General features: G+C 43.8%; 4 protein-coding genes and 2 non-coding genes across 18 annotated transcripts; all 6 read right to left on the bottom strand.

Moving 5' to 3' along the window:
* Nucleotides 1–40,858: 40,858 nt before the first annotated feature.
* On the bottom strand, nt 40,859–160,250 carry LOC145353365 (uncharacterized). Of its 6 annotated transcripts, none has more exons than XM_080204044.1 (11): nt 160,177–160,250; nt 134,898–135,139; nt 113,341–113,427; nt 111,788–111,862; nt 107,328–107,429; nt 103,892–104,438; nt 95,388–95,591; nt 88,626–88,735; nt 83,301–83,451; nt 46,602–46,805; nt 40,859–41,164 (listed from the first exon to the last, which is right to left on the bottom strand). In XM_080204044.1, the coding sequence occupies exons 1-11, from the start codon at nt 160,211–160,213 to the stop codon at nt 40,980–40,982; spliced, it is 1,944 nt and encodes a 647-aa protein (XP_080060170.1). In that variant the 5' UTR covers nt 160,214–160,250; the 3' UTR covers nt 40,859–40,979. The 6 variants fall into 6 exon arrangements, 5 of the variants coding, with proteins under 5 accessions (XP_080060170.1, XP_080060171.1, XP_080060174.1 ...); XR_013888689.1 differs by lacking the exon at nt 40,859–41,164 and adding an exon at nt 76,084–76,171 and having other exon boundaries at nt 46,718–46,805; XM_080204045.1 differs by lacking the exon at nt 95,388–95,591.
* A 13,421-nt stretch (nt 160,251–173,671) lies between these two features.
* LOC145353363 (uncharacterized) lies at nt 173,672–227,285 on the bottom strand. 3 transcript variants are annotated; one of them, XM_080204042.1, is made up of 12 exons: nt 226,945–227,285; nt 217,533–217,688; nt 214,366–214,565; nt 210,741–210,830; nt 207,798–207,872; nt 204,768–204,872; nt 201,569–202,076; nt 199,401–199,604; nt 198,372–198,493; nt 193,736–193,943; nt 186,365–186,568; nt 173,672–176,063 (listed from the first exon to the last, which is right to left on the bottom strand). In XM_080204042.1, exons 1-12 carry the CDS (start codon nt 226,958–226,960, stop codon nt 175,801–175,803), a joined length of 2,151 nt encoding a protein of 716 aa, XP_080060168.1. In that variant the 5' UTR covers nt 226,961–227,285; the 3' UTR covers nt 173,672–175,800. The 3 variants fall into 3 exon arrangements, with proteins under 3 accessions (XP_080060168.1, XP_080060167.1, XP_080060169.1); XM_080204041.1 differs by having other exon boundaries at nt 201,569–202,112; nt 226,945–227,284; XM_080204043.1 differs by lacking the exon at nt 226,945–227,285 and having other exon boundaries at nt 201,569–202,112; nt 214,366–214,560; nt 217,533–217,612.
* A 9,496-nt stretch (nt 227,286–236,781) lies between these two features.
* Nucleotides 236,782–718,967, bottom strand: nhsa (Nance-Horan syndrome a (congenital cataracts and dental anomalies)). Of its 4 annotated transcripts, none has more exons than XM_080204037.1 (9): nt 718,612–718,967; nt 359,678–359,830; nt 319,479–319,600; nt 306,116–306,178; nt 261,992–262,187; nt 256,910–257,041; nt 250,469–253,537; nt 249,019–249,139; nt 236,782–241,562 (listed from the first exon to the last, which is right to left on the bottom strand). In XM_080204037.1, the coding sequence occupies exons 1-9, from the start codon at nt 718,886–718,888 to the stop codon at nt 240,983–240,985; spliced, it is 4,713 nt and encodes a 1,570-aa protein (XP_080060163.1). In that variant the 5' UTR covers nt 718,889–718,967; the 3' UTR covers nt 236,782–240,982. The 4 variants fall into 4 exon arrangements, with proteins under 4 accessions (XP_080060163.1, XP_080060164.1, XP_080060166.1 ...); XM_080204038.1 differs by having other exon boundaries at nt 250,469–253,534; XM_080204040.1 differs by lacking the exon at nt 718,612–718,967 and adding an exon at nt 452,590–452,680.
* LOC145353532 (U1 spliceosomal RNA) lies at nt 536,945–537,105 on the bottom strand. Its single transcript, XR_013888711.1, has one exon. It is a non-coding gene; the product is annotated as a U1 spliceosomal RNA (small nuclear RNA).
* Nucleotides 537,496–537,688, bottom strand: LOC145353541 (U2 spliceosomal RNA). Its single transcript, XR_013888716.1, has one exon. It is a non-coding gene; the product is annotated as a U2 spliceosomal RNA (small nuclear RNA).
* Nucleotides 718,968–758,166: 39,199 nt separating the features above from the next.
* Nucleotides 758,167–931,036, bottom strand: reps2 (RALBP1 associated Eps domain containing 2). Of its 3 annotated transcripts, none has more exons than XM_080204033.1 (19): nt 930,731–931,036; nt 893,183–893,306; nt 856,676–856,827; nt 851,004–851,127; nt 841,472–841,578; nt 834,853–835,003; nt 830,322–830,385; nt 823,418–823,566; nt 819,412–819,518; nt 809,115–809,199; nt 805,858–805,944; nt 804,107–804,152; nt 799,589–799,725; nt 794,949–795,010; nt 793,078–793,182; nt 775,212–775,289; nt 769,371–769,498; nt 767,250–767,355; nt 758,170–760,041 (listed from the first exon to the last, which is right to left on the bottom strand). In XM_080204033.1, the coding sequence occupies exons 1-19, from the start codon at nt 930,908–930,910 to the stop codon at nt 759,973–759,975; spliced, it is 2,061 nt and encodes a 686-aa protein (XP_080060159.1). In that variant the 5' UTR covers nt 930,911–931,036; the 3' UTR covers nt 758,170–759,972. The 3 variants fall into 3 exon arrangements, with proteins under 3 accessions (XP_080060161.1, XP_080060159.1, XP_080060160.1); XM_080204034.1 differs by having other exon boundaries at nt 851,004–851,124; XM_080204035.1 differs by lacking the exon at nt 769,371–769,498 and having other exon boundaries at nt 758,167–760,041.
* Nucleotides 931,037–935,250: the final 4,214 nt, after the last annotated feature.

Genomic DNA, 935,250 nt, shown 5'->3' with positions numbered 1-935,250 from the left:
TTTGCACGTTCTCCCCGTGCTTGCGTGGGTTTTCCCCGGGTGCTCCGGTTTCCTCCCACACCCCAAAAACGAGCTTTTAGGCTGATTGGTGTTAACAAATTGTCCCTAAATTAGACCTCCCCAAACCTGGCGTAGAGAAAAGTCATAGGTAGAAGAGGGCAGATGAGGCATTCACTGAATGTTAAAATGGTGGCGTGGGCTCGTTGAGTTGAAGAGCCTGTTTCCTGTGCTGTGTTGTTCTTTGTTCTTTTTTGTTGGAACATTGTGAATGAAACTTTGAGATATGTCAAAATTGATTTTGTACCTGTTCTGCTTGTGCATGTTGATGCCCAAGGTAGGAAAGGGTTCCACTTTCCAATGCCAACATCATCTACCTGGGTGGGTATTATATTTATTTCCAATATTAGAGCGTGCTACAAGAATTCTTTTGTTAGCCATGGAAAGAAGATACTACAGATTTTTCTTCTTGCTGCTGCTATCTCTGCAAACCCCTTTGGTGGTAACCTTCAGTTATCTTTAGTAACCAAATATACCCCCAGTCAAAGTGTCAGTGTTGATGAGATAGTAGCACACTTGCTTTTGAGTCATAAAATCCAAAGAATCTCTGCAGTGCAGAAGGAAGACATTTGGCCTCTTGACTCTGCACTGACCACAACCCCCCTTCCCAGGCCCTATTCCCATAATCCCACATATTTACTCAGCTAATCCCCCTGATACTAGGGTCAATTTATCATGGACAATCAACCTAACTAGCACATCTTTGGAGTGTGAGAGGAAACCAGAGCACCTAGAGGAAACCCACGCAGACACAGGTAGACTTCACACAGTCAGTGACCCCGAGGCTGGAATTGAACCCAGGTCCCTGGCGCTGTAAGGCAGCAGTGCTCGCCATGGTGCCACTGAGGCTCCCACAGTTACCTGAATTGCTTGTAAATTGCTTTGGGATGTCCTATGGTTATGAAAGGCACAATATAAATTGAGGTGCTTTCGGTCTTATCTGGTTGAAACACCAGCACCCAATATTCTACATCTGGTTACTGAGGTGCATTTACTTGTGTGTAGATAAGAATCTTAAGAATATATGCCACAGATATTCCCTCACTCACACCTGATGAAGGGGCAGCACTCCAAAAGCTTGTGGTAGCAAATAAACCTGTTGGATTTTAACCTGGTGTTGTGAAACTTCTTACAGATATTCTGTGGTTGAGGCCATTTTCTCTGGTTTGCAGTCACCCAGAAGCTCTGGCTGCATTCTCCTCGGCTCAGTAAAAGCATTTTCGTTTTCAATATGTATCATTCCCCAGTTTCTCTTCTCATACTCACTCCAACCTGATATAATAAAAGCAAATTTGGATGCTGGAAATCTGAAATAAAAACAGAAAGTTCTGGGAAAGCTCAACAGGTCTGGCAGCATCTGTGGAAAGAGAAACAGAGTTGACGTTTCGAGTCTATATGACTCTTTCTCAATGCCCTGAAGAAGTCATTTGGATGTCAAACATTAACTTGGCTTCTGTCTCCACAGCTACCAGACCAGTTGAGTTTTTCCAGCATTTTCCTTCTCCCTCCAAACTCATCCTGTCCATGAGAGCTGCTTCTTCATTCCTTGACCATATTGTTGCCAAACTGTTGATCTCCTGACTTCAATTCTTCGTCCTAATGCTATCTGATATTATTAATCATTCCTTCTCTTCTGGTCCTGCCCCCTTCCTTTCCAAATTGCCCATAATCATCTCCCCCAAACCTTAAAAAACACCCTGATCTCTCTGTCCTTGCACGATCACTCCATCTCCAAACTACCCTTGCCTTTCCAGAATCCTTGAATGTACTGTCCTTAAATTTGTACCCACCTTACCTACAACTTATGCTTGAATCTGTCTGATCACACTGAAACCACTCTTGTAAAGGATACAAAGAACATCTTATGTGAGTGTGACCATGGTAAATTTTCCTTCCTCATCTTTCTCTACCTGCATGCAACCTTTGTGAGGTAATTGACCACACAATCTCCCACCAACACCTCTCCTCCATTGCTGATTGGAATGGTACTGTTCTGATCTGGTTCCATTGCTATCTGTTCAGACTTGGTCAAAGAACTGTCTGCAGTGGTTCCTCTTTTCAATACCACACCTTTACATTTGGAGCGATAAGAATATACAAAGTAAGAGCTGTTGGCCCTTTGAGCTTACTCCAACATTCAACAAGGTCATGGCTAATCTTCTACCTTGTAATCTTCCTGTTTTTTTTAATCCATACATGGGATGTGGGCATTGTTGGCCAGCATTCATTGACCATTCCTAAGTTCCCTTGAGAAGGTGGTGGGTGAGCTGCCTTCTTGAATCACTGGAGTCCTTATTTTTGTTTGGAAGGGAGTTCCAGGATTTTGATCCTTAATCCCCTTAATGCCCTCAAATCTATTAATCAAACATATTCAGTTTCATTGGGCTCTATCCTTGGCCCCTTTCTGTTTGATTTGATTTGATTTATTATTCTCACATATATTAGTATACAGTGAAAAGTATTGTGTCCTGTGCACTATACAGACAAAGCATACCACACAGAGAAGGAAAGTCCAGACTATAGTGTTACAGTCATAGCTTGGGTGTAGAGAAAGATCAACTTAATATGAGATAGGTCCATTCAAAAGTCTGATGGCAGCAGTTTTTGAGTTGGTTGGTATGCGACCTCAGACTTTTGTATCTTTTTCCCAATGGAAGAATGTGGAAAGGAGTGCATGTGGTCCTTGATTATGCTGATTGTTTTTGCAAGGCAGCAAGAGATGTAGACAGAGTCAATTGATAGGAGGCTGATCTGCATGATGGACTGGGCTTCGTTCATGACTTTTGAAGTTTTTGTGGCCTTGGACAGAGCAGGAGCCATACCAAGCTGTGATACAACCAGAAAGAATGCTTTCTATGGTATATCTGTGAAAGATAGAATCATAGAATTCCTACAGCACACAAAGAGGCCATTTGGCCCATCAAGTCTGCATCGACCACAATCCTACCCAGGCCCCATCCCCATACCCTTACATATTTACCCACTAATCCCTCTAACGTACGCATCACTACCAAAGTTGGTGAGAGTCGGAGCTGACATGCCAAATTTCCTTAGTTTTCCGAGTAGGTAGAGGCATTGGTGGGTTTTCTTAACTATAGCATTGGCATGGAGGGTCTAGAAGTGGTTGTTGGTAATCTGGGCACCTAGAAACTTGAAGCTCCCAACCATTTCCACTTCATCGCCATTGATGTAGACAGGAGCATGGTACTACTACCAATAATACCACTACGCTTCCTGAAGTCAATGGCTATCTCCTTCATTTTGTTGACATTGAGGGAGAGATTATTGTCGTTGTACCAGTTCACTAGATTCTCTATCTCTTTCAGATTTAAGAAACTCATCCTTGCATACAAAGCTCTTCATAGATGCTCCCCCCAGCATCTCTGTTACTTCTACAACTCTGCAAACCTCTGAGAGCTCCAGGTACCTTCATTTCAGGCCTCCCGCACATTCACAGTTTCCTTTGTATTACCATTAGTGGCTGTACCTTTAGCTGTATAGGCCTAAAGCTGTGGAATTTGCTCCCTGGCCTTCTTTGCCTCTTGAATTCTTTCTCTTTCCCTTTAAGATGTTCCTTGAAATCTATTTCCCTGACCCTGTCCTATTATTGTATTTCTGGGGTAAAGTTCCAAATATTGTTTGATAATGCTACTGTGAAACACCTAAGGATGTTTCCCTATGGTAAATGCACAATATAAATGCAAGTTGTCATTACTGAAAGATTTTGACAGAGCATTTTGGGGATAATTCGCTAAAGTAATTTTAGTGCTGGGCAGTAAAATTTCCATTCACCAGTCTTAATCAATACTGTGTGATTTGTTTCAAAAATTGACTGGGAAAAAATGTCACAAGGCTTGTCATATGATGTATTGTACCAGACGCATTAGTTAAATGTTAATGGTTTATACATATACACATAAAAAAAATTAATGACAACTTTTCACGCAATCTGGTGTTTTTCATTATTTTGCCATTGCTGCAATTTCTATTATAATTGAAAACATTGGTGGAAACTTTTCCCATAGTGTTTTACCAAAGTGCCCCATCTCCGACCAATTGCAATCTGATCATACGCCAGTGCAGAAACGCTCATGAAAAGTATGAAGTTGTGTTCTATGATAGCCAAGTCCCCTTAGCAAGAGCCAATGTGTGTGCAATAAACAAAATGTAGGATGCAGCTGGGTAATTTAGGGGAAAGTAAACCAAGTAAGCTAAAGGCGTGTAAAAAAAACATGCTCTTTGATCTCACGACTAACATCTGACGTTTTTTTGGGAAATGACCAAATGTAATTGTACATCCTCTTCTTCAGATCAAGTATCAACAGCTGTTCAATTCTTCCCCCTACATTATGTGTACATAGCATTTATCTTTTCAATGTCTTCAGTTACTATTTCCTGGGGTGGCAGCCAATGCAACTCCATTGCCACTGAGAAGTTGGTGCCTGGCAACTTTGTCAATTATTATTATGCCTTGTAAGAAATGCTGGGGATTGAGACATCGACTTATTTATTTGATTGATATGATGTTCATAACTTGCTCAGTTTTCATTCCTATAGATGACTTCATCAGGTAAACCCAACATTGGTTGTTATTGCCTTGCTGCTCTGTGTTCTACACACACACAGATAGAATTTCCCTCTAATTGCCTACTATAATTTTAGTAGCTTCAAGTCGTATGACCTCACATTGCTTAAAACTGAATGCTGCCCACACCCATAGAAATGAAATAGTGTGCATTATTAAACTCGATAGATATCAGGGACCACGATCAAGCTTGCAATCTGATCCTCGAGCTTGAGCTGATCGTTGCAGTCTGCTTAAATTTCACTCTTGTGCTTCACAATATCATATAAATCCTCAGATTAAATTACAGGTTTATCCAACTCAGTTTTTGTTTTTTTTAAATCTATTAAAGGAGGTGTTTTGTTAGCACATAATTAATTTAAAACAATTTATAACAAGTACATTCGAGACTGGTTTTACACAATGGAGTTGATGTCTCATCTTTCACTTACTGTTGAGATTAATAAGGTTACTATGTACAATTTAATCATGGTGAAGGACCCATTGTATAATTTCAAGGTACACTTTGTTCTGGATTGGCAATAAAAGGGATTCTGGTACTTTAACCCTTGAGTAGCAGTGCAGTTTGCAAACTGACTTCTTTCCAAATCCTCAAAACAAATTTTTAAAAATGAACTGATCAAGTCTCTTTGTCAATTTATACAGCAGAATTTTATGCTCCTTAGCAGATGGATTTACAGGTGGAGGGGTGGAGGGGGGGGGTGGTCTACAAAAGGACACTGGGTCTATCTTGATGTCTACCCATCCACCCTGATGCCACTGCAAGTTTACAAGCAGGAGGGGAGGCATCAACTGGTCTATCCATCCTTGTGCCAATTGAATCACCGAAGTAGCTAAGTAAAGGACTCCGCTGCTATCACGCAGGCAGCAACTGAAGGCTGGCAATGGGTGGGAAGCCCCTGCTTCGGCATGTGACAGGAAAAGATGCCTCCCTTGGGGCACCCTGTTTTCATATCAGAGTATCCACCTCCTGTGTTTCCCCTGCACCTCCCCTTCCATGTCCAACCTATTCCCAGCGACACCCTTCTCCCAACATACCATTTCATGTGGCTCCAACGATGACCTGAGTTTTGGATGGCTGCAACCCCAACAATGGCCACCATTTCTGGTCCACTACCTCCTGCCAATGCAATAAGACCACAAAGATGGCTGTGGATGCACATCTGTGCAAGCTCAGAAAATGTTGCTATGCCCAGTGTATGGCCTTTAATTGTTTACAGACAATTCAAAGAGGAAGGCATTCATACCAGTTTTGTACATTGCTCCTAGTTTACCCAGCCAATTGCTGGATGCTTGTAACTCAGACACACCAATAGAAGGATCATTTTGGTAATCTTTTGCTAAAGACCATCTCCCCCTCCCCCACCCAGTCCTCGAATCCAGCTAAAAGAGAGTGAGTTAGCACTTAAACACTTGACCACAATCTTATGACCTCGTCCTGCCCAACTTCCAGCGAGACAAGGTGGTAAGATTGGCCGGTAAGCGAAAAATCAGGTTTGCGTCCAGCTTTTTACCTTCTCTGGCATTTTTTTTCCACTAAGTGCCGTAAGATTGCATTTTCAAAACACTGAGATTGTGTCTTTTCTTAAAAAATAGGGAATCCATCTGCAATCAAATCTGAAGCAAATCACTAAAGGTCCAATTAAGATCCCGACTGCTGTGAATGAACTTTAAAGGCACTATCCTCTTGTGTTGGTTAAATGCCTCTTTGTATTTTAAAAAGCAGAAAGATGAAGTAATATGAAGCTTACATCAAGATCATTTCCAGCCAATTATTTGACGGAGCACCCAGTTAAATGTATTGGGTTAACCTGATAATATTGATTACATCCATTGCAATTATGTGCAGAATAAAACAGTACAACTGCAACATACAAGGCATTGGCAGCCTTCCTGATGGGTTTTGTGGGACCAGAGAGCTCTTTATCATTTGACGCAGGGTCATCCAGGCTTGAAATGTTGACCCTATTCTCTCCACAGATGCTGTCAGACCTGCTGAGATTTTCCAGCATTTTCTGTTTTTATTGCTTATCATTTGATTGGCTAGCAGCTCAGAGGCAGGGCTCCCCAGTTTGAGGTGGGAATCTCGCCACAAGGCAAAACATGGATGTTAAATAGCTGTGTGACAGGACTGGGTGGGAATGGATGATAGGGCCATTTCCCCTTCTGCCCAAGACATCCACTCATTCCTGTAATACTCCACCCGTGGTGTCAGGCTACCAAAGACTGGTAAGTGGGAGGCTTTCAAAAGTGTGTTAAGCAGGGTTCAGGGTAAGCACATCCCTCTTCGAGTGAAGAGCAAGGCTGGTAGAAGTAGAAAACCCTGGATGACTCAGGATATTGAGGCCCTTGGCAAGAAGAAGAAGGAAGCACATGACATGCATGGGCAGCTGGGATCAAGTAAAAGTAAAATATATTTATTAGCCACAAGTAAGGCTTACAGGAGCACTGCAATGAAGTTATTGTGAAATTCCCCTAGTTGCCATATTCTGGCACCTGTTCAGGTCAATGCGCCTAACCAGCACACCTTTCAGACTGTGGATCTTTCAGACTGTGGAAGGAAACCAGCGCACCTGGAGGAAACCCACACAGACATGGGGAGAATGTGCAAACTTCGCACAGGGAGTGACCGAAGCTGAGAATCGAACATGTGTCTCTGGCATAGTGAGGCAGCAGTGCTAACTACTGTGCCGCTGTGGATCCCTTGAAAAGTGTAGAGGGTGTAGGAGTAGGTATAAGAAAGAAATCAGGAGTGCAAAAAGGGGACACAAGGTTGCTTTGGCAGACAAGGCAAAGGAGAATCCAAAGAGCTTCTACAAATCATAAAGGGCAAAATAGTAAGTAAGAAGCAGGTAGGGCCTGTTAAGAATCAACAAGGTCATCTATGAATTGAGAGATCCTAAAGAGATGGGAGAGATCCGAAATGAATATTTCTCATCAGTATTTAATGTTGAGAAAGCATGGATGTTAGGGAACTTGGGGAAATAAACAGTGATGTGTTGAGTATACATATAACAGAGAAGGAGATGCTGGAAGTCTTAAAGCGCATCAAGGCAGATAAATCTCCAGGACCCGATAAAGTGTATCCCACAATGTTGTGGAAGGCTAGGAAGGAAATTTTGGGTCGGCTAGTGGAGATATTTGAATCATCAAAAGCCACAGTGAGGTGTCTGAAGATTGGAAGGTGGCAAATGTTGTGGCTTTGTTTAAAAAGATTTGCAAGGAAAAGCCTGGGAACTACAGGCCAGTGAGCCTCATATCTGTAGTGGGTAAGTTGTTAGAAGATATTTTGAGAGACAGGACCTACAGGCATTTAAGGAGGCAAGGACTGATTAGGGACAGTCAGCATGGCTTTGTGAGTGGAAAATCATGTCTCATAAATTTGATTGAGTTTTTTTGAAGGGGTAACCAAGATGGTAGATGAGGGCAGTGCAGTTGATGTTGTCTACATGGACTTTAGCAAGGCCTTTGACAAGGTGCAGATTGGTAGTTGTTGCATAAATTTAAATCTCACGGGATCCAGGGTAAGGTAATCAAATAGATACAAAACAGGCTTAATGACAGAAGACAGGGGATGGTTGTAAAGGGTTGTTTTTCAAATTGGAGGCGTGTGATCAGCGGTGTGCCTCAGGGATCGGTGCTGGGTCCACTGTTATTTGCCATTTATATTAATGATATGGATGAGAATTTAGGAGGCATGGTTTGTAAGTTTGCAGATGACACCAAGATTGGTGGACTGTGAAAAAGGTTATCTAGGATTGCAAAGGGATCTTGATCAGTTGGGCCAGTGGGCTGCCAAATGACAGATGGAGTTTAATTTAGATAAATGCGAGGTGATGTATTTTGGTACGTTGAACCAGGGCAGGACTTACTCAGTTAATAGTAGGGCGCTGGGGAGAGGTATAGAACAAAGAGATCTTAGGTTGCAGGTTCATAGGTCCTTGAAAGTGGAGTTACGGGTGGACAGAGTGGTGAAAAAAGCATTTGGTATGCTTGCTTTCATTGGTCAGAACATTGAATACAGGAGTTGGGATGTCTTGTTGAAGTTGTACATGACATTGGTAAGGCCACACTTGGAATACTGTATACAGTTTCAGTCACCCTATTATAGAAAGGATATTATTAAACTAGAAAGAGCGCAGAAAAGATTTACTAAGATGCTACCAGCACTTGATGGTTTGCGTTATAAGGAGAGGCTGGATAGATTGGGACTTTTTTTCTCTGGAGCGAAGGAGGCTTTGGGGTGATCTTATAAAATAATGAGAGGCATAGATCAGCTAAATAGTCAATATATTTTCCCAAAGATAGGGGAGCCTAAAACTAGAGGGCAGAGGTATAAGGTGAGAGGGGACAGATACAAACGAGTACAGAGGGGCAATTCTTTTCACAGAGAAGGTGGTGAATGCCTTGAACAAGCTGCCAGAGGTAGTAGTAAGATGGATACAATTTTGTCTTCTAAAAAGTGTTTAGACAGTTACATGGGTAAGCTGGTTATAGAGGTATATGTGACAAACGCAGACAACTGGGACTAGCTTAGTGGTTAAAAAAAAGGGTGGCATGGACAAGTTGGGCCAAAGGGCTTGTTTCCATGCTGTAAACCTCTATGACTATAAACCATTCTGGAAGCCTGGAAAGGAATATTTAACTTATCAACTGGATGGCTTCCTCAATAGGCTTTATACTTGGGTTGTAAATATTTTAAATAAATTGAATATTTGTCGATTATGAAAGCTATTATTAAAGTAGTAAATATGCAGCAACATTACTTGGTAGCATTTTGAATTTATTCTTTCGAGGCCAAAAGGGAATTAGAAAATTAAATAAGAAAACTACTCCCAAATTTCAAAGAAAGCTGGAAACAATAGTTGAGATTAATGGAAAATTCTAAGTATTGAAATATATGAAACACAGTAAATTGGTGGTATTTCTTTTTATAGAAGGCACCATATTTCGGACTAGAAACCAATATTATTTCCATATGCACTCTTCTGTGAACAATTCACATTTCTGCAAGGTGGAAGCATTAAAGGACAACTTTTTAAAAACTATAAATTTCTCTATAGTTGAGCTTGTGCATTTTGCAATCCTTTTAGCTCCCATAAAACACTGCCACAGGGACAGCAGATGGCGAGGGACCAGCTGAGTGAATTTGGGTGGGCTTAATGGTAATAAGAAGTTGTTAATGGGATTTAATTAGGCTAATTCAAGAAGAATTGGTTTGAACTAGCAGGCATGGATTGTATTCAGATTTTGCACAGAATAAAAAACCTGTCATTTTTTAAAGTAATTTGAAATGACAAATGCAGAATGATTGACTATTACAAGTTGAGGCATTATACCTCTAAAGGTTTCTAATGAAATCTATTCCAAATGTAAGTACTAACTATTAAATAAAAAGAGATTAAAAAGTCAAGATTTTCTATGTTAAGCTTGGAACGAGCTGCCAGACGCAGTAGTAGAGGCAAGTACAATTTTGTCTTTTAAAAAGCATTTAAAGGTTACATGGGTAAGATGGGTATGGAGGGATATGGACCAAATGTGGGCAATTGGGTCTAGCTTGTGGTAAAAACTGGGCAGCATGGACAAGTTGGGGTGAGGGGCCTATTTCCATGCTGTAAACCTCTATGACTCTATGACGCTCAGTCTAAGTCAAATGTTTTTTTATTGGCTCTGGCTGCAACGCTTGAAGTTACTCCCAGTTTACTGAATTATTAGGAAAAACAAATCAGTTGTCAGAAATATAATTCACAAAAGGACAAAAGTTGTGAAGCCTTAGCAATTAGTTTCAGCTAGTTTATGGTAAAGGAACCACCGCATTTCCCCATCACAAATTTATCAAATCAAATTGTTGTCAAAATCTGCTTCATTGTACATTTTGGGAGTGATTTTATCAGGAAATTATTTAACTTCACAATCTGTATTTTTGGAAACGCAGTCATAATAAAAAAAATCTTGTATGAGAAATAATGCAAAAAAAACATACAATTTAAAAAATCTCTGTGGGGTTGTGGAATGAAACTCAGAATGTACTCTTTCATTTCAACTTATTATATCTTTTCTTTAAAATGTATGTTTAAATGACCAGGCTTGTAGAAGTATTTACGATGTTTGCATTGAAACGCGATGGTTCTTAATTTGCCGACAGTTTGACATTATCTGCAGATATTAAGCATATTGGCTTCCAGAGGACCCATTTCGGCTACTGCTCTTTGGGGGATACCCTGTGCGGGAAGGAGGTGCATTTATTGAGGCCAACAAAGCCGCCCCCACCGACACCTGGAGCTCTACCGTCAGGATTCCTTGTGCAGGGATATGATGTTATCTGTCACTGTCAGCCCAGAGCAAGCAGCGTTTCTGCACGTACACAGCCAGCTTGCACAATGCTAACGCGTGTGTACGTTTGCTATCACTGTCTCACATCCCTATAATAGTGATCAAACGGGTTGATTCATATAAATGAGCCGCTTCCTGGGGGTCTAATTGTGGATCATCTCACTCCCCTCCCACCCCTAGCACATTTTGTCCTCTTTGCCCTCCCCGCCCACCGCAGGGCGGGTGCTGGAATGAATGGAAGTTGTGGCTCTGACCGCCCTTCGCATGTCCCCAAACAGAGACGCAGACAGTAACAGGCAGGATAGGGCCACTTAAAGATAGGTGGAGAATTCCAGCCATGTAACTCTCAGTTATTTTCAATAACAAGGTCCTGTTTATCTAAGACAGAATGTAACTTGTGTGTGAGACTTACTGTTAAGAATCAGCTCTACAATTTTTCCCATACTTTCCATGCCACTTATAAAAACTGTTAAAATCATAGAACTTTCTGGACCCTACTCTATTATTCATTACATAAATTTAGTCACTTGCTTTTGCACAATAATCAAATCGGCTACTTTTGACCTTGGCATTACTGGAATCTTTTTCAGTGTGAGGCAGGGCAGTCTGTTTGTATACCCACCATTAAGAGCACAGTTTCTATGCATTCAAATTTCTCCCTCCCCTGATTAAAAGTAATCTTAAAAGCAGCAAGTGATATACAGTAATGTCAGTGGGACCTGCGACTATAACGCATTTAGTCCTCAAGGGCAATTAGGGATGGACAACCAATGCTGGCCTAGCCTGTGGCACCCATATCACGAAGAGGAATAAAACATCAACAGGGCCAGTACGGAAAAGATACCAACAAAAACAAAGAGTTATCAGATTACAGAGAAAAGAGGTTGCACAGGAAAGCCTGGCCTTGGCTCTATCAGAGGTGAATTGGGAGACATATTTGCAACAAGCTGGAGGTTGGAAAATTTATATTTGTAATGATTAACGCTGTGTTTTCTGGACTGTTTTCCATTTTGATCTCATTTTAATGCTTGAAAATTAATGTGACACTTCCTAGATGCCAGGAAAAATAAAACAGCAATTAAGCAGCATAGTAATGTTTAGTATATCATTATTAAAGTTTGTGGATTACAAATCAATTTATAATGCATCATATAAATCTAATAATCTTTTAGGTAGTACAGAACTTGAGTATTGAAGAATAAAGCAACATTGAGTCATAGAGACTTATAGCATGAGACAGGTCTTTTGGTCCAACTTGTCCATGCCACCCCTTTTTTTAACCACTGTGCTGGTCCCAATTGCCCACTTTTGGCCCATATCCCTCTATAGCCATCTTACCCATGTAATTGTCTAAATGCATTTTAAATGACAAAATGGTACCCATCTCTACTACGACCTCTGACAGCTTGCTCCAGACACTTGTAAATTGAATTTGTGTCTGTATATGCCCCATTTGTGAACACAACTCCTCACTCACCTGTAGAAAGAGCCTGAGACTCCTAAAGCGTGTTCTGCCAAATAAACCTGTTATACGTTAACCTGGTGTTGTGAGACTTCTTACTGAGATTAGCAGATTGCCACAGGGTTTGGTGTTGGGACAATTTTTGTTTTCCCTTTTATAAAAGCAAAACATAACAGTTGATTTGGGAAGGATATACTTGCAGTTGAAGTTCACTGAAGCATCACTAGGCTGCCTCCTGGGATGGAGGGATTGTCTATGAAGAACAGTTAAGTAGGTTGGGCCCATATTCATTGGAGTTTAGAAGAATGAGAGTGATCTTATTGAAATATATAAGATTTTGACAGAGATTGACAGGGTAGATGTTCAGAGAATATTTCCTCTCATAGGGGCCTCTAGAAATAGGGGGCACAGTTTATAGGTAAGGGATCTTTTATTTAAAACAGAGACGAGAAGGAATTTCTTCTTTCATATTCAAGATGCCATCTCAGTAAATCCCTGTACAATCACAGAAACAGTTCTTTATTCTTGTATGCCAATCCTCTCGTAATGAAGACCATTGTGACATTTGCCTTCTGAATTGCTTGCTGCAGGGGACTGATGTTGATATACAAGAATAAAGTGTTTTTGTGTTCCTTGTACAAACACATCCAAGTTTCTTTGGACATCAATGCTCCCAAGTTTCACACCTTTTCAAAAACATCCTGCTTTATTATTCTTATGACCAAAGTGAATAACTTCACACTTCCTTACATTATGCTCCATCTACCATCTTGTTACCACTCACTTAACTTTCCAGATCTCTTTGTGTCCTCCTTATAGTTTACCTCCCCACCTACCTTGATATCATCAGCTCTGATACATTATGTGCTGTGTCTTCATTTAAACCATTAACATAGGCTATAAATAGCTGAGGCCCAGCACTGATCCTTGCAGCACTGCCTGTCAGCTTGAAAAGGTCCCATTTATGCCCACTCTCTGCTTCCTATTTGTTAACTAATCCTCTATCTATTCTAAGATATTACGTCCGACTCCATAGGTACGTATCTTGCCTTTTGCATGGCACCTTATTGAATGTCTTTTGAAAATCTGGGTTTACTACACCTACTGGATTCCCTTTATCTATCCTACTAATAATATCCTCAAAAACTAATAAATTTGTCAGTTTCCTTTTTGTAAAATCATGTTGACTAATCATGCTAAGTTTTCCTAACCACATTGTATGTTAGGTTAACTGGCCTGTAGTTCCTTGTCTTCCCTCGCCTTCCTTTCCTGAAAAGTGATGTAACATTTCTCACCTTTCATTCTGATGGGACCATTCCCAAATCTAAGGAATTTTGTAAAATCAAAGCCAGCACATCACCATCTCTGCAGTGACCTCTTGCATAGCCAAGGATGCGTGTCATCATTTTAGCCCCTTAAATTGGATTGTAGTCCCTTAAATTATGCCAATACATAATCTAGCTGCTACTTCCAGGTCAATAGCAAGAATTCTAAAAGCAGAGTTTTGTTCGGGACAAAGCTAGAATTTGACAGATTTAAGTTCTTACACCTTCCATCCTGTGAGTCTCGCTCAGCGCTGATCAATCCATGCTTTAATGACATGTATCAATGAAAACGTGGCAAGAAAGTGATGGGTCCAATTTCTTTCTCCCTCATAGATTTGTACAACTTCCCCTTAAGAGTATCTATACAATTTACTTTAACTACTCCCTACAGCAGTGAACTCCACATTCTCACAACTCTTGTGGTAAACTTTAGGACTTTTAGGTCTGAAACTTTTAGGACTTTATTCCCTGGAGCGTAGAAGAATGAGGGGAGATTTGATAGAGGTGTATAAGATTTTGATGGGTATAGATAGAGTGAATGCAAGCAGGCTTTTTCCACTGAGGCTAGGGGAGAAAAAAACCAGAGGGCATGGGTTAAGGGTGAAAGGAGAAAAGTTTAAAGGGAATATTAGGGAAGGCTTCTTCACACAGAGAGGTGGGAGTGTGGAATGAGCTGACGGATAAAGTGGTAAATGCGGGGTCACTTTTAACATTTAAGAAAAACTTGGACGGGTTCATGGATGAGAGGGGTGTGGAGGGATATAGTCCAAGTGCAGGTCAGTGAGATTAGGCAAAAAATGGTTCGGCACAGACAAGAAGGGCCAAAAGGCCTGTTTCTGAGCTGTAATTTTCTATGGTTCTTTGGTTCTAAAGAAGTTGCTCCTTCATTTTGTATTGGGTTATTCATGACTATCTTGTATTTATGACCCCTGGTTTTGGATTCTGCCACAAGTGGAAACATTTATTTATGGCAACAAGTCACAGTAAAAGAAATGCTTTCCAGCATCTACTGATAACTGGAGTATCTTCAAACAGGTATTCACATTCTGGTCCTCTTCTGAATCTTTTCAAGGATCTCAACATTCCCTACTCCGTGAGGAGATCAAACTATATATTATATTGTAGATAATGCCAGATCAAAACCGTGAACAACTATACTTCTAGTTTTATACTATCTTAGCAATACATAGCCAAATCCTATTCATTAATTAGCCTCGTGCCACTGGTATTTGATATGTCATGCACTGTAAGCCCTAGCTTCTTCAGCTGGTCTGTTGCCTTCAGTATGCATTAGTAAGAAGTCAAATAGGTGGGGAGATGGATTTAAGACCAGGGAGAGATCAGCCATGATCAGACTGAATGGTGGAGCAGGCTCAAAGGGCCAAATTTGCCTACCTCTGCTCTTAATTCCTATGTTCCTAATAAGAGTGCCTGCACCAGGGGTATGAAATAAACAAAATAAAATGAATGACATAAAGAAATTGGAAATGTTGATGTGGTATTGAAGAAAAGAACTGAGTGTGAATGCAAAATCTAATGAATGAATTAGAGGAATGAGGACAGGATATGCTTCAAAGAGGTAAATAAATAATTGTACAGGAACACCTGCAGCTGAAATAAATGAATGACAGCATTGGAGCAATAAAATAAATGTAATAATCACTGCTGCCTGTTAAAATAATGAAATAATAGAGAAGGAACAGATCCAGGCTACAGATTAAAGACAAGGGAACAGCTGTAACTGCATCAAACAAATGAAAGATCACGAGATTTTCTGGTTAGAAATTTGATTACCAGTTATTTTTCCCTTGTGTATTCCAGCCAATGCATTTGGCTTAGCTGGCACAGAGGCACAGTGGTTAGCACTGCAAAATTTTGAGCAAGTCTGTTGCTTGTTGCAGAAGTTTGTGGGTGGGACTTAACGCACCCAAAACCCTGCAGAGGGAGGTAGTGCGCATGTGCAGATCTCTGACACTGCATCATGGACTTGGGTTCGATTCCTGGCTTGGGTCACTGTGCAGAATCTGCATGTTTTCCCTATGTCAATGTGGGTTTCCTCCGGGTGCTCTGATTTCCTCCCACAGTCCAAAAGATGTGCTGATTAGGTGCATTTGCCATGCCAAAATTCTTCCTCAGTGTACTCAAATGGGAGCGTAGCAACTAGGGGATTTTCACAGTAACTTCATTGCAGTGTTAATGTAAGCTGACTTATGACACTAATAAATAAACTTTAGAATACTGAAGACTAATGGCTGCAAGGGTGGTGGGCATGATATCAGGAGGAAAGACCTTGAGTGAGAAAGCAAAACCCAAGTGTCTCAGAGAAATCTCATGGCAAAAATTGTCGAGCAAGTTTTCAAAGGATGTGGGCAATTTTTCTAAATATTTTTATGAATCTGCTACATTTTTCAATGTTTTTTATGTTTTGAATTTTATTTTAATTGAATGTGTAAAGCAGTTCATTGGTCTTGGAAACAACATGACTGTTACATTGAGTGCTCAGTTCAGTTTGATTTCCTTTAGTTGTTGATTTGTTATTGGTAGGAGAGAGAAAAATGGGACAATTATTGGTGTTGTACAAATTGCTAATTTCTGATCGGTCCTGGTAGCTTTCCTTACCTACTAAAAGGTCAAATATTTGAGCAAATTACCGTGTGTAATTGAATAGACGATGATTCTTTACACCGGTCAGAATGATCATGGCATAAAATATGATGAGGTTCTTTGAATGCATATTGTGCAAAATTGAATGGATATAATGGGCCAGAGATTGTGTTAGAAGTAATGGTCAGGCTGACAGCAGTCGGTACAATTAAAGTGTAAATCAGCCAGCAATCTCTGATGACCACATGTGCAGTTAAATGTTTAAATGACAAAGTTGCTGCTTGAGTTCCCTTGCGATATATAAAACCACTTAGCTCACCAGAAAATGAGTCTGCCCATTTCAGCGTTAGTCCCTTTTCTAACAGCATGATAAGCCTTAGTTATTGCCAAAGAACTACGCTGTACCCTGAAATTAAGTTTTACAAGCACGTGGCCTTATTCCTTCAGATTTCAATTACCATTGGAGCTCTAAAGAAATGCAAAAAAATCTCTTTTAGTCATTTCCTATCTCTTAAGAACATAAGAACATAAGAAATAGGAGCAGGAGTAGGCCATCTGGCCCTTCGAGCCTGCCCCGCCATTCAATAAGATCATGGCTGATCTGTCGTGGCTCAGTTCCACTTTCCCGCCCTCTCCCCATAACCCTTAATCCCCTCTCTTATCAAAAACCCATCAACCCGCTTCTTAAAAATATTTAGCGAGGCAGCCTCCACCACTTCAACGGGCAGAGAATTCCAGAGATTCACCACCCTTTGAGTGAAGAAGTTCCTCCTCAACTCCGTTCTGAACTGCCCCCCCTTTATCTTGAGGCTGTGCCCCCTAGTCCTACTGTCTTTTTTGAGCGGGAAGAGTCTTTCCACCTCTATCCTATCCATCCCATTCATCATCTTATACGTCTCAATGAGATCTCCCCTCATTCTTCTAAACTCTAACGAGTACAAGCCTAGTTTATTCAGCCTCTCCTCATAGCTCAACCCCCTCAACTCCGGTATCAGCCTAGTAAACCTCCTCTGCACTCCCTCCAAGGCCAAAATATCCTTGCGCAGGTGCGGCGCCCAAAACTGCACACAGTACTCCAGCTGCGGCCTCACCAATGCCCTCTTCCCTCCATCTTTCTTTCCCTCTCTTTATTTCATGTTCTGATTTGACATTGCGTTAACAATTCTTGCTGATGCTTCCTGATTCTGACTGTGCTGTTGTCAACAATTCTTTGACCCCATTATTTAAGGAAATCTGTAGTTGTCTACCCAGTTCACACAAGTTGCTGATCTCCTGTAGAAGGTGATGTAGCGTATTGGCTCCCTAATGTATGGTAGGTTTCAGAACAAAATCCAGTTGAAAGTCTTTGGGTAAGTGTTGATCTATCACTGCAGAGAGCGACAGCTCACACAAGGGGGGCAATTTTACCTTTTTTCTAAGTGTTGGGCGGACTTGAAACTGGGAGAGTTTCAGATCTGTCTTTTGGGTATGTTTTCAGCCCCCCTTTGCAACCCACCCCTACACACACACACGCACTCTGCAAAATTTTGAGCAAGTCTGTTGCTTGTTGCAGAAGCTTGTGGATGGGGCACCCAGAATCCTGCAGAGGGAGGTAACGCACATGCACAGGCCTCTGATGCTGCACATGTGCATTAGCTGTAGCAGGGGTCTGACAGAAAAGAGAGAGCTGTCAGAACCCTACTAGTGCAGGCTGCCTGATGCAGCTCCCCCTGCAATTGCGGGGGCCCGCAGCCCGAGATATAGCCCCCCGCCAACCTCCCTGCTGCCCAGACCAATCGCAGGCCCTCCTCCCCCGCTGATTGCGGACCTGCCACCCTCCCCCCTCCGATCATAGACCCGCTGCCTTCCCCCCACTGACCGTGTGTCTCTCACTTCATACAACAGTTGTTCCATGCTTTCTTGTTCTCTGACTTTTTTCCACCTTTTGTTTACCTTGTATTCTTTCAATTTCTCAGTATTTTCTTTCCTTCACTATTGCTCTTTCAGATTTGCTCTCATTTAGGTTATATTTGTAACAAAGAACAAAGAACAAAAACAGCGCGGGAAACAGGCCCTTCGGCCCAACGAGCCCACACCGCCATCTTAACACCACCAGTCCTCCCCTCCACCCATGACCCTTATCTAATGTTTTATGGCCATCCACATTGAGGGAAACTAATTTAGGGACAATTTATTACCTCCAATCAGCCTAACAGCACATCTTTGGGGTGTGGGAGGAAACCGGAGCACCCGGAGAAAACCCACGCAAGCACGGGGAGAATGCGCAAACTCCCACAGGCACCGGCCCAAATCCATGTGTCTGCACAGAAATCAGCGATAGTCACTGAGCTGTCGCCTTGCCCAGTATCTGGTCCAGTTTAAGCACACACTAACGACATGAAGCACTAGGCCAATCTCGAACAATCAAGAGCAGCCCAAGTACGACCCATCGCGTGTATGCCCCTCGTTGGACACAAGGCGGACTGACTTACACTTTTCTTTTACGACTGTTCATCTTACTGGTCCTCTTCCGCTTTGTGAAAATATTTATTTTATTTTGCCTCCTCCATTTCACCAAAAACTAAATGTTGTCATGCCAAGGTCCTTTTCCTGATGAAGTAAGTTTTGTCTCTTACATTGTTTTGGAAGGGCAGGGTTAAAACCATTGGGTCATTGATAGGCAGAGAGAAGCTGTACTGTGTCCTGTTGTGGGAGAGGTTCCACATTGCCAGAGCAACAGGAAAATCTGCATTTGTGGAATAATCAAAGAATCGAATTACCCAACCATTGGACTGTTGCGGGCTTTGATGCTCAGCCTTTCAATTGATCACAACTTTAGCCTTCAGGTAACCAGACCAAGTAGCAGAGTTCTGTTAAACAGCTATTTTAATGCAAGCTATGGCGAGGGCCCTAGAAAGTTACAGCCCTGTACTGGTAATGAGCCAGAGTCCAGAATTCAGAAATACACAGCAGTTATGGTTTCAAATTTGTTTACAAGTAATTAGCACCTACCAATCAAGATATAAGAGTTATCTGTATCCACTCACAATTATTGCATCATTCGTAAGGTACAGATATTAAAATCAACCACCATCACCTCATGCTTGCCCAGTTATAATATCCAGCCAGTGTGAAGATTTAATCATGTTAGCTAACCAAATTCATCATCGTTGTTAAAAGTTATCATTGATGTCCCAGTTTGTGTCTGTGGATATCACTCCCTTCTTCCAGTTCCTGATGTTTGATTTAATGAATTCTCTCACACTAAAGGCTTTGGTACTTGTCTACTTTTTTCTTACAGCAGTCTATTTTTAAACTTGTGTGATTTTTCCCTTTCTTAATGAGCCAGGAGGATCGATGCAACTCAGTGGGTAAGAGACTGTATCACTGGCCTGCAGAGTCAGACAAACTACTTGGATGGTGCTGCAACACAGAAAGCTTGAAGGAGGAAACTGGGCTGAAGTGGTGAGAGAGGCAACATGGGCGAGACTGGGAGGAAGCTGCTGCAATGGGGAGAGCAGGAAAGACTTGAGCACAATATGGGCTTTGCTGAGAAGTACATCTGAGGCATTGGGATGTGGAAGCATGAGGCAGGTGATCTGACTTTGGGAATGTTGAAAAGCATGTAACCTTGGCCATGAGGAGGTTGGAAATGCTGCGTTAGACTGGCATGTCGAGAAATTCAGAGGATTGATGTTGGGCACACTTAAGTGGAACAGGAGTTGGAAGGATGGTTTTTGGAGGGACATATTGGGACTGGAAGCATGGTGGGGTGAATGGCGACGGAAGCAAGGCTTGGCATAATGTCAGTGGAGTTAGGTGTGAATGTGTTAAAACAGCAGAAGAGCTCCAAATCTAATAGAAGGGGTGGTGTCGAGGGGTGGATGTTGGGAGGAGGGGTTGGGGGGGGGCAGTGGTTGGTTCCCATGTCTCTTCAAAGCTGCTACTAGGAAGTAAAGCAAGGAGTAAGACATTGTCATAAACAGTATGAGCAAAGTTCAAGCAGCTTATCACTGTCATCTCAACCAACAATGTGTCATTGCCTTCAAGCACAGTCCTAAGTGTTATACTCTGTAATATATAAGTAAGGACCGGTTATCTACCTTAAGGGAAAGATTGGACGGCATGGCACCATAGTGGTTAGCACTGCTGCTTCACAGCTCCAGGGACCTGGGTTCGAATTCTGGCTCGGGTCACTGTCTGTGTGGAGTTTGCATGTTCTCCCTGTGCCTGCGTGGATTTGCTTTGGTTTCCTCCCACAGTCTAAAGATGTGTGGGCTAGGTTGATTGGCCATTAGTGCCCCCCGGGATGCATAGGTTAGTGGGTAAATATGTAGGGATATGGGGATAGGGCCTGGGTGGGATTGTGGTTGGCGCAGACTTGATGGGCCAAATGGCCTCTTTCTGCACTGTAGAGTTCTATGATTGTGGCCACTAAGTTGTGAGTAGAAGACATCATTGGAACAAATAAAAAGCCTTTTTGTGAATTGAATCACTACTTCATCTGCAGCAAGAGAAAGGCATATATGTTTATTATTAATCATGAAGTAGAATTTCCATTGGGGAACTACATATACAACCTTATTTATATTGTGCCTTTTGCAACCCCCAACACTTCCAATCATACTTCAAAACCAAACAAATATGGTCCTCATGCAGTCACAGTTATTTTGTAAATAATGACAGCATACCGTAAACGGAAGCAACAAAGTTCCCCAAACAATAATAAAAAGAAAGCCAGCTAACTATTGGTGATACTGGTTGACGCCAGGACACCAAGAGAAGCTTGATTTTTTCTTTACTGTAGAAGTGTCATGGGATCCTCCCCATCTAACTGAACAGGCAGACAGGATCTCAGTTAATCCAAAACAAAATGCTCCACCAGTGCGGCACTCCCTCAGCACAACACTTAACTATTGGCCACAGGAGGATTTAAACTAGTTTGGCAGGGAGGATGGGACCCAAAGCAAAAGTGAATTAGCTGAAGGGGAACAAGAGAGTAGGGTCAGTAAGACTCAGAGAAACAGCAGGCAAGGTGGGATTGCAAATCAGAGAGGGTCTGGTGGACTGAAATGCATTTGTTTCAATGTGAGAGGTGTAACAGGTGACACAGGTGAACTTAGAGCTTGGATTAGTACTAGAAATTATGATGTAGTTGCCATTACAGAGACCTGGTTAAGAGAAGGACAGGAATGGCAGCTTAACGTTCCAGGATATAGATGTTTCAGGTGTGATAGAGGGGGATGTAAAAGGGGTGGGGGAGTTGCAGTACTGGTTAAGGAGAATATCACAGCTGTACTCTGGGAGGACACCTCGGAGGGCTCATACAGCAAGGCAAATGGGTAGAGCTCAGGAATAGGAAAGGGATAGTCAATGTTGGAGGTTTACCATAGGCTACCCAACTGCCAGCAGGAGATTGAGGAACAGATATCTAGGCAGATCTTGGCAAGGTGTAAAAGTAACAGGGTTGTTGTGGTGGGAGATTTTAACTTCCCCTATATTGATTGGGACTCACTTAGTGCTAGGGACATGGATGGGGCTGAGTTTGTAAGAAGCATCCAGGAGGGCTTCTTGAAACAGTATGTAGATAGTCCAATTAGGGAAGGGCCCATACTGGACCTGGTGTTGGGGAATGAGCCCAACCAGGTGGTTGATGTTTCAGTAGGGGAGCAGTTCAGGAACAGTGACCACAATTCAGTAAGCTTTAAGGTATTGATGGATAAAGATTAGTGTAGTCCTCAAGTTAAGGTGCTAAACTAGGGGAAGACTAATTACAACAATATCAAACAGGAACTGAAGAATGTAGATTGGGGGCAGATGTTTGAGGGCAAATCAACATCTGGCATGTGGGAGGCTTTCAAGTGTAAGTTGATAGGGATTCAGGACCGGCACATTCCTGTTCGGATGAAGGCTAAGTATGGCGAGTTTTGGGAACCTTGGATAATGAGAAATATTGTGAGCCTAGTCAAAGAGAAAAAGGAAGCATTTGTCAAAGGTAGGAGGCTGGGAACACATGAAGCAAGTGTGGAATACAAGGAAAGTAGAAAGAAACTTAAGCAAGGAATAAGAAAAGCTAAAAGAGGTCATGAAAAAGCATTCGCCTGCAAGATTAAGGAAAATCCCAAGGCTTTTTATACATATATAAAGAGTAAGAGAGTAGCCAGGAAGAGGGTTGGCCCACTCAAGGATAAGGGAGGAAATCTATGTGTGGAGCCAGAGGAAATGGGCGAGGTATTAAATGAATACTTTGTGTCAGTATTCACCAAAGTGAAGGACTTGGTGGATGATGAGTTTGGGAAAGGATGTGTAGATAGTTTGAGTTATGTTGAGATCAAAAAGGAGGAGGCATTGGAGTTCTTGAGAAACATCAAGGTAGACAAGTCTCCAGGGTCTGATGGGATATACTCCAGAATACTGAGAGCGGCAAAAGAGGAAATTGTTGGGGGCTTGAGAGAAATCTTTGTATCCTCACTGGCTACAGGGGAGGTCCCAGAGGATTGGAGAATAGCCAATGTTGTTCCTTTGTTTAAGAAGGGTACCCAGAATAATCCAGGTAATTACAGGCCGGTGAGCCTTACGCGGTGGTAGGGAAATTATTGGAGAGGATTCTTCGAGACAGGATTTATTCCCACTTGGAAATAAGTGGACGCATTAGTGAGAGGCAACATGGTTTTGTGAAGGGGAGGTCATGTCTCACGAACTTGATTGAGTTTTTCGAGGAAGTGATGAAGATGATTGATGAGGGTAGGGCAGTGGATGTTGTCTACATGGACTTCAATAAGGCCTTCAACAAGGTCCCTCATGGCAGACTGATGCAGAAGGTGAAGTTGCATGGGATCAGAGGTGAGCTGGCAAGGTGCACACAAAACTGGCTCGGTCAAAGAAGACAGAGGGTAGCAGTGGAAGGCTGCTTTCTGAATGGAGGGCTGTGACAAGTGGTGTTCCTCAGGGATCAGTGCTGGGACCTTTGCTGTTTGTAATATATATAAATGATTTTGGAGGAAAATGTAACTGGATTGATTAGTAAGTTTGCGGACAACACATAGGTCAGTGGACTTGTAGATAGTGATAAGGACCATCAGAGGATACAGCAGGATATAGATCTGTTGGAGATTGAGTGGAGAGATGGCAAATGGAGTTTAATCCTGACAAATGTGAGGTAATGCATTTTGGAAGGTCTATATAATACAGATAGGTAAACGGTAGAACCCTTAAGAGTATTGATAGGCAAAGGGATCTGGGTGTACACTTTCAGGTCACTGAAAGTGGCAATGCAGGTGGAGAAAGTAGTCAAGAAGGCATATGGCATGCTTGCCTTCATCGGCCAAGGTATCGAGGTTATTTCCCGATGAAGGCAAGCATGCCATAATAAAAAGAAAGCCAGCTGACTGTTGGTGATATTGGTTGAGGCCAGGATACCAAGAGAAGTTTGTTTCTTTTTTTGCAGTAGAAGTGTCATGGGATCCTCCCCATGTAACTGAATGGGCAGACAGGATCTCAGTTCATCCAAAACAAAATGCAAGTCATGTTGCTACTTTGTAGAACCTTAGTTAGGCTGCACTTGGAATATGGTGTTCAATTCTGGCTGCCACACTACCAGAAGGATGTGGAGGTTTTGGAGAGGGTACAGAAAAGATTTACCAGGATGTTGCCTGGTATGGAGGGCATCAGCTATGAGGAGAGGTTGGAGAAACTTGGTTTGTTCTCACTGGAGTGACAGAGGTTGCGGGGAGACCTGATAGAAGTCTACAAGATTATGAGAGGCGTGGACAGAGTGGATAGTCAGAAGCTTTTTCCCAGGGTGGAAGAGTCAATTACTAGGGAGCATAGGTTTAAGGTGCGAGGGGCAAATTTTAAAAAAGATGTACGAGGCAGATTTTTTACACAAAGAGTGGTGGGTGCCTGGGGGAAGTAGTGGAAGTGGATACGATAGTGACTTTTAAGGGGCACCTTGGCAAGTACATGAATGAGATGGGAATAGAGGGATATGGTCCCCAGAAGCATAGGGGGTTTTAGTTAAGTTGGGCAGCATGGCCAGTGCAACCTTGGAGGGCTGAAGGGCCTGTCCCTGTGCTGTAATTTTCTTTGTTCTTTGTTCTTTGTTCTAGATTACGTACTCAAACTTTGGAGTGGGACTAAGCTCCATAGCTGGGCTCTGTGGGGTAGATTGCAAGCTAATATGCATTGAACTAGCACAGAGGTTTAAAGTATCCAGAGCTCAGCAAAGTTACATGTGTGCAGGAAACTGAGGGACAATCAGGTCACCGAGAGGTAACTTTGCCTGCACATAATGAGGCCCAATCATAACTTTGAGAGCAACAGTTCAGTTGAAGAATGGAAGTTTGGCCAAAGAAACAGAAGGAAAACCAAAAGTTCTCAACTGAAAAAATGTTCCCCAGAGCAAAAGTTGTTTTAGTTGCTAGATGATGGATAATTATTAGTTAGTTCATGATATTTTTAATTGTTAACATATTTTAGTGTTTATTATGTCATAGAAAGTCATTTTCCGGGCCAAATGTTAATGTGAATGTTGTCAAAACAATGCGACCAATCAAAGGATTTCAAATGATTTATTTCAGGGATGTGATTGGTTCTACTTGTGGTGAAGTGTTACATTGGTTATTGTCTCTGCTCAAAGCTCTTAGAAGACAGCAACACAAAGGATTAAGATCATATCATAATTCATAAGAGCAAAACTAACACAGTTCCTCAATGTCAACCCTGTCCCAATTTGTGCTGATGTTTTCGCAATCCAGCCTGTTTTACTTAGCTCAATATTGGGAAATGTTAGAATGAATTCCCTCCTTGTTGGCTTTCCATTTATTGTGGTGGTTTTCCCAGCAGAATGTTGTGAAGATACCAGACAATAAGTACAAACGGCAGTAACATTTGATTGAAAATATCAGATACTGAGAGAGTTTGACAAGGTAGATGCTGGCTGGGATTCTCCAGCCTCATCCGCAACTAGGATTTCCCAGTCCCGTTGGCATGAATGGAAATTTGGCTGAGCGTCAAGTCCTCCGTTCTTTCTGGTAGCAGTGGCGTGGCCAGAGAATTCGAGCAATTGTGAGTCATTTTGGTAGGACAAACTTGAATGCAGATTACAGGGTCAACGGCAGGGTTCTGAGGAATGTGGAGGAACGGAGAGATCTTGGGGATCATATCCACAGATCTCTGAAGGTTGCCACTCAAGTGGATAGAGCCATGAAGAAGACTTATAGTGTGTTAGCGTTTACTAACAGGGGGTTTGAGTTTAAGAGCTGTGGGGTTATGCTGCAACTATACCGGACCTTGGTGAGACCACATTTGGAATATTGTGTGAAGTTCTGGTCACCTCATTATAAGAAGGATGGGGAAGCATGGGGGAGAGTGCAGAGGAGATTTACCAGGATGCTGCCTGGTTTGGAGGGTAGGTCTTATGAGGAAAGGTTGGGGGAGCTGGTGCTTTTCTCTTTAGAGCGGAGGAGGATGAGAGGCAACTTAATAGAGGTTTATAAGATGATGAGGGGGATAGATAGAGCAGATGTGCAGAGACTATTTCCTCAGGTGTTTGGTAGCTGTTACTAGGGGGCGTAACTATAACGTCCATGGTGGGAGATATAGGAGGGATGTCCAAGGTAGATTCTTTACTCAGAGAGTGGTTGGGGTGTAGAATGCACTACCTGCTGTGATAGTAGAGTCGGACACTTTAGGAACTTTCAAGCAGTTATTGGAAAGGCACATGGGGCACAGCGGAATAATGAGTGGGATAGCTTGGTCTTGGGTTTGGATAAAGCTCGGCACAACATCAAGGGCTGAAAGGCCTGTACTGTGCTGTACTGTTCTATGTTCTAAGTTCAATGTTTACCCTATCTGGCAAGTCTAAAGTGAGAGCACGTATAATTGGTTAAGGGGATGGGTATTTCGGACTCAAGTGAGGAGGAGTTTCTTCACTTCGGGAATTGTGGTTGTTCAACATTGAGTATATTTGAGGCTGATTGTTGGAAATTAAGAGATATAATTGGACAAGAAAGTGGATTGAGGTTGAGGATCAGACATGACCTTGAACAAAATCAAGCCTTACTTCCCCACTTCCATTTCTTACACTCTGGTGATCTGGCCAGAAGTAATATTGAAATTTACTTTACTGGCTGATGTGGGGAATTTCATGACTTCCTTCAAGTAAATTCCCTGAATAATTGAAGAAATTGCTTAAAATAAAACTCTCAATTAATGCAGTAGCTTTCAATTTGATAGAAATACCACTTTGGACAGCCCATGTAATGAACATGAAATAAACGTGAAACATGAAGTCAGGAGCTATCTTCCAAATCCAAACATTGTTTAAAATAATGGCAATTTCAGTTACTAAGAGTAATATTGGAGGTCAAAGTGACTTATACTTCTAAGTGTAATCCAAAGGCATGTTTAATCTCTGGTTGAAACAAATTGAAAAAACATTCTGTGCTGTTAAATGCTCAGCTTTCATTTTATGTGTCACTGATTGACCTTCTGTGGTAACCTTTCATTCTCAACTAAAGCAGCCCCTAATATAAAAAAAAACACATTGTTAATGACAACCTGAAAATGAAAGCAATTTACAAAACAGCCCTTTTATAACATGCACCATATGGTTTTTTGGATGACTCCCAGAGGGAGCCTCACAGAAAGGAATATTGTATCTGAAAATAAAAAAAATCCACTTCACCTCTCATGCAAAAAAACAGATCTGAAGTTGTAAAGATTGAATGCATGACCAGCATAGATATTTTCAAAGCAACATTTTGCAAATTATCAGAAATGGACACGGAGAGAAAATGCATGTGAATGTCATAATCATTGTATAGCGGGAGTCACAATTTGGCATACGAAGCACTTTGTAATGCAAGTATACCAAATATTTAACAGGGATAGCATTTTGGAAGTAGTATTCTGTCATTTTTAGACATTTTTTGATGATTATATTGATAATATAGTCAAGAGACCACACATGAAATGTTGTACATAGTTTTTTGTTTCCATATTTAGGGAAAGGCATGCTTACATTAGAAGCAGTACAGCAAAAGTTCACTAGATTGATCCCTGAAATGTCCTGTGGTGAGAGGGTGAGTAAACTGGGTCTATATTCTCTGGAGTTTCGAACAATGGGGGGTGATCTCATTGAAGCATACAGGATTCTGAAGGGGCTTGACTGGGTAGACACTGATACTCCAGATTATTTCCCTTTGCTGGGGAATTGAAGACACGAGTACACAGTTTCAAGATTAAGGGCCAGTCAGGACAGAGAAGAGGAGTGATTTCTTCATTCATTGGGTTGTATATCTTTGGAATTCTCTAACCCAGAGGATTGCGAATGCTCCATCACTGCAGATATTTAAAGCTGAGTTAGATTTTTGTCTCTTGGGGCATCAAGGGATATGAAGAGTGAGTTGGAAAGTGCAGTTGAGAGTGAATATCAACCACGATCATCCTGAAAGATGGACCCTGCTCGACTGGCTGTAAGATCTACTCCTGCTCCTATTTCTGATGTTCTAAAGGTAATTTGCAAAGAAGAGACAGGATAAGAAGTTTTTTTTAACGCAGGAAGTTACTGTGATCTAGAACATGCTGCGGAAAGCATGGTGGAATCAGACTCAAAAGCAGCTTTCAAAACGAAATTGGATATATATCTGAAAAGGAAAGCAAATGGAGCAAAGAGAAGGGTAATGGAATGAATTGAATAACTTTTTCAAAAAGGCATGTTGTGTTACGTACCGTCCTTCTATGCTAGATTAACCTATTCCATTCTATGATTCTTTGATCCTATACTTGTGAACTTGATGGTGCATATATCCCTGTGAGTTAATATATTCCACCATCTCTACAATTTATTAGAACTGTCAAACTGTACAAATCTTTGTACAGAATGAGCCACTTCTAAATTCCTGTGTAATTTTTCTCTATCTCTTCTCCTGCCCTAAAACTCACCCATATATTTACTTACAAATGAATCTTCCTAGCTCTGACTTCACAGTCTATGGTAGATGTGGAAGGATATTTGGTGGGAGCACTTTGGGTGGTGTGTGTGGAAACTTGTGTAGAAAGTTACCCATCGTGTGAGCAGGAGAAGAGGTTCTTGGTTAATGGGAACAGCTTTGGCTGGTGGAGGGCCAGTCATAGAATCATAGAAACCCTACAGTGCAGAAGGAGGCCATTGGGCCCATTGAGTCTGCACCGACAACAATCCTACCCAGGCCCTAACCCCATAACACCATGTATTCACCCTGCTAGTCCCTCTGACACTAAGAGGCAATTCAGCATTGCCAATCAGTTTAACCCGCAATCAGCTTGGACTGTGGGAGGAAACCAGAGCATGCAGAGGAAACCCATGCAGACACGGGGAGAATGTGCAAACTCCACACAGACAGTGACCCAAGCCAGGAATCGAACCTGCGCTAACCACCGTGCTGACCATAGGTAGAGTCTTTCAAGGCTCATTCTTCACCAACCTTAGGGAGGGTTGCCTAACAGACCTTCCCAGCACTGGGAACCTCTGACTTTACTTTGATTTTTACTGCATCAGCCCACAGCCTCAATTGCCCAAGTCTTCCCTTCACTACTTCCTCATGCTCCCTGCCATTCCCATTTAACCCCTCCTCTTCACCTACCGGTAATTCCCCCTCCTATTCCTCTGCCTTTTCCATCTCCCTTCCCACTCTTTTCCTTATTTGTTCTTGTGATATGAGGAAGGCCAGCATTTGTTGCCCTTCTTAAGTGCTACAGTCCATCTTCCCAGTCCTGTTAGGAATGTTTTTTCAGGATGTAGCAACAGTGAAGGAATTATTGATGGTGTGTAGCTTGAAGGGCTTGCTGTAGGTATTGCTGTTCCCATGCATCTGCTGCCTAATCCAGCTCCAGAAAAAAACCCCTTGGCCTCCACATCCTAAATTGTGACTCAGGAACTGGCTTTAAATACTTTTGAAGCTTCTTTTGTTTCTTTATTTGCATAGCAAAAGTGCAATTAGTGTTTTGAAGATCATGTCAGTGACTGCCAAGATGTTGCACTTTTCTTGATGGGTGGGGTACTGTATAGTTGGAAAAACAGGTTATAATGCCGGGCAGTTTTAATATTTCTGTATTAGGAGAATGCGTGTCACAGCCTAACACATGGTTTACATTAGGTTGTCAGCGTTCCACGGGGAAATGTTAAGGAAGCAGGAGGTATCAGGTTAATGCAATTTAAGAATTTGTGTGATGGTTTGTGTAAGAATTAAAGCTAGTCTGAAGCCAACATATTCTGTTAAGGTGTGATGTTTATAACCATGCAAAATTATGTTATTTTCAACAGAATGTACACCCACGTTGGAATGAGAAAGCAGAATATATGGTGTGACATTTCTATTTATTGGTCTGTAGCACCTGACAAAGGTCATATGATAATCTGAGGTTTAAAACAAGTCCTCTGACATTATCCATCTGGGTGTATAAGTAGGCTTATATTTAGTAATTCTGTGCTGAGAACTCACTTGTTTGGCTTTTGTTAAAGGGATTGGAATATAAGTGTAAGGAAATCTTGCTGCAGTTATAGAAGGCTTTGGTCAGATCACGTCTGGAGTACTGTGCAGAGTTTTGATCTCCTTACCTAAGGATGCATATGCACTTGACTTAAAGGGCTGGCAACAAAGATTGAGTGGGATGGGCGGGTTGCCCAATGAGGTGAAATTGAATAGAATGAATCTATATTCTTTGGAGTTTAGAACGATGAAAGGTCATCTCATTAAAATATAAAATTATTATTGGGCTTGACAGGGTAAATGCTGAAAGGTTCCTTCCATTGCTCAAAGAGCCAGGCATCATACACTCAGTGTAAGGATAATGATGAGGTGAAATTTCTTCACTCTTACGGTTGTGAATCATTAGAATTCTCCAGCCCACTGGACTGTGGATGCTCAGTATTGAGTATATCCAAGAGTATTTGGACACTGAGGGATGAACGACTATGGGTGTATGCCAGGAAAGTCAAGATAAGGCTTTTGAGAAAGTTCGAGATGATCTTATTGAAAGTTATAACAGGCTCAAGGGACAATATAGCCAACCCTTGCTTCGGTTTTTATGTCCTTATAGTTTGCTGACCCTGGTGATGATCTCACTAGAAATTACAGACATTAGGTTTGCCAACTGTGAGCAAATTATTACTGGAGGTTTCATCACAATGACTTGCCCCTAAGCTCCGGCTATGAGAGTCAGCCAACACATCCATCTTTGTGACACACTGCTCTCCTACATCAATTGGAAAGCAAAAAGATTCATTCGCCAATTGGATGATTCTTGACCTTTTATTTCTATTTAAATATTTTTTATACTGAAAAAAAAAATCCCCGTGATATTTCTCAAGGATTGCACACAGTCATATCTTAGAGATTGACTTTCAATTCCTGGAGATTCTTGTCCAATCCTGGAATGTTGGCAACCTTAATAGACAAATGAATTTTCCTGTCCCACCTGCAAGGGAATCGTAGTGGGCAACAGGTGAAAATGGGGGTGGACCATGCAAAGATCCGTTGACCTCAGCCGGAGTGGGGGGTGGGGGGGGGGTGGAATTTTCCAGTTCTGGGGCCATCGTGGTCGGAAAATCCCAACCATAGTTTGTGCTTTATATCTATATTAACAAATAGTGATTATAGAATAAGTTGCTTTACCTCTCGATGCTCAAACCCATCTAATTTAGATGAGTCTAGTCGGTTGATACGACAAGTTATACTCCACAGTGCCTCCATATCTCACTGTTCCTAATATTCGGAAGCCCGCCCTCCCTCCCTCCCAGGTAGTGACACATTTGTGGTCCTCATGTTGGATCCTGTGATAATGAGTTCGAAACGTTTGTCTTCTATGGAGCTCAAACATGCTCATCTGCGGTCTCCATCTGTTGCTGATCCTCCACTTCACATGCACTTAGCTTTGATAGACTTGAGGGAACAGCCGCATTGCAGAGTTCACTAGCAGAGTGATGCTTCAATAGAAGCCGGAATGATGGCACACTAATAAATAAACTTAAAACTTTAAACCTCCACAAGCTGCTTTTATTGTTGAAGTGCCAGACATTTATACAATGTCGGCATTGAGTACATTCTGAATAAAACTGTGCATTTCATGTTAATTACTCCTGAACAAAAAAAAGGTTTGCAATTGATTTATCTGTTTGAAACAGAAATACTGATTCCTGAAAGCAAATTTAGATCATAGAATAATCAATTATTTGGGTCACATGGTGTCACAGTGGTTAGAACTGCTGTCTCACAGCACCAGGGACCTGGTCTTGGGTGACTGTGTGGAGTTTGCACATTCTCCCCTCTGTGCGTTGTCTGTGTGTATGGGTTTCCTTCGGTTGCTCCAGTGTCAATAAATTGTCCCTGAATCGGATCTCCCTTAATCTGGCGCACATATAATTCCCTAAATTTGCACCCCTTTATTGTGGAGTCCACTAGAGGTAGACGAAAGTCGTAGGTAGAAGAAAGACTTGAATAAGGCACTCACTGAGTGTTAAAATGGGCGGCATGGGCTTCTGGGGCCGAAGGGCCTGTTTCCTATGCTGTGCTGTTCTTTGTTCCTCTCATAGTCCAAAGATGTGTAGGTTAAGTGGATTGACCGTGTTGAATTGTCTATTAGTGTTCCAAGATGTGTGGATTAGGGGGATTAGCAGGGCAAATAGGTGGGGTTACTGGGATAAGGCTGGGTAAGATGCTCTGTCAAAGAGTTGGTGTCGACTTGATTGGCCAAATGGACTCCTTCTGCACTGTTTCTATGATTTAAATTTAGGCAATGATTCTGATAAAGGGCCATTGACCTGAAACATTGGGCACAACCTAATTCCAACTGGGTAGCAAGTTTGAAGATTGGGTGGGGGCATTAATCGAGTGGGAGGGTGCAGGATGGGTACCCCACCACCTCTCCTACCTATGCTTGATTAAGGTTCATGGATGGACTTCCTACCCTGGATGCTATGTGAGCGCCTTACCCCGATCAGGCTTACTTGTGGGTTCCTGGGGAGGAGTAGGTTGGGGAAACCCCTTGTTCAAAGACACTCAGAGCCTGATCGAGGAACCTGGCAATAGGAATGGGGTGATGGCACAGAGTGACCCCCTTCCCTTTCTTCTGACCCCTCCCCAGCCAATGAACCTCCTCTGGCTGCTTGTAAACTCCATCCTATCCTCACTCACTTCTGGTCTTGAACCCTCAGCATTGGGTGTACTCCTGGAGGGAATGCCAGCAATGTACAGCTGCTGGCCTTTGACTGACCCACAATTCTTGGGATTTGGGAATCTTTGCCCCAGGGATCCCAAATCCTGATCAGTTATTGGCCTGATTTTCACCTAATAACACCATGGGCGGCATGGTAGCACAGTGGTTAGCATTGTTGCTTCACAGGTCCAGGTACCTGGGTTCAATTCCTGGCTTGGGTCACTGTCTGTGTGGAGTTTGCACATGCTCCTCATGTCTGCGTGGGTTTCCTCAGGGTGGTCTGGTTTCCTCCCACAGTCCAAAGATGTGTGGGTTAGGTTGATTGGCCATGCTAAAATTGCCCCTTAGTGTTCTGAGACACGTAGGTTAGAGGGATTAGAGCCGACGAGGGAGCGAGCTATCTTGGATCTGGTGCTATGTAATGAGGCGGGTAGAATTAGGGACCTTGTGGTGAAGGATCCTCTTGGGGAGAGTGATCATTGTATGGTGGAGTTTCTGGTGCAGATGGAGGAGGAGAAAGTGGGTTCCCGGACACGCGTCCTTTGTTTGAATAGAGGGGAGTACGGTAGGATGAGAGAAGAATTGGCGAATGTGGACTGGGGGAGCGTGTTAGAGGGAGGGTCTGTTGAGGAGCAGTGGAGGATCTTTAAGGAGATCTTTCTTGGTGCTCAGCAGAAATTTATTCCGATGGTCAAAAAGGATAGTAGGAGGAGAGGTAATAAGCCGTGGATAACGAAGGAGGTGAAGGGAAGTGTTAAACTAAAAGCGGAGGAATTTAGAGTAGCTAAGAGTAGTGGGCGAGAAGAGGATTGGGAGAGGTTTAAATGTCAACAAAGATTGACAAAGAAGTTGATAAAGAAGGGTAGGAGAAACTATGAAGCTGGGCTAGCGCTTAATATAAAAAAGGATAGCAAGAGTTTTTATAAATATATAAAAAGGAAGAGGCTGGCTAGGGTGAATGTTTGTCCTTTAGAGGATGAGAACATAAGAACATAAGAAATAGGAGCAGGAGTAGGCCATCTGGCCCTTCGAGCCTGCCCCGCCATTCAATAAGATCATGGCTGATCTGTCGTGGCTCAGTTCCACTTTCCGGCCCCCTCCCCATAACCCTTAATCCCCTCTCTTATCAAAAACCCATCAACCCGCTTCTTGAAAATATTTAGCGAGGCAGCCTCCACCACTTCAACGGGTAGAGAATTCCAGAGATTCACCACCCTTTGAGTGAAGAAGTTCCTCCTCAACTCCGTTCTAAAACGCCCCCCCTTTATCTTGAGGCTGTGCCCCCTAGTCCTACTGTCTTTTTTGAGCGGGAAGAGTCTCTCCACCTCTATCCTATCCATCCCATTCATCATCTTATACGTCTCAATGAGATCTCCCCTCATTCTTCTAAACTCCAACGAGTACAAGCCTAGTTTATTCAGCCTCTCCTCATAGCTCAACCCCCTCAACTCCGGAATCAGCCTACCTAGTGGTAGGGGATGGGGATATGGCTAAGGTGTTGAATAACTTTTTTGTTTCTGTCTTCACGGAGGAGGACGTGAATAATTTGCCGGATGTTAGCGATGGAAAGGTGGTAGGACTGGAGGGTCTCAATGACATTACTGTTACTAGAGAGGCGGTGCTCGACAGACTGGAGGGGCTGATTGTGGACAAGTCCCCAGGACCGGATGGAATGCATCCGAGGGTTCTGAAAGAAATGGCGGAGGTGATAGTGGATGCCTTGGTGGTTATTTTCCAGATGTCGCTGGATTCCGGGGAAGTGCTGGATGATTGGAAAACGGCTAATGTTACGCCGTTGTTTAAGAAGGGTGCCAGGCAAAAGGCGGGGAATTATAGGCTGGTTAGTTTAACGTCTGTGGTAGGTAAAATGTTAGAATCTGTCATTAAGGAGGAAATTGCGAGGCATCTTGAAGGGAATTGCTTGATAGAGCAGACGCAGCACGGTTTCATTAAAGGGAAGTTGTGTCTGACAAATTTACTGGAGTTCTATGAGGATGTGTCTAGGGCGGTGGATAGAGGAGAGCCGGTGGATGTGGTCTTTCTAGATTTTCAGAAGGCGTTTGACAAAGTACTTCACAAGAGGTTATTGCAGAAGGTCGAGGGACATGGAGTTGGGGGTAGGGTGTTAGCGTGGATAGAGGATTGGTTGTCAAATAGGAGGCAGAGAGTGGGGGTCAATGGGTGCTATTCGGATTGGCGGATGGTGACTAGTGGAGTGCCCCAGGGGTCGGTGCTGGGGCCTCAGCTTTTTACCATTTATATAGATGATCTGGAGGAGGGAACCGAGTGTAGGGTGTCGAAATTTGCTGATGACACCAAGATTGGGGGAACGGCAAATTGTGCGGAGGGTGTGGAGAGTCTGCAGAAGGATCTAGATAGGCTGGGTGAATGGGCCAGGAAATGGCAAATGGAATTTAATGTTGGCAAGTGTGAGGTGGTCCACTTTGGTAGGAAGAATGGTAGGAAGGACTGTTGCTTACGGGGCGAAAAACTGCAGCAGGCGACGGTGCAGAGGGACCTCGGGGTCCTTGTGCATGAGTCGCAAAAACCCAGCTTGCAGGTGCAGCAGGTGGTCAGGAAGGCGAATGGGATGCTGGCCTTCATAGCGAGGGGGATTGAATATAAAAGTAGGGAGGTCTTGCTGCAGCTGTATAGGGCATTGGTGAGGCTGCAGCTGGAGTGCTGTGTGCAGTTTTGGGCGCCGCACCTGCGCAAAGATATTTTGGCCTTGGAGGGAGTGCAGAGGAGGTTTACTAGGCTGATACCGGAGTTGAGGGGGTTGAGCTATGAGGAGAGGCTGAATAAACTGGGCTTGTACTCGTTAGAGTTTAGAAGAATGAGGGGAGATCTCATTGAGACGTATAAGATGATGAATGGGATGGATAGGATAGAGGTGGAGAGACTCTTCCCGCTCAAAAAAGACAGTAGGACTAGGGGGCACAGCCTCAAGATAAAAGGGGGGCGGTTTAGAACGGAGTTGAGGAGGAACTTCTTCACTCAAAGGGTGGTGAATCTCTGGAATTCTCTGCCCGTTGAAGTGGTGGAGGCTGCCTCGCTAAATATTTTTAAGATGCGGGTTGATGGGTTTTTGATAAGAGAGGGGATTAAGGGTTATGGGGAGAGGGCGGGAAAGTGGAACTGAGCAGCGACAGATCAGCCATGATCTTATTGAATGGCGGGGCAGGCTCGAAGGGCTAGATGGCCTACTCCTGCTCCTATTTCTTATGTTCTTAAAATGTGGGGGTAAGGTCTGAGTGGGATTGTGGTCGGTGTAGACGCGATGAGCCGAAGGATCTCTTTCTGCACTGTAGTGTTCTATGATAACTTTCACAAACAGGGTTCTCCGGTCATCGGGTAAGATCCCCTCGCTTGGATTAAATTTGGCCTGTTAAATATTTCTCCAACTGACAGCCAGTGTCGAGGGGCAGTGGCACTTGGTACAGGTGGACCTGTTGGACTTTATCCTGGTGTTGTGAGACTTCTTTACCCCAGTCCAACGCCGGCATCTCCACATCAAGTATTTCTCCACCAGACCTGGTGAATATTTCCAGCATTTTCAGTTTTCGCCGACAGTCTTTGAGGCAAATTTAGGAACATGGGCTAAAGTCAACACCTCAAGTCTCAACATTACAAAGATTTTTTAGTAATTGTCACGTTGTTGTTTGGGGGACCTTGCTGTGAGGTACTTAATTAGTTGTAACGTGCTTTGAGACAGCAGGTGGTTGTGAATAACATTAGGCAAACGCGAATCCTGTTTTTCACATCAGTGCAGAATCGGTTGGTGTTTTAACTCAAAGTTAAATCAAACCATTTACTATGTCACTAAATAGAATGAAAACTCGCAAAATAATGAAACTCCTAGGCTGGAATTTTACTACCATTCACACCGGCGGGATTTTCCCATCCCTTTGCAGTGAACGGAGATTTGGCTGGCCGCCAAATTCTCCGACTTCTATACAGCAGAAGCCTGGCATGAATGGCCGGTAAAATCATGCCCCGAGTGTTCACCATCAACACAGGAAAAGTCAGAAAAGTCAGAACGGGTAGCACAGTGGTTAGCACTGCTGCTTCATAGCTCCAGGGTCCTGGTTTCGATTCCTGGCTCGGGTCACTGTCTGTGTGGACTCTGCACATTCTCCTCGTGTCTGCGTGGGTTTCCTCCGGATACTCTGGTTTCCTCCCACAGTCCAAAGATAACATAAGAACATAAGAAATAGGAGCAGGAGTAGGCCAACTAGCCCTTCGAGCCTGCCCCGCCATTCAATAAGATCATGGCTGATCTGTCGTGGCTCAGTTCCACATTCCCGCCCTCTCCCCATAACCCTTAATCCCCTCTCTTATCAAAAACCCATCAACCCGCGTCTTAAAAATATTGAGCGAGGTAGCCTCCACCACTTCAACGGGCAGAGAATTCCAGAGATTCACCACCCTTTGAGTGAAGAAGTTCCTCCTCAACTCCGTTCTAAACCGCCCCCCCCCTTTATCTTGAGGCTGTGCCCCCTAGTCCTACTATCCTTTCTGAGCGGGAAGAGTCTCTCCACCTCTATACTATCCATCCCATTCATCATCTTATACGTCTCAATGAGATCTCCCCTCATTCTTCTAAACTCTAACGAGTACAAGCCTAGTTTATTCAGCCTCTCCTCATAGCTCAACCCCCTCAACTCCGGCATCAGCCTAGTAAACCTCCTCTGCACTCCCTCCAAGGCCAAAATATCCTTGCGTAAGTACAGCGCCCAAAACTGTACACAGAAGATGTGCGGGTTAGGTTGATTGGCCATGCTAAGAAATTGCCCCTTAGTGTCCAGGGATGCGTAGGTTAGAGGGATTAGTGGGTAAAATATGGGGGTAGGGCCTGGGTGGGATTGTGTTCGGTGCAGACTCGATGGGTGGAAGGGCCTCTCTCTGCACAGTAGGGTTCTATGTTCTATCAATATCGCTGTCTGATCAGGTTCAGGGGTGGGATTTACAGTTAGGAGTTGCTGTTTCTTTCTCTTCCTGAAGTTATTCTTCAACCATTTTTCCACCGGTGTTTGCTTTGTCACTGCATCATGTTTCTAAGACAACTAATTTGTTAAACTTGCTGCGACACATATTTCTTCCAATATGCCTTTCCTTTCAGCTTGCTCGAGTTAAAAGTTACCTTACTCTGTAAATGTTTACCCAGCACAGCCTTTTTTGTCTGCTTGTGATTCAATGTCTGGATGACACTTCAAGTGAAAGTTAATCAGTCAGCTCCCAGTAAACTGAAACCCCCGATATTGTTTTATTTTAACACAGTAAATAAGATTTAATTATTAAAAAAGAAAGCCTGGCTGCAATGTTTGATTTCTTGGCTGTAATTACAGTGTACAGGCCCAGAAACCGCAAGTGACCTTATGCCTTACCAATCCAGCATTTGACTGGCTGAAGTTTCTGTAAAATATATACAAGGTTTTTATTTTCAACCTCACACATTTAAAAAGATAACTGAAAATTAGGTCAGATGCGAGCATGTGGGATACACAGATGAGCAGTTAAGTATATAATTTTTTAAAACAGGAAGTGCAACAAAGGCACGACTTGTATTTATGTAGTGCCTAATGGAACAGCTAAAGGTGCTTCACAGGAGCATTGTATGACACTGAGTCACAAAAGGAGTTATGAGGGAATAAATTCCAGAGCTTGGCCATAGAAAACTGAAGGCAGCCACCAAAGTGACTACAATAGGGGATGCACAAGAGGCTAGAATTAAAGGAGCACGGATAACTTGGAGAGGAGCTTACAGATGTAGTGAGGGGTAAACTCTTGAAGGAGTCTGAAAAGGAGGATGCAAATTTTTAAAATCAAATCACTCTTTGACCCTGAGTTAATGCAGCTCAGCAAGCACAGATCTGATGGGATTTGCTGTGAGTTAAGACATGAGCAGCGGAGATTTGGCTGACCTCATGTTTATGGGAGTGCCTTGGAATAGTCAGGTCTAGAGATAATAAAGGGTTAAAGAATAGAATTCCTACAGTGCAGAAGTCCATCGAGTCTGCATTGTTAACAGTCTCACCCAGGCCTTTATCCCCTCAACCCTACATATTTACACTGCTAGTCCCCATGACACTAAGGGGCAATTTATCATGACCAACCAACCTAACCAGCACATCTTTTGGACTGTGGAAGGAATTCAGAGGACCTGGAGAAAACCCAGGCAGGCACAGGGAAAATGTGTCCATGCTGCACAGTGACCCAAGCCAGGAATTGAAGCCTGGTCCCTGGCACACTGAGGCAGCAGTGCTCACCACTGAATCACTGTGCTGCCTGTTTTAGCAACCGATGACGGGGTGAAGTCACATGGTCTAGACTGCTATAGGTGGTCTTAGAGATGGCACAAATATGAGGTTGGAAACTCATCTGTGCCTCAAATGTGACACTGAGATTTCAAACAAACTGGCTTATTCTTGACTGTTGCCAGGGAGATGGATGGATTTGGTTGCTAGGGAATGGAGCTTGTGGAATAGGGACCAAAAATGTTGGTTTCAAACTTTCCAATATTTTATTGGATTGGATGAAATTTCTGCTTACCCAAGAATAGATGTTGGATTAAACAGTCTCATCATTTTGCAGCAGTGAGAGAGAGAGATGGTGGCGAGATAGATCTGGGTAGCATCAGCTTGGAAGTGAAAAGCACCATGCCTTCAAATAATTTCAGCACATAGATGAAAAATAGAAAAGAGCTAAGAACAGATCCTTGGTGGGGGTCACCAGAGACAACAGCGTGGGAATAGGAAGAAAAACCATTGCAAGTAAAAGTGCAAACAAACCAAGGGTGGGATATTCCGGCCCTTCCTGCTGGCGGGATCATTGGCCCCATTGAAGGTGACCAACTATCACCACCCCCATGGGGAGATTCCTAGTGGTGAGTAACGCAGACGACCATTGACTTTGACAGGACTGGAAAATCCTGCTGGACAGCCAATGGCAAGCTGGTTGCATCGCAAGAAAGCTTGTGCGGGGAGGAGGCAGAAAATTGTGGCCTAGCGTTTTGCCAATAAAAGTTGAAAAAGAAGTGTATTTTCTAAACAAGTAATATGTTTGTAAGGAAATGTAGGCAAAATTAATTTTAATTAAAGCAACGTTGAAAAAATATTTTAAAAAGTAGGTTTTGTGGAGCAAATCTTTTGGGCAATTGGCAATTCGCTCTTTGAAAGCAACTGATAACTGGCTGCAAGGCCAATTAATGAATTAAAGTCAAAACAAAGGCCAAAGTACTTTAAAGAAAGTATTGGATACATACTCGAGACAGAAAAGTTTGCAGAGCAATGGAGAAAGAGCAGGGGAGTGGGATTAATTGGATAAATACAACACATCTCATTATCATACTCTCCCATCTGCCTGGCTACAGAGCATTGAGCATGAATTCTCAAATATCTTCTTCAATTGTTGTTAATTGTTTCCTGTTCTGAATTGTAGTTGGCAATGACAGCTTCTCAATATTAACTGCAGGAGAGTATTGGGCAGTCAAGTTGGAAACCCGTCTGGTGCTGCAGTATTGAGGCTCAGTCCATTTAATCACTGCCCACATTGTAGGTGATGGGATCAGGGTCTGGGCACTTTGGAGGAGTCCCGTGCTTGGGAAGTGTGGGGTGCCTGCAAAAGAGGAAATCTTTCTTTTGCTTGAGAGAAATAAATCCTACTTCCACCACCCTCTTTTGGGGCTGATCCTTTTCTGATTTGCCTCAGCTTGCTAGGCAAACCAGAGCGACTCCTCTGCTCAAGCCTGAGTTAAAATAACAGCAGGGTAATAGTTAGTGTTATTGGGAGCCAACACGTAAAGATGGAGCTGTCAGCAATTTGTTATCTGTTCGGTAGAGCAGATTAATGTAATGGATATCAAGAGTCACGTAGCTTTCCACTGTGTAAGTAACCTGTATCATTCTAACAGGTCAGCTGTGTGGTTGGGCAGGTGAGGTTAAAATTGTTCCACAGAAATTCTGGAGCCCAAACTCCAAGAAATATAACAGCTACGTTAACATCAATGGGTGATGTGGCTACTGTGCCTATAGCCTCATGATGTTATTGAGATGGAAGCATATTTGGTAATCAAATCACAAACAGCAACTCCACTTTCATGTACAAGGAGGCAAGTAATTGTGCAACACTCTGCTCTTAAATATCCAATTCAAACAATGTCTGCTGTTGTGTACAAAGATATTTCCATAGTTGAAGTAACCATGGTATGAAAATGTCAACGTTGCACCATTCATCAGTGTTGTTGGCTGAAACTGGAATGGAAATATTGTTACTTCCTGTATATGACGTAAGTGGTAAACAGTAAATGAAAGCACCTTTTTGATAATAATGGAATGCCCACTTTTAATACTCCTTACATTAAACTCTTCCATATTTCACTTCCATCACAACATGACATACAATTAGTACTGGAGCCAGCATATATCGGTCTTACAGATCATTCCAATCCTGCTTGGGTCTTGAGTGGTGATGAATAATGTTTAAGGAATGACCTCCCTTGCGGTGTCTTCTTAAGTTCATATCTGAGACAACGGATGACACCATTTATTGCATCAACGCACACTTTCCAGTCTTTACCGTCCTCAGTCAGGTCAAAACCTGGGAAACAATCTGCTAGAAATTCTGTGGAAAAATGGAAACCAGTCAGAATTACATCTTATTGCGACAAACAACTGCTTTAAACATTTCGGAGAAGTGCTGAATTTTGCAGACATCTTAAAAATGATTAAAGAAACACTTCAATTATTTTGTGGAAGGTGTTTCCTTTAATTTGTTATTGGGATGTGAATGTTGCTGACAAGACCGGTATTTTTTGCTCATCCCTAATTGCACTTGAGAAGCTGGTAGTGAGCTGTTATATCTGTGTACGGAATAACGCGCCTTATTTGAAGTGGAGATTGTTATAGTCAAAGCACATTATTAAGTAGTCACTTATCTCCTTGCACATGAAAGTGGAAATTGATTTATTGGTTTGATGAAGTTTATGTGGTGTAGGCACACCCACAGTGCTGCTGGGGACGGAGTTCCAGGATTATGATGATGAAGGCAAAGTGATATGGGTCAATTAGGATGGCATGTGACTTTGAGGGGAATTTGTAGACGGTGACATTCCCATGAGCCTGCTGTCCTTACATAAAAACCCTACAGTGCAGAAGGAGGCCATTTGGCCCATTGAGCCTGCACCGACAACAATCCCACCCAGGCCCTATCCCCGCATATTTACCCCGCTAATCCCTTTAACCTACACATCCTGGGACACTATAAGGGGCAATGCACCTCACCCACACATCTTTGGATTGTGGAGGAAACTGAAGCTGGGAATCGAACCTGGGTCTCTGGCACTGTGAGTTGGCAGTGCCACCAAACCACCTTACCTACTAGGCAGTAGAGGTTGTAGGTTTAGAAGGCACTGATGAAGAAACATCGGCAAGTTACTGCGGTGCATCCTGTGGATGGCACACACCACAGCATGATATGGGAGTAAATATTTAAAGATATGATAGAGTCATAGAGGTGTACAGCGCAGAAAAGTCCTTTCAGTTCTTTTGTGTTACTGGTCAAAGACAAAGCACTTAACTATGCTAATCCCACTTTCCTGCACATGGTCCATAGCCTTGTGTGCCTTGCCATTGTAAATGTACATCTAAGTACTTCCTCAATGTTATGAGGGTCTCTGCGTCCACCACCCTTTCAGACAGTGAGTTCCAGACTCCCACCACCCTTTGGGTGGAAAAGGTTTTCCTCAAATTCCCTCTAAATCTCCTGCCCTTTATTTCAAATTTATGCCTCCAGGTCACTGATCCTTCCACCGAGGGGAAAGGTTTCTTCCTTTCGACTCTATCTGTGCCCCTTGTAACTTGATACATCTCAATCGTGTCTCCCCCTCAGCTTTCTCTGCTCCAAGGAAAACCATGCCAGTCTATCCAATTTCTCTTCATAACTAAAACTCTCCTGCCCAGGCAGTGTCCTGGTAAATCTCCTCTGTACCCTTTCCAGTCCTATCACATCCCTCCTATAAGGTGGATTCCAGAACTGCACAGGTTGCTCTAAATACGATGTCAATCTGCTGGGCTGCTTTGTCTTCCCACTTTCATGTGCAAGGAGATAAGTGACTTCTTAACAATGTGCTTTGACTGTATCAATCTCCACTTCAAATAAGGCACGTTATTCCATACAAGGATATAACAGCTCACTCCCAGCTTCTCAAGTGCAATTAAGGATGAGCAATAAATACCGGTCTTGTCAGCAACATTCACATCCCAACAACAAATTAAAGGAAACACCTTCCACAAAATAATTGAAGTGTTTCTTTAATCATTTTTAAAATGTCTGCAAAATTCAGGACTTCTCCGAAATGTTTAACCTTCTTGAGTATTGCTGGAGCCGCACTCATCCGGACAAGTGGACAGCATTCCATCACAGTCTGACTTACACTTTGTCGGTGGTGGTCAGGCAGGAGGTGAGTCACTTGCCACAAAACGGGGAATTTTAAAGACCAAAATAAGGGGGTTTAGGGAATTCAATCCCCCTTAAGAGACATCGGTTTGGGGTCCTGACATCAGCCTGTCTGCTTCCCAGTTTTACCTAGGTGGGTTTGCAGATGAGCGTCAAATTTCCTTGGCGACACAATGGTAAGCACCGCTGCCTCACAATGCCGGGGACCAGGGTTCGATTCCCAGCTTGGGTCAATGTGTGTGTGGAGTTTGCACGTTCTCCCCTTGTCTACTTGGATTTTCTCCGGGTGCCCTGGTTTCCTCCCACAGTCCAAAGATGTGCGGATTAGGTGGATTGGCCATGCTAAATTGCCCTTGAGTGTTGGGGGACTAGCTAGAGTAAATGGGGATCAGTGGTCGGTGCAAACATGATGGGCCAAATGGCCTCTTTTCTGCACAGTAGGGATTCTATGATTCTATGAACTACTGGGTAATGGATGAAAATAAATAATCAACTGCTGTTTTAGCTAAGCAGACCTATTTCCCATCTGTCAGCAACCTACCTGTGTCACTGCTGCAAGTACATAGTGGGGGAATATTTCTTCGGTGAAACTAACAGCCTTTTATCAATAAAAGTGAAGAGCTGCAGTCATTCACAGCACTCCCTCTCAGAAAGTGCTTTCAGTACTTAATAACCAATTCCAACTTCTTGGAAATCTTCCTGTCTTGCACTTCACTCACTTTCAGTGCACTTCCCTGCTGCCAGCCTTCGCCACAGCACAGGAACTTTGTTTTCTGACAAACAAGAAGAGGAATAGTAACACCAACAGTGCCAACTACAACACCAGTTGCTTTCTTCTCAGTCACTTGCTGCTCCACTGGGCAGAGTGATTGGCCACAGAGATCCACCTCCATCGGGGTGAGACCCACAACACAGGCTCCACAGGCAGAAACAGGATCAGTCTTCTCAACATGTTTAAGCCTCAGGAGGTTCAGGCTCTCATAGCAGATCCCAGCCACCTTGAACAAAACCTCCTTCCCATTCGAGCAGGTGCTCTTCAAGGTGGCTGTTGCTAGAGGGTGCCCACCCTGCACTCCAACCTGACCCCACCTGAGAATCGCTGCTCATCCCAAAAGTTCTGTGTGTTTTCTCTGGCAAGGAGAGTGTTTGAGCTGCATGTGGGGAAAGGAGGGAAGGATATGTTTGCAGAGAAAGTCTGTCAGTTATGAGAGGGCAAGAGGATGAGGGTGAATGCAAGTGCTTGCTGTTCAGACACAACAAAGGCACATCCTTCCCAGCTGACTCTGTAAAGTCATTCTCAATAATAGTGGGGGACTGGTGACAAGTCTGTAATGGCACTCAGATAAAGGTTTGATGCTGTATGACTACCTGAAGACATTGCAGACTCTTCCAATACCATTCCTGGCTATGTTTTGACTCACTAGATGGACTGACTCACTAGAAGTTGTGCACAGTGTTGTTCTGTTTAGGAAGGGAGTAGCCCTAGGAGTTCTTAGTATTGACTCTGGACCACATAGTATGTCATGGTTTCACATCAAACATGGGCACAGGTCCTACTGATTACCAACCATGATTCTCCTTCTGATGGTGGCATGGTGGCACAGTGATTAGCACTGCTGCCTCACAGTACCGGGGACCTGGCTTTGATTCTCGGCTTGGGTCACTGTCTTTACGAAGTTTGCACATTCTCCTCGCGTCTGCATGGATTTCCTCCGCGTGCTCCAGTTTCCTCCCACATTCTGAAAGACATGCTGGTTAGGTGCGCTGGCCATGCTAAATTCTCCCTTAGTGTACCTGAGCAGGCATCGGAGTGTGGCGACTAGGGATTTTCACAGTAAACTTCATTGCAGTGTTACTGTAAGCCTACTTGTGACACTAATAAATAAACTTAAACTTAATAATTCAAATAGCACTTGGAGGAAGCACTGAGGATAGCAAAGGTGTAGAATGTACTCTGGCTCAGGGACTTCAATGTCCATCACCAAAAATGACTTGATAGTAGCAGCACTCAGTGACCTGGTCAACGTCTTGAAGAATACAACTCTTAAACTGGACTTGCAGTGGGTGGTAAGAGGACAAACAAGACAACATTTTCCACTTGATCTTGTCCTCATCAAGTCACATCTGGGACATAGGAATATGGCTGTGGCTAATGGAAGCCAATCATCTCAGCCCCAGGATATCACTGCAGCGTTTCCCCAGGGCACCATTCTAGGCCCAACTTGCCTTCAGCTGCTTCATCAATGACCTTCTTTCAATCAAAAATTTCAAATTGAACTGTTTGCTGATGAGTGCACATCACAATCCCCCAGATTACGAAACAGTCCATGCTCACTTGAGTAAGGCCAGTCTAACAAGATTATGAAAGGTAAGTTATGAGCAAGGTATATTGGGAGAATGTGAGGAAAAATGTTTAAGCATTGAGTCGTAATGGCCTGGAACTCGCTGCTGTAAGAGTGGTCGAGAGTGGAGAAAATTAACGATTTGAAAGAAATTGGGAAGGCCCTTGAACAGGACTGACTGGAATTTTCTGCAAAGATCCAACAGACTTGACGGGTGAAATGGTCTCCTTGAGTGCTGTTCTGACTCTATGACATCCAAGTTTTGGTTGATAAGTAGTAAGTTACTTTCCCACTGCACAAGTGTCAAGCAATGACAATTTCCAACAAAGGAGAGCTCCCTCCCCATGACATTTAATGACAGTAGCATCGCTGGATCTGCCACCATTGCAGTGTCAACATTAACCAGAAAATAAACTGGACTAGCTATATAAACATTATGGCTATTAGAGCCAGTCAAAGGCTGGATATTCCCTGGTGAATGTCTCATCCCCTGACTCCCCAAAGGCACAAGTCAGGAGTGTGATGGGACACTCTCCACTTGTTTGAATGCGTGGAGCTGCAACCACACTCCCCACTGTCCAGAAGAAAACTGTTCGCTTGGTTGGCAGCTCACCTGCCACTTTAACCATCTACTAAATAAGATATTCAAATCTAAGGACAAGATTTAGGACAGCAATTAGCCACCTGACATTGTGGGAAATATTAGTGTTTTCTAGGCATGGTGGTACAGTGGTTAGCACTGCTGCCTCACAGCACTAGGGACCCGGATTCAATTCCAGCCTCAGGGTCACTGTCTGTGTGGAGCTTCACTTTCTCCCTGTGTCTGTGTGGGTTTTCTCTGGGTGCTTTGGTTTTCTCCCACAGTACAAAGATGTGCGAGTTAGATTGATTGGCCGTGCTAAATTGTCCCTTAGTGTCAGGGGGATTAGCAGGGTAAATATGTGGAGTTACGGCGATTGGGTGGGTTTGTTGTCAGTGCTACCTCGATGGGCCAAATGGCCTCCTTCTGTACTGCTGGGTTTCTATGACTCCATGATCTCACATGATTTACAAGAAAGTGCATACCACAATGAATAAATTACACATTGTGAGCTGAAGGTTAATTAGCGATGAGCAATAAATGCTAGCTTTGCCAGCGATGCCCACACCCAGCAAAAAAGTACATGGCAAATATTCATTTTATATAATAAAATCCAATTTAAGCTCCCAATTTGAAAAGTGGATTGAGTACTGGACGGCAAGCTGAGTTGATTATAGCTCACCTCTCACAGCATTTATCTTATTACAGTCAAGGGGAGCTTTCCCTTTCCGAATTGCTCCATACACATTACTCCTGAGAAGAACGCTGTCAGGGAAGAGGTGTCTGATGAGGAAGCGGGCTGCCAGTTCGGGTCGTGCCCTCTGCTTGGCGAGGTGGATCACAGACGCTGGCAACTCCACTTTGCGGTCAGATCTCCCGAGGCACTCTGAAAAGGTAGATCATAGAGAGTCAACATGTGATTGTGAAAGGCACATTTCCAACCCGTGCAAAGCGTGAGATTCTCCTCACACAATAATGGAGAAAGATCTGAGTCAGCATGCATTGTTTTATGTAGGTTATTTAAAGCTTTCCATTGCCAGAGTTCCAAAATATAACGAACAAATATTGCTTTATATTCCAGTCAACTAAGCGAGATGCTTCAAGGAAAAACTTAAGTGTTTGCAGTAGCTCACACTACTGCTGATGAGGACCTACAATAAAAATTTGATGATAAAAATGTGCAAGGCTGGAAAGCAAATTTTACATCTGCCCATAAATGACACGTTCCCAGCAGTTTCATCATTACATGTTCAAAACTGTCCCACAATATATCAAGTGCAGGCTGTTGTCAAGTTTAAAAAAATAATGATAGACCATGTAACGATGGTCCATGACCATGGATGTTGCCAGGATTGGGAGGCATGCCTTATGAAGATAGGTTGAGGGAGCGAGGTGTCTTCTCCCTGGAGAGACGAAGGTTGAGAGGTGACCTGATAGAGGTTTATAAAATGTTGAGAGAAAAAGATAGGGTGGATTCTCGGAGGCTATTTCCCAGGGCTGAAATGGTTGCTATGAGAGGACACAGGTTTAAGGTGCTGGGAAGCAAGTACAGAGGAGATGTTAGGGGAAAGTTTTTCACTCAGAGGGTGGTGAGTGAGTGGAATCGGCTGCCGTCGGTGGTGGTAGAGGCGAACTCGCTGGGGTCTTTTAAAAGACTTCTGGATGAGTATATGGGATCTAATGGCATTGGGAGTTACAGATAGTTCTATGGCTTGGTAGGTATAGATGTGATCGGCGCAACTTGTGGGCCGAAGGGCCTGTTTGTGCTGTAGTGTTCTATGTTCTATGTAATTACTATAGTAATCGCCCAGAAAAAGTAAGTGTGTGCATGTAATGTGAGGTGAAGTAAAATTTAGTATTTAAATTAACTTGATGACTGGTAATATTCGTGTAATTGAAACCTTCCTCTCTTGAAATTTCTGTTCTATCATTTGTCTCCTTGTTCTAGCTTCTCAGTTTCTCACTCTCTATTTCTCTTTGAAATTAAAGGCTTTCTCTTGTCCTGCGCTTTGGAACTCAAGTTTATACATTTCTCTTTCTTTGGAGTTTCCAATTCACGTTTTTGCATTTCCAATTCTTTCTCTTCTGCTCTTAATTGCTGCAATTTTCAAGCTCCTGCCTTTCTGACTCCAATTCTAGTTATTTCATTTGAAATTGTATTCTAGCCAACTCAGCCTGAGTGCTATTGGAATTATCTTTTTCCTTCTCAAGGCACAGACTTGGAGCCAATACTTTAACAATATCTACTTTCTCAGCTCCGACACTGAAATCTACTGTTAGTTCCCCTGCCGCTGCCTGCAAATGAACCTTAGTTAACTGTTACAAAGCATTCATAGACAGGGCCCTTCTGCCATGTTTGTTAATCAAATACAGCAAAAGTAACTGTGAAACCTCTGACTCAGCTCTGATGAAGGGTCATCCAGACTTGAAACATTGGCTCTATTCTCTCTTCACAGATGCTGTCAGACCTGATTTGATTTGTTGTCACATGTATTAGCACACAGTAAAAAGTATTGTTTCTTGCGTGCTATACAGACAAAGCATACCGTTCATAGAGAAGGAGACGAGAGAGTGCAGACTGTAATGTTACAGTTATAGCTCAGGTGTAGAGAAAGTTAAGTCCATTCAAAAGTCTGATGGCAGCAGGGAAAAGCTCTTCTTGAGTCGGTTGGTATGTGACGTCAGACTTTTATATGTTTTTAACCGACAGAAGAAGATGGAAGACAGAATGTCCGAGGTGCGTGGGGTCCTTAATTATGCTGGCTGCTTTGCCGAGGCAGCGTGAAGTACGGATGCAGCTAATGGATGGGAGGTTGGTTTGCGTGATGGATTGGGCTACATTCACAATCTTTTGTAGTTTCTCGCAATCTTGGGCAGAACAGGTACCAAGCTGTGATACAACCAAAAAGAATGCTTTCTATGGTGCATCTGTAAAAGTTGGTGAGAGTTGTAGTGACATGCCAAATTTCCTTAGTCTTCTAAGAAAGTAGAGCTTTGGTGGCTTTCGTAACTTTAGTGTCGACATGGGGGGACCAGGGCAGGTTGTCGGTGATCTGAACACCTAAAAACTTGAAGTCTCGACCCTTCTACTTCGTCCCCATTGAGGTGGACAGAGGCATGCTTTCCTCTATGCTTCCTGAAGTCGATAACAGCTTTGTTTTGTTGACATTGAGGGAGAGATTATTGTCACCACACCAATTCACCAGATTCTTTATCTCATTCCTGTACTCTGTCTTGTTTGAGATCCAACCCATTACAGTGGTGTCATCAGCCAACTTAAAAATCAAGTTGGAGAGGAATTTGGTCACACAGTCATGGATGTATAAGGAATATAGTAGGGAGCTGAAAATACAGCCTTGTGGGGCACCGGTTTTGAGGATGATCATGGAGTACTGCAGTTATAATCATAGAATCCTACAGTGCGGAAGGATGCCATTCAGCTCACTCCATGCAGTTACCCTTGCTAGTCCCCTTGACAGTAAGGGGCAATTTACCATGGCCAATCAACCTAACCCATGCATCTTTGGACTGTGGGAGCAAACTGGTGCACACAGAGGAAACCCACACAGACATGGGGAGAATGTGCAAACTCCACAAAGTCACCAAGTTGGGAATTGAACCCGGAACCCTGGCACTGTGAGGCAGCAGCGCTAACCACTGTTCAGCAAGTGGACCATGAGGCGTTCCAGGAAGTGTTATTTATATTGCTCGTTTCATATTATTTGATAGATCAATGAAAGATCTTGCAACGGTGGTGAATGTATTTCAAGGTATCAAGGGGAATCTGTTCAATCTGCATAGTAGCTGGGTATGTTGACTTCACCAGCAACTGCGGACCCTGCTGAAAATTTCACTGAAATTAAAGAGAAGCCGTGACTTTTCTTCCCCCAGCGCTACCAAGGCAACTGTGCTGGAAGGTAGCAACAGAATTATTTTGAAAAATGTGGAAATTAGAAAGATGTCATGTACAACTGCATCAAATGTGATCATGCGTTTAAAACCTGTCAGTGCTTGACATGACATTCCTGAACAAAATGTATCAAAGAACAGACCTTCTTTGCCAAATGTACAACTGGTTTGAGTTAAACTACATTACAAGCAGCAGGTAATATTTGCATAGTGAGTGGGGCAGATAGTGAAAAATCTGATGAATAAAACAGATGATTTCCATATAGCTCTTGCAGCATACAAAGCTACATATCACCAATGGGTAGAGGTGATGGCCTGTGGTATTGCTGGACTATTAATCCAGAAACTCAGTTAATGTTCTGGAGATCGAGGTTCAAATCTCGCCAAGGCAGAACTCCATATTTTGAATTTGAACTCCATTAAAAAAAAGTCTGGAATTAAGAATTTCCTGATGAAGATGAAATCATTGTCGAATGTCAGAAAAGCCCATCTGGTTCACTCATGTCCTTTAGGGAAGGAAATCTGGTGTCCTTATCTGGTCTGGTCTACAGTTCCACAGCAATGTGGGCGACTTCCAACTGTCCCATGAACATGGGCAATTAGGATGGGCAATAAATGCTGGCCAGCCCAAGATTGAAAACAAAAACCAGCACCAATTAAGACCAGTAGGAAATTGAGAATAACATTGGTGATGTAGCTATAAGCGGCCTCAACTAAAAATGGTTAAAGAAAAGCACAATTTATTAAAACTCTCAACATAGGCTTGTGAGTGGGCCCTCCTTTATCTCAGTGGGCCACAAGATTGAAAATTGGGCTTGTTCAGTAACCTTGACTCCATGAATAAGATTAAATACATTTATTACAAGCTGAATATTTTGTCCCCAGTTACAGAAAATGCTTAATCGTTTATTTATTAATACAGCTGTCATCAACTTCAAATGGTAAAAACAAAAGAAATACTTTTTATTGACTGGATACAGAGGGAGTGCACATCTTTCACAGTGAATGCATCATTTCACTTGTCCTTGCTTTACTTGTGTATCACTTCAGTCATTCAGATAGAATAAAAGCTATGTTTACCTGGGCAACGCTCAACAAGATGTCTTAAGTGCCACAGTGAGAACCCAGTTGGGCTGCATATGGCCCCCAGGCTGCAGATTGCTCACCACTGCTCAATACTGTGCACAAAATTCTCAAAACACTTAAATCAGGCGAATGTTACCAAATCTAGGATGGGATTCCTTCACATAATTCGAAGTGCTGAATTCAAGTAAGAACTGGAATAAATCCCTGTCTTTTTCAGCAGGACTTTCAAAATCAATCTCCCACTCTGTGCACTGCAGAATGCCTCTGCATGATTCACACTAAACATCAGTGGGCAGGACCCATTCCTGCTGGGGAGGCTGGCAGCGTAGTGGTGAGCGGGCCACTGTGTATGCACTGATCTGTCAGCGCTGAGATCGATGAATGCACAGTAGCCCCCCCCGTGCCAGCCTATCCGCTGGCCAGCACTGTGACCCCCTGGTCGTGTGAACTCCTTCCAGCCCCTGATCGCTGGCCTCCCGGATGTGTCCGGGACAGCTCCACCCACCCACCCCTCTCCAGCTCACCTCAATCTCAGCCCTGCACCCTTCACCCTCCCCCCGCCCCCCAACTCCAAAGCTCGACCCCACCACCCCCCCCTCCCCGATGGCCAACCCCGATCGCTGGCCTCCCTCCCTCTGTCATGAATCCCAGTGCAGAGTGGCAGCGGGAGCCCCCACCCTCACCAACCTCCTGCCCCAGAAGTCTGCCTCCACCGACCCCACCCCTTTGTCACTGCCTGATGCCAGGTGGGCAGTGTCAAGGTGGCCCCTGGGCAATGCCACTTTTCCCCTTGGTGTCAGTGTGACTCCTGGCACTGCCAAGCTGGCAATGCCTAGGGGGCACCCCCCTAACCCCCAGCCTTCTGGGGGGGGCCTTCATGGCCCCTCTTCACTCCAGCAGGTTGGGCCTTGCTGGTGGGGAGCAGTTGCACACCCCACTGGAGTGAAGCACTCCTGTCTGGGTGTGGGGAGAGGCGAGTTGGCCCGGAGCCTTCAGTTCTGTGCCGATTTCTGACGTGGAGCTGTCGATGCTGGAAATCCAGCGAATGGAACTGCATGGAGGCTGTGGTGCCCAGCAGGAAGCCCACTACATGACTTCTCCTTACGCTAGAGCAGCGCAATGAGCTGGGAGAATTTCTCCTCAATTCTCAGATCTGCAAAGTCTCAACTTGTCCTGTTTACTAAAACACAAACCCTACTCCAACATAAGGGGATGAATATAAATAACATAGGGTTGAAGGGTTAGCTAGCTGATTAGTCGGCATGGTAGCACAGTGGTTAGCACTGCTGCCTCACAGTGCCAGGGACCTGGGTTCGATTCCCGGTTTGGGTCACTGTTTGTGCGAAGTCTGCACGTTCTCCTCATGTCTGTATGGGTTTCGTCCAGGCGCTGCAGTTTCCTCCTACACTCCAAAAGACGTGCTGCTTAGGTCATTGGCCATACTAAATTCTTGCTCAGTGTACCCAAACAGGTGACGGACTGTGGCGAGTAGGGGATTTTCACAGTAACTTCATTGCAATATTAATGTAAGCCTACTTGTGCCACTAATAAATAAGCTTAAGCTTAGCCACCAAGAAACACTTGTAGTTCAATCAAAAATAACTAACCTTGAGATTCCTTGTCCCAGATATACAAACAGAAGTTGGCATCAGAACCAAGAGGCTAAGTTCCTACCTCGTCACTGACGGACTGGATGAACTCAATAGGGATCATACCGTGGATTTCCTCCAAAGCACTTGCTGGTTAGCCTGCTTATCTATTTCACTCTTCAAATAATGCAACTAATGCAGATCTATGCTGAGAAATGTGGAAAGTATAAAGACATCATACAAGACAGCATAATGTTCTCTTTATGGGAAGAAGGCAGGTTTACTAACTTTGGATTTATTGCTACTTGCATTGCCAACCCAGGATCGAATGAGTTGCCCGAACCTTTGAAGTCTTTGCTCTTTCGATCTTTAGCTGCATTGGGGCTGAGGAATTTATGCAGTTCTTAGGCAAGGAACTGGTGAAAAACTCAAAATGAAACTTGCTGACAGTGCAAGCTTTTTATCACTTGGCAGGAGCAGTACAAACTGAACTAGAACAACACAGATAGAGGCAGCCTTTTTTACTAAGATCAAGTGTAGTATTGACCTGGTTGAAGTCATTAGGTTACATTTTAGCTTCATTTGAAGCAATTTTTAAAAGCGGCATCTCGGCCTTTTGACTAAGATGCAAATGAGATCAAGCCTTGGAGGAGGAGCTATGCCTACTCCAATCAGCTTGATTCATGTAGATCAAACCCTAGACAGGAGGTGAGGGCCCTGTCTTGTCAGCTTGGATCGGGAATGTCTCAACTTGTTGGGACTCTGAATTGGACTTGATTGGATTGAATTGGATTAAAAAATAACACTGATAGAGACAGAGCTGATGGCCTCTCTGCATAATGCTCCACAGAAGATACAAGTCTTCCTAGCTGTAGAGGCAGCCTAATGACATCCTCACAAGAGAGGATTTGACTTCAGAATCACACTTAAACTAATTTATAATAAATTTACAAAAGTACTCGCTGATAGGCAAAGGCACTGCAATGTTGTAATGACTCAGGAAACCGAACTGAAAAGGAACATTGTTTTATTACAGAATATAAAGTAAAACCACTACCATGTTGTACAGACACTAGTCCTTGCCTGAGACTGCAATTCAGCAAGCCCAATCCTGGGCCCACCTTATAAAAGGCTTGGTTAATGAGTTCAAGCTGGGAAGGCCACTGCCTGTCATCGGGAACTCGTACTCAACAGACCCCACTGAGAGATCAATCAGTGATTTCCCCATGGAACTCCTCGGGATTATTACAAACATCAAAGAGGAATTACATTGTTCTGAGGGAGGCTGAATTTAGTGGTTATGAATCCAGCCTTGCTTTAAATCCTCCCGACATGGAACCTCCTCCAGTCCAGTTACCAACCCAACCCCACTTTCAAACTCACTAGGAAGAATTTTACAGTCCCTGCCAGCAGCTTTGCAGGTGGGGGCGGACATTTAAAACTCCCCGTTCCTGCCAGCCTTCTCCCCAACCCCAAACCGTCTGAGATTTATGTTGGCCACATGAGGCCTAGGGTCGCCTGTCCGCCAGACCATCCATGCCCACTTCGAGGTCCTACATGGCCAATTATTGACTAATTAGAGGCTGCTCAGTTTTGAGGCTGGCAGGAAGTGTTCAGGGGTGTGGGAGGGGGAGGAGAAGGAAAGCCCAGCAGGTCACCTTGCTCGGTGGGATTCTCTGCTCATTTCTGAAGTTGTGGGGTCCGGAACTCTGCAATTTGAAAAATCCTGCTGCTTGTTCCTCTGATTACAGCCTCTTATACCCTTCAATGTCTTATACCCTCCCATTTTATCCCAACATTGATGGCTTTGCCATAATTATAGAGTCTCTGGGTCTCTCTTCAGAAACCCCTCTCTCTTCACTTCCCTCACCTCCCATCAGACTCTCTTTAAAATCTACTTTTGTTGTCAGCTTTGATTACCCCTCTTTTCACTTTCCGTCTGTTTTCTTCTTACCCTTGTGAAACAACCTGTTTTTCCATATCAAAGTTTATTTATTATTGTCTCAAGTGGGCTTACATTAACACTGCAATGAAGTTACGAAAATCCTGTAGCCGCCACACTCCGGTGCCTGTTTGGGTACATTGAGGGAGAATTTAGCATGGTCAGTGCACCTAACCAGCATGTCTTTTGGACTGTGGGAGCAAACCGGAGCACCCAGAGGAAACCCACAGAGAGAACGTGCAAACTCCGCACAGACAGTGAGCCAAGCCGGGAACTGAACCAGGCCCTCATGCGCTAATGAGACAGCAACGCTAACCACTGTGCCACGTGCTATGAAATGTGAGAGTAAACTGTTTTTTATTATTGAGACATAGCAGCAATTTCAGCAGATAAGCCGAGTCTCATTCTAAAGCCTTTGTTTGAGACCTTCTAACTGGCTGTACAAGGATTGAAGGTTTCATGGCAAAACCAGTGAAATTAAATCTCAGAATCCCAAACAGCAAATAGGGAATTTTCATTATCCATTCTAAAACAAAGGTGCTCATCATCAGAGATAGAAAGTCTGGCCAAAGGATGAATTCGAGTGAGTTGCTCCTGATTTTAAAATGATAATCAGCTGTACTCACTGGAATTTACAGCGAGCTTTAACTTCATCTCATAGAATCACAGAATCCTGAAGTGCAGAAGGAGGCCATTCAGCCCATCGAGTCTGCCTCAACCACAATCCTACCCAGGCACTATCCCCATAACCCCTCGCATTTACTCTAGCTAGTCCCCTGGCACAAAAGGGCAATTTAGCCTGGCCAACCCATCTAACCTGCATGTCTTTGGACTGTGGGAGGAAACCAGAGCACCCGAGGGAAACCCACGCAGACGATGTGAAAACTTCACACAGACAATGACCCAAGTCAGGAATTGAACCTGGGACCCTAGCTCTGTGAGGCAGCCGTGCTAACCACTGTGCCACCCCAGAGAATGCTTAAGTGTACTTTTCTGAAAGAAGTATCGACATAATAATACAACTAACACATGGACATGTTTACAAACTTAATTCTAAAAACGAGTCATAGAGGGTTACAGCATGGAAACAGGCCCTTCGGCCCAACTTAGCCATGTTGCCCTTTTTTTTAAATCCCTAAGCTAATCCCAATTGCCCGCATTTGGCTCATACCCATGTAACTATCTAAATGTTTTTTAAAAGATATAATTGTACCTCCCTCTACTACTACCTCTGGCAGCTTGTTTCAGACACTCGCCACCCTCTGTGTGAAAAAAATTGCCCCTCTGGACACGTCTGTATCTCTCCCCTCTCACCTTAAACCTATGCTCTTAGTTTTAGACTCCCCTACCTTTGGGAAAAGATATTGACTATCTACCTTGTCTATGCCCTTCATTATTTTATAGACCTTTAGAAGATCACCCCTCAGCCTCCTACGCTCCAGAGAAAAAAGTCCCAGTCAATCCAGCCTCTCTTTATAACTCGATCCATCAAGTCCCGGTAGCATCCTAGTAAATCTTTTCTGCACTCTTTCTAGTTTAATAATATCCTTTCTCCAATAGGGTGACCAGAATTGCATACAGTATTCCAAGTATGGCCTTACCAATGCCTTGTACAACTTCAATAAGACATTGCAACTCCTGTATTCAATGTTCTGACCGATGAAACCAAGCATGCCAAATGCCTTCTTCACCACTCTGTCCACCTATGACTCCACTTTCAAGGAGCTATGCACATGTACCCCTAGATCTCTTTGTTCTGTAACTCTCCCTAACACCCTACCATTAACTGAGTAAGTTGTGCCTTGGTTCAATTTACCAAAATGCATCACCTCACATCTGTCTAAATTAAACTCCATCTGCCATTCGTCAACCCACTGGCCCAATTGATCAAAAACCCATTGCAATTGGAGATAACTTTCTCCACTGTCCACTGTGCCACCAATCTAGTGTCATCTACAAACTTACTAACCATCTCCCCCACATACTCATCCAAATCATTAATATAAAGGATAAATAACAGTGGACCCAGCACCGATCCCTGCGGTACACCGCTGGTCACAGGCCGCCAGTTTGAAAATGAATTCTCTACAACTACCCTCTGGCTTCTGTCAAGAAGCTATTTAGATACCTCACCATGGATGCCATGAGATTTAACCTTTTGCAACAACCTATCATGCGGTACCTTGTCAAAGACCTTGCTAAAGTCCATGTAGACAACATCAGCTGCACTGCCCTCATCTACCTTCTTGGTTACTCCTTCAAAAACCTCAATCAGAAGGATGTTGCCAGGACTTGAGAAGCTGAGTTACAGAGAGAGATTGAATAGGTTAGGACTTTATTCCCTGGAGTGTAGAAGAGTGAGGGGAGATTTGACAGAGGTGTATAAGATATTGATGGGTTTAGATAGAGTGAATGCAAGCAGGCTTTTTCCACTGAGGCTAGAGGAGAAAAAAATCAGAGGGCTTAGATTAAGGATGAAAGGAGAAAAGTTTAAAGGGAATATTAGGGTGAATTCTTCACGCAGAGTGATGGGAGTGTGGAGTGAGCTGCCAGATAAAGTGGTAAATGCGGGGTTACTTTTAACATTTAAGAAAAACTTGGACTGGTTCATGGATGAGATGGGGGTGGAGGGATATGGTCCAAGTGCAGGTCAGTGGGACTAGGCAAAAAATGGTTCAGCACAGACAAGAAGGGCCAAAAGGCCTGTTTCTGAGCTGTAATCTTCTATGGTTCTATGCAAATTTGTGAGATATGAATTTCCACTCACAAAGCCATGCTGACTGTCCCTAATCAGTCCTTGCATCTCTAAATGTCTGTAGATCCTGTCTCTCAAAATACCTTCCAACAATAGGGCAGCACAGTAGCACAGTGGTCAGCACTACTGCTTCACAGCTCCAGGGTCCTGGGTTTGATTCCCAGCTCGGGTCACTGACTGTGTGGAGTTTGCACATTCTCCTTGTATCTGTGTGGGTTTCCTCCCACAGTTCAAAGATGTGCGGGTTAGGTTGGTTGGCCATGTTAAAATTGCCCCTCAGTGTCCTAAAATGCTTAGGTTAGAAGGATTAGCAGGTAAAATATGTGGGGATACGGGGGTAGGGCCTGGGTGGGATTGTGGTTGGTGCAGACTCGATGGGCCGAAGGGCCTCTTTCTGCACTGTAGGGTTCTATGATTCACCCATCACAGATGTGAGGCTCACTGGCCTGTAGTTCCCAACCTTTTCCCTGCAGCCCTTTTTAAACAAAGGCACAACATTCATAGCGAGGGGGATTGAATATAAAAGTAGGGAGGTCTTGCTGCAGCTGTATAGGGCATTGGTGAGGCCGCAGCTGGAGTACTGTGTGCAGTTTTGGGCGCCGCACCTGCGCAAGGATATTTTGGCCCTGGAGGGAGTGCAGAGGAGGTTTACTAGGCTGATACCGGAGTTGAGGGGATTGAGCTATGAGGAGAGGCTGAATAAACTAGGCTTGTACTCGTTAGAGTTTAGAAGAATGAGGGGAGATCTCATTGAGACGTATAAGATGATGAATGGGATGGATAGGATAGAGGTGGAGAGACTCTTCCCGCTCAAAAAAGACAGTAGGACTAGGGGGCACAGCCTCAAGATAAAGGGGAGGCGGTTTAGAACGGAGTTGAGGAGGAACTTCTTCACTCAAAGGGTGGTGAATCTCTGGAATTCTCTGCCCGTTGAAGTGGTGGAGGCTGCCTCGCTAAATATTTTTAAGAAGCGGGTTGATGGGTTCTTGATAAGAGAGGGGATTAAGGGTTATGGGGAGAGGGCGGGAAAGTGGAACTGAGCCACAACAGATCAGCCATGATCTTATTGAATGGCGGGGCAGGCTCGAAGGGCTAGATGGCCTACTCCTGCTCCTATTTCTTATGTTCTTATGTTCTTATTTGCCACTCTCCAATCTTCAGGCACCTCACCCGTGACTATTGATGATTCAAATATCTCGGCTAGGGGGCCTGCAATTTCCTCCTTAGCCTCCCACAATGTCCTGGGATACACTTCATCAGGACCCAGGGATTCATCTACCTTGATGCACTTTAAGACTTCCATCACCTCCTTCTCTGTGATGTGTACACTCCTCAAGACATCACTCTTTATTTTCCCAAATTCCCTAACATTCATGGTTGCATTGTTCTCAAAATGGTTCGACTAGCCTTAGTCTAGAACAGAATGCAACCAGAAAATAAAAGGTGTTCACCAGCCCCGGAGCCGCAGACATCACCAGAAATCTAAACTTATTATTTCATTTAAAAACTATATTTTCTCTGATCTATTTGACTCATCAGATTAGAAATACACTACCCCCTACTCCTTCTGCAAGTTTACATCTCTTCCAGTTTTGTCTCCACAACCACATTCCTCAAGTGGTTGATCTATTCTGAGATCTCAAGCAGGCCAACTCCAATGCAAACATTGGAAAACATACAAGAGCAGCTCACTGAATAGCACGTCCCTTGATTCCCTCCCTCCCTCTGGGGCCTCTCTATCTTCCCATGTATATAAACAACCCAGTGCACAGTCTGTGGAACGAGAGAGGTTTATATAAATGGTATTTGTAATGAGGATACATGCTACTCTGGGACAAAGATGGAGATGAATGGCACTTGACTGGACCTTTTTCACTTCCTCTGAATGCGTGCACGACTCAGAACACCCACTGAGATAATGCAAGGGTTCAGAAAGTTCTTTTTAAATGAAAACAGATAGGATGCTACATTGTACTGTGTATAGGCATGGCAAAGGTTGAAGGCTTTTGTTAGGGAACAGATTAGAAGCTCCAGGGTATGTTATGAAATTAGCCTAGACCCCCAACTATTTTTGATTTTGGCATAGGGTGGTTCGCACCAGGAATAGAATCATAGGGCCTGATTTTACCATTTTCATTCTAAGTGCTGAATCTGGGCGTAATGCAGATCCGACTCAGAAATCTGCTTTTGGGCGCCCCCATACACACTCGGCCTGAAAGAAAAAATCGCCGGTCCCATTCGCACTGTTGGCAGGGCTTAGCGTGCCCGAAACAATCGGAGCTCTGAACTGTGCATGCACAGTTAGAAAAACATTGAAAAAGCGTGCCTGTCGCATTGCTTCCGGGCCAGATAAGGTCTCCCCCTGACCTCCACAGACATTGCTCCACCTCCACAGCATTACAGACCTACCTACCCCCACCACCCTCCACCACCCAGAACAATCGCAGCCCCCTCCTCCCCGCCCCCCCCCCCCAAACCGATCTCAGGCAGAGTGACAGCGGACCCCCCCCCACCCCCCCCCCACTTCCCCCCATCGATCTCAGGCAGAGACATCCACCCTCTCTCCTCCACCCCACAGATCTCAGGCAGAGTGATCCCCCCTCATCCCCCACCCTCCCGCACAAGGCCCCATCTCACTTACACTCTGATGGCTGTGTGACACCTCCCTCTCTCTCCCCTGTCGCTAATCACTGAGGCACTCGTCCCCCTACCATCAACCCCACCGCGCCCCCCCCCCCCCCTCCACCTCCCCCTCCACCTCCACCCCCTCAGCAGCACACGTGCAAGTGCTCACTCGCCTTCTCCTCAACGCTAACAAGCAAACTGCATGGAACTTGCTGGAATGCTCTGTCAAACTGCCTGCAGCTGATCTACCCTAATGAGGGGCAGCTCCATAAAAAACTCAAGGATGGATAGGCAGGCAGTACGGGACAATGTGTGCATGACCAACCTCCGATTTTCTGAGGGCAACTTGGGGAGACTGCTGGATGCAGCAGAGGTGAGGTAGGACACCCTCTTCCTCCCAGGAGGACGCAGGCCCACAGGGTCTAATGCCATGTGGCCTGGAAGGCAGTCGCTGTCTCGGTCAGTGCCAGGACACTGCCCACCCCTCTTGCCCCCCCCCGAAACCGCAAGGCAATGCTGGAAAAAAAATCAATGACCTCATCCGTGCAGCAAAGATGAATGCTAAACGCCATTTAGCATGTTCCCCCATATCTCCCCCAGATCCTCCTATTCCCAGCACCTTGCATGCTTTCAGCTCCTGACCCCCAAGCACCTCCTTCCTTTCCCCGCAGTGAGCCCCACCGCGTTTGCCTTCTAAGGTTTCACCACCTGATTCTCTGCATGAGTCACGACACCATTTATTTCATGGTTCCTTGGGTCTCAAGAAGACCGAGCACAATGCCAGTGAGAGGGTGAAGACAGGGGCTGTGAGCCAGACCTCCAGGTCCTCACCCCGTCCGCGGAGTGGGTGCTGGAGCTCACCAGGGAAGGGGAGATGTTGGCTGTCAGCGACAGCATGGTCGGTCTGCTGTCCAGGCGTGAGCACCTGTCATTCCTACACTCACTTTGAGGCAACTTCTTGGGTGCATAAGTTTTGGGTGCAAGGGGCAAGGTGTAAAGGAGATGTACGAGACATGTTTATCTGCATAGAGAGGGTAGTGGCTGCCTGGAACTCACTGCCTGGGAAGGTTGTGGAAGCAGAACCAATAGGGACATTGAAGGGGCATCTCTACAGCTATCTCAATGGGATGGGAATAGAGGCAATATGGCCCCCAGAAGAATAGGGACAAACAAATCAGATGGGCAGCCTGGTTGCTACAAGGTTGGAGGGTCGAAGGGCCTGTTCCTGTGATGTAATTTTCTGGGTTCAATGTTCTATATTCAAGGGAGACATGTGATTCATATATTTGGCACCCGGATTCCTCTCCCTCCCTTGCACTTAACCTTATGTCCTGTGTTTCAGGGACAGATCCTGTCACCTGGGGCATTCTGGACTGCAGACCCCGGCTACAGCTCCCATCCATCCTGGGAACGGTAGCTCGGGTGAGTCTTCAGAAGATATGGGTGAAGGGGCCTCCGAGGGTGGCACCGTTTATCCATCAGCTTGTATCGGTGGGTCCAGTTAGCTGAAGGTTCTGGATCACAATCTGGTGACATGACAAATCTACTGATGTATATCGGGTAGAGGAGGAGGGAACGTCCAAGGCCTCTGGCATGTGGAGGCCTGCTGGAGGCAAGGACTCAGCTGGCCCCAGGCTACATGCTGAGCCTCTGAGATCACTTCTCCCTCAGCTGCTGGAGATGCAGCAACAGAACCAGGGAATGCAGGAGGGGCTGACAGCCACACTGGACCAACTGTGAGGTTGCTGGGAGGAGTCCCAAAGCATTCAGGTGGACCAGCGATTGCCTGTCATGTGTGCTTCCAATGCCAACACTGCAAGGGTGGCATCTGCTGTGGAAAGCCTGGGGCAGGGGATTGTCACCATGGGTGGCAGGCTCTAAGCAATGACTGAGTTGCTGCAGGCCACAGCGGAGGGACTAAGCAGGCTTCTCGAAATTCTGCGGCCCATAGCTGAGAGGCTCGAGAGCTTGCAGGAGACCCAGCTGGACAGCACTGAGACACAGTGAGCAATGGCAGCAACCCTTGAGAAGGTGGCCCAGTCTTGGAGGGCCACGGCTGAGGACGTGCAGATGTGGGCCAGTCCCCGAGGGCACTTGCTGTGGTCGTTGAGAGATGGCCCACGACTCATGTGGCCATTGCGGAGGGGTCGGCTACCAGGAGTAGGACTCAGGTGATCCTCTAGGACTGGCAATGTCAGGTGACACCGGAGCTTCTGGAGTTCACTCCAGAAGCACCAGTGTCCCATGGAGTGACCCAGGGGCCAAAAGGGACTCCAAGGAGGAGGAACGGCATGAGCCCAAGCCTTCCAGTCAGGAGACTGTGGCTATGGCAACACCTTCTGTCTCCCCTCTTCCTGACACTAGGGCATCTCAGGGGCAGCGGGATGAAGAGGGTGTCATGGAAACATACCAAACACCTGGAAGCAGGCGAGTCCCTCAAGATCCAGGACCTCCAGAGGCTGCCCACCACGTGCATCACAGGCCATGGGGTGAGGTCGGCAGCTGGCCCCCTCCACCTCCGATGTACATTCTGGGGAGTCACTGAGGCATAGTGCTAGGCCGCATAAGAGTGGGAGTAAATGGGTATTTTTCTGGTTGGCGATCAGTGACTAGCATTGTGCCTCAGGGATCAGTGTTGGGACCGCAATTGTTTACGATTTACATAGATGATTGAGTTGGAGGTCAAGTGTAGTGTGTCAAAATTCACAGATGACGCTAAGATGGGTGGAACAGCAAAGTGTGCAGAGGATGCTGAAAGTCTGCAAAGGGGTATAGATAATCTAAGTGAATGGGCAAGGGTCTGGGAGATGGAGTATAATGTTGGTAAATGTGAGGTCATCCATTTTGGTAGGAATACCAGCAAAATGGACCATTATTTAAATGGTAAAAAATTGCAGCATGCTGCTGTGCAGAAGGACCTGAGTATCCTTGTGCAGGAATCTTAAGGAGTTGGTTTGCAGGTACAGCAGGTAATTAAGAAGGCAAATGGAATTTTGTCCTTCATTGCTAGCGGGATGGAGTTTAAAAACAGGGAGGTTATGTCGCAGCTGTATAAGGTGCTGGTGAGGCCACACCTGGAATACTGTGTATAGTTTTGGTCCCCTTACTTGAAAAAGGAAATACTTGCACTGGAGAGGGTGCAGAGGAGATTCACTATGTTGATTCTGGAGTTGAGAGGGTTGGCTTATAAGGAGAGACTGAGTAGGCTGGGGCTATACTCAATGGAATTCAGAAAAATGAGGGAAGATCTTTTGAAACATACAAGATTATGAAAGGAATAGACAGAAGCAGGGAAACTGTTTCCACTGGCAGGTGAACTAGGGGCATGGCCTCAAAATAAGGGGGAGCAAATTTAGGACTGAGTTGAGAAGGAACTTCTTCATACAAAGGGTTGTGAATCTGCGGAATTCCCTGCCCAGTGAAGCAGTTGTGGTTACCTTATTGAATGTTTTTAAGGCGAGGATAAATTTTTGAACAGTAAAGGAATTAAGGGTTATGGTGAGCGGGTGGGTAAGTGGAGCTGGGTCCACAAAAAGACCAGCCATGATCTTATTGAATGGCAGAGCAGGCTCGATGGCCCACTCCTGCTCCTAGTTCTTACATAAGGTTAGGAAGTTGCAGTTGCACTAAGATGGCACGGGTGAAGGGCTGCACTAGTTAGAAAGAAATATAAGCGCCTTAATGTTTTCTTTTCACAAGTTTTTACGTTTCACCAGCTTATCTGAATGCCTTTATTGTAAATAAAAGATTTTTCTCAACAACCACCTGCGAATAGGTTGTCTCGAATAGGATCCCTGCCCCATTGATGATCACACGATGGATGCTTCATGGTGGTATCAGTTGGGGTGGCCCCTCAATACAGTGTCACTGAGAAAAGGAAATCATTGGTCTCTCATACTCCACAAGCGATGACTTCGCAGCCCCAACCCACTCTCCCCAGGGCCCGGTATGGTGGTTTTGGATCCCTTACCCACTAGACGGACATGGGCCGGGTGCCAGCGTGCATGTGGATCTCAGGCAGGAGTCAGACTGGTTTGCACCAGGGCATCATCAGAATGGTGTTCAGCGAGTCCTCATCACCCTCCTGCCTAGAAAAAAAATCACAAACAAAGAGTACCCAGGCTCCCCACTCTGGTGTGACAATGTGCAGGCATTTGGCGGGGGGGAATGGAACCCACAATCACCATCCCCTAGTGACTGAATCGCCTGGTTCTCAGAGCCTCCCTAGCCATCCTCGCATGCCTCAGCTGAGATGCCAGCCCTCCACCGTCTGGCTGGTGTTCCGAGGTGTTCTCATCCTCCTCCTCCTCTTCCTGCTGGTCATCCTCTCCAGTGACGGCCGGCAGGTCATCCTCCATGTCCTCTTCCTTCTCCCAAGAGGTTACCTCGCTGCAGAACCAGATTGTGCAAGGCACAGCACACCACCGGAGGAGATCAGACGGCTGTACTGGAGGGTCCTTTCAGATCGATCCAGATCCTGAGGAGCCCAATGCACTTCTCTACTGTTGCGCGGGTGGCTACATGGGCCTCATTATAGCAGGTCTCTGCCTCAGTCTCAGGCTTCTGCACAGGCGTCATCAGCCATATCCGAAGCAGACAACCCATATCACCCAGGAGCCATCCCCCGCAGCCTGGACTTCTCCTCAAATGCTTGTGGGATGTCCGAGCTCTTTACAATGAAGCTGTCATGCAAGCCGCCTGTATGTCTGGCACAGTCGTGCATGATGGTCATATTGTGGTTGCGCATGATTTGTACATTCAGGGAGTGGAACCCCTTCCTGTTAACAAATCGTTGTGGATTCTGGAGGGGGGCCCTGAGGGCGACGTGGGTACAGTCGACCACCCCCTGCACATTTGGCATCCCAGCAATCGCAGCGAACCCTGCAGCCCGGGCTTCCTGATGGACCTGATGGTCCAGGTTAAATTTGATGTACTGCCCAGCCTGGGCTTCAGTGACCTGCTTGACACAGCTGTGGACTGAAGACTGGCAGATACCACAGACATCTCCGCTAGGGCTCTGGGAGGTGCCAGTCGCATGGAAGTTCAGTGTGGCCATCAATCTGACAGCCACTGAGAGTGGGGACCCCCCGCCCCCCCCTCCTGCCTCGAGGCGCCAGATCCTGCAACAGGTTGCACAGGTGTCACATGGTAATCTTTTGGAGTCGGAGATGTCGGAGGCATACGGTGTCTGACCTCTCCTCGAAGGACATTTGTGCACATAACTGCTGGGGTCTCTGCTCCCGCCTTCTCCTGTGCCCCCGCTCTGGATGAATGGCAGTCACCTCCTGCCTCTGATAGTCGGCTCCCTGCAGTCCTGCAAGTGGTACGGCCCGGACCTCCTGGGCCTGCAATTTATCCTCCAGTTCCTCCTCCTTAGCTCCAGCAGCAATCAAAAGAACAGCAAGGATCAATTGGTTGCAAAAGCCATCTCGTCACTCTGGAGGGTGGGGGTTTGCTGCTTGCACATCGACAATCACTGCTCCCCCCCCCCTCCAATCCCCCCAGCCACACGCTCCACACAATCACAGCTCCTGGTAAAGTTGAGAGGCTGCAGCAGTGCTATCTGCAAGGGCTTTGTGCCCATCCTTCAGCCTGAAGGAAGCTGAGGTGCAGGGACCCAGCAGCATCCACAAGACCCGAGGTCAGTGCTGATACCCTGGTCCATGCTGCAAGACAAACAAACATCGGAGACCGTGCACAGCAACAGCACCCCCCACCCCCACAGAGCCGCCACCGCCCTGAGACAGAAAATGGCCACAACATTCCGTGATTAGCGGAAAGCCATCGGACACCATGCACTTACCTTCTCGCCAAACCTCACTGATGAAGCGCTCGATTCAGACATTTATTTAGCAGGTCCATTTCGGCGCAGATTGGCGAACACAGTCGTAAAGGCGGATATGCTGATAAAGTTGAGCACGTAGTTCATTAATTCAAATGAAACGCATGTAAATACATTTCTATCGCCGTTGTGCCCATTTCGGGTGCGAAGCAGATCGCTGCCATTCTGGAGTTTTGGTAAAGTGGCAATCTGCACAGACGCGGGTGCAGATCACATTAATGGCCTCACACCCAACTTTACCACATTTTTGCGCCCATCGGGCCCAGAGTCACAGAAGTTTACAGCATGAAAACAGGCCCTTCAACCTGACTTGTCCATGCAACCCTTTATTTTTAAACCCCTAAGCTAGTCCCAATAGACAGCATTTAGCCCATATCCCTCTATATCCATCTTACCCATGTAATTGTCTAAATGCTTTTTAAAAGACAAAATTGTACTCGCCTCTACTACTACCTCTGGCAGCTTGTTCCAGACACTCACCACCCTCTATGTGAAAAATTGCCCCTCTGGATACTTTCGTATCTCTCCCCCTCAACTTAAAACTATGCCCTCTAGTTTTAGACTGTCCTATCTTTGGGAAAAGATATTGACTATCTAGCTGAGCTGTGCCCCTCATTATTTTATAGACCTTTAGAAGACCACCCCTCAGCCTTCTACAGTCCAGAGAAAAAAGTCCCAGTCTATCCAGCCTCTGCTTATAACTCAAACCATCAAGTCCCGGTAGCATCCGAGTAAATCTTTCTAGTTTAAAAATATCCTTTCTATCATAGGGTGACCAGAACTGTACACAGTATTCCAAGTGTTGCCTTATCAATGGCTTGTACAACTTCAACAAGACATCCCAACTCCTGTATTCAACGTTCTGACCAATGAAACCAAGCATGCTGAATGCCTTCTTCACCACTCTGTCCACCTGTGACTCCACTTTCAAGGAACTATGAATCTGTGTCCCTAGATCACTTTGCTCTGAAGCTCTCCCCAATGCCCTATCATTAACTGAGTAAGTCCTGCCCTGGTTCAATCTACCAAAATGCAAATTAAACTCCACCTGCCATTCATTAGCCCATTGGTCCAATTGATCAAGATTCCATTGCAATCCAAGATAACCTTCTTCACTGTCCACTATGCCATTCTATTGATCCACTGAAAAACTTTTATTAAAACAAATTTTTTGTAATCATATAATTAAACCGTAACTAAAAGTATTAGCAGAACTTTTACCAATTGAAATTCTTAAACATGACAAGGCTATCTCTATTAGTTCCAATTCAACCAGTATTCCCCATAAACGGAAACTGCTCTTCAGAATCAGTGAGCAAAACACACACGCATATGTGAGTTGCCATTCCTCCAGCATTTTAACCCTTCTGGACAGAGACACGCCTGTCTTCTGATTCTCAGACAGTTGCCTCCAGAGAAAGATATGTCTTCAAAACACAGAACTACAGGGAGAGAGAGAGAGAGAGAGAGAGAGAGGAAGGATCCTGCCTTTTGCACAGCTCTGGAGGGAGATACCTATTTTTTAGCAGGACCCAGACTTAAATTTCAGAGAGAGAAATAGCTGCTCCTTTTAAATTCAAACAGCAATTGCCTGCTTTTTCTCTCTGTAAGCCTAGCTTCATCCATTCATGTGTCTTTTTTCTTTTCGGTCAACCTAGTTCAATGCTATTCTAAAATCCTAACCTGAAAAACTTAACAAAACTGCATTAACTTAGATTAAAACAAACACCCCAATAATTAGGAGGAATTATTCTTCTGTAAACTCAGCATGTGGGCTGTCAGTTGTAGAGAATTGGCACTGTAATAAGAGCTGAATATAAAACAGTCCCTTTAGATGAAGCATGACATAAATACATTTCTTAAAGGCACAGTATCATCACGCTTTTCACAGGCCCAAGAGGAAAACATGCGACAGGAGTCTACCAGAGGCATACCACTCTTTGTTGCAACTGGTACACTGACATTGCCCTCACAACATTTTGCAGCCCAACCTCAGACAGGCACTTTCTCCACCCACCGCCCCCCCCAACACCCCCTACAGAAGCCCCTGACTTGAATGTACATTCTGGTTAACGTTGATGACATACACAGATAAAACCTGAAACTCTGTTTGCGAGTTATCATGTTTCCCAAAACGTATTGCTGAAAAATCAGCAGCAGTTAGAAAAATAAGGCAGGAAATGAAATGGGTTTCCATCATTAAAGTGCCTGAATCAAACATGTTTTGTGATTCCGTGTAAGTTCTTTGGTTCTATGAAACCAACTGGTTTCTCATGGTGTTGCTCACGGGAACAACATAAGAACCAGCCATTTGTTCTTCTCCATGTTATTCCTCTATTCTCCGCATTGTTACAATCCCGGTTGATGTTATAACTGGATGGGAAGATCTCAGAATGGGACTCTGGCTAAAAAGATAGTCAGAGTCATAGAGGTTTACAGCATGGAAATAGGCCCTTTGGCCCAACTTGTCCATGCCACTCTTTCTTTTTTTTAAAACCCCTAAACTAATCCCAATTGCCAGCTTTTGGCCCGTATCCCGCAATACTCATCATACCTATGTAACTATCTAAATGCTTTTTAAAAGACAAAATTGTACCCGCCTCTACTACTACCTCTGGCAGCTTGTTCCAGACACTCACCACCCTCTGTGCAAAAAAATTGCTCCTTTGGACACTTTTGTATCTCTCCCCTCTCATCTTAAACCTATGCCCTCTAGTTTTAGACTCCCCTACCTTTGGGGGAAGATATTGACTATCTGTGCCCCTCATTATTTTATAGACATCTATAAGATCAGCCTCCTACGCTCCACAGAAAAAAGTCCCAGTCTATCCAGCCTCCACATTTTTGCAGAAAATGTGGAAGAACAGTCACAGGACTGCTAATTAGTTTTAGCTGCAAGAGATCAAAGAAATCAAACTTATTAAACATGAAAAGTTGAATTATGCTACAAAATTCTCTCCTTAGGAGAGGTGATGGCCGAGTGGTATTATCACCAGGTTATTAATCCAGAAACTCAGTTAATGTTCTGGGGACCTGGGTTCGAATCCTGCCATGGCAAGTGGCAGAATTTGAATTCAATAAAAAATATCTGATATTAAAAATCTAGCGATGACCATAAAACCATTGCTGATTGTCAATAAAGCCCATCTGGCTCACCAATATTCTTTAAGGAAGGAAATCTGCTCTCTTTGCCTGGTCTGGCCTACATGTGACTCCAGAGCCACAGCAATGTGATTGATTCTCAATTGACCTCAGGTAACTACGGATGGGCAATAAATGCTGGCCAGCCAGTAATGCCCATGTCCCGAGATGGGAAATTCCCACTTGAGGTCAATGGAGCTTTCAATGGACCATCAAATGTTCCATTTCACTCGTGATGATTCCTGTGGTGGACGGAACTGCAAAATTTAGCCCATTCTGTTTGTTGTTTGCAGATTGTTCAGCATGATCTAGTTTTTCTGGTTACTGCCCATTTGTATACTAAGCAAGTGCAAGCAAAGTATTGGCATAAACCATGGCATTGTTCCAAATGCCTATCTGCTGCCAACAGTGACCCCCTATACTTTGGGAATCATGCAATATACTAAAGCTGCAGTGTCCTGCCATGCTGTGATTGCTTTTCAGTAGGAAAAGTAATTGAAGTGTTTGCCTACTGAGCAATTCATTAGTCACCTGCTCAAGGCATCTGTTTACTACAAATTGGCTTACATTGCTGTTGTCCCCTGTGATGGCCTGGAGTGGACCAAAAGGGGTTTTTGCATGCTTCTGATAATGCCATCTATGTGGTGGTGGTGCATCTGCAGTAGACAGCACGGCTTGGTTCCAGACTGTTTGCTGAAGCATAGTCACGCCTGGGCTTCCTGTTCCATTCCCTGTGGTTACTGCAGATAGGAGCAGTCTATCTGGCGTAATCAGATGTTCCTGGAATCCTACATTTGTAAGTCAAGTCAAGTTTGAATGCTGATTCCGGTGTTTTGAGTGCTTTACAGTTATAATTAACAATAAATGAATAAATTTTTATTTTGAACAATACATAGATGTAGTATATTCCAGCATAAATGATCAAAATCACAAAATACTACATATTTTAGCAATAAGATGCATTTATATTAATTAATTCCAGGCAGTGCACTGGAAGAGTATATTTTTACAATAATGCGTCGTCCCCTATAATTGTGTAGTACAAATAGTCTCAATTGCAATATGTCATGAGCAATATTCTGCAATAATTCTGTACAGCACATTCATTTTGTTAACATCATTGGAAAGGTTCTTCTGATAAACTTCATTTTGTATTCTTGCACATTGATTGATGGGACAGTTCATTCTTCTTAGATGTCAGCCATGACTCTTGCCTCTGAGTCAGAAGGTTCTGAGTTGAAGTCCTACTTTGGACACTTCAGGCCAGAAATCTAGGCTGACATTCCAGTGCAGTACCAAGGAGGTTCTGCAGTGTTGGAAATGCTGCCTCTCAGAGTGCACATTAAATTGAAGCCCCTTCAGCTCACTTAGTGAACCTAAAATATTCTATGGGATGAAGTTGAAGAGTTACTCCTGGCATCCTGGTCAACATTCATCCCTCAATCAACACTGCTGAAACCCACTGCCTGGGTTTTCCCGCTCCTGTTGGTTGAGTGGGTTCAACGACAGGAGTAGAAAATATCCTGGGAAGTTCAATGTCATGTTTTATCTTGGCTTAAACACATGACCTGATTCTCCTTCCCACCCGTCAGTGATTGGGCATGTTTCCTGACAGCCAACGCCAGGAACATCACTATAATAACATATATCAGGGCCGTACGCCAGAATTATTCTTCCCTCCAACTCATATGTGGTCGCGGGATGGCAAAGCAGTGTAAATCATGGCTGGTCTCCGAAGGTATCCACCTGTCAGACATACCCCTTGGAGAGCTCAGGTCAGTGTAACTCTCGGGTGGGTGGGGGTCATGGCCAGGTACTGCTCTGGCACTATCCCCGGCACTTTCCGGAAATACCCTGGTACTGCCAGAGCACAGTCCTAGCACCACCATGGCTGTGCCTGAGCAGTGCCGGGAGGGAGGTGGGAGGTATGCTGGTGTGTGAAGAGTGTGAGGTGGGTGGCCTGCCAAGGGTGGAGGTTCCAGGGTTAACTGTGCCCCAACCCTCGCATTTCTAAATACACATGGTGGCGAACCCAGTCCTTGATGCTTTCTTTTCAAAGTGCTACACCGTATGGCGGAGAAAACTACCATTGCTGTTGGTGGTTTTCTCAACCCAGTAAGAAGTCTGACAACACCAGGTTTAAGTCCAACCGATTTATTTGATAGTAAACTCACAAGCTTTCGGGGTTTGCCCCTTCGTCAGGCGAATGGAGAGTTCTGGCCTCAGACAGAGCGTTTAACAGCACAGTTTACCCCAGTCCAACACCAGCATCTCCACATCATGACTACTATCTTTTCCCAACCACCAGTGGCCTTTGATAACCTCCAGAAAAATTCCTCCACTCCCACATCACAATCACACTGCTGTTTGTGGGAGCCCGCCATGTACTAATTGGCTATCATGCTTCCTACATTGCAACAGTGGCTACATATCATTAGCTATAAAACTCTCTGGGATGTCCTGAGGCATTAAAAGGTGTTATATAAATGTATATCTTTCTTATAAATATGCTTACATCTTTTGTTCATTTGTTATGCAGCGAGTGGTAATGACCTGGAATATCAAAAAAAAGTGAACCCACGAACGTGATGCATTTCACCAGAGAAAGTATAGTTTGGAGTCACAGGTATTCATTGAAATCGTACAGGCATTTATGATTTATGGTGAGATCTTATGGTTCTGCTGATGGTGCACCCTGCCATGGGTTTCCCAGTGTGGGGCGGGGGGGTTGGCATTCAACAGGAAACCTCATTGACAACAGCAGGAGCTTAAGATCCCGCCACCAGTGGGTGCTGCGCCCTCTCCCACCAGGAAATTTGGCACGACTGTTACAACTCTCACCAACTTTTACAGATGCACCGTAGAAAGTATTCTTTCCGGTTGTATCACAGCATAGTATGGCTCCTGCTTTGACCAAGACGTCAAGAAACTACAAAGAGTCGTGAACGTAGCCCAGTCCATCACTCAAACCAGCCAACCATCCATTGACACTATCTACACTTCCCACTGCCTCAGAAAAGCAGTCGGCATAATTAAGGACTCCATGCACCCCGGACATTCTCTTTTCCAACCTCTTCCATCAGGAAGAAAGATACAAAAGTCTGAGGTCATGTACCAACCAACTCAAGAACAACTTCTTCCCTACTGCCATCAGACTTTTGAATGGACCTATCTCGCACTAAGATGAGCTTCCTCTATACCCTAGCTATGACTGTAACTCTACATTCTGCACCCTCTCCTTTCCTTCTCTCTAAGCCTTGTCTGTATAGTGTGCAAGAAATAACATTTTTCACTGTATACTAATACATGTGATAATAATAAATCAAATCAAAAATCAGCGCGAAACACACTGGGGAGGTGGAGGAAAACCCTGCCCAGCAATTCTCAAGGAAAATGAGAAGCATGAGCCAGAAAAATAATCAGTTACATTAGCAAATGCAAGGTTCAATGTCTTACTCCTTTCCCCACCTCCTCTGAAATTCTATCCATCAGGAATCATATGATCCTGTTTTACTGACACAGTAGGGATGATAAAAGGATGCTGAAGCTCGATCAACTATAAAAAGTGCAGCAGTTTGTAGCTTACTCACTTCACATTCTAATTACAAAAGTGTACGTTCACATAAAAAGATAAACTTGTGTCACTGACAGCTTGATATTACTGCCGACAGTGTTACTTCATCATTTTGGACCGCATTACTGACCTGTGAAAAGGCAATAAAACCCTCAGGAATAATTATAGCATCCAAAGAAACGCCAATCCATTAGCAGTTTATTAATTGTGGCTCTCTGGTAGTAATTTTCTGTTCTTTGTGCTTTCTATCAGACAGAGTTCACTGAAAATGTCTGTGCTGTGATTGGACTCCTATTGCCATGTGCTTTTATGGAAAATTGATCTTAAGCTGCTGGCTAAATTTATAATAGTGCACCACCTCATATCAATCATGTTGTGTAGGTGGAACAATGAAACAAAACAATTTGCTTCTATTTGCTTTCCCTGCTCTCCAAATTTCCCTTTGGGAGGGCTTCTCCAGGCCTACTAGCTCCACATGTGAATCACAATGGTCTGAATAATTGGTCATTTTGCAATGGGCATCAAATCTGTCGCAATGTTCCTGGCGTGCCCCACCCCACCAGCCCAGATTGCATTCCTGCTCATAGTGGGCAGGAACCTGATACATAGACAACACAGTGGTTAACACTGCTGCCTCACAGCCCAACGGTCCAAGGTTCAATTTCGGCCTCGGGTCCCTGTCTGTGTAGTGTTTGTACGTTCTCCCATGTTTGTGTGGGTTTCCTCTGGGTGCTCCGGTTGTGGATCGGCCATGCTAAATTGCCCTTGGTGACAGAGGGATTAGAGGGTATTAGAGGGGTTATGGGGGTAGGGCCTGGGTGGGATTGTGGTTAGTGCAGACTCAATGGGCCAAATGGCCGCCTTCTGCACTGTAGGGATTCTATGGATTCTATGAATTCAAATTGACTACTTTAAATATAATTAGCAGGTTTGAAACCAATTCAAATACCTTCTGCTATTCACCCACCTCCCCAGTGGGATCTGCAGTGGGTAACCTTTCATACAGATCCTCACAAGCGAGAACTGGCTTGTTGGTCTCTGAGGGTTGAGGAAGCACAGCCAACCCCTCGTCAATGAAAGGCATCCTGCTCCCACGCCACACAGGCATGAGATTCATCTAACCCAGGCCTCCACTCAGGCTCCTTTCCCCCTCAGATTCCCCACTCAAAACCACTTCTGCTTCGACCCCCATTCAGTCTACTTTCAGGCCACACACTTTGGTGGTGCCCCTCCCGGCCTCCACCCCTGAGGGGGATCAAGGAGATAGATCCAGTGACCGTTTGCCCCTCTACTGCTGCCAGGTTGAAAAGGACGGGTCCCTCAAAACATCTGGGTGTTGGGTAGACTCAGGCCTCCTGAATCCACCCAGGGTTTGACCTTGGCACTCTCTGTCAGGATGAGGGTGTCAATGGCTCTGCTGCTTCTGGCCCTGGCAAACCTGAAGGCCACCTTTGACATGGTGATTTCAGGCAGGTCCTGTGAAGAGGGATTCCTGCCTGTCAGCTGTGAAAATTCTGAAGTGGCCGGGTCACTGTAGCCTCTGGTCACTTGGCAGGTTTTTAAAATCATTGCAGCACTCCATTTGGCAACAGAGATTTTCTGCTGTGTGAGCAGACCCCTTTGAAGTCATAACATCACACTGTCATAGAGGTTTACAGCATTGAAAAGGCCCTTCGACCCAACTTGTCCAGGTCACCCAGTTTTTAGAACAAAGAACAAAAACAGCCCGGGAAACAGGCCCTTCGGCCCAACGAGCCCGCGCCGCCATCTCAACACCACCAGTCCCCCTCTCCACCCACGACCCTTGTCTAATGTTTTATGGCCGTCCATCTAATGTTTTATGGCCATCCAATGTTTTACCATTAAGCTAGTCCCAAATGCTCACATTTGGCCTATATTCCTCTATATTAATCTTGCCCATGTAACCGTCTAATAAATGCTCTTTAAAAGACAAAATTGTACCCGCCTCTACTACCTCTGGCAGTTCGTTCCAGAAACTCAGCATCCTTTGTGTGAAAAAATTGCCCCTCTGGACATTTTTGTATCATCCCCCTCTCACCTTAAAACCATGCTCTCTAGTTTTTAGGCTCCCCTACTTCGAGAAAAGAAGTTGACTATTTACCTTATCTATGCCCCTCATTATTTTATAGACCTCTATAAGATCACCGCTAAGTCTCCTAGCCTGGGAAAAAAGTCCCAGCCTATCCAGCCGCTTCTTATAACTCAAACAATCAAATCCTGGTAGCATCTGAGTAAATCTTTTCTCCATTCTTTCTAGTTTAATAATATTCTTCCTATAATAGGGTGACCAAAGCTGCATACAGTATTCCAATTGGTACGTGGCCTTACCAATGTTTCGTACAACCTCAACAAGACATCCCGACTCCTGTATTCAATGTTCTGACCAATGAAACCACGCATGCCAAAAGCCTTTTTCACCACTCTGCCCACTTTCAAGGAGTTATGAACCTATACCCACAGATCTCTTTGTTCTGTAACTCTCCCCAATGCCCTACCATTAACTGAGTAAATCCTGCCCTGGTTCGATCTTCTTCTGAAACAAAAGGCACAACATTTGCCACTCTCCAATCTTTAGGCACCTCACCTGTGGCTGTCAATGATTCCAATATCTCTGCTAGAGGTCCTGCAACTTTTTCGCTAGCTTCCCGCAACGTCCTGAGGTACACTTCATCAGGTCCCAGGGATTTATCTACCTTGATGCACTTCAAGGCTTCCAGCACCTCCTCCTCTGTAATATGTAAACTCAAGACATCACTACTTATTTCCCCAAGTTCCCTGGCACCCGGGCCTTTCTCAACAGGAAATACTGATGAGAAATATTAACTTATGATCCCACCCTCTGATTTAGCCCCAGTGTATGCGCACAGCTTTGATTCAAAGTTGCTGAGGCTTCCCAGTAACCTGAAATCATTAGAACCCTATCCATTGCACTCAAAGCTTGTAACAAATTCAATGTGCCTCACAAAAGACTCAGCTGCCAGCTCGATGGATTTCCATCATCCTCCAGCCACCTGTGTTTATTTTCGTTTCCCTTCACGGTTGAATGCGTCTCAAGCACTCCTTTGATCCCGACCGCAATGCTGACAGCGTCTAAGCCTGACTGACAGCCTGTGGTCTAACTTCCTCTATGAGGCAATCAGGCTGGTTGTCCATGATGCATAAATTAGCATCCATCAGGTGGGAGAATCCAGGTTTCCCACTGGGGTGGGCAATTTGGAAGAATTGTGGCATTCATCTCTTGGGGGTTCCACACAAACCAGCCGCCCTCCATATTTTCCCCATATGGATATTCCTCATCTCTGAAACTGGATAGTAAATACTAGCTGACCCCGGCCTGAATTCCAGCTTAAGTCTACCCCCACCCTTGGGAAGTGAGGGTGGCTGGGAAAGTGCAGAATCTCAAAATCAGGTGTGTTTGGATGGGGGGTGGGAGGGTTGGTGGGGGGGAGGTGGGAATGGAATTGGCGGGGGAGGTGGGAGTGGAATTGGTGGACTCAGGATTGGGGGCACTCAAAGATCTGGGAAGGGAATCAAAAGCCTATGGAAGGGGGAATTTGGAGACCTGGGGTGGGGGAAAGGAGGTCAGAGGACTGGGTGGGGTAGGGTCATTAGACAGAAGGCACAATTGACAGGGTTTTCCAGGGACAGTGGATCCGGCGGTTAGGTGTAAAGACACTTACCTCCTGGATCACATTTCCCACACCATCTGTGCCAAACCATCTCCTTGGAGCTCTGGTCACTCTCCCATCTTCCCACCTCCATCAAAGCCTTAATTGGATGTGTTGGAGAAAGATTTGGGTCAGTATTCCAATTTTCAAGACCTGAGTTCTCCCTAGCTCTTATCCCTCACTTGCACGTATTATGGGGTTAAAATTCTCCTCCAATTTGACTGTGGAGCACATTGCAGTCAAATGAAATCCTATTTTTAGGTAGCAATGACAAATGTGAGCTTTCGCATTGGATTACAATCAGGGTTTCCTTCCTTCTGTAGCTGAGGGACTTGCTGAGGTTAATTTTAATCGACCCTTTCACTATTGTCAGTGGGATCAGCAAACTGTTGCGGCACAGTGGTTAGCACTGCTGCCTCACCGTGTCAGGGACCTGGGTTCAAGTCTGGCCTCGGGTCGCTGTCTGTTTGGAGTCTGCACATTCTCCCCATGTCTGCATGAGTTTCCTCCACGTGCTCCGGCTTCCTCCCACAGTCCAAAGGTGTGCAGGTTAGGTTGATTGGCCAAGCTAAATTAACCCTGGTGTCAGGGGGATTAGCAGAATAAATATGTGGGATTATGGAAATAGGGCCTGCGTGGAATTGTGGTTGGTGCAGACTTGATGGCTGAATGGCCTCCTTCTGCACTGTAGGGATTCTATGATATTCAGGATTCAAAACAGCAAATATTTGGTGTCTGTGTTGCTCAGTTCTGAACAGGACAGTGCACCAATCAATTCAGCCAAAGGTAGGACCCAATTCAACCATTATTAGTTAGCGGGATTGAATAAGCTTTTGGTCGGTGACCAACAAGAGACAAGTTTACTGACCAATTGCCTACTTTTGCTTAAAGCTGTCTAAAATGATGCTGCCAGTACCAGCAGTGTAATATGTTATCTCTGTTCCTGTTTTGTTTGGTTTCTGTGATAAGGCCTTTGCTGAGAGTAGTGAAGAATGGCATAGCAACAGAGGTAATAGCTAATGGTAACCATGTAATTTTTCACTGACACTCTTACTGTCGTTTCATGGTCAGATCTGGCTTGAGGACAAAAACATTCTGAATGGTTGTTTGTTCATTGCTAGCCGACTTATCCCCTTGTAAAATGGCCTTGATGCGTCATCTCATCTTCATTTTGTACGCAGACTCATAATAATACTGATTTCCTTACAGGGGTTTAACAACACAAAATGTCTAAGAATCTAGTGGCGAGAATTGACTGTTGTTCCTTATCAGAGACGCCTCCTGGGAAAACTGGGGGAGGGTAAACTGTATCAGAAATCTGTGACTTTGCTTGCTCAGTATATGGAACAAGTTCTTCGAACAGACTAAAGATCTTGTTGAACAAGAATGAACAAAACCTAACCAAGGAAAATAAAGATAAGGGTGGTTATTATCACTGTTACATTGACCTACTTTTTTTTAAACCAGAGGCAGCTGTATTTGAAAGCTTCAAACACGTGTCCTTCTGATGGCATTGGCTGCTTATTCTGGATGAGTTTTTTCTAGAGAATTGACTAGCCCTGTTTTAGTAGATAACTGCGCTTCGTGGTATAGCAGTGAGACTTACTGATCAAACCCTAGATCCTGGTTAGGCTCAAGTTAACTGATTTATATTCACGGGGTATGAGGCAGAAGACGTCCATCTGGATTTCTGTTTCAGGCTGCTGAAAGTGGGTAAATGTATAACTTTGGAAGAGAGTTTAATTTCCCCTAGTAGTGTGATGGTCAAATATTTGCATATAATTCCTGTGGGTATTATTTTAATGCAGTTCTCCCCAATATCTTTAATGGTTTAAGGGCTGTTAAAAGAGCACAGATATGAATTAATCAGTGCTGAAAAGAAATTAAACCTCAGAGTGAATGACCTCGATTACGCTGCATCCATAATATACAATTGATCAATGTTTTATATATGTTGTGGCTTTAACATAATGAAACGTCCCAGAGCTCTTCACCACAGCATTATCAAACAAAGTGTGACACTTAGCCACAATAAGGATGTTATAAGGTCAGACGACCGAAAACATGGTCAAACAGATAGGTTTTAAGAAATGACTTAGAAGAGCAAGGTAGAGAGGTAGAGAAGTGTAGGGAGGGAATTCCAGAGATTAGGTGTAGGAAATTTCACAAATGATGGAATGATTATAATTGGGAATGCACAAAAGGCCAAAATTGGAGGCTCAAAGCAAGACAAAATGTTATCGGTTTGGCTTACAACTGTGCCTTGGAAATGCTGAAACCTAGTTGATCCCAAATTACTGCACAAAACTGATCTGCAACTTGGAGGGTGGTTCATCCCTGGTTCACAAGCAGTTGATGATGGTTGGTTGAAAAGTGGCAAATCCCTGGTTAGCGAGCAGTTGGCGAAGCAGTGAGATTTTGGAGGGTTGTGGAGTTGGAGGAGGTTAGAGATAGGGAGGGACAAGGCCACGGAGGGAATTGAAGACAAAGATAAGAATTTTAAAATCAAGACATTGCTTAGCTGGGGGGCCAATGAAGGTCAGCAAGTATGGGGGTGTTAGGGAATGGGGCTTGTTATGAGATAAGATTTGGGCAACAGAGTTTTGGATGACATCCAGTTTAGATGGGGTAAAGTAAGACAGAGCAGCCAGGAGTGTGTTGGAATAGTCAGGCCTGGAATATGTTTCAGCAACAGGTGAACTGAGAGAGGAGTGAAGTAAAGCACCTCTGGAAGAGAAGGTGAGGACATTGGAGAAGAAAACGTCATTAAGTGAGAGTAGTCTGACTCACTCACTCACTCAGTCTCGAGTGAGTCAACTCGAGGCTCTTCCAGATCAGCATCCGATTCTGCCTTTCACTGCTAACTCAAGAATGTAGCACTGGATGAACAGAAAGATTTCTCCTCACAAGTAAGTCAATTTGTACCTGCACTTTGCTGTACTATACGGTGAGGAAGTGTCCTTTTTATTCTACAGCATTGATCCATTATAAAATAATTGACATTGTTGTGCAAAAAGTGCAAATAATTTATGACCAACAACCTGACAAATGAAAATGTAAAATATAAAAGTAATATTTCCTTTGTGTACTGGGCAGACATTTCATTGCAGAATTCAGATGAATAATTGCTTTCCTGTGATTAATGCTGTTGTCTGAAATATTCAGTGACTTTGCTCCTGGGTAGACTCAGCAATATACAGTCCTGGAGTACTCTTACTTTTGAATATGGCATTTTCTATGTGGTTTATCTTTCAGGTTTACCTTTTAGGTGGGCGGCACGTTGGCACAGTGGTTAGCACTGCTACTTCACGGCGCCAGGGACCTGGGTTCGATTCCCAGCTTGAGTCACTGTCTGTGTGAATTCTGCACGTTCACTGTCTGCATGGGTTTCCTCTGGGTGCTCCAGTTTCCTCCCACAGTGCGAAAGACATGTTGCTTAGGTGCATTGGCCATACTAAATTCTCCCTCAGTGTACACAAATAGTCACTGGAGTGTAACAACGAGGGGATTTTCACAGTAACTTCATTGCAGTGTTACTGTAAGCCTACTTATGACACTAATACATAAACTTTATATTTTCTCTCTTTGTTCTTAGTGTGATAAGCCTGTTCCTAGCTCCATGTCGAGGTGGTGAGGAACAGTCTGGAAACCGTGGATAGGTTTATGGACAAAAAGGGATTGGTTTAGGTTAGTGGGTCATTGTTTTTTAACTGGTCGGCGCAACATCGTGGGCCGAAGGGCCTGTTCTGCGCTGTAATGTTCTATGTTCTATAACTGACCCTTTATCCAACTTTCCATCAATTGCCACATAAATTCGCCTGACTGCAATCAGCAACTCAGCAGTGAAACTTCTCTCACTCCTTGGTGCTACATCTTAACCAATTCTTTCATCTAGTTCTGTAAAGGCAGGAAAAGTAGAATCGTGGTGACCCTGTTAGAGATACCTTGGAAGAAAAGCAGAAGCAACAGACTCACTATTTCTGCCACAGTAACCCATTACCAGGGTGCTAGGATCTGCCAGACTTTATAATTAAAAGTAGTTTTTAAAAATGCTGTGCAGAGAATCTGTCAGCACTCCTGGGGAGAGCTAACAAGCGTCAGTTTCAGTCGAAAGCTTCTTCTCAAAGCTCAACATTAAAAGGCAACCAAGCCAGGCAACTCCCGGCCCCTCCCAGCTCTGAACGTGCCTCCCAGCCCACCAGCAGCCCTGACCCCCCCAAGCAGGCTGTCCCCAACCCAATGCCCAGCTGCTACTGCTGGCCTCCCTCACTCAGCCTCTCATCCCAAGGTGCAGAGTGACAGCGGGACTCCCAATGCCCACAGATCGCCCCAACCCCCAGAGGCCCCACACCATCAGGCCTCTCCCCCTTGGCACTGCCCGATAACCATGGGGCAATGCTGTGCCCTCTGGGCAATGGCACTTTGTCTCTTGGGCACTGCCAGACAGCCCAAGCTGGCACTACCAGATGGCAGTTTCCCAGGCACCTGATCCCGAGGGCGGGGGTCTCATTTCTCCCCCCTTTACTCTAGCAGGGTTGGGCTGCCTGCTTCCCACAAGTTGGGAGCTATACTAAACCCACTGGAATGAACAAGTCCTGGAGGGGGTTGGGGAGGGTCGGGGGGGGTGGTGGTGGGGTCGAGGGAGCCTAGCAGAGTCGGAGACTTCAGTCCTGGGCCAGCTAATGACATTGAAATTAATATTTAAATTAGCTTCTGAATAATTTAGGCAGCTCCGCGCCAATTTAAGGCACAGAACTGACAGCATAGGCACTCGGAGGCCATGGTACCCAGCAGGGAACCCACAAAATGGCTTCCACTGGAGTCTCCCGGAATGCTGCGCTAGTAAAGCAGCACAGTGGGATGGGAGAAACGTTCCCTCTGTCTCCTGGGAAAAACTGTTATATGAATAGCAATGTCCACTTGTACTATCAGTTATCTTTATAGTTGATGCTATAAATGCCCAATTTTCATCCATTGCTATATTAATTGGAACAATAGGATCTGAAATTAGTTGTACTCTCAGGGACAGGTTTTCGTAGAGGATGACTCCACAGCTATTTTACAATGGTGGGTGTGACCCAATTCTGAGATTCCTGACCAGTTCTCAGTGGCAATGATTTTCACCTGGAAAATTCCTGTCTCCTTTCTTGCAACCTGATTTGAAGATTCAAACCAGGAAGAGGTCTGATGAACAAGGACACTCATTGGCAGCTCCTGAAGCTGAGATATCCGATCTGCGTTGCTGGAAGGGTTAAACCATAGGGTACAATGTTAACAGCACTCGCCATTTTGAGAGTCAGCGCCTAACACGCTATCTGGGAAGCCCACTGGTGCAAGTAGTGAGTCTGCAGTCTGAATTCCTGACCTGACTGGCTCCATTGCCCGCAGCCACATAGTGGCCACCACCGCACTCCCCCAAAACACAGACACACGCGCGCGCACACACACACACACACACACACAACCCCGCATCTTTCTACGATCTCTCTTGTCAATGTTTCAGTGCCTATTTGGGCGAGGTTAAGATAAGAGTATTTGAAGCTTCTGTTATTGTTACTTTAATAATCTGTCTGATAGATATTTTCAGAGGGTTGGAGAGCTGTCAGTCAATCAGATTGGCTAAGTGTCCTCCATCCTCAACATTGTACCCTATGATTTAATCCTTCCAGCAAAGCAGATCATAAAATCATAGAGTTCCTACAGTGCAGAACAAGGCCACTAAGACTGTCAAGTCTGCACCATCAGCAATCCCACCCGAGCCATTTTGCTATAACCCAACTAACCCTACTAATCTCCTTGACGCTAAGGGGCAATTTAGCATGGCCAATCCACTTAACCTGAACATTTTTGGAGTGTGGGAGGAAACTGGAGCACCTAGAGGAAACCCACGCAGGCATGGGGAGAATGTGCAAATGCCACACAGTTACCCGAGGCCGGAATTGAACTCAGGTCCCTGGCACCATGAGGCAGCAGTGCTAATCACTGATTGGCTAACTCAGCTTCAGGAGCTGTCAATGAGTGTCCTTGTTCATCACACCTCTTCTCGACTTAAATCTCCAAATCTGGTCACACAAAGGAGGCAGAAATTTTCCTGTATTCACTGACGTTCTAAATCACTTGTTTACCTCATAGTCCACTTTCTGTATCCCAGTGGAGGACATTTTTGAAGGCATTGCTTTAAGTTTTCATGTATCCTAAGCTGCCAGTAGATTTTTACAATCAGATTTTAGACTTATTTTAGACCCCAATGAGGGAGCAGTGCTGAACAGCCCTTTTCAAGCCACCAGCCCTCAAAATTCTACCAAGTGAAGCCAGAAAGAAAAAAACATCAAACCAAATAGAAACAGAGTTGTCAGGATCTGATGGCCCAGGTTGTTGGAGCTTATGGGAAGCATTTCCACAGACTGCCCTTTGGGCAATGAAGCCTTCAGCATCAATATAAGTTTCATTTGAAAAGGGCAGAAATTATTCTTGGCAAAGCTATCATTTAAAAGCTTAATTCTCTTGGTTAAAACGTCTCGCTTGCTTAACATAAAATAATCAAAGCGAGGAACTTGAGAAAATCATTTGGAGAAAGCAAGTTTAATCTTTGGACAATAATGTTGTCTTTCCTATCCTCTCAGTAACATGCAGTCTTTCAATTCTGTTTTTAAGTTTTGTTTGAATGCTCCCTTGCGCTTGGCTACTTCCACAACTCTGACCCAGTGTCTGAAGCTCGTCACAGTCACCAGAAAGTAAACCAGATTTAACCATGAATTGAACGTACGGCAAGCATTAGCCAAAGACATTGCAGGCTAACTTGTGAATTTATCAGGAATTATTATATAATTATACCACATTGATCCTCCTTTGCTTTGGTGCTTTTTTTCCCCCCTCATGTTGACACTCATGACAATACATCCCTTGTCAATTGGGCTGGAAGTTTTACATAGATGTTTGAGTCAATCAGACCATTGCCAATGCAATTCTGTCAAGAGCGAAGTTGGAGGAGGGGTGCAAGTTAATTCAAGCACTGAGACAGCATTTAGAGGAAGAATACCTCACTATGTCTAGCAGCAGCACAACTGAGAATAAATAAAGCATTTTCATAAAAGGAAAATAATTCTGATTGACAGCAAGATCTGAGTTTTATCTTGTGTCCTTGTGTTTATGAGACAAAGGCTTATATTTGTGTGTAGCAGACTAAATATGCCCCTGTTTTTTGTTGAAATGTTGAAGGTCATTCCTACCTAATTTCTCATAAGGTTTTTGCTGCTGTGTAGAAGGCAGTGGTGCTGAGTTCTGATAAAGCCACCAGAGCTGACTATTTATAGCAGAATCCAAGGTGGACGGAGGGACAGTTGCTGCTGATACCTTTTCATCAGATAAATATTCTCTTCCCTGAAATGAAAGACAACATAATTACTTTCATTTCTGACACTCATTTAGCTTAAAAGTCAAAGCAATGACTACAAAATCATGAAGGTATGAGATGCTGTATTGTATTTTATAATATAGCCCAAGGACTGCTGGCAATCTCTCTCCACTTCAAATTGGCCCTCAGACGATTGACTGCTCTATGTGTCTCTGGGGCTTTACAGCCTGCATGGAACTAACAGGTTGATCTAGTTAAAATTCACATTTTTTAATGCCCTTTCAGCAAACCGAGTGTTGTTAAGAGGCAGAGTCATCCCCTGCTTCCATTCAGTCAGTGATAGGACACGACTAAAATAGAATTACAACAGTTTTTATTTCTTTAAGTAGTGTTCCAATTCCCACAGTCACGATTAAAATAAGAAGCGCAAAGTGCAGGTACAAGCCTCTATCCTATCAGCCTGCAGGGGTCATTCCCAACAATGATCCTTGAGTATGAGTTAGGCAGTGGCCCTCAACAATAAAGTTAGCAAGTAACATTGCTGCAATGCATAATCGACCAATATTAATTTCATAGTTCACCACCCCTAACACATACCATTCATGGCCGACTATTAGATATGTCTTAAATAGGCAGCATTTATTTGACTGAGGTTTTGTGATGCACTAAGTTAGCATCCCTGCCTCTGAGCTGGAAGCTCTGGCTTCCAGTCCCACCCCAGGACTTGACGGCTAAGGAAAATGAGTTCATAATGTAGCCAATGGGTTGACTTTCAACCTGCAAAATCCTTCCAATACACGCCTCTCAAGTTATTGTTGGTTATCCTTCAGTATTGAAGAACAATCTTCATTTGTCATCCAAGTATGGGCTGTGTGGGTGCAATGATGACTCATGAGTCCTAGCCTGGCATGAAAGGTTCCAGTGGAGTGAGGACAGGACAATGAGGCTGGTAGGTAGTTGGCAGCACTATCCTGCTGGTTTTTAACATGCTTTGCGCTTGTTTTGGGTTGACACTAACCGTTGCCCCTCGTTTGCTCATGAGCTTTTGGCAATTACACTCCTCCAGGCTCAGTGATCCTGGCCAAGAGTCTCCGATGATGCAATGTCAATTTTAAGGTCCCTGAGGGAGACTTCCAGGTATCCTTGAAACGTTTTTTCTGGCCACCATGGGAGCATGCTCCGATCTGCAGTTCACCATAGAAAATGTGGGAGTTCGTTATCAGGCATTCTGGAGACATGTCCAGCCCATCAGAGTATTATGGGACATGGGCGTCGCTGGCTGACTGGCATTTATCACCCATCCCTAGTTCCCCTTGGAGGGCAGTTGAGAGTCAAACACATTGCTGTGGATCTGGGGTCACGTGTAGGCCAGATTGGGTAAGGATAGCAGAGCTTGTTCCCTAAAGGGCATTAGTGAACCAGATGGGTTTTCCCAACATTTGACAATGGTTTCATGATCAAAAGTAGATTCTTAATTCCAGACATTTTTTATTGAATTCAAATTCCACCACCTGATGTGGTGGGATTCAAACCCAGGTCCCAAAACATTAGCTGAGTTTCTGGATTAATACTTTGGTGATAATACCACTAGGTAACATTGCAAAGAGGCTGACCATGCCGGTTCTCCCAAAAACCTCCGTGCTTGGGACTTTGTGTTGACACTTGACATCAAGGAGCTTGCCGAGGCAGCCAAGGTGGAAGTGATTGATTTTCTTTGCATGTCACTGGTACCCAGTTCAGGTCTCACTCATGTAGAGGAGCGGAGAGGATGACTGCTTGGTCGACCTTGATCCTGGCGTTTAGGTTCACTCCTCTACATTCCCATACTGAACAGCAAAGTCTTCGGGAGGACATAGAAACATAGAAGATAGGAGCAGGAGGAGGCCATTCGGCCCTTCCAGCCTGCTCCACCATTCATTAGAATCATGGCTGATCATCCAATCCAATAGCCTAATCCTGCTTTTTCTCCATAATCTTTGATCCCATTCGCCCCAAGTGCTATATCCAGCCGCCTCTCGAATAAATTCAATGACTTGCCATCAAATACTTCCTGTGGTAATGAATTCCACAGGCCAACCATTCTTTGGGTGAAGAAATGTCTCCTCACCTCCGTCCTAAACGGTCCACTCTGAATCCTCAGACTGTGACCCCTGGTTCTGGACTCCCCCACTATTGGGAATATCCTTCCTGCATCTACCCTGTCTAATCCTGTTAGAATTTTATAAGTATCTGTGAGATCCTTTCTCATCTGTCTGAATTCCAGTGAAAACAATCCTAACCTAGTCAATTTCTCCTCATACATCAGTCCCGCCATCCTCAGAACCAGCCTGGTAAACCTTCACTGCTCTCCCTTGAGAGCAAGAACATCCTTCCACAGAAAAGGAAAACCAAGACTGCACACAATGGTGTGGCCTCACCATGCCCCTGTATAATTGCAACAACACATCCCTGCTACTGTACTTGAAACCTCTTGCAATGAAGGCCAACATGCCATTTGCCATCTTTACCGCCTGCTGCACCTGCATGCTTACCTTTAGCATAGCATAACATAATACCACCGGGAGGAGCATAGGAGGGCTTGGGGCACCATGGTACTGTCCTTGCCTCTGGACTTGAAGCTCCACTTTCGAGTCCAACAGCAGGACTTGTTGGTCATGGAAGGAGTGTTCCTTACATGATTCAATGATAATCAGCTCGGGAATCTTTCCACCACTTCCCCAATGTTTCCCAAGGGGAAAAAAGTGCAAAGATATGCTTTAAAAAACTGGTAGCAGTTGCTTCCTCACTAAAAATTAATTTTTCACATTTAGGCTTAGATGGTGAATGCTGGATAATTATTTATTTATAGAGACACCACTGTCAGATCCTGATCTCACCAACACATGAAATCTGAACAACTGCACTTTCTAACTGAGGTTACTATAGAAACCAGAGGATGAGATTTTCCACACATTCTGCAGCATTGTTTGTGGTGGCAGAGATGGCCCGCTACTTGCCTATGGTGGAGGAGAAATCATAAAAACCCTACAGTGCAGAAGCAGGCCATACAGCCTGCACCAATAGCAGCCCCACTTAGGCCTTATCCCCCGTAACCCCACATACTTACCCCACTAATCTCTCTAACCTAGCATCCTGTGACACTAAGGGGCAATTTAGCACAGCCAGAGCACTTGCCCTGCACATCTTTGGGCTGTTGGAGGAAACCTATGCAGATAAAGGGAGAACGTGACCCAAACCAGGAATTGAACCCAGGTCCCTCAAGCTGCGAGGCAGCAGTGCTAACCACTAGGCCACCATGCCGCCCGAGTCTTGCAGTCCCGCTGCTGCCAATGGGTTTTCGCGTTGTTCACAACTCCTCCTGCTGGGGAATTCATAGTCGCCGTTGTTAGGACCAGAAGATCCCACCGGTGGAAATGGCTGGAAAATTTTGGTCCATGAGTAGAAACCTTCTTCATGCCCATGCCAAGTGATCAATTGTAATTCTCTGTTCATCGCCCTGTCTGAGATTGGCTAACTGATCACAAGGATAAAACTGAGGACCTCCTTGATCTGCAGTATGGTCCCATTCCATATCGAGCAGTGCACTTACTAAACAGGACACTGAGGGAACCCTTAGACCTCAGTATTCCAGATCCATCACCAAGGTGCTCCATTGTCTTTTTAACCATAACACCTCCTCATAAACCAAAGCTACAACTTTTCCAAGTTTGGTATTTTTAACTTATTCATATCAAAATTAAGCAAGAACTTGATGAGCCAGTCAGAAAAGCAACCTAATATGTGAAATTTCTCATCAGATGGAGACGATGTGGAAATGCCGGCGTTGGACTGGAGTGAGCACAGTAAAAGGTCTCATAACACCAGGTTTAAGTCCAATAGACTTGGAGAAGAGCAGCTTGTTTCATTTACATGACACAACTTAGATCAATGGATAGTGGAGTTTATTTAAGTTTACTTATTAGCGTAGGCTTACATTAACACTGCAATGATGTTACGGTGAAAATCCCCCGGACACCATACTCTGCTGCCTGTTCGTATACACTGAGGGAGAATTCAGCATGGCCAATGCACCTAACCAGCACGTCTAATCAGCAGTGAGACATACAACTGCTGTGTTATTTCCAACCCAAAGAAGATTGAGTGTTTAGGATAATGAAAGACATTGATAGAGTAGATGGAAGTAAACTATTTCCTCTGGTGGGGAAAACCAGTAAAAAGTCCGACAACACCAGGTTTTAGTCCAACCGATTTATTTGATAGTAAACGCACAAGCTTTCGGGACTAACCCGAAAGCTTGTGCGTTTACTATCAAATAAATCGGTTGGACTAAAACCTGGTGTTGTCAGACTTTTTACTGGGTTTACCCCAGTCCAACGCCGGCACATCCACATCATGACTACTATCGACGGCGAAAACCAGAACAGGAGAGGTATAACCTTAAAATTAGACAAAGGCAATTTGGGAGTGACAACAGAAAGTATTTTTTCACAGTAAGGATAAATCCAGACCTCTCTCCCCAGAAAGGTACCTGAGGCTAAGTCAACTGAAAATTTCAAGACTGAAATCGATAGCTATTTTTAGGCAGGGGCATTCAGGTTTATGGAACCGAGGTGAGTAGCTAGAGGTAAGATACAGATCAGCCATGATTGAATTGAACGGAGGAACAGGTTTGAAGGGCTGAAGGGACTACCTGTGTTCCTGGAGTGCAGACAATAACAAGCATGCAGTGGGCTAGAGGAAAGCATTTTCTGGATTGAAGCTTGGTATCGCTTCGGAAGCAGCCATGCCCAATCATTTAAGTCCTTTTAAATTTTGTCATTGTTCTATTAATAGCCTCTGTGCTGTTTCTGGGCCTGAAGCCATTCTCGGTGGTAAACAGGGGCCAAGGGGATAGCAATCCAATTTGTGCTGGGCGCTAATCAGACTTTTGGCCTCTCACGCTATCTATGCGGCTTGCTATGCTGATCGATTGGCACAGCGAACCGGCAATTTCGCACAGACAGATCTTTTGGAGCAGATTCTCACCAAAATCTCCCAGCGGGATTTTTTTCTGGAGTGGGGACCTACAAATGCCAGCAAGACCGTCTCTGGACAATCTTACTCGCTGGCTAAGACCAACCTCCTAGCCCTCCCCCACTTGTTGGCATTTATTCTCTTACAGAATTCTGTCAGCATCAACTCTGTGGAAATAATAACTTACAGCTCTTGTCCTGGTCACACTGATCATGCTGTTAATAGCTGAGATGCAGGCCTTCCAGTCTTTACCCATCTCAGTAAGGTCATGTTGAGGGAACTGTTTGCTCAAGAACTCTGTAAGAACAATTTTGTGGATAACAAATAGGTTCATGAGCAGAATTGAACTGTGGAAACAAAGGACAAAACACGGCACATATCACGGAACTAACTCAAACCGACAATGTGCTTCAGTCTTGTGTTAGGTTGGCTCACATTCCGTTAAAAGCTCAGTAAAAATTGAAAGAATGTATTCCTGTAGGTCATTTGCGTCATTATTTTTCTATGTTGCTCACAGAATTACAGAGAGTTTCATTGCAGACAGCAGGCCAGTTGGTCCATTAGGACTGTACCATTATGCTCTATATGCGCCTCCTTCTTGATTTGATTTGAATGATTATTGTCACATGTATTGGAGATACAGTGAAAAGTATTTTTTCTTGCATGCTATACAGACAAAACATACCATTCATAGAGTACATAGGAGAGAAGGAAAGGACAGGGTTGAGAACGTAGTGTTAGTTATAGCTAGGGTGCAGAGAAAGATCAACTAATGAAAGGTAGGTCCATCCCGCCTTATCAACAAGCACTTCTATTCCTCTCTCCCTTTAAGTACGTGCCTAGTTTTCCCTTAAGTGTGCCTATGCTAGTTGCCTCAGCCATTCCACATGTAAGCGATAATTTAGTAGATTTTTTAAATTCATTCTAGTTTGCTAATTCATTGCTTCGTTGGGATGCTTGTCTCATATGTGCTGCAAGTCTGTGGCTACTAATGCTGTAAGTGCGTAATGCCAGAAACAGCCAACACATCAGCTGACAACAAGGCCACTGCTTTTTGGAACAGACGATTACTGTTAAGTGTAAGCTGTTTTTTTGTTTGTTACTCTGTGACTGGGCTCCAGGAAATGGCATCGCACAGTAGAGATGCATTCCATCTTGTAAGGAACGGGAATGGACTTCCATGTACTAACTTGCCCTACTTGTATCTTTGACATGGCGTAACAATAATTGTGCTTGTGGCAGTGTTCACAGCCCAGACATTAGCAACTGCAACAGTGCACAGCAGTTAGCACTGCTGCCTCACAGCATTAGGGTCCAAGGTTCAATTCCTGGCTTGGGTCACTGTCTGTGTGGAGTCTTCACATTCTTCCTGGGAACGTATGGGTTTCCTCCCACTCTGAAAGACATGCTGGTTAGGTGCACTGGCCATGCTGAATTCTCCCTCAGTGTACCCGAACAAGCGCCGGAGTGCGGCAACTAGAGGACTTTCACAGTCACTTGATTGCAGTTTTAATGTTAGCCTATGTGTGACACGAATAAATAAATGAAATAAAAACAGGTCTTATTCATACTGCACATTTCATGTAGGTCTTTGGTTGAAGGTCAGTGTCTGTGGGAGTTTGCGCATTCTCCCTGTGCTTGCGTGGGTTTTCTCCGGGTGTTCCGCTTTCCTCCCACACCCCAAAGATGTGCTATTAGGCTGATTGGTGTAACAAATTATCCCTAAATTAGTCTTCCCTCAATGTGGACTGCCGTAAGCATAGACAAGGGTCATGGGTGGAGGGGGGACTCAATGTTAAAATGGCGGCGTGGGCTCGTTGGGCCAAAGGGCCTATTTCCCGTGCTGTTTTGTCCTTTGTTCTTAAGGTGCTGCCACTAATGGATGAGTGATTAAAATCAGCATTGTGTAAGAGGCCAGAATTTGAGGAGCGCAGGCACCCTGGAGGGATTGAGGGGTGTAGGCCTGGAAGAGACTACAATGACTTGAAGGAGCGAGGGATTTAAAACATCAACATTTTCAGCAAGATTTAGCCATGGTTATTAATTGTATTTAATTGTAGGAGTAAGTGGGGTTTCAACTGAGGCTGAGGAGCTTGTACTGTACTATTTGTATCTAAATAAATACTGATAAAAGTACGTAAAGATTGGCTCTAGTTCTATCCTTCAGTACCTGACCTTCTGGAGTGTAAGAATGATAAGAAACTGGCTGGCAAAGTTACTGAAGGCAAAAGTGAACCCACCCTGTACTGAAAGCAAAAGAAATGTGGGGGTAGATTTTTCAATTGATATTGGAATTTTCCATGCCTATTTTTAGGGAGGTCTGGGTTAATTTAAATTAAAGCTGCATTAAAATTGCACACAGAAGAATGTATTTCAAGTGCCTGAAGTACTTGTAGCTGAACATCAGTGACTGATAAATACGCCCTTGTCTTCAATCCAGCACAGATGACTTTTGTTCTTTGTTTCTTTACCTTCTCTTGAACACAGTTATTGTTACAATGAAGGCAGCTGTTGTCAAATATTTTCCTATCTTTCAGAGCTTAGACAGTGAGGGCAGAATTTCATGCCTTTCCCGTGACGAGTTTGCAAGCAGGGGACATTTAATTTTGGCAGGAGGGTGATAATTAAATCAATCAATTTAGGCAGCACATTGGTGCAGCGGTTAGCACTGCTGTCTCACAGATCCAGGGACCTGGCTTCAATTCTGGCCTTGGGTCACTGCACGTTCTCCCTGTATCTGCGTTGATTCCTTCGGGGTGCTCCGGTTTCCTCCCACAATCCAAAGGTGTGTAGGTTAGAGGCACTGGCCATGCTAAATTCATCCTTAATGTAGGGTGATTAGAAGGATAAATAATTGTGGTTATGGAGATAAGGCTTGGGTGGAATTGTTTGGCTTGTTGAGTCAAATGGCCTCCTTCTGACTATAGGGATTCTATGATTCTATCTGGACGGCCTTCCTGTACCGCCTCCAGTTCAGGCTCCAATCAATGCCCACTTAAGGGCCTCATCCTGTCTCTGCTGGTATTCAGCCCGGAGTGGGTGACTTGCCATGTGGGAAACTTGAAAAGCAAATCCAGTCGTGGTTGCTTGTGGCTCTCAGGGGGCATCCCTCATTCAAAGGCACTCAATGCATGATTGACGGAAAGGGAGGGCTTGCTCAGAGCCAATCACCACCACCCACACCCTTCTCCCTTCCTGTGAAATCTCTCTTGCCACCAGTCGCCTATGCCTGGGTCTCTTGTCATATTGAGTCTCAGGTGGGTGTAGAATGAAGAGCTGCTGGCCTCTGATTGGTCAATAGCTTTCAGCCGGCAGGATTTCCACCCCTGATCTAATTCCTTCATCGTGGAGAAGGCCCACTGCTGCCCAGTTTAGTGCCTGATTGCCACTTAATTCAGTGAGCTTTCCTGGTCAGGTCAGGGGTTAGGAATCCTGCAGCAAGTAACTCACCTCCTGATTCCCCAGAGCCTGTCCACCATCGACACGGCACAAGTCAGGAATGTCACAAATCACTCTCCACTTCCTGGATGAATGTAGCTCCAACAACACTCAAGAAGCTCAACACCATCCAGCACAAAGCAGCCCTCTCCATTGCTACCCCTTCCACAAACATTCACTACTGCCAAATAGTGGCAGCATTTTTTCCCATTACAAGATGCACAGCAGGATCTCATCAAGGCTCCTTGTATAGCACCTTCAAAACCCATGATGGCTTCCATCAAGGACAAAGGTACACTGTTGCTTGGAAATTCCCCTTCAAGTCACTCAGTTTCCTGACTTGGAAATATATTGCTGTTCCTTCATTGTCGCTGGGTCAAAATCCTGGAATTCCCTCCCTCACAGCACTGCGGCTGTATCTTACACCTCAGAGACTGCAGTGGTTCAAGAAGGCAGCTCACCACCACCTTCTCAACGACAATTAGGGATGGGCAAATGCTGGCATGGCCAGTGGCACCCACATCTGTAAATGAATTTTTAAAGAAATGGTCAGAGGGCACATCCTCTAATCTTATGATGATTAAGAGCTTCTTTGCTTTTTTTCCAATGAAGACTGAAACCTCAGGTCTATATTTCAAGCAAGTCTAGCACTTGTTTAAATTTATTAACCAATGCCGCTTTCTATTATAGGATCATAGAAACTCCACAGTGTAGAAGGAGGCCATTGAGCCTATACAGCCTGCACCAACAACAATCCCACCCTATCCCCATAGCACCACATATTTACCCTGTTAATCCTCTGTCATTATGGGGCAATTTATCATGGCCAATCCACCTAACCAGCACACCTTTGGAGTATGGAAGGAAACCCGGAGAAAACCCACACAGATATGGGGAGAACTCCACACAGACAGTGATCCAAGGCCTGAGTTGAACCTGGCTCCCTGGCGCTATGAGGAAGCAGTGCTAACCACTGTGCCACCCCAGTTCAGTTACAAACTAAAGAGCATCGGATTTTACATTCTATGTTGCCAGACAGAACAGAAATGGAGATTAATTATTGCAGATGCATTTGCTTTAGTCAGTTGCCTACTTCCTATCACTGAGAATTCAGTTGGATGATCTTTCCTGAAGCATTTTAGAGCCTCCCTCCAGACTTGGTAACTATGCAAATTCCCAACTGCTGAGTATTTTATGAAGGTCGGAATTCTCCGACATCACCTGCAGCTGGGAGTCTCCAGTCCCATGAATGGTCATTTGGCCAAATTCTCCAGTCTCTCTGGCAGTGGCAAGGGGCCATCCGACATCGGAAAATACCAGCCAAGGTCATTTTTGCTTATGGAAAATTATATATTTTTTAAGATTGGCAAACAACTCACTCCCAGTAAATGAAAGGGTGAATTTTACATTTTTGAAAAATGTGGTGGGGAATGCACATGTGAGGAAACTGCGCAGACCAACTCGTGATTTTTCATCTATTCAATTTAAGAGGCAGAAAATTCATATTTAACTGTGTGAAGACAGAAGTGTAAAACCAGAGTCAGCTGACAATGAAGGAAGTGGTAGTGAGTGCCTGAAGTCACGAAAGAAGCTGTAGCAATTTGTCTCTTACGCACCTGACTCATAAGAACATAAGAACTAGGAGCAGGAGTAGGCCATCTGGCCCCTCGAGCCTGCTCCACCATTCAATAAGATCACTGCTGATCTTTTCATGGACTCAGCTCCATGTACCCACCCCCACTCACCATAACCCTTAATTCCTTTACTGTTCAAAAATTTATCTACTCTTGCCTTAAAAACATTAAACTGTTCACTGGACAGGGAATTCCATAGATTCACAACGTTTTGTGTGAAGAGGTTCCTCCTCAACTCATTATTGCTCCCCCTTATTTCGAGGCAATGCCCCCTGGTTTCAACTTCACCTGCCAGTGGAAACTACCTCTCTGCTTCTAACTTATCTGTTCCCTTCATAATCTTGCATGTCTCTATAAGATCTCCCCTCATTCTTCTGAATTCCAATAAATATAGCCCCAATCTACTCAGTCTCTCCTCATAAGTCAACCCCCTCAACTCCGGAATCAACCTAGTGAATCTCCTCTGCACCCCCTCCGGTGCCAGTATATCTTTTCCCACTTCCCATTCCCACACAAGGTACATTGTTCCATTTTGCTACTGTTACTACCAGGTCTCCCTCTGGAATATCTCAATCTGATTTTCATCTTAACAATTGCCTGCTCTCTCCCATGGATAATGGGATAATGGTAATCTCTTGGATAATGGGATCCCTGTCTAATATTCGTACTATTTTCATCACATTGATGATCTTTTGAAACATCTTGAATATTCTTGGTGGTATGAACAAATTCCACATTCCAAACCACAGCTGTAAAACCCAAATGGCCCCCAAACTCTCAGACACTGAAAACTCCCTTCTGGATTTTCTCAGATCCCAAAACCTACCCCAATCTTCAGCATTTTCAGAATCCTGAGGTTTCCCTTCCAGTATTCCCAGACTCCCTCCCCAAATATTGCTAGACCCTGAAACCGTTCCCTTTGCTTCTGGCCCACATCCCAGTGCCCTGAGATCCCAGGGTCGCCCCAATGCTCACATGTAAAAATATCAATATGATTTGGTGCAACATCCTTGTGCTTAGAAATGAGCAACTCCACGGGACATCTGCTTATACACAGAGTGAAGGAGCACCTTGCATAGATGGCCAAGGGTGAAGGAGCAAAAATCTATTCGCACATCATCTCGAATAGGGTAAGTGGATTCTAAAATTTCTGAAAGCACCCTAGTGTAATATATCTTGTAAATTCCAATTTTAAGGTTTAGAGGGCCAAGTGATGGGTATTAATTGTCTTTGAGAAGTGGTATGATGGGAAATGTCACTGAACTGGTAATTGAGAGGCCCAGGCTAATACCCTGGGCACAAGGGTTCAAATCCCACCCCAAATAAGAGCATATGGATAGGGGACACTGCGGGTGTGGGAGGAGTGCTATGAGACTAGACAAGTGAGTAAATTTGCTCGAAAAAAAAGTGAAAAAAAGCTCTGTGCCTTGGTTTTGGCCTTCCTATTCTGTACTAATCCTGTTAACACCTGGCAATTGATAATGCACACATTGGGTAGATAAACACACCCAAATGAAAAAGACCCAACTGCAGGTGACAACCTTTACCATCCAGAACACCCACATTAAAACTGCAAGCACACTCGTTTAAATTGTGGTGTTCATTTCTGCCATCAAGACAGAATCAGTGATATCTAAAAAAACCACTGATGGAAGTATCAGTCAGCCTTCTCGTTAGCATACCCCAAAGACTGCGCGAGAGACTGCCCAACAATTAATTAATATATAACACAGGTTATCTGTAACAGGAAAGTTGGGCCGAAGGCCTGTTTCCATGAGGTAAACCTAAACTGGAAGCTCACTCCTCTTCACACAAAGCTCATCTGAGATTGTGATCTCGCCACTCCAATCGCAACACCCAAGTTGTGGTAAACTCACCTCTCACAGCTGCCAGTTTATTTGGATCCAGAGATTTCAGTCCTTGCTCTTTGCTTCCGACAACGCTGCTCGTCACAAGAACTTCATCAGTAAACAGATTCCTGGCCAGGTATCGTGCTGCCAGCTTCGGCTGGGTCTTCTGACTGGCTTTGAGTATAAATGCACCGGGTATTTTAACATTGCGTCTGGGATTTCCCAAAAACCCTTCAGAATAAAATAGAAAACAACAGAAAAGTCTGAAAGGATGAATGCCACTGAGGATCATCTTCTCTCCTACAAACAAGACTATTCCTAGGTACTGTGACATCTATAATACATCAGCTATATATTATTGAATACAAGTTAAATTCAAACTGATGGAACAAGTTGATTTGATCAAAGTGTTTTGCTAGAAAGCTTAGATTGTTATCTTACTGAACCAGCATCATCACATGTCCTCTACTCAAAGGCAGGTGTTTGGCTCATAGTCTTCCCCATATCTCTCTGTATCCTTTTCATTTTCCAATAACTTCCATCAATTTTCAAGCCATCGAGCATTGATATTCTCTTTCTTGCTCTTTGTCTTTTTCTCTTTCATCCATTCTGTCTCTTACAAATCTGTTTCTTCTCGAGATGTGCTCTGCTCAGTTTCTCTGCTTTGATGATCAGCTGCTCTGTTGGTTCACTTTCCTTAGCACTTCATTATTTATTAATTCTCCTGTAAAGCAGATCTTTTCCATTTTCCTTCAAACCTACACTTCAAAACTGGTTAACAAGTTGGCCTCCGCTTTCTCTAACTGTCACAATAACATTTCAAATCAAGTCCTTTACAGGTCCTCCATGGATTGTTTATTCAGCTATGCAATTGACAAAGATCTCTTTCTGGGTGTCCTACTTATACCACCACCAATCTGTCTTGACTGGATCTGGAAAGGAACTAATGCCACTCTGGATCACTGCTCCCTCCTCTACACCAAGAGGCTATGAAATATGGCCCGTTATTCAACGACAGAAATATCACAGCCTCCATTGGTATTCCCATTTCACACTGGGCAGCATGATTGCCCATCATGGCTTCACATATGCCAGGGACTTGAAGTGGCACAGTGGTTAGCATGCTGCCTCACATTGCCAGGGACCCGGGTTCGATTCTGGCCTTGGGTGACTGTCTGTGTGGAGTTTGCACATTCTTCCCGTGTCTGCGTGGGTTTATTCTGAGTGCTCCAGTTTCTCCCACACTCCAAAGATGCACAGGTTAGGTGGACCGTCCATGATATGTTGTCCCAAGATATACAGGTTAGATGGATTAACCATGTAAATGTGCAGGGTTATGGGGATAAGGGTGGGAAGAGGGCCTGGGTAAGGTACTCTACCAGAGCAGTCTTGATGGGCCGAATGGCCTTTTCTGCACTCTAGGGATTCTATGATTCTGATTCTAAATGTAGCATTTTTTCCTGCTGAGATTCTGGCCTGCGATTGAACCCAGGACTCTCCTCACCTATCTGACTTTGTACCACCATAGTTAGTTTATTTCCCAACTAGTCAGTGGGGAAAGTTGACAAAACCACTCCGTACTGTTAGAGCCAGCACATCTCCTGTATGTATATTCTGTAAGAACACTACTAACCTCTCAAGGTCATTTAGGGATGGACAACAAATGCTGACGTAAGCAGCCAAACCAACGTTTGTGAAAGATTATGTCAAAACAAAACCTGTCCAATCAAATTACATGATCCTTTTTCTTTCTACAATTAATGTGATGGGGGTGAGGATGTGATTTAGGTGATTTCACTGAAAACCGTCACAGCAGCAGGGATCCGGGTTCAATTCCCGCTTTGGGTGTCTGCACATTCTCCCCTCATCTGCAAGGGTTTTCTCCAGGTGCTCTGGAGTCCTCCCACAGTCCAAAGACATGCAAGTTAGGGGGACTGGCCATGATAAATTGTCCATTAATGTCCCAAGATGTATAAGTTGGATGGATTAGCCATTGGAAATGTGAGAGGTTCCAGGGATAGGGAGAAAAGGGCCTGAGTAGGATGCTCTGTCAGTCAGCTAGTAATCGATGGACCCAATGATCTCCTGAGCTTGGATTGTTCATTACTATCATCTGAATCCAGATATACTCTACATACTAAAAGCTCCAGCCTGTTGCTCTAATGAATGACAGTGAAGTTTATACAAGTTGTTCTATTTCTGACAAGAGGGTTTTGTTTACCTAGATGGTGACAAATCCTCCAAATCCATCATATTATCCGAACTCAAGTATTAAGGTTTCAGCACAACAGTTCTTCGAAGATTTGAAATAATGATAGCAGGTTTGGCTTCTTATATTAATTATTTCCAACAGTGGAAAGGTGGCTTAAGTGGACTTCACTTCAAATTGAAGTTATCTTGCTTAATTCAGACAAATAGACTTAAAACGTTTTGTTTGCTTCTTCCCCCACCCCACCAACGTTCCCAAAATATTTACCTGAGTTCATTCAGTAGCATTTAACTTCCAAGTAAGATGGCTGAGGGATGTAGCCAGATTCTGGAATTTGAATCCATAACCCAGACTAACACTCCAGTCCAGTGCTTGAGGGAGTGTTGCACTGCAAACAGTTACCAGCTTTCTCTCAGTGGCAAATTGGCCACCAGTTAAACATCCAACATGGTTGTTCTTTCTTGTGAAGTCAGTGAAAAGGGATATCATGCAGAGTTTATCCCAGGCAGCTGCTTCTTATCACTTGTACTGTTCCCTCCTGAAGTTGAATTTCAGCCCATAGACTATCCATTTGGTAGTCAAAGCTATCCATTTGATAGTCAAAGCTAAAGTCACCACAGTCACAGATAACCATCCGACTTGGGTTATTTAACCTGAGGATCACCGCAACTCAGGTGAGGGGCAAGGTTGAACCTTCACGAATTACATCAGCCAGTATGGGAATTGAACCCCCACTGTTGGCTTCACTCTGCATCACAAACCAGATGTCCAGCCAAGTGAGCTAAACCAACCCAGAACTTGAGCTTTGCTCAAAAAAATATATTTTGTCAAAGCTTTTCATTTTGCACTCATCAGGACAACCGCAAGAGTACCAGTGTAAGGGGAAACAACAACTTTATGAGAAGGGACTGCTGATTGTGCAATGAAATCTAACCGCCTACCGCTTGCAAATTGCCAATATGTGGACGATATGTTTGTTTCATTTCAGTCGACAGCTGCATGTAATAATTTCCATGCATGTTTTAATGGGCTCAATCCTGTGCTCAAATTCACCTTTAAAATGGAGCAGTCAAATTAATTCCCCTTCCTTTATGCACTGGTTTAGAAAACTGTCAGGGTTTTCTCTACCATGGCCTTCCGCAAGACTACTTTCACTAGTCAATATATGTCTTAGGATTCTTAACAGTTCCACACGCTATAAGATTGAATTTATCAGCAACCTCATAAATAAGGCCCAAGCCATTGCTCACCATGCAAACCTGATTTTGTAATAGGGTGTATTAAAGACATCCTGTAGGATAATAATTACCCAGATCACTTCATTTCACTACTGCGCAAACTCATGAATGACCCCTACGGTTGACATTTTCGGCCCTAGAAGTGTCCAGTCTACTTTAGGTTACTCTTAAATATTTGAGCAACAGGTGAAGCTAGCTGTTTCACGCTGCTACTATGCAGCAGTAACATGAGTAGTACTCGCCGCTAAAGTGATGCTGCGTCAAGCCAAAAATACATCTGCCTACTGCACACTGAATAATGTGATTTATGAATTTCACTGCCAGTGATGCCCGGTGTTTAGGCCGTACATCCCAGCATATCCCTTCTGCTGTTCGAAATGGGTAAGGTACATACTGTATCCAACCACCTCATGCTTGCAAAACTCAAAACACAGTGCCCAACATTAGATGTGATTCCACCATTTGCTAAATAATCCTTGGTGTTCTAAAAATTACACTGATAACCAAGTTAAGATTGTCAGTCAGGTTTACAGTATGGCGCTTTGCATGTACTAACAGCTACATATATTAATACACAGCACCCTACTCTTTGCAGACAGAAAGAACAAACACACCTATTACCTCTGTTTCAGCTAAACTAAATAAGCGATAGCCATTCACAGGTTCATTCCTCATAGCAATTCCCTGACCAGAGTCAAGCATCCTGGTTTAAATTTTAAACAATTCTTGGCAATTAACTGTCAGTAACCATCAACTCATGCATTCTCTATTACAATGCCTCTATCAATCAGAGTCCACTTGCCAACAAATCAAGACTCTTTTCTCATACAGTATGAAGTGGTTGTTTCTCCTGACATTGCTATTCTTAGGTGGGTGCAAGACAAAATGTTTTCTGTTCTGTTTTCTTTATTCATTTAATCATGTCACTTTTGGTTTTATTTTTCTGCCCTTGAGGCTGATAATGTAATCCCAGGAATTTGTCAATTGCTCAAGGTCAACTCATGTGAATATTTGTAGGTTGCTCCTTATGTATAATGCACTGGGAGTGTAACAGGGGACACAGCCCAGAATGTTAGGCAGCAAAAACCAATAAAGTGGCATAAGAAACACTAATATATTTTGGTAATTTAGGGCTAGATTTGTGCAGATATGGCAAGATTCTGCAGCCCTTTAAAAATATGGGGTGGGACCTGGATGCAGAGGTTCCTCCCCCATTTCTGATAGATACAAGTTTTGTTAGAGGAGGGGTTGGGGTGTGATTCACACAGAGGCGAAACCCAAAGCCAGCTTTGAACACAGTACTAAGTACAAATAGATCCTGTTTTAGTTGTGGCAGGGGCACTTAAACCACAGCGTGGAGTCCTGATTTAATGAAGTAGATGTAAACAACTTTGAAGGGCAGATAAGGTCTGCGTAACTGTCATGATCTTAAACATGCCGTTCTAAACTTTAAAAAAACCTGCAGCCTCAGTTAAAAAACAGACCTCTGCTGGACTGTTTTGATTGACCAGTGTACATTGGAAAAATAGTAGCACCTGGTTATGCAGTTTGGAGGGTTCTTTGTTAATATTTCTCCAAGGACTATTATCATGTTGGCTTGAATAATCTCAGCAGGCATTCTGTGATCTCTGTTTGACTGACAGTTTAAAATTTAAAGGATTAGCTGTTTTTGGTTCCAAATACAAGTATGCACATTTTTTTATGAGGAAATTTAAAAGCTTTGAATGGGTTCTATAAATGGGATTGTTTTTTCACTGTTGAGTATGTAGGCATGAGAGCTATATGATATTGTTAGAATTTTTTTTCATCTCCACATATCTCTTGAAGACTGCCCATGGTGAATACTAGGTGATTGTCTGTGGAGGTCAAATGGAAGGTATGATGGGATATTGCAGATGGGTGAGGGGCATAAGTTGGCATACAGTTGGTATGGCCGATGGGTGAGGGCATTAGTTGGTATGGAAAGTATGAGGGTATTAGGTGAGACGGATGAGGGGTCAGAGGCCCTAACAACTTTTAAAACAACTGGGACAAAAGTCCTAGAGAACCATGGTAGGATGAAGGGGGATCTGATAGAAATTTACAAGATTATGACAGGCTTGGATAGAGTGGATAGTCAGAGACTTTTCCCTAGGGTAGAACGATCAATTACTTGGGGCATAGGTTGAAACTGAGAGGGGGGAAGTTTAAAAGAGATGTAAGGGGCAAGTTTTTCACACAGAGGGGATGAATACCTGGAACACGCTGCCAGAGGAGGTGATGGAAGCAGATTCTATAACAATGTTCAACAGGCATCTGGATAGATACATGAACAGGCAGGGAATAGAGGGATATGGACCATGTAGAGGCAAGGAAATATTAGAGAGGCTTCTGTGTGGCACATGCTGGTGGGCTGAAGGGCCTGTACCTTTGTTCTTTGTACCCCTATGGATGCTTATACTCTGTTTCCATGGTTGGTGAGTCTGACCGTATTCCACGCCCGCATTGTCCCCCAAACTGTGATAATAAAAAGTTGTGGAAGCAGAGTTTGCACATTCTGCCCGTGTCTGCATGGATTTCTTCCATTCACTCCAGTTTCCTCCCACAGTCCAAAGATGTGCAGATTAGGTTGATTGGTCATGCTAAATTGATCTTAGAATGGGAATAGTGCACAGGAACAGGCCGACTGTTTTATATTTTAAAGGGCAGAGGATTAAAAAAAATTCGACAATTTGACAGATCCAAAGACTTTTATGAGCATTTATATTTACTTTAACATTGTGGAACTCACATGCTGCGGGATAAGGCTCTTGCTCCAGCGAGTACATGGTCTCATTGAACTCAGCACAGAGCTCAAATTCCCCTGCTGAATTTGGGTTTTTCCCATGTGTGAATCACATACCGCCCCTGTTCCCCTACCAGTAAAAATAGGCTCTGTCAGAAATCGGGGTACAACTTCCGGATCCAGGTTATAGAATCCCACAGTGCAGAAAGAGGTCATTTGGCCCATCGAGGCCCTGTCCCCAAAACCCCATACATTTACCCTAGTTAGCCCCCTGACACTAAGGGGCAATTTAGCATGGCCAATCAACCATCCACACAGCTTTTGGACTGAGGGAGGAAACCGGAGCACTCGGAGGGAACATGGGCAGACATGGGGAGAATGGGCAGGCTCCACGCAGACAGTGATCCAAGCTTGGAGTTGAGCCCAGGTCTCTGGCACCGTGAGGCAGTAGTGCTAATCACTGTGCCACTGTGCCATTCCATTCGGTTACCAGCGCCATTTTGGATAAGCCCTAAAGTCTCCACCACTCTACAAAAATTTCAGCTAGTGTGTTTGTTAATGAAAAGTCTTAAAACAGGAAATATTGTTGTACATGCTTTCTATTGGTCCCTGGAAAATTCATATCTTTTAAAGTTATCAATCATTCTGGAGATCATAACACATTCTATTCATTTCTTTCTATTTTATCCTTTCCCCATTTCACTATTGTTATCCTCTCCTTCTTTACCTTTCCGTAACCATGTCATAAGAACATAACATAAGAACATAAGAAATAGGAGCAGGAGTAGGCCATCTAGCCCTTCGAGCCTGCCCCGCCATTCAATAAGATCATGGCTGATCTGTCGTGGCTCAGTTCCACTTTCCCGCCCTCTCCCCATAACCCTTAATCCCTTCTCTTATCAAAAACCCATCAACCCGCTTCTTAAAAATATTTAGCGAGGCAGCCTCCACCACTTCAACGGGCAGAGAATTCCAGAGATTCACCACCCTTTGAGTGAAGAAGTTCCTCCTCAACTCCGTTCTAAACCGCCTCCCCTTTATCTTGAGGCTGTGCCCCCTAGTCCTACTGTCTTTTTTGAGCGGGAAGAGTCTCTCCACCTCTATCCTATCCATCCCATTCATCATCTTATACGTCTCAATGAGATCTCCCCTCATTCTTCTAAACTCTAACGAGTACAAGCCTAGTTTATTCAGCCTCTCCTCATAGCTCAATCCCCTCAACTCCGGTATCAGCCTAGTAAACCTCTAACAGTATTTAACTGCTGTTGCAATAGTGCATTGCAGTTTAGAAATATCTACTGTTGATGAAGTTACGCCGTCTTGCTCCCATCAAGGAGTATATGCCTCAAAGAGATACACTATCGATTCAAGATGTTTAAGTGGAAGAGGAGGTGCTCCAGCTTCGCTATATCATTCAACAGGAAAGTAATACATGAAGAAAACTGACAGAACAAGCGTCTTCTGTATGTTAAAGAAAGTAGTTCAGTCAGGGCTAAAAGAAAAAGTGCAAACTAAGTTACAAAAACAGAAATGCTGGAAAATCTCAGCAAGTATGGAAGAGGATAGAATCTCTAAAGTACGGAAGGAGGTCATTCGGCCCATTGAGTCTATACCGACCACAATCTCACCCAGGTCCCATTTCTGTAACCCCACACATTTACCTAGCTAATCCTCCTGACATTAAGGTCAATTTAACATGGTTAATCAACCTAACCCACACCTCTTTGGATTGTGAGGGGAAACCGAAGTACCCAGGACAAACCCATGCAGATACAGGATGAACATGCAGACTCCGCACAGTGACCCAAGGCCGGAATTGAACCTGGTACCCTGACGTTGTGAGGCAGCATTGCTAAACACTGTGCCAGCATGCTCCCATAGAGAGAGAGAAGATAACCAACGTTTTGATTCAGGTTCGCCCTTTGCTCTGATCAGCCCTGACGAAGCATTATCCAGACTCAGATGTCCGCTCTACACTCTCTCCACAGATGCTGTCAGACCTACTGAGATTTTCCAGCATTTTCTGTTTTTGTTTCAGATTCCAGCATTCACAGTGTTTTGCCTTTATCTTAGTAAACTAAGTTAGTCTGACCAAACACAATTTGCACAAAAAAACTGTTCTTTGTGTTACATTTTGCACTAGGGCCTAAGTAACTGAATGGTGCAGTATCTCTCAGCAATAAATCCTCAGGTAAATCAATAGAAATTACAAATTTTCCCTGATTAGCATGAACAATCTCGTCATGATCAAGTCTTTTCATTCTTGGTAAAAACCCAAAAACTCAAAGTCACTTGCCAGGTGACAACAGTGCCTACTTACCAAAGCTATTCTTTGAAAGGTCAAACGTTGAATGTTGAGCCGCTGGATCCAGTTTCAAAGTCTCCATGTGGTTGATACAGTCCGGTGCTAACCCAATGTTCTGACAAGTGTTTTCTTCCATTTGAGAGGTTTTTTTGATTTCTAGCTGCTGGAGCACTGAACGTTGACCGTGGCTGGTTTGTGGTTTGCTCATTTTATAAGCAGCTGGCATGGTCGGTGGCTTCTGACAAGGATGCTCTGGGTTTCGGACTGAGTGCTGTGGCGCTGGGCCAGCCATAGCTGAGCTAGCTTTTGGCATCAGGTTTTCAAGGATATGTTCCATGGAATGAAAAGATGTCGAAACATTTGGTTTCTCATCAACTATTGCATCAGTCACATCATCTTCAACCTGAATTATTATTGGTTCGTTACAGTCACTTGATTCACTCTGGCCTGTTGGACTGGAACGTTCGATTCCCTTCTTTCTCACCTTCACAGTGGATTTCAGTCCCGTTTTTCTTTTCGATTTCTGGTTATAGACATTGGAAAGAGATGCCAAGACCTGCCTCTGCAGCAAAAATAAACACATTAAATCAATTGTTTAAAGTTTATTTATTAGTGTTGCAAGTAGGCTTACATGAACACTGCAATAAAGTTACTGTGAAAATTCCCTAGTCACCACATTCTGACACCTGTTCGAGTACACTGAAGGGGAATTTAGTTTAGCCAATGCACCCAACCAGCACGTCTTTTGGACTGTGGTAGGACATTGAAGCACCCGGAGGAAACCCACGCAGACACGGGGAGAACATGCAGACTCTGCAGAGACAGAGACCCAAGCCGGGAACATAAATCCAGATCCCTGGTGCTGTGAGGCAGCAGTGCTAACCATTGTGCCACCGTGCAGCACTAGTTGGCAAATGTCATTGATGTTATCGTTCTCTGGAAAGATTGAACAGTCTGGGGTTCCTTTCTATAGAAAAAGGCTGATGGGTGACTTAATCAAGAGCTTTAAAATTTTGAAGCGATTGCATAGGGTAGGTAGATGTAAAGAAGATACTCCCACTTTAGCAATCTAAAATTATGGGTCAGAAATATGATGCTCACAAGTAAATCCAATCAGGAATTGAGGATAACCTCAAGGAGTGTTTAGAATGTAGAACTTCTATTGCCATAGATGCATTAATGGGGAAGCCAGTTAAATGTGGAAGAGAGAAAGGAATAGAAGGTTATGCTGATAGAGTTGGATGGAGTTGGTGGGAGAAAGCTCATGTGGTTCATCAACAGCATAGGTGGGATGGGCTGAGTGGTCTCTTATAATGCAGTACATTCTGTATAATCCTAGTGTACAAACAGTTTATTTCAAGGAATCGTCTATCCAAACTGCATAAAATGTGCATATTATTTCAGTATAGTCATTAATTTTTAAAATTTTTTTAAAAAATCCAATTCAATCAAATCAAGTCCAATTCAGAGTCTCAACAAGTTGGGACATTCCCAATTCAAGCTAACAAGACAGGGCTCTCACCTCCTGTCTTGGGCTTGATCTACATGATCCAAACTGATTGCAGTAGGTATAGCCTTCCCTCCAAAGCTTGATCTCATCTGCATCCTAGCCAAAAGGCTGAGATGCCACTTTTAAAAATCTGACTAGTGAAAAACAATTTCAATTTAAAACATGTCAAAGGTGGAAAGATTTCCCACTTCAGTGTAAAATATATTGATCCTTCACACAAGTTCTCAGTTTCAGTTATTCTTTAAGGGTCATGCAAAAGATTTAGGTAGCTTCTGGCATAAAGGGCAGAAGGCTTTTTTTAAAAGGGATGGTACAGCTCTGTCACTGTCTCCTTGTTAAATCTCTTTTTTTTCCAAAAATACACTTTATTCATAAAAATCTCAAATAAACTATTGCAAATCTGCATGGCTTTGAATTGCAAACAGTGCAGAATCAAAACATTTTTACAGTTTTATACAAATTACAGTCAATACATTTCAATACTTAAAGCTATATACATGCCTCAATAAATTACTGTGTGCTGTTATTGCTCAGATTGGCACACAGTTACGCAGGTCGAGGGTATTCTGCAGTTCCCGGGCCCTCCCTTGCACATTGCCTGCCTGTGAATCCCAGATATCCATTCCTGATGCAGTTGGCTGGCTCTGCTGCATAGCATTGGGATCTGACACTGCACCCTGTACAGAATCTGTTGCCAGAAACAATCTTTTCCTCTCCTTCAGTATGTGTGTGATGAACTGGGATTACGAGAGGTGAACTGGAATTGTATACGATGCACTGAGACTGTGTGCGATGCACTGGGGTTCTGCATGAGGCACTGGGATTTTGCATGACGCACTGTGATTGTGCGTGATGCTATAGGATTGTAACATTGCACTGGAATTGTGCGCGACACCGGGACAGTGTGCGACGCATCGCGACCGTGCGTGCGCACCGGGACCATGCATGACGTATTTAAATTATGCGTGTTGCACTGGGATTGCAACATTGTGCTGGGATATTGTGTGTGACGCTCTGGGACTGTGCGTGATGCATTTGAATGGTGTGTGGATGCACTGGGATGGTGCCTGATGTACTGTGATTAAGTATAATGCACTGAGGTGGGCGTGGTGCACTAGGGCACTGGGGTAGGGCGTGGCACACTGGTTCTCTGTGTGACGCACCGGGACTGTGCAAGATGTACAGGCATTGTGCATGATGTGCTGTGATTGTGCATGATGCACTGAGATTGTGCGCAATGCACTAGGATTGTGCATGATGCTCTAGGATTGTACAAGATGCACTGGGATTATACATAATGCGCTGGGATTGTGCGCGATGCACCGGGATTGTGTGGCGGGATTGTGTGCGATGCGCTGGGATTGTGCGCGATGCGCTGGGATTGTGCGCGATGCGCTGGGATTGCACAGGAAGTATCAGCAAGCACTGTGAGGATCCAAGAATCTGCAAGAATCCAAACAAGTGGAGCCAGTCTGATTAACAAAACACCGTAAAACATCTTGCAAACATAATTATCTTTTAAGGTTAGTGGCCATAATTCAGATTCTAAGAAGCAACAGCATTAACAACACTCAACAACTTGTGTCTGATTCTTCCACCAGCCTAAGACCAGCAGTTTTGATAAACCCAAAAATGTCTGCTCCCGATTCCTGCCTTGCACAAGTTTCGTGCGACTACTTAGGGTCGTTCCAAGGGCAGAATATTTATTCCCCCATACGGAGTTGAGAATGGAAGGGTCGGGTGTGCAGGTTCGTTGATGGATAAATATTAAATTAGTGGGTAATTAGGGCCAATTGTCAGCATGTGTCTGAGGAGGACAGCAATACATGGAGGCTCAAACTGGCTGCAATTAATTAGCCCAAAGTAAACACAGCATCAGTTTCACAACATCTAAGCATTTAAAACAGGATGCCAGTACTAGTAATTTCAAAAGAAGCTTACTTGCTTAGCAAAGAATTTTGTCCTCCCTTGCCGTAGATCCGACACTTGCCTCTGAATCACTTCAATTTTTTTGTCCAGTCTTCGGATGGTAGAATATATAACCTACATCAATAATAAAACTGGTTTAAAACCAGCAGGCGTGTCACAAAACAGAAATTATTACAGTTATAGGTATGGTAAAGGGCATTTCTGATCGGGAAAAAAAACTAACATTTTGAGTTATAGTTGCTTTTGAGTTTTAGAATCATAGAATCCCTACAGTGCAGAAGGAGGCCATTCAGCCCATCAAGCCTTCAACGACAACCCCACCCAGGGCCTATCCCTGTAAAACATATTTACCCTGCTAATCCCCTGACACTCAGGGGCAATTAGCACGGCTAATGCACCTAATATCTTTGGGCTGTGGGAGGAAATCAGAGCACCCAGAGGAAACTCATGCAGACGTATTTACCCTGCTAATCTCCCTGACAATAAGGGGCAATTTATCATGGCCAATCTACCTAACCCATATCTTTGGAGTGTGGGAAGAAACAGAGCACGCAGAGGAAACCCACGCAGACACAGGGAGAATGTGCAGACTCCATACAGACAGTGACCCAAGGGCAGAATTGAACCCAGGTCCGTGGCGCTGTGAGGCAGCAGTGCTAACCACTGTGCCACCGTGCTGCCCTTCTGCTGTTTGTAAAATGGATGCAGCCGTCAAGAACTGTCCCTCCGGAATTTAATTTTCTTTGTACAGGTTGCATTTTTTGCCATAAGTAATCCATGTGGCAAAGTTGACACGACAGAACAAAGATTATAACATTACTGGCCTCGACTACTGATTAAAATCAGATTCCCCCGAGTTTTCTAGTAAATCAGAACTGGCAGTGTGAAGACATGAAAAACAAAATTATGAATGAGAAATTTTCAAGCAGAAAATGCACAGAAGACCAGTCAGCATCTGGAACAGAAAGCTTGGTTCATATTTAAATGCAAAACTTCATCAGATATCTGTTGACAGGTTCCAGGTGAAATGTTAATCCGTCTTTCTTTATCAGATGTTGACCCACCTGCATTTCTTGTTTTCATTTCTCAGACTCCCCAGTAGCTCCAGAGATACATTATTTGGCACTCAAACAGAGGCTCAGAACACTGAATGCTATACTCTTGACTGCTATTTTTAAAAAATTCATTCATGGGATATGGGCTTCGCTGGCTAGACCAGAATTTATTACTCATCCCTAGATGCCCGTAAGAAGATGGTGGTGATCTGCCTTCTTGAACTTCTGCAAACCTGAGGTGTGGATACTCCCACCATGATGGTAAGGACAGAATTCCAGGATTTCGATCCTGTTACAGTGAAGCAACAGCAATATATTTCTAAGTCAGAAGAGTGAGGGACTTGGAGGGTAAATTCCAGATAGTGGTGTTCCCAAGTATCTGTTGCTCTTTTCCTTCTAGGTGGTAGTGGTTGTAGGTTTGCCAAAGTGCTGCCAAAGGAGCTTTGGTGAGTTCCTGCAATGCATCTTGTAGATGATACTCACAGCATCTTGTAGATGGTACACATAGCATCTTGTAGATGGCTGCTACTGTTCATTGGTAGCGAAGGGAGTGAATGTTTGTGGAAGGGGTGGCAATCAAGTTGGCTGCTTCACCCTGGTTGGTGTCAAGTTTCTTGAGCATTAGTGGAACTGCACCCATCCAGGTAAGCAGAAAGTATTCCATTACACTACTGATTTGTGCCTCGTGGACAGGCTTTGGGGAGTCAGAAGCTGAGTTCCTGGCTGCAAGACTCCTAGCCTCTGACCCGTCCTTGTGACCATAGTATATTTATAGCTAGTCCTCTTCATTTTCTGGTCAATGGTAATGCCCAGGATGTTGATAGTGCATGATTCAGTGATGGTAATGTCATTGAATTTTAACTATTCAGGCAGCAATAACAACTTGCATTTATAATGCACTTTAACGTAGAAATTTTAATCCAGCTTTTTCGAAAATGTACATAGAAAAACGTACATTCAGTTAATGTCTTAAGCAGGAAAGAAAGATGAAGATTGGAAGGCTTTCGAGAAAGCTCTAGAGTGAGTGTACAAAGAGTCTTCGGTCAGAGGACTGGATAGAAACGAGGCAATGGGACCGGAGGAAATTACTGGAAAAGGAAAGGACATGACCATGAAAGGATTTAAACTCAAGGTTAAGACACTGATGGACTGAGAACCAATGTAGGTCTGTAGGACAGGGGTGAATGGATGGCAGGGAATGTCAGTTGCAGATAACACACCAGCAGCAAGGTTTTGGATGAGTTAAAATTTATGACAGGCAAAGACAGCATTGGAGTAATCCAGGCTGAAGTTGACAATGGAGTTTCAGGAAAAGGTGAGGGCAGCAAAATGCAGAGGTGGAAGTTTGCCTTTGTGATTTTTAAATTTTTATTTCTTTCATTCAAGATGTGGGCTTCGCTGGCTGAACCTGCATTTATGGCCCATCCCAAATTTCCCTTCAGAGAGTGGTGGTCAGCTGTCTTATTGAACTGCTGCAGTTCCATGTGGTGTAGCTACACCCTCAGTGCTGTTAGGGAGGGAGTTCCAGGATTTTGAGGGGATTAGAAGTCAGAAGCTCAGCTGGGATCAAATTAAATGTCAAGGCTGTGGACAATCTGATCGGATTATCAGCAAGATTTTTTTCACTGCTCTGAAACACAGTAAGGAATAAGACAATGGCCCAAAGAAATGGAAGAAACTTTACTTAGACAGAGTGTGATTAGAATATGGAATTCCCTGCAATTAAAAGTAGATTGGTGAAACCTTTGATTTCACACACATGAAGCTTCCAAATCATACATGACTGGAGACAGCAAGCACCAATGAATTGATTCCCCATTATACATCTCACCAGATCATCAAATCAGGCAGAAGCTCTAGGATCCTTAATCCTTATTTAGTCAACTGGACCACAACTTTTGTTGACAAGTTCTAGACATTTCAATAAATAGTTGCTACAAGTTGCTACTTAAAAAATACTGCATATAGTTCTGGAGTGCAACACCAGGTTACACAAATCATTCACCAACCTAATAGATTTACTTACTGGGAGGCATTGATGATTAGGTTTGGCTTCATCTACACAACTCTTACATACTTCTCTGACATTGCTCTGCTATTTCAGCAGAGATTTTAACTTATTTATTGCAAACATTATTAACCCCTCAAGTTATAATTTCAAAACAATTCTTTGGAGAGATTTATCTGCATCTGATTTTCTTCATACTGCATTGGGGAGTAACAGACCAGCCAGGTATGGACATAGTGGAACAAAGCAGGGAGGAGGGGTGGGGTCCACATGCTTGTGGTGAGCCCACGTGAGAAAACTGTGGTATCTGCAAATGTTCCTGCCCAATGTTCCTCGACTGTATCATCATTCAATCCCATCGACAAAGGAAGGAGGATACATATCTGGAAAGTGTTGCCTAAAGGGTAGGGGAAGCAGATGATTGAGTCAAGAGAAAACCGGGCATTTTCTATAATGAGTATCTGATCCACTTCTCCACTCTAGTGACCAGGCAGTGGAGTTGGAAAATCAGGCTACAAAAACAGGAAAGCTGGGAGACAAACTAAAACAGTGAAAGAAAAGCAGAAATAATTGGCAAGCGATTGGTAGAAACACATTTATAGAAGAGGGAAAGAATTCATTTTCATTTTTGTTCATAAACAACATCACAAGACCTTCACTGGTAAACATAAATGGCTGAGCAGAAACTCCATTCTGTGTAAATATTCTCAACAATTGAGTTTTTTTTAAAATCAGGATTACAATAATTATTCATTAGCAGAAACACTCGTGTACTACTTAAAGTATAGTGGATTAATGGAGAAGTTTGTTCTCAGTATTCACCCTTTGGGATATGCAAGTCTGTGGTTTTCTACTTTAACTAGTATTTGACTCAAAAAAACAAAAACTACCTTCTAACGTTGCTATCCATGGTGTGCAGCCTGCTCTGTGAAAGAAGTCAGAACATTTCCAGTGCAAAAAGCTGCAACACAAAAGGAAATGGTGGAAAAGCTGTAAATTTGTTAATCCAGAGCCAAGAAGGACTGTCTATTTAGGAGGAGGCTGAAGAAAGAAACCAAATTTTCCTCAGTGTGAGAATATTTTTACATGCAACGATGGTGTGAGTGGAAGTGCAAGGAAACCCAAGTTTCTCAGTATTGACAAATGGGATTTTTGGTTGCACATCAGCTGTTATAGTGAAGGCCAGCAATCAATAAATGGGAGGCTCTTGCATCCCACCCGAACTCTCATCCAATTTTCACCAGGTGTTAGGTAGTGGTCACCTGAAAAGGCTTTTAGATGTGCAATTGGACTTGCACAGTATTTGCTGACACTCAGTGAAGCTGAGTGCCAATTTTGAAAGAAGTCACTGTTTAAGGTTGGTAGGGACACTGCAATGGCAGGAGATGGTTTAAAGGGTCACCTCTTACCTGACAGTAATTGAGAATTTCCATCACCGAGGACTGTTGACCTCCATTTCCAGAGCTGTCCGTTATGTCACTGTCCTGAATAAATAAAGAAAATGTATCTTAGCTATCTTTTAACATCACGTGCCTTACGTTTGAATTGAAATGTTAGTCTATCATTAAGCAAAACGGTTTCAAAAGAAGGTACTTTGGCCTCATTATCACTAGATGGTAAATTGATCAATTTTGTGGCGAAAAGTGTAGAAAGGGATTATGTGTAGAAGATCGAGACAACGGTTTAGTGCAAGTTCCTGAACCAGTGCATTGCTTTTGCAGTGCAGATTCCCATTAAACATGCGGGATTTGTGAATTTACTCGTATACGTTAACATTATCCCTCCATTACATCTTCATTTTGGAAGGCAAAATTGGACAAATGGCTGAAGCAGATGCTGCTGAGCTGCATGCGGACACATAATGGCGATGTCCTCTGGTGGTTTCCCTGAGATGAGGCCTCGAAGATTAGTCGAGTTACTATGTCACAACCTGCAGTTAAATTCTTAAAGGGGATCAGAAGGGGTGAGTGACCAGGAAGATAGGGGATGGGGGGGTGGGTGCAGATTCAGGGATAGAAACAGGGTGGGAAATTGAGTAAGGGTATAGGATCCAGGAAAGGGTGGTGGAGAGGGTGATGGTTCGTGGTGGTGGTTGACAACAGTTCACATGGGTAATGTAGGGTCAGGAAAAGCTTTCTTATCCCTGGGTCTGTATTCCAGTCAATATGTTTTAAAATGTAGCATTTTAAAGGTGGTCCCTTTAAGGGCCACCTGGTAGACTGGAGAACACCTGGTTTTCCTGAGTGCAGTTGGTACCGGTTCTTGCAAAGCAAACCAATATTTTAGAAAGAGACTTAGGCAGAATTAAAACCCATGGAGGCCCAATACCAGGCTCGGGCCCTGTTTCTCAGAATCACTGTAGTGCAGAAAGAGACCACTTGGCCCACCGAGCTACACAAACAACAATCCCACCCAGGCTCTATCCTGTAACCCCATATATTTACTCTGCCAGTCACCCTGACACTAAGGGGCAATTTAGCATGACCAATCCACTTAACCTGCAGATCTTTGGACTGCGGGAGGAAACCCATGCAGACATCGGGAGAACGTGCAGATTCGGCACAGAGTGACCCAAGTTGGGAATTGAAACTTAGTCCCTGGCGCTGTGAGGCGGCAGTGCGAATCACTGCACCACCGTGCCATTCAATGTCCTTCTTATTAATTAAAAAAAAGATTTATTCCTTTGTAAGATGGGGGCTTCAGTGGCTTTTACTGCCCATTTCTAGCTGACCATGCAAAGATGGTGTGAATCATTCAACAGCAAAAACAAGAGTTTACATTTAAGTACAATAGCAACTTTAATGTAGAAAACATCCCACGACCCTTTTCAGAGGGACTAGAAAATAGTGACTAAGATTATTTAAGTAGTACCGTTTGAGCCTTGGAAGGAGAGCTAGGCAGTGACTTAAAACATACCCAGGAGAAATGCTGTTATTTGTTTCATGCAAGATTACATGCTTACATAGTCTGACATAGCATCAGATTCCTCATCATCATACTCTTCATAATCTTCATCATCCGATAGTCTCTTTACTGGAGCAGGTCTTACCTTAAAGTAACAGAGACATGAGTAATGCGTTGAAGTAATGCAAGGATATAAATAGGTGCCATGGATTTGTGTTACTTTGTGCTAAATATTCTGAACCTTGTTTTGCAATGCTTCTGCAAACGTAAACACCTTGAACCTTTTTGCCAATTAATATACTGTTACCCCCTTGGTGATGTCCACTGACTCTTTTTGGAAGGTTCCTCAGTTTCATTGCTTTACATAAAATATTGTGCATTACTAAAACAGATCACTCATTTCATCAGAGTATCAACTGCAATGGGATAATGGCAAGCAGATCTGTTTTCAGTGATGTTGTTTGTCGGCTAAGTGTTGTGGATCAGGACTCAGTCAAAGCTCCCCTTCTAGTAATACAATATCTTTTTCTCCCACCGGAGCTCAGTTTAATGTCTCAGCTGAAGGACACCATGCCCAGCAGTGAAGTCCCTCAGAACAGCACTTAAGTTTTAGCTGAAAATGGTCCCAAAACCAGCTGGCTTCATTGCATCTCTAACTTTGCACCCAATGGGGTAGGGTTTGAAAATTGCCCTCTTGAACTGCAGGCCATTTTAGAAATTGCAATAACCATGGATTAAGTTTGCAAGAAGAAATCTATAAGTGACTTAGAATCAGCGAATAAAATAGAATCCCTACAGTGCAGAAGACCTCATTGAGGCTGCACCAAAAATGAACCCTATCCCTGTAACACTATATGTATTTATGCTGCTAATCCCCCTGTCACTAATGGACAATTTATCATGGGCCATTCCACCTAACATGCACATCTTTGAACTGTGGGAGGAAACTGGAGCAATCAGAGGAAACCCACTCAGACACAGGGAGAATATGCAAACTCCACACAGACCCAAGGCGAGACCCAAGGCGGGACCCGGGTTGCAGATTACAGAACTGTGAAAGACTTTCTAAGCAAGGTACTAGTACGGTAATCCCCTTAACTTGGTTCACCCTTTACTGGATTCTTCCTATTTTTCTTTTAGTACCCCGTGCATTTCTATTTCAGTGCAATTTCTAAATAAATAAATTCATTAGTTCTAACCTGGACATGATAATCTGACAGTGTGCCAGTTACTGCCTACTGAAGGAGGCAGGAAAATATGACAGACATCCCACAAGATCTCTCATGCAAATTACTCTGGCTAATGGATAATTATTGGTCCAGTTTCATACTCATTCCACACATAAAGATTGCAGGTTTCAATTCATCGGAAAACCAATCTGCTTATGGAAACTGCTTTTATTGTCATGACAATAAGGTAAGATGTTGAGAGACAGTCCAAGTCAAAACTCCAAAAAGCCAAATTTCTTTCCTGTCTCTGTTGTGTCCTTGTCGTATTTTGACAAAACACAACTGAAATTACATTTCTGACTGGAATAAATTAAAGGCAAAAGGAAAATCCTGCACATTAAAAGCATGGACTGACACATTGACATCAAATGGGATGTTCCAGACCATTAGTGAAACATCGATACAAAACTCGGATTAATAGTAAACATTCCCAGTAATAACCCTGCGATTTGCCTTCCCCTTTACATGAATTGCACTTTAATTCAATATTAATTAAACCTTTTTGACTACGTTTATCAAGAGGAAGCTTCGTCTTATTTTTACAACAGCAGAGATCATTTTTTCTCTTGTAGCTTTAACAAACCTGATGTCTGAAAGTTTACTACACTAGAATATCGGCATTATCTTACACTTACTCTTGGATAGTCAATGGTCATTTTACAAATATCAGGTAAAGATCTGGGATGGGATTCTCCAGTCCCGCTGCAGTGAATGGAGATTTGGCTGAATGCCAAATTCTGCGTCCTCACGAGCAGTGGGGTGTGAACAGCCGAGTAATTATGGTCTTGACCAATAAAATAATTTGATAATGTATGTCCAAAAAAAAATTGAAGGCTCAAAGAATCTGGGGATCAGGTGGCAAATTTTCACCAGGATTGCCATTGAGGGTCTGGGAAGCATACACACCAGGTCCTGGCCTTGGAGCCTAGCTGGTGCTGCAGTCACATTCACCCCAAACAATATTCTTAATTCCCAGCGTCCCCCAAGAAACACATCTGAGATTTCTATTAAAAAAAAATCTGGCCTGTTCGATGCAATGCAAATCCTGTGATGGCTGCTAACTTTCGCGAGAGGGCTAAAACGGAACTTAAAAGTTAAAAGTTTATTTGTTTCACAAGTAGGCTTACATTAACCTGGCAATGAAGCTACGGTGAAAATCCCCTAGTCACCACACTCTGGCGCCTATTCGGGAACACTGAGGGAGAATTTAGCATAGCCAATGCTGCTAACCAGCACGTCTTTCACACTGTGGGAGGAAACCCATGCAGACAGGGGGAGAATGTGCAGACTCTGCACAGACAGTGATCCAACACTGTCCCTGACGCTGTGAGGCAGTGCTGCTAACCACCGTGCCACATTTGCACCAGGGATATCTCAGAATGAGGTATCCCCTACCCGTTCCCATCGGCAACAGAATCAAGTACATGGACTTGATAACCATCAATCTGCGTGGATTTAAATATTTCTGGGCATAACACTATAGCTTCCTGAGGTGTCAAGATGATCTGTAAGTTATTTTAGATCACATGGTACAAAACACGTTTTGTGTGTGTGTGTGTGTGTGTGTGTGTTGGGGAGGGGAGGTGAATTCTGCAGAGAATTCTCTTGTCTCAATCCCCAAGGTACCAATAGCATCTTTTTCTTGGCAATGTCCGAGAATAAGTAAGTCTGTTCATATCCTTGGTGTCAGGTTTAATTCCAAGATGAGCTTCCCACCTCATGGCCAGGATTTTACAATTTCCCCATTCCAGGCAGCTGAGGTGGTAAAATTCTGGCCTATATATTTGTGCCATTCCTAAGGCTGCCTATTTTCATCTCCTTAACATTGCCTGCCTCCAAGAATTGTCCATCTCAGCTCATCTGCTGCTGAAACCCTCCTTCATTTATTCCTTATCTCCAGACTGATCTACTCCAACATGGTCCTGGTGCTCTCCATAAACGTGAGGTCATCCAAAACTCTGCTGCCTGTGTCCGACCTTGCAGCAAGTCCCATTCTCCATTCACCTCTATGCTTGCTGACCTACATGGAAGTGATCAGGATCAAACAACATCTTGATTCTAAGATGATCATTCTTGTTTTCAAATCCTTCCTTGCCACTCATTTCCCTCCAACCCCAAAAATCTCTTAAGATATCTGTGCTTCCCAGTCTGGGCATCCCCAATTTTAATTGCTCCACCATTGGTGGCCATACCTTCAATTTGATTAGGCCTCAAGTTTTGAAAACTCCTTCCTATACCTCTCCCCTCTTTTTCCTTCCTCACAAGAGGTTATTGCAGAGGGTCAGGGGACATGGAGTTGGGGGTAGGGTGTTAGCGTGGATAGAGGATTGGTTGTCAAATAGGAGGCAGAGAGTGGGGGTCAATGGGTGCTATTCGGATTGGCGGTTGGTGACTAGTGGGGTGCCCCAGGGGTCGGTGCTGGGGCCTCAGCTATTTACCATTTATATAGATGATCCGGAGGAGGGAACCGAGTGCAGGGTGTCGAAATTTGCTGATGACACCAAGATGGGGGAAAGGCAAATTGTGCGGAGGGTGTGAAGAGTCTGCAGAAGGATCTAGATAGGCTGGGCGAATGGGCCAGGAAATGGCAAATGGAATTTAATGTTGGCAAGTGTGAGGTGGTCCACTTTGGTAGGAATAATGGTAGGAAGGACTATTACTTACGGGGCAAAAAACTGCAGCAGGCGACGGTGCAGAGGGACCTCGGGGTCCTTGTGCATGAGTCGCAAAAACCCAGCTTGCAGGTGCAGCAGGTGGTCAGGAAGGCGAATGGGATGCTGGCCTTCATAGCGAGGGGGATTGAATATAAAAGTAGGGAGGTCTTGCTGCAGCTGTATAGGGCATTGGTGAGGCCGCAGCTGGAGTACTGTGTGCAGTTTTGGGCGCCGCACCTGCGCAAGGATATTTTGGCCCTGGAGGGAGTGCAGAGGAGGTTTACTAGGCTGATACCGGAGTTGAGGGGATTGAGCTATGAGGAGAGGCTGAATAAACTAGGCTTGTACTCATTAGAGTTTAGAAGAATGAGGGGAGATCTCATTGAGACGTATAAGATGATGAATGGGATGGATAGGATAGAGGTGGAGAGACTCTTCCCGCTCAAAAAAGACAGTAGGACTAGGGGGCACAGCCTCAAGATAAAGGGGAGGCGGTTTAGAACGGAGTTGAGGAGGAACTTCTTCACTCAAAGGGTGGTGAATCTCTGGAATTCTCTGTCCGTTGAAGTGGTGGAGGCTGCCTCGCTAAATATTTTTAAGAAGCGGGTTGATGGGTTCTTGATAAGAGAGGGGATTAAGGGTTATGGGGAGAGGGCGGGAAAGTGGAACTGAGCCACAACAGATCAGCCATGATCTTACTGAATGGCGGGGCAGGCTCGAAGGGCTAGATGGCCTACTCCTGCTCCTATTTCTTATGTTCTTATGTTCTTATTCTTCTTCAAACCTGCCCTTTTGACAAAGATCTTGGTCATCAGAATCGGTACCTCTTAATTATAAAATCATAGAATTCTACAGTGTAGGAGGCTATTCGGCCCATTGAGTCTGCACCAACCACAATCCCACCCAAGTCCTAACCCCGCAGCCCCATGCATTTGCCCTAATGAGTCCCCTGGCTCTAAGGGGCAATTTAGCATTGCCGATCCACCGAACCCACACATCTTTGGACTTACCGGAGCACCCAGAGGAAGCCTACGCAGACATGGGAGAACGTGCAAACTCCACACAGACAGTGACCCCAAATTGGGAATCGAACCCAGCTCCCTTGAGCTATGAGGCAGCAGTGCTTTCCACTGTGCCATCATGCTGCCCTTACGTGGCTTCGTATCCTACGTTTCTCTCTACCTCTACCCTATCCATCCCCTTCATAAGATAATGAAGGGGATGGATTGGATAGAGGTAGAGAGATTCTTCCCGCATAGAAAGGATAGCAGGACTAGAGCGCACAGCCTCAAGATAAGGAGGGGGCAGTTTAGATCAGAGTTGAGGAGGAACTTCTTCACTCGAAGGGTGGTGAATCTCGGGAATTCTCTGCCCGTTGAAGTGGTGGAGGCTACCTCGCTAAATATATTTAAGTCACGGGTAGATAGGTTTCTGATAGACAGGGGAATTAAGGGTTATGGGGAGAAAACGGGAAAGTGGAACTGATCCACTTCAGATCAGCCATGATGTTATTGAATGACAGGGCAGGCTCGCAGGGCTAGATGGCCTACTCCTGCTCCTATTTCTTACGTTCTCAAAATGCCCCTGTGAGGAACCTTCTGACTCTTCATTCCACAGTCGATAACTGTAAACTGTTGCTATTTTTACTTGTCTGCAATCCTAATAGTAAGAGCAACATAAACCACAATCCCCACACCAAAGAGATTAGTAGTGAAGCTTTATCTGAAATACCACAGGTTATAATTGCTTTCAATGCTCAGGTTTATTTAGACAGATGGACCTAGGATTGTTTCCCTTCCCTTAATTTGCACCAGAGGCCCTGGTTTTAAACTAATTTCAGACAACATGTCTGAATCACAGGTTTTTAATGAGGGCAATTGAGAATTCAAAACTATGCCTCCTTCTGCAGAAGATAAGCTGATCCATAATGATTTGTGACAGGAAAAAGTAAGTGAGAATATTCTTGATACATGAGAAACCAGAGTAACGATTTTTGTAACCTAAATACTTACAGCAAGCAAGTAAACAAAAAGCAAATGAATTGCCTTTAGGTTCAATTTCCATCTCTTGTTCTGCTAGCTAATTTTTACCAAGTAGCTGTGGAGATTTAGCCATTTGGGTATGGTGAACGGCAAAGCACTGGCTACTGCTAACATGATGTGGATGTGCCAGCGTTGGGCTGGGGTAACATCTCAGTAAGAGCTGAGTACAGAGGCTTTGGGTGGTCACCAACACTGATGTTCAACACTGCATACAGGGTCAAGGGCTTTGAGACAGGAGATGGAACAAAGATAGAAAGGCATGCCAGGTTGACTTTAGTTTAAAAACTGATGACACAGATGGGAATGTGGACTTCCATCAGATTGTTGAAGGTCAGATGTGCAGCAGATAAAAGATTTATCCCACAAAGGGGAGGAAAACTCAAGGGAAAGGTTACCTACTGTTGTCCAACCCATTCACGTGCACATCCTGGTGGCCAATTCAAATGAGTTTTAAATTTATTTATTAGTGTCACAAGTAGGTTTACAATAACACTGCAATGAAGTTACTGTGAAAATCCCCCAGACGCCATACTGTTTGTACACTAAGGGGCAATTTAGCATGGCCAATGCACCTAACCTGCACATCTTTGGACTGTGGAAGGAAACCACAACACCTGGAGGAAACCCACGCAGACACAGGGAGGTCATGCAGATTCCGCAAAGACAGTGATCCGAGCCGGGAATCGAACCCTGGTCTCTGGTGCTGCGAAGTAGCAGTGCTAACCACTGTGCCACCGTGCTGCCCTTGATTGAAATCCGATTCTCTGGCCCAAAGCATAGGAACTTGACGTATGATAGGATGACAGTGCACAGAACGAAGAGACTGAAAAAATGAATGTTAATGTCTTACATAATAACAGGATGTTCCTGAGTGCTTTACAGCCTATGAAGTTTTGCAGTAAAGTCATTGTTGTAATGTAAGAAACATGACAGGCGATTTGTGAACTGAATGTTCCCAAAACAGCAATCTTATAATGACCAGGTAATCTCTTCTTGTTTGTAAAGCCTGATGTTCTGCAAAACAGAAAGGAGCACTCCTTTGGAGAATTCGCAAATTGACTATCAGCAGGAAAGCAATTTCTCGTCCCAGCCTTGCCAGGGCAAATTCACCAGAGGTTTTAGGAGTGCAATGGGATGCATCTCTTTGACCAGAACCATCCTCCCTCCTGCATTCTGCCTGGTAGCTCACAAAAAGTACACTCTCTTCACCGTTCTGTCTCTGAGACATAAACTCAGTTACCCCAGCAATTTTTGAACTTGTTTTCAGGTATGAACAGTTTGCACATAGCTCTCATTAAGTCTCAAACTGAGCACCTCTGTCCCCATGGTAACCAAGCCACCCAGGCTTCTTGGACAAAATTCGTAACAGAACACATGCGCCTCTTCACTACTCCATTTCATCTTGAATAATCTTATAAACCTTCACCTTCATAAAAGGAATGATATTGAAGCATTTCATGTGATGTGTAACACACTGTAAGAAGGAGACAAGTATTAACATAATTTTGCCTCATGGATAGGATACAATGTTTTAAATGCGTCACAAAGTACGATAAGCATGGACCTTACTGCAGTTTGTTTTGTCCATTTCTTGTAATCAGGCTTTTACTTTGGGTAGGGAGTGAGTAATGTTCACATGGGTTTGGTAATCTGTGAGTTGACCCAATGTTCATGTAGGGAACAGGCTTTGTGACACACCCCTATAATTACACTGTATATGAACAAAATAAATCACATTGAGTTTTATTCTTACTTAAGTCTGCAATAAAAATACTACTGTTTATGTTGCAAGTAAGGCTAAATTATAGAATACAATAACTTTGTGACTGGACCAGAGAATGTCAAACATGCTCAGCATGTGTGAACAAGGATATATTAACAAAGCATCTTAAGATTTTGCACTTTCAAAACCTGATCCTTTTCATTTCATTTCTGATTTCCATAATTCAGGTTTCAAGCCTTTGCAAACCATGTGAATTAAACAATACAAAAAGGCGTTGGTGCTCTCTCTTATAGCTAATATCAATAGATATTGTTAAGACAGAAATCTTAAGAACATATTTTCAAGAAATTGCATAGGTTGAATATTTCCATCACTATGATAATTATAAGCACTCTTAACTCCACATTTCCTCCACATACCTTGCTGCTGAAGAACTTTTGAATGGACTTAAGAACATAAGAAATAGGAGCAGGAGTAGGCCATCCAGCCCTTCGAGCCTGCCCCGCCATACAATAAGATCATGGCTGATCTGTCGCTGCTCAGTTCCACTTTCCCGCCCTCTCCCCATAACCCTTAATCCCCTCTCTTATCAAAAACCCATCAACCCGCGTCTTAACAATATTTAGCGAGGCAGCCTCCACCACCTCAACGGGCAGAGAATTCCAGAGATTCACCACCCTTTGAGTGAAGAAGTTCCTCCTCAACTCCGTTCTAAACCACCCCCCCTTTATCTTGAGGCTGTGCCCCCTAGTCCTACTGTCCTTTCTGAGCGGGAAGAGCCTCCCCACCTCTATCCTACCCATCCCATTCATCATCTTATACGTCTCAATGAGATCTCCCCTCATTCTTCTAAACTCTAACGAGTACAAGCCTAGTTTATTCAGCCTCTCCTCAAAGCTCAACCCCCTCAACTCCGGTATCAGCCTAGTAAACCTCCTCTGCACTCCCTCCAAGGCCAAAACATCCTTGCGTAAGTGTGGCGACCAAAACTGCACACAGTACTCCAGCTGTGGCCTCACCAATGCCCTATACAGCTGCAGCAAGACCTCCCTACTTTTATAGAACATAGAACATTACAGCGCGGAACAGGCCCTTCGGCCCACAATGTTGCGCCGACCAGTCTTATTTTAAAAAAAAAACATTGACCCACTAATCTAAACCAATCCCTTTTCGTCCATAAACCTATCCACCAATCTCTTAAACGCCCCCAAACTAGGCGCATTTACAACTGCAGCAGGCAGGGCATTCCAGTCCCTCACCACCCTCTGGGTAAAGAACCTGCCCCTGACATCCGTCCTATAACTACCCCCCCTTAATTTAAAGCCATGCCCCCTCGTGCTAGATTTCTCCATCCGAGGAAACAGGCTATCACCATCCACCCTATCTAAACCTCTAATCATCTTATATGTTTCTATAAGATCCCCTCTTAGCCGCCTTCTTTCCAGTGAAAACAACCCCAAATCCCTCAGTCTCTCCTCATAGGACCTCCCCTGCATACCAGGCAACATCCTGGTAAACCTCCTCTGCACCCTCTCCAAAGCCTCCACATCCTTCCTGTAATGTGGGGACCAGAACTGCACACAGTACTCCAAGTGCGGCCGCACCAGAGTTGTGTACAGTTGCAACATGACGCTGCGACTCCTAAATTCAATCCCCCTACCAATAAACGCCAAGACACCGTACGCCTTCTTAACAACCTTATCTACTTGATTCCCAACTTTCAGGGATCTATGTACACATACACCTAGATCCCTCTGCTCCTCCACTCTATTCAAAGTCCTCCCGTTAGCCCTATACTCAACACATCTGTTATTCCTACCGAAATGGATTACCTCACACTTCTCCGCATTAAACTCCATCCGCCACCTCGCGGCCCAGCTCTGCAACCTGTCCAAGTCACCCTGCAAACTTCGACACCCTTCCTCACAATCTACCACACCTCCGACTTTGGTGTCATCAGCAAACTTACTAATCCACCCAACTATACCCTCATCCAGATCATTAATAAAGATTACGAACAGCAGTGGCCCCAAAACAGATCCCTGAGGCACACCACTCGTAACCGAACTCCATGATGAATAATTACCATCAACCACCACCCTCTGTCTCCTATCTGCTAACCAATTCCTGATCCAAGTACCTAAATTACCACCAATCCCATACATCTGCATTTTCTGCAGAAGCATACCATGGTGAACCTTATCAAACGCCTTACTAAAATCCATATATACCACATCTACTGCCTTACCCCTATCCACCTCTTTGGTCACCTTCTCAAAGAACTCAATAAGGTTAGTAAGGCACGACCTTCCCGCTACAAAACCATGCTGACTATCTCTAATCAATTCATTACTCTCCAAATAACTATAAATCCTATCCCTAATAATTCTTTCTAAAACCTTGCCCACTACAGAAGTAAGACTCACTGGTCTGTAATTCCCAGGGAAGTCTCTGCTCCCCTTCTTAAACAATGGGACAACATTCGCTGTCCTCCAATCTTCCGGTACTATACCAGAGACCAACGACGACCTGAAGATCAGAGCCAGTGGCTCTGCAATCACCTCTCTTGCCTCCCATAGAATCCTAGGGTAAATCCCGTCTGGACCAGGGGACTTATCTATTTTCAACCCATCTAGAATATCCAACACATCCTCTGTATCAACTACAATACTTTCTATTTTACACCCCTTCACCCCAGTGACCTCCTCAGCTACATTCATATCGTCCTGCGTGAACACCGAAGAGAAATAATGGTTCAATGCCTCTCCAATCTCTTCCGGTTCCACACACAACTTCCCCCTACTGTCTGTAACTGGCCCTAATCTTGCCCTAACCAACCTTCTGTTCTTGACATACCTATAGAACGCCTTAGGATTCTCCTTAATCCTATCAGCCAAAGTCATCTCATGCCCTCTTCTAGCCCTTCTTAACTCCCTCTTCAACTCCCTCCTAGCCAATCTAAAGCTTTCTACTGCACTACCCGAGCCCTCAAGCCTCATCCGAACATAAGCCTCCTTCTTCTTCCTAACCAACAAATCAACTTTTTTTGTGCACCACGGTTCCCTAGCCCTACCAATTCCTCCTTGCCTGACAGGGACACACCTATCACAGACCCACAGTAGCTGCTCCTTGAAAAAACTCCACATTTCAGACGTTCCTAGTCCCTGTAATCTCCTAGTCCAACCAATGCTTCCTAATTCTCTCCTAATGGCCTCATAATTACCCTTCCCCCAGCTAAAATATTCAATCCCCCTTGCTATGAAGGCCAGCATCCCATTTGCCTTCCTGACCACCTGCTGCACCTGCAGGCTGGGTTTTTGCGACTCATGCACAAGGACCCCGAGGTCCCTCTGCACCGTCGCCTGCTGCAGTTTTTCGCCACGTAAGTAATAGTCCTTCCTACCATTATTCCTACCAAAGTGGACCACCTCGCACTTGCCAACATTAAATTCCATTTGCCATTTCCTGGCCCATTCGCCCAGCCTATCTAGATCCTTCTGCAGACTCTCCACACCCTCCGCGCAATTTGCCGTTCCACCAATCTTGGTGTCATCAGCAATTTTCGACACCATACACTCAGTTCCCTCCTCCAGATCATCTATATAAATGGTAAATAGCTGAGGCCCCAGCACCGACCCCTGGGGCACTCCACTAGTCACCAACCGCCAATCCAAATAACACCCATTAACCCCCACTCTCTGCCTCCTATTTGACAACCAATCCTCTATCCACGCTAACACCCTACCCCCAACTCCATGCCCCCTTACCTTCTGCAATAACCTCTTGTGAGGTACCTTGTCAAACGCCTTCTGAAAATCAAGGAAGACCACATCCACCGGCTCTCCTCTATCCACCGCCCTAGACACATCCTCATAGACTTACCTTGCATTAAGTTGATCTTTCTCTAGCTATGACTGTAACACTACATTTTGCACTCTCTCGTTTCCTTCTCTGTGAATGGTATGCTTTGTCTCTATAGCATGCAAAAAAAAATACTTTTCACTGTCTGTTAATACACTTGACAATAATAAATCAAATTATAGTGGGTATTGTTTCTACATTAAAAGTGCTCTACAATTGCAATTTGTAAATGTGTTAATTTGTGCAAGAAATAATCATTATGTATGCCTGTCACTATATCTCCAATTTCCTTCTCCACTGCGTATTCTCTTATTCAGTTTCTATCACTAATTCTCTAGAGATGCTGTGCCTGTCAGTAAACCCAGAACTCTCTCCCCAGACATTCACAGCTCCTTAACTTATCCCTAATCCAATATATTCATGCACAGCATTAAAAAAAACACACAGCCCTGATTTAGTTCAACTGGGATTTATTTTGAAAAAAAAATCAACTCATCTGTTGCTGGATTTTTTTTTAATCTCACATTGTTCATTGGCGAGAACAGAAACTCCTGAGGAGTTCTGGTTACAAAAGGTTACAGTCATGACTTGACACAGCCAAAATGTAAAAATTACAACACAAGAAATGTACAAAGAACAACGAACAACACAGCATGGGAAACAGGCCCTTCCGCCCAACGAGCCCACGCCGCCATTTTAACATTGTGAGTTCCCTCTTCCACCCATGACCCTTGTCTATACTTATGGCACTCCACATTGGAAACCAGATTAAGGGGAGACTAATTTAGGGACAATTTGTTACAGCAATCAGCCTAAGAGCACATCTTTGGGGTGTAGGAGGAAACCGGAGCACCCGGAGAAAACGCACACAAGCACAGGGAGAATGCGCAAACTCCCACAGATACTGGCCCAAATCCATGTATCTGCACAGCAAACAGTGATAGTCACTGAGCTGTCGTGTTGCCCATCAGCTGGTCCAGATTAAGCGTACACTAACGACATGAAGCACTACTCAGACTAACTGATTTATATGATAATAACTGAACAATCATCATTGCCATTTAAGGTAATAACCGCATGGGTCTCAGTCTTCCTTGGGTTACAATGTTAGATCCTTGGAGGCCAGTTAGTGCTGAAATGGAAGGTCCAGTAAGAAGTGCATCCTCCCTGATACAGGGGGCCAAGGATCAGCGCTTTGACACAAGTCAGAAATCTGTCTCACGACTCACTGCAGGGAATGACCTAATTCAACCATCATCTGCTCTCGATGGCGCCTGTTTTTAAATTGGCAATATCATTAAGCAATGCTCATTGTTCAGAATATCTGAACATTATTGACTGCAATTGTTGCAACTCCTTGAATTGGGGCAGATACCCAGGCAATTCTTGTCAAGAGAAATTATGCCTTGGATTCTGGAAAGAAAAAGAAATGACTGATTATTTTCTGATTTTGGTGAATTGCTGGTGTCAAGATTTTGTACTTTAATGACTATTTTACAAATTAGCCAACAAGAATCAAAAATTGTGCTACAACAAGGCAGATCCAAATGGCGAAGGCAATTATGTTAGTTAATTAACTGTTGTTTTGCGTCTACCTGTGTGCATATTACCTGTAGGGATTTTGACTGTCTTGCTCAGATATAGAAGCCTCTGCTTGGGACTCTTATCTCCTTGAGCTCTTCCTACAGGCCAGTATTGTCAGGTACATTGTTCATCGCTGGGTTTATGTGCGGATGTGTCTTATTTTCAGTCAGTGTCAGGAAGCTTGCACGTGTGGTGATCTGGGCTGGATAGCCCTGGCTTTAGAGCAACTTTGAGAAACAGGAATATAGAATTCAAGCAACTATTCCACAAACGTCAATTACTCTAAATTTATGATTTACAACATTGCAGAATTTAGTCTGGCTATTTTAATGACTGTACTCCCGGAAGGTAAGTGACACCATGATTTGAACCTTTGGCAGAACTTACTTCCAAGTAACCAATTTATAGAAGTCTAAAGTCTAAGTCTAGTAATTTTTAGCATTTTCTTCAAACTGAATAAACCACTTACAATATTTATGTACCTCTAATAGTTCAATCTGATCTTGAAGATAATAGTCTAGATTTTCTTAGTCCGATGACATGACATAATGCAAATAAATACAGAAACATCAGCATGACCTTAAACACTAATGCACCAGTGTGTCGCAGACTGGCAGCTATGTGTTTTGATTGACGCCAACCCTGAAATTAGCAAAAAAAAAGCAACTGCTTTAGAAAAGTTGATACCGCCAGTGAAAAGCTGATAACTGAAAAGTGACCTTAAACATAAACTCAGGACGTAAGAAAACAAATAATTACACTGTAAATGCTGTTGTGCTGATGTTGCCTTCACATCAAGAAGTTAAGAATGAAGCAATTTCATTGCAGTGTTAATGTAAACCTACTTGTGACACTAATAAATAAACAGAGGGCCTAACACAGTTGCAGGGAATTATGATTGGTGATAAAAGGCTTCCTTCCAGTACTGTGGATTCTGCAGTGAACATATTGTACTTGCTTATTTCAAAATAAATATTTTCATTCCCCAACATTTCCCACCCCCGCAACTGTGTTGAAGCCCTAAGAAATACAATAACCACTCCAGACTCAACAACTCAAATACAGTAAGCGAGTGTAAGTTTCAGCCTCTGACCTTCGGGTAAGCGTTCTCCAAGGCGGCCTTCACGACACACGACAGCGCAGAGTCGCTGAGCAGAGACTGATAGCCAAGTTCCGCACACATGAGGACGGTCTCAACAGGGATCTTGGGTTCATGTTGCACTATCTGTAACCCCCATGACTTGCCTGGGTTTGCTAAACCTCACTTACTATGCTGTCTGGAGACAATACACATCTCTTTAACATGCGCTTAATGCTCCTTCCACTCACATTGTTGGCCTCTTTAAGACTTGAATAGCAGGTTAGGTGTAAAGACTCGCATTCTAATCAGTAATCTGTAAACTGTCTGTGCTGTTAATATGTTCTGAGGCCAGAACTCTCCATTCGCCTGACGAAGGGGCAAACCCTGAAAGCTTGCGAGTTTACTATCAAATAAATCAGTTGGACTTAAACCTGGTGTTGTCAGACTTCTTATTGTGTTTACCCCAGTCCAATGCCAGCATCTCCACATCATGACTCTGTAAACTCTAACAGTGCCACCTGCATACTGTCCCACTTCAGGCTCTGCTTATCCATCACCCTGACCTGCCTTGATTCAGTGCCCCTCAAAGCATTTAACAACTGCATCTCTAGCTGCCTCAATTTCATCTCACTCTATCTCAATCTTCCCCTGTCCTGGGGGTGGCACCATGGTGCAATGGTTGGTATAGTTTTCTCATCATGGCCAAGGATCCGGATTCAAATCTGGCCTCAGGTAACTCTCTGTGTGGAGTTTGCACATTCTCCCCATGACTGCATGGGTATGCTCCAGGTATCCCAGTTTCCTCCCACAGTCCGAAGATGTGCAGGTTAGATTCGTTGGACATAGTAAATTAACCCTAGTTTCAGGGGATTAAGGGTAAATATGTGGGGTTGTGGAGGTGAGGCCTGGGTGGGATTGTGGTCAGTGCAGACTTGGTGGGCCGAGTGGCCTCCTTCACATTGTGAGGATTTTATGATTCTACCCACGCAAATACCTTCACTGGAAATCTCTGATCTCCTCTGTCTGGCTGGGATTCTCCGCCCCTGCTGCAGTGAATGGAGTTTTGGCTGAGCCGTAAATTCTCCATTCTCCCTGGCAGTGGGGAGGAAACGAACAAGATTGGAGCATCTTACCCTTTAGTCCAATCCTTTGCTGAGCACATACTTATTTGCAGAACCTTCAGTTGCCTGGAGTCCTACTCATTGGAATTCCTTCCACAAACCTCACCACTTCTCTCATTTTCTTTAAACAGCCTTGTCAAACCCCATTTCTATGAACGAGTATTCAGTCACATCTCCTAATCCCCCTGTTCTTGGCTGACCCCTGAAGGGCCTTGTGATTTCTTTTTTGGCACTGCAAGCTGTTGTAAAAGGGAGGACCTTTCTTTCACTTTATTGAAAACCACTCTCCACTTGTCAACAGGGAATTATATACTTCTCACTACTATTTAAAGCTTTTTTCTGGCAGCAGACAATTGACTACTGGGAGAAAAAAGTTCAACTTAATTGTCTTTTCACAAAGATTTGGTCTAAGTAAAGGAAAGGTATATCAGCACTGTTGGTGACACAGTTGGAATTGTATGCACTCCGACAACAGCTCCCACTCCATACAACTGCTGGGAGGCAGGGGGTTGCATTTACAACACATCATTTCCCCAAAAAGCTACCTGCACAGGCAGAAGAGTCACTCTGATCACTCTTCAGTGGAACCATTTAAGGTAATAATAGTAGAGGGTTGGGCAGATCCATGACCCTTGTCTTAACTTGGATTACAATTTTAGATTCATGGGGTTCAAGTGTCTCAGCGCTCCTCAATTCCTGAAAAAAAAAAGGGAGGCTTTGGGAGTGTTGCTGATTCTTGTTTGTACATTTGAACAATACCCCAGAATACCCGGTGAGTGCTGGCATGAATACACATGACAACTTCCCAACCTGGACGAGAACGCAGGAGTGGCATTGAATGGAGGTGAGTCACAGGTGCAGGGGGAAGATCTGAGAGGCCACTAATTCCAGTCAAATTTATGCACTTTCTAAAGAGACAGGTACAGTTCTGCAGGCAAATTCTGGCAATATGTGGGAAAAATCTAACACACGAGGAGAAAGTAACTTAAAAATGGGAGGCACAACAAATACACATGAACAAATACCTGTTGGCTCCTGCGCCATGGTGATCCATGCAGAAGGCAGTTGTCTTCATTGTGCATCAAAGAGGCTGAGGGAAGACTTCCCAGCATGCCATCAGTACCTACAAATGCAGGAAGGAAGATGGACCTTTGTCCATTGGTTGACTGAGCTCTTCCATTGTAAATGAGTTTGAGATTGGATCCAATGGATGGCCTGTGCCTAACAGTCCTTGACATCAAGGCAGAATTTGACCAACTGTGGTATGAAGCAGCCCTCGCAAAACTGGAATCAATGGGAATCAGGGGAAATCCCTCCGCTGATTGGTGTCACACCTGGCACAAAGGAAGATGGTTGTGGAGGTCAGTCAGCTCCAGGATTTCACTGCACAAGTTCCTCAGGATAGTTTCCTAGGTCCAACCATCTTCAGTTACTTTATCAATGGCCTTCCATCCATCATAAGGTCATGGCAGCCTTCTTTAAATTCAACCCATGGAAAGCCACTGGACCAGATGGGGTACCTGGCTGAGCACTCAGGTCCTGCATGGACCAGCTGGCTGGGGTATTTGCAGACATCTTTAACCTCTCTGTACACCGATCTGTGGTCCCTATCAGCTTATCAAGAAGATGACCATTATCCTGATATAAATATAAGCCAGGCAGCAAGCCTTAATGACTATTGTCCAGTGGCTCTGACATCTATCATTATGAAGTGCTTTGAAAGGTTAATCATGGCACAAATCAATTCCAGCCTCCTGGACTGCCTGGATCCATTACAGTTCATCTATCACTGCAACAGGTCCACAGCAGATGCCATCTTCCTGACCCTACACTCATCCCTGGAACACCAAGACAACAAAGACATCTATCTCAGATTCCTACTTAATGACTACAGCTCAGCCTTCAATACCATTATTCCAAAACTCATCTCCAAATTCTGCAGCCTGGGACTCAGCTCCTCCCTCTGTGACTGAATCCTAGACTTCCTAATCCACAGACTGCAATCAGTAAGGATAGGCAACAACACCTCCTCCACGATCATCTTCAACACCAGTGACCCACAAGGCTGTGTCCTCAGTCCCCTACTATACTCCTTATACACCTATGACTGAGTGGCCAAATTCCCTTCCAACTCAATTTTCAAATTTGCTGATGACACCACCTTAGTAGGTCAGATCTCAAACAATGATGAGACAGAGTACAGGAAAAAGATAGCGCATCTGGTGCAATGACAATAATCTCTCCCTCAATGTCAACAAAACGAAGGAGATAGTTACTGACTTCAGGAAGTGTAGTGGAGGACATGCCCCTGTCTACATCAATGGGGATGAAATGGAAATGGTTGAGAGCTTCAGGCTTTATAGGTCACCAACAACTCTTCTGGTCCCTCCATGCCAATGCTGTAGTTAAGAAAGTCCATCAACACCTTTACATTGTCAGGAGGCTAAGGAAATCTGGCATGTCTGCTACGACTCTCACCAACATTTGCAGATGCACCATAGAAAGCATTCTTTCTGGTTGCATCACAGCTTGGTATGGCTCCTGCTCTGCCCAAGACCACAAAAAGCTAAAAAGGATCATGAATGAAGCCCAGTCCATCGCGCAAACCAGCCTGCCACCCATTGACTCTGGGCCCAATTTTACCATTTTCATTCTAAGTGCTGAATCTTGGCGCAAAGCAGGTCCAACTTAGAAATCTGCTTTCAGGCGCCCCCATACGCACTCAGCCTGAAAAATAAATTGCGAGTTCCATTCGTGCTGTGGGCGGGGTTTACTGCAGCCGAAACGATCGGAGCTCTGAACTGCGCATGCACAGTTAGAAAAAAATTTGAAAAAGCGCGCCCGCGTCAGATCACACCCAGGCCGGAGAAAGCGGCCTGAGAGCAAAAGGCGGGAGCGATGGCCCCCACACACATCACTGCCCCCCCTTATCCACCCCCTCACTACCCACACCAATCGCCACCCCTGCTCCCCCCCTAGGAGTGGAAGCGAACCCCCCTGTCCCCCCGCACCCCCACCAGGGATCCATCTGCCCCACCCCCCTCCATAAGAAGTCTGACAACACCAGGTTTGAGTCCAACCGATTTATTTGACTTAAACTTGTATCGAGTTTACTATCAAATAAATTGGTTGATTAAACCTGGTGTTGTCAGACTTCTTACTGTGTTTACCCCAGTCCAACGCCGGCATCTCCACATCACCACTCGCCACCACCAGAGATTGATCTGGCCTCACTCCCCTCCCCCTCCCAACCAGAGAATGATCTGACACACCTCCCTCCTCCTCCCCCCCCCGCCCACCCCGAGTCAGAGAGCCGTTGGAAGCTCTGAACTCGCTCTTCAGCGGTTGGAGTGCTTGATTCAGCCCTTTATTTAGCAGGTCCACTTCAGCGCGGTTCTGAATTGGCATTCACGGCGGTAAAGGGGGAAGTGCTGACGGGCAGGCAATTGGTTAATTCAATTTAAATGCAAGCAAATGCATCTAAATCGCCGTTGCGCCCATTTTGGCTGCGAAGCGGGTCGTTGCCATTCCCAGGTTGGTAAACTTGGTGCTTTGGTAAAGTGGCCATCAGCGCGGACGCAGGCGCAGGTCGTGTTAATGGCCTCACACAAGACTTGAACCATGTTTTCGCGCCCAAATCGGGCCCTCTGTCAACACTTCCCACTGCCTCAGAAAAGCAGCCAGCATAATCAAGGACCCCATGCACCTCGGAAGTACTCTCTTCCACCTTCTTTGTTGGAAAAAGATACAAAAGTCTGAGGATAAGTATCAACCAACTCAAGAATAGCCTCTATCCTGCTGCCAGCAGACTTCTGAATGGACTCACCTTGTATCAAGTTGATCTTTCTCTACACCCTAGCTATGACTGTAACACTACATTTTGCACTCTCTCCTTTCCTCCTCTATGTATATAATGCTTTATCTGCATAGCACACAATAAATAATACTTATCACTGTATACTAATACATCTGACAATAATAAATCAAATCAAACCAAAAGGACGACATTCCTTGATGACTGAACAATGTTCAGCACCATTTGTGACTCCTCAGATACTGAAACAGTCCATGTCCAAATGCAGCAAGACCTGAACAATATCCATGTTTTGCTGACAAGTGGCAAGTAACAATCGTGCCACAAACGCCCCAGACAATGACCATCTCCAAACAGAGAGAATCTAACCATTGCTCTTTGATCTCGGGGTCCTTGTGCATGAGTCGCAAAAACCCAGCCTGCAGGTGCAGCAGGTGGTCAGGAAGGCGAATGGGATGCTGGCCTTCATAGCGAGGGGGATTGAATATAAAAGTAGGGAGGTCTTGCTGCAGCTGTATAGGGCATTGGTGAGGCCGCAGCTGGAGTACTGTGTGCAGTTTTGGGCGCCACACCTGCGCAAGGATATTTTGGCCTTGGAGGGAGTGCAGAGGAGGTTTACTAGGCTGATACCGGAGTTGAGGGGGTTGAGCTATGAGGAGAGGCTGAATAAACTAGGCTTGTACTCGTTAGAGTTTAGAAGAATGAGGGGAGATCTCATTGAGACGTATAAGATGATGAATGGGATGGATAGGATAGAGGTGGAGAGACTCTTCCCGCTCAAAAAAGACAGTAGGACTAGGGGGCACAGCCTCAAGATAAAGGGGGGGCGGTTTAGAACGGAGTTGAGGAGGAACTTCTTCACTCAAAGGGTGGTGAATCTCTGGAATTCTCTGCCCGTTGAAGTGGTGGAGGCTGCCTCGCTAAATATTTTTAAGAAGCGGGTTGATGGGTTTTTGATAAGAGAGGGGATTAAGGGTTATGGGGAGAGGGCGGGAAAGTGGAACTGAGCCACGACAGATCAGCCATGATCTTATTGAATGGCGGGGCAGGCTCGAAGGGCCAGATGGCCTACTCCTGCTCCTATTTCTTATGTTCTTATGTTCTTATATTCAACGATATTATCTTCACTGAATTCCCCATGATCAACATCCTGCAGGTTACCATTAACCAGAAATTGAACTGAACTAGGCACTGTGGCTACAAGAGCAGGTCAGAGGCCAGGAATCTGCAGCAAGTAACTCACCTCCTGATTCTCCAATACCTGTCCACCATCTACAAAGCTCAAGTCAAGATGGAATATTCTCCACTTGCGTGGATCAGCGCATCTCCAACACTCAAAAGTTTGACACCATCCAGAACGAAGTCACCCGCTTGATTAGCAGCCCACATGGAAACATTCATTCCCTCCACCACTGACGAATACTGGCAGCAGTGTGTACCATCTACAAGATTCACTGCAGGAACTAAATAAGATTTCTTAGGCAGCACCATCCAAACCCATGACCATTGCCAACTAGAAGAAGGAGGATACCTGGGCACACCAGCACCTGCAAGTTCTCCTCCAAGCCACTCACCATCCTGAGTTAGAAATATATCGCCTTCCTTCACTGTCACTGGGAAAAATCCTGGAACGTCTCCCTAACAGCACTATGGGTGTACCTACACCATAGGGACTGAAGCAGAAGCAGCTCACCACCATCTTTTCAAGGGCAATAAGGGATGGGCAATAAATGATCCCCCAACCTGTGACACACATATCCTGTAAAATAAATGAACAAAAAGTAACACCTTATGCACTTGTTGCAAAATATATCAATTGCACTACTGGCAATAGTTGAGCTCCCTCTTCCCCTCATCCCCATCTCTTCAATCTGGGCCAGAAGAGCCAAAGACCCTCCCTCCACTACGACTCTCACCAACTTTTACAGATGCACCATAGAAAGCATTCTTTCTCGTTGTATCACAGCCTGGTATTGCTCCTGCTCTGCCCAAGACTGCAAAAAACTACAAAGGGTCATGAACGAAACCCAATCCATCACACAACCATTCATTGACTATCCACACTTCCCACTGCACAGTCACTGCACCTTCTCCACATTCTGTCAACAAAAATGATGAACAGAAGTGCTGGTGGCGTTGCAGTTTCTGACTGCTATTCATATTTGCATTGTATGTTTCACCTTGGCATAATCTGACAGGTCTAGTTACAAAATTACCTGCCTCTGTGAACACCACTATCATGTATGGTCAAAGGTCACAATCTGCCACGCTCATTTTTTTAATGGACTCTGTTGGAGGGAGGGATCAAACCATGCAGGAAGCTATCCACAGTCCAAAATCAAACGCACCTCAGCAAGTCAATCAGCATCTGTAATGTTTAACATATTAAAAAACTTGAAGAGTGACCTTCAAACCAGTCTTACAAACAGGCGATGCGAAAACATGTACAAAGGTTAGGAAAAACCTATGCATATTTTGGTTTGTGCGGTACTGCGTGATGACTTACTGTAGCGTGCAGTCTCCTCTTTTTTAATCTTACTTCCTTGTATTTGACTGGTCTGCCCAGCTGGCTGTTTGATGGAGCAAATGTTTTCCTTTTGCCTGATTGGAGTTGTTGAGTAATAGTCCCAGCATGCCTATTGTCAGAGAGAAGTTGCTCTTGGTAACCAGTGCTCTCAGGTTCCACATCAGATAGATTGATTTCTGCAGTGCTGCACTCCCCAGGGTCGTTGCTTCTGGTATTTTTCACTGCAATAATAACGGCCTTTGTTAACGTTTCATTATACAAATCTACAACACTCTACATTGCTCATGTTCAGCTCTCAGCATCATTGATATGCACAACATCATTGGTGAAAATTAGTAAAGTATTAAAATATATGATTGCAGACTGACACTGAGTAGCTTGGTGTTTATCTCAAAGGTAATTATGGCAAAGCCAACTAGAGATTTTTTTTTCTGGGTATAAATTGATAGGTACAGAAATTCCTGTCAAAAATATTGCAGTTCTCGATCATAATATTTATTGTAGCATGTACACTGTTTACTGAAGAAACTAACCATGGAAGTAATCATTCTATTTGCTACAAATTTGAATTGAAAGATGCAGAATACATGGTGGCATAGCAGTTAGCACTGCTGCCTCACAGCGCCTGGGACCTGGGTTCGATTCCGGCCTTGGGTCACTGTCTTTATGGAATTTGCATGTTGTCTGTGTGGGTTTCCCATGGGTGCTCCAGTTTCCTCCCACATTCCAAAGATGTGCAGTTTAGGTTGATTGTACTTGCTAAATTGCCCCTTAGTGTCAGGGGGCAATCAGGGTAAATTTGTGGATAGGGTAGGTGCAGACCCGATACACCAAATGGTCTCTCTCTGCACTGTGGAAATTCTATGATGACTTAAATGTTTTCCTGCTGCTGTGAGAAATCTTTATTCAAAAGGTCATGGAACCTAAGTACACACAAAGTATTCTTGACACCTGCTAGCTTATCTGAGCTCAGTATTGTCTATAGAGTGGCCAGATGTGCGGTTTTATACCAGACTGTATGGATTATAGTTAGTTTGGCCACTATCTGTAATGGATGGTTTCACATTGACCCTTTGTCCATTTACCTAAGTAAAGCACGGGGTCTGTGCCTGTTCCTGTTCTTGTCTGCAAGCAGCCTCCACATGATGGGGAAGCATAAAGCAAGTTTGTTTCAATACTCTGTCAACCACCCCCACCCTCCTCGTTATCTCTCCAAAGGCACGGAATCTCCAAACACGATCACACCACTGCATGCATGATGATGTCACCATATCACCATCATACCAGGTGATGCCATCCCGTGATTTCACCCTGCCCTCCCCATCGTGTCGCAACAGTGTTCGGCTTTGGTAGCCTCTGCCACTGGGCCACTCAGTGTTAATCTGCATATGCTGTGTCCTTATGTCGGTGCTTATTCTACTGCAATCCTCGGGTTAGTGTAATGACCTCAACGAAGCCCATGAGGTTGGCCTCTATAAGCCCCCTGTTGGAGATAATGATCGTCTGTCCAATCAAGGATCTCACCTCTGTATACGCTGAGGAGTGTCAGGGCCAGTTACACTCCTGATTTTGACTTTGTATCTTAAGCACTCTTCAGAATGAAATTGAGTTTGTAAATAAAGGGAATCTGGTGAAGGGACACTGGCCTTTGAGGAGTTAGTTCAGTTAGCATCCCCCTATCCTCCTGCCCAACTTCCCCTTTAAGACCATGGCACTGCTTCCCCATGCAGTGCCCAGTGCAACGTCTACTCTGTGCTAAATAAGGCCCTTCTCCCATCCACCATTTCACCTTGGAATGATAGTATATCTATCCTTAACCTCATCAAAACCTTACTCAACAAAGATGATTCTAGTCCCCACCACACCCTCCCCCTGCTCCTCACACTGAGGTTACTTTGCCAAATACACATTCCTGCACAAAGCCTAATCACCAAGATGGCAATAGAATTTTCATCTTCAGCTGACATGAACACCTCATCCTCTATCATCCTTTCTACCACTCCTCGAGATCCTTATTTCTCATGCTCTCTGTATTAAGCCACACAAAGATTTCCCTGATGAAACCGCTTTTCTTCCCTGGTTAGTCTTTGTGCTAAGTCCTCAGCCACTACAACCTGTACTTCAGCTCTCTTCCAAACTGGCGGCCTTCCTTGCTGACTCCACCTCAGGCTCCATTTAAAGTGGGCTATCTCTTTTTCTATACATGGACACCCCTCAATCTCTCAGTCCTCCACCCACTCTTTACACCAATGTCTTTCACCTACTCCCATCACCAGCATTGGCACCTAGAATCATAGAATCCCACAGTGTAGAAGAGGCAATTCGGCCCATCGAGTCTGCATCAATCACAATCCCAGCCAGGCCCTATCTCCATAACCCCATGCATTTACCCTGGCTAGTCCCCTGACTCTAAGAGGCAATTTAGCATGACCAATCTACCTACCTTGCACATTTCCGGACTGTGGGAAGAAACCGGAGCACCCAGATGAAACCCATACAGAGACAGGGAGAACATGCAAACTCCACACAGACAGTGACCAAGTTGAGAAACCACTGTGCACTTCCAGTATCCAGCTCATTGGTGTCTTGCCCCCATTTTCAAAGTCCTTGCCTCCATGAGATGTGACATAATTGTCCATCTCATTACTCTCCCAGGTACAACAACCATTTTTGTTTCATTGCATCTTGAGACTGCCAGGATGGTAGAGGCACCTTCTAACAGTTCCTGTGCAAAACTCACTATGCAGGACATAGACCTCCTGACGGCCTGGCTGTTTACTGCCTGATAGCGCAATCAATTTAAACTAATTTTCTGGCCAGTCATAACGTAAGGGAAAGAACGATCTCAATTCCCTTTGTGTCTTACTGATTTCTACCTCCAATCTCTCCCTACCAAATCAGGCTGTGCGCCCTCAGATTCTGGATCAGAGAAGCTCCTTAATTTCTTTGTCAATCCAGTTACTGCCTCTACCTATTTTACAATCTGCTTTCTCCTCTCTCTCTCGGCTGAGTGCTAGAAGCCAGAGAGCAGGGAGAATGGGCAATGATTCTAATGGGCACAGCCTCAAGATAAAGGGGGGGCGGTTTAGAACGGAGTTGAGGAAGAACTTCTTCACTCAAAGGGTGGTGAATCTCTGGAATTCTCTGCCCATTGAGGTGGTGGAGGCTGCCTCGCTAAATATTTTTAAGACGCGGGTTGATGGGTTTTTGATAAGTGAGGGGATTAAGGGTTATGGGGAGAGGGCGGGAATGTGGAACTGAGCCATGACAGATCAGCCATGATCTTATTGAATGGCGGGGCAGGCTCAAAGGGCTGGATGGCCTACTCCTGCTCCTATTTCTTATGTTCTTATGATGTAGTTAACTGTGCTCTGCAAGAATCTGTACTGGGGCCTCAACTATTCATCTTATTAATGAATAACTCACATGATGGGATATAAAGCCTCTATGAAAGTTTGCCGATAACATCAATGTAAGTGGCACGGAAAGCTATGTAGATGGAAATATAAAATTACAAGGACACAAGTGAATGGGCAACAATTGGATTTCAATAGCAGCAGATGTGAAGCCATCACTTTGGACCTAAAAATTATATATTGGGGCACTTTCCAAACAGTAAAACAATAGAAACAGTGGAGATTCAAAGAGACTTGGGTGTCCATGTCCACAGATCCTAAAATGCCATGAACAGACATAGAAAATCAAAGAACAAAGAACAAAAACAGCCCGGGAAACAGGCCCTTCGGCCCAACGAGCCCACGCCGCCATTTTAACATTACCAGTCCCCCTTCCACCCATGACCCTTATCTATGCTTATGGCATTCCACATCGAGGGAAACTAATTTAGGGACAATTTATTACCTCCAATCAGCCTAAGAGCACATCTTTGGGGTGTGGGAGGAAACCAGAGCACCCAGAGAAAACCCACGCAAGCACAGGGAGAATGCGCAAACTCCCACAGACACTGGCCCAAATCCATGTGTCTGCACAGCAATCAGTGATAGTCACTGAGCTGTCGTGTTGCCCAGCATCTGGTCCGGTTTAAGCACACACTAATGACATGAAGCACTAGGCTATTCTCGAACATCCAAGAGCTGCCCTAGTACGACCCATCGCGTGTATGCCCCTCGTTGGACAACAAGGTGGACCGACTTAAAACCAGCCACCAGTACACTGCTCCGGAGAACAACGAGGAGATGGATGGAATGCTGGCTTTTACGTCTCCAGGATTAGAATATAAGGGGTTGGAAGCTTTACAAAGTCCTGGTTAAACTACACCATGGAGTACTGTGGTCACTCCTGGGTCCAACACCTGAGGGAAGATCAGCTGGCTTTGGGAGAGGAACTACAGAATGATATCTGAACTCCAAGGGATGAATTACAAGGTAAGATTATTCAAAGTAGTATCATATTCCATGGAAATCGGAAGGTTAAGGAATGATTTGATCAAAGGTTTCCAAGACGTTAAGAGGAACTGAAAGGATAGGTTGGGAAACAACTTCCATTGGTTGGAGACCCCAAGATAAGGGAACATAACCATTTTTGTAAGTGACATTAAAGTTCATTTATTAGTGTCACAAGTAGGCTTACATTAACACTGCAATGAAGTTACTGCGAAAATCCCCTCGTTGCCACACGCCGGCGCCTATTTGGATACACTGAGGAGAATTTATCATGGCCAATGCACCTAACCAGCATGTCTTTCAGACAGTGGGAGGAAACCAGAGCACCTGGAGGAAACCCACGCAGGCACAGGGAGAACATGCAGCAAGTGGTTGGGATCTGGAAAACACTACCTGGGAGTACAGTGTGGCAGGTTGAATCAGGACATTATAGAATCATAGAATCCTACAGTACAGAAGGAGGCCATTTGTTCCATCATGTCTGCGCCGACCACAATTCCATTCGGGTTCTAGTCCCATAACCCCATGCATTTACCCTAGCAGTCTCTCTGACACTAAGGGGCCAATCCAACTATCCCAAACATCTTTGGAGTGTGGGAGAAAACTGGAGCACCTGGAGGAAACCCAGGCAGACACAGCGAGAATGGGCAAATTCCACACAGACAGTGACCCAGGCCAGGAATTGAACTGAGTTCCTGGCACTATGAGGCAGCAGTGCTAACCACTATGCCACCCAAAAATAAACTGGTTTACCTGAAAATGAAAAATATTCAGGGATATGGGGAAAAGGCTAGGAAGTGGCATGAGGTAAACTGCTCCTTTGAGGAGCTAGCACCAACATGATGGGTCAAATGGCCTTCTCTGCTGCAACCATTCTAAGGGTGTATGTTTTTTTTATCTCTGATTTATAAATTTTTGATTTTTTTTACAAAATGTACATTCCTATTTAATTGAACATGGAAGTGTGCACTGTACAACTGTACAGTTCTGCAAATCATAGTAAGCCTAAAATGGCTGCCCTGGGATTCCTCCAATAATGCTAGAACTGTAGCTGACAGTCTACATTTCTCAAGACCAGAGTCTAGGCTCCATAGTGCTATATAAGTGATGAGTGTGTATCTCCTCTTAACTGCAATGGTTATACAAACAATCCATCTGCAATAAAATGCAGTATATTTTCAAGTAATGCAAACAATTGGGGAGCTTCTGGATAACCCTGGCTTTAGGCCAACTGTAACTTCTCAAAAGGATAGTAACCACTATTGGTAAGGAAGTGAAGGAGTTGTTATGACAGACTCAAGGGATTAATGTCACAGAAAAAAAAGTGTGCACTCCCGTTTGATGCACTGAAGGGCAAAGGGAGCAGTAATGCCACACACAAAACCTGGAATCAGTACCCATGGATCACTTCACAGTGCAGGTCACTGCACAACCTAAGGAATTATATTACGCTATAGCAACCATTAAGATGGAATAAAATATAGATCAGCGGTGATCTTCATTTTCTGCCAGATTTTCAGTGTGTCACACCACCCAAGGTCTCTGATGCTGCTATATTCACTTGGAATTAAGTGAGAAAGTAGCGTACATTTCCTTTAAGACTTGAAATAAGACTGGCCTTGCTGAACTGTTAATGAAAAGTCAGTGTGTGATAAATCAAACAGCTAAACCAACTAAACTGAGGAATGTTTTAAATAACATACAAAATAATTAAATAAAGCTAAGAAATCTGGGTGGAAATACACCAGAATGAGAAAGGTCCAGAGATTGCTCTCATAAATGCAAAATATAAACTGGTACCAGTTTAATCACAGCCCTTTATAAACCTGCACTGCATCCCCTCCAAGGTTCATTTGCTGAATACAATTGAAGTATCACTTCCAACCCTTCCTATTCCAGCCCCCTTTAAGATAAAGGTCTTTTCGATTACATTTTTGATGCATACACTAATTCATTGTTACTTATGAATATTGACACCTAAATCTCTTTACAATTGCACAGCTCCTAATCTCTCTCAATTCTGATTTCTTTCCTGTCTTTCTCTCTCGAGTCCAACCTGACTGATGTCATTTGTACATCATCATCTCTGTCATATGTTAGCAAGTTCTGCCTTTAACCCTTTATACTACACCTCCTCCAAAATATATTATACTATTTTTTAAAAACACAAAACTATTTCTTTAACTATTTGCATTACATCTCTGCACCTCCTTTTTTTATAACTACAAATTCAATCTCTCTCTGTATTCTCAGCCCTTAGGGAAGAAGTCTCGGAGACATGACAGCTTTCTTCTGCGTATGTTACAGTTCCTCATGTTGAATTCTGTCCATAGTTTTACCCATTCATGTCACTTGCCAGTGTTTCTTTGTAACTTTCTGCTCCCATCTCTACATTAACTGTGCCTCTTGATATATATGACGTGCATATATATCTCTAATCCTTCATTCAAATCAGTGATATATTTGGCGAAAGGTCTGAGGGCATATCTCTGAAAAACACCACTTTTCGTCCTGATGATCCAAAAATGTTCTCTTCATACCAATCTGTTTATTAGTTCCAAACTAATTATTGATCTATGTTACAAGGGCACCTCAAATTCCTTACGTTTTCATATTTGCTAATAATCTCATGTGGGATTTTATCAAATGGTTTCTAGAAGTCTGTTTAGATAACATTCATAAACACTTCTGTTAATGACCTCCTCAAACAAAAATCGACTAGATTACTCAGGTATGACCCTTCATGTATCCATGTAGACTCTCTTTAATTAACTGATACTGGTACGTAGCTCAGTGACAGATAATAAATTTCAGCAGCTTGCCCACAATTCATGTTAAACTGAGAGGTCTGTAGTTTGCTTGTTTCTACCTTCCTCTCTTTTGAAGTAATAGGATGACATTCATAACTTTCCAATCGACAAGTCATACTTTCCAATCTCAAAGGTGTTCTGAGATTGACCTTGTCTCTTGGGCTTGAGGTGTGAGACTTTGTCCTAGACTGTAAAGAATCTCTGGTATCTGCTTAACACTTGTTTATTAGTTAGAGAGTAAACACATTGCACCTAGGCATAATTCCAACTTTTCAGTAATGAGATTAATTTCTTGTAACAATTAAAATAAGATTGTGCAAAATTCTGCAGCTCCAGAAGTGCTAAAGATTCCGCTGCTGTGCTGATCTCCAGCTCTGGAGGGAAGAAGACTTTGTGCTGGGACTGAAGTATGATTGTCCACTGACTTTCACCCTTGGAAGTTACCAACTCTTAAAGCAATGTGATCCTTTACAGACTCTAATCTGGAATCAGGCAAGGCATTCTTTGTGGAAGACTCTTCATGGGGAGCAGGAGATAAAGTCAGAAATATATTAGTAGATCCACTGGAACTAAGATCTGAATGCTACTCAGTCACTAAAGGCTCAGCTAATTCTTCTCAAAGGACAACAGAGACTTCATAAGGTGTACCCATCAATGGGAAAGATGAATCATTCTCCAGGACCTCAACTGCCAAGACATCACTCAGTGCAGTGAGGATTCTTCCTCATCACTCTCTGGAAGACCCAATTCAGGTCTTCATGGAGATGGTCACTGTTCCCTGCCAACTCTGGCCTTACTTTGGAAAGAACTGAGATATTCATAATTTATGTGTCTGCCCTGGAGACTCTGCCATATGTTAGCACGTTCTGCCTTTAACCCAACATCTGTGAAAGAAAGGAACTTACTGCTGAGTGTATAAATTTGTTCAACTTCTGATGGCTGAATTTCGACTGCTTCTAAATAAAAAGTTGAAGATTGTTGCAAAGAAGACAGTGAATAGTTCAAATGATGAGATTCTTATGGTTTTTCAAAGATGCCTGGAAGCATGCCAACATCACCACTCAACAAGTATGCATGTTGATTGCAAAGAATGCAAAGAGAATCAAGGCTCTGTTGCCCCTTGTAACTAAAAGAAACAATAATCCTGCTTTCAAATGGAAGATTGATGCAGCCTGGACCCTTTAACTTGGGACTGATGGATGAAGGGCCATCATCTGAAGCCATCTGCTAATGTGTTAATAGCAACTCCAGTGTCAATTTTAAAAGTAATGTCAACATCTTGAATTTGGATTGCAATTGACCAGTAGTCTGGAAAAGACTACCTACTTCCGCTAGAGTATTCTAATTTAATCTTTTTCTAGCCTGTCCGAGAGAATGTTTCATAAATATTTGCTGTTCTGCGGCTTTTGATTTAAATTGCTAGATTTTCAGAAATGTGTGAAATGTCTAGTTTTGTTACACTGGAAGCATTCCATGACCTCTGCTGGGCCGTCCTGACATCTCTGTTGGGTTTTTGCACTACAGTTCAAGCATCTCAAAATGGCTGCCAGCATGGAGTTTCCCATTCTTTCTTGTGGTTTGGCAGCTTTCAACTGCATGGGATTGCTGCCCATGGGTCAACTTGATGTGAAACCTCAGCGTCACCATGAATTCTAGCTCAATTAAACACTCCTAAGCTTAGCCTGCCTCACATACTGGATCACTTGATCCAAAGTAAGATCATTTTTGGTCTGCAGAAAGTCAGAGAGTTCTTCATTCTGGACACCCTTGGCCATGCGATCATTGATTAGCTTTTCCTTCAGCACCCTGCATCCATTACAACTAGCTAGATGATCTGGCTTGATTAGGGACAATTCAATTGATTCCCAGATCATTGTGAATGCTAACTAAAACATTCTCATTCAATGACTAAATATTGTTTCTGTCTAAAATAGGTGTCAAAGGCTTTAATAATGGAGTAAACATTTGCAGTGCACTCCCGCACTTCCTGCCTCAGGAGAATGTCATCTGCTACTGGACCTACATAAAGAAAGGAACTAATGTGGCACCTGGGCTCTTTACCATGAAGACCTGATGCTGCTTGGTACTGGAGAAAATTATGTTTCTGTATCTCCCATCGCTGGCCTTTCTGCATGCCCTCAAGTCAGTCAAACAAGTGAGGAAAGGGCAGAGACTAATTACCAGATACAGTCATGGTTACCTCTCTCCAGTGTGTCATCTTCTACTGCCATAATTTGCCAAAGTGTTCTGTAGTATAAAGATGGGATATACTAATACATGACGTAATGATTATGCTCTGTTGACATCAGTAAATCATATGTTAAATTCTAAAAAAGGAGGTTGGAATGGTGCCTAGGTGTGACCTGTCTATTCTGTAACCTGTTTTGATATAGTACCAATAGTGTTAAGTAGATACCAGAGTATGTCTGCAGTGTGTCTAAGAACCAAATCCCACGCCTAAAGTTTGAAACAGAATGACCCAATCTCAGAACATGGCAGCAGCCAAGGAGACATTAATGAAAAAGAGACAAGAAACCACAGTGTGAAAAAACCTTTGAAAGCTCAAAGAAATTTTGGCAGTAGATGACACACTGGAGAGAGGTAACCATGACTGTATCTGGTAATTAGTCTCTGCCCTTTCCTCACTTGTTTGACTGACTTGAGGGCCAGCAGAAGGGCCAGCAATGGGAGATATAGAAACATAATTTTCTCCTGTGCCAAGCAGCATCAGGTCTTCATGGTAAACAGCCAAGGTGCCACATTAGTTCCTTTCTTTATGTAGGTCCAGTAGCAGATGACATTCTCCTGAGGCAGGAAGTGCGGGAGTGCACTGCAAATGCTTACTCCATTATTAATGGAAAGATAGATGGGAAAGATAGATGGGATAAACAGATAAAAGGGAAAGGCATTTTTAGTTTAATTTTTAAAAATTTCCAGCAGTAAAGGAATGAGACTCTATAGTTGTAAAAGTTAATTTTCAATGTCAAGAAGTTAAAAACAAAATAAAAGCAAATTACTGCAGAAAAGAGCTGACATTTTGAGTCCAGAGTATCCTTTGACAAAGGGTCGCCTGGACTTGAAACATCAGCTCTTTTCTGTCCTTACAGATGCTGCCAAACCAGCTGAGATTTTCCAGCATTTTTTCTCTTTTGGTTTCAAATGCCAGGGGGTTGCTTGGTTGTAATTAAGGCTTATCACACGATTAAAAATTCCCTCATGCTTGAATGGAAAAGCCATATATTTTTCCTCTGACATGTTTAATGAACTTTATGCTCTTCATGTATTTGACTGCCACACATCTCAGTGTGGCACTGATGTAGTGAAGCTCGTGAAGGAGCAGGACAAACGTTTTGCACATTTGATTGCTCATGTATAGACACCAGAAGTGATGTCTAAGTTACTCAATATGTGAGCGCTGAAAGACTTACCATTATTCATATTCAAACCTAAATTGACATATATTCCTACATTTTCCTTCTCTTCTTTTCTTTCATTTCCCATCTTTTACTTCTGTCCTTTTTTTTGCATTTTCTGTCTTCTTACCAGCTATCAATTGAGACGTTTAAATAAATTCCTATATGGCCCCTTACATGGGCTTAAAAGCTCCCTGGGTCCTAATCAAAGTGGAATTGACCCAAACTTCTGATGATAGTTTTTCCCTCAAGAAACACTTTCAAAAACATTATTTGTGGGACCTTACTGTACGTAAACCCCCCAATATATCAGCTAATAAAACAACAGTGACCGCACTTTAAAAGTCACTGGCTCTTATGCAATTACGAACATCATAAGGACATGAAACATTCTGTTAACACAAGTTCATTTCTCTTTACACAGAAAGCAAAAGTGTATACTGCATGACAGTTCATTAACAGATGATTGTCTTGAAGTTGTAATATTGCTGAATCTTCAATTTTCTCAAATTTGGTACTAAATGAACAATTGTTTGTTAAACAAAAATCATAATGATTTATTCGCAAGTGAATTCAGCCAACATAAATGTTTTGTTAATTCTACTTATTGCAGACTACTGCAGAATGTGACCATAAATGTATCTTTTTGGAAGTAAAATATTTGTTTTCTTTCATTAACGTATTAATCAATGTTGTAATTTTCAATCAGACATTGAGATACTACAAAAAGACAACCTTTAAATCTGTAACTGCCATCTAAATGGAACAGTCATGATCAAATCGATAGGGGTAGATTTTCACATGGGATTGCAGCTAATGTCTTTAAGGCAAGTGGGATTGCAGCTAATGTCTTTAATGCACATGGGATTGCAGGTAATGTCTTTTATGCACATGGGATTGCAGGTAATGTCTTTTATGCACATGGGATTGCAGGTAATGTCTTTTATGCACATGGGATTGCAGGTAATGTCTTTTATGCCCATGGGATTGCAGGTAATGTCTTTTATGCACATGGGATTGCAGGTAATGTCTTTTATGCACATGGGATTGCAGGTAATGTCTTTTATGCACATGGGATTGCAGGTAATGTCTTTTATGCCCATGGGATTGCAGGTAATGTCTTTTATGCACATGGGATTGCAGGTAATGTCTTTTATGCCCATGGGATTGCAGGTAATGTCTTTTATGCCCATGGGATTGCAGGTAATGTCTTTTATGCCCATGGGATTGCAGGTAATGTCTTTTATGCCCATGGGATTGCAGGTAATGTCTTTTATGCCCATGGGATTGCAGGTAATGTCTTTTATGCCCATGGGATTGCAGGTAATGTCTTTTATGCCCATGGGATTGCAGGTAATGTCTTTTATGCCCATGGGATTGCAGGTAATGTCTTTTATGCCCATGGGATTGCAGGTAATGTCTTTTATGCCCATGGGATTGCAGGTAATGTCTTTTATGCCCATGGGATTGCAGGTAATGTCTTTTATGCCCATGGGATTGCAGGTAATGTCTTTTATGCCCATGGGATTGCAGGTAATGTCTTTTATGCCCATGGGATTGCAGGTAATGTCTTTAACGCACATGGGACTGCAGGTACTTTCTTTGAAGTTCATGGGAATGCAAGTAATGTCTTGAGATGGATCGAAATCTGGTTAATGATTTGGAAGAGGAAACTGAATGTAATATCTCCAAATCTCAGATGATACAAAGTTGGGTGAGAGGGTGAGCTGTGAGGACGATGCAGAGATGCTTCAGCATGATTTGGATAGGCTGAGTATGTGGGCATCTGCATGGCAGACGCAGTATAATGTGGATAAATGTGAGGTTATCCACTTTGGTAGCAAAAGTAAGACAGATTATTACTTGAATGAGTGTAAATTGAGAGAGGTAGATACTTAACGAGACCTTGGAGTCCTCATGCATTCGTCACTGAAAGTAAGCGCACAGATACAGCAGGCAGTAAAGGCGGCAAATGGTATGTTAGCCTTTGTAGCAAGAGGATTTGAGTATAGGGATAGGGGTGTTTTGCTGCAATTATATGGGGCGTTGGTGAGGCCACACTTGGAGTATTGTGTGCAATTTTGGTGTCCTTGTCTGAGGAAGAATGTCCTTGCTATACAGTGAGTACGAGAAAGGTTTACCAAGCTAATTCCTGAGATGATAAGTCTGTCATATGAGGATGGACTAAATCGATTAGGATTATATTCACTGGAGTTTAGAAGAGTGAGAGAAGATTTCATAAAAACTTACAAAATTCCGTAAGGGTTAAACAGGCTAGATTTAGAAAGAATGTTCCCAATGGTGGAGGACTCCAGAATTAGGTGCCATTGTTTGAGGATAAGGGGTAACCCTTTTAGGGCTGAGGTGGGGAAAAATTTCTTCGCTCAGAGGGTGGTGAATTCACTACCACAGAATATCGCTGAGGCCAAGAAGAAATTAGATACAGCTCTTGGGACTAAAGAGATCAAGGGATATGGGGGTATGGGGTGGGGCAGGGAGGGGAATCAGAATATTGAATTTGATGATTAGCTAAGATCAAAATGAATGGCTGAGCAGGCTTGAAGGGCTGAAAAACCCTTCTTGTTTCTATGTTTCACTATACATTTCACTGAATGTTAAAGGATCGTAAACCAGTGGAAATTCAGCAGAAACCGTCAAGAGCCAATAAAATCATCAAACTCACAATATATTTTTTCTGTTCAGCTTGAAAATGAACGCATTGACTCACTTAATCAGCATTCACGCACATCAGATACAACAACCCTGATTTTACAGGCATGGCCGTCCCAAAATCGAGGTGGGCGAGGCTCGTAGAACAGGATTCCCCGCCAGCCTCGGAAGCAACCTCACGAGCCTCGGACAGCCGTGCAGTATAATCAGGGCCAAAGTGATTTTACAGCCTTGCCCAATCCGAAACCGGAAAATCCCACCAGAGGGCAACAGATCTCCCCATTGTCTGCCCCTCACCTGCTCCAATTATTTTGGCGGGTAGGGTGGTTGAATTCTGGCAGGCAAGTTCCTGGTCATGTATTGGAAGCATCTCTTTGATTTGATTTATTATTGTCGCATTGGGATATAGTGAAAAGTAGTGCTTCTTGCATGCTATAAGTCAAAGCATACCATTCATAAAGAAGAAAAGGAGAGAGTGCAGAATGTAGTGTTACAGCCATTGCTAGGGTAGAGAAAGATCAGCTTAATGTAAGGTATGTCCATTCAGAAGTCTGATGGTAGCAGGGAAGATGTTGAGTCAGTTGGTATGTGACCTCAGACTTTTAATTTTAATGTGATTCATTTGGATGCCACGCATTCAAAAAATTAGAATGTCTATTGCAGGTCTTGATGAGGACAATTTTTTTAAAAAGTTCAAAAATTTGGAATTTAATTTTGTACTTATTTTGAAACATGCATAATTGCAGAATATGTCAGACCTGTCCCACTGGATATTTGCTTTATGACAGGATTAAACCTGTTTCTAGACTGGAAATTCAATCTGAGTGATTATCACTTAACCTTTGCGTATGTAATTACCACTTAGAATAAGTGTCCACAGCTTTATGGATATTAGAAAATGGATTGTTCTACTTTAGCAATAGCTTGTTCCTATAAAAAAGGCAGAAGTTCCACTTCTGGGGAGCTCCAACATACTTTGCTCGCCTTTTGATTGATGATTGCAGTTAAGCAGAATGTTCACAAAAGTAAAAGTAACCTCCTTTACATTTTAGAACCTTTGTTTTACTCATTGATTCTTGCCATAAGCCAAAACTTCATGTTCAAATGAAGCGTAACTGATGGTTTTGTTATCCTGTCTCAAAGACAGCAGGCACAATGAGTTTCAAACACCATTTTGATCTCTCTGGGTATGAATTTTTTTTGAATTACCATGATACTTCTCCTTATGTGCCAAGTTTTAATGCATCATAGATGTATTCCTTGTAAATGTGTTTGCAGAATTCTTGAAATCCAAAATAAAACTGGGGATATTTTTATCCATTCATTAGCTTGCATTTTGCTTTAGTCAAGAACTTCTTAACTCAAAAGCAGGAAGAATGTTCCTCCAGTCATTGCCTCTGGCCCCCACCAGGGAAAATGATTTCACTGGCAGATGGTCACTACCTATTTATCTGCTCGTGCAAAAGGAAATGCTTCAGTTTGAGATAGTGATTAATTTATCCTCTTGGGTAAGAACTTGCTAAGCTTGCTCAACTGAAATAAACGTAAACAGCCCCAAATTAAGGTAAGTTAGCAGCCTTGAGACCCAGCTGCTGGCTTGTTCAGATAGAAACAGGCTTGTTCACGCTGCAAGGTTGTCCCTTTGCTGCAGCTCCACTGCAGTGCCACCAGGAGCACTGTTCCTCAGGTACAGGAACACCTGACCTGGGAAAGGTCTCGAGAAAATGTGCCTCAAGCAGGTTGGCAAAGTAACCAGAGCTCCCACCTTGCTTCCTTTGAAAATGCTACCTTACAACACAGAGAAACATAGAATCAGAGAATCCTTCATGGACCTGATAGAGGTTTATAAAATGTTGAGAGGAATAGATAGGGTGGATTCTCGGAGGCTATTTCCCAGGGCTGAAATGGTCGCTACAAGAGGACACAGGTTTAAGGTGCTGGGAAGCAAGTACAGAGGAGATGTTAGGGGAAAGTTTTTCACTCAGAGGGTGGTGAGTGAGTGGAATCAGCTGCCATCAGTGGTGGTAGAGGCAAACTCACTGGGGTCTTTTAAAAGACTTCTGGATGAGTATATGGGATCTAATGGCATTGGAAGTTACAGATAGTTCTATGGTTTGGTAGGTATAGATGTGATCGGTGCAACTTGTGGGCCGAAGGGCCTGTTTGTGCTGTAGTGTTCTATGTTCTATGACCACAGAGCAAATATCTCGTCCTACTAACAATGTCTGTACTTTTGGGTAGTGCATCGAAGTTGAGTATCCTTTTGCAGCACTGCAACCTACAATGAAGATCCAATGAAAGAACAGTGGTTAGGACTGCTGCCTCACAGCGCCAAGGACGTGGGTTCGATTCTGGGGAAGAGGCCATTCGCCCACTGAGTCTGCACCAACCCTCTGACAAAGTATCTTATCCAGGCCTTCCACCACCGCCCACCCCCCCTCCCCACCCCATAACCCCACACATTTCCCATGGCTAATCCATCTAATTTACATATCTTGGGACACAAAGGGGCAATTTAGCATGGCTAGTCTACTTCATCCATACATCTTTGGGATGTGGGAGGAAACCGGAGCACCCAGAGGAAATGCAGACAAGGGGACGATGTGCAAGCTCCCCAAAGATAGTCACCCAAGACCGGAATTGAACCTGCATCCCTGGCACTATGAGGCAGCAGTGCTAACCACTGTGCCTCCACTGGCTCTTCATTGTAGGTTTTCAGTACTGCAGAGGGATATTCAACTTCCCAAAGGTAGAGACATTTCTAGTAGGTCAAGATATTTGCCCTGTGGTTTTTAAATGAAGTAAAAAGTCTGACAACACCAGGTTTTAGTCCAACCTATTTATTTGATAATATACTCAAGCTTTCGCGGGGACTGCCTCTTCGTCAGGTGAATGGAGAGTTCTGGCCTCAGACAGAGCATATAAAGCACAGACAGTTTAGAGATTACTGATTAAAATGCGAATCCTTACACCTAACCTGCTGTTCAAGACCAGAAGTGGCTGATAATGTGAGTGGAACTCTCCATTCACCTGACGAAGAGGCAGTCCCCTCGAAAGCTTGTGAGTATATTATCAAATAAATAGGTTGGACTAAAACCTGGTGTTGTCAGACTTTTTACTGTGTTTACGCCAGTCCAACGCCGGCATACCCACATCATTTTTAAATGAACTCAGTAACAAACAGTAAGCATGCTGTCCACGCCAGAGGATTACCCTATATGATTCACATAATCATATAGGGTGGATACTGTTCTGTAAACAGCCTCAAGATAAAGGGGAGGCGGTTTAGAACGGAGTTGAGGAGGAACTTCTTCACTCAAAGGGTGGTGAATCTCTGGAATTCTCTGCCCGTTGAAGTGGTGGAGGCTGCCTCGCTAAATATTTTTAAGAAGCGGGTTGATGGGTTTTTGATAAGAGAGGGGATTAAGGGTTATGGGGAGAGGGTGGGAAAGTGGAACTGAGCCACGACAGATCAGCCATGATCTTATTGAATGGTGGGGCAGGCTCGAAGGGCTCGATGGCCTACTCCTATTTCTTATGTTCTTAAACATGCAAGAGAATGGTGCATACAGTTGTTTGCAGAAAGTTGCAGAGCCAAAGCTAACTCCTGATGAGGAGAGGAAGATTCAGTGCACACTGACAATAGAGAGTGTGCAGGAAGGAGAAACAGGGTATAGCAAAGCGCTCAAGCAAGTTTACCTCTCATTTAGATTCAGTGGGAGCTGTGGAACCATAGTAAAATTTCACATCAGAAATTGGCGTCTCTCATCATGTCACCCATTATTTATCAAGTTTATTGAATAGCTTGATTTAATCATATCGTTGCTGCAATGATCATAGTTTTGTATCTATACACAAAGATAATGAGACACAAGAGCTGGAAAAAACAAAGCAAAACCTGAGTGGAATCCTTAGAGCCATACTTGAAAAGGCAATCACCCAGAAAGGCATATACGGTACAAGTGATAAATAACTGTGCAGGAGATAGCAGAGAGCACAGAGTGCAAATTGTGAAGCAGTGTCCCTCAGGCTGTATGTAACCAATTGTCTTAATTGCTTACATGAAAACACATCTGGGAGATTGCCAGCCAAGTCAATGTAATGGCCAATTTTTAAATAGTTTTTTTTGTCATTTATACAGATAATGGTCTAATACTTCAGAAAATGTCCAGGTAATCGGTGTTGCAAAAAGATGCCTACTGATTTCTGGCTCCAATACACAAAAAGCAGACACCAAATGTGGCTAGGTTTTATTGCCAAAATGAACATGGCATTAATTACGCAGAGGAATGCTTAAGTCCTTGTGCGACTTAAATAAGAGCACTAAAAACCCATATACTATAAAACTGCAAAATATATGGATGTGAGATATAGTTGTGAAAATATATTTTAAAAAAGCCAGTCTCTGAAAGTACCTGAAACTTACAAGCAACTATAGGTGCTATCTTTTTGACCCAGAATTTAAAGGTAGCTACAATTACCTGGAAATTCCCCATTAAATTATATGCTGCCATGGAAGTACTTGAATAATTGCCATAAAAGGTGAAGTGTACCTCCAAGTTAATACTGGACATTGTAATTTTTCTACATAACCCTTTATATCCAACAGCAGAATTTATATAGCACCTTTAACTTAATGTCCCGAGGGAAGTGCAATAAAGCAGAAGTGAAAATAAAATTGTTATGCAGAAATAGATCATGCACCAGCAATGTTTCTCTGGCACCATTCCTGGGTTCATTGTGCCTTTCCCGAATGGCTTTCAACCTTCCATAAACTCCACACCCTAACCTGCACCCATCACCTCTTGCTTGCTGATCTATATTGGCTCCCAGCTTGCTCACATTTCAATTTTAAAATTTTCATCCCCTTGTTCAAATCCTTCCATGGTCTCACTCTTCCACATCTTTTTAATCTCCTTGACATTCCTCAAATCCCAGCATCCTGTGCACGCTTCATTCTTTTTCTCTTCCAACCACAAGTAGCCATGTCTTCAGTTGTCTAACTCCCAGGTCTTGGAATTTCCTCCTTAAACCTCTCTTTCCATTTCTATGTTTTAAAACATTGCTTAAAATTTGCCATTTTGACAAAGATTTTAATCACCTGCTCTAATAGTTCCTTCTTTGTCAAGGCATCAATCATATCACACCTTATGAAGCACCTAGGGACATTAAATTAAAGGTACTATATAAATTCTGCTGTTGGATATAAAGGGTTATGTAGAAAAATTACAATGTCCAGATATTAACTTGGAAGTATGCTTCACCTTTTATGGCAATTATTCAAGGACTTCCATGACAGCACATAATTGAATGGGGAATTTCCAGGTAATTGTAGCTACCTTTAAATTCTGGGTCAAAAAGATAGCACCTATAGTTGCTTGTAAGTTTCAGGTACCTTCAGAGACTGGCTTCTTTTTAACCTCTCCTTTTTCAAAAGTTAGACTTTACCTGAAATGAAGTCTGACATTTTGGAAATATATTTTAGAGCACAATGCTTAGAATGTCATATTCCAGAATCTATATGCTAAATGATAAAACTGGAGCCAATCTTTTGGCACTTCTGCATTTACAGAATCATAGAGTCATAGAGATTTATTGCGTGGAAACACGCCCTTCGGCCCAACTTGTCCATGCCACCATTTTTTCTTAAACCCCTAAGCTGGTCCCAATTGCCCGCATTTGGCTCATATCCCTCTATACCCATCGTAGCCATGTAACTGTCTAAATGCTTTTTAAAAGACAAAGTTGTATCTACCGCTACTACTATCTCTGGCAGTTTGTTCCAGATATTCACCACCCTCTGTGTTAAACAACTGCTCCTCTGGACACTTTCGTACCTCTCCTTCTCACCCCAAACCCATGCCCTCCAGTTTTAGACTCCCCTACCTTTGGGAAAAGACATCGACTATCTAGTTGGTCTATATTACTCATCATATTATAGACCTCCATAAGATCACCCTTCAGCCTCTTATGCTCCAGAGAAAAAGGTCCCAGTCTATCCAGCCGCTCCTTATACTTCAATTCATCAAATCCCAGTATCATCCTAGTAAATTTTTTCTGCATACTTTCTAGTTTAATAATATCCTTTCTATAATAGGGTGACCAGAATTGCACACTGTCCACTATGCCACTAATCTTAGCGTCATCTGCAAACTTACCAACCGTGCCTCCTATATTCTCATCCAAATCATTAATATAAATGATAAATAACAGTAGACCCAGCGCTGATCCCTGAGTTGCACGTTACAAGCATACCCCTCCTAAACGAACAACCACAGTTTTAATCTGTCTCCATTTGTAGAGGCTCAATTGAATCTTCAGTTAATGCCATTACCTGTAAATAATTAATTGTTAAAAATTAATATGCAATGAATATTGAGCATTCTGGATGAAAGGCTTACACACGTAAAGGTAGAGAAAAAGTAATGCATGGCTAATTTCCCGTTGGCTAAATCATCCTGCCTCATTTCCCATAGCTCTGAATTTCACACCAAATAGGAAGGCACAGTTTGAAATGTGTGTTGATTGCTATGACATGAATCAACTCCATAGGCAACAACTACTGAAGAGTTTGGAAAATACTATGACTGAAGAAATTGGAATAGATGTCAAGTGACTGCAATGTGATATACCTATCATTGAATCTGTGATTAACGTATCATATAGCAATGTATCCATACATAAGGGCAAAATAGTAACAGTATTATAGGATTCATATGGGCTATGGCATCTTTTGTCAATGTTCCTACAGTATTTCTGTAGACTTTAGGATTTTTTGACTTCAAACTGCAAGATACAATCTTGGCCAGCTTCAATCACTCAGTGAATGGTTCCAGGCAACCATGAGAGAAGGATTTTTGAAGCTTTTGATGCGCACTATTCTACAGTCACACAGGAAAACCCAGCAGAGGACTCCTGGTACTGAGCCAGATCCATTGGGATTCGTCACAGACACAGTGAATGCATCTATTGTACTGCATTCAGCTCATCAATTACCTATACAACTATCACCACATTACTCCCTCACCTCGGGTAACCAAAATGAAGTTGACAATATGCAAGGAACAAAGCAAAAAATGTCAATATCTACACCGCAAACTGAGAAGCATATTTTGCATTATTGTTCCTTGATTCTTTTGAAAGCAAAGAACTAGATGCCCAAAAGCCAAAAAGACTATGGGTGGGATATTATGGCCTCGGTCAAGATTCAAGGCCAGAATATCCCACCCGAGGTCAACGGACATCTCCAGTGTCCACCCCTTGCCCACTCCAATTCCAGTAGAATTCCTCAGCATAGTTTTATTTGTTCATTACTTCTAGTGAAATAGTAAACAGGAATATTAAATGGAAAATGTTGCTCTAGTCCCACAGAGTACTAAGTTGGAAAGTATTTACCGCACAGAAACAGGCAATTCAGCCCTGGTCCATGCCAGTGTTTATACTTCGCACAAACAACCTCCTTCTTCATCTAACTCCCTCAACATATCTTTCTATTCTTTTAAGTGTCTAGCTTTTTCCAAAAACACTTACATTATTTGACTCAACTACTCCTTGCAATTACAAGTTCTACATTCTAACCTCTCTCGAAAAATGTTTGCCTTGGATTTTCTATTTGATTTCTTAGTAACTACCTTATATTTATAGCCACTAGTGCTGGTCTCACTTGCAACTGGAAACATCTCTTTGTCTACCCGATCAAATGCTTTCTTAACTTTACAAAACATCTATCAGTTCAGCCTTCTCTTTTCAAGAAAAAAGAGCCCCAGCCTGTTCAATCTTTACAAAGAACAAAGGAAATGCAGCACAGGAACAGGCCCTTAGGCCCTCCAGGCCTGCACTGACCATGCTGCCCGACTGAACTAAAGCCCCCTACACTTATCCCTCAACTCCCATCCTATTCATGTATTTAAGACACCCCTTAAAAGTCACCATTGTATCTGTTTCCATGATAGATTTATCTTCTCAGTTCCGGCATCATTTCAAAATTTCCAGTGACTACGTCCTTTTTATAGTATAAAGACCACTGTTCTGTGTCCATTGCCTACATTTTCACTAAAATTAGCAAAAAGGAAAATACACCTCAGCATAGTCAAAGCCTGTGATCTAGCACAGAAGATCTTCTAACATAGGAATCGCAAGAGATGGTGCGCTGTACTTGTAGGACCAATCATCTGTGGCCCAATAAGCACAAGCTCATAGCTTCCCCGGTTAGCCAAGCCTTCCCAAACACTGATTCACCACTTTATCCCAAGAGCCAACTGTTTATCAGCCATGGCCAAGGTGATATTGGCTGAACATCAAGATTTCTATGCTATCATTGCTCTTGGGATATCCCCTCTTTCTCCTCCTGTTCCACTGCAACATATCTATTGGTCACTACACCCCACGCTCTCAGACAGAAAATCCTGTGCACTATTCCCTTTGTTCTCTATTGTGAATAGTACTTCAATAACTTTCTTTTGATAAACTCACTAACTCAAAACAAAATACTCGCTGTTGGGTCTGATTTTGCGGTATGGAGCAACAAGTCAAAGTTTGGGAACATGAATTAATCCATTTTTGTAGGAGTAGAAATCCTCAGTGTATTGCTAAAAATCAATAGTCAAAGCGCCATTGAAGGGGAGGTACTTTCTCCCAGCGTTGTGCACTGCTATCTCATCCTGTAGCTGTTTCTTGTACGTACACCCAGGTACTACCGTCACCTCTTAATCTTCTGCATCATTCCTTTCACTCTACCTGAATAACAACAACTGGACTTTACAATGGCACAGTAAAAAGATAATGATTCACAGGAACATTATCAAACACAATTTGTCACCAAGCCACAGAAAGGGATAGAATCGTAGAATCCCTACAGTGAAGAAGGAGGCCATTTAGCCCATCAAGTCTGCACTGACCACAATCGCACCCAGGTCCTATTCCCATAACCCCACATATTTACCCTGTTAATCCCCAGACATGAGGGTCAATTTAATATGGCTAATTAACCTAAACCACACATCTTTGGACTGTGGGAGGAAACCGGAGCACCCAGAGGAGACCCACGCAGACACAGGGAGAATGTGCAAACTCCACACAGACAGTGACTCTAGGCTAGAATTGAACTCGGGTCCTTGGTGCTGTGAGGCAGCAGTGCTAACCAACGTCACCATGCTTGGACAGGTGACCAAAGTCTTGATCAGAGGCAGGTTTCAAGAAACATCTTAAAAGAAGAACGAATTAAAGCGGCAGAGAGGTTAGTGGCTGGGGAAGGTGGTGAACTCCAGACTAGGCAACTGAAGTGGTTAAAATTGGAAGGGCACTGAGATGTCACAGAGTTGTGGGGTTAGAGGACATTACAGGGAAAGGGAGGTCTGAAAGCATGGAGGGATTTGAAAACAAGGATGAAACTATTAAAATTGAGTCATTCTGGAGCAGGAGCAAATACTGTTCAGTAGTCACAGGGGTGATGAATGGTTGTAACTTCGGACACTGTGTTTTGGATTAACTCATGTTTGCGGGAGATTGAAAAGAAAGAAAAGACAGGCTTTCATTTATATAGCTTCTCCTGATTTCCCAAAGCATTTTACAGTTAGTGAACTACTTCTTAAAGTATGATCACTGTTACAATGTAGGAAATGCAACAGCCAATTTGCACACAGCCAGTTCCCGCAAACAGCAATGTGGTAATGACCAGAAGATTGCGTTGTTGAAGTGATGCTGATTATGAATAAATATCGGACATGATGTGGATATGCCGGCGTTGGACTGGGGTAAACACGGTAAAAAGTCTGACAACACCAGGTTTCAGTCCAACCGATTTATTTGATAGTAAATTCATTAGCTTTCGGGTTAGCCCCTTCGTCTGTAAACTGTCTGAAATCAGAACTGTAAACAGAGCTCTCCATTCACCTGACGAAGGGGCTAACCCGAAAGCGAGTGAATTTACTATCAAATAAATCGGTTGGACTGAAACCTGGTGTTGTCAGGCTTTTTACTGTAAATATCGGACACCAGGGGTAATTGCTCTGATTTTTAAATAATGCAACAGGATGTTTTGTATTCTCCTGAGCAGCAAATAGGGTCTTGTCTAACAGGAGAGATAGCACTCCCAACATTCAGTAATGCACTGGAGTGTCAACCTAGATCTCTGTGCTCCCTCTGTTTCTAACTGCAATGTTTAATCATTCAGCCTTTGATTGACAGGTTGGATCTTTTAGGAGATTTCACTTCCTCTTTCCTAACAGCAATGTTTACAAGGCACTCCAGATGCATTCAACCATGAAGGGAAAGAAAAACAAACAAGGCTTTTTGCTTTTAGGTAAAGGATCCATACCCGTCAATCAAACCACTTCAAAGGATACAGGCCAGGTGCTAAGCTTTCAATGTTAAAAGGGTACTCCCCAGTGAAACTGACTGCCGTGGGTCATGAGAAAATGCAAGGGGTTCTTCCCAATAATTACCTCCCTACCTCCTCACTCCCCTGAGTACAAGGCATGCCAGGTCAGGGTGTCACTGTCAGTCACTGTCTCTCAGTAAAACAGAAGAATTGTGTCCATACAATGTTTTGGCTTCAACTGCTTTCTGTGATTGAGAATTCCATTGGCTCACCACTCTCTGGGTGAAAGTATTTTTCCACATCTCTTTGTTGTTTGTAGATGGAAGTAGACTGCCAACAAATAAACACAGTCGATGCCAGTATTAACTTCAGGAACCAGGAATGCTCTACGTAGCTATTCTAGCCTGACCTAACCACTGTAAAATAGTCTTTTGGTGCTTTCTACTGATAATGCACCATCTTATATTCACGTCTACTTTTTCCCCGGAAAGTGCAACACTGCATTCTCCACGTATTCCAAACATTTCTTAACTTTAAAATGTTACACCAAGTTTGTGTCTGGGGTGGTTACCTTCTGGAATAACCCAACATTTCAGGATGATACTCAAGATGACTGCTGCCTCACAGCCCAGGGACCTGGGATCGATTCCCAGCTTGGGTAATTGTCTACGCGGAGTCTGCACGTTCTATCCTTGTCTGTGTGGGTTTCCTCCGGGTGCTCCGATTTTCTCCCACAGTCTGAAAGACGTGCTTGTCAGGTGCTAAGTTCTCCCTCCGTGAACCTGAAAAGGCTCCGAAGTGTGGCGACTAGGGGATTTTCACACCACATTCAACACCCTCTCCTTTCCTTCTCTATGAATGGTATGCTTTTGTCTGTATAACGTGCAAGAAACAATACTTTTCACTGTACACTAATGCATGTGACAATAATAAATCAAATCAGTAACTTAACTGCAATGTTAATGTAAGCCTGCTTATGACACAAACAAAATTCATCAATTTTCACTGCAAAACAAAACACATCAGCAATGAAACTTATTGGCTATAATTTTAATGTTTGAGAGACGGGTTAGAGTTGGGAACAGATCTTGTACAAAATATCACCAGCAGGCTGATTAGAAAGTTCAGCTGGGAAAGATTTTAAGAATTGGTTCGGAGGAAGGCTGCAGTGGGAGAGGCAAGGTGCCTCAGGTAAGAATTTGCTGCAGAGGGAGTGGAGCTGACAGGTCCCAGAGGAAGAATCAAGAACTAGGCCCGCTAAATGTGTGCCAAGTCCCTCACAATCATCAGAAATAAATAATAAATTGCAATTAACTTTCTTCCCGACGGTTGAGGAGTCAGCCAGCTTTCCTCCAATAGGGGGTGGGAGAGAGGTAGGCATTTTTGACGATCCGTGCAAATTTTCTTTTTTTGTTTGATCCTCTCGTTTGCATTCTGATGTTTTGTTTCGCAAGAATGCTGCACTGGCATCAGTTCTAGGTTGCAGAGAGAGAGAGAGGAAGGAGCTCCAGCCTGGAGTGCTTGGGCTCCAATTCAATTCGACAAATAAGTCAAAAGCATCAGCATTTCCGACGAACTGATTTCAGCGAGAAGACAAACCATTTACAAACTGTGTGCAAAAACCCCCCTCACTCACTCACTCACCCACGGTCTGTGGGAGGCTCACTCGCTCAGACTCCATCTGGCAGCTCCGGACAAGCGGCACCTCCAGCGCGCGCGCGCACACACCAAGGCACCAAGCGACGGCTGCTTCTCTCTGGAGCTGACGGCGCTGCCGCCGGCTTCCTCAGCCCCCAATCTCTCGCGAGGAGACATTGCCGTCTGCGGACACCAGAGGCGGAAGGGAACATCCAAAGAGCAGCCAAACAGCGAACACCCAGACACAGGCAACTTAACCCCCCTCCCCAAATTCAAATACCCTAAATACACAACAATCCCCAAACATCACTATCCACAAATTAACCCCCTCCACAAACGCAACTACCTTAAATACATAACTATCCACAAACATCACTATCCACAAATTAACCCCCTCCACAAACGGGACTATCCTAAATACACAACTATCCACAAACGCCCCCTCCCCAAATTCAAATACCCTCAATACACAATTATACCTAAATACACAACTATCCCCAAATATACAATTTAACTCCCTTCACAAACACTACCCTAAATATACAACTATCCCAATTACACAACTATCCACAAACACCCCCTCCCCAAATTCAAATACCCTAAAAACACAATTATACCTAAATACACAACTATTCCCAAATATACAATTTAACTCCCTTCACAAACACAACTACCCTAAATGTACAACTATCCCAATTACACAACTATCCGCAAACACCCCCTCCCCAAACTCAACTCCCTAAATACACAATTGTACCTAAATACACAGCTATCCCCAAATACACAATTTAACTCCCTTCACAAACACAACTACCCTAAATACACAACTATCCCCAATACACAACTATCCCCAAATGCAGAACCATCCCCGAACACGTAACCATCCACAAATACATAACAATCCCAATTGTACAACTATCCCCACGCAGATCTATCTCCAAACACACAACTATCCCAATACACAGCTATCCCGAAATACACAACAATCCCAAATACACAATCATCCCTAAATACACAGCTATCCCCAAATACACAATTTAACTCCCTTCACAAACACAACTACCCTAAATATACAACTATCCCCAATACACAACTATCCCCAAATGCAGAACTATCCCCAAACACATAACTATCCACAAAAACATAACAATCCCAATTGTACAACTATCCCCACGCAGATCTATCTCCAAACTATCCATAAATACAAAACTATCCTCAAACACACATTTATCCCCAAACATATAACTATCCACAAGTATATAACTATTCCGAATACACCAAAAGAGAAAATGATGGAAAATCTCAGCAGGTCTGGCAGCATCCATAAGGAGAGAAAAGAGCTGACATTTCAGCTCCAAATGACTCTTTGTAAAAGGGACTCGAAATGTCAGCTCTTTTCTCTCCTTACAGATGCTGCCAGACCTGCTGAGATTTTCCAGCATTAGCTCTTTTGATTTCAGATTCCAGCATCCACGGTAACTTGCTTTTATCCCAAATACACAACTATCCCCAAATGCAAAACTATCCCCAAACATACAACTATTCCCAAATACACAACTATTCCAGACACTACACCCCAAAATCACAACTATCCCTAAACACACAACTATCCCCAACACACAACTACTCCGAACATACACCTATCCCCAAATACACAACAATCCCAAAACATAACTATTCACAAATACACAAATTAACCCCCTTCCCAAATGCAACTACCCAAAGCACACCACTATCCTCAAACATACAACTATCCCCAAATACACAACTATTCATAAATAGGCAACTATTTCAAATACACAACTATCCCCAAAAATACATCTAATCCCAAATGCTCAGCATACCCTAAATATAACTATCCGCATATACACAAATTAACCCCCTTCCAAAATGCAACTGCACTAAGCATACAACTATCCTGAAACATACAATATACCCAAATATACAATGATCCCAAATGTACAACTATCACCAAATACCCAACTATCCCCAAAATACACAAATTATTCCCAAATGCACAACCACCACCAAATACACAACTGTCCACAAACACAACTAACCCCAAACACACAAAATCTCCAAACTCACAACTCTCCTCAAATACACAACTTTCCCCAAATACACACCCATCCCCAAATCCACAGTAATCCCTAAACATAACTATCCACAAATACACAAATTAACCCACTTCTGAAATGCAACTACCCTAAGAACACAACTATCCTTAAACACACAACTATCCCCAAATACACAATGACTCCAAGTACACAACTATCCTCTAACACACAACTGCCCCCAAATACACAACTATTCCCAAATTCACAAATATCAACAAACACAACCACCCCAAAATATACAACTTTCCACAAACACACAATCTCCAAATGCGCAACTATCCCTAATACACAATGACCCCAAGTACACAACTATCCCCAAAGACACAACTATCCCCAAAATATACAACTGATCCCCAAATACCATTCCCAAATTCACAACTATCAACAAACACAACTACCTCCAATGTACAACTTACCACAAACACACTATCTCCAAACACAAAGCTCTCCCAAATCCACAACTCTCCTCAAATACATAACAATCTCCGAATACACAACTATCCCCGAATACACAGCTATCCCCAAATACACAACTATCCCCAAATACGCAACTATCCTGAAATGCACAACTATCCTGAAATATACAACTATCCCCAAATACACAACTATGCCCAAATGTACAACTGTCCACAAATACACAATAATCCCTAAACATAACTATCCACAAATGCACAAATTAACTCCTTCCCAAATGCAACTATCCGAAGCACACAACTATCATCAAATACACAATTATCCCCAAAATACACGACCATTCACAAATACACAACTGTCCATAACCACAACTAACCACAAACACACAACAATCTCCAAACACCCAACCCTCCTCAAATACGTAACTCTCCCCAAATACACAACTCTCTTCAAATATACAACCATCCACAAACACACATCTATTCCAAATACACACCTACCCCCAAATCCACAGCAATCTCTAAACGTAACTATCCACAAATACAAAAATTAACCCCCTTCCGAAATGGAACTGCCCTAAGAAGACAACTATTCTTAAACACACAACTATCCCCAAATACACAATGACTCCAACTTTACAACTATCCTCTAATACACACTATTCCCAGATACACAACTATTCCCAAATTCACAACTATCAACAAACACAACTACCCCCAAATGTACAACTTACCACAAACACACAATCTCCAAATATATCTCAAAAACACAACTCTCCTCAAATGCACAAATCTCCTCAAATACATAACAATCTCCGAATACACAACTACCCTGAAATACACAACTATCCCCAAATACACAACCATCCCCAAACACACACCTATCCTAAATACACAACTATCCCCAAACGGACAACAATACCTAAACATAAATATCCACAAATGCACAAATTAACCCCTTTCCAAAATGCAACTACCCTAAGCACAGAACTATCACCAAATACACAATGACCCCAAGTACACATCTATCCTCTAATACACAATTATCCCCAAATACACAACTATCCTCAAAATACACAATTGCCCCCAAACACACAACTATTCCCAAATCCACAACTATCCCAAACACAATTATCCCCAAATATACAACTTACCACAAACACACAACCTCCAAACACACAACTCTCCTCAAATACACAACTCTCTTCAAATATGCAACTATCCCCGAATACACAACTATCACCAAATTCCCAACTATCCCCAAATACATAACTATCACCAAATACTCAACCATCCCCGACTACACAACTATCCCCAAATACACAACGATCCCCAAATACACAACGATCCCCAAATACACAACTATCTCTAAATACACAACCATCCCCAAACACATAATTATTCCAAATACACACCTATCCCCAAATGCACAACAATACTTAAACATAACTATCCACAAATTAACCCCCTTCTGAAATGCAACAACCCTAAACACACAACTATCCTCAAACACACAACTATCACCAAGTACACACTAACCCCAAATACACAATTTTCCCCAAATATACAACAATCCCCAAATACTCAACTATCCCCAAAATACACAACTATTCCCAAATACACAACTATCTACAACCACAACTAACCAATGATACAGGCCGATAGGATGGAGGAGGTAGATGTTCTGAGGGAAGATGTATTAGCAATTTTGAAAAACCCTGAGGGTTGATAAGTCCCCTGGGCCAGATGGGATATATCCTAGGATACTTTGGGAAGCAAGGGATGGGACTGCGGAGGCTTTAGCTTTGATCTTTGGGTCCTCACTGTCCACGGGGCTAGTAAAAAGTCTGACAACACCAGGTTTTAGTCCAACCTATTTATTTGATAATATACTCACTAGCTTTCGGGGTTACCCCCTTCGTCAGGTGAATGGAGAGTTCTGGCCTCAGACAGAGCATATAAAGCACAGACAGTTTAGAGATTGTTTAGACAGTTTAGAGAACTGTCTGTGCTTTATATGCTCTGTCTGAGGCCAGAACTCTCCATTCACCTGACGAAGGGGGTAACCCCGAAAGCTAGTGAGTATATTATCAAATAAATAGGTTGGACTAAAACCTGGTGTTGTCAGACTTTTTACTGTGTTTACGCCAGTCCAACGCCGGCATACCCACATCACGGGGCTAGTGCCAGAGGACTGGAGAGTGGCAAATGTTGTTCCTCTCTTCAAGAAAGGAAGTAGGAATGACCCTAGTAATTATAGGCCAGTTAGTCTTACATCAGTGGTCGGTAAGTTAATGGAAAGGGTCCTGAGAGATAGGATTTATGACCATTTGGAAAGATGCAGTTTAATCCAGGATAGTCAGCACGGTTTTGTGAGGGGTGAGTCCTGCCTCACAAATTTGATTGAATTCTTTGAGGAGGTAACTAAGTGTGTGGACGAAGATAGAGCAGTTGATGTCGTATACATGGATTTTAGTAAGGCGTTTGATAAGGTTCCCCATGGTAGGCTCATGAAGAAGATAAGGATGTGTAGGATAGAAGGAAATTTGGCTGATTGGATAAGTAACCAGCTGTATCATAGAAGACAGAGGGTGATGGTGGAAGGAAAATTTTCAGAGTGGAGGCCAGTTACCAACGGTGTACCATAGGGACCAGTGCTGGGTCCACTGCTATTTGTGATTTTTATCAATGACTTGAAGAGGGGGCTGAAAGGTAGGTTAGTAAATTTGCTGATGACACCAAGATTGTTGGAATAGTGGATGAGATGGAGGGCTCTTGTAGGCTGCAAAGAGACATTGATGGGATGCAGAGCTGGGCTGTAAAGTGGCAGATGGAGTTTAACCCTGATAAATGTGAGGTGATTCATTTTGGTAGGACAAACTTGAACGCAGATGACAGGGTCAACGGCGGGGTTCTAAGGAATGTGGAGGAACAGAGAGATCTTGGGGTTCATTTCCACAGATCTCTGAAGATTGCCACTTAAATGGATAGAGCCATGAAGAAGGCTTATGGTATGTTAGCATTTATTAACAGGGGGTTTGAGTTTAAGAGCCATGGGGTTATGCTGCAACTATACGGAATATTGGTGAGACCACATTTGGAATATTGTGTTCAGTTCTGGTCACCTCACTATGAGAAGGATGTGGAAGCATTGGAGAGAGTGCAGAGGAGATTTACCAGGATGCTGCCTGGTTTGGAGGGTTGGTCTTATGAGGAAAGGTTGAGGGAGCTGGGGCTTTTCTCTTTGGAGCGGAGGAGGATGAGAGGCGACTTAATAGAGGTTTATAAGATGATGAGAGAGATTGATAGAGTAGACATGCAGAGACTATTTCCTCGGGTGGATGTAGCAGTTACTAGAGGGCATAACTATAAGGTTCATGTTGGGAGATATAGGAGGGATGTCCGATGTAGATTCTTTACTCAGAGAGTGGTTGGGGTGTGGAATAGACTGCCTGCTGTGATAGTGGAGTCGGACACTCTAGGAACTTTCAAGCAGCTATTGGATAGGCACATGGAGCACTCCAGAATTATAGGGAGGGGATAGCTTGATCTTGGGATTGGACATAGCTCGGCACAACATTGAGGGCCAAAGGGCCCATACTGTGCTGTAATGTTCTATGTTCTACCACAAGCACACAACAATCTCCAAACATAAAATTCTCCTCAAATACAAGACTATCCCCAAATACATAACTCTCCAAATACACAACCATCCCCAAACACACATCTATTCCAAATACACACCTATCCCCAAATGCACAACAATCCCTAAACATAACTATCCACAAATACACAAATTAATCCCCTCTGAAATGCAACTACCCTAAGCACACAACTATCCTTAAATACACAATTATCTCCAAAGACACAATGACCCCAAACACACAACTATCCCCAAATACACAACTATCCCCAAAACACAACTATTCACAAACACAACTAACCACAAACACAACTAACCACAAACACACAACAAACCACAAACACACAACAATCTCCAAATACACAACGTTCCTCAAATACACAAGAATCCCCGAATACACAACTATCCCCGAAAACCCAACTCTCCCCAAGTACACAACTATCCCCAAATGCACGACAGTCCCTAAACCTAACTATATATACAAATTAACACCCTTCCAAAACACACAACTATCCCCAAATAACAATGGCCTCAAATATACAACTTTTGCCAAATAAACAACTATTGCCAAATACACAGCTATCCCAAATGTTTTGGGCTTGGTAACCAATTATGGAAAGCTTTTGTCAGACATGTCCACAGTGTTAGCTCCACTGTATCTACTTCTGCACAAAGAAACCAAACGGAAGTGGGAGTCCACGCAGAAAAAGGCTTTCAAGGATGTGGAGGTGCTGCGGCAAACAATTAATCTGCTAGTCCATTTTGATCCATACAGGGAACTTATCTGTTGTGTGATGCCTCACCCTATGAGGTAGGGGTAGTACTTTCTCATTTAAGGGAGGATGGGTCAATAAAACCCATTGATTTTGCACCGAGAATGTTGACAAAGGGTGAAAAGGGACATTCACAGTTGGACAAAGAGTCTAGCTAATGTAACAGAGGTAAAAAAGTTCCATCAGTATCTCTATGGTCATTCATTCACCATCAGTACTAACCACAAGTCTTTTCAGTGAGTCAAATTGTATTCCTCTCACGGAATCATCAAGAATACAGTGCTGGGCATTAACACTGTCAACTTATCAGTACAATATCATGTATAGAGCAGAGAAAAATAACATAAACACGGACCGTTTAAGTTGTCTCCCTTTACCAGGAGACAACTCAAACCGGTAAAGGGAGGTATTGTGTCCTTCTCTTTCTCACTCGAGCACGTTCTCCAATAAATGCAAAGCAGATTAAGCAGTGGACAGACAGAGATCCTAATTTAAAAGATTTCTGATGCAAGGATAGCCAGCCATCATTGTAGGATGGTGAGTTGAAATCTTATGTTAAGAGTAGGGATGAGTTAAGTGTGCAGGATAGATGCATACTGTGGGGATCAAGAGTGGTTGTCGCACCCCCGGGTCATTTACAAATCATAGATGAAACTCATGAGACTCATCCAGGTGCCTCTCGAATGAAAAATCCAGCCACATGGTATATTTGGTGGCCGAATTTAGATCTGGATTTGGAGAACAAAGTGAAATCCTGTTCGGCATGTCAGATAAACCAGAAGATGGCGCCACCAGCACCACTTAATTCTTGGGGGTAGCCTGATAGGCCATGATCTAGACTGCATGTGGACTCTACGGGACCTTTCATAAACCACATGTTTTTGGTTGTCATGGAAATGCATTCAAAATGGTTGAAAGTGCATATCATGAGTAATATTGCAGCTCCTATGAATTGGGAAGCTGCATCAAATTTTTGCAACTCCTGGTCTATCAGATTTGCTTGTTGTGGATAATGGCACTTCATTTAGAGGTAAGTTATTTCAAGAATTTTTGGCAAAAAAAATGGCACACACCACGAATGTACTGTGCCATATCGTCTGGCTTTGAATGGCTTGGCAGAATGAGCTATTCAAATTCTAAAGGAAGGATTGATGAGAATGGCAGGTGATGTTTTGAGTACAAAGCTCTTCAGATTTTTATTTCGGTATCGTATCACGCCACAATCCACAACTGGGCTCTCTCCAGCAGAATTGTTGCTAAGTAGAAGGCCGAATTCTCACCTGTATCTGCTTCATCCAAATCTAAGAGCAAAAGTGAGCAGGAGACAAGAAAAGGAGAAGGAGATTCATGACTACCACACCAAAGAGAGGCAGTTCAAATTGGATGATCAGGTTTACATTAGGAACTTTGAAATCATAGAAACCCTACAGTACAGAGAGACCATTTGGCCCATCAAGTCTGCACCGACCACAATCCCACCCAGGCCCAATCCCCACATCCCTACATATTTACCCACTAATCCCTCTAACCTACGCATCTCAGGATACTAAGGGCAATTTTAGCACGGCTAATCGACCTAACCTGCGCATCTTTGGACGGTGGAAGGAAACCAGAGCACCTGGAGGAAACTCACGCAGACACGAGGAGGATGTGCAAACTCCACACAGACAGTGACCCAAGCCGAAAATCGAACCCAGGTCTCTGGAGCTGTGCAGCAGCAGTGCTAACCACTGTGCTACGGTACCATTTGCTAGTACATCTCCTTTAAATCTTGCCCCTCGCACCTTAAACCTGTGCCCCCTAGTAATTGAATCTTCGACCCTGGAAAAAACTTCAGACTATCCACTCTATCTATGCCTGTCATAATCTTGTAGACTTCTATCAGATCATCCCTCAACTGCTGTCATTCCAGTGAGAACAAACCAAGTTTCTCCAACCTCTCCTCATAGCTAATGCCCTCCATACCAGACAACATCCTGGTAATTTTTTCTGTACCCTCTCCAAAGCCTCCACATTCTTCTGACAGTGTGGCAACGAGAATTGAACACTTGGCTCCATGTACAGCCAAACTAAGATTCTATAAAGCTGCAGCATCGACTTGCCAATTTTTAAACTAAATGCACCAGGCCAATGAAGGCAAGCATGCCATATGCCTTCTTGATTACCTTCACCACTGGCATTGCCACTTTCAGTGACCTACCTGTACACCCAGATCCCTCTGCCTATCTGTATCTTTAGGGTTCTGCCGTTCACTATACATATCTGCAGGAAATGTCACGGGCTGAGAAGCATGAGATCTGGGTTTTGGAACTTGCGCAATGGCTGGAGTCACTGTGATGCATCCGTGGGGCAGAGAACGATGTCGATAGCACATTAGAGAGATGGGTGCCCCTAGGCGAAGAGTATTTAGGTAGAGCGAGGAATGAGTGAACACTAGGCAGTCTATGGGATCCAGGCATATAGTGCACTACCCTGAGACTATTTTGCTTGTTAATTGGTTTTCTATTTTGGATACTGGTGAGGGTGATGATTCCTCTGGGGAGTGCAGCCAGAGTTAAACCTGTGGCATCACGGGCAGCTGAGCTGCACAGGAGGGGAGGAAGAAGAGTGGCGATCAATATTGAAAGGGGATTCCATAGTCAGGTAATCAGGCCGGTGTTTCTGTGGCAGGAAAGATAACTCCAGGATGCTGTGTTGCCTCCCTGATGCCAGGGTTAAGGACATCAGGGTACGACTAGAGGACATCCTTCTGGGAGAGGGTGACCAACCAGAGGTCATGGCCCACATTGGTACCAGTGACATTGATAGAAAAAGGGATGAGATCCTGAATGATTCAAGGAAGCTAGGAAAGAAAATAAAATGCACAACCTATAGAGCAGTAATCTCAGGATTACTCCCAGTGCTATGTGCTCATGAGCATAGGAATAGGATTGAACACATGGCTGGAGAATTGATGTAGGAGGGAGGGTATCAGAGGCATTGGGACTGGTTCTGGGGCAGGGTACACCATAACAGGACTGGAACTAATATCCTTGCAGGGAGATTTGCTACTGGGGAGGACTTAAACTGGTTGATCAGGGGTACGGGAACTTGAACGGTAGCTCAAATTGTAAGGAAGGAAAGCTGGTAACGAAAAGTAGAAAAGTTGCGAGTGAAATTAGAAGGCAGGCAAACCAAAGGTGAGAATCAACTAAACCTAGATTACTGATTAATCTCAAAAAGGCTATGTTAAGGACAGTCTACCAGAATGCACATGGCATTCACAAAAAGGTAGATGATCTAAAGGCACAACGAAAGGTAGAATGGTATGAGTTAGTTGCCATTACTGTAGGATGACTAAGACTGGAAACTGAATATTCAAAGTTATTCAACATTTAGGAAGAACAGACAAAAATGAAAAGGAGGTGGTGTTATGCTGATAATAAGGGATGCGATCAGTACATTAATAAATGAGCATCTCAGGTTAGAAGAACAAAATATGGAATCTGTTTGAATGGAACTAAGAAGGGACAACAAACATTGATAGGAATTGTTTATAGGCCACCAAACTGTGGTGGTAGTTGGTTTGGGGCAAGGTATTAATCAGGAGATTAGAGAAGTGTTTAGCATAAGTAATACAGTGATCATGGGTGACTCCAATCTGTATCTATACTGGGTAAACCCTACCCTCAATTCTCTTCTCACTCGAGAAGCAGCTACGTATCTTAAGATTCTTTCTTCATTTCGCACTCCCCACACACGCTTTCCATTCAAGTATCTTCCCAATTCTTTTTCTCACTTTCAGCACCTGCAGAGGCCAGTCATATCTGCATTTTACTTTGGTAGAAGAAACTCACTGGCAAACACCCACTTTCTGTGTAGGATTAAACAGCACACAACACAATGCAGAAGAGTAACTGTGTGGAAACACTACACATGGAGTCTTTCTGTGCAGTGGTGAGTGCTGCAAGTCAATATTCCATGCAGAGATGTCTGAATAGGAGATGTCATTATCTCGGGCTGCTCAGAATGAGGTCTTTAATTGTACATGCATTCATGGGATTTTAGAAAAATGCACCAGACTACATTTCTCTGCCGTCTGCTAACGTGCGGACTCTCAGTGCAATCCTAACTCTTGCTCTTTTACCCTTTCCTCTAGGTCCTTCTTGGCAGTCACAGCCTACGGAGGGAGACAATTCAGAGACGAAGCCTTTCGAAGAAACAAGTACCAGCACAGACAGATTGCTGTAAAATATGTAGGGATATGGGGGTAGGGCCTGGGTGGGATTGTGGCCAGCGCAGACACGATGGGCTGAATGGCCTTTTTCTGTACTGTAGGGTTGCTATGATTACAGAATCAGTTAGAGGGCTAACACTGAAGCACCCAGCATGAGTGAATAGCTGGAGATATTGGTGGCTGTGACGGCTGAAGTGGCAGGTCGGTGGTTTACAGATTCCTTCCTCTGTGCAGAACTGATTTTCAAAAACATTAAAGCAATCGCTCAGGGCTCTTCCTTTATAGGTCAATTTATCCAAGTTAAGGTAAGAGGGCTTCAAAGCCAAAATTTATCATTTGGCAATTATACTGTCACACTGGAGAGCACAGCTCGTATTTCTTAATTAGTGTCACAGCCAGGCTTACATTAACACTGCAATGAAATTACTGTGAAAAATCCCCAAGTCGCCACATTCCAGCTCTTGTTCAGGTACACTGAGGAACCTGCACATCTGTGCGAGGAAACCCATGCATACACAAGGAGAACGTGCAGACTCCACACAGACAGTGACCCAAGCCGGGAATTGACCCAGGTTCCTGGTGCTGTGAGGCAGGAGTGCTATCCACTGTTTCACTGTAGGGCACTCAGTTACTGGATGGCCACAAATACATTAAGCTACAAATCAACTTGCATTTATATAGCACCATTAAAGTGGTGCTTCACATAATCAAACAAATAGATGCTGAGACAACGAAAGAGCTATGATGAGAGGGTGACCAAAGGATTTAGCAAAAGGTACGTTCTAAAAAGGTGATAAAGGAGGTTTAGAGTGTATTAGAGACAACACACCCTTAATTTTCCTTTGGAGTGCATGAGCAATTTATGCGCTCCATCCCTTTATTTTTTTTTTGGATTTTTGTGGCCATGGTCACATGTAAAGGATTCAACTTATGGGTGGACTGTGAGGGAACTCAAGTTGTTGAGTGGATGTGGAGTTTAGAGGGAACATTGGTCAGGGAAGGAATTCAGTGCACACAACCTGGACTAAAGGCATCACCTCCCTGATGGGGCAAAGGAGCAGGTTGCAATACTGTAAAAGAATGTACAGTGGCAGGATAGTACTCCTGTGCTATCAGCGTAATCCATTAGAAAAAAGATCACACAAGTCTCCATGAAATAGTCAGTCACTCACTCACTCTCAGTTCACCAATTTCCGTGTCTAGTGTGTGCGTTACTGCCAGGTCATGGATTAAAATTTTCCTTCCCATAGATGCTTACTGACAAAGTTAAATAAAAGAAACACCATGAGTATCGATATAAAAGACAAATAATTACTTAATTTTTGCATAAGTGTCAGTTTTCTCTTGTGGAAGGAAAGCTAAATTTTCACAAGAATTTGAAAGTTATTCATATAGTAATGCACAGCCAGCCTATTGCACCAAAAGTATAATAGGGCACAGACATTACACATTGCTTCTTGAAAATATTTGTTACTTATTGGAAAGATTATTGGTGGCTCCATAATGAACAAATGTCATCAGAAGCTTCTGTTAAAATGCTTCAGAAAGCAACTGCCCCTCCCAATCGCTCCAAAAAAACCTTATGAGACAAACTGTCTTTACCATATCCCCAAGAGGCAGGATTTGGATCATGGCTTTACTGAAAACTTGGCACATCTTCAGATCGGGCACGGAAAGGTGGGAATATAGGAACAGGAGTAGACCATTCAGCCCCTTGAACCTGTTTTGCGCCAATGAGATCATGACTGATCTGTGGCCTAAGTCCATATAACTCCCCGTGGCCCACATCCCTTACTACCTTTGCTTAACAAAAATTGATCCATCTCAAATTTAAAATTAGCAAATGATCTAGCATCAAATGCCATTTGTGGAAGAGAGCTCCAAACATCTATCATCCTGTGTGTAGAAGTGCTGCCTAATATCTCTCCAGAATGACCTACCCCTAAAATTTAGACTATGCCCCCAGTTCTAGAATCTCCAACCAGTGGAAATAGTTTATCTTTATCTACCCATCTTTTCCTGTTAATATCTTGAGGCAGAAGACTGGTTTCATTCTATTTTCAATTCTTCACTTTTCAGGGGATGTTTGTGTTACGTCCATGCCACCCTCTTCCTCTTCTCCTCCCCCACACCACCCCCCCATTAAGCAGAACATGATGCTTCACCACCAACGCATCTCAACAAATCAAGATCAGAGTGAGCAAAACGGTTGATCAACTTCGTACGAGAGCACAACTGATTGGCATGTTCTGAAACGTGAGTGTGCTAAAGAAAACTAAGAATGTCCAATGGAGTCCATTCAGAGAGCCCTGAGAATTTTACATTCATTTATTGAGTGACTTGTTTTAGGCTGTAGACTGAAAATACAACTCCCAAATTAGATACAGAAAATGTTATTACAGCTCTACAAGAATACAATTTGTAGTTTTTATGTTAATCAGATATAAAGCATGTAAGCCAGCAGTATATATCTGTTTAACAGAATGATACTTCGATACTCTTTACAAGTTAAGCTTCTGAAATCCAAAAAAAAATTCAAAGCAGCAGTGGCTCAAATCCCCAACATTTCATTCCTAAACGTTAATAAATTGAGATGCTTAAAATTGACAGATTTCACAGGTGGTTAATGAACACTTTCCTAATTTTGACACCCACTGACAGCATCAAATACTCCCAATTGGCAACTGAGCGTGTCAGGTGGCAAGTGACATGAAAGTGCAATAGATGCGACCTCAAGGCAGTGTTGTCTGTTGAACAGATGTGTAATGCTGTGTTTCCTCACTCCTTATTGGCTTTAGGCAGGACTGGCTATTCAGTTGTTTGGTGGAACAGACCATGCTGAAAAAACAAATTGTCCTGATGAGTGCAAGACAAAAAGCTTTGACAAAAAGTGTCTTTTTTTGTAAAGCAATGCTGGCAATTTAGAGTGGAGTTTTTTCCATTTGGGATTAAGTCCCGTGATGGGGGTGAAGAGTGTTTCCCATTGTGAAGACTGATGGGAAATCACACTGTATCTTCCGGCCCTGACCTATTAGTTACACACCAGTCATATTCCATAGCGGAGGGATAGGCATGATGTCATGCTTCTCACCATCATATTTGGGTGCCATATTTTAAAGGCGTTCCACACGTCTGATCCACTGCTGAAGAAAGAAGATGGCCCTCTGAATGTTCTGAATCTGGAAGATGGACCTCACACAGACTCCGGCAGACCCACCTAAAAGATATTTCCCCACTCATTCTGGGGTCTAGAGTGAACTCTGGACAGTTACTTCATTGCAGTGTTAATGTAAGCCTACTTGTGACACTAAAACTATTTGTTCGGGTGAGTCCCAACTTCTGCCCATAATTGTTCCAGAGATGTTCTGGACTGGCACGTTTTCCTGCTGGCGTTATAGAGAATTGAGTGTTTGGAGAAGATTCCCATTGAGCCTTCCACTGCATCCAATTCGTGGGATGCAAGTCAGTTTCATGCCAGCTTCCAGCGGGTTTTTCCAATTCACCGTGTCAAGGACCAACAGAAGATCTCACAAGAAATTCACGCCAGCGTGAAACTAATTTTTAGATTCCCACTGAATTCTGTCCCCTCCCCGCCAACCCACCATTGAACCAATTGGCTCGGGCATGGGAAAATCCTATCTTTAGTATGAATAGTGTTGAATTGTGGCAAATATTGTGCTTATAACAAACTAGGTTCAGATTCATTCAAACTCATTTTACAATGGACAGAAAATTCCAGAGGTGCCAAACTCCTGCATCAACTATCCTCCAACAGGCCCACTCGGTACATTACATTTGACGACTTCCACTCTGCCATCAATAGGTTCGAAGCTCTTTTAGCTCCCGGGCAATCTTGGTAGTCAAACAAAAGCCGTAACGATTTTAATCTGTTCACAAATGGGTGGAAGGATCCTCACATGAATGAAATATTCCACCTCGAGGGGAGAAAACATCTTTGTTCTTCCATTTGTCACCAGAGATTGTTTTGGGGGTGGGAGCCCAAGAGAAAGGCCTCTGTTGAGGGTCATACTCAAAAGAAATATATTAAACAAAAAGTAAAATATCCTCATGCATACTGCATCAGCAATATGGGTTTCACAAAATTATCCTAAAAATACAGGATACATCTCTCCCCATGAGTAATATCCAGAAAGAAATTTTAATAGCCAAGTCTCAGCAGTTTGCAAAATCATCTCAAAAGTTGCATTCCGCTTGTGCGAATGTTTTGATACCCGTTCCGCGATAAAAATCATGTTTCCAGTTTTAGCTATTCTGTGACTCATATGTCTGAGTATTGCACATATTGAACACACACAAAAATAGAGCTATGGCATTAAAGTATCACTTTACTGATCCTCAGGGTTAATAATAAGAGAAAATCAGGACTAAGCTCTCTTGAGATCATGTTGTTTCGGATAAGAACCAAGCACAGGCCCTTTTTTCCATTTTCAGCATCTTTAGAAAGTGGTCAAAGGGTATTTGTCTGTCTGCTGAAATTCTCTTGGGGATCGCTGCTTTGAGGAGTGCCGCTTTTGTTGCTCTGATTCTCAGACCCTTTCTTGTAATACATTGCAAAATACTGAGGGTGCTGCTTCTTGTAATAGCTTGGCAGGGACTTTCTGAGGTCATGTCTTATGCTGCGAATGGAGCTATTAATAGCAGCCACACAAGCTTTCCAGTCACGCCCATTTTCACCCAAATCAAATACCGGGTAGACTTCTTCAAGAAATTCTGTTAACGGAATAGAAAGAAAATTACAACCACTAATGTAATTTATGTTTTCTTGTATTAATCGCAAGCTATATTCAGACCTGATCCATAAAAACTAGGACGAGAAAAAATTCTTAACCTTACTGTTCTTCAATATATGTTTTAGGTATCAAAATAAATATTATTCCCTTAAGAAAGGTGTTTCATCCATCAGGGGTATTAGCCGTAAACTGAACACCAAAAAACAGAAATTCAATCTAAATATTTAAAACATGTATTTTCTTTTTCTTCCTCCTGCCTGTTGTAATAATTTTCATATCATCCCTTCTCTGTAGCACTTTATTTCAATTGTCCCTCTTTCGCTTCTATGAGGACTTTGTGTGTTTTATTTCCTAGGGCCTTCCTGCTTCTTTTGTCCACTTTGGAAATGCAGTATTTTCAAAAAAAATTGTCAATTAGTCAGAGAACAATACAGCACAGAAACAGGCCCTTCAGCCCAACTGGTCCATGACAACCATGGTGCTATCTCAGCTACTCCCAATTGCTCAGGTTTGGGCCCTACCCCTCTAATCCCTTCCCATCCATGTACTTATCCAGATGCTTTTGAAATGTTGCTATTGTACCTGCCTCAATCACTTTCTCTGGCAGCTCATCCCATATGTGCACTTTGTGTGTGAAGAAATTGCCCCTCAGGTCCCTTTCAAGTCTTTCCCTCTCACCTTAAACCAATACCTTCTAAGTTTTCTATTACCCTTTCCTGGGAAAAAGTTTATGGGCAGGGTCTTCCAGCCACGCTCACCCCAAAACCAAAAAAAATCCTGCCCGAGATCAACAGGTCTTTATTTGCCACATTTGCTGTAAGAAGAAACATGGAATCCTAGGTCTTAGAAAAGGATTATAGATTATAAAAGCAAGAGAGAGGTAATACTCAAGATATGTAGATATTAGAGTAGGGGTTTGACTTTAACACCCATACCATCCCCCTAAACTGCTACTTTAGAGAGAGTGGACTGGAACAGATGGGTTCCTCCTTAAATAAGCAGATTACAGGGGCTTAATCTATCATTTTAACCTGAGGCCTAAGCAGAGGACTGTTACCCAACAAGAGTTAGAACTGGAAGAGGCCCAGCAAGGACTTTGTTCAGTCTTGTTTCCTTATGGAAGAAGAGGAATAGAATTTCCGCACATGCCCACCTTGGGCCTTGCCAGCTTTTCTTTCACCATTACTTGCTCCCACAGGGTTCTCTTCCTGAGCAAAGAATAATAATTGGAAGGATGTGATTGCACTTGAAGGGCAGAGAGGACATTCACCAGAATGTTGCCTGGAATGGAGCATTTGAGCTATAAGAGGAGATTGGATAGACTTGGAGGGACCAATAAATTTTAAAACAATATGAATTTCCCACTGAAAGACAGTAACTGAAGGTCAAGATTTCACATTTTAAGTCTTCTACTGTAACAAATAAACTAAAATCAACATAAACCAAACATTGCTCAACAGGCAACTAATACATCAATTGAAGAAAAGGTACTTCCACACTACCTAACTAATTGCAATGGAGATACAACTCTTTTCACCATGCAGCACACTGCTGGCAGATATAAAATATTACAAGATCCAGCACCAAGATATTTCCAGCTTACCAGTAGGCTCCCTGCAACGCTAGGTTAAACCTCCCAGTATCCTTTGAAAAACATCCCACAATGCCTGGGTCAAGCGACTTCCACTGCCAAGTCCCACCTCAGTGATTTCTTGTTCCTCAAAGCTCCAAAAGTCCTGTTGGTTTCTTTTTTTTCCCCAGAGAACAACAGTCATCAGCATCGTGCTTGGCTGCTAACAAATCTTTTCTACTTTTCATCAGAGGTGCGGTATCTCTCGCTCTGTGTCTCTGTATCCAAAAAGCAGCTGCCCATCTTGTGTAAAGATGTACAAACCGTCACTTTATTTTCAATAGGTCATCATTTCGTTTTTCATGATCAGATAGCAACCATGACCACCAGCATCCCAGTTCCCCCACATTATATCTAGAATATCCTGTTTCACCACAAGTTAAGGGGATATTTTAAAATATAACCATCTCGTAAAGTCTCACATACGTGACAACACAATTAAATGATCCAATTCATGGCAGAATGAAATTTACCTCAATAATCTTGTTAAAAGCTTCATGTATGTTGAGATGTGACAAAGCCCAACCTGAAGAAAACATGCTAGATCTAGCCAGAGTCTCAAGATAACTTGATCCATAAATCACATTTTACATCAAGAACAGAGGCTTCAAAGAGAACATAGATATATTCACAAAGGCTACAATTCAAAGATGGGCCAAGGGTTGGATCAGACTGAAAGCCGATATACCAAGCTTCTTTCAGGAACTGATATAAACATGCTCATGTGTTGTTTCTCCAAAAGGAACATGGAAGGTGCAACAGCCACTCAAATGAACTCATCTGGAGCTAGACTTAATAAAGCAAAGTTAGTAGAAAACCAGACTTGATGGCTGTGAAGAAATTGTCCAAACATCATAAAACTAATCTCCCCTTGGCATCTTATGCCCTTGGAATGTGACATTTTTGAAATGCCTCGACTGAATCCAGTCAAGGTGCAAAGCCTCCACTTAACAATCCATTCCTTTCAGCAACCAAATGATCTGTGAAAGCTCCGAAAACCAACTATTCCAGTTTTAACACTTAATATTCCTGACAGACCCAAAGAAATGGCTTCCTCTCCTTGGAAAGCTCATGTACTGTGACCAGTACTGCAGCATCACATTTAAACAAGCACTGCCACTAAAACAAACACTTTAAATACAACTTTAATTAAAATTTAAATACTTAATTCTTTTCACCGGGTGCCATATTTCCCCATTTGTATTTCCCACTCAAATATCCTCAATGAATTTTCATTTTACCCATACTTTTCAAAAACTAATCTAGCTTTGAACGTCCTGTAGTAGCACCCCTACCTCTGAGCCAGAAGCTCTGCGGTTAAATCCCCCTTCAGAACTTGATGGCCACGGAAGGTATATTCATAACATGGCCAAACAGGTTGCTAATCAGCTTGTAAATCCTTCCAATACACTTGATGGCAGGTAATTAGAGAGTGAGAAAGCTTCATTTTCCTTTATTGTTTCATGAGATGTGAGTGTTACTGGTAAGGCCAGCATTTGATGCCCATCCCTAACATTCCTTGAACTTCATGGCTTGCTAAGCAGTTTCAGAGGGCAGTTAAGAGTCAACCACATTGTTGCAGATCTGGCATCACGTCTAGACACAGTAAGAAGTCTGACAACACCAGGTTTAACTCCAACTGATTTATTTGATAGTAAACTCACAAGCTTTCAAGGTTCCCCTCTTCGTCAGGTGAAGGAAGAGTTCTGGCCTCAGACAGAGCATATAAAGCACAGACAGATTACAGATTACTGATTAAAATGTGAATCTTTACACCTAACCTGCTATTCAAATCTTAAAGTGGCTGACAATGTGAGTGAAAGGAGCACTGACATCTCCACATCACGTGTAGGCCAGACTAGGTAAGGACGGCAGATTTCCTTCCATAAAGAGCACTTATGAGCCAAATGTTGTTTTTAATGACAATTGTCATTTACCAAGAATGTTGATCCAAAGGAATTATTTCTTAATTTAAACAAATCGACGTTACAGAGGAAAAAAATTCCTGTCTGCAACCTTACCCTTTTAAGGTGTGTTGAATGCTCCTTTATTGGTAGGAGTGGCCACAGGAGCAATAGTCACGACAGGGGTTCCAAAACAACTGCTTGAGCACCTTTTCTTCTGTAGCTTTCTGCCCAGAGTTGTTTAAACCTGGCCTATAATAATCTCCAGAGGAAAAGTAGCTTTGTCTTAAAATGCACTTTACAGAATAGACTACTCTTTTTAAAACATTACAGCATTCCTTCCCCCTGCCCAGGAAAAAGGTTCCCATTTAAATTGGGTTGAACAGATTTGCTGAAATTCCTCAGCAGAACTTCAGCTTGGCAATCTAGGGCTGTCCAGAGAACAGACGTCTGGACAGTAGAGGAAATACAACCTCCCAAGATATCAGCTCCTTGTTTAGGAAAAGTCCTTTATGGAAGAAAATCTGCCAGTCTGAGCTGGTCTGGCCTATGTGTGACTGCAGACAAACAGCAATGTGGTTGAATTTCAAATGCAGGGCAGTTAGGGATGGGCAATAAATGCTGGCCCAGTCAGCGACACCCATATCCTGTAAAAATGAATGAATATAAAAAATGACTTTACAATCTCCACAATATAATTCGACAATGGAAATAGTTTTTGTAAGTGATTAGGTAGTTCTGAGAGTAGTTTCAAAGAAACTTGCTGGGCTAATAGTATGTGTCACTGAAGTCCTCTTTCTTAACAGCTCTTGAAAGAAAACTAAAAAAGACAGAAAATATTTAATAATTTGAAGTGAAGAAGAATAGAAAATGCCAGATATCCATCAGCATCGGGAATGAAAAAAAATCAACACTTTGGATTCAACAATTCATCAGAATTCTGATGGGTGGGCTGGAAATAATAAAGGACAATCTGGCTACAACTCAATTTTTACAGACGCACCACAGAAAGCATTCTTTCTGGTTGTATCACAGCTTGGTATGGCTCTGCTTTGCCCAAGACCGCAAGGAACTACAAAAGGTCATGAATGTAGCTCAGTCCATCACGCAAACCAGCCTCCCATCCATTGACTCTGTCTACACTTCCCACTGCCTTGGCAAAGCAGCCAGCATGATCAAGGGCCCCATGCACCCCGGACATTCTCTCTTCCACCTTCTTCCGTCGGAACAAAGATACAAAAGTCTGAGGTCATGTATCAACCGATTCAAGAATATCTTCTTCCCTGCTGTTGTCAGACTTTTGAATGAAAGTTGATCTTTCTCTACACCCTAGCTAGCATTGTGACACTACGTTCTGCACTCTCGTTTCCTTCTCTATAAATTGTCTGTATAGCACGCATGAAGCAATACTTTTCACTGTATACTAATACGTGACAATAATAAATCAAATCAAAGTTTGAGGTGCAAAATTCAAATCTACTTACGGAAAGGTACAACAATTGGGTTTAATTTCTGTTTAATAAGCAGAGTCTAAAACAATTTTAGCTGTAATGCACTGCATGCAATCCAACAGTCATTTCAAATGGGAATTTGATTAGTAATATAGATACAGTAAAGATACAAGGCCAGGCAGCTATGAATCCAAATGGAGAAAGAAATAGCATAATGCAAATTAAGTTTACAGAGAGAATCCATCAAGAAAATTAAAAGAACAACCAAGGTTTGAAATTGCTAAAGTCTCTGATCAAACAAGGATAAAGATGATACTCTGCTCCTTAAGACTGTACAGCCATGTTGAACACCAAAAAGCAAAAAGGTTGGCCATGAATGGCATCTACCACAGTCACTCAATTCTTTGCTTTCCTTTCTAGGGGCCACACGTTTACTCTGTCTGTTATATATCAAATATCACTCAGGAACCTTGACCATAAGAAGGCAGGGATTCCTGATGGTCTTTGGAACCCTCGAAAATTTGATCATAAATCATGAAGTGAGCGGGAAGGTCAGTTTACAAGAACTCATGGAAATGAGTAAATTTTCACAGGGCTTGAAGTTCACCTTCTTCCAATGTGATTCTGTTGCAGTTATCTTTGTTCATCCCCAATTTATATAATGTATAGATTTCTAGAGGTCTAGAATACAAGAGCAGAGATGTACTGCTGAGGCTGTATAATGCTCTGGTCACACCCTATTGGATAGGTGTGCTGGTCTTGGAAGGGATCCAGGGGAGGTTCACAAGAATGATCCCAGCAATGAAGGATTTGTCACATCAGGAGCGGTTGAGGAGTCTGGGTCTATACTCAGTGGAGTTTAGAAGGACGAGGGGGGAGTCTAATTAATACCGAGAGGGCTAGATAGAGTGGACGTGGAAAGGATGTTTCCACTAGTGGGAGAGACTAGAACTCAAGGGCACAAACTCGAAGTGAAGGGATGCTCCTTCAAAACTGAGATGAGGGGAAATTTATTCAGCCAGAGGGTGGTGAATCTGTGGAACTCATTGCCACAGAGGGCTGTGGAGACCAGGGCATTGAGTGTCTTTCAGACAGAGATCAATAAGGGGATCAATGGTTAGAGGAAGAAAGCAGGAGAATGGGGGTAAGAATCATATCAGCCATGACAAAACGGCAGAACAGAGTTGATGGCCTGAATGGCCTAATTCTGCTCCTATATCTAATGGGAAAATAGAATGAGCAAACCTGACAAAAATACATTTCAAGTTGGCTCATTGGCAGAATTGCAGCCTTATGGAACGATCAGCTGATCTACAATGGCATTTCTCACAGGTAGTCTGGGCTCAGTAACGCTTGGCTGCTCTGAGCCACTGAGTGAGAGCAACGTTCTGGAACAACATGTGGGAACACAATTCAGGGACTTACTGAGATCAGTTAGAGGCTATTTATTTTCATTATTGGGTCATCTGTCTAGATTGGCAGCTATTTGCATCATTACCCTGTTTTCCCCAAAAAAATTGTTCAGGTTACTCCAAACATTAGATACTATAACCAGGCCAAAAACCTTCCATAAAAGGCAAATAGCAAATCACAGCCAAACCGGGTGTGGCGTGTGTTATGGAACACAGGCTGAATTTTCAGGCCATTCTTGCTGGCAGGAACTTCTGATCCTGCCAATGGCAACACCCCCACCATAGGTTCCCCAGCAGTAGAATGTAAACAACAGGAAAATCCATTGGCAGCAACAGGACTGGAAGATCCCAAATGCAGGGCGCGTCAAAAGACACTGTGGACAGGGGAATTCCACCCCTTAGAAAACTTTATATCAATAGATTGCTGGAAATTTCAGTACAGCAGGATACCATTCAGCCAGTGACACCTTAAATATTCAGTTATTCCATACTGTAATGCTATCTATCTTGGCCTTCAACACATCCCTGAATTTCACCCTGACCCTAATAAGACTAGGAAGTTAGCACAGTTTGTACCTGAACAGAATGTTCTCAATACCATATCTTATCTAAAAGCATCCATCTAAAAGCTTCAGAACAAAAATTCATTTCAATGTACTTTGGCTCTACACAGCAATTATTTACAGAGTTTCTTTGCAGCCGCCAGCTCTTCAACAAATGTCACCAAATGCACTCAGACCCTGCTGTTTAATTTCTAGCTAGAGAACAAAATACTAAAGTTTCTACCACTGTTTGTCTGGAAACGGTTCTCTGTCCTCATTCTCAATGCAATTCAGGTCATGTGCGGTTAGTTTAAACTATGCAGGGAAACATGTTTCCATAATCGACAGTTCTCCACGTAGCCTCAACATAAGTACTATTTGCCATATTAAGAGGAGAAATCAACATTCTTTCATGGAACAAAATGTATTTCCTAACATCCTGCTGTCAGAGCACAGAAGGGAGGGGGCAGCTTTTAAATTTACTGCTTGGGTGGTCATCTTGGTTTAGCTCAATTGGCTACTTTGTGATGCAAAGCAAATGTCAACAGCCTGAGTTCAATTCCTGTGCCAGCTGAGGTTTTTCCTGAAGGCTCTGCCTTCTCAACCTTGCACCTCACCTGAGGTGGTGATGATCCTCAGGTTAAATCTCCACGTGGGGCAAAAGCTACTGCTCCCTTCCAGGTCTTTCAAACATCGTGATTATCTTTAACATCACGTACGCTTCAGATGTTATGAATCCTTTACTGTATAAAACCTGCCCTCTCAGGTGGACATAAAAAATCCATAGCTCTATTTCATTCTCCCTGTTGTCCTGGTCATTATTTATCCTGCAACCACCATCACCCAAAAATTAATTATTATTTTCTGTCTCATAGAATCCCTACAGTGCAGACACAGACCATTCAGCCCATCTAGTCTGCACCAACTTTCCAATAGAGTATCCAGACCCTATCCCCATAACCCCACATATTTACTCTGCTAATCTGCCCTAACCTATACATCTTGAGACACTACGGGACAATTTAGCATGGTTAATCTGCCTAACCTACCCATCTTTGGATTGTGAAAGGAAACCAGAGCACCAGGAGGAACCTCACGCAGACATGGGGAGAACGTACAAACTCCCACACAGCCAGTCACCCAAGACTGGAGTTGAACCCAGGTCCCTGGCATTGTGAGGCAGCAGTGCTGCCACTGTTTTGTTTGCTGCTGTTTCCCTTCCATTACAGTAAGAAGCCTCACAACACCAGGTCCAACAGGTTTGTTTGGTAGTAAACGCCACTGGCTTTCAGAGCGTGAGGACCAAACAAACCTGTTGGACTTCAACCTGGTGTTGTGAGACTTTTTAGTGTGTTTACCTTAGCCCAATGCCAGCATCTCCGCATCATCCCTTCCATTACCACAGTGACTGCGCTTCAAAAGTAATTCATTGGCTGCAAAGCACTTTGGGATGCCCTCAGGTTTTGGCACAGTGGCATACAGTGGTTAGCATTGCTGCCTCAGTGCCAGGGACCCAGGTTCGATTTCTGGCTTTGGTCACTGTCTATGTTGAGTCTGCACGTTCTCCTTGTATCTGCGTGGGTTTCCTCCGGGTGCTCCAGCTTCCTCCCACAGTCTGAAAGATGTGCCGGTTAGGCATATTGGCCATGCTAAATTCTCCCTCAGTGTACCCAAACAGGTGACAACTAGAAAATTTTCACAGTAATTTCATTGAAGCATTAATGTAAGCCTGCATGCAATACTAATAAATAAACTTTAAATGGCACAACATCAATTCAATTTTCCTCTCCGTGTCAAATATTCATTGACAATGTACACGCAAATTCAGATTTTGTTTCATGATTATTTTCCTTTATCAACTATGGCAGATTTTGGGGAAAAATGTGAAATGAAGCAGATTTTATTTTTATACTTTATAATGATTGGATTGCAGTACTCTGAGAATTTGAGGAAGAGACTGGGTTTTATCTAGCTGAAAAGCAGAGATGATATTTCTTTTGCATCCAATATTATTATTAGCCTGTCTCAATTAAAATCTTCCCAATGGTGACAAATGTCACAGCACAAAACCATCCTAAAATTCTGAACATGCAAATGATTAATGCAGAATAAAAAGCCAACCTCTGCATGGTAGGGAAGTCTTTTTGAGGCAAAGAGATCTCATAAGCACTACACTGAGGTGCTTATATGCAGATGTGTTGCCCATCCCTAATTGCCCTTGAACTGAGCAGCTTTCTAGGCCATTTCAGAAGGCAGTTATGAATCAACTACATTGCTGTGGTTCTAATGTCACATGTAGGCCAGACAAGGTAAGGATGGCAGATTTCCTTCTCTAATGGGCATTAGAGAAGGGAATCACAAGCAGTGATGGTCGTTGTCAGAGTAACCACTACTGGGAGTATCTGACAAGCGTTTCAAGATTTTATTAATTGAATTTAAAATTGCGCCAGCTGTTGTGAGATTTGAAGCTAATGTCCCCAGGAAATTAGCCTGGATTACTAATCCAGTGACATGAGCTCTGTGCCACCTCTTCCCTTTAAACAGTCGAAGCAAAATAGCTCAGATATTCAGGGGGCGATGGTGACAGGGAGGAGGAAAATAAATATTTTGTTTGCTGACAGAGGTTTCGGTTTCATTTGCTTCATCATTTTGGATGATAAGAGCAAGTAATACATGTGCAACAGAGCGGTGGGGTTCTCCCTCATGTTCTGGTCAATAATTATCCTTCAACCAATATCATCTAAAATGCTTGTTATTGAAGCCATCTGACTTTAATTCCTATCATATGATTGACGGAGGCATTCAAACATTTGAACTCCAATTCCTAAATGTTGTACAGATCGTTGAGAAACTTTAACATCTTCAATCATTGAGCTTTTTCCACTGGAACAGATGGTGCTCTAGGCATTGTATAGAAAGTAAGGTGTTAAGATATTTGCAGTCAACTCAGCAATGCTCATACTGTGAGAATCTAAAAAATGCAACTGCACTACAAAAACAAGCTGACCTTCCAGTGCCATCTTTGTTTTCCAAGCATGTGTTTAAACCAAGTCCCATGTAAGGTTGTTTGTACCACACTATAAAACAGGGGCTTCAACCCGGATATGTTGGACTTCACCTCAAAGTGGGATCGCGAGCAGTGCCAGGACCTCTCTGGACCAGCTGTCATTACTGGGGTCCCCAACAGGCAGAAGGCAATGAGACTCGATGTTTTAATTTCTCTTGTATTGTTTACTCTTTTATAATAAATTAAGAGATTATAATTCTACTCTGTTGCTTAATTAACATTCTCCCAGATTAAGGGAATGAAAGCAGAACATTGATACAATTATCTTTCAATACCTCGGACAGCACTGATTTTGTTGCAGTCTAAAGGAGCTATGCCTCGATCTAGATTTCCATAAACGTTGCTCCTGACCAGCACCTCCTCAGGAAACAGATGTCGAACGAGGTATCGGGCTGCGAGCTCTGGTCTTGTCTTTTGTTTAGCAACATAGGCAGCAGAATATGGGAGTCGAACTTGTCGAGCAGGGTTACCTAGAGTTTCTGGTGAGGAAAAAAGAAACAAGTCAAGGAAAAGCTCCTGCTGCACAAGTACGAAAATGAAACAGGTTCATTTACTCAACACTTCATCATCATGGATTGAATCTCTACACCTTGTTCAGCCATCACCCAAACTGGGGTCAATCTGCATCAAAATAATTTCCCAGCGGTTTGGAATTGGCACAAATGCACCCAAGAGATCAAGGGTGAGAAATTGGGATCATTTGTGCCTGTTTTGGGGTGTTAATTAATCTTTGGGTAAAGTACAATGCACAAGTGAGGACATTAGTTCATTTATTTATTTCATGAGGTGTGGGCATTGCTGGTGAGGCCAACATTTACTACCCATTCCTAATTGCCTGCAGGATGATGGTAATAAGCTGCCTTTGTGAACCATTGCAGGCCACGTAGTGTAGGTACATCCGGAGTGCTGTTAGGAAGGAGATTCCAGGGTGATCACTCAGGCAATAATGGAGGAATTATCACACACCTCTTAATGACTGCTGGAAGTAAATAGATGGATCAAGATATCAATGTGCAACCCCCAACCCACCCTCCACCAGGTAGTTAAAAGGGATCATCCACTCATTACAGGTTAGTTGCTGGTTGACTTTTGTTAGTTTCGATACTACAATAAAGGAGGAAAGGATAACGCAACCTAGACAGCCCCATTCTGCCTGGATGGTTTGTGAAGAATTCATTCGAATGAGATCAAAGTACCACAATCCCAATTACCCATTCACTAACAGTCCCATATGTCTACACCATACCAGAATGTTCACTTGGCCCCAATGCAAAAATAAAACCACGACAAAACGAATAACATTCTCAACCAGATTTATAAATGAAAGCATGATATATTGAATACAAATGTCAACTCATAACCCTTGTATATTCCTCCAGTACCTGTATTGTCCTAGTGTGCTTATATAGTACAATCCCTGGAGTTACAGAATGGCTGGTGGAAGGCAGTTGATTTTCAATAGAAATGGCCTTGGGAGGCCAACCTCAAGCAGCTCTGAGCCTTGAAGGTCCAGCTTCAGACTGACGATAGCACTGCCTCAGCATTGGATGTAGCAGCAGTGTGTGTGTGCTGTCTTGCTAAGTCAAAGGTAGAGTGGCAGAGGGAGGTGGTCAACTGCTGTGTTCCCAAGAGAAGACTGCAGGTTTGGATGTCACAGTGACACTGCTAGTCTCTTGGGCCAGCACCTCAGCAAATCGATCTGTCAGGAAGACAGATGCTGGCCTATGAAATGCTGCAGGCATTCTGGGCTTACATAGCAGCAAACTAATCCTTGCACCACTTCCGAGCTCCCAGTTTAGCATTCAGGGGTTGGGTGGCTACAGCTTTTATAATAAAAGCTGGGATACCAGCTATCCTTATACACTGTTGGGTCCATAAATGTATTGATAGAATGGACCACCACTTGCATATCATAAAGGAAGGGCTCCAAAACTGCACAAAGACCTGTGCCAAGTTAGTGCTGGACTCCTTCACGTTCCTCGGACATTGACTGAAAGCCTCCCAGTGCACCAAGCGTTTTGTTATCTGTACCCATCAGGGTTTTTCAATCGAATATCAAAGTTCTCATCACAATACTTGGCAGCAGAACTTGTGTTTGCAACCTCATTTTCCAAAGAGCTGAAACTGGCTCTGTTGTGGGTGCTTGTCCTGGCTTCAGACCTCTGGTATCAATCATCTGACCTCATTTCTTGTGTTCTTGAAATGATGTGCAATGTCAGTTTCTAGACTGGTGACTGCAAGTGTGAAATGGAGCGTGGGTGAGTTTTCATCATGACGATTCTACTTTGGCCTGGCCAGCTTGCACATCTCAGGTATCTAAAGGAGAAAGACATGAGGGTAGGGTTATGGTGCAGGGAGGGAAGGAAGGAGGAATAAGAGTTGAGTCTTGTAAATCAGAGTGTGGGATGAGGAGGAGGTGGGTTGGATGCAGGATGAGAGATGAGGATATCATTTTCAATGCTTTCAGCCCTGGGCTGACTCCTGCTTCCTGAATGATCATCCTAATAATAGTCAGTATCTTCTCTACCATGGGAATACAATATTGCAGCAACAACTGCCCTACACTGGCCAGCTCCTGCTTCCTCTTGATCCTGGAAGGAGAGGAGTGTGTCAGCGAGTGTTGTGCAATCCACTAGGGTGAAGTGGCTGTCAAGGTGGAATAGTTAGCAGCGAGTAAAAATTGGGAGATGTGGATGAGAGACTGGTAGCATTGCTAAGTGTATGCAGGTGTGGTGGAACATACGTGCCAGACAGATACCCAAAATGATTAGAGTTGTGATGACTTGAGTAGTTTAGAGGAGTGGTTGATGGAATATGGCATCTGATGATGTACTTACTGATCTTGGCTATTCAGTGTCCTGTTGCACTGGATCCACATGCTCTGGGCTTGCCTCTTGGCATAGATCTCGACAGCTATCTGCTCACATGCTCTAAGCAACCTGGCTCCTGTGAATTCAGGATGCCCTTCCACGTCCTCCCTAAGGGTTTCCAGTGCTGCTTCCTCCTGGACACTATTCTTTAATGTTTCCCACTTCACTTCCCACACGACTCCTCACTCCAGCTACAATGGAACCACAACCCCCCGCCTCGCCCAGAGCTGCTGTCTAAGGTGGAGGTGGAACTATCCATTCATGTTGATGGGCTCCAGCCAATTAATAGTGCAGTTAAATGAAAGACTGCGTTTATATAACACTTTTCATGACATCTGGACATTTCAAAGTGCTTCACAGACAGTTAAATATTGTTGAATTACAGCCATGATTTCAATGTAGGAAATGCAGCAGATAAGTTATCCAAAGCATCCCAAAAAAGCAATGCAATAAAACCAGATGATTTTTCTTAGTAATGGTGATATATATTAGTCAGAACACCAGGAATAACTTTCCTGCTCTTCAAAATAGTACCATGTAATTTTTTTTTACGTTAACCTTGTCTTATGTGAAAGACAGTATTTGGTGCAGCACTCCTTCAGTACTCTGCTGGAGTGTTGGACTCTGCTTTTTTCCTGTATCGGGACTTGAACTCAAAACTTTGTGACTCTGAAACAAGGACATGGCCATTTGAACCCACAGCTGACTCAAGTAGACGCCTGTGATATTTGAACTCACGTTCCCGGTTTACAAGGACAATGCTCTCACCTCTGAGCTATTAAACCACCATTTGGATTCTGAGATCATTGCACTGAGCAGGTTGGTATGCTGCCTGTGTTATGGGTATGGGTTAATCATACATAACATCAATCTCCTCCCCCCCCTCTTGAAATCAACCCCACACCCATTTTTTGGGGCTGTCAATTCCAAGCCCTTCCAAATGTTTGCCATACTCAGTTGTTTGGTTGTAAAGCTCATATGTATCCATCATTCACAGCACTGGGTACAGAGGAGGCAGCAGCGCTGGGAACTGAAAATTGGGTGTAATTCAAATTTAAAGTAAGGAACCAATCTTCTTCCCACCTTTAGAAATGCATGAGGAAAACTAAGAACATACATATGCTGTTTCCATAGCTAGGTTTACCTGGAACAGGTCACTAGCTTGTCACCAGAGTTATAGGAAGGACTATTACTTACATGGCGAAAAACTGCTGCAGGCGACGGTGCAGAGGGACCTCGGGGTCCTTGTGTATGAGTCGCAAAAACCCAGCCTGCAGGTGCCGCAGTTGGTCAGGAAGGCAAATGGGATGCTGGCCTTCATAGCGAGGGGGATTGAATATAAAAGTAGGGAGGTCTTGCTGCAACTGTACAGGGCACTGGTGAGGCCGCAGCTGGACTACTGTGTGCAGTTTTGGTTGCCGCACTTATGCAAGGATATTTTGGCCTTGGAGGGAGTGCAGAGGAGGTTTACTAGGCTGATACCGGAGTTGAGAGGGTTGAGCTATGAGGAGAGGCTGAATAAACTAGGCTTGTACTCGTTAGAGTTTAGAAGAATGAGGGGAGATCTCATTGAGACATATAAGATGATGAATGGGATGGATAGGATAGAGGTGGAGAGACTCTTCCCACTCAGAAAGGACAGTAGGACTAGGGGGCACAGCCTCAAGATAAAGCGGGGGGGGGGGGGGCGGTTTAGAACGGAGTTGAGGAGGAACTTCTTCACTCAAAGGGTGGTGAATCTCTGGAATTCTCTGCCCGTTGAAGTGGTGGAGGCTGCCTCGCTAAATATTTTTAAGAAACGGGTTGATGGGTTTTTGATAAGCGAGGGGATTAAGGGTTATGGGGAGAGGGCGGGAATGTGGAACTGAGCAGCGACAGATCAGCCATGATCTTATTGAATGGCGGGGCAGGCTCGAAGGGCTAGATGGCCTACTCCTGCTCCTATTTCTGATGTTCTTATGTTCTATTATAGTTCGAGTGGCGCTACTCCTATTCAAGCATGGCTGACCAGAGAGCTCTCTTGTTCTTTCTGCCTACCATAGACACAGTGGAAAGATTAACAGATTGATACTCAACCTGTTTGGCCATATTGTGAACATCTGCCTCAGACATCAAATCCTGGAGAGGGATTCGAACCTGGGATCTTTGGCTCAAAGGCAGGGATGCCACACACAGCAAACACCCCGAAAAAAACAATGCAATAAAACCATCACATCACTAGACTATCAAAAAGGAGCCAACCGGAGTACACAAATTTTGAAAGACTTTAGAGAGCATAAAAGAGCATCTTAATCCGTAAGTAGCCTTTTCCAAAGCTGAAGATGATTAATGATGGGAGGGAATCCAAAGTAAAAACATGAACCTGCAGACATCGATTGAATCCGTCTACATTTCCCGCTGTCTCGGAAAGCAGCCAGCACAACCAACGACCCCACCTATCCCAGACATACCTTCTTTCATTGGGAAAAAGATACAACAGTTTGAGATTGTGTACCAACTGCCTCAAGAACAGCTTCTTCTCTGCTACCATCAGACTTTTGAATAGACCTACCATATATCTCTACACCTAGCTATGACTATAACACTGCACCCTCTCCTTTTCTTCTCCCCTACATACTCTATGAATGGTATGTTTTGTCTGTATAGTGCTCTTTAAACAATACGGTATTCCAATACATGTGACAATAATAAATCAAATTAAGTTGGAACAGTCTAATACGCAACTTCATGTTTGAAGATGACTAAAATTATTGGAACCAGCCACGTAGGTCACTACTGTGGTCAGCTTTGACTTGAGTATATAGTCAAACATCAGACATGCCATTGTTGTCTCCATGTGTCTAACATGGTGTTGCATGGAGGCCACAAGTATCCTTGCGCCACCTAAGACTGATCCTGGCCATCATTGCTATGGAGTTGGGAAATAATTGGCGATATCCTGATCAGTGCGGACAATCAAGTAATTTCCTCTCCCGGTTACACTGTGAGAGCTTCTGCATAGCTTGCTGTGACTGGGCTGCTGCTGATGAACTATCCAGCCAAAATGATTAATAAGGTGCTCATGTATTATGGCATCTGGGGTTTCCTGGCACAGGTTTATTTAGGAAGAAAAGCTTAATTAGCACTTTTTTTTCCCAAATACAAGGTAACTCCCTTTCTTTGCTGGAACAGTGGGGTGGGGGTGGTGTAGGAGCATACCCTGGAAGATTCCTGGAAATAACAGGAATTGTAACGAGCAAAAAAAATAAAAACGGAACTAAAGGCACAAATGCTCATGAAAGTCCAAATAGCAGTAGGGGATTAGAAACAAAAGCTGGTTCAGAAACTGGCTAAGACACACATCTTTAAATCAGCTTTGCCCTGTGTTTCTGGATGCCAGGTATTCTGAGCATGGGTTGGATTTGATGTCCAGGAAACCCATCCATCAATAAGATCCCTTAAGGACTTCCACACGCCCTTTACACACAAATAAAATTCCTGCCCGCTTCAGATAGCGTCTGCCTTAGGCCCCACTGGAAATGTCAGCAGTGCTGAAAATGAGTGGGGTGCTCACATTAGCTGTGTGACAAAGGCTAAAAACAGTCCCGTTGTTTTCTTGGACAGTGGGGTTCCATACTTCCACACCAATCAGTCTTGCAAACCTTGTTCAGCAGCAGGAAGTAAAGAATTTGGTGACAAATTGTCAGTCGTAAATGGATGGCTCACAAATTGAGGTGGAGCAAGGCTGAGAAAAGAGATCATACTGACGGTTACTTCTTCCCATTTACTTCTTGATCAGAAAAAAATAGAAAAGCAATGGGCGGGATGTTCTTAAAACAGAAACCAAACCATATGATGGGCATCTACTTCCCTCTTTTGAACGGTCAATGGTAACAATACTATCATTAGCAAACCCGTTGCTGTGCAACAAATTATTGCTATTTATTTATTTTTTTTGGTTAATTACAGTACAGAAGGAGGTCATTTGGCCCATCAAGCCCTGCACCAACAACAATGCTACCCAGGCCCTATCCCTGTAACCCCATTTATTTGCCCTAATAATCCCTTAACACTAACGGACAATTTAGCATGGCCAATCCACCCAACACGCACACCTTTAGACTGTGGGAGGAAACCAGAGCACGCAAAAGAAACCCATGCAGACACTGGGAGACTGTGCAAACACCATCATGGTTCATGAAGTTAACACAACAACCTGTAAGAAATTGATATCGATGTAGTTAAGTTGGACAATTAAAATCAATAATTACCAATGTTAATTTAAGGTGGTTCTTTAAAATATCAAAATAATTTTTTATAAAAATAAGCATGACATAGCAAATTTTTAAAATATCAAGATTAATTGCGAATCTTTGTCACCATTTTTGTGTTTTAAAATAGATCTTGATGGGGAATATCCTTTTAATAAGAAAACCCACAAAGCTGAAAAGTTTTAATCCTTATTGAATGAACATTTTCCACCACTGCTGTTTCCAAACATGTGGAGATGTCGGCATTGGACTGGGGTCGGCAGAGTAAGAAGTCTCACAACACCAGGTTAAGGTCCAACAGGTTTATCTGGAATCACGAGCTTTTGGAGCTCTACTCCACTCACCCGATGAATGGACTCCAGTCACCTGATGAGGAAGTAGCGCTCTGAAAGCTCAATCCCAAATAAACCTGTTGGACATTAACCTGGTGCTGTGAGACTTCTTACTGTTTTTAACATGCTTGAATACCTTATGAAACTACTATTTAAAATTTAAAGAAGCGATTAAAATAGGGTATTTTCTCCACCTTTTGGTTCAAAGGCTCTCTGTTCATCGTTTTCTGGGACAGTGGAAGGGTCTTGTTGTTGCCATTCTTGTTGCTGTGTCTCAGTAGTTGCTTTGGCTTCCTCAGGCCTTTGCGAAGGGATTGGCTCATCCTTGCCATCAGAATCCACATTGACATACACCACTGCTTCTTCCTGTTCTGTCGCTTTCCCATTGTCACCTGTGACGTCCTAATGGCCAGAAATAACGGCTAATAAATAAGATTAACACAGAGCCTCAGCTTTGAAAATGATGATGCAGAATAAAATACAGGTCAAGCGCTGAACAAATGCTGAAACAAACTGTTGCTCAAAATTAGTTGAAGAGCTGAAAAATCACGTCATCCTTTGGTCTGGTCCAATATAACAAGACCAGTAAGTAATCCCATGCTAAAGTAACCCTGCACCGAGGAGAATCAAACGTGCATGGCTACAGGTGTCATAATATTGTCTTGGTGATGTACTGATCCTTTTGAAATCAGTATACCCACTGGAATGTACACGATTGTACAACTGTACAATGCCTTAAAGAAAATTTAAAAATATGTATGACCTACATCTTCCTGTTTATTTACCATGACCAGGAGGAAAATAAATTCAATAATTACTATTAATGATTTGCATTTACACAGCACCTTGAACGTGCTAAAACACCCCAAGGTGCCACACAAGTACATCATCAACCAAAATTTGACATTGAGGACAGAGGAGAAGTAAATTTTCTCTGGAGTGTCTTCAAAGAAGGAATGAGTGAGAGAGAGGAGAAGGAAGGGAATTCCAGAGCTTAGGGTCTAAACAGCTGTAGCGCTGGCTGCCAGTGGTGGAGTGATGAAAATCAGGGATGCTCAAGATGACCATTTTTCAGTGGTAATGTACTCACTGGGAGCAGTAGTATCCACTGGGTGCCACAGATTATCCACTCGCATATCTTTAAATATTACAATCATATATCCTCATTCATTACTGGAAATGCTGGCATTAATTACCCATTCCTAGTTTCTCTAAGGAGGTGATGATAGACCTTTTTAAATCATTGTTAAATCTTTGCTATAGTCGTGATACAACTAAGTTGCTTGCTCCGGAGGCAATTAAGGAGGAATCATGCAGGTATGGTATTGGAGTCAAGTATTAGTCCAGAACAGATAAGGCTGGCATACTGACTGGCTGAGGACAGCAGTGAACTGTTGGTGGTTCACTAAAACAATCTGACAGCTCCATCGTCACCGTTGCTGATTTTTATCTCCAGCTTTCAAACAAAACTGAATTTGAAGCACCAGATTTTTACTGCTGGTTCAGGGAATTTCCTGCCTCAGTAGACCCAAAGGGCCTAGAATCACACCATTTTTACAAGGAAGGAGTAGGATTGGGACACAGCTAATGGGTGTGATTTTCTAGCCATGCTCATCCCAAAACTGCAAAATCCCACCCGAGATCAGTGGGCTTTTCCATGCTCCACCTCCTGTCTGCTACGATTCTCGTGGCAGAGGGGACAGGAAAATTCCCCCCCATTATTTTCTCAGGCAACACTGGGACAATGAGCATTCTGAGTACCTGCACTAAGATTTTATTGCAGTGCATTTGACTTGCTGTCATTTTAAAAAAAACTACTGTGTTCCAGTAACTTGAATTTTGTATTTTAGATGTTGGAATGTGCAATATTAAACATCAACCAACATCAGGAAACAGTTATCCTACTTGGAACAATAGCAAATAAGGAAGAACTGTCTTCTTTCTTTCCATCCTTCAACCTAGACCATTGCTGTTCCCATGGCTACCTGGAAATTTTCCACACACGCAATCCTAGATCCAAGTACATAATCTGATTGCATCAGATACAACACTGACATATCAGCACATTCTGTCACTGGCCTGTGATGGGGATATCTGATGCTCCCAATGTTGCATAAATGCAGATCCAACTCAGATACAGCCATTCTCTCGGAGACGAGGAAACAGATCGAGTAAAATCCCTACAGTGCAGAAGGTGGTCATTGGGCCCATCAAGTCTGCATCAACTTTCTGAAATTTAGCACGGCCAATCCACTTAACCTGCACATCCTTGGAGTGTGGGAGGAAACCACAGCACCCAGAGAAAACCCACGCAGACTAGAGAACGTGCAAACCCCACACAGATACAGTCACCCATGGCCAGAATTGAACCTGAGTCCCTGGCGCTGAGATTGCTGCTGTAACTGCTACTTAAGCCATTTTAAAAGATGATACTGGAGGTTTCAGTAAGCTTTAAGTAATCAGAGCAATTATCGTTTCCTGTTTGAAAAAAGAAATGTGTTGAGCTCGTGAGTTACTCTTTTGGAAACAACTCAGTGGCGCAGTTCTGACCATCTTTTGGGTTGCTAATATGAATAGAAAAGCCACATGGCATTGCCAGTACTGTCCTTAAACTACCATCCAAATGTGGCATTTTTAATTGCTGTTAATCCTGCACTTGCAAAGGTGCTTATTTACATGTTATTAAAATCCAACTGATTCATCAGAAATTACATTGCATTAAATGACCGCTTAAGCAGCTGAAAATTAAATGCTGGTGTCCAGGTTGTTGGTAAGATTGCAAGGAGAAAGGGGGTGGAGGGGCACCGTTTCACCTAATGAACTAAGAAAAACAATCCTAAAATTGATTTAGCTCTTCAGAATTTGTATTCAATGCTCCCCACTTGTGGGACCTTCACACACACTTTAATAGAGTCAGGACTGAGGAGCATCGCATGACAGTGAAGTTTCCACTTTGACCCTTGACCACTGCGCTTGCTGTGGCGGATTCTAACTGCTCTTCTGGTTAATTCTGGTGAAAATGGAATCACTGGAGGACTGGGAAGCACGTGGGCCTAGCTTATAGTATTTGACACCAACATAGGCCTTGCCTACAATTTACACATAGAAGTAAATGACTTAAAAGAGTGAATATATTGAAAGCAACTTTAATATATGTGGACAGTGAACATACAGCATTTAAACAACTGCAAATACAAGCTTAAAAAGTTGTAAAAACAACTGCTCGAGATTGCAACTACTGAATGGACAGATGAAAACCGTATTAATCATTCACAGTACAGATTAGTGCAGAATACTTGTAGCTCTTATTAAAATTTTCATTTTTACAGAATCGAATTCAGATATTTGCATGGGTTACATATTCCAGTCAGAAATACTGTAAAAAACACTAATTAGGAAAGAAAAGGAGGTTTGGATTGTACATGGCCATTAACAGAGACATTTACTATTAGTAGTATTTAAGATCGGACTGGACTAACACAACAGAAGGTCAAGCTTTTACATGAAACAAAGCCAAAATGCTAAAAGATACATTGGAATGAAAGAGAAAAAATGTTACAGCTCAGGTGCTAAATGTAACACGTGGTGTATAAACCTAGATTTATAGTTCGATTTGTTATCTGTTGTTCAACTTTGCTTGGGGATGTGATGGTGCATTGCAATTAGTCTGAGAGTTGGGTGAGGGAAGAAATTGTCACTTCCTTTGAGGAATGGTACATGCATGGGCAATAGGTGGCGGCAAGATTTGCGTTGACTCTGATGACATTCACCATCCAGGCCCACATACAAGGAAGGACAACTGTTTGCAAAAAGTGCCATGTATCTTCACACATTGGTGTAAGGCGCACCATCATTAAGTGGGGAGGAGCAGAGACTCAATTTGGCGTGGGTGAAGGAACAAAAGCTTAAAGGCAGTTTTTTCACAAAAAGCTTCCGAGGTACTGTGTTCAGGAACGGAAAACAAGCAGAAAAGGAAAACACCCACCAACTGCAGTGCTCTAATACCAGATGTAAAACTGAAACCTGTGCTCATCCATATGGGAGAAAACTGTCCAAACTGTGCCATATCAGATTAGAGTAACGACTATTTATGCCCAAAGTAATGAATATACTGTTGCTTCACCGAATAAGTAACTTTGAAATGCCTTGCTACCAACTAATATGTGAAGGTTGCTCATGTTTAAATCATTCTGCCAAAGACCCAAAGGCTGAATATGGGTTGTTAAACAAAGAAACCATACAAGGGACACGGGAAGGGTGGGAGTGATCAAAGCAGCAGATTTATTAAGAATTATCCAAATTCATGTTTGTGGCGTGAAAGACTATTTTTAGGTTTTATTACCCGAGTAACAAGCACCCTCCCCGCCACCAATACTCTCAAATGTTCATTCATCATTTGCCATCAGATGGCTTATCTACCTTGGAGAGCATCACACCCCAACACTGTTCTTGTCTGCACTGACTTTCACAAACTGTTCCTGAAGATGGTCTTGTATAGTATAATTTTTACCCACCCTAGCTAGCTATTGGCTGCCGAGACTGATTCAAGTCCTCAGTCGGAGATCAACTAAATCCAAGTCAGATGGAGAATTGGTCTGTACTGCTCAATATCACATTGAAACTGTGCCTACATGCACACTCCATATGCAGGGTAACAACATGTTTGTAAACAGTAAATTTTTCTTGCTCTATTGCAATGTTTCTCCAAGGAGGAAAATAAATACCAAATTGATATTGCATTGCAGAACCATTTAAACTACTTCATTTTGACCTGAACATGCCAATATGGTCAAAATAAAAATGCCCTTATACTCTGTCGACTCTACTTACTGATCCTTTCTGGATTTCACAACGCAGGCTGCGTATCATGGAATTTACATTGGAGACGCAAGTTTTCCAGTCTTTGCCTTCCTCACTCAAATCACATGTAGGGAAAAGTGTGCAAAGGAACTCTAGGGGAAAAGGTGGAAAGGGGTAATACAGTTTAAAAAAAATACACAAACAGCAAACAAATAAAGCTAGTTATAAACTTTCACTTATATTTCTAATAATGTCACAAGTAGGCTGACATTATCACTACAATGAAGTTATTGTGAAAATCCAAGATGTGCCACACTCCAGTGCCTGTTCGGGTACACCGAGGGAGAATTTAGCACAGCCGATGCATCTAACCAGCATATCTTTCGGACTGTGGGAGGCAACTGGAGCACTGGAGGAAATCCACACAGACATGGGGAGAATGTGCAGTCTCCACATGGACACTGACCCAAGCCAAGAATTGAACCTGATTCCCTGGCGCTGTGAGACAGCAATGCTAACCACTGTGCCACCCCACAACAGGTACATTCTTTTATCTTACAGTTGGTGACAACAATTTAACTTGTTTTGAATTTATTAATTTAAAAAGCTTTAAAAAAAAAGGTCTTCCAATAAACCTAGAACATGAACCATGTCTACATGGACATTACACTGATATAATAGGTAAAGATACTAAACAATCACCTTTTTGTGGCTTCAAAAATGCAGTTTTCTAAATGAACTCTTGATAAATCCATATTCTGACAGTAATTGAACAGAAATGAGACAAGTACTGGCATTAGTGTATTCATTAAATATGAGAACTTCACGGTTTAAAGAGAAATTAAAAAGCAAGTGAAAATAGATCAATTTGTTGGAACTTCAAGACTCAGTTTTAGTCATTACGCACTATTGCAGTCTTAATCATCAAACTAAGTGCTGCATCTGAGAAGCAATGGCTCAACACAAGTAACACCCGTGGCAGGACAAGGTAGAGAGAAAATAAATTGAAGTATCTTTGTACCTAATTAAATATTATCCATCATCTGGAACAAAACTCACCTCGTAAAGCTGTGACCCTATTAGGATCCAACGGTTTGATTCCTCTAGTTTTGTCACCTTGCATGTTACTATAAATTAGTGTGTCCTTTGGGAACATCATCCGAATGAGGTAACGTGCTACATACTTTGGCTTGGTTTTCTGTCGTGCCTTCATTAAAAATGCTGCTGGCACCTTGACGTTCCGTCTTGGGTCACCCAGATATTCTGGAAATTCAACAATGATGAAAATCATTAAGTATTAAATAGGTGGATATTGACCTAAAAAGCTGAAAATCCAATTCTCCATTTATTAGACCAATGAGGGACATGGGATGGGGGTAGTGGGGATGAAGTCAGGTTTTCTTGCAAACTAAAGAGCACAGTATTGTCTGCCTATTTTGCAACAACTGAAAAATCCTACCATGCTTGTGTCGATAGTGTCAGGCTTTTCTCCCTTGTTATTATGCCATCATGCTAACAGTGAGAAACCATTGTGCATCTTAAAATTGTTCTACGATAAACAACTTGAACACTTAAGATTACCAAGGCAGGAGTAGGCTATGAAGCAAGTGCTGGTAAATGGGATTAGAAAAGATTGGTATCTAATGGTTGGCATAGACACGGTGGGCTGAAGGGCCTGTTTCTGTGCTACATGACTTGATGGGTGGGATTTTAAAGCCTCGCTTGAGCGAGGCCAGTAATTCCTACCTGAGGTCAATGGACATTTCCGGTTCCTGCCCCTCGCCTGCTCCAATTCTGTGGCAGGTGGAATGGTAGAGTTCTGGACGTGACTTTCGACAAGTCTGCAAGCCCAATTAGAGCTGGCCAACCCCAGAAATCACACTGCTCAGCCAAATACATGGGCTAAGGCAAGTGAAGGAGTGTTTTGGTGTCTCCATTGATGGTGAAACAAGATAATCTCCCATACATTCTAGTGAGATTTGTTTGGGTTCAAGTCCAATGCTAGGACTTGGTGGCCACAGAAGGAGTGTTCTTAATGTGGTTCAGTGTGCTGATAATCAGCTGGGCAACCCATCCATCCCTTCCTCCGCTATTCCCCAGGGGAAAAAAAGTGTGAAGCTACACTTAAAAATTCCTGCAGCAAAATTAGTACACGAGTAAGATTATCAATTTTGAGATAATATGTGCCATGGATCTACGAGGAATTCTCAACCTCATTCCCTATAAGATCCTACAGCCAACAATCAGGACTTTAATCTAACAGTTGAGGCTGAATGAAATATAAAGCCCAAAACAAAAAAGGGCCAGTGAATTGCTCATCTGTCACAATATTTTAGTTACTGAGATAATTTAAAAGAATATTAAAAGCAAAAATTTAAATTTATGCCACGTTTAGTTGTGATAGTGCGAATGCAACTTAGGGCATTAAATCAGAATCACATTACTATTCTAGTGGCTCACACTCAATACATCTACAATAAATGGGGTTGCATCGAGTACATTATTAAGTAGATTCCACTTCCTACAATAGCTGTATAACTCCACTGAGACCACTGTCACAATGTTATAATCACTGTTTGGAAGTTACACAGTCACAATAAGAGACTTTTTTCTTAAAAACATTTTTAAATGGAAAATACCAACCATCTACAGAATCAACTTTCGATATCTCAAACTTGAAGAAATCTTTGGGTATGGGATTTAAGCAGCAAGTAGTCATTATTTATTTCCATGAATCTTGATTAAATTTTAAGATCATGCATTTTATGTAGACATTTTCAGAACAGGTTGGTCCAAATACAGCACAGTCTAAAACTGCACGTGGGAATTGAAAGGATGTTCAAATCCAAATTTAAAACCCAATGTGAAACTCTTACACACACTGTGGAACATTAACTGGATCGATCTTTACAGAATGTAGTTTACAAGATGGTTGAAAATATATCATATAAAATGAATACAATCAAATTTTGCAATTTTCAATTTCATCTGTTACAGTTGGTTTTAAAATTATGTGCATTTTTAAAGACAAAAGAAATCAACCTTGCTTCCTGAGAATGTTCAAAATCCTGAAATATCTAGCTCAGGGTAAGAAATCCAATTTAGCATGAGGTTATACAATGAGACTGACAACGTAAAGAGCATAACATTTCATATAACGTACAAAACATTCCACCTGAATTCACTTGAATGAAAACCATCTTGTCGAAACATTACATGTTACTCACCAAAACTCATTCTATCTGCACTGGATGATGAAGGAACTTCAGGTTTTGAAAAGCTGGTTTGTTGCTCAACACCATTGCCAGCTTCTGTGTTAAATGTTTCTTTGTCTTTAGAAGAGCATCCATCCTGAAATGGTCTTCTGATGGACCTCACTGTATCACTGGCACCTGAAGACACAGGTACCTGATTGTCTTGCTCAGTAGTGATCTTCCATTCAGCAAAGTCCGAAATGCCGATGGCAGTGGCAGAACACTGCATGCTGGGTTCTTGTAAAGACTGGACAGATTGAATGGTGGGCAGAGGAGGGCTTGCTCCTCTTACACTGCTGTATATTATCTGTGGTTGAGGCGAGGATGGGACAGCAGGTTTGCTTGGAATAGGAATGTTCACGGGCTCTTTCTCTACTCGGATCCGGAGTGGGGAAGAGCGAGACCCTTGATCAGGTGGCGGCATCCGGATTCGGACTTCCCTTTCCACTGGCTTCTGGATTTTCATTTTGGTGAGCGGCATCTGGTGGGCATTTCCATAGGACACAGTCATAAGCCTCTGCAAATCACAATTAGAATTAACAAGCAGGAGTAGAGTCAAGGGAAGGGAGAGACACTAGACCTTCAGAATGGAGGCACGTCACCTTCCCCTGATCCTGCCTCCATCCAAATCAAACATCCTACCAGCCAACGGTGCAGAAATCTACTTGTACAGCTTTACAATCGATACCGTAACACAAATTCAGAATTTTGCTTCAATATAGTGTGGCTGTGAGAACAGCAATGAAAATTCATCCATTCTCATCAACTGCTGGAGGTCACTTGACAAGTGCAAATGCTCCAACTGGACCTTGATCTCAGGAGCAAGGCACTGACGTTTAGACAGGGCCATATTCAACTGTTGCTAAATCGATCATTTTGCCATCTTAAAGCGCAAACCAGTGCCATACTGATTCACAAAAACAAAAGCTACACAAAACTAGCAAGCTAAGATCCTGGAAAAATAATAGACTCTCTTTTGTAAAAATTGTTTTAATTCAATGACAAACCAAATCCAAATACACTAATTTATTGTCCTGGCCACTCAGGATACATTCATGACCATGTGCAATCAGGGCCCTACTATTAACATTGGTGATCGTGAATCCAAGAGCTTTTCTGTGTCTCCTCACTGATGTTACAAGAATGACTGACTGCTTTTTCAAACCCATAACAAGTCACGAAAGATTCTTATACCGATCCTGAACCTTTATCCCAGTTCCATTTAGAAAGGATAGTGAGGAAAGGCGGTTGGCAGGGGAACAGCAGGCCACTTCATTTCATTTGGGAATTCCAGGTTTTTGTCCCAGAGACAGCGAAGGAAAAATGTGATACTTCCAAATCAGGATGGTGAGTGGCTTGGGAGGAGAAACAACAGGTTGCGGTGTCCCCATGCATCTGCTGCCTTTGTCATTTGGATGGTAGAGATTGGGGATTTGGAAATTGCTGAAGGAGCATCGACACGTTGCTACAATGCATTGTGTATAGATGGCATGCCAATCGTACGGAGAGCTTTGTCTTGGGTGGTGTGGAGCTTTGATTTATAGTCCTGAGATGTGTCGGTTTGAGGGATTAGCAGGTTGGGATTGTAGTTGGTGCAGGCTCGATGGGCTGAATGGCCTCCTTCTGCACTGTAGGAGCTCTATGATTCTATGGTTTGAGTGCACTCATCCAGGTAAATGTAGAGCATTCCAGTACACTCTCAACCTGCCTTGTAGACAGTGGACAGACTTTGAGGAGTCAGGGGGCATGTTACCAGCTTCTGATCTACTCTTGTCACCACAGTATTTAAATGCTTGGCCCAATTAAATTTCTGGGCATGGTAACCTTAGGGTGTTTGTCCATCAAAATGTTTTAATTTAAAAATAGAGATTGAATAATATATATTAAATAATGTCACTCTGCTAGTAAGCCAGAGATTGAAGCTAATGTCAAGGGACCCACTAGTTCAACCACTGCAGTTGGCAAAACTCAAATTCAGTTAATAAAATCTGGAATTTAAAGCTAGTTTCAGCAATGAACATAAGAACATAAGAAATAGGAGCAGGAGTAGGCCATCCAGCCCTTCGAGCCTGCCCCGCCATTTAATAAGATCATGGCTGATCTGTCGCTGCTCAGTTCCACATTCCCGCCCTCTCCCCATAACCCTTAATCCCCTCGCTTATCAAAAACCCATCAACCCGCTTCTTAAAAATATTTAGCGAGGCAGCCTCCACCACTTCAACGGGCAGAGAATTCCAGAGATTCACCACCCTTTGAGTGAAGAAGTTCCTCCTCAACTCCGTTCTAAACCGCCTCCCCTTTATCTTGAGGCTGTGCCCCCTAGTCCTACTGTCTTTTCTGAGCAGGAAGAGTCTTTCCACCTCTATCCTATCCATCCCATTCATCATCTTATACGTCTCAATGAGATCTCCCCTCATTCTTCTAAACTCTAACGAGTACAAGCCTAGTTTATTCAGCCTCTCCTCATAGCTCAACCCCCTCAACTCCGGTATCAGCCTAGTAAACCTCTTTTGCACTCCCTCCAAGGCCAAAATATCTTTGCGCAGGTGCGGCGCCCAAAACTGCACACAGTACTCCAGCTGCGGCCTCACCAATGCCCTATACAGCTGCAGCAAGACCTCCCGCCATCCTTCCCTGGTCTGCTTTACTCCAGATATAAAGCAATGTGGTTGACCCTTAAACGCACTCGTGGCCAAACAAGCCACTCAGTTTAAGGACCACCGCCACCACCTGGAAGTTTCCCTCCATCCTGACTTGGAAATTTATTGCCGTTCCTTCACATATTCCTGGAACTTCCTCCCTAACAGCATTGTGGAAGTACCTGCACCACATGGACTGCAACAATTCAAGGCAGCTCACCCCCACCTTCTCAAGGGTAACAAATGCTGATCTAGCCAGCGACACTCATGTTCCGTAAATTAGTTTTAAAACGTTCGGGATGGGTAACAAATGCTGGCTTTGTCACATCCCAAGGACTATAAAAAAAATAGTCGATTATCATTACAAAAACATGTAATTTTATTTAGTCTTAAATAAAAGGATTTGAAGCAAATTTCACAAAGATTCAATTCTCTCTCCAACACAAACTCACCCACAACATTTTTCTTTTATTCAGTAATAGCCTTACTGAAGCGCCCTTTCATCTTGTAACCCAGATTGCAGCATTACTCACCGGTTTAAAAAACAAAGGCTTCATTCTCCCTTGATGCATCTCAGTGACCCTACGATGCAGGACATCAAATTTCTTATCCAGTCTCTGGATTGCAGCATACATTACCTGATAGAGAAAGGGAAACATGGAGATCAGAGTGAGTAGCTCCAAGTGTTGATGTTTCATTTAGTTGCAAGATGCAGAAAGCAAAGAACGAATCAGCAGCTGCTCAGAAATCACTTGTATCGCGTGTACAAGCTACAAGTCTACACAAGCCAAATCAAAGACCAGAAAAAGTGCACTTAGGGACAATCTACCCTGGTAACAGTGGCAAGCACTGCTGCCTCATAGTGCCAAAGACACGGATTCAATTCCGGCCTCGGGTCACTGTCTGTGGAGTTTGCACATTCTCCCCAGGTCTGTGTGGGCTTCCTCCTGGTGCCCCGGTTTCTTCCCACACTCCAAAGATGTGCAGGTTAGGTGGATTGGCCATGCTAAATTGCCTTCCAGGGTCAGAGGAATTTGCAGGGTTAGTACATGGGGTTATGGGGAAAGGACCTGGGTGGAATTGTTGTAGGTGCTTGTTCAATGGGCAGAATGGCCTCCTTCTGCATTGTAGTGATTATATAAAAAAGTCATTTGTTGCTGGTGGGAACTGAAGCTGTTACAAGATGTGGCAATTATATATATACACACACACACACACACACACATATATAAATATATATGTAAAAAAAAAAATCAGCAAATGCTTTATCTGTTTTGTTTACTGGATCCTGATATCAGTTTTAAAAGGTAATGGAAATGTGCAGTGACGACCCAGAAGTCGTCACCAGGGATGTGGGGCAACAAGTATGAATAGAGACTGAAAAGTTCCTTACATAGAGGGTGGCTAAAATGTGGAATTTTCTGCTCAGGGTACTTGGGACAATGTAATAAGTTATGAATAGATTAGATAGCTTGTGGAGAAGTTGTCCAGTGCGAACATGACAATGTAGAAATCTGTTCTGTGCTGTAACATTATATGATTCCATGATTGCAATGACAGGGAGCCCATTGTTCAGGTGCACGGATAGAGGAAGGTGAATTTTGTCCTTCCTTCACATGAAACTGCAGTTGGATCTTATTTCCATCATGAAAAATCATTACATTCCTGAAACACAACAGGTGAACTTCCTGAAACACAAATCTTTGATCCAGTTGGAAGTTGAGTGATGCTAAAAGGACAAAAAACTGTATCACAGGAACCCTCCAGCTCTCCAAACCCAACTAAACAAAAAAAGTCTCTGCTTTACTCAGTCCGTATCCATGTGCCAATCCAGATGCCTCTTAAACGCTGCTAAAGTGCCTGCTTCTGCCACCTCCTCTGGCAGCATGTTCCAGGCACCCACCACTCTGAAAAACTTCCCCTTTTTAACCTTGAACCTGTGCTCCCTTATCATTGACACTGCCATTCTTGGAAAAAGCCTCCAACTACCCACACGGTTTATGCCTCTCATTTTGTAGACTGCTTTCACGTCTCCCCTCAGCCTCCGTCTTTCTAGTGAAAACAATCCTGGTTTATTCAACCTCTCCTCAGTCAACATCCCGTTGAACCTTCTTTGCGCTCTCTCCAAGGCTGTTTCTGGTAGTGTGGCGACCAGAACTGCACGCAATACTTCAAATGTGGCCTAACCAAGGTTTCATATGACTGCAACATGATTTAGATGGAAATAGGGAATGTCTACAGAGAGTTAGCTACTGGCCTTTCATCATTAGTATCTGGGTTCACATCCAGTCCAGGCCGATGGACTAAAAGTCAGCTCTGACTAATGGCTGAAAACATGCAATGAGATATGAGTTTGGACAGGCGCAGCCCACTTCTTAGGAGAGTCTGAAACTGGCATTTATGGGTAGGTAAGCACAAAAGGCGAGGCCATAGGATGGCTGGTGAGGTAAACAGGGGCTACATAAGAACACCAGAAATAGGAGCAGGAGTAGGCCATCTAGCCCTTCGAGCCTGCCCCGCCATTCAATAAGATCGTGGCTGATCTGTCATGGCTCAGTTCCACTTTCCCGCCCTCTCCCCATAACCCTTAATCCCCTCTCTTATCAAAAACCCATCAACCCGCTTCTTAAAAATATTTAGCGAGGCAGCCTCCACCACTTCAACGGGCAGAGAATTCCAGAGATTCACCACCCTTTGAGTGAAGAAGTTCCTCCTCAACTCCGTTCTAAACCACTCCCCCCTTTATCTTGAGGCTGTGCCCTCTAGTCCTACTGTCCTTTCTGAGCGGGAAGAGTCTCTCCACCTCTATCCTATCCATCCCATTCATCATCTTATACGTCTCAATGAGATCTCCCCTCATTCTTCTAAACTCTAACGAGTACAAGCCTAGTTTATTCAGCCTCTCCTCATAGCTCAACCCCCTCAACTCCGGCATCAGCCTCGTAAACCTCCTCTGCACTCCCTCCAAGGCCAAGATATCCTTGCGCAAGTGTGACATATTGAAACAGAAGGGTGGGACACAATCCAAAATAGACATTGGAGTAAAAGTTAAAATTAACAGAGGCACAAAATGGGCACTTTCAGATTGGCTGCTTGTTATGTTGTGCTTGATATTTAATTGCATAGTGGAACAGAATATCAGACTGTTATATATTTAAAAGGGTTGCAGGTTGCTTTAAGAGCTGATCTCAATGACAATGTCATTAGGGTATTTGCAGAGGCTACTGGTTTAGTTTCAGTTTCCATTCTGTGCAGAGAACATCTGGAGTAGACTGAATATCTGCTCATTTCAGGTTTGGAGCTACACATTTGTAATGTGTATCTCATAAATAAAAGCTTAGCAGTGTGCAAATGTTAGGTTCTACATTTCACCGTCTGACTGTCTGGAGTGTCACAATTCTCTGAACCTTTGTAAACATTTAGGAGAAAACCCACAGAAATCTAAGCCCATACCCTTTCTTTTATAATCTTTTTTTTGCATTGGATTTGGGAGGAGGGTTCAATTTGCTAGAATATTTGAAGAACTGTACAACCAATTTAGATCGTCACCAAGCTAGTGTTACCTGGCAGTAATTGAGAACCTCCACCAGAGTCCTCTGCTGATCTGTGACATAGGAACTTTCTGACATGTCACTGGCCTGCGTAGAAAGAAGATGGATGATTCATTGTAGACAGACAAAGTACAAGTGTTCTGAGCGGTGCTGTCCTGAGTATATTACATTCTCAGAGAAACTGATGACATGAAGCACAAATATAAATTCTTCATTCCTTTCCATCAGTTTTCCAGATTTACTTAGAAGCCAAACAGTAGAATTGGGCATTGCACCCATCAATTAACACACAGGAGAGACAGATCTTGATAAGAGAAGTGACAAACAGAGGCTAGGGGCTGGATTTTCATGTCCGAGGTGGGAACTGGGAGACGAGATGATCCCATCTCTATCAACAGGTACCAGCATGTTTCTGGTAGGAGGCCCCACTTTGTGCTGAATGGAGGGGATATTGCTGCCATCTCAAATCACAAAAGGTGGATGGTCATGGAAACAGACCTACTGATGGCCCCACCTTGGCCACCACTTTGTTTCCTCGAGATCTGATGATCCTTTATGAGGGCTGGCAATAGGTCAGAGCCTCAGCTTTCAACCCTTTAAAAGTGCAGCTATGATCCTCCTGGATCCTGTGACCTGCCTTCATTGTGATCTTGTCTATTCTGATATGGTAAGGTTGTAGAGGGCTTTCATCCCTGGTGAAAATCCTGAAAGGTCTGATCCTGGGCGTTTTGACAGGGGCTTCCTGCAGCACACCTTGGCTGCAAGCCCAGTAGTAAGGTTAACATGGCCCTTGAACAAGGTGACCTTTTTGCCCTGCTGAATAGATGGCTTGGCATAACAAAAATACGACAAGAAACATTTTTTGGCAGCTTATGCTAAAACACTAAAATTGCAGGTGACGTGACATACAGTCATGGTCTGAATTACTATGTTTTCTGCATAGGATACAATGCTAAGTAGATTAAATGTTCTCAGTCAACTCATTACAATTTTCAGGTTCCTGAACAGGGTGGCACAGTGGTTAGCCCTGCTGGCTCACAGTGCCAGGGTTCAATTCCAGCCTCGGTTCACTGTCTGTGGACCTCCCACAGTCCAAAGATGAGAGGGTTAGGTTGACTGGCCATGCTAAATTGCCCCTAGTTTTGGGGAGGATTAGTAGGGCAAGTGTGTGGCTTACGGGGAACGAGTACCTTTAACAAGGTACTGCATGGTAGGTTGCTGCATAAGGTTAAATCTCATGGGATCCTGGGTGAGATATCTAAGTGGACATAAAACTGGCTTCTTGACAGAAGCCAGTGATGGTTGTAGAGGGTTGTTTTTCAAACTGGAGGCCTGCAACCAGCGGTGTGCTTCGGGGATCAAGGTTGGGTCCACTGTTATTTGTCATTTATATTAATGATTTGGATGGGAATATAGAGGCATGGTTAGTAAGTTTGCAGATGACACCAAGATTAGTGGCATAGGGGAAAGTGAAGAAAGTTATCTCCGTTTGCAACGGATTGGGCCAGTGGTGAATGGCAGATGGAGTTTAATTTAGACAAATGCAAGGTAATGCATTTTGGTAGACTGAACCAGAGCAGGACTGACTTAATTAATGGTAGGACACTGGGGGGACTTACAGAACAAAGAGATCTAGGGGTACATGTTCATAGCTCCTTGAAAGTGGAGTCACAGGAGGACAAAGTGGTGAAGAAAGCATTCGGCATGCTTGGTTTCATTGGTCAGAACATTGAATACAGGAGTTGGGATATTTTGTTGAAGTTGTACAAGACATTGGTAAGGCCACATTTGGAATACTGTGTTCAGTTCTGGTCACCCTATGATAGAAAGGATATTATTAAACTAGAAAGAGCGCAGAAAAGATTTACTAGGATGCCACTGGGACTTGATGGTTTGAATTATAAGGAGAGGCTGGATAGACTGGGATTTTTTTCTTTGGAGCGTAGAAGTCTGAGGGGTGATTATATAGAGGTCGGTAAAATAACGAGGGGCATAGATCAGCTAGATAGTCGATATCTTTTCCCAAAGGCAGGGGAGTCTAAAACTAGAGGTTTAAAGTGAGAGGGGAGAGCTACAAAAGTGTCCAGAGGAGCAATTTTTTCACAGAGGATGGTGAGTGTCTGGAACAAGATGATAGAGATAGTAGCAGAGCCGGGTACTATTTTGCCTTTTAAAAACATTTAGATAGTTACATGGATAAGATGGGTATAGAGGGGTATGGACTAACTGCAGGCAATTAGGATTAGCTTAGGGATTTAAAAAAAAGGCGACAAGGACAAGTTGGGCCGAAGGACCTGTTTTCATGCTATAGACTTTTATGACATTCTTTAAATGCTATAGTCACTCCTTACTGCAATTTAAACAAAAAAAAATTTTTAGCTTGTTACACCTCAAGGGTAATCGGACACCTGTCAGGACTAACAGAGTGGGTAGGATTCAGCACTTTCACCCGGTGAGGAAATCAACATTTAGCAGGCGCTGGAGTGTGGCGATTAGGGGATTTTTCACAGTAAGTTCATTGCCGTGTTATTGTAAGTTTACTTGTGAGATTATTAAATAAACTATAAAAAAAAATTTCAATCTGATCCATGCAGAGGAAGAAAGGCACAGAGGGAGGGGATTAAATCAGAGCATCCTGCTACTGTGCGTCCCCGAGATGGTTCGTTACAAACCACTAAATACCTGGTTCGCAGCTCTCAGATGCGAGAAGAATGTGAAATAGGGACAATTTTCAAAAGGGTAGTCAAATTTTTCTGGAAAAAATAGCCGAAATCTATCAAATACATTTCTAAAATTCTACATTTAAGTGAATCTGTGCCTGACATTATTATTGTTTACTTTTTAACCAGGTTTTTTTTTTAAATTTGAGAGTATTATGAGCATGTGCTAAACGAGATAGAGAATACATCCAACAAGGCTTGACAGTACAGTGCCTGTAAAACTAGGATTACTTACACATTCATAGTCAGCACTGTAATCATAAACAAAGTCGCCATTTTCTTCATAGTCTACATAATCTCCAGTGTCTCTGGTTCTCAACTGAGGCTGTAGATAATTTACACACACACACAAAACCGATTATCAATGGCATAGGGGATCCAGTTAAAATTCTATCTTTTTTTAACCATCATCATTAAATGAGCTAAAGGCTATTTTTTTCCAGAATGAAAGTGAAAGTAGCATACACATTAACATAAAATTACAGCAATGTAAAGCTGACACTAATTTCTGACCACAATTAATTTATAAGTGATTATGATTACCGTGTACTTGTGCAGTGTATGGAGCTGTGTGCTTTGATATTTGTTTAAAATCAGGATTAATTAGCAAAACTATAGAGCTCTGAATCTTCAAGTTGATGCCACCATTGATGAGTTCTTCCTTCCATTTACAGTGTTACAATTTTAGGCTTTCAATCATTATTACCGGCACGGCAACACAGTGGTTAGCACTGCTGCTTCACAGCTCCAGGGACCTGGGTTCGATTCCCAGCTCGGGTCACTGTGTGTGGAGTTTGTACATTCTCCTCGTGTCTGTGTGGGTTTCCTTCGGGTACTCCGGTTTCCTCCCACAGTCCAAAAATGTGCGGGTTAGGTTGATTGACCATGCTAAAATTGCCCCTAATGTCCTGAGATGCATAGGTTAGAGGGATCAGTGGGTAAATATGTAAGGATATAGGGGTAGGGCCTGGGTGGGATTGTGGTTGGTGCAGACTCGATGGGCTGAAGGGCCTCTTTCTGTACTGTAGGGATTCTAAGTCATTATTAAAAGGAGTTGAAAATTATTCAATTTCCACACCCTTCATTTGGGAAGAAAGACCATCATTGATGGTGGAATGATTATCGGGAGTAAGTGTTTTGTTGCTCTAGGGAGGGGTGCCTTAGCTAGGGGTCCCTCAGAGAAGTATGCAGATGTTTTGTGGGAGCTCATGTTCTCAAATCACAACTTATTGTCAGTAGTGGCCAGGTCATTAAAGTTTTACATTATAAGAACATAACATAAGAACATAAGAAATAGGAGCAGGAGTAGGCCATCTAGCCCTTCGAGCCTGCCCCGCCATTCAATAAGATCATGGCTGATCTGTCGTGTCTCAGTTCCACATTCCCGCCCTCTCCCCATAACCCTTAATCCCCTCGCTTATCAAAAACCCATCAACCCGCGTCTTAAAGGTAGGAAGGACTATTTCTTACGTGGCGAGAAACTGCAGCAGGCGACGGTGCAGAGGGACCTCGGGGTCCTTGTGCAGGAGTTGCAAAAACCCAGCCTGCAGGTGCAGCAGGTGGTCAGGAAGGCGAATGGGATGCTGGCCTTCATAGCGAGGGGGGTTGAATATAAAAGTAGGGAGGTCTTGCTGCGGCTGTATAGGGCATTGGTGAGGCCGGCCTGCTTTGATGGCCTGGTCACTATTGACGGTAAGTTGTGATTTGAGAACTCCGACAGCTGCAAAACATCTGTATTGGCTAGCAGGTGATTAACTGCATTTCTGGATCTTACAAAAATACTAAATAAATGGATCGTCCAAAAAAAAAAATCTCCTCCATCTCCTGAGGTTATGTTTAAAATTGTACCCAGAGCACTGTGTGATTGGGTGGGGTTCACTGACTCTAGAGGCCACTCCTATAACTTTATTGCAGGGCTATCCTCAGCATTAGAGCTGTGAAACAAAGAGGCACAAGTGCATCAGGCACGTTTGACAGCCTAGAGTGCTCACCACTTCAAGATTCAACCTCATTACAAACACTAAAAGATAGAAGAATCTGTAAGATGCTCCTGTGCCAACCCATTTGTTTTACGTGAGTTCATGGGTGGCACAGTGATTAGCACAGTGCCAGTGATCCGGGTGACTGGAGTCGCCTTCTCTCTATCTGCGTGGGTTTTCTCTGGTTGCCTCCCACAGTCGAAGGTTGTGCACATTAGGTGGATTGGCCATGTTAAATTGCCCCTTAGTGTCCAAAGACGTGCAGGTTATTAGTGGGATCAGTATGTGGGGTTACAGGGATAGGGCAGAGGGATGGGGCATGGATGCTGTGTTGGAGAGTGGGTGCAGACTTGATGGGCTGAGTGGCCTCCTTCTGCACTGTAGGAATTCTATGATTCTAATGCTGCCCTTTAAAAAAGGGAGGAACACCGTTCAAACACATGAAGCATTTATCCAGTTTCAAGCATTCATCTGGCATTATCTGCAACAGAAATTCTCAGCTTGAAAGCTGCTGTATGAACATTATAGGAATTGTTAGATGAAAATTGTCAGATGAAAGGGTGGTGAGTGAGTGGAATTGGTTGCCGTCAGTGGCAGTAGAGGCGAATTCACTGGGGTCTTTTAAAAGACTTCTGGATGAGTATATGGGATTTAATGGGATTGGGAGTTACAGATAGTTCTATGGCTTGGTAGGTATGGACGTGATCGGCGCAACTTGTGGGCCGAAGGGCCTGTTTGTACTGTAGTGTTCTATGTTCTAAAATAGCCCCAGGACCATCTAATTTGCCTTCCACCATCCTGGTGCTTGCATTACACAGTAATGGAACCAAGAGAAAGAACATCTCATCAGGAGCGAGTTGCATGCTAGAGGAGCCCTAGATGTATTTAAGGGAGGTGAAGGATCAGTGGTAATGTCACTGGACTAGTAATCCAGGTCAACACACTGAGACATGGGTCCAAATCCCATTGGGGCCACCGGTGGCATTTAATTAATAATCTGGAATTGAAAAGTTTGTCTCAGAAATGACGACCATGAAACTATTGTTGATTGTCACAACAACTATCTGGTCCTTTATATCTGCCACCCCTTCCCTGGTCTGGCCTACATGTGACTCCAGATCTACAGCAATGTGGTTGACTCTTAATTGCCCTCTGAAATGACCTCATAAGCTAGTCAGTTCAAAGGGCAATTCAGGATGGGTCAAAGAAACTGCTAGCCCAGTCAGCAGCACCCACATCCCATGAAAGAATATACCTTACAGAGCACGAGTACTAGATTTCTCTCATGTCAACAGCTGATCTACATGCAATGCAGTATTCTTTCACAATTCATTTATTTGTCACAAGTAGGCTTACATTAACACTGCAATGAAGTTACTGTGAAAATCCCCTGAACACCACACTCCAGCTCCTATTCAGGGACACTGAGGGAGGATTTAGCCTGGCCAATGCACCGAACCAGCACATCTTTCAGACTGTGGGAGGAAACCAGAGCACCCGGAAGAAACCCAGACAGAGAGAACATGCAATCTCCACACAGAGAGTGACTCAAGCCAGGAAATGAAGCTGGGTTCCTGGTGCTGTCAGGCAGCAGTGCTAACCACTGTACCACCATGCTGCCCATGTATCAGCGTGGAGCAACACACATTAGATAATAGCACAGGCACCCCCGGTGTAACGGAGGCCCTCAAGTAATCACCTTGACCAAGTCCCATTCCGAAAGGCCAGACTTGAGCAAGAAAGAAACTAAACACTCAGACACCTACAAACAACAAATTGTGTGATTTCTCATTTTGAGCTGTCTAATGATTTCAATTAAGAGCCCTTTACTTTTGTTAATCCCCAAACATTTTTATTCTTAAATTTGGTAGTGATACCTACTGCGTTATGGATTGTGATCTTCCTTCTTTTTGGTCTGTAAGTGTAAGTGTACTCTCCACCCCTGTGTCTAGCCTCGTGCGATGCAGTATTAGATGAACTGTCATTTCTGTTCGGTAGGCACTCTTGTGGCAGGTTTGCTGCTGACTTATTGGTATTCATACCTGAAGCGCTGTGAGGGCCTTCTGCTCCGGGTTTCTGCACTGAAAAGCACAGAATGAGAAAAGCAAAAGCAGACAACTTTTTGAGAACATAAAGAAAACTTTTTTTTTTAAAATGCAAGATGCTAAAAGTTAAGAGCCTCCGTGCCTGTTCTAAATGAAAAGGCTGGCACGAACATGGAGGTGCACAGCCGGAACACTGCAGCACACAGCACCAAGGGATTAGCTGAGGCTTTGCAATATACTGGTTAGAGCAAAGCTGAAATACTGTGCTGATGTTGGTTCATCGAAAAGGAACTGCACCTATTGGCAAGAGTGCAGCAAAATAATTCGATAGAAAAAGTGGTTCAAAAACCTCACAAACTAAAGGGTTTTTTTTTTACAGTTTCTTGCTGGCCATTTGCAGCTGTTGGGGGACAGGGGCAGGGAGAGAGAGAGAGAGAGGCCTGACCTCAATTTTATGGGGCTGGGGAAGGTTGAGGGCAATCATGCATCCTTGCCCTTATGGAGGCCTTAAATGGCCAATTATTAACTACTTACGGCTGCTTCCTTCCTATCTGCCTGCAATGTTTTGACTAGTGAGAGGAGTTCTTGCGTGGTGGGGTAAGAATTAATAGGAAATTAGTGAAAACGGTAGTTAATACATACTAAATAAATTAGAAAAAAAAAGTGTTTATTTAAATGATAAATGATTCAAATAATCTGACAGTTAATCTACTAGAGGCAACAATCATATAGAAACAGTAGGCCATTCAGTCCATCAAGCCTGTTCTACTATTTAATACAATCATGGCTGATGGGGCATTTCAATGCCTTTCACACCCACTATCACCATACCCCTTTAGATATTGTTAGTCACTGTGCATGCTACTTTAAGCACGCACAGTAGCAAAGCTTCCACAATCCTCTGAGTTAGAGAATTCCAAAGATAAATCTCAGCCAGTTACAGGAATAGAAAGATGGGCCAACTATGAAGAACACAGATGCATGCATGTCAAAACAAAAAAGTATGGTGAAGAACATTGAGCTACTAGCACAAATAGCAGCAATAATGTGGCTTAAAATTGGTGAGGACTGGGTGCTTAACATCTGGGATTTAATGTATTCATAGAAGGGAAGGAACAAAAGGGGAGAGGCAACAGTAGTGATCAGGGAAGACATTGTACGATTGGAAAGAGGATATTCTTGATGTGGCAAGGACAGAATCCATTTGTTTAGAGTCAAGAAGCAAAAACAAAAGGAAAATCACACTACTGGGACTTTTCTTATAGGATCCCAAATAGTAAGAGAGAGAGTAGTAGAGCAAATCTGTTGGCTCTGCTACCCTCTCTCTTACTATTTGGGGTCAAATCCGTTGGGAAAATCACAGATATGCACAAAAGCCTTAGAGTGGTGATATTTATGTACCCAAACATTGATCCGGATTGGGTTAAAGTAAAGTGGGGGGGGGCGGTGCAGTTTATGAGTTGTGTTTGGGAGAACATCCTTGACCAATATATTCTTTGTTCATTGGCCCGTCTTATTCCCCAGCACCAGATTTTGAGGAACACTTGGGTAGGAGCAACCATTGTATCAAAAATGTTTAAACTAGTAATGCAGAACAAAGAACAATCTAAAGTAGAATGTCTAAATTGGTAGAAGTTTGGATAAGGTAAACAGGAAAAGACTGTTTACATGAGCTGGTAGCAGAGGGACAAGGGGACACAGATTTAAGGTTCTGGGCAGCAGTTGTGGTAGTGGGCTGAAAATGTGCAAAAAAAACTTTAAAAAAAAACCGAGACTGATAATAACTGGAACTCACATCCAGGAGGCTGGTGGAAACACAGACATTAAATGATTTCAAAAGGAAATGGATAGGCACTTGAAATTTGCAGGGCTATGGGGTTAGAACAATGAATGGGGCTGGTTAGTTCTCTCTGATGTGGAGCCGCCAGCATTGGATTGCAGTAAACACAGTAAGAAGTCTCAACACCAGGTTAAAGTCCAACAGGTTTATTTGGTAGCAAAAGCCACTAGTTTTCAGAGTGCTGCCACTTCATCAGGTGAGTGGGAGTTCTGTTCACAAACAGGGCATATAGAGACACAAACTCAATTTACAAAATAATGGTTGGAATGTGAGTCTTTACAGGTAATCAAGTCTTAAAGGAACAATGTGAGTGGAGAAAGCATTAAGCACAGGTTAAAGAGCTGTGTATTTCTCCAGACAGGACAGTTAGTGAGATTTTGCAAGCTTAAACATGTTGTGGGGGTTTCAGATAGTGAGACATGAACCCAAGATCCCGGTTGAGGCTGTCCTCATGTGTATGCAACTTGGCTATTAGTCTGCTCAGAGAATACTTCCTGAGCACAATCGTCAGGCAAGACTGTTCTCTTCTTATTGGGGAACACTTCAGCGGTCACAGACATTTGGCCTCTGATCTTTGGGTAAGCGTTCTCCAAGACAGCCTTCATGACACACGACAACGCAGACTCGCTGAGCAGAGACGGATAGCCAAGTTCCACACACATGAGGATGGCCTCAACCGGAATCTTGGGTTCATGTCACACTATATGTGACCCCCACGGCTTGCCTGAGCTTGCAAAATCTCACTAACTGTCTTGTCTGGAGACAATACACATCTCTTCAATCTGTGCTTAATTCTTTCTCTACTCATATTGTCTGTACCTTGAAGACTTGATTATCTGTAAAGACTCTCATTCCAACCATTATTTTGTAAATTGAGTTTGTGTCTTTATACGCCCTCTGCGAGCAGAACTCCCATTCACCTGACGAAGGAGCAGCGCTCCGAAAACTCGTGGCTTTTGCTACCAAATAAACCTGTTGGACTTTAACCTGGTGTTATGAGACTTCTTACTCAGTTTTCTCTGCAGAGAGCTGGCATGAACATGATGGGCCAAATGGCCTCTTTCTGTGCCTAAGGTTCCAAGTGGCTTTTTCTTGGATTCTTGTAAATATAGCACTTTCAAAGACAGAAGGGTAGCTGATTGTAAATCAACATTCTTATTTACCATAAACTACAGCAGCAAGGTATCTTTTTTGGTTTTTCGCTTGTGACTGATCTTCAGTAGTGAGGGACGATGGTCCATTCTGAATGTCCACCATTTCAGCTCCATTAAATATCACAGCTTCTGTGTCATCTTCTACCTTAACGCTAAGGTATGAATCTACAGTGAAGTAATAAAAACACTATAGTACAAACTAAAGCAAGTGCTACGACAACTATTTTCGATTGTTACAGTTGTGTTTCTCTACATACAGTACGCTTACAAAACCCTGGAATGTAATTCAAAACAAAATGGACAAGATTTTTACCACTGTCTATAATAAGCAGGTAGATCAAGCTGTGTGTCAATTTTCTCCTGTTCAATTGAGAATGGCTTGAAACACTAAATTCCTTTAATAGAAAATTAGGTCAAAAATTGCACTTTAAATAAAGATGCAAGGTACGGAACTAAATGTCAGCAACATTTCTTTAGGTTTTCATAGCAGTTGTAGGAAACTGGATTGTACAGAATCTGCTGTCCACGTGCTGTCAGATTTTCTGATTCATTAGTTGGGGAAGAAAATGTGTGCCTTACAAGTAGCAAGTTCTGTCATGTAAAAATCCTTAAAATCCTGAAACATTATGTGCCTTCCTCTTTCAGAAAGCGGAGTTTTAATCTTGGGTCTCTGATAAGAGGAGATGGGTCCTCAGAGAGGCAAGCCTCCTGTTTTAAATAAAGCATTGCTGAATGTCACCATAGTCCCCGAGGACCGTGGACTGCTCTCCCTTTTGAGTAAGAGCTGACTGGTGGTTATTTAACCTGAGGGTCACCACACCTCAGCTGAGGCCTTCATGGAATTGAACCCGTGCTGTTGGCATCACTCCATATCACAAAGCAGCCATCCAGCCAACTGAGCTAAACTGAGAGTATGACTTGAAGGCAAAAATAATCCGTCTCCATCCGCCTTTTTCTTGTTTCTGCACTCACTGTCATCACACGTTATTTTACCTGGTGGTTTCTCATAAGAACTAAGAGCAGGAGTCGGTAATTCAGCTCCTCAAGCCTGCTCCACCATTTAATACAATCATGGCTGATCTCATCTTGGCTTCATCTCCACTTTCCCACCCATTCACCATAGCACTTCAAACCCTTACTAATTAAAAATCTGTCCTCCTCTTCCTCAAGTTTACTCAGTGCCGGCCACGCTCTGGGATAGTGAATTCTAGACAAGTAATTTCTCATCACCTCTGTTCTAAATCTACTATCCCTTATCCTGAAATTAGGGATCTCTTGTTCTAGACTGCCCTATAGAGGAAATATCCTCTCCATGTCTACTTTGTCAATTCTCCTTATCATCTTGTACACCTCAATTAGACTGCCCCACATTCTTCTAAACTCCAGGGAGTATAGGCCTAAATCTGTCCAATTTTTCTTCGGAAGGCAAAGCCCAGGAATCAATCTAGTGAACCTCCTCCGAACTGTCTCCACTGCAATCGTCCTCAAGCAAGGGAACCAAAACTGTACACAATATTCTAAGTGCAGTGTCACAAATGAAGCAGCAACACTTCATTACTTTTATATTGTATTCATTTAGCAGTAAATGCCAAGATTCTGTTTTGCTTTTATAGTCAGAGGTTTACAGCTTGGAAACAGGCCCTTCAGCCCAACTTGTCTATGCCACCCTTTTTTAAAGGCACTAAGCTAGTTCCAATTGCCTGCATTTGGTCTATATCCCACTATAACTTATATAAATGCTTATATCTGGGAATCAGGTACGAAGTAAAATGGATTCGCTAACTATCAGTTCTCTGCCACTATAGTTCTCCAGGAGAAAGACTGAATACACAAGTCCAGAATAAACTAGTCACATGCCTGTATTTGCACCCACATAAGTTCAACCATTTTAAAAAGTTTTGAAACATCTTTTACTTTTTTTTCATCTTTGTGCACTGATTTTAAGTGAAGAATGAATGGTTGCTAAAAAAAACATGAGGAACTTAACATAATACGCTTATTGATTTTGTTTACAATTTAATTAAAAGCATATTGACCTAATCACTTGGTTTTTCACTAATTACTCACTGTTCAATTCTACTTTTGATTAGATCACTTTTAACCATTGTTGAGATGCATTAGTTAGTTTTCGAATGGGGGAAAAGTGAAAAAGTGTTATTCGGCATTCAAAACAGTGCTCAGGAATTGTACCAACAAAAACAGGTGACCAGACATCCGTTTCTCCAGGTGGACTGATTATGAATGCTTGGCTGAGCTCCAAAGATAGTTTCTTTCAGCAAGGAGTCTGTTTCAATGAGCAATTTGCTGACATATTTGCCTTGTTTGATTTACATCTTTATAAGGTTATTTTGCATTTTCTTTGTACTCTTTCATTCAACGTCTATATTTATTTGTTCAAGAGGTGTTAAGTGTTATAAAGCTTGTTTTTTTTTACTATAAGGGCTATCTGTTTGACACTTTAAGCAGCTTGTAAGAGTAACAGTTTTTTCCAAAGCACAATTTTGAATGGTGTTTCCCCCCCCCTTGTGCATTTTAAGACTTGCTATTTCTTGTATAGTGAATGGGTATTGAGAATCAAGGTGGGCTTTCTAATCAATCCCCCATGGCACTCACCCATTTCTCTGGCTACTTCAGAATTGCTTCTGGGCCTCATTTCATCCCACCCCCGGAGTGAAAATACTGCATACTCCATTTTTTTGGAGCGCAGTTTGACAAATTCAGCAAATTTCATGACTTGAGTTTTTTGCATTCATGGTTTGAATTCGACTCATGATTTCCGGTGAGGTGGAAATACAAAACTACGATTACACGCATAAGATGGTTGAAACAGAAGATCTTTATCTGGCTATCATTGTTTGTAAATACCTGTTGATTATAGAACCATAGAACCCTACACTGCAGAAAGAGGCCCTTCGGCCCATCGAGTATGCACCGAACACAATCCCACCCAGGCCCTACCCCCATATCCCTGCACATTATACCCACGAATCCCTCTAACCTACGCATTCCTGGACACTAAGGGGCAATTTCTTATTCAGCGTTATATTTTGGGTGTCAGACGTGTTCTCGGTGCAGAATTTGTAATTTCACATGTAGCCAACTAGCCTATTAAAATAGCACAAGGGCAGAATTTTATGGGTCCTTACACTACGTTTTCAGCTGGGAGAACTTATAAAATTCCCTGGGTGGTCCTCCTTTCCACCACACCCCTCCCACACACTATGACCTCTTTACAATGTTACTGAGGCAGGCGAGCCCTAGGGCAGCCCGCCCTCACTACAACTGAGGTCCTTAAGTGGCCAGTAATAGCCACTTCTTGCCAGGCCTCCATATTAGGCAGAGGTCAGGGAAGGAATGGAGACGGTCAGCAAGTCACCTAGTTCAGGGAAAGAAAGGGATGGAGGCGGCCTCGGTCACTGGCCCCTTTCCACATCAGACAAGTCAGCCCCAGATGCAGCATCCCCCTACCCAGGGGCTCCCAGCCAGTCAACTGAATTCCATCCATTACCCCAGCCCTGTGCTTTCATCCCTGCAGCAAGACCCCTGCAATTACCTGCACCCTGGCTCTGGACTTAGGCAATTGTTATAGCCCCAGCAGTGGCCACAAGATTGGTCCAACAGCTCTCAGAGACTGAGTGAGGGATAAAAATCCTGCCTACCTCCAATTAATGTTCACTGGAGCATGGTTGTGGCGATGCATTCCTCGCTGCCACCCACACAAGACATAAGAGCCTTATGTCTCTTCCCACCGTACTATTAATTCCTTCTCCTGAGGAACACGTTTAATTGGCTCTTGAACTCAGTCCTTCATTCTGTTTTTATGACCTGTTATTCCACATCTATGAATGAAGACTTTTGGCCTAGATTGCTTTGTCACTTCTGACTAATTTATTAAAAACTTATGTTTCCTGGTGTTTAAATCCTTTAAAGAAACTGAACAGTTCAAATGTTCCCAGTTCCCTTCAGGTTCATTGTTATGATCCCCATAAAGATGTAAACATTGAAAAAGAAATTCTAAACACCCATTATTTATTTAAATAATTAAGCCACAAGATTCCACGGTTTAAAACAAAAGAATTTTACTGTTCAAGAATCAAGTAGGACAAACACTACTAACATCAAGGATAGTGTCGACATGTACTTGGCTGAAGTCATTAAGTTACATTTTAGCTTCATTTGAAGCAATTTTTAAAAGCGGCATCTCAGCCTTTTGACTAAGATGCAAATGAGATCAAGCCTCAGAGGAGGCGCTAATGCCTACTCCAATCAGCTGGGATCATGTAGATCAAGCCCAGGACAGGAGGTGAGAGCTCTGTCTTGTCAGCTTGGATTGGGAATGTCTCTTGAGACTCTGAATTGGACTTGATTTGATTGGATTGGATTAAAAAACACAATCACATAAAATTCTCAACTGAACCTTCTCTTTTCCACTATGACTTACCACAAAGTCTCTGGCTATTTATCAGGTACTTGAAGATTCTCCATTTTCTTGGGAGTAAACTCCAAACTTTTCCAGTTGCCATCCAAGGTCTGGGACCAATCAGCTCAAGTCTGAACTTCACTTTTAATTTCTGCACAGTGTCTTAAACTAAAATTTCAAAACACCTTTGCTTACTAATGATACTACTCATCTAATCCGATTATTACATCATTCTTGGTAAATTATTTTCCTTCTGATCTTGGGGCTTACACACCAACTTGATTGTTTCCAGCTCCAAGTCTAACCTACTCGTTTCTGTAGAAAAACATCCAGATAGGATCCACAAACATGTTTTTAGCATCTCCAATTTACGTCAATAATTTAAATCTTTATTGAAATAACTATACACCTCCTGTCCCGACCAAGCTCAGAGATAGATCATCCATTGTTTCAAATTGTCACTTCCAACTCTGATGTCATGAACTAAACATTAACTAAACTTTGAACTACCATTACTGGTCTGACAATCTCTAAAGTCCATTTAATCACCTTACCCTTTACAAATTTACTCTCGCCAAAACAAAACTTACCTCTTAATGCAAACCATGAAATGATGACAGTTTTCTTCCAAAGAAACAAGCTTATCTTATTTTTAATCTAAAATTCTTGACAACCAGACTCATCGTTGCTGCTCGCCTCTGTACTAGCAGTCACAAGCTGTTTCGGAGTAATTCCAACAGACGTTTGTCAGTTCAATACTTGAACATGAGGCAACAGCACAATGTCAATAAATTTAAACGTTTGGCAGGAGTTGTAACACCACGTTTTTCCAAGTTCCATTATTGAAGCATTGTCAGTGAGTTAATTTTTTTTTAAAAAAGGGAAGTAGATAGTGGTTTCTCAAATGAAAACTATTAAAAGAATTGTGAAGTGACTAGGAGGATGCGACTGCTCCGAATGGTGTGGAAAGGCACTGGAACAGGACTGACATGACAAACGACCTGTGTGTTGCATTTAACCTCTAGTTTGACATTGCCAATAGTTTTCGTGGAAGAGACTTCAGATACAAATTTGATTGAGTGCTAAAAATAAAAGGCCAATATTGGCTTAACATACTGTCATAATGTACTGCTTTCTATGCAAATAAGTAGTATTTTTAAAATTGGCTCATTATTTTGAAAATGCCGGTTCTGTTGGAGGTTAGGGTGCATGTTTGGACAACCTTTAATGAAATCCTTGACTAATTAATCACCAACACACAAATGGATAACTGTTCATTATGTTCAATAACAGCACAAGTAAAGCAGTTCACTTGCAACAATTAAACTAAATTTACTTCTCGCAAGAATACATTTGGGGCACTTTCCGTGTTACCAATATATCTTTGACACAAGGCAATCAATTTGTTATCCTGTTCTCTGGCTTACACTTTTCCTTCACCATGTATCAGAGAAGGGGAGGACAAGAATAGGAAGACCAACTTAATGCAGTATCCACCTAACTTGTTCTGAAAGTGTGTGAAACCACTGCACTGCACAAATTTGTGAAAACCTGACTTTACAGAAAAATTAGAAGTAATTTCATTCACAATTTAAAAACCCCAGGTTTTCTCTCCCCTCAAAGGGTGAAAGCACAAGTAAGAAAAACTAAACCTGAATCAATCCAGATAAAGTTGCAAAACAAAAATCATTACTTATACAGAAGATTGCCAAGGCAGTAATGTAGGGATTTTTAAAAATGTTTTTAATTATTAACATTGAATTATTGAGAGAACTCGGTGGGCCTCTGGATTACGAAGAAGTTGAATTTTAGAGACTCAACCAACACAGAAATTGAAGTGACCTAAGCATTATTGAGCTGGACTATGCGAAATAGGGTTCGTGTTGGAAAAAGAAAATACACTGTTTGAGGCAGTGCTCATTCAGCTGCTTCTAAACTTCAAATCAGAGGCAATTGTTTAAATCAAAGTACGTGATTCTGAAAAGGCTTCAGCTCAGTCTTCTGCAGCTCACTGGAGTATTTTTATTACTGAAGGAAATCATGTTGCTAATTTAGACAGCCAGTTAGTATGTGCTACAACACACATTGGTTTCTCTTCACTTCATTTAAAGATCTCTGAAGGTAACAAGCCCTCTAATTAAGGTTGTTCATTGCATAGGGTTCTGCCTGGGAATAGAGAAAAAGTGTCGAGCAATCAGAATACTTATGGAGGCCTGGTGTAGCTTTATTGGAAAATGGCCAGATGATTAGACAACAAGCACTGACGCAAATTGTAATAAATAAAACATGAGGCGCATCTGTACAAATATAGATTTTGGTACAAAATAAATTCACTTCAAAGCCAATGCCGCAGTTCCTGAACCCAATGCCTTCTCTTTACCACTGTATACTTTTGAACCCTCCCCAGGCTCTTCAGCCATTGAAAGCATGTTTATGCTACAGGAATTTAAGATCGGCAAGGGCTTATTTATTATAGCAAGGTAGAATTTTAAACCCCATTTTTATTGCTAAGTAGGCGTACATCAATTTAGTCTCAGCCAGAAGGCAATTTTGCTAGCTAGCTTGAATCCTTAAGAAGCTATCCTGATTAAAGTGATCTCAGGAATTGGTCACATAATTCTGACTTTTCCTTCTCTATTGGATGTTACCAGACTTCCTGAGTATTTTCATCATTTTCTGTTACAATTTCACAATTACTGTTAAAGCCTATCTTGTATTTCAGAAATTGCACAGATTTTCTGCAGAGGATCATCTGTGGAAGTTCTCTCCACTCAGACTGAACCATGCTGAGAACTGGAGGCATTGAGAGTGCTGTATCTTATGCTCGTCTCATCAACTTGTAACTTTAGATTTGGGAAGATCAACTTTAATTCTGAGAAGAACATTAATTCTCAGAAAGGTACACGCCATGGTTGGAACACATTACGAACTTGCATCCTTTTTTGTTGCAAATATTATTTGTTTAAATTTTCAGTAGCAAGTTTCTCAGCTAAGAAAGCCTGTTTAAAAAGATTTTCAAAACTGGTTTGTGATTTCACATTAAAAATTACTTCCTGGAAATTGTTGACTGCTGTCTGTTAATTTGCACATTGCAATTCACTCCTAGTGACACTGTGCCAGTTTCAGGAAAACAAGTAATCAAGTGCATGTTGGCGTATTCGTTCAATGACATTGGTGAAGAGTTTGACAGCTTTGACAAAGGGTCATCTGGACTCAAAACATTCTCTCCTTACTGATGCTGCCAGATCTGCTGAGATTTTCCAGCATTTTCTCTTTTGGTTTCAGATTCCAGCATCTGCAATAATTTGCTTTTATATTTATTGGTGAAGAGTGTATGGTCACTCGCATGCCACCCAGGAATTCTAGATCTCAGGGAATCTGGGCTATCTGTATCATTGATTTTACTTTTGTATGAAAATTCACATACAGGAACGGCCTATCCTCGGTAAGAACAGTATTGTCACGCAATATCTTGGAAAGGGCAGCAAGAAGGATTGTCAGGAACCACTACCCGACTGATAACATGGCTCTCAATAATCGGAGCCCCTAAGAGTCTGCCTCCACACACACACACACACACAGTTATCACTGCTTGTGTCGGAGAACGAGATAGCATTCAGGAGAATCACAGCCGGTATTTCCAACGCTATTTGGTCCTCAGGGTCTGAACTGAAGAGACACTGAGTAAGCCTACAGCTATTTGCAATTGCATAGGGCATCTTTAATACAGCAATAATATCACAAAAGGTGCTATTAAAAGATCTGTTGAAAGTTGCAGTGCGCTGTAAACAGATTAAGGTGGGTGAATGAATGAAGAGGGGGAAAAAACCCTGCATTTATATAGCACGCTTGGAGACCCCAGGTCGTCCCAAAGTGCTTGTTGTCAACAGGCAGGTTTCTCAATACAGCGAGCAACATTGCAGAATTTTGAATTTATGTTATACAGTTTCGCTCAGATTTCAATTCTATGCGTAAGTGCAAATAAGAAATGCGACGATGATCCTATATCATGAACTAAATACCTCCTGAATATTTATACTGCATGCATCTTCACATTTGAAAAATAAATTCTAATTATGCCCATTTTGAAAATAAAAGATTCGTATCTAAAGGAGCAGGGTGAAATTCGAAAGAGGAGAAAAAAAACACAATTTCTGCTTCTAGCTGCCGAACTTCGCAGGAACGTTAAGTTCCTATTCAGTTGCTGAAACGTGGACTGTCGCATCTATCTTCCGTTGAGGCAAACTGCATCACGCATTGCCTTTCTGTTAGACCACTGAAAGATCATGTGGTCACGCTACAAATTCCAATGGGGCGGGCAATGGACTGGAACGCCCATAGAGTGCTGGTGACAACAAAAAAAGTGCAAGGCGTATACAGCATCCTGCCGTTCCGAATAATTCTTGTTTTTAAAAAAAAGCGTCTCTTTATTAACCACAGCACATGTTGTGTCGGGGAGAAGGGGGGGCGGCGTTGGCGGGAGTGGGCCAAATTGAGAAGGCTGGGATTTGTAAACAAAGCGAACAGACAGAGAGGTGTCCAAACGCTGTCACTCCGAATGAATGTGTCTGAATGAATGAATGGGGAAGGGAACAGCCGCGACCGCCACATTGTTACATTTCCCATTGTTTCCATTCCGAATGAAATCCACCAGCGCCCGCAACGTCACAATGATCGACTTGGAACCCGACCAGTCCCGAGCGTTCGAACGGTGCCAACGTTCTGAAATGGAACGCAGCGGCGTTCGGAGCTCCAATGGGAGGCGGCGAGGGCGGAAAGCCGAGGACTCTCCTCCCCACTCCTCCAGCGGCAGCGCTGAGCGTTTGCGTCCGAGCTGCTGAGAAAACGCCCTTTAACCGTTTCCGGGCTCCTCTCATGTTGTACTGGATTGCACAGTAAATATACACAGCGCGCTGAGCAGAACCAGCATTTTTGGCAATGTTGGGGGGGGAACATAAACACACAATTAATAAGGCAAGCGCTTTTGTAAGCTGGCCTTACCGTTTGTGGCCGACATTGTTGAGTTTGCTTTGACGGGCAGTTTTTATTTTCCCCGGGCTGCTGTTTACCGTCCTTTTTCCAGACGCCGCTCGAATGGCGCTTTAACGGAAGAGAGACACTCCAAAAAAAAACCCTTTTGTACACTCCGTCCAATGACAGCGACGCGACGTGAAGGCAACAGTGCGCAGCCGTTCCGTCCCCACCACCGACAGCATTTGACAAACGCCGAGCCCCCAGGAGGGAGAAAGGCAGCCAAGTGAAAAAGCCCTGCTCATTCCCCAAATGCTCTTTATTGATCACCCACTGATCCACTGCCAAAGAAACGCTTGAAGCAACGGTCGCTCGCTTGGTAATTATTTCCAATACAGCCGTTGCCCAGTAATGTCACTGCGTTACTACGCTCGCAGATCCTTTGACATCAGTTTTTTTTTAGCACTGATAAGACGTTGCCAACGCTTGCAGCGTTTGTGGTGCCAGGAAATACAGCTCAGAAAAAAATGAGACTTGGTCATTGAACATGGCTTGAATTTGCATCCAATAAGATAATCTCAATCCTTTTCAGTTGCAGCCTCTCAAATTGCTGCAAATAGGTCGCTTAAAGTTGTAAAATTTATTGGCGAAGTTAGGTCTGGACCATTGGCCAGCCGGATTGTCACAAATTTCCGCGTGGATTTTTTTAAAATCAATTACTTGAATCTGTCCTCTGGTTCAATCCGAACCTTTCTCCCAACCTACTCTGCCTTATAATTTTGAACACCGCTGTCAAATGTCCTCCCATCCTCCACTTATCTACAAAGAATAAGCCCAACTTCACCCAATTAATTCAGGTACCTGAATTGACTCATTCCTGGTACTATTCCCACACATTTTTATGCACCCTCTCCAATGCTTCTCTAAAATATGGCGCCTAAAGCTTTTGATTTGGTTTGATTAATTATTGTTCCATGTATACAGTGGAAAAGTATTGTTTCTTGCATGCTACAGAGAAAAGCATACCATTCATAGAGAACTTAAAGGAGAAGGAAAGGAGAGGGTGCAAAATATAGTGTTAACAGTCATTTGATTTGATTTGATTTATTATTTAATTTGATTTATTATTGTCATGTATATTAACATACAGTGAAAAGTATTGTTTCTTGCATGCTATGCAGACAAAACATACCATTCATAGAGAAGGAAATCAGTATGTAGTGTTACAGTCATAGCTAGAGTGGAGAGACAGATGAATTTAATATAAGGTAGGTGCATTCAAAAGTCTGATGACAGCAGTGAAGAAGCTGTTCTTGAGTCCGTTGTACGTGTTTTGAGACTTTATTTTTCTGATGGAAGAAGGTGGAAGGGAGTGTGGGGTGTGCGAGGTACTTGATTATGCTGGCTGCTTTTCTGAGGCAGAGGGAAATGTAGACGGAGTCAATGGATGGGAGGTTGAGTTGTGTTGTGGACTGGGCTTCGTTTACAACCCTTTGTAGTTTCTTTGGGTCTTGGTCAGAGTAGGTGTCAGAGTATGTATATCACATACCAACCTGTGATTGGCGAAAGCCTTAGCGGACTGCCGAAAGAAAGCTTTCGGTTGAAAATAAAGTTGAAAACAAACCAGTGTTTATAAAGGTTCACTATAATGTTTATGAGGGCAGTACGGTGGAACAGTGGTTAACACTGCTGCCTCACAGCACCAGTGATCCATGCTCGATTCCCTGTCTGTGTGGAGTTTGCACATTCTCCCTGTGTCTGCGTGGGTTTCCTCTGGGTGCTCGGGTTTCCTTCCACAATCTGAAAGGTGCATTGGCCATACTAAATTCTCCCTCAGTGTACCCGAACAGGTGCCGGAATGTGGCCACTAGGGGATTTTCACAGTAACATCATTGCACTGTTAATGTAAGTCTGTTTGTGAAATTAATAAATAAACTTTAAAAAATTTTTATGCTCATTGCCTCAATTCGTCTAACTCAGGATCCAATAGGCTTTATTAACTGCTTTCTCAAACCTGCCCTGGTGCCTTCAACCTTGTGGTCCCTCTGCTCCTGTGACCCTTTTGTAAGCTTTATTTTCCATTACCTTTCCTTGTTTTTGTGACTAAAGTGTTTCACTTGATGTTTCTGTGCATTTAACTTCACCTGTCACCTGTCTGCCCGTGTCTTTAACCCGACAATGTTCTCTTGAAGTCTATCACTACTGTCACTATTCACAATACTTCCAAATTTTGTATCATCTGCAAATTTTGAAATTCTGCCCTACATTTAGGTCATTCATATGGATCAAGAAAAGCAGAGGACTTAATGCCAATCAAAATCAATAATTATGCATGTTATAATTCATAATAGACAAACATGCTGCTTTCTCTCTGGAAAAGTACAGGATCACAGAATAACTACAGGTGAAGAATATCCACAAAATACCTGACAATCCTCCTATTTCAGTTTCCATACTCCATCCATGTGTGTGAATGCTTCCTGGTGTATCAATCTTGCATTTACTGTTTTGAATTTTGACTTTAGAAATTTAACACAAAATATTCTTGATCTGCTTGTCTTGTATTTAAAAATGCTTCCTCTCCAGGCTGAAAAATCCAGATTTTCCCTGCCTTTCAGAGCAATTCAGAGCTTTAATTTTCTAATAACAGAACTCCACACACTGCAGTTTAAATCATGACTTTGTCTGACTTACAATCTTCCCGGTTTAACTATGGGGTTCAAAAATTGCAATGCTCTAAATTGGACTATTAAGATCACTCGGTCTCTTTCAACTCCATCTTTAACTATTTAACACCATTCCTGGATGAATTTGACACCTTGTCCTGTGAAATTGACTGTGACAGATTTGAGGGTTGAAATTGATAGGCTGTCAGATATCACATCATTGGCCTCTCTCGTAGGCAGATTCTGGATCTCATAACATCAGGGGTATACCTTTACAGCGCTATTTGTAATCATAGTGTTGCCAGGGGGTTGCACTGAGTAAAACTCAGTGATAAATGAACTGGATACTCTCATTTGCAAGTGCTCCAATATATCCTTCTCTGGCTTTCAAAAAAGTTGATCAGTTATCATTTAGTGAGACAATGAGAAATCAAGGAATGGAGTAATTTTACTGATTGCAAGTGCCTGAATCAGGTAATGCATCTGAACTATAACTGACTTTATAATGTTCCCTGCAACATCAGAAAAAAAGCAAGCCTGAGAATCCTTCTTAAAATTTTCTCTGGCCAGTATGTCCAATTTTTCTGGAGTGAGCCTTTGACCCTCTGACGATTTCTATCTTGCCAACTCAAGCAGAGAGTGGCCCCGAATCTGTTCAATAGTTCATACTAACAGTCTGACTTCTGCCTTTCTCTCTGTCTCAGTGTCAGTTAAACTAACCATGCACTTGTTGGGAATGGGGGGGAGGGACCGCAGGGGTGGGGGGAGGCAGCAGAGGTGGGGTGGGAGTTGCTCGAATCTATACCCTGCTGTTTGCCAATGAATAGTGCATTGCAATTCCTAAGTCCCAATTATATCTGAGACATCCTCTATTGTCTCAGGTCATCTCACTGCTGTGCAGGATTTTAATTCTTGTGAGCTACATTTAACTTGGTAGTAATAGGTTAAAAAGAATCATATCAAGATATTTGCTTTCCAAAAAAAAATGACAATTTGGCAAGGACTTCTCCAGTAAAAGAGAAAAGTTGCTCATAAAGAAAAATTTACAATTTTATAGCATGATCATATCTGAATATATCCCAATGCACACTGTAGTCAACGCAGTACTTTTAGAAATGTCACTTGTAACACAGGGAAACTAGCAGCCAATTTGAACCCGGGTCCCTGGCACTGTGAGGCAGCAATGCTAATCAATGTGTCACTATGCTGCCCCGTCATGAGTCATATTGTCAAACTGCCATTCAAATCTCCACAACATTGTAGTTGGCAATCAAGCCTAAGCACTGTGTAAAAATAACAGTTTTCAGTTATCAAAAGCTACAGTTAAAAAGAGGAGAGTTAATGCAATCATTCTGAATATATTTTGGAAATCTTCAGACTGAAAAACAAGATTTAGCACACAGGCATCAAACATTGCATAAAGTGTTTTCTATGCTTGAAATATCTGTAAAAACATTTTCAATTAGAGTCATATGCCCTTCTGGAAAAACTAGGACATAAGTTCACGAATAACAAAACATCATTGTCAACTGAAACAGTTTAACAAATGAGAAGGCTGTACCTTCCACTCAGCTTGTGTCCGCAGAAACCAGATTTCTTTCTTCTATGTTTGACAGCAAGATTGATTATTTGCAGATTGTACCAGGACTGGCTTTTTGTAAATCCACCCTCCCTCTAATTCCTTTGCATCAAGAAGAATGACAACAGTTCCTAACTATGGTTGAAGTTATGGCTCTAAAGTGTTTTCACTCCATCTGCTGATTGTGGAAACACAGGTGAGAGCTCATGTGAAAAACACAATTACACAAACCACGTTGGGATACTACTGTTACATTCTGAAGAATTAGACTCCACGCACCTTTCTGACAATAAGAAATGGAGACTGCTAATGAGAGTGATTGGCATTGTTGAATCTGCAACTGCCTTTTGCTGATTGATACATTCCTGATCTTACTTGTTATGAATTGTTGCTATTATATGGCAAGAGAATTTGAGACAAGTGATACATAATCTGTATGTTAATCAAGGGAGAAAGAATCTATCTTCAGCAGCTACTGGGTTAGAACAGTGTCCATTAGACATACTGTCCAATATTCCTTTGCATTCATCTTAATGCAATGGAAAATCAGATGGGACATATTAAGGCTGCTAAATTGTGACTGCCAGTATTTGCATCCTTGCTGAAGGTTAATCTCATCCTCATTCATCTGACAGACACAGGTACAGGATACATATAATTGGGATACCCATGCTTACTTCTTGCCTGTTAATCCCCGTCACTGAATTTAAAATAATGAATCAATACTGAAGAAGCAGCAGACATGAGTTGAAAGCAATGGATTTGGTTAGAAAACTAGCACTGAGAAATGACTATGGACTGATAAAAACAACCAACCCTCAATGACAGAAGAGTAAGAAGTATAATGATGAGTAGTGTAGATTGTAACGTAGAATTACAAAGAGGTATGCATCGATCAAGAACTCTTGCCCTTAACTTTCTACATCTCAGGGAATACAAATGTAGTTTATGTAATCGCTCATAATCTAAATGTTGGAACCCTGGCAACAGCATGGTGAATGGTGGGTCGCATTCCTATCTCAAAACTAGAAGCTCTGGTTTCAAATAAAACCCCAGGACTTTATGGTCATTAAAGTGGGTTCATGATGTGGCCTACAGCTTGAGTGTCAACTTGCAAGATCCTTCCTGCACACACCAAAGGCATAAAAGTAGGAAAGAGTGCTGGTCAGCCATACTTGATGTGAATTGGCACACCTCAAGTTATAAATCTCTGGTGTCAGGCTAGTGACCTGTTCCAGCTAAACCTCCCAATGCAAAGCAGATGAAAGTCTGCGTTGTGAACCATTGGGTGTGACAAGAGAAACAACAACCATCAGTGACTGTGAAAAACTGGCAGATGGATTTCAATATAATCGTGAGGTCAGCTGCTTTGAGCTGAAAATGTGTAGCTCAGAACATTTTCAAATGTTGAGAAGCTGGGAAGAGTGAGGATTTAACAATTTCTTGGATTGTGTACAAGGATCACTCTTAATCAGGTATAAAGTAATTAGAAAAGCTCCTTGATGAGAGGACTAGAATATAACAACAAGAACTTTTTCTAAAGCTGTACAAAGCTTTGCATTGTTTACAATTCCAGGCACCACAGCTTAGAAAGAATATTTTGACCTTGGAATGAATGCAGCACAGATTCACCATATTGTTACCAGGGTTCCAAGATTTAGATTATGACCAATTACATAAGCTACATTTGTATTCCCTGAGATGTAGAATGTTAAGGGCAATTTGCTTTAGGGTTTTGAAAAGTTTGACAGGGTATCGAGAAATGTTTTATGCTGATAGGGTGCCTAGAACAAGAGGACGTAACTTGAAAACCAAAAGCAAGGTATGGTGGAACTGCTGACCAGCAAAAGCAACAGTTGCAAGCTTCATTAATGATTTCAAATTTGAGATCAATGCATTGCTGTGAGCCAAGATTATTGAGGGATATGGAGCCAAAAATGGAGTTAAGATATAGATCAGCAATGATATCACCAACAGGCTGAACGTTTGTATGGTTCCATATGGATGACACAGCGGTTAGTACTGCTGCCTCACAGCAATAGGGACTGGGTTTGATTCATAGCTTCGGTTTGTGAAGAGTCTGCACATTCTCCCTGTGTGCGTGGATTTCCTCCGGGTGCTCTGGTTTTGTCCAACGTTCTGAAATACGCGCTGGTTAGGTGCATTGGCCATGCTAAATTCTCCCTCAGTGTACCTGAACAGGTGCTGGAATGTGGCGACTGGGGGATTTTCATAGTAACTTCATTGCAGTGTTAATGTAACACTAATAAATAAAAATAAAATGAAAACAATAAAACAGCCAAAATCGCTTAAAGCACTTATTGAAAATCCTTTGCATATTTTTCCAATCAACCTGCTGGTAAATCATTTTGTATTTTTGAGCATTTTATTTGAAGCCTCTACCTCATTTAAAAACTTGGAGCTAGACTTGATATTTTCCCCATGGCTGTAACTATTACTGTAAGAAGTCTGACAACACCAGGTTTAAGTCCAACCGATTTATTTGATAGTAAACCCAGTGAGTTTACTATCAAATAAATCGGTTGGACTTAAACCTGGTGTTGTCAGACGTCTTACTGTGTTTACCCCAGTCCAACGCCGGCATCTCCACATCATGTAACTATGACTGCCAGCCTAGGAGGGAATGCTGCAGTTTTTGCTGTGTGCATTCGCCAGACTTTCAGTACATAAATAAGAGAGAGTTGTCTTTACATTGCATTCTCCATAATTACAGATGTCTAAAAGGCAATGAAATATTGTGGTGAAATGCGGTAGCCAATTTGCATAGCTCCACTCTACCATGAGTGGCAATGAGAGAAAAGAGAATATAAGTTGGATGTGGGGTGAGCAAGCCATTTCTCCAGTAGCCAGCTTGTGGGTAAGGCAGTGGCAGCCTGACAGTAGCCCCTTACCTTCACTTCTGCACACCAGTGCAGCTGTCCTCCTGGGCTCTGAGCAGCCAATACATTGGCTGGGAGAAGCAAGTCATTCTTCAAATTAGTGACACATGAAAAATGTCACAAGAAGTGGAAAATCATTGCCTTCTGTGGTGTGTAATTATGTTTTCTGTCAGAGGCGTTTGGGAAACCTGAGGCTTGAGTTTGAGGGCTTCTCAGAGATATCATTTTGCCAGTGGAATGTGCATATTCAATTGATTGGCAGACAATCCCTACAGAATCCAGCAGGATCACCCTGTAGACTAAAACTCAGAGGCTTTTGGAACTGGAGCAGGTGCTCCACACATCAGATGTTTTTGTTTAAATGGATCGTTGGGAGATTTTCTATTTTGTAATTCTGTCCCTCTCTCCAGTAATAACATCAGGACTGGTCTCCTGCGAATTGTAATGTGAGTTGGCTTCAGTCTGGGTCTCGTGAGAATGCTGCAACACAAAAATAAAAATCTGATACCATGCTATAATTTCGACTAGCACTGTCTAGTGACAAAAGTAATTACTTGTCAAGTGACTGGTGCAGATGCTGAATGACACAGTCTCTCTTATACAGAGCAGTGACAGCTAACCTATAGCATGTGATGTACTGGTGACTGGTGTCATTATGCTTCTGAGTATCATTTAGACACATCGGAATTTAGCCAAGCTGAGCTAGTTCTGGAGCTGCCAATGTGTATGACTTGTGTACCATATCCAGAAACTACACAGTGAAAGCCAAAGGCCATACAAGTACAAAGCAAAATGTATGACCAGTGGAGCATGAGTCTCACATTCACACACACGTCTCTCTCACATTCACACACAAACACTCACATTCACATATACATCTCACTCTCACAGTCACATGCATGCTCATGGAGAGGGGATCTTATAGAGACATATAAGATAATGAAGGGGATAGCTAGGGTAGAGGTAGAGAGATTCTTCCCACTTAGAAAGGATAGCAGAACTAGAGGGCACAGCCTCAAAATAAGGGGGGACAGTTTAGATCAGAGTTGAGGAGGAACTTCTTCACTCAAAGGGTGGTGAATCTCTGGAATTCTCTGCCCGTTGAAGTGGTGGAGGCTACCTCGCTAAATATATTTAAGTCACGGGTGGATAGGTTTTTGACAGACAGGGGAATTAAGGGTTATGGGGAGAAAGTGGGAAAGTGGAACTGAGCCACGACAGATCAGCCATGATCTTATTGAATGGTGGGGCAGGCTCGAGGGGCTAGATGGCCTACTCCTGCTCCTATTTCTTATGTTCTTCAGATGGCACATGAAATATAATGTTGGGAAGTGTGAGGTTATTTACTTTCTGACTTGAAAGAATAGAAAAACAGATTTTTTAAAAAGGCATAAAATGTGTAAATATTGCCATACCGAGAGACTTTGATTTAATCGTACAGGGAGCACAGAAAGTTTGCAAACAGATACAGTAAGCAAGTTAAGAAGGTAAATGGCACATTGGCCTTTATTGAAATGGGATTGGAGTGCAAGAAAAAGGGCATCTTGCTTTTGAGCTTTGGTGAGACCACACCTGGAGTATTGTGTGCAGTTTTGATCTCCATATTTAAGGAAGGATATACTTGTTTTGGAGTCAGTACTGCAAAGGTTCACTCACTTGATCCCTGCAATGAAAGGATTGTCTTCTGACGAGAGGCTGAATGAATTGGGCCGATATTCTCTGAACTTTAGAAGAATGACGGGTGATACCACTGGAATGAACAACATTCTGGAGGCGCTTGGCACGATAAGACACTGAGACTTTGCTTCCGCTGGCTGGGGAATCTAAAACCTGAGGCAGGTTGTAAATGTTGATCATTCAGGCCTGACATTAGGAGAAAATTCTTCACTCAGAGGGTTGTGAATCTTTGGAATTCTCTACCCCAGAGGATTGCAGATGCTCCATCATTGAATATATTTAAGGCTGAGATAGATACATTTTTGGTGACTTGAGGAACCGAGGGATATGGGGAGCTGGTGGGGAAATGGAGTTGAAGCCCAAACTTACCCATCTTATTGAATGATGGAGCAAACTCAACAGAATGACACACTCCTGCTCTAATCCCTTGTGTGCTTGCTTGTCCCAACTCAAACTAGTTCATAGAAATCCCACAGCCGAAGGAGGCCATTTGGTCCATCGAGTCTGCACTAAATCTCTTGACAGAATAACTTACACAGGCATTTCCCTCGCTCTACCCCTGTAAGCCCACATTTCCCGTGGCTAATCCATCTAACCTGCACATCTTTGGACTGTGGGAGGAAACCGGAACAACCGGAGGAAACCCAGGTGGAGAACGTGCAAACTCCACACAGTCACCCAAGACTGGAATCGAACCCTGGAGCTTTGAGACAGCAGTGCTAACCACTGCGCCACCCTGTTAATCTTACTCAGACCAGGGATCCAAACTGGATCCAAACTGAAATCTTCCTGCCAAATAAAACTGCTTGCTCCAGTCTGGTCATTGCAGTTACAGTGCCTGAAATATAATAAGAACATTCTGTGAATCCTTGCTCAAATATAAATAAGTTTTCAAATCTGAGAGGTAACAAGTTAACCTCCTGGCCTGTGTGTAGAGCCGATGTAAAGTGTACATTAAGCTTCCCATGTAGATCCTGCTGAATCTACAGGGGTAAGTGTGAAATAATTCAACCATTGGAAAGAAATAGCACATTTTCTGCCGATCCAATGCAGTCACATTTATTGTCAGACTCTATGCACACTGTCAAAGCAGCCAGACTTGGCTTGACTGGCCAAAATGTATTGTACTTGGGGAGAATTCACAGGGAAAGTTTCACAATCTTTACTAAAAATAAATACAAGACTTAAAAGTGTTGCACAGCTCTAAAATATACAAAGGCTTAGAAATTAATTGTAAACTTTGAAAACATTTTACAAAAAAGCATCTCGGCATTTTAAAAAGTCCATATTTACAAATATTACAAAAAAATTATAAAATGGCTGCAAATCCATAAACCATTCTTGTCTTCCAGATGAACTGGTTCTAGGTACCAATACAGTTACACTGTAACCTTCTTTTATATTTATTTTTATACAATAAACCAAAACCTATATTTTGTTAACTCTGCCATCTATGCAGTTAAAATGCATTCATTCAACCTTTGGCAAAAACCCTAGGCATATTTCTTTTAAGGGACCGTATACATTATTGATTTTAAACTGTGCAGAAACCTTGTAGTTGTCTTATATATGCCAGATAAACAGAAAGAAAGCCTATATATAAATTAGAAATCATCAGATGCTATAAGGAAGCAGCTGCAGAACTTCAAACACTCACTTATCTTACACTTCAGTGCAAACTACAGAACACACATATTGGAATGATGGTTCACGGAAGTAATTTATACAGTATAATTAGTTCACCTTTGTTCAGAGATGGCAGTGGTGTCAGGGCATTCAGTAACTGTAAAGAGTGCTTTAAAAAAAGCTAAGCAGCTTCTCTTGTAACTATGCATCATATATTTTAACAGCTGAATTGTCCAGAAGAATCTTCTTGATTCCTAAATATATATTCATGTAGCCACTTGTTCTAGGGGGGAAAAAAAGAGATGGCGCTAGGCTGCTGATGTTGTAACTGCTTGTCAGCCGATATATAAACTACTGCTGAAAAACACTATTGCTGGAATTCTACCACCCCGCCTGCCACTGAATTGGAATGGGCGGGGGGTGGACAACGGAAATGTCTATTGAATTCAGTAGGAATTTCTGGTCTCGCTCGAACGAGGCAGTAAGATCCCGCCGTAGTTCTCTTACACGCTCAATGATTAAAAACCTGTCCGTGTCGTTTAATTCACATCAATAAAAAGCACTCTCATTACCCAAGAAAATGTGCTTGTTTGGGTTATTCAAAATAATAAAAGTAAAAGTACTGAGGATGCTGGAAATCTAACATAAAACACTGGAAAACCTCAGCGGCTGGAATTGTCTGGTCGCTCCCCACCAGTGGGATCTTCCGGTCCCACCGACGGCGCCTGCTCCCCCACCCCTTGCTGGGGGCATCCCCAGCAGTGGTGGATGCGAACAGCAGGAAAACCCATTTACAGCAGCGGAGCTGGAAGATCCTGCTGCCAGGCAATGGCAGACCAGCACTGTCACCACAAAACACCCTGCCACGGGGCTGGGGAGGAGGTGGAATATCCCACCCAGCACATCTGGCAGCATCTGTGAAGAGAGAAACAAAGTTAACATTTCTTCCTTGACATTAGCTCTGTTCCTCTCCTCCCCAGATGCCTGTTGAATTTTTCCAGCAACTTCCAATGTTACCCCAAAGAATGTTGGGTTTAACAGACAGGAATTAAATATTTGACATTGCAGAAGCAATCTCATCAGTAGGCAGGAATTCCCAAACTGTTAAGATATTTTATGATCCCTTCCCCATCATCCCACCACCCCCTTAGTTTTTATGTACCCAGCATCTGAAGAAACGTGATTGATCTTTGTTGGGGAGGACCATTTTTTTACTGGAGCGTTTCCCTTGAAATTTTAACATTTTATCAAGTGCTGATCAGTCTCGCTGGGCACTTTCTGTTCTTGTTTCCCGTTTCATCATTTGCATGTTTTCCTGTTATCTTTTCCTTGTGTGTTCATTGCTTTTGCTGAAGTGCTGATGTGGTCAGATATGATTAGCTGTAACAGGCATTTCCTTCTAACTGAAGTTGACCACAGCTAATGAGTAAAGACTCATGTAAAAGAGATCAACAGTGCTTTGTTCTATGCTGTGTACCTCACTGAGCTGAAGAGGATTGTTCTCAAGACTTGTGCGTGGATATCTTAACATACACATTGCCCTCCTGCATCTTGTCAGCTTGATGAAATGGAATTACTGTCTTCTTGGCAAAATTTTCTTTACTGAACATCTCTGGATCAATCTGCACTTTAATAATATCCCATTTTCTTACCCATTCGCATATCATTCATCTCTCACGGTTACTCATTCTCGTCTCACATTTTGAATATTGCATTTTCAATACATATGAAATAGCTCCTCCATCTTATCCTTTTTTTTGAGTTTACTCCATCACCAATTCCTTCGCAAACCTATGGCGGGGGTATAATTTTAAGCTAACTTGCTGGGAGGTGAACCCCTGGATCAGTGCTTTGATTTCTCCTCCACTGTTGCTCTGCATTGACAAGTTGCTTCGATTAAAATTGGCCCCCACGCACATACTGCCCTTCTCTCCCATTTTACTGAAGAACTTAAAACTACAAAACTTTCTTTTTCAGTTAATTCCATGTTAATCTCATGATATTGATATCTGTACATTACAACTTGTAGCTTCAACAAAATTCACTTTAAAGTCTTTTGTCACCCAGCTTTCTTCAAAAGGTTCAATTTTTTTTTTCACTCCCCCACTGCCACCATTGTGGTTCCAAACATTCTTATATATCATTTTAAACTATGGCATTTTTGCAAACATGCAATTCTTGGTGTCTACACATAAGTAATCCAACTTTAATCACAAAAATAATCATTTCCTTAAGTTCCTTTTTTATATTTGTACAATATAATGACCTTTAGTAAGTTTGAAAACATAATATTTCTCATGATTAGGTAGTACAGTATTAATCCTCTCGATGTAATTCTATTTCCACTGTACGCAGCAGAAGTTGATTGATATTTAAACTATAATGGAAGACTGCTTGAGCAATGCATAATTTTTAAACTCTTAGAACTGGACAATGGTATTAATTTGATTTAAATATCCATGTATCTATAAAGATGCTGTCAGTCTTTTAAAGATGTAAAAGTTATTTTTCTTTCAAACTAATTATACAGACAGGGGTTGGAATTCTCCGATCTCTCCTGGTCCCGCTGATGAGAATGGAGATTTGGATGAGCGCCCAATTCCTCATTCTCACTGGCAGCAGACCGGAGAATTCCAGCCAGGGTACCTCAGTTGTGGTTTGCGAATGACGAGATGCCACGAACACAATGTGGCCATTCTTAGGAATAATATTTTGGCTATATTAAGAGCTCGAGTTAAGACAGTAAATAGAATTTTCCCATCCTGCCCGCCACAGGAATTGTAGCTGGTGGTTCACGGACCATGCAAGGGTCTGTTGATCTTGGGTGGGACTTTGGGGTGAGCACAGCCAGAAAATCCCACCCAGTTTTTGCAAGATATGTTTTTGAAAAAGAAGAATTTGCTCATGTTTATCCACATAATGGTTGTATTAGCCTTCAGGATACAGGCCTATTTCATTCCCAGGACAGACTGATGGTACAAATTATGAAGAATGTGCATTGCCCAAAGGATTAATATTTATTTGAAATTGACTAAAAATGATGGTATTTACATTAGTTTCAAAGTCTGTGCTACGCATTTCACAAGTATTTCATTTCTTGTTTAAAAATTCATCACTCAGTTGGAAATACCAAGAACTGCACTGTACAAGTCTCACAATCGTCCTATTGCTTAAGCAGCCGTTTAATCAATCTAGGAAAACAACACCCCCTAATAGCACACAAAAGGGAACAACCATGCATACATCCTTGCAAAGTTCATCAGAGACCCTTAAACAGAGTATTTGCCCAAATTCATTAAGGACAACTTTTGCTTTCTTTTCATTAAGAAGTCAGAACTTTCTCTTTTCATAGTTTACTCTGGTTACATTTCAAAATGTAGCTTATTTAATCAAAATATGTGTACACTAAAATGATTGAATCATTAATAGTTTTGGAGGAGCAGTGAAGGGATCTCGTATCTCAATATCTTTTTTTTAAATACTTTGGGCAGTAGTCTGTTTTGTTTTCTTATTTATTTATGACCTGCCATGCTTTTGAAAAACCTTTCAGTATAAACATTGCTAAACTAAACCACATGCACATTTCTGTTTGCTCTATAGCTTGTTGTCGCTCCAGATTGTTAGTGTGTGCCCGGCGAGTTCCGATCATCATGAGGACTTCCGTCCGAGTTCTCTGCTTCCCCCTCGGAGATGACTTGCATTGGTGCGCTGTGAAGGCGGCTGCGCACGCTGTAACGGCTGCTACCCGCCGCAGGCGGGGCTCGAGATCGACTTGGCCGGGAGGAGAGCGAGGCGGAGAAGCTGCGGGAGGAGATTCCTTCCGTGCTGAACCTTGGGGAGCATGGTGCGACGACGGGCGACTGCGTTTCACATCCAGAAGGGAAAGGGGGAAAGTCCTCGGAATCTTTCGCCTGCTCTGAGGAACTGTCGCCCGGGGATTTGGGAGATACCGGACTTGCAGATTTCAGTATTTCGGTCGCAGATAGTCGATAGTTGGAGTCCGATCGGCTGCCTTTCTTAAGCAGCAGGAGTTTGAACTCCTCGTGGGAGGTGTTGGATTTGCGGACACTCCTGTAAATAGGGCTCGGCTGTTTCTGAACAGCAGGAGGAGTTCCAGGGGAGCTGCCAGGGGATGGTTTTGGTTTGTTTACATTCGGCCCTTCGTCGGAATCTTTCCTTCCCAGAAGTTTCCTCTTTGATCTAGAGGGCAAAAGCAAAACAAAAAAGAGGTAAAAATTCTAGCGTTAGTTGCACAATATGCTGTTGGCTAAAATGGGGGTGTTGTTACCCAATTCAGTAATGACTGGGAAACAGGGGCCACGATTCTCCCTTCCCGATCCGCAGCTTTTCCGGCAGGTCGGGATGGGAAATGCACGTGGCCGGCCTTGTTCCGGGATTTGCGCGTGTGCTGGGAATGCATTCGCACCTCTTGACAGCCGGTGAACTGAAACAGGCCAGAATATTCTGGAAACCAGCGAGAAGGCAGGTAAGTAATTTAATCTTTTTTTAATATGTTTTAAGTGTCTTTTAAATCTAACTATCGGGAACCTAACAGTTCCTGATTAAATCTCCCACCCCCCATCATTCCGGCAGGATTTAGAGTAGCTCCCCACGTTCAGGGAACTAGTAGGAGACCTCGCTGGAATGAAGGGGTGGGCAATCAGGGCCCCCCAGTGGGTCGAGCGGTGGGCGGGGGGGGGTGGTACCCCCTGGGCATGGGCACCCTGGCAGTGCCAGCCTGTGCCCCTGGCACTGCCCAAGGGGCAAAATGCCTGTGTCCAGGGCATTGCCCAGCGGGCAGTACCAAGGGGGTGGGGCCTAGAGGTGATAGGTGGGGATGGGGGGGGGGCGTCCTGCTGCCAGTTTGCATTGGGATCGATCTGGGATAGAGGGAGGGCAATGATTGGGGGGGACGGGAGGGGAATGGGTTCGACATCGGGATGGTCCAGTACGAGGGGGTGGGGGCAGGGCTGGCCTGGGGTTTGTTGTGGGGTTCATGGTTGGCCCTGGGTTTGGTGGGGAGGGGGGTGTTGGGTGGGGGGGAGATGTGAGGGGGGGAACTGGAGGGTCAGCGAGGGTCCCAGGCTGGTCAGCGATTGAGCAAACGGGGAATCTGACAGATCGGGGCCACTGCGCATGCGCAGAGTTCTCCAGAACTGTCAGATTCTGGCACAAATAGGCCCCCATATCCCGGGTTTTTATGATTCATGATTGGGACCTCTGCATTGCATAGAGTGCGGACGGAGATTCGAGTGAGACGTTGAACTGACAAAACAGTCGGGTTCTAGAATGGATTTCCCGCCAATTCAGTGCTTTTGGGAGTTAACAACTCGGGTTGGATGCATTCCTGGAAGTTTGATCGCCAATCTTCTACCTTGCCACCCAGTCAAACAGTCGTTACATCCTCATCTGCAATATTTATATAGCTTATAAAGAAAAGAAGACACAGCATTTTTAATGCCCCTATGATATCTCGCCTGGGTTTCTCTCAGAACGCTCCTCAGGGGACTAATTCAGAAGGACAATCCTATAGGGTTGATAACCCCACATGGGAAAAGACAGTGGGGTAGACGACTGGTTTCCAAATGAAATTTACGTTGGTGATTAAACGAAGTTAAACAAACTGAGGGACAAGTCAAAAGAGCAGCCCCTGACAAGGTTACTGCTTCAAACAAAAAATGAAAGGCAAAGGAAACTTAAAACATGAAATCAAAGTGTGATTAAAGTGGGTCTATAAAACACCCCAGTCCCTGCGGTGCCCACTGGGTAGGGAAGGTCTCCAGATCCAGGGTAATCCACTAGGCACTTGGTTTGAATCCCACCATGACAGATGGTGAAATCTGAATTTAATTTTTTAAAATTTGGAATTAAAAGTCTAATGATGATCATGAAACCGTTGTTGATTGTCATAAAAATCCGGCATATCTTGTTCAGCATCTTGTTTGCTTTCTTGCATTTTTGTAGGAACTTGACGTCTGTGTCGATATGCGTGATCTTCTTGGAGATCTGCCAGCACTCGGAGCTGGCAGTTTGCAATGTCAGCGGTAGCCATGACATGAAGATGCTGGCGTTGGACAAGACGTGCCAGATCTCGACACGGATGCTATCGTCTCATGTGGGAACACCATCCATCAGATACACAGTACATACTCTTGCAACTTGCCCAATGTTGTCTACCTGATATGCTGCAGGAAAGGATGTCCCAAGGCATGGTACATTGGGGAGACCATGTAGACACTACAACAATAGATGAATGAACACTGCTCGACAATCACCAGGCAGGAGTGTTCTCTTCCTGTTGGGGAACACTTCAGCGGTCACGGGCATTTAGCCTCTGATCTTCGGGTAAGCGTTCTCCAAGGCGGCCTTCATAACACACGAGAACGCATTCATTGAGCAGAAACTAACAGCCAAGTTCCACATGTGAGGGCAGCCTCAACCAGGATCTTGGGTTCATGTCACACTATCTGTAACCCCCACGGCTTGCCTGGGCTTGCCAAATTTCACTAACCGCCCTGTCTGGAGACAATACACATCTCTTCAACCTGTGTTTAACACCCTCTGCACTCATATTCTCTGTACCTTTAAGACTTGATTACCTGTAAAGACTTGCATTCCAACCATTATCTTGTGAACTGAGTTGGTGTCTATATATGCCCTGTTTATGAACACAGCTCCCACTCACCTGATGAAGGGGTAGCGCTCCAAAAGCTTGTGACTTGTGCTACCAAATAAACCTGTTGGACTTTAACCTGGTGTTGTGAAAGAACTTTTGGCATGCATGTAGTTACATGCTCTGGCCACTGGGTGACAGTATGTGCAGCCTTTCAAAGAGACTGGAGGTCATCTTCCTTTACGATTGAGGAAAGGATATTTTTTATCCTTCTTGTTGCGCAATTATTTTATTTACAGCTGTAACTTAATGGGGGGGGGGGGGGCGGGGTGGATCTTACCACCCCCCCCATCACTTTCCCCTCATCCTCTCGGTTGGCATGTTTCCAGGTGGGGGAGGTGGTGGGCGGAAGGAGGTGGGTTTGCACGTAAAATAAAGGAGGCCACCGCGTCCTGCCCACCCCTGAGCTGTCTCCCATGTTACAGCAGGTGGGTGGGTAAGCCCATTCGCCAACCTTAGCCCTGACAGGCCAACTAATGTCCAGGTAGGGGCCTCATTCCACCTTCGCCACAGGGATATGGTTGGGGACGGTGGGATGAAGGAGTTCTAAAAACACAAAGGAAAATGAGAGTCTACTTTGGCGGAGGGTGGGGGAGGAGGAGTGGAGTGGGTGTGCTCCCCTGACCTCCAAAACTCCAACCCCCCAACCCCCACCGGGCTAATGGGGGAAGAGGCCGACTGCCACTCTGCAGCAATAAATGGGGAGGGAGTGGGGGCCCACTGCCACTCTGCAGGTATCAGTGGGTGGAGAATGGAGGGAGAGGGGGCTCTCTGCCACTCTGCAAGGATCAGTGGGTGGAGAATGGAGGGAGAGGGGGCTCTCTGCCACTCTGCAGGGATCAGTGGGTGGAGAATGGAGGGAGAGGGGGCTCTCTGCCACTCTGCAAGGATCAGTGGGTGGAGAATGGAGGGAGAGGGGGCTCTCTGCCACTCTGCAGGGATCAGTGGGTGGAGAATGGAGGGAGAGGGGGCTCTCTGCCACTCTGCAGGGATCAGTGGGTGGAGAATGGAGGGAGAGGGGGCTCTCTGCCACTCTGCAGGGATCAGTGGTGGAGAATGGAGGGAGAGGGGGCTCTCTGCCACTCTGCAGGGATCAGTGGGTGGAGAATGGAGGGAGAGGGGGCTCTCTGCCACTCTGCAGGGATCAGTGGGTGGAGAATGGAGGGAGAGGGGGCTCTCTGCCACTCTGCAGGGATCAGTGGGTGGAGAATGGAGGGAGAGGGGGCTCTCTGCCACTCTGCAGGGATCAGTGGGTGGAGAATGGAGGGAGAGGGGGCTCTCTGCCACTCTGCAGGGATCAGTGGGTGGAGAATGGAGGGAGAGGGGGCTCTCTGCCACTCTGCAGGGATCAGTGGGTGGAGAATGGAGGGAGAGGGGGCTCTCTGCCACTCTGCAGGGATCAGTGGGTGGAGAATGGAGGGAGAGGGGGCTCTCTGCCACTCTGCAGGGATCAGTGGGTGGAGAATGGAGGGAGAGGGGGCTCTCTGCCACTCTGCACGGATCAGTGGGTGGAGAATGGAGGGAGAGGGGGCTCTCTGCCACTCTGCAGGGATCAGTGGTGGAGAATGGAGGGAGAGGGGGCTCTCTGCCACTCTGCAGGGATCAGTGGTGGAGAATGAAGGGAGAGGGGGCTCTCTGCCACTCTGCAGGGATCAGTGGGTGGAGAATGGAGGGAGAGGGGGCTCTCTGCCACTCTGCAGGGATCAGTGGGTGGAGAATGGAGGGAGAGGGGGCTCTCTGCCACTCTGCAGGGATCAGTGGGTGGAGAATGGAGGGAGAGGGGGCCCACTGCCACTCTGCAAGGATCAGTGGGTGGAGAATGGAGGGAGAGGGGGCTCTCTGCCACTCTGCAAGGATCAGTGGGTGGAGAATGGAGGGAGAGGGGGCTCTCTGCCACTCTGCAGGGATCAGTGGGTGGAGAATGGAGGGAGAGGGGGCTCACTGCCACTCTGCAGGGATCAGTGGTGGAGAATGGAGGGAGAGGGGGCCCACTGCCACTCTGCAGGGATCAGTGGGTGGAGAATGGAGGGAGAGGGGGCTCTCTGCCACTCTGCAGGGATCAGTGGGTGGAGAATCGAGGGAGTGGGGGCCCACTGCCACTCTGCAGGGATCAGTGGGTGGAGAATGGAGGGAGTGGGGGCTCTCTGCCACTCTGCAGGGATCAGTGGGTGGAGAATGGAGGGAGAGGGGGCTCACTGCCACTCTGCAGGCATCAGTGGGTGGAGAATGGAGGGAGGGGGGGCTCTCTGCCACTCTGCAAGGATCAGTGGGTGGAGAATGGAGGGAGAGGGGGCTCTCTGCCACTCTGCAGGGATCAGTGGGTGGGAGCCCGTTGCCACTCTGTAGCTATTGGTGGGGCGGGGGGAGGAGGAGGAGGGAGAAGGGACCTGCAGCTACTCTGCAGGGATTGTGAGGAGGAAGGAGCCCGCTGCATCGATTGCAGTGGAGGGAGGGCGGCGGCTCCAGAATCGGTGGGGGGGGGGTGGGCAGCAGGTCCACGATCAGTGGTGGAGCGGGGTCCGTGATCAAACTGGGCAGCAGATGGGGGAGTTATATTTAGGCCACGGGCCCCCCGCGATTGCATGGTCGGTGGGGGGAGGTGCTTCAGGCAGTTTGCACCAGCAGAGACCTAACAGATCTTTCTTTGCTGTCAAACCCCTGCTAATGCGCATGTGCAGCACATGGGCACGACCTCCCTCTGCAGGGTTTTGGGTGCCCCCACCCACTGACAGCTTCTGCAGCAAGCAACAGGTTCGCTGATATTTGTGCAGGCAGAGTGCTTATTGGGAGGGGTGGGTGAGGGGTGGGGGCGGTGCTGGAAACGCACCCAAAAGTCGGATCTGAAACTCACCTAATTTCAAGACCACCCAGTACTTAGATAGAAATGGTAAAATCACCCCCTTTAAGTCTGGTCTCCATGGATCTTTTTCTGGAAACTCCCTTGTCGTTCCAATAATGCCCTCTTTGTTGTGGTGCTGCGGAGACTACATAGCAACTGATTAAACAGGCTGAGGCCTCCACCGATTCTCCCAGTGGCAGGATTGGAAAGGCCACCATCTGAAAAGTCGAATCCCTTCTGTCTATGTGAACTTCCTCTGTTGCTGTGCCCGTATTTATACCGGAAGCTGCCTCCGTGGTTCGTCATACTGTAATTCCAGCCCAATGCCAACAGGGGTGCCACACACACAACCTCAACCCTGCATCTCCCAGATCTTCAGCCTGTCCTGCAAGTAGAGGAATTCTGTGTCGCAATGGTGACACAGTGGCTAACACTGCTGCCTCACAGTATCAGACACCCGGTTCGATTCCCGGTTTGGGTCACTGTGCAGAGTCTGCTCATTCTCCCCTTGTCTGCAGGGGTTTCCTCCTGGTGCTCCCGCAGTCCGAAAGATGTGCTGGTTAGCTGCACTGGCCGTGCTAAATTCTCCCTCAGTGCACCCAAACAAGCGGTGAAATGTGGTGACATAGTAACTTCAATGCACTGTTAATGTAAGCCTATTTGTGACACGAACAGCTAAACATTAAACTTCAACTTTTTTTTGCATTGCAAATGGGCGCATGTGGGGCAGAATGTTTTAAAATAGAGACTGGATTAGGCCTGCATGTTCTGATCCAATTTCCTGCTATCATCTTACTCCCTTGGAGTTGAAGACTGTGCTGCCCGTGTGAAACATCACAAGAGATTGAGCTGTTGTGATGTTTCATTGAGATATTATTAAAAACAGAGTAACTATATGCTTTCTTTAATGTTTTCTCATTACACTTGCAAGAATTATACTCTTAATGTTGCTTCTCTTTTACAATATTAACATATTTCTCCTTACTTGTTCAGGTTGCATTCATAAACAGTAAATTGCAACTTGAAGCAGTGACAAAAATCTTACTAGTAAAACAACGCAATACAGAATCAACTAACTTGTCCATTTTTTTCCCCCAAAATGTTTGTGTCCACATAGTTTTTCCTTCAGCCAGTTACTGTACACAGGAATAAAGGTGTTTCAAATAAGGTTTGTAAGTTAGAGGGAGAATGTGCAATTAACCATGTGTGACAAGGCAAGAATGTGGATGCAGTTAAAGATAAGGGCAAAAACTTAACAATGATAGGGAGCAATGGACTCAGGTTAAGAACTAAGGTAACGGAAGTTCACAGCTTTGAGCAGATAAGGATGCATGAAGCAGCATTCTGACTGAGAGATGATATCAAAATCATTCTCTTTCCTAATCTGTGCTCCATCTCACATCGTGTATTCCTTCAGGCAGAGGTTTCCTTCGAGTTTCCACCCACAGTCCAAAGATTTGCAGGTTAGGTGGATTGGCCATGCAGTGTCAGGGGGACTAGCTGGGGTAAATGCATGGAGTTATGGGGATAGGGCATGGTTGAGATTGTAGTCGGTGCAGACTCGATGGGCTGAGTGCCCTCCTTCTGCACTATAGGATTCTATGATTCTGTGATAAAACTAATTGTCAGTTTGTTTCTCCAAAAGAGTTCAAAACAAGGTGAAGTAATAACTTCACATAACTTGTTGCCCCCGACTCTTGGTCCCTTTAAATTTTCTTTGATAATGCTCCTGTGAAGGGCTTTAGGATGTTTATTAAGCTGAGGATTCTACATAAATGAAAGCTGCTGTGGTTGAATTGATCCTCTTTCCATTAGCTGTTCTTTGTCATCCATTTACAAAGTTATTTATTTATGTAGCTCTGGTACACAAAGGGAAAAGTTGTTATTTCTTCATCTCTTCGCAGTGGGTAAAAAAAAATTTGCTTTCAAAAATCAATGAGAACAATTCCTTTGGCATTGGAACAAATCTCCCACAACCTTGTTTCCGAATCCTTTCAGCAGACTTATATTCCCTATCACGACTTTTAGCTGTCCTGAAATAAAAAGAACCTGCAATTCACATGAGAAATGCCATGGGACTTCAGTCCTTTCTATCAGATAATTTTGTGGACAAGTACAAGGAAATATTTGTAAAAGATTCTGACCTGTGAATTACAGCGAAAAGGTCCTCTGTGGTGCGGAGTTTGTTGGGTAATATGAATACATTATCTTCATTAGTCTCAAGATCCACTGGAGAAGTCAAATAACTCTCACCCTGTCCCACATCTGTGTATAAGAAATACAGGTGGCATTTCCTTAGTCATTGTACTAAAACTTATTTTCACAGGCTTCACAAATCTTTCAAGGAGATTTTAGTGTGGTTACATAGGAAGCTTTAAAAAGAATGTATAAATGATCTGGCCTGTGTAGCATTTCAAGTTAATCACCTGACTGACACGAGGTGCTTTGATATTCAATTAAAATCAAAACGTCACAACGGTCTGGCTGCCATATAATCTCAGCTGCAGTGGGTATCAGTCACATCTGTGGAGAGCTTGAGTGTTTTTACGGGAGCTGACTCACATTGCCTCGTATCTACGACTGGGATTACAACAACAGTACACTTCTTTATGATCTCCGTTCGAGGGGGCAATTAGGGATAGGCAATGAATGCTGGCTCAGCCAGTGACACCCACATCTCATAAATGAATAATTAAAAAAAATACAATAAGTTAATGTAAAAATTCACACTTTTTCTACAATTTGGGACTATATTCCAAAACTTAGGGTGAGATTCTGTGTGAGTGGATTAATCGCACAGTGCAGGGGGGGAGAGGGTGGGGGGGCGGGGTGTGGTTTTATTGCAGCAGATTGCCCGGACATAGTGAATATTGTAAAATTGGACCAGTCATGAGTGTGCACCCTCAAGTAAACCTGCTTGGATTCCTCCCACTCAATTTGCCAATATTTGCTTTGACTATCCAATGCAGCCCCAGGAATATCTCCCTCTCCTCATTACATGCACTGCCTCTACAAATAGACTTCTCATCCTTTCTTCTCATACATCTTTGAATTTATTTGCAACTGTAGTGAATTTTCATGTTCACTTATTGCAAGGTAGCCATAATTCTAGTTCTGGCGAGAAAGATTTGATGGCCACTTGTTAATGAATGAAAGAACAATCTCGAAGAATACTGGCATTATATTTATGAAGTTCATCTTACACCCAGAACATATAAAAACGAATATATCTATGCGTATCCCATGCTTGTTTATTGCCTGTGTATAATGAGATCAAAGAAAGATCAAATGGGATCAAGAGATGAGAAATGGGAATCCCTTTAGTGAAAGGTCTGAAACAGTCAATTTATATTGGGGATTTGAATGTGAATATATCATGCTTATTTAATGCAAATTATTAGGATTGATTTGGTTGTTTTTATTATGGAGAAGTTACACTGGCCAAAAATAGTCTGAAAATAGTCAAGCTAGGTGCCATGAAAGATAACTTTCCTGAGGACACTGACACATTGCTTTTTCTCACTGTGACAAGCAATGAGAGGTTAACAATCTCATCTGAAAATCTGATCGCAAGTAAAATAAAATAATAGTTACCCAAATGCTCTTTGTACTGCCCACTGCTCAAACTCTCACATAGAGCTTCCACACTTCTTTTGCAATCAGTAGCACTCTCTGGACAACCATCTTGCATCTTTTTGGTTTTCTCTTCCGCGCTGCCTTTATCGAGCCTTTGTGCACTTATTAATTCTGACTGAATTCCGTCATCATCCCTGACTGAATCAAAATCAAGTTTTCTTTCCAATTTCTCCGCAGTTGCAGGTACCAATACTGTTGCCGACAGGCTTTCTATAACTCTGTTACATGGCGAACGCACCCTTTCTGGGTTCTCTTCATTCCCTGTCTCCTGTTCAAATACCTCAATCTGTAACTCTTTACTGGAATTCCGCAAGTCTTGTTCCATTTCTTGTGGAATACTCTCCTTCACTGAATTCTTTTCGAGGACATATTTGGAGCCTGTATGACAGACTTCTGTTGCAATCATTTGGTCATCTTCAAGTTCTGTGTTCCGTGGGCACTCACCCGATACTGTGAACTGTGTTAGACTCTGTGCCACTGTCGAGACTAAGGGGAGAGGTGTCACACTCTCTTTACTCAGCGTATTTTCTAAACAAAGTGCAATATTGCTTTCTAAATGCGAAACGCTTGGGTTTGTGTCAGTGGACGATGATTTTTGTAACGGTTGAGGGGCGCTGAAACTTTCGCTGCACTTGTGTGTCAGTGGTGTGTCATAACTGTTTGGTTCAATTCTACCCGGTGCTGTGATACTCTCCGTGTAATTTGGTGCTCCTGTTATGTCAGGTTCTTCTTGGCGTTCTTGTTTGGATTGCTTGGCTTTGCTAATGGAGCGAAGTTGGACAGACTGGAGCACGGATGGGGTTATGCCAAGGGAAACCGGTGCAGGGTTGTTGGTTTGCTCAGCTGCCTCTATCAATTTGTTCTGGTTTGAGATCTGCAGCTGGTTCCTTTGAGAGAAGGGCTTGCTTTTAAATAGATTCTGAAGAGCACTTAGGTCGAGATGTGTTGGAGGTATTGTTGGTAGTTCGAGGTCTTTCTTTATGACATTCACATCCCTGGTGGAAGACTGCTGCAGCGAAGACCTTCTCTCTGGAACCTTTGGCTTTCTCTTACCGCTGTTTGGAGACAGGGGGCCGGGGAACAGGGGTGTCGGCAAAGTGGAGGTCGGTGTGCCCGACTGGCTCGAGTAGCCGCTGGATGGCGACGCCAAACTGGCCAGTTTATCGGGAGAGGACAGCTTGAAGTCATTCTCAACCGAGGGGAGAGATGGAGTGGTGGCTCGTGATTCGGACTGGGAAGTTTGTGATTCTGAGCCTTCTGGAGACTTTGTGCACTCGATCACAGTTGTACCTGTCGCAGTGCTAGAGTTCGATAAAGACCTGTAGGGATCATTTGACTTTAAGTCATTCAAAAGCCAGAGTCCGGCATAATCTGACTGCATGGTGCTTTCATCTTTAAATGAGGGCATGTCTGAAGGGGTGAACTGAGGGTCTGACAATTCATTATCCATTGTATATCCGCTGTGACTGTCCCAAGGATTAATCTTTTTACTAGATGGCACGCAGCCTTTGAAGCTGTCAGAGGCAGTGCTTAGGTCAAGTTGCAAGGCTTTCTGTGTATCTCTCGGTGATACAGTCCTGTCCTGCCCATTGTGTGTCTTTGGTTCACTCGGGTCATTCTCGTTGGTACAACTTGGGTTTTTTCTCAAGGATGAGCTGCGTTTTGGTGGGGTTGGTTTCGCCTTTGGTTTCTTGAGTGCAATGCTCTGACCCCGACATTTCTGCTTTCTCAGCTCCGGGGGATCCCGTCGAGGGAGTTCGCCAAGTTCTGAAGCATTCTCCGCGCTCTGGATGCCGTCGGAGCTTGTGGATGCATAGTTAAATATATAGTTCCTGCTAGTTCTTAAGCCACAGTCAAAGTGCATGGAGGTATAGTACCCTTCTGTATCCACAGAGAAATGAGAGCCTGAGTCAGTTCTGGAGGAGGATGGTCTCTCGACAAAGCTGTCACACGTACCCATGCTTGCAAAACTAGGACACCCCAAGCTGTTTGTCCTTGAATGCCTTGGACTGAAGTCTCGATGGCACGATGCATCGTGGCAATGGTGTAAATAGTTCCATTCAGCGTCGCTTGTGTTACTGGTGTTGAGGTCTTCGACAACGTCCGTCCCTGTGGAAGTGAACGAGTTTGCCCTGTGACCTCTGACTTTATCCCCTTGGTACGTGTACTGTTCCAGTAAGAAAGCGGGCAGGTCGTAGCTTGTGTGCGCAGGCGTATTGAGCGATAGCTCGGAGTCACAGTGTGAGGATCCTGTCAGTGGAGGTGAAGATGCCGTGTGAACCGTCTCTGATGTCTGTGAGGGGCAGGTGGAGTTGCTCCCGCTCCAATTGCCACTGGAGGACTGATGGTCCTCCTTCTGATCGATCTGACTGCTGAGGAGAACCCCCGCGCTGGAGATGCTGTTGACGGGACTCCCGAACGTGTCAGAGTTTGAAGAGATCTCACTATTCCCCGCGTCCCCCTCCGGCACAAAGTTGGAGATTTTGGCAGCCTGACCTTTGTGTTCTGGGTTCTGTTGCGGTTGAACGGTAACCCCCTTGGAATGATGCTTCTGCGGGTTCTGGATGAACAAGTGCGCCTCGTCCTCCTCCTCCTCCTCCTCCTCCTCCTCCTCCGCCATTTCTGGGTTTGGCAAGTACTTCTCAGGAGTCCCCCTCATGCTCTCCACGCTGCCTTCCTGACTCAACTGGCCAGAGAAGAGCGACTCCCGAATGGCCTCTCGAGACAGGCTGCGCGAACGGACGTGGCTGTCCATGGGTGTGAGAAACACGGAGCCTGAGCCGTCCGTCAAGGTGGGGATATTCCCGGTGGAATGGGACAGCGAGGACGCGATGCTGTTGCCGCGCTGGGCTCGGATCCGCCTCACCGAGGGCGCGGCGATGAGGAAGTCGTCCGTCTGGCACTCGGAGTCCCTGGTGCCGGATCGCTCGCTGGTCGAATTCGCCTCCACCCGGTGGAAGTCCAGCTCGGGGTTCACGTGAACAATCACGTTCCTTTCTCGGACCATGGAAGATTCATCGGAATCTGCTACCCAAGTAAATACAACACACGGTTCAGAATTAGACCCTGGCACGACGAAGGAATTTAAGCAATGACTTGAAATTGCCTGGGAGCCGTTGGCTTTCTGATGAGCAGTGAGTGGGGGTGGGGTGGTGAGAACGGAATGAAATGGGATCTCATAACACCAGGTCCAAAACCCATTTCCTGAGTTCCATTGACCCCTTGGAATACTATTATTAAAATGGGAGCCGGCACTGGCAGGATCATATCTGCTGGAGTTCCTTCCACTCCGCTGTCCCCTGTCCCAATTGAGCCAGGATGTGGATGTGCTGGCGTTGGACTGGGGTAAACACAGTAAAAAGTCTGACGACACCAGGTTTTAGTCCGACCGATTTATTTGATAGTAAACGCACAAGCTTTCGGGTTAGTCCCGTCGTCAGCCTTCGTCACCCGACGAAGGGACTAACCCCGAAAGCTTGTGCGTTTACTATCAAATAAATCGGACTAAAACCTGGTGTTGTCAGACTTTTTACCCAATTGAGCCAGACATAGGCAAGGTAACAGCAGTTCATTGCAGCCCCGTTAGTGGTTTGAACAGTCCACAAGGTGAAACACTGCCAAAGTCGTAGTGGTTCTCTAATAAAGGGGACGAATTTCACATCTGGCCACACTCTGCAGTTGTTCCTAATAGTTTTACCCTCAAAGCCTTTGCGAGAATTAGATTTTGCTCCCCACACAGTGGGGAAGCACCAGCACTCTGGGGCAGCTAACAGGCTGACTCGTGTCAACAGACTGGTCTCTGCAATGTCAGTGGGTTCCAGCTTACGATTCTCCCCCTTGCCATCATCTGAGTGACAGATTGGAGTATTTGAGGCCAACTTCTTCATCTACAAATTTAGATCAGGGAAATTAGAGGCTCCCACAATTTGTGGCCACCTCAGAACAGAAAGAAATCAAATAATAATAGACTGATTATGGCTCCCAAAGATGCCTTGACCAGTGGTGGGTAGGACTTTGACTCTTAGTCAGAAGGTTGAGAGCTCATTCCCACTCCACAGACTTGAGTACAAAATTCTGGCTGATGCTTCACTCGATGCTGAACTGAGGAGTGCTGCTTGATAATGTTGAACCTTCCACACACCTGACAAAGGAAGAGTGTTTCCAAAAGCTTGTGGGTTTACTATCAAATAAACTGGTTGGACTTTAACCTGGTGTTGTGAGATTTCTTACTGTGTTTACCCCAGTCCAATGTCAGCATCTCCACATCATGATAATACTGCCTTTCAGGGGTGGCCTGGTGGCACAGTGGTTAGCACTACTGCCTCATAGCGCCAGGGACCCAGGTTCAATTCCGGCCTTGGGTGACTGAGTAAAGTGTGCACATTCTCCCCACGTCTGCATGGGTTTCCCCAGGGTGCTCTGGTTTCCTCCCACAGGCCAAAGATGTTAGGCGCATTGGCCATGCTAAATTGCCGCTGAGTGTCAGGGGATAAGCAGGGTAAATATGTTTTACAGGGATAGGCCCTGGGTGGGGTCGTCAGTGAAGGCTTGATGGGCCGAATGGCCTCCTTCTGCACTGTAAGGACTCTATGATTCAGGTGAGACAGTAAAGAAGGGCTCTGTCTGTTCTCTCAGATTGCATAATTTTGAGGAAGAACGGGGCAATATTTAGCCCTCAACTAAAATCATTAAAATATACAGTGACTGTTACAATTCTGTCTGTGTGATTGTCCTGTGCCATTATGGGTGGGATTTTCTAGCTGCGCCCATCCCAAAACCAGAAAATCCTGCCCGAGCTCAATGGAGTCTGCACAGTCTGCCAGCCCCCTGCCCACTATGATTCTGTGGTGGGAATGACATCAATGACTACACTTTAAACATACCCCAAGCCCTTTGAGATATCTAGAGGTTGTGAAGGCTGCTTTTTAAACTTTCCACTTTTCTATGAAATGTGAGACAATCTACCCTGATTTAACTCTTATACAGTAAGAAGTCTCACAACATCAGGTTAAAGTCCAATAGGTTTATTGTGCTTACCCCAGTCCAACGCTGGCATCTCCACATCATTAACTCTTATAGTCATAAATATGCATGGAAACAGGCCCTTCAGCCCAACTTGTCCAGTTTTTACCATTAAGTTTGTCCCAATTGCCCATGTTTGGCCTATATCCCGCCATGCAATCTTACCCATGTAATTGTCTAAATGCTTTTTAAAAAACAAAGTTGTACCCGCCTCTACTACTGACTCGAGCAGCTCATTCCAGACAGTCACCACCCTCTGCGTGAAAAAAAATTGCCCCTCTGGATCTTTTTGAATCTCCTCTCTCACCTTAAACCTATCCTCTCTAGTTTTAGACTCCCCTAAAGTTGTTTACTATCTATCTTATCTGTGCCCCTCATTATTTTATAGACCTCTATAAGATCACCCTTAAGCCTCCGATGCTCCAAGGAAAAATGTCCCAGTCTATCCAGACTCTCCTTATAACTCAAACCATCAAGTCCTTGTAGTATCCTAGTAAATCTTTACTGCACTCTTTCTAGTTTAATAATATCATTTCTATAACAGGGTGACCAGAACTGTACACAGTATTCCAAGTGCGGCCTTACCAATGTCTTGTAGACCCTCAACAAACATCCCAACTCCTGTAGTCAATGTCCTGACCAATGAAACTAAGCATACTGAATGCCCTTTTCACCACCCTGTCCACCTCTGACTCCACTTTCAAGGAGCTATTAATTTGTACCCCGAGATCTCTTTGTTCTATAACTCTCACCAGTGTTCTACCATTAACTGAGTTAATCCTGCCTTGGTTCACCTGCATCATCTTGCATTTATCTAAATTAAACTCCATCTGCCATTCATCAGCCCATTGCAATTCTAGATAATCTTCTTCACTGTCCATAGTGGACAATGCAAACTTACTAACCATATTCCTAAATTCTCACCTAAATCATTGATATAAACAGTAAGAAGTCTCACAATACCCCCAGGTTTAAGTCCAACAGGTTTGTTTGAAATCACGAGCTTTTGTAACGTTGCTCCTTCATCAAGTGAGTGAGGCAACACTCCGAAAGCTCGTGACCCCAAGTAAAGCAGTTAGACTTTAACCTGGTATTGCAAGACTTTTTACTGTGCCCATCCCATATAACTAACATAAATGACAAATAACAGTGGACCACCCAGAACAGATCCCTGAGATACACTGCTAGTCACATGCCTCCATTTTGTCTTCGGTCATCAAGCCAATTTTGAATCTAATTGGTTACCTCACCCTGGATCCCGTGAGATTTAACGTTATGCAATCTACTCTGTTTAAGTTCGGCTTTAGGGTGTTTTTTAAATGACGAAAAACTTAGCAGAAAATATTTCTAGCCAGGTTTGTGGTTTTAAATCTTTACCTATTTCCTGCTGCACACGTCTGGGAATCCCGCTGATAGTTTTCCGCCTTTTTAGCTTCCGTCTTCGCTGCAGCACAGATTGAGGATGGACAAAGGAATATCGGCCAATGACCTGTCTCTCAAAACCCACTCCTGTAATCGAGAAAGGATCCAGATAACTGTGCAATCCATAGCATAATTTCATAAGCAATTAACAGTAAGCTGCTAGGCTTGTTTAGCATATTGGCACTAAGATGGAGAAACCTAAACCAATATGCCTCAATTCATATTGTATATATAACTTCCATAGGCATAAAAGGACTGAAGCCTTTCCTCAACATTTTGCCAAAGGCTCACAATCCACATCATTAAACTTTATTTCATCTGCACAAATACAAACACTTAATATGCAATTCTAACACCTTCTGCTATTATTAACTCCGGCCAAAACAAATATTTTATTGGAAATATTTTATTAATATGGAAATTCAGACTTTGTTCAGCATTAATTGTTCATCAAAAAAAAAAGCTTGGACCTCAGAGAGCTAATTCTTAAAAATCTTGGAAAGGCATCAGTTTGCTCTGGGATAAACATGAATTTTCTTGCCTCTGCTGAATGGGTTGGGCGGTAGTCGGGCCTACTCAACTGACAACCCGACTACCAGACTATATAGAAAGGGAAAGTCAGCTGGATGCCCACTGGGGCTACATGGGTGAGCACATGTAGTGGGATGCCAGGTCAGAGTAATGCCGGGCTCAGCTGACAACAATGCTCCTTACACTTGAACAGCCCACTAATAGGCTCAGACGCTATGGTTATGTTCAAGAATGGTACGTGAGGCTACCAAGACCTGTACTCCATCTTTGGTCACCCATCCAGAGTACAACACTGGGGAGGGATGCTAAAAATATCAAAATTAAATAAGAAATAGTTAAATGTGTGGGGAAGAAAGGTACACTGGTTGACTTGTCGTATAGCCACATTCTACACATTAAGTATTTTCTAGGTTATTTGTTCTCATTGAGCAAAATCCACCATTCAATTATATTGAAAATCAGGGATAATCCATGTCCCCCAGCATAATCCTTACCGATACAGATGGGGCATTGAGAGATATATTAGCATAGATATATTGTTCCAGTTTGAACTTGAAGCATTGGAAAGGGACAATCCAATAATCCAAAATACCATTTTAAACAGCAGCTAAGGGACCAAGCAGCTTCATTCATTTGTGCGACTTGATGGGCAGTAAATTAATAAGTTATGAAGTTCACAAATCACTTGTTTGTAATGCTTGGAAATGGCTCCTCGGTTCTTCCGATATGTAAAGAAGCTTAATATCTTTACAAAGAAATAAGGCCCAAAAAAGGCATCACCCAGTGTGGCACTCCCAGGAACTTCCTGTGGAAGTGGAGCACCAGAAACTGCTTGCACAAACCCTGTAGCACAGTGGGATAAAATGAGGGATCTTTGAATGGGACTCCGATCATGAAAGCTCATGACAATGATTGGACTTAGTTGTGACATTACTCCTGCCAGTAGTGATTTGAGTAAAAAAGTAATTAGATAGTCATAATAAAGTGGTCTGCCACTTTCTGACCAAGGCCATATACACATAAAGAACCAGAATGAAATGCCGGAGGAGGTAGGTTGCGTGTGAAACTGCACCTCAGACTGAGTCTGTGCCTTCAGACAAGGAGGTGAATTTTAAAGGTTGGAATTTTTCAATGTTTGGTTAAAACAAGAATCTCACATGGTACACTACATTTATTGAGGTGACTGGCAATAGAAGGGGAGATTTCCTCTGCGTGCAATGTTTGCAAAATTATAAATTAAGTACAGGGTTTACCATTTCAGTACGCCTGACTGGAGATTACTGCAGCAAGCTAAGACTTCTGTTTTAACCACTCCGCATACAAACGCTGGAACGGTTCCCAGAACACGCAATTTGGAAAAGACCCCAACTATCTGACAAAGAGGAAGCCACCCGGAAATTTTGATAAGAACCTGGATACTGCAGATGAATTTAAGTTTTTTAAAGTTTATTTATTAGTGTCACGAGCAAGATTATATTAACACTGCAATGACATCCCCTAGTCGCCATACTCTGGCGCCTGTTCAGGAACACTGAGGGAGAATTTAGCATGGCCAATGCACCAAACCAGCACATCTTCTGGACTGTGGGAGGGAACCAGAGCACCTGGAGGAAACCCACACAGACATGGGGAGAATGTGCAGACTCCACACAGATAATAATCAAGCTGGGGATTGAACCTGGGTCCCTGGCGCTGAGGCAGCAGTGCTAACCACTGTGCTGCCCGTTTCCCATTGAACCTAGGGTAGATGTAACAAATTTGTACACACCTCTGCTTTTAGTCAGTAGTGAATTTTACCAAAAAAAAAACTAACTTAATGGAACAGGTTATTCTTCTGAGTACTCTGGGTAGTTCTGAGAATGAGAGTGTCACTGTGACCTGACACAATTTATATTCTATCACCACAGCCATCCATTGCTTACATTAAATAGAACCTGCCATCCTGCTTGCTATATAAGGCATTGCATCAACTGTCAAACCGTTCAAGGTGTTTCCATGGCATCTGTGCTTGTGACATCACTTCAAGCATCGATGAGACCAGCATTGTGCAAACGGCACAAAGGTGGTCAACTATCTCCAGATGAAGTAAGTGCATTTATGGTGACCTAATCAGACTGGACAATAGATGTCCTTTAATGACAAGCCATGAAACTTGGGGACATCTTTAAATGTACAGTGCTTCTTCCTTTATTACCAAACTCGGGTAACTGTCTGAGTGGAGTCTACTCGTCCTCTCCGTGTCTGCGTGGGTTTGCTCCGGGTGCTTCAGTTTCCTCCCACAGTCCAAAGAAGTACAGGTGAGGTAGATTGGCCGTGCTAAATGACCCCTTAGTGTCAGGGAGATTAGCAGGGTAAATGTGTGGGGTTACGGGGATAGGGCCTGAGTGGGATCGTTGTTGATGCAGGCTTGATGGGCTGAATGGCCTCTTTCTGTACTGTTGGGATTCTGTGATTAAGCTATGAATTACTATGAAGCATACATTGGGAATTCAGAAACAGAGGTTTCCATGTCTACATTTCTGCATCCAGAATGGCCGGAAAATTAAGCAGGGCGCACCAACCTTGGAGCATGTATTTCCACAGAACACAGCCCGTGTGTGCAAACGGCCCCATGATCACAGGTTGGAGTATTGTTATTTTGCAAAGTGTCATTCTCTTTTTCTGTTTTTGTAGCCAATTCCCACCTTCCCTCTTCACGCGGTATAGAGTCTTTTCTGGGATTTTTTGAGTTTTGGTACCTTCGTCAAAGGCCTTTATTTATAGCATTGTATTCACCTCAGCACTGAGTGCTGACAAGCTATTTAACCAAAGGGGACATCACTATCCAAGCCCTGTCTTGTCCTCAACTGACAACCACTAGCAACAGTATAGTATATAGTGGACACAATATATCACAGGCTGCTTTTGTCCACTTCCCAAACAGGAACACCGAGGCCAGTTGTAGAAATCCAGAATTAAGAAAACTTAATAGACACTTAAGACAGGATTTTCCAGCCACACTTGCCCCAAGACTGGAAAATCTCGCCCAAGGTCAACGGACTTTTGCACTGTCTGTGTCCCACTACCGATTCCCATAATGGGTGGGACAGGAAAATTCCACATGTAATGTTTAATAGAGATGAGAAAATTGAACTATATGACTCAGCTATTCCTGAAGTAAATTTGCAGATCCACAAGTAGGATCCTCCCATGAAAATATATTTGGCAAATTTTTCCTGCTTTCTCGCTATGCTGTCTTCACACTTGAAAAATAATCATTGTGAGATCCTCCCTTCATTTTTATATCAATGCACTTCTAAAAAATATTTTGTTAGAAGTTTCGTAAAATGCAATTCAACCAAATGACTTAAAATTGGCTTATACTTTAGCGAGGGGAAGATTATATATTCGGCTTGTATCTGCGTGGGTTTCCTCCAGGTGTTCCGGTTTCCTCCCACAGTCTAAAGATGTGTGGGTTAGGTTGATTGGCCATGCTAAAAAAATTGCCCCTTAGTGTTCTGAGATGCGTATTTTAGGGGGATTAGTGGGTAAATATATGGGGATGTGAGGTAGTGCCTGGGTGGGATTGTGGTCGGTGCAGACTCGATGGGCCAAATGGCCTCTTTCTGTACTGTAGGGTTTCTATGAATAGTAAATCATAAATTGTGGGATCCCTATAATAAAAATCCAACTTTCAACACCAAAAGTTTAGAAGGTTCATGCATTCACTGACAGTTTTTCAAATTCGTACAATCACACACATATAGACCAAATTTTGTTTACCATATAATAATGAATACAAATTCTAATCTTCATTATTTTAAATAAAGATATTGACATATTTATTCCAAACAGCCAAACAATGCTGATAAAACAGTGGATGAAGGCAGTGGATAAGTCACTGGATGAGTAATCCAGAGACCCGGAGGAGGCCCTGGTTCAAATCCCATCATGGTAGGTGGTAAAATCTGAATTCAATAAAAATCTGGAAATAAAATTTGTTGTAAAAAAAATCTTGACCAAATCTGCTATCCTTAACTGGTCTGCTATCCTTAGCTGGTTGACTCTTAACTGCCTCTTTGAAGTAACAAGCCGATTTGTTCAAGGAGGCAATAACTGCTGGCCCAGCTAGTGATGCTCACATTTAATAGATAAATTGGGTCTGACCATGTTAAATATTATAAGCAGAGCATCGGTGTGACACAATAATGTTGTAATTAGATGTTAAGCGATTAGAGAAATAGCATGCCTTTTAATTCACTGTCTGCATTCTTCTCTAGCTAATTGTTCCCCAGAGAACCCTGCTGCAGAGTAAAGGAGAGAGTGTGAGGACATTGGATACAGATCTGACCACCTCCACTGAGCTGAATTAACCTGCAGTTACATCAAAAATGACATTCTTAATAAGGTATTGGATAGTTTCATTCCCCCACGAAACTCCTCCCCAGAACTGAAGACACATCACATTTACCCAACCTATGATCCAGCATAACGTTTTGTTAAAAATAAGAAGGGGTGGAACTGTACCAGTCACATTGATGGGAATAATACAGGAGGAAATAGCCTGAGCTTGCTGACGCATCTTCTGTTCTGGAGTAGGAAGAGGTAGATCTTTGCTCCAATTTGTTTGCCTATCTAGTGTTGTAGGGATGTTCGGTATAGGGTTTTTCGGCCGCTGACCTAAGGCGATCATATCGCTGTCACCATCTGTTGATGGAATGGACTGTAAAAGAGTATAACAATTTGGTAATGACGGTGTATCTGAATAACAGCAAGAACATTACATGAAAGAACAAAGCAAAGTAGAACCCTCCCATGAAAATATGTTTGGCAAACCTTTCCTACTTTCTTTGCAAGCACATTATGCAATGGTGCAAATCAGGCTACGTTGGACAAAATTCCCTTCTAGCTCATTTTCTCCCTCATCTCCTGAAAGAGCTGACATATATTTGGATCTGCTTCCACAGATGCTTACAACCCTCTGGTACATCGGATTGCACATATTTCAAGGATGGAGAAATAGACAGAGTCAACAGCCTCTTTGATCCCAAACAGCATTAAGCTGAGCTCGATTCTGCCCTCATTGCTCTAAGACTGACAAACTTTACAATGGGCATCGCTGGATAACAATCAAGAGTGGGAACACCAGCTGAATTTTCCTGTCCCAAGATCCAATTGTGACTCCATTAACCCCAACCCAGCTAATATCACTGCTCAGACCCAGGTGGGATTTTCCTGTTTTTGACTGTGCAATAACTGACTAGTGCACTTACTAGCCATTTACTGGGGTTTGGGGGCAATAATGTAATAACGTGCCCAACTTTCTTCCAGATCAAATGGAAAGGTTTACCACTTCTCCATGAAACAATGCTCCTTTAAATTGCAACAAAGCAGAGGAATCTCAAACTGAAGCATGACACACACTTAGTAACTCTGTGAGAGGTTAGTCAGTGAGTGAAATGGTCAAAATGAAAGAGAAAAGTGAAAAGAAAGAGAAAAGTGAAAAAAAAGATATTTAGACAGCTTCATTGAATATGCTGAAGGCTGCAATTAATATTGATAACACAAGACCAATCACTAGATTTTGAGATAAATACTACAGGCTGAGTATCCTTTTTCCAAACATTGGGGCCAATTGCATTTTGGCGTTCAGATATTTTCAGTTTTTGGGTCTACCATACATACTGGAAGCCTAGGCCTACTTGCATTACGATAGCATAAGCCTAGATTACAAACACTGGCTTGTTTCTCCATTGGCCAACTCTTGCACAACCTATATCTTGCCTATTAATACTCATTATATCTACAATATAGTACTACATTGCGTTATTGACATACAAATTAATAACATAGCCATTCAAAAAGTGCTCTGTTTTTGGATGTGTTCTGTTTTTGGCTGCATGGATAAAGGATATTTGACCCATACTGCAATAATAAAATGGAAAAAAAGCTGTTTCATGACTACTTTTGTTGCTTATTTAGAAGAACTAATAAATGGAAATGATTTTAAGATGTATAGTGTAATGTAACATTGGTTAAATTATATTGGATTTTTCACCTCTTAAGACAGCTTTGTATAATTTCTACATTTCTCAAATATTGCTGAAAAGAGAGACATGTTGCTGAAGCTTTTCATCTTAGAACCATAGAACACAAGAGCACAGAAACAGGCCCTTTGGCCCTTCTTGGCTGTGCCGAACCATTTTTCTGCCTCGTCCCACTGACCTGCACCTGGACCATATCCCTCCGCACCCCTCATATCCACGTACCTGTCCAAATTTTTCTTAAATGTTAAAAGTGAGCCCGCATTTACCACTTCATCTGGCAGCTCATTCCACACTCCCACCACTCTCTGTGTGAAGAACTCCCCCCTGATATTTCCTTTAAACTTTACCCCCTTCACCCTTAACCCATGTCCTCTAGTTTTTTTCTCCCCTAGCCTCAGTGGAAAAAGCCTGCTTGCATTCACTCTATCTATACCCATCAATATCTTATACACCTCTATCAAATCTCCCCTCATTCTTCTACACTCCAGGGAATAAAGTCCTAACATAGAATTCTTCTTGACAAATGCAAGAATGCCAAATTTCAAATAATTATAACACTTTATACGGCAGAAGAAAAGGGTGTCGATTGGTTGGCAAGCAGACTCTGACTGGCTGAGGTATTGTCACAGAGAAAGCAATGGGTTTATAACGGAGGGATCCCAAAAATCCCAGGTAATTCAAAAAGGTTGCAAAGTTTGAACAAGTTCCTTTCATTTGCAGAGAATGAGTTCCTGTACATAGATGTATGTTGCTTCTAGTAAATGAGCTGCATTTCAAGCTTGATCATCTTAATAAGGTTTTTAGTGTAACTCAGAAATGTTCAATAAGTGCTGTCTGATCACAGAATCACACCTAACAACTAATGTTTTATTTTGGATTTTGCAACCACAGTTTGGTTGAGTTAAGTCTGTACTCTGTCTATTGTGAACAACTGAAGGAGTATGCTGTTTGATTTAATCAGCTAATCATTGGGACACACAGCCTACCTACCCTGGCATCACACATTCATTGAAATTCATATACAATGTTATATTACCACAAGCAACCCTAAATACGCTAATAGATAACTAATAGCCAATTTAAAATAATCAAGCTTGTAACCTGACTTCATAGAAGTTTTTTATCATAGAAACCCTACAGTGCAGAAACATTTGGCCTACCGAGTCTGCACTGACAACAATCCCAACCAGGCCCTATCCCTGTAATCCCACGTATTTACTCTACTCATTGCTCTAAACTACACATCCCAGGACATTGAGGGGCAATTTAGCAGGGCCATTTTACTTAACCCACTCATCTTTGGACTGTGGGAGGAAACTGGAGCACCCGGAGGAAACCCACGCAGACACAGGGAGAATGTGCAAACTCCACACAGACAGTGACCCAAGCTAGGAATCGAACCCAAGTCCCTGGAGCTGAGAGGCAGCAGTGCTAACCACTGTGCTACCATGCCGCCCACTTGTTTATGCTGGCTAGACGTACATTCATAGGCAGGAACCAGTCACTGCTAACAAAAGGAATATATTCATCAATGCACCTTTTGAATTGCGCAAGGGCTTGACGAGCCTTTAGTTCCCCTTTACTTTTTCCATGGCAATGCCTCGGCCAATCAGAGTCGACTTGCCAACTAATCAGTAACCTTTTCTCCTGTGGCATAAAGTATTGTGAGCCTTTGAAATTTGGCATTCTTTCATTTGTCCTGATGAGTGTAAGCTTTGGCAACAAATCTCTTTTTAAGCAACATTCATGTTCTGTATTACCAAGCTACTGTTTCTAAGGGCGAAATTCTCCCATTTTGAGATTAAGTGTTGCGCCGGGCTCAGGAACATGGAGCGTTTCCTGCTGCAGCCCCCACCTCATTGATAATGCACACGAGTGTTTCTTGCTGTACTGTGTGATGGGGAGGGAAGTGCAGGCTATTGTAATCGGCCACCATATTGAAAAGGCATTCAACCTCACTGACCCACCATTGAAAAAGGAAAGCAAACCACCCAAAGTAAAGATAGATCTCCAGGAACACTTGAGTCTGGAAGATGGACCTCCTAAGATTGAAGAGGCTGGAGGATGGACTCACCTCCAGAGCACCTAACTAATGCACGGCTAACCCAGTGCTGTGGTGTGCCAGGGTCCAGAGTTATGGGGATGGACTCCATCCTGAACTCCAGAGGGAGCTCCAGGCATTATTGAGGTGAGTCCCAACATCAGCGTGTCATATTGTTCCAACCATGTTTCACGCTGGAGTGTTTTCCTACAGGTACCACAGAGAATCAGGTATTGGGAATGGGGGTGTGCAGATGGCTTTATTTAAATCCCATTAACAGGAAGCAAATGAGGTTCATGCCGGCTTCTAGAGGGTTTTCCAACCATGTTGGGGACCAGAGTAAGCTCCCGCTAAATTCACGCTGGTGTGAAACCGATTTCTGGGCCTCCCGCCATATTCTCCCATCATGCCTGCCATTGAACATGGTGCGGGAGCTTGAGAGAATTCCATCCAATAAGAACTGTGACCAAGTCACCACAAAGAATGCACTGGAAGTGAATAACTTAGGAATAAACAAGAGGGTCTGCTGAGGTAATGAAAGATAATCCCTCTCTATTTAAAGCTCTGCTGTGCTGGAGGGATAAACTTTATTGAAAGGTTATCCTAGTGACTAAACTTCAAAAATAAACAATTGGCAATAAAAGCACTAAGGCACATCCCGAAGTTGTGAAAAGCACTATATAAATACATAATAATCAAATGATAAAATAAATAATTTAATGCCACAAAGACTGATGCACTGGATTTATTTTATGAAAGATGAGGCAGATTCTACTCAATTGCTGCCTTTCCAATAGCAAGGTGGTAAGCACTGCTGCCTCATAGCACTAGGCACCTAAGTTCGATTCCTGTTAGGTTCCTGTCTGCGGAATCTGCACATTTTCCCTTTGTCTCTGTGGGTTTCCTCTGGGTGCTCCGATTTCCTCCCACAGTCCGAAAGATGTGCTGCTCAGGTGCATTGGCCATACTAAATTCTTGCTCAGTGTACCTGAAGAGGTGCTAGTGCGGCGACTAGGAGGTTTTCACAGTAACTTCATTGCAGTGTTAATGTAAGCCTACTTGTGACACCGATAAATAAATGTTAAACGCCAGTTCACAGGTCCCATGTAAATATTATTGCCCATCCAAGCTCACTTGTACTGTATTCAGATTAAACAGAATTCATAAAACTGGCCCAAAATCTGCTGTTAGAATAATGGCAAGGCTCACCAAGCTCAACGTTATTCATGTGTAACTTCTGGCAGGGGCACAGGCTCAGTTAAATTGGAAACCTGCCTTCTGAGATGGGTTGCACCAGTGTTAGCTGTGTGAAATGGCATCTTGCTCTCTGGCTCCCTATTTAAATGGTGTGAAGTGCCTGCACTGCACAGTAGACACCAAATAAACCATCACAGAAAGTTAAGCCAAGTCATTTTAAGGTTAAGTACATTTTTAACCATGCGGCTACTTCCAGTCAACCTCTCTGGCACTGAAAATTAACAATTACAAATGCAGAGCTTCAATCCTTCAGGCTTAATTGTTGTTGGAGATTTTAAGAAGCATTTGAAAATTAATTTTTTTGAAAACATGTTTTCTCTGTCTCCTTCTCTCTGTTAATCTAATCTTTATTTCCCTTTCTTCAATTCACTTTCTGTAGCTCATTCAGCACAGAATTCACTCGCGTTAACTTGCACTTCTTTCTTGGTTCTTGTGTTGTTAATGTCACAACCTGATTGGTTAAGGAGATACACGGAAGCCAGCTGCTGAGCTCTGGGGGCGCTATTGCACAGGTACCCCAGTCTCCCAGTGTACTGGACACAACGTGGACAGTGGGAGATCTGTCACTTTCCTCCCCATGGACTTTCCCCGAACCTCAATTGTTCCTAACCCCGATCGTTGTCCCAGCTGATTGCCACCCCCACACCCCCGATCGATCCTCCCCCCCTGCAGTGTTCTCCCCTTCCAACCCCTGCCACCTCCCCCCCCCTCAATCAGGCCTTGCCCCCTTAGGCCTACCCCCTTGGCACTGCTGGAACACCAGGCTGGAACTGCCCCATGGCCACTGTCCAGCCCTGTCCCGGATCACCGGAGGGCATCAATAGCTTGGGGATGCCATCACGTCTGGTCCCATTGGTGGGGACCATTTGTGAAGCTCGCTAGTGAGGACTGGCGAAGGGGCAAAGTGAGTGAGCCCAGACGGTAGTTTGGGACTCATTGATGACACGTAAAACATGTCATTAATATTTAAATCAGCCTCGTGCCCAGGAAGGGGGTGAGGCTGATTTCATTGGCAAAATGGGGCCAGCAAGACCGCGAGAGGTGAGAAACTGGGTTGCAAACCCCATTTTTTGCCTCTCATCCTATCTTGCCAGCTTGCCGTACAGATCAATCGGTGTGGCGAGCCGCTAAGATCGCGCCCGACATTTTTAACCAATATCAGTCAATTGCATTGAACATTTCATTTCGGAAAAAATACAACAAACTTCTATTTGTCCCACTCTTTGAATAAACTCCTTGTCTGATGAATTGAATGCTAGATTAATCTATAATGGTTTATCTCGGTTCCTCCTGTGTTTTAGAACAGGAATTAACAAGTCACTCACAGTTTGGTTACCAGCTGCATTGATTTGATTCGAAAAAAACCTAAAAGTATCAGTGTCAGAGACAAATGTCCTGAATTGCCTGGCACTGAAGTTTGTATCTGTGAAGTCTCTATACATCTAACAAAAGTCCCCAGTGACTTGTTCAGTAGCCCATTCTTTAATGAATAGTTCCACAATCCATTTCTCACTACTGTAAATGCCAGGCTGTTAACTGTCTGTCAAACTACTGGAACAGAGCCAGTGTAAATATCACTCAGCAAACGCCTGAAATAACCAACCTAACTTATGAAATCAGTGCCTCTCTCTTCTATAGCAGATTGGTTACTCAAATGCATATCCTATGTTTACTCCTGTTAAGTATTCTTAGCAACCATAAACACAAAGAAAATTAGTCACATTAAGTTAGCCTAAAGGGAGTGAGCCATACAGATATATAGACTGCAGTCAGACTTTGTTTTCAAGTGTTTTCAACTATTGTAAGGTGCCGGGAAGCTCGAAGTGAGCAGTTCTTCACTTGGACCCAACCAAACAAAGCAGATTTGGGCACAATTGGGTCAGGGTTTGTGCTTGTCCTCTGGGAAACAACACCTCCACAAAATGGAGAATGGACCATGAACTTCACACAATCCCTCCTTTGATCTGACACACCCTGACTCACCGCCTGCTCGCTGTGTGCTTTTCTGTGGCAGGCCTCACTTCTTCCACTCCCATTATTGCTCTCTTTTGTGCCCAGCAAAACGTTTTATCTCTTAACAGGAAGAGACTGATGGGATGATGAAAAATTCAGCAAAACTGACAACCCTACTGTGGAATATGAGCGGTGTTTACCCACATTCCTTCCTCAGTCAGGAGTTTGCCCTTGTGACTGGCGCGAGAGCTGTCCAGGATTCATGCTTAATGCAGTGTCATCACTATAGTGACCAGTCTTTTTTTGTGTGTGAAGGCTGCTATTTTCTTCTTTGGCAATGCCCTTTGAGGGGTGCACATTAAGGATGCCGTGGGGAGTAATTAGCTATAGCCTGGATTTTTAAACACGTTTATCTTCTTGCATAGATGTTTCATTCTGTAGTGAGACAAAGAGGGTCTGTTTTGTCAAGATAAACTATTCTTTCTACCGAGCCTGCAAAATAATCAGTGTGATTCCAAATGAAACTAAATTCAGTTATCTACAATGGGTCCTCTGTTGACCTTATGGCTAAGACTTCACTGCTCCTTCTATTTGGTAACTTTATTCTCAAAAAATAGTGCAAGAGGGAACAGCTTATGATTACATAAGCTACGATTAGCCATGGGTCTACCATGTGGCTAATTTCCTTCAATGCCATTGATCAATTCACGTCTCCACAGAAAATGTATCTAAACCTGCTATGTATCAGGTTGGGAGTCCCAAAGTATCTCAAAGCAGCAAGAATTAGTTGGGGAGTATCAGTTTCAGCACGGCCTAAAGAATAATCTTTTATCCAAAAAAAGTTTGTTTTGTCATTTTTTTTCTCTGGTGGTTCAGTACTATTAAGCTGCCAAATAATGACACCATCACATCTTAAAGAAAAAAACTACCTGGTCAACCTCCCAAGCACATCGTTCAACTGTTGTTACTGTGTACAGCTCTGAAAAACTGCCAGTGTATTATCAGAATTGACACGACAAAATTTCTGTCTTCAGGGCCATGAGGCAAGTCATTCAAGATATTTGAACTCACTGCCTCAATACTTCTTTTCCGAATACTATTAATATCAGCAGAAACTTAAACAGAGCTTGGGGTGCCGTGAATTGAATCATTCCGGAAGATTCCATCACAGCCAGCAAATATACAGGAAACCAATTCGTCACGCAGAATTCCCACTCCATCACAAAACTCTGCTTTATCCGTACAAATTGTAGTTCCACTTCCTCTTGCCTTCAATAGCAGGAGGAGGTTCTGACAAGAGGATTTAAGAACATAAGAACATAAGAACGTAAGAAATAGGAGCAGGAGTAGGCCATCTGGCCCTTCGAGCCTGCCCCGCCATTCAATAAGATCATGGCTGATCTGTCGTGGCTCAGTTCCACTTACCCGCCCTCTCCCCATAACCCTTAATCCCCTCTCTTATCAAGAACCCATCAACCCGCTTCTTAAAAATATTTAGCGAGGCAGCCTCCACCACTTCAACGGGCAGAGAATTCCAGAGATTCACCACCCTTTGAGTGAAGAAGTTCCTCCTCAACTCCGTTCTGAACCGCCCCCCCTTTATCTTGAGGCTGTGCCCCCTAGTCCTACTGTCTTTTTTGAGCGGGAAGAGTCTTTCCACCTCTATCCTATCCATCCCATTCATCATCTTATACGTCTCAATGAGATCTCCCCTCATTCTTCTAAACTCTAACGAGTACAAGCCTAGTTTATTCAGCCTCTCCTCATAGCTCAACCCCCTCAACTCCGGTATCAGCCTAGTAAACCTCCTCTGCACTCCCTCCAAGGCCAAAATATCCTTGCGCATGTGCGGCGCCCAAAACTGCACACAGTACTCCAGCTGCGGCCTCACCAATGCCCTATACAGCTGCAGCAAGACCTCCCTACTTTTATATTCAATCCCCCTCGCTATGAAGGCCAGCATCCCATTCGCCTTCCTGACCACCTGCTGCACCTGCAGGCTGGGTTTTTGCGACTCATGCACAAGGACCCCGAGGTCCCTCTGCACCGTCGCCTGCTGCAGTTTTTCGCCCCGTAAGTAATAGTCCTTCCTACCATTCTTCCTACCAAAGTGGACCACTTCACACTTGCCAACGTTAAATTCCATTTGCCATTTCCTGGCCCATTCGCCCAGCCTATCTAGATCCTTCTGCAGACTCTCCACACCCTCCGCACAATTTGCCTTTCCCCCAATCTTGGTGTCATCAGCAAATTTCGACACCCTACACTCGGTTCCCTCCTCCAGATCATCTATATAAATGGTAAATAGCTGAGGCCCCAGCACCGACCCCTGGGGCACCCCACTAGTCACCAACCGCCAATCCGAATAGCACCCATTGACCCCCACTCTCTGCCTCCTATTTGACAACCAATCCTCTATCCACGCTAACACCCTACCCCCAACTCCATGTCCTCTGACCTTCTGCAGTAACCTCTTGTGAGGTACCTTATCAAACGCCTTCTGAAAATCCAGAAAGACCACATCCACCGGCTCTCCTCTATCCACCGCCCTAGACACATTTGTCTCATATTGGTCAGGAATACGTCCTGTGACATTCTGGCCGCGATTCTCCCAAAAGCATTGAATTGGCGGGAAAACCGTTCTAGATCCCGACTGTTTTGTCAGTTCAACTTCTCACCCGAACCTCCGCACTCTGCGCACTGCAGAGCTCCCAGTCATGAGTATCATTAAAAACCCGGGGGGGGGTGGGGTTTATTCACGCCGGAATCTGACATTCTGGCTGTTTGGTGTAACAAATTGTCCCTAAATTAGTCTTCCCTCAATGTGGAATGCCATAAGCATAGACAAGGGGCATGGGTGGAGAGGGGACTTGTAATGTTAAAATGGCGGCGCAGGCTTGTTAGGCCGAAGGGCCTGTTTCCCAGGCTGTGTTGTTCTTTGTATTCTGGAACTCCGCTCATGCTCTCTGTTTGCTGGCCAGCTCAATCGCTGACCAGCCTGGGACCCCCACAGTGCTGTCCTTCCGGCACCCCCACCCCAGGCCGACTGCACAACAATTCCCAGGCCAGCCCTAAGCCCCCCCCCACCTTCCTGGAGCATCCCAATGCATAACCCACCTTTCCCCTTCATTCCCCCCACCCAGCATTGGCGATCCCCCACCCTCTTCACCCCAGTAGACCCCCCCCACTCCTGTCGCTGACCCCCACCCCCCCCCCTCGGGGTCAGAGACCTCCGGAGGCGGGCCTCCCTCGGCAGATCCCCTCCCTCCCCCTACTCGGGTGCTGGCCTCCCTCCAGCCCAGACTGATCCCTGTGCAGAGTTGCAGCGAGACCCCCCCCCCCACCCCCAACCAATCGCCCCTAGGACCGCCTACAATACGCCCCTAACACTCTTAGCATTGTCAGATGCTTGGGGGACAGTGCCAAGGTGCCCCCTGGGCATGGGCACCTTGCCCCTTGGGCAGTGTCAGGGGCACAGGCTGGCACTGCCAGCGTGCCCATGCCCAGGGGACACCATACCCGTGGGGGGGGGGGCCCCCGATTGCCCCCAGCGGGCTCTCCTTCTAGTTTCCCGAATATGGGAGCTGGTGTAAATCCTGCAGGAATAAAGTGCTCCTGGAGGGGTGGGAGATTCAATCGGGACCTGAAAGTTCCCAATAATTAGATATAAAATATATTTAAAATACATTTTTAAAAGATTCAAATTACTACCTGCCTTCCCGCTGGTTTCCAGTGTGGTCTGACCGGCGACTGTTACCCGGGCTCTGGGAGACGCGCGTGCGTTCCCGGCACATGTGCAAATCCTGGTATAAGGCCGGTGACACACATTTCCCACTGCGACCCGCCAGACAAGTTGTGGGTCGTGATGGGAGAATCGCGGCCTTTGTCTCTATTTTAAACCATCATTTCTAATCTGAAGGTTATGCACCCTATTTATAACTGCGATGGGTGCTGAATTTGTATTGTTACAAAGATAACTGTGCAACAATAATAGTATAGATCCTAATTAGATATTGCTATGCTCATGGTCTGTAATCATGAATGTAACCTTTAGGGTCAGAGAAGTGACCCAGGTGTGTACTTGCCATAATTGGTCTTTCAAGTTCTGACAGTAACGATTACATGTCACTATTTCTGCTCTGAAGATTACATTGTTTGATTAATTTCATACATCAAAGAATCTCTTCAGTGCAGAAAGAGGCCACTTGGCCAACTGAGCCGGCACCAACAACAAGCCCACCCAGGCTTTATTACCTACGTATTTACCCCCGCTAATCCCCCAACACTAATTTGGCATGGTCAGTCAACCTAACCCACGTGTCTTTGGAGTGTGGAAGGAAACCGGAGCACCCGGAGGAAACCCACACGTGTGAACTCCACACATAAGCATACGCGCGGTGGGTTGTGCGAGGGCTGCTCTTGGATGTTGCTTCGAGAGTTGCCTAGTGCTTCACGTCATTAGTGTACGCTTAAACTGGACCAGCTGACGGGCAACACGACAGCTCAGTGACTATCACCGTTTGCTGTGCAGATACATGGACCTGGGTTGGATCTCCGACTTGGGTCAGTGTCTGTGGGATTTTGCACATTCTCCCCGTGCTTGCGTGGGTTTTCCCCGGGTGCTCCGGTTTCCTCCCACAATCCAAAAACGTGTTAAAATGGCGGCGTGGGCTTGTAGGGCCAAAGGGCCTGTTTCCTGTGCTGTGTTGTTCTTTGTTCTTTAGTCACCCGAGGCCGGAATTGAACTTGGATCCCTGGCACTGTGAGGCAGCAGTGCCAACCACTGTGCCACAATGCCACCCTTCTATATACACTTGGGTTATTTAGCAAGCTTCAAATAAGATCCTGACTGCTTGGCAACAACACAATCAATCACCATTTTTCTTTGGAATCATTATCCATGATTAATAAGGGTTTTGCACATTCCATTGTCATTTAATCACTCCTGCCCTCATCGGGGCATGGTGGTACAGTGGTTTAGCACTGCTGTCTCTCTGCAATATCGGTTCAATTCTGGGCTTGGGTCACTATCTGTGTGGAGTTTGCACATTCTCTCTGTGTCTACCTGGGTTTCCTCCAGGTGCTCCGGTTTGCTCCCACACTCCAAGGTTAGGTGGATTGGACATGCTAAATTGCCCCTTAGTGTCCAAGAACATGTAAGTTAGGTGGATTAGCCAAGGTAACGTGTTGGGTCATGAGAATGGGTCTGGATGGGATGCTCTCTTGGAGAGTTGGCACAGACTTGACGGGCCAAATGATCTCCTTCTGCACTGTCGGGATTCACTGGCACCAATCGCAATCTTTGTTCTTTCCTATTAATCCCATATCCTAGTTTTGTACTTGCTTCAAAAACAAACAGCTCAGATCAATAACAAACTTATTGATCTGAGACACTGGGTGCGATTTTACAGTCTCACTTGTCCCAAAACCATAAAATCCCACCCGAGGTCAACAGATCTTCCCAATGTCTGCCCCTCGCCCACTCTGGTTTCCGTGGCGGATCGAGGAGGTAAAATTCCAGCCATTGACTCTGTTTCCCTCTCTACAGATGCCGCCTGAGCGGCCAAGGGTTTCAGCATTAGCAGTTTTTATTTCAGATTTCCGCAGTACCAGAGAGTTGCCAGTGTCCCCAGGAATTGTTTCTAAGCAGGACTCACCACTTCTGGCGAAGCGAGAACAGCAAAAGCTGAAGAAAATCCACAGACAACATGTCTTTGAATTTGGACTGAATTCCCTTTAATTTGTCCAAATTCTTTATTACTTTGGCACAGTACAAATCTGGGGACATGTTTTGTTTTCCTCCTGTCTGACATGATAGAGGGGTTAGAGTTTGAAGCATTGCCATTGATGTTATGCTTGCATTGATATGCCTATCGTAAAATCTAAAGGGGTCAGAACTTTCAAATGGAAATTGCACAAAAATGTAACAATGTTTGATCCTAATATGTGTAAATGATGTATAAAAAGTTTTGCAGACAATCTGGTAATGTAATAAACTAGCACAATCCACTTCCATCTGGGAGAATTAGTCTACCAATCACAGAATCCCTACAGTGCAGGAGACCATTCGGCCCATCGAGTCTGCATTGAGAACAATCCCATCCAGACCCTATCTTCGTAACCCCACATTTTCACTCTGCTAATCCCCCGGACACTAAGGCACAATTTAGCATGGCCAATCAACCTAACCCGCGCATCTTTGGACTGTGGGAGAAAACCAGGGCACCCGGAGGAAACACACATAGACACGGTGACAACGTGCAAACTCCACATAGATAGTGACCCAAGGCCGGAATTGAACCAGGTCCCTGGTGCTGTAAGGCAGCAGTGCTAACCACTGTGCCACCACGCCTACTCTAGAACAATACAGGAAATGGAAAAAAAAACTTGGTGCACTCATTCACAAAATGCATGGAGGCACCACAATGTTAAATTTATTCCCCATGTACTGCTCATCAAATGTTGAAACAGCCTCACGTTTACTGCAAGTTATTATAAAACAAAATTTTGGAAACAAATGCAGCATTCAATCATTCACCACCAAAATGGGAGTTGGTTAAATTACATGTTTGATGCTTTTCCATTTGCAGAAAGGGGTGTACACAGACATCAAGAGAAAAACATGCTGCTTGATACCCGTGACATCTGTTTAGCTCTGACGACTGGCTAAAGGGGATTGATATTCCCTTTCATCCTTTTTCAGAGAGCAGCCTTCCTGCAGCTGTTCTTGGCAGTCACGAGGATATGTTTTTTAATGCCAATATTATGCAGCATGGGATATGCCACAATCATCCCAGCACCTAGCTCCGACTAATATGGCAATAACATTCGGATGTAGTCCAAAGATAAGTGTCCAAAATTGGGATTTTACATTGCACCAGTTATGTAGGCCTTTGCAAGCGGTTCCACAGCCATGGGTAAATCTTGTCCCCAAAATAACAAGCTTAGGTTCTGTCTTTTCCTCTGAGCATGCTTGGTAAAACTCTTGATTCTCTCAGGCTCGGTGCAGGACACCTTGACATTAAGCCCAAACTAACATTATGCTCCCCCACTGTTTTCACACATCTGTAAGTGGAAAGAGCAGCTGCCAACATAGAGAGAATTACCTACCAATCTACACAGTACCTGCCAACCTTCATGGTGTGATTATCAATTGCCTGCAACACTGTACTGGTGATGCGAGTATGATCAGTGATTATTTCCTTCCACTATACTGATGGTCAAACAGAAAGCGTAGAATAGGCACAAAGAACAAAGCACTGCAGATAGCCTCGAGGAATATAGGAAATGCAGGGACAAAGTTAAAAAGGATATAAGGAAATCAAAGAGATGGCATGAAAAAAAATGACCAAGTTAAAGAAAACCCAAGATGTTTTACCAATACATTAATGGTAAAAGGTGAGTTAAGGAAAAAGGTGGGGCCTATCAGAAATGAAGAAGGAAACCTGTGTGCAGATGTTGGTGCTGTGGGAAGGTGTTTTAAAAAAAAATTTGTCTCCATTTTTGCGAAGGAGAGGGAGGAACACCTTGAGATATTGGTCAGGATAATCATAAAGAGAGAGGAAGCACTCGAAAGGTTGGAATTATTGAAAGTTGATAAGTCGCCAGGGCCAGATGATTGTTTCCAAGGCTGCTTATGGAGGTCAGGAAGTAGATAGCGGATGCTCGAACGATGATATCTCAGTACATACAGGGGAAGTACCAGAGAGCTGGGCAAATGCAAATATAGTTCCCTTGTTTAAAAAGGGATTGATGGAATTGCCAAATAATTATAGGCCAGTTAGTCTTACATTGGTGGAGGGTAAATTGGTTGAATCAATAGATTCTAGGATTAGGATTCGGGACAGGAATAGCTGTCACATAGAAAGGCATGCACCTGTTAGGGATGGTCCGCATGGATTTGTTAAAGGAAGGTCTTGCCTCACAAACTTGATTGCATTCTTTGAGAAAGCGACAGGAAGTATTGATGAAGGTTGTGCAGTGGATGTTGTGTACGTGGACTTTAACAAGGCGTTTGACGAGGTCCCACAAGGCAGATTGGTCAAAACAAGTAAAAGCCCATGGGACACAGGTTAATGTGGAAACTGGATCAAAAGTTGGCTTAGTAACAGGAAGGATACTGTAATGGTTGATGGATGCCCTTGTGATTGGCAAGTTGTTTCAGGTGGTGTTCCATAGGGTTCAGTGTTAGGACCTTGACTGTTTGTGTTATATATTAATAATTTGGATGTGAATGTGAGGGGCACAGTTGGAAAATTTGCAGATGACACAAAGATTGGCCAAGTACTGGATAGTATAGAGGATAACTATAATCTATAAAAATAGATCGATGGGTTGGTGGAATGGGCAGTAAAGTGGCAGATGGATTTTAACACAGAGAAGTGTGAGGTAATGAATTTAGGGAGATCAAACGGTTATAGGGAATACACAATAAATAGGAACATACCAAGAGGGACAGATGAACTGAGAGATTTTGGTGTACAAGTACACAGGCAGCAGTTCAAGTAGACAAGGTTGTAAAGAAGGCACATGGAGTATTCTGGCAGAGGTATAAAATATAAAAGTAAAGATATAATGTTGAAATTGTATAAAACACTGGTGAGGCCACAATTGGAGTATTGTGTGCAGTTCTGCCATATTGCACGAAGAATGTAATTGTTCTGGAGGAGGTTTACAAGAATGTTGCCAGGGCTAGAAAAATGTAGCTACGAGGGCAGATTGGATAGATCGGGGTTATTTTCCTTGGAACAAAGAAGGCTGAGTGGGTGACTTGATAGAGGTGTGCAAAATTATGAGGGAAAGAGACAGAGTGGGCGGGATAAAATTATTTTCCTTGGTGGAGAATTCTAGAACCAGGGGACGTGGATTCAAGACAAATGTCAGCAGGGGTAGAGGGGACATGAGGGAGAACCTTTTTATGCAGAGGGTGATAGATGTCTGAAATTCTCTGCCCGAGTTGGTGGAGGAAGCAGAGACCCTAAATTCTTTTAAAAAGTACCTGAATTTGCACGTTAGGCGCTGTAAGCTACAGAAAGATGGGAATAGAAAGGGCACCTAAGTGGCCTCGGCCTGGCATAGCCTTCTTTGCTGTTGTAACTTTTCTAAGACTCTATGATGATGTGAGTGTGATCATCAATTGTCTTTACTCTGTACTGGGAACGCGAGTATATTCATTAATTGTCCTTCTACTCTGTACTCATGATTTGAGTGTGGACCATTGATTGCCTTTACTCTGAATTAATGAGAGGGCATATAAAAGCATACTCTGAGTCCATGAAATTTCTCGAGCACTCATTCAACATGGACTGAGTCCAGGAACTAGATAGCAAACCCGTACAGAGAGTGTACACCTGGTTCCAGCATTGGACCACATTTTCTCAGTATTAAATCTCATGATCCCAGAGGGCATATTAGTTCATGCTTACTGCACCATTCCACCCATTATTTTAATTAAAGCAATCCATTTAAAATGAAGGTGTTGAGCCAGTTATCTAATAATATCACTGCAGGCCATATAAAAAATGCTTATAAATTAATTCAGAGCAAAATATTAACAATACACACCCACTGTGTTTCACAATGAAATTACCTGGACTGAGAAAACAACTGTTATACCGTTTTTTTCCAAAATAAGCCTCACCAAGCTGTGAGAAAAATCAAAGGCTAACTAGGGAAACAACACTGATATTACACAAACCAAAAACTTCAGAGTTTTAGAAGGCTTTGAATTGAGATCAGGTGATCTTCAGTTCCAATGGCATATTTTTCTGGAAAATTAACAATAAGGGACAATAATTGTGATGGCCCATGTGCTTTTGTGGAAAAGCATATATACTATTTTGGAATAATTGTCCCTTTAAGAACTAGGCTTTTCTGGAAGATGATTTCTTGTTTAAAAAAACTTCTTGTTTCCAGTAACTGATCATGTGACCAAGCTACATGGGAGACAAATAATAGTAAAGCAAAAGGGCCACAACAGGTCAATTATGGGCTCGGTTGGGTGTGGTTCTATCTTTGAGCAGTTTAGTTTTAGTTTTAGAACAAGCTGGTTGTAGGGAATATCTTATTGAAGCAGAATTCAGTTGAAATATTTTGTGCTGGTTAAAAGGGTATAAAACACTTGATAACTGAAAAAAACTCTATTAACAATCACTTTGACTTCTATGATAGCCATGCTGAGAAGACAGAAAGAGAAAGCTCTTAAATGTAAGACTCCAGAATTAAAGAACATTAGAACCAGGAGCCTTCTGACTTGGGAAGCTATGCTTAGGATGCCACTGATGCCTGTGTTGAACTGGGAGTCTAAAACCATGGGATTGTTGGAAGAAATTTGAAGGGACAACCTTTTCAGAAGTAAGCGAAAAACTCAAGAAATATTAGCCCTCAACAAATCTTTGGAACAGTATTTAGACCAAGTCACTAATCTTCCAATTTCTGATAATAATTTAAGTTTTTTGGGGGTCAGGAGAAATGGTAAGTTAAATAGGTGTAAAGGAAGCTTCAGTTTAAAATTTTGGTTTAGGGTATGATCAACTGTGTTCATTGTACTTTTAATATTTTTAATATAACTATCTACTCAAGAGAGAGCACAGTTATTAGTAATCATGTTCTTCAATATTTGTAGATTAAAATTCTTTTAGTTTAAACTGTGAACATTGTGGCTTCATTCTTTTAGTAAATACCTGATATTATTGAACTCAGTGAAAGCAGTTGTGGTATTGGCACCAAAGATTTTGCATTGAAATCTTCCATAAAGCACCCTAAAACAAATGCCATAATGAAAATTGATTTTTATCCTACTGAATAATGGGAGATATTATTATGGACTACCAAACTGTGTTGTCTCTCAACAATTTATTGGTCTACAGTGACAATTGGGAAGACCACGTGAAACACCTCAGTGCAATATTTGAGAGACTGCAGAAAGCTGATGCGGTGACATATTTAGCGAAAAGTGTATTTGCCAAGGTCACTTATGTGGGACTGGTTATGGGATAGGGTCTATATTGCCCAGGGAAGCTAAAATTCAAGCAATATGGACTTTCCTTACCTAAAAGCAAATGAGATATCCTGCATGTCCTTGGAATGTGTGGATTTAAGGAAAGTTTGTTCTGAATTTCAGCACAATAGCCATGCCATGAGCAAATTAGTGAAGGGGAATGTCAAACGTGACAGGACAGAATCTTGTCAGACTGTCAGAGGGATTAAAGACTGCCTTAATAAATGAGCCTGTGTTAGCTGCTCCAAATTTCAACTCGCCATTCAAGATTGATGCCAGAGATACGACGTAGGAGTTGTATTGTTATAAGATGATGATGTTAACATGGAGTGCCCAGTCAGTTATTTCTCAATAAAACTTAACCCTTGTCAACGGAAGTATTCCACAGTTGAAAAAGAAGCGTTAAGCTTTGTCTTGGATCTTCAACAGTTTGAAATATACATTTCCAGTAAATACAAGAGGGACAGTGATGTATGCAGAGCATAATCCAAAATGTTTTGGAGAAATTCCAGATCCGATTCTCCATTTGTTTCACTGCAGATGATATGACAACCATTCAGTTCAAATGCTGTTCACATTACAATAAGGAAAAACGGAATGGTAGATGTTTTATCCAGAGTTTGGCTATTTATTTGAATACAACAGCTGGGAAATCATGTTGCTGCTACATAAAACCTTGGTTAGGCCAGATTTGGAGTATTGCATGCACCTCTGGTCACCACACCACCAGAAGGACACGGAAGCTTTGGCGAGCGTGCAAAGGAGGTTCACCAGGATGCTGCTTGGTCTCGAGGGCATTGGCTATGAGGGGAGGTTGAATAAACTAGGATTCTTTTCACTGGAAAGACAGAGGCTGAGGGGAGTCCTGACAGAGATCTACAAAACTATGAATGCATATACAGGGTGGATAGTCAGATACTTTTCCCAGGATGGGAGTGTCAGTTACAAGGGGGCACAGGTTCACAGTGAGAGGGGGAAAGCTTAAAGGAGATATGCAGCGGAAATGGTGCGTGGTGGGTGCCTGGAATGTGCTGCCAGAGGAGGTGGTGGAAGCAAGCGCTTTGGCAACATTTAAGAGGCATTTGGGTGGGTACGTGAATAGGGAGGGAATAGAGGGATGTGGACAAAGTAAGGACAGAGGTTCTTTTCGGTGTAGTTTGGGCATCATGATCGGTGCAGGGTTGGAGGACCGATGGGCTTGTTCCTGTTTTCTTTGTTCTTAAATACATCGTAACTGCATAAAGGAGACTTATAAACTCAATTTATTTGACAAAAGTTTTGGAAATAATCTCTACACGTGTTTAATTGCAATCATCTTCAAGGACATCAAGTTGCAAGATGTTGGGCGTTTGAATTTGAATGTGTTGTTTGAGAAAATATCTGGGTTGTCAAATTTACTGTGTTCATTGTAAATGGAAAATTACTGGCGAAAATGAAGGACAAATGGGCAACTTTCTGTGCAGATTCAGATCATGGCTTCAAGAAAGGTCACAGGATATAATTAGGTATTGTTAAGAGAAGCTTCGCTGGATAGTATGGCTTGTCAAGATAGCAAACTAATACCATCTCTTGAAAAAAGGTCGAAGAGTTTGAACGCTGTGGAGATTTGTACTGCGCTCAAAGAAAGAAGTTCCAACCAATTATTGGTTGGAGACTTCAAACGAAAAGAGAGAGCCCAACTGATCACTAGGAGGAAAGCCTACAACCCCAGGAGCCAAACAATTCAGGTAATTGTCCAATCACACTTCACAGCATATTTGAGCAAGACATTGGCAAAGTGTTTCCTTGCTGGAAGTGAAGTGGCATATTTAAGCATTCTGAAGCTGGACATCAATGAAGCATTGATTCACTGGCAGTTCAGAAAGAAGCTTTCATATCCTTATTTTCTGTGTCCTTTTCCTTTTCTCAATTTTTTAAAGTTTATTTACTCGTCACAAGTAGGCTTGCATTCACACTGCAATAAAGTTACTGTGCAAATCCCCGAGTCACCACACTCTGGTGCCTGTTCAGGTACACTGAGGGAGAATTTAGCATGGCTAATGCACCTAACCTGCACATCTATGGACAGTGGGAGCAAACTGGAACACCTGGAGGAAACCCACGCAGACACAGGGAAAATGTGCAGACTCCGCACAGACAGTGAGCCAAGCTTTGAATTGAACCTGGGTCCCTGGCACTGTGAGGCAGCAATGTTAACCACTGTGCCACCTAACTCTGTAACCATTTTAATTTTCCTGGTAATCCTTCTACATCAGCACTCATTTTAACTCTGTATTCCTGGGTACAGAATGAACTAACCCCATTAAGCATAACAAGAATCCCTTCTCTTGCATTGTGCAGGTCAAAAGAACTACGTGTAGAGTGAGCGCCTAAAAAAGATAAAAACTCCCACATTTATTGACTATCATGTGAGTCTAAATAAAGGCATACTCAAAGAGAAAGACATGGATGAGTTAGTCACAAAATACTTATTGGAAAAATATCGGTCAGGGAAAGGAGAGCACATATCATTGTGGACAATCCACATTTCTGTGCATTTGATCACTTGACTAACAATGTATTGTTCATGCTCCAGTGTCATAGAGCAGTAAAGTTTTTTTCTGAATAACTGAAGCATTGGAGTGTGATCATTATTTCTGCAATTCTCCGGTTACAACTCCAAACATGTTCAGACTGAGGAAAGTCTTCAACCAGCAGTTGCCAATATGACTGACTGACTTTTTTTGAGCCGTCAACTGAGAAGCCAATCATACTTGCAGGGATTGGACATGAAGGGATGGTACTTATCAGTGATGTTCACTTGCAAGAAATTGAATGGGAGATTTTTTACTTCAGCGCTTCCCACACAAATTGATGGCAAATCCTAAATGTGATTTCCCATTTGTAATTTTAATGGATTCAGAATTCACAAATTGGCTGTACAAAACTCATCACCTCTTCTCAGAATTCACAGAGAATGCTGGCGCAGCAATTCTTCTCCTTAGTTACACTAATGCCTGAGCTGAGGCATAATAATTTCAGGGAATAAAATAACATGATCTGAGCTGTAACTGCAGTTTTACAGTGAGTGAATGATACTGTCTGAGCTGTAACTACATTGTTACAGTGTGTGGGTGACACTCTGAGCAGTAACTGCATTGATCCAGTGTGTGAGTAACATGATATGAGCTGTAACTGCATTGTTACAGTGTGTGGGTGACACTATCTGAGCTGCAACTGCATTGTTAGTGTATGAGTAACATGATCTGAGCTGTAACTGCATTGTTACAGTGTGTCAGTAAGATGATGTGAGATTTAACTGCATTGTTACAGCATGTGGGTAACATTCTCTAAGCTGTAACTGCATCGTTACACAGTGTGGATGATATTATCTGAGCTGTCATTGCATTGCTATAGTGTGCTGGTGACACTATCTGAGCTGTAACTCAACTGTTACAGTGCGTAAGTGACACTATCAAAGCTGTAGCTGCATTGTTACAGTTTGTGAGTAACATGCTCTGAGCTGTAACCGCATTGTCACAGTGTGGATGACACTACCTGAGCTGTAACTCAACTGTTACAGTGTGTGGGTTGACACTATCAGAGCCATAGCTGCATTATTATAGTTTGTGAGTAACATGCTCTGAGCTATAACTACATTGTTACAGAGTGTGGGTGGCACCAACAGAGCTGCAACTGCATTGTTACAATGTGTGGATGACAGTATCTGAGCTGTAACTGCATCGTTACAATGTATGAGTCACACTCTCTGAGATGCGACTGCATTGTTACAGTGTTGGGTGAGACTATCTGAGCAGTAACTGCATTGTTACAGTGTGTGGCTGACTCTTTCCGAGCTGTAAACTTCAGTGTTACAGTGTTTGAGTAACATGATCTGAGCTGTAACTGCACTGTTACAGTGCGTGAGTGACTCTATTTGAACTGTAACTGCATTGTTACAGTGTGTGAGTAACATGATGGGAGCTGTAACTGCATTGTTACAGTGTGTGCATGACACCATCTAAGATGCAACTGTATTGTTGCAGTGTACGGATAACATTATCTGAGCAGTAACTGCATTGTTATATTGTGTGGATAACACTCTCTGTGGATGACGCTATCAGAACTGTAACTGCATTTTTACAATGTGTCTGTGATACTTTCTGAGCCGTAACTGCATTGTTACAGTGTGTGCATGACATTGTCTGAGCTGTAACAGCACTGGAACGGTGTGTGGGTGACACTATCTGAGCTGTAACTGCATTGTTATTTTGTGTGGATAACAATCTCTGAGCTGTAATTGCGTTGTTACAGTGTGTGGGTGAAGTAGCTGAGGTGTGACTGCTTTGTTACATTGTGTGGGTGACACTATCTGATCTGTCTATCATTACCATGTGAGAGTAATATGATCTGAGCTGTAACTGCATTGTTACAGTATGTGACTGATGCTATCTGAGCTGTAATTGCATTGTTGAAGTGTGTGGGTGATGTTATCTGAGCTGTAACTGCATTGTTATATTATGTGGATATTACTCTCTGAGCTGCAAGCGCATTGTTACTGTATTTGGGTGACAGTGTGTGAATAAAATGAACTGAGCTGTAAAAGCACTTTCACAGTGTGTGGGTGTCCCTAACAAAACTATAACTGCATTGTTACAGTGTATGCTTGACACAATCTAAGCTGTAGCTGCATTGCTACAGTGTGTAGGTGACATATCTGAGCTGTAACTGGATTGTTACATTGTGTGGGTGACATTAGCTGAATTGTAACTGCATTGTTACAGTGTGTGAGTAACATGACCTGAGCTGTAACTGCATTGTTACAGTGTGTGGATGACATTATCTGAGCTGTAACTGCATTGCTACAGTGTGTGCATGACCCTGAGCTGTGACTGCATTGGTAGTGTGTGGGTGATGCTATCTGAGCTGTAACTGCATTGTTACACTGTGTGGGTGGTACTATCTGAGCTATAACTTTACATCTTTACAGTGTGTAAGTAACATGATCAGAGCTGTAACAGCATTGTGACAGTGTGCGGGTTGCACTCTCTGAGCGGTAACTGCATCGTTTCAGTGTGTAATAACATTACCTGAGCTGTAACTGGATTGTTAGTGTGTGGCTGAAACTATCTAAGGTATAACTGCATTGTTAGTGTGTTGGTGACACTATCAGAGCTCTTACTGCATTATTATATTGCGTGGATAACAATCTCTGAGCTGCAAGGGCATTGTTATTGTGTTTGGGTGATACTAGCTGAGTTGTAACTGCATTGTTACCGTGTATGAGTAACATGACCTGAGTTGCAAATGCACTGCCACAGTGTGTGGTTGTCCCTAAGTAAACTATAACTGCATTGTTACAGTGTGTGCTTGACAGTGTCTAAACTGTAACTGCATTGGTACAGTGTGTGTGTGACATATCTGAGCTGTAACTGCATTGTTACAGTGTGGTTGGCACTCTCTGAGCTGTAACTGCATTGTTACAGTGTTTGGGTGACAATATCTGAGCTGTAACTGGATTGTTACATTGTGTGGGTGACATTAGCTGAATTGTAACTGCATTGTTACAGTGTGAGTAACATGACCTGAGCAGTAACTGCATTGTTACAGTGTGTGGATGACACTATCTGAGCTGTAACTGCATTGTTACAGTGTGTGATTAACACTATCTGAGCTGTAATTGCATTGTTATGTTATGTGGATAACACTCTCTGAGCTGCAAGTGCATTGTTACTGTGTTTGGGTGAGACTATCTGAGTTGTAACTGCATTGTTACAGTGTGTGAGTAACATAACCATGCGTGGGTGTCCCTAACTAAACTGTAACTGCATTGTTACAGCATGTGCTTGACACAATCTAAGCTGTAACTGAATTTCTACATTGTGTGGGTGACATATCTGAGCTGTAACTGCATTGTTACAATGTGTGAGTGACACTATCTGAGCTGATCATGTTACTCGCACACTGTAATGATGTTGTTACAGCTCAGATAGTTCCACCCACACAATGTAACAATGCAGTTACAGCTCAGATAGCATCACCCACACACTACCAATGCAGTCACAGCTCAGGGTCATGCACACACGGTAGCAATGCAGTTGCAGCTCAGATAGTGTCACCCACATACTTTAACAATGCAGTTACAGCTCAGGTCATGTTACTCACACACTGTAACAATGCAGTTACAGTTCAGCTAATGTCACCCACACACTGTAACAATGTTTTGTTATAGTGTGTTGGTAACACTATCTGAGGTGTAACTGCATTGCTACATTGTGTAGGTGACATGATTTGAGTTGTATGTGCATTGTTATAGTGTGTGAGTGATACTATCTGAACTGTAACTGCATTGTTGAAGTGTGTGGGTGATGCTATCTGAGCTGTAGCTGCTCAATGCACATGTTACAATGTGTGCTTGACACTCTCTGAGTTATGACTGCATTGGTACAGTATATGGGTGATACTATCAGAGCTGTAAATGCATTGCTTGTGTTAGTGTCACTATCTGAGCTGCAACTTCATTGTTTGGGTGTCCCTAACTAAACTGTAACTGCATTATGTGCTTGACACAATCTGAGCTGTAACTGCATTTCTACAGTGTGTGGGTGAGACTATCTAAGATGTAACTGCATTGTTACTGTGTGGCTGGCACTATCTGAGCTGTAACTGCATTGTGACAGTGTGCGGGTGGCATTCTCTGAGCTGTAACTGCATTGTTACAATATGTGGCTGACACTATCTGAGCTGTAATTGCATTGATACAGTGTGGGTGCTATTATCTGAGCTGTAACTGCATTGTTACAGTATGGCTGACACTATCTGAGCTGTAATTGCATTGTGACAGTGTGCGGGTGGCATTCTCTGAGCTGTAACTGCATTGTTACAATATGTGGCTGACACTATCTGAGCTGTAATTGCATTGATACAGTGTGGGTGCTATTATCTGAGCTGTAACTGCATTGTTACAGTATGGCTGACACTATCTGAGCTGTAATTGCATTGTGACAGTGTGCGGGTGGCATTCTCTGAGCTGTAACTGCATTGTTAGAGTGTGTGGCTGACACTATCTGAGCTATAACTGCAGTACTGCAGCGTGTAACATGATCCGAACTGTAACTGCACAGTTACACTGTGTGGCTGACACTATCTGAGCTGTAATTGCATTGTGGCCAAATGAGCAACCTAAAATGGCGATTTGTAAAGCACTCTGGGGCAATTGGGCAAGAATTAAAACAGCAGGCTGCCACCTAAAAGACAGAGATAAAAAGATTGCAACTCAGACGACTGAATGCACAGGACATCGGTCATCTCCAGGACAAAAGGGCCTTTCTGGTCAAACTGGGTTGTTTACCAGACAAAAGGGGAGCTTTAACCCCTTATTTGGGAGGGAGGTACATGACCTACGTGCATCCAGCACCTACAGGCATGGCTATTGGGTACACACCCACAGATCAATGTGGCAGCATCTGACTGGACTCTTATCGATCAGGGTGATCAAGCCCTGATCGATTGATTGACAAGAATCAAGAGATCGCCCAAAAGGACACAAAACTAAGGAGGGATAAAAGGTGCTGCACAACAGAAGAAGCTCTTTCTCTTTCTCTTTCTCTCTCTGACCCCACGACTGAGCTACAACAACGGTGACCGTTGCCAGCAACCATCAGCACGAGGAGAACCACCACACCCAAGAAGGAAGGAAGATCAGAGCCAGAGTGCCAGACCAGACCAAAGGACCTGAGTACGCAGAGGACGACCAAGACCAGCACACAGATAAAGGCCAATATCTGCTTGGGTACTTGCCAGTCATGCAAAGTTAAGTCAAGGTCTTGTATTGGACTTGAACTTTCAGTATTTTCTGTAAGATAACTTATTGTTGGTTGGGTGGGTGATTATTGATTGCGTGTTTTAAATAAATATTGGTTGTGCTAACAAAAGTCTACTTGAAATTCTTTGTTCATCGTATAAAGGTTAAACAGACTGTGCGGCAGGCACACAACAACTAGCGACTCCGCCGGGACATTGACAAGAAGTAATTTTGTTGCTCCGATATTGAATCTACATTGAATGATTATTTCAAACTCAGAGCCAACAGATGTAAACTCCTTATTGCACAAATAACTGCCTTGGGAAGTTGTTTATTGTGCGTGCATTGTTACTAATAAGGAGGATAGGGTGAACTCCGTAGGTTTACATTAAAATCCAGAGGGATTAGGACTGGAACGTTGCCCAAAGCTGTACCCACAGTCCGATCAACTCCCTATTCCTTGACATTGAATATACAATGGCAGGAAACAGCACAGAGACAGAGAGATGTCCAATATGGGGAATAAAAATTAGGGAGTATATTAAGAAGGGTGGCACCTATGGGCACAAGCTTGTGCCAACTTCGAGACAGGGCCGGGATCCCTGGGCAGACATATTGGGACAATCTGAGGAAAGTTCAGGGAAAACGGGCAGGCAAATGTGAGAAAGCGACTGCCATTGTGAGCTGCTAGGAACAGAAAAGGAATTAAACACAGTTCGTAAGGAACTGATGGAATCGAAGAGGGCACAGGAGGAGATTAAGAAACTAAAGGAACAGCAGCAGGAGAGGTTAAAGCAAATAAGAGCTGAAAAGGACAGAGAGAGATAGATGAATTAAAGAGAACCAACCAGGCAAACTTATTACATCTGGGCAATTTTCAAACCCAGTATGAGACAGCCTACTAAGACACCCAGCGCGCTATCTTGGCCAAAGGTGAACCTGAGCGAGCAGTAACACAATTGGAAGCTAAGTGCACTGATCTGCAGGCGGCAATAAAAGCGCTACATCAAGTCAGTAAAGAACAGCCAGCTGACCACTCCAAATGCCAGCGAGAAATGTCACAACTGGAATCCCTATTATCGGTTCAAAATGGATTTATGTGTACCTTCGGAACAGTGGAGGAAGAGGAGATAGAGAATGCGGATTGGGGAGAGTTAAAAGAGAACGCTAGGCTTTCCGTTATGTGAACCGAGAATTGGGGTCCACCGTCGTCTTTCCCAGGGGAAGCCATACCCACCGCGCCCCCAGATTCACCTCCAGTACCAATGCACCCAATGACAAATGAACGTCAGTTAGGAGACTCTCAGGGTCCAGCTTTTACATACACGACCCCGTTTACAGTGGCACAATTGGCCGAAATCGCAAATAAAATCACAACCTTTGCGCTGTCGGCCGATCCACACAGTTTCTTTGAGGATGTTGGGAGCAGAAGATAATGTATAGACTAGATGAAAGGGAAGAAGTGAGGCTGATAATCATGTGCTTAAGCAAATCTGTACGGTCTGCCCTGCCAGCTCCTCAAGGAAGGAACCTTAAACAAAATTAAGGGAATGATATTGACTGCAGTAGGGTTTAATAAAGGGGATCATGTAGATGAACATAGAACACCACAGCACAAACAGGCCCTTCGGCTCACAAGTTGCGCCGATCACATCTATACCTACCAAGCCAACGAACTATTTGTAACTCCCAATGCCATTAGATCCCATATACTCATCCAGAAGTCTTTTAAAAGACCCCAGCGAGTTTGTCTCTACCACCACTCTCTGAGTGAAAAACTTACCCCTAACATCTCCTCTGTACTTGCTTCCCAGCACCTTAAACCTGTGTCCTCTCGTAGCGACCATTTCAGCCCTGGGAAATAGCCTCCGAGAATCCACCCTATCTATTCCTCTCAACATTTTATAAACCTCTATCAGGTCGCCTCTCAACCTGCGTCTCTCCAGGGAGAAGAGTCCCAGCTCCCTCAACCTATCTTCATAAGGCATGCCTCCCAATCCAGGCAACATCCTTGTAAATCTCCTCTGCACCCTCTCAATAGCTTCCACATCCCTCCTGTAGTAAGGCGACCAGAACTGCACACAGTACTCCAAGTGATGGGTTAAATAAATGCAGACAGAGGAAAGGGGGAACATCCTACTGCCTTTGCCAGTCATTTATGGATCCACTTCACCGGAGTAAAGGCGAATTAGATCGGGCTAGATTAAATGAGGCTGATTCATCCAAATGGACTAGGACATTAGTCTCACACACCGCAGAGGAAGGCAAGAAAGCCTGCGCTAATTGGGGAGACCATGCAGACGCTACGACAATAGATGAATGAACATCGCTCAACAAGCACCAGGCAAGACTGTTCCCTTCCTGTTGACGAACACTTCAGTGGTCATGGGCATTCGGCCTCTGATCTTTGGGTAAACGTTCTCCAAGGCGGCCTTCACAACATACGACAGCGCAGAGTCGCTGAGCAGAAACTGATAGCCAAGTTCCGCACACATGAGGATGGCCTCAACCGGGATCTTGGGTTCATGTCACACTATCTGTAACCCCCATGACTTGCCTGGGCTTGCAACATCTCACTAACTGTCCTGTCTGGAGACAATACACATCTCTTTAACCTATGCTTAATGCTGTCTCCACTCACATTGTCTGCACCTTTAAGAATTGAATCGCTGTAAAGACTCGCATTCTAATCAGTATTCTGTAAACTGTGCGTGCCTTTATATGCTCTGTTTGAGACCAGAGCTCTCAACTCACCTGATGAAGGGGCAAACCCCGAAAGCTTGTGGGTTTACTATCAAATAAACTTGTTGGACTATAACCTGGTGTTGTGAGACTTCTTACTAACTTTGACCCTACAGAGGCCACACACAATGAAGCATGAGTTCTCCGATGGTCAGATTGAGTCTGGGAACAGGAAGTTCAGGGACCCCCAATGCCACAGTCAGAATGGGTGGCGAGAATGCTTCCGATGAGGGCTAGTCAGGGTCCAGTATGTTGAAGCGAGGATAGAGGGGATCACCAGCACCAGAGAGGTACAGCTCCACCTTACAGAGCAGATCCAGGGAGAGATAGAGGGACATGTTTTAATTGCGGTCAGCCAGGACACTTTACCTGAGATTGTAGGAGATCCTCGCCACCATATACACAGTTCCCGAGACTACCAGGACCACCAGCTCCACCAGTTAGGCCAGCTCCTAGGGGCAAGAGATAAAACACCGCCCACCACCAACAGAAGGTCCTCATCACCCCATGCATACCGTAAGCATGAACCCACCACCGTATCCAACCCACTTATGGATTGACGGTGCCCGGCCTCCCCAACCTGGGTCTGTAGCACCAGGCAGGATAGCATAGTTAATAGCGAGGTAAGGGGCCTCCTCGTAGAATTCCTTTGGGAGGCTCCCGAACTACTCTGAATGTATCAAAACTAAAAACAGTCATCCCTTGGCCAATTACGGGCACAATTACACTCCGTGGATTCACAGGACACATGCAGGAGGGACGCGTTACAGCCCCTGTACAGGGCATGAGATCAACCGGTGGTATTAACTGACCTTCCCCCAAACGCTGTACACATCCTTGGGTCCGATTACATGAATAAATGTAATCTTTCATTCGATCCAGCTAATCCATGCATTTGGCAGATGGCTACGATTAGCAGAGCTCCAAGGATCATTCCAGTCGCAACATAAGCTCATAGGGTTAGCACAACAGGGGAGTTCTGGTTTGATCCTTTAACCATTAGCAGTGTTCCAGCCATCAGGGAGGTGCACAGCGTTAACATGATTGTGGCCAGATACCTGGGGTGGTGTTAACTGAAGGGCCGGATCCGAAACCACAGAGACAATATGTTTTCCCCAGACAGGCAGAGGGGAGGTGGCCAGAGTAATTGATAGTCTAAAACAGCAGAGGGTGTTGAGACGAGTGGCATCCACAAATAATGCGCCGATGTGGCCTGTGAGAAAGGTAGATGGATCATGGAGGTTAACGGTTGATTATTGGGAATTAAAAAGGGTTACCCGACTCAGGCCCCCACAGTAGCCAAAGCCCTATCACCATGATGAGACAGAGAGCCCAGGCAAAGTTTTTCACAGTACTGGATAGTAGTAACAGCTTCTGGTCTATCCCTTTGAATCGATCTTGCCAGTACAAGTTTGCCTTTACCTTGCAGAGGCAGCAATACACTTGGACTTGCCTACCACAGGGTTTCCAGGATTCCCCGTCCATCTCCCACAGGCGACAAGGTACCAGGCTAGAAAAGTTCTCCCGACCTGAGTGCTTGGTCCAATATGTAGATGATTTATTGTGACAGACTAACACCAAAGAGGAGAGTGTAACCTTGCTGGATTAATTACTCGCACTGCTCCAGGCTGCAAAATCAGCCCGCAAAAGATTTTGCAACCCAAGGTCATATAACTAGGTACAGGGATTACCCACGGGAAGAGGGAGATCGAACAGAAAAGGATAGACCCCATTGTACACCTCCCACTGCCCCAGGATGTGAGTGCCCTTCAATCCTTCCTAGGTCTAGTAGGGTACTATCATTACCATACAGACGGCTTCACCACCAAGGCAATCCCATTTTCTGAAATGCTAAAGAAAAACGCAACCTGGAAGTGAACCGCGCAGCCCACGGTAACCGATTTAAAGTGGGCCCTTGCCACAGCGCCAGCCTTACTAGTCCCCGACCCAGATCTACCATATGCCTTAGAGGTTGCAGCCCCCACCACACACTTTCAGCAGTATTATTAAAAGAAAGACATGGTAGACCAGGCCCTACACCTCATGAGTATTGGACGCAGTCGAACAAGGCTTCTCCGGGTGTGAACGACACCCGCTCGTGGTATTTTGGGCTGTGCAGCATTTTGCCTACATCACCGGACTGAACCCAATAACCGTTCTTACTGAACACACACCCCAACCCAGCTTCTGCTGGATGGCCACCTTAAAGACGGCTCAGTGAGCCAGATCCGTGCTGCCCAGGGTAGGGACATCATGTAAAGTGAACCAAAGTGCTTACGTTCCTGGCGGATCATTTAAATTATGGGGGAGATCCGCACGAGTGTCGGGTTATAGGCACAAAGGAGCCCACAGGTTTCAGGATAAATCCTGAAACAACAGGCGACACAATCAGGGACAAAACCGACAACCACCCAATGGATAGACTCAGCCATGAGAATTTATATAGATGGTTCATCCACAATAGAATCACAGGATGTGGCATTTATGTGGAAAATCAACAGGGACAGCCGCTAATAGAACTCGCCCCCAAAATACCCAGCCATTTGAGTGCTCAAGAACTAGCAGCATACGTACTGAGTCACCCAGACTTACTTCCAATCCCTGCCAACATACACTCCAATAGTATGTACGTGTGCAACAGCCTGACTGAATTCCTACCAGAGGCTACGTCTCTGCAGACAGAAAGCCCCCACCATCAGCCCCCTTATTAAAATATGTTCTGCAGGCCACCAAACGGCAGACATATGGAATTATTAAGCTTAGAAGCCACCACAGGACCTCCCCACCTGGTAACTGTAAGGCTGATGCACTAGCCAAAGCCGGTGCTTGTACAGGACAGTGTTGTCACGTGTAGGAGGGCGAGTAGATGGTGTGACCATCTGCCAAACTAATATAACCAACCCGGTCCAGGCACAGTGCACTGACAGTTCCCTAAAACAAATTTTAGGCAGTCTACCCAGCCCCATATGAGAAATGGAAAGACAAAATACAGATTCAAGATGGTTTGATATTAAAGGCAGACACATACGTAATCCCTACCCAGTACCATAACGGATATGGCCATCAGGGCATAGAGACAATAACCAAGCAATTAAAATAATTATGTTGGTGGCCCAAACTACATGATGACCTTGCCCATTATATTGACAACTGTTTAATTTGTGTCCAGAACAACCCCGATAGGTACGGCAGAAAAGTGGAACTAAGGCACACAGGCCCCTGGACAAATCTCCAAATGATTATATGGGTCCACCATCGCCATGTAGGAATGGATTTAAATACGTAATAATAGACACTTTCACAGTGTCCAACACAGCTAAGGCCACCGCCAAGATATTAACCCAGCAGGCGTTTACACGATGGGGTCTTCCCCGCAGCATAGAGTCCGACCAAGGGACACATTTCACCGGGCAGGTGATGCAGAACGTTATGGCTATGTTTGGCATCAAGCTAAAATTCCATATCGCCTACCACCCACAATCCAGTGGACGCATAGAGCGCATGAACCAAATGCTAAAAGGGATCATTAGAAAGGCATTTTAGTAAAACAACATAACATGGGATACTTCCCTTTGCCCTCATGATGATACACAACACCATTTCCAGTTCTGCTGGATTAACCTCCCCCCCCCGCCACATGTTAATGACTGGCTGATGAGGGGAGCTGAATATTTATTGGGGTTTGGCTTAACTGAGCCTACTATCACGGCGCTCACCCACGAGAAAGCCATCCAATAGATAACCGAAAACGTGGAAGCAGCCCAGTTAGCTGCGGCTGTCCGATTAGGAGTTAAAAAGAAACAGAGCAAGGTATAGTTTGATAAAAGGGTACACCCAGTAGAATATACTGTTGGTCAGCAGGTACTGATTTCCCTCTACAACCCCAGTTCTTTCTTATCCCCAAAATATGCAGGTCCGCACACCATCACCAATAAAATAAGCCCCTCAGTGTATAAGGTCCTGATTGTCAACGGGAGTAGGGGTTAGTTCCACGTCAATCAATTGAAAGCTTACAAAGCTCAGAATAATCGCTTCCACCATCTCACATTAGAGACAGGGAAGAATGACACTGGGCGACTGGAATGGCCTCACCCAGGAAATGTATTTCCCCGGCCACCTTCTCATCCACTTTCAGGTTCAGACCAGACCCTTATCCCTACCACACTACAGCCCAGAGCCTCTTCCACACCTGAAGTGCCCCCAGAAGACGAGTCACGCCAGTCCTCTAGGGTGCGTAAGTCTCCTGTTATGTCTGGGTCAATCAGCACTTCTAGGTCTTGATTGACCCAGACATAACAGGAGACTTACGCACTCTAGAGGACTGGCGTGACTCGTTAGATATCAGCCCTCGCAGCATTATGGATTCTCCCATAAACATAACCCATAACAGCCCCAGGCCCAACAGTGAGGCCCTGACTAAATGACACCGGGTTATTTTGATGGGGACACCCGGTGCTGCATTCCCCACGTGGGTAAGGGACCAGATACATAGATTAATTAGACTGGAAGACGAGGATGAAGAATCCTTGAACCCTGATTCAAATACAGACCCCACAGTACAGCCCAACAAACGGATATGGGTATGGAGGCCAGGTGAGGAGATAATGATGGAGCTCCATGGGACAAATGATTCAGAAGATGAGTCTCTGTTGGGCAATTTGTTAATGGAAATGCAGAATGAAGGAATCTAAGGTGCTCCAAATGATGAAATTCAGCCCACAGTACAGATCAATGCAAGGCACAAGAATCTCTGCTGGAAGCAGCCACTTAAAAAACCCCGCAACCTGCTGGTCTAGTGTGACTGACCGACAGTAAAATGTCTGCAGTTAAGTACAACCGACTCGTTTCCCATACCATTTGTATACTGCTGGTACAATTAACCGGGTTATTTATACAATCCGATGCCATGCTCTTTGGCCACCTTTCTCTACTTAAGACATCATTAAGGCAACTATGTAAATCTTTGAGGCAGCTATGCTACATTTTAACATCATTGAAGCGGCTGTGCTAAATTTTAAAATCGTCAAGGTGACTGGGCTACATTTTCAACTTTTAGAGGCACTTGTGCTAAATTTTAAATGCGTTCCGCCTTCAAACTCCTAGATACTCATAGAGCGGACACCTCTTCAGGTCATTACAGACCAACTCCAGTGCTATTCGAATCCCTATGGCTATTGGTGACTGCTGCTAGAATAAAACTGGCCGCCTTTATTTTGCTGGCCAGTTAAACAGATTCTTTTCCGACCATCCCATGACTCATCCATTCAGGAATCTGAACAAAAATTTGCTCGGTAGTGCTTCACAATTAGAATTAAAAAAAACTACGACATGCAAGCGACAATTGATATAGCTGCGTCCTGCTGACCACACCACTGTCAATAGTGTTAAAAAAAAAGTTGGGGGGGGGTCATGGGCAGTTTAAATATATATATATATCAAATATTAGATGTGATAACAGCAGAAATGACATTGATCTCCTCAGGACAATAACCAGAGATGCCAGAGATGCAGCCTACGATCTACCTCATCAGACTCATCATCGGGATAAGCACACAGGACACTTCAAGCAAGATGAGCTTGTGGTATCCTGGTTATTTATGGTTTGTCCCACCTGGCGCAGGGAAATGTGAGGAGGGTGTGTTATGGGTGCATCCTGATAAGAGTTTGGGTGTAACAACCAGCAGCTGATCTACAAAAAACCAAATGGCAGTTCACTAAATGTTATCTGAGTGTCACCGCAGCAGGGGATTGGTGGGGATGTTCAAATAATGGGTGCCCAGAGAAAGGATTAGAGCTCGGGCAGCAGTGCCCCGGGACACTCATAGAGGGGAACTTTGCATTGTATGAAGTAAGAACTGGGCCGAAGCCAACCCCAAACCCATCCCACTCGATTTGTCCTGACCACAGAATGGATTGATACTAAAACACACAGTACGACAACTGTGTATGACAATATCCACCACGAATTGGTACCTTTGGTGGTGGATAGAGCTGGGACCCAACTGCCCCAGTGGGGCTCTCCCCAACTTAAGAGATTGGACCTCCACTTAACTCACAGACTGTTCGGATCGAAGGTAGGAATGGATGAAAAATAGGAAAGTTCCAAGAAGGCGTTAGTCAATGACATTTTACTCCTATGTTAGAAATAAAAGGATGGTTAGAGGGAAGATTGGTCCTCTCAGGGACAGAGGAGGGGAACTATGCTTGGAGCCTGGGGGAATGGGGGAGATCCTGAATGAATACTTTGCATCGGTATTCACGCAAGAGAGGGGCCTGATGTCTGGTGCTGTGCTTGGGGAGTTTGAGGATCCGTTGAGGGAAATAGTCATCACGAGGGAAGAGGTGTTGGGACTTTTAGACAGTATAAAGACGGATAAATCTCCGGGACCTGATGGCATCTATCCCAGGCTGCTAAGGGAGGTGAGGGATGAAATTGCTGGGCCTCTGATGCAAATCTTTGTCTCTTCTTTGGACACAGGTGAGGTCCCAGAGGATTGGCGGATTGCAAATGTAGTACCGTTGTTTAAGAAGGGTCAGAGGGATAACCCAGGGAATTATAGGCCGGTGAGCTTGACTTCAGTTATAGGCAAGCTAATGGAGAGGATCATCAAGGATAAGATGTATGAACATCTGGAGCGCTGCAATCTGATCAGGGATACGCAGCATGGCTTCGTTACAGGGAGGTCGTGCCTTACGAATCTAGTGGAATTTTTTGAAGAGGTGACAAAAACGGTTGACGAAGGACAAGCCGTTGATGTCGTCTATATGGATTTCAGTAAGGCGTTTGACAAGGTCCCTCATGGTAGGCTGATAGAAAAGGTGAAGGCTCATGGGATACAAGGCCAGGTATGTAGATGGGTGGAGAACTGGCTTGGGAGGAGGAGACAGCGAGTAGTAGTGGAAGGCTCCTTTTCCAATTGGAGGTCTGTCACCAGTGGTGTGCCACAGGGCTCGGTACTAGGACCTCTTCTATTTGTGGTATATATTAATGACTTGGAAGAGGGGGTAGGTGGTGTGATCAGCAAATTTGCTGATGACACTAAGATGGTTGGATTGGCGGGTACTGAGGAGCAGTGCCTGGCAATGCAACAGGACATAGACAGGCTGGTAGATTGGGCAGATAGATGGCAAATGGAATTTAATCCGGAGAAATGCGAGGTGATGCACTTTGGCCGGAATAATGTGGAGGGGAGTTATACGATAAAAGGTAGAACTATCCGGAGTATAGATACGCAGAGAGACCTGGGGGTGCAAGTGCACAAGTCCCTGAAGGTGTCGGTGCAGGTGCAGAATGTGATGAGGAAAGCGTATGGTATGTTAGCCTTCATAGGAAGAGGTATAGAATATAAGAGTAGGAGTCTGATGTTGCAGTTGTATAGAACGTTGGTTAGGCCTCACTTGGAGTACTGCGTCCAGTTCTGGTCGCCGTACTACCGGAAGGATGTAGAGATCCTGGAGAGAGTGCAGAGGAGATTTACCAGGATGCTGCCTGGTATGGAAGGGCTGTCTTACGAGGAAAGATTGAATGAACTTGGGCTGTTTTCCCTTGAGAGACGTCGGCTGAGGGGGGATCTAATAGAGGTTTATAAGATTATGAAGGGGATAGATAGAGTAAATGGTGGTAAGCTTTTTCCGCTATTAGAAATGGATAGAACGAGGGGTCACGGGCTTAGGGTGAGGGGGGCTAGGTATAAGACAAATATTAGAGGGCAGTTTTTCACACAAAGGGTAGTGGGGGTGTGGAATGCACTGCCGAGTAAGGTGGTGGAAGCAGGCACGCTAGGGTTGTTCAAGAGTCACTTAGATAGCCACATGAGCGGGCTACATATAGGGGGATATAGTAGGCCTTACTAAACATTGTAGGCTTGGGAATACGTTTTGCCTCAGGGATGTTACAGTCTTTGCCTGTTTAATAATGAATTTTTTTGTCTCCACAGGCATTTAAGTCCAGCAAATAGCATGCATGCGGCAGGTTGTAGTGGGCTGCTCTTGGACGTTGCTTCGGGAGTTGCCTATTGCTTCATGTCGTTAGTGTGCTTAAACTGGACCATCTCGAGGGCAACATGACAGCTCAGAGACTATCTCTGTTGCTGTGCGGACACATGGATTTGGGCCTGTGTCTGTGGGAGTTTGCACGTTCTCCCCGTGGTTGCGTGGGTTTCCTCTGGGTGCTCCGGTTTCCTCCCACATCCCCAAAGATGCGCTTTTAGGCTGATTGATTGGGTACTAAATTGTCCCTAAATTGGACCTCCCTGATCCTCGCACATTAGGCGTAGACTAAAATCATGAATAGAACACTGAGACAGTGGGACGGCGGCGCGGGCTCGTTGGGCCGAACGGCCTGTTTCCCATGCTGTGTTGTTCTTTGTTCTTTGTTCTTTGACATGGCCACAGCATACAGGGCAGGGGTAGCAACCATCTTGATGTAGGTGACCTGGACAATAAACTTAGGATTCTGACCCAACAGGTTAAACAGACACTAAGTTCTACCAGTGAGGGCAAGCAGCAAGATGCTGAAGGGGAACTGACTGGGAACGCAGCCAGCAGCCACATGGTAGCTGTATTAGAAGAATATGCCAAGATAATAAAATTATCAAGGAAAGATTAGAGGATGATGACCGACAACAGAACTGGACTTTATACAGCGCGTAAGGACAGTGGATGATAGAACAGCTAGAGCAGGTACGTAGTGTACAGGTTCCGTCTTGGATTAGCGACGAACAGATGGAACACCTATTTACGGATAAGAAACACCCCGAGTTATCTGGCTGCCAGATGCAACAGTTGACCAAAGTCTGGTTTAATGATGATTGCAAAGGGACTCCAGGGAAAGCCTTGAGAATGATACTAAAGCTCCCCATAATTGCTGACGACCGGGTCAGACTGAGGGGCTTTGAAGTGGAAAATATAGGGACTATTCATTAGGATATCTGGATAGTGGAAAAAGGAAGGAGACTCGTAGGCACTACTCTGGACAGATGCCAGCAAAATGACGAAATAATCGCATGCCCGTGTGCAGTTTACATAGATGAACATGCACCGTATGGCTTCAGAACAAACACTAGCCTAAATTGCTCAGTAGAAGCTCGTAGCCTGGACACAGACATGACTCGGGTAGGTTACAAAAGAGCAGGGAGATACTGTCTCACCACCTCCCTGAAACAATATCAGTATGGCGCGACACATTGCGACATTATTAACACTACATTCTGCATCAAACCAGACATACCAGCCAGAGTGGGCCTCATTCAACTATTAGACATCTATAAGAGGGAGAGGGTAGATTTGAACGCCACTGACGAGCTCTGACAGACTCTAGGGAGTACCATGAGAAATCTGACACAAAGCCTAAACCCCTGCCACAGGAATTGAACCAGATTTGGATAAAATTGGTTACAGCCCACAGAACCTTCACCAAAGTAATACAGCAGACCCAAGAGGTGAAAAGGGGAATTAAAGAAATTAAAGTCACCTCTCGGTGGGATGACCTTTGGAACTGGGGCTCAAACATCCAAATCCACCCATTTGTTTGCAAAATGTCACACCGGGCAGTATTACTGATTTTGTTCACCCTGGTATATCTAATCATCCTCACAGTCTAATTCAGCCGATGGAAAAAGAGGATCACCCGGACATAGGGCCCGCCCTTGAACCATGACCCCCTCTAATTCAGTAGAGCAATGTTTACAAGAAGCCTGCCATTTTGCGATTTGTACTAATGAACCGTTGGAAATCCTACTACCAAAATGTGTCTCAGATCTGCGAATATTATATTGTGATTTTTTTTAATGCTTGGTTGTTTGTAATTGGCTTATTATAATGATTTTGTTTTACATTTGTGTGGTTATTTGTAATTCATGGTTAACAGCATGTTTGCTGTCTGTAGCTTCTGAAATGTAAATATATTGTAGGGATGTATCATTACTGCGCATGCCAATGCCTGGGCCTTGCTTGACTGTGGAGTGACTGGGAAATTCCTGACAGATACTGGTCCTGAATTTGTAATCCAGCACGCTTCGTGTTCAGGATCAAAGGGGGGACTGTGGCCAAATGAGCCACCTAAAATGGCGATTTGTGAAGCACTCTGGGACAACTGGGCAAGAATTAAAACAGCAGGCTGCTGCCTCAAAGACAGAGATAAACAGGCTGCAACTCTGATGACTGAATACACAGGATATGGGCCATCTCCAGGGCAAAAGGGGCTTTCTGGTCAAACAGGGTTGTTTACCAGACAAAAGGGGAGTTTTAACCCCTTATTTAGGAGGGAGGTACATGATCTACGTGCATCCAGCACCAACAGGCATGGCTATTGGGTACACACCCAGAGATCGATGTGGCAGCATCTGATTAGACTCTTATCGATCAGGGTGATCAAACCCTGATCGATTGATTGACAAGAATCAAGAGACTGCCCAAAAGGACATAAAACTAAGGAGGGATAAAAGGTGCTGCACAACAGAAGAAGCTCTTTCTCTCTCTCTCTTTCTGACCCCATGAATGAGCTACAACAACGGTGACCGTTGCCAGCAACGACCAGCACAAGGAGAACCACCACACCCGAGAAGGAAGGAGGACCAGAGCCAGAGTCCCAGACCAGACCAAAGGACTGGACTACACAGAGGACAATCGAGACCAGCACACAGATAAAGGCCAATATCTGCTTGGGTGCTTGCCAGTCAAACAAAGCTAAGTGAAGGTCTCGTATTGGACTCGAACTTTAGTATTTTCTGTAAGATAACTTATTGTTGGTTGGGTGGGTGATTATTAATTGTGTGTTTTAAATAAATATTGGTTGTGCTAACAAGAAGTCGATTCGCAATTCTTTGTCCATCGTATAAGGGTTAAAACAGACTGTGCAGCAGGCACAACAGCGTTGTTACAGTGTGTAGGTGCCACTATCTGAACTGTAACTGCGTTGTTACAGAGTGTGGGTGACAATATCTGAGCTATAACTGCATTCTTACAGAGTGTGGGTGACACTATCTGAGCTGTAACTGCATTGTTACAGAGTGTGGGTGCCACAATCTGAGCTGTAACTGCATTGTTACAGAGTGTGAGTGACACTATCTGAGCTGTAACTGCATTGTTACAGAGTGTGAGTGACACTATCTGAGCTGTAACTGCATTCTTACAGAGTGTGGGTGACACTATCTGAGCTGTAACTGCATTCTTACAGAGTGTGGGCGACACTATCTGAGCTGTAACTGCATTGTTACAGTGAGTCGATGACATATTCTGAGCTGCAAATGCAATGTTACCGTGTGAGAGTGACACTTTGAGCTGTAACTGCATTGATACAGTGTGTGAGCAACATGATCTGAGCTGTAACTGGATTCTTACATTCTGTGGGTGACATCTGAGCTGTAACTGCATTGTAAAAGTGTGTGAGTACCATGACCTGAGCTGTAACTGCACTGTTACAGTGTGTTGGTGACACTATTGAAGGTATAATTTCATTGTACAGAATGTGGGTGACACAATTTGAGCTGTAACTGGATTCTTCCATTATGTGGGTGATATTTCCTGAGTTGTATCTGCATTGTTACAGTGTGTGGATGTCACTATCTGAGCTGTGATTCCATTATTTCAGTGTATTGGTGACATGATTGGTGCTGTAACTGCTTTGTTACAGTGTGTGCTTAACACTACCTAAGCTGTAACTGCATTGTTACAGTGTGTAAGTACCAAGATTTGAGCTGTAACTGCATTGTTATAGTGTATGGGTGAACACACCTGAGCTGTAACTGCATTGTTACAGTGTGTGGGTGACACTATCTGAGCTGTTTCTGCACTGTTACTGTGTGTGTGTGAGACCCCATCTCAGCTGTAACTGCATTATTACAGCGTGTGGGTGACACTATCTGAGCTGTAACTGCATTGTTACAGTGTGTGGGTGACACTATATGAGCTGTTTCTGCACTGTTACTGTGTGTGTGTGACCCCATCTCAGCTGTAACTGCATTATTACAGCGTGCGGGTGACACTATCTGAGTTGTAACTGCATTGCTACAGAGTGTGGGTGACTCACTCAGCTGTAACTCATTGTTGCATTGTGTGAATGACACTCTGAGCTGTGACTGTATTGGTACAGTGTGTGGGTGACGCTATCTGAGCTTTAATTGTATTGTTACAGTGTATGCATAACATTAGCAGAGTTGCAACTGCGTTGTTACAGTGTGTGAGTAACATGATCTGAGCTGTCAGTGCATTGTTGCATTGTTTCAGAGTGCAGATGACAGTCTCTGACTGTAACTGCAACGTTACTGTGTGTGGGTGACCCCGGCTCAGCTGTAACTGCATTGTTACAGTGTGTGAGTGACACTATCTGAAATATAGCTGCATTGTTACGGTGTGTGGGTGTCACCAACTAAGCTGTTACTGCATTGTTACAGTGTGTGAGTAACATCATCTGAGCTCTAACTGCATTGTTACAGTCTGTGTTTGACACTCTCTGAGCCGTAACTGCATTGTTGCAGTGCATGGGTGACACTATCTGAGCTGTAACCGCACTGTTACATTGTGTGGGTGACACCATCTGAGCTGTAATGGCATTGTTACGGTGTTGGGTGGCATTCTCTGAGCTGTAACTGCATTGGCACAGCATGTGGGTGACATTATCTGAGCTGTAACTAAATTGTTACCATGTGTGGGTGACACTCTCTGAGCTGTAACTGCATTGTTGCAGTGTGTACATGACACCTTGAGCTGTGACTGCATTGGTACAGTGTGTGGGTGATGCTATCTGAGCTATCATTTTGTTGTTAGTGTGTGTGTGACATGATTGAGCTGTAACTTCATTGCTACAGTTTGTGAGTAACATGATCTGGGCTGTAACTGCATTGTTGAAGTGTGTGGATGACACTATCTGAGCTGTAACTGCATTGTTACAGAATGCAGTTGACACTCTGAGATGTAACTGCATTGTTACAGTGCTGGGATGGCACTATCTGTGCTGTAACTGCATTGTTACAGAGCGTTGGTGATACTATCTGAGGTATTAGCAGCATTGTTACAGAGTGTGGGTGACAGTCTCTGAGTTGTAAGTGCACTGATACTGTGCGTGGGTGACCCTAACTCAGCTGTAACTGCTTTGTTACAGCGTGTGGGTGACACTATCTGAGTTGTAACTGCATTGTTGCAATTTGTGGGTGACACTATCTGAACTGTAACTGCATTGTTACAGAGTGTGGGTGACATTATCTGAGCTGGAAGTGCATTGTTATATTGTGTGGGTTGTGCTACCTGAGCCGTGTGTGGGTAACACCATCTGAGCTGCAACTGCATTGTTACAGTGAGTGGGTGGCACTATCTGAGCTGTAATTGCATTGTTACAGTGAGTGGGTGGCACTATCTGAGCTGTAATTGCATTGTTACAGTGAGTGGGTGGCATTGTCTGAGCTGTAACTGCATTGTTACAGTGAGTGGGGCGGAGTTCTATCTAAGCTGTTTTTGTGTCAGTATAGTATATAGTGTAACATTCAGTAACTTCAGCCACTGTCTTCTTCCATAGCTCATATGCTCCACATCCATGCCTTTGTTTTCTCAGCACTTCGCTGTTCCAATTCTCTTCTGGCTGTCCTCTCTCATGCCACTCTTTGTAAACTTGAAGTCATTCAAAGTCATGGAGCTTTACAACACAGCAAGAGGCCCTTCCTGTCTGCACCAGCCATCAAGCGCCGATGTATACTAATTTCGCTTTCCAGCATTTGGTCCATCCACTTGCACACTCTGGTGGTTCAAAACTCTGCGTTACATCTTTACTCACACCATATTCTTTTCCCCTCTCACTCCTCTGCTTGATGCACTGCACTGCAGGCTACCAGTGAAGCAACACCTCGATTTTAAAATTCTCATTCTTGTTTTGAAATCCCTCCATAGCTTCATCCTTTCCACATTTCTGTAATCTCCTCCAGACCCACAGTCCTCCAATAGATCCGCACTCATCTAATTCTGGCCTTTTGAGTATTTCTAACTTTAAACACTCCATCAATGGTGGCTAAGCCTTCAGCTGCCGAGGCTCTAAGCCCTTGAATTTCCTCTGTATCACTCTTTCATCCTTTATAACAATCCTTCTAACCATCTCTTTGGTCAGCCTTTTGGTTATCTGTCCTAACATCACCTTGAGTAGTTCGGTGACAAATTTTGCTGTATAATGAGTCACCTTGGGGGCATTAACAAATTTATTTGTTACTGTCATGCTGCAGTGAAGTTACTGTGAAAATCCCTGAGTCACCATATTCTGGCACCTGAGAGAGAATTTTTGCATGGCCAATGCACCTAACCAGCACGTCTTTCGGACTTTGGGAGGAAACCAGAGCACCCAGAGGAAACCCACGCAAACACACAGAGAACGTGCAGACTCCACACAGACAGTAACTCAAGCTGGGAATCAAACTTGGGTTAGGTGGTGTGGCCATGCTAATTTGCCCCTTAGTGTCAGGGTGTTAGCAGGGTAAATGCATGGGGTTATGAGGATAGGGCCTGGGAGGGATTGTTGTCAGTGCAGACTCGATGGGCCAAATGGCCTCCTTTTGCACTGTAGGATTCCACAGTTTGAAAACATTAAAGGCATTATAAATATATACCAAAGTCGTTGTTTGTCAGGGGGATGCTGTTCGGTGAGATGAACTGCCAAAGTGTTAATGTAGGATTGTGGTTGGATTAGTTGACATTTGCTAACTAAAGGCTGTCAGTGATCATGCTTCAATAATCCGTGATATGTGAAAGTGAGACAATCCCCTGAGACATGAGGCTTCCTCTCTGTTCACAAACTAATGGCAGATCTAAGTGGATGAAAATTTTTATTTTTTGCATCAGTCCTATGATGAGTGAAAAGCATCAAGAGTTTTGGTGCAGTACCCTGCACATTTTATCCTGGCTGCTTTTTGGTCTTTAACCTCAGGGAACTTTAGCTTTATAGGTTGAAAATGTATTGCACAGCTCATGTACAAAACCTTTCATATTTCCCCACAAGCTTACACTTCAAAATTTAAATTTTGTTTATTTATTCGTGTCACAAGTAGGCATACATTAACACTGCAATGAAGTTACTGTGAAAATCCCCTAGTCACCACACTCTGGCACCTGGTCAGGTACACCAAGGGCGAATTTAGCATGGACAATGCATCTAACCAGCATGTCTTTCAGACTGTTGGAGGAAACCAAAGCACCTGGAGGAAACCCACACAGACACAGGAGAATGTGCAGACTCCACACAGACAGTGAGCTGAGCTGGGAATCGAACCTGAATCCATTGCACTGTGAGGCAACAGTGCTAACCACTGTGCTTCTATGCTGCCATCTTTCTAATAAAGGTTCCTCCACAACGCAAAAAATATAGAGCATAATATTTTGCTAATGCCTATGTGTTTGCATATTTATACTTACATATGAGAAAGTCAGCTTCATATATTCTACAAAATTAAAACAACTTAAAACCTAAAAATGCTCTATGTCAGTACAGTGAATGAATGTTTAACAATGACTATTCTTGACTTTAGTAGAGGAATTTACACAAGCAAAACTAATGAAAGCACTGAAAAAGAATAATGCCACGCTAATACATTTACTCTTTTTACCCACTGATACCATTAATAGTAATTTCTGGATTTAGGTGATTTAGAAGGGAATCTTACATTAAAATTCAATGCTGACATGTCCATTTTAACATGGAGTTCAAATATCAGTTATACGAACCAGTATTTAAAAAAAAAGTTCAGAAAAGGTTAGAGAAGAAGAATTGTTGGTGTTAAGGTTAAGAATAGCATTATAAGCTACAGAGTAAGGACTGGCAGAGAGCAAGGCTAATGCTTGAGATGTAGTCCAGTACCTTTCTACTCCAGGGGGTCATTTGGCAACATTCAGTGGGGGAGGATGAGCGAATGCTGTGAAACTACAAACAAAACAGCCAGTGAACTACTAGTACCAAAATAAACACAAATATCTCAAGAAATATGACAAAATAAAAATGAACATCTGAAAAAACTGACTAGAAACACAAAATCATGAAAAACAATGCAAATATATCAACAAGAAATACTATCATTGATTTTTGAAGCTGTTTCAAATGTCAGTGATCAGTATTACACAGCACCTCCTGAAATAATCAATTTGATTTTCATTATTATTAAACTGAGTTATGCAAATGTTTTGATTTTTTTTGAGCGTTCATTGTAGATCACACAGTACTAACAACCACATACATTGAACTTTTAACAGCACTGCACAATAATAGGATTCGGACCATGGTTAAAGATTTTGGTTGAATTCAATTGGATTAGACTGGGGAAGGAAGGGAAAAGCATTCCATTTCTAACTCACGTGTTTCACTTTGTTTTTTAAAAACTATCTTCACATCTACACTGTTTTTCCCGTGGGGGGAAGTGGTAGCAGGATTCTGGAGCTGATTATCAGCCTGTTGAATTGTATTATGATTGTTTCTCCCATGGCCAATGAGTCCTGGTGTTGGACTCGAACCCAGAGCTTCCAGTCCAGTGATAGGGGTGCTATCACTGAGCCACAAGGCCATACATATATCCACTCACACATTCACCAAACCGTGATTCCCCTACCACTCTGAACCCTCCACTGTATGCTTGATTCAATCTGTGTAAAAATGTCAAGTAGAATTTGGTAACCCGAATTATTACAACCGACTTAAAAATTGTAGAGCCTAAGTTCACTTCAGGAAACTTAAGTCACCAGCGCCAATCATGTGCATACCATGTATGAAACATGCAGGACAATAGGAAGAGAAGACACACTACAGGTTAGAGGTACAGGTTGAAATGAAATCTCAATCTTCAGTAGCTATGACTCTCTATTCAATCTATTGTCATCGTGAAGCATGTTTTAATGGGTTTAGTTCCATCTGTTGAAGTTCATTATTTCTCTCACACATCTGTAATAGGAACTAAATTTGCTTCTAGTTTTACAAGTTTACAAAGGATAACTTTACCTAATTCATTCAGTTACACTGACAGATGGAGCTCAAGGCAAACCTTATACATGATCAAAATTTTCGGAATTATAGTCCTGATTTTTATCTCAGGCAATTGTGCCACCGAGGCCTGAGGAGGACAAGAAACCATCCAACCTCTGAAGCCTGAGGCTCAAAAGAGTTTATTTTCTGGGCCTCATTAGCACGGGATTCATCAGTTCGGCATCCAAAGCCAGTAGTCACTGACCAATTAATCAGAGTGGGAGTTCCTCTGGACCCCACAGGAAATGTTATCCATTCATTGTGGTGAGCTTCTCTCTTCCATAACTCAGGATGTCACCAGATCCCCTATTTTCCCGCACTGCTGCAAAGTGGTAACGTCAACCCATACATCTGAACTTTATACTCCTGAGTTAGGCTGAAAATTTTTTTTAAAAATGGGGCTTATGCTAAATAAGTAAGTTATTGCCATTAATGAGCTGGAGGCTCAGTCACTGATTCTGGAGTCCTTTGGAATGATAGTGGTTTTACAGCGGCTGAGAGGCTCTTGAGGTATTCTCCACCTTGAATCTCATCAGATCAGTAAGTTTAACTCAAGCAAAATCAGAGATGCAACATATGTAGAGTCTCATTTTGAGCAGATTGGCCGCATGGCAAATACTGGATTGGCCATGTAGATTTTACAGGCAACTTAATGTCCAGAGAACTTAGCTACAGTGTGGAAAATCAGACTGAGGGACATTTTACAATGCACCAGAAGCCACTTCTTTCTGCTTGAACCAAATTCCTTCCCATTCATCCACAGTGACAGCAAGTGAATAAAAACAGAAGTTGTCCAACGTTCTACAGGCACCAACTGAACCAATGCCATTTATTCAAAAGTCCCACTGATCTTCATTATTCTAATAACCCCAAGAAAGCCAGTCTCATCTTCCCAAATATGTTACATAGGAAAATAAGAAATAGGAGCAGGAGTAGGCCACCTAGCCCTTCGAGCCTGCCCCGCCATTCAATAAGATCATGGCTGATCTGAAGTGGATCACTTCCACTTACCCGCTTTCTCCCCATAACCCTTAATTCCCTTATCGATCAGAAATCTAGCTACCCGTGACTTAAACATATTCAACGAGGTAGCCTCCACCACTTCAATGGGCACAGAATTCCAGAGATTCACTACCCTCTGAGAGAAGAAGTTCCTCCTCAACTCTGTTCTAAACTGACACCCCCCCCTCCTTTACTTTGAGGCTGTGCCCTCTAGTTCTGGTTTCCTTTCTAAGTGGAAAGAATCTCTCTACCTCTACTCCATCTAGCCCCTTCATTATCTTATATCTCTCTATAAGATCACCCCTCTGCCTTCTAAACTCCAATGAGTACAGGCTCAATCTACTCAATCTCTCTTCATAAGCTAATCTCCTCATCTCTGGTATCAACCTGGTGAACCTTATCTGTACTCCTTCCAAGGCCAATATATCCTTTCGCAAATAAGGGGACCAAAATTGCACACAGTACTCTAGTTGCGGCCTCACCAGTGCCTTGTACAGTTGCAGCAAGACCTCCCTGCTTTTATACTCTATCCCCCTCGCTATAAAGGCCAACATTCCATTCCCCTTCTTGATCACCTGCTGCACCTGCAGACTGGGTTTTTGCGATTCATGCACAAGGACCCCCAGGTCCCTCTGCACAGTAGCATGTTGTAATTTTTCACAATTTAAATAATATTCCATTTTACTATTATTTCTTCCAAAGTGGATAACCTCACATTTGCCAACATTATACTCCATCTGCCAGATCCTCACCCACTCACTCAGCCTATCCAAATCTCTCTGCAGACGTTCCGCATCCTCCACGCAATCCGCTTTCCCACTCATCTTCGTGTCATCAGCAAACTTTGTTACCCTACACTCGGTCCCCTCCTCCAGATTGTCTATGTATGTGGTAAACAGTTGAGGCCCCAGCACCGATCCCTGCGGCACACCGCTAGTCACCAACTGCCAACCAGAAAAGCACCCATTTATTCCAACTCTCTGTTTCCTGTTGGATATCCAATCCTCAATTCATGCTAACACTTTACCCCCAACTCTGTGCACCCTAATCTTCTGCAGCAACCTTTTGTGAGGCACCTTATCGAACATCTTCTGGAAATCTAAAAACACCACATCCACCGGTTCCCCTCTGTGAACCGCACTGGTCACATCTTCATAAAAATCCAGTAACTTTGTCAAACATGACTTCCCCTTTATGAATTCATGCTGTGTCTGCTTGATCGATCCATTCTTTTTCAGGTGTCCTGCTATTCTGCACCATTTTATCATGAATGAAGGGACTGTGTGACAGGTAGACTGAAAATTGGGTAAACTTCAAAGGACAAGTAGGGTATCAGATATGAACTAGCTGCAACAAAGCTAAATTCAGCCTCATGTGGGCCCAGTAATCATTTCTCCTATGTGATAGCTTGGAACGTTAATTTAATCTTATGTGGGAGCCATAGAAACATGTGTGCATTTAAATCACTAACTGAGTTGCCTTTGAAGAAATTAAATCAAGGCAACAACAGATTTTTGTAATATTTTAAAATCCAATTACCCAAAATCAAACGTGCCACTAAATAAACCCTCTGAAGGCTCTTTATATTCCCATTCCCTCTTCATAATTTATCTTGCCAGAAATAAACTTCTCAGATGGATTACAGCTCCTCAGAAGTAACATTGTTCCTGCATACAAATATCCTGCAAATGTCAGTGAACCGTTGTCACCCTCCTCCTTAGAATGCTTCCCTCTTAGAAGTGGGTGAGAACCTACACGTACGTTTTGTGATTTGAAAAATTAAACATTAGGTGCTGTTCCCTGCCCGACACTCACACAAGTTCTCGGTTAAAATCAGCTGGCTTATTGATGCCACAGCTTGAGGGGATGGTCACATTTGAACACTACCTAAAGCTGTGCTTTTCAGGATGACTTTATATAATGGTCTATGCGTTGCAATGGCGGGTGGCAAAATGCCAGCCAGACTTTCCAGTGTTAACACAGCACTGCCAAGGGAAAGGCAGGATTCAAAGAGAAACTCTCCAAGTGATGAACAGAATTTGCAAGAGAATGGTAACCAAGTCCTCCCCCGGCACCAATACTAAAGCTAGCAAACAGTGGAAATAGAAGATTTTCAGAACATTTACCCCAGTAATGGAAAAACATTTCCATGAAAATTCATCATAATAACATATTGGAGATTAATAAGTTTTATATCCGTTAAATGTACAATACAGTGCGCTAATGAATAGCTGTTTCCAATTTACCTTAAAAAAAATAAGTTAATTAATTAAGTGTGGAGAACCAAGGAAATCTGCCAGACATCTGTCCTGCCAAGGAAATGTCTTGCCGTGCCTACACGGACAATAGTAAGTGTCTGCACACTGCAGCCTCACACAGTTGATAAAAGATCCGAAGCGATTTGCTGGCAATCACTGCCTTCAATCTCCCTGTTGCATGCTACCACCACCATGCATGAACTCATCCAGCTAAGATACCAATGAATGCAAATGATTTCCACTAATCCCCGTGCTGTGAATTTGGAGAGCTGTTTAAGAAGGGAAAGTTCCAGTAAACCTCAACCTGTATTCTGTAGATTAGGGTTTAGAAACTGTTTCTGAATTCCAGATAGATGGGTAGCGACAAAAGTTTTAAAAAAACACACATTCAATAAGGACTAGTGCAGACCATGTACTTGGATTAAAGTATTAATGGAACAGAAGTAATGCATAAGCAGGAGCATCTCCACAATGGCTTTCCTCTGATCACAGTGCTGATCAATGGAATAAGTTCCCTAACATTAACATTCAAACTTTCCCATGTTAAATTGTTGGCAAACTGGAACCTACAAGCAGAAGAGGGAATAGTAGACCACAACCCTTTCCATGATTAGGATATCACAGTGCTCAGGAACACATTCTCAGTCGATGAAAGTTATGCCTGGGTCAGAATTAATCCTCCTGTTGTGGAAATTGGGCACCAAATCAAGTAGGATTTTAAACAAATTCAAACGGATTGCAAATGTGAGCTTGCAAGTGAAATGTTTCTGATCTCTGGTACTCGGACAGCAACCTCTGTGCTTCACTTGTGAAGAATAGTTCCCTTGCGATCGCACCAGCAACATTGCACAGCAACGTGCATTCTGTTGCTAAGCAACTGCACAGAAAGGACAAAAGAGAGGGATTGCTTTCACGCCTGATCCTGCCGTGAAGCGGGCAGTGCACCTGGAGGCTCCAGGTTTATTCCAAATCATTCCAAGGCTTCATTAAAACATAGAAGATAGGAGCAGGAGGAGGCGAGTTGGCCATTCCAGCCTGCTCCGTCATTCATTACAATCATGGCTAGTCATCAGACTGAATAGCCTAATCCTATTTTCTTCCCATAACCTTTGATCCCATTTGCCCCAAGTGCTATATCCAGCCAACTGTTGAATACATTCAATGTTATGACATCAACTACTTCCTGTGGTAATGAATTCCACAGGCTCACCACTTTTTGGGTGAAGAAATGTCTCCTCATCTCCATCCTAAATGATCTATCCTGAATCCTCAAGCCCCTGGTCTGAACACCCCTAATCTTGGGCACATCCTTCCTGCATCTATCTGTCGAGCCCTGTTAGAATTTTATCAGTCTCTGTGGGATTCCCCCTCATTTGTCTGAACTCAAGCGAAAACAATCCTAACCTAGCCAATCTCTCCTCATACATCAGTCGTGCCATCCCTGGAATCAGCCTGGTAAACCTTTGCTACATTCTGTTGAGAGCAAGAACATCCTTCCTTGGAAAAGGAGACCAAAACTGCACACAGTACTCTAGGTGTGGCCTCATCAAGGCCCTGTATATTTGCAAATACACATCCCCGCTCCCGTATCTGAAACCTCTCGCAATTAAGGTCAGTGTACCATTTGCCTTCTTTACTGCCTGCTGCATCTGACTATCCTGCCTTCTGATTCTATTTGTTGGTTGGGACCTTCTTATTATATATATTATTATATAGCCTATGGTATGTTAGCCTTTATAGGACGGGGTATAGAATATAAGAGCTGGAGTCTGATGTTGCAGTTGTACAGAACGTTGGTTAGGCCGCATTTAGAGTACTGCGTCCAGTTCTGGTCGCCTTACTACCGGAAGGACGTGGAGACTCTGGAGGGAGTGCAGAGGAGGTTTACCAGGATGTTGCCCGGTATGGGAGGACTGGGTTCTGAGGAAAGATTGAACAAATTGGGGCTGTTTTCCCTTGAAAGACGGCGACTGAGGGGGGATCTAATAGAGGTATATAAGATTATGAAGGGAACAGATAGAGTAAACAGAGGTAAGCTATTTCCTATGTTAGAGACACATAGTATGAGGGGCCATGGGCTTAAGGTGAGGGGGGAGAGGTATAACACAGATATTAGAGGGAGGTTTTTCACACAGAGGGTAGTGGGGGTATGGAATGCTCTGCCAAGTAAGGTGGTGGAGGCAGGCACGCTGGAGTTGTTTTAGAGTAACTTAGACAGGCACATGAGTGGGTTGGAGATGGGAGGATATAAGAGATTGTTTTAAATAAAGTTCATTAGCATTGGGACGACCCTGGTAATGTAAAAGGATATGGTATGATAATAATGTTTTTTTCCTTTTCATTCACAGGTTTTAAGTCGGTCCACCTTGTTGTCCAACGAGGGGCATACACACAATGGGTCGTACTGGGGCTGCTCTTGGTTGTTCGAGATTGGCCTAGTGCTTCATGTCGTTAGTGTGCGCTTAAACTGGACCAGATACTGGGCAAGACGACAGCTCAGTGACTGTCACTGTTTGCTGTGCAGACACATGGATTTGGGCCAGTGTCTGTGGGAGTTTGCGCATTCTCCCCGTGCTTGCGTGGGTTTTCTCCGGGTGCTCCGGTTTCCTCCCACACCCCAAAGATGTGCTATTAGGCTGATTGGAGTAATAAATTGTCCCTAAATGAGTTTCCCTAAAGTAATGCCATAAACAATAGATAGGGGTCATGGGTGGAGGAGGGGACTGGTAATGTTAAAATGGTGGTGCGGGCTCGTCGGGCCGAAGGGCCTGTTTCCCGGGCTGTTTTTGTTTTTTGTTCTTTTGTTCTTTGTTCTCAAAATCAAATGCCCTGGATACCAAGCTGAGCTGGCCCAGGGGTAAGCGTGGGGGTGTGGTATTGCAGCAGGCAGTACCCAGTTCCACTTGTTGATGGTGGATGTGAGTGTAGGTGAAATAAGAGTAGCACCTCAATTTGGATCCCAGTAGCTGACAAATGGAGTAGCACAACATCTTGGTTCCTTCACCAGGATGGCACGACCAACATGGTCCAACTATACAACTGTGACAGCCACGTCAGCCAAACATATTGCACAGCACTCAATGACACACCTTCCACTTCCTTGCAGGAGGAGTGGTTCACAGAGAGGAACAGTCACGCCAACATGGTTAGCACCATTGGTGGACGCAATGCCAGTCTTTATTGAAATGTCCATTAGCTGGCTGCAGCCAATAGCAGCGCTGAAGCCACTGAGGATGACAATGTCCTCACACCTAGTTCTCTTCCTCCCATTTCTCCTCATCTCATGTTGTTTTCTGATTTACAAACTGCAGAAACTACAAGCAAGCACTTTCTATTTTGTTTCATTTCTTCATAGTAAAAGGTACGATAAAGTCACCAGAGCTCCAGATGACCAGAGGCTGCTGTCCCCTTTGAAGGGGAGAGCTGATTGGTGCTGTTTAACCTGTGGATCACCACAACTCAGGCGAGGGACAAAGTTGAGAAGCAGAGCCTTCGTGAGTAACCTCAGCTGGTACAGGAATAGAACATGCACTGTTGGCATCACCAACCCGTTTCCGGCCAACTCAGCTAAACCAACCCCCGACCCAATGAGCTGGCTCTCAATGCCTGCATGTAGTTGGTTGTGAACTGGAGTCATCAGCCATGTTGGCAGTGGGGGGGCCTTTATTGCCCAGTGGCCACCCTTTGCTATGCTGCAGCAGCTGAAGTATAGCTGGCACAGTGGACTGCCCACGTCTCTTGCCAAGATACCATGCATTGGTTGACTTGCGTGATTCTCTGCCAACAGTCAAATGGCATCAGGACATTGAGGGGGGGTGGAACAGGGTTGACAAGTGACAAAATATTACATGTGTGTAGTTGATGGCATGCTGCACCATTGTGGAAACTGCAATCCTAGTGAAGACACAGTACTCACTCTGCCTGCTTAACTTACGCAGGAGAGGATGAAATAAAGTTAACGTTTAAAATAGAACTTTTTTTTAAGAGGGCAGTGCACTCCAAATTGGACTTGTTGCAAATACCTTCACATCCTGCCTGGAAGGGGCCAGATGCAATAAAGATCCATCTTCACAGTCTCCTTCACAATCAATGGCAATGTGACTCACATCCTGGCAAGTTTCGGTGAGGAGCTGCTCAGTAAAGGGCAGACCTCCCACATACTGTCCCTCACTGAGACTGAGGGAGGAAAATTGCTCCCTGACCAATGTCATGAGTCATAGAAACCCTGCAGTGCAGAAGGAGACCATTTGGCCCATCGAATCTACACCAACAACAATCCCACTAGGCCCTATCCTCGCAACCCCACATATTTAGCCCTCTAATTTACATATCCTGCGACATTAAGGGGCAATATAGCATGGTCAGTGTACCTAATCTGCAAATCTTTGGACTGTGGGAAGAAACCGGAGCACCTGGAGGAAACCCACGCAGACATGGGGAGAATGTGCAAACTCTGCACAGACAATGACCCAAGCCGAGGATCGAACACAGGTTACTGAAGCTGTGACGGTTGTGTGCGCTAACTACTGTGCCATTGTGCCACCCCAAATATGGACAAATGTGGCCTCTTGCTCTTCCCTCTCCTTCATACAAACATACGAATTAGGAATAGGCCATTTGGCCCCTGCAGCCTTCTCTAGCATTCAATAAGTTCATAGCTGATTATGATTCTAACTTCAACCCCACATTCCTGCCTACTTCTGATAACCTTTCAGCCCCGTGTTAATCAAGACTATCTAGTTCGGCCTTGAAAATATTTCACTCCTTTCTCTTCCAGCAACTTGTCTTGCTCTGTGTAACCTCTGCCCAGTCATGCTCTATTCTTGACTGGGAGCAAGTGATTAGCCTTGAAGCCAACAAAAAAGTATTTCAATACCAGGCACACCAGACTTTTGAAACTTCAGATCCCTAGAAGCACCCAAAATGTATACAATTGGAGCAACAGAAGGAGGAAATTGACCCATAAACTAATCTGTACAAAGAACAATGCAGCACAAGAACAGGCACTTCAGTCCATGATGTTGTGCCAACATGACATTAAGTTAAACTAATCCTTTCTACCTGCCCTTGGTCCATATCCGTCTACTTCTTGCATATTCATGTGCTTATCCAAAATATCGTATCTTCTTCCACCACCAGCCTTAGCAGTGCGTCCCAGATACCTACCACTCTCTCTGTAAAAAAACTTACCCCTCACACCTCCTTTGGATTTATCTCTTCTTAAGTGCATGTCCCCTAGTATTAGACATTTCAACTCTGGGAAAAAGATTCTGACTGTCAGCCCTATCTATGCTACTCATAATTTTATAGATTTCTATCAGGTCTCCATTCTGTCTCTGTCATTCCAGAGAAGTTTGTCCAACCTCTTGTTACATAGTTCATACTGTCTAATCCAGGTAGCATCCTGATAAACCTCTTCTGCACCCTCTCCAAAGCTTCCACATTCTCCCTGTAATGTGGCGACCAGAATTGAACGTAAATACTCTTAAGTAGATTACAGACGATGCTTAAATAGCCCATTGTGTCAGCCTGGTATCTTTAAGAAGGAGCATCTGCTGGAGCATGGAGATTCAAAATGGCACAATGAATGAGACACACAGATCAATCCGGTTTTACCACACACTTCTGGCAGATGTTAACTCTGCATGCTGCTAATGGCTTCACCAAGTTGGTGTCTGGTGAGCTTTACACTGGAAGCCTGCCAGGAGACCGAATGTGCCACTTTTTGATCCCTAATGGCATTCATACCCATACTGCCCAAGAAGGGGTGTGACTGAGTCCAAGTTATCACCCATTATTCTGTAATTAAAAGGTTTCCTTTGTTGGCAGTGATCGATCAACTTTACTGAAACAACAACTGCTCGAACCTGATGTGACGCCTCTAATCTTTTTGCCTGCTTTGTGGTTCTAAATGCATCATGACACGTGGTTCCAACAGTCTCATCATGAGGCTGGCATTACATTAACATGCTAATATACTACCATTAACATTTGATAATTACTTCCTGAAGACCCCTGATCTCCTTGTTCAGGTTGGTTTATTTTGGATAAAATTACTGCGTTCCATTCTGGCTCAGAAGATGCATCTCAAAGGGTCACATAACATTTGCAACCTTTGTGTTTCAGCTCTCTGCTGACACATTAATGGGTCTTAATGATACTGAGCAGATTGGTATCAGCATTAGTGACATTCAATTTCTTTATTTACTCCGTTAACATGGATTCAGCTTTTCACATTAACCCATGTATCCGTAGCGCCGTCAAATACCTACTAAATAGGTTGACTCAAAACTTGCACACTGTATTCACGAGCTCGTTCTCTCTACTTTGTTGGGGGGTGAAATTCCCCACATTGCTTCACCAGCAGCACAGTAAGCCTTCTTTAAGGTTTTAATTTGTATTAATTTACACCTTGGGCGGAAGGGGTTCTTTAATCTCGTGTGTTCCCACCCCGCTCCCAGCGAGAATTTGGCACTCAGCCAGAACTCCATTCACTGCAGTGGCACCAGAGAATTCCAGCCAGGGGTCGGTGGTTCCCGACGTGAGTCTTCTCTCTCTTGGAGGTGATGATGAAGCAGTTTTTTAACACATTGCCTATGCACGGGTGTTGTCAGCCAAGAGTGGAAGGCATCACAGTTGAACCGGATTCTACCTTTGCCAGCCATGCAGGCATGCACGTTTTCCAGCAGAGTCCAGAGTATATTGTTTTCATAAGAACATAAGAAATAGGAGCAGGAGTAGGCCATCTAGCCCTTCAAGCCTGCCCCGCCATTCAATAAGATCATGGCTGATCTGTCGTGGCTCAGTTCCACTTTCCCGCCCTCTCCCCATAACCCTTAATCCCCTCTCTTATCAAAAACCCATCAACCCGCTTCTTAAAAATATTTAGCGAGGCAGCCTCCACCACTTCAACGGGCAGAGAATTCCAGAGATTCACCACCCTTTGAGTGAAGAAGTTCCTCCTCAACTCCGTTCTAAACCGCCTCCCCTTTATCTTGAGGCTGTGCCCCCTAGTCCTACTGTCTTTTTTGAGCGGGAAGAGTCTCTCCACCTCTATCCTATCCATCCCATTCATCATCTTATACGTCTCAATGAGATCTCCCCTCATTCTTCTAAACTCTAACGAGTACAAGCCTAGTTTATTCAGCCTCTCCTCATAGCTCAACCCCCTCAACTCCGGTATCAGCCTAGTAAACCTCCTCTGCACTCCCTCCAGGGCCAAAATATCCTTGCGCAGGTGCGGCGACCAAAACTGCACACAGTACTCCAGCTGCGGCCTCACCAATGCCCTATACAGCTGCAGCAAGACCTCCCAACTTTTATATTTTTATATTTTTCCCTTTCTGCTTGCATGGATAAAGCACTTTCGAAGCAGTAAAACATCTCAAGAGCCTTCCTGTTGGCCATCAGCGCGGGTAAAAGCAGGAGGTAAGCTCCTGAAAGTCAGAGAACACCATCCACTCATGCCACATGAGGTCAGAGAATTTGGCGCCCAGCCTAATCACTGCAGCGGGATGGGAAAATCCCAGCCAGTGTGAACGGTGGTAAGATTCCAGCCATAGAGGCTTACAGGACAAAGAGAGGCCTTTCAGCCCATCGTAGAATAGAAAAATCATAGAATCCCAATGTGCAGAAGGAGGCCCATCGATTCTGAACTGACCACTATTCCACCCTTGGCCCTATCCCCCAAAACCCCATGTATTTACCCTACTAATCCCCCTGACAGCTCCCTGACACTAAGGGGCAGTTTGGAACGGCCAAGCCACCTCACCCACACACTCACCTTGATAAGGCCGCCCTCGGTATATTATCACAGCAGGGCAGCCTAGGTGAAGTCAACCGCGTCATAAGCAGTCCCATAACATCCAACCTACAAGCTTCTGTGGAGAGAGGTGCTGACAGCACTGATAGTGCGCTGTCTCGAGGGTGCACACACCTTGCTCATGACTGACACACGCCAGAGAGACCTGTTGGTGCACAGTAACTGCCCGTTACCATGGAAACAGGAGCAGACTTAACTCGATAAGATGCCGACACGGTGTCTCGTTCAGCAACAGCAGCTACTGCACTCAGAAGAAATATTGCAGGAACGACACGCCCCTTCCATTATTTTTTCTTAAAAAAAGTTACTGCTTCGCTGGCCACTTGACTTTCCAGCCACCGTCATGTTTGGAGCTGCCATCATGCTCAGGAATGATTTGAGTGGGAAATCGGCTGTCCGGGGCTCACCACTGTTCAATTTTAATAAACATAAAAAAATTTCAAATAATTCACAGAAGTCAGATATTAGTTTAGGAATCCTGAGGGAACAGGGACATGTTTGTCTTTGGGAATCTACTCCTAGATTATGAATCCTCTCCTGTGAACTGCCGCCAGTGTGCAAATTTAGACTGCTTAATGGGCCAGTTCAGGTCCTTCAAAGCAATAGCAGGTCATTTAAGGACCTAATTTCCTTGATGCCAATCATTACGCTAACTGATTGTGTTTACATAAATAATTTAGCGCGTTGTACATGGTGTCTTTTTGATGAATTTGCCCCACTTTAGGCCCAAGTTTCAAATCAAAATTAAAACTGCATAGATAAACCGGATTTTGTTCGGGACCGCTCCATAATTTATATATATTCCTGCTCCCTGTAAAGCACAAAGTGCTTGTGCTGCTCTGTTATGGGGAGCGTACAGGCGTTTTTCAACATTAGACCAAGCAACAGAGAGTGGCACTTCGTGCCAACAGGCTGTTGACCCTGCCCACTGTTCATGACCGCTGGCTACCCACTTGTACTTCCACTGCGATCTAATCCAAACCCCGCCAACCAAGCACCAACCAACCATCCTCAGCAGAACACTCGACACACCCTCGAGGGATCAATGTATGAAGTACTGTGTGATCACAACATCCGTTGTCTGAAACGCGACAAACTGACCGAAGCGTGACAGGAAAAATGGTCTTACCGTTGAGAAATGCTGCTTTTTCTGGGCTCTGACTCTGTGCCGGTGTTGTACCAGTGGCAGCGGTGGGGGCAACATGGAAGGGGGTTTCATTAATCTTCTCTCGCCGAGCTGTCTCTGTCGTTCTGCCATGAAACGAGAACACAAATCAAAATTAAAACAAGGTCTCTGAATTCTGCAACTTGCCAACTGACGGACAACGTCCCACGACAGATGAAGCTGAGAGAAAACTTGCTTGCCCTGAAAATCTGCCATCGATCCCTACTGCAGTCCAGGCCCTCACCAACACTCGTGCATTCTTGTGAATGTACATCAATTGATTCCATCTCTTCAGAGCTCATACTTGCATCTTTCATTCTGCTGCACTGTTGCCTCACAGCGCCAGGGAACCGGGTTCGATTCCGGCCTTGGGTAACTCTCTGCGTGCGGTTAGCACAGTTTTCCCGCGTCTGTGTTCTCCAGGTGCTCTGGTTTCCTCCCACATTCCAAAGAAATTCAGGTTAGGTGGATTGGCCATGCTAAATTGCCCTTCAGCGTCCAAAGATGTGCAGGTTAGATTGATTAACCAGAGTAAATACTTGGGGTTAAGGGGATAAGGCAAAGGGAAGGGCCTGGGTGGGACTCTTGCAGAGAGTTAATGCAGACTTGATGGGCTGAATGGCCTCCTTTTGCACTGTAGGGATTCTATGGTTCTCTGCTGCATTCGGTTAGCGAGGTCCAAGTCCAACAACTGATCATCGCTGTGGTAAGCTGCTTACTGAAGGACAGGTTAAAATGTTCACTGTACGGTGGGGTGGGATTTAGTGTTGCTGCCAGTCCCACGCGCCAGCTGGCGAACCTGCAGGTGCTCAATGTCACTGCGATGGGGGAAGTCCTGAAGATTAAATACCTAATATCCTATCAGGCACTTAAATGGCCAGGATCTGGCTCTTCCCTGGGATTGAGGACCCCAGTAATGCAGATCCCCTCCCCTGACCAATTACAGATTGGCATCTCTCCATTGCCTGACAGCGCTATCGGGAGCGGCGGCTGTTGCCATGACTGCAACCGTCAAAGGCATCTTTCCCAGACTGACAAAGGACCCAAGCCACAGGTGAGTGAAGGCAGAATGAGGGCTGGGGGGGGGGGGAGGGTCTGGGGTGCTGCCAATGAGGTGGAAAAGGTGTGCAAGGGCAGGGCGCTGCCTCACAATGGGCATCCCAGTTCCTGATGCCAGGTTGCTTGATCGGGGATTGAGTGCCTTTGAGAAAGTGTCCTCCTTGGAGGCTGCTGCCAAACGTGTCAAGATTTGCAGGTTGGTCTTCTGGACCAATGCTAGTTAGGGAGCGATACTGAACCACCATTAAATCCCAGTGTGCTTAGGGACAATGACACGTAAGTGGTTTATTAATGGACTTAATTAGTTAGCAGACAGAATCCGTATGTTGGTCCATTCCCATTGCTGACTTATCGGGGGTCAATTTTCCTGTCTTTGTGAATGGGATGTGGCCTTGGGCCCACCCACCGCCTAGCCCACTCTGCCAGTCTCTCTTAGACCCAGAGTCTTCAACACAAAGCTAAGCTGATACTCCAATGCAGTACTGAGAGAGCGCCACTGTTGAAGGTGCCGATTTTTGGGTGCGATGATAAATTGAGGCTCTATCTGCCTTGCTGGGTGGACGTAAAAGGCCACAAGACAGTTTATGAAGGAAAGGAGGGGAGCTCTCGCTCCAGTGTCCTGGCCAATATTAGTTCCTTAACCTTTACGACCAATACTGATTGCTTGGCCATTATCTCATTGCTATTTGTGGGATCGTGCTGTGCACACATTGCCCGCCACTCTCCTACGTTACAGTTCAAATAGAACATCACTGGCTGCAAAGTACTTTTTGACATCCCAGGGATCATGGATGGTGCAATATCAATGCGAGATTTTCTTTCTTTCTCTCATCTGTCACTTCTGATGTCCCCAGCAGGCAAAACTGCTGCCTGGATTAAAAATGAACGGATTTGCAGACACAGACTTATCAACAAGATATTGGATGGCATGGTCTGTAACTTAGAATACATAATTTTCAGATGAATGTTTAAATATTATCCCACTCATCCGGCTGATTTTCAAAAGAAACAGTCCCTGGTACTTATTGTAACTTCTATTTCTTTACAACCAACCCCACCCACCTTCAATGGCGCAAGAAACTGAAAGGTTAACAGTCTTAATCTCTTAGTTGAGTTTCAAATTATTTTTGTAAGATTAGCTATTACCATTCAGTATTTTTTGACCACCATCCCTTGGGCTTGTATCCACTCCCTTCAATACCTAGACGCCTGACTTACTCAGTATCAGTCTCAGCATGACATGCTGCTGATTTTAACACTCGTTCATGATAGCAAGTTACATCCTTGTGTCGGTTGTCCCTCTTCAACTCAATCCTGAACTTCTCAATTCACAGACCACAATCAGTAAGGATAGGCAATAACACCTCCTCCACAATCACCCTCAACACTGGTGCCCCACAAGGCTGTGTTCTCAGCCCCCTACTAGACTCCTTATACACCCATGACTGTGTAGCCAACTTCCCCTCCAATTCAACTTTCAAGTTTGCTGACGTCACCAATACAGTGGCTCGGATCTCAAACAATGACGAGACAGAATGAGATAGAGAATCCGATGAACTGGTGCGGCAACAATAATCTCTCCCTCAAGGTCAACAAAACGAAAGAGACTATCATCGGCTTCAAGAAGCGGAAAGGAGAACATGCCCCTGTCTACATCAATGGGGACGAAGCAGAAAGGGTCAAGAGCTTTAAGTTTTTGGGTATCCAGTTCATCAACAACCTATCCTGGTCCCCCCATGCTGACACTATAGTTAAGAAAGCCCACCAAAGCCTCTACTTTCTCAGAAGACGAAGGAAATTTGGCATGTCAGCTATGATTCTCACCAACTTTTACAGATGCACCAGATAAAGCATTCTTTCTGGTTGTATCACAATTTGGTATGGCTCCTGCTCTGCCCAACACTGCAAGGAACTACAAAAGGTCACGTATGTAACCCAATCCATCATGCAAATCAGCCTCCCATCCATTGACTTTGTCTACACTTCCTGCTGCCTTGGCAAAGCAGTCAGTTTCATTAAGGACTCCACGCATCCCGGACATTCTCTCTTCCACCTTCTTCCTTCGGGAAAAAGATATAAAAGTCTGAGGTCACATACCAACCAACTCAAGAACAGCTTCTTCCCTGCTGCTGTCAGACTTTTGAATGGACTTACCTTGCATTAAGTTGATCTTTCTCTACACCCTAACTATGACTGCAACACTACATTCTGCACCCTCGTTTCCTTCTCTACGAACGGTATGTTTTGTCTGTATGGTGCCCAAGAAACAATACTTTTCATGATGTTAACACACGTGACAATAATAAATCAAATTGTCAAATACAATAAGTTATATCCTTATGTTGTACAGGAAGTTACATTCTTGTGTCATACAGCAAATTACATCTTTGTGTCCGACAGTAAGTTACATCTTTGTGTCCGACAGTAAGTTATATCTTGTGTCATACAGTAAGTTACAGCCTTGTGTCTTACAGTAAGTTACAGCCTTGTGTCTTACAGTAAGTTACAGCCTTGTGTCTTACAATAAGTTACAGCCTTGTGTCATACAGTAAGTTACAGCCTTGTGTCTTACAGTAAGTTACAGCCTTGTGTCTTACAATAAGTTACAGCCTTGTGTCCTACAGTAAGTTACAGCCTTGCATCCTACAGTAGGTTATATCCTTCTGTCAGGCAGTAAGTTACATCCTTCTGTCGGACAGTAAGTTACATCCTTGTGATGGACAATAAGTTACATCCTTGTGATGGACAATAAGTTACATCCTTGTGACGGATAATAAGTTACATCCTTGTGACGGATAATAAGTTACATCCTTGTGACGGATAATAAGTTACATCCTTGTGACGGACAATAAGTTACATCCTTGTGATGGACAATAAGTTACATCCTTGTGACGGATAATAAGTTACATCCTTGTGACGGATAATAAGTTACATCCTTGTGACGGACAATAAGTTACATCCTTGTGATGGACAATAAGTTACATCCTTGTGACGGATAATAAGTTACATCCTTGTGACGGACAATAAGTTACATCCTTGTGTCGTACAGTATCAAGAGAGATGGAACTTAATCCCAAACCAGGTTCTCAAGCTGCGAGCCAAAGAACAAGTGCCTCCAAGTGGCTGTTTCAATTTTCAACCTAAAAGTTGTTTAGTTTGTGGTAAATAATGCTTTTATAAAACATAAATAATTATACAGCTGTGATTTAGCAGCCCATCACGAGGAAGCTTGTGTTTTTTGTCATGCTCCAATCTGTCATCAGGGGCTTCCCACTGACATGAATGTATGGGTCTGTTAGCTTGTGTTGCTTTGACTCTGACATTGCTGGCAGTCAGTAAACTGTGGAGGGAAGTAGAGTGTGACTTAATTCACAAAAGCTTGAAATCTCCACCCTTTATTCAAAGTGTATGAGGGCTTGCATCGGCAGCAGTGTGCACAAGCTGATCTTGAGCTAAACATTCACCGTCCAGAGCACTGGCTCAGATTCGCCAAGCGCAAACATGCTTTCATTTTTTTTTTACTGAGACAAAACCCAAGTAAGAAACCCATTCAAGAAACCAGCGAACAAAACAACAAGATGGCCACGAAAAGTGGGCAACAAAACTACCAACGATCAGGGCTATATTATTGAGATAAAGCCCTATTGTATCGGGGTCAGAGACGATTTCTGTCGGCTCTCAGCCAAGAAGTCAGCAATGATTTGACAACACTATTTGCTGGGAGGGAGGGGGAAATAGAGCAAAATACTCAGTGTCAGGCACTTTCACTGTAATTCACAGCAACTACAACACACCATTAAAGACTAACATCACAAATAATTCACACACACACACACACACACACACACACACACACACACACACACACACACACACACACACACACACACACACACTCGGTTTTTTTTAGCTCGACTTAAGTTTGATTGCCAACTGTACCTCTGTCACCAGATCTGCGATAGCGGCCCATGGTCCCACCAACTGCTTCCCTCTGCAGAGCCCAGCACTGCAGTAGCAGCTCACAGCAGGATCCTTGATGGAAAGTTCATTATGGCAGAGTACGAGGCTGGGTTTGCCCAATCCGCAGGCTGCCAGCTGCTCACTGGGCTACGCCACTGCCCAGAGAGACTATTTGTTTTACACAGGACTTTCAAACGACAAAGTGATGCTGAATTGATTCAGTCAGACACAGCTTAGAATGAAGCAATCGTGGCCTGCACCAGCACAGCGATACAAAGAGGGAGCAGCAATACATGATATTTGTCAGACAATTCAATCCACACAGCATCATGGATGATTTCTACCTTTCACTCATCTGTGACCCGACGTGTAAATACATTCTCCGGCCTGGTGTGTGTGTAAATGCACTCTGCGTCCCGGTGTGTAAATACACTCTGCGTCCCGGTGTGTAAATACACTCTGCGTCCCGGTGTGTAAATACACTCTGCGTCCCGGTGTGTAAATACACTCTGCGTCCCGGTGTGTAAATACACTCTGCGTCCCGGTGTGTAAATACACTCTGCGTCCCGGTGTGTAAATACACTCTCCGTCCCGGTGTGTAAATACACTCGGTGTCCCTGTGTGTAAATACACTCTGTGTCCCGGTGTGTAAATACACTCTGCGTCCCGGTGTGTAAATACACTCTGCGTCCCGGTGTGTAAATACACTCTGCGTCCCGGTGTGTAAATACACTCTGTGTCCCGGTGTGTAAATACACTCTGTGTCCCGGTGTGTAAATACACTCGGTGTCCCGGTGTGTAAATACACTCTGCGTCCCGGTGTGTAAATACACTCTGCGTCCCGGTGTGTAAATACACTCTGTGTCCCGGTGTGTAAATACACTCTCCGACCCGGTGTGTAAATACACTCTCCGACCCGGTGTGTAAATACACTCTGCGTCCCGGTGTGTAAATACACTCTGCGTCCCGGTGTGTAAATACACTCTGCGTCCCGGTGTGTAAATACACTCTGCGTCCCGGTGTGTAAATACACTCTGTGTCCCGGTGTGTAAATACACTCTGCGTCCCGGTGTGTAAATACACTCTGTGTCCCGGTGTGTAAATACACTCTGTGTCCCGGTGTGTAAATACACTCTGCGTCCCGGTGTGTAAATACACTCGGTGTCCCGGTGTGTAAATACACTCTGTGTCCCGGTGTGTAAATACACTCTGTGTCCCGGTGTGTAAATACACTCTGCGTCCCGGTGTGTAAATACACTCGGTGTCCCGGTGTGTAAATACACTCTGCGTCCCGGTGTGTAAATACACTCTGCGTCCCGGTGTGTAAATACACTCTGCGTCCCGGTGTGTAAATACACTCTGCGTCCCGGTGTGTAAATACACTCTCCAGCCCGGTGTGTAAATACACTCTGTGTCCCGGTGTGTAAGTACGCTCTGTGTCCTGGTGTGTAAATACATTCTCCGACCCAGTGTGTAAATACACTCTGTGTCCCGGTGTGTAAATACACTCTGTGTCCCGGTGTGTAAATACACTCTGTGTCCCGGTGTGTAAATACACTCTGTGTCCCGGTGTGTAAATACATTCTGTGTCCTGGTGTGTAAATACGCTCTGTGTCCCGGTGTGTAAATACACTCTCCAGCCCGGTGTGTAAATACACTCTGTGTCCCGGTGTGTAAATACATTCTGTGTCCTGGTGTGTAAATACACTCTGCGTCCCGGTGTGTAAATACACTCTGTGTCCTGGTGTGTAAATACACTCTGCGTCCCGGTGTGTAAATACACTCTGTGTCCCGGTGTGTAAATACACTCTGTGTCCCGGTGTGTAAATACACTCTCCAGCCCACTGTGTAAATACACTCTGTGTCCTGGTGTGTAAATACACTCTCCAGCCCGGTGTGTAAATACACTCTGTGTCCCGGTGTGTAAATACACTCTGTGTCCCGGTGTGTAAATACACTCTGTGTCCCGGTGTGTAAATACACTCTGTGTCCCGGTGTGTAAATACACTCTGCGTCCCGGTGTGTAAATACACTCTCCGGCCCGGTGTGTAAATACACTCTGTGTCCCGGTGTGTAAATACACTCTGTGTCCTGGTGTGTAAATACACTCTGTGTCCCGGTGTGTAAATACACTCTGTGTCCCGGTGTGTAAATACACTCTGTGTCCCGGTGTGTAAATACACTCTGCGTCCCGGTGTGTAAATACACTCTCCGGCCCAGTGTGTAAATACACTCTGTGTCCCGGTGTGTAAATACACTCTGCGTCCCGGTGTGTAAATACACTCTGTGTCCCGGTGTGTAAATACACTCTGTGTCCCGGTGTGTAAATACACTCTGTGTCCCGGTGTGTAAATACACTCTGTGTCCCGGTGTGTAAATACACTCTGCGTCCCGGTGTGTAAATACACTCTCCGGCCCGGTGTGTAAATACACTCTGTGTCCCGGTCTGTAAATACACTCTGTGTCCCGGTGTGTAAATACACTCTCCAGCCCGGTGTGTAAATACACTCTGCGTCCCGGTGTGTAAATACACTCTCCGGCCCGGTGTGTAAATACACTCTGTGTCCCGGTGTGTAAATACACTCTGTGTCCCGGTCTGTAAATACACTCTGTGTCCCGGTGTGTAAATACACTCTGTGTCCTGGTGTGTAAATACACTCTCCAGCCCACTGTGTAAATACACTCTGTGTCCTGGTGTGTAAATACACTCTCCGGCCCAGTGTGTAAATACACTCTGTGTCCTGGTGTGTGAATACACTCTGTGTCCCGGTGTGTAAATACACTCTGTGTCCCGGTGTGTAAATACACTCTGTGTCCTGGTGTGTAAATACACTCTGTGTCCCGGTGTGTAAATACACTCTGTGTCCCGGTGTGTAAATACACTCTGCGTCCCGGTGTGTAAATACACTCTCCGGCCCGATGTGTAAATACACTCTGTGTCCCGGTGTGTAAATACACTCTGTGTCCTGGTGTGTAAATACACTCTGTGTCCCGGTGTGTAAATACACTCTGTGTCCCGGTGTGTAAATACACTCTGTGTCCCGGTGTGTAAATACACTCTCCGGCCCAGTGTGTAAATACGCTCTGTGTCCTGGTGTGTAAATACACTCTGTGTCCTGGTGTGTAAATACACTCTGTGTCCCGGTGTGTAAATACACTCTGTGTCCTGGTGTGTAAATACACTCTCCGGCCCAGTGTGTAAATACACTCTCCAGCCCGGTGTGTAAATACACTCTCTGTCCCGGTGTGTAAATACACTCTGTGTCCCGGTGTGTAAATACACTCTGTGTCCCGGTGTGTAAATACACTCTGTGTCCTGGTGTGTAAATACATTCTCCGGCCCAGTGTGTAAATACACTCTGTGTCCTGGTGTGTAAATACACTCTGTGTCCTGGTGTGTAAATACACTCTCCGGCCCAGTGTGTAAATACACTCTGCGTCCCGGTGTGTAAATACACTCTGTGTCCCGGTGTGTAAATACACTCTCCAGCCCACTGTGTAAATACACTCTGTGTCCTGGTGTGTAAATACACTCTCCAGCCCGGTGTGTAAATACGCTCTGTGTCCTGGTGTGTAAATACATTCTCCGGCCCAGTGTGTAAATACACTCTGTGTCCCGGTGTGTAAATACACTCTGCGTCCCGGTGTGTAAATACACTCTGTGTCCTGGTGTGTAAATACACTCTGTGTCCTGGTGTGTAAATACACTCTCCGGCCCGGTGTGTAAATACACTCTGTGTCCCGGTGTGTAAATACACTCTGTGTCCTGGTGTGTAAATACACTCTGTGTCCCGGTGTGTAAATACACTCTCCAGCCCGGTGTGTAAATACACTCTCCAGCCCGGTGTGTAAATACACTCTCCAGCCCGATGTGTAAATACACTCTGTGTCCTGGTGTGCAAATACACTCTCCGGCCCGGTGTGTAAATACGCTCTGTGTCCTGGTGTGTAAATACACTCTGTGTCCCGGTGTGTAAATACACTCTCCAGCCCGGTGTGTAAATACACTCTCCAGCCCGGTGTGTAAATACGCTCTGTGTCCTGGTGTGTAAATACATTCTCCGGCCCAGTGTGTAAATACACTCTGTGTCCCGGTGTGTAAATACACTCTGTGTCCCGGTCTGTAAATACACTCTGTGTCCCGGTGTGTAAATACACTCTGTGTCCCGGTGTGTAAATACACTCTCCAGCCCACTGTGTAAATACACTCTTGTCCTGTGTGTAAATACACTCTCCAGCCCGGTGTGTAAATACGCTCTGTGTCCTGGTGTGTAAATACATTCTCCGGCCCAGTGTGTAAATACACTCTGTGTCCTGGTGTGTAAATACACTCTCCAGCCCGGTGTGTAAATACACTCTGTGTCCTGGTGTGTAAATACATTCTCCGGCCCAGTGTGTAAATACACTCTGTGTCCTGGTGTGTGAATACGCTCTCCAGCCCACTGTGTAAATACACTCTGCGACCTGGCAATGGCCCAGTGGTATTATCACTGGGCTATTAATTCAGGAACAGATTAGTCAACAAATATCTCCTAAGCATGATTTCAATCGCTTCCTCATAACTAACTTGTGTCACTGATACATCATCATATATCAGCATATCCCACCTGTTAACCTTTTATACAACACCTTCCCCCAAGTATGTTATCCTATTGCTTTAACAAAATTAAACTATGGGGCAATTCTCGGGGTCGTTAGCCTCAGTCAGGGTTCCCGAGGGACCACTGAATTGGGTGTGAGTGCCAAAATGGGACTCTCACTGTGCGTCAAACGCTTTTTGAGTCTCCCAGCCTGATCCCCCAGCGAGATCAAGTTCTCACCTGGCAAGAAGCAGATCAACTCATTAGTATCCATTTCAATCTCATTAATGGGGTTAAAGAGGAATGCTGTAGCCTCCTGGGATGGTCCTCTCAACAACACCACCCCTCCACCCACCACCACACACAACACCCCGCCCACCCCCCACCCAAAAGTCTTGCAGGCACCAATCACTACTGGTCCTTAAAAGTGGGAACCAGGTGCTGTGGACTCCAAGGGACAGCAAGGACATAAGTTTAAGTTTAACCCCCAGGTTATGCAACTGCTGCCAGGCTCCAGAGGGGGCCTCTCAAAAGACCTGGGACTTGGGGGTAGGAGGTTGACCTGGTCATTAAAATCCATGCCCTATGACATCTACAAGCCTTCTAGATCACAGCAGCAGCACTCCATTCTAAAGTAGGGACTGCCCTTGGTATATTTCATAAGCCCCGGGTGTTAGCAGATCTCTTGAATTGTTAGTATTGCCAGCTGCACCGTATTTCAAAAGGGAGATCCCCTTTGCTTTCTCTCCTAACTCTCAGGTCTTAGTAGACCACTTTGAACTCCTTTGATTGGCAGGAGCTGGCTATTTCAGTACAAGCATTATTGTTTATTTATACAATCACCTTCCGCTCCATTAAGTTTTACAAGGCTGTTTGATAGACAGCTCTGGGGGATTTCAACAAACTGCATTGTTGATGCAATCGGTTCATGCTCCATTAAGCCTGAAGTGCTTCCTCTTTTCACCACAAGTGTTCTCACTGGCACATTTTTCGACTCAGCTTTCTTTCAAGTCGCTGAACCTTCCTGGAAAGCAGAAATTCTTTCTAATTTTGCTTCTTTTTTAACCGTAGGCTTCTGTTCTTTTGCCAACAAAGCTTCTGACAAAATCAATACGCTTTATGTAACCAGAGTTTTCTCTCTCTGCTTTGTTTTTCTTCACTCTGCCAAGCTTCCTATAATGCCGGAGATCTTTATTAAATGACATCAATCTTTTGTGTAGCTTCAATTCAACCTCTTAAGAAAGACAAAGCATCTGCCACAGCTCAGACAAGAAGGTTCAAGGGTCTCTCAATGAGAGCCCCCTATCAGAGTGACAGGAAATCTCTGCACGAGTGCTACAGAACCACCTTGACGCAGCAGCCACTGACCTGGGGGATCTGGGCTCCTGGCATGGGTGGGAGGGAGAATAAAGCTTGAACCTTTCCAGCCCAAGGGATTGGCTACATGTCACCCATGGAGACAAGGCTGGACAGTGAAGGTAATGGGAGGGCAGCCACAGGGGACTCCTAGTCATTCTTGTAGTCACAGATTTTACACTGACCAGTCCGCTCTATGGAATGCGGCTACTTGACAGGAATAAGGTGGTGTGATGTTCAAATCTACCTGTATACTTCCTTTCTAAAGCCCATCATCACCGAGCATTTACAGCTGCCTCAGTCCCCCTGTGTCAGGGGAAGAATCGCTCCGAGGCAGGGCCTGAGGGCCACAGGCCAGGCATAGTGAGGGGTGGGCTGGTCCCTTGCACCGTCCACCGCACAACTTCATAGAACATAGAACATAGAACATTACAGCGCAGAACAGGCCCTTCGGCCCACGATGTTGCGCCGACCAGCTTTTAAAAAAAAAACAACACTAACCCACTAATCTAAACCAATCCCATTTCGTCCATAAACCTATCCACAGATCTCTTAAATGCCCCCAAACTAGGCGCATTTACAACTGCAGCTGGCAGGGCATTCCAGTCCCTTACCACCCTCTGGGTAAAGAACCTACCCCTGACATCAGTCCTATAACTACCCCCCCCTTAATTTAAAGCCGTGCCCCCTCGTGCTAGCTTTCTCCATCCTAGGAAAAAGGCTATCACTATCCACCCTGTCTAAACCTCTAATCATCTTATATGTTTCAATAAGGTCCCCTCTTAGCCGCCTTCTTTCCAGCGAAAACAACCCCAAATCTCTCAGTCTCTCCTCGTAGGATCTCCCCTCCATACCAGGCAACATCCTGGTAAACCTCCTCTGCACCCTCTCCAAAGCCTCTACATCCTTCCTGTAATGTGGGGACCAGAACTGCACACAATACTCCAAGTGCGGCCGCACCAGAGTTGTGTACAGTTGCATCATGACGCTGCGACTCCTAAATTCAATCCCCCTACCAATAAACGCCAAGACACCGTATGCCTTCTTAACAACCTTATCTACTTGATTCCCAACTTTCAGGGATCTATGTACACATACACCTAGATCCCTCTGCTCCTCCACACTATTCAAAGTCCTCCCGTTAGCCCTATACTCAACACATCTGTTATTCCTACCGAAATGAATTACCTCACACTTCTCCACATTAAACTCCATCCGCCACCTCGCGGCCCAGCTCTGCAACCTTTCTAAGTCACCCTGCAAACTATGACACCCTTCCTCACAATCTACCACACCTCCGACTTTGGTGTCATCAGCAAACTTACTAATCCACCCAACTATACCCTCATCCAGATCATTAATAAAAATTACAAACAGCAGTGGCCCCAAAACAGATCCCTCAGGCACACCACTCGTAACCGAACTCCATGACGAATATTTACCATCAACCACCACCCTCTGTCTCCTATCTGCTAGCCAATTCCTGATCCAATTACCTAGATCACCCCCAATCCCATACATCTGCATTTTCTGCAGAAGCCTACCATGGTGAACCTTATCAAACGCCTTACTAAAATCCATATACACCACGTCAACTGCCTTACCCCTATCCACCTCTTTGGTCACTTTCTCAAAGAACTCGATAAGGTTAGTAAGGCACGACCTACCCGCTACAAAACCATGCTGACTGTCTCTAATCAATTCATTACTCTCCAAATAACTATAAATCCTGTCTCTAATAATCCTTTCCAAAACCTTACCCACCACAGAAGTAAGACTCACCGGTCTATAATTCCCAGGGAAGTCTCTGCTCCCCTTCTTAAACAATGGGACAACATTTGCTGTCCTCCAATCTTCCGGTACTATACCAGAGACCAACGACGACCTGAAGATCAGAGCCAGAGGCTCCGCAATCACCTCTCTTGCCTCCCAGAGAATCCTAGGGTAAATCCCATCCGGACCAGGGGACTTATCTATTTTCAAACCCTCTAAAATATCCAGCACATCCCCCGTATCAACTGCAATACTATCTATTTTACACCCCTGCACCCCAGTGTCCTCCTCAGCTACATTCATGTCCCCTTGCGTGAACACCGAAGAGAAATATTGGTTCAACGCCTCTCCAATCTCCTCCGGTTCCACACACAACTTCCCTCTACTGTCTGTAACTGGCCCTAATCTTGCCCTAACCAACCTTCTGTTCTCGACATACCTGTAAAACGCCTTAGGGTTCTCCTTAATCCTATCAGCCAAAGTCATCTCATGTCCTCTTTTAGCCCTTCTTAACTCCCTCTTCAACTCCCTCCTAGCCAATCTTCAGACTGCTGAAGAAGGTCACCATTACTGACGAAGAGAAGGGAGGGATCAGCAGACGAGGAGACCATGGTCAACTATGAGGGGGGCACGGGGCAGTCTGTAACTATGTAAGCACGCTGTTCTAGGCTGTGCTGGGCAGTGGAAATGGTGATGGTTAGTCAGCCTTCAGGCTCAGGAAAACCAGACAGGGCTGCAGGGATCAGGGATGGATGATCTTGCTGACTGTCTCTTTTCCCGCCTTCTCACAGAACCATGATGAACTTTGGGATACAGCTAGTCCAGTTGCCCGTTATCCTCGTCACTGCTGTCGAGGCAGATGGATAGGGAGGAAGGAGAATTTAAAGCGAACCAGGAGGATTGCTGATGACACCAAGATTGGTGGGATGGCTAATTGTGTGGAGAGTCTGCAGAAGGATCTAGATAGGCTGGGCGAATGGGCCAGGAAATGGCAAATGGAATTTAATGTTGGCAAGTGCGAGGTGGTCCACTTTGGTAGGAAGAATGGTAGGAAGGACTATTACTTACGGGGCGAAAAACTGCAGCAGGCGACGGTGCAGAGGGACCTCGGGGTCCTTGTGCATGAGTCGCAAAAACCCAGCTTGCAGGTGCAGCAGGTGGTCAGGAAGGCTAATGGGATGCTGGCCTTCATAGCGAGGGGGATTGAATATAAAAGTAGGGAGGTCTTGCTGCAGCTGTATAGGGCATTGGTGAGGCCGCAGCTGGAGTACTGTGTGTAGTTTTGGGCGCCGTACTTACGCAAGGATATTTTGGCCTTGGAGGGAGTGCAGAGGAGGTTTACTAGGCTGATACCGGAGTTGAGGGGGTTGAGCTATGAGAAGAGGCTGAATAAACTAGGCTTGTACTCGTTAGAGTTTAGAAGAATGAGGGGAGATCTCATTGAGACGTATAAGATGATGAATGGGATGGATAGGATAGAGGTGGAGAGACTCTTCCCGCTCAGAAAGGACAGTAGGACTAGGGGGCACAGCCTCAAGATAAAGGGGGGGCGGTTTAGAACGGAGTTGAGGAGGAACTTCTTCACTCAAAGGGTGGTGAATCTCTGGAATTCTCTGCCCGTTGAAGTGGGGGAGGCTGCCTCGCTAAATATTTTTAAGACGCGGGTTGATGGGTTTTTGATAAGCGAGGGGATTAAGGGTTATGGGGAGAGGGCGGGAATGTGGAACTGAGACACGACAGATCAGCCATGATCTTATTGAATGGCGGGGCAGGCTCGAAGGGCTAGATGGCCTACTCCTGCTCCTATTTCTTATGTTCTTAGGAGGGAGGACAGGCCGTGGGCAGGGTCTGAGAGGACTGGAGGACCAGAGAGGCCCTCACAGCCTCCAGATACACTCAGGAGGAAGCGTTGGCTGGTATCCAATGGCTTTTCATGCAGGCAGAATTTTCCCATCCCACCGCAGTGAATGGAGATTTGTCTGACCACCAAGTTCTCTGATCTTGGTGCAGCGAGAGCATGGTATGAGTGGCTGGTAAGATCACGCCTTTTGTGTCAGCAGCTTAGAACACATAGAAACATTAAAATTAGAATCAGGATTAGGCCATTTGGCCCTTCGAGCCTGCTCCACCATTCATTTTGATCATGGCTGATCACTGAATTCAATATACTCCCCCACCACCCCGAATATCCCTTGAACCCTTTAGCTCCAAGAACAATATCTAATTTCTTCTTGAAATTGGACAACGTTTTGGCCTCAACTACACTCTATGGTAGTGAATTCCACACATTCCCCACCCTCTGGGCGAAGAAATATCTCCTCACCTCAGTTCTAAAAGGTTTATCTTTTATCCTCAAACCATGACCCCTCATTCTGGATTCCCCCACCATTGGGAATAATCTTTCTGAATCTACCCTGTCTAATCCTGTTAGAATTTTACAAGTTTCTATGAGATCCCCTCTCACTCTTATAAACTCCAATGAATATAACCCTAACTGACAGACCTGCCATCCCAGGAATCAGCCTGGTAAAGCTTCGCTGTACTCGCTCTATAGCAAGGACATTTTTCCTCGGATAAGGACAGAGCGTGGTGGGGGCCTGGAATGCGCGGCCAAGTAGGGTGGTGGAGGCAGACACGCTGGCATCGTTTAAGACGTACCTGGATAGTCACATGAGCAGACTGGGAATGGAGGGATACAAACGATTGGTCTAGTTGGACCAATGAGTGGCACAGGCTTGGAGGGCCGAAGGGCCTGTTTACTGTGCTGTACTGTTCTTTGTTTGTTATCAAAACTGCACACAATACTTCATATGTGGCCTCACCAATGCCCTATACAATTGCAGCAAAATATCCCTTCAAATCCTCTTGTTTTGAAAGCCAAGGTACCGTTTGCCTTCTTTACTGCCTGCTGTACCTCCGCACTTACTTTCAGTGACCTTGTGCATGAGTCGCAAAAACCCAGCCTGCAGGTGGTCAGGAAGGCGAATGGGATGCTGGCCTTCATCGCGAGGGGGATTGAATATAAAAGTAGGGAGGTCTTGCTGCGGCTGTATAGGGCATTGGTGAGGCCGCAGCTGGAGTACTGTGTGCAGTTTTGGTCGCCGCACTTATGCAAGGATATTTTGGCCTTGGAGGGAGTGCAGAGGAGGTTTACTAGGCTGATACCGGAGTTGAGGGGGTTGAGCTATGAGGAGAGGCTGAATAAACTAGGCTTGTACTTGTTAGAGTTTAGAAGAATGAGGGGAGATCTCATTGAGACGTATAAGATGATGAATGGGATGGATAGGATAGAGGTGGAGAGACTCTTCCCGCTCAAAAAAGACAGTAGGACTAGGGGGCACAGCCTCAAGATAAAGGGGGGGCGGTTTAGAACGGAGTTGAGGAGGAACTTCTTCACTCAAAGGGTGGTGAATCTCTGGAATTCTCTGCCCGTTGAAGTGGTGGAGGCTGCCTCGCTAAATATTTTTAAGACGCAGGTTGATGGGTTTTTGATAAGAGAGGGGATTAAGGGTTATGGGGAGAGGGCGGGAATGTGGAACTGAGCCACGACAGATCAGCCATGATCTTGTTGGGTGGCGGGGCGGGCTCAAGGGGCTAGATGGCCTACTCCTGCTCCTATTTCTTATGTTCTTATGACTGATGCACAAGGACTCCAAGATCTCATTGAGAATCCACCTCTTTTCAATTTACATCCATTCAAGTAATAACCTGTCTTCTTATTATTTGCTACCAAAGTGGATAACCTCATACTTATCCATGTTTTACTGCATCTTCTATGCAGATGCCCACACATTCAGCTTGTCCAAATCACGGTGAAGCATCTTTACATCCTCCTCACAACTCGCCCTCCCACCCAACTTTGTATCATCTGCAAATTTGGAGATAATACATCGAGTTCCTTTCCCAAATCATCAATATATAATGTGAACAGTTGGGATCCCAGCACAAATCGCTGCAGAACCCCATTAGTCACTGACAGCCAATGAAAAAAAAGAGCCATTTATGCCAACTCTTTGCTACCTATCTGCAAACCAGCTTTCTATCCATCTCAAGACATTATTTGCAATCCCATGTGCTTTAACTTTACACAGTAGTCGGTTATGTGAGATCTTGTCGAAAGCCTTCTGAAAGTCTAAATAAACCACATTCACTGGTTCTCCTTGGTCACCTCTACTAGTTACATCCTTAAAAAATTCTAATAGATTCATCAAGCATGATTTCCCTTTTGTAAATCCATGCTGACTCTGTCTGATCATACCACTGCCTTCCAAATACCAAGTTATGAAATCCTTGTGAATAGACTCTATCAATTTCCCTGGTACCAATGTTAGGCTCACTGGTCTATAGCTCCCCGTTTTCTCTCGACCTCCCTTTTTGAATAACAAGCTTACTTTGGCTGCCCTCCAATCTGAAGGAACTATTCCAGAGTCATAGAGGTTTACAGCATGGAAACAGGCCCTTTGGCTCAACTTTCGTCCCTTTTTTAACTCCTAAGCTAGTCCCAATTGCCCAATTTTGGCCCATATTCCTCTATACCCATCTTACCCATGTAACTGTAAGAACGTTCTTTAAAAGACAAAATTGTACTGCCTCTACTACTACCTCTGGCAGCTTGTTCCAGACACTCACCACCCTCTGTGTGGAAAAATTGCCTCTCTGGATCCTTTTGTATCTCTCCCCTCTCACCTTAAATCTATGCCCGCTAGTTTTAGACTCCACTACCTTTGGGAAAAAATATTGACTATCTAGCTGATCGATGCCCCTCATTATTTTATAGACCTCTATAAGATCACCCCTCAACCTCCTATGCTCCAGAGAAAAAAGTCCCAGTCTACCCAGCCTCTCCTTACAACTCAAACTATCAAGTCCCATTAGCATCCTAGTAAGTCTCTTTTGCACTCTTTCTAGTTTAATAATATCCTTTCTATAATAGAGTAACCAGAACTGTACACAGTATTCCAAGTGTGGCCTTCCCAATGTCTTGTACAAGTTCAACGAGATGGCCCAACTCCTGTATTCAATGTTCTGATCAATGAAACCAAGCCTGCCAAATACCTTCTTCACCACTCCATCCATCTGTGACTCCACTTTCAACGAGCTATGAACCTGTACAGTTCTATAACTCTCCCCAACGCCCTACCACTAACTGCGTAAGTCCTGCTCTGGTTTGATCGACCAAAATGCATCACCTCGTATTCATCCAAATTAAATTCCATCTGCCATTCGTCAGCCCACTGGCCCAATTGATCAAGATCCTCTTGCAATCCTAGATAACTCTCTTCTCAGTCCACTATGCCACCAATCTTGGTGTCATTTGCAAACTTACATAGAACATAGAACATAGAACATTACAGCGCGGAACAGGCCCTTTGGCCCACAATGTTGCGCCGACCAGTCTTATTTTTAAAAAAAAACATTGACCCACTAATCTAAACCAATCCCTTATCGTCCATAAACCTATCCACCAATCTCTTAAACGCCCCCAAACTAGGCGCATTTACAACTGCAGCAGGCAGGGCATTCCAGTCCCTCACCACCCTTTGGGTAAAGAACCTGCCCCTGACATCCGTCCTATAACTACCCCCCCTTAATTTAAAGCCATGCCCCCTCATGATCACTGATCATGTCTCCTAAATTCTCATCCAAATCATTAATATAAATGACAAATAACAGTGGACCCAGCACTGATCCCTGAGTCACACTGCTGGTCACAGACCTCCAGTTTGAAAAACAACCCTCTACAACACCCTCTGTCTTCTGTCATCAAGCCAATTTTATATCCATTTAGCTACCTCACCCTGGATTCCATGAGATTTAACCTTATGCAACAATTTACCATGTGGTAGCTTGTAAAAGGTCTTGCTAAAGTCCATGTAGACAATATCAACTGCACTGCCCTCATCCACCTTCTTGGTTATCTCTTCAAAAAACTCAATCAAATTTGCGAGACATAATTTTCCACTCACAAAGCCATGCTGACTGTCCCTAATCAGTCCTTGCATCTCTAAATGTCTCTCAAAATACCTTCTAACAACTTACGCAACACAGCTGTGAGGCTCACTGGTCTGTAGTTCCCAAGCTTTTCCTTGCAGTCCTTCTTAAAGAAAAGCGCAACATTTGCCACCTTCCAACCTGTGACAATCGATGATTCAAGTACCTCTGCTAAGGGACCCGCAATTTTTTCCCTTCCCACAATGGCCTGGGATACACCTCATTAGGCCTCAGGGATTTATCTAGCTTGATGAGCAGAGTCCAGAGAATTTTGGAAAATAACCACCAATGGATCTACTATTTCCAGGGCCACTTCCTTAAGTATCCGGGGATGAACATTATCAGGACTTGGAGATTTATCCACCTTCAACTCCATCAACTTCCCCAAAACAATTTCTCTATTAATGTGGATTTCCTTCAGCTCCTCACTAAGACATGTTTCTCTCAGCACTTCTGTACATTATTCATGGCTTCATTTGTGAAGACTGAAGCAAAACATAAAATTAATTCTTCAGCCATTTCTTTATTCCCTGTTATAAATTCTCCTATTTCCAACTGTAAGGGACCTATGTTCATTTTTGTCAATCTTTTTCTCTTTACATGCCTACAGAAACTTTCAGAGTCAGTTTTTATGTTCCCTGCTAGCTTACATACTCCATTTTTCCATCTTAATCAAACTCTTGGTCCTCCTTTGCTGAATTTTAAACTGCTCCCAATCCTTAGGCCTATTGCTTTTTCTTGCCAATTTGAATCTGATGCTATCTCTAATTTCCCTTGTAAGCCATGGTTTGGTCACAATTCCCTTACCACTCTTGTGCCAAACAGGAATAACAACTTCTGGAGTTCATCTATTGCCTATCCACAGTTTTTCCTTTCAGTAATGTTTCCCAGTCCATCATGGCTAATTCATGCCTCATACCATCATAGTTACCTTTATTGAGATACAGGATCCTAGTCTCAGAATCAATGATATAATTCTCCAACTTGACGAAGAACTCTACCATATTATGATCACTCATCCCCAAGGATTCTCTCACAACGAGATTGCCAACTTTCTCGTTGCGCAACACCCCGTCCAAGATCAACACCTCCCCCCCACCCTGCCGCCCCCCCCCCCCACCCCCCCCCACCATCTTACCCTCAAATCCAACCTTGCCCAATCTCTCCTTCCCAATCAATGGTGCTGCCATCTTCCTGGTTGGACTATCAGTCAGTGTTGAGGGGAACTTTTCAATGGTGCTCTCACATATCAGCTGATGCAGCTGACCCCCGATTCGGCGAATCACGTACCTGGGGAATTTGGCCTGGCATGATTCTCATGGGGGTGGGGAGGGGAGATCCGTCAATTTAAAACTTGTTGTATTGTACCGGATTAGCGCTGCCAGTGCAGGAAGACCACCAGCTTTCCCGCTGGCAGCAGCACTTTGAACGTTTTTTGGGAGAATCGTACCCATTTTCACTATTTAATGTCTAACTTCTGAAACTCACTTCTTTACAGACTATAGATTTTCATCAATTCCAACTCTTACTCTTCCCTCTCCAAATCACAGTCCTGTGAGATTCAATCTCCCTCAGTATTCTCAGCTCTTCAAGGAAGATATCTTGGAGACATGGGGTCTCCCCCAACCCGCCCCTTCTGTATCTAGTATCATTGATGTGGGTATGCCGGCGTTGGACTGGCGTAAACACAGTAAAAAGTCTGACAACACCAGGTTTTAGTCCAACCGATTTATTTGATAATAGACTCACAAGCTTTCGGGGTTAGTCCCTTCGTCAGGTGAATGGAGAGTTCTGGCCTCAGACAGAGCATATAAAGCACAGACAGTTTAGAGATTACTGATTAGAATGCGAATCCTTACACCTAACCTGCTGTTCAAGACCTGAAGTGGCTGACATTTAGTTTCCAGGGTGTGGCGTTTGCTGTAAAGCTGGTGTATGAGGTGGTTGAGAAGTGTGAGAGAGGTGCGACGGCAAAGTCTCTCAGCGTAGTCTGTGTTATAGGTTGCCCTGAGTGGGTTTGTGATCTGTAGTCCTTTTGGTATCTTGTCTGCTTTCTTGCATCTCTGTAAAAACTTGATGTCTGTGTCGATATGCGCAATCTTCTTGGAGATCCTCTCCACTTGGATCCGGCAGTTTGCGGTGTCGATAGTAGTCATGATGTGGTAATGCCGGCGTTGTATCATTATCATTCGCAGAGTAGGACAACACTTTATCAGCATTGCCGGAAAGCTGAGTGTAGGTTTCAGGATGATTGAACTGCAAGGACAATGAATGGACAACCGATCCCAAATAAAAGAGAACCACACTCTGGATGGGACCAGAAGAGAAGAATTCAGGGCTGAGCAACTTGTCGCTCCCTTAACGGCCTCTGGAAATATGTTTCAGAAGAGGAATGATCTTCAACTCTGGGGATATCGATCGCAGCTGCATCATCAACTACTGTACAAAGACTGAAAAAGCGTTGAATTTCTGAGATTTCAACAAACTTCGACAACAAAAGGAAAAGCAAACAATTTCCTGTCAGGAAGAGAAGGCTTGCTTGGGCCTTATAATTTGATATTTGATGGATGAAAGGTCATTGGCTGAGGCTTATGAAGAGAGATTGAATAGACTGGGTCTGTACTTGCTGGAGTTTAGAAGGCTGAGGGGGGATCTTATAGAGACGTATAAGACAATGAAGGGGATGGATAGGGTAGAGGTAGAGAGATTCTTCCCGCTTAGAAAGGACAGCAGGACTAGAGGGCACAGCCTCAAGATAAGGGGGGAGCGCAGTTTAGATCGGAGTTGAGGAGGAACTTCTTCACTCAAAGGGTGGTGAATCTCTCGAATTCTCTGCCCGTTGAAGTGGTGGAGGCTACCTCGCTAAATATATTTAAGTCACGGGTAGATAAGTTTTTGGTAGGCAAGGGAATTAAGGGTTATGGGGAGAAAGCGGGAAAGTGGAACTGATCCACTTCAGATCAGCCATGATCTTATTGAATGGCGGGGCAGGCTCGAAGGGCTAGATGGCCTACTCCTGCTCCTATTTCTTATGTCCTTATGAGGCTAATCGATGTCATCTGCAAATATGTTATCGACCGCTCCTGTATTGTTTTAAAAATAGAATCAAAGTCTTGAACTTGGATTGTAACTGAGCAGAAGTCTGGATTTAGACTATCTACTGCACCTTCGGAATTCTGTAATTTCACCTTTTTCTGGACTTTCCACTTCTTGGAAGGGACGTGATTCATAAATACTTGTTGATGTGCAATTTTGGTTAACGTTGCTGCTTTTGCAAAAACCTGAATTGTCCACATTAGAATCATTCCACACACGCTGCTGGACAGACTGAGCATCTAGCCTGGGTTTTCACATCACAATTCATAAATCACATCGTGAGAGAGAGAGAGAGCCTAACACATGACTAACTAGGGTCAGAGCTACATCATCATCTATGCCATACATCAGCATATTCTGTTAACCCTTTATCTTCTCCATCAGGCAACTGATGTTTCTCCAGGAGGTTGCAGCTAACTGGCACCACCTGGTGTGAGACTCTGAGTTTTGTGACACATATCCTACTGGAGGAGACGCAGCCTCTATCTACCATGTGCCGTGGATACTGCTTCCTGTGAGGTACATCCTTCTGTAGCTGTCTTCTCTCTCCCTGCTCCCTCTTCTCTCTGTTGCTTCCTCTTTGCCCTGATCTCCCTGCCCACCCCCCCTCCTTTCTCTCTCTGGCCCCCTCTCTCCATCCACCTCCCCACGCCCTCTCTCTCTCTCCCCCGCTGACTCCCTCTCTCCCTCTGCCCCCCTCACCCCTATCTTGCTTTCTCTGCCCCCTCCCTCCCTCTGTCTCTCTCTGGCTCCTTCTCTTTCTCTCTCTGCCACAACCCTCCTCACTCTCTCTCTTTGCTCCCCTTTTTCTCTCCCTCTCTCTCTGCGCTCTACCCCCTCAGTCTCTCTGGCTCCCCCCTCTCTCTCTCTGCCGCCTCCCCCATGCTCTCCCACTCTCTCTCTCTCTGTGCTTTCCACTCTCTCTCTCTCTGTGCCTTCCACTCTGTCTCTCTCTCTCTGCCTCCCACTCTCTCTCTGTCTCCCACTCGCTCTCTCTCTCTCTGTGCTTTCCACTCTCTCTCTCTGCGCCTTCCACTCTCTCTCTTTCTCTGTGCCTTCCACTCTGTCTCTCTCTCTGCCTCCCACTCTCTCTCTGTCTCTCTGCCTCCCACTCACTCTCTCTCTCTCTGTGCCTTCCACGCTCTCTCTCTCTGTGCCTTCCACACTGTCTCTGTCTCTTTGTCTCCCACTCGCTCTCTCTCTCTGCCTCCCACTCTCTCTCTCTGCCTCCCACTCTCTCTGTGCCTCGCACTCTCTCTCTCTGCCTCGCACTCTCTCTCTCGCTCTGCCTCCCACCGTTTCTCTCTCTCTCTCGGTGCCTCCCACTCTCTCACTCTCTCTCTCTGACTCTCGGTGCCTCTCACTCTCTCTCTCTCTCTCTCTCTCTTTCTCTCTGTGCCTCTCATTCACTCTCTCTGCCTCCCACTCTCTCTTTCTCTCTTTCTGCCTCACTCTCACTCTCTCTGTGCCTCTCACTCTCTGTCTGCCTCACTCTCTCTCTGTGCCTCCCATTCTCTCTCTCTGCCTTCTCCTCTCTCTGTGCCTCACTCTCTCTCTCTCTCTGTGCCTCTCACTCTCTCTCTCTGACTCTCGGTGCCTCTCACTCTCTCTCTCTCTTTCTCTCTGTGCCTCTCATTGACTCTCTCTGCCTCCCGCTCTCTCTTTCTCTCTCTCTGCTTCACTCTCGCTCTCTCTGTGCCTCTCACTCTCTGTCTGCCTCACTCTCTCTCTGTGCCTCCCATTCTCTCTCTCCGCCTTCTCCTCTCTCTGTGCCTCACTCTCTCTCTCTGTGCCTCTCACTCTCTCTCCGTCTGCCTCCCATTCTCTCTCTCTCTCTCTCTCTGCCTCCCACTCTCTCTCTCTGCCTCGCACTCTCTCTCTCTCTGTCTCCCACTCTCTTTGCCTCCCACTCTCTCTCTCTCTCTTTGCCTCCCTCTCTCTCTCTCTGTGCCTCACTCTCTCTCTCTCTGAGCCTCTCACTCTCTCTGTCTGCCTCCCATTCTCTCTCTCTCCACCTTCCCTTCTCTCTCTTTGCCTCCCACTCTCTCTCACTCTCTCTGTCTGCCTCTCACTCTCTCTCTCTGCCTCCCTCCCCATCATCCCCATCTCCTGGCTGCCTCCCACTCTCTCTGACTCACCCCCACACACACACACACACACACACACACACAGCAATGCTGTAGTTAAGGAAGCCCACCAACACCTCTACCTTCTCAGAAGGCTAAGGAAATTCAGGACGTCTCCTATGACTCTCACAAGGTGACAAAACTAGTTTCCTTGAAGATCGAGATAAGCAGCAAAGAGAAAGACAAGGAGGTTATTGTGGAATATTCCGAGCATGGGGAGCACACTGGAAAATATCCTTGTCTCCAGTAGATGGCAGCAGTTCTCTCTCGTGTGTGCAGCCTTTCCACAAACTCTCGTCAAAGTTAAAAACTGCAGCAAAACACTGCTAGCAAATGACCATTGAAATATTCACTCTGCTCCTGTCTCTCCAGATGTCGCCTGATCTGCTATCTGTATTGTTATCAATCTCTGTGTTTACAGATGTTATGAATACACACGTGAGCTTGACAAACAAAACAAAGGCAGTAAATTTTGAAGTTTGTTGATCCAATCCTTTTCAAATTGGAATATTTCCCACAGCTTCTTTAACGTGCCTTAGATATCAATTATATTTGTACACATTTCATTTTTTTTTCAAGTATGAATGATTATTACACCGCACTACGATCACTGTCTGCAGAACTGCCACTTTCTTGTTGCAAGGCAATTGCAACCACCCTTCAAAACATACAGATGTCACATTGCCCCAACTAGTTTATGTCAGTGTCGACAGTCCATACCATCACAGTTGTAAGAAATTCTCTTTTCTCTGACCCACAGCATCACGATCCCCCCAAGTACAGTGAGGAGGCAAGTCCCAGAACAAACCCTATGTTTAAAGAATGTATCCCTTTCTCCGAGTTACAAAGCCCATGTGCAGATGGGGCAAGTCTTTAACACATTTCCTCACTTCAAAAAAATCATTTCAAATTCAAATTGAATCCAATTCACGTTCCCCACAAGAGCACCCGATCTCAGGCTTGATCCTAACGCGTGATCTTAGCCAAAAGGCTGAGAAGCGCACCAATCTAATCAGGGCAGATTCGCAAGAACATAAGGACATAAGAAATAGGAGCAGGAGTAGGCCATCTAGCCCCTCGAGCCTGCCCCGCCGTTCAATAAGATCATGGCTGTGATCATGGCTCAGTTCCACTTTCCCGCCCTCTCCCCATAACCCTTAATTCCCCTGTCTGTCAAAAACCTATCTACCCGTGACTTAAATATATTTAGCGAGGTAGCCTCCACCACTTCAACGGGCAGAGAATTCCAGAGTGAAGAAGTTCCTCCTCAACTCCGATCTAAACTGCACCCCCCCCTTATCTTGAGGCTGTGCCCTCTCGTCCTGCTGTCCTTTCTGAGCGGGAAGAATCTCTCTACATCTACCCTATCCATCCCTTTCATTATCTTATACGTCTCTATAAGATCCCCCTTCATCCTTCTAAACTCCAACGAGTACAGACCCAGTCTATTCAGTCTCTCTTCATAGTCCAACCCCCTCATCTCCGGTATCAGCCTAGTAAACCTCCTCTGCACTCCCTCCAAGGCCAAAATATCCTTGCGCAAGTGCGGCGACCAAAACTGCACGCAGTACTCCAGCTGCGGCCTCACCAGTGCCCTATACAGCTGCAGCAAGACCTCCCTGCTTTTATATTCTATCCCCCTCGCTACAAAGGCCAGCATTCCATTTGCCTTCTTGATCACCTGCTGTACCTGCAGACTGGGTTTTTGCGACTCATGCACAAGAACCCCCAGGTCCCTCTGCACCGTAGCATGCTGCAGCTTTTCACCCTTTAAATAGTAAAGGGCGAAACCATTAAAGGGGATACCATTGAAACAGAAGAACAATTTATACTGCATGAGAAGAGAGTTCTGATGAGTGCAAGACAAAAAGCTTTGATGGTAAATCTCTTTTCCCAATAATACTCAAGTTCTGTACTATCAAATTACTAAAACTAAAGCAATGGAGCTCATCCTGGTTTCTGAGCCAATATTTTATCCCGTAGCCAATATCATTTTTTAAAAATCATTTAACTATTGCTGCAAAGAGAGATTCTATTTATCATCTAGTACTTTATCTTTCCGTGTTTACACTGGTCTTTTGGCTGCACATCAGGGTGCAACATGACCGATGTATATAGTCTGTGAAAACATTTCCTCTCTGTAATGAAGATATTCAAATGTTTGTAATATTCTCATTACAGAACTGAAGCGTTTCAGAGTGCATCTTGATCTCTGGAGAAAATACGAATATAAATTCACTTCACTGTTATAGCAATTAGAAATGTTTTATGCCTTTCAGATTATATATGAATAAAGAATATTTTTGCAAAAAAAAAATTGGCCTTTTGGCTAAGATCAAGCATTGGCCCAAGATCAGGTGCAATGCCTCTTCTTGTAAGCTTTGGATTTTGTTTGTCTTTCTTGTGGGGACCGTGAATTGGATTCAATTCGAATTAGTTTTAGGAGGAAGCAAGGAGATGGATTAAGGGCTTGCCCAGTCCACTCTCTGCATTGACTTTGTAGCGTTAAGAATGGAAAAAAATTTAAACACAAACATTGTCAGAAACTGTCCTCCTTACCCCATTAGCAGAACTATCAATCTCTATCTTCATGGAACTGCAAATCTGCCTTTGGGCAGATGTAAATGTAAATCAATGGAGATTAATCATGGAAATTATTAAGGATGATTAAAAATAACCCAGCAGTGTAAACACCGGGAACCAGCTGACCTGAATCAAGTTGACAGTAGTAACGCCATCATTTTGGTTTTATTTATTCATAGGATATGAGCATTGCTGGCTGGTCAGCATTTGTTGCCCAGACTTAATTGCCCTTCAGAAGGCAGTAGTGAGCCACCAGCATGATCCACTGAGTCCATGTGGTCCAAGGCGGTCTTCACGACACACGACAGCGCAGTCGCTGAGCAGAAACTGATAGCCAAGTTCCGCACACGTGAGGACGGTCTCAACCAGGGTCTTGGGTTCATTTGTAACCCCCATGACTTGCCTGGGCTTGCAACATCTCACTTACTGTCCTGTCTGAAGACAATACACATCTCTCTAACCGATGCTTAATGCTATCTCCACTCACATTGTCTGCATCTTAAGAACTGATTTGCTGTAAAGACTCGCATTCTAATCAGTATTCTGTAAACTGGATGTGTCTTTATAGGCTCTGTTTGTGATCACAATTCACCTGATGAAGGGGGAAAAACCCCAAAAGCTAGTGGCGTTTACTACCAAATAAACCTGTTGGACTTTAACCTGGTGTTGTGAGACTTCTTACTGTGCAGGTACACTCACAATGCTTTTGAACAGACTCCAGCAGTTAGGACGCTGAGCTATGCAAGAGGCGGTCAAGCAGGATTCCATCTCGAGATCATTATTTCATCAATCCATAAGACACAGGAGCAGAAGCAGGCCATTCAGCCCACCAAGTCTGTTCTGCCAATCAATGAGGTCATGACTGATCTGATATAATCCTCAACTCCACATTCCCGCTTTACGCCCATAACTTTTGATTATCTTACTGATTAAAAATCTGTCTGTCTAAGCCTTGAACATACCCAACAACCCGGCCGCTACAGCTCTCTGTGGTAAAGAGTTCCACAGATTCACTACCCTCTGAGAGAGGAAATTCCTCCTCATCTCTGGCTTAGATGGGCAACTTCTTACTCTAAGATTATGCCCTCTGGTCCTAGACTTTCCCACAAGAAGAAACAACCTCTCAGCATCTACTCTGTCAAGTCCCCTGAGAATCCTATGTGTCTCAATAAGGTTACCCCTCATTCTTCTAAACTCCAATGAGTAGGCCCTACCTACTCAACCTCTCCTCATAAGAAAATCCCTCCATACCCAGGATCAACAAAGTGAACCTTCTCTAGAAGCGGCCTCCCGTGGCCACTATATCTTTCCTTAGGTAAGGGGACCAAAGCTGTTCCCAATATTCCAGATGTGGCCTAACTAGTGCCTTGTATAGTTTCAGCAAGACTCCTATAGTTGTATGCTCTATTCCCTTTGAAATAAAGGCCAACATTTCATTTGCCCTCCCCCTATAACCTGCTGGGTTTACTTCCCTGTTGGAAAGTGCAGGAACGCACATGTTGAAAGTGAGGGCAGGAAGACAAAATCCAACTTGGCTATTAATCCCCTGTTGTCAAACATCCTGCTGACCCTCAACATCTGTGTTCAGACTTGGAGACTCCATTACTGGGGACACTAGTTCTGTGCATTCACTATAAAGCAGGAAATGTAAGTAGCGTGCATCTCACGGGATTCTCAAGAGCTCTGGCAACCAGGTCTTTGACTTTGTCCATTATCCAGAGAGCTGCTCAGAATAGTTAGATCCAAAGGCCACTACCGGAAGCACTGGTGCCAATTACAGCTCACTTACAATGCATTGTGGCTTTGAATACAACACCAGCCAGGGGTGGGCTTCAGTGCACATAAACTGGCAGAGGTACTGAGCGGAGGTACTGAGCAGAGGTTGGCGTGTCTGACCGCTAACACACATTTAAACTCTTAATGGGCGTTGGCCTTTTTCAGTTCGGAAAGTCACATTTTATTGCAGAAAGCTTTCCATGCAAAACAGCAACGATTGTTTCCATTTATATAGCAGCTTTAAGATCATTAAACGTCCCAAGGTGCCTCATGGGAGACACAAAAGGAGATATTACTCCAGATGATCAAAATTTGGTCAGAGAGGCAAGTTTTAATGTCCAAAAGGAGGAAAGTGAGGTAGAGAGGAGGAGAGGTTTAGGGAGGGAATCCTAGAGAGTGGAGACTTGGCAACTGAAGGCAGAACCACCGATGGTGGAGTGATTGAAATTGGTGATGCATGCACTAGAGACCAGAATGAGATGAGTGGGGGAGGCAGCCCTCTCGAGCATTCCCAATTTTAATTACTCCAATATGAACATCCAGATCTTCAGCTGCTGAGGTCTGAAACACTGGAAATTCCTTCCCTCCATTTCTTCACATCACTTACCATAGAAACTCTCCTTAAAGCCTACTACTTTGATCGAGTTTTTGGTCCTCAATTCTAATACCTCCTTATGAGGCCCAGTGTTGTATTTTGTTTGATAAAGGTCGTGTGAAGTGTCTTGAGATACTTTATTATTGTTAAAGGTGCTAAGTAAATGTAAACTGTTCTTGTTAGAAATGATGCTGCAGTAACTGTACTTTAGATAGAAACATAGAAAATAGAAGCAGGAGGAGGCCATTTGGCCCTTCGAGCCTGTTCTACCATTCATTTCGATCGTGGTTGATCATTAAAATCAATATCCTGATCCCCCCTTCCTCCCAAAAAGTTTGATCCCTTTAGCCCAAAGAGTTATAACTAATTTCTTCTTGAAATCACACAACGTTTTGGCCACTGTGGTATTGAATTCCAAACATTCCCCACCCTCTGGATGAAGAAATTTCTCCTCATCTCAGTTCTAAAAGATTCACCCCTTATCCTCAAATTATGATCCCTAGTTTTGAATTCACCATCATCAGGAACATTTGCTCTGACTCTACCCTGTCTAACCCTGCCTAACCATGCAGGAGAGCTTTGCATGGAAAGCTCTTGCAATAAAACGTGACTTTCCAAACTGAAACAGAAAATAGAATTTCTATTCTAAAAATGGAAATTTTAAAAATTTCTATGAGATCCCCTCTCACTCTTCTAAACCCCAGTGAATACGATCCTAACCGACTTAGTCTCTCCACATATGACAGGCCTGCCATCCCAGGAATCAGTGTGTGCCGCCCCATTCATTGGCCTACATCGCAGCACTCCCTCCATAGCACTGACATCCTTCCTCAGTTAAGAACACCAAAAATACACACAATACTCCAAGTGTGGCCTCACCAACGCCATATACAATTGCAGTAAAACATCCCTAAACCTATACTCAAATCCTCTCGCTACAAACACACCATTTGCCTTCTTTACTGCAGTTACTTTTAGCGACTGATGCATAAGGAAACCAAAGTCTCACTGAATGTCCACCTCTCTCAACTTACGCCCATTCAAATAATAATCTGCCTTCCTATTTTTGCTACCAAAATAGATAGACTCTTCATGGATGAAGCTTCCAGTTTCTTACTCTGTCATTCATTTCTAGAATATAACTTGCCTGTATCTTGAAATAAATACAAACTTTCACCGCTCAGTGCGTACGTTTACTGCCTGTTATTGCAATCAGTCCAATGTGTCAGGACGGTATTAGGTTCTATCTCAATTCAGAGCTCTGTTAGTGGGTCCAAGGCAGCTCACTGTCAAGGCACTAAGACTGGCCTCAATGTTTGGGGGCTAAGATGCAAAACAAAAAACTTATCTGACGATCAAGCTCATTGATAAAGTGAGCCCCGAGGGCATGAGAGAATAAAAGGGAAGGGTTAGGTCCATTGGTTAAGGTACCTTCAATGAGATACCTTCAAGAAGCAGAGAGTTGGAATAAATGGGTGCTTTTCTGGTTGGAAGTTGGTGCCTAGTGGCGTACTGCAGGGATCGGTGCTGGGGCCCCAACTGTTTACCATATACATAGACGACCTGGAGGAGGGGACCGAGTGTAAGGTAACAAAGTTTGCTGATGACACAAAGATGAGTGGGAAAGCGAATTGCATGGAGGACGGGGAAAGTCTGCAGAGAAATTTGGATAGGCTGAGTGAGTGGGCGAGGATCTGGCAGATGGAGTATAACTTTGGCAAGTGTGAGGTTATCCACTTTGGAAGAAATAATAGTAAAATGGAATATTATTTAAACGGTGAAAAATTACAACATGCTACTGTGCAGAGGGACCTGGGGGTCCTTGTGCATGAATCGCAAAAACCCAGTCTGCAGGTGCAGCAGGTGATCAAGAAGGCGAATGAGATGCTGGCCTTTATAGCGAGGGGGATGGAATATAAAAGTAGGGAGGTCTTGCTGCAACTGTACAGGGCACTGGTGAGGCCGCAGCTGGAGTACTGTGTGCAATTTTGGTCCTCTTATTTGCGAAAGGATATATTGGCCTTGGAGGGAGTACAGAGAAGGTTCACCAGGTTGATAGCGGAGATGAGGGGGTTAGATTATGAGGAGAGATTGAGTAGATTGGGCCTGTACTCATTGGAGTTTAGAAGGCTGAGGGGTGATCTTCTGCAGACGTACATCGCAGGTGGAGGAGGTGGTCAAGAAGGCGTATGGTGTACTGGCCTTCATTAATCGAGGGATTGAGTTTAGGAGTCGGGAGGTAATGCTGCAACTTTATAAGACCCTTGTCAGGCCTCATTTAGAGTATTGTGCGCAGTTCTGGTCACCTCACTATAGGAAAGATGTAGAAGCTATTGAGAGGGTACAGAGGAGATTTACAAGGATGTTGCCTGGACTGGGAGGCATGCCTTATGAAGTTAGGTTGAGGGAGCTGGGACTCTTTTCCCTGGAGAGACGAAGGTTGAGAGGCGACCTGATAGAAGTTTACAAAATGTTGAGAGGAATAGATAGGGTGGACTCTCAGAGGCTATTTCCCCGGGTTGAAATGGTTGCTACGAGAGGACACAGATTTAAGGTGCAGGGAGGGAAGTTCAGAAGTGATGTTAGGGGTAAGTTTTTCACTCAGAGGGTGGTGAGTGAGTGGAATCGGCTGCCGTCAGTGGTGGTGGAGGCGAACTCGCTGGGGTCTTTTAAAAGACTTCTGGATGAGTATATGGGGTTTAATGAGATTGAGGGTTATAGATAGGTCTGTAGGTTGGTAGGTGTTGATGTGATCAGCGCAACTCGTGGGCCGAAGGGCCTGTTTGTGCTGTAGTGTTCTATGTTCTATAATGAAGGGGCTAGATAGGGTTGAGGTAGAGGAAACAAGAACTAGAGGACACAGCCTCAAAATAAGGGGGGGGTCAGTTTAGAACAGAGTTGAGGAGGAACTTCTTCTCCCAGAGGGTAGTGAATCTTTGGAATTCTCTGCCCATTGAAGCGGTGGAAGTTACCTCATTGAATATGTTTAAATCACAGGTAGATAGATTTCTGATCGATAAGGGAATTAAGAGTTATGGGGAGCAGGGGGTAAGTAGAACTGATCCACTTCAGATCAGCCATGATCTTATTGAATGGCGGGGCAGGCTCGAAGGGCTAGATGGCCTACTCCTGCTCCTATTTCTTATGTTCTTATGATCGAATGGCCTGCTGTCTCAAGACCTTGGCTTATACTTGAACAATAGACTTTAAGGTTGAAAGCTAGGTGTGCAACAAGAAAAATGGGCCAAATGGCCTCAAGTTCATCAATCTCCTCCATTCTCAACCTGGGCGATAACTGTGTGTGTGTGTGTGTGTGTGTGTGTGTGTGTTGTGGGGGTTGGGGGGAGATCTGGAGGACACGCTCATGAACTGTCCCACACAAATGATCAGGCCAATGAATGGGGCGGCACGGTAGCACAGTGGTTAGCACTGCTGCTTCACAGTGCCAGAGACCCGAGTTTGATTCCCAGCTTGGGTCATTGTCTGTGTGGAGTTTGCATGTTCTCTCTGTGTCTGCGTAGGTTTCCTCCCACATTCCGAAACACATGCTGGTTAGAAGCATTAACCCGAACAGGCGCCGAACTCTGGTAACTAGGGGAGTTCCACAGTAACTTTGTTGCAGTGTAAAAATAAGCATTACTTACGACTAATGAATAAACTTCAATTTTACTTAAGGAGCTTGGCTTTGAATCTTTCCAATTTTCTTTGGGAGCTGTGTGATGCAGCCCAGCTCAAGGGTGGTGGGGAGAACAAGATCAGCTGTGTTTTGAGTTTAAGGTCAACTCATAAATGGCAATGAAGAGCAGAGGGGAGGCCTACCCCATCATAGGAAAAGTCAAAAATATTGAACTAATTGTCACCTTCCTCCCCTCCTCTATCCGCTCTCTCTGAAATCTGAAAATCTGCATTCTACCAATTTTACAAATTACTGTGCAAGTGGCCGCCATTGCTATGATGTCAAAATGGTGTCAGAATTGGGGTGGCACAGTGGTGAGCACTGCTGCCTCACAGCGCCAGGTACCCGGGTTCAATTCCAGGCTCGGGTCACTGTTTGCACATTCTCCCCATGTCTGCACGGATTTCCTCTGGGTGCTTCGGTTTCCTCCCACAATCCAAAGATTTGCAGGTTAACCCTTAGTTTTAGGAGGATTAGTAGGGTAAATATGAGGGGTCATGGGAATAGGGCCTGGGTGGGATTGTAGCCAGCACAGATTGATGGGCCGAATGGCTTCCTTCTGCATTGTAGGGTTTCTGTGATTCTATGCGGCCTGCATTTCCAATAACCCGCCATTTTTCCTGACCATCCCTGGCACTAACCCACTGACAAACCTGTCTCCAACCCAAACGTTAGCTCGCCTCCACCAAATTACCAATAAGCTTCTACTTCCTGTTGGGGGTGACCCGGAAATGAATCTGTCCCCTGACTGCTACCTGTACCATGAAAATCTGGCTCCTTACCACAACACAGTCAGCACCTGGAGAGGAGGAGGACATCGTCGCGCTGGATAAACACATCTGATATCGGAACTAAGGAGCATTATGTCAAAACTCCTATTAATCAACCCTCCTCATACTTTGCAGAGGTCAGTCCATTTCTGTGTAATATGAGCTCATGTAAGTTGAAAACAGATGACGTGCCTGTCAACATACATTCAGAGTTGTTTAAAAAATACTTCCAATGTACATCGATCAAATTAAAATTCTCATGTCTGTACACACCACCTTTCATGAAATCTTAGCTTCTATTTTCGTGTTTTGGCTTTTTCCATTATAGGTTTCTCCATCTGAATTTATAATGGGAACCATCAGCACCAACCAGCAATGCTGCAATTACACAATCGGACCACCAGGTGACTCCTTGGTGCAACTTACCGAACTGTTTCGGGAGATGCAATTTTGTTGATTCATTTATAGAATTTCTTTTGTTTGTTGGATGTGGTTGCTGTTAGTAATTTTGTTCCATCCCTTCACCCTGCTCAGCTTTACCCGCTTCATCCCCTTACTTACCTCACTCTTGCCTACGTCACCCTTATTCAACACTTAACGGTGCTGTTTTAAGGGTTATTCCTAGTTTGCAAAAATGAATTACAATTTTACAGGATCAGTTTCGCAGTGATGGAACACCAACTCTGTGACATGTGCAGGGAGGGTGGTACAAAGTTCTGTCAGGGAGCCAGTGTTGGGCCAAATAACCTCCTTTGGAATTCTGTACTTTGAGGTTCATTTATTAGTGTCACAAGTAGGCTTACATTAACGCTGCAATGAAGTTACTGTGAGAATCCCTTAGTCACCACACTCTGACGCCTGTGAGGGAGAATTAAGCATGGCCAATGCACCTAACCAGCACGTCTTTTGGACTGTGGGAGGAAACCTGAGCAGCCAGAGAGGAAAGCCACACAGACAAGGGGAGAATGTGCAAACTACACACAGGCAGTGACCCAAGCCAGGAAATAAACCCGAATCCCTGGCACTGTGAAGCACTGTGAAGCAGCATTACTAACCACTGTGCCACCCTGGTTGCCTGCTAGAGAAATTCAGGCTTTATCATGCCAGAGGAATTTAAGAGTTTGCAGTGAGATAACCCAGCTCTACCCCTTAGCAGTAATGATTGTTATTTGTAATACAAAGACACTGGCTGAGTCAAAGGCCACGGGGCCAGATTGGGTGTCAGCCTCTGAAGAGAGTGAGGTCGTCTTTTATTTGATTCCTTGCTGTTATCATTCTGCATGGTGTGAAATGTACACCAGTGAGATTGAAGCTACCTTAAGATGAAGATGACTTATGACAACCAACTTATTGCAAATGAAAAAGGATCCACTGGAGGAACATTATATGTAGCAACAGAGGTTGGGATTCCAGCACAGTTGTACCCGTGGAACTTGGATCCGAGTCCGCTTCTGATCAGTGAAAAGGTAATTCTGACTTTGTGTGCAACAGCAGAAAATATGAATTTATCTCGCTTCAACTGGGAAAAAAGTCAGGAGATGTGAAGTGGATTGTTGATTCACTATCCTAAACTATCGCACATAACCTCCCCCATGGGATGATAGTTACTAATATTCACTAACATGACCTTTAACTTCACATAGTTGGAATAAATTAGGAATCTGACCTTGAGAAAAGAGGAGGGGGGGGGGTCATAGGATGGTTGGCATGGGAAGTGAAAAATGACAGACTGGTGCAGTCAGGGGCGAAAGCACATAACTCGGACAGAACGCAATTTTTCACGGGATGAAGACATGCAATACCTGACCTGGGAGTGTTTAATATTAACACTGGCTGCAAAGCAAAAAGTGGTTCATTTTCCCTCCACGCATCTTTCATCTCACTGATCACAAAACAATTGATCATAAAATGCATAAAACGGAGGGGGGAATAAAATGTAACTTAATATGTCCAAGCTCAATGATTTAACTCATATTTTAGTCATGCAGCCACTTAGGTTTTAAACCTCGTGTATTTCTCCCTAAAATCTTCAGCTGTTCTTAACTTTGTTGGAAGACATGTTTATGTTGTTAAGTTACATTGTTTATTAAGGACAGTGGCACAATGGTTAGCACTGCTGCCTCACAGCACCAGGGACCCAGGTTCAATTTTGGCCTTGGGACTATTTGTGTGGAGTTTGCACATTCTCCTCGTGTCTGCGTGGGTTTCCTCCGGGTACTCCAGTTTCCTCCCACAGTCCAAAGATGTGCAAGTTAGGTAGACTGGCCATGCTAAATTGCCCCTTAGTGTCAGGAGAGTAGAATGGTAAATACGTGGGTTACGGGGATAGGACTTTGGGATTGTTGTTGGTGCAAGTTTGACGGCCAAATGGCCTCCTTCTGCACTGTAGGATTCCATGATGGAGCAATGTCTGTGCTCAGTGGAAAGGCTAACTTATGTCAATGCAGCAATGCTGAAATCTGCTGCAAAATACATTTACAATATTGACCGACATGTTGATATCTAGTTTGGTGTCTCACAAACATTCAGGTGCTAGGAGGTTTTTAAAATGGTTTGATTACAGAAAATCCATTTCTAAACTTTTAGTTTACTAACAAAACAAGTATGATCTTACAGTGCTGAAACAGTGGGATGATGCCACTACATCAGTTCAAGAAAATGTGCTTTTTATTGTTGTCTCTCTTTTGGAAGGTAGCTCATGTCTGACAAGTAAAAGTCCCCCGATATACCTTTATCAATAGCTAAACCTCTCAGTTATCCTCCTGTGTCAGTGCTAGCCATGTTGTTTAATGGTAGCTCACCAATTGGGAGGGGGTGGGGGTGCACTGAGGGAAGAATGCAAAAATTGGAGTGTCAGTGATGCTAATTAAAGGCAACCTACACATCTTAAAAGCAATACGCAATTTGGTTGCAACAATTTGAATTAAAGTTGAGTTCACATCCCTTTTGATCTTTCTGTGGTCACATACTCCAGATCTTTTGAATTCTTTAACCTAGGGGATGGTCCGTCCTTGAATATATTTAAAGCTGAGGTGGATAGACTTTGGATCTCTCCAGGAATCAAAGGATATGGGGTGGGAGTGGGGAAGTGGAGGTAAAGCAGATAATCAGCCATGACTGTACTGAATGGTGCAGCAGGGTCGGGAGAGGCTGAATGGTCTTATCTTCTAAAGCTATCACCCACAGCCCACAAGTGTCATTCGAATGACAATTGCTCAGTGGTTTGTTATGGTGAGGTGATGGACTTACTTCAGACTAACACAAGTATGATCACAGATTGCCTTTAGTGCATCAGTGGATAGGTAACTACATTGTCCAGTGTAAGGGCGGCATGGTTAGCACTGCTGCCTCACAGCGCCAGGGGCCCGGGTTCAATTCCTGGCTTGGGTCCCTATCTGTGCAGAGTCTGCACATTCTCCCCGTGTCTGCATGGGTTTCCTCTGGGTGCTCCTGTTTCCTCCCACAGTCCGAAAGACATGCTGGTTAGGTGCATTGGCCATGCTAAAGTCTCCCTCAGTGTACCTGAACAGGTGCTGGAGTGCGGCGACTAGGAGGATTTTCACAGTAACTTCATTGCAGTGTTAATGTAAGCCTACTTGTGACACTAATGAATAAGCTTTAAACAACAGAGTAGGCAATTGCAAGATTCAATCCTGAGTCCAGCTTAGCTGGCTGCAGTCCCAAGTACTAATAAAGGGAAGGAAAAACCTAACATTTCTATTGTTGCTTTCATGGCTTCAAGTTATCCCAAAGTGCTTTACAGCCAGTTTAGTCATTTTCAATGGCTGTAATTTTTAAGTGTAGCCATTTCTATGATGTGGGGAACACAACAACCAATTTACACGCAGCAAGATCCCAAAAATAGAAATTTGATCATAACCAGATGATTTGTATTCGTAAGGCTGTTTGAGAGACAAATATCCACCAGGACACGGGGACAGCTTCCCAGCAATGTTGTGGGATCTTAAATAACCTCCTGAGAGAACAAAGGCGGCCTTGTTTTTTCTTAGAATCACAGAATCCCGACAGTGCAGGAGGCCATTCAGCCCACAATCCCACCCTGGCCCTATCCCATAACCCAATGCACTTACCCTATCCAGTCCCCCTGACATTAAGGAGTAATTTAGCATGGCCTAACCCGCACATCGGTGGGTTAGAAAACTGGAGCGCCTGGAGGAAACCCACGCAGATAGGGGGAAGAACATGCGGACTCCGCACAGTCAGTGACCCAAGCCGGGAATCGAACCTGCGTCCCTGGCACCTTGAGGTAGTTGGGCTAACCACTGTGCCATCTTTTAGATGCCTCATCCAAAATGAGCACCTGGAAGAGTGCAGCACCCCCTCATGGAGCCTTGGCCTAGATTTGAGGGTCTCTGGAGTGAGCCTTGAACTCCTGGCCTTCAGACTCAGACCATGCTTCTCAATAAAAGTACAAACAAAAGTTTTATATCTCAGAGCTTGGGAAGGGTAAATTCAGCTGGTGTTTCTGAGCCCAATTGCTATCAAGTAAATAGTTTGACCCTGTCCTGCGTTGCGCCATGGGTACCCCATCAGGGGCAAAGGAGTGAATATAGGAGGGAATTTAAAAATAAAAGCATTTCGATTCAATGCAGCAAAAGATGGGAAGGTGACGGCCTCGTGGTATCGTCACTAGATTATTAATTCAGAAACTCAGCTAATGTTCTGGGACCCGGGATCAAATCCCACCAAGGCAGGTGGGGGAATTTGCATTCAATAAAAAATATCTGGAATTAAGTATCCAAGGGCAACTAGGGGTAGGCAATAAATGCTGGCCAGCCAGCAATGCCCATGTCCCATGAATGAATATAAAAAACCTCGCCACTGTTTGTCTAATCAAGGTAAATAGTCTGATGGCAATCTTCATTTGTCACACCCAGCCCTGCAGTAGCTGTAATTACAGCTCACTAACAATGCAAACTACCAGTGATCATAAACTGATTTGGTGATACAGATTCACTCTGTGTCTGCGTAATGAGGTAATCTCACGAGGATGTGCTTGTCAAACTGCAGTGTTTGCAGATTTTAACCTGAGAAATAACTACTTTTGTGTCTCTCCGCAGCCTAGCGAGGAAATTAATTGGTGGATAGGATCTGAAATCGAACACAACCGTTGCTACTGATGCCCACCCTCATTTTCCCCGTGTTGCAATGATTACCCACGTTCAATTCTCCGCTTCAAGTCACTATAATTGTGGAGTTTGCACTTTCTCCCCATGCCTGCATGGGTTTCCTCTGGGTGCTCCAGTTTCCTCCCACAATCCAAAGATGTTTAGATTAGGTTGATTGGCCATGCTATATCGAACCTAGTGTCAGAGGGATTGGCAGGGTAAATGTGTGAGGTTATAGGAATAGGGTCCGGTGGGATCGTGGTCAGTACAGAATTGATGGGCCGCATGGCCTTCTTCTATACTGTCGGGATTCTATGATTCTATATCACTGAACAGTAATCTGGAGTGAGGGCCTCACCAATATTATTCCCGCAGCCAGAGTTGCTGAGACCAGATGAAGACCTTCTTCACTTATCCAAGCTGATATCTACCCAAGGACTGAAACTATGGGATTGCATGGTTGAGTAATTCATCCGATCATCAGCAACATGTACCTCTCCACTTTCACCTCGCTGAAATTACATAGATTGCAATGGCTACGTAATATAGACAAAGGCAACAGGGTCAACCTCAATCATACCACCAAGAGCTTGCACTGGCCCCTTCACCCATTGCAGCCCATCCACCCAGCCCCTGAATGACTCAAGATTATTGTCTGCACCACTCCACTGAGGTCACTTCTCAGCATCGCTCACTCTTTGTTAAAGAGAGCCTTCCTGATGTCAAACCTAAATTCACCTTCCACTAGTTCACTCTCATTGCCTTGTTCAGCATTTACCTCTTGGAAGAAGATCTTCTTCCAAGATCTTCTTCCAAGGCTGAAGAGCCTTTGTTTCTCCAGTTTACCCCCCTACCTCAACCCTCTGATGCTGGGGAATCAGCCTTGTTGGCTGATCTCTGCACCCATTTCAGAGGCTTGCATACTACTCAGTTTCTAGATGGACAAAACTGGACTTGGTGTTTTGATCAAGCGCTAGGGATACGGAAGAATTTTCACTTTGATATAGTTAGCTTAAAGCATGACATATTTAGAGATATGATAAATATTACATGTCATATAACAATGTATTAATTGCCTCCCTTTCATTAGAAGTTCTAATTAAAACATACTACCAGTAGCACAGTGGTTAACATTGCTGCCCCACAGCGCCAGGGATCTAAGTTTGATTCCCGGCTTGGTCACTGTCTGTGTGGGATTTGTACATTCTCCCCGTGTCTGCGTGGGTTTCCTCCAGGTACTCCAGTTTCCTCCCACAGAGCGAAAAACACGCTGGTTAGGTGCATTGGCCATGCTAAATTCTCCCTCAGTGTACCCGAACAGGTGCCAGACTGTGACAACTAGGAGATTTTCACAGTAACTTCATTACAGTGTTAATCTAAGCCTTCTTGTGACACTAATAAATAAACTTTTAATTTAAAAACTTTAAAACTTAAAACTTATAATGTAATACCATTGAATGTTACCTCACAAAAAAGGCCATTTGACCCATCAAGTCTGCACTGGTACTTCTCCCTGCATGAACCACCTTCTAATCCCTCTGCTCACTTTTCAAATGCTCTAATGTTCCTCTTTCTCAAGGAATCATTTAACTGTAAGATGGACATCGCGCTGCTAACACATGAATTGGCATAGAGTTAACTCTGCACCGAATCTGGTTATGAGGATATATATAGATTAAAACATCAGGTGTACCTCTATGCAGGAGTTGTAGCTTCTGTTTGGCACATTGGTGAAGTTCCTCTATACATGGTGGTCTGGTCTGTGTGTGAAATAGACCTTCCTGCTGATACCATGGAGCTTGGTAGTGGACTGTTAGTTTACTCTCCCTGTCCAGGTTTGATACAGCTGAAAAAAAAACAGAAACAGTCGGTAAGCAATTATCATATCAGGGACTTCAGCAAAGGACAACCGTGAGGGTATAGCAGCATTCTGTAGAGTAATGCACTACTGGCTACAATCTGTGTTTGCACCATAGAAACAATCTGAGATAGAAATCATAGAAAGAGGCTAATTGGCCCATTACGTCTACATCAGCTGAAATAAATGACCCAAACAGCCTAATCCGACATTTCAGCATTTGGTCTCTGGCCCTTAGATCATAAGATGTAGGAGCAAAGTAAGCCATTCAGCCCATCAAGCCTGCTGCACCATTCAATGAGATCATGACTGATCTGATAATCCTCAATTCCACTTTCCTGCTTTATCCCCTAACTCTCGATTCCTGTACTGATTAAAAATCTGTCTATCTCAGCTTTGAGCACATCCAACGACCCAGCCTCCGCAGCCCCCTGTGGTGAAGATTTCCACCGATTCACTCCTCTCTGAGAGAAGAAATCATATCTGTCTTAAATAGGCAGCCCTTGGTCTGAGATTATATCTTCTGGTGCTGAAGGCCTGAAGATTACAGCATTTCAGGTACTTTTCAAAGGAGATGACGTGCATGCCTCTATCACCCTTTCAGGCAGCGAGATCCAGCCCCCCACCATGTGAAATCATTTTCCTCCATGCCCCCTCTAATCCTTCTACCAATCACTTTAAATCTGTGCCCCTTAGTCACTGATAAATACATACTTCCACAATGGCCAACTACCATCTGAGTACAAGAGAGACCAGGAGATATCAGCTTTGATTTCCGCTCTGAGCTATACTATCTGACCTCAGTCAGTGGGGATGTGTAATGAGGCCCATGAGGTTGGCCTCTTGGAGTATGAGCTCTCTGATCGAGGTTATGATTACTTGCCAAATCAGGGATCTCACCTGTGTATATATATTGAGGAGTGTCAGGGCTACCGACACTTCGGATTCCGACTTTGTACCGCTCTTTGGAGTGGAATTGAATTTATAAATAAAGGGAATCTGATGAAGGGAGACCGGCCTGTGAGCAGTTATTTCAGGATGCGACAATTGATCTTGATGTCTGTGGGCTAAGGGAAATGCCAGCCAGATTTCCTCCCAAGACCCCACCTCTACCCCAGGAATGCTTGTGCGCTTGTGGAGACAACAAGTGAGATGGGACTGAGCTTGGCTGTGGTATACTTTACAATGAGTTCACTGGCATGGTATGTGACTACTGGGTGAGGCTAGTTGGACTTTTGGGAGTCCCAGTGAGAAAAAACATTATTACCTTCAAAAAAAATTCACAGTATGAAATAATTTTTCTTCAATTTTTCTTTCATTATATTGGTACCACGATCATGAATCTCTTTATTACAAATATCTGCATAATAAAATTTGATTTAAAAACTTCCACCTATTTAAGCAGCTAAACAGATATGACCTCTTGCCATCAGCCCCTCGTAATGTCTTTACCATATGTTTTAAAATAGAGCAGAGAAATGTATCTCACGTTTATATCTGTGTCAGGGGAGCAATAGTCACTCGCAAAGCTGATTAATATTACACTCCTGGATTTTACCGTGAGGGGAACCTGCCGTAGGGGATTTAGAGCTCAGTCTAAAGTCCACTGTTTTTTGTTGGGGATGAGACAATCCAAGAGGTGGGTGGGGCTGGAAAATCCCGGCCTCCCAAAACAACTCTTTAACCACCAAAAGGCCCTATGCCCGGAAAAGTGACGACTAAATTACCTCCTAATTCTCAGTGGGAGTAAAAGTACTTCAGAACAAATCCCACAAAGGACTTTCATTTTGAACTATAGTCAGAGCAGCTAAAAGTGACAAACTTGCCGATTGCTGCCGTACGCATTACAAAACAGAAAATCCTCAGGTCACCTTCCATAGTCCCTTAGAGTTGAGTGACACTGCCCAGTGGAAGAGGGAGCCATATAGAGCAGGAAGCTCCCTTAAGTGTGATCTCTGCTTTGTGCCGAGTCCATCGATTTGATCAGAGCCAGATGCCAGCTAAAGGTCAGTGGTGGCACTCTTGACACTGTGTCTGCCTGTGGGTTCAAGTCCCACCCCAAAACCTGAAACAGTGACCTGAGCTGATTTGATTTATTATTGTCACATGTATTAGGATACAGTGAAAAGTATTCTTTCTCGCACTCTATTCAGACAAAATATACCATTCATAGAGCACGTAGGAGAGAAGGAAAGGAGAGGGTGCAGAATGAGGTGTTACGGTCACAGCTAGAGTGTAGAGAAAGACCAATGTAATATGAGAGGTAGGTTCATTCAGAGGTCTAAAGGCAGCAGGGAAGAAGCCATTCTTGAGTTGGCTGGTACATGTTTTCAGATTTTTGTATCTTTTTCTGATGGAAGATGGTGGAAGAGAGCACTTCCAGGGTGCGTGGGGTCCTCAATGCTGTTTGCTTTTCTGAGGCAACAGGAAGTTTAGGCGGAGTCAAAGGATGGCAGGCTAGTTTGCGTGATGGACTGAGCTACGTCTCGTGGTCTTGGATAGAGCAGGCGTCATACCAAGCTGTGATACATCTGGAAAGAATGCTTTCTATGGTGCATCTGTAAAAACTGGTACCAGTCATTGCGGACATGCCAAATTTCCTTAGCCTCCTGAGAAAGTAGAGATATTGGTGGGCTTTCTTAACTATAGCGTCGGCATGGAGGGACCAGTCCAGCTTGTTAGTGATCTGGACACCTAGAAACTTAAAGCTCACGACCGTTTCCACTTCATCATCGTTGATGTAAAACAGCGTCATGTCCTCCACTCCAATGCAGTACTGAGGGAATGCTGCACTCTTGGAGGTGCTGTCTATCTGATGAGATGCTGAACTTAGGCCCAGGCCTGTCTTTTCCAGGTGGTCATGAAAAATCATCGCATGGTACCCATGTCCCTAGGTTACAGACAGGGAAGTATCACCAGGAGCTCTATCTCCTACTCTGTTCCCTGAGCCCTGCTGAAATACTTAAAGGCAGCAGTGTGGGCCAGAACGAGGCTTGACTGTGAAGCTTACAGACACTTGCAATTCAGCTGTACACATGAAGCATGGCCACTTGGGTGTGATACGACCGATGGCTGGCATAACTGGATTGCAGTCGGGGAGGTGACAGCTGAATAGTATTATCAATAGACTATTGATCCAGAAATTCAGCTAATAACCTGGAAAACAAAAACAGAAAATGCTGGAAAATCTCAGCAGGTCTGACAGCATCCGTGGGGAGAAATTAGAGCCAACGTTTTGAGTCTAGATGACCCTTCGCCAGCTCTGATGGCGAGTCGTCTAAACTCGAAACGTTGGCTCTATTCTTTCCCACAGGTGCTGTCAGACCTGCTGAGATTTTCCAGCATTTTCTGCTTTTGTTTCAGATTCCAGCATCCGCAGTGTTTTGCTTTTATCCTAATGTTCTGGGGAACTCGGGCTCAAATCCCGCCATGGCAAATGGTGGAATTTGAATTCAATAAAAAATATCTGGAAGTAAGAATGACCATGAAACCATGCTCCATGAGAGACGTAGAGACTTTGGATGCAGTGCTGAAAAGGTTGACTAGGATGTTGCCTGGTATGGAGGGTATTAGCTATGAAAAGAGATTGAATAAACTGGGTTTATTCTCCCTGGAAAGATGGAAATGGAGGGACGACCTGATAGAAGTTTATAAAATTATGAGAGGTTTAGATAGGATTAACATTTGGAAGCTTTTCCCCAGGGCAGAAATGACAAATACAAGGGGCCATAAGTTCAAGATAAGGGGGAAAGGTTCAGTGGAGATGCACGGGGTAAGTTTTTGTTTCCACAGAAGCTGGTGGTGGCCTGAAATGCATTGCCAAGTGAAGTGATTGAGGCAGTTAAGCCAGCCACATTTAAGACTTTTCTCAATGGTCAAATGAACAAATGGATATAAGAGGGATCTAAGCAATTGGTCTCGATAGGATAACATGACTGGCACAGGCTTGGAGGGCTGAAGGGCCTGTTCCTGTGCTGTACTGTTCTTTTTCACTTTCTAAATCATTGTCAGTTGCTGGAAAAACCCGTCTGGTTCACTAATGTCCTTGAGGGAAGGAAATTTGCCATCCTTACCTGTTCTGGCCAACATGTGACTCCAGAGCCAAGGCAAAGGGGTTGACTCTCGGGCAACTAGGTATGGGCAATAAAGGCTGGCGAGCCAGCGACACCCATATCCCACAAATGAATTAAAAAAACCTAATATCTTCAGGAGGCAACCTGATGAGAAAACCTTTCAAGCTGATCTTTGCAGGATCCAGTTGCCTGGCTTCCAGTCAGGGTTTTATTGCAGTGAAAAGCCAACTAATGACATATGCTAATTTCTGCAGTTGATTATTTTTTAAAAACCCTAAAATTTAAACACCCAAGGCTTTTTCTTTCCATTTTTGCATTAAAAATGCAACAACGCTCTCCATTTAATGTGTGCATTACAATGTACTGATGGAGCAGTGGGAGAAGCTGCTTATGACTGACTACCACATCTGACAGAATGTATTACAGCTTTGCCAGCCAAATTCTAATGAATTTGCATTGCACAGCAGAGGTCGAAATGATGAGATCTGGTACAAGCACAGTATCCATTTAGCCAAGACCAAAATAAAGATCCCTGTCAAAAAGTGCAAATACAATCTTTAATTTCTTTGAAAACTACCATTGGCAGTGCTTCAATGTAAGTAATTTTATAAACGAATGTATCAGCTTTCCTTTCTAGAAAGAAACAACAGCTTTGAGTCAATGAGATAAAGGTGGGCAGCTGCCTAAAGGCAGTAGGTTATATAGGTGTGTACAGATCTGGCATTCTGTCTGCAAGACATGATAGTTGTTACATAGGCTAGGGCCATTCTTAGAATCATAGAATCCTTATAGTGCAGAAAGAGGCCATTCGGCTCATCGGGTCTGCACCGACCACAATTCCACCCAAGTCCTACTCCTGTAACCACACATATTTACCCTGCTAATCCCTCTAAACATTAAGGGGCAACTTAACATGACCATCCAACTTAACCCCCACATCTTTGGACTGTGAGGGGAAACCAAAACACCCTGGAGGAAACCCTTGCAGACACAGGGTGAATGTGCAAACTCCACACAGACTGCCAAGGCCAGAACTGAACCAGAGGCCCTGGTGCTGAGAGGCAGCAGTGTTAGCCACTGTGCCACCATGCTGCCCTCTTGAAAAATGCCATGCTGAGTTTCCCCTGTAGAGGCCCATTGTGGAAAAAAAAACAGGTCTGGACTTGTCTGTGATGCCCCCACAGTCAAACAGCCCGCAGATATTTAGGGTCAAATGTATAAATGGCTACCCATCCATCCCCATGGACCTTAACTGTGCAGTGAAAACAGCTGGATAATCAACTCAGGGTATAAGTCGTTGTCCGTTTGAAAGCATTTTTTTCTATTCAGTGCTGATCTCTTGGGGACTCTGAGAGTTAAATCCCTTCAGGAATGGGAATCGATAGGTGTTTGATGGCGAGTGCTGACACAATGGGCTGAGGGCCTCTCTTTTGTGCTGTGAAACTCTACGGCTCTATGGGAAATATGTATGGTGTCCCCCTTCTGAGATCTCCCTACACAAGTTGGTAATCGAAGGGGATAGAATATAAAAGTAGGGAGGTCTTGCTGCAGCTGTACAGGGTACCGGTGAGGCCGCAGCTGGAGTACTGTGTGCAGTTTTGGTCGCTGCACTTGCGCAAGGATATTTTGGCCTTGGAGGGAGTGCAGAGGAGGTTTACTAGGCTGATACCGGAGATGAGAAGGTTGGACTATGAAGAGAGACTAAATAAACTGGGTCTGTACTCGTTGGAGTTTAGAAGGATGAGAGGGGATCTTATAGAGACGTATAAGATAATGAAGGGGATGGATAGGGTAGAGGTAGAGAGATTCTTCCCGCTTAGAAAGGATAGCAGGACTAGAGGGCACAGCCTCAAGATAAGGGGGTGGCAGTTTAGATCAGAGTTGAGGAGGAACTCCTTCACTCAAAGGGTGGTGAATCTCTGGAATTCTCTGCCCGTTGAAGTGGTGGAGGCTACCTCGCTGAATATATTTAAGTCACAGGTAGGTAGGTTTCTGATAGACAGGGGAATTAAGGGTTATGGGGAGAAAGCGGGAAAGTGGAACTGATCCACTTCAGATCAGCCTTGATCTTATTGAATGGCGGGGCAGGCTCGAAGGGCTAGATGGCCTACTCCTGCTCCTATTTCTTATGTTCTTATACCTGCTCTGATCCAGCTACAGAGGCAAGTGGGTAAATCTGCTCTCACCCTCCACCAGTATATCTCTGTATTAGACAACAAAGTCTTTGTACACAATCTTCCAGTGTTGAAAGAGAGCTGTTCAGTCCATCATATCTGCATCAGCTGTTCAAAAGAGCGATCCAACTAGCTCTACTCCCTTGCTCTGCTGTCCTGTCCCTACAATTCTCCCCCTATCACATAGATATCTGGTTTCCTACTAAAAGTTACTATTGAATCTGCTTCCACCAGCCACTCTGGCAGTGCGTCCTACAGCATCATTAACTGTTGTGTCAAAAACAAAACTGCCTCGGTTACCCTTTTATTCTTTTACAAATGACCTTAAATCTGTCTCCTATGACCCTCCTGGAAACAGTTTCTCCACATTGACTCCATCAAAACCCTTCATGATGGACATATCTATTAAATCTCCCATTAAATCCCTCTGCTCTAAGGAGAGCAATTCCAGCTCCATGCAGCCTGTGGGATTCACACCTCTCAAATCTGTTTCATGTAGAGAATTAGCATCCCCGTTGATCCACATTCACTCGATAAAGCTGCTGCTGGGCTGGGGATTCGACAGCGTGAAGGCACAAAAATGAAATGAAGGGAAGAACTCTACAGGAAACCCTTCAGTGGTGTGTAGCGGAGGTCCGATTGTCTCTCTTCACAGGGCAATGCTTGGATTCCCCTCACTGCTTCTCTGCTGTGGCGTGACTGAGCTTTAGAAGGCACCGTGCAAAGGTTTCAAGCACAAATTGGTGTTTGAGTCACTCGGTGGGCCTTCAACTCCTCATCCAATCACTCACTTGTTAAAATTCTTCGCCTATAGTATGACCTGACCTACTGAAGCTAATCTCCTTTGACACTCTCTGGAGTCCCAAAATGACTCACAATCCCCCCCTACCCCCTCACTTCCCAGGTGCCCTCCTCCTTCTCTGTTGAAAGGTAAGATCTGTTCCACAGGACTTGAATGATATAAATACCACAAATATCTAAACACACAGGCGACAGGAGAGATTACAACAACTCCAGGGACATCTCACTCCTTACCGTCATTGGGAAGGCCTTCAGTGGGGTTATAAACATACAGACTGAATGTATCCAGAAGGACATTGTGGTGTCCATGTTGGCAAATGTGCAGTGGACACTATCTTCTCCATATGCCGGCTACAATGGCGTATAGGGAACAGAATACTCCTTTTTAACTTACTTTCATTGATCAATGAAGCAGTCCGACACCATCAGAAGGGGAGGACGCGACAAGACTTTGATGAAAATTGTCCACCGAAGTTCCTCGAACTTGTCATCTGCTCCATTCATGACAACATGCAATGTACAGCGCTCTTGGCCAGGACCACCCCTGGCAAATGCAGAGTGAAGCAAGGCGGGGACAGTGGCACAGTGGTTAGCACCGCTGCCTCACTGTGCCTGAGACCCAGGTTCAATTCTAGCCTTGGGTCACTATCTGTGTGTTTGCAAATTATCTCCCCGTCTGCGTGGGCTCCCACAGTCCAAAGATGTGTGGGTTAGGTTGATTGGCCATGCTAAATTGCCCCTCAGGGGATTAACAGATAAATGTTACAGGAATAGGGCCTGGGTGGGATTGTCAGTGCAGACTTGATGGGCTGAATGGTCTCCTTCTGCATTGTAGGGATTCTATGATGAAGCAGAGCTGTGTCCCTCACCCTCACGTTGTTTGGTCTCTTCTCTATGCCCCCTTAATCTGCATATTTGATCAGGTGGGAATGGAAAATGTTTAGCTCCATACTGGATGGCAGGCTCAATAAACTGTTCAGACTGAAAGCAAAGTTTAAAAAAAAGCACATCTGGATCAGAGAACTCCTGCACTCTAACGATACCACAGCAATCATTCACTCGGCCACAGAGAATCATGGATTGTTTCTCGCAGTCCTGTAACCTTTTCTCTATAAACCTTAAGAAAAGCATGGTTATGGGACAGGGTCTCTGCCCATCATCACACTAAATAATATCCTTGCTAGACAGAGTTAGTAAATTCTGCTACCTCAGGTCCACAGTGGCAGACAACCTCTCTCCATTCAGAACTTAATACTCACATAGTGAGAGCGGTTACCACATTTGGCCAACTCAACAAATATGCACGAAATAGCAGCCAATAAAAGCAAATTACTGCAGATACTGGAATCTGACACCAAAAGAGAAAATGCTAGAAAACCTCAGCAGGTCTGGCAACATCCGTACGGAGAGAAAAGAGCTGACATTTCGAGTCCGCATGACCCTTTGTCAAACAACGTCACTGACAAAACTGACATCAGTCCCAGCACATTTCAGGATAACTAGAAAACCAGCAAACAGACACATAAACAAAAGTAGCTGTAAATGGAGAAATATGAAAAGATGTAATCTCATTGTATTTTCAGAAGGTTTTTTGCATAAGCATCTCCTGACTAATGTCATAGCATATCGATCCAGGATGAGTAGCAAAATAGATAGCAAAAAATAACTAGAGGACAGAAGTAAAACAACACATTGGCAGTCTTAAGTTACAAGATTTGATTGTAAATTTTCCAATGAGAGACTAAAAAGAAAAGCATATTCAACTCACAACGAGAAATTCTTTGCGGAGGTAACTAAGTGTGTAGATGAAGGTAGAGCAGTTGATGTTGTATATATGGATTTCAGTTTGATAAGGTTCCCCATGGTAGGCTCATGAAGAAAGTAAGGAGGTGTGGGATAGAAGGAAATTTGGCCGATTGGATAAGTAACTGGCTGTCTTGTAGAAGACAGAGGGTGGTGGTGGAGGGAAAATTTTCAGACTGGGGGCTAGTTACCAGCGGTGTACCACAGGGATCAGTGCTGGGTCCTCTGCTATTTATGATTTTTATCAATGTCTTGGAAGAGGGAGCTGAAGGATGTGTTAGTAAATTTGCTGATGACACCAAGATTGGTGGAGTAGTGGATGAGGTGGAGGGCTCTTGTAGGCTGCAAAGAGACATTGATGGGATGCAGAGCTGGGCAGAAAAGTGGCAGATGGAGTTTCACCCTGGTAAGTGCAAGGTGATTCATTTTGGTAGGACAAATTTGAATGTGGATTACAGGATCAATGGCCGGGTGCTGAGGAATGTGGAGGAACAGAGAGATCTTGGGGCTCATATCCACAGATCTCTGAAGGTTGCACTCAAGTAGATAGAGCCGTGAAGAAGGCCTATAGTGTTAGCGTTTATTAACAGAGGGTTTTGAGTTTAAGAGTCGTGGGGTCATGCTATAACTATACAGGACCTTGGTGAATATTGGAATATTGTGTGCAGTTCTGGTCACCTCACTATAAGAAGGATGTGGAAGCATTGGAGACAGTGCAGAGGAGATTTACCAGGATGCTGCCTGGTTTGGAGGGTAGGTCTTATGCGGAAAGGTTGAGGGAGCTGGGGCTTTTCTCTTTAGAGCGGAGGAGGATGAGAGGCGACTTAATAGAGGTTTATAAGATGATGAGGGGGATAGATAGAGTGGACCTGCAGTGACTATTTCCTCGGGTGGATGTAGCTGTTACTAGGGAGCATAACTATAAGGTTTGTGGTGGGAGATATAGGAGGGATGTCCAAAGTAGATTCTTTACTCAGAGAGTGTTTGGGGTATGGAATGCACTGCCTGCTGTGATAGTGGAGTCAGATACTTTAGGAACTTTCAAGCGGTTATTGGATAGGCACATAAAGTGTACAGAGATACATTTCGGGAGGCACACCATGGAGAGGCAGATATTCTGAACAATACTGTCTTGGAGGGGGTTTAAGAGTAGGAGGACGTAAGCTAGACATTCACAAATCTTTAAAGGTGGCAAAGCAAGCTGGTAGGGCAGTTAAGAACATAAAGCTTATTTGGCTTTGTGAAAGGAACACAAAAATCTGAAGACATAGTATATCCTCGCAGATCAAAGATTTGGCCTCCCTTGGTGTGTTGCGTATTACACCGGGTACCGCACTTGAAGACAGCACAGAGGAAGTTTACCAATAGTACAGGGATGATGGGGTTTGGTTCCATGGAGAGAATGCGATTGTTCTTCCTGACAAGAGAAAGTGGAAGCCGAATCGAGCTTTCCCAAATTTTGAGGGCTTATGGTGGATTGAGTCAGAATTATTTTGATCAAGTAAATTGGAACTATTTTCTACGACAATCGGATTGGTGGCCAGAAATCTAAAGTTTAAAATAACCAGTGAAAAAACAAGCGGAGAAGTGAGAATTTGCAAACATCTAGAATTTACTACTTGTCGGAATGGCAGAAGCACATTCCATAGGGATCTTCAAAAGTCAACTGGAGATGTGCTTGAGAAGAATTGATCTGAAGGAACGTGGTGAAAAGGGTTTGAATATGAGATTAAATTGGACAGCTCTTGCGAAGCATTTGGATTTTTTTTTTATTCATTTGTGGGACATGGGCATCACTGGCTGGCCAGCATTTACTGCCTATCCCTAGTTGTCCTTGGAGGGCAGTTGAGAGACAACCACATTGCTGTGGATCTGGAGTCACATATAAGCCAGGCTAGATAAGGATGGCAGGTTATTAGGATATTAATGAACCAGATGGTTTTTTTCCAACCATTGACAATGGCTTCATGGTAATCAGTAGATTCTTAATTCCAGATTTTTTTTATTGAATTCCAATTCCACCATTTGCTGTGGCAGGATTTGAACCCGGGTCCCAGGACATTAGCTGAGGTTCTGGATTCATAATCTAGCGATAATATCACTGGGCCATTGTCTCCCTCTATAGAAGTGGCAGACAAAAAAGTGGCAGAAAGGCCAACTCCCCATGCCACCTGTTGGCAGGCCTGTTGCCCTCTGTCCCTGTTAGGACTCTAATCCGAGAGTGGCCTGATGGGAAATGGCAAACTGGCTCAAAATCAGTTTTGCTCCCTTTTCACTTTCAGGGAAAAAAGGATCACTCACATGGAGGTAGAATTTTCTCATTACAAAGATCCTGTTAAGTCAGAAATGTTGACCAGAACTATGGGCACACCAACATCCTTCTCTCTCTCTAAGTGAGAGCCTAACCTTCCTCAGGGACTTGATGTGTGGGGAAAGACAGCCACAGATTTGTGGCAACATTGCATTTTGTTTCTTCTGAATAGCTTCAATCTGCACAAGGCTGCGATTGTGGACTGGGATCAATAAACCAGGAAGGATGCAGCATAATATGACCAGATTTATTTTTTTCAACATCTTTTATCCTGTTTTAACAAACCATAATCAAAAAAAAGTGCCAATTGTTTCTCTATTTATATATTCAAAAGACTTCTGTTACTAACGGCCCTATAACTATGAATAGGTGGGTTGCTATTTCCTCTTGACCAAGTTGTCCCTGTTATTTAGATTCTACTCATGGTATCTTTCACTGGCTAACAGCAGTAGACAACCTTCTTGTGTGCGGTAACCAGAAGACACAGGTTGAAGTACAAAGAGAGCTGTGACTCTAAGTAAAGCTGAATGGTGAAGCAGACAGACCAACATGAATATGGAAACAGCTGGCTAAAATGCTGGGGAAATGCACCCCACTCGCAGCCTGTAGCGTTAATCTCAGAAATATCAGCTACAGAGATGGTTTTTCAAAGTTCTCTCTCAATTTCACCCCCCCGTCCCTCTCAGTCTCTGAAGATGTTGGCCTTCTCATTGGACTACAATTGCCCTCCAGTGCTCTTAAGGGAACAGAACCAATCTAGCTGATATCCATCCACATCCAAGCATCTCACCTGATACTGGTCATCTATTTCCACTCGAGGATTCAATTTAACTATCAGAGCCCAGAAACTCTGTCAAACTTTATTTTATTGGTGTCACAAGTAGGCTTACATTAACACTGCAATGAAGTTACTATGAAAATCTCCTACTGGCCATACTCCATTAGGGTATACCAGCACGTCTTTCGGACTGTGGGAGGAAACCAGAGCACCTGGTGGAAAGCCACGCAGATGTGGGGAGAACGCGCAGACCCCGCACAGACATTGACCCAAACTGGGAATCGAACCCAGGCTCCACTGCCGTGAGGCAGCAGTGCTAACCACTGTGCCGCCCTGTCTTTCTGATCACCGCCCTGCTCAGGGCAGCTAACTCACCACGATCTAGAACATAAGAACATACGAAATTGGAGCAGGAGTAGGCCATCTAGCCCTTCGAGCCTGCCCCGCCATTCAATAAGATCATGGCTGATCTGTCGCTGCTCAGTTCCACTTTCCCGCTTTCTCCCCATAACCCTTAATCCCCTCTCTTATCAAAAACCCATCAACCCGCGTCTTAAAAATATTTAGCGAGGCAGCCTCCACCACTTCAACGGGCAGAGAATTCCAGAGATTCACCACCCTTTGAGTGAAGAAGTTCCTCCTCAAAACCGCCCCCCTTTTATCTTGAGGCTGTGCCCCCTAGTCCTACTGTCTTTTTTGAGCGGGAAGAGTCTCTCCACCTCTATCCTATCCATCCCATTCATCATCTTATACGTCTCAATGAGATCTCCCCTCATTCTTCTAAACTCTAACGAGTGCAAGCCTAATTTATTCAGCCTCTCCTCATAGCTCAACCCCTCAACTCCGGTATCAGCCTAGTAAACCTCCTCTGCACTCCCTCCAAGGCCAAAATATCTTTGCGCAGGTGCGGTGCCCAAAACTGCACACAGTACCTGGCATCTTTCGGGTCTAGGGAGCAGATCTGACAGGGAGACGGAGATTTCATTTTCAACAGCCCTGACTCAGCAATAGCTGGACTTTCCCCATAGAGACCGGGAGCAGGAGTCAGGCCTGTTTTAATATTAGAAACCTGTTCAGTGACAAACCGAGTTTCAGATTTTCTCCGGGTCAGGCACTTCTTGACATGGAGATGGGTTTGTTGACCAGAAGCAGGAGTCCAAAGATGTGTACGTTAGGTGGATTGACCATGTTAAATTGCTCCTTAGTGCCCCAAGATGTGTGGGTTAGGTGGATTAGCGACAGTAAATGCACAGGGTTATGGGGATAGGGCAGGAATGGTGGGTTCAGATTGTCTTTCAGAGAGTCAGTGCAAATGTGATGGGCCTGTTTCTGTGCTGTAAACCTCTGTGATTCTATGACGCACCTCCCCCATTATTACCTGCAATGGGGCATCGGAGCCCCTTCCCTACCTCCCCTGTCATGCAGGCAACTCTCCCTCCTCTTCCCAATGTATACAACCCCCCTCCTCCTCCCAATGCAGGCAATCCCCTCGGCCTCCATCGATGTTCCCCCAAACCCTCCCCAGTTCATGGGAAACTCCCCCATTTGGGCTCCCTGGAGGCCCCATCCCAACACTGCCAGGGTGCCGGGGACGGTGCCCAGCTGTTTCCCTCATGACCTGGAGCCAATAATCACCTCCGAGACCCCGGCACAGTCATCATGACTGATTTCTGGGGGGGATGCCTGGTGGGGAGGCAAGGGGGAACATACCCAGAAGCATAAAGCCATTTCTGTATATTTAAATACATTTAAATTGGCAGCAACCCCGTAAGAGTGTGAACCTGATTATGTGATTGGCGTGGGAACACGTGATTTCCCTGGAACAGATCCCACTATGGTTCTCTTGCAAGAGTTAGCCACCATTAAAAGATTTGAATCTGGGGCTACATTCATATATAATCAGGAGTTCGGACAAAGAAAAGAACTTTGATTTTCATAGCATTGTTCATGACCATTGGATATCTCAAAGTGTCTCACAGCAAACCAATGAGTTTTGAAGGTTAATGCCTGTTGGAAGGATAACAGATGTGTAGAGATGTGTAGATGTGTAGAGTATAGGGCTAACGGTAGGACTCTGAATAGTGTGGATGAACAGAGGGATCTAGGTGTATGTGTACATAGATCCCTGAAAGTTGGGAATCAAGTAGATAGGGTTGTTAGGAAGGCATACGGTGTCTTGGCGTTTATTGGTAGGGGGATTGAATTTAGGAGCCGCAGCGTCATGTTGCAACTGTACAAAACTCTGGTGCGTCCGCACTTGGAGTATTGTGTGCAGTTCTGGTCCCCACATTACAGGAAGGATGTGGAGGCTTTGGAGAGGGTGCAGAGGAGGTTTATCAGGATGTTGCCTGGTATGGAGGGGAGGTCCTATGAGGAGAGACTGAGGGATTTGAGGTTGTTTTCGTTAGAAAGAAGGCGGCTAAGAGGGGACCTTATTGAAACATATAAGATGATTAGAGGTTTAGATAGGGTGGACAGTGATAGCCTTTTTCCTCGGATGGAGAAAGCTAGCACGAGGGGGCATAGCTTTAAATTAAGGGGGGGTAGTTATAGGACGGATGTCAGGGGTAGGTTCTTTACCCAGAGGGTGGTGAGGGATTGGAATGCCCTGCCTGCTGCAGTTGTAAATGCGCCTAGTTTGGGGGCGTTTAAGAGATCCGTGGATAGGTTTATGGATGGAAAGGGATTGGTTTAGTTAGAGGGTCATTGCTTTTTAACTGGTCGGCGCAACATCGTGGGCCGAAGGGCCTGTTCTGCGCTGTAATGTTCTATGTTCTATGTTGTAATGCAGGAAATGTGGCAGCCAATTCGCACTCAGCAGATTCCCACATAATCACTGGATAATCTTGACTTCTGTGCTCAAGGCCTAGAGTGGGATAGCTTAACTGGTCTTGATAAATTAACCCTAGTGTCAGCGGGATGAGCAGGATAAGTAAGTGGGATGATGGGAAGAAGGCCTGGGTGGGGTTGTGGTTGGTGCAGACTCGATGGGCAGAATGGCTTCCTTCGGCACTGTAGGGATTCTATGGGACTTGAGCCCACAACCTTCGAACTCAAAGCTGAGAACATTGTTATGAGCCACGTCTGAAACCCAGGCTCCAGTTAAAATTGGCCGATTTTCCTAATGATGAATTTAGGTGGCTTTCACCGAGCAACTCACCAGCCCTGCAAACCCCGACCGGTTAGCATTTGGATACAAAAGCAAGGTTGTGCATTTATATATTGCTATTTGTAAACTCAGGACGTTCCAAGATGCTTCACAGCCAACGGAATCAGCTTTAAAAATGGGCTGGAATTATCCCACAGTTGGGATGGCGAGACATGGAAATCTCTGATCACGTGGGCCAGATCACGCTGGCCAAAGCAAGAGGTCACACTGGCAATGAAGGGCTGGAAAAGTTGGCCACGGTGACTGTCGTAGCTTGGGAAGCCTCAGCAGTCAGCTGGAGCACAGCAGGATCCCACAAACAGCAATGCAATGGATGCAAAAGGTGAGGGACAAATATTAACCGGGACTTTGGGGAAAGTTTTAAAGCTTTCAAAATGAGGGTTTATTTATTAGTGTCACAAGTAGGCTGACATTAGCACTGCAATGAAGTTACTGTGAAAATCCTAGCCGCCACACTTCAGTGCCTGTTCGGGTACACCGAGAGAGCATTTAGCCTGGCGAATGCACACAAACACAGCGTCTTTTTGGCTGTGGGAGGAAACCAGAGCACCTGAAGGAAACACACACAGACACAGGAAGTATGTGCAGACTCTACACAGCAAGTGACCCAAACCCAGGAATCGAACCCAGGCACTTTGAGGCAGCAATGCTAACCACTGTGCCACCGTGCTGCCCACAACGAAGTGATCTGCTTACTTTTAATTCTCCACCCAACCAGGGTCTACAGGGTTAAAATTGAACACGTGGTGTATTCATCCATTGGGCATTGGGAGAACTTTGGGGCTTACTTGGGAGCAGGCTTAAAATCCCAATTACAATCATCATCGAGAACATGTTTTTCTTGTCATTACATCTGGTAAAACAAAGTTGTAAACGTGTTGCACTTTTTCCAAAGTTGAAAGAGTGCCAAGTTTAGGGAGCTGCTGTTTGAAGTTCCTGTGGTTACTGAAAAGCAGGAAGATGTATGACTGATCAAAACCTCTGAGAACAGAGAATGTTCTGCACTGAAGACGATTCTTATCTCTGGCTTTTGCAAATATTACTATAAATGGCATTGCGCCGCTGTCCAACTCTAAAGTGAGTGAGAATCTGTTCCAAAGCACAGCCTAAAACAATCTCAAAAATATTATTTCCGCTGGTTTTAGGGCCTTGCAGGCCAATGCAATCATCACAACACAGAGCAGAATGCTGTGGAGGCCAGGTCATTGAGTATATTTAAGACAGAGATAGATCGGTTCTTGATTGGTAAGGAGATCAAAGGTTATGGGGAAAAGGCAGGAGAATGTGATTGAGAAACTTATCAGCCATGATCGAACATGGAACAGGTTTGATGAGCCTAATTCTGCTCCTTTATCTTATGCTGTTTTGGACTCACCGTAAGATCTGAAATAGTGACAGCAAACTCGGGAGTTCAATGCAGCACAGTGCTCAAACCTCAAGGTGTCCTCATGTTTATAATTTCAAACGAAAAGTGTAGGCTGGAATTCTTCAGCCTTCATGCCCCACTGTCGCTGCCAATGAGATTGGAGAATTTGGTGTTCATCCAAATCTCCGTTCACTGCAGCAGGACTGGAAAATCCCAGCTGTGGGCACAGTCGGAGAATCCATCCCATAGCCATTTACAATATTCTTCAAGGTAAACCACAGGCACTTGAGAACATCTATTAGTGTCACTACAGATAGTTAAAAGAGTATATTAATTTCTCATGTAACAAGATGGAAGCTACGTAGGATGGACCATTGCATTCTTCCGACTGTTGAAGAAGCTCCATTGAATCCACATGGCTCACATATAATATAGTCCTCTAGTTAGTGCTTCCTGATGGTGCGTACAAATCATTGAAGTATTAATGTGACTCTGTCAAACTGGAGTGTCCTCATGTGGCCCGGAATGAATACATGGACACATCAGGCTGAATCACTTTCAGTGAACATCTTTCACTGGCATAAAACTTGGGGTCAGGAAAACAGCGTGTTGTAAGTGATGATTTACAGTAACAGAGCTTGCAATAAGGAGCTTCATCTGTAAGTAATTTGCCTTGCAGCCGGCCAGCCGGTTTATGGTACAACGCTTGATTTAGTGATTTAGATCTGATTCTACAGGATTTGGCATTGCAGCAGGAGTGAAACAAACTGTCAGTTAGTTTATTACCAGAGTACCTGGTAGATATATACGCTGGATAAACTGTGGGAAATACTAGCCATGCATTTAAATAGGATGATATCATTTTTGAAAAGCTGGTTTTTTTTCAATTGAAGGAATGGACAATGGGAGCTACGGAAAATGAGGGGCGCTTTGAACTGAGAACACTGAAAATTCAACTCTGGGCTTTGTCTGAGCTCAAATGCAGCCCAGACAATAATAGGAAAAAAAAATGTAATTTTCGCATCTGATTTTTAATGAGTTTGGGTCATCTTAACCCAATATGTGTGGGCATGGGCTCAAGGCAAAAATTTAATCTGGTAATGAGTTAGATTTTGCTGCGATCTCCATAGAGACAGATAATGTTTAAAAAGAAATTTGAACTTCAGTTAACAGTTGAAAAAATGACACATCAGTATTTCACTATTTAAAATCTTTACTGTAAAAAATGACTAAAAAGGCTATCGACTAAACACCACCCTTTTCTATGTAGGCATAAGAACATAAGAACATAAGAAATAGGAGCAGAAGTAGGCCATCTGGCCCTTCGAGCCTGCCCCGCCATTCAATAAGATCATGGCTGATCTGTCGTGGCTCAGTTCCACTTTCCCGCCCTCTCCCCATAACCCTTAATCCCTTCTCTTATCAAAAACCCATCAACCCGCTTCTTAAAAATATTTAGCGAGGCAGCCTCCACCACTTCAACGGGCAGAGAATTCCAGAGATTCACCACCCTTTGAGTGAAGAAGTTCCTCCTCAACTCCGTTCTGAACCGCCCCCCCTTTATCTTGAGGCTGTGCCCCCTAGTCCTACTGTCTTTTTTGAGCGGGAAGAGTCTTTCCACCTCTATCCTATCCATCCCATTCATCATCTTATACGTCTCAATGAGATCTCCCCTCATTCTTCTAAACTCTAACGAGTACAAGCCTAGTTTATTCAGCCTCTCCTCATAGCTCAACCCCCTCAACTCCGGTATCAGCCTAGTAAACCTCCTCTGCACTCCCTCCAAGGCCAAAATATCCTTGCGCAGGTGCGGCGCCCAAAACTGCACACAGTACTCCAGCTGCGGCCTCACCAATGCCCTATACAGCTGCAGCAAGACCTCCCTACTTTTATATTCAATCCCCCTCGCTATGAAGGCCAGCATCCCATTCGCCTTCCTGACCACCTGCTGCACCTGCAGGCTGGGTTTTTGCGACTCATGCACAAGGACCCCGAGGTCCCTCTGCACCGTCGCCTGCTGCAGTTTTTCGCCACGTAAGTAATAGTCCTTCCTACCATTCTTCCTACCAAAGTGGACCACCTCACACTTGCCAACATTAAATTCCATTTGCCATTTCCTGGCCCATTCGCCCAGCCTATCTAGATCCTTCTGCAGACTCTCCACACCCTCCGCACAATTTGCCTTTCCCCAATCTTGGTGTCATCAGCAAATTTCGACACCCTACACTCGGTTCCCTCCTCCAGATCATCTATATAAATGGTAAATAGCTGAGGCCCCAGCACCGACCCCTGGGGCATCCCACTAGTCACCAACCGCCAATCCGAATAGCACCCATTGACCCCCACTCTCTGCCTCCTATTTGACAACCAATCCTCTATCCACGCTAACACCCTACCCCCAACTCCATGTCCTCTGACCTTCTGCAGTAACCTCTTGTGGACTTATACTTTAAACTAGAAAGAAATATCCCCCTTTATTACACATTACACTCTGCACAGATTTATAGTCTTTATAACAAACAGTCCGCAGTTGACCCCACCCGGCTTCTAATGATTTCCTGTAACCCGATGCATCAAGTAGTAGCGTTCAGTGACCATCCCCAGGCGCTTTCCTCAGTTTTCAGAGAATTTTTAAAATCTACCATCAGTAAAGTGAGTTCTGATGATGGTTCTTCCTCCTGGCTACACCAAAACACATCTCTGGAATCCATAGGCCGATGGATCTATCTCCTTATTACATCTTATTTTGCTAGCTTGCAAAGCCTCTTCTCCCTGCAGACCACATAAAAAACCGTCTATCTGTAATATTCATTGATTTGTAGGGAAGTCTGTAACCTGATCTCAAAAATGGCTTCCTCTGTCCTGCCTTCTGAGATATATTAGCTTTGTATCTTGATAGGAATGCTAATTGGCTATTCTTGATCAAAACTCCTTTTCATCTCTGATGCACAGTTCACAGCACAACTGTTTATAATCTGATACCAACACACTACTACACTTTTTTAGAACTTTGGGAAACTCAGAGTTTATTCATTGCAAAAAACAGAGACTGCTGCCATTGTCTCCAAATGTAAATACTTTTCACCTTCCTTTGATCTATAACAATTAAACTACCCAGGCTTACAGTCAGAAAGACTTCAGAACAGGTCACACGATCCCTTCTATTTACCCTAAATTTAATGCTACAGTCCTGAAGGATAAAAATCTTACAAAGCTCCTTATAGTTTACATGAGCAATATGTTTTAATATACTCATTCCACTCTTATTTTATGCATAAACAGTATTGCCATGGACTCATTCAATCAGTCCTGTCTTCCTCCAGATTGCAATGTGTTCACATTCTAATTAATAGAAACAACATTCTTAATGGTGGGATCTTAATAGTGATATTGTAGAATTAGCTATTCAACTACCAGCAATGTTAAATAAGGAATAATATGAAATGTTGAATAGGCTTTCTTGTTGCAGGCACAGTGATACAATGGTTAGCACTGCTGCCTCACAGCGCCAAGGAGCTGGGTTCGATTCCTGATTGGGTCGCTGCCTGCATGGGTTTCCTCCGGGCTCTCTGGTTTTCTCCCATAGTCCAAAAGGCATGTTGGTTAGGTGCACTGGCCATGCTAAAGTCTCCCTCAGTGTACCCGAACAGGCACCAGAGTGTGGCGACTAGGGGATTTTCACAGTAACTTCATTGCAGTGTTAATGTAAGCCTACTTGTGACACTAAAATAAATAAACTTAAAACAAAAAGACAATCAATAGACTATCTTGTGCTGAATAAGAAGTGGGCATGTTATGTCCAATGGAATCAAATCATGAACGTTGGCAAACCCAGAAATGAATGGCTCAGATTAAAGTCATTCTTCTACACTGCTGTCGATAATGTGAAACAAGAGACACTTACTTAAATGCCTGAAAATGATCAAATATCTCAACAGTTCTAAATGATAAATAATAAGCGCAGGGCACCATTGTTATTTCTTGTTGTTGCCCTATTCCAGTTGTGGCAGTGTTAGTTGATGAATGAAAATGTTGAGAGTAGGCGATATGGTAATATGTGACAGTGGTGCCAGTACAGAACACTGTCTGCTAACAGAGCATACGGAGAAGAGATTTATTGCTGGATTTTGACAACAGTTGTATTGATGGTGCTGCTAGTAGCAATGTGGATGCTTATACAATTTGTGTTAGGGCTTCTAGACCTAGACAGCAGCATTTTTATTTCATTGGTAAATAAAATCATCACAATGGATCTGGGAGTTGCAGAATTTCCCCCAGTGCTTAATATATATATGCTACATCTCACAAAACGCTCTTTGATTTCCTGCAATTGGTGCAATTTTCTTTTACCATTGAAGATGGACAGATTATAATGCACATTCACTTAATTATTCTGGCTAATTTTTGCTTATACAACTTGCAGTGATAACATAGAAATCATTAATCACTTGCATGTAGACATATATCTATGGCAAAAAGCTCCCAATGGGTATATTTCCTTTATTACTGCCTTGGCACAAGACATCACTGGGCAATAAGCCAAGAGGAAGTTCAGATGCTGAGAATGGCACGCCCTCTAATACAGTGATTTTATATTTATTGACTTAAATATAAGAATCTAACTCAACCTTGCCTGCTTTTTCATATTGCTCTCCAACCAGGCAATGCTTTACACCAAGTGGTAGAGACCTGTCACCTAAGTGGAACTTGAGCCCAGAGCCTCAAGACTCAGAGCAAAGGGTACCAACAACTGAGCCACGACTGGAATCTCACAGATCAGTTGGAGAAATGCCCAATTCCAGTAACTCACCCAAGTGAGCAAAAGATGATTATTCACACTCCCCAAACTTTACAGTATCTTCTTTCTTTCTAAGTGTCGCACTCTCCCAGTGGCGCACCAAGTTTTGTGAGTAAGTAATGAAAGCAGATAGACTCGGAAGATCCTAGGCGTTTCATTATGACCATTACGGTGCCTCCCAAGCTTTTCTCCACTGCTGCCTCAGAAAAGTAACCAGCATAATCAAGGACCTTACATACCTCGGACGTACTCTCTTCCACCTTCTATCGGGAAAAAGATGCAACAGTCTGAGGACACTTACCAAGTGACTCAAGCACAGCTTCTTCCTTGCTGCCATCAGACTTCTAAATGGACCTACCTTGCATTAAGTTGATCTTTCTCTACACCCTTGCTATGACTGTAACACTACATTCTGCACCTTCTCCTTTCCTTCTCTATGTCCGGTACGCTTTGTCTGTATAACGTGCAAGAAACAATATTTTTCACTGCCTGTTAATACATGTGACAATAATAAATCGAATCAAAGTGAACGTGTCTTGAGGCTTGAAGATTGATGTGACCCCAGAGTTTGAGCTAGACATGAGGGGGTGGGGGGGGGGGGATGGATTTAGAGCTGTAAAAACTGGGGGAAGGGGGAAGGAGGGGGCAGTGAGAGCAGGAAGGAGCTGTCACAGTGGGGAGGGAGAACTGTGAGGGTGGGGGACATGGGGGCAAGAGTTAGCTTTTTTGGAGTCGGAATCAGGTCTTAAAGATCAGTAAGTTAGGTCATGTCTACCACTGGGAAAACAAATTGCTCAGATTAAAGGGACCTTGCAACTCTGCACTCAGTCCGAGCTCCATGCCAACTATTGCGGCTTCACAGTTCCCAATCCCAAAATCTGCTCTTGCAACTCCAATGGACACAAGATCTTGCAAAGCTTGATGTATATTTTACAGCCCATTAGCCATTCATCAAATTTGGAAAGAAGGGACTATGGGGGCAGGGGAGGCTGGTTGTGTTTATCGCATCCTGTTACGAGCTGCAAATTCTTAGACGGTAACAATAAAATTAGGTCAAGGAGGGGAGAAATATCAATCCCATTCACCATCCAGAGGCACCAACAGGAAGATTACACATTCAAGTGAGGAAAAGATTGAAGTGACCTGCCTGCGCATAGTCAAGACTAAGCATGTAGGCAATAGGCATTTCGGATGGCCACTACCTGAGGCCAGTAAACCTGATGTGATGTATGACGACGATGTCATTATGTATGGAGATCCATTGCAGCTCGAGATGAAAAAGGCCCGACTACTGGGAGTCAACAGGGTGGTAAGAAGAAATTTGAAAACCAACCTGTTTCCCATATCTCTGTCAGCTTTGAGGCTTCTACTGATGGGGAAAAGAACAAGCACAGACCGATGCTTCACTGGTGTAAGTGTATTAAGGCACAAAACACAAGACATAAAGCCATCCAACACTGAACAATGGCTAGACTGGCTAAGAACCAGACTGCCCAGTATAAAAGCAGATGAATGGCCACCCAAAGGGCACTTTGGCATGTTACAGGGGGATGGCCACTGCTCGACTAACTAAAGCCTAACATAGAATCAACACAGCCAGGAGGCGAAGAGTGACAATTGGTTCTTTTGGTTCACATTAAGGTCTTAATAAAACTAAAAACTCGAACATATATGCTGGAAATCTGAATGATCAAACAGGAGATGTAAAGCAGGCTGCTCAGTGTCTGAAAGAGAATGATGGATTACCTTCTCGAAAGCTCATATCCACATTGTTAATTCAACTAGTTTGATGACCTTTATTGTCTTGGAGCTTCATTCAGCTATAGAAGAATGTCTCTCTTCCCCTCCAAGTGTTTTTGGCATTCTAAGGGTTAATTGGTTACACGCATCAACTCATCGTTTTCCACAATAGTTGGCTATTCTTGCATTAGAAATCTTTTAACTTGCAACAAAATAGGATCTCAGTCTATCCACTGCTTAATCTGCTTCTCACTTACTGGGGAATTTGGAAGTCTCTTGAGTCAGAGTCAGGCCCAAGCTTCTGCTGCAAAGTTCCAGAGAACCAACTGGCGTTTATCTATTAAACGGCTGCGTTCAGTCAGGAACATTAATAAGAAGTGCAAAGCCCAAAAGAAATGGAAAGATCCCTTCGCTGAAACCTCGTGCTTCAGCAAACTTGGCGCGAACCAATGCTGTGCGTTCTTTAACTACTCAACACTTTGGCACAATAGAAAGCTTCCTTGTGCAATTACCCTGAATAATGGAGCTTTCATCATTGCTACCCTGCCCCCAATTAGTCAAGCATCAAAGGTGGCCAAACTAGGAGGGCAAACAAGGCCCCTCCCTCTTAGCAATTCATTCCTTGCCCAAAGCAGGTTCTTCTTTCTGGGACATTGTTCACATTAGCTGTGATTTCCTGTACTATATGCTGCTTGGGAAATCTCCCTCTTGTAACGCTTACGCCTTGCTAGCACCTCTGTTTAAATCAATTTAACATACCGTAGTAACTGTGTGAACATAGTGATGTGGATGTAAAAAGTTATTTTAGCATCCGTGCATAAAGAGACAGAGCTAACGACTCAGGTTGGCAACTTTCCATCAGGATGACGCACAGACGCTGCCAAGCCTGCTGAGAATTTCCAGCACTGTCTGCTTTTACTTCAGATTTGTGGTGTTTTGCGGCCTGTTTCGGTGCTGCACCTTCTATGTCATTTGCGGCCACACAGTTGCAAGCTAAATCCACCCCAGTTGGATTGGATTGAAGAGAAAAAAAGGATTTGCATTTATGTAGCTCCTTTTGTGCCGACAATGATGTACCCAAAAGACTTTATAGTCAACTGCACTTCTGAAACGTAGTCACCATTGGAATGAGGGAAACATGGCAGCCAATGTGCACACAGCAAGTTCCCACAAACAGCAATGATATAATGACCAGATAATCGGTTTTATAGATTGATTGAAGGATCAATATTGGCCTGAAGATGAAGAATAACATATAATATAATAGCACGAGGGGGCATAGCTTTAAATTAAGGGGGGGTAGTTATAGGACGGATGTCAGGGGTAGGTTCTTTACCCAGAGGGTGGTGAGGGATTGGAATGCCCTGCCTGCTGCAGTTGTAAATGCGCCTAGTTTGGGGGCGTTTAAGAGATCCGTGGATAGGTTTATGGATGGAAAGGGATTGGCTTAGGTTAGAGGGTCATTGTTTTTTAACTGGTCGGCGCAACATCGTGGGCCAAAGGGCCTGTTCTGCGCTGTAATGTTCTATGTTCTATATAACTGCCTCACGCTTCTTCCAAAGGGTTTAAGTTTTAAGTTTATTTATTAGTGTCACAAGTAGACTTACATTAACAGTGCAGTGAAGTGAAAATCCCCTAGTCGCCTGTTTGGGTACACTGAGGGATAATTTAGCATGGTCAATGCACCTAACCAGCACGTCTTTTGGACTTTCACTGTCATGTTATATTTGATTTGACGTCTCATCCAAATGCAGCATCTTTGACAATTCTCTTTTTGTGTTCAAATCCTTCAGTGGGACTGCAAACCCCAACCAAATGACTCAGCAGCAACTGTGCTACCAACAACGCCCCAGATGGCACACAGCTGTCTCTCTCAGGGTGGGGGGTAGGTGCTGCCATATCTGTGTCTTTGGACTGAAGGAGAGTTTGCTCGAGTAGCTGCTCCTCATCATACTCCAGTAATTCCTTATGGAAAGCGCACTGTGTCGGCAGTAGATTCAATCTCTGACCTGCACTCACCTCAAGTTAATCTTAGTTAGCCTCATTCGGTTGGTTCTGGGTACTAAAATTTACCTTGTCGCTGCGCTAGTGCGGATAGGAAAAAAAAAATCACTGCTGTAAATGTGTGCATGTCAAAATCGGTTTTCTTTGCATTCGCGATGTGGAGAACTGACCATCGTCAAGTCCGTACCAGAAATTCAGGAAACCCATTGAAAGTAACCAATCTTGAGCTGCAATTCCCAGGAGCGGTCAATGCTTCTTGTGGGAGAAAGGCTATGAGGCCCCAGTGGTCGAATGGCCCATTAATATGTGTGGACAAAGTATGGTCACTTGGGGTGGTTGCTGGAATTGGGTGTCTCTCCAAATGTCCTGTGAGGTTCTAGTCATGGTCCAGTTATTGATACTCTCCCTTCTGAGTTGCAAATTCCATTTTAGGACTTGAGCCCAAAAACCAACCAGACAGTTCAGTGCAGTACTGAGGGAGAACAGCACCCTCAGCGATGCCATCTTTCAGATGAGGTATTACACTGAAGACCGATTGCTCTCTCAAGTCAAAGATTCCATGCCACTATTTCGAAGAAGAGCAATGGAGTTATCCCTGGTGTCCTGACCAATATTTATCCCTCAAATCAGAAATATGGATTATTTGCTCATTAACACATGGCTGTTTTTGGGAACTTGCTGTGCACAAATTGGCTAGCACATTTACAACTGTGCCAACACTTCGAAGTACTTTGTTGACTGGAAAGCGCTTTGAGACACCGGTAGCTGTGAAGTGCACCATTGGTCGGATTCTCTGACTTTGCCCACAGCTGGGATTTTCTGGTCTTGCTGCTGTGAATGGAAATTTGGCTCAGCATCAAATTCTCCATTCTCAGTGGTGGTGATGTTTGCAAGACCAGAGAATTCCGTTCTATATAAATGCAAGGTTTTTTTCCTTTTAACATCAGATGCACAGTAGAGTGAGGATTATAGGGAAGAGATGAAGGAGATGCATCCAACTGTTTAAAAAACTTCTGAAAGCACATTTTAATGATGGGGCTATCTATTTGAATGTTAACTTGCCACTTTTCAGAGATAACTGTCTAGTTGTATAGGATTTTGTTTTTGTTGTTAGCTCTCAAGAGCTGAGAAGCATAAATAGATTCACTAATGCTTCCAGCATTTTCCACAAACCGCAGTTAGAAATTACAACAGACTTAACCAGGGCTTCTAGTAAAATATAAGTCTGCTCTCTCACTTTACATTTCGCTGTCTCTTGGTATTATCATCTGCTCCTACTCAAATTACACAGAAACTTGTTACAAAAGGCTTCTGAAGCTCAAAGTACATTTCAAGTTATTAACCGGAAGTCATCTGCCCCTGAACTGTTGATAGGTTTTCAAGAACATTTCAACACATTCCACTATTTTCATCCTTTCTTTCAAAGGTGTTTTCATAACCTCAAACAACATCTCTCATCTCTAATTACAGGGGCTTTGCAGATCTTGGAGAATGCATACATTCTTAAGGTACACTTGAGCCATGGACTCTTCGATGAGTTGTTTCACGCTTGTGCTGACATACAGCACTGCCAAGACTGTTTCGTCAGTCACCCAGATGTAAAGGGATGTCTGGAAAAAAAACTCTGCATGGGATCAGAAGTCAAGAGAACACAGAGTGGAACAGTGAGTTAGCACCAAGTCCCTCGCACCTTTGAAACATAACGCTGATCTTGCCTTCACGGGGTGTCCACTGCGGTTCGCTTGTCGCTGAATCAGTTAGCACTGCTGCCTCACAACACTGAGGACCCGGGTTTGATTCCCTGCTTGGGTCACTGTTTGTGCAGAGTCTGCACATTCTCCCTGTGTCTGCATGGGTTTCCTCTCGGTGCTCCAGTTTCCTCCAACAGTCCAAAAGATGTGCTGGTTTGGTGCATTGGCCATACTAACTTCTCCCTCAGTGGACCCAAACAGGCGTCGGAGTGTGGCGACTAGAGGATTTTCACAGTAACTTCATTGCAGTGTTAATGTAAGCATACTTATGACACTAGTAAATAAACTAAGTCCCATTTCAATGTTTCGAGCACAATACCTAGGCTGACAGCTCACTTCCCATAGTACTTAAAGGGTGCTGCATTGTTGGAGGTGCTGCTTCTCTGATTAGACATAAATCTAGGGCCTTTCCACTTGGGTTAGCAGTTGCCAACCCTCCAGGATTGGTCTGGAGTCTCCCAAGAGTTAAGGACTAATCTCCGGGACCCCATGCTGTACAATTCTGGAGAAAAATCACTGGGACATTAAACAAAGATATTTGTTGTCACTGTCTTTGAACATTTCTCTTTAATAGTTTGTAAAATATTGAAAGCAGGGTAATCATCTTGTAGGTTGACACTCAAGGATCAGCCATTTGGGTGATGAGTCTTTCATTAATCCAACTGAGTGCAGGAGGCAACGTTGGCCGACTAATGGCTGGAATGAAATAAAAACAGAAAATGCCTGAAAAGCTCAGCATGTCTGGCAGCATCTGTGGAGAGAAAAATACAGTTAACGTCTCGAGTCTGTATAACTTCTTCAGAGCCAGAAAAGCTCTGTGGAAGTGTCATACGGACTTGAAACATTAACTCTGTTTCTCTCTCCACAGATTCTGCCAGACCTGCTGAGTTTGTCCACCATTTACTGTTTTGGTTTCAGATATCCAGCCACTGCCGTATTTTGCTTTTGTTTTAATGGCCGGCCTGTGTGAACATTCGATCACAGCTGACAATGCCAACTCAGATGGCACAAAGGATCCATTTATTTGAAGAAGAATAAGTAAATTCTTCATGATATCCTAACTAATATTTATCCTCTAAATAGCATCATCCAAATTGCTTTAGCCGCTTGTGAGGCCTCATTGAATGCAAAATAGCTGCCACAATCCCTACAACACAATGTCTACACTTCAAACAAATATCTAATTGGCTGTGAAACACTTTGAGATACCCTGGGGTCATCAAAGGCAATATCTAAATGCAAGTTCACGGGGGCAGAAAAGTCATGCGGAATCTTATAACATCAGAAAGTCTCATGTCCAATCTTGCACAAGAGCTGGTCAATTGGGAGAGATGATGACCTAATGGTATTATTGCTAGACTATGAATCCAGAAACTCAACTAATGCTCTAGGGGCCCCGAGTTCAAATCCCATCGCAGCAGATGGTGGAATTTGAGTTCAATAAAAAATATTTGGAATTATGAATCTACTAATGACCGTGAAACCATTGTCAATTGTCAGAAAAAAACCATCTGGTTCATTCATGTCCTTTAGAGAAGGAAATCTGCCTTCCTTACCTGGTCTGGCCTATATGTGACTCCAGATCCACAGCAATGTGGCTGACTCTCAACCACTCTTGGGTAACTTGGGATAGACAGTCAGTGCTGGCCAACCAGCAGTGCCCATGTCCCATGAATGAATTAAAAAAAATTGGTATAAGACCAGAAGATATAGGAGCAGAACTAGGCCATTCAGCCCATCATATCATTCAATCATGGCTAATATGATTCTCATCCCCAATCTTCTGTCTTCTCCCTATAACACTTGATCCCCTTATCGATCAAGAACCTATTCATCTCTGTCTTAAATACAGTCACTCTGTGCTGCTGTGTTAGGGAGTGGATTACCATCCAGGGAGTGTGCGGATGTGGTTATTGGGATAGAACATGACTGGGCTCAAACACTGCTAGCTACTACAGATGAATAGTCATCACTCTCAAAGTTCAAGCATAAGAGTCAAGATGCCAAAGGACTGTTCCACAGGAATAAATCAGTGCCTATGGCAGGAACGAGAGAGACAAAAAGCTAAGAAATGGAGAAAAACACATAATGTTTTTGTGGACCAGCAGAGTGCTTTTTTAAATTCAATCACAGCGCAAGCTGGAAAAAGACCGCACCCTTAATTAAACTGGAGCTGGAGGTGGGGGGATTTGATTCTGCATTCGCATATAGAAGAATGGTTTTCATTAATGGTTTTCGCACACATTTCTTCAATCAATCCCTCATACCTGTGCAATGTTTTGTCAACAGTCAGTGTTTGCTGTGAAGTGATTAAAGAAATGCATAGCTGCCAGGCTCCTTGGTTCGTCTTCAACGGGTCAATGTCCTCAATCAACAGTGAAAGGCAACAATTCTTCAAGGTAAAAATAGTTGTTTGATTACTCATTTTGTACCACTGAGTTCCTCACCCTTCTAGACAGCGGAACGGTTCTTTGTGAGGTGACCTTTCATTTACTGCTCACTACCACAAAGCAGCTCTTCACAGACTGTGGCTAGGAATGGATCAGATGTAAAATGTCACCTTTGCACGGAGATAGTAAATCAACCACGGATCACCATCTAAGCACGGAGGTATTGTTAGTATTGTCAGGATAGGAACAGCTGGATAGAATTATGAAGAACAGCAGGATGCTAATTTGAGGTAAAACTACCGTTAGAGCATGAGCAGTTACAAGGAAGGTCTCCAATTAGCAGTCAAGCGTTCTATATTCCATGTTAAATCCATAACTCGGCTCAATCCAACAGCTAATTGCTTGCTGTCACGTGTGACATCACTTTAAGCCCGGAATGTTTGCAGACAGCAATGCAATAAAGGTCTGTGATGTACTGTATTAAGAAAACACCTTCTCCTCTCATTAGTGTTGTCAACTCTGAGTGAATATAGAATTATAGAATCCCTACAGCGCAAAAAAGGCCATTTGGCCCATCGAGTCTGCATTGACCACAATCCCACCCAGAGTCTATTCGCATAACTCCACATATTTACCCTACTAATCCCCCCCGATACATGGGTCAATTTAGCGCGGCCAATCAACCCAACCCACACATCTTTGTACAATGGGAGGAAATCGTAGCACCCAGAGGAAACGCAGGCAGACATGGGGAGAACATGCAAATTCCACACAGTGACCCGAGGTCAGAATTGAACACGGGTTCCTGGCGCTGTGAGACAGCAGTGCTAACCACTGTGCCACCCTCAATATGTATCCCTGTAGGTCTCATAACATGACCGTCTGCTGCCAACTACCCTATCCCCATTCTTCTCCCCATTGACCAAGCACATCCACACACACTGTGGAATTCACTGCCCCATTCTGAATCATTAACTCATTTCAAGAAGGAGATAGATATATTTTTGGTTAAAAAACAGGTTAAAGGGATACGGGGAAACAGATGGGTTTGAGGCCAGGGAGAGATTGAACGGCAGAGTGGGCCAAAATGCCTACCTCTGCTCCTAATTAGGGCAGGATCGGAAGGCTGAAATATATACATACGTACACACATACACACACACACACACACACACACACACACACACGAAAACCAAAGTCTCTTTTATTCCTTTCCTCCAAACAAGGAAACATCTGGGACTTTTTGTTAGCATATCCTACTGGCAGGTTTTTTTATACAGCACTTTATTAAAAGAATAAACTTTAGACAAACGTCATAGCATCAAAATATTATTGCTTAATTCCCAAAGACTCAAGGATAATCTTGGAAATGACATGGCTGCGCCAGTCACTCAGCAGGAAACTCGAGGGCCTATACTGTACAGCGCTGTACAGTAAAGGGTTTTAGTGATGTAGATGTGTGAGATTCTTGTGTCAGATCCACTTCAGCTATGACATTTATGTTATTTTAGTTGCTGTTCTAGGAAATCAGTGTGTGCTAAATCTGACTCCCTGCTCTGGGCAGCAGGCTTTCGGGCCCAGCTTTCTTCATCTCTTCTTATAACACTTTGAGTTAAGAGAGCTGGTTTGATATATGACCACTGAGATCTAGATCCAGGGCATCACCTTTCCAGGATCAAAATTAAAATAGCCTAAATATTAAAGATGCTCAATGATAATTTCCATTTCTAAAGCACGTTTAAGGTACAAAAGTATTCCAAGGAGTTCTGCACAGTGATTAGCACTGCTGCCTCACGGTGCCAGGGTTCAATACCAGCCTCAGGCCACTGTCTGTGTGGAGTCTGCACATTCTTCCAATGTCTGTGTGGGTTTCCTCTGGATGCTCCGGTTTCTTCCCACAGTCCAAAGATGTGTGGGTCAGGTTGATTGGCAATGCTAAATTGTCCTTTTCAGAGGATAAGCAGGGTGAATGTGTGAGGTTATGAGAATAGGGCCTGGGTGGGATTGCGATCGGTGCAGACTCGATGGGCTGAATGGCATCCTGCTGCACCGTTGGGATTCTAAGACTCTAAAGGTGCACTCAGATAAAAATGCATATAAACTAAAGGAGGAAGTATTGACCAGGGCACTTCATGGGTACGTTATTAGTTTGAACTTCTCCCTGACAATGCTCATCCCTGTGAGTTGCTGGGAGTGCAAGCTGGTAATGATTGCAAAAGCAATGAGGCATCAGGGACCTGGGCAAATGACAGGACCGACTGTCTATCCCTTTAATCAATGACATTTAAAGATTTGAGAAAAGACAAGGGAATGGCAAGGTAGGTAATTGCTTGAATTAGAGACAGATTGAATACAGAAAGAGGAATGAAAAGGGTTCGACTGATCAAAGTTGAAACAAGGTAAGGAAGTGACAGAAAAGAAAAAGCAAGGAAATGAAGAACAACTTTACATTTTATATGTTAAAAATGTGTAACTGCTTGCAGTAGTAAAATGCCACAATGACAATATAAATATAAAAGATACCTTGCAATGTTAACTTTCGGCGTGAGTTTAATTGGTAAGTTACACTGAAATGTAGCAATTATATAAAACTCATGGGTGTTTGAAGGCCAAATGTACTGCTGCAAGGCGAAAGAGATAGGAAGGGATACAGCTGCACACACACACACATGCACGCACCATTTAACTAAGAGCCGAAACAGGATTCTGAATGAACTGAGGCTGACAGAGAGGAGAATGAAAATTCGGCCAGGAGGCCATTGGAAGCCTGAGGTGACAAAGATACGAAGGCAGAGTTCAGTCAACACAGCTTAGGGTTGACTAGGACGTGGATGTTGTGAAGAGCCTGGTCCAACCTGACACTGGAACTGAGGAGGGAAATGGGGCTGGTGGCGACAGTACAGAGTTTGCGGTGAAGACATTCGGACTTATAAATGTTCAAGAGGAAGAAATTGCTGCTCATCCAAGATTGGACATCACACAAACAGTCTGACAGCATTGGCAGAGGCAGGTGGCGGAGAGATAGAGCTGAGTTCCATCCCCAAGTACACACTGACCTCTCCCCATCATCAAATAATGTTACGTGGAGCAGCAGGCGAATGAGGGACTAAAACGTTGCAAATGGCGCACTCTTGAATAACGCCAGGGGCAGAAAGGAGAGCGAATACTGGGTACAATCAGATGGTTAAAACCATCAACTGAGGGCAGATATAACTTACTGGGCAATGGAGGAGAAACATTGGGGCACATAGTGTGGCCAATTATTTTAAAAACTACAGATGATAAAGGTCATCCTTTGAAAATTGACTTATACCTGACCATAGCAATGTTGGCTGAATAACCCCAGTGTGAAGCGCTGATGGTGACAGCTCAGTTACAATGGGCAAAAAGGCTCATTTATTTTCCAGTGTTAGTTTACCTGAAAGGTTGATTCTGGTTATGAGATATTGCAGTCATTAGGGTGACGGTGTTCCCACAATGGCGCTGGTAGAAAATACCAAGGCTTGGATCTAGAGATGATGAAGCAACAATAGTAGGGAATTGGCAATGGTGGTACCTCTTTGACCAAACTTTTGATTACCTTTCCTGATAACTCCCAGCTCTGACAAAGGGTCACCTGGATTCAAAACGTTGGCTCTATTCTCTCTCCACAGGTGCTGTCAGATCTACTGAGATTTTCCAGCATTTTCTATTTTGGTTCCAGATTCCAGCATTTGCCTTTATTTAATAACTCCCTACGTGGCTCAGTGTTAAACTTTATTCGATAACACCTATAAAATGCTTTGGGACATTCTACAATGTTAAAAGTGCTAAACAAATGCAAATAGTTGTTTTCCACTCTTTTAACACTTTTATTTAAAGTTTATTAGTGTCGCAGGTAGGCTTACATTAATACTGCTTTGTTGTTGCTGTGAAAATCCCCTAATCACCCCACTCCGACGCCTGTTCAAGTACACTGAGGGAGAATTTAGCATGGGAGGAAACCGGAGCATCCGGAGGAAACCCACACAGGGAGAATGTGCAAACTCCACACAGTGATTCAAGCCAGGAATCGAACCTGGATCTCTGATGCTGCGAGACAGCAGTGCTAACCACTGTGCCGCCGTTCTATCCTCATGCCACCTCTTTCTGTTATCTCCCTGCAATATGTAGCACTATTCCCCATCTAATGGGGCAGTTGGATAATCTGTTTCCTCCAATCTTTGGCACCCCTGCAGTGCAGCCGGTTGCTAGAAGGTGAGGGGAGATGTTCTTGTTCTCCTCTACCTCCCTTTGAGAAACAACCTCTGCCCCACTTACCCTTAGAAACCAATCAAGCCGGGAGTCACCGCATCACAAACTACCGCAGTGAATCTGCATGCAAGAACAGTACATCAACCTGAAGCCAGCACCAGCTAAACAGCAAGAGGCGTACCAGTAGAATGGATAATGTTAGTTATTCCACAATGATTAATACCTTAATGCTCTATCTTACATGACCCCAGAGATAAAAACAGGCATTTATTTTTGTATTGTGATTTATGAGGAGATAACTGCGACCTTCTGAAATGAAGATCCTATCATGTCATTGTTTCTGTTAGTATCTCTGGCTCACAATCTCTGACATCCTAATTGCTTCGCACTCATTAGAAAAGCATCACCTCGACATTCGCTGCAGAAAGCTGCCAGTTGACGTCTTCAATCATTCCAGCAGAATAATAGGGAAAAGACAGAAATAGATTGTGTGCGTTAACAAACATAATTTAAGTACAAATAAGGTGGCCTGGCTGCATCAGTCCTATTAGTATTCAGTGAGCACCATTGCCATGCACAACCTGAAGTCATTGGTAGCCTGGTAACCATAACAACTTTCAAATGTAATTCTCAATGAGTTGCGTGATCCCTATCAAACTATAATTACAGCCTCGATTGAAGATACATTTTGATCACTAAAGCTTTTCCAATAGTCAGATCTGAAGGAGTAGAAAACAATGATTAAGACTACTTCCCAAGCAGTAAAAGATATTATTCCGTCTCTAATGTAAGGCAGCTAGAGCGGCACAGCACAGCACTTGATGGGTAAAGGTTACATTACTTGAGGCATGCGTCTTTGCACCCTATGATTGTCTTTCATCCTCTTCTCTGCTGGAGGTGATTCTGAGACGCAATTCAAGCAATTGGCCAAAGAGCCGGAGGTGACACGTGGTGGATATTTCCGCTCAGAAAGTTGTTACGATCTGGAATCACCAGTAATTTCCAAAAAAGGAATGGGATAAAAAACTTGAAGGTGAGAAATTTACAGGCGTATGGGGAAAGAATAGGGGAATGGGAGGAATTGGATGGTGCTTTCAAAGACCCAGTACAGGCATGATGGGCTGAATGGCCACATTCAGTCCTCTATCATTCCACCATTCTTTGAACTTAGAGAGTGCATCCAGCCATGTAGCTTTGCTCCTAACTCAATGTGATACAATATTCATTTCCGGGCTCATTAGTGCTAAACCTTATCTGTGCCTGTCACCCATGGACAGTCATTCGTCAGTGGGCTATGATCATAGAATCTCTACAGTGCACAGGGAGGTTGTTCGGCCCACCCAGTCTGCACTATCTCTCCAACAGACCAGCGGTGTGTAGTCCAGGAATGGTGAAGTCACTTTCCCATTGAAAAGCTCATGCAGATCGAGTGATGCAATTTGCATTTTTGCAGCACGCCACATACTCGCTGTGTCATTGAGCGAGCTTCAATCCCCAATGGCTCACTGTCTTACTGGTCCCATCACTGCAATTTAGCAATTGATGCATAGGTGCATTGCAGAAGAGATATAGAAATTCATAAGGAAGGGAGAATAGAAGCAGATGCAAATTGGGTTAAATGGAATAGGGTGAGAGGAACCTTGTGTAAACATCTGCAGAGTCCAAGTGGGCCGAATGGCCTGTATCTGTGCTGGACATTTATCAGAGCTTCTGTTTCTGATCAGATGGTTCTATTTATTTTGAACCCTATGGGGTGTTGTTGAGTAGAAGTGCATTTGGGTTTCTGATTATTAACTGGGGGGTAATGCTCAATATCAGTTGGGGCCGGAAGTGGATCAGTTGCTTGTTATACACCTTGCTGACTTTCCATTGCAGTCAATAGATGATCAATCTGTAACTATAGCATTGCCACCAGCTGAAGATAAATTTTACCCTCGCTATGTCTACAGGGGTACGTATGCAATATTAAAGTCTTCTTTCGTCCACCCAATCACAGGCATTCCCTCTTGACACCACCAGCTCCCCACCCCCGCCCAACCTGTACTGCTTAAAACCTAATCATATTTTCAACTTTTTCCAATTCGGGTAAAAAATCATTGACCTGAAACCTTAACTCTGCTTCTCTCTCCATGCAGAAAGCTGAGCATTAGCATGCCCGACCTGCTGAGTATTTCCAGCATTTTCTTGTCTTTTAATAGTTAAACTTTGGTCCTTGTTTGTAAGCAATACAAGAACTGTCCATGGTATTATAAGGAGCTGCTAGATATTAAATAAAGTCTGAATCATTCTCTTTGGCCGCAGCTCACTTCGCAAAAAGTTGCCTACATCGTCACTCAGAGACTCTACCCTCCTTTCCATCCAGAATGTTCAAAATGTTTTCAGGTCAGATTGGGAATAACTAGGGAGCCCTCCAAGTGACACAATGGTTAGCACTGCTGCCTCACAGTGCTAGGGATCCAGGTTCGATTCTCGTCTTGGTGACTGCCTGTTTAGAGTTTGTATGTTTTCCCCATGTCTACATAGATTTCCTTCGGGCGTTCTGGTGTCCTCCCACAGTCTGAAGACATGCAGATTAGGTGGATTAGCTATGCGAAATTGTCCTTTAGTTTGTGTGTATATGAATGTGAGTGTAACTATGCTTTATGTAGTGTGTCCCTCAGTGTATAAGCCACTGGCGGCAGATTAGCAATCTGCTCTAGGAATAATTAGCTACAGAAAACAGGCAAAAATCTGACCTATGCACCATTAGGTATGGAAGGGTTGAGAAAGAGAGAGATGAAGTCCTACACAGTCGAATGTCCAGTTGCCGTTCATGGTCCAAGATACTCACAATGATGGTTATTTGGGGCAACATAATGAATGAAGAACAAACCAATACTATTAGGCGCTACTCAACATCCTTTAGCAGATGGGGGCAGAGTGGCGAGCGGAAGGGTAAATGAAGACCACAGTACTGCCTAATTAGGTAAGGCATATGCTTTGAGCAGGGTTCAATTCCGGGCGATTGTAAAACAAGTTTGAAAAAAATCAGCTCAAATCCGTCCCAAAACATCCCAATCTAACAAAATCATTTCTCTGTAGATCGAACAAATTAGTGAACAGTGACAGAACCACAAATGGTGATGACAAGTAGCTCTAAGGTGTGTATCAGATTAATGCTGCCAGAGAACTGCCAATCTTACACAGCAGTGTTAATGAGCCCACTGTCTTCCACCATTGCTATATGAACATTGGCTACTTCTTTTTCTGCTTGCCAGAGCCTAGGACCTACGCAATCACATTTGTACAGCTCTCACAACACCTGAAAATAATTCTGTACATCCTGATTTCACATTGAAGATACGCCAGACAGGAGTGAAATATATTAAGGCTTGTAGTAATATAGCGTCTTTCATAACCTCACGGTGACCCAGAGTACCTGACAGCCACAAAAACATCTTGGAACATTTTAGGGGTGGCACAGTGGTTATCACTGTTCCCTCATAGCACCAGGGACCTGGGTTTGACTCCCGGCTTAGATGACTGTCTGGGCGGAGTCTGCACATTCTCCCCATGCCTGGGTGGGTTTCCTCCAGCTGCTCCGATTTCCTCCTACAGTACAAAAATGTGCGGGTTAGGTTGATTGGCCATGCTAAATTGCTCCTTAGTGTCCAGGGATGTCATGGGGATTAGTAGGGAAATATGTATGATGACGGGGGATAGGGCCTGGGTGGAATTATTGTTGGTGCATGCTCGATGCGCTGAATGGTCTCCTTCTGCACTGTACATAGTCTATTCTATGATTCTAAGTGTAGTCACCATAGTAATGAAGGAAAATGGTAACGAATTTGTCCCACAACCGCAAATAAGCGATGTGATTATCTATCTTAGGTTTAGATTGAGAATTAAATATTAGTCAGGTTGAGTGGGACATTGGTTTAACCTTTCATGGGAAAGATGGCACCTCTGGCAGTACAGCACTCTTTCAGCATGGCACAGATGGTCAACCTCAATTATACGCTCAAGTCTCAGGAGCAACCCTTGAATCCAAAACTTAGAGTCACCTTATCAAAGAAGCTCTACACAGTGCATCAAGTCTGCACCGATAACAATCCCACCCAGGCCCAATCCCCATCACCCCACAAATTCCTCTAACCTACGCTTCCCAGGTGACTAAGGGGCAATTTAGCATGGCCGCACATCTTGTTGATTCCTGGTTGCTGTTTCCAGGACTCTGTTTTGCCAGAGGTTGTGACAAGGAGAATAATTCCAATGCGGGTGCCTGGGGAAGTCTGCGACTGAGCCCCCAATTCTCCACTTATTGAATGCAGCCCATTTTTGTTTGAATGATTTCACTCCAAAGAGTGCACTTTCTACGACACGTGGGAAGTCCTCCCCAAGTTGAAAATTACCCCCCAGAGATGCTTCCAGATCACACAAGGCCTGTGTTGGCACCACTCATCGCTGCAGGACTAATGCAACTGGTTACAAACCAAAGATTGATCTGTTGGGTTCACGGAGAACAATTTGCAAACATCGTTGTGCGACCTGAGTTTCCCACAACTGACAATGCCAGCAAACTAAAAGCAGCAGCAAGGTATCACAAACTGATCCTGCAAGTGTCCAAGCCCAAAATATATCACTGCGTGTTCAACTTGGTATGCTGCATGAGGTTATTTTAAGTTTGTTATTGCTAATGGTTAATATAAATGATTACAAAGTCATTCACACACAGTGCAATGGAGGTTTAAGGGTGCATGTGATGCTGCAGCTTCTACTTGCTCATTCCTTTCCTGTCAGGTCTGGAACATGTTCAGACTTGGCTTGCAGACAGTTTAAACTTAACCAAACTATTCCTGTCTCACGTTCAGCTGTGCAGTGTTTCTTTAAAGTCAGCTTATTTGATGTTGTGGAGATTTAAAGAATCTAGAAAATGTTGAGGGTACAAAGCATTTTGGTGACATGACACATTGCACTACATCCATCAACTGGTCAACATCTGTAAACATTCATTCCCTTCACTCTGACGCACAGTGACAACAATGTACACCATCTAGAAAATGGACTCACCAGGGTTCCTTACACAGTACCTTCCAACCCCATGACTTCTGCCATCTCGAAGGACAAGGACAGCAGACATATGGGAAAGTTCCCTCCAAGCCGCTTATCACCCTGATTTGACAAGATATTGCTGTCCTTTCTCTGTCACTGAGTCAAAATCCTGGAACTCCATCCCTAACAGCACTGGGGATGTACCATATAGACAGCAAAGGTTCAAGAAAGGAGCTCATTACCACCTTTCTCAAGAGCAAGTAGGAATGGGCATTAAATGTTGGCCTAGCCAAAAGCCCCTATCCTTTGAATAAATTGAAAAAGAACATTTATCCCACAACCAACTCCACTGGAACAGATTTTCTGGCCATTATCACATAGCTGGGAGCTTGCTGTGTAAAAAATGACTGCCATGTTTCCCTCATTCCAACTGTGACTATGTTTCAAAAGACCCTTCCTTGTCTGTAAAGCATTTTATGATGTCCTAATATTGGGAAAGGTGCTTTCAACTGTATATAACACTTCCCGGAACCAAGAGCAGAGTACTGGATTGATAAACAAGACTGTGAACTCCTTATTATTGAGGGGAAATTTCAGGTAAACGGTAACAACAGTGGTCAGAGGCCAAGGATAGGCACAACACAATTCAAACCAATTCATGAATTTCAAAAGCTTCATGTGTTAATTCAATAGTGATACATGTTAAAATGATATATTCTTACATAATCGTGTTTGTGCCATCTTTTTGAAAGAGACATCCAGTTACTTCCACTTCTTCCCCATTACTTTTTGTTTTCCAATTCAAGTATATGTCCATATTTCTTTAACGTGACTACAGAATCTGCTCCTTGCATGGAGTGTGTTCCAGATAGTAAACAATTGTGACAAAATGGTGGGCAGGCTGTCTTAATAGTGTACCAAGTCCTTGCATCACTACTGGAGGAACTGAATGACCCATCAATCACCAATGCACCAAATTTTACAAACTAATTTCTTTGGAACGGTGATAATTGTGGATTAACCGGGCCAATACGTCATAATCAGCTTTTTCAGAATTCATCTGTATATTAGAAAGAGGCAGAGAGAGAGAGAGGAGAAGGGGACGAAAGAAAGAGGAGCAAGTTTGAACATTAGGCAGTAAGTAGATACATAATTCTGTAATAGCCCACAAACGAATGAGTGCCCATTCATGCACATTTCTTGTTTTAGAGTCAGGTACAAAATGGATGAAGATTGTTTGAATTTTTAATTTATCCTTCATTATAATTCACCTCTAATTTATTTATATGGATCAGATTAAATACTGCTGCTCAATTGGAAAATGGATAGGCTTGAGTGGAACAATTTCAACACAGGGGGCACTTTGCTGTCCTAAAAAGGGAGTTTCTCCAAAATGCACTCAATTTCACCCTCCAGACAACGTTGTGACATGACCATAAGTACAAATATTGGAGATATGCCTTCCAGATAGAAACAGAGCTTCCTGACTCTGCGGGAATTGCATCTCGTTTCTAGTTACAGAGCTTAGAGCACTGTCCAACTCACACAATGACAATCTCCCGACAAAAAAATTATGCACAACTACTACAAAAGTTTCACAGTTATTAATAAATGCCGTAATCGTTCAAACTGACATTCTGATGGGTGTACAAACAAAGAAAAATATACAAGGTTCTTTCCCTGGGGAGTTGTCTGAAAGCTTCAGTTTTATTCTAATTATTTTCCTCGCTATGGCATGCTGCATTGTTCTTTGAATGATGTCTGTTTTATTCCTGTTCGAAAATACATTAAACTGGGCAGCACGGTAGCAGAGTGGTTAGCACTGCTGCTTCACAGCTCCAGGGACCTGGGTTCGATTCCCGGTTCGGGTCACTGTCTGTGTGAAGTTTGCGCATTCTCCTCGTGTCTGCGTGGGTTTCCTCCGGGTGCCCCGCTTTCCTCCCGCAGTCCAAAGATGTGCGGGTTAGGTTGATGGGCCATGCTAAAATTGCCCCTTCGCGTTTTGAGATGTGTAGGTTAGAGGGATTAGTGGGTAAATATGTAGGGATAAGGGGATAGGAAATGGGTGAGATTGTGGTCGGCGCATACTCGATGGGCCAAATAGCCTCTTTCTGCATTGTAGGGACTCTATGACTGGTCACTTGTGTTGCATACTCTTAATTTGGAAGTCCCCTGTCAGTGACAGCCATGCCTCAGACTGCACACTTCTGCCACTAGATGGGGTTTCACAATCTCTGTGAACGGCACACCTTGGTGTGGAGATGCTGGCGTTGGACTGGGATAAGCATAGTAAGAAATCTCACAACACCAGGTTAAAGTCCATCGAGTTTATGTGGCACTAGCTTTCGGAGTCTCAGGCTCCTTCAGCAGGTGACTGAGGATCACAAACAGAGCGTGTACAGACATTGTATATGCCCTGTTTGTGAACACAAGTCCTGGCTCACTTGAAGGAGCCTGAGACTCCAAAAGCTAGTGCCAAATAAACCTGTTGGACCTTAATTTGGTGTCGTGAACGGCACACCTTGCCCAGACCTACAGCGCACTCTGAGGGGAATTCACTTTGTCTTAAATTTCCATGGAGTAAACCCCAGGAATTCATCAGTCTTGCTTCGATGTGAGTCACTGGCGAGTTGGTTGTGGCAAAGTGGCACTTGCCTTTAAGTCAGGCGACTGAGGGTTTAAGTCTCATTGCAGGAACTGAATGCAAGCTGAAGCTCCACTGTAGTGAATGTCACAGAGTGGCTGCAGGCAAGCTATCAGTGGGTGTGTGAGGGTGGCGCAGTGGGCGTGTGAGGGTGGCGCAGTGGGCGTGTGAGGGTGGTGCAGTGGGCATGTGAGGGTGGCGCAGTGGGCGTGTGAGGGTGGCGCAGTGGGCATGAGAGGGTGGCGCAGTGGGCGTGTGAGGGTGGCACAGTGGGCGTGTGAGGGTGGCGCAGTGGGCGTGTGAGGGTGGCGCAGTGGGCGTGTGAGGGTGGCGCAGTGGGCGTGTGAGGGTGGCACAGTGGGCGTGTGAGGGTGGCACAGTGGGCGTGTGAGGGTGGCGCAGTGGGCGTGAGGGTGGCGCAGTGGGCGTGTGAGGGTGGTGCAGTGGGCGTGTGAGGGTGGCGCAGTGGGCGTGTGAGGGTGGCACAAGGCATAGCATAACAGTAGAACTCCTGGTAGGAGTAGTTATAAGCAGCAGCTCCACTGTAGTACAGGGAATGCTGCCCTGTCAAAGAGCTGCCATTGTTCAGATGTGATGTTAAGCTGCCTATTTTCTCAAATGGATGTGAAAAAGAAACCAATGGCACCTATTTAAAAGCAAGATTGCGAGTGGGGGAGAGGGGACGGTATCCCCAGTGTCCTGGCCAACATTCATCCCTTTACAAACATTGGAGACGATTTGATCTTTATTGCATTGCTGTTTGTGGGATATTGACTGCAAAATTACTTGGGAAATCAGGGAAGGGATGGTATAAATTCAAGGCTTTTAGTGTTTCATCAGAAGTAACAAGAGTGAGTTTCAGCACAACCTGACTCCAGATTCCCTCCAGCACCTCTTAACTCGATTCTCTTTGCATGTTTTCACAAAGTCTTTGAATTTCCTGAAGCGACGAAATGAAATAACTACTGACGTGAATCCATTATTTCCTGATCCTTATCCCACCTGTGAAACCCTGACGGTTGGTTATGCTTCCTATTCAGACTGCAGGCCTGGATGTCAGAGTGACCCGAAAGATAATTACATTCCGAATCCACAAAACGCGAGAGAGGAAAACAAACGGCAGCCACTTTCTCCTTCCAGATCCACAGCCTGCAAAGTGAACCTGTTTTACATTGTGTGAGGACACAACGCAGGCACAGTTGTGCACGGAAACCAAAGTTGCAGTTGCAATCACCCTTTCTTTATAAGAGAGAATACCAATTGCTTTGAAACATTTATTTGTGGAGCCGAACTTTGCACAAAATGTGTGAAAAGAAATCAATGGCTAAAGCCACCTGAAGCACAAGCTTAGAAGAAGTTCCAACATCCATCAATTCTCAAGCAGGAGCAGAATATGCAGGTCACATCCCCATTGTCCACCGTTTGCAAAAGATCATTTGGATCAAATATTAAGCTGCTTAGAGGAAGGGGAGATTTCAGCTGCCCTTTCCAATCTTGGTTGTGCTGCTACTTCATTAATTCTTGTGTCAACTGGCCAACTAGACAGTTCTAAGGTGCACTGTTACTTTATGGCCAGAATTCTAGTGCTCAGCTCTTCACGCCGGTGAGGTCCCCTGGTACGGCTGATAGGACACCTACCCCCATTAATAGGTGTTTTCCAGTGACCAGAAAATCCCATCGCTGGCGAACGGCACACTGCCTCCCATGAGAAACACTCCACAGGAAAGGCCAGGAAATTCACCCCCTACAACATTGATCCCCTAAAAGTATCTAGGAAGTACCTCTGGGAGGAGGACTTGGATGCAGTGGTTATAATCTTCCACGGCACTGCTGCCTCACAGCGCCAGGAACCTGGGTTCAATTCCAGCCTTGGGTGACTGTGTGGAGTGTGCACATTCACCCTATGTTTGCGTGGGCTTCCTCCGGATGCTCCAGTTTCCTCCCAAAAATGTGAGGGTTAGATGCTAAATTGCCCCTTAGTGTCAGGGGAATTAGCAGGGTAAATACATGGGATCAATACAGGGATAGGGCCTGAGTGGGATTGTGGTTGGTGCAAGTTCGACAGGTCAAATGGTGTCCTTTTGCTCTGTAGGGATTCTATTCTATGATCTATAAAATTCCCTATGTTCTAGTCAGGTCCTAATGGATTGGGAAACTGCAAATGTAACACCACTATTCAAGAAAGAAAGGAGACAGGAATCTACAGCCAGTTAGTGTAACTACTGGGAAAAGGCTGGAATCCATTCGTAAGCAGGTAGTAGCAAAGAAAATCATAATACAACCAGGCAGAGTCAATATGGTTTTATGAAAGGGAAATTAATGGCCGACTAATTTATTGGAGTTCTTTGAGAATGTATTGAACAATATGGAAATTGGGGAACCATGCAATGTAGTGTATTTGGATTTCCAAAAGACATTCAATAAGGTGACCCATAAAAAGCTGCAGCACCTCGAGAGGCTGAATTGTACAGGTCACCTACCAGCCAGAAAGCAGGCAGATGGACCTGAAAGTTAAGGAGCCATGATGGGAGAAGCCTACCTGCCACATGCAGCCAGCAGGTCTAAAGCCACAAGTCAGTAATCATTGGTGGGGAGGAGGGGGGATGCCTAAATGTTGCAGAGATATATAGATAAAGTGAGGGGGCAAAAATGTGGCAGGAGTATATAATGTGAGAATATGTGAGGTTTTCAGGAAGAATAAAAAGACAGAATATTGTTTAAATGGATATGATGCTGCAGAACAGAGGGATCTGGGTGTCCTTTTGCATGAATCACAAAAGTTAGCATGCAATTACAGGAAGTAAGGGCCTCAGCTATTTACCATTTATATAGATGATCTGGAGGAGGGAACCGAGTGCAGGGTGTCGAAATTTGCTGATGACACCAAGATTGGGGGAAAGGCAAATTGTGCGGAGGGTGTGGAGAGTCTACAGAAGGATCTAGATAGGCTGGGCGAATGGGCCAGGAAATGGCAAATGGAATTTAATGTTGGCAAGTGTGAGGTGGTCCACTTTGGTAGGAAGAATGGTAGGAAGGACTATTACTTACGTGGCGAAAAACTGCAGCAGGCGACGGTGCAGAGGGACCTCGGGGTCCTTGTGCATGAGTCGCAAAAACCCAGCTTGCAGGTGCAGCAGGTGGTCAGGAAGGCGAATGGGATGCTGGCCTTCATAGCGAGGGGGATTGAATATAAAAGTAGGGAGGTCTTGCTGCAGCTGTATAGGGCATTGGTGAGGCCGCAGCTGGAGTACTGTGTGCAGTTTTGGGCGCCGCACCTGCGCAAGGATATTTTGGCCCTGGAGGGAGTGCAGAGGAGGTTTACTAGGCTGATACCGGAGTTGAGGGGATTGAGCTATGTGGAGAGGCTGAATAAACTAGGCTTGTACTCGTTAGAGTTTAGAAGAATGAGGGGAGATCTCATTGAGACGTATAAGATGATGAATGGGATGGATAGGATAGAGGTGGAGAGACTCTTCCCGCTCAAAAAAGACAGTGGGACTAGGGGGCACAGCCTCAAGATAAAGGGGAGGCGGTTTAGAACGGAGTTGAGGAGGAACTTCTTCACTCAAAGGGTGGTGAATCTCTGGAATTCTCTGCCCGTTGAAGTGGTGGAGGCTGCCTCGCTAAATATTTTTAAGAAGCGGGTTGATGGGTTCTTGATAAGAGAGGGGATTAAGGGTTATGGGGAGAGGGCGGGAAAGTGGAACTGAGCCACAACAGATCAGCCATGATCTTATTGAATGGCGGGGCAGGCTCGAAGGGCTAGATGGCCTACTCCTGCTCCTATTTCTTATGTTCTTATGTTCTTATGTAACTAGGAAGGCAAATGAAACGTCAGCCTTTATTGCAAGGAGGATGGATTATTCAAGTAGGTGAGCCTTGTTACAACTGTACAAAGCAATGGTGAGTCTGCATCTGGAGTGTTGTATACAGATCTGGTCTTCTTGCTTAAGGAGGGATGTACTTGCTTTGGAAGCAGTTTCAGAGAAAGTTCACCAGAATGATTCCAGGGATGGAGTGATTGTCTAATGAAGATAGATTGAGCCAGTTCATGAGCATTAAATGAGAGGTGATCTTATTGAAACATACTAGAGTCACAGGGGATTGACAGGGTAGATGCTGAGAGGATATTTCCTCTCATGGGGAGGGGGAGGGTCTCTAGATCAAGGAGACGCAGTTTAAAATCTATTTAGGGTGGAAATGAGGAGGAATTTCTTCTCTGAGGGTTGGTAGTCTTTGGAATTTTCTTCCACAGAAAGCAGCAGAGACGGGGTCATCGAATATATTCAAGGCTGAATTAAAATAGATTGATGTGGACATGCTGACGTTGGACTGGGGTAAACACAGTAAGAAGTCTCACAACACCAGGTTAAAATCTACCAGGTTTATTTGGTAGCAGAAGCCACTAGCTTTCGGAGCGCTGCCCCTTCATCAGGTGAGTGGGATTTCAATTCACTGTGAGCTGTGAAGGGGCAGTGCTCTGAAAGCTAGTGGCTTGTGCTACCAAATAAACCTGTTGGACTTTAACCTTGTGTTGTGAGACTTCTTACTTAAAATAGATTGAAACAGAGTTAAGGGTTATGAGGGACAGGGAGGAAAGTGGAGTTAAGGCCACAGTTAATTAGCCGTGATCTTATCACGGTGGGGCAGGCTTGTTGGACCAAATGGTCTGCTCTTACACCTATTTCTTATAGTCTTATTTGAGAAGTGCTCCTTCCTGATACTAGAAGATTGGTGTCAGATAACATCCGTGACCAGAATGCTATTTGAATGGTAACTCCTGTGAATTTTCTGTATTTGAAATGTGAAAGAGCACTGGTTTGTGAAAATCATTCTGGAGTTATTATTGTGGAAGCTTTGGGCTGGTGCCACAGGCTCTACCCTCTTATAGGTGGAGTACATTTCACAGCTTTCATCACATATTTCCCGAGCTCAACAGATCAATGTTATCTTTGCTTAGTGATGGCATTCGCACCTCTGAGTCAGTAAGTCCCACTCCAGAAGACATAAGCCTAAGATTCTGACTTTCCAGTGCAGTATTGAGGGAGTGTTGCGGTACTGTCTTTCTGATGAGATTTTAAACTGGGGCTTTGTCTATCATCGCAAGAGTAGGTGGAAGAGTAGGGAACGCCTGATAGCATCTCTATAAAATAAGCCGACAAGTGATGTCTGTATCTCGGCCTTATCCACTACAATCACAACTTGTGCTTATATAGTGCCTGTAACGTGGAAAAATGTTGCATCACAGAGACATAATTAAATGCAGATGAATGTCCAGCCAAAAGGAGGAGATATTAAAAGCGGTGACCAAATGTTTGGTGAAAGAGGTAGGTTTTAAGGAGGCCTTAAACAAAAATGGAGGAGATTAGGGGAGGAATTTCAAAGCATGGAACCCAAGCTGCTCCAAGTACAATTGCAAATGGTTCATATCAGCCTATTGACAAGGCAAACAAATGGTTGCCAGGCAAAGGGTAATTAAATCTGGAACAATGTATTGCAAAGTAACTGTTTTCAGGTTACTTGTGATTCTCAGAATTGAGAGCCAGCACTGGAGTCTCTGTGGGCCCAATCTCCCATTGAGTAGGTCAGCTTCCCATGGGTAAGCACAATCCTCCACATGACTCGATGCTACTATGCAGATGTAGGGATCGCCTGATATAAGCAGGGAGACAGAAGGACTCAAACAAACAAAAGATTCAAGTACACCAACTCAATGCACTCACACTGGGCTTGCCAAATCTGTATGGGCGTATTCCGAGAGGGATCACCACAAGACTGTCTGTGAACTGCCCATGCTCCAGGCACACAACTTCACCACAACTGGGAAATGAACAAACACTGTTTGTTTCAACATAATTGCAAGTGAAACAGCCTTTTGTTCCCGCTGTAAACATTTGATGGACGTGCCACAATTTTATTTCAGTGACATTTCTTCTATCCCAGGGATGAATCTTCACTTCCTAGCCACTGCAGGACAATTCAGGAGGGCTGACAACCCTAACGAACACCCTCCATTAGCTTAAGTTAAAGTTTATTTATTAGTGTCACAAGCAGGCTTACATTAACACTGCAGTGAAGTTACGGTGAGAATCTCCTATTCGCCACACTCCGGTGTCTGTTCAGGTCACTGAGGGAGAATTTAGCATGACTAATGCACCTAACCAGCATGTTTTTCAGGCTGTGGAAGAAAATCCATGTAAACACAGGAAGAACATGCAGACTCCTTACGGACAGTGGCCCAAGCCAGGAATCGAACTTACAGTCCCTAGCACTGTAAGGCAGCAGTGCTAACCTCCATGCTGCTCCAGATTGTGCAAGCTGTCCCACTACACTGCCCCCCCCCCACAACAGATGTACACACCAACCTATTCCTGTTATCAATATACTCCATTATTGCTGCATAAAAGATGTGTCGATCTGACATACTGAGGGGTAAACTAGCTTTTACAGGACAGCCAAACCAGCCAGGATTCCCATAACTGATACCTGTCCTTCAGCCAAGGCTGGACCACAGTATCCATTCAGTTCAAAGAACAAGGAAAATTACAGCACAGGGATGGGCTCTTCAGCCCTCCAAACCTGCACCGGCCATGCTGCCCGACTGAACTAAAACCCCCTACCCTTCAAAATTTATAATTTATAAATTTATAAATAATTGATAATTCCACCCTGGGAAAAAGTTTCTGACTATCCACTCTGTCTCAGTTCAAGTGAGGAGGATCCTGGATTTGGCTATGCTGCATCCTCTGGTCAAACAAACTAGCAATACTTGCAGTCAAGTTTCAACTCTGAATAAAGGAAAAATTGTCATACAGGTCTCCCAGTCCATATAGGACTGAGGAATTAGCTCATTAGAGTGAAAGGGAGAACAGAATATTGACAGTATGGGGAATTTGAAAACTAATGGGCCAATGACTGTTACTCTGGTGTGGGGAGTTAGCGATAAGGTGCTGCTAACTGTTTAAAACACAATCTGTCCCCCAGTCTATAAACTCTAAGATGGCAGCAGAACAGCCAGTTTATTGGCAACGTTACATTCCCGATGCTTCTGGCTAGTTTCAGGAGTGCAGCCTGCACCTAAAAGCCTTTCCATCTTCCAAACTGGTCTCTGATTATAAACAATTATTCTTGGCGTGCAAGACAGAAATTCCTTGTGACACATAACTCTTAAAAATGCAGACAAACGTTAAACAGATCTATCATAAACAAACAGCTGTTAAAATACCACCACAAGACGTGATGAGCATTTCTCAAACGTAACCAAAACAAAGCTGCTTTTAGCCCTGCGAGGCTATCATTATGATGTTCTCAACCATTCCAAGATGGTTCCAAAATCACCACTATTAAAAAATGATATCCAGTGCACTGCTATGATCAGAATGGGGGAGACAGTAGCACAGTTGTACTGTCATTGACAGTAATCCAGAGGCCTAGGTTCAAACCCCATCGTGGCCAACTGGTGGAATTCAAATTCAATTGATAAAATCTGAAATGTAAAGCTAGTCTCAGGAAAAGTGACTACGAATTTATCATCGATTGCCATAAAACTCATTTGGTTCACTAATGTCCCTTTAGGAAAGGAAATCTGCCTTCCTTACCTGGTCTGGCCTACGTTTTGTCTTATTCATTCATGGGACATGGGCATCGCTGTCTGGCCAACGTTTATTGCCCATCCCTATTTGCCCGAGAGCAGTTGAAATTCAACCACATTACTGTGGCTCTGGAATCACATACAAATAGGCCAGACCAGGGAAGGACAACAATTTTCCTTTCCTAAAGGGCATTAGTGAACTAGATGCGCTTTTCCGACAATCGACAATGGTTTCATGGTCATTAATTCCAAAGGTTTTTTTATTGAATCCAATTCCACCATCTGCCACAGGGGGGCATTCAAACCTGGATCCTCAGAGCATTAGTTGAGTTTCTGGATGAATAGTCCAGTGATAATAGACTCACATCCCACAGTAATGTGGTTGACCCTGGAATGACCTAGTGAGCCTTTCAGTTTATGGGTGTTGAGGGATGGTCAGCAAATGCTGGAATTGCCCACATCCTATAGAAGATTAATCATAATAAGAACCATTTGAATTTGGTTTTTAAGATAAGGAACAGTTCACTTATTATTTACAAAAACAGTGGAGATGGTTAACAGGACTGTTTGACTAAAGTATTGAAGAGTCAATTTGCTTCTCAATTGGTCTTGCGAGGATGAAATTATTGTTAGATAGGTGGTATGAAGTGGGAAGTCACTTGATGAGATTGCCAGGAATTCACCCAACCAGCCACCAATTCTAAACAGCTCGGCTCCAGTAAGTTTGATTTGAACTCAGCTATAGCTCTGAACATCTACACTTGCCACTGTTGGCTCTTAACTAGGATATCATCAGAAAACACGAGTGTGTGATTTCTCTGATTGCTGAATGGTTGGAGGTCTAAAGTTTATTTATTAGTGTCACAAGTAGGCTTACATTAACACTGCAATGAAGTTACTGTGAAAATCCACTAGTTGCCACACTCCAGCGCCTGTTTGCATACACTGAGGGAGAATTTAGCATGGCCAATGCACCTAACCAGCATGTCTTTTGGACTCTGGGAGGAAACCGGAGCACCCGGAAGAAACCCACACAAACACGGGGAGAATGTGCGGACTCCGCACAGGCAGTGACCCAAGCTGGCAATCAAACCCAGGTCTCTCGCACTGTGAGGCAGCAGTGCTAACCACTGTGCCATCCACCTATGCTACATTATATTATACTGTTTATAACCCTGAGCTGTAAGAACAAGTGAGATCCCAGATTTGACTTTTGCTGATCTCAGCTGGGTTATCACTGGCCTTCGTGTTCTGGGCCACAGTCTGCCAACACTTCGAATGGTAAAGTCTCCAATTTGGGCACACCCTTGCAGAGGGTGTGTGCTGCGGGACATCAGCCCAAAGGTTTGCTACTGATCTTTTCCCACACGTTTCCAGGTTTTGATCTGTGGTGTCACACCAACCTGATTGATTCACTGAGATCTGCAGCAGCCACATCAAGGGGGCAAACAATTTACACAGAAGGCTTCTATCGAAGAAAACATAAGAACATAAGAAATAGGAGCAGGAGTAGGCCATCTAGCCCTTCGAGCCTGCCCCGCCATTCAATAAGATCATGGCTGATCTGTCGTGGCTCAGTTCCACCTTCCCGCCCTCTCCCCATAACCCTTAATCCCCTCTCTTATCAAAAACCCATCAACCCGCGTCTTAAAAATATTTAGCGAGGCAGCCTCCACCACTTCAACGGGCAGAGAATTCCAGAGATTCACCACCCTTTGAGTGAAGAAGTTCCTCCTCAACTCCATTCTAAACCACCCCCCCTTTATCTTGAGGCTGTGCCCCCTAGTCCTACTGTCCTTTCTGAGCGGGAAGAGTCTCTCCACCTCTATCCTATCCATCCCATTCATCATCTTATACGTCTCAATGAGATCTCCCCTCATTCTTCTAAACTCTAACGAGTACAAGCCTAGTTTATTCAGCCTCTCCTCATAGCTCAACCCCCTCAACTCCGGTATCAGCCTAGTAAACCTCCTCTGCACTCCATCCAAGGCCAAAATATCTTTGCGCAGGTGCGGTGCCCAAAACTGCACACAGTACTCCAGCTGCGGCCTCACCAATGCCCTATACAGCTGCAGCAAGACCTCCCTACTTTTATATTCAATCCCCCTCGCTATGAAGGCCAGCATCCCATTAGCCTTCCTGACCACCTGCTGCACCTACAAGCTGGGTTTTTGCAACTCATGCACAAGGACCCCCCTATTTGTGATACTAGAATGGACTCCAGCAGTGGAGTCCTGTCTATGGAGAAACATTCTCTCCGGTTCGAGAGGATAAGGGTGTTCAGTTACGTGTAGAGATTGGAGAAACTGGGGCTGTTCTCCTTTGAGAAGAGAGGGGATTGGATAGAGGTATTCAAAATCACCTAGATGGATAGGGTGGATGGAGAGAAACCGTTCCCTTTGGCAGAAAGATCAAAAACCGGAGGCATCGACTTACAGTGACTGGCCAAGGAATCAAAGGCGACATGAAGGGAGAACGTTTTACGTCGGACATGGTTCGGGTCTGGAATACACAGAGCATTCTGAAGGCAGATTCAATACCGACTTTGAAAAGGGGATTGGATGGAAGAAAAGAGATCTCAGTGTTATGGGTGGAAGGGTCGATTACAAGAGGGCACAGGTTTATGGTGAGATGAGGTGGGTAAATATGCAGGGGAAGTTTTTCACACAGAGGGTGCTGGTCAATGAAACCATTCCTCGGCAGCGAGTATTTCTCCAGAATGTGCATCGCCCAGGAACAGATGCCCAACAGCTCACTTTTACAGATGTTCAATGATCAGAAACAGGTGCATTTTCAAAGTTGTGCAGGGCGTTCAAAGGGTAAATGCTTCCATGCACAAGACGAATTAATATTCTGTAACGTAGTGCACTGCAGCCTTACACATCACTTAAGCACTGACGTCCGGCACGGTGCAGGGTTGTCTTGAGAGGAAAGAAATCACTTCAGGAAACTTATTAAATGCTGCATTAATTTTATTTGAAACCACAGTGGCTACAATACATTAAGAAAAATGAGGAAAAAAAACCGGCTGCCTATCTGAATAAGCAAAAAGGATTGAGAGAGCCACAGGGATGACTTTATGCTACAGGGAGAGCCAGGATTATGGTATTCATTTAAAGCACTGCCCCTTTTAAAGCTTTGCCTTTGAAGTTCACCTACATGTTGCCTGAATTTGAACCAGCTGTCAGCCTCTATCAGCTATTCCCCCCATACACACAGCTGTCTTTGCTTTAGTAGCTGGACCACAGTGACCCCAGGGGATTCTGTACAACCCGACGCAGTCAAAACCATTTTGGTGTCCGCGTGATCAATATTCTCTCTTGCTAATAAATTATCTTCAACCCAGGGGTTAGTGGTCTCCGTTTAAGTGGCTTCGTTGCTGCTTTCCGTGAACAACCAAGGCTACTGCCAAGAGATATCACATTTCTAATTAACTGTAGGTGAAGCCAACTTCACAAACAAGACACACAGCACACGTGGCAATTACCTTGCCACAGGTTTAAGATCAGCTGGATTGATAGGGCGGGATTTTCTGGTTGCACGCTCCCCAAAGACTGGAAATTCCTGCCCGAGGTTAATGGGCCTTTAAATGGTCCGCTGATTTTCTGTCCCACCCGCTACGATTCCCACAGGGGCTGGGACAGCAAATTGCCCGCCAATGCCTTGTAGACTTGAGAAAAGGACGATTGCCAGAACGTGCATTTATACAGCATCTTTCCCAATCTCTGGATACCTCCCAGTGCACTTTATAGTACTTTTGAAGTATAATCGCTGTCGTATTGTAGAAAACATAAGAACGTAAGAAATAGGAGCAGGAGTAGGCCATCTAGCCCCTCGAGCCTGCCCCGCCATTCAATAAGATCATGGCTGATCTGTTGTGGCTCAGTTCCACATTCCCGCCCTCTCCCCATAACCCTTAATCCCCTCGCTTATCAAAAACCCATCAACCCGCGTCTTAAAAATATTTAGCGAGGCAGCCTCCACCACTTCAACAGGCAGAGAATTCCAGAGATTCACCACCCTTTGAGTGAAGAAGTTCCTCCTCAACTCTGTTCTAAACCGCCTCCCCTTTATCTTGAGGCTGTGCCCCCTAGTCCTACTGTCCTTTCTGAGCGGGAAGAGCCTCTCCACCTCTATCCTATCCATCCCATTCAACACCTTATACGTCTCAATGAGATCTCCCCTCATTCTTCTAAACTCTAACGAGTACAAGCCTAGTTTATTCAGCCTCTCTTCATAGTTCAACCCCCTCAACTCCGGCATCAGCCTAGTAAACCTCCTCTGTACTCCCTCCAAGGCCAAAATATCCTTGTGTAAGTGCGGCAACCAAAACTGCACACAGTACTCCAGCTGCGGCCTCACCAGTGCCCTATACAGCTGCAGCAAGACCTCCGTACTTTTATATTCAATCCCCCTCGTGATGAAGGCCAGCATCCCATTCGCCTTCCTGACCACCTGCTGCACCTGCAGGCTGGGTTTTTGCGACTCATGCACAAGGACCCTGAGGTCCCTCTGCACTGTCGCATGCTGCAGTTTTTTGCCACGTAAGTAATAGTCCATCCCACCATTATTCCTACCAAAGTGGACCACCTCGCACTTGCCAACATTAAATTCCATTTGCCAGTTCCTGGCCCATTCGCCCAGCCTATCTAGATCCTTCTGCAGACTCTCCACACCCTCCGCGCAATTTGCCGTTCCACCAATCTTGGTGTCATCAGCAAATTTCGACATCATACACTCGGTTCCCTCCTCCAGATCATCTATATAAATGGTAAATAGCTGAGGCCCCAGCACCGACCCCGGGGCACTCCACTCATCACCAAACATGGTAGCCAATTTCTCACAACAGGAAGTCTCGCAACACCGGGTTAAAGTCCAACAGGTATATTTGGTAACAAAAGCAAGCCAATTTGTACGCAACAAGCTCCCACAAACAGAAATGTGGCAATGACCAGATAATCATTTCAACAATATTGGTTAAGGGATAAATTTTGGCCCGGACATTGGCAGAATTCCCTATTTCTTTCTCACTGGATCTTTCATGCTCACCTGAGAGGGTAGATGGTGTCTTAGCATTTCAACCAAAAAGGTGGCACCTCTGACGACGCAGTGCTCCCTCAGTGCTGCATTGAGAGTATCAGCCGAGATTGTGTACTTAGTTGTCTGGAGTGCAATTTGAACCCACTATTGTTCGATTCAGAGGAGCCATGGCTGAAAGCTGTGACACCACATGCGACACCATGGGCTTGCAAAAATAAACTAATCCCGAGCTGGTTCAGCATTATCCGGGTGTTTGCAACAGAACTACATTCTCCGTAAACCACTATTCTGAGGTGTTCATGAAGATCTATGGCACAAACGGCTCTTTTGGTTTCTTCAGTGAACACAGAACATAGAACATTACAGCGCAGAACAGGCCCTTCGGCCCACGATGTTGCGCCGACCAGTTAAAAAGGGCTTGCTTGTAGATAACTGAGATCACTTGGGTTTGGTAGGAGTGGGTGCGAGGCCTATTCTCAGCAAGGATCTCGGGATCCTTCCACTGGTCGCTATCCAAAAACCCTGTGGCTCCCCGAACTGGAAGTGTCTGCACCAGAGGGACAGGGCTATGGTTGGCATGGCATCACCCACGCTTCAGATATAAAAGATGGCAGTTTGGATTGGGCTACCTGCCTCTTGAGGAACCCATCCCTTCTCGAACAGCCTGCATCTTCTGTGAGGAAATAAGTCTTCAGAGGAAGGGGAAAGTAAGGAACTGAAGCTGGTCGGACAGGGGGGAAAATAACTGAGACCGCATGCTTTACCATAAGGTTGTCAGTTCAGGTTCGATGGAGCCTGACAATTGCTGCTAACCCATCCAACTACATCACAACTTAGATGATTCATGTGACGCTCCACCTTCACAGGCCCTTCATTTCCTGATTGGATGACTCCTGATCGTCAGTCAAGTAGCGTCTCCTCTGCCTCCAATATCTTATTACATAACGAGAGAATGGGTATAAAACAGGAGGCCATTCAGCTTATTTTAACTCTTTACAAGAGCAACTTAGTTCATTTCACAACCTCACTTCCCCATAGTCCTGACTTTTTTTTTTGGAGCTTATTTTTTTGAAAGAAATGTTTGAATCTGCCTGCTTCACACTCTCAAGCAGAGGATTCCAAATCCGAACCACTTGCTGTGTTCTTTTTTTCCTTTCTCTGCTTCTTTTGTTGGTCACCTCATGTTAATGCCTCCTGGTTCTCAACCAATCCGCCAATGGAAACAGTTTCTTGCAACCTGCTAGGTCTAGACCCGTCACGGTTTTGTACGCCTCTACCAAATCCCCCCCTCAACCTTCTCTGCTCCAAGGAAAACAATCTCAGCTTCTCCACGCTATCCACATTTATACAGCATCTTTCCCAATCTCTGGATACCCCCCCAGTGCCACTTTACAGTACTTTTGAAGTATAACCGCTGTCGTATTGTAGAAAACATGGTAGCCAATTTCTCACAACAGGAAGTCTCGCAACACTAGGTTAAAGCCCAACATGTATATTTGGTAACAAAAGCAAGCCAATTTGTACGCAACAAGCTCCCACAAACAGAAATGTGGCAATCTCTGAAACCATTCTCATAAAGGACCAACAAACTCAAGTGTTCAAAAAGGTTAATCGGGGCAGTTTCTCGGACTTTAATTACTGGCAGTTGGCAACCCTAATTTATCAACGTACGCACAAAAACTATACCTTCAATTTATCAAAGGAAACACCTATTCGCAACCCAAGTTCATCCTGGTGAGGGAGTTGTTACTGGAAAGTTGTCATTGGTTTAAGTTTATTTATTAGTGCCACAAGTAGGTTTACATTTAACACTGCAACTAAGTTACTGTGAAAATCCCCTGGTTGCCACACGTTGGCACCTGTTCTGGTACATTGAGGGAGAATTTAGCATAGTCAATGCGCCTAACCAGCACATCTTTTAGACTGTGGGAAGAACTGGAGCACCTGGAGGAAACCCACCCAGACACGGGTAGAACATGCAGGCTGTATATAGACAGTAACCCAAGCCAGAAATTGAACCCTGGTCCCTGGCACTGTGAGGCAACAATGCTAACCACTGTGCCACCGTGCCACATTAAAGGTTACTAATTGATAGCCCAGGCATATGGCAAACAGGAACCTATAGACAACATCCAATAACCACATCACACAAAACATTATCAAAGTGCTCACCAACGTAACCACAGGAATCGCCCTCGCGTTTAACAACTTCTCAAAATAAACGTAACTCTGTCTAGATCCTGTGGGCAGCCTAGTCTGTTCCTGCGCTGGATAATCTGTGTAATATGTGATAATCAGGGCAAAAACGAAACAAATTGTTTTGATTCGTGAATCAACAGGAAAATACCAGGCAGCCCAGAGCTGTTTTTTGTGGTTTTGGCATCGCTCTGGAAGCCCTGCTCGGATGAATCAGCATTAAAGTGTGTGTGGTCACGTTCCCAACGATGTGAGAGTGACCTTGGTGCACCAGTGTGAGTTTCCAGCCCGCGATGGATTCAATAAAATTAACCCTTCAGTCATCAAATCCTCACCTGAACTCAGATCAGATCAAACCACAACATTTAAGAGAGTCAAAATCTTTGCTTTGGGTTTGCAAAGTCAAAACAAAAATCCCCTGGCAGAGTAACACCAAACCAGCAGGGATCTGACATGTTACCACAGATTACTCAGTTTCTGAATTAACCCCAATTCACCAGATGTTCATATACGACACATACCTGATCCCAGATCACGGAATCTGAAACTTATTCTTTCCCTCGCTGACTATTAAAATTGGATCCACATTTTACCCTCTCACCGATCCCAGGAATCTGATCCAGATTTCCCCCTCTCACTCACTCTGAGAATCTGATCCAGATTTCCCCCCTCATTCCAAGAATCTGATCCAGATTTCCCCCTCTCACTCACTCTGAGAATCTGATCCAGATTTCCCCCCTCATCCCAAGAATCTGATCCAGATTTCCGCCCTCATTCCAAGAATCTGATCCAGATTTCCCCCCTTCTTCCAAGAATCTGATCCAGATTTCCCCCCTCACTCACTCCGAGAATCTGATCCAGATTTCTCCCTCTCATTCCAAGAATCTGATCCAGATTTCCCCCTCATTCCAAGAATCTGATCCAGATTTGCCCCTCTCATTCCAAGAATCTGATCCAGATTTCCCCCTCTCATTCCAAGAATCTGATCCAGATTTCCCCCTCTCACTGACTTTGAGAATCTGATCCAGATTTCCCCCTCTCATTCCAGGAATCTGATCCAGATTTCCCCCTCATACTCACTCTGAGAATCTGATCCAGATTTCTCCCCTCGTTCCAAGAATCTGATCCAGATTTCCTCCTCTCATTCCAAGAATCTGATCCAGATTTCCCCCTCTCATTCCAAGAATCTGATCCAGATTTGCCCCTCTCATTCCAAGAATCTGATCCAGATTTCCCCCCTCTCATTCCAAGAATCTGATCCAGATTTCCCCCTCTCATTCCAAGAATCTGATCCAGATTTGCCCCTCTCATTCCAAGAATCTGATCCAGATTTCCCCCTCATACTCATTCCAAGATTCTGATCTACATTCCCCCTCTCACTGATCCTGGAATTTGATCCCAATTTACCCCTCTCACTCTCTCCGGCAATCTGATCTAGACTTCCCCCCTCACTAACTATGAGAATCTGATTCAGATTTCCCCTGCCCACTGATCCAGGGAATCTGAACAAATGAAAATTACAGCACAGGAACAGGCCCTTCAGCCCTCCAAGCCTGCACTGACTATGCTGCCCGACTGAACTAAAACCCCCTATCCCTTCTGGGGACCATATCCCTCTATTCCCATCCTATTCATGTACTTGTCAAGTTGCTCCTTAAAAGTCACTACCGTATCTGCTTCCACTACCTCCCCCGGCAACTAGTTCCAGACACCCACTACTCTTTGTGTAAAAAATCTGCCTTGTACATCTCCTTTAAACCTTGCCCCTCGCACCTTAAACCTATGGCCCCTAGTAATTGAATCTTCCACCCTAGGAAAAAGCTTCCGGTTCTGTCCATGCCTCTCATAATCTTGTAGACTTCTATCAGGTCTCCTCTCAACCTCCTTTACTCCAGTGAGAACAAACCAAGTTTCTCCAACCTCTCCTCATAGCTAAGGTCCTCCATACCAGGCAACATCCTGGTAAATCTTTTCTGTACCCTCTCCAAAACCTCCACATCGTTCTGGTTGTGCGGCGACTAGAATTGAACACTATATTCCAAGCGTGGCCTAACCAAGATTCTATAAACCTGCAACTTTCTAAACTCAGTGCCCCGGCTGATGAAGGCAAGCATGCCGTATGTCTTCTTGACCACTTTCTCCACCTGCATTGCCACTTTCAGAGACCTGTGTACCTGTACATCCAGATCCCTTTGCCTATCAATACTCTTAAGAGTTCTGCCATTTACTGTATATTTCATATCTGTATTGGACCTTCCAAAATGCACTACCTCACATTTGAGGTATTCAAATCTGAACCAGATATCCCCCTCTCACTCACTGCGGCAGTCTGATCCAGATTTCCCCCTCTCACTGATGCTGACATTCTACATAGAACATAGAGCAGTACAGCACAGTACAGGCCCTTCGGCCCTCAATGTTGTGCCGAGCTATGTACAAACCCAAGACCAAGCTATCCCACTCCCTATCATTCTGGAGTGCTCCATGCGCCTATCCAATAACTGCTTGAAAGTTCCTAAAGTGTCCGACTCCACTATCACAGCAGGCAGTGCATTCCACACCCCAACCGCTCTCTGAGTAAAGAATCTACCTCAGACACCCCTCCTGTATCTCCCACCATGAACCTTATAGTTACGCCCCCTTGTAACAGCTACAACCACCCCAGGAAATAGTCTCTGAACGTCCACTCTATCTATCCCCCTCATCATCTTATAAACCTCTATTAAGTTGCCTCTCATCCCTGTCCGCTCTCAAGACAAAAGTCCCAGCTCCCTCAACCTTTCCTCATAAGACCTACCCTCCAAACCAGGCAGCATCCTGGTAAATCTCCTCTGCACTTTCTCCAATGCTTCCACATCCTTCTTATAGTGAGTTGACCAGAACTGAACACAATATTCCAAATGTGGTCTCACCAAGGTCCTGTATAGTTGCAGCATATCCCACGACTCTTAAACTCAAACCCCCTCTCAGTCACTCAGAGACTCTTAAACTCAAACCCCCTGTTAATAAATGCTAACACACTATAAGCCTTCTTCACGGCTCTATCCACTTGACTGACAACCTTCAGCGATCTGTGAATATGAACCTCAAGGTCTCTCTGCTCCTCCATATTCCTCAGAACCCTGCTGTTGACCCTGTAATCCGCATTCAAGTTTGACCTACCACAATGAATCACCTCGCACTTATCAGGGTTAAACTCCATCTGCCACTTTTCTGCCCAGCTCTGCATCCTATCAATGTCTCTTTGCAGCCTGCAAGAGCCCTCCACCTCATCCACTACTCCACCAATCTTGGTGGTATCAGCAAATTTACTGACCCACCCTTCAGCCCTGTCGTCCAAGTTATTGATAAAATCACAAACAGCAGAGACCCAGCACTGATCCCTGTGGTACACCGCTGGTAACTGGTCTCCAGTCTGAAAATTCCCCCTCCACCACCCTCTGTCTTCTATGAGATAGCCAGTTACTTATCCAATCAGCCAAATTTCCTTCTATCCCACATTCTGATCCAGATTTCCCCCTCTCACTGATTGCTAGAATCTGATCTAAATTTCCCCTTCTCACTGATGCCGAGATTCCGATCCAGATTTTCCCCTTCTCACTCGCTCCGGAAATTGATCCAGATTTCCCCCTCTCAGTCACTCCGAGAATCTAATTCAGATCTCCCCTCTCACTCATTCCCAGAACCTGATCCAGATCTCCCCCCTTTTACTCACTCCGAGATTCTGATCCAGATTCCTCCCTCTCGCTGATCCTGGGAATCTGATTCAGATTTTCCCTCTCACTCCAAGAACCTGATCCAGATATCCCACTCTCACTCACTCCGGCAAACTGATCCACACTTCTCCCTCTCTCTGATCCAGATTTCCCCCCCTCACTGATCCCGCCTCTCAAAGATCACGGAATCTGATCCAGATCTCCCCCTTTCACTCACTTTGAGATTCCAATCCAGATTTTCCCCCTCACTTATTCCAAGAATCTGATCCAGATTCCCAACTCTCACTGATTCTGGGAATCAGTTTCAGATTTCCCCTCTCACTCACATTGAGATTCTGATCCCGATATCCCCTTCTCCCTAATCCCGCCTCTCACTCCAAGAATCTGATCCAGATTTCCCACTCTCACTTACTCCGGCAATCTGATCCAGATTTCTCCATCTCACTCACTCCGGCAAATTGATCCAGATTTCTCTGTCTCACTGATGCCGAGATTCTGATCCAGATTTCCCTACCTCACTGATCCCAAGAATCTGATCCAGATTTCCCCTCTCATTCATTCTGGGACTCTAATTCAGATTTCACCCCTCTTACTGATCCCAGGAATCTAATTCAGATTTCCCCTCTCACTCACATTGAGATTCTGATCCAGATTTCCCCTTCTCACTGATCGCGAGAATCTGATCCAGATCTCCCCATTTCACTCACTCATGGAATCTGATCCACATTTCCTGCCCTCACTGATGCCAAGATTCTGATCAGATTTCCCCCTCTCTCTGATCCCGAGATTCTGATCCAGATTTCCCCCTTCACTCACTACAGGAATCTGATCCAGATTTCCTGTCCGACTTACTCTGGGACTCTAATTCAGAATTCCCCCTCACACTCACTCTGAGAATCTGATTACACTCCCTTCCCTCGCTGACATGAGAATCTTATACATAATCTAAACAAATCACAATAGACTCCAGACAATTGCCCAATGCCTCACACCATCACAGAGCTTACAACAACATTTACCCAGAGATTAATAAGAACTTTGAGATGTAAAGTGAGACCAGGCCAGCAGAAGTCTTACAAATCCTCCCTCTGACAGCATCATTTACATCAAAGAGTAATGGAATCCCAACTAGTCCAGAACTCAACCTTCAAGAGCTCGTGGAATTCTTTAGCGTTAAAGTTTATTAGTGTCACAAGTAGACTTACATTAACACGGCAATGAAATTACTGTGGAAATGCCCTAGTCGTCACAGTCCGGCGCCTTTTCGGGTACACTGAGGGAGAATTTAGCATGGCCAATGCACCTGACCCACACATCTTTTGAACTGTGGGAGGAAATCAGAGCACCCGGAGGAAATCCACACTGACTCGGGGAGAAGGTGCAGTGACCCAAGCCGGGAATCGAACCCAGGTCTCTGGCAGTGTGAGGCAGCAGCCCAACTGACGCACTTTAGAACAGTTGTGAATAAATATTCACACGTTGCATTGTTTCTCATGAATTATACTCAGGCCAACATAATAAAGCACAGATTATGAGGAAAGTGTGTATCTATATTTTCATTATAGGTTATGTTATAGCTTCAGAAGATGTTTTCTAAGAATATTCGGAAGTGAGTTTAATAAGATGGAAATTGGACAAGGGGGCAAATCTTGACGTGTTACTTTACGACACAAAAACACATTATTGCTTCACAGAATTGTTCTAAATGTGTGTAAGTATGTGCGGGAGTGCCAGTCATGTATGAGCCTGAGTAAAAATCAGCTTGCGAGTCTGGGGGTAGGTGTGCTTATTTTAGACATGGAACATTTCTGTAGAACTATACCGGTATCTGTGCAACTCTTCCCCAATAAATCTCCCCAGCTTCTTTGAACGGTGTTGGCTGAGGAACTGGAGAGAATTGTTGATGAATGAAGAATGAGTTAGATTGTCAGCGCGCTCACAGGGTTAAAGGTAACCAGAAGACAAACATGCTAGTATTCCGCGATACGGATTTTAAAAAGTAGGCAGGCTTCCAAGGATGCAAATCACGCTTTAACCTTCTGGATTTAATAAGTTCAGGGTGGAATTACACCCATACTTTCACTGCTTTGTTCTCAGTCCAAGTGACAATTTAATTCCATTGCGCACCAGATGTGAAAAAGTGGTATGTCACTGTGTGCACTTTATTAGAAATAAATACTGCCTTTGCAGTCATCAAAGACATGTTTTATGAGGCAAAAAAGAGCACTGAAATCATCCCTGAAGCCCCAGCGGGGAACAACTTGGGTTATACATGCCACATGAATTGTCATAAAATGCTTAAAAAGTCCAACTCTTGTAATAGTGACTGCTGTAATCAGTCACAGACTCTGCTTCACCAAGGGATAGAATACTCGCGTTTCAACCGTACGTAAGGAAAGGCTGTGACCTAATGACCTGCAACTGATGAATCTTTGTACAAGTAGTTGCTGCATGCTCAATAAAACAGCGGTGATCTGAGTATCTAATGAGTTAATGCAATGAGCAGTTAAGACATGGAATGGAGTTCCCAGTAGAGTGAGTGAGGCTAAACTTTGGGCACAGTTAAGAACCAACTATATGGTGCAAAGAGAGGACTCTATGGGGCTTCTGACTGATGATCCACTATAGTGGCTGGCACAGTGCTTAGCACTGCTGCCTCACAGCACCAGGGATCTGGGTTCAATTCACGGGTTGGGTCTATGCGGAGTTTGCACATTCTCCCCATGTCTGCACTGCCTTACTCTGGGTACTCCAGTTTCCTCGCACAGCCCGAAAGACGTACTGGTTATGCGCACTGACTGTGCTAAATTCTCCCTCAGTGTACTCGAACCCGGGTCGGAGTGTGCCAACTCGGAGATTTTCACAATAACTTCACTGCAGTGTTAACGTAAGCCTACTAATAAATAAACTTTAGTCTTCTTCATCTGTAATCCTTTCGTGATCTTCAGGGTTAGCTCTCCCCCTACTAGATAATAATCCAAAATGGTGGTCTAGACATGATAAAAGATACAGTTACGTTTCTTTTTCAATGAGGGTCCAATATGGGGGAGAGGGATTTTTCCCAGGGAGGTGGTGGGATGGAAGTAATGTTCAACTCTCACCAGTGGGAAAATCGGAAAGCTGCCCCATGGTAATAATACACTGGGGGCAGTCTTAACAAGCATGGGACAACCACCCGTTGGGGAAATGAATTCCAGCCCTCGGTTGCTGGTGGCCAATCTGAATGACCCCACCCCCTTTCCTTCCCACTTTTCAGTCCGAGATAGTTAAGGGCAAGCTGGCCTTCTTTGTTCTGCCTTCCCCAGCCACACATGTTATTGTGACAAAAACAGACCTTCAATTTACTGGCTAAAGGATGGGTGGGCTGGTTGCTGCCTGATCTGCTCTGCATATCATCATGGAATCCCTACAGTACAGAAAGAGGCCATTTGGCCCAGAGACTGTACTCACCACAATGCCACACAAAGCCTATTACCGTAACCCCACACATTTACCCTGCTAATCCCCCTGACACTAATGAGCAATTTAGCATGGCTAATCAACCTAACCCACACATCTTTGGACTGTTGGAGGAAACTGGAGGTCCCAGAGGAAACGCACACAGACATGGGGAGAAAGTGCAAACTCCACACAGATAGTGACCTAAGGCCGCAATTGTACCTGGGTCCCTGATTCTGTGAGTCAGCAGTGCTAACCACTGTGCCACCACAGAGGACAGCTTGGGGGTGGGTGGGGAAAGAGTTGGGCTACTATACTTCATTTCACATGAGCCACTCCCTAACCCTCGCCTACAAATACATTGACGAGGAGGCCGTAAGATTCAGCCCATGATGTATCGAGTGCAGATGTACAGTCCAAATAGGATGTTCAAAATGTGTGTCAGCTGTGGAGATATTGGTAGCATTCCTGCCTTTGCGTCAGAGAGGTGTGGATTCAGGTGCCACTCTAGGACAAATCACGCCGACACTCTAGTGCAGTACTGAGGGAGCTCTGCATTGACATCTTGGATGCAGCATTAAGCCAAGACCCCCGCCTGTACCCTCAAGTTAATATAAAAGATCCCATACCAAGAAGAACGGGGAACTCTCTCTCTGGTCCTGGCCTGTATTTATCCTTGAATCAGCATTACGATAAAACGGTTATCACAGTTATTATGACATTGCCGTTTGTGGGGGTTTGTTCTGCACAAATTGCCTGCCATGTTTTCCAACGACGACTACACTTCTCTAGTTGTAAAACACTTTGGAACATCTGCTAGTTGTGAGGAATGCGGTGTGGATGCAAGTCTTTTCCTTTCAGCACCATGTATGCAATCTGAGATATTCCAATTGTTCAGCTGAAATCATCTTGCCTTTTTAACAACTACTAAGCCTTTAACTTGATTTTCATTTGGGGATCAGAAGCAAAGGTCATTCACTGGATTCTAGTGCCAGAGATCAAGAGTGTGGAACGGACTAATATCGCAGTGACAAATGTGATCCAGGACTACGTAGATCATAAGATCCCTACAGTGGAGGAGGAGGCCATTTGGCCCATCAAACTGGCACTGACTCTCAGGCAGAGGATGGGATTTTCCAGCCGCATTTGCCCCTAAACCAGAAAATCCCGCCCGAGATCATTGGACCTTTGCACAGTCTGTCCCCTGCCCATTATGATTCCTGTGGTGGGCGAAACAGGAAAATTCCCTCCAGAGTGTTATACCCAGGCCCTCTCCACTCCCTATCCCCGTAACCCTGCTTATTCATCTACACATCTTGGGGCACTAAGAGCAAACACTGCAGAAGGATCCAGATAGGCTGGGTGAATGGGCCAGAAACTGGCAAATGGAATTTAATGTTGGCAAGTGCGAGGTGGTCCACTTTGGTAGGAATAATGGTAGGAAGGACTATTACTTACGTGGCGAAAAACTGCAGCAGGCGACGGTGCAGAGGGACCTCGGGGTCCTTGTGCATGAGTCGCAAAAACCCAGCCTGCAGGTGCAGCAGGTGGTCAGGAAGGCAAATGGGATGCTGGCCTTCATAGCGAGGGGGATTGAATATAAAAGTAGGGAGGTCTTGCTGCGGCTGTTTAGGGCATTGGTGAGGCCACAGCTGGAGTACTGTGTGCAGTTTTGGTCGCCGTACTTACGCAAGGATATTTTGGCCTTGGAGGGAGTGCAGAGGAGGTTTACTAGGCTGATACCGGAGTTGAGGGGGTTGAGCTATGAGGAGAGGCTGAATAAACTAGGCTTGTACTCGTTAGAGTTTAGAAGAATGAGGGGAGATCTCATTGAGACGTACAAGATGATGAATGGGATGGATAGGATAGAGGTGGAGAGACTCTTCCCGCTCAGAAAGGACAGTAGGACTAGGGGGCACAGCCTCAAGATAAAGGGGGTGCGGTTTAGAACGGAGTTGAAGAGGAACTTCTTCACTCAAAGGGTGGTGAATCTCTGGAATTCTCTGCCCGTTGAAGTGGTGGAGGCTGCCTCGCTAAATATTTTTAAGACGCGGGTTGATGGGTTTTTGATAAGAGAGGGGATTAAGGGTTATGGGGAGAGGGCGGGAATGTGGAACTGAGCCACGACGGATCAGCCATGATCTTATTGAATGGCGGGGCAGGCTCGAAGGGCTGGATGGCCTACTCCTGCTCCTATTTCTTATGTTCTTATGAAATGAAACTTACCTACAAAGGCAACACACATCTTCAACTGAAGTGGGAAATCCCCTTCCTATTTCTATTGGAAAATACAGCCAACCAATGTTATCCACTCCATAAGAGTTGCATTTTCATCACTGAATCCCTACAGTGCAGTAGGAGGCCATTCAGTCCATTGAGTCTGCATAGATAACAATGCCAAACAGTTCTTATCCCCGTAACCCCACAGATTTACCTCACTAATCCCATTACCCTGTGCATCTGAAATAATGAGGGGCAATTTAGCATGGCTAATGCACCTAATGCAACATCTTTAGACTGTGGGGGGAAACCAGAGCACCTGGAGGAAACCCATGAAGACACATTACATCAGTGTGCATTTGGTGGCTATGACAGTTCTTTTATGCGTCAAACATTTCCATGTATTTTCTTTCCCTGACGTTTGGATGTAAGAGTTCAACTCAAGCTAAAGCTGGATCTACGAATGTTCTCTCTCCCATTCTGTAGATCACCACATTATAGCCCTGTAATATTTTGCTGCTAATGGGTTATCATTTAATTATTAACTGTTGGCTCGCTGATATTTAATTGGAAAGCCTCTCACCAGATCATTTTCATTGTTCTGAAGCCAAGCCTCACAGGAGTTCATTCTGGGCGAGTCTTTGAGTGTCCTTTAAAGCAAATATTGACTCTATCACAGTTTCGGTCTGTGCTGAAAAAAACCACTCAGGAGCTCCAGTGGAAGTTAAGCCCCTTGCTGCGGTTTGCTGCATCTGACAGCTGAAACAATAAATGAATCCCAGGCCTCTTCTCTCAGGTGTTGGATTTCCAACATGTCTTGAGGAGGCCCCAGTCTCCATCTCAACCGGACGAAACCCAATCTGTAAACCACAAGAACCTCGCCTTTCCAACCATGTCAGAGAAGCTTTGTGCTTTTCTATAGGTATCACCAGCAGATTAATGGAGTGGAAAACAAGGATGAAACTGCAAGCTAAACCTATAATCAGGTGCAGAAAATCAACATAAGCAATATGTGCCATCCTCACGAACAGATAAGAATCAGGCCAAAATGACAGCCTCGTTTATTGGTACAAGATGGAACTGGTTGAGATTTTTAATTCATCACAAATAAGTTCAAACCCAATGCCAAATCAAACTGACATATTTCTGGCCCATCGAAATGAGTTTACTAAATCTCTAAACCACATTCCAAAGACACTATGGTGTATCTGAGACTGATGAAGGCCTTTGACCCGGACCTTCAGAGCACCCTCCGTGCTCTCATCCCATGTACTCCTCACATTGGAGATTTCTACTGCCTCCCGAAGATACACAAGGCCAATACACCCAGCCGTCCCATCGTATCAGGCATTGGGAACCTCTCTGGCTACGTCAAGGGCATCCTGAAATCCATCGTACAAAGAACCCACAGCTTCTGTTGCAACACTACGGACTTCTTACAGAAACTCAGCACCCATGGAGTTGAACCAGGAACACTCCTTGTCACAATGGATGTCTCGGCACGCTACACCAGCATCCCCCACAACAACGACATTGCTGTAACTGCCTCAGCACTCAATGCCAACAACTGCCAATCTCCAGACGCAATTCTACAACTCATTTGCTTCATCCTGGATCACAATGTCTTCACCTTCAACAACCAGTTCTTCATCCAGGCATACGGAACAGCCATGGGGACCAAATTCGCGCCTCAATATGTCAACATCTTCATGCACATCTTCGAACAAGACCTCTTCACTGCACAAGACCTTCAACCGATGCTACACACTAGATACATTGGTAACATTTTCTTCCTTTGGACTCATGGTGAACAATCACTGAAACAATTATATGATGACATCAACAAGTTCCATCCCACCATCAGACTCATCATGGACTACTCTCCAGAACTGGTTGCGTCCTTGGACACACGCATCTCTATCAAGGATGGTCTCTTCAGCACTTCACTGTACCACAAATCCTCGGGTAACCTCACAATGCTCCACTTCTCCAGCGTCCACCCTAAACACGTTAAAGAAGCCATCCGCTATGGGTAAGCCCTCCTTATACACAGGATCTACTCAGATGAGAAGGATTGCAACAGATACTGAAAGACACCCTTGTAAGAACAGGATATGGCGCTCAACTTATCGATCGACAGCTCCGACATGTCACACTGAAAAACCGCACAGACCTCCTCAGAAGACATGGCAGACAGAGTGCCCTATCACATCTTCTCTGGAGTCTTCAACATGTCATCAATGGAGATGAACATCTCGCCAGGGCCATCTCCCCACCCCCACCTCTTGCCTTCAGACAACCTCTTGCACAACCTCAGACCACTGTCCGCAGCAAACTACCCAGCCTTCAGGAGAACAGCGACCGCAACACCACACAACCCTGCCACAGCAACCTCTGCAAGACATGCCGGATCATCGACTCGAGAACACCATCCACCAGGGCACACACTCTTGTAATTCGGCCAACATTGTCTACCTGATACGCTGCAAGAAAGGATGTCCCGAAACATGGTACATTGCGAGATCATACAGACGCTATGACAATGAGTGAATGAACACTGCTCGACAGTCACAAGGCAGGAGTGTTCCCTTCCTGTCGGGGAACGCTTCAGAGTCACGGGCATTCAGACTCTGATCTTCAGATAAGCATTCTCCAAGGAGGCCTTTACAACACACAACAACGCAGAATCACTGAATAGAAACTGATAAGGCAAGTTCCGCACACGAGGATGGCCTCAACGAATCTTGGGTTCATGTCACACTATCTGTGCAAAATCTCACCAACTGTCCTGGCTGGAGACAATTCACACCTCTTTAATCTGTGCTTAACCCTCTCTCCGCTCACATTGTACCACCTGTAAAGACTTAATTACCTGTTAAGACTCGCATTCCAACCATTATCTTGTAATTGAGTTTGTGCCTATATATGCCCCGTTTGTGAACTGAGGTCTTCACTCGCCTGATGAAGGGGCAACACTCCGAAAGCTCGTGCTACCAAATAAACCTGTTGGACTTACTTACTCTGAGAAAATAGACATGGGGAGAAAACAGATTGGAACATAGCCAGAGAGTTCATACCTACATGGTACACTGAGGTTTCACTGCTGCTGTCCCTAGAACATCCTACAAGTAATCCTGTCATTTTCTTAATGAAAGGAACTACTTTTATCGCATATCTCGAAAGGTGATGCCACTTTCTGGGTATAAAGTAATTCCATGGTTACATTAAATAGTCCAGATATTAATCCTGATTACCATTAATTTTAAGGGGATGGAAGATGAACTGGTGTTAGTTTGCAATATACTACAATAATCCTTACCTAGCCATTTGATCAGAACAAGCTGTTTTATGTTGAATGATTGGAGACGGGCCAGCACAAACAGCTTGAGTATCTAAATTCACTCAGAACATCCTTTCCCCACAGAACTATGACAGGTCTTTGTATCCCATTTCATCCATTCCTACAATTGCTGATTCTGTTTGTGTTCAGCCAACACCATCTCTCCTTTCCAAAGTGACACTTCTCATTCTTGGCATCATGACTTTGTGGATGACACAATAAGGCTGCTGTGCTCAGCTGGGATTTCAAGCCTGTCTCACACCCTCGTTACACTGGAAAACAATTTCAAAAGACAAGTGTGCACGAGGAAGATCTCACATTGTAGCAACTGGTTTCAAAATTCAACAGGTTACACCGCAGATGAATTTTAGTAGTTTAATACAGAATCGTAGAGCTGAGTTAGGCCCTTTGACTCATGTTTGCACTTGTTCTCCTGCACTTTCAACAAAATAAGTAATTTTTTCACCCAAAAAAGTGGGGAGAATGTAAAACACAGCAGCACAGTGAGTGGTTAAAGTGAATAATATAGATGCATTTAACAGCAAACTGAAAAGTTTATTTATTGGAATCACAAGTAGGCTTACATTAATATTGTAATGAAGTTACTGTGAAAATCCATAGTCGCCACACTCCAGTGCCTGTCTGGGTACACTGAGGGAGAATTTAGCATGGCCAATGTATCTAACCAGTATGTCTTTTGGACTGTGGAGGAAAGCAGAGCAGCCAGAGGAAACCCACGCAGACTTGTGGGTTGGTATGGCTCCTGGACTAAAGATCGTGAATGTAGCCCAATCCATCATGCAAACCAGCCTCCCATCCTCTTATTCTGTCTACACTTCCCACTGCCTCAGCAAAGCAGTCAGCATAATCAAGGATCCCACGCACCCTGAACTTTCTCTCTTCCATCTTCAGAGCAGTATTCACCAAAGAGAAGAACTTGGTGGATGATGAATCTGGGAAAGGGTGTGTAGATAGTTTGAGTCATGTTGAGATCAAAAAGGAGGCATTGCGGTTCTTGAGAAATCTTAAGGTAGACAAATCCCCAGGACCTAAAGGGAAATACCCCAAAATACTGAGAGAGGCAAGGGGGGAGGAAATTACTAGGGCCTTGAGGGAATCTTTGTATCCTCACTGGTTACAGGGGAGGTCTCAGAGGATTGGAGAATAGCCAAGGTTGTTCCTTTGTTTAAGAAGGGTTGCAAGAATAATCCAGGTAATGACAGGCCGGTGAGCTTTGCATCAGTGGTGGAGAAGTGGTAGGGATTATTGGAGAGGATTTACTACCACTTGGAAATAAGTGGATGCATTAGCTAGAGGCAACATGGTTTTGTGAAGTGGAAGTCATGTCTTATGAACTTAATCGAGTTTTTCGAGGAAGTGAAGATGATGATTGATGAGGGTAGGGCAGTGGATGTTGTCAAACATGGGCTTCAAGTAAGGCCTTTGACAAGGTCCCTCACGGCAGACTGGAGCGGAAGGTGAAATCGCATGGGATCAGAGGTGAGCTGACAAGGTGGATACAAAACTGGCTCGACCAAAGACAGAGGGTAGCAGTGGAAGGGTGCGTTTCTGAATGGAGGGCTGTGACAAGTGGCGTTTCTCAGGGATCAGTGCTGGGACCTTTGCTGTTTGTAACATATATAAATGATTTGGAGGAAAATGTAACTGGATTGCTTAGTAAGTTTGCGGACGACATAAAGATTGGTGGATTTGCAGATAGCGATCAGAAGATACAGCAGAATATAAATCGGTTGGAGACTTGGGCAGAGAGGTGGCACGATGGAATTAAAGCCGGACAAATGTGAGCTAATGCATTTTGACAGGTCTAATAAAGATAGGAAATATACAGTAAATGGCAGTAAATTATGCAAAGTTATTTTAGCCTGCTTTTGACGATTCAATCAAAGACCTAACTGCTGCTGCAGAGCAGAACAGGTTTGGTAACTTGCTCTGGCAGCATTATATTGAGACATCACTGGCTTCCAGTCTCAATCTCTTCGGCACTCCAGCCTACAAGTGTCTTCTGTTGCTGTGCTGAGCTCCTTCAGTTCATGATTGGGCCACACAAGGAAAAGCCTCGACAAGTGCCAAAGGAAGAAAAGTGGAGGCACTGGTTTATCTACATCTTTGACCAAAGAGCAGAGCATATGGGGCATTGTTTCCTCGTTCTCAGTCTGTTGTGATAGACCTTCCAAAAGAATGAGAGGAACGGAGTACCCTACAAGGACAGGCAATAAATTTAAACCTGCTTTCAAATATAAAGAAATAAATAGGCCCATTTATGTTCGTGTTACACGAGCCAGAGCCTGGAACATAGACCTGTCAACATTCACTACACAAGAAGCAAATTATTTGCGATCGTTGTGAACTGGAATGCTCCTTGATCTTTAAACAGTATTTCTCTAACCTTTTGGTCTCAGTAGGGGAGGGGAAAGAAACCTTTTATTCCAACAGCTGTCCGTTTGGTGAAAAACTATCCAGAAGAGGCCTAAATGATAAGGCCTGGCTGCCTCCCAAGTAAAGTCTTGTCCCTGACAGACGCTGGAAAACAGCCAAGGAAATTTAATTTGTGGAATTAATTTTGTGCAACTTTTGAGAAGCCCAAAAATAACTTGTTATAGACCTTAAAGAAATGAAGCAAAGAGATCTCATTTTCACAAAGCTTTTGCTGCTCCACAGATACTGTAACACAGGCCTTTGTGAGCACAGCAACAGGGCTGGTTATCGTCTGCTCCTTCACCCAAGGTGTCTGACCCCATTCAATATCAAGGAACATATCACAGAATTGTTATGGCAGAGAACAAGGCCATTCGGCCCCATTGCGTAGGCTCTCCAAACTAGCACTATGAATTAGCGCTGTTCCCCGTATCCATGCACACTGTTTCTATTCAAATAATCATCTAATGCCCTCTTGAATGCCTCAATTGAATCTACCTCCACCACACTTCTAGGCAGTGAAATCCAGACCCGTACCACTCGCTGTGTGAGAATGAGATTCTCACTCCACATTTGCCTGTCTAAATCTGTATCCTCTTGTTCTTGATCCTTTTATAAGTGGGAACACCTTCTCCCTATCCACTCTGTCCAGCCCCCCTCTTGATGTTGAAGGTGAGGGTGAACTCAATCTTCTGGTCCAGGTAGCTGGGCAGGCTGAGGAACGGAATTTAATGTAAGGTCAAAATTCATCTTCCCAAAAGGGAACAGTGAACTCTAACAACTAAATTCTCAGGACTCAGTGAGGGTTAAGGGCTTCTGATTCAACGTCCATTCGCCAACTTTGCTGAAGAAATTTCTCCTCGTTTTGGTTTTATTGGTAAACATGATATCGAGTGTGGAATTGAGACACACAAAACAGCTAGGTGCAAGGTTAGCTCGAATTTCTGTGTGTCTATCTCAGTTGACTCACACAAAGGGTGGCACAAGTGGCTCCAGAACCACTACCTAGGATGAGAAAAATCAGTGAGAGCTCTTGCTCTCTAACCATCACTCTGGACAGCTGCTATGGTCAGAGTCTTCCATTCTGGTGTTAAGCAGGAAGTGAGAGTAAGGGTGGTGTAGGGATGCAAAATCTAGCGCCGTTCAGTTTATTAAATATACATTCATGAAGAACTCTCATAGCAGAATGGGCAGGGAGTGGCCATCCCTGCCGTTTGCTTGTGGGGTCCAAGGCCAGGATGCCATGTTTAAAGGCCACTGCACAGCCAGCACTATCACTTTCCCGCTAACTCTTCCTCCGTCCTTCAGTCACCCTCCCATCAACTTGTGCCGTCAATACCCAGTCTCACGCATAAGCTGGCATTTTCAGATGCTCCCCAAAGATGACAGGGTGGCAGCACATCGCTACTGATTGTGGAAGGAGTAACCTCGCCTGGTGCACACCACTTACGGGCAGTCATAAAAGTGAATGTTTATTTTCTTCGCTGGTGGGGAACTTAAATTCTGGTGAGCTGGCCTTTTAATGAGCGTGCATGGTATGCTCCAGCATGTTGTGTGAAACAGCAGCGATTTGGCAGCAGGAAACTGCATTGAATGCAGGGTTTGGCTGCAGAGGTGAGCAGTGGGAGACTGGAAGGAGAGAGGGAGGTCAGTCCGTTAAAACAACTTTTAAATTACCTTGGCCTCTTTTCTGGTGAGTCAGCGCCTTTCATTGTGGCTCTATTGCGACTGCATACAACGTGGGTCTCCCTAATACTTGAGGTCAATGTAACGTCACAGTAGTAACAACATCATCAAGCAGCCACTTTTAAATATTAACTGAGCCTCCACCTGTCTGCAGTCGTAGCCTCGCCAAAGGCCTGAATCATCGTATATAAAATCTAGATCATTAGGAATGTGTTGGGTTAGAGCCAAGAACTGGTTTTCATTCTCAGCAGGTGTCTGAAATCCTGGATTCACCATCTACTCTCACCAATTTTTACAGATGCACCACAGAAGGCAGCCTTTCTAGATGTATCAAAGCTTGGTATGGCTCCTGCTCTGATCAAGACCGCAAGATACTACAAAGTATTGTGAACATAGACCAATCCATCATGCAAACCAGCCTCCTATCCACTGAATCCGTCTACACTTCCTGCTGCCTCGGAAAAGCAGCCACCATAATCAAGCACCCTACAAACTCCAGACATTCTCTTGTCCATCTTTTTCCGTTGGGATAAAGATACAAAAGTCTGAAGTCACATAAGAACATAAGAAATAGGAGCAGGAGTAGGCCATCTAGCCCTTCGAGCCTGCCCCGCCATTCAATAAGATCATGGCTGATCTGAAGTGGATCAGTTCCACTTTCCCGCTTTCTCCCCATAACCTGTAATCCCTTTGCCTACCACGAACCTATCTACCCGTGACTTAAATATATTTAGCGAGGTAGCCTCCACCACTTCAACGGGCAGAGAATTCCAGAGATTCACCACCCTTTGAGTGAAGAAGTTCCTCCTCAACTCCGTTCTAAACTGTCCCCCCCTTATCTTGAGGCTGTGTCCTCTAGTCCTGCTGTCCTTTCTAAGCAGGAAGAATCTCTCTACCTCTACCCTATCCATCCCTTTCATTATCTTATACGCCTCTATAAGATCCCCCCATCATCCTTCTAAACTCCAACGAGTACAGACCCAGTCTATTTAGTCTCTCTTCATAGTCCAACCCCCTCATCTCCGGTATCAGCCTAGTGAACCTCCTCTGCACTCCCTCCAAGGCCAAAATATCCTTGCGCAAGTGCGGCGACCAAAACTGCACACAGTACTCCAGCTGCAGCCTCACCAGTGCCCTGTACAGTTGCAGCAAGACCTCCCTGCTTTTATATTCTATCCCCCAACCGACATGGGCACCAACCGACATGGTCACATGCCAACCGACTCAAGAACAGCTCCTTCCCTGCTGCTGTCAGTCTTTTGAATGGACCTACTTTGCATGAAGTTGATCTTTCTCTACACTAGCTAAGACTGTAATACTACATTCTGCACTCTCTCTCCTTTCCTTCTCCCCAGTGTAATCTATGAACGATATGCTTTGTCTGCATACTGCGCAAGAAACAATACTTGCTGTATATTAATACATGTGACAATAATAAATCAAAATAAAATCTATGCTCACATGGTACAAAAAATTGCTACGGGAGCTCCAGTTCTGTGGAGCCAAAAGAGGATCTGAAAAAAAAGGCAAAAATTGGCAAATGAAATCAGTTAAGGGGAGGCTTAATGGTATTATCGCTACACTGTTAATCCAGAAATTCAGCTAATGTTCTGGGAAATCGGGTTCGAATCCCGCCACGGCAGATAGTGGAATTTGAATTCAATGAAAATCTGGATTTAAGAATCTACTGATGAAACCATGGTCGATTGTTGGAAAAACCCATCTGATTTGCTAATGTCCTTTAGGGAAGGAAATCTGCTGTCCTTACCTGGTCTGGCCTACATGTGATTCCAGAGCCACAGCAACGTGGTTGACTCTCAACTATCCTTTGAAATGGCCCAGCAGATGTATCACTCACTACAAAGTCTGCTACAGGGATTCAAGAAGTCAGCTCACCACCACCTTCTCAAGGAATGGGCAATAAATGCTGGTCAACCAGCAATGCACGTGTCCCATGGATGAATAAAAAAAAGATAAGGCCCGCTAAAGGAAAGGCAGAACTCCCAGGGTAGATGAATATCCGAAACGCCATCATCCTGAAGTGTGAGACACTATTTCTGATGCACTTCAATGAGAACCAGAGGTGCTTCCTCCGTTCCACACTAATAAATCTCGGTTTTAAGTTTGGGACTTCAGCAAGTCAATTTACTGATGTCAACGGTTGCAAATGGGAATGGTTTTGTGCTGAGAAATATCAGGGATCTCTTATTGGTGACAGTGACTTACTGCTGCTCTTTCATGAGTGCAAAAAGATCCATAATTCAAGATCACCACAGCTCGGGCTGAGTTATGATAGCCTACAAGTAGCAACACAACTGGAACTCGATCGTTGGTGAGATATTTGGTCCAATCAATGGGAGAACAGAATTCAATCATTTTAAGTGGCCTTTTAATTCATTCCAGGAAGCAGAAGCAATTGTCTTATTGTTCTGCCTTTCAGTGTCGCGAGTTATCGGTCCCTCCGTAGGGGGCTCTTCTATTACTGCTCTCATTTCCATCATTGCATACACGAGCATACACAGCCCAAAGATTCTGGGTTGCTTAGGGCTTCCTAAAGAGAGACCTTAAAAATTGGAGAACGAGTCACATCTTGATCAGGCCATTGGAAGAAAATGCTGAATAGAGAGATGACACGACACTACGTGCTCGGAACTGTGGCAAAAATATTAAAGGAACCACAAAGCTGCAGTCTCACACATCTTCTGGTTGGCATGGTTACTCGCGGCCTAGCAACAGGCTGCTATCACATCAACTTAACTGCAGGAATGGTATACTGAATGGGCACAAATAAAACAAAAGCTGGTGGCAAAATAAACTAGATTGCATTGTCTGGTTAATATTAGAGTCATTCATAGCCATTAACATTAGAATTATTCACTCCTGAGGTTAAAAAGAATGTAGACTTGCTATTGGTGTCTGTTCTTGACAGTTTTGACTGTCCATTAACAGGTCTAATGGGAGGATAGTTATCTCTTACCCTCATTGTCTGGGGAAAATCTTCCAACTGTTTTGGACACGGACAGTCTGAAATTCAGATTGGGGAAGTAGTGGCATAGTGGTATTGTCGCTGGACTAATAGAACATAGAACATTACAGCACAGAACAGGCCCTTCGGCCCACGATGTTGCGCCGACCAGTTAAAAAACAATGACCCACTAACCTAAACCAATCCCTTTTCGTCCATAAACCTATCCACGGATCTCTTAAACGCCCCCAAACTAGGCGCATTTACAACCGCAGCAGGCAGGGCATTCCAATCCCTCACCACCCTCTGGGTAAAGAATCTACCCCTGACATCCGTCCTATAACTACCCCCCCTTAATTTAAAGCCATGCCCCCTCGTGCTAGCTTTCTCCATCCGAGGAAAAAGGCTATCACTGTCCACCCTATCTAAACCTCTAATCATCTTATATGTTTCAATAAGATCCCCTCTTAGCCGCCTTCTTTCCAGCAAAAACAACCCCAAATCCCTCAGTCTCTCCTCATAGGACCTCCCCTCCATACCAGGCAACATCCTGGTAAACCTCCTCTGCACCCTCTCCAAAGCCTCCACATCCTTCCTGTAATGTGGGGACCAGAACTGCACACAGTACTCCAAGTGCGGCCGCACCAGAGTTGTGTACAGTTGCAACAATAATAATTAATAATAATCCAAGGTCCCATGGGAATGTTCTAGGGACACAGGTTCAAATACCACCATGGTAAAATTTGAATTGAAACCATCATCAATTGTTGTAAAAACCAATCTGGTTTACTAATGTCCTTTAGGGAAGGAAATCGGCCGTCTTTACCTGGTCTGACCTACATGTGACTCCAGAGCCGCAGCTATACGATTGACTCTTAAATGCCCTCTCAAAGGCGTTTAGGGATGGCGACAAATGATGGACCAGCAAGGGAAGCCCACATCCCATGAAAGAATTTTTAAAAACCTAAATTTTACCAAGGATCAAGCATTCCTGGTCAGAACTGACCAGAAACTGAACTAAAGCAGTCATATAAATGCTGTGGCTACAACAGCAGATCAGAGGCTAGGAATCCTGCAGTGAATAACTCACCATCTGCCTCCCCAAAGTTTGTCCACCATCTACAAGGCACAAGTCTGGAGCGTGATGGAATACTCTCCGCTTGCGTGGATAACACTCAAGAAGCTCAACAGCATACAAGGCAAAGCAGCCACTTTGGCACCTCATCCACATTCACTCTATCCTCCGCTGACACACGGTGGCAGCCATGTGCACTATATAAGAACATAATAAGAACATAAGGAATAGGAGCAGGAGTAGGCCATCTAGCCCTTTGAGCCTGCCCCGCCATTCAATAAGATCATGGCTGATCTGTCGTGGCTCAGTTCCACTTTCCCGCCCTCTCCCCATAACCCTTAATTTCCTTGGCTATCAAAAACCTATCAACCCGCGTCTTAAAAATATTTAGCGAGGTAGCCTCCACCACTTCAACGGGCAGAGAATTCCAGAGATTCACCACCCTTTGAGTGAAGAAGTTCCTCCTCAACTCCGTTCTAAACCGCCCCCCCTTTATCCTGAGGCTGTGCCCTCTAGTCCTACTGTCCTTTCTGAGCGGGAAGAGCCTCTCCACCTCTATCCTATCCATCCCATTCATCATCTTATACGTCTCAATGAGATCTCCCCTCATTCTTCTAAACTCTAACGAGTACAAGCCTAGTTTATTCAGCCTCTCCTCATAGTACAACCCCCTCAACTCCGGAATCAGCCTAGTAAGCCTCCTCTGTACTCCCTCCAAGGCCAAAATATCCTTGCGTAAGTGCGGCGACCAAAACTGCACACAGTACTCCAGCTGCGGCCTCACCAGTGCCCTATACAGCTGCAGCAAGACCTCCCTACTTTTATATTCAATCCCCCTCGATATACAAGATGCAATGCCACAATTCACTATGCTCCTTCAACAGTACCTTCCAAACCATGAACTCTACCACCTCGAAGGACAAGGATAGCAAATGCATGAGAACACCACCATTCAAAAGTTCCCTTCAAGCCACACACCTGACTTGGAACCATAACCTTCACTGTCGCCAGGTCAAAATCCTGGAACTCCCTCCCGAACAGCACAGTGGTTGCGCATACATGACTGCAGCATCTCAAGAGGACGGTTCAACCTCACCTTCACAAGGGCAACCACAGATGGGCAATGAATGCTGGCATGGCCAGCGAACGCCACATCCTATTAACGAATAGAAAAAAACTTTGAATACTTTTATTTTCTGTCAGCATTGACATTACTTTCATCTTTTTCTTTATTGACATTTATCATGAAAGCTTTGGAAGCATTTTTACACCACAATAAAATAGGAGAACAATTGACCCTGAATTTACTGTTACAATTTACAGCATCAGATTTTCTAATTTATCAAACTTCCCACGTTAATTGGCAAGGCTGAAAATCTTCAACTTTAGCCTTCTCTTTTATACAGCTATGAAGGACATTTGTCAGTGACTGCTGGATTCGTTCCTTCTAACAGCAGCCCTTGAAGCACTTTAAGTAAATTTATTTAATGGGCTCATTCCAGATTTTCCTCTCGGAATCAATTTGCACGTGGTCACAAATTGTACAAAATGAGCTCCAAAACCCACTCACTCTATCCTCCTTTATGGGCAACATTGTGGCACAGTGGTTAGCACTGCCTCACAATGCCAGGGACCCAGGTTAAATTCAGCCTTGTGTCACTGTCTGCACATTCTCTCCGTGTCTGCGTGGGTTTCCTCTGGGCGCTCCTCTCACAGCCCAAAGATGTGCGGGTTAGGTTGATTGGCCATGTTAAATCACCTCTTAGTTTCAGGGGGGTTAGTGGGTAAAATAATCGGGGTTACGGGGATAGGGCCTGGGTGTTGTCGGTGCAGGCTCGATGGGCCAAATGACCTCCTGCACTGTAGGGATTCTATGATGAAAACTGGAAAATCCTGCCTGAGACCCTATGATTCATGTGGTAGGCGGGACAGGATAATTTCCCCCAATAATTGGGCCATGAGAGCTGTTTTAATAATTGGTGTTGCTGAATAATCCGTGTGCAACATGATAACCACTTACAAAATTTTAAACGAGCAACACCATTGTATGAAAAAGAATGGCAAAGAAAATTAATCACAAGTTCCAATTTACACACGATTAAAGACTCCTGGTAGTGTTCAGATAGCTGTGAACCGTGAGATTTCACTGCTGCTGTATATCGATGTGATCTTTGTAGATTCAGACTCAAAACAAACTCCTCAACATTTCATTCATTTCTGAGAGGGTGAAAAGGGAAATATTATTTTCTTGCTCATTAAGGTGAAGAAGAATATCAACACTGGGAATGTCGGTCCGAATTCTCCAACCTCCCCTGAGGCTGGGATTCTCCAATCCCGATGTGAATGGCGGTTCGGATGAGCGCCAAATTCTCTGCTCTCGCTGGCAGACGTAGCAGCGAGAGCAGAGAATTTGGCGCTCATCCGAACCGCCATTCACAACATCGGGATTGGAGACGTAGCGAGGCATCTGACATCATATTCGAGAAATTGGACCATTTTGGGTGGAAAAGGAACACGAGTACTAACTCCTGGAGGCAATTCCTTGAATCCTGAATGATGTCCAGAGACATGTCGGGCTGAGTATTTTTTTGGTACACTGGTTGACACGTTATCAGACGTTAGGCCTTCCACATAAATAGCCAAACAGTTCGGTGTTGAGCAGGGCAAATGCCAGGCCCCTTCCTGAAATAAATTAAAATGCTCACTGACACTCTCGGGGGATTAATTAAGGTTCATCTCCTGTACACTAGGCAATGCTTCAATCTCCTATGGTCATGTTACTGAGCCTTGTTGACTGTCTCAGGAAACATTTGGGGCTGGGAGGAGATTTTTGCAATTCCAAACTGTCAAAACCCATATGCTCATTTTGTACAATTTGTGACCACATGCAAATTGATTCCGAGAGGAAAATCTGGAATGAGCCCATTAAATAAATTTACTTCAAGTGCTTCAAGGGCTGCTGTTAGGAGGAATGCTGGAATCGAGTTATTCTGAAAGAATTTCACTCATGTTCAGATGATACAAATCATGTCTATCTTCCTGCCACAGGCTTCCTATCAAAATAAGTTGTGTTTTCTGTTTGCCCGTAAGCTGTCTTGCATGAATTGGGAATGGATGCCTCACTCCAGCGAGATCAAGCCCATAATTTATTTAGCTCTTGGATTCTGCATGTTGGCATATGCATTCATACGATTATAATCTTCTGACGCAACCTTTACAGCCTTTCCTTTCTTCAATTAACCTAAACCTTGTGAAATGTCAGTGCTGACAGGAGCCTCACAAGATGGCAGCTTTGGCTGCTGAATTGGCACCATCTCCCGACTGCCAACCTACATACTGGCAGAGAAGCATCGTGAAAGAGTCCTGAATCAGAATTGGAACTGCCCAATCTCACATACACACAGCATTATCCCTCAGCTGACATTGCAGTGGCTCAATATATAAAGAAACATTAAAATCACCAAAGTGTGAAGCAAAGACCGAAGGCAAAATGAAACGTCTTTCCTATTTTTGGCTCTTTCTTCTTTCGTTTAATCCTAATTCTTGTATTCCTGGCAGTTTAACCATTGAGGGATTTGTAACTTGAGTAGCCCAGGACATGATCAGTTGGTATGAACAAAGAACAAAGAACAAAAACAGCCCGGGAAACAGGCCCTTCGGCCCAACGAGCCCGCGCCGCCATCTCAACACCACCAGTCCCCCTCTCCACCCACGACCCCTGTCTAATGTTTTATGGCCACCCAGATTGAGGGAAACTGATTTAGGGACAATTTATTCCTGCCAATCAGCCTAACAGCACATCTTTGGGGTGTGGGAGGAAACCGGAGCACCCGGAGAAAACCCACGCAAGCACGGGGAGAATGCGCAAACTCCCACAGACACTGGCCCAAATCCATGTGTCTGCACAGCAATCAGTGATAGTCACTGAGCTGTCGTCTTGCCCAGTATCTTGTCCACTAGATATGAAGCACTAGGCCAATCTCGAACAACCAAGAGCACCCATCGTACTCGTTAGAGTTTAGAAGAATGAGGGGAGATCTCATTGAGACGTATAAGATGATGAATGGGATGGATAGGATAGAGGTGGAGAGACTCTTCCCGCTCAAAAAAGACAGTAGGACTAGGGGGCACAGCCTCAAGATAAAGGGGGGGCGGTTTAGAACAGAGTTGAGGAGGAACTTCTTCACTCAAAGGGTGGTGAATATCTGGAATTCTCTGCCCGTTGAAGTGGTGGAGGCTGCCTCGCTAAATATTTTTAAGAAGCGGGTTGATGGGTTTTTGATAAGCGAGGGGATTAAGGGTTATGGGGAGAGCGCAGGGAATGTGGAACTGAGCCACGACAGATCAGCCATGATCTTATTGAATGGCGGGGCAGGCTCGAAGGGCCAGATGGCCTACTCCTGCTCCTATTTCTTATGTTCTTATGTTCTTATGTTCATCGCGTGTATGCCCCTCATTGGACACAAGGCGGACCGACTTAAAACCTGTGAATGAAAATGGTCTTTCTCCCTTTGCTCCTCCATTTCCTTCAAGTCTGAATCACCTCCACCTGATTTTAGCTCCATCCGTGGACACATTTGCTGGTGATTTTAAGTGGTCACGATGTGGGTATGCCGGCGTTGGACTGGCGTAAACACAGTAAAAAGTCTGACAACACCAGGTTTTAGTCCAACCGATTTATTTGATAATAGACTCACAAGCTTTCGGGGTTAGTCCCTTTGTTCTCCATTCACCTGACGAAGGGGCTAACCCCGAAAGCTTGTGAGTCTATTATCAAATAAATCAGTTGGACTAAAACCTGGTGTTGTCAGACTTTTTACTGATTTTAAGTGGGCCCATCGCTTCCTTAGCTTCTTCTCCAAAGGTGTGCAGTTTAGGTGGATTGACCATCCCTTAGTGCGCAGGTTAGGGGGATCGGCCATGGTAAATGCACGGGATTATGGGGTAGGGCACAGGGGGTTGGGGGGGGCGGGGGGTCTGGGTATGACACTGTCTCGGAGAATCAGTGTTTGGTCAATGGGCCCAATGGCCTCTTTTTCACTGTAAGGATTCTGTAGTTTCCTTCACTCATTCCCTTCTCCTTGCAGGGTCCACACCATGGATTCCCTTTATGCCTCATGATTCCTTGAATCAATCTCACGCACATCTCCATTTCACTGCCTGATCATTAACTTTCTTGCCAATTCCAGCTATCCACCCAGGGTCCAGATGCCAGAACAGTTAGTGACAGACAACATCTTGCCTATTGAAGAACTAGAAAATGCTGATTTTCAGAACACTGATGAATTGCCTCATAAAATCGTGCAACTCTGGAATAAAAAGCACAGCAGTACTGTTGTTTCCCACAAATTTGATTATGACAGAACAACAATAGTCAACTGGCATAACATATGAACAATTCCACTTCCCTATATACTATAGGTAAAACAACTCACATAATACGAATACCAATGGATTTGAGTGAATTATCTTACATATAAAATCTCCTCTCTATAGTATATAAGTAGTCCCTTGGACATCACAGTTTTCACAGGAAAAATATACTGAATTGCTGTTTCTTTTGATCTGTTTCGATGCATTAGAAGAGCTACTCAGCACATTACAAGGAAACTCTCTGAGGTGAAATCTGTTAAAACATATCCGTCGCAGCACTTGGATCATTAGTGACTTGATCCCATTGTTGGAAAGTAACTAAAAGGTGATCGATTCTACACCCCATTAGCCTGCACTGTACTAAATCTTAGCAAGTGATTCCAAAGGCAATTCTGAAGCAACATAAAGCAAACTAAAAACGTCAATAAATTCAGGCCAGCATTTAGAGAGGGTTTTATCCAGATTATTGCATACACTGGCTGAGCTCAGTCACATGGAGACTTCTACAGAACGTGATGGCTTTCAGTAAGGGTAAATAGGATTAGAAGTCTCTGAAAAAACACTAGCTTCTTTGAGTTAATAATTACACAACAATTTTAGCCCTTTATCACATCCTCATGGATCATAATGACCATTGGATTGTTGGCTTCTTTCCAATAATTTCTCACACAACTTGACTTAAGAACTGTCAAGTCAGCTCCACTATTCAACACAATCCTGGTCTGACTTTGGACTTCAACACCACCCCCATTCCCCCATCCCGATATCCCTCAATTCCTTGAGGGACCAAAATCTGTCGCTTTCAACCTTAAATATATACAATGATAGAGCATCTATAACCCTCTAGGGCACAGAACTCCAAAGATTCGCAACCCTTTGAGTGAAGTAATTTCTCCTCATCCTCAGCCCCAAATGATCGGCTCTTATCTGGAACTTGTTCGAAAATACCCCGGCCAAGGAAACATCTCAGTAAAGCCCCTGCAAAACCTTGGACTGAACCTTTCAATGAAATCACCTTTCATTCTTCTAAACTCCAGATAATATAGACACAGTTTACTCTGCCTCTCATCACCTTGCCAGGGACCAATTTAGTGAACGTTTGCTGTACTACCTCCCAGGCAAGTATGTCATTCATTAACAATGGAGACCAAAATTGCCCAACAGTATTCTAGGTATTGACTCATCAATGCGCTGTACAATTGTAACTAGGCTTTTTTATTCTTGCAATAAAGGCCAACATGCTATTTACTTTCCTAACTGATTGGTGTACCTGCAAGATAACCTTTTGTGTTCCACATACAAGAACACTTAAGTTTCTCTGAACATCAACAGTTCATTGCCTTTTTAAAAATGTTCTGCTTTTTTATTCTTATGACCAAAGTAAATAACTTCACACTTCCCTATATTGTACTCCATCTGCAACCTTATTGCCCACTCATTTAACTTATCTACATCTCCGCAGCCTCTTTGTATCCTTCTTATAGCACATATTCCTACCTAGCTTTGTATCATCAGTAAACTTAGTTGCATTGCTCGCTATATTTTTGTCCAAGTTATTAACATATTTTGTAAATAACTGAGGCACCAGCACTGATCTTTGTGGCATTCCATTTGTCATACCCAACTGCCAACTTGAAAATGTCCCATTTATGTCCCAGGTGAGATGCCTGAAGATTGGAGAGTTGTGCATTTGCTTAATAAGGGCTGCAGGGAAAAGCCTGAGAACTACAGGCCAGTGAGCCCCACATCTGAGGTAGGTAAGTTGTTGAAAGATATTTTGAGAGTCAGGATCTACAGGCATTTAGAGATGTAAGGACTGATTAGGGACAGTCAGCATGGCTTTGTGAGTGGAAAATCATGTCTCACAAACTTGATTGAGTTTTTTGAAGGGGTAACCAAGAAGGTAGATGAGGGCAGTGCAGTTGATGTTGTCGAAATGAACTTTAGCAAGGCCTTTGACAAGGTACAGCGTGGCAGGTTGTTGCATAAGGTTAAATCTCACGGGATCCAGGGTGAAGTAGCTAAATGGATACAAAATTGGCTTGATGACAGAGCCAGAGGGTGGTTGTAGAGAGTTGTTTTTCAAACTGGTGACCCGTGCCCAGCAGTGTGCCTCAGGGATCAGTACTGAGTCCACTGTTATTTGTCAGTTATATTAATTATATTGCATGAGAATACAGGAGGCAAGGTTAGTACGTTTGCAGATGACACCAAGACTGGTGGCATAGTGGACTGTGAAGAAAGTTATTTAGGATTGCGACGGGATCTTGATCAACTGGGCCAGTGGGCTGACGAATGGCAGATGGAGATTAATTTAGATAAATGTAAAGTGATGCATTTTGGTAGACTGAAACAGGGCAGGACTTACTCAGTTAAAGGTGGGGCATTGGGGGGGAAGTTTCAGAACAAAGGGATCTAGGAGTACAGGTTCACAGCTCCTTGAAAATGGAGTCACCGGTGGACAGAGTGGTGAAGAAGGCATTCAGCATACTTGGTTTCATTGGTCAGAACATTAAATACAGGAGTTGGGACATCTTGTTGAAGTTGTATAAGACATTGGTAAGGCCACACTTGGAATACTGTGTACAGTTCTAGTCACCCTATTATAGAAAGGATATTGTTAAACTAGAAAGAGTGCAGAAAAGATACTAGGATGCTACCAGGACTTGATGGTTTGAGTTATAAGGGAAGACTAGATAGACTGGGACTTTTTTCTCTGGAGCAAAGAAGGCTGAGGGGTGATCTTATAGAGGTCTATAAAATAATGAGGCATAGACCAGTTAGTCAATATCTTTCCCCAAAGGTAGGGGGATCTTAAACTAGAGGGGATAGGTTACGATGAGAGGGGAGAGGTACAAAATTGTCCAGAGGGGCAATTTTTTCACATGAGGGTGGTGAGTGTCTCACCAGCTGCCAGAGGTGGTAGTAGAGGCGGGCACATTTTGGCTTTTAAAAAGCATTTAGACAGTTACGAGTAACATAGATATACAGGAATATGGACCAAATGCGGGGAATTGGGATTAGCTTAGGGGTTTGTAAAAAAAAAGGGCCTGCTTCCAGGCTGAAAACTTCTGACTGTGACTCTATTATCACTACTGTGTGTCCATTAACCAATTATCCATCCATACAAATATATAAACCCTGAGCCCATTAGCCCTCATCTTATGTATGAAGAGCAAATTTTGCAGTTCACTGACAATTCAGATGGGAATTTCCGCTCTTGGGGTGGGTGTCACTGGAAAATCCCACCCTTCACCTTGTGTGGCACCTTATCACTGCGTTCTCTTTATCTATCCTGCTACTTACATTCTCCAAGGACACTGATAAATTTGTAAACTGGATTCCCATTTTGTGAATTCATATTGATTTGTTCTAATCATTCTAGGCTTTTCTAGATGTATTGTTAATACTTCCTTAGATAGTCATTACCTTCCTTAATAGATTCCAGCACTTTGCCGATGATTGATGTAAAGCTAACTGGCTTTTGCTGTTTTCTCTCTTCATTCTTTATTGAATAGTATTATGACATGAGCTAACTTCCAATCTGCTGTAAACATTCCAGAATCTAGGGAATCTTAGGAAATCATGGCCAGCTCATCCACTATCTCTGTAATTGTCCACTTTAGAACCCTGGGATGTAGCCTATCAGCTGTTTGAGATTTAAGCTCCTCCAGTAATTTTTCTCTATTGATATTAATTACACAGATTTCTTCTCTGGGTTATTATTATTCTCTGGATTATCCTCTGTTTCTGGTCATTTGCATCTTTTGCTGTGAAAATGGACACAAAGAGTTTGTTCAAAGTCACTGCCATCATCTTTCTAATGATAATTTATTCTATCTTTGCTCCTAAAGGACCAACGTGACTTTAGCTAATCTCTTTCTTTTTATACATTTGCAAAAGCTCTTACAATCTGTTTTCATATTTCTCTTATTTTTATTAAGTTTTTGGTGGCCCTTTGCTGGTATCTAAAATACTCACTTGCTGCGAATGAAACATCATAAGCCTCTTATTTTAATCTATTGCTATCTTTAACCTCCTAAGGAAGGCATTATAGATTTTCTCACTAAGTTTTGTTTTTCAAATCAATATATTTCTATTAAACACTTGGAATTGTTTCTTTAAACGTCTCCCACTGTTTATTTACCATTATGTGGATGTGCCGGCGTTGGACTGGGGTAAACACAGTAAAAAGTCTGACAACACCAGGTTTCAGTCCAACCGATTTATTTGATAGTAAACTCACAAGCTTTCGGGTTAGTCCCTTCGTCATTCACCTGACGAAGGGGCTAACCCGAAAACTAGTGAGTTTACTATCAAATAAATCGGTTGGACTGAAACCTGGTGTTGTCAGACTTTTTACTGTATTTACCATTACACACACGAGTCTAATTTCCCAATCAACTTTAACCAGCTCTTCTCTCATATCTGTGTAATTGGCTTTTTATAAGTTTAAGATCCTGGTTTCAAACTGGATTATGGTTTTCCAATGTAACATGGAATTCAGTTATATTGTGATCACTATTTCCCAGTGGACCTTTTACTAAGACATTACTAATTAACTGTGTCTCTTTGCGCAATATTAGATCTAAAATTGCTTTATCCCTAGTTGGTTCCACAACATACTGCTTCAGAAAATTGCTACAAAATCAATCTACAAAACCTATCTTCAGACCACCTTTGCCATTTTGGTTAGTCCAGTCTATACAAAGATTGAATTTCCCCTCAACTATTACAGTGCCGTTGTTAGAAGCTCCAATCATTTCTTGCTTAAAGCTCTGTCTGACAACATGACTACTGGTAGCGCTCTAACAAACGACACGGGCAAGTGGTACGGTTGATAAAAATACATTTGCAAATGTTATTTTGCAGCTGGGCTGAGATGTAGCAAGGTACAGGGCTTTAGGAAGAGAATTCCTGCAGTGACTGAAGTCAGTGCCGTAAGACAGACTCTTCTGCATCAAAACAGAAAATACTGGAAAATCTCAGCAGGCGTGACGGCGTCTGTGGAGAGAGAACAGAGTCAACGCTGAGAGTCTGACCCTTCATCAGAGCACCATTCAGTACCCATTGCCGAACTAAATTAACGTACTTCGCATCTGTAGGATAAGGAGGAGCTGTGCTTTTATAAGAAAAATGAAATAAATTGCCCTTGTCATTGGCAATGTGAGCTTCATCCATTCTTAGCCACAGCAGGTGAGCAATGCTACAGGGGAAAAAGTGACATGAATTCATAATTTTTCCTTAGTTTCAGCTGTGGACTGACAAAGTCGGCATTCAGCCATCCTACATACACAAATTTCCCTGAATCAAGGTTCTCAATAGCAGAAGGGACTCAGGGCTAAGCAAGTTCTGACTAAAACAGAAAATACAGGAAAAGTATGTTAATAGTTATCATGTATTTTTCTCACCTATTTTCAATTACATTCCCTCCTCTTCTCGCCTCTGTACGGTTCTCAGTATTATCTGATCCTGTAATTCCAGCTTCTTGAACATCCCCGGTTTTAATCAGGTCAAGAGCAGCTATTCATCTTTAGCTGCAGGTCCCTAACTCTGGAATTCTCCTCCTCAACCACTCTGCCTCTCTTTCCTCATTTCAAACATGCCTTAAAGCCCTACTTCTTTGACCAAGATCTTGGTCATCTGCCCCATGTGTCTCAGTGTCAAACTTTGTTTTATAACGCTCCTTTGAATGTTTTTAATCATGTTAGAGGTGTTATATAAGTACACGTAGTCGTTGCTACTGGGTACCTTTGAATGGTAAGGGTGGAGTGGCTTGTTTGGTGTGATCTTAGCAATTACTTTTTTATCTCTGGAATTCCGAATAGGCTTATCATCATGCACCTCTGACCTTGATTTAATTTATTATTGTCATGTGTATTAATATACAGTGAAAAGTACTGTTTCTTGCGCCTATACAGACAAAACATACCATTCATAGAGAAGGAAATGAGAGACTGCAGGATATAGTGTTACAGTCATAGATAGGGTGTAGCGAAAGATCAACTTAATGCAAGGTAAGTCCATTCGAAAGTCTGACAGGGAAAAGCTGTTTTGAGTCAGTTGATACGTGACCTCAGACTTTTGTATCTTTTTCCCAAAGGAAGGAGGAAGAGAGAATGTCCGAGATGTGTAGGGTCCTTAATTATGTTGGCTGCTTTGCCGAGGCAGCAGCAGGAAGTGTAGACAGAGTCAATGGATGGGAGGCTGGTTGCACGATGGATTGGGCTACATTCACGACCTTTTGTAGTTCCTTGCGGTCTTGGGTAGAGCAGGAGCCATACCAAGCTGTGATACAACCAGAAAGAATGCTTTCTATGGTGCATCTGTAAAAGTTAGAGTCGTAGCTGACATGCCAAATTTCCTTCATCTTCTGAGAAAGTAGTGATGTTGGTAGGCTTTCTTAACTATAGTGTTGGCATGAGGAGACCAGAACAGATTATTGGTGATCTGGACACCTAAAAACTTGACCTTTCCAAAAACGTGGAAAACCTTACACCATCAGGCTAAACAATAAATCAAGTTTATTTAAAAGTATTCAGATTACACAAAAACAAAATTAATCAAGCAAAACCATGTTAGACAAGCAAACTTTTTTTTATTTTAAAACAAAACTCATCAAAATCTGGGTTCCATTTCGGTGTTTTTAAACTGTGCTTTAACAATCTTTCGTATAGCTGTTGGCCTCAATAGTTACAGAATTCTATCTCACATCACATCTTGGACATGCAGCTGATAAGAGTGAAATAAAAAATTTGTAGCTTGCACAGAATCTATTGGCAAGAGAATCCTTTCATGACACAAATGTGATATTAATTAGCTTCCTCCCAGGATATCACTGTTAGGAATCGGCCATTTACAGGTAAAAAAAAACTTGTGTTCTCTTTGTAGGAGCAATTTGCAGATATTAGCACCTCACAACAAGGGGAATAAATGATGCTATCAATGTATTCTTGACTCCTCTCTGTGAATATAGCTGGGCTATTGATTGAGCTAAGTAACACCCCCGATTTAATGTGGTTTATAAATTCTGTACCTAGCGTTCATGGTGGCAGACAATCTGTCTCGTGATGCATAACTCAAAATACGAGCTGTGGCACAATGGTTAGCACTGCTGCCTCACCACTCCTGGGATCCAGGTTCGATTCCAGCTTTGGGTGACTATGTGGAATTTGCACATTGTCCCTGTGCACGCATGGGTTTCCTCCGGGTGCTCCAGTTTCATCCCGCAGTCCAAAGATGTGCAAAATTGGCCATATTAATTTGCTCTTTAGTGTCCCAATATATGTAGGTTAGGGGGATTAGTGGGATAGAATGCATGGGGCTATGGGGAAAGGACAGTGGGAGGAAGTGGGCATGGGTGGCATGCTTTGTTGGAGAGTCGGGTACAGACTCAAAGGGCCTCCTTCTGCATTGTAGAAATTCAATGGGAAAGCATCCAGCACTATTGGCTGACTCATGAAACATACATGGAATAACATCCAGCTGACTCTGAGGATCAAGCTTATGGTGTATGAGGCCTGTGTGCTCAGTGGTGTGCCAGTGTCACACGGTTGACTCACAGTTGTCAAAGAAAAGAAGTTCAATAACTTTCACCTTCACTCTTGGCAGAGAACTCTGGGCATCTCACAGATGGACAAAATCATGGATGTGGCAGGCCACCCAGAAGCAACAATCCCAGGGCTTCTGATACTCATCAAGCTGAGGTGACACCGCTGGTTCAGGCACATTCTCAGGATGGATGAGGGCAGCATTCCTAAGGATTCTCCACGTGAAGAGCTGTCTGGATCTAGAAGACCAGTCAAACTCCCAAAGCTCCACATTAAAGATGCTTGTAATATGTGGAATCAGGGCTCGGAACATCACTTCCTGCATCTGGCAGACACTCACTGACAACTGAGGAAAATGGCTATGAGTCCTGTGCCCATCAGCAGCTCGGCACCAGGCACCAACAGTAAAAGCAACAACCCCCAATGACCTGGAACCACTTGCAGCAGAATCTGCTTCTCAAAGCTGGAAGCAGAATCTGGAGACCGATTGGTCTCATCAGTCCTCAGCAGAAGTGCACCTTCTGGAGCTACCCCGTCCCTCGATGGATTTGATTTGCTGCATGTCCATTCTTTGATAGAAGGATGCTGACGAATATCCTATCTAACGTGAGCTGCCCACAGCCGATACTGCAGGTTTAAGTCAGCCTTCCAGCCCAAGACCAAGGTAATCCCTTCTGAATAAAGCTGGTGGCTACAGTTCCGTTTCACAATATCTCAGTCTAGCTACAACCTCACATAAAAAATACTGCATTTTCTATTATAGAACAGGGCAAAGGTTTGCATCTGATATAGTTCGAGTATTTTGTATAATGAGGCACTTCAGTGCTTCAATGTGATCCACCATCTGACTCTCCTTCCAAAAGAAAAAGCCTGCTCCCTGATGGCTTAGTAGGTAAATGCATTATGTAGGGTAGGATTGGTCTCTGATCTTGCTCATTTCACATTTGCTGCTATAGGGAGCGATTTCATCATGGGCAACGTATTAGGCTGTTGTAATTGACCTAATTCTCCATGCTAGGAACAGAGCAGGGAAGTCAGCCGGGATTCCTACTTTCACATCATGACATTATTTACCCCCAACTGGAAAGTGCACGTCCATGGATGGAAGTGTGTGAACATGTCGAATAAGAAAGGTTCGGACTTATGGTGCCCTATATGGGGTGGCACGGTGGTTAGCGTTGCTGCCTCACAGCACCAGGGACTTGGGTTCAATTCTGGTCTCAATCACTGTGTGTGGAGTTTGAACATTCTTCCCACATCTGCATGGGCTTCCTCTGGTTCCCTCCCACACTCCAAAGATGTGCCGGTTAGGTTTACTGGTTAAAAACAAATGTCACTTTGGGACCCAAGATGTGTAGGTTATGTGGATTGCCATGATAAGGATTTGGATTATGGGGATAGAGTGAGGAAGAGGACATGAGTACAATGCTCGGTACAGATTTAATGGGTCAAATGGCCTCCTTCTACACTGTGGACGTTCTATGGTAAGGCAATGGCTTATTGCTAGATTATTAATCCAGAAACTTAGCTAATGTTCTGGGAACCTGAGATCGAATCCCGCCATGGCATATGGTAGAATCTGAATTCTATAAAGCAAAAATCTGGAATTAAGAATCTACCAATGACATGAAACCATTGTTGATTGTCAGAAAAACCCATCTGGTTCACCAATGTCCTTTAGGGAAGGAAATCTGCTTTCCTTACCCGATTTGGCCCACACGTGACTCCAAATCCACAGCAATGTGGTTAACTCTCAACTGCCCATGGGCAACTAGGGATGGGCAATAAATGCTGGCCAGCCAGCAACACCCATGTCCTACGAATGAATAATATATATATATATATACACATATATAGATAAACAGCCCATTAAGTCTCATTGCATGGGTTCTCCGGCAAGTAATGGCATGTGTTAAGTGTAAATCGGTTGGACTAAAACCTGGTGTTGTCAGACTTTTTAATGTGTGAAGTGTAGCAGGCTGGGAAGGAAAATGATGACTTTGGACCTATGGCTTCCATAGCTCTCCAATACTGGGGTCATAATTGGGTCGGTTGTTGGCCTAGTGATAGAGATAACTGCCATCATTATAATCAACAATTATGGGCGAGATCTTGTGGTCTTTTCTTATTCAGCAATTCTTATCATGTTTATAGTCATTGGGACATGGGTGGGGTGGTGTGTGAAAATAATTAGTCTGTAATTCAATTCGGAGCACCACCAGTGCTGACACCACCCCCATTCCTTTATGCATTGTGGCTTTTTTGCAGCCTGATTGAATGAGATTTCTTCCTGGATTGAATGCAGGGAAAGCAGAGAGCATTGGTGCCAGTGCAGAGACAGCGCAGGGTGAGGCGAAACAAGTCAGAAACCAAAAAAAATATAACATTGGAAAAAATCAGAAAACTATCTGCTCACTTGCACAGCCTGCTTTTATTGTAGCCTTTTTTTGCTGAATGAGCATAATGAACTCCCAGCTTCAGGCTTTTATTGTTTGCTTCTATTGCTCCCCCCCCACCCCCAACAGAACTGCCAACCAAATAATCCCTTATAATCCCTCGTAAAGAAAATTATTGGAACCACGAACAAGAGAATTTGCTGGTTTCATGACAAAATGCAAATTTTAAGATGCACTTGCAGATGAAAGCCACAATATCGTATTCAAAATCCCAGAATTGCAGAGTGCTAAATGTGGCTGGTGTTAAAATATGCATCTAACATCCAAACTCAAGAGGATACGCAAAAGCGATGGAGGGGGGTGGGGGGGGGGGGAGAGCAATTTCTTTACACCTTGAGAACAATGCACTATAAAACTGGTCCCCCCCCCTCCCGCATCCATCTGATTTTAATGGCTATTTCAGATGCACAGTGATGCAAAAGCCGGAAGATTTTTAATATAGTCTTTCCCTGCTCTGTCTCTGAACATCAGTCATTTCACCACAGAATACATGCATTTTTCCAGCAAGGTTAGGCTCGGCCCTGCACCAAATGATATGCAAGGATGCTCCACACACACATACATACGACAGGACCGGCAATGCTGGAAGAGGCACTTACACAGTTAAAAGTAGCTTCAGTGAAGTTTCCTCAGATCGCTAGACAAAGTGCTTGAAGCGTACAGTGGACATCTGCCTTCCTCCGCACACCGCATCCCATCACTATAGCTGCTGCAATGGAGCATGGTGCCTTAGCACCACAGATACTGCTCTCCTCCAGCAACAGCTTGCAATTCAGTCACACTGGTGATGTTGGAAAGCTATTCATGTTAGGGGGTGAGGGGCAGAGTGAAATAAAGTGCTGGGGGTAAAAGATGACATTCAGCATCCAGGGCCACCCCCTTGCAGTTTATGAGATGGTTGAGTCTATTCTGCTTGCTTTCCTCTCTCCTCCTAATCCCGTTACATTCAAATGGCAGAGCACATTCCCGTGCAGTGCCAGTGATCGCTAGGCTGCCGCACACAGCTGATGGAGAGGTATTTTTCCAGACAAACCGAGCCTGTCTTACCCACTCTCTGCTTGAGAAGGCGAGCCCTTTTGGAGAGAGTCTCCACACACATATACACACACACAGCTCATTCAGTCAGCAGCAGACACGCCATTCATTGTGACATTAAGCTGATACATTCGAACCGGCAGGACAAAACAAGAATTCAGAATAAAAGTAGGAGCTTTTTTTCTGATACACTGGGCCAACCCACACAAGGCTCAAGGGGCGGGTCTGAAGAGAGTCAGCATCCCCTTCTCATTCTGTTTGACCTAAAAAGAATCCCTTTTCTACATTTACATCTGTTGCATTCAGTGGATCAATATATACAAGATCAATGTCTTAACAGTGATGTAAGGTTAACTGTTTACAGAGCCATATATATCCACAATGCTAACCTTGTTACTGCTTCAGCACCTGGACCATGTTCACACTTGCACAACATTACTGCAGAGATTAGCCATACTCAGACTGTGACTGTGTATGCCAGCACCAAACATCACCAGTCCAATGACCCAGTGTACTTAACTTTGAGTTAAAAAGCTTAATTGGAGCAATCATCAGAGGGAAGAGCAGCCTACCCTGGCCCAACTAAGCTCTGTTGCTCTCTGGCTTTCCCTACTGTGCTATTGCCCAATTTCTTCTTGTTCATCCTTCGGATGTGGCTGTCACTGGTTAGGCCGGCATTTGTTGCCCATTTTTAATTATCATTCTTGAGCCGTTGTGATGCATCTAGTTTAGGCACAGCTGCCGTGCTGCTGTGATGGAGTTCAAGGTTTTCTACCCAGTGACGGCGAAGAGGCGGGGGGGTGATATATCTCCAAGTCAGGATGGTGAGTGACTTGGAGGGAAGCTTGCAGGCTATGGTGTTCCCACATGTCTGATGCTTGTGTCTCTCTAAATGGTGATGCCATGGTTTTCAAAGGTGCTGTTAGAGGAGCCTTGGTAAGCTGCTGCAGTGCATCTTATAGAGTTCACTCACTGCTGCCACTGTGTGTCAATTAAGTTCTAAGGACATGGATGGGGTGCAGTTGGAGAGGGTTTGTCCTGGATTGTGTTGAGTTTCTTGAGTGCTGTTGGAGCAAGTGGAGGGTATTCCATTAGACTCCTGACTTGTGCCTTGTATCACAGAATCCCTACTGTGCAGAAGGAGGCCATTCAGTCCATCGAGCCTGCATTGACAACAATCCCACCCAGGCCTTATCCCCATAATTCCATGTGTTTACCCTGTTAATCCCCTGATACTAAGGGACAATTTAGCATGGCCAGTCAATCGCACATCTTTGGAAGGAGGAAACCAGAGCAAACCCATGCGGATACGGGGAGAATGTGCAAACTCCACACAGTCAGTGACCTGAGGCTGCAACTGAATCCTGTCCCTGGCGCTGCGAGGCAGCAGTGGTAGCCACTGTGCCGTGGATGGTGGACAGACTTTGATGGTTGAGGAGATGAGTTACTCGCTGCAGAATGTTTAGCCTTTGACCTGCTCTTGTAGCCACAGTATTATTGACTGGTCCAGTTAAGAGTGCAGTCAATAGTAACCTGCATGATGTTGATGGTATTTGATGCTAAATTACTGGATTTAGACTTCTGGGGCTGTATCACTTATGGCTACTAGCATGAAGATGTGTTCTCTGTTTTTGAAATCTTTTAACATATTTCTAGGCAGAGACTCCTGTTGTTTAACAGTGGAAGCCCCATTTCCACGGATAGTCATGAGGGCAAAGGCTAAATCTGTAGATATTCTTCCTGACCTCCATGACATAACTTCCAGGTTCATGCAGCCTTGCAGAGAGTTGTGTGAGGGCAACCATCTTTATTTTGACTTCTATAGTTGACCAGAGCTCTCCCTCTATATCCAGATATATTCTTAATAATGAGGGGTGGGGGGCCTTGGTGGTAGTAGTCATGATGCATGGCCACATCCAAGGGTCAGTACGCAAATGTGATATTTGACACAGACATACCTGGTTTCTCCCAGAATCATAGATACCCTAAGGTGCAGAAAGAGGCCATTTGGCCCATCAAGCCCACCCCGACAAAAATCCCACCCAGCCTCTATCTCCATAACCCCACATACTTATCCTGCTAATCCCCCGACACTGAAGGGCAATTTAGCATGGCCAATCAAACCAACCCTCGCACATCTTTGGAGCGAGGGAGAAAACCGGAGCACCTGGAGGAAACCCACGCAGACATGGGGAGAACGTGCAAACTCCAGACAGTGACCCGAGGCCGGAATTGTACCCTGGTGCTGTGAGGCAGCAGTGCCACCGTGCCACCATCTGAGGGAGATGGCCCCCAAGGTGGCCACCCTTCCATCATCAATCAATCAATCAATCTCTTTACATCTCCAATTCTGTGGTCCCTGAGCCTTCTCTGTTCCAGAGAAAGGAGTTCCCACTTGTTAAGTTTTTTCTTGATAGTTATAACCTTTCAGCTCTGCTTTCACTCTTTTAAATCTTTTTTGTACCTTCTCTAATACCTTTCTATCCATTTTGCAGCAATGGAGACCAGAGTGTGCCCAGGGAAATAACTAGTTAGCTCGCCAATTCATAAGTTATTATAAATTGGACCCAACGTAGCTTCTAGCCTTCAGCAAAATGTAGCATGAACTCAATGAGAAATATCTCACGCTGTCTGAAATCTTTGGGAAAAGATCTTTAACTTCCTTGATTTCCTGATGTGAAGTTCCAAATCAGTTTGTTTGAAACTTTTAAGACATCTGTCACTATTCAGAAGGCTTTCAATAAGGTCCCCGCACAGGAGGTTAATCAGCAAAACTGGAGCACTTGGGAATTGGGAATATAACGGCGTGGATTGAGAATTGGTTAATGGACAGAAAACACAGAGTAGGACTAAACAGGTCATTCTTAGGCTGTGTCTCGTGGGGTTCGGCAAGGATCAATGCTTGGGTCCCAGCTATTCACAATTAATATTAATGATTTGGATGAGTGGATCAAACGTTATGTTTCCCAGTTTGCTGATGATACAAAACTCAGTGGGGATGTGAGGAGGATGCAAAGAGGGTTCAAGGGGATCTAGGCTGGCTCAGTAAGTGGGCAAGAACACGGCAGATGGAATGTAATGTGGTAAAATGTGAAATTATAGAAATGCAGAGTATTTCTTACGGAGAGATTGGGAAACATTGATGTTTATTGGATCCCCGGTGTCCTTGTTCATAAGTCATTAAAAGCGAATATTCAGGTGGAGCAAACAATTAGGAAGACAAATAGTATGTCAACCTGTATTGAAGGAGGATTGGGGTACAGGAATAAAGAAGTCTTGCTGCAATTGTACAGAATCTTGGTGAGACCACACAGAGTATTATGTCCTTGATCTCCTCACCTAAGGAAGGATATAATTATCATAGACGAATGCAAAACAGATTCACTAAAATGATTCCTGGGATAGTGGTACTGTTGTATAAGGAGACTGGGCCTATGTTTTCTGGAATTGAAAGAATGAGAGATGATCTCATTGAGACTTAGAAATTTTTACAGGACTCTGGTGAAGGAAAACAGGGGTCTAAAACCAGGAGACACAATCTCAGAATGAGAGGACTGAGGTGAGGAGAATTTCTTCACTCAGAAGGTTGTGAACCTTTGGCATGCTCTGCCCCAGAGGGCGGTGGTGCTCTGTCATTGAGGTAGATCAGTCATGATCGAGCTGACTGAAGGAATAGGTTCAAAGGGCCCAATGTCTACTCTTGTTCTGATCCCCTATGTGAAGTAGTCGAATCCAAAACAAGGGTCTGAATCTAAATATAGGGAACTATGAGATTATGAGGCATGTATTGGCAAGGACAGATTGGGAATCCTCACTAAAGGGGTTGGCAGTGAATAGGCAATTGTTCATATTTAAGGAACATGTGCATGAATTACAATAATTATTCATTTCTGTCTGACACAAAAACAAAAGGAAATGTGACTCAACCATGGCTTACAAGAAAAATTAGGGATAATATTAAATCCAAAGAGGAGACATATAAAATTGCCAGAAAAAGCAGCAAACTTGAGGGTTGGGAGCATTTTAGAATCCAGCAAAAGAGGACAAAAATATCAGATCACAAGGGAGAAAATAGAGTATCAAAATAAGATTGCAGGGAACATAGGAACTGACCATAAAAGCTTCTTTAAATATGTGAAGAGAAAAAGATTAGAAAAGACAAATACAATCAGAAGCCGGGGAACCCGCAATGGGAAACAAAGAAATGGCAGAAGAATTGAATGCATACTTTGGTTCTGTCTTCACAAATGAGGGCACAAAAAACCGCCCAGAAATGTTAAGGAACCAAGGGTTCTAGTAAGACAGTGGATTTGAAGGCAATCAGTATTAGTAAGAAAATGGTGCTGGGGAAATTAACAGGGTTAAAGGCTGACAAAACACCAGGGCCTGATGTGGAATACATCAACAAAACAAATTAAGAAAATCAGTGGCCATCTTTTAAAATTCTATAGACTCTGGAGTAATTCCTACAGTTTGGAAGGTTGCAAATGTAACCCCATTATTTAAAAAGCGAGGGAGGAAAAAAAGGGAGAATTACAGCCAGTTTGTCTAACATTGGCACTGGGGTAGATGCTAAAGTCTCGCATAAAAGACATGGTAATCGAATATTTGGGAAGCATTAATGAGATTGAACAAAGCCAGCTTGGGTTTATGAAAGGCAATTAATGCTTAACAAATCTATTGGAGTTTTTTAACAATATAACTGGTACAATAGATAAGGGAAAACCAGCTGATGTGGTGTATTTAGACTTCAGAAAGCTTTCGTTAAAGTTCCTGATAGGAGGTGAGTGGGCAAAATTAAAACAAATGGGATAGGGGCAACGTATTGACATGGATCAATGAATTGGTCGATAGACAGGAAAAAGAGAGAGTAAGAATAAATGGGTTTTTGCCTGAGTGACTGGCAGTGACTGGTGGGGTAACACAGGGATCAGTGTTTGGGCCCCAGCTGTTCACAATATATATAAATGACCTGGCTGAGGGAACCAAATGTAGCATTTCCACATTTGTTGATGACAAATAACTGGGCTGAACAGCAAGTTGTGAGGAGGATGGTCGGAGGCTTCAAGGTGATTTATACAAATTGAGTGAGTGGGTGAATACATGGCAGACGTAGTACAACTTGACTAAATGTGAAGTTATACACTGTAGTGTGAAAACAGAAAGGAAAAGAATTATTTAAATAGTGCTACATTGGGAAGTGTAGATGTACAAAGGATCTGGGTGTCCTTGTACACCAGTCAATGAAAGTGGAAAAGCAGGTGCAGCAGGCAATTAGGAAGGCAAATGGTATGTTGGCCATCACTACAATAGGATTTCGGCAGTAGGGATATCTTACTGCATTATACAGCGTCTTTGTGAGGTCACATCTGGAGTACTGCCTGCAGTTTTGGTCGACCCATGTAAGAAAGGATATATTTGCCTTAGAGAGGGTGCAGTGGAGGTTCGCTAGGCTGATACTGGGGTTGGCGAGATTGTCCTATGAAGAGAAATTGGTTTGACTGGGCCTGTATTCACAGAGTTTAGAAGGATGTGAGGAGATCTGATCGAAATGTATAAAATTCTAACAGGGCTGGACAGATGCAGGGAGGATGTTTTCCAGGCTTGGGAATCTAGAACCATTATCCTGTGAACATGGTCACAGGATAATGAAGAGACCATTTAGGACTGAGATGAGGAAAGGTTTCTTCACTTAAAGGATAATGAACCTGTGGAATTCCCTTGCACAGAAGGCTGTGGAAGACAAGTCACGGAACATATTCATTAAAGAGATAGTTCATTTTTTAGATTTTAATGGCGTCGAGAGTATGAGGAAAAAGTGGGGATGTGGCATTGAGATTGAGGATCAGCTATAATCATATTGAATGGAGAAGCAGGCTCAAAGGGCCAAATGGCCTACTCCCGCTCCAAGTTTTGGTATTTCTATTTTGAATGTGTAGCGAAGATTATAGCAACATATATAGAACAAGAATGTTCAGATATACTTATGTCTGCACTAGCCCTTTTACAACTATCCGCGTGTCAATTTCAGGTCAATTTCATTACATAAGCAGCATATGCAAATTCAAACCGCTAGACACCATGGTGCATCATAATGACACTGTGAATAGACTAATGCAACAAATCTGCTCTAAATTATTACCTGTGAGAAGGACCTCTGCAACCCACTCATGAATTAAATTCTGGTTGGTTATAAAGGTCTTCTCACTTATGGATCTAACTGAATATCTGACTGTTTGCTGCTTGTTCACATTGTGGCCTAAGAAAGGAAAACAGTAAGTTAAATCCTGGCATTTACAGAGGCACTGAGTCCATAAAACACTCGGGTAACAAATTAACAACAGTAAGGCAAAGGATGGTTTGATATGATTTGTGGAATAGATAACAGTGTCAGACTGACACACACAATTATTAGCGCACAAATCAGCCAGAGACCTGTCAGGAGGAGAAGATTGCAATGTGCTCAGTGCCACTATGCCATCAGCATCTTGGCCTTAACGCTAATTCTCATGTGTTTTATAAAGGCGCTACGTTAGCACATTAATTACCCAGAAAGTCTGGTAGCTACTTGGTGTAACCACCTTTTTAATGATGCAATTATTAATGATTGCCAATCAATCTGTCATGTTCAGAAAGTGAACAATTAAATGGCAGCATTCTCATACCTTCAGGTTATGAATTGTTTCGGTCTATCTTTACAAAGGAGATTTCAAAAATGTTATATTTACATTTTAAATCCTTTTCTTATTTATCCTTTCAGTTCCTTTTTATCTTCTTTAATCCCACCTTTCTTCCACTTTTTCTCTGGAATTCATCCACGTACTTTCTCTGCTCAGTTCTTAATCTTTAAATCTCACTGGTTAAAGAGATACACTTTTTGTCCCACTGTTCTTCCAAGTCCCAGGTTCCCTGTTGCCCTCACTGCACCATTGGCACCTTGCAAACTACAGGGCCAAAAAGCTCTTTTTGGAAAGGGTCTAACTAACCAGGAAAGTAGCTAGATGCTCTGCTCTGGAAAATAATTGTACGATGTTGTAGGCATAATAATTCCTGCCTTTCCTCCCCGTGGATCTCAGATAATGATGAAATTGAATTGTCTTTTGAAATCGGCCAATCTGTCGCTCAATTCAATGTAACAATTCCTCCAGGAATTAGGCTGAAACTGGGTGACCGAGTCCACACAACTTGTCAGGAAGGAAACCATTGGTGGAGAGATATCCCAGAAAGCAGTTTAACAGCACAGGCATAAATTATTCATTCATACAGACACAGCTTTCTTGTCCCATTGATGCATGACTGAAGAATCTTTACAACTTAGATCTCTGGGAAAGGAGGGAAGGGCACATTCATCCATGGTTTAACTACATTAAAAAGTATGGCATTTGCTCTGGCAGCTGTTTCCTTTTTGATAGGATCTGAACAACAAAAAATAGCTGCGGCATGTTACTCACTGCTTTTAAGTTAGCCCTGCCTTGCCATTAAACTTGAACCTGACCACTTTCACAAGCAAGATTCCTGGCCAATTTGCTTATGCATAATTCCACAATTCATAATTCAGGATTTGTGAATTCAAGTGTAACCTTGGCTCAGGTCAATTTATTCAACAACAGAGGAAGTAACCTCGCACTATCTGAAAAATAACTACTACATTTATATAGAAACTAGAATCAGGAGTAGGTCATTTGGCCTTTCGAGCCTGCTCCACCATTCATCTCGATTGTGGCTGATCATTGAATTCAACATCCTGACCCCCGCTGCCTCCCATATCCCTTGATCCCTTTAGCCCCAAGAGCTATATCTAATTTCTTAAATTCAGACAATGTTTTGGCCTCAACTATATTAGGTAGTAATGAATTCCACGCATTCACCACCCTCTGGGTGAAGAAATTTCTCGTTGCCTCAGTTCTAAAAGGTTTATGCCTTATCATCAAACTAGTTCTGGACACCCCACCACTGGAAGCATTCTTTCTGAAACTACCCTGTCTAACCCTGTTAGGGTTTTATAAGTTTCTACGAGATCCTCTCTCACTCTTCTAAACTATTAAATATTAGTGCAAAGATAACTGGCCTTGGTATTTTTAATGCAAAATCGAACTTCTTAGCTAAGTAGGCCACTATTCTTGTGACAAAGTGTATGGATAACTAAATCTTTGTTTTCTAGGATAATAAACTGGGTGCACTCACTGTTGCGTTATGGATTCATTTATAATAGAATAATAATAGAATCCTACAGTGCAGAAGGAGGCCATTGACCCATCGAGTCTGCACCAACCACAATCCCACCCAGGCCCTATTCCCATAAATCCATGCATTTACCCTAGCTAGTCCCCCCACCAACACTAAGGTTCAATCTTAACATGGCCAATCCACCTAACCCGGACTGTGGGAGGAAACCAGAGCACCCGAAGGAAACCCACACAGACAAGGGGTGAATGTGCAAACTCCACACAGACAGTAACCCAACCCGGGATTCGAAGCCAGGACTCTGGCACTGTGATTCAGCAGTGCTAACCACTGTGTCACCATGCTGCCCCATGTCTCAATGGTGAGATCGTGAGATTTGTATGTTTAAACATGAACCATTTGTGGTTAATCCTTAACAATGTACAGATCCCAATTAACATCATGCATGGTGCTGCAATTGCCAGACAAGCTGTTTCTAGAGTGTTCTCTGAATCTCTTGCCGTGTGACTCTATACATCATACCATGGGTGTGCTATTCTTCAATCTCATGTTAACCCTTGCTCTGCCAAGCATCATTACATTACAATGACATGCTTGCATATACAACATCATACAACATCCCTTTTCTTCTCCAGAAGGAATATTTCCTCCCTACCAACGAAGTATTAAAATACAACCTTTAGTTGCTACCCTTCTCTCCCCTCTGCGATCTCTGGGTGGAATTCTCCCATTTGGGGACTAGATGCCATGGCAACGGAAGGGATCTAGGAGGTTTTCCACTGTAGAGGCAGGTAGGAGGCCACGCCATGTCATCTAGCCCCGACATCATTAGTTACACAAGAGATATTGTGCCAGATTCTGTGGCGGGGCAAGTCTGATTGCGCATAGTCCTCCATCGTATCTGGGCGCCATATTGGAAAGGTGGCCGACATCACTGACACAATATTGAAGAACCTCCTGAGAAAGATTTTTTACACAGCCGGCAAATTCTGTAACCCTCTCCCCACCCCAGTCCTCCACGCTCCCTTCCCTCCATACCACAACTGCCGCTGGTGGAGCCCTGGGTGAAATTCCTCTCTCTGACTTTATAAATCCAGACAGTCTTGAGGCTTCACAATTTTGCAGAAGTTGAACTGTCATGCCTGGAGAAATAGTAGTCCTCAGTGTTTCCGGGGCTTAGTTACCTCAATTTGATATGCTTTTCTGCTTCTTTCAGTTCCTTTTCCCGTCTACTTTCTTCAGACATTTTGAGTTTGTCCCAGTCCTTTCGAGGGGAATGTGCAATTTGTTCATTCCCAGGGTGGACTTGAAGTTTCTATTTCTGTGGTTTCCACCAGATTTTTGCTGGGTGTTTTGCAAAAGGAACCATCAATTCAGCCAAACATTTGTTTGCTGTTTTCTGTTCAAATCATTTTGCAGGCTTATTATTCAGTTCAACTTTGCCTTGCACTTCAGATTTCTATTTTCCAGTCTTATTTCTGCGTCTGCAGGAAACCTTGCCCCTGTCCCCTGTTTTAGTTTCACTGTTAGCCGGGTTTGTCCCTGGTCAAGTCTTAACCTGTGTCAGTTCTGTAATTATGCTACTTATGGTTTCATTATCCACTCCTCACTTCGGAAAGTTTGATGGATTTTTCTTATAATCTAAGGTTGCAAACAGGCAGTTTCAGCCTCAGTCAATTACTAGGGGGAGAGGGAAGGAGTTGGTGGCTAGGGAAAAGAGATTGCAGCAGCTCAGTTAGCTTGGAGCATCATGTACCACAGGGGTTCCTTGACTGTGGGCCATGAGCCCCAGTGGAGTTGCAGAGGTTTTGGGACGGTGAGAGGCAGCATTGGCGACTTGTGGTAAAGAGACTACCAAGTCTGGAGGCTTTGGTGGGACAGGTGTGATGTAGAGGGCCTTCACTAAGCCTTCTTGAGCAATATGGAGAGGTTGGCTGAAACCTACAGAATATATAAAGTAATAACATTTTTACAAAGTACTGTAAAACTCAGATTTTCAAATTTATACGCTGTATTATATATGTGGATCTATAAATACACACAGTTAGAAAACAAAATGCTGAATATTGTTATTCTGCTTTAACTTGCTGTTGAGTTTGGCTTGGCATCTGGAACCATGTTAAAATGGACTCACATTGAAAAACAGTTTGGGAAGCACTGTTGTACGTGATATCAGACAAGCAGTCCTACAACTCAGAGACAGTGAGGGGCCCACAGTCAAGGAACCCCTGTGGTACACGATGCACCAAGCTAACTGAGCTGCCACAATCTCTTTTCATAAGAACATAAGAACATAAGAAATAGGAGCAGGAGTAGGCCATCTAGCCCTTCGAGCCTGCCCCGCCATTCAATAAGATCATGGCTGATCTGTCGCTGCTCAGTTCCACTTTCCTGCTTTCTCCCCATAACCCTGAATCCCCTCTCTTATCAAAAACCCATCAACCCGCGTCTTAAAAATATTTAGTGAGGCAGCCTCCACCACTTCAACGGGCAGAGAATTCCAGAGATTCACCACCCTTTGAGTGAAGAAGTTCCTCCTCAACTCCGTTCTAAATCGCCCCCCTTTTATCTTGAGGCTGTGCCCTCTAGTCCTACTGTCTTTTTTGAGCGGGAAGAGTCTCTCCACCTCTATCCTATCCATCCCATTCATCATCTTTTATGTCTCAATGAGATCCCCCCTCATTCTTCTAAACTCTAACGAGTACAAGCCCAGTTTATTCAGCCTCTCCTCATAGCTCAACCCCCTCAACTCCGGTATCAGCCTAGTAAACCTCCTCTGCACTCCCTCCAAGGCCAAAATATCTTTGCGCAGGTGCGGCGCCCAAAACTGCACACAGTACTCCAGCTGCGGCCTCACCAATGCCCTATACAGCTGCAGCAAGACCTCCCTACTTTTATATTCAATCCCCCTCGCTATGAAGGCCAGCATCCCATTCGCCTTCCTGACCACCTGCTGCACCTGCAACCTGGGTCCCCCTAGTAATTGACTGAGGCTGAAACTGCCTGTTTGCAACCTTAGAGGAAGCATTATAAGAAAAATCCATCAAACTTTCCAAAGTGAGGAGTGGATAATGAAGCCATTAGTAGCATAATTACAGAACTGACACAGGGGGAGCAAGAGAGATGGTAAGGTAGATTCATTTGTTGAATCTCAGGGTTGAACAGTATTTCATTCTATGAGATGTCTCCTGAACATGTTGCATGCTGTCCCTTAACCTTACTGTGAGGTCAAGGGACAGCATATTATATATATGATTATATGTTATCCAATATAATTCACAAAACAAATCTGGCCCCCTCACTGCACATTTGCAGAATGTCACTTTGGAATAGAATCCCTACAGTGCAGAAGGAAGCCATTCAGCCCATTGAGTCTGCATCACCCACAATCCCACCCAGGCCCTATTCCCATAACCCCACATATTTACCCTGCTAATCCCCCTGACACTAGGGTCAGTCTAGCATGGCTAATCAACCTAACCTGCACATTTTTTGGACTGTGGGAGGAAACTAGAGCACCTAGGGGAAACCCACGCAGACATGGGGAGAACATGCAGGCTCCACACAGACAGTGACCCGAGGCTGGAATTGAACCTGGATCACTGGTGCTGTAAGGCAGCAGTGCTAACCACTGTGCCACCGTGCTACACCAATAAGTCCTCAAGATAAATTAGAGAGTTCTAAACTGTCTCTTTAAGAATTAAATAGAGGGAATAATAACAACACAAAATAGCTTTTGGTGCTCATTACACTACAACACACATTTATAAACCCTAAGAAACTCACAGGAAGAAAAAATTTAGAGCAGTGTGTGGAAGTTTCTCCATTGCAACTCCACACATAAAATATTCAGTCTACAAAATCTATAAATTTGAAGTCATGATGTGAAATTGGGATGTAAATTCTTTAGGTCTGACCTACTTTTCACTGCACCTGAAGCAGGGAAAATTGTTGTTCCTAACCAGGAACTACCTGGTTCAATTAGCTTGATTCGCATTGCCAAACATTGTTGTTTAAAATTACTACTTCATTTCTGTTTGCACAGAATACAAGGCAATACAATTTTTATTCAGCACCAGAGACTGAGTGCTCCTTGTGGCCTTTTTCCAGTTTTCTCTCAACAGTAATAATGACAAGACCTGGAATTGCCACAAGCACTCTCCGGCACAGCAGTTCTGGTTCTCATGTAACACAACTGTCCTACATTCTCACCCTTTCGAGTTTCGCCAAGTTTGGACATGTCTAGATCTTGTAACTCCTGTTACACAGGAGCAATCTCTTGGATGGTGATACCAAACATTGTTGCTTTTTTTTTGCTACATGTGAATTTTGAGACAATTTGCTGTTAAGGCCAGCTCTCAACAGCCATTTAGTCCCAGCCGCCTCTCCCGGCAAATTCTGATACACAGTCTAATAATATATAATAATGCCAACGCTACTAAAGCTGCCAGTTTGTCACTTGCACCAGGAAGAATGAAGCAGACTGAGCAAAATCAAGGTCGGCACCATTAAAATGTTAGCAAAAGATTCAGATTCCTCTCTCTTATTTATCTAAACTCCAATCGTGTTCAACATTCGCTCTTCCTTTCATAACAGTGATCTCTACCAGGTTCTATGGGCAACACTCCTGACCCTTCATTCAATAATCATAGGGATCACTTTCTTACTTTTCATTCCCAGTTCAATAGCTGGCCAACTGATACTGCTTTCCAGTGCAACTCCCAATGACATGTGGTTTTGCAGCTAAAAGCCTGCTTGAGTTGCGAAATTCCCTTGGGGGAGGAAATAACCCCCAATTCCAAGCCTGTGCACAACATCAGTGGGCTGTTTGACCATGAGGGCATCACAGTCGAACCTGATACTGTGTTCGCAATGAAGGGTTTCACTGTGGAACTCGTACCTTTCCCAAAGACTGGAGAACTAGACAAAAGAAAGGTGCACAATCCTTTGGTGTTTTGCAGTCTCAATTCGTCCCAAAGTCCTGTACAGGCAGTGAAATATTTCAGAAGTGTAGCTTCTGTTGTAACGCAGCCAATCCACGCACTGCAAGATTCCACAAACAGCAATGCAATAATGACCAAACCTGTTTTTGACTAACTGATGTCAATTAAAGAATAAATATTGGCTGGAGCACTGGAATAACTCCCCCGGTCTTCTTTGAATAATGCAATGGCATCTTTTGCGCCCCTTTGAGACGACAAATTATGAGTTCTGAACACAAGTAAAATTTAAAGTTTATTTATTAGCGTCACAAGTAGGCTTACATTAACACTGTGATGAAGTTACTGTGAAAATCCTCTAGTCGCTCCAGCACCTGTTGGGTAGGTTGAGAGAGAATTTAGCATGGCCAATTCACCTAAGCAGCACGTCACTCAGCATGGGTCAAAAATGAAATTGCTGCCTTTGCTGGGTGCCGTAGCTGAGAATTACAATTAGCACTGACAACATGATAGAACTATCACCAGTATGTTTTTGGAATGGAACTTGCGGTAATACAAATAACCTTAAGCATAATCTTCAGGTATGTTAGATTAGGAAGCAAAATGTCCATCCCACTCTACCTCCCCCCGCCCCAAAATTTTCTCTTGGAAGGGTTGAAACCAATACTGTCTGCAAAAGAACAATAAATTCTCTCAGCTCCCTTCCACCCCTTGGCCTGTTTTCTAGACATGAAAAAATACTCCTTTGTAAACCTTTCCAGCATTCATTTCAAAGCCGATTAGAGTCACTTTTTTTTCTTGGGGAAAAAAAAAACAACACATAAAGCGCATTATCAATCGAAAAAATATTTAATCCTGCCTTTCTTCTGTCGGTAGATTTGCAAAAGGGAAGCTCCTCTCTCATACAGCAGCCTGCCCGTTGGAGGAGGGGGCACGAGAAGCTTTGCTGAGTAATCACTGGATTAGGACTTTATACGATGGGATTCACAGGCTGGAGTCCGACAGAGGGCTTTTGTTTGGCTCGAAACGTACTTCTCCAGCTACCATTTCCTGTGATGTATGTATGTATATATATATAATATGTTAAGATTTGAGGATGTGGACTGCCCCTTTAAGAGTGTGGGTTAGGTGACCCCTGGGCAATTAGTTCCACCAAGTGTGAGACTCTATTGGGCAGCCTTAGATCTGACTGTGAATGAGTGCACACTTTAATAAAGAGCTCCCAGTATTGAAGTATTCAAGCCTACTTTGTGATTCCTGATGCCCCCTTAGTCCGTAGGGGCCAACATAATACTTCCAAACACACATATTCTATCCATTTCTATGTAGATGGTACTGCAGCGTGGCAATTTTTTGCGAGCAGTGCACAGCATTCCCTCTAATTCTATCTTTAACTGTCGTTCTCTGCTTTTAACTACATTCTGCACTCTCTCCTTTCCTTTGCTATGTATAGGATGCTTTGTCTATATAGCGCGCAAGAAACAATACTTTTCACTGTATCTCATACCCGCGACAATAATAGATCAAATCAAATCATTCCTCGGGTCTCTAAGTGAATTGTCATACACTTTGATTTTGGGATGACCTTGAAGGCACCTCAAGGTCATCCCAAAATCAAAGGCATATCCTGTTTCTCCTCCTGCCTCACCCCACAAACTCTTATTAGGTAACAATTTTAGCAATGTGACTCCTCATCTGCTGACTTCACCTGGCCCTGCCCAAGATACTGCAGCAACTAAGTCATGAGAGCCTTTGGTCGCAGCCATAACCTGATCCCAGAGGTGTCCACTTCACAGGTTGGGTTGCCAACTCTGGCCCGATGTATTCGTGGAGGTCTGACCACTCGCACCACCCAGTCCCCATCAACACCTTTTCTTTTAACCCCCAATTTCTACAACCAATAATTAAAAGTTCAAAAGAATATTTTTTTAAATACCCTTCTGATCTTTCTTTAGGGTTACTGACAACCCCGTCCAGGAGACTAATCTTCAATTCCGAGAGGGTCCAGGATAATCCTGGGGGATTGTCAACACAACCCACGTGGGCAATAAAACTGGGAATGGTTGTCCATGGAACAAGAAAAGCTGTCCTAACATTTTTTTTCAGCACGGTCCTTCTCCCTAATGGAATGATCCAACTAGGGTTAATGCCCATTTACAATCTGTCTTACCTACTGCAGAGTTTACTTTAGGTCTACTTCAAGATTTATCGCAACCCTCAGCTGACCCTGTGGGCCTAGTAAGTTCATCTGGTTACGAGCCCTGGCAATGCCCTCAATTGAAAGCCCAGAGTGCTGGTATGATGGGCAGGCAGAGGAAAAGTACATGTTCCCTGGAGGGCAAAACTGGACCCCTGGCTGCTGTTATCCAATTTCTGACTCTTGTTGAGATTTGGTTCTGCCAATGTTATCAATTTTGCCCCCCCCGCCCCCATACTGTCTATAGTGGGGAGCTTTACTGCAATGTGTACGGGAGGTGATGGCTGAATGGTAACGTCATTAGATTATTAATCAGAAATTCTGGGGATCGCGTTTGAATCCTGCTATAGCAGATGGTGGAGTTTGAACTCAATATAAAAAAATGTGGAATTAAGAATCTACTGATGACATGAAACCAGTGTCGATTGTCGGAAAAACACATCTGATTCACTAATTCCTTTCAAGGAAGGAAATCTGCTGCCCTTATCTGATCTGGCCCACACGTGACCCCAGAGCCACAGCAGTATGGTTGACTCTCAGCTACTCTCTGAAATGGCCTAGCAAGCCACTCAGGTGTATCAGCATTTCAAGAAAGTAGCTACCACCTTCCCAAGGGCAACTCAGGATGAGCAGCATTGTCCCGCAAATGAATAATTAAAAACAACCCACATCAGGGGAGCAGTGTTCCAGTAGTGTAGACTCTGAAAAATGAGTATTCCCACTGGGAGCATTGAATGTGATTAGACAATGAGCTTTGGCAGTCTGGGAGGTTCGTCTGGATATCTGTACTTCCCAGTTAGGGAAGAAAACAGGAGCAGGAGCCCTCTAAATGGCGTTTTTCCATCCCTAGCCCAGGAAGGACAACACTGCAGTGATTTAGCACGCCTTGGCTCAGATAAGTGAACTCCATCAAGGCCATGGGGAAAAGTGGAAGCATTTTTCTTTTTGTAACATAGTCCAGTATACATGACACACAATGACATGTCAGAATTGGGTTTTAATGTAGAAACACTCATCTGAGCCAAAGGCTTGTAGCCATCACTGAGACAGATGGCAGGGCTGCTTCTTGGGAGAATGTCATGTTGAATGAATCTCACTTGGATTGTTTCTTAGTTCAGAAAAACATACAATTTCTGGTTAATGGATTATAAAGTTTCAAAAACACATCAGGTATTTGTCTTGTTGTTGGAGCAATGTCACCACTAGAGGCCTCTGATGGTCCATGACACCCAGGAGTTGAGGCCAGAAGCAGGACACAGAAAGAACTTGCACTTTATTCCTCGGGAAATGTCCCTCTGTTAAAGATGCTATACAAATGCAAGTTATTGCTGTTGTCTCCGGGAAACATGGTTGTTTTTTCAACAGTTACATGAAATACAAGGATGGCCATCCATATGATGCTGCGAAATATTTAAATCAATTTGCTGTTCCAATTCGGATTGCTTCAAAAATGTGGGATTACGGAAACTAGAGCCCTGAAAATCTATGGGCCTTTCCGATACATAAGAACATAAGAAATAGGAGCAGGAGTAGGCCATCTAGCCCCTTGAGCCTGCCCCGCCATTCAATAAGATCATGGCTGATCTGTCGTGGCTCAGTTCCACTTTCCCGCCCTCTCCCCATAACCCTTGATCCCCTCCCTTATCAAAAACCCATCAACCCGCGTCTTAAAAATATTTAGCGAGGTAGCCTCCACCACTTCAACGGGCAGAGAATTCCAGAGATTCACCACCCTTTGAGTGAAGAAGTTCCTCCTCAACTCCGTTCTAAACCGCCCCCCCTTTATCTTGAGGCTGTGCCCCCTAGTCCTACTGTCCTTTCTGAGCGGGAAGAGCCTCTCCACCTCGATCCTATCCATCCCATTCATCATCTTATACGTCTCAATGAGATCTCCCCTCATTCTTCTAAACTCTAACGAGTACAAGCCTAGTTTATTCAGCCTCTCCTCATAGCTCAACCCCCTCAACTCCGGCATCAGCCTAGTAAACTTCCTCTGCACTCCCTCCAAGGCCACATTCCAGCCAAATTTGTTCAGGAACTCTCCAAACTCTCTGCATTGCTTTGGGGACCCATTTAGATGTGGAACATTTGCCTGCCTGAAACATGTTCTTCTACATTCAAGGAGGTGCACAGTGGCTGAACTCCTTAGTCCCAGCTGGGAAACCACTCCAGTGGAGGAAGAGGGGCATGCGGATTTTATCGGCAGCTGAATGGATCCCAACTATGCGGGAGAGGGATGGGAGGAAGAAAGTCAGGTTTGCATCTGGGTCCAGAGCCCAGTCACTCCCTACCCTCAACCCCCAAAAAATTCAACTAATTTTTGTATCTGATTAATCACAATTTTTAACTTGTGATAGGGACTGTGATTGGCCTATGCTGGGAACGGGGAGGGGGTGGGGGCAGGAACCAGTGAAAGGTAGGAGCCTGAGATGCATATATCGTGGTGTTGTTGGCCACCACTTAATAGATGAGTGAACCATCCAATTACCAGGTGAATTTCGGATATAGAAGTATTGTCTGCCATTTTTATTTGCAGGTAATAGTTTACCTTTGGCCTACAAACGAAATATATGCCAGTGGAATATCGATTTCAAAAACATATTTGTGGACAGGTAAATTTTAAAAAAAAACGACAATAATAGTTGATATGAATAGGATTTTCCAGCTACCCCCTGCAGTGTGTTTTCTCACAGTGAAGGTGGAGGTGGTTTGCCATTGGCTGCCAATGCGATCTTCCAGTCCTGCCACCATCTACGGCGGTTTGCATGGTTCACCTGTCCGGCCATCAGTCCTGCCTTCGACAGGACTGGAAGATCCCGCCAGCGAGAAGGGCTGAAAAACTCTGTTTCATTTGTGTCGCAGCTGATGGCGAAACCAGCTCTAAGTCAAGATGTGTCATGGGTTCAAATCCCCATTCTGGAGGCTTGAGAAAATAAGCTAGGCTGACATTTCAATGCAGTACAATAGAAATGATGCACTGTTACAGGTGACTCACTTTGACATGAGACCCTAAATCAAGCTTCCATCTGTTCGGTCAGGTTCTACACCAGAGCACAGGGGAGAGCTTCATGGTGTCCTGGCCAATATTTATCCCTCAGTCCATGTCACCAAAACAGCTTATCCAGTCATTACCCGATTGTTGTCTGTAGGAGCTTGCTATGCACAAATTGGCTGTCACCTTCCCTACGTTATAACTGTGACCACACTTCAAAAATATTTGATTGGCTGTAAAATGCTAAGGGATATTCTAAGGATATGAAAGGCACTTCATAATTCCAGAAAATCCTCTTTACCAGTGAATTTGTGGCTTCCTCAAATGGAATCATTTTCCTTTCTGCAGGCAAGGGAAAAGTGGTGCTTGGTCAATGGTTCACCTGACAGGGTCAGCTATCAACTAGCTAACAGCAAAACTGTTAAGATTCCCAGAGAGACCAATAACTTTTAAAAAGAAATGCAACCTTGCAGTCAATGGCTAAAAGGATTAAACAGCAGGATTTCAATTTTAAGATTTTTTACTGCAACAAATTGTAAATAACATTGACTAAATACTGTTGCAGGAGACAATTTATTCTATAAACTGCAGAAAAGATCCCCCATTTACATTTAAAAAGACAAAAAATCTTTCTTTGGTTATACTTAACTCTATCCTAATATTCTCCAGGAACCATTCCAAATTGATCCTTCGCTCCTTTTATCTTTTCCAGTTGAATAACCTTTAATCCCCAAACTAACTTTCACAGTATGAGGGGAGAGGGGGTGCTGGCTACACTGGAGAACCCTCTCTCTCATCAAATGTAAGTGAAGCTTCCAGCTTCATTTAAACTCTTACAAGCTTGGCCTCTCTCACATTTTGTGTGGTAAACACTTGCAGCTTTTTTCCTCTGCTCTCTCTCAATTAGATCCTTGCACATTGACCCTGTCTGTGAGGTTCAGGGATTATGTTAGTAAAATCTGTAACCAAGTCCTACAAAAGCTTCTTATGGGCCCTGCTGCATCTTCATGGTAATGTGAATCACAAGGGCCTTATATCCAGGTGGAGATGTTGATTAGCTATTCTCTGGATCCCACAACATCGTCCTACTCTGGAATTAAATAGACAGGTTAAAGTACAACAATTTACAAAACCCAATATTCCTAACACCTCGCTGGAATTTAGAAGCTACAGTCTATCCACTGCCAGCACAGCTGCTCTGGTCATTGTTTACATATGAATACCTTGCACCTTCCTTTCAATAAAATAACATGGGCCCCCCTTTAACTTTTAACAACCAAATCACCCAAGCTTCTTGTCAGCATTATCCACAGCAGACCACACAACTCCTAATAATGATCTTATGAATTTCGTACGTATATTGTAGCTCATACCCGTGATTAATCACTCAACCACATTTGCTGCAGTCCTCCTTCTCTTGATGGTATTGCCTTATGCTGGAGGACAGCTCCCTGGATGCTGGCTGCTCAGCAGCACCTTGTCCAGTCATCCGTGCATAAGGTATGAGGCAGGTTAATGAGTGCTGGCTGCTTATTTTCCTACCGAAGATAGCACAACCCATGCTGATCTTCTTCTCACTGGTGGACACAGATATTTAGTAAACAGGTGAGGTATGGGAGCCCTATTTTAAGCTTGTCAGGGTGGGGGGATACGTATCCATTCATTTATTACTAGAAAGGGAAACACAAAGTGCAGTCATTGTAATGGGGCCAGATGGAATGAAGAATGACAAAGTGTGAAAAGCTATAACTTCCTGAAGTACTTTAAATCCTGATGATCTCAGGTGGTGAACGCCATTTCAAATAGCTGAGGTTTATGCCAATTCATCAGTTGTAACTGATTCATCATCAATTCCAAATGTAAATCAACATTAATGTACAGACGTACTATTGATTGAAAATGTACCAGACCCACATTTTAGCTGCTTGTTCCCATTCTGTAGATAAGTGGTTGGAACTGATCAAACCTTGGATTTCCAATTTCCTCATGCTGAGCCATGTACAGCTCAGCACAAAATGCTCTCCTGAGCAATGAATTTGTAGATTTTACAGAGGCTAGTGCTTTTTGAGGGAGAGGGACCATTTTAGCTGAGTTTTCTCCTTTCTCCCATCTCCTGTAGACAATTACTAATCCTGGTAGACCACCTACCCACCCACCTCCCCCCCCCCACCCCCCCCGGTACCTTGGCCAATGTGGCCGCTGTTCAGATATGGGCTAGACGCTGATGTTTGCTGAGCTGTTCAGCTGTGCTAGGCATCACAATGCTGTTCTCACTCACTACTCACACATGTATGCTAAAGGCCAGTTAGTCTAACATCAGTAGTAGGCAAAATGCTCAAATCTATTATTAAGGAAGTGGTGCCAGGGCATTTAGAACATCAGCTGGGAGTCAGTTCGCTCAGTTGGCTGGAAGGTTGGTTCCTAATGCAAAGTGACACCAACAACATGGCTTCAACTCCCATGCCACATGAGATTACCCCCACCTTCTCAATCTTGTTTCTCACCTGAGGTGGAGTGATTTTCAAACTCAGATCATCACCAGTCAGCTCTCCCCCTTAAAGAGGAGAGTATTCTGCAACTGTGGCAACCTTACCTAGAATACGATTAAGCAGGTCAAACATGAGTTTATGAAAGGGAAATCACATATGACACATCTGTTCAAAGTTCTTTGTGAATTTAACTAGTGAGATGGATAAAAGTGAACTGGTAAATGTCATGTATTTAGATATTCAAAAAGCCTTTGATAAGATGCCACACAAAAGATTATTACACAAAATTAGGACTCATGTGATTATAGTTAACACATTAACATAGGTTGACGATTGGTTAATGGTCAGAAAACAAAGAGTAGGACTAGAAAGGACATTTTTCAGTTGGCAGGCTGTAACTAGTGAGTTTTTGAAAGTAAGCAGTGAGGAGGATGCAAAGAGTCTGCAGAAACGTGTAGATAGGTTGGCTGAGTGGGCAAGAACATGGCAGATGGAATGTGATGTAAAGGAAAAATAAAAAAATTAGTTTTTGAATGGCAATCGATTGGAAAATGTCTGCATTCAGAAGGACCTGTGTGTCCTTATGCATTAATCACAGCAAGTTAAATTGCAAGTACAGCAAGCAATCAGAAAGGTAAATGGTGCACTAGCTTTAGTTCAGAATGAGTCTTACTGAAATTTTACAGGACATTGGTGAGACCAGACTGTGGATTACTGTGCATAGTTTTGATCTCCTTTCCTCAGGAAGAACATACTTTCCTAGGATAGCATACACTGACAATTCACTAGACTGATTTCGCGGATGGGGGGATTGTCCTATCGGGAGAGATTGTGTACCTGGGGCTTTGAGGAATTAGAGGTGATCTCATTGAAACATATACAGTTCTTAAGGGCGGCATGGTGGCACAGTGGTTAGCACTGCTGCCTCACAGTGCCAGGGACCAGGTTCAATTCCAGCCTTGGATCACTGTCTGTGTAGAGTTTGCACATTCTCCCTGTGTCTGCGTGGGTTTCCTCTGGGTGCACCAGTTTCCTCCCACAGTCCAAAGATGTGTGGGTTAGGTGGATTTGTTTCTAAATTGACCCTTAGTGTCAGGGGGACGAGTTAGGGTATATGCGTGGGATTATGGGGATAGGGTCTGGGTGGGATTGTAGTTGGTGCAGACTCAATGGGCCAGGTGGCCCCTTCTGCACTGTAGGGATTCGAGGATTTGACCAGGTTAATGATCAGAAAACCTTGCTTCTGGGATGGGATTTAGTTCTTGGCTCATGGTCTCAGAATAGGGGGTAGAGCATTTAGAATCAAGAAAAGGAGAATTTTCTTCAAAGGATTGTGAATCTTTGCATTTCTCTATCACAGAGAGCTGTAGATGCTCAGTCATAGAGTATATTCAGAACAGAGGGTGATGGCTATTGGGATTGAAAGGAATTGAGGAAATTGAGAATAGATAGAAGGATAGGCTTAAGTCTATGGATAGGCCTATGGTCTTAATGAATGTAATATTGAATGGTGCAGACTTTGTGCTGAGTGACCTACTCCTGCTCTGATTTCGAAGAGTATGTTTCATACTACCCTTCACCGGTTACTGAGAACAGAAGCGTTTGGTGAAATTCTCCCATCTGGGATAGGCCCCACTGCAGATGTTGTGTTGGGGACACTGTAGACGTCAAGCGGAAACTATGCGATATTTTCCCTCCCTGGCATAATTAATTCTGCATCCAGGGGTTTTGTACTGGGCAGGCTTAATGGCACGAATCCTGCCATCATAGCTGGGCACCATATTTAACAGGTACCCAACATCACTGGCCCATTGTTGAAGAAAGGAGATGGATCCCCTGAAAAAGAGCATTGACCTCCTTGAAGACACTGAATGTGGAAGATCCACCTGTTCAGCGCTCTCCCAACCCACTGCTGTGGTGTTCCAGGGGCCTGGATCACTGGTGGCCTCCATCTCAAACCCAGAGGCAGCCTCAGGCATTCTTCAGGTAAGTCCCAGCTATTGCACGCTACCTTGCTGCAGACATGTTCCGGACTGATGTGTTTTCCTACTGGCCTCATGGAGAACAGGGCATGGCAGGGGCAAGATTTTGGTTGGTCCTATGCCTGCATCCCAACAATTCCACATCCGCCTTCAGTGGGATTCCCGATCCACCGTGGCGGCAGTATTGGAATGTCCTGCTGTAATTCTGCACAGGCTTGAAACCAATTTTTGGGTCTCCCACTGAACTGCCACCTGCCTCCCCTCCAAAAAACCTGCCACTGATCTTCACCATTCTGGGCAAACTCCACCTGGGACTTCTAGCTTTCCTCGCACTTCCTCATACCATTATCTTCAAATCAAACTTGTCCTGGCTGACATCAACTCACAAGTATGGATTGTGGCTCAAGTTAGACAGTAGTTCATTTATTCACTGAGGATTACACTGAGGAAACCAATGGTCCACATGCCCATGAGCATTCAACTCCAGTAAATCTACCGATTTAAAGAAACAACTTGCATTTACATAGCACCTTCCATAACCTCAGGATGTCCCACAGCAAATGACAAGCTTTGGAAGAGCAGTTGCTATTGGAATGTCAGAAATGGAGCAGCCAATTTTGCCAACAGGAAGTTCCCACAAGCAACATAAGAACATAAGAAATAGGAGCAGGAGTAGGCCAACTAGCCCTTCGAGCCTGCCCCGCCGTTCAATAAGATCATGGCTGATCTGTCGTGGCTCAGTTCCACATTCCCGCCCTCTCCCCATAACCCTTAATCCCCTCCCTTATCGAAAACCCATCAACCCGCGTCTTAAATATATTTAGCGAGGCAGCCTCCACCACTTCAACGGGCAGAGAATTCCAGAGATTCACCACCCTTTGAGTGAAGAAGTTCCTCCTCAACTCCATTCTAAACCACCCCCCCTTTATCTTGAGGCTGTGCCCCCTAGTCCTACTGTCCTTTCTGAGTGGGAAGAGTCTCTCCACCTCTATCCTATCCATCCCATTCATCATCTTATACGTCTCAATGAGATCTCCCCTCATTCTACTAAACTCTAACGAGTACAAGCCTAATTTATTCAGCCTCTCCTCATAGCTCAACCCCCTCAACTCCGGCATCAGCCTAGTAAACCTCCTCTGCACTCCCTCCAAGGCCAAAATATCCTTGCGTAAGTGCGGCGCCCAAAACTGCACACAGTACTCCAGCTGCGGCCTCACCAATGCCCTATACAGCTGCAGCAAGACCTCCCTACTTTTATATTCAATCCCCCTCGCTATGAAGGCCAGCATCCCATTCGCCTTCCTGACCACCTGCTGCACCTGCAAGCTGGGTTTTTGCGACTCATGCACAAGGACCCCGAGGTCCCTCTGCACCATCGCCTGCTGCAGTTTTTCTCCACGTAAGTAATAATCCTTCCTACCATTATTCCTACCAAAGTGGACCACCTCGCACTTGCCAACATTAAATTCCATTTGCCATTTCCTGGCCCATTTGCCCAGCCTATCTAGATCCTTCTGTAGACTCTCACCACCCTCTGCACAATTTGCCTTTCCACCAATTTTGGTGTCATCAGCAAATTTCGACACCCTACACTCGGTTCCCTCCTCCAGATCATCTATATACAATCACAACATGATTGTGAGCAGGTGATCTCTTTCAGTGATGTTGGTTGAGGAGGAATGTTGGCCAGGGCATTGGAGACACCCTCGTTCTACCATGAACAGTGCCATGGAATCTTATACATTCACCTGAGACTGCAGACAGGGGCTCAGTTTAAAGTCATAGAGATATACAGCACAGAAGCAGGCCCTTCAGCCCAACTTAAACATGCCAACCAGGTTTCCTAAACTGAACTAGTCCCATTTGTCTGCATTTGGCCCATATCTCTCTAAATTGTTTCCATTCATGTACCTGTCTAAATGTCTTTTAAATGTTTTATGTTTATTAGTTACTGTCACAAGTGGGCTTTCATCAACACTGCACTGAAGTTACGATGAAACTGCCCTAGTCACTACACTCTGGTGCCTGTTCGGGTACACTGAGGGAGAATCTAGCATGGCCAATACACCTAACCAGCGTGTCTTTCAGACTGGGGAGGAAATCGGAGCACCTGGATTTCCACACAGACGAGGGGAGAACTCCCTGTGTGCAGACTCCGCGCAATCAATGACCCAAGCAGGGAATCGAACCCAGGTACCTGGCACTGTGAGACAGCAGTGCTAACCACTATGTAATTGTACCCACCTCTACCACCTCCTCTGGCAGGTCATTCCATACATGCACCACCCTTTGTGTGAAAAAGTTGCCCCTCAGGTCCCTTTTAAATCTTTCCCCTCTCAACTTAAACCTATACCTCTAGTTTTGGACTCCCCAAACTGGGGGAAAAGACTGGCTATTTGCCTTAACTACAACCCTCATGAATTTACAAATCTCTATAAGGTCACCCCTCATCCTTCTACACTTCAGGGAAAAGTCCCAGGCTATTTATAGAATTGGGCGTGGCATGGTGGCATAGTGATTAGCACTGCTGCCTTACAGTATCAGGGACCTGGGTTCAATTCCGGCTTGGGTCACTGTCTGTGTGGAGTTTGCACATTCTTCCTGTGACTGCATGGGTTTGCTAATGGGTGCTCCAGTTTCCTCCCACAGTTCAAAGATGTGCGGGTTACGCAGATTGGCCATGCTAACTTGACCCTAGTGTCAAGGGATTAGCAGGGTAAATGTGGGGTTACTGGAATAGAGTCTGGGTGCAATTGTAGTCAGTGCAGACTTGATAGGCCGAATGGCCTCCTTCTACACTGTAGGATTTTATGAATCTAAACCTTGCATCTGAAAGATGCAGCAGCCCACTCAGTACTGCATCAGAGTGTCAGCTTCGATTATGTACTTAAGGCCTGAACACATGACCTGCAGTCTTGGAGATGAGTGCAGTAAACATGGAAATGAGATTGGAACAACTGAAATGAGTGCCAGGATTTCTGATGACAATCTGTACAAACTCAGAGCATGGTCTCTAAGAGACAACAATTTAAAAAAAATAAAGAACATCAAATGTAATGCACTTGAAGGGTCATTGGATATATCTGCTGCTCAGTTCAGACAAGTACATTTTGAAGGAACAAATTTGGGTGTGAATTATAGTGTAAGTGGCAAAACCCTAAGGAACATTAAGATACAGAGGGGTCTGGATATGCAAGACCAGAATTCCCTAAAAGCGGCAACATCGGTGGCCAAGGTGATTAAAAAGGTATATGACATGCTTGCCTTCATCAGCTGGGGCATTGAGTACAAGAGTTGGGAAATCATATTGCAGCTATATAAAACCTTGATTAGGCCGCATTTGGAGTACTGTGTGCAGTTCTGGTCACGACACTACCAGAGGTACGTGAAAGCTTTGGAGGGAGTGCAAAGAATGTTACGTGGTCTTGAGGGCGTTGGCTATAAGGGGAGGTTGAATAAACTGGGATTGTTTTCACTGGAAAGACAGAAGCTGAGGGGACACCTGATCGAGGTCTGAAAAATTAAGAGAGGTATAGACAGGGTAGATAGTCAGAGGCCTTTTCCAAAAGTGGAAGTGTCATTTACAAGGGAGCTCATGTTCAAACTGAGAGGGGGAAAGTTTAAGGGAGAGATGCAGGGGAAGTTTTTCACGCAGAGAGTAGTGAGTGCCTGGATCGCGCTACATGGCGGAAGCAGGCACCTGAGCAACATTTAAGAGGCATCGGAATGGGTATATGAATAGGGAAGGAATAGACGGATACAGACTGAGTAAGTACAGATTTTTTTTAGCTCTGTTAGGGCATCAAGATCAACACATCTGCTGAGAGCTGGGAAGACATTACCCAGGGCAGCATGGTGGCACAGTGGTTAGCACTGTTGCCTCACAGCACCAAGGACCAGGGTTCAATTCCGGCCTTGGGCCACTGTCTCTGTGGCGTTTGCACATTCTCCCTGTGTCTACATGAGTTTCCTCCGAGTGCTATGGTTTCCTCCCACAGTCCAAAGATGTGCAGGTTAGAGTGATTGGCCATGCCAAATTGTCCCTTAGTGTCAGGGGGACACGTAGCAGGGGAAATACATGGAATTACGGGGATAGAGCATGGATGGGGTTGTTGTCAGTGGGGGCTCGATGGGCCGAATGGTCTCCTTCTGCACTGTAAGGACTCTATGATGATCTACAAGTCTTCGTTGCTAAAAAACGTCAAGAATAGGAAAATATCATGAGGCCTAACACTGTTGATCCTTTTTAATTCTACGTTTTCAGGGCCATAGATTGCAAAATGTATGCGTGTAGTGGCAGCATCCATAAACAAAACAATGGAACTCAAATTTAAAGTGCTGAAAAACTATGCTGAGTCTCGTCATTATACTTTTTCCACAGCGCATGAACAACTGACAGGGCCACATGCTGATTGCTTGTAATTATTAAATATTTTCAGGAGGTAACTTGAGAGGCTGGATAGTCGTGGGAAGTCCCGTTTGTAGTTAGGGAGGTGATTAGTAGGAGCTGTGGATAGAGCAGTCTTTGTTTCTACACTCGTACCAGCTGAGGTGCTTGTCTGATCTGTACCTGGTCTGCAGGAGTCAGTCTGCGCAATGAGAGCAATTCTTTAGGACCCATTCAGTTTATATCATGAGATATTTGGGGGTATGGTTCTTGAATAATGCTTTCCTTAAAGTGACATTGCCTTCCTCCGCAAGTATTTACCAATCATTTCTTTTTTGTTTGTCAAACACCTGATGCAATAAAATGATGAACACCAACTGCGCCATGACAAAAAAGGTCCCTTGTCTCAAACAGTGACGACTCTTTGAAACAATCACCGAGGAGACAAGCTGTGATAAGAAAATGTTTTAACACCGAAAAATGTTTACAAGTGGTTTGACAACAAGAAGAGAAAATGCTGGAAAATCTCAGCAGGTCTGACAGCATCTGTGGAGAGAGAATAGAGCCAACATTCCAAGTCTGGATGAACCTTGCACCCATGGACGCAGTCAGATTTTCCAGCATTTTTCTGTTTTCATTTCAGATTCCAGCATCTGCAATAGTTTCAAAAACTTTTTTGGTGTTTTGCTACATTAAAAAAAGTTCAGACGTGGCCAAGAGTGTAATGACTTTAATTGCGCCATTGAAGTTGGCCAATTAGAATAAGAATTCCCCAATTAAGGGACCAATTGATTGGCCAGTCGGGGAGACTAAGATATTTTGGCCTTGGAGGGAGTGCAGAGGAGGTTTACTAGGCTGATGCCGGAGTTGAGGGGGTTGAGCTATGAGGAGAGGCTGAATAAACTAGGCTTGTACTCGTTAGAGTTTAGAAGAATGAGGGGAGATCTCATTGAGACGTATAAGATGATGAATGGGATGGATAGGATAGAGGTGGAGAGACTCTTCCTGCTCAAAAAAGACAGTAGGACTCGGGGGCACAGCCTCAAGATAAAGGGGGGGTGGTTTAGAACAGAGTTGAGGAGGAACTTCTTCACTCAAAGGGTGGTGAATCTCTGGAATTCTCTGCCTGTTGAAATGGTGGAGGCTGCCTCGCTAAATATTTTTAAGACGCGGGTTGATGGGTTTTTGATAAGAGAAGGGATTAAGGGTTATGGGGAGAGGGCGGGAAAGTGGAACTGAGCCACGACAGATCAGCCATGATCTTATTGAATGGCGGGGCAGGCTCGAAGGGCTAGATGGCCTACTCCTGCTCCTATTTCTTATGTTCTTATGTATGGATCCGGGAGTGTCAGTTCCTCTGGCACTCCAAAACCTAGACTGCTAACTGACAACACTCTGTGCACTGCTGTTGGAATTGTAAATAGCGGAATTTTGCTGAAGAGATTTCTGCCTCCATGAATTTATTACAAGGATCGACATTTCCTGTCCATCCTGATACAACTGAGTAACTTGCTGGGGCCATTCCACAAGGACTGTTAATTCTGTTATGCTGGTGTGGGATTGATATCAGCCTCACCAGAGTAACACCAGCAGACTTCTCTCCTTGAAGGACAACATTGCGCCACTTGCTTTTACTTATAAAACACAACGGTCTGTGGCTTTGTAGTCACTTCCGGATTTTCACAGCAGAATTCAAATTCGTAGAATCATAGAATCCCTACAATGCAGAAGGAGGCCATTTGGCCCACTGTGTCTGCACCGACCATAATCCCATCCAGGCCCTATTCCCAGAACCCCACATAGCTACTCTGCTCATCCAATGGCCGATCAACCTAACCCGCGCATTTTGGAGCACCCAGAGGAAACCCACGCCGACACAGGGAGAATGTGCAAACTCCACACAGACAGTGACCCAAACTGCGAATCGAACCAGGTCCCTGGCATTGTGAGGCAGCAATACTAACCACTGTGCACGCCCAGGGTTTGAACTCCCATTTTCCAGATTGCAATCCAGGCCTCTGGATTATAGGATCAGTGCCAGTGCCGCTACCGTCCTAACCCATCCGTGGTCAGGTACTATTCACAAAACGGAGCAAGCCTGGTTCTTTCAGAGCCAGCACTCAGAAGACAGGTAGCAAGAGGGGGGGAGGTTTCTTCATGTTTCCAACAACAGTTTTAGCAGCATGATAAGATTGGGACTCCAGTCTTTCCTTCTATTCAAAGAATGCAGTCAATTCACGTGCTTAACAAAAGCAGGCAACTTTAAAAATTCCTACAAACAATACAACAGGAAAGCCTTCAGATACTGGATACTATCGCTGCATTCTTTGGCATCAATACAAATGCTTCACAAAAGCCGTCAGTGGTCAGACCCACTGGCAGGGGTTTCAAGAATGCAGCTGAGGTTTTCTGCACTGCTGCATGGTCTGGGCTGCATCCTCTGCGAACCATCCACCGTTGTGATTCCCCCATTCCTCCAACCACCACAAAGATGCCTCCCCCCCCTGCGAAAATCAGTTTGTGGCTCCCACGCAAAGACTGACCAACATGGTGTGAGGAATGTATGGGGAGACTATGGGCCTTGAGGTATTATCACTAGACTATTAATCCAGAAACTCAGCTAATGTTCTGGGGACCCGGGTTTGAATCCTGCCATGATTTGAATTCAATAAAATATATCTGGAATTAAGATCACTGCAAAACCGTTGCCGATTGTCAGAAAAACCCATCTGGTTCACTCTTGTCCTTTAGGGAAAGAAATCCACCCTCCTTACTTGGCCTGGCCTACATGTGACTCCAGAGCCACTGCGACGTGGTTGACTCTCGACTGCCTTCCAAGTTAACCAGGAATGGGCAATTAAATGCTGGCCAGCCAGCGACACCCATGTCCCATGAATAAATTTAAAAACGGGGACTTGCTAGGAATTTTGCAGCTAGCCTTCAGTAGTTTTAAGAACATAAGAACATAAGAAATAGGAGCAGGAGTAGGCCATCTAGCCCTTCGAGCCTGCCCCGCCATTCAATAAGATCATGGCTGATCTGTCGTGGCTCAGTTCCACTTTCCCGCCCTCTCCCCATAACCCTTAATCCCCTCTCTTATCAAGAACCCATCAACCCGCTTCTTAAAAATATTTAGCGAGGCAGCCTCCACCACTTCAACGGGCAGAGAATTCCAGAGATTCACCACCCTTTGAGTGAAGAAGTTCCTCCTCAACTCTGTTCTAAACCGCCTCCCCTTTATCTTGAGGCTGTGCCCCCTAGTCCTACTGTCTTTTTTGAGCGGGAAGAGTCTCTCCACCTCTATCCTATCCATCCCATTCATCATCTTATACGTCTCAATGAGATCTCCCCTCATTCTTCTAAACTCTAACGAGTACAAGCCTAGTTTATTCAGCCTCTCCTCATAGCTCAATCCCCTCAACTCCGGTATCAGCCTAGTAAACCTCCTCTGCACTCCCTCCAGGGCCAAAATATCCTTGCGCAGGTGCGGCTACAAATAAATTGCCAACATTCATCCCTGCTCCCTTGCGTACACTTTGGGAGTTTTACCTTACCACACCATCTGCAGACATCATGGTCGGGGCTTTCCTGAGGACCACATCAGCAGTTCGGGGCTTGAGTGGCAGAGGGCTGATTTTTCTATCCATTAGTACCAACGCTTTTGCCTGGTTCCCATTCTGGAAGTTATTTTTCCAGCTTATCTGTTCTGGCCAAGGGCAAATGCTGCGCCAATTCGCCAGGTCTTTTATCCAGTAGAGGGTAGATGGGCACTGCATGCTAAAAGCATGCTAAAGGAGGAAAATATGGCCTCTGTTCTATTGCTGCTGTTTGGAATAAATACCTGGGACACCATCACTTCAATGTCAGCAGAGGCAGAGGGGAGGGAACAGAGGGAACATGTCATGGCAAATTCTCGGAAAATGCACAGACCAAAGAGAAAGGCACTTGTTGAATCAATGGGAGTTGAAGGCAAGTACAGTGGGTCAAATCCCACTCCTGATAACATCAGCTACTGAAGCATGGACCAGAGTAGCTTAATCCTGGGGTGGGGGGGGGGGGTCACTTGCACCTTCTTGGTCTAGCTGGATAACACAATGGATGGTTCACCTATTCCCTGTGCAGTCATCATCACCCACATAAGTTGCCTTTGCCCATCTCTGAGAAGACAGTCTGAATGAGACAGTGAATGAGAAAATATGACTTTTTTTCCCCCCAACTGTGGGAGGTTTATTTCACCGAACAATCAGGAGCACAATAGGTACTTGCAGCAACAAATACAGTTAAGTGGAAAAGGAAACTTCAAGGCTTGCGCATTATTGTGGTACAATAAAGGGTAAAACACCCTTGAGAATACCGCAGTCTGAATGGAAAGAAAACGGGCTACTCCAATTGTTAAGCTGTATTCAATCTGTTCTGAAATCTCTGCATCTCCATCCGAAAGACATGTTTTAAAGTTAATTAAGTAATTGCTGAACAATATTAAAATCAGGTCAAGATCAATCTTGGCGTAAATGAGCCTGAACCGATTTAAACACAGTTTGAGCTTGTCACGGGCCCTTCACATATTTTTTACATTATGAAGCAGATGGGAGCTGCTCTGGAGTGCGGGGCCTTTCCAGCAAACACTTCAGATCATTCCCACATTGCTGTGACCTACTTTGCAGTGTTGCTGCAGCAGTGATACTCTGATCTGGTCCGCTCCTCCTCATACTGATGCGCCTTGCATGTAAACCTGCTAATCCCTCTGGATGCAGCACCTCTTTGAGTTCGAGCTTTCCAATAACATGGGAAGCAATGCAAGTTATCATTCTCTGCAATGCATTTTTTTTCCTATTCTTTAATACATTTATCGGTGAGGCAGAATCACATTAGCTGCAAAATCCCCTCTCTACTAATGACAATCTTTTTTTTAAACATGGCCTGTATGACAGGAGATATTATTTGGGGGATAGGAGGAAGTGATAGCTGTGTTGGCAGCTGAAACACCTTAACAATCGGAAAACATTTGACAAACCATTAAGATTCATGTCTTGGGGGTGACACGGAAGTACAGCGGTTGGCAATACTGCCTCACCAGGGACCCAGGTTCAATTCCAGCCTCGGGTCACCGTCTGTGCGGAGTCTGTATGTTCTCCTCGTGTCTGCATGGGTTTCTTCCAGGCGCTTTGGTTTCCTCCTACAGTCTGAAATACATGCTGGTCAGATACATTGGCCATACTAAATTTTCCCTCAGTGTACCTGAACAGATGCTACAACTAGAGGGTTGTCATAGTAACTTCATTGCAGTGTTAATGTAAGCCTACTTGTGACTAATAAATAAATAAAGGGAGAGGGATGTTAGTGAGCAATGACAGTTATACATAAAAATATAGATAGAAAATAGAAACAGGAGTAGATTATTCAACCCTTTGAGCCTGCTCCACCATTCATTGTGATCATTAAAAAGAACCTCAAACCATGCCTAACAACAGATGGGCTGCTACCTTTTCCATTGGAGAGATTTCACGAGTCCCCACTCGAGGGCATTACCAACCCTCACCGTGAATACTTAACCCAAGCCCAAATCAGAGAAACAGAGGGCTGGCCACTGCCTTCAATGACAGGAAAATTGCTAGCACGAAGCAACCTGTTTAAACTTCAGCGGCTCCAACATCACATCACTAACAGTATCAGAGAAGATCTCAGTGACAGGGGAAGAAAAGAGCTCACACCGTTCCAGGTGAATAGTGTCCTGTCTGCAGCCAGTAATTGCAGGGTCAGTAGTTGCTGGAGGGAGTGCCTATTCTCTACATGTCTGTAGTCTTGTCACCATTGCCTTGGGTTGCTGTGCCAATACACAGAGAGGTCTTTCATTTTTTTACAGCTCTCAACACAAAAGACAACTCGCGGCCATTGTTCAGCGCTGTGCCTCACAGTTAAATTATGTAATGCTTGGTTGCATTGTTAAAAAAATGCAAGATAATGAATACAATAATGCCAGGAAATTTAATATTCACGCCATTCAGTTCTTTCTTATTAACTAGATGTTACAGGTAGAAACATGTTTACTTAAACCCTTTATTTCTTTGGATATCCAGAAGATTATTGCTACATTAATTGATATCAATGCAGTTTTTATACTAGAATTCCAATATAAAACAAGTGCTTTGTTTTTCATCTCGAGAGTGCTATCTTTGTACTATGCTTCATTCCTCAGTATGGGAGGCATGATGGCATAGCTGTTAGCACTGCTGCCTCACAGCCGTGACGGACCTGGGTTCGATTGCCAGCTTGGGTGACTGTCTTTGGGCGGAGTTTGCACATTCTCTGTGTGGATTTCCTCTGGGTGCTCCAGTTTCCTCCTGCAGTCCATAAGGTGTGCTGACTACGCTGAATTCTCCCTCAGTGAACCCGAACATGTGCCGGAGTGTGGCGACTAATAAATAAACTTTTAAAGTGCTGATTCATTCAGACAATTGAATGACGTGAATAGCATTGTCGCCTGCCAAGTCATCAAGTGTGAGACCTTGGTGTCCACAAAAATCAGTTGCTGTAAGTAAGAACACAGGTACAGGAGGTAGCAAAGAAAGCAGATGGTATGTTGGCCTTCAAAGCGAGAGGATTTAAGTATAGGGATAAGCTTGTTTTGCTGCAATTGTATAGGGCATTGGTGAAGCCACAACTGGAGTACCGTGTGCAGTTTTGGTGTCCTTTTTTGAGGGAGATGTCCTTGCTATAGAGGGAGTACAGCAAAGGTTTACGAGGCTGATTCCTGGGATAGCAGGTCTGCCATATGAGAAGAGACTAATTTAGGACTAATGTTAACATTATATTTGCTGCGGTTTAGAAGAGTGAGAGGGGATCTAATTGCAAGTTATAAAATTCTAACAGAGTTAGACAGGGTAGATTCAGACAGAATGTTGCCAATGGTGGGGGAGTCCAGAACAGCAGGTCATAGTTTGAGGATAAGGGGTAAACCTTTTAGAGACATTTCTTCACCAGAGAGTGGTGAATGTGTGGAATTCAATATTGTAGAAAGTATTGAGGCCAAAACCTTGTGGGATTTCAAAAAGAAAATAGATATGGCTCTAGACTAAAGGGATCGAGGGATATGGAGGGAAAGGGGGAAATCAGGATATTGAATTTGATGATCAGCCATGATCATGATGAATGGGGGAGCAGGCTCTACGGGCCAAGTGGACTATTGCTGGTTCTAGTTTCTACGTAAGTGAGCATTATATACGTCTGAGTGTTAACAGAATAATTATAGAACTAAGCAGACCATGTGGCACATTGGGATCTTTCCGATCAAGGTGATGAAAATCTCTGTCAATTTAAGATACTCCTTTATGAAACCTGAGTGATGAGGGGCAACTGGTGGGAGCCTGAAATTTTAATCCCTACTTTTCAGGTTGAAAGGCCCAGGTTCCTCCAGGCTCTTGGGGAGACAACAGGAGCAACGAGCTTTGTGCTGTTTGTTTTGAGGACAGAACAAATTTCAGGGTAATAATATAGACACGGTGTAAAATGAAGTACTGTTTCATGGTGACTGGCTGACATTGGAGATACTGCTATCAAATAACGAGCATAGGAACACATTGCTGATCTACATGCTGCCATCAGCCAGCTGCCATATAGCTTAACCATCTCTGTCACTACCTTTCTATCGTAGCTTTGGGAAGCCGTCTTCAAACATTGTACTCACTCCCTCAGCAACAGAAGGTGGCCGGCCTACATTCAATGTTATAACATAAAGGGGTGTAAGGGCAAGTATTCACCTGCTGTAATTGTTACATACTTGCTGTTTTAAGTTTATTATAATAACACTAGTTACTGAATATAGAGTTTTGATGCCCACACCCAGCATCAGTATTTTGGAAGTTAAATCTCTCACCTTGTATCTCTACCTCCTGGAGCAGAGTAAGACTTCTTACTGTATTTACCCCAGTCCAATGCCAGCATCTCCACATCCTGGAGCAGAGCCAAGGTAAACATTGCACTCTTCAAACACTCCCAACCTGTTGCTGTCAGTACAAAGCGGCACATTTACTCAAAATGCTTTCTTTTACTGCCAAGGTTCTTCCTCTTTAGGTGCAGTTCCATGGGGGGCAGATGGCCCACAGCGCTTTGCCTGGATGAATGCTCGTGAGCACCGGTGAGCTATTCGCCACAGGGAGGCATCATGGTAAAGCTCTGATCTGTCTCCGCATGTGATCTCCACGTGGGAACTGTGACTGATTTTCCACTTTGTAGCCAGTAGACTCCCCACTCCCAGCACAGGATCTCAACTTCCATCTGGACTGTGAGCTCTGTGCTCAGTTATGACTCCATACCCTGAGACATTAGCAGGGGGGGTTGGTAATTCTGAGTAACACTTGTAGTAAGTATGTCACAAATGAAAACCAGCGTTCGCTGCACAGAGTGAACCACTCTGAGGCATGCAGAACCATCAGAGTTTTAATATTTTATCTCCTGCCCATCAGGTGTCACAAGAAGATGCTGTTCCCTTCCAACAGTGGCAAACATTGTATAATATGGGAATAAATTCAGTAATGGGAGCTTTCTTTCGTTTTTCAGAAAGTCTATCTCCTTTACATTAGCATTGGAGAGAGATAGGGTCAGACAGCTAGGAAAGTGTTTATCTGGAGTAAGGGGAATTATGAAGCCATCAGGCAAGAAATTAGGGGCATAAATCGAAAGGAGGTTTTCTCAGGGAAATGTACAGAAGAAATGTGGCAGATTTTCAAGGAATATTTGCCTGGAGTTCTGCACAACAACATTCCAATGAGGCAGGGAAGTTTTGGTAGGTTACAGGAACCATGGTGCATGAAAGCTGTAATTAATTTAGTCAAGAAGAAAAGCTTACAAAAGGTTCCGGGAGCTAGGCAATGTTAGGGATCTACAGGAGTATACGGCTAGTAGGGAGGAACTTAACAAGGAAATTAGGAGAGCCAGAAGGGATCATGAGAAGGCCTTGGCAGGTAAGATTAAGGAAATCCCTACGGCATTCTACAAGTACGTGAAGAGCAGAAGCGCGAGATATGAAGGAATAGGACCTGTCAAATGTGATGGTGGGAAAGTTTGTACAGAACCGGTAGAAATAGCAGAGGTACTCAATGAATACTTGACTTCAGTATTCACAGTGGAAAAGGATCTTGGTTGTTGTAATGCAGGCTTGCAGTGGACTGAAAAGCTTGAGTATGTTGACATTAAGAAAGAGGATGTGTTAGAGCTTTTGAAAGGCATCAAGTTAGATAAGTCACCCAGAACCGGATGGGAAGTATGCCAGGTCACTGTGGGAGGCGAGGGAAGGGATTGCAGAGCCTCTGGCGATGATCTTTGCGTCATCAATGGAGACAGGAGAGGTTCCGGAGGATTGCAGATGTGGTTCCTTTATTGAAGGAAGGGAGAAGAGATAGCCCAGGAAATTATCAACCAGTGAGTCTAACCTCAGTGGTTGGTACAGTGATGGAGAAGATCCCGAGAGCAGGATTTATGAACATTTGGAGAAGTATAGTATGATCAAGAATAGTCAGCACGGCTTTGTCAAAGGCAGATCGTGCCTTACGAGCCTGATTGAATTTTATGAGGATGTGACTAAGGACTAAACACATTGACGAAGGAAGAGCAGCAGATGTAGTTTATATGGACTTCAGCAAGGTGTTTGATAAGGTCCCCCATGCAAGGCTTATTGAGAAAGTGAGGGGGCGTGGGATCCAAGGGGACATTGCTTTGTGGATCCAGAACTGGCTTGCCCACAGAAGGCAAAGAGTGGTTGTAGATGGGTCTTTTTGTGCATGGAGGTTGGTCACTAGTGGAGTGCCCCAGGGATCTGTTCTGGGACCCTTGCTCTTTGTGATTTTTATAAATGACTTGGATAAGGAAGTGGAGGGATGGGTTGGTAAGTTTGCCGATGACACAAAGGTTGGAGGTGTTGTAGAGAGTGTGGAGGGATGTCAGAAGTTGCAGCGAGACATAGATAGGATGCAAGACAGGGCGGAGAAGTGGCAGATGGAGTTCAACTCAGATAAGTATATGGTGATTCATTCTGGCAGGTCAAATAGGATGATGGAATATAATATTAAGGGTAAGACTCTTAGCAGTGTGGAAGATCAGAAGGATCTTGGGGTCCGGGTTCATAGGACGCTCAAATCAGCTTCGCAGGCAGAGGATGTGGTTAAGAAGGCGTATGGTGTACTGGCCTTCATCAATCGAGGAATTGAGTTTAGGAGTCGGGAGATAATGCTGCAGCTGTATATGACCCTGGTCAGACCCCACTTGGAGTACTGTGCTCAGTTCTGGTCACCTCATTACAGGAAGGCTGTGGAAACCAAAGAAAGGGTGCAGAGGAGGTTTACAAGGATGTTGCCTGGATTGGGTGGCATGCCTTGTGAGGATAGGTTGAGAGAGCTCGGTCTTTTCTCCTTAGAGAGACAAAGGGTGAGAGGTGACCTGATAGAGGTGTATAAGATGTTGAGAGGTATTGATCGAGTGGATTCTCAGAGGCTTGTTCTCAGGGCTGAAATGGTTGCCACAAGAGGACACAGGTTTAGGGTGCTGGGGAGTAGGTACAGAGGAGATGTCAGGGGTAAGTTTTTCACTGAGAGGGTGGTGGGTGCGTGGAATCGGCTGCCAGCAGTGACGGTGGAGGTGGATTCGATAGGGTCTTTTAAGAGACTTTTGGATAAGTATATGGGGCTCAGTAAAATAGAGGGTTATAGCCAAGCCTAGTAGGTAGGGACATGTTTGGCGCAACTTATGGGCCGAAGGGCCTGTTTGTGCTGTAATTTTTCGAAGTTCTCTGTTTCGGCATATATGGGGTGTCAGGGAGAGGTAGGACCTTTGGTGGGGGAACATGTCGCATCCTTTCAGGGCGGTTTGTCCATCCTTTGTCCCCACCTGGCACTCAGCTCTCACCTGTGGCTCCCCGTAGCTGTTTGCATGCGACAGCGGCCATACCCCGCGCAATGGCCTCGACAAACGGGCTAAACCGGGTGAGGGTAGCCGATTGGGTCTCAGCCCTCGGTGAGATAGGGAGATGTCTATCCCAGCATGTGAAGACCGAGTCTGGCGGATTGAGTGGACGAGACCAATGGAAGGTCCAACGGTCAACAAGGAGGTCTCTGTAAGCGTCGTGGAATGCGAAGAGCAGGACAAGACACAGAAGATGTCATGGTCATCCACTGTACCTTGTCCCACCTCCAGCCGTCTTGTCTTGCCACTGGATCTAGATGGGAATTGGGAAGAGAGAGTGAGGCTGACACTGCGCAACTCTCCCTCACTTTAATCCAAATCAAGCGCTAGTTTCAACACCATCATCAGTGTCCTGTTCAACCCTCAAAGTCCTGTGGTGATGGGCGAGCGACGAAGCAGCAGGTGAGGATACACTGGGAGCTGTAGTCACGGACCTGCACGCAGGCGGCTCAGGTCTAATGTTTGTTTTCCGCTGACTGAAGCAGCAGTGGAACTTGGCGTCTACCTGGGCGACTGAGCAGTCCTCTTCAGGAACACACTGCTCACCTCTGTAGAAATGAGGAAGGGGTTAGAAAAGGTGCCCTAAACATTGCCTGCTTTAATACACCCTGGCCAGTTTACCACAGCTGGCGGGGATCTACACAAGTCTGTCCAATATGTGCCAGGACATTCCGTGCTGAATTGGCCTGATCAGTCATCTTCGAACACAAGGCAACCAGCCTCAAAATGACTAATGGTGTCGAGGTCCTCATCGATGACGATGGACGAACAACAGTGTTCTGTGTAGCAGGGGAGATGGTGATGATTAAGCTCAGAAATAGTTGGATGGATGAGAAATACTCGCATTTCTAATTTTGATAAGATCTGAAATGCAGAGGTGGCAATAATTCCAAAACATTTTGCTTACCCAATGAATAAATATATCAGGCAGTTGCAAATTGCCTGTGAAAGCTTGTCTTTAAGGTGATGTCTCTTCATCTCTCTCTTACAAGAGCAATCTACAAACACTCATGAACACTCACTCCCACTTAAGGAGCTCTGTTGGTAAACAGTCAAGGCGCTTACTATTTGATGTTGCTTTTCGCTCACCTCCCCTTCCTTCAATTTGCCTCCCTTTTCTTTTGGCTCTTGCTTGTCCTCTGCCAATTGTGGTGACTGATGAAGGGAAGTAAGTTTACAATTTGTACCAAATCCTCCGATTCCCCACCAAAGGAGTCACTTCTCCTGGTGAGCTTAGACAGCTGATTTCAGTTAAGGTTGATTTTTTTTTTTACGAATCAACACATATACACAGGGATGGATTGATTTGAAACATTAACTATGGGCAGCACAGTGGCAAGCAATGCTGCCTCACAATGCCAGGGACTCAGGTTCGATTCCCAGCTTGGGTGACTGTCTGTGTAGAGTCTGCACATTCTCCCCGTGTCTACGTGGTTTCTTCTGGACGCTCTGGTTTCCTCCCACAGCCCACAAGAAGTGCTGGTTAGGTGGACTGGCCATGCTAAATTCTCCTTCAGCGTACTCGAACAGACATCGGAGTGTGGCGACCAGGGGATTTTCACAGTAACTTCATGACAGTGTTAATGTAAGCCTACTTGTGACACTAATAAAAACACTGCAGGTAGACTGACTGCTTCCTCTTCCAATTTCCAATACATGGAGCTTTTGCAAATTAAGAGCATAAGAACATAAGAAATAGGAGCAGGAGTAGGCCATCTAGCCCTTCGAACCTGCCCCGCCATTCAACAAGATCATGGCTGATCTGAAGTGGATCAGTTCCACTTTCCCGCTTCCTCCCCATAACCCTTAATTCCCCTGTTTATCAAAAGCCTATCGACCGTGACTTAAATATATTCAGCGAGGTAGCCTCCACCACGTCAACGGGCAGAGAATTCCAGAGATTCACCACCCTTTGAGTGAAGAAGTTCCTCCTCAACTCCGATCTAAACTGTACCCCCCCTCCCCTTATTTTGAGGCTGTGTCCTCTAGTTCCGTTATCCTTTCTAAGCGGGAAGAATCTCTCTACCTCCACATCAGAATCATTACAATTATGCTTAAATATCCTGCCAATGAATCCATTGTGGATTCACGGATCGTTGCCATGCTTTGGGACGTTGGTGTGAGAGTGCAAGAAGATTTGGCTTAAATGTCTGTGATGTCTCAAAGTGAATTCCTCATCCAGTTGTCCTGTAAAGTGTTCTTTCAAACAGAAAGGTACACAGTTGGAAGGGGCGGCAGGGGAGTAGTGGGAAGGGTGAGGAACAGTCAAATTTGGATTCTTCCCACTCTCCTATCAGCTTGTTAGAGAATGCCTTTGGCACACATTTGAAAGTAAGAGGCTGGAATTTTACCGCCACGTTTGTCCCAGAATCTGGGCTGGTGCAGCTCGCAGAACGGAATTCTCCATTGGCCTTCTCATCTGCGCGAGTCGTAAAATACCAGCCAGAGTATCAGCCTTTCCTCCTCCGGAAGGTCCATTATGTTGGATTTGAGAGGAAAGAAAGTAGGTTAATAGTTATAAAATTTATTCATTAGTGTCACAAGTGACATTAACACTGCAATGAAGTTACTGTGACAATCCCCTAGTCGTTACACTCTGCCGCCTGTTTGGGTACACTGAAGGAGAATTTAGCACGGTCAATGCAACTAACTTGCACGTCTTTCGGACTGTGGAGGAAACCAGCGCATCCGGAGGAAACCCATGCAGACATGGGGAGAACATGTAGACTCAGCACAGATGGTGACCCAAGCCAGGAATCGAACCCAGGTCCCTGGCACTGTAAGACAGCCATGCTAATTACTGTGCCACCAAGCTGCCCTGTTAAACAAATTAACTAAAATTGCAGGAGGTTCAATTAAATCCAGTTGCGCCTGAGCTGGGGCAGATGCACTCAGGGTTTGAATTAAGCACTGTCTGCCAAGGTACCTGTTCTTGCTTACAATCTTTAAGATGGGGTATTTCTTTTCTAAGCAGACTTAGAAGCAGGAAATTGAAGGTGCACACGCAGTCAAATTCAATAACATTTAAAACATTGCCCTATTCTGGCTCAGTACAAGAAACATATGCTGTTAGCCTTGTGTCAGTGTTAGCCTCCACTAGACATGTCTTTGATTGAAAGGTAGCACCTCGCCTAAGTACATAATTTTGATGAAGAGCTGTCAGGCACAAAGGCAATTTACCATTTTCATAAAACCCCCACCAACAGACAAGTCAAGAAAAAGATGTAGCCCTTTGTTATGAATGAAGGATGGGTTTGTAGGGAACGGATGTTAAGGAATGAATAACTAGTCATGCTTCTTTTCACTGTGATAAATTCACTCCACTAACAAGTGGGTTTAAAATATCATTTTAATTTTGTGCTTATTATTCCACACGCTGACTCACACATCAGGTAAACATAAGAACATAAGAACTAGGAGCAGGAGTAGGCCATCTAGCCCCTCGAGCCTGCCCCACCATTCAATAAGATCATGGCTGATCTGTCGTGTCTGAGTTCCACATTCCCGCCCTCTTCCCATAACCCTTAATCCCCTCGCTTATCAAAAACCCATCAACCCGCGTCTTAAAAATATTTAGCAAGGCAGCCTCCACCACTTCAACGGGCAGAGAATTCCAGAGATTCACCACCCTTTGAGTGAAGAAGTTCTTCCTCAACTCCGTTCTAAACCGCGCCCCCCCTTTATCTTGAGGCTGTGCCCTCTAGTCCTACTGTCCTTTCTGAGCGGGAAGAGTCTCTCCACCTCTATCCTATCCATCCCATTTATCATCTTATACGTCTCAATGAGATCTCCCCTCATTCTTCTAAACTCTAACGAGTACAAGCCTAGTTTATTCAGCCTCTCCTCATAGCTCAACCCCCTCAACTCCGGCATCAGCCTAGTAAACCTTTCATTATTAGAAACTCTTTGTAGCGAAGAACTTATTGCAGCTTAAAGAGAATAGTGTCTACATTGCCAGCGAGAATCATTCCCTCTTTTCAAACCACTGGTGACTCTCTTAGGTTATGATGTGGAGATGCTGGCGTTGGACTGGGGTAAACACAGTAAGAAGTCTCACAACACCAGGTTAAAATCCAACCAGTTTATTTGATAGTAAACCCACAAGCTCTCTGAAGTTCACAGGAGAGACATTGCTGCATGCTGCATCGTCGCATACACAGTGTCAGTATACTGGTGCTAAAACCTGACTGCAGTTTTGGATTTTTTTGAATCAATAAAGAACATGTTGAACAACTTTCAGTAAGGTGCAGCAGCCAAGTGAGGTTAACAAATTAAATGCTGCAGTTAAGAGAGTTCTGTACTGTTATCTCTTTACTTCCTCTGAATCACCCCCTCTCCTGAAAGCAGAAGTTTGAGAGCAGCGCAGAAGTTAAATAGAGCACATTAATTAGTAAAGGCAGTGTCAGTAATCCGAGTAACAGACAGATCAGGCAAAAACAAGACAAAGAGCAAGGGAAGTCCAGATTAAACTGCATTTATTTCAATGCAAGAGGCCTGATGGGCAAGGCAGATTAACTCAGGGCATTGATGGGAATGTGGGACTAGGATAATAAAGCAATTACTGAAACATGGCTAAGGGAGGGACAGGACTGGCAGCTTAATGTTCCAGGGTACAGATGCTATAGGAAAGATAGAACAGGAGGTGAGAGATGAGGGGGAGTTGCACTTTCGATTAGGAAAGTATCACGGCCGAACTGAGAGTGGATATATCCAAGAGTTCGGCCACTGAGTCTATATGGGTAGAACTGAGAAATAAGAAGGGGGAAATCACTTTGATAGGATTGTACTATAGGCCCCCAAATAGTCAGCGGGAAATTGAGGAGCAAATATGTAAGGAGATTACAGATAGCTCCAAGAAAAATAAGGTGGTAATAATTGGAGATTTTAATTTTCCCAACATTGACTGGGGCAGCCATAGTATTAGAGGGTTGGATGGAGAGAAATTTGTTGAGTGTATTCAGGAGGAATTTCTCATTCAGTAGGGGGTGGCCCGACTAGAGAGCAGGCAAAACTTGGGAAATAAGGAAGGGCAGGTGACAGAAGTGTTAGTGAGGGATCGTTTTGGGACCAGTGACCATAATTCTATTAGTTTTAAGATAGCTATGGAGAATGATAGGTCAGTCCCAAAATTTAAAATTCTAAATTGGGCTAAGGCCAATTTTGATGGTATCAGGCAAGAACTTTCAAAAGTTAATTTGGGGAGTCTGTGGGAAGGAAAAGGGGTGTCTGGTAAGTAGCATGCTTTCAAAAGTGTGTTAACCAGGGTTCAGGGTAAACACATTCCTCTTCGAATGAAGGGCAAAGCTGGCAGAAGTCGGGAATCCTGGATGACTCAGGATATTGAGGCCCTGGTCAAGAAGAAGAAAGAGGTACACGACATTCGTAGGCTGCAGGGAAAAGCCTGGGAACTACAGGCCAGTGAGCCCCACATCTGAGGTGGGTAAGTCGTTGAAAGATATTTTGAGAATCAGGATCTACAGGCATTTAGAGATTTAAGGACTGATTAGGGACAGTCAGCATGGCTTTGTGAGTGGAAAATCATGTTTCACAAATTTGATTGAGTTTTTTGAAGGGGTAACCAACAAGGTAGATGAGGGCAGTGCAGTTGTCTACATGGACTTCAGCAAGGCCTTTGACAAGATACTGCATGGTAGGTTGTTGTATAAAGTTAAATCTCATGGGATCCAGGGTGAGGTATCTAAATGGATACAAAATTGAAGCCAGAAGATGGTTGTAGAGGGTTGTTTTTCAAACTGGAGGCCTGCAACCAGTGGTGTGCCTCAGGGATCAGTGCTGGGTCCACTTTTATTTGTCATTTACATTAATGATTTGGATGAGAATATAGGGAGCATGGTTAATAAGTTTGCAGATGACACCAAGATTGGTGGCATAGTGGACAGTGGAGAAAGTTATCTCCATTTGCAATGGGATCTTGATCAATTGGGCCAAGATGCTGACAAATGGCAGATGGAGTTTAATTTAGACAAATACGAGACAAAGTGTTTTGGTAGATTAAACCAGGGCAGGACTTACTCAGTTAATGGTAGGGTGTTGGGGTAGGGAGTTACAGAACAAAGAGATCTGGGGATACACGTTCATAGCTCCTTGAAAGTGTAGTCACAGGTGGACAGAGTGGTGAAGAAGGCATTCGGCATGCTTGGTTTCATTAGTCAGAACATTGAATACAGGAGTTGAGATGTCTTGTTGAAGTTGTACAAGACATTGGTAAGACCACACTTGGAATACTGTGTGCAATTCTGGTTACCCTATTATACAAAGGATATTATTAAAGTAGAAAAAGTTCAGAGAAGATTTACTAGGAAGCTACTGGGATTTGATGGATTGAGTTATAAGGACAGGCTGGATAGACTGGGACTTTTTTCTCTGGAACGTAGGAGGCTGAGGGGTGACCTTATAGAGGTCTATAAAATAATGAGGGGCATGGACAAGGTAGATAGTCAATATCTTTTCCCAAAGATAGGGGAGTCTAAAACTAGAGGGCATAGGTTTAAGGTGAGAGGGGAGAGATACAAAAGTGTCAAGAGAGGCAATTTTTTCACACAGGGGGTGGTGAGTGTCTGGAACAAGCTGCCACAGGTAGTAGTAAAGGCGGGTACAATTTTATTTTTTAAAAAGCACTTAGATTGTTACATGTGTACATTGGGTATAGAAAGATATAGGCCAAATCTGGGCAATTGGGATTAGCTTAGGGGTTTTAAAATAAAGGGCAGCATGGACAAGTTGGGCTGAAGGGTCTGTTTCCATGCTGTAAACCTCTATGACTCTAAAAAGAGGCACGTGTGTAACTAGGGTGTCAATTGCCCAGAATTGGCACCAGGTTGCTTAATGTTCTATTTACACTGGCACTGTGGCTGGTGCCACAGATGGGTGCCTGTCTGGTTTAGGCAGAAAGTCCCTTGTCAAAGACAAACTGGGATTGTATGAAGTACCCGCAACCACCGAAAGAGAAAAATCTACAGCCAAAATGGTGTTGGGGACTGTTTTAACTCTGCTTCTTTGCTGGAAATCTGCAGTGTCCTGAAACTATCACACATGCTCCTCTGAATGAGTCAAATGGACACAGAAATGTGTCCATTTGTGTCCTGATGTGCCCATCAGGTTCATCTATTTTGGGGGCCAGAAGACTTGCAAATGAGAGTTTTATCCGTATCGACTTTCCGTGCGGTGTTCTGGGTCCCGCAATGAAGGTTTTCTCAGTTTATTTATTGTAAGTTTGTTCATTATTATTGTTACAAGTAGGCTTTCATTAATACTGCAATGAAGTTACTGTGGAAATCCTTGAGCTGCCACGCTCCAGCGCCTGTTTGTGTGCACTGAGAGAGAATTCAGCATAGTCAATACATCTAACCAGTATGTCTTTCAGTTTAGACTCTGCCCTATCTGGGGCTCCCCCCACATCCAATCAACCTTACAAGGTGCCAGGGCCCCTTCTCCACTAACTTACCGACGCACAATCTTACCCTGCTGCTCCACATTAACTGTTGTCCAGATGTTATTTTCCAACAACTGCATGTGGGAATCTGACTAGACGTGTAGGGACTGACCTTGTCTGACGGAGGCTACCATTGACATGGGGCACACAGCACCTTTAATATAAAGGCAGGATTTTACAACCTCGCTTGGGCGAGAATGGAAATTCCGTGGCAGGCGAGGTGGTAAAGTTCCGGCCAATGTTTCGTTTACTGAGGGATAATAATGCAGCATTTCCAATCTTATTTTATTTGTGCACACACGCACAATAATCCTGTCTTCAAATTCCTTTCTGTAAGTCTGTTTGTAAGTCTTGGAAAAGAATCACCCCATCTGGAAGATTGTAAGCAAGAATAATTAAAAATTGAGTGAAATTCAGAGCTACAGACCTTTAAGCTGAGTGTGTTGAGTGCACAAGCCATTACGTGCATGGGGGTATTGAATATAAAAGCAAGGAAATGATATAGCATTCGTAAAATTGATTAGGTCACAGTTGAGGTAGTGTGAAATTCAGAGCAGCTCATTACAGGAAGGAGTATTGGTGCAATGTAAATTACACAGCTAATATGTATTAGAATGAGAATTTATAGCTTTGAAAGGTTCAACAATTGGGGGCTATTTTGCACAGGAGCAGAGGAGGCAGGAATGGATCTAATTGCGGTTTTCAAAGTTGTGGAAGTGTTTAGATGAGCTGTGGAAAGTTATTGCGAAAGCCTGTCACATCGGTAGCACGGGGCTACAAAGTGAGGCTTATTACTAGAAGAATGAGGAGAGGAGAAAGAATCCTTTTGCACACAGAAAGCTATTAGAATGCAGAATGCTTCGCTAAAATTGGTCATTGAGCAAAGAATGGAACATTGTGGAAAAAAAGGGAATTTGGGGGAGAAATATAAAGGAAGAATACAGCAAAGTATAAAGAGAAGGAACGAGAATATTTTTACTTGATGAGCTAGATTTCACACAGATACAATAGATTAAATGACCTTCTCTTCTGCTATAACTATCCTGCGTTGACGAATCATAGATGCATTATTATGAATTATAGGATGAGGGGTAGGGTGGGGGAGGGTGGTGATAACAGCTTAAATTAATCGGATTGCCTTCCTGCTGAGTTCCTGCCCACCCTGACCCTCTTCGCAATTTTACACTTGGGTAGGCCAGACCTTGGCTAGTTTGCTTGCGTTTGCCCCAGTTGATGTCCTGAGTGGCCATTTATTGACCACTTAAGGGCAGCACAATGGCACTGTGGTTAGCACTGCTGCCTCACAGCGCCAAGATCTCATGTTCAATTCTGGCCTTGGGTGACCATCTGTGCGGTGTTTGCACATTCTCCCCATATCTGCGTGGGTTTCCTCCGGCTGCTCAGGTTTCCTCCCACAGTCCAAAGATGTGCAGGTTAGGTGGACTGGCCATGTTAAATTGCTCCTCAGTGTCCTAAGATGTATAGGTAATGGGGATTACCAATGGAAAATATGCAGGGTTATGGGGAGAGGGTGGAGGAGAGGGCCTGTGTAAGACACTCTATCAGAGAGTCTGTGCAGACCTGATGGGCCAAATGGCCTCCATCTGCACTTTAGGGGTTCTATGATTCTGCTCAGCCTCAATTTTCTGGCTTTCCCTAGTATGGGGAAGCCCGAAAATAATTTAGTTCAAGCTTAGGAGGAAGGGGGGGTGCCTCCATCAGCAGCACCATTCTAACCTTGAATGTTCCCTCCTGTCCACCCTGCAGCTGCCTCTACCATCCCTGCCCTGAGATCTCTACCCCCCACCATCCCCCACTCCCCCACCAGCACCCCAGGACTGGACTCCCAGCACTCAGTGAGTGAGTGAGGACTGGAATTCCAGCAAACCACCAATTAACACTGGTTGGAGTGTGAAACTGCTGCAGGGGCCAGCGACACCACCCGAAAAATCCTAGCCATAATGTACAGGGCGGCACAGTGGTTAGCACTGCTGTCTCTCAGCTCCAGGGATCTGGGTTCGATTCCTGGCTTGTCTGTGTGGAGTTTGCATGTCCTCCCCGTGTCAGCGTGGGTTTCTTCTGGGTACTCTAATTTCCCCCCACAGTCCAAAGATGTGCAGGTTAGGTGCATTGGCCATGCTAAATTGCCCCTTAGTGTCCCAGGATGTGTAGGTTAAAGGGATTAACGGGGTAAATGTGTGGGGTTACAGGGATAAGGCTTAGGTGGGATTCGTCTTGGTGTCGGCACAATGAGCCAAATGGCCTCCTCCTGCACTGTAGGGTTTCTATGTTCTAAATAGCTACAGAAACAATACTGTGTAAGTTACGCAATGGTGGCACAGTGGTTAGCACTGCTGCCTCACAGCTTCAGGGACCTGGGTTCGATTCCCGGCTTGGGTCACTGTCTGTGTGGAGTTTGCACATTTTCCTCATATCTGCGTGGGTTTCCTCCCACACTCCAAAGATGTGCGGGTTAGGTCGATTAGCCATGCTAAATTGCCCCGTAGTGTCACGGGATGTGTAGGTTAGAGGGATTAGCAGGTTAAGTGTGTGGGGTTATGGGGATAGGGCCTGGTACCCCAGGATTGTGGTCAGTGCAGACTTGTTGTTTGTGATCGTGGTACCCCAGGATTGTGTTCAATGCAGACTTGATGGGCCGAATGACCTTCTGCACTGTCGGATTCTATGATAAAATAGTAACTGGCACATGCCAACAACTGCTCCCCACTTTTAAAGTCATCACGTTTAACTGGCAAACCCAAAATAATATTTTGCTAAATATAAACTCCCTCACATCACAGTGTTGGCAATATGCAGCTTTCCATTTAATCCCACAACTCAAGATAGGTGGAGTGATCAATTCTAATAGATTCATACAGCACTGAAGGAGACCCATTGTGCCTAGGCTGGGATTTTAAAGAGCTATCTATCCACTTAGCCTCTTTCCCCTGTTATTACCCCACAGCCCAGTAAATCTTCCCCTTCAAATAGATATCCAATTCCCTTTTGAAAGTTACTATTAAATCACTTACACTACTCTTTCAGGTTGTGCATTCTAGGTTAAAACATAAAGAAAATTCTTCTGATCTTCTCTGTAAATTAATTTGCCAGTGACCTTAAATCGATATTCTCTGATTACTGATCCTCCTGCCAGTTTCTCCAACTCAACACACCGATCCCTCAAGCCCTGTTTCCCGATGACCCTCCTCTGTCATTTGGTTGACCCTATCCTTATACTTCTTGAACTGTTTCTACAAAGTTAGCCATTAGTTATCCTGACTCCTTGAACAAATAATAACTCTCTCAGGCTAATGACGGGTATCAATTTGCCCTGCTGGAGAGACAATGACAGTGGTTTTATTCATGTCTGTGGTATTGGTTACCAAGCATGACAGTCCATCAGCAAGAATTATCTCTTCCGTTAACTTAATGTTTTTCTTCATCATGAGCGACAGTTGAGTTATTACTTTCCTGTTACTTCCAGTTGAGACCGACCTCCTTCACACAGAATGCAGTGTCCCAAGCAGACACTGATGATCCTATTGCCTGGTTAGAGGCAATTGTTTCATAACTAGTCATTTGCCACTACTAACAGTCACGTGGGCTCGCGTGGGAAATAGATGGTATAGATTGCATTCAGAAATGAATTAATAGCTAGAAGACCATTGAGTCTGTCTGTCAGCAGCCCTTCCCCACTACTTATAGTTCACATGGCAAAATTCCAGGATAATACCTCAGCATTTTTTGTACATTAATTGCTGGGTTTAACCGTAACCTGTATTTTATAACTAGTGTAAAGACACACTGGAAATGGTTGACTGAACTGCTTAAGGCACAGCCTGAGATCAGGCAGACTTTAGAATCAATCCCTTCACATGGACCGCTGTAGAAGTGTCACTTCTATCCTCAGTAACAATGAGGAAAATCCTGGTCGAATATCCTGCTGAAACAAATAATCCACTGGAATGCTAGATGTGGCTATCAGGGCGATCTGGAGGAAGAGGCAATTCCCAGGCACACTGGCCACTGGGAACTGGTGGCTTGTCAAAATTTCATTTTACCCCAGGATTTCAAGCCCCCAGAAAAGAAATGGGTTTGGGTCAGGTGGCCTGTCAACATGTAAAAATAATCTGAAAGCTGTGACTAACATCTTGGGCAGAATTTTCACCAAGTCCAGACATTGCTTCAGAAGAGAACAGGTCAAAAACCACAAACCCTTAAAACCACTTAACCTTGTGTAAAGAAACGCTGTGAAACTGACCAAAGGTCCTAGACATCCAATACTTTTGTTGAGACAACTGCTCCTAGGGAAGGCATTCTTCATTGACAGCTCTGGCTCTCTGATCTCCATGGTCAATTTCACAATGTTTATTTACACAGGTAAGGTGATTTTGAATTTTGTGGTTTCTGTTATTGATACTTTAAAGGTCTGGTTGATTGATACTTTTGCTGCCTTGTACTAAAATGACTTTTTAAAAACATAGTGAAAAGGAATGAATGAATGGACTTTTTACAGTTTTTTTTATACATCCTACTGTCAATATAGGATTCATTGTTTCCATGGAGTGCATTTTGGGTAATGGAAGTGCCATAGCTTGACATGGAGCATGAGGCACCATGGAGGGGAAGGGGGTGGGTGCAGAGTCTTGGCTTAGCATACTGAGGCACCAGGCAACTTCCAAACATCTTCCTGGGTCAGCTGGGCGTGACTCCAGCATGCGCCTGTCCCTGGTAATGAAGTTTTGATTCTAGGCATTTTTTCCTGGGACGGGTGAAACTAACTGGAAGCCACACCTGGGAGGTAATGCTGCAACTTTATAAGACCCTTGTCAGACCCCACTTGGAGTACTGTGCGCAGTTCTGGTCGCCTCACTACAAGAAGGATGTGGAAGCTCTTGAAAGGGTGCAGAGGAGATTTACAAGGATGTTGCCTGGATTGGGTAGCATGCCTTATGAGGATAGGTTGAGGGAGCTAGGTCTTTTCTCCCTGGAGAGACAAAGGATGAGAGGTGATCTGATAGAGGTTTATAAAATGTTGAGAGGTGTAGATAGGGTGGATTCTCAGAGGCTATTTCCCAGGGCTGAAATGGTCGCTACGAGAGGACACAGGTTTAAGGTGCTGGGGAGCAGGTACAGAGGAGATGTCAGGGGTAAGTTTTTCACTCAGAGGGTGGTGAGTGAGTGGAATCAGCTGCCGTCGGTGGTGGTAGAGGCCAACTCGTTGGGGTCTTTTAAGAGACTTCTGGATGAGTATATGGGATTTAATGGGATTGAGGGTTATAGATAGGCCTGGTAGGTAGGGATATGATCGGTGCAACTTGTGGGCCGAAGGGCCTGTTTGTGCTGCAGTGTTCTATGTTCTGTCAATCAAACTATCTTCTGGGCAAGGAACAGGCTGGAGGAAAAAACACAACTGCACAGTGAAAGTCAGTTAGTCATGCAAAGGTTGCATTGTATGTAACTGTCACAGCCTTGTTAGCTGTTTAGGGAAGGGGCTTAGCTGTTGTGCCAGGGCAATGGATAAATTTATGTTTACAAATTTTGCAAATGAAATATAATAACGTTTATTTTGGGAGTTATTTTGGAGGGTGGGTGAACAATGACTATGCTGGCGTTATCGCAGGAGTTTTCTTTCGATTTATTATTGTCACATGCATTAATATAGAGTGAAAAGTATTGTTTCTTGCGCGCTATACGGACAAAGCATACCGTTCATAGAGAAGGAAACAAGAGAGTGCAGAACGTATGAGAGGTGTGTTTAAGTGGGACTTTCAGGGGGATATGTGATTGAGCAGAAGGTGATTATGCTTCTGACCAAAGTAGAAAATAATCATTTAGAAAGGCACTAACACATACTAAACCAAACAGAAAGAGGAATACTAGGAGGCACACACCTTGTCTATTTGCCAATAGATTTGACAATTGTAGAGGTTAATGGAGCCCCCTAGGCCAAATGGCCTACTTCTGCTTCTACTTTCTATTAATGTCAAGCTTTTATCAAGATGTTGAGAAGCAAGTCCTATGGTCTTATATTCTAGCCCTAGTGAACTGGGTGATAGGGAAGAAATTTGCAAAGGTGCATAAGTCCTCATGTTTTTTGACAGGTCCCTTGGAAATTGAGCCAATTAGTTGGTAATGTTGAGATGAACTTTTTTCTTTTTAATAAGTGTTCTCAATCCAGGAATCTCCAAGGATAAAAGATTAATATCCTAGAAGTTATAGCCAGCAACCTGAGAGATCTGTGTTTTTTGTTTCATTTTCTCTTTTGATTTGTTATAAAAATATTGGCGCGAAGAAAAAAGGCTGTTTGGTCATTGTGACAAAATCTCCAGGAACACACGCAATCAGAGTTGGAAACCTTAGGGTAAATAGGCCTCAGTTTAACTTCACTGAAAGGGGTACTTTCTACCAGTGTCAAACTTCTATCAAGATGTTGAGAAGCATGAGCTTTCAGGAGGTAATGCTCGACAACTGCTTCTAATTAACTTCTGATAATATCGCAGAAATAATATTGTACAGGGTTAAATTGAAAAGAAAACATTGTTGGATTTTCCCATTTTGAAATCCACTCTCCCTCCATCCAGTCTTTCTAGCGAGAAATAATTAGGACAGGAGCGAACGTAGGCAGATGAAAGACCAACATGATCTCACCAGAATATACTGGTGAACACAGGGACTTGAGACATTAGGAAGGCCAAGTGTCTCAGGGAAAGAGGCGCTGATGCCGTTATGTCTCAAATATAACATTTTGTCTCTCATCAGTAACATTGCTGTAAGAAAGGAAACTTGGATGTTGAGATATGCTTCATTGCCTGCCTTGTGGCGCCCAGGCTGGGGCTGGGATTAGTGTGCCTTTAGTCGCAGTTATTGTCGGTGCAGGAGTTTCTGCGCTGTATGACTCTATGGGCACAATTTTACAGCCTCGCTCGGCCGAGATGGAAATTCCCACCTGAGGTCAACGGAGATTTCATTGTCTGACCCTCGCTGGTTCCCTGGCGGGTGAGATGGTAGAATTCTAGCCTATGGGTGTGATTTTATTTGTTTATGTCATACATCCACTGCAGCAAGGTTGGAAGATTTGACGCACAGCCAAATCTCTGTTCACTGCAGCGGGATGGTAAAATCCTGCCCGCGTCAATGGCTGTAACACTCCAATCTATGACCCTAAGCTGCTAAGTGGTGGCTGATGTTTCCCCTGCAGGAAACAGATAGCGCAGAGCAATCAAAGGCTCCTATGGCAAAAATAGGGGAAGTGCATAATTGAGGACATACTGTAGCAAATTTTCTTGGATCATCTCCTGTGCCATAACTCTGGTCGAAACCTCATTTATACCTAATAGTGGGGTACACTTTGAATGACAAACCTGGTTAGGGAGTGGGGAAGCACAGGGAGAATTTCTAGGGTCACTTCCCAACAACGCTCTGTATTTAACCGTGCTTGATGCCTTGGCACTGGACATTTATCCCTGGTGGACTGAGAATGAACTATATCAGTGCAACCAGTTTAACTGTACAGGCAATAATGGGCAGGGTCACTACATGAAACAGGCCTAAGCCTCTGAAAAGCTTGACTCTGGCGTTCATGGAAATTCACAGAACCTTTGCTCAGCTAAGTTGGGTGGCACGGTGACACAATGGTTAGCACTGTTGCGTTACACCTCCAGAGACCTGGGTTCAATCCCAGTCTTGGGTGACTGTTTGCACATTTTCCCCATGTCTGCATGGGTTTCTTCAGGTGATCTGGTTTTCTCCTACACACCAAAGATGTGCAGGTTAGGTGGATTGGCTGTGATAAGTTGGCCCTTAGCATCCCAAGATGTGCAGGTTAGGCAGATTGGCCATGATAAATTGTCCCTTAGATGTGCAAGTTAGATTGATTAGCCATGGTAAATGTGTGGGGTTACCGGCAGTGGAAGGGGGCTTGGATGAGTTATTCTGTCACAGAGTCAGTGCAGACTTGATGGGCCGAATGGCCTCTTCTACACTCTAGGGATTCTATGATTGATTCTAAGACACCACGTTGCAAGTAGAAAACTCCATTATGCAGAAGTTGTAGGTTTTCTTCTGATGGATAGTAAAGCTAACCAACCAAACACACGCCAGAACATGCTGTTTACACACCCTACCCACTGCTCTTTATCAATGGAAAACTTCTGCAGCTGAAAACCATTTGTTTTTGGGAAACCAATTTCAGCAATAATGTAAGTAACCCAAATTTAATTTATTTTGTATGGAACTAAATTCTTCTACCCTTTTTTTTCCGGAGTAACCCACAAATTAAGCCATGAAGCACAGTTAGTGAGCCAAACACAACTGATGGGAAAGGAAATGAATGGAGCAGGACTTGGGGTTGGAGTGCGGGAGATTAGAAATACAACTCAAAACAGATCCTAATGCTTAAACCTGGTACATATTAGTGCAGAAAATATTCAAATTAGTTTAATCTGACCTTAGGTTCGTAAATGTATTCACTTGCATAGCCTAAGTAAATGCATAGCGACAATGATAAACTTATTCTCTGAGTACAAACAAATATAAATATACACACACGTACACACATCAGAATTTTCCAGCCGTTTACACTGCGCTGTAGCTGCAAGTGAGGACGGAGAATTTGGCACTAATCCAAATCTACTGTCACTGCAGCGGAACCGCCGGCATTCACGGCTAGAGAATTTGGCCTGTTTATTTACATTAAAAAGCTGTTCATTTTCCTGGATCAATGCCTTCTTCAATTATTTTTGCAAGCCTCTTTCTAAATTATTTCCTAATATAACACCCTCTTGTTTCTGATTGTAGTACCATGCACCCTCACCCATTCTGCTACAGTGTACTGGGCAGCACAGTGGCAAGTGCCTAGCACTGCTGCGTCATAGCGCCAGGGAACAATACAACAGTGACCACACTTCAAAAAGTACTTAATGGACTGTAAAGCACTTTTGGACATCCAGAGGTGATGAACTGGTTGTGCTGGATGGACCAGTGATAAGCAGATATTGTAGATAGTTAATAAAAGTACATTAAGAGTCGCTTGGAGTAGATTCCCAGCTGTCTGCCACTATTGTTTGGGAATGCTAACCTCTGTATTTCTGGAGTTCTCATCTCATGACCTCCCACTGCAACCTCTTCTGCCTCCACACTCTCACCATTGTTCCATTCTCTGGCAAAAGATATTTGACAAAATTCCGACTTTTGGATAATGGAGTTCTGCCCCTTTGTTTTCTGACCTCTGCCTTTCCTCACACACACACACACACACACACACACAGATGTCTTTCCTCAGCTGTTGTTCCCTCCAACACGGTCAAAACCTGGAAGAGAAGATCTCAGCCTATAAGATCCTCACAAGTAACAAGGCTGGGAGCAGGCTCTGGGGGGGACAGTGGAGGGTGTGGGGAGGGAGTGGGGAAGGAGAGGGGATGCTACCACTCAACCCACCTAGAGGGCAGGCCTGCTGCTGTGGGATTTGCAGGCCTGAGGAGGAAGGGGTTGCATAGAGGAGTTACTGAGTGAGTGAGAGGGGGGAGAGAGATTGAAAAAAGGGCGTTTGTGTGTGTGTGTGTGTGCAAGTGTGTGTGAGCGCATGCAAATAAGTGTGTGCGAGTATGTACGTGTGTGTGTGTGGGAGCGTATATGCACAAGTATGGGTGCGCATGCGTGTGTCTTTGCATACAAGGGTGAGTGTGTGTATGTGTGTGTGTGCATGCAAGTGAGTACACATGCGAATGTGTGTCTATGCATGCAAGTGTGTGTGTTTAGGCAAATGTCTCAGTGTAAGCAAGTCCGTGCGTGCAAGCATGTGTCTGTATGTGAGTGTGTGTGTGCAAATGTGTGCGTGTGAGTGCATGTACGTGTGTGCCTATCTCCGTTTGTGCAAGTCTGTGTGAGCAAGTGTGTTTCTCAGTATGTGCGAGTGTGTGCGCGCACATGAGTGTGTGCCTCTGTATGTGTGTGTGTGTGCGCATGTGTTTCAATGTGTGTGGGTGTGTATGCATGTGTAAATGTGTGCATGCAAGTGTGTCTGTGTGTGTGAATGGGTGTGCATGCGTGTGTCTTTGTGTGCAAATATGAGTGTGTGCGTGCAGGTGTGTCTGTGTGTGCACGCGAGCGCGCCTGATTTTACCATTTTCATTCTAAGTGCTGAATCTGGGCGTAATGCAGATCCCACTTGGAAATCTGCTTTCAGGCGCTCCCGTACACACTCAGCCTGTAAACAAAAATCACAGGTCCCATTCGCGCTGTGGGCAGGGCTTAACGCGGCCAAAACGATCGGAGCTCTGAACTGCGCGTCCACAGTTAGAAAAAAATTTGAAAAAGCGCGCCCGTTTCAGATGGCAACCAGGCCACAGGAAGTGGAGAACACAGCCCCGGGAGTGAAAAATGGGAGTGATGGCCCCCACAGACATTACTGTCCTCCTTACCCACTGAACCCCCCCCTCCCCCCCTACCCAGACCAATCGTGACCCCCTGCCCCTCCCTCCCCTCACCAATCGCCCACAGAGTGGCTGCAGGGACCTCCCCTGCTCGCGCCCCCCCCCCCAATCAGATATCCATCTGACCACCCCCCCCACCACCAGAGATCCATCTGCCCTCCCCCCAATCAGAGATCCATTTGCTCCCCTCCTCCCCCCCAACCAGAGATATATCTTACCCATCTCCCTCCTCCCCACCTCAGAGAACAATCTAGCCTCACTACCGCGCCCCCCCCCCCCCCCCCCCCCGGAGAATGGTCCGGCCTCACTCACCACCCCCCTCAGAGGAACATGTGATCTGCCTCGTCCACCCTCCCCAATAGACAATGATTAGCCCTCTGCAGCCCCCCCCCATCACCAGACAATGAACAACTCCCCCCCCCCCAATCACCAGGCAATGATCACCTCGCTCCCGACCAGAGATACATCTGACCCGCCTCCTCCTCCTCCTCCCCCCACAACCCAGACAACGATCTGGCCTCACTCCCCTCCCCCCACCTCCAGCCAGAGAATGGTCTGACCCGCCTCCCTCCTCCACCCTCCTCCACCCCCCCCCACTGATCTGAGTCAGAGAGCCGTTGGAAGCTCGGAACTCGCTCTTCAGCAGCTGGAGCGCCCGATTCAGACTTTTATTCAGCAGGTTCACTTCAGCGCGATTCCGAATCGGCAATTGCGATGGTAAAGGGAGAAATGCCGATAAAGTTGGACGGGCAGTTCATTAATTCAACTTAAATGCGTGCAAATGCATTTAAATCGCCGTGGTGTCTGTTTCGAGCGCAAAGCAGATCACCGCCATTCCTGGGGGGTTTCGATAAAGTAGGCAATCTGTGCGGACACAGGCGTGGATTGTGTTAATGGCCTCACACCCAACTTTACCATGTTTTCGCGCCCGAAAACGGACGAGATGCAATAGTAAAATCAGGCCCAGTGCGTGCGAGACTGTGTGCGTGCAAGTTTGTGTCTGTTTGAGAGTGTGTGTGCAAGTGTGCGCCTTGGTGTGTGTGTGTGCATGTGTCTCAGTTTGTGTGAGTCTGTGTGCGCGAGTATGTATGTGCCAGTGTATTTCTGTGTGTGTGTGTGTGTGTGCATGTCTCAGTATGTGTACATGTATGAGTGCGTGTGTGTGTGTGTGTGCATGTGCTTCAGTGGATGCATATATGCACGTGTGCATGCATCGTGTATGAGTGCATGCGTGTGTGTCTGTGCAGTGTGTGTGAGCGAGTCTGTGTGTGTGTCAGTATGTTCAAGTGTGTGCGCAGTCATATCTCAATATATCTTGGCACGCATATGCGATGATCTAGTTAGTTAAATGCTGTAGTGTTCCTGGCCAAGCTCCAGAATAGCTCTTTTTTCCCTCGCCCACTTGAGAAGCCTGCTCCAGGATCCCTGGTCCCATCTCTGTACTTAGATGGGGATCAAGGTGAACCATCAAGACAGGCCATGGCACAGCACACTTAGCTTTCACATTGCGCCCAAAACGGCATGGCTTTTGGAAAATAATTTGACCAGGTCCTGCACAAAACGTGATTCATTAAACTCAAAGCAGTGGGTCTAGAATTTAGGAATAAGTAAATAATTGTCACACAATGTAGCAAGCAGCTGTCACTTGTTGGAAAGGTTGCAGGGAGGTGCTGAGTGCGAAATGCAACAGTTGGTGTTCGAGCCTCTATTATTCCCCATTTGCTTTAACAACTCGGATTTAGGAGCTCAATGTAAACTGATCAAATTCACAGATGAAAGCAAACTAGAGGGGACAGTTGAATCAAAGGAGGAAATTTAGGAGCGGCAACTGCAAAGTAGACAAAACATGTGAGTACACACGGAACACAGAATGAAAAGCCAATGTAAGTTCCCCATGAAAGGTGTTGACAAAGCAAAGGGTGGATTTGGGAGGGATTTTTGATGCTTTGGCTGACTGATCACTCAACATACGCAATTATTGCTGAGTAGCAGCACTATTAACAAAGCAAGTAGAACAATTAACTGAATAGCAGAAAGGCTAGTTAGCCTGCCTTTGTGTGCAGCAGGTCTGGTGACTGAGGCATTAGATCCAGGGGTTAGATTTAACCTGCTGCCCCCTCCCCTCCCCAGTGTAAATGTCAGCAGCATCTCCCGCTAGCCATTTTGCATTTGTTGGGCGGTTCATTGGCTTACAATCTCACTGAGGCAGGGAGTCCCACCTCAGAGAGATGTTGACCATTTGGTCTCAGGAACGGTGGCCAATTCCAGGACTACAGCCAGTCCAGAAGAAGGCTTATTGTTGCAATCAAGCCCGGACTTTAAGGTAAAGTCTGAGCTCCCGCCCGGGCTATGCCATAGGGAAGATCTTTGGAGGAGGGAGGGGGCCCACTGATGGGCACAGTAAAGGTGCTAAACCTCCCCACCCCCGAGCAACCAACAGAGTGTCTACTGATAGCTGCTGGATACTTGCCCTCCTCTGTCGCTGTTAACATTCCTGCAGCAGCAGCAACTTAATTGGCCATTAATTAATCACTCAAAGACCCTAATTGTTCCAAGGGCAATGACACCTCCTCCGATGCTGATGGAAGTGCACCATGGGTGGGTGGGCAGGTGCCAGGAGTGGTATTCATGGTACTGTGCCCAATTTTTATATCCCTCCCCTGCCTATCCCCGGGAGAGAGACCGTAAAATCTAACCCATGCAGACAGCCCAGAGAGGAGCCACAGGAGTGATCCCTGGCGTCAGTCCCAAAACATTGGTCAAAATCCTCCCATGCCCCTGCCAATGGGATCAATAACGGGTGTATGGGGACATGTGCCATCAAGCCCACTCCACCACAGCAGATGGCATAAAACCCCTGGATGTATCATTATGCCTGGAACAGAAGATATAGATCTCCTCATTGGGAAACACTCCCTGTCTCTGCCCATGCCATGGAAATTAGTCCCAGATGGAAGAATTCCACCCGGTGGCTGGAATTTTACCGTCTCACGAGAATCGGAGTGGACGAGGGGTGGAGCATGGAAAGGTGCAGCCTTACAGTCTCAGAACGAGTGAGATCGTAAAATCCCACCCATTAATTCTGTTTCATTCCATGAGATACTGCCTGACCTGCTGTGTATTTCCAGCATTTTATTTCAGATTTCCAGATTCTGCAGGATTTTGCTTTCCCCCCGACATCAGAGAAATGAAGAAAACCTGGATTCTCAGCTTTAAAAGTAGGAGGTGTCCTTTCAAGATTAGGGATCGTGTATGGAAGAGGTTCCTAACTGATATGTGGCTGCCACATTTCCCATGTTACTGTCCAACAGACCTTAGTTAAAAAAAGTCCTTCATTAGCTGCAGAGTAGAACATAGGAACATAACAATTAAGTTGAAGTTTATTTATTAGTGTCACAAGTAGGCTTACATTAACGCTGCAATGAAGTTACTGTGAAAATCTCCTAATTGCCACATTCTGGTGCCTGTTCGGGTACACTGAGGGAGAATTTAGCATGGCCAATGTACCTAACCAGCATGTCTTTCAGACTGTGGGAATAAACCCAGAGCACCCAGAGGAAACCCACACAGACACAGGGAGAATGTGCAAACTCCACACAGACAGTGACCCAAGCCAGGAATCGAACCCAAGTCCCTAGCTCTGTGAGGCAGCAGTGCAAAACACTGCGCCACCAATTAGGAGCAGAAGTAGGCAGTTCAGTCCTTTTGAGTCCGCTCCACCATTCAATTAGATCATGGCTGATCTTTCCCTGTTCTCAAACCCATTTCCAACCCTGTTCTCCATATCCCTTCAACCCATTTTAGAAATCTATCTTCCTTTTGAAACCAGTCAATGATTCAGGCTCTGTACAATGTGGCAGTGAGCTCCACAAACTCACCACCCTCTGCAAGAAGTAGTTCCTCCTCATCGCATTTTAAAATCTACTTTATCTCAACTTACACCTCTGAGCTCTTGTTCTAAATTGCCCCATAAGAAGAAACATTTGGTCTACGTTTACTTTATCAATCCCTGTATTTTACATGCTAAGATCCCCTCTCCTCCTTCTAAACTCCGCCAAGTAGAAGCCAAACTGCTTAATCTTGCCTCATGTGTTAACCCTTTCATAAGAACATAAGAACAGAAGAAATAGGAGCAGGAGTAGGCCATCTCGCCCTTCGAGCCTGCCCCGCCATTCAATAAGATCATGGCTGATCTGTCGTGGCTCAGTTCCACATTCCCGCCCTCTCCCCATAACCCTTAATCCCCTCTCTTATCAAAAACCCATCAACCCGCGTCTTAAAAATATTTAGTGAGGCAGCCTCCACCACTTCAACGGGCAGAGAATTCCAGAGATTCACCACCCTTTGAGTGAAGAAGTTCCTCCTCAACTCCGTTCTAAACCGCACCCCCTTTATCTTGAGGCTGTGCCCCCTAGTCCTACTGTCCTTTCTGAGCTGGAAGAGTCTCTCCACCTCTATCCAATCCATCCCATTCATCATCTTATACGTCTCAATGAGATCTCCCCTCATTCTTCTAAACTCTAACGAGTACAAGCCTAGTTTATTCAGCCTCTCCTCATAGTTCAACCCCCTCAACTCCGGTATCAGCCTAGTAAACCTCCTCTGCACTCCCTCCAAGGCCAAAATATCCTTGCGTAAGTACGGCGCCCAAAACTGCACACAGTACTCCAGCTGCGGCCTCACCAATGCCCTATATAGCCGCAGCAAGACCTCCCTACTTTTATATTCAATCCCCCTCGCTATGAAGGCCAGCATCCCATTCGCCTTCCTGACCACCTGCTGCACCTGCAAGCTGGGTTTTTGTGACTCATGCACAAGGACCCCGAGGTCCCTCTGCACCGTCGCCTGCTGCAGTTTTTCTCCGCGTAAGTAATAATCCTTCCTACCATTATTCCTACCAAAGTGGACCACCTCGCACTTGCCAACATTAAATTCCATTTGCCAGTTCCTGGCCCATTCGCCCAGCCTATCTAGATCCTTCTGCAGACTCTCCACACCCTCCGCGCAATTTGCCTTTCCACCAATCTTGGTGTCATCAGCAAATTTCGACACCCTACACTCGGTTCCCTCCTCCAGATCATCTATATAAATGGGATCATCCCTGGGATCAATCTGGTGAACCTCCTCCGAACTGCCTCCAAAGCCACCACATCCTTCCTCAAATAAGGAGACCAAAACGGAACACAATACTCGAGGAGTGGTCTCACCAACACTCTATACAATTGCAACAACACACTTCTCTCGTGCACATCAGGGATCTCCTGAGGTGTTATATAAATGCAATCTTCCCATCTAGACAAAGGACTGGGTGAGCTAATTGAGTGTCAGTGGAACGACGCAAGGAAGCAGATTTTGGAAAGACGGGGAGGGAGTGGTAACTGAGAGAAAAACTGAAGGCAGGGCTCTTAAATCATGAGCTTTCATGCAGTGCCAGGGTTTCAGATTAATTTTGTTGCTTACAGGTTTAATTATCCAATGTCATTTTTCTGTGCCTCGAGCTTGTTTGAATCTTGAGATGAGAAGCTAAAAATGTGATTTTCCCGGGTCTTGAAGTGAAAGACTGATATCAGTAGTGACTTTTCTAAGCGGTAACCCTATCTGCCTTGTCATTATCAGCATCCAAACACTTCCTGCAATTTAAGCTGGAACAGCTACAAACTGCAATTATTTCCCTTTGCCAGCTTTATTCACTTCTGATAATATCAGAAAGAATATGATACGCACTGTTAGCAGCCCACATTTCCATGAATTAACCGCTTGTGGACTTTCTGCTCTTTTGTCCTGATCTAACCATCTTCTCAGAAAGATTATCATTCATGTTTGTTAGGTATGGAAGGAATGGTTGGCACAGTGCCACAGTAGTTAGCACTGCTGCCTCATAGCATCAGGGACCCAGGTTCAATTCCGGCCTCGGATGTGTGGAGGTTGCACATTCTCCCCGTGTCTGCGTGGATTTCCCCCAGGCGCTCCAGTTTCCTCCCACAGTCCAAAGACGTGCGGGTTAGGTGGATTGGCCATGCTAAATTGACTCTCAAGTGTCAGGGAAACTAGCTAGGGTGAATAAGTGGGGTTACGGGAATAGGACCTGAGTGGGAGTGTGGTCAGTGCAGTCTTGAAGGGCCAAATGGTCTCCTTCTGCACTGTAGTGATTCTATGAACTCTTGTCTGTTGTCACCTGTTAACCAGCATCAAACATTAACCAGCATCAAACCAGTGAACAGGAGTCAGGCTAGGGAGTTTGCTCCAGAGATTCTGTAATAGGGCCTCTGTGTTGGAAAGGAGAAACACTGACCAGGTCCCAACTCTTGCCTTTTGTGTCTAAGGCTTAGTTCTCAATGCCTACCACTGGTTGAATGTCCCACTGACGGCCACCGTGCTAAATTCAGCATTGGCCACAAGACCAAGTTATAGTCACATTCAGCAGAAGTGTTAATCAGAGAATTGTGCGTGTCTTGGAGGTGGTAGGACCACCTACCCAGTATAAAGTTACACTCCATCTGATTTTACAAGCTCGATCTCATTGGTCCACTATTGACAGGAGCTTAGCCACTGCTGCAGACCCCGCTCTGAAGAACGTAGGGTTGGGTTGGAGATTTTTGGAAGGAAGTGTTGGATGGTAGGGATGGTTAAGGAGGCTTTGATGATCTTTATCACCATTAGGTTGTAAGCAACCTACTCTGGTGGGGAAATGAACAGACTGGGAATAGAGGGATACAAACAGATGGGCTAGTAGGAACACATGATCAGTGCAGGTTTGGAGGGCTGAAGGGCCTGTTCCTGTGCTGTATTGTTTTTTGGGAAGAAACCCAATGTTTTTATTTTAAAAAATCTTGAGACTTCACTGTCATCTGCAATGGAGCAAATGACAGAAAAAAGCTCTGTTGACAATATTCTTGTTATGTGAATGTAATTTTGAGTCAGCTTCCAATACTGTGGGGGCAGCACTGCGGCACAGTGTTTAGCACTGCTGCCTCACAGCGCCAAAGACCCAGGTTCAATTCCTGTTTTGGGTGACTGTCTGTGTGGAGTTTGCACATTCTCCCCATGTCTGCATGGGTTTCCTCCGGGTTCTCCAGTTTCCTCCCACATTCTAATGATGTGCGGGTTAGGTTGATTGGCTATTCAAAATTGACCTAGTGTCAGGGAATTAACAGGGTAAATATGTGGGGTTATGGGAATAGGTTGTGCAGACACAATGGGCTGAATGGCCTCTTTCTGTACTATAGGGATTCTATGATTTTATGATGATTTGAGCAGATTTATTGAATGTCACCTGTCTCTTCTGGCCAACAGCGTTGTGGCAGTGACAATGTGGAGGTCAGTTCCCAACACAACCCTCCACCCATCCCCAAACCCTTCAGCAAATTCCAAAGGAAAGGTAAAAATACTCAGCAAGCACTTAACATGGATTAGTTCCCTTTGGATATAAATGATTCCATGACATTATTTCAAAGAAGACTGGGACAATCTCCTCAGTGTCCTGGAGAACACGTTTCCCTCAACTAACATCTCTGAACAGCTTATCTGGTCAATATCACCAACAGCGTTTTCGATACGACATTTACAACGGCACTTTCACAATACTTCACCGGCTGCGCGGTGCTTTGGGACATTTCAACAAAAACCCAAAATTCCAAAGAAAAGACCCAATCATCCATGGTTAACTAAAAAAGTTAAAGATCGTATCAAACTTGAGGGAAAAGCATTTAATTGCACAAAAATGGGTGGCAGGTCAGAAGATTGGACAGACTATAAAGCAAAGCAAATAATGACTAAAACTTCAATGAAGAAGGCAAAATTACAGTGTGAGGGAAAACTTGCTCGAAATATAAAGACAGATGAACTAACCAAGTGGTCCTATAGAAAGTGAGTCTGGACATAATAGAAAATAAGGTAGATGCATTTAACCGGGATTTTGCATCAGCCTTCACAATAGAGGATACAAGTAACATCATAGAAATAGCTGCAAGTCCGAAAATGGAGGTGAGGATCTCAAGAAAAATACAATCACCACACATGAATATATAAAATAGGAGCAGAAGTAGGCTATTTGACCCCCTGAGTCTCCTCTGCCAGATCATGGTGGATCTGTTTGTGTTTCAAGTTCTACTTTCTCATCGAGCTCCAATAACCTTTGATTGCCTTGCCTAAGCAAATCATTGAAGCTATGGATTGCCAGGTCTGTGGTTCTTGATAGACTTCATTCTAGGGTCTCAAAGGAAGTGGCTACAGAGACAGTACATGCTTTGATATTAATTTTCCAAATTCCCAAGGTTTTGGGAAGATCCCATTTGATTGGAAGGTTCAAATCTGTCATAGGGATAATGTTAGAAGCTGTTACCAAAAACAGAATAGCAGGACACCGAGACAAGTTCTAGGTATTCAAACAGAGTCAACATGGTTTTGTGAAAATGTTTAACCAATTTATTGGAATTTTTTGAAGAAATATTATACGCTCAGACAAAGGGGAACCATTGGATGTACTGAAGTTCGATTACCAGAAGGTAAGGTGCCATATCAAAGTTATTGCAAATAATAAAAGCTCTTGATGTAGGGGGTAACATATTGGCATGGTTAAAAGATTGTTTAGCTAGCAAGAAACAGATGTAGGTATAAAAGAATCTTTTTCTGCTTGGGAAGCTCTAACAAGTGGTGTGCCTAACAAGGGATCAGTGCTGGGCCTCAACTTTTTATCATTTATGTAAATGACTTGGGGAAGGGATTGAAGGGATGGGTGCTAAATTTACTGTCAGTTCAAAGATAGGTGGGGTAGTAAGATGTGAAGATGGAGGCTACAAAGAGATATGAGTGGGCAAATATCTGGGAAATTATAACATGGAAAAGTGTGAAATTGTCCATTTTGATAGGAAAAATAAGCAAGTATAATATCTAAATGGTGAGAGATTGCAAACCTCTGAGGTGCAAGAGGGATCTAGGTGCCCTAGTGCATGTGGTCTCATGCTCCGCCTGTTAGAATTAACTTTGTTTGGAGTGTGTGTGGGGTGGGGAGAAGAATAGCTCCCCACCAAAGGTATATGAAATATTAAATACAATAGATAATGTGAACTCCAAATACTGTTTTGAGATCTATCTATATCAATAGCACAATAAGATATAAATTTAACCAAGTACAATACAGTCAACCCACAGAAATTATTTCACATAAAGAAGCTATCCTCTTGGACAGAGTTCTTGTATGTTTCAGGCAAGAGTCACTCGTAAGACATCAATTTCTTTCCCTCCCTCATCAGGGAGCTGCCTCCATCTGCATTGCTGGTGGAGGTGGTGGAAGCAGGCACATTAGCAACGTTCAAGATATATCTTGATAGACACATGAGTGGGAGGTGAACAGAGGAATAGAAATTGCATATCAGAGCAGCCTTGGTGGGCAGAAGGGCCTGTTCCTGTGCTATATTGTTCTTTGTTGCCACTTTCAGACTGCACAACGGCTAGATAGATATTATACTTCATCTCTATTCCAGCATACTCGCTCTTCGGAAAAAGACAATCATCAGGAGCGGTTTGTTACAAATCATTTCCCTTTCTCAAGAATATTGAGGTCCAAGCAGCCTTGTGTCATCCCACGCAGGAACAATGTTTCAGCAATCCTTGCTTATGTCCAATACGACTGCACATGAGAAAAGTCTGATGGTGCAATTAAAAGGCAAAGTTTAATGCATCAATTCAGATAGCCCAAATTATTTTTAATTATTTGCTTAAATGGACATGGTTATCAGAGTGTTTCAAGTTGGCGAACTCTCAGGAGTCACTGAGGATGAACCTCACTCAGTATGAAACAAACTCTTGTTTACAGTTTTCTGAAGAGCCATTCTGTTGGAATAGACATAACTGTGGAGGAGCCTGCACCTTTTGAAGTTCCGTTCGCTAGGGGTGTGCTCAACAACAGAAAGCACTGCAATGATTTGGATGTAAAGACACACACAAGCCTGGTGCAATTAACTCTTGATCATTAAACCAAAGGGATTTCCCAATAAAGCACAAACTCAACAACAGACTGCAACGTCACAATATTTAACTGCACGGCACGGTGTGAGACTGAGATATAAGGGCCACAAGGCCGAAGGTTAGATACCTAGTCTGAGTCAATCTGAGTAGTTGGGACACTGTCACTGATAGGGAGGGAAAAGAACATGTTAGACCAGCTTCCCACTCCTTATCAATGTTGGAAAATCCCTGCTGCTTTTCAGGAATAACATCGGCTTCACTCACGTTCTGGACTCGCACGTGAAGAATGATAACCTTGGCAGGGAAGAAGACAGTGCTCATAGGGAAGAGTGGGGAAATATGTCTGAGAAATAACTCATGAAATAAGGTCTTTCATGCGTCGATGCAGACTCAATGGCTGAAAGGTCTCTTCTGCACTGTGGTATTCTGTGATGTTATAAAAGGAGACAAATCTGACAAGGGAGATATCTTGAAATGATATCCAACTACTTATTTCAAAGATTATGGCCATAAGTATGTATAGGTCAGCCAAATGCCAGAAGAGTTCTTTTGCCCCTTGTCTCACCCATTCTGAAGACAACATGGTACAGGGCCATGCTGGCTGGCAGCTTCCTGGCAATTGGCACATGTGCTTTGTGCCTATTCAACACATTTGGGAGAAGAGAGAGTGAGTCAATCTGGATGCTGTTCTCATTCAAAAGCTACCATCTTTGCAAAAGGCGTATTAAATGCACAAAGCCATTCACAGCAAGAATATCCCGAGTTCAAAACCATCTTGTGATGTTAGCAGGTCTCAGTCAGCAGGGTGAGGACAGTACCATGATTCCCCTTGGTTAGAGAAAGGGGAACAAAACCAGCCACGCCTGACTACTATTTAGTGATCTATCACAAGCTGTGTTTGGATGTGGGGGAAGACAGGATCAAGCAATAGACTAGTGTCACCAACCTGTCAGAAATTATTCCGAGCAAAAACATCTCTCGGTCCATTCATATTGCCTGACAATATGAAGGATTGCGGGATACAGTCACACTCCAGGATCCAAGCTTGCAAATTAATTCTTCGCAATAAAACTGGCTGAATACTGCATGCTGAAAGTGCCATCCCTGGATGAGATATTAAGCCAACTTATTTACGAGGTAGCCTCAATCTATTAAGAGAAGTGAACCAGGCTTGTGTCCAATTCACGCTTCCCTTTCAGGTCATAGCAGAAGAGCTCCAGGTGTAAATGACACCTTATGTGTCATTTCAAAGACTATTTCTGCTTCTTTTCAAGAGGTGGTGTGAATCAATCTGTCACTGTTACAACCGCTTCAGCTCTTTCCCAACTATATCAGTCAAGTGCTACTAATGGAAAGGGTAGTGGGTATAAAATTGCTTCATATTTAATTGAAATCTCCTTTTGTTTGTCCTCACTTATGTTGTCAGTGGCACTGCATTCACCGCGCCCGCTCCCCCCACCCAGCCCACCACCATCTCCACCTCTCTTCTCAGACCTTGTGCCAGGATCAACAATGCGGACATGAATACTCTTCTAAAATGGACCACAACGAGGCGTGTGTTTAATTGGGTCCTCCAGTTCTCAGTGAGCGATGAACCTGTTTGGCAATTCGTCACAGAGGCATCACTGGGACCAGAGGTTGGCACGCGGAAGATTCAGAGTGAACATAAGAACATAAGAAATAGGAGCAGGAGTAGGCCATCTAGCCCTTCGAGCCTGCCCCGCCATTCAATAAGATCATGGCTGATCTGAAGTGGACCAGTTCCACTTTCCCGCTCTCTCCCCATAACCCTTAATTCCTTTTTCTGACAAAAACCAATCTACCCGTGTCTTAAATAAATTTAGCGAGGTAGCCTCCACCACCTCAACGGGCAGAGAATTCCAGAGATTCACCACCCTTTGAGTGGAGAAGTTCCTCCTCAACTCCGTTCTAAACTGCCCCCCCCATATCCCCCTTAGAAATTTAATTGTGCCTTGATGCAGCAAGTTGGAGAGCCAGCACGCTGCACTCCTCCAGATAGATATTCCTGCAGACTTTTAAAAAAGTTTCATTTTGACATCAAGTCTTTTCTATGAAGACCTCTCACATGCACTGACATCTTTGTTATAAGATAGCATCCAAGAGTATAGGGGTGGCACAGTGTTTAGCACTGCTGCCTCACAGCGCCAGGGAACTGAGTCCGATTTGCAGCTTGGGTCAGTGTCTGTGCTGAGTCTGTCTGAGTCTGTGTCCACATTGGTTTCCTCTGGCTGCTCTGGTTACCTGCCACACTCTGAAAGATGTGCTGGTTGGGTTGATTGACCATGCTAACTTGTCCCATAGTTCCCAAGATGCCTAGGAGGGACTCTATGGCGGGATGGGTGAGCCAAGCAAAAAGCCACAGACATCGGTGGAACCGGAAGACCCTGCGGGCGGCCAATAATGAGCTACCTCCTCCAGAGCCAAAAAACAAGTTGCGGAGGGGTAGGGAAAACTCTGCCCTCACATCTTGATTGATTCAATGCAGAAAGACTGGCTCAAGCCAAGGATTCTCACAACAGTTCACTCCTGGTTTCAATCAGTTTATGGACTGAGTCATGGTAAAGGGAACCTTGCATTCGCCACCTCTGCCTTCCTCGTCTCACAATTCTAGCTGTAAATGTAGAATTGTTCCAGAGCTATCCAAAGGACGCCAGACGTGGGAAATCTAATGCCATTTTTTCATCAGTTTGATAAGCAGGATCTAGTCCTTGCGGGAATCAGCGGTGATTTGTAACCGAACAGCGAAAGCAGCAACATAATTGTGATTTCTCAAGGCGCTGCACGGGGTCATAATCAATGAACCACAGAAGAAGATATTAGGACAGACGACCTGTTCAAAGAGGCATGTGTGAAGCTCGCCAGATCCACCCACAGCTGAGCTCCACGCTCCTGCTCAGCTTTAATCAGCAAATCCAATGCCGTGCACAGGCAGACAGTGAATGGAATAGATGGGGCTTTACAGCAATAGTATGAACAGACGTGGGAATAAAGTCAGACAAAGCTTCAGGAGAACTGGCTATGATTGAGCCTGTGGGCATGCTGCGCATCCTAATGTTTCATTGCTGCATCATTGTTGACTATGCTTTCCACTGCTGAGGCCCTATTATCTGGAATTCCTTCATGAAACTTCTCCAGTTCTTAGAAGAATAGAATCCCTGTAGTACAGAAGGCAGCTATTAGGCCCATTGAGTCTAGTGCAGCTCTCTAACAGAGCATCGCACTCAGGCCCTGTTCCTATTGCCCCACATACTTATCACACTAATCCCCCTAACCTAACACATATTGGGAGACTAAGGGACAACTTAACATGACAAATCCACCGAACTCCCACATCTTTGGACTGTGGGAGGAATGCGGAGCACCCACAGGAAACCCATGCAGACACTGGGAGAATGTGCAAGCTCTACACAGACTGCCACCCAAACCGGGAATCGAACCCGGGTCCCTGGCGCCTTGTGGCAGCAATGCTAACCACTGTGCCGCACCTTATTTCTCTCTCTTAGTTCAAGGCACCCCTTAAATCAAGCTTTTGGTCACCTGTCCTCACATTTCCTCATGTGGTTCAATGAAAAACTCTTGTGCAGCATCCTGATATATTTTAATACGTTAAAGGCACGACCTGAATATAAACCTCCATTTTTATAATGCTCAATTTGTTGTCAAGCCATCACATTGTTGCTGATGCTTCATCCGGCTGCCGCCCAGAATTCTGATATTCTGCCAGGGTCCCCTATCACAGTGTAGACATCTTTTATTAAGTGAACCGTTAAAGAAGAGCAGTTGTATTAAAGTTGAAGAGTTATGCAAGACTCATCAGGTTTTCTGCCCTCAAGCAGTAAGTAGTTACTTAATATATTCCTGTCCTGAATCCAAAACCACACACATATTTTGTATTACATGGTGATAGTACCACAGTGATAGTACCAGCGCATTAAAGCCAAAATAATCTAGAGGGTCACTGGCATTTCAAAAGTTTACCAAAACTAGAATGCAACAATCGTGCTTTTCAATTTGGCTGAGACGTGAATTCTCAAAGATTAGACACAAGCAAAAAGTTTCAAAAGATATAAGGAGAACTATTTTCTTCACCTCTAATCCATCCACTACTCCACTCAAACATAAGTGCAGCAACACACCACAAACGAAAAATGTTACTCTGTAAGATTGCCCACCCAATGCAGCTTTACGAATTTTTGTACATTGTAGAGTCTTAACAACTGTATATCAGGTAAAAATCAAACAGCTTAGGCAGTGCCAGCCATCAGAGTCCCTAGACTTGGTCTCAGTGTCACAGTTGCTCTGAAAGAAAAAAGGTGCTGGGACCTCCTACCTAACTGCTATCCACCCCTGCTGAATGTGTTTATGTACGTGGGGAAAAGATTTCAGGAAATTTCCTTCTTCATTTTACCTCAACACCATCACCTCAACAACCATTGTGCTATCCAGCGACATGACATAACAAATCGTGGACGAGCCAGACCATTCTCCAACTTCACATCGACGCATCGTAGAATCCACCCCTTGCCACCTAATTCCACTGCCTTTGTTAGCTGCTCACTCAAGGGGAACCTAACAATGTGTAGCATCGAACTTTGGGGAACCTGAGCACCCCCAATCCTATCCATCACCAACACGTCCTGTTTTCAGCTTTGTCTTCCCTTCAGTTATTGATACCCTCGACTATGCCATCTTCACTTATATACAGGACTCTCGCACTGCCTTCCCAAGGGTGGCATGGTGGCCCCGTGGTTAGCACTGTTTCCTTACAGCGCCAGGGACCCAGATCAATTCCGGCCTCGGGTCACTGTCTGTGTGGAGTTTGCATGTTCTCCCCATGTCTGCGTGGGTTTCCTCCGGGTAGTCCGGTTTCCTCTCTCAGTCCAAAAATGTGTGGGTTAGGTTGATTGGCCATGCTAAATTAGCCCTAGTGTCAGGGAGTAAAATAATTAATAATGATTAATTAAAAGACGGTATAAATTAGCAGGGTAAAATGAGGGTTACGAGAATAGGGCCTGGTCTCCTTCTGAACTGTAGGGATTCTATGATTCTATCTTCATTCCACAAGAAATCCCATTTATCCAAAACTCCACTATTACAATTCCTATCCCACACTCAGTTCCAGTCACCCCTGCCCTAACCAATCTTCAACATTTTTTTCTACTGGCATTGGTTTCCAAATTTTCATCCTCTATCTACAAGCCCCTCTGTGGCTGTAGCCCCCTTAGCCCTGCAACTTTCTCCTGTCCTACATGCCAGTTCTTCTGACTCTAGCCTTCAACATATCCTCCCTTCTCTCTGACGCTGTTTCATTTTCAGTAGTGGGACTTTTGGCTGTCTTGACCCCAATTTTTTGAAATGTGCTCCCCAAACCCTCAATTCTTTGCTACCTCTCCAGTGCAAAGGCTGCTCTTTGATTGTTTGTTTCTTCCACTATTTCTTGCTGTTCCCTCTGTGAAGTGCTTTGGAACTTTTAACTATATTAAATGCACAATGTCACGTGCAGGTTGGTATCCTCTGACCTAATGTTAAATAGATAGACAGGCTTACCTAATGTAGAATACCTTACAATAAATAAGGTCACTTAGTGTTGATCCAAAATTCAGAAGTTGAGGACAGAAAGAATCATCTAAGTTAAAATTTAATTATTAATGTCACAAGTAGGCTTATATTAACACTGCAATGAAGTTACTGTGAATATCCCCTAGTCGCTATATTGCAGCACCTGTTCAGATACACTGAGGGAGAATTTAGCATGGCCAAAATATTTTTGGACTGTGGAAGGAAGCCGGAGCACCTGGAGGAAACCCACGTTAGACATAGGGAGAAGGTGCAGACTCTGCACAATGACCCAAGCCGGAAATCAAACATGGGTCCCTGGCGCTGTGAGGCAGCAGTGCTAACCACTGTGCCAACATGCCATCCACAAGTAAGCGAGCTTAAGGCAGACCAAAACATGTCGCCAGCAATGGTAGGTAAGTGGATCCAACTGGTTCATGTTCCAGTGTCTTTCTAAGCATATACAAAGGAGCCATAGGAACACATACCAGTGTTTTTTGAGTCAGTGCGTGATGAGGAAAATTAGCACAGGGTAGATTCCCAGAGGTGCATGCAGATCTGCGTGAGCCTGCAGCTTCTGCTGCTGGTAATCAGATGCCACTGATTTTTCTTTCAAAATAAGACCTCCACATAAACTCCGAGACGTACTGGAAGTAACACAGCATAGGAACAAAGATGGTTAATAAGTAAATGTTTAATGATGTGAATATTTAACTTGCCAGTTCAGGCACAGATTAGGTCCTGTTCCATATTACCAGCGCACAAAACTCTTCTGTTTAAATTCATGTAGATTTTGGTCATTACTATTATACAAGCATGTTCGAGGAATTTTCAGGACAGTGTAAAATCCAGAGGCAGCTATCAGCAAATTGATATAAAACGTGTATTCGGGTTTGTTTATTCGACTGTTTAATTTTACTTCCCTTTCTGCCTTTCTACTTTCTTCTCATGAATAAAGCAAACAGATCCAAATGAACAAGACAAGAGGTGGCCCACCAGGCAGGGTTGCTAACTCTGATGAGACACAGTCTATGCAGAGTCATCATAAGGCTTCTCACCTCCAATGGCATCCACCACGTCCATCATTGCTTCTCTACACTAACTGGAATGCAAACAGACTTGATTAATCAGAACTGAATGACTATTGATAAAGAATCAAACAATCTATGTGCTATTCATGGTGCCTACAATTCCTATTATAGGGTGGCACAGTGGTCAGCACTGCTGTCTCACAGTGCCAGGGACCCGAGTTCAATTCTGGCCTTGGGCGATTGTGTGGCATTCGCACATTCTCCCCTTGCCTGCATGGGGTTTCCTCTGGACGTTCTGGTTTCCTCCCACAGTCCAAAGATGTGCAGATTAGGTGGATTGGCCATGCTAAAATTTCCCCTCGTGTTGCAAGATGAGTAAGAAAGGGGGATTAGTGGGGTAAATACGTGGGGCTAAGGGGAAGAGATGTTCTGTCCGAATCAGTGCAAACTCAATGGGCTGAATTGTCCCCTTCGGCACTATAGGATTTCTACGATATTAATTCAAATTCATACTATATTATTCACAAGTCCTTAACCCAGCCTGTCCTCTCAGGTGGATGTAAAACATCCCAGTACTATTCCGATGAAAAGCAAGGCAATTCTTTCCAGTGTCTGGGTGAACATTTATCCTCCACTAACCCCACTAAAGCAGATTAATCTGGTCATTGCCACAGTGTTGTATGTGAAAACTTACTTTATGCACATTGGCTGCCCCATTTCTCAGATTACAGCAGCAACTGCATTTCAAAAGCACTTTATTGTCTGTAACACTCTTTGGAATGGCCTGAGGTGCTATATAAATGCAATTATTTTCTTTTTTTACGATTCATACTATTACCATCCTTGCTGCTTACCACTCATGTTGGGCCTATTCATACTTCATAATCCCAGAATTAATTTCTTATTTAAAAGAAAGAAGACTTTTTTTCTAAAACTGAATTAGTGGAGTAATTTTACATTAAGTATGCAATTGACAGACAGGAAAATATCAATTTGCTCATCGAATCTGACCTACACCACGATGACTGAAACCTCTCCTCTACCTCCCACCCACTCCCATAGTCATGTAATCTCTTGGAAGAAGCTAAGGGCTAATAAGGAAAATAATACTCTGGAAAATTCCTCTTCAATTCTCCCACACAGGTCTGTAAAGCCACTTAACTTCTATACGAAAACAAATTACTGCAGACGCTGATAATTTGAAATAAAGAGCAAATGATGCTGGAAAACCTCAGCAGGTCAGGCAGCATCTGTGGAGACTGGTTAGCACTGCTGCCTCACAGCACCAGAGACCCAGGTTCGATCCCCGGGCTTGGGTCACTGTGTGGAGTCTGCATGTTCTCGCCATGTCTGCACGGGTTTCCTCTGGGTGCTCTGGTTTCTTCCTACAGTCCGAAAGACGTGCTGTTTGGGTGCATTGACCATGCCAAATTCTCCCTCAGTGTACCTGAATAGCCGCCGGAATGTGGTGACGAGGAGATTTTCACAGTAACTTCATTACAGCGTTAATGCAAGCCTACTTGTGACAATAATAAATACATTTTAAATTTAAACAACTCAGGTCGAGTGACCCAACCTGAAACATTTTATTCTGTTTCTCTCCACAGGTGCTGCCTGACCCGCTGAGTTTTCCAACACTTTTTGATTTTAATACCTCCCATGTGAAATGATCTCTGCCCCGGTCATAACTATCTGAGTTATTCTTTGAAGGCATATAGACTGCACACACAACAACAGCCAGTAATGTATTCCAGAGGGTCACTACTGAGGAATTCAAGGATAGACATTCCCTGATGTGCTAAACAGGGGCCAAGTTCTCCAACAACAGTGTTCAAATCTCATCCGTTTTCTTTCCTATTGAAGTTGTTCGAGAAGATAATCTGGGTAAGGTGTAAAACTGATTTGGCCATTCACTAATGCCCAGTGGTAAAAGTTAACATTGCCCTCGAGTTCAATTCAATTGTATTGTTTCGTGAACTACACACAGGGGCAAGTCTTTCAATTATAAAATCTGCCCAAACTTCTGAACAAAAAAAAAGCAAGGAACCTTGAAATTGTTTCTAACTTTCCAAACATGTAGCGTTGTGGCTTTTGGAGGTAATGAAGTGATCATCTCTTGCCATTAGTCAACATGTATCTGATACATTCATTTGTTTAGCTCTGAGGCCTTTTTAGGTATTGCAGCTGTTGTGGACTATCTATCTAATAATGGATCCAGTCAGTGTGAAACAGAAATAATAGTGCAAAAACAGGACAGCATCAAGTTCATGTTTGGGGCATAAAACAGACGTAGAGACAAATCTCGAGTAAGATATAGGTGTTGGTCCAGATTCAAACATTAGCCCCCTCCTATATGTAAATAAAAAATCTAACTCCTGATTCAGAGCCCCTGCAGGTTTTAGAATCCATACAGTGCAGTATGTGGCCATTCAGCCCATTGAGCCTGCACTGACTGCAATCCCACCCAGACCTTATCCCCGTAACCCCATGAATTTACCCCACTAATCACCCCCCCTCACCGACACTAAGCGGCAATTCATAGAATAGAACAGAATCCCTACAGTACAGAGAGAGGCCATTCAGCCCATCGAGTCTGCACCAACCACAATCCTATCCAGGAACTACCCCATATCCCTCCACATTTACCCACTAATTCCTCTAACCTACGCATCTCAGGACACTAAGGGCAATGTTTCAGCATGGCCGATCAACCTAACCTGCACATCTTTGGACTGTGGGAGGAAACCAGGGCACCTGGAGGAAACCCACGCAGACACGAGGAGAATGTGCAAACTCCACACACATAGTGACCTGAACCAGGAATCGAACCCAGGTTCCTGGAGGTGTGAAGCAGCAGTGCTAACCACTGTGCTACCGTGCATGGCCAATCAACCTAAGCCACACATCTTTAGTGCGGGACGAGCCCGGAGCACCTGGAGAAAACCCATGCAGACATGGGGAGAATGTGCAAACTCCATACAGACAGGAACCCAAGGCCGGAATGGAAACCAGGTCCCTGGCGCTGTGAGGCAGCAGTGCTAATCATTATACCACCCAATTAAAAGAGGGACAGTTAACTGATTGACAACGAGTGGACAAAGATTCAGGCCAACCCTGCTTTGGACTCTTTAGCAGAAGTGCTTCTCTTGACTCAGCAGCAACTGTGACTGGCCCATCACCCTGCACTCCTCCGCTGTGCTACCACCACAGCCACTCCCAGGACTTACCTTCAGGCCACAGTCTGCATGGCAGGTTGACGCCAAAAAAATGAAACCTTTACAATGGGCAAGTTAAAGTTAATTTATTCATCACAAGTAAGACTTACATTAACACTGCAATTAAGTTACTGTGAAATTGCCTCTGGGGGCACAGCAACTCTCCCAAATTATGACAGGTAAAGCTGGAGCCTACTCCCTGGTGAACCCTGGGCGTCTCAGTTGAGGATGTCTTTGCACCATGGAGTGTGTGGTTGGAAATAAATCATAATTTTTGTCCCAGATACCATAAAGATTCTACTGTGATTGCAATTTGCGGTGAGTTGAGTGATGAGAACTGGACTGTGCTCGGGAAGGGAAAACTCAACCAGGATTTCTGCTTTTGATCATTACTTAACAGCACTTCATGGAAAAGCGTGGGGATCAGATGCATGTGGGTACAGGCTCACCTAAGATACTCTCCAACTTGCCACCGAACTTCACACATTAAAAGTGACCACTTTGGAGAAATACAAGAGGTCATCTAGATCTGCAGAGCTAGAATACTACACGAGTCAACATCCTCAGGAGGAGAGGGGGGGGGGCGCCAGAAGCAACAAAATGGAAAAGATGTTTCTTCATCCAGCATTGTTCCTTTTCGATATCAAAGTTTATACTTTTTTTTAACAATGCAAAAAGTTGAGGCATCTGGAAAAATGATTGCCATAACTTGGGAAAGAAACTAAATCTGAACAGACCCAAAGTAAACAGATAAACAAAATGTTTAGTAGCACATGAACAGATACCAGAGCCTACTCAGCACCTGCATTCTAATTCAGCAACAAGTTTGCCAGAGCTTACAAGTGAGTTGCTGAGATTTAATTTGTATTATTTGGAAAGTCAAGGGTTGCTTTATAATCACCTTATGGCTCCTTTCCTACCGTGACTTGTGCTGTATAATTAAGGACTTGCTCCCAGCCCGTGTAAGTACTTAATGCATTGGCTAACCCACTGTACACAGCACAGTGACTGTATTTGCAATGGCAGTTCAATGCCATCATGGCATTTGTCCAGCTTCATTACGGTCTATTAGAGACTTGTGAAAGGACTCAAATTAACCCGGCAGAATTCTCACTGAAGCACATGCGGCTCCAGGAACAACTGCTTCTTTATTGTCTTGTTTGACATGAGACAATCGAATGGTTTGGTCTGGGCACAATACTACCATGGCAACAGAATTCAAGAAATGGCACAATGGGATCAAATGGTTTTCTGCAGGATCATAATTTCAATAGCTTGAAGTCATTTGAAATAAATATACGGTTTTCAAATGCTGTTATCTCTGATGATACTCTTTAGACATGTTTTTTCTTAATGAAAGTTAAAATTTGATACTGGTTGAACAAATCCCACCTCCCCCACCCCCCCCCCCCCCCCCACCGCCCCCCCACCCCCCACCCCCCAGCACCACCACCGTGACACCCACCTCCCTCCCCATCTCCCTGAGACAGTGTAAGTATGACTAATTTGGACATGGAGCCGCCATACATCAATATTATCTGGTGTCGTTTACTGCCAATAGTGCCAGCCTAATGATGTCAGATTTCTACTGCTGCAGCACTATTACAAAGAAATGTGTGCTGGCCCTCAATCAACAGACTCAGAAGGGTTTCAAAGGTGGTTCTGCAATTCTGCTGGGATAAAAAGCCCATTGCAATGTTCCCATTATTTGGTTGACAGAAGCAGTATCACCAATGTGGTAATGTGACCCCATTAGGGAGGCAATCCTGAAGGGCTACGTGATCGGGCTGGACCCTATGGAGAACTGGGAAGCGTGGGAAGCCAAGCCAATTGGACTGAGGGCACGGGTCCTGGTTCAGGGAAGAACATCAGATGGAGTCAGGGAGGAGAAGAGAGTTGATGTGTTTTGCAGTTCTGTCAGACCCTTGTTTGTACATACGTAAATATTGTTGGTAATAAATCAGTTATAACTTGAAGTCATGATGAGTCACCTTCAAAGTTATCCAACTAGCACGTTTCGTAGCTAGCTACAGTTACACCCAGTGCTTCTGGACCAGGGATGCAGCTGGCATTGTGAATGCTGGGTAAGGAATGGGGCATACTGAGTGTGGAATGAAGTTCGCTGGGCTGAGTTCCAACACAACATAAGATTTGCATTTCTATAGCACCTTACACGACTTCAGAACATGCCAATGCACTTGACAGGGGATGAGATACTCTTCCTGAATTGACAGCATTGTTGGGATGTACGAGATGTGACAGCCAGTTTGTGCATAGCAAGCTCCCACAAACAGGAGCATGATAGTGACACTGTGTGATTAATGGTTGGTTGGGGGTAAATATCGGCTAGAATATTGAGAAGAACTTTTTGACTTTCCGTTGGAATACTGCTGTGAGATCTTTTATATTCAACCGGGACGCCTCAGTTTAAACTCTGATTGGGAAGTTGACAGGCATCTCTGATGGCGCAGCCTAAAATTTGTCAAGTCCTTGGTGTCTGACTCAAACCCACAACCTCTGACACGGAGTGTGACCTGGAGCATAACCTGCCAATACTCATCACCTGAGCAAATGGTGTGCAATGGTCCTGTAACACAGCAGCAGGTCAGGACTATTGTGGAAAGAGGAAATGGGAAAGAGAAGTAGGTGCAATAAGTAATCAGCAGCAGATCAATCATCTTCTTTTCCTGAGTATCGAGGTGCCTAGATTTCCAGTGCATTCGGACCAGAAGGTCTATAATGCATCACAAGGAAAGATTAAAAAACATCAAACAATCTTCTTAGTGTTTGTTCAGAGGGAAAGGACTGCAACATGTATTAAGAAGACGGTATTAAAAAGGGTCAGAGCCTCAGGACGACACTGGAAATGTAATATTACATGTTAATGTTTTGTCTCTTTTAATCCACAGGTGTCGGTCCACCTTGTTGTCAAACGAGGGGCATGCACACGGTGGGTCATGCGTGGGCTGCTCTTGGAGGTTTCGAGAGTGGCCTAGTACTTCGTGTTGTTGTGTGTGCTTAATCCTGGACCAGCAGACGGGCACCACAGCAGCTCAGTGACTATCACTGCTAGCTGTGCAGATACATGGATTTGGGCCTGTGTCTGTGGGAGTTTGCGCATTCTCCCTGTGGTTGCGTGGGTTTCCTCCGGGTGCTCCGGTTTCCTCCCACACCCCAAAGATGTGCTCTTAGGCTGATTGGTGTACCAAATTGACCCTACACTATTCTCCCCTGAATCTGGCTACATTAGGGGTACCATTCACATACACACAGGGCAAGGTAGGTGTAGGAAAATGCTTTGTTGAAATGGCGGCGCGGGCTCATTGGGCCAAAGGGCCTGTTTCCCATGCTGGGTCGTTCTTTGTTTTTTTTTGTATGTTGCGCTAACTAAAAGAAATACAGAAAACATCTTAATTTACCATGCTTTCACCCTCAGTAAAACTGCCAGCAACCAGCGAGAACCAATCTGCAGCAAAAAAAAGGGAAAACGGTCAACTCCAAATGCCAATTGGGTTTGTGGCAGAGACTGGCAATCCACTGAAAGCCTCACACCGACATGGTGGCTAACCTGAGCCCACATTTCTAAAAGCTGAGTGGCAGATTGGCATGCCCTCTGTAATGAAAGTTGAGTGGTTTGTCAGCATTAACGTCTGCGCTTTCAGAAGAGCCCAATTACACGCCAATTCCTGTCCCCCTCCAGGAGATGCATTTGCTTCCTCCCGCTCCCCATCTCTTGTGAAGGCATTGACTTGTGCCCAGTAAGGTGCCATGGGCACCAGCAATTGAAATCAGTCACTGCAATTGATCCAATTCAAACATATCTTAGTGCCCTTGAAATGGGACAGCTATAAGATAAACAGGATATTGTTCCGTTGACAGCATTTCATTGGCTTTATCTTGCATTCTTATCCACCCACATAGATAAATTTGTTGTTCAATGTAACAATCTGACGTACTCAGCAGTAATACACTCTTTAAAGGAGTTGATTTTCCACCCTCCCCACAGTGTAATCTGCCAACATTCATCATCAGAGTAATGAAGCCCAAAACCCAAATCTAGGTCAGTCCTATCATGGGAAGAGGAGATGGGGAAGGCTGATGGGTGCAGTGGATAACCTCCAGTTGCCAGTCTCTAGCAATTTGTAAAATTATTTATTGCCCCATTATTTACATATGTGCCATGCCAGCTAGCCTGGGCAAGGATTCTACCAAACTGGGCACCTCAGCTGCATCCGAGCCCATCCGCAACTGATGTCCACTTACAGCTGCTCTCGGGAACACGATCATAGCAGAAATTTGAATTTGTGTAGCGCCCTTGATGCCATGAACCATCACAGCGCATAAGCAAACAAAACTTGACATTGGACCAAATAGCTTGGTCACAGAGTTAGGTTTTAAGGAACAGCTTAAAAGGAGAAGAGACGGTGAAAGGGAAGGAATTTTTCACCGTAGGAACGTCTGCTCTTTTCCCCATGTTCCGAGATGAGTAAAGACACCAGTGTTGTGGTGCAGGGAGACAGGATTGCATCAGGGACTAGATTTGAAGAAACATAAGAGTTCTCAGGGTTGAAGGAGATTCCAGACAAAGGGAGGGGAAATGACATGAAGAATGGCAAAAACAAAAATTGCCCTTCCTTATGAAATCTGAAATGTCAAAGAAGATATGAAACATTCATATGATATCAAATGTCTCTTTAAAACATCATTGGGAAACTGGAGCATGTTCTAGTTTGTCAAGTTTAATTAGTTTGGGTGGTTTCTTGATGTAAACTAGACTAGTTTTCAACAGGTCTCTGCCGTTTTGTTAAAACTAGTAGTAGATAACTTGTTTTTTCACATAGCCTTGCAACCCATTTATATTTCCTGAATAATAAGTGGAGCTTTGCAACCAGTTTATATGACCACCTGCTGAACTATTAGAACTGAAATACATGAATGCAGTGCATTTAAGATCACTCCCCCAAGACCCAATTTAACAGTAGCTTTAAATGGAACGTTGTCAAACCCCATTACTGGTGCAGGTTTAACCACCCCAAAAGGACCAGTAGATTAGTGCCAAAATGTATGTGTGTGTGTGTGTGTGTGTGTGTGTGTGTTTGTGTGTGTGTGTGTGTGTGTGTGTGTGGCCAAGGGAAGAACACTGCAGTACGAACAGTCTATTTTGAACCAGTTTCATAGAATCCCTACAATACAGAAGGGAGCCATTCGGCCCATTGAGTCTGCACTGACCACAATCCCTCCTAGGCCCTATCCCTGTAACCTTGTGTATTTACCCTGCTAATCCCCTGACACTAGGGTCAATTTTACATGGCCAATCAACCTAACCCGCAGATCTTTGGAGTGTGGGAGGAAACCCATGCAGACACGGGAAGAATGTGCAAACTCCACATAGACAGTGACCTGAGGCCGGAATTGAACACAGGTCCCTGGCGCTGTGAGGCAGCAGTGCCAACCACTGTGTCACCACGCTGTCCATTGTCACCTCAAAGTTTGAAGCATCATTGATCGGGTAGGTGGTGTAGAAGAAATTAATGCAAAACTTAATATATTTACCAGGCCTGTTATGAGTGAAGAAACTTGCTAATCATGTGCTTTTATTTGCCTGATATTCACTGCTGTAGAATTCTCTTCTGATGAGTTGAATGCCTGGCATTGTAAAATATCTATTACCATGCTTAAGAGTCTCTGAGGTAAATTACTGAGAAATCTGCCTTGTTTGGGGTGCATAAACTAGGCTGGTTTTCACACTGGGATAATGTCAAGGTAATTGTCAGGGGTGAGTGTACCGCTGCTTTGCCAGCTCAGTCTGCAGCCATTGACTGGCTTGAGCTAGGCCTTTTGCCCCCATCTGTGGAGGAAGTCCCACCGCCAAGAGCTGCCAGCTCCAAACCCAGCAGCAGCTCCAACAGGAGCAATGGGCAGGGGCTCTTCAACAGGGCCAGGCTGTTAGTACCCAGCAGGGCAGGGGAGATGGGGGCATCAGGGTGGACAAGGGTGGGTGAAGGTGTTTACCTGGGAATGTGAAGACGTTGGGCTGCCGCCTTCTATGGGAACAGAGGGTCCGTAAAGGAATTACCCTTCCCATTGCCTGCCACCAACCCATGCTGCCGAGAGAAGTCCACCAAAATGCTTCAAGTGGCACATGGGTTGGCAGGCCATTAATGCCTCTGGCACTGCGACTAAAATTGTGCAGGGGCTGGACAGGCAGGCAGAAGGGCACCAAGAACAGGGCAAGAATGAACTTATGTATGGCACCCAATTTTACACCCCCCCTGACCCTGTGCCTGGCAACCCACAACCAATAGTTGGGGGAGGGGGGTGTGTTGGGGGGGGGGGGTGCCAGAGATAGCTGCAGTTTACCCGAATAGTATCCCTACCCACAGCTTCAATACGTTTCCTACTCTTGTCCAATCTGTACACCCTATTCATCACTGCACTGTTGTTGCCTAGAACCCAAGCAGAAAGAAGAATCTCAGATGCAATACTGGATCCAACCATGTAGCTCCCAGCCATGAGCGTCAAGTGTTCTGCAGGCCTGCCTGCTTCTGGTATCAGAATATCAAATCTCTTGCACAGAGCACCAACATGTTTGGACTTGTGTTCCATCTCTCACTGCCAATTCTGGGGCCAGTTTGCCTCCAGCGAGTGAAGGGCCTGGAAATCAGGTGGCATGCAAGGAAGTTGGTTGGGATGTGAGAGCTCTCTGTGTGGTGGACATCCTTGCCGACACAGTGGGGGGGGGGAAGGACAGCTTCTGTCACTTGTGTGAAAGGATAATGATCACTGCAATAAAATGGGGCTGATTACACATTCCCATTTCTGGCTCGGAGCCCAGGACTCTAAATCAGAAGACGCTTTGATCACTTGGAAAATAAACCACACAAGCTTGGCTCCGCTTAAAATAACGTCACCTAAAGAAGAGAATGTATCCCCTGGCTTTGTTGCCATGGGGAGTAGACAACCCCATTGCACCCAGAGGTGTTTATATAACTTACGGAGCTCACACGCCCCACCAACCAGGCAACTCGCAATGATTCAATCGAAGTGTGTGTGGGTGGGCCAGTACTGTGCCATCATGTGATGTGCGGTGATATGATCACTTCTGCGATCCAGAAACACCCTTGAAGTAAAGCCTGACATAAAAAGTTTCAAATCTCAAGCTGTAGCGCTGGAGCAACATTTATACAGTGCATTAAGTATAGAAAGCTTCTTATCTCACTTCTTTCACAATCTCAGGATATCCCGATATACTTCTCATCCCATGGAGTATTTTTGACGTCACTCTTACAACGTAGGACAGCCACATTGGACATCCCACTAAAAGCAATGTGAGATCAACCAATCTGTTTCACACCAGGAAGACCTTCTGTCTGTGATCTTCCACTCCCCACACTGACCAGGGAATGAACTGGCCCAGGTTTTGCAGCAACTCCAATAATGCATTCAGACTCTTCAGGTGCCCTGTCCCCTTGCCTATGTCCCACTTTCCCACTTTAAAATCAGGGCCAATGTATCACTTGAACAAGTAGATTTGAGTTCAGACCATTGCGATTGGAGTGCAAAGTGTTTTCAAAGTTTCGTTATTAGTGTCACAAATTGCATTAAAACTGCAATGATGTTGCTGTGAAAATCCCCTAGTCGCCACACTCTGGTGCCTGTTTGGGTACACTTGGGGAGAATTTAGCATGGCCAATGCGCCTAACCAGCATGTCTTTCAGACTATGGAAGGAAACCAGAGCACCTGGAGGATACCCACACAGGCATGGGGAGAATGTGCAGTCTCTGCATAGACAGTGACCCAAGCCAGGAATTGAACCAAGGTCCCTGGCGCTGCGAGGCAGCAGTGCTAAACACTGTGCCACCTTGCCACCCTGCAAAAAAAACCTCTACCCAGCAAGTATTTCAAATTGGGAACTCTGATTTAGATTTGTAAAACACAGTAAGAAGTCTCACAACACCAGGTTAAAGTCCAACAGGTTTCTTTGGTAGCACACAAGCCATTAGCCAAAAGCTAGCAGCTACAAAATAAACCTGTTGGACTTTAACCTGATGTTGGAGACTTCTTACTGTGTTTATCCCAGTCCAACACCGGCATCTCCACATCATAGGTTTGTAAATCAGGGGAGAGTGCGAACGCAGTCTCCCACTGCCACAAATTCTGCAACTGAATATCCCATGTTTAGGGACATCACAGGTGTCAACGCTCTTGGAGAGCAATGGGATGGCCTCATTCTCGGAGATCACCCTGCCTGATTATTAACTCTCCCTGCCAGGTAAGCGCGGCATCTTGTTGCATTCACTCATCCAACTAACTGAAATCCAACCAGGTTCACTCAATCAAAATAAACCGAGCTCAAGTAACGAGAAACTTGGGGCCTCACAACATTCGACCTGCTTTAATTGGGAGGAAGTCAATGATTATCCATCAAAGCACGCCCATAAATAAGACTGTAGGGGTATAAAAAGCAGCAACAAGCTGGCTATATCAGAACAGCTCAGCTTGGCCTCTGTTAAAGTTGTCATTTTGTAAAGTATTACTCAATCAATCCTGAATTATAGATTGTGCACTTGTTTTTATTCCAATTCAATCAAGTCCAATTCAGAGTCCCAGCAAGTTGGGACATTCCTGATCCAAGCTGACAAGACAGGGCTCTCACCTCCTGTCTTGGGTTTGATCTACATGATCCAAGCTGATTGGAGTAGGCATTGCACCTCCTCCAAGGCTTGATCTCATTTGCATCTTAGCCAAAACGCCAAGATGCCACTTTTAAAAATTGCTTCAAATGAAGCTAAAATGTAACCTAATGACCAAGCACAGCATGTCGATGCTACACTTGATCTTAGCCAAAAGGCCGAGAAGCGATGTCTGTTGAGAAAGCCCCAGTGACTGAAGTATGGCAAGAGTGAATGACTCGCCAGCCACTGACCACAAATGCTTCGTTTTGCGGTTGAGTCATTTTCACTAATGCTAATAGCACAAGTCATTTTATTTAGCAGCTGTTGAAAGGTGTGCCTGGATATGGCAGGACCGGCTCCTTTCAAAGTTCTGTTGCCAGAATTCCTCACCAACGCTTGTCAAAGAAGCAACTGCTGTCCCTGTCAAACTCTGAGGACAGTAAGAAGTCTTACATCACCAGGTTAAAGTCCAACAGGTTTATTTGGTAGCAAACACCACTAGCTTTTGGAGCACTGCTCCTTCGTCAGGTGAGTGGGAGTTCTGTTCACAAACAGGGCATATAAAGGCACAAACTCAATTTACAAAATAATGGTTGAAATGCAAATCTTTACAGCTAATCAAATCTTAAAGGTACAGACATTGTAAGTCAGCACTTTAAAGATTTAATTAGCTGTAAAGACTCGTATTTCAATCATTATTCTTTAAATTGAGTTTGTGCCTTTATATGCCCTGTTTGTGAACAGAACTCCCACTCACCTGACGAAGGGGTAGCGCTCTGAAAGCTAGCAGCATTTGCTACCAAATAAACCTGTTGGACTTTAACCAGGTGTTGTAAGACTTCTTACAGTGTTTATCGCAGTCCAACGCCGGCATCTCCACATCAAAACTCTGAGGACTTCAGATGTAATGCAAGGGTTGAGATTTAGTGGTTCAGCCACTGGAAAAGTGCATCAACTAGCATTGCCAAGTCAGTCTATTGTGAATGGAGCTGTAAGCTCCCTGGCACCAGCTCCAGCTGACTAGCCAGTTTGTAGAGATCGAAGGTCCGTCAATGCACCAAATTCTATCAGACTCAACTTCATTCACTGAGAAATGCTAATCCAGGCATCACTGGCTGGCTAACATACACACCGCCTTTGTGTGCTTCCACGCGGGGCCCTTATTAACCCTCTGCCCTCATTCAGTCTATTTAAACTGATGCTTTCCCTCTGAAAAACATTCCCTCAAACACTATTAATGCAAAATGATTCACCAATTCTCCCACATTATCATGTTTTTCAAGAGGTTAAAAAATGGTTCTGCAAATCACTGAACAACTATTTCTCAGAAAGCAGTTGGGAAGTTAACACATTTTAAACAAAAAAAAAATTGGCCATCAATTTTGTCACTTCATAAAAAATGCACGTCCCACATTTGGTCATCTGTTTTCTCACATATTCAAATCCAATGTTGTTATTTACATTCCCACTTGGCAAAAACTAAACAATGGGGAAGGTTCATTTCATTTGCTTTTCTTCCTCTTTTTCCTGTTACAGAATATTCAAGGATCAGATAGTATTATAGAATCCTAATAGAGCAGAAGAAGGCCATTCAGCCCATTGAGGCTGTACCAACAACAATCGCACCCAGGCCCTATCCCTTAACCCCATGTATCTACCCTACTAATCCCCCTGACACTAAGGGACAATTCACCATTGCCAATCAACCTGACGCACACATCTTTGGAGTGTGGGAGGAAATTGGAGCACCCAGAGGAAATTCACGCAATGTGTAGATTCCGCACAGTCGGTGACCTAAGCCGAGAATCAAACCCGGGTCCCTGGTGCTGTGGTGTTAACCACTGTGCTGCCCCATTCAGATAACATATTTGATATGAGGCCACATCTCTGATGCTTCACTCTTGCCATTTCCACTGTAGCCACTGGGGCTTATTCAACAGCCAACAGGGGTATGGCATTGAATCCAGCCTGGTTTACCAGCAGGCTGTCACAATTCTGGTTTTGATTTCAAATTACTTACGAGGAATGATATCTCTTCCTAATGCAGTGAAAATGAATGATGCCTGTTCTTCTGGACAATTCATTCGTGTGGTCACAACTGCAATTTGTCATTCTTTGGCGCAGTGTGTTACAACAAGGGTAGTATGCATTTATGTAGCACTTTCAGCACAGTAAAACATCCCAGGATGTTATTAAACAATGTTCAACACCAAGCCACTGAAGGAGATAACGAGGGCAGACGACTAAAAATCTTGTAGCATGCATACATGGCTGGTGAGTGGAGCATCGGAAGTGTGGCCTCGTATCAAATATCTCATCTTGCATGTCCTCCAGCAGGTACTTCTGGCAAGACGGTGTCAGATAAGAGTCTGAACTATGACGTTACAATTGAACTGCATTAACCCAGGCACAGAGGTAACAGAGCAGAATCCAGTTTCTCCTGATGCAGTGTAGCACAGAAAAATCGCCCTGGAAATAAAGCATGCAGCTGAAAGCAGGGAGTGAATTGTTTCATTAAGTGGTGGAGTGAGCGTGATTGGGTGTGGGACACATAGCACACGCCCAAAATGTTGATCAGAGAGAACAGACAGCTTAAATCAAACCGCTTAAGTTAACTTCAGAGGCTCAGGCAATCTTGAAAGCTCCACAAGACCCAAAAAATACAGGAAGGGCAAGGTTGCCGGCAGAGAGTAACAGATATATCACGTATATCAAAGAATAAAGTCAATAACAACAAGCTGCACTTATAAAAGGCTTTGAATGTCAGGGAATGTTCCAATTAAGGCCTTTCACAGGAATGCTACTAAACAAAATTTGATATCAAGCCACACATTGGGCCAGATACCAACAGCTTGTTTCAATAAGTAAGCTTTAAGGCGCGTCTCAAAAAGGAAAAGAGGTTAAGAGGTTTAGGAAGGCAAATTAGAGAGTTTAGAACATGGTAGCTGAAGGCGTGGCCACCACTGAGTGATTACAATCAGGAGTGTGCAAGAGGGCAGAATTGTATGAACACACAGGACCTCAAAGCAGGTCACACAGAAAGGGAGAAGTGATGCCAGGGAGGGATTTAAAAGCAAAGATGTGAATTTTATAATTGCAGCGCCACTTAGCCAGGAGCAGGATTGATCATGAAAAGCGAGGTGATGGGCAAGTGGGCATGAGTGTAAGTTGGGGCAAGGGAGGCATTCTGGATGAGCTGAGGTTTACAGAAGGTGTAAGGTGGGAGGCTGGTTTTATTAAAGTGCATGCATCCTTCCACCATGCTATCAATTTACAAAAGGCAAGGTTCCCATCCACCTCCATTTGTTCCCCCTCGCCTGACAACTGGGGTCTGTTGATTTGCCTCTTTATTGGGATTTATGTGTGTTGGGCAATCTTAATTTCCTTCAAACAGACAAACCATAGGATTAGGAAAGGACACCTGGTCCATCATGCTTCTTCCAGTCATGTTGCAGTTAAGCTTCATGACCTCAGTCTGAATGAGGCCAAAGAAACCCAAGGCCAGTTTGGGAAAATGAACTCTCAAGAATTCCTCTTCCACCTCAGAAGGTGATCAAAATACATTTCAGGAGATATCAATGATCATAAGCTCTGTCATCCCTTAGACTCATAATCATAGAATCATAGAGGTTTATAGAATGGAAATAGGCCCTTCGGCCCAACTTGTCCATGCTGCCCAGTTTTTCTCATTAAGTTAATCCCAATGCCTGCATTTTGACCATATCACTCTGGACCAATCTTACCCATGTAACTGTTTAAATGCTTTTTAAAAGACAAAATTGTACATGTCTTTACTACTACCTCTGGCAGCTCATTCAAGACACTCATCACCCTCGTATGAAAGAATTGCCCCACTGGATCCTTTTGTATCTCTCCCCTCTCACCTTAATCCTATGCCCTGTAGCTTTAGACCTCCCCCCACTACCTTTGGGAGAAGATGTTGACTATCTACCTTATCTGTGCCCCTCATTATTTTTTTAGACTTCTATAAGATCACCTTTAAGCCTCCTATGTTCCATGGAAGGAAGTCCCAGTCTATCCAGCCTCTCCTTATAACTCAAACCATCACGTCCCGGTAACGCCCCAGTAAATCTTTCGTGCACTCTTTCTAGTTTGATCATATCCTTTCTATAATAGGGTGACCGGAACCACACACAGTATTAGACTGTTCTTCGGAATTGAAGATGACTTGCTCCAGTTCTGGTTCGAGAGGTTCTGAAATGGCTGGGAAGTCCCACTAGGATGTGCAGACTCTGCCACATACGGTGATGCCTGGCTGAGCAGGTGGGCTGTGCCCCTCAGATACTCTTTCCCTCAGTCAGCCAAAGGCTGAGCTGACACTTTGGAGGTGATGGTGAACTATATCAACTATGTCCTCCTTCATCAAGATATAAAGTAAAACACCTAATCGCCCAACTATTTTTTGCACACAATGATATCAGGTTCAGATAGAACTCTCCCAACTCCCTGTTAAATAATTGCAGCAAATATCAACATTGCATGAGCCAGCAACTTGTTCCAGAAGTCAATGATTGTGAAAAAAAAAACTTGACATCTAATCTAGTCTAGGCTTATGTTCCCTCCTTCTTCCTAACCAAATTCGAATGATCTATCCACACAGATACAGCGCGGGATTTTCTGATCCTTTCCACTGGTGGAATCTTCCAGTCTTGTCAAAGGTGACCCCCTGGTGTGGATTCCTTGGTGGCAGGGCGAGCCATGCAAAGCACTGTAGGCATCTGCGGGACTGGAATATTTGTTTTAGAAGTCCAACATGTCTAACATATTGTGATAACTAAAGGCTTTTAAGCTGAGTATCAATCCAATGACACAGGTTCTCCATAGCATCCATTATGTTACCTTTACAGTAATCTAGGGAAAGTGTAACCAAAGTCTTGTAGAAGGCCTTACTTTATACTGGAACATCCTAGCGACACATCTCAATACTCTTAATAGCCTTTACAATATTCTGCTAGCATTAATCGTTACGCTTTAAGGATCTATATTCTAACAGACAGGTCTCCATCCCACTCAACATACTATAGTTTGGAACCTTCCTTGGGATATATTTCCTTGTTATTATTTCTACCCCATTTGTAATTTTACATTTGATTTGTTTTAAATGGCTTCAGCAAGATCCAGATACATTTCCGTACTGCACCAAGATCTACTTGTATAAATTCTTTGTCAATCTGGAGATGTAATAATGAGTACAAACCTAGTCTATGGATTCACCTCTCAGAATTGGCCATAAACAGTGCCTTTCAATATTTCAAGTAATTAATTCAAATTTGAGCACCTATTTTCAAAAGTTAAAGCAGGCATGTACAGGTAAAACAGTTCGTTGCATATAGGAGGGTTATGGGGGAAAGGGGGGGGGTGTCACACGGCCAGCGTTAAGGGTTCGCAGAGCTGGCCAGCGATCGAGCAATCAGAAGGCCGGCAGTGAGGGACTACTGTGTATGCACAGCGCTGCCAAATTAATGCAAGCACAGTGGCCCACTCAGCACTGTGCTGCTAGCCTCTCCAGCGTCCACAGATTTTTAGCATAATTCACACTAAGGCTCTCTGTGATGCGTGGGAGATACATTTTGAAATTCCTGCTGAGAAAAAACCAATGGGATTTACTCCAGCTTTTACACAAATTCGGCACTTAGAATCTTTTTGGGAGAATCCCATCCAAGATGACCACAATGTGGAGCGGTATATGATAAGTGACCCTGAAAAATCCCCCACCTAAAACGTCTGCCCACCTGGCATTTTGGAAATTAGAGCCTCCCGTTTTCCACACATAACTCTTCCAAAAGCAGAGTTGGTAAAGCCAGATACTCAGTGCAGCAGGTCTGTGAAGGAACACTGGTGAGGGGAAGACAGGACAAAAGTGACTCCTGGCTTGAATTAGAATTATGAGAACATAAGAAATATGAATGAGTGCAGGCCATTGGGCTCTTTGGGTCCGCTCAGCCTCTCAATGTTCAGTCACTCACTAAGATCTTAGCTGATATTCTACCTCAACTCCACCTTTATCTACAGCCCTTAATTACCATAAAATTCAAAGATCTACCAATGTTTGCAACATATGCAGAAACAATAAATGTGGTAAGAATCCAAAGATCTACCAATGTTTGCATGCAGAAACAATGAATGTGGTAAGAACACTGGTAGCCTCTCTGTTTTTGTAGATCTCTTGCACATTCTTTGTGGGCTACACTGAAGCATTAGATGGACAGAATGGGCAGGATGGCAGTGGATTTAGCTGTGTCTACACGCAAATGCTCCAGATCACCAGTCATGATGTGGATATGCCGGCGTTGGACTGGGGTAAACACAGTAAAAAGTCTGACAACACCAGGTTTAAGTCCAACCGATTTATTTGACAGTAAGCTCACAAGCTTTCGAGGTTTCCCTCTTCTTCAGGTGAATGGAGAGTTCTCTCCACTCACCTGAAGAAGAGGGAAACCTCGAAAGCTTGTGAGTTTACTATCAAATAAATCGGTTGGACTTAAACCTGGTGTTGTCAGACTTTTTACTGTGCCCAGATCACCAGGGCATGGCAAATAGGGGAAATCCAAATGACTTCATTTCTTGATGTGTGTTCCAATCTGCCTATCTTTCCACTGTTTTGTGCACCCAGGAAATCACGTGTGCCTGGGTACAAGCCCAGGAAAACCTCCTTAACATCTTGTTCATCCACTGAGCTGAATTTAATTACAGCCCTGTATGTTTAGTGACCCCAGTAGCTTTGAAGATATATCCCTTTTCATCATTCCTCATTATTGCTATCAAATAGAATTTCCAACAACTGTTTAACATTAAATGTTCTAAAGCAGATTTAGTAAATTGTATGTGAGTACACAACAGCTTATAACCCATGGTCCCCTTGAGCTGTGTCCACCAATGAAACTCCTTTATTCTGGAATGCGTGTAAAAGGTCAAGCAGTCTCTCTCATTATTACACAAGTGCTCTTATTGAGAGTGGAAATAGCAACTGCCAATATCGTGCCTCTGCACAAGTTGAGTATACATAACTGCTCTAAAATTGGATTTGTCACTTTGCCAGTCTGAACATGCCCAGTCTCCATTTGAGAGCAAAGTTCATACAGCTGAGCAGAGGTGAAAGTTCACTGCCAGACGGTAGAGCCAGGTTGAGCGGACAGTCACTTTGCGGCCATTTCCAAGATAGCCACCCAAGCCAAGTAACAGCTACGGCAGCCGATTAGATTTGTACAATTCCAGTTAGCAGACCCATGCACATAAACAACGCCGCATCGTAAATTAATTAAAGGAATAAACACATTTCTCATGTGAAAAACTCAAGCCAGGATTCCACGCCAATGCTTCATCCAAGAGCATGAGAGATCAGTTTCTTGATAAAAGTCAGCTTTAACAGCTTGCTGCATAATAGTCCACTCAAGCTTAAGCAGAGTAACTCATGGCTGATCTGAATGGGGGTCTCACAGTTTAATGTTACGGTGGCTATCCACATGGTCAAAGCTAACTGACCTTTATCGGCTCTCCCACCTGACTCAGTATCAGATCAGCTTAAACTTTGATCGAGCATGAATGAAAATTTCAGGATAAACTGGCAGTCTGGCCATGAAGAGTTCGCTTATCAATCAAACAATCCAAAATGCATTATCACACATTATAGCGAAAGGGAACTTGAGAGCAGGAGTGGCTGAGAGCAGCCAGTTAAAGAATGATTAGTGATTATTCACAAGAATTCTTGGGCAATAAATCTGTGAATAGCACGTCCCTAACTGTTACTTTGTGTGGTCCACAGAAAGTTAACAGGTAAGCTGGTACTTTAGAACAAGAGTACAAAATGTAGTCTTTTCAACTGAACCGTACGATTCTGCTGTATGAGAAAACAATATTGTTTGGCAATCCCTGTGAACTCGGTGCATGCAGACTGGGGATTATTTTGATCTATTTAAATAGATCCTAATCAGATGGAACTTTTCCTAGACAATCTCATTTAATATACAGTTTATGCATGCAGTCTGAATGAAAACTCTTGCGGTTCATTATCACAGAATCATAGAATTCCTACAGTACAGAAGGTGGCCATTCAGCCCATCGAGTCTGCACTGACCACAATCTCACCCAGGCACTATTCCCGCAAACCCACACATTTACCCTGCTAACCCCAACCCCCCCCACCCCCCCGACACTACGGTCAATTTAGCACGTCTTTCAGACAGCGGGAAAAATTGCAGCATGCGGAGGAAACCCATGCAGACACAGGGAGAACAGGCAAATGTTGCACAGTGACCCAAACAGGGAATCGAATGCAGGTCCCTGATGTTGTGAGGCAGCAGTGCTAACCACTGTGCTGTAATGAGGAATGGAAACTGCTCCCCCCTTGCCTGCCCCAGGGACACAGAGAGCAATTGTGCTACACCGACAACTGTCTTGACTACCACCATCTAACCCAGCAAAGAGCAGGGGTCAAGTTTTGGAGCTAGGTTCACCACACAGTTCAGTTCCAGTCTGGAGAATGCATTTACCTACTGAGCTTTCAAGGAAAATGCATTGCAATTAATAAATGATGAGATAAGTTCAATTATTGAATTATTTATAATTAGAATTACATTTACATATACTCTTATCTCTCACCTGTAAAATCATCAAGATGCCTGTTTCTGCTAAATGTCAGCTTGTCGATAAATGCAGCAGGATTCTGCCTGCTCTGATTTATTTATTCACCAATGTACGTTACCATTGTTGGAACAGATAATCCTGTTATGAGAGAAATGGCACTACAGAAAGCTGGGACTGATTACGAGACAGTAATCTAATCGAGGGGTTCGATTTACGTCATAAATCTCTTGTCTGAGCCCCTCAATTAGATTATTCTCCTGAAATCTCTTGGCGTGATCTGTGCTTTTTAATATAATAATATTGTTGCAAATTTGAAGGCAATTGTTTTGCTGAGTTTTGAGGCCTGTTCTCATGCTGCGGTCAGTACAAATGCCAACTGGATGCATTCATGGATCTTGACATGCAAGCCACAGGATTAATCATGTGATGTTGTTTTAAAGTTTATTTGTGTCACAATTCAGCTTACATTAACACCGCAATGAAAATCCCTGTATCGCCGCACTCCGGCGCCTGTTCAGGTACACTGAGGGAGAATTTAGCATGACCAATGCACCTAACCAGCGTGTCTTTTGGACTGTGGGAGGAAACCGGTGCACCCGGAGGAATCACACGAGACATGGGGAGAACATACAAACTCTGTACAGACAGTAACACAAGCTAGGAATTGAATCCAGGTCCCTGGCGCTGTGAGGCAGCCGTGCTAACCACTGTGCCACCCTGTTCAAATACTTTGAAAAGGAGATTTAAGTTGACTACCAATCTACTTTATGGCAAGTTAGTGATTTAGAAAACAGAACGTGTGCATTCTTATGCATATACTGGTTGTGCCTTTGTATGTCGTGTATATGCACAGCATATCTTCATCAAAATGATAGGTGGGTTTCAAGGGTTAAGTTATGAAGGACGGACTGACTTGACTTTGGAGTTAGCCCCCCCCCCAGCACAGACATTCACTGTCTGGCATGTGCAATAGTTGCTTCGGGAAGTAAGGAGGATTAAACAGCAGGGTTTTGGAGCAGAAAGCTCAAGGAATCATGACATGGTGGGAGAAATTTTAAAAAACCATTTATTCAGACAGCCACAGACTAATGCCAACATTCTGCAAAGCAGCAACCTGGAGAGTACAACCTCCTCAGGGATTTTAAAGGTTTGAACATTCTCCTGCAGAAAGCAATGCTTAACAACTTGATACAGACAGGTATTAAAAGGAATGAGTGTTATTCAATAGGCATCTTGCAGTCAAATCTACCAACCCAATAGCAGATAGCCAATCTATTTGTTTGGCTATAATCAATTACTGTGTTTCTCCCAGCAACTCTGACTGTTATTTGGACAGTGACATTATCTAATCTGAAAGCTCTCGGCTCTACAAGACAAATCCTAAAGAGGTACCCACCTTCTGTCAACAACTAATAGCTCATCTGCTCATACCCACACGAAGAAAAGCAAACAACACTGGGAAGGAAGCAGCAGTTACCATGTGAGCTGGGAGCTTTATTTCAGTCAAATGAAGTGTTGAAATGGGTTGTTAAGCCTTCGTAGCTTATCTCACCTATTGAAGGAACATATCAAAGGGATCTCAAGAATACATCAATTTCTCTGTGAACAGGTTAGCAAAGAAGAGTAAAGCCTGGCTGGTAAACGTGGAGCTGAGAAGGGAGTCCAACATTTGCCGCGGTGGTTATTTCAGCATTTACCAGGTTCATAGCCAAGGCACGGTGATGACCTCGTGGTATTATCACGAGACTATTAAACCAGAAGCTCAGCTAATGTGTTGAGAACCTGGGTTCAATCCCACCACGGCAGATGGTGGAATTTGAATTCAATTTTAAAAAAAATCTGGAGTTAAGAATCTACTGATGACCGTAAAATCATTGTCGATGGATGGAAAAACCAATCTGATTCACTAATGTCCTTTAGGGAAGGAAATCTGAGATGCTTACCTGGTTTGGCCTACAGGTGACTCCAGAGCTACAGCAATGTGGTTGACTCTCAATTGCCATCAGGCAACTAGGGATGGGCAATAAATGCTGGCCAGCCAGCGATGCCCACGTCCCACAAATAAATATAAAAAATATATCAATTTTCCAGATATCTTCTCGGCTTTCCCAATACTTGCAACCCCTGATAGGTTCCTCCCTTTCTTTCCCAAAGGGATTCATGGTAGAACTGGGGAGATGTCAGCATTCAAACATGGTGTCTTATCCGAGGGAGTTTGGGCATTCATTGCTAGCTTGGCTGTTTAACATGGGAGAATATCACAGCCAGCCCAGTGCAGTCCTTGGTGATTAACACCATCAATGCAATGTCATTGAATAGTGATCAATACTGGGATCCAGGATCATTTATCTCTAGGGTGGCACGGTAGCACAGTGGTTAGCACTGCTGCTTCACAGCTCCAGGGACCTGGGTTCGATCCCTGGCTCGGGTCACTATCTGTGTGGAGTTTGCACATTCTCCTCGTGTCTGCGTGGGTTTCCTCCGGGTGCTCCAGTTTCCTCCCACAGTCCAAAGATGTGCGGGTTAGGTTGATTGGCCATGCTAAAATTGCCCCTTAGTGTCCTGGAATGTGTAGGTTAGCAGGATTAGTGGGTATAATATGTAGGGATAAGGGGGAAGGGCCTGGGTGGGATTGTGGTCGGTGCAGACTCGATGGGCTGAAGGGCCAGTTTTTGCACTGTAGAGTTCTATGTGGGATTGTGCTTGGTGCAGACGCAACGGGCCAAATGGCCTCCTTCTGCACTGTAGGGATACTATACAACCATCAAAATTAGTGTCTTCAGAAGTGAATAAAAACTGAAGGTGGATAATGAAAAGGTCACAATCGTACTGGATACAGTGAACAACCGTATCCTTTTCATTATGTTGGCATCGTGATTGCTGTTGAGGAAAAGACAGGTTTGCAAGTAAATTTGAAGTATAGTCGCTGTTATAATACAGGAATGGTGACAGCCAACTTCCACACAGCAAGCTCCCAGAAACAGCAGCTCAATAATGACCAGAACGACTGGTTTTTAGTTGCTGCTGAGCATACTTACTGGCCCATTCCTTCCAATTGTGTTAGAGGATCACCTGCAGGAAGGGCCTGAGTTTAATGTCTCAACTGAAAGCTGGCACCTCCAACACTGCAGCAGTCCCTCAGGATTGCTCTGAAATGCCAGCTTGACTTTTGTGCTCAAGCTCAAAGTGGGAGTAATTGGCACCATGTCTTCCATCCAGAAGGAAATGAATAAGGTTGGATATACTACTCATCTTCTACTCCACCCACTTTCAGTGAAGCCTTTGCAAAAATGGTTGCCCAATCTGAAATTGTCAGCTTTCCAGCGGGTGAGTTAGATTCCATCCCCCTCCACCCCCTCCCTACACTGAGCTCAAATATTTGGAGATGTACGATTATGACAATTTGTGTGCTGAAGATAAACCAGGTTGTTCAGAAGTTAGATCATCTTCAAATAGAAAGATTGCGGGAATTAGTTCCAAGGACAGTTTCCTCTTTCATTAGGTGGGTGATAATGTGAGAAGCCACAATGTTTGGCTATCTGACTTCAGTGGTTCATGGTACCAATAAAATGAAATGGCTTGAGACAAATGCAAGGAGTACAGCACCTCACTTGTTTGAAATCCCTATTTTATTTCCTCATTGTTTTATTGGACTGAAAGTGTTAGATATTGAAGCCTTGTTGCACCAGTTAGTCTGTACACTCTTGAATATAGAAAATTAAGGGGTGATACAAGTGTTCAAAGATGGTTTAGGAGCTGATAGAATAGAACCATAGAATGCCTACAGTGCAGAAGGAGGCCAGTTGACCCATTGAGTCTGCACTAACCACAACGCCATCCAGGTCCTATCCCTGTAACCCCACATTTTTACTCTGCTAATCCCCCTGACACTAAGGGGCAATTTATCATGGCCAGTCAACTTAAACCGCACACCTGTGGGAGGAAACCAGAGCATCTGGAGGAAACCCACACAGACATGGAGAGAACATGCAAACTCCACAGTCATCCGAGGCTGGAATTGAACCCAGATCCCAGGCAATGTGGGACAGCAGTGCTAACCACTGTGCCACCCGACAGCATCTTACCCAGGCCCATATCCTACACTATCCCCGTTGCATAAATGGAGGGGAAAATTTCCTTCCATCGGAGAATCCAGGGGGCATGCCGGTTAGAAACATTGGCCATGCTAAATTCTCCCTCAGTGTACCCGAACAGGCATCGAGTGTGGCAGTTAGGGGGTTTTCACAGTAACTTCATTGCAGTGTTAATGTAAGCCAAATTGTGACACTAATAAATGAACCATTATCAATTGATATGGGTGAGGAGAGGAAATGGGCAAGATATTAAATGAGTACTTTGTGTCAGTATTCACCAAAGAGAAGTACTTGGCAGATGGTGAGTCTGAGGAAGAGTGTGTAGATGGTTTGAGTTATGTTGAGATCAAAAAGGAGGAGGTTTTGGGGTTCTTGAGAAACATCAAGGAAGGCAAATCCCCAGGCCCTGATGGGATATACTGAGAGAGCCAAGGGAGGAAATTGTTGGGGCCTTGAGAGAAATCTTTGTATCCTCATTGGCCAGAGGGGAGGTCCCAGAGGATTGGAGAATAGCCAATGTTGTTCCTTTGTTTAAGATGGGTAGCAAGAATAATCCAGGTAATTATAGGCCTGTGAGCCTTATGTCAGTGGTAGGGAAATTGGAGAGGGTTCTTCGAGACAGGATTTACTCTTACTTGGAAATAAGTGGACGTATTAGTGAGAGGCAACGTGGTTTTGTGAAGGGGAGGTCATGTCTCACTAACTTGACTGAGTTTTTTGAGGAAGTGACAAAGATGATCGATGAGGGCAGGGCAGTGAATGTTGTCTACATGGATTCCAGTAAGGCTTTTGACAAGGTCCCTCATGGCAGACTGGTGCAGAAGGTGAAGTCGCATGGGATCAGAGGTGAGCTGCAGTGGAAGGGTGCATTTCTGAATAGAGGGCTGTGCCAAGTGGCTTTCCTCGGGGATCAGTGCTGGGACCTTTGCTGCTTGTAATATATATAAACGATTTGGAGGAAAATGTAACTGGTTTGATTAGTAAGTTTGTGGATGACACAAAGGTTGGTGGATGTGTAGATAGCGATGAGGACCATCAGATGATACAGCAGGATATAGATCGGTTGGAGACTTGGGCAAAAAGATAGCAGATGGAGGTTAATCTGGACAAATGTGAGATAATGTGTTTTGGAAGGTCTAATACAGATAGGAAATATACAGTAAATGGCAGAACCCTTTACAATATTGATAGGCAGAGGGATCTGGGTGTACAGGTGCACAGGTCACATGAAAGTGGCAATACAGGTGGTTAAGGTAGTCAAGAAGGCGCATGGCATGCTGCCTTTATTGGCTGGGGCACTGAGTTTAAAAATTGGCAAGTCACGTTGCAGCTTTATAGAACCTTAGCTAGGCTGCACTTGGAATAGAGTGTTCAATTCTGGTCGCTACGCTACCAGAAAGATGTGGAGGCTTTGGAGAGGGTACAGAAAAGATTTACCAAGAAGTTGCCTGGTATGGAGGGCATTAGCTATGAGGAGAGGCTGGAGAAACTTGGGTTGTTCTCACTGGAGCGACGGAGGTTGAGGGGAAACCTGATAAAAGTCTTGGACAGAATGGACAGTCAGAAGCTTTTTCCCAGGGCGGTAGAGTCAATTATTGGGGGGGCATAGGTTTAAGGTGTGAGGGGCAAGATTTAAAGGAGATGTGTGAGGCAGGTTTTTTACCCAGAGGGTGGTGGGTGCCTGGAACTCACTGCCGGGGCAGGTACTGGAAGCAGATACAATAGTGGCTTTTAAGGGGCATCTTGAGAAATACATGAATAGGATGGGAATGGTCCCCAGAAGGGTAGGGAGTTTCAGTTCAGTCAGGCAGCATGGTCGGTGCAGGTTTGGAGGGCCGAAGGGTCTGTTCCTGTGCTGTAATTTTCTTTGTTCTTAATTCTTTGTTGATATCTACTTAACAAGGTACATGGCTGGACATTAGACAAGGTCGGGATGGGTTTGACTATGATGCTCTCACTGTTGAATGGTTCGGATATCCACAGTTTGGACTGATAGAGGAAGAATGGCCGCTGTAGAATCGGCAGCAGCAACCACCCTCAGCAGAGGGTGGGGGGAGCATTGGCAACTAAAAGGAAATAGAAAAATGCACTGGAAGATAAAGGACTGGAGAATAACTGCTCACAGTGCTCTCTTAATTATATTATTGATGACTAACATTGTTAGTTGGTTGGTGTCTGGAATTCCCTGCCTAGGTTAGTGATCGAGGCTGAAATGCTCAAGCTCATTTGAAAGGTCAGTGGATCTGCATCAGAAATGCTATAACTTGCAAAGCTACTGCCTAGGTGCTGGAAAGTAGGATTAAAATGAGTGGCTAGTTTAATGTTTCTCTTTTTTGGCTGGTGCAGACACTGAATAGCCTCTTTCTGCACCATTTGAATCACGTTTCTATGATTGTAGGGTTCTTACTCCCAACCAGCTGCAAACGCACAGCATATTCAGGGCAGGCAGACTCTCTTCCATGGACAGAATGGGGAGATGGGTTATTGGCTCTAACAGGAGCTACAACAGAGGGCATAGGTTTAAATTAAAGAGGGGAACAGATTAATGGGAACCTGAGGAGCAACAGAGGGTGGTACGTACGTGGAATGAGCTGCTGGAGGAAGTGGTTGAGGCAGGGACATTGACAACTTTATAAATGGCATTTAGGCAGATGCATAGATGGGAAAGGTTTAGAGGGATATGGGCCAAAAGCAGGCAAGAAGGATTAGCTTAGATGGGCATTTGGTCGGCATGGGTCAGTTTGGGCTGAACAGCTTGTCTCTGAGCCATATGATTGTATAATACTAGCACAGCGAGGTGATCAATCCTGCCAAAATGCTGGGACCTACTGGGTCCTTTTATGGACATAAAAGCCACAATTCTTAGTGTCTTTCCAGCGGCACGGTGGCACAGTGGCTAGCACTGCTGCTTCACAGCTTCAGGGTCCTGGGTTCGATTCCTGGCTCGGGTCACTGTCTGTGTGGAGTTTGCACATTCTCCTCGTGTCTGCGTGGGTTTCCTCCGGGTGCTCCGGTTTCCTCCCACGGTCCAAAGATGTGCGGGTTAGGTTGATTGGCCGTGCTAAGAAATTGCCCCTTAGTGTCCAGGGATGCGTAGGTTAGTGGGTATAATATGCAGGGATAAGGGGGAAGGGCCTGGGTGGGGTTGTGTCGGTACAGACTCGAAGGGCCTCTTTCTGCGCTGTAGGGTTCTATGATGAACTGCATTTCACATACCCACATGATGTAAAGATGGGGGAACCTGCCCCTCCACCAAATCCCAATGGAGAATAACAGGAGCATTATGGACTCCAGACCTGCATCTGCCCCATTACATGGTCCTTAGGCGAGCAATCTGCTCCTATCATGCTCACTGAGAGCCTTTAAACTCTGTTGTTGGAGCAGGGCTGGAGGCAAAACTGCTAATGAACAGCTTTGAGGTTTCTTTCGTGTTCCGATTGAAGGAACATTGGAATTAAATGGAAACAATCGGAAAAGAAATTCACTGACAGAAGGCAAAAATAGTTGGTTACTCGAGTGAAAAAGACATTGCAGGACTGCTTTTGAAAACAGGAGCCAAATACAGTTAATTCAGGTTTAATCCTGTCAGCGACAGTGTCATATATATCCTCTCTCTCTCTCTTCAGTGATTGAAGGCTGCATAAAATGTCCCAGCAAAACTGATTAGATGTAGAAAAGGCTGCAGTTTTAAAGTTTGTATTTTTAGGCAGGGTGGGGAGAGAGAGTTGTCAAATTGTGCCCATTTAATAGGTAAAGAATAAGCTTAGAGGGACCATGAATTCCAATAAAGCATCCAGACAGTAGATCCCTGTTTAGCGTATTCAAAAAGCCTGATAACTAGTACGCTGTTCTCAAATTCAACAGTACTACATTCAGCATTGCTGGATCAACAGTAGCCACATCAACTTTAAAGTGATTGCTGGAGGTTGCCAGTGAAATGTTATATTAAAGAAGTGCTCCTTCCTGCACTGTGCATTGCTATTGGTGATGTGGAGATGCCGGCGTTGGACTGGGGTAAACACAGTAAGAAGTCTCACAACACCAGGTTAGAGTCCAACCAGTTTATTTGATAGTAATTTCACAAGCTTTCAGAAACGCTGCTATTGGCCCAGGCTTGCCTTCCATTCCCATCGTCCAAACATATGCACTGGCTCAGTTAGTATCACTCCCATCCAAGACAGGGAGTTGTGGGTTCAAGCCCCATTCTGAGACTTGAGCACCAAAAACCTAGGCTGACACTCCACTGGAAACTGAGAAAGTGCCGCAGCATCGAAGGCGTTGCCTTTTGGATGAGACATTTAGCCGAGGCCCCGTTATTGGTTGACGTCAGAGCTCCCATGGCATTCTTTCATAAAACTTAAGTGGAGTATTCCTCGGTGTCCTGACCAAGTGTTATCCCTCATCAACATCACAAAATCAGATTGTCTGGTCGTTATCAAGTTGCCCTTTCTGGGAGCTTGCTGTGCACAAAATGGCAGTTACGCTTCCGACATTATAACAGAAGTGCCTAATTGCCTGAGAAGGGCTTTGGGAAGTACTGAGATAGGTGCTATAAAAATGCAACTCCCCTTCATTGGCTGAGCGTCAGAACAGTTCATCGGAAGTCCAGACTGGCAAGCTTTTCTTTTTATTCATTCATGGGATGAGGACATCACTGGCTGGGCTAATATTTATTGCCCATCCCAAAAGACATTTAAGAGTGAACCACATTGCTGTGGATCTGGAGTCACGTGAAGTCCAGACCAGGTAAGGATATCAGATGGATTTTTACAACAATAGGTTTCATCATTAAATTTCACCATCTACCAAGGTGGGATTTGAACCCTGGTCCTCAGAGCATCACTCTGGGTTTCTAGATTACTAATACAGTGACAATACCACTACACCACTGCCTCCCTGATGTTGTACAGGCTCCTGCAGCTCACCATTTTAATGCAGATTAGGTCTGACCACCAAATCACAGTAAACTTCAGCTCAGTGCACCAACATTGTGTCGAAGTTCTCATGCGCCATCCACTTGGCTCGGTGACTTTCCTGGCCATTGTGTTTTCAAGACAAACGAAGAGCACACAATTTAATGACACTGCATAATTATTTTCAGTATCAAAATCAGTTAGCATGCCTGAATTTCAGATTATTGGCCTGAAAAATTTCATTTACGTTATATATTGATGGCTGAAATATTCTGGCCAGTCCCATGATTGAATATCAATCTGACACTGCTGTCAAGGGTAAAACTTGATGAATGCTGCCTAGTGCAAATGAACGGATGACGCCCAGCACCATGTCACAACTATAAGAGGTCAGGGCTTTAGAGAGGTAAGGGGAGAAACTAGCAGCGAAGATGAAAACAAACCTCACTTAACATGCTTTCACGCCTTAGACTGAATTTATTTTTGATGCTGTTAATTTCTTTTCATATATAAATCTATTAAATTCAACATGTTAGCTAATCCCCAAAGAGAGAGAGAGATATATGAGCTATAATGTGCTAACTCATTTAAAATTAATGGATTACCACTACTGTTCCAATTGAAAAATCTGGGCCTTGATGTATATGTATGGATCTTGGCACTTTGATCCATTGTTCTAGCTGCACAATTTGACCCATGTGGTTATTGGTTGACTGCATTTATAGCTCATGTTGTTATTTAATTTCTTTTCCATGATAAATCACTTATTATTTCTAAATTGAGCTGCTTTATATAATATTTAAGGCACTTTCGCATCTGTCCAAAGTTGGTTCCAAAGAGAAACATAGAAACATAGAAGTTAGGAGCAGGACGAGGCCATTTGGCCCTTCCAGCCTGCTTTCCTATTCATTACAATCATGGCTGATCATCCAACTCAATAGCTTAATCCTGCTTTCTCCCCATAACCTTTGATCCCATTTGCCTCAGGTACTATATACAGCTGCCTCAGGTATTATATACAGCTGCCTCAGGTACTATATACAGCCGCCTCAGGTACTATATACAGCCAGGAAAATTTGACAGACCAGCAAAAGGTGGTGCACGCGTATTGACTGCAACATAAAACTGTCATCCAATGTGTTTAATTTGGAAATGCTCCAAAGCCAATTCTCCTACTTTGCTAAATCTTTTAAGAAGTGATATTTAGAATGGCAGTGAATAATGCTCCTATTGAATTCTCTCAGAGTTGTTACCTAGGGTGAGGTTTTATTGCCTAGTCGCGCTGTGAGCAATCCCACTTTGTTCCCAGTGCCATCTGCACCACCTCTGCATCAATCATTTGCACTGGGCTCTTTCGTTGCTCACCATAGACTTACTGTGCTGAAGTGTGGGGGAGACTCAACCTGGAGAAGGGAAATGGTCAATAATGTTCACTACCCAACTAAGGGGATGTACCTGCAGTAGTTTCTCAACTGTAGTTGTAATACTACTGAATGGAAAAAAAAACATAGTAAGCACAGGCTTTCTATTGCCTAATTCCTGCCAGGATGGGTCTTTCCAGTTCGTTCATCAGCATCTCAAGCTTCAACATTCATCCCTCTCCACACCTTGGACTTTCCCCTCACTCCTGTGCTAAGCGCATGGTACATACCTCACATCCATCATTACCTCTGTCACTGGTAGGGCTCTACCTAGAGCTAAAGACAGTGAAAGATGCCATCCATATTGTGGTCCTGAGGTAGAGAAGATCAGCGTCATGGCCATGCTGGGGGTGAGAAGGGTGGGTGGGATATCAGAGGCCATTGAAGCCCGCCCCCACCGGTGGCCAGGGACATGGCTGGGCAGTGCCTTTCAGACAGTGCCAGTCTGGCAGTGCCCACTTGGTACCCTAGCATTGCCCAGTGAGGCTCCATAAGTGTGCCAGGGCATGCCAAGAGTGTGGCTTAAGTGCGGTTGGGACCTGAGAAGGGGGTGGGGATGTGACAAAGGGGGTGTACACAATGACGGGGGCTTATGCAGGGGGGACTCTCTGCAAGGGAGGGGGGCGGAGCTCACAGGGATGGGCCGCAGAGTGGTTGTAACAGAGGGGGGCATGTCAGGCATCCACCAGGGGACCCATTGGGAGGTTCCCGATGCTGGTGACCCGTGTTTGTGTGATGATTGGGTGGTGGTGGAGGAGGGGGGGGGTCCAATGTCCATAGTGTGGGTGGGGGGGGAGAGGTGTGAGTGGGAAGAGGTCTCCCGGTTCCCTGTCAAATTGGGGTGCCCTGTGCACTAGCACCCAAGCGCTCCAAATTTGCTTCACCGGCATTCCTGGGTTCCGTTCCTCCCCACCCACACAAAACTCTGTGAAAGAAGTGTTGGGGGCATAGGTTTAACGTGAGAGGGGAGAGGTACAAAAGCGTCCAGAGGGGCAATTTTTTCACACAGAGGGTGATGAGTGTTTGGAACAAGCTGCCAGAGGTAGTTGTAGAGGCGGGTACCGTTTTATCTTTTAAAAAGCATTTAGATAGTTACATGGGTACGATGGGTATAGAGGGATATGAGCCAAGGGCTTAACTTAGGGGGTTTTTTTTAAAAGAAGGTGGCATGGACAAGTTGGGCCCAAGGGCCTATTTCCATGCTGTAAACCTCAATAACTCTACGGCTTTTGTGTGGAGTTGGCATGTTCTCCCCGTGTCTACATGGGTTCCTCCAGGTGCTCCGGTTTCCTCCCATATTCCAAAGATATGCAGGTTGATTGGCTCTACTAAATTGCTCCTCAGGGATAGGGGGTTAGCAGGGTAAATATGTGGGGTTATGGAGACTGGGTCTGGGTGAGATTGTGGTCCATTCAGACTCAATGGGCCAAATGGCCTTCTCCTGCACTGTAGGGATTCTGTGATTCCGTGATTGCAGTGCCAAGCTCACCCAGAAGACAGGCATAAAAGACTCCCATTTTTGCGCTGTTAGAATTTTTTGGGGGAAAATTCTGCCCTAAATGTCCAATTCCACTGGGGCATTCCCACACAACGGGATGGAATATGAGTCTGCAATTTTTAGGCACTGGATTTACTCCCTTCGTTCCAATGCTGTGAAGTAAAGGAAGAATCATTTACCACCCACTGTCTTTAGCTGCTTGTTTTAGTGGTTGCACAGTGGCAGTGAGGTGATGAGGGCACCGTGTTTGAGACATTTCCTGCCAGTTTGTCTGAATGGTTCCTTTCGAATTTCTCTCCACGGTATTTAAGTCATTAAAATGGCCCACAGAAACCAGAATGTTTTCTCTAACCACTGTTAATGCCCTGTTTTGAATCAATACACTTGCTGCTGTCTGGAGGGCCAGCATTCTGGCAGGCAGACTAGTTACACAAGTGTGGTCAAGTGGATTAAATGGAATGCATTGCCACGGTAACCTGCTCCATTCATTCGCTGGCGTTGTTAACATGCTGTGATTTCTAGAAAGAAAAATCAGGGAATTGTGTGCACTGCCCTAACTCGCTCATGCTGGCAAACCACATGACAGTGACCTCATAATACACAGGTTGTATACCGCAGTAAATAGATGATGAATGTCAAATTGATTGGCACACTAACACTGTGGGCACTGAAGGATATCGCCATCTACTGTAGCAGAAAACTGCAAGTCATACACAGTCACATGAACAGAGGACGCTGGAAAAACTCAGCAGGTCTGCCAGCATTGATCAGGAGTGAAATATACACAGTCACAGGCGGAGTTACACAATTATGGCAAGATTTTGACTATGCGCATACACACACTACACGCTCACATACAACACGCACATACTCACATACCCCAGGCACACACTCACATACAACAGGCACACATTCACACACCACATGCTCACATACAACTATACACACACCACACGCTCACATACAACTATACACACATTCACATGCAACATACACACACCACACACTCAGATACAACATTCACACACACCACATATTCATATACACACACACCACTCACTCGCATGCAACATACACACACCACACACTCACATACTAACTACACACACAACATACACATACACCACATACTCACATACAGCATTCACACACACCACATACTCACACACAGCATTCACACACACCACATACTCACACACAATATACACACACTACACATTCACATACAATATACACACACACCACACATTCACATACAATATACACACACACCACACATTCACATACAACAAACACACTCACATAAACATACACACACATACACATCTACACACACATTCACATGCAACATACACACTCCACACGCTCACATACAACATACATACACAGCACACACTCACATACAACATACATACACAGCACACACTCACATACAGCATACATATACAGCACACATTCACATACAACATACACATGCACCACACACTCACATACAACATGCACATGCACCACACACTCTCATACAACATGCACATGCACCACACACTCTCATACAACATGCACATGCACCACACACTCACATACAACATGCACATGCACCACACACTCTCATACAACATGCACATGCACCACACACTCACATACAACATACACACGCACCACACACTCACATACAACATACACACGCACCACACACTCACATACAACATGCACACGCACCACACACTCACATACAACATACACACGCACCACACACTCACATACAACATACACACCACACCACACACTCACATACAACATACACACCACACCACACACTCACATACAACATACACACCACACACTCACATACAACATACACACCACACACTCACATACAACATACACACCACACACTCACATACAACATACACACCACACACTCACATACAACATACACACCACACACTCACATACAACTTACACACACCACACACTCACATACAACTTACACACACCACACACTCACATACAACTTACACACACATACAACTTACACACACATACAACTTACACACATATACCACACACACACATACAACATATACACACACCACACACATACAACATACACACACACCACACACACATACAACATACACACACCACACTCGCATACAACACACCACACTACATACAACATACACCACATTCACATACAACATACACACACACACCAATACTCACATACAACATACACATACACACCAATACTCACATACAACATACACACCAATATTCACATATAACATACATACACCAATACTCACATATAACACGCTGACACATATCAAGCACACAAAACACCAACACACACCATACACTCACATTCAACACATACACGGACACAGACTCACTCACATACAACACACACGTTCAAAAATTACATACAACATACATACCCACAACACACACAATACTTGCAAACAACACACTTGTACAACACACACACACGCACACACTTCCTTCACATTCTTCCAAATGCCTGCTGCCTGGCATTGGACCGAATACTCTAGTTGAGGCTGTGTCGGTATTTTGTAAGGGTTCATCATAACTTCCTTGCTTTTGTTCTCTATAGCTCTACTTATAATTCCAGGATCCCACTTTCTTACTCCGCCTTTCAACGGTTTGTGCGTACATTCCCCGAATCTCTTGATTCCTGTATCACCTTTACAATGATATCCTTTATTTCATATTGCCTCTCCATGTTCACGTCATACTTCTCTGCATTAAATTTCATTTGCCACCGGCCAGCCTATGTTCCCTTGAAGTCCATCACTATCCCCCTCACTGCCAACAACACGTCCAACTGTTTTATCATCCGTGAGTATCCACAGCAGAACCCAATCATTTTAGCCCCGTCTGTTACTCACCTATTACTTATTTTACTACACGCTTATTTTTAGCCTCGCATTTTCTAATCTACGGGAAAGACTTTGCACAATTTACAGATGAACCTCAGTGACCTAAAAAGGGGGAGGTTGTGAGGAGGAGGTGGTGGGGGGGTAGCGGGGAGGTGGTGTTCTTGTTTTTGGGTTGGACCAGATGCTTGGGCCCAAAGCCTGCTGTTACATTCCTTCAACTTGATCCAACTCACATCGAGTGAATGATTTACTTGGGCACTGATATACTTCCCCAGTGGGAGTGTTACAGAGGGAACATTCCCCAGCACTGTCTAGTTATCCTGTGTTTTTTGTGAGCTCTCCTTTATAAAAAGGCTCCGAGGAACTTAAAACCTTTTTCCTGTTTCCCTTAATTTAATTTTATGGCTAATTATTATTCATGGGAGGAAGAAGTCCAGGCACGTGGCTAAATTCGTCAACCTGTTTAAAACCTAGGACGGGCCAGAGGATCAAAGACTGTCGGTCAGATGGATCTTTGGGGATTTCTGGCATGCACTGCAGAGGCTTCCTCTCATTGCATTGTAAGGCAAAGAAACAGGCCATTCTGTCCATCCAGTCTGTGCCAGTAATTATGCTCCACTTGAGCCTTATCTAACATTTAATTTTACTGCTACAATACGTGGGCAGCACAGTGGTTAGTACTGCTGCTTCACAGCGCTGGGGACCTGGGTTCAATTCCAGCCTCGGGTGATTGTGCGGAGTTTGCACGTTTCTCCCCACGTCTGCGTGGGTTTCCTCCGGGTGCTCCGGTTTCCTCCCACAGTGCAAGTTAGGTGGATTGGCCATGCTAAAGTGCCCCTTAAAGATCTGTAGAGGTAAATACATGGGGTTACGGGGATACGACCTGGCTAAGGTGCTCTGCAAGAGAGTCAGTGCAAACGTGATGGGTCAAATGACCTCCTTCTGCACGGCAGGATTCTATGAAACTGGAAACTCCAAACAACTTCCTCACACTCCCTCGCCAAAGAAAGACATCAACTGAGACACAAAACAGATGGAGGAGGAATCCCTCGCCAGCTCAGTTGCTCAATGTAACGCTGATGACATACACTGCAAGATTTGGGCTCAGTTCCATTCTGTTGTACTGGCTGAAGCAACCAGTGAGAGAGGTGCTAATTAGGCAACGTACTCTGGAGTTAAAAGCAACTTAAGAGTTCCCATTCTTTCTGGAATACACATCGTTGAGCTGACGTTGCAAGCGATGACAATCACCCAACAGGAACCTGGGCACAAAATCTTTGATAGTGACAAACTGTTTGGATAAGAATAGAAGTCTATGACTGCTTTACCATATAATACAATGTACCTCCAATTAACTAAACAAATATTTTATGTCCGCAAGCTGATTGATGCTGCAATCGCTGATGTTTGATTATCAAATACCTTGATAAGCAATACCAACAGTTTAAGCGATTGATAGCTAGTTGAAACTATTCTGTCATCACGTCAAACAAATTAAAATATTTCAGAGTTTTTTTGAAAAGGGTTCCTTGGGATCTCTAACGAATAGAATCATACTTCAATAGTCATTATGGTCATGTAACACGCAGTTAAAAGCGGAGTCAGCAACAATTGTATTACATTATATAATGCTGCACACCTACAGAGACAATGTGCTTCACAGTGAGGAGAGGCAATAGCCTAGTGGTATTATCATGAGACCATTAATCCAAAAACTCAGTTAATGTTCTGGGGACCCGGGTTTGAATCCTGTCATGGCAGACGGTGGAATTTGAATTCAAAATAAAATCTGGAATTAAAAGTCTAATGATGGCCATGAAATGGCCATCTAAACTGTCTGTGCTTTATATGCTCTGTCTGAGGCCAGAACTCTCCATTCACCTGACGAAGGGGCTAACCCCGAAAGCTTGTGAGTCTATTATCAAATAAATCGGTTGGACTAAAACCTGGTGTTGTCAGACTTTTTACTGTGTTTACACCAGTCCAACGCCGGCATACCCACATCATGAAATCATGATCAGAAAAACCTCATCTGGTTCACTAATGTCCTTTAGGGAAGGAAATTTATCGCCCTTACCTGATTGCCTTAGGGGACCAGACTTCTATTTTTATCCAAACAATGTGTCACTATCAAAGGTTTTGTGCCAGGTTCCTGTTGGATGATGTCATTGTTTGCAGTATACATTAGTAGATTAACATCAACTCAATGATGTGTATTCCAGAAAGAATGGGAACTCTAACTAGGGATGGGCAATAAATGCTGGCCAGCCAGTGACGCCCAAGTCCCACGAATGAATAAAAAAAGAGAGGGAGATGCTGGAACTACACACACATTTAGGGAGAGGAAGGGACTTTGGAGGTTAAGATGAAGAATCAGTGACATGGATACAGAAGAGCATTTTGAAAGCAGGGAGGAAAATGTTTGGGCAACTCGGTTGGGAATTCCAGAGGACAGGAACGAGCTGAGGGAAGGGGATAGGCAACTTTGAGAAGTGCCGCATTAAAGGAGGTAGGATCAGAGAACAACAATAGGGTTCGGTGGGTCAAAGCTTAGGAATGACTTAAACCAAGAAGGTGAATTGTGACATTTGGAACTGGGGGGAATTTGAGGAAGGCAGGAGGATGGGACTTGGTATGATGGTACATTTGGCTACAGCATTTGGATGAGACAGGCCGATGCAGGGAGGCCTAACAGGAAGTGACAACCTAACACTTCCTAACCATCCAATTTAGGAACTAATCACTTAATGTTTAGATTCTGACAACAAATGGGGGGTCTTATTAAAACCAGAATATTGCGACGTTAATAATTCTTCAAGCTGCTTCCGTTTTATCATCACATCAATGTGTGTCAGCTTTCAATTGAAGGACTCCAGTGCATAACATCACCAACCAAGCAGTTAATGAATCAAGATATACTTTTATCAGCACAGTTATATATCACTCAACATTTGAATATTTTCCCAATAGAAATGCAGCTAAAGTTAGGTGCCTTGTTTCTCTGTAATTCTCCAGGTTATTACTGATAATTATTTATTCACTATATATTAGTGGCTCCCAGAGTGGTGCCCATGTAATCTCTTCAGCTGAACTCATCCTTCAGTCCTGTAGTTCAGTTCACCTGTATCCCCGTTCTCTCTACCACAATCAATCCAAATCAGCTAAACCAAATCCAGCAGGAACCAAACCCAACAGAGAGCCCAGATTATTGCCCACGCAAATTTTCCAACTCTGATTGGGAGGGGGGGGGTATCTGATTGGGAGACTTAATCACATGACCTCCTATCTCCAAGGATCCCTCTCCCACATCAAAGAGCCATTTTTGCCCCATCTCCAATATGTTTATTACTAATAAACCAAGCGTGTTCAAAGAACACTTTTTTTTCCCCTGAAATTGCTCACTGCAGTGTCCAGGATATTAATCTTCAATCCCTCGAGACTCCAGATCAGCCCTTGAAGGCTGTTAACCTTACATCACATAGTTAGACACCTGCTAGTGTGAACTAGCAGTAAACCCATGACCTCACTGCTCCCAGATCAAATGCCAAATTCCTTCTGCTTGATCCTTACTCCACTTAAAAAGTATATCTATGTCTCCGGCCTCTTGATGGCTCAAACCATACCATGAAAGTTGGGAATCAAGTAGATAGGGTTGTTAGGAAGGCATACGGTGTCTTGGAGTTTATTGGTAGGGGGATTGAATTTAGGAGCCGCAGCGTCATGTTGCAACTGTACAAAACTCTGGTGCGGCCGCACTTGGAGTATTGTGTGCAGTTCTGGTCCCCACATTATAGGAAGGATGTGGAGGCTTTGGAGAGGGTGCAGAGGAGGTTTACCAGGATGTTGCCTGGTATGGAGGGGAGGTCCTATGAGGAGAGACTGAGGGATTTGAGGTTGTTTTCGTTAGAAAGAAGGCAGCTACGAGGGGACCTTATTGAAACATATAAGATGATTAGAGGTTTAGATAGGGTGGATAGTGATAGCCTTTTTCCTCGGATGGAGAAAGCTAGCACGAGGGGGCATAGCTTTAAATTAAGGGGGGGTAGTTATAGGACGGATGTCAGGGGTAGGTTCTTTACCCAGAGGGTGGTGAGGGATTGGAATGCCCTGCCTTCTGCAGTTGTAAATGCGCCTAGTTTGGGGGCGTTTAAGAGATCCGTGGATAGGTTTATGGATGGAAAGGGATTGGTTTAGGTTAGAGGGTCATTGCTTTTTAACTGGTCGGCGCAACATCGTGGGCCGAAGGGCCTGTTCTGCGCTGTAATGTTCTATGTTCTATGAAACCTGATGCATGACATGTAAATTCCAATCTGGGTGCCTGGTTGTTGCTGTGTTAGCTGATGTAGCATCCCTATAGCGCAGAAAGAGGCCATTTAGCCCATTGAGACTGCACCAACAATAATAAACAAACAAAGAACAAAATCAGCCCGGGAAACAGGCCCTTCGGCCCAACGAGCCCGCGCCGCCATCTCAACACCACCAGTCCACCTCTCTAATCCCGCCCTATCCCAGTAACTCCAAATAATTCATCCTGCTAATCCCCCGACACTAAGTGGCAATTTAGCACAGCGAATCAACCTAACCCACACATCTTGGGACTGTGGGAAAAAACAGAAGCACCCAGAGGCACGCAGACACGGGGAGAACATGCAAAGTCCACACCAGACAGGGAGCCGAGGCCAAAATTGAATCTGGGTTCTTGGTGCTGTGAGGCAGCAGTGATAGCCACTGTGCCACCGTACAGCCCATACAGATCCAGTGTCGCATCTAGAATAGATACAGTTACCTCTGGTGTTACAGATTTAGGATGAGGCTTATGATCCCTGGTACAAGTGTGAATTCGAGGCAGTATGGCTGAGGATCAGGATTAAACACTCCCTCCCCCTCCAAAAGCCAGCAATTAGTCACCCACGGGTTAATAATAACGTGTGGAATTGTACTCCAGAAATATGTCAATACATTCAGGAATGATAGGACTATCCCTTTTTTTTATTCATTCCTGGGACATGGGCATCGCTGGCTGGACACCATTTATTGCCCATCTCTAGTAGCCCTTGGATGGCAGTGAAGAGTCAACCACATTGCTTTGGTTCTGGAGCCACATGTTGGCCAGACCGGGTAAGGATGGCAGATTTCCTTCTCTAAAGGACATTAGTGAACCCGATGGGTTTTTCCAACAATCGACAATGGTTTCATGCTCGTCAGTAGATTCTTAATTCCAGATACCTTTTATTGAATTCAAGTTCCACCACTTGCCATGGCAGGATTCAAACCTGGGTCCCCAGAACAGTAGCTGAGTTTTTGAATTAATAGTCTAGCGATAATACCACTAGGCCATCACCTACCCATACCTGACTCACGCAAGTGGCCAGTCTTTGCATATGAACCACAAGCTGACTTTCCCCAGCTTGTTGGGGGGGGAAGGGCGGTGGGGGGGGAGGTGGGGGTAGTGTCGGCATCACTACTGACTCTTACTTTCGTTAAAAGCTACATCTTGTATACAATCATTTCCACCTAACCTGTCACAAAAGGTGAGGCAAAAAAAAAATCACTAGCAGTAACAAGCAAGATAAATAAAAATGGTTAACAAAGAATTGTAAAAATAGATTAAATTCTTATTCCAGTTGCAATTTATAGCTGGTGACAAAATGTAGTCACTGGAATCGGTGATCCTTAAGACTCACGCCTTTTGAGGTCATTGTTAGTCGATGTGTACATTCTGTGCGCAAAGTTCATTCAAAGGTCAAAGCTCTTGGCCTTGGTAATGGGGACAATTGGTTCCAAATGGTTGATTGCAAAGTTTACATTTGATCCTTTTATTCACTGAAGCTGGTCCAGGCAAGCAGTGAGAGATAACATTTAATATGTGCTTGAAAAGCTTCAAACTGATAGCAAATGGGCCACCCTCAATGAGGGAACAGCAGAAAATATTTTCAACTGCAAGGCCTCCCATCATAATGCTCCCACCATAATGCATCATAGGTTTGTTTAATGAGTAGCTGAGCCAGGGAGAGCAGAAAGGTGCCAGCTCGTATCTGGGATGATCTCACCCACCACTCCAGGTTAGGAAGGGTCTCGGCTTCTGATTCTTGCGTAGGTTAGGGTTAGGGTTAGGGATCTTAGAAGTTCAAGTGTGGCTATTAGGTGAGGGACCCGATCAAAGTGACTTGTAGTGCTCCTGCTCTCAAACCAGAGAGATTTAGTCATTGTCCATAGTCAAGCATGCAATGATTCACTCTTAAATGCCCTCAGAAATGGCCTATCAAGCAATTCAGTTTAAGGGCAATTAGGGATGGGCAATAAATGCTGGTTCAGCAATAAATGCCCATATCCCATAACTGATTAAAAATGTCCATTTGGACAAGGTAATAAAGGGCGAATGTTGCCCACAGAATTTGTACACTAATAACAACTTACATTTATAAAGTGCCCTTAATAAATTAAATCATCCCTGGAGTTGTTATGAAATGATTGTAGAAGCCAAGTCACGTAAAGTGATTTGAGGCTGGATGCCTAAAAAGTTGATAAAGTTTGAAATGATAGGTTTGAAGGAGTGTTTCAAAGGAAGCTGGTGAAACAGAGAGAAAGTGATGTTTAGAAAGAGAATTCCATAGCCTAGCACCCAGGTAGCTGAAGGCACAGCTGCCAATGGTGGAATGTTTAACACTGGGGATGTTCTAGAGGCCAGAATTGGAGGGACACATATTTTGGATCATTGTAGGGCTGGGGATGGTTGCACTGATAGACGGGAGTCCATGGAGGAATTGGGACACTTGAGGCAGTACGCGATGGGTCGTACTTGGGCTGCTCTTGAATGTTCGAGAATAGCCTTGTGCTTCATGTCGTTAGTGTGTGCTTAAACTGGACCAGATGCTGGGCAACACGACAGCTCAGTGACTATCACTGTTTGCTGTGCAGACATATGGATTTGGGCCAGTGTCTGTGGGAGTTTGTGCATTCTACCCGTGCTTGCGTGGGTTTTCTCCGGGTGCTCCGGTTTCCTCCCACACCCCAAAGATGCGCTATTAGACTGATTGGAGGTAATAAATTGTCCCTAAGTTAGTTTCCCTCAATGTGGGATGCCATAAAAACAATAGATAGGGGTCACGGGTGGAGGGGGGGGACTGGTAATGTTAAAATGGCGGCACAGGCTCGTTGGGCCGAAGGGCCTGTTTCCCAGGCTGTTTTGTCCTTTGTTCTTTATTGAGTTTTAAGGAAAAGGGAGACCATTTGCCTCCCTGAGGATTGCCAACCCTTCAAAATTGACACTTTGGTCTCCAAGAATGAAAGATTATGGACATGAGGAACATGGCAGACATTTCATAGAGACACGCAAAACAAAACTGTGCCTGATTTTCACTTTCTTTGAACATTTATCAATTATGAAAATGTTGGAGACGGGATTAAAAAGACTAACTGACAGGAGGCAGCATCCAAACGGGCAACTACGAGCCTGCTCAGTGTGGGAAGGCAATGCAGTGCAAGGATGGACAGGTTGGAGTGAGAGGGGGGAAGGTCAAACCTCCAGGAATATGTCCAACTAAAGTTGGAACCCGACTCGCAATAAGTATTCACATATGTAAATTTTGTCATGGTGTGTTAAACGACGCCCTGGCATGGGAACGCAAGCTAGTTATTGTCGTCTTTAGACCATGGTTGCAGAGGGCAGGCCAAGACTAGACAGTGATGGGGAGATTGGAACGGTTAATGAGTGCCAATGTCCCAGCTTTCACTCTGGATACATGTGGCAGATCTACAACACTTTCAGAGCAGGCTGCTTTTGAACTCATTGCCTGATAATCCTGCCTTAAATTTGCCCTCTCCAGCAATTTTTCCCACCAAAGCGGCTTGATTCTGACTGTAGCACCAGGAGTTTGGTTCTTGTTATCAGAATCTGGCATTAGCTCGTCTGCATGAAACAATGTTCCCACATCCCAGCCTTCCACTGTATGTTTTGGCAACAGTTTCAAACTGCGCCCTAGCACAAACAGTTGAAGCCACATGCAACACAGATGTTACTCTCTGAAACATTTGGCTTTGAAACATCACCGTTCACATCCAGAGCTTTGTAGTTAAACTTCAACTTCGAGTGAGTCACCCACTGTGATCATAGTTATGTATGGTTCCCTCCTCAATACATGTCGTTTCTCTCTTTCCAGCATCCCCCACCCATACATAAATTATGTATGATCCCCCTCGCTCTCCCCCCAACAAGTTAAATCCCCTTCCTCATTTTACCCTGTCTTTGTCTATGTCCTTTATGCATCACTCCTTCCCTGTTGTGTGCCAGTTAGCATGGTAATCACTTATTAGGGCATCAAGAGGGACAGATCTGGGGGCAATATTTACATCCCTTTCTCTAATTGGAATGATGCCAGTCAGGAAAAGACACTCCCATCCCAGTCTATATAAAAGTAGGGAGGTCTTGCTGCAGCTGTATAGGGCATTGGTGAGGCCGCAGCTGGAGTACTGTGTGCAGTTTTGGGCGCCGCACCTGCGCAAGGATATTTTGGCCCTGGAGGGAGTGCAGAGGAGGTTTACTAGGCTGATACCGGAGTTGAGGGGATTGAGCTATGAGGAGAGGCTGAATAAACTAGGCTTGTACTCGTTAGAGTTTAGAAGAATGAGGGGAGATCTCATTGAGACGTATAAGATGATGAATGGGATGGATAGGATAGAGGTGGAGAGACTCTTCCCGCTCAAAAAAGACAGTAGGACTAGGGGGCACAGCCTCAAGATAAGGGGGAGGCGGTTTAGAACGGAGTTGAGGAGGAACTTCTTCACTCAAAGGGTGGTGAATCTCTGGAATTCTCTGCCCGTTGAAGTGGTGGAGGCTGCCTCGCTAAATATTTTTAAGAAGCGGGTTGATGGGTTCTTGATAAGAGAGGGGATTAAGGGTTATGGGGAGAGGGCGGGAAAGTGGAACTGAGCCACGACAGATCAGCCATGATCTTATTGAATGGCGGGGCAGGCTCGAAGGGCTAGATGGCCTACTCCTGCTCCTATTTCTTATGTTCTTATGTTCTTATGTTCTATCCAGCCTGCTGCACAACTCTGCATCCCATCCACATCTGAAATCGTAAAGCTGATTGCACAGCCACCAATAGACTGACACAAAGAACTACAAGGGAGATGTGCGACACATTTGCATTGTGATGACCTGGGGTAAAAGGCTGTCGGAATTCCTTTCTAAAACCTCTCCTTTTCCCTCTCTTTTACGTCAAACCGATCTCTTTGACCCAGCTTTCGTCTGCCTGTCTTCAGAGTGGCCCTGAGCCAAATACTCCCTTCCCAACCCAAACCAGCACACAAGTACGCTCAAATTCTAAGGTGAAGGCAAATACTGCGGATGCTGGAATCTCAAACAAAAGCAGAAAATGCTGGAGGAGCTCAACAGGTCTGACAGCATCTGTGGAGAGAAAATATCCCTTGTTCAGGAGGCGGCACAGTGGCTAGCACTGCTGCCTCACAGTACCAAAGACTTGGGTTCAATTCCCGGCTTGACTTCCTGTCTGTGTGGAGTTTGCACATTCTCCCTGTATCTGCATGGGTTTCCCCCAGGTGCTCTGGTTTCCTCCCATAGTCCAAAGATGTGTGGGTTAGGTGGATTGGCCATGCTAAATTGTCCCTTAGTGTTCGGGAGGACTAGTTAGGGTAAACGTATGGGGTTATGGAGATAGGTTTGGATGGGATTGTGGTCCGTGCAGACTCGATGGGCTGAATAGCCTCCTGCTGCACTGCAGGGATTCTGTGATTTTATGAATAGAGTCAACATGTCAAGTCTGGATAACCCTTCATCAGAGCTTGACAGATGCTGTCACATCTGCTGAGTTTCCCCAGCATTTTCTGTTTTGACTCAAATTCTGTTGGATTTCACAACACTTCAAGTGGAATGAGTGCATTGGAGACACAACAGAAATGCAAACTGCTGTTGCTTGAATCAGGTTCAATAATAATGTGCAAGAGGAAATGGGATATATTCAGGAAAAGGTGAGATGGAGCTGAGTATGGAAAAAAGATCAGGGGCATGTGACCAACCAGGGAGCTGTTAGAAAGTGCTGGCATAGGCACATCTGGCCAATAAGATTCTACACAGGATCTGCTCAGATGAGGAGGATCGCAGCAGACACCTCCAGACGCTGAAAGATGCCCTCATAAGAACAGTATATGGCACTCGACTCATCGAACGACAGTTCCGATGCACCACAGCAAGAAACCACACCGGCTTCCTCAGAAGACAAACACGAGACACAGTCGACAGAGTACCCTTCGTCGTCCAGTACTTCCCCGGAGCGAAGAAGCTATGACATCTTCTTTGGAGCCTTCAACATGTCATTGATGAAGACAAACATCTCGCCAAGGCCATCCTCACACCCCTACTTCTTGCCTTCGAACAACTGCGCAACCTCAAACAGACCATTGTCCACACAAACTACCCAGACTTCAGGAGTGACCACTCAACCCTGCCACAACAACCTCTGCAAGACGTGCTGGATTATCGACACGGATCCCATCATCTCACGTGAGACCACCATCCACCAGGTACACAGTACATACTCTTGCAACTCGGCCAATGTTGTCTACCTGATATGCTGCAGGAAAGGATGTCCCGAAGCATGGTACATTGGGGAGACCATGCAGATACTATGACAACGGATGAATGAACACCGCTCAATAATCACCAGGCAAGAGTGTGCTCTTCCTGTTGGGGAATACTTCAGCAGTCACGGGCATTTGGCCTCTGACCTACGGGTAAGCGTTCTCCAAGGCGGCCTTTATAACACATGACAACGCAGAGTCGCTGAGCAGAGACCGATTGCCAAGTTCCGCACATGAGGATAGCCTCAACCGGGATCTTGGGTTCATGTCACACTATCTGTAACCCCTACGACTTGCCTGAGCTTGCAAAATCTCACTAACTGCCCTGTCTGGAGACAATACACATCTCTTTAACCTGTGCTTAATGCTCTCTCCACTCACATTGTCTGTTCCTTTAAGACTTGATTACCTGTAAAGACTCGCATTCCAACCATCATTTTGTAAATTGAATTTGTGTCTTTATATGCCCTGTTTGTGAACACAACTCCCACTCACCTGATGAAGGGGCAGCACTCTGAAAGCTAGTGGCTTGTGCTACCAAATAAACCTGTTGGACTTTAACCTGGTGTTGTGAGACTTCTTACAGTAAGATTCTAACACTGTGACAAGGCAATGGCATAAGGTACCAGAGCAGCTTAACAAAGAAAATGTAGAAAAATGAGAAGCTCCCTTTGAATGAGATACAAGTGAATGTGGAACGATCGACATTTATAATCGAGAGGACACGTTTCAGATCTGTAACGTCTGTGTCAGTTCTCCAGCAGAGCAATCCAAAAGTAATCCTATTGCCCTTTTCTGTCCTGATTAACATTATTAGGAATCCAAATGTGGCGGATTACATTCCTAATCAATAAATAAACAAAATGAGGAATAGACACTGACATTGGGCATGTGATCGCAATACACATACTCACACAGGGTATGCTGGTGAAAAATGATAGAATAAAGGGCAGAGTGGAAGTGTCTTTCTGATCGTTATGAGTACTTTGCTTCCTTAGTTCCCGAATGGGGCAGGTTATTTGTCAGGTGCTCCCATGTCAAGTACAGGTACCTGTATCTACCAGCACCCTTCCCCAGCCCCCATACCTCCTTGACTGTCACTGCTCATGAATCATTTTTGAATTATTCAGGCGCTGGGTGTGCCAGTCACTGCTGGTCAAAGGAAAATGATCTTGTACTTTGTTAGCAAAAATTGGAAAGTTTAATAATCTACAAGACATGGGCAGACAGCCACGGGTGTAATGGTGCCTTGGCACTTTTCCAAACATTGTTCGTAAATTTGAAGAAAGCAATTAGCTTCCAGGTTTGTAGGAAAACTTAAGCAAACTTCCTTGTCTAATAGAACCCTGTGAAGTTAGCAGCTAATTTCCAGACTTCCTCGCCCCCTCCTACAGCCTGATTGTGGCCCCCACAACAGTTCCCGGGCCAGCCCTGACCCGCCCCTGCCCTAAAGTGCCCCAATGTCCAACCCATCCCCTCCAGCAGTGGCAATCCCCCCATCCCTGGTCACTTCTCCATGTTGTGTTTTCTGGAGGGAAGAGCTCCAGCCTCCAGACCCTTCAGCTCTACATCCAGTCACCGGCCCATTCCGGCAGAGACACATATTAGTCATCCAAAGTGTTGGCTTTCTTCCCCTTTCTATCATAGACGGTTTACAGCACAGAAAGAGGCCGTTCAGCCCATCACATCATCGCCAGCTGAAAAACGAGCCACCTAGCCTGATCCCACTTTCCAATATTTTGTCCCCTGCCTTGCAGGTTAGAACACTTCAGGCGTGCATCTCGGCAACTTTTAAAAGCGCGGAGAGTTTCTGCCTTTACCATCCTTTCTGATAGTGACTCTCTTGAGTCAAAAGATGTTGGGGCAGGGCGGCACGGTAGCACAGTGGTTAGCACTGCTGCTTCACAGCTCCAGGGACCTGGGTTCGATTCCCGGCTCGGGTCACTGTCAGTGTGGAGTTTGCACATTCTCCTCGTGTCTGCGTGGGTATCCCCTGGGTACTCTGGTTTCCTCCCACAGTCCAAAGATGTGCGGGTTAGGTTGATGGGCCATGCTAAAATTGTCCCTTAGTGTCCTGAGATGTGTAGATTACAGGGATCAGCGGGTAAAATATTGGGGGGGAAGGGGGGGGTGCCTGGGTGGGATTGTGGTCGATGCAGACCCGTTGGGCCGAAGGGCCTCTCCCTACACTGTAGGGTTCTACGATTCTTATCCCCCCTCCAAACATTTGAAATCTATGCCCCCTAGTCACTGACCTTTCCATTAAAGTAAGGAGGCCCTTTCCATCCACACTGTCCGGCCCCTCACAGTTTTGTACATCTCAATCAAATCTTCCCTCAACCTCCTCTGCGCCAAGGAGAACATTCCAGCAGATCCAATCTTTCCTCGTAGCTGCAATTTTCAAGTCCTGGCAACATCCTTGTACATCTCCTCTGTATCCTCTCTAGTGAATAACATCCCTTCTGTAATGAGGCGATCAGAACTGCGCACACTACTCTACTGGCATGGCTATTTGAGGCTCATAATACCATGCCCGTGACCAATGGGGAATGCCGTTCTGCCAGCTTTGCCCGACCCAATTTCAGGGTGACTACGCCAGTAAAATCAGGACCCAAGAATGGCCTACCTAATGCTTTGTACAGTTCCAGCATTCCTTCCCTGTACTCCACCCCATTTATTTTATTCCATTTGATTTGTTGACCAGAGGGATCTAGGTGTATATGTGCATAGATCCCTGAAAGTTGGAAATCAAGTCAATACGGTTGTTAGGAAGGCATATGGTGTCTTGGCGTTTATTGGTAGGGGGATTGAATTTAGGAGCCGCAACGTCATGTTGCAACTGTACAAAACTCTGGTGCGGCCGCACTTGGAGTATTGTGTACAGTTCTGGTCCCCACATTATAGGAAGGATGTAGAGGCTTTGGAGAGGGTGCAGAGGAGGTTTACCAGGATGTTGCCTGGTATGGAGGGAAGGTCCTATGAGGAGAGACTGAGGGATTTGGGGTTGTTTTCATTGGAGAGAAGGCGACTAAGAGGCCTTATTGAAACATACAAGATGATTAGAGGTTTAGATAGGGTGGACAGTGATAGCCTTTTTCCTCGGATGGAGAAAGCTAGCACGAGGGGGCATAGCTTTAAATTAAGGGGTGGTAGTTATAGGATAGATGTCAGAGGTAGGTTCTTTACCCAGAGGGTGGTGGGGGAATGGAATGCCTTGCCTGCTGCAGTTGTAGATGCGCCTAGTTTGGGGGCGTTTAAGAGATCCGTGGATAGGTTTATGGATGGAAAGGGATTGGTTTAGGTTAGAGGGTCATTGCTTTTTTCTTAATTGGTCGGCGCAACATCGTGGGCTGAAGGGCCTGTTCTGTGCTATAATGTTCTATGTTCTATTATCCAGTTGCAGGCTTGCCACGTTCCACTGATTTCTGTCCACGTTTTTTTCCAACTGAAGTGATAAGCACATAAAGCAAGGGCAAAGTGAAGTGAGGTGCATGCTGATTGCACACAACATTGACTGTGAGAGCCATGTACTCACTCTTTCTACGTCCAAAGTGTAAATATTTATTTTGTTTTAACCACATGAAGTTGAGGATATATAAATAATTATACATCTTTTTTCTAGCTCGTTATGAAATATTTTTATATTTGTGTATATTACATGCCTTTAATTTTATTCATGGGATCATAGTTATTGAACAAGCCCGATTTCAATCTTACCGCCCACTGAGATGAAAGAGAGCCACTCAGTTGCCTAGGTTGTCTGTGCATAGGTTAGAGGTTAGGATGGGGTAATTAACCCAGACCGGTCTTACATACTCTGAAGTGACACTGGCAACAGGTCTGCAAGGTGGTAGAATGTGAAGGAAGAAGGCAGAAAGTAAATTGTTCTAAAACCGGGTAAAACCTATTCTTCAGCTGGCTTGCTTCAGCTGTCTGGCTTGTGTTTGAACTACTCAAAATGATCCGTGTTGAAAGATTGCAGTGGGCTCGATATGCCCGTTTGACAATTTTACTATCACCGCACAGACACAGTGAACGTGTCAGCAAGGCAACACTAAAGTGTGCTGACAATGCATGGCTTCAATGGAAAGTGCTTGCCAATTACTGTTTAAACTTTTCATTTTCTTTCTCTGTGCAGTTTCTGCTATTCTGCTACTTCGCTATTGAGACACAAACTGACAGTGTGTGGGAGAGGTGTGACACTTAAAGGGGCAATGGGATTGATTGTCAAAGTGCGAAGGCAGCTTGCATTGGCTGTGTGTTTGATCAAACAACAATCCGATTTTTCAATGCTAAACAGGAATGCCTTGTGAAATGATTCCATTCTTAGTAGATAATCACAGTGGGGATGGTACAGTTCATTAGACACACATAATGGGACCTAGATTTAGGTTCAATCCATCGAAGTGAAAGTCTTGCAGTAGAAATCTCTCTTGGGCAATGGCATAAAATGGGATGGATTGGATAAGCAGCTCCTGATATTTATTGTCAGCCGTGGAATGGAATATCAGGCTGTGTATCATTGGCAGCTAGTTCAATGCTGCCCAGTTAATTAAAAATCCATATTATATTGACAATCTTATTGGAAGAGATAAAAGCTTGCACCTTACTGTTGCTAATATTAACTCTCAGCACATTCAGTTAAAATTCCTCTGCTATTTTAACCAATGTGTTCATTTATTTGTAATGAACTAAGGTATCCGTCAAAATATCAGGTGAAGGATTATTAAATTAACACATGACGGCTGGAATTCTCCAGCCGTTCATGCCAGCTGGGTTCTCCAGTCTCACCGGTAGCGCACCTCCCTCCTGCGGGTTTCCTGCTGGCATGGGGTGACATGAATGGGCATTCCCATTGACAGCAGCGGGACAGAGAATCTCACCACTAGCAAACAACATGCCACCTCCCACCGGCGGGAGGCCAGAGAAACTCGTTCCATACGCTCATCTCCGAACAACCAATTATCATTTACAGGTTCAAAGATCTGGTGCGGCAAGTAGAAATATCTGGGATTGTTTGCCTTAGGACAAAAGAGGGGGAAGGAGAGATTTGATAGTGGCGATTGAAATGATGAGGGATTTTGATAGAACTGGGCCTAGTTTTCACTCTGTGTCAATGAGAGAGTTTTGATTGTGTCAGTAAATAAAAGAAAACTCTTCAGTGAATCAGAGGACACAGATTTAGCATTGTCAAAATAATTAGTGGTGACGTTGATTCAGGAAATTTATGACCTACAACGTATTAAGAACGTAAGAACCAGGAGCAGGAGTAGGCCATCTGGCCCCTCGAGCCTGCTCCACCATTCAATAAGATCATGGCTGATCTTTTCCTGGACTCAGCTCCATATACCCGCCTGCTCACCATAACCCTTAATTCCTTTACTGTTCAAAAATTTATCTATCCTTACTTTAAAAACATTCAATGAAGTAGCCTCAATTGCTTCACTGGGCAGGGAATTCCACAGATTCACAACCCTTTGTGTGAAGAGGTTCCTCCTCAACTCAGTCCTAAATCTGCTCCGCCATATTTTGAGGCCATGCTCCCTAGTTCTAGTTTCACCCGCCAGTGGAAATAACTTCCCTGCTTCTATCTTATCTATTCCTTTCATAATCTTATATGTTTCGATAAGACTTCCTCTCATTCTTCTGAATTCCAATGAGCCCCAGTCTACTCAGTCAACCACTAATGTCAACACAAAGTACCAATAGTTTGTTTTTAAAATAGATGAAAAGGAAAAAGGCGAGTGGGATGAAGAGGGTAGTCTTTTAGAGGCCTGACATAGGTATGGTGGGCCGAATGGGCTTCTGTGCTCCACGATTCCAATGATATAGTGCTGTAGCAAATCATTTTCTGGAGCAGAATCGCGGCCTATCATCAGGGCAGAATCGCACCATCCAATCATCACATATTTGATCAGGAGAGACCAGCAAACAAAACAATGGCCCACTTCCCTGCACTCACTTAATCCATACACTTAGAATAAATAAAATCCACCAAAGAAAAAAAATAAATCATTTGTGACGTGTTAATGATCCCAAAGCATGTGAGAACATCACATTTTCCACTCTCGTTCCCACAAAGGAAGCCTGCATATGAGATATACAGTGAAATATAAACCTCCATCCGTGACTGATCCATGGCTGGCTGTTGTAGCAGCAGGGAATGGATAGAATGTGTTATCAATGTTATTTAAATTACCATTGTTTTTTTTTACTGCTCTACACCATTTTACACATCCTGTTTGGAAAAGCCATAAGGAAAATGGCAGAGGCAGGAAGGGCCCCGTCACAAAACACAGCAGTTGTTTTAGTTCCAGACAGCCCCATTAGTTGGGAATCGCAGTAAAACAAGTTCAAATATGAGAAGTGACAGGAAGGACATTTTTCAGCCGCCGCCCAAAACTCCAGGCCGACATTCCCAGGCTGTGCTGAGGGAGCGCTGCACTGTCGGAGATGCTGTCTTCAAATGAGACATTAAACTGAGACTCTCAGGTGAAAGATTCCATAGAACCATAGAAAAGTTATAGCAAAGAAGGAGGCCACTTGGCCCATATTGTCCATGCCAGCCCGGGGACACCCAGGTGGCCTCTCTAAGTCCACCTTCCTACATCAGGCCAATAGCCCTGTGGCTTCCAGCACTGAAGGTGCAGATCCAGATACTTTCTGAAGAGTTTAGGGTCTCTGCTTCCTCCACCAACTTGGGCAGTGAATTCCAGACATCCACCACTCTTTGCGTAAAAATGTTGTTCCTCATATCCCTGCACACCTCTGTCACTTATCCTGAATCTATGTCCCCTGGTTCCAGAATTCCCCGTAAAAAGTCTGACAACACCAGGTTTTAGTCCAACCTATTTATTTGATAATATACTCGCAAGCTTTCGAGGGGTTACCCTCTTCGTCAGGTGAATGGAGAGTTCTGGCCTCAGACAGAGCATATAAAGCACAGACAGTTTAGAGATTACTGATTAAAATGCGAATCCTTACACCTAACCTGCTGTTCAAGACCTGAAGTGGCTGATAATGTGAGTGGTAGGAGCACTGATCACAGTTTAAAGAGATGTGTATTGTCTCCAGACAGTACAGTAAGTGAGGTTTTGCAAACCCAGGCAAGTCACGGGGGTTACAGATAGTGCGACATGAACCCAAGATCCCTGTTGAGACCGTCCAACAACGTCCGACAACGGATGAATGAACATCGCTCGACAGTCACCAGGCAAGACTGTTCCCTTCCTGTTGGCGAACACTTCAGTGGTCACGGGCATTCAGCCTCTGACCTTCGGGTAAGCATTCTCCAAGGCAGCCTTCACAACACACGACAGCGCAGAGTCGCTGAGCAGAGACTGATAGCCAAGTTCCGCACACATGAGGACGGTCTCAACAGGGATCTTGGGTTCATGTCGCACTATCTGTAACCCCCGTGACTTGCCTGGGTTTGCAAAACCTCACTTACTGTACTGTCTGGAGACAATACACATCTCTTTAAACTGTGATCAGTGCTCCTACCACTCACATTATCAGCCACTTCAGGTCTTGAACAGCAGGTTAGGTGTAAGGATTCGCATTTTAATCAGTAATCTCTAAACTGTCTGTGCTTTATATGCTCTGTCTGAGGCCAGAACTCTCCATTCACCTGACGAAGAGGGTAACCCCTCGAAAGCTTGCGAGTATATTATCAAATAAATAGGTTGGACTAAAACCTGGTGTTGTCAGACTTTTTACTGTGTTTACGCCAGTCCAACACCGGCATACCCACATCCAGAATTCCCCACCAAGGGAAACAGTTTTATCCTGTCCACTCTACCTCTTCCCCTCATAATTTTAATTCCATGACACTATTTCAAAGAAGAGTGAGATAGCCCCAGTGTCCAAACCAATATTTATCTCTGAATTAACATTTTAGCAAACAGATTATCTCCTCTTTGTCACATGGGTGGGAGTTTGCTGTGTGCAGAATGGCCACCATGTGTTAAACACTTCAACAGGGAAAACACTTTAGAAGTACTTTGTTGGCTGTGAAGCATCTTGAGATGTCCGGTGGTTGTGAGAAGCATTATAAATCTTTTTTTCAATACGTCCTGAGAGCACACCTCAGTGTTTAGTTTGATCAATGTCCTGAGACAGTAACTGGCTTTGCAGTGTGCTCTGGGACCCCTCACAAGTCCCAACACAAAACTCGGTAGGAGTTGTCCGGGAGGTTTCAACTTCCGATGGGCGATTCTGCTCCCCGGGACCCTCCAACAAAGTCCCCAACTCTGAGTTAAAGTTGGAGGCTTACCCAGGAAATGCTAGCATGGAAAAAAAAATCTAACTCATTGGTAACACTGGGGGTGATCTTGAGCCAACCCGTCCTCCCAACCTGATCTGTGCTGACAGCAGCACAAGATCTGGAGGTTGCACTTCTCGCTGGTGGCGAGTTCGTGATTTCAGATCTTCCCCATGCCTCACTGATGACGACATCAGATTCACATCTCTAATGGGCATAAACCTGCTTTACATGAATTGGAATGTATAGAAATACTATTAACCTGCACCCTTGCCAGATGTAGATCCCCCACCGTATATTCTTAAGATGTGGAGAAAAGAATTAATGTGTTTCTTTGGGGAGAAACATGCCAGTTTTCTCACCAGAAACAACATTCTGCCACTTTTTGGTAAGACTGAGGCCGATACAGCTGCCCCCACCACCATCCCCTACTCTCCACAGATTCCCCTTAACTCTATGACTCCCTCCAGCTCCTCCTGACCGTACTGCTCTGCAACCTTCTGGCCTGCCACCCTACTCACTTAGCTCGCTCACACTGACAAGCTAATTAAATGTCCCAAAGCTTTTCCTTGTGTAAGTGAATGATGACTTACCAGAATATGATGGCTAGTGCTGTAAAAGGACAGCATGGCTTGGTCAGGCCTGCAATGTGGAGATCTGGTGTTGTGAAAGAATATAGGAGAATAGTAACAATCTCACTGTGATTACCACCGCTCAGAGGATTTGGCCCACTTGCTACAGTGAGGCACTGGAAACAAAATGCATCTTGTGGTCGCATTGCCAGCCTGTTTTATATCCCAGCCGATTTTCTCTTTCACTGCAGTCAATCCATTATCGCCCACTTTGCTCTGCTGCTAAGTACCGAACCCTCACTGTGTCAGGGAATGGTAAACGGTAAATCCATGATTGTGACTCTCCACCTTGAGAGAATTTCTGATCTCAGTTTCCAGCCACCACAGAAGTGCCTGGCACATTGCTACAAGGCCAGACACAAAAAGGACTAGCAGGTTTATGGTGCGGCTACAGCCTATGTCTAGGTCATCACGTTTGCTTCCCTTGAGCTGGTGGAAGTCTTGTCTTTGCTCAATTGCTAAGCGGGACTACGCAGTTTGAAATTGAGAATCTTCCAGGCTGAATTCCTAGTTGACACTGGGATAGCTGAGGTGATTCAGGATTCCTGAAATGACCTCCACCTTTATACCTGCTCGGGAGATGGGAGAGATCAGATACATCCTGATTACTGTTGGGTGGTTCCACTGAGGTGAAGTGCATCTGGCCCCCGTAAAGTTAAATGTTTAACATTTTAAAGTTTAAAGCTTATTTATTAATGTTTACGAGTCAGCTTACATTAACCTCAACATGAGACAGATTGTACCTCAACATGAGATGGAAATCCATTGGAAAGACGTCCAAAAAGAATTTGACTTGATCCCTGTGTATTCTATCAGATCACAATTTTTGTTCGTTGACACTATTTGGGAACTCTATACTCTCAGAATCATATCTTTCAAAACTATGTGTGTGATTTTCCAGCAGGATCTTCTGGTGGAATGGAATCAAAGGGAAATCCTGTCAACAGCAACAGAACCACAGAATCCCACAGCTAGCAAACAGCACACTGATTTCCACCACTGGTAAACAGGTGGTTGGGAGACTAGAGAATTTCACCCCATATCTCTGAGAGTGTGTATGTGCATGCTGGGGTGTTTTTAAAAAAGGATAGATAGTTATACTTCCAGAGCGCAACTGTGTAGATCAGTTCTTGCAACTTGCTATTTAAAAAGTTATGTTTTGAAATAAACCAATGATTCTGTGTTTATTGAAAAAGTCTGGTTAAAATCTCTTTCATTCTGGTTCGAACTGCGGCATAAGTAAATAATTGGCCATTTTGGTGCGTGAATGAAACTTTGAAATTCATGGCGTGAGCTTGGGGGCCTGATAAAATGAGCACTCCTCTTACCCCCCAGCCTAACAATAAAGTGAACAGATACATAGTCATTTGCGAACCTTTGTCTGCTTAATTGGGAACATTGTGGCCCTCTTTGTAATTCAAACACAACACACACCAGGGCCTGCTGTGATTTCAGAATGACAGGAAAGTAATGTTTAATGGCTAGTGACACGAGAAGAAACAAAAGAATCTGACAACTCGAACCAAATCAAGATTGGGCCTTGACCGAAACTTGGTCACAATAGTTGGAGAGACCCCCCCTGTGACCTGGAATCTCATTTGCCGGTGCTGTGCATTGCCTCTGCCCCATAATTATCCTTTCCCACACATTGTTTGGAACTGGACCTTGTCCTCCACTAACAACTTGTTATTTATCTCCTTTATGTGATGCAGGCGTCCCGACTCTTCACGCTTGTCTAGGTTCTGGCTTATTCCGCACTTGGCTTCCTGGCTAGTGCCCAAGCTGCTGCTGGCTGTCAGCAATTCTTTAGGGTGATGTGACTATCCGCCCCTGCGGGGGAGTAGGTGGGTGAGTGGGTGGGGGGGGGGTTTGTGGTGATGCTGATGGAGGCAGGACCCCAGCATGGCACAGGCCCTGACAAGCATTAACCCATTCACAGAGACCAAGCCTCCCTGTTGAATCTGACGCAGCCCTGAGCAAGCAAGTGAAGCAGAAACCAAAATAAAACTCTCCAAGCCACCTAATCGCGACATGTTCCTTCCTACTTACCAGTAGGATAAACACAGGCTCAAATATTTTGAAAATATATTTGTCACACATTCTCACTTGGCCATCAGTAACTTTCCTTGTGGGGGGGGGGGGGTCGGAAACAACCAGTAAAGAGGATCGATAGGGATTAATTAAAAGGCAAGAAATAATTTGTAATTCTTTTCTTTGGTAATGTTACTGCAGCTGTGAATGCATAGAAATTCCCTTCACAAAGCACAAATCAACTGTTTCCTCATTAAGGATGTGTTCTCTAGCCATGCTTCATTATTCATTAGGCAGCATTCAAATAGTATAGAAATTTACATTTTGCTTGGATATCACAAAAGTGTTTTCTATAATGCACAGAGCCGCTGAAGTATAAAGGGCATTAAATGATGATCAGCTTGAAAGGATGATGCATGGTCTGTGTTATCATGCCCCAGCCCATTGGCCTAGTAAATGAATAGATCACATCCCAACGTACTGAACTCTGAAGCTTCAACTTCGTTTTTCTTCCTCCAAAAAAGATAAAATTTATTCACAACCCTTATAAAAGTGACAGTTCAAAGTTGACTTTACACAAAATGCATTCAGTTTCTTTGAACCCAGTGTGTGGTACACTGAGATGTCTCGCTACTTACAATTACAGCTTGTGTTTTCAATGCTCATTCTATGTCAAGCATATAGCCCAGAATAGGGGCTGGGGTTGGGGGGTCAGGCTGGGTGGGTTGTAGGGCCAGTAGTTTTCAATGTCTCCACGTATCACTGCATGAAGGCCTTAGAGAATAACCCTTTCCCATTGCGCCGCTGAACTGGCTGCCCCGAGCATTAGTCAGGGCGCAGGTAGTGGTTAGCACTGCTACCACACACTGCAGAGGGTTCAATTCCCGGCTTGGGTCACTGTCTGTGTGGAGATTTCATGTTCTCCCAATGTCTGCGTGGGTTTCCTCCAGGTGCTCCGGTTTCCTCCCACAGTCTGGTTAGGTGCGTTGGCCATGCTAAATTCTCCCTCAGTGTACCCCAACAGGCGCTGGTGTGTGGCAATTAGGGGATTGTCACAGTAGCTTCCTTACAGTGTTAATGTAACTATACTTGTCACTAATAAATAAACTTTAAACTTTTAGTCTTTTGATCAGCTTGTAAACTCGCACCTTGGAATGTTCCAGTCTGCACAACACATGTCCATTGTACTGGAAGGACAGAAAGTTTTGAGAGACCAAAGAGCATCTTTATCCAAGCACATTTACAGCACTGAGCAGCTGTGGAAGAATTTGGAGCAAAAACCACTGCAACTTTTTCGAGACCTGCTTTGGAAAGGAACCACCCAGCAGGAGGGCAGTGATTGGATGGATGGACAGGATGGATGGTGGTTGACAGAGACTCTGGGCATGGTGGAGAGGGTCTTTCTCTCTACCAACGAAGTAAATCTTATTGCTTTGTGAAAGTTCTATCAATGAGGCATTCTGAGAATTGACATGGAATCATGGCGGCACAGTGGTGGGGAGGCACAGTGGTTAGCACTGTTGCCTCACAGCGTCAGGGACCTGGGTTCCATTCCTGCCTTGGGTCACTGTCTGTCTGGAGTTTACACATTCTCCCAGTGTCTGCATGGGTTTCCTCCAGGTACTCTGGGGTCTCCTCCCACAGTCCAAAGATGCGCGGGTTAGGTGGATTGGCCATGCTAAATTGCCCCTTAGTGTCAGGGGGACTAGCTATGGTAAATACATGGGGTTATGGAGATAAGGACTGGGTGGGATTGTGGTGGATGCAGACTTGATGGGCTGAATGGCCTCCTTCTGCATTATAAAATTCTATGATTGTATGATTCACACTAGCGGGAAACCAGCGGGAAGGGGTGCACTGCCAGCAGGGCTGGAGATTCCATAGGGTTTTGAGGACAATATGGCCTGAATTCTCCAGCCACTTTGGAAAGGAATCGTCCAGCAGGAGGGCAGTGATTGGATGGACGGACAGGATGGATGGTGGTTGACAGAGACTCTAGGCATGGTGGAGAGGGTCCTTCTGTCTACCAACTTGTTGCTTTGTGAAAGTTCTGCCATCGAAGCATTCAGCAGGATTCTCCAGTCCTGCCGACAGTGCACCCCTGCCTGCTGGTTTCCCAGTGGTGTGGAGTGACGTCAGTGGGAAGTCCCATTGACAGCAGTGGGACCAGAGAATCCCGCCATTAGCAAACAATGTACCATCTCCCAGTGGCAGGAAACATGCGGCTGGGAGGCCGGAGAGCCATGGACTTGTGTTCAGAGGTGTTTTCCCAAACCAACTTTTCAACTAGGGACAGATGGTATGGCATGATCCAAATGAATGAAGTATTCCTGGCAATGTGGCTAGACTATCCTTCGTAAAGCTGGGGACAGGTAGTACCTCAAAGCACAGTGACACTCGATCTTCACAAGCAGAGGACAGGTGAAAAAAGAACACACGAAAACCTTACATGAAAGCTAAGAGAATTAAATGTTTCTCCTTCAGGTGGTTAAGATAAGTGTGGAAAGCCAATACCAAAAATAAGGCTATACTTTCAGGAATGTCAAGGATCGGAGGGAAGAAAATTGTGTAGAAGCAATCTGTCAAAAAGTAGCACTTTTAGTATTGGGCACTATGATTCAAAAACAAATCATGCAGAATTTCTGTCAATACACATGCCAAATTCAATTAACCATAAAAGTCTGCTTGCTTAAGTTCAACAAAGCAGGTTCAGACATATTCAGCTTCATCCTGAAGATCTTTTGGATTAAGTAAGCATGACATTGAAATATTCAACATTTAATTTAATAGCAAATCTTAAAGAATGCTCTGCTCCCAGACCTTCTCCTTACTGAAAACAGGAAATAGTTGTAAATTCTGGTTTCGGCCTGCACACTACATGTTAATGCCTTATCAATTTAGTTATTGCATTAAAAGAATGCAAATTGAATTTCTTTTCTATAAGAACTGGACAAAATCGTCTTGGCAGAGCCAACTGGGCTTAATGTTCAAACATTTGGAACATCTGGCCTTACAGCAGGATGTGGAATATTAAACATTTCATCATAGTTGTTTGGTCCATTGATAAAGCATGATTGACTCTGCCAATTTGCTGACTACAATCACTTCAAGGACAGAGTTGAATACACTGCAATTCCACAATCAATAACACCCTATAATACTTTATAGCTACAGTACAATACAGTATACCTTTAATGCCAAATTACTGTGTTAATACTCTCCTGTCTCCTGAAAGTTTGGATTCCGTCCTGAAGTACAGTTTCTCAGACAGTCAGCACTTACCTTCACCTTAGGCAAGTGGCCATGTGAGAGGATTACTCATAGTTTGGGGCAGACAGGGATTATGAAACAGGCCATTTGGCCCACTTACTGTGTGTGTGGGTGTTTTCCTCTCCATGCACCACTTAGTCTAATCCCACTCTCCATTTCCTTTAATATTTACTTCTGAAGCAACTGCCTAATTCTCTTTTAAAACACTTTACAGGCTTTGCTTTAAAATGAATTTGCGACAGAGTTTCCCGTATCCTGGACATAAAAGATATTTTCTAACCTTGTCTTTATTTCTTTTCATGATTAGAACTTTACACCACAGAACAGGCCCTTCAGCCCACCATGTCTACACCAGCTATCTATTCCAATCTCAATTTCCAGCACTTGGTCTGTAGCCTTGTATGTATGACATCGCCCTTCAAGTGCTCATCCAAATGCTTCTTAAATGTTGAGAGTTCCTACCTCCAGCACCCTCTCAGGCAGTGAGTTCAAGATTCCCACTGCCCTCTAGGTGAAAAAATTGATCTGTTGCCCTTTACCTTAAATCTATTCATCCTGGTTATTGACTGCTGTACTACGGGGAAGAGTTTCTTCCTATTTACCCTATCTATGTCCCTCATAATGTTGTGCATCACAATTAGGTCCCCCCTCACCCTTTCCTGTTCCAAGGGAAACAACTCCAGCCTATCCAGCCTCTCTTAAATAGGTCACCTTCTAATACTGTGTCAATTGCTTCATGAAACCAGACTCCTGTGGTAGCCTTCCATTTCAAAAGACCATAGCTTGTGCCGACATGGTCAACTCTGTGTTAAGAATTGTCTGCTGAGGTTTCAGAGTCTCTCTGACACGGCAGGCTCTGTTGCATTCACTGCAGAGAGAGACATGGATGGGGTTTTCTGCTCCCCCTCATTCTCCCTGTAGTATGTTTTGAGTTGGCAAAGACAGTCAACCATTGGCCAGTAGTGGGGTCTCTCAGTTCCACTGATGTCAACAGTTATTTTCCATGACTTGCATCCTCTGGAGGGGGGGGGCCAGTGGGGACGGGGTGGGGTGGGGAGGACCATGGGCAGGACAGGAAGATCCTGCCAGCCAGAAGGGCAAGAAGATTTTGGCGAGTGGGTTGAGAATGTTGCCTCAATTGGCCGGCCTCTGTTTTCTCTGGGTCTCTCTTCTCAGTCAGCTAACCTTTCTGTCTCTGCTCGGAAACAGACTGATACTTGCCCTTTGTACCCCTTCACACCCTCGAGCATCTGGTTCTCCACTCCCACTTAAAATCTCGTTCATTGGGATGCATCTTGACTCCTCGTTACACAATGTATTACTTGGAAACTCTGAACGCTGTGTCTTAATAGGATGCCTGAGTGTGTGTCACACTGCGGTATGTGGATAAGAGACATATAATAGTGTAGTTGGGCACTTTGCAGCAGGAGTTTGAAGATGGGGTGTAGGGGCCTCCAGTTATTTTCCAGCCTCTCTAGATCAGGCGTGTTGAAGTGAATGGCAGCCACTTTCAGGCTGAGACTAGCTGCCTCAGCAAATAGTAAGGAATAGCCAATAGAAAATTCAGTGAGTTAGTGTCGAGCTAGGTGATATATTTGTTCTACTGAGGGGCTCATTTTGGAATAATCTTTTGCTGGCAATGCCACAATTGAGGCCCATGGCTGATCGTTACATATCACCAATGTACACTTCCAATCAGTGATTAACCATAACAGTGCATCCAGATATCAGAGACCCTGCAGAACTGTTCACAGCAAGAACTATGCACTTATTCAGTTAATTTCACAGGTTTAGGATGTCCAAAAATGCTCATCACCCAATAAAGTAATTCTGTAGTGTTGTATGTAGGAAATGTGGCAACTAATTACCACGAAGCAAGGTTCCACAAACAGCGATATACAAGATCCTCTGTGTTGTTGAAGGAAAACTGGATATTTTATTAAGGCACTGCAGACGTGCAGGTTTTTGCCCTTGGAGACTGGAGAGCTTTATCAGCTGTTCTTCAAATAGCGTCAGAGGCTTTTACACATCTGCCCTTAAGAACAGACAAGGCTTTCAAGTCTCATCAGAAAGACAGCACCCCCAGCAATGCAGCACTCCCCCAGTACTATGCCAGCAGTCAGCCAGCATCATGTGCTCAAGTCCTCAGAGTGGGTCAGTGATGCCACAGGCTTCTAACTCAGAGGCAGAAGCAACAACACTAAAGCCACGTTCCTTCCTGTGTTGCGTAGGGACGCTGATATGCAGTAACTAATCCATGTGCTGAAGAGTCACAGCCACAGTATCAACTCCTTAGGTAGTTCCCCATTCATCTGACTTGGTCTTGAACATATTACAGCACAGGTACCTAAATCAGATTTATTGTTACTGGAAGCTTGTCATGGTGGTCTTAGCTTTGGCAATCCTGCAATGATAATCCCTGAACGATAGCCATGGCAACAGTTACTGGAAAAGTAAATAGGTCGGATTTAATTTTTCTTCAATAATAAAAAAACAGAAGTAATGAGAAAGAAGAATTCCTGGATGATGATGGGTTGAGACAATAATGAACTCCAAGTATCAAATTTGCAAGTTGCAACATTATCTGAATTTCTAAATCAGACTATTTTCTTAGAATCATTTGCATGATTTTTTTTGCTTATTTTTAACCCAAAAGCGAATCAGTTGATGATGAACATATTATATTAGCCATCCCTCCCCGCTCCAAGCTGCAGCTGTGTTGTGTCTAACATTCAAACCTCCCCAGAAACAGGGTGGGGAGGGCAGGATGGGTTAAATTCAGGAGTCTGATTTCCTGGAAAATATGTTTTCCCTCCTGTCTGGCAGGTGCTGATGCTCATTTGGTTCCATTGACACTGGCCAACTTCCAATTCCCAGTCCCGAGTGGCCATTGAGCTTCTATTAGGCCGGACAGTAAGTGTCTGTGCATTATTGAATCACAACGGCATGTCATACTGAAATCCACAAATAAACAGTTTCCGGGAGAAGCAATCAGAAGCGGGAATCTGGACTGATTTTCTTCCCTGTCTGGTTCAAGGTGAACTCTTCTGACTACCAATACAATCAGGAATTCAGCCTGGGGCCTATGTGATCTTTCTCGTGCCTCAGCTCACATGGGCAGTTGGGGGAGAACATTTGCCAACTGAATAATTGTAGGAGCCTCCACAAAATGTAGTAAAATAAAAATGAACAAAGTGCGCCTGGAATACGGCCAATTACAAACATATTTTAATAAGCCACCTAATAAATAATGAGGCTCTTGGTTCCTTTAATATTGGATTCAGATTTTTCACTGAGCTTACAATCCTAACCCATAAACAACTCCTGCTCACCCATTACTGCAGTTGAGCTACACTGGCCCCCGGTTAAACATTTTAGCTGTCTCCTCCTTGTTTTCAAATTCCACTTTGAGGAATTGCCCCTCCCTTATCTGTGAGACCTTCAATCCTTGGAGAACACTGTGTTCCTCAAACTCGGGCCTTGAATGCATCCATAATCTCTTTGTTCCACCAACGGCCTTTAAGTCATCTGGGCTCCAAGGTCTGAAACTCCTTCCCTAAAGCTCTCCATTTCAAACCTCTCATTCCTTTTATAAAGACCTTCCTTCAAACCTTTGATCAAATTTTTCGTCTCTTCTTTCACATCTCTTCGTCTTGCTGTCAAGATTTGTACTCACTCCTGTGAAACACTTTGGGATGTTTTCCTGTATTAAATGTCGTATAAGTGCGTGTTTTTATAATTGGTAATGAATGCAGTGAAGGTGTGATTATGTTGTGGCACTGATCCTTCTCACAGAATCTTTTAGCAACCTGAATTTGTTTTATATTTATTGGCGTTTAAACCATATACAAGTCAAGCAGAGAATAGTAAATGATGGGGAGGAGGAGGAGGTAGAAGATAATTCAAAAGAATAATACAGGGAAAGCCACGAGCCCCCATTTTAAATTTGACCAAGAGGCAAGGTGAGATGGACAGAATAGACAACAGCCTTTCTCAACTCTCTGGTGTGGGCCTCGCCGATTTTAACTCCCGGGTCTCACGAACAAAACGGAAGGAATGGGTTTGGGACAGGAAATGAAGTGGCTGAGCCATCACCGAGAACAATTCTTTGCAACCGGTTAAACGGTGGCTCCAAGGTGGCTAAAGGAGTCCCAAGCTTTCAGCATTCAAGTACCACTCCAATTGACATTGTTATTTGTCAATTATATTAATGATTTGGATGAGAATTTAGTTAGTAAATTTGTAGATGACACCAAGATTGATGGCATAGTCGAAGAAGGTTACCTAGGATTGCAATGGGATCTTGATCAGTTGGGCCAGTGGGCTGATGGACGGCAGATGGAGTTGCGAGGCGAAGCACTTTGGTAAACTGAGCCAGGGTAGGACTTACTCAGTTAACGTAGGGCATTGGGAGAGCTATAGAACAAAGAGATCTAGAGGTACAGTTCCTTAGCTCCTTGAAAGTGGAGTCATAGGTGGACAGAGTGGTGAAGGAGGCATTCAGCATGCTTGGTTTCATTGGTCAGGACATTGAATACAGGAGTTGGGACATCTTGTTGAAGTTACACAAGACATTGGACAGGCCACACTTGGAATACTGTGTAAAGTTCTGGTCACCCTATTATGGAAAAGATGTTATTAAACTAGAAAGAGTGCAGAAAAGACTTACTAGAATGCTACCGGGACTTGATGGTTTGAGTTATAAGGAGAGGTTAGATAGACTGGAACTTCTTTTCCTGGAGCGTAGGAGGCTTAGGGATGACCTTATAGCAGTCTACAAACAATGAGGGGGATAGATAAGGTAGATAGTCAACATCTTTTCCCAAATGTAGGGGAGTCTAAAACTAGAGGGGCATAGGTTTAAGGTGAGAGTGGAAAGATTCAAAAGGGTCCAGAGGGGCAATTTTTTCACTCAGGTGAGTGTCTGGAATGAGCTGCTAGAGGTAGTAATAGGAACGAGTACAGTTTTGCCTTTTTAAAAAGCATTTAGACAGTTACATGGGTAAGATGGATATAGAAGGATATGGGCCAAATGCGGGCAATTGGGACGAGCTTAATGGTACAAACTGGGCAGCATGGACAAGTTGGGCTGAAGGGCCTGTTTCCATGCTGTAAACCTCTGACACCAGGGCTGGAGCTCAAGAAAATCAAGGCTGGCACTACAGTGCAGTACTGAGGGGGTACTGCACTGCCTTTCAGTTAAACTGAGCTCCTTGCTCAATTGGATGTAAAAGATCCTGGGCACTATTTCAAAGAGAGCAGGGGAATAACCCCTGTGTCTTGACCAATATTTAGTCTTCAACCAAAATCACTATCTAGCTGTAACAACATTGCTGTGCACAACTTGGCTACATTACAACAGCAACTACAGATCATGAAGTACTTCAATGATTAAAGTGTTTTCAGATGTCTGATGGCTGTGGTGTATTCTATATAAGTGCTAGTCTCTTTTTTACAAATATAGGCTCAGTTAAGGCACTGTGTTACTGGCAAGGTTGTTATTGGATACCAAACACATTGGATCCAGGAGCAGGAGTAAGTCATTCAGCCCTTTGAGCTTGCTCTGTGTACCATCTCATAAATGGTATACAGTGCTGCAACTGCGTATGTTGGATATGCATTGAAATGGTCAGGGACTGAATGGCATTATTAGACCCCAACTTTTGCGTTTCCACTTGGTTCTCCTCTGCCTGGAACTGCAAGTTGTTGCCCAAAAACTGCTGTTAAACTAACCCTGAGCAAAGCATCCCCACAAATTTCATTTTCATTGGACATGGGTGATGCGGATCATTTCAAAGATGTGCGCGTTAGGTTAATGGCCATACCAAACTGCCCCTTACTGTCCCACGATGTGTAAATTAGCGGGATTAGCGGGGTATATATTTGGGTTATAAGGATAGGATCTGGATTCAGATGCTGTTGGAGAGTCAGTACAGGTCTGATGGGCCGAATGGTTTCCTTTTGCACTGTAGGGATTCTGTGGTTTCTCTCCTTTTTTTTGCTCCATCATCACCTCACAAGGAGAGCAAGCTTAAACTTGAAATGTGGAGATAAGGCTAACTTGGTCAAACTTGAACTGGATTTTTCTCTTCATCACTACATTCAAGTGATCAAGCTGACAATGATGTGGACCACTGAACTTTTTTCAATTCATTCATGGGACATGGGCATTTATTTATTGCCTGAGTGGCATGCAAGGTCATTTCACAGTCACATGTAGGCCAGATTTCCTTATAGCACCAGATTGCAACAATTGACAATGGTTTCATGGTCATCATTAGACTTTTACTGGATCCAGATTTTACTGGTCTGGATTATAGATTGCTGGATTATTAGCCCAGAGACAATACTTCCCATTGCCTTCCCACACATGAAACACTTCTGATCTCTGGCATAAGTTTGCAAATTCAAAAGGCACAGGTTAATAAATGAATGAATTACACATCCCCTCCAAAACCAGAAATACATTGGACCTGAGCACCAAATAACAGTGCAGGTTGCATCAAATATATTTTAATGTCAACTCGTGTAAACCAATTGATGACATAAATGGGAGAAAATTATCACCAACTTATTGGTTTAAGTTTATTTATTAGTGTCACAAGTAGGCTTACATTAACACTGCAGTGAAGTTACTGTGAAAATCTCCTGGTCGCCACACTCCAGCACCTGTTTGGATACACTGAGGGAGCATTTAGCATGGCCAATGCGCCTAACCATCAGGTCTTTTGGACCGTGGGAGGAATCTGGAGCACCCGGAGGAAACCCATGCAGACATGGGGAGACAGTGACCAAAGCCGGGAATCGAACCTGGGTGCCTGTCACTGTGAGGCAGCAGTGCTAAACACTGTACCACTGTGCCATCTGAAACACTGAACCAACCACTATATTCTGTAGGAATTTGGCCCATGAGCATATCTGGGGGAGAACAATTTTATTTTTTCAGGCTCAGGCTTTAAAACAATTTGCAGCTAGGGAAATGCAGAACGACTTCAATCCAGCCAGGTACCTGGATCCGGTCCATGTTTTCAGACGTGTAGCAACCACAGTTTGTGGATGCTGGAATTGCAAATATATCACAGCAATGTTCAAAAGCTTCTTTGCTCTGCCTTGAATTTCCAATTTAAAGACATACACAGCTCTAATGAATCAGCTGAGAGCTGCTGGGTCTACTTTTCCATCACTTTGTAGAGATATTTGTGGGACGGAGGGATGCCTTAGTGTTTACAATTTTGATGTTCCATAAACCTGAGCTTAGAATTAATGTCATTTACGTTTCATGTCATTTAACTGAATAACAGCCACTATTGTTTTTGCTTTCAATATATCCCTTTCCAAAATTAAATACAGGTGAACTGACATGCTGCATTCTTCAATGATAGTTGTTTTTTTTTGAGTCTGATGTGATTGATGCTTTTGTTTGAAGCAAGTTTTGGTCAATGTAATCAAGCTCAGTATTAGCTACACCTTAAATCTCTGCATATTGCCAGGTTTAAGGGCCTTTTCAAAGTCATCAGTTTATATATTGCGCCCAGTAAAGCTTGCTGTGAAGTACGTTTGGGGATTGGCTGGGAACAGGAACAAGCCTGATGATAATCCAGAAGGTCACCTCATCCACTGACTTACTGGAGAGAGCAGCAGCCAAAGCCTGTGGAGAAGTTATTCAGTCAAATGGTTCAAACGGATCCCAACTCCCATGACGGTATGGTGGCACAGTGGTTAGCACTGCTGCCTTCCAGCGCCAGGGACCTGGGTTCGATTCCTAGCTTGGGCCACTGTCTGTGTGGAGTTTGCACATTCTCCCCATGTCCGTGTGGGTTTCCTCCAGGTGCTCCAGTCCAAAGATGTGCAGGTTAGGTTGATGTGCCATGCTAAATTGCTGTTAGTGTCAAGGGGATTAGCAGGGTAAATGTGAGAGATTAGGGGATAAGGCCTGGGTGGGATTATTGTCTGTGCAGGCTCGATGGGTCAAATGGCCTCCTTCTGCACTGTAGGGATTCTATGATTTTTCTACACAGTGATGTGGTTCCATTGATGATGTGCGTCTTCCGACAGTTTGGCCATTCATTGTTTGAGACGCTGGACATTGAGTGACTATAAGCAAATGTACCTTGGGAGACAGCACAGCACTACTGCCCTCACTGATGCCCTCCCATGTTCATTTCCCCGGAAATCAATGGAATAGGAAAACTGGCTGATTTGCTCCAATTCTTAGTCATGGATGTGTGGATCAATTGTCCCAAAAACCTTCCTAACTGGGATTACCTAGCTCAGCATGTATAGGCATTGAACAGGGGATTTTTTTTTGGTCTATATATCTTAATTTATTTGATATGGAACATTGGGGAAGCCAAAAGAAATCCAAGTTATAAGAAAGTGACCCATTTTAATTTTGATTATCTCATTTTCACTGTTTTCTATTCCCCGTTTGTTGAACAAGTGGTTATTATTACCGCTTTCAAGCAGTTTGCCAAGGTGAGTAAACTTGCCAGGGGCCCTGCAGACTGCACAATATTTTGCCAACACAGATTTCCTTTTTTTTCTGAATGAGGAGGCTTCAGAAATTTATCATCCATTGTTATACCACTTGTGGCTTTGGAGCCCAGAGACTTTCCCACAGACAGTTAGTACTATAAACACAAAAAGAGGGGACAGAAATTTTATCACTGATATGAACTCCCTGAGTAACAAAAGATTTCAGGTAAAGTTCCTGCATTCATTCCCTGGTAATAAGAAACATATCAGCCAACAATTCACCAACTTGCTCCCATTTGAGTGATTAAAAAAATTTCAATTTATCAGATAATCTGCAGTGCAGTAAAACTAAACGTTGCACAAAAGCGTTTAACGTCAGACTTAATTGTCACTTCTTACTTTTTTCTTGTCATAAAGGGTATAGCTTCACAAGAATTGTGATTGCACCTACAGCTCCTTGCAAATTATGAGGGGACATATAATGTTGAAATGGCCGGCACGGGCTCGTTGGGCCGAAGGGCCGGTTTCCCGTGCTGTGTTGTTCTTTGTTCTAAATGAGGAACTGGGGAGGTGATGACGTCGTGGTATTATTGGTAGACTATTAATCCACAAATTCAACTAATGATCTGGAAACCCAGGTTCGAATCCCGCCATGACAGGTGGTGGAATTTGAAGTCAATAAAAAAAAGAAATCTGGAATTAAAATCTACTGATGACCATGAAACCATTGTCGCCAGAAAAATCTAATGTCCTTTAGGGAAGGAAATCTGCTATCCTTACCTGGTCTGGCCTACATATGACTCCAGACCCACAGCAAAGTGGTTGACTTGCAACTACGCTAAGGGCAACCAGGGATGGGCAATCAATGCTGGCCAGCCAGTGAGGCCCGTACCCCATGAATGAATAAACAAAAATCTGGCAGAAAGAATGGCTTGCATTTATATAGAACCTGTCATGAAGTCAGGATGTCCCAAACTTCATTACAGTTAGTGCATGAGGTGATGATGTACTGTAGCCAATGTTCACACAGCAAGGTCCCAGAAATAGCAATGAGATCACGACCAGATGATCTGTGATGTTGATTGAGGGATAAATGCGAAAAATATAAATCTTGTTCTGCTTCAAACAGTCCCTTTGAATTTCTGTACATTACCTAGAGAGAGCAGGCAGGGGCTCAGTCTAACTTCTTACTGAAAGAAAGCAAGCCTCTCACACTTGCTCAGTACCATACAGGAGTGTCAGCCCTGGTTACGTGCTCAAAGTTTTTGAAGCTGGACTTGAACCCGCACACATCGAAGGCGGGCATGCTGACCAAGTGAGCCACAGATGAAACAACTTACCAATGGTGAAAGCAACTTTCTCAACATCTGGGACATCTTGACTGCTTTACAGGAAATGAGGCAACTTGAACTAAAGTTTAAAGTTCATTTATTGGTGTCACAAGTAGGCTTACGTTAACACTGCAATGAAGTTACTGTGGAAATTCCCTAGTGGTCACATTCCAGCACCTGTTTGGCTACACTGCAGGAGAATTTAGCACGGCCAATCCAGCTAACCAGCATGTCTTTTGGACTGGAAGGAAACTGAAGCACCCGGAGGAAATCCATGCAGACACGAGGAGAATGTGCAGACTCTGCACAACAGTGACACAAGCCATGAATTGAACCTGGGTCCCTGGCGCTGTGAGGCAGCAGAGCTAACCACTGTGCCGTCTTGTAGTTGACCTAGTAAACACAAGAAAAGGGCACATTTCAGGGGCCCAAAGATGACCTCTTCAAGACATCAGAATAAAATTGTCCAATGCAGTATGGGGTTTGACCAAATTTCAGGCTTCCTTGGAATGTGGGATATTGCGCCACAAAAATTCTGCTTGGAAAATGGGCATAATACCAAACAATTCGAACACAAATGACTGTCTTCTTTAGAAGTATTATCTCATGCAAAAATCTCTAGATCATAAGAACATAATGTCAAATTTACGATATGCTGGCTTTTATCAACTTTGAGGGAATTCAAAGAGCTTAGCGCAAATTGTTAAAAATAATAAGCTATTGAGATGCTCTATCTAAACAAAATACTAATATCAAAATAACCATTAATATTTGCAAAGGGAACATGGAAACACTAATTTCCATAATAAAGGGTTGCCATGGTGAAGTAGTTTAGGAGATATATTACCATCTTTATACCTGAGGGAGGATAACAGATTATTTTATTCTAATTTGATACTGGTTTGCATTAAAGCGTGAAAACATGTATAATATTTACACCTAAGACAATGACCATACTATGGGTATAATCCAAAGGAATGATTTCTGGAGTGTAAAAACAAACTCTCTGATGTACCTTTAAGAATGGATAGGCTGACCTCTGACTCTCACTGAATAGGCTTCCATAGAAATGAATGGAAACTGGGACTTTTCACAAATGTTATCTGGCTCCCTAGGCGAGAGGCTGCCTACAGATTGACTATTGCGGTTTGGACTCTAGAAGGCTTTCAACGGAGCACTGACCCTGCTCCCACAGCAATCCATCACCAACAGGCATGACACAGGTTGAAAGCATGCAGGAGGCTACACAAGCACCTTGCCCATCACTGAGATAATAGTCCGTCCTTATCATACATGCAGGGACTAGGCTGCAGGCAATTCTCCTCTTTCACTTCTTATTGGGCTTTTCTTCCTTTGGTAAGATTGTGATAACAGCATTGGCTCGAGGCGGAACTGTTCTGTGCATTTCTCAAAGGCATCAGATGGAGTTATTTAAATGTGTGCTTTAAGTCTGTCAACTTTCACTCTCCATCATTATGAACATGGGGTGGAAATAGTTTCTGTTTGTGGTGAGTCCAGAATAAGAGGCCATAAATCAAAGACGACTGCCAACAGATCAAATAAGGAATGACGGAGAAATTTATTTAAATAGTGACTTTGGGAACTATTGAACCCCTTCATAATCTTAAAGGCTTCCATCCTGTCAGCCTTTGCTTTTCCAGAGAAAAGTACCCCAAGCTGTTCAGAGAGTTAAATGCTCTCAGTTCTTGTGAATCTGTGTGGTATCTATCTCCAGTGCCTTCACTCCCTTGCTCCAAAGGGAAATCACAACTATCGTCATATTTCCAGTGTAGCCTAACCATCATTCTCAACAAGTTGAACTACAACGGTCATGATCTCCATTTAGGAAAGAAAATAAAGACCACTGGCATTTCAATGCTTCCATCAGGGAGGAGTTACTACGGAGGCAGGGTGGGAAGAGGGTAATTAAAATGAGGAGAGACTCACATGGAATGTGAACACATTATTGACCAGTTGGACCTTACAGCTTGTTTACTTACTGCAGATTCTACCTCATTCTGCATTAATTCTTGCACTTTTTCTTCGTTTATCGAGAGATCAATATTGCTTGCCTTATGTTCCTTTGCAAACATCCCTGGCACACACAAATTGATTTTGTGATAACTTGGTTCAGACATCCCTTGTACACTTTCGATTAGACTTTACCTGCTCAAGCAGCAGGTTATTTGCTTTCTATTTCAAAAAGTTTTTACAAAAGCTCAAAGTTTGAGCTTGGTAGGCCTGCCAACATTAAAATAAATTTAAAGAGCTCTACAATCCAACATGCTCTGGAGATGGTTTCCTGGTCACCTATAATCCCTATTTTTTAATGCTACACTGGGGCAGCACAGTGGCATGGGGGGGCATGGCACTGTGGTCAACACTGCTACCTCACAGCGCCAGGGACCCAGGTTCGATCCCTGGCTTGGATCACTGTCTGTGTGGAGTTTGCAGATTCTTCCTGCGTCTGGGTGGGTCTCCTCCCACAGTCCAAAGATGTGCCAGTTAGGCGGATTGGCCATATTAAATTGCTCCTTAGTGACAGGGAGACTAGTTAGGGTAAATGCACTTGGTTGTGGAGATAGGGTGGGATTGTGTCAGTGCAGACTCAATGGGCTAAATGGCCTCCTTCTGCACGTGAGGATTCTATGATTCAAAGAAAACATGGTCAACCTATGTACAGTTCCTTAGCACCGCAGTCAGAAAGGCTGAAATCCCATATGCGGAACGCATTTGTATAGAATTCGGTATGCTAAGAAAGTAACTTAATTTTAACACAATTAATGTCAGATTGATGAAGCCAGTTCCCAGTGACTCATCCTCCCCCACCAAAAGATCTGCATTTCTATGTCAATGTTTACCACTTCAGAATATCCCAAAGCACTCTACAGCTAACGTAGTACTTTGTGAAGTGTAATCCACTGCTATAATGAAGGCAATGTGGCAGCAGCCAATTTGTACACAGGAAGGTCCTACAAACAGCAAGGTTATAGTGACCAGGTCATCTGTTTTTGTGACCTTGAGGGATAAATATTGCCCAGAGCACTGGGGAGAAATCTTTTGTCCTACGCCAACATAGTGCCAAGGGATGTGTTGCATTCACCTTAGAGGGTGGATAGGGCCTCATCTGAAAAGACAACACCTCCAATAGTGCAGAATGCTCTCAGAACTGCACTGGAGTTTCAGCCTTGACTTTATGCTGAAGTCTCAGGACATATCGCTTGTGCCAAGTCAAACGAATACCCAGTTCCTGTGGCTAATCGCTGGCCGACACCACAGGTGGATTCCAATGATTCCTACTCACTGCCATCATCCTTAAGACCTACTCAATCAGAAGGAAGGGTTGGGCCCACAGGAGGCAGTGAACCTGGCCCTTTGGTTGACCAGGGTTAGTGTGTGGCCGGCCGCCGTGTCTTGTCAGTTTTCTATCATCCACTACATCATTTGCAGGAAGAATGTGAAAACAGTCCTGACAGAAAGCTGGGGGGGAAGGGGGGAGAGGAATTGAGTGGCTGAATTGAGAACACAGTTGCTGAGCTGTGGGAACAGATTACTTCAAGACCCCTGCCCTGTGTAGAGAACTGAGGGGTGGGAACTTTGCCATCCTGATGTATTGAAAGTCTCATTTCTGCTACTGAGTAAATTCAGAAATAGGTATTCAGGTAAGGAAGGCATGCTTACATGACAACAACATAACACCAACTTTCAAAAAGACACCTCCCATTGCTTTAAGATAGATCCTTTAATAAAAAGAGCAACAGGTCACAACATCTGGCTTGTGCTATGTAGCTTTGAGAGAGAACAATTAGGGATTCAATGGTGAAACTCTGTGACTGAATTGATACTTGGCTGGTTTATGTTTCCTTACTAAGCCAGTTTCATCAATTGCCTACAACACTGAACCACTTCAGTTGAACATCAGAATTTCTGTAAGAAACACAGATGCCTATTGGACAGGCCTATTTGAGCTGAATAGCCTCTATGATATTTGCCACATATTGTAATCAACAGGGTAATCAACAGATAGAAAAACCACAGTTTTCTCCTCACAGGTAGAAGCTCAAATCCCTCACAAAGCCTAATAAAGAATGAAACTTTTTAAAATTACCCATATCTGCTATGATATAAAGAAACTTTTATCTCATTGGACAGATCAAGGAGTGGGTGAAGGAAAGAAAAATGGCAAAGTAGGATTGCACCAAGAATGGCATTGCTTCATCAGTCTCAACGTACAATCAAGATCCCCCCTTGTCTCTGGCACATCCTTCATGTTGCTAATAGGCAGCAGGAATCTAACAAACACAGGTTTGCTAAGAAATTGGGTCAGCAGTTCCATTGTATTTGTTTGAGTAGAAATGCTACAGTTATGGTCCACCCTCTTTACAGAATGACTCCTGGATTAGGGCTTCTACATAATGAGTTTGAAACTTTAACTTATTTTAGGCAGAGAGAGCAGGATTAAGTATTTTTTAAAATAATATTTGATTTGATTTATTGTCAAATGTCTTAGTATGCAGTGAAAAGTATTGTTTCTTGCACGCTATACAAAGCATACCATTCATACAGAAGGAAACGAGAGGGTGTGGAATGTGGTATTACAGTCAAGGATAGGTTGTAGAGAAAAATCAACTTTATATAAGGTATGTCCATTCAAAAGTCTGATGGCAGCAGGGAAGAAACTGTTCTTGAGTCAGCGAGTACATTTCCTCAGACTTCTGTATTTTTTTCTGCAGTCTTGGACTGAGTAAGAGCCATACAAAGTTGTGATACAACCAGAAAGATTGCTTTCCATGGTGCATCCGTAAAAGTTGGTGAGAGTCATAGCAGACACGCCAAGTTTCCTTTAGACTCCTGAGAAAGTAGAGTCATTGGTGGCTTTCTTGTGCTTCTGTGTGTTAAAATAAATCATAGAAACCCTACAGTGCAGAAAGAGTCTGCACCGACCACAATCCCACCCAGGCCCTATCCCCATAACATATTTACTTGCTAACCTGTCTAACCTACACATCTCAGGACACTAATTTTAGCATATCCAATCATCCTAACTCGCACATCTTTGGACTGTGGGAGGAAACTGGAGCACCTGGAGGAAACCCACGCAGACATGAGGAGAATGTGCAAACTCCACACAGACAGTGACCCAAGCTGGGAATTGAACCCAGGTCCCTGGCACTGGGAGGCAGCAATGCTAACCACTGTGCCATCATGCCACCCTATGGCATGAAATGGCAACTGGCGAATGTGGCCGATTATTGCTGTGTTTTTATCATAGAATCCCTATAGTGCAGAAGGAGACCAGTTGGCCCATTAAGTCTGCACCAACCACAATTCTATGCAGACCCGATTCCTGGAAACTCACATATTTACCCTGCTAATCCCCCTGAAACTAGGGTCAATTTAGCATGGCCAATCAACCTAACCCGTAGGTTTCTTTGGACTACGGGAGTGAACCGGAGCACCCAAAGGAAACCCATGCAGACACGGGGAGAATGTGCAAACTCCACACAAACAGTGACCTGAGGCCAGAACGGAACACAGGTCCCTGGCACTGTGAGGCAGCAGTGCTAACCACTGTTGCCATGTCGTATTGGTCCACCTCTGGAACCTGGGTCCAAATCCAGTCCTGATTGCTGGAATAAAAACTAGCTGGAAGAGTCTCATGTGACATGAATTGGACCATCTCAACCCAGCTCCAGAGTATTGGCTGTAACATTAAACAAAGTTTTTATTCAAAGCTGTGGCTCAGGTTGTGGGCATATGTATCAATGCTGAATCCAAAAGAGAAGATGCTGGAAAATCTCAGCAGGTTTGGCATCAGGAGAGAAAAGAAAAGATGACCAGATGACCCTTTGTTTGAAAGAAGGGTCATTTGGACTCGAAACGTCAGCACTTTTCTCGTCTAACAGACGCTGGCAGACCTGCAGAGATTTTCCAGCATTTTCTCTTCTGGTTTCAGATTCCAGCATTCGCAGTAATTTGCTTGTATCAATGTTGAAACTCCGATGAAGTACTGAGAGGGTGCTGGTAATGTCAGAGGCTTCATCCTTCTGACAAGGAAGGCCCGAACTGCCTCCGAAAGCAGTTGTGAAATATCCCATGTCACCATTTCAAAGGGAAAATGAGTTGCCCTTGGTGTCCTCGGACAATATTAATCTCTGAATCGACACGATAAAAACAGATTGAATCCGAATCCCTATGGTGCAGAAGGAGGCCATTCAGCCCATCAAATTTTCACTGACTCTCTGACAGTGTAACTTGCCCAGGCCCTCTCCCCCGCCCTGTACCCCTACAGGTTACGTATATGTGCATATTCGCCATGGCTAATTCATCTAACATACACATCTCGGGAGTGCACTAAGAGGAAATCCACACAGAGAGAACATGCAAACTCCACAAAGACCCAAGGTTGGAATTGAACCCAGGTCCTCAGCAGTGTGAGGCAGCAGTGCTAACCACTGTGCCACCATGCCTGGCTGTTATCATATTGCTGTTTGTGGGAGCTTGTTGTGTTAAACTGGCTGCTGCATTTCCTACATAACAACAGTATAATGTTAAAATATTTCCTCAAACTATTATTCAGATAACTTGTGTGAAGGTTACGATAAGAGCAAGAGATGATTGCCTGAAGTGTACTTATCACAACATCAAGCTGAGTAACTCGCGGGGAATGACTGATTCCAGAGGCCTCAGCAATCAGACCATAAGGAAATGGAAATATTGTTGCTTTTATGTCGTTGTGATATTATGGAACATTGTCCACTAGGGAAGAGGGATCTTTACTATGTAGAGGGTGCATTTTACAGGATCTGAAAGCCTTAAGTGCCGAAAATGGATACTAAAAGTTGCAGTATGCTCTCCCCGTCCCTTAATATGAAGGTTACAAAAATTCCCGAAAGACGGCAAACAAAATGACACAGTCATGCAATAGATTGCTCCCAATTAGATATTGCAAATTTCAAAGATTGTAGTTTCACATCAATTCAAATGTGACTGGAACCCGAAAGCCTGAGTATGATGGTGTGATGTTTATACGTGCTAGAATGAGCACTGCAGAGGTTATGAGATCAAGTTCCATGGAATTCAATATGTTGGATTCACTGTAAAATTGGCGTTAAAAAGCCAACTCGTCAGCAATGCCTTTGAGAAAGGGAAGGTGCCCCCGGTGTGGCCTACATGTGCTTTCAATGCCTCACTATGTGATTATCTCTGAATGGGTAATAAACATCATGCGGTCCACATCTGAAGGAAGACAATTACTTCCGCCATTATCTATTATGCATCTATTATGGCACTTTTCGCAATCTCAGGATAAGCCCCGAGTACTAAGGTAATTTTAGCAGCGTAGGCTAGAATGTAGAAAGTTAAAAATGGATTTTTATCTGTGGAGGTAAAGTTAAAGTTTATTTATTAATCACAAGTAAGGCTTACATTAACACTGCAATGAAGTTATTGCGAAATTCACTTGGTCGACACGCTTTAGCGCCTGTTCAGGTCAATGCACCAAATCAGCACATCTTTAGATTGTGGGAGGAAACCGGAGCACCCGGAGGAAACCCATGCAGACACGGGGAGAACATGGAAACTCCACACAGACAGTGATCTGAGGCTGGGATTGAACCCGGGTCCCTGCTACTGTGAGGCAGCAGTGTTGAGCACTGCCCCACCATGAACGGATTACTCAGGGAGACTCCAGTTTGCTCAGGCTCACACTGATGTGACATGGGCCTATGTCTGTCATATCTCTACTCTTGGCTTTTCAATTGTGTCAGTTTGTTTGGTTTCCAAAACGAGGCAAGGGATTCCCCCAAAGGAACAGAGAAAAGTGTAGTGTATAGAGCGGGATTCTCTGGCTACCTCTTCTCCCTACAGCATGTTTCTCAGCAATAGTAGGTAGCCTTGTCCTTGGCCGGCGGCAGCTTCTTCTGTTCCTCCGTTGCAGATGGGATTTCCCCTTGAATCCAGGAAATCCATGGCGGGGATGCATCGTCCGTGGGTCCAGAAGATCCCACTGGTGGGAATAGCCAGAAGATCTCACCCACTGACTTTACAAATCCCTTTCACTCACGTTTAGGAACAGCCTTGCCTCCCACCAAAATTTTCCTGTCCCCTCTTACAGATGACAAGAAAAGGAAACAGCAGAGTCTCCAACACCCATGACAGTGGTCCACAAGTACTTGCCATGCTGAGCGACGGCCACAGGTAAAATAGAGGTAGGTTGCTTTCTGAATGCTCCAAACCTGCTGATAGTAATTTTTCTTTATGGACGTTGTTGGCTGGCCAGGATTTATTACAGTAAGAAGTCTCACAACACCAGGTTAAAGTCTAACAGGTTTATTTGGTAGCAAAAGCCACATAGCTTTTGGAGTGCTGCCCCTTTGTCAGGTGACTGGGAGTTCTGTTCACAAACAGGGCATATAAAGACACAAACTCAATTTACAAAATAATGATTGGAACGCGAGTTTTTTCAGCTAATCAAGTCTTAAAGGTACAGACAATATGTGAGTGGAGAGAGCATTAAGCACAAGTTAAAGAGACGTGTATTGTCTCCAGATAGGACAGTTAGTGAGATTTTGCAAGTCCAGGCAAGTCATGAGGGTTACAGATTGTGTGACATAAACCCAAGATCCCTGTTGAACACATGATCCCGTCCTCATGTATGCGGAACTTGGCTATCAGTTTCTGCCCTGCAAGTCTGTGCTGTTATGTGTCGTGAAGGCCACCTTAGAGAACGCTTACCTGAAGATCAGAGGTCAAATGCCCATGATCGCTGAAGCGTTCCCCAATATGGAGAGAACACTCTTGCTTGGTGATTGTTGAGTGGTGTTCATTCATCCGTTGTCGTAGCGTCTGCATGGTCTCCCCAATGTACCATGCCTCAGGACATCCTTTCCTGCAATGTATCAGGTAGACAACGTTGGCCGAGTTGCAAGAGTATGTACCGTGTACCTGGTGGATGGTGTTCTCATGTGAGATGATGGCATCTGTGTCAATGATCTGGCATGTCTTGCAGAGGTTGCTGTGGTAGGGTTGTGTGGTGTTGTGGTCACTGTTCTCCTGAAGACTGGGTAGACAATGGTCTATTTGAGGTTGTGCGGTTATTTGAAGGTAAGAAGTGGGGATGTGGAGATGGTCTTGGCAAGATGTTCATCTTCATCAATGACATATTGGTGTTGTGAGACTTCTTACTGTGTTCACCCTAGTCCAACGTCGGCATCTCCACATCAGCACTTATTATCCATCCCTAGTTGCCCTTGGAAGGCAGTTGTCAACCACATTGCTGTGGCTCTGGTGTTACATGTAGGCCAGACCGGGTAAGGATGGCAGATTTCATAGAATCAAAGAACCCCTATAGTGCAGAAGGAGGCCATTCAGCCCATTGAGCCTGCACCGACAACAATCCCACCCAGGCCCTATCCCCATAATCCCCCCTTCCCTAAGGGACATTAGTGAACAAGATGGGTTTTTTCCAAACAATTGACAATGGTTTCATGCTTATTAGTAGATTCTTAATTCCAGATTTTTTTTTATTGAATTCAAATTCCACCATCTACCACGGCGGGATTCAAGCCTGGGTCCCCAAAATATTAGCTGAGTTTCTGGATTAATAGTCTAATGATAATACCACCAGGCTATCACCTCCCCGTGAGTATTAAGTTGACCACTAAGTGTAGAGACTCACTGTTAAATTGTATATTATCATCATTCTGCTTGTAACAACTTGTGATCATTCCAGTTTCGCTCTACCCACATCTTTGTCCATCTTGGCACAGAAAGCAAATTTGTTTTTCTAATTGCCTTTTAGCACGAAGCATTATGTTTATGTAATAGATGTAGAATTACTATTTGCCAAAGTAATTGTAACTTTATCCTTAATAAACTCACAAAAATGAAAATAATTCCTCCTGTTTATACAGCATCTTCCTTCTGGGTCTTTTGGCTTTTACTTCAAGCCTATAAATAGCCTGGTAGAAATAAAATATGCAAATTCCTGTCCTCTCTTATTTCATCCAAAATTTCAGCTTAGATCAGTGACCTAGTTGCTCCAACCCCAGCAAAAGTCTACCTCATTCAAGATGAACTTGATATCATTGAAGAGCCACCCTCCAGAAAATGGCAAGAGTCTGTTATGTGGGAAGAAGTAAATACAGAAATTAATCAGTAAATCGATCCGGGAGAAGATGTAAGATTTAATTATGGAGGAATTTGCATTTGGCTGCAAGGCTCCAGAACAAAAATGAAGCGAGGCGGATTTAAAATGAAAAGCTGCACCCCCTGAACATTTCCCAAGTCTGTCCTTTTCAAAACCTCTGGGCGTTTTGGGAGGATAAAGAAGATTTAATTTCACCTAATTTGTTAAAGTATATTTGATTAAAATGAGCAACAATTGATACTGGTTTCACACTGTCAAAACAAAGAAAGGATTCTCGATTAGGTCTTAGCATTTGATCAGGTGGAGTCAATTTCTAGTCACCAATATTTACAGTTGGATTATGGAAATAGACAGATCAACGTCCTCAATTTAATACTTACAAGAGTGCAACACTTGCACTATTAGCACTGCTACTAGGGATCCAGCCTCAGGTGACTGCCTGTGTGGAGTTTGCACATTCTCCTTGTGGGTTTCCTCTGGGTGCTCCGGTTTCTTCCCTCAGTTCAAAGATGTGCAGGTAAGGTTGATTGGCTACGCTAAATTGTCAGGAGGACTGGCAGAGTAAATACATGTGGTTATGGCATAGGGCCTGAGCGGGATTGTTGTCAGTGCAGAGATGGACCTCCTTCTGCACTGCAGGAATTCTATGATTCTATGAATAGCAACAGACAAAATGTTGCATCCGTTGGTCCTAATACTGCAGTTCTGGTTTCCCAATGCATTTAAAGCCAAAATTACATGAGAGGACACATCCTTATTGCACTGAGCAGAAAGCTGGCCATTTGTTTGACATTTGCATCAGCTCAGTTGGTGCATTGTCATAGAATGCCTGCACTGATCACGATCCCATGCAGCCCTTACCCTCTGTAACGCCATGTATTTACCTTGCTAATCCCCCTGATACTGAGGAGAAATTTTTAACATGGGCAATCTACTTAATCTGCACATTTTTGAAGTGTGGGAGGAAACCCACACAGACATGGGGAGAATGTGCAGACTCCACACAGACAAGCCAGGAATCGAACCTGGGGTCCCTGGAGTTGTGAGGCAGCAGTGCCAACCACTGCGTCATTGTGCCTGTCCAACTCCAGGCCCTGGGCACAAAAGTCAAGGCTGACACTCTGTATGGTATTATGGGAGCGCTGCTTTGACCAGAGTGCCATTTTTCAGAGATGTTAAGCCGAGGTCCCACTGTGTCTCTGCTGACTCTTTTAAAGAGTTGTCCAATCAGTTCCACTCCATCATGCTGCCACCCCTTTCGAAAATCACCACTGCATTCGCTGAGACCACTCTGTTGAGGGATACATTCCCCCTATTGACAATCCATCTAATTCCTCTTGCGCGACATTAAAATACTCCTTAAAACATGAACACTGACATGATATCAAAACAGAAGAAGGAAACCAGAAAAGAATAACACAAAATATTGCAGATGCTGGAATCTGAAACAGAAAAATGCTGGAAAACCTCAGCAGGTCTGATCTGTGGAGAGAGAGTAAACACAGTAAGAAGTCTCACAACACCAGGTTAAAGTCCAACAGGTTTATTTGGCAGTAAAAGCCAATAGCTTTCAGAGCGCTCACTACTCCTTGGTCAGACTCACCTGACGAAGGAGCAGCGAGCACTCCAAAAGCAAGTAGCTTTTGCTACCGAATAAACCTGTTGGACTTTAAGAAGTCTCACAACACCAGGTTACTGTGTTTACCCCAATCCTACGCCGGCATCTCCACATCACGAGAGAGAGTAGAGCCAATGTTTCAAGTCTGGATGACCCTTTGTCCGAAAAGAAGGCTGTCTACCAGGAGCATTAGCCCTCCTTTTCACTTCATAGATGTTAACAGTCACGCTGGATAATCACTATTTTTCTATTAGGTTTTCAATGCACGTTTTTAATTATGTTTTCACCCTTGGCTCAGTTGAATAGGACATTCTGGGCTGGATTTTCAATCCAGGGTCCAGATTGATCCAATTCAGAGAACTACCTTTACCCTGAGATTGAAATTGGACACCACATAGACACGTTAAGGCAAATGACAGCACTTAAAGGGGGAGAGAGATAGATCAGTGAGGGAAATATAAATGGGAGGCTACGCTGATAGGTGTGAAATGAAGTGGGATGGAGGAGGTGATGGCCGAGTGGTATTATTGCTAGACTATTAATCCAGAAACTCAGCTAATGTTCTGGGGACCCAGATTCAAATGCTGCCTTGGTAGATGGTGGAATTTGAATTCCATAAAAAATACCTGGAATTAAGAATCTATGGTGGCCATGAAACCATCAGGAAAACCCATCTGGTTCACTAATGCCCTTTAGGGAAGGAAATCTGCCGTCCTTACACGGTCTGGCCCACATGCGACTCCAGATCCACAGCAATGTGGTTGACTGTAAACTGCCCTCTAAACAATGGAAGTAGGGATGGGCAATAAATGCTGGCCAGCTAGCAACACCCAGGTCCCACTAATGAATAAGCAAATGAGAGATGGGTCATGCAGAACATAGGCAGATGGGCAGAATGGCTGTGTCAGTGCTGTAAGTTCCATCGAAGCAGCTGTCAGTGGTTTTACGCTCAACTAATGTGCGAATGCCATAATTAGCATTAGACTTATATCTGGCTTGGCTGTTGCATTCATTCCCCCGCAGAGAGCATTTTGAATGAAGCCAAGCCTGTTGATCCAATACCTACGCCAGCAATTATATGTATATGTGTGTGTGTGTGTGTGTGTGTGTGTGTGCGTGCTTGTGTGTGTGTAAGCTCAAAGGGAGCATGCTCTGCAGTAGGTCATCAGCTCCCTGTCTAAGGGAATCAATATCGACGCAGCTCACCTGCATTGTAGTTAAATAACCGTAGCCTGGCTGTCCATTCGAATCAGAAAGGCTTATTGTTGTCACAGTCAGTGAGGTGTGTGTGGAAAATGAATGGCACCATTCCACACACCCTTCAAACCCAGACTGTTTATGACAGAGAAATGGGAAATTGCACCGTTAACATTCAGGTCACAGGCTGTGTTTTACAGTGCCAACAAAAGCTTCACTCCTTTTCTAACACCTACACAGGCCTACTAAAAAGTCCAAAGTTCCCAGTAAAATAGCAGTCTGGTGAAACAGAAACCATATTAAAATACTGCACAGCCAAGTGCTAATAGCTTTATTACTGAAAGCAGTTTCTGATATCTATGACCCAAACACAAATCCCCTCTCTCTTATCCCCACCCTGTTTACTCCTGCTGGTAATGGCTCACATTAAGTACAACTCCAAGCCCGCTCTTGCTCAGTCTTCACGTGTAAAAACCTGAACCAAGGGAATCAGCAGATTATTGAACACAGAGCAAGTCGCAACCAAGCCTGAGCACATTAACTCTCACTCAGTGGTCAGCAATGGGCACCCTGGCTGAATGTGCTGCACTAACTAGTCCAAATACATAGCTGTGCTGATATTAGCTGGCTCAGCCTAGACCTGGGATCGAATCTAGGAGCTTCTAGTCTTAGCTTGCACCGCCCTCATCCAGTATATTGTCACTTGAGCCATGAGGCTTTGAGTCTTGATTTCACTGTGCGTGTGTGTGAATGCATTGGTCCAGGAATAGTTTATTTTGGATTAAATTATCTCAGCTGGAGTGGTGATGTGGGTCCTGCATTTGGACCCACAAGAACATAGGGGACTTCCTCTCCTATCCTCACTAATAGTGCCGATATCTGGCGAGGGTGAACTCACAGATTTTTATGACATCCCTGTTGCCAAGACTCACCAACCCGGCTGATAATATATGAGTACATAAAGGCATAATCGCCTTGATTTAATTGAAAGTGAATACTGGGCAGTTTCTATAACAGGAAATGCCATTTTACTACAATAAAATGAAACATTGTGGATGCTGGGTTCTGAAATAAAAACAGAAAATGCAAGAAAACCTCAGCAGGTCTGACAGTAGCTGTGGAGAGAGAATAGACTCAGGGCCAATCAGACTCGAAACATTGGCTCCATTCTCTCTCCACACATGCTGTCAGACCTGCTGAGATTTTCCAGCATTTTCTGTTTTTGTTTCAATGCCCATTTGACACCTGGACAGCAAGTTGAAAATCTGCCCTGTTGTCCCCCTTTTTTCACAGTAACTTCATTGCAGTGTTAATATAAGCCTACTTGTGACAGTGATAAATAAATGCACAGGCCTTTGAGCCCAAGACAGTTCGAATCAGTTTGCCAACATGGGAATGTCATGATGTACATTAACTATTCTGTTCAGTTTTCACTGGCCGTTCTGTTCCTCCGTTCTGCACTCTCAGCTACTTTGCACTTGGTGACTTCATTCTTTTTTATGGACACCACATTCCTGCCACCAGGAATGTGTAGCAAAAAAAAAATCCCAGTGCAACAAGGTCAGAGGTTTTGTATTCAAACAAGTTTTTAATAACCTCTCACTGAAAAAAGAAACGGCAGAACAGTGAGTCTAGAAGCTGCAGCTATAGCCTCATGGTTATTACCATGAATTGAAGATTTCACATTGGTGTTGTCAATGGTGGTACAGCCATAGTTAAGAAAGCCCACCAACATATCAACTTCCTCAGAAGACTAAGGAAATTTGTGGCATGTCAGCTTCAACTCACCAACTTTTACAGATGCACCATAGAAAGCATTCTTTCTGGTTGTATCACAGTTTGGTCTGGTTCCTGCTCTGTCCATAACTGCAAGAAACTGCAAAGAGTCGTGAATGGAGCCCAACCCATCCACTGACTCTGTCTACACTTCTCCCTGCCTCAGAAAAGCAGCCAGCATAATCAAGGACCCCTCGTACCCTGGACGTGCTCTTTTCCACCTTCTTCCGTTGGGAAAAGATATACAAGTCTGAAGTTATGCACCAACCGACTCAAGAACACATTCTTTCCTGCTGCCATCAGATTTTGAATGGATCTACCTTGCATTAAGTTGATCTTTTGCTAGACCCTAGCTATGACTGTAATACTACATACTGCACCCTCTCCTTTCGTTCTCTATGAATGGTTTGCTTTGTCTGCATAGCGTGCAAGAAACAATACTTTTCACTGTGTACTAATACATATGACAATAATCAGATCAAATTCTTCTGGGAAAGCTTCATGCACAATCAATAGGTAATGCCGAGTCCAATTAGGTAGGGAAAAGCTGATTGAGTTAGGAGGCAGAGCAACAAGTCAGAGTGGTGAAAGATTGCAATGCCAGAAACCAGTTTCCCATGGCTGGTGCTCCGACTGAGAATCATTCATCAAGATGGAATTAGGAATTCTAGTTGGACAAATTCCCAGTAGTCTTTAATCATGTGAACTCTTACATCCAATCATAGAATCCCTACACTGTTGAAGGAGGCCATTCAGCCCATTGAATCTGCACCACCAACAATCCCACCCAGGCCCTATTTGCATAACCTAAGCATTTACCCTGATAATTCCCCTGACACTAAGGGGTAATTTAGCATGGCCAAGTAATCTAACCCTCACATCTTTGGAGTGTGGAAGGAAACCAGATCACCTGGAGGAAACCCATGCAGATAAAGGGGAGAATGTGCAAACTCCAAGTCACCCAAGGTTGCAATCAAACCCAGGTCCCTGGTGTTGCGAGGCAGCAGTGCTAACCACTGTGTAACCGTGCCGCCTAGTTGTTCCACCCACTTAAACATCGCTTCTCCCTTTCTAGCCAACATTTTTATGACTGATGAGTGTGTTCAAAGAGATTGCAAAAACACCCTTTTTTTTGCCGTACACTCCTTTAAATCTTTAATTCCTTAAGATCCAGCAGGGTTGGCAACCTCATCAACTGTGAGTCTATAGCCTCAGATTTACTTGTGAGTGCTCCCTGTGAAAGGTATTCTCCACTTCAAAGGTATTCTTCAGCAGAAGGCTGAATTGGAGAATCAATCCACAATACAGGGCAGATAATCTCATTTCTAGGTACTTGGGCTGTGTGCTTTGTGCAACTTAACAATACATCCATTTATAAAGATCGGGCTTACAAGTAATTTTCCTCCAATTTTTCACTTTTAAAAATGGCTTTCTCTTTCAGTAGCACTTTGATAAATGTGTTAGTTCCATACAAGTTTCTTCTCTCCATTTACTTGGTGAAAAATTGATTATGGCATTATTTACACCTCATCTTTTCTCAAAACAACAGACAAAAATTGCTTCTTAAACAGGCACAAGTCTTCATGAGTGCAGCAATCAGTCTTCGAGTGCTTGTCTGCTGGTGAGCCAAGAGATATTAATGAATGTTGGTGTTGCTGGCAAGACTCGTCTCCTCATTGTGTGCTCTACAAACAAGGAACCTGCCCCTGAGGAAAATGTCAGTAATGCCACTGAAAAAACAATTCATGGGAGGTGACATGAGCCTATTAAAGAGGTGGGAAAGTCAACTCCAATGAACTGGGTTTGAGCAGCAAATTCTCCATTTCTCAATAAATTGCAATCAAGGGTCCAATTCGCCCTCACAATATTATAACAGGGTTATAATTAGATTACCCATTTTTGTTAGATTATCAGACTCAGCATTTAATAAAGATAGCACCAAGAAGAATTCTAGTCCGACCAGCCAATTCTTGGTACCATAGACTGCAGCTCATAAATTAGTCGTAGAAGCCTCTCGGAATCTTTCCAAAAACAGAGGTCGATCTATCAACCACATATAAAATGTGTACCGTTGGTGGTGGTGTTAATTGGTTGCCATTTTGAAATGCAAAAAGCAAAATGTAACATGAATGAAATCAATATGGCACGTTATTATTAAATGAATTTAACCATAGTCAAAATGATTTAAAACCCAGTTAAATTCACTGGGTGTAATCTGACCAGACATTCACACCACACTCCTGTAGCAGCAAATTCGGAGAATTTGGTGCCTAGCCAAATTGCCATTCACTGCAGTGGGATGGGAAAATCCCAACAGCATGAATGGCCATAACATTCAGGCCATTGTCTCCAGTATCTGATGCAAAGGATGGGATTCTTCCCCTGCCTTTCCATGGCGTACACCATTGATTGGTGGCTGAATCTTCCTGTTCCGCCAACGTCAACCACTTTTTCTGTTGCTCGGACTCTCCACCACAACAGAAACCTTCAGCCAAAAGGTTGATCAATTTTATTCTGAATCACTTTGGCTACAGTATCACCACCAGAAGGATCACAGTCTTGATCAAATTTACCGCTTTTGTTTTCAGAATCACATCTCCACAACAAATCATCTCCCTCTCCATCCACTCAATAGGATATTGTGACATTTTCTGAATAATTGGATGACAGACTCTGCATAAATTGCATTGCACACAAAACATCAGGTAGGGCAGCTCACATGTTCCCACTCTACAACTAAAACAAATCTTTGTCCACCTATTCAACAAAGTGATCCCAGAATGGTTTGAGCAAGTTCAGATCCACCAGAAGTTGAGCTATAGATATTGCACTCCCTATGTAACTAAAACGTGTGTGCTATTTCTTTGCAGGTGCCACGTGATGTCCTTGGTTACGTGGGATCCGAACATGCCCCATGATAATAAATTGCATTCTTTCTTTAGTATGATATTCAAAGAACTATCTATCCTTATGCATCCACTATCCTGGAGATACACACAAACTATCTCTGGTAAATGCCTAATCTGGCAACCTGTAGGCATGGGAAAATTGGGGTATCAACGGCAGAAAGATACAGCGAGCTATACATTGAAGCCTACTCGGCCCATCAAATTTGCACCAACAACAATCCCACCCAAATCCTATACCCACAACCCCATTCACTTACCCTGCTAGACCCCCTGATACCAAGAGGCAATATAGCATTGCCAATCCATCCAACCTGCGCATTTTTGGACTGTGGAAGGAAACAGAGGAAATCCATGCAGACACAGGGAGAATGTGCAGACTCTGCACCGACAGTGACCCAAGCTAGGAACTGAACCATGGTCCCTGGCGCTCTGAGGCAGCAGTGCTAAATACGCAACCATGCTGCCCCTAAACAGACAGGCAATCCACTCTACCAGATTATTGGCAAGGTTGCGAAGGTAAAAATTTTATTCCCACATCTGGTTTTTGTTCTCTCCAGCATTATAGCCATGAGTAAGGTTTACGTAGTGTCCCATTCAATGGGGCAGGAAACAAAGACTAAGCAATGCTGATAAAAAGTACCCCTATGTGGCACATACAGAAAGTTGCTGAAAGGTAGATGTTGTCCTGAGGTGACGCATCTCTCAGGTTCCTTATTCCAACATCTCGACCTTTTAGTTGTTTTTGCAGCCACACATAACTGCTGTCAGTATATAAAGGCAGCAGGTGGGGCAGGTAACATACTGGGCTGAATTCTCTGATCAGCGATGAACAAAAAGTGACTATTTTTGCATTGACCCACAGACTATCCATTGGCTTTTGCACTGGAAGTTCTTGTCAACCTATCATCCAAAAAGTGCAATGCCCTCTCTGTACAGAGAATCTGGGACCTGTGTGAACAGAGTAGGCAACTATAGATCTTAGTTCATTAGTTCAATGAACCATCAATGTGTAATGCAGTTTGAACCAGAAAGTGTCAGAATATTTAATTCAGTGCAAATCAGGTTCAGAAAGTGAAATAAAGAGAGGGAAAGAAAGATAGAATTATGATGAGAGATTATATCGCCACACTATTAGAAGGATGTGGAGGCTTTGGAAAAAGAGTACAGAAAAGATTTACCAGGATGTTGCCAGGTATGGACGGCAGTAGCTATGAGGAGAGGTTGGAGAAACTTGGTGTTTTTTCTCACTGGAACGACGGAGATTGAGGGGCGACCTGATAAGAAATCTACAACATTATGATGGGCATGAACAAAGTGAATAGTCAGAAGCTTTTTCCCAGGAGGGAAGAGTCAATTACTAGGGGGCATAGATTTAAGGTGCAAGGGGCAAGGTTTAAAGGAGACATACGAGGCACGTTTTTACACAGAGTGGTGGGTGCCTCAAACTCGCTGCTGGGTGAGGTAGTGGAAGCAGATACGATAGTGACTTCTAAGAGGCATCTTGACAAATACATGAATAGGGTGGGAATAGAGGGATACGATCCCCAGAAGAGTAGGGGGTTTTAGTTCAGTCAGGCAGCATGACTTGGAAGGCCGAAGGGTCTGTGACTGCGCTGTAATTTTCTTTGTTATAAGAGACAGAAAGAACAAATTTAGAATTTTTATATTTTTGCTCTCCAACAATAATTAAGTTCCAGATGAATGAGATTCCACATGATCGCAGTTAGCTTTCAATGTCATAGGGATTGCTTGGCAGTGATTAACCTTGATTACAAGGTAGACAAACGCTGACATTTCCTTGTGATTTTAGTCAGTATATATCAGCTCAGTAATGCAATGTCATGCTGTCCCATCTATTTCAATACTGAGTCCCTGTACTCCCCCATGAGATATTATCATATAACTTTCAAAGGAGTAGGGATCTCAGATAGCAACTTCCTGGTTCACACTTTTAACTATTGTACAACATGTGGTCACGAGAAGTTGCTATTTGATTTGCATTTCAAACACTGTTTGTCTCGCTGTTATTATAAGGTAGTGTAAAAGTATACTACAGGGGCAGGTTGGTTTAGCTCAGTTGGCTGGACAGCTGGTTTGTGATGTAGAGTGATACCAACAACATGGGTTCAATTCCTGTACTGGCTGAGGTTATTCATGAAGGCACCGCCTTCTCAACCTTGCCCCTCACCTGAGATGTGGTGACCCTTAGGCTAAAAGGTTAGCCTTTTGATGGGATGCTCTGGAGCCTACGATCATCTGAGACTGTGGTGATTACTTTTATAAGTACAAAATTCAGTGACTGACTGCGAGGAAAGAGAGAATTTGAGATTCTGAACACAAAGATTAAAAGGGAATGGAAGTTGAGAGGTATTCCATAATCTCATGGCAAGTAGCTTCCTTCACTTTTCAGACACTTCTTTCTCATCTATCTCTTGAAGCCTTAAGATTGTGAAAGGGTGCGAGGTAAATACAGGTCTTCCTTTCTTCCCACTGTTCTTCCTTTCTACAGTAAAGGGCAGAAGGCTACCAATCAACTTGATGTGTGCTCGAGTTTTAACCTGCTAAATACATCATCACACGTTTGTGGACTTTAATAGACCTCTGTAAAAAGAATCTCAGACTGCTAGTTAACAAATCGGGCACAGTGGTTAGCATTGCTGCCTCAGCGCCAGGGACCTGGGTTCAATTGTCTGTGCAGAGTCTGCATGTTCTCCCTGTATCTGCGTGGGTTTCCTCCGGGTATCTCCGGTTTCCTCCCAAAAGTCTGAAAGACGTGCTGGTTAGGTGCACTGGCCACGCTAAGTTCTCCCTCAGTGTACTCAAACAGGCACCAGGGTGTGGCGACTAGGAGATTTTCACAGTAACTTCATTGCAGTGTTAATGTAAGCCCACTTGTGACACTAATAAGAACATAAGAACATAAGAAATAGGAGCAGGAGTAGGCCATCCAGCCCTTCGAGCCTGCCCCACCATTCAATAAGATCATGGCTGATCTGTCGTGGCTCAGTTCCACATTCCCGCCCTCTCCCCATAACCCTTAATCCCCTCTCTCATCAAAAACCCATCAACCCGCGTCTTAAAAATATTTAGCGAGGCAGCCTCCAAATAAACAAACTTTTAAAAAATGCTTTGCATTCTATCAAATACTCAGGCTCTATACCAGCTTTTTAAATGTTTTGCTGAATCTCTAGATTGCATTGCTTACCCTCAGCACTTAATCTGTTCAAAACAAAATTCTCTTACCTGCGTGAGAAAATCTGAGGAATTTTAAAAAATGGACCCTGAGAAGTCTGTAAAAGTGCAAAATCTGAAGGGGATGATTCCCATTGCAAAAGAATTATAGTCAGAGTCATAAAAGGTTTGTTTTTTTCTCTCAGTAACTGACACCTTATTTGTTTCTCTCCATGAAGGCTTTCCACTCTGATGGTTGATTCCACTTCAATGGGGGAGGCTATCAAGCTCATCACTACTGCTGGAGGTTGTGCAAAGGTCAGCAGCCATGGGGGAGCAGTAAATGATGGGAGGGGAACATAGATTATTCAACCACCACTGCAATTCTAAATAAGACCAGTCTGACACCCTGACCCTGGTACTTCTTGTTGTTCTGCACCCGAGTTAGCTCTGTCTGATAATTCCTAGTTATAATGCTTGTTGGATTGATAACGTCAAACAGGTACACTTTTGACACTTATTACAGGCTGACATTAGTCAAAGCTGAAGGCCTTAATCACATCACTGACAACTAACTATTTTTTCAGGAGATAAAAGGATTTTGCAACAAAGTCTTTATTGCAAGATATTCAATTGTTGTCTGGCTGATTTCTGTTAATTTATGAAAACTCTCTGTATTTTGTTTCCCACTGCCAATTTTCTCCCCCCTCTGCACTCCTGGAGGCACATACCTGTGTGGGTGGGGGCAGGGGAAGGGAGAGTTGATGAGCATGAGAGTGCCTTTGCCCACAGCCACTGAAGACTCTGATGGGCCTTGGAGATAAGAACCGTGCGTGTAACCCAACCTTGGCATCAATCCTGGGACTGTGCCGCCATTTGCCACAGCATGCAAAGTATCTCCTCCATTATCAGCGTACGTATTGGATGTTCCCATTTAGCCAGTCGGAGCATTGAAACGAATGGCCAATCAGGGCACTGAACGAGCAACTGTCAGGGCTGTCCTGTTGGTGAACCAACCTGTTGGTTGGACTATGAAGACAGACTAAGTAGACTGGGTCTGTACTCGTTGGAGTTTAGAAGGATGAGGGGGGGGATCTTAACATAGAACACTACAGCACAAACAGGCCCTTCGGCCCACAAGTTGCACCGATCACATCTATACCTACTAATCCATAGACCTATCTATAACCCCCAATCCCATAGATCCCATATACTCATCCAGAAGTCTTTTAAGAGACCCTATCGAGTTCGCCTCCACCACCACCGACAGCAGCCGATTCCATTCACTCACCACCGTCTGAGTGAAAAACTTACCCCTAACATCACTTCTGTACATGCTTCCCTGCACCTTAAATCTGTGTCCTCTCGTAGCAACATATAAGATAATGAAAGGGATGGATAGGGTAGGGATGGATAGGGTAGAGGTAGAGAGATTCTTCCCGCATAGAAAGGACAGTAGGTCTAGAGGGCACAGCCTCAAGATAAGGGGGTGGCAGTTTAGATCGGAGTTGAAGAGGAACTTCTTCGCTCAAAGGGTGGTGAATCTCTGGAATTCTCTGCCCGTTGAAGTGGTGGAGGTTGCCTCGCTAAATATATTTAAGTCACGGGTGGATAGGTTTTTGGTAGGCAAGGGAATTAAGGGTTATGGGGAGAAAGCGGGAAAGTGGAACTGAGTCACTTCAGATCAGCCATGATCTTATTGAATGGCGGGGCAGGCTCGAAGGGCTAGATGGCCTACTCCTGCTCCTATTTCTTATGTTCTTATGTTCTCCTTTCAGAGAATCATAGAATCCTAGAGTGCAGAAGGAGGCTATTCAGCCTATCAAATCTTCACTGACCATAATCCCATCCAGGCCCTATCCTCATAATCCTATGATAGTCCTCCTGACACTGAGGGACAAATTAACGTGGCCAATTCACCTAACCCGCACATCATTGGACTGTGGGAGGAAACCCATACAGACACGAAGAGAATGTGCAAACTCCCAACAGTCAGTTGCCCAAGCTGGGAATTGAACCCAGATCCCTGGCGCTGTGAGGTATTAGTGCTAACTACCATGCTACCCCAAACCTTCTCTACAAGAGAGTCTTTCTCTATGAAAGATTCTCTCATAGAGAATCTTGGGTGGCACAGTTGCACAGTGGTTAGCACTGCTGCTTTACAACTCCAGGGACCTGGGTTTGATTCCCGGCTTGGGTCACTCTTTGTGTGGAGTTTGCACATTCTCCCTGTGTCTGCATGGGTTTCCTCCAGGTGCTCCGGTTTCCTCCCACAGTCCAAAGATGTGCAGGTTAGGTTGATTGGCCATGCTAAAATTGCCCCTTAGTGTCCTGAGGTGCATAGGTTAGAGGAATTAGTGGGTAAAACATGTAGGGATAAGGAGGTAGGGCCTGGGTGGGATTGTGGTCAGTGCAGACTCGATGGGCCGAGTGGCCTCTTTCTGTACTGTAGGATTTCTATGTTTCTATGATGTGCTTTGTCTGTATAGCGCACAAGAAACAATACTTTTCAATGTAGACTAATCCATGTGACAATAATAAATCAAATCAAAATCAGAAAAGATTCCAAGACACCATTTCATAGAGGAGCAGGAAGTTTGCCCTGGTGCCCTGACTGATGTTCATCCCTCAGTCAGCACCCAATACAGATCATCTGGTCATTATTATGATGTTACTTGTGGGAGTTTGTTGAGTAAAAACTGGCTGTTGTATTTCCTATATTACAACAATTAAAATGTTTCATTGGTTGTAAAGTGTTTTTAGCGAGGTGGAGGGGGGGCGGGGGTGCTCCATTGACTAAAAACAGAACTGGACTAGCCATATAAATACTGCAGGTCAGAAGCTACGAATCTGTGGAAACCTGCAATGAGTAACTAATCTCCTAAATCCTCAAAATTTGTCCACCGTCTACAAGGCACAGGTCAGGAGTGTGATGGAATACTGTATCCTTGTCTGGATGAGTGCAGCTCCAGCAACACACAAGAGGCTTGACACCGTCCAAGACAAAGCAGCCCATTTGACCAATGTCCTATTTCTCACCCTAAGAACTGATTCCCTCCATCACCAAATCACAGGGTGCACCATCTACAAAATGGACTGCAGGAACTCACCAAGGACAGCACTTTCCAAACCTGCGACTTCTACCGTCTAAAAAGGAGAAGGGCCGTCATATGGCAATGCTGCCGCCTGCACGATACACATACTATCCCGACTTGGAACAATATCACCATGCCTTCACTTCTGCTGGATCAAAGACCCGGAACTTCTTCCCAGTAGCACTATGGGAATAGCTGCACCAGATGGACTGCAACAGTTCAAGATGGCAGCTGGCCAGCACCTTCTCAGGGGCAGTTAGGGAGAGGCGATAAATGTTGGCCAGCCATGCCACGGGGACTCTGTTTCTCTCCCACACCGCACCACACATTCATGAGGTACACCTGCTAATTTACGATTGCTTCCCATATATCTATGTCAGCACATAGACAAATTCCGTGCCTTATACAAATAAAATGATGTTTTACTAATCTGAGCCCCACAAGAGACGTAATGCAAGACGACCCAAACACAAAATAGCAATCCATAAATCTTCATCATACCGCGGCTCAGATCCCCCAATGTCATGAGAACTAGTCCTCAGCCAACCTGAACCATGGGAAATCAGGGAGACGCCTCGACAAAGTTATTTGTAGAAGCTTTGGAATGTATCCCCATGTCTCTGTGTTGCTAAAGAACTGCTGCTGCAGTCTATTAACCACTAGTGCACAAGAAAACCGTAGTAAGTAAAGTGGCCCAATATCTGCTTTTTGTTCAATAAACATTCAAGTGTGTTAGAGTAATATCAACATTTCATGCCTAGAGCATGATCAACGTCCAAAACGACGATAGAATTTTCCAGTGTTCGGAGAGGAGGTTATTTTGCAAAGCCTGTGCTACAGCCCCACCGATAATGGAGACTCTTTGGCCGAAAACGTAGCACAGCATGGTGGCACAGTGGTTACCACGGCTGCCTCACAGCGTTAGGGACCCAGGTTCAATTCGAGCCTTGGGTGACCATCTGTGTGGAGCTTGCACACTCTCTCCGTGTCAGTGTCGGTTTCCTCCGTTTGCTCCAGTTTCCTCCCACACTCCAAAGTGGTGAGGCCATAATTGCCCCTTAGTGTCAGGGGGACTAGCAGGATAAATACATGTGGCTATGGTGTTAGGGCCTGAGTGGGATACACTGTTGTCACGGCAGGTCTGATGAGCCAAACTGACTACTTCTGCACTGTAGGGATTTGATGAGTGTACGCACACTGTCCATCTGAGCTCTAAGCACCAAACCCACTCACATCAGAACGTACAAAGCAACCCCACTGATCCCAACACAACTTAAAAACTGCTCCCATTTTCGTTACAAAGCAACAGAGATCAAATCCTGTCAAAACGTTCCACACAACTCAGGACTACCAAAAACACTCTCTCTATGTAATATTACTGTGCCCTAATGAAAAGAAGCCACTTCGCCCTATTCCAAAGTAATATACTGTCACGTCACACAGACAAGTAGATTAATCCATTCATTTTAATCACTTCCAACCACAGTCCTTGCAGACAAGTCAAAAGAATCTAATGGCGCCAGTTCATTTGATTACCAGGCACATAAGCATGAGTGTGAGGGAGCCTTGCATCTTGTCGAACAGACAGCTGGATAGCACTGAACTGACCGGTTCCCTGGACCTCTGCTAATGCTGCTCTGAAAATAGCCACTAGATAGCACAAGTGTTCCTGGCAGCTCTCCTGGGAAAGCAGCTATGAAGCTCATGCCCTGTTACTCCATTCCATTTGTGAGGAGAATTGATTTTTGGGGTCAGTTATGTTCATATTAGGCCCGTGTGCTTCCCCTTCGCTCGGGACATATTATCAGCAAGGAAGCACGGGATTCTCTGTCAACACACTGAGCCATAGAACAGGGATCAGCACAGCTTTAGATGGGGAAAAATTGAATCATAATTTCCTAAACTCCTCCATTGGCACTGGTGGCTTTACCCCTTAACGTCTGGAATTTCATCCTGAGACCTCGGCACTTCTTTGCTTCTCTCTCCCTCTCGGAAGGTAGCTCATTCACTGGTTACTGGTCCTAACTTTTATGGCCCAGTGTCAAAGCAACACAGGGTGATGGTAATTGAGAGGCTGGAGAGAGTGGGGGCGATTCCAACAGGGTTGGCCCTCCATGGCATAAAGGGTGTCCATTCAGAAGAGAAAACTCCTGAATATACAATCCAGACATCAGAATATGCCTGGCAGCCTTACCCACATGGTGTGGGCTCCTCAACACTGGCAAAATATCAGTGTCATAGTCATAGTCATACAGTTATAGAGGTTTACAAGCAGGGAAACAGGCCCTTTGGCCCAATGTGTCCATGCCACCCTTTTTTTTTTAGAAACCCTAAGCTAATCCCAATTACCCGCATTTGGCCCATATCATTCTATACCCATTGTACCCATGTAACTATCTAAATGCTTTTTAAAAGATAAAATTGTACCCATCTCTACTACTACCTCTGGTAGCTTATTTCAACGCAGCATTCACCTGACATGCCTAGGAAAAGCAGCCGGCATAATCGAGGACGCCACGCACCCCAGACACACTCTCTTCCATCGGGAAAAAGATACAAAAGTCTAAAAATGTACCAACCAATTCTTAAGTAACAACAGGCAGAATGTTAGGTTGTTTCGGATAGATGGATGAAAATTGGCAGAATGGCCTTCCTCATTCATAAATATTTTGTGACCATCCCGGGACTAAACTTTAATAAGATGCCAGGTTCCAGAAGTATAAACCAGAACGCAGGAAAGCTGCCACATCATAAACAGTCAGAGGGTTTAAAAGCCTCTTCTCCAAAGTGCTGGCGAGAGGCTGCCGCCACTTTCCTTTAATTACTCAAGATCACATCGTGGGGCTGTTGTTTATTTGATTACCTGCAGTGCTGCCCGTCACTCGAGGATGGGGGAGTTCCTCATCTTGAGCCGCAGCCATATGTCTAACTGGCAGCTCTCAGGGTAAACAAATAAAGCCAACATCATTCCAGCTCAGCAGTGAAAGGGAATTGGAGGCTGATTATTTTTAAAGCAGGGTTATTCTGGGTAGTGTGTTCGAGTTTTATTGAGAACACTGCAGGGCAATACATCCTTAGATAGCCTTAAAAAAAAACACACACACAGGGATGAAAGTTATTTCTCGTATACGTCTGACTGACTCCTTGACTAACAGAATTTTTTTGAGACAGTTGAACAATGGTGAAGGAAAGTTTATTTCTTTTTAAGCAGGTCACCAACTGGGGATTTTCCAGCAATGGCTGGTGTGTTTCCACAGTATGAAGGGAGGGCAATGTACTCCGCACAACTCCCAACATCAGGCACAAAGACCCTCTCTGTAAATGAGCTCTATACGAGCTACAGAAGGACTAATAGTAAAACATGCCTTTACACCAAGTTACACATGCTTGCAGCATTCCAAAATTCGGAGAACTTCACACTTTGGGCCAACAGCAGATAGTTGAGCCTGTACTTCCTTGACAATGATATTCTCCAGCTGTGCTTACTTGACAGCGATCCACGGGGAGAGGAGTCTGTTTATACCTTAACTGAGAGCCACGGGACACCAATAGTTTACAATCCATCGTCTGCCCCCGTTGACACAGCGCAGACCAGGACCTGGACGTGGCAATATACTGCGTTGTGGCATTGCCCAATTCAGTCTAAGGAACCAAAATAAATCCTTATTTCAATGCAGCATCCACCTGACGTGCCTAGGAAAAGCAGCCAGCATAATCGAGGACGCCACGCACCCCAGACATACTCTCTTCCATCGGGAAAAAGATACAAAAGTCTAAAAATGTACCAACCAATTCTTCCCTGTTGCCATCAGACTTTTGAATGGAACCATATATTAAGTTGATCTTTCTCTACACCCTAGCTATGACTGTAACACTACATTCCGCACCCTCTCGTTTCCTTCTCTCCAATGTTCTCAATGAACAGTATGCTTTGTCTGACTAGCATGCAAGAAACAATACTTTTCACTGTTTAGTCATACATGTGACAGTGATGAATCAAATCAAATATCCCACGTTATTCTGCCAGCATATGAATCATTGTGGGGACTTGGAAATTTAGATGGAAAACCTTTTCACTTGTGTGGTGGTCAGAATTCTGTGATCCTTAGCCCCCTTCCCCAACCCTGCACCATGTTTTGTGGCAGTGGAGGGGGGCCTGCCATTGGCCAGTGGTGGGATCTTCCTGTCTTGTCACTGTCAATGGGTTTCCCATTGTTTGCACCCTGTAATACCTGGGGGCGATGGGGGGGGATGGACAGGGCTCACCATCAGCAGGACCGATCAATCTAACTAGCAGGAATGGCTAGAAAACCCCGCCCCAGGAATGATCTTGGTGGTTATTTGTTTCCCTGGATTGAACTACATTTGGACTGGATCTCAATCCAAAGCGCAGAACAGCCAAGAAGTAGAGTGATACCAAAGGCCTATGGATGAACATCAAGAAAAAGTTGGTTTAAGCATACACTCTGGAATGAGCGCTCTCCAAATGATTCTGTGGATTGTCCACAAGGCAAATCCAATGGATTGTCACAGGCAAATGTTATGTGTGTGGGATGAATGAAATTGGGATTTAGGATAGTGTAGAGTTTGGGCTGGGAGGAAATAACTTTGCTACTTCTAATATCTTGGGTCATACGTTTAAGGTGCGAGGGGCAGGTTTTAAAAGAGATGTACAAGGCAGATTTTTTTTTTACACAGAGAGTGGTAGGTGCCTGGAACTCGTTGCAGGGGGAGGTAGTGGAAGCGGATACTGCAGTGAATCTTAAGGGGCGTCTTGACAAGTACATGAATGAGATGGGAATAGAGGGATATGGTCCCTGGAAGAGGAGGGAGTTTTAGTTCAGTCTGGCAGCATGGTCGGTGCAGGCTTGGAGGGCTGAAGGGCCTGTTCCTATGCTGCAGTTTTCTTTGTTCTTTTGTCTCAGAAGTTCATAAAGGATCAGAATTCACCCATGTGTCAGGCCAATAAATCAGATAGTTATTGCGCAGGCTTGACTTAAAACCTACATAACAAATAGTCTAGAAATTACTCCAAACATTTGCTCTCTCTTTTTTAACTGTGAGGTGGCACCTGCAGATAGGTGTTGGTGCACCTTCTGCACTGTGAATCAAACAGACTTGTATTTATATTGTGCCTTTTACAAGATCAGACCATTTGACAGTCATTGAAGTGCTTTTGAAGTGAAGAAAACATGGTGGCCAACTTACAGGCAGCATTTTCCTTTCAAAAACAAAGTGATAATAACCAGCTCACCTATTTTCTTTTAAATGGTGATGGTGGTCTAAAGATAAATATTGACCAGGAGACTGGTGGGGGAGGTGGGGGCAGGTGTGTGCGGTAATACCCTGCTTTTCAGCAAAGTATTATGTTGGGATCATATGTACCCACCTGAGAGAACAGACAGTTAAATGTCGCACACCAAAGAAGGCTCCTCCGCCAGTGCAGCACTCCTCTGGTGGGTCAGTCATGCTGGAGTGGGACTTTGACTCTCAACCCTCTGGCAAAGAGGCAAGAATACAGACACTGAGCCACTGCTGGTGTGGTTTATAATCATTGGGAAGCAAGCATTGCAAAGGAGGAAATAATATTTTAAAAATAAAATAAAACTTTTGTGAATTTAGACACAATATTTGATTGATATTTAGGTCCAGACTGACCCAGGTTACAACTTCAGGTTGAGATTTTCAATGTTCTGTTGATATTGAAGAGATATTTCTCCCCTTACATCCCTGAATTAAAAGTGTTTTATTCTAAGCACCCTGGACATACTCTCTTCACCTTTTTCCATTGGGAAAAATATATAAAAGTCTGAGATTATGTAACAACTGGCTCAAGAACAGCTTCTTCCCTGCTGCCATCAGACTTTTAAATGGACCTTTCTCTGTACCCAAGCTATGACTGTAATACTACATACAAACATAGAAGATCAGAACAGGATGAGGCCATTTGGCCCTTCAAGCCTGTTCCACCATTTATTACGATCATGGCTGACCATCCAACTCAATAGCTTAATCCCACTTCCTCCCCATAATCTTTGATCCCATTTGCCCTAGATGCTATATCCAGCCACCTTTTGAATACATTCAATGTTTTGGTATCAACTAATTTGTGTGGTAATGAATTCCACAAGCTCACCACTCTTTGGGTGAAGAAATGTCTCCTCATGTCTGACCTACCCTGAATCCTCAGACTGTGATCTCTGGTTCTGGACTTCCCCATCATCGCGAATATCCTCCCTGTATCAACCTTGTTTAATCCTGTTAGAACTTTATGTCTCTGTGAGATTCCCCTGCATTTGTTTGAACAATCCTAACCTAGACAATTTTTCCTCATACATCAGTCCCACCAGCTCCAGAATCAGCCTGGTAAACCTTTGCTGCACTCCCGCAAGAGCAGGAACATCCTTTCTCAGAAAAGGAGACTAAAACTGCACACAATATTCTAGGTGTGGCTTTACCAAGGCACTGTATAATTGCGACAACACATCCCTGCTCCTGTACTCAAAATCTCTTGCAATGAAGGCCAAAATGCAGGGCTACATTCTGCACCCTTTCCTTTCCTTTGCCCTTTTGTACTCTATGAATGGTATGCTTTGTCTATATATCATGCAGGAAAACGATACTTTTCACTGTATATCAATACATGTGACAATAAAAAATCAAATCAAAAACTGTACTTCTGGTCTGAATATACTGGTTAGTGGGAAAGGTGAAGTTTAGTGCGGCAAAATAAAAAGGTTGTATTGCTCTTATTCAAAAGTATTACTTGAATGTGGTACAGTGCCACTCAGTGACTGTGGGAAGGCTTTGAAAAGGTGCTGAGAGATGGCTTTGGTCTTATAGATGTGACCTCCTGAGGGTCAAGAGTATTTTGTTGTACTCTTCCCTCTCTCACCTCTTGCGTGGTTGAAGTTTGATCATTAGATCTGTGACATGAAAGTACATGCCAAAGTAGACTGCAAGGACCTGTCTGCAAAAGGGTTACAGACCGCCCAGAAAGATCTCACACCAATAGGCTGTACATTGAAGGCTGGGTGCATGACCATGCAGTGCCATGGCACTCACACTCGAATGGTGGCAATGCCACAGCCAAGTCAATGCCACAAAGAAAAATGCAGACCTTGAGACTCACAATGAGAATCAAGATTGAAAAGATTCCTAAATTAAGCACTTCTCATTTTCATGCCAAGTAGTTCACTGTCAAGTGGGAGGAGATCTCGATGGGTCATTGTGACAGGGTCACACTTACAATAGGTCTAACCCAGTGAAAGGAACAATGTATCAATGAATGTTACACTAAACTCAATCATGCACAGAAACTCAACAGTTCCTTAACCAGCTAAAGCATAGAGCTGAAACTATTGCAACATATAACTAATTATTAAATAACTATGTACATCTGTCAACAGTTATTTCTCAGAAAAGTTCTGGTTTTAACTCTGTGTGGGAGAGGGTTATGCAAACCGCTATCTTTCCCTATAATTGCAAGTTTCATTCTGGAATGAATACTGTAGCGTGGCTGCAAGAACTAATTTTCCCCTCACATACAGATAGTCCTCTGTAGAGAGATACATTATTACAGCTTTCCAGATGTGGAATGAGATGTTCTCATTGAGTTCAAGTTCAGTGGACTGCAACATCAGAGCTGAATAACTTTTACAGAGCTTCTTTTGACCATTATCTTATGACTACAGAAATTGTTACAAACACAGAAATACCTAGGTGGGAAGGGATTCCAAACCGATAGCCCCTGTTCCCTATCCAATGGGTTCCAGTAACGTACCAAATCACCTAATAACAGAATAGGTATCTGTCTCATGAACATAAGAAACTTTCAAACCTGGCAACACATTGAAAATCTCCGTCTCAAGATTGCAACTGAAACTGGCAAAGAGAAAGCAAACAAAAGGTGCTGATCATGGTTGGGTTGGTAGTTACCATTTGACTCAAAATCTCGGAATAAGGAGGGATGGATGCAAGGTCCATTCCAGAGACTGTAAAGGGCTTATGACAAAAGGCAGGAGAAAGGCACAAAGGGAATTGCACACTTGGAGGACTTGTGTAGATATGATAGTCCAAATGGCTTCCTTCTGTGCTGCAACTCCTTTTATAGACCTGTGTTTTTCTGAGCTTCTGTCAAGAGGTAATTATATCCACTGACAAACTGACTATTTAAAACAGCACGTTGCATTAATTGTGGTCTTTACACACTCAGCCTGTGTACTCATCTTCCATCACTTGGTTTTAGAGGATGCAATATTTCAAAATACTGAAGAAGTTCCTGAATTGCAATCGAATCTGCCAGAATTCGACAGAACGCTCCAAGTATCATCTATCCCTAACTAGCAGTGATTGTTTACTTACTTAGTGGGAGTTTGTGAATTCTGTGGCTGTTGAGTTGATGGATCTACGTGCCAGTGATTTATCTCCCTTCACGCATAGTTTTAACACAGTGTCGAGTACACCAGGCTAAGTGCAGCATGGATTAAATGTGTAACGACATTCCCAAAATCTCCTCCTATCACATCCTTTCATCATGAGCCAGGTGGGGTTTGTCAATTCAGTGTCAATCATGACCAAATTGGGGACAGTATTTTACCCAGACCTACATCCTGTACTTTGGGCGGCACAGTGGTTGCACTGCTGTCTCACAGTGCCAGAAACCCAGGTTCAATTCCAGCCTCGGGTCTCTGTGTGGCGTTTGCACGTTATCCCCGTTTCTGTGTGGAATTCCTCCAGATGCTCCGGATTTCTTCCACAGTCCAAAAGACATGTTGGTTAGGCCATGCTAAATTCTCCCTCATTGTAGTCGAACAAGCGCTGGAGTGTGGCGATGAGGGGATTTTCACAGTAACTTCATTGCAGTGTAAATGTAAGACTACTTGTGACACTAATACATAAACTTTAAACTTTAGGCCACATCCACAGAAGATCGCTTACGCCTTGGGCCCCTGGTCAAACATATTCTGGCAGCCAGTGGTTGGAACTGGAAAGTTGGGGAACCTAGTTATGGGGTGTGGGAGTGTTCATTTTGCAGTTGTGTTGCGGTGCACGTAGGCCCAGCCTCAGGAAATCAGTCAAAAGGAGCGAGTAGAGATCCAAGGTAGACAATAAATAAGGTGAGGGTCACACACGCTCATAATGTGAAGTACCAGTAATGATAAATGCATGTCATTGCAGACAAAATTGATAACATACTGAAAATCGTCCCAGTGAGGGGAGCAGAAAAATGAAAACAAAATGAGTGTGTTCTAATTAAGCATAGCAAGAAATAATTTCCTTTATTGGCAGTGTATTTTTCATTTATTTATTCATGCACTTTATAACATACCTTTTTTAATAGAAAGAGCTTGTTCACGTTATAAATGTGTCTGCAAATTGTTGCTGCCCACAGTTTGGAGAATTCTTTGTGCAGTCATAGAGCAACACAACTAGCAGATGGCTTTAACCAAGTGACAAACTACCATTAAATTGATGTGTGAAGTACAAAGTAGGTAGGAAGGCTTCACTCTATGCACATGAGCACTAGAGCAGATTGAGGTGAGCTGCGAGTGGAATCATTTCCACCCCTATCCACAACCCCCCTCCCAAAAGAAATCAACCATCTTTGTGCCATCTTTTTTTAAATGAATCAGATTAAGCCCTTCTCGTGGGCCTGTACCATCTGATTTCAAGCTCACTATTCAACCTCTGCTCATCCCCACATACATAATTCATCCCCACCTTTAGTCAGATAGAGGTCTGATGGTTTAAACTAGCCAGAGGACTGGAAGTGCAAAGATTTATTTAAAATTCATGTGGCTCTCATTAACGAGAGTTGCTGCAGCTCCCTGGGACTTCACCTTAAAAATGAGAGAGCGAGAGAGAGAGAGCGAGAGAGAGAGAGAGAGACGGCCAATCTCATTTACTGTTAACCACTGAGTTAATCCTCCTTCAGCTCCAACACAACCCAATTAGTAACTTTGATATACCTCGGTAATTTGCCCAGGCGCTGCACACAAGGAGACAATATAATCCTGGAGGGCATGGGACAATGGCAGTGGCATTGGAAAATCAGTTCCCATTCTGAATCAGGCTATAACATGTGAATGATACATTCAGTCCTTGAGCAATAAACTGGGAAGCAAAATATAAAAACGTACTGGAGTAGAGGATGTTCTCCAGTGTCAGTGGAGCACATGGGAGATTGAAGACTTGGGGTGACAGTCCTCTCAAGACAAGAGCAGAACCGCAGTATGACAATGTAATTTATGAATATCTGTCAGGATATGCATGCAGATCTCTTATATTATATCAATATATATTTTTAAAAGTGCTCGAAATTAGATAGCACCTTTCACAATATTTTGTCAACACAAACCAGATACCCTCACCCCCCGTGAAGTAAAAACAGAAAATGCTGGAAAATCTCAGCAGGTCTGACAGCATGTGGAGAGAGAATAGAGCCAATGTTTCCAGCCTGGATTGCCTTTCGACACTGACTGGAAACGTTAGCTCTATTCTCTCCCTACAGGTGCTGCCAGACCTGCTGAGATTTTCCAGCATTTCCTGCTTTTGTTTCAGATTCCAGCATCCACAGTGATTTGCTTTGACTCCCAGTGATGGTTCTTTTTTTGCCCCTGTGGCCTGCAAGATCCCATGTGTTTACAGCATGTGAATGTGCAACAAATATTAGTGATGTGGGTTGATAGATGAATGGTGGCCAAAAGTCCCCCAGGAGAACTGCCCAATTTGTCTTTGAAATAGTGCCCACTCCATCTTTGCCATCCTCCCGAGAGTTTAATGTCTCATCTGAAAAAGAGTGCAGCATTCCCTCAGTACTGTACTCGAGACTACAGCCTGCAATGCGGTCAGTTCTCCACACTGGGATTTGAACTCATATATACTGATTTACAGAAGAGTATCAAGTGAGCCACACCTAGCACAGATCAAACATCAGCAGGCTTTTCAGTGAAGTGCTGCAAGTCTAAGGACCAGTTTGCCAAAGCTCCACAAACATTACACAGCCTCCATGGCCACATGTCCAATAATCCACCTCTGGTGTCCTATGCAACATTCCACTGGACCAGAGAATGCTGGTGTGCATGCTCATTATAAGACTTGTATCACAGTCAGCTGTACCTACAGAATTCACTTTGCTCATATTAGCTGAAAATACAGAAATGAAGTCGCGGTCTTTGGGAAACAAATCTTCGGGAAGACTGAGTGCAACCTGCCACAACAGTCACGTCACTGTATCCCAGAGCAATTGTTTACTGAGCAACCTCTTCCATCTTTAGCAGACAAACCATCTACTCAATCAAATGTGCAACCTGAAAGGGCTTAACAAATATGTCAAACGTTAGGATATTGCAAACGAGAAATGCTATTCCCCAATGCGCTGGAACTGAGATCTACTTGTCCTTTTTCAGCAACTTCTACCATTCTATGGTGCCTCCCAGGAACGTTTGAGATTTGAACACTGCTGCCTTGTATTCCCACGACATTCTCTAAACCAGTGACAGGATTCCACTTCTGGAAGTCAACACCCAGTTCTTCTTGCCGCCTGGGGCAGCCAGGGAGGTGGGTTCTGGTTACAGTATATGAATGCTGTCACAGGCAACACCTACAGGGCAACTGTCTGTAAAACACTGTTGTTTCTGAAGTGCTCACTAGAAGAGTTGCAAGGGGAGAAATTATTTTAGGGGATGGGCTCAAATCATATGGCATCATATTGACTGCCTAATGGCAATTGGGCCAAATAACAAACCGTATCACTCATCATTACACCACAACCCAGGATGAATTTCTACCCTGTACATGTAAACCAGAATCAGATCTTAAAATAAAAAGTTTCTTCTTCCCCACTTCATTCCTGTGCCTTGTGATGTAGGTGTGTTACTTATTACATGTTCAAACTTTTTTTTGTCAGTAGCAGAGCAGACATCTGAAGCAAATTGCGTTCCCCTGAAGGTTCAGCTGGTATAGGAAGCCAGAAGCACAGTCATAGGATCCTAAAGTACCTACTGTACAGAAGGAAGCCATTCAGCCCATCGAGCCTGCACCAACAACAATCCCACCAGGGCCTTATCCCTGTAACCCCATCTATTTACCTTACTAATCCTCCAACATTCCCCTAACACTAAAGTGTAATTTAGCATGGCCAATCAACCTAACCCGCACATTTTTAGACTATGGGACGAAACTGGAGCACCCAGAAGAAACCCAGGCCCGGGGAGAATGTTCAGACTCCACACTGATAGTCACCCAACCTGGGAATTGAACCCAGGTCCCTGGCACTGTGAGACACCAGTGCTAACCACTGTGCCACCCACTACTCAGGGACTACTCAGGTCCCTGGTTTAATGCCCTGTCTGTACTGAGCCTACTGGCTCAGACAGCCTGTGGTATACTGCCAACAATTGTTGCTGGCCAATGGTAAAGTAGGCAAAACTCTGACTTCCCATCTCACACAGGAATGATGAGCGAGGCCATTATTGGGTTGCACTGGTAGATGCGAGAATTAAAATGGAAATTCTAACCAAGGCCTTTATAGCACTCAGTAACTAGACAAACACAGAGGGAAAAGCAAACATTGGGCAGGGCATCAGGAACACATGTGGTGAACATCTTCATGAGAGAGATGGGAGAAAAAGAGGAAATACAAATAAAACACAAAAAAAATCCAAATTTAAGTACTAAACAAGCTACAATTTAAGGAGGTTAAAAAAAGGTCAACACAATATTTAAAAAATCACATTTCCATTCTGCTGCTTAGCAAAAACATTATTTCAATATGTGTGCTAAATCTGTAAGAAGTGCTGTGTCCGGGAATTAATGCGATTAACTGCAGTACCTGCAGCAACGCCAACTGCCACATGAAGAATCGTTACAAACACCTCATCAACAAGGGGCTTGATCTAGGCAATCCCATCTGTCCTTAAATCAGGTACATGTGCGATCATTGCCAAGTCAGTGGCCAAACTCTGACATGTCAGACTTTTATGTCCACTTTTATGGACGAAAAGGGATTGGTTTAGGTTAGTGGGTCATTGTTTTGTAACTGGTCGGCGCAACATCGTGGGCCGAAGGGCCTGTTCTGCGCTGTAATGTTCTATGTTCTATGTCCATACCAGCAGCATGGCCCCCTTTAGCTTAAAGGGATAGTGTCAAGAAAGTTTCTCAGAGTTCAACCTGAAACAAGTGGAACAGTACCTTTTACTTTTTGTTCACAATAAGAACGTCTCATAGTTTGAAGATGATTAGAAAGAGTGCAGAAAAGATTTGCTGGGATGCTACTGAGACTTGATGGTTTGAGTTGTAAGGAGAGGCTGAATAGACTGGGACTTTTTCCCTCTGAAGCGTAGGAGGCTGAGGGGTGACCTTATTGAGGTCTATAAAATAATGAGGGGCATAGACAAGGTAGATAGTCAATATCTTTTCCCAAAGGTAGGGGAATCTAAAACTAGAGGGCATAGGTTTAAGGTGAGAGGGGAGAGATACAGAAGTGTCCAGAGGGGCAATTTTTTTCACACAGAGGGTGGTGAGTGTCTGGAACAAGCTGCCAGAGGTAGTAGTAGAGGCGGGTACAATTTTATCTTTTAAAAAGCATTTAGATAGTCACATGGGTACAATGGGTATAGAGGGACATCGGCCAAATGCAGGCAATTGGGATTAGCTTAGGGGTTTCAAAACAAAAAGGGCAGCATGGACAAGTTGGGCCGAAGGGCCTGTTGACACGCTGTAAACCTCTATTACTCTATCTAAAAGAAGTAAACCTGTTAGGATTGAGGCGAGAAGAAATTTTTTCACCCAGAGAGTGGTGAATCTGTGGAATTCACCACCACAGAAAGTAGTTGAGACCAAGACATTGCGTAATTTCAAGAAGAAATTAGATGTAGCTCTTGGGGCTTAAGGAATCAAGGGATAGGAGAGAGGGGGGTGAAAGATGGGATCAGGATATTGATTTTGAGGAGCTGCCATGATCACAATAAATGGTGGAACAGGCTCGATGGGCCAATTGACCTACTCCTGCTTCTAGTTTCTAACTTTGCCCCATCAGGTGAAAGGTAAGGTGACATCCGAAATATTTATTAGGAAGCAGAGTTTCCACGTTGGAATGAAACCAAGCTGAGGGTCTCCGAATTGAAAGTTAGTTCCGAATCTTCAGGGCAAAATTTGGACTTGAATTTGGAAACTGGGACTTCCCCAAAAAAGGTTTCTCACAACGCCAAGATATCTGGGTCGTAAAGAGATTTCTGTGACTGAGAATTTTCCATAAACAGTACTTTCACATTTTTCCTGGCACATGCTACTGGATCAGACCTTGAAAGGACTTCGTTACTTGTCATCCAACCTAACAGCACTCCAGCCTTGTAACATCTGCAAACAGATGACTTACAGTATGCGGTTTGCAAGATTCAGACAAAGTTATTTCCTAACATGCGCCCATGTCAGTAACAAAACACAACTATTAAGATAAGCTATTAGGAAAAAGCACAGCGCAGTCAGCTTGCAAGGAGCTAATCATTTGCAGATGGGCCAGTAAGCCACCTTCCCCGCCTCGTGACCCTGGGTGACTGGTTTTGTTCACTCCTGATGGGAAAAATGAGTCAAGTAACTTCCCAACAAGACCCTTGCGAAACAAAACTCCAATCTCGCCCTCCATCATGGTTCTCTGGTCGCCAGCAGGCAGCTTCCTCCTCACGCCAACGCCTGCTGCTTGCACTTTCTCCGCACTGCGCTCGTCTCCTGGCTTGCGTTGGGAAAAGAGAGCAGCACTTTGGAATCGTTTATCACAGTGGGAAATGTGTATTCTTTTCTGGGAATGGAAAAATAGAGGCAAAGGAATGAGGAGCTGCCTGCTTGCTTCGCAAACAGAAACTCATTGTTGACATGCCTAACGTGAGCCTGTATCTGAAGAGCTTGTAAAACTGATATTCTTCATTAGTTTCCAGCCTTAAAATAAATGTCTAAAATTATAAAGTTATCCTCAAGTTACCACAGTTGTACAAGGGCTAATCGTTTCTGGTTGATCAAACAACCCTATTAATAGCCCACATTTACTCACAGGTCACTATTTTATGAGTCTCCCCACTGGTTAACCACATTGGGAAATCACAGCCAGGGCTTCTCAATGTTAAGAAATGGATTGACAGAAAATCATGGACTGCCTGTGCACCTATCCACAATTTCCTCAGACACCTTTCTGGCTCTCCCACCAGTCAAGGGTCAAGAAATCATCTCCATCCTTCAAGGCAAAGGCAAAGGTTAGTGTTGGCAAAAAGAAAGTCATATACTGTTTTCCTTAACAAGGTTCGTACAGTGCAAAGCAGGCCATTCAGCCCATCGAGTCTGTACCAACTCTGACACCGAACATCCCGCCCAGACCCGATCCCAATAACCCTACGTATTTACCTCACTAATCCCACAAATCTACACATTTTGGGACACTAAGGGGCAATTTACTGTGTCCAATCCACCTATCCCACATACCTATGGAGTGTGGGAAGAAACTGGGGCACCCAGGGGAAACCCACGCAGACACGGTGAGAATGTACAAACTCCACACAGTCACCCGAGGCTGGAATTGAACTCGACTCCCTGGCACTGTGAGGCAGCAGTACTAACCATTGTGCCACTGTGCTATCTGTGAGCCGTACTGGTATCTACCTCCTTGGGTTTGTGCAGCATGAGTGGTTGCTCTTCATATATCATTCTGGATGGTGCAGGTGGTTATTGGAATAGAAGGCATTACAGTTCTGTTTGACTTTCACCCAATAGCAAAGTCCATAGCCTATTTTCTATATGCACGTCATTGGTAAGATGAACATTTATTACCCATCTGAAGTTGAACTTGAGAAGGGTTTTCTTCCCAAGCTGCTGCAGTAGTTCCACATTACTATTCTGGAATGCTGTTTAACAGTAATCTAGCAACATCAAATAGGACAGCGAGCTGTCCAGAACCAGGGGTCACTGGGGGTGTCCAGAACAAGGGGTCACAGTTTGAGGATGCAAGGTAGACCAGGTAGGATGGAGATGAGGAGATGTTTCTTCACCCAAAAAAAAAATGGTGAAATTCAGTATGATAGGAAGTAGTCGATACCAAAACATTGAATGACAATGAGGCAGCTAGATATAGTACTTGAGGTAAATAGGATCAAAGATTATGGAGAGAAAGCAGGGTTAGGATATTGAGTTGGACAATCAGCCATGATCGTGCTGACTGGAGGAGCAGACTCAATGGGCCAAATGGCCTCCTCCTGCTCCTATGTTTCTATGAGCTTTGCTCAAGTCAGGATGGTGTTCAATGTGGGAGATGACGTTCACTTGTTCCCCTTGTCCTCCTGCGCAGGGTTTGCAGGTGTACTCACAGAACGCTTGTTGAATGGCTGCAATGCATCCTGTAGTTGGTGCGCACTGAAGTTAGGATCCAAGTGGATGCTTCGGCTAATGGATGAACTGCCAACCGTACTGTCTGCTTTATCTTAATGGTGTCAAACTTCTGTGGCCTTGTTAAGGCTGCACTCATTCAGCAAATGGAAAGCATTCCATCGCACTCATGATTTGTATCTTATAGCTGGTGGAGACATTCCGAGGAGGTTAAACAGTCATGGCAGAAGTTTGCAGTTCTAACCTGACTATGACATGAATTTTGCTTGTCCTGTTAAGTTTCTGACCAATGATAACTCGTGGAAGGTGATCAGTAATGCTAGTGAATGTCACAGGGAAGCAGTTAAGATCTCTTTTGTTGGAGTTCATCATTGCCTGGCACAAGTAACATTCACACTTGGATGTTGTCCAAGTCTTGCTGCATGTGGGCATGAACAGCTTCATTAGTAAACGCGATTGCAATTGGAGCTGAATTCTGTGTAAATGTCAGCAAACATCCCCACTTCTCTCCTCATGTTGGAGGGCAGGTTGATGATGAAGCAATTGAAGATGGAGAGATAGACAGAAATTAAATGAGTAGGGAAATATATAATAATATATCTCTCTGGAAACATAGGTTCCCTTAATCGCTGTAAATCAATGACTCTACTACACTGAATATAACAAGTAATAAAACAGCATTATTCTGAAATAATTATGATGGAATAAAACAGCACTAATAGAAAGCAGTGGGCAGCATGGTGGCACAGTGGTTAGCACTGATGCCACACAGTGCCAGAGACCCAGGCTCAATTCCGACCTTGTCGATGTGGAGTTTGCACTTTCTTCCCGTGTCTGCGTGGGTTTCTTCCGGGTGCTCCGGTTTCCTCCCACACTCCAAAAATGTGCGAGTTAGATTGATCGGCCATGCGAAATTGCCCCTTCGGGGGTTTTGCACTACAAATGCATGGGGCTACGGGGATAGGGCCTGAGTGGGAATGTTGTTTGTGCAGGCTTGATGGGTTGAATGGTTTTCTTCTGCACTGTAGGGGTGCTATGATTCTCTTTCATGAGCATTTTCTCTCACTCACCATGAGCAATGCCACAGGATATCTGTCAATATCAGCATGAAATATGGTCACAATTCATTAATCCAGTTCTATTTGTCACAGACAGAAAAACAATTGCAGTACTGTCATGCCATCAGTGAAACATAACCCGGACATTCTAGATTTGCACCTCATTTCCTGCAACGCTCAGCAGAATGTAATTTCTGTTTAGTATATGAAATCACATTTGCTGCTGAATTACACCAAAGTTTGCCAGGCCATCACAGCACAATGACATGCAGTAACAACATATTCTCTCATCGCACAGCAAACATTCAGAATTTATCTGAAATGTTAGGGACAAAAAAACAGCCGTGAGCCCTTTACTCCTGGCAAACTCCAATCCGAGGCAGCAGCAATTGGATTAATATTTCAGAAAACAAATGATAACAGTACAGTATGCAATCGAGTTATGTAACGCTCATGGCAAATAGCTTTGCGAGGATAAAACAAAACGAGAGCTGGTGTAAATGTGCCAAAGAATTAGATTATTTTTGATTAAGCAATCCTGAGAATGAGCACACTGCATCGCAAAAATCAGAGATGCAGTCTGGCAGAAGTAGCTGTCTCTCCCTCTCTGTCAGCTCCAGGGATTAGCTCTGTCCATGTCTCCTGGTAGTTTGTACAACTAATCAGCACTTTTAATTCTTGCCCATCTTTTCTTGTTGAGTCTTCATGTTGTTGACGACACAACACCAGCTTGCATTGATGTAATGCCTTTAATATGGTAAAATGTCTGAAGCTGCTTCTGACGAGCGTGACCAAACAAAATTTGACACCAGGCCTCAAAAGGAGGCAGGTTTTAAAGAAAGATGGAGAGAGAGAATTTCAGAGCTTAGGGCCTTGACAGTTGAAGGCATAGTGTCAATCATAAAATCCCTACAGAGCAGAAAGAGGCAATTTGGCCCAGCGAGCCTGCACCGACAGTATCCCCTTAATCTCACATAATTAACCTGCTAATCCCACTAAGGGAAAATTTAGCATGGCCAATACTCCTACCCCACACACCTTTGGAGTGGGAGAGGAAGCCGGAGCAACCTGGAGGAAACCCACACAGACACGGGGAAACTATGCCCACAGTCATCCGAGGCAGGAATTGAATGCGGATCCCTGGCACTGTGAGGTAGCAGTGCTAACGGTAATAAGTCTTCAGGAGGCAGAAGTTCCTCCACCAAAAACACTTTATTTACAAACTCTAAAAGCAGCACACAGAATGCTAGCAGTTAGCAATCTATCTCCAGGGGTGTCAGAGGAACTGACGCTCCCAGTCAAGTACAAGGCAAATACTCCCTGCTTGATCCTTAATCAAGAAATTCATACTCCAATAGACCAGCCCCAATAGCCTGAACATTACATTAATCACTGTGCCACCCTGCTGCACTATATAAATGCATTGTTATCAGACTGGAGAAGATTGCAGAGATAGAGAGGAGGGGTCAGGACTTGAAACCAGGGACAAGAATTTTAAAATGAAGGCTGGACAGGAAGACAGTGTAGGTCAATGAGTAGAAGGGTGAAGAGAATGTGATGCACATTAGAAGATGGGAGGCAGAGTTTTGGATGGGCTCAAGCTTGCTATGATACAGCAGCAATTGATTGCTCGCGCCTACCTTCCTCTTAAACCGAAGTCACCTTTAGTTAAAGTCAAGCAGCCAGTGAGCTGAGCAAAGCCACTCTGTCTGAATTGGAAATAGAAATTTCAGTTAAGTCACACTCACGTTATAGAACAGGAGAGCAAAAAAAAAAGTAAATTTCAGCAAAGTGGAGGGATGGCCAAATTAACGACTGCTATTTAGAACCAATCTATTCCAACCTTCCCATTTCACCTTCTGAGCTTCATCAACCAGAGGCTAATATAACAAAATTCTCAAAATAAAAGCACACTCAGAACCAAATTGGAGGGAGAACGCACATCTATAGTTTTCGCTGCAACATAGCTCCCAATAGTAAGAGATCTGAAAATAAACTTGCCTTCAGGTGCTGCAAAAAAAAAATGTATGCCCTCACATCTCTCAGCTGAACCTAATGCTAATACGAAAATGAGGAAGTGGACTAAAAGGATTGTGGCTTCCTGCTGACAGAATCATTTACCTTCACGGTCTAACAGGAGCTGTCCTGTGGCAGTAACCTGCGCAGAATGCAAAGCCAGACTCACCTCATTTCGCCCTCACTGTCAGCCCATCAGAAAATAGTCGCCCAAGTCTTGCTTTATCGGAGGCCCGTCAACTCCCCCGCGGTCGGAAACAATTAAATGTCACCCTCCAGAGAAGAAAAGGCGATTGGAGACTGACTGGAATAACTGCAGAAGGGAGGATCCCTGGTTTCGTCCAACCGAAAAGGGAGGCTTTGTGCTTAGTCCACGTTTATAATAGACAGAAACCAGGTAGAAAACATCAAGGCAAAGGCAAAATACTGCAAATGCTAGAATCTGACACAAAATGCTGGAAAAACTCAATAGGTTTGACAGTATCTGTGAAGAGAGAATAGAATAATATAATCCCTACAGTGCAGAAAGAGGCCATTCAGTCCATCAAGCCTACACTGACAACAGTACCACACACGCCTTATCCACGTAACCCCAAGTATTAATCCTGCCAATTCCCCTGACACTAAGGGGCAGTTGAGCATGGCTAATACACTTAATCCACACTCGAGTGTAGGAGGAAACTGGAGCACCTGCAGGAAACACATGCAGACATGGACAGACTGTGCAAACTCCACAAGGACAGTCATCCAAGGCTGGGATTGAACCCATCTCTCTGGTGCTATGAGGCTGTAGTGCTAACCAGTATGCCACCTTGCCAATGTTGAGTTTGAATAGCCCTTTGTCAAAATATCAAGTGCCAGGCCAGATGTAATGTCTGGGGAATCGTGAAGCCACTGGTAGGAGGTTGGGAAAATCCCTGGAGGTTTCATCACATACGCTCCTGTCTTGACATGCCCCAGCGCTGCCATTGTGATACAGCCAAAGGAGGGCAGCACCTTCCCAAGCCAATTAGAAAGCAAAAAGACTCTAAATACCTAGTCATGATACTTAACAATCAATCAAACAGCCCTTTTTATGCTAGCTCCAATTTATTTATAACTAATAAATTGAAGAAAATGAAAATGTCACTTTAAATAACCTGGAGTTTTTTCCCTCCTTCCCTCCCTCAACCCTACTCTACACTTCCTACTGCATTAAAGAATGCTTCAGTATGTCCCACAACTGTTTCACAATTTCTCATGGAGTGTACATATGCAGAATGTCTCAGACTATTTGCATTCCTGTATAATTCTTTAACTTTGTTACAGAGATTCGGGAGAGAGGAAATTCTTATCCGTGAGATATACACGCTTAAAACCATCAGGCAAAATTCTTGTTATTTTACCTAACATCTTGGCTTGTTTAAAAGTAAATAATATGCTAACGTCATCTCTCTGAGTTGTGCATTTGAAATTCCCAACTATTTTCAAATTGGCCACCGAGTTTGCCTAAGCAAGTACTGAGTGGTAACCAAGATCCACCAAAAACTCTATTATGCAGTAAGTGGTTAGGATCTGGAATGCACAGCATGAGATTGTGGTGATGGCAAATTCATTTGTGGTCTTCAAAATTGGATGAAGTGAAACAATATGCACGGCTATGGTGACAAAGCAGGCAGTGGAACTAGGTGTCTTGCTCTTGCAGGGAGCCAGCTTGAAGATGATATGCTATGAGGAGAGGCTGAATAAACTAGGCTTGTACTCGTTAGAGTTTAGAAGAATGAGGGGAGATCTCATTGAGACGTATAAGATGATGAATGGGATGGATAGGATAGAGGTGGAAAGACTCTTCCCGCTCAAAAAAGACAGTAGGACTAGGGGGCACAGCCTCAAGATAAAGGGGGGGCGGTTCAGAACGGAGTTGAGGAGGAACTTCTTCACTCAGAGGGTGGTGAATCTCTGGAATTCTCTGCCCGTTGAAGTGGTGGAGGCTGCCTCGCTAAATATTTTTAAGAAGCGGGTTGATGGGTTTTTGATAAGAGAGGGGATTAAGGGTTATGGGGAGAGGGCGGGAAAGTGGAACTGAGCCACGACAGATCAGCCATGATCTTATTGAATGGCGGGGCAGGCTCGAAGGGCCAGATGGCCTACTCCTGCTCCTATTTCTTATGTTCTTATGTTCTTATGTTCTTATGTCATCTCTCTGAGCCGTGCATTCGAAATTCCCAACTATTTCCAAACTGGCCACTGAGTTTGCCTAAGCAAGTACTGAGTGGTAACCAAGATCCACCAAAAACTTTATTATGCAGTAAGTGGTTAGGACCTGGAATGCGCAGCATGAGATTGTGGTGATGGCAAATTCAATTGTGGTCTTCAAAATTGGATGAAGTGAAACAATATGCACAGCTATAGTGACAAAGCAGGCAGTGGAACTAGGTATCTTGCTCTTGCAGGGTGCCAGCTTGAAGATGATGGGCCAAAAGACCTCCTGCTCTTATCCTATGAACTTGATCTAGTTGGTACCTGTGTAGAATCAAGAAATGGATTACTCTGATACTTTTGTGAAGTAGTTTATTATTAGTCACAAGTAAGGCTTACATTACACCGTCATGAAGTTACTGTGAAATTCCCCTAGTCGGCACAGTCCAGCACCTGTTCGAATCAATGCATCTAACCTGCATATCTTTCAGAAAGTGGGAGGAAACTGAATCACCTGGAGGAAACCCATGCAGACATGAGGAGAGTGTGCAAACTCTCCACACAGACAGTGACCCAAGACGGGAATCGAACCCGGGTCCCTGGCACTGTGAAGCAGCAATGCTAACCACCATACTACCATGCCATCTGTGGTAAGCATGCATTGAGAATTCAGGATAAATTCAGCTTCCTTTCATTACCACAAACAAGGTTTTTTAACTGATGCAACTCAGCTGGCAGATACTAGATAATGAGATGCCAAACTCTCCCCCTGGATCAAGCAATCTGCAAAAGTGCGAGAAAAGCTATCAGCTGGAATTGTGGATTTGTCTGATGTTGACAGGTTGGAGATTAAAACTACACACTAAACCCTCAAATATAGCCATATCAAATTCACTTTCGCATTATTTACCAGGACCAAATACTTCACCATTCTTGCACCTGACCAACAGCTTGTGGCCAACATAATTTTACAGGACCTCTGGATTACCCAAGAGTCATCCTGTCCCTTTGGTGTTACTTGAGTCACTGCACACAGTTTCCTTATCGCCATGTGGTTTAGATTGAGATGACTGTGGAAAATTGAATGGATGGATAATTGTGTGCAGTCGGCCTGCTGAGTTATGCAGCCGGAGCTGAAAATACCCCATCTGCCAGCCATGAACAGTAATACTGTGCCTATGCAGTGGCAGTCATTTACATAAACACCATCAATACCCAAGCTTCAGCAGCACCTTGGGCAAACCCAATCAAGTAGAACTTTGGTGATTTGAACAACATTGACACCGGGTCTATTTTACATAACTTTTTTATCATTGGACACAGAATGGGGCAACATAGCATGCCACTTGGCCCATCATGCCTGTGCCAGACCTTTGGATGAGATACCCAGTTAGTTCCACTCCTCTTCCCCATAATCCTTGGCACAATGAGTAGCACTGCTACCTCGCAGCACCCGGGACCAGGTTTGATTCCTGGCTTGGGTCACTGTCTGTGCAGAGTCTGCACATTCTCCCCATATCTGCATGGGTTTCCTCCGGGTGCTCCGGTTTCCTCCCACAGTCCCAAAGACATGCTAGTTAGGTGCATTGGCCACACTAAATTTTCCCTCAGTGTACCTGAATAGGCGCTGGAGTGTGGCAACTGGGGATTTTCACAGTAACTTAATTACCGTGTTAATGTAAGCCTACTTGTGACATTAACAGATAAACTTTAAGTTTTATTAAAAGCAAATGCTCCCTTTTCAAGTAAATTCATTTTTGAAAGTTACTATTGAATCTGCTTCCACTAGTCATTCAGGCAGTGCATTCCACATCTTAACACTCACCGTGTTAAAAATTGCCCCCTGCTTTTTAATCTCAGGTTGGTGTCCTTTCGTTAGTGACCTTACTGACCGTTCCTCCCTATTTAGTCTTAAAATACCTGTAATTTTGATCATCTCAATGAAAATTCCCTTTAGTCTTCTATGCGCAAAGTACAGTATTAATGAATTAATGATATTAACTCTAATTAATCACATCCTATTGATTGAGGTTACATAAGTTTTTTATTTAACATGCTGAACAGTAGCCTTAATTATGGATGAAGCAAAATCAGAGACAAACCTGTGAAGGGCACATTTAGTGTTTTGCTGCATCCAGCAGACAGAGAGTTTTCCCCATGTGTATCTCATTTGTAACCATGAATTGTGGTGTTCTAGTGCAGCAGCACATGGAAAGGAATTTAAATCTACACTCCAGCCAGTGGAAGCGAGGGTTTAATTAGACCATAGCTATATGGTGCAGATGGAGGATGGTTACCCTTTTGAATACAAATTTCCAAATTAGTATTTACAAGTGTGGAAGTTCTGGTTTTTGTAATGTAACATGCATTCGAAATTAGGGGGAAAAGTTAAGCTCTACTTTATACTAAAATATGGACCCAAGTCCCATGCTAGACACAAGAAGCGTAATGAATAAATAACAACTGTTATACAGAAAGTGCAGTAAGACGTCTCACAACACCAGGTTAAGTCCAACAGGTTTATTTGGTAGCACACAAGCCATCAGCCAAAAGCTAGCGGCTTGTGCTACCAAATAAACTTGTTGGACTTTTAACCTGATGTTGTGAGACTTCTTACTGTGTTTACCACAGTCCAAAGCCGACATCACCACATCATACAGAAAGTGTCCATGGAATACATAAACATGAGGACATGCCAATCATCAGTTGTTTGGAAGGGAACTTATTGGTTTAAATAGCTCTGTTTGGCCAAGGAGAAGAAGGGTGGACCAGCCTGACCAAAGTACCTGCTAGAAAGCCAATCAACTGCATACTGTGCTAATGTCAAGTGAGGGAATCAGTTTTAAGGCTATTTATTAGTGTCACAAGTAGGCTTACATCAAAACTGCAATGAAGCTACTGTGAAAATGCCCGAGGTCATCACACTCCAGCACCTGTTCGGGGACACTGAGGGAGAATTTAGCATGGCCAATGCACCTAACCAGCAGGTTTTTTGACCTGTGGGAGGGAACCGTAGCACCCAGAGGAAATCCACACAGACACAGGAGGAATGTGCAGACTCCTCACACTCAGTGACCCAAGCCAGGAATTGAACTCGGGTCCCTGGCGCTGTGAGGCAGCAGTGCAAACCACTGTGCCACCGTGAATATGTAGAGTGGTTGGATGTGGGAAGTCATGTGATGAAACCACCAGAGAAATGTTGAAATGTGAGTGACAATTCTACTCCCAAGAGTGAGAGTCAAACCACATTGGGTTATGTACATTGGCCATACAAGGTTGCCCCTTAGTGTCAGGGGAAATGGCAGAGTAAATATATGGGTTTTTGGGAATAGGCTGTGGGTGGGATTTGTTGTTGGTACAGGCTTGATGGGCCAAGTAGCCTCTTTCTGCACTGTAGGAATTCTACAATTAGTGGTCCCCTTAAAATTCAGCCTCCTGTCCTTTCAGACACGCAGTGGTGGAGAGAAAAAAAAAATCACCCATTGGTCTATTTCTGTAATTTTCATTCTGCCAGGCCAAACATGGACAACTACATGGAAATCAATCCATCACATTTAAACATTTAGTGGGTGCAAAGTAGGCTGGAAAGTTGTAGAGCATGTTCCCAATTGTCTGCTCCAGTTCTACTTGGACAAAGAGAAGAAGGATGGACCAGCTTGGTCTAAGTACCTACCAGAAAGCCAATTAACTGTGCACTGTATTAATGTCAAATGAGGGAATCAGTTTTCAGTTCACTTATTAGTGTCACAATTCAACTTACGTTAACACTGTAATGAACTTACTGTGAAAATCCCCTAGTCACCCACACTCCAGCACCTGCATGGGTACACTCAGACAGAATTTAGCATGACCAAAGCATCTAACCAGCACATCTTTTGGACTGTGGGAGGAAACCAGAGCACCTGGAGGAAACCCATACAGACATGGGGAGAATGTGCAGACTCCGCACAGAAACTGACCCAAATCAGCAATTGCACCTGGGTCCCTGGTGCAGCAGTGCTACCCACTGTACCACCATGCTGCCCACAGAATCAGCAATGACTCACAAACAGGTTACATAAAGTGTGTGTGTCTCTCTCTCTCTCTCTGTCATGTAGATTTCTAGCTGTCAATTAAAAATACAAGGCATTCTGGGGTTTGAGATATGTCCACTTGACAAGAGGTACCTGCAAAGGTCAAACTCTTAATTCCAATTCCTTAAAAGGGGACATGCGGCGTCCAAGAGAATTTTACTGAAAAGTGCAAAGCCTCACAGTTCACTCAAAAACGAAACATTCACACTTTCAGGCAGAAGCTAAGGTATACCATTCATTGTTTAGCTGCCTATTATCAAAAGATTCACATCTTCAAGGTGGAGACCAACTGCAACAACATATTTCTGTATCACTGACTTCTGCTCAATTAAATAAAGGTATGAAGAGGTAACGAAAGCTAATCCTCAGCAATCTTTGGAGTTAAACTGTGGCCCAGATTTTAGTGCGAGCACAGGAAATTCCAACATGCTCACTTTCCGAAATGCACACTCATGAATGCACAGAGTGGAACTTTGCCCTGTCTTCCCACACAGGGGTCATTTTGCAAGCTATGATGGAGTGCATGTAAATCTGTGATTGTGGTGGCAGGCTCCTTAGAAAGTCCACCTCGAGGGCCGAAGGGCCTGTACTGCGCTGTAATGTTCTATGTTCTAATACTGCTGCCCAGCATTCAAAGGCCTAATAAACCTCAGCTCTCATCCCCTCTCCGTCCCACCCACCCCTCAATCGCTCCGTGCCCCCTCAGATCACCCATGCCACCTCAAGGTCCCCTTACACCCTGATGCTACCCAAGATCATTCATGTCACCCCAGGCTCCCTCAGATTCAACATAGCACTCAACCCTTGTGTTCCCCATGTAGCCTTCATCGTCATTCACCCAGTATGCATAACGTACAGTCCTCTCGAGGTATGCCATAGCGATGAGAATTATTTCATAATTGCAAAGGTATCAAAACTGCAACAATCTAAGAAAACGCTGAAATCAAACACAGTATCATTGATAACTGAAAAAAAACTACTCCAAAAAATGTAATTCTTAAAGTGCCTAATAGTTTGTTCGTTGATTTAAATCACAGCACAAAACATGACGGGATGTTATCTGATACTTTGAATGCAGTAGGGCACCTTTAACAACTGGAAAAACACTGCAATGCATGAATACAATTTCACAATACTGCTCAATGTCACAGTCAATTTACCTTTACAGGTCAGATCCCCATGATGGATCAACCTATACTAAAATACATCATTTTATACTGAATTTTCAGAATATTTCTGATTCCTCGGCTGGTTGACCCACAAGCTCTCCATGAAGGGGTGTGTGTGTTCTTTTAGGGCTCACAAAACCCACAACAGTGCTTGAAATTAATAAGTGGGAGGAAATATTATTTTCTTGAGGTACCCTGAATGTTCATTTTTCACCCAAGGCCTTTCCAAACCTGCAGAGAGCTACATAAAAATATTGTGGGGTTGGGAAGGCACAGAAATATTATTTATACAAAAAGTTAACAACAGCATTTTATGACTTGATTCCGACCTCTATTGGGAGTCAAAATTCAAGTCCCCAGGACTCTAGCAGAAGGAAATATTGACTGGGTAGAATATCGGAGATACTTCTTGGCTGTAAAGAGCAATCATTACAGAATCCCTACAGAAGGAGGCCATTCCGCCCACTGAACCTGCACCGACAACAATCCCACCCTGCCCCTATCTCTGTAATCCCACATACTTACCGTGCTAATCCCCCTGACAACACGGGGCAATTTAGTATGGCTAATCAACCTAACCCACACATCTTTGGAGTGTGGGAGGAAACTGGTGCACCCAAAGGAAACCCATACAGACACGGGGAGAGTGTGCAAACTCCACACAGTCACCCGAGGCCAGAATTGAACCTGGGTTCCTGGCGCTGTGAAGCAGCAGTGCTAACCGCTATGCCAGCATGCTGCCCACAAATCTTAATTATCTGCAGTGGTCCACAGATAGGGTAGTGGCAGTAAAAACTCTGGAGGAGAATCACGAGGAAGATAGTCACTATGGTAGGGGAGGGGTATAATGTGGAAGGCGGGTTAGTTTGGTGGGATCTGCACTCATCTTTGTGAGCCTCAAGTCAAACTTGGGAAACAAGAGGGCTCTCAACCTATCTATTCCCACAACAGTTTGGAAGGAATATCTTTGAAACATATTTGACTTCAAAGAAAGTAAATATGGAAAGTCTTACGCTGTCTTGCCAGCTGACACATACTACTCTAAATTACAGACTGACTGATGCAGAACAACACTTCTGGACAACATCCTGAAGGATAACTAACAGTCACTAGACTCAACGGGTGGGATTTTCCAGCCAGAGGCCCCAAGGCCAGAAAATCGTGCCCGAGGTCAATGGAACATTGCATGGTCCGTGTCTCACCCGCCACGATTCCCATGGTGGACAGGACATGAAAATTCTGCCCAATATGTTTTCTAGGACTAGTCATGATGTGAAGATGCCAGCATTGGACTGGGATAAACACAGTAAGAAGTCTCACAGGTTAAAGTCCAACAGGTTTATCTGGCAGCAAAAGCCACTAGCTTTCAGAGTGCTCACCTTCATCAGGTGAGTGGGATTTCAGTTCACAAACAAGGCATGTAAAGACAAAAATAATACGTCTTTACATGCCCTATTTGTGAACAGATCTTTGTTACAGCATTGAAATGGGAGGGTTCGGAAAGGGGAGTCCCATATCTTGATCATTAACATTGGTAAATATCTAGCTTCAGTTGTCACCCATCAGGATCTCAGGCAGGATGTTGAATTTTTTCACATATATCAAGAAACAAGACGCATGGGGATGAAAATCAAAATCCACATATGCATTTTCCAGGTTGTCACAATGTATTAACAGTCAGAACTGTTCCAATCAATGAAGCAACAAGTTCAACGTTACAATATTCAATAAGCAAAACAACATTCGGTGTGAAACTGCTCCCTGGCATCTTCATGCAAGTTCCTTAATTAAATCCAGCCTCCACAATAAAGAAGAAACATCTTGGCAGGTCCATTAGCTGCTTAAAAAAAACGTAGTTGACTAAATCATTTAACGTTTCACATTTCTCCATCTTTCACTGAAACGTTTTTTCAATGTTTTTGTTATGTGTACTCCACATTTACAGCTTCATTTCCTTTATTTTAGACAACCAACATTTGCAGCTCAAAACTTCAGCAGTCTGTAGCGCTGTATTTTTGTTCCAAACATATTTCCAACTGTAAAGTTAAGAATTGATAAGCAAGTCATTGACATCAGTTTCATGCTTTAAAATAGTCTTGAAGCTTCACAATAGCTTTGCTCACACACATTAGAGAAACCGATCCAAATTTACAACAAGAGCTCAGTTGGGGAAGGTCTCGCACCTTACTAAACTGCTCAACAGGAGCGAGCCAATATACTTTGTACCTTGTGTAATGCTGTACGCTGGGAGCTAGGGAGCAGTTTCACACTGCTTCAATTGTCTATTAAACATGGCAGCAGGAATACTTTGAGCTTCATTCACTTGAGCAGTTAGATGCTAAAACGACCTGGAAAGATGGTCAAACAACAGGCAAAAATAAGATTGTGTTTTCCTGTTATGATTCGCCATCATTGGCATCCTTCCACGTGTGGAAGTTGACAAACTTGCAGCTAATCTTTTTGGGATGGAGTCGCCTCAATTGCTGGCCTATCCCGACCCTCCCTAATATGACCAGGACACAGCAAGTGACTGCACTACAGAACTAATTCACTGCTTGTGAACTGGGACATCCTGAGTACGTGAAAGGCACTACATTAATAGAAACATTTTCTGTGTTTCTTTTTCAAATAGTGACAGCTAACATGGGTATACCATAACATTTACATACATTGAATGAAATCCAGATTGTTGAAGTGCAAAGACGACTAGGGAAATGTTATTCCTGATGTCAGGCAGATCTTTGGCGGAAAGGGGGGAAAAAAATCAGTGGGAGAAGAGGGAGTCAGGATATTGAATTTGATGATCAGACATGATCAAAATAAATGGCAAAGCAGGCTCGAAGGAACAAATAGACTACTCCTTTTAATGACTTCAATTAGGCCAGAGGTTGGCCTATTGGAATATGAACTCCCTGATTAAGGACTTAGTTGATGGGTTAATCTAGGAGTGTACTCCTTGTATTTAACCGGGAGTGTCAGTTCCTCTGGAACTCCTGACTGACAACATTCTGTATACTGTTATTGCAAGTGTAAATAAAGGGGTTTTGGCAAAAGGACCTCTGCCTCCAAAGATGTATTCCACTCCTGCTTCTAGTTTCTATCCACAATCCTGAGACTGGATGAAGGTTAATATCAAAGAAGCTTTCCATTGTTCATTTCAAAGACTTTAAAAAAAAAACAGCAAGTGTTGGTTCATCTTGTTTTCTCAAAGTTTGGCCCTCCTTCAAAGTGAGGCCAAGAGAGACATGCACAAAGTATTAACTAAACCTTTGGCAACAAGCAATCCAATTTCATCTTCCTGTAAACAAGATCATAGGGAACTTCCGGGATTGAGAGAGAAAAAATCTCCAACATTAATCAAATGGATCCAAAACCATGCTGGTTGCTTTTTAACTTAATTGCTGCTTAATAGATTTATTCAGAGGCTTGTATCCTTCATCCACAGTACCAGACCCCTATATATCTCCCTCATTTTATTAGGAGAACTGGTTGAGTGTGTGGTGAATGTGGTTACAGGAATCAAGTATGACAAAAACATAATGACCCTGGGTGAAGGCAGACTTCTTTTCAAATCATCATCACTGTGCTGCAGAACAGCTCATATTGAACAGTATGGTTTTAACGGTACGAGTATAGGGCTGATATCTATTTTTTCTGGCTTGGCGTCCACTCCTTTTAGTGGGCTGTCCATTTTTATTATTTAACCTGAGCAGGAAAATAATCTGCTTTTAGTGCCATTGGCCTGAGTTTTTCTGGGCCATGCATAATCGCAGGGACTCTGATTCCCTTCAGATTGGAGCCTGCTCGCTTTCTGCTATTCTCTGAGACAATCAGGCACACAGGAGTCAATTTGCCACATGACTTTCTGCCCAGTCCTGCAGTCAGCTCCACACCATGAAGCAAACAGGAATTATATGTCACCGGTGTTACCTTGAGTTTGTTTTTCTCTCATTTCTCAAGCTTCTGCAGTACCTCTCGTTCAGACATGGAGATTGGAGAGAGACAATAAGCAACCTTTGAACTACAAGTTAAAACCAAACAATCAGCACACATTAAGATCCCACAAACAATAAATTAAATGAATGACCAGTGAATTTGTTTCTGTTATTGGTTGGGGTTTTTGGGGTCAGACAGAGAGGGGACATGTCCCCTTTTCTTCTGGCTCTTATTCTTTTCTTGTGGCAAACATCTTCTTGCCCTGCATGGTGCCTTGCCTTTTAATATTGTCTTCTTGTCTCCTGAATCTCTTCCATTTTATTCATGTTAGTCTTGTTTGAGTGTGTGTGAGAGGAGGGTTGTTTAGCAGGCATATGGGAGGGATAGTGGACTCGTGGGAGTGATGGTGGGCATGTGAAAGAGTGCTGGCTAGGAGAAAAATTGATTATTCTTCACATGATGCGAACCTTTTGGTTCTAATCAACAACAAACAGGACTCAAGGCTGTGCTGTTATATTGCCTTTCCTTACTGCATGTTCTCAACTTCTGGAGGGTCATTTTGATGGTGTAACCCAGGTGAGAGCAAGTCAACTTACCGTTTTCAAGCCAATTGGAGAGATGGGAAACAGGTTGCCAACTCATCATTACTCATTTTGCACTATTGCCTAACCACCCTTCCACATCTGACACACTCCCTCAACCTTCCTCCCCGCCACCCAACTCTGGAATGGGATTTGAACCCACAGCTTACTGATTTCACAGAATTGCCCACACTTACAGCAGAGAGGGAGGTCACTCGACTCTCTAAATGCCTGTGCTGGCTTTTTGAAAGTGCAATTGTGTTTCGTCTCTTTCTCCTGATTTTCCCCTTGGGCAACTGTTTAGCTCTCAAAATTATTTATGGAGTAAGCTTTCACCATTCTTTCAGGTAAAGTATTCCAGGTACTAACACGATGCTGAGTAAAAGAAATTCTCCCTCTCCACCTCGGGGTCTTTAGTGAATGATTTTAACTCGATGACCTCTGGATACAGACCCACCCATCAGAGGAAATAATCTTTATCTACCCAATCTACCAAAACTTCTTCATCTTGAGAGTCTCTGTTAAGTCACATCTTAATTTTCCTTCTCCAAGGAGAACAACCCTAACTTTTCCAAATCATCTTAATTGAAGTCCCTCATCGGTGGTAACATCATCATGGAATGGAATCATAGAATCCCTAGATAAGAACATCTTACCTAGGTCCAAACCTCCACTCTATCCCAATAACTCCACACATTTACTATGGTGAATCCACCTAACCTACACATCTTTAGACAATAGGAAGCAATTTAGCATGGTCACTCCACCTAACCCGCAGTGTTAACCACTCTGTTACCGTACCGCCCATGAGCTACCGTGTTGCAGTAAACCTACTCTAATCTTCCTCCGGCCTTTGCATCTTTCCTGCAGTGTGCTGTCCCGAACTCACGTCCAGACAAGACCATTATCAATGAGCAAGGTTGATACTAATGGATTGTGACACCCATCCGTCCCTTTCACCAGTACTGAATATTGACTAGCACTAATATTTTGCACAGTAGTTAATAGTTTTGCACAGTTAATAGTTCACACAGGTTTGGAGGGCCGAAGGGTCTGTTTCCTGTGCTGTACTATTCCTTGTTAATATCTGGAAGCAGGAAAACCCAGGATAAAATGTGTAAAAATTGAATATTATTCTGATTGATAACTTTTCCCCACTTTATTTAATTCTCAGGTTGCAAAGACTATGGAGACGAGTTGATTAATATTGGCAGTATTAAGGGTTACTGCCTGATCAAAACATCCATCACCAGACTTCCACTTTTGCTCCATTTTCTTGGATAATTTACTCACTTTGGTGTGACACCAGTTCCTGCTGTTCAACAATGAGGAGCGAGCTCGCAAGAACAGAGACAACTTCTGGCAATGATAGAGCAAAGATTATGTCGGCAAAAGCATTGTTTCTTACTTTTCCAAACTCAATATTGGCAATTAGTGCTGACAAGTCAGGAAAACTCCTTACAGTATTAATCTAAAACCAGAAATACATCTGAACAGGAGTCAAACTTAAATCATAGAATTCCTCCAGTGCAGAAGAGGCCAATTGGCCCATTGAGTATAGTCTGAGTCTCCAATAGAGAACCTTACCAAGGCCCTCTCCCTATAACCTTGTGCATTTACCAATGCTAATTCATCTAACCTACACATCTTGGGACGCCGAGGGAAAATTTGGCACGGCCAATCCACCTAACCTGCATATCTTTCGGACTGCGGGGGGAATCCACAGTATGGAGAAAACCCACACAAGGCATGGGGAGAACTTGCAAATTCCACACAGAAAAGGTGACCCGAGGCTGGAATCGAACACTGGTCGCTGGAGCTGTGAGGCAGCAGGGCCCACCACCATGCCACTGTGCCACTCAAATGGCAGATTACTAAACACTGAAACTGAATCATGCCTTCCCCACCCGATAGGGAGAACTGTTCAGTTTAAGGAAGCTCTTTTAGCTCCAAACTACTCTCACGTTCTATAGGCTTGGCTGGTCCCCATTTCAAATGGCCAATGACCAAGACTTGAGAATGTCACTTTAGTTTCAAGGATGAGGAATAGTGATCCATCCTTCAGACCAGGAAAGTGTACATCATACTTTGAAAATAATTTGTGGCCAAGCAAATGGAAAAAGAAGCTAAAAGGGGCAAAAAAAACAGAAATGATGGGGAGACATAAGGAGAATATCATCCTGGTCAATGAAATAGCACATCCCCATGTCCGATCATTGTGATTAAGATCCACAAAAATACTTTATGCAGCGTTTATCATTAATTTTGTCACCTTAAATAGAACGATTGACCAATTTTCCTTACATTAGGTTTCAGCAGCTGCATGCAAGTTTCACCCATTTTGATACAAAGATCTTCTGTTTGCAAAAGTTGACCAAAACAGAAAAAAAAAGAAACTCCCTGAAGGTAGAGATCAGGCCTCTTTAGCAGCAAGCTAGGCTGCCCCGCAAGTCCCCTCACCTCAGTCTAATTTCCCTTCTAAGTAGCTGACCTCAGATTCAACTGGGGCTTTAGCCAAAAACTGGCCTCGACTTTCCTGGGTGAAGAGGGGAAAATGAACCGGGTGCTCCCAGTCCCTGACTGCTCTTCAATGATCCACTCATAGCAAGTTACATACATGGATAGAGGCAAGTCCTGGCTCAGGTCGGGTTTAGTTGTGATATTCTCATGGTCATATGGTAACAAGACAGTTACTTTCTTGGCTTGTGCAGGCAAGACACCCAGTTTGCTGCTGCTGCTTGTGTAACTAGATCACAAGAGGCACCGTTCCCGGGGGGGGGGGATATTGGGGTGGTGAGATGGGGAACAACTGAAAGAAATTTTCAAGTCAACGGTGCTTTCTAGCACTATTTATCTGCAGGATTTCCGATGGCAAAGCTTATCTCGAAATGCATTCATAGCGAGGCTGCCCTCTGCATCGAACAGAAAGCTTGGCTAACACTTTTTTTTAAGTCATAAAATGCTAATTGCATTTAAAATTGCAGTGGAAGTCGAACAGTAAATCACCAAGAGAGTCTGTTTCTTTACAATTACTTTGGACTTTTTATTGCCATGCTTCTATAGCACCCGGTGAAGAATGCCAGCCTAGTGGACATGCAGGAGTAGATCAGAACTGGTTAAAAAGAGAAAAAATACATTCTGTGAGAGGGAGGTAGTATTACTAAATGCAGCAAAGTCATGGGACAATGCGGGGAGGCAGTTTTACCTTCTAGGCTAAAAATGTGACTGGTTCCTGCCATTTGGAATCACTGATCTGTAAATGGGCAATCAGGAACGCAATATGAGAACTCACATTCCAATATCCCATACTCCATTTAAGAAGGGACACTCAAAAGCCAAATTGATTTCTGAACATAAGAAATAGGAGCAGGAGTAGGCCATCCAGCCCTTCGAGCCTGCCCCGCCATTCAATAAGATCATGGCTGATCTGTCGTGGCTCAGTTCCACATTCCCGCCCTCTCCCCGTAACCCTTAATCCCCTCTCTTATCAAGAACCCATCAACCCACGTCTTAAAAATATTTAGCGAGGCAGCCTCCACCACCTCAACGGGCAGAGAATTCCAGAGATTCACCACCCTTTGAGTGAAGAAGTTCCTCCTCAACTCCGTTCTAAACCGCCCCCCCTTTATCTTGAGGCTGTGCCCCCTAGTCCTACTGTCCTTTCTGAGCGGGAAGAGTCTCTCCACCTCTATCCTATCCATCCCATTCATCATCTTATACGTCTCAATGAGATCTCCCCTCATTCTTCTAAACTCTAACGAGTACAAGCCTAGTTTATTCAGCCTCTCCTCATAGCTCAACCCCCTCAACTCCGGTATCAGCCTAGTAAACCTCCTCTGCACTCCCTCCAAGGCCAAAATATCCTTGCGTAAGTACGGTGACCAAAACTGCACACAGTAACTTTGTTGCAATGTTAATGTACGCCTACTTGTGACACTAATAATTAAACATGTAAAAAATCATCAAACTTTTGGTGATTAGCTTGCTCCTGGTTGCCAGCGGGAAGGTTCTATTCCTAAATAGATCAAGAGACAAGTTTGCTACCAAAATCTGCAGCAATGACAATTATACCGTATTTTTATATAGTTTCAAATTTTAAAGTTTATTTATGAGTGTCATTTTAAAAACTAGTAGAGAGCGTGAACATTTGGTAGAATGCAAAGAATTTTGTGCTTTTTTACAAGTTTAATTATTAGTGTCACAAGTAGGCGTACATTAACATTGCAACAAAGTTACTGTGAAAATCCCCTAGTCGCCACACTCTGGCACCTGTTCAGGTACACCGAGGGAGCATTTAGCATGGCCAATGCACCTAACCTGCACATCTTTTGGACTGTGGGAGGAAACTGAAGCAGCCGGAGGGAACCCACGCAGACACGGGGAGTACATGCAGACTTCACACAGGCAGTGACTCAAGCTGGGAATTGAACCCGGGTCCCTGGTGCTGTGAGGCACCAGTGCTACCCACTGCTACACCGTACTGCCCATAGAAGAGTCCGCACTGTGCTGACAAAGGAGCATTCGTTGAATGAACTCAGTGCCTTTCACATGAAAGAAGGTCCCAGGCACTTCAGAAATGGAAATACTTTAGTCAGGAAAGCAGATGCTGGGTCACAGATGGTGAGTTTAGAAGGTATGACAGAAAAACTTGGCCATAAAGTTGGGTTTTGGAAAGGCTAGAGAAGTATCCAGACCAAAAGGATTTGGGGAGAGAGCCCAGTAAAGGGGACAAAGACAGAACTTGGTCTCTAAAACCAGCCTAAAGCAGAAGCAGTTTTTAAATCGCCTTGATCTTCTTAAAGGATTTCCACATATTCATTTATAAATGGGGAATACGTACAGAGTATGCATCATTACAGTTAAATTGGGTTTTAGTGCTCCTTCAGTCATTAATATTTAACTTGTTGCCTGGTTCAGGGAATAGTACGGTTACTTCAAAGAAAACCAACTAAACCTTTTCAAATTCTTTTTCACAACTCTGTATGGACAAGCAAATAAATTGTTAGCATGTGGTCATTTTATCATAATAACAATGGCCTGCTGACAAGCACTGCCTATGGCTCCTACATAAAGCATGGTAAGCGCGTTGATTTACCCTGACGCTATCATCCATGGATTGAACCACACTGCAGGAGGAGTTACTATGCTCAGGGCAAAAGATGTCAGAGGGAAAATTGAAGATGAAAAAATGTACAAGTTGGTATGAAGTTGCCACTCTTTAGTTGAGTCCGGGCATGGAATAATACTTGGAATACAATTTGGGCTCAGGCCCTTGGGGGTCAAATAGGGTTCGTAAGGTCTCAACCCTTCATTGCAACCCAGTAGCACCAATCTCAACCATGCTCCTAGCAAGCAGGGTCAAAGCTCATCTTGTCCATAGCATATACCACCACTGCTGGGTCAACAATTCTGGAATCCCCTACTGTGGGAATACCTTCACCACGTGGATGGCCTCGATCCCCTACATCACAAGAATCAACACAATTGCTGGATTTTACCGTCTCGCCTGCCCAATGGAGAATGCCATTCTGCAAGCCTCACCTGCCCCGATTCGGGGGCAGGTGTGCTGGTAAAATTCCTGCCAATGATTGAGCTTGAGTGAAAAAGATAACATTTTTAAAAACGTGGAACCTACAAAGGAAAGTGCTGCTTCAAGGCATACTCCATCCTGATTCTAAAGTGAAAAATAACGATATGACCCCAATGGAGTCATTGTTTAAGGGGTCACTACTATGAATATATGTTAATATTTTATTAATTTGTGCCTCTCTGACAAGCTTTAATTCCAAATGAACCTGGTTTGAAAGATGTATGTAGCTCATCACCTAATCAAAGGCTATACTCATTAGAATTCAGAAGAATGAGGAGAGATCTTATAGAAACATGTAAGATTACAAAGGGAATAGATAAAATAGAAGCAGGGAAGTTGTTTCCACTGGTGGGTGAAACTAGAACCAGGGGCCATAGCCTCAAAATAAGGAGATGCAGATTTGGGATTGAGTTGAGGAGGAACTTGTTCACACAAAGGATTGTGAATCTGTGTTATTCCCTGCCCAGTGAAGCAGTTGAGGCTACCTTAATGAATGTTTGTAAGGCAAGGATAGATAAATTTTTGAACAGTAAAAGAATTAAGAGATATGCTGAGTGGCGGGTAAGTGGAGCTGAGTCCACAAAAAGATTAGCCATAATCTTATTGAATGGGAGAGCAGGCTCGAGGAGCCAGTTGGCCTACTCCTGCTTCTAGTTCTTATGTTCTTATATGGCAGTGTAGATGATGGCCCTGCTTCAGCTCCAGGCTGGGTTCAGGCATGTGGATAGCAACTGAGCCACAAAGCTATTTTAATACAGGCCCTGGTCAAATGGACTGCACCATTTCCTACCTATTCTGGATGAGGGATTCAGCGGGGAGTAGTGGAAACTGGCCTACAGGTCATCTATCCACAACAAACCAAGTTTCTCCAACCTCTCCTCATACCTGATGCCCTCCATACCAAGCAACACCCTGGTAAATCTTTTCTGTAACCTCTCCAAGGCCTCCACATCCTTCTGGCAGTGTGGTGACAAGAATTGAACGCTATATTCCAAGTGCAGCCTAACTAAGGTTCTATAAAGCTGTAACATGACTTGCCAATTTTTAAATTCAGTGCCCTGGTCTATGAAAGCAAGCATGCCATATGCGTTTTTGACTACCTTCTCCACCTGTACCTGTTACTTTCAGTGACCTGTGTACCTGTACCCCCAGATCCTTCTGTCTATCAAAACTCTTAATGGTTCTACCATTTATTGTATACTTTGTATCTGTATTAGAGCTTCCAAAATGCATTACCTCACATTAAACTTCATCTATCATCTGTCCGCCCAAGTCTCCAACTGATCTATATCTTGCCATATCCTCTTATGATCCTCATCACTTTCCGCAAATCCATCAACCTTTGTGTGGTCCGCACACTTACTAATCAAACCAGTTACATTTTCCTCCAAATCATTGATATGTATTACAAACAGCAAAGATCCCAGCACGGATCCCTGAGGAACTTGTCACAGCTCTCCATTCAGAAACACACCCTTCCACTCCTACCCTCTGTCTTCTTTGACCGAGCCCGTTTTGTATCCATCTTGCCAGCTCACCTCTGATCCCATGCGACTTCACCTTCTGTATCAGTCTGTCATGAGGGACCTTGTCAAAGGCCTTACTGAAGTCCACGTAGACAACATCCACTGCTCTATCTTACCAATCATCTTTGTCCCTTCCTCGAAAAACTCAATCAAGTTCGTGAGACATGACTCCCTTCAGAAAACCATGTTGCCTCATGGTTAATATCACCCTCAGCAAGACAATGAGACAAGGTATCATGTCTCTCATTCAAGATCCATACCCTCTTCTATTGTCTTCTGTTGGGAAAAAGATATTAAAGTCGGAGGTCACGTACCAATCAAGTCAAGAACAGCTGCCATCAGACTTTTGAATGGACCTACCTAAGTTGATCTTTCTCTATAACCTGGTTATGACTGTAACATTACATTTTGCATTCTATCCTTTCCTTCTCCCCTATGCAGTCTATGAACGGTATGCTTTGTCTGCAAAGCGCACAAGAATCAATACTTTTCACTGTATCCCAATGCAGATGACAATAATAAGTCAAATCAAACATTCACTTGGTGGAACTAGTGATCGATCTTTTCCCTCACCATCTCAGAAATGCTGACACCAACTGAACTGCTGCTCCTGTTTAAATTAGGAAGCCAGTGCTTTCTAGGACAGATCTTTACCTGAAAAGCAGAAGGATGAGGAGCGATACAATTACAGCTTTTAAGATTCTGAAAGGACAAGATGTTCTGAGTAGGTATCACACCATTACCATAATGGTATATGGTGAATGAGATGAACTGTGCACTTTTGTTATCTGATGTTGCTATGGAATCAAACCTTGCCCATCCTTCAGTTTGCATAGAAATTGTTGCTGAAGAGGCAAGGAAGCTTTTTCTATACAATTTGCTCTTAACACTGGATTATATAATAAGCTGCTGCTGAGTGGATCAAAGGATTAAATAACAGTAATTAGCAACACGACAGTGCAATTTATCAATAAATATTATCCTACTTAATTAGTTTAGGCTGAACCAATTGTGGTCTACTGTGTGTAGAATAACAGGGTATGGAAGGAGGGAATGAGAGCCAATCAGAAGTTGGAACATTTCATACAGTTTGTCTTAATAAGGAGATTATGCTGCTTCTTTAACCCCTTCCTACTGAAACTGGCTCATATTGCAGAGTCGCTCCATCCTATTATGTGCGTTTTTGTTTTCCATCATATTAATTCCCCCTCGATTGTTTTCTCATGCTGCATTTTGATGCTACCCAGTACCTGAAAGATCTCACCCTCCGGACCTGTCTCGTGTGCAATCCTGGAACGTATTTAATATCGAGTTGGCATGATGACAAGCGTTGCTGCCTCACAGCTCTAGAGACCTGAGTTCAATTCCAGTCTTGAGTGACTGCATGGAGTTTGCACATTCTCCCCATGTCTGCGTGGGTTTCCTTTGGTTTCCCTCCCGCAATCCAAGGATGTGCGGGTTAGGTGGATTGGCCATACTGAATTGCCCCTTAGTGCCCCAAGGTGTGTAGGCTAGATGGATTAACCATGATAGACGTGTGGGGTTACAGGGATAGTGCCAGGCAAGAGCCTCGGCATATATTCTGTCAGAGGGTTGGTCATCTGCGCCCAAGCCTCCAACTGATCTATATCCTGCTGTATCCTCTGATGGTGCTCATCGCTTTCCGCAAATCCACCAACCTTTGCGTCATCCACAAACTTACTAATCAAACCAGTTACATTTTCCTCCAAATCATTTATATATATTACAAACAGCAAAATGCAGATAACAGGAAGGTACGACTTGGCAATATGAACCAGTCAGTTTCAGTAGGAAGGGGTTAAAGGAGGAGCATAATCTCCTGATGGGTGAATGGCCTCTTCTGCACTGTAGGGATTGCTACATAATGCTGCCACTTCATGGCAATACACACACACCATCAAACATCAGGAGCAGATATGTCCCCACCCTATCTGACCCTCCCCCTCCCCAGGGGCAATGAGGCTAACTGTGCAATGCCAGCTGATGCCTCGGATGAGATTAGCCAACCCAGCATATATCAGGGATCAAGCCCAAGACCTCAACCTGGTTCAATACAACGTCAAGTAATGCATTTTTCCCACTTAAACCATCAAGGAAGATAATGCATGAATTCTCACTTGTGCAGGTGGCGCATTTTAGGTGATTTATAATTCTGATGGGAATCTCAGATTTCTCTTGAGTCATGTTCAAAGTTTATTTTTATTTGTGTCACGAGTAGGCTTACATTAACACTGCAATGAAGTTGGTGTGAAAATCCCCCTGGTCGCTACACTCGTGTGCCTGTTCGGGTACATGGAAGGAGAACTTAGCATGGCCAATGCACCTAAGCAGCACATCTTTTGGCCTGTGGGAGGAAACTCACACAAACACAGGAAGAACGTGCAGACTCCGCAGATAGTGACCCAACCGGGAATTGGACTTGGGTCCCTGGCACTGTGAGGCAACAGTGCTAACCACTGTGTGGCAACAATGCTAACCACTGTGCCACAGGGTAGATATTTCATTGCTTTGTGGCATCAGCAAATATATGATGCCAACCCATGGCCAGAAGAGATACAAGGATATCTGTATCTCTGAAATTGGGATTAGCTTAGGAGTTTTTAGAAAAAGGCAGCATGGACAAGTTGGGCCAAAGGGCCTGTTTCCAAGCTGTAAACCTCTATGACTCTATAACCTGTTTCCTCCCCCATGGTACTCCCCATCATGTCCATGGCCTTTTCAGTTTGTCTACAGCTGACATCTTCCCTCAGAGACCGGCAATTTCTTTTCCTCGTGTTCTTTCCACAGTTGGTTTTGAACAGGAGCAGGGTGTGAATCTCTCACTCTTCTGTGAAGCATCCCATCTGCTGCTCTCAAATAGTATCACCTTCATATTGTGTTGTAACACAAACTTACCTTCTATTCAACTTTCAGGATAGCTACTGAAGGAGGCTGCAGCATGCACAACCTGAAATATAATCACCATTGATTGATCTTTTTACATATTTCTTGCATATAATTAACAGTGTACAGACAGGTGTTGATGCCCGCTGTAACATTTGTTTCCATCCTTGCAAGGAATCCTGTCTGATCTGAATGCTTGCTTTACAAAGGCAGAGCTGCAGAATTCTTGTGACACAAAGGGGGAGATGACGGCACAGCAACAAAATCACTGTATTCATCATCCAAGGGTGCAAATTAGTGCCCTGGGGGTTGCCAGGGGAGATATAGGTTTGAATCCCACCATGGCGATTGGTGGAATTTACTTTCAATAAATAAAAATCCAAACATCAACAAGTCTCAGTATCATGACAACTGTCATCAATTGTTGTAAAAACCCATCTGGTTCACTAATACCCCCTTAGGGAAAGAAATGTGCCATTCTTTCCCAGCCTGGCCTCTATGTGACTCCAGACCCCCAGCAATGCGGCTGAATTTTCTTAATTGCCTTCCAAGAGGGTCCAGCAATCTGTCTGGCTTAAGAGCAATTAGAGATGGGCAACAACTGCTGACCTTGCCAGTGACACTCACATCCCATGAAAGATTGAAGACCAACGCATTTTCCATTTACATGCTTCTTGTCAGCAATGAGCACTCCCAGCTTAGAAAGAACAGAGCAGGTACAGAGAGCAAAAAAGCTGCCATTGCTGGAGGTCTGAGACACGAGTGCTGGAAAACAGTCAACAAATCTGTAAGCATCAGAGGGGACAACAAAGGTGATCCTGCCGCTATGACAGTACATCAGTTGGACTGGAATTCAGAAAGAAATGCTCAGTCAACTGAGTATCCGACCCTTAAAATCTTACAACATTCACATTAAAATCACAACTCGGAGACATCTGGAGGGTGCAAATCTCCCGAGCCCGTGGCCATGTTCACTGGCAGGTTTGGTGGAGAGCATATGGCACGAGGCCCAGAAATCAGTTCCACACCGGCGGGACTTTACACTGGCATCTTCCGCTGGTGCCCACCATGCTGGTTCCAAAAGCCCGGCCAGAGGCCTGCGTGAATCATTAACGGGATGCAAATCTAGCCCCCATCTCTCCCCGCCCCGCTCCATCTGCCAGATTCTCCACATTGCTGGTTGAAAACACGCTGGCGTGAAATCCACATTTAGAATGACTTGGCAATGCAGATGTCGAGACTCAACTGAACAATGCCTGGGGCTGGCTCCGGACTTCAGGATGGAGGCTGCCCGTGAGCCTGGACTCTGGAACACCACAGCAGGAAATCAGTTGCGGGGTGGTGAGGGGGGGGTAGTTGCAATTGCACCTGTTATACCTGCTCTTATTTCACATTAGGTCTTCACCCTCTACTGGCAAAGCAGACTATCATCCCATCAGAATTTGGATTCTGGTCCTGAAGTGAAAAATGTTAAACCGTGTTTTCTTGCAAAGTTTTCCTTTAAAATGCTTCTTTTTTTCTGAAGCAACATGGGGAAAAAGTAAGTAACTGTGCAATAATTTATAAATTTGCACAGAATAGTCAGGCGCTACGTGTGAGATTCTCTGGCCTCTCCTTAGCTGTGGGAGACGGCATGCTGAGGGCAAGATCTTTGGGTCGCGTTGCAATCGTGGGGAATCCTCATTGAAGCTGCCCCACAGCAAAGGGAAACCTGCAGGAGATTGGGGGCGGGGGTGGAAATCAGAGAATCCAGCCAGCGTGAGCGGCCAGAGAATTCCAGCCAATATGCAGTCACCATTTGGAGGTTTCTTAGGTGGAATTATTTGATAAACTGCACTTGAAACCTGTGTATTTGCTGCAAGCCACTTTACAAGATATAGCAAAATTTGACAGAAAATGATTTAAATGAGAAAAAAAAATCCAGATGAAGTCTGTGTACAGATTCAACAATGGTTCTTAAGGGTCAACATTAAGGCTGCCCACACAATCAAAGCTGGGCTGGATAGCTGACTCCTTCCTTAAGTATGCAGATCAGGCCTGGTGACCTTCCCAAAAACATGCAGAGTACGCCCTGGTGGACTTACTGAGGCGTGGCCACTATTTTGAATCATACGCAGGAACAAACTCGGATTTGGTTGCAGTGTTCTACAGGGTCACAGAATCATAGAAGTCATAGGATCATAGAAGTCATAGGATCCCTGCAGTGCAGAAGGCCATTCAGCACATCGAGTCTGCGCCAACAATCCCACTCCGACCCTATTCCCGTAACCTCACTTATTCACTCCGTTAGTCCCCCTGACAATAAGCGTCAATGTATTACGGCCAAGCTAAGCCGCACACATTTTTGGACTGTGGGAAGAAACTGGAGCATTCGGAGGAAACCCACACAGACACATGGAGAAGATGGAAACTCCAGACCGTCAGCTGAGGCCAGGATTGAACTCAGGTGCCTGGCGCTAAGAGGCAGCAGTGCCAACCACAGTGCTGCTCTGGTGGTCAAACAGCCTACCAACACTCGCCATCAGGGGTTCTCAGGGACAATGACTCATTGAGTGAGGTGCCTATGGGATCTTTAGAGTCAATAACTTGAACAGACCCGGGGAGAAAAGCTGGGAAGGAAAAAGACAGTAATACAGAGACAGTAATACAGAGACAGCAATAATATAGTAAATCAGGCCCCTGCTGATTCAATGCTTCTGATCATATCATCTCTGCTATTGAGTATTGTGAAGTTGCCAGAATTTACAGTGCGTAGGTGACATAAATCACAGTTTAAACAGAATTCCACAGAATCGTTTTCTCTGTCATTACATTGTAGTTTACAATTTCCTGAAAATGTTGCGTCTTCGCATTTTGCCACAGGCTCTCGTTCTTACAGCAGCAGTCACTGCTGAACTGTTTGATGTGTTCATTGGACCTGTAAAGGCCTGTCTTTGGAGGAAGGCCCCTCCAATCTGTTAACAAAATATGCACTAATGAAATGTTCCATTACAAAAGGGGAAGCTCGCAGCTGCCATCAGCGACTTATCTTCTGTGTGGGTAAATCCAGCACCTGGATGGTTGTTATGGCTAGCCCCTCCTAATTAGCCTAATTAGCCCACGGTGGTAACTGGCCAGCGATGAACCCTAATTAAAACCTGAACACTGTGCATCAGCCTGAACATTAAGCTTCTTCGCTTTCTTGGCAAAAAGGAAAAAAAACGAATGTCAAACAGCAATGCCATTGCTGAGGCAAGTTCAGGGATTGCCAATCACTAAGACCTTGACAGGAAATTTCTGATAAATTCCTGAAGTTTCAACACTAGAAAAAGCCAGGTGAATAGAAAACAAGGTTTCTTAAAATTTTCCATTGTACTTCCTCCTGTTACAATCACTCACTTTTGCATTGGGGATTATCTGGGACCAATACCTGTGATCTACCATACCAGGATGAAATAGGGCTAGTGTTGGAGCATGTTAAATACTTGACTGGGCCAGAACAAAACTGGGATCCAAGTTGGCACTCCTGATAGTTCAATAAGTCTCTTGGACCACACAAATTTGAAGAGCCTTTACAGCTGATGCTTGCGTAGTTTGGGTCACAAGAGACAGCCATTTACCCTGTGGAAAAAAAATCATCTCCCTCCTGATAGCAGTCACGCAAGTCATAATAAAAGGTGTGTGGGTTAGATGCATAGGCCATGCTCAATTGGCCCTTAGTAGCTCGGGATGTGTAGGTTAGAGGGATTAGCAGGGTAAAATTGTGGGGTTACAGGAATAAGGACTAGGTGGGGTTGTTGTTGGTGTGGACTTGATGGGCCAAATGGCCTCCTTCTGCACTGTAGGGTTTTTATGATTCTATGACAAAAGTGGCACTGTGACTTTTAACACTGGGACGTGGATGTGCCAATGTCATTTTCCCACTGGCTTTGCATTCCAACTCCTTGAGATAAGGGTCAATTTTCCATTCAATTTTTAAATTACCTAAGTAACGTTCAATTTCAACACGCTGGGCCAGCAAGATTCTGCAGACTTGTAAAAAAAAATGCAGGATGGGTCCCAGAAGTGGCCACGCTCCCATTTCTGGAAAATCCCACTTTTGTCACTGACGGAATGAAGCAAGGCTTGAATCACGCACAAGGGAAAACTAAACTCAATAGCTAAACTGATTTAACTGGTCCAAGGGTCTCAGCCTGTAGTGTATGAGTGACCCCAACAGAAGCTCCACAGAATAACAAGTACCTGCAGAGGCTTCCACTGAATGTATACAGTGAATGTTACAAGTGTCAAACATTTGCACTGAAGTACCTCAGAGGGCAACTTGATCAATGGGGACATCTTAAATACCTTTATACCATTTGTAGTGTCCATCTTGCAATGTTTGGGATTTTTCTTTGACTGGATTGAAGCACCTCAGAGTGCAACAGGATGTCCATAGAGAACCTGGATATTATTGAAATGTGTCTGATGACCACTTCGAAATGCTGTAATATTCTTTCAGAAATGTTACGAATGAAGTATTTTTTTGCTGAATAGAAGTGCCTGGTTTCCAATCCGTGCTAGTTATTGCTGTAATTGTACAAACAGTACTACACGGCTTCAGCATCCCACTGTTAAAGGAGAGGAGATACAGTGGGGTCTGGAGGAGGGAAGCTTAAGATCCTGATTAGTATTAACTAGCATTCTCTCCTGGAACTACATGCTGCGTGAACATCAGGTAAGGTCAGAACCAAACTCAACCGTGATGCCTCTTCCCTCACCCAACAGTTACTGATTTTCACCATCACGGTTCAAACCCCATTCAGTGCCAGATGGGAAGTGGGATCTAAATGCTTTGCTAGCATACTGTTCCACCAGCATCATGAGTCAACGCCTTCTGTGTGAAAGGAAAGTAACAAATAAAAGCGGCAAGAAAAAGGAAATTAAATTTTGCGTGAAATTCTCACTCTTGATACAAAATTCAAATGATAACCCAGGAATCAGAGAACATGGTGGCAATGTCACAGAAGTAGAAATCCAGAGGCTCAGGCTGACTCCTGCTCTGGGACGTTGGTTCAATCCATCACACCAGCTAGTGACATGTTTGGAATATAAAGCCAGCATCAGTAACGGTGATCATGACAACAACCACTAATTGCTGCAAAAACCCATCTGATCCGCTAATGTCCTTTAGGGAAGTCCTCACCTGCTCTGGCCTACATGTGACTCCAGATTCATGGCAATGTGGTTGACTGTTAGCTGCCCTCTGGAATGGCTTAGCAAGCCACTCTGTTCAAGGGCAATTAGGGATGGGCAACAAATGCTGGCCCAGCCCGTTATGTCCACATGCCACGAATGAATAAAGGAAAAAGGAGGCCATTTGGCCCCTGGAACAAGTTGTCATTTAATTGGATATTGGCTGATCTGTATTTTAATTTACCTACCTTGATTCCATACCCAACAGAAATCAATAGGGGTTTTGAAATATTTAATTAACCCCCTCCTCCCCAGCATTGCAAGAGGAAATTCCCAGATTGTTGCCATCATCGATGTGAAGAAATGCCTCTTGATATTACACCTGAATGACTGAGCTCCAATTTTAAATTTGTACCCCTTTATTCTGGAACCCTTCAACAGGAAACAATTTCTACCTACCCTATCAAATTATCTTGTAATCTTATAACTGTGCTCCATGACTCTATCGCCGGAATTCTACCACCTCACCCGCCACAGAAATCAGAGTGGGCAAGGGGCGGACAATGGGAAGGTCCATTGACCTTGGGAGGGATTTTCCGATCTTGGGTCAAGTGAACCGTAAAATCCCACCCTATGCTTATGTCTCTATGGCTCATGTTCGATTTCTACTCCCCTGAAATTAATCTTCTAATCTCAAGAGAACACAACATGTAACCTGTCCGATAATTTAGTTTGATTATTTCTGAAAAGAAAAAGCTTTTCAACTTGCACCCACCAGGACATTTACAAAAATATCAAATATAAAGAGAACAATAGTTTACACAAAAGACTTTAACACGTCTCTTTTTTCAGCAATAGTTATGTTCCGTAACCACCAAATGATTATTTATAATTTCACTCCTCTAGCTTTGGTATCCTCCTAGTAAGTCTGCACTGCAACCTCTCCAAAGGCCATTATGCTTCGCTTGAAATGCAGTGCCCAGAACTGAATGCAGTTGGGGGTCTAACCAGAGCTTTATACAGTCGTAGCAGAACTTCCACCCATTTCGCATTCCAACCCCTTGAGATAAGGGTCAATATTCCATTTTAAGCTGCCTAAGTGATGTTCAGTTCCAACATGCTGGGCCAGCAAGATTCTGCAAAATTATAAACATGGAGAATGGACCTAGAAGTGGTCACACTCCCATTTCTGGAAGATCACACTATTGCCACTGGAGGAATAAAGCAGATCTTGACTCAGACATAAGGAAAAGCTAAACTTAAAAGGGCACTCGGAATTAGTGCTCAGTTCAAACCCCGTTTTAACTGGTCCAAGGGTCTCAAGAGTGTGAGAGTCATGAATTCATGGAATAGGTCCAAAAACACATGGGCAGATAAGGTTTGTTTAAGTGTTATGATCTAAGGTTTTAAAATCATGTGCTCTTTAAACGTGAAAAGAAACAGGCTTAAACTGTCAGTAACAATTAAAAAAACTCTCTGCTGGACTGCTTTGACAGGTTTTTTTTTTCCATCTTTTCAAAGGACGTGGGCATTGAAAGCAAGGCTAACATTTGTTCCATAGCAATTCCCCTTGAAAAGGTGGTGGTGAGCTACTTCTTAAACCACTGCAGTCCATGTGGTGCAGGTACAGCTATATTGCTGTATGGAATGAACAATCCCGGATTTTGATCCAACCACAGTGAAGAAACAAGGGTACGTTTCCAAATCAGGATGGTGCATGGCTTGGAGAGAAATGTGTAAGTGATAGGGTTCCCGTGCACCTGCTGCCCTTATCTTTCTAGGTGGTGCGAGATCACGGGTTTGGAAGGTGCTGTTGAAGGGGCTTTGGTAAGTTGCTGCAGGGCATCTTGTAGATGGTACATAGTGATGCCAAGGGTGGAGTAAATGAACGTTTAAGGTGATGGATGGGGTGCCAATCAAGCAGGCCACTTTGTCCTGGATGGTGTTGAGCTTCTTAACAGTTGTTAAGCTCCACACATCCAGGTTGCTGGAGAGTATTCCACTGCAAAATCTAAAATGCTGTTTTCCCTTTAATCCCATGATAAATTAAGTGGTAATCCAGGAACAATCCATTTTCACCAAGTGCTGAACCCCAATCCAAGTAAGTATCCAGAAAGAGGTTGTTATGACCTCTTCTTAGGATCCCAAAGTACTGAAACAATACAAGCTGATCCCTTTCCCAGCTAGTCTGAGATCTTCCCTAGACTGTTGAGAGTTGGGAGGTCTGCAGAGTGAACATCAGAAATTAATGCTTCCAAGAACTCAAGCAATGAAAAGTAAGCATTTGAGATTTCGTTGCCACTGGTCTACATGTGCTGCCTTGAATCCACTCCCATTCCTTAACATATTTTTACAAGCAGCAAAGCATTTGCTATCAGCCTTTGAACTGGGTAGAAAGCAAAATCTCTAAATCAAATAATCACAACGCTGTTTGTAGAAAGCTCGCTGTTTATAAAGTGACTGCCACATTCGCTCCCAGTGACTATATATTTCCATAAGTACATCACTGGTTCTAAGATGGTCTGGGAGATCCAGAAAGGTACAAGATAAATTTAAGCCTTTCTTTCATTTTGGGACGATTGTAAAGTGCACCAGCAATTTCCTGACTATGGGCTATGAAAAGGCGAGGTTCCATACTGAGAGCACGTCATATCATTGAGCCTATGCTGTATATATTGCAACCAGACTCCGCAAGTTGAAATAGCTCCTGTATCAGATCCCTTGCAAATGATACTATGCTGATGATGCTTCTCTCAATCTGCTCCCCTTTTATGTGCCCCAATGCGACATACCAGTTGAGACAAACAAACTAAGTTAGTGTATGATCACCAACCATTGTAATTCAGGAGCTATGTACCATTTTGTGCTTAATACCTTCTTGAGGTGGGACTGACTAATGCTTTCCCAAACAGAGGTCAGCAGACCTTTATTCTGCATGGAGATATATCCTGCGAACTGCAACCAACACCCATCCCCTCCCGCACCCCCCAACCTGCATCCTATTTATTTCTTTAGAATCACCTGGATGAAATGACCTCTTCTGCACTAAAACAGGTCTTGCCATTTTTCAGTGTTTCTCAGATGATGGGGTGTGCTTCCCTGGTCTTATATAAAGTGATTGGCAATGAGTAAGGAGTCAATCTTGCCAGGAAGCACTGAGGTAGGTAGATCAAAATAACAAAGCTGGAAGCTGAAACCAAAAAAGAAAATGCTGGAAAATATCAGCAGGTCTGGCAGCATCTGCAAAGAGAGAAAAGAGGTGACTTGACCCTTTGTCAAAGCGAAAAAAGCAGAGAAAGTGAGATATTTACGCTGTAGGGTGAGGAAATGAAAGATGAGTCCCACTTTCTATGCCTTTTAGCTTTGACAAAGGGTCATCTGGGCTCGAAATGTCAGCTCTTTTCTCTCCTTACAGATGTTGCCAGACCTGCTGAGATTTTCCAGCGTTTTCTCTTTTGGTTTCAGATTCCAGCATCCGGAACAATTTACTTTTATCCAATGCTTTTAACTGTGTTGCTGGCACCAGGTTGTGGCATCTAGTTCCACTTTCAGAACTTGTGTCAAATAGCAGTGGGGGGGGGCTCCTCAGTCTTGTTACTTGTTCCAACAAGCTGTGTTGATCCCAGCGACGTGGGAGTGGGGCAGTTGCCGAACTATGTCTCCAATCCAAGGAGCAGTTTTGTAAACATGAAAGCAGATGAAAAGGCCAGAGCTTTAATTGGTTTCCTACTTATTGTCATCAAGGGAAAAACTGGGCAAAAGCCAGGTCCTCAAGGACAGAGAAGGACACAGAGACAGATCAGGGACTTCAGTCTGATGTCAATCGAAAACATGGGAGACAATCACAGAGGAAGGCGCAGATATCGAGAGTGTAATGGTCATTAAAATAGTTACAAAGCTAGACTATTCTACAATCACTGAAAATTCATCTACAACCCCTTTCTAATTCATGGCACAGTAAGAAATCTCACAACACCAGGTTAAAGGCCAACAGGTTCATTTGGAATCACGAGCTTTTAGAGCGCTGCTCGTTCATCAGCTGTGCCCAGACTCACCCAATGAAGGAACAGCGCTCCGAAAGCTCGCGATTCCAAATGAATCTGTTGGATTTTAACCTGCTGTTGTGAGAATTCTTACTGTGCCCATCCCAGTCCAATGTCAGCATCTCCAATCGTAATTCATGGCAGATTAAGTTCACAAAAGTAGGAAAGATGACAATAAAAAAAGTTATTCAGTCAAGGACACCTCTTAGTCAACCATGGCCTATTTCATGATTCTTCGGCTTAGCTGTGCCCAGTATTTGGGCACCATGGGTGTAAGCCAGGGAGCAAAGTGGCATTCAATGCCCACACACAAATCTCTGCCATGACTGGCACCAGATGTCATCTTACTGAGAGCATTAACTTGCATGCAACAGTCCAGGAAGTGTGCTGATCTGAAGGCACCAATGCTATTTCGGGTCTTAACTGGCCAACACCCTGTATTAATCTCACACAGCTGAATACACATTACGCAGGAGGAACGACCCCAGTCCCCTATACGAGTGCTATTTAAAGGGATCGTTCCTTCTTATAGTAGTGGAAGCAGATATGATAGTGAGTTTTTAAGGGGCGTCTGGACGGATACATGAATAGGATGGGAATAGAGGGATATGGTCCCCGGAAGGGTACAGGATTTTAATTCAGTCGGGCAGCATGGTTGGTGCAGGTTTGGAGGGCGAAGGGCCTGTTCCTGTGCTGTAATTTTCTTTGTTCTATAGGTTAGCTGCTGTTTGATTTATCCTGGCTGTTTCGATAAATGTGTGAGTATTTGGTGCTTTCCACACTTCTTTCAAGTTACAAAACTACAGGGAGTGAAGGACAGTTTCCCAATTTTGGAGGTTTTTGCACAAACCAATAGCTCCCGTTCCTCTCGGAATACTGGGCGAGCCAAGACTTCAAGGAGAATTGGATGAACACTAGAATAGATTAGTGACGCGCCACGGGGAAAGGGTAGGGCAGTGGGACTGGCCAACTTGTTCTTGCAGGGAGCCAGCATGAACACAATGGGCCAAATGGCCTCCTTCTGTGCTGTAACCATTTGATGATTCTGCAGGGCTCTGACGAAGGGCCATCCTGACTCAGAACGTTGGCTTCCTGTAACTATTCTCTCTCCGCAGATGCCATCAGACCTGTTGAGATTTTACAGCAGTTTCTATTTTTGTGTTAGACAGCCCCTTTCTGCTTCAGCTGTCCGTGAAGAACTAACCTCAACCCCAATTCTCCCTCCACCAACAATGCCAAATCTTCCCTTTCCTCTGGTCCCAGTGCAGAAATAAAAGCAACCACAAAATAAATATTTCAAACCAAAAACTTACAAATAAAATTATCTTGCCATATTTCTTAGTGCTGGGGCCTCAGCTATTTACCATTTATATAGATGATCTGGAGGAGGGAACCGAGTGCAGGGTGTCGAAATTTGCTGATGACACCAAGATTGGTGGAACGGCAAATTGTGCGGAGGGTGTGGAGAGTCTGCAGAAGGATCTAGATAGGCTGGGTGAATGGGCCAGGAAATGGCAAATGGAATTTAATGTTGGCAAGTGCGAGGTGGTCCACTTTGGTAGGAATAATGGTAGGAAGGACTATTACTTACGTGGCGACAAACTGCAGCAGGCGACGGTGCAGAGGGACCTCGGGGTCCTTGTGCATGAGTCGCAAAAACCCAGCCTGCAGGTGCAGCAGGTGGTCAGGAAGGCGAATGGGATGCTGGCCTTCATAGCAAGGGGGATTGAATATAAAAGTAGGGAGGTCTTGCTGCAGCTGTATAGGGCATTGGTGAGGCCGCAGCTGGAGTACTGTGTGCAGTTTTGGTCGCCGTACTTACGCAAGGATATTTTGGCCTTGGAGGGAGTGCAGAGGAGGTTTACTAGGCTGATGCCGGAGTTGAGGGGATTGAGCTATGAGGAGAGGCTGAATAAACTGGGCTTGTACTCGTTAGAGTTTAGAAGAATGAGGGGAGATCTCATTGAGACATATAAGATGATGAATGGGATGGATAGGATAGAGGTGGAGAGACTCTTCCCGCTCAGAAAGGACAGTAGGACTAGGGGGCACAGCCTCAAGATAAAGCGGGGGTGGTTTAGAACGGAGTTGAGGAAGAACTTCTTCACTCAAAGGGTGGTGAATCTCTGGAATTCTCTGCCCGTTGAAGTGGTGGAGGCTGCCTCGCTAAATATTTTTAAGACACGGGTTGATGGGTTTTTGATAAGCGAGGGGATTAAGGGTTATGGAGAGAGGGCGGGAATGTGGAACTGAGCCATGACAGATCAGCCATGATCTTATTGAATGGCGGGGCAGGCTCGAAGGGCTAGATGGCCTACTCCTGCTCCTATTTCTTATGTTCTTAGCTATATCAATTAATTGCCCTTATGCATTGCCTTAACGCCAGCCAATCTGATGATCAGCAGCTCTGCAATCTCCTTTGTGGTCACTGCGATTAGCCCCCATGTTGAGGAGTGCAGGGAAGTCCTGAGTTGGTGGGATCCCCCTGCAGCCTGCCAACCTGGCCCTGGCAAGGGGATGGGGGGAAGCCAGGTTAAAGTGGCCAAGACAGATGGGGGATGCCTCCGATGGGTAACAAAGGAATTCACCTCCTCCACTGCCTGACATCAGCCCGAGAAGCTCAATGTGCCGGCCTTTCTGCATGGTATAGACCAACACCCGCCATGGTAAAATACCACCAGGGGCAGGATGAAGGCCTTCAGTGGACAACAATAGGGCCTGTGCTCCCCATCTCCCAGGTTGGGGGAAGGCAAACATACAGCGCAAAGCATGATTTTATGTTCCCCCCCAATCTTCAAATACACTGACGAGATGTGCTTGGTCAAATCGTGAGGTTTTAAGCAGTGTCTTAAAAAGGGGGAAAAGTGAGGCACTGAGACAGAAAGGCTTTGGCAATTGAAGGTGCAGCCACCAATGGCAGAGCGATTAAAAATTGGTGATGTTCAAGAAGCCCAAATTAGGTGAGCACAAATATCCTGAGGGGTTGAGGGAGGTGGTTGGGGGAACAGGCGGAAGGACTTGGTACGAGTTAAAACATGGGTAGCAGAGTTCTGGGGATGTAGAATGTGGGAGGCCAGCCAGGAGTGCATTGGGACAGTCAATTCGACAAATAACAAAGACATGACTGAGGGGTTAGCAGCTCTTGGGTTGCGACAGAAGTGAAGTTGTCATTAGTGACGGTGTGAATATGTAGTCAGTAGCTTATCTTGGGGTTGAATATGACACCAAGGGTTGTGAGCGGGCTGGTTTAATGTCAGACTGTTTAATGCCAGAGAGAGGGATGGAGTTCGCAGTGAGGCATTGAGGCTCACAGCAGCAACCGAAACAATTGCTTCAGACTTGCCAATATTTAACCAGAGGAAATTTCAGCCCGTCCACTATTGGATGTTGGTCAGGCAGCCTGATCATTTAGCAATAAATGGAGGAGTTGAGAGAGGTGGTGGTGAGTAGAGGTGGCTGTCATCAGCGTACATGTGAACACTAACACTGTTAGCACGGAAATGGGCAATAGGAAGAAGCCAAGGATCGATCCTTGGGGGACCCCAGTGGCAACGGTGGGAGAGCAGGAACAGAAACTATTGCAAGGTTCTCTCTTGACAGCAAAAATGAAAACAAAATTTATTTCCAGCATTCTGGTTCCTTTTTTTTGATAGTACAAAAATGAGTATCCTCAAAGATAAGTTTCTTTAATTTAGTCTAATACTACCTTGCAGGGGCACATGCAGGGGAGCAGAAGGAGGCCATTCAGTCTCCTGTACCCGTCCTATCAGGTCCTGGCTGACCCGTCCACTTATTTGCTTGTCTTTCACAGCCCTCAACACCCTTCACACAACGAAAATCCAGAAAACTTGCTCTTGACAATTCAGTCAGCGTCCACGGCTATTTGCAAGCTTAGAGATCAGTAAAACTCATACTGAAATGCCTTTGGCAAGGATTTAGAGTGAGACATTAACTCAGATTCGCATCAATATTCACTGTATGTCCTGACAATTTACAATTCTTTTTTAGTGAGCCCTTTCTATGGCTTGGTTAGCTAAATATGGACCAGGGACATAGGAAGGGACCTTGTGGAGCTGAGAGAGGTCTCACCTACTGGTTGAAGAACTGGCAAGAGACCAGACAGCCACCTCTGGAGTAAGGACCAGTCAATCACAAGCCAATTGGGCAGTGGAGAGGCCAGCAACAGGCCATTCAAACATACGAACAAACAACTTGAGAGCAGGAGTAGGCCATTCAGCCCCTTGAGCTTGTCCCACCATTCACTAAAATCATGATTGAATTGATTGGGGTGGCACAGTGGTCAGCACTGCTGCCTCACAGCGCCAAGGGCCCAGGTTCAATTCCGGCCCCGGGTCAGTGTGGAGGTTGCACATTCTCCCCGTGTCTGCATGGGTTTCCTCTGGGTTCTCCAGTTTCCTCCCACACTCCAAAGATGTGCGGGTTCTTTGGATTGGACATGCTAAATTGCCCTCTAGTGTCCCAAGATGTGTAGGTTAGGGGGATAAATACTTGGGGTTATGGGGAACAGGTCTGAGTGGGATTGCCCCTCGGGGGATTATGTGGGGTTACTGGGTGGGTGGAATTGTTGTCAGTTCAGACTCGATGGGCCGAATAGCCCCCGAGTGCACTGCAGGGGGTCTATTAACACCACTTTCCTATCTTCCCCGATAACCTTTGACCTCCCCCTTTATTAGCACCTGGATACTGAGGATCTCTCTTTCAACCCCAAGAGGAGGTAAGATTAAGGAGCATTTCTAACACAGAGGGAAATAAATTCTTGACAAACAAGGAAAACAAAGATTGCCGGTCTAAGTGGGAATGAGTGGGAGGGATTTTATGGCCACGTTCGTCCCGACACTGCAAGATCCCAACCGAGATCAACAGACCTTTCCACAGTATTCCCCTCACCTGCTCCAATTCCTGTGGCGGACAGAACAGTAAAATTCCGGCCATGGAGGCCATTATCAGATTAGCCACACTTGTATTGAATGATAGAACAGGCTAGAGAAGCTGGAGAGGCCTACCCATCTTCCTAACTCATATGTTTGTATGCTTTAACCTTCCCTTGAGGCTTCTATGGCAACCTGGTAATTATTGAATGGACCTCAGGACAACTTAAGGGTCGAGAGATTTGACTGCATGGTGCCCGCTGCCTCCAGGTTTAATCACTTTCCTTCCTTGTTGCCTCCCTTCATCATTTCCCTGAGGGACGCTGTTGGCTTTGCAGTGGCCCAGTCTTAACCAGCACACCCATTTATTCTAATGAGGCCTGGGGCCTAGTCTCGGGTGCACTTCGAGCCTCACCATTCGGTGGCTGGAATTAGTCTCTGCATCCACATTTCTAAACCACCATCTTCCACATTCAGGGCAGGGGCCAGGGAAAGAAAATGAGAGAGAAAAACTTTATAATGTCATAAGTCATGTCAATGTATCCTTTCATGTGCGCAAACACTGTGAAACATCTGACAACACAGCAATTCACACACAGTCCCTTTAAGAGGTTTAATCAGCGCAGTCAGGAGAGCGCGCGCAGCGCAGTCAGGAGAGCGCGCACAGCGCAGTCAGGAGAGCGCGCACAGCGCAAGGCTAGTAAACAAACAGCAGTGAGCCCCAAAGTTTACAAGTGGAAAACACCCTCTCCAATAAAATGCCACATCCCCAGTTAGTTCACACCACTGCTGAACTAGGCTCATTCAGAGGAAAATTTAAGAAATGTCAAAAAGTAGAGGAAAACAACTTATTCTAATGCGTAATGTTGAGGGTGCTCAAAAGAGGAGTCTGAAGAGCCAATGAACATCTGCTAGCTATGAGGCAACAGCAGCTGGCCTGTTTCCTAGATCAACTAGAGGGACCACCAACACATCAAAAGGTGTAACATATCATTTTTCTCGATTCCTCCAGACCCCCGCCCCTCCTCTCTCTCCCTCTCTTTATCTTGGAAACTTTGAGAATGCTAAAAGTCTGTATCTCACCAGAAAAACAGCATTCATTCTCCTATAAATTTGTGTAATAAATTCAAATGACGGTATGGGGTACTTCAGAAGACCTTTGTAAACACGTGGGCTTTTCCAGAGAGACTCATAAAGCACTTTTATTTTAAAATGCTTTCTACAGTAGATTTTATTTCAAGGAATCTGCTCCATGCTGACTTTTCACTGCTCTTTTCATTTGCACGAAGAGAGAGAGAGAGAAAAAAAAACTAAAATTGTCTCCAGATGTCTCTGAATCTGGAGTTTGCCCGGCGTTGTTTTTCTTTCATGGTATATCATTCTGTTTTATTACTTTCCCCTCATGTGGTTCAACACACAAACCACCTGCTTTCGAAAAGCTCGACTCCAGGCTGCTTTTCTTCTCTCCAAACCGTTCTGTGAATGATATGAATCTTGGTGTAATGGTCACTAACTTCCCTCAAGTTCATTGACCCTGGTAAAAACCAGGGGCTGATTTTTTTTTTGCTCATTATAAAGCTTTCTGCCTTCTTAACAGATTACTTATGGTGTGTGTGGGGGGGGGAGAGAAGGAGAAGAAGCTGAAGTGAAATATTTTCCCAGTGCCAACTGGTTAGTGGCAAAGTTGCTCAGACAGTCCACAAACTAACATGGGCTGGGTTATGACTACACTCTGTCAAGGCCTTCACCTCAGGGCCTTTGCAGCCCGAAGTATCAAATATCTACTCGCAGTGCCCCAGACCTTTTCTGTATGCTGTCCAGATCCAAAATCCAAGCACCGCCACAAGGTTAAGCTACTTGAACTAATTATACGAGAGACTACGAAAACTGGAATGGACGTAGCCATCTAATTCTTGGAATCAGCAAATGATGGGGAAATTTGCCAAATGGCATTGCTCCAGACATAAGCATATATTACAACAAACTGTACTGAAAATATCAATCTTCCCATGAATCGCCAGTGGTCATAGTCAGAGAAAATGGCCTGACTGATTGTTAACCTCCCCACCGAGATGTATAACTGGAGATCACGGTGGCACAGGGGTTAGCACTGCTGCTTCACAGCGCTAGGGACCTGGATTTGATTCCCGGATTGGGTCACTGTCTGTGCGGAGTCTGCACGTTCTCCCCGTGTCTGCGTGAGTTTTCTCCGGGTGCTCCAGTTTCCTCACACAGTCCGAAAGGTATGCTGCTTAGGTGCATTGGCCGTGTTAAATTCTCCCTCAGTGTACGCGGATAGACGTCAGAGTGTGGCAACTAGGTGAATATCCTCTGGTAACTTCATTGCAATGTTAGTATGGGCCTACTTGTGACACTAATAGGTAAACTTTAAACTTAGATCAGACGGTTCCCAAGATATGTGACTGATTCTCATTGTCTTTTTACGGTCTTTGTTGTAGCAGATGCATATTTGTTTTTAAAATAAAATTCTTTCATGGGATGAAAGCCTAATTGCCCCTGCGTTGGTGATGAGCCACATTCTTGAACCACTGCAGTCCACACGGTGTGGGTACACCCACAGTGCTTTTAAGGAAGGAGTTATAGGATTTTGACTCAGTCACTGTGAGGAAATAGCAATGTATTTCCAAGTCAGGATGGCGCATGGCTCTGAGGGTATGGAGGGGAATGCTTGCAGATGGCGGTGCTCCCACGTATATGCTGCCCTTGTCTTTCTAGATGGTTGTGATCACAGGATTTGAAGGTGTTGTTGAAGGAACCTTGGTGAGTTACTGTGGTGCATCTTGTGGATGGTACACACTGCTGTCACTGTACCTCACTGACGGATGGAGTGGATATTAAAGGAAGTTGATGGGGTGCCAATTAAGTGAGCTGCTTTGTCCTGGGTAGTGTCAAGTTTTATGTGTGTTCTTGGCGCTGCACCCATCCAGGCTAGTGGAGAGTTTTCCATCACACTCCTGACTTGTGCCTTGTAGATGGCGGACAGGATTTTGGGGAGTCAGGAAGTGAGTTACCCACCACAGAATTCCCACTCTCTGACCCCCTCCTGTAGCCACATGCTTGTGTGCCAAGATAATTATCGAATTTAAGGTAAATGGCAAAAGGTGAGGCGAGATGAGGAGAAATTCTTTTGCACAGACTATCATTATGGTCTGGAGAGCATCGCCTGCAGAGGGTGGTGAAAGCATTTTCTAAAGGGAATTGCAGAGATACCTTCGATTTGATTAGATTTTGATTTGATTTGAAATGGTTTGCAGGGCTAAGTGGAAAGAGCAGGGGAGTAGGGCTAATTTTATCTGATTTTCAAACAGCCATTACAGGAACGATAGATAGCCTGAATGGTTATCTTCTGTGCAGTGTATTATGCTACAATATGATGCATTTCACAACCCCAGGACATTCCCAAAGCCCCTCTTTCCTTCCTTGAAAACAGTATGCAGACATATGGGAAGTGGGGAGTAGCGTTAACTGGATTGTTCTTCAGAAGAGCCAGTATATACTCAATGAACCGAATGGCCTCCTCCCATGTTGCGCTTGCCCACAGTTTTACAGCCTGACCAAGTTTATAGCGCCACCTCTGGAGCAAGTAAGAATATCATTACAGTGTTACCTGGAGGGGTCCTGTGGCGCAATGGGTAGCGTCCCTGCTTCAGAGCCCCCAGGACATGATGGCCAAGGAAGATGTGTCCATACCATGGTCAAACAGGTTTCGTGTCAACCTGCAAAATCCTTCCAACTTGTCAATGGCTGGTGGTAAGAGTGGGGGAGACTCCTGGTTAGCCACACTTCATGTGAAGCGTCATCCCTCAAGCTATAAGCAGACTAGTCTGGTGACAGACTAGCAACATGCTTCGGTAGTTATTAGTTATGGAAACAGATAAAAGTGTGCCTTGGTGCACCACTAGGTACGTGAAGAGAGTTGAATTGGAATAGTGTTACTTATTGGTTTTCTTTGTTTGAGTTCATGTCAGATTGTGGGTGTGGTGTGTGTATATATGATAACATCCCAAAGTGCTTTACAATCAAGGCAAGCCTTAGCAATGATTGAACACAGCTTGCCTTGTCTGATTAGTTAAAATTCCCCGAGGACTGTAAAAGCACCACCTTCTCTGAAAAGCTACAATTGCTGATTTACATCGTCAGCATTGATTGCTTGTTTTGATAGAGTCAGTCGTTGTTTCCTGGTTGTGACTGACACGAGCTGAGGTGGGCTGGAGGGTGGGTTAATCATTTAAAAATAACTTTTCACCACTGCTCTTTCCTCATCTTCTGAAGGCACTGACTTGTAAAGGTGGAGACGCTTTCCACAAGTATCGGTGCCCTGAATACAGCCATGCCCACATTTTGGTTCCAATAAACACAATAAATGTTGGAAATACTTAGCAGGTCAAGACAGCATCTGCTGAGAGAGACTAAGCTCATGCTTCAGATTGATGACCTGTACTGCTGTTTGACTCCCAAGCAATGAGTGCCACTATAGGACTATCTGATCTACAAAGAGCATTTAAGCCTGATCCAGTATTTTGTGATGTGTATTCACTCAGATTTCCCAGGAGTGAGCCACAGAAGAAAACAAAGTTGAATTATCCCATTTCCAGGAACGTTGTAACCAACTGTAGCATCTTTACCAATGGCCCTGCTGTGAACAGTTAACAGGGTACAGATAAGGGATTAAACTTGGGACTGCTCTGGTTGATCAAACTCAGCAGCACACGAATAAACTCTGAAATATAGGATAGGATCTTTTGCTTTTTAGAACCGCACATATCATCACTGAAAATAAACCAGGGCCTGAGATTTGAAGCTGGAACTGGCTGCGCACATCTACGGCTGGAATTTTACCATCCTGCTCGCCATGGGAATCAGAACAGGCGCGGGACAATCCTTGGAAAGCTCTATTGACCTCAGGCAGGATTTTACAATTTCAGGATGAGGGAGGTCATAAGATCCTGCACCCAGCTTATTTAAAAAACATTTGGACAGATAATATGGATAGGAAATGTTTAAGGGATATGAGCCAAATGGGACTAGTTCAATTTAAAAAACCTGGTCAGCATTTCTGTGCAGTATATTTCTATGACTCTATGGCTTAAAATTTTCATTAGATTCACTTCCACTATTACCTTTTTCAAAACACCAACAATATCCCTGGCAGAATCAGAGTTTACAACATTGAATATTCCTTGCTCTCTTCCTCAGAAAACTCCGTTTAATGAATGGCAAACCTTAGTTCATTCTCACTTGATAGTTGCAGTGCTATCTATCGATTGAGATTAGTTCCCAAATTCTGGGTTACTCAACCAGGGTGGGTAGTCCTTGTCCCCAAGATACCTTTCATGACAGAAAAATGGCAGCATGGTAACACAGTGGTTAGCACTGCTGCTTCACAGCTCTAGGATCCTGGGTTCGATTCTCGGCTCGGGTCACTGTCTGTGTGGAGTTTGCACATTCTCCTCGTGTCTGCGTGGGTTTCCTCCGGGTGCTCCGGTTTCCTCCCACACTCCAAAGATGTGCGGGTTAGGTTGATTGGCCATGCTAAGAAATTGCCCCTTAGTGTCCAGGGATGTGTAGGTTAGAGGGATTAGTGGGTATAATAATATGGGGGATAGGGCCTGGGTGAGATTGTGTTCGGTGCAGACTCGATGGGTCGAATGGCCTCTTTCTGCACTGTAGGGTTCTAATGATTCTATGAAAAACCCTCAATGTTTATTCAGTGAGGTGAGTAGGAAGTATATTCGTCATCACTCTAAGCCTGACTCCCACTGGAGCCTCCAGCACTGGCCATGTGAAAATCTACTCGAGAGACAAAAGTAAAGATTGAGAAGGGAGAAAACAATGAAAGAAAGAGGAATGTGCAATCTTGTCTTTGTAACAATGCTTTGTGGTGCTTCAACGGTTAAGAAGTCTTACGTCTGATGTGTGTGTGTGTCGCAAATCAAAAGGAATTAAACATTAAAGTCCTGTCAAAATCTAAAAGTAGATCTACTGAAAGTAGGACACTGGCTGCTTTTGAGCAAAAAACATTGAGCTGCCAGACAGAAGATTAGACGTTCCTCCTCCCAGACACATCTGATATACATAGAAAGGGCAAGTGCTGAGTGCTTCTTTTTTTTGCTAGTATGTGCAGGTATAGCTCTAAAGCAATAAAATGCTCATCATATCTCTCCCTCCGTGCCACTTCCCCAAAGGACAGTAACAAGCCTCTCATTATCATCGCCACGACATAGTTGGCGTAATTCATGTAAAACTAACTTCTAGCCGCTTCCAACAGAATTGTTTCTCACAGTCTCCTACTTCGACTGACATCAAAGGCTGGCTGCTATCACAAAGCTTTGTAAGAAATGTGTCAAGTGCTGTCAACATTAAGGGAGAAGCTCAACTGACAGGCTTTGTACCTGGGATTGAAACAACTCCATCCCACACCATTATCTATGCTTCTGAAGTTACATGCATCTCAGCTCCTCTCACGGCCTCAGTCTTAGTGTATCTAGTCTGAAAATGTGACAATTTTGAGGTTAAAATTGCTTTTCTATTTTTCCTACATGTTAATTACCTGACAATCCAAGTTGAAGAGAGAAAAAGTGTAAAGTCAGTGACGATGAATAAAGGGGAGTTGAAAAGACATTAAAATAATCATGAAATCCAAGGACAAATATATTTTTCACAAATACAGAAGCCCCGGTAAGCAATCGTTTTTATTCCACCAAATTAAACTGACACTGGTGTCAATTAATGAGGCTGAGTGCTCCAATTATAAATATCAAAAGTATACGGTCAGATATTTCAATTCCGAACTGCTCAGCCCCAATCATCGAGGAAGCTGCAGAAATCCATTCCCATCCTCGCTATCCCTTTCCCACTCAAGCTCGTACATTCAAGGAGCAGTGGAGAAGTATGGAATGGATTGGAGAGCATTTTGGTTGTATCCTGATCTAAAAGTGAGTTAGCTGATCTCAGTCAGAGTGCCACAATTTGTCTTGAGGCTAGGGGATAGATACACAAGTCAGTCGTGATTCAGATTAATGAAACCACAAATGAAATAAAGCACTGGGATTTATTTTCAGGCTGAGGATTGAGAAGTGGAAAAGTTATGTTAAATCTTGTATAGAGCTTCGGTTAGACCACTGTACCCTGTTCTGGCCTCTGTGGGGGATATTTCACGGAGGCAATGGGGGGTCTGGCCCACTGGACTGGGGAGCAGGCTACCTGTTGTCCCTTTGAGGGAAGGTCCACTGGGGCAGCATACTGGCACAATGGTTAGCCTCACAGCATCAGGGAGATGGGTTCAATTCAGGCCTCGGCTCGCTGTCTGTGGAATTTGCACATTTTCCCTGTGTCTACATGGGTTTCCTCTGGTGCTCCAGTTTTCTCCCACAGTTCAAAGATGTGGGGATTAGGCCATGCTAAATTGACCCCAGTGTCAGGGAGATGAGCAGGGTAAATAAATGGGGTTGTGGGAATAGGGCCTGGGTGGGACTGTGGTTGTTACAGACTCAATAAGCCAAAAGGCCTCCTTTTGCACTGTAGGGATTCTATGAAATATTTCTCAGGCACTTTTACCAGACAGCAGAAGAGGTCACAGACTCCAGGAGCAGTAGCCTATCCACCAGGAGCTGTTTGCCAGGGGCCAGCAGCTCTGTTGAACGGCAGTGCCTGTGGGGAAGGGGGTTGTCTGCTGCTGGAACTGCACCGACCCCAGACCTAGGATTAGTTGGATCCCTGGGCCACCCTGACCCTATTCCTGATTTCGAATGCTGGGTCCCTCAATCAGGCACTGAGTGCCTTCTTTGAACGAGAGAGCATCACCTTCCGTAGCCCAAATGTAACTGGCCCGTATTTGCTCATTGTTCTCCCCACATGGTGCGCTTCACCTTCTCCAAGGCTCATTGGAAATGATAACAGAACATAGAACATTACAGCGCAGTACAGGCCCTTCGGCCCTCGATGTTGCGCCAACCAGTGGAACCAATCTAATGACCCTCTAACCTGAACTATTCCAATGTTATCCATGTGCCTATCATAAGAACATAAGAAATAGGAGCAGGAGTAGGCCATCTAGCCCTTCGAGCCTGCCCCGCCATTCAATAAGATCATGGCTGATCTGTCGTGGCTCAGTTCCACATTCCCGCCCTCTCCCCATAACCCTTAATCCCCTCTCTTATCAAAAACCCATCAACCCGCGTCTTAAAAATATTTAGCGAGGTAGCCTCCACCACTTCAATGGGCAGAGAATTCCAGAGATTCACCACCCTTTGAGTGAAGAAATTCTTCCTCAACTCCGTTCTAAACCGCCCCCCCCCCCTTTATCTTGAGGCTGTGCCCCCTAGTCCTACTGTCCTTTCTGAGCGGGAAGAGTCTCTCCACCTCTATCCTATCCATCCCATTCATCATCTTATACGTCTCAATGAGATCTCCCCTCATTCTTCTAAACTCTAACGAGTACAAGCCTAGTTTATTCAGCCTCTCCTCATAGCTCAACCCCCTCAACTCCGGCATCAGCCTAGTGAACCTCCTCTGCACTCCCTCCAAGGCCAAAATATCCTTGCGTAAGTACGGCGCCCAAAACTGCACACAGTACTCCAGCTGCGGCCTCACCAATGCCCTATACAGCCGCAGCAAGACCTCCCTACTTTTATATTCAACTGACCATCGACTATCCACTGACCATTTGAACGCCCTTAAAGTTGGCGAGTCCACAACTGCTGAATACTGGATAATGAATACTGGAATTGCAGTGACACCCACATACCACAAATGAATTTTTAGGAAGTGTCTCAATGTCCTTTATGCAACACAGGGCAATATTTAATGATCTCATCCATAGCACATTTGTTGTGGGGGAGCATTTACTTAGGTGGGATAATACTCACTTAAGGGCCCCATCCTGCTGCCATTGATGTTAACCCATCACCAGTGGTGGTGACAATTGAGAGGCTTGTTAGATCATTCACGAGGACAATTAGGAATCAACAATGTTGAGTCTACAATCACATCCATTTTCTTATTCCTTTCTCCAAATTGTAAAGCCAATGCACAGAGTGGACAGGGTAAGCCCCTAATCCATCTCCTTACAGCAAAAACAAATGGCTGGAAAATCTCAGTAGATCTGACAGCAACTGTTTCAAGTTAGAAGAAAGAACAATACAGCACAGGAACAGGCCCTTCGGCCCTCCAAGCCCACGCCGCTCATGAGCCAACTAGACCATTTGTTTGTATCCTTCTATTCCTAGTCTGTTCATGCGGCTATCTAGACAAGTCTTAAACGATCCCAGCGTGTCCACCTCAACTCTATTCTCTCTCCACAGATGCTGTTAGATAAGAACATAAGAAATAGGAGCAGGAGTAGGCCATCTAGCCCTTCGAGCCTGCCCCGCCATTCAATAAGATCGCTGCTGAGATTTTCCAGCATTTTCTGTTGTTGTTTCAGATTCCAGCATCTGCAGTATTTTGCTATTATCTTGCTTGCTCCAAAAACAAATTCAAATCGAATCCCTTTCATGGTTCCACAAAAGGAACCTTCTTGTCCAAGCTGACAAGAGAAGGCATTACACCTAATCTCATGCTCGATCTTAGCTAAAAGGCTGATGAAATAATGGCAGCTGGTTTCTTTCCCTACAGGGTGCTAGCAAACCAGGTGAGTTTTTCCAACAACAATCTGGTCATTTTATGGTCCCCATTATTGGAATGATCCAGATTTATTTAATTAACTGAATTTAAATTTTTAAGATGTCAAGGTGGGATTTGAACTCATATTCAATTACTAGTCCAGACTCCTTAACACCACCATACCCAACAGCCAAGCTACAAAACAAGATACCAGAACTGATCAGACTTTCCTGCTAGGTATAACCTACAGACTGGCTCTGAACTCAATGGAAAAAGACTGAAGGGGTGACTTGATATGGGAGATTATGGGAGAGTTTGACAGGGTAGGCACAGTGGTTAGCGCTGCCACCTCACAGCGCCAGGAACCCAGATTCAATTCCAGCCTTGGGTCACTATCTGTGTGGAATTTACATGTTTTCCCCATGTCTGGATGGGATTTCTCCAAATGCTCTGGTTTCCTCCCACAGTCCAAAAGATATGCAAGTTAGGTTGATTGACCAAGATAAATTGACCCTCATGTCAGGGGAATTAACAGGGTAAATATGTAAAATTACGGGCACAGGGCCTGGGTGGGATTATGGTTGGTGCAGACTCGATGGGCCAAATGGCCTCCTTCTGCACTGTAGAGATTCTTTGATTCTATGACGATGTTTCCATTTGAGATCAAAATTAGGGATCATAAATGTAAGATAGTCACTAATAAATGCAATGAAGAATTCCAGAAGGTCTCTTTTACCCAGAGAATGATAAGAATATGGAGCTCACTACTGCAGGAAATAGCTGAGATGAATAATAGATGCATTTAGGGGAAGCTGGATAAACATCTGAAGGAGAAAGGATATTTTGATGGAGCAAGATGAAGAGAGAGAGTGAAAGGAAGCTCATATGGAACATTACACTGGATTTGTAAGTGTGATCTGTGTTGCCTCCCTCACTGCGATGTGAAGGGCCACGTGATTAATGGCAACCAGGGTTAGATGAAAGAAATGGTGGAGACAAGTGTGGCGAAGAAAAATAACAAGACAATTAAAAAAATTGATTTTCTCTCCTTCAGTAATAGTTCTGGATGCTGCTAGGGTACTGATAACTCGCCATTACACATGCCCAGTGCTCATTTCTCATGTATGGCCTTAGGCCATAAACATGATGGAACTCAAACTTATCATTCCCCCGAGATCCAATGCACTCACATAAACTTATTTTCAGCACTGGCCACTGGATAGCAACAAGGATAACTTGAGTCTTTTTAAAAATCCCTAATCAGCGATACTAAGGCCAATTGTACTATCAAACTGTCAACCTACTTAAGGACCAAGTAACACAGCACAGCCATTGGGAAGCAAACAGTGGTCCTTTTGATCTTTTTAGCTCAGTACTAAACACTGCAGTGAATTTGGCAATTAGTGCAGCAAAGTGAATAATATTACACAGTACTGATCAAACCTAAAATATCAGGAGGAATTGACAATAGTTGTAATTTTACAACAAGTTTTCCCTGTGCAATACACAATGCAGTTGTCCAGCATGTCCTTAAAGTTGGGATCCACTGCAATAGTCTGACAACACCAGGGAGCAATTTTAACCTAACCCGCCCATTGGGATTGAGACCAATGCTATTATTACAGGCCACTAGTCTTTTTTTTGGACTAGTCTTAGGTGGACTGTATAACTGGTATTAAATACAATTTAAGTTCCCCACCAACATGTTAAAATTGCCCCCATTATAAATCCATGATCTTGCGAGTCCAGCAACTGGGAAAAGCTTCCAACCATTTCTTGGATTCTCCTCTATGCTAAAAGGCTGAGTCTTGTCCCTGTTGGCAGCCAACCTCTCTACAATGCATCACTCAAAACAAAAAGTCCATGCCTAACTCAATGATCCAGAGACGGAGACAAACATCATTCAAACACTTGCTTGGAAGGCAGTAACAGTCTGTGACAGGACAGCCCTGGATCAGCATTTGGAATGCCATGGGGGCCTGGGATTGAGGTGAGATGGTCCGAGTGAAAGATTCTAGCATAGTCGGGGAAGTTTCTTAGAATGGCATTACACAAATATCCAGTGTTTCACTCACAAAAAGTGGAGTTACCATTGAGTCAGAAAATAGTCAGGAAATTGAGCAGAATGTAACTTACTGGGAGAACAAATGGGTTCAGGGTGTGACACTCCATGGCTTCACAGATACAAGCTGAACAGAGTATGAGTTACTTCAGCTGGGGACCAGGGAGCCAAACTGGAATTTTCTCTTATCATATTGACACAGGCCACACACAGCCCACCTAGTGTTATTTCTTATCAATTATTTACAAACTGGAGAAAATAAGCCCAAAGGCGCATGCAAATATAGAATATTTATTATACAATCAAAGTGATTATTCATATACACTTAAGAGCTAATTAGTTTCACTAGTGTAGGTCTTCAGGGATATGGAGAGGGAGACAAGGGGGGGCTCTCAGTTTTGTCCCTTTGTGTTATCAACTTTCATTTCTATCATTCCTAAAAGTGCCAACATCTCCTCTTTGATTTGCATCCTGTTTTTCCTGGGGTGCCAAAGGGAAGAAAGAGTACAACCAGCTGAATTGTGTGCCAGTCAAAGCAGGACAATACACCAGTGCTGAAAAGCGCTTGGGAACCAAGGTTGCAAAAAGTGTTTTTTAAATGGAAGTCTTTCTTTCCATTTGGAGGACAGGAAATAGTGACAAATTGGAAGTCTTCTGGCACAATGGGTAGCATCCCTGCCTCAGACTGAAGCTCTGGGTTGAAGTCCCACTCTAGAATGAGATGGCGCATTCACAGTGTGGCCAAACAGACTGAGTATCCACTTGTAAATTCTTCTAAAACCTCTAGAAGGCGAGAGATTCCTGGTCAGCCATCAGATGAAAAGAAATTGGAACCTCGACCATTACAATCCAGAAGCACTTGGCCATAACATGCATATAAAAGGTATATGTTGCCATAGCAACTCGCTTCTTCGGAAGTGGGGGGATGGTTAGCTCAGTTAGCTGGGCAGCTGCTTGGATTGGATTGACCAACAGTATGGGGTTCAATCCCTGGGCTGTAATTGATTTGGGACCTGCCTCCTTCCCCCTACTCCATGATGGGGGTTGTTGTGCTGTGGGTCAGACCCATCCTTGGACAAAGAATCAAAGAATTGAATGGATATATTAAGAAATGAAACACTGAACATCTCTTTGCAGGTTTAACGTGATATAGGACACTGTATAATTGACATATTCCACACTCACTGAGTCACTGTACAGTTTATTAATTGGTCGTTAATTAACTTCAGTCAAAAACTTAAATGCATAATGTCTCCATTCTGTTTGATTTGTGATGCCCAGCACTTGATCAAGGGCTGCCTATGTGAGCACACAAAAACATCTCAGAACCATTCAGGGGTTCAAAACATCCTCCACAATTCTGTGTGCAAACAAAGGTAACACTTTTGTATTGTATTTATTTTAAAGACGTGCAAAGTTCATCAGATTCCATAGTGGAGCAGACTCAGTGGAAAAGGTCAACTGCTATTTAACCAAAGCGGCTAAAGGACTTTCCATTTGGTAACCATTAGGATCGAGATTTTGATCTGTGTTTTCTCTCTCCTGGCACTTTCACTGAAACTAGTTCACAGTATATTTAGATTGAGATTGGGGAGGCGATGGCCTCGAGGTATCATCGCTTGAATATTAATCTGACTAACGTTCTGGGGACTCAGGTTCGAATCCTACCGCAGCAGATGGTGGAATTTTAATTCAATAAAAATTATCTGGAATTAAGAATCTACTGATGACCATGAAATCATTGTCAATTGTCAGAAAAATCCATCTAGTCCACCAATGTCCTTTAGGGAAGGAAATCTGCCGTCCTTATCTGGTCTGTCCTACATGTGACTCCACAGGAATGTGGTTGACTCGCTTTTGGGTAACTAGGGATAAAAGCTAGCTAGTCAGCAATGCCCATGCCCCACGAATGAATAAAAAGAATGTTTACAATACACACAGCTTTGGCTGTAATGAATTGCATTACGTCATACGATGCACCTACAGTGGATTGAACCAATTGCTGCCAGAAGAGTTTAGACTGGACTGTCTTCCATCCATGGACACATGGATACTCTCCAGCAGCAGCAAGAGTGTGCATAGGCCAGCATTGTAAAACCTCAAGTTGATATCAAAGTGTCTGCAATCCAAGGGCAGCCAGAACAAATGGTATCATGAATCATCCAGTGTGGGTAGCAGTGACGTTTGCTCATCATGTGCCTCTTTGGAAAACTACCTTGTGATACATAGCAGCCATTTTTGAGTGTTGCTGGTTCCTATGTAGACTGACTTAAATAATTCCAGGGAAATCCACATCAGTCGGGGGGAACTGTCATTCAAAGTTATTATCATTCTGACCAGACCTTTCCTGGTGTTGAGGTTAAGATTGCACAGGTTGATGATTTATAAGTGCCTTCCTGTATGGCTAGTGGCAAGATGGTGGAGTACCATTGATCAAAGTAGTTTCAAAGCTAAACTGGCATTAATTGGGGGGACTCTGCAAATCCCTCACCTGAAGTGGGTTCTGGCCTTTCCGGTTACTGGATCATATCTTACTGCCTCCAATAATGTTCTTCATGTCGGTGGCAATAAATACAGTATTGCAACTGTACTCGCTTTGATGGAACTCCAGATCCAGAATTGTATGTTTCAGAAAAACAAACAAGCGTCTTCTCGCCCACATAGTGTATGAAACGTGTTTTGGAAAATATATATAAAGGGCAATTTAAACCTAGTCTTTGAAATTGATGCAAAACTGAGCTATTGGCGACAAGTTAGATTTCCGTAGCACTCCTCAGATACAAACCAGGTGGATAAGCAGGGAATTAGAGGAACAGGTGAAAGCCCCATCTAGAAAGAAAGCTTGTTGTGATTTGAATACAGATCTTTGGACTGTGATATCTGCTTTGCCTCAATGGTACCATTCTTGCCACTAGCTGACAAGGTTGTGAGTTCAAGTTCCACTCTTAGACCCAGTCCTGAACACAAAATCTGGACTGACACTGAGGGAGTGCTGTACTACTGAAGGCTCTGCCCTTGGGACGAAAGTTAAACTGAGACCCACTCGGCCCTCTCAAGTGGGCACAGAACGTCCTGTGCTGCTATTTTCAGGAAGAGAAACAGAGTTAACCTTGGGTGTTCTGTGGGTTGCAGTGTGTCCATCTATAGATGTCATTCTATGGAGAAAATGCTTCCAATCCTGGAATGTAATTAACAGGGAAGATTATGGAGACATTGATAGCGTTTTTCAATTTATTTTTCCAGGGAATGTAGAAGAATGATTTTACATTACTTAAAGTGGGAGGTCAGCAGATAGGAATGGTGGTGGAGAGAATGTGCAGCAGTCAATAAGCATACACTGGTTCTAAATCCGATGGACTTAATAGCTCATATGGCTGTACCTTTATTCCAGACTTTTTTTTCTTCCTTCAATATACTGGCCAAGTCAGTAACTCACCACCAAACGCAATGACTCTATTTGCATTACTAGAGTACACTTGACAACATTATGACACCCTACATTAACCTTTCTCCAGAATAATCAGAGCAAGTTTTTCAAAGGCTAAGTGGCTGCAGGGCAGAGCCGGAAGGCACATCTTTACAGTTCAGTTGATGCAGTCGGGTCTCAACTAAACACAAATTAGTCCTTTGTTGAACATAATCTACTTGTAACCAAGCATAATGTAAATTGAGAGCTTAGCAAGCTCCAGACAGGTCTTCCTCTGGGCTGCTGCTGTTCAGACATGTCAAAGAACCATGTCTAAAAGGTCAAATAACAAGCCTCTTAAAATAACTTGAGTTTGTAATATTCTTCTAACCCATATTTCAATGTTACAACAAAGACTGGATAATGGAGATGATTTTTGTAAGAAGATTATAACTGATGTCCTGTATGTACATACGAAATAAGAGCAGGAGTAGGCCACTCAGCCCCTGAACCTGCTCTGCCATTCAATAAGAGCATGGCTAATTTGATTGAGGCTTCAATTCTATATTCCTGTCTACCCCCCGGCAACCTTTGACTCCCTTGTTAGTCAGCAATCTATTTGCCTCTTACCTTAAAAATATCCGATAACTTTACTTCCACTGCTTTCTGGGGAAGAGAATTCCAAAGATTCATAGAAAACAAGTCTCCTCATCTCCATCTTAAATGGAAAACCCCCTTATTATAAAGCATGTTCTCTCATTCCAGCCTCTCCCACAAGGAGAAACATCCTTTCACAGGTCCAACCAGTCCAACCTTTCTTCATAAGACAAACAAACATCCCAACCTTCTCTAAACTACTTCAAGCATATTTATATATTTTCTTGAGTAAGGAGACCAAAACTGTACACAGTACAAGCACGGGTCAAGAAGAAGAAGGAGGCATATGACACACATAGACAGCTGGGATCAAGCAGATCCCTTGAAGAATATAGAGGGTGTAGGAGTAGAGTTAAGAGAGAAATCAGGTGGGCAAAAAGGGGACATGAGATTGTTTTGGCAGGTAAGGCAAAGGAGAATCCAAAGAGCTTCTACTAAAACACAAAGAGCAAGAGTAACCACAAAGAGTAGGGCCTCTTAAGGATCAAAAAGTCATCTATGTACGGATTCACAATAGATGGGCGAGATCCTAAATGAAATTTCTCATCAATATTCACTGTTGAGTAAGGCATAGACGTTAGGGAACATGACGAAATAAATAGTGATGTCTGGAGGAGTGTACATATTACAGAGAAGGAGGTGTTGGAAGTCTTAAAGTGCATCAAAGAAGATAAATCCTCAGGACCTGATGAAGTGTATCCCAGGGCATTGAGGGAGGCTAGGAAGGAAATTGCAGGTCCCTTAAAAAGAAATATTTGAGTCATCAATTGTCACAAGTGAGGTGCTTGAAGATTGGAGGGTGGCAAATGTTGTGCCGTCATTTAAGGAGGGCTGCAGGGAAAGCCTGGGAACTACAGGCCGGTGAGCCTCATGTCTGTAGTGGGCAAATTGTTAGAAGTTATTTTGAGAGACAGGATCTACAGACATTTAGAGACACAAGGACTGATTAGGGACAGTCAGCATGGCTTTGTGAGTGGAAAATCATGTCTCACAAATTTGATTTGAGTTCTTTGAAGGGGTAACCAAGAAGGTAGATGAGAGCAGTGCAGCTGCTGTTGTCAACATGGACTTTAGCAAACCCTTTGACAAGGTACCGCATGATAGGTTGTTGCATAAGATTAAATCTCACGGGATCCAAGACAAGGTAGCCAAATGGATACAAAATTGGCTTGATGACAGAAGCCAGCGGGTGGTTGTGGAGGGTTGTTTTTCAAACTGGAGGCCTGTAACCAGCAGTGTGCCTCAGGGATCGGTGCTGGGTCCACTGTTATTTGTCATTTATTTTAATGATTTGGGTGAGGATTTAGGAGGCATGGTTAGCAAGTTTGCAGATTACAACAAAATTGGCCATATAAATGGACAGCGAAGAAGGTTATCTGGGATGGCAACTGGATCTTGATCAATTGGCCCAGTGGGCTGACGAATGACAGATGGAGTTTAATTTAGATAAATGCAAAGTGTTGTATTTTGGTAGATCGAACCAGGGCAGGACTTACTCAGTTAATGGGAGGGCACTGGGGAGAGTTATAGAACAAAGAGGTCGAGGGCTACAGATTCATAGTTCCTTGAAAGTGGAGTCACAGGTGGACAGTGTTAAAGGCGGCATTCGACATGCTTGGTTTTATTGGTCAGAACATTGAATGCAAGAGTTGGGATTGTGCACAGTTCTAGCACCCCAATATAGAAAGGATATTACTAAACTAGAAAGAGTGCAGAAAAGATTTACTAGGATGCTACCGGGACTTGATGGTTTGAGTTATAAGGAGGGGCTGGACAGACAGGATTTTTTTTCTCTGGAATGAAGGTGGCTTAGGGGTGAACTTATAGCAATCTAGAAGACAGTGAGGGGCATAGATCAGCTAGGTAGCCAATATCTTTTCCCAGAGGTAGGGGAATCTAAAACTGGAGAGCATAGGTTTAAGGTGAGAAAGGAGAGATACAAAAGTGGATAGAGGGGCAATTTTTTCACACAGAAGGTGGTGAATGTCTGGAACAAGCTGCCAGAGGTAATAGTAGAGAAGGATACAATTTTGTCTTTTAAAAAGCAGTTATAAAGTTACATGGGTAAGATAGCTATAGAGGGATATGGGCCAAACACAGGCAATTGAAAGTAGCTTGGGGATTAAAAAAAAAGGGGCAGTATGGACAAGTTGGGCCACAGGGCCTGCTTCCATGCATAAGTACTCCAGGTGTACAACTGTAGCAAAACTTCCCAATTTTATAATCCATCCTCTTTGCAATAAATCATTCCATTTGCCTTCCTATACACTTGCTGTAACTGCACACTTACTTTTTACAATTCATTCACCAGGATACCAGTTCCCTCTCTACATCAGAGTTCTGTAACCTCTTCCATTTATATAAAATACTCCTTTTCTACTCTTCCTGCCAAGACAACAAGTCATATCTTCCCACATTATACTCTATCTGCCAAATTCTTGCCCACTCATTTAACCTATCTATATTCCTTTGCAAGCCTCTTATATCTAATTTATAACTTTCCTACTTCTCTTTGTGCCTTCAGCAAATTTAGCAACCATACATTTGATCCCTTCATTCAGGACATTGACATAAATTGTAAGTACTCGAGGCCCCGACACTGAGCCCTCTGACACTCCACTCAATCACACCTTGCTAAGCCAAAAATGACCCATTTATGCCTACTCTTTATTTCCTGTTAGCTAACCAATCCTCTATCCATGTTAATATGTTACCCGCTACATCGTGAGCTCTTAGTGTGCATAGTAACTTCTCGCAGCATCTTGTCAAATGTGTGGGTTTCTATGTTTTACAAAAAAGAAATCTAATCGGAGGAAACTTCAGTTTAATTTCAGAAGTTCTCTGAAAATGTGAATTCAAGATGGTGGAGCTGGGGGACACGTCAACCCAATTGGCAACTTTCCTTCTGTCCATTCCAAACAATATTACTTACAAAAGAGATAAGGATGAAGACCAGTTTTTCTGCTCATGGAAGCCAAGTAATTAAACAGAGTTAAACTTGAACAATATCAACTAATGGATCTTGCCAAGTAGAGGCAGCAAAGCAATCATGCTGGATTTGACAACATGTTATTGTTCTTAAATACGGAGTTAGCACAAATTGAAAAATGCCTGATCAGGTAAATATTCCCAGGACTCATGATTTATTTATAAATGGTGATTAATAATCTCATTTAACATTTTAGATGTAATTTTGTTTCCTGTCTATTGGTTTCTCCACCTCCTTTAGCTTCCCCTGGTTCATACATTGTTCCTTGACTGAGTGAGCAGGCAGGCCATCTGTCTCGAGACAGCTTCCATTGCTGCCGTGTAATTGCATGACATTCACCTTCACCAGGGGCTATGTGACCCAGTGCCAGGAACCTTCACCTGTAACTTATTGCCTTGTGAAATACAAGAACAACTCAGTGATTTAGCTTCCTCCTGTTCTTTCTCTGTAGGGAACAGTTATTGTCAGGGTGCATGGAATTACAAATTCATTCCGGAGCAGGAATCGCAAAAACAAGCTCGCGTCCTCTCATGCCGCTATGCGTGATGCTCTGTGTCACTAGGTCGCAGAATGATCATTTGTAGTTTCATGTAAGCATTCAGTGGAGGCAAGTGAAATACCCCTGCCTGAACAAAGAGCTGAGGATAGGAAAACAAGTTAAAACTGACAGAGCCCCAAGAGCTAACATTGCTCATTGGGCAATTGGACCAGTCATTGTCTAGAAGCTGACTCACAACTGTGTCTCCTTCTAGTCGAAAGATGAGGCAAAATGAGTACAGACTATAAAGATCAGAAGGAACAAAAGATTCATACATTATCCATAGCATTCCTATTATCCAAGGCCATAGTGTAGTCCACATGTAGCACAATCCCTAATGTAATGGATCCTCATTATCTAAAAGGTAACAATTACTATATATTTTAGAGAAGCTTATCATAGACCATACATAGGTGCACTACTTGACTGGTTCAAAACCCTGGGTCTCACACACAAAATGTCTTTACCAGTGGAGCCCAAGAAGTTAATAAGAGCTGTCCACTAATTTTCGCAGGCAGTGTTCGTTCAAGGCAGAATTACTAAACTCGACATTTTTTGTTTTAAATAAATAGGCTTCAATCATCCTCATAATGTTTCATCTCTTGTGCATTATGACAACCTCACCAAAAGTCCCCTGACAGGCAACTCAGAAGGAGAATATATCGAAAGGGAAGTTTAAATGATAAATACCAACAGATGAAAACATTGACATACAATTTCATTATCAAGTGCGACCAATTAATTGCAATCCTTAATTGCCTGTGCACAAACTTTCCCTTACAATTTTCAAAATAAAGAAGAAATCTACATTGTAACAATAATAATAACCAGGATATGGAGGGTAGGATCCCACCCACCACCCCCCACCTCCCCAAAGCATGTTTTCCAGTAACTAGGACATTGGCCGCCGGTGGGAAGGGCTGGAAAATCCTGCCCTTAACGATGACCCTTCGCTGTTGCTGGGTCAAAATCCTGGACCTCCCTCCCTAATAGCACTGTGGGTGTACCTACGCTACAGGATTGCAGCAATTCAGAAAGGTAGCTCACAACTGGTTACCTTCTCAAAAGATAAAGTAGGGGGCGGTCAATAAAACTACTGACCTAGCCAGCAATGCCCACAAATGAAAAAATTTTAAAAAACACTCACGTTAGTGTAGGCACTGACCATCTCTAAAGAGAGAGCAAACTCACCTCACCTTAGCATTCAATGGCTTTACAATTACTGAATCCCTCATCATCAACATCCTGAGTGTCACCATTGACGATAAATGCTGTGGCAACTAGACTTGGTCGGAGTCTGGCTATTCTGGACTGCCTCAACTGTCAATGCTCAAAAGTCTTTCTTCCAGCAACAAGGTGCAAGTCGAGGGTCAATGTAACATTTAAAACTGAGATGAGGAGGAGTTTCTTCAGCCAGAGGATGGTGAATCTGTGAAACTCATTGCTAAAGAGGGCTGTGGAGGTCATCGAGTGTCTATAAGACAGAGATAAATAGGTTCTTGATCAATAAGGGGATCAAGGGTTGCAGGGAGAAGGTAGGAGAATGGGGATGAGAATCATATCAACCATGATTGAATGGCAGAGCAGACTCGATGGGCTGAACGGCCTAATTCTGCTCCTATAACGTATGGTCTTATTATTCTCTGGAGGAGTTCAGCTGCAATACCTAGTGGTTTGACAAAACGGAGCAATCCACTGGCATTGTATGCTATCAACAGAATAAACTGCAGCAACTCACCAAGACTTCTTTGGCGGTACAAACAGTGACCTCCCCCCGTCATCAAGTACAATGGCAAGCAGTGAATGGGATCACATAAGAAATAGGAGCAGGAGTAGGCCATCTAGCCCTTCGAACCTGCCCCGCCATTCAATAAGATCATGGCTGATCTGAAGTGGATCAGTTCCACTTTCCCACTTTCTCCCCATAACCCTTAATTCCCTTGTCTATCAGAAACCTACCTACCTGTGACTTAAATATATTCAGCCTCCACTACTTCAATGGGCAGAGAATTCCAGAGATTCACCACCTTTTGAGTGAAGAAGTTCCTCTTCAACTCCGATCTAAACTGCCCCCCTCCTTATTTTGAGGCTGTGCCTCACTTCCCGTTTCTCCACTGTTGCAACATAACATCATGATGTGGGTATGCCGGCGTTGGACTGGCGTAAACACAGTAAAAAGTCTGACAACACCAGGTTTTAGTCCAACCTAACTACAACATAACATCACCATTCTTTCATGAACGCTGGATAAAGAGCTTGAAAAACGTAGCTGATAACTTTGTAAAAGAACCTTCATCACATGGACCACCACAATTCAAGAAAAAGATCCATTACCATGGATGGACAATAATTGTAGGCCTTGCAATGATGTGTACATCCTGAGATAGAATAAGAAATTAAATCCTGGCTTAAAGGTTTCACACAGGGCAGCTCAAATACGCTTGGTTAGTTTCCTTGAGTTTAGAAAATCTGAGCTAATATTGATCTTTCAACCAACACAACGAAAGCAAATGATATCACATTTATCTCATTGTTGTTTGTGGAACCTTACTTTGCACAATATGTTACTGCATTGCATCAAATGATAACGGTAACCATATACTCCACAAGCTGAAGGGATAATCAATTGGCTTATGTCACTTTATTTACCTCAAGTTGTGGTGCCTAAATAGATAATAATCATTGATGTTAAACAAGCAATGCTAGAGGGAACAATCAGGTCTGCCCAAACAGGAAAGATCAATATGTCAAGTGATGAATGATCAATAGTGTTAAATGGTAATGATCTCTTTCATCAAAGGGCGAGCAACTGTTATCGTATACTTCAAAAAAAAAAGCAATACACTCTGATACATTAAAACAGTTGTGTAGAATTTGCGCTATAGGCACAAATTAAGCTGGTTGGAAGAGATTAGTCCTTCTTGTATTTCCACTCGTGTATATTTGCACATCTATAGCAAAATCTGACAGCAAATGAGCAGCATAATTAGGCAGCATTTTACCATTTTTTTAAAAAAAACTTTTCCGTTGTAAATATTTCCTGATTATATTTAAGTTTGATAACTTACAGTGGTACAGTGACACAGCTGTAAGCACTGCTGTCTCACAGCATCAGGAGCCCAGATCAATTCTGGCTTTAGTTGATGATCTGTGTAGAGTTTGCATGTATTTCCAGTGTCTGCGTGAGGTTTCTCTGGGTGCTCCAGTTTCCTCCCACAGTCTGAAGATGTGCAGGTTAGGTGGACTGGCCATACTAAGTTGCCCCATAGTGTCCAAGATGTGTAGGTTAGGAGGATTAGCGGGGTAATTACATGGGGTTACAGAGATAGGGTGTGGGTGGGATGCTCTGTGGGAGAGGTGCAGACTTGAAGGGCCAAATGGCCTCATTCCACACTGTAGGGATTTTATGATTCTAACTTGGTACAATTCCTTTAATTCGGCTGAAAATGGGTTATAGAAACATAGAAAAACTACAGCACAATACAGGCCCTTCAGCCCACAAAGTTGTGCCAAACATGTCCCTACCTTAGAGGTTACTAGGCTTACCTATAACCCCGTATCTTACTAAGTTCCATATGCTTATCTAAAAGTCTCTTAAAAGACCCTTTCAAATCCGCCTCCACCACCATTGCTGGCAGCCCATTCCACACACCCACCACTCTCTCAGGGGTATTGACATCTCCTCTGTACCTACTCCCCAGCACCTTAAAAACTTGTGTCCTCCTGTGGCAACCATTTCAGCCCTGGGAAAAAGCCTCTGACTATCCACTCGATCTATACCTCTCAACATCTTATACACTTCTATCAGGTCACCCTTCGTCTCCCCAAGGAGAAAAAGCCGAGTTCACTCAACCTATCCTCAGAAGGCATGCCGCCCAATCCAGGCAACATCCTTGTAAATCTCCTCTATACCCTTTCAATGGCTTCCACATTCTTCCTGTAATGAGGCGACCAGAACTGAGCACAGTACTCCAAGTGGGGTCTGACTAGGGTCCTATATAGCTGCAACATTATCTCTCGATTCCTAATCTCAATTCCTCGATTGATGAAGGCCAGTACCCCATACACCTTCTTAACCACAGCCTCAACCTGCACAGCTGCTTTGAGCGTCCTATGAACTCGGATCCCAAGATCCTTCCGATCTTCCACACTGCCAAGAGTCCTACCATTAATATTATATTCTGCCATCTTATTTGACCTGCCAAAATGAACCACTTCACACTTATCTGGGTTGAACTCCATCTGCCACTTCTCCGCCCAGTCTTGCATCCTATCAACGTCTTTCAACTTCTGACATCCCTCCACACTATCCACAACACCTCCAACATCTGTCATCAGCAAACTTACCAACCCATCCCTCCACCTCCTCATTCAGGTCATTTATAAAAAAAAACACAAAGAGTAAGGGTCCCAGAACAGATCCCTGGGGTACTCCACTGGTGACTGACCAATATCATCACCAAACTAAAAAGGTCTCACCTCCCATTGAAAATAAGTTCAAGAAAACTCTACAGGACAATTTACTAACTTAATTAGTGTACAGTGGTCAGTTTCTTAAACATTCAAGAGTTTTTAAAATGTGCCTACTAGTGCCCAAAAATAGCTTAATATTTAGAGACACATCATAGGTCCTGAAACATTTGGCAGAAACTTATATTGCTGAGTAATTCGTCTGGGGGCATATATCTCTTGTAAGTGGAACCTGCTTTTAGCAAGATATTTTTAAAATCAGCACAAAACGGTTCCGGAGGTGTGATTTGCATTGAATGTAATTTTTACTTAAAAGTTGTCTCAGCTTTTTCTGCTGGCTTCACCAACTTCAGGTGAATTACATCAGAGAAAGACCAGTGCGGCCAAGTGGAAAGTTATGACCCACGCATCTCTCCTTCAAAGTTTTCTTTTAATTTTGTTTTATTCCCGCAAGCCAAGAATTGAGTTGAGAGTCTTTAAAGTGTTGCTAGTCTAGTTCAGTAGGAAGTGCAAATTCTTTGCTTTAATATCAAATAAAAAGTTCCAAAAAGCCATTCCCATACCCTGTAACCTCACCCTCAACCCTAATCAGCTGGGAGTGCGAACAGGAGGATGTTTGAAGAGATTGCTATGGTATCTTCCCAGGTACTAATCTGCTCATTCTCACATGAATAACGGCCAATTCGATAAGTTTTAAATACGGTAAAAAAAAAATCACTTTTGAAAACCAGTTTCCAGAAAACGTTTACACTGAAAAACTCAACAAATGTTAGCACTGCTGCCTCACAACATCAGGGACCCAGATTCAATTCCAGCCTCAGCTCAGTCTGTGTGGAGTCTGCACGTTCTCCCTGTGTCTGCATGTGTTTCCTCCAAGATGCTCCAATTTCCTCCCACAGTCCAAAGATGTGCGGATTAGGTGGATTGGCCACGCCAAATTTCCTCTTAGTGTCAGGGGATTAGTAGGGTGGATGCGGGGGTTACAGGGTTAGAGCCTGGGTAAGACTGTGGTCAGTGCAGACGCAATGATCCGAATGGCCTCGTTCTTCACTACAGGGATTCGATGATTCTACTATGCTAGAAGTGGCTGCTCCAACTGGAGCTCACCATATTAAAAATGCCAGCTAAGACCAGTCTTTTTAAATAAGGCCCATTTGTTTCCCATGGTTGCTCTCTACACATCCTGGATATTAAATGCAGAGATCATGCACGCTGACTGAATTTTAATGTTTAGAAACTGCATGTAGCAAGAAACGACTGGGAGACTACAGATTTAGTCAGAACCCCCTCTTGTTGTGGAAAGTTAAGGGTGAACCAACTTCACTTTAGAGACATTTCATTACAACTGCAGCCAATCCAGTCATATTTCCTTTGCAAATCGCTGGTATGTCAATTGCAAGAGAAGAAACTTGGCTTGAAATAGTTCTCTTCTCAATTCAATTTGACATTTTCTCAGAAGAACTCACTGTGTCATATTCCAGTACTTAAAAGTTATCAACCATGTCTCAAGGATGACACGGTGCCACAACGGTTAGCACTGCCAACTCACAGCTTCAGGGACCCCGAGTTCCTTTCTGGCCTTGGGTGATTGTATGAAATGTGCACGCTCTACAGTGTCTGCGTGGGTTTCCTCCACACCCCAAAGAAATGCAAGTTAGGTACAGCGGTCATACTAGATTGTATCTCAATGTCCAAAGATATGCAGGTTAGGGGGAGTAGCCATGGTAAATGTGGTAGGGCAGATGGGGGGCAAGGGGAGCAGGTTGGCTGCTCTTTCGGAGTGTCATTGCAGAATCAATGGGCCAAACAACCTCATTTTGTAAAGCAGGGATTCTATAGATTCCATGTTAGGATAGTTGTGCCTTTTTGAGTGCTGGATGGCACCATTCTTGGAAGTCCTGGATTCAAGTCCCATGCTCGCGTTTGACTCATCCAGTGTAGTAGTAAGATTGACAGAGAAAGTGTTCCTGAGGTGAGGTGTTAAACCAAGGATCCACCTGCCCATTCTGACATTAGTGAAAAGATCCACGGTGCTAGTCAAAAGGAGGGTGGGGTGTTCTTCCAGTATCCCAGACGATGTTCCTTTCTGAATCAACACTACTAAAAAAAAATGCATTAACTGGCCAACCATTCCATTGCTGTTTGTGGTCTACAAAACATCTGCTAGCTATGTTTGAATAATAGACACTGCATGCCAAAGTAGCTTGTTATGTGGGAAGCACTTTGCAATGTTTCTGAAAGGCGTGATTAGGTGTTACTTAAATCTCAGTCTTTCTTTGCCTATTATCTTGTCCTCTCTTATTTATTTTATAAAACAAAGGTGAGTTATACAAACAATTCCAACGTCCTCTTCTCTCAAACATTGTCATAGAGTATAAAACTGTCTAAATGGATTTTGGGGGTTACCTTATGATATAGTGGATGCTTTAGTAATTGTACTTGGATTACTTCATCTCAATGGGGAAACATTCAAGGATATACATAGTTTCATTTGCCCTTTGACATACTTTGCTTATTTCAGATGGCTTTTATGAAACATCACAGAAGAACTCCTTTGACTTCACATTATAATTGTGTAACATCTAAAAACAGTGCAGCATTTACCTGCCATATACTTAAGAAGAGGAATGTTTGTTGCCCGTAAAGCTTTGCTTTGTAAAAACCTGCCAGAATTCCTTGTTGTAAATGGAAGATAATTAACCCTCTTCACTAGTGGAATGTCCCCCTCTGTTCTCCTGTAAGATGTGCACTGAGTTTACAAGTTTTTACAAACTGCTGCATTCAAGAAGCTTCAGCGCTAAAATGTTTACGGGAGGATAAGCTCAGTTTATTAAAGTAGCTCATGAGGTCTTACTAGGCAAAATCTGCCATGATAGTAGCTGAAGAAGACAATCCTTTTCTTTTTTTTGACTTGTCCAGAACATTTCCCCTCACAATCTTTTCTTCATTCACCAGTTGTGGGCATTGCTGGCTGGGCCAATATGTATTGCCCATCCCAAACTGCCCTCCATTTCAGAGAGCACTTCAGAGTCAACCACATTAGAATCACAGAAACCCTACAGTGCACAAAGAGGCCATTTGGCCCATCGAGTCTGCACCAACCACACTCCCACCCAGGCCCTACCCCCATATCCCCACACATTTATCCCTTTAACCTACACATCTCAGGACCCTAACAGGCAATCTTAACGTGGCCAATCAACCTAACCCGCACATCTTTGGACTGTGGGAGGAAACCGGAGCACCCGGAGAAAACACATGCAGACACAAGGAGGATGTGCAAACTCCACACAGACAGACAGTGATCCAAGCTGAGAATCAAACCCAGGTCTCTGGAGCTGTGAAGCAGCAGTGCTAACCACTGTGCTACCATGCTACCGCCATTGCTGTGGGTCTGGAGTCACATGTAGGCCAGACATTGTAGGGATGGCAGATTTCCTTCCCTAAAGGCTAGATGGGTTTTTAATGACAATGTTTCATGGTCATGTATAGACTTTTAATCTGAGATTTTTATTGAATTCAAATTTCACCATCTGCCATATGGAATTTGAACCCAGGTCCCCAGAGCATTACCCTGGGTCTCTGGATTACTAGTCCAGTGACACTACACTAAGTCACTGCCTCCCCCTCACAATATTCATTCCAGTGCTATAATGCGACTTTGTATTTTCATATTGTTGAAGTAATGGCCTCAGTATGATGTTCCTTTGTGTTTACTGCACCCATTGAACCTACAATGTCCAGTGTCCATTCCTTTGACTTTGGAATCAGTTAGAATGACAATAAGGATGCTTATACATGGCCCCTCACTTCAATAAGCTCGTTGGTGAAATGAAAGATGCAAACTGTTGACAGCAGTGCTTCGTGATGTCACTATATTTACCAAATTCTTGGCATGACCTGTCAGGGAACAGCAAGTCATATTAACTGTCCTCAACAATGCTGTCGAGTGGGACTTAGGTTTAGCTCCAGACCTCATTACAGCCTTGGATTAAACATGGACAAAACAACAGAAATTGTGAGGACTTCCCTTAACACAAAAGTAGCATTTGACTCAAGAGTGATATCAAGGATCTTTAGTAAAACTTAAGTTAGTGGGAGCCAGAGGGAAATTCTCTCCACTGGTTGTGTCAAACCTAATATGAATGAAGGTGGTTGTGGTTAGTGGGGAGACCAATCCTCACAGTCCCAGGACATTGCTGCAGGGGTTCCTCAGGATAGTGTCCCAGGCCCAACCATCTCCAGCTGCCTCATCAATGGCCCTCTCTCCATCATGAGGTCAGAAATGGGGACGTTTGCTGATGATTGCAAAATGTTCAGCCCCATTTGTACCTCCTCCGATACTGACATAGTCCATGTTCGCAGGACAACATTCTGACTTGTGCTGACATTTACACCACAAAGATACAGGGCAATAACCATCTGCAACAAAGGAAGGTCGAACTACCTTGCCTTGACATTCAATGGCATTACAAATCTCCCACTATCAGGGTGGAGGTAGGGAGCAAACTATCATTGACCAGAAACTTAACTGGACCTGCTATATAAATAGTAGTTACAAGAGCAGGCTGGGAATTCTGCAGCAAGTAACTCACTCCTGACTCCCCAAAGCCTGTCTGCCATCTACAAAGCACTAGTCTAAAAAGTGTGATGGAATATTCTCCACTTGCCTGAATGATTGCAGCTCCAACAAGTCTCAAGACACCATTTAGGACAAAGTTTGACTGGCACCCTATCCAGCACCTTGAAACAGTCAATCCCTCCACCACTAGCAAAGTGTCTTTGTTGTGTGTACCACCTACAAGGTGCCTCACAGAGAACAGTCCAGACTTCAACAGCACTTCCCAAATCCATGGCCTACAATGATATGGACAGCAGATGGGAATACCACCATCCAAGCAAGTTCCTACCCAAGGCACATGAACTATATCACTGTTCCTTCTCGGTCACTGGAGAGAGGTCCTAGAATTAACAGCACTGTGGGGTGCATCACATGCACTACAATAATTCAAGGTGTTTCCCCACCCCCTTCTCCAGGGCAATTATGGATGGGCAGCAAATAATGGTCTAGCCAGTTACGCGCCACATCCCGTGAATTATTTTTTTAAAATATGGCTCTTTCAAGATTAAAGGAATGTGAGAATTCAATTAAATACAGGGAAGCACCTGAAGAGATGGTTCTTTGAAGCCTTCCTTAATTAAAAGTCACTCAGACGTTCTAATCCCTCCGTATACTATATTATTTTCATCACATATTGTGGTAGAGATGAATGAGTTTATTGGAACTGATCATGACTGTGCGAATGAAACCAGTCCTCTCAAAAGATCACTTAACAGGGCAGAGGGGTGAGACTTTCCAGCTCGAGATTTCCTTTTTCAGGAGTCTGATTTCGATTTGCATTTTGTGCTCCCATTCATTCCCTCTCCCCAGTCTGGTGTAATATTAAACCTTCTGTTCCTTTATCAGATCAGAGAAGAAGGGTCCCGCTCCTGAGAGTACCTCACAAAACAAATTACTCACGGGAGATCAGGTCTTTGATCTTGATGGCTGGAATGTGCAGTGAGCTCAAACCTCAACCGTTTTATGAATAAACAGACAAAAGAAAACACTGGTGAGATTATACTGATTTGGATTTTTTTTTGAAAAAGGGCCTTTAATGGTGACATTCCCACCTATATTTTGGCTCTGAGAGCAAACGTCTTTCTGAGCCACTGACTCACTGAAGACCAATCTCCCTTTCCACCTTGGACAGGGTTTTAAATTGTGAGGGAACTGCAGCAATTTCTCTTCGAAAACCATTCGTGCCACCAGGAACCCCACGGTGAAGCCTCGCCTTTCAGCAGGATAGAAAAATCCCAGCTTTGGATTTATCTAGACTCTTCAACAACCACAGGACACCCTAAAGTGCTTTACAATCATTGAGGGGTAGTAACTATTGTAATGTAGGAAATGGAGCAAATTTGTCCCAATAATAAAGTCCCACAAGCAGCAACAAAATAGCTCGCTACCTAATCTGTTTTAGAGATGTTTGTTGTGGGATAAATGTCAGCCAGGACACGAGTGAGAACTCCTCTTCCCTTCTTCAAAATATTGCTTTGGAATGTTTGTGAAGGGGTAGCAACCAAGCCTGGATGGTATTGAGCTTCTTGAGTATTATTGGAGCTGCACTACTCATCAAGGCAAGTGGAGAATATTTCAACACACCCCAACATGAGCTTTATAGAGGGGGGCAGGCTTTGCGGAGTCAGGAGGTGAGTTAGTCATTGCAGGATTCCTAGCTTCTGATTGCTTTTGTAGCCACAATATTTATACAGCTAGTCCAGTTCAGTTTCTGGCCAATGGTAACCCCTAGGATGATAATGCTATTCAGTGATAGTAATGCCCAGTGAATGTTAAGGGGCAATAGTTAGATCGTATCTTCTCGGAGATGGTCATTGTCTGGCATTTATGTGCAGAAAGTGTTACTTCCATTTATCAGCCCAAGCTTGGATATTGTCCAGGTCTTGCTGCATTTGGACATGGACTGCTTCAGTATCTGAGGAGTGGTGAATGATACCAAACTCTAACATTAAACCACCCTGTCCGTACTTCACCTCCATCACACCATCTGTACTGCACTCTGTTACCCGAATCAGCCTAGATCTTGCACCCAAAGGGCGGAACTTTCCACCACCTCCTCACAATGTGTTTTCTGGCAACAAAGGTAACACACCATTGGCTGCCAGTGGAATCTTCCAGTCCCACCAATGTCTATGGCATTTTGCATGGCCTGCCCGTCCTGCTGCCAGCGAACCCGCGCAGAGATCACCTTCAGTGGGACCAGAAGATACCACCAACGGGAAGTGGCCCAGAAAAATCACGTCCTAATTTTCTGGAATGGGACTTGAACTCACAGCATTCTGACTCAGAGGCAAAGTCACTTTCCAACTAAGATGTAGCTTGCACCCGGTCATGATACTGTTATTAGAAAACCACCTGTATTCGAAGATAATGGGCAAAGGCACTGCCTAGTATAGAGCTAAACCATCCAGATCAGAACTGTGCCACTCTTTCTGTTTGCACTGCTCCTGGACGCAATCACAGCAGGCTCATTACTTTTGGCCTCAGCATGCTCAGGCTAATGTGCATCAAAATTCTACAGATTTCCACCGCTAACAGCTGCCAAGCTATAATGGGTGTGTATGGACAGCAACGCACACACCAGAAGCTTTGTCATTTGGACAAGAAACTGGAGGGCTGCCAGCGTTCATTGGGACAGCGGAACAGAACTGGGCTATTCAACCACTCAAGCCTGTTCTGCTCATCAGTTATCACAGAAAGGGATAAGCTTACTGGGACTGATTGTGCATGCTCGCACAAAAATCATCTGAAAGGACAGAAGGTTTCCACTCTAGATTTCTTTTTAAGGATTTTGATTTTTAGTTTTATTTGAGAGACAAATAGGCTTACTGCAGCTAAGTTACTATGAAAATGCCCTAGTCGCTCACTCTATTAATTGTGCACTGAATTTTTCCATTCAATTCTAGCTGCCTTCATATACTCACCAACACAATTTTTCCATCTCAACTGACCCAATCTCAACAGGATTTTGGAGACAGTTTCAGAGTTCTGCTGCCCTTTGTGTGATGAGATTCTTCTTCTCCCTCTCTCTCTTCCCCCGCCTCCCACTAAACCCCCACCGAACAGCTGAGCTCTAATTTCTTGTTCTAGTCTCCCCCCAGATGAGAGGAATTAGTTCCTCTCTATCCACCCTATCAAATCCTTCACTTTATCTAGATCATCCGTAATCTTCTATACTCAACTGAAGACTGTACCTGAGGCAAGTAGCAAAAAAAAAAATACATATGTAACAGAAATATTTAATTGATAGCATTTTTAAAGACTTCTATTTAACGTTTATGCCTGAAGTATCTTTCAGGATCCCTCTTTGCAGCTCATATACAAAAAGTGAACTTGGGGGGCACTAAATGTGGTTATCCTGGTATTACACACTGTACTGACTACACCATCAACTGTTCTTTGAACTAATAAGTGCTTGGTCTGTTCTGTCACTAAATGGTTAGGAATGATTATTAGGCCTCCAGTTACATTGTTAAAACAAGTTATCATTTTCCCAGTAACACCTGAGGCTACAGCCATTACATTCATTTTCATTAACTCTTTCCCCTTTAGTTTTTTGGATCCATTGTCTTTTGATTTTGTGGAACTGAGTAACTCGCCTTTAACTTTGTAGGGGACTGAGATAGCGGTAGGAAACCTGTAGAATTGAATGGCAAACAGCAGTGGATTTACGTTAGTGTGGACCTGTGTTCAGTTTTATTTTTACATCCTCCCCACCCACCCCTCATCCCAAGACTACTTGCATTGTTAAATTTTTTTGATTAATGGTATTTGTAAGACCAATGTGATTACTTTACTTTTGCTATACATTGCAAACAAATAGTTCTAAAAAAAAAGATTGTGACCAAATCCATTAACCAACTATTCTACTTGTGAGCCTCAGTAAAAAACCAGGGCAGCACGGTGGCACAGTGGTTAGCACTGCTGCCTTACAGCACCAGGGACCCAGATTCAATTCCGGTCTCGGGTGACTGTCTGTGTGGAGTTAGTACATTCTCTCTACGTCTGCATGGGTTTCCTCTGGATGTTCTGATTTCCTCCCAAACTCCAAAGATGTGTGGATTAGATGGATTGCCCATGCTAAATTGACCCTTAGTGTCAGGGAGACTAGCAGGGCAAGAATGTGGGGTTATGGGGATAGGGACAAGGTGAGTTTGTTGTTGGTGCAAACATAATGGGCCAAATGGCCTCATCCTGCACTGTAGGGATTTTATGATTCTATTCTATGATGTGTGAACTGTTAAAGTCACATGAAGTTTGAATAAATTAATAATTCCTGGAGTGTTAACACTTAAAGTGAGTTGTTATAAGTTGTGCTCCTGTTGCTGAGTCCCTTGTTACTGAGCACTAATAACTTAAAGTTTATTTATTAGTCACAAGTAAGGCTTACATTAACACTGCAATTAAGTTACTGTGAAATTCCCCTAATTGCTACACTCCGGCACTTGTTCAATGCACCTAACCAGCACGTCGTTGGGAGGAAACTGGAGCACTCGGAGGAAACCCATGCAGACACAGGGAGAACATGCAAACTCCACACAGATAGTGACCCGAGCTGGGAATCAAACCCAGGTCCCTGGAGCTGTGAAGCAGCAGTGCTAACCACTGTGCCATCACACTTTTGACCTCTGCAGGTATTTGTGGCCAATAGATTTATACTGAGTGTAAAAGGTCATTCACACGTAAATTAATGTCATTGAATACAGTTATTGTGTTGAACAATCATTTTAACAATACCATTGAATACAGTAAAACCAATTAGGGAGATAAATATTTAATCTGGCTCTCCCATTGTTGCTCACTGTCCAGTGAGTCCTGCTGGAAAGTGATAAGCGAGATAGGAGTTGTGGTAAATGGCTTGGTTTACTGCCCAAGTTCAAACGTACAATGTAGCCAATTGTTTGAGCTAAATATGGCAGAAAAAAAAAATACATTTTTGACCATTTCTCAAATCAGCAGACCTGAACAATGGGTGCCCTGTGGCACAATGGTTAGCATCGCTGCCTCAGTGTCAGAGACCCAGGTTCAATTCCAGCCTTGGGTAAGATTCTTCTAGGTGCTCAGTCCAAAAATGTGCTGGTGGGTGGATTAGCTATGCTAATTTGCCATTTAGGGCTGGGCAGCATGGTGGCATAGTGGCAAGCACTGCTGTTTCACAATGCCAGGGTCCAATTCCTGGTTTGGGTCACTGTGTGCGGAGCCTGCACATTCTTCCTGTGTCTTTGTGGGTTTCCTCCAGGTGCTCCGGTTTCCTCCCACAGTCTGAAAGATGTCTGGTTAGGTGAATTGTCCATGTTAAATTCTCCCTCATTGTATCCGAACAAGTGCCGGAGTGTGACGACTAGAGATTTTCATAGTTACTTCAATCCAGTGTTCGTGTAAGCCTACTTATGACTAATAAATAATTTTTTAAAAAAAGTGCCCCAGGTTAGGGGGATCACCTGAGTAAATACAGGCGTTTCAGGGTTAGGGTCTGAGTGGGATGCTCTGTTGGAGTATCAGTGCAGACCCTGGGCCAAATGGCCTCCTTCTGCCCTGTAGGGATTCTGATTCTAATTTGACAATACGATGCCGTGTGTCAGAATAGTGAAGAGTCCAGTTCATTTTTGCTCACATTTCTCTAGCTTGTGAGATTTGTTCAGCTATTTATATCCTGGAACACGCAGAAGCGGTTAAACATAAAATCTAGTAACCAATACTGGTTGAAATGACTTGTTCGGTCAACTTTAGTTCTTTCAACAGCCAAAGGCTATTATGACCACGTTGAACTGGATTCAAAACTCCAAAATGCACAATAGCACCAACATCACTGTACCTCTTAGCCCTTTTTTCTAACCAAATTACATGTAAAAGAGAGAGTGAAAAGAACAAAGTGCAGATGCCTGTTGTTGAAGTGTGTGCTAATCACACCTCCTCTCTGATCATTGATCAATATCTATCACTCCCTGCAGTCCCAACACTGCATTAAAACACAGGCAATCCTCTTGTTAAGGCCAATTTAAGGTTTTAAATGCTGCTGGAAAGGAACTTCAGACGCCGTATTTAGCCAAAAGCTTTGCATGACTTGATACAATATAAATATAAAGCTTCGAAGATCAGACAACAGGGTCCCTTGTGTGCAATTGAGTCATTCAAATTAAACACTTGCAGTTTTGGTTCCTGGAGGTAGAGGAACAATCTGTCTATCTCTCTTCCAAGTAAATTCATATGCAGATCTCCACACTGCCAAACTATCCAACCATGGGGGCACTGCAGCAGAATCTGATTCTGTCTTTCCAAATGTTGACATCCCCCTTTCTGGCTTTTGCTGAACGTTGAGTAGGATACCTGCTCGGTTTTGCCTTCCCCAAAGTACAAACCTAATGCCTTTATCATCCACATAACTCAGTCCAAACTAGGGATCAAATCTGGCCCTTCCCTAGTCTCTAGGGGTTAGCTGCTCACCAGATGAGCTCATTGGACCACTGTGCAAAGTCTGACAAATGAGCTCGATACAATATATACATAAAGGAGCACATTCACTCAAGACAGCTTCCGTTGAGTATCAGGGGTCAACGTCCAACTTAATCAAAGCCTCATATGAAATAGGTCTCACTGTCAGTTAAGTGATATTTATGCCATAGTCTATTACAGATTATCTGTCCTCAACTCAAAATGATCCAAATGGAACCTAACTGTCCCATGTCAATGCTTAATAATGTGCTGGTTGTTATTAACTCACCCAGTTTATACAAGCATTGAGATGTTCCTTTGCACTGGAAGTGGGAGGAGGAGATTATCAACAACTGATTACAGATTCATAGTAAGCACAGATACATGAACCTTGCTTCAATTTGCTGTTATTCATCCGTAAATGATCAAGAAATGAAAATGTTATTGCTGTATTGCAAACAATGCTGAATCCAAAACACCCAGTGCTGTTATTATACATGTGAAAATGGAATTGCTTGTACTTTGAATGTAATTTGCTTTGGTCAGAAACCACATCTCTGCATTGTTGCTAATTGCTGGGGACTTGGGTTTATGACCCTGTTCACAATAGTTTTAAGAGGTAGTTTTCTGCAACAAGGTGTCAGAATTAAATTCAGTGAACACTTTGGATTACAATGCCAGCTAATCTGTTGTTTTTTTAAATATATGCCTATCGTACATGTTAATACTGGCACACAAGATCTATTAACTCCTATCAATCCAGAGAGATTTGTCTTAGTTCACATTGCTATTGTAACAATGTCTCTGTATCCCGAGATCTCTGCTGGTCCTGATGCTTGTTTTCTGGAAGTGACTTCAGTCAAGATCCTTACTTCTTATTTAACCATGTGCCATAAAGGAACATATCTATATTTCATGTTATCATATGTACAGGCCCACTGTTGTGGCATTTTAAGGCCATATTTGTATGTTCTGTGATGTTGATTTATGCAGACACCTTTCATATGATGGTTAAGTCAATGTTTTATAACAAAATATCTTTCATTTAAAAGAGGCAAGAAAGAACGGACATTCTGGATCCATCCCTAACAAGAAGTAATTATTTGACTGGTGTGCGTTGAATTCTGAAACCGTTTTGCACACATCTACCAAGCGAATCGTGTCCATCAAAATACAAACTTAATTCTTGCCCCAAGCCATCCTGATAGCTCAATGTAACGAATCTATCTCGAAAAAGGATGTCTTTAATTCACTCTTATCAGTTTACATTAAAGTGAGCTGACCTATGTGTCACATTTGTTCATGGCATCAGTGGGTAGAGAGAGATGGAAGGTTGATCATGGTTCCTGCTCATGAAGGTTATCCAGCACCCTTATAGTGCAAGTTCTAGCATTCCATCTGAGGAGGGGAGTATGCATCGTGTATTCTCTGCTCTATGATGTGGGATGCCCTGCATAATTCTGCATGCCTTCTGCTGGCTGTAACCCCTAGCAGGTCAATACGATCAACAGCAACGTGTTTTATTAAAACTTTAGAATATTTTTGATCTCCAAGTTGAGAAAATTCCTTCATATACAAGGGAAATCTCAAATATCCACAACCCCCCCAACCTTCCCCTAAACACAACTGAGGGGGACCGCACCGCACTTTAAAAGATATGAAAATCTTTTCGTAGAAATCTTTTCATAGAAAGAAATGAACATATTGACTTTAATTAGCAGGACGGTGGTACAATGATTATTCAATGCTATTAATATACACTGCTGTAAGGTTTTGCAGTGCACCCTTGCAGGCAGGTACATGCACAGTAGGTCATTGTAAGATTTTATTAATCCTGGAACAGCAGGCCAGTTGTTCAGTGCCCTAAATAACTGCTAATCTGGACTGCAGGTCCAACATACGACTAATTTTCCATGCTCAACAACAACATAGTCACCCAGTTATATCTTTAAAACAGAATGAATGGCAGACCCTGTTGAGCGTGCATTGGCTGGGAATTCCTGATCACACACAATGACTAGCATCAGAATAGTAGCACACACCCAAAGTGTTAGGACCAACAGTCTACTCCTTGACCAAAGCAAGGTGTGACTGGAACATTGAAAAGTATGCCAGGGAAGATAAGTGCCTCCATCAACATAGGGGGGAAGGAAGTTAAACAAAATCCTGTGAACTGGATGGGAAACAGTCAGTTAGTCCGTTGAATGTGAATCAATTTGGTGTCATTTACTTTTCCAATTAAAAAAAACCCTGTTCAGCATGAAGTAAACCAAATGTTTAAAGATTAATCTGAATGTGCCATTTGCCAAAAAAGGTACCGAGCTAAAATTCAACATTTTCCGGAGACCTTGGCTTCAAAGCTCCCACCTCTCTTCAAAAGCTGGGCACAAGTTCACGCAAGAGGAGTGGGGGCAACATTTGTAAAAAGACAATAAAATTCTAATTGTACTGCCTGTTCCCCTGTTGCAGTGCTTCATAGAGTTCACACAGTACCATATTACAATCAGGTTAGTGATTATACACAGTGATGTGTAGGAAAGCAGGCACAGCTTCACATTAGATCCTTGAATTAGAATATGATACATCTCAAAAGATCACATTCTTAAATCCATTCACAAAGTATCGTCATTAAGAAAGTTCCCCTTCCTCCTCCTGTTTATTCTGCATAGTCTTTGCAATACTTGGAATCACAACTTGGCATTAAAAAAAGCCATGAAGAGTTACTTACTAGTCCCATGAAACAACCACATTCTGGTTTCCAATGAAAACAATGGCATTCTAAATGTAGCTAATCATTTCTCAACAGTCGACTTCTGACTGCCCCTTGCAGGCAAATGTAGCCATTAAAAATAACTGATGCTATAATTACAAAATATAAATCTCCAGATGTTAACATCGCACTGAAAGATTTAGTCGCTTGCCAATATTTCTCAGCCCAGTTAAAATATACCGCAACTAAATTTTTTATGTTCAATTATTAACTGTAAACTGCAACTTGGAAATCAATCTTTTGAGCCACCGGAGCTTCTAAACTTCTTTTGAGAGCCAAAGAAAGTATTGCTGATCCACACAACGGTGACCTGGCCCACATTTAGAACTGTTGACCTCAGCCTTTTGACAAGGCCTGTTTTATGAGGCCATGAATGACCATTAAAGCCATTCAAAACCACTTGAACTCAAGTCTGTACTTTTCTTCCTTGTTCCAGCTGTTTAGGCTCCTTTTGAACTCAGGAGTCGGATTCTGCAGAGTTCAGCAGCAATTTCCTGGATGCAAAGTGTGCACCTCATTCCTTCAGCCTGCGTTACATCTGCACATTCCGAGCGTCTGAGATGTGGCCACAAGAGTTTTCAGACTCAGGCCTCAGGTAACAGAGCAGAGGCAACCCTCAATTTTGGACCTAGTATTTAAGTGGTGTCATCCAGGCAGCAATAATTAATGCTTTTGGAACATGCTTGAAGCGTGTGACCACCAGCATGTTTCGACTCATCCGATTCACTTCATGCAAAGCAAGAAATGGCAGAGTTCATATTATTTAGGGGTTGCCTTCTTCTCCTGTGTGAAGGATTTTGGGATGTGCTATGCTGCACTCCCACAGCTTTTGACCTCTTAAGTAATTATTATTATTGGGTGACCTCAGGCAGTCTACCGACTAGACTATATATATGGGGAAAAAAAAGGGGCTAGAGGTATCATTGCCAAGCCTAATTCCTCTCCAACCATAATCCATACTCACATACTTCCACCAGCAGCTTGTTGGATGGCACCCAGGAATCCCAATATTAGACATTACTTCCCTCTTAACACAGAGCTTTTGGATTGCAGTGCCCTATCAGTCCCTAGGCTGAGATCAGGTCATTCAGCACAGACTGTGGATGCACTCAGATCTACTGGATTGTACAGTTTACAGCTGTGCCTGTAGCTTCACCCTAGCTATAGGGCATTCTTTTTTATTCTAAAAGGAGCAGTCTACATAATCCTAAATGTAATTTCAAAAAAAAACACTCATTTTGTGTGTTGTAAAAGTAATATTCGTAATATTACACGCCTTGTCCTTTCAAGGTAATTGTGCAATAAGTCACAGAAGTAACCTCATAACTTCATTGTTATCATAGTGATAGATTGGGGGAAGGGGGCTGGCATCATTTTGCAACTCCTCATTCCAGGATCATCACCACATTATATTAGGTCTGCATTGGCCAAGGGTTAAGACAAACTCAAACAAGTTGAACGTATTGATGAATTCAAGGTGCACGCAACCAGGCATTCTGAATTTTTCTTGCAAGACAAAATTACAGCCATCAATTTTAAACTCAGGGTTCATATGAAACACAATTGCTTAACAAACAGGAGCATGCCTCTGTCATTCATCGGACTTCCTTCTGGGCATTCAGAAAGGTATCGTCAGCTCAGCAGCATTATTGCTCAACGCAAGCTCCTATCCGTCTTAAAGACTGATTGAAACTGTGTCAATATTTACTGCTAAATCTAAACAGTATTAATTTTGACCTGTCTGGGATCCCTTCAGCCACAGGCCACCATGGTATGTCCCTTGGTGCATGCAGCTAGTTAGCAAGTATTGTATTCCTTCCAGATAGATTTACTGATGCAAATTGATAGGTGCACAAATGTCCATGTTGATATGATGCATCTCAGTTTTCTACTCATTTCAATTGGGTCTGAAGTGATAACTTTCGGTGTTTTGCTAATATGATGGCAGCATTAGTCTACAGCTTATTGCAAACTTCACATTCCCCTGAAAGTTTCTGTTTGAAATATTGATCTTAGCCATCATCAGTCTTATTCCTCCCTAGGCAGGGCCCTCAGAACTGAGGATGGTTTGTTTCCACTCCAATTCGATGGGTTCTGAGATTGGCTGGTAAATTGGAAAAGTGCTGATTATAGCTGATGGGATGATGTGCTCCACTGTGGGAGCTAGTTCAAAGATGATCTTAGTTTTTCCAGTGTTTATTCGTAGAGTTTGACAGCACTTTGGCCCATCGTGTCTGCACTGACCATGAAGTACTTCCCTATTCTAATCCCATTTTCCAGTGGTTGGCCTGTAGCCTTATATGTTATGGCATTTCAAGTTCTCATCTAAATGCTTCTGTAAGGGTTCCAGTCACTACCACCCTGTCAGTGAGTTCCAGATTTCCACTACCCCCCGAGTGAAAAATGTTCCTCAGATCTCTTCCAAATCTCCTGCCCCTTACCTTAAATCTGGAACCCCTGGTTAAGGGGAAAAGTTCCTTCCTTTCTACGTCGCTCATAATTTTGTACACCTCAATCAGGTCCCTCCTCAGGCCTCTCTGCTCTAAGGAAAACAACCCAGGCTAACCAGCCTCTCTTCATAGCTGAAACACCCAGGCGGTATCCTGGTGAATGTCCTTTGCACCCTTTCTAGTGCAATCACATCCTTCCTACAGTGTGGCAACCAGAAGTGCACACAGTATTCTAGCTGTGGTCTAATAAGCGTTTTATACACTTCCATCATAACCTCTCTGCTCTTATCTTCTATGCCTTGACTAATAAAGGCAAGCATCCTGCATGCATTTTTAACCACCTCATTTACCTGTCCATAGCCTTCAGGGATCTTTTGACATGCACCTACCTCAAGGTCCCTTTGGTCCTCTGTATTTCCTAGCATCCTGCCATTCATTGTGACAAAAGGTCATCCAGACTCAAAATGCTGGCTCTCTGATGTGGAGATGCCAGTGTTGGACTGGGGTAAACACAGTAAGAAGTCTCACAACACTAGGTTAAAGTCCCCAACAGGTTTATTTGGTATTCTGTCTCCACAGATGCTGTCAGACCCGCAGAGATTTTTCAGCATTTTCTGTTCTTGATTCATTGTGTACTTCCTAGTCTTGTTAATCTTCCCAAAATGCAACACCTCATACTTTTCAGGGTTAAATTCCATTTGCCACCATTCTGCCCATCTGACTAGCTCACCTGTATCATCCTGAAAGGCCCATTTTCTCCTACGCTTGAGAGAGGGAGAGCATTGGTCCGGAGCACAGTTTGAGTCAGAACACACAGGAACCCCAACGTGAAGTACGATCATTTATCAGCTTTGAGAATGTATTAGTGCCCAGGATCCCAATCTGGCCAAATCAAATGCCTCGGCTGAATGGACACACACACAGACCCTGGATTTACTAAATGTGTGGTAAAGGGATTTAAACCCAGTCTTTAACTATTCCTATGGAAACAATCATCGTGGGCTGTATTAAAACTCGAGACTGTGTGTGAGGTCGGTCTGAAAGTTCATCTCGGATTTAAACAGTTTGGAATTACAGTTCTGAATCGGTGACCAGTGAGGAAAATGTCTCTTTAACCCCGGGTCTGTTCCAGTCTGTCAAGAGCACTGCAGTGAGATGGGATTCGGTGCCCAGTCAGGGAGGATTGTGAAAAGTTGCTGCTATTTAAACTGTTGACTCCTCTCCATACCCGGGGTTCCAGTTTCTCCGGCTGTGAGGGAGTGGAGTGGGACTTGTCATGAATGGGGAGATTACACATTGATTGTCTGCTGCACTCCCTAGCGCTAGCAGACTGAAGCATGATCTTTCACACACTGTAACCAAAGCTGATCTCCTGATCCGGCGGCCCACTCTCGGCTTGCGTGTCTGATCCTGCCATCACAGACAGAGTCCCAACAAAACCCTGCCTTGCAGAGGCTCTGCGTGCACACAGCAGCTCACACCGACTCTTAAATCATTCCCAGTCCATACAGAGAGACTGAGTGAACCTCACCTAAGCAAAAGTTTACTCTGAGAGCAGATTCGCCTTCTCAAACTTCTGTAATCACAAGTACAGAGACTTGGGGAGTAAAAACTGCAAATCCCACCCCCTCATTTCTACTTGGCCAACTCTATCAATGTTTTACTCGGCGATATTTCCCAGCCAAATGGCACCAACGTTTAAAACGTGGAACTGAAAGATGGATAAAACTTCAAACAAGGAAAAGAACATCTCACATCCGGCTTTAGCACAAGCAGCTCTTTAACCGCACAGTTTAACAAAACAATTCTGCTGGAAAATGTTATTGTCATTTCACAACAAGTTTAGCACCATTCCCCACATGTTTCCCTCTTGTTGTTTTCGGACACAGTCCGCTCTCTCCAAATGCTGTGTTTTCAAACCTCCCCCCACCCGCCCCGGGACATGGTCCAAATCCCCAACCCAGCTCCTAAACCCTCAGTGCCCCTGCAAACACAGGGAGCTGGGGAAGGGAGGAAGGAAAGAGGGAGAGGGGAGTGGCCACAAAACAGTCTGTGAAAAGGCCGAACGGCGGGAGCTGGGAAAGCAGCGCGAACTCTGAATAACAGAGCGGACTGAGACAGGGAGGGAAAGCCTGAAAACACACACACACAATTCATAACCCCATTCTCTCATACATACTCTCTCTCACACACATTCATGCCCCCTCTCTCATACACACACACCTTCATAGCTCCTCTCTATCACTCTTACACACATACACACCTTCATATCTCCTCTCTAGCACTCTTATACACACACACCTTCATATCTCCTCTCTATCACTCTTACACACATACACACCTTCATATCTCCTCTCTAGCACTCTTATACACACATACACACCTTCATATCTCCTCTCTAGCACTCTTATACACACACACCTTCATATCTCCTCTCCATCACTCTTACACACATACACACCTTCATATCTCCTATCACTCTTATACACACACACCTTCATATCTCCTCTCTAGCACTCTTATACACACACACCTTCATATCTCCTCTCTATCACTCTTACACACATACACACCTTCATATCTCCTCTCTAGCACTCTTATACACACATACACACCTTCATATCTCCTCTCTAGCACTCTTATACACACACACCTTCATATCTCCTCTCCATCACTCTTACACACATACACACCTTCATATCTCCTCTCTAGCACTCTTATACACACACACCTTCATATCTCCTCTCTAGCACTCTTATACACACACACCTTCATATCTCCTCTCTAGCACTCTTATACACACACACACCTTCATATCTCCTCTCCACCACTCTCACACACCCACAAAACTCTCTCACACACTTTCACATTAATATCCTCCAGACATACACCCCACACAAACACATATTAGCACGCCCATACAAACACATTCACACACCCACAAAATCCTGGGTAGACCATCCTTGGATAGACTAATTCAACATTCAATCAACTCGGGTCTAAATGAGGTTAGACCGGAATGATACACAACACAGAACAGGTTCAGGTAGTTTGCGTTAATGCTCCTGCTAACCTTTGGTGGGGGGACACTTAAACTGTTACTTATCCCTATTCCTTGTGGCTGGATAGTGGATATCCAAAATACAACATAACATGATATTTTTTTGCAAGAACACGTGATCGCAATCCCAAAGCAAAAACAGAAAACATTCCCGAAGCGATGGAACAACCCGGAACACCCATCTTACAGATGGGTGATCCACATCTCAAAAGCAGCCTTGCCCCAAAAAAAAACTTTCCCCCAAACCAAAGTCCACTCGAGGAGCCCAGCGCTCAGGGCAATAGCCATCTGTTAGCTCACACAGCTCCGCACCGAGAGTACAGACAAGCAAAGAGTACCAACTGGCGTCAGGAATGAGATTGAAACAGGGGGGGGGGGGGGGGGGGAAAGGGTCTTTCAGGAGAAGGGGGCGCCAAGTCAAAAATTCACATTCTGGATCACACATCCCGAAGGACGGGCTGCTTGTAGCCTGCAGACTGGTTAGATACACACAGGGGGCTGTGGCAGTAACATTGCACTTACTCACTCACTCCCCATCCCACCCCTGCACACATCTGGGCATTTAGGAAGATTGTTGAGAAGCCTCCACTTACGCACTGTTTCCTGCCTGGGATCCAGGGCGTTCACGGCGGCACCGATGTCGCTTATCTTCCTCTGGATGCCACACAGGCGGCGGTGCACGCCCGACACTTCATCCTCTATGTCCTGGAAGAGCCCGCAGGCATGCTTGGCCAGGTGGGCGAGCTGCCGGAGGGTCTGGGCCAGCGTGTAGTTACTGACAGCGGGCAGCTCCTCAAAGCCCGTGCCCCGCTCCGCCGAGCCGTAGCGGGAGAGGATCAGCGGCTCACAGATGCGCTTGGGAAAAGGCATTCCTCTTCAAATAAAGCAGCAAGTTCAATGGGAATCAATCAAAGCCTCGGCTGAAAGTTTCCCTCCGATCCTCCCTCCCTCTCTCTCTCTCTCTCCCCCCCCCAGCAGCAACAGCACTTTTCACAGCAACGCCGGGAATTCAGTGATAAGATCCATTGCCCCCACTCGGCTCTGACCCTCAGCGAGAGCAGCTCAGGCTCTCTCCGTCTTTGCGCTCATCAGTTGCCTTTTGGTGCCTTTTTTTTTCAGAAGAGGTTTTAAATGTTGCGAGGAACACGTGGAGCGGATCATCTGGATCTGGAGTCGGGTGATTCCAGCTCTGTTTCTCCCTGGCTACAACACCACCTTCTGGTCTATCCTCAGAGACACCCAGAGACACAGTGGCAGAGCAGCTGGACACAGGGAATCATGCAATGTGTCAGCGCTGGCTCAGTTGGCAAACTGGTCACATCGCACAGTGGGAGCTTGCTGTCCTCAAATTGGCTGTCACCACGCCTACATTACAACCTCAAAGTACCCCATTGGCTGTAAAGAGTGTTAGGACGCCACGAACGGTGCTATCTAAATGCAAGTCTTTGCTTAATGTAAGGATAAAGCATTGAATATGTCTTTGATTGAATTTGATTTATTATTGTCACGTCTATCGGGATACAATGAAAAGTATTGTTTTTTTAGCACACAACATACAATTCATAGAATACATAAGGAAAGGAGAGGGCGCAGAATGTAGTCTAACAGTATTTGATTTATTATTGTCACATGCATTAGTATACAGTGAAAAGCATTGTTTCTGCACACCACACAGACAAAGCATACCATTCATAGAGAAGGAAACAAGACTATAGAATGTAGCTAGGGTGCAGAGAAAGATCGACTTAATATCAGGTAGGTCCATTCAAAAGTCTGATGGCAGTAGGGAAAAAGTTGTTCTTGAGTCAGTTGGTACATTATTTCACACCTTTGAATATTTTTCCCTATGGAAGAAGGGGGTATGTCCGGGGTGTATGAGGTCCTTGATTATGCTGACTGTTCTTCCGACCTCAAAAGTGCTTCGTTGGCTGTAAACACCATTCGTGGTGTCCTATCTAAATGTAAGTCTTGCTTAATGTAAGGGTAAAGCAGTGAATATGTGATTTGCAGTGGTTTCTCCTCCTCTTATCACCCTATCTTGCAACACTACATTCTGCACCCCTTCCTTTCCTTCTCCCCAACTCTATGAAAGATATGTTTTGTCTGTATAGCACACAAGAAACAATACTTTTCATTGTACCCTAATACATCAGACAAGAATAAATCAGATTAAATCAAAGATCAGAAGTCAACTCCGAGATGTCCCAACCTGCTATAATCACAGGAGGAAGAGGATTGGGCCCTTCAATCCTCTTTGTATAGCACCATCTGATTGAATAATAGTTAAGCTGTACCTGGACTCCATTTACCCAGCTCTGGACAAGGCTTTATACAAACAAAGCATCATCATCTAAGTTTCAGATAAACGGCAACATTTTCAAATGTGTCACACATGGATAAACTTGTTCACTAATGTCCTTTAGGGAAGGAAATCTGCTATTCTTAGCCGATAAGTGACTCCAGAGCCATAGCAGCGTGGGTGACTCTCAACTCAAGGGCAACTAGGGATGGGCAATAAATGCTGGCCAGCCAGCAATGTCCATGACCCACACCAATGAATGAAAACAAAGCCAGATTATGAAAGGTGGGGTTTAGCATCAATCAATGAGCAGGGAACGGCATGGAATCAATGCTGATGATATGGAGTCTGTTTAAGATTATGAAGGGAATAGATAAGATAGAAACAGGGAAGTTGTTTCCACTGGCGGGTGAAACAAGAAGTAGGGGGCACAGCCTCAAAATAAGGGAAGCAGAGTTAGGACTGAGTCGAGGAGGAACCTCTTCACACAAAGGGTTATGAATCTGTGGAATTCCCTGCCCAATGAAGCAGTTGAGGCTGCTTTTAAGGCAAGGATACATACATTTTTGAACAGTAAAGGATTTAAGGGCTTTGGTGAGCTGGTGGGTAAGTGGAGCTGAGTCCACAAAAAGATCAGCCATGATCTTATTGAATGATGAAGCAGGCTAGAGGGGCCAGATGACCTACTCCTGCTCCTAGTTTTTATGCAGCAGCCCTCATTGAACTCTATTCGCTATAGCTTTGCCCATTCACTTTGGAACTTCCTGCACCTATCTGTACTACGTACTGTCCCTTCCAACTCCCTATTGCCATTAAATCACAAAAAGTGGAAATCCTGGAGAATACTAATTGCCATATCCTGTCAATCAGAATGCCTACTCTTTAAACCCACTTTCATACAATCCCTACAGTGCAGAAGGAGGTCATTCAGCCTATCAAATCTGCACTGACAGCAATCCCACCCAGGCCCTAGTCCCGAAACCCCACATATTTACCCTGCTAATCCTTCAAAGGGACGCTAAGGGGCAATTTAGCTAAATCAACTTAAGATGCTCATCTTCGGACTGTGGGAGGGAACTGGAGTACCCAGAGAAAATCCACGCAGGCACAGGGCAAATAGAACATAGAACAGTACAGCACAGTACATGCCCTTCAGCCCTCGATGTTGTGCTGATCTATGTCTGAAACCAAGATCAAGCTATCCCACTCCCTATCATAGAATCATAGAAGCCTACAGTGCAGAAAGAGGCCCTTCAAGTCTGCACCGAACACAATCCCACCCTGGCCCTATTCCCATATCCCTATATATTATACCCACTCATCCCTCTAAACTACGCATCCCTGGATACTAAGGGGCAATTTCTTAGCATGGCCAATCAACCTAACCCACACATCTTTGGACTGTGGGAAGAAACCGGAGTACCCAGAGTCAACCCATGCAGACACGAGGAGAATGTGCAAACTCCATACAGATGGTGACACGAGCCAGGAATCGAACCCAGGACCCTGGAGCTGTGAAGCAGCAGGGCTAACCACTGTGCTACCGTGCCACCCTAACATTCTGGTGTGCTCCATGTGCCTATCCAATAACCACTTGAAAGTTCCTAAAATGTCCGACTCCACTATCACAGCAGGCAGTCCATTCCACACTCCAACCACTCTTTGAGTAAAGAACCTATCTCAGACATCCCTCCTATATCTCCCGCCATGAACCTTATAATTATGCTCCCTAGTAACAGCTACATCCACCCGAGGAAATAGTCTCTGAATGTCCACTCTATCTATCCCCCTCATCATCTTATAAACCCTATTAAGTTGCCTCTCATCCTCCTCTGCTCTAAAGAGAAAAACCCTAGCTCCCTCAACCTTTTCTCATAAGACTACCCTCCAAACCAGGGAGCATCCTGGTAAACCTCCTCTGCACTCTCTCCAATGCTTCCACATCCTTCTTATAGCAGGGTGACCAGAACTGCACACAATATTCCAAATGTGGTCTCACCAAGGTCCTGTGTACTTGCAGCACAACCCCACGGCTCTTAAACTCAAACCCCCTGTTATTAAACGCTAACACACTATAAGCCTTCTTCACGGCTCTATCCACTTGAGTGGCAACCTTCAGATCTGTGGATATGAACCCCAAGATCTCTTCGTTCCTCCACAGTCCTCAGAACCCTGCTGTTGATCCTGTAATCCACATTCAAGTCTGTCCTACCAAAATGAATCATCTCGCGCTTATCAGGGTTAAACTCCATCTGCCACTTTTCAGCCCAGCTCTGTATCCCATCAATGTCTCTTCACAGCCTTCCAGAGCCCTCCACCTTATCCACTACTCCACCAATCTTGGTGTCATCAGCAAATTTACTGACCCACCCTGCAGCCCCCTCCTCCAAGTCATTGATAAAAATCACAAATAGCAGTGGACCCAGCACTGATCCCTGTGGTACACCACTGGTAAGTGGTCTCCAGTCTGAAAATTTTCCATCCTCCACCACTCTCTGTCTTCTATGAGACAGCTAGTTATTTATCCAATCGGCCAAATTTCCCTCTATCCCACAGCTCCTTACTTTCTTCATGAGCCTACCATGGGGAACCTTATCAAACACCTTACTAAAATTCATGTATATGACATCTACTGCTCTACCTTCGTCTACACATTTAATTACCTCCTCAAAGAATTCAATCAAATTTGTGAGGCAAGATTTCCCCCTCACAAATCCATGCTGACTATCCCGGATAAAGCTGCATCTTTCCAAATGGTCATAAATCCTGTCCCTCAGGACCTTTTCCATTAACTTACCGACCACTGAGGTAAAACTAACCAGCCTATAATTACCAAACTCATTTCTATTTCCTTTCTTGAACAGAAAAACAACATTCACCACTCTCCAGTCCTCTGGCACTATCCCCGTGGACAGTGAGGACCCAAAGATGAAAGCTAAAGTCTCCACAATCTCATCCCTTGCCTCCCAAAGAATCCTAGGATACATCCTATCTAGCCCAGGGAACTTATCGACCCTCAGGTTTTTCAAAATTGCTAATACATCTTCCCTCAGAATATCTACCTCCTCCTGCCTATCAGCCTGTATCACACTCTCATCCTCAAAAACATGGCCCCTCTCCTTGGTAAACACGGAAGATAATTATTCATTCATCACCTCTCCTATCTCTTCAGACTCCATGCACAAGTTTCCACTTCTTTCCTTGACTGGCCCTAACTTCACCCTGGTCATTCTTTTATTTCCCACATAAGAGTAAAAAGCCTTGGGGTTTTCCTTTATCCGAGCAGCCAAGGACTTCTCATGCCCCCTTCTACCTCTCCTAAGACCTTCTTTTAGCTCATTCCTTGCTACCTTGTAACCCTCAAGCGACGCAACTGAACTTTGCTTTCTGATCCTTACATACCCTCCTCAGTACCTCACTACACTCAACATCGGCTTCTGGACTACAGCTCGTTTTCCCATCCCCCTGACAAATTAGTTTAAACCCCCCTGAAGAGCCGTAGTAAATTTCCCTTCCAGGATGTTGGTGCCTCTCTGGTTCAGGTGCAAACCGTTCTGTTTGTACAGGTCCCACCTACCCCAGAATATGCTCCAATTATCCATGTAACTGAAACCCTCCCTCCCACACCATCCCTGCAGCCACCTGTTTATCTGCACTCTCTCCCTGATCCTCAATGTGCAAACTCTGGACAATCACCCAAGCCAGGAATCAAACCCAGATCCATGGAGTTATGAGGCAGCAGTGCTAACCACTGTACTACTGTGCTGCCCAAATAGTCTCTTATCTTCCAATTTCCAATCAAAATACAAAGTCACCTCCAATTCTTTATTTTCTAACTTTTGCTCACAACTTTTATTGGAAACTTTATTGAATGTCTTCTGGAAATCCACATCTTTGGATCTACCTAATTAAGACCTCCCATTTTTATCACATTTTCTCTATTTTGCCTGTCAATTATGTACCCAGAAACATAAGCTTAGTTTTCAGATATATACAACAGATACCCAGACTTATCACTCCCTGACTGTCGCTCCTTCAACTATTCTTCTTATTGTCCAATATTAACTACTGGCCTTCATCAAAAATTGAATTTGAGCTTCATTCCCAAGCCCCATTTAAGTTCAACCTGGTGGAACAACACTTTCCAAACATTTTCTGTCTTTCCCCTAACTTACTCCCAGTGCTGCTCACCTCATTTCCAAACTCAAAGTTGCCTCCTCATTGGGCTTCTGAACTCTACCTGCGTAAATGATCAGAATTCCACAACTTGCACGCTGTCCCACATAAAACTACACTTGCCTATCATGTTCGTCCTTACAGACAACCATTCTCTCTCTCTCTCCCCCACCTCTTCAGAGAATCATGCAAAGATCCTCATCCTTGTCAGCTAATTTAGTGGCCTCACCCTATTGCACCTCAGGAGGTTTCTTCAGTTAGTTGGTCTTCCAACTTTTGGAGTACAGCTTCTCTTCCCCTACTCATCATTAATGACAGGCCCACCAGTCACCTTGCCGCTAGCTCAGTTGGCTGCATGACTGGTTCGTGATGGGGAGTGACGCCAACAACATGGGTTTGATTCCCATACTGGCTGAGGTTATTTATGAAGGTGCTGCCTTCTCAAACTTATCCCTCGCTTGAGATATGGCGATCCTCAGGTTAAATCACCACCAGTCAGCTCTCCCTCTCAAAGGGGAGAGCAGCTTATGGTCATTTGGGACTATAGCGACTTTACCTTTATATTACAGATTTACCCCCCTTTATTGTTTCTTCCTACCTTCAAAATTTCCGAACCTACTGCTTTAACTGCATTTTCAATCACCTCTCCTATCCGCCCCTCCCTCTTATCACTGCTTGAGTCAGACATCCGGTAATGAAGCGCAATGGAATGTTTCACTAAACTAAAATTACTATATACATTTTAAGGTGTTGCAGTTTTAAAGTTTTTGAATGGCTTTGCAGACAGCAACTTCCTTATTGACAACCTTTCTTTTCTGTGATCTGTGAAAAGTAATTCAACTGGTTTGATAAAATTCAAATGAAATTCCTCCCTGAATAAGTCTTTGAACAACCGGATTAATCAGTTCTGATTTGCTGTGACATCTCCCTTTCTTTACTGAGTAAGCTGACTCAAGTGGAGAGCAACTGTATTATTGTGGAGGTAACACACATCATTCAGTGCGTTGCCCAATGGCCAAGACTATCTACTGGAACCTGAAAAATTGTTAATTAAGAAAACCATTCAAGGACTTGGAGCTCGTGTGGCACATTGGGTAGTGTTCCTGCCTTTAAGCCAGAAGCTCCAGATTCAAATCCCAAGCCAGGACTCAGTGGTCAAGGAAAGCATTTTCATAACATGGTCAACCTGCAAAAGCCTTCCAACACACACCACTGGCAGATGGTAAGAGTGGGAGAGACTCCTGGTCAGCCACGGTTGACGTGGAGTGATGTCCCTCAAGCCAAAAACCTCTGGCAACAGACTAGTTACTTGTTCTGGGAAAATCTAGCTACGGAAACAGACAAAGTCTGCTAGGTGTGGGAAGAGAAACAGCAACCTTTGCTATGTTAAGGTTATAGGGGAGTCGATTCCTGCCTCATCCAACATTTCAACTTCCAATATCAAATCAGAGCAGCGTGTTCAGACATATTGTTCCCCTGCCCAAAGATACTGAGACTATTTATAACTCAACAATGCTGGCCCAGCTAAAATCCTAAAAGCAGTGAATAAACTTGGCACCTTCATATTCTGCACTTATGAATTGAACCACAGTGAAAGTTTGCTTGCTCCATTCCAAAAGGATAATTACTCTTATTATAAAGTCAGTGCTTTTCCTCAAGGACCTAATGGATTCAGGCAATATCCTAATCAGAAAAGGAAAGTCCAACAGGTTATATAATCTGTTTATCAAAAGGTCTTCCAGGAATATTAGCCTCTTTTTACATTATCTATCTTAAAAAGAGGCTAACATTTGTGGAAGACTTTTTGATAATTGATTTTCTTTGGAAAGTTAACTATAAGGAGCAACTACAACCAGAACACAGTGTCTAGCATTTTGGTAATTCAGTTAGATATCCAACAGGTCAACGGATGGACTCTAGAGTAGTTGAAAGTGGATAATACTGCCTGAAGAAATGCAATCGACCCTGTGTGGTAATGCATGAGTTCTCCATCAACAAGACCTTTCGGCCCATTTTCACCTTTATAACATCATCCATCTCTGTCTTTGCTTCAACCCATCCACTATTGAAACCCATACAAAACTTTGCTATTTCTTGATGCCTTTCTGACCGGCCTCCCATCTTGAATCCTTTGTAAATGTGAATTTATCCCAAACCCATCTGCCTCTGTCGTAACTCACACCAAGTCCCATTCACCCATCAGCCCTGTGCTTGCTGAGGTACACTGGCTGTCAGTTTGGTGACACCTAAGGCATTGTCAGCAAGTCTCACATTGTTTTCAGCTTCGTGTGCCATAAGGCAAAACCTCATCCTGGAGTTCAAGTCTCTCTCTTTCTCTGTACATCTCCAGCCTTGCAGTCTTCTGAGATCTCCAATTCTGGCCTCCTTCCCCACCTCTGGTTCTCATGGTTCTGCTAACAGTGGCCAAGTCTTCCTCCACTTGGAAATTCCTTCCTAAAACTTCTCTATCTTTCTCTCTCCTCTTTCAAAGATGCTTCTCCTCAACACCTCAGTCAAGACCTTGGTGGTGGGCTCGAACACCTCCGGACGTGTCTCGCTGCCAAGTTTTTGTTTTTGAGAGTTTTTTCTGTGAAGTGCTTTTGGGCCATTTCACTTCCTTTCAGGCCCTAGTTAGAGCTGATGATAAAAATGAAACAAAGACGTGCCTTTATATTGGACTTTCACTTCTGTCAAACCTCCCAGAGCGCTTCACAGAGTAACTATAGAATCCGTTCAGTGCACCAACTCGCTCACAGAGCATTTTACCTAGGTCCCAGCCTGTAACCTCACATATTTATCTCCCTAATCTACACCTTGTGACACTAAGGGGTAATTTACCATGGCCAACCCACCTAACCTGCACATCTTTGGACTGTGGGCAGAAACCCATGCAGACACAAAGAGAATGTGCGCACTCCACATGGGACAGTGATCAATCCAGGAATTGAGTCTGTGTCCCTGGTGTTGTGACACTGATCTAAATTGGCTGTCGCAATGTGGAGAAGATGACAAACAATTTTGCATACAACAAGATTCCACAGATATCAAGGTGATAATGGACAGATCATCTCTGCATGTGTGCGAATGAGAGAGAGATGATTGAGGGATAAATATTGGTCAGAACACCGGATGATAAGGCCCTTAGTCTTCTTCCGAACAGAATAGAAAGGACAGCCTTTCCCTCAGAAGTATTTTTCAATTATTTTTGTGTTTTTTACATTATGCTGTGATTTATGTGCGGCACTCTGCTTTAAATTGCTAACATCCTTCTTGGAGTCAGAGTTCCATCACATTGTAATGGGGAAAAAACACACCACGATGAGTGTAAGTAATGAAGATTGTTACAGTGTGAAACACATTTGCAGAGTCCAGGGCCATTATCTGCGTTTTGTTTAAACGTGATTAATTCTGACTCCAGTAATGGGACATTTATCTGAAAAAATTATTGGGCTGGTACTTTTCAATTCATTTCACAAGCAAAGCTGAAAATCAAAGTTCTCTTTAACTGGAATCGGTATACTGAACAATATATATAGTACTATTTCTCGGAAAAAAATTGTTCAGAGAAATCAAGAAAGGTTTGCATAAGCTAATTTTAAAATCATTCTAAAGAAATTAAATGCAGGTCAAAAAATGTTTAATATCTAAATATGACTTTTCTTGAACGTGGGGGTTCAGATTTTAGCAAAACGATTGATTCTTTGGCTGTTCGTGGGTTGGGAGGTCGGTGTCTCTATTTGAGAAGTGAAAGGCGCTATATAAATGCATGTTTATTTCAAAGTGCAAAGGAGTAGAACAGTTGGGGTGGATAATGTTAGTACAGACTTAACGGGCCGAACGGCCTCCTTCCGTGGCATTCGATGTCGCCAAGGTGTGGGGAAAAAGTTGTGACTGGCACCCTCCGAATGGAGCAATGGGACGGTGTTAGCTGCATCTCAGCTCGGAGCAGACACCACCGAGAGGACGTGTAAAGGTCCACAGACAGACTAAAAGAAAAGCTGATTTTATGAGAGCCTTGGATTGTGTGCCCAGTTAGAGAGATCCTTTGCAGAACTCTGATCAGACTTTCCCACTTTCTGGCAGTGAGACCTCAGCTTCCTCAGTCCAAGTTACTGAGAGCACACTTGCACTTCAGTGTCATCTTAATTACAGGCGTGGACACAGATAGAAACTTAGATGAAATATTTACATTTCCCACCCCCTCTCTGCCAGTTTGCCTTGTCTAAGATTAATCTTTGATTCTAATCGTATCTTAAATTTGTTTTCCCTGTCCTATTGGATTCAAATCCAGGTGGCTCCCCTTGCTGTTTAAAATTCTCCTTCCTTTTGCCATTTCTCTTTCTGTGATATTGTTCTCCCTGCTGCTTTACTGCTTTCAAGGCGCCATCTAAATGCAAATTGCTGTTCGCCTCCTCCTCCCCCTCAGTTCTTGCAATATTATTTTCCTTGTTTTTCTCGCCTTTGTTTTAAGTTGATACACCACTGTTATTACCGTTGTTAATAGGAATTATTATAGGTTTAGTGAAATTATAGGTTAGGTGCCGAATGCTGGTTCAAGCAGTTACCTGCTTGAACTGTGATTGAAGTCTTCAAATAATTTCCATGGCTGCAATTAAGCGAGCGCCGCCCCAAATCGCTACTGTGAAATTTAGTCAGTGTGTGTAGACCAGTTTCCTCCTCTCAGTACATTTAACATTAAGCTGCTAACGCCGTCAATCCCTCTTTACTGTAGCGCCTCCCAGGACAATTCAAACAATTGTGGTGTTAACACAGAGAGCCAGACTGTGAAATGAGTGCTTTCGGATTGGCCATTAGTGGGAGGGTGCACGATCACTGGCGGTCCAATCACTTCCTTATTTGAAGAGAGTTTGAAACACTGTTCTCAACTGGGCTCAGACCCAATTAGTTCTCCTCCGTCGACATTCAATTGGTGCATGTAAACAGCACCAATCTGAATAAAAGTCAGGACAGTAAAAGCAGAACCCTTCAGTCCTCCCCTCCAGTCTCCCATCTGGCTTGGGACTAAGTGGTTTTATTCATGTAATCCATTCACACAGGCTAGTAACGCTCAGGATTTGGGGTGCATTGTTTCAGGCTATGTTGATAGATTAATTGCAACTGTGCACTGTGGTTAGCACTGTTGTCTCACAGTGCCCGGGACTTGTATTGGATTCCCAACTTGGGTCACTGTCTGTGTGAGTTTCCTCTGGATGTTCCGGTTTCCTCCCACAGTCCAAAAGGTGTTCCTGATATATTCCTGACTGGGTGACACGGTAGTACAGTGGTTAGCACTGCTGCTTCACAGCTCCAGGGACCTGGGTTTGATCCCTGGCTTGGGTCACTGTCTGTGTGGAGTTTGCACATTCTCCCTGTGTCTGTGTGGGTTTCCTCCGGGTGCTTTGGTTTCCTCCCACAGTCCAAAGATGTGCAGGTTAAGTTGATTGGCTATGCTAAAATTGCCCCTTAGTGTTCTGAGACATATAGGTTAGAGGGATTAGTGGGTAAATGTGTCGGGATATGGGGGTACGGCCTGACTCGATGGGCCGCATGGCCTCTTTCTGCAACGTAGGGTTTCTATGATTCTATGTGCTGGCTAAGAGCATTGGCTATGCTAAATTCTCCCTTCGTGTATTAGAACAGGCGCTGGAATGTGGTGACTGGGGGATTTTTGCAGTAACTTCATTGCAGTGTTAATATAAGCCTATTTGTGACAGTAATGAATAAACTTTTTTAAAAATAGTACCAATCAGAGAAAAGGCCAAGACAACAAAAGCAGAGCCCCCACGAGTTTCCCAATTGGTTTGAGACTGGAGTGGTTTTATACAATGTAATCCATTCACAAATGCGAGCAACATGCATGATTTGGGGTGTGTTGCTTAAGACTATGTTGGTAGGTTAATTAAAATGGTGCATGGTGATACTGTAGTTAGCACTGTTGTCCCACAGCACCAGGGATGCAGATTTGATTCCAGTTTTCAGTGACTGTCTGTGTGGAGTTTGCACATTCTCCCCATGTCTGTGTGAGGTTCTCCCACAGTCCAAACATGGGCAGGTCAGTTTGATTGGCCATACCAATCATACCACTGGCAAATTGCCTCTTAGTGCCCCAAGATGTGTAGGTTAGATGGATTAGCCATGGGAAATGAGTGGGACTGTGGATGTAAGGCAGGGTTTAGGGCCGAGAGTAAGATGCTCTGTCGGAGAGTCAGTGTGTTGATTCAGTGGGCCACATGGAATCCCTACAGTGCAGAAGCAGGCCGTGATTCTAAAATATCAGGAACAACAAGGGGGAAAACAATACAATCATTGTTCATAATGTTTAAAACCAATTTATATTAGCAAAGAAGGTTTGGTTGAAATGTGATTAGAATTAGTAAATCTTACTAGTGCGTCTGTGCATTCTGAAAACTTCATACCATTTTCCAAAGCAATAGGCCATTTGACCCATTGTGTCTGTGCAGGCTCCCTGAGATAGCTGCTATCTATTCAGTTCAATACAAACTGAACATCCATCAACAGTTGAATCAGGGAAAGTAGCTTCAAATAGAGGGCATGACTCTGCTGATAACTTACAGGGGCAAAGAAAGCTAAGCCGCTCCACAACTGTCGGGGACTGGTCAGGAAGGATCTCAGTCTGGACATTGCTCTGATCAAATTCAGCTGATCTCAGTCAGTGCAATGCTCCAAACAACCCCAAAGATCTGTGAATTGGAGAGATAACGCAGGTTACATCCTCACTATCTGTTGATTCCCGTTCAAGTGCTTGTACGGCTGATTATAAAATGAGGATAGGATGGGAATGGGCAAGATAAATCTTGTAACACACACATCCATCCAGGCCAAAAATTGGAAGACTATGAAGAGGGAGGGAGAAAACAGAGATTATCCTTGCCCAAATTATCCTTGCCCTCAGAAGTGAAGATTGTAACACTAAGAAATCATCTGTCATTTTTGAGTGTATTTGAGAAACAAATGTAGTCTATTTGCATAATTTTTAGTGGGACCAATAAGGTGGCTCCAATTTAGAGATATTTTCAATTTGTTGAAATATTCTAACTAAACTGAACCTGGGTGCCACAAGAGGATCAGTGCCAATGGCATCATTAGATGCCCAGCCAACTTCCACACACAGAATAGGAATTACCATCCATGGAAAATTCTGGTCTTCAGTGTTACCTAATCCACCATTATTAGGGGAGAGAATATACATTGACAGTTGGAAATTCATTTCTAGAATCGTAGAATTCTGTTCAGTAGGAGGCCATTCGGCTCATCGAGTCTGTACTGACCACACTCTCAAGCCAATCACTATTCCTGTAACCTCACACATTTACCCTACTAATCCCCTGACATTCAGGTCAATTTAGCATGGCCAATCAACGTAGCCTTCATATCTTTGGAGTGTGGGAGGAAACAGGAGCACCCAGAGGAAACCCATGCCGACATGGGGAGAATGTGAAAACTCCACACAGACAGTTACCCAAAGCTGGAATTTAACCTGGGTCCCTGCTGCTGTGAGGCAGTAGTGCTAACCACTGTGCAACTGAGCTGCCCCTAACCTGTAAAGCTGGAATTGAACCTAGATCCCTGGCACTGTGAGAGAGTGATGCTAACTACCATGCCATCGTGCCACCCTATAAGGTTTATTTATTAGTATCACAAGTAACATTAACCCTGCAAACTCAGGAAACTCCTTAGTTGTCGCACTCCAGCACTGAGGGAGAATTCAATGTGGCCAATGCAACTAACCAGCATGCCTTTGCACTGTGGGAGAAAGCCAGAGCACCCGGAGGAAACCCACAAAGACACGGGGAGAACATGCAGACTCTGCACAGACAGTGACCCAAGACATGAATTGAACCCGGATCCCTGGCGCTGTGAGGTAGCAATGTTAACCACTATGCCACCGTGCCACTCTTATTTTTATCATCATATTTCTGTCTTTTAGTTTCTGTTTCTAATCGTACATTATATGCATATCAATTTAAAATAAACCAACATAGCAAAATAGTATCTCATACCAGTATACTGTGAGTTGAAAAGTGTGTTGTTATTAAAGATTGTACAGAGGCTTGTTGTACTCTGGTCAGAGTGCTTGGAATTTCTCAGCTGGTGTGCATGGAAGTTCACAAACCATTCTGTATTATCAGCCGGCAATCTTTCCAAATACCGTACTTTGTTTCCTGCAAGCCATGTGACATGGATTCTCTTCAATGCTCATGTCCACCTATTATTTTTAAGTCATGGTCAAAACCACAGTCAAAATAATGGGAGAGTCCCAACTACTCAGCATGGTAGCACAGTGGTTAGCACTGCTACTTCACAGCTCCAGGGTCCTGGGTTCGATTCTCGGCTCGGTTCACTGTCTTGTGTGGAGTTTGCACATTCTCCTCGTGTCTGCATGGGTTTCCTCCAGGTGCTCTGGTTTCCTCCCACAGCCCAAAGATGTGTGGGTTAGGTTGATTGGCCATGCTAAGAAATTGCCCCTTCGTGTCCAGGGATGCGTAGGTTAGAGGGATTAGTGGATATAATAGTGGGATATGGGGGTAGGGCCTGGGTGGGATTGTGTTTGGTGCAGACTTGAAGGGCCTCGTTCTGCACTGTAGGGTTCTATGGTTACTCCTAATGCCTTTTCTGAAGGTATGCTCAAGCCTTGATTAAGGTAATCAGCAAAAGGAGCAATGGTGACACAAGGAAAAACTCTCAAGAGAGTGAATGGTTCAGATCTGCAATGTATGGACTGACAGTGAAGTGGTGGCAGCTTCAAATGTGCCTTTCAAAAGGGAATTGGATCATTATTTGAAAAAAAACTGTGTATGGCAGTGGGGAAAAGGCCCTAGGTGAACTGATCTTGCAAAGAGCCAACACAGACATGATTTATGTCTTATTGAAAGCCTGTCAGTAGATAAGGATGCTGGCCAAGATAAGGTAAAAGAAACCTCTTCTTCACTTCTGCTACACTCACTCACCGTCATTACAGCACTGCTGTGATCATGATACAAGACTGGCAATGCAGAATTCCAGAGTTCAAAAATCCGACGATATGGCAAAGCTGTGCAAATAAATTCAGTAAACTGCAGACTGAATTTGGCCTACTGTTTAGATGACACAACTGACCAAGCCTCAACAATGTGGCTCCAAGATTCACAGACACAGAGTGTGGTGCTGAAGGGGTTTGTGTGTCTTGACTTCCCAACTGCTAGCAAAACACGCAGAGCAACGATGATGGAAATCAGCATACAAATTCCTAATTCCACACTCCACAGTATAAGAGTAGGGAAGTCTTGCTGCAACTGTACCAAGTACTGGTGAGACCTCATCTGGAGAACTGAGAGCAGTTTTGGTCCTCTTTTTTTTAGAGGAACGATATTATTTCATTGGAGGCAGTTCACTTGAGTGAGCAAAGGTTCACTCAAATGATTCTTGGTATGGAGGGATTGTCTTACGGGAAAAGGTTAAACAGGACTCACTGGAATTTAGAATAGTGAGAAGTGATCTCATTGAAATATGTAAGATTCTTATCGGGCTTTTAACTAACTTTTTGATTTGATTTATTATTGTCACGTATTAGTATGCAGTGAAAAGTATTATTTCTTGCAATGCTATACAGACAAAGCATATCGTTCACAGAAGGAAATAAGAGAGCGCAGAATGTAGCGTCATAATCATTGCTAGGGTGTAGAGAAAGATCAACTTAATGTGTGGCAGGGCAATTCAAAAGTCTGACAGCAGCAGGGAAGAAACTGTTCTCGAGTCGGTTGGTACGTGACCTTAGACTTTTATATCTTTTTCCCAATGTAAGAAGATGAAAGGGAATATGTCTGGGGTGCATGGGGTCCTTAATTATACTGACTGCTTTTGCAAAGCAGTGGGAAATGTAGACTGAGTCACTTGATGGGAGGCTGGTTTGCGTGATGGATTGAGCTACATTCACAAAATTTTGTAATTTCTTGTGGTCTTACGCAGAGCAGGAGCCATATCAAGTATGATACAACCAAAAAGAATGCTTTCTATGGTGCATGTATAAAAACTGGTAAGAGTTGTAGCTGACATGCCAAATCTCCCAGGGTAAGTGCTGAAACGATGTTTCTCTTCATGGGAGAGTCTAGGACCAGAGGGCATAATCTCAGAACAACAGGGCAACCTATTTAAGATTGAGATGAGGGGAAACTTCCTCTCTTAGAGGGTTGTGAGTCTTGGAACTCCTTGCCATAAGGAGCTGTGCGGGCAGAGTCCTTGTGTATATTTAAGGCTGAGATAGATAGATTTTGAGCAGTTAGGAGTCAAAGGTTACAGAGAAAGGACAGGAAAGTGGATGTGAAGAATGCTGGTTCAGCCATGATCCTATTGAACGGGTGGAGCAGGCTTGAGAGGCTGAATGGCCTACTCCTGTTTTAATACTTATGGTCTTACTCCCAAGCAATGCCCTGTGGGTACACTGCTTGGGAATGTATGCTAAACACAGCATCAAAAAAGATGCAGAACACCCTTTTATCGTTATTTAAAAGGGTCATAAAATATTCGCTATTTGCAGAGTTGTTTATTCTAGCTCTTGGCACAATTTTTGGAAGTTTTCTATACTTGGCTTGTTCTTGTTTCCACTTATGTACAGTCATAACAAGCAGTAGTTATCACTGATGGGCGTGCAGAGGCACACTGGGGATGTGGAGAATTGCAGTACAGTGAGAAGTCTCACAACACCAGGTTAGAGTCCAATAGGTTTATTTGGTAGCAAAAGCCACTAGTTTTCGGAGCGCTAGTGGTTATTGCTACCAAATAAACCTGTTGGACTTTAACCTGGTGTTGTGAGATTTCTTACTGTGTTTACCCCAGTCCAACGCCGGCATCTCCACATCACATGTGTAGCTGCCAGTGGTAGGTGGTTGCTGGGGGTGGGCGGAGGAGATAGGTGAAAAGAAAACAGTGGAAAGTAAGGGAAGGCCAATAATTAAGTTTAAGTTTCTTTCTGGCTGGAGGAGCTTGGGAGGCAAGGGGCAGATAGCATATGGGATAGGCCTTTCTAATTTAGGTTAGCTACTTCAATAAATCTGCATTATTGGAATGAGACCTTACAACAACAGGAATATAAATCTTATGAAATATTAAGAAAGGATTTAGGATTTCCACCCCATTTCACAATGTATATTTTCACAATGAACATTTCTATTAATTAAGAGGCGAAATCAAATACTTCTCTAGTTCCATAAAGGCAAAATACGTAGATGCTGGAATCTGAAACAAAAACAGAAAATGCTAGAGAAACTTAGTGGGTCTGAGAGCATCTGTGGAGAAAAAAAATCGAGCCAATGTTTCGAGTCTGGATGACTGAGACTAAATAGACTGGCTCTGTACTCGTTGGAGTTTACAAGGATGAGGGGGGATCTTATAGAGACATATATGATAATGAAGGGAATGGATAGGGTAGAGGTAGAGAGATTCTTCCTGCTCAGAAAGGATAGCAGAACGAGGGGGCACAGCCTCAAGAGGGGGGCAGTTTAAATCGGAGTTGAGGAGGAACTTCTTCACTCAAAGGGTGGTAAATCTCTGGAATTCTCTGCCCGTTGAAGTGGTGGAGGCTACCTCGCTAAACTTAAGTCATGGGTAGATAGGTTTTTGACAGACAAGGGAATTAAGGGTTATGGGGAGAAAGCGGGAAAATGGAACTGATCCACTTCAGATCAGCCATGATCTTATTGAATGGCGGGGCAGGCTCGAAGGGCTAGATGGCCTACTCCTGCTCCTATTGCTTATGTTCTTATGACCCTTCATCAGAACTCAAGTTCCATTACTCTTGTCGGCATTCAGTTCCCTCAGGTTACCGACAGCAAAGATGCACGGGTTAGATAGATTGGTCATGCTAAGTTGACTCTTAGCATCCAAAGATGTGTAGATTAGATGGATTAGCCATGGGAAGTGCGCAGGAATACAGGGATAGGGCGGAGGTGAGGGCCTAAGTGGGATGCTGTTTCGGAGTGTCGGTGCAGAGTTGATGGGCCACATGGCCTCTTTCTGCACTGTACTAATTCTATAGTTCAAAAGCTCACAGTATACTCCTCTTCACGTTTGAAGCAGTGTACCAATTGTATATTTCCCAGTCTCTAAGCTCCAAAATGGCATCAGATTTGTCGTGAAGGCTCCTCATCCATTCAGATCTGAACTGAGACAATGCAAATTCACTTCGGGTGAGACATTAAACTCAGACCCTCAAAATCCCTTGGCAGTGGATGTAAAAAAAAGTAGGAGGGCATCGGAGTTCTCCCAAAGACGAGGTCAGTATTTTCCCCTCAACCCCCGTTAATAAAGCAGACTCTCCAGTCAATCTGATATTGTTGTTTGTGGGACGTTGCTTTATACAAATTGGATGCGTTTCTCCTACATTACAACAGTGACTGCACATCAAAAGTACCTGTTGACTGTAAAGGTTAAGTTATGAGCCTAGGTTGTATAAACTAGGTTTGTCTCCCCTCGTGGATAGACAAAAAAATTGCTGAGGCTAGGATAACTGAAAAATATCAAAACTGACAATAATAGATTTTTGTTAGGCAATGGTATTGAGGGTTACAGAACCTGAATGGGTAGATAGAGATAAGATTAAGTTAGATGTACGAGGCAATTTTTTTTTTTTACACAGAGGCTGGTGGGTGCCAGAACTCATTGCTGGGGGATATAGTGAAAGCAGATATGATAGTGACTTCTAAGGGACATCTTGACAAATACACAAATAAGATGGGAACAAAGTGATATAGTCCCCGAAGGGTAGAGGGTTTTAGTTTGGTCAGGTAGCAAGTTCAGCGCAAGCTTGGAGGGCCGAATGGTCTATTCCTGTGCTGTAATTTTCTTTGTTCTCAATTCAGATTAACTGTGATTTAACTAAGGATGGAACAGGCTGGAGGGCCTACTTCTGTTTCTACGTAATGTTCTTTGGCATGTCCTTACATCATCATAGGTGCTATATAAGGCAAGTTAGTTCCTTTCTTTCCATTTGATGTGGGACTTCTAAATCCAGCAAGGGAAGCCACTTACATTCAATTTTCAGAGTTGAAATCTATATTCACAATGAATTAATTTATTAATTTAATTTAAATTCCACAACTGTGATGGTGGGATTTGAACTTGTCCCCAGAGAGTTAACCTGGGCCTCTGGATTACCAGTCTAGTGGCATTACAGGGTAGGTGCTGAGAGATTATTCCATTTTGTGGGAAGGTCCAGGACCAGAGGGTGTAATCTCAGAGTAAGAGGTCACCCATTTGAGACAGAGGTAAGGAGGAATTTCTTCTGAGTTTATTTCTTTTTCTTTATCATTAGTGTCACAAGTAGGCTTACATTAACACTTCAATGAGGTTACTGTGAAAATCCGCTGGCCGATACACTACTGCGCCTGTTTGGGTACACCGAGGGAGAATTTAACATGGTCAGTGCACCTAACCAGCACATCTTTTGGACTGTGGGAGGAAATCAGAGCACCTGGAAGAAACCTATGCATACACGGGAAAGCATGCAGACTCCACACCTCTGAGTGACCCAAGTTGGGAATTAAACTCAGCTCCCTAGCACTGTGAGGTAGAAATGCGAACCACTGTGCCACCATCTGTGGAATTCCTGACTGCAGAGGGCTGTAGATACTGGGATGTTAGGTATGTTCAAAGTTGAGATTGATGGATTTTAATTAGTAAGGAAATCGAGGGTCATGGGGATAATACAGTAAAGTGGAGTTGAGGATATTATTTTAGATCAGTCATGAAGTCACTAAATGATAAAACAGACTTGATGGGCCAAATGGCCTACTTCGGCTCTGACATCTTATGGTTTTATTACCACTGCACCACCATCTTCCCTTGTAGATGTCAGGCACACATAACAAGGACACCTATGTCAAACTCCTATTTATTGACTACAGTTCAGCCTTCAACACCATTATTCCAACAAAACTCATCTCCAAACTCCGTGGCCTGGGCCTTGACATCTCCCTCTGTGACTGGATCCCGAACTTCCTAACTCACAGACCACAATCAGTAAGGATAGGCAACAACACCACCTCCACAATAATCCTCAGCACTGATGTCCAACAAGGCTGTGTTCTCAGCCCCCTACTATACTTCTTATACACCGATGACTGTGTAGCCAACTTTCCCTCCAATTTGATTTTTACGTTTGCTGACAACACCACCATAGTGGTCGGATCTCAAACAATGACGAGACAGAATACAGGAATGAGATAGAAAATCTGGTGAACTGGTGTGGCAAAAATAATCTCTCCCTCAATGTCAATGAAACGAAGGAGATTGTCATTGACTTCAGGAAGCATAAAAGAGAACTTGCCGCTGTCTACATCAACAGGGACGAAGTAGAAAGGGTTGAGAGCTTCAAGTTTTAAGGTGTCCAGATCACCAACAACCTGTCCTGGCCCCCCCCATGCCGACACTATAGTTAAGAAAGCCCACCAACACCTCTACTTTCTCGGAAGACTAAGAAAATTTAGCATGTCAGCTACGACTCTCATCAATCTTTACAGATGCACCATAGAAAGCACTCTTTCTGGTTGTATCACAGTGTGGTATGGCTCCTGCTCTGCCCAAGCTTGCAAGGAACTATAAAAGATCATGAATGTAGCCCAATCCATCAATCAAACCAGCCTCCCATCCATTGACTCTGTCTACTTCCTGGTACCTCGGCAAAGCAGCCAGCATAATTAAGGACCCCATGCACTCTGGACATTGTCTCTTTCACCTTCTTCCTTCGGGAAAAAGGTACAAAAGTCTAAGGTCACATACCAACTGACTCACGAACAGCTTCTTTCCTGCTGCTGTCAGACTTTTGACTGGACTTACCTTGCATTAAGTTGATCTTTCTCTATACCCTAGCTATGACTGTAACACTACATTTTGCACTCCCTTGTTTCCTTCTCTATGAACAGTATGTTTAGTCTGTATAGCGCACAAGAAACAATACTTTTCACTGCATGTTAACACACGTGGCAATAATAACTCAAATCAAACTTTTGGAGGGAGATGATGGCGGCCTAGTGATATTATCACTAGATTATTAATTCAGAAACTCAGCTTATGTTCTGGGGACAAGAGTTCGAATCACACCATGGCAGATGGTGGAATTTGAATTCAAAGCAAAATATCTGGAATTAACAGTCTGCTGATTATGGCAAGAAACTATATCGGAAAAAACCCATCTGGTTCACTAAAGTCCTGGTCTGGTCTACATGCGACTCCAGAGCCACAGAAATGTGGTTGACTCTCAATTGCCCTCCAAGGACAACTGGGGATGGGCAATAAATGATGGCCAGCCAGCAATGGCCATGTCCATGTCCCAGGAATGAATTTAAAAAAAAGAGCCGTGAAGAGAAAATTGGAAAATGGAAGCCGAATTAACATGTAGGTTGTATCTTCATTATAAGCTCTGACCTTGGCAGCATTCATAAAATACTTGCATAGCATGTCTTGTTCAAAATAAACGTTCCTCAGTGTTCCAAGTTTAAGCTTATTTGGATTTATTAAAATATATATTATAGATTTTTCTTCTCTTATTTGTGATTGATAACAAAAATGTTCAACCCATGCTATTTTAAGCAACAGTTCACTCACTGAGTAATATTTTTCTGCAGTCTATATAGTTTATTACTGTTTCACTTACATCAATGTTAAATCTCTTTCAGATTAGCCACACCTGAAACATCTTGTACTAAACACTTCAGCAGTTCAATTGTCTGGTATTTAAATAGAGTCAAAGAAAATTAGGTCACACTAAACAAGTTAATCTACTGTAAAAATCACCATGTACAATTGCATAAAATGTACTGTACTGAAACTTTATCAGCATCTACTGCCAATTTTTCTACCAATATTTGCCACTTGAACAATAGAACCCACTGACAAAATGCTATAAAGCAAGTTATAACAGAAAATTGCATTACTGGTAAGAATAAAAACAATGGTCAAGTCAGTCAGAGTAATGTGGGTGGCCCAGTGGCATAGTGGTTAGCACTGCTGCCTCACAGTGCCAGGGACCTGGGTTTGATTCTAGGCTTGGGTCACTTTCTGCACAGAGTCTGCAATGGTGTGAGGCTGTGTGGGTTTCCTCTGGGTGCTCTGGTTTCCTCCCACAGTTCAAAGACGTGCTGATTAGCTGTGTCGGCCATGCTAAATTCTCCCTCAGTGTACCCAAACAGGTGCTGGAGTGGGGCAATTAGGGGCTTTTCACAGTAACTTCATTGAAATGTTAATGTAGACCTACTTGTCACATTAATGAATAAACTTTAGAACTGGTAGAAGTTCACTTATTTTACTTTGGTGGCTTCCCTTCCTGGAAGCCATGTAGAATATGTTACGATACATCCTGTTAGTTCAGTGGCTGTGTGAATGTCAGCCTTGGCTCAGTGGCAGCACCAACTCCTCTTGGTCAAAAGGTTGTGGGTTCATATCTCAGTGCAGAAACTTGAAAAGATCTTCTAGGTTGACATTCCAGTCTTCAGTACCATTCTCAACTCCTCAGCTATTGAAACAGTCTCGTCCATATGCAGCAAGTCCTGGACAACATTTGTGCATGGGCTGCTTCTTTCCCTTCTCTGGTCTATATCAGTAGGATTAATTTCAATGTACTAGTTGACTTTTGTGGTGTAGTGGTATTATCGCTAGATTAGTAATCCAGAAACCCAGGGCAATTCTCTGGGGGCAGGGTTCAAATCCCATCATTGCAGATGGTGAAATGTGAATTCAATAAAAACCTGGAAATAAAAGTCTAATGATTACACTAAAACCGTTGTCAATTATTGTTAAAAACCCATCTGGTTCACTAATGTCCTTTAGGGAAGGAAATCTTCCATCTTTACCTGGTCTGGTCTACATGTGACTACAGACTCTAAATTGCCTTCTGAAATGGCCTAGCAAGGGCAATTAGGGATGGGCAATAAATGTTGATACAGTCAGCGATGCCCACATCTCAAGAATTAATTTTAAAAAAGTATCAGCTAGCTCTGACGGATAAGAGATCAAGTCTGGGATGTTCCTCATTTGTGCACTTAGAGCTACACCCATTGCTGCAGATATCCATAGAAACTAAACAAACTTCATAATTCAGTAACATCTTTTACTGTTAGAAGTGGAAGAAGACAACACGGAGATAATGAGGCTTTTTTAGTGCAGCAGGCTGGGAGATGCATGAAGGCCATTTCCCAGCTGGGCACCACAGCCTCTCCCAGCGCTGGCGTTACGGTACCATCAGCTCCATGCCAGAAATCGGCGAGGAGCTGCATAATCTAGTCAAGTATTTTAGAATTTTAATATATTTTAATCTCATTATCCGGCCTCCCCACCTGGAGTATTACACTCCAGTGGGGTTTAGTATAACTCCCCTACCTACGGAGATCTGGCAGCCTGACCCCGCTGGACTGAAAGGGGGTGGGGGGGGCGCAATTGAGGCCTCCCTAGAGTGCTGGGTGCCAGGGGTGCCCCTTGGGCATTGCCAGCCTAGCTGTGCCTAGGGAGAAAAGCACCAACGTCCTGACAGCACCTTGGCACTGCCCACCAGACATAGGCAGTCCCAACAGAGCAGGGCCAGAGGATAGGCCTGATTTTGAGGGGGGGGGGGAAGGGAGGGAGGGCTCAGGTAGTGATCGGTGGGTGTGGAGGGTCCCGCTGCCACTCTGCACTTTGGGTTGAGTGACAGAGGAAGGGAAGCTAGCTGGTTGGGGGGAAGGGACGGTAGAGGCTGGGATGGGAGGAAATCAGGAGATTGGGCTGCAGTGTGTGGTGGGATGCGAGGCTGGCCCTGGTATGTTTTGGGCTGCCAGTCATTGGGCCGTGGCAGGGCGATTGAAATGGCCAGCAATCTGGAGGCTGGCAGACAGTAGCGACTATGCATGCGCCTATCTCAGTGCTGATAGATCAGCACTTCTGCAGTGGTCCATTCAGCACTATGCTGCCAGCCTCTGCAGCATGAATAGGCCCTGTCCACTGGTTTCTGGAGTGCATCACGCTAGTGCACTCTAGCCACAGTGCACAGATTTTGAAACTCCTGCTGAATAAACCAGCATATTTCATTCCAGATTTTATACAAATTCGACACTTTGAATTTTTTGGGGAGAACCATGGCCAATGTCTGGTCATGGTGTCAAAGAATTGCTTCTAGTATTCAGTTTTCCAAACTGAATTCAGTAAGATTCAAACTATGTAACAGAGTGGTGTCAGAATCATTTGAAGAGTTCTTGGAAACTTGCCTTCTGCAATATATTGTGAATTATTGCACAAAGGGATCACACCAGTCCATAACAGGATAAGAGCAACTATAATAAAATTATGGCACTGACACGCAGTGATGTTGCTCACTGCATTAAAATGCTGATTCGATATTTGACAAATTGTACAGGCTTCTAAAGTTTTCAAGAAGTTTTAGACCTTTTTTGGTTTCCAAGAATTCTGTGGTAAATTATGTAGCGCCAGCTGTGAGGAACTTACAGTAGGTGGGCAACTACTTATCAACCTCTATTGTGAATAGTGTAGATCATATTAATGTGTAAAATACTGACCACATTCAACCAACCTGTGCTTACAAAATTCAGAACATAGTGTCCAACATTAGATATGATCCTGCAATTGGACAACACTTGCTAAACTGCTACTGCCCAGGTTTTACAACCAAGAACGAGAGTTACAAATTGGATAATTCATAGCACGGTAGGTCATCGGCCATAATTTGTGAGTTATCAGAACACTAAGATTGCCTCAATGTCTTTGATAGCATTGGGTCCCTCACAGTTCCAGGGACTCGTGTTCAATTCCAGTCTTGGGTCACTGTCTGTGTGGAGTTTGCATGTTCTCCCCATGTCTGTATGGGATTCCTCTGGGTGCTCCCGTTTTTTTCCTACACTCCAAAGACATGCAGGTTAGGTGGATTGGCCATGGTAAATATGTAGCATTATGGTGATAGGGTTGGAGAGAAGGTCTGGGTAAGATACTCAGTGCAGTCTTGATGAGCCGAATGGCTACCTTCTGCACTATAGCAATTCTACAACAGAGGGAGAGATGAAAATTAGCCTTGGTTTCCACTCTGGTTCATTCGCCAATAAATGTACATGTTGGGCAAGGACAGAATTGACCTTGGCTGTCATTTCTCCTTGACTGAATCCACTGTCAAGTTTCACATTTGAATGACTATACCAGTGAGCTAACGGATGACCCTTGGTATCTATGGACCTGCACCCCAGCGAGCAAGGAGGGGAGAAAGAATGAACACAAAATAAACACAAATGTTTGAAAGGCACGATTTCTCTAAACTTAAGTCTGTTTGTCATTTATTGAACTAAATTGATTGATTTTATCTGGAGCTGCACAAGGTTCAGCAGTGAATAGGTTAAATCATCCTTTAGGAACATTGGAAGTCACAAAATTGGATTTGTGTACTTGCCGTCAGTCTGTGCAGCACTGTGTCAAATCTGACCTGACATTGCACTGCACAAATGATGGTGACTATGCAAGCGCAAAGGACTTAAATGGGGGAGGGGAAACAGCAGGCGGCCATTTAGATGAGGAAAAGTGGGTTGTAGATAAGAAAATACATGTAACCATGGTGAAAGCAGAGTTTCAGCTGTCCATAACAGGCTGGCACGTACCTACGACATTTGAAAGACCAAAATGAGCATCTTGATCCTTTACTTATGTTTACGTCGCCTTGGAGTTCTGGAGTGAGGAATGCTGTTAGAGTGACACTGCACCTCAACCCATCATCAGTGCTGGCCTCCTGCAAGGGGAACAGCAGTTCTCATCAATTCCTAAGGTGCAGGAGTTGAGCACAAAATGAATTATTCAGGAATATGTATATGTGTTGTACTTTTGTGGAGTCAGGAAGACTCATGCAGGTGAGAAACTTGAATTCTACAGGGCCACTTGAACTTAATGTGGAGTTCCAACGGACCCTATTTCGGCTATTCCAAAAGCCTTACTCCTCTTCTGAAGTCAACCTGGGTTCAGGAATTTGTGGAGGAGATATAAATGCTCACAACGGACAGTTAAGGTGTGTTTAAATGTTATTGCAGAATCCCTACGTTGCAGAAGGAGGATATTTGGCCAATTGAACCAGCACCAACGACAATCCCACTCAGGCCCTTTCCCCGTAACTCCATATATTTACCCCACTGACATTCAGGGCCCTATCTTGTTTTAATTCTAAGTGCTGGGTGGACTGAAACTTGCCCCTGCCCCCAGTCCCCACACCAGAGAGCCAAATGACCTGCCTCCCTCACCCACTGAACCAGAGAGCCATCTGATTTGCACCCTGCCCCCATCAGAGAGCCAGCTGATCCATCTCCCCCCACCACCAATCTGAGTCAGAGAGCTGTCAGAAGCTCTGAATTTACCTCCTTAGAAGCGGGAGTGACTGAATCGGACCTTTGCGGACTATGTTCTTTCTGTGTCTGGATGAGATAACGCAGTGGCAAAGGGAGAGATGCAAGTTTGGGCACGCGGCCAATTAAGTCAATTTAAGTGCATTCAAATTGATGTCGTGCCTGTTTTGGGTACAGTTCCGATGGCAGCCATTGATAAAAGGGGAAGGGGTGTGGGATGCGCTACTCATCTCACACCCAACTTTACCAAGTTTTCGTGCCTGAAAACGGGCGGAACATGGTAAAATCGAGGCCTCAGGGTCAAAAAAAGCACGGCCAATCCACTTAAACTGCACATCTTGGAGTGTAGGAAGAAACCAGAGTATGGAGATATGACCTGAAGTCTTTTTTTTTCAAATTTTAGCCGACTAAAAACAAGTAAAAACAGGCTTAAGTTGGCAGTGAGTGTTAATAAAATTCTGCTTTGATTGACGGGCAATCTGGTGGGAGTTAGAAAAAACATTGCCACCTATTGCATAGTTGCGATAGAATTTTTATTGAAATTTCAAAGGTTATAATTATGTAATTTTGAATGTTAAGTTTCAAAAGCTACAAATATCTCAGCGGGGTGTTCTGTCTACATAGTTTTATTGACAGTTTAAAGGATTAGCTGCCTTCGATGTGGCTGCTAAATAGAGGTGCATTTGTTTTTATACAACTCTAACTACTTGAGGAGATTTAAAACCTTTGAGTAAAGCTCATGAATGGGATTATTTCACTATCAAGTATGTATGAATGAGAGCTAAATTAAATGTTAAAGGTTTTTCTTTCATTTCCACATGGCTCTTGGGGTCTGCCTATGGATAGCGATGGAGGTGACACGGGGGGCATAGGAGGTAAGGGTCAGAGAGCTGACAGTTCAAGGAACTGAAATGAAGTCATAGCCAGTTCTTCTACCTAACCTGCCTTGCCGCTCACCCGTATCTGTGGTGGGCTCGATGGGGTTGACTCTTCCACACCCGCATCCATGGGCAGAAGGTTTGGTCTAATGGGGTCTTTAAACTGAGGCAGGTCTGCCAAGTTAGGAGGTTAACTGATGAGCTACCCGCCTTGGTAACTTGGCCTTTAGTGTTCACAAAGAGACCAGGATATGGTAATGCCTATTTATAATAGTGAAACCGTCCAACATGGCCATCACAACAGGGTCCTATTGGTAGGGTACCTCCTGATCATGCAACAATGTGGATAGCTGAAGTCACACTGACCAGGAAGGTTTAGTCGGACTTCTGCTAGTTTATCTCATCTAGGGTGCTAGTAGGGAAAATAAAATTGCCCACAATAGCCAACAAAGTCTGAGAATGTCAGGTTAGCACATGATGGGCTTTGTAATGGATTGCAAGCTCTCAATACAAACCACTTATTGAAACTTAGCATATTAAAAATGGCCCATACAAGGAAGGCCTCAAAATACTTCCAGTGCTTTATTTTTATTTATTAGTGTCACAGGTAGGCTTACATTGACAATTTACATTGCAATAAGTTACTGTGAAAATCCCCTAATCACCACACCCCAGCGCCTGTTCGGGTACACTGAGGGCGAATTTACCATGGCCAATGCACCGAACCAGCATGCCTTTTGGACTGTGGGAGGGAACTGGAGCACCCAAAGGAAACCAATGCAGCTACAGGGTCAACGTGCAAACTTTGCACAGCCAGGGACACACAGTGGCACAGTGGTTAGCACTGCTACCTCACAGTGCCAATTCCAGCCTCAGGTGACCGTCTGTGCGGAGTTTGCATGTTCTTCCAGGTGCTCCGGTTTCTCCCCACAGTCCAAAGATGTGCGGGTTATATTGACTGGCCATGCTAAATTGCCCCTTAGCGTCAGGGGGATTAGTAGGGTAAATACATGGGTTTGAGGGTATAGGGCTTGGGTGGTATTGTGGTCGGTGCAGACTCGATGGGCTGAATGGCCCCCTTCCGCATTGTAGAGAATCTATAGATTCTATGACTGTTACCCAAGTTGGGAATTAAAACCCGGGTCCCCGGCACAGTGCTAACCACTGTGCTACTGTGCCATGCATGGACCAGCCTTCAAGAATCAGGGAGGGAAGAAATCCTAACGAATGGACTTTTATTTTCTTCCTTGTTTTTAGTGAGTTTTGTTTAATTTAGCAAACTAAATCAGGGTATGGAGCAGTATACTTCTGATACCTGGCAGTTCTACTGAGTTCAGATTTAGCATAGAAGACAAACAGAATAAAACTCTGCCCTTATGATGCGTGTCGCCATCAACTCACCAAAGCACGTCCCACAGCAACAGTGACAAATTTTTCTATTTCACACTTCAGGCATCTCTATACACGACTGAGATTGCCAATTCAGTGTCAATTTTTGGGCTGTGCTGTAGACTCATGCTCACTAAGAATCCAGTTCAGGCTGAAGCAAACATTTAACGTTGGAGTCTCACAGACTGCAGAGAGGGGAAAATTATACCCCCTAGCTCCAAGCTGGATTTTGCTGAACAATGTTCCAACAGCGTGGCAGCTTGACTCATCGGACAAGCTTTTCCAGCCCCCTGCCCCGGCAGTTTGCTGTGATGGAGGGGGCTCGCCATTGGCTGCTGCTGGGATCTTCCTGTCCTGACAAAGTCAATGGCAATTCGCATGGCTCACCCATCTCACTGCTGGGGAACCCACAGCACGGGTTGTCTTCCAATCCTGCTGCAGGAAGGGTTGGAAAATCCTGCTCATTTTTTGACATTTTCCAAGACCGCTGTTTGGGCTTTTGCAAGGAACGCTGAGTTGGCATTTTACTGATTTCGATCCAGTAGATATGTTGAAATACAATCGTAAATGAGCTAAGGGAGAAATATTTTGCAATAGATTCTAATGTCTGGTTCACTGTTTAGAAAAGGTCAGATGATCACCAGTAAGAAGCAACCCATCACTAGACCATATACTTCACCGCAGTTGTATTGTGACCAATCCTGCTTCAGATACTGACAAAGGTTTCCTAGTCAAGTATGTTAACAGCAAGTCTTTATTAACTAATTGTAACTATATACATACATACTGTGGAGGTTTGGATCCAACTCCATTCTAGGTCTGTACATATCTCTGTCCAATTGTAGACTGACCCTGGCTGTGGGTCATGTGCTTTCTTACATCACTGTATGGGCAGTACTGTATTCAGTCCCATGTTAATCCTGTAGTACCAAACCCAAGTCTTTATCTCATGGGTATAGATCTACTTTAGTTTATTTCAAGCCTTACATTATTACAAGTCTTGTGCATTCACCTTATTGTAACATCATTAATTCCATTCCAACATTACTGCTACCAAAGTATTAACATTAACAACATTTTTATACCTTGTCTTCCCCTTCAAGTACTTGAAATTAGAGGTTCAGGTGGTCTGGAGGCCATTTAACCCTTCCACATTTAATTTGCTGTTCTGTTAGGAGAGTGGTAAGTTCTAGTGGTTCTAGTCCCCAGGACCGGATGGAATGCATCTGAAGGTCCTGAAAGAAATGGCGGAGGTGATAGTGGATGCCTTGGTGGTTATTTTCCAGACGTCGCTGGATTCCGGGGAAGTGCCGGAAGATTGGAAAACGGCTAATGTTACGCCGCTGTTTAAAAAGGATGCCAGGCAAAAGGCGGGGAATTATAGGCCTGTTAGTTTAACGTCTGTTGTAGGTAAAATGTTAGAATCCGTCAGCAAGGAGGAAATAGCGAGGCATCTTGAGGGGAACTGCTTGATAGAGCAGACGCAGCACGGTTTCCTTAAAGGGAAGTCGTGTCTGACAAATTTACTGGAGTTCTATGAGGATGTGTCTAGGGCAGCGGATAGAGGAGAGCTGGTGGATGTGGTCTTTCTGGATTTTCAGAAGGCGTTTGACAAGGTACCTCACAAGAGGTTATTACAGAAAGTCAGGGGGCATGGAGTAGGGGGTAGGGTGTTAGCGTGGATAGAGGACTGGTTGTCAAATAGGAGGCAGAGAGTGGGGGTCAATGGGTGCTATTCGGATTGGCGGATGGTGACTAGTGGAGTGCCCCAGGGGTCGGTGCTGGGGCCTCAGCTATTTACCATTTACATAGATGATCTGGAGGAGGGAACCGAGTGTAGGGTGTCGAAATTTGCTGATGACACCAAAATTGGTGGAAAGGCAAATTGTGCAGAGGGTGGGGAGAGTCTACAGAAGGATCTAGATAGGCTGGGCAAATGGGCCAGGAAATGGCAAATGGAATTTAATGTTGGCAAGTGCGAGGTGGTCCACTTTAGTAGGAATAATGGTAGGAAGGATTATTACTTACGTGGAGAAAAACTGCAGCAGGCGATGGTGCAGAGGGACCTCGGGGTCCTTGTGCATGAGTCGCAAAAACCCAGCTTGCAGGTGCAGCAGGTGGTCAGGAAGGCGAATGGGATGCTGGCCTTCATCGCGAGGGGGATTGAATATAAAAGTAGGGAGGTCTTGCTGCGGCTGTATAGGGCATTGGTGAGGCCGCAGCTGGAGTACTGTGTGCAGTTTTGGGCGCCGTACTTACGCAAGGATATTTTAGCCTTGGAGGGAGTGCAGAGGAGGTTTACTAGGCTGATGCCGGAGTTGAGGGGGTTGAGCTATGAGGAGAGGCTGAATAGATTAGGCTTGTACTCGTTAGAGTTTAGAAGAATGAGGGGAGATCTCATTGAGACGTATAAGATGATGAATGGGATGGATAGGATAGAGGTGGAGAGACTCTTCCCGCTCAGAAAGGATAGTAGGACTAGGGGGCATAGCCTCAAGATAAAGCGGGGGCGGTTTAGAACGGAGTTGAGGAGGAACTTCTTCACTCAAAGGGTGGTGAATCTCTGGAATTCTCTGCCCGTTGAAGTGGTGGAGGCTGCCTCGCTAAATATTTTTAAGATGCGGGTTGATGGGTTTTTGATGAGAGAGGGGATTAAGGGTTATGGGGAGAGGGCGGGAATGTGGAACTGAGCCACGACAGATCAGCCATGATCTTATTGAATGGCGGGGTAGGCTCGAAGGGCTAGTTGGCCTACTCCTGCTCCTATTTCTTATGTTCTTATGTAGTACTTGGAATCATAGGTTAGAATCCGAGGATCCCCATAGTGTAGAAGGAGGCCTATGGTTAATCCATCTAATTTACACATCTTGGGACACTAAAGGACAATTTAGCATGACCAATCCACCAAACCTGCATATCTTTTGGACAGTGGGAGTTAACTGGAGCACCCCCAGAAAATCCACACAGATGTAGGGAGAACATGCAAACTCCTCACAGTCATCCAAGGATGGAGTTGAACCTGCGTTCCTGATGCTCCGAGGCTAACCATCGTGCCACCGTGCTGTTGGCTTGGAGCTTGGGCTGGCAACTGAGTATGGTTTCATCTGTTTCTTCCGTTGCTTGATCATAAAATTCCTACAGGCTATGGGAGGAAACCAGAGTGCCCGGAGGAAACCCATACAGGGAGAATGTGCAAACTCCACACGGAAAGTGACCAGAGACTGGAATTGAACCTGGATCCCCAGCACTGTGTGGCAGCACTGCTAATCCTGTGCCACTGTTAAACTACTCTAGGTTGGTTTGGCTAGTTTGATGGTGCATAGTTGCTGTTTCTCTTGATCATTTCTTGTGGGGTTGAAGATGGTATTTGACTATTTAGCAATGCATAGTCTTTTTTTAACCATCTGAACTGGTGGGCAACTCTCCAAGACTGAGGAAGGGCATTCCTATGGCAAGATTAAGTCGCATGCTCATATTAGTTTATAGCCATGCTAAATTGCCCCTCAACATCAGGGAGACTAGCTAGGGTAAATGCAGAATTTAAGTGGATAGGGCCTGGGTAAGGTTGTGGTCGGTACAGACTCAATGGGCCCAATGGCCTCCTTCTGCCCTTTATGATTCGATGAATGATAATGGACAAACATGCCCCACAAAAAAACAGTAGAGAGATCATCAATGGCATCAGAGTGTGAATATTCTTTAATGTCTGAGTGCTCAGGGCTGTGCCACTCTGGCTGGCTAACAACAGATGTGGCAAGTGTGGGGTTGCAAGTGTCAGGTGGCACTGTGCAAATGAAGGAGGATTTAACTAGGGAAGAGTTTTGAGCAGGTAGAAAGATTGGACACGTGTCAGCCATCGATTTTGGGTTAGGGCTATTTTAACTCAAGAGCCTTATTTACATTCCACTGGCCAAATGCCCACCTGAAAGTGATGGGAGAGGAACGGCTGGCTGATGGCCAAGAAGATTAAATCAAGTGGCCCCTGGAAGCCTACTGGCACTCAGGAAAGGCACACTAGGCCTCAGCAGGTTTGGTGGCTGTGAAGGGAAGGGTGTTTGGGAGCAATCTACAGCATCCTCTCCTATAGGGTTCAGCAAACAAGGTGGCTGTGAAAATCCCATGGGGACCTAATAATAGGAGCTCATTTACATGCATCAGTGAGTTTCCCCGTGCCAGGCAACTGCCTCAGCCTCCAAAAAAAAAAATCCCCAGTTAAGGAGGCAATGGATGGAAATCAGCTGGGATGGGCAGTAAAGTTTTAGAGGAATTGTGTGGTTTTCCCACTCTTTCCAGGTGGAGAGAGCTCTAGTATAACAGTTAGTATCCCCGTCTGTCACGTGGGAATCCGGGGCTTGATTCCCCGATAGGGAGAAGCACAAACTTTTGGCGCAGCACGGTGGCACAGTGGTTAGCACTGCTGCCTCACAGCGCCAGAGACCCAGGTTCAATTCTGGCCTCGGGACACTGTGTGGAGTTTGCACGTTCCAACCTGCCTGCATGGGTTTCCTCCAGGTTCTGCAGTTTCCTCCCACAGTCCAAAGATGTGTGGGTCGGCTGGATTGGCCATGCTAAATTGCTCCTTAGTCTCCCAAGATGTGTAGGTTAGGGGGATTGGCCACGCTAAATTGACCTTAGTGTCAGGGATTAGCAGGGTAAATATGCAGGTTTATGGAAATAGGGTCTGGGTGGGATTGCAGTCAGTGCAAAGTCGATGGGCCTACTTCTGCACTGTAGGGATTCTACGACTGCAGATTGTTTCATAACATCCAGAATTTTGGGAACTTGCCTCTGTGGTTGTGCCTGGTGTACCTCGAAGGGCACACGCTAATCTTCTCCATCAAGATAATGCACTTCACTGTTTAATTCAACCCAATTCTCAAACATAAACACATGTACTAGAAATATTCAGGGCTTGCGGTTATGCATGAAAGGAAGTAAGTACATCATTTTGACAGATTGTATCCCAGAGAGTAGGACTGATTTGACTGGAAAGCCCTAAGGCAGTTCACTGCATTCCCTATGGTTCATAGAATCACCAATGAATCATGCATAAACTCTCAAAGGACAGCATACCTTAACACAAAGTCAAAACACAAATCTTGCACAAACCAAACTGAAAGACAGAGTTTTGCTACTGTGTGCCTGACCCTATAGTTATAGCACCTCCCATTGAAAGACATGTTGTATTGCAGGGGAAAACACAGACAAGTAGCCAGATTTGGCAACTAAGTTCAACAAGAACCATTTTCAAAAGCATAACTTAATTTACTCAAATATCAGCAATCCTGGGCATTACAACTAACCTCATTTCATCACAACTCTCTTTACATATCATAATTTCAGATCATAATCTTGCAAAATCTATTGGAATGGATTGTTCAATAATTGCCTGGATAGCAAAGTTGAGTGCAAAACTGCCTTGTATTAAGCTGAATCCTAATATTTGGGTTGTGGAGCTAAAAATATCTGTGGACATAGTACATTAATGCTGTCAACTAATTTGGTATATACTCAACAGGTTATGAGCTTGTAGTTTTAGACTTGTCAACTTAGAAAGATTTAAAAAGTGCACAGTCCCCAGTACTGAGTGATAGTTACAACCCATTAAGAATCATAGAATCCTACTTTGCAGAAGATCATTTGGCTCATTGAGTCTACACTGACCACAATCCCACCTGGCTCTATCCTCATAAACCCATGCATTTACCCAAGCCAATCCCCCTGACACAAAAGGGGAAATTTATCATGGCCAATCTACCTAACCCATACATCTTCAGATTGTAGGAGGAAACCAGAGCACCTGGAGGAAACCCAAACAGACACATGGAGAATGTACAACCTCCACTGACAGTGACCCAAGCCAGGAATCGAACCCAGGTCCCTGGCACTGTGAGGCAGCAGTGCTAGCCACTGTGCATTGTTGGACCGAAGGTCTGATTCTGTGAACACAGAATCAGATCTTTCTGCCCAACTGGTCTATGCTGGTGTTTTGCTCCAGCTGATTTCATTTAATCCTATCAACTAACCTGTTATTCCTTTCTCCCCTATGTACTTATTTATTTTCTTACATGGAGCCAAACTAGCGCATCCTTGTATTAAATTTCTAAACCTCAGACACAATGGCAGAGGAAAGTGCACAGGGCAAATGAAGGGCTTACACAATCAGAGAAGTTGCACCGGATCACTCTCAAACAGCATCCTGACCAGACACCCAATACAATGTTAGATCATAGTTGGCTGTAGTTTACTATACAGCCTCTAAGAGGAAGCAATGTACATAGAAAGATATGAAAGACATAATCTGAACAAAGAATTATGAATGTCAAAGTCTTTTTGATCATTGCTGTACATATAAACTTGCCTTTAATACAGTATGATTACTCTTAACATGATTACTGCCAGACCAGGACAGCCACATTACACTGGCAGGCTACTGTTTTCAGTAATCTGCATTGCAGTTCACTTATACAGCAAGCTTAAGAAGCTGATTTTTCCTGAACTGATGGCATAATGTCAGATTTTTATTGCAAGGTTAACCTCTTCCATATATTATAAGAATAGTTAAAACTCCAGAACCTGTTGACAGAGCCTCAAGTGAAAGACTGCTGGGACTGAAATCCAGGACTGAGTATCGGGCTGTAAAAGGTGAAGGTTAACAATGGTAAAAAGAGACAACACAGGAAGGGATTCATTGTTAGTTAAAGGAAGGTGTTGTAATGGTTAGTTGATTTTGTGTTAGCATGCTAGACCAGGTTAAAATGGGAGGAACAGTCAGGACAGAAGATGCAGTTAATATTTGAAACATTTACATGGATGATACAAAATTGATGGGTAAATGGCAAATTAATTTTAATATGGGCAAATGTAAAGTATTGCACATGGGATGGTAAGAACACAGATATGCACACAATGAATTAGCACAGAAGCCTTTTAAAATGATGTGGAGACAGTAGTGGACTCAGCATATTTTATGTCCAAGCATCCAAGAGAAAGAACTGAAAAAGCAAAATGGGATATAAAATCTCTACACCCATACTCAACTTATCTGGTCACGTTGAAACAACAGAATGTGAGTCGGATCTCACTGGGAACACTGGAGTTAGCCCAGAATGGGTAATACCAATTCTACCCAGCACATCACTCATAGGCCCAAAAGATCCTGTCTCTTCTGACAGCAGATGTCAACAAACTGGGTCTTCTGAACTGTCCAGATAGCTTTTAAACCCTCCCCACCCCAAGTTAAGATCATTGCTTATGTCCAATTGCAAGTCCAACTTCTGCTGTGGAAAAACGTGCATTTTTAGGGACTTCTTCAGCCCCTTTGATTTCTCCTCTCAATGGGGCATGGTGCCACCCTGATCTTCTGCTTGAACCTCAAGGCAGGTGCTCAGATTGCACCTGTACCATTGTGGGCTGCCCATCCTAATTATTCGAATATTCCTAACTTCTAAATCTGGGGTGAATTCAATACCTTTCTCGGTTGGTGGTTGGAAGTCAAGCTATACCACACTCCCAGAGATGGGAGTTACCAGTTCAGCTATCCTGACTGTCCAGAACTGCTTTTTCCATTTAATCATAGCTTTAGAGTGGCACAGTGGTTAGCACTGCTGCCTCACAGCAACAGGGACCCGGGTTCGATTTCGGCTTGGGTCACTGACTGTATGGAGTTTGCATGTTCTCCCCGTACCTGCATGGGTTTCCTCCGGGTGCTACAGTTTCCTCCCACAGCCCAAAGATGTGCGAGTTAGGTGGATTGGCCATGCTAAATTGCCCCTTAGTGTCAGGGGGACCAGCTACGGTAAGTGCTGGGGGTATGGGGATAGGACCTGCGTGGGATTGTGATTGGTGCAGACTCGATGGGCCGAATGGCCTCCTTCTGCACTGTAGGATTCTATCTTTTGTGCAATAATGATGTGGCAGATGTTGTACACCTCCATGATTTGCACTGTCTTGGGAAATTTACAGAGGTCTGCAGATTTCACATCAATCACTGGCCTCTTTCTCACTCATAAGTTTGGCTTTTCTTTTGAGAATCCCTGTAGAAAGCCTAATGTTAAGCAGATCACAAATTTATATTTGAGAGGAAAGTAAAATGCAAACTGCAGATAACATCAAACTAGATTTGTTTCCACTCTTTAGGAATCAAGCAACATTCCATTGCTACAGAAAAGTTACACACATTTTCCACTTTTATCTTGGTTCGATGCTGGTACACTTGCCTCACGCCAGAAGGTTGAAGGTTTCAGCCTCAATCTACTTCTGGGCCAATTTATCAAGAATACTACGCCAGATCGATATTGATTGGAGGAGGGTGGGTATGGGGCTATGTTGATCGAGATACTACCCAACAAGTTACATATTAAACAAAGGCATAGCAATTCAGTTTGATGTTAGAAATAGGCTTTATTCTTAGAAAGCCTGGCTTCTTGGCCAACATTCCTTTGTCAATCATGATCACTAAACGTCAAACTGATCATGCATTTCATCCTGACTTGTGGGTACATGCAGTGCATTACATGGTGCTACTTTTGCTTACAAGACAAAATTTAATGTAGTTCATTCTATGTAAAGTCTGTTGGGAAGTTTTTGAGAGGTGTGATCAGGTGTCACATCCACGCAAGTTTTTCTCCTAAATACACCTATTTATGTGGAGGCATGATTCCAGATAAATTGCTTTACACAGGCGTTCATAGGGCCTGGCATATTTTACTACAGGAAGTGGTCGGGGCATAGAGTCCTGTAGAAAACGGAGTAAACATTTGGAGCAGGTGATGATACAGGATGATGGGGAGAAAACCTGGCCACGGAATGAGAGTTGAATGACATTAGCAAAGAACTGGCACAGACTTAATGACGTCCTTCTGTTGTGTTAAGTTCCTTTGGCACAATTATTCAGGCTGGCAAAAGGCAGGATGTGCTTATAAAACAATCAGTGCACATTTACTGTTTGTATTTCACAACTTATTTGTAGAGGCAAATGGGGCAAAATTAACCAATAAAAAATGTATTCTCATTGGAATAAAATCCATTAAAGACAGGATTCCATTAATTGTCTTAACAGGAGTCTTTCAAATTCTGACAGGTGGACAGAGGGGACACCGGCCAAGGAATGCAAAATTAGAGGTCATAAATATAAGACTTGCAATTAAATCCAATAAGGCACACAGGGGAATGCATGGGGAATGGTTAGGGTGTGAAACTCACTACTCCAAGGAGTACTTGATCTTAAAGTTTAAAGTTAAAGTTTATTTATTAGTGTCACAAGTAGGCTTACATGAATTCTGGAATGGAGTTACTGTGAAAATCCCCTAGTCGCCACACTCTGACACCTGTTTGGGTACACCAAGGGAGAATTTAGTATGGCCAATGCACCTAGCCAGCACATCTTTTGAACTGTGGGAGGAAACCCATGCAGACATTGGGGGAGGGGTCAAAAACATGTAAGCTTCGCACAGACTGTGACCCAAGCTGGGAATGAAACCTAGATCCCTGGCGCTGTGAAGCAGTAGTGCTAACCACTGTGCCATTGCGCTGCTCTAAGAATCAACAAACTGCGATGGCTGGGCCAGAGATGCATTTAAGATACAAACGCATGATGGAGAAAGGGATAGAAGGATATGGGTTAGATGAAGAGGGATGGGAGCAGACCCATGAGGAACAACTCTGACCTGTACACTCTGTGGGCCTATTTTGGTGCTGTAAGTTCTATCTAACAAGGAATGTAAAACCTTCCTGCCTGCTGACCAGATTGCACATGGCCAGAACTATGCCAAGCCAAAATGTTAAACAGTGCAAAAGAAGATATCCAAACAGCAGCAAATGAAGTGATATTGCTCCCTCATAAGATTCAGTGGGCATGAATGCACCTCCAGTTGTGGGAGCTTCACACAGATTGAAAACCAGATAATATAAAGTGCCTTCAAAAAGTGACTGCTGCTGAAGGCTGTATAAATACTTGCTTTTGTACCCAGGCCAAATACAACGCGCGTTCAAAAAGTTCAGCAATACCATGTTAGGTGAGAATTCTGTCCATTGTTTTACAGTTGCTAACAGCGTTGGCATATGCATTCTGGAAGAGCAGAATGCATGCCAAATATGTGATATGGTTCCATTGTTCAAATGGAAATGTTTATCAGAGTGTATTATAAAAGGCACATCTGAGAAAGATGTGGCTATCAGTTTAGGTAATAGTGTCACAAGTAGGCTTATATTAACACTGCAATGAAGTTAGTGAAAATCCCCTAGTTGCCACACTCTGGTGTCTGTTTGGGGTAAACAGAGAGGATTTAGCATGGTCTATGCAGTTAACCAGCATGTGTTTTGGACTCTGGGAGGAAACCGGAGCACCTGGAGGAAACCTATAGGGAGAACGTACAAACTCCACACAGACAGTGACTCAAGCTGAGAATCAAACCTGTGTCCCTGGCGCTGTGAGGCAGTGGTACTAATCAGTGCCACCATACCAAACTGTGCCAAAACGCCACTCAACTCTGCATAGTCACTTCCCTGTGACGCTGGACTGTGAAGGTTGTTGGGATAGGGGAAGGAATTAGAGGATGATTGCTGATGATTTTGCTGGTGCAAATGCCAATATGAAAAGTGATAGATTTCGGGCAGCACATTCGATTGAATCCTGCAGTAACGAGTCGGTACTGTTCATGAAATCATACTAAATTGAAAAAGCACAAGTGTAAGAACCGGGGAGAGGAAAATGCCGCTGGTCGACTGTGCTCTCCTTTGTTTAAACTATGCCTGACAGATGAAGACGCTTTTTGTGTGCGAGTATTTACCAAAGGGGCAGTTTATGTTCGAAATGCAATGCACCAAGCGCTTCTCAATCTGTTACAGTGGATTTATTATGAAACTGAATGTAACAGCAGCACAAAGCAGGCAGTCTACTCCTTCAATACTTTATGGGAAAGTATGCAGATTGTCAGATAGGGGTGTATGAAACACTAGATGTATAATAACTAAGCGAGTGATTGAGCGAGTGTTCAAATGAAACAGAACAATGGGGCGTCTGGTTGTAAGTGCAAGGCAGCAATCTCTTAACAAGGGCTCAGATGATGTCATGGACTATCAATTTGAAGCCCCTTTTGTGTCGCCCACTGGATGTCAATGCCCAGAGCCCTATGTTAATACACGATCATAACCAAATATGGTGATTCAACTTAGCCTTAGCTTATCGTGAAATAACACTGTAGAACATGTTCTGCTGGGATACTGAATTACTGCAGTGTGCCTCAAGGCATTAACACACTAAGGTTTCAAACAGTTCCATCAAATATTGCAAAGGTAAAGCACTGAACTGCAACATGTCTCACTGCCTTTAAACACATTTGTTACTCTATATTTTGGCAGTACAAGATTTAAATAAATGCACCCAATTTACAAATTAATTGTTAGAGTCTCCTAAACGTACTCACGTAGGAGTCAACTCAATTCTTCCTGTGATCCCTCTGTCCTAAGCAAAATGTGTCTCAACAGGAGCATCAACTTGCCTCTCACCCAACAGACTGTGGGTTCGCACGGTTGATACTGAGTGGACTCATCTTGCCTTTGAATGTTTCCATAACCGAGCACCTTTTTAAGTTTGGGACCAGGCACATCTAGGTTTCCTGGTGGGAGTGACAACCATTGCAGAGGCCTCCTGCCAAACTTATGGTAGAAACCTTTCAGAAAAGGGCAGAACTCTGGGACTAGGGCATTAAACAGGGCCTGTTTAAAATGCTACTTATAAGATACACACAGGGACACAGCGGTTTTAGAAACTTCTGCAGGTTTATTTCAGAGTACTATCAACTCTGAAATCATTTCTCAAGGAGTGGCACAAGCTGTGATTGAAAAGAAAATATTACAACCCCTGGCACCTCTATTTAAATAACTCTGCTTTCTTCTGTATAATTCAGAATAAAAATATTGCATATAAATTCAATGCAACATGTATGAAAAAGTATAAAAAGTGACAGTCACCATGAGAATCATTGTACCCTAATAGATGCACACGTCAGGTAGTTACACTGAATGTAGGCATGCCATTCCAAGAAAAGGTTTCTCTTTTGTGACATGAAATTCTTTTGCTGTTATTTTGCCTACATAAGCACAGGTCCACATATGTGCAGCACAGAAGATTCCCATCATTTCAGATAGCGCACAGCTGCTCCAACACCGAATACTTTGCCACCTAAAGAAACAGAATTCATGGAAATATAAAATATATGCAGAGAAAGGACTGCAACCACTTTAGTGCTGATGATATCTTCATTGTAAATTTCCAGGAAGTGAGCTTTTTGCACAATTGCTAATATAGTTCATTTGAAAAAGAAACCAACTGTAAGCATTTCATGGAGGTTCAACAAATGTTGGGATGGGGGCGGAGAAGAAAGTGTGAGCACTTTTTTATAGATCTGAAATTAGCATGTTATTTGCCACAGTACTGCAAGTGTAAAAAGGTCCTTTAGCAAAATCTCAGATCGGTCCATTTTTCATCCTTCCAGCTTATGATGCTTTTGGACACATATACAAGAGAGACACCACAGATTGTGCTATGAAACTAAACCATTAGCAGCCATGTGAAAGATTTGCTCTATTACTTGTTACACAAGATAGCCTGAACAAATTGTGCTTCAAGCCACTGACCATTCTCAAAGATCATTTGAAAATGTGAACACTCGTGATCGAGCCAGACACATCTTTCGGCTGCTGACCTCAAAAAAGGTTGTTACCAAAGGGAGGTCATTGTGTCACAGTGGTTCGTATTGTGCTTACACATGCCCAGTTCCTATCCCAAATCTTAGGCTGTACACACTTGTCGTAACTGGGCTTCTAAGTTCCCACATCTGTAACCAGCTGGAAAAGAAGTCACGTGTGGGGGACTGGACGAAGCTGCTCCAACTGAGACTCCAGTGCAATCCGCTCTTTGTGAACTTCCTGAAAGAGACCAGTATATGCATCATATAGCATTTTGTGTCTATTTTGTAGAGTAAATATTCTTGAATGGCAATGTACACTATCTTTTAACATTTTTGGAGATAGCTTAAATCAAAGTATAATGTTTACAAAAGCTCAGGTATGTATTGATAGTGCATTAATTTCTTATCCTTGGAGGCCATGATCCTTGTTCCAAAAAGCACAGGATGTCAAAAGTTATCATCACCAATGTTTTTAATGCCTAGAAATAAAGACCATCCAATAAAATTCCAAATGGTAAAGACAGTGTTGTTGGAGGCTGTTATAAAGCTGGAATTGGTGGGTTTTGAAAGTTAAAATAACAGTCAGATAAATATTGTGCAAATATTGCACGCTATTCCTAATCCAGCAGTCAGCATCCTGTGACTCTGGAGCTGCATATGGTTCATTATGGACTAATGGGCAGTTCCCAACTCCATTTGCCTGGAGTCTTTAAGAACTGAACGTAAATCTCCAGAACACTGCCCTGTGCAATCCTAGGGAAAATAAAATCATGGAGATATTAAAAACAATTAAAAATCAAGAGAAATGTTCAAAAGAAAGTTTAACTGAGATATAGATCTTGATAATGAGATGGGAGGAAAGGCAGTTTGGTTGACAGTCAAGCATCGACCATTGGTTAATGGGCCGCTTTGCTTTCCAATTGGTGTATAAGGATGGCTTCGTTGACTAATGGCTGGAACATTGGGGAAAATCATGTGATTTAGGGATAAGTTTAACCACAGTTGGCAAACCCTACTCTCCAACATTGATAATCAAGTCCATTTTGATGGCAATTAAATGGCTAGTTTTTTTTAACCTTTTATTAACATTGAGTGATACTTTCTCACAAATATAATGAACTTCTTTTGCATAAACCTTTGGAATGTTGGTCAGATATGTCTCTGACCTGTTTGACATTCTTATTTGCATGAGTAACAGCAATGCAGCTCTTAAGATATTGCATTTTTCACTAAATTTAAAAAAATGGTTCTTCTCATTATTAAGGTTGTCAACCATTGTTCCAGATTAAAGAAAGCAAGAAAGAGTTAAGAAACAATAAAAAAATTACTGAATATTGAAAAATATATGCTTGTTAATAATCCCTGACATGTTTAGCATTGTAAATTCCTAAATTTGCATTTGTGCTTACTGATGTAACTTTGTCATGATGTAATGACACCCTCCCACCACTGGAGGCAACAGGTTTTCGAATGACAATACAAAAATGACAACAAATGCCCAATTAGACCTCCAGTCTCCTAACACCCACTGAAAGCTCTGCCTAGTCATGACTGAATGAAACCCGAAAGAAGTTCCAACTTGTAAGGAAATGTCCAAAAAATGTCATATCTAATTATTTTGAGGCAGATCATGCTCTCAGACTTTAGAAACAGTAAAATAGGAATATGAGTCAGCCATTCAAGCTTGCCTACCACTGAATATGATCATGACTGATCATCTATCTAATGTCATACTCCTGTGCTCTTCCCTATATCCCTTAATACCTTTAGGGTTTATAAATCTATTTTGTTCCTAAATATATTCTATATATATATATATTCTATATATATATATATTCTATATATATATATTCTATATATATATATATATATATATATATTCAATATATATATATTGGCCTCCACAGCCTCTGTGGTAGAGGATTCCACAGGTTCACTACTCTCTGAAAAAGTTTCCTCTTATCTCAGTCTTAAATGGTCTTCCCTATATCATATACAACAATATGGATTATACAACAATATGCGGGCAGTTTAGAACAGAGTTGAGGAGGAACTTCTTCACTCAAAGGGTGCTGAATCTCTGGAATTCTCTGCCCATTGATGTGGTGGAGGCTACCTCATGGAATATATTTAAGTCACAGGTAGATAGATTTCTGATAGACAAGGGAATTAAGGGCTATGGGGAGAAAGTGGGAAAGCGGAACTGATCCACTTCAGATCAGCCATGATCTTACTGAATGGCAGGGCAGGCTTGAAGGGCTAGATGGCCTACTCCTGCTCCTATTTCTTACGTTCTTAATACTACAGAATCAAATACTACAATGCAGAAGAGGCCCTTCGGCCTATCGAGTCTGCACTGACACAAGAAAGGCTCTGACCTGCCCACCTAATCCCATATCCTGAAAATGTGACCCCTTGTTCTAACTCCCCCCAGCAGAGGAAACGTCATCCCTGCATCCAGGATGTCTAACCCTGTGAGAATTTTATATATTTCCCATCTTATCCAAGGGGACTTTCAGAGTAACTTAATTGCAGTGTTAATGTAAGCCTATTGTGACACTATTAAATAAACTTAAACTCCTTCCTCTAAATTCCAGTGAATACAGACCTAATTGACCCAAACTCTGCTCATACTGCCATCCCAGGAGTCAGTCTGGTGAATCTTCGCTGCACTCCCTCTATGGCAAGTGTATCTTTTATTCGGTAAGGAGACCAAAACTGTGCACAATACACCAGCAGTGGTATCACCAAGGTGTTGTACAGCTGCAGTAAGCCATCATCGTTCCTGTACTCAAGTGCTCTTGCAATGAAGGCCAACATACTATTTGTCTTCTTAACTGCTTGCTGTATCTTCGTGCATGCTTCGCAAGAATAGCGATCTCTTTTAAGATTTACTTCTAAAACTATCACTATAGCATGTACAGTGGAAGATCAGTTACTAAATATCTTCATCATGAGCAGTGGTGCTGGCATTGCTTAAATCAACTCCTAGTACAACAGGGCTTGAAACTTCTGATTCTAATTTTATTTTGAGAAGTTTTGACAAATGTCACCTTTTCTTCTTGCTAAATAGTGGGTAGTGGTTAACTCAATTGTACAGATACTAATACCGCGTAGGTGACACGTCAGAAAGTGGAACAGCACTGGTCTGACTGAAGAGAGACCGAGGTGTATTAAATTATTAGGCACAATTATATAAAACCTGTACACAGTGATAAAACCTAAGGCATGCTGAGAAGACATGACTCATTTCAATTAAGATTATACTCCAAATCCAGAAACAAATGTCAGAGACAATCAGAAGGCAAACTATTTTTTCCCCCCCAGTCAATTTATTGTCATCTCCACCTAATCTCTCAACCAATTCCATGAATTGCAGTGACTCACCTGGAACACATTCCCATAATACAAGTGTTATTAGTTTTCTGCTACAGATTTAGTACAGCACAACCGCTATGGTTAGGCTGTAACTAATTTCGCACTTCAAAGGACATGACCTCATTTCATATTCTGTCCAAGTTGTAATTCAACACCAACAAGAATCAGAGCCAGCAGACTCCGGATTGGCATCTTCTTCCCTCCCTCGACAAAGTGAACTGCTTCCTTAAAGTGAGGGGATATTGGTGCTAAGAAATACAATCTTCTTCCTCTTATTTGATTTATTTGTAATATATGGCAAAGGTGGACCTCCTCCTTGAACAACCACAATCCTGATGATTTTTCCACAATGAGGTCCGACATTTAGCACTATCAGCTTTCAGCACCTGAAATCAGACCTCTTCTTCCCACCAATTCTCCAATTTAATGCCTTCTGGGTGAGGTTTACCTGCTAAATGCATCATTCTAGAGCTTACTGAAGACTGGGGTCATGCTGTCTCTGGGTGCCAGTATGTTGGTGTCTTGTTCCAAGTAAGTGTATCCAACTATTGTGGATACACTTGTCATGTCATTGCTGTCTACAAGCAATGACTCACCTCAAATATCCCCTTCACCTCTTGTCGTTACTTACAAAAAAAAATTCATGGGATGTTTTGGTGTTGCTGGCAAAGCCAGCATTTATTGCCCATCCCTAACTGCTCTCGAGAAAGTGGAGGAGAGCCCCTCTTGTCAGCCACTGCACTCTATGTGGTGTAGGTACAGACACAGCAGTGCTAGATAGGAAACCCAAGATTTTGAACAAGCAACAATGAAGGAAGGGCTATATCATTCCAAGTCAGGATCTGAGGGGTTTGGAGGGGAACTCGCAGGTGGTGCTGTTCCCTACATCAGCTGCCCTTGTCTCTCTAGCAGAGGAAGAAGTTATGGATTTGGAAGGTGCTTTTGAGGAAGGCTTGATGAGTTCTTGCAGTGCACCTTGTCAATGATACCACTGCCACTATGCATCAGTAGTGAAGGGAATGAATGTTGAAAGTAGTATATCTGGTGCCGATTTAGCATGCTGTTTTGTCTTGGTGTGGCGCCCAGGCAAGTGAGAATATTCCATCACACACATGGCTTGAGCCTTGTAGACAATGGAAAGGCTCTGTGGTGCCAAGAGGCAAGTCACTCACTGTTGAATAACTAGCTTCTGTCTGTTCTTAAAGCCACATTCTTTATTTGGTTGGTCCAGTTATATTTCTAGTCAATGGTGACCCCGGGTGTTAGTTGTGGGGTGCTCATTGATGTTAATGTGAATGAATATTAAAGGGAGGTGGTTAGACTTTCTCTCATTGGAGATAATCAGTGCCAGACACTTGCATTACTTGAATGGCACTTGAACGGCACGGTGGTTAGCACTGCTGTCTCTCAGCTCCAGGAACCTGGGTTCAATTCCTGGCTTGGGTCGCTGCCTGTGAGAAGTTTGCACATTCTCCCTGTATCTGCATGGGTTTCCTCTGCAGTGCTCCGGTTTCCCCACACAGTCCAAAGACGTCTGAGTTAGGGGGATTGGCCATGCTAAATTGCCCGTTAGTGTCAGGAGGACTAGCTAGGGTAAATATGTAGGATTATGGGGATATGGCCTGGATGAGATTGTGGTTGCTACAGATTTGATGAGCCAACCTGTTCCTTATCTACCTTTTATCCTCTCAGGTATTCCTTTTTCCTCCCCACTCTGTCTTTCACTTATCCTGTACATACTTAAACTTGTTATATCTTTCATTTTTTTTCCAGTTCTGATGGAAGATTAGTGACATTTCAATTTGACATCTCTCCATGGATGCTGCCAGACCTGAGAATTATCATCCTTTTACTATTTGTATTTATGTTTCCAGCAGGAAGATATTTTCTTTTTCTGTCTATATTTTAAATGTTCTGTGAGGTGAGTTATTGGTATAGTCTGGTGACGTTGATTCAACAATTTGCTCCTGTAACACGCACAGCAGGTACTAACTGTGTGTCAGTCAGTTACACTCTTGCCTGGAAGCTAGCGGTTCTGCTTCAAGCCTCGCCCTAGAGAGTTGAACGCACAATCTGAGAGTCCTGCACAGTACTGAGGGAGTGCTACATCAGAATGGGGAAATAATAGCCCGCATCGTCTGGTCAGCAATAATGTTGCACACGTTGCTGTTCCAAACCTGACGTTGCGGCACATTTTTTCCGGGACCTTCTTTTCCCTGATGTCAAAGAAACGTGCACTGTAGTGTTTGCCTGGGAGTCTCCATCAGAGTGGAGTAGAACTGGGGGAAAGAGAGGACACACCCTTTGTTTTTTAAAACAGTTATTGCTGCCATTTTCAGATAAGTTTAAAGATTAAGCTTTTGGGCACGTTCATCTGAATGAGTGCACTAGAGCGAGTGCATGACTGAGTGCACGTGTAGGTGAGTGAACGAGTGAATGTGCGGGCGCGAGTGAGTGTGGGTAGTTGACTGGCAGTCTGCTCTGGTCAGGGGTTAGTTGGGCGGTGGCCGGTTCCAGTTGATTGTGGGGGTGGAGGGAGGAGAGTTGGTAGTCAGAAGTCAGGGTGTTGTTGGGTGTGTGGGGGTGAAGGGGAGGTGGTAGTTTAGTTCGATCAGGAGTTAGCTGGGGTCTGACTGATTAGGTGGGAGAGAGGTGTGTTGGTAATGGTAATCAGTGGTGGTAACTGGGTGAGACTTGAGATTGGTAGGAGAAGGGGTGGGGTCAGTTCAGGAAGGTAGTTAATGATGGGTGAGATGTATTTGGGTTTGCAGCTACCCAGGTGGTACTTTTAACCTAACATTTCTGAGGTAACTATCCATGTAAGTACAGTGGATCTACCAGCCTTCCACCCTTAACACATGGTCAGAGATGTTTGTGTCGGATCCTGGGCAGAGCGGGAATTGCCCAGCGGAAGTTTAAACTTCCTAGGTAATTCCCATGTAGGTCCACGTCAGGACTTTCCACAGGGTTCTGATGCATGTCATTTGTTACAGGACCATTGTCCGACGATCTGGGGACAGGAAGATTTGGAACATTATCTCTGTCCCTCCGACTGAACCTCCATCTAGATTGCAACAGCCCACTAAAGGTTAACAAACCCCTGACAAACAAAGTTATCAGTTATTAAGAAGGATTCATTTGGTTCTGTTTTAAATCCATTTAGTTCTGTCCGTTGGACTCACTGAAGTGTTGATCTATTGAAAGTTGATTTTTTAGTATCACAAGTAGGCTTACATCAACACTGCAATGAAGTTACTGTGAAAATCCTCTAGTCGTCACACTCCGACGCCTGTTCAGGTACACTGAGGGAGAATTTAGCATGTCCACTGCACTTAACCAGCATGTCTTTCGGACTGTGGGAGGAAACCTGAGCACCCGGAGGAAATGCACACAGACGTGGGGAGGACTTGCAGACTCCGCAGAGACAGTGATCCAATGCCAGAATTGAACCTGGGTCCTTGAGGCTGTGAGGCAGCAGTGCTAACCATTGTGGAAAATAGGACTGACGCCATCGCCTCAGCACATGTCCTGTTTGAAATCAACTCATTCAGGACAGAGTGCAGCTGGCAATCTTCTGAGATGAGGTGGTTGTTCGCTAATGGGCGTCATCAATACAACGCTTGTTCAGAAAAAATTTAAAATTCAAATCTATTGATGGATAAAAGCTTGTGATGATTCTTAATTTGTCAAAAGGGTGAGGCCTACATGCTAAAAATAAGATCTCTATGTTAGAAAATACCAAGGTGTCTGGTCCCATATTAAAACCAGTGATTGTAGCATCAAACTGTTTTTTTTTGGGGGGGGCGGGGGGCTGCTAGTGGCATGTGGTACTCATGCCCAATGTGTAACCCAAATTGGCAGCATCGGCCTTCAGTTGAAAAGTATTGGCACATCCACTGACATTTTAAGTACAACAACTTAGACTCAGGGAAATCGGTACTTATGAAATACAAAATAGAATGATTTGTATTAAAAAAACTTGGAACTGGATGTCTTGTGAAAAAATGAATATCTATTTATGCAGCATCAGAATGTGGTGAGTTTCTCCAGCTCAATGTGGGCTCTTACTTTGAACTGTTGCTGCAGCTCTCCGTTCAGTCTGACCAGAATCATATTGGCCTCCTTGTTTCTGCGAACTGCTGTCTGAATGGCTTTTTTCTGCTTGGATGGCATTCTATAACAAGGAAAATAAAAGGTTAACTTTTGCAATATGGTAGAAAAGGTTGAATGTATACAATAATCTTCAGTTTAACATTTCAGTGGCTAACCAAGAAAGTCAGTTGCAGGGACTTTTAACAGGTAAGATCTGCAAGATAGTCATAATCAGAGGTATACAGTACAGAAAAAGGCCTTTCGGTCCATCACGTCTGTGCCAAAGAGAAACCACCTAAGTAAACAAATCCCATTTCTCAGTACTTGGTCCATAGCCTTGTAAGCCTTAGCAACACAAATGCACGTCTATATACTTCTCAAATGTTATGAAGGTCTCTGCCTCCACCACCCTTTCAGGCACTGAGTTCCAGACTCCTAACATCCTTCAGGTGAAAAAATGTTTCATCACATCCTCTCTAAACCTCTTGCTCCTACATCAAATCTATGCCCCCTGGTCATTGATCCTTCCACCAAGGGGAAAGGTTTCTTCCTTTCTACTCTCTCTATGCCCCTCGTAATTTTATACATCTAAATCACGACCCCCCCTCAGCCTCCTCTGCTCCAAAGAAAACAACCCCTGTCTATACCTCTCTCTTCATAACTACAACTCTCCAGCCCAGGCAACTTCTGGTAAATCTCCTCAGCACCCTTTCCAGTGCTATTACATTGCTCCTATAATGTGAATTCCAGAATTGCACACAATACTTTAGCTGTAGCCTAACTAATATTTTACACAGTTCCAACATCAATTCCCTGCTCTTAAACCCAATGCCTCAGCTAATTTGGGCAAGTATACCATATCCCTTCTTAAAACACTTTATTCACCTGTCCTGCTATTTTAAGGGAGTGGTGTACATGCACACAAAGGTTCCTCTGACCCAGCATCCTGCTTTTCATCATGTATTCCCTTGCCTTGTTTGTCCTGGCAAAATGTATCACCGGGCGGCATGCTGGCACCATGATTAGCGCTGCTGCTTCATAGGGTTAGAGACTCGGGTTCAATTCCGGCCTTGGGTGACTGTGTAGAGTTTGCACATTCTCCCCGTGTCTACGTAGGTTTCCTCTGGGTGCTCCAGTTTCCTCCCACACTCCAAAAATGCGCGGCTTAGGTGGCTTGGTCTTACTAAATTGATCCTTGGTATCAAAGGGATTAACAGGGTAAATATGTGGGGTCACGGAGATAGGCCTGGGTGTGATTGTTGTTGGTGCAGGATCAACGGGCTGAATGATCTCCTTCTGCACTGTAAGGATTCTATGATTCTACCTCGATTGAATTCTATTGGCGACTGGTCAGCCCATCTGAGCAGCTGGTCTAAATTGTCTTGTAATCAAAGGCTATCCTCCTCACTATTTACCACCCCACTGATTTCCGTATCATCCACGAACTTACTTTTAAACCTTCAAGTCTAAATCGTTTATATGATCCACAAATAGTCATGGCCCCATGGATGTGGTTTTATTTGTGATTGTAAAGCTTGCTGAATTTCAGGATGATCGGTGAATGGAAGAGGTTTTTACTCCCTTCACCCATCCGTGACTATTTCTGACACAAGAGATCCTTTTCTTGCTGATCCAGGGCTATGTTTTTCCATGACTGTGCGGGCGAGGATTAATATCCAACACACAATACAACTGGTAGACTCTGCTGATATTAATCTGAGGTCATGCAGAGTTGAGGAGCAACACTCGCCACTGAATGGTTGATTTATCCCGTACCTTACTGTAACTAATTTTCAGTGCACTTCTTTCACTACTAATAAAACAGGTTTGAAACAAGATTTCTTATCAACGCCCAGTGTGCAGACAGAGCAAGTATAAGGCCACGTCATTCTGCTCTTGACCTTTGACTCCTGAAGAACGTGAAACCCTGTGCAAGTGTTCATTTCTTTGTGATGCTCACCATGTATGGGAATTTAATTGTTTTCCATTCACTGGAAGAGCTAATTTGCTGAATGGAGGTTACAGCTAAATGTCAGGCGCTAGAATTGCGCAGGAAGTTCTGAACGATCGCAGATTAAAGAAAAGCACAGATATTACTTTTGCAGTTGCTGGTGCAGTTTAGCGTCTGGTGTGGACGTTGCATTCAGTCGAGGTAAGTGCTCCTGGCTTTCCAGTCGTTGTCTTTGACGAAGAGGTTTTAACGGAGGCTGCCGAGATTTCAGCTCCTTTGTCGCAAGAAAAAAAAAGCCATTTTGTCATTAATTCTTTCCTTTCCAACTTTGTACATTACTTTGTTTCCCTTAACCACCTTTCCCAATCACACATGGAAGAACAGAAGTGAATGTAGAACGAGAATATGTAAAACGTAAATAGTTATATATAACGTTGGTTAGGCCACATCAGGAATACAGTGTCCAATTCTGGTTACCACACTACCAGAAGGACGTAGAGGCTTTGGAAGGAGTGTAGAAAAGGTGTACCAGGAGGGTATGAAAGGTATTAGCCAAGAGGTGAGATTGAATAAACTGGGATTGTTCTCCCTGGAAAGACAGAGGCTGAGGAGCAACCTGATAGAAGTTTATAAAATTATGAGGGTACAGATAGGGTGAACAGGAGGTACAAGTTCAAGGTAAGGGGGGGGGAAGTGGTGATGTATAGGGAAAGCTTTTTTTTAAAACCGAGGTTGGTGGGGGCCTGGAACGCATTACCAAATGAGGTGGTTGAGGCAGGTACATTAGCGACATTTAAGACTTATCTGTATTGACACATGAACAGATGGGGAATAGAGGCATACAGATAGTTGGTCTAGATTGGACAATGTGATTGGCGCAGGCTTGGAGGGCCAAAGGGTGTGTTCCAGGGCTTTGTTCTTTGAGAAAGACTCATTTGACCTTTCAGCCATGGCTCAGTTGACAGCACCCTTGTTTGTGAAGCTGAAGGCTTTTGGTTTATCTCCCACTCTGGGGACATACTTCAGTGCAGTACTGAAGGTGTGCTACAATGTTGGTGAAGACACCCTTTCGATGAGGTGTTAAACTGAGCTCCCATCCTCACCCCAAATCTTGCCCTCTCAAGTAAACATCAAAGATTTAACACCAGTTCAAAGAGGGGCTCTCTCCAGGATTGTGGCCAATACTTAACCCTCCATCGAAACCACTAAAACATCCTGCCATCATCACACTTCTGTTTGTGGAGCTTGCTGTCTGTGAAATGGTTGATGTCTCTCCAACATTAGAACAGTGATTATAACCCAAAAGCCTGTATCTAATGCTGCTCAATGAGGGAGTCAGTTACACTCAACAGAAGTTTTAAAGCCAAGAATTTATTTAATGGAGGTGATGCCAATGCACTCACACATTTTCTGCTGAATTGTGCCTCAAACCTGTTTAGGAAGAAGTTCTTGGTTCCTGTTCTCCCAAGAAGGATTTAAAACTTGCTATCCTCAATAGCCTAACAATAGGCATGTGGCGAAGGAGAGGTGATTTGAGCTGATGGTTTCATCGGGTTGAGTTCACGTCTGACGGAAAAACAACTTCTTCCCTGCTACCATCAGACTTTTGAAAGCACCTACCGGGCATTAAACTGATCTTTACACCCCAGCTATAGCTATAACACTAGCTATGCTCTGTCTATATAGCACACAAAAACTAATGCTTTTCGCTGTATACTAATACGTGACAACAATAAATCAAATCAAAGATAACATGCCCAACAGTGATTCCTCCTTTTTTTACTCCAAATTATCCTTCGAGTCAAAACCCCAAACAGTAAGGTAACTCATGCGAGATAAGCAGCACAAAGGTTGCCATAGGACTGAGCTGGCAAACTATCTGCTTGTTGATCTCCTGTAACAAACTTGGTGGTAATTGCGTGGGTTTTCAAATTGTGCTAACAGTGAAACTGCCAGCATTTGCTATTGAAACAGACAGGAACTTTTGGCACCTACACATGTAAAGTTAAGCATGGAAATCTGGAAGTTGCTGTCAGTGAGTCTTGCACCTCCATGGCATGCGCTGGTGAGGTTCCAGCAGGTTAGCATCTTTACAAATCACTGAACTGATGCATGTTTTCCCCTTTACAGTAGAATACCATTGTTAACCCTCCGAAAATCCTATGCCTTGTTAATGAGGAGTAACTGGGTTTTTAAACAGCATGCTAAGTCATAACTATAACTGACAAGCCTCCCTGGCTTTGAAAGAATTAATTTTATGAAATTTTGTAAGATGCCAATTTTTTAAAGTTTATTTATTGACATCACAAGTAGACTTACATTAACACTGCAATGAAGTTACTGTGAAAATCCCCTAGTTGCCACACTCCAGCACCTGCTCGGGTACACTGAAGGAGAATTTACCATGACCAATGCACCTAACCAGCATGTCTTTCGGACTGTAGGAGGAAACTGGAGCACCTGGAGGAAACCCACACAGACACGGGGAGAACGTGCAGACTCCGCACAGCCAAGCTGGGAATTGAATCCTGGTCCGTGGCGCTGAGAGGCAACAGTGCTAGCCACTGTGCTGCTAGATATTTTGTTATATTTTAGTGTAATAAAAATCTTTTTGAAATGATGACATTTCAACCTCTAACGAACATGGCCCACTCTTTATTCTGTTCTCTGTAAAATTTACAAAATGTGAAGGATAATCAGTGCATTTTACTTCCTGTTTTACTGTCTGTAAGAACATGTCAAATGTGACTGACTGCTTACTCTGTCTGCCAGAGGTGTTCTGGTGGGAATCAAAGGATTTTGATGCGGAAAATCCCACTGTTTGACAACTAGAGGACATAAAACCATCAACTACAGGATAGGGAGGTTAACGGCTGTGATGGGGAAATTTTTATAAACATTAATCTGAGACACAATTTATTGGCATTTGGAAAAGTGCAGGCATATAAATGAAAGTCAGCACAAAATTTAACTTGACAAGAGTTCTTTGATGAAATGATGAAGAGTGTTAATTTGGTTAGTGTGGCTGATCTGTATGTGGACTTTGACAAAGCGTCACAAAATAACCTCATTAGCAAAATTAAAGCCCATTGGACTAAAAGGCAGTGGCAGCATGGATACAAAATTGGCAAAGAGACAGAAAGCAGAGTGTAGTGTGAACATTTACTGAGGGAAGTGTGGTGTTCCCAAGGGTCAGTACTCAATCACAGTTCCTTTTCGTGATATATTAATAACCTGGGGATTCAGGGCATAATTTCAAAGCTTGTAAAAGATTTGAAACTCAGCAATCTATTAAACATCAAGGAAGATAGTAATAGATTTCATGAGGAAATAGACCAACAGATAAAATGGATATAGATAAATGGGAAATGGAGTTTAACACTGAAGTGCAAAGTGGTACATTGTCACAGCAAGGATGAGGGGAGGCAATATAAACTATATAGTAAGAGGGTAAGAGGGTGAGGGGCGGAAAATCTTGAAGGTGGCACAAGTTGAAGAGGCTGTTCGAAAGGCATATGGACCTCCCTGGGCCAGCCCTAATGTCCTTCCCAAACCCCAGCCAGTCCCGATTGTCCTCCTCCCAATATTGCAAGTACAGAGTGGCAGTGGGCTCCCCACTGATCGTTCCTCAATATGTCCCACCTGCATATGCCCCACCCCCTTGGCACTGCCAGTGCCTGCTGGGCAGTGCCAAGGTGCCCAGTGGGCAGTGCCAGTTTGCTCCTTAGGTAGTGCCGGGGGAGGGGTGGGGGGGGGGGGTGGTGGAGGCGGCCTCAATGGCTTCTGTTCCTACCGATGAGGTGAGGATGGCTGTTCCCTGTTAGTGGGGAGCAACCCTGCTGGAGGGAAACACTCCCCTAGTCTCTCCACTAGGGGGAGATGCTAGTGGCCTGGAGAATACCGTCCCAGGCCTACTAATCATTTGGAAATAGAGATTTCAATATGATATCAGCTCCTGGTGCGGAGCATATAGCACTTTTTTTTAAGCGCATGGGAGACTCGCGACTGATGTATGCCAGTTGTAAACATCGCTAAAGGAGCATTGCTGGTGTATCCCAGTCTACTGCACTGGCCAGGAAAATCCCAGCCTATTAGTTTATAAGATCTGGAATGCATTACTTGAAATGGTGGTGGAAGCAGATTCAATAGTATCTTGGAAATGGAACACAAAGGAGAAAAAATTGTGGGGATATGGGGAACGGCAAGGAAGTGGGACAAATTGGATAGCTTTTTCAAAGAGCTAGCACAGTTATGATGGGCTGGATGGTCTCCTCCTGTGCTGCACCATTCTAAGATTCAATACAAGGTCCTCACAATAGGAAAAACAGAGTTAAGGAGAATCCCTCTTTGGTTTCCTGCTGTGAAAGGCTGTTAAGTTATTACTCAATAAAAACAGCAGTGATGGAAGAATAATCTGCAACAGTTTCTGCAAGAGAACATAATAGAAAAAAAGCCACCTAGAAATGATGCAGGGAGAGGGCAGAGGAATGGGACAAAGTGATCAGAGTTTTCCAGCCCTTCCTGCTGGACAGGATCTTCCAGTTCCATGGAAGGAGACTCCCTGTGGTGGGTTCCCTAGTGACAGGGTGAGACATGCAAACCATAGACTTTGACAGGACTCGACGATCCCACCGCCAGCCAAGAGCGAGCCGCCTCCATCACCAGAAAACGTGATGTGGGGAAGGGGAAAGTGGGAGGGGAGGTGGTGGGAAATCCCAGCCTCATACTTAATGAAATGGTTCACAACCCAAGCTAGGTTTTGAAGGCCCCATCATGGGGTACAGCATCACCCTGAGCGGGAGTACAAAGCGGGTGATAGCAAACTGGGAGCTCATCTTAACCCCAAGCTTTCTCATCAGCCGAAAAACATGTGAATCAGGCTGCAGTTTAGTCACTGCCTGCTTTTTGCCGGGGCCCCTACTCCCCTCAGACTAATTAAATTCTCTCTCTCTTTTTGGATTTATATTCAGATATTTTCCCCATATTTGACACCAATAGTTTTTCTATGACATCCCCTCACTCCTCTTGAGCCAGATTGGACCTTTCATGCTGAATAACAAACTTATGGGCCGGAATTTTACCGCCCCACCCACCAGAGCTTGCTAGGGGTGGGGGGCAATGGGAGGGTCTGTTGACCTCAGGCGGGATTTTGTGGTTTCGGGATGAGTGAGGCCATAAAATCCCGCTCACAGAGTAAGAAAAGGAATTGAATAGAAATCTTTTTCCCATATCTTGAGTCATAAATTTTGGAAATGTATCAAATAAACAACCTATGATTAGAAACTACAAACCATAGAAGGCAAGCAGTGACAAGATGATAGAGCAAACTACAGTGCTATATAGAACATATCCATTCATTAATCAGACACAATCCAGCCCCAACATCGGATATTTATAGACACTGGACAATAACCTGATGTAGGATTGTTCCCTCAGTCAAAATGATCTCTTTTATTAGATGGTCTCAAAACTAACGGTGAACAAAGTACATGATCCATGAAACATAGGAGGAGATGGCCTAGTCATATTACCACAAGACTCTTAATCCATAAACTTGGCTAATGTTCTGGGGGCCCAAGTTCAAATCTTGCTGAGGCAGATGGTGGAATTTGAATTCAATAATATTTGGAATTAAGAATCTACTGATGACCATGAAACCTTTGCTGATTGTCTGAAAAAAAAAACCATCTGGTTCCCTCATTTCTGTCTTTACCTTGTCTGACCTACATGTGACTCCAGAGCCACAGCAATGCCATCTTAAATGCCATCTGAAATGGCGTAGCAAGCCACTCAGGTGTCAAGGCAGCTCACCACCACCTTCTCAAGTGCAACTAGGGATGGACAATCAATGCTGGTCAGCCAGCATATGCCCATCTCCCATGAATGAATGAAAAGAAAACTCCATTGAACTTTGAACAGGAACAAAAGAAATCAAAAATCCATCTTAACAAGATCCAATAAAGCTTTCGAACTCAATACGAACCAACCTTAACTGGAGAGCTATTTTCTTCTCCAAGATGACTTGGTCTCTTCACCTGAGAGTCTGTTAGTGGTCCTTGTTTGGCCTGCAAAATCAATCCCAAATTAAAGAAATAATCCACATGTCAACAGGCTCTGGAATAGTTTTTCTTGGACTAACTAGTTTAAGGTTAGATGAGAAATTCTTCACCGTTGCACACACTGAAGTGACCAAAAGCCTTTGGGTCAACTGTCCTAAAAGCTTCTCATGTGGCTTAGTGTCATACTTTGTTTGACAAATGCCCAGGAAGTACCTTGGGACATTATCTGATGTGAAATACGTTATATAAATCCAAGTTGTTATGGGATGAGGGAATGAAAAGTAGGATCAGGATCTGGCCTGGGTGGGATTTGAAAATTGCACTCCCTGAGATGCTTTTGACACAGTTGTGAATGGGCCAGTGGCAGGGGGGGCAATGGTGAAGTCACTTTTCTCCAATTAAGCTCCTTAAGGAGTTTGACACAGGGTCTGATCAGGAAGGAATTCAACTTTAAAAAATGTAAAGCTATCTGCCTCCTTCAATCTCTACTTTCTGAAGAGCTGCTGCTCAAATCAGTAAAGCCGTGACAGTCCCCAAAATGACTGCTGTCTGCCGTCAGCGTAAGGCAGGCAGCTCCTATCTCTGAGGTGTCTATACCTTTAGTTGGCTGCTGAGCCAGTTAAGCTATTTGAATTTGAAGCTGATATCGCGATTGCAGCTTGAGCCTAGGGTCAGGAATTCCTCTGGGTGTAGGGTTGTTAACTGCACATTAACAGTCCAGCCCCTACATGTATGAAAGAGTCAACTTTCCAAGGAGGAAATCCTTGGGCATCATTTTCTCATTTTTTGTCCACCAAGTGTTGTCCAGCAGGAAAAGCGAGGTGGGGGAAAACAACGACACCAGCTATCTTTTCAGGTTTTTCCACTGTCTTTTCAAAAAGTTAAGGGGTGGGCTCCCACAAAGTCATGCTGGCGGGACAGCCTCTGAAATGAGCCTGTTCTGCCATTGACCTTGACTGCTCAGAGGTGGGTGCGCCCTTTATAAGTGACAAGGAAGCACCCCCCCCCCCTTCCCCCAAGCAGGGTAGGCCCTCCATCCTGAACCTCCCTAATAGAGGCCCCCTCTTTCCCCCCCAACAGTGCCCAGGCACTGTCCCCCTCCCACAAAGTGTGAGCGGAGAATCCCAGCCTTTGTCTATATAGCATCTTTCACATTTGCAGATGTCCCGTAAAGCTTCAGAAGCAACAAATGGATTTTAATATAGAGCCACTATTATCAGACAAACACGTAGCCATTTTGCATGCAGCACCTGAGAAGAAAGATCCTCCTCCCTCTATTTTGAACACCTTAAAACAAACAGTGAACCAGTCACATGGCCCATGAGATATATTCCCTTGAAGTTTAAGCAGAGATAAAAAAATCAAAAACTAAATAAGGCAGCCACAGAAGAGTACAACAAAACTGGGAAAGACCAGTTGATTGGTTTTGGTGGTGTTAGTCGAGGAATAAATGATGGTCAGGACACTAGGTGAAAACCTCTGCCTTTGATTCTCTTATTTTCTATAGGTTTAACATGAATGATGACAGCTTAACAACTCTCTCAGGATTGCAGTAAAGTTCCACCCTCCGTGATGGACTGGAACTTAACTGGTGATCTTTGGAGTTGGGGATGAGAGTGATAACAACAGAACCAAACTAGGATACCAGGCCTGTTCATTCAGGACGCTGTATTCCACAGACTGTGGTTTGGAGCCTCATTAGGACAGGGCTCCTCTATCTGAACCTGCATTGTGGCTGAGCTATGCTGAATTTTCACAAGCCTCCCATGCACTGCACACTTTGGCCAGCTACTCGGCATCTGTAACACAGCAACGTAATATCATTTCACAGCCTGTATTTCCCAGTAAGGGGGGGGAGGAAGTGCACAGCATTGGCCTGATGCTGCTGCCAGCTGAGATTGAGAACTCAACAAGTGAGGCTATGTGAAAGTACGCCCACATCCAACTTCCCTGTCACACAAAACATTTCGGTTCTAACACAATTGCCCCTTCGTACCATATTTATTTCTGTGACAAGCATAAAAACTTTTCTTGAACCAACATAGGGGACATTCTGCCCCAATAGTCAAGTACATAGAATTCTTATAGGGCAGAAGGAGATCATTCGGCCCATCAAGCCTGCACCAACAACAGTCTTACCCAGGCCCTATCCCCATAATCCCATGTATTTATCCCATTAGCCCTCCTGACGCTAAGGGGCAATTGAGCATGAGCAGTCAACCTCACCCGCACATCTTTGGACTGTGGCAGGAAACCGGAGCACCCAGAGGAAACCTATGCAGACATGGGGAGAATGTGCAAACTCCACACAGACAGTTACCCAAAGCTGGAATTTAACCTGGGTCCCTGATGCTGTGAGGCAGTAGTGCTAACCACTGTGCCACCGAGCTGCCCCTAACCTGTATTCAGAATGTTAGTATGAGACTTCTCCTCAATATTAATACTTGGCCCTTGTAATTTATCTATTTCTAATTCATGATTTGGAGTAATGCATCACATTCTCCCTTTTCCCCCTCCATTTAAATTTTCTCACTAGCCAACATAAGTGTGTCAAATTTTTGATATAAGTAACAATCCTTATTTGAGATTTATCTAAAAACTAGTAAAAAGAAGTGAAATGGAAATTGCAATTAAAACTTTGGTTTATTTGAAGTGTTGTGTGAAGACTATTGAATTTAGTTGTGTGAAATTGTTGCTGTGTCTGCTCAGTGCACCATCTGGTGGTAAAACCATAGATTATCAATCACCATTCCAAAGTGATCCCAGTTACTGATAGCAATACCTCCTCTGAAAGGTATCAAAATACCACCAAACCAGTTTTGAACCGAAGCATAGATCATCATCCTTCTTCCTCACGTAGCGACAGATCCTGTGGCTCAGCCTCCTGGTGGAACAGATGCTTCGGGTCTAAGTTTCAGGAGGTCTGGATTGATGAACGGACCTCGCACGGGTCAGTGCTCCAGTTCACATCATCCCAGATGCTCTCGTCTCTCAATCCAAACTTTGGAGATTGATGGTCCGAAGCTTGCACAACACTGATCATCTTACTTGACCCTGCCCTTGCTAACACTGAATTTTACTCTAATGGGTACTTTGCAAACTAAAACAACAGTACAATCAGAAGCATGGACTGCAATTTTGTTTCCAGATGGAGCTGGTACTACACAACCTCGGAAAGACAGCCATTTAATCCAGACTGACCAAACATCAATCAAATTGGAATCAGAATTGGTTTGTCAACAACATCGAAATTCACCTCTTATTATTTTACAGCCAATAAACAAAGTGGTACAAGAACACAGTGATGAAAAAAAACATAAATTTTGGATCTGCCTCTTTAGTTTGGATAGCAACTTCCCTGATCACTTTTACATCACTGAAATCCTGCTCTCTTCTGCGTGCATTAGTCAAGTTATGATGCTGGCTGTTAGGATTAGGGACAAGGTAGCTACACTGTTCTCACTCTCCTGAAACCCAAACAGAAGCAAAAGCAATGCTCACTCTACAAACATTGCTTATATGGCTTTTTGAAAAAGACCAAATCCTCTGTAGCTGGAGTGATTATCGACCAGAGAAAGTGACATAACTTTGTCTCTTCAGTTTTTACTTCAAAAGCAGGATTTTATGGCCTCGCCCATCCCAAAATTGTAAAATCCGCTGAGGTCAACGGATCTTCCCATTGTCCACTCCTCACCTGCTCCAATTCCCGTGGCAGGCTGGATGGTAAAATTCCGGCCCAAGTCTATTTCACTCAAATTTTTTTTTGAAGTCTTGGCAATGCTCCTTCATCTAGGCCTCTATAATCAGGGTGATCCTGGCCTCTATAATCAGGACGAGAGTAGAGCCAAAGGTGCCATGTCACATTTCTTATGCAGTGAAGTGTTTCAATGTAAACTTATCATTTCTGAACCGTCTGCTTGTAAATTAATGGAATGGAGAAAGATCAGCCAATTTTTTAAAATATGAAAATGGCATTTCTTTGAAAAAACACAACTAAAGTCATGAGACAGATCTGCTTCCCCCACCACCAATGGCTACTGCCTAGTATGGTACTCAGCCACATGGATCAGAGGGTCTCTGCACTGAACTGGACAATCTTCAGATACCTGAAGCTGTCTGTGTCCACATGCAACAAGACTAGGACATCATTGCAGCAAATAACTGCCACACAAGAACTGAGCAATGACCATCTCCAACAGGAGAGAATCTAACCATCCCCTCATGACATTCAATTGCATTAAAATTGCTGTATCTTCCACTAATAACATCTTGTGGGGTTACCATTGACCAGAAATTGGACTGGACTAGACATATAAATGCTGTGGCTACAAAGGTAGATCAGAGACTGGGAATTCTGTGGTGACTGATTCATCTCATAACTCCCCAAAGTCTGTCCACCATCTACAAGTCAGGAGTGTGATGGAATACTCTCCACTTGCCTGGATGAGTGCAATTCCAAGAACCCTCAGGAAGTCCTTCATCCAGGACAAAACAGCCCATTTGATTTACATCCCATCCACCACTTTAAACATTCACTCCCTTCACCACAGATGCACAGTGGCAGCGGTGGGTAGTATCGACATGATGCACTGCAGAAACTCACCAAGCCTCCTTCGACAGCACCTTACAAACTGCAACCTCTAGCAACTAGAAAGATAAGGGCAAGACATGCATGGGAACACCACTGCTTGCAGTTCCCCTCCAAACCATTTACATTCTGACATGGAGCTGCAATGCCATTCCTTCACTATTGATGGGTCAAAAATCCTGGAATTCCCTCCCTACCTATACCACATGGACTGCAACAGTTCAGGAAAGTGGCTCAGCACCACTTGTCGCAAGGCAATTTGGGATGGACAATAAATGCTGGTCTTGCTAATACCCACAATCATGAAAGCATAACAACAATAACACACAGGCTGAACTTTGTGGTTGCTAAAATGCCTGATTTTATAGTTTAAAGTTTTCAAGTATTTTTTATTACTGTCACAAATAGGCCTACATTAACACTGCAGTGAAGTTACTGTGAAATCCCCTAGTTGCCACACTCTGCTGCCTGTTTGGGTATACTGAAGGAGAACCTAACCAGCACATCTTTTGGACTGTGAGAGGAAACCTCTGCAGATACAGGGAGAATGTGCAAACTCCGCACATTGGGACAGTGACCCAAGCCGGGAATCGAACCCAGGTCCCTGGCACCGTGAGGCAGCAGTGCTAACATATGTGTCTTAAAACTAGTGAATAGGAAATGGTGGGCTGTCAAGCTAGGAAAGCTTATCTGAATTAGGGCCATCCTCAATGTCCTGATGCAAGGAAGAGGATAGAGAGTGGAGAGCAGGGTGATCATTCAATGGGGTTGCTTGAGAACAGTAACTAGGTTAGCAATGGTGCCCATTTTGATGAATGACATTCTATCCAGGCTCATGCATGGTACTGGAAAACAAAGTGTTCAGATCCCCGTCTTACCATAAATTCCAAAGAGATGAAAAATATGGAATGAAAAGCTGGGAAAATAGACACTGCAATGGAAGCAATCCAGATGGAGGCTTGGCTCTATTAGCTTGTGTTGACATGAAGTCTTTTCAGTGTGACAGAAGTTCCAAAAACAATAAAGGTGGACAAGAGGCAGTGACACAAAAGTATTGACACATCCATGGTTGGAATTACCATGGGGAAAACACCTCAGTCAGACAGTCAACTGAAAAACCTGCTGGGTGCAATTTTAACTCTGCAAATAGACAGGTTTTGAATGAGTTAAAATTTTTTCCGCCATTGTCCTGACTGTGTCGCTCATAGAGAAATTGTTAGAAAATAATCAGGGAAAGGTGAAAGCTTAGGCTCATCTGGTTGACCTTTCAGGCTAATTGCATCCGATATTCAGGAATGTAATTGAAAGAATTAAAACAGAGGTTACACTGATATGGTAACGATTTTTCATATCTCCAGACAGGATGTGCGATAACAATCTGTGAATAGTATTTAATCTAGCAATTATTACAAATAATTTCTGATTCCTGGAACGGCAGATCTTCATATGAGGAGAGACTAAGTCGGTTAGGATTCTGTTTGTTGGAGTTTACAAGAGTGAGAGGGGATCTCAAAGAAACTTATAAAGTTCTGTGAGGTTCGACAGGATAGATTCATAAAGAATGTTCCTGATGGCAGGGCATCCCAGAGCAAGGGGTCATAGTTTGAGCAGAAGAGGGTAAACCATTTAGAATGAAGTGAGGAGAAATTTCTTCACCCAGAGAGAGTGGTGAATCTGTGGAATTCACTACTACAGAAAGTAGCTCAGGCCAAAACATTGTTTGATTTCAAGAAGAAATTAGATTTAGCTCTTGGGACTAAAGGGATCAAGGGATATGGGGAGGAAGGCGGGATCAGGATATTGAATTTGATGATCAGCCATGATCATAATGAATGACAGAGCAGGCTCAATGGGCCACAATTACTCCTGTTCCTACGTTTCTATGTAAATAAGCACTATGTCTGACTGAAGAGTCGAGCCAGGTTCCCAACAAGCACTGGTCTTGTAATGGATATCGTGTATTGCAAAAGGTTATTCAGGGTAGGCAGCAAGGAAGAATTAGGTAGGACTATACTGCACACCCCAATTGCCACAGGCTCCTGTTAGCAATGACATGTCCCATTCAATGTTGTCACTCAGCTTGGTTGCCAATCTCATGTTCACAGAGTTCCTAGTTATCACAGGCATGCCAATAATAAAAGGAAAGGCTGAAATCTAAACCAAGAAAATCAACTTGTCAGGAACAGTCTAACTGGATATATTACAAATGCATTCAACCTGGTGACATTTATCAAATAGAGCACGGCGTCAACTTAAAAACCATTCATGATGATGTGACCATTGAAGTACTTTTGTCAATGGGATAATATGCTACTACTTTCTTTCTTATTCACAAAGCACAAGTTTTCATTTTTTAAAGAGATTTTAAGGTTCTCGAATGCTACCCCTTGTCCCCCTAACTGGATGGCACAGTGGTTAGCATTGCTGCCTTACAGTGTCAGGGACACAGGTTCAATTCTGGCCTCGGGTGACTGTCTGTTCAGTGTCTGCACATTTTCCCTGTGTCTGTGTGGGTTTGCTCCGGTTTCCTCCCACAGTCAAAGATGTGCAGGTTAGGTGGATTGGCCATGCTAAATTGTCTCTTAGTGTCACAAGATGTGAAGGTTAGGGGGATTAGCCTGGTAAATATATGAGATTATGGGGATAGGGCTTAGGTAAAAGTGCTCTGTCTAAGAGTCAGTGTAAACTCGATGGGCCGAATGGCCTCCTTCTGCTTTGTCAAAATTCTATAATATTCTATGACAAAACAAATGTTGCAGAATGATACAAGGGCTAAAAGGGTCAAATTATGAGGCAGTGTGCATAGCCAAGGTTTGCATTGTCTGGATACAGAAGACTAAGAGATGACAGAATGGAGGTGTTTAAGATGGTTTGACAGGATAGATGGACAGTAACTATTCCGACTAGTCGGAAGTCTAGAACAGGGCGTGGAATAATCTGAAAATTGGAGCTTGGTCTCTCAGGAGTGATGTCAGGAAGCACTTATTCACACAAAGGGCAGTGAAAATCTGAACCCTTTTTGCCCCCAAGAAGCCTTTGTATTGAGGGCTGAATTGAAATTTTCTTACTGAGATTAATTCACTTTTATGAGCTAAGGGTGCTAAAGATGACAGAACCAAGGCAGGGAAATGGAATTACGATACAGATCAGCCATGATATGAAGGAGGAGCAGGAACAGGCTCAAGGGGCTGAATGATTTTGGGATCCTCCCAAAAAAATTCTAAGTGCCAGACTCCTATAAAACCTGGAGTAAATCCCGCTGCTTTTTTAAAGCAGGCTTTTCAAAATGAATCTCCCACACTCTGCACTAGGGTGGATCTAATCAAAGTCAGTGGACAGGGCCTGTTCCCACTGGAGAGGTGGGCAGCATAGCGCTGAGCAGGTCACATGCACCAATCTTGTAAAGCAGAGATTGGTTCACTTGTAGTTGCCCTGCACTACTACACATACACCAATCACTGGACAGCATAGTGACCCCCCCCCCCCCCCCTCCCCACACCCAGCCCTGATCACTGGCCTCCCTCTCTCTCTGATCCAAGTGCAGAGTGGCAGCAAAAACCCCACCCCACCGATCATTCCCCCCTCCAGAGGCCCCATTCCCTATAGGCCTGCTCACCTCTGGCATTGCTCAATGCCCAGTGGGCATTGCCAAGTTCCCCCTGGGCATTGACACTTTGCCACTTGTGTAGTGCCAGGAGGCCAGGCTGGCAAAGCCCAGGGGCAGCCCCCCCCCCCGCCTTGACCCGTCCTCCTGGGGGCCTCCGTGGTCCCCTTCACGCTGGGGGGGTTGGAGGGGTCAGGCTGCCAGTCTAGTGGGGAGCTATTGTAAACCACGCCGGAGTGAAACATTCCTGGCAGGGCGGGGGTAGAAGCTAGCTAGCCTGGAAACTTCAGTCCTGGGCTTGCTAATCATATGTTAATTGTCATTAGCACAATTTATTCAGCTCCATGCTGATTTTTGGCGCAGAGCTGATAATGCTGCAAATCAGGCAGCGAGAGACATGCAGAGGTTGTGGTGCCTGACTGGAAGAAATTGCATTCAACATTGTAAGTTCAGCAAAGAAGGTTGTCAGAAGCCACAGGGAAAACACAGAATCTGGCCATTTGGCCCATTGAGTCTGCACTGACTCTCTGAAAGAGCACTTTTATCCATGTCCACTCCTCTCACCTATTCCCGAAGCCCCACACATTTACCATCACTATGTTTAAGATTAAAGTTAACGTGGAAGTCCTCCATGTAAACATTTGTTGATAATGATGTATCAACTGCCTCCGAATGTTTCACTCCAGCATGGTTTACGATAGCTCCCCACTAGCAGGGAGCTGGCGGCTTGACCCACTAGAGTGAAGGGGGGGGCCATGGAGGCCCCCTGAAGGGCGGGTCAAGGAGGGGGTGCCCCTTGGCTTTGCCAGCCTGGCCTCCTGGCACTGCATAAGGGGCAAAGCGTCAATGTCCAGGTGGCACTCTATACTAGTTTCTGAAATCTCAACTCCATCATCATCATCTTTAACATATTCATGAACTCAATATCATGAGGGGGGGGGGGGTGGGTAGAACATGATTCCTACATGTAAAAATTAAATCCCACAATTTTTAAACAAAATTTCAGGAACTCAATTTCATCTGTCACATTTCCAAGTGATGGATGAAATGGCTTCTGCTCACAAGTTTTTAAAAAATTTATTTATTAGTGTTACAAGTAGGCTTCCATTAACACTGCAATGAAGTTACTGTGAAAATCCCCTAGTTGCCACACTTAGGCACCTGTTCAGGGACACTGAGGCAGAATTTAGCATGGCCAAACCACCCAACCAGCACGTTTTTCGGACTGTGGGAGAAAACTGGAGCACTGGGAGGAAACCCATGCAGACACAGGGAGAACATGCAATCTCCACACAGACGGTGACCCAAGCCAGAAATTGAACCCGAGTCCCTGGCACTGTGAGGCAGCAGCGCTAACCACTATGCAAACCTTCGTACATCAAGAATGACCCACTTTTGTCTGTCCTTACAAGCACACAGTCCTGGAAGCATTCTGGTCTTCTAATGCAGGTTGTTATTGGCCATTTGTCTGGTGCCTGCTCAGCAATGTTACCTCTCTGGGGAACTTGCTACCATAGCGAGAGGTGCTTTTGTGGTGAAGAAATTCATGCTGCTTGTAGAACTAATGGTGCTCATAAACAGAAAAAAAAGTTGGTATAAATAACACTCAGAAGTGTCTTCTGAATCCATCCTGGGGTTCGAAATAATAGACCATTCTTCCTCACACGACTGCCAGCCCTCGATGTATTAACTGTCTTTACACAGAGTTGCCAATGTGTTATTCTAAACCCAAGTAAAAATGCTTTATCAAGAAATTCCAATATAAACTCATCACCATTCAAAGTTATCCTCAATGTTGCCTATGAAAGCTGTATTCCCACTGTGCATGGAAAGAAATGCAGTTTAGGCATGAAATTGTAATATATTATTTCTGACAAAATTGATTTTATTCCATTCTATCGTGCGCGTCAATGAGTAGATTTTACAGAAGAGACTTTCATGATGAACAAATTTATGAATCGTATTTTGGATGTTAATAGGCCTACAATGAAATGGGACACTGATTCCAGAGTCAACTTGTTATCCTGAATATATAAATGAAGTCTGCATTTGTTCCCTGACAGCACTGTGCGTGTACCTACACCTCATCGACTACAAGGTTTAAGGTGGTGCCTCACCATCACTTTCTTGAGGGCAAACAGGGATGGGCAACAAAATGCTGGTGTTGCAACGAAGGCCACATCCCTTGAAAGAACAAAATAAACTCTTTACTTGATGAACTAATTTAGCTGCATTCACCATTAGCTCCTCATCCATTCACTTGCTGATTTTTCTATTCTAGATTTCATCAATTTTTTTGTCAGATTGCACACCAGTGCTCAAAACTTCTCATCTTTTCTGTTCATTTGTTGAAGCATTACCTCTTCACTAAAGGGACAATCCTTTAAAACAGAGACAAAGAGGAATTTCTTCAGCCAGTGAGTGGTGAATCTATGGAACTCGTTGCCACAGAAGACTGTGGAGGCCAAGTCATTGAGTGTCTTTAAGACAGAGATAGATAGGTTCTTGATTTCTAAGGGGATCAGGAGTTATGGGGAAAAGGCAGGAGAATAGGGATGAGAAAAAATATCAACTATGATTGAATGGCAGAGCAGACTCAATGGGCAAAATGGCCTAATTCTGTTCTTTTGCCTTATGTTCTTCATCACTCCCAATGGTCTTCAACACAGCAATGAAAAATATGAATTCTTCCAATATTTAAAAGACCGGGTTTCCTCATTTCTCTAACAACCGCTCCTCCTTAAGTTCCTTGCTTCATCATCATCTCAAAGAAAGTTACATAGGAGGTCAAGAAATGGATAAACCATATCGCCCATTAAGCCTGCTCCACCAGTCTTTAGGACCATGGCTGACCTTGGGCTTCAGTTTTCTGCCCATTTTCTATATCTCTCGATTTCCCAGGAGATTAAAAATCTGTCTATCCCAGCCTGAAATGTATTTGATGATACAGCATCCACAATCCTCTGAGGTAGGGAATTCCAAAGATTCACAAACCTTTGAGTGAAATAATTTCCCCTCATCTCGGTTCTAAATAATTGACAGTTTGGCCTAAGACTTTAGATTCCATGATCAGTGGAAACAATCTTTCAGCATTCACCCTGTCAAGTCTCCTTCAGAATCTTCAATCAGATCTCCTCTCATTCTGCCGACTCCAGAGAAAACGGATCCAATTTGCTCAGCCTCTCATCATAATCCCTCATCCAAGGGATTAATCTGGTAAAGCTTCATCATACCATCTCCAACACGAGTATATTTTTTCTTAAACGTGGAGATCAAAACTGTACACAGTATTCCCAATGTCATCTCACATTGGACAAACTAGACAACTCTAGCAAGACTTGTTTATTCCTGTACTCCAATCCTCTTGCAGTAAAGACCAACATGCCATCTGCCTTCCTAATTGCTTGCTGTACTTATATATTAACTTTTTGCATTTGTTGTATCAGGACACCCTTGTCTCTTTGAACACAAGAACTCATAAGAACTAGGAGCAGGAGTAGGCAATTTAACCGCTTGAGTCTGTTCCACCATTTAATATGGGCATGGCTGATCTCATTGCAGCCTCAACTCCACATTCTTGCCCATTCACCATAGCCTTTCAAACCCTGATTCAATAAAAAATCTGTTGACTTTTTCCTTAAATTTAGTCAATGTCCCAGCATCCAGCACACTCTGTGGTAATGGATTCCACAGATCACATCCCTTTGAGAGAAGTAATTTCTCCCCATTTCTGTTTTAAATCTGCTACCCCTTATCCTAAAATTACGAATCTCTTGTTCTAGATTGCAACATTGTAAGCCTTGTCCTTTGAATAATCAAATATTATTCCTAACTTCCTGAGTCAGCCAGTGATGGATCTTTCTTGCTGAAGTTTTGTTTTTCTTGTACTTTTTTGGGACATTCTGAATTTTTTCTTTACATGTTTCCCTATAGCTAAATCTTTAACTCTATTCACCCAATTTACCTTAGCCAGTTCTCCCCTCAAAACTATGTAATTGGTGTTGCTTAATTTTCAAATTGTTGTTAGTGATTGGATTATATCACTTTCAAATTTAACCTAGAATTCAATGGTATTTTGATCACTATTTCCCAGCCGATCTTTTACTATGTCATTAGTTGGGATTCAGAGCAGAGTTACTAATGCTTTTACAAATTTCTCTGCCTTGCTCTTTGAAGGAACGGCTTTATTGCAGAAAAATAAAGCTGCCTTCTTTTAGGCATTTTGTACATGAGTTCATTTAGATGCTGGTCACTGTCCACCCATGAGGGAGCACTGGCATGGTTTTGAGATTCTGCTTATATCTCTTAATCACATAAAACAATCCTGATACACAAAAGGGAAAATGCCTCGAAGGACAGCATTCCAATTTCTCCCAATCAGGCAACAAGGAGTAAAATAGAAGAAGAACACTGTGACATCCTAATTAAGGAGGCAAGTCACCTTCATGCATAAACTGCGGATTCTAGCTATTTATCATTCAAACTGAAGAGAAAGTACAGACCCGGAACAGTGATTTTCTTTTGTTGCTGCTCCATCTTCATTTCGATATTACACAAACCAGTCCCGTCTGATTGTGAGAGTTTCAGTAAATTGCTTGTTTAATCAGCTGTGAGTCTGCCCTAAACGATGCATTAGTAAATGTACCAAAACGTTTGTCATCCTGCAATGACAAATTGTCTATTCAAACAATTCCATTTTCTTACGTTGGTGATGTACCTCAGTAAGAAGTCTGACAACACCAGGTTTAAATCCAACCGATTGATTTGATGGTAAACTCACAAGCTTTCGAGGTTTCCCCCTTCGTCAGGTGAAAGGAGAGTACTGGCCTCAGACAGAGCATATAATGGCACAGACAGAGCCATTATATGAAACATGTGAGAACAAGGTAGCATCCACTATCTCATTCAAGCATTTCACATGTTACTGTTGACAGGGAGTGTTTAAATTGTACTTCGTCCTAACCTCAGTTTTTTTTAAACAGGCTGTGATTATCTGCACTAAAATTCCATTCTTCCTGAGAAAGGAGCGAAAAGAAATGCTCTTCATCTTGCTGAGTGCATGGAAATGGTCAAGAACTTCAAGTTTCTAAGTAGCCAGTACACCAACAACTTGACCTGGTCCCTCCCTGTCGATGCTATGGTTAAGAAAGCCCACCAATGCCTCAACTTTCTCAGGAGGTTAAGGAAATTTGGCATGTCTGCTACGACTCTCACTAACATTTACAGGTGCACCGTAGAAAGCATTCTTTCTGGTTGTATCACAGTTTGACATGGCTTATGCTTTATCTAAGACTGCAAGAAGCTACAAAGGGTCGTGAACGAAGCCCAGTCCATCACGTCAACCAGCCTCCCATCCAGAGACTCTTTAAACATCGCACTAAGCCCCATCTGGTCACAGTTTAGCACCTCCATACAAGGCAAGCTGAGACTCAGACTCAGCATTTTGGGAAGCTTTTGGAAAAGCAGGAAGCATAATCAAGGGCCCCATGCACCCGGGACACACCCTCTTCGACCTTCTTCCATCGGGAAAAAGATACAAAAGTCTGAGGTCACATACCAACTCAAGAACAGCTTCTTCCCTGCCGCCATCAGACTTTTGAATGGGTCTACCTTATATTAAATTGATCTTTCTCTATACTCTATCTATGACTGTGACACTACATTCTGCATTCTCTCCTTTCCTTCTCTGTGAATGGTATGCTTTGTCTGCATAGCACACAAGAAACAATAATTTTCACTGTATACCAATATATGACAATAATAAAGCAAATTAAAATAAATCAGTCATCCAAATGAGTAATGAGGTGTTTTGCTTTCCAACTGACATAGAAAGACAGTGCATCACAAGAATGGATGTGTTGGCTGACCGATGGCTAGAGTGTAGAGACAAGCCATGTGATGTAAGAGTTGGCAGCCCTAACTCACATGAGTTATGACCAATTGGGCAAAATGTAAGAAAAGAGCCATGGTTTGTGGATTTGAAATTCATGATCGGAAGTGGGCAGAGGCACGATATAATGGAGACTGGGCCACAGGTTAACAGCATAAGGCTGGCCTGATAGTTTAATTAATGATCAGGAAAATCCCTGGTTCAATTCAGACCTTTTGCTGCTTACCTGACCATCGACATAGAAAGGGCTACGGAGACTACAATTAGACTTAGTACCCCACGTTACAGAGGGGAGAACCTACTGTCTGTGCCCAAATGTGGATGGAAGGTAAGAGGAGGATCAGCTTTGGCCCTGACGACACTTTCCTTGGTCGCCATGGTCAAACATCCTGCCAACCTGCTCACTATCTAATCTCGTACATGAACAACTGCCTCTTAAGCAAAGAGCCAAAGCAATCACCGTTCTCCGAGCCCAGGGCAAGTCACTGCCTTCAAAAGATGGAGCTGGAGGTGAAACGAAATTGAAAAGTTACTTTGGGGAATAGAACTCTAAAGAACCGTTTCCATTTTGACCTTCATTTAAAACTGGGCCAGTGATGGTACTTACTTCAAACAAGAACTTACATTGATCATATAATCTGGTGTATTTACACCTAGCAGCATTAATCAGATTTATCCTAAAGTTGGATCTGTCTTGGCAAAGAGTGCAAGTTCGAGATGCTTCTTTTCAGGAATTAAAACCATGGAATTTTCATTCTTGTACATGGCAACAACGGCACTTTTAATGGAGATCAACAAGCATTGTGAGTGCGTGCCTGCCTGTATATCAGCATAACCTCTCCGTTTAAAAACTCATCGATTTTTATAACTCACTACAGAATTGTAAATTATCTCCCAATGACTCTAAATATGACTTCCAAGGACGCAGCACAAGTTAACTGCTGTGTTAATAGGAACATCTTCCCAAAATGCTGAGTCTGAGTCTCAGCTTGCCTTGTGTAGAGGTGCTAGTGACCAGATGTATTGTATGGGGTTGGTGGGATAGCCACCCTGAGCTGCTCTCACACACCTACCGTTGGCTCGATTCAGAGTGCCACTAGTAGAAAGTGCCCGATGGCCACGTCTTGGGGAAAGAATGGTAGAGTTTATCGGAGGGGAAAAACACGAATAAACCTGCAGATTTCTTATGCCAAATGAAACTTCCTACCTGCTGTAAATTTAGTTTGATTGAGAATAATTTCAGTCAAATACTGTACAATTGAGAAAATGTGGACAATTTCTAAAGCCCCATTTACACACTGCTGTCGCAGTCGACTCTTTTGATGCTTAAAATTCATCCTGTAAAACGAGCCAATTTGACATCACCTGAGGTGACATTACAACAGTTGTGGATTTACTCTAAATTGTTACTATTGATTGTCTTCATTTCAACCCTGTGGGGAAAGGAAAATGAAATTTCATTTCTGTAGCACAATTTATACACTCGTGGAGTTTATAGTATAGTCACTGCTGTAACATAGGAAAACATGGGCATCAAATTTATACTGTACAGGCCCCCACAGGCAGCAATGAGATAAATGACCACATAATCTGATTTAGTGATGTTAAGCTGACGACTAATATTTGGCCTCGGTAACAGAAGGAATGCTTTCTGTTTTTTGTAAGTTGTTATGGCTGAAGTGTTATGAAGACTTTATTGTTCCGGTTTTGGGAATGATCACAGTTCCAGGACATTACAAAAACATGTCCATAGACACATTCCGATTCTATGTAGCTGAAGGATAACAGGGTAAACCTTTCAAATAGACTTGGATTAAAATTGAAAATTCTCATCAGAGTACACATCAACATGACTGATGGTACAGACTCCGGAATCCTTCCTTATTTACTGAATTTTGGAGGGAAATCAAGGAGTACTATTTGCTCCTTGCAACAATACATCAATTCTGCCAGTTTTGCAAAATTTTATACAGTTGCCTGTTGCAATTTGTTCCCAAGTGTCACAGGAGCTGAAACAATTACAAGCAGTTGGTATGATTGATTGAACAAACTCACCACTATGGACATTAATGAATACCAAATCTAGTCATTGCATGATGCAAAAATGACAGACTTGCACTCTGCATCAACCTTAAGATAGTCAACAAAGCAATCATTCCAGACAAGAATTCTTGTCCTACAATCCAATAATCAACAGCATCATCTCATTACTATACAGACTTCACAAAGCTCAATATGTGATGGAGATATCTTCAGATACCACTAGCAGAGATATCTTACAGCTTTTGTTACCTTTTATAAAGGTGGGTTTCAGCACCGCAGAATACACAATGGACTAAATTCAGCATCCAGCAAAATCCAGAAGATCGTTTCTTCAGTTTTGTCAGACATTGAAGAACAGATGCTCAACCTACTTGACGACATAATCGTCCATGGAAGAGACACAACGGAACTACTAAAAGCTGAGCTGTGCAGGCACTTTGTGATTGCAGAGATATTTTAGAACTTTGGTAAATAAACTTGTTCGTTTATTCTTTCATGGGATGTAGATGTCACTGGCAAACCACCATTTGTTGCCACTGCTGATTACCCTTGAACTGAGTGGCTTGCTATTTAGGGCACTTTGCATTTGAACTACATTGCCGGGTGTCTGAAGTCACATGTGGGCTGGACCAGATAAGGGTAAGCACAGTAAGAAGTCTCACAACACCAGGTTAAAGTCCAACAGATTTATTTGGTAGCACAAGCCACAAGCTTTTGGAGCACCACCTCTCCACATAAGGGTGGCAGGTTGCTTTCCAGGATATTCGTGAACCAGGGGGTTTTTAAGACAATCTGCGTGGTGGCACGATGGCACAGTGGTTAGCACTGCCTCACAGCACCAGGGGCCTGGGTTTGATTCCCAGCTAGCATCACAGTTTGTGTGGAGTTTGCAGTTTTTATCCTCTGTGCCTGCGTGGGTTTCTTCCAGGTGCTCCGGTTTCCTCCCACAGTCCAAAGGTGTGTGGGTTAAATGGATTGGCCATGCTAAACTCTCCCTCAGTGTCAGGGGAACGAGCTTGGGTAAATGCATTGGGTTAGGGGGATAGGCCTGAGTGGGACTGTGGTCACTGCAGACTCGATGGGCCGAGTAGCCTCCTTCTGCTGTAGGATTCTATGAATGTAGGATAGTCACCATTATTGAGACAAGCTTTCAATTCCAGGTTTTTTAATTGATTGAATTTAAATTCCACCAGATGCTGTAGTGGGATTCCCCTTGGCATTGGCCTGGGTTTATGGATTACAAGTCAAGTGACATTACCACTAAGCCACCTATCCCTCCCACCCCGATTGGAAACTAGTGCCACCCCTACATTGCTCAGGAAATATATCAAATGTACAACAAGGCATCTTCTACACCCATTTAATACATCAGACGGGGCCAATGTTTCATCCAAACGACACAACCCTTGACATTGTGGCAAGCTCTCCTGCACTGAAGTATCAGCCTAAACCATGGCCTCAAGTCTCCAGCTTAAGATATTCTGATTTGGAGTCAAAAATGTAAATACTGAGCCAAAGCTAACTTTGCTGCTTTGCTCACTTTCTGGCAGGGATGGACAAATATTGCCTTATGCCATTGTCATCCTGGCCACCACTTAGTAGAATGAAGCAGATGCATCTACAGAATTAATCTGAGCACAGCCGATGTAATTCACTCAATTGTTCTTACCTGCTCACAAAACTTGCTGAAATCTGCAAAGTTGGGCTGTTGAACTTTCTCTTGCTGCTTGGCAGATATATTACTGCCCTCAGCTTTGGAGGGAATGGGAGCAATCTGCAAAAGATGACAGAGGAAAGTTTGCTAACTGCTCTCAACAGTCCTCCTGCATTGCAGATTTTATTACTGCAGAATTTCACTCAGTCTCCCTCTTGTGAAGGGATCAAGTCCTTGCTAGGGCCAGTAATACGGGCATTGGGTTGCGTTCTGCTGTGTTAGGAACTCGGTGAGTCCCGGCCGCTTAATTGTCTGGGATCGGGTGTTACAGTGAAGTATAATCCTGTCAAACATTTTGTAATAGTTCCACAGTATTGCTACAAAAATAAATTGTGTGCATGTGTGTGTACGGGGACAGGTATGACTCTGCTTTCCTTCAAGCTCCTTCAGCTTTTTGATCACTTATGGTTATGAACAACAGTTAATCGACTTGGATACCAAGAGTTGTGTAAGTGCAATCACTGGACATCTATCCTGACTTTCCTATTAAGGATTTGACAGGTCTGTATTCATCACCTCCTAAGCAAGCAAGGTCAAAGGTCAGCAGCACATGATGATGGTTCAAGAAGTCACAACACGGGTGGTCATGTAATAATGAATTTTGGAATTGTACAGTCAATATTTCCTTCTGCATTGACTACAATCCTACTCTTTGTTACTTCTTCACACACCACACAGAATGTTTGTTTATAAACAAGATGCAAAATAGCATCTCCGACCTGGGCATGCCTGGCACAGATAGCGCTGATCCCACAGAAAAGCATACAGGTCTAATATTTGGTTTCATGTCCTGCGTCAGTTTACGAGTCTCCCAGCCTCTTTCCAATGACGCGAACCAAAAAGGGTGGGAGGTCAATTAGCATACTTAAAGGAGCATTTAACCATGTGTAGCCTGTTCAAATCCCAACGCATCAACGTTGCTGGCCTTCAGGCATGGCGTGATAACAGCAAGAATCATACTGGAGATCCGGTATGATGGCCAAGCTGGGGCTGCGCTGTGGCCATTGAAGCCCTGACGGTTGAGGGGTAGGGGCACTGCTAGGCAATGGACATTGGGCAGTGCTCACCTGGCAGTGCCCATTTGGCACACTGGTGATGCCCACTGGACACCCCGCCAATGCCAGGGCAGTGCCAAGAGGGGGTGGGCCTGAGTGGGTGGGGGGGCTATGACAAGGGTGCTATGTAGGATGGGGTCATGCTGGAGTGGGTCCTATTAGAGGTGATGATAGGGGATATGTTGCGGTCAGGCAGGGGGACCCATCGAGAGAGCCTTGATGCTGGCGGCCCCATGGGGAGGGGGTAGGGGAACATGCTGCTGATGGGGAGGAGGAGAGGGGTCCCAACGTCTTCAGGAAGAGGGAGGGGAGGGGGTCTCTCAGTGCATTGTGAGAATGGGGCGTCCTTGTGAAATGGCAGTCAAGCCGGGCTCACTCAGCACAAAACTCCCAGCTCTCCAAAAAGTGACCAAGTGTGGGAGGATTGCAATGGGAGGATGCCCAAAACACCAGTGCAGATTGGTCCATCACTCTCGCCGTTATGATACTGAGGTTTTTTGGGAGAATTCCACCCCAGCTCTTTATTTCCTTGCTAGATGGTGGCAGCTGCTTTTATAGCAATGTGCAAACATCGCCTTGGCCTGCAGATCTCTTCCTCTGGGATTGCTGAGCAAACACATCTCCTTTCATTTAGATCCGATATAGCAAGAACTCACTTTACAATTCTAATTTTATCCCCCACCCCTTTGTCAGTTTAATTACTGCAAACTTCTTTTTGCACCATGAATAACATAACACCATTTGTACTCTTGTGGAAGCACTGCACCTTACCTTGGCAATTGGTGGTCGTGGAGGTACAGCAGGAGGTGGCTGTGGCCAACCAGATTTCAGTGCTAATAAATAATAAAAATAAATATTAACACCAGTCTATGAGCTGTGCAATAAATGGTTAGTTAGAAAGAGATCATTTGACACTTCCATTAACCAAGGGTTAAACAGTAATGACATTGAACTTTATACAGCATACTTGCTTCTGTTACTTTAACAATATTATTGAGGATAGTGCATTTCCAGCGGCATCATTAATGCACCTACAATTATGACAGTTTCCATCAACTTGCATCTATCTAGTACTGACAACTGGGTTAAAACTATTTGAAGGCCTTCACAAAAGCATAACCACGCAAAAATCGGCATCAGAGACATCAAGACAGGTGATCAAAAGCTTGGTCAAAGAGGTGGGTTTTAAGTCGAGTCAGAAAGGAGGAGAGAGAGAATTGAAGAGGCTAAAAGGAGGTTTGGGAAAGAAATTCTCAAGCTTGGGCTCGAGACTGCTGAAGGCATATTTGCCAATAGCAGGGCACAGGAAATCAGGATCGTCAAGAGATCAGTGTTGGAGGAATGCAGCAGTCTGCGAGAGTTATAGGGCTGGGAAGAGGTTACAGAGTTAGGGAGGTTTGGTGCACCTTGTGGATTCTGTATTATGACATTATAGGTACTGCATCCATTTTAGTCACAACGTTACAGGTAAAAGTACTTTGCTTTTGAAAAAAAGCATACCTCTTTTGGAACCATTGGGGTTATCTTGTAGTGGTAAGATTACTGACATTTCTAACATCGGGATAATCAACTTGCTGGGGCAATGTGACTTGATTATAGGAAGTATTAATTTGGATGAGGTCAAGTAAGGAGCATCAATAAGGTAAATGGTCAACATCTTTTCCCAAAGATAGAGGAGTCTAAAACTAGAAGGCATAGGTTTAAGGTGAGAGGGGAGAGATACAAAAGGATCCAAAGGAGCAATTTCTTCACACAGAGGGTGGTGAGTATCTGGAATAAACTGTCAGAAACAGTAGTAGAGGTGGGTACAACTTTGTCTTTTAAAAAGCATTTACACAGTTACATGAGTAAGATGGGGAGAGGGATGTGGGCCGTATGGATAGCAGAATATAATATTAATGGTAGGACTCTTGGCAGTGTGGAAGATCGGAAGGATCTTGGGGTCCAAGTTCATAGGACACTCAAAGCAGCTGCACAGGTAGAGGCTGTGGTTAAGAAGGCGTATGGTGTTCTGGCCTTCATCAATCAAGGAATTGAGTTTAGGAATCAAGAGATAATGTCGCAGGTATATAGGACCCTGGTCAGGCCCCAATTGGAGTACTGTGCTCAGTTCTGGTCGCCTCATTACAGGAAGGATGTGGAAGCCATAGAAAGGGTGCAGAGGAGATTTACAAGGATGTTGCCTGGATTGGGGAGCATGCCTTATGAGGATAGGTTGAGGGAGCTCAGCCTTTTCTCCTTGGAGACACGAAGGATGAGGGGTGACATGATAGAGGTGTATGAGATGTTGAAAGGTACTAATCGAGTGAATAGTCAGAGGTTTTTTCCCAGGGCTGAAATGGTTGCCACAAGAGGAGACAGGTTTAAGGTGCTGGGGAGTAGGCACAGAGGAGATGTTAGGGGTAAGTTTTTCAGTTAGAGAGTGGTGGGTGTGTGGGATAGGCTGCTGGCATTGGTGGTAGAGGCAGATTCAATAGGGTCTTTTAAGAGACTTTTGGATAAGTACATGGAACTTAGTAAGATCGAGGGTTATAGGTAAGCCTAATAATCTATAAGGTAGGGACATAGTTGGCACAACTTTGTGGGCCGAAGGGCCCGTATTGTGCTGTAGTTTTTCTATGTTTCTATGTTTTCTATGTTCATATGCAGGCAATTGGGACCAGCTTAGTGGGAAAAACTGGGCAGCATGGACAAGTTGGGCCGAAGGGCCTGTTTCCATGCTGTAAACCTCTATGACTCTAAGTGACCAAATATGTACTGCAATATATGCCAGAGACAATAGCTACTAACATGTGAAAGCACTGAAGAAGGGATGAGATTTCTATACAAAGCATGTGGTAACAATTTTGACAGGATTATAAGTTTAGATTTCTCTTTGCCAACTTTTTAAAACGTAGAATGCTTTTGAAAAATATCAAAGGATAACTCTGAATGAAATATCAATAGGGTTGTTGCTGATCCTGATCCAAACATGTGGCTTCAGGATATTCTCTGACAGTTTAGTGAATTAAAAAAAAAATCACTCAGGCAATACAAAGTATCCAAGGTTTGATTCCAACATTAAGTTAACAGAGTAGGCAATAACTGGGATACATATGGTCTAACCACTTTCCCCTGAAGAACCTTTTGAAAAAACATTTGCCTCAACGAAACCACTGCAAGCAGCAAAACAAAAAATAATCGGCTATTGAAATCCAAGTGTTTGGGAAATTGCCTAGTTTCTCTGGTCGCATCTTCATATAAACAAAACGTATGCATCAATTAATTATTATTAATAATGAGATTTCAAAGCACATGGCTCTGGACTTGAAGGCTGTTGATCCTTGGATGGAATGTCAGCCTTTGCCAAAACCTGAACGATCAAATGTTCCAAATTGATAGCTTTAAGAAATCTCAGTGTTCACCAAAGAATCTTGGAGTCTTTAACTGTTTTGGTTTCTCCTCGCAAGATATTGTGGTTTTGATGGACATGCTCAGCCCACTCTTGTGAATGGCTCAATCAGGAACTCATTGTGTGCACTGCATTACAATAGTTCTTAAGTAACTTGTGGAATGAGAAAATAATGTCTTCTCCTAACACATTCTGAATGTTTTGGGTCCTTTCTGGAGTTCATTTCCAAAGGCACACTGGGTGTTCGCCAGTATCTTGTCTGAGTGCAAGACTTGATGGTAAATATCAACAATTTGACATGGGAGTATCATCATCAAGCCCAAACCAGCTTTCATCCAACTTCCAGATGCATACACTGCTGAATACCAATTGACTTTGGAAACCCGATCCAATCTCCCTCTTGCTAACCCGATGGTTTAAGAGGCCAATTATCGTGCTCTTGTCATTCCCTCAGTTGAGATCAGCAGCTCAGTTGGGTCCAAGAATATCTGCTTTGGGTGTAATAGTAGTTGAAGCCGAAACATTGAGTGATTTTTAAGAAGGAATGAGATATAATTACTGGAGCTAAAGGGATCAGAATATTAAATTTGATGATCAGCCATAATCAAAATGAATGGCTGAACAGGCTCAAAGAGCCAAATGACCTACTCCTGCTTCTATGTAATCTGCAAACTAGACAAGTTGTGCTGAAAACTGCCTTCAATTTGTGAAGGGAATAACTTGTTCAGGTTTCCTTTCAAGCTTATTTTACACATTGAAGAATACAAACTCTTCCATGAACCAGTGCGATCAGGCAGCGTTTTAGGACACTTTTCACAAAAGTTTATATTAAAAATATTTCTCAAGATATTTAAGCATGGTAACAATTTGCAACTTTATTAATATCGCTGAAAAATTAAGTATTTTAATCTGAGTGTCTCATATAAGCCTCGTCTAACCCTTAAAATAACTCAAAAAAGCTATATAGAACAATTTTTGCTGACAATTTCTTAGTCGATTAAAATAAATATAAAACTTTTAAAAAAAAGGTGCCCATTCATGCACCTCAAAGAAATTTAATTTAAAGGGTTTCTTTGATGCCCCGCTAACTGGTGATATTAATGTATATTCATCTTGGTGATGGATTCAATCTGCTTGGCATGGCCAGTCCTACACATGAGGTGGCTTCCAGTGTAATGGTTTTTAAACCATTGTGAAAGATTGTGGAAATGTGATCTACATTAAATGGTTATTTGGGTTGGGCATTCTCAAAACTTGGTACTGGTTTGATCAATTTTGCAAATATCAATGCAACTTAGCAGAATCTCCAGTTCAAAGTGGGAGTAAGAACAACTTCAGCATTTTTATGACCTCGCTCAGGCGAGGCTAGTAAAATCCCACCCAAGACCAGCAGGGAATTCTGTCCTGCAAGCCTCGCCTGCCCCAATTCCTAGGTGGATGAGGTGGTAAAATTCCAGTCTGAAGATATTCCAGAGAAGACTCACCTTACTAACTGAGCTACAGCTGTAACTTCTATGGCCATTAAGTTATGTGCAAATAAAATACAATTGAAAATTATATAACAGAGGACAGATTGCTTGCAAATCTTATCTTGGTGGTTGTTGAAAAAAAACAGGCAGAATTTTCTAACCGTTCACACTGGCAGGATTTTCTGCTCCTGCTGCAGTAAAGGGAGATTTAGCTGAGCTCCAAATTCTCCGTCCTCACTGGCAGCGGTGGCGGGGCATGAATGGCCAGAAAATCCCAGCTGATACATTTATGTTGGATACTATATTCCAGACACAAAGCATGAGATTCCAATAAAAAATATGCATGGTGATATTTTAATAATCTGCTGCACAAAAAGTTGGAAGTGCAGTTGGCCAAAATGAGAATTATTTTATGATAAACGTACCACACTACATTTTTTCTGGTAATAATAATTGCAGGCCATTCTTTATTTCAAACGAGCATGTGGAGAAAAGGACAGTTGCCTCTACATCAAAGCTCGCTCTTCAAGCACACTAGAAGGATCACTTACTTTGGGTACCTTGTTGGAAAAGTTTATTGAGGTCCAGAGAAGAGGCTCTGGAATGAGTCTTTGGAAGTCTTGGTGGCGGAGTGGGAGGCACTTCTCCTTTCTTAATTGCATTTTCAGCGGAAGTACTGGAATATGATCTAGAGTGGAGAAAGGTGTACAATTTAGCAAGGACCAGAAACATAAGCAAGAGCTTTCCTGGCCAATAGCCATCACTCAACCAGCACAAAACATAGGCTGTCGGATCATTTATCGCACTGTGGCTTGTGAGAATTCGCCATGTGAAAATGGGCTACCTTGTTTCTTACACTGCAACTGTGGCTACATTTTTGAAGTACTTCATTGGCTGCAAAGCATGTTGGGATAAAGAAATCGTGAAAGGTGTTTTAGAATGGGCAAGTCTTTTTTTCTTTCATATAAAGGGTTGTATACGCAAAGGATATGGTCAGCCATGAAGCATTCTTTACATTTCAACATATGAAGCCAATTGGATAAAATCATACATTAGCTAAGAGGAACTCCATTAAGTTGTGCAGTTATGCTATGTTCTGAGTGCAAATTTATGGGCTAGAAATTCTTCTTGGGCCACTTTGTACACTACCTGCTGCTGGTTATACCCCCTACATGATATTCCATTGCATTGACTTCAACAGAATCGAATGCCAAACGGAGCATATATGAAGTGACCACTGTGATTCCACTTATTTTGTGGGATTTCTACTCCTAACGTGTTAAAATTGGAAAAAACGTGGGTAATAAAAAGAGATGTCTGTATCAACCATACTTCATGGAAGTTGTTATTACAGCGCAAAAAGAGGCAATTTGGCCTATAGTGTCTGTATCAGCTCATCAACTGAGCAATTCATGTAGTTCCATTCTTCCACCTCCCTGTAAGTCTTGCATGTGCTTCCTTTTCAATGAACAGTCTAATTCCCTTTTGAATGCTTCAATTGAATCTACTTCCACCTCTCAGGCAGTGCATTCTAGACCCTAACTGCTTGCTGCATGAATAAGCTTTTTCTCATGCTGCCTCTCCTTCTTTTACTAATTACTTTAAATCTGCATCTTCTAATTCTCTATCCGTTCAAAGTGGAAACAGTTACCCCCCATCTACTCTGACTAGATCCTTCATGATTTTGAATATCTCGTGAAATCTCCTTGAAGCCTTTTTGTCCTAATTTCTCCAATCTGAATTCATAACTGAAGTTCCTTATCCCTGGTACCTTTCTCATGAATCGTTTCTGCATTCTCCTCATCTTTCCTAAAGTGTCCAGAAATGGATGCAATATTTCAACTGAGGCCAGAGGTGTCTTATGCAAGTTCAACATAACCCCATTTTTCTTGTATTGTATGCCCTATTAATAAAGCCTAGGATATTAAATAGCTTTTTCAATCTATCCTGTTGCCTTCAATTGCATATGTACAGATAGACTCAGGTCGCAATACTTCTCCACCCACTTTGGAATTGTACTCTATTTTGTGTGGTCTCTCTATGCTCTTTCTACCAAAATAAATCACTTCTCACTTCTCCACACTGGACTTCATCTGTCACCTGTTCACCAACTTATCTGCATCCTTTTGAAGTTCCACACCATCCTCCTCACAGTATACAAAGTTTCCAAGTTTTGTATCATCTGCAAATTTTGACCCATGGTCTGGGTCATTAATATATTGGGAAGAGCAAGTGTCCTAACACTCAATAGTATGCAGTCATCTCCCACGCCATGACTCTCACTCCCTTCCCTCCCTCCCAGAACAAGGAAAAAATCCTTCTTGTTCTCACATTTCATGCCGCCAGACTCCGCACGCAACGCATAATCCTCTGCTATTTTCCACCAAGTCCAGTGTGATGCCACCACCAAACACATCTTCCCTTCACTCCCTCTGTTATCATTCTGCGGAGACCATTCTCTCCAGGATAACCTAGTCCACTCCTCCACCATAGCCAACAACTCTCCCATCACTCATGGCACCTGTCCGTGCAATCGCAGGAGGTGTAACACCTCTTTTATGCTCACCATCCAAGGTCCAAAACACTCATTCCAGGTTGAGCTGTGTTTCCTTTGCACCTCTTTCAACTTGATATATTGCATTCGCTGCTCTCAATGTGGTTTCCTCCATATTGGAGAGACCAAGCGTAGACTGGATGATCGCTTTGCTGAGCACCTTCGGTCTGTGCGCAAACAGGACCCTGATCTTCCAGTTACTTGCCATTTTAACACACGATCCTGCTCCCATGACCACATGTCTGTCTTTGGCCTGCTGCAATATTCCAGTGAAGCTAAACGCAAACTGGAGGAACAGCATCTCATCTTCTGACTAGGCACTTTACAGCCTTTTGGTCTCAACATCAAATTCAACAAATTAAGATGATTTGCTCTACTCCACCTCAGCCCCCTTTGTTTTCATTCTATTTCATTTAATTTTTTACTGCTCTCTATCTTTTATTTCTTTTTTCCTCCTACTTCATCCAAAGAACAAAAAACAGCCTGGGAAACAGGCCCTTCAGCCCAACGAGCCCGCGCCGCCATTTTAACATTACCAGTCCCCCCCTCCACCCATGACCCTTATCTATTGTTTTATGGCCATCCACATTGAGGGAAACTAATTTAGGGACAATTTATTACTTCCAATCAGCCTAACAGCACATCTTTGGGGCGCAGGAGGAAACTGGAACACCCGGAGAAAACCCACGCAAGCACGGGGAGAATGCGCAAACTCCCACAGACACTGGCCCAAATCCATGTGTCTGCACAGCAAACAGTGATAGTCACTGAGCTGTCGTCTTGCCCAGCATCTGGTCCAGTTTAAGCGCACACTAACGACATGAAGCACTAGGCCAATCTCGAACATTCAAGAGCAGCTCAAGCACGACCCATCGTGTGTATGCCCCTTGTTGGACAACAAGGCGGACCGACTTAAAACCTGTGAATTAAAAGAGAAATAACATTATCATCATACTATATCCTTTTACATTACCAGGGACGCCCCAATGCTAATGAACCTTATTTAAAACAATCTCCAACCCACTCATGTGCCTGTCTAAGTTACTCTTAAACAACTCCAGCGTGCTTGCCTCCACCACCTTGTTTGGCAGAGCATTCCATACCCCCCCCACCCTCTGTGTGAAAAACCACCCTACATTCTACCTCTGTCTCATCTTTCTCCCCCTTCCCCCAACATCTTCATCTGTCACAGCTTATAGCTTCTCTGCCATTTGGCCATTCACACACTTTATTCTCTCTGTGGACAGCTATCAGCAGCCTTTTTCACTGGTTTCTGTGGCTATGACTCATCTTTCATTTCCTCACCCTGCAGTATAAATATTTCTCACTTTCTGTGCCTTTTAGCTTTGACAAAGGGTTATCTGGATTCGAAACATTAACTTTTTTCTCTCCTTACAGATGCTACCAGACCTGCTGAGATTTTCCAGCCTTTTCTCTTTTGGTGTCCTAATACTGACCCCTGGGGAACTCCACCACAAATCTTTCTCTAGCCTGAAAAACATCTATTAACCACTGCCACGTTTCCTTTCACTCAGCCAATTCTGACTCCGTGGCTGGGATTTTCCAGTGTTGCTTGCCCCGAAACTAGAGAATTCCTGCCCGAGGTCAATGGAACTTTCCATGCTCTGGTCTCACTGAAATGGCTTTTCACCAGTCCCAGTCTGGCTGAGCTCCTGGCTTTCTGCTCGTCCTGTCCTGGCGAAACTCCCAGCTTTCCACTGTTCCCACTCTGGCTGAATTCCCAACTTTCCACTGGCTCCGCTCTGGGTGAGCTCCCAGCTTTCCACTGACCCCATTCCAACTGAATTCCTGGCTTTCCACTGACCCCACTCCAACTGAGCTCCCAGCTTTCCACTGACCCCATTCCAACTGAGCTCCCAGCTTTCCACTGACCCCACTCCAACTGAATTCCTGGCTTTCCACTGACCCCACTCCAACTGAGCTCCCAGCTTTCCACTGACCCCACTCCAACTGAATTCCTGGCTTTCCACTGACCCCGCTCCAACTGAGCTCCCAGCTCTCCACTGGCCCCACTCTCACTGAACTTGTGGCTTTTCACAGGCCCCAATCTGGCTGGATTCCAGGTTTTCCAACAGTTCCGCTCCCACTGTCCTCCCGGCTTTCTAACTGAACTCCGCACTTTCCGTTCGCTTTGAATAGGTTTCAATGAAGAACCATGAGAAATCAACTCAAATTAGTAATGGTGCAGCAAGAAACTACCCACTGTGTATGGGATTTGTCTGATAAGCAAGTCTCATTCCAAGTACCACTTTACACAGCCAGCCTTTCAACTAATTTGTAAAGCTCACTTAACTAGTCTATTACATTTGTTCAGCTTCCAATGGGACCCAGCCACAGCTGATTAATGTGCTTGAGATAACAGTAAATCGGATAGATGATAATCTAAATGCATTGAGTATTTCAGTACACTATAAACCACGCTGTGCATATAAAATGCTCTATTATTTTAATAAGCATTAGATATTGAAGAAGTGCTTTGGTGCAAATAAATTACCTGGGTCTTGTTTTCCTTCTCTGGCTGCAATCCAGTTCTTTACAACCTTTAAAAACAAGAGGTCACACATTAAAAGGACATCACTCTTGAATTAATTTATGGAAAAAAACATTTTAAAATTATAATAAAGACTCCCAATCACGCACTCTCTCAACAAGAATGATCAGATTTTCCTGTGAGCATTGCAATGGGGTTAACCATTGATTGCCCAGTTACCAACTAATCTCACTTATTTCTGGCAACAAGCACTGCTGTCTCACAATGCCAGGAATCCAGGTTTGATTCCTGGGTTGGGAGACTGAATGTGGAGTTTGCATGTTCTCCCTGCGTCTGTGTGGGTTTCCTCTGGGTGTTCTGGTTTCCTCCCACAATCCAAAAGATGTGCCGGTTAGGTGCATTGGACATGCTAAATTTTCCCTCAGTGTACCCGAACGGGCAGCAGAGTGTGGTGACTGGGGATTTTCACATTAACTTCATTGTAGTGTTAACGTAAGCCTACTTCTGACACTACTAATTAAACTTATATATTTTACCTCTCAGCCTATTGGCAGAGTTGTGGAAAGAAAGCTGCATTGGCAAAACTGCCACCCAACTTGGAATTTTATTACTTTCAGAATCAAGGCTGATAATGTGAAGCTCACCACCAAACTGATCATTTGTATATGAGAGAGTTACCGTCATAATGGAGAGGCTGCTCCATTGCGATATTCTGAACAGTTTATGTGCAAACAACATACCAGAACAGAATTTTATATCCAATTTTCTTTTTCGGTCAGTTTGGCCACTATTGTCAGCACTGCTCTACAGTCGGTACAACAATAATGTCAGTAAGTCTCTGATTAAGCTTGCTTTGCTAAACAGTTGTTATAATGTCACATACAGAGCGGTGATGGTGTGCACATCGAAATCATGGGGTGAAATTTTCCTGTCCCGCCTGCCATGGGAATCACAGTGGGTGGGACAGGGACCATGCAAAGGTCCGCATACATCTTCACAAGCAGAAGACAAAACCAAGATACAAACACATCAAAGAACACTCAATTCTCCTGCTTGGTGGGAATGCTGCAGGAGATTTCAAGTTTAAGCCCTTAGTGGCGTAGCAGTTAAAGACGCCAGGGCTATAGGACATTTTCACATCATTTGACCTTTAAATTAAGGAATCTTGGATGAGGGGGCTTTTCTTTCAAGAATGTACGCCTTCCCCGCTTAGAGGGGATATTGCACCAGAGAAAATATCTTCAAAGTATTGCATCTTCTTAGATAATGCCCCAGGTCATACTATCATTAATAATTTGTCTGAAAACATCAAGGTAAATTTTCTGCTACCCAACATGACTTCATCACTGCAGTCATGGATGGGAAGCAATAGGAACATTCAAGGTTTGCTGCTCATGTCATACCTGCTCCCAACTCATTAAGGCAACAGATATTGAGAGTAGGTCAACAATCGTGGAATTTTGGCATGTCTACAACATCCTCAAGGGATTATATGTCCCAAGCATGTAGCTTCCTCCATCAACTTGACAGGTTACAGTATAAACTTGACCACTAAGAGGCATGCATGCAGTTTGAAATAATTAGTTGCCTCAGTTTTCTTACTTAAATGTAGAGAAATTCCACAATTGAATGACCGATGTGGATGTGGTGAAATCATATACATTTGTGCACAGACCTAACCATTACACCATTTCTAAATTTTCATCATTAATAACTAAGTAAGTTAACAAATCTCATCCTTCTCATGTGCTTACCTACTTTCGATGAGCACAGTACATCTTTAGTGGTGTGGTAGTCACCTGATATTTGTTTGGAACTAGCATTTGTGTTCAGATTTAAATCTGTAAAATAAATGCAAGCATTAATACAAATTCTGCATCCACTTGTTTGTCCCATTCTCCCTCGCCATCACGGCTGATTACTACTTGCTCATCCTCAATCAATGACCTGACAAATGTTCTGAGCTATTTGACAGAAATTATGATTCAAACAGACTAAGTTAGCTTCTGCTAATTCTTTTCTGGGTTCAATTGCTCATGCTGAGCTGTCTCCTAGTGTTAAAACGGAGAGATAAACAAAACTTATTCAACTGCAGCAAATAATTCCCCGCAGTAACTTGGGCTATTAGATTAGCCTCGTCTAAAGACACTCAAGAGTATTTGCTTGAACACAATGGCCAGTCCAGTTTCCCCCAGATGTGCAGGTTAGCTCCATTGGCCATGCTACATTGCCCCTTAGGTGTTCCAAGATGTGTAAATTAGGGGAACTGGCAAGGTTAATGTGTGGGCTTACAATGATAGGCCGCAGGGTGGGCCAGGGTAGGATGCCCTGTTGAAGAATCAGTGTGGGCTCGAGGGGCCAAATGGCCTCCTGCACTGCAGGGTTTCTATAATTTTATGAATCCTACAATACTCTTGATTTGCTTGATGTAAGAATTGAGGTGCATATTCTTTTTTCAGAAATTGAGCCAAAATTCCCTCAGATGCCTCAATAAATCTTAATAATGGAACCAGATAGATTGGAATGTTCCTAGGTTTGAGACCAGATCTGTGCAGGTTAAGCGACCTCAACCAGGGCACCGAGAGGGGAAGAAAATCTGCCAAAATGCATTTGTCATATCCACTTTGATTAGGTGACCTGATAGCGCTTAGTGCTCAGGCTCACACACAAGGCAAGCTACCTAGGAGCATATAACACGTATCCCAGCAAGGACAGGGGAGGAAACTGGGTGAAAAGGGAGGTGAAAAGAAAGATGAGAGAGTTTCCAATTGCTCAAGAAATTCAGTCAGTGAGTTGAGCCATCAGACTGGATTTTATGGACGTTGTGGTCTCTGACCACCCAACTAAAATGCTGGTGACTAGCCTACCCGTTATAGTGACGGTTGCCCCGCAGCAATTTAAAGCTGGAAGCAGAGTTATACGCTTTAAGGGAAGGCTTCCATCCCTGTCAGGTCGCATGGTGGCACAGTGGTTAGCACTGCTGCCTCACAGCACTAAGCAACCAGGTTCAATTCCAGCCTCGGGTCATTATCTCTGTGGAGGTTGCACATTGTCTGTGTCTGTGTGCGTTTCCTCCAGGTGCTCTGGTTTCTTCCCACAGTCCAAAGATGAGCAGATTAGGTTGATTGACCATGCTAAATCGAGCCTAGTGTCAGGGGGATTAATGTCAGTGCTGACTCAATGGAGCGAATAGCCTCCTCCTGCACTGCAGGATTCTATGATTCTATCTCTGAAGCAAAGTTTGAGAGTAAGGGTGGATGGATGACCTTTTAGGTCATGTTTTGGGTTGGGGAGGGTGGAATTTGTCTCCAATGGGCACATGGTCTTGTGAAAGGAGGTTCCCCACCTTGTCTGACACCAAGTCACACAGCTAGAGTTTTAAAGCGGCTGGGCTTCTCCTTGTCATGGATAAGATAGCGACAGAGCAAGATATGGCCTTTAAGAGACAATATAATTGGCTCAGAGATGGGTGGGCTGAATGATGCCTCCTCTACCATCACACCAGACAGGTTGGGGTGGGAAGACCATGTGCTCAATTTTTCCAGCCTCTCCTAACCCCTCCTTGTCCTCAAATCTTAGCATGTGGAAACATAAAGTCAAGCACCGAGCCAAATTAGAAAGATTTTTTTCTTCTTCGTTCACGGGACATGGGTGTTGCCAGCTGGGTCAGCATTTATTGCCCATCCCTGAAAGCATTTAGGGGTCGACCACATTTCTGTGGATCTGAAGTCACACGTAGGCCAGACCAGATAAGGACAACAGATTTCCTTCCCTAAAGGACCTTCGTGAACCAGATGAGTTTTTACAGCAATCAATAATGGTTTCATGTTCATCATTAGGCTTTTAATTGCAAATTTTATTTTGTATTTTGTGTTACCATCTGCCGTGGTGGGATTCGAACCCAGGTTCCCAAAGCATTACCTGGTTCACTGGATTACTAATCCAGTGACAAAACAATACACCAGTGCCTTTGTTTTCTTGCTCTAATCTTAGTAAATTTGTGCAATTGTTTTTTTCATTCGAAAAAAAGAGGAGAAAGTGCATGTATCCCTCATCAGCCCAGTTCCAATGCATTGAATCCAGGTTGAAGTCAGAACTGGGGTTAATGTTAGATTTATTCCCATGTGTTTATCCATTATAAAGGCGTTTCTCCCCATTATGTTTCAAATGTGCAAGGGAAATGGTGTGGAACTAAAGCTGCATGCGCCCTTATTAAATTTGTGCTTTTGGTGGGGTGAAGATGGAAGAAAGGCTTGACTTTTTAAATGTAGTCCAATAAACCTTATTCACCTTCACAACTGAATTTTGTGTGACCACTTCCAGCGGGAAGTTTGGACAATTAGGAGCATGGGTCAAGAGAGCATGGGTAGAGGTTTACGTACCCACGTTGTGGGGATCCTGAATATTTAGACCACCCGCACTGCTCATTACAAATACAATGCAAATAAAAGGAAGTTAGACCCAAACAGAATCATGACCTTTCGGCCATTCTGTTCTTTCTGTTACATTCACTCAGTGATATCTCAGCAACATGTTATTTGGGACCCTGAACAGAACCAAAAAAAAATACACAACACCTTCCTGAATTGTCACTTATCCATTCTTCTTAAATCACTTGTTAAGGGTGGCATGGTAGCATAGTGATTAGCATTGCTCCATGGATTTGGGTTTGATTCCCGGCTTGGATGACTGCGTGGAGTTTGCATGTTCTCGCTGTGTCTACATGGGTTTCCTTTGGTGGCTCCAGTTTCCTTCCATAATCCAAAGATGTGCGGGTTAGGTTGATTAGCCATGCTAAGTTGCCCCTCGGTGTCCAGGGAAGCGTAAGTTAGAGGGATAGCGGGGTACGTGGGGTTACATGGATAAGGCCTGGATGGGATTGTTATCGATGTGGCCTGTTTCTATGATGTTACCTTTATGGGAGGAGAGGGGGTGTTCATCTCTACAATAAACAGAGACCAAAATAAATGACATCGACCAAGTAGAGAGAGATGATTTGCAACGGTTGTACCTGGTCTGTCACTGTAGGAGTGCTGTTCTGACTGGAGGACACTTCCAGGTAATTTAGTTGGCGTTGTCTCAGCTACAACACTCTCCTGTTCAGAAAAAATAATTGTAACATTCATTACTGTTTTGACAAAATTCTGCACTACTGAATCCTTTAGTTACAAAAAACCTACCAGAAATATACCCTCCAATTTTGAGCCAGAACTGGTGGTGTTTTCATGGTGCCTGTGGAGCAGGTTCAAAAGGCTGAATGGCATACTTCTCCTGGTTTCTATGTAAGGAAGTATTTGAAGCTAATTCTGTTACCATTTCGTTTTATTTTCCCACACTGTCCAGAAATACGCAAGAATATAGCTCAAACCAGGCACCAAAGTGTGGGATAATCTTGGAGAATGAGGTAATCAAGTTCATTAAAAGAAAAATGCATAAACAGAATGCAACAAAAGAATGCAGCTGCCATAAATCTCAAAGCAGCTCAAAAGCAGCTCACATATAATGAACTATCTGAAATGTGACAGAACAGCAAGCTTAGTTTTTTGTTTGGTGTGGTAATGGTCGAATATTGTGAAGGATCCCTAAAGAATCCTCTGCTCTTCTGAACATGGTGGCAATTTTCTTTATCACTTTTCTAGTTACAACACTAGTTGTACACCTCATTGCATTTGGTGTCACTGCCACTTTGGAGCATTCGCAGGCGAGTTCACTTCCCTCTTTTTCATACTATAAGCCCCAACAACTTGCTACTGGACAGTTTTGCAAATGCTGCCCCTCACCATGCCCACACTCATAGGAACATATGAATTAGGAGCAGAAGAGGATTAATTTAGCCCTTCAAGGCTGGTCCGCCTTTCAATCAGACCATGGCAGATCTCTCCCTGGTTTCAAATCCAGCACCCACCTGTTCCCCATATCCCCTTTTTCTTATTAGAAATATATCTATCTCCTTCTTGAAACCATTTAATGATTCAGATTCCAACATGCTTTGGGGCAGCAAGTTCCACAGATTCACCACCCTCACTGAGAAGCACTTCCTCCTCATCTCAGTTTTAAATCTATAGCCTCTCAACCTCTACCTGTGACCTCTTGTTCGAGACTGCCCCATTAGGGGGAACATTTGGTCTACATTTACTTTACAATCCTTTTTAGTATTTTATATATCTTGATCAAATCCCCTCTCATCCTTTTAAACTCGTAGAATCATAGAAATCATACAGCACGGAAACAGACCATTTGGCCCATTGAGTCTGCACTGACCACAATCCCACCCAGGCCCTATCCCCATATCCCTACATATTTACCCACTAATCCCTCTAACCTATGCACCTCAGGACACTAAGGACAATTTTTTTTAGCATGGCCAATCAACCTAACCCGCAAATCTTTGGACTGTGGGAGGAAACCAGAGTACCCGGAGGAAACCCAAGCAGACACGAAGAAAATGTGCAAACTCCACACAGAGTGACCCGAGCCGGGAATCGAACCCGGGTCTCTGGAGCTGTGAAGCAGCAGTGCTAACCACTGTGCTACTGTGCTACCTTAAAACTCGAGCAAGTACAAATACAAACTACTTAATCTCTCCTCAGACGTCAACCCCTTCATCCCCACAATCAATCTGGTGAACCTCCTCTTAACTGCCTCCAATGCTATCACATCCTTCCTCAAAAAAGGTGCCCAAAACTGTTCACAATACTCCAGTTGTGGTCTCACCAACATCCAGACCAAAGTAACATATTACGAGAATGTAGCGTTGCAAGAAATAACTATGTATTTTTAGAAGAACAAAGAAAATTACAGTACAGGAACAGGCCTTCGGCACTCCAAACTTGCACCAACCATGCTATCTGACTGGACTAAAATCGCTATCTTTCCAGGAACCATATCCCTCTATTCCCATACTATTCATGTATTTGTCAAGACACCTCTTAAAAGTCACTACTGTATCCACTTCCACTAGCAACGAGTTCCAGATACCTACTACTCTCTGTGTAATAAAAAATCTACCTCGTACATCTCTTTTAAACCTTGCACCTCGCACCTTAAACCTATACTCATTAGTAACTGACTCTTCCACCCTGGGAAAAAACTTCTTACTATCTGTTCTGTCCACGCCTCTCATAATCCTGTAGACTTCTATCAGGTCGCCCCTCAACCTCTGTCATTCCAGTGAGAACAAACCAAGTTTCTCCAACTCTCCTCATAGCTAATGCCCTCCATACCAGGCAATATCCTGGTAAATCTTTTCTGTACCCTCTCCCAAAGCCTCTACATCCTTCTGATAGTGTAACGACCAGATTTGAATACTACATTCCAAGTACAGCCCAACTAAGGTTCTATAAAGCTGCACCATGATTTGCCAATTTTTAAACTCAATATCTTGGCAATGAAGGAAGCATGCCATATGCCTTCTTGTCTACCTTCTCCACTTTCAGTGACCCAGATCTCTTTGCCTATCAATACTCTTAAGAGTTCTGCCATTTACTGGATATTTCCTCCCTGTATTAGACCTTCCAAAATGCATTTCTTCACATTTGTCTGGATTAAACTCCATTTGCCATCTCTGCCCACTTCTCCAACCGATCTATATCCTGTTGTATCCTCTGATTGCTCATTGCTATCCACAAATCCACCAACCTTTGTGTGGTCGGCAAACGTACTAATCAAACCAATTACATTTTCCTCCAAATTATTTATATATATTACAAATAGCAAAGGTCTCAGTCCTGATCCCTGAGGAATGTCCCTTGTCACAGGCCTCCATTCTGAAATGCACCCTTCCACTGCTACCCTCTGTCTTCCTTCACTGAGTAAAAAGTCTCACAACACCAGGTCAGGGCTCTTTCACTGAGCCAGTTTTGTATCCACCTTGCCAGCTCACCTCTGATTCCATGCAATTTCACCTTCTCTACCAGTCTGCCACGAGGGGTCTTGTCACAGGCCTTACTGGAATCCTCATCAATCATTTTTGTCACTTCCTCGAAAAACTCGATCAAGTTAGTAAGACATGACCTCCCCTTCACAAAACCATGTTGCCTCTCACTAATATGCCCACTTATTCTCAAGTGGAAATAAATCCTGTCTCAAAGAATCCTCTCCAATAATTTTCCTACCACTGAATTAAGGCTGCCTAGCCTGCGATTACCTGGATTATTCTTACTACCCATCTTAAACAAAGGAACAACATTGATCTCCGTGCTGGCGGCTCATTAAGCTGGAAGGTTAAGAACTCTACTGATGTTACCTGTCAGAGTGTCTCAAAACCCTGACGGATAACTTGAAACACTTGTTCTTAGTGGAGCATATTTGTTTGGAATAATGTGAGGAACCACGTACTTGTCTGTTATTTTGTTTTCATCTCAAGTTCACATCATTAACTTTCCAAATTCCTAACAAAAGGAATTGCTTAGCTGGGCCAGAGTTCTTCCAAAAAAAAATCCCCAATTCATGTGAAAATGGGAGTAACTCCTTTTTTTTTTAAAAGCAGGAATTTCAGATCGAATCTCCCGTACTCTGTGTATCATAAAGTGAAAAGTCTGACAACACCAGGTTTTAGTCCAACCTATTTATTTGATAATATACTCACAAGCTTTCAGGGTTAGTCCCTTCGTCAGGTGAATGGAGAGTTCTGGCCTCAGACAGAGCATATAAAGCACAGACAGTTTAGAAATTACTGATTAGAATGCCTCTGTAAAAACCTGATGTCTGTGTCGATATGCGCAACCTTCTTGGAGATCCTCTCCACTTGGATCGACACCACAAACTGCCGGATCCAAGTGGAGAGGATCTCCAAGAAGATTGCGCATATCGACACAGACATCAAGTTTTTACAGAGGCATTCTAATCAGTAATCTCTAAACTGTCTGTGCTTTATATGCTCTGTCTGAGGCCAGAACTCTCCATTCACCTGACGAAGGGACTAACCCCGAAAGCTTGTGAGTATATTATCAAATAAATAGGTTGGACTAAAACCTGGTGTTGTCAGACTTTTTACTGTGTTTACGCCAGTCCAACGCCGGCATACCCACATCATCATAAAGTGCCCAACCATGACTCTCTCTGAAAATCAGTGGGCAGTGCTTATTCCTGTCTGAGGGGCCGGCAGCATAGTGCTGAGTGGGCCATTGCACATGCACCGATCTGTCAGCATGGAGATCAGCCCAGTGGCCCCGCACTGCCAGTCTTGACTGCCAGCCAGCCAGACTGCTGGCCAGCCCCGTAACCCCATTATCATTGCTCCTCCAACCCCCACACTTCCCACCCCGATCGCTGGCCTCCCAGAACTCTCCGGGCCAACCCCTATGTCCCCACTCCATGGCCAGCCCCGATCTCCCCGACCCCCGTACCCGGCCAGCCCCAATCTCCTGATTCCCTCCCCCACACAGCCCCAACCCCCCATCACTCTGATGCAGTCCCTCTGCTACTGATCCACCAATCCCAATGCAGAGCGGCAGCAGGTCCCCCCCGCCACTCCCATCAATTGCTCCCAATAGGCCCTTCCTCCTCTGGCCCTGCTCCCTTGGCACAGCCCAGTGGGCAGTGCCAAGGTGCCCCTTGGGTATTGCCAGTTTGCCCCTTGGACAGTGTCAGGGAGCCAGACTGGCACTGCCCAAGGACAGTTCCCCTTACCATTCACCTCCTTGGGGGCCTCCATGGCCTCTCTTCACTCTAGTGGGGTCAGAATCCTGTTCTCCATTGCTGTTCTGATAGGGTGCCCTTTAAAGATGGTGCCCCACTCTTAGTGCAGCTGGATATTGTAATATGTTTAGGCCTCCCTGCCCTGCCCTCCCATGACGGTTTGAAACACGCCCCTTGGTTTGTTTTGGCAGAGTGTTGTAAAATCTGGAGTGAAACAAGTTGATTCTCTCACTGGAGATAACATTGCCATGTTTTGGTAACATTTCATCCTTGGCTGGTATACATTCTACTGCTGTCAAAAGCACAAAAATTGAGATTCAGTACAATGTGAAAAGAGCATTTACTCGTTATGCTGCAGTAATGCTCTGGATGGCAGTGAAGGAAATCTGTGTGAAGGCTTTGGACAATTATACTGCCATGTGTTTTGGTTAAGGTGAGGTTGAAGATTGCTCTCTCCAACCAGAAGACTTCCATATCCACACAATTATACACTGCATCGTCTAACAGACCATAATTCAGATGGCCTTGTCAACCTGAGGCCTTTGATCCATCACTCAGCGGTTCTGGTACCCTTCAACAATAATATTTGTAAAGACAATGCTAGCTTTCATCCCAAAGTGATTACAGAAAAACATTCCTGGACTTAAAATTGCAAACACTTTCAAACTGATTTCTTTCCTTCATAATCTGACAATTCCTTGCTGAGTAACATTCCAATGCATGCCTCTGGCAGAACAGCCAGCGCCATCGTTCATCTAGACAACAACCGCCAGTGGCATATTCCGCATTGAAGCACTTGAGAAAAGTCCGATTGTCAATGAAACTGTACACACACATGCATGCACACACACAGTGAAACTCTGGCCAAACCAAACCAATGACAGAAGTCAATGGTAGGGGCACCTGTCTTGGCCCCTAATAGAACCCTACAGTGCAGAAGGAAGCCATTCAGTCCATCAAGTCTACAACGACGACAATCCCGCCCAGGCCCTATCCCCATAACCCCATGCATTTACCCTAGCTTTTTCCCTACACTAGGGGCAATTGAGCATGGCCAATCCACCTAACCTGCACATCTTTGGACTGTGGGAGGAAACTGGAGGACCCGGATGAAACCTACGCAGACCCAGGGAGAACGTGCAAACTCTGCACAATGACCCGAGGCTGGGAATTGAACCCGGGTCCCCGGCACTGTGAGGCAGCAGTGCTAATCTCTGTGCCGCCCACCAGCCAGTTCAGCAGATAGCAGCTAGGCATTAAACCGGTAGCCCTTGGGCCTGTATTGTTCACCAAACCATTGGGGAGTGCTCTGCACGTGATCTTAAGCTTGCGGTTCAATTCCTGGATCAACCAGGTCAAATTTAGTGTAAAATCTGTTCAGCGCCTTTGAGCTGAAACAAACTGTTTTCACAGTTCCCCACTGTTTAAGAAAGAGCACAGACAAGAGAAAGGGTCAAGGTGCAAGTTGTTCTGCTTTTCAGCTTCCACTTTCATGTATATCTTGTTCAAGCATGCCGCAGACCAAAGCTGTTGGGCAGAGACATTTAGCGAGGGAGAAATGAAATGAAAACACTTGTCAGGACAGCAGAGCATTACTGTGTTTGTACAATTACCACAAAAGTGATGGATTATCATGCTGTCTTAGAGGTTACACGATCTTGGATCTTAGATTAAACCTTCAGAAGCATAGCCAAGAAACAATGTCACTTTTGTTCAAGAAGCCAAACTTTAAACAAGAAAAAGCCTTAGTGAAGTTAATTTTTCCAAACCTAAAGCACAACCCAGTGTCTGAAGTCATATAGATGTGTATGCCCACCTGCAGACAGGGGTCTCAATTAGGAAATCTAAAGGACAATTAAAGTAGCAATTTTAATTTTGATTTGATTTGTCACATGTATTGTATACACTGAAAAGTATTGTTTCTTGTGCGCTATACAGACAAAGCAAACCATTCATAGAGAAGGAGAGGGTGTAGAATATAGTGTTAGTCATGGATAGGGTGTAGAGAAAGATCAACTTAATATAAGGTAGGTAGGTTGATTGGACAGCATACAGAGGAAATAGCACTATTCAATCAGATGTTAGGATGTCAAAGTATATCAGTCTGCTTACAAGGCAGTGACAGGGAATAGAACGTCATACTGCAACCCCACTCAAAAATCAGGCCCTCTGAAACTGCGCCCTTCAAAATATCATTGTTTAAAGTTTATTTATTAATGTCACAAGTAGGCTTATATTAATACCACAATGAAGTTACTATGAAAATCCCCTAGTCACCACACCTCAGCGCCTGTTCAGGCACGCAGAGGGACAAATTAGCATGGCTAATGCACCCAGCCAGCACATCTTTCGGACTGTGGGAAGAAAGCAGAGCACCCAGAGGAAACCCATGCAGACACGGTGAGAATGTGTCATGCCGCTCATTGATCTAAATCTTGCAATCTTAGTACATACTGGTATAGGAGAGCTCCCAATGCCAGCAATACTTGGATCATTCTTTTCTCTTTATTCCCTGTAGAAAGTATGTTTGGTGAATGGCTTGGTATAATCTTTAGATATAACTGGGTATAATTAAGGATTTTGGTTTTAAAAGAAAATGCTGCCGTAAAGCACCTAGATTCCTCAACTTTTCTTTAAAGTAACTGATACCAGGACAAAGAAAACAAAATAATTCAGACATAAAATTCTATTCTTTGAGAAACTTCAGATCCCTGTAGGTTTAGATGTTCACTAGGTAGGTTGTGAAGAACTCAGTGTGCAATTTAACTGAACAAGCATTTAGCCCACAGGCTAGTGTGCAGGGGAGGCAGTAATGTAATGGTATTGTCTCCAGACTAGTAATTCTGAGATGCAGGGTAACCACATATGCAACACGGTCCCTGTTAAATGAGAAGCTTTCTTTTGACAGTTTTACTTAAGATGCAGCATGGGAATCATGGAGATAAATTGCCAATAGACAATGAGGCACAGTCATCACATTGCAGTCATCCTGCTGCACAATGAAGTCCACCATCCATTAGGTATAATAACTCAACTGCCAGATTCCAATGAGTCCCTGCAAAACCTTAACTGTAGCATGGTAGAGATATTGAAGGCAAAAAGGCAACACAGCAACTCTCTGCAGCCAAAATATTTCCCACTTTTCTCTAAACCAGGTTCTGGAGGTCAACAACAAAAGTTCTTCCCAGATCTCTACCAGTGGATTGCATGGCTCCCGTTGTTTTACACCATTTTCTGTAAATCTGCTTTGATTAATTGCCTTCATTTTCTCTAGATAAGAACCTTCTTGTAATTCTAGACTAATGTGCTTACAATATGTCATTTTTCTGATTATAAATCAGCCACATCATTTCTCTATTTTGTCAGTTCAAGGACCCTTTCATTTGTTTTGGTTCTTTCCAGCTAATTCATTGCAGATGTCTGAAGCACCATTGTTCAGATGCACCCTGTTTTTATATGCTCTCCAACCCAACTCTTATGTCAGTTGGACTATAACCTGGTGTCGTGCGACCCCTCATCTTGTTCATCTTAGTCCAACATCTGTATCTCCACATTCAGTATTTAAGATGCAGCTTCCACATCTGTATAAAACTGTTAACTAATATTCAAACACTCTGTTTTGTTTCAATAATAACTTAACTTTATATTATGCCTTTATTGTACTCAACATTCCAAGGTGTTTCACAAGAGTATAGGCAAAATATTTGATACCAAATCACATGAGGGCAGGTGACCAAAAGCTTAGGATGAATTTTCAACACCAAGACAGGTAACTCAAATCCCAAATTGGTAGAACTCTCCCAGTTTAAAGGACCCCATTAGACTCAATTTTTGCTCTTGGAGGTTGGGAGAGAGATTTTTTTGGCCCAGTTGTCCCTTGAAACAGATCACGGACATCCATGATTGTGAGCAAGTGCCAAAAGTGGGTAGAAAATCCACCTTGGTTCTCTGAAGCTTTGTCCCATTTATGTTAGAAGCTGTTAAGGCCTTTTTACCCATAACCACCCTCCATCCAAGGCTCTACCATGCAAATTCATGCTCCCTACAGCCATCCCCATGCCCCCTTACATGCATGATGGCCCCTCCGTGCTAACTCATGCCTTACACCCCCATGTTGCTTCACACCCCCAAGGCACTTCCACAGCTACTCATTCACGTATGCACTTTGGGCAAGTCTCCATGCAGAAATGACAAAAAGAAAACTTTAACAGCTTAATACAGCTCTCACTCATACACACTTGAAAGTGAAAAAAAAATCTTAATTCATGAATTTATGAGCTTTAAGGCAAAGACTGATACATTTTTGAACAGTAATAGAATTAAGGGTTATGGTGTGTGGGCAGGTAACTAGAGTTGAGTCCACAAAGATCAGCCATGATCTTATTGAATGGCGGAGCAGGCTTGAGGGGCCAGATGGCCAAGTCCCGCTCCTAGTTCTTATGTTCTTATGAAACCCATTCAAATCTTTTAAATCTCAAGTGATTAATCTCTTATAAAACCAAAGTAACATCTATACAGATCCCACAAAGATAACAAATTCTTTAACAGCCTCTTTAAACTGTCAATCAAACCATGAACTCAAAACCCCCTGCAGAGATAATTGTAGGTTTAAAACTCATCCTCATTGATTGCCAAAAGTGGTTAAAAAAGATATGTTCAAAGTGTCAGAATTGTGGAAGCACAATGGGCTGTAGAGCTAATGTAGGTTATAATGGGAGGAAGGGGAGAAAGATAAATGGTGGAATTTGAAAGCATTGATTAGAATGTTTAACATCAAAGGGTTTCATTTACAGTTCCATTTACACAGTGGTGCATTATTATTTTTTGTTGCAATGTTAAATGCAACTTAACTCCTTTAGCATTATAAATTCTAAAGCTATCAAGCTGTCTGGGTAAACAATTTCACCTATTTGTTCTATAACTACTCTGCCAACTCTCTCTTTGTTCTCCACTCTAAAATCCATTGATGTTGCCCTCCAGAAGAATAAGTTCACATAAAATTATCTTCTGCTTATATAACAGTGGCAACGCTCAAAGCAATTTGCCTGGGACATTTGAGAACAAAGAGGCGCAAGTGCTTTCTTTCATAATTACACTTGTGAACTTTTATGACTCCACAATTACAAGGGAAATAATAAAAAGTCATTACACCTGCAAAAATGTATTTCTAAATAAAGTCATAAACACGTTAGGAAATGCCAAAACAAACATGCAACTTTGAACATTAAAATAAACTTGCAGGCAACTGTCTACTTAATTTCTCATCACACTATAATTTAGACTTGAAACCTCAGACAGTGGAAGTATTCATTTTCCTCTCGCTAGTGCAGCCAGTTACTCCCACATTTCAATTGTTATGGACTAAGGGGTTTTCATTTGAACAGTCCTAATTCTCCAGTGAAAACTTTCAAATGCATCCCTATAAACAAGAGACATTCCAGTTTTCTTCACAGTCACCATTCTTGTACATGCTTCAAAAGGGGACTTTCACTGGTTGGAAAACATTATCCAGCATTATAATTAAAATTAACATCTCATTAAAACAAATGCTAACATTTTCTTCTGCTATCAATAACAGGTAGCACGTTTTCATATTAGTATAGCTTTGTACTGTAGTTGTGTTCTATGAAATGAGGGACATGATATGTTCATCATTTCTCCTGTCTCACCTCACTGCGATTCCAATTTGCCCATTGTTGTTGGCCTGATAGAGATTCAACAGTCAAATTGCCATGGGAACCCAAATGTACACCTTTGTGCATCAACTGTGGAGACACTGTAACAGAAATTCACTTTAGTAAATTTACTCGAATACGGGAAGTCCTTGTTTAACATTGTCCCATTTAACATTGTTTACTTTAACACCGTTAAAGAGTTAGTGTCGACATATCCACATAAAACTGTTACACTCCAACATCTTTTACTCAGACAACCTCTTCTGTGGTCTGTCAGCTCAGATGACTTTCCCCACAGCACTCCCTCCCTCAGTAGGACTGGAGGCCAGCGACTGGGGCGGGCTGGAGGCAGTGGTCTACCAACCATGGACGGGTCAGCAGGAGGGGGCCTGGAGATTGCGGTGCTCTGGGATGGGGGTGGCGGGTTTGGGGCAGGCCCAGGAATGCTTTTGAGGGCAGCAATTGGGCCATGGGAGGGTGGGGCCGGAGGGGCAGCAATGTGACGGTCCTGGGCTGGCCAGCGATCGAAATGGCCAGCAAAGTGCAATCTGAAAGTTCGGGCCACCGCTCATGCGGAACGGTCAGACTTTGGAATGGACTAGGCCTTACTACCACAACCCCATCCCCCCACCACCCCCAAGCTTTTAATAAGGTTCCTGATTGTGATCTTTACGGTCCACAGAGTGTGGGAGATTCGAGTCTGAACTCCTGCTGAAAAAAACAATCGTGAATTACACCATTTTTCTCGCAAATTCAGCAGTTAGAATTTGTTTTTTGGGCGAATCGGGCCCACTCTTTCTGAATATACCCTGTCTAATCCTGTAAAACTTAAGTTTCTATGAAATTCCCCCTCGCTTTTCTAAACTCCGGTGAATATAATCCAATTTAGTCTCTCCTGATATGACAGTCCTGACATTCCGAGAATCAGCCTGATAAACTTTTGCTGTACTCCCTCTATAGCAAGGGCCATCCTTTTTGGGATAAGGGCAGCAAAACTGCATACAGTATGTTGGTGTGGCCCCCATCAATGCCCTGTACAACTGCAGTAAAACATCCCTTCCCTACACTCAAATCCTCCCCCAACCCGACAAAGGGTCATCTAGACTCAAAACATCGACTCCATTCTCTCTCCAAGATGCTGTCAGACCTGTTGCAATTTTCCAGCATATTCTGTTTTCGTTTCAGAATCCAGCATCCACAGTATTTTGCTTCTCCCTTTCCCAACCCCTGTTCTTAACACAGACCCTTGGGTCTGTTCTTTAGTGGCTCCAGATTTTGCTCCTAAACTCGCAACTTTGAATGAAAATGATAAAATCAGGCGTAATTCAGATCCGAGTTGGAAATCTGCTTTCAAGTGTTCCCATATGCACTTAACCTGAAAAACAAAATTGAGGGTTCTATTTGTGGGCAGGGCTTAGCGCACCCAAAATGGTCAGAGCTCTGAACTGGGCATGTGCAATTAGAAAAAAATGTGAAGAAGTGGGCCCATGACAGATGGCTCCCAGGCCACAGAAAGCTGAGAAAGCGGCCCGGGAGCGAAAAGCAGGAGCAATAGCCCCACAGACATTACTGTTACCCTTATCAAACCCCCCCGCTACCCAGACCGATCACTACCCCTGCCCCCTTCCCCCCCCACCAATCGCCTGCAGAGTGGCAGTGAACCCTCCTGCCCAGCCCCCACATCAGAGATCCATCTGCCCCACCCCCCTGCCCCCAAACAACGATCGGCCAGCCCCACCAGACAATGATCGGGCATCCCTCTCCCCACCAGAGATACATCAGATACATCTACCTGCCTCCTCCCCCTCACAACCTGACAATGATCTGGCCTCACTGCCCTCCCACCACCCACCCCCCCCCCCCGGTAACCAGAGAATGATCTGACCCGCCTCCCTCCTCCTCCCCCCCACCACTGATCTGAGTCAGAGAGCCGTTGGAAGCTCTGAACTCGCTCATCAGCAACTGGAGCGCCCGATTCAGACTTTTATTCAGCAGGTTCATTTCGGTGCGATTCTGGATTGGCGAACATGGTGATAAAGATGGAAATGCTGATAAAGTTGGGCGGGCAGTTCATTAATTCAGTTGAAATACATGCAAATACATTTAAATCGCCGTTGCGCCCCTTTCAGGCTAATGGCAAAGTGGCCATTCCTAGGTTTCAGTAAAGTGGCCACCTGCACGGATTGCATTAATGGCCTCACACGCGACTTTACCATATTTTCGCGCCCATTATGCAGTGGTAAAATAGGGCCCATAGTCAATGCAGGCAGTCAGGACTTCAAATACCAACTGCACTGACAAATCTCTGTCACTAGATGGAGTCCAATCAAGATTCCAAAAATACTGCTTACATTGAGAGTAACAATTTTTAAGAGATATTAATTTCTATATTGCATTTTTAAAAAATTTAATAATGTATTTTTCCATCGGGAAAAAAGAATAAAAATCTGAGATCACTTACCAACCAACTCAAAAATAGCTTCTTCCTTGCTGCCATCAGAATTTTGACTGGACTTACTTTGCACTAAGTTGATCTTTCTCTACTCCCTTGCTATGGCTATAACACTACATTCTGCACTCCCTCTTTTCCTTCTCCTCCATGTACTCTATGAATGGTATGCTTTGTCTATATAGTGTACAAGAAACAATACTTTTCACTGTATGCTAATATATCTGATAATAACAAATCAAATCAAAACATTTTTCACATTCAAAATGCACAGGTCTGCATATGTATACAATGCTATTTCAACTTGTACATTGCTTTTTTCCAGGGGGGACCCATGACTTGTGAAGTTGCTTCAATAAAAGTGTCAATTTCCGCATTTATGTAGACTGATTTTAGTTCTCACTTCTATTGAAGCAGCAGTGTGACTCTTAAATCAGATCCCAATCAGAATCCTGAGTTCTGCACCATGCTCCCTCCTTCACCATATTCATCTCACGCCAGCTACAGTATAACTGGGGGTCGGGGGGGCGGGGGGGGAGCAGTAAACGAGACACAGAAATGGCCGGCAGAAACAATAGAGGGCAAAAGTCAAAAGGAAACATAATATTTTAAAAAATTAAATTTTTACTCCATTCTTAAAAATTACAACGCCAATGTGCAGAGTGGATTGGACAAAGCCTGAATCCATCAGGTACTTTGGCCATGCTAAATTCTCCCTCAATGTACCCGAATGTGTTAATGTAAGACTGCTGCACAAAAACCATTTCAAACTCAAACTGAATCCAATTCATGGTCCCCACAAGGGAGACAATCAAGATCCAAGCTGGCTAGGTGAGATGTTTCAAAATAAAAACAAATGTTGCCATTTCCACTCAAAGGAGAAAAACCTCAACAAGCCTGTCCCTGCTCTATGAGAAGCATGAGCTGTTTTTTGTAGTTCCAGATTTCAGACAGCAGTCTAAACTCTGAACACCAATATTATTATTGTGAGGAAAGCCTGTTTAGGATTGGGGTGCCACACTTAAACCGACCAACATTTTCCTTTAGAACTACTTTGGATGATTACGTAAGTCTACGGATAAATAAATAAAATTGACAAATTGGGAGAATTTAGCACAGCCAATGCACTTAACCAGCCCATCTTTTCGACTGCGGGAGGAAACCGGAGCACCCGGGGAAACCCATGGGCACGGGGAGAATGTGCAGACTCCGCATAGACAGTGACCCAAGTTGGGAATCAAACCCGGATTCCTGGTGCTGTGAGGCAGCAGTGCTAACCACTGTGCCACCATGCCACCCTGTTGAGAAGTCATTTGGTCAGCCTGCAGATACTATGGTGACATTCATCCTATTCACAACGCCTTTAATTTTGCAATGCTTTCAAACGAACCACACCATTGTCCTACGTTGCCAACAATAGGGAGCCATAATCACCATAAGTCATTTGGAGGATTGGGGCTGAAGTATTGGAGCCCTATTAATCTGCACCACGTACCCTTTGAGAGCAGCTTCCCTCTAAAAGCATGAGATTATCACTTGGATACTGCTCACCTTCGCTCCTCTGTAGATATTCAGGAATCAAGGTCTCGGGAAGTGTGGCTGGCAGTGAATAGCCATTCTTCCTGGCTACGACAAGGTGAAAGGCGGCACAGAACTCGAACAGTGTTAAAGCTCCATCACAATCCACATCGGAGAGTTCCCTGCAGGCATAGTGACTGTTAACATCTAAACCCTTTCATCTGCAGCAGCAACATAAAAATCCTCAGAAGACTTGAATAAGATTAAATTTGGAGAAACATTGGATTTCTTTTTAAAACTGTTTCAAACAGAATCACGTATGTCAACATTCAATATTGCCCTTCTGGAATATAAGCAGCAGTTTTACAGTATACTGTAATATCTGAAAGTCTTCTCCAAAACTGTCAGAATTTCAACGTGATCGCATGTTATGGGGAGGCATGGGACAAAGAAGCACATATATAAATAAAGGTTTTGAGTCAGCCAGCCAAGCTGGTTTCAGTTTAAACACTTGGTAGAAGCTCCTCTCCATTAGAAAGTATCAGGGAATGTTACTTCTATACTGAAAACAAGACTGCCCAAAATCTGCAAAGGATAATTGAAGAATCACCACAACTGTTTCAATGTACTATTATATCCTGCTCCAGGTTTTATTGAATTAGAACAAGAAATTTAGTCAAAATAACTATTGAAATAACATTGAAGTGTTGACTCATTAAATTGGCAACAATAACTTTTGATTTCTGTTCTGATTTTGCAAGCCTATTGCAGAATACAGCACAGAAAGCAGCCATTCACCCATCAAATCTTTGCAACCATGTTGGTCTCACTTTTCCACTTTTTCCTCACACCCTTTTCTTTTCTCCATAAGGAAGTGTTTATCCCCATTTCTCCTTTGAAAGCTACTATTAAATCAGTACCCATCTCCCTATCAAGCAGCACATTCCAAACTAGGCATCTCATTGCGTCAAAGTCAATGTACCTCATTCTTGTCTGTAAAACAGCCATGGGCCACAACTCTATTTTCTATCACTTAGCCAATGTTGCATCCTTGCTGTTTTGCATCTTCAATCTCAACGGGCTTCAATTTTGCTGAAAAAACCTAACAGATGTTCTTGGTAACTGCTGCGGTTTCTATTCAAAACCACTCGAGATAATCTCAATTTTCAAAATCACAGTCTAAGAAAAGGCAGAATTTGGCTCTGAAATGTAATGAAGCTCGGAAAAAAAGAAATATAAGAAATTAATAAGAAAAGATGAAGGAAAGCAGATACCGGTTTATAAATAACATATTTGCCAATATTAGCCAATATTTGATCTGCGTTCATCACAGTCCATTTTATTTGCTTTTTCGTCTAAGTGATCCCACTATGAAACAATGTTTTAAATTTAGATTGTATAACTCATTTCATATGTCTGGATTCTAGTACCACTGAATAAGAGATACCAATTTCAGTTGAAGTGAAAGTATGATAGTGCACCTACATACACTGATCTGGAAAATAACAGGTGCTCCACAATAGATTACCATGATGGCTAAAAATGTTGAGAAAAATTTCCATTACTTAACTTGATTTATTGCTACCCCACGAAACTTACATTCAACACCAGGAAGCAGAAACAACCTGCCCTTGGCAACATTATCAGAATGAGGTATTTTCACCATGGGCTGCATGGAAGTAATTTAACCTGCACTTGGTTCCAAAGTGACCTGAAAACTCATTTTGAACCTGTTCTTGACATGGTTTAACATTAACCTCAAGTATATCCCTGTTTAAACAGTGTGGCTTTACCACTTCCCAAACCAAGTAGATGGCCTGTTGCGTCTGCACTTGCTTTCTGGAAGCGCATTCTTCCTAATTCCACTCCCCTGCCTTATCCCCGTAACCTTGCACATTCTTTCTTTTCAGACAAAAATCTATTTCCCTTCTGAATACCGCGATAAAACCTGCCTCTGCCACCCTCTCAGGAAGTTCTTTCCAGCCTCTAATCATCTTCTGGGTGAACAAAAAAATTCCTTACATCACTTCTACTCCTTTTGCCCGTCATTCTGAATCTCTGCCCTTTATTTGTAGAGGTACCCTTGATAGGGAACAGTTTCTCACCACATGTCCTGTTCTTACCCTTCCTGCTTTTGAATACCTCAATTAGATTTTCTCCAAGGAATACAGACACAACGGACAGAATTTTACAAGAATGAAGTGTCCAGCTAGCATTTTTTTGGTGTATTTTCACACCCAATCTTATGGACTTAGACATTGAAAAAAACTATCTAGACCATTTCTAGCTGCTGCAGGCAGTGGACTGGGCTTAATTCGCCAGACAGCCAACAGGGGGAGCTATTGCACATGTGCAGACATCTGATTCTGCACATGCTCAATAGCTGTAGCAGGGGCCTGACAGACAGATAGACAAGAGAGCTGTCAGGCCCCTGCTGTTATGGGCAGCCTCATAAACTCTACCCTCAACCTCCCCCCAAACAATTATGAGGGCCGATGGCCAATTGTGTGCCCCACACCACATGGACATGTAGCACCCGGCACTATCCGACCGCCCAGACCGATTGTGTCCCTCTCCCACCACGGATCCGATCACCTGCAGAGTGGCAGTGGACCCCCCCCCACCTGTCAGATTGCAATGCAGAGTACGCAGTAGGCTTCCCCTCCCTCCGTGATTGGCCACTCCTCCAGGCCCCACTCCCTTCAAGCCCCACCCCCTACAGGCCCTGCCATCCCATAGGTCCCACCCCCCAGCACTGCCAAGGTATCTGGTGGGTATTACCAAGGTGCCAGGTTAGCAGTGTCAAGGTGCGAGGGTGGCACTGCTGAATTGGCACCCCCTCTTGCCCTCGGCCTCCAGTTCCATCGATGAGACCAACACAACTGTTCCTTGTTCATGGGAAGCAGTTATTTTCTTCAGCCAGAGAACCTCTCCCAGCAGGAGCATAAAGGCAAGCGAGTCCGGATGATTAAGCGCTGGGCTTGCTAAACAGATAGAAATTAACATGAGAATAATTTAAATAATAATTTATTCAGCCTCTCACCCATTTCCGGTGAAAGGCTGACCTCGCCAGAAGTCCAGCTCTCTTAAGATTGCGAGAAGTCTCAACAAGGCCCTAACCCCATGTATTTACCCTGCTAATCCCCCTGATACAAAAGGGGCAATTTGTCTTGGTCAATGCATCTAACCCGCACATGTTTGGAGTGTGGGAGGAAACCAGAGCACCCGGAAGAAACCCAGACATACACAGGAAAAACATGCAGACTCCGCGCGCACAGTCACCTGAGGCCGGAATTGAACCCGGATCCCTGGCACTGTGAGGCAGAATGTTAACCACTGCGTCACTGTGCTGCCTGTTAGCTGTAAAGCACTGTGGGACTTCTTGGCAATGCAAAAGACACAACAGAAATGCAAGTTACTCAATTTATGCAACAAGTGTCTTAACCTTGGATCTGGCTTTTCTAATTGGAGGAGGAATCCAGGGACAGAGAGCAGTGCGTCCCCTCTTTGCTCATTGCTGTGAAGGCATTATCATCTTTAAAACAGGAACCTTTTTTTTAAATGGTCGGGTTCTTTGACTTCTGGGCATGATTGGATTTTTGTTTTGTGGTGATGACTGTGCCGTTCTTAGTAGCAGACAGTCATACTCCTGAGGCAGCCTGTAACAAATGACATGAAACAGGTCCAGAATATCTTTTGGCAAGCTTGTTTGTTGTTGTGATTGATTAGGATTAGGAATGATTGTAGAATGAACAATAGGTGGGAATACAGCAAATGGATGACAGAGATCTAATTAGCCTAAAGTGTGGACATTGCACCAGTCACCAAGGAAGGCAACAAATTAAGGTACAACTGTTATCCACAAAACCTTTAGACTGAGATGGGCAATAAAGATAAACAGTACAATTGTTGCTGGTGCTACTTGGCTGCTTCAAGACTGATGCAATATATTTAGTCACCCGGGCAGCACAATAGTAGCCAATGGATAAAAGCAAATTACTGTAGATGCTGGAATTTGAAACAAAAAAAAGAAAATGCTGGAAAATCTCAGCAGGTTTGGCAGCACCTATAAGAAAAGAACTGATGTTTCGAGTCCAGATGACCATTTATCAAAATGGATGGACAAGTTGAGAAGGAATCCCTATAGTACAGAAGGAGGCCATTCGGTCCATTGAGTCCAAATCCCACCCAGGCCCTATTCCCTTAATCCCACATATTTACTTTGCTAATCTCCGACACTAAAAGGCAATTTAGCGTTACCAATCAATCTAACCTGCACATCGTTGGACTGATGGAAAATTTATTTCAGCAATATCTGAAAAAGCAAACTGCAGCACCACTGAAAATACAACGAAAGTGCACAGGAACAGAAGTCATGTTGCTACATGGTAAGGAGACATGGGAGCTATCAAGAAGTCTGGAGAAGGAAGATGATGTGCGAGAAGTTCCTAACACGGACAGAATTCTAAAAATTGAAACAAACAGCAAAACCTTTGAATACAGAAATCACCATAGAATAAGCTTGAGTCATGCCAAAAACATTACAAGCAGAACTAGAAATAATCCAAAACGTCACATCGTGCCAGCCTACTTCTTGCGATTTTATTATCTTGCTCATGAGGATGCGATGATCAGCAGAGCTGCAGCATGTGAAATGTTTTGTACGGTGGCACAGTGCTTAGTACTGCGGCCTCACAGTGCCAGGGACCTGGGTTCAATTCCGGCCTCAGGTCACTGTCTGGGCAGAGTTTGCACATTCTCCCTGTGCCTGTGTCAGGTTTCCTCTCGGTGCTCCAATTTCCTCCCAAATGTGTGGGTTAAGTTGATTAGCTATGCTAAATTGACCCTTGTGTCACGGGGATTAGCAGGGGTAAATGTGTGGGGTTACGGGCATAAGGCCTGGGTGGGATTGTGGTCAGTGCAGACCTGATGGGCCAAATGGCCTCCTTCTGCATTGTAGGGATTCTATGTTCCCACACAGTAAACTTGCAACTACTTAAAATTACACATAATGCAAACTAAGGAGACAATCGCACTACCCGAATGCCACAAAATCACAAAGCGCAGGTAAGATTTGCATCATGCTGACCCTCAGAATAAAACCATTCTTCAGCTTCTTTTATCTTGGTGGGAGCATCACAAAACCTCAAACCAAATCATAAACATAAATAGTTACATGATGGAACATGAATGTAGATACAGCACTCAGATTATCCCAGTAGATTTTCTTCAGTGGCTCTGCAGACATGTGTGCTATACAGACCAACAAAACTTAGACTTGATCAATATTAGATCGGTAATCTGTACGAGTTAGGTAAATGTGGTCACCTTTGAGGAAGGAAAAATAGATCACTATTTTATCACTGTGCTTTGATTTTAATGGTGATAATTAAATACAAAGCTACTTTATAAAAGTTGTGACAAGCACAGTATTGGAATGTGCTTTGAATAAGATCTTCCAAACTCATGATTTATCATTTAAATAAAGGGTATTAGGAGATAATGTATGCAGATATAGGGTTCATTTACGGCCTTCCTCGATTGAGTGAGTAAAATTCACTCCATCAAACAACCCATATGCAAAGACCTGGGCAACGTTCAGACTTGGCTGGCAAGTGACAAGTAACATTAATGCCCCACAAGTGCCAGGCAAAGATCATGTCCAACAAGATATAATCCAACTTTACCCTTTAACATCGATGACATTACATTCATTGCATCTCCCACCATCAACATTCTGGGGGATTGCCACTGACCAGAAACGGAACTGGACAGCTGTATAAATATTGTGGCTGCAAGAGCAGGTCAGAAGCTAGGAATCCTGCAGCAAGCAACTCACTCCCCAAAACCTGTCCACCATCTACAAGGCACAAGTCAACACTTGAGATGTTCAACACCATCCACAACAAAGCATCCTGTTTGATTGGCATCCCTTCCGCACACATTCACTCCCTCCGCCACCAGTGCACTGTAGCAGCAATGTGTCACATCTACAGAAATTCATCAAGGCTGCATAGACAGCACTTTATAAACCTACGGCCATGATCATCTAGAAGAACAAGGGCAGCAGATACCTGGGGACACCATCACCTGGTGGTTCCTCTCCAAGCCACTCACCATCCTGACTCAGAAACACTTCACTGTCCCTGGGTCAAAATCCCTTCCTAGCAGCACTATGTCCATCTCGTTAACCAATGAAACTTAAGTTTGGAGAAAGAAGAGAAATAAAGCAAATGATAGAGAGGGAAATAAGGTGAAGCAAAGTCAAATTAGACAGCGAAAGGGGAAGGGTGTGCAAAAGATTGGATTAATAGAACATGATAAAAGGTACAGAAAAGATCCATAAAAAAGTTTAAAAATGTAATCATTTCAAAGCTTCTAGGAACAACTGACTAACCTTGGGGGTGAAACGCCACAGTTCCAACTGTATCCTCTTTTAACCTCCAAGATTGAGTTTCATGTCAGAACCATAAATTGCATAAATAACACGGTCATTATGACATTTAATAGCAGCTCTAAATGTTTCGAGTGAGATTTATTCATTTTGAGCACAAATTCAACAATTTCCTGAAATTCATACAGAAGCTACCATTAAGCTCCCATTTTTGGGATGTACACAGTAAAGCACTGCAAATCACCCAGTATTTAGTGGTGATTTACAACGCACGGGATCTCTCTTCTTTGACACAAATTGCTTTTTTTTAAAAGCACATTAATAATGATGTTAATTTGTTGTTACTTTCCTAGAAAATTCTGGGTTTACAATTCCTATCTGTGAAAAGAATCCGAGTTTATTGGTTCTTCAAGACCAAAAGTGAGATTAGAATTTAAGATTCAGTCCACAACAATAAAAGGCACAGAAATTTGGACTCCTTTACACAGCGATTCTTCACTGTGCCAGGCAGTACTGAAAAATATACAAGTAAATTAAACTTACCAAATATGAGAAAGTTCTCGGATAGGGAGCTTTGATTTTGTAAAGAAGTCCTTGGCAACAGAACCTGTGACAAGACTTGGATTAGTTTGTGGTTAAAATTGGGTAAACATTAAGAATACTTTCGGGATCAGTTAACTTCTGAAGATTGTCTACTTCTTTCAGTTCCAGGACCAGGCACAGGGGTGGGTGCCCCTGAACTCCCAGGCACAGGGCAGGGTGCCCCTGAACTCCCAGGCACAGGGCAGGGTGCCCCTGAACTCCCAGGCACAGGGCAGGGTGCCCCTGAACTCCCAGGCATTGATTGAGTAAAATTAAATTTACTTTGGAATTGAAATGACATTAAAGTGTCATAAATATAAAACAGAGCCTGATGTGAAAAAACAACATAAATAGAGAAATAGGTGTGTATGAAAGGTCTGACCTTCCATTTGATAGACAGTAACATTGGACAATCATTTAGTGACATGGTGCAGTGCCATGCTGAGAGAAGTCAAGCACTTGGCAGATGTTTTGTCACATGGAGGTTTGGAATACGTTAAACATTGGCCACATGGAAGCTCCCAAAACCTCTTCTTGTTCCGTCACAAGGGAAATGCCCCGATCCAAGGGAAATGCGGCGGCGCGGGCTTGTTGGGCCGAAGGGCCTGTTTCCCGTGCTGGGTTGTTCTTTGTAATCCCTCAGGCAGTGCAGACATTACCAAAAAAACAATTTGTGCTTTGCACTCCATCATGAATGCGAGGGAATCAGTTTTCCACTGTGGTCTCCGATCCAAGCAGGTTTATGGATAATGGGGTTGCATTTTCAAACAATGGATGTGTTGGTCCCATTTAATATCACATTTACTAAAACAAAAATAATCAATATAGATGGACAGCACAGTGGCACAGTGGTTAGCACTGCTGCCTCACAATGCTAGGGACTCGGGTTCAATTACAGACTTGGGTCACCGTCTGTGTGGAGTTTGCATGTTTTCACCGTGTCTGCCTGGGTTTCCCCTGGGTATTCCAGTTTCCTCCCTCTCTCCAAAGATGTGCAGGTTAGGTGGATTGGCCATGCTAAATTACCCCTTGCTGTTGTCCCAAGATATGTATATTAGGTGGATTAACCATGGTAAATATGTGGGGTTACAGGGATTGGTGGGGATGGGAAGGCTGGGTGGGATGTTCTTTCAGTGTAATTTCAGACTTAATTGTGCAAATGGCCTCCTTCTTCACCGTAGGGATTCTATGTTATTTAATAACCATTTTTAACTTGAAATAAATCTCAGTGTTACTGGGGATTTCAGCAGATTTTATAACACAGGAGATGGAATGCGCACAGAAGCAAAAAAGGTGGTGTATCTCTGTTCTAAGGCACAGTGCGGTCTAGCCCCTATGAAAAGGTAGTCCTCCACTTCACATCAACAATGGCCCAAGGACACAGGGCAAGGCTCCTTGTAGTTTAGGACAGCGGACATTGTTTCTGTAAACACTGGGACACTGAGCATATCAATACACACACACCCCATTCTGTCTGCAATAGTATCACAACCACCATGTACCAAAGGAAGAATAGGTGATGTAAGGGTACAGGCTGGAACGCACATGACTGAGAAAGGAAGTGGCTGCTTGCTGGGCTCAGGATGTAGCCTTGTGAAGTCTGCCAGACATGGATCCAGCCTGAGAAATCTATCAGGGGCCAGAATCTGATGACCAAGGAGGAACTTCAGAGTACGGATATTCAAGAGCATTGGAAAGGAACGTGATCTCAGATTCACAATGATGTATTGCAGTAGGGAAGTTGAGTCACTGGCAGAGGGGGCTGAGGCCTGGGAGCATCACAGAGAGTGCGATGGCAGGGCCACTAATACACCAACAGTTGGTTTGTGATGAGCAGAGGCAGCTACTGCAAATACTTCACTGAAGGTACAAATTGAGACTGAGGTGTGTTACCTTATGCTGAACAAATTAAAGCAAAGGGAAGCGCTGGTAGTAAAGAAACGCAGGAATAAAGCAATATATAGGGACAAAAGAGAGGGGAGCTCTTTCTAGGAGCAAGTTGTCGACATGAATGTCAAGATTAAGGTGTTTAAGCGCAGTAATTTTTGTCCAGGTGGTTTAATTTTATTTAAAGGCATATATTGAGATGGAAAGTAAACCAAGTTGGCGACTCAAAAGGAGTTATACAATTTTTAGAGGTTTGATTGGTTTTCAGTGATGGCAAAGTTTTGTAACCAGATTCTTCATTTTAATACAGATAGTATTTCTGATTGCATATAAATATGAAGTAGTTAAATTTCTCAGGTATTTTACACACTAAACATTTTCCCTTGCTCTGTGGACACAGGACAAAATGTTCACGAAAGGGAAGATAGGAGAATTCACCAGTTCTTTATCAAGTTGTAATGAAAAGAGCTCGACATTGTGACACAGACTGGTATATGGGCTTGGCTTCTGCTCACAGGGATGCCATGAGGTTTGCATTCCTTCATCCTTGCTGGCTACAAGTCTCCCATGAGAAATGAACTTGGGAAGTCTCAGAATCCCTACAGCACAGAAGGAGGCCATTCGGCCCATTGAGTAAACATCAACTATCCAACAGAGCATTTTACCCAGGTTACCTCCCCCACCACATTCTCTTAACCCCACAAATTTACCCTGCTAATTCTCCTGACCTACATCCCTGGGGCAATTTATCATGGTCAATCTACTTAACCTGCACATCTTTGGACTGTGGGCAGAAACTGGAGCACCACACAGATGCGAGGAGAATGTGCATGCTTCACACAGTCACCCAAGGCCAGAATTGAAGCCGGGTTCCTGGTGCTAACAGTGCTAACAACCATGCCACGCCAGCTAGTCTCCATCCAGGTCGTCTTGGGGTTGGGATTAGAGCAAAGAACAAAGAAAATTGCAGCACAGAAACAGGCCCTTTGCTTGCCAAGCCTGCACCAACCATGCTGCGCGACTGAACTAAAACCCCCTACCCTTCCAGGGATCATATCCCTCTATTCCCATCCTATTCATGTATTTGTCAAGACGCCCCTTAAATGTCACTACCGTATCCGTTTCCACTGCCTCCCCTGGCAACGAGTTCCAGGTACCCACTACTCTCTGTGCAAAAAATCTGCTTCGTACATCTCCTGTAAACCTTGCCTCTCACAGCTTAAACCTGTGCCCCCTAGTAATTGATTCTTCCATCCTGGGAAAAAACTTTTGACTATCCACTCTGTCCATGCCTTTCATAATCTTGTAGACTTCTATGAGGTTGCCCCTCAACCTCCATCATTCGTGAGAACAAACCAAATTTCTCCAGCCTCTCCTCATAGCTAATGCCCTCCATACCAGGCAACATCCTGGTAAATCTTTTCTGTTACCTCTCCAAAGCCTCCACATCCTTCTGGTAATGTGGCGACTAGAATTGAACACTATATTCCAAGCGTGGCCTAACTAAGGTTCTATAAAGCTGCAGCATGACTTGCCACTTTTTAAAGTCCCAATGCCCAGGCCAATGAAAGCAAGCATGCCGTATGCCTTCTTGACTACCTCCTCCACCTGCATCACCACTTTCAGTGGCCTGTGTACCTGTACACCCAGATCCTTTTGCCTATCAATACTCTGAAGGGTTGTGCCATTTACTATATATTTCCTATCTGTATTAGGCTTACAAAATACATTACCTCACATTTGTCTGGATTAAACTCCATCTGCCATCTCTTCGACCAAGACTCCAACTGACCTATATCCTGATATATTCTCTGATGGTCCTCATCACTATCTGCAAATCCACCAACCTTTGTATTGTCTGCAAACTTACTAATCAAACTAGTTACATTTTCCTCCAAATCATTTATACTTATTACAAACAGCAAAGGCACTGATCCCTGAGAAACGCCACTTGTCTCAGCCCTCCATTCAGAAACGCACCCTTCCATTGCTACCCTCTGTCTTCTTTGACCCAGCCAGTTTTGTATCCACCTTGCCAGCTCACCTCTGATCCTATGCGACTTCACCTTCTGTATCAGTCTGTCATGAGGGACCTTGTCAAAGGCCTTACTGAAGTCCATGTAGACAACATCCACTGCCCTGCCCTCAATCACCTTCGTCACTTCCTCGAAAACACGATCAAGTTCGTGAGACACAATCTCCCCTTCACAAAACCATGTTGCCCCTCACTAATGCATCCATTTATTTCCAAGTGGGAATAAATCCGGTCTCAAAGAATCCCCTCCAATAATTTCCCTACCGCTGGTGTAGGGCTCACCTTACATCATGAATAATGAAAGAAATCTGCCTTTCTACACAAATCTGTACAAGTTGAAGCCTCCATTCTGAGAGGGTGGCTGCTATCAGGAATAGAAAACTTCAGCACCAAGAGATTTTGGTCTAGAATTGTAAAGAATACAGAAGTTCCTGTTATGCACCCGGCCTAATTTTCCTCACCACGAGCTTTATGGAAAACTTAAACAAAAAAGACATGATAACCATTTCATGACAGATCAGCCTTTTCATTCACAGTAGGATATTTTTTCTTTGAAGGAAATGTTTTTACCAGAAATGAGCAATTTCATATCAGGCTGCAGGGTTTTAAACTGATTGAAGTAGTAATCCCGCTGTTCCTCAGTTATCCTCCAGGGGTCATCTGTGTAGTCTGAAAGGTCCTCCTTTGATTCAGGATCCGCTGATTGTACAGATGTTTGCTTCTGTAATGTGCAAATAGACATCATTAGGCCATCATTTGCTGTAGGAATAAATCTAACAGCAGCAATCATTAGGGGGGGAACTTGCACTTGTTTTAAGTGACAAAGTTGTTAACACAGCTAATCTGAGATTCCTTTGAATAGAAACTTCCAAACATTCGGATGTTAGTCCCTGTTTGACTAGGTCCCAGCTCTTTCAGAAATCTCTTCTTTTTATTTTAAATGCAATAATATCCTTTTCCATCTCATCTCACATCTACCCAATCTGTTCAATACCCCCAAAAATACCGAAGCAAAGTAACTATTTAATATTTCTGCCAGTTCGCTCTCACTGCCCATGATTTTATCCTAACTGCCACTTGGTAGCTCTACTTACATTCTAGCATTCCTTTGTGTGCCAGTAGAATATTTATTATTTTGGTTATGTCCCTTGATAATTTAGTTTCTTATAGTTCCTCTTTGCCTCCCTAAAGTTTTATTTGACTTGTGTTATTCTCTTCATTTTCTCATCATGCTCTCTCCTGCTCTCCCTATACGTCCCTTTCCCTCACCCTCAAGTTGTCTCATGTCTTTAGTTATCCATGGAATCTTATTAGTGTTCAATTTTTCCTAATTTCTCTATTTTAAAAGCTTCCATTGCCGCTTGACATCATTGTTTGCCAACACTGTCCATATTTTTTCCCAAAATTCTGTGCTCTACTCCATAAAATCGACTCTTCTTCAGAATAGTATCTGGGCATTTGTTAGGCTTAGTTCATCTCAGTTGTTGTTAGTAGTCACTATTGCCTTGATATTCCCTATCTTTGCTTCTCTTACCTCCTCCAGTTCATTCCTCACTGCCAGATCCAACAGTAAGTCCTACTTTGTCAGGCTTTATACATACTGGGTTTGAAATGTGTCCATTCTTTACCTATCACTTCTAGCCAATTAATTTCACAGTTGGTGAATTCCCCCATGATTATTATTCGATGTCTGAAACAAATTTCCAAAGTTTATTTGAATAGATTTCCCCCACATCATTTCCACTATTAAGTTGTCAGGAAACTACTTTTATTAGTGTGTCTGATCCTTCCTGCTTACTTCTCATAGAATCCCTACAGTGCTGAAGGAGGCCATTTGGCCCATTGAGTCTGCACTGACCACAATCCCACCCAGGCCCTATTCCCACAACCCTCCATACTCACCCTGGTAATCCCCTGACACTAGGGTCAATTTAGCATGACCAATCAACCTAACTTGCACACCTTTGGACTGTGGGAGGAAACCAGAGCACTCGGAGGAAATCCATGCAGACACGGGGAGAACGTGCAGACTCTGTACAGACGATGACCCGAAGCCGGAATTGAACCAGTGTCCCTGGCTTGTGAGGCAGCAGTGCTAATGATTATGCCACTGTGCTCCCCAAAGGGTTAGAGTTATAGTTGCCGATGGTTGCATTCTTTCTTCTGTACTGCCATTGTGTTATCTCTAATAGGAACAACTTGACACACACCACTTTTCCCCAGTCTCTTTCCTGAAGATGTTATACAGCCTACAGTGATCAATTCCCAGTCATGATTTAAATGTAACTCTGTCTCAGTAATCCAAACTATACCTGGCTCCTCCATTATTTATTATTTGTTTTATTTCAGACACCATGTGATAGATGCACAGATAGATTAATTTAATAGCAGCTCCTCCCACTTTATTTTAACCATTTTTTCACACTCCTGTTCTATGACTACTTACTCCCTAGCCATTTCTGTGCTCCCTTATTTTAGTCTGTTCCACGCTCTCTGTTCCTGTTTCATTCGTATTTAAACTTGCTTTATTTATTTTAGATTTCTCCCTCTCCACTTCCATCTTAAACCTTCTACCATTTCCCTATATACCCCTCTCACTAGGGCAGTGGTTCAGGTGGAACCCATCCTTGTCTCAATGTGTCCCATAAAAAAGAACCCCTTGTTCTCAATATCAGCCCTTCAACCCATCTATTCTGCTCGTCTCAGTGCCTATTTGTGTGTGGCCCAGGCAACAACCTAGAGACTATTACTCTCAAGGTGATGCTTCTTAAATTGCATTCCTAACTCTACCTACTCCACCAGTGAAATGTGCTCCTTGTTCCTACCTAAGTTGCAGGATTAAATCTCTCTGCTGGAATGTTCTGTCCTGCTACCACTGCCAGCGAGAATGAAGAACTTGGCCCTCAGCCAAATCTCGATTCACAGCAGCAGGACTGGAGAATCCTAGCCCCAGGCGAGGTCAGATAATCCTGACCCCCAGTTCCCCACAACCTGAAATACAGGCTTTCAACAAGCATATTCCTTCATGACATAGCCAAACCATTTGCTCCAAATATCTACTCAGATCAGCTTGTGTTTTATGTGCCCTCACCCATTCCATCTTACTTTAAATGATTACATTTATTTTCTGTGTACATGGGAGCAAAGCAAAAAACTGTTCACATGTTTATGGTGGTGCTTGATGCTCTGAAACTGTTTAGTGTATTCTCTTTCCATATGGACAGCATCATGTTGATTTCTTCCTTCTTTCAAGGTTAATAACCATAAGAATAGTCTCAGATTCTTGCGTTATTTGTAGCACTTGCTGTGATTTTATGCTGTAACCTTGTGCTTTGCATAATGCATCTCACACGAGCCCATTAATTCTGATTGTGAAACCACTGCGGATAATAGTTAGCAGTCAAAGAAAAATGCTGTTGGTATCTGTAACACAGCTGTGAAGTGAACAGGCAACTCTGATTGCTCACGATACAAAAGTGGTCATATTTTAAAAAAAGCATAAGGAAGAATCGGGATGCAGTGCAAACGCATAGAACAAAAGCAAAATTGCTTTCATAAAATCTCTAAAGAGCAGAATGAGACCATTCAGCCCACAGAGTCTGCACCAAAGGCAATCCCACCCAGGTCCTAATCCCATAACCCCAAATATTTACCCTTCTACTCCTTTGACACTAGGGTCAATTCAGCATGGCCAATCCACTTAACCCGTACATCTTTGGACTGTGGGAAAAAACTGGAACACCCAGAAAAAACCCATGACTCGGGGAGAATGTGGAAACTCCACACAGACAGTTACCTGAGGCTGGGATTGAATCCAGATTCCTGCACTGAGTCAGCATGCTAACCACTGTGCCATCAAAAGATACGGACTGGGGTAAGCTGTTTGATGGCAGGTCGACGCTGGGTATGTGGGAGTCTCTCAAGGGAAAACTAAAATCTTTGCAGGAAAGACATGTGCCGGTCAAGAGGAAGGATGGGAAGGGTAGGATTAGAGAGCCGTGGGTAACTAGGGATATTGAGGACCTGGTCAGGAGGAAGAGGGAGGCGTACATTAGATCTAAGCATTTGAGGACAGAGATAGCGTTAGAAGAATACAGAGAATGTAGGAGAGAACTTAAAAGGGGCATCAGAAAGGCAAAAAGGGGACACGAAATGGCTTTGGCGGGTAGGATTAAAGAAAATCCTAAGGCATTTTACTCCTATGTTAGAAATAAAAGGATGGTTAGAGGGAAGATTGGTCCTCTCAGGGACAGAGGAGGGGAACTATGCTTGGAGCCTGGGGGAATGGGGGAGATCTTGAATGAATACTTTGCGTCGGTATTCACGCAGGAGAGGGGCCTGATGTCTGGTGCTGTGCTTGAGGAGTTTGAGGATCCGTTGAGGGAAATAGTCATCACGAGGGAAGAGGTGTTGGGACTTTTAGACAGTATAAAGACGGATAAATCTCCGGGGCCTGATGGCATCTATCCCAGGCTGCTAAGGGAGGTGAGGGATGAAATTGCTGGGCCTCTGACGCAAATCTTTGTCTCTTCTTTGGACACAGGTGAGGTCCCAGAGGATTGGCGGATTGCAAATGTAGTACCGTTGTTTAAAAAGGGTCAGAGGGATAACCCAGGGAATTATAGGCCGGTGAGCTTGACTTCAGTTATAGGCAAGCTAATGGAGAGGGTCCTCAAGGATAGGATGTATGAACATCTGGAGCGCTGCAATCTGATCAGGGATACGCAGCATGGCTTCGTTACAGGGAGGTCGTGCCTTACGAATCTAGTGGAATTTTTTGAAGAGGTGACAAAAACGGTTGACGAAGGACAAGCCGTTGATGTCGTCTATATGAATTTCAGTAAGGCGTTTGACAAGGTCCCTCATGGTAGGCTGATAGAAAAGGTGAAGGCTCATGGGATACAAGGCCAGGTATGTAGATGGGTGGAGAACTGGCTTGGGAGGAGGAGACAGCGAGTAGTAGTGGAAGGCTCCTTTTCCAATTGGAGGTCTGTCACCAGTGGCGTGCCGCAGGGCTCGGTACTTGGACCTCTTCTATTTGTGGTATATATTAATGACTTGGAAGAGGGGGTAGGTGGTGTGATCAGCAAATTTGCTGATGACACTAAGATGGTTGGATTGGCGGGTACTGAGGAGCAGTGCCTGACAATGCAACAGGACATAGACAGGCTGGTAGATTGGGCAGATAGATGGCAAATGGAATTTAATCCGGAGAAATGCGAGGTGATGCACTTTGGCCGGAATAATGTGGAGGGGAGTTATACGATAAAAGGTAGAACTATCCGGAGTATAGATACGCAGAGAGACCTGGGGGTGCAAGTGCACAAGTCCCTGAAGGTGTCGGTGCAGGTACAGAATGTGATGAGGAAAGCGTATGGTATGTTAGCCTTCATAGGAAGAGGTATAGAATATAAGAGTAGGAGTCTGATGTTGCAGTTGTATAGAACGTTGGTTAGGCCTCACTTGGAGTACTGCGTCCAGTTCCGGTCGCCGTACTACTGGAAGGATGTAGAGATCCTGGAGAGAGTGCAGAGGAGATTTACCAGGATGCTGCCTGGTATGGAAGGGCTGTCTTACGAGGAAAGATTGAACGAACTTGGGCTGTTTTCCCTTGAGAGACGTCGGCTGAGGGGGGATCTAATAGAGGTTTATAAGATTATGAAGGGGATAGATAGAGTAAATGGTGGTAAGCTTTTTCCGCTATTAGAAATGGATAGAACGAGGGGTCACGGGCTTAGGGTGAGGGGGGCTAGGTATAAGACAAATATTAGAGGGCAGTTTTTCACGCAAAGGGTAGTGGGGGTGTGGAATGCACTACCGAGTAAGGTGGTGGAAGCAGGCACGCTAGGGTTGTTTAAGAGTCACTTAGACAGCCACATGAGCGGGCTACATATAGGGGGATATAGTAGGCCTTACTAAACATTGTAGGCTTGGGATTACGTTTTTGCCTCAGGGATGTTACAGTCTTTGCCTGTTTAATAATGAATTTTTTTGTCTCCACAGGCATTTAAGTCCAGCAAGGGGCATGCATGCGGCAGGTTGTAGTGGGCTGCTCTTGGACGTTGCTTCGGGAGTTGCCTATTGCTTCATGTCGTCGGTGTGCTTAAACTGGACCATCTCGAGGGCAACATGACAGCTCAGAGACTATCTCTGTTGCTGTGCGGACACATGGATTTGGGCCTGTGTCTGTGGGAGTTTGCACGTTCTCCCCGTGGTTGCGTGGGTTTCCTCCGGGTGCTCCGGTTTCCTCCCACATCCCAAAGATGTGCTTTTAGGCTGATTGATTGGGTACTAAATTGTCCCTCAATTGGACCTCCCTGATCCTCGCACATTAGGCCTAGACTAAAATCATGAATAGGTCACTGAGACAGTGGGACGGCGGCGCGGGCTCGTTGGGCCGAAGGGCCTGTTTCCCGTGCTGTGTTGTTCTTTGTTCTTTGTATGCTGCCCAGTCTAAACTTGCACAATGCATGGATTGTGTGCAGTTTTTGGGCACCGCGCTATAACTGGGTTCTGCAGCAAAGGTTCAGTACAACACACCCTGACACCAGCATCATGTCCAACATTCAGAAAGATCAAGCATCAGATCAAACCCAAGATCGGATGCAATGCCTTTTCTTGTCAGCTTGGATCTTGTACGTCTCTCTTGTGGGGACCGTGAATTGGATTAAATCTGAATTTGAATTGGTTTTTGAAGCAAGCAAGGAGATGGATTAAGGACTTGCCCAGGCATTCTGCGCATTGGCTTTGTAACTTTAAGAATGGAGTAAAAATGTTTAAAAAAAAAACTCTTGAGCATTTTGAACTCTAAAGGAGGATTATATTTCCAAGCGCTTTGTGGATGAAGCGAAACTGCATAGCTTATAGTAACACTTATTATTAAAGCTCTTTCTCTTGCTCCTCCCACACTCATCCATCCCACTCCAGTATCAGTAATGCAATACTGATTTAACACCTTATTAATAAACAGTTCTGTTTATGGAGAGAATTCTATTAAGGAGAAAATATATTCTTTCCTTCAGCAGCAAATGCTCACTTCCTTCCATCATGTGAATTATGAAATATTTGTATTTTGCCAAAATCTTCCAGTGGATATATGCTTTGTTTGACAAAAACTTGGGTTTCACTGCCCTTTAATCATTCATTCTTGAGGAAAATTAAGAATTCTTTGGGCTGAGTTCACCCTTACCTGAGCATAAAATGAGTAAGGAAGTGTAGGCTTGGATACATAGTTCCCATGGGCTTGTCCGTCTGGATATACAGCAGGGCCTGATGTTGGGCTTCCTTCATGAATGACTGCAACATTAAAAAAGAGTGAGTAATTCAGATTGAGGCTTGAAGTTGTACAGTGCCCTTGCAGCAAGCTACCATCAATCCATTGTGGCTCAAACATGTATCTTTCTACTGTGTCATCTTATATTGTGAATCAGTCAGGGTCATTTCAGAGCTAATTGTGTGGCACAATTAGCAAAAGGCAATTGATTGGTGATTTGCAATCTGGAAATAATATGGATTGTGTTTGGGAACTCTGACACCAGAAGGTAAAACATTCAGAAATGGTAAAACACCAGAAACAACCATTAGACTAACTGAAGCTGATCATTCAGTACCTGGAGCAAACCTGGGGAGATGGGGGAGGAGAACAGTAATGGATGTGCCAACAACCATCATTCATAAAATCATACAGTGCAGAAGAGGCCTCACGAGAAAGACCTGACCTCCCGTCTAGTGCCATTTACCAGCACTTGACCCACAGCCTTGAAATGTTATGACATGTCAGATGCACCTTGGAGTAATTCTCCCCGGTTGGTTTGAGTAACATAAGCACTTGACGTTCCAGAATACAGTTGTGGTTTTTATGTACAGAAAGCCGAATCCTAATGAATCTGAAGAATGTTGCCAGCATGGATTGAAATAGGGCTTTTACATTGTTGCAGCATTTACACTGGATGCTCTGGTGTACACAGTGAATTAAGAAAATAGAAGGCTGAATTTGACTCCGGTTATTATAATCCAGAAAGTCCGCTGACGTAGGATAGAACTGGAGCCAATCTTTACACGCTTTTGTAAGTTGCTAATTTACAGAAATACACATTTTGAACATGCACCTCCCAATGCAACAACCACATTGTCAGTCCACTCCCATTTACAGGAGAACATGCCTATCGCTGCATGCAATTAGTTACAATTAGTTTACAATTAAACAAATAATGCCCTCATCCAAGATTTCAGAGCTTGTTAGTTTCTGGTAAAACTTGAATCAATGGAAACCAGTGAGAAAAGTCTTCACTGGTTGGAATCATTTCTAGCAGAAAAGAAGATGGCTGTGCTTGCTGGAAGTCAATTATCTCAGCCTCAGGATACCACTGCTGGAGTTCCTGTGTGTTGTAGGAAAGAAAACACCTTCTTTTCTTTCCTGGTTAATATTCAGGAAATGGGTCGAGTCAGAAGTGGAGACGTCCACCGTTGACTGCAAAGATGTTCAGTTCAGCTTGTAACTTCTCAGATATTGAAGAGATCTAGACATGTAAGCAGCAAGACTTGGATAACATTCAGGTTCAGGTTGATAAAGGGGCAAGAAACATACACGCCACAACAAGTGGCAGCAATGACCATCTCCAATAAGACAGAATCTAAACACCTTCCCCTAATGTTTAGCGGCACTACCATCACCAGATTCTCAAGTTAGGCATTAGAGAATCTTGTGACTGGATCTCACATCCCTTAAGATCAAGAGTGTATGCTCACTACCCACTATCTGGCGAGACCATAGCATTGCCCAACAGGGAAACAATGAGGTAGCTTTGCAATGTGAGCTTGATATCGCAATCTACACAACTTCTTAACGAACACTTTTCCAATTATCTGAAGGGCAGACTGATTTACATTTTAGTGAGATGAGGTGAAATGGGAATTGTCAAGCTGCTTTCAGTCACAGCAAATTCCACTTTGACTTCATTTCTGTCCCTCTTCATGAAGAGAATAAGAAATCACACCACACTGGCCCAGCCCTGCTAAGTAATTTATTTTATGGCTCACTTGTTTTACTTCTGAGCTTCTGCGGATTCCGTGAATGTCTGTATAAGTTGTGCATGTTTATTGATGTCTTTTCTTTTAATCCACAGGTGACTCGGTCCAACAAGGGGCATACGCGTGGTGGGTTGTGCAAGGGCTGCTCTTGGATGTTGCTTCGAGAGTTGCCTAGTGCTTCACGTCGTTAGTGTATGCTTAAACTGGGCCATGTGACGGGCAGCATGACAGCTCAGTGACTATCACTGTTTGCTGTGCAGATACATGGATTTGGGCCAGTGTCTGTGGGAGTTTGCACATTCTCCCCGTGCTTGTGTGGGTTTCCTCCCACACCCCAAAAACGTGCTCTTAGGCTGACTGGTGTTGACAAATCGTCCCTAAATTAGTGGTCCCTCAATCTGGTTTTGGTTCCTTCATTGAGGAGTCCAATAGGCGTAGACAAAGGTCATAGGTAGAAGAGGGCACTCACAATGTTAAAATGGCGGCACGGGCTCGTTGGGCCGAAGGGCCTGTTTCCCATGCTGTGTTGTTCTTTGCTCTTTAATGCCCTTGTTTGGTCAGCCCCATCCCTGCATTCCCTCAACAAATCTGAGCCTAATCACTTCTCCTATGACAGTCTGGCCAAGGCCCTCACTTGCCTCTCTCAACCATTCTAACCAAGTGTCCCCCAAAACAAATGTCTTTGGCATCCCTCAGTGGGCAGGAAGGCTGAATCAACAACTCTTCCCCCATCCAGCAGTGAGAGCTATCAATTACAGATGGCTGCCATGTGACACCTTATTGTGGAGGCTCTTGGTAAGTGACCTTTGCTGGTTTCAAAATGAATACGATTAACCCAACACAACGAGACCCAAGTGGTTCACAGGAAAAACTTAATAATCCTCGCCACTTGACCAGAAGTTGGGACGCGTTCTGCAGAGCATCCTTGGTTTGAATCGTTTTCCTCACTGCCTCCGACTCTCACAAGACAAAGGGGATTTCCAAAACCAGCCAGCAGATTGAAGCTTCAAAGTAATGTTTCAGTGTCTGTCACATCCAAATCCTCCGCAACAAAACTGTCCACCATCCAAAAATGTGACAGGCTCGCTCACATAACTTGTACATTTCCAACAATTTCAGTCACATTAACTTCAGGTCTGCATGGACAGATTAAAGCCTAGTCCAAAGTATAACACATCACCAAGATGGCAAGACATAATGTTCATATTTTGTAGCAGAGTTGAAGTTAATCTGGTCTGCCCTGCTTTCAGTTATTGGTGAAGCTCATGCTTTTGGTTAATCTGTAGAAAAGACTTTCCGCTTGTTGTATTTTAAAGTATTTTAAATACCCGGAATTAAATTTTCCACAAGATAATGAATCAGGAGTATATTAGCCCAGGTTCTCAGATCAGGAGATATTGCCAAAGTAGATCATTATCTTTGGGTTGATTTCACTGCTTGGAACACTCAGTGCTGGATTCTCAGAGTATGATGTGCCCAAATCATCATCAATGCCAGTAACACGGCAACTTCAAACCGGAGCTGAATGTTAACTTGTTACACTTGCTATCCCCCATTTCACCAGCCTGACAGAGTGATACCCGCCTCTTACACCGTTCTGTGAGCGATACACCCACTTACACCAGCTTGCGAGAGTGATTTACCCCAACCCCCACTCTTTACACCAGCCCAAGAGAGAGAGAGAGATACTCCCCCTTATATCAGCCTGAGAGAGAGGTACTCTCCCCGAGACAGCCTGAGAGAAAGAGATGCTCTCCCCGAGACCAGCCTGAGAGAGAGAGATACATCAGCTGAGAGCAGCCTGAGTGATACTCCCTTATACCAGTCTTAGAGTGACACCCTCCCTTACAGCAGTCTGAGTGATATCCCCCACACCATTTTGAGAGAGTGATACCACCCCCGCCCTTACAACCAGTCACACATAGATCATAGAACAGTACAGCACAGGAACAGGCCCTTCAGCCCACAGTGTTGTGCTGAACATTAGAAAATGCGAATAAGCACAGAACTGGAACGGTTTATTAAGCCATTAAGTTGGTTTTGTGAACTGCTTCCTTGGCTTTAGATCTCAAGATTCATAACATCTAAACCTTTTGAATGTATTACAGTATTATAACAGGCTGCTATCCATTTCTTATTTACACAGAAATAGTCACCATAAATTAGTATCTAAAAGCTTTGGAAGTGCAAACTGCTGATGCTGGAGCTTTATAACTCTCTGAGTTATGCTGCAGCCTAGGTTGGCAGTTATGGAAAGTTCCAGCACATTCTAGAAACTGTTTTCCTTGTTCCACCCCCGAAACAAGAAAGATTCTTTAAAATAAAAACTCTTTTACTGCTCAATGCAGACCAAGAGGTTTAGAAAGTGAAGGTAAGGTCGTTTAAATTATGTGAAATTTGAAATGTTCCAATATTGAAAAAGCACTATAAATTTTAACAGCTGGTTATAAACTCTGCACTATTAGAATTTTAAAGCGTACCGAACAGTACTTCAGTATATTCCTCAAGTACAACATATCCGCAATTCACACTGCAGCACGGTGGCACACTGGATAGCACTGCTGCCTCAGCTTCAAAAACCCGGGTCCAATCTCCATCTTGGGTCACTGTCTGTGTGGAGCTTGCACTTTCTCTGTCTCTGCGTGGGTTTCCTCCCACAATCCAAAGGTGTGTGGATTAGGTCATACTAAATTGCCCCTTAGTGGCCCAGGATGTGTAGATTAAAGGGGGTAAACGTGTAGGTTACAGGGATGGAGCCTGGGTGGGATTGTTGTCGGTGCAGGCCTGATGGGCCAAATGGCCTCCTTCTGCACTGTAGGGATTGTATTCTATAGTTTCTCTCTCACAGCAGCACATCAATGAATCTATTTGCCTGAGCTAATGAGCCCAGTTGACAATTAAGTTCATTAGAACTAGGAGAGTGGATGTGTGAAGAGCTGGGAACAGAACAGAAATCAGTATTCCTGGTCACTGACAGTCAGTATTTCCCTCACCTAATTTCTTATCGCCAAGAGATTTGTCACCACTAGTCTTCCAATTCTTGAAATCTCCTCAGAGTTTGGGATATATGCAAAACCCTACACTTGGAAGCCGTGAGAAAAAGGTACGTTCGAATAAAGTGTGCATCATTCTGGAAGCAATCCTGGTGATGAAGTTTCCAGTCTTTTGCTCAGATACATGACTCCTCCAGTCTCCACAAAGCAAGCTGAGCAGGTCATCCAATATTGTCATTGTAGAATTATAGAATCCTAACAGTGTAAAAGGAGGCCATTCAGCCCATTGGGCTTGCACCCACCCTCTGACACAGCATCCTACCTAAGCCCCGTCCCGGAACCCTAAGTATTTACCCCACTAATCCCCTTAAAAGCATACATCCTGGGACACTAAGGGGAAATTTAGCATAGCCAATCCACCTAAACTGCACATCTTTGGACTGAGAGAGGAAACTGGAGCACCCATGCAGACATGAGGAGAACGTGCAAACTCTACACAGTCACCCAAAGCCAGAATTGAACCCAGGTCCCTGAGGCAGCAATACTAATCACTGGGCCAGCCTACCAACGGGTGGAGCTTGCTAGAAGGAGGGGGAAAAGAAATGTGGAAAACCGATTTCATGCAGGAGGACGGCTGACAACAAGGATAGCAAACACTGCCACTTTGCAGAGGAAGCTGTAATAGTACTGTACAGGTTGGCAAAGTTGAGAAGGAGTAGCTAAAACCAAAATGGAAGCTTTTGGCAGCACATCCCAGACATGCGATTTGTTTTCTCATTGCATATTGTCCAGTAAACATTAATTGAGAATACTTTCCAAGTATTATCGTGGGCTGTGCTGAACGTATGGAAACCATTCTCAACTTATATTTGCAACAAAACGGCTGGCCATTCACCACTGGTGGTATTCAGTCTTCAGCTGGTGCTGCTGACTCTAATGCTATTCCCCTATTGCAATGTGCAATACTTCTGATGTGCCACATCATATATTTTCACGTGCTTTGATATTCATTCGGGCCTTACTCTATTTCACATTCATCAGCAGAATTGCAGTTATTCAGCATAATTCACTTTTTTTGCATTCTGGACTCATCTTTCAGATCAAATCACAAACCTTATTAAGCACTGAACTCTGATGTAAATTCAATGATCTATCTGGTAGAATCGCCAAGCAAATTAGTTCAAGAGTAATGACTGAAGGCTAGAAATAAAACCTCACCTCGCAACGTTTTCAAATTAATTTAAATAATATGGGTTAAATACAGATAATTGCTTGGTGCTGAATACCGCTGTAATCTATATTTCCAAATGGTTCTGTAATATTCTGTGAACTGCATTTTAGGACGCCCATGGGTTAAATGGATTTTTAAACCTGCCCTGCAGCTAAAATTAATAGTGTAGCAGAATTTTTATGAAGCAATTTGTTTTACAATTCAATCACACAGGTTCTGTGCATTCAAAGTGTGAAAAAGATTTGAATGCTGAACAGGTGTACACCGCAGAAGAGCATTTCTTTAAAATCCCCATTTTATCCATTAACAACATCCTGAGGATTACCATTGAACAGAAACTGGAGTGGACAGGCCACATAAATACCGCAGTCACAAGAGCAGCTCAGAGGCTGGGAATTCTACGGTGAGTAACTCACCTGCTGATTTCCCAATGTCTAAACAGCACCTGCAAGCCACAGGTCAGGAGTATGATGGAATATGCTCTTGTTCTGTGGCTCTGACAAAATTTAAGAAGTCCAGCAACATCCAGGGCAAAGCAGCCTGATTACTAATGCCATATCCTTGAACATTCACTACCTGCACTGTGGCAGAAGTGTGCAGCCTCCTTCTGCACCCGCTTCCAAATCTACAACCATCAAACGGACAAGGGTAGCAACACGTGGGATCACTAGCACCTGCGAGTTTCTCTTCAAGTTACACACTATACTGACATGGAAACAATTATTTTATACATTTATTAAAGTCTATTTATTTATTAGTCACAAGCAAGGCTTACATTAACACTGCAATGAAGTTACTGTGAAATTCCACTAGTCGCCACAGTCTGGCGCCTGTTCGGATCAATGCACCTAACCAGCATGTCTTTCAGAATGTGGGAGGAAATTGAAGCATCCGGAGGAAACACATGCTGACAAGAGGAGAATGTATAAACTCCACACAAACAAAGTGACCCAAGCTAGGAACCAAACCTGAGTCCCTAGTGCTGTGAAGCAGCAATGCTAACCACTGTGCTACTGTGGTACCTGAGGGTAGCATGGTGGCACAGTGGTTAGCAACAATCTGATGTAAATCTCTGGCACAGTGTTAGTGTTGCCACTGCTAACCAGGGACCCGGGCTCGACTTCCAGTTTGGGTCACTGTCTATGCAGAGTCTGCACTTCCTCCCCATGTCTGCATGGGTTTCCTCTGGGTGCTCTGGTATCCTCCCATAATTCGAAGATGTGCTGGTTAGATGCATTGGCCGTGCTAAATTCTCCCTCCGTGTACCCGAACAGGCGCCGGCGTATGGCAGCTAGGAAATTTTCACAGTAACTTCATTGCAGTGTTAATGTAAGCCTAATTGTGACACTAACAAAATTTAATACAATTAACGGAAGCACTGACTTGTATTTCCATCTTTCTCATACAGAAAGAATTGCAAGCTACATTTCCCTCTGCCTTCATCTTACAACTCATTTTCATGATACTCCTCCTCTGACAGGGAAATAGTTAACAGAGCAAAAAATTGCACACAGGGGAATTACTGAAGTACAGCTGCCTGGAGCAACTTGTTCAAATTTCATCTACTGCATTTCTCAAATGCCCAGAACTGAATCTTAGTCACACAATTAGGGGCGGCACTGTGACACAGTGGTTACCACTGTTGCCTCACAGCGCCAAGAACCCCGGGTTCGATTCCCGGCTGGGGTCACTGTCTGTGAGGAGTTTGCACACTCTCTCCATGTCTGTGTGGGTTTCCTCCGGATGCCCTGGTTTCCTCCCACAATCCAAAGATGTGCGGGTTAGATAGATTGGTCATGCTAAATTGCCCCTTCGTGTCGGGGGACTAGCTAGGGTATTGCATGGGGTTATGGGAATAGGACTTGGGTGGAATTGTGGTTGGTGCGGACTCAATGGGCCGAATGGTCTCTTTCTACACTGTAGGATTCTGTGATTCTAATCCTGTACTATGATTCATTACTGGCATTTCAAGCAATATTCAGACATGAAGAATCCAATGACTTGCTGCTGGAATCAATCTTGAGGGCAATTCAGGGTGGGCAATAAATGTTTGCCTAGCCAGCAATGCCCACATCCTGTAAATGACTTAAAAGAAAAATCACATTGGGGAGGAAACTTCAACTCACATTACTGAAACTCATTGGCACTGGATGAAGATAAATAGGAGGCAGAGAGTGGGGGTCAATGGGTGCTATTCGGATTGGCGGTTGGTGACTAGTGGGGTGCCCCAGGGGTCAGTGCTGGGGCCTCAGCTATTTACCATTTATATAGATGATCTGGAGGAGGGAACCGAGTGCAGGGTGTCGAAATTTGCTGATGACACCAAGATTGGGGGAAAGGCAAATTGTGCGGAGGGTGTGGAGAGTCTGCAGAAGGATCTAGATAGGCTGGGCGAATGGGCCAGGAAATGGCAAATGGAATTTAATGTTGGCAAGTGTGAGGTGGTCCACTTTGGTAGGAAGAATGGTAGGAAGGACTATTACTTACGTGGCGAAAAACTGCAGCAGGCGACGGTGCAGAGGGACCTCGGGGTCCTTGTGCATGAGTCGCAAAAACCCAGCTTGCAGGTGCAGCAGGTGGTCAGGAAGGCGAATGGGATGCTGGCCTTCATAGCGAGGGGGATTGAATATAAAAGTAGGGAGGTCTTGCTGCAGCTGTATAGGGCATTGGTGAGGCCGCAGCTGGAGTACTGTGTGCAGTTTTGGGCGCCGCACCTGCGCAAGGATATTTTGGCCCTGGAGGGAGTGCAGAGGAGGTTTACTAGGCTGATACCGGAGTTGAGGGGATTGAGCTATGAGGAGAGGCTGAATAAACTAGGCTTGTACTCGTTAGAGTTTAGAAGAATGAGGGGAGATCTCATTGAGACGTATAAGATGATGAATGGGATGGATAGGATAGAGGTGGAGAGACTCTTCCCGCTCAAAAAAGACAGTAGGACTAGGGGGCACAGCCTCAAGATAAAGGGGAGGCGGTTTAGAACGGAGTTGAGGAGGAACTTCTTCACTCAAAGGGTGGTGAATCTCTGGAATTCTCTGCCCGTTGAAGTGGTGGAGGCTGCCTCGCTAAATATTTTTAAGAAGCAGGTTGATGGGTTCTTGATAAGAGAGGGGATTAAGGGTTATGGGGAGAGGGCGGGAAAGTGGAACTGAGCCACAACAGATCAGCCATGATCTTATTGAATGGCGGGGCAGGCTCGAAGGGCTAGATGGCCTACTCCTGCTCCTATTTCTTATGTTCTTATGTTCTAAGATAAAGATAAACTCAATCAGCTCTGACAGTGACTTGCCACCAACTGTAACAAATCACAAGAAAGATCGATGCACAACTTTTCTTAAGTATTAATTCGTCTGACTTTGAGACATTATTCTGGGCACATTTCTTTCTCTGACAGGCTTTTCCTGGAATAAAATACTTCGAATATTCTCCACCTCAAAATGTGAGCACACGCACTCATAGCTTTAACCTACCTGTGTGATTTGGATCAAAACCAACTCTTGATCTCCCATCGCCACTTACTGCTGGACTCTTTTGGTAGGAGGGTGACGCAGGAGGAGAGGTGAAAGGCAAAGTAGATGCAGACACAGCTTCCTGCTTCAAAAGGTACAAAGTTATATTTCAGTCCAGGAGCAAGATACAACTACACTTCAGTCAATAGGTTCCATCAGCCTTTGCTAATTACCCTATTGATGATGATTATAAAAATATATCGACCAATAATCAATTCTATTTCTTATCCACCATAACTTCCCAGGACACTAAAAGGAAAATTTGCCTTTCTTGATTGTATACTTGACAAAGGCGCTTGGATGTAACACTGCACCATTTCGACCAGTAGGGCTGCATTAGAAGATCTTGGACCAGTCGCTGCAGCTGTCCTCATATCCTAAGGTTCATGAATAATACAGAGGCTGCATGAAGGAGAATGATCGGCCAGAGTTAACCTCGCTCTTACCATCTAATTAATCTATAGAATCATAGAATCTCTGCCGTGCAGGAGGCCATTCGGCCCATCAAGTCTGCAGTGACCATTGGTAAAAAGTGTGTGTGCATATACAACACGGAAGGCATGGATAGGATTCACGTCATCTCTGGACTGAAATATCCCATCAGTGCACATGATCAAGACTCACAAACGATAGCCACGTGAACAAGGTCCTAGAGAGTCAGATCCTGCCAAGGAATTATCACATTTAGGAGATCTGAAAATGGTCCATACCCAAAATGAATATATATTACTGTAAAAAGAAATTGGAGTTATTTTCATTCAACTTGTATTGAGCTTTCTCTCTCCCTTCCAGTTCTAACATGGCCTTTCCATGTCCCCAATTTAATGTTAGAAGGAGAATCTCTCTTCATGTTGAGAATCCAACAGTTTAGTTTCCCAGCACGACTCACTTGTTGGAGCAGAGTTTCAGAATGCTGGCCACCAAAATAACAAACAACTAGCCACTATTCAGCTTTGGGTCCAGTCAGTGACCTGTGGTTAGTTAATTGACATCGAGGATGCTCAGGTCTACATTGGCCAAACATTTCCCAGCTGGAATAAAATTGAATGGAAATGCTGTCTTAAATATTCTGCACTCTAATTCCAGAACATGGAAGCCGACTGGGCCCTGGTTGAGATCAGCCAATTCAGTTCAAATCTTGGAGCATTCTGGACTTATATAATTCAACAGCATTAATGCACAGCATTTCCCCCACTGAGGTATTGCTGCAACTTTTATATTTAATTCCATCACCAATCGCTATCAGTTTAAAAACAAAGAGAAGTCTACCACCAATGCTAAGCCTTTAATTGAAAGGAGGTCTAAGGGGAGTATTTTTAATTAATCGTACTCCTATTTTTGTTTTAAAAATAGATCTACCATTATCTTATTTGATATGTCATACAAGGACCAGTTTTCCTGATTGAAACCCCCTACTGGGGCTCCCTGGGCAACAGAGTGGCACAATGATTAGTATTGCTGCCTCAAGGCACCAAGGAACCGGGTTCAATTCTGGCCTCGGGTGTCTGCGTGGGTTTCCTCCGGGTGCTCTGGTTTCCTCCCGTAGTACAAAGGTATGCAGGTTAGGTGGATTGGCCTTGCTAAATTGCCCCTTAGTGTCCCAGGATGTATAGGTTAGGGAAATTAGTGGGGTAAATATTTGGGGTTATCGGGAGGAGGGCCTGGTTAAGATGATCTGTTGGAATCAGCGCAGACTAGATGGGCCGAATAGCTCCCTTCTGTACTGTAGAGATCCTATGACTCTATGAACTAACTGATGACTTGAAGGCACCACTGACAATAGCACCCTCATACATGGCTAACTTGGTCAGTGAACAGTTGAAGTTACAATTTCAAATTAGACAGACAGTTGTTTGACATGTGGACAGTGACGTTCAATGGTTCCATGTTTCAAGAGCACCTCACAGGCTAGTTTCTCAATGGTCTTCATTATTTAGCAACCGACCTTCCTATGACACGTGGGCAGAGTGTCCAAATGCAACAGCTGCAAAGTACTGAATGTAACAAGGTTCAAGGATGTACTGAAATAATGGTGAAGCAATTGCATTTATATCTGCATGGAAAAATAACAGCAACCCCTTCGACGTTCTTTCCTCATGTTAGGCGATATGGCATGTAAATAATATGATGACTTCAACAGCCAAATCAAGCATAAAGTTATATTCAATATTAACATGACGACGCAGTGGTTAGCACTGCCGCCTCGTGGTGCCAAGGATCTGGATTTGATTCCTAGCTCGGTCACTGTCTATGCAGAGTCTGCACCTTCTCCCCGTATCTGTGTGGGTTTCCTCCCACATTCCGTGCTGGTTTGGTGCATTGGTCATGCTAAGTTCTCCCTCAGTATACCCAAATAGAAGGCCCCAGAGTATGGCAACTAGAGGATTTTCAGTCACTTCATTGCAGTGTTAACGTAAGCCTATTTGTGACTACTAAATAAACTTTAAAAAAAAGCACAATGAAGCTAATGCAAATCAGTGATTATTGTCTTAATTTTAGAAATTGACCATTGTTGGCCTTAATTTTCGATGATTCATTACAATGAAATTAGTTGGTGGAATGTGCTACTTGCTGATTTAAATCTCTCTGCTTGACAAAGTGATTTTATAGCACTTCTGATGAAATCGCACATTGAACATGCTCATGGGGTTATGAACAAAATGACCCGAATCTTAATGAAGGATGCTAACTGTTTGACTTCTATTTCCGAACTTTCTACCCATGGTAAAACAATTCTTCTTTTCCCTGCATCCTCGGGAAGGACTGCTTTAAAACAGCCAAGACATATACATTTCACCAAGTAACGTAGTGGAGAGGGGGCATTGGGCAGGGATCAACACAAAGTAATGCTGGTCAGGGAATGCTGCGTTAATATGTCCACATACGCAAAACTGTATTTTGTGTTTGAAAACAATTCTGCTGCGTACTGGCTAATTTTGCCAAGTTCTTGTTAGATAGCATCAAGAAGCACATTGCAGGCACGTGTATAAGCTGCATAGTTAGAACAGAGATTCATGACGACATACTTTCTATTTCGCTGTGTCATATATTAGAGGAAAAGTCACAGATGGGATAAGACTAATCTGTATGTTCCAGTCTCCAACCTTCTGTCAGATTATCTGCCAAATCAGTGAATCTATTTATATTTTGAATTCCCATGACAAATTCTTCAAATTAAACCACCTGGCAAGTTATTCTAAACATTTTCACTTGAAGAAGAGTTTATCCCCTCCGATATTGGTTGCTTCCCACTTACTTTCTACTTTTCCTTTCCCTTTTCTTGCACATTTTGAAAATAATATTATGGACTTTACTGAACTCAATTCTAAGGAGATCAAAAGTAGACTTACAAGTAGGCTATGAAAGGGACTGATCCATTATTTTCTATAGCTTACTGTTTCCTATTCATATTTTCTATCCCTCCCACCCCCCTTGATACTTTTGAATGCAAAAAAGTGCAGGACACATCCCACCACTTTTAGGTTTTAACCTGTAATTTAATTGAATTTCAATGATTTGTTCTTTGGAAGTAAAATGTATTTTTTGAATAGTAAATACACAGAAGATCAGCAATGCAAGCCCCAAACCATCTATTTTTAAAAATATTTTAAATAGTTTGGAATAAAAGACTACGATAATATTTCGTAAGGTTCCCCTATTTCAAAACAAAGAAGCTGGAATAGTTTTCACAGATAAGTAAAAGATCTCATGAATATATTATCACAATTCTACCTCTTTTCAGAGATGAATAATTGGTCAAAATTTAGATGTCTGAAGTGCATTTTTGAAGTTGATTCAGATGCATAGTAGCGTTACATGAAATCAAACCCAGAATTATTTATTTTTAAATTTCTGAATTTAAACATTTTTCACCCTATTCTTGGCTACAGAAATGATATATTGAGTTTGGAGGGGATGCAAAGAATGACACCAGAACACAAAGTGTTAAATTCGAGAGCAGTTTATACAGACTAGACTTGTACTCCCTTAATGATGAAAGATTAAGGGATAATCTAATTGAGATATTTAAAGATGAGTAAAGGATTACAGTACAAATGGACAGAACCTATTTCCTCAGTGGGAGAATCCAGGACAAGGGGGCTTAATATTAAATTTAGAGTTAAATTAGTCAATGGTGCTGTCAGAAAGCACTTCTTCACACAGTGGGTAGTGGAAACCTTTCTCTTCACAAAATATTGCTGGGTTTGGTCACTTAACAATATCAAAACAGAGCCTGATAATACCGTGGCGAAACAGAAATTTAAAAGATATGGAACTAAGGAAGGTAGATGGAGTTAAGATACAGATCAACGATCAAACTGATGTGATGTGATCAAAGCGACGTGGACAACACTTAAACAAGCAGAGTGCCTTACTTCCGTTCCCATTTTTCTGGAGATCTACTCTCAACATTTCCCCTTGACTCCCCACTAAGGGTTTCCATTCCATTCCCTGGCCTCCTTCCACTATGTCATAAGACTGGATTTTACAGGGCAGCACATTCCCCGCATCTCCTAATAAAATGTCAATCAGGGACTTGCTCATGAAGAAACCAGTCAGCTTGCAGCCATTGCATGCTTGGTGTCAGCATGAATTGGCTCAGAATGAAACTGCCCCTATCTGGGGAGGTAGTTCCATCTTAGGGAGCTGCCAGTGTTACTGGCCGGCAGCTCTAAGTCCCAGGAACCGTCAGGTTTGAATGGCAGCTATTGCTGGGGCTACAATCCCAAAAAAGCTGGGTTATAGAAGCCGTATTGAAGCAAAATCCAGCATATTGGTAGATCATGGATGGCAAGCCCCAACGAGGGGTGTGAGGAAAGGCTAGGGTTAGGGACTACCCGTGATGGGCAGAGGAGAGTATAGCAACAGTTATCAGTCAGTCCATTTGACGTGGATCTCCCTCTAGCTTGGGTGAAAAAGCAACAGGGGTGGCTGAGGCACTCAAGTGGCCATTAATTGGTCACTTAATGGCTCCAAAATTCCCAGCCAATGGACAGGCTGCTTCCACTGAGCTCAGAAAATGTGAGGCAGGTCAGGGATGGGGAGAAAGGTCCATGCTGCATTTTATAAGCCAAGTCCACGTTGTGGAAGGTGGGGGGTAAAATTTAGACCATAGCCTTCTGTAGCGTCTGTTACCTGGCTCTGGATGGGACAGTGCTTTTGAATGGGACCACACTTCCAGTCCCAGCTATCCAAAGTTCAAGCCTCTGGAGATCTGATATTTTTCAAATTAACACATGATAGAATTCACAGCTATTTTCTCACTGTGTATCCTTCACAGAAGTGAACACATGTTCTTATCCAACCTGCCCTATGTTTAACACCCACACCAATAAAGTGGACTCTCAACTGCTCACTGAAGATAAGTGAGAAGAGAATAGAGGCCATTCAGCTATTTTTAAGCCTCAGCCACCAATCAATGAGATCATGACTGATTTGCATCCTAACTGAGCCACTCGATTACATAAAGGAACAGGGATTAGGTAATAAATGTTGGCAATGCCCATATCCAGGGAATAATTCACTAGCTTTGTTTTAAAAATGACAAGATCCTGGAAGTACTTGAATTATTAATACATTTGGAAGCATTTTGTAAATGTATTGAAGATAACTTGTTTTTCTATATGTCTTACCATTCTTGCTGTCACACTGTCACAGCCTCTGGGGATGCTCACTAACGGGGCTGGGTGAGCCAGTTGCCCATGGGTTTCCGTACTTTGGGAAGGATTACCTTTTTGTATCTCGCTGTCACTCTTCAATGCGAGGAAGTGAGGAAGAGGCAATTCTGAATAGGTTAAAAAACAAACAAAATCAAAGATACAGTTCATAAGAAACAATATTCTGACACTGCAAAAATACAACATTTCATAGGTTTACAATCTAGAGGCCGTTTCAGTTTTGCTTTTTTTTCCCCCCACCAATTATTTCCAGTGGACACACCCCTCTTAGCTCCACACACCACCCCTTTAACAGTGAAAGGTGGCGCAGTGGTTAGCACTGCTGCCTCATAGCAGCAGGAACCTGAATTTGATCCCCGGCTTGGGTCACTATCCGTATGGGTTTCTTCCGGGCACTCCGGTTTCCTCCCACAGTCCAAAAGATATGCATTGGCCGTACTAAATTTTCCCTCAGTGTACCTGACCAGGTGCCAGAGTGTGGTAGAAAGAATCATAGAAACCCTACTGTGCAGAAAGAGGCCCTTCAGCCCATCGAGTCTGCACCAACCACAATTCCACCCAAGCCCTACACCCATATCCTTACATATTTTTCCTGCTAATCCCTCTAACCGAAGCATCCTAGTACACCAAGGGGCAATTTTAGCATGGTCAATCAACCTAACCTGCACGTCTTTGGACTGTGGGAGGAAACCGGAGAACCCAGAGGAAACCCACACAGTCACGAGGAGAATGTGCAAACTCCACACAGACTGTGACCCGGGCTGGGAATCGAACCCAGGTCCCTGGAGCTGTGAAGCAGCAGTGCTAACCACTGTGCTATCGTGCCATCCCCTTGTGGTAACTAGGGGATTTTCACAGTAACTTCATTGCAGTGTTAATGTAAGCCTGCTTGTGACTAATAAATAAATGAACTAAAGTTTAAACATAACAGAGACTCAGTTAACAAGTATATGCTCTTGCCCAGATGTCTCAGGCACTGATCAACTGTGCTGTTAAAGCACTATTAAACCTCTCCAACTAAGGGCAGATAAATCTCAATAGTCAGGATTTGACATCTTGCTACAGGGTTTCAATGCTCCACTATGAACTTTGTTATGCTATCTTGGGGGGAATGTGTGGAGAATAAAACAGATTTGTAAAGTAATGCACGTCAGATAGCACATCACGTCAACACAGCACAGAGTGATGGGACACGTTTCTTAATATAGAACATAGAACGTTACAGCGCAGTAAAGGCCCTTTGGCCCTCAATGTTGCATCAACCTATGAAACCAATCTAAAGCCCATCTAACTTACACTATTCCAATATCATCCATATGTTTATCCAATGACCATTTAAATGACCTTAATGTTGGTGAATCCTCTACTGTTGCAGGCAGGGCATTCCACGCCCTTACTACTCTCTGAGTAAAGAACTTACCTCTGACATCTGTCCTATGTCTATCACCCCTCAATTTAAAACTACGTCCTCTCGTGCTAGCCATCTCCATCCAAGGAAAAAGATTCACACTGTCCATTCGAATCCTCTGATCATCTTATATGCCTCTATTAAGTCACCTGTTAACCTTCTTCTCTCTAACGAAGGCAGCCTCAAGTCCCTCAACTTTTCCTCATAAGACCAGGCAACATCCTGGTAAATCTCCTCTGCACCCTTTCCAATTCTTCCACATCCTTCCTATAATGCGGCGACCAGAACTGTACGCAATACTCCAAGTACGGCCGCACCAGAGTTTTGTACAGCTGCAACATGACCTTATGGCTCCTAAACTCAATCTCTCTACCAACAAAAGTTAACACACCATACGCCTTCTTAACAACCCTATCAACCGTGGTGCCAACTCTCAGGGATCTATGCACAAGGACACCGAGATCTCTCTGCTCATTCACACTACCAAGTAACTTACCATTAACCCAGTACTCTGTATTCCTGTTACTCCTTCCAAAGTGAATCACTTCACATTTTTCTGCACTAAACTCCATTTGCCACCTCTCAGCCCAGCTCTGCAGCTTATCTGTCCCTCTGTAACCTGCAACATCCTTCCGCATTGTCCCCAACTCCACCGACTTTAGTGTCATCCACAAATTTACTAACCTACCCTTTTACAAAGAACAAAAGGACAAAGAACAATACAGCACAAGAAACAAGCCCTTCGGCCCTCCAAGCCTACGACGTTCATTGGTCCAACTAGACCATTCTTCTGTATTCCTCCATTCCCAGTCTGCTCATGTGACTATCCAGATAAGTCTTAGACAATCCCAGCGTGTCTGCTTCCACCACCCTGCTTGGGAGTTCATTCCAGGCCCCCACCACCCTCTGTGTAAAATATGTCCCCCCCGATAACTCAGTTAAACCTCTCCCCCCTCACCTTGAACCTGTGACACCTCATGTGTTTGTGACCTCCAACCTGGGAAAAAGCTTCCCAGTGTTCACCCTATCATACCCCTCATCATTTTATACACCGCTATTAGGTCTCCCCTCATTCTCCGTCTTTCCAGGGAGAACAACCCCAGTTTACCCAATCTCTCCTCATAGCTAAGACCCACCATACCAGGCAACATCCTGGTAAACTTTCTCTGCACTGTCTCCAAAGCCCTCATCCAGGTCAATGATAAAAATGACAAGCAGCAGTGGTCCCAAAACAGATCCTTGCGGTACACCACTAGTAACTGAACTCCAGGATGAACATTTCCCATCAACCACCATCCTCTGTCTTCTTGCAGCTAGCCAATTTCTGATCCAAACCGCTAAATCATCCTCAATCCCATGCCCCGTATCTTCTGCAATAGCTTACCGTGACGAACTTTATCAAACGCCAAAATCCATGTACACCACATCAACTGCTTTACCCTCCTCCACCTCTTTAGTCACCTTCTCAAAGAACTCAATAAGGTTTGTGAGGCACGACCTACCCTTCACAAAACCGTGTTGACTATCCCTAATCAAATTATTCCTTTCTAGATGATTATAAATCCTATCTCTTATATTCCCTTCCAAAACTTTGCCCACAACAGAAGTAAGGCTCAGTGGTCTATAAGTACCAGGGTTGTCTCTACTCCCCTTCTTGAATAAGGGGACAACATTTGCTGTCCTCCAGTCTTCTGGCACTATTCCTATAGACAATGACGATCTAAAGATCAAAGCCAAAGGCTCTGCAATCTCCTCCCTAGCCTCCCAGAGAATCCTAGGACAAATCCCATCCAGCCCAGGAGACTTATCAATTTTCATACTTTCCAGAATTGCTAACAGCTCCTCCTTATGAGCCTCCATCCCATCCAGTCTAATAGCCTGTATCTCAGTATTCTCCTTGACAACATAGGAAAAAGACAATGTGAATACTGACAAAAAATATTCGTTTTTTAGTGCCTCTCCTATCTCTTCGGACTCCACACACAACTTCCCATTACTGTCCTTGACTGGCCCTAATCAATCTTTTATTCCTGATATGCCTATAGAAAGCTTTAGGGTTTTCCTTGATCCTACCTGCCAAAGACTTCTCACGTCCCCCTCCTGGCTCTTCTTAGCTCTCTCTTTAGGCCTTCCTGGCTAACTTGTAACTCTCAAACGTCCTGAGCCTTCACCTCTCATCTTGACATAAGTCTCCTTCTTCCGCTTCACAATTGATTCAACTTCTTTAGGAAACCACGGTTCTCTTGCTCGACCACTTCCTCCCTGCCTGACAGGAACATACTTATCAAGGACACGCAGTAGCTGTTCCTTGAACAAGCTCCACATTTCAACTGTGCCCATCCCCTGCAGTTTCCTTCCACATCCTATATCTCACCTAAATCGCATCATAATTTCCTTTCCCCCATTGAAAGCCCCAGCCCTAATCAATTGGGACCACTAAGGAGTCTCACAACACCAGGTTAAAGTCCAACCAGTTTATTTGATAGTAATCCCGCAAGCTGTCAGAAACGGTGTTCCTTCGTCAGGTGTGTGGAAGGTTCTGGTCAGAGAAGGGCATATAAAGACACACACAGTTTACAGAATACTGATTAGAAGTCAGTAACCTGCTATTCAAGTCTTAAAGATGCAGGCAATGTGAGTGGAGATAGCATTAGCCTAGGTTAAAGAGGTGTGTATTGTCTCCAGACAGGACAGTAAGTGAGATTTTACAAGCCCAGGCAAGTCATGGGGGTTACAGATAGTGCGACATGAACCCAAGATCCCGGTTGAGGCCGTGCTCATTTAAGTGCCTTGCTTTTTATAATTTGAAAATTAAAATTTTCTTCAGCTTCCAAATGGTAAAATTTCTTTGGCTGGTTCAAAGTCCTCACAAGCAGCACTATAGGTAGTAATTAGAGTTTTATACTCATGTTCAATTTGTGGAAAACTGTTTTATCAACTTGCTAACATCTGGTCCTTGACCTCGATCAAGTTTCTGGCAACCATGGATCAGGATACAAAGAGTTGATCGCTTGATCGTAGAATTCGTAGATTTCCTACAGTGCAGAAGGAGGCCATTCAGCCCAATGAGTCTGCACCGACCATAATCCTACCCAGGCCTTACTCCCACAACCCCACATATTTACCCTGCTAATCTCCCTGACACTAAGGGGCAATTCAGCATGCTCAAATCAACCTAACCTGCACATTTTTGGACTATGGGAGGGAACCGGAGCACCCAGGAGGAAACCCACGCAGACATGGGGAGGGAGTGCAAACTCCACATAGACAGTGACCTGAGGCCGGAATTGAACACAATTCTGGTGCTGTGAGTCAGCAGTGCTAACCACTGTGCCTCCCACAGGGAGGCCACAACTGTGCGTTTGTGTTTTTGAAACTGTCATGCATTGTGGAAACTTAATTCTGAGTTAAGAGGCTTGCACATTGTGGACAACAAAATGTTTTAACAACATGTCGTTTTTTTCAATGTTGCCACAGACATTAGAAGTTGGAGGAGGTAATTGTGAAGTATAAGTCGAGACCTCTTCTACATTAACTCCCAGCAACCAGATGTCTTAATGATGTAAAACATGCAGCATACTGACAACCTGTATTTCATTAAATAGTGTGGCTACATTTGACATAGAAGTTCCCTGTGCAATGGCATTTAGGCCTTCCTGGTTGCAGCATTCAGGAACTGATGTTTCTTTAATATAAACAGAGACTCCAGATGATGGAATGTTTCGCTCGACTTGTGTTGGGAACACCTCCAAAAATTATAAAAAGGGCTTCTTCATATAAAAAATTGAGACTGTGGTGTAAAGTGAATGTCACTTGAGCTTTTGGGCAGCACAGTGATTATGTCACTGTCTGTGCAGTGTCTGCACATTCTCCCCATGTCTGTGTGGGTTTCCTCCGGTTGTTCCGGTTTCCTCCCACAGTCTGAAAAGGTGCATCGGTCATGCTAAATTCTCCCTCAGTGTACCCGAACAGGCACCGGAGTGTGGCGAGTAGGGGATTTTCACAGTAACTTCATTGCAATGTTAATGTCAGCCTACTTATGACACAAATAAATAAGTTAATCCAGAGGACCAGGCTAAAATGTTCCAGTTACGTGGGTTCAAATCATACTACAGCATCTGGTGGAATTTGAACTCAGTTCAGAAACAAAATCTGCAATATAAAGCTAGTCTCAGTAAAGATGACCATGATACTAATATTGATTGCTGCTCTGGTTCACTCGTGCCATTTAGGAAAGGAAATCTGCCATCCTTGCCTAATGTGGACTACATGTGACTCCAGAGCCACCACAATGTGCTTGACTCTTAACTGCCCTGGAAGCAAGGCACTCAGCTCAAGAGTAATTGGGGATGGGCAACAAATGTTGGCCTTGCCAGCGATGTCCACATTCCATAAATAATTTTTTTAGAAAACAGTGAAAAAGACCAGAGTTACCCAAACACAAATACATTATTTAGAAAAGGAATCCTGCAAGTGAGATACATTTTTAAATAGGGTGGTGAAAGTACGAGGCAGTCTCAAAGTCAACAAGCCTGGAGGGGCCATTAGAAGACATCATGCTCGAGTCAAGTAAGAGATCCACTGATGTGGGGAAATGTGTCATGCGTTTTCTTGTGAATCATTCATCAGTTGCGCAGATTAAATTAAATGAAACCAATTAAAACTGAGTTTCGCAGAATGTTCAACAGCTGTGAGATAAGCTTACTTATTTGTATCATAAGGTTTAGGAGCAGAATTAGGCCATTCAATCACGGCCGAGTCCAAAGACGTGCAGGTTAGGTGGATTGGCCATGCTAAATTGTGCCTTAATGTCAGGAGGACCAGTAGGGTAAATACATGGGTTATGGGGATCGGGTCTCAGTGGGATTGTTGTCAATGCAGGCTTAATGGGCCGAATGGCCTCTTTTTACACTGTAGGGATTCAATGATTAATTTCTCAACTCCATTCTCCTGCTTTTTTCCTGTAACCTTTGATCTCCTTACCAATCAAGGATCTATCTATCTATCGCTGTCTTAAATATACTCAATGACCTAGACTCTGTAGTCTTCTGTGGCAACAAATTCCACAGATTCATCATGCTGTGGCTGAAGAAATTCCTCCTCAACTCATATCCTGCCCCTCTTCACTAAGTGCTTGCTCAACCTGTCTTTAGGCAGGTTGAGGAGATACACATGCAAAAGACACAAATATCCTATTTAGGTCACAAAGTGGCATGAGTAAACAAGTGGATAAGGGGCGTTTGCAGGCTAACTTGCAGAAAAGCAAAGCCTTCTGATTGCTTGTGGGTGTAAATAACACCATTCAGTCTGAGAAAGCATCTACAACAAACATGCATGTGTAGCAGTATGAAAATATACAAATAAGAATTAAAAAGAGTGGATTCAGCATTATTACGGCACCATAATGCAGCACTAAAAATAAATGGCAAGTCTTCCTGCTGTTGCATGTATGAATAATTTTATGATGTGGAGATGCCACAGTTGTACTGGGGTAAACAGAGTAAGAAGTCTCACAACGCCAGGTTAAAGTCCAACAGGTTTATTTGGTAGCAAAAGTCACCTTTAACGTTGGACTTTAACCTGGTGTTGTGAGACTTCTTACTGTGAATAATTTTAACACAACTAATCCACATAAAGTTCTAATGCATTTCATATGATGCTGGAGTTAAGTAGGTGAATGCAGAATAAGGTGAGCATATGAAGTATATCTATATTATTCTGATTCAAATAGGCAATAACAATATTACATATAGGCTAAAGTAAACAGGACGCAGCCACATCCAGGTCATTAGGTTACAGGCGGGGCAAATGAGATCAGAGAATCCCACCCTTAGTCATTGCCGCAAGATAGGAAACGTGGCAACTAATTTGAGTACAACAAGCTCCCAGATTATGTTTTTGTGATATTGATTGAGGAATAAACATTAACTAACACATCAAGGATAACTCCACTTTATAGTAGTGCTGTGAGATCTTCCATTGGCACCCGACAGGGTAGATAGCTCCTCCTCTTAATGACTTCACTGAAAAACAGCACCAGGAAGAGTGCAGTGCTCCGCAGTATGGCATTGCATTGTCAGCCTAGGTTGCTGTCTGAATCCTTGAGTGGGATTTTAACCCTCCTGAATCAGAAGCAAGTGTACTACAAACTGAGCTACCATTAACGTATAAAAACTACTCCAACATGTTCCAGCTGGTTAGGAATGTTAGGAAAAAAGCCCCCAGTGCAAACCCAAACCTTCAAATAGTTTATTCTGGTGACTTTTGCTTGCTGGCTCTTCCACATTCTGCTTAACGCTTCACCAAAGCTAACACTTACCAATACTACCAAGGGCCGCAAACACAAATTGTTCTCATGTAATTTATTCAAATGGTTGACATCTCATGGTATTGGCTGACAGATAGAGAAATACAATTCTCTCTTGTAACTCTCTCTCTCTGCTGGTCTGTTGCTGATTTTTTGTTTACCTTGGTCGACCACCCAGTTTGTATTACACTTCTCTATCTGTATTTCTAACACTTGCTCTCATTGTACTCAACATACACGTTACTTTATCTCAATCACCATGCCTTTTGCTGTCTTGCTATCTATCTTTTCTCCATAGCTTTTCTTCCCTCCCTTCACTTACCTACATTAACCACACTCTCTGCATGTCTATGATAGCAGCAATAATGATCTTGCATGGGTTTAACTTGCACTGACACACAACACATGTATTCCAGTGCCGCTAATCTTTAAAAACAATCTGAACAACTTTTGCTGTGACCACCATATTTTATGTGGCAACTAACAAACTAAAGCATTTATTGATTGAGAAGAACTATATATGAAGGGTTTAACAGTACAACTACACAGGTCTATTTTTAACAGCCCCCTGACTTCATCTGCAGCCTCCAGCTCTGGGGATGTGCACCCTTGCTCCAATAAGGCCAGGTTTGCACGCTCGTGTTCCATTGGTTCCAATCGGTCACATGGCCTGAGAAGAATCGCTCATTCGAGAGGTCACTCTACTACAGAATCCAACTGAGAGGTCAAGATAGAGCTGCAGCAGGAATCTCAAAACACCAGTTCCCCAATGTGGGGAGAGCTGTAACAGGCATTGAAAAAGAAAATAGATTATTCCAGAGCTTTTGGCCACAGAGTGATTGTTTAGACTACAATTCACATCATTCAAGGACAGGTGCGGCCATTGGCCGTGGAAGAATAACAAAGATTTACAGCACGAACGTGAATGGTGGAAGATATTAGATCAGCACTAAAATTTTAGTGAGAGTCACACTGCCATTAGGTGTGTCACCCTTCCAACATTTCATACAAGAAAACCTTGGATAGGATGTCAACTATGCACAATTATAATTGATAATTTTCCACAACAGACCATCTGCACCAACACTTCCCACTTCTCTGACAAAGCATGGACTCAAATGCAACAACAACACTTGCAATCATTGCCACCAATTTCTGTCATACGTCTTTGCAATGTGTCCGATCTCTCCTCACCCAAACTTTGGATAGTTGCAGAATAAACTGCATGAAAAATGAATATAACAAAAACAAGCAGTGAGCCGACAGCTCGAGTCGCAGACCGTGGGTGGCTGTGGGCTTCACTCACTTTTGCCAGGTGTTGACGCACAGCTGCTCAAGAGGTTCATCTGTCCTCAGACTGCCAAAAGACAGGAGGCCACCTGGACAACAAGGGCTCTGAGGTTACTGGGGCTTGTTTGTGGCACTGGTCCAGGAGGTCGACACCATAAATGTTACCTCAGTGGGATTTTAACAGAGGACATCAGCATCTGAAGGTGGGTGATTGAATCACATCATAGAATCCCGACAGTGCAGAAGGAAGCAATGTGGCCCATCGAGCCTGCACTGACACACTGACAGTGTATTTTACTGAGGCCCTATCCCTGTGACTCCATACATTTCCCATGGCTAATCCACCTAACCAATGCATTTGGGGCACTAAGGGGCAATTTAGTAAGACCAATCCACCTAACCTGCACATCTTTGGAGTGTAGGAGGAAACCAGAAAACCTGGAGAAAACCCACACGACATGGGGAGAACGTGCAAACTCCACACACACACAGTCACCCAAGCCCGAATTGAACCCAAGTTCCTGGAACAATGAGGCAGCAGTGCTAACCACTGTGTCGCCCTTATTGAATTTAACACTGCCAGATCCAAGGGTCTCTAGAGTGCCCAATTGCTCAATTTTTTTTCCCCACTTATTACCTTGGAATTGTACACAAAGTACAGGATCACTTGGGAATAAAATCAGGGACGGACACCATATTCTGGCTAGCCGAGGTTAGGAAGTAGTTGTAGCCACAGTGCAACTATAACCAGCGCAAAGCAAAATTTTACATGTTCCAAAACATTTTTTAAAAAATCTTTTATTTTCACCACTACAGTTGGCTGCCCCTCTCGTGATTTGTGGTTCAAGTGCATGCACACAAGCACAGTCTCCACTTGTCTGGCTACAATCAGTACATGTTCGCAATACAATTCAGCCTTGCTCCGATGAGGTTAATCTGATATTAATGGCCCTGATACCACAATCTGATACACATGCAAACAAACTTGGGAATGGGTCCAGCGGGCAGATAGAATCAATGTGACATAGTTTGTATGTGCTTTGCTGACAGCAGGGATTGCATTGTGCACTGGCACACGAGCCAATTGAAAGAAGTGGGGTAGGATTATTCAAACTTGTCAAGATTCCAAATGCAAGTTGTTCTCCCTGCAGAATAACACAAATGCTCTCAAATTGGATACTTTTTGGTTACAATTCCTTCGGCTGTGCATACACTACTGTGGAGGCTGGTGGTAGGAATTGTAATAATTCGGTGACGCAGAATGCCAAGGACCCAGGTTCAATTCTGGCCTTGGGTCACTGTGTGTGTGTGTGTGTGTGTGTGTGTGTGTGTGTGTGTGTGTGTGTGGAGTTTGCATATTCTCCCTGTGGGTTTCCTCCGGGTGCTGCAGTTTCCTCCCACCGTCCAAAAGTGTGCGAGTTAGGTTGACTGGCCATGCTCAGTTGCCCCTTAGGATCAGGGGGACTAGCAGGGTAAATACGTGAAGATAAGGCCTGGGTGGAATTGTGGTCAATGCAAGGCTCGATGGGCTGAATAGCCTCCTTCTGCACTGTAGTGATTCTATGATTTTATGACTGCAGAGGAAATGGAGATGATGATGACAGAAGAGGGTTGCAAAAAGGTTAGTTCAATTGTCCGCTGCATGGTTTGGACTAGCATTAATTCTGAAGCTGAAGTAGAGCCAGTTTGCTCATTCACTCCATTCAAAACACTGGAAACGGATGCCTTTTCACACGTGGATGCCAAACATGTTTTTCTGCAAATGTAACAAGATATTCCAAGAGGTAAATTTGAAATTTCTACAGAGATATCAAATGCTCATTTAAGATAAAACAGAGCCAGGAAAAAGGTCAGCGACAGAAGCACAAATACACAGGAGAAAACAAAATAGCAACCATAAATTCTGAGGAACAAAACGCCAACTCACTGCATTGTTTCAGGCTGTCAGTGAAGCAAGTCAGCCACATAAATAGCGTTTTGTTTCATGATCCATTCAAACACTGCCAACTGTCAGCGACTACAGCACATTAAAAACCAAACCGCCGCCTCCATTTCGCTCACGTGTTGTGAGGAGTCCAAAATCTGGGGCCATAAATAGAAGGTCACCACCAAGAAATCAAATGGAGACATCAGGAGAAACTTCTTTACCCAAAGGGTAGTGAAAATATGGAACGCGCTGCCTCAAGAGGTAGTCGAGGTGATTTACGTGCATTAAGGGGGTAAGAGATTGTTTTAAATCCATTCAAGGTTCACAAGATGTGGGCATTGCTGGCTAGGCCAGTATCCATTGCCCATTCTTAATTACCCTGGAGAAAGTGGTGGTGAGCCACCTTCTTGAACTTTTGTTCTTATGGCATTGGTACACCTACAGACCTGTTAAGAAGGGATAACTGCATGAGAAACTAAAGAACAGAACAATGATGTTATAGAGTTTAGGGAATTAGGGGTCTATTTGGGGAGGCCAGCAGCACTTTCCTGTCCACATTAGATTTCCTGGGCAGGTGTTGTAGGTGATCTTTGAAATTAAGAACATAAGAACATAAGAAATAGGAGCAGGGGTAGGCCATCCAGCCCTTCGAGCCTGCCCCGCCATTCAATAAGATCATGGCTGATCTGTCGCTGCTCAGTTCCACTTTCCCACCCTCTCCCCATAACCCTTAATCCCCTCTCCTATCAAAAACCCATCAACCCGCGTCTTAAAAATATTTAGTGAGGCAGCCTCCACCACTTCAACGGGCAGAGAATTCCAGAGATTCACCACCCTTTCAGTGAAGAAGTTCCTCCTCAACTCCGTTCTAAACCGCCCCCCTTTTATCTTGAGGCTGTGCCCCCTAGTCCTACTGTCTTTTTTGAGCGGGAAGAGTCTTTCCACCTCTATCCTATCCATCCCATTCATCATCTTATACGTCTCAATGAGATCTCCCCTCATTCTTCTAAACTCCAACAAGTACAAGCCCAGTTCATTCAGCCTCTCCTCATAGCTCAACCCCCTCAACTCCGGTATCAGCCTAGTAAACCTCCTCTGCACTCCCTCCAAGGCCAAAATATCTTTGCGCAGGTGCGGCGCCCAAAAATGCACACAGTACTCCAGTTGCGGCCTCACCAAAGCCCTATACAGCTGCAGCAAGACCTCCCTACTTTTATATTCAATCCCCCTCGCTATGAAGGCCAGCATCCCATTCGCCTTCCTGACCACCTGTTGCACCTGCAAGCTGGGTTTTTGCGACTCATGCACAAGGACCCCGAGGTCCCTCTGCACCGTCGCCTGCTGCAGTTTTTCGCCCCGTAAGTAATAGTCCTTCCTACCATTCTTCCTACCAAAGTGGACCACCTCACACTTGCCAACATTAAATTCCATTTGCCATTTCCTGGCCCATTCGCCCAGCCTATCTAGATCCTTCTGCAGACTCTCCACACCCTCCGCACAATTTGCCGTTCCCCCAATCTTGGTGTCATCAGCAAATTTCGACACCCTACACTCGGTTCCCTCCTCCAGATCATCTATATAAATGGTAAAAAGCTGAGGCCCCAGCACCGACCCCTGGGGCACTCCACTAGTCACCATCCGCCAATCCGAATAGCACCCGTTGACCCCCACTCTCTGCCTCCTATTTGACAACCAATCCTCTATCCACGCTAACACCCTACCCCCAACTCCATGTCCCTCGACCTTCTGCAATAACCTCTTGTGAGGCACTTTGTCAAACGCCTTCTGAAAATCTAGAAAGACCACATCCACCGGCTCTCCTCTATCCACCGCCCTAGACACATCCTCATAGAACTCCAGTAAATTTGTCAGACACGACTTCCCTTTAATGAAACCGTGCTGCGTCTGCTCTATCAAGCAATTCCCTTCAAGATGCCTCGCAATTTCCTCCTTAATGACAGATTCTAACATTTTATCTACCACAGACGTTAAACTAACCGGCCTATAATTAAAACCACTTTGTGCCTCTTCTGTCCAAGTTATCCATGTCTGTCTGGCATACTAATTCACTCCCCTTCCATCCAAGACTACTTTGTCTGCATCAAAAAAAAAAGAACTTGCTGACCGCATGTGGAAATCCTTTAAAAGCCTCACTCACAGCTTGTTGCGATATTTCAAATGCTGCTTGGTCATTTTGTGGATTTACCTTCCCTTCTTTTTACATTCTGGCTAGGTCTGTATTCATTACCAATCCTTAATTGCCCTCAAAAAGTGATGGTGAGCTGCCTTCTAGAAACAATGGTTCACGTGGTGTAGATACACCCATGATGCTGCTTTGGGAGAGAGTTCCAGGATTTTGACCCAGCGATAGTGAAGGAATGGTGATACATTTCCAAGTCAGGATTGTGAATTGCTTGGAGGGGAACTTCCAGGTGGTGGTTTTCCACGTGTCTGTTGCCCCCCCAAACCTCCCCATGACACACCTCCCAGTGGAGAAAGTACAACATGGGGCAGTAAACAGGTCTTTGAATTACTGTATATTTTCCATAATCAGCCTCTTTCCTGAGCAGGAATGCCTGTATCATCCTGGGTCTGCTCCAGATAATATAGAGGATGGCAAGACTGTCAATAACCAGCTTGTACTGCACAGTCCTGAATCCTAAACCACTAAAAAGAGTAGACTTGGATTTTGCCTTCAATCTCTGTTCCCCTAGCAGATTTGTCCACCATCATTCCCAGCTTTGCAAAATTCCCGGTGGTCTGACTACAAAATTACCACTGTACCTCCAGTGACAGTTGTACTAGAGAATGATTAGCAGTCTGAGAAACCTCTACCTCAAACTACAGTGCTGGACTGACACAGCAGCCACTACGCACACTCTGCAAACTCCAGCCAATGTATCAGTATCACAAGGGATGCTGGAACCTGTTCCTAGTCTCTCACCATTGACAACAAAACAGAGCTGAGTGTACGACAGGAATACCCCTCCTCAGCCCCAGGCGGCTTTGAGATGGCACACATGGAGAAAGCAGAAAAAGCAGCATCAAGGAGAGGAATATCACCTCGCTCTACCCTGCAAGAAATGATCAAGAGGAACAGCTACCAAGGACTGATGTAACAGCCAAACCAACAAGGCTGGTTCCACATGAAATAGTGGGTGAAAGGATACCCAAGTGTCAGTCCAATCAGACTGCCTGAACCTTTGACGTCAAGCACTTGAGATTAGATGCGAGGAGATGGGTTAGTGAGAATGTTGTTAGTGTTAACACTAATAGTAATAATGTTATAATAACATTAAGGTTGCAACAATAAAGTAAAGACCATTTGGCCTATTGAGTCTGCTCCACCATTTGATGAAATCATGGCTGGTCTGATACAAAGAGATTTATAACAATATAAGGCTTGAAGTAAATTAGTGTAATTCTAGATCTATGCAAAGGTGTAGGATAAGAATGTGGTATATACAGGGTTAATAAGAGATCGAGTATTGTACAGCCCACTCAATGATGTCAGAAGCATTTGACCCAGAATTTGGGTCAGTGTGGTATTGAGTAGAGAGGTGTTAAGATGTAGACATGGAGATAGCTTCTTGCCTGTATCTTTTACTGTCTATATATAGTTAATAAAGGTTTTAAAGATTTCCTGAACAAACATTTTGTAACCAACATCATTGCAAGATAACGTCCATTGTTCAAAGAAGATTCTATTTTAAAACAGAACACTTTTTCATCAGCAGGATTTCTTCCCAGTTATGATTTGTTATAATTTTACAGGTACAATTGTGGCAAATACTTTGCATATGAGCAGTAAATGGCATGAACTAGGTTGACTATGAGTATGCATGGAAATAGATGGTCTTGAAATTGATCTCATTTATATGAAATTAGGGCAGCACGGCACCTCAGCACCAGGCATCCGGGTTCAATTCCGGCCTTGGGTGACTGTGTGGAGTTTGCAAATTCTCCCCTGTCTGCGTAGGTTTCTTCCGGGTGCTCCAGTTTCCTCCCAGTCCAAAGATGTGTGGGTTAGGTTGATTGACCATGCTAAATTGCCCCTTAGTGACCCAAGATGTGTAGTTTACAGGGATTAGCACAGCAAATACATTGAGGTATGGGGGTAGGGCCTGGGTGAGATTGTGTGAGTGCAGGTTTGATGGGCCAAATAGTCTCCTTCTATGATATGGTACACCAACAACTAAAAGGCAGGCCCAGACTGGAATATGTTAATTTACTCTGCCTTCAATTTTTACGGGAAATTATTTACGGAAACATGAATACACAAAGACATGTTTCTATTAAAGCGCTAACCATCCTCAGCAAACAGACTAAAGATTATACCTCCACACCTGAGAACTTCTTATTTTGAAAGTATTTATAGGTTTTAAATAATTGGAAAAATGGAATCTGTCACAACAACAGAAGGTGATAAATGTTTCCAATCAAGAAGAAAGGCACAATTAACTCACAACTTCATCACTCAGGACTTACACAATCAGGTTTATGTATGGAGCTATCAATTACACCCCTTTGTTGTTCTCATCCTATCTGCCTATGTACACAAATCATTCGTGTGGAGAATTGTATTTTAGAACGGGAGATGATTGCAGAGAAGTTGAATGAATCAGCAGCAAAATGACCCACAAAATAGTGCCAATCCTGGATGAGTCTATTTCCATTGTTACACTGTTAGGAGACAGATGGTCTTCTACATGGTTTCAAGTATAATTCCAAGAGTCTAATTTATTACTCCGTGTCTGTGTTGTATTGCAGTTATTTACCAACATAGCAGTTATTTTGGATGAGCTATTTATCAAGGCAAAATGTGACGGTTGAATTATCCAGCAACTTTGCAGTCAATGAGATCTAGTCCATTAAACACAAGGTCTAGTCCGCTTCTATCTGGGAATTGCGTCTTCTTTAGTACAGTTCTAAAGCTAACATCTGAAAAAAAATCATAAAGGTACTCTACACAAACTGACATGATTAGCAATGATCAAAACATTTCCAATCCTTTAATTGTTTTTCATCAATTGTGTCCAGGTCAGTAGTTCCCAGCCTTTTATAAGTCACTGCACATCTCTATACTATAACAAAATTTTGAGGCGCAGCTTTTTTTTAAAAATCTGTCTTCTTCCCTTACTGGGAACTTCATTTTTTAACTTCTCCCTGTCCACTTACTTGTTTTTTTTCTAACCTCTCCCCATCTCTCGCTTTTCCCAGGATTTTTGCATGCTTTATGAATTTTTGCTTTTAGTGTGGGCACATGGGACTTTTGTCTTCAGATTCAAGTCCCCTTGGTTATGCTCATGGGCCTGACCAACATTAGAAATCTAAGCCATGCACATGCAGCTCTTTTCCAACCAGCACATACGCAGGAGGCCCACGATTCATCGGCTCTTGGAGATACCAACCACAGAGCTGAAGACAAAGATTAGTTTTAGTTTAATTAGATGAATCACATCACCGATAAAGTATGGTGACCCGCCCACGGTCTGCCTTTGCTTCATTAGATTTAAATTGTATTGTTAAAGATTGTTTTGGTAAAAGCTTCCTAATGGCTCAATGGCGTCACTCCTGGCGTGAAACACCTGATGCTCACACTGATGCCAAAATCAAAAGTAGTTGTGTTCTAGGCTAACTTCACAATATACCTTGGAGTTTCTGAACTGGTCCTTAACAATGGTCACATATTTCTGGGAGGACTTGTCCAATTCAAACTTAAGAAAGGCACAGTTCATGTCCAACTTAGCGAATGTCTTGCTGCCTGCTAACTTAGTATACAAATCTTCCATCTGGGGCATGGAGCACACAGCGAGTTTGGAGATCTTAGTTTATAATATGCACACAGAGATCAGCTGATTTGTCAGGCTCAATTATCAATCCAAAAAAAAGTGCAGAGGCCTTTTGGCCTATCCGGTCCACACCAACACACAAGAAACATCTGACCTCCCACATAATCCCATCTGCCAGCACTTGGCCCACTGCCTTGAATGTTATGATATGCCAAGTGTTCATCCAGGTACTTTTTAAAAGGATGCGAGGCAACTCACTTCTACCACCATCCCAGGCCGTCATCATCCTCAGCCACCCCCCCCACCCCCAAAACCTCTTGTCCCTCACCTTGAACCTAATGTCCCCTCATGACTGACCTTCCAACTAAGGGAAACAGCTGCTCCTTATCCATTCTATCCATGTCCCTCATAAATTTGTATTCCTTGATCAGGTCACCCCCTCAGTCTTCTCTGCTCCAACAAAAACAACCCAAGCCTATCCAACCTCTCTTTGGGCTTAAATGTTCCATCCCAGGCAGCATCCTGGTGAATCTCCTCTGCACTCACATCCTTTCAATAATGTGTCAACCAGAACTGCACACAGTACTCTAGCTGTGGCCTCACCAAAGTTCTATTCAACTCCAACAATGACTTCTGTGCTTTTGTAATCTATTCCTCAATTGATTAAGGCATACATATGCCTTTTTCACCACCCTACTAACATGCCCTTCTGCTTCAGAGATCTGTGGACAAACATGCCAAGGTCTCTTTGTTCCACAGAACTTTCTAGTGTCCTGCCGTTCATCGAGTACTTTCTTGTCAAATTACTCTTTCCAGAGCGTATCACCTCACACTTTTCAGGTCAAATTCCATCTGCCACTTAGCCAAGACCTCAGTAACAACTTCCCTAGGAGTTCTTCCAGCCATGCTGAAGCAGAATCTCTGGAGGATCAAAGGATGCTTTAGGTCGGAGTGGTTTTTCATCAGGTCTACCAGTTTATTACAAGTTTTTGAGTCGGGGCATTCAAATAGATGCACAGAATTCCTACAGTGCAGAAGAAGGCCATTCAGCCCATTGAGTCTGCACCAACTCTCCAAAGGTCACAGGTTTATAAACTTCCGCTGAATACTTCCTAGGGCAAGCCTCTGCTTCGCTAAAGGAACTTATATTCCACAAAGCCCATGGGGAGGTCTACCACTGATCCCCAGTGGCCATCACCACACTCGTGCAAGTTCAGAAAAATGGCACTCAAAATGTGCTATCATTTTTGAGCAAGAGAAAGCAAACTGCTGCATCTGTGGAATTTTAAGAAATCTAACCAAAAAGTGCATCTTATTTATTCTACAAATCCTGTTTATTCCTGCTTTCATTACTCTCCTTTGCTGCAAAGTAAGAATCACGTCACTTGCATCTGCACCCGAGCAAAAAGAACCAGGCAACAAGAGAAAGATACTCACGTCACTTTTCTACTGTGCTGAAGGATAATGCTACATGACCCATATGTTATTTTTAGTTTTGCTCTTGCGTAAGCAGGTGTGAGGGGGAAAATGCTGAAACGAAACATCATTCTTTTAATATTATGCTACCTTCTGCCAAGGTGTAAAGTCAACTTTGTCTTTTGACCATTCTATAACAGCGGCCGTGACATTAAAAAGTTCCAAGTGAGTCCATCACACTGTATACAAGGCTACCCTTTTCTGCACACAACCTTTCATCCCAAACTCTGGATCTCCCAAAAACAAAAATGATAACTCAGCAAATTCTGGCAAACAAAATCGTTAGAAGCCATAAAGTGGCAGCTTCCTGAAATCTCTTACTCTGTTTTGCTGCAACGCAATTTTTTTTTTGCAAATAAGCAACTTTTGTTTGCACGAAGTGACTGACTGTTCCTGAATTTATCATCCAAAAAGGCAAGTATTGTAGCGAGCACCCTATATAATTATCCAGTAGGTAGTTCAACTCAGTTAATGATTGCTATTCCTCCTGAAAATTTAGCTCAAACCATCCAGCACCTACGCTCCCTAAAAGTTATCATGGCACTGCTGTTCTACCTACAAGCACTGAATGAGATCGAGTTAAATTTCAAAGCTGCTGTCTTAAGAGTAGATTTAGAAAGGGGAAAAGATACTTTATTGCTGTGTTAGCCATCACGTCAAGAACAGATAGAGCCAATCTGAGCTCCCTGGGACCTTGGTGAACAATGTGTGTGTGTGTGTGTGTATCTCATTAACTTGTTATACATTTAAGAATCAGGAACAAAACAATGGGTGGGATTTTATGGCCACGCTCGCCAGGAAACCATAAAATCCTGCCTGAGGTCAATAAGCCTTTTCAAGGTCTGCCCCTCGCTCACTCCGATTCCCGTGGCAGGCGGGATGGTAAAATGCCAGCCAATCCCTCCAGAGTTCAATTTGTTCTCTTTCTGGGCTAATTCAAATAGGCTTGGGTAGTCGACTTTTAGCGTAAGCACCAATTTTAGGCTATTTTAATAGTGTACTCACTTGTGGCAAGCCAACATGGTCAGGGGGGCTAACATTGGGATAAATAAGCTATTTTGCATTCTGCATTTCACAACTACTCAAAGATATCAATCAAGAATTAGTGTATAATTAGCCAAAAAGTAGTTGCGTGACTAAAAAGCATGCCTCAATTAAGCTACAGTTGAAGAATTGGTCATTATCTGGTAATTGTATTAATAAAGCTGTGTTATATGCAAGAGTCTGTACACTTGTTTTAAAAGTATTAATTAATCATTGTAGCTTCTGCCAGTAGTAAAGAATGTGCAACCCAAAACCGTGTATTAGTTAGAACCACGCTGGCCTTGGTAAGGTTTAGACACAAAACAAGTAATGAATGAAGACTTGTACGAAATCAGATAGAAGAAACATTAGACTCTATTGTATCCACTAATGAGGCAATTTACAAGGGTGGCTAAATCAAATGAAAGTAATTCAATAACAACATTCATCAATTGTTAAGTTAAAATGGTCCCAATTTGGGATGAGATAATAGTAATTTAGGAGTTTAAAAAGGTTCTGAGGGACATATTTGCTCACTGCGTACCAGAAATTCCCAAGGCAGAATCCTGGAGGAAATTACTGTCAACAAAGGAGAGAGAGAGAGAGAGAGAGAGAGAATGACCTTCTCTGGCCTGATCACCCATACTTTGTAAAGAAACAGTCATAAAGTATCCATTTTTGTTTTAATAAAATTTAAAATGTATTCTGAAGTTCTGCCTTGGTCTTAATTGGTTAAAGTCTTACCCAAACTAAATAACGGAGGTGGACGAAATAATTAAGTTACAGCAAACCAGATTTAATCTTGCACAACATAAATTTCCTCATGAAAAAGGTTCCCATGCTATCAAGAATAACCCCTAAATTTCTGAATCGAATTCCTGTAAATTCATTGGGAAGTTGAGGCAGAGTTCCCATTTTCACAAGACTATTAATGGAGCTGGGCAAACTGCCCAGCAATTTGTGGCAATTCACAACTTGCTTCTCTTCTTCACCATATGTTCATTGCTAATTTAAACAACCATAACAACGTGCACTGTTACTTTAGCAACAAATTCTGGCCCATTATTCAACACACCAAGGGCCAGATGTTCAGGGTGCTGGGATGACTTTACAGACCTTTAAGAATTGTGGAAAGTCCCACATCATTCCCAACAACACACATCTATTTTTTGTTGTGTGCGTGTGTGTATAAAGGCAGGACATGATTTACATCAGAGGGAAAGTCAAACTCAGCAGGCCCTGTTCCGAGAGCCTTAGCATGTAGTGCAGGAGTCATGAATTGGTACAGCAACTGTAAATGGGTTTGAAGGGTCAATAAGGTCAGCTTAAAATTTACCACCTCAAGTTTTTTTCTAAATTCCCTGCTCTTTTAAAAGAAAAACAGGCTTACACTGTTAGTGAGAGTCTACTAGACTTCTTTGGTTGAAAGATCATGTGGTGTAAGTCAGAAAAAAAATACTATCTCTCTATGCAATTTTAAAAAAGGTGACATTTCCAAAAGGGCTGTTATTATGTCATTATGAATGCTTGACAATTTTTTTGATGCGAGACATGAATCTTTTAAAAATAAGAAATTGAACACTTAGAGATTTAAAAGCTTTGGATTGATTTCATAAATGGAAAGATTCTTCCACAAGTGTAAGTGAATGCTGTATTAGATTAAAGGTTTTTTTCATCGCCACATGGCTGCTGAGGTCATCTCATGGTAGATACTGGGTGAGTGGCTATGTGGGTAGCATAGAGGTTGGAGGGGCTATGGAGGGTAAGAGGATATATGGAGGAGCACTGGGGGGTGGTTATGAGGGAAGATGGCTTGATGGCCTAAACTTTCTAAAACAATTGGAATAAAATTCTAAGGACCCAAAGTGGACCTTCTAACCAGCCAGCCTTGGCAGCTATCTGCCCCTATAGTAGCTCAAAATCTGTTTCAAAGGTCAGTAGACTGTCCCCAACTCCCCAGAATTAAAATTGGGTCTAACAAAGCCCCAGGTCTGCCAGGTTGAGAAACTTTCAAATTGAGCTTCTCATCTCGTAGCAAAAATCTGGCCTCAAGAGTCAGCCTAGCACAGTGGCAGGAAGGTTAAAAACATTATGTAGAATCTTTGCAACCTGGCAAATCGCCGTTGGGATGTTTTACCGATAGACAAAAAGCTCGTTCTTGGCATTTTTACCATGCTCATTTTTCCCTTCACCCGTCCTCTTCCAAGGTCATCTTGAGTGCAATTCAATAGACAGCAGCAGCCCTGGGATATATTTAAATGCACATCTTACATGGAAAGAAAGAAAGCAAAAAAGTGTTTTCTGTATGACACATATCCCCATCTAGCATTAAAGTGAATATGAACAACTCCATAAACTCAGATAGACAAAAAAAGAAATGGAATGAGGATGGAAGTCAAGTCTGATTTCCCACCAGTTCACAAGAGGCCTATGTGACCACTAAGAAAAGCCAATGTTGTTATTTGAAACTGCATAGAATCTCCAGCAACAGTTTGCCAAATCCTGGTTTCTAAAATACAGAGTTGAATATTCATGATTGAGACAGGAATTGAGAGACAGGGCAAATCCTGTGTCCTGTTCCTACCTCCGGCTCATGAAGATTGGGAGGTAGGATTTCTCAGGGATCCAGACCCTAAACTGTCAGAAATGGCAGCGAGCAGAATCCATAGTGGGCAGGTTAAAAGGCCTTATAAAAGAACCGACAGTTTAATTGCAGCGAAGAGCTCATAAAACTCCCCCAGTAAATAAATTGACTTCAGTACTGTTATCTCAACAGATGTCATGAATGCACAGAAAATAACAGAAAAGATGAAATATGTACAAATTCTAGGCCCAAGTTGCCTGATTTTTGCACAATTCTCCATGACAGGTCTTGGTTAGATTGTTAGGTAGAAAAAAAGCAATGAATAAAAGGCAGAGAGCAATGCAGGAAGTGTCGCCTGGCTGAGAAGTAGGAATGGCCTGGACTTTTGAGCTACTTGCTACCTCAGCAGAGATTGATGGTTCAAGATCCATTCTCCCCCCATGTTAAAGCTGAAAGAATGGAGCACAAGGGGGAAAAAAAAAAGGAGTAGCCTGTACAGCCCCTCAAACCTGCTCCATCCAAAACAACTATGGCTGAAGAATGACCTAAAATCCACTTTCCCACACAAACTCGACATCCCTCAAATCCCCCAAAGCCAAAAGGCAATTCACCTCAGCCTTGAATGTAGAAAATGGCGGAACATCCACAAACTTCTGGGATAGAAAATTGCAAGTATTCACAACCCTCTAATAGGAAGGAATTTTTCCTCATTGGAGTCCTGAATGGTCATTCCTTCTCCAGTGACTTACAACCTCTAGTTCTAGGCTCTCCAGACAGTGGAAGCAGCCTCTCAGGTGTGTACTCTATCAAGTCCTATAAAGAATTTCATGAGATTCAATGAGATCACCTCTCATTCTTCTAAACTGGAGAGTATAGGCACATTTTACTCAACCACACATCCTAGGATAACACTCTCAGCTCAGGGGTCAATCTAATGAACCTTCACTGCACCACCACCATAGAAAGTATATCTTTTCAGAGACAGAATAGAACAGAAAATAGAATCACTACTGTGCAGAAGCAGGCCATTTGGTCCATCAAGTCTGCACTGATAACAATCCCACCCTTTCCCTGTCACCCCACATACTGACCCTGCTAACCTTCTTGACACTAAGTGACAATTTAGCACGGCCAATCTGCCTAACAATGTGACATAGATGCGTGAAAGGTCTTGTGACCTACCTCTTGAACAGAAGCTCCAGGTTCAAATCTAACACCAGGACTTGGTGGGCACAGAAGGAGCTGATAATCAGCTTGGGAATCCTGCCACAACTTCCCCACTATTCCTCAGAGGGGAAAAAAGCGTATGTGTGAAGATACGCTTAAAAGAAAACCTTAATCATGCATGCGAAAAAATGTAGTATTAGGTTTAGTTGCATATGACTGAGGTGTTTTTGCTTTCATTTTACTTATAAATGGCCCATGGATTTGTATTGTAGCTAAAAATAATGCCTGAATTTTAAGATGGGAATTGGGGAAGTGTGGCCCGCAAAGTAACTTGGGTCCACCTAGGGCAGGCTTGCTGACCTTTTCCCAACATTGGCCAAGTTTACCAAAGGCAGGTAGCACAGTGGATAGATCGCAGACTGAACAGAGGCTGGAAGGCACTTAACATAACTAAGGAGCTAATGGAGCAGGATTTGACCAGGTATCTGCAATCTAATTAGGGGTGATGTGGAGATGCTGGCATTGGACTGAGATAAACAAAAGTAAGAAGTCTCACAACACCATTATCTAATTAGGGGTGCATGAGAAGCACAGAGGGATAGTGTCTTGACAAATACAGCGAGGTGAAGAATCAGCTAGCAGTATTGGGAGGATAAATGACAGGTCTGAGAGCCTTCCCGGTACGTGGCCTCAGCAAGCCAGGCTAACAGGTTTGATGGCTCTACAGAGTGTGGAGTCAAAGAGTTGCAGCTGCTGGTTAGGCGTCTCTCACGTCACAAGAAGCCACTGTGAGGCAGGGCAAAGGTCACGAGGGGTATCAAGGCAGTGACAGCTTTACCTGGCAGCGGGATTCGTATTTTCAGACTCTGGCAGCGCTTTCAATATTTACACTTCACTACATTGGTGTCAGGATGATTTGTGGACACCCTGTGATATAGACTCCAGCTTCTGTTATCCACATTCAAAAACACCACGCTTTCACATCAGATTCTGCTGACTGATGAGAACAAATCTCACTTCAAACAATTTCTGTTCAATAATTTCATATAAATACTTAGCAGGGACAAATAAGTTGAAAATAACACACTTCCTGTAATTTCCTGAGAGACTCCTTTGGGAGTCCAGAGTTTAAGCAACATTTAATACTGTCTGGAGCTAGTAATAGAACTTCAAGGCATGGCAACTGTTGCAAGATTGTGTCACGCATGGTGTGTAATGGAACGAAACTCATTTAGCCTGCACTCAGGGTGTTGTAATGGCAATGCAAAAACTGCTGTGTCTGCTACCATATGATGGTTTGACTAATAACTGGCTGCATTTACATAGCACCTTTAATACAGTTTCAAAAATCCCAAGACACTTCACTGTTCAAACTCATCAAACAAAACATAGCAGCAAGTCTGATAAGTAGAAATTAGGGCAGTTCGCCAAAAAAATTGATCAGAAGGGTGAGCTTAAAACATTTTAAAAAGTGGAGCGAATGGCACAGAAGTAGAGAGGCAGAGAAATTTGAGGAGGGAGTTCAGTTGTTGAGGGCCTAGCAATGGTGAAGTAATTCAGGATAAAATAGGTCAAACTTTGAGCAGCACAGAGGTCTCAAGGTGCTGTAGGAGGTTAAAGAAATGGACATTGTCATTAAAAATGTCATGAGCTTGTACACCAATATTTTTTGTTTCAGGCCTAAGACTGGTTTCAGGAGACCCAGCTCCCTTGATACCAATGAGCCTGTTAACCGCAACGCCAACCAGTTGGGTGACAAAAATAACAATGTTGGATAGGTGCCATGCACAAGACTAGAAGCTTTAGACCAAAGGAGATGTAGATCCATTTATGGAAGCTGCTGCAATGAGTAGGAAGAGTATATTAGAGCTTGAATTGTAACAATTTTCATTTAACAAATTATCTATTAATACATGCAAAAAGAACCTTTTCGAATGAGAGTGTATACTCCAGAGATAAATAGTTGCAGGTGATATCAGAGGGGAAGCGGAAGAGGGAAGCAATGGTCCTGCAACAGTTATATTTTCAAATTGTTGGCTTATTTTCATGCTATGCGACCCACCTGAGCAAATTAAAAGAAAAAAGGACGCAGAAAATATGACAGGCTTGAGAGGGAGAGCCAATGCAGGGAGTTAGAGATAGAGAATAAGAAATAGGAAAGAGAGACAGAAGCTGAAGTGGAGGAAAGAAACACAATATTCTCTGATTTCTCCTTCGGGAAACATAGGCTGGAATTTTACTGCCTCACTCTATCCAGAATCAGGATGGGCGAGACTCACAGAACGGAATTCTCTGTTGGCCTCAGATAGGATTTTACGAGCTTCATCCGAGCAAGGAAAGTTTGTGCAGAAACGAAAGTGCAAGATGATAAAATATTCTTCGTGAAGACTGGTTTCTGTAATGATTTTAATGAGGTCCACAGGATGAACCTGTTAAAATATGAGCTCCCTGAATGATGCAGTAATCTTTTTTTTTCCAAAAATATACTTTATTCATAAAAATCTCAATTAAACTATTGCAAATGTTCAGGGCTTTGAATTGCAAACAATGCAGAATCAAATCTGGCAGTCCTGCAGAGGTCTATAAGGTGGAATGACTGGTTACCTCCACTCAGGGTGTATTCTCTATACTGGGAAGTACCTGTCTGAGTACACTAACTATTGTAAATAAATCTGGATTTAGTGAAGGGACACCAGCCTTGTGGGAGTTATTTCATTCTCTTCTTTTATACCAAATATATCGCTTCTTTAATACCTAACTACAAAACCCCCCCCAGAATATAATATTGCTTCCATATGTGGAATGGCTCATCACATGTTTTATGTTAAAATCATTGGTCAGAATCTGGGACTGGAGGGAACCAGTTAGGGCCTGATAATATTTTGTTTGCAGTAGAGATAGGCTGAGATGCAAGACTCCTGCTTTTCAAATAAACAAAAGATTTGACAAGTCTTGAACAAACAAAAACAACTTTCACTAGTTCAGAAAGATAAAACAATTTGCAATATGTATCTTATACTCTAACATTTAGGGTAAGAATGAGGTACATGTGAATTAACATACAACTGTGGTCAGACACACGACACTAGAGAGTAAATAACAGATACAACCAAGACAGAATCCATGGTTTCCTCAACAAATCACCCCAATAGTTTACTCACAGTGGGACTGACAATCTGACTGAAATTGTGTCTCTCACACAAAAGGTGTCCAATCTCCATCTTGAAAATTTCTTCTTGGAATTAGAACCATAGTGTAGAAAGAGGCCATCTGGCCCATCGAGTCTGCACCGAGTACAATCCCACCCGGGCCCTATCCCCATATCTCTACATATTTACCCGCTAATCCCTCTAAACCTCTGATCTCAGGATACTAAGGGGAAATTTTAGCATGGCCAATCAACCTAACCCGCACATCTTTGGACTATGGGAGGAAACCAGAGCACCCGAAGGAAACCAACGCAGACACGAGGAGAATGTGCAAACTCCACACAGACAGTGACCCAAGCCAGAATCGAATCCAGGTCCCTGGAGCTGTGAGGCAGCAGTGCTCACCACTATGCTGCCATGCCACCCCAACTATTATGCTACCATGGCATCCCAATTCTCTCCAAAGGTCACTTGCATTCAGACGGTTTTAACATGGCTGATCTCAGGTTTTTAATCTTATTGCCAAGCTTCCTTCTTCCTGGATTCCCAAGTAGACTCAAACATTAGCTTACAAACACACTTTCAAATCTGTGGTCATGCCAAGCAGAACACTGCTGCTCTAAAGGGCACCACTAGCCCTCTTTACTTAAAAGTCCATTTCCCGTAGTTCTTTCTTTAAGTTGGAATCTGTTTCTATGGCATTTTGTGGTGGTCAGGCTTCCAAAAACTGATTGCCTCAAGAAGAGTTACTCACCGATTCGTTAGCTGATCTGGAGGCCTATCAAAACATTCCCAGGAGGGTCCCACATCCTTGTTACATTGTCACATTTTAAGGAATAGGACTTTGATTGCTTGTTTCTAGGCGGGAACCAATTTCCACAGACTGTAAATGTAACACCCAGATCAACTGATTTCATGACAATTCTATCCAATACCAGGAAGTGCAAACTGATGATCAGCTCATCTATAATCACACTTTCAGATGCCATCTTTGTTTCACCCTATTGAACATTATAACCTGTTTACTTTCTCTCTACTTACTTTGTCAATACTTCTACAGTCAGCACTTTTGAATTTTATAAGCTTGTAATCTGGTGTCCAACTTGTCTTCACATCTACAACTTCAGTGCTGAAATTGAAGGATGGCACAGTGGCTCGCACTGCTGCCTCCCAGCGCCAGGGACCCAGGTTCAATTCCCAGCTTGGGTCACTGTCTTCCAGTGCCTGCGTGCATTTCCTCAGGGTGCTCCAGTTTCATCCCACAGTCCAAAAGTCATGCTGGTTAGGTGCATTGGTCATGCTAAATTCTCCCTCAGTGTACTCGAACAAGTGCTGGAGTGTGGCAACCAGGAGATTTTCACGGTAACTTCATTCCAGTGTTAATGTAAGCCTACTTGTGACACTAATAAATAAACTTTAAACCTTTCATTCTTAAACCTTCCTTGTCCTTTCCTTCTTTCAAGGTTAGTCAAGCTTTTAAAGCTCAAAAGCTTGACAGTACCAAATCACTGTTTGCCAATTTAATTTGTCTGCTTTTACTCATAGGAGTACTTGCTCTCATAACTTAATTCATTACTATAGGTTTCCAATGAGGGATCGACAGTAGTATCTGTTAACAATAGCAATATCGCTGGCATACTATCTGTACAATGGCTTGATTAGCCATGTTAGTACAAGTAATAATAAACCATTCCTGAGGTAACCTAATTTCTTTATAATAGGACATAATACAAGAAGCTGACAAGCAATGCCACGTTGGAAGAATAGTTAATGCTTGGATAGCTTTCAATACAAATCTCACCTTCCTTTAACTGCATCACAAGATTCAGAAAATTACTTTCATGCATGAATAGCTTGAAGCTGAAAGGAGATCATGGACATTCTGACACTTATCCGCCTGTCTGCTGTATTGCCTTTCAGTTCTTGCAAGGATGTTGGTGAAACAAATACTTTTTTTTGCCTAGATGAAGGGTACATAGCAGCCTATACCTCTTCAAAATGATTCACTGCCAAAAGAAGAAGAAAGTTGCCATGGGAATGCACTAAGCAAAAATAGTAGGTTCAAAAATTATTATAATTCTACCTCCCATAATTACAAGTTTGTACGGTGAACTCGTGGGTGTAGGTTTTGTTGTTACATAGTTTACAGAAGGGATTTTGCCACTTGCTGTATCATTACTTTGATAAGTAACACTTAATTTGCTGCTAAGGGAGCCTTTTGGATCTCTGATTTCTGATCTTTGAGGGCAGCATGGTGGCACAGTGGCTAACACTGCTGCCTCACCAGTGCCAGGGCACGGTTTCAATTCCCAGCTTGGGTCACTGTTTGTGTGAAGTCGGCATGTTCTCCCTTTGACTGCGTGGGTTTCCTCCAGGTGCTCCGATTTCCTCCCACAGTCAGAAAGACGTACTGGTTAGGTACATTGGATACACTGAGGGAGAATTTAGCATGGCCAAACAGGCACCAGAGTGGTGGTTAGGGGATTTTCGCAGTAACTTCATTGCCATGTTAAATGGAAGCCTACTTGTAACAAATAAATAAATTTTAAGCAGATTTCCTTGGTCGCATAAATGTAAATAATGTTTTGAAATTCTCGCTGTGGACTTCAACCAGCCACATTCTGTTGCCAAAGGTAAGCCAAGTCTTTCAGATGTTGAGGTTGAAATACCATGCTGATAGGTTCTGACCTTCATTTAGAATTACCCTTCCGATACCAAAGATGGAGAGTGACTGATATTCAAACAAGGCAAATTACACTGGACCATCCTCTGGTCAGCTTTGCAACGGTGGTCAAGGGCAATCGTAGGTACTTGAGTCACTTGACTGCTTGCAAGTTGAAAGAAATGTATTGGGGTAGGAGCAGAGTTCACAATGGGATTAGATTTGGATTACTCCAGGAAAAAAAGTGTCTGTACAGTCACGGTGTGCCAAGTGACCATAACAAATCATGTTCTTCTCCAATCCAATTAATTTGAAATTTTGCATTTTTTAGAATGATTCCATGACAACTTGTGCACTAACTGCATCCCAGGATTGGATGACAAAACCACACAAAACATCAAGTGGGACAGCGAGCATATTTTCACTCTTTGGAGGCTTTCTTCTCCACCTATTTCATCATTCAACATGATTCTGAAATAGTTGGTCAAAGTACACATCCAAAGAATGAATACAGATGTTAGATGTCCTGTATAACTGCAATTTTGGTGTTAATTCATCACAGCTGTACTTTGACCTTATGGGTTAGATGGGATGTCTCATCTAATGTCACATAACCCACACTTTATGCTGCATACATTATGTGTGCCACCAGCACACCTATCCCATACATCCAAAACATCATTCCATCCAACAGTTGTCATTGACATGCACAAGAATTCCTGCAGGGAACTTGATTTTCAGCATGTTTTAACATTTGAAAATTCCCACTGGCTTTAATTTCATTCCATCAGCCATACAGGCTAGGATCATCGTGAATCTCACTTCATCATGCCCTGAAGTTTTCAACTGGAATCATTTTCACATATTTCCACATCATAGTTTGGTTACTGGGCTGGTAATTTTGGTACCAACGTCTCTGATGATCTTGCTCTTCTGCCACAATGCTGAAAATTTTTGTTCCATAATGTGGCTACACCAACTAGCTGTTGCTCAGAAATCTTTGCTGAACTTGTTTGATTTGGCCCATTTGATTGCCTATATATTCTTATGACCGGTCTCTGGGTGAGGTCCCCAAATTTGTTATGGTTCCAGACCCAAATTGTTATGCGCCTATGTGAGGAGAGATGAACTGGCTCCCCTCTTTATTCAAATCCCTCAGCTGATCGTAACAAGGTTAATTTACAAAGGATCCCTTCCCTCATGATTACCTTTATGTCACAAAATAAGCTAATTTATCCAGGCTTTCTTAAAGAAAAAGCAAGTTTATTAGTTACTAAAATGCAAGAAGAATAAAAGACAACACATATGCACAGATTAAAAGTGAGAACAGAGACCAAAAATAAAAGTTAAGGAGGTATAGGAATTGGTCTTTGGCTCGTCCATGAAGGTAGTTGCTGAAATGTTGTGGCTGCTAAGTTGGGTGATTCCGGTAATGTTGACTTTGGCAGTTCAGCGGTTAGTTTGAAGATTCTTGGTCCTGCATGTTAGCTGAAAGAAATTGTGCTCTTTCCTTTTTTGACTGTGGCTTTGCTGACTTGCATTTTACTTCCAGAAACAGAGAGAGAAGAGACTTATTTTTAAACTTGCAAACGCAGGGATGCCTAATGGATGCTCTTCAGCTGTGACCTTCACAGCATACACTAGCAGAATAGAACTACAACACCTGACTAGCACATGGAGACCAGTTGGTTTTTAACCCCTTTTTAGTCTATTCCTGGAAGGTAAAACATAAACATGTCTTTTGGCCACAAACTGCTCTCTTTCAACTCATACCATGCCCATAGTCTGGGTTATAACTCCAATGCGATTGTTTCAGCTGAGATGGTAATCAGCTGCAATTATTTCCACAGGAGAGTACAATGCAGCTTTTGCATTACATCTCTTCCATTGAAGCGTCTCTATCTAAAATAGATATTATATTTCCTTCTCTTTGGATTGGTTGGTTAGGTGCAATCCAAAAAGGAATTCCAGCAAGATTTTATAGTTTCAGCCAGTTTTTAGAACATAAGAAATAGGAGCAGGAGTAGGCCATCTCAGGGGTCAGTTTTTGTACAAAGCGTGCAGGAAGGTTTCTTGACTCAGTATGTTGATAGGCCAACTCGAGGTGAGGCTATATTGGATTTGGTGCTGGGAAATGAGCCAGACCAGGTGCTAGACTTGGAAGTTGGGGTGCATTTTGGTGATAGTGACCACAATTTGGTTATGTTCACTTTAGTGATGGAAAGGGATAGGCATGAACCTCGGGTCAGTAGTTTTAGCTGGGGGAAGGGTAATTATGAGGCTATTAGGAGAGAATTAGGAAGCATAGGTTGGACTAGGAGACTACAGGGTCTCGGAACGTCCGAAATATGGAGTTTTTTCAAGGAGCAGCTACTGCGAGTCCTTGATATGTATGTCCCTGTCAGGCAAGGAGGAATTGGTCAAGCTAGGGAACCGTGGTGCACTACGAAAGTTGATTCGGTGGTTAAAAAGAAAAAGGAGGCTTATGTCCGGATGAGACTTGAGGGCTCAGGTAGTGCACTAGAAAGCTTTAGATCAGCTAGGAGGGAGTTAAAGAAAGAGAGAGTTAAGAAGGGCTAAAAGAGGACATGAGAAGACTTTGGCTGATAGGATTAAGGAGAATCCTAAGGCGTTCTATAGATATGTTAAGAACAAAAGGTTGGTTAGGGCAAGATTAGGGCCAGTTAGAGACAGCAGTGGGAATTTATGTGTGGAACCGGAAGAGATTGGTGAGGCATTGAACCAATATTTCTCTTCGGTGTTCACGCTCACATAAATGTAGCTGTGGAGAACACTGGGTTACAGGGTTGTAAACTGGACAATATTGCAGTTGATAAGGAGGATGTGCTAGTTATTCTTGAGGGTTTGAAAATAGATAAGTCCCCTGGGCCGTACTGGATTTACCCTAGGATTCTCTGGGAGGCAAGGGAGGCGATTGCAGAGCCTCTGGCTCTGATCTTCAGGTCGTCGTTGGTCACCGGTATAGTGCCAGAAGATTGGAGGTTAGCGAATGTTGTTCCATTGTTTAAGAAGGGGAACAGAGACTTCCCCGGGAATTATAGACCGGTGAGTCTTACTTCTGTTGTGGGCAAGGTTTTAGAAAAAATTATTAGGGATAGGATTTATGGTTATTTGGAGAGTAATGAATTGATTAGAGATAGTCAGCATGGTTTTGTGGAGGGTAGGTCGTGCCTTACTAACCTCATTGAGTTTTTTGAGAAAGTGACCAAAGAGGTGGATGGGGGTAAGGCAGTTGACGTGGTATATATGGACTTTAGTAAGGCGTTTGATAAGGTTCACCATGGAAGGCTTCTGCAGAAATTGCAGATGTATGGGATTGAGGGTGATCTAGGAAATTGGATTAGGAATTGGCTGGCGGATAGGAGACAGAGGGTGGTGGTTGATGGTAAGTATTCGACATGGAGTTCAGTTACGAGTGGTGTGCCTCAGGGATCTGTTTTGGGGCCACTGCTGTTTGTAATTTTTATAAATGATCTGGATGAGGGTATAGTTGGGTGGATTAGTAAATTTGCTGATGACACCAAAGTCGGAGGTGTGGTAGATAGTGAGGAAGGGTGTCTTAGTCTACAGGGAGACTTGGATAAGTTGCAGAGCTGGGCCGAGAGGTGGAGGATGGAGTTTAATGTGGAAAAGTGTGAGGTAATTCACTCTGGTAGGAATAACGGATGTGTAGAGTATAGGGCTAACGGTAGGACTCTGAATAGTGTGGATGAACAGAGGGATCTAGGTATATGTGTACATAGATCCCTGAAAGTTGGGAATCAAGTAGATAGGGTTGTTAGGAAGGCATACGGTGTCTTGGCATTTATTGGTAGGGGGATTGAATTTAGGAGCCGCAGCGTCATGTTGCAACTGTACAAAACTCTGGTGCGGCCGCACTTGGAGTATTGTGTGCAGTTCTGGTCCCCACATTATAGGAAGGATGTGGAGGCTTTGGAGAGGGTGCAGAGGAGGTTTACCAGGATGTTGCCTGGTATGGAGGGGAGGTCCTATGAGGAGAGACTGAGGGATTTGAGGTTGTTTTCGTTAGAAAGAAGGCGGCTACGAGGAGACCTTATTGAAACATATAAGATGATTAGAGGTTTAGATAGGGTGGACAGTGATAGCCTTTTTCCTCGGATGGAGAAAGCTAGCACGAGGGGGCATAGCTTTAAATTAAGGGGTGGTAGTTATAGGACGGATGTCAGGGGCAGGTTCTTTACCCAGATGGTGGTGAGGGATTGGAATGCCCTGCCTGCTGCAGTTGTAAATGCGCCTAGTTTGGGGGCGTTGAAGAGATCCGTGGATAGGTTTATGGATGGTAAGGGTTTGGCTTAGGTTAGAGGGTCATTGTTTTTTAACTGGTCGGCGCAACATCGTGGGCCGAAGGGCCTGTTCTGCGCTGTAATGTTCTATGTTCTATATCTAGCCCTTTGAGCCTGCCCCGCCATTCAACAAGATCATGGCTGATCTGAAGTGAATCAGTTCCACTTGCCCGCTTTCTCCCCATAACCCTTAATTCCCTTGTCTATCAGAAATCTATCTACCCATGACTTAAATATATTCAAAGAGGCAGCCTCCACCACTTCAATGGGCCAAGAATTCCAGAGATTCACCACCCTTTGAGTGAAGAAGTTCCTCCTCAACTCTGTTCTAAACTGCCCTCCCCTTATTTTGAGGCTGTGCCCTCTAGCTCTGCTATCCTTTCTAAACGGAAAGAATCTCTCTACCCTATCTAGCCCCTTCATTATCTTGTACGTCTCTACAAGATCCCCCCTCTGCCTTCTAAACTCTAACGAGTACAGACCCAGTCTATTCAATCTTGCTTCATAAGCTAACCCCATCATGTCCAGCATCAGCCTAGTGAACCTCCTCTGCACTCCCTCCAAGGCCAATATATCCTTTCGCAAATACGGGGACCAAAACTGCACACAGTACTCCAGCTGCGGCCTCACCAGTGCCCTGTACAGTTGCAGCAAGACCTCCCTGCTTTTGTATTCTATCCCCCTCACTATAAAGGCCAACATTCCATTCGCCTTCTTGATCACTTGAAGTTAAGATTGAAATGATGACTAAGTGAATGTGGCACAGAATCAAAAAGTGAAAGAATTTCACAATTCTCAAAATAAGAACATAAGAAATAGGAGCAGGAGTAGGCCATCTAGCCCTTCGAGCCTGCCCTGCCATTCAATAAGATCATGGCTGATCTGTCGTGGCTCAGTTCCACATTCCCGCCCTCTCCCCATAACCCTTAATCCCCTCACTTATCAAAAACCCATCAACCCGCGTCTTAAAAATATTTAGCGAGGCAGCCTCCACCACTTCAACGGGCAGAGAATTCCAGAGATTCACCACCCTTTGAGTGAAGAAGTTCCTCCTCAACTCCGTTCTAAACCGCGCCCCCTTTATCTTGAGGCTGTGCCCCCTAGTCCGACTGTCCTTTCTGAGCGGGAAGAGCCTCTCCACCTCTATCCTATCCATCCCATTCATCATCTTATATGTCTCAATGAGATCTCCCCTCATTCTTCTAAACTCTAACGAGTACAAGCCTAGTTTATTCAGCCTCTCCTCATAGCTCAACCCCCTCAACTCCGGTATCAGCCTAGTAAACCTCCTCTGCACTCCCTCCAAGGCCAAAATATCCTTGCGTAAGTACGGCGACCAAAACTGCACAGTGTCTTAAACGAAATTGTCAGTTAACACGGGATAGTCAGCACAGTTTCGTGAGGGATAAAGTTCTGCCTCACAAATTTGAGTGAATTCTTTGAGGAGGTAACTAACTGTGTAGATGAAGGTAGAGCAGTTTATGTCGTATACAAGGATTTTAGTAAGGCATTTGATAAGGTTCCCCATGGTAGGGTCATGAAGAAACTAAGGAGATGTCGAATAGAAGGAAATTTGGCCAATTGTATAAGTAACTGGCTGTCTCATAGAAAACAGAGGGTGGTGGTGGAGGGAAAATTCTCGTACTGGAGGCCAGTTACCAGCGGTGTACCTCAGGGATCAGTGTTGGGTCCTCCGCTATTTGTGATTTTATCAATGACTTGGAAGAGGGAGCTGAAGGATGGGTTAGTAAATTTGCTGATGACACCAAGATTGGTGGAGTAGTGGATGAGGTGGAGGGCTCTTGTAGGCTGCAAAGAGACATTGATAAAGCTGGGCCGAAAATTGGCAGATGGAGTTTAACCCCGATAAGCGAGAGGTGATTCATTTTGGTAGGTCAAACTTGAATGCGGATTACAGGGTTAACGGCAGGTTCTGAGGAATGTGGAGAAACAAAGAGATCTTGGCGTTCATATCCACAGATCGCTGAAGGTTGCCACTCAAGTGGATAGAGCTGTGAAGGAGGCTTATAGTGTGTTAGCTTTTATTAACAATGGGTTTGAGTTTAAGGGCCATGGGGTTATGCTGCAACTATACAGAACCCTGGTGAGACTGCATTTGGAATACTGTGTGCAGTTCTGGTCAACTCACTATAAGAAGGATGTGGAAGCTTTGGATAAAGTGCAGAGAAGATTTACCAGGATGCTGCCTGGTTTGGAGGGTAGGTCTTATGAGGAGAGGTTGAGGGAGCTGGGGCTTTTCTTTTTAGAGCAGAGGAGGATGAGGGGCGACTTAACAGAGGTTTATTAGATGGTGAGGGGGATAGATAGAGTGGACATGCAGAGACTATTTCCTCGGGTAAATGTAGCTGTTACTAGGGGGAATAATTATAAGGTTCATGGTGGGAGATATAGGAGGGATGTCCGAGGTAGATTCTTCACCCAGAGAATGGTTGGGGTGTGGAACAGACTGCCTGCTGTGATAGTGGAGTCGGACACTTTAGGAACTTTCAAGCAGTTATTGGGTAGGCACATGGAGCACACCAGAATGATAGGGAGTGGTATAGCTTTATCTTGGGTTTGGACATAGCTCAGCACAACATCGAGGGCTGAAGGGCCTATACTGTGCTGTACTGTTCTATGTTCTATAACATTATTAGCCCTCCTTGATTCAGACAAGGAAGTGAAAGCCGAATATTTTTCATTTCGGACTATCGTATTGGATTCATTGCAGTACTTTTGGAATTCATCTCATTGCACATGCACAGTTACACATCATATAAACAATATCAATGCTAAAGTATGATAAACATGCAGTCTTCTATGATGGCTACAGATCCAGGATCTGGGTTTAAATAGTTTTGGAACATTGACTTCTCTGGGCAACACAAAATAAGTTTGTGTCACATAATTTCCCATCTAAATGAGCATTGGTCCCTTCCATTCTCATTAGTTTGGCCCATTCCTTCACCCCAGACAGAGCTGTTCTACAGTCACCATGAATTAGATTCAATTTGAATTTGGTTTTTGGAGCAAGCGAGGAATGGATTTGCCTGATCCACTCTGAGCATTAACTTTATAATTTTATGAAGTAAACAGCTTTTAGCCTATATATATATATTTCAGCATCGTGTTTCATTTTCAAACTGGAGATGGGAATGAAGAATTTTCTGCCGATTCCGTAAGAGTAATCATTGGCCAATTTGCCATCACGTTGACCCCTAATGGTCGACTTACTTGCAAGTTCACTTCACACTAATATCTTCATCAGTTTACAGATCTAACCTGCAGTGCTTGCATCCAAACCTCAGCAATCAGTTTGTAACCCAATATTAAAAGCAACAATACTACTCACCACAGTTAATGCTGTCCAGCTGTATTGGAAGGCTAGATTGGGCTGCGGCTATTAGTTTCAGGGCAATGTAAAATGGACCACGGCCAAAATAGCCCAGTTGCTTTGCACCACACAAGTTCATAATCTAAAAGGACCAAAGAATATCACAGTTAATATCGTGGCAAACAACTCTCCCAATTCTTCAAATGACATTGTGATTTGTAAAACTACTAACCATGAACAGCAATACCAGGGAGGAAAGCAAATATATTTATGGATTAAAGGTTATTCGATAGAATTGAAAAATCTAAAATGCTTTCTCTCCTTTAAGTTCTTTAAGTGGTTAGTCCCTCACAGCGCCAGGGACCCGGGTTCAATTCCTGGATTGGGTCACTGTCTGTGCGGAGACTGCACGTTCTCCATGTCTGCGTAGATTTCCCCCAGGTATTTCAGTTTCCTCCCACACTCCAAAGATATGCAGGTTAGGTTGACTGGCCATACTAAACTGGCCCTTAGTGTCAGGGAGTTAGCAGGGCAAGTAAGTGGAGCTGCGGGGTTAGAGCCTGCATGGTAATGGCCTCCTTCTGCACTGTAGGATTCTTTGAAAGTCCATTTTTCTCTGAGTCAAAATTGTGTTATTTTACAAAGAGTAGGAGGATAAAACGTTGAAAATGTAGAAGATTGCTATTAACAGTCTTATTCAATAGCTCGCATCCTGGCTCTAGCCTAATCACACTTCTTTTTAATGTTATTTTGCAAACAAACACAATCACTAATTCTTACAAAGTTAAAATAATTTGGGTGAGAGAAGAAACCACAAGTGTGTTTACCCTTCCATTTAAATGGGGGTTTGCCATAGAAATCAGGTAAGAGCCTGTATGTTGACTAAAAAGAGACCTACCTTTGATCACACTGTAGATCTCAGTCTCTTATTTCAGGAGAAGTCAGAAAATACCAGCACCTGACTTTTATACATTTGCCAACTGTAAATAATGATAAAAGAACAGAGGGAAATTGGTGCCACAGATATTCACTCAGTATTTCAGTGTCATCTGTGACTGTGTTGGTAGAAAGTTTGTGTTTGACTCAAAAGACTACTATTCCAGCACTTGAGTGCAAAAGGCAAAGCTGACATGCCCCAAATTTTGAAGCTATAACTTGCTTTTCCATAACTAGCCTGGAAATCATTGAATCCTTACTGTACAGAAGGAGACCTTTTGGTCCATTGAGTCTCTACTGACAACAATCCAACCCAGGTCCTATTCCTGTAGCCTCACATATTTAGCCTGGTAATCTCCTGACACAATGGTCAATTTAGCATGGTCAAATCAACTTAACCCACACATCTTTGGACTGAGAGAGGAAACTGGAGCACCTAGAGGAAACCCACGCAGACAGGGAGAAATGTGCAAACTCCTCACAGTGACCCAAGCCAGGAATCGAACCCAGGTCCCTAGCGCTGTAAGGCAGCAATGCTAACCACTGTGCTGCCCAAATATCCAGAGGTGGTTGTCACCTAGAAAGTGACTGGTGCTACAAGTTTTAAAATCAGGAACTTTCAACTTTCTTTCCTGGGCAATACATGTTTAATATCCAAGTATCACCCAAGTAACTTCCAGGACTGTCAAACCTTCGGGACTATTTGTACTAGTTAAAATGATGTTGCACATGAACTTTACAGAACATCTGGCAGAATGTTTAACTCCCATGCATGGATTTTGAGGCAACAGTCTTATTGTGCAGTTATGTGCCATCTGGATAGGCACTAGGCTCAGCTTTGTGCAGGAAGCTGACCCTGCCCATCTTATTACTAGCTAATTACACCAAATCTGGAGAGAAAAATATACCTTCAGGAACAGCTAAATTAAATGATGTTACAGTTAGCATGTACCACTTTACACTCAGCCACACAGGCTTGAATTCATCTTAAAAGGTATCAAAAAAAACTCTTCACTAAGTCAAGAGTCACAAATTACAGAGTATTCTCCAAAGACTGGAAAATATCTGATTATAACTACAGCTTGCAATGTATTGACAGCTCACAGTTTCATTTGAAAATCCTGACAAGTCTCAGTTATTGCAAAACAAAAGGAAAGTAGCCGGTGCGATAAAAGATTTCCTACTTCAGTAATAACTACAGTACTTGATACAAGTTTCTTTTCTTTCATATTTGCTCTCTGTGGTGCTTCAGCATCTACGATTGTTCAAGCAGCTTCTCCATTAGTCTGTATGGCTCAGTTACTTGCCGGACAATTTGGGGAAAGGCATTAGGTTCGGTCCAACTCTCAGCACCAAAACACAAGAATCAACTACACACAAATCTCTATTTTTGTTCCATGTCCTTCACAATTCAACTAAATAATGCCACCTATAGAACTGCATCCCTTCTCTGCTATGGCATCCTCCTTCAGTAGGTACAAAATTCAGAGTCAAATGAATTAGTCCATCAATTCCTTTAGTCTTCTTGCATTTTCCTGAATGCCTGCTCCCACAAAAGCAGTAACTTTCTTTTCAGGAAGAAAATGTTTCGTTCCTCTGCCTACCCTGACCTCCCAAATGCCATTCGCTGTCATTGTTCAACAGATGGATCTTCCTGTATTTCAGGCCCAATGCTCTTTTTTTTTTAAACCTAGCTTGACAACTAAGTTTTTTAATTTATTTATTAGTGTCACAAGCAGGCTTACATTAACACCGCAATGAAGTTACTGTGAAAATCCTCCAGTCGCCACACTCCGGCACCTGTTCGGGCACACAGAGGGAGAATTTAGCATGGCCAATGCACCTAACCAGCGCAACTTTCAGACTGTGGGGGGAAAGCGGAGCACTCAGGAGTAAACCCACACAAACACAGTGAGAATGTGCAGACGCCACACACAGATTGACCCATTGTGGGAGTCAAAACCTGGGCGCTGGCATTGTGAGGCAGTAGTGCTAACCACTGGGCAACTATTGCTCATCATCTTCAACAGCTCATCTTTCCAATTTTTTCCCCCTCAAGAAAAAAGGGCAATAACTGAATTCAGCATTCAAAACAAGGTGGAACTTCAAAAGACACCTAACCTCTTGCAATCCTCACGCAAAGCCTTCCTTTAGCAGACTAATTGTTCCACTGAATCTCAGACTCTCTCACCATACTAAGATTATATACACCGATGAAACACTTTTCAATGTTTCTCTCATTCCCAGCATTTCCACATCTTCCAAATCCACAGACATCCCACAACTATTGAGACATTTCTACTCTCTTGATAAACCAATACATTCGTCATTCTCCAGACTTTTTGGGTAATGTAATAATGCCCCTTCATGAGCTCAATCCCCAATTTTAATAAGTAATTCCACAAGAACTCAAAGCTTTTTTCGACTACCTTGTGGCCCATCTCATTGCTAATATCATTTCTCCTTCCAGTTCTCCTGCAAAGCACAGCAGTTCTTTGCCTGTTTGGACTGGCTGCAGTGGCTTAAGCAAGTATGATGAGGTTAACCAAACTATCATAGGCACACAATAATGATGTAAGCCAAGATGGAAATTTTTTCAATTTTATCTAAATTCCTTATGTCTATTTATACGGCGCACAGGTTCCTGTTTTATCATAGAAGAACTTTATAGAAGGCTTACTTGTTCTTGCTGCAGAGCAAACTTATAATAACCTTACATTATACAGACTCCCATCCTGTTTGAGAGACCTAGTGGCAAGTTTCAAGCTGAGGCTTGGTATTAGGCCCAGAGCAAGTTGGCAACATGACTTAGAATCACCACAGTTCAGAGGCCTTTTGGCATCACCCAGTCTGACAAGAGTATCTTTCCCAGGCATCTCCCCCCCCCCAATCCTATCCCCATAAACCAACACATTTAGCATGGTCACTTTGTCTAACCTGTTCATCTTTGGACTGTGGGAGGCAGCGTGGTGACACAGTGGTTAGCACTGCTGCCTCACAGTGCCAGGGACCCACCCGCATCCAATTCTGGCCTCAGGTCACTGTGCAAACTCCACAAAGACAAAGACATTCTCCCCATGCGTGTGTGGGTTTTCTCTGGGTGCTCCAGTTCCCTCCCATACTCCAAAAGATGTGCAGGTTAGCTTGACTGGCCATGTCAAATTGTTCCTTAGTGTCAGGAGGAACTAGCAGAGTAAATACACGGGGTACAGGGAAAGGGCTTGGGGAGGGATTATTGTCAATGCAGGTTCAATGGGCTAAATGGCCTCCTTCTGCTCTATAGGGATTCTATGATTCTATAAAACCAGAGCTTCCAGAGGAAGCCAAGCAGACACAGGGAGAACTCCATACAGACAGGTACCCAAGGCTAAATTGAACCCAGGTTCCTGGGGCTGTGAGGCAGCAGTGCAAACTTCTATGCCACCATGCCACCCTTGTCTAACACAAACATAGCCTTAAATGGTCTTTCATAGTCATTTAATTTCAGAGAAGACCATCAGGATTCATTGAGCAGTCTAACAGAAATCTTTCTTTGCAATCTGGAATAAAAATGGCAACTAACTTCTAATGGTCTAGATCCATATTCCCTTTTACTCTAACATATTCATATTTAGCAAAAGTACATTGCCTGCTTTGGTGGTGATGTTGCAAGCAAATTCAGCACGAGTTGAACAGCACAAATTAAAGTTTCAACTATTGGTCATTATTCATCCATTCATATTGAACGCCAAAATTTGTTGAATTTTAATATTTTTTCAACTTGGTTACGTTTACAATAATCAACACAAAGAAAACCTAGCCAGTGTTACAGCAACAAAGTTTACAGCATAGAAAAATGACTGACAGGCTGTAGATCTTTGTACTATGTATTTTGAAATGGTCTCAGTTTTGTTCTATATTAGTAAGCTCTCCGGGCATGTTAGGCTGACAGTTGACATTAACAATATGTCTAAATTTCTACTATGAGATGCTGCACAATTATTTGTCAGTCTATCATTAGCAGATCATAATAGATGTAGCATAATTTTATTGAGCTGTGATTTATTACTTTCAAGGGTAAATGGGTGAGGCAGAAACTATGTTGATATTCAAGGTTGAGTAGAATAAGTGAGTGAAAAAAAAGAGAATGGGCTGAGTAAATGCAATCAGGACTATTTACTCATGCAGCGGGCAAATGTTAGCATGGAATGGGCTAGGCTAAAAGGCCTGTGTGTTTCAGCTCATGATGTGGAATGCTGGCATTAGACTGGGATAGGCCCAGTAAGAAGTCTCACAACACCAGGTTAAAGTCCAACAGGTTTATTTGGTAGCCAACGCCACTAGCTTTCGGAGTGCTGCTCCTTCGTCAGGTCAGTGGGAGTTCTGTTCACAAACAGGGCATATAAAGACACAAACTCAATTTACAGAATAATGATTAAAATGCGAATCTTTACAGCTAATCAAGTCTTGCAAGGTACAGACAATGAGTGGAGACAGCATGAAACACAGGTTAAAGCCTTCAGGAAAACAGTGACCATGACACCACACAACCCTGCCACAGCAACCTCTGCAAGACATGCCGGATCATCAACACAGATGCCATCATCTCACGCGAGAACGCCATTCACCAGGTACACGGTACATATTCTTGCAACTCGGCCAACACCGTCTACCTGATACGCTGCAGGAAAGGATGTCTCGAGGCATGGTACAGTGAGGAGACCATGCAGATGCTACAACAACTGATGAACGAATAGCGCTCGACAATCACCAGGCAAGACTGTTCTCTTCCTGATGGGGAACACTTCAGCGGTCACAGGCATTTGGCCTCAGATCTTCGGGTAAGTGTTCTCTAAGGCAGCCTTCACAACACATGACAGCTCAGACTCGCTGAGCAGAGACTGATAGCCAAGTTCTGCACAGATGAGGATGGCGTCAATCAGGATATTGGGTTCATGTCGCACCATCTGTAACGCCCACGACTTGCAAAATCTCACTAACTGTCCTGTCTGGAGACAATACACATCTCTTTAACCTGTGCTTAATGCTCTCTCCACTCACATTGGCTGGAAAAAGATTCACATTCCAATCATTATTTTGTAAATTGAGTTTGTATCTTTATATGCCCTGTTTGTGAACAGAACTCCCACTTACCTAACGAAGGAGCAGCGCTCTGAAAGCTAGGGGCTTTTGCTACCAAATAAACCTGTTGGACTTTAACCTGGTGTTCAGAGACTTGTTGCTGTGTTTCAGCTCAAACAATTGGCAGAATCCTCTTGGTTTTGTTTTCCCTTGCTCCTCCCCTAAAGAAGACTCCCGTAGCCCAAGGTCCAAAGCAGTATCTCACTCATTCCAAATTCCCCTCCCCTTACTGTTTCCATCAGCAGAAAAAAGTAGGCAACTAGAGAACAGAGATTTAAAAAGGTGACTGGCAAAGCAACCCGAGGTAAGATTAAGATTTTGTTGCTGCAGTAGAAAGATCTGGTACCTAAGGGGTTAAAATGGGACTGAGTATAGTAAGAAGTGATGTAAGAAGGTTCATGACCGAGAGCTAAGAGAAGGCTAGAGATAGATAGCAACATGCAAGGGTCAAGTATGGAGTCCTGTCCATACCTTTACCCTGTATTCAGTGCTGTTAATCAAGATTTCTTTGTAACTTCAGCAAGACTGCTTCGCGGTATCCAAGTATTACCCACCATGAGTACCGACAACATTGTGGCAGGAGGCATAAAAAAACCCACATCATCCCTCAAGAAAACTGAAGAATTCTCAAAAAAAGGGCACTTGTCCTGAAATAACGCCACTCAAGAAATACAACACTGAGAATACTCATCAGACAGGCTCCAGAGCCTGGTAGCAGAAAGACAGAACTTAAGTTTAAGTTAAAGCCTGCAATGAATCCCTATGGAAAATCACCTTCAAAAGCAGAACCAGCAACCTTTAGAATGAGATAAAACCGGTTTAAAATCCAGGAAAGTTTGTCTTATAAACGATTTTTTTAAAAAATCCAGCTCCCTTGTGCATTTCATCGTTAGCCCGAACTCTGACTCAGCACCCAGCATCCAGAACATCAAAGAAAACAGATTCAACACCAAAGGAATTTTTTTTTAAAAGAAAAACAAATCAGGTTCCTTGAGATTCTTCAGCATCCCGATCAGCGAGAGTTCTGCCCTCCCAACCCATCCCCAAGCTGCAGTGAGTGTAACAGGATCTGATAGCTAAAAAGGGTTAATATGACACTCTCATGAGACGGTGATGTAAGACACTTGACCAAGGCTAAGGGCAGTCTAGAGACAGGCACAAACTTACAAGGACAGAGTACGAGATCCTCTCTACACCTTTAATCTCTACAGTAAAAATGCATATAATTCAGTAATGTTAATAAAAGACTTCTGTTAGTTCAACAAGACTGCTTCATGGTGTCCAAGTAGCGTACATCATGGGTAGCGACAACAAATCATTTCTGATCTGAAATACATTGCTTGAAAATGGCATTGAAAAAATCGAAGTAACTTTCCAAAATGGAATTGGATACATACTTTCTCATTCTTTCATCGGATGTAGGCATCACTGGATATGCCAGCATTTATTGCTCATCCTGAATTGCTGTTAAGAATGTGGTCATGAGTTGCCTCCTTGAACTGCTGAAGTCCCAGTAGCATGGGTGTATCCATGGTACTGCTAGGAAGGGGGTGCCAGGATTTTAACCCAGTAATAATAAAGAAACAGTGATAACATTCCAAGTCAGGATGGCTTGTGGATTGGAGGGGAGTTTGCATGTGGCAGTGTGCCCATGCATCTACTTCCCATGTCTTAGTGATGAGGGACATCGGTTTGGAAGGCAAAGCTGAAGGAGATTTGGTGAGTTGTTGCACTGCATCTTGTAGATGGCACACACTGCTGCCGCTGTGTGCTGATTCAGGAAGTGAATGTTGGAAGTGTCAATCAAGCAGCTGCTTTGTCTTGGGTGGTGTCAAGCGACCTGAATGTTCTTGGAACTGCACTCATCCAGGCTAGTGGACAGTGTTTCATCACACTCCTGACTTATGCCCTCAAATTGGCAGACAGGCTTTGAGGAGAGTCAATAGGCGAGTTATTCACCATAGAATTTCCTGCATTGGACTTGCTCTTGTAGCCACAGTATTTATATGGTTGGTCCAGTTCAGCTTCTGCTCAATGGTTACCCCCAAGATGTTAACAGTGGGGGATTCAGTGAAAGTAATGCCATTTGTTTTCAAAGGTTGTTAGTTGGATTATATCTTGGGATAATTATGTGGCATAAGCAGTCTGTACCCACATGCAGCAAGACCCGGACAATATTCAGGCTTGGACTGATAAGTGGCAAGTTACAGACTGCTTCCATGCCTGAGAAGTCACGTGAGGTTCTGAACATTGAGCGAACACCTTATGATGGAAGGAAGGTCATTGATGAAGCAGTTGAAGATGGCTGGTATAAGAAACCACCCCGAGAAATTCTTGCAGCAATGTCCTGGAGATGTTTGGCTTCCAACCACCACCCTCCTTCTTGCTAGGTATGACCCCAATCAGTGGGGAATTTTTACCTTCACCCCAGTTTTGCTGGGGTTCCTTGATGCCACACTTGGCATCACCATTTGTCCAAGAACCGACACTCTCACCTCACCTTTAAAGAAAGCTGCAAAGAATGAAGAAGCAGCAGGCGAGTGGAATTAATTAAAAAACTCTACCCCACTCACCAAAACTTTGCACATTTACACCAATTTGAATGGCCACCTCCTATGCTGCGTGATTTGAGTCATCCCTCTCCTACCTCACCTTATCCCCAAGACTCACTCCCTGCATCCTCCATCCATTGCTGATCACCTAACTTGTCTAGTACCCATAGTAAAGGGTCCCTTTTCCTCAGGCATCACTTTCAAAGCTACTCTCAGATTGGATTTTAGATAGATTTTTGAGATCAAAGTTCAACTTCTTAAACAAAAATTGTTTGATGGACAACACCACAGTCATCATTGAAAGGTTATTAATCTAAAATATTAACTAATTTCTCACTCCACAGGTATTGCCAGACCAATTAAGTGTTAAGACTTTTGTATTTAATATAGATTTCCAGCACCTAACAGTCTTTTGCTTCAGCACTTTTAAACAGACCAATCGGTTGTATTTAATCTGTGCCATGGTGTTGTTGGCTGCACATTCTTTGGTTCAAAGCTAGTAAGAACACAATGTTATTTGAGAATAAGGGCTTTAATTTTAGCAACAGAGGTACCCATTTGATTCCTGGACAGTGTTACATTAACACACTAAGGCACACTGGTTCCAAAGGCACAAAATAATCATCTGCTACAGCACTAAAGAATGATTGATAGTATGATAAATGTAAACCATACGTTTTTGTGTAAATGTCAAATTTCTATTACTAAATAGCTAAAAGTTGATGGTTAACATATACACATGATTGATCATTACTCAAAATTTACGTGTCCATAAAGCAGCATGTCCCAGGACGCTAGAACAAAGAACAAAACAACACAGGAACAGGCTCTTCAGCCCGCCAAGCCTGCACTGATTCCTAATCCTTATTTAGATCCACTACTTATTGCCCATAAATGGTTTAAAGCGTAGAACAACTACAGCACAAACAGGCCCTTCTGCCCACAAGTTGCGCCAAACATGTCCCTACTTACTAGGCTTACCTATAAACCTCTATCTTACTAAGTCCCATGTACTTATCCAAAAGTGTCTTAAAAGACCCTATCGAATCCACCTCCACCACCACTGCTGGGAGCCGATTCCACGCACCCACCACCCTCTCAGTGAAAAACTTACCCCTGACAACTCCTCTGTACCTACTCCCCAGCACCCTAAACCTGTGTCCTCCTGTGGCAACCATTTCAGCCCTGGGAAAAAGCCTCTGATGATCCACTCGATCAATACCTCTCAACATTTTATACACCTCTATCAGGTCACATCCTTCGTCTCTCCAAGGAGAAAAGACCGAGCTCTCTCAACCTATCCTAATAAGGCATGCCACTTAATCCAGGCAACATCCTTGTCAATCTCCTTTGCACCCTTTCAATGGCTTCCACATTTTTCAGTAATGAGGTGACCAGAACTGAGCACAGTACTCCAAGTGGGGTCTGACCAGGGTCTTATACAGCTGCAGCATTATCTCTCGACTCTAAACTCAATTCCTCGATTGATGAAGGCCAGTACACCATATGCCTTCTTAACCACATCCTCTACCTGTGAAGCTGATTTGAGCGTCCTATGAATCCAGACCCCAAGATCCTTCTGGTCTTCCATGCTGCCAAGAGTCTTACCCTTGATATTATATTCCATCATCCTATTTGACCTGCCAAAATGAATCACCACACACTTTTCTGGGTTGAAGTCCATCTGCCACTTCTCCACTCAGATTTGCATCCTATCTATGTCTCATTGCAACTTCTGACATCCCTCCACACTATCCACAACACCTCCAACCTTTGTGTCATCAGCAAACTTACCAACCCATCCCTCCGCTTCCTCATCCAGGTCATTTATATATAAAAAAAAATCACAAGGAGCAAGGGTCCCAGAACAGATCCCTGGGGCACTCCACTGGTAACTGACCTCCATGCAGAAAAAGACCCATCTACAACCACTCTTGGCCTTCTGTGGGCAAGCCAGTTCTGGATCCACAAAGCAATGTCCCCTTGGATCCCATGCCCCCTCACTTTCTCAATAAGCCTTGCATGGGGGACCTTATCAAACGCCTTGCTGAAGTCCATATAAACTACATCTACTGCTCTTCCTTCGTCAATGTGTTTAGTCACATCTTCAAAAAAAAATTCAACCAGGCTCATAAGGCACAATCTGCCCTTGACAAAGCCGTGCTGACTATTCTTGATCATACTATATCTCTCCAAATGTTCATAAATCCTGCCTCTCAGGATTTTCTCCATCAATGTACCAACCACTGAGGTTAGACTCACTGGTTGATAATTTCCTGGGCTATCTCTTCTCCCTTTCTTGAATAAAAGGAACCACATCCGCAATCCTCCGGAACCTCTCCCGTCTCCATTGATGATGCAAAGATCATTGCCAGAGGCTCCTCAATCTCTTCCCTCGCCTCCCACGTAACTTGTGGTAGATCCCATCCGGTCCCCGGTGATTTACCTAACTTGATGCTTTTCAAAAGCTCCAACACATCCTCCTTCTTAATGCTCAAGCTTTTCAGTCTGTTGGAAGCCTGCACTACAACCAAGATCCTTTTCCACTGTGAATACTGAAGTAAAGTATTCATTGAGTACCTCTGCTATTTCTACCGGTTCTGTACAAACTTTCCCACTGTCACACTTGATAGGTCCTATTCCTTCACATCTCATCCTCTTGCTCTTCACCTACTTGTAGAATGCCTTGGGATTTTCCTTAATCTTACCTGCCAAGGCCTTCTCATAACCCCTTCTGGCTTTCCTAATTTCCTTCTCAAGTTCCTTCCTACTAGCCATATACTCCTCTAGATCTCTAACATTACCTAGCTCCCTGAACTTTTGTAAGCTTTTCCCTTCTTCTTGACTAAATTTATTACAGCTTTTGTGCTCCACGGTTCCTATAACCTACCATAACTTCCCTGTCTCATTGGAACATTGTCATGCAGAACTTCAGACAGCTATTCCTTGAAAATTTGCCACATTTCTTCTGTACATTTCCCTGAGAAAACCTCTTTCCAATTTATGCCCCTAATTTCCTGCCTGATGGCTTTATAATTCCCCTTACTCCAGATAAACGTTTTTCTAGCTTGTCTGATCTTATCTGTCTCCAATGCTAATGTAAAGGAGATAGAGTTATGATCACTATCCCCAAAATGCTCTCCCACTGAGAGATCTGACACCTGTCCAGGTTCATTTCCCAGTACCAAATCAAGTACAACCTCTCATCTTGTAGGCTTATCCACATACTGTGTCAGGAAACGCTTCTGAACACACCTAACAAACTCCTCCCCATCTAAACCCCTTATCCTAGGGAGATTCTAATTGATATTTGGGAAATTAAAATCTCCCATCACGACAACTCTGTTATTATTACATCTCTCCAGGATCTGTTTCCCTATCTGCTTCTCAACATCCCTGTTACTATTGGGTGGCCTACAGAAAACACCCAGTAAAGTTATTGGCCCCTTCCTATTCCAAACAAACCTCCACCCACAGAGACTCCGTAGACAATCCCTCCATGGCATCCACCTTTTCTACAGCCATGACGCTATCTCTGATCAACAGTACCACTCCCCCACCTCTTTTGCCTCTCTCCCTGTCCCTCCTGAAACATCTGAAACCCAGCATCTGAAGTATCCAGTCCTGTCCCTGAGCCATCCAAGTCTTTGTAATGGCCACCAATCACATTTCCAAATAGCGATCCACACTCTAAGCTCATCCATTTTGTTCACAACACTCCTTGCGTTAAAATAGACGCATCTCAAACCTTCGGCCTGAGCGCTCCCCTTCTCCATCACCTGCCTATCCTCCCTCTCACACTGTCGACAAGCTCTATTTGCGAGCTAACCCCCTGTCTCCCAGTCACTTCATTTCAATTCCCATCCCCCAACCATTCTAGTTTAAACTCTCCCTAGCAGCCTTAGCAAATCTCCCTGCCAGCATATTGGTCCCCCCGGGACTCAAGTGCAACCAGTCCTTTTTATATGGGTCACATTGCCCCTAAAGAGGTCCCAATGATACAGGGACCTGAATCCCTGCCCCCTGCTTCAATCCCTCAGCTACGCATTTATTCTCCACCTCATTCCATTCCGATTCTTTCTGTCTCATGGCACTGACAGCAATCCCAAGATTACTACCTTTGTGGTCCTTCTTCTCAACTCTCTACCTAACTCCCTACATTTCTCTTTTCATGACTCCTTCTCTTTCCCTACCTATGTCAGCGGTACCAGTATGTACCACAACCTCTGGCTCCTCTCCCTCCCACTTCAGGATTTCCTAGGTGTGATCAGAAACATCCCGAATCCTGGCACCAGGGAGGCAAACTACCATCCGTGTTTCTTGACTGCCTCCACAAAAAATCGCCTGTCCAACCCCCTCGCTGTACAGTCCCCTTCATTATTGCCTCCCTCCTCCTTTCATTACCCTTCTGAGCTACAGGGCTGGACTTCACGCTGGATGCACGGCCACTGCCGCTTCCACCAGGTGGGCTGTCCCCCCCAACAGTACTCAAACAGGAGTACTTATTGTTAAGGGACACATCACTGGGGTGCTCTGTAGCACCTGACCTTTCCTCTTCCTAACCGTAACCACCTGCCTGTAACTCCTATATATCATCACCTCCTCATTCTCCCTGACCAGGTTTCTGTCCCTCTGTTTGCCTCCTGTTCATTTGTCTATCAAAATACAGCTTGAACATTGCTACCATTCCATAAGCTAAAAGTACTGGGTATAGGGATAGCCATAAATAAAGATGGCATTCTATCCATGCAACATTTTTAAAAATAGCAGGTGCTTTGTGGCACATGTCATAAATGAGATATTCACAATGACAGCATTGTTATACCATGTTAAACAAATTATATTAATCTGCTGTGAGAGTGCAGGTTTTTACACTTGGTCTTCCCTATTGACAAAAATACATTCAAACTGTCCAGTTTTGATGGAAAACTTAATTTCATTTTTCAAGAATGATGTGGAAATGTCAGCGTTGAACTGAGGTGAGCAGAGTAAGAAGTTACACAGCACGAGATTAAAGTCCAACACGTTTATTTGAAATCACAGACTTTTGGAGCACTGCTCCGTCATCAGGTGACACTAACCCGAAAGCTTGTGATTCCAAATAAACCTTTTGGACTTTAACCTGGTGCTGTAAAACTTCTTACTTTTTTAAAGAAGTTTCTTCACTTTTTTTGTTAAAGCCTCAAATTCTGTCTGTGATAACTACGGCGTCCTTACAAGACTTAGTTTACACCAAATTTAGCAGCAGTACACCCTCATTAACAGTGCATAAATGTTTTATTTCCAGTTAAGATAGTAAAGTCACATAACTTTAATTCCTTGATTATAGAGAGGATTGTGGAAGCATCCTGATGATTAAATATTGGGAGGGAAAAACATTACAGGGAAAATTAGAGAGACACTTCATTTTAGACAGCAATAGAGAGAAACATCTGAGCCTGAGAGGAATGAGGAAGGTATTGCTCTCCAAACATAGCAGACTCACATTAACTCATCTAACTCACAGTGAGCAATGTCACCAGAGATTTCACTAAAAGAGGTGAAACAAACTTCCATACAATACTTTTCCAGTCATGCTGAGACAGTGGCAACGTCCTCCAATTGACATTATATGTCTCAGAACCTCCATGCTGTTTTTTTTAATGCAACTACAGTGATCAGCACAGTTTCGTCAAGATTTGGGTTATATACGCACAATGATGGGAAATAATGAATAATCCAACGAACAACCTACCTTTCTTAAAAATCAGTGGTCAAGGAGGCCATTTGACTCATCAAGCCTGCACCAACAACAATCCCACCCAGGCCCTATCCCCATAACCCCACATATTTACCCTGCTAATCCCCGTCAGACATAAGGGGTAATTTAGCATGGGCAATGAGCCTGACCTACACAGATTTAGACTGTGGGGGGAAACCAGAGCACCCGAAAAGGAACCCATGCAAGCACGGCAAGAATATGCAAACACCACAGTCACCCAAGGCCAGAATTGAACCCGGGTTCCTGGTGCTGGGAGGCAGCAATGCTAACTACTGTGTTGCTATTATTGTGACTTTTATATTATAGGGACATTCCATAATGAAGACCATAAACTATTTTTAACCTGAGAACTGACGCACAGCTCCAGTAAATCGGACCACTTTCTTGCAGCAAGGTGACAGCTCAGAGTTGATGAATTCACAAGAATTGCTGGGCTGAGCTACACTGCAGATAATAGACAATTCATCAAAGTGACAAATGCTAATCTACGGTGTAGTGAGTGCATTGGTGAAATGTTTCCCATTTAAAAAAAAAGATGGCAAGGGTCTGTAAGACTGTACTTTTTAGAAGATCTCTTCTGCATTTTGATTTTTGCCTGCAATAATATATTGTCCCCAGCCAAGGAGGTGGTACTTGCTGGTCTTCCTGGTTACAAAATTTAGTTGCTTGTGGCCAGAGAGGCATCCACCATCCACACAGTCCTTCCTCAAGCATCACATTTGAGAGTGTGTGTTTGTGATCAGTCTCCCATCTCTGTGTCAAGTCACAATCATAGAAACCCTACAGTGCAGATGGAGGCCCATCGAGCCTTCACTGACAACAATCCCACCTAGGCCCTGTCCCTGTAATCCCACATATTTATCTTTTAATCCCCCTGACACTAAGGGGGGGATTACATGGCCAATCCACCTAACCTGCACATCTTTGAACTGTAGATGGAAACTGGAGCACCTGGAGAAACCCACACAGACATGGGGAGAATGTGCAGACTCCACACAGATAGTGACCAGAGTCCAGAATTGAACCCGAGTCCCTGGCACTGCGAGTCAGCAGTGCTAACAATGATCCAGTACATCGGAGCCACAGCACTCTGCACCACATTGCGGAATGGGCTTCACATCACAGCAAGTGTGCAAACAAACTGTGATCAGAAAATCACAGAATCTCATAATTAGATGGGGTAATACAGAAAAAGATGGGAACATTCATCAAGATCTTGAATCATTAAAGGGAATGGGCATTTCAATGTAAACTTTGGGGTCACCAAAAAGTAACAGATAGATAAAAAGGTGTTTAATTCACATTAATGTAAACTTGGAATTTCACTGTGCTATGTTTGGACTTATGTTGTATTTCATTAAGCAAGCCCAAAATAAAGTTCATAAGCACCTTTACTATGTTGAAAAGTCTAAATTATTGTTCAGAAGAGGTTAGTCAACATATGGCATGGTGGCACAGTGGTTAACACTGCTGACACACAGCACCAGGGACCTAGGTTCCATTCCTGGCTTGGGTCACTGTCTGTACAGAGTTTGCATGCTCTTTCCGTGTCTGTGCGGGTTTCCTCTGAGTGCTCTGGTTTCCTCCGACAGTCTGGTTAGGTGCTAAATTGGCTGTGCTAAATTCTCCCTCAGTGTACCCAAACAGGGGCTGGAGTGGGCCAGGGGATTTTCACAGTAACTTCATTGCAGTGTTAAATGTAAGCCTATTTTTGACACTAATAACAGCTTTATAAATTGATACAACATCAAGATTCCAATTTACGAAGCCAAGGTTTGGAGTTACAAATAAAAGAACAAGAGTCAGAGAATCGCAAACAAATTGCAACAGGCTCACAGTTTATACCCCAACAAACTTCAATATTCTTAATGAAATGGAAGCTAAATTGTCAAATATAAAATTTAACCAGTTAGAAAAATAAAAGGTGATTAAATTAAAAAAAAACACCACACATCAGGAATGTCAGATTAGGATGATTATTCCTAAATTATTGAAATCAATGGAAAATTACTCTGACGGGATTATAAACATATTCGATATCGGAATTCCATGGAAGGTATAATGACAATGAGCTATTTTAAAAATGAAGCAAAATAACTTAAATGTGAATATGCCCATGATACTTATCAATCCCAGTTTACATGTTCCAAATACAGCTCCTGTAGCTCCAGACAACCCTTACCCTATAACACAGCTTCTTCTGCACATGCGGAATGTCAGTGTACATGCAGAAAAGGCCATTTGCCATGTTTTATGGGCAGAGAGTCAGACAAAGCAGTTTTAGCAGCTGCCTCACAAACAGTGCTAACTGTGCACATCGCATGCAAATGGTCAACAGCCAGGTTCACCTTCAGTGAGCTGGTTTGATAGATATAAAGTTGCAATATGAATTTTGATGACACATTTAAAAATATATAAACAAAAAATTGTTGGGAATGCTGAAAAAATAAGAAACATTCCCCATATACATGATTTTTAAAGACATTGGAGACAAAACACATTCTCAGATTAAAAGGCAGAAAGGGCTGAGTTTGTCTCTTCATGTCATTATTTGACAGGATCAAGTCATTTCCAGTAGATTTTAAAATACAAACAACAGACCAACAGGAAAAAGCTACTGTCTACTTAAGCAGTCACTTGGCCATTCATTTTACAAAGAGGGGTATTGTATGTCCAAACTTCCAAAGCAGCACAAAAACGGCCAATTCATTCTATCATTCAATTGCCTTTGAATGGTATTTACTCAGAAGTAAATTGCTACATTGATTCAGCAAAGTAAAAAGGCTACTTTCATCCGAAGACTGGAACTCTTCAGTTTATTGGCCAGGATATCTCTTCAAGGTGTGTGGAGGTCACTCAGTTCGTTAATATTTTATGAGTCACCCCGGGTTGTAGTTTCAATTTGTTCAAACTGCTGACAGAAGTTTGCAGAATCAATCATTCATGCCTAAATTTGGACGGCCAGGCTCTGACCTAGTTGCAAGGATCTCTGCGAGCTGGCAAAACGAGCTTTGCAAAACCAGAAAACCAACCTGCGGCTAAATGTTAACTGGAATGAGATTGGGGATTTCAACAAGGTACGGTGGATTAAAAACAGGTTTGGCAAACAAACCCAGCTTCTGCTTGGACACCAAGGAAATCATGGGATGGATTGTGCTGTGGGGCAGGAGCAAGAGTTCAGCAACTCAGTGGCGAAATTATTTTACAAGTGTATCTCTGTACACAATGAGGGATGACCAGCTCTTTAACAAAGCAAGGATTATCTTGTGCGATGGTAAATAGTCACAGTTTCTTTAAGTTTATTTATTAGTGTCAGAAATAGGCTTACATTAATACTACAACGAAGTTACTCTGAAAATCCCTCAGGCGCCACATTCCGGCACCTGTTTGGGTACACAGAGGGAGAATTTAGAATGGCAAATGCACCTAACAAATGGGAGGGAATCATAGCACCTGGAGGAAACTCTCACAGACACAGGGAGAATGTGCAGACTCCACACAGTGACCCAAGCTGGAAATCGAACTCAGATCCCAGCTGCTGCGAGGCAGCAGTGCTAACCACTGTGCCACTCCTATAGAAAGGTTTCAAGAGGTTTCTAGCTCCCTTTCCTGCTGCTAACCATACTATGTAAATGCAGTAACGACAGCCCTGCCCTTTTGAAAATATGACCTCAGCTGTGTGCAAGAGGAGAGCTTTTCCTCCAAACAAAATTCCAATATTTCCTCAAATATCAAGTGAATAATTCCACTGCCCCACATGGACGCTCTTATTCCATGACAAAACAGAATCAGGTCACCACCACCAGCAGCTAAAACTAGAAGTTAATTCTGAAAAAAAAGCAGCCACAGGAAAATCTTGCATGCTTGGTATCCCAAAAAAACATCTTAATACCATAACAAAATCAATACTTCAATCAATTATCTTCTGTCTTAAGTAGATTCACAGATGTAAGAACCACAGATGTATGAATGCAATCAGAAATAGAATACAAAGCTCCCTCAAAACGTCCTTTAATCATATCCGAATAATCTAATTAAGTGGCTGAGATGGTTTGAAAAAACTCAAGAGAACATAAATCAAAAAGTTAAGTCATACTTGCTACATTTTGCAGTCTTCCAAAGATGTGAAACGTACAGCAATGTAGTCTCATGTGGAGGAATATACTACAAACAAAATTTCTCTCATGTTCTGGTACCATTCAGAAACATTCAAAGCTGCAGATTTGTACCATGGCTGATATCTATGCTGCAGTTCACCTTCCTAATAATTCGAGGTGGTGTTGACCTAGTGGTATTATCGCTAGACTAATCCAGAAACTCAGCTAATGTTCTGGGAACCCGGTTCGAAGCCCGCCACAGCAGATGGTGGAATTTGAATTCAATAAAAAAAAAATCTGGAATTAAGAATGTATTGATAACCATGAAACCATTGTCAATTGGTGGAAAACCCATCTAGTCCAATGTCCTTTATGGACTGCATGGTGGCACAATGGTTAGCCCCAGGGACTGAGCAACTGTGTAGAGTTTGAACGTTCTCCCCGTGTCTGCATTAGGTTGATTGGCCATGCTAAAATTTCCCCCTAGTGTCAGGTGGATTTGTAGGATAAACATGTGGGGGTACAGGAATAGGGCCTGAGTGGGATTCTGGTCAGTGCAGGCTCGATAGGCGAATAGCCTCCTTCTATAATCGGGAAAAGGAGATCAATCCATTAAATTTTCCAAATGCCCAAAAATTGGCATTCTAAGATTTAAACTAATTTTTATGTTGACATGTTGAAGACAAGATCGGCATGGTAGCACAGTGGTTAGCACTGCTACTTCACAGCTCCGGGGACCTGGGTTCGATTCCCAGCTTGGGTCACTGTCTGTGCAGAGTTTGCACATCCTCCTCATGTCTGCATGGGTTTTCTCCGGGTGCTCCGGTTTCCTCCTACGGTCCAAAGATGTGCTGGTTAGATTGATTGGCCATGCTAAAATTGCCCCTTAGTGTCCTGAGATGCATAGATTAGAGGGATTAGTGGGTAAAATATGTAGGGATGTGGGGGTAAGGCCTGGTTGGGATTATGGTCGGTGCAAACTTGATTGGCCTAATGGCCTCTTTCTGTACTGTAGGGTTTCTATGACGAGATCGGGTACAACCTCGCGTAACATTCTGCAGATCAACCCAAAAGCTTAACAACATACTGTTTCTCCTGACTGTGAAAATCCCTATGGGTAGTGTTGATATATTAACCAAAGAAGCTCAAATATACACTAGTACTTACTGAAAAGGAGTATTATTTGACTAAAGAACTGCCCGTTTTCTGGCAGCTCAGTACAATTTCTCCAGGTCTTTGATTTCTCAACAATCATCCAGCTCACCTTCATGTAATATTCTCATTACAGGTTCCTTCTGTCATGCCCTATTCGATATGGGAGCAGCACAATTATCATTGGACCTTTATGTAACATTCATGCCACACAAGAGCCAGGCAATGAACATCTCCAACAAGAGGAATTTAACCATATCTCATAGACATTATAGTACTGCCACTGAGAATTTCCCACCATCAATATCCCAGGGATCACTACTGACCAGTAGCTTAATTGGACTAACGATATGAATTCTGCTGTTATAAGAGCATGATGTGGAGATGCTGGCGTTGGACTGGGGTAAGCACAGTAAGAAGTCTCACAACACCAGGTTAAGGTACAACAGGTTAATCTGCCAGCACAAGCTTTCAGAATCTCAGGCTCCGTCTTCAGATGAGTGAGGAGTTGTGTTCACAAACAAGGACACATACAGACAGATTCAATTTACAAGATCATGGTTGGAATGCAAGTCTTTACAGGCAACCAAGTCTTAAAGGTACAGATAATGTGAGTGCAGAGAGGGCTAAGCACAGGTTAAAGAGCTGTGTATTGTCTCCAGCCAGGACAGTTAGTGAGATTTTGCAAGCCCAGGCAAGTCATGGGGGTTACAGATAGTGTTTCATGAACCCAAGATCCCAGTTGAGGCCATCCTCATGTGTGAGAACTTGGCTATCAGCTTCTGCTCAGCGATTCTGCGTTGTCATATGTCATAAAGGCCACCTTGGAGAACACTTACCCGAAGATCAGAGGCTGAAAGTCTGTGACTGCTGAAGTGTTCCCTGCCAGGAAGGGAACAATCCTGCCTGGTGATTGTCGAACGGTCAGTCAACTGCTCGACACTTAGAATATAGTGTTCAATTCTGGTCGCCACACTACCAGAAAGATGTGGGGGTTTTGGAGAGGGTACAGAAAAGATTTACCAGGATGTTGCCTGGTATGGAAGGCATCAGCTATAAGGAGAGGTTGGTGAAACTTCATTTGTTCTCACTGGAACAATGGAGATTGAGGGGTGACCTGACAGAAGTCTACAAGATTATGAGAGGCATAGACAGAGTGGGTTGTCAGAAGATTTTTTTCCCCAGGGTGGAAGAGTCAAATAATGTGTGCCTGGAATTCATTGCCAGGGAAGGTAGTGGAAGCAGAGATGGTAGTGACTTTTAAAGGGAGTCTTGACAAGTACATGAATAGGATGGGGATATGGTCCCCTGAAGGGTAGGGGGTTTTAGTTAAGTTGGGCAGCATGGTCAGTGCAGGCTTGGAGGGCTGAAGAGCCTGTTCCTGTGCTGTAATTTTCTTTGTTCTTTGAGTGGACAGATAGGTGGTGGATGAAGCTCAAGGCAGAGAAATGTGAAGCAATGCATTTTGGTAGGAAGAACAAAGAAAAACAATACAACATATATATAGTAGATCAGGTAAGGATGGCAAATTTCCTTCCCTGAAAGACACTAGTGAACCAGGTGGGTTTTCACAATTGACAATGGTTTCATGGTCACTATTTGAAAATTCTAGATTGTCATTTAATTCAAATTTCACCATTTGCCATGGTGGGATTTGAACTTGTCCACAGAACATTACCCTGGGTCTTTGGGTTTCTAGCCCAGTGACAAATCCACAACTCCATACCTCCTCAGTTGTCCTCCAAGTAATACACCATCCTAACTCAAAAATAATTGTTCTTTCACTGTTGCTAGATTACATGCTGGACCTCTCTCTCTAACTGCATTCTAAGTATACCTACACCACACAACTGCAGTCATTCGGTAGGGTGGTGATGAACCACTCTCTCAAAAGGCAATTAGAGATTTGTAATGAATGCTGCCTTTGCCAGCAACACCCATATCCCATGAATGAATTTTTAAAATTCTAAACCAACCAGCAGAATTTTTTTAACTAACTTCAGTACCATATTTGCACTATGCCTTTTAATTAAACTTCTGAGGTGCCTCTGGACGGTCAATCTTTGGAATTTTCTACCCCAAAAGAATTGTGGACGGTATCGAATCTGCACTCACCACAATCCCATCCAGGCCCTTTTCCTGCAGCTCCACATATTTTACCCTGCTAATCCCCCTGATGCTAACAGACAATTTAGCATGGTCAATCGACCTAACCCGCACATCTTTGGACTGTGGGAGGAAACAGGAACACCCAAGAGGAAACCCATGCAGATACAGAGAAAATGTACAAACTCCACATAGATAGTGATCTGAGGCTGGAGTTGAAGCTGGGGCCCTGGTTAGCACTGTGACGCAGCAGTGCTAACTACTATGCCATCACGCCACCTCCCAAATTACATTTATGTTCAAATCATATTTTTAAATTTATTACTAGAACAAATGTTGGTGACAAAGTAAACTTGAGGAGGCAGTGGCGTAGCGGTATTGTCAATGGGCTAGTATTCCAGAGACCCAGAGTACTAAGGGGACCCAGGTTCAAATCCCATCCATGGCAGATGGTGGAATTTGAATGGAATAAAAGTCTAATAATGGCCATGAGTTGATTGTCATAAAAAAGCCACCTAGCTCACTAATGTCCTTTAGGGAAGGAAATCTGCCCTTATTACTTGGTCTGGCCTACATGTGACTCCAAATGTGACGCCTTGCTGCAAACTGTAGTTACACACAACTATAACGGAGGAATTGAGACCAACTTTCAACTGACCTTGCACTTGTCACTCATATTGTAGCTAAGCAGAAGACCAGAAAAAGTCTGATACAACCATCTGCATCTTTTCCCAGCCTGCTGAATTTTGGATGAGGTATTAATGACAAGGTTACTGCTGGAAGTAACAATAAACAAAACTTTGTTTGCAGTATATACACAAAAAGATATGCTAGGATGTGATGCAGAAAATATTCCACAAAAGCTATTTGCCGTTATAGTCAATCTCCAAATGGTTACTTTTACGGCTAACTTTGTTTGGACTGCCTGAATAGAGACTTATTTTGAAAATGCAGCAGAACATCAGTAAAATCTTTCCTCTGCTTGCTTTCCCACCCAATACTGGCGTGAGGGCTGAAGTAGTAAGATTTTTAAGGTACTGATATATTTAACCACTTATTTAAATAGATGCATTGGAACACCATCACCTACAACTTTCCCATCAAAGTCACTCATCATCCTGATTTCAAACTATCTTGCTGTTGCTTTGCTGCCAGTCAAAATCCTGGTGCTTCCTTCCTCACGATAATATGGTTTCACCTAAACTACGTGGACTGCAGCTCATTGTCACCTTCTCAAGAGTAATTCAGTAGCCTTGCCAGAGACTTGAACATCCCAAGAGCGAATTTTTTAAAAGCTACTTTTACACTAAGGTAGAATCCGGTTAGCAACCACAGTATTAAACCAGAAATACGTTTGAATTTTGGTTTCATTTGTAGCACAGCATGTTTGTCCTGATACTGTACATGTGATTTTCTGCACCACTCTATGAGGGTAGCTCACACTGTAATGCATTGTGACACTGATCACAAACAAACACTTTTTTTAAAAAAGAGCCACAGAAACAGTTCTGCAAGGAAGGAAAAAAAAAATCAATGACCCACCAAGCATAAACACATTCTACATTATAATAATGGAAGCAGATGCCAAAACATTAAAACATCATGTGATTTGATAGGTTGAATGGCCTGGAAGGCCATTGAACAAGTCAAGATGTAGCCTGCTTTAAATTCAACTGCTAGTCATAATGGAGGTGGTGGACAAGCATTTAATTCAAATTTCACCATCTGCCATGGTGGGATTTGAACTTGTCAACAGAACATTACCCTGGGTCTTTGGGTTTCTAGCCCAGTGACAAATCCACAACTCCATACCTCCTCAGTTGTCCTCCAAGTAATACACCATCCTAACTCAAAAATAATTGGCAATAACATGTATGAAACTATTTCTTGTATTTCAAATTTCTTAATACTTTTTTTTAAAAGCTAACATAAATGCAGAATGAATTTCTTTAAAAATTCATTTTTCCTCAGAGGATATAAAGAAAGGAATACAGTTCAACAGGCAAAGCGCAATCCATCACGCAAACTAGCTTCTCATCCAGTGATTTTGTCAATACTTCCTGCTGCCTCAGCAAAGCAGCCGGCATGATTAAGGGCCCCACGCACCCCAGACATTCTCTCTTCCACCTTCTTCCTTGGGAAAAAGATACAGTAGTCTGAGGTCATGTACCAACCAACTCAAGAACAGCTTCTTCTGTCAGACTTTTGAATGGATTTACTTTGCATTAAGTTGAACTTGATCTACACCCCAGCTATGATGAGAATACTACATTCTGCACTCTCTTGTTTCCTTCTCTATGAACGGTATGTTTTGTCTGTACAGCATGCTAGAAACAATACTTTTCACTGTATGTTAATACATGAGACAATAATAAATCATATCAAAGCTTTCTCCAAATGCACCTGCAGGACAGTGCTTCAAAAACTATCTGACAAGCCTCAGATGTTGGCAGACTGTCCAAAACATGATCAGCAAGCCACCATATCTGAATGCTGACAAGCACTGGAGAATGAATATTGCTGGCAACACCCTAGAGCTGTGGGGAGTAAGGTTTTTAATTTTTGGCTGGTGTGAAACAAAGAATGCATTACATGTCAGCCCCACCCAAACAAACTACAGTTAAACCAGCCATGGGTTTAGAAACTATATGAATAGCTTTTTAAAAAAAATAGACAAAATTGATCTTCAGGCTGTGGATGTTTTCTTTAAAAGAAACAGCAGACTCACTGATTTGTATGACACAACCAAGTAATGTTTCTGATGAGGGACCCTCAGCACAATAGGAGTGTACATCAGATCTTTAGTATTTGGACAAACTTCACATATACCGTAGATCAAACTTATATGCCAACATTTAGGGCATCCTTGTAAATATCCTCCTTATCCTCCAAAGCAACGATCAGTCTTTTAATGTTGGCTTGAATCTAAAGAATCTTATGTGGGATTATGACAGTCACTCTGGTTGCTTCCTCAACTGATTATTATTCCCTTGAGCCCCAGTACGGCAAACAGACAAATCACAGATATTCCATAATCAGCCAAGATGTAGTTCCAGCAATTGCCATTTGACAAAAATCACAGAATCCCTACAGTGCAGAAGGGAACCATTTGATCCATCAAATCTGCACCGACTCTCCCACAGAGGGTCCCACCCAGGCCCTTTCCTGTAACCCCACATATTTACCCCGCTTATCCCCCAATTGAAATATTTTTGGATACTAAGGGACAACTTAGTATGACCAATCCATCTAATCTAACCTGCACGTTTTTGGAGTGTGGGAGGAAACCCGAGCCCCCAGAGGAAACCCATGCAGACTCCACACAAGCAGCCACCCAAGGCCAGAATTGAACCTGGGAGCCTGGAGCAGTGAGGCAGCAGTGTACTCCCAGGTACGTCCAGTATCACTGCCAGTGTCAGAGCCAACACCAGCAGAGACAATGGCGGCACAGTCAGGGAGGAATGGCCTTGGGGGGGGTCATAAGGTGAACATTTCCGATTAACTCCACATCTCATCAGCATGGATGTTCACTGGCTCCTGGCTGGCCCAACCATTATCTTGTAATTGAGTCTGTGTCTATATACGCACTGTTTGTGAAAGAAACTCTATACTTACCTGATGAAGGTGCAATGCTCGAATGCTCGTGCTACCAAATAAACCTGTTGGACTTTAACCTGGTGTTGTGTGACTACTCACTGTGCCTATCCCAGTCTGACGCCAGCAACTCCACATCATAGCTCCTTTAAGGCACTCCTTAAAACCGAACCATTTGACCAAGATTTCGTCCTCATATTTCTTTCAGTGACTCAATGTCAAAGCTTATTTTAGAACGCTTCTGTGAACTACCTTGCAAAATTTTACTCCATTAAAAACAGGTAGTTGCTATTTAATGGCAGACAGCTGAAGAAGTTATGTTAGACTTTCCATTAAAGAGCCAATTTATGTTGAGCTGGTACAATAATGTGGCACACACAATGTTTCAAATGATTCCCATGACAAATAAGTATTCAAATGTGCAATTACAATCCGATTTTTAAATAGTATGTAACTGCCTAGAATCTTAAAAGTCAGATTATGTTGCCCATTTTTAATCAATTATCATTTGTTGCTGGGTTATTATCATTATAGCAAAACATTTCAGGCAACTATTGTTTCTCTATAATGATTTAGGTCATTAATTTTATTGATTGTAATAGCCCAGGCGTTTTAAGTAGTTTTTCCTTTCTTGGGTATTTGCTTGATTTACAGTCTACAAATCTAGGTTACTGAAATACAGGAAGTAATTTTAACCCCCTCCAGAATGGATGGGTTTGGATTGAGATGAAAATCTTAAACCTGAATACAACATGCCTCAAACCCATCCATTTCTGAGTTTTAATGGAGCCAGGACAAGTGATGGGCAATCACTTCACTCAGCCTGGTTATTTAAATAGAATCTCTACAGTGCAGAAGGAGCCCACTAAGCCCTGCACCAATAACAACCCCAGCCAGGCCCTATCCCCGTAAACCCACGTATTTACCTTGCTAATCCCCCCTGACACTAAGGGGCAATTTACGAATTTATCAAGTTAGCTTGCACATTTTTGAAGTGTGGGAGGAAGCTGGAGCACCTGGTAGAAAATAAACATGGGGAGAATGTGCAAACTCCACAGAGAGAGAGAGTCACCTGAGGCCGGAATTGAATATAATCAAGCTGCAATTTAATCCCCATTTTAAATTTTATCCCAACCAGTTGAGAATCCTAGGTTTTGGATCTGCCCTTCCCCTGACCATGACTCTCGCTGGCTGGGGCCTAGTCCCAAAAAGCCTACCTGCCCAAAGTCAGCCAGCATCTCAAGAGGAATGGGCAATATCCTGCTCCCAGGAGGCAAGGTTAGCTGGGGAACAGGGATAAGAAAACATTAATCAGGCTCTATCACCAAATTCAGTAGGTCCATTCAGAAATCAATTCTTCCAGCCTCTGATTACTGCAACTCTGCATTCAACAAACATCACAACTATAGGGCAGCACTTTGGCACAGTGGTTAACACTGCTGCCTCACAGTGCCAGGGACCCAGGTTCAATTCCAGCCTCGAGTCACTGTCTGTGTGGAATTTGTACATTCTCTCGGTGTCTGCATGGGTTCCTTCGAGTGCTCTGGTTTCCTCCCAAAATCCAAAGATGTGTGGGATACGTGGATTGGCCATGCAAAATTGAGCCTAGTGTCAGGTCAGGGGATTATCAGAGTAAATGTGTGGGGTTATGGGAATAGGGCCTGTGTGGGATTGTGGTCAGTGCAGACTCGGTGGGCCAAATGCACTGTAGGGATTCCAAGACGATTCTATAGCTTGTATTGTATCTTGGTGTATATCATTGATTTGACTTCAAGGCATGTTCTTTAAAAGTCAGTCCCGGGACTGGTTTTTTGTTAATTACAGTTAAACAGCTTTATCTGAAGACTGCTGTAGGAAATTTAGCTGATGGAAAACCATCACCCAACAGCATGGCTATAATCACATGGAATTACAGCCCAACGATTCAAGAATGAACATAAGAAATAGGAGCAGGAGTAGGCCATCTAGCCCTTCGAGCCTGCCCCGCCATTCAATAAGATCATGGCTGATCTGTCGTGGCTCAGTTCCACATTCCCGCCCTCTCCCCATAACCCTTAATCCCCTCTCTTATCAAAACCCATCAACCCGCATCTTAAAAATATTTAGCGAGGTAGCCTCCACCACTTCAACGGGCAGAGAATTCCAGAGATTCACCACCCTTTGAGTGAAGAAGTTCTTCCTCAACTCCGTTCTAAACCATCCCCCCTTTATCTTGAGGCTGTGCCCCCTAGTCCTACTGTCCTTTCTGAGCGGGAAGAGTCTCTCCACCTCTATCCTATCCATCCCATTCATCATCTTATACGTCTCAATGAGATCTCCCCTCATTCTTCTAAACTCTAACGAGTACAAGCCTAGTTTATTCAGCCTCTCCTCATAGCTCAACCCCCTCAACTCCGGCATCAGCCTAGTAAACCTCCTCTGCACTCCCTCCAAGGCCAAAATATCCTTGCGTAAGTACGGCGCCCAAAACTGCACACAGTACTCCAGCTGCGGCCTCACCAATGCCCTATACAGCTGCAGCAAGACCTCCCTACTTTAAATTCAATCCCCCTCGCTATGAAGGCCAGCAACCCATTAGCCTTCCTGACCACCTGCTGCACCTGCAAGCTGGGTTTTTGCGACTCATGCACAAGGACCCCGAGGTCCCTCTGCACCGTCGCCTGCTGCAGTTTTTCGCCACGTAAGTAATAACCCTTCCTACCATTATTCCTACCAAAGTGGACCACCTCGCACTTGCCAACATTAAATTCCATTTGCCAGTTCCTGGCCCATTCGCCCAGCCTATCTAGATCCTTCCGTAGACTCTCCACACTCGCCGCGCAATTTGCCGTTCCACCAACCTTGGTGTCATCAGCAAATTTCAACACCATACACTCGGTTCCCTCCTCCAGATCATCTATATAAATGGTAAATAGCTGAGGCCCCAGCACCGACCCCTGGGGCACTCCACTAGTCACCAACCGCCAATCCGAATAGCACCCATTGACCCCCACTCTCTGCCTCCTATTTGACAACCAATCCTCTAACCGTACTAACAGCCTACCCCCAACTCCATGTCCCCTGACCTTCTGCAATAACCTCTTGTGAGGTACCTTGTCGAACGCCTTCTGAAAATCAAGAAAGACCACATCCACCGGCTCTCCTCTATCCACTGCCCTAGACACATCCTCATAGAACTCCAGTAAATTTGTCAGACACGACTTCCCTTTAATGAAACCGTGCTGCGTCTGCTCTATCAAGCAATTCCCCTCAAGATGCCTCACTATTTCCTCCTTGATGGAGGCCAGAAGTTTAAGCAAGCTCCTCCTCACTTTGAGGCATAAAACAAAAATAGAACAAATGTAGAGATGTCACTTTTTTTTAAAAAAAAGAGTGATCAGAAATGTTTCTAGGCTGCTATTTTGTATGGATTACTAAGCCTGATCACTTCACGACAACAGGCTAGCAAGAGGTCAAGCTTCAATTTCAATGAGATTCAGAATAAATGAGCGAGAGGATTAGAGAGCCAATTGAAGAGAATACACATTGTTGAGGACAATGAAGAGATAATTTGAGAAAAGGGAACAGCAGAAACAATAGTATGATCGAGTACCTCAAATGACAATACACAATCAAATGGACACAAGTTTTTCAACGTGTATTGAGATAAAAAGAAAGAACATGGATAGGGAGTTGTCACTTGTATAGTGAGCAGTGTGTTCAAAGTAACCTCATACGTTGCCTATCGATGCTGGCCCCTGAATATAGCTGGAAACACTATATTCTGCACTCTCTCGTTCCCTTCTCTATGAATGGTATGCTTTGTCTATACAGGATGTAAAAAACAATATTTTTTCACTGTATTCTAATACATGTGACAATAAGTCAAATCAAATTGTCCATGCTGGCACTTCAGCCGGCTGGGCTTGCTGCGGTTGTATTCAGGTCTTTACTAATTCAAGCAGGTAATCATACCATTAATCCACAAATAGCAGAGGGAACCTTATTGAAACAGGAATTGTATCAGTGTTATCTTCCTTCTGCCTTCTACAAAGCCACTATTTCTTCACTGCGATACGATTTTACAGGCACTCTGTAGTTCCTTGCTCAACTGATCATCCCCTGTGTGTGCCCAAATAGAGTGAGCACAGTCAAATTATTCAAGTCACAAATTTTATTCTGTACTAGCCAACATGCACAAAGACCTCCTTCCCGTAATTGTTGTTGGAAAACAAATCCAAGTGAAAACCTATCCACGTATTTGTCTGCCTGAACTAAAAGGCAATTGCACTGCCACAGTATGTCACTATCATCAGGGATAGGACAGTAATATCGATGGTGTCTATACTGACCTCCAAAAGGCATTTGATATAGTTTTACACAAGAGATTATGCATAAAAATGAGTGTGCAGTGGAATTGGAAGTAACCTTGTAGTATGGTTAATTGATTGCGAGATAAGAGACAGAGAATAAGGTTACAGGGCAGCATTTGACTTATGGTGTTCCCCAGAGAGCTTTGTTGGGCCTTCATCTTTTCGCTGTTAATATCAATGGCTTGAGTGAAGGATTACAGGCTAGTGTGTCCAACTTTGTGGATGACACAAAATTAAGAGGTACAACAGTTACAAAAAGGGACATGGATACATATAGTGACTGAATTCCATCTGTCCAAAGCATGAAGTAGTCAGTTTTGATCCAAGAAAGAAATCAGAATATTTATTTAAATGAGGAAAATACTAAAAGTTGTGAGAACAAAAAGATTTAAAAAGCCAAAGTACATAATCAATAAAAGTTAGCACATAACTACAAAAAGCAATCAGAAGGTTAATCTGTTCGTCTTTATCTTAAGGAGCAGGAATATAAATGGGTGCAAGTTATGCTTCAGTTTTACAGAGCTTTGTTCAAATCCAATCTAGAGTACAAAAAGAACAAAGAACAAAGAAAATCACATCACACGAATCAGCCCTTCGGCCCTCTAAGCTTGTACTGATGATACTGCCCAACTGAACCAAAACTTCAAACTCTTCCGGGGACCACATCCCTCAATTCATGTATTTGTCCAGGCGACCCTTAAAAGTTACCATCGTATCTGCTTCCATACCATCGTATCTGCTTCCAAACCTCCTCCAACAACAAGTTCCAGACACCCACCACTCTTAAAAATAAACTTGCCTCGTACATCTCCTTTAAACCTTGCCCCTCGCACCTTAAACCTATGCCCCCTAGTAATTGACTCTTCAACCCTGGGAAAAAAACTGCTGACTATCCACTCTGTCCACGTCCCTCATAATCTTGTAGGCTTCTATTAGATTGCCCCGCAACCTCTGTCGTTCCAGTGAAAATAAACCAAGTTTCTCCAACCTCTCCTCATAGCTACTGCCCTCCTTAGCAGGCAATATCCTGTACCACTCCAAAGCCTCCATATCATTCTGATAGTGTAGCGACCAGAATTGAAGACTATATTCCAAGTGTGGCATAACTAAAGTTCTATAAAGCTGCAACATGACTAGTCAATTTTTAAACCCAATGCCCCAGTCAATGAAGGCAAGCATGCTGTATGCCTTCTTGACTGTCTTCTCCATCTGTGTTGCCACTTTCAGTGACCTGTGTACCTGTACACCCAGATTTCTTTGGGTATCAATATATTCTTTAGGGTTCTGCCATTTACTGTATATTTCCTATCTGTATCAGACCTTCCAAAATGCATTACCTCACATTTGTCTGAATTAAACTCCATCAGCTATCTCTTCACCTCCAATCGATCTACATCCTGCTGTGTTCTCTGATGGTCCTCATCGCTATCCACAAATCCACCAACCTTTGTGTCGCCCGCAAACCTACTAATCAATCCAGTTACATTTTCCTCCAAAGGGACCTTGTCAAGGGCCTTACTGAAGTCTGTGTAGACAACATTCACTGCTCTACCCTCGTCAATCATCTTCATCACTTTCTCGAAAAACTCAATCAAGTTAGTGATACACAAACTCCCCTTCATAAAACCATGTTGCCCCTCATTAATACGTCCACTTATTTCCAAGTGAGAGTAAATCCTGTATTGAAGGATCCTCTCCAATAATTCCCCTACCACTGACGTAAGGCTCGCCGCTTGTAATTACCTGAATTATTCTTGCTACCCTTCTTAAACAAAGGAACAACATTATGTCCTCGCTTATAACCAGCAAGGATACAAATATTTCTCTCAAGGCCTCAGCAATTTCCTCCCTTGCCTGTCTCAGTATTCTGGGGTATATTCCATCAGGCCCTGGAGACTTGTTTATCTTAATGTTTCTCAAGGACCCCAATACCTCCTCCTTTTGATCTCAACACGACTCAAACTATCGACACATCATCTACCAAGTTCCTCTCTTTGGTGAATACTTACGCAAAGTACTCATTTAATACCTCGCTGTTTCCTCTTGCTCCACACAGATTCCCTGCATTTAAATTAGTACTGCATTTAATTGCGGGCGTAACACTTCAAGTGGGATATTAGTCTTCGTGGGTATATAGTATAGATTCACGACAAAGATACCAAGGATAATAAAAGTTAAATTATTATATGACACTGGTATACCTTTCAGAATTGTTTTAAAACATTATGTTCTGAAGCATGTATTTTTCATTGTTGCCAGGCTGTCTGATTAGAAATCCCTTTATTGCTGCTTGGATGGTTTAAATTGGGTTTTGTTTATTTTTACAATGGGCTTCATGCAGCATCTGGGATTTTATGACCTTTTGCATTGTTAGGGAAAGAATGATTGATAGGTCGGGTGACAGGTGTTCTTTCATTTTCAGTTTTGAGCTGCTGGCTGCTGTTTTAGTTTCAAAGGTGTTTGGATATCAGACTGAAAAGCAGTGTTTCTCTCCCTGGTATTGTAAATTTTGCTGGCTAGCTAGAAGCAGGTCTTCTTGCCTTCCTGGAATGAGAATTCTTTTGCAGTGGTTTACTGGCTGAAAGCTAGAGGCCAGTAGTGACATTATCTCTACCTCAAGGTCTGCTGAAAGTTACAAGGCTGGAAAGTAGAGTTTCAATTCTCCAACCAAAGGGCTGAGTTCCAGCATCACATGAGTATTCGTATTTTCTGTGCTAAACCTGTGGCAGGGGTATGTTTTAAGGAGGTTTGTTTATTTCATATTGTTGTTAAGGGTTATAAAATGTCATGGCTGTTTTTTTCTTGTTTTTAGTAGGTAAAAGTTATTCCCCTTTTATCAAACCATGTTTGATAAAAGCTCCCTATAAGTCATTTGAATCATGTCTGAAGTGAAACATCTCATGCTTACTCTAGCCAAATTCAAACTACAAAACTTATGATCCAGGCAGACTTCAGAAAATACCTTGGACTTTCTGGCCTGAATTATAACAACTAGGATAGCTGCATCAATGTATCTTGTGTTCCTGGAGTGTAGAAGCCAGTGAGGTGGAGACACTGGCAATGATAAAAGGATTCAATAGAGCAGATACAAAGAAATTATTTTCTCTGCTGAAGGAATCGAACCAAGAAACACTTTTTCCACACAAAGGGTGGTGGAAATGTGCATTATCTCCTCAAAAGGCTGAAGATGCCCCAGCTAGAGTATTGTGTCCAATTCCGAACAATGTTAAGGTCTTGGAGAGGGTGGGATGGGAATCTATTAAAATGGAATGAGGGCTGAGGGACTTTAGTTATGTGGAGTGATGAGAGAAACTGGGATTGGTTTTTACAGAGAAGATTAAAAGGAGTGTCAAAAATCATGAAGGATTTAGACAGTTTCACTCTGTTTGCACTGACAAAAGGCTTGGTAACCAAAAGGTCGCTTTAAAAGGCAATTGATAAAGGAAACAGCAGTGAGGTGAGGGAAATTTTTTTTTAAATACACACAAGCTATAATTTGGAATGCATCTGGAAACAGTCTATGGAACAGTAGTGATACTCATTGTCCATATCTGAGCCATAGGAGGAGAATTGCAAGCACCTCAAAACTCTGGAGAAGTTCCACTAGCGCTGAATTTATTGCTGCTGAGTCAGGTGAATACAAATCAATTTTCTCCCTGGGGTCATAGAATAATTAAGTACTTGCACCTTCCATAATTTTTTGAAGGTGTAACATAGAACAATTTTCAATTCTGAATGAACATTTGACCAGCTACTGTGCCTTGCCTGTGCAGAATTAGATCAGTGCTGAATACTAACAGAGGCTGTTGTGTTAACCTCTGATAATATCTAGGCGATTGGGGAGTTCATTTTCACACTATTCAGAGAAAATGGATGATTTGCAATACACTGAAAGTCTAACCAGAGGAGTCAATTAGACCCCCAGTGTTAAACTGTATCATTCCAGATAGGCATCTGCGTGACACACAGATCTGGCTTTTTAAAAAATTCAAATATCCTCAACTGAGAGAATATTCCATTCAGTCTACGTTTTTAAAAATATGTTTATAGTATCTAGCATGAAGATTAATGACTGCAAATGCAGTCGACACTTGGCTTCAGCTTGTTCTCAGCGATGAAACTCAAGGTGTTCAGCTCCTTCTTGATCGCTCTTTCCTCCACTTCGGGTGCTCTTGGGCCAGGGTATAATATTATTTAACTGGAAAGACGGCTAAACACTAGAACTCAGCTGGTCTGACAGCCTTTTTTGAGAGGGGGAGGTAATCGGCTGGGTTTTCATCCTCTAAGTGGGTCGCCGGAGTCAGGGAATTCCTGGTTCAGTCTGCTTGCCTAAGGATTTTCGTTGCTGGAGGATTACAAGCTTGAGTCAGGCTAGACAACTGAAAGAGTTGGGAGACAGGCACAGGGGCTGCCGGGTGCCACGTCAGTCCAGGTAATAATGAAAAATGTAAGACCCTCTAGCCCTCACACATCTGCCCTCCCTCCTCTCTCTATGCCCCTTCCATGCTACCTTTTTACATTCATTCATGTGGGTGTCACTGGCTGTGCCAGCATTTATTGCCCATCTTTAATTACCCTTGGACTTAATTCTTTTTGGAGACATTTAAGAGTTAGCCACATTGCTGTGGCTCTGTAGTTACATATAGGCCTGACCAGGTAAGGACGGCAGATTTCCTTCCTTAAAGGGAGGTGAATGAATCAGATGGGTTTTTATGACAATTGATAATTCGTGGTCATCATAAGACTTTTAATTCCAGATTTTTGTTTAATTCCTTATCTTGGGAGCCTACTGTCAACAGGGGTAAACATTGTCGATGAGGTTTCCCACACCTTCACTGTGCCAGCACTGCCTTTGGTCACCTTAGGAAGAGTGTGTTTGGAGACCAGGACCTCAGACCTGGCAAAAGACAAGGCAGTAACCAATTTCAGTCAGAAGTGCCCAGTGGATGATTCTGATCGACACAAATGCCAATGGACCAGTGAGGAGGCACTGATGTAGTGGAATGGTCATTAGACTAGTAAGTTTAAGACTGGTAATACTCCAGGATCCTGAGTTCAAATCCCACCATGGCAAATTGTGCAAGTCATATGATGACCACAGACTTTTAAAAAATGTCAAATTATGAGAAGGAGATCTGTTATTCTTACATAGTCTGGTCTATATGTGACCCTAGTCCCATAGCAACATTGCTGACTCTTAAATGGCCTAGCAATGGCAACTAGGGATGAGCAACAAATGCTGACTTTGCCAGCAACACCCATATCCCATGGAGAAATGGCAGGGTGCTCTGAATTTTGCCAGAACCACTTGGCACCAAACCTCATCACAAACATGGAGACAAGGGCTGAATTCTAGAGAGGAGATAAAACTGTCTGCCTTGACACCAAAGAACCATTTCTCTGAGTGAAGCACCAAGGAATTTTGATGCCTATTGTCTTCAGTTTCACCAAGAGGTCAATGGCACAACACACAAGGTTACAATGGGCTCCAGTACATTGCTCAGCAACATTCTAGGCCCATGCCTTTTCCACTGCTTCATCAATGATCACCCCTCCATATGGTGGGAATGTTCCCTGATGACCGTACTAGTATTCAGTTCCACTTGTAATTCCTGAGTTAAGTAATCCATGTCCTCACGTAACAAAATCTGGGTCTTGCTTGGGCTAATCTATAACACAAACACTTCTTCCCACTCAAGCAGCAGACAATGACCATCTCCAAAAAGAGAGATGGACCAACTACTGAAACTCAATGGCATTACCATCACTGACTCTCACAGCATCAACATTTTGGGGACATCCACTGACTAGAAACTCAACTTGACTAGTAACATACAGACTTTGGCTACTACAGCAGGTCAAGAGACTTGGTTTGTTCCAGGCAGCTCACTTCCTGACCCTGCAACATCGTTCCACCACCTAGAAAGCAGGGAGGGTGTGAAAGGATACTCTCAATCTTTACTGGATGGCTAAAATGCAAAGCTGAAGACGTCAGCACCATCCAGGACAAAGCTGTCTACTTAAACAGCTCACCAGCTTAAATAGCCATTCCGTCCATCCTTGGCGCATACTCCTGTATATAAGCATATACTACAGTGACTATCTATTTGCAGCAAGGTGGCGAATTTCTTTGGCAAATTTCTTTTCCATCACTAAAAAGGACAAGGACAGTGAGCACACGCAAATACGAACACGTCCAAAGCACCATGATCAACGTTCCCTCTAAGCTGTGCAAGCGAGCAGTCATGCAGAAATTGTGAAGGTGCAATTCTGGGAACAAACAACAAATTCAAGAAAGAAATATCTATGTTTCTGAGGAAACACAGTGTGAAGAGGTATGAGGAGCAGCCACACTCTGCAAACTTAATAGAAAAAACACTGGCTCTATATCACTATTCCTCCCAAGGCTTTTTTCTTACAGATGCACCATAGAAAACAGGACGTATCACAGCTTAATACGTCTCCTGCTCTTAATACAAAAGGGTTGTGAAGCAAAAACAGAAAGCGCTGGAAAATCTCAGCAGGTCTGACAGCATCTCTGGGTTGAGAATAGAGCCAACATTTCGTGTTTAGATGACCCTTCATCAGAGCTTGAACTGTGAATGTAGCCCAGAACATCATGCAAACCAGCCTGCCATCCATTGATTCCACCTCCACTTCCCACTGCCTCAGGAAACAGTCAGCGCAATCAAGGACCCCACGCATCCGGACATACTTTCTTCCATCTTCTTCCGTTGGGAAATAGATGCAAAAGATCATGTACCAACCGATTCAAGGACAGCTTTTTCTATGACCTTATATAAAGTCAAAACCTTATATTTTTTGACACCATGGCTGACTGTAACACTACATTCTGCACCCTCTCCTTTCCTTCTACCCTATGTACTCTATGAACAGTATAGTCTGTATAACATGCAAGAAACAATATTTTCCACTGTATACCAATATATAAAGTTTATTTATTATCACAAGTAGGCTTATATTAACATTACAATTGAATTATTATGAAAATCCTCTAGCCACCACATTCCAGTGCTTGTTTGGGCATACTGAGGGCAGATTTAGCATGGCCAATACACCTAACCAGTATGTCTTTCAGACTGTGGGAGGAAACTGGAGCACCTGGAGGAAACCCATGCAGACACAAGGAGAACGTGCAAACTCCACACTAGTGACCCAAGCCAGGAATCGAACCTAGGTGCCTGGCACTGTAAGATAGCAGTGCTAATCACTGTACCATCTTGTGACAACACTAAATCAAATAATCAAAGGCTGGATAAACTCGTCTTGGAACTCCCTGTTTAATAGCATTGTAGGAATAACTTCACCACACGGACTGCAGCAGGTGAAGGTGGCGTTAAGTGTAGTTCCTAATGGGTGAGTGTCAACAATGCCCCTGCCTGGGCAATGAACAGAAAATAGAATGCACTTACTTTGAAATCAAATTAACCCTCCACCCAGCACGAAAACAAAAACAGGGCTATGCAAGTTTTTAGGAGAATGTCATCTGAAACACACGAGTGACTATTTCAAGATTTCCCGTCTCAAATACGCGAGGTGATTGGATAAGTGGCAAATTTTGTGGCGATTGTCACTGCTGTAACTGGGAAAAATTCGCGGTTTCGCCCACAGCTAGCTGCAGCATTCGCCCGGAGGGGAGGGGGGGTGGTCATCACTCATTTCACAGAAATGTGAGAGGCAAACATTTCCCCGGAGACAGGGCGAAACAAGTTGAAAATTAAAAACACACACACAGTAAAGACATGTGCATTGTGAAGCATAGAAAGATACATAAAGTTTCAGCAGGGCAACAGCTGAAGACTAGACTGGAAAATGCTTTACCATACAACGTCTCATCAGACAACTGGTGTTGGTCTTCTCCCTCCTCCGCTTACCTGGTGTAGAGTGTCTGCGGGCAGCTGGGAAGCTCGGAATAACTCGCCAACTTTAGTTCCGGCCGCAACTCTGCCTGTGGAATCGGTGTCTGGCAGAGTGAGTGAGAATAGGTCGGAGTAGAGCCTCTCCTCTTGCTCACTCAGAGGCATCCCCCCCGGAGCCCAGCAGTCCCGGGACATTGCGCTGCCGCCTGGCACTCAGCTCTCTCTTTGAACCACTTGTCTGTATCTATTTCCCTAGGATGCAATGTATCTATTTCCTCCCCTCAGCAGCCACCGCCATTTCTTTAAGCTGCCGACTTGACGTCAGCGCCGCCCTTGCTGCAGGATTCAATCCAGCTGTCCCTGCAGCTCCCCCCCCTCCTCCCAACCCCTGGGCGCCCTGTCCTGCACCCCAGGGTGCCTTCAATATCTGGCGCTACTTTCGATCCCCATCTGCAAAAATAATACTTTTTTTTAAAATGAACAGCTTCGGAACTATATTTGCATAAGACACCAGTATTTGCAAGGCACAGGTAAGATCTATTCGTCAAAGCTGAGCCAAGTTCAGGTTTATGTCAGGAGGAGCAATGCAAATTCGCTTTTGTATATACATTAAAGAAGTTGTCAGACCCGCCTGCAGTATTTTCCAAAACGAGCAGCCTGGAGCAGAGATGTTTACAAAGAGGATGCAGAGAATAGCACAGCACTTTACACTACAGATGAGGAGTATTTTTTTGCGAGAATGTTTCTTGGGGCATACGTTGACATGGACAGGCTGATCAGTCTTCAATTGGCCATTTCATTAAAGATTCATTCATTTCAAGCACCTATCAGAGCAATTTTTTTTTAAAAAATACAAACAAGTGAATTTCTGGGATGGCAAACCTCTCCTTTCCCTGAATTTCGGGTGCTTGACGCGAGTTGGAACAAAAGAAAACCAGTTCAACTGAAAGTATTCGTCAGGCATCCCAAGTGACAGCTGATCGCAGCGGGGTTTGGAAGAGGGTTAGGCAGAAGAGGGTCACCGAGAATGGAAAGGAGCGAGCCGCTGTACAGAAACGACAGTAACTTTCTAACCCACATTAAGTGTTACACCTACTTTTCAGCTTCATACAAATTCAGTCCAGAGGGACGGTTCTGAGAAACATTCTTTTTCACGGTGACATACGATCAAGCTTTGACAAAGGGTCATCTGTCTTTTTTCTCTCCTTACAGATGCTGCCAGACCTGCTAAGGTTTTCCAGCGTTTTCTCTTTTGGTTTCAGATTCCAGCATCTGCAGTGATTTGATTTTTTTAATGACATAAAGTTCATTTTACCATAACGCTGATTTGTCGATAAATTTTCCAGAAAATCTCCTTTACACCAATAGTTTTATTTTCCCCATTCTATTTTCAGGATCTCTTCAGGAGGGCTGGGCTGATTTGCAATTCGTCAACCTTGATGCACAAAGGAATTTTTTTTGTTTACTGTTTCCTATTGCACGTTCTTTCTCATTTAATTTATTTGCCTGTAGGGCGGCATGGTAACACAGTGGTTAGCAAGGACCAGGGTTCAGTTCCGGCCTGGGGTGATTGTTTACACATTCTTCCTGTGTCTGCATGGATTTCCTCACACAGTCCAGAGATGTGTGAGTTAGGCTGATTGGCCATGCTAAATTGACCCTAGTGTCAAGGGGATTAAATATGTGGAGTAATGGGGGGGAGGAAAAGAGATGTCATGCAACATTAACCAAACTGGACTTAGTCTCTGGCGAAAAGAGGGGCATGGGTGGGATTGTGGTTGGTGCAGACTTGATCGGCCAAATGGCGTCATTCTGTAGCGATTCTATGTATCTTTTTCATTCTTGTTTTTCAATTTTTCTTTCCTTATTTCAAAATGTTATCTCTTTTTTAATGTTAATGCTTGATTATAATCTTTCTATACAAATGCTGTCAATGTCTTTACTTCCCCTTTCCTGTACTGTATTATTCTCAGGTTCACTATTTCTAGGGAATCCGTTTTTGATTCTCTTCTTTATTTATGTTCTTCTAGTTTTCTTATTTATTTATACTCTTGTTTAATTGCTTCTTTCCTGACTTTTTGAGTTTCTATTTGAAGGAACCTTTTGGCTCCTCACAATAACAGGAAAGACATTAAGTGCTTTTTTTTTTCAAAATGGCAGTGGGCTGAGTTGGTCACGGTGGAGTGTTGAAAGAAAGGAAATATTTGCACTTATGCAGCGTCCTTCATGACCACAAGACCATCAACACATGACCAAAGTGCTCTATGAGCCAGTAAGGTACTTCTGAAATGTAATCATTGCTGTAATGTTGAAAACACGTTAGCCAGTTTGCACACAGCAAGTTCCCGCAAACAGCAACGTGATAATGACCAGATAATGAGTTTTCAATGAGGCAGTGGATGGATATATATATAGGCAAGGACATCAGTGATAACTCCCCTTCTTCAAAATAGCATAAGAGGGTCTTTCTTGCCTTGGTTTTCACAGTCTCATCCAGAGGACAACACCTCTGGCTTCCTTAGCACTGTATTGGAATGTCAGCCTGGATTTTTGTGCTCAAGTCTTTAGAATGACTACAACCTGCTGGATTCAGAGACAAGAACACTCCCAACTGAGCTATGGCTGTCACTCAAAACACAAACATCTAGTTGAAAAATATACTGCAAATTTTTGAATTCTATTCAATTTGCTGAAGGACTCACAGATAACTGCCACACTGGAATTCATAAATTTGTATTTTGTTTACATAGGTATGAGAAATCAACAACAATTTGTACTGATATGGAACATTTACATGGTGAAATGTTACAAAGGCCTTCACAGAAGGCCAAGTCAGAAATTTGCATGGCGACATTGAGATAGGTGACCAAAAGTGAGACAAAGGTCGAAGGAGTATCTTCAAAAGAGATGGTAAGGTTTAGAGGAGGGAAATTCAGTGCCAAAGGCACCTCTCCAATAGGAATCAGAATGCTGAAATTTAAAAGATTGAGTTCAGATATACTTACACCACAAAGAATAGATTCTGATTCTCACAATAATTAGATTTTACAATATGATTGGAATATATATCTAAGATATTCAAATTCAGAGAAGCTGCTAAAGAGCTGATGTGTTATGAGGCAAGTTTCAAAAAAGCTTACAAGTAAAATAATGCTTGGAAGATACTTTGCTGTGTTGTTCCAGACAAAATTGTACACAAATTTAAACACATTATAATCATAAATTATTTTAAACAAATTGAAAAGCACCTAACCACATTTTAAACTAATATCTTATATACCTTAAGTTATTGCTTACATTTTTCAGCATCAATGTCAGGACTATCTCATCATATGTTAGACAGGCTTATTTCTCCCAACCTTCCTCCAATGTTACTTTGTAATCTGCCACTAGAGGGTGCACAATAACGGCCCTTGGTCACTTGCTGCTCCCCTGATTCGGGCAATGACTCCACACACTGGTGTAATTGAATTCACCAGCTCACAATGTAGACCTGTGGCATAGCACTCTGAAGATTCAAATCATGAACTTACTAAATAAATGATTCCCTTTTCTTCATTACTTTTGTGAAATGTAGCCATTATCTCTTTAAATGCAGTACTAACCTTGGACTTTATAAGGTACCTTAGGTTATTTCTGCAAGGGAGAATAAATATCTCCCACCTTGACATGTCAACTTCAGTTCAGCAAATCATGTCCAGTGCTCCATTTATAGCCTCGCACAAGTTGAATGTCATGCCTGAGGATTTTGAAGTAACTCAGCTCAATTATTGAAGACAGCTGGTCTGTAATGTACCATAAGGTTGCAACAAACCAAGCCTTAAATTAACACATGACTCTTCCCATGAGGAATCCTGATTTTTTTACACCACTAAATTATTCATTATACTGAATCAAAGGACATTGCTTGTTTTATTTTTCCAATATTTTAGAAGATTTTTTTCATTTTTTCATCCTTACCCATAGAGATAGAAAAGATGGCTTATAACTTGGTCTGTGCAAATGTTTGCGTTATTGATGTTGAAATGACATGAGCCAACTGTTCCACTGGTGTTATCACTTATGTGAAAATGCCTTCGTTATACTCAACATTTGCTTTGTGACACAGTTGAGGCTGAGGACTAGGAAATACCAAACCTCTTAAACACCATGATGAGCTGAAAATGCGCAAGATTGTAGCCGTGAATTTGCATCCTACAACAGGCCTAAAAGAAAAAGTCTTGAAAATAGACATAAGAGACATTAAACTTGCAGGTAGAACTTGGTTCCCGCCATCTAATAAAAGATCTGGAATATTCCAGAAGAATTAACCTTTATAGCAATTATATTTTCACTCAATTTCACAGCTACCCACTCAGACTATGGTATTTTAACAGGCACCAGTAGCTCTCTGTAACTTGAAAATGGCATTGCAGGTAGATAGCATGGTGAAGAAGGTGTATGGCACACTTTTCTTCATCAGTCAGAGCACTGAGTACAGGAGTTGGGATGTTATGTTACAACTATATAAGACCTAACTGAGACCATATTTAGAA

Source organism: Carcharhinus amblyrhynchos, chromosome 15 (genome assembly GCF_965287045.1).
Source record: "Carcharhinus amblyrhynchos chromosome 15, sCarAmb.v2.hapA, whole genome shotgun sequence".
Lineage (NCBI taxonomy): Eukaryota > Metazoa > Chordata > Chondrichthyes > Carcharhiniformes > Carcharhinidae > Carcharhinus > Carcharhinus amblyrhynchos.
This window is presented reverse-complemented; position numbering and strand designations above follow the sequence as displayed.

Excerpts from the sequence above, each read along its gene's own strand:
- LOC145353365 (XM_080204044.1), bottom strand. The coding sequence starts at position 160,213 with ATGGAGTCTGAGCGAGTGAGCCTCCCACAGACCGTGG. Across the intron at positions 135,140-160,176 it reads GAGCCTCCCACAGACCGTGG|TGAAAAATACCAGAAGCAAC; the intron begins GTGAGTGAGTGA and ends TTATTATTGCAG. Across the intron at positions 88,736-95,387 it reads TAAACTGGCAGCTGTGAGAG|AGTTCTTGAGCAAACAGTTC; the intron begins GTGAGTTTACCA and ends TTGTTCTTACAG.
- LOC145353363 (XM_080204041.1), bottom strand. Across the intron at positions 210,831-214,365 it reads AGATCACAATCCATAACGCA|CCTCAGTTGAGAACCAGAGA; the intron begins GTAGGTATCACT and ends AATTATCTACAG. Across the intron at positions 193,944-198,371 it reads GTGAAATCCAGAAAGGATCA|GACGTCACAGGTGACAATGG; the intron begins GTAAGTAGAGTC and ends TCTGGCCATTAG.
- nhsa (XM_080204037.1), bottom strand. The coding sequence starts at position 718,888 with ATGCCTTTTCCCAAGCGCATCTGTGAGCCGCTGATCCTCTCCCGCTAC. Across the intron at positions 262,188-306,115 it reads TGACCCCCTGGAGTAGAAAG|TCCATTCCATCAACAGATGG; the intron begins GTACTGGACTAC and ends ACTCTTTTACAG. Across the intron at positions 253,538-256,909 it reads ACGTGTGCAGCAGGAAATAG|CAGATTCCGATGAATCTTCC; the intron begins GTAAAGATTTAA and ends TTACTTGGGTAG.
- reps2 (XM_080204033.1), bottom strand. The coding sequence starts at position 930,910 with ATGTCCCGGGACTGCTGGGCTCCGGGGGGGATGCCTCTGAGTGAGCAA. Across the intron at positions 809,200-819,411 it reads CAAATTGGAATCGCAGTGAG|GAGAGTGTTGTAGCTGAGAC; the intron begins GTGAGACAGGAG and ends TTTTCTGAACAG. Across the intron at positions 793,183-794,948 it reads CACGACCACCAATTGCCAAG|ATTGCTCCCATTCCCTCCAA; the intron begins GTAAGGTGCAGT and ends CATCTTTTGCAG.